At 40.0% G+C, this 1,022,244-nt stretch overlaps 24 protein-coding genes, 7 long non-coding RNA genes and 2 pseudogenes across 101 annotated transcripts; 19 read left to right on the top strand and 14 right to left on the bottom strand.

Moving 5' to 3' along the window:
- Positions 1 to 9,162: 9,162 nt before the first annotated feature.
- On the top strand, positions 9,163 to 28,059 carry Psa (puromycin-sensitive aminopeptidase). 5 transcript variants are annotated; one of them, XM_022072570.2, is made up of 15 exons: positions 9,163 to 9,289; positions 9,570 to 9,896; positions 10,069 to 10,310; positions 11,438 to 11,606; positions 12,673 to 12,967; positions 13,824 to 13,972; positions 14,211 to 14,375; positions 14,873 to 14,977; positions 15,332 to 15,566; positions 16,031 to 16,302; positions 17,312 to 17,531; positions 17,645 to 17,844; positions 18,415 to 18,522; positions 20,569 to 20,691; positions 21,033 to 28,059. In XM_022072570.2, exons 2-15 carry the CDS (start codon positions 9,774 to 9,776, stop codon positions 21,243 to 21,245), a joined length of 2,619 nt encoding a protein of 872 aa, XP_021928262.1. In that variant the 5' UTR covers positions 9,163 to 9,289; positions 9,570 to 9,773; the 3' UTR covers positions 21,246 to 28,059. The 5 variants fall into 5 exon arrangements, with proteins under 5 accessions (XP_021928262.1, XP_021928261.2, XP_021928263.1 ...); XM_022072569.2 differs by having other exon boundaries at positions 9,168 to 9,182; XM_022072571.2 differs by having other exon boundaries at positions 9,190 to 9,310.
- Positions 28,060 to 30,702: 2,643 nt separating this feature from the next.
- On the bottom strand, positions 30,703 to 39,939 carry ICA69 (islet cell autoantigen 1-like protein). Of its 3 annotated transcripts, none has more exons than XM_087350140.1 (10): positions 39,882 to 39,939; positions 36,769 to 37,043; positions 36,065 to 36,225; positions 35,389 to 35,550; positions 34,954 to 35,146; positions 34,361 to 34,469; positions 33,941 to 34,158; positions 32,369 to 32,653; positions 31,875 to 32,017; positions 30,703 to 31,596 (listed from the first exon to the last, which is right to left on the bottom strand). In XM_087350140.1, exons 2-10 carry the CDS (start codon positions 36,947 to 36,949, stop codon positions 31,492 to 31,494), a joined length of 1,557 nt encoding a protein of 518 aa, XP_087206266.1. In that variant the 5' UTR covers positions 36,950 to 37,043; positions 39,882 to 39,939; the 3' UTR covers positions 30,703 to 31,491. The 3 variants fall into 3 exon arrangements, with proteins under 3 accessions (XP_087206266.1, XP_021928277.2, XP_087206265.1); XM_022072585.2 differs by lacking the exon at positions 39,882 to 39,939 and adding an exon at positions 37,134 to 37,360; XM_087350139.1 differs by lacking the exon at positions 39,882 to 39,939 and adding an exon at positions 37,134 to 37,359 and having other exon boundaries at positions 31,875 to 32,002.
- On the top strand, positions 37,457 to 79,992 carry olf186-M (Ki-ras-induced actin-interacting protein-IP3R-interacting domain olf186-M). The gene is made up of 12 exons (XM_087350112.1): positions 37,457 to 37,753; positions 43,226 to 43,351; positions 48,268 to 49,726; positions 63,451 to 63,527; positions 65,221 to 65,525; positions 65,845 to 65,938; positions 73,349 to 73,574; positions 73,693 to 75,181; positions 75,640 to 76,878; positions 77,587 to 77,652; positions 77,798 to 78,025; positions 78,558 to 79,992. The coding sequence occupies exons 2-12, from the start codon at positions 43,342 to 43,344 to the stop codon at positions 78,780 to 78,782; spliced, it is 5,418 nt and encodes a 1,805-aa protein (XP_087206238.1). The 5' UTR covers positions 37,457 to 37,753; positions 43,226 to 43,341; the 3' UTR covers positions 78,783 to 79,992.
- A 14,848-nt stretch (positions 79,993 to 94,840) lies between these two features.
- Positions 94,841 to 102,130, bottom strand: LOC147873625 (uncharacterized). Of its 2 annotated transcripts, none has more exons than XR_015535450.1 (2): positions 101,759 to 102,130; positions 94,841 to 98,367 (listed from the first exon to the last, which is right to left on the bottom strand). It is a non-coding gene; the product is annotated as an uncharacterized LOC147873625 (long non-coding RNA). The 2 variants fall into 2 exon arrangements; XR_015535451.1 differs by having other exon boundaries at positions 101,821 to 102,130.
- Positions 95,021 to 101,023, top strand: LOC110833948 (uncharacterized). The gene is made up of 2 exons (XM_022072578.2): positions 95,021 to 97,459; positions 98,021 to 101,023. Exons 1-2 carry the CDS (start codon positions 95,021 to 95,023, stop codon positions 98,567 to 98,569), a joined length of 2,988 nt encoding a protein of 995 aa, XP_021928270.2. The 3' UTR covers positions 98,570 to 101,023.
- A 187-nt stretch (positions 102,131 to 102,317) lies between the features above and the next one.
- RnrS (ribonucleoside-diphosphate reductase subunit M2) lies at positions 102,318 to 105,808 on the top strand. Its single transcript, XM_022072583.2, has 7 exons — positions 102,318 to 102,561; positions 102,827 to 102,913; positions 103,004 to 103,174; positions 103,476 to 103,711; positions 104,292 to 104,520; positions 104,615 to 104,833; positions 105,109 to 105,808. The coding sequence occupies exons 1-7, from the start codon at positions 102,487 to 102,489 to the stop codon at positions 105,259 to 105,261; spliced, it is 1,170 nt and encodes a 389-aa protein (XP_021928275.1). The 5' UTR covers positions 102,318 to 102,486; the 3' UTR covers positions 105,262 to 105,808.
- Positions 105,809 to 106,277: 469 nt separating this feature from the next.
- On the top strand, positions 106,278 to 116,782 carry LOC110833943 (serine/threonine-protein kinase dyf-5). Of its 6 annotated transcripts, none has more exons than XM_087350135.1 (13): positions 106,278 to 106,296; positions 108,148 to 108,345; positions 109,362 to 109,533; positions 109,914 to 109,968; positions 110,103 to 110,224; positions 110,583 to 110,795; positions 111,871 to 112,042; positions 112,770 to 112,945; positions 113,293 to 113,700; positions 114,451 to 114,663; positions 114,766 to 115,001; positions 115,441 to 115,561; positions 116,532 to 116,782. In XM_087350135.1, the coding sequence occupies exons 3-13, from the start codon at positions 109,427 to 109,429 to the stop codon at positions 116,542 to 116,544; spliced, it is 1,836 nt and encodes a 611-aa protein (XP_087206261.1). In that variant the 5' UTR covers positions 106,278 to 106,296; positions 108,148 to 108,345; positions 109,362 to 109,426; the 3' UTR covers positions 116,545 to 116,782. The 6 variants fall into 6 exon arrangements, with proteins under 6 accessions (XP_087206261.1, XP_087206264.1, XP_087206263.1 ...); XM_087350138.1 differs by lacking the exon at positions 106,278 to 106,296 and adding an exon at positions 106,299 to 106,371 and having other exon boundaries at positions 114,451 to 114,627; positions 114,769 to 115,001; XM_087350137.1 differs by lacking the exon at positions 106,278 to 106,296 and adding an exon at positions 106,299 to 106,371 and having other exon boundaries at positions 114,451 to 114,627.
- Positions 116,783 to 118,270: 1,488 nt separating this feature from the next.
- LOC110833942 (PC-esterase domain-containing protein 1B) lies at positions 118,271 to 125,727 on the top strand. 2 transcript variants are annotated; one of them, XM_022072563.2, is made up of 10 exons: positions 118,271 to 118,402; positions 118,689 to 118,797; positions 119,211 to 119,290; positions 119,573 to 119,659; positions 120,523 to 120,665; positions 121,864 to 122,014; positions 122,467 to 122,594; positions 122,971 to 123,044; positions 123,493 to 123,735; positions 124,052 to 125,727. In XM_022072563.2, the coding sequence occupies exons 2-10, from the start codon at positions 118,722 to 118,724 to the stop codon at positions 124,375 to 124,377; spliced, it is 1,308 nt and encodes a 435-aa protein (XP_021928255.1). In that variant the 5' UTR covers positions 118,271 to 118,402; positions 118,689 to 118,721; the 3' UTR covers positions 124,378 to 125,727. The 2 variants fall into 2 exon arrangements, with proteins under 2 accessions (XP_021928255.1, XP_021928256.1); XM_022072564.2 differs by lacking the exon at positions 123,493 to 123,735.
- Positions 125,728 to 126,393: 666 nt separating this feature from the next.
- On the bottom strand, positions 126,394 to 135,372 carry LOC110833945 (sodium channel protein Nach). 3 transcript variants are annotated; one of them, XM_087350142.1, is made up of 10 exons: positions 135,273 to 135,372; positions 134,692 to 134,907; positions 132,585 to 132,785; positions 130,482 to 130,638; positions 130,238 to 130,368; positions 129,789 to 129,891; positions 128,498 to 128,798; positions 128,098 to 128,254; positions 127,293 to 127,405; positions 126,394 to 126,682 (listed from the first exon to the last, which is right to left on the bottom strand). In XM_087350142.1, exons 2-10 carry the CDS (start codon positions 134,880 to 134,882, stop codon positions 126,513 to 126,515), a joined length of 1,524 nt encoding a protein of 507 aa, XP_087206268.1. In that variant the 5' UTR covers positions 134,883 to 134,907; positions 135,273 to 135,372; the 3' UTR covers positions 126,394 to 126,512. The 3 variants fall into 3 exon arrangements, with proteins under 3 accessions (XP_087206268.1, XP_087206267.1, XP_087206269.1); XM_087350141.1 differs by having other exon boundaries at positions 135,152 to 135,344; XM_087350143.1 differs by lacking the exons at positions 132,585 to 132,785; positions 134,692 to 134,907; positions 135,273 to 135,372 and adding an exon at positions 131,285 to 131,754.
- Positions 133,544 to 156,339, top strand: LOC110833946 (uncharacterized). Of its 3 annotated transcripts, none has more exons than XM_022072575.2 (4): positions 133,544 to 133,704; positions 139,215 to 140,257; positions 145,498 to 145,575; positions 148,291 to 156,339. In XM_022072575.2, the coding sequence occupies exons 2-4, from the start codon at positions 140,159 to 140,161 to the stop codon at positions 149,491 to 149,493; spliced, it is 1,380 nt and encodes a 459-aa protein (XP_021928267.2). In that variant the 5' UTR covers positions 133,544 to 133,704; positions 139,215 to 140,158; the 3' UTR covers positions 149,494 to 156,339. The 3 variants fall into 3 exon arrangements, with proteins under 3 accessions (XP_021928267.2, XP_021928265.2, XP_021928268.2); XM_022072573.2 differs by having other exon boundaries at positions 139,159 to 140,257; XM_022072576.2 differs by lacking the exon at positions 139,215 to 140,257.
- Positions 156,340 to 163,768: 7,429 nt separating this feature from the next.
- LOC110835423 (uncharacterized) lies at positions 163,769 to 473,974 on the top strand. 35 transcript variants are annotated; one of them, XM_087350104.1, is made up of 7 exons: positions 163,770 to 164,156; positions 164,992 to 165,137; positions 272,371 to 272,427; positions 364,761 to 364,857; positions 368,484 to 368,577; positions 376,718 to 376,851; positions 386,316 to 386,368. In XM_087350104.1, exons 1-5 carry the CDS (start codon positions 164,123 to 164,125, stop codon positions 368,531 to 368,533), a joined length of 384 nt encoding a protein of 127 aa, XP_087206230.1. In that variant the 5' UTR covers positions 163,770 to 164,122; the 3' UTR covers positions 368,534 to 368,577; positions 376,718 to 376,851; positions 386,316 to 386,368. The 35 variants fall into 35 exon arrangements, with proteins under 35 accessions (XP_087206237.1, XP_087206236.1, XP_087206222.1 ...); XM_087350095.1 differs by having other exon boundaries at positions 163,771 to 164,156; positions 164,992 to 165,141; XM_087350084.1 differs by lacking the exons at positions 368,484 to 368,577; positions 376,718 to 376,851; positions 386,316 to 386,368 and adding exons at positions 363,668 to 363,852; positions 434,493 to 434,565; positions 454,058 to 454,135; positions 472,719 to 473,974 and having other exon boundaries at positions 163,802 to 165,141.
- A 1,602-nt stretch (positions 473,975 to 475,576) lies between these two features.
- LOC147873623 (uncharacterized) lies at positions 475,577 to 656,355 on the top strand. The gene is made up of 4 exons (XR_015535449.1): positions 475,577 to 477,355; positions 594,749 to 594,805; positions 619,764 to 619,984; positions 650,685 to 656,355. It is a non-coding gene; the product is annotated as an uncharacterized LOC147873623 (long non-coding RNA).
- Positions 544,938 to 548,924, bottom strand: LOC147873624 (uncharacterized). The gene has a single exon (XM_087350065.1). It carries the CDS (start codon positions 548,752 to 548,754, stop codon positions 546,736 to 546,738), a length of 2,019 nt encoding a protein of 672 aa, XP_087206191.1. The 5' UTR covers positions 548,755 to 548,924; the 3' UTR covers positions 544,938 to 546,735.
- LOC110835426 (uncharacterized) lies at positions 611,121 to 704,929 on the bottom strand. Its single transcript, XM_022075628.2, has 3 exons — positions 704,804 to 704,929; positions 672,156 to 672,353; positions 611,121 to 611,670 (listed from the first exon to the last, which is right to left on the bottom strand). Exons 1-3 carry the CDS (start codon positions 704,876 to 704,878, stop codon positions 611,599 to 611,601), a joined length of 345 nt encoding a protein of 114 aa, XP_021931320.1. The 5' UTR covers positions 704,879 to 704,929; the 3' UTR covers positions 611,121 to 611,598.
- Positions 664,066 to 665,995, top strand: LOC110835428 (uncharacterized). The gene is made up of 2 exons (XR_002544902.2): positions 664,066 to 665,368; positions 665,485 to 665,995. It is a non-coding gene; the product is annotated as an uncharacterized LOC110835428 (long non-coding RNA).
- LOC110835421 (knirps-related protein) lies at positions 700,240 to 731,734 on the top strand. Its single transcript, XM_022075610.2, has 3 exons — positions 700,240 to 700,963; positions 721,681 to 721,758; positions 724,067 to 731,734. Exons 2-3 carry the CDS (start codon positions 721,681 to 721,683, stop codon positions 725,258 to 725,260), a joined length of 1,272 nt encoding a protein of 423 aa, XP_021931302.2. The 5' UTR covers positions 700,240 to 700,963; the 3' UTR covers positions 725,261 to 731,734.
- Positions 731,735 to 736,166: 4,432 nt separating this feature from the next.
- Positions 736,167 to 750,484, top strand: LOC110835420 (sodium channel protein Nach-like). Of its 2 annotated transcripts, none has more exons than XM_087350070.1 (9): positions 736,167 to 736,241; positions 742,724 to 742,924; positions 744,667 to 744,826; positions 745,613 to 745,743; positions 745,885 to 745,975; positions 746,710 to 746,995; positions 747,564 to 747,726; positions 748,276 to 748,382; positions 748,532 to 750,484. In XM_087350070.1, the coding sequence occupies exons 2-9, from the start codon at positions 742,743 to 742,745 to the stop codon at positions 748,699 to 748,701; spliced, it is 1,290 nt and encodes a 429-aa protein (XP_087206196.1). In that variant the 5' UTR covers positions 736,167 to 736,241; positions 742,724 to 742,742; the 3' UTR covers positions 748,702 to 750,484. The 2 variants fall into 2 exon arrangements, with proteins under 2 accessions (XP_087206196.1, XP_021931301.2); XM_022075609.2 differs by lacking the exon at positions 736,167 to 736,241 and adding an exon at positions 741,848 to 742,331.
- Positions 750,485 to 750,590: 106 nt separating this feature from the next.
- Positions 750,591 to 755,799, top strand: LOC110835422 (cytochrome P450 6k1). The gene is made up of 4 exons (XM_087350069.1): positions 750,591 to 751,879; positions 752,008 to 752,229; positions 752,314 to 752,565; positions 753,112 to 755,799. The coding sequence occupies exons 1-4, from the start codon at positions 750,742 to 750,744 to the stop codon at positions 753,279 to 753,281; spliced, it is 1,782 nt and encodes a 593-aa protein (XP_087206195.1). The 5' UTR covers positions 750,591 to 750,741; the 3' UTR covers positions 753,282 to 755,799.
- A 516-nt stretch (positions 755,800 to 756,315) lies between these two features.
- On the bottom strand, positions 756,316 to 762,496 carry LOC110835425 (uncharacterized). The gene is made up of 6 exons (XM_087350080.1): positions 762,487 to 762,496; positions 761,955 to 762,009; positions 761,335 to 761,481; positions 760,339 to 760,482; positions 759,408 to 759,481; positions 756,316 to 758,222 (listed from the first exon to the last, which is right to left on the bottom strand). The coding sequence occupies exons 3-6, from the start codon at positions 761,464 to 761,466 to the stop codon at positions 757,748 to 757,750; spliced, it is 825 nt and encodes a 274-aa protein (XP_087206206.1). The 5' UTR covers positions 761,467 to 761,481; positions 761,955 to 762,009; positions 762,487 to 762,496; the 3' UTR covers positions 756,316 to 757,747.
- Positions 762,497 to 763,440: 944 nt separating this feature from the next.
- Positions 763,441 to 778,419, bottom strand: LOC110835417 (uncharacterized). 6 transcript variants are annotated; one of them, XM_022075604.2, is made up of 9 exons: positions 777,735 to 778,418; positions 771,683 to 771,888; positions 769,269 to 769,376; positions 769,087 to 769,175; positions 768,757 to 768,827; positions 768,099 to 768,176; positions 767,587 to 767,844; positions 767,161 to 767,241; positions 763,441 to 766,426 (listed from the first exon to the last, which is right to left on the bottom strand). In XM_022075604.2, the coding sequence occupies exons 1-8, from the start codon at positions 777,879 to 777,881 to the stop codon at positions 767,203 to 767,205; spliced, it is 996 nt and encodes a 331-aa protein (XP_021931296.1). In that variant the 5' UTR covers positions 777,882 to 778,418; the 3' UTR covers positions 763,441 to 766,426; positions 767,161 to 767,202. The 6 variants fall into 6 exon arrangements, with proteins under 6 accessions (XP_021931296.1, XP_021931295.1, XP_087206199.1 ...); XM_022075603.2 differs by having other exon boundaries at positions 763,441 to 766,431; positions 777,735 to 778,416; XM_087350073.1 differs by lacking the exon at positions 777,735 to 778,418 and adding an exon at positions 776,621 to 777,044 and having other exon boundaries at positions 763,441 to 766,431.
- On the bottom strand, positions 778,182 to 785,177 carry LOC110835416 (FAD-linked sulfhydryl oxidase ALR). Of its 4 annotated transcripts, XM_087350068.1 has the most exons (6): positions 785,085 to 785,177; positions 784,833 to 784,951; positions 784,575 to 784,641; positions 783,651 to 783,798; positions 782,812 to 783,018; positions 780,176 to 780,317 (listed from the first exon to the last, which is right to left on the bottom strand). In XM_087350068.1, exons 2-5 carry the CDS (start codon positions 784,944 to 784,946, stop codon positions 782,856 to 782,858), a joined length of 492 nt encoding a protein of 163 aa, XP_087206194.1. In that variant the 5' UTR covers positions 784,947 to 784,951; positions 785,085 to 785,177; the 3' UTR covers positions 780,176 to 780,317; positions 782,812 to 782,855. The 4 variants fall into 4 exon arrangements, with proteins under 4 accessions (XP_021931291.2, XP_021931292.2, XP_087206194.1 ...); XM_022075602.2 differs by having other exon boundaries at positions 784,833 to 785,146; XM_022075599.2 differs by lacking the exons at positions 783,651 to 783,798; positions 784,575 to 784,641; positions 784,833 to 784,951; positions 785,085 to 785,177 and having other exon boundaries at positions 778,182 to 780,317; positions 782,812 to 782,983.
- A 39-nt stretch (positions 785,178 to 785,216) lies between these two features.
- LOC110835418 (uncharacterized) lies at positions 785,217 to 787,717 on the top strand. The gene is made up of 2 exons (XR_002544898.2): positions 785,217 to 785,357; positions 786,172 to 787,717. It is a non-coding gene; the product is annotated as an uncharacterized LOC110835418 (long non-coding RNA).
- A 1,967-nt stretch (positions 787,718 to 789,684) lies between these two features.
- LOC110835419 (fatty acid synthase-like) lies at positions 789,685 to 827,984 on the bottom strand. Its single transcript, XM_087350066.1, has 36 exons — positions 827,898 to 827,984; positions 827,374 to 827,572; positions 826,820 to 826,972; positions 825,499 to 825,672; positions 823,562 to 823,762; positions 822,798 to 823,036; positions 821,997 to 822,227; positions 821,317 to 821,514; positions 820,051 to 820,182; positions 819,423 to 819,653; positions 818,662 to 818,851; positions 817,811 to 818,040; positions 817,057 to 817,361; positions 816,072 to 816,216; positions 815,102 to 815,218; positions 810,144 to 810,252; positions 809,147 to 809,404; positions 808,722 to 808,907; positions 807,631 to 807,942; positions 807,075 to 807,367; positions 806,481 to 806,671; positions 805,965 to 806,204; positions 804,443 to 804,563; positions 803,508 to 803,684; positions 803,012 to 803,191; positions 802,154 to 802,352; positions 801,174 to 801,354; positions 798,194 to 798,339; positions 797,351 to 797,598; positions 796,741 to 797,065; positions 795,245 to 795,406; positions 794,119 to 794,328; positions 792,841 to 793,139; positions 791,330 to 791,596; positions 790,911 to 791,153; positions 789,685 to 790,569 (listed from the first exon to the last, which is right to left on the bottom strand). The coding sequence occupies exons 2-36, from the start codon at positions 827,546 to 827,548 to the stop codon at positions 790,453 to 790,455; spliced, it is 7,185 nt and encodes a 2,394-aa protein (XP_087206192.1). The 5' UTR covers positions 827,549 to 827,572; positions 827,898 to 827,984; the 3' UTR covers positions 789,685 to 790,452.
- Positions 827,985 to 829,566: 1,582 nt separating this feature from the next.
- On the bottom strand, positions 829,567 to 864,218 carry LOC110835181 (fatty acid synthase-like; annotated as a pseudogene). The gene is made up of 36 exons (XR_015535443.1): positions 864,118 to 864,218; positions 863,602 to 863,800; positions 863,048 to 863,200; positions 861,727 to 861,900; positions 859,586 to 859,786; positions 858,822 to 859,060; positions 858,080 to 858,310; positions 857,400 to 857,597; positions 856,134 to 856,265; positions 855,506 to 855,736; positions 854,745 to 854,934; positions 853,894 to 854,123; positions 853,158 to 853,462; positions 852,173 to 852,317; positions 851,196 to 851,312; positions 846,197 to 846,305; positions 845,201 to 845,458; positions 844,776 to 844,961; positions 843,685 to 843,996; positions 843,129 to 843,421; positions 842,534 to 842,724; positions 842,018 to 842,257; positions 841,109 to 841,229; positions 840,174 to 840,350; positions 839,678 to 839,857; positions 838,820 to 839,018; positions 837,840 to 838,020; positions 837,252 to 837,397; positions 836,409 to 836,656; positions 835,799 to 836,123; positions 834,305 to 834,466; positions 833,178 to 833,387; positions 831,903 to 832,201; positions 831,114 to 831,380; positions 830,695 to 830,937; positions 829,567 to 830,445 (listed from the first exon to the last, which is right to left on the bottom strand). The product of XR_015535443.1 is annotated as a fatty acid synthase-like (transcript).
- A 3,494-nt stretch (positions 864,219 to 867,712) lies between these two features.
- Positions 867,713 to 895,531, bottom strand: LOC147873622 (fatty acid synthase-like; annotated as a pseudogene). The gene is made up of 29 exons (XR_015535535.1): positions 895,523 to 895,531; positions 895,022 to 895,096; positions 889,839 to 890,036; positions 888,573 to 888,704; positions 887,945 to 888,175; positions 887,184 to 887,373; positions 886,333 to 886,562; positions 885,596 to 885,900; positions 884,611 to 884,755; positions 883,663 to 883,779; positions 882,278 to 882,386; positions 881,281 to 881,538; positions 880,538 to 880,723; positions 879,326 to 879,758; positions 879,265 to 879,277; positions 878,891 to 879,223; positions 878,297 to 878,487; positions 877,788 to 878,020; positions 876,916 to 877,036; positions 876,048 to 876,055; positions 875,690 to 875,936; positions 875,080 to 875,374; positions 874,515 to 874,606; positions 873,595 to 873,832; positions 872,469 to 872,677; positions 871,194 to 871,492; positions 870,406 to 870,672; positions 869,987 to 870,229; positions 867,713 to 869,737 (listed from the first exon to the last, which is right to left on the bottom strand). The product of XR_015535535.1 is annotated as a fatty acid synthase-like (transcript).
- A 96-nt stretch (positions 895,532 to 895,627) lies between these two features.
- LOC147873621 (uncharacterized) lies at positions 895,628 to 897,078 on the top strand. Its single transcript, XR_015535448.1, has 3 exons — positions 895,628 to 895,658; positions 896,313 to 896,513; positions 896,941 to 897,078. It is a non-coding gene; the product is annotated as an uncharacterized LOC147873621 (long non-coding RNA).
- On the bottom strand, positions 896,507 to 987,301 carry LOC110828575 (uncharacterized). 7 transcript variants are annotated; one of them, XM_087350078.1, is made up of 6 exons: positions 980,007 to 980,102; positions 979,312 to 979,444; positions 957,703 to 958,540; positions 906,307 to 906,353; positions 897,632 to 897,727; positions 896,976 to 897,109 (listed from the first exon to the last, which is right to left on the bottom strand). In XM_087350078.1, the coding sequence occupies exons 3-6, from the start codon at positions 957,727 to 957,729 to the stop codon at positions 897,091 to 897,093; spliced, it is 189 nt and encodes a 62-aa protein (XP_087206204.1). In that variant the 5' UTR covers positions 957,730 to 958,540; positions 979,312 to 979,444; positions 980,007 to 980,102; the 3' UTR covers positions 896,976 to 897,090. The 7 variants fall into 7 exon arrangements, 5 of the variants coding, with proteins under 5 accessions (XP_087206202.1, XP_087206204.1, XP_087206203.1 ...); XM_087350077.1 differs by lacking the exons at positions 957,703 to 958,540; positions 979,312 to 979,444; positions 980,007 to 980,102 and adding an exon at positions 986,228 to 987,301; XR_015535444.1 differs by lacking the exons at positions 896,976 to 897,109; positions 897,632 to 897,727; positions 906,307 to 906,353 and adding an exon at positions 954,765 to 956,332 and having other exon boundaries at positions 980,007 to 980,095.
- On the top strand, positions 903,958 to 911,050 carry LOC110828573 (uncharacterized). The gene is made up of 5 exons (XM_022061395.2): positions 903,958 to 904,175; positions 907,281 to 907,421; positions 908,753 to 908,799; positions 909,609 to 909,760; positions 910,223 to 911,050. Exons 1-4 carry the CDS (start codon positions 904,014 to 904,016, stop codon positions 909,679 to 909,681), a joined length of 423 nt encoding a protein of 140 aa, XP_021917087.1. The 5' UTR covers positions 903,958 to 904,013; the 3' UTR covers positions 909,682 to 909,760; positions 910,223 to 911,050.
- On the top strand, positions 915,375 to 924,436 carry LOC110828571 (uncharacterized). Of its 2 annotated transcripts, none has more exons than XM_022061394.2 (7): positions 915,375 to 915,518; positions 917,470 to 917,724; positions 918,579 to 918,748; positions 919,038 to 919,207; positions 920,047 to 920,205; positions 921,190 to 921,391; positions 922,830 to 924,436. In XM_022061394.2, exons 2-7 carry the CDS (start codon positions 917,473 to 917,475, stop codon positions 922,915 to 922,917), a joined length of 1,041 nt encoding a protein of 346 aa, XP_021917086.2. In that variant the 5' UTR covers positions 915,375 to 915,518; positions 917,470 to 917,472; the 3' UTR covers positions 922,918 to 924,436. The 2 variants fall into 2 exon arrangements, with proteins under 2 accessions (XP_021917086.2, XP_087206190.1); XM_087350064.1 differs by having other exon boundaries at positions 915,376 to 915,482.
- On the top strand, positions 936,048 to 948,657 carry LOC110828570 (glutathione S-transferase 1-1). The gene is made up of 5 exons (XM_022061393.2): positions 936,048 to 936,241; positions 939,396 to 939,454; positions 942,053 to 942,197; positions 943,500 to 943,667; positions 948,427 to 948,657. Exons 1-5 carry the CDS (start codon positions 936,101 to 936,103, stop codon positions 948,565 to 948,567), a joined length of 654 nt encoding a protein of 217 aa, XP_021917085.2. The 5' UTR covers positions 936,048 to 936,100; the 3' UTR covers positions 948,568 to 948,657.
- Positions 987,301 to 988,138, top strand: LOC110839701 (uncharacterized). Its single transcript, XM_022084139.2, has one exon. The coding sequence runs from the start codon at positions 987,314 to 987,316 to the stop codon at positions 988,136 to 988,138; it is 825 nt and encodes a 274-aa protein (XP_021939831.1). The 5' UTR covers positions 987,301 to 987,313.
- A 16,397-nt stretch (positions 988,139 to 1,004,535) lies between these two features.
- On the bottom strand, positions 1,004,536 to 1,017,900 carry LOC147873620 (uncharacterized). Of its 2 annotated transcripts, XR_015535446.1 has the most exons (5): positions 1,017,724 to 1,017,900; positions 1,017,494 to 1,017,546; positions 1,017,228 to 1,017,293; positions 1,015,247 to 1,015,351; positions 1,004,536 to 1,011,594 (listed from the first exon to the last, which is right to left on the bottom strand). It is a non-coding gene; the product is annotated as an uncharacterized LOC147873620 (long non-coding RNA). The 2 variants fall into 2 exon arrangements; XR_015535447.1 differs by lacking the exon at positions 1,017,494 to 1,017,546.
- A 799-nt stretch (positions 1,017,901 to 1,018,699) lies between these two features.
- Positions 1,018,700 to 1,021,378, bottom strand: LOC147873619 (uncharacterized). Its single transcript, XR_015535442.1, has 2 exons — positions 1,020,412 to 1,021,378; positions 1,018,700 to 1,020,310 (listed from the first exon to the last, which is right to left on the bottom strand). It is a non-coding gene; the product is annotated as an uncharacterized LOC147873619 (long non-coding RNA).
- Positions 1,021,379 to 1,022,244: the final 866 nt, after the last annotated feature.

The following is a 1,022,244-nucleotide window of genomic DNA, read 5'->3' as shown; positions in this document are numbered from 1 at the left end:
ATACAGGTTGTCCGAAAAATATGTATGCACACGTTCAATGAATAACATAAATACGTTTTAATTAATTAAACAATTCCTTCAACATTGACATCAGTGAATTAGTGAATCTGGTGCTGGTGTTAAGAACGAACATCTTTAACTTGGTAGGATTTGAGGTTCTGACGGCGGTAAGTCCGAAGATGGCTGTCTTCTGGGTTGTTGAAGTTCACCGACGTTTCAGAGGTCCTTGTTCCATCATCAGGGTAGTAAGGATCCCTGAAACTTCGGTAAACGTCTACTACCAGGCCACGCGGCTCAACAACCCAGAAGACACCCATCACCGTTAACTTCGTGGCTGATTCGCGGCGGTGGGAATCTGACAAGGTTAATATTCCGTATTATCTTTTTGGGGGTTGAACTCTATTAGCCTTGAGTTCACCCATGAGCTTATGAAATTCAGTAGACATGCATTTATCGTGGTATCTTCAGCTTAAGGTTTCAGGCAAGCACAAATTACTCCACTGAGGTCGTAAGCAGTTCGTTACCGCTTAGATAGGTTGCTGCTGGCTTCACCTTCTAGAAAAAGGTGGGGTAGCTTTGGAGGGGACAGGTTTTTATTTCTGACAACATGATTATAAATATGTTTGTTGATGGAAAGGCCAAAATTTGTGTCAAGAAGTTATTAGGTTTGTAAATCTTCGTAACAGAATATAATGTTTGTTTATTAGTTGCACTGCACCCCAAAAGGGGAAACTTCAGCAATAACCCATAATTCACCTTGAAAACCAATAAATCACAGAACCACCAATCAGAGCAAATTTGAAATCGATAACACGAATTTTACAAATACCTGTCAGAAGTTTCTACTGTGGAACAGTGTCCTAAGTCCCGGGGAATTAGCCCTCACGTTACACATGTGCTTGCTGTCTCCATCATCAGGGTGATGAATTATCTTATGTTTTATGCAGGACACAGGAAGATAAAGTGAATTAAGTGGTAGCAAGCATATTTTTAACCCTTAATAATATTATGAATGAATTCTTCAACAGTTCAAAGAGATTAATCATGTATGAAGTTGATAATGATCAACGTAATGAGGTCTGACCGGCTTTTGAAATCACGCCACTGTAATCTCGATAGATCCATCGTCACTCGGCTGCTACAGTGATTGTACAACAGGATTTTAAAACCAATTAGTCCATAAGCTGCTGTGTTACAAGGCGTTAATAAATTCATGTCACTTTTCTCCGCGTACCTAATTACTTTTCAAAAGATTACACACCGGAGCTGACTCTCAGAAGGTTAGCTTTGTTTTACTTCTTTTAAAGTCATTAAACACGACCTTCCAGAGATCCGCCTACCGAAATGTTATATAAATCAATTGTAAATAAAGAACAGGAGTTTGCTCCTTGAGGCTGATGACAAGCAGCAGAAAGTAGTTCCTTCATTTCTCTTCAATGCTGTTATTACCAGCGCTGTAGTGAGGCCGAGGCAGTCGTGGTGGTGCTTGAGGACAGAATCGGTGTACAAAGACACACACACACACTCGGCCCAGGCTCAAGTTCGTAGATGTAACGGGATTCCCTTCAAGGACAGATGGGTAGCTGGATGTGTGATGCAAGAGAAATTCAGAACGCCGCTCTGGGGTCCAAAGGAGAGACCAAGGAGGGGGAAAGAAGGGTTTATGAAAGAATCGAAGGAATATTAAGAGAGAGAGAGATAACGGGACCTCAGGAGTGAAAGCTGAATACCGTAAGCTTCTGTTAAGCTGAAAAATCCGTTCCACCAGAGCACCTTCGCCGCTGTCTTGCTCAGGACAACAAAGCGTGAAGTTTCCACCTCGTCAGCAGATCGTCTGTTTTGAAACACGGGGAATTCTTCATCTCAATTGAGACACTAATAACCAATCCACAACAGACCCCACTGATCGGCGTACGTTTCAGAACCTGGTAGTAACTCAGCTAGTCAGGAAATTGCCCGAGTTACATGTATCCAGTTCACACCCTCCTACCCTTCCTCTTGAAGATAGATTTTAATATTATCCTCCATTCTGGCAAGATCTTAGTAGTTTTCTGTTCTATTTAGGCTTTCCAACCGAAATTCTGTAAGCATTTCTTATTTTCCCCATTTCTCATATTACCTTCCTCGATTTGATCATCATAATATTATTTGGCGGCTACGAGCTCCAGACCTGAACACGCCTATTTGATGACAATCAGAAACTTTCTTTGTTGTCAGTCCGCGAAGGAATTCGATGTTTTAACGAGTGACAGCGAGCCACATGAGGTCCGCGAGTTCGTATTAACAGACTCCAGTTAACCTTTCCGATTTATTTCAGATCGAAACACCCCCATCGGCCACCTCTGACCGCCCCCGAGGCGCTCTCTAGCTCTGAAATCCACGACGATCTCAATTTTTTACGCCACAAGTGACAGGGGAAAAAGTATTACGCATTTGCCTTCGTAAACTATTACTGTTACTTGGGACCTTGAACTGCAGGATTAAACCAGTTATTTTCACAAGGGTTGGGGCGAAGGGGGAGAGGACAATTTTCAGTTTGGAGTTTGAAAGTTAACATTTACAGTAAGCTGATCATTTAGCCGTTATTGCATGGGTTTAACTGAGTGTTTATTTAGAGATTGATAGTCGCTCTGCTGGTCAATAAATTCCCTAATCTGATGATGGAAGTAGTAGGTACCTCGAAACATTAGTTTTGACTAGGGGGACTGAGAATCATTTTTGATAATGGCTTCACGGTGATATACAAATTCCCAGTCGTTTACGGAACCCGAAGTTCGCGTCAACTACCCAGGCCATGTGTAACCCCCTCAATCGGGTACTACCCATTGTCGGCTCTCCACTGCTGTGTATTTAACATACTGGCGTCTACCCTCCATACGTGTGAGCCATCTCTACCAGCCTCGGCGTCAGGATTCGTGTTGCCGCGGAGACACGAGACACATTTGACACGAACATTAAATATTAACAGATTCGAGCATGCTTGTAATACGTAAATACTTTTTATGTTCTAATTTGTTTAACATTAAGCAGTATTGACGAAATTAACGCTCTGCCAGCGAAAATCTTCCGCCGCCCCTCCACACATTTGCATACAAATCTGTGGCCAAGATCGTTCACATATTTTTCTTATCTTTGGTCCCGTTTGCCTCGAAAAATCGTGACCGTGCTCTGTGTTGCGTAACCAATAGTAGGCAACCTGTGTCCCGCTGAACCTCCCAGTACGGCTCGCAGGATAATTAAAATTCTACGCATAGCGACTCACGTATTGAGAACTTGTGAAATGTCGTGCAAAGCTCGCGTATGAACTTAATAGAATCTTCTCGGGCGATCAGATTTTCTGATAATGTGACCAGAAAATACCTCGGAACCCTGGATTTGTGAGCTTCTGATCGCCCAAGAAGATGTCGTCACTTTAAGTAGCCGTGTAATTTATGGTCGAAGTCTTATAACTGGAGTTCTAGTGTCCGTTATGCAGGGCGGATATTGTAGCTACAGGGTGATTCAATCGCTACTTCGTACACACACGCGCGCGCGCGCTCCCTCGGCAAACACGTGACTCGTTCGTGTCACAAAATCTTGTTTTTGTATTTAAACCAAGTTTTACAGTCAACAATTAACAGTTGTGTGTTTTATATATAAGGTATGTCCAGTCATTGCGAGTAATCGATTCTGTAACTATTAAATTATTTTGGACTGTGGAATGTATTCTCCGTTGGACTGCAGTCCACGATCGTTTCCAAATATATCCATTCGGCCTGCGAGTGAATCTAATTGTCTACCATTGTCTGAGTGTTATTTGCAAGCTGAAACATAGTTCTGGAAATTGTAACTGTAAATTCATTGTGTGTACACAGATTCTATTATCAGCCAGCCAGTGTCAACAGGACTAACAGCTGAGAAATACGAAGTCCATATTTACAGAAAGCGTCGACATATAATACTATAATGTTTGTGTACACACGCATATAAAAGTGTGCTAGACTAGGTCACACGAACTAGGAAGAACGGTATTGCTTTTTCTCGTCGTGTTCCCAGACTGTACCACTTGCGCGACAATCCGAGTGTCTGGCTTTTCAGAAATACGAGTGAGTACAATTATTTCAGAGCGAAGAACATTTACGATTTGAGGTTCTCGCGGTGTCGAGAATGTAGGTATACATAGACGTTTCGGAGTAACATACAGACTCCGTCTTCACACCCAAAGATGGAGATAGTACGTTCTTCCGAAACGTCGGTATCCATCGACAAGTTCGCGTGGCGTTACGACCGAGAAGGAACTCGCCATAAATTACACGTGTCTGGAAAGAAAATTCTTTGGTAAATAAGCATTACGAGTTAAGAAGGACAAACAAAGTGGTCCGTTTTACGATATTCTCTCTCTCTTTGTCATCAGTCTTCCGACTGGTTTGATGTGGTCTTCTATTTTCGTCTATCTTGCGCCAGTCTCTTCGTTTCCACATATTTTTTACAGCTCACATTCTCAAAAATCTTCGTCACATATTCCAATCTTTGTCTCCCCTACAATTCTTCCCTTCAACTGTTTCTTCCAAATTAACCAATCCTGGGTGCCTCAGAATGTGTCCCACCATCGTAAGATTTTTCCATAGACTTCTTCCTTCGCCTGTCCTGTCTAAGACCAGCGCATTTCGTACTTTATCAGTCCACTTAATTTTCAACATTTCAAATGCTTCTACCCTCCTTCTTTCTGGCTTTCCCACTGACCGTTTCGCTTCCGTGCTCCAAACATATAACTTCAGAATAATCTTTCTTAATTCCAGGTCAATGTTTGACTTCTCTTTTCGCTTATGCTAATCTGCTTTTAAAGTCTTCCTTGCTTCGTCCATCTTTAGTGATTTTGCTTCCTAAATAACAGAATTTCTTCACTTCTTCTACTGTGTCTTTCCCAATTTTGTTACTTAATTCTCATTTCTGCTGCTCCTGATAACTTTTGTCTTGCTTTTGTTTATCCTTAAGCCGAATTGCTCACTGAGTACCATACCATCCAATAATATCTCTGCATCTTCCTTCCTATCAGCCAAAAGGGCAATATCATCGGCGAACCTTAACATTGCTATCCTTTCTCCTTGAAGCTTTATTCCTATCTTGAATTTTCTTTCACGTCCTTCATTGCTTCCTCAACATACAAATTAAACAGCAAAGGCGATAGTCTGCATCCCTGTCTTACTCCCTTTTCAATATTAATTTATTAAGATATTACACAGCGATAATTACCTTGTTTGTTCAGATACCTACCGTTTGTTAGAACAGTGAAGTCAGAGGATTTTCAATCTGCATGGCGCGATCCCCGGAGGGGGCAGAGGATTTTTCCTCTCGCCTCTACGTCCAGACCGGCTCTGGGGCCCACCCAGCCTTCTCTACAATGGGTACCGGGGTCCTTTCCCGGGGGTAAAGCCGGCCGGGGCGTGACGCTAACCACTCACCCCCATCTAGTGCCGAGGTCAAAAATGAGTAGGAGCTATACCATCTCCTCCCCCAAGCGCCTAAATGGCGTATAGAGAGGGGAACAGAATTTTGATCAGGAAGCCTGTTGGAAAATGACTACTCGGAAGACCTAGAAGGAAAAGGAAGGATAAAAGTGGATGGAACTGGCTCAGGTCCGCGTCCAATGACCGGCATTGGTATTAGCTGAATCTTTGGATCTGCCACCAGAAGTTCAGTTCAGTCTACTCCATGAGTCTGTGAGCTGTGGTCTGCGGGTTCAGAACCCGCGCCATCGCTACCTTCGTGCTTATTGTGGTCTTCTTATTTCCGCCGAAGCGGGCGGTCTTTGTGACCGTAGCCAACACCGGGCTCCATCGTAGGCGTGAGTGTAACCGCTGCTGACCTTGGCAATGTCAGCTCTGAGCGTAGCAAAAGATTTAATTGCGAGCCTGTAATCTCAAGACCAGCATGTCATGTGAATGAGGTGTCTGCATCCGCTTTGTTCTACTGCATCACGTCGAACACGCCTGCCTGGTGATGTACACTCCTTGATTTCGTTGTTTTTCCCAGTTCCTAGAAGCAAATGCTCCGATATTAACCTATATTCGGTTGTGATCGATTCCTTCCACATCATTCCCCATTCACTCATCAACTAATCATCTTACGTCATGTAGTCTTAAATGCTGATAGCGTCGTTATATAAAGCGAAATGAAGAAATCTGCTTTATAGGTTCTCAGCCTGTTTGAGATTAATGTATGATGGATAACTGGTATGAAAATAAAACCCAACAGGCCGAGGAATATGAAGAATAAAATGGAGAAGAGAAGGAAGATGTTACAAAGACGCACACACAGAAAATGTCTATGAGTCGTTATGAATCTTGATGACAATTTTGCTGTGAATGTGTATATGGGGCGTAGATATAAGGCTCCACGCCTGTGGCTCAATTTATGCCGGACAGCAAGTTCTAGTTAGCGTTTATGGTCTCCGTGGTACTAAATTTATTCTCGTGTTTCCAGTGCGTCAATTAATTACGGTCAGTTTCCATTACACACTGGCAGGGAATTTCTTGTTCCCCGTATTTCTTAACCTTTTATTGTAAAAGTTTAGGGTGAGTGTTGTGTGCATTGTACAATGAGGCAGACAGGGAGGGGACATTCTTCCACAGAAAGCATGTCGTGGTGCTACCCTTCCGTGGGTTAGAAAATGTTGCGAACCAGGGGTGTAGTGTAGGGACCTCCAAGGGCCTCGTGCGAGCACCCTGTTATCGGGAAAGTAAATACTAAAATAAACATCCGATTATTAGAATATCGATACACGTACAATGATAAAATGATGCTTGTCCCTACTTCAAAATGGAAAACTAAAATACAGTTTCCTGGTACGAGCCCCTTTTTAGTAAGTGGAATTTTTATGTTCTCACGACTGAGAATATGAGAGGCTGGAACGAACCTCCGAAACGTCGGTAAAATTCCGCGAGACTACACGGCGCAACATCCCAGAAGGCTGGCATCTTCATTCTTGTCAAAACATTTGGTGCCACACCCCTGTTGAGAGCGCCTGGTGTTGGGTGCTGTTGTTGAAGATATTTTACTGCAATGGAAGCTTCGTTGTGTGGACTCTTTTGGGCCGGGTACGTGTACCAGATTTTACCAGCTGCAGTCTCCTCTCATTCAATGTGGGGGGCAGCCCCCTGTCAAACCCATCAATCAACCTTATATTCAGAAGAGTGTAGTGAAATGGAGACAAAATCTTTTGGACTTTATCGAATAATAGAAAATAAAAGAAAAATACAATGGCTGACGGTTGCCGCATTTCCTGGGACTGGACAGTTGCATGTGAGGTTGATGTTTTCTTGTTTTCTGCCGTGGTACAGTGGAGGTAAGGAATGTTAGGAACGACATGTTGACGACGGAAAACATGAGCCCTTCTATCACGGTCTTCTGGGTCGTGATGCCGCTCTGTTTTACAGGTTCTTGCGACACACAAACGTCATACATCACAGAACATTTGTATTCATTTACTGTAGTCGATAATGCCATTAACACATAGGCCTGAGAACAAAATCTATATTCTGTATATCCATCACATTATGTGTATAGACAATAGAAATACCATTACCGAAGTAATAAACCTAGAAGTTTTATCTCCAGTAATGCAAAAGCCCGTTATTGAACACAATCGTGAAAGACTTCCATCTATCTGACACGCTCATAACTTATTCCCAACCTTTCATTCTCTGTAGTTGTCGAAATTATCGTTGTTCAGAAGTTACCGCTGCCAGATTCTGTATGAATTTCACGTTTTCCTGATGTTAAATCCACTCCTGTATTTCATAACTCATAAATATATTAACTTGCCTGTTAAAATCATCAGAATCGTTAAATTTAACAAATGCTTGTTTCCAAGTGTAAAACGTCATTAATCTTTGATATCTATTTACTTAAAATAAGAATTTATTGTTGCAAAATTGGTCTAGACCAGCGATTTGCTGCAAAGGGCTCGCAGGAACTTCTTAACAAATTAGCAACACAGCCCAAAAACACGCTAATTTTAACGTATTGTAGACGGTGAGATGTTTAATACTATTTATAGTGAGTATTAATATGCGTGTTATCAGGCTTATTTAAGTTGGGTAACTGGTACGTTTGTTTGACGTCCCAACTCCCAAGGTTAAGGCGATAATTTGTGAACACGATTGTAAATAAAATCAACAAACTTATATAGTTCCTAGAGGATTTTCTGGTGTTCAAATTGTGGATTTAAAAAAAACACATTGGAGATACATTTAACCTTTTAATATTTCAAGTAGTTGCATTATACATTTTAACTTGCGTGGTACCAACATATAGAAATTCCATATGGCGATAACTATAATTTTATATGCGTTACTGTTTGAGCTTCTTATTTATGTATTTACGTGGAGGGGACCTTTAATTTTAATCTTTTGGGATATAGGTATTAGCTTCAGTAGAACCTGTAAATTTTCATATTTAAATTTTTCCTTGGATATCAACAAGAATATAAATAGTCATGCGGATGCTCAAGGGAACGTGCGTAGTGGCATTATCATCATCCCACCTCGCGATGTCAGCAGAATGCAAGAAATTAAAAATTATGGGCATCGAACAGTGACCTATACATAACAACCATCAAATGGCATTAATTTTCGTCCAGTAATTCTCGAATTATCAATTCAGTGCATGCGAGAATATTGTGATACTTTCACCATTTTTATCACCACCAGAGTCATCAACAATACACCAGTTTTTGGTTTCATAACTTTTATCTATGAAGTGACAATATATCCTTTACAGTGTAGAATGTCCCAGACATTTCACTGAGATATTCTGCCATAGGCGTTGTAAAGACTTAAATGTTGTTGTAGCTGGGGCGCGGTTATTTTAGTGACAAAGGATTGTGTTCTTCATTTGGATCTTGGGTAATAAACAAAATTCGTACCATTCTGTTTACACACAAGGCAAAGAGTTGGATTATGATATGTCGAGGCATTTCTATCTTTCGGGACACTGTTTAAACTATCGAATCTCTTCTTAATCATTCTCACTGAAATATTTTTAAAGCTGAAGGCAGCAGTTTTGTAGTTAGAGGTTCTGTGACTTTCCCTTTGTTAAAAATATTTTCCGCCTTGCAACATTCACAGAACATATAGAAGAGTTATTCAGTAATGAAAGGTGGTAGCCATGAGGAATGTATCTGCAAATTGTATTCTAATTTGGTGAGTCTACTTTTTTCCGAGCGCTCGCATTCACGCAGTGTTTTGTTTTATTAAATGGAGTAACCGAGGCGTGCGTAATATCGTGGCACATTCGCTGGACAATCTGGGTAAATAACATCACACTGGAGGTAGTTTTTAATCTGAACTGGAATAGTTACATTATTTACACGAATACCTGCACGGTAGCAATATTTGTCAGCAGTGGACTTTCACCTTCCTTTGATAAACTGTAATGTAAAGTAGATAAGATTCTCTTAAGCTCCAAAGCATGCTTGCCATAATGTTCGATTAATGTCTGTTAGAATAGCGTGTTCTATGATACGACAAGCTCAAGAACCGGTTTTTGTTGGACACCGACTGTTCCGTTACCGTTATTCTCTCTTCCAGCAAGAAAATAGGTTTAGACCTACTGATATACTTGTCAGTGGTGTTTCAACACTTCTGCTGCGAGGAAGTGGGTATAGTGACCGACGTTCAACTTCTTGTGGTAAAGGACGTACGAAATACGGAATCAGTGCTGCACATTCACAGTTCTTGCCTGAATCAGAGTTTCTGCAACACAGGGCAAAGTTTTGTATACATTCGTTAACCATGCCTGTGTCAAAGCCGTTTGAAAGGCTACCCAAATCAGTGATTCCGAAACATTATAACCTGAAACTAAAGCCTGACTTGAAGACGTTTGTATTTGAAGGCCAAGAGACAGTAAAGGTTGAGGTAAGTTACTGTAAGAGGTCATGTGTGTTTGAGTGTGTGTTTAAAACATTGTTTTATTGCCTAGTCATTTGAAAATGCCACGTGTTATTATTTTTTGTACTTCATTCTCATTAGTACAGCCATGTTATTGTAATAGTGGCAGAATGTTTAAAATTTCTGTTACTATCCATAGGTGAACCAAGCTACAGACAAGATTATACTCAACTCTTTGGATTTGAACATCAGAAGTGTGAAGTATACTTCATTACATGGAGACATTATCAAACCCCTTGATATCAACATATCTGTTGAAGATGAAAGACTTATATTATCATTTGGTGAACCCATCCCAGTTGGTGAAGGATCTCTTGAACTTCATTTCACTGGTGAACTTAATGATAAGATGAAAGGATTTTACAGAAGTCAGTATGTGAGGTGAGAAATTTTGAGTGTAATGCCTGAAGTTTTTATTTTATCTGTGTTACTAAATAGTAAGGGTGTTGTCAGTGTTGGATGTTATGGAATTGTGCACGTTGTTGATTTGCAACAGTTCTTATATGTGGGGTTATAATTTAGTGTTCACACAATGAAAATAATGAAGTGCATCGCTTGAATCATATCTATCTTTATATGTACATATGCACATGCTTTATTGTACCATTATTTTGTCTTTATTATGTGATGAAGAAATAGGAAGAAACTGGGATGTTGCACCATGTAATCTCGTAGAAATTGACATACATTTTAGATGTGTTTACTGCCTGTCTACATCATCATGTTCAGTGACTCATACTTGCTGCCATGAGAACCTGAATTATTAGTAGGAACAAATTCCTGTATGCTTGTTGCTGAATTAGGATTGAATTTTCAGGTGCTGTGTCCTAAATAAACCACCAGGTGTCCTAATCTGTTACTGAACTTGGTTTGTTGTAACTAACTTAACACAACTCTTCACTGTTTTGTAAATATATATTGAGATTTACTTCTTTTGTTATTGCAACATCCACATTTTATATGGGGTTTAAAGATGCAGTACTGGGATCAGAATGTAAGTTACAAAATTCTTTGTTTAGGCTCAATTTTTAATATGTTATAGGATTCCACTTTTAATGATAATTTGAATTCCTTGCGTTTCCGTAATTGTTTGCCTAAGATTGCAAGATGCTTACTAGTTATTGACTTGATGTTCTTCGTTAAGCTGTATGACTACTTGTAGGGATTCGCGCTGCCAAACATTGATGGCAGTAACAAATCTTATTTTTTATATTACATAACTATTGTTCATATTTTTCATCATCCGGAATGGCACAGTATTTCAAGAAATGTATGCATGCCTCATAAAACACACCTCTGGACTGCTGATTGAGAATTAACACTATTATATGTTATTAATTATGCAGTTTTTGTTAGACATTGATTTGAGCATGACGAACACTGTGTGCGCATGTTTCCACACTTTTATTTCTGTTCTTGAGGACAATGTGCACATTCAGACTATATGTTGAAGTAAATAATGAAGTTTATCAGTATTTCGTAATGTGTTGTTGGTGGTTGGAACGCAGAATACCTGGCGAAGGACGTGACCCTGTGACGTCGTATTCCGCAGTGACACAGCTGTGTAGTACGCACGCACGTCGCATGTTTCCGTGCTGGGACGAGCCATCTGTAAAGACCACATTTGATATCACCGTTATACTGGACTCAAGTGCATTGGTGGCGCTTTCAAACATGGTAAGCTGAGTGTTCATCATCATTTCCCCTTGTCTGCTTGCAGTCCAGATGGAGAGAAACGGTTTGCTGGCGTCACCCAGTTTGAAGCTACGGATGCTAGACGTTGTTTTCCCTGCTGGGATGAACCAGCCATCAAAGCAAGTTTTGATATAACTCTGGTTGTTCCTAAGAGCAAGGTTGCGTTGTCTAATATGGTGAGTAGAGTATGCATTTTTAATCTTATCATGTATAAACATATGAGATTTTTGTCTTTGTTTTGAGCATTTCATTCTTACGGATGTCTTTTGTTTATACGCTGTCCTCACGTGTACATTGTTTGTTCCTCAACATAGAACCAGAAAATTAAAAAAGGAAATTGCTGATTTTCAATTTCAGAAATGCTAGTTGTCAAGATTTATGTCACAACGAGTCTTTGTATCAATTTTTATCTAACAGTATCTGGAACTATATTTTTTTTAACAAAATCAAATGAACATGGACAAACTTGAATTTAAAGTGCATATTCAGTATGATGTTTGAACACTGCTCTTTTTAAGCTTTGGTGATTTATATCGTGTGTTATATGACTCTGCGTCAAGGATGCGGAGGAAGTAATTTTGATGTATCCATTGGCTTAACGTAAGTGATGAAGACCTAGCCTGTAAGAAAGTAATATGTTGTGTACTGGATGCAAAATACGTGCAAGCCTGAGTTGTGTCACAGTAAAAGGGGAAGGGCAAGGCGGGAGCAAGATGCTGTGTGCTATAATGTGATGGTGTTTCCCTCCCTCCCCTGTATCTCAGCTGGCTGGCCTCTGGTATGCGCGTTTGTAACATCCGGCAAAGCTCGGATGGAGGCGTCTTGCAACAAGTATGTCAATGTAGTTTATTTAAAAAGTATTAGAAAATACGTGTATGGAAATAGATGTAGATGGAGGAAAATGTTTGTAAGTTTAGGGTATGAGGGAGCAGAAATATGAATGTGGAAATGTGTGTTGTATAGTAAGAAAGCAGTGCTAAAAGAACTATAGCCCCGTTGTACATGCGTGTTCCTGTGACGTGACAAGGTATTGCTACTGTTATTCCAGCCAGTGGTGTCTGAGCAGATAGAAGAAGACGGTGGACTGCGCGTGGTGAAGTTCGATACCACACCCATCATGTCGACCTACCTGGTCGCAGTGGTTGTTGGAGAATATGACTATGTGGAGGACAAGTCGCATGATGGCGTCCTGGTTCGTGTGTACACACCTGTTGGAAAGCGTGAGCAAGGTCGCTTTGCTCTTTATGTTGCCACAAAAGTGCTCCCATATTATAAGGATTACTTTCAGATTGCATATCCGTTGCCAAAGATCGATCTCATCGCTATAGCGGATTTCTCAGCAGGTATTTAATTTTATTAGATAAATTAGTATAGAAGTCTGTGAATGTCTTATTATATAAATACGGCCAACTCGCAGTTGTTTTCACTGATGTGGGGTAAAGTGGAAAACAAGAATGTACAATACTTAATCTTAAACAAGATGAGGGGATTATTTTGAATAATGAAAATAGAGCTGTCATGCTACACGCTTGGCACTTGAGAGAAGACTAGGTATAGGTCCTTCTTGTTCTTGACGTAGGTGCTAGATGCGGATGAGTGATCAGCATCACACCCTGGCTGCTCTTCACTCCAGGGACCCTATTATTTATTGCACAGGAGGTTGGGTGGGCCCCACAGCCGGTCTGGATGCAGAGACTATAAGAAATATCGGTACTTGTGGGTTATTGGGGGACATCGCTTTAAAAATATGTTAGATTAGGTTAGGGTTGTTGTTATCTGTTAGTTCGTTCAGTTACTTATTGTTGTCCACACACATTAACCTAACCTAACCTATTTTTAAAGAGATGTGTTCCGATAACCCACAAGTACCGAAATATCTTTCTCCCATGCCAGGGATTGATCCCCAGTCATTTAGTCCATAGTCAAACATTGTAATGACTCGGCTATCCTAGCTTCTTGTTCCTTCTGAGTAAGAGTAAACTGCGTTATCGCTCTAGGTGACTTGCTTGAACACGGATCTAGACTTCCATTAATTGTAAAAGACAGTGGCGTCCGTGTTGAAATTTTGAACATGTTATTTTGCTGATTTCATTCAGATTATTGTCTTTCCACTATAATTTTAGGCACAATTTATTTTACTGTGTATTTTGTTAATGGTAGGTGTAATCGGTGAATTAAATTCTCTTTTTCACTTTGTAGGTGCTATGGAAAACTGGGGTCTGGTTACTTACAGAGAGACATGTCTACTGGTGGATCCCGAGAACACGTCCGCCGTGCGGAAACAATGGATTGCTCTCGTAGTGGGGCACGAACTAGCCCATCAGTGGTTTGGGAATCTAGTCACAATGGTAGGTTTAGACGACTGTCCTGTGGGATGTTGCCCCATGTATTCTGGTAGGTGTGTTGATGTGGGAGGCAGTATGCGTCTCTGAAATATCAAGTTAAAATGTACCAGTCTATCTGACCAAGCATCTCCCGTCTTCATATCCGTCATTGCGATGACCTGAAATATCACGTTTTACGTTTAGTTTTCTGAGCACATTACTTTCTGTGACATTGTTTACTGTTTTTCTCTGATTCTGTAAGGAATGGTGGACACACTTATGGCTGAATGAAGGGTACGCATCCTTCGTTGAGTTTCTGTGTGTTGCTCATCTCTTTCCTGAGTATGACATCTGGACACAGTTTGTTACTGACACCTATATTCCAGCACTGGAACTAGACTGTTTAAAAAACAGCCATCCAATTGAGGTAATGTATCGACTGTTTTAAGACATTTCTTCAAGATTAAAATTAGAAACATTTAGTTTATTGCCAACAAATATATGCGGGGGCTATATTACTAAGGCACTTTTCATTTCTGCATGGTGCTTATTTGATGCTCAGGGATTTGCAGTTCTCCTACAGCGAGACCAATTTCATATTCTGTGTCGAGGAATACAAAGTAAAAGGTTGGGCAGAATGCTGTACATGAAGCCATCATCCACTTACAATATATCTGAATTCTTGTATAGATGCGAACTCCGTATTTTGTAGAGTTGAATAGCTAGCCCATACTGGCGGGTACTGAAGGGTAGTAATTTACCTTACAAAGCATTTGGTGAAAGAAATGACGATCTGAATACGTGATCGGTATCCTGTACTTTTCTCTGATATTTTTGTGGCTCTTTATATTGGCTCAGATAAAAAATGAACTACTCCAATACTTCTTAGAAATGCTCGGAGATGGCGTGTGATCTTTGTTACAGGTTCCTGTTGGACATCCTTCAGAAATTGATGAAATCTTTGACGACATCTCGTACAACAAGGGAGCTTCGGTTATCCGAATGCTTCACAAGTATATTGGTGACGAGGTGACTCCTTATTTTAATTACTGATATTATAAGATAACTATTTCATAAAACAATCATTTTTACCAAAATGTGACGTCTTTAGTTTGAGAAGACAGCCGTGAATCACTTTTTTCTTGCCCCAGGGTATAATATGATGTGATGTCAGTAGCCTTTGAACTTGAATAATTCAGGTTCAGCTTCAGAATTTTATAGTCCCAAGTCAGATGGTGCTTTGGGGCACAGAATGAAAATGGGTTTTCAGATTGCAGTTGTAATTTTGTAAAGAATTAAGAGTGGCAGGCATGAGAGAGGTGAAAATTACCTGTAAAGTTTTGGTTGCAAACACTCCACCTGACTGTCTGCCCCTGTGTCCAGGACTTTCGGAAGGGAATGAATCTGTACCTTACACGCCATCAGTACAAGAATACTTTCACAGAAGATCTGTGGTCCGCCCTGGAAGAGGCTAGTAACAAACCAGTGGGTGCTGTGATGTCAACGTGGACCAAACAGATGGGTTTTCCAGTAGTAAAAGTGACTAACAAGCAGATAGGAAGTGATCGTAAACTGGTCATAACCCAGGAGAAGTTCTGTGCAGATGGAAGTTCTAGCAGTAAGTACCAGATATGAATTGTCAGATGAAGTTAAGATGCTGATACATTAACATCTTCCTTCTTCCCTCTCTTCATCCCATCCTTTTTTCTTTCCCGTCTCTTCCGTTTCCAAGCTATCTAATACATATTTCTGTTTCATTCAGATTTTTTACTTGCTGCTATGTAATTAAGACTTTGGTGATTTCATTTTTCATCGATGGTTTATGACTAAAACATGAGGGCACATGAATTACGTGATGAAGAGCAGTAAAATATTTTTGTATGGAAGTATGATATATAATATTGATACACAAATTTTGACAGTCGGGCGACTTATCGACAAACAGCGGCTTGTCATATCTTTCTTCAGTAACAGATGTGTTTTGAACACCCCAATAATAGAAGTGCAGAATATGTGCGTTTATTATTGAATGTTTTTTAATTTTGTTATTTAATTAATTTTATTCATTTATTTTATTTTAAGGTAGTGAATGTCAGTGGTTGATCCCAGTCATGTTCAGTACTTCCCAGAAACCAAATGAAGTTGTTCATTATACGGTTCTTCAGACACATTCCTCGGAAGTATTGCTGAAGAATGTGGCAGCACACGAGTGGGTTAAGGTGAACCCAGGCACGGTGGGTTTTTACCGTACTCAGTATCCTCCAGATATGCTGGCACAGTTTGTGGCAGCGATTCATGAAAAGTCCCTTCCACCACTTGACAGACTTGGACTTCTCGATGATCTCTTTGCGATGGTAAGTGGCTGGTTTATAAGATTGATGGATGAATGGTTTGAGTTCCTCAAATCATAACCTTTGGGGTTCCATAGAAGATAGGGAGTTTCTTGTCTGTTCGAGCTACTGTCAGCTTTTTGAAGGCACTCTTCCACGGAGTTTGTTAATTACTTGGTGTGATTGTACAGAGGAATTAATTGTCAGAGTTCATTATTTTACTGAGCAGTTTGGTGTAGCAGAAATGCTGACCTGATTAAGGTTTCTTGACAGTTTTTTTTTTAAGTATCTTCAGGTGAGTGTTGGGACAGCACCACAACTTCCCGTCTCTTTCCATGTTATATAACCAACCTGGTGCTGTTAAAACAGTGTCATTAAATTGTCTAATAAATCGTTTTATCGATTGTATGCTATTGAGTATAGAGGCAAGATTTTTGGATTGTTACTTGGCTGTATGAGATTATAGGTTTTCATTGCGATGAAGGATCTTTCAGGTTATAATACTGTGTAATTTCCTGTGTTTATGAAAATGGAGGCAGTGTTCCTCGGAAACACTTGTATGCACCAACAAGTTCACACAGCGTTTTTACCGAAAAGTCCAACATCCAGCATCTTCACTGCTGTGAGAACCTCAAACCTCATTTAACTAGCAAATTATCCGTCACAAATGACGAGAAAATCTAAAGTAGTACTTAAGAAGAAGAAAAACATTTTTGTTGAAAAGTGTAACAAATCTGCATATGAAAATTAAAATCATTACTTATCTTTGGTTAATGAAAGGTCATAATATTATTTAATGTAATGAAACATCTGTTTTGCTGCACTGTTTTCACAGAGCGGCATAGACAAATTAAATCAACATATCTTTATAATTTAATGTAGTGCATATAGCGATGTTGCCGTAGTAATGTCAGAAGACACCTAATAATTAATTATTGCATTTCCATGTATACATCTGTATATATTAGCACTGTAAAATTATCACCAACCAATATTGCTTATTATAGCGGTAGATGATGTGTGTTTGGTGTAGGTTCAGGCGGGCCATACACCTACTGTTGAAGTTCTGAAGCTCATGGAAGCTTTCAGTGATGAAGACAATTTCACAGTTTGGTGTAGTATTAACAACTGCCTTAGCAAGCTGTCTATTCTCCTTTCTCACACTGAATACGAAGATCTCTTCAAGGCATATGGGCGTCGGCTCATGCAGGGAGTTGCGGCTCGTTTGGGCTGGGATCCGCGGCCCGACGAAAGTGAGTACGGTGGCGAGTTATGATTTAAGGAACTCTTTTAGATCACTAATCTGTGTGGTTGCGTCTGCTTTGAAAGAAGCTGCTAAAACTGTAGTAAGTATGTAATCTTCCAGGTCACTTGGATACGTTGCTGAGGTCTCTTGTCATTGGCCGACTGGGATGGTTTGGAGACAAGGCTGTAGTTGCAGAAGCCAAGAAAAGATTTCAAGGTCATGTTTCTGGAGAGGCTTTACTACCAGCCGACCTGCGTAGCCCTGTCTACAAAGCCGTGCTCTCTGTTGGAGATGAATCCACGTACAATACCATGCTTACGGTAAGTTGCCAGAAATTAGTGATCAACTTTTGTGCTTATTTGGAGATTTTGTGACGTAAGGTTCTGAAAGGAGGGTGAGTCTTACGAGACAGCAGATGTTGTTTTCATTCTTTCCATACTTACTTTTGAACAAAGTCTTTAAAACAATGTGAAGATAGTGCATTTGGAGGACATGGGAAAGCCATGTACTTGGAACGCGTTGGCTGTCACGAGAATCACCAGTAGATGATTTGAGTTTTATGTGAGCCACTGAGAGCCCCCAAGAGCTGCAGCCTTTAAGAGAAGTTTTGGGATTTCTCTGTTATAGAGAAAAATTATCATATTTTATAATTTTACTACAAAGATTTATCTAATAACAAAATTTTAAATATGTTTTATGATTTACCGCATAGTAATAATTCAAGGAGTTTAATAAGATTAAATATCTGCCTGCTTTAGTCCGGTGTAAAATAAGGATGTTTTAAGACCTGTCCTACTCTTCCTATAGAGAAGGAATGTCAATTGAAGTTACCTTTGTTACTTAGCCAAAGCATGAAAGGGATACATAAGGAAATCAACGTTATTTTACAGTTATATCGAGAAGCTGATCTTCATGAAGAAAAGGATCGTATCTCTCGAGCACTTGGGGCCATTGGTGACGAGGCTATTCTAAAGAAAGTTTTGGAGTTTGCCATGTCTGTGAGTTGTCCTTATCTTTATTGACTTCATGATTAGCAAGGAAGAATTAAATATAATTTTTTATGTAAAGTGAGTTATTTGTAATGCTGCAGTTCATCTGCCTTAACAAACTAAACCCCAGAAGCATAATTTTCCTTTTTTTTAAGTCTGGATATGTATCTATGAATTGGGCAGACAAATAATATGCCCAGACTGGGAAAACCTCCATTTGGAAGACTGAGAAGGAGATGGTGGAGGGGTAAAACATCAGTATGGCTCATAGGGAAATAAAATGTGAAAATGTGATACGCAGTTGAAAAACACAGTGTTTAAAAAGTCAAGAATAAGTTGACTGCTTGCACTTACTATACGTACTGTAATTTTTAAATCTGATTGATATTGAACCTGGCAAAGCGTTCATTTTCAACTACGCAAGAAAAACAGAAAGAATTTTTTAATGTATTTTACACATTGTTTCTCAGTGATGTATGCACGATACTTTTTACTTTCTGTTTATTTTGATTACGGTTTTATGCCGAAAATGTTTACATCCTGTGCACATGTTACTCCCATTATTATTCACTGTGCAAAAATTTTTTGAACAAAAATCTGTTATTACAATTAATTATTTTCCCCAAACTAACCAGCGCACTCACTCCATGGTCTGCTTTAGCAGTTTTTACTCTTGTCTAAAACTTTCTTAAGTTTGAAATGAGATTTTAATGGATAAGTAGTTACAAGAAAAGAGTGATTGCTTCAAAGTTCTTTGGAACAAACTGTACACTGAGAAGTAATTATGTTTCAACCTTGGACATACTTAGAATTCAATGTCATGGGAAGATAATAAAAACATGGCCAGTCATAAAACTGGTTTTTGTTCATGCAGGCATTCCACCCACTTGCTGTATGTTTTGTCGCTTGCTAATATGATTCCACCTTCCCCTTCCTTCCCCTAGCTGCCCACTTTGTATTTTTGTAAAAAAAATTCATAGTAAGAGATGGGCCTTGGGTGTTAACAAAGGGTGTGACTAAAATTACTGTTCTGGGATGATCAAAATATTACTGCTGCTCCTTCCGCCCACAGTCTAGAGCAGCGTTTATCAACATATGGTACGTGTACCACTGGTGGTACGCGAGCCAGTGTCGAGTGGTACGCAAACTAGTTACGAAAATCAAAAGATAATATTTTCATAAATAAGTTTTCCCTGAACACATTTGGTTAGTGGTACATTTAATATGTTAAATTAGAATTAGTAGTACGCCTGCTAAAAAGGCTGAGAACCCCTGATCTAGAGGACTGCAATTCATAGGCCAGATGTCATTTTAAAATTTGGCTATTTGTATATAAGCAGGAAATTTTATGAACCTGTTAACGGGTATAATTTGCGATCAAATAATTTTAAAAACCGTCGAGTTATGTTTTCTAAAAGTACTAACGCGCATTTTGACATATGAAGCCGAAACTTCCACACGGACATCGAGAGATGTGAGCAGATTACCAAAAGACAAAGAGAGAAGAATAGGGAGGGTGATGTTAGAGTAGCTCGTGTGGTCAGGTACAGATGATTGCAGATGGCTCTGTTAAAATGTAATGCAATCAGCTATGGTGGAAATGTAAGTGCATGATTATTATTATTCTTCTTCTATGGCCCTCCGGTCCGTATTCGGTCCATGGCCTCCTCAATTCTCCTCTTCCATTCGATCCTCTGTTAGGTCCGTCTGTCCGAGGCTTTGATCGAGGTTTCGAAACATCTTCCTTTTTACGGTGCAAGGTTGTTAGCCTTGCGACCAACCCCCAACCTGGAGGACCAGGGTACCTGTCTTAGTCTGACCTCTCCCCCTAGGGAGGCCCTACCAGTAGCTATGCTACCACCAGCATAGCTCTTGGGGTCACTGAGGTACTCAAGCCCCACCACCAATGACAAGGTGCAGGTACCATTAAGTGGGGAAGTGCATGATTATAGTTTGATTAATATTGGTTGGTTCAGTATTGTCTGGGTTTTGTCGCAGGATTACAACCTTAAGCCTTATGAATTATGTTTGAAATTAGACGTCATTGAATTGCAGGATGAGGTGCGGTCGCAAGACACAGTATTTGTTATCATCTCGGTAGCCATGACCAAACGAGGCAGGGATCTTGCCTGGCGTTTCTTCAGGGAGAACTGGCAAGAGCTCATGAATAGGTATAAGGTAAGTAACATGTTTACGTTCACTGAGTTTTCCAGATTTAACTTGTCTGCCTAGTTCTACAGAACTGACGTGCTGTTTCAGTAACAGGACAAATCATTTTCCTACAGAATTGTTATGAGTCTGAATTTCATGTTTCTCTTTCAATGTACGTTTCAGATGTTTTCTCCTGCGTGAGTGCAGTGCATTTTTCATTAAATTGTATAGGTCGGCCATCTTCATACTTGCTGCTGTCGTAGGAACCTGAAATCTTTACATTTTTTTTTAATCAGTTCATGTAGCAAAATGCCATTAAATAAATCAAGATGTATATTTTCCCCCCAAAGTTTATATTTATTTTGCAGAGTGGCTTTCTTTTGGCACGTCTTGTGAAATATACAACAGAAAATTTTGCGAGTGAAGAGGTCGCTGCCGAGATAGAAGCCTTCTTCAGAGATCATCACTCTCCAGGTACAGAGCGCACAGTGCAGCAGAGTTGTGAAACAATTCACCTGAATGCCGCTTGGTTGCAGCGTGATCGTGAAGCCATTCGCGAGTACCTCAGTCGTGGCAAGTAACGTGGAGACCGTGCCACAGATGTTGGGTAATTTGTATCCAAAGAGTGTGGAATTATTTGTAAGTGTGTGGTTGTCCCACTGATCTGATGTCTTTGGGACAAATTAAAGTTAACTTCATGAGCTCTGTACAGGTAGAAACCTAATAGATGTATCGGAACGTATGCGAAGTTTACGGAAGCTCATTATTTTCGGTATTTTAATGTGGTTTAGAAATTGAACTTGAAAGAATGGTAAGTAAATTAAAATTGATGTTTTGTGGAATATTTGACTTTAAAACTGTTCTTAGAATGTTATTAGATTTTCTGTACGCTTCTTTCATAAAATTTGTATAATAATATTACGATTATTTGTAAATTACAGAATTTATTTTTTATCGATTTTAGGAAATTTCTTTTGTGAGCTGGCTCTTGATTGAACGTTGAATGCCGCATAAAGTGATGGTTTAATTATCGGGAACGTCATCGGATTTGTAATTAAAGTGGCAGGTTTAATATTTGTGCAAGAGGGGAGAAATGTTTTCCCCCAGTTCTGATGAGGTGTTCCTGTTTTCTTGATGAGATGCTATGCTGTTATGTACAGCGTGATATAGCATTCTGTGTGTGTTGCTCAGTTGGGTAACTTATTTCATGATGCCTTTATTCAGCGATGGGAGAAATCTGTTAGACTCCTGTGTTTTATTAATCTCTTTGTGTAAGTTTGCAACTTCTGATATTTTTTTCTGGAAAGAAGTACTGTTTTTCAGACATTGTGTGAATTATTTTAATTATTGTTCTAGACTTGAATAACGAGCATAAAATTACTGATCTCACAGAATTTTAAAATATTAAAGGGAAACTTTGTTTCAGCTTTGCTCATTGTCTGAAAGTCACATTGCTTATGGATGAGATAATGCTCATAGGTTTTATGCGGCCTCTGTTTTTCAGTATGACTGATACAAATGATGGTTAAAGAAACTGCATCGCTAAGCTTTGCATTTAACAGACCTCGTAATTAAAACATTTTTCATATGAAATGTTTAAGTGTGTTTAAAATCTTTCTTCTGTGTCAAAACAATTTTTAACTTTTGTATTAGTTTGCAAAAAAAAGTTCGAAACTTGTTCCCATTGAAATTATTAAGGGTTTAACCAAAGGAAAAACTGATATTTAGTTAATTTAATAGATGGTCAACTTATTAGTTCATGTGGATATGGTAACAATGCAGTGAAATTTGGTTTTGTTAAAATTACATATATTGTGTAATTTATTCTCGTTACAGAATAGTTTTGCATTCACATTTCGAATGTTTAAACTATTTATGAACGCTAGTGGAAAAGGCCCGTTGAAATTCAGCGGTTCTTACATAACTTCATCCTTACCCCTTTTATGTATTGATTTTGTATGTTTATTTCCTTTAGAAGTAGTTTAAATGTTGCCTGATGGTAGCAGCACTCATAAAATAGAACATTCTGCCATATAACATAACTTGGTCAGTCATAAACTGTATTTTACTTTAATATATCTAGATTATTTGCCTGCATTTTGTTTTGAGTTTGAAGTTTAAAGAGGAAATATTAATGTCAATACTAGTTTGTACATTCAAAAGAAGTGCTGCATCAACATTTCTTTTTTTAAATTTAATGTTGGGGACTAATTTAATTTTATGAAATCAGGGGTCGTCACTGTTTCGAAAATACCGATGTTCAGCTTCTGGTGTGTAATGCCAAGTCATCTTGTGTTTAATTCATATTAGGCAATTTGGATTAGATTTCTTCAGACCTTAACATTACATGCAAATGGAGCCTCGGTATTTCTGTAGATGAAATGTAAATTATGGTTCACGGAAATCGATCCAGACATGAACTATATTCGCTATTATACTTGACAGAATTTTGTGTCATGTAGTGAAATGTACTAATTACATAATCTGAAGGCGCTCCAGCAATTTTATCTTTCAGGTGATTTTCTGTTCAATCCAGGTATTATTTCTATGCAAGATAATCTACAGTATGTACTTCAAATCTCAAGTCACAAAAATTGATGCTGATACGTACAGTACGCTTTTTCTGAGCAGTGCACATTTGGAGTTTCCTTTCTGTTGTCTGTCTTTTAAACAATTTTCCAAGTAACCGCTTAAGGCATTACGAATGTACTGTATTATATTGGCAATTGAGCTTAGTTCATTCCTGTTGGTGATGGAATTAAAATTAAAAAATTAAATCCGTGGCGTAGCAGCTCCAGAGAGCCAAAGCCGACTAGCTTTACTGCTGGCCTCATATTCACATGCCTAAGCAGAGGTGAACGATCATCCAACCAGATATAGGGTGACGTGTGGTCAGCACGACGAACCCCCAGCCATTGCTAATTTTCATGACTGGATTACGCTACTTATTGTAGCTCCCAAATTTCCTCACGATGCTGGGTTGGCACCGGTCCCATACACCGGTCGAAAATCTCACGAGAAATTTCTTCTCCCCTGAGACTCGAACCAGCGCGCATTCTGCATCGCCGGTCCGAAGCATGATGCCTCAGACCGCGCGGCTACGGTGCAGGACTGGCGACAGAATTATTTCTTCTTAAATACATTTCAAGCAAAGTTTGGAACAAAATTATGTGCACAAAAACAAAATTGTCGATTGTTTCTGCCAGTTGTTATTTTTCCTATAATTTCTGTGGTTTAACAGTTTCTGTTCATTAGAAGTAATTTTGTATTAGTTTTATATTTCTTATTTCTAGGGCCAGAGAGTTTTCCTGTTAATGTTAAGTTTTACTGGATTTTTATAATTTGAATACATTTTAATGGGACTTCGTAACAAGATTGATCCGCGTAGGCCAGTCAGAACTGCCATTTCATTTCAGAGTTTGAAGGAACCAGTCCTAAGAGAAAGTACTATCAGTTTTCCAGGTTTGACTGCATTTTATTATCATCTTGTTCATAAATCATGCCTTGCACAAGGAAACTTGTGCTCGTCATGAAATTCATTGACTTATTGCAGTATAATTAAGGAAAGGAAACTTGCCCAGCAAGAAAGTACAGTATTTATTCTGTTATAATAATGGAATGTGTATTAATTGTTTTCCTAGAAATCTTTATGCCAAATGGGCGTCTTTCCTAGGATAAAATTATTTTCTCTCTCTCATACACCCCCACACTCACATAATGAATAGCTTTAACGTAAGGCTTCAACCTTTTTGTTTATAAGAAATCTGCTTTAGTCTGCAGAGTTATTTTTACATTGGGAAATATACTGTATTTACTTGCCTCAAAAGTCGCACCGCATAGACAGTGAAACTTCTACAACTTATTATTCAAGGAAGCAGAAGAATATTTCTGTTTGCCTTTGAAGTATTATTGGTTGTATCCTTGGATGTAAAATGTTGTAACGCTGTTTATCTCATTGTGTAATTGACCCTTTACTGCGCGTTTGAAATCGCTTTATCCTAACATGATGAGACCAGTTAATAATTTAAATGTTCTGTAAACACCATATTTTGGTGTTTTAGTTTTAAAGGTTTGGGTTGGATGAATGAAGAGGTATTTGCATGGATTGCAGTTTTGGAGAGTTTGTTTGTTTAGAAGCACACAATTTTTGTTTTGACCATCGCGTACTTTAACATGGTAGGAAAGCGATTAAATATTCTTTGGCGATCAGCCTCATCAGTTCAGGACAGAAGTATGTTATTTTGGAGACAGTTTTGAGGTCTTCAAAACACTGGACTTGAGGTCTGAACTGATACATCTGATCATCCAAGAATATTTTTATCACTTTCAGTTGTCCTGAAATTGTGTATGAAAGTAAAGACTAATTGTGTTATATTATACACTTTGATCTGCAGGTATGTCGTGTTAAAATGCTACAGAAACGTGTATTTTAATCAATCCCTCAACTTAAAAACAGTCTTAAAATTATCGTTAATATTTCTTTAACATTATTCAAGATTATATAAATGGTGTAAAGAGCAATAATTTTCCATGTTTCTTGTAAATATGTATATTTTGTGAAAAAGAAGGCTAGATAATATATATACATTACAAAGACATTAAAATTTCTTCAGCTCTGGGTGAGGGGGCAGAAGTTACTGAATCGTAGCTTGAGTCGTTGGATTATATCCTCCCATCTTCCTAACGTCAGTATGATTGTTTGTTGACTTGGAGTGTGGAAAATGGAATGTTCCCCATGTGATCACTAGATGGCAAGTACGTTTCTAAACCCTGTAATGCGTTTGTTTCATCAGGGTGTTCATATGGGTTCGTATAAACTACATCTTGTGTAGTACGTTACCAAATTAAGGGCATTTAATGAGTGTAAAGGAGTTCGCGTGTTTTCTAAACATGTTTTTTGTGATTGTGTGCATCTCATTGGTCCTTTATTATACATTCAGATCTCTCGTTGGTAAAACATTTTATACTACAGAGTTAAAAATTGTGTTTCTTTGTATTTCATTAGCCCGTTAAAGCCCAGTGGGAACTATGTACCACCTGTAAGTAAAGTTTGTCCCGCTACGTGCCATGCGGGCGCTTGGGGTGAGTGGAGGTATAGCTCCTCTCTATCTTGACCTCAGCACTAGATGGGGGTTAGTGGTCAGCATTACGCCCCGGCCGTGCTTTACCCCGGGAAAGGATCCCAGTACCCATTGGACAGGAGGCTGGGTGGGCCCCAGAGCCGGTCTGGAAGCAGAGGCTAGAGGAAAAATCCTCTGCCCCTATTGGGGATCGAACCCTGGTCGTCCAGCCCGTAGCTAGTCACTATACTGACTGAGCTATCCCGGCTCATATATGTACCACCTATTTCAAGAATAAATAGCCGTGCTCTTTGTATTTATGGGTAATTTAATTTACCGTCATTTTACACAAGCTTTTTTAATAAGAAATTTTGTGTAAGTGCCTACATTTAGTGAACAAATGTATTGTATATAACGATTTATTTAATAGTTATGATACACTGCATATAACTAGATTTTAAAATTTAGTTTTTTTTCATCTGTTTTATTATTAACTATTATACAACATATTTACTATATTATTTAAACTTGTGCTATAAATTCACATAGAAACATCCTTTATCTCCGGGGCTTGAAAAATGATGTTTGCTAACCAAGATTAAAATTCACTAGCCATATCAGAGGCTTTGAACAAAAAATTACCATATTTATGACTGTTTATAAAGGTTCAACACTTCAGTTCTGAAATTATTTTAAACTATTTATACTAACTTCACAGGGTATGTCTTGATTAACTGATCATAGTTTTAGCTTTTCAAGGACTGTGCTCCGTGGAATTAGTTATTATGAGTTTTGCTTGCAAAATCAACGTACTTCAGCTGACGTAGCAGCCACAAGTTTCAAACCCTGTAATTACGGAGTGCAAGTATTTGTTTAGAGGTAAATTAAATAAATAAATGAACCAGTATCTCATGATTATATTCCAGAAACTGTGACAATTTTAGTATTATTTTAGCACTTGTACGAATGAACATTAACCATAGTTTTGCGGATTGGTCATTGGGTGAGGAGATGTGAATTTTTTCTGCGTCCAGCATCTATTATTATGTCACTTCTTCTTCAGCCTGATTAATTTCCTGGTAAGTTTCTTAAGGTGGAGTGCATTTGTTTCTTTCTTTGAGATTCAGTTGTTACAGTAGGTTGCGAGAACATTTTGCAGTTTGGCCGATGACTTCTGGTGTGATAGTAAAATTTAGTAAAATATGAAATTTGCAAAGAATAATTGTTGCTGTATGGGATTTTTTTTTTTATTTTTAGAAATTGAAGTTATAGAAGTTTCACTGTGATTACATATTATTATGTACCTGAATATAAACTACATGTCTTATTTATAAACCCACAGGCCATGAATGTCAGCAGCTACAAGCTATGCTATTGGTTAATTTGTTTAATTTTTGCTGTTGTTCAGTGATATTGTGAAGATGTATGTTTTGTATTGCCGAGATCCAGTCTTGGCTAACGTGGAGTGACTATTGTAAACCATTAAGATACGTAAAGAAATGAGTCTGTGGATTCAATCTTCAGACATTACTTTTTTGGTTGCATCCACATTTCTTCTTTTTGACGCCTCTACTGCAACCTGGCACGGATCAGTGAATCCACCTCTGAGGTAGCAGTGTCCATTGGGCAGGATTTTGAATATTAAAGTTCTAGTGGTGATGGCTGGTAGAGGAAATTTTTCAGATTTTTGTGGGCTCTGAACCATAGTGAGGGCTTGATATTTCTTACATTTGCAAAAGTTTTTGATGGGCAAAGCATGCAGAAAGATCAGCACTTGAACTTGAGGTCTTTGGAATGTATAGTTTGTAAAAAACAGCCTCCGGTGATTGCGAGTCAAGATTCTGACAGAAACGGGCCAGTATGGCAGCGACTTTCTGCTTTTCAGGTGTTAATTATGCGATCATTTCTTTTTTTCTTTTTAAAGTTGTCAGCATGTTTCAAATATATTATAAGAGATACTGTAGGTAAATGTGGCAGATATTGTCATGAAATTATCCAACTGTGTGAATCAGTCATCTTTAATTTTGATACAGTGTGATTTATTTTGTGTTTCTTGACATTATTTTGTTTTTGTTAAGAACGGAGGTCTGTGTGCTGCTGTTTTATGTGTGGTAAAGCATATTTAACTTTGATTTGGAATGTGTTAAACACTTAAAATCTGTGTAACTATTATGTGTTGCTCTTGTACGCAATTATACCAGTGTCTCTGATTCATATACTTTTTCACTGGAAATTTCTAAGTTGTCAAATGTATACAATTGCTTAAGTATGAACTTATTTTTCTGATGATTGTAAAACATTAAAAATAAAAGAAACACAATGATAGTTTAGACAAGGATAAAGTTTTTATTGTAATGTAAGTTTATTGATTTGTTTGTTTGTAAAATGCTTAAAAACTAGTGCCTGCCACGTCTGAATATTATATTGTTTCTTTATAAAAGAAAATAATTGCATTTTATGTAGTTTACCCTTTTCCATAGCCTTATAATAACGGAGCTCGAAAGCTTGTTAGTTTGCATGATAACTACATGAGATTTCAGGTTCTCCCAGTGGCAGGCAAGAAGATGGCCATCTTCTGGGATCATGCACGAGTAGTCTGGTATAAATTGACCGAAGTGTCATAGGTGCTTACTGCTGCCGTCATTGCCAGTAAGCACATCTGAAACTTTGGTAAACTTCTCCCAGACTACATGACACAACATCCCAGAAGACAGTCGTCTTAATCAATTAATTATTTCTTAATTATTGTCTTGGAGAGTACCACTTTAAATAGTGATTTTAACAAACTATATGCACAGGGTCATTATTTAAAAGTCAATATTTTGAACAACTATCAGCTTCTAAAGAATGACTCTAGTTTAGGTTCCATGCTTTTATGGAACTTAAAGATTTGTTAATGTATTTACAGAAGCCCACATTTGTACCCCGTCATGAGCTAGTTCAATCCACACCAATTCTGTGAGGTTTGTTGACTAAAATGTTTTGTACTTTTCTCATTTCCTCTGTTCATTCACCATGCCCCATTCGTCTCATTGTCCTTGATTTAATCATCTTAATAATGTTAAGTAGAGTAAGTAAATATTATTAACAACCTTGCACCGTAAAAAGGAAGATGTTTCAAAGCCTCAGACAGACCTAACAGAGCAGCGGAGGATAGGACAGAATGGAAGAGGAGAATTGAGGAGGCCATGGACCGAATACGGACTGGAGAGCCATAGAAGAAGAAGAAGAGAGTAAGTAAATTTATCCATCTGCCTATTGCTTCCTCTTTCTTAGGCTTTCATATTCCCAAAACTTTAATGACATTTTGTAACATACTGCTTTTTATTTTGAAGGGGTTTAAACTCTGCAACCAGCTCCGAGGCTGGAGGACTAACCGTTGTCCGACGTCCACTACTGTTTATTGAACATATTTGTACCTACTGCCCAAATCTGGAGACTCTCTTCAGTCTGCATCTTTAGTATATACCATGTCGTCATTTGTAGTTTTGCAGGTGTTATCAGCATTTCAGACGAACCTGTTTCCTCCATCTTCAGGTAAGCGAGTCAATCCGGGTTGTGGACCAGTTATATAGTCCTGGTAGATCAGTCAGTAGGAAATGTTGAGGGGAGTTGGCAGACATTAATGGCCCTGAAAGTGTCACTTCTATTCATCAGCATTGTGAATAAATTAGATAATGTGTTTAAGATATTTCTAAATGCTCTATATAATTGATAAAGGATTAATGTAATTATGTTTGTGGTTAGGTCTATTTTTTCTTATTTGGGATGTCTTTTTGATATATTTCAGATGCTGTTTGTATGTTATATTTTAGTCTGTCATTGCCCCACATACTGCTTACTAGGATCCGTGGGATGCATCCACATCTGTCCATCATCCAGGTGGAGTGCACAGCTACAAACTATCAGCTTTAGTATTTCACTGTGGCAGCTGCGAGTTTTAAAACCATTCATTCAGCAGGAAGCAGTCAAGGAAATTTTACGACAGAAGTAAGTGAACAGAGGTCTATTTATTTCCTCATACTTTCAAGTTTTCTGGTGATTTTTTTTTAAATGTTACTTCTTGCCGACAAATTCCCCGACACGAGTCCTGTGTGTATACTTGGGCCAACTTCCTCACTCTGCGGTGTCTGCAGTGAAAATAAAATATCTTCATTTGATGAAAGACTCTCGGGTTACAAGCCACGTCTGGTGGCTGAATGGTGAATGAACCATATCTTCTGACAACAGTTTGAGAGCAATCTCTGCTCTCATCCTCAGGGCTGCTGGGTAACGAATCCAATTCTTTGTTGCGTGCTCCCATCGGCGAACACGCAACAAAGAATCAGATTACAAATTTCATAAGATAAAAGTTTGTCCCACTATACGCCATGTAGGCGTTTGGGGTGAGAGGAGGTATAGCTCCTCTCTTCCTTGACCTCGGCACTAGATGGGGGTGAGTGGTCAGCATCACGCCCCGGCCGGCTTTACCCCCGGGAAAGGACCCCGGTACCCATTGTAGAGGAGGCTGGGTGGGCCCCAGAGCCGGTCTGGACGCAGAGGCTAGAGGAAAAATCCTCTGCCCCCGTCGGGGATCGTACCCCGGTCGTCCAGCCCGTAGCTAGTCACTATACTGACTGAGCTATCCCGGCTCACAAATTTCATAAACATGTTTAAATATGTCTGCAGGCACCCTGATTCTTATGATTCAGTGGATTAGATTTTTGGTACTTGTGGGTTATCGGGACACATCACTTTAAAAATAGGTTAGGTTAGGTTAATGTGTGTGGACAACAATAAATAAGTGAACGAACTAACAGATAACAACAACCCTAACCTAACCTATTTTTAAAGCAATATGTCCCGATAACCCACAAGTACCGATTTTTTTAATTGTTCACATATTGAAATTACTGGAACTGGTAAATCATGTCCATAAAATATATATATATTCCTTGTGGAGGAAAACTAATGTAAAAAAGAACGTCTTTGTCATATATCGAGTAAATATTCCCTTGTTTATTATACGTTTCTGGCAGTTTACATAAACGAGAATATCAATCGTCCATTAAACACACTGATTTAAAATAAAAAATTAGGTACTTACACAAAATAATGCTAACAGGTTTAATTCTTTTTAAAAACATTTTATGCTTCAAGTGCAGACAAAATATATAATAAAGGTACATACAAGCATTTGGTAAACTAAATCAACGGACCACAGAAACTATGGCATTTGTTTTACTTTTTCAAATTATAGATATGGCAACTTAATTTGCTTTCTTGCCATCTTTTCAAAAACATTTCAAATACTATTATTTATACCATAAATAAACACAATAAATAATATCAAATTTCTTTTAGAAGTGACGTTAGGAAATCATTTGACTATTTCATTGTCAAAACCTGATTCATCAGGTTCTCCTTTTGACTAGAGTGCAGTTTCGGATGATACGAACAATACAAATATAACTTTCAAACACGACAAGCGAGCAACGTGCAGTGATATTAAATACTGACAACGTAAATATGATACTAGTAAGTTTTTATAGAAATATAAATTGGAATGCCATCTCAGTGATGATACAGTGCAGACGTAAAAAGTAAACACGAATAAATAATTTTCACACTAAAATAGTTTATGCAGTATTCCAGTTATGGAAAATACGCATTTCCCCGTATAATGTGTCGTACAATAAACGGATCTCTCCTCAATCGAATATATACAAGTGTAAAAAACAAATTCTGGAATATTCCTATGTGACTTCGGCTTGGCACGGATTGGTTCTCAGCAGTTTCTGTCTTCTGCGCCTGGCACGGTGCGACCAACAGCATCTGGGTCGGCAAGAGGATCTAGATCTGCGAAGAGGTCAAACCAGGCAGCACGCTTGTCCTGAAAAAGTAAGAAACTATTACACCAACTGGGTGTTTGCAGTTCTGATATCAAAACAAGAACGGCAAATGAATACCAAGTGATGGCACTGAAAGATGCGTATCTTTATGCACGACACCTGTCCGTTGTTTAGGTATACGGAATAAATTATGGTACTCGCAGTCTGACGACAAAATCAACAGGTGGTTTCCAAAATTTTTCTTTTGAAATGCACATGAAAAGTTGCAGGCATCACTGTGCCAGGCCGATGTATTGGAACCTGTGCAGCTGAAGTGTACCTTATTGTTATTCATGCGTGCCGGAGTATTTCCTGCATTCTTTGATGCAGGAGGCATCTGCGGCTGACGCTGGGTGACTCCTGTCGGTCCAGTAGTGACGGGACACTCTGCCCCATCTCCCGATGTATCTGCGGACAATTTACCTTATTGAACAAGAAGAAGAATGTAGTCAACATCTGAATTCAGCCCTTATATGCCACACTAAATAAATGTTACTGCATAATTTTATGCACTTTTATAATATTTTGAGATATATTTCAAGAATAAAGCTCGAGCTTGGAAGCTTTGCGAAGTTTCTACGAAAGCTCATCTCAGACACCATCAAAATTTACAAAGTATTTTTCATTCTCTGTCTGGTTTTGACTTCAAACAAAATTCAATTTGATGACGGTCACAGGACATGTATAAATTTGAATTTCCTTGGCACAGGTTTAATGAATTTAATCATATTTTTCAGCATGCTGAGTAAAACACTTCTAAAAATAAGAACATACTTGTTGCGTGCAGTGCTGTGAATTGATCCAAAAGCTGCGAAGGAAGGAACGATGAAGTTGAATCTTGAGCAACTGTCTCCTGGTCACCAATGCAGTTATCATTTCCTCCGCCAAACACTGCTTCCCACTGAGGAACAGAGTTTATAACCTGTCCAGTTTCGCCACTTTGCGTACCAAACACTGCTTCCCAATGAGGGCTAAACACTGCATCTGCACTGCTCAGGATTTCATTCAACAACGTAAAGTCATCTTCGCTGCTTGTTAGTAGGTCCAGGCCTGTAGTAGCTGGTTAAAATTAGAATAGGTTACAGGTTACTTAATAATCCATTTCATATTAATGGTGTTCAAATTTTGTTTCATCAGTCCAATCAATTTTGTTTGGTTGTTAGATTCGCAACTATGAGAACTTCTGATCATATACTAAAACTATAATGATAATTTCATAATTCAAAACACTATTTTATCTAGATTTCTTCTTCGATCCAAAAGGTGGCAGACAGTGAAAAGGGAATTTATCATATATCAGAAGTTAATTGTCGCCATACCTCTAGCTATCATCTCAATACACCACTGATAATGGCAGAGGCTTAATGTGGTTCCCAAAACAGTTAACGCACTACTCTCTAAATCAGAATGTGGTCTTCGGTCATTTAATTGCAATAATTTCAACTCCACAGGTTATACATTATTGACAACTGTGAACGATGAATTGTTAAGGATGTGGAAGGAAGCAGTTGTGGCTGATTTTAAGATACAATCCCAATAATTGCCTGGAAAAGGGACTCAGCTGTGATCATTGGTGAATCCCTACAACTCTTTGACAAAACAGAATATGAACAACAGGTTTTATACAGAGGCTTTGTATTTTACGAAATGTGAGTATAAATTCTCTGGTAAATACGGAGGTTCGACGCGACTAATATCACACCCTGCCATTAGCCATTATCCTGAGCCAGTTTCATCCCTCTCATCCTCAACTTATTTTTACCAATATCAATCTTGACATTCTATCTTTGTGGTTGTACCGCCTACCTGCTTTCCAGCTTTCAAAACTGTAATTCTCCATTTCTTGTTTTCCCGATCTGGGCTACTGATACAGTTCATCACAACCTCGTTTTATTACTTAATTACCTCATTTTAATACTAGTGACCCATACAGCCCCAGTATAATTTTACGTATGTCAGATTTTACTACACGAATCTGCATTTGTCATATTTTAATAGTAGAGTCAGTAAAAATAATGTAACATCAGCACGTATCTTATATACCCTAATTTACAGTGGTATTTTTTTAAAAAAATAACTGATGAATACAGTAAATAATTTTATTTTTTAAAAAAATAGTGGATCAAATCCTTACAATAAGATCCACGCAACACACCGATAACTGTGCGAGGATGGCAGCCATGTAAGTAGTTTGCTTACCTGCAAACGTAAATTTTTGCAATTTGAAATTTACACATTTTCGGGGGGGTTTTACATACCCAGGTGGGGTATGTGTAGAATACACTTGGGGCTAATACAGGTTAAATAGCCTAACATGTGTGAAAATGATGAGTATTCTTGACATACATTTTTCACCAGTTGGTGCTGCTGTTGCAGATTGCATTAGAGTAGCGTCTGTTCTTAAATCCAGCAAATGGTCTGATTTCTGCAGTTCTTGAAGCTGAGGTTGCTGTTCAGGCGCTGACAGAAGATTTTTGAGACTCGGTTTATCTTCCGACTTTGTGGCTTCAGTATTCGCCGTCTCTGTTTCTGTGTCACGATACTCCGGATCGAAAAAGATAAGTCTGTAAAGCAAAAGATGGTATGGACTGTAAATGGGAAGGACGTGTCTGATATGAGACGACTGTTTATACATTAGTAGGTGCTTTGTGAGGAGGAGAGCGAACTATGGCTGGTGAAAACAAAGTACAGATATCCTCAATTAAGTCTTGTACAAGAGTACACAAAACGCAGATTACAATTCAACAAATTCAATGCTCTGTTTACTTGTCTTTATCAATCTGAGATGGAATTTCCTCCTCTTGTTGCTGCTCTGCAAGTTTTGTTGCTGGTTCTGCTAATTCCTTCACGACACAAAAGTCATACTGCTGATAGCCTGAAAACAAAAAATACGAGGGGTTTTTGTAGACTATGCAGATATCTCAATAAAGAGCGGAACTGAGAGAAGATCAACAGCTGCACGCGTTCATGCGTAAAAGATTTTACTGATCGCAACTTTCTGCATATTTAACATTTATTTAAAAAAATTAATTTATTAAGAGGTGATTAATGATTTGACTCCATGATAATGGGACCTGAGTATCTGATAGTGATTCAGCTGGTCAAGAGATTTCCCTTAAATTTTAAGGAACTCTGAAGATTTGTGTTCACAAAATCCCAGTTTTAGATCCTGTCTTGAAACAACCAACTTTTTAATATTTTCATTTTTACAGTCATTGCTGGAGAAAAGGCAAAGTCTGGACATGGCCTCGCCTCCTTCTACTGCTCGGAGCTTTACCACCGCTCCCCCATACATTTCCGTGGTATATACGTTTATGAATAATCGATCTCTTGAAAATACTTTGTTTTTGTATTCATACCTTTGAAGCTGTTAGCTATGGTAGTAAAAGTGTTTGCAGTCTTTTCTGCGAACTGAAGAAGTGAATTCTGGTACAGAATGAGAGCATGAGAGAACATGTTACATCGTGCTGCAGCCAGAAGGTCCACCTTTTGAAGGCAGTCCAACTTTAATTGGTCAAAGCAAGCTTTACTTCGGCGTACCTGACCTTGAACCTGAAACAAGTATTGGACCTGCCACATTCTAAAGAAATAAAAATGTACAAAAACTAAAAATCATAATTTTATGGAACTCTAAGGTTCAATACACCATAATTATATAGGGTATATTGAACACTGTTTGAATTATATTTAATATACATTGTGTTTGGAATAACGTCAAGAATATTTGAAGAACTGTCGACGTAAACCGTACAAGAAAAACGACAAGACGGAGAGAAATATTATTATTGAATTACCTTCCTAAATCGTTCCAGTTGCTTATAAGTATCGGGGTCTAGTTCCTGTGAAACATTTTTCATCCAACTTAATGAGGCACGGTATTCAGTGCGAACTTTCTCCATGTTATTGACGTTCTGCAATGTATCTTCAATAGCACGAAGTCGGAATGTATCCACTTCCTGCAGTGAACATGTAACATCAATTGTTGCATCGTAAAACATAGCGCATTACAGTATATCTTTAAAAAAAAAAGAGGTGGCTTGTTACTGTAACTTGCTTGAAGTTTTAACATAATAATACTATTTTCCAATGGCTATCTTCATGTTTTTATATCTGGAGGTATTTTGTTATATTTCTTGACTAAAACCAGTTTTGACAAAAGCTTTGGTTTGTTTTAATGTATTTTAAATATGTTTGCTTTGGAACTAGCAACCTTAAACAGAACAAGGATTCGGCAAATATTATGGTACAAGACGTAGTAAATACAAATGTTCCATCATTATTGAACATGAATCACAAACTGTGTGTTTTTTGTTATCTGTTATGTTCATAAATTCTTGGCTTCCTCAGAGCATGAAGATATATTAAATTTATTCCTGATCTATTTATGTACAGATAACAAGACTTATATTTGTTGCAGATAATCATGTTTCACGCCTTTTGTCAACTCCACGTCATGTCACAGATCTGTACCTGATAGAGTCGGAGCAGAGGAACTCTTAGAGTCAGTCGCTGCTGTCCAGAATAAGACAGCGACTTTCCCACTACTGTCATCATCTTTCCCGCACGTGTTTTGTCACTCTTGCCTGATTCCTTAAGAAACCTGCCCATAGCATTTTCTTCTTGTGCTAAATCTGTACACCCATAAACAAACTTACGTAAGACTACATGTGATTACAATAACCTTTATAATTTATCTGTAAGTTTGCAAAATATTTAATGATACTAGATCAGCTGTAGGTTATGGGTGCCACAGACAGTGAAAAAAAAATCAATTGTGGGGTGTTTAAATATTACCTCAGTTCTTCTGGACTGTGACACCCTGTGGTCTTTTAGGTTGTCATCAGTGTCTTGGAGGAATGTACCTTGAAGATGGATGTGACATACGTATTCTTGTGCATAACAACCCAGAAGACCAAAAACACTAATCCCCTCAATGTCAGATTTATGCACTAATTCTGGGGTACATCAAAAGTAAATAAACACAATGCAAAATTGAATTGGTAACATGGTCATGCCTGTCCTATATTGGCACCACAGATAAAATGTGATATGGGTAGACCTGAAATCATACAGAGGAAGTGTCAAGTCTGCCAAAACTTTCTGATCCAACCAAATTATCATTGTGTGTGAAATTTTTGGGCTGTAGTATGGGAAAATGTTTTGAGAATTCTTACTGCATAGTCGCTCCTGATATTTGTCAATGATGCGCTGCAAATCCAGGCAGCTGTCTTGAATAGAATGGAAGAGCTCCAATTTTGCATCCAATTCAGCATCAGATGCTACAATACAGTCATCATCCTTCTTTCCCAGTTTCCGAAATACAGTTTGTTTCGTTACCCAGTAATGGTGTTGCATTTTTGTAATAGTGGATTTGTTGGCATTCACATTACCACGCTCTTCCACCCAACGATCATAAGCTGTACCACTGTACCCATCATTTGCACGATTGCTGCAATACATGATATTATAGAACAAATTAAAATAATCGAATTAGCACCGCAACATATCGTACCACGTAATCAAACTAAAGAATACTTACTACCCATTCATGTTTTATTCCTTTCAGAACAGTTATCAATACTGCTAAACCTGGCACTGCTGAAATTAAGGCAACACATAAACGACCATGTAATTTGTCACTACGTTGATAAGTTATTCAATTTCAAAGAATCGATTTTAATAAATTTATCCCTTTAATCTCTTCACATAACATTCTACTAACTCCATATTGATAGCCCCTCCCCCATTTCCATCAGTTTCTATTCTGTGATCATGGCCAACTTCGTGAACAACGTTTTATGGCCAACTTTAATCATACACAGATTTGTTAGCTATGTTGTTTAAATTGGAATATCGCTTTCTTAAGGTTATAATATTTAAAAATATTTGTTAATAAATAACCAGTTATTAGTTATTTTTGATTGCAATAGAGTACTGAAAAATAGTTTTATTCCTGTTCGTAAATGGTTGGCAGGAAAGCGTAAAGGCACGTAAGTTACCTGCACTGACTGGCAGGAAGTGGGGAAGTGTAGTTATCAAATATGATGTGGTATGTTGCTTTCGGGAAAGTAACTTGTATGTACGTGAGAAAGTGACATAGATGTGGAAATGAGGAGCAGAAGAAATAACTGTTGAAAGTCAACAGGGACCTTAAGACAAGTAAGTATGAGAGATTATTTATGCCACAATTGACAAACATGTGTCTGATCGTATTCGAATTTTCTACGGCATTGAATCCATGGAACAGTATATTGATTCGAAAAATATGAACGTATAAAATCATGGAGACCGAAAATATTGTAACTGAAATCTGCTTTGTCCAGTAGCCTTGTAATTGTATCTTATATGAGCATCTGAACTCTTATTGAGAGTTACCAGTAGAATGTATTATCTGACAGTTCATTGTCATAATTCTTTACTTGCTCTGTGTTAAGAAAGCTAATTACAGTTTTATGTCTAATGACAAAAATTGCATTTTTAAACCCAGAAGGATATAGGTTGACACACGACAATATAACAAAAACAACCGAGTTTATGAATCACGTTTTCTGTGATCTTAAGCTAACTGACTTTAAAATAACCACAGAGATGTATGATATAATTTTGAAGTCATTTCAATACTTACTGCATATTGGTTACACCATTTACTTAAGCACTCTTTTCATTGGTGATACCTTGTCATATTTATACCAAAATATGTCAATAAGTACTGTTTAAAATGACTTCTGTTCTGCTTCTAAGGCACTGCAGTGTACTTGGAGTCACCATAGTTTGTATATTTTGTTTATTCCTATAGTAGTAAGTTATTTTACTTTGGTGTTACAGAATGGTGTTTTAATCAGTATGAATTTGTAAATGAAACTGTGTTGGTGTAGGTTTAAGGATTTTTAACTGGTGCAAAATTAATTAAACATTTTGAATGTTTGGCATGTTGTGTATTAGTTGTCAGTAAAAACAGGATTTTTGTCACCATCATGTTGTATTACTCAGGTATCTTGTTGTAATGTATGATTGTTCATATTTAGTTAATACACAAAGAGCACAAAAACAATTAATTAATTAAGTCTTAGGATTTATAAGAGTTTAAATTGGAGTTCATGATTATTTATATCATAATGTTTACGGTATGAGGCCAGAGACATCTTTTGCAGAAGCGTTAGTAATATGGAATAAACATGAATTCTGTAAATAATTTTCAGAGCTGTGCACACAAACTGTGAAGTGTGTCCATGATTGATGTTTGTGTCATTATAAACATTGTGAATTTTGTAGAGTTGTTATATAGAGTGATCAAAAAGTCATGCAATCCATTCGTGACACATAATGTGTTTGTTAAAAATTAATTGCATTCAAATCACAAAAAAAAAAGTGGCCGGAAATGGTTCACCAGACAAGATATTGTCGATTTGTTTAGGATAGGAGAATCGAGAAATGTACTCCGAAACTTATTCTGGCAAGTTAAGTAAGAACAAGATGTCAAGTAGTGTTTGGCAATAAACTCTCGTTGCACTCGAGAAAAAGACATCCCTGCACTTCGATTTTTGAAAGACAACTGGCACAGGTAGGTTACAACATGACATAACCTGCGTAGACTCTTGTATAGTCACAGCTACATCGTGTGTTTATTAATCCAGTCAAATTTTACTGAATTGTAACCACCAATGAATATTTTAAAATGGGTTTCATGACCTTTTGACCATTCTATATATTTAAGGTTGTCTTGTATGTTATTTTGTAATATTTGAAGCAGAATTTAATATCACAGTTATTTTAAGTATGGAATCAGAGAAAATATAATTTTTTATGGTAGAAAGTGCACACGTCCTTGAACTTTAATAACTGAGAAGAAGAAGGCATATGATCTTGAAATTCTGATCAAGAAATAATACAGCATAGCTTAATTAAATAGATTAAGTAAAAAAAATGACCAGAACATATTCATTTTAATTGCATTAAAAGTATTATATTTATATCTGGTTGTCCCATTGCTATCAGTGTACGAGAGCTGTGTTTCTTCAAGATATTAGAAATTTGCAAATGCACCTCATTTTAAATTCTACCCTAGAATGGAAATTTTTGTTAAAGCTGCAGATCCATAAACTAACACTGTCACCAAAAGATCCCCTTCTCACCAAAATTCAACATTAGGATTGCAGAAAGTAGGAATTTTAAATGCTTCTTGATTTCAACTGCTTTTGAATCTGACGTAAATACGTCTCTCTAATGAAATGTAATGTAATAATTCTTATGTAAGATAAGTACTTGTGATATTCTAACACGTTTTTACCAGAACAATATTATCTACTCTATGACGCACTTCTTCTACAAGCGAATCACAGCTCAGCTCTTTCCGCAATAACGAAAGCGGATTGTTGACGGCAATAATGTGACACAACAATGCCGAGTAAACAGATGACGTTTCTTAGGTAACATAACAATGCACGCAAGCTGATCATTGTTGTCGGTCCATATTTACACATTGTTGATATAGATCTTACACGTTTTCGTTTCACTTTTTTGCCGAATGACCCTTCCGTATAGACGTATTTACGTCGAAAAAGCGTTTCAGTTCAAGATTAACACAGTTTGATAATATTTAAGATCCAGCGAATGATTCATTGATATTTACATTTATTTGACACTAGTAAAATGTGTTTTGGTAGACTTTAGAGATAAAATGAGTTAGAATTTCTTTAGCCGTTATTCCGGTCCTGTAGTTACGATAAGAAATTAGCTCGGAACTGTGCACTGGCCATCGTCTCTCTCCTCTGCACTAATTAGTTCAGACTTAATTGTTTTTCTGCCACGAGTACCATCGCCCATCTAAGAGTGATGTAATGCTGTATTGTATCATTTGTCAGATTGTGTTTTGGAAAGCTTCGTTATGTTAATTAATGTTATAAAATAAAATAAAAATTAGTGACGTATTAGACAGACCTGAAGGATTTTGATTCAGTGAGATCTATGAAAATCTATACTCAGGGAGACATCGATATATTAAATGTCGCTTTACTTTCTGTAATGTTTCAGATCACGTGGTTAATATTGTATTTGTGCCAGGTTGTGGGAGGACCCGCTGGCTCAAGGACGTTGTATATAAGAATTAGGCCCATTACCAAGTTGCACATTAGGAATCTGTTAATTACTTATGTATGAGATTAATCATTTTAGCTTTAATTCTTACAGATGCTTATGTAAAGGACTGAGATTTCAATCTGCTCTTATACTTTCATAATTAATTTTGAATTTAAATTTAACAGTGGTGTTTATTTCTGTCAGTTTGATTATGTTTGGCTCTTTACACGCTGTGCATGAGTAAAAATATTGGGTCCTTTGGTCTGGACTGTCGTGCCGTCTATCAGTACAGGTAGCCCTCGATTTACGCCGGCATAAACGGAATCGGCGTAAATTGAAACTCTTTTATAATGTAAATCAATGGGAAGTCAATGACATGCGTTCCCAGCACCCAAACATTGACGAGTAATATAATGGCATTACATTTAAAGCTCTGAAATAACGTAAATAAAATAAAGGGAATTTAAAAAATATATTTTATACACTTCGGCAATTCGTTGGTCCCGCGATTGACTGAGATTCTTTCATGTGATTGATGTGTACAGTCATCTCTGCTGTTATGCCGTAGTTGCATTCATGTAAGACGCCGACTTATAGAAAATCGCGTAGTAAAAATAACCCCGGTACCTCCGCAGAGATTAAATTAATCCTTTGAAAGTTTAAAGTGCCAGGAATGATATTGCATAAGAGCAAACTCGCATATGCAAAATTTTGCGTTTTACAAACAGCTTTTACCGATTCATCGATCTCATTGGAGCAAATTCGCGTTAACGAAACATACGTAACTGCAGAGATGACTGTATTTATAATGTTTATTGAAAATCAGCGATGTAAGAATTACGATTTAGTATAAGATACATTGTAAAACGTTATAAATTATAGTAAAATATATTTTTTCACTTTTTGACTTGCTGGTTTCAAAATCGGCGTTATTCTGAATCGGCGCAAATTGAACCGGCGCAAATCGAGGGCTACCTGTACATAATCCACTTCTAGCTAAAAGGTTATTTTTTTTTTAAAATGTCATTCTTGGCTTAGCGTATCGAAGAATTCATGTCTTATTCGTCTTTCCAGGTGATATTTGAGAGTTAAAATAGGCCTCTTTATAGTAGTCCATAAGTTTTAATTGTCATGACACGAAGTAATGTAAAATAAGTAGATTTTTATGAAATGATCGAGTGAAATCTGACTGTTTGTCAAAGTAGCGCAACTGAAGTGATGTTAAAGGTGTTTGTGGCTTTTCAAGAACGTGATACATTACTGTGAAAATATGCTAACAGAAGAAGGTTTCTTTAAAAATCTAAGCATGGGGAGGGCTACATTTCAGTTTCTTGCTTTCGTCTTTTCATCTGTAGGAAGTCATGAAGCAGGGTTCTTTTAGATAGGCAGAGAGATTGCCAGGATCTTTGTAGCGCAAGAAAGTTGTCAAGTGTTGTAAAACTTGCATGCTGTTCATTGTTTCTTGTTGTCGGTTTACGAGATTTTATTCCGTGTTCGATGTTATACGGAGTAAACACAGCACGAAAGCCTTCAGCCACAGGAGGTTTCGAGAGTAGTGTTAAGTCGTGTGGTTCTAATTAAGCATGTACTGAGCTTCAAAGCAAAATTTCTTTCTTTCATTAAAAATACATCGCTTAAAATTGGAGAAGATACTGCTTTTATGAGTTGCCTTTTAAATCTCGTAACAATGTCAGTTTGGAAGTCAAAGCCTGAGTCTAATTAATGCATGACTGACACAAGATCTTCCTTGAAAAGCTGATGGTTACTCAGGTAGTCAAGAATGCCCCCCCCCCCACTTTTATGGAACCCAAAGGTTTATCACTTCATTAACAAAATCGAATCATATATTGAGAATACTAAATCTAGTCGAGATCTTCACGCCTTACTGCCGTAAGATGCGCTTTAATATTATCGTCTCTTCTTCATCTTAGTTTCACAAGTGTTCTTTTTTCCCTTCAGGTTATATAAAATAAATTGAATACATATTTCTGATCGCTCCGTTGCTTGCTACATGCTTAGCCTATTAAATTTTCCTTGTTTTTGATCGCTTTAGTAATATTTGGTGAGGAGTACGATTTATGAAGCTCCGTGTATTTTTACGACCTTATGTTGATTTCTCTGTCTTATATTCAAATATCCTCCCAAATCCCTCAATCTGTCATTGTCTTCAAATAAAGAAATAATTATTGTTCACCCGTTTCGTTCTTAATTTCGTAGTCATACCGAAAGCTGCTACAAATAGTAAGATTGTAAACGTAATTCTTTTATCCCCACTTTGCTCACGCGTTGGGTTGACAATTGTCGTCTCTCTGAAATGTTTCAGTAAGATAATGAGTCTTTCTGAGGCCGGCGACGCGAACCGCGCAACACGATCATTTACGTCGAGGCCCCTCGGAGGTTTGCTGCTAACTCAGACTGAGCAGTACGTGTGGCTGTTGTTACCAGGGGAAAATTACATTTCAAGTAAAAATACTTGTGCGGTGGCTGTGGCTGTCGGTGGCATGTTTGCGGTGGAAATATGTCTTTATGTCGATGTTGTGTTTTTGTTTTTGCAAGCTGTGGAGAGAGATGGATGGAAAGGCTGTGGACAGCGGTACGTCGAATGGTTGGTGTTGATTGGTGGGAATGAGACAGGGTAATCAGTCTCGGTGTATAATTGCACGGGGGAAATAATGGACACAGGTAAACGAATATGATTACTACACCCTTATACTCTTGGAGTGACCACAGCTCTGTGTGTGTTTGTTTCTGTCTGTGCTTTAGCACCATCTTCTTCTCACTGTCTTCACTTCTTGCTTCACTGTTTTTGTCTCTCGTACTAACAATGGACGGCGAACACCAGTACAAATTTATTTCCCCTTCAGATTTTTAGCTTGTGTGTTGAATATCTGCTTTTTAATTGTTGTGCATGCCACTGTCATCTACCCTGTGTGCATTTTGCATCCGAAAACCTCGAATCATGAATGTCGTTAAGATTTAAATTTGTAAATAAGACCTCGAAGCCCGTCCTATAATTAAGATTTTCCTTACAGCGTTCTGAAAATGTATTTTATTCCGCTACAGAAAATCTAATACGTATACTTTGTTCTGTGTCGTTTTTGTTGCGTACTTAGAGGTAAATAATACTTCAGTTTTCCAGTAGTGCTGTTGAACTGCATGCTCTGTGGTAGGTAAAATATAGAAATCCATCCTATGTGTCTCAAATCACAGCAGCAGTGCGGATAGTTAATTTGAAGGCAGGCGTTTGCACTGTTTGTTGTACAGCCACTGTTCTATACTTGCTGTTTTTTTGGAACGATTACGTAATCGAAGGTGTTTTGATTCTGACTTGCCTTAAAATGTGCGATTCTGTTCCAAACCTGAATTTTCAACTGGTTTTATTCTATTTGCAATAAAATTTCCTGCATAAAGAACAGACTGACACAAATGTACCTTAAGGGATCTGACGTGTTCTTAGATTGTGTCCCGACTGCTGGGTTGTGACTCCTGTGAACTAGCAGGTAGATACAAGTGCTTCGGAGGAATGCGCTGCTTCCATCTTCAGGACCGATATTTTTTATCCTGTTGAATGTGAATAGTTTTGTGACTTCATTCTTCGCAATTGTGAGGCTATTTTATTTAATTCTTAATATTATAATTTTGATGTAAAGCGGGAATACAGTAGACCATGTAAGCGTCTCTAAACCCACCAGTGCTGGTCCTGAATTCGTGTAGGTGACCCAGAGATGAAGGAGCACGCTTTCTTAGACTCGGAACTTGACGAAACGTCGGCAAATTTCTACCGGACTACACGGCGTAGCATCCCAGAAGGCAGCAATCTTCTGTGTGTTGCCTTCAGTGGTGAATATTTCGCTCTTTTTTGTGTAAAAGCCGGGTGAACGGCGGAGTGAGGACGCTTTGCTGCAAATGTGCTAACATTTGAAAACTGACTTACATTGTTATTCGTAAGATATACCCGCCCACAACCCATGCACTGTGTGATTATTTGTAAAACGAACGTATTCCTCATTGTTGTACGTAAGATTTTGAAAATGCGAAATCCATTTTGTAAATGTCTGTTTATTTTAGCAGGAATGTTTCACTGTAAGTGTAATACAGAAGTTGAAGGTTTGTATTATTGAGGATGTCATTGTTGCGGAAAAAAGGCAGTGCGATCTGAAAACCTGATACGATGTGACCATCGATCTCTTTTGTATTTATTACTGTGTGCATACGTGTTGATAACAGTTTTTATCGTAGTTTTATGACCTTCGTATCTTATGTATTGTCTATTTAACCATGATATCCATAACTAATATAATATAGCATCCAGCGAAAAGGTGATTGATGAATAATGAATCGGAAAATATGCGGAAGGAAGCGATCTCGCCAAAATTCATTGTTGTAACCTGGATTTGATTTTTTTTTTTTTTTTGGGAGGGGGGTTGAGGAAAAATATGAACAACCCGGATAATCGATGTCCTGGCCGAGATTTGAGTCCGAGACTTTTCGAATAGAAGCAGAAATTCTAATCGCTCGATCCGGACGTTCGGAGACTAGTAGTATGTTTTGAGCTGTGCGTGTCTCAGTACAACATGATCAGCTATGTCGCCCATCCACAGTGTAATTATGTGTTCATTCGTAGTGCAGTCAGCGCTTTTGGAGGAACGTACTGCCTCCATCGTCTGTCCTTAAGATTCTGTACATTCTGAAATCTACCCATGGCGTTACAAGCCAAAGACCAACACCGACATTTGCACCGCCACGAGAACCTCCAATTTCAGACCCTGTCCACACCAGCAGAGTCCTCGTTAAGAAGCTGCTAGTGCCCTCAGGGCGTCAGAAAATCTCCCCCCCCCCCTATGGAAATCGAAGGTTCATTACCGCGTTTACAAGAGCCCGCCACCGGTCCCTGTCATAAATCATGTGAACCCGATCCACACTCCCAAACTCAGTTTACATACGATCCATTTTAATAATATCCTCCCATGTATATCTAGTGATCGCTTCCTATCAGGTTTTCCGACCAAAATTTTGTACCCAATTCTTATCTCTCCCATACATTCGTTGATTTGATGACCCTAAAAATATTTGGTGAAGTTTACGAAGTATGGAGCTCTTCATTACGTGATTTTCTCCAGCCTCCTGTCACTTCAACCCTCTTTAGTCCAAATATTACACACGTTCGTTATCAATAATTAAACTGCAAATAACCTTTTAGATAACCTTTAAGTCACTTTACCATGTTTTTATTAGTGCTTGTTTATTTATTTTTCTATTATCTGTTCTATTTCTGTTATCATTGTGGTTCAGACTAAGAATAAATGTTGACAAAAGCTGGATGAAGTCAGAGGGCATCCACGCGAGGCTCGCCGATCATGCGTGGACCATCCCTAAGTTGAAGTACGTACGCCCCTGATGTCGAAACGAACGAAAGCTTACACAGTTCGGGTCAAACCATACTCTGACACAGAGCCCAGAGTCTTAAGACGCGTTTGAACACGAAAGCAGTCGCTGGCCAGTCACTCAGCGTCCATCACATTGACTTTTGCCCCGTGGCGTGACCTGTAACAACTAACCCTGATTTTGCCATCAACCAATAATAATGCTTCACTAATAATGAGCGTAAGTATCGGGAAGTTTCCTCTTGGAATCGAGCGAAACTAGTGTGTCTTTGAGGAGTCTGGAATAAGGCGTCTCCAGTCTGAATTTAAGTGTCTTGTGTATCGTGGACGTTTTCATGTGTGCATATAAGGCTGTCGCTTTGTGGAGTGTGTTACTGTCAATAGGCTCTAGACAGTGGACGTAACGTTTCTGAACAGAGGTCTTCGTCTGCAGATGTTTAGCCACCTCCTGCGGTATGCTCTAACCTTCGACTCCTATCATTTATTTGTGGTAACACCCTCGTTTTGTATTTTGAAGTTCAGATATCGACCTGGAGACCGATGTAATGACAAGTTCCGGGAAAATTACAGGGTAGTCCTGCTACGACCGCTTGCTTTCCAGTTCATTATTCGTTAATCATTCTGTCGTTCGAATTTATGTAGTCTAAGCTACTGGCATCGTCGTTAAATAAACCACCTAACCTAACCCAAACAAAGGGAATAATGTTGTTGTTGTTGTCACTTTTAATCGTTCCATGTTTTATCGTACGATGTCTTTGCTTTGCATTTTTGATCATCTGATTTTCGTATGGATCCATGGAATGTAATAAAGATGTATGTATGTCAGTAGTAATTATAATTTTTATTATTTATTATTAACTGCAAATGGGTTTTTACCCGGTGGCAGTGGTCCTACAATAAGACACAACAAAGGTGATACTGGAACCACGGTTCCGGAGAATTTGACGTAAATACGTCTATACGGAAAGGAAGTTTATATATTGGCTTTATTCTAAATATTTACTTTATACATGCTTTACAATTGAGTAAATTTTGATTAAGACACTGCTTATTTAACCTGAATTAGTTACGCTTAAGATGGGTCTGTGGTAGCTGAAATATGTTATAAAAATTTGTGCACTTTAGAGTATCAACATTTCGTGCAAACACCATATCTATACAAGATCTTGATCTAGTAGTACTACATTCAGGATTTGACATCAACATTAAGCCAAACGTTTCTTCCATAAATGTGACAAAGCTTTGATTTTCCTCCTTCTTTAAATCAATGTTAAAATCTCCTGTCAATATTATCGGCATTGTATTAGGATCTTCTGTGGCCATAACTGAAAACATCTTTGTATAATTTCTCAAATGACTCAAAATAAATCTCTTACAATCATCAATAGGTTTGTGGTTACAACTTTAGGTTCATTATTTAATACTTCTATTTTTTTACGTTTTCTGTACTGTCTCATATGGAGTCTTTTAGCTTCAATGTCATCCATCTTGTACATAGTATGACTCAACAAACTAACGCAACAACAGATTACTTAATAATTCTTATATAAGATAAGTACTTGTGATATTCTAAAACGTTTTTACCAGCACAAAATTATCTACTCCACGACGCACTTCTTCTACAAGCGATTCACAGCTCAGCTCTTTCCGCAATAACGAAAGCGGATTGTTGACGGAAGTAATGTAACACAACAATGCCGAGTAAACAGATGGCGTTTCCTAGGTAACATAACAATGCAGTTGCACTTTTTCGTTTCCCTTTTTCGTAACACTTTTTTGCGGAATGACCCTTCCTTATAGACGTATTTACGTCAAAACAATAAGACACAACAAAACACATAAGACACAACAAAACAATGAGACAGAACAAAACAATAAGACACAAAAACATAAGACACAACAAAACATGTGTTTGTGGTAGCTGTGTTTATTAAATCCCAACTACAAAACCGCTTTAAACTGGCGTAATTAACTGTGGCTCAGTTTAAAACGCGAGGAAGTCAAAATTGTGTCGCTCCCTACCCCAGATACCAAAGGACAATGTAAGTAGGCTGCACTTGTTCCTGCATAACTTCCTGCAAGAGTTTTGCGTCTGTGCGTATGACGTCAGAGTATGAGACATGTTGTATGTGTTAAGTAAGCAGATACAGCACAGCACGCAGTGTTTGAAACAGAAAGGTAAATACTGGTTGTGTGACGTTACCATTGTTTCAGGGGACACCGGTCATTCTGCATGGTTCCAGTCACGCGTGCAGGTCCTAGTGCGTTCTTTACGTTCGCATCAGGGTGGATTCTCATCGCCGCAGTTGGGCGATCGTCTTGAAGAGGTGGGCGAGCCTTCAGTTTCTTCGCCTTCGAGAAGGTCCTTGCATCTGGGGCGGTCGTTGGCCAGTCGCTGGCAGGAGTACTCTCCAGGACCTCTCAGACGTCTGAAGAAGTTGTTCAGCGCCCCTTCAGAACGAGACCATAGCGACGACTGGGATTCTGAGGGCGATGACGTGAAGAAAGAACGCCCTGGGAGTGCCGATGTCGGGAGGGATTGCCTGGAAAGTTTCCCGCTGCTTCCTGGTGGATCGCCTTCAGCCACTGTTTCGCAAGATGTAACTGGTTCTGAAGCACTCAGAGAACCTCAGGAAGATATCAACAGAAGCCTCGAGGAAGTACACCAAAAGTCATTTCGTGAAGATCTATTTATCAGTGATCATCCTGTGATATGTTCTCAAAACCTTAAAAACGAATCCGGTATTCATTCTCCAGACATTGTTTCCCACACCCTCCGAGACCCATGCTACAATAAAGCAGATGATATTCATTCCAAAACCTCAGTTCCTGTCACAGAAGATTTGCACATTCCACAAAATTATGGTTCTAACCATCCTGCGTCCTTTGTTCCTGGTAATTCCGACGCAGGAGGAGAGACGTCCGACGTTGAATGCGGTAGATGTATTTTGCAGCAGCCGCACGAGTTCAATAAACGTTTCTACGTTCTAACTGCATCTTCAGAAGACGGAGACTATGAAGACAGGGATTGGTGGCAGAAAGACGCGATGACGCAATGGAGACACGCCGACAGTGACGCCTGCACTGGTAAAGGGCGAGCCACGGTTATTCAGGAGGACTCGGGTGGGTCTGCTGTAGCAGCGAAAGAATTTGCGGTGTGTCAGGGTCCGCCTGGGGCCGTTGACATTTGCCTTTCTGCGGAAGAAGGCACGATGGCGACATTCGACGAAGAAGTCGAGGTGTTGCTGAAGACAAGTTCGGAAGCGCAGAAAATGGATGCTGTTCCTGAAGCATCTTCTTGTGATGTGAGTTGTGATATGGCTCTGAATGTGGAGGAAGAAGACATTCCGTGTGACAGGATTGCGGAGGCCATCGCGAGGAGGGTGGCAGTGGAAGAAGAATCTTCAGTGGATGTTTCGAAACCCGGCATCGACACCCATATCATAGTGTGTGATGTGGATGAATCAGATCGGCCTCCACTGCCCTTCCCGAATATCATCCTGGACGTATCTGATCCACCGACTTCGTCCGAAGCAGCGTCATCTCATTCCCAGGAGCTTCACCGAACCCAGAAACTTCAGCTCCAGATAGCAACTACTAGTTCTCAGTCAGCTGCCCGCAAGTCGCCGGTAACTGTTCAGGAATGGGTTGACTCTCTACCGTTACCGAACAGGTAAGCATCACAGCCTTCTGATTTATTGCTTTAAACGTCTATTTTTAATAGTGAGATTTTTTCCCCCCAGGGCGACGTGTGTGAATATGCATGTCTTCTGTGATGTTGCACAGTGTTCTCCGGTAGAAATTGTCCGACGTTTCAGATGTGCCTGCGTCATCAGGGCTATCGCCACTTGAAACGTCGGTTAGTTTTTATCATTACTTATCTTTCAGGACACCCGGTCAACAGGCCGAGATCCGAACACAGGACTACCAACGCACCCCAAAATTTCGTCATTTTATGCTCTGTAAAACAAAACTGTCCATTCTTGTTTGAACTCTCTTGGAGTAATATTAACAAACAGAATGTTTATAGTGCCATTTCATGCCCCCCCTAATTGAATTATCGTCTTTATCACATGAAACGCAACCAGGAAATATATTCTTTGTTGCCGTAGATGATTTGCACTTATTAGCAGGCTGAACCGCGCATGGAAATTCTTATTTGATGAAGATACAGGGTGTTTCACGTGACTTGGAACCTGCATGCGATGGCTGTGTTGTGCGTCGTGACTCACTCTTTTCCCGACACTTCGGTCGCTGCTGGTTCCTCGTTAACCGGGACACAATGTATTTTCTTATAACGTAGTTCATATTTTTTCCCCCTTTCTGCGTCTGGTATTATGTGCAGAGTTTGGTGGTTGATCTCCAATAATCCATCGACTTCATCGAGCGTTATTCAGGATGCTAGTACTCGGATGAACGGAATTTGCCGAGAGATGTGGCTTGGGTCACGGGTTCAAAGGTCCTCCGCCCTGAAGAACCTAACATCTGCACAGATCTATTCTTTCTGTTCTCTTCAGCAGATGTTATTAAGATGACGAAATCAAGGAATATGGGATCGGCAGGGCACGTAGCGTGCATGGGAGAGATGAGAAATGCGCACAGAATTTGAGTTGGAAGCCTGAAGGGAAGACACCACTCGGAAGGCCGAGTCGTAGATGCGATAATAATATTAAAATGGTTCTTACTTAAGTAGGTTTGAAGGTGTGGATTGGTTTTATTTGACTTTTGGTACTTAACGGTAGTGGGCTCTTGTGAACATGGTAATGAACCTCTGGGTTCCATAAATGGCGTGGAATGTATTGACTAACTGAGCGACTGTTAGATTCTCAGGAAGACCCTGCCCTGCCCCTTTTGGGTTGTAGCTCCAATTCTCCTAGTGATGGAGGCAGCAAGCACCTCTGAAACGTCGGTAAACTTATACCAGACTGTTCGCCGTTAGAACCACGCGAACCTCAAATTCTGTTCAACATTTTGTTCGGAAAACCTTGAGTGAAGAGACATTTTGCTAACATTTAACTTAAAAATTTAGCAGAGTGTGATCCGGATTCTACTAGCCCTTGACAGAACCCAGTGTTGAGATTTTCTCGTACTCTATTTTTTAAAGGAATTATCTAGCTTAATGCAGTCGCAAACTGTTAATCATTATTATCGCACTACACATTAATGCGGGAACGTTATCTTCAAGGTGTATGGCTGTCCTCTCGTTTCAAGTTGTGGTCTCTAAGTGGTCTTAAAAACACAGAACATTGCGTCAGATATAATTTTGTTAATTTCTATTTCTGTTTAATTTTTAAAATTACTTGCGTTAGCAATGAAGTTGCAAAAAGTGTACATAGTGAATTTTTCGTGTTTGTCCTCGTGAAAACAACTCGAAATCCGCCGAATGAATTTTCAAGAATTGTGGTACTGGGGACTTTACTGACGTTTGTCAACGCATTGAAGTTTTGGTTAAAATTGGGAAACAGTTAAGGGCCCTTTATGTGAAATACATGCTTTTCTGCCCGCACATAGAGCGTAACGTCACTAAATATTTATCGAATCCAAAAACGTTTCGGACAAAATTGTAAGAAAAAAAATTAAACTGATTTTGGTTAAATTTTATTATATCGGAGGCCCACGTTCTTCCGCTCCAACTGTTTGCCCTATTCGGAAGACAGCACGAATTGTATTAAAACGACAATAAATGAATTATTACATCTTGTGAACTAAAAAAAACCTTTCGTAATTTGATACGAGGTGCGATCGGAAATTTTCCAGACTGCGCCTATAAAAACCCGTACACTTATCTCAGGTATTAAATTCATCCATCACCCTCGAAGTAGTTCCCCTGGGAGTGAACACAAAGATCCCAGCGCCGCTGCCAAGCCTGGAAGCATCCCTGGAACTCTTTCTTTGTCAGCCTGTCAAGCACCATCTGCGATTCTGCCTGAATCTCTTCTATCGTCTCAAATCTCCTTCCCTTTAGCTGAATTTTCATCTTTGGGAAGAGGAAGAAGTCACACGGAGCTTAGAAAGGAAGTTGGGGTCGGTTCTTGCAAGATCTTTGAGCTCCTGACAAACGAGAAGTCGATTCTGCTTCTGGTCCTCAGACAGGATGCGTCGCATGTGGAGTTCTTCCTTTAGAATCAGCTGACAGGACCCATAGCCTATCCCAACAATGTCGCACAAGTCGTTGATGGTACGACGTCGATCTTCGTGAATGGCCTGCCGAATCTTCGTAACATTTTCGGGCGTTGTGCTCGAAGATGGTCGTCCAGAACGCTCGTCATCATCGACAGAGGTTCGGCAATTTTTAAAACGTGAATGCCACACAAAAGTTTGTGCACGACCCATTGCGGACTCCCCAAATGCTTGCTATAGCATTTCATAGGTTTCCGTAGCCGTTTTGGCGAGTCTTTGGCAAAATTTGATGCACACGCCATTCCGAAATCGCAGGAGGGTCGGTGTAATGCACTACCAAAACGCCCGTAACTAAGAAACAAATGCTAATTCGATGATGCCGGCTGGCACACTGATTCACTATGAATGTAGGCCGCACCCCGTAAAGGCAGAAGCTCGTACTACATCCGGTTCGCCCGCTATTGACACAGTCTTGAAACTTTCCGATCGTACCTCGTAGACCTGCAGACGATTTTTAATCGTGAACTTAGCGCTTATTTGAAAGACTTATAAATTTGGCGAGTAGGATTTGGAAACATTTTTCAAACGCTGTGAACAAGTGTGATAACCACACGCCTCACCGATGTGGCGCCATTTTGTTCACAAAATGGCGCCACATCAACACGTGACATGGACGAAGTTCATGACGTTCGGGTCGCAAAGAAATAAAACATACGTGACGAGATAAATTGCCATTCTGATTTTTAGTGATTTTGTTTGCAGTGGGTTATAATTGCAGTTAACATATACAGGGTGTTCCACTTGAAAAATAAACTCTTATAAGAGGACTATTTGCATGACATGCCGTGTTACGGAACGTTAAAGCAGAACGTATACGTAATTACCACTGTCCTGTGAAGGATCAATGCAGACATGTGTTTAAGATACTCTGCTTGTTTCGACCTTAATTAGGCCATCTTGAGGTGGCTTCTCTTCAAGTGCTCGAAACAGATATGGCTGCTAACTTGTATACAAATTTTCTGTTGTTGACTTCACCACGTTATGGGCTGTGTCTTAAGCAGCTTACGTATTCAAGTAGAACCACCTGAAGATGGCCGAATCAAGGTCGAAACATGTAGTATATATATTAAACACGAAGAGTGTAATAAAGACGTGTTGTGTTGACGGACTGTCGACGTAACGATTACTCTCGAAACTCGTTAAAACAGTAATTGTTGACGAGGGAGTGTTTTGAGGCAGATTCCTGTTCGTGTGTGGATTGGCTAAGGAACTCGACGATAAGGTATCTGCAGTTCGTTCGTGGCCGAGCGATTGCATGCGGATGAAATGAGCGATAAGTCCACGTGTCTGAACCATGCTGTGGAAGTGACACGTCACGTGTGATGCTAAATGTTGCTTATAAATGTCGCTTAAGTACTGTTGTACGTCCTGGTTCCAGTCAAGTTAATTCAAGTCCTTGAGAAGTCGGTAGTCGCCCATGTAATCAAAAGATTCCCGGCTTATATTGAAACAAAAGGTTCATTACCGTGTTCCCCACGAGCTTCTTGTTTCCCGAATTCGTCCTGAATGCCCAGGTTGGTCCGATATTTATTTATTTCAACCGCCTTCACTATATTATGACGTCATTTTTCTTGTTACTTTTTATTTTCAAGGTTCGTTTCGACAGTTCACTTCGTACTCCATATGAGTACACCGTGTGCCTTAAGTAACATCTCATCTCTTCATATTGTATACTATTGGACAGCTTCTTCTCTGCATTATCATTACGGACTGTACAAGATTTTACTTTATAATAAATAACCTGTTTATGAAGACCACTGTAATTGATCTGTCTTTTCGTTGCTGTGGTGATGATCGTCTCGTGCCTGCTTTCGTATGCGCATGCATTTTAAGCCATTTCTTTAGTAGTCTTCAGTTTAACTTGAAAAATTTCAGACATTTCTTTCCTACTAATGTCTGGACTTTGTCTGTGACCTTCCGTAATACCGACTGAATATTGAAACCTTATGTGTTTTGCTGTTTCCAGCCTGTATTTTAAATACCCAGGCTCCGATACCTTACAATTGACAAGTCATTTTTAACTAGACTACGTGTTCTTATTTGGTTTCGTGAAAGGTAAAGAGGAGTATATTTGTAGAAGTAACAAATGAGTGGAAGATTTTTTATGTCGGAAATATATTTTATAACAGCGTGAAGGTGTTATGCAAATCGTGAAGATAAACTCTTTTTTCTTTCATTGCTTGATGATATGCATAATTGTGGAATCTCCGGTCGTATAAAGATGCAGTTTCTCTCTGACCGTTTCTTGTGTTCATCCTTTCTGTGCCTTGTACTGTCGTCATATTGAAGACTGCCAGAGGCCTTATTAAAAAAATAAGTGTGTGCTCAAAGGTTCTTTGCCATTTTCCTAGAGGGCTTTTGTTTTTATTACAAATGTGTTTTGCGGTGTGCCATTACCACTTTTTCTGGCTTCTCGGAACCGCAATGCGGACAGGTCCAAGTAGAAGGCAAAACTCACTCAGTGTCCACTACAGTTTGAGCTCTGTAAGATACATAATGATATGGGCAGGTGTAATTTATTCGAGTCTGTTAATTTTATATTTTGAAACTTGAATTGGAAACGATTGATTTCTAATTATATGTATGACCTTGAAGTGTTTCTGGATGCAGGCGTGTTGTAATCGCTCGGTGATGACGTTTCTTAGAAGACACTTTTATGTGTGATTGGCCAAGGCAAGTTTGTGAGAATAATATGTGTTTGATTTCAAGGAAAAGTGTGGATATTGTTACTTCTTTCTTTAAGGTATTACGTAAGGTGCATAAAAATGCGGAGGGAATGTGTTGAACCTTGTGATCTATTGTTTAGAACTGACCATTCGTCGATTAAACCCGTAATTACGTGAAAGGTACAGAACAGACAGAAAATTTAACCATTTGTAGTGACATAAAATTGACAGTTTTACTGCTTTGAGATTTTTTGGTCTACTATTTACGTCGTTCGAAAAAATGAAAAGCATTTATATGTCTGAAATACACTAAATAACTTTTGTACCTCTGAAATGGCTTAAACTCTTTAATGATATCTCTGCAGTCTTGAAAGGTTTTCAAAATTGTTCGTGTGATTTGAATTTATAAAGACGTGAGTGCAGCGTCGAAAGTTTATAACGACATGTCTATTTTTCCGTGTTTAAAACGCCACTATAATTGCTTCGAAATATTTAAAAGTGCATCTGAACTGATTTGAGTTACGTAAGAATACACCACAGCCGCGGTATGAAGTTCTAACCATGATTGTAATTACTTTAAGTCGTTTAAAACAGCTTGAACTATTGCGAGACTAAACTACTTCGAGTGCTTCTGAACCTAAAGCTGCAGCTAAACTACTTCGAGTGCACCTGAACTTAAAAGTGCAGCCAAAGAACTGAAAGTGCACCTGAACTTGAGAGTGCAGCTACTCTACTTCGAGTGCACCTGAACCTAAAGGTGCATCTAAACTACTTCGAGTGCACCTGAACTTAAAAGTGCAGCTAAAGTACTGAAAGTGCACCTCTACTTGAAAGTGCAGCTAAACTACTTCGAGTGCACCTGAACTTAAAAGTGCAGCTAAAGTACTGAAAGTTCACCTCTACTTGAAAGTGCTGCTAAACTACTTCGAGTGCTGCTGAACCTAAAGTTGCAGCTAAACTACTTCGAGTGCACCTGAACTTAAAAGTGCAGCCAAAGAACTGAAAGTGCACCTGAACTTGAGAGTGCAGCTAAACTACTTCGAGTGCACCTGAACCTAAAGGTGCATCTAAACTACTTCGAGTGCACCTGAACTTAAAAGTGCAGCGAAAGAACTGAAAGTGCACCTCTACTTGAAAATGCAGCTAAACTACTTCGAGTGCACCTGAATCAGAAAGTTCAACGAAACTACTGAAAGTGTGACCTGTACTACGCCGAGATGTTGAAGATTATGTGTGACAATTTTTGAGAGGTTTAAACTGCACCTGAATTTGTGTGATGGTTTACAGCGGCTTCTGCGCCGTTTTGAAAAGCGTAAATCGACACGTGTAGTGTGGTTGATAGATAGAAACTGTTCCATGTAAGAATTTCTTACTGCTTGAACATTAAATTGAAGGATACGTCGCTTCATTTCCTAAACCCTTTTGAAGATTTCGGCGCACGTCGTAGGAAGCTGTGGAACTGGTCCTGTCCTACATGAAGAGATACTTCAGTGTACAGTACTTCTTATGTCTCGAAGTGTGGACGTGTCCGTTATTTTATCTGTGAGGTACGTTCCTTATATAACGTTTAATAAAGAGAATTTGCCTGTTGGAAGTCGAGGAATTGTTATATTGAAGGGGGACTTTTACCTGAGGTAAATAAGAAAGATTGCTGTTAGACTTGCAACATGCAATGTTACTTTATTTGATGGCATTGTTTTAACTGTTAGAAGACACGACACTTAACCATAATAACTATCAACTTGTTGATGCTGTTTTAAGAAATAATCGGTGTTTATTTTGAGAATCATAACAAACTCATATATACAAAATGTAGATCCACTGACTTAAAGCTAAAAGTGCGCTTTTGAAGGAACTAACAGTTAGAACAATAGAAATCGTGATGATGAATATTTGTGGATTTTAGCAATAGAAATGGTGATGATGAATATTTGTGGATTTTTGACAGTATAAATCGTGATGAATATTTATGGATTTTAACAATAGAAATCGTGATGAATATTTGTGGATTTTAACAATATAAATCGTGATGAATATTTGTGGATTTTAACAATATAAATTGTGATAAATATTTGTGGATTTTAACAATAGAAATCGTGATGAATATTTGTGGATTTTAACAATAGAAATTGTGATGAATATTTGTGGATTTAACAGTAGAAATCGTGATGATGAATATTTGCGGATTTTAACAATAGAAATCGTGATGATGAATATTTGTGGATTTTAGACAATAGAAGTCGTGAGTTTCATAGGAAGCACAGGAACAAAATTAGTTTATTTCTTTATTACAAGTCCCGGAGTAGAAGGAATGGCTATTGTCAAAGCAACATTAAATCCATGGAGCAGAGTACTTTAAAACGCGCATTGCCCAAAAGTTCGCCCGCCTTCACGAAATTCCAACCTTGTTTTAACCTGTTCAGTGGATCCCGGTACTGTACCTTATCCTGAGTCACATGATTCCAGTCCACAACCTCATTCCGTTTTAATATTATCTACCCACCTACTTCTTGCTGTGCCAAATGATCTGTACAAGTACAGTTCTCATGCATGCTACATGCCCTTCCTATGTCGTTATCCTTTAACGAAACCACGATATATGGTAATGTAAACAATCCGCGCCATGTTTATAACACCGACCCGGTTACCTTGGCATGTCGCAACTGATAATTAGGCACTTGCCTTAAGCACGCTCTGTGGCCTGTAGATTCTGTTGGTTGTCTGTTGGAGTTGAATAATCACCAAGGCGTGCAGTAAATATTCGAGCGTACGTGTCCGAAGCTACAGCGTATTTGCAGTATCAAGATTTTGAACCAAGTTAGGAAATGTACGCACAGTGTAACAATTCTGGCTCATTCGCAAGAATTTAACATTTGCGAACGTCAGCGTCGTCTGGAGTTCGCTGGGGTGGGTAATTACTTCATGAATGAGGGAGGATTCCCCCCGCGTGATGGCGCGGTAGACTGGGGACTCCTTACGAGGGATTCTCCGGTCGGGGTTTCCCCATGCGCGTAGAAACTCGTGAAGTGTTCATCATTGTTGTCCGATTTTAACCAAAATTGGGATGTGTCGACAAATTTTAGTTAAACTGCCCGGTATCACGTGTGATGAAAATTAGTTCACTTGTTTCATGAGGACAGACGGACATGGGTGAAGCTAATAGGAGAATTTTTTCACCTTTTAGGTATGACCGCGCCAGAAAACGAAAAAAACACATGAACAGACATTTGTCGTGACATCTCTTCTGCTTTCTGAGCCCTAGAATTTAGGATTAATGCCTTCAGATACGCCATTACCACTATTTTTCTTACTTATTCCAAATTTACCGAACAACTTGCACGCTTTACTTGTATTAGGGAGGTCCTGGGTTCGATTCTCTCTATCCTGGCAGAATATTATCGTATCCCCCCCACAGTACCTGTAAACAAATTGTGTAGGCCACGAACGCTTCCTTTCCTGCCCCTTCCCATTCATCTTATCATTCATGTCATCTAATCTTTACTGTTGAAATGCGCTGATAAACGACGTGGAATCGATCATTTTTTCACAACTCGCCATTCGTAATAAACTTTATATCTTTAATCCAATATTATGTGGCAATTTCTTACGATGCAGCGTCTTTAAATAACCACTTCCGTGTGTGCATTAGTTGGTCAGAAGCAATCGAAATATTTGCTGTAAAGTTAACTGTTACTTGACATGCGTTGCTCGCCCCCGCATCAATAAAATTATCTGCACTTCCACCTTGATTGTTTCCTACCAGTTTATTATTCGCATATCATCTACCAATCGATACTGTTTTAGACGTCCATTAACATATTCTGTGGGAAAATGTGGAATTATTGAATGTTGTTAAAGTGTTACGTACAGTTGGCACTTGGCTTTAAAGGCTTAACCTCAGCAGTTAAAGACGCGAATAAATAAATAAATAAATAAATAAATAATGACGTTATTAAATAGCTTACAAATCATAATGTTTGATGAACTTGTAGTAATTGGCTGTCCACTTCTGAATTTGAATCTTTTGTGTGTTTAATAAACCAATTCTGAAGGTCATTTACCCGGTTTCCTGCGCCATCTTGAATTTCGTCTTAAAATGGAGGCCGCGTATTCAGATCTGGTTTTTTCATGCTATTGTCACTGTCGATTTATTTTCTGCTGGTTTTTACTGACATTTTTATTGCTGTGCATTGTAGAGTAAATTAAACATTAACGCGCTAGTCGAAAACAAGGAATGTTATATAGTAAATCGTGTAATGATTTTTCAACAATGAAAACCCTTCGTTTCGTCGTCTACTTTACAAAACACCTGAGATTCAGAAAGTTATTCGCTCCAAAGTTGTTTACGGTTGTGTGACTAATATATTATCACGAAGAAACAGCTTGAGTAATTTAGAACAAAGTGCGAACTAAATCTTTAATTGTTGGCGCAGTAAAACGGAGAACGCTGTTGATGAGCTGAAGACAAAAACACTGGGCGAAATAGGTCAGCGCTTTTGTAATTAGTGCAGAACTGTCAGTCCAAAAGGCTGTGGACCGAGATGACGAATGGCGCTACACATTCTCCTAGGTAGTTACCAGCATTTCGGAGAAAAATATGGCGTCTATCTTCAGGCCTGAAGATTTATCATCATTACTTTTATAATCATCGTCATAATTGATGTGTGTTAGCGCGTGTTAGTACATTTATTTATAACCCTGTTAATCGTGATATGAAAATGTGATTATAATAAATGACGCTCAATTTGAACCCTGAAACTCAGGAACCAAAGACAGTGGGCGAATACTTATTTGAACGACCCTGGTAGCCTAGGTCGACTTTAATTGTGTTACGAAGGACGGACAAATGGGAAGAAGTATAAGTTTCAAGTCCTCATATCGGATACGGGAGACTGAATAGTGTAATTCAGTCTGATGGGGCGACTTACTTTCATGGGCGCCATCTCGGGAGGGAGTGTTGTGTAACGTGTTTACGTGTATGTGGGTCAAGGTTGACGTGTTCCCATCCGTTTTGCAGTTTGTAGTTACTGAAACAATTGTTGAAGAATTGTGTTCTCGTTACGAGAGTTGTGTTAATGCTGTATTGTTAGGAATTGCATTTTGCCTTCCACAACAATTACTGACTCTTGGCACATGAATATCGCTTCGTGACTTCTCTACGTGGCGACAAGTTGACTCTGCAGTAAAAATTTACTTACAACGAATGGAACAGAACATTGTTTTCTTGACGTAAATACGTCTATACGGAAGAGTCATTCGACAAAAAAGTGGAACGAAAATGTATAAGATCCGTATCAACAAATCGACAACAATGGTTACCTAGGGAACGTAATGTTTACTCGGCATTGTTGTTACCTAACATTTTAATTGGCTTATTTTCTATACGTCGTCTCTCATAAGCCTCAGTCTGCTGGGAAGACGATGAAGGTGGTAAGAGTGGACTTGGACATTTTCGCAGCTCAGTTAAAACGCGTTGCTAAAGAATGTTCTAGGAAGATGCAAGCTGTTACGTCACTCAGGGCTTGTCAAGTGGCACATTCCTGCCTTGAGAGGCCCCTGTTTTTGCCGTTAATAGCCAGTTGTTCGAACAGAAGAGATATCGATTTGCAGCTGGTTGTACTGAATTACTGGACTTTGCATTAATGCGGTTTAAAGTAAAACTGTATTCCTGCAATGTCGTGCAGTGGAAATTCACGGTGGAAAATTCCAGGCACGAATTTAAGGAAGTCAGTTCCTTGTATTTTGTCGCACGGTTTATTAAATAATTTATTTGTGAATGTATTTCAAAGTATCTTTATTTAATACAAGTATTACAGAATTGTTTGTTATTTTTTTTATTAACCTTGCGGTTTAGAATATGGCATCTTACCAGATTTTTAAACGTTTTGTATCATGGGACAGGATAGAAATTTGATATTCTTGTCTCGTGACATTTTCTCTATGAATACAGGGTGTTCCAAAAATGTGCACACACATTAAATAATATAAATTGACATTTTAATAAGCTGAACCATTACATACGTCAGCATTGGCAATGAATTAGCGAATCTAGTGCAGGTGTTTAAAATTACCACCGCTGGCTTCATGGCACAGTTGACATCGGTGTGAAGTCGACTGAAAAGGTTAATATTATTGAATATTTCCGTCTTCTGGGTTGTTGCGCTGTGTAGTCTGGTCGATGTTAACCAACGTTTCAGAGGTCATACTGCCTCCGTCATCAGGGCGATGAATATTATTGCCTATGAGGTAGAATTCACTCACGTGGAATGTTTTGAGAGTTGTGAAAATTTTGTCTCAGAGTTTACATTTATGTTCTTTACACTTCTCTGATCCGACCTTCGTGACAAACACATTTCAGGCTCTTTTTACTAAAAGTTTTTGAAATCGCGGCTCCTTTTATCGGCTATCCTGAATTTTTCGTAGTTTTCCTCCGTCCCTCCAGGCAAATGCCGGGATACCTTAAATATGCCACGACCACTTCCTTCCACATCCTTTCTAATTCATTATTTACTCTCGTCCACTCATTCGATGCTGCATAGTCTGACGTACTGAAAACGCATCCTAAAATAAACTATAAATAAATAAATAAATTGGTTTGAAAATTAAGATATTCTTACAGGCCAATGCGCGAGTCGTAATGGTTGACAGCATTTACAACTCTCCGTTATCTGGCTTGTGGGTCGTGATGCTCATTAAAATTACGTAACGTAGTTACCGCTCTGGGGTTACCGCTTTGTTGATTTTAACACGTGTCTCTTGCCGAGTGGTTTGAAGCGCGTACTAGTCGAGATTTTATTGGTAGGATTTGGGAAGCCGTGTTTCTGGTGATCACCTTTGTATCCCGGCGAAGTTTCACGAGAGTCTGTCAGGATCAAAAAGAAAATTGCGTTTCTCATACTTCTACATAGACAAGACGCCTTAGACCTCATACAGGACTACCCATCCACCCACCAGTAGAAATCTTCATTTTTCCCGCACATTTATGGATTTCGTATGATTCTCAAAATAAACACAAATTATTTCCTTGAACAGTTTTAACCAACTGATGTTTTTGATGGTGATTCCCACCACGATACGGACTGAATTTTTAAATGTTTTATGTTAGCTTCGGCTTCGAAGGATTAGTGAAATGCATCAAGCACAAAGCTGCTGACCATACTTGTTCTTTTGAGCAGTCAAGGACAGTTTCAGCTTCCTGTGAAGGACGGATTTGGTTGTCAGAATTTTTGTCCGTCACAGGTATCAGATTTAGACTGCATCCTTATATGCGTCTCTATTGTTATATTACGCTTGCCAGACCGTTACACGTTTCTGTACATTGTACAAGTCACAGAATATACTCTAGAATTGTCAGCTCTTGATAAAACGCCGCAAATATTAATTTGAGATGGGATAGAGTGTTGTTTGAAATTCAAACAACACGACATTGTATTAATTTGGTGTGATCTGGTTCAGAAAGCCTGCGTTATGAAGTAGGGAAGTTTATTTCTGTGTTGTTGGCCAATCTTTGCTCCGAGCTGTTTCTAAATCTTATCACGAAAAACCATTACGACTTGCGTATTGTCTGAAAGCACACGGAACTAATTATTTGAATAGAACTTGTTTTGGAGTATGACAGTGATTTATGAAGGTTCTGATTTTAATTTTTTCATGTGTGTGTTCCTGTGAATGGGAGCGTTTTGTGCTAATGTAGCAGGTGAAAATTGAACGTCCATATATTTGAGTCACTTTTCAAAAATGTTTTGTCTTAGGCTCGTCCATGTTGAATGTAAACCTTGAAACAACAAGTAATTTCTTGTCTCATTTCGCATTTAAAACAATAGATTTAATACGACTGTCTAGTGTATTTGTAAGTAGAGACATTTACCAAAACAAATTTGGAAATGTGACTGATCTACCATGCAGGGTGCCATATTACGTAGCGTGTGGGTAAGCAGTTGTTTTTATGCGTTTGTGGGGATATTTGAAGTGACCCCAGACCATCTTAATGACTAAATTTGACAGTATATAGTCTGAGGTATTCACAGCGTCATTAAATAAACTACAAATAAATTAATTAATTAGGTAAAGACTGCACAGATTCTTAGACCACAGTCCACATTGTCCATTGCCTGTTTTAATGACTGCGTGTTGACCAAAGTCATATCTTTACACATTACAACAGTTTGAGACCTTGACCTTTAGTTATATTTTGCTTCTTAACTCCCTTTGGTTCTCATCTCATTGACCTTCCTGACCTCTGCCTGCCTGAGGAATTGAAATAAGGCATTTCTGAGGTACAAGCACTTGGAGCAATTTCTCCATGTCCCATAGACACCTTCATAGTGATTGTTTCTTCACTTTTTTTGCTTCTCTGTGTGACGTATTGCAAAATGGTGGTAGTTATGTCATATTTTAATTTTCTATCCCAGCATTCGCCTGGAGAGAAACATGAAAAACTTTCGGCAGGGTAGCCAACTATACCAAGATTATGGGCCACGTTCTGATTTCATGATATGTGAAAGTCTGTAATTTCTGTAGGTTTTACTATAGAGATTATTGCTCGTTGCAGGAGTGAGGAAGGAGGAGGAGAGTTTCAGCCAACGGAGGAGACATATGATCATCTTGGCCTTGGACTTGGTGCAGAAGGTATGTGACTGACGGATATACAATTCACCATTCTGTGAGTTGCACGTTGCAGCCTGTCACGTATATGATATATGTAGTTGTTTTGTCCTCACTAGACAGAGCCACACATGTTCTATTTCTATCACTGTTCATAAAGGTGAGTTAAAGCCAGTCCTCCTATTTAGAAGTTCATCCCAAAATAATAATAATAATATATATATATAAAGCATCACTCAGTGGACATTTCACTGTGTGTATACACGAATGATGAATGTAATTTATTTATAACAGGATTTTATTAAGTTGAAAGCAGTGAAGCACCAGCAGTTGAAAGTTTGGTACTTGTGGATTATCGGGACACAAAACGGGGGAGTCAAATATCTTGAGTTGGATTGGCACGAAAATCTGCGCATGCGTGCGTATCAGTATACCCGTATTGTTGTTATCTCTTAGTTCGTTCAGGTAGTAACAACAATAACCTAACCTAACCTAAACCTAACCTAACCTAACCTTAACCTAACTAAACTAACCTAACATAACCTATTTTTAAAGCGATGTGTCCCGATAACCCACAAGTACCGAAAGTTTTTATCTGCTAGGATTTTGTAAAGCTCCAGTTTTTGGGATGAGCTGTGTCAGATGTTGAAGATTGTCCAGTGTTTTGGCAAACATCGTAGTTGCCATATTCCCCAGAAGCCAAAGATTTACATTGAACTTCAGTTATAAAACATATGGAAACGTACTAGGGTTTTATCCAAAAAAATTTGTTGAATATTTTAATATTTTATAAATTGTTTAAGGTAATTATTGGCAGTCTTATTTTTTTTATAACATACGAGACCAAATGCTACCAACCTTGAGCCAGCACCATGAGCTACGGTAAATGGTCAGAGACTGTAAAAAAAACTTTTTTTAACCTGCAACTACCTTGGGAGATTGCATTAAAGATTATGTTTGAGGAACAAAGCCGTGAATCATCGACGTACAGATGGTCTTATTTTGTGGCCTGAATTTGCTTAACATTCTAAATGTGCAACACAAACATTAATATTTGTAATGACACTATCAGACTCGTCATTTGCATTGCTTGCTTAGGGTCAGAATGTTAGGCCTGTGTGTCTGTCGTACGTAAATAAAAACACATTTGTCCTTTCAATTTTCAGTCGTTGTATAGATAAACCTTGGAACAGAAATAGACTGAAGGTAACTTACGGAATCTGATTGCAGTAAATTATATATTTCTTGATTTAAGCGTGGTAGTCGGTATTTTTTTTTTTTTGTAACGAAGTAATTCCTTGGCATTTGTTCAGATGATAAAATGCTTTCTTATGTTGCCATGTCCACCAAAGCCTACCATTGGAACCAGCCCAAGTAACTTTAATGTAGTTAACACTCTTACATTCTGTTTTTCGAAGGTTAATTTTAATATTCTCTCGTTTACATCTATGAGCCGGCTTAGCTCAGTCAGTATAGTGACATTTGTGATATCAATCAAGACTTCCTGTATATAAATAAGCAATTTATGGGTGACAGTAATTTGTTTTTCTTTTTGGTACTTGTGGGTTATCGGAACACACCACTTTAAAAATAGGTTAGGTTAATAATAACTTTCAAGTATATGTCATTTACCCACACACATTAACGTAACCTAACCTATTTTTAAAGCGATGTGTCCCGATAAACCACAAGTACCTTCTATTTTGTTTAATTTCAGCTAGACTTCTGTACGGTGTTTTGCCAGCGGTCACTGTCGTAAGTCCGGCAGAGTCACATCCAGCAAGTGTCTCAGTCGGTAAAGTTACTTCGGCTGCTCACCTGGCTCGCGAGCCATCAGTTCAGTCGGACGTGACGTCACACACAGGCAGCCATTGTTCCAGTGTAGAGTCTTACTTGGAGTCGAGACGTCCTGATCCTGAGGAAATACTTTTGGGTCTCGGGTTTGGAAGGTCGGCCGGAGGATCCGGTGGCGTTGACACTGAATTCTCTCGTATACCTCGCCGTTTCCTGCAGCCATCCAAGGTCAGGTGATACGCGGTCTTATTTCCAGGATGTATGATTGTGAGAAAGGATACGTGTTGTGGTAGACCTGTACAGAATTAGAATAAAATGTTTTCCGAGAGAGATTTTTGAATTGAGCTGAAACATGATGTAATATAAACCCGATTGTTTCATAATTTTAATCAAGTTTATATTTCCACTCTCTCTCTCCCAAATATTCATTTTAGTGTTGTTTTTTCATTGTTTCAGCTTTCGAAATGGCCTCTTTCTTCAGGAGGTCTTCTCACAAAAAATAATTATGCATTTCTTTTCCTTTCCATTGTAATTTTCTCGGTTGCAGGTGAGAGGTGTTGCTATAGACGACTTCCTGCGCTACCAGCAGGACCTCATCGAGACCTTTGAGTCTGGTTTCTGTGGTTATCGGGGACTCACAGGTGAGTAATATTGCTTAGTTTCTGTGGCGCTTTGAACGCCACTGTAGAGGTTTAATCCCAAGGTCGGATATTCTAAGAACATTTACCTTAAATTAAGTTTGTTCGGAGCTGCATAATTTAGAGATCCATTTTACAAACAAAGATGTCCGTATTCTGGGTTGTAGCGCTGTTTAGTCTGGTAGAAGTTTATAAAGATTTCAGAGGTCCTTGCTGCCTCCACCATCACAGCAAGGACCTCTGAAACGTCGATTAACTTCTACAAGACTAAACAGCTCCACATCCGAGAAGACGGCCATCTTCATACTCACCGCCACGAGAACCTCAAATTGTACTCGGTTTATAAATGTGTAAGTTTCCCCTTTTATATCATTTTTTATAATGCAGATGGGCTGTGAAATAGAAATACTTAATTGTTATATTTTATTTTTAATAATTAATTGTTGCTCTGTACAAATGATTTAACTGTTTTGATGTAGTAATGCAGATTTTAAATTATAATAATCCGTGGCGTAACAGACCTCTGAGAGCCAAAGCCGACTAGCCTGACTGCTGGCCTCACGTTCACATGCCTAAGCTGAGGTGAATGATCATCCAACCAGATATAGGGTGACGTGTGGTCAGCACAACGAACCCCCAGCCATTGCTAGTTTCTGTGACCGGATTACGCTACTCATTGTAGCTCCCCAATTTCCTCACGGTGCTGGGTTGGCACCGGTCCCATACACTGGTCGAAAGCTCATGAGAAAATTTCTTCTCCCCCGAGACTCGAACCAGCGCGCATTTTGTATCGCTGGTCCGAAGCATGATGCCTCAGACCGTGGCTACGGCGTGGGACCGATTTTAAATTAAGAATGTACAAAATGAGAATGCATGCGAAAAATTTGAAAACTGCAGCGTTAAGTGACTGATCTTCATTACTACATCACTTCTGCGTTTCATGCTCATTGCAGTGAAATTATTCTTTTATTTCTTGTGTTATTATTTATTTGTGTATTTCTGGTCTTGTAGCAGAGATGAGGGTGTGTAGCCATTGTAATTGCTACAGATGCTGTTTTACAAGTTATAATGTTTTAAAGTGGGTTTGAATTATTGTAAAGAGTATGTTGTGTATTTATGTATTCCTTATTTCCAGTTAGTCATCTTTAATTAAGCTATAATTAAGTGTCTATTAAAATACGAGAGGTTGTGTTTAAGAAGAAAACAATTTCCATAAAAGTATTTTGAATATGAATTTATTATTTTCAGAATTACGTGAAATAGAAATATTTTTATAATCGTTAACGGAATGTAACAGCATTCCAGTTTGTTTAATTGATATTCTTCGCTAACGGTTAATGTCTGGGCTTACTTGGTGGTGGTATTATTATTTTTCAGGAAACTCTATGGATGTACTAAAATTTGATCAACAGTTCACTTCTGGTGCCCATATTATGTCATCGTTGTCATCGCCTGTTCGTACTTTTGCCCCACTCACCCCAATTTTGAGTAACAGTTTGGCTAATATTCCATCCCGTTTCTTACCCCAACCCCCTCCTCGTCAACTGCTTGCAGTTCCAGGCAAGAACAATCCTTTTTACTTCGCAGGCGTGTCACGGTCTCACAGTACAAGGCGGCATCTGAGCGTGAAAGTGCGTCAGACTCGCAGGGCTAGTGAGCCTGCGGATTGTGAGGTCTAATTGAACGTACGCTCTCAAGAAAGTCAAATTCAGTGAATGATCATGCGTTTATGACTGTGATACGGTACTGATCCTGTAGGTAGAAGTAACGGCAAGTTCATAATTTGCAGCGACGTGAGGAGACTTGCCACCCATCTGCTTCTAATTTAGTTTAGAAATGAAATTCTCTTCTACAGTGCAATTATATCAGACGTTGTCCGTCGTCTAAGGCAGTGGTATTCAAACTTTTTTGTTTGCGTACCCCCAGATATAATTTCTCTTCAGCTTTGTACCCCCAAAGTTGTTGGTGTATAATTCAAGTTATACATAGTATGTAATATACATCTAAAATAAATTAAATAAATTACATTACTGATTATTCAGTGTTTGTCATAAATTAATTTTTTTTTTAAATTTCACGTACGGGGTACGCGTACCCCAGGTTGAATACCACTGTTCTAAGGTACCGTATATTTAATGCATAGTGAATTTCTGTTTAACTTGTGCATCTTATGTGTTGTCTTTAGTTTTGATAAGAATTTACCAGAAGGTGCTTAAAGTAATTGTAGGCAATATGACATAGTTCAGCGTAATGTAGGTTTGTTACCTTAAATTCTTTTAAAAGGTTCATCATATTCATTCCATTGAAGGATAAACACTTTTATGATACTCACAGATTTATTTATTGCTTCGAGGTTATGATGATAATCTTGTACGTTACATAGGAGGACCAAATCTAAGCAGTCGTATCACAGATGTTTATCTTTTCAGTATTCTTTCATGTACTAGAATGCCTTCATTTTTAACTCGGCCGCAAAGAGAAGCCATTCAAAATTCCACTGGGCGATCGGGGTTTGATCCCCGACGGGGGCAGAGGATTTTTCCTCTAGCCTCTGTGTCCAGACTGGCTCTGGGGCCCACCCAGCCTCCTATCCGATGGGTACCGGGGTCCTTTCCCAGGGGTAAAGCACAGCTGGGGCGTGATGCTGACCACTCACCCCCATCTAGTGCCGAGGTCAAGAATGAGTAGGAGCTATACCTCCTCTCCCCCAAGCGCCTACATGGCGTATAGTGGGACAGCTTTACTTTTTTTTTTTACTGTCAGTTGTCGAGACTGTAAAGCATAAAATAATACAATGTATAATGAATTGGAGAGGATGTGGAAGGAAGCTGTCGTGGCCTAATTTAAGTACTGTCCTTGCATAGGCCTGGAGTAACTGAGGAAAACTATTAAAACCTCAGATAATAACCATTCTCCAGATTGAGATCTGAACCTGGGACGTGAATATGAAGCAGGGTTGCTAACCACTGAGGTGCTTAAATTGCAAGTAATCCTCGGTGGCCCCGAGTAGCGTTCTGACTAAATAACTTCCTACTCGTTCACTGTGAACATGGAAAATTGGCTTCTCAGAATCAATCCAGTACATTTGCTCAAAGACCGCCACGTACACGTGTAACGTAAAACACTACATGCTAATCTAATGTCCGCTTATCAGCAACATTTTGGTTTATGGCCTATAAAATCATTTGAATTTTGTTTGTTCTAACTGCGATTCTCCTCTCACTCCCGCATAATTTTTATCGCTTTCAGTGATTAATCCTGAATGTGGAAGTACCAGGTATCTCAGAAACAGGACTACTTTTTTGGTGGTATTTTGAACCGGCTGCTTTTTTCATGACATACAAAAATTGAAAATTAAAATCTGTTATTGAAAAATGTGTATATTTAAATAATGATAAAATTTGTATTTAATTAGGGTTTATTGGTTTACTTCTTTGTCAAGAAACTTAACTTCCTCCAACCTGTTCTATCGTGTCTGAGTACCGGTACCGTTCTTTTGTCGACAAAGACTGTTTAGTGGAAGCACTGGAAAGGTTTTTCCATTGACACAATGTCATGGCCTGTGGAGGCAATTGGTGCATTTGTAAGTACAGTAAGGTTCCGATTATTCAACTTTAACAGTACTAGAGGACAGTCGGATAATCGAAAACGTTTGATAACGCGGAAGACTGATGAAAAAGACGAGGGTAAACATCGATTTAATTTACAAATCAGTTTGGGATGTTATGAAGAAAATATAATATGGCATTAAATGAAAAAATCTCCCAAACAAAAGTAATATTTAACGTAATGTAATTTGTAAATTAAAAATTTTTACTTTAATAAATTAGTTATGGGAATTTGCTTCTGAGCCTCCTTACTTTTCTTTGTAGCGAGATGGCTCCGTCGCCTGAACAGTGGGATGTCTGTAGCGACTGATTACGTAGAATATATAAGTTGCTTGGTGGGGGAGTGTCATTTTGATACTTGATGAATTGACTGTCGATAAAATAGTGTTGTGGGTTGGATAATTGTGATTCTACTGCAAATATGACCCTCTGCCCATCTGAATTAAAACATTCCATTATAATAAGGTTAAAAAAATTCTGTTGTCATGTACGAAACAAAATTTTACTCTGTTTGACAATTTTTAGATGATTTTTGTGATACCAGTGTTTTTCTAGTACTAGGTCGTTACTGTTTTATAGCTCTTAAGATTATGTTTATAAATATGATATTGTGAATGACCGAGAGTCGTTCTGTAAAGTTATTGGTATAATAAGTTGTATTTAAACTTATATAAAATGTTGAAACAAGGAAATATATATATACATATTTATTGGCAGTGATTTGGGTATCCAGTGGATCTCGTGTTCCCGAAATAAGATCTTGTTAATTTTAATTAATTTCATTCACAACCAAATGGAAACTTTCCTTTTTCTGTAGAGTGGAAGATGTATTGGTACAAATGTTTCCTTGTGAAACTTTATATAGCCGTCGTCATGCGCTGTTTGTTTGCACAGAGTCTGTGAAATTAATGTGTAATGGAGAGGTCGCCTCTGTATGTTTGCATATTATATCTGTAAAATTACTGAGTGCATGTCATTTAAATTAATTAAATTAATAGAAATGCTTGCCATCTCCAAACGAATAATAGTACTCGTGTGATGACATTATGTTAAAGCTTCGTATGGTTACGTATCTTTATAAATGTGACGTGGAGCCTAAAGATGACCGTCCACCTCAATCTGGCAGTAGAGTTACGATTCCATAGATCTTTTCCCTGTATTCCTTTAGCTCACATAGTGCGGATTATGTGATCAGTGAACGCTCGGTTGTCAGCGAGACTTTCTTGTATAGGATGTGAAAACCAAGTCCCAACAAAGCAGACAGAACGAAACTCCAGATACATAAAAGGGTTCAAGTTTCCTTAAATCCTGTTGAAAATTTACGTCTGACTTCTCCTGATGTGTTGTCCCTAACTCCAATTGTGCTTTTTATGTCTCGGAGCCTTGTGAATTATTAATTGTATAGGGAGGGGCTTTCATGAAGAAAATGTGTGCTATAAGAGACTGGAGGTTTTCAAAGTGGTGAAAATATGTATTTTGGGCTCTTGGTTTGTTGCTATGTAGTCTTGTAGGTGGCTACCAATATTTCAGAGGAAAATATTGCCTCCATCTTTTATCCTGAAAATGGAAGCAGTACGTCCTACAAAAACATTAGCTAAAATGTACGAGACTACAGGATGACACATCTCAGAAAACTACGATCCGCAAAAGTGAATGTTCTCAGTCGCTGGAAACTGAGCCGTTACACTGCAGTCTTCTCTCCAAAGTTAATGAATATTTTACAGATTCACTGCCATCAAGATATATTCATTTCTTGTCATCTTAAATTATAATTCTTCTTCTTCTTCTATGGCTCTCCGGTCCGTGTTCGGTCCATGGCCTCCTCAATTCTCCTCTTCCATTCGGTCCTCTGTTAGGTCCATCTGTTGAAAGCTTTGATCGAGGTTTCGAAACATCTTCCTTTTTACGGTGCAAGGTTGTTAGCCTTGCGACCAACCCCCAACCTGGAGGACCAGGGTACTTGTCTTAGTCTGGCCTCTCCCCCTCGATTAATCTGGCTAGGGAGGCCCTACCAGTAGCTCTTGGGGTCACTGAGGTACTCGAACCCCACCACCATGACAAGGTGTTAAATTATAATTATATTTTTGAAGTTCTTAATGAGGATTATTTTAATGAGTCATACCGTAGTGCTTTAATAAATTTGTACATTAATTCTGAAATTTCATTAAAGAGTCTGTATGTATTCTCACCATACTGCACTTAATATTATAATATATTATTTTAGATACATTTGTAAGGGAGGTATTATTTTGTTTATTCATTTAACTCATTTCCTCATTTTTCACTTCAATGTGACAAAGTAATGGGAAATCACTCTGCACTTGGCTACAGTTAATGTACAAATGATGTATGAATGTACTCCGCTAACTCTTCCATATATTCCCCACCCTCCCTCATTTTACACACGTCTCACTGCATTTGAACACGAATTTTTTTAAACATACTGTTGTTCAGTCAAGGTTATTGCTTTTATGTAATTTCTTTAGAATTTAGATTGTCACTTTTCAGGTTTTGCTAGAGACCCAGGAATTTAAGTAAGTGTCTTCTATGTGTGTGCGTTGTGATTTGATGTCAGTCGGCATTAACGGCATGAATTACAGTGTAACCCATTTGTAGTATTTAGCTGAGCACAAATTTAATTTGTTGGAAATTTATGTTTACTATCATAAAATGTTACTTCATAATTAAACTGTTTTTGAATGTGTTTGTGTTATGCATGACTGACCAAGTTCTCAGTAACGACGCCAGATGGCAAAATTTTGTGTTTTGCGACTCTTGCGACAATTAGGTTTAGAAATGCTTTTACAGGAAATATAGGAAAAGAGGTGAAAGGGAAGAGATGAAGATATAAAAGAAGTAATTTCCCACTGAATTTTAACAAACCTTTCCCAGCAGCAGATATGAAGTCCGCCGTATTCTGGGATGTTGCGCTGTGTACCGAGCCACCCCTTCTGCATTGGGTTACTGAATTTTGAGGATGGATAGGAGGGTGTGGGCTGGATTATTCTGGCTCAGGATAGGTCTACTGGCAGGTTTCCATAAACCCACCTTTTGCTGGTCCGTAAAATATAAATTTCTTGATTAGCTGGGCAACTGTTAGCTTCACAAGGGCTCTGGTCCATGGAGTTAGGTTAAAGAGTGACTAGGTCGAGTGTAAATGGAAATAGAAATTTACCAAATACCGAAGAAGATGCAGAATTATCTCATTAGAGATATCGTAAAAATTGAATATATTTTTTTTTTTTTTGAATTTATTGTTATTTTCCTGCAAGTAATTTTCTTTTAGCTGCATGCAGTTCAGAATGAAATCATGTGATATATTCAGTGCATGTTTTAATTTATAGTATGTTGATGTCTAATGTTTTAATTAGAAATAGAGTGGAAATGTGTTTGTTGTTCACTTGAGAACAAATTGAATAGTTCATATTGTAAAAAGCACAAGTTTAATTTGAAAGAGAGAAATTTATTTATTGAGAGACCAGAGGACTGTCAGAAACTTGGTTAATTTGTGAGTTATTGTAATATAATGTAATTTTCATTAATTAACTTTTCATATTTATCTGAAGAAAGATTGGTTCATCATTTTTGTGCCGTCATATTGTAAAAAAGTGTTTATAGAATTTCTTTCTTATATTCTGTTTCAATTATAAATTCTTTGTTTAAATGACCTTCCATCCAGAGGTCGAATTGTCGGATGATGATTATTATTTGTTGGTACTTGAAGTATGTGCCTAGAAAAACCTGCATCGTTTGTCTTACCAGGATGTCGTGTGACTGACTAACACAGTACCGATTTCTTATGCAGGCTCATCGCATACTCCTCCATCTGTGATTGTGGCAAAGATAATGGAGAAGCTGCGTGAACATGAACGAGAGAACATCCCACCTGGTTCAGTGGTATCAGCACCAGCAACTGGTAACTCCATACCTCCACCGCCTTCTCTCCCTGCTACCTCAAACAAGTTCTCACGAGCGGCTCGTCGTGTCCTGACTCGTACCACGGTGCTTGGTGCCCTTCCGTGTAATGCAAGGTACATAAGCTTTTGTAGTGTTATCATTTGTTAAAACCTTGATGACTTAGGTTAGATTAAGAAAAATGGGCATGAATGACGCTTGGGCTGACACTAGTTATGCTTTTCACATGTATAGGCAGCAGCAACAACAGAGTGTACTGACACCTGACAACAGACGCTTTTTGGACAACCAAGGCAGCAAGTCTCCCGAAGTTCCCCGGAAACGCATGATCATCGGCCACCGAAGCTACACCTTTGGTTGTGACGGCGACCTCATCGAACTGGACCCCGTGTCCGCTACAAGTCCGACCCCGAACATCTCGCCAAAACCAAAACCACTATTACACAAGGATTCTGTTTTGTCCACTGCCACTAGCCTCAGCTTTACCAGCATTGATAGTGACAGCGATACCGATGATCGCGGCAACGACTTTGGAATTCAGCCCAGACACCAAGTTTTTATTGATCATCCAACAGCATCTACGCCCAGGTCTACTTATTTCTCTTCCCTTAATTCGTCGCAGGATCCTGTTTCCGAGAAAGTTGTGACACAGAAGGTTTATCCTTTGTATCCGGTTGTTAGCAAACGTATGTCGTCTACCAGCCTGAGCAGTTGGGAATCAGAAGCAGTCCTCTCGCCCATAAATTCCTCTTCCGACATTTATTTGGGCGTCAGACATCAGTGTACTCAAGAACTTGTAGCGAAACAACCAAGTGAAGAAGAGAAAGATGGTGGATTAAGTACGGTCACAAAACATTTTAGCAACGTCCATTCAAGTCCAGACATTCCTCTCTCAGTCTATTGGCCAATGAGGTATGAATCAATAGATGAAGATGTGGAGATAAAGTCTGACAAATCAGCAAGTCTACTGTCAGCTTCTGCAAGTGGAGAATCCCAAGATACGCCTCGTAAAGCGAACGTTGATAGGCAAGTCCGCCGTTATGACAAAATGGAAACTGTGGACATAGTTGATCATGTTGATCATAAATCTGGAAATGGTATGGGAAATGCAGAGGACTGCGACATGAATAATTTCTCAGGTCCGACTGGTGTTCAGAGAAGCGCTAAGACGCTGGAGGAGCAGCTGCAAATTCAGAAAGAGGTCATTAGCTTGTTGCAGGTTCGTAGAGGTAGCCTCAAACGGCAGAAGCGTATCTTAGACGATGAGGAGCCTTTGGAGGTTTCTGATAAGGACAGCTCAGAATTAATGAAAAATCTTGAAATTACATCGGACGTGCCGCACGAGGAAACGAGGGCATCAACGTTGGACTCTGGTGCTGTAAAAAGCATTCAAGATGTGAAAGAAAACACTGAAAAGGAATATGACTCAGATGAAACAGCAACATTGAGAAATTTGAGAAATCGAGAACTTGAGTCGCGTAAAGATCATTGTGTCAGGAATGCAGACGCAGAACACCCCATGCAGAAAAGTCAGAAGATGAAAGACGTACACGAACAGAACTCTGATTTGCCTCTCGATGTTGAGGAATTATGTAGTAATTTAAATGTTGTAAAAGAAAAAACCAAGTCAGAAGTCCAACTTAAATATGCAGAGAGTATAGATACAGATCTGCTTCAGGTATCCGGTGTGGATAACAGAGGCGATTCTTTTGAAATGGAGGAGGTAAGTGTTTACGCTATTTTCATTTTATTCATAAAAGCGACAAGACATGAATCTAAGAAATTTTTAATTTTGGTGTGATTTTCACCACTAAATATTCCCATAAAATCACAGTTAGCTGGAAATTAAAATTTCTTTAACATCATTTTAGATAGGGGGGGGGGGGGGGCTGTTGAAACAGTTTGTTTCCAGAAATAGGGATTCAGATTTTTTTGTGTATTTTTTTTACTCTTTACTGTGCCATGCTTAAGGTACTGAAATGGAGAGTATAAAAGGCAAATAAATTAATTTTGCTGGTAACGCGAAAACTCAGTGGATTTTGAGTTGGGCAGCAGAGGCTTCATTTAATAAGTAGTATAAATTTAATTGTAGGTGGGTTTCTGCTTTATGATGTACTGCTCCGAAGAAAAGCCGTATACACCACGCGTAGAATGATGGACATTTTTTTTTTTGCTATATAGATCTGCACTTTTGGCGAAGAGGAGGGTCGTATGACAGTGCTATCACGGGCATGGTCAGACAGCAGCGGCTTCCTGGATGGCGATTCTGAAATATACTTGTCGAGACAAAATGGGCACAACACAGATGCCACTATTACCAACCTGGAATCTAGTCAACGTGATGGGTCAGGTCGAACAAGCAGTAAAGGAACGCAAATGCCTAGCGTCGCTAGTGAATTAATATCTCAAGGTGACCTCGAACTAACCGATGTGTCTTTCCACGCATCAAGTGATATCGTAAAGAGTGAGCTAGTTGTAAGGACAAATCTCAGTGATGAAAAGTCGGAAACTGTGAAGTGTCCGACTGATTTTAGCTTAACTAGTTCTAATGAAAAATGCTTACGGAGAAGAGAAATTGGGTCGAGCACAATAAATCAGCAGAATTTGCCAAACAATTTATTTCAAGAACTCAGTAGTGCAAATGATTGGTTATGTAAGTGTAACGTGCCTTGTGTTATGGAACACGTTAGTGACCTCAGCGGTTCATGTGCAGTATTACATGAACGCCAAAGATCTTTAGCAAACGTAAGCTTTAGGGGGGTGCGTGAATCTGTAGAAGCAACTGCTTACAGTTTCTCTGATTCCAATAAAAGTGCAATAAACCCAGGAGTACAGAATTTTACATCTGTATCTCAAGACAGTTCCTTAATCAGAACATTATTATGTTGTCATATTCCTCGACACCGCCAACCGTCTATCTCTACTAATGATGACAGTGAGCTGGCACATCATCGGACCATGTCACTTCATAGCGTTGACCATAAGAATGGCTTGAGGTTTGGCGGAGTGCGTCGAGTTAAATCTGCTCCTCATCGCCTAGAACGTTTGGCTTCGAGTGACGACATGATGCGAAGTAGCAGTTGGAGCAGTGTCAGCAACATGTTCAGTTTCTGCAGTGATGAGAGCGTCATTCACGTCGGCCTCCAGAGGTCGGGTTTGGGCCGGGCCAATGAAAAGCGTCTGAGTGACGTGTGTGCCGGCGGTCTGTACAGACCGGAGGTAATGGAACAGCGTGAGAGTAGGTTAAGGGATGTGGACGCCAGTGACAACAAGCACCCGATTGATTCCATAGGTGCCGCTCAGTATCTCAAACCATGTTCAGTTCCTTGTGGTAGGAATACAAGGAAAAGCTCTTCAGATGGTGCTTCAGCTTCCAGACACTCGGTAACAGGTCTGCGTGAATTGGTTGGAGAGTTGGCAGTAAGTTTCTTTAGTATTCTAGTCTTCTTCTATGGCTCTCCAGTCCGTATATGGTCCATGGCCTCCTCAATTCTCCTCTTCCATTCAGTCCTATCCTCCGCTACCTTCTTCCAATTTCTAATCCTCAGGAGCAGTGTGGCATCCGTTTGAACTGCATCCTCCCATCTGTTCCTGGGTCTTCCAACTGATCTTCCTCCAACACTTCCTTTGAATACCATCTTTGGAATTTGGATGTCGTCCGTCTGAATCAGGTGACCTGCCCATTGAAGTCTCTTGATTTTTATAAATTGTGACAATGATATGTCTTTATATAATTTATAGATTTCCTGATTAGTTTTTGTCTTCCGTTCACCTGCTTCTTGTGTTGGGCCAAAAATTTTCCTCAGGATTTTCCGTTTAGTATTCTAGTGATATACATTAATTGGCATTGCTTCAGGCAGTGTATTTCCCCTACGATGCATTTTTTATCACGTTGACTGCAAGTACAGGCAGGAAGTCAGTGGTCAGGATGAATGACCTTGAGATTCAGCATCTTGATTATATTGTTTTATTGAAGTGTAGTATAGTATAACTTGTAGTCGGAATCTTGCACAAGTACTTATTTGGTCATACACACATGCTATTTGCTTTTTTTCTGCGTGCAATAGAAAAATAATGGTTTTAAACCTGTGCAGAAACATGCAACTACTGATGACTTAATTTTTCCAGGAGAGGGGCTGGGACATTTCTATGGGGACGGACTCATCACACTTTGCATGCCACACCGATCAGCAGGTAAGAACACGTAGGATTTGAAGTTCTCACAGCAGTAAAGATGTTGATTTTGGTGTTACGGTTTTTGATGCCATGTGGTTTTTAAGGTTTACTTCGGGGCTGTAGATTGAAACATGCTTCGCTCTTTTACTTGGTGGTCCTTTAGCTGTTGCGCCTGCAAGGTGATGCATTGCGGGCAGGTCTTGCGGCCTACGGTCGTCAGCTGGTGGGAGGGCAAGCCAGTGAGCATAATGGTAACCATGAAGTAGCTGAAGCAAGCAAGGAACTTCAGGCTGTTTGGGAGGTGCGGGATAGGATTGCTGCTGAGTTACGTCGTGTAGCAGACCTTCTAGAAGAACAGCCACCTCACCGAGCTGCCAGCATCACTGGCCAGGTCAGATTGCAATTTAAGTGTGTTTAGATTATTTCTGGCTATTATTTCAAAAATGGAACATTTGCGACCCCATGTTCATAAGAACATATTTTTTTATCCTGGAAAACGCACACAAAGTTTGTAAAATACTTTTGACTCACCCCGTATAATATTTGCACTTGATGAAAACTTATTAAATGAACGAATAAAAATAAAATGTTTTGCATACTGGTGGACTGTTTATCACTTGTTTGTGACGTTGAGGTCTGATATTATCAAAATGCTCCTTCGGTATGACACGATCTGACCATCGTCCTCGACGTCTTTCGCAAGTTAGTGATTGTAAAAAAAGAATGAAAGTTCTAAATTCATGAATACATGTTTAATTATCGCCATTGGCCCATATGAAGAGAGAATGATGGTAGAAAAGAGGAATAAGAATATGTGTTTGTTTGACGGCGTTGTATAGCAGAAATGTCTTTTGAGACGAGGCTACACGACGCGACTTCTCAGAAGATGGCCCAGCCATCTTCAGCCGTTGTTCTCGTTTCAGATGGCCGCGCTGTTACGCGAACAGACTCGTCTCTGCCATCAGCTGGAAGCCTTAAGTTGTGAATCCTCCCCTTCAATTCTTGTGGAGCCACCCCCTTGCTGCTCGGTCCTCGATGCCGTCAGAGAAGAAAATCGACGCCTACAGAACATGGTGGAGAAGAACTCGGAGGAACTGAAAGAGATACGCAAACTTCTGAAGGAACTTGTGGCTGTGAAAAATTCATAGTCTTGAAAATAGAACTTGCCATTTTTGTTTGCGGGCAACTTCTTAATCGAGTTGAACTGTTCGATAACAATTTTGGGACTTAATAAAAACTAAGACTTGAATCCCGACGACAGACTTGCCAGAAGTTATTTAACTGCGTTCCTAGAATTATTAGGTTGAATTTTAACGAAGATACAAATTTTTAATTGCAATTTTTGGACTAACAGAGGGTGTTTTCCCCCTTGGTATTAATTTATATTTTTGCAGTAGTGCCATGAACAATTTACTTAATAAGTTAATAGCAGGATAAAGGGAGTTTTCTAGCAATGCAAGCATATATATACTTATTTTGAAAAAAATTATTTTTATTTTTAAAATATAACTACATTTCCCAACGACATATTAATTTAAAGTAAATCTTTGATGTCGTTCTCAGAAATAAGCCTTCATCTAAAACGTTATAGAAGCAGGCGGTGATCGTAAAGTATTTTCAGGAGACTGTACAATTTATTATCTGAAATGAAATTTGGTGCGGTAATAATGAAGGTCTTAAAAAATAATCATCTGTTGAGACCATATTTTTGTAGAATATAAAACAATTTAGCAGCTGTTACGTTGATGCATACGGAGCTTAGCGTGCGAAATATTGTACGGAAATAAATCATCGTATGTTCGAAACTGCGAACGCAGTAACGCCATAAAAGTTTTGGGGTCACATCATACAAATTTGATGTCATCAGATGTGTTCGTGTGAAAATTCTGTTGACTCGAACGTGTAATTAGCAATTTATAGTTCCTACTTGACGCTGTATGTTTGATACAGGCCGTCGGTAATCAGAAGAATTCCGAAATATGCCAAACGAAGCCTAGATATGACTTTCGGTGCATGAAAATTGTTGATGTTTTTCAGAAATTTTTTACTGTTTTGTTGAGCCCCGCGCGTTCAGCAGTGTCGAGTCTTTCGTATTCAGGTTAGAGACGTAAATATTTGTTTATTGTTTTAGAGTTTATGCAATTTGCTGATTGTGTAAGACGAGTTTTAGAGAACTGTTATTTACATTTAATACTTAAGTTTTCAGTGTTCCCGAGTTCTGAAACATTAGTGAGGTTATGAGATCTGTATTTTTCTACAGTGTTCTTTTTTTTTTGATAGTTCCACCTTCTGCCACCCTGCAATACGTTATGTACATTAGAACTGTTATGGTTTATAAAATATTATCCTTTTATGTTACTGTGTGTTGTGTTTTTTTCTTTCCCTTTTCTTTCCTTTTTTTTAGATTTGTCACTTTTAAGCTGTTTTAAAATATTGTATAAAAAGATTATGACTCTTGTCTGCATGTTCCTTCGACCGATGCGACAGTTCGAACCAAACATCGCGGCTGAGTGGTTTGAACTCCTGCTTCAAATTCGGGAGATCCGAGGTTCAGATCTCGCCCGAGAAACTCCTAACTGAGGTTTTCGTGGTTTTCTTAAGTCTCTCCAGACAAATGCCGGGAAGGCCGCAACCTCTTCCTTCCGTATCCTTTATAATCCATTAATCATCCCGTGATCTGATAGTGTTGTTAACTAAACCACGAGATGGTTTTAAGAGTCGAGTGTCTCGGACTCGTGAAATATCTATTTATGGAAGATCTTAAGGTGGGAAAATGGAGGGATATTTTACCACTTGGTAACCGTTCAGTCCCAGGACATTTTTATACGAGAATCGCTGTACTTTACCTTCATAGGACTGTTTCGGAGGAGCTTAATGATTCCATCATCAGGGTGGTGGATTCATCACTACGTGATTACTGAAGTGCAGTGAAACTGTTGAGCCTTTCCCAAAATTAATAAAGTGCTGTAAATTCTCAATTTTCCACTGGCTCTTAAATTTATTTAGGGCTATCACGGACGTTGGCTTCTGGATAGTAACACTGCATGGTCTCGTATTTAGGAACATGCTGTCTCCATCTTCAGGACTGAAGAGATGGAAAGATGAAGTGAAAATGATTTATACAAATAAAAATGAGAGGTTTTAAATTGCAAAGATTGAGGGCATCGTGCCAGAAGGGCATATCACCATGTCTGCAAAAATTGGGGAGATATTTGATTTAGAACGTAAACTGGTGGGATTTGAAGTTGACTCAATTCAAATGGATGTGAACGGTATTAAGTTGGGTCAGAATGTTGATTTTGACGTATTTCCCCTCAAAAACCTTGGTATCTGCAAGCCACGAGTCCAACATCGACGGGGAATATCTTGACCAGCCCTCGAAGGAAGTCACATCATGGACGTAACAAGTTGTGCGCAAGACAGGAACAAGGTATAAACGTAAGAAATAAAACGAATGTAATTAACAAGCAGTAAAAATTAATAACTGAATTACAGTTTTGCGTTCATCTTACGTTGTATAAACTTTGTTCTCGAACTTTAAAACACTGTTGTGTGGCGCAACAATAAATAAATTTCTTTTCCTTAATGAAACAAATACAGTACTTGATTATTGTTGGCGTGTTATAGACTACACTGGTAAAGCATATAACCATTCATTAATCTTTATATTTTGTATAATTTACCTTGAGTGGGCAGGTGCATTTCGTCCATTGTTTGTAAAATATATAAACGTAATTTAGCTGAGTAATTGCACATATATCACACTAGTGTTCTGACAGGGTTGACTGATGATTCTCAGCGTGGGAGTTTGGTGCAAGAAGTCCTCTGCCCTGGACGAAAACACCGAGGCACGTGGGCGGATGGGTGGTGCTTGGCATCGATCGGTGACCATGGCAACTGCCTTACTGATACTGGTAGAAGCCTCCGCGTACGGATCCTGTGTTCAGCGCATGGGCCCGAATAACATTTCACCCCCAGCTATACCACCGTTCTGCCAACAGAAGTGCGCGGCTTGTGCCCCACGAAAACGGTATCGTAGCACCCAAATTCAAACGCAATTTGTCACATTCAGCAACGACAGAGGTCATCACGTTCTGAACTGTGAGTAAGAACTCTCTCACTGTGTTAAGGTGTGATATAAGTATGTGACTTTATTTTAAATGTTTCGAGATTTAATGTATACATCTCGTAACTGATGCAAGAATGTTTGTTCTGTCAAAGCTATTTGTCCACTAATGAACTATATTATTTCTTCCCTTATGAAATTAGGTGTATTTAAAAGTCGCGTAGTATAAATCTGTTAAATTATCGGCTGCATTGTTACAACACTTTGCTTTCTTTGGCATTTTTACATTAGTGTGTAGACGTCCGCTGCAATAATAGAACGTTTTATTACAGCAGTTTTGAAAATGTGTTCCTTTCGGAATATGAACTTACTGTTTAAAATCACTCAAGCAAGACGTAGGAAATTGGTAGTCAGTTTGAAGTTTAGAAAGAAGAACAGTTTTTGTAATATATATAAACTGGGTGTAGACAACTGTAGAGACAATTCAATAATTAAAATATAATTCCATTGTCGTAAACATAGACTCAAACTCAACGAGACTATTTTAACACAAGAAAAAACAATTATCAGTTTATTAACGTCATTTACGTCTTTAAATTCAACTGTGCTATTCATAAATGCGTTACATAATTTCCTTGCAAATCTTGTAATCTCATTTCTGACACTCAAGAACGAGTTTGCAAGTATTCCTGAAGTTACATTACCGTGTTCACTGGAGCCAGCCACTGGTTGCTATCCACAGCCAGATGAACTCAATTTTCACCCTTCAACAATATTTCCCTAAGATCCGTTTTAATATTGTAATTCCATCGATGCCTTAGTCTTCCGAGTGGTCTCTTTCCTTCAGATTCTAACGTACTTCTAGTTATAAAATTGTATTTTTTCAAGTTATTTTAATCTTGACGAAGGGTTATGTCTTACTAACTTCTTTATCTCATTTATATCTGATTATATAAGTAACGATATCCTTGCGACCGACATATCTCTCAAACGAAACGCAGTGCAGTAAGGGGGATGCTATTAAAAAGTAGCTCGAGAAAAACTCGATATGATAAAAGCTTATTTGAATTTATTTTGAAAACCTAACTTCTTAACCGCTTTAGTTCGGTCAGTAAAATGACTGCGTACGAATGTAAATAACCATTTCACTTCAGTTTCCAGCCGATGCAGAGACTTTGTCATTAAATCCACATCGGTGCCAGGAATACGACCTCCCCCCGTCCAATATGTGCCAAGGGATTTTTCGTTCGGGATATTATCCCCGTTTTAATTTACCGCTCGTCACGTTCCTATTACAGCATAAGCCGTGTGCGACAGCTGGACAAATTGCCAGACCGTGTTTACATCAAGCGTAAAATGTCAACCTTTTAACCATTCGAAGAGAGAGAGAGAGAGAGAGAAAGAGGAAATTGGTGGGGGAGAAGTGAGAGACACTTCGATATCTGGGGGGGAGAAAGAGCATCTTATAGCTAGAAGGTCCCCAGGCAATGCCCGCTCGTCCTTCTGTTAAGGATAAAGTAAGAGTGAAGGCGTTAGTGTGATCATTGGCATAAAAGGCGGAATTTTGAACTTTTATGCCAATCATCACACTAACGCCTTCACTCTTACTTTATCCTTAACAGAAGGACGAGCGGGCATTGCCTGGGGACCTTCTAGCTATAAGATGCTCTTTCTCCCCCCCAGATATCGAAGTGTCTCTCACTTCTCCCCCACCAATTTCCTCTTTCTCTCTCTCTCTCTCTCTCTCTCTCTCTCTCTCTCTTCGAATGGTTAAAAGGTTGACATTTTACGCTTGTTGTAAACACGGTCTGGCAATTTGTCCAGCTGTCGCACACGGCTTATGCTGTAATAGGAACGTGACGAGCGGTAAATTAAAACGAAGCCGAATCTTACGCTATTTAAGAATCGCGTCCGTACCGAAAAGAAAACACAGCACTTCACCGTTACAAAGATTAAACTGGTTTACGCTGTTTACTTTGAGAATAATGTGAAAGCCATAAATACATAATGAAGAGTTGTTGATCACTGAAGCAGGTGGGAAATATATTTACCATTTTGAAGGGCAGCCAACCCTCCACGCGCAAACTTCCCCTCCTCACGACGTAAAATCGTAATAAATGGATAACGACTCTGTGCAGACATCGGCCTGAAGTTTTTCTAATTGGTTTTGTCTTTCGTCGCCCTTGAAGATGAAGACTTAGAACACGACATCTCAGTCAGCTGTTCAGTCAGTACTCCAGAGCTCGAACTCTTCAACAGGGTTCGACAGAGGGTAAAGGGACGCAGAACTATTATTACGTCCATTAACTCCTTGAAGCCCAGTGGTAACTATATATACCATCTGTTTTAAGACTTAGGGATGCTGCGTTTTGTATTTATTGGTTTAGTATTATTCTCAGTGTAAACAGCGTTAACCAGTTTCTCTTTGATCTACGTAATGGCGAAGTTCTGTGTTTTCTTTGCGGTACGAGTTTCGGCGTCAGAGGGTTAAGAATAGTACGGGACAGGTAGAACGAGAAACTAGAAAGTGCGAAACGAAAACAGAGTTTTGCGAAGATGATTGTCGCTTAGCTGGTCAGATTCAATGCATTGTATGGGACCTGAAGTTCCATTACCGTACTCACAAGAGCCCGCTACTGTTTCGTACCTGAGCCAGTTTAATTCACTCCACGTCCTTCAGATCTTGTTTTAAGAACCATTTTAATAGTATACTCCACACACGATAATATCAAGGAGGATAAGATGGGTGTGAAACGTAGCACGCACACATCAGACATGCGAGAAAGATTCTCGTTCGAGATCTTGAAAGGAAGAGACCAATCGGGTAGACCTTGACATAGATGGGAGAATAATATTAAAATAAATATTAAGGATGTAAAGTTGGGATATGGGTCAGGGCAGATATTACTGGCGGAGAAAACAATTAGCTAGTCAGTTAGGTAATTTGTTTGTTAGTTGATCAGTAAGTTAAAGTGCCAGTCAGTTTGAAAGTCGATGCCTTTAAGATCCATTCTAATATTATCCTCCCATCTACATATTTATCTCTTCCGTACAAGATTTCCGATCGAAATGTATTTTTAAAAGCGAATATTCGTTTAGTAAAAGTTCGTACACGCCTGATCCCGTCACCTCGTTACACCAAGGCAGGCAACAGGTGGTACAGCGAAGACCTCGAGGGCGACCGTGTTATTTTCTGTGCGCGTAACTAATGAACAAATTACTATTTTACCCCTGGGATATGTCTGAGACACTGCGGTGCTCGCATTAAACGCACGGTCGGACCTCTGTCGGGGAAAATGTTCTCTGCTTCGCTCGTAGTAATCCCGGATTTATACCGGAGCTTTTCCGTGCTGCTAACAAGTTATCCTGCTGAAATATTTGCGGGATATACATTTCATTTTCCTTCAGGCTTTGCAACAAACGTGTGTTGTATTATATTTACGACGAATAAATAAAACTGTCGAGTCGGGCTTGTAGCTCGGCTTCGACGATATTGCATTCAGTTTGTACCGTCTTCGTGTTCACGTCCGCTAACAAGATTTGGAAGACGTACTATTTTGAGTACAATGATACTCCAAACGTGTTCTTCACGCCACATCATATAGGTCATTGTTGCAGCGATGTTCCAACACTGGGACCACTTCCATTGTTGCGGAATCAAACGTTCGGAGACATTTTTTTGACGTAAATACGTCTATAAGGAAGGGTCATTCGGCAAAAAAGTGGAACGAAAAAGGGTAACGAAAAAGTGGAACGAAAAAGTGTAACAATGGTTACCTAGGGAACGTCGTCTGTTTACTCGGCATTATTGTTACCTAGGAAACGTTACGTTACATTACTTTACATTACATTCAGCTACCACAGACCTATCTTAAGCGTAACTAATTCAAGTTAAATAAGCAATGTCTTAATCAAACTTTACTCAATTGTAAAGCATGTATAAAGGAAATAATTAGAATAAAGCCAATATATAAACTTCCTTTCCGTGTAGACGTATTTACGTAAAATTCTCCGGAACCGTGGTTCCACTGACAACTTTTTCTGTTTGCCAGAAACATCAGTTACCAACTGAATCAGCTCGTTGTCAGAATGTCAGACGCGACATACGAAAGTGCGTTCATTTTATGAGCGTTTTGTGCGTGTGCCGTTTTTCCAAGAAACTAAATGGAGTTTCAGCTCTTTTGAGGACGGAGTGCAATCAGCCAGGACCGCAAGCTCTGTACAACAGCCAGACGTCTGAAATTATGGATTTTCAGCTCATTGTCACGTGTCAAGGACCTCCGTTTTCTCTGGAAGAGACCGATACGGAACGTGAAAGCCTGTTATCGTAATTAGCTGAGAAACCCACGTCTATTGCATTCGGACTGCGTGAAGTTGGTGTTCGCATCGCAGGGGTAAAAGTGGCTAATTCCGAGAACACATCTTTGTTGATAATTCCTGTAAATACCAAGGACGGAGTATGGCAGGAAGAATAAAAGGGATTAGGAAGGAATACAAGACGTCTTGATGGACGCCAGCGTGTCCTTTTTATAACTTCAGAACGTAAATCTTACTTATTTGCGTGATTTTACGTTTTTACGTCGACGAGAGTTCGGTTAGTGTCTTCACATTCTTTGATTCCTGTATGTAAAATGGAATTATTATCATTATTATTTACTGTGTTTATTTACGTTCGATCAGCGGCGATCGAAAAAGATTATTGACAGGTTTTAATAAAGTGTTAACAAAGAAAATGTAACCGTTTTGATATTTCTCAACTTTGGGCTTTTTAAACATTTACTTTCACGAGACACCACGCCCTGCGGGCGTAATAGCCAGGAGCAGTGTTAGAAACTCATCCTCATAACAGCAAGCTCGCGTGTCCAATTAACTAGAAATTTAATGTAAAACAACCACATACAATTAATTAGATAATTTGAATACAAAACGCAGAAAACTGAAATACGTAATCATTATACCAGTTGTAGGCGTTCTTTGCAGTACGTGTTCAAAATGTACACGTGACTATCCGTCCGTCCGCGTCTTTAATCTCGTAACTACTGGACGGATTTCGATTAAATGTGGTATTGACGGTCGACGCAAGATAATGTTAAGATGAAGTTAATTTTGTTCATGTCGGTCCAATATAACCTTGCTTTACGTGAATCTCGTGTACACGTTACCAGTGGTGTAGATTACGTAAAATATAACAATTGATACGCCGAATTTTATTTCGTGATATGTCTAACATCGCTGAGCTTTGGATCAGGAAAGTTTTTGTGACGTTAAAAGTAACTTCGGTCCTTGAACCCTCCTGAGTTGTAACAGGGGGGCTACGGTTCAGCCAATCGGATACCAGAGAAGGGAATAGCGCATCTATACAACTCGCGTTTTCTTTGTTTCGCTAGTAGGATTCCGATACATCACCATGGCAACGCAGGGGCTAAACCAACATTGCTTTTTGAACACGAAATTCTCTCGTGTTTTCTTTCGATTTACACCAAAAGTTTATAACCGTGCAGAAACGATGTGCCAAAAATTGAAGACGTTTCTGTTCATAAGCTGGAAACCATGAAAAAGTCGGCTGTGGGTGGAGATAAAGCTCCACGCATTTTAACGTCGACGTTGGGGGTACGTGGGCTTCACACCCTGCCGTTTTAACCTCAATGCCCATTTTATAGGAGGCTGGGTGATGGTGAAAATAAAAATCATGCCACTGTCGGGTCTTGAACTCCGCTCGTCCGGTCTGTCACTTTGCTGACAGAATTATATTAGGTTCGAAAATTAAGTCATTTTACGAACTGATATTTTTATGTACATAAAATTTTGATTTAAATCAGTTGAACTACTTTGAAACAAAAGAACTTGTTTAATATCGTATTTAAGTCTCATTATTAATTTCGATATTGATCTGTCGAGTTTAAATTGTGCTAGGCAACTTCTGTTTAACAATGGCGGAGAAATATTTGTGGGTTGAGTTGGAAAATGTGCAATAAAAAAGTTCATAGCAGCAGTCAGTAAATATCGGGGCCAGTGATACGGTGACATATTTGAAAAATGTGTCTCATGTATCATCCCAATTGCAAGCTGAGTTCAGGAGTTCCGTATTAACAATAGCAACAATACGACAAATGTAATTAACGAGTCTCCCGTGTAACAATCAAAGCACACGTTAACACCGTAAACGTCTGTCGTAAAAAAAACCTTCCCATAAAAAATATTTATTACATTCTTGGTAAGTGACTTCGCTCAGTTCGGTTCTGTACAGAAGTTCAAGTTGTCCAGTCGAGCGTCTTCGAGTAATGGCGAACGTTCTGTTTGTGTCTTAAGATTTCGTTTTATTGACAGTTGTTTTATTCAAGTGGTTCATTTTATTCATGTCAGTTGCGTTTTGAATGACAAGTAGATTCGTCATCAATTTCTTGGGACTGACGTCATCCACAAGCCAAGCTGTTTACCCACATCTACGTTTGTGTATTTACATTGAGAATCATACGAAGCCCACATTTACAAAATGATTAGTTTCCGATTGTTGAAGCAGGTGGCACATATATTTACCACTGGGCTTCATAGGGTTAAACATCAAGGACAGATCGACATATGCAGTTTTTTAAAAGTTTGTCCCACTATACGCCATGTAGGCGTTTCGGGTGAGTGGAGGTATAGCTCCTCTCTTCCTTGACCTCGGCACTAGATGGGGGTGAGTGGTCAGCATCACGCCCCGGCCGACTTTACCCCCGGGAAAGGACCCCGGTACCCATTGTAGAGGAGGCTGGGTGGGCCCCAGAGTCGGTCTGGACGCAGAGGAAAAATCCTCTGCCCCCGTCGGGGATCGAACCCCGGCCGTCCAGCCCGTAGCTAGTCACTATACTGACTGAGCTATCCCGGCTCATCGACATATGCAGTTACTCGACGTTATTTCCTGGTGCAATACAAAATGGAATCGCCTATAAAATGCTGTGAACAGTTGCCGGTCGATGGCGCGTGTCGATTCGATTAGGATCACAGGGCAAAACCCTGGAATATTGGGGCTACAACACCACTTCTCGATGTAATGGGTTTTTGTAATCACAAATCAAATCAAATCAAATCAACACAGTTAACACATGTAAAAGGGCGTTGAGCTAAAGAACGCTGTAGAAGTGAGGTTGTGCTGTAAACACGTTGGGAACGTCTAGGGGTTAGAATCTCCGTCGAAGAACCTTTTATTCTGTTACTGAATCAGTTACCCCCCCTCCCTGTAATTTAATCCCTCGTATGTCTAAATTTCTCCTCAACATCTTGTTCGCAAACACCCTGTATGTGTTCTTTTCTTAATATGACAGACAAGTTTCACAAAAATGCGTTATTCAACTTGTTAAAATTGTTACTGTTATTAGAATGAATTCAGAAGCCAAACTAGTGTGGTAAAAACAAAAGAAGGCTTTTATTCCGATCTGTCAGAGATCGTTAACAATCTTCATCAGTTTCTGCGTGCGCTCGAATCTCGTTTTAGTAAAAGCCTGGCTGGACAGCTACACCGTTAACGCTTTGCTTTGAAAAGGGCTCTTCATTACAAATAATGGGCAGATGTACGGTGGAACTGTGAAAGTCACGTGACACAGAACGATTACTTTGTGCGGATGTGAAGCTTCATCTGTCGCCCTGAGTGAAGAACAAAATGGAGGAACCGGAGAAGAAAAAACTGTGGCAAGAAGGGAAAGCTCACGATTTTAAACTAATAATTGGTTAATTCGGTGTTGAACCTTAGAGTTCCCTAAGCCAGCTAGTTAGTTAGTTCGTTAGTGAGCTACGTCGTCTGTTGTTTTTTTTTTTAGGGGGGGATGGGCGACTCTGCAGTAATATTTTATAAAAGTGAGTCTCTTAGTCAAAAGGACTGGAATCGTCTGATCTTAGAGTTTCTTCTGTAATTTAAGTTTTAATAAATTTAACCCTTCTGTGTGTGGTCTGGAATAATCCAGTTAGTTTAAGCTCAGTTGGGCAAAGCAGATGAGAAAGTCTGATTAAAGGGCATTGGAGCATCCTTTGTCTCTTGCTTTGTTGCACAGAATATGGAGCGTTTGTTTTTGTTTGTATTTAATTTCGGGTATTATTGAGAACGTAATCCTTACAACTAGAAATACAGCGTACATTGTTGATTGTTGGTGTTTTTCTGCCTTTTCCATCGTCTGATGTCATCAAACGATGGGCCAGGTCCAATATCCCAACGATCGCGTATGTTTCAGATTCAAAAAGCCGAATTTTTGCCTGTCCTGATGTTACTAAAGTTTTCCATACTCTCTCCACGTGCCTTGAAACATTCCACCTTCCATGTCCTTAGGCATTCACCATTTGTTGTCAGCACACCTTATTCAACACGAAAACACTAGCAGATGAGAAATTCCCGGCCTCTTATAGAACAATAGTTTCGTCACCGTGTTCACACAACTGTAAATTGCAATTCCAGTAAATTATCCGCCGTGGTCCGCGAGCCGAGGCCTTCTGACTGAAATAATTTAAGAACCCCTGGTATAATGGAATAGGGGGAGAATCGCACGGTAGAAAATTTACCTTTAGCGGAGGGAAACAGGTGTTGACAGGTTGGCCCCATTGTGTTCGTGTATGAAGAATGAAACGGTTGTAACAGGAAGCACACAAACGGATGTGGATGCCAAGCGTGTACAGAGGGAGACAGAAAAACGCAACTGAATCGATATTGACATTTCATTGTTTAGAACCAGAAAAACTACAGGCGATAATATTAAAATGTATCCTGAAATAAATGCGTGGATTGAATTTGACCCAAATGCGGTCCAACGACGGGGCACACGAAAACGAGTTTAGACCTGTAATCCAGCATTCCACACGTTTTCGCAGTTTTACTCTGTTCCTCCAAGACAACGCCGTGAAGGAATCTGTTCCAATTTCAACATAATTACAATTCGTGCTTCGTTTGACACTCTAAACATCGCAGGTTTAAAATACTCTAATTATCCTGCAGAATTTCGAAAGACAGAAGTTAACGAGGGACGTACTGCTACTTACCTGCAGTTGGACAGGCAGCGGTCCAATGAGCGGGCGCAAATCCAGGAACGTAGTCAGCCTCAGACCATCACAGCAGGAAGAAAGGGAAGTTTTCGGTTTCTGGGCAGTACTTGTTCACCCCTGTATTTCGGCGGTGGTTATGCAGAGAAGTGACTACAATGTATCGGTATTCAGTAAAGAGGCCATTAGCCAGCAAAGCAATTTCGTAATTGCAGTCGTAGCCACCCCTGCTCCGTGCTGGATCAGTGGCGCGCGTTGATGCGATAAGAGATCCCGGGTCCATAGAAACTGACTGAGTGGGTGGGCGGACGGTCGATGGAACAGTGTGGGCGAGAGGAACCCAGGGTTGAACAAACCATGCAATGTGCCCCACTCGACAATCTTCACTGCCAATAGGTTGGTTATCCCAGAAGACGTCTTCATGCACGCCGAAGTTGGAACTCAAAATGCCAGCGGTCATTTGTTATTAATAATTAATATTTTACATAGAATGTTCTCTTAAATTATTCAAATCCTACGAACAAAAATATTGAGATTGATATAATATTGTGTTGGTATTGGTTTTTTAAAAAAAAAACTTTCCCCCCTCCCCCCGTCTTTGTTAGTTACTCCGGATTTAGAAACTTTATTTCAACCTTGGCGTTTGAACTCGCAAACCAACTCATCACTTCCTGGCCTTTTATGAAAAATCAGACGGTGGTTGACTGAAAATTTCACCCACCTGCCTATAATAGTGTATGAAACTGTAAAATGGATCCGTTAATCGAGGGTTATAGTCTCTGAAGTTCGAAAAGCTCTTTCGCATTTTGTACGCAGTGCCAGCATGTTGTTTGTTCATGTAAATCACCTCGTATTGTCTTCTCTTCGTAGAGGTTTCCAGTTGGACATGACATGAGAACCATTATAGAATAACTCTTGCAAACCTAGCGGAAACAATATGAATCACCTGCAATAACTCAGATATTCGCCTGTGACCGAATCATTTCTGGCCAGATGGTTGACATTTCAGCTATGAATATGATTTAGTACCTCACGTGAAAGAGGTACAACCATTATGGTTATCATCATCATAGTCCTTTCCAATATTACGTCTATTGAAACGTGTTGAGGATCTCACAAAATGGAGTCCATCCTTCGTTTCCGGGTTCTTTTTTAATTATAAATGAATCTTGTTTGATATTCTGTCAGTGAACTGTTTAAAGTTTATTTTATAGGAAATACGAGGTGCCGATTAACGCAGAACGGTTGTGGAAGTGGTCACGTTTAGTTTAGAAAAGATAAGACGACAGAACAATAATCAAAGTGGCGGTTATGCAATTCAGCATTTCTGTCGCTAAGCTGAATCCAACATTTCTGTGAAACGAACAAGGAAGGAAAGTGCATGAAACAAGTTTCCTGTGAATCCGCGTGTTCTTGGTATACGGTGAGTTAATCACAAAGGAACGCATCTCTCGCAAGAAGGAAGTCGAGGAATTTATTATTAACAAATATTGATGAATGCGCGTGCATCCGTCCTTGTTTTGAGTTCTTCTTAGACGAAGTTCTCCGAAATAAATTACGTCGCGTGTTTCGCCATCCGTCAGAAACTATTTCGTTAATTTCGATTAAATTTGGGATTGGTGGGTGTCGGTAATTTAATTTCCCAGGAGAATTTCATTTCAGCTGAGTTATTTCTTGGCTCATACACGGCATGAAATGCTGGTCTTGTAAGGGTGTACAGACTTCTTCTGAAGTGATGTGTGTGCGCGCCAAGGTCAAGAATGAGTGGAGCTATACCTCCTCTACCTCATACGTCTTCGTGTCGTCGTGTACGAAAAGTGTCAGGGACAACCTTAAACCTTTGCAAGAAAACATCTGCAACTGTCATTGCGTAAGCAAAGTGTCAATACGAGGGAACAATTCGGTGTAAATTTCTGTGGTTCATTTAACGACGTTGTTTGTAGCTAAGACTATCTAGCGACGAGGATTTGAAAGGATGCGGTAGTGGAGGGTGGCCTAATTTAATGTACGATGTAAGTATTTGCCTGGGGGATGAAGGAAAACCACGAAAAGAAAATGTCACGATAGCCGGTCTCGGGGACGATACGTTAAATTAAAAGCATTAATAATAAATTAAAATAGTGAAATATTAATTTAATCTGTTGCGACCATTGTGTTCCTAAAGCCCGGTCTACACGTAACGTCTTATCGTACGTTTTGTTTCATCAGTTAAGATGGTCAGGTAAAACTGACCAAAATCCCATGTCCACACAATTTACGTTTTAGCTACCGTTTTCTCCTCAGTTTCATAGATACCATGGATGAAGTATTATTTGTAGCGATTATTTCATTGTGTCTCGTGAAATTGAAAAGAAAGGAAGTTGTTCGTCGCTCACGGTGGTCTAGACGATGGTTGCTAAAGAGGGGCAGATTCTCTCATGTGAATTTGCTTCGGGAATTACGTCATGAACCTGGAGATTGGCGTAATTATTTACGAATGGATACGGACACTTATTTGAAATTACTATCGTTAGTAACTCCAGAAATACAAAAAAAGGACACTACCATGAGAAGGGCTATCACACCCCATGAGAGACTGACTGCTACTCTAAGATTTCTAGCGACAGGTAGAAGCTACAAAGACTGACGTTTTACCGGAAAACAATGCTCTAACCGATCCGTTTTGTGAGAGACGTCCGTCTTCATTCAGTTCAGGCAAAACGTCCGTTTCTCTGTCCATACGTAACATTTTAACTGATACGTCTTAACTGATCAAACAAAACGTACGATAAGACGTTACGTGTAAACCGGGCTTTACGAGCAGCGAGCCGACTTAATTTGAGGTCTCTGTTTAGGCCTACAACCAATGTACATTATTTGAGGCTGTCGTCAGACTGATGTCTCCTTCTGACTTCCGTCTGCTCAGTAATCGACTTTGCTGTTTCTTCCCCTGACCTGTTTCCGAGGGTGATGTCGTAGTCAACTATCGCGGAGTTCAAACACGAAGGCGGGGCAGCTGTTAACAGTTGTCGCGTGGTGAGGGTTAAACTAATCAACGTCCGCCAGTCTTCGTTACCGCATCTTTTCTCGGCCTTCACGGTCTGAGGCCAATTTCAGTGGAAGTGAAGTATTTGCCATGTCTTTGACGATTTCTTCATGCCAAGGACCAAAGTCAAATTTAGCATATCTGATGGGTTCTAGGTTTCAAAATTTCTGTCATTGTATCTAGCAGGATTACGTAAATTATGTGTGTTGAGAGGACCTCGGAACGATGTGGGCTAATTTCAAGGATTACCCCTAAATAGGGCTTGAGAAAAAAAAGAAAAGATTCGAACTCTGTTCATTCCGAATATCTCCACCGTCCGAACATAGTTGTGGTTGTGGTCCCTACATTAATAAGTATTTGATTCCATTTATATGAATTAATCCATCACGTTGTTGAATGATTACTCACGTACAGTGTTGCATTTTAAATGCGCAGTACTGTAATTTTCAAAGCATCGCCCAGTCGGGCGATAGGAAATAACTTAGCATCCAGCGAAATATATCTAAAAGGAGGAGGTAGTTTTGGGTACGCGATTGAATTGGCTGATTCATGAATGATGAATTGGAAAGGATGTAGAAGGAACCGGTGGTGGCCTAATTTGAGGTACTATCCAGGCGTTTGTGATGTGCCTTTGAGTTCTTTAATTCTTTCATGCCGAAGCTCGTCAGAATAATATATTTAAGAATTCGGTCCGTACCGCGAAGAAAACACCACGCTTTACGATTACGAAGATCAGCTGGTTAACGCTGTTTTACGATATGATCGCGGTTTCTTCTGAGTCATACAGAAATCATCTGTGGAAAATTAAACAGTTTGTGATTGTTGTGGATTTGGTTGGTTAGTTAGTTAGTCAGTCAGTTATTTATGCGCAGACAGTTGGCGTCAGATAAATGGATCTGTCTGTCTGTTCCTCGCCCTTCAGGCGTCATGAGCGTCTCGGTGTGGGAAACGCAAGGCACTCACTCACCCTAAGGAAAACTGCTTTTTCTGGGAAGCTGCTATGCAAATTCTAGAACAATTACGCGCATGCTCCCAGAAGTGTATTATGGTCCCTTATCTTGAGGGATTGGCATAAATTGCAATTGTAATGTTGTTAAGAACGTACACTGAAATGAATTTATATACTTATTTATTTATGCACGTAATGTTTACAGAATGAGCGTATAAGTGAAAATAAAACATTGCTTCTCTTAAATTTCAGAATGAACAGAAGAAGACCCACATACAATGACTTGTCATCCACCACTCTTTGTTACGAAAAATAAAACGTAACCATATACTGAAGAGGGAGAATGGAAGAGTGTAAGAAATCAGATGACGCAGAAAGAAAAGAAAGTGATAAAATTGAAGAAAAGCCAAACAGCAAAGGAGAGACAGAGGATGGGGATGAAGGAATAGGGCACACAGACATAAAAGAAAACAAGGATGAGGAAAGGGAGAAGCCAGTTAGGAAATGTGAAAATGGAGAAGGTGTGGAAAGAGAGACGTATGAAGACAAAGAAATGGAGGGTGGTACTGTGAAGGAAAAGACAGTTGAAATCAAGAAAGGTGATGATGACAGAAGGGTGAAGTCCAAGGACAAAGAAGGAAAAGATTACAAGAACAGAGATGCAAAAGAGATGGAAGAAGGATCACAAGTGGCTAGTGGTAAGATAAATGAGACTGAAGTTCAAGAGGTGGTTGACATTGGTAAGGAAGGTCTGAAGACGTCTGTTGAAGTCCTGGCACCTGAAGAAGGAAAGCTGAAAGCAACTTACGATCTGTCAGTAAGTAAGCAGGATTCACTGACAAACAAACAAGAGTCAGATAAACATGAAGCAGCAAATGGAGACGTTGCTCATGCAATGCCATCAAAGGAACAGGATAAGAAAAGAAATGAGGCGCTGAAGACTGTGGAAGCAGCAGCGGACAAAACTCAAGCACAAGACTACGCAGAAGGAACTATGGGAAGAGCTGGCGCAGGCCACGAGAAAGAAAATCATAAAGAAGATGTGAAAATATCTGGTGATATGAACAGAGTACTGAATAAAGAGGACACAGTCATAGAAATTAAAGAAGAAGAAACCACGGTTATAAAGAAAGACAGAAAAAGAGACGATGCTGGGATAATCTCTGTGCACCAGAAACCAGTTCACGAGATGACAACTGTTGAGGGAAGCGTGAACAGAACTTTAGTAAGCAGTGCAATCGATCAGACCCCACAGAAGAAGGTAAAGGAGGGAGAAAAATTATCAGTCACAGATGAGGGCAAACGAGGAACGGAAGTGAACGTTACTCCGGAGGAGAAAAGGGAAGTGATGTCTTCTAGTGAGACAATAGAAAATGCACTTCAGAATGAAACAGCTGCTGATAAACAGGAACATAAGGAGAAGGCAAGTGAAAGAAAGAAAAACGAATCTGACAGTAAAGTGAAGAAAGAAAATAAAATGAAAGACTTGGATGATGATAAAAGAGCGTCGGACTCAAGCTGTAAGACAAGAAATTTTGGGATTAAGGAAGTTCCAGAATCCTCTATTCATAAAGTTGCAGAGGACACCGAGCAGAAACACGGTGTTCAAGTACGCAGATCTTGGGAAACATCCGCGAAGTCCAAAGAAGGACACGCATCCAAAAGTAGCGAGACTCTGGAATCTACAGCAACCCTACCATCAAAAAAGTCTGACGCGAAAGATCAGTCACAGGACGTTCATCGTAGAACTCTTGATGCGCCAAATACAGAAAAAACATTACGTACTGCGTTTCAGGAAACAGCCTCAAGGGGCGAAAAAAGCGAGGAAAGTCTTCAACGATCTGATGTTAGGTATTCTGAGAAAAATCAAGAAGGTAACAGAATGAAGGCTGGTAATTCATTATTAACTGAGACTGCTATTAATGATCAGATCAAGCAATTAGAACACGAAGTTCAACGATGTCCACAACAGAAAACAGTGCACCAGAAACAACAGCCATTGAAGCAACAGACAGAATTACAAGAGCAAAAAGAAACTCGGCCGAAACAGCAGAAATCGCGAGAACAGCGAGTGGAACAACGGAAACAAGAACGCCAGACAGGGAAAGGCAAGCAAAATGAATGGAAAGAACAGATTCAACAGAAAGAACAGCAGATTCAGCAACCACAAAAGAAGAGAATTCAATCTGTTCAGAAGAATCAACAACAGTCAACGGTGAAAGAACAGGGAACACAGAAACAGAAGCTAGAACAGCAACAAAGACAGGAACAAACAAAGGAAGGTTATAACGAAAGGCAGGAAGAAGAAAAGTTTGGACCACAGCAGTTCCAATCATACGAGGAGGAAAAAGAAAGAAATTCAAAAGAACACGAGAAGGACAAAGAAAATGAAGCAAACCGACAGAAATATCGTCAGTCAGTAAAATGGTTACAGCAGGAAATAATACAACAAAACAAATCAAAATGGCAGCAGCATCAACACGAACAACCCGAAAAGCAACTGACGCCAAAAGAAGACCAGGAAAAACTAAAGCAACGGCACGAGGAACTGAAACAAAAACAGGAACCAGCACAATTGACTCGGCGACACGAAGAAGAAAAACCAAAGCAGCAGCAAAAGCAAGAAGAGCCATCTCAAGAAAGTGAAGAAGGCGGTGCTCCGGGATGTGGAGGGATGCGAGGTGGGAGTTGCCCCATCTACTTTGGAGTCAAAAGTTACCTTCACCATTTTTATGATTCGGCTCCGGTTAAAAATTCTCAACTCTACGAAGATTACGTTGAGGTTAGTTGTTGTTGTCGTTACAGAGGCTGTCGACGTACTTGCTGCCATGACAACATGAAATATCAACTGTTTGAGGTATTTGCATGGCGGCACTGAAAAAAGTCAGAGAAGGAAACCTAAGTCAAGACGACCCATCTGGATAAAATTGTTCCAAATATATTTTCACTGTTTTTATGTTCATTTATTTATTATCACAAAGCTAATCTAATTATAAACTATTTTTTCCTGTGCTTTGTTAGGTATAAACCATATAAAGAATATGTTTTCATTTTAAAATAATGAAATCTGTATTTTATGTCATAATGTAAATTTCATTTAGATTCCTGTCTTCTAGGTTGTTGCGCTGTGTAGTCTGGTCGATGTTAACCAACGTTTCAGAGGTCATACTGCCTCCGTCATCAGGGCCCTGATGACAGAGGTAGTATGACCTCTGAAACGTGGCTAACATCAACCAGACTACACAGCGCAACAACCCAGAAGACGGAAATCTTCATACTCACCGGTGTGAAAACCTCAAATCTTACATAAATTTCATTTTATGATCTCTTTCTAATGTTGCAGGAAGATGACTTTGAGTATACGGTGGATCCAATGAAAAGCCGTGGCTGTCGTAAGTGTTGCCACGGATTTTGGTTCCGTGCCGGACTTTGGGGAGGGATCAACCTGATCTTAGTTGGAATCATTACACTCCTAGTAGGACATCTGACACCTCAGCGTGAGATGATTGTAGGCCATCATAGTAACATCGAAATACTAGATCATACGGCCGTTGCTTTTAATCACAGACTGGAACTCTGCCGTCTCGCTGGGCTTGCGGTCTTCTGCTGCGGAGGCTTGGTCTTACTTCTTACTCTTCTGCTGTCCACGTTCTTTCATGTTGGAGGCCATAATAACAATAATAGCCGCTGCTGCAATGAAAATGCATACTATGACTACGTTACAACGTCTCTGGTAGAACCATTTATTCCAGGCCAGGCTCAAGGTTTGCCTGTACCTGCCGTGGCAGACACAAAGATTCCAGTCACAGAACAAATTAAATCAGTTCAGCCAACACTATGGCCAGGTATTGCCACTATCAAGGATGGCACCGTTGTCTCTCACATGCCTTGAAAAAAAATGTCAATAAAAGTACTACAAGAAGCAAATTATTTTGTAATAATTCCTGAATAAAAATAATCAATAATTTTTGGAAGTCTATGCATTGATTTAGAAGCTCTGAAGGGAAATGTGGATAAAATATGGTAATTATTTAAATGTTTACATTTGATTAGTATGAGATTTAATATTTTTAATATTCAAATTAATAATTTTTAAATTCTTACTTCAGTTTCGGCCATTAAAAAAATCAACGGTATAATGAACTGAATGTTATATGGTCCATGCCAACTAATCCACTTAAGTACACATGCTTATAACTTGTATCACGTGCATTTTAATTGTAAAAAATCATTTTCTAGTTCATCTAAGGAGTTGAGAGGACACAAACTCCAGCCAAATCCTTTGGTCTTCCTCGAATACAAGATATAATGTTACTTTGAAGTGTTTACAGAAAACTGATTGAATCTTAAACAATGAAAAATAGTAAAATATTTTTTTTTACAAAAAAAAATCTATATGTAATAAATGTAAAACCAGAATCCTGCATGGATCTAAATTTTTATGATGTACTTCGCATGTTAGACCTTGACTGCCCAGTAAAGTTGTTCTTAGCCTCAAATGTATCTGAAAACTTTGATTGTTATATACCGTTCACATCACTTAAAGTTTGTTAATGTGATTCATACGTTACTGTATCTATGTGATAAATATAGACAGACACTATATTGTTAATGTCTGTATCCACAGATATATAAACAGGAATATAATGTATTTGTTTTGAATGAGTGGAAGAAACATAATTACTATTTAAATAATCTTAATTTATTAAATATGTATAAAAGGAGTCCTTATTGTTACATGGGCATAAGTTTAATGTTTGTAAGACAAATGTTTAATGTAACACTCTGTCTTAGTCATTATTGGATTACTATTGCCAGAGACATTAAAAGAACAGTTATAAAATTTGTAGGTTAAGTCACCTTATACTTAATTTATTTTTAAAATTTAGAGGTTTGTACATGCATATAATTACATTTTCTTGTCTTAGTAGGTTACAGAACTTTATGTGTTTAGGTGTCGGAGTTCGCCTTCCAACATCTGCTTGGGGTTCCTCTTATTTTTCACCTCTAGATTTGTAATTTTCTGTGATCTTCAGTCATTCATATTCACGTGTTCTAATCTCATCAAGTATGGTCTATTACAGATACACGAGTATATATGCGTTTTTCAGTTGGTGGCACTGGCAAGATTTCATAAGTCCCAGTTTACATTTTCTTTCTGATGCCCCTGAAAAGGCGCATTCCGAGGAACGAAGAAAATTGGAAATGTGTACTCTTTGGAGAACACAGGCATTCGAAAGGCATTGTTCATGCCACATCACATATATCACTGTTACACTGTCATCATCTGATGTCGGTGTTGAGCAGCAGTGTGTTCCGACATGAAGAAAGGTGTAAATGGAGACTGGAGGGTGCAATCCTGTTACTTAATTATTACTGGAAATTAGTACTTCTGTCTGTATGTATCTGTTAGGCTCACATATGACAATACTAATGTGCTGTAATTTTATGAGATATTTTGAAAATTAAGACTATGATTGCCAACAAATTATATTGAGGATAAACTGGATGAGAAACTTGTTTTAGAAACTGAATTAATAACCTCCTAAATAGATTAAAGTATTACCATAATTCTCTTTCTTTTACTCAACTGCTTTAAGATACCTCCTAAGAAACTAAGCTCTGGAGTAAACTTTATATCAAAAATGGATGAATACAATATAATTCTGGCAAAATAAATGCATCTTATTTTTTGGTTCTTAAAAAAAGATGGCATTCAGTAATATGAACCATCGTGTTAGGTTATGTCCAAAGATAACATTTCTTGTGGAAGAAATATACAAACTAGTTCTTATTTTAGTTTGGTAGTCAGGGAGCTGACAAAACACATTAAAAATATTTAACGTAAGCTGTTGGATACAATCTTAATTATGATATATACGTTCATAAAATTAAGTGAAGATATGCAGCTTCTCTGTTTATAAAACTAAATAGTTGTGTATTACTAGCATTAAATACATGGCTGAAAATTAATCAATATGTCTTTAAATCCGTGACTGATAATAACATATATATATTTAGACGCAGCGAAGCACTAAGCATCTGACAGTATGGATTAATGAAGATAAAAATAGCATTACAGTATGATTGTGTTGAATGTATTACAATATATTTACCTTTAATTTTAATGGGACTGTAATGTCCATATAAATATATATTAAATTAATGTTAAATACACATTAAAAATTTCAGATCCAGTTGGCATGATTAAATTAATGCCCCCTGCCAGATCATTTTCTTTGTTACTTGTTAATTTGATTAAGACACTGTAAATTAGTTAAGATGTGGACTGTATTAAATTGGTGAAATGTGTACAAATTGTTGAATTACATATTTGTTTATTCTTTGTTGTTATTGAATGTAACGGCCTAATTATATTAAAGTGGTAGCATATTCTCTTTGAAAATGTAGTTATAAGAAATAAATCAGGTAGTTTATGCTATATAATTCATAAGCAGTGTTTATCTCCTCAGTGAATTTATAGGTTACCCAAGACATCATATTAACTTGAACAAGGTTATGTTACTTTCACAACTAAAATGACTAAATGTCGGTCTCATCGTAATCAGATTCTGGTTTCTGAGGAAGTATTGGAGGACAGTGCAGCACATTATCTTACTCTTTGTTTTAAGTCATAATTCCATCCTTGACCTGGCAACTGTCTGGTCTTGGATTAAAGGTAGTTTAACCTATATCAACTATGTGTCATGGCTTATTGGCAGTCCACCTTACAATACATCACACTGGAATGCCGCAATAGTGTTAACCCAGAAATTAAGGTCTGAATAACAGCCCCATAATATGGGGATTTAAATCCACATTCCTATTATGATACAAATATGTGAAGCCTATTAGGTCTGGGATATTGCATGCTTTATAATGTGGGAATAAATAAGTATGGAAGAACAACCATATAGCACATTATGATACCCTTGGTCCTAAGTTTTGAGCTTCATCTTTGACTTGGTTGTTCTTGGAATAAAGGTAATTTAGTTTTAGTACTAACAGAGCTATTAATGACTCTAAATAATTTTTTGGTAACAACACAGTAAAAGAAATACATGTGTTAACATTTCCTTACCCTTTTAATATTACGAAATAAAAAAGTCTTATCTTAAATCACTTAACTTCATAAAACTGCACCTTATTGAAAATGTAACAGTTGCTCAGGTGGTAAAGAATTCCATCCTTGACTTTTATGGAACCTGAATATTCATGAGAGCTAGCAAGCAAATAATGTCTTAAGCCACCAGTAGGCAAGAGACACTACTTTATCAGAAACCGGATTTTATAATCACTATGTAGATACAATAACGTTTCTGTGTACGAAACTTTTTACAGCATGCACGAAATATATGTTGGTATTATCGGTATTAACTGTGATAATCAGCTTCGTGGATAAACAACATATAAATACTGAACATGTGTTTGAACTTCTTTCCATGTCGTGTCCTATTTTGTGAAAATTATAAGTCGTAATAATATTTTTTTGCATTAAAATGGTTTTTAAGCTCATCATTTATTTTAATTTATATTAACAAGTTTGTAAATTTGTAGCTCCACCTACTTTTTCGATATTTACAACGACGCGGGAAAAATATTTGTTGCAATATAGCGCTAAAACTCTAACTCGAAACGGTTATTGGATGACAGCATGAAACATCTGTCCACCTTAAAGTTTCATTGGTCTAGTCTGCAAATATAAGTTTTCACCAAAGTTTCCCGCGTTAGTGAAAGAATTTAAGCGGTAAGGAAAGCAGCTTGGGGCCTAGCGAACTGTAGGTTTTGAACTTTACAGTATTTAGAAGAATGTCTTTCAGAGTGGACAGAACCATTAAGGAGAATGTGTCCCAAGAACAAGATAAATTGAACGTAAAGAATAAGGTAAGCATTTCTCTGGATTATTTTTTTCCAAAAATGAGAAATTTAGTTGTACTGAATAAGATTGTGATGAAATTACATACTTGTGCTCAATTTGAAACCAGCAGCTTTCGTTGTCTTGTGTATTTAAGTATGTGAATACAATTTTTAAGTCTAATGAACAAAGTAAGCAAGGCCATCGTCGTAATGCATGCGAACGAAAATATTAGTCGTAATGAATGTATGGCTGCTTTCGGCAGGAGTGACTTAGCGACATATTATCTTGCAGGGGAATCAACGTACGACCAATACGAAGGTTACGAAAGTGTTGCAGGACAGCACTTCTTGTAATATCATTACCAACAGCCATGAAATCGTAAGTATTAGTTGTAGGACTACTGCCTGAAACCGTTGTAAGGTTAGATCTATAGTGTAAATATTTAATTATGTGGTTAATACATTATAGGAAATTAAGGAAAGTTTGCCTGCCAAGAAATTTGACATAGGATTGGAACCCCTACTAAGAGAGAACCCAAGACGATTTGTAATCTTCCCCATCCAATATCACGACATATGGCAAATGTACAAGAAGGCAGAAGCTTCGTTTTGGACTGCGGAAGAAGTGGATTTATCCAAGGTATATTGCACAATATTTCAAGTATTTTCAGTATTTTTCTCTGGATGTAAGATATTGAGGTTCTCATGGTAATTCCAGAAGAGTTGGTAGTATTGTGTGTGTAGTGTGCTTAAGTGTGATTATTAAGGTTTGCATCATGCCCTAACCTATATTCCAGGTGAGATAGAGTCATTTATGATCGACTTATATTTTAGGTGCCAGCACGAGTTTTTCATACTTGGTAAGGAGGGCCATCCTGAATTTTCTACTTTAGTTATAAATGTTCATAATTTTAAAATACAGTTCTTTATTTTTGTTTCAGGACATGGCACATTGGAACATGCTGACAGAAGATGAAAGACATTTTATCTCCCATGTACTAGCATTTTTTGCAGCTTCAGATGGAATTGTTAATGAGAATTTGGTAGAGAGATTCAGCCAGGAAGTACAAGTAACAGAAGCAAGATGCTTCTATGGCTTTCAGATAGCGATGGAAAATGTCCATTCAGAAATGTATAGCTTGTTGATTGATACCTACATAAGGGATCCTTCACAGAGGTATGCACTATTTAACCCTTCAAAGCTGAGTGTAACTACAGTCTGTAACACTTCATCTTTTATTTACTGGTTTTATATGATTCTCAAAATAAACAGCAGTTATTTCCTTAAACTGTGTTAATGAGGTGACGTGATGTGTACAAATAAATAATTTATTTACAAGATTTTTTTCTGATGTGCATTGTGGTTATGAGAATTGATGCTTTAACCCATATTTTCAGGGGAATTTGAAGTTTTAAACATCGAGCATTGTGAGGTGGTGCATGGTTTTGATTTTCTGTAGCTCTGATTCATGCCTCATAAAACAGTAGCTCTAATGATTATGGTTTATCCATGTTTAATGTTTTTCCTTTTGTAACATGGCGTATATTAGAAGAGAAATTAAGCGTGCTTCCTGTTTTAACGTCGTAAAGAGTAGCAGTGATCTCATTTAAAATTATATCAGGTATAAGAACCGTCCAAACACCAGGCAGCTGTGGTTCAAATCGAAAACGCAGAGGATACACCTGAAAGTGTTTAGTCCTTTGTAATTTTTATTGTTATTTATTCTTGTTTTGAAATAGTAAATTTCTGCATATAGGGACTACTTATTTAACGCCGTTGAGACGATGCCGTGTGTGAAAAAGAAGGCAGATTGGGCCCTTCAGTGGATAGCGCACGAAACTGCGACGTTTGGTGAGAGAGTGGTTGCGTTTGCTGCAGTGGAAGGTATCTTCTTCTCTGGAAGTTTTGCTGCTATCTTCTGGTTAAAGAAGCGGGGACTTATGCCCGGTCTCACCTTCAGCAATGAACTTATTTCACGAGACGAGGTCAGATCGCTTGTTCTGTATGTTGGATGGTTAATGTGGGTGTGGCTGAAATGTAGGTAAAAATACTCCAGTGGTGTTAATTGATTTGTTCCAGGGTCTACATTGTGACTTTGCTTGCCTGATGTTTAAGCACTTGGTGCAGAAGCCGACGGAAGAGGAAGTGACGGCCATCATAAGGGATGCTGTCGCAATAGAGCAGGAGTTCTTGACGGAGGCTTTGCCCGTTGCCATGATTGGCATGAATTGCAACCTTATGAAGCAGTACATCGAGTTTGTGGCCGACCGTCTGCTTGTCGAACTAAACTGCAGAAAGGTAAACCCTTTTTTTGAATCCAATGATATATGAAGAATGCATCCATTTTGTGAGCAGTCGTAATTTGTCACTTTGGTTGCAGAATCTATTATTCATGTTATATTTACCCGGTTTAAGGAGAACTTGGATTATTTTTTGTTTTCAGCTAATCATTGCGTGTTAATAAACTAATCCTGTTGCAAGGTGCGGGATTTGAATTTTGACGAGATGGGGTTCTGCTTTACTCCGCTCGCTATCCCTGTGTATTTATGGAACATACAACTTGATTGTTTCAGATTTTCAATTCTGAGAACCCTTTTGACTTCATGGAACTCATTTCTCTAGAAGGGAAGACAAACTTTTTTGAGAAGAAAGTTGGAGAGTACCAGAAGTGTGGAGTGATGGCTAACAAAGAAGATAATATTTTTACATTAGATGCTGACTTTTAATTATAAAATTGTTTGCGGAGTCAGCAATCAATATTAGTATATGTTGTACCAAGTACAGTTTGTGATATATTTTTTCACTTCCTGTTTGTGAGCAACTGTTTCTACGGGAACACATAATTAATTAATCTCTCTCGTAGACTGTGGGTTAATACTTCTGATGTGAATTTTTTATATTGAATGTAATATTTTGTGTTATGATAGAATAACCATAGCAGCTGTTGACTGTATATCTGCTGATTGTGTTTTATTAGCCTTGATTTGAGGATAAGACAGTGGGATTACTGATCTTGCATTGGAGGATGATTACATGTTTTTAACAAGATTTCAGGTTCCCATGGTGTCAGGTATGAAGACTGCTGTTTTGGGATGCTGAGGCATGTAGCATGGTAGAAATTGATGTGTTTCAGAGGCAGTAAGCACATCTTAAACATCACTTATTGCGCCTTCAGTAATTTCACATATATGTTCTTAATTTATTCAAGAGAATGTGTAATTTACTCTTATGTTGTGATTAAATACATTTTATAAATAAATAGGTTTATATATATATTTTAATTTTTTTATATTAGTACCCTTAATGAAACATTGACCACAGACTTTGGTATGCTGACTGACTAGTTAGAGGTGTTCTTTTGCACATTTCTTTTTTAGTCCAACAACGTGAATGCAGGGAATGAAAATGTATAGGTGGATGGAAAACTTCTCTGACTTTGTTTTATGATTGCATTATCCTAATATGCACTGGACACGGCTACATAGTGGAAATAGTTTTTATATTTTCTACATATTTGGAATGTGTCTGCCAACTTGGACTTGTTTGAACTTTATCATTACAATGTTTACAATACGATTTTACGAAATCTTAACGATAGGGTTTGAAGTTGTGAAGGTTAAAGAGTAGTTACCTTCTTGCCAGCTGGGCTAGTGTCACGTCGTTATGTTTACTTGTGAATCACTCACAGGGTGCAGCATCTGCGTCTTTAATAGAATTGTAGGTTTGCATCTGTGTTAATCTGTGGCTGCAGTATTTCAAAGGTAAGATACAGAACTGCAATTTCAGTGTTTTATTTATTTAATGCTACAGATCAATATCATTAGCCAAATACTTATGTAAGTAGTCACTTTCAAGAATGATGATTAATAATTCTAATATCATCGGCGAGTAGTATAGACGTGGATTGAGAGTTGTTGATTGGGGGTTTGAATTAGGATATTTAATTTGTACTCTTTGTTTTCTGTAATTAAGGTAGACGTTTCTTTTCTTGTCTTGCATTTGAAACTGTCTGTACCTAACCTAAAAGTAATTGACATTAAAGTTAGTAATGTGTAGGTATAATTCATGTCATTTATCTTGGCAGGGGTTGTAAAGAAGGTGGTTAGTTTAGTACACTCTCTTCATACTGTAATCAGTATCTTGTTGGTATTATTTGTGCTGAGTAGTACTGCTCAAAATAATGTTTCCCTGTCACATAACAGTATGAGCGGCATGCTTATGTAATGATGGATGAAACGCAGGTGAACAGAATGCTTCTTGATTGGTGAATAATTCTTCTGCAACAGTAAGCCAATCTAGAATCATGATTATGGAATGAAGTCACCAAGTGAACTGATACTATACTGACTGAAGCTGGTTTTTAAATTTTCCTAAATTCTTCTAGGCATATAGAGCCTTGGATTAGGCTTATTGCTTCTCAGTTTGTCATTCGTTATATTTTACTCTCTCATTTAATGCTCCATAACATCTGTACTTTATACAAGTTTGATTCAGTGAATTAATAAGCAGGTGAATGTTGTCCTACACTGAGTATATTTGGTATCATGACACAGCCTATCCATTATGAGTGATTACTGTGTAAGCTTCTGCATTTCCTAGCCCTAGCTGCATAGTTACAAAATATCTTTACTATTAAAAAGCATGTTTCTGATTCTAGGATTTTTCAAAGTTAATTAAGATTGAATAGAAATGTGCTATGTCATTTTAAAGTTGAATTGATAGCAGAAGCCCTTCTGCTATAGTAAAAGAATAGGTGGGATATATTATCAGTAATTAATGATACCTTATGAACTGCTTATGTTAAAAAGCATCATGATGATATGAGGATGATTATGATTGATAAATAGTGTAAGACGTGTTATTTCAGAATAATCTCCATATTATGAGCTAAAGAATGCTATTGGAGAAAAAATATTTTTGGTTGTGCAACATGTCATTAATCGAGTTTTGGATTTATGGAAATATTTTTAATTTGTAACACACAGGGTGAGAACTCTCACCCTCCTGGCAGATGAATAAAAGTGCTGTGTAGTTAAAATTTATGTTTATAAAAATGGAAGTTTTGGAATTTTCTCAATGTGGTTCTATAAAATATTTCATACATATAGCACAGCAGTCTGAAAATTGCCCTGGCTTCTGTTCCTCTTCACATTCTCGGCAGCACGCAAGTATGCAAATTTCCTCTCATTAATATTCACTGGTCAATAGAGTGTTTCAACCAGTGATGCATTATTCATAAAAAGAGAGAATGGCATAAGAACCCTTTGGAGTTATTGTCAGAATTCTTTATATTAGCTTTTTATAATTATATTCAGTTTTATAAGTTGTGTTTTACAAAACTCTTATGTGTTGTTTGATGTAATGCTTTGTTGCTTACATTACCAAATCAATAAATAAATGCTTCAGGAATCAGTGAATGGCAACCAACAACAAATTGACTTAGGTCACTTCTTGCTTTATAAAGGCCCATTATATGGTTGCTAGGGAGCTGTTATGGTTGCATGCATAGCAACTACTGAATTGTTTAGCGTGTATCTTATTGCATAAAGCTACCACCCTATCTCCTGTCCTTGAGTTGGAGGCAACTAGAAAATCAATATTAAACTTTGCAGGTGTGCTGTGGCCACAGTGTTCAGGAAATGCTGGTAGTGCACAAACACACACACATACAAATCCATCTTCAGTTTAAATTAGAAGTGCATCATGTGGAACGGTTAAAATGTACTTGTGATGTGTGTCAAAACACCAAAGACACTTTTGACTGGTGAAAATTGTGTGTAATAAGTCTTATTATTGAATGTAAACAAATGGTAAGTAATTGAAAGTGTTCTCTGTCATATTTACCAGCCATGACTGTCAGTAGATGGTTTGCTTTACAAATTTGATTTTACCATTCAAATATTACTTTTATGTCATTTACATTAAAATATTATCTTAAATTTCAAATATATTGATTTGAAATACAAATAATTACGATATTTTGCCTGTGTTACATAATATTTAGTGTTGGATGGATGTTAACAGTTATAAAAACGTTAATATCTGTCACTAATAATAATTATTTCTATTAAATTGGAAGTCACCTTTAAGCTACTGATGAATGTGTGAAACCAAGTTTAACAAATTCTTTACTATGGAAGCTAATTTAAATAATTTATCATGGGAAGAAAATTATTCAAGATATTTGGAGAAAACCTGAGCAAATTTTGATTGGTCCAAGATGTTTATTACATCATGGGGCTGTTTTGGATTTATAGACAGATTAATTTCTTAATTGGTTTTGAACACAACTTGTTTTCAAATCTGTGTGTGCTTAAACACTGAAATTTAGCAAAACCACTTTCTCTTAACAGTTAATTTCTTTTTTCCTGGTGAAAGTAATTTACATTTTTAGGATAACAAAAGAAGGAACTTTCTCTTTGGAGAATATTATTCTACTGTATCAAAGTATTTAGAGTTCTGAAACAAAATCATTTCTTTAGGACATCAGAAGCAAGAAGAATATTTCCTTGTTTATTTCTTTATTTTACTACAGAAGTCATACTGTAGACAGTAATTGACCAATTTTGGTGTAACTCATAGTGAACATGGAACTTTCTAATTCCTTGCTTCAACAGTGTCAACATAAGAGTAGCTCAGACTTATGAGATATGGGATGAGCATGTTAATAAGGAAAATGAAAACTTTTTTCCAGGACCTGTTTTTCGTGTTATTACATTTACAAAATGGCGTTTTGCTGAATGTGCTTTTTAGAAAATTGTAATCCCTTCACCATACAAGCTATTATTGTAATGACTGTTTAATAGTTTGTGTCATCTTGATCTAGGTGTCTGTAGTGTTCATTGAGTTTTTCTCCGGTTTAACACATGTATATGAGTTACTTCGGACCCAATGAAGATGAATCGGTACATCACACTCAACCAGTTAGGAGATGGTACATATGGGTCAGTGGTCCTGGGACAGAGAGTTGATACTGGTGAGAAAGTTGCAATTAAAAGGTATGTGTTCCTGGTAATTTTAACATAAACAGGTTTATTTAAGTCTGTGAAGTTTTTATCCATTTTTCTATATCTGTTCTGATTCCTTGTCTACTGATGTTTCGCTGTTTGACAACTGTTTAATGCATAATTGTAAGTGATCTGTGTCTACCATTGCTCTGTTGTTTAGCAGCTGTCGATGCATAAAGTAATTTACGGTGCCATGTTGACATTTTATTTAGATGAGTGGTCAGTATCTTCTGTCCATGAGAAAGCAACCTTTGTTATTCATTGGATGGTCTCTAGGGCTTTGTTCCTATCCCATTTCTTTTATTGACTGAACTATTTCATTGCGTGTTTATACTTTGTTGATATTGACTTAATTCAGGACTTAATTTCAGGATGAAACGAAAGTATTATTCTTGGGATGAAGCGATGAATTTACGAGAAGTAAAGGTAAAGAGTTTTGCTTGGAATATATTTTAAACTCTGAACGCTACGTTCTTATTTCTTGTTGATGTTACGTAATTGTTCTGCTCTTACTTTTTATGGATACTTGTAACTATTTTTTTCTCTGATGAAAATTTCAGTCGCTGAAGAAACTGAGCCATGCAAATGTTGTAAAGTTGAAGGAGGTCATTAGAGAAAATGACACACTATACTTTGTTTTTGAATATATGAAGGAAAATCTTTATCAGCTGATGAAAGACAGGTATGATCTGTGTTACTGGGACCATATTTCTTTTAATTGAAGAGGGGCTGCCGGTATATACACATTCAGTGTAATTCTTTGTTGCTCTGTTCAAATGTGCAGTACCAGTTTTTTTGTTAACTTTCTGTTAAATGATCTTAATTTTTTTTTAAAAGTGAATGAAGCGGTGACAGGTTTTTTTGTGACGTAGGTAATGGATCATATTTTTTTAAGTGAGGATTGGTTTATTACACTCACCACAATCTTCATTCATATAAATTTATAGTGTTTGAGAGGAATTTTAATTTATTGATTGAATTGTTAATTTTAATATATGAGGTTCTTAATATTTATAATCTGATATGCATTATTCTTACAGAGAAAAATACTTTCCTGAACCTATCATACGCAACATGATGTATCAGGTCCTTCAAGGCTTGGCTTTCATGCATCGTCACGGTTTCTTTCACCGTGATATGAAACCAGAGAATTTGCTTTGTATGGGACCAGAGCTAATTAAAATTGCAGACTTTGGACTTGCAAGGGAGATCAGGTCCCGACCACCATACACTGACTACGTTTCTACACGATGGTGAGAGCATATTCCGTGATGACATAACTCTTTCAAATGTCTGATTTCATCATCAAGTTTACATAAAATTCTGTAGACTCCAAAGATGTATTTTTCATTTTTACATATTTACAATTATGCTCGTATTTTTGGTTATTTACGTTTTGCTACCTTCTTTGGGTTTGGAGGGGGGGGAGGGAGAAATGGGTAAGTCGTGTGTATGCATGTTTTGACATTATAAAAATATACTTATAATCATCAAATTCTTATAATTAAGAATGTAAATCAATCCACTAGAGATTGGTGACTTCATAACTCATCCAAGTTCTTTGATTTATATAGTCACAATGTACAGCGGTAGGTATGTCATGTGACGGTAATACTGGATTGAACAGGCAAAGTTTTACCTGTGGGGGTATAGTTCTGTTGTGACCATAGTACTAGGTGGAGGTGAAAGGGCAGCTTTAAACTCTGACTGTATTGCTTTTGGGTAAATACCCCATTTTATAAATGTTAGGCCCACACATCACATAACCTCATTTTTTCATCAAAATGCAGACACTTCTTTAGCAGTGTTTCTGATTAACACAGGAACGTTTAGATACAAATATTATGCAGTACATGTACCCTGTATGTATGGTGAAAATCATGTGCCAGAAATTCAAGCTTCGTGAATACATTACACGTACTGAGCAACTGCCGTTTCTAGTTTCCTTTCATTCTTTCCTTCCTTTCCTTTCAGTGGTGCATTAAAGTGTATTTACATATTTTATCAACAGTCAGGATTAATTCTTTCACATTTTTTTTTACAGAAATGTTCATTCTCAGGTAAATTCCTCGATGCACAGTGTAGAACCAAATTATACGAACAGAAAGCAATAAATATTTGCACAGGCTATTCTCTGTTAAATTAAAAGAATTCCTTTGTCTTTCTGCATTAAGCACTGCATATATGTTCACATGGCTAAAGAATCTTTTAACACTGTTTAGTCCATTTTATGTGATAAACAGGATCACCAATTCTTGCTTAAGAAACTTTACATGTTATTTGCTGTCGGTGTAAGTGAGCATGTGCGTTGATGTGTTTTGTTCGTAGGTATCGTGCCCCCGAGGTGTTGCTTCACTCAACAGTGTACAGCAGCCCGATTGATTTATGGGCTGTTGGCTGTATTATGGCTGAACTTTACACTTTTCGCCCCCTCTTCCCTGGAAACAGTGAAATAGATGAAATATTTAAAATATGCTCAGTTCTTGGAACTCCAGACAAGGTTATTGTTTATTGATTACTTCAGTATAATCAGAGTTGCACATTGATAAGGTTTGGAGCTTTGATGGCAGTTGAATGCAGTGAAGTCTTCTCGCGTGATCGGCCGCGTCTTGGCGACCGTCCCCGTTTACGAAACATCGGATTGTAATTTTGTACTACATAGCTGATCACCTGACAGGACTTCATTGCGGAGTTACAAATTTGTATCTTATGATTTGAAGCTTTAATCGTGAATTAATTTAATTAAAGCTTTATTATAAGTAAAGTAGCATATATAAAATTTGAAGTTTTGGCAACTCTGCTCCAAAGTCTTTTTTGCACAGTGTTAGTATGTTATGAATTTTCGTTATCATGGAGACTATGCTTCCATCATCAGGCACTGATGTGATGTTACTTATCTTAAGTAATCGGGAATAAGAGCTTGTCTATACTACAAATGTACACCCTAATTTAATAAACTTTTAATACTTTCAGATCTTGCTTAATATCTTAATTTTAAATGTCATCCCTTTATGTTCACTCTTTAATACTTAATAGAAATTTTACTTTTGTTGTTTGTGACTGTTTAATCTTAGATCTATGAATACGCGCATTATACTTACAAAGTTCCGTTAGTATACCACCCTGATGGTGGAGGCACTAAGCACCTGTATAATGTCAGTCATCTATCAGACTTCATGGTGTGATGTCTCGGAATACGGTCATCTTCACGGAGGTTTGTGTTTCAGAGAGACTGGCCAGAAGGTTATCATCTTGCCAGTGCAATGAACTTCAAGTTCCCTCAGTTTTCTCCTACCCCACTTAGCTCTGTCATTCCTAATGCAAGTAAAGATGCCATTTTATTGATCGAAGACATGCTACGTTGGAATCCAAGCAAGAGGCCTACAGCTCAGCAGTCCCTCAGGTAGGACACATGTTTTGACACAGAGAATTGTAGCCTATTGTTGGGATATAACCAAGTATTTTCATTTTATTTAATTTAATATTTTTACTTATATTGTATTTACTCAAATATAAGACAAATATTTCTCATAATTTAACCCTTTGAAGCTGAAGTTTATCTGAATATATTGAAATTGTTTTAAAACCTTCCAACTACTGATTTCTATACAAAATTTGGAAGGTATTCTTTGTTGAAATGTATCAGCATAGTGTCGACTTGATCCTTTGAAGTTATGTTTACAAAGAAGTAGAAACCACATCTTGCCAAATCTAATTGATTATTATGTAACCTGTGTATTTTTTTTTCAGGTACCCATACTTTCAAGTGGGTCAGAAGCTTGGAAATTTGATTCAACAGCAAGACGCTTTGAGTAGAACGAGGAGCAACGTTGCTCTCACTAACAGTTTTAGTCACCGCCATCAGCCTTCTGCTCTCGTGTACACATTCTCTCAACAAGACAGTACTGCAGGAAGGACAAATAAAACCAACGCCACGCTGTCTCACAGTATTGGTCACCTTCATAACCCAAATCTCATGTACAGTTTGAAGCAGCTGGACAGCGTCGTGTCAGGACATAACAAAGGCAGTGGAATCATATCACAGCCTCAGAGCAACATTCATCAACAGCAGTCACTACTAAGTTATAGTCAGAGAAAGGACGTTCAGCCAAGCAGCAAGTGGGATGATAATCATGATGAGTTTTCTGATATTCTTGGGTAAGCATTTTTGTTTGAGATTTTTAAATTAATTGACTTTACAAAGGTTTGTTAATTTGTTATAAGAATACCATGGTGGACATTGCCTGAGGTATATTTGATATATGCAATGTTCTGGCTCTACTCCCATCTTCGTGAGATTGGTTGTCATAAGACTGGCATTTCTTTTATAATTTTGTCATAAGTGGTAATGATTCTTGTGTTTTATTTACACACTGAATGATCACACTGTAACTTAGTGGCTGGAGAACTGCTATCATGCAATGTAAAGGAGGGGATTCAGTTGCAGTTGCAAATGGCGGGACTTGGCGGTGGTTATTAAATGAACTGAACCTAAATATTTGTGCATAAACAGCCCTAGCGGTTAACCTAGGTTAGGTTAGGTTGTGATAGGTAATTAGGAGACGAGAGAAGATGGGTCAAGATTGTTGGGCAGAGGAGAGAAGGGGAGTGTATAAATTGGAAAAAAAATGAGCTTGGAAGAATTGAAGCGGGAAGGCAAAGTTGAAGAAAACAGAAGTGAAGCAAAGATAACAGCAGAGAAGAGATGAGACGCAACGCAACCTAACGAAACCCAAATTAAGTTAAGCTAACTTAAGAGACAAGAGAACCAGACCCTGAGGTAAAGTATCCCTTTTTATCAAAACAGTGGACAGTGTCCAAAGAAATCACTTTTGTGACACTACTGTTACTGCCTTACAATAAGGGTTGGTCTACCCAATAGATTAAGATATGAAAATTTGTTTACAGTGGAAGAATTCTTCCTCCAGAACCAAAGTCAAAAGGTGTAAAGGATTGGACCCACAAGGAAAATCGACCAGCACGGCATGCTTCATACCAGCATCAGCCGTCAGCACAGTCACACACATCGCAGCAGCAATTGAGAAGGAAACTGAGTGCCAAGCAGCATTACCTCACAGTGGCCCGGTATGTGGCCGGTCAAAGTACAAACATTAATAATGGGTTAGTTGTCCAATATTTCTATAGTATTTTTTATTTAATTTAGCTCATTATAGCTATTTAATATGGATCAAGTGTTCATCTTTTCACTCCTGTTTGTACCAGAAGCAGGGATGGGGCAGTACGTCAGTCTGCCAATGAACATATCCTGTCAACACGAGATTACTCACCATCCTTATGGAGCCAGCAGGGAAACTATGGTGGTGTTGTAGACACAGGGGGTTCGATGACAGCAAAGCAACATTACCTCACTCGTTCGCGATACATTGCGGGACAGAGCACCAAGTTACCACTCCGCAACTCAAATGCAAATGCTATGACATACGGGTCTGTAGATGTAGGTGAGTGAAGTAGGTGTGGGTATCAGAGGAAGTGTGTGACAAATGGTTATGAAGCATTTTAAGCAGCTAATTTACTTTCTGGGGTGATAGATTCCTTTGCCGTGGCGTGGAACTTGACATGATTCATTGTACAAAGACTACAACAGTTTCTTGGATATACATCCTGACGTTTTAACACGCACCGCTGCTTCAAATGAAAAACGGAAACATATTCACGGTAGCTGGAACTTGATGTTGTTGATGTTGACACTACTGGTTGCGTATGTCGATTAAAAAAAAATGCATGGTTGTGGGCTGTGACATGCGGTTACGTATTTTATATATTATATTTTTTGGTGTAACTATTAACATTTCAAGCAGCTGTCTTAAAGAATGTCTGTTCTTTGCACATACGTGTGGAGTTATTGTGTTGTTTCCACCCTTGTTGCTTGTGTTTCAGGTTCAGAAGTGAAGAGTCCCCATGTGTCTATGTCTCTTCAGTCGAATACATTATTTGCAGGGCCAGCTATTGGGCCAAAGCACAGTGGTGGTGCACATGGGCGCATAGATTGGGCTGCAAAGTAAGTTTATGGCTCAAACGTACAAAGCCAGTAACCCTTTTATTGTTATGAAATGAAATCAAGTTTTAGAAATACCAATACCACAAATAGAGAAGCATTTATCCTCATGTGCAGGTAAGAGGAATTTCATTTTAAAAACCTTCCTACGTTGGTATAGTTCCTGTGAAAAGCTACAAATAGGTGCTGATGGCAAGAAATGGTGATAGAGATTCTTTCACTGAATTAAAATTCCCACTGTGAATTAGAGTCCCTCTTCGGAAGCTATAAGTTAGTCACCTACTCTGTAAGTTATTTGCCATGTATACAATATTTTTTAAATAAAATAAACAAACATCTAAAAATGTTTGATGACATTGCTGCTTTTTGCTTAAAAAATTAAATCCGTGGCGTAACAGCTCCAGAGAGCCAAAGCCGACTAGCTTGACTGCTGGCCTCACGTTCACATGCCTAAGCAGAGATGAATGATCATCCAACCAGATGTGTGGTCAGCACGACGAACCCGCAGCCATTGCTAGCTTTCCTGACCGGATTACGCTACCCATTGTAGCTTCCAAATTTCCTCACGATGCTGGGTTGGCACCGGTCCCATACACTGGTCGAAAGCTCATGAGAAAATTTCTTCTCCCCCGAGACTCGAACCAACGCGCATTCCGTATCGCCGGTCTGAAGCATGATGCCTCAGACCACGCGGCTATGGCGCGGGACGCTGCTTTTTGCTTATATCTCATAAATAATTTTTGAAGTACATGAATTATACTTGCATAGCTTTTGAGATGGCTGTGTCAATACGGTCAATAACGCCAGTAGCTTTTGAGACTAAAGTTTGGGCTTTCCTTTGGTACATGTATCTAATCAATTGCTTGAATTTGTTTTTAGTAAATGAGCGTGGAAATTTGTTGATGTCAAATGCATTGCATGTAGACAACTCATGCTTTGAGCTTTTATCTCACAAATAGTCTTTTTGTTGCAGGTATTTAAAATGACTGAAAGAAATTGGTTACGGAGATCAAAATCATCTCTTAACAGTACTGTGATATAATGAATGTTTACTGTATCTTATTGTAAGATATGGTTGTATGAGGAAGACGAAATAGGATTTAATATGTGTAGATCATATTGTAATTTTGTTGTGTATATGTACAATAAACATTCACTCTAGATTTAGAATAAATGTAATTTTAATAATAAATTAAATATCGTCATATGTATTATTTTATGATACATGCATCTCTCACTTAATTGTCTCACACTTTGTACCCTGCTGCCTTCTTTCGTACAACTGCTAGTCACTTTGCAGCGACAGTCAGTAATTGTCACAGATACTATTCAGATTTTTAGTGTTTGACGACAGTGCTACTAGTGTTATCCACTGTTAAACTCCTTCATTAAATTCTTGTTGTATTTATTGGAACTTTGTTAAACCCAGGGTTGTAGAAATGGTGTGCTAAATCTAGGCTTGAAGGCTTATCCAATAAATGGAGACCCCTGATTTTGGCAGTGAATGTGTTAATAATGACAGTTTAAGATGTGTGGGTTATTATCTTATAGCACAAGTCTGTTGGTGAAATTGCCACATAACCTCCACATACCTGGCAACAGTTGTAGTCTGGCTCCTTTCAATGTTATCATCAAGGGTGTAGCCCTACCAGAAACCTAGGTCCTGGTTGACTGTGCAGTCACATTGATTGAGGCATGTCAGTCCCCCATTTCAAAGACTGGCTTTGGCCAGAGTAATTTAACATTCATTAGCTGTTTGTCATGGAATGTGCATGGTCCATTTTGTGTGTTGTAGCATACTGCAAACTCCACAGTTGGTCTGGTTGGCAGCCCTGTAGTATGGGGTTCTAAATTCCCAGATTTCATATGACTGATGCCTGAATAAAATATAGTAATTATCATTTTTGGTTTCAGAGGTTATTTATTAAAGGCATTGATACTTAACAAGATACAGTTGTAAAATTCAGCAAATGGTAACACAAATATAGAATAAAAATGTTCTGGAGATTTAAATTTTGCTTTTCACTATATTTCAGACAACTTAGAAGTTAAGGTCAGTCTGGACTTTCTCCCTTTCATTTCAATGTTATGTTAATATAAAAGACAGAATTCAAGAATGAGGGCATCAGTACAACAGCTATAGAGATGTTTTATGATATAGGTGCAACTTCTCTTGGTCTCATATTCTTCATGCTATGAAAAATGCAACACAGGTGAGCAATGAAAAAAGTATTTAGAATTAGGTTTCAGTGATAATTTGTGGCCATGGTCAACAAGTTCATCAAACCAAAAACAACCGAATGCGAGATTTATGCATTAAGTAGCAACGTATAATAGTGGCAATATTTTTCATAAATGTATTGTCTGATATCACTTTAAAAATAATGACATCACAAATTTTGATTCCCACTGGTATAAGAAAATATTAGCATCAGTGATAGTGGAAGGGCCACGAGCTACCGGAACTATGTTCAACCATCTTGCAATATATATAATTACGCATGTATGAACGTACACCATTAACAAATTTTTACCAAACTATCTATCAAAACGGAAACTTCATAAAAAAAAAAGAATGTAAACCAACAGAAAATCAAAACGAATTATAGCACACAAACTTGTTTAAGACCACTGCCACATGGCCCCATACCCATTACCTGACGACTTATCTATGCCGACTGGGTGATGACAATAATGACCGTAGTTTATACCAAAGGTTCAATGATGAACGTACCCAGAACAGCAGGTTGCAGTGACCGCAGATAATTTCAAAAGACGTATTTCGGAGAGGATTTGCTATGGCAAGTTTTTGATGGAATGTCGGTGTTATTGAGAGCTGAATTGGTAAGGTTTCTGTTATTTTGTAATATTTCGAAGGCAGTTAAACACAGAACACTAACTAAGGACTTCCAGAAGGATAATAATGTAATTATAGTGGGAGAACAGAAACTGCGTAAAAATTATGCTTGATAAGCAATTTACTAGTTATCTTATATAATTACATATTTTTAGTAGGTAGTGGATTTGCGTGCTCAATTTGATATGGATTATCAAAAACTATGTTACCAGGTAGTATTTTTATTGTGTTCTTGCTTTAGATTAAGTGTGTTTTAAACCGTTTGTTTTATAGGCAAAAGTCATAAATAAATAATAAGCTCTACACATGTCTGACATATATCTGAAGAAGGATGCTTTGAATTTACTGGAGAAAAGACATGCCGTCTTTTTTGGTGATTCAAGTAAGTTAAATCTTAATCCTGTCATATATATTATCATAGTATGATCATATGTAGAGTACTTAATGTTTGTGATGGATATGTCTCAAACATTGTTACAGTGTGAACAATTATCTTTGGAACAGACCATGCAAAATTAATCCAGATCAGTTTGTGGGGAACTTCGTTTCTGTCACTGAGAATCAAGTTATAGTTGTCATGTTTACAACTTCTGGAAACATAGGAACATTTAGGGTATTAGAAGGTCTGAGGGCCGAATTGTGACCATGTCTTAGTCTAGGATTTTGAAATAAGAGTGCCACTTTTCAGAAATATCTTATCTGTTTCCTACTTATTTATTTTATTATTTGCTTCCCCCTGATAATTATTTATTTTCTAATTTTTGTGGCCTAAAACAAATTTTTATTTTTCTTCAGATATGAGAAGTGTTTATAAGGACTTAGTGTGGTTGATGAACAAGAATTCCCTAATAGAAAGGAATGTCTTGAAAAGGAAAGTAAGTATTGTTTATTTGTTATTGTAGCTGATTACACATTATATTATAATGCATTCTTTGCGTGACTTACATTGAATGATTTTCTTGATAAGCTAATAGTCACTTAGCTATTCACACTCCCTGAGTTGTTTGGAACTCGAAGGTTGGGTACTGTATTTACAAGAGCCTACCGCCAGTCCCTATCCTGAGTTAAAATGAATCCATTACACATACTCCTACCCTGTTTATTTGAGATCCAATCCATTTTAATATTATCATTAATTTCAGTATTTTGTTTTGTAGCTGGGAAACTCCTTTATGGGTGACACATTGGTGAAAAGTAGTGAGCTGCATAAGGGCAGAGATTTTGAAGAGGTTAGAAAATATGAGGTTTGTGATAATTTGTTACAGATATTTTGAAGTCATTACTAAACTATGTAAGATTTGAGGTTCTCACAGCATTGAAGATGTCAATGTTGATTTTCTGGGATGTGATGCCACGTGGACTTGTCACATTCTGGAAGAATGACGTTGGCTATTGTAAAATATCTGTACTGTGAGCCTGAGGTTTATCACAGTAAGAGGGGAAGGGAAGATGGGAAGAGCAAGGGGGAGCTAGATGACTCATGCGATATTGCTCCCCTCCCCTCCCCATAACCTCGGCTGGCTGGCCATCTACATGTAAATTTATGATGGTTGATGAAACTCAGAGATATCTTGTGTCAAGTGTGCTAAGGTCTCTCAGATACCTTGGTGCAATGTTTTTTTTGTATAATTTGCCATGTATATTATAAAGTTTACAGAATATAAAAACAAAGAAGATTTATACAAAATATATGACAAAGACAAAATGATCAGTGCTGTTTAATAGCTGGGCTGATGGCGACTAATGTTGAAGACATTTTACTGCTTGGATGATGATTTTTCATGTCTCGGAACACAGCTCATCTGACCACAGATTATTGTCTCTGAGATGACATGAGACAATTTTGAGAAAACCCACTTTTTATTAAATAGATCTCAGCCTTTTTGTATTTTGTATTGCTCTGTGCCTTCAGATGTTAAGTTGTGAGGAAATTCTAGTTAGCATTTTTCAAGGAAAAATTATCTTACGGTTTGGAAGTGACGGTAACATTTATGGTGATAACAGAGAATAGACGGCACTTGATAAAGACAGCATTTTGTTCATTGTAAGTGGTTATTTAAAATAATAAGATGGTGTTTAACTTTTGTTTTTTGTATATTTGAGGTAGAAAGACAATGTTTGCATGGAGTACTTCTTCATTACAAGATGCTACAACAACAACATTGAGGATATGATGTCAGCCATAAAGAAGAAGGGACGATCAGCCCCTGATGTGATTATTATGAATTCGTGTCTTTGGGATATCACTAGGTATATGATTAATGTTAAAAATTATGCCGTGGTGTCTTCAAAGTTTTTGTTTTAGATACTTAACACATTTACTACCAAACATGACACATGATGGGGGTTTGTTTGTTTTTGTCATCATTGCCAACCATGTAATGTGACATTTGTACTCACTTGCTCATTTAATTGCCATTTTCTCTTAGGTACCTGTCAAACAAAGTTAAATGTTTTAAGTGTTCATAGATTATAGAAAGAATAGAACCGTGTTTCTTAACATTGATCTTCTGTCTTAAAGTTACCATATCTTCATATTTTATTCAGAATAGAAACAAATGCATGGACGGTGGTGTGAGTTCATAAGATGAAAACATAATGATTTATGGTAACATATTTCTGCAAGAAGGGTTTGATGCTGAATAAATGCTGGAATAATCAATTTGGGCATGAAATAATGATGTGCTGTAGTGACTTGGTTTATTAGTAGTAATACGTTTTAAATCAAAAACTTGCCAGGTAATTTGGAGGTTATGTTTCCACTGAAATCATATGGCAGTGTTGCTACTGCCCTCTGAAGTCATATTCACTCAAAGTACTACATACATGAGGTAGTGTCCTTAACCTCACATTTTAAATTTTTCACCTGTTTTAGCATGTTTATTTAAGTCATTTATTTATATCACCTTTAATTGTAACTTTACTTAGATCAGTATGTATTTTAATAGCAGCTGTGTAACACACTTGTGACTAATTGAATTTGATATATTCACAGCCAGGTTAAACTGAGACTTTCCAGCCATAATTAGACCATAATATTTTTGGTTTCACCTGTACCCAGTTTGTCCCTCTTATGAACCTTACAGTTGGTGACTGATGATACTTTGACAGGTAAGTCCACTGTAAAAGTGCTAGTACATTGTAACCCTTGAAGAATACTTAACCTACAAGATACAGTTGATGAGTTAAAAACTGTGAAGACAGCCCCAAAAGAGACACTCAATTAATTTTCCATTAGTTGAATATTTTGAGTTTTATCTTCTGAAGCCATTTGTATATTTCATTTTAGGAGTTTGTGCTGTCATTTGTAGGATTAATACCAGTGATTATACTGAGATATGAGATGATGTATGCTTCGTTTATTCTTGCCTGGCTGGCGAAGGCCACGTCGAAACAGTCGGTTCATATTAGTGATCTGTTATACAGATTTTGGTGATTTGTTATACAGATGGGGACCAAACGGAGTTACTGCATATAAAGACAACATGGTTAAACTGATGAAGCTATTGAAAACGAGTCTTCCCCCAGAAACGCTCGTGATATGGACAACAGCGCCGCCCATATCCACATCTTGTTCAGGATCTTTATTAATCAAACAGGTTAATAATATAACATATGGACTGATTAGGATTTGAGGTTTTCGCGGAATTGAGTACGAAGATGGTTGTCTTCTGGGTTGTAGCACTGTTTCAGAGGTCCTTGCTGCCTCCATTATCAGAGCAGTGAGTCCCGATCACCCATATGTTGTTTACGAAGTTGAACAGAACTGTAATACTTATTCCCTGTTTCATGTAGTATCTAGTGGTTTTAATTTTCTGTATGAAGAGCACTGTTCAGTAACGTGTCGTGCTCTCAATTGTGACTTCCTGATTTGTTAGATGCGGTAACTCTGCTGCGATGTCGTGTAGTGAGTACACACTAACAGAGGATGACTTGAAGGTGATATGGATGAAGCACGTTGGTTTTAGCTGCTGTATGATACTGTGAGCTGTGTAGAACTTGAATTATCCTTGTATATCAAGTAAGTTCAAGAGTTATGTCAATTCTGCAGGTGGAGTTCCTGCAGCATACTCTCCGATTTGAAGTAATGGAAGCAAACGTGTTTGCTCGGCAAATCGTAGTGTCCTATGGCTTTGACGTTTTAGACATTCATCATCACCTGCGTATGCAAATTCACAGGTATATTCTGAATCTCCAGAGCTTAAATGTTTACTAAAGGATGTTATGTAAAATAGCAGTTAAAATAGGACCCAGAATTTGCGTTATGGCACGTCATTGAATTATTTTACTTGTTTTGTATTCTTTTCAAGATACTCTTTCTGTACATTTACAAAATTGCCCAAATTCCTGCAGCATGTACTGATTTAGGACACGTTTACAGCCAGTGGAAAAATCAACGTACAGTAAAAACGGTTTGTAGAGCCACGTGAAAAAAAAAGTACACAGATAACACACCACTTTTTTATTTTCTTCTTCATTCAGCTTGTTTGTAAGTAGCCCATAATTCTGCTTGGGGCTAGTTCTTCAGTGACGGTCTTTGTTCTTTACCGTTCAGGAGGGCAGACGATGGTATCCACTGGCTCCCATTGTCCGTAAGGCACATGACAAATCTTCTTCTGACACACATTGGTGAGTTATATTTTACAACATTAGTCGACATTACTTGTGTACTTTACTGGTGTGTTACTTTTGGCTTTGAATGAGTAACCAGTCGAGTACAAGAGGTAGGTAGAAATGTAAAATTTAACAAAATATGAACAAAACTTATTTGAAATTATTTTTGTTTCTTAAAAAAAAATATGCTGTAAATTTTCAGCAGTGTTTAGATATTTCTTAAGTCTTGTAGGTTATTTCTTGGTAGCCATTTGTAGGAATGGAAAAAGGTTGCCGTCAGATTTTGTGGAAGGCATAACACAAGAGTACGGGGTTTAGTATGAAAAAAAATTAATTACAAAGGAACGTGACACTGATAATAAGTGCACATCATCACATAAGGCCCAGAATCCCTTAAAAACAATGGATGGTCACCATCCAACATGCTTAGAAAATAGACAGATATTAATGTTACTATTTTCAGCCTTGTCCTGGAATTGCCCGCTGCCCGGAAATTTCCATAGCCGAGTTCTGGATTCAGTAAAGAATAGTGAAAATGAGAAGACTGAGACTGTGATCCAATCCTTGCCTCCTGCCCTTATGTCCGTGCCTTTGCCAGACTCTAGTACCGATTTTAAGGTGCCTGCAGTACTGTCACAAATGATGCCTAAACGTCAAAATCGCGCGCCAAGAAAGAAAAGGATGAAGCCCTGGACGCTTCCGAGGCGTAAGTGTCTCATTCCTTTTAACCCTAAGCTGTTTTATTGGACGGCTGTATAGCGAGTGCTCTAAGAACGCTGTGTCTGTGGATGCTTTATCTAATGGGCAGCTGTCGAGGGGCCCTCCCCCCAATTTTAAGGTCTTACTCTTGTGAGTGTCATACCATGTGCTTAAACTTTCCTGAACTATTTCTGAATATATTTGCGGACTACTTAGTATCTTTCATTGTAAGTTTATAATATTTGTGGCCAAATAATTCTTTATGTCGTTACGAGCAGTAATAACGGGAATAACAATTCCTATTTGTTTTATGTTTGTTACAGTTTCAGAGTCAGTTCTGAACAAGGAGAATGTTCTTTCTGGTACTCATGACCTTGGTGTGGCATATAACAACTATGGCGAGATTGTGGACCAATGGAGACCTGATGTCACGTATAATAAATATGGCGAGATTGTGGACCAATGGAGACCTGACGTCACGTATAACAAATATGGCGAGATTGTGGAGCCATGGAGACCTGTTGTCATGTACGGCAACTACGGAGAACCTGTGTACATGAAGCAACCATTTTATCACAAGTTAAAGAGATGTTGGCGGCAAAGCTTGTTCCACAGGCAGGAGAGGAAGTTTAGTCCGTATCACTTCTGAAGGGCGAAAACTATGGTTCATTCAGACAATCCAAATGGTTGATTAATATAAAGCGAATGTTCCTGTCACATGGTTTAATGGTAGCAAGAACAATTATACTACCAGTGTTAGAATATTTTGTGTTTTGTAATTTTACGTAAGAGTAATTTTTACCATTATATAAAAGTTTGTACTACTAATGTGTCATACGTCAGATTTGACAGTAACAAAATTTATTGCAGCATTATTTTTTGCAAATCTCATTGAAAGTACAAATTTATAAAATTTCTTTTGGGGTAAATGAACCGTTAAAATATTTTTGTGGTGACTCAAACTAGATTCTTGCTTAACACAGCGACACAAAACTTACTGCCTGATTGCAGGCCCCTCCACAGGCACCACCGTAGCTTTGTTAGTGTTTCTTGCTGCCATGTTCGCCACTGCACTTAATTTACGTTTATATTAATATATATGTTTTTCCAAGTTCTTACTTTCTACTTCAGTACTTAATTAATAGTTACAAATAGTTATGGTGAGATAAAAGTTATTATTCCGCTCAAATTCTATGGTTTTGAGCTTCGGTTAAGACGATGTTACCATTAAGTTTAATGTAAACTTTGTGATTGTGTTTTATAATAATATGTTATTTTTGTATATGACCTTTCATGTAAGTGTCGAGTTATAAATTGTGTCAAAAATGATGCCAATTATGTATTGGACGGGTCAGTTTTGTCCCTCGTCTTCTACGGAAATTGTCGGCTCTTGCGTTTGCCGAGTACAGTGCGTTCACTGATAAAGTTGATCGCTGCTGTCGCTTCCAAGGTTCCGGCAGGAACTGCTATTTAAGATGAGTTGATTTTATTGTTTTATGGAGTGTTCTGAAAACCTTGTGGCACTTGGTGGTGAATCATGCAGTTCTGGTCAGAGGCTGGGAAGTGACTTGCATTCAACTTCGTCAGTGGATGCAGCGTATAATGGACAGTAGAAGATGTTCATCGCAGACACAGTCCTGATGATGGAGGCTCAAAATATGAAGAGTTCCCCCAGGGTAGCTGATTTAGTAAAGTGTTTGGCTGTGGGTCAGGATTCGAGATTCCCGTGGTGGTGAAGACGATGTTCTGGGTTGTGACACCGTGTAGACTCGTAGGTAGATACGAGAATTTCAGGACTGAAGTTTGTTTCTCCAAGACATTGATATCTATGATTTTATGTGGCATCACAACCCAGAGAAACAACGCCGTCGGCTGCGGATCGATTTCCAGCTAGTGCCTTGATTTTTCTTTTTGTTCATTAAAATATAAAATAAAAGGAGGAAATTTTGTTGAAATTCATTATTTGAAAGGTTAAACAATAAAGTAGTAGAGAATCGTTGATTTTCGTGCTTTCACTGACTGTGCTCATGATTGTCTCTTTCTCAAGCAACAGTCGACAGGTCGAAAGGTGGGGATGGAGTCGGTTTTGGATTAATGGCAGCCGGTAGAGGAAGCTCCTGATGACACCAGGTGAAATAGCTCAGAATCCAGGTCAACCAAAGGTCAGTGCATGCATTTGTTGTCTTTTTATTTGCTTTCTTGTATTTATTCAACTGATTTCATGCTGTGATTATGTACTTTTCTTCAAGTATCATTTCTGCACTTCATTTTCACGGGTGAGATTTTGGCAATTGAATCGAGGCGTACGTTCCTGTTAGGATGTGGACGTAACTGTTTTGTCCAGTTCAAAATCTGCCGAGAAACTAGAAGGTGTACATGAAGTGAACTTGTTACACATGTAGTTACGCTGCTCAAATTGCAACCGATGAGAAAATATTGGATGAATAGCAGGGACGAGAAATTGCGTTTCAAGTAGACAATTTACTTCTTAAATCTCGTCCATATGACTCCAGAATTGGGTGAATTTTAGGATTTTTCATTACACTGAAGATGTTAGGTTAGGTTTATTTCATTGTGCAGGGGATTATATGAAAATTACGATGTATTACCACTCCCTTGAAGTGGCCTTAGTTTGAATTCAGAGGAAACAAACTGACACCAAAAATTAAAATACATAGTTTTATTTAGTCACATAACTTTATTGGTGCTATACAATTTTTTCAAATTTCCGTGTGTTTATGAGATATGTTTCTTTGGGCTTATCGTATGTACGTGGTCAAACCCCTACCTCGTACTGCATTTCGGCGACACTTCAGGTAGAGGATGCGTTTTACCCTTCTTTTGGTACTTCATCCAGAGCTCGCAACCAAGTCGCAGCGTAAAGTAATAGAGTAACTCAACGGAACTCAAAATACTGCATCCAAGGAACAAAGTTACAGTGCCTCCAAAAGACACTGCAAAGAGAAGATACGTGGTTTGTATAAATTGTTGGTTATTTGTGTATTGAAACTTTTTCATAGCATTGGGTACAGAAACATTTTCATATTTTATGCACACTTATCAATTGTGTCCCTCCAGATGTCTCTTCAGTGCCGGGAACAAATGAAGTAATAACTTCTATGACGTCACAGATTTACAGCAGTAAAGTAGTAGTCGAAGAAAAACAACAGACTTTTGTTATCAGGACGTAGAAAGCTACAATATTAATGCCTAAGATTTCAGGTTATCACAGCGGCGATTCTGGAGATAGCTCTTCTGGGTTTTCGCATCATGTAGTCTAGCGATCGCAATGGTGATAGAGTCAGTAAGCATCCCTGTAACGTTGGTAGGCTTTGCCAGAATACACGACGCAATAACCCAGAAGTCATACCTCCAAGTGCCGGTGTTCGTCGGGACTATTGCGAGATCATACAGCGTCGTATTATCTGTATCAAAGACTCAGTTAATTGCTTTAATTAAGAGACAGGTCTTACAAACTGACTTTCAGACACCCTCATGCGATTCAAACATGGCGTTCGCACGTGAGTTGTGAGGTTTGATATCACGACCATAGGTCAAACCTACCTAGAAGGTCTTCAAAGCTGTAGATGATATCTCGCCTAAGACGAGTCTTCGTAAAAATCTTAATTCCCACGAAGAACTGAACGGAGTCGCGGGAATATGTGTAGTCTGAATCCCTACAACAGACAATTTTTTTTTCCAAATGTTTAAAAGAAGTGATACTTCCTAATTTAAGGGTGGGCAGAATACACGGGTCAAAAGTATCCAGCTAAATAATTCAGGCTGGCCTGCTGGTATATTAATATGGCATTAGCGATAAAGCATCTTATAAAATTATTTGCTTTCTTATCCATTGTATCATGCAAAGCACAAAAAGGGCAGTACAAAGATGCACAAATTACTTTTATTTTAATTTTGTTAAATGTATACAATATTAAATTTTTTAAAAAATAATAATTATAGACTGAAAAGAGATCGATATTTTATGTTCCTTATGTATTATATAAGACGTCTCCTTTTCTTAAAATTTGGTAAATTTTGATTTTGAGTATCGTGCGAAGTGTGGTTTATAGGCGCCCGATGACAACGAAAAACAAATTTTTGTTACAGATTTTAGTGAAGAATCATACTGTGAAATTTAATCGGACCGGACAGACAGAAGAAAACCATTTTGTTATGCGATTATCTCCTTAAACAGCGTTAACCAGTTGATCTTCGTAATGGTGAAATGTTGTGTTTACTTCGCGGTACGGACTGAATCTATATAATGTAGATTAGCTTCTGGCTTTAAAGGTTGGAGTTGCACCCTCTGAAACTGCAGTGCCGAAGACGTAACACTAGGGGAGACTTTGTGAATGCATTTTCTTACAGTTCGTATGTGCTTTTGCTGTCAACTGCGTAGTCCGTGGACTCGCATTCCTGGTAGCAGAAACACTGTCCTTTCCTCTTGTAAACGTCTTCAGTCAGATTGTGCTTAAAACTGGAAAGACAAGCCATTCCCTTCGCGTTACAGATATTCCCGTCACCTGAGAAACGCAACAGTGACAAATTATTAACTTAATCTTCTAAAGCAACGTGCGTATCCTGCTGCTTCCATCATCAGTGTGACGATCCAGGTTATCGACCTGATGATGGAGGCAGTAAGCGTCTTTAAAACATCGGTCAATTTGTACCAGACTACACGGCGCAGCATCCTAGGAGAACCTGAAATTAAACTAATTTAACCAAGCTTAGAGGCAAATCGGATTATCCTAGTATCAAATACTAACCCAGGGTTCTGTAGAAGAATGGTATGCAGTTACAGAACTTCTCAGCCATTCGCCGCCTGCACGCCATCTTGCAGAGGTTATGGGTGTAGATCGGAAGTTTCGATGTTCTGAATAACGAGCGATGGGCTTTCACTTCATCCCGGAACAAACAGCCTCTTTGCTCCGGGTCCAGACGCCGGAGTTCCGGCGATGCCACAATCTGTTTGTGCTGTACGTATACTTGGCTTTCAGAACCCCGGAACTCCAAGTGTGGCTTATTTGTGCCGATAATAGGCAAATCGTCTGTAGAGTGCACGTAAAACTGCGGAAGAACGCGAAAAGTGTTCTGTTACCATTATTTGCAGTTCAGCTGATTAACCAATCATTAAATTAATTAATTTAACCAAGTCCAGATTCACGTGACCTAGGGTTTATCTGTCCATCATTTAAGTCACTAAGTTGTAAATTAATTTCAACAGAATGAGATCTGAGGTTCTCACAGCGGTGAAGATGTCCGTCTTAGTTTTCTGGGCTAGATATGTACGTCTAGGAGAAACATACAGCTTTTATCTTCAGGGCTGAAGATAGAAGCAGTACGTTCCTCCGGAAAGTTATCATCTACGGTTTCAGACTGATGATAGGAGATGATTCTTCAAAATTAAGTATGTTTTTTGTCGGACTGCATTATCTCGCTATGAGCTGTCGCGAAAGCATTAGATTTTTCGAGATTTTATTAAAACAAGTGAAGCGAGATTGTAGCAGAAGACTGCAATATCGATCATGTAAACGTTGCACTAAAATGTTAATTGTGAAAGAAAATATTGCAGTGATTAATTACGGGAATGTCAAGAACTCTTCTTATAATTGGATTTAGCGTTTTTGCACAAGAGGGTCTATAGATCACCAAGGTGACATAGGAAGGCGATGTCTGGCTTCGCGCGAGCAATTGCTTCTTCTTCCAAACACGACAGCAGTTCCAAGTACGCGCATGTTTCAGCGATTGGACATCGTGACCGATCAACATCTCCTGTTATAATCGTATTTAACGACACTTAATCAACTCGATATGATATGCAACATCAAATAAGATAGGAAGAAGATCTAATTATCTGTATGAAACAGTCCCAAAGACGTACATGATGATTTTTTAAACGAGAACCCAATAAATATTATGTACGAGGGCGGGACAGATGACCTTAAATGAAGATTCTGTACAATGTGAATGACTTGCGGTTTTTAAAATTGTCCTGTATAAGGCAACATAATGCATTCTTAACGTTAAACAAACAATTATAATTAAAATAAGTCCTACCTTAACGTCACTGAGCAGTTTGGAGACGCGAATTCCACACGGCAAATCTTCATAACGACATGACGTCACCAATGTTTCACTCGCTGATGGTGGCGAGGCTTTCCTGAAAGGACGGAAAACAAAGATAAGATTCTTCCATAACCGAAGGTTACCGTAGCGGTAATTCTCAATATTTTTTATTCAAGGACACCCGGTCTACCAATAGAGGTTATCCTCGCTTAGGTTTATCGCAGGTTTCCTCGTTATCTTCCAGCGTATGCAAAATAGTCCGTTTAGATTGGCCATTATCAATTTCTTCCAAATCCTTGCGTGTTATTATACGTGCAATTTATGACTGTCCTAGTATTATATGACATTTTATTTTGTAATTGAAACAGTGTCATTAAATATCCGAAGCATCAATCATTTTCCATCAGACAGTTAGTTGGTAGGTGAGAATTTCTCATTACCGGGAGGTGAAGAGATGGCCCACACTGGATCCCCAGGTGAAGCAGAGCCCAGTCTCGGTCAGCGTCCGCCGAAATTTAACGCGTGTCTTTTCATCCATGAAACTGATGTCGTACTTCAGATCAATCTGTACCTGCAAAGTTACAAGAAATTTCTGACTGTGGCCTTGGCCAGTGATCATCAAAAATCTGTTCTTATTTCAAAACCAAACGAGGATCTGACTACCGGATCACGGCTTGTTCTTACCTTGCTCGCTAGATCTTCCAGGTCTGTTATCTTGTCCAGAGTCGTGTCATTTCGGAATTTCTCGAACTCATTCAAGTTATGCAGGGACGCGTTGGTCAAGGCGTTCAGGAAATCCCGGTAGTACTGCATTTTGGACTCTTCAACATCTCCCCAGAGTCTGTCAACACAAAACGAACTCATGATTTTGTTCTTCTGGTTTTTGGCACCGTGTAGACTCGTCGGATCTACCGACGAGTCTACACGGCGCCAAAACCGAGAAGAACATTATCAACCTCACCGCCGGCGAAACCTTTAAAATCTCACAAAACAGACTGATCAAATGACTAACGACGGAAATAAAACTAGCTCACGGCTCTAAAAATGTCGATGATGATTTTTTGGGTTCAGACGTCGTGTGATCTTGTAGGTTAGGTTAGCTGAGTTCCTCTGAAACTTTACTCAGCAAACTGAACCTGACTTACGTAATCGAATTTATCAGGATCGCAAAGTAACTAACCCTGGATAATCGGCATTCAGAATTTCATATACCTGTCGGCTCACTGTGAACAAAGATTCCAATTTGTCAAACTTAATCACGTGTCCGTGTTTCTACGCACTGCACAAATATCTCGGAGTGCAACACAAGAAATATTTTCAGCGACCGCCTTCCGCGGTCTCCTCTAACGCCAGAACTTTGTCTCTAACAGAGTTCCACGTAGAACAAACTGAGGATTGAAATAGGCCACGACGGTTTCTGCTTTCATCATTTAAAGTTTGTCGATTATAGCATAACTATTCTATTATAACATTTCACGATAAATAACCTCTGCAGCTGGTGCAGTGTCGTTAACATACACCAGTTTCTCTCCTCGGACCGCTCTGCATGATGTTCCGTGTTTTATTGACAGCGTTTGAAGGCGTATGAACCTGCTAGGTCATGTGAAGTTGGTTTTTGTGGTCTGACCCCAGACAGCTCAGCTTGTACCGCGCGTGGATTCGGCGCTTGTGAGGAATCACAATGAGGTTAGAGCGTTGACCTTGAGGTAGACTACCCCGTTGCAACCCTAAGTTGGGTGGAAAGGGCGTGGCCTATTGGCTGGCTGCAGGATTGGTTGAACGAAACACGTAGGACGGGGAAGTAAACTGGGTTCATACAAGAAGTAAACAAGCAATTACGAAAGTAAACAAGATAATACGAACAAAGTAAAGAAAGAAGAAGACAGAAATAAGCCTTTCGCCTTAATAAGCAAAGAATAAACACGCACAGAAGTGGACGCGTAACAAATTAGTAAATTGAAGTAAATGCAAAATAATTAAAGCAGCAACATTTAAAAATTAATTTTGTGTTCATAGTTTATTTAACTGACATTAAATAAAGGTTTTCAGAATCGAGTGATAGGATTATTAATGAATGATGTGTCGTAAAGGACACGGAAGAGGCGGTTGTCTAATCTGAAGTGCTGTTCCCTTGAGGGACTGAGGAAAACCACGAAAATCTTCAGTATGAATAGCTAATCTCTGGTCCTATGCTTGAACCTCGGACCTCCCGAATATGCCGCAGCGTTTCGTTAAATAATATATAATGTCTTTTTTTGCAAATAAAATAAATTGTAATGAAGCAAAGTATTGATTAAATTGATTAATGGCTGCGGCCTAAGTGACGTGCGGTACTGAAACCCTTCAACTCTGGTATCACGAGTTCGAATCTCGTTTGAGAGGTGGATGCATTCCCAGGATCTTGTGTGTTACGTTCTGAGCAGGTTGTAAGCACGTCCACGAAGTCCTACGCGAAACAGGTAGCTGGAGGATTCATTGCTTATGTAAGACAGAGGGTAAAATCTATAATGACGAAGAATAAAATAATAAATATTGGAATATAAGTACACGCCGGTGCATAAGTAAGTACACTGTACACTTATCGTAAGCGATGCAAATAATTTATTTTATTGTTTTGTTTGGGGGTGAGACTGTGTCTCTGAGAAACTGCGGCCTCTAACGGGCCACTTGTCCATCCTACAGATGGAGCAGCGGTGCGATGAGAGTGACTGGGAAAAATAGGACTGGGAAAAAAAATACTATCCCAGTGCCACTTCTTCGGCCACAATTCCACGAAGTACATCATACTTCTTTATTTCCTGGTCTGCCCGGGTGTAGTTCAGATTCTCCAAGAAGCACATGGTGACTGCAGGAAAGAACGTGGCCCACTGACGATAATCTTTCTCGAGAGACATCACAGTGGGGTTGGTGACGTAGCGCTCCCAGCTGCCCGTTATCACGAATATGGCACCGAGACTGGCCACGAGGATGATCGCAGCCCACAGCAACCTGGCACAGAAATCGCGTTCATGTAGTGAAAAATGACGACTTTTATGGAATCCGCCACTGGTTACAAAACTCCGCCACGTGCACTCAGTTCACATCCTCACGTGTTACTTATTTATCACAAATTTTAATATTATCCTTTCATCTATGCCTAGGTCTTCCGACTGACTCTTCCCTTTACGTTTTCAGACCAAAATTTTACATGCATTGCTAATCTCCCCCATGCGCGCTACATGCCCCGCCCATATAATTCTTAATTTGATAATCCTAATAATATTTGGCGAAGAGTATAAATTATGAAGATGCTCATTAAATTATTTTCTTCAGACTCTTGTGCCTTCATACTACTCTTCGGTCCAAATTTTCTCATCTGGACCCTATTATTCGCTTAGGGCCAGAGACCAAGTTGTACACTCATACAATTTATGAAACTATAGTTTTTATTATTATTCTGTAAAAATACTTTTTAATCAACCTGTAGGCCGAGTGAAGTACAAAGCAGTCGCCATGTACTCCATATGACTCACGTCTGACAACCAGTCTCAGAAGAATAAGAAGACGCAGGAACTATATTGAATAAATCTATTGCATTCTTACATGTAATAAGCTTTTTTGAAAGTTTATTACATACTCCTAATTAAATTATTTAATTTTATATTGAATAAATAGTCTTTTACTACATATAAATTTTTGTGTATTAAAACAATTCGAAATACGATATTAAAGTTTCGCGTGATTAACGTTGTCCTATGCAATTCTGCCATCTGACGATCTTTGCTGTAACTTGAAAGCCATGTCGTTTAATTTCAGTCAGGGTCGAGTGACGTTATCACGTGTTGTGCAAGTTTATAAAATTTAAGTGATGTGAAATGTTTATCTTTATTTGTGTATTTTGCAGCAAACAATTTGAAACAACAACTATGTAAGTATCATAACTTATTATTACATTATACAAGTAAAGCAGAGAGAGTTGTGGCAATAATTGGTTAGGGACATCTAAAATATTTTTAAGTATTTGTGTATGAAATTTTTATAAGAGGAATACCTTACAATTTTAGATGTTGGCAAGGGATGACATTTTGGGGGTAATAATAGAGAATTTTTAAATTCATAAGCAGTAATGTGCCCCATTTAGTAACTGGACTAGCATTTGACAATCTTGCTTTGACCATGGTCCAGTATGTAACTGCATCAAATTCCAACTACATTCTACAGGTATAATATGGACAGAAGTATAAATTATTATTATTTAGTGTTCTGTCTGAGGACAGGTCCATATGAACAGGATCCTTCCATCCTTTTCTCGGACTGGGACCTGTTCATATACGTTCTTGGCAGATGATCCAGAAGTGGTTTGCCATTGCCTTCTTCTGTGTGTGAATGGAGTAATTGTTGGGATGCCACGGAGAAACCGGGGAAGCCACCGGAGGAAAACTCCGTGTTGCCTAGACCACGGCCTTGCCCAACACAAGTTATAAATTCGGGCACCGCCGGGAATCTAACCCAAGACCCCAGGATTACAAGGCCAGCGTTCTAACCGCTAGACCACCGTGGCATTAAGTATACATACCAGAAGAAAACATGAATTTCAGTAGCACACCTGAGGTAACTGACGAGCTGTTATACCTCTCAGTAACTGTCCACGTTCTCTACGATTAGGTTCGATTCTCGCCACTGTTCATACTCGTTATGTGGACCACAAACTACCTTATTCAGAACGTAGAGGGGTTTCTTTCGCTGAGTGTAAATCCGACAGAGCCTGAAGCTGATTACTTATCTACATATAGTATATAATTTCCTGTGTGTACCTTCATCGCGCGTGGCAAAGCACATGTAAACATTTTACGTTTGAATTTACACACACATATATTTAGTTTAAAACAAAATGCCTACTATTTTAAGTACTTACATTTCAAAAGGGTGTCTCTTGGGAGCGACAATGTACCGGAGACCTTGTATTGTTGTGTCCTGAAAGAATTGCCTCATGTAAAGAGGCATGACTCGAACACGTTTTGTATGGGATGTGATCTGCTGGCCTCCAGTCTGTCTGCGTTTGTGGGGATGTTGTCTGAACCTCACGTGTTTCGTCCATCGGAACATTTCCTTAATAGTAACTGTGTCAGTTCTGTAAATAATTTCAAACGTTCACTCAGCCTGATACCACTTCATAATTGCCATAAACGTGTGGTTAACCCTTGAAATCCGAAGCTCATATAAACAATATTTAAGAATACAGCCCGTACCGCAAAGAAAACACAACGCTTCACTATTACAAATGAAATAATCGCTGTTTACACTGAGAATCATGCGAAACACATAAATACAAAATATAGTTACTGATTCTTAATGCAGGTGGTATATATAGTTACCACTGGACTTTGAAGGGTCAATGTATGACGTGTTAAATAACTTGTCGATTCTGGTCTTGACATCGTGTAAACGTATGTGGTAACTAACGTTTCGGAGGATTCAAATTAATCTAGCCCATACCTTCATGTACTATGTCATTAATACTGATGTTATTAAAATCCTCGCTTCTACTCTTACGTATTTCAGAGTTCTAGACCAAAATGACGTGATAGTTTACGTGCAACTAATAGCTCCACGAATGTTACTTGCGTGTTACGAATAATAAATTTCCCTAGTATCACCCCTTTTAATCTATGCTCTACAAATGGTGACCGATAAAGCCGATTGGTAAACTGAAATCATCTGAATGTTTAATAGACTCGGATATCGTTTCATGTGTGACGTTCAAGCACAGTAATGGTTTATTTTATACATATTGATAAAAATATACATTTGGCTATTATTTACATGTTGTATAAGACTACGAGTAATGGATTTCATACGAAGTTGTTTGTGGATGGGAAAATAACCGTGCATTAGCGGTGCCGTAAATGAGATGTGATAATATTTAAACGTTGACATTAACGTGCTCTGTTGTGTTATATAAACTGTAAAAGAAACCAAAATAGATACAAACATACGCAATATTTTATTCCGTGAAACAGCCTATACAGGCCTCTAGTTCTAAAACTTACCACGGAGACGCCAAATCGAATATCTGAATACCAAAATTAATTCTAAACGCCTTAACCAAGAGACGTTTCGAAAACATAAAAGGTGTGAATAACTTTATACAATGACCTGAATTCTGATTAACTTGAAGTGAAACCAAATCTGTCGATAACTTCAAGAAAATTTGAATATTTTGATGAAGCCTCCAAGTAAAATGAGTTCTAGTTTGTCATGAAAAATAAATTTCTATGTTTGAATATTGTTTGACTACGTATTTATACTTTTTCCGAGGTGGTAGGCGGAGAGATCATGATTCTTTCGCTGTAAACGTCGAGTTTCAAATACATTGAAGTTGTTTGACATGAAAATATAAAAACATTATTCGACGTCAATTTTACAACTTTGCCTTGAAAGTGGTCCGGAAACTCACCTGTGCTAAATTTGACGTGTTTTGTCGGCTTTGCAACGCTCCTCATTTTCCAGAGTCATTGCCGATGTCCTGAAATTCATCTGTCATAATTGTGGCGTCTTGTAGAGGCGTCATCGTTCAATCGTTGCTTACAATTTCACGTGGAAGCTTTCCTGTAGTAAATGTGCCGTCTTTTGAAAGGGTCGAGATGATACGCACAGCGACGCTGTTCGTCGGGTTTCTTATTTCGTTTCCATGGATGTCTACGCAAAAACTGTCTTCTGACGGCTTCCTGACTGTCGGCGAAGCTACTTGTTGTCCAGTTCTACCCCTGGGTGACCTGTAGTTAATGTGACGTGTTTTATTGCGACGCGTGGCTTAGATTTCCAACGTCATGGCGCGTGTCCCATTCCTCACTTAATATGAAAACTTTTGTCGCGACGCTCGGCGTCGTTTCATAGTGTCGTCAGTGATATTTTGAGGGTCTCCTGCTCAATTAGTGGAGCTCTTCTTGTTTTTTTGCTATATAAAATTTACCCTTCAGGTGTCGAACCCAGGACAGTTTTTGTTGCATTTGTTTTTATAATTGCCTCTTTGGAACAAACTGCTTTGATCTTGGCGACATTTTTCAATAGTGCCTATTATCCGAGCTACCGGAAACTCCCTCAGCGGGAATCAAACTCAGGAACCTTTTCACGAAGTTTTGACCCTGATTTGATCTCTTCCTTGTCTCAAGAAATAGGTATACCAAGTTTGGTCCTAATCGGTTTATCCGTTCTCGAGCTCTAAGCAAACAAATACGTAAACCCACAATTTCAAACTCTCATGAAAAGTTCTGTAGGCGAGCTTTGGCTTTCCATTAAATTTTTCCAGATCTCTGATACGACATATGTTAAACAGTTCTTTACCTGATTTCAAGTTAAAATTCTTATGCATATTACAAAAATGTGTACAATTGTATAGAAGTGCAAAATCACTTAACTAAACTGAAAAGTATGTGCAGAGTCATTTTGTATTTATTGTTAAGTAAAAGGTTTAAAAACAAACCTCTTGCGTACAGACCATATGCCTTTCTGACAAAAACAGTGAAAGTTTTGCAAATCGTTTGAATTAGGTTTCCGTAATGACTGAAGAAAAGCGAACGAAAATATCTTACAAAGAATTGGAAACTGTGTTCTGCAGCTACTTTAATGCGTGGTTAGACAATCTATTTTACCCTTAGTTTTATACTTTTCTGATTTATTAAAGACGTTCTGTTTTCCGTTTTCGACATTATCGTGTCTACGGATTTTAAGATTATTGCCGTTTTGACTTCTGTGACACCCTACAACTTTCAAAATTCTTCAACTTTTACTGCTCACCCAGTTATCGAAGTTCTTCTAGTTATAAATATTTTTTAAATCGCCCATTTTTCTCCAATTTCTACTTCATCGTTTACTTTGATGTTGTCACATGTTCAGAGATACACTTGTAAGCCTTCGCTTCAAGCGGACTATTCAGGAATCACGTAACGAGAAATGTGTTTATTTACGCAGGTCACACAGGATAATGATATTAAGAGGCTAAAATTGACTGGACATGCGAGAGACTCATAAATGCATTCAGAATTTTTTGGGGGGAAATTGCTTATTCAGTTAATGTTAATGCACATATTACGTGAAATGAGACTCGAAGTGTGGACTGCTGTTTTGAGACCCCTGGTTTCTTGAAACGGGAGCTGATGCGTCCTCTCCTGACCTCAGTGGGGGCGCGTGGATCGTGGGAACCCGCCAGGCGCTCGTCGGCGAGTCAGTGCGTGCAAGCACCTGCTGATGGGGGGCACTTCTGCGAATTCGAAAAAGAAGTTCTCTTGCGTGAACAAATGCACGGTAACGTTTAGGCTGCACTAACGTTCCGTTAGAGCATTCTCGAGTAAGAACGTAAGTCATGGCTCACAATCCGTACGACGTAACACTGCTAAATTGTAATTCCTGCTGAAGAAGGATGTTGAAGTTAAATTCTTCTGTCAGGTCAACTAATTTGATGAACATACATGATACACGAAACCATAATAATTAATTTGCGGCAAATACTCTTTATTAATTAGAAAATCTGATTTACTTGAAGCTGTGTGTAGTTTAGCAACGTTTTACAGATTTGTAAGAACTGGCTAAAATAAGGTATTCCTCGCGCCCTCTAGAGGGTTTTGTCATTTTTACCCCTGTTCGTGTTTCTCTGTCCCCGTGTCTGTAATTTTTCACGTTTGATCCCATAGTTACTATCGATTTATACCAAACGTTGTTTTTCTACGACCCTTCAATTGAAACAGGTCTACACGTGAACTGACTGAATGTTAGGACATTCATTTGTTTACGTCACGTGAGCTTCCAGCGTTTATCAGCTGCACTGATTACTAGTGACACTGTGGATTTGTAATGTCCATTACCACGTTCTGGAAATGTTACCATTCTTGAATACACGTCATATAATTGGCTTTCTCCCTCTTATTGATATAAGTTTTTACATTTTCGAATTGATGGGCAAATACGTCATATAATACGGTTGATATAAACGTCGGGTTAGGGTGGATACGCCGATTAAATTATGTCCAACATTACAGGTACATTAACTTAAGTCGTTAGAGTATTTTAAGTTTGCTAATTTTGTTGCTTCGTTGTGTTATCCAGTGTTATACAGTTGGCGGTCCGCGGGCCACATTCGGCCCGATACCCGGTCGTCCAGATGATTAGTTAATTTGTTTCTAGTTATTAAAATTTAATTGATTTTAATCTCTCTGAATGATTTAAAAATTCTGTTTCTTCCCTTGTCTGCTGCTTTAAGTATAAGCGTCGCAAATGCTCACCTTGGGTAATTATTATTTTAAACTAATTAATTAATTGCTATTAGTTAGTGACGAGAGAAGGTTGGATACCCATTGTGTAGTAATTTTCACACGCTTTTTCAAAGTATTTGGAAGGATGATTTCGAAGAATTCGGTTCTTATTTGTACATCAACGGGCAAGTGATGTCACTGGGCGCTCCAAGAGGCGGATGCTCTGAAGATGTTCCGACACGTGCCTCTCTCTGGCGGATTATGGTGGAAGTTAGAGGTTATACCTGGCTGGACCATCTTGATGGCAACTGGTAGAGGGGTGGAGAGAGATTACTTTGCTATGAAGCAGAGGAATCCACACAACAGCATCGCACCAGCGGCCAGGTGGAAGGGGCCTCTTCAAGCCAGTGGGCGACTTTGTAGCATCCAAAGACGAACATCATGTGTCAATTGTTTGTGATATGCAGGGAGAAACTTGTTGCATACAGCGTGTTGTAGTATTAGTAAATTTTCGCACACATGCCAGTGTAAACGGTTATATCAGTGCATTTTTATGTAAGAGAACATTGACTTTAATGTAACAAGATTCAGCAGAAATGTCTCAAGTTTAATTAAAGTATATAAGAGTGTTAACAAGCATAAAATATTCTTTTTCATTAGAAGAAATAATCTAGTCTGTGAAATGGTGCTGAAGATAAGTGAATGAGATATCTCAGCTTTAAAGTTTGTCATTTGAAAGTTCTTTTTATGTTTCTTAGAAAGTTACTGAAAGTAACAAGAAAGTATGATGTAACAGAGCTGAATAATTTGCATCTAAAATTATCAGTGTGAAGTAAGACAGGGAAAGGTTTAAGAAGACAGACTTATTGATGAAGTACTTGATATATCACAGCAATAAATAACTTCAAGAAGATTCTACGAGTGTGTGAAAGCTGTATTTTATTAAGTGGTCCTAAATATCGTTTAGTGTATCTTGCACGTGAAAGAATCATTAATAAACTTTAGCTACACGCATTAAGCATCATTTCGCGTAGTCCTGAATTGTAGAAATTCGAATTGAAGTGAAGGGAGAACCGACTCCACGTATCAACATGTGAGTGGCAGGGATGCTGAAGGAGTCGGTTCAGGACTCAGATGGATGCCGACGCTCGTTCGGCGGCTACTGGTGCAGGAACGACGGCTGGAAGGTGGTGGGGGCCCGCCACGGGGAACACATCGGCGTCCACTGACGTGGTGAGTCTCTTGGCACACTTTCATAAAAATAATTTCTGTCCTTAACGTTTTATTAATTAATATGATGAACGAGTATGGATGGGTGAGAAAAGGCGGGATATGTAATGTAATTTTTGCCTGTTAACATTAAAGAAATTATGTTGTTCTTCTGGGTCTTCGCGCCGTGTATACTCGTCGGTAGATACCAACACGGCTCCAAAAATCCAGAAGAACTTTATCCTCACTGCCGTGAAATTCTCAAACAACACATGTTTTGGGAGACTTAACTTTGAGAACAATATTAAAACGTACCCTGTCGCTATTCATTCACGTGCCTAGGATAGAGGTGTCAACGCGTACAGTGATTTGACGGAAAGTATCTTGGGAATATCAAATTGGTAGACCATGAATTAGAGGGGCCAGTAACATTAATATGCATTTAACGGAGATAAATTATGATGGAACTTATCGTCTTTCGCGTTCATTGTCATTAGTGGTTTTCTGCTGTCACAGAGACGGGCGTCTTTCCATATGGATAACACGAGAGTGGAAAGATGGCTTTAATTTGGAGAATATTTTCCAAGTGCAGTTTTGCATATGTCACTGGCGTTGCTACTACTGTATGTCACAGTTATCTGTTGTCCTGAAGTTGATCGCACTACATATTTAAAATCATACAGATTAAGAAATGTTTGTATATTGTCATGTAATAATCATCCAATCACTGAATATGGAGACAGTATGTACCTCCGAAACGCTTATATATACCCGGGATACTACGCTACATAACAACCCATAAGACCATCAACTATCTGTACCGAATAATATTTAAAATAAAATTTGCGAAACTTAACCTTTAAAGGCCAAATGGTAATTATATGTACCGCCTGCTTTAACGTTCCGTGACACTGCATTACCCCAGAGTTTATGTGTTTCGCATGATTCTCAGATTAAACAGCGATTATTTCCTTAACAGCATCAAGCAGTTGATCTTTTTAATGGTAAAGTGTTGTGTTTTCTTTGCGGTACGGAGTGAATTGTTAAATATTATTTAAGCGAGCTAATAAAAATTCCGTCGTCTCTCCGAATTTAGAATTAATAAGGTACGATGAACTTAATGTGCCTATAAGTAATGTTGTAAGACACACTAAGACCGAAAGACTAGGACTTTGCGCCAGTGAATGATAAGTAGCTTAAGACCATATTCGGGATAAACTGTCGCATTTTTGACTACTTATAAAGGAAACCTTTTGATTCATACTAACTCTACTGACTATATTTTTTGTGTGTAGTATCCTGATGATAAGCCATTATCGTACAGGCTTTGTGTAAATAAATCCTCTTCTATTGGTATATTTTTTTAGTATATTACGATTGTATATTGTTGGAAAGTCACGAATAGCTTGTTTCAAATACGACCCATCACCACATTTACGAAACCTAAAAAATTACTATTCTGTTGTCACAGAACCAACCACAACGATTTAATTCGAAACCTCTTTGGAAACCAGGGAAGTACGAGTCGCGCGGAACACTTGTGTCACTACGCTAACGATCAGACACTTATAGTCAAGAAGGTGATGTGGAAATTTTAGCGATAAAATTGTTTTCTGTCGCATAGTGTCGCCGCCGATCCTTTTAAGTGTCAATGCTCATTTGATGATAGACGAAACTGAAAACGTGTCACAGGGTTCAATATTTTTTAATGCGTAAGTGAAGGTGGTAACAGAAGAGTACTTGAAAACAGTTGACTATAACTTAAAATAGAAAGCAAAGAAAACCAGTAATCACGCATCACAAACTGATCACCTATACTCAATGAGATTTTGTGATTTTTCTTCTGTGCCTGTGACCAAATTCTGGGGAAGTATATTCAAATTAGGCACAGCATTTTATTTTTATGCCTTAGTATTATACATAATAAAAGTTTCGTAAATATCATCTTCATGTTTCTAACATGTGTAGAACCATCGTGGCTTTGTTAACAAGAATTTTTCCTGCAGTATCGTACATGGCTTTCAAATATTTGTTTTCCAAATAAGACTGCATTTCCAGGCTTCTCTATAAATATGATTTCGTAATTATTCATTGTCTGTGCGTATTATATCATTTCTATAAATAATTGTTAATATCGTTATTTAAATTGAATTTATTTGTATTTGAGCGGCCAATATAATATATGTATGTATTAAATCATGTGTAGCCGCACACTGTTAACAAAAGTATGCACTGTTAGCTCGCATTGATTCAAGTTTTCATTTTGCTTGACGTTTTCCTCATCTTCATGAAGTGGCGTATTAGCGATCGTACTTTCGGGCAAGCAATCCGAGTTCCTCTCTCAACCTTGCGTTGAAGTCTCCAACGTCGACATGTGTTCAAACATGTGCACGGAACAGTCATTCTCCCGAGTGCGAATCTTTACTTGCAACTCATTTCGAAATTATGTGTGAACACTTGTTTTACAACAAAATCTCTGTCGTGCGCAGTTTCTACGTCGTTTTCAGCTTCTTAAACTGACGTTCTTGCAAATGTTCATAATGTTTCGTGAGCCGTTTTACACAAAATTTCACTTGATAATTAAAACATGCCATTTAACACTGGGTTACATGAACTTAAAAGAACGTGAATAATTTTCTAATTAATATTTAATATTACTTTCTATTTAATTAAGATATCTTAAGCTATAACACCTAACCGACATTCAATGTTTATTACCTGTAATTACCACCAAGTATAATAAGACGTCCCTATTTATTAAATTGTATATTTAAAAGTGAGAGACAGGAAGATGTAATTATGCATTTATCAAACGTTGGCAGCAGTGCAGCTGCACCACTTTTAATTTAACTTTATGCCTCTTTGCATAGGCTTTTAGCTTAGTGATGGTCAGAATCCCTGGCCACCTCTATGAAACATAAATTTTGTGACACGCGTGGTAGCATGAAGTGAGAGGAGAATGCTTCAGTGTATTATTATCGTTGATCTAGTCTCATAAAAAGATGATGTATGTCAAATGTTTGTTTGAACTGAAGCAAAATTTAAACAGTGTTCTGAATTCTTTGGCACTGATCTGCTTTAATTTATGCGAATATAAATAAAATCACACGCCTCGTGAAGGATTTCAGATTTTCACGGATGTAAAAACAGTTGTGGTCTGATAGGTTGCTGAGCCTGTTGCATACAAACATGCTGCCTCATTCTTCAGGGTTGAAGTGAAGTGGACGTCTTGTTGACAGTGTCAATGAGTTGTATTCGTATATCCGTACATATTGTCAGTATTCTAACACAGTACAAAATAGAAAAAATCCATTTTGTATACTTTGTCATACGTAGATCTTTAAAAATGGTTTGAACTGGATTCATATGGATTAGGCACGGATTAGTGAGGGCTCTTGTGAACACAGTAGTGAACTTTCGGGCTCTATGTAAATTGGGAAATTTCTTGTTTAGCTGAGCGTATTTTCATCTCTGAAATGACTTCGTATTCGTGAAGTCCGTTATTTGGCCAATAATTTTATTTTAATTAATAACGTCTAAGCTCTTAATAATAACATTTATTAACTCGTATAATATGAAATAATGTACACACACATATATAAATACCATATAACATATTAACAAACGATTCACCAAATGAAACGTTCATTGCATTGACTTTTACTAATTTGCAATGAACAATAAAATAATAAAATTATATGGGAATTATTTTAGAGCTGAAACCATCTTTTATTCTAAAATATTCATTTCAGTCAAATTATTTTACCAGTGTACACTATATAGCCCTTTATTATCATAATCTTTCAACTGAATCATCTCTAATATGCAAAAGTCTTGGTATCTCTGATCCTCAACACCAATATTCAACTTAAAGTTGCTAGTTGATTTCAAGAACTGTGCGCATAACATTTATCCATTTAATTATAAACAAAATAATATTTAATAACACACATATTTAGACGCGGTTAGGCAATCTCCAAACCATGAATAACGTTCAAAGCTTGTTCTTTACTGAAGTGTAATATCTGTGTTACCAGTATTGTCATATTACACTATATTATTATATTTATTACGCTGCATTCCATGTTTTATTCTTATATTAATTTTTGTCGTGGCACAGTGTGATTATAATTAGGGTAAAATGCTTGCTGATCATAATAAGATGTAGTATATTATTTGGAATCCGTTGTCTGATAAATGAATACACTATTTTTAAAAAAAGCACAAAAGCTAAGCTATTTTGAAGTAAATACATAATGGAAGGGTAGTATCTGTCCGTTTGAAAGTTTGCGTCTCCAAAACCACTCTAAACCTCAGCATAAATGACATTAGACCATCACAATCAGAATCTCTAACATGACAGTGTTAGATAATGAACATTTTTTCTTCAAAAGGGCTTCAGAAATCTTTCCTTTCAGAGGTTGATTGTAAGTATGTAGTTTTCTGGCGAGGATACAGTGAGATTTTGTAATCCATCCATTCGGCTGTCAATAAAGTTTTGGATCTTGCGCCATGAATTTCCCAGACGTATCATCGCTGCTCACCGTCTTTTGTTTATAAATTTAATTGATGGTTACGACACGTTTCAGCAAAACCTCGCATTGTGTTGCTACGCGTATGAGATCTGTTCGGACACATTCGTCCGGTAATACTATACAGCATGACATGCTGTTCGTCATGTACTCTGTCCAGTGTGGCAGATTATTTCATATAACTTTCATACACCCCTATAATTACTGCTTTATCATTGTATTCAACTTTATTAAACACCAACTCTGTTGTTTTTTTTGAAAGTGCGGTGTGTTTATGCTATAGACTCTATAATACAGAGTCAGATCCTTAACTAGCTGAAGTGCCCGTACTTCTTAATATTCTTTAGAAGTATTGGATTGTCATCATTTCCAACCAGGAACTGAAAATTTTACATAATTACTTCGTAAGTAATTTCTTGAAATGCTCACAAATTAAATTTTGGATGAAGAACATTATAACTTATGCTTTAAAGTAGCAGCTGGTTTGTTTGTTTCATTTGTAAATTACTCGTTTAGGATGTAGGGCTAATCGAAAGCATTTAACACACACAGCAATAAATATTATCCCATAAGGTCCAAAATCCCTTAACACAACACGACAACGTTTATGAAAACACACGTAATAATGCTATCCCAATAAATACCCTCAGTTAGCGTGGTAATACTTTTCAAATTCTTCGGCATTTCTCTTCACAGGTGTTTATAATTAGTACTGTTATTGTGTGCTCACAGATGAACCAGCTGTGTAGGGTGTGCGGGGAGCCAGCGGCTGGGTTCCATTTTGGGGCCTTCACTTGCGAGGGATGCAAGGTGAGTAACGTGTTAACGCTGTTATAACTGCAAGAAAGGACACGATATTTCCCGAAACTATTTGGATGGACAACCACCGTGAAAGAACGTGGCATCTTTCGTTATCGATAACTCGAATATTTCGTCGTTTATGACGACGTATGAATTGCCGAGGGTACCGTCTAGTGATATTAAGGACGATTGTGAATGAAACACGAAGTTGTCGTGAAATAACGCTGAAGCTGCAGCGGCTGATGAACTTCGGATCAGACATTCCTCGTTCGGCGTCCGAACTAAGTAGTTCGTTTCAACCCACTTTGTCGTCTTGTGTTAGTGGCGAGAAATTTTCGAGAGTAGACGAACGTCTTTCAGTTGGTTCCGTTTGGGAAGGGGGTGTGTGTGTGGACGGAATGAGGTCTAGATGAACCCCGTGTAATCCTGGTGATCTATGCAAGTAAGTGACGATGTTTGTGAAAATATAAAAATAATTCCTGGATTTCGTGGAAATATGCAGATGATTGACAGCAGTTGTGAAACATTTTTGGTAATTGACGGAATTTGCTAAAAGATGTAGGTAATTGTCGTTGGTGTTTGTATAAATGTGCATATAGTTGGAGCGTTCGAAAATATTCAGCTAATTGATGAGATTCGTGAAAATATGCGTATAGGCCTAATTGATAGCGTACATAAAAACACAGGTAATTCACATAATCTGCGAAAAGAAAATGTGAATAATTTGTAATATTTATTAAAACATGCAGCAAATTGATGGGATTCAGAAGACATCCCGATATTTGAAAGGATTTATGTGTTTTCTGTTAACTATACGAGGTGCGATCGGAAAGTTTCAAGACTGTGTCAATAGAGGGCGAACCGGATGTAGTACGAGCTTCTGCCGCTAGGGGGTGCGGCCTACATTCATAGTGAATCAGTGTGCCAGCCGGCATCATCGAATTAGCATTTGTTTCTTAGTTACGGGCGTTTTGGTAGTGCATTACACCGACCCTCCTGCGATTTTGGAATGGCGTGTGCATCAAATTTTGCCAAAGACTCGCCAAAACGGCTACGGAAACCTATGAAATGCTAAAGCAAGCATTTGGGGAGTCCGTAATGGGTCGTGCACAAACCTTTGTGTGGCATTCACGTTTTAAAAATGGCGAACGCCCGAAAATGTTACGAAGATTCGGAAGGCTATTCACGAAGATCGCCGTCGTACCATCAATGACTTGTGCGACATTGTTGGGATAGGCTATGGTACCTGTCAGCTGATTCTAAAGGAAGAACTCCACATGCGACGCATCCTGTCTGAGGACCAGAAGCAGAATCGACTTGACTTCTCGTTTGTCAGGAGCTGAAAGATCTTGCAAGAACCGACCCCAACTTCCTTTCTAAGCTCCGTGTGACTTCTTCCTCTTCCCAAAGATGAAAATTCAGCTAAAGGGAAGGAGATTTGAGACGATAGAAGAGATTCAGGCAGAATCGCAGATGGTGCTTGACAGGCTGACAAAGAAAGATTTCCATGGATGCTTCCAGGCTTGGCAGCGGCGCTGGGATCGTTGTGTTCACTCCCAGGGGAACTACTTCGAGGGTGATGGATGGATTTAATACCTGAGATAAGTGTACGGGTTTTTATACGCGCAGTCTGGAAACCTTTCGATCGCACCTCGTACATACCACCTGCTTTGATAGTCAATAATTCTGCATTCTTATAATAAAAAGCCATTATTTTTCTAAACAGCATTAATTAGTTGATATTTTAAAGGTGAAATATTCACCTTGAGGTACGGACTGAAAAAGGTGATATTTCACAGTAGCTTCCATAAAAGTCTATATTCCTTTTTGTCTGCCGGACCGCTGTCTAGTAGTCAGCGTGCATCCGGAAAGTCATGTGACCGGCCATCTCGACAGAGGTTTTCCTCTGTCTTTAAGCAAATGTTGAGATGGTTCCCAAGTTCCAAGTTGCCACTGCATGCTTCTCATGCAACCCTCCCTATTTAAATTCGTCAAAATTTACCCCCCCCCCCCTTCCAGCCGATGCCGCTAAATTACTTACTAATTTTCCAAATTATAGGTTCATCATTTTCTAATAAGCAATTCAGAACTTCCGTCGTTTCTGCTAGCAAACTTTCACTAATTATCGCCCTAACGTCTTCACTTTTATTTTATCCTTATAAGAAGGACGAGCGGGCATTGCCTGGGAACCTTATAACTGTAAGATGATCTTTCTCCTCATTCACTACAGTAGGACTCGTTTGGGTTTCTTTCTATACTGAACGATGGTAATCTGCCAACATTCCTCGCATACGATCGCATTGAACGTTGATACTCGTTAATTATCGGTAATCTCCATCGGATGATTTTATATTGAATGGTGATATCTGACGATCTTTGAAATCTCCTTAGCATGGATTTATAATGAAAGGTAATATTCTGTGATGTCTCTTGGGCACGTCTGTGTTTAAATCTCTTTATGTAATTTTATTGCACGAAAGGAGGAGACCGCTGGGAAGACCTAAATGTAGATGGGAGGATAATATCAAGCGGGATCTATGGGATATAGGAGTTGAAGGCGATTGGATTTTGCTGTCCCAGGACAGAGATAGGTGGCTAATTCGGTGATGAACCTCCGTGTTCCCTAAGCCGTCTATTTGATTGGTTAGTTATTGCCAAAAATATTCCGATGCTAATACTCAGACTAAAGGTGAAAGTGTAACCTGGAGGTGTTGTGTGTTTCAGTCTTTCTTCGGAAGAACGTATAACAACACGAGCTCCATCTCGGAGTGCAAGAACAACGGTGAGTGTATCATCAACAAGAAGAATCGGACGTCGTGCAAAGCGTGTCGCCTAAGAAAGTGTCTGATGGTCGGAATGTCTAAGAGTGGTTCCAGGTACGGACGGCGTTCCAACTGGTTCAAGATACACTGCCTTCTGCAGGAACAGCAGCAGCAGCAGCAGCAGCAACAACAACAACAGCACACTGGTAGCAACCCGGTGCTTCGGGAGCCTCTAAGCAGCAAGAATAGCAAAATGTTGCCTCTATGGGAAGGACTATCCCCGCACTTCCACGAGGTCAAACAGCCCTTTCACCTGCCAAGTGTTGTTGATGTTGACAACAACAACACCGGTGCTCCGAAGAACTTTCTGGACGGCAAGTCTCGAACTCTGCCGTCGGCACAGGTGATGCCTGTAAGAACACTCCCGGGAACAGCGCACCCTGGGTATGGGAGTACCGGAGAGGCTGCAGCGGCGCTGTGGGCAGCCAGGAACACCCTTTTGCCCCTTCAGGTGACGTCCCACCATCACGCCTCGTCTCTTCCGTCTCTTCCTGTCCCCTTTATCACGTCACCCTTCCTGCACAGCGCGGGGTTCCATCATCCTCACCATGGCGGCCCACCTGCAGCCAGAAACTTCTTGTTACCTTTCGTGCATTCTATGGGAACGTCGCCGAAGCATCACGGCGCCGAGCGTCTTGCTTCTCCCGTCACGTCTTCGTCTTCAGGATCGTCGACTTCGTCATCCTCGCAGTCACCATCCCCGGTGCGCGATCTCAAGCATCGGCAGGAAGCAGTGGAAGTCTCGAAACATGAACTCAGATTTAAGCCTACGGACGATTCACGATCTGCGAACTACGACAAGTCAGTGGCAATGCTGCAGTCTCTTGGGCCGGTCCAGGATCAACCCATCGACCTCTCTCTGAGGAGCGGACTCAATAGCAAAACAGTAAAACACAGGAGAAGAGAAGGTTGTAAGGGGCACAGTTCGTCCGAAGACAAGCTGGAGGACCAGGATGAAGTTGGTAGTGACAGTGACGATGATGTGAAGTCATGTGGTGATGACAGGGGTGTTGAAGGGGAGAACGAACCTTTGGAGGAGAGGGGTGGAAATGGGGAGAGCAGTAAACCCGTTTCAACCCCTCTTGATCTCACAACGAGAACGTGACAGGCCAGTAAGTTGAATAAATACATGCATGACGTGTAGAAAACTGTTCAGTCAGAAAAAAAAAATGATTTGCGCAACGCAAGTGAGCATTTGCCTGCCTTGCAGATAAAATGCATTCATCGACAAACGTTCGTTTGTCGAATTCACTGACTTCCCGGTCATGTTTCTTGCCTGGTTTAGTCTCTCTCGAAAATTCTGGATGTGTTATGCCAGTTCGATAATCCCAGCCCTTATGATCGTGATCGTATTCCGACGAACCTTGAAGTGTTTCATTATAAATACCAGGAATGTTTGCAACGTTTTGCGGAAATACTTTAAAACTCGCAGGTTATGAGAATGAGAGATGGGTGGAACTGGCTCAAGTTCGTCTGTAATGGTTGGTTTAGTTATTTGGAATACTTTTATTGCATCTCTTGATATAATTACCAATATTAGGAATACCAAAACAGTGAGAAAGAAGTTGAAATTAATAGATGGCCCTAGATAGAGAACGAAACAGAAGAATCTGTAAATCAGTTGCTATTTTGTTGCTCTATTATATAAACCAAATTCATATTTAGGTTCTAATATAAATTTAGCGAATGAATTTTTATAAAACGACAGAAAACATCGTCGGCTAATTTCTTTTTCAAACATAACCGTTTCCTATATTGCCTATAAGGTTAGGGAATAAACCAGAACACGCTTTATTTACAACATTTTTGGACGGAAGTGAAACATACGTCAGACAGTGCTACCAATATAACAGCATATTCAATAACAAAAATACTCCCAACAAGACCAGTATTAGATTGTCGTAGAAACAGACGATAAAAACATCAAAGCTAGGAATAACACTGCACGAATTAACGAATAAATAAGATCAAGGGATATAAATCCAGAATTATAAGAATTGTAATTACAAAAAGTTAATAATAGTAAGATGTAGTTGTACTTAAATTTTCAATAAGTGCGTTTCATAATTTTTGTTCTTCGCGAATTTTCACATTAATCTATTACAGATACAAATCCATTGTTGCAAACTACAACAATGCTTAGATTAATAAAGTTACGTTTCTTAAATATAGGTCTGACATATTTTTCCAATAAAGCTATAAATCTTAATTAAAAACAATAGCCGCCAGAATATCCAGTATCGATGAGTATCGATTAATCGGTTGTGTTAATACTGACAATTTGGTTGATTGAAAGCGTTTACAAAAATATTAATGTTATTTGATTTACAGTTACAGTTTCCTGTAACCCCTCCCCTCTTACTAAAGGCATTTATGGTTTTAGAGTATACGTTCGCCTTTTGACGTCGTGTGGTGACTATATGTACCACCTGCTTTAATAATAAATAACTCTACATTTTTCCACAGACTTTAGTTATGGGTTTCGAATTTTTCTCAGAATAAACATCGATTATTTCCTTAAAAGGCGTTAAATAGTTGATCTACGTAACGGTGAAGTGTGGTGTTTTCTTTGCGGTACGGACTGAATCTTTACATGATATTAGAGAAAGAATTAAACGAAGTTAGTTTATCTAAATATGGTTAAAACTCTGATTTCCTTTGGAATAGTTTTTGATCATTTATTTGTCCGGAATTTGGTCATCTGCAGTAGTATTATAATTTTTATATTTATTCAGCAATCATATTTTAATATTTTAATACCTTTTTTTCACAGAACAGACAATTTCCTTTGAATGTCTCCTTATACTGTGCAGCGTGGAAATGGCTGTGTTTAAGAAATAATAAAACATTAAATTAGAAATCGCTACAAGTAACTGCAGTGTTAAGGATTCGGTGCATCGGTTCACGGTTTTGTACCGAGTCGTCAACGTGACGTAACTTTACCGCCGGTCCTTGCTTTAACTGTGGAAAATATTGATACATAATCTCGAGCCGAAGAATTTTGATGGTGTGGAAGTGAAGTAACGTTGCAAGATTAAGATTTTTAAAAAAACGTTTCGTTTCAATTATTTCTGTCGATATTCTGGAAATCTCTTTTAAAATAATTTTTGGGATTCACCGATGTTAGCTGCTTTCTGCCTGCACCTGCTGTTTTATTTATCTATTTTCCTTGTAATAACATCTGTTGTGCATAATTCTTCTTGCATCTTCATTTAGTTTCTGTTCGAGTGTAATTATTGCTGAGTAGTAAATGCCACTATGCATTTCCATTCGACAGTGAAGCTACGAGGGTCGCTCATTAAGTAATGCCCCACATTTTTTTCCTCAGAACATATTTATTCAAGATGGCTCAAATTTAGTGACAATATAAATCAATGTTTCCTTTACACATACTATTTTTCCACATAGTCCCCATCAACTTGTACGGCTTTACGCCATCGTGGAACAAGTGCGTGCATGCCTTGCCGGTACCAGCTCTTGTCCTGTGCACGTAGCCATGTCCTCACTGCTTGAATCACGCTCTCGTCATCTTCAAATCTTGTTCCGCGGATAGCATCTTTGAGTGGCCCAAAGAGATGAAAGTCGGAGGGTGGATGGGGCAGCACCGTCCAACCCAATTTGGTGATTTCTTCCCGGGTTCTCAGACTTGTGTGAGGGCGTGCATTGTCGTGCAGGAGCAAAATTTCTGCTGGATGCTTGTGAGGCCGAACTCGTCGAAAACGCTTCTTGAGGGTTTTCAGGGTCCTGATGTACGCGTCTGAATTGATGGTCGCACCTCTTGGCATCACATCCACAAGAATGACCCCATCACTGTCCCAAAAGACAGTCATCATGACTTTTCCGGCGGAGGGAGTTGTCTTGAATTTCTTCTTTCTCGGTGATTGAGGATGATGCCACTCCATTGACTGCCTTTTTGTCTCTGGCTCAAAGTGGTGTATCCAGGTTTCGTCACCTGTAATGATCCGGGACAGAAAGACCTCTCCCTCAGCATCAAAACGCTCCAACAATTCAGAAGAAATCGTTTTCCTTTGAATCCTGTGGTCTGCTGTGAGACTTCGTGGAACCCATCTTGCGCACACCTTCGAATATGCGAGAGCCTGGATAATTGCAATCACACTTCCATTGCTGACTGAAAGCTGTTGGGCCAATTGTCGAGTTGTGATGCGCCGATCCTCACGAATAATGACATCCGCGCGGTTCAACATGTCTGGAGTGGTGGCTGTGGCAGGACGCCCAGAGCGCGGCAGATCACGGAGCTCGGTTTCTTCACTTCCTGAAGCTTTAACTCTCTTAGCCCAGCGACCAACGGTGCTCCTATCGACTGCACAGCTTCCATACACAGCACACAAACGTTTATGAATGTTCACCACCGTTTCTTTTTCAGCAACAAGGAATTCAATTACAGCTCGTTGCTTGTAACGAGAGTCGTTCACAGACGCCATTTTAACAGTTCACTACAGCTCCGCTATCGGTTGGAATCATTTGAAACTCCGTACACGAACGCGGGAAACATCAAATCTCAAGCATGTAAAAGTACACTTTTCTATCTTCATTATTGGCTGAGAAAAAAAATGTGGGGCATTACTTAATGAGCGACCCTCGTACATATGGACCTCCCATTGAGGTTCTCCGCTGTGGCCTCATATAGTATATCTGCCTCTTCATATCACATCTCTACCTGACGAAAGTAGGCTGTGAATGTAGTCAAACATTCTTTGAGACTTCATCTGCCTGTGTTACTAAAAGTTCAAGTGTTAGCGATAATTATACACTCCCCCAGTTTTCTGACGATGCACAAAATAGGGGACACGTTCTTGACATACAAAATAACCTGTCACTAAATCATTCTTAGGGAATAAATATGAATGAAATATTCACATAAAACTTGAAGATGAAGATTCGAACAATGAATAGATTTCTCTTAGAGGTTCTTTGATCTATGATGCTTAGTCTATATATGGTTTTAGTAAGGCTGCTGTAGTAGGCGTTCTTTACAAATAGGATAATATAAAACTGGCTTAATTGTGAAACTACTTCCGTTCGACAGTCATGGTTGTAACAGGATCGGTGAAAAGTATACAATTTGACGTACGGTTGTGTTTATAATTAGATATTAGAATAAAAATTAAAGTGTTACTTTCCAATAATTTTTTAACGTTGGGAACTTCTTAGATAAAATGTTTTGTTTGTGTCATTAACCACACACAACATTTAAAACTGTAGGACACACAAGTTATAGAACAGAATTTCAACATACTTATCGTCAGAGTTAATATAAGCATATACTTTTCTATAATCCAACCCATTCCATGCTATTCACGAACTATTTTGTTCAGGTTTCAAGATTTTTGTTTGTATTTAGTTCAGTAGAAAAACATCTCCCACCGTCTCTTAAAAAAATAAAACTTTTCGTAACTTTTCAGTATCGACTAATACACACCCGAATGAAAGAACATCCATATATGTCTACGCGCGTTAATTGAATGTGCCACTGTAAAATCGTGTATTTTCGAAGGAGCTATAACGTGACAGGTGCATCATCGTATTAAAATAATCTTAATCGACTTTATATCTACAAGTGTAAATAATTAAATCGTTCAATTATGCTGCATTCACACATATTCAATTATAAATAGTCAGCCTGCATCATGTAATCCACGACTTTGGATAAACGAAAGATTTTTCACTTCGCTGTTTAATTGCCCACTGTAGGCTAACGTACGTGTGATTTACAGAGCTAATTTTGAATTTTAAATTGTCTAATGACAGTTATCAAGTTTCTTGCTTTTGACGTGGAGAATGCAAAGCCTGCTCGGGGATGCCCTTTGGCAGCGAGTTGCTTTCTTGCCACCCGCTGATCAGTCACAATTCCACACCACTACACACGCATTTAGTTTGAACGAAGTGAAGTTTCCATAACGTGTCTGTAACTATCTGTTCTTTCATTTAATGAATAATTTCCTTCCGTATTTTTTAATTTTAAATATAGTTTAATCTGCTATATTTTATTTCTTGACACTTCTTAGAGACTATTATATTTTCCATAAATAAATATTAACGCTTTGTAGCCGAAAGTGGTCTAAATAATAATTAAGAATTCAGTCCGTACCGCAAAGAAAACACTACACTTCACCATTAAAAAGATCAACTGCTAGATGCTGTTTAAGGAAATAATCGCTGTTTGTTCTGAGAATCCTATGGAACCCATAAATGAAAAATTAAGGGTTAATGATTGTTGAAGCGGTGGGACATATATTTACCACTGGGTTTTAAAAGGTTTAAGGCCAGTGAGGTGCGCAGTCTATCGATTTTGTACACTCCTGACCGAAGCACACTTTCCATTCGTGTTGTAGTGGATCAAATCTCGTCAGTTCTGGGATAAGCATTAATTCTGTGATGTGAACACTGGACCGATGTTTAAATAAGCAATATTTTCGTCGTCTATAATTAAACACTTAAAAGGCATCATGGAATAGAAATGACGTAATAAAGTCTAAATTGACATGGCACTTCGAGACTTTCAGTGACGTGGCTAGCAAACAATAATAAATTAACTTTCTAAGTTACGTGCAATACGATTAATACGGTATACATAAAGGTCAATATATAAACGAAAACTTCTCAGCTTTCACTCGGTCTTCACGTAGCCTTAACTGGGATATACCGGGTCGTCATTCTTTGTAGCGAGACAGAACATCGCGGAGCGCGAAGTATTCTTGACGCGCAGGGACCAGCAGTATTGTCCACTGCACCACGCTCAGTCGCCCGATTTTAAGAACATCCTGTATTAGTAACAGAAATACACCCCATTCTGGTTTCATTTACATTGGGGGGGGGGGGGGGGAGAAGCTCACGTAGTACTGGCCACCTGCCCTCCTTGTTTATTTTACAACACTTTATCAACTGTTATATTTTACAAGGCGAAGAATGACAGATGGTAATATTGTTGAGTATTTGTTGGGAATGGGGTCAAGCGGCCATGACACTTGAGGAAAGTGACTATAAAAATACGGCAATTACTTCTTATGACAATTAGTCTAAGGGCTATATTCAAAAGTGGGATATGTTAGATGTATTGGGTATAAATGCGTTTCTCAAAACATTGTTTCTAGTATATATAAAAATTAAATATAAAATGTTATATAAATGTCCATTTGCGAAGCTCAGAAACTTTAGTTTTATGGTCTAGTTCCGGTTTAATTACAAAGTTGTTACTTTGTATATATTTTAATCAGTTAGTTTCCTACAAACAACAAATTCTGGTACACAGAAGCAAAAGTTGTTGCGATTCTAGACGAGAAAACTGATTCCGGAACTCAGGCACCCAAAATTCGTCCACAGATTTATTTATTTATATTAACAATACCAAATTTATAACCCTTCGATATTACAAGCGACATATATCGATTTTAAACCAGTCTTCTATCCTGAATGTCATTAGCTTCTTGTATTTCACCAAAACTTGTTCTGCCTTCTGTTTATGTTCTAAGTTAAACCATTTTTAGCCTTGCACAAATTGACCTCAACATGCTGATTAATTACTGCACAAATCTACAAAATACTGCGGCCCTTTCAGTAAGACCAAGGGTTAAACTTCACTTCACTAAGCTTCAGTGCTAGTAGATTTTTCGTAAACATAACGACTGCTTGTTTTGTGAATCGTTTGCAAGTTCCTGGTATTTATTTGTCCATAAAATGGCCAGTGCTCAATAATTGTGACTAGTTACAAGGAAAGGTCAAGGTTCTTTATCCTTGTGTGATGGTCACTTCGGAATCCTACAGACTTGCGAACTGTGATGAATGTGTGTTACGTTACGTCAGGAGATGATTACATCTGTTAACTTCCTATTTATATAATATGGGCATTTTTGGTGCAATGAAGAAGACGTTGGTGTAATTCTCTGATATCGTATTGATAATATATTGGCAATAAATGATTTTTACCAAATGATGCATCAGTGCTAACACTTCATTTACCATATTCTTCAAAAACTTTAAGTTTACGTTAATAGAATATTAGATGAAGTTTAATTCTAGTGGAAGTTTTCATTAGAAAATATGACCCTGAGCCAATTACATCCATCTTCTGTCCCTCAACAGCGTCACTTGCTGGTGCTGGAAGCTTCTAAGAGAACCTGAAGACCTCACATCTACAGCGAGTGGAGCTTTATTTTCGTAGAATCTGCACTCCTTTACGATATTCTATTCAGTCACAGAGCCAACTACCTTTGGTGTAAATGCGTTATTGTCCCTGTGCTTCAGCGGTAACCCATGAAGACGCATGGCGGAGTGGAAGTAAAACTCCACTCACTTTTAAGGTCGGCACTAGATGGAGATGGTTAGGCTTTCAGCAGGTTTATCTCATTTTATGGGAGTCTCGGTGGGCTTCAGAGCCAATCATGATGCGGTGGCATAGAGAAAAGTATCTGCACCTGCCTTGAACTGAGCCCACGTCTTCTTGTCCGCAAGTTAGACGCTGTATCTACTGAGATGTGATCTGTTGAAATTCTTGCCTTCGATTGGCCCAAGTTTAATCTACAAGTAAAGGTAATCCGTTAGAGGAAGGGAAGATTTATGGCGTTGAAATTGCTGGTTCTTCCACGTGGTCCGACAAACACTGTGTTAAACGCGAAACGGTCTGCGGTCTGCCTTGGAGTGTTTGGTGGCTACTGAATTATCAGAGGAATGGTCATCGTTAACCTATAAGCAGTGTTTATTCTAAGAGCTTCTTCTCGATCGATTTTTCAGTCCCACGAACAAATTCACATCACAGCACGCGTCTGCAGTAACCGACACTAGTTCAATACTAAATTTTACGAAATACATTAAAGTTAACGCACGATAGGGATGTAGTATCAGAGATGACAAATAGGTTGCCCGCACAACTTCATTTGTAAGGCGGGGGGAATAGGCTAAAATGACTCGTAATGACGCGGGCTTTTGTGAACACGGTAATGAACATTCAAGTTTCATAAAGACCGCTAATTTATTGACCAGCTGAGCGACTATAAGCTTCTTAAAGGAAAAGTGTGAAGTTGCAGGGATCCGCGTAGAATCTACTATGCTATTCTTAAGTCATTATTTTGACTTGGAGTGACTGAACGAAATCGCAAACACCTCTGTCAGTGTAACCGTTCCCAGATCGGGGTTCAAACCGCGTACCTCGGAAAGAGGGTTATGCATGTTATCAATAAGCTGACCTACTCCATTTCGTCATGTGGGCTTCACTCCAACTTACTTCGCGCTTGATGCAATTCAATTTATTATTTTATGCATTTCAATTACCGATAGTCGCGCTTGAAAATTCATATCGCTGCGGGCACCTCAACTGGACGTGCCAAGAACATAAATTTGTCGTCATTTTATGCGTGGCTACATAAAGATCCTGCTTGCTTGGTATTGACAGAAGAAAGACGCTTTGCGTTCTCAGGCTGGCGGGCCGGCCAGCAGAGTGCAGTGTAAGCCTATATGTTGTATCTCTGAGCAAACACACTGTGGAGTCAATGGCTCCACGTGTTTGCTAAGCAAGGGAGGGATTTTACTTTTGGCTTTTACACATTTAGGAGATCCGGGCAAAAGGTTCAACTTATTGTTCGCTTCTTCTTTGTATCTTCCCGTCCCTTTTGTTTCTTTATTCTTCCCTCCTATTTGTGTGGCTTTCTGTCCCTCCGTCTTCTCATCCCCATTTCCTTTTTCTGTATTTCCTTCAATTTCTTCGTTTCCTCATTCCTTCTTTACATATTATCTGTTTCCTCTTCAGCAACTTCTTTCTTTACGTTGTCTACCTTTCTGTCATTTCCTCCTTTAACTTCCTTTATTCTTATTTGTTCTCCGTTTATCTCCTTCCTCTCTTTTTCATTTGTTTTATTCTTTCTGTCTTTTCTACATTTTTCTTCATTCCTTCTCTCTCCTCTTTCCTTTAAGCGTCCTCTGTTTCCTTTCTCATTTACTTAATCTTTCGTTATTTCTTTAAACTTTCCTTTTCTGCATTTCACTTCTTCCACTATTCTCTTCCGGATTTCCTTTGCATCCTTTTTTCTGTTCTTCTTGCCTTCATTCTTTTGTTTATTTCTGCGTTTTCGCATCATTCTATACCTCACCTTATTTTTCTTGTCTATTTCTCTCGTCCCTGCTTCTTTGTTTATTCCCCCATTCTTAATTTTATCTTCTCTTCCTCTGTCTTTCGCTTCTTCGATTTTCCCGTATCTTCTTACCGCTCCATTAACAGCGGATGGATGCGCGAAGTGACCCCAAGCCCCGCCATCATAATGGGGCACGTGAGGGGTTAACTTAAAGACGCACGAGGTCTTAATTGACCTCAGAAATGACCTCGTCGTGCGCTGAATTATGTGCATTGACATGAACTCTGTGTCGCAACACTGGCACGTGACCTCAGGTCCACTGGCTCGTGACCTCTGTGAATAAAGTCGACTCAACTGAAAAGGTTCGCCGCCGATGTCAACGTAATAACCAGAACTTTGTCTGAACACGTAAAACAGTGGCTTCTTTTCAATGTGCCTGAGGAAAGAAAAGAAAGAAAGAGATAAAGGTAGAAAGAAAAGAAAGAAGGAGGAAGAGAGAGAACGAGAAGGGAAAAATTATTAATGTAAACAAAGATTATAAATAACGAATGAAAATGCTGATCTTGAATAAATGGTTCAATTCGTTCGCTTTCTACCGCCTATTTGTTGTGTTTAATAGGCTAGCCTATTCGTTTCTACCGGGCTAATGAATAAAAACGATACTTCGCACATTCCTTGTGTGTTCTGAGGTCATGTCACATAATGACCGGCATTTTAATTAGGAAATTGTTTTACTGATCTGGTTTCTTCTAGCGCGATACCTCTTAAATTAATCACTGCTTTTCTTAAAAAAGAATACGAACCAGGATGCACGTGCGCTTACAAGGCAGATGGCCACGGCAATGACAGTTGCTGTGGATGGCAGGAGGAAGAAAAATCATTGGTTTGCTTTGCTTCTCGGCCGTAGATCGGCATGAAGGCAGGAAAACACTACGCATAAGCAAAGGACCTTCCTGTCCTTAGTGTCGTATGTCGAAACGAAATTAATTATCGCGAGATTTTCAGGTTCTCAGGGTGACGAGCGCGAAGATGGCTGTCTTCTTGGACGTTGCGTCAAGTAGTCTGGAAGATATTGACCGACGTTTTAGAGGTGCATATTCCCCCCTCCATTGTCATCTTCACAGAATTGTTTGTCATCTCTTTTTTAATTGTCTTATAAATTCCTTTTTATTTCCCTCATGTACTTCTCTGTGTAATTCTCCATCCTGCGTATTAGTACGATGATTGTTCAGTGCCTTCGAATTTTGTATGTTATGAAGTCCCGCACAGTCAATGACGTTTCCTGTGCTACACAACTGTACGAGTCGAGGCATCGAAGAGAAAATCGATGGAGCATGGAAAGACATTTCTTGAAAAGTAGATCTGTTATTTCTGAGAAAAAAATAATTGGGAATTTATATCGCTACCAATTATCCATGTCGACATCAATGTTCGTGATTGTGGAAAATTCTTTATATTTTGAGTCGATTTATGTAAGAAAAATCTATAGACCAGATTTTAACAGCGTATCAGTTTTAAAGGTTGTAATAATGCATTTTCTGATTGCATATTCTACCTATTCTTAACCTCGAGAGGATAATTGAGAAGATGTAAGTACCTCAGCTAATTAAACCAGTTGATACATGATTTATAATTAAATCTACTGATCCCGTTATAATGCACAAGCATATAAAATTTATTAATACGTATTGTTATGGTTTTAATTACTTCTAATTATACATAAATGTTGATGATTATAGTATACACATGTTAATATAATAAAATATTGACAGTCTATAAGAGCTTTTTTGAATATATTACGAAAACGGTAATTACGCGAAAGTTCTTAGGATAATATATACGGGCACATGCAGGCGATCGGCCCGGGGGGGGGGGAGGGGGGGGACGACCTGCATCCAGCATGTTTAATAGCCATTTGTCTGTAGGAGGTTTGCTATCTGGGAGAATCCATAGCCGATCGCATGCACTGTACGTGCCGGGTCACTTCTTGAGAGACCGCCACCTTTGAACCGCAGAAGACGAAGAGAGAGATAATGAAAGAGAAAGATGTTCGAGTAGAAAATATTACTGAACTGCGCTGTGCCATATTTGTAAGTTCAATTCTAGTGTCCGATTATTGTGGATTGACAATCTGTCACGATCTCTAGCGGTCCAGATAAAGAAAGAAATGTTTGGTATGACTTTCAAATGTATGGCTCGTGGTGTATCGTCATTTTCACAATATAATGGGATTTAATACTTCTGTGTTATAACTAGCTCAGAATTACACAGTTTTAGCTAGAAACATTCACAGTCAATTCGGCTGATTAAGACTTCCAACCTCTTGTGGAATCCAAAACACATTCGCGAATCTTCAACGCTACACCACGTTTTAAAAGTTACATCACACATCAAAGATACACGGAAGATAAAGCAATCTGAAAACGATATATCTCGTTCGTAAAATGAAAAGTGTCAATTGTGCATTTCAGAAATTCTCACGGATTTTATTTTAATTAATATTAGCATAAAATAAAATTTCCGTAAAGTATAATGAAAATCCACCAAGTTGTTCAAAAGTAATTTAACTAGTCAGGTATACACTCACACAAACGTTTAATCATTTGTAACATGATTTAAAAAATCCTGCCTTTTATTAGAAAGTAAAATATGGTAAAGTAAAAGACGACAGATAAATTAAATAGTAAAAACAATCCCTTGCCGATATTAAACCTTTAAAGTCGAAGCTGATTTAAATACTTTACAAAAATGTAATTCCTACCGCAAATGAAACACAACACTTTTTTTTATTGCGAATGAAGGTGACGACATCCAGGTTTGGAGGATTTCTGTCGGTATTTTAAAGAAACAGTCTGGAGGGTTGGTCCTTTAGCTTGGGGGTTGAGCGCAGGGTTAATACCTCCTTACTGCAAAAAATAATCTGTATCATGTTATGTAAATTTTAAATAACTTTGGATTGAGGGGTTAATTATGAACGGCATACTGGATCAATGATATTTTATGATATTATCTGATCTGCTGTCAGACGATGTCTCTCATATATTGAACTGTTTTTCTAACAGCTTTAAATTTTTCCTGTACCTTTATTTTATCAAAATGAGTTATAGAAATGAGCTCGTAACGTTGTATTTGTTCACTGATATATGAAAAAAGCATGATGGAAATGTTGACAGCTCAGAATTACGCCATAAATCATACAACAAATATTTTTCATTACATCGTTGTTACAGTCAGAAGAGCTACGTGCGTATGGATGGTCATGCATGTACTTATTGGACACAGACCACAGGTTAGACAAGTTGGACAACCGTGGCTGCTAGCTCATTATTCTGAACACACTGAGTAACATCGCAAACTCAGACGCAAAATAAACACTACGAATATAGAAGTATGAAAAATATCACTCTCTTATGTGACGCTTATTTACTCAAGGAAACCCATCTCAGAGGTGACTGAAATAGTAGCATGTGTGTGTATTTGGGAGAGAGTTTTACAATAAAATATTTATATTTAAATTCATAACCTGCGTAGTAATTTAATAACACAGCGGTTAACATAAATACCTCCATACCGCAGAGTGTTTCTCTAGAATCTCGGCTAGTCAAGAAATTTATCGCCTTTTATGAAACCTGAAGATTTATTTCCGTGTCCACAATAACTCACCACTTCTCCCTATCCTGAGCCAGATAAATCCGTTCTTCCGAGTGGTCTGTTCCATTCAGGTTTCTCGACGAACCTTTATATACATTTCCCCTCTTCCATGCGTTCTACACGTCCTGTGAACATTAACCTCGTTCGTGTGACCATTATAATAAAATTACTGGTAAAAAATGCAAATTATGAAGGTTCTCATTACGCATTTGCCTCCTGCAAATATATCCATATTTTCTTTTGTATATTTTCTGTTCTTAAAAGAAAATGGCTTCCCACAGTATATCCTTGTAAATATACATTATTAAACAATTGCTTCTGTTAGAAGCGAAATTGATAGTGGTATATTTCTGTCCGTATTTAGTCTCGAAAGTAGTGGATAGGTTTTGATGAAATTGGGTATTGGATGTTTGTATGTAAAGATATCACAAAGACGTTTGCTCGTATCGGTTCTATGTTACTTCTACTTTATCTAAATCTCAATTATAAATACGTGCAAAGAAGCTGCTTTCTACATGACACGAATTATGCGTCTCCTTAATAATGTCTATAAACATGTATTTTAAATGTTTATTTCCACGTGATAATATTCTAATATAATTTGACACTACATAATATCTGCTGGAAATGTAGCGTACTTAAATAATAGCGATCCATACATCCACGAATATAGGGCGATTTACCGCTAAGCTAGATGAGAACAAGCTAACAATATTCAGTGGATTGCGTATTGTTTATAACAATTGTTTTGAACTCAAATTTGGTGACGAAATTACGCAATATCGACGTCACATTTCTGCATTGAATTCCATAAAGCGTGATTCTTTATAATATTTTCTTTCCTGTGTATTGCGGCAAATATATAATTGTGTATTGGTGTTATGAAGTGGATATAACTGTGCTTAAAAAGGCTGAAGTTTAGAAAAAAATAGCTGTAACCACAGCTTGGTTCATCTACAAAGTGATGGCTTGCCACAGAATATCACGTACTGAATTTAAATTACACCTCATCACATAGGAAACGTGACAAATTGTCTCAAAAGCTTTTTGGTTAAGTACCTCTAACCTCCCTTAAATGAGGACATTACCTCTAACACGCAAATATCCTTCGCCCACACTTCTTCTTTTCTTTCTACAGTCTTCTATCTTAATATCCCATCTTGGCTTTTAACCTTCCTCCCTTTTCTGACGCTCTGAGGTTCTATTACGTATGTTTGATGTGTGTGTACTTGCCAAAATATATTTTGAATTAATTGACTTCTTTTAATTAAAGTTATTGAAAGACTGAATTTCGCTGGGAGCGTCTCTAAGGAAACATTTCGGAAAGTCACCAGATTTTTTGGTAACCCGCGAAAAAATTCCAACCCGAAATGCCGTACGTGAATTATATTTCTTCAGTAAAACCAAACAGTCACTACAAATATCACTAGGTTAAATTTTATTTTTTACATGCATTTTATTGAACCTCAGTATCCACTTTTATATAATTTTATTATCTTATATCTGTTCCGCAATTTTCTCCCATTAAGATATCGCGTGTAATCCGTTGGTAGCCTTGTTACAGAGTCGTGTTTTGTCATAGAATATAGTTCGCATTTTGCACACTAGGATTCTTGATGGACAGTGACGTAACCTGCTCCAGTAACCTTGTCGTTCGGTTGTACTATCGTGGTTAAAATATCTCGTGTAACTTTTGCGTATTTAAAGTTTAATACATTTCTTGTGCGTATATAGGCACGATCAAATTTTTATCAACTTCTTACCAACTAGATTAGTATAAAAAGATTAAATCGTTGGAAAATTGTTTTGTTTTCTTTCAAAGGCATGCGAACATGCTGCCATTCATCGTGGGTGGAGGATGGTGGAAGCACGTTTCATGCTGTTCCTCCCTCCCCCCTGCCGGCTCCATTTAGTATGTGCGGTGTAAAGCAGTAAAAGTGTTAAAACGCGTTGTTATTTTCGTAGAAATTTAAATGTTATTTCCTGTGTTTCTTCTTGAATATGTGTATTATTGCTTACGCGGAAGAACAGAAGGGTTTATATATTATTTACTTACTGTGTTGACTAAGAAATACGTTGTGGTTTCTGAATGTAGAGCAGTGACTAGTTAGCAGTGGGTCAACCGGGCGTGTCGTATTGGGGAAGACAATATGTCGGACGCGAAGTCTGAGTAACTAAATGTAATTTCGGTAGCGTTAGTCGAGATAGCATGGCTTGAGATTCGATGTGTATAAACCCGGAATAAAGCTACGAATTTTGTGTGTGTAAAGACGAAGTTCTTAGATGGCTTTAAATGTAGTGGCTAATTACAGTGCATCTACTGATAACGTTAAAGACAACTATTGTTTCCCGGCTACAGGTTGAAACTGCATGACTCACAACCAAGCGATAACAACTTCTACTAAAATTATATAATGAACTGTACATAGTATCGTCTTGAGGACTGGATGTTATTGTGAGTGTGTGTGGATATGGAATTTCAGCATATTTAACCCGCAGACATCATTGTCAACACCTCTTATGTTATAATTAAATTACATTTAATATTTTTATGTAACGATACTTGACTTGCGTTGGGGACGTCTTGCAGCGATCGGCGGTGAGTCATGCAATTTCTGCCGGCAGCTGGAAATTGATGATTGCGTTTAACTTTATCAGTGGACTGAATACTACGGCTTGCCTGATTTTGTGGTAATGATCAGATTAAAATGGTTAGGATGGACTGAATATTTAGCTCTAATTTGAAAATAACCCTTTTGCTTAGGAAACGCCTTGGGAAGGTTGTACTTGGGACACCGTGAAGGTAAAGGGGGTTGGTTTTAAAACAGACGTGAGGGACGTTATTTGTGGGTCTTGTGTCTTGTTATCAGAGAAGGTTTTGCTGTTTGAAGTGTTGGTGAAAAAGTTTGACAGTCGGTGTCACAATTTGCGCGTGAAAGTGCAGAAGTTTTTGGATTATACAAGTTCTTCAGCAGAAGAAATGTTCAACGACGCGCGAACGAGGCCGACAAAATGGGTAGGTAAGTACGAAATTTCAAACATTAATAAACAGGAGTTTATTGTTGCAAAACTAATTCAAGACTTTTACTGCGTTTTTTTTTAAATCTCTGAGCTTATAATTAGAATTTATTTGAAACTGTTAACTTCGGCTTTCGGGTTTTTCTTCAGCAGATTCACAAACGTGTTGTTTCTATTTAACATATCATCATTGGTTTCATTTGTATTACATTTAGAACGCGTATTTTAGTACGGGCTTAATCGTCTTGATCTTTTTGTTGTACATGTTTAGGTCCATTATAGACTATTTTCAGGATCACACTACTTGTGTAATTTATTAAATTACTGTATGCTTGCAACGGTTACATTTTAATAATGACAATTTCAAAACACGTTTATGCACCATCAATTATTCTTTTCCATATTACTGTTGTCTCTTTTGAAGTATTTACATTACATTATGAAAATTCCCCAGCAAGAATGGTAGGAAAAGCTGAAGTTGTACTTACGAAAAACACATTTTTTAAAAAATGTAACAAAGCAGCATATTTTAACAATTAAAATCGCTGCTTGTTTTTACTTAATAATGAACGCTGCGAAGCGGAAACACTTAAAAATTGTTTTTTCTGCGTTGTGTAGAAGTACATAGCAGGCCATGGATGAGTAGACTGTGTTTTGTTTCAGTTAATTGTTTACTGAAAGCAGCAGATAAAAAATTTACGCAACGTTTTGCTGTTCATGAGCGCTAAAGTGGTTTAAGTCGTTCGTAGAATACCATTACACCTCCTGCAACAGCGTGTAAAATATTGCAGTTAGAAACTTGTGTTTTTTTTTTTGGCGGATTGTCATTGGCGTTTGATGTTTACCTTTTACAAGAACAAAGTGTTAATGGAATTAACTGAAAATAAGCACGCAATTAGCAAATACCACCAGAAAGTTCCTGTTTGAAGTAGCGAGAATATTTTCTTTTTCTGGCATTCACAGTCTTGTGTTTTAAAATAAAATTGGAAAATGGATATTTTTCCGTCCGGTGATAGAAACTATCCGTCTTGTGGATGTGCCTGATAAAAGAAATTAAAGTTTTGGAAACTTTGTTTTGTAAAAGGACAAAAAAGTGAATGGACAATGGTCTGATAATTCAAACGTTCTGTAATACACTTTTCGCCTTAGATATTCAAAAATTGTTTCGTATAATCGTATTGGGACAGTCAGGTTAATCTGGAGTTTTAATTTCGCTGTCACGATGAAGGTATTAGGCATTAAGACTGGTCATTTGCCCCCAATCTTATGTTTTGGAACAGACGAAAGTAAATTTGTTAGCATTGTTAATAATTATGCAGACGGAGGTATAACTCAACACATTCTTAACATGGGTACTCGATGGAGGTGAGTGATTAGCTTAAAGCTCCACTTCGCGGGATTCTGTCATGAACCAGATGAATCCAGTCCGCACTCTCTCTCCCCGTTTCTTTAATATCCACTTTAATATTATTCTTATATTTGTACGTAAATTACGTGTTTTAAAAAAAGGAATATATATTTCGGTTTCGGCAAATTCCCATAATTAATTAGGATTATTTTCCCAAACAGTATTAATCAGTCTATTTTTAGGATTGAGACGTATTGTGTTTTCTTTGAGGTACGAACTGGGTTTTAAAATGTTATTTAGATGAGATTCATGTTCCAGGGGGTTACATTAGGATGTTAACCGGATTGAGCACGTGTAATGGCGAGGTTTCTTACTAGTGTTATTGGGTTTTGAGGTTAGTGCCATTTAGTTCGATAGGTTTGAAATTATAATTCTTCGTATGTAAAATTTAATTTCTCACATTTTCTTTTTCATTTTTAATGGTTGCGGCAAATAGGAGTACACGACTTCCATCAAATTACTCATCTCCAAGAGGTGGAGATTCGTCTCATATTCCTATTGGTGCAAGGCAAATAATGTGTAAAATGAAAATAACATTGTACAATGTTTGTATGTAAGAAATGATACTTGTGGAGGTTTAACGCCCATTTAGTGGATGATGTATGTCTTGAGATCACGTACCGCTGCGTCATCTTTTCCTTATTCAGCAATAAAAATTCCGATTTTCGTATTATAACCATTGCAGTTATCAGTTGTAATCTACGTGCAAGTTACACGTGTCGTATGTGAAATGTTTCATGGTTCTTGATCATCGGACGAGTAGAATGTCAAAGTGGTTTCGTTAAGGGACCACGTAATACTTAACAGTGTAGCTATAATTATTTGTATCAGCCATCGTAATTTTTTTTAGGAACTTTGCGTTTTGTGCAATTTTCAGAGTAAACAAAAATTGTTTCCGAAATTTTTACCGCTTTACCAAATGACGAACGGGTACTGCCTGGGAACCTTCGTAGCCGAAAATTTATTCCCCCCCCCCGTTATATACGGTGTATCTCACTACTAGCTCATTTGTTCTCAAACAGAATTAACCAATCTGTAATTACAGTAAGTGACAATCACGTTGCATTAAAACTATTTGAAATTATCAATAAAGGAATGGCTCACAAAAAGGATAACCCAGATTTGAACCCAGGGCGAGGAGGAGGGCCACGCGATGCTCGGTGATTCATTTGTCGCACGGGACACTGACAACAGGACACGGTGTTTCATCAGGACGTTTCCTTTTCCGGTCACGCTTTTAAGCTCCGTGGATTGCCTGTGGCGCTAACTGGTGTAGGAAAGATGAAAGAGACGCCGACTATCGCTGTAACCCCAGTAACGCTGAACTGGCGGACAGATTTTGTTCCTGTATGTAGACTGTATTGATGGAAGCCGTATTGCGCTATTGGCACGTGTCAGCTAAATGATGATGACCTTACATTTCGTCTCTCTTCTTCTTCTTATTTTTTTTAACTTCAATCGCCGTCTGTGTGTGGTTCAGGAGGCCATGAAAGGAGACGAGCTGCTAGCTTTTGATAGCTACCGTGTTTGCGTACGAAGCTGGGTTATAAAAAAATCTGTAGTTCTGTTTGATCTTCAAGGAATTTTGCGCTCCTTATTATCCTCCTCATCCTTCATAACTTTTGACGAGTGGTGTTGTAGTTATTTCTTTATACTTTATTGTTTACTAATACTTGAGACATACATTAAGAATAGTCTCATGAACGCATAATACAAGGCTCTTTAAATATTTCTTTTGGACGTTCCTTTGAACAGGACGTGACTTCAGGATCCCCTGTTTCTCAACTTTGTAACCTAAAATCAACACAGAAATCCTTATTTAGAATAGAGACGTACAAGTAAAAAGATAAAACTTGATGAAAGGAAATCAGAGGTTCGGGTAGGGCCTGACCTAACGGCAGCTTCACGAATGCTGTTTAAATTACAGAGGAAGGACACGGTAGTGGCCTATTTAAAGAGACAATTCTGTCGTTTGCATGCAAAAATAAATTATTCTTACGTTATTAATGACGGCAGTTATGTAATGTCAGATTGAGTGGGCCGACGATAAATAATATATTTTATGGGTTTGGAATTACGTAGTCGTGTATTTAAAGGAAATTTAATGACACTGTTTTAACTGTGTACGTTATATAGCGTCAGATGAAGTAGGCAGATGATCTTCAAACGTCAAATAAATCCTCACTATAATATCTGGTACTTTGAAACGAGATATTTCGTGCTTAGCAAGGAAAGTGTAGTGTTAGTTCAACTGAGTCGCTTAGGGAAGGTCGTGAGACGTCGTGCTTGTCCTGAGTTGATTTCAAGGTTAATGCAACTAAGATTAAGCAGTTTAACTGATGACCTGTTGTAGACGCGACCCCGCCATATCACGGGATGAACCCTATATTCATGATACAGTCTTGAAACACGATAAAAGTAATATGTAATTTTTTTCATATTATATATCAGGGGCAGAGCGTTAAAATTACTCGTGTCAGCCCGGCTAACACCTTGACAACCAATGATGGAGGCGGTAGGTTCCTCTAAAACGTCTGTTTGTTTCTACTGGACCACACGACGCAACATCTCAGAACGCAGTCATTTCTAACTGTAACTATTGCAATATCCTGTCAAATTCTAATATTGATAGCAAATTAGAGCACCGATCTTTGGGGTATGAATTATCTGTTGCTGTTTTACATCGACATGTCGATTGCTGGAGGTTGCTCGATGGAATAACGCGGGAGTACATATAGATTGTTTTCTGCTTTAATTTTATATTGCCTTATTTTATTCCTAACGTATTTGCATCCACATTTATTTTCTTCCTAATTTGTTAGTATTTATTTAATTTCTTATTTTATTGTACTGTTTCCTCCTAATTTGCTTATTTTCTCCTTTATTTCTTTATCTGTCTCTGCTCTTTTGAAATGTCTGAATAGAAATTGTTTCTGGTTCATGGTTAGGTTTATTTGAGGTTACCTTGAAGGTGTGACTTCAGAATCATTTTCATTGGTACTATTGCCACCAGTCACGCCCGTCGAGCGCTCTTGTAGGTTATCTGCAAACATGCTCCTCTGGTGTCTTCGCCTTTATTTACAGAAGTAGGCCTTGGTAATACGAAGCAATAATTGACTCCTACGGCTTTGAGGCTCGAGTTTTTTTTATTTTTTCCTTGTGGGGTGAACATGTTTTAAGATGCATACTGTAATTCCGATGAATTCGGTGTTTATATTTTAGGTACTTACGGATGCGAATTTAAATCAAGAACACGTTACAATCGAAGCCATTGTTGCTGTAGACTGATGTATATTCTTCGACGTTTTAATTGTTGAGCCGTGGTAGTCTTAGGACTTAACTGCTGTAGTGAAAAAACCCCAAATCCTACTAAGCTAATGTTGTTTTTCCATTGTTGTAATTTGAAACGTCTGTTGGGTGAAGCCAATCTAAGTTACCAGACAAGAAGTTGCCCTTGATATTTTAACTACAAACGTCAAAGGTGAACTTTGGGAAGGAAATACATTTGCTTATGAAAGTTGTAAATTGAATCATACGAAACTTCGATATTACCCGGATATTAAATATCAAACAATGTAACAGTATCGTGAAATGACTGACGTGTGTTGTGTAATAAATTCCTTTCTTCTGCAGACCACAATTTGAATTTGTACTGACTCGCTAGTAATTCGAACTCTTGAATTTAAGATTTACGTCTCTGCGTTTACATGGATTCAAAAGTTTGATGCTATTTGGTTAATAATCTGATAGTTCCTTAATCATCGATTTTATTGTCTCAACTTAAAAGTGATTTATGCCGCTAACAGTGTCAAACGCGTATCCTATGGCTTGCATTCGATAGTAGGTTTTTTTGCAAGTTCATCTCAGTCACTTTTTACATGAAATCGTATCAAATTCATCTTACCTGAGCAAACAGATGTTGCTTATCGTCGTCACTTATTTTCCGATACTGAAGAGCACGATTTTACCGGAAGATGACTCTGTAATTGTGGTAATAAGAGAGTACCGTTTAAGAAGCATGAAATGAAGGAAATACTTCTGCATGGCAAATACATCACGACCAAGTCATCAGAGAGAGAGAGAGAGAGAGAGAGAGAGAGAGAGAGAGAGAGAAAGAACCACGCCGGCGATGATCAGGGGAAAAATACGTAGCGATTACTTTCTGAGTCTAAAGCAGAGGTTCATAGGCCGTGGACTCTGATTACTTGTGTATCAGCTAATTTAACAACAGCGTATCAACTTCGTAGGTCACATTGTCTAGTGGGATGTTGTGATAGCCCAGTCAGTGAAGCGAGTAGGATTCAGTGATGGAGCGTTTGTGTTGACTGTGTTAGCCCGGCTAACACATAAAAACAAAAAATTATGTTTTATTTTCGTGGTTCGGTGGTACTCACAGACGTAAATACAGCATAACCGATAAGATGAACTGCATCGTTAGCCAGCTTAATCCAGCCAGGGACTCATGACAGGCGTTTAACTCAAGTAAATGGTTGAAAACTAGGTCATTAATGCGTTGTAGTGTTTGAAGCGTGGACTATCTGGAGAATGAATAAATTATTAAAGGTTGCCATGGCCACTCAAAAATTTAACATTAAACATGGCCGCACTGGTTTTTCTCGTAGAAAGTATTTCATGTGATTACGAGCGCGAGATAAATTCCTGAGAAGGATCCACGAAACACATTTAACTACGTGATTATTCTCGCAGAAATGAGCTATAATTTTTAGTGCAAAGTTCTACAGTTAAGTGGAAAAAAAATGTTAGTATCTTTCATGTTCACCCACCACGTCCTAGACTCGACATATAGCACGGAGTCTACAATTCATTTAGATTTATTTACGTCTAGGAGGCTGTGGTTTTTCCCGCCCAACATGGTCTCCTACAGCGCCACAGCCGGAGGTGGCAGGAAACAGAAGCTGTAATGAGGAGATACAACGGAGAACCTATACATAATACATGGATGAAACCGACATATTTTCTCACGCACAAAAACCCTTTTATCCTTTTTTATGTGGGTATAAAGGAAGCAATCTGTGGGCTGTTATTGATGAAGTGAAGTTTGTTTTATAAACTACAAGTGTGAGCGGGAATCATTGAGCTGTAATACTTGACTTGTGGAAAAATAAAATGTTGCTTTAAGCTATTACTTGTGATGTTTGAACATGCACTTTTAACTCGTTTGCTAAGATTTTCGGCATCGTTTTACAAAGCAAATCGGATGAATAGTCAGAAGAAACGCTTTCATGTATAAATCTACTCGTTTTCAGTAATGCGTAAAGACGAGCTAATTTTTCGAAACGAAAAACTAATAACGATAATGCCCGTCAGTAAAACTTCTTAGCCGGTATCAAAGATCGGAGAAGCATCTTTCCTCTTGGTTCCTAGACTCTTTGATTATAACCCGCTTACATATGTGTTTTTGTATGTTTTTCTTTCACCCTTATTACAATTAAATTCTAAATTCAGCAAGAAATAACAACAGACGTACAATAAGACGACTGTTATTTGGGATTTTACAAAGCGTAGTCTGGTAGAAGTTTATCGACGTCTCAGAGGTACTTGCTGTCCCCCATCGTCAGGGCGATGAACTTGTCTTGAAACATATGTAATTCAGTTGGTAAAGAGTTTCTCCGCCTTTATGGAACCTGAAAATATACCTAGGAGTTGATGAAAGGATGATATTAAAATGGATCTTAGAGAAACTGCGTGTGAAGGGATGATTGGGATCTCTGGTGTGCTTTTGTTAATACGAAACTGAATTTCGGGTTAGATTATTTTTTTTACCGACACAGTAACTTTGAGCTCTTAAATGAAGAAGGAAGCTATGGATGTATTAATCTATTTATTTATTTAGATAGCCCGTTAATAAATTAGTAAGGTCAGAGTTCAATACATGATATATTTTTTGTACGAATATGCGGTCTTCTGAAAATGACAATTCGTATTTCTGCCGGTCAGTAACTACTTAAAATGGTTTCGAGACGCAGAGCACTCAACTGTAATTGGTCACTGGATACAAAGCGTAGGAAAACATTTCATTGTGTTTATTAGACACATGATAGGGGTCAGAAGGACGAAAAGTTCCTCCAGGACCTCGAAACTGCAATTTGATTTATGCTTCTGGAATAATAATCTAAGTCGTGAGCGCATTCGGTAGGAATATGCAACCACACTGACACAATGTATCTAGTTGGAAACTTCCACGCTTATATTTTGTGAAAGAATTCACATAATATAAATAATAAAATTAGGAATTATAAGAAATTTCAAGTAAAGAGAGATACGTGTCGTATATTAAGGCTTACTTTAAAATTAAACCCGCTCCATGGGTCTTTCTTTTTTCCATCTGACGGTGTGCGTGAAGTGGCTTATGATTTATGGTTGTGAAACAGACCCCATGGCAATTTTTAGGTGTAAACTATACTCATACACGTGACTTTGTAATTGTAATATGTTAGCGGTAGTCAGATGGCAGCACTTGAGTGGCGTCATTTGTGGGGTTAGCCCATCAGTCTGTAGAAATAATGGATGTGTTGACAACAGTGATGCGCTTTAGGGTTCAGACGGAGCTCTTTGTGTGGAAGGAACTTAATTGTTTTGATACTGTGATACCAAAATTAGTTACATGGGGGTCATGTGATATTCTGAGGGACATTGCTACTCAGTGTAGGTTCATGAAGTATTATACGGCGAAATGGATTTTTAAAAGCGTGCAGTTTTTAGTGGGTCGATTCTTAAGCAAAATATAAATAATAATATGGTCTATCTTATGAAAGTTTTTGAGTCGTGAATAATTGTAAATTGATACGTGATATTTATGTTTTGACTTATACACAACAACACCCGGTTTTTATCGGTTGGGTGGATCCCAGAGCAGTTTTGGGCGTGATATTATAACCCAGCCAGCCTCAACCATTAAAAGAACAATGGTAACTATACGTACCACCTACTTCAATACTTTGTAACTCTGAATTTTGACCACAGTGTATTTATGCGTTTCGTATGATTTTTACTGTAGACAGCGACTGTTTCCTTAATCAGTTTTAACCGATTGGTCTACGTAATGGTGAAGTGTAGTGTATTCTTTTCGGTACGGGCTGAATTCTTAAATATTATTTTAGACGAGCTTCTGTTTCAAAGGTACAAGATAGATTTGCTGGCCACTACGCATAATAACAGCCTCTCAGCTCACAATGTGTTTGATATACTCATCCAAACAATTCTGTAATTATAATAGAAAAACATATCAAGAAACAAACAAAGAATGGAGAATGACGGACAGAGATAAAGTGAGGGTCTAAACGTATCTGCAAAACTCCCTAGTATCAGACTATATGTCGTAACCCACACTGTAGCTCATCCAGGGTTCTAAGAGAGTTAAGTCCATTTTAATATTTTCACCCCTTTTAAGCATGAGTTCCCAGAGATTTTGCGACAGAAATTTTACATGCATTCCTTACATCTACGCGCGTTCTACATGTCCAGCGTGCCTCATCCTGATTTCCCTACTACTGTAATATGGACCAGTGTTAAAATAAAGGCTTGAATACCGCGGCAAGCCGTACACATGTATCCGTTGACCAGCTGTGACCACTTCACCTCAGCTGGGGCACTTTTAATTATTATAAATTTACCGCACATCGCTTTCATTCTGTGGTGGAAAGGTGGGGGTAAATATATTTGGTGATAATTTTAGAGACGTGACTCTGGTGACCGTAAGGGCCCTCGACCCTCTGCAGGGCTCCAGGGACGAGTGCCAGCGTGATGCAGCGATTTATAGCCCCACACTTACGTATTTATGGGATTCGCTGGTGCTACAACATGAGAAAAAAAGAGAAGAGGACAGTCAGGGTGAAGAATGGTGCCTCAGGTCGCTTGTTCGTCGTCAGTGTGGAAAAAAATGAATAAAAATAAAAGAGAGGCTCTAAATTCTAATAGAATTTTCATTCACAGAGCACTGTTTCTGTCAAAATAAAATTTATATAGAAATGCTTTTGTGTTCTGTGATTAGTCGAAAGTTTCCCGCCGAGAATGACGATAATCCGAAGCAGTACTTAAAAGATCACATTTCCGTTTAAAATCGTAACGAAGTAGCACAACGATTAAAGTTGTTATTTGTGGTTTACTCAATAATTAACGCTGCAAAGCGGAAACACTTGAACATCTGTCTTTTCTGCGTTTTATAGAAGTATACATGCACATAGCAGGCCATGGATGAGCAAACAGTGTTTTGTTTTAGTACACTATTTCCAGAAAGCAGCATATAACTGATGTTAAGTAATGTGAAACGACAATTAATATTATTACTTACCGCTGTGTAATTAAAAAGGATAATGTGATATCTTATACAGAGGTTATAATAATTGCACATAATAGGCCTCCGTTAACAGCATTACCATGGCAACGGTTATAATATTATCTATTAAAGCTCAAAATTCTTAACAGCAAATAATCACCATAGCATGGAAACAGTAATAACAGCACACACGTTTTTAAATATCATCACATAAGGCTCAAAATCCCTCAAATATAGCTTTTTATATAGATGGAATAAAAAATTGTCAGTCAAGAATGACTGGAAGTTTTATGTAGTAATTAATAAGAGAAATTTGTGTTCAAAGCCTGACAGAGTAGCATATAATCACTTACCTTTGCTTAATTCAATATTATAATGGGATTAAATGTAATGAAACGTCTCTTTACTTTTTCCGACTAAAATTTTGTATTCTTTTTTCGTCTGTCCCATCCTCCGCTCGTCTCGAAATCATTTTTATGTTGATAATCGTAATAATATTTGGTGTGGAGTACAATATAAAGCTCATTATTATGCAATCGTGGCCTAACCTCCCGTTACATAGGCCCTGTATATGACATTGATATTTAAAAACTGAACTTATAAGGTCATTAGATCAGTCTTGATATATGAATGTAATAACGCGATTGGGAATTATTTAAAATAATCATTACATACCACATATCGTCTTATGGATGCACATGGTCATGCATAATGTTATTGTTCATTTATTAATGAATTTTTGTGCAAATCATATAACAGATAACACACGCACGCACGCACTACATTTTACGCTATTATCTCTCGTGCATAAGTGGCATAAATAACACAAGGGCCCCCGGTGAGCTATATGATATACGTAGTAATATTATGTATTATGTAATGTGTTCTCATGTAATTTCACACGTGTTGTGGCTGGATGCTTATAACTTGTTGTGAATTCCCGACGGGAAGGATTCTTTGGCGTGGGTTAGTGAACCCACCGGCCCTGCCACTACCATTAATCACCCTTGGTAACTTAAATTGTGTGAAAGTACCCAACAGGTAACAGCGCGTATGTAGAACTTTTTCTTCGGGTGACGCGTGCAGAAAAAATCAACAACTCTAAGTTGTAAGGTTCGAGTCTAACTCGTGGACATAGCAGGTTGTGTAAGATAGTGTTACATTATTATTTTAATTGGCTATATATTAATAATATGTAATTGGTGAGATTTAAGGTTCTTACGGCGGTCTTAAGGGTTTTAACGCCATGTGGGCTTGTAGGTAGATGCCATAGTTTCGCAGAAATTTACTATCTCCATGTTCATAGCTGAAGATGAAGGCGGTATGTCTATTTTAAACGTTTATGTCTACCTTCAAGTGTATGCGGCGTTATAACAAACTAGACCAACATCGATATTAATAATTTGTATCAGATAATTTTATAATGCTAACCAAAGTTGGTTAGTTGATGAACAATTGCTTCTAGGCCTTAAGTGATAGTATTTTTGGATGTATGTGTTGTTGTAACTTCTCGGGATCTATCCCGATCGTCCACTAATAATACGGAAAAAAAATTTCAGTGTTATGACGACCAACCTGAAGACGGGAGCAGAACCGACTTTCGAAACGTTATGTAGCACATCAAATCTACCTGAGGCAACAGACATGTCCAGTAATGAATTAACCGTAGTCACAAACCTTATCAGTCTGGGATGCTGCGTCTCCTGGCGCTGATGTAACCTTTTCGTTCTGGAGACAGAAACGACTATTTGCTGGTGATGGCGTAGGATGAGGACTTGCGGGTGGCAGTGCACTATGTTGTCACGTGACGTTAAGGCCCATGCTGCAGGACTCCAGCAGGAGAGATCGGATGGATTTACTGGATAAGGTGTAAACCTTCTTGCCACCTACTGCGGGCCCTTTCGAACGGCTATCCCACGTTTACTAATAAAGCTGCGAAGCCCTGGAATCCTCTGCTTTTACTAATTGTAAGTACGTTTTATATCTGAAACAGGTTTCACAGTGTTTGTCGTCCCCGGAGGACAGCACACGTAGCAAAATGACTGTCTACTGAAGATGACTGAGTATGTGATGTTGGAGGCAGAAATCATGTCTGAAACGTCGGTCATTCTACCAGACCTGACGGCAAAGTATTCCAGAAGACTACAATTTTCATACTCGGCGCCGTGAGAACATGATGTCTCACCAACTCATTCAGGATCGTACCCAGTGACAACAAATCTTAATTTTCAGTTTGTGCTACTTGGTAGTTGCTTTATTGGTTACGTTCTTATTATGAACTTAAGTTGAATTAATTTGTTTTGATAGCAGTGTTCTTTACGTAACAGACCCTTGAAGTTAATGTCATAAGACATAACTTTATGCGTCCTACTGTGCCAGGAACTTTAATTCATATTGTCTTGTTTGAGTCGGTGGTAAGAAAACTTGAATATATTTAGTAAGTACAATAAGGCCTGTGAAGATTTAAGACGATTCATCCTATTTGCCTTAGTTATGTGAATACAAAATATAGAAATTGCTCCATAAACTACATTAACTCATCCTGTTTTGTTAAGAGGCCGTGTTAATTTTCATGTTTATTTATGAACTTTTGAGTTATGATATTAAGCCGAACTGCAGGAGGTTCTTGCAGTGTTTTTATAGAGGCGAACAACGAAAAAATATCGAAAATCATTTATCTTCTCATTTGTTTAAAAGATCACAGATAACTACTTAAATAACGTCAACCGTATCACTTGACAATGAGGACTGCACGGCGTAGGTAGCCGTTTTAAAATCCTGTACGTTCTAGACGGAATGGTGAATGTACGAAGTGCAATGTATCGGAGTGAAAAGCTACTATTTTTACTCAGTTAATTACACCAAGTGTGATAGCTCAGTCTCAATCTCTTAAAATGATCCTTACAGGACTCGTATCTTTGAAAGTGTACTGACATGGGACTCACCCAGATACCTTCGTATAAGTAACGCGGATAAAAAATGCCGTAGCTAGAAGCTGGACTGATTTTCATCATGGAGTTGAAAAGACCACACTCCCTTTACGTCTTCATGGTGCGGGGTGACCTTACCATGCTTTAGTTATGGCTGAGTAACTTTTTTCTGTACGACAGTCATTTAACAACCTCTAAAAATTTCTACCCGGGCTACAAGACAGAAGAGAATAAAACGTAACTTATATTTCACTGAAAACATTTTATGTTAATGAGATTTGAGAATTTCTTGGCTGTGAGAATGTGGACGATGGTCTTTTGAGTTGTGACGCTGTGTGGCCTGTGGAATGTAATTAACAACATACTAGACTACAGTGCGTCACAACCCACAAGACTAGAATCTACATTTTATGTTATGGTCCCACTTAAAAATTATTAATGTTAAAACAAGGAGAAATGTGTCAGTGGATGGGCATCGTTTCTGACAATTAATGCTGTATCTTTGCTGCGGACTCCTGATTTCCTGGACCTATTTGCTCTCAAGACAGAGCTTGTAATGACATTTACCGGCTAAAATATCAATATTATTCGGACTAACCTCGCGTATCACTCGTCACAGTTGACGGAATTATGTTTCATGTGTTGAACAGGAAGACAATTTATTACAGCATTACTTTACAAAATCACATTGATAGAAAAAAATTGTAAAAATTCTTTATAAAGCAAAGTAATGTGAAAACATCTTCGCCTTGACTGAAGCCTGACTCCCGCCAAACGCACACTCCCCCTAGGCACCTACATAACCTCTTTCGACTTGTTGATACTAGAGTGCCCATCGCCAGAACTTAATTTAATATTTTCCCGCATCCCCCCACGTGCTTTTATTGTCAAGCGTGAAGGACATTGGCCGTTAGATTGTCACATGTGGCTAACAGCTTTACACCCGGCCACGTGTATCCATTTTTAAGGCATTACGAATTCTCATTACAAACGTGGAATATATTTTCCTCCTCCTCTTACACTCAATAAATAATCTTTCACTTATCAAATGATTTAAGTTTCTCACGTGTTTTTAAACGACTGTATTAAAATTGCTATTAAAACCGAGTACAGTCAGTGCAAATATTGTTTTATTATTTAGTGAAGCCACGGAAGATAATTTGTCATGGATGCGACAACTGAAAAATTTTGTTGCGAACTACCCTTGTGAACGATGTACATTGTGTCCCACGTAACTCTGAACCGGCATGCGACGGCTGTGTTCTGCGTTGAGCGACTGACTCATTTCCCGGCAGCTCGCAAGCTGCTTCGGCCGGTTCCACGTCAACTGGGACCACCTGTATTACATTCTGTCGCTTCATATTTTCACACTCTTCTACCTCTGCCTTGAGAAAAATCCCGCGAGCCGTAGGCAGTATAACAGGTCGAAAATGATTAGATAACATCCGGTGAAGAACAGCTTTCTGCAGGAAAGTAAACATGGACTTGTAGTCGAACGCAGGTAATTGCTATACATAGCCGGGTCCCATACTGTTGTAATAAAATACTATGAAGTAGGAATGTGCGTTGCAGACCGAACATCAGATAAGAGGATGTTTATGATTGAACTGAGGGGTCCATAACATCCTACTGGGTACAAGATACATTACGCTCTCTGTACTGTATCTTACGACTTGTATGAAAAGACCACCCAACCTTGGTTCATTTGTCTGGGTGGAAAATACGTCTTACAAACAAAGTGTAGGGTTTATTTTAGTAGGGCCGAGTTGGACAACAAAATTATGACGTTAGTTCTTTGTATTGTTTTATTAGAGTTTTTGTAAGCGCAAGATGTACTCAAATTGTCTCCCAGTAAGAGGGGAATATTTGTATCACCATTGGCACGAATTTTTTCATAAATATCGGTATACGTATGTTTTATAAGCGCGTTTTATAGCCGATTTTAATGATTTCACGTTGGTGTGAATACATTAAGAATAAGAAGGAGAGAGAATAATATATTTAATCACTTAAACTTATGTGGCTTATTTAACGATGCTGTCAGTAGTAGCTCAGACCTCGTAGCGTCGGATGATGAACTGACAAGGATATGATAGGAAGTGGTCGTGATCTAATTTAAAGCGCTATTCCGGAGCGTATCCGGAGGGACTGAGAAAAATCACTGTTGACGAGTAAAGGTAATCGGTCTCCGGTCCGAGATTTGAAGCCGGGACTTCAAGATTACGAATCAGAAATCGTAATCGGGAATTATGCAGGAGGAAGGAAATTTAATTTTTGTACGTCTTGTCGGCCCAGTTCAGGTTCTTTGTGCGAAATGTAAAATGAAAGTAGTGCGCGCAGTGATATCTATCTCAGGGACGGTGTGAAACGGTTCTTTCTTGGCAGTAATTTGAAATGGAGTGAATAAAGCGAATAAAATAAACAGCAGTGTTGTTTATGGTCGACGTATAAACAACTCGTTCACACTACAGGTTTATCTACGATGCCAGGATGCCAGTCTCTTATTAGCGAGCTTTCTACGGGATACTGAGTGGTCAGTCGGTTGCTTTCATAATTTAATGTACCACACATCATCTTCTTCTTAATTTATTTATTTATTTATTTCCTCTTTTTGAAGTACACGGATTAGGTTAGGTTTGAAATCAGACTCACAATATCCACCTACGTGGTTGTGGTTCTTCAGCCTAAAACAGCGTTGGTTACTTTTTCATAGTTTTCTATATTTCGATAATTTCACTTCCCTCCACGTCTTTATCGCCCCCTTCTTCTTTGCAATTCTTTAACACTGTAAGACGTTCCTTTATCGAACAGACTCTGTGATCTGCTGGGTTTTTGACGCAGTGTGGAACCTGAGGTGGTTAAAGTGTTTGGGCGAAACATGCTTTAGCCATCATAAGATTTACTCCCCTCAAGATGGAAGCAAAAAAAGTACTTCGAAAACTTTTGTACTCACGTGCTTTTGCTGTTTCGTAACTCAGAAGACCAGAGTTTAAATTTTCAGGGCAGTGAAAATTTTTAAATTCTACAGGGCGTTACTCAGATCTACCAAGAAGGTACAGAACACAAATATTCCAGACGTTGTCCGACTCAAGGATTCTATTAATATCCCTGCCAATGCAGGTCGAAACAATCATGTAGTGACACTTTTTAATTAGGATTAAAGATATGCAAATTGGTGGACATAATCAATAAAATATACCCAGTCCTCTTCATTTTTTACAGTACTTTGCAATTCATCTTGTACAGTTTTGTTAATATTATTTGCCACTACATATTCTGATCAGTTGAAAAGCGTCGTTATATTGCCGAGGGAACATAATCTTGATGAAGGCTTTCAAGGAAACTTTTTTGTGAAGTGTATGTATGGGTTGGTGAACAGTGTTGGTCATTACGAGAAATGAAAGTGAACGTATCTTCATTGCGTCACGTCTGACATTTGTTATAAATAAAAGTACTGAGTATTTTACACAGAGACAAAGTTTGTGGGCTCTACAGATATTATATTTTTGTTCTTGAATCATAACTTCGTAGTGGCTTCACCAAAGAATGGTTATACAGCACTGGTACCAGTAGTAGCAATGATAATGGTTGCAAGCTAGAAGTACGCGTGATAATTATAATTGTGTTGGTAGCGTTGGTTTTTATAATTTCACTGTCATAAAACTGAATGTAAAAGTGTATTAAATTCCATGTTTGTATCCTGGGTTGCAACGCTGTAGCCAGATACCAACATTTCGAAGAGGAAAATTGCTTCCATCTTCATGGCATGTTTCTCTAAAACGTTTCTGCATTCATACAAGTCCACAAAGCATTACACTGTTGCCCTTGGGCTTCATGAAGCGCCACTTCATGAAGGTTCGTGATGGAGAGTGGAGGTATTACTCCACACATTCTTAACCTCGGCACTGCGAGGGAGTGTTATGAAATAAATAACGAGGAGGATGCAGAATTCAAATAGAACGTATTAGAAAGGGCAGTCTGATGCACTGTTGTCTGAAGATGCGCTTACAGTATGTCAAAACATATCTCTTTATCACTAGAACACTTCTCTCGATGCAAATTATTAAGCTACGAATCAGATTTACAATAATGCATAGAGAATCCCCCTGCAAAAGATCAAGGTTCTTTTTTCCCTTCCTATTTTGTGTACCTGTGACACACCAGATTCCACCTTGCGCGGTAAATCCTGCAGATAAAATCCAAAGCGACCCAAATATTTTTCCGTTCGATTCTCGAAGGAGGTAGGACATTTTCCTCTTATAACCAGACAGGTCTTAGTACGCACCTAAAAAGAAATCAGAATATCATCGAGTTCTTGTTCGGAGTCTGCGCGGAAGACGGTTCGCCCTGGTTATTATGCGAGATTCCAGGATCTCACGAAGGTATTCCGGGGTGTTGTCCCTTCAAGACTTGTAGAAATATGAAGACGTTTCAGAGATGCTCACTGATTCAGTCATCAGGGCGATGAGGCAGTAGGCATCTCCGAAACGTCGTCATATTTCTACCAGACTAGGCGACAGAAGTCGTCGGTCTTGTTGTGGATTTAAAGGGACATGCTCCATGTGACAGATGGTCACATGGATCTAGAGAAATGTGTTATTTTAACGGTGCGGAATTTTGAAGAGCACAGCTGTTTCGTTATATCAGATAAGACTGTGTAATGTATGTTTAATACGTCGATAAAATACGAAAAACATCTGCATATCCTTTGTACTGATTTCTTACGCCTAACATTCAAAATTTCTTTTAAATATTTTCCGTGAAATGTTGCAGTAATTTCTTTCGTGTGCGATGTGCGAGTTTTTTTTTGCCAAAGTGAAAAAGCCCGCTTACCTGCTGACGGAGTCTTGAATCGAATGACGCAAGAACAAACTTGTTTATTCGAATGCGGCGTGACTGTCGACTAGAAGCAGATTTCTTGTTTCGCGTGTTCTCAGAGAGTTCTTGACTTTAAGTAGATCAATCTCTGACGTGTATACTTACGAATGGCTTTGTAAATATCGTATGTATATATATGTGGGCCTGTTTATTATATTTGTGATTTTCAGCCCCATAATTGTTATGTTTCTCGAATGAAATGTATCGAGATTTCTTACGCGTGAGGGACTGCGTTACTTGAAGATATATCGTACATTGTGAGTTTATTTTTTGATCGCGTATTGTCGGATCTGAAAATTTGTCTGCTATTAATGTGTGCTTGCGGTAAAGCAAGATATAAATTTCCTTTGAAAGGCGAGAATCTTATGGGGCAGACTGTACCTGTGTTATAAAATATCCACTAAATTTAATTACTTGTTTCAGGTATTTTAAAGTTTCTAATCTATCCAAGTCTGACGTCATTTTTTGTTGTTGCAGGAAGATATTTGTTTCACTTACGTATCTACCCCCTCTTATAATTATAATCATCATGAGATGTGCCGTAAATGTTAAACAGGATCTAGCGATTCCAACCAGACTCCATGTCAAAAAGTCATAAGGTGTTGTAGCAGACGATCTGAAATGTTGTTCTTATGTATAACAATAACAACATTGTTTCATTTCAAGATGGTGGTATCCATTACTTCATTCCATCCTTTGGTCTCTTTTTTAATTATTTTCCTGAGCAGACGAAGAATTCTGTTGTGGGAGTAATCATTCACAACACAGCGGGGGGCATTCTGTGTTTTCATGAGTTAAAGTGGTTTACCGGTGGGCTTAGCATGTCACGCTTTCCATTAATACATCTCTGGTATTCCTGAATATTCCCTTCTGGAAAGTCTCCGAAGAACTCATTCCTCTACTTCATGTTGCCACTCTTGAGTGGGTAATGCACTACGACACATTATGAACGTTGTCATGACAACATTAAAGAAAACTGTTGATTGAAGGTGTTGTGGCCTTTTTGTCATACGTCACCCTTAACGTGCGTGGAGTTAATACTTAAGTAGATTCAAGACAGAAACTGAGAATTCCTGCTTCCAGTTCAGGTGTTACGAATTTTGATTCTTGGACTTTAAACGGCTGTCCCAACAGAGAAATTCGGAACTTTCTCATTTCCTTAAGAGAAATCATGGTATAGAGGCCAACTTGGTTTCTCCGCGTTTTCAGTATCGAATTTTTTGTTTTCGTTTAAGTCAAATTGCGCAACTTGTATGTAGTTGTTTCACGTCTTTGTGATTTTGTCAACGTAATTAATCCATTCGTGTCTCGTATTGTGTATTCATCTGAAACATGCTTGACATTCCTCTTACGATTCAGTTTATTTGCATTGTGGCATCAGTATTTCATCAAAATGTATTCGGAACACAAGTTTACAGACTTGAATTTACTTATCTCGTCTCGTTTCTAGGCAACACGATTTTAAATACGTCGATTTTTAAGGTGTGATTTGAACGATAATCCTTCCCTCGCCACTGCAAGTCAAATTGAAGTCCATTACTTCCTAGATTTGCGTTAAAAAAATCATCTTTGTAATGGTGAAGTGTTGTGCTTTCTTTGCGGTACGGACTGAATTATTAAATGAGAGCTGATTGCCTGCTTTGTGTTTCTTTCGTCTTTCTTCTGCCTTCCTGTTCGTGTCTCTCCCCATCTCTCTCTCTGCTCTGTCTCCCTTTCTTCTTTCGTCCCTTTCGTTCGTGTTTCTCGTCCGCCCTCCCCGTGTCGACAGCCAGTACGCGGTCCGCCGCACATGCCCAGGGTGTAAAGCGAGACCCTGCGGGAACCGAGGCGGTAACGCGATACTGCACCGTCCCGGAGCAAGCTCTCCGCTGCCCGCCACCCGCCAGTGCCCGTCACTTTTCTCGCAACAACTTGTTTGACCCGTGACCTGTTCGCGATTATGGCGCCGGCCCGCATCTTTAAGCTAATTAGCGCTCACAACGGGGCCAACAATGGCGGATGATGATAAATGGTGGTGATGATGATAACGGCGCTGTCGAAGCGTAAAGCGATTGCTGCATGTCAGCAAGTTCGTCCATCGACGTCAGCGCTGTCGCTTCTTCTCGGTGAAGACAGCAATTACGAGTGTATTATGCGAGCTTTTTTGCCCCCGTCAATGGAACCACAGGAAACTGGATCCTCCTTGTATTAACACATCTTCAGTTCTGTTTCTTTCCTAGAAGGTACCATCGAAATTGTTATTAACTGAAATTGTTTGTAGTTGCCCGACCAGTTAACTTTATTAACTAATGATGACCCTACATAGTTTCTTACGTTCCTGCGGTCTCTACCTTAGGGGCTGAACGTTGACATTTGGTCACATGGCCTACATATCTGACAGTTGAACAATTTTTTTTCATTTTCACGATATGTTCTAGGTTTCTTGTGCATGTGTTAGCTTTCAGACAATCACCAGGTATGTGATTTGCCTTCCTTTGACTTCGCTTTGTACCTATCATGATTAACCTCATGAACAGCCCTGTACCTCAAAGCCACAGTGAGGATTTCTGACAATTGACGAAGTACAGGCCTCATATTTATACGCTGAAGATCATAATGATGGTGATATTAGCCCGTTATATGACAGTGGTAAATATGCATATAAAGTACCTTAACGTTCAATAATTCATTTTGTCGCTGATATTATTTTCTAGGGTTGATTTGGTTGTCAGAATAAGAAGCCAAACTTCCCCCCAAAATGATTGAAAGACTGCATAATTGTATGGTGATGCGATGGGTATTTTTTATTGTAGGAACTTACTTTTTAGTGTATAATTTGGGTTAGACTGCTTAGTTTCCTCATGTCGTACAATTCCGTGTTTCGTTTATCAGTGCCATAGTAAATGATGACACGCCAACTGTCGGAAAGAAGATGAATCAACGAAGAGAATAAAGTCGTTACAACAAAAATGGAAGAAGACGAAGAATAATAAATGTAGATGGCAGTCTTCTGGGTTGTAGCGATTCATCGCCATGATGATGGAGGCAGCAAGGACCTCTGAAACGTTGGTAAACTTCTACTAGACTAGACGGAGCTACAACCCAGAAGACAGTCATCTTCGGACTTACCGCCGTGAAAACCTCAAATCCTTGTAAAACAATTTTCCCAATGAAGACAAATTTCAGTAGATTTAGTGACATTGAGAAGATGAAGCCGCAGTGGTCAGATATAACCGGTCCTGTTTGTTTTCAAGTAAAAATTAAATTGAATAGATTCTTCTTACTTTCACTCTTCGAGTTGCATTACGTGGGGGACCCGTGAGATTGCTTAATCACGACTCCTCGAAACACTTAAACCGACGCTAGTTGGCTCTGCACTTCTTGTGATGGTAGCAGATAGGCATTCAGACCGGCACGTCTCAACACGATTTAGCTAGATTACCATTCTTAAGCTTTTAATCATTTTATCCCTTCTAAGTTTTATTAATGTGTATATCAAAACTTCAGAAATTAATATGCGTACTTAAACAAGTCTGGCACCGCATTAAGGTCTTGTACCCCCATAATCTAAATCGTGCTACGTTCGTTAAAGCGTTCAAAACTCTGCGGTAATTATATGCACCGCCTACTTTACGATTTTAACACAATAAGTCTATGTTTTTCCCTTAATTTAACATACCACTTTTTCACACTTATACAAAGCATGTAAAGTTACTTGTAATTTTATGTATTTTCAGCTTCCATATTTTAGACACCGTGCTGGAAGACGCAAGATCCTAACTGCATGGTAGCAAGTATTCAAAGAATTTAATCTCATCTTATCCCTTGTTTGCAGATTTTATTTCTTAACCGTCGTTTTCAAATATCTCCGAGTTATATCCGTTAACAGTCAGATTTCTAAAGTCAGTATCGTTTCTTAGGTTAAATTTTTATACATTTAACTGCAGTGTTAATTTTGGTACCGATTTTACGTGGTACAAGACGAGATGATGCTGAACAAACACGGCCGAGTGTAAAGTTGACGAAATTGGCTGTCTTCTGGGTTGTAGCCCCGTGTAGTCTGGTAGAAGTTTACCAACGTTTCAGAGGTCCTCGGCGATCCTGATGATGGAAGCAGCAAGGAACTTTGAAACGTTGGTAAACCTCTACCAGACTACACGGCCGAGAGAGAGAGAGAGAGAGAGAAAGAGAAGGATAACAGAAGAGTAGAATTTGAAAGAGAAAATTAGCGGGGAAGAAGTGAGTGTCACTTCGATTTCTGGGAGGGAGGGAGGAAGAACATCTTATAGGAAGAAAGTTCCCTGGCAATGCCCACTCGTCCCTCTGGTAAGGATAAATTAAGAGTGAAGAGCAGTACAGCCCAGATGGCAGCCATATTTGTACTTACCGCCGTGAACACCTCAAATCCTAGTTAGTAAATTTGACGATTTGTGGATCCATTATGTAACTTAACCGCCATCGGTCATATACAGAAAAACTTTCTCAAGTTCTCTGTTAACAAAGGCAGATAATAAAGACTGTGACGTAAATATTTTTGGCATTAACGCCAGTGCTGATGCTAGCGGGAAGTCTGTGCAAAGGAGTAAATGATACGAGTGTGGGGCTAACAATTGGATATCAGCGAGAACATCCGTTGTTGGATGCAGAGATGACAAGACGAGTTACAAGTTCTCATGCTGAGAATAATGACTATCACGATTGGTGAATGAGCATTTTGAACGACTGGGGTGGTCTCATAACGCTTATGACTCGGATTCGATCCCTGAAGGCATAAGGTGCTCTGTTAGCTTCCCATGTCCTTCCGACTCGAAGAATGATTTGACAAAAAGAAAAGAACAAGTAACAGATATTTGAAGAAGGAAGTGAAAAATTGAACGATTGAACGAAGAAAAAGTATGAAAGAAGTACAAAAATGAGGAAGTAAATAAAGGAAGAAAGGAGTAAATAAATAAACGCAGGAAGAAAGAAAGAACGAAATAAAGAAGAAAAATATAGAGCACCTTCCATTTTGTCAGATGTATTTCATGCAAGTTTTCGTATATCGTGTTTGCTAATATAATTGTGGAAATGTAGATGAATTATTGCAAAGTTTATAGACGATAAGGACGTCAAACTGCTTAGAGATTTTATTTTTATTTGACATTTATATTTTATTAATTTATAATTTCTTTAACCACTCTGTCAGTAACTCAGAATGCATAGCTTCGAAACAGATTATAATTAATGAACTGGAAGTGTATTGAAGGAAGGGATAAGTGGAATCACTTAGGGTAATAGAGGTACTGGGAAATACCACGATTAACCTCAGCTAGGAATCGCGTTTTTGGGTCGAGATTTTAAACCATGACCTCGAATCACTCTTCCCTGACATTTGTGAGCACTGAATATATACAGAATGGTCAAAAGTATACTTACGAGGTGCGATCGGAAAGTTTCCAGACTGCGCGTATAAAAACCCGTACACTTATCTCAGGTATTAAATTCATCCATCACCCTCGAAGTAGTTCCCCTGGGAGTGAACACAACGATCCCAGCGCCGCTGCCGAGCCTGGAAGCATCCCTGGAAATCTTTCTTTGTCAGCCTGTTAAGCACCATCTGCGATTCTGCCTGAATCTCTTCTATCGTCTCAAATCTCCTTCCCTTTAGCTGAATTTTCATCTTTGGGAAGAGGAAGAAGTCACACCGAGCTAAATCCGGCGATCCGGCAAGATCTTTGAGCTCCTGACAAACGAGAAGTCGATTCTGCTTCTGGTCCTCAGACAGGAGCCTTGGCACAAACTTGGCTGCGATGCGTCGCATGTGGAGTTCTTCCTTTAGAATCAGCTGACAGGTCCCATAGCCTATCCCAACAATGTCGCACAAGTCGTTGATGGTACGACGTCGATCTTCGTGAATGGCCTGCCGAATCTTCGTAACATTTTCGGGCGTTGTGCTCGAAGATGGTCGTCCAGAACGCTCGTCATCATCGACAGAGGTTCGGCCATTTTTAAAACGTGAATGCCACACAAAAGTTTGTGCACGACCCATTGCGGACTCCCCAAATGCTTGCTTTAGCATTTCATAGGTTTCCGTAGCCGTTTTGGCGAGTCTTTGGCAAAATTTGATGCACACTCTTTGTTCATGAAAATCCGCCATTCCGAAATCGCAGGAGTGTCGGTGTAATGCACTGCCAAAACGCCCGTAACTAAGAAACAAATGCTAATTCGATGATGCCGGCTGGCACACTGATTCACTATGAATGTAGGCCGCACCCCCTAGCGGCAGAAGCTCGTACTACATCCGGTTCGCCCTCTATTGACACAGTCTTAAAACTTTCCGATCGCACCTCGTATTAATGATTTCTACTGTTTCCTGGCGTTAATACACTTTTGCACCTGACATGTGTCAAACCCGACACCTCTTGAATATTACACACACACACACACACACACACACACACACACACACACACACACACACACACACACACACTCTGCTGCTTTGCCAGTCCATCGGGTAAAATCGAAATCCAATTTTGGTTGAAATCTGGCATTAGCAACGGGCACGTTACATGAACTGCGTGTTCTTTTGTACTCATCTTGAGAGTGACTCCTTAAATATTTATTGTAACCAGAAACGTCTGGAGCAGAAGTTATTGAGGGAAATGAAAACCATTTTATGTCTGATACACTTTTCTACATAAATAAATAAGACTTAGAGTTTCGTAGGTAATGAAACGAAGTCTAATCTCATGATGCCCCATCACATAATTCCAGAAACGTTGGAAGGATTTTTTTAAAATCTGACGCTGGAAGTTTTACTACAAATTTGTCGAACCATCTAAAATATATTATTATTAGTATTTTTATTAAGATAAAATTCTTGGGCTGAGTCCATAATCGTCTTCTTTAGCTGTTGAGCCGTAGGATAAAATTAAGAATTGAATTTAAATTGAATCACTATTACCACCACTTTTAAAGTTGCTATTAACATAATCATCTTTGACATGTCTCTTGGCTGGCCTTGGAGTTAGGGTTGTTTAGTTTATCTTTATTATATCACCATAATCATCATCTGTCCGTGACCTTTAACCTTGTAAGTATCTAAACAACACATCTTCATATTCCTTACCTGCAAATTGCATTACATGTCCAATAAACAAAACACTTCGTTAATTTAGGGTCCATAATCACTGTAGTGTTCTTAGCTTGAGAAGTTGGTTACTTAACGCTTAGATAAATATTTTATTTGTTTGCATCTCATTATATATCTGAACGAGATGGCTATTGGCTATTTGTGGTGATGTTTCTCTGTATCCGGGGGATTTGGGTGTTCCTGATTGGATGTCAGGCGTTCAGCTGTCCTGGAGACGACAGTAAGTGCTCTGTGCTGATTTGTTGCTACGTACACGTGTAATTTAGAGCCTGTTTGTTATTCTATTTAAGGTTACTCATGATACTGCTGATGACATTGACCGTGGCGCATTGCACGCCGAAGCTGAGCCGACAGGGTAGACGCGTCGATTCCGTCACAGGTTATAATTCGGAAGACAGGATTCTTTTTATTTGACTTTGGAGCGTCTACTTGATGGTTCTGTGATTGCTGCGCTGCGCTAGAAAGTCCACTCACTACTTTTCCTCACACTCTGTTCACTTCAGCATGAACAATAAATAATGTATGGATTTGCTTTTTTATGTTGATTTTGCCACTGTAACACCTCATTTGGCGTGGTTTTCGTGAACACTTAAAAAAAAGAGATTTTGCTGTGCTTAAAACCGGATCTCTGTTTCTGGCTCTCGTGTAAAATTCCAGTAGGCCGTGCTGAAATGTGATTACTTCGCTTCTCGCCATTATTCATTTTCGCTTTAGGTTAATAAAAATGCGTTATTTTCGGTAGACAGAGTCTGGGAAATCATATTAATTCAAGTCTTGATAACATCACGAAATATCAAATGTGCATAGATGGCACTGACTGTAAAAAGAAGAAGAAGAAGTGTTGTAAAAGCCAGAGTTGTGTTTTCAGTTGTTAACGCTTTGAGACACAGACAAGCATTTGATAGTCTCAATAGGGACCAAATGTTAAATGATATTCTCCTATTAGGGGTACCATCTAAATACGTCAGGCTCATCAGAGCGACGTTGAAAGACTCCAAGGCTGTAGTAAGAGTAGATGGTGAGCTAACTAAACCATTTAATGTCAATATGGGAGTTAGACAAGGAGATGCTCTCTCGACAATGCTCTTTAACCTGACGCTGGAAGCATCTATTCGGAAACTTGAGATCTCAGGACATATAGGCATCAAATCAATACACGTGAGTGCATATGCAGATGATATAGCTATTATTAGCAGGAATAAAGCTGCACTGGAAGAAACAGTATTAAAATTGATAGAAGAAACAGAATTAAGGGGGCTAAAAATAAATGAATCGAAAACAAAATATATGAAAGTTACAAGAGCAGCAAGAAATGTCACAAATAAATTGAGAATAAGACATTATAATTTTGAACATGTGCAGAATTTTAATTACCTGGGTTCACAGATTAATACTATAAATTCAGTAACTAATGAAATTAAAGCACGTATTGTGAATGGTAATAGGTGTTACTATGCCTATCAGAATTTAATCAAGTCTAAAATACTGGGGAGGGAACTTAAACTGAGAATCTATAAAGTTCTGATAAGACCAGTAGTCACATATGGATGTGAAGCCTGGACATTAACTAGCTTTGATGAGCAACAACTTAGAATATTTGAACGCAAAATATTGCGGAAAATCTATGGTCCAATACAGAATAGTGATGGCTCCTGGAGAATTAGGATGAATCATGAACTAGATTGTATCATACAGGGAGCAGATATCGTGAGGCTAATCAAAAGCAAAAGGTTAGCCTGGCTTGGCCATGTTGCAAGAATGGAAGGAAACAGGGTAACTAGAAGAGTGATGGAATGGAGACCGATGGGAAGAAGGATGAGAGGGAGACCACGGAAACGATGGATAGACGACGTGGAGGAGGATGTGAGGACGATGGGAGTAAGGGGATGGAGAAGAATTGTGGATGATAGGACAGAATGGAAAAAATTCATCAAACAAGCTAAGACCCACACAGGGTTATAACGCTATAAGAAGAACGCTTTGAGACATGGAATATAGAGGGAGGGAGGGTTACTGACTGATTCTGGAGTACACGCGAGTGAACTGAAAAGATTATGTGCGACGATTTGGAAGTACCAGTCCAAATCAAACATGCGTCTTTATTTAACAAGAACTTACCCTGGTTCCTGCAAATGGCATTTACTACATAAATCATAATTCTGTTACACTATCATGATTCTGAGTTCCTGAAACATTTAGTGTCATTTTCTCCAGAGCAGATGTAATACCATCATGATTTTCACTTCTGTAAATGTGCAATGACATTTTCTGCGCACCAGATGCAGTTGTTACACTGTCACGATTCTGTGGTCTGGAATTAAGTTTTGTTTGCGTCATTCAACTTGGCGCCGTTAAAATGGTTACTGGTGTTCGGGAGGGAGGGAGGTTTATATAACACGTTCTGCGCATGCTCCGCTCTGTACTGTGATTTAGAATTGAACAGCATGAATGTGTAACAATTGAGCATGATCCTCGGATGGGACCGAATTTTCAACAAACGTTACTACCACGGACTTCCGGGTGTAACTGTAGAAGGTTATACGTACAAATCCTGTATATTTAAGATTTCAGTCCGTACCGCAAAGAAAGCACGACACTTCACCATTACGAAGATAAACTGGTTATCGGTGTTTGAGGAAATAGTCGATGTTTGTTGTGAGAATCGTATGAAACCCATAAATTCTGTGGGCATACTGATGAGTAAGTGAATGTTGAATCAAGTGGTACATATAGTTACCATCATACTTTAAAAGGGTTAAGTCTATCACTAGTTATATTGTAGGCTTATGCGAAGGCTGATCGACGGGAAATCACGTTGTATGTAATCTACAGCAGACAGCAGAACCGTGCAGTGTTCTGGACCTTAAGTAAGTCATTATAGCTCATTATTATTCATAACTCATTTCATTCACGGAAAACAATTTCATGTCAGAATTAGCTGTTAAGGTAGAAGCAGTACTTCGGTATGGGTTGGAATTTGTGAACATTTCTTCTGTAATAGTTACCTCAATTGCATGAATCATACGGTGTTGTGCTTTGATGACGGTCCCTTAGATTTTTGGGCTGCAAATCAAACTACACACGGAGTCATTTTCAATTGTAGGTGTTGTGAGACTCGTTATTGTAGAGACGAAGGAAGATTGGACATTGTGAAATACGGAAGGTAGAATAGCATTACAAATTAATGATTACCTAGATAGTTTTCGGAGTTATTACGCTCTTGAGTTTTCATTCTTAGCAAGAAAACATGTTTTCGCACTGCGTCCTGACGCATACACAATTTGCTCATTTCTTTCTGAAAAATTGGCTACTTAATAAAATAAAATATGGAGTTATTAAATTCATATTTTGATATTCGAGGTTCTCACGGCTGTAATGTTGATGTCTTTCTTCAGGGTTGTAATGTTTTCTCCATCTTCAGCCATGAAAATAGACTTGTAAGTAGATACCAGTGTTTCGGGGTAATATACTATCGCCTTCTTCAGGGCTAAAGAACCCAGATCGCAGTGTGGATGTATTTCTGTTGTGTTTGTGTAGGCCTTACAATTTACTTGCTTACAACGACTTTCTTATGTCGTAACTTACATGGCGGTGAATGGCAAGATAATTGTGAATACTTTACTGCAGAGGATGTGAAAGAAAGCGGTTATGGTCTACTTCAAGGAACTACACCAGATATTACCTGGAGGGACTGAATAAAACGATGAATGTCAATGAAGGTAGCAGAAAGCAGGAATTGTAAATTACAAATTTCACCCTTGCAGTGGAACCCAAAATGGGTGTCTATAATATCTTTCCAAATTTCGTCAAGGTATACACGCTTGGGACCAAGATAAAACGGGTAATAATATCGTATTGAACATTTTAATGATATTTCTGGGAATGAGACGAAATATTAAAAAACGCGAATGGAGGAATGGAACCCCAGTGTGTTGACAACAGTCAGTCTGCGCCCTAGACACCAGAGGTCCGAAATTCGAACATATTCCCTGCCTTTGTCTCCTGTTTCCTTTCTAGTTCGTCGTGAATATGAATCTATATCAGTGTCAGTTCGCGTGAGTTCTGCGTCTATTGAAGAATTGTCGTGGTTACCAGCAAGAAAGTTATTAAACTTGAGAGGTTGTGTTGGTAGCTTTTTCTGCTACTTGTTCCTACGAATTCTTTTCCATTAGACAGGCTTTTAGTTTGACTTCTTAAGACGCCCGTGCTCTCGTGACGTCAGATTCTAATATTGAATTCAACGTCCGTGCTTGTAAGTCGCTTGCTACCGTATGGCGCAAACACTTTTATCGTTGAGTTGTGCATGTAAAGTACAGTGTTCGTAAGTAATAAGAAAGGGCATTTTTATTTTTCACCTTCAAAGAAATTGAGGTTTATTACCTTTTAAAATACTCTCTTGGAATCAACAAAAGCGACCAGGTGTAGGGCCTCCAGCTGTGATCCGTGGTTTTCTAAAGACGAAACGAAATATAAAGAACATCGGAATGAATGAAGTACAGTTCTTATTTGATCACATCTGCAAGCATCAGTGGTCTAAGGCACTGTATGAAAAATGAAAGTGTCTGTAGATTTTTTGAGGATCGGTCCGCCGTACGTCTTCTTTGTTCTGTTTGTATTTATTTGTACATAGAAACACAAAAGCTTGAATCTGGAGATCTAAAGAAAAAAATGTGTATAAAGTTTATTTTTAAGTAAATAATTTTAAATTCTTTTTCTAGAAGTATTTATCCTGTTGTGTTTTGAGGTTTAGTTATTAAAATTCTTGACTTAAATTGTTATTCCGTATCATATTAACTTTGAAATAATTTTATTTCTTGTCGTCGATGTACAGAATTAAAAAGCAAAACAATTCATCGTATAAAAATTTTGATTCCTTCAAACGTTGAAAACTGTATTGTGTACACACAAACTTCCTATGATATGTCAACTGGAATTCGGTGGTTGTTTTATCATTGGAGGTCTAGGATTTATAAATCCTTTCTTGTCTGTCATGATCAGTAGCCACATTAAACGAAGGATAATAATGATTTATTTTTCTACGGTTGACTTCACTGTGTTGTTAATACCTGGGACTATATGACGTCGAATGATAGGATAATGAATGATTTGTCGGCTTAACAGTTAATTCAGTTCAGTATAATCACATTCCACCACGAACGTAAGTGATTTACTAATTTCTATTTCCGCCCCAGCGTCCACTTAGTTCAGTTTTCATTTATGAAGTCGTCCAAGCAGCCAGCTTTCTGTCGGGTGAAACTTTGATTTTGGTGGATGCGTGTTTCTGCAAGCGCGGAGATATTCTTGTAAAACTTCAATTTTGAGTTTTCTCTGATTTAATCTGTGTTCCATGCCAACGTGTCCTTGCATCTCGTGGCAAATTTTTGCCACTTTGTCTCGGCGTATTGCATTTCAGTGCCATGAACGACGGACGTGGAGCTAATTTGGCGTTTCCCTTGATTAAGCAGTAAGTTATTGTTTGTTCTTCACCACTGCTAAAATATTTTCATAATTTTTGTGCTAGCCACTGAATCATCACTAGGCACGAATAAATCTCGTTTAGCACTTAAACTGTAATGCGATTGGATGCTTATCCGAGGTTGTAACTTCCTGTGGGCATCTCGGCGCTGTGACAAAATTGAAAAAAAGGAGGAAGACCGTGTCACTTGCATCTCTTTTGATCTGAGAGTTTGTGTTGCATCTTGGGTGCGTCTTTTAGTGAGTAACAAATGGGAAGATTGTCTTAGCTTCAGTGGTGGTCGGTTGGCGGAAGAAATTAGCACTGATTTTCATCTCTTCTCCTGAAGACAAATGATAAAAGTGTATTCATCCGTTGCTGCCTCACCTCCTCGACACTTAGGAGTGCCTAATCCGCTATGCAACCACGAACACTGGGCACTTTGTTCGCGGAACTGAGCGCCCCATTGTGTGGCATGCAACAGACCAGCTGACGGTATCAAAGCCGCTCTGTTATTGCCTGATAAGGAACAGGTCACCTGGAATCTCACGTCATATTACGATAATTATAGTAAATGACAAACGCAAGAAAACTGTGCAGACTGCTCCTGAAATAGTAATGAGTGTTCACAGGTTGCAGAAATATCTGCTGTGGTTGAGGAGTCCTAGAAATTCTCCGTCATTGGTTCATATCCTGAGCCAGGTGAATCCAGTCAACACCCTCATGCTGTACGTCTTTGTGATCAGTCTTAATATTATCTTCCGATTTAGATACGTGTCCCTAGTGTTGTCTGTGCACTTGTAGTTTTATGACTATAACTCAATTTTTACTTCATGAATTTTACGTGTCCATTCCGTGAAGTTTATTCTGATATTTCTTGAACCTTCGGTCCATATATTTAAATCATATCTCTTTATCAAACACCCTCAATGTGTATTTCACGGCGTAAAATAAATTCAGCGTTTAAAATTATAGATGTTTGTAATTTAACCCTTACGTTTTTACATAAAAGACGGAATTACAACTCAAAAATTTACTTCAGGATTTACGCTGTCTTCTGTTTTCAATGCAGCTACATTTGAAAAGATTCTAGGCAGTGTGATGGCTATGGCGTGGTTCGTTCACACCACAATATATTCTCGTGTTTAACAGTCACATAAAGGGTCAAAGTGCCTCAGACAGGAACGGTAGTGTTCGTTTGTTTATTTGGGATGCCGCTGCGTGTATGATTATATGCATGTGTGTTCACAACAACGTGTATTAGCAATGGAAAGGGTACTGATTCTCCCGCAGCTGAAACTGATGTCTGCGGATACAGTTGTCTCCCGTTCACATCTGCCAAGACACGCCGTTAGTTCATACATCGACCGACAGTAAAATTTACTTCAGCCACATTTAAGCTGTTTTCTTGGTTTTACGATGCTTTGTATTCTGTTAAAGTTATTTGCCTTTGATTGAGACATGGAAAGGTAATTTTGACCGAATATGGTGTTGTTGGTGAACTTAATCCTTAAGGAAAATGAACGTCCATTAAAAGTACAGACTTTGGTATTCTGGTTGTAACGCCGTGTGGACTTATGGGTGGATACCGGCGTTTCGGAGGAACATGCTGCCACCTTCTTCAGGGCCGCTGTCCTGGAGATTGAATGCCTCTCACTACACATAAAGTGGCCTGTGAAATGTTACGAAATAGGCTATGCATTTGAGAACAAAAAACAGCTCATATAATTTAAATATCCCAGTTCCTAGCAGAACCTGATAGTTATTGACACACTCTATTTTGCCTACAGAGTGTATATACTTATTTTGTATAATGCTCGGAATAAACGATAGGTTTCTTAAACAGAGTTAAAGATTGAATCTTTGTAATGGTGAAGTGTTGTGTTTTCTTTGCGGTAAGGACTGAATTCTTAAATATCCTTTAGACGAGCTTCAGATTCAAATGGTTGAAGTAGTCATTACAATCCTTGTTGATTCTCTGTAAATTATTTGTAAACGTTTAAAATTTACAGCAAAGTTTCTTGAGGCACGGAAACAGTGGTGGCTACTGAGAAGAGTTCATCTTGCGTGACTAGGAAGTTAATAGATGTACTACTTGATATTAAATTATTCAGAAAATCTGTCAGTTATCACTCGTCTATAAAGTGAGCTTAAATAAACGTTTTAAAGTTATACCACTTTTTTAAGTACGGAAACACTGGTGGCTGTTGAGTGGTGTATTTCTTGCCCGAGCAATTTAGTGCAGGCAGGTCCTGTTTTATATTTAATATCCTGCTCACGTAGTCCCATGGCGCACGAGTGAAATGAAGCGGGCGAGATATTCACACGCCTTTAATAACTGGACCCTCTAATTATAAATTAAGTGCAGCCACCTCCCCCCACCCCCAACGATCGAATGAAGTCCGACTACTCGCTCTGTCCGTACCCACATTAATTAGGTTCCAATTCTTAGAATGCAATTTTAAGCTTTTCGTGTTTATAAAGGTCATGTTTTAGGAGTAGAGATTTTTGTCTTATTATTTTTAATGTAATTTGTACATTACACAGATAGATGTTCATTATGTGTGATGTAAGCGAGGTGTTAACAAGGTTGCTCCGGATCCAGGTGGAATGCCCGGACTAGTCTGTCCTGAAACAGGTAGTGTTTCGGGTGTTGATCTCTCTACATGCGGAGCAAAGGTTGCCCTTTCACAGAAGAGATTGAGAATATTTGAAACCGGTATTTTTAACAGAATGCTTGGACTTTAAAACGAGGATAATTATGAGGAAGGAGAACGTCTTAGTGCGGAGGTTAAAAAGCTTCAGTGCAACTAACTGCATGTTTCTGGATATTTATCTATCACTTGTTTGTTGTTCTGCTGGTCGAGGAATTTAAGACGTCGTAAGGCGTCGTCCTTGTACGTCGTCGTTAACTGAACGAATGAGAATAGCAACAGATCTGAGGACACCCAGGTAGATGGCCGCAGAAGCAGACACACTGAGCATGTCAACACGAGGTCCATCGGAAGTCTTTATTACTGAGACGCTTTACGTTGTGTGATGACAGATGCACGTTTACGCTAAACTTATTTCGGATTCTCGTATCTCCGACTTGCCACAGTAGTGCAGTCGGGCTTGCCAGGGAGGCACAGTGGCTTGGTTACGTGGCCGGGCTCGGGGAAGACTTCCTCGTTCCACACGCATGTAGCCTGGAACCCATACCGCGTACACTATAAGTCCTGTCAACGTCTTACGTAAAAGACAAAAGTAATGGCGTATTAACACTTTCTGTCTTTTGGCCTTTATCTATCGCCTGTTTTTAAACTTTAATCGTATTAGAACCTTGACAATGACTGATTCGAAGGGTGGAGCTTCAGAGTTTCAGACTGAATTTTTTCTTAGGCGAGACCGACATCTTCCACACTCCATACCCTCTCAGATTCATGATCATCCTACCAGGTTATTCTGTTGTTGAAATAGTGTTATTAAATAACAAAGCAATAAAATTATTTGATCAGATTGTGGGTGGCTTGAGCTACGATCTGCTACGACAATTTCAGTGTTTACGGATATATGGAAACATAACACAAGTATTTGATGTAAGGGAAGTTTGGCGTTTTGTCATGAAACTTCTGCGCCGAACACAGACCGTAAAGGAAAAGTAACCGCCTGTTATTTTCCACGCACTTTGCATAAATGAGTTGTGAGTTGCGTACGAAGATGTCACTTGGTACATGTGCATCCAGGTCTGCTGATAAACCGAACCGCTGTATCTCATGACTGTAAGACATGCAGCCTGAGATGGACTTCTCATAAGGGAAGGGGTTCTTCTCTTTACCACAACGTCGAGGCTTACTCTGGGGCTATTTGCCGAAGGCCGGAGCGTGAACCTCTCGTCCATAGCAAAGGAACTGAGGGGTTCTTCGTTCATGTTATGGACGTGGTTGGTCAGAGGCTGGCGTTCTGTTGGGTTCTTAGTGGTTTTCCTGGATCCTCTCAGAGAAGTGCTGAGATATTGTCTTAAATAGGCCAGGATCGCTTTTACCCTCTTTCTGAGTTATTATTAAAGTATAATCCTATTCGACACTACATCTCACACAGAGATGAAAAGCGTAAATACATAAAGCATGGAAGTTACTTAACTGTCATACGAAGGTCCAGAATGCAAGGAACTTGATCTTCACGCCCACTGCAAGCCTACATGGTATTACAGTCCCAGTTAAACAGGTGTTTAAGTGGTTTGTTAGTTGTTCAGTGTATTGATTTCCGTATTATAAAAGGGAGTAGCGAAATACTTGTGATAGTTGAGTAGCCCGTATGATGTCAGTTTTGAAGAAACACTCGACACCAGCCCACGTGACATGAAGCGGTTAATACGTCCTCCACTCTCAGTACCCACACACTTTACCGGTCCATTGTGGTCCACAAGTTGCAGCCCGTATAAGGTTAGAGTCTCTTATATCAAGACCTCAACATTTCCAAAGTATTGCGGTCTTAAAGGACAGTGGTAAACATATGTACCACCTGATTTAACGATCAGTAATCCTGTAGATTTCATTTATAGTTTTTGTGTGATTACCTGTTTAAACAGCGACTGTCTCCCTGAACAGCATTAATAAGTTTGTCTTTGCAATGGTAAAGTTTCGTGTTTTTTTTTATTTGTGATACGGACCGAATTCTTAATCATTGGTCAGAAAGAACCTTGACTGGTTAAATAAAGACCTATGTGATGTTATTGGATTGATGCGTTGAATGACGAATTGTTCATAAACACCTTATCATTTACACACAATCAAATAAATTGACGTCCCATTTGGGCAAAATGCTAGTCATTTTAACGGCCTGCTCATGGGGGGATGCCCAAGAGGATCAAGTCCTTAAACAGCGTTTAAGTCTAATTATTTTTCTGTTTGATTGACAACTGGTAGAAGCATTAGAATTCTTTGTTTTAACGCCGTGTGGACTTGTAGGAAGATAACGTTTCAGAGACCCCTTTAAGCCGGAGCGTCGGATTTATCTAAAATGTAGCGCGTTGGTGAGGAACGAGATTGATCTCAGTATGTAATGAGATGAGGAGGAGGATGCTCTGGAACCCGTTGATCTATAATACAAGTTCCCGAAAGCAAAGTAGTAAACGCCTGTGAACTGCTGTCTTGAGACTGCCAGTCTGCAGGGCGGGGTACTTCTTAAACGTCGAACTTGCTAGCGGACAGCTCAGGGCACAAGTGGATCAAATCTCTTTATTTACGTAAATTGAAAAGTATAATTCTCTATAATAGAGCGCTATTTATAAATCCACCGTGAATTTGATTAAATGTTATGACAGTTGTTATGTTTTTAATTTATTTTTGTGAGGTAAGGTGTGTAACATATACTGCGCAGAATTAACTCGTCTTGTTCTCAGTTTTATAAAAATGAAACTGGATTCTTTTCGCCCAAGATAGAGTTCACACTCGGGCTTATATAAACACTGAGATGAACTTTCCTTATTCCGTAAAATCTGACAATTTCTTGATCATCTGTGTATGTAACATTTATGTTGGGAATACGGTGCGGGTGGTATTAGAAGTAGGCTAATAAAGCCTATTTGATTGCTGCTAAAAAGTGTTGTAAAACAAAGCAAAATTTTAAATTGAAAGTATTTGAGTTTAAGACTCTTAACTAAGTAATGATTTATTACACTGCAAAAGGTCTTAATTGAAAAGTTGGTAATTACTCTGTAGGTCAAGAAATGACCTGCTGCTGTGGAAAAAAGGTCATTACTATATTTAGGGCTCCCAAGTGGTATTTTTCTCTTGAGTTTTTCAGATCAAAATTTTATACGTATTTCTTACTTCCCCACAAATCTATCTCTTTCCCCTGAATTATAGTAATGGGCTCAGGAGAACTTTAGCAATTAGTTCTTCATTATAAAATATTTCTTTCGGTACTTAACCAACCCTACGTTTGTATACTTCTGTCTCGGCTTTGTTTTTGCTGGATTAGTATTGTTTTTTAAAACACCCCACCGAGCCTGTGGCATTTGTTACGAAGGACTGACTAATGGTCCAAATGGACTTACATACGTAACAGTAATGAAACGAAATAAGAAATTATTCTTCCTTGGCTGAACAAAATTACATGACGTTTGCTGACTAGCAGGTGCGCTACCAGCACAGCGAAATGCGGAACCCTTGTATCAGAATCCCATGCCATAACTCTGACCAGCGAGTGATGTCATCGCAACACCAAACGAGCATCAGTGGTTTAATGTGGAATATTTTTCAAAAAATAAAATCATTTAACGTCTCCGAAGGAAAAATGAAAAGAAACTAAAGTACTTATGTGTGTTCGGCAATAGAATCATAAGCCACAGCTGACTAGATATCGCATTTTAATGTAAAAATGCACTATGTTACGTAAATGAATTCAAATTCCATCTTAAGAATGCGTATGTAAGTTCTGTGATACAGAGAAACGCTGTTAATATTTGGAATGAATGTTTTGGATAGTCATCGGTTCGTATCTAAGCCAATAAGCCGTCTGTGTGGGCTGAAATTAGGTCTTCTTCACTCACATCACGCTGACTGGGTTAGCTATCTCAAAATAGGCCGCGACAAAAATCTTTATATTTCATAGCAACATTATCAGTCAGTATTTCGAGAAGTTGCTACGTCACTTTGAGTTTAATTCGCAGGTATTTGAAGCATGTTTCTCTAAGTGGTCTACAGGAAGAAACTGAACGTTCGACGTTCTATCTCCGTTTCAGGTGCTGGAAAATTCTTCGAAGAAAATATGGCCTGTTGTATCAACTGTAGACGTTTATGTCCTTGAACTATGTATCTTTGCATCTTGAGGGCGTTTGAAAAGAATGTACTGAGGGTAACATTTTCATCTGACAGAGAAGAAGTGACGAGAGGCTACAGGGAGTTTTATAATGAAGCACTCCATACTTTTCACTAAATATTATGAGGATCTATGAAGCGAAGATTTTGCGGCGACTGAAGTTGATGGAATACTCTCGGGTTACAGGCTGCGTCACGTGGCTGAAGTAGCGTGAAGTAACTTGGGGTTTCTTCCAGTGGCCAAACTTTGCGAAAAAGTAAACGTATTTTTCGTAAGACGTAGAAAGTTTTCCTAACCAGTTTAGCAACTATCAGCTTTTAAATAAACTATGCCATGGCCATAGTTATTACAGCGTATCAGCGCATGTGAAAAATTGAGCATAAAAAGTATATTTTTTTTAAAAATGTCCGCAGGGTACAGGGATTTATTTTCTTCTCAATTAATTCAACACTCTCCCCACCCCCTTTGACCTTTAACCTTTCTGTCCAAATGATATCAGGTACCTGCTGACTTTGTACTTAAAACTTGGTACGCGCCGTATTTCAGAATGGTTTTACATACTCCACTGTTGCTCTGTGCGGGTGGCGTGATGTTAAGGCGTCTCATCCGTGAGAAGTCAGGCCGCCGACTTCACTTCGCCCGGGATATAGCGCGTCACGTACGTAACTTCCAGCCACACAATACCATAATACTGTGACCCATAAATCACATAACACCGCTACAACTTCACATATTATTTTAATGCCGGCTCTGATCGGACCGTGAGATGAAAGGTGACGATTGAATCTCTGATGTGGATTGAAGATCGTGTCTTCTTTTGCTGCTAAAGACATACATTCGATTTCTGGAAATGAAAACTTTCCTTATATTAAAGATTTCACTGCATTTGAAGCGACACCGACAGTTGATTAACTACATGAAATGACCATTTAAGACATGTGACCCTTTCCCACAGTAGGAGATGATGTAGTGTGATAAGCTACTCGAATAAAAAATAATTTAACCAATTGGATGAAGCAAAGTCGATAGTGAGAAGCTAATGGTTGGTCAAGAAATTCGATGCCATTTTACGGAGCCCGAAAATTTATTGCCGTGGTCGTATCAGCTCCCCACCCTGAACAACATGAATCCAATCTACACGTTTTCCACCATATTTATCTAAGACCCATTTTAATATTATCATACCATTTACACCCAGGTTCTACGAAAGGTCTCTTCTTCCTAGGCTTCCAAACGAAAACTGTGTGCACATTTCTAATCTCCTCATGCGTGCTACATGCCCCATCATATATTCCTTGATTTAATCGTGCTAGTAATAGAACAGCGTGCTGATGAGGTCATTGGGCATCTCTCAGTAGAATTTTCTCCAGCCCACTCTTACATCTTGAATCTTAAGTCCAAATATTTTCCTGGACACCCCAATGTCAGATATATTTGATCTGCTTTCTTCTCTTAACGTGAGAGACCAGATTTTACACTCATGTAAACGGGAAGGCGATTGCAGGTCTTTAAACGTGGTCATGATTAATTATTTCCTCTGATTTTAATATTTCACTGCCATCCTTCCATTCGAGCTGCATTACCAAATCAGTCTTTAAATAAATGAGTGAAAATAAATACGGATTAGGCAGCTTCAGGTTCTGCAATTCACCACATCAATCTGATGGACACTGAAACATCTTCTATAGAAAATTTCTTGTGTATTTTCTTTCCGTCTGTATACCATTCTTTATGCCCTTCATTTAACTCTCTGCTATGAAACAATGGCTGTCATTGGCTGACGTTTTTTAACAATGGCTGGCCGTCCTTATCTCGCATGCACACAGCGAACCAATCAAACTTAATGTGTGACCCTGCAGCTCATAATGTTCTCGCTGAAGACACGTAAACGCGGATCGCAATGATCGAAGGCTAGGAAGAAGACGCAACTAAATATCCGGGCGAGAGACGATGACGTTTCCTATGCTTTTGAGTCATTCCTTCATGTCTCATACCCCTGACTTCTCTCCCTGAGACATGAGAAGTAACATTTAGTTTAGCCACTCCAAGTGGTCTGATATGACGGTAAAATATGGACGTGTTTTCAAGAGGTACCCACTTCTACCCCTGGTAGATCTATCGGCTCTACTCACTTATGCTTCCATTGTGATTTATGTTTTCCTCAGTCAAATTCAGTAAAAGTTACTTTAAATATGCCACGACCCTAGGTTTATTCATCCTAATCTACCAGTTTTCATTTTTTAGACCTGCTCCGTGATTCACCGACTCTCATGTGCAGTGGCTACTGGGGGATCCTTTCCTACGCGGTAAAGCGAGGCCGGGGCGTGAAACTGACCACTCACCCCCCCCCCCAATCTAGTGCCGAGGTCAAGAATGAGTAGGAGCTAAACACATCTTCTCCGAAACGCCTCCATGGCGTGTAACGAAACAGTTTCATTATAGAAATTAACTTATTATTTTAATAATAACAATTTTGAATCTATTTATATAGGTACACTTTTTTCCCCACTATAATATTTCTAAACATGTATTGGATTTGGAGGATTTTGTGTTAAAATCGCGTAGTGTATTGCTGTAAACTAGCACATTACTTAACGAAATATTTTTGTGATAAAATCTTACGTCGCGTCCCAGTTCGGGTTGACGTTAAGGGTCAGAATCGTGAGATTTGTGCTAAAGTTAACCGTGTGTTAAGTGAGTGACCGTTTATCTTAGGGTCGTGTGACTGAAAGAACTTTCATAACAATAAGTTCTTTCAAATGGGGTTAGGGATCAGCGCCTTTCATTAAAGGGTATTCATGATCTAATAAGGTAACATTCTGTACATCCAGTGTGTGTGTGTGTGTGGAGTCTCAACATTCAGATGGCATTACAGGTGTTGAAAGAAGACAATTTGCAAAGTCCAGTATCAAAGGCTAGACGAAAGTACGTAGTAAACTATTTTGAAGTAAATAATAGCAGCATGCGTGAAATCATAGATAGTGAATCCACGTAATCCATACCTTTCATTTTGTGTTAGATTAAATCAAGAAGGATTAGATTAGTGGAACATGTGTGCTGTAGAATCCATGTAGAAGACGATAAATTCTTACAAAGTTGGTCATAAACTTGAAGTTAAGAGAATACTTGGCACACGTGGAAAAATACTTTTAAAATGGCTCTTTAATGTGGTGTGATTTTATAGACTGGATTCAGCTGGTTGAGAATAAGACAGAGTAACGTTTGTGAAAATTAATGTCACGTCTTGATCTGGAGCTCATATATAAGGAAAGAAGATCTCACAGCATTGAAGTTAGTATATCTGCCCATTGCCTGTTCTCCCAAGAAAGTACATTTGTGGTGCTCATGTCACCACCACGATGGAAATTCACACAGACTGTACGTTAAAATTATTTATATTAGGACATTCAGAGGTACGAGTTTGGTGGTGGGGGGTGGACTGCAGTAGCACTATATGTATACAACATTTCATGAAAATCCGTCGATTTATTTATACGATATAAGTTGAGGCAGACACACGAATACAATCCAGTAACAGGACTATTATAAGCCTATCTCATTTTACATAAGGAAAGTAGGCAAAAAATCACTGACTTGTCCTGTGTTCTGTGTGTAGTTTATTGCTTGTGTAGGGATATAATTTCTTTATGAAGCACGGGCTGTTCAGCCTGTCTGCGGTCTGAGATACGCAGAGCCGTGCAACTATCAGCGTAGCGGCGTTGTAATTTCTCAGATATCGCTGATAGACCGTTCAGCAATAAAGTTCCCATCCGGTGTAATAATAAACGCGCATATTCTGTTTCCAAGGTGTCTGCCTCAACAGGTAGAAGTGATAGGACTTCAGTATTCTCCCAAAGCCTATGAGTTTATCATGATTAAATAGACTGCAGATATAAATAATTATTTTATTAAGGGTTTTAAATCACATGACAGTAGGTAACGCTGTTTCACAAAATTAAAATTCATTCTAATGATTATGTGCGATAAAGCGCATTTAATTTAATTAACAATATATTAATTAATAACTGAATCGCAATGTATTTTATAAGTAAGAATCGGTACAAGAAGACGTTTTGGCTGTCAGATAAGCGGTTCTTCAGGGTTGTGGTGCCGTGTAGACTCTTAAGTATATACCACCGTTTCGGAGAAACATAATTCCTCCGTCTTCAGGAAAAGTCGACAGATATGTTAGTTTACTTCAGCAAGAATCCGCATTTGCGACTGAAAGACTAGGGGTTGTGGCTGATTTTTTAAAAAGGCAGCGGGTTTAAAGCATTCCTTTGTTTTATCCCATTGAGATTTGGAAATACTTTAAATGAATGTTATATATGCGGTATCTAGTGGACATCTCGTGCATAAATGGAAGATTAAAACGCGTTCATCTTACGTAAGAGAGATTTTATGGCAGGCATACCCGATTTGTAGACCATGAGTATTTTTAACAGTGGTTACTAGTTTAACAACCGCTTGTCTTACGTAATTCACCGTCTACATGTTATACATACGAGTAGTTATAATAGGCCGTGTAGTACATAGTTCAATAAGCTAGAAAGATTTCTTTTTGTTTTGCTATTAAACACAATTGAAGCATTATAATCAGGAAGAGGAGGAGTTTTAATGCTCAAGGATTAGTAATGGAGCATCTATTATTAACATCTAATACGTTCTGGAGGAGGATGGAGGTCTACATTCTTGCGTTCATTGCATATGTTTTGTTGTTATGAATTGTAATATCACGGCTAACTAGTGGGAACCGGCCACAGGGAATAATAGTGTAAGTGTTTCCCACACTAACGTTATTGAACCGTGTTAAAAACCATGTTCTTTACTTCGTGGTGAACACATCGCACATGTTGCAAACACTTTGGGCTCAGTTCTCTTGCGGAGACAGTTCTCGTGTGATAGTGCAGGCCTTGGGTTTCCATAGTAACAGCATCTTTGCTGATCGAGCTTATATTTGGTTCAGCTTGGATGAAAACATGGTATATACAAATCTGGCTGGTTGTTTTTTGGGTTGTCAGCGCCGTTTAGTTAGGTAGAAGTTTAATAGCGTTACAGAGAGCGTTGCTGCCTCCACCATAGTGGGTGTCACTGGAAATGATTGCCTTCTACGACATTATAATGTTGTTGTTGTTGTTGTTGTTGTTGAAGAAGAAATTCTATACAAAGTGTTCTCACACAGTTTACGCTGAGATATCCATTACAATATACGACGTTCATGGTGACTAGTACATACATTCTTGGGAATGCGTTCGGTGCACCAGCAAGATATTGTATCGGAGTTTAGGAGCCACTAAACATCCCTGTTGTGTCAGAAGACGTCTCGGACCTGTGCCCTTCTGGTGCAGTCAGGGAAAGCTGATACCCCACTTTAGTCGCTGAGGACAGAAGATTAATTGCTACGACATCACAGACATAGCTTTTAGTTTATTTCCACCTGAAGAAGTTTAAAAAATTGTTCTTATATTTTACGCGGCCGAAGAGTCTTGTCATCTGTTTTTTCTCTGTTAAATTTGGATGCTTTGGATTCCGTCGGAAGTTAAATTGGCATTTTCGATTACTTACAGACCTTCCTATGTATATATTCTCCCCCCTCTGGAAGTATAAGTGTATGCAATTTTAATGATCCTGTAATCTTGCATTATATGCGAATGTTTTGTTGAACGTAAGTGATAATTTTGTGGTTTGTGGTTTGCAGGCTGCTTCTGATCTGTTGGGAAAAAAAATTAAGAACAGAACACATTGGGGGCAAGTTTGTTACCATTCAGTTAAAAGTCTGCTGTCTAAACACGTAAGAATTAAAATGCGCAAGACTATAATTTCAGCCGTTTTGTGTGGGTGTGGAACTTGGCCAAGTGAAGACTATGCCCTGAAGGTGTTACAGAAGGCGGGGCTGAAAAAATATTTGAACCTAAGAGAGAGAGAGAGAGAGAGAGAAAAACAGACCAGAGAAAAAATTACGTGCGTAATGAGTAGCTTCTTAATTTGTACACTAAATGGATAGGCTTGTAAAATATAAGAGAAATGAAAAATAAATACAAAAATTTGATCGGAAGTCTTGAAGGAAATAGACACAATTTGCGACCCTCGGGGAGTGGATAGCCAACCTGCGAGCCGAGAGCATGGGATCTTCTGAATACGATGCAGGAATGTTATGCGCTTTAATGAGAATTTATTATTATTACCGCTACTTCGAACATGGGTAACCATGTTGGCCATTTTATTAGCCCTATATACACCTGCAAAGTACGACGAAAGCCCTCCAGTGCTTGCACAGTGTTTATTGTAGTTTGCAAGAAACCATGACAAATAAGAGCCTCTAAAAGACGTTTGTCTATGAGAAGAGAATTCCTTGTGTGTGGTTACGATTGTGGCAGTGTTAAACCTTTTATCCTAATGGCATCAAAAGCAATGAAATATTTTAAGAAGCATAAATATTAGGGAAGGTGCACACGCTGTAGAAGCTGGGGGGGGGGGACACGCCGTGTTTTTAAAGTCACTTCGTCCCGCCTTCCGACTCCTGTAATGTCGATAGTAACAGAAGAAAAAAACATGAGTGAAACGACGTAATTCAGCCTGGAATACGTCGACCGATTACTTTCTTTGGTGTTCTGTATCCCCCACTGGCATTCAAGTTAATTTCTAAAGACACAGATGTATCGTGATCTGGTTAGTCAGTGATAAATAATTCTTTCCTATTTCATCCGCACATAACCTAGGTCTGCACCGTATCAGGTAACAACGCGTTCTTTGACATTTGTCATTTCTTATTGGGCTTCGTGTTTAGGAAATATTTTCCCTCGTAGTTTATTAAAATGTTAAAAGTATCGTAAGATGTCCCAGATAACAGTGCACACGTTAACCAACTAGAGTAAACTAAACAGGACAGTCCTTCGGAGAAGCTAATAGTCGCTCAGCTTGTCAAAAAAATTCCCCGCATTTTATAGAACCCGAATGTTCGTCACCGTCTCACAAGAGACAGCCACCAGTCCCTACCCTCAGTCAGATGAATCTAAACAACGCAGTCGCTTTCAATAAGATTAAATTTTAATGACCTTCCATCTTTTCCTAAGTCTTCCCAAGTGGTGTTCTTCCTTCAGCTCTTCTAGATGAATTTTGTTGCGAATTTCTCATCTTGTCGTTGTGTTCAAGTGCTGAGGGTTCGAACTGAAGTCAGTACGATTAAAATCCTTGCCCCGTACTGCTGTCAGCGTGCCACGGTGTTGAAGTGCATCGTTCTACAAGACTCTTTCGCCTTCGGACTGGCTCCAGCGGCGGCAGCTGCTTGGGAGATTCGTTTCGTGTTAAACCACTTTGCTCTCTGGTCAAACAACTACAGGCATTTCAAAAACAAAAGTAATAATATCCCCTGTACCTTTTATCAGGTCGTGAATCTCGAAGGTCGGCGTTAATGGTGTATATGCGTCTCCTTTTCTCCGGTTTGTCTTCAGATACCTTTCATCTTCTTTAGCATTAGATGTTGCATGACCTCCCTCTGGTCCAACTTTCAAAAGGTGCCCTAATACCTGCCATTCTTACCCCGTTATCAAATTGCATCCCCGTCTGAAAGGATTTCATTTACCCAATAACTTAGTTAAGATGCGTAGCATTTTGTGTTCTACGACGGCAGCGGAATTTTGATACGGCGGCAGCTGGTGGGTTCATTTTGATTGGGTATTAATAGCCAGGCGGAGTCAGAAATAAACTTTGAAATTTTATTCGTGGTAGAAACAAACGTCAAATGTCAAATAATAAAAGTCAGCTAAAATAAATGACAGTAAAAGAGAAGAAAATGAAGAAATTATAGAAGAGACGAAAAGAAAGAATGAATAAATAAATAGACGAATTCTGGGATGTTGCGCCGTGAGAGGTCCTTGCTGCCTCTATCATCGGGGCGATAAGTCGCCTTTTACAAAACAGGTGGTCATGAAATTGTTGAAGGCGTTCGGAAGTGGACACTGTACAGTGAAACAAAAACCCACGTGCAGGGTAGCAGGTATCGAACCGGATACCCCAAAATATAAGCTAGTGGTACGTCAGTCTGCTGTGCATTAATTGCCCTAAATTTGGGTTTTCTTATCTCTTGAATGAATCTCATAATGATACAAGTCACGTCTGCATTGTGAGGAGAACCGGTACTTATGAATGGATCAACATTTTATAGCTTCAGGCTTCATATTCGATCGTCAGTATTTTACACACAGTGATCCAACTCAAAAAAGAAATAATCGAAGCATGCGTAATAATTTGACTTAAAAGGTCCCTTAGCCTGCTATTTTTATGTTGAAAGCTAACTCATTTATGATAATGTTACACTGTTAATAGGACATGCAGAAGTGATCATAGTGTTTCAACATTGCTCCATATAAGTCAGCAGATTTACAGCGTTTTAACACTTTTCTAGTTGGGAAACAGATTTTCTAGAAAAGAAGAAGAAGAAGAAGAAGAACAGGAAGGTTAAACATGGTCTCTTACTTATCGTCGAAGAACGCACTGGATAGGTTGCATAACGGCGAAGCTCTGGACTTGTATTGCAGAGGTACTTGGTCCGGATATATAATTTTATGTATTTTTTTCGCAGTTAATCCTGGTAAATATTTAAATAGACCAGGACCGTCTCCTTTTAAAATCTTTAGGCCTATTTACTTAATATTCGTATCTTATCCGATTCTATAAGACATTTACAGTTAAAGCAGAATTGTTGAGTAATCGTGAGATGAAAACAAAAATGTTTTTGAAGAAAAGTAATTAAGATAAATGCCTCTTCGCAAGCCGGATTAATGTGGTGAAGCGTTTGGAGCGTTAAACAGGTCAGATTTTATTTTAATGAAGGTTTTGCTTGTAGCTTGGAAGAGGACACATGAAATGCGTACAGAATTTTGATAGATCAAGCGGACTTTTGAAGACAGAGATGCAGGAAATTTACAGAATTTTTCTTATGAAATGGGGGAGATTTATTGCCGTTTTCACAAAAATCCGCCAGTAGACTAAACATAAGCCAGTTTAAACTTTATCAACCATTTCCGAAAAATCAGTTTTAATTTTTTCCACGTACACCGAGATCTTCCAGTCGGACTCTGCCTTTCGATACAGCAAACAAAGTTGTGTTAAGTTACTTCTTCACATGCGTGCTTCATGCCCCGCCTATCATAGCTTGAAGAAAACAACTCACGAAGTTCGTCACAGTGCATTTCTTCGCTGTCTCGGTTTTAATTCTGACTTAGGAAGCATTTCCTATTCTTATTTGTACTCCACTTTGATGGTTCTTCAATATAAGATAACTGTGATTAAATCGTTGACTCTAAATGATTTTTAGTGCTTTTTTATTACGAAACAAGTCGGATGTGTCGTCGCCTTAACGGGCGGGTAGAGCTACCTCAGGTAATAATTATGAGGGACGGTCTTCAAAATTCGCAGGAAAAACAAATTGTTGAAGTTCAAACTCTTTAAGACAAACTCTACAAATATTTATTTCCTGTTTTACTTTCGTCATGTTCAGATATAAAAATATACGTGCTACGTTCCATGCTTGTGTGCAGAAACATTTGACACTTGGTAATCACTCAGCATTGTTTCAACAGTAGCATACCCAGCCACACTGACGTGTTTTGATTGTTTCAAGGAAGTCATTTTTATGTGTTTTCCGAACATGACCCTTTTACCTTTCACGACCATCTGTGCCTTCTTACGTCTTTCTTAAGTCATTTGGTAGACCGAGAAATGATACCATGGTTTAGATCTAACATATGGATCCATCAGAACCCTGTATCATATGATTACTCGCTGTCTATTCATTAAATTAAATTAATATTGGCATAAACAACGATTTGAGTAAGTACGAGAGAAGTAAAGAAATACAAATAATTTTGGTAGTGAAACCTAAAAAAAAATCGTAATATTCTGACGTGCATGGGAGGATAATATTAAAATAGAATGCAGTAAGCTGTTTATGAAATGAGAAATGATTGATGCTGGGTTAGAATAGGATACAGAATACAGTGACGAGTTTATGTGGACGCATGTGGATTACGAGTTCTTGTTACCGAGAACTCAGATCTAAAATCTTCGATTTTTGTTATTAACAATTCTAGTCACTGGTTCACTGTTTCACGTCTTTCAACGGATCTGACGAATGATTTTGTCCTGAAAGTTTAAATGAAGGGAGCTTCTTCATTGTAAAGGCTACAGCACTGTCTGGCCAACTCCCAGGTTTTATGACAGGGGTCAACAAAATTTTCTAGCTGCCTTAAAGATAAGATTAAATTATAGGAATAATGAGTACCATTTTGGTTATAATCCATTGTGGCCACGGTCCTGTTTACAGTCTTACATATCAAAGAAAAACTTTTACAATTTTACGTTTTGTTTTATAAGAGTGTGAAAATTATTTTCTAACTCTGAGGGAACTGATAACTAGGGATCAAAGCGGTGAAGAAGATTTTGAGTAAGTAATGACAGATGGATTCGGCGTTGAACTTGTTAGTTGTAACGCCACGTGGGCATATATTCCAACATATAAGCCTTCAAAATACCAACACCGACATCTGCATTAATCTGTGAAGTCCAAATTAACGAACAGAACTTCGTAATTTGCACCAACTAATACATGGAGCAGTGTCCTTCTTTAGAAGATTATAGTCACTCATCTAGTCGTGATAGGGTCCGTTTCAATATTATCCTTCTATCTATATGTGAGTCTTCCGACCACCAGACTTTCCAACTAAAATTTTGTACTTTGATGTCCTCATCATCGCATCTTCCACGGTAACAACAAAAATTACGTTAGCAAGTGTCTTTGAAATTCGTTGCTTGGAAGCTGAAACCTGCAGGGAAATAGATCTCCTTATTCTGCGTTCATATTGTGCACTTCTGTATTTATTTTTATTTTCTTAGTTTTAATTACTTACTGCATTAAGATTAAATGTCCAGGACATGTAGCACGCATGGAGGATATGAACATTCTTGTCGGTAAGCCTGAAGGGAAGTCACTGCTTGAATGACGTAGCTTAGATGGGAGTATAATATTAAAGTAGATCTTAAAATAATGCAATGTGATAGAGTGGACTGGATTCATCTGACTCAGAACAGGGATCAGTGGCGGACTTTTGAAAACGCTCTGGTGAGCGACTATTCGCTCCTCAAGACGAGTTCTTCACCATGGATTCAGCTGGTGTCTTCTTCGCTCCTGTTTTCATTCTGTCATTCGCCAATTCCTCCCGTCAGGTAGACATATTCATGTAAACTGAACGCACCCAAGAATTTAAAGTGTGTCTGTCCCATTAAATAAATAATAAAAAAACTGCATGTGCCATACCTGGCCTATGTGTAACAGCTTGGTCACCCCTGTCGTAAGATACTTATACAATTTCAGAGTGACGTAATGCGTATTATTTGAAATGCAAACAGCATATTAACACCACCATCTCTCTTTTTATTGGTATTGGTAGTTGAAACTTATGAAAAAAAGCAGTGATCCAACACCCACTGCCCACAGCACTTTTTTTTTTATTTGTTTGTTTATTTCACGAAATGAGGCTGTACTTGTCTTTCAGAGGTGGAAAATAACATCGCACTGAGGGCGGTACATAGTGCTTCCACATGATTGGTCGATTCATCTAAACCAATAGCAAACCAAAGAATACAAAAACAATAGACGAACTACGACATTGAGTTTAAAACAAGCGGAATAATTATATCAGCCTTCTAAACTGTGACGATACTTTGGAAAGAAAGATGGCAGACTAGTCCTCCTTCGTTTCGAGGTCACCTCTATGAAAAAAAAACACTTTTAAGGTGTTTAATAACGTGTTGCAATTTCCGATTATGTTCATACGTGAGGTGTAATTTCGGACATGACAGGATGGTTCGGAATGAAATTAAGAACATTATTTTCATGTCTTGCTGAAGTCGCACTTAATGTAGATACATGAAAAAGATTATAGAAGTTTCGCAGGAACTTGCTGCCTCCTCATTCAGGGTATAAATGGCGTGAAGGCAGTGACGCAAGGTTTATTTTACACAGCAAATATACAACAGAGTGTTACGACGGAACAAAGCTCTTGGTTACAGAAATGTGATTGGTCAGAAAGGTAAAAAAATACATTGGACTGGCGTCTGATGATATATTATTTATTTAGTATTCTGTCTGACGACAGGTCCATATGAACAGGATCCTTCCATCCTTTTCTCGGACTGGGACCTGTTCATCTACGTTCTTGGCAGATGATCCAGAAGTGGTTTGCCATTGCCTTCTTCTGTGTGTGAATGGAGTAATTGTTGGGATGCCACGGAGAAACCGGGGAAGCCCCTGGAGGAAAACTCCGTGTTGCCTAGACCACGGCCTTGCCCAACACAAGTTATAAATTCGGACACCGCCTGGAATCGAACCCGAGACCCCAGGATTACAAGGCCAGCGTTCTAACCGCTAGACCACCGTGGCGTTTTCGTCTGATGAAACCGAATATAATTCTCTCATCCAGACCGGAGAGACTGAGGAAAGGCAAAGGAACAGTAGGTGTAAAGAGAAAGTTATGGTGAGGGGGGAGGGCAGACACGGAGGAGGGGGGGTGGCGGACAACACCACCAAGAGTGTCTGCGGACGGCAGTAAAGACTCCAGGTATCGTCGGCTACAAGCAAGTATCTTGTTCAGAATCTCAGCTCGTCTCTGGAAACCTACGTTTAAAACAAAAACAATGTAATATGAAAGTAATTTTACATGGGATTGGAGCTTGTCCTGTCGTACGAAGAATAATAGTAAATTTCCCGTCAAGAATTGTCCAAACACATCGCGCACTGGTTTTATCTTCGTCTGTGACGTTGTTGAAAGTTCACTTCTGACCGTTTTCAGCACGAAATTGCTAAGATTGTAAAATCACGACAGAAGAGAGTACAGTGTGTTTAGCCCTTCAAAGACGAAGCTCGTCTGAATAATATTTAAGAATTCCGTACCGCGAAGAAAACACAGCAGTATTTACACAGAGAATAATTTATTTATTTATTTAGTGTTCTGTCTGACGACAGGTCCATACGAACAGGATCCTTCCATCCTTTTCTCGGACTGGGACCTGTTCATATACGTTCTTGGCAGATGATCCAGAAGTAGTTTGCCATTGCCTTCTTCTGTGTGTGAATGGAGTAATTGTTGGGATGCCACGGAGAAACCGGGGAAGCCCCCGGAGGAAAACTCCGTGTTGCCTAGACCACGGCCTTGCCCAACACAAGTTATAAATTCGGGCACCGCCGGGAATCGAACCCGAGACCCCAGGATTACAAGGCCATCGTTCTAACCGCTAGACCACCGTGGCTCCAGAGAATAATATGAAAGCCAAAAATACAAAATGAATAGTTGTTGATTGTTGAAGCAGGTAGTACAAAGGCTTTTAAAACTTGTTAATTTGTAACAAATTGTTGGGTAGACTTCATCAGAGGCATACGCGAACTTGTTAGTCCATGATTTCGTTAGAATGATAATGGTCCTAAGATCATTCATATATGACGCCTTCTCCTCCCGGTTCGTCGTCCACGCAACGCGTAACGTTTCATCTCTGAAATCTCTAGAACTTCCTGTAGAGAAGGCAGTGAGTTCAATAATTGTGGAAACAAGTCCCATGACGATCTCTTCGATTGATATGTTCACGTTTGTGTCGAGATTAAATATTGAGGACTGCACGTGACAGACTGCCACGCTGTGTTCCGTTATGAATATAAAATTTGTGTTTCTGTGTGTCGCTGCGATAATAGAACATCAAGAGACAGCAACGTGGTCTTGCTTTGCGGTGTGAAGAACCGATGTTATGTACTTTTGTGTGTGTGCGTGTTTAGGTTGCAAAAAAAATGCATCGATAGACATTTCCAACAGTGAATTGTACATTGTTCATTTTGTTTTCTGATTTCTATATAATTTATTTATTGACAAATAAAATATGTTTGCGTCGCTTTTCGATCGTCTTGCGTAATCAACAGATCAGCTGATCGACGTAATAGAAATATTGAACTCGATGCGAGGTAGCGATGCAGCCGTTCTCTTTGAGGTACGCTCTTCAGTTGCGTTCAGTAACGGACGAAACGCTTAAGACGTGCACATCTGTACCAGGTGTGAAGGGCCGATAAAGGAACGGTTTCAGATGAGATCATAATATTAGATTGGAAACACATTTTGTTTGTATTGTATTTCAGACCACGCACCGTGGATTCAATGGGCTAATCAACTGTCATTCCATAACGAATGGAATTCAAAACAGAATTGAGATGTATCAGATCAGAGGGAGAAGCTATCTTATATGGAATCGAATGAGACGCAATGACGCACTGTTGCCCCATTTTGAAGCAAAGGAAACGACTCTATAAAACGTCATGATAGACAAATATTTGAATTGCTTATTTATGTTTACTGACGACAATTTAGATTGAGTTTAAGCTAGAATCAATTTCGAACAATGTGGTTGAAATAGTGTTGTTTAATAAGCCTAGACGCTGAGATTTTAGATTCTCACGGCGGCGAAGACGTAGATGTATACCGACGTTTCGAAGGATCATACTGCCTTCATTTTTGGGACTGAACATCAACATCGAAAAACTAAGACCCTGACGTCAATTTCATGTTCTGTGACGTGGAAATAAAGACGAATAATGCAACGGGAGTTCCACGTGAACACGAATTTTACCTTGATGCTAGACACAGTATTGAACCCACGGATAACGTGGCCATATAAGCGAATTCTGATCTCTCAAGAACACCTCTTCTTCGCGGAGTTCTGCTTTGGACTTGATTTAATGTTTTTATTTCTTGTAAGACTTGAGGTTCTCACAGCGGTGAGTATGAAGATTTCTGTCTTCTGGGTTATTGCGCTGTGTAGTCTGGTCGATGTTAACCAACGTTTCAGAGGTCATACTGCCTCCGTCATCAGGGCGATCCTTCGGAAGCCTGATTTTCATTACACCAACAGCAAGTACTCTCAGTACCCGTTCGTGCAAGAGCGCCTGTACATTAATCAAACCTAATTAGATATTACAAATCATGAAACCATTTCATTTCAGCATTGTCTTGAGCGACTGATGGCGCCTGCGCTGTAACATGCAGTTCTCGTATCTGTTTACTGTTCCAACATTCTCCCCACGACCAAAAGACATTACGTCACTGTGATATATATCATGGAACCCATCTGCTCCCCTTTCCCCCGCCAGATACCAGACAAGCGGTTAACGATTTGTAATTACATTTGGACACCGAAGTCCACCGCTGAGATATACTACTGCGATGCTATTGAACAGACTTCGATTGCTCGATACCTGCTGTGTGTCGATTGCCTGCGAGATGCAGGACACAGATTATCTCAGCGGGTCCACAAGCCTTCGCTGTAAGACAGATCTAAGTACCTCTTCAGCATCTGTGCCTCCTCTGCCCAGGGCAACGCTAATTTGTCATCTGACCTAGTTTTCTTGCTTTGTCATGTCCTTTTGTACTCACGTCATATCCGTTCTCTTTTTTTAATTCTGTATTATGTGTCGGTGTATTTATATTAATTTGTTGACATAAGGTAATTAAATCTTTTTTTTAAAAAAAAAGTGGCGTATTTAAAATATTTGGGAATGTTGGTAACACATAGGTTTTGCATTCACGATGAAATTAAGAGCAGTTAATGATTTTGTGTTTCACCGTCTGCTTCTGAATAAGCAAATATTAAAATTGTTTCATGTGAGTGTAAATCTTGATATCAAATAATGGAAGAACACAGCTTGAGACAGTTTGAGGACGCGAGACTGTTTGAGAACACGAGAATGTTTGAGGACAAGAAAATGTTTTAGGACGAGACTGTTTGAGGACACGAGACTGTTTGAGAACAAGAAAATGTTTGAGGACATGAGACTGTTTGAGAACAAGAAAATGTTTGAGGACATGAGACAGTTTGAGGACACGAGACTGTTTGAGAACAAGAAAATGTTTGAGGACAAGAAAATGTTTGAGGACACGAGACTGTTTGAGAACAAGTAAATGTTTGAGGACGAGACTGTTTGAGGACATGAGACTGTTTGAGGACATGAGACTGTTTGAGAACACGAGAATATTTGAGGACAAGAAAATGTTTGAGGACACGAGACTGTTTGAGAACAAGAAAATGTTTGAGGACGAGACTGTTTGAGGACATGAGACTGTTTGAGGACATGAGACTGTTTGAGAACAAGAAAATGTTTGAGAACATGAGACAGTTTGAGGACACGAGACTGTTTGAGAACAAGAAAATGTTTGAGGACGAGACTGTTTGAGGATATGAGACTGTTTGAGAACACGAGAATGTTTGAGGACAAGAAAATGTTTGAGGACGAGACTGTTTGAGAACAATAAAATGTTTGAGGACATGAGACTGTTTGAGAACACGAGAATGTTTGAGGACGAGACTGTTTGAGGACGCGAGACTGTTTGAGAACACTAGAATGTTTGAGGAAAAGAAAATGTTTTGAGGACGAGACTGTTTGAGGACACGAGAATGTTTGAGGACGAGACTATTTGAGGACACGAGACTGTTTGAGAACAAGAAAATGTTTGAGGACGAGACTGTTTGAGGACATGAGACTGTTTGAGAACACGGGAATGTTTGAGGACATGAGACTATTTGAGAACACGAGAATGTTTGAGGACGAGACTGTTTGAGGACATGAGACTGTTTGACGACAGGTGCTGAGAAAGAATATTTGGACCAAAACGTGATGACGTGTTGGGAAGCTGGAGAAAACTGCATAATGAGGAGCTTCATAATTTTCACTCTTCACTGTATATTAGGTGGATGAGATAGGTGGGGCATGTAGCGCGAATGGAGAGATGAGAAATATCTGATTTGAAGCTTTCGCGGCGACGTAAAATTTTTCTCGGGTGATCAGCCGCGCCAAATGGTTAAACGACGAAACCAACGTTTCTGATGTCAGAACCCTGGTGATGGAGACAGAGATGGTCCCTGAAACGTCGGTTTAATCGTTCAACCATCTGTTAGAATTACTGAAGAGTAGAGACCACTAGGAATAACTAAGCTTAGATTAGAGAATAATATTTATTTTGTTGCTAGCAGAGTGTTGCTACCAAGAATTCGACAAACAGTTGCGTTTCATAATATCGGTCAGTATTCATTGTCCGAAAGCTTGTATTGTCCCTGGTCATTACATACGAATCGTTACATTTGTTCATGTAAGCGATTTTTAGGCTCCTGTAGGTTATGATATGTTAAGTTACAAGAAGTTAATCGTCACTACTGATTGTGAAGACAGCACGTTATTGCGAAACTTTGGCATCTATCGAGGAGATTAGAATATAACACTTTTTGTATTTGTAACGTCAGCACCAACTATAGCTGCTACATTTGGTATCTGTTCTCTGAGTCACTTCTTAAACTTAGAAGATGGAAACAAATTTCATCTGATGGATTCCATTTTCACGCAGGATTCACCTCTGAAACGTCTCAGAGGAAAGAGCCATCTTCATATTCCACCCAAATTTAACCCTGAAGATGGAGGGAGAAAGTCTCTCCGAAACTTTGGCATCGAACTGTGTGTTTACACGACGCCAAAACTCAGAACATTTGCAATTTTCACTGCCATGAATTCCTAAAATCTCGCTGTCTTTATGTCGCTTATGCTGAAACGCCTTACTCTTTTTATCGTTGTTGGAGCATTGGTGTTGTGTATTATTTGTCCGTGGATTCCGTAAACTGCAATCAATTCGTTAGGAAGCCGAAGTGCCAGATGAGTAGGGAGAGGAGAAATGTTGTTTGTACCCCTGAACAATACGTCGAGGCTGCTGGACCGCCCGTGGTGTGATCATGAGTGAGATGGCCTGTCTGATAACGGCGACATTGCCGGCCGTCCGGTCGGTCGGATGGCTGGCTGCATTTGACCCCAAGGACCTGACCCGCCCTTGCGACCTCTGGCAGCATTTCAGACCATATATTACACCTGAAAGTTTGAATTTTACAATGATATTCTTTCTTCAAAGAAGTTGCGTTGAAGAGGAAGTGTTATCTGTAAGGAAATAAGCGAAAGTGCGAATGAATATTAACTGCATGTACAAAGTAAGGTCTCAGTCTGAAATTGTGTAGGATTAGTTAGCTTTAACAAATTGAAAATACGGGATATTTATAACATCACCGCGTGTTTTTTCAGAGGATTTTAGTTATGAACCCACAGTGGTTGTGGACTTGTAGGTTGATACCAATGTTTCGGTGGGAAATACTGACTCCATGTTCAGGGGTTTACCTACGTGAGGACTTCAGCATTTGCGTACAAACTTTGTACGTGACTCTGACAAACGCAGAATTAAACATTTTGTTACAAAAAGAGGACGAATCTTGAATGGTAAAGTTATATTGTTCGTTATGAAAATTATTAAAATAAAAATTTAAAACAGCTGGTCCTATTTTCTGGTTGGAAATATAGTTAAATCCGCGTGCTTTTTAAGGCAAAATTAATAAATTAACGACATTCTTGCATTCAGTACTGAATGTTTAAAACAGTTATTGTCTCTCCTGAAATAAATGGGGAATGTCACGTGTCCCCTTTTTACGTCAAAGTCCTCAGTATTTTTACGGTCACGCTGTGAGAGCGCAGTCATTGAAGTGACGTTCTGGGTTCGATTCGCAGCATGAACATGAATGATTCACCTTTGACCTCACGACCAGAGGCCCACCTAGACTTCTATCCAGCGGGGACTCTGGGCCCTTTCTTTGGAAACGGAGCTACAAGATCATGAATTCGACTGATCGTTTTGTAGTGCGATGATCTGCAATAAGCCGTACAAAACTTCATCCATTGTCCGCCATCAATCTCTGTCCTAAGCCACAAGATTCCGCTTCACACCCTCTCACACAATTCCCCTAAGACTTATCTTAATATTATCCTACCATCTACTACGAGATCTACCGAGTGATCGTCCCCGTTCAGGCTTACTGATCGAAATTTTATACGCGCTTACTTTCCATCACATGCTTACTGTTCTTGGCGTGGTTTCAGGCTGTCACGGCGATGAGTATGAATATAAATGTCTTATTGGATGATGTGCCGAGTAGTTTGGTAGAATTTAATGTCGCCCTGATGATGGAAGCGGCAAACCTATCTGAAACGACATTGGTAAACATCCCAGAAGACAGCCATCCTCACTACGAAGATTTTTTCATAAGTCAGACTCGAGGTTAGGTTAGCAGTGTTTCTGCTTTGTTTACGTAACGATGATATATCAACTACATGTGTTATAGATTTAATCTACAGCATCAAATTATATAAAAATTTGTAAGTAATGACGTAGGAAGATCATGAATAAGGCTGCCCTGGTCTGTTTCAAGACACTGTTAGTGTTTTTTATCCACGTGCGGAGACTGAGGAAAACCAATAATGTCGCGTAAGGATAGTCGATTTCCACACTGAAAATAAATGTATGGGACACCTGAAATTCTAAGGGAAAATGCTTCCTATCGAATAGTTAGATCCGACATACGGGGTTCCGAAGGACCACTTTATTTGCGAGACGCGTGTTTCTTCAAGAGACAGACCTCTGATTAAATTACGAACCTAAGCTTTTATTATGATGACTGAAATGTGCTTGTTTAGCATAATTTCACTTTTCTGTTACAACAGGAGAGTCCGTTAAAGCAGTATTGTATCGTGGTCATTTATAAAACCAGAACTTACATCATCGCGTTCAAGTGTTACCTGTACACTTTTTTTTTAAAATTTTCCCCCAGGCTCGTCTCCCCCTGCTGTTTCCGTGTGAAACTACGGGGTTCGGCACAAGAAACTTAATTGCATTTCATATATTATGTGTGGTTTTGCTTGAGCAGTATGGACTCATGCGAGGAGTCGAAAAACTGAGTTATAGTGTACGTCTAGTCCATAGCTGACAAAGCCAGCCTTTGAAGTCGAAGCTCGTCCAAGTATTTAAGAATCCAGTTAATACCGCAAAGAAAACACGACACTTCACTATTGCAAATGCTCTTAATGTTGTTTAAGGAAATAATTCCTGTTTGTGCTGAGAATCATAAGAAATCCATAAATACAAAATGCCGTTGTGTCGATTGTTTAAGCAGGTGGTACGTATAGTTACCACTGGGCTTTGTAGGGTTGAAGTAGGACCTACATTACGTAACGTCTTTCAGCGAATAGTGTTTATTCGCGACTGACACGAGCTGTCCGGCCTCAGGGCAGAAACAAACACTAACTGAATATCATTGTCTTTGGAATTGGGGACAGAAGTGGCAGTTCTGAGTATTAGAGACGAGGAATTTAGGTTTGATTTTGTATTATTAGGATAGTAAGATCTCGGAGGATATTTTGGACTTGCAATACGGTTTCTATTCGTTGACTGAACGACTTTATTCAGCCTTCTTACACAATTAGCGTAAATCGTAAAATATCACGAACGGAATTTCATAATACAGCGATACAAAGAGCAAATCACCAGGAAAGTAATTAAATGCAGATATTAAAGTTTCAGACCCATCCGCAGAAATTTCATTTTTGTAAAAGCTGAGACGCCATAACATGACAGCAGTCTGTTTTTGCCTTCTCTTCGTTTCTCCGTTCTTAATCTAACACTTATCTTCATCAACGTCTTTTTTTCCATCCTCTTCAGTGTCCTGACCCGCACAGTTTTGCGTTCGCGGGCTGGAAGGAACTGTTACACCCCTGTTCTGACGACCGATACAGGTGTGACACCCCTGTGGACGGAGAGTTATTAAGTAAGCGCCATCACCTGGGCCGATGCCAGGTCTCCTCTGCAGGGGGTCCCGACACCGGGCACAATTGTCGCTCTCACCCTCAACGACAAGAAATACGATTTCGTGTTGTGCCATAATTCACAGGACTTGGCGGACCCGCAGTCCGGTTGTCGGGTTCCTGAAACTGGTGCAGCTCTGCATTCCTACCGGCGGAATTAATGTCTTTTAGAGCGAGTAAGCATGGCTGCTGCCGGACCGTTCGGAATGTGCATCGTTTCTTCAGTCTAAAATTACCACGTAGAAGGATTTCAGCTTTTTACGGTTGTGAGGACGATGATGACGTTCTGAGTTAGGCGCCGTGTAGGTTCGTCGGTGAATGTCGACGTGTCTGTATCTTCTGAAGTCCAACTTTAGCCTTGAAGATGGATACAGTGTGTTTCTCCGAAACGCTAGTATCTACTTACGAGTCTACTCGGCATCAAAACCCATATTATTAACAGAGTAGAAAGTTGTGCCTTTTAAAAGTTCAGTGTACTCTCTCCCCATGCAAATTATTATCTTAATCCTTTTCTTGTTTCAAATTTTATCGCTTCTTATTCTTCGCGATCATAAAAATCTACCTTACTCTTGTTCTCAGTACTCTGATTACAGCTCGCCTCTTGCTGTGTAGACAGCTGTCTTGTGTGTTCTTCTCCTTAATGAGACGTCAGGTAACCACGGAGCTGGCTTCAAGCCCCGAAAACCCCCTTAGAATGTACAATTCGATGCGTGGACATGTGCCCTCTTGATCCTACTGCTTCGAGATCTTCACAAGCCGTTAACCACGGGCAGAAATAGCCTGTCACGTTAAACATTACCCCGATTGAGATTCAAACCGGTTACATCCCGAATTGAAATTCAGAGCTCCTTGCTTGGTGTTATTGTATTAAGAAAAGAAAGTTTACGACTGCATGTGTGTGTTACGAATGAATTGTTTTAACCGTTACCGTGGCAACGCTCTAAAGGAATATCCGTTCTGATGGTTTTAATTACTTATCTAGAATATAATGAAGTGAGTTCCGGCAAATTTTGCTTCGAGGGATGCACGTTAAAAGATGGAGGCAGGGTGTGATAATCTTTCGCACTGCCTCACGACAAACCGAACTGCTTTACGTGAAGCTTAAACCGGAGTTTGTAAGTTTTATTGAAAGAGGTTCATTGATCAATACATTGACACGTGTCATAACATCTAGAATTGATTAAGTTATAAGTCTATATATTATATAAGAAATATCTGTGCACATGTTGCGATGTGAAGGAAGTAGTTAATTTATGTTTATATTGAACATAATACATTTCATCTTGGTTAGCTTCATCGGTGTATAATTTATGACCGTACGCGGGTTAATGTTTCTAGTTCATCTACCGTGCACTGTGGATGTATTATGTAGGTAATGAACACGAATATCAGCAAGAGACTGAAAAACGAAGTTAAGGAAGTGGATTCTGCGGGTACCTTCCCAGGACCCTAATAGCAGAACACCAGGTTCTGTACCCCGAATACAGAAGCCAGCCACTGCGTCTTGAGCCAGTCCCATCCACTCACATCATCACATTTTATATTCTCAACGTCTTGACGTCATCATCGCATCTCCCATATCACTGTTACGTGGTTAGTATACCTGTTTCATACAAAGATGGTACTGGGTTTAAGTGTCGGCCTGTAGAACAAATATTCTGACTCTAAGGATTTTCTTTATTTTCCTTAGTCCCTCCAGAATGATGATGTGATACTTGTTACTTCAAATGCAACACCACCGTTTCCTTCCCAGTTTATTATTAACAGTCCGGCGTCATATAACACCAGCATGTGGAAGAGATTTGTTAAATATAATTAAATATCATCTGCTTTCAGTCTTCGAGGCGACTTTTTAAAAATGAAGTTCTTTGTAAGCCAAAATTCTGCCTGAGTTTCTTGTCTCTTTGACCCGAGCTATACATGTTTGTTCCATCATAGTCTCCATGACTTCACTACGCTAATAATAGTAGATCATTATTATGATAATGATCTAGCAGTCAACGGGTTAATCCACTTGTTGACCCGTTTCTGCCTCAATCTTAATTCGTGTGGTTTATAATTTGTTGATAGTCTGGGATGGATATGTTTTTGCATTCTTTCAACATATTGAATCCAATTGGTTATATATTTAAAAATGTTATCCGGTGTAGTTTCTGTTTGTAATTGTTTTAATGTCTTCTATTACGTCATATTTCATAGACTTTTTTACGCTGCGGCTGTAAAAGAAAAGTGACCTTTGTAAATTCCGTTTCAAAATACATGGAGTTCTTCTATAATACTGTACTGAGTAATAGATGGAAGAACTTGTAAAAAGAACTACGAAAACTTGATATATGCAGAAACTTCTTCTGAAATTTGTTTGTGTTAGACGCGAGATTGTAAACCATTAGATGAGTATCAACTTCCCTGCGATATATCTACAAAGAAACGTATAAAAGGATGTAGTCTGTCTAACTGCAGGTTATTCACACCCTGTACTAAGAGAAACGAATGTACGAACAACCATAGTAGCATGCCAAGTTGAGCTGATAGTGAAACATGTGAACGTCGAGATGCGTGCTGGGGTTAAGGATGCCAGGTTCGGGTCAAACAAACGATGTGACAAAACTGAAGTGGGAAATATATTACCATCACAGGCCACGGTGTTGATCAAGTCACGTCTCCTTTTAAATTAATAAGATGCTGCCGCTGCTAGTGGTGGTGCAAGCCTAGCTGATATTCCTTTCGATTAATTCAATGCATAACGCCACATAATCTGCCTTAACTTAAGTATAAATTAGAAAACCCGATTAGATGCTTAAAGAGTTCTGTGATGTCCATCTGTTATGAGAAATTTGGCCCTTTGAAGAGGAAGAGAGAGAGAGAAAGTGGGGGGGAGTAGCGATAAGAACTACTGTTATAAATGGGGGAGGGGTATAAAGTTGGTTTGGGGCTACGAAGGTTCCCAGGCAGTGCCCGCTCGTCCTTCTTGTATGAATAGGTTTAGTGAGGACAAGGGATTTAGGAGACAGGATGGGGTAAGAAATGGGGTAGGGGGGAGTTGATTCGGGTCTTTGCGTTAATTTTGAATTTTGATATTGGCCTTGGGGGTGGGGTTAGGAAAATATTTACGTTATTTTTTTGGGGGGGGGCTACTATAGAGCGGAATTTTGATGTTAACGCTGAGAGGGCTTTTGAAGAGGAAACTCGTCTAAATGATACTTACGAATTCGGTTTTTACCGCAAAGAAAACACAAAAATTTACCATTACAAAGTTTACTTGATTAACGCTGTTAAAGGAACTAAATCGATGTTTATTCTGAGAATTATACAACAAGTTTCTCTTTGAATTGTTACCCCAAAATTGACGTCGCATAAATTAAATTACAGCCTTTCTAATTTTCATAGGCATTTCACTATATGCTGCCGGCGAAAAATTTTATTATTTGTGGAAATATATAAATGATTGTACAACTTAACATGATTTGTGCAACAGATATGGAAGAAATAGAAATTTAATATTGTTCCTGTGAGTTGTAAACCCATGAGGACTTGTAAGATTTAGCCCTGAAGATGGAGGTAGTATGTCCCTCAGGAAAGTTGGAATTAACCTGAAAGTCTACACGGCGTTACAACCCAGAATACCTAAATTTTCGCCTGAAAAGTTACATTTCAGATTCTACACGTACGGAAATTGGAATCTGCACTTAAGACTTAGTCCGTTGTTTGTCTAAGTGTTGGAAAGTCACGTGATGACGAACGTCCTTGTCTGTTGCGCTGTGCGAGGCTTAGCAACTCGATCCCAGCCTTAACCTATTACCTGCCGCCTGCAAGAAAAATTGTCCTCATATCCCATGCTACATGCACAGGGTCATCCTATCTCTGTGACAAAGTAGTTTCAGTTGTGGACACATTATCTCACCGTTGATGCATTCAGCCACCGTTGCGACTTGTTACCTTCAAAAGCTAAGCACACTGTTTCGCCTCACCTGTCGGGAGCAATAGTAAGGTATGTGTCCTGAATATTTTATGTTTCTAGGAGGAACTGCAGTTTCCAAATCAGCCTCTGGTGAAGAAACTGGTAAACGAGAGTGTTCCTTTCAGATAGATCCTGGACGTACGAAACAGTAGATGGGGATATTGAATAAGAAAAAGGAAGAAGACATAGAAGTGGGAGGAGAAGAATTTTATCATGAAAGGAGAGAAACTCTGTTATGTAGCTCAGGCGGTTAAGGGAAAAAAGAGACTTTTCGCTGCGGAGATCCAAATTCACTCCCAGGGCAGCCGTGAAATTCGTGGTGGTCGAAGTGGCACTGGGATATTTCTTCTCCCCCAGTCCTGTTTTCTCCAGTCACTATCATCGCACCGCTGTTCCATCTGGAGGATGGACAAGTGGCCCGTTAGAGGCCGCAGTTTCTCAGAGACACAGTCTGATCCCCACCCAAGATAATAAAAATGGGGAAAATGAATATTACAGCCAAGAATATGGAGAAAAATAGAAAGTGAAGGAGAAGGAGAAAAAGGGTAAAAAAATTATGTGATATACCACGTAATTTAACAATCAGCAACGATTCACTTTGTGTATAAAGCTACGTAGAACCAGTTCATTTCGCAGCTGCCCTGAGGATGAAAGCAGAGATGGCTCTCGAAACATTGGCGGAATAAATGATTCATTCACCATTCAGCCACCTGACGCGGCTTGTTGTCCGAGAGCCTTTCATCAGATTTACTTTGTACTTGTGGGATTCCTATGACACTTTGGATGTGTCCCAGAGCCGGTCTGGACGTTGTGGCAAAGGGGAACACTTCCACCCTGACGGGAATCGAACTCCGATCTTCCAAGTGTAGTCACTCACTGTACTGACTAAGCTGGCCCAGATACTATCTTTGTTGTTTGTTATTATACATATAAATATTCAAATTCCCTTACGCCTTTGTTATTGGTCTCAATGCTATTCTTACCAACAATTCAAATTAAAGTTCAGTAGCTGAAATTTTCAGAATGTTCCGCTCTAACGTTGAATGTTTTCCTCTTGTCACTACCCCACAAGCCGTTATCTTATTACGTCACCGTGATCTTGTGGACCCTGCGATGTTTACTTCGTATTTCCGTGCCTGAACACACAGCGTCACGCAATGCCTCGATATTGTGGGCGGCCATTAATTAAGCACATGTGCTAATCATAGGGTACAGAATTATTATGTATTACAGAACCCTGCCCAGGCGGCCAGCACTGAAGGGTATACCTTTGATTGCCCTTCTGGCACGCCTGAGTAATTACCAGTCCAACGCCACGGTCAAAGGACATCAGAAGAATGGAACGTCCTTCTCGAGACTCATGATGAGGCACATCGTTTGTTGGTTGTGTCGCGCTAAATTCGATTTTGCTTGAGGCTTGTCTAATAAGCGATCTTGGTCAGATGAGTTTTAGCTGATCTAAAGCGACCAGGTTTTCTGATTTTACAGACAACGTAAGATAATAAATCCGCCATGTCTGTTATCGGAAGTGAAAAAAGCTGGTCGCTGGAGAACAATAGAACATGCCCGTAAAATATAAACACCTAGCAAGTCCGTACAGCTACTGTTCGAATTAGGAGTCTAATGGGTACTGATAAAGTAAAGTAAAGTAAAGTTTGTCCCACTATACGCCATGTAGACGTTTGGGGTGAGTGGAGGTATAGCTCCTCTCTTCCTTGACCTCGGCACTAGATGGGGGTGAATGGTCAGCATCACGCCCCGGCCGGCTTTACCCCCGGGAAAGGTTCCCGGTACCCATTGTAGAGGAGGCTGGGTGGGAATGGGTACAGATAAAGGGTTTAAATTATAGCTTATTAGATCTTCTTCACGGCCTAGCTTGTGGGTTTGTAAGACTTGAGGTTCTCACAGCGGTGAGTATGAAGATTTCTGTCTTCTGGGTTGTTGCGCTGTGTAGTCTGGTCGATGTTAACCAACGTTTCAGAGATCATACTGCCTCCGTCATCGCCCTGATGACGGAGGCAGTATGACCTCTGAAACGTTGGTTAATATCGACCAGACTACACAGCGCAACAATCCAGAAGACGGAAATCTTCATCCTATGGGTTGGTTGAATCTCTCCGCATGAGCCAAATTCATTGTTGGAACCCATTATTACAACAATGGGAACAAATAATTCCCATTGTTGCTCAATATATGGAGTGCTTTGCCATTGTACATTGTCTGACTTGTATTGTTTTGATAAGGGACTGTACAACGTTTCGTGTGTTGACTGTACCTCTGTCTTCGGATTGTTGGTTTAATTTTGAATACACTAACAGAAGCCCCATTTTAGAAAACTTCTAGACTTCTATTCCTGGGAACCTTGTTCGAATTTCTTCTTCACTACTGATGTGTTCAATCTCATTCGGATCTGATAACCACTGCAGTTGATACATTGGCGTTAAATGACATAAGAAAGGACATTATTTTGTATGTCTTTACATATTGAATCGTTTTTAATCTTAGGTTGCAGGAGGATCGGTAGAAGACACATGATTAGGCAGTTTAGTTGCGTTGGTACAAAGCGTTTGATTAGGCAGTGAGAGAGCGCTGGTTAGAAAAACTCACGATTAGGCAGTGTAGTGGTAATATTGGTTGGCGGCCCGTCAGAGACGGGGCTGTTATAATAGGCTACCTGAACCGACAAGTAAACTCTAATAGAACTTTGATGACTCCATTCATTTTGGCGTGGCTTGAGTATATTTAAGTATTATTTTAACCAGAGTCAAGTGGAGACTTGGCTCTAAGAGTTCTGGTGATCCAGCTTTTGATGATTGCCGCCCTTCAAATTTATTCAATGCCATCACCCCAGTTAGAAAGTTGCGTTGCAAGCGTATGAATGATGCAAGCACATTTTGGATTTTTTTCCAGCACAAACAAAACAAAAAACTTTTAATGTTCGCCGTGTCCGTGCATGTTGATGTTAGCACCGCTACGATTAACGTGTCTTGATTCTGAGCAAATTAGCGCAGTGGCAATGCCACCCAAAGTGAAACACATCTTATTGCAGAAGCGCGACAGACAGACAGACAGACAGACAGACAGACAGACAGACATACAGACATAAAGACATAAACAGCCCTTAGAGACTGACGCAATTGTAAGTACCACTCGCTTGAGCAAGCAGAAAGTCTGTCCGCATTTTGTATTTTTGGGTTTCTTGCGATTCTCAGAATAAATTGCTATTACTTCCTTAAACAGAGTCAACCAGTTGATATTCGTAGTGGTGAAATATTGTGCTTTCTTTGCGGTACGGACTCAATTCTTAAATAGCATTCAGATGATCTTCAAAAGGTTAATAAAACCCTTCCACAACAAAATACATGGTTACAATATCACTGCTACATATTATATTCACCTAATTTTTTGATACGTCTTTTTTCGTGTTTTATGAATTCCTTTTTGCACCATCGTTCAGTACTGTAACCAGAAATGAACAGTTATTTTTATTTTATTTTAAGAAAATTAGTTTTCATAGTTGTAACAATTCTGCGCTCACCCCGCTACCACGTCTAAGCGACGAACGTGGCTTTTTAAACTTTGAGAGAAATGAGACGTAGCAGTAAATAATGAGGACAGATTTGAGATCTACACGACGCTGTAACCCAGAAGTCAGTCATCTTCGTACTCGCTTACGTGAGAACCTAAAATCCTACCTAATAGTACGCTCATTATAGGAGGGTATCGTGGACTGATCATGTGACTAGGATGAGAAAACAGCTTTTGAGTACAGAATTTTGGTTGGTTAACCTGTAGGGAATAACATTTTGTTAATACATGTCAAAGGCACGTGCGTTATGAGGATATGACTCAGCTTCTGGTGCTAGCAGTTTTGAACCGGGGTGACACTAAACTAGTGTGAGAGTGTAGTTGTTGGTGTTCGTGAATCCCCTGATGAGTTCATTTTACGTGCAAAGAAGCTAAGAAGTCGAATCCTTATTCAGGACGGACGTCGAAGAAAACTCGTTATCTTATGGGTCTGAAGTATGCGACTGCGTTGAGCGTCAGGAATGGGAAATGTTGATCTCGAAGAACCTCTTCGCTTGTTGGCATAATTGGACTCTGCCTTACTCGTAGGCCGACATTTGATGGAATGACAGGAGCAAAAGCTGACGTCAGCCCCATGGGATGGTCAGCGCCTTCAAGGCAAGCTGTGGTCCATTTCTTATACCACCCGACAAATAGACAGACAGGAGGTCGCTCTGCCGGTGGGGAGAAATGCCCTCGAAATTGCGTGAAGTGACGTATTTCCCGGACGCTGTCAGACAGCGGGGAGTCATGTGGCACAGGTAGCCCTAGAGTTGACTGCCTTGCTGGACCGGGACTTACATTACGTTGGAAACGCACATGGAGTGACCGTCGCTAGCTCTGAATTTGTAGTCTGCATTCTTTATGTCCCCTCAGATCTGTATTTCCTGCAAAATGGGACGATTTGTATGCTGCTTCGTAAGACAGTCGAAACACTGGATGTCCTTAATTTGAGTGGCCAAGTTTCAGACTCGTCCATTTTTAGATAGCGAACAGGAAGTTGAAAGAGTCTGAGGAGAGTTGCAGCAAGCATTTCTCGAATTTAATCCGCTCTTAATTTATGCATAACAAAAGCATTAACCCAGTAGAGTAGATCCATCAGCAGCCTGTATTAAAATGATAGAGAACTTATCGCTAACAGTGCAAAGTAAAGATGTTGTTTGTCTTGGTTCCGACGCCGTGTAGACTCGTTTCGGAGAAAGATGATGTCTCCGTCTTCAGCCTCAAGTCTACACGGTTTTACAACCCAGAATAAAAACATTATCATATTAACTGCTGTGAAAACCTCGGATCTCTCAATGCGACGCCTGTTTACAAACAGCATTTATCATGGCCTGCCCCTATGGAAAACCACGTGTCAGTCTTTTTTTTCTCCCTCTCACTGTCTTACCTTTCTCCTTCTTGTGTCTCTGTCACTCGTTTAATTTTTCCTGACACGTTGTGACGTCTTAATTTTAGGATTAGATTAAGTAATGGCTAAAATTTCACATTGACTGACCCGGAATCAAACTGAGGTCTGCTTAGTGTGAGGTCTGACTGAAATAGTGAGTGTAGATCGATGGTCCTTAGAGCCTGAAACTGAACACTGCACGTTTCATGGCGACGTTTCCAGGCAGGTTATAATGAAGCCGTAAGAAGTGTGTGTTCCTTTGTATGCAAATTAGTGCGTTCCCTGAATGTACCCGCAGAGCTCTGCTGCAGTCATCTGGGATGACAGTTCGGTGATTGACTGACAGTGGCGTAAGTGAAAGAAAGATCATCTTGCAGCTACGAAATAGGAAAAGAGATGGCGAGAGTAAAAAAGCGAAACTCATTAACCTACTCCATTTGGAGCAATTGAACCCAGTCACCCCCCCACCCCACCCCACCCCTTCTTTGAAAACAACAGGTCAATAAAGTTGTTGCACGCCTTCAACCGGTGGAACGCAGTGAGCAAGTCAAGAGCGAAGGATTCCCAGCAGCTCAGCCCAGATCTTTAAATCAATCGTCTGTTAGCTTTATGTATATGACATCATGAAACAATGAAGGAGAATCAGGCTGTTCATGCTGAGCCATAATTGAGCTGTTTGTTAAAAGCAGGGGTGTCAAAAATTTGGGTTTATCAATTTTGCTTTTGTCTGGTTAACGAGACGGCCCGATGTTTTGAGTTGATCTGCAGCTACACCAATCAAGAACACAATGCCCTGCTCCGTACTGACCCAGGATTAATCCTTAATTAGTCGATTGTTTATGAATTTTTTAGCTTCATTTGGCCGAATATGGGTCTATAATTGCAAGGCACAACACGAGAACACAACACAAAGTAAGACGAGAATTATGATCTTAACTCGTCTACGCCCTGCATCGTTTCATTGATTGGCAACAGTTTAATGCATAAAGCGATCGGTATCTGGCGCTACGGCGATAAACAGGTAAAAAATAATATTGGTTATAGGGAATATATCTTTGCAACCAACTTTGCAGAGGTTTGGCTAGAATTTGTGTTTCGTGTTGTGAAGTTACCGGGTTTAAACCGTAGCTTTAATACCGGGTATCATGTCTAAGTGTTTTCGTGGTTTATGTTGGCCACTTCAGTGAAATACCGATGCTGCACCTCAAATTAGGTCACGACAGTTTCCTTCTGTATTATTTTTGATTTATTATCTAGTAGTCATCTCATAGTTCGATGATGTTTAGTATGAGCTACTGACAGCGTCTAGAAATAAAAAGGTTAAAAAATCAAGGATAAATAAATTTTTCGTCTTAATTTTGTGTCTGTTATATTTTTGTAGTGTTCTGTCTGAGGACAGGTCCATATGAACAGGATCCTTCCATCCTTTTCTCGGACTGGGACCTGTTCATATACGTTCTTGGCAGATGATCCAGAAGTGGTTTGCCATTGCCTTCTTCTGTGTGTGAATGGAGTAATTGTTGGGATGCCACGGAGAAACCGGGGAAGCCCCCGGAGGAAAACTCCGTGTTGCCTAGACCACGGCCTTGCCCAACACAAGTTATAAATTCGGGCACCGCCGGGAATCGAACCCGAGACCCCAGGATTACAAGGCCAGTGTTCTAACCGCTAGACCACCGTGGCGGTCGTCTGTTATATATTAGAGAAAATAGGTGTCGGGCAGCAATTGAACGCGCAGAGAATATGGTGCGTAGGATTGATACAGGCAGACCAGCTGACAGATGTGCCGACAAAGGACGTTCAAGGCGGCTCAAAACGGGAGACAACAAACAAAGGTGTAACAGGTTATTGAAAGGCCTTTAGCTTCAAGGAATGGACGTGCTGACCGAGGACAAGAATATTTAGAATCTGTGGAAGAGGACGTAGGAGGAGAAACAACAAAAGAAGAAGGAATTGAGAACGAAGAGAAGCCATAAGAAGGAACATAACAAGAAGGAATGTGAGAAATAGTAGGAGAAGGTAAAACAAATGAAGAGGAAATTAGAACACGATACAGAAGGGGAAGAAAGAAAATTTCAAAATAAATTAAAAGGAGCAGAATAATAAAACAATGAAGAGATGAAGACGCAAAAGCAGAATACTTTGGTGTGTTCCTCAGGATTGCGTGTTATAATGGGATTGGATTCTCTCACTTAACTGATTCTGCAAGCAATACATTTACATCTCGTAGGTGCACAAGCAAACATAACTTAAGTCTTATGACTCTTTGCTGAGCGTCTGCGCTGTTTGAAAACGTTTGCAATAACACATTTACGTGTACAATAAGCTAGCGTCAAAGCCAGTGAGATATATATCGTAAAGAAGGATTCTGGAATATATATGTGTTCTCCAAATTGACATATCTTTCCATTCTTCCTGTGATAAATAATAAAAGTGGGATAAGGAGACAGTAAAGTTATTTATTCTTCGCAGAGCTCGCGCGCATACACACCCTATTCTCGGCTACGGAGCTGAAAGGTGTCTACAGATCTGATTAGAACCACAGCTCGGTAACATTAAAGTGTGTGACAAACTGCGCTTCACGTCTTGTGTAATATTTCCTGGGTCTTGGGCCTCCCCATATGTCTGTCTGTCTGTCTATCTGTCTGTCTGACTCTGCCTCGCCATCTGTGGGAAGAGACTGGCGTTGATGTTTTCCTTGTCAACAAGCCCAGCGCATAAACTATTCACGGTGGGGGGTTCGAGTCCCGGCCTAGCTTTTACGGCCCAATTTACGTTCGGTTGTGTGTTATATGGGCCCTGAGAAGACGTGACAGCTTGACGCCTGCCCAAAGGGTCAAACGCTGAACCCTCCCTTGAGGGCCTTGACATTTTCTTCTCCTCCTTCTTTCCTGTTTTATTTGTTTTTCTGGCTTTATAAAATATAAAATACGCATTTCGTTTGGATACAGGAACCTTTTCGTAGGAGGTCATTTTCCATTATATACGTCTGTAACCAGTTTCATGGCAGGTGGACCTCTTGCATTAATTACCGGGGGTCGGTCCAGCCAGCTTCGCATTCCGCACCAGAAAATGTTACATTGCATACCTATTCATATGTCACAATGAAGAGCATCTGAATTATCTTGGAATATTATTAAAATTGTCTCCGGCTTAAAACAAAAATGTCAGCCATATTTCAAAGCGACTCTCCCTAGCTCGTCCATTACTTGTAATTTCAACTCGCACGGTGCAAGACAGGACTAACGCACACGCCTTCTTTGAGATCTTTAAACTGACTCAATCGAACCAACAATTATGAGTCCCTTTTGCTTATTTTCGGGGTTTTAGGTCTTGAAGAAAATAAATTTTATTAAATCTTGTATCGTGAGTGTATTATTAAAAGTTAGGACATGTTATTTTGGTGTTGGTTTATTTGAATACGAATATTAGTTAATTGTTTAATGTGATGTACCATCAAGCATTTTTATGATTCACGTGTTCATGCAAGAGCTTGTACCAGTAGCGAATAAACAGGGTGTTTTACGTCAGTTTACGAAATTAGTTAATTCGACCTGCGCAGGAGACAGGAAACTTGTGATGTGGAACCATGTAGACAGGTTTATGGATTACTTCAAGACAGCATGCGAGACCTTGCCGTCTCTTATCATATGCTAATAATAATTTGACCCCATGTAAAAACTCGTTATTACATGGAGCTACATAAACTCTACCAATTATCGTGTGTGAATATCATCGATTTCAGAGTATAATACGTCAGGAGAATGGATAGAGGTTAAAAAGATACGATGCCTCTCACTTCATCTGACAAATTGCACTCCAACACGCTTTCAAAAGAAAGGGAGGAACATGGGTAAAATACGGTATGGCGTCACATTTCATGGTATAAAGAACGAAGTCTGAGGTGTTCCACTCTCTAGCGGGCAAAGAATCAAGCTGAGTGCAAAGCAAACACCGAAAAAGTCGAAATCAGGGCTTGTGAATCTGGTTGAGGCAACGTTATGTGTGAAAGTACAACCTGGTTACTGCTTTCATGCGTGTACTTATTTACAACGGGGATAGGGTCAGTGTTTTATGTGAGATTACTCCTTGTAAATGCTTGGGGTATGGCTCAGTTCTATCTGGTGTGTCCATCTGCGAAGACCACCAAACTCACAACTCACAAAATCGTCGCTTGTATAAGCTGACCTGGTAAAAGCTGTTGCTGATAATGTCACACTGGGTGGGCCTTCAGCCGTGCCTTATAAAAAGACACGCAAATTTGTGTCATCTGTATGTTGGGATCTCGTGTTTGAATCCCGCCTACGACATGTGTGTTTGCTCTGATGATGGAGGCAGTGAGAAGCTTTGAAACGTCGGCCAATTTTTGCGAGACTACACGGCTCACCAGAGCACGTGACAACCAACAGCGTATTTGTTTTTAATTTGTTGCCCTGTGGGGTCAGAAGTTCTTTCAGGATGGAAAACTTTGTCAACAAGACGAGCCGAAGTTTTAAATCGGACTGCGATCGTAATGAAGAATAACAGGTACAAGGAATTGGAAGGATGAAGAGAAGATGGAGAAAAAGGTTGAGAAGATGAATGAGAGAGACAGGGAACAGATAACGGAGGGGGAACAGGTGGAGGTAGCTTTGAGGGGCAAGAATACGAAAAGGTGCAAATCGTATGGCGAAGAAGAGAGTGGATGCAAATCGAAAGAACCAAGGCTGAGGAGATAAATAAAGGAAATGTAAGATGAGGAAGGAGGAGGAAAATAATTAAGATTAGTGGGAAGAGGAAGGAATGGCTAATATGCCGTCTCAGCATCATATTGAGTGACTGGAATTCATTACGTGTCCGGTTCAGACGTCTCCTCGAACAACGACAGTACAGACTCAGCACTTCGTGATTTTCCTCAGTTCTTCTATATGTGTCTCTGGAAAGAACCTTTACATAAACCATAATCCAATCTACTCATGTGCTTAAACAGTTTAAATCCAGTTCAGTTATGCCAGTGTTTCTAAACGAGTTATCTCGTGCGCAGCTAATAAAGGGTTAATGTGAACTTCAGTGTTTTCTTATTGAATCTGGTAATCAGTGTGCGTTTCTGTAATAGAAAGGCAGTGGGATTTGAGACATTTAAACTTCCACACGAGAATGACACTTGGTTTTGAGTATCATCAGATGTTTCTACCAAAACAGGATGGCCTACGCTCAAACGAAAAAGGAATGTTAATGTGCGAGGCGTGCCAACCTAGAATCCAGATACAAGTATTTAGCTGATGGTCTTTTTGGACTAGGCACTTTCTTAGATTGATTTATTCGTACGTCATTTTCCCACATCATTTGGTGCAAAGGTTGTGGATCCAGCAATAAAGGAAGGAGGTTAGAAGTGTCCTAGTGTAAGATACTCACTTCCTTGTGCTAAGAGAAAGAAGGAATCACGTGAAAAGGCGCTAGCCGATCCGTTTCGTCTGTGGTGTAAGTAGAGGGCATGAGGAAATAGAATTATACGTACACAAATACGCGTTTTCTAGTAAATTTCCCGTAAAGAATGACGGGAAAATCTATAGTAGTGAAAACACATACTTATTTTCTCCAATAAGGCCCAAAATTCCTTAACACCATTACCGTGGCAACGGTTGTAACAACACACATTTATAAATATCACCACATATGGCTCAGAATCGCGTGACAGCAGCAAATGATCAACTATCTGAGCTGCCAATACTAAATTGTGTTGATATGTCCATGGGAAATGGGCAACAGGTGATTGACTTAAGGGACATGTAAAGGAACTGCGTATTACCGGACTAAATTCTTGATTATTTAGATGGGCGCAGCTAGAAAAATTGTATAAAAATAGATTTCTGAGATAAGATTGCTAAAATGTAGGAATCTTAGCCACTAGTTTAAACGTATTTTTACCTCTGTCCTTGAAAACAAAAGACGACTGTACCTTAACTAGGAAAGGAAATTCTACGAGTCTGTATTTTTCGACCAGTCCAAACAGGAATTTACTGACGAAAAAATAATTCTATTTGTACGCAATGCGAAGGTTCTGCAGTTTTAAAATATTTGCTTCAAAAGTATATTATCTCATTTAAAACTGCCGTTAAAATTGTCCGATATAAATGAAACTGAAATGTCTCGACAATTTTTCGTAAATTTGTCCAATGTAAAATAAAATGAAAATTCATTCGGCTATTCTCGAGTTGTTACATGTTTACAGACAGCCAGCGACTTTAATAGGCGTTTTGTAGAGTTTTTGAACACACCTATTTTGAGCCATCTGAATCAGATTTACATTGAATGCTTATGAAGTGCTTGGCTCTAAAGCTCCGTCCTTCTTAACGTCTCCAGAAAATAAGTAATTAGTTTTAACCTTCATTTACTTTTTACCCAGGAGGAAAATATCTCCTGATTATGCATCAAAGATTCATTCTTGCGAAATGAATAAACATCCCCACAAGGATCCAAACCCGGCCGTCCAGCGAACTTGCTTACAGCCGCTAAATACATTCGGGCAGTTACGTATTCAATGACACTAGTTGCGTTAAACATTTATTATTAACTTTTAGTAGAGGCTGTACTGAATTTATGGAGGGGCTCTGAATTCTCAGCTGGTGTTCAGGCAGCTTATGGAAACCAAACTTGCTCTGAAGTCATCAATTATAGGATAAAATGTCAACAAGTGACTTAGGTCTTCTTTCTTATAACACGCAGTCAAGAGCACATTAATAATGCAAGAGTTAAAATGGTACCTGATGAGTATCAGTGCTGGAATGTTGTGTGGAATAACTTTAAATGTATCTCAGCATCGATGGCCCTGGTTTCGTAAAGGCAGAGACCCGTGTCCGTTGAATTTATGCCAAGATTTCTACACGTGATTACAAATTATATAAAAATAAATTTTACTTAATATTAGGATTATTAATAACTGGTGAGAGTGGTCATGACTGGGTTATTGACATAAGAGCAAAAGTGGCTTAACTGATATGCGAAAAAAGCGTACCATCTCCTGGCATTTTTCTTCAAATTGTGGACAATAACATGTAATAATTAAGACTGAAGGTTTTCACGGCGGTGAACCCGAAGATGCCCGTCTTCTGGGTTGTAGCACCTTTTACTCTGGCAGATCAAAGTTGGTTATGTAGGTAACTAACCACGTGGAGCAGATTCCTTATTGGTAAACTAAAAGTCACTCAGCTGGTCAAGAAATTCTTCGTCTTTTTGAGACCACAAACTTTATTATCTTTTTCACAAAAGCCCACCATCGGTCGCTATCCTCAGCCAGATCGATCTAATCCATATTCCCATTTTAATATTATCTTGAAATCGAAATTTCTAACGTATTTTTTATCTCCCTCACAAATGCACTTCACATTTTGGTCAAAAATTTTCAGTCAAAGAGTCTACTTGGAAGAGAATGTGTGCATTGAAGGTTAAGCATAAAATTAGACACTCGCGATGAAACCCAGTGAAGGGCATTTGTGAGAACTGTGGTAGATCCTTGGAATTTGTGAAAACAACATTTCTTCAACAACTTCGAAACTTCTCACTTTTAAAGAAAAATCCTACATCGTGGAATGAGTTAATTTGAACATGTCTGTCTTCTGGGTTGTAGCGCCAGGAACTCTGGTAGTTTACCGATGCACGTGCCAAAGGTGGAACTGGCAGATACCACTGAGAATACGTCGGTAAACGTGTACCAGACTAAACGGCGCTACAACCCGAAAGACAGCCATCTTCATACTCGCTGCCTTGAGAACCTCAAATCCTATTTAATGAGTTTGTTTGTTGTTTGTTTGTCAAGTGTTCTGCATATGAAACCAGTAAGTTTATATTATGTTTGTCTTGAAATCAAGGGTCGTTCCTCTACGCATGTGTACTGTCTGAAATCAGTTAAGAACTTGGTCAGTGGAATAGGAACTCGGAGCAACGTCGTACGGTTGAAGTTACGACGCGTACTCTGGCTGTTGCTAGGAGATACTGGTCTCCAGGACATTCCAGCAGGAGGGGTTATGTGTATTATTCAGGAAATATAGCCAGGTGATACGATATCAGGCATTCCGCTGTCGCCACGGGGACCCGTCTAGTACAACAGCAGGGACAAAGAAGTTGGTTTTAGGGGCGGACCAAGAGAACTACACGCGAGGAACGTCCTGACTTACTCATTCATGTCTCCCTTCAGTACACTCATTAAACCTGTTTTAAGAGACCAGTTGTTCCTTTAAACGTGTGCCTAACTGACCGCTGTGTCTCTTCCTTTAATTTTGTTGAGGAGAAATCTATAAATATATATTTTTAATGTCTGATCTTCCTTGCGTATGTAGGCAATTTTTTAAAAAATCTGCAATTCTTTTTTTTTAAATAAAATAGTAGGGTTTGTAACACATTACTGCAAGTACTGAAAGTTTAAATTTGCTTAGAACTCGAAATGTGCTGTAGAACTTAGAATATGCCATCTAGAACAACCTGTTCCCGACATAATTTGCTGATAAATTAAGACATCAGTTATGTTACGTAATGCAAAAGTATATAATTTGCTACACCTTTATTGTAGCTAGGCCAATGGAAAGTCGCTGTGCACTACGAACTCTGTGATTTTACGTCTTCGGTGACTTGGCGTAGTGTCTGAGTTACGAGGCTTCGGGTCTTAAGCGGTAATGATCATGTAATAAAGTTAATATGGAGATGACTTTATAACATATTCATTCATAATTTTAGAGGTTCTGGAACTGAAAAGTGTTCTCCTTTATGAGGTTTTACTACGGATCTAAATCTAAAGTAAGGTTTCCACTTGCTTAACCCGAGCGTCAGTGGTTTCAGACTTAACGTGTTGTGAGGCGGATTTATAAGTCGGAACGCTGTCTTGATACTTATGGCAGTGTCCCTACTGCGACATTTCGATATTTGTTAAGGCTTCTCTGCCCCCTATCCTTCTTTCCTTATTTATCCTTGGTGGAATATATTAAAACGAATTGGTATGAGGCAAGAAAGTAGTAGTTTAAGGATTTCACCTTCACCCCCCCCCCCCACTTTCTGGCGACTTGTTTTACAAAAAAAGGAAACAGGTACATAATTTAAGAACACATTTCAAAAGTGGTATGAGAAGAAGGTTGTAGGAAGGCTTTGGGAAAGAAAGATGGGGCGGGGGGGGGGGTTAGGGGTGGTGGGGGGAGAATCCTATTTTGCACGTGGTGTTCTTACAGAAAATGGTGGAGAGGACAGGCGACCAAGGGGGCCAGACTCCCCTGCTACTTCCATTGATAAACTGCCAGACATTAAATTAAACTTGACTTGACTTTCGTAGCAAGCAATTGGGAGCATCGAAACGGCTAAGTGTATAGTCACGTTTCATCAAAACTTACGACTAATCTATATCTTAGAGAAAGACCCACACCATTGTGTGTTGTAACAAATCATTGAAATTAAGAAAAGTTGAAAGGTACGCCACACAGCTGTTACTAACGACGAAGTCAAATTTGTACGTGTTTTGAAGATCGTTGTTTTTGGAGTGTAGATAAGATGACAAAATCGGTATGTGATATGGTAATCAGTTAATTAACTTGCTGAGTAACTAACTGAGAAAATAAATATCGTGGTACCTAAATAGGTTACTGATTGATTTAATTACTGACTAATTTACTTACAGACCAACTGGAAAATTAAGTTACTCTAACGTCGTACAGCACTGGTCGAAGTACAGCTACAGCCAGATTTTGGAATATGTTTAAGGTCATTTCGTATTCTTATATTTATCTAAGATTCATTTTAATATCATCTTTCTGTCTGTGACTCTACTTTCAAACATGCTTTGAATAACTAGACCCTGCTACTGGTATTACTATAATAACGAATTTATTTTTCAATGAATTTTATCGAAGTTGTAATTTTATGCAAAAAAAGAACTTTTCAGAAAATAGTTGTCGAATTTTTATATAGTCTAACACGCCAACTATTATTTATGAAAAACGATAAAATTTGGCTTATCTTCATGCAAGGTGGAAAGATCGATATGGACCAAACTTTAGTCGTCCCGAAAAATTTCATGTTAGTCCCCAATATAAAACTTATGAGCACTGCAGTGCACATTTTGAATACATATTAGGAGAGGAATTTCTTGACTAGCTGAGGTTACTGTTGTATTCTTAATGACTTAGTTATCGCTTAGATGAGACAAAAAGTACTGATTTAATATCTTATGTTAATACTATTTGTGTTCTTGCAGAGCTGCAGTCACGCTAACAAATATTTAATATGAAACTTATATTCACACTGAAGGCAGGCTGTAAGTTCTTTAAAATCGAACATTGGATTTTATCCTTCGTGCTGTAACTTTCCATTTTTGTAGCGACTTGCGTGCAGGCAGGGAATTACTTAGAATTAAGTTGGAACCCTGTAATTCCCGAGTCTTGTCAACAACAGCTCGAGTCCATGAGGCGTGATCGAGGGAACTCGTGGGGACGGAGGTTGTGGTGTCCCTAGCCATCTGAGCTCGACACGGCGCGATGCGAGTGAGCTCTGTGGTACCTTCTCACGCCCCACAAACCTTCAGTTTGCGAGGTGTGGGCGGAGGTGGGGCTAATGATGCCTAATCCATAGATGCTGGCCCACAATGATGACTCGTACGTGTGTGGATCTGAAGCCACGGCGCATAGAACCGAGAAAAGTGTGTCGTGGTAGCACAGCGCCAGTTCCGAAACCACGACGTTGTGGCGGACTGTGGAATTAAGTTTGAACCTGACTTCAAGCCCTACTTCCCTAAGATACGATTTAATATCCTTCTATCTACGCCAAGGTCTTCCAAGTGGTCTCTTGCCTCTTTAGACTCTCCACTAAAAAAAAGTGTATTAATTTTTTATCGTTCCATTGCGCGCTACATGTCCTCCCAATCTCATCGTTCTCGATTTGATAACCTCGATAATATTTACCAAAGAGCAGAAATTATGGAGCTGCCCATAATTCTATTTTTAAATTAAATAATAAGAAGTATATAATATTGATTTCATTGTTATTTATGTGCCATCGTAAAATATGTGTTTATGAGTTGTAATATTTTACCTATATGTTGTAGTAATTCTGTTTCTTGATTTTCTTGGCTCAAAATTAGGCCAATAAATGATGTTTGGACCCCTAATTCTGACGACGCGTTATTAAAATTTCCACGTATGCGTCATATGGAGCGGAGACGTTCTGTTCTGGAAAGATTGTAAAACATTTTAAATTTCCTTCTGTTACACACATTGTTACTTATGTCTGTCTTCTACGCATTCGGAGCTCACAATTCATTTACGTACCTAAAGTACTTGGACACTTTCCGTTTGCGTCCCTCTCATTCTTATTCAATTCTTTTTCATAAGTTTAATTTTATTATGTTGTAGGCTATATTGGTCTCAAAATGTTATACAGATAATCCACAGAGGATTTCATGAGCGGGGCACACAGATGAAGAAATGCTTACCAAATTTTTTGGTTGGAAAAAATGAAAGAAAACCATTTGGAAGACCTAGATGTAGATGGGAATAAGTTTTGAGGATGTTGATTTGGTTCATCTGGCTTAAAATGGGGATCGGTGTAAAGCTCTTGTAACTGAGAGTGTTAGTGATTTTCCTCAGTACCTGTAGGAGGATACTGGAACGGTAGTAATATAAAAACAGGTCACAACAGTTTCCTTCCACATCCATACCATTTTATCCACATTTGGCGCTCTTTAAAATGTACAGATGAAACAGTGTCATCAATGGTACAATTTTCATTTAGAATTATTCAGTTGAAACAGCAGAATTAAGGAACTGATGAACGAATATATTTTGCTTTTTGTTATTGGACGTTGTATGCCAGCCGTCGGGAGATGTTCCACTGTTGAAGTAAGAAGCAGGAGACAGAAGTTCTGACAAACAGTTGTCACTGAGTCATTAAACACTGCTGTGTGGGTCGGTAGACATGGTTCAACCAGTGGCTTAATTTGTTCTTTAGGGTCAACGCCTCTGGCTGGCTTCAGATTGGATCAGCTGCAATTGGCAAGAATTGAAAATCCGTTATGGCCCATTGTGTTGCTAATCTGCATGAAAAAAAAAGGAACAAGAAAGGATCTTGCAGTTTTCAACCTGATTCGCCCTGTTATTTAACTAACCCCACGGGACAGTGTGCTTATTTCAGAAGCTGATAGTCGCCCAGCAAATCACATGGAACCCTGACATTCGTTACCGTGTTCACAACAGCCCGCTATCACACCCTCCAAAACTGATTTCCAAAGACGCGTTTTAATATTACCCTTCCATCTACGCCAAGGTCTTGCTACTCGTTTCTTTCCTTCGGGCTTTCTGATAAAAATCATGGACTCGTTTCTCATATTTACCCACATGTCCCATTCATCTTGTCCTCCCTGAATTAATTATTGTGCTTCTGTAATCAAACCAGGCTTGAAGAAATCGGGGCTTAATTCCTGGCAGGGATGGAGATTTATCTTCGCAACCACGTTCAGGGACCACCAATTCTCCTATTCAGTAGGTACCAGTGTTAAGAATACTTCAATTATTACCACCAATGTGGTGACAGGGGAAGCATTAGACGCTTAGGTATCATTCACCATCGTCTAATGTGCCGAGGTTTCTACGAAGCCCTCAGCTGAAGAATGTTATGCGTTCTTCTGCTGTTTCTGTCGCTGACAGAAGGCGCCCGTGGACCACGGGGTCACCGGCCAGTAATTTGTCACCCCCTCTCTTTTACTTGCCATGTAATTTGTTTGAGCCCATTTATTTACGTACCTCAGAATTGCTATTGTCTCTAGAATTTCTTTTATTTTTATTTTCTATTGTTAAGCCAAGGGACACCTTTTCTCGCAACTTTATGGGAAATGTTTTTCTTAGCTGTTACACGCACAAACACTTTGGCTGAAAAATAAAACGGCTTCACTTTCGATTCTGGTCCCTTGTGTAAGTTTAACTTAATACGTTCTTCTTCTGTCGTGAATAAAAAGACGGTTTCAGGTCTCGTTTGTTTTATAAGCGAAGGAGTGTGCTTTTCAGAAACAGTTTTGTTTCAAAGTATTTCTTCTCTTAATGTTAATGACGGAAGTTGCAGATGGTGTGGGCATCTTGTCGTTGACCGTGTCATGTCAGGATAAGCATTGGTTCAGATTAATCAGGAGATTAAGATAATATTTTTTCTAAGTTACCGGTTTTGTTGATTTGTGTAGCTCGGTTTGTCACCCTAAGGAAAAATGCGAACATCGGGTTGTTAGAACCTGTGAGAAAAGAAGTGAGAAATTATCTGAGATAATTTCATAATGAGGAGATTTTTTGTTTGGTTTCTTCAGCTGATATTATTGGGGTGTCAATTATTATATTTGTGATTGGCAGAATAGCTTCTTATATATGATAAAAAAGATATATTGACTGGAAAAATTTAAACGAATAACTATCTATAGGCCGAGTTTTATCTAACCCACTCTCTCATATTTTCCTGCAAGATCCATGTTAATATTGTCTTTCCATTTACTTCTAGATCTGTGAAGTAGATTAAATTAGCATCTATACAAAACTTTGCCATAATTACTTGCGTAAATTCGCATTGTGTTTATTTTATGCATTTAGTTTAAAGGTCGTCTAATTACTGGAAAGGGGCTTTAATTAGGGACGAATGTATCTGAGGCACTGCACAAAAATATACAGAAAACTTCAGAATTAGTTTTTATATAAATATACCTACACACAGATCACGTGGGTAACACGTCACATTTCTGCGCCTATGTCGCCGATATTAAAATATATTCCCTGGGGTCTGCTTACGATAAAAGTTTTTCTGCTGCAGACTGTTTGAAATGCAGCTTCTTGCCCCTATGGTAACACAGTTCCGTGGCAGGTAAAGTATGACGGCATGCATGTTTTTACTTTGCCCAGTAGATCCCGAAGACACCGGTAAGGACCTGATTTGCCTCACCCTTCTGTTCGTCTGAGAACCGTACTGTACCCAAGACAAATCATGTTGTTTTAATGAATGAACAAAACAATTGAAGGAGAAAGCCGCAGAAAAGACACGTTATTTCTTAGCAAATAGGTCATGACCTCGCTATAAAATTCAGCTGCCCTTTGTAAAAAGTGTTATGGTCTCTGTCTGCCCTTCTAGTTTTATTACTGCTTCTAACTTTATTTCATATGGGTGTGAAACTTGGTCTCCCACTCTGAAAGACTTTGTCTGTGGACGGTGCTGAGACGCAGGTCCGTGTCACTGTGACTCTCAGGACTTGTGTTCGAATCTCTGTCGTGTAACAGCATATTTCATGAAAGTGTGATCTGAGGTTTTCACGGCGGTGAGTACGAAGAACGCTGTCTTTTGGGATGTTGCACCCTTTAGTCTTGTAGAATTTTACCGACGTTTTAGAGGCCCTTGCTGCCTCCAGTCTCACAACTCGTCACCCTGATGATGGAGGCAACAAGCACATCTGAAAAGTCCTACAACTAAGACAGCAATCTTCTCTTTATTTCCTGAAGAATAGGATTTTGGAATATGTTTCCACTTCCTGCTTCCAAATCATTAAAGTATTCACGTTTATGGTCAGAACCTGAGTTATGCTTTAATATTACATGGCGAATGCCAACATTTCGAAGAAAAAAAGGAACTTAATGTCTAGATCTGCAGGCTAGAAGACATTGTTTCTGCTAGACGCTGACGTCTACTTACGAGTCTGGTTTCTGCCGTTCAGAGATGCCGGAATAAATCTTCTTCACTGAACACAACCACCTTCCTTTAATCCAGAGTGCATAGTAGCATGGGAGGTTTTAATCATTGGTGAAGATACAGCTCTAACATAACCGCGGACCGTCACGTATCTGTGGACCACAGATTTTATCCAAGGCGTACAGGAGTGCCTGCCTGTGACGTCTCACGCAACCGATGGAGGACACGCTGGTTGTTAAAACCGGGAACCGAGACGATGTTCTTCATACAATTTGCAGCCATGACGTCACGCGTGTCTTCTACCAAATGGGCCGCGTTATTGCTGAACTTTACCGGAACGCAGAAACACGTCACAGTGCATACAGATTGTGTTAAATACGCGAGTGGAATGAGGACTTGACACATAACTTTCAGCTTGTTCTGCCACTAATTATGATTTCTAAATGCTGTAATTACTGTAGGTTTTTCATAAGGGACTGTGAAATTTATGTAAAACTGGAGAAAGAATATTTTGGATTGCAAAACTATGTAATGTTGGAAAAATCTTTAGTCGTTTACGAGAAACCCAGTTTCTTCTGCGTTTCAGATAAAATCCGTGATTGTGGAAAGAAGGCTCGACGTTTCGGAGGAAGCCACTGCCTTTCTTCCCGAAATATCGAGGCAGTGTGTTCCTCATAGACACAAGAAGAATTTTCCCCTCACCAACATCTTGTGTTGAGGAGTGTAATATGTCGCTCTCTTGGGAATTAGGGCTAATTAATTTTGACGTCATAACAATACACATTTTTGGTTACCATCTTTGATAACATACTAGAGTGTTAAGTTTGTTATTATTTTTATTACTTTATTGTTGTAATATTTGTCAATAGAGTAGAGGCAGTTTGTATGATCTGTTGGCGTCAAGAAATCTCTTGGAAATGCAAGGAGGCTGTTATGATAATCCACACGACTTACCAAGAGTCACAAGACATTACTCTTATTTATTGAGCAGCGAACATTCTTTGAGTATCACAACACTGAGTAATAAAACATATGTATGTAGATTAGGTTTGCGGGTTGCATCGTGCTACTATCCGCCTGCGTTGGCAGCAAAAGTGGTTTAAAGGGTAGCAGCTGATTTGTTTAACTATTGTTATGTTATTTGACGACGCTGATTCACCTGAATGCGATATAGCCTGGAATTATACACGAAAGTAAATTTGTTATATTAGAGCACTATTCGCTACGAATTTATATATATAAACAATTTCTTTGAAGAATAGGGCGATATGATTCTCAGAAACGTCGGTGACCACCTGCGAGGCTACATGACGTCACAACCTAGAATTCAGCAGCAGACGTACACAAAACCTTGCGGACACAACATCTATAGTTAATATATAATTCAATTTGCCAGGTTTCTGTGTTGCGATTTTAACCCGGGACCTTCCGATTACGAAGCGGATATGCTCACCATCTGATGGTTCCAATAGTATCATGTGGTGCTGGACTTTGGTGACGTATTTCCTTTTTAATGTTTTACTCCAAACGGATGCATAGTAATAAACTATCTGTCATAAGCTCTTCCGAGATCTTATAAATCTTGGACCACGTTAGGTTAATGACATTGATAAACTTTGTATTCTCACAGGATATTTTTCTCGTCAAAGTAAAAGGCTAATTCACTAGCATTCATCAGGGTTTTGTGAAGGTGTGATGCGTATGTGTGGGGGACACATTTTAGGGAGCGTTTATTAATTACACGGACCACAGCAATGTGACGCACTTGCTAACGGACTGTACTGATGGTAACTTGAGCTGCCTGGTTCCACCAACTACAGTTTTCCCTTAACGCAGTGATCAAGATCATAGACCGATTCTGTCTCTCCAAGGTAAATGAGTAATTAACTACACATTCAGGTTTACGAAGTAACGTTCGTTGGGATTTGAGGTTTTCACGGTGGAGAGTCTGAAGAATACTATTAAAGTGGAAGAATACTATTAAAGTTAATTTTAAGTAAATATTGATTAAGAATGTGAACTGAATTCACCTGGCATTGGGTGTGGTATACTGGTAGGCTTTTTTGAACCCGCAATAAATCTTGTGTTCCGACGAAACAAGGGGAATTTATTGACTAGCTGAGGTACTATTGTCGTATCACAAATGACTGTAATGTATGCATTCAGCCGATTCATTTTCTGTCGTGTATGTAGTGTTAGCTACGAATTTATGTGTGCAAGTGATCTAGGGTGGGTAGGAGAAGGAGTTCCGAAATTGTACTCAAAGCCGGCAGACTTCTTAAATACAGTGTGTTTCGTTTGAAACCCAGCCCTAACTATTACACAGAAACACTTTTACAGAAAAATCGACGGAACCAATACCAATATAGAATTCCTACAGCCGTATCATGTTGTCGCTGACACACTTCTTGAAATTGGTTCGACCGTAATCTCAGGTATTTTGTATCTCGACAAGGAATTGTCACACACTTTATTTACTCCGAAATCTTATTGTCTAATCGACACTCTCCTTTCTGTATACGCGCACAGGAGCAAACGATTTCGATGCGAAGTAATGTTAGGGAGTGGACACACTGTCTGCTTGACACCACGTTCGCACATACGCAACTGGATGAGCAGCGGCCTAGCAACCAGGGTGACCGTGACTTGAGTGTCTCGTGGGAGGTAGGGAGAGTCTGTTATAAGAGGGTAGACCTGCTTCTGATGTTATTTTTATCGTAGTACGTGATCGTTTTTGGCTCCGTTTTGAATTATACGTACTGTATGTCCAAGTCCCTGGAGTGCTTTATTTAGCCAGCGATGAAGCGGGGACCACCTATATAGGATGGGTCAAACATAAACATGATCTAGAAGCCGTTTTTCTTTTTCGGATTTTGGCAACGCCTAGCTCCTGATATCAGATTCCAAGTCAATGTCTGGAGAGAGGCCTTTCTACCACAGAGAGCAGATAAAATGTGGATACGTATACTATCGGCCATATTATACTGGTTCCACCAAGAATTTGTGGCTTTGAAGCGTCTAGTCCAGCGTTATGATACAGTTTAAAACCTGCAACGAGGGTAATTGGACAGAACCATGTGGCACACTTCTCTTCGACATTCCTTTTACTCCATTTTTCTTTAATCTAAATATTGTAGAATGAAAATTAATACACATTATATTATCACCTACTTTACTAGTCATCCTATATTTTTAGGTTTCATATGATTCTCAGTGTAAATATTGAGTATTTCCTTAAACAGCGTTAACGAGTTGATCTTTGTAATGGTGAAGTGTTGTGTTTTCTTCGCGGTACGGACTAAAGTCTTACATAACATTTAGACGAACTTCGGCTGAAGGGGGAACTTTGCTTTGAGACTGTATATGCGAGGTGCGATCGGAAAGTTTCTAGACTGCGCCTATAAAAACCCGTACACTTATCTCAGGTATTAAATTCATCCATCACCCTCGAAGTAGTTCCCCTGGGAGTGAACACAACGATCCCAGCGCTGCTGCCAAGCCTGGAAGCATCCCTGTAAATCTTTCTTTGTCAGCCTGTCAAGCACCATCTGCGATTCTGCCTGGATCTCTTCTATCGTCTCAAATCTCCTTCCCTTTAGCTGAATTTTAATCTTTGGGAAGAGTAAGAAGTCACACGGCGAATAAGGAGGGTGCGGGATGACGGCCATGGTGTTTGAGGCCAAAAACTGCCGAACTTTGAGGGCGGTGTGCGCTGGCGCGTTGTCACGATGCGATGGTACGACGTCGGACTTCGTGAATGGCCTGCCGAATCTTCGTAACATTTTCGGGCGTTGTGCTCGAAGATGGTCGTCCAGAACGCTCGTCATCATCGACAGAGGTTCGGCCATTTTTAAAACGTGAATGCCACACAAAAGTTTGTGCACGACCCATTGCGGACTCCCCAAATGCTTGCTTTAGCATTTCATAGGTTTCCGTAGCCGTTTTGGCGAGTCTTTGGCAAAATTTGATGCACACGCCATTCCGAAATCGCAGGAGGGTCGGTGTAATGCATTACCGAAACGCCCGTAACTAAGAAACAAATGCTAATTCGATGATGCTGGCTGGCACACTGATTCACTATGAATGTAGGCCGCACCCCTTAGCGGCAGAAGCTCGTACTACATCCGGTTAGCCCTCTATTGACACAGTCTGGAAACTTTCCGATCGCACCTCGTATGCTTGAAGAAATGTTTATTAATGAGATGTTTTCTTTAAAGATACAACACCTAAGCTTTAACTGCATTAAAGTTAAATATATTTCCTTTCGTTAACATTAGAAAAATTCAGAACAAATACAGTTAAGGTAGTCGACGTCTTATTACTCTTAGTTTGCATCAGAGACAATGCCAAAACGACATACAAATCGCGCAGGGGATGTTTGTGTCTGACAAGTAATCCGCATCTCATTAGGAGACATTACTCAGGCACGCAGAACAGCAGTGGGAGATGCTGGCTGCATTGTGTCCTTTACTGGCCAAGCACGAGAGGACCGTAGTCCTTCCTTGGCTTATGATAATCCGTATTGTGACAGGTTGCTGTATGTCACCCATGCTATTACTCGTGTCATGACGCTGACTCAGGCACTGTGTGTCATTAAAAGTTTATCAGATACTTAAAAGTTAAATAACTAGTAAACATCAAAATTGCATAATAAGAATAATATTTCTTAACCTTTCGATTATCGGGTAGTTTCGTGTTGTGACAACGTTTTATTTTGTGTTAGGCAAGGACAGGGTTCTGTGCTGTTTTGAGAAATTAATCGCTGTTTACACTGAGAATCGTGCAAAATCTATAATACAAAATGAAGAGTTGTTGTTTGTTGAAGTATAGTTGACGTATAGTTACCATTTGGGTTTTAAGACTTGAAGTTGAAATAATTGCGCAGGATTCGCTGAAGACCGTTAGTGTGCACAAGTCCAGAGTTTCCCAGATCGTAACGAGCAGTGCTCTCGTTAACGCACAACTGGTGACCCAGGTAAACGCTGTTTGTCTGCGTTTCAAACAGATGCGCATCGAATTAGTAAGACTTGTAATCAGTGTACATAACATTATTTATGTCGCTTCAAGAATGCTAAATATGCGTAACATTTGTAAATCCTTTTGAGCGATTTATTGCAGTATTTCCACACGCCTGAATGTTTATTGCTAATTGCCAATTCGTTCTCATGAATACCTTCAGAAGCAAACGGTATTTAAACAACGGCCTTTATGCACTGTAAACAGCTTAGGAAATGTACGCAGAGAGTAACATTTTCAGCGCATTCGCCGTAAGTTGTCTTTGCGAATGGTGTCAGTGACTTCAGAATTATCTGTGGTCATTGACCTTTACGTGGGTCGTGTGTCTGGAGTCAGTCTGGGTAATGACGTCATCTCGAAGGATCTACCCATGGTTGTGTGACTGGGATCCCCCACTTGGGGAGTCCCTACGTAACCGTATTTATCATAGTAAACTGTGGAAAGCAAAGTAACCTTATTTAGCAAGGTAAGCCATGATAAAACATCCAGCCATTTCGCGCGCAGAATCGCCGTGAAGTGCCCCTCCATCTTGTCTGGTTATGATGAAGTTCGGAGTGCGCCGACAAATTTCAGAAAACCTCCACAATTTCAGATTTCACAAAAATCTGTTAATCCGCTCTCGAGTTGTTACGTGCGGACAGACGGACTTACACAAGGACAGGTCAAACCTGATTGGTGCCTTTTTACAGCTTTCGAGTTCTATTTTTTTATTCTTGTTGCATATAGTCCATAAATCATTTCGTAACTTCCGGTCAACAAAAAATCGTGACGTTTTAATTTCTCAAGGGCGAAACACAACGCAGTTATGTCGATTAATTGGTGAATATGTGTAAGCTGGACGTGGTTGTTTTAAAGTACAGTGTTCGCAAGGCCAAACGAGATTCTATCCAAATTCGAAATTGGGGTCCATGAAATAAGAGCAGTACACCACAACGTTCAGCCTGTACCATGGAATTAATTTTTCTTCTCTGTTTGTTTCACCCTGCCTTTCTCCTTTCCCTTTCTCTGTTTCCTACTTACTTTCTGTTTTTATCTTTGTCCTCTTCTAATTTTTCCTCTCTCTCTATTTGTCCCTTTCTTTATTACTAGCTTTATTCATTTTTAATTTCTTTTCTTGTTTTATGATTTTCATTTTGTTTCTTCCTTTATTATTTGCTTTCTTTATTTATTCTGCTCCAATATTTCTTCTCCTTCCCCCATTCTTTCGTTATTTCCTTCTTGGTTTGCGCGGTTTACTTTCTTGTTTGTTTCTTCGATTCTTCTCGTGTCTCAACAGGGCACTTGAATTTTACTTTCGGGCTGGTCATGGCTCGCGTGCCATCGGTTGCAAATTCCTAGAATTTTTGTTTTAGCGGTTAACTGCTTGACTTCCTTCTTCTGTAATGACCATGTGCTTCTACACAGATGAACTGAAAGTATCGTTATATTCTCTGCACTCTGTATTGTTTGCTCATGCATAAACCTTGTTGCCAACTTCCGGACGTTTGTGTGTCACCTCTTTGTTCTTGTATTGAGGACTCGAGTCGAGAGTATTAACCTCTCACTCCGGAAAACAAAACTGTTTGACCTCCGAGAAAACATGCCGGCCTTACGTTGCACACGTAAGTCCGTCAAAAATCGTATGTAAAGATTTCAAAGTGAAGTTATCGTTAGAAAGGAATTTTTTGTTCCGTATTTGTCAGTGGTGATTTATAAATCAAGCTTACAGGAAGGTGTAAATGGTTAGCATTGAGAGTCAAGTGACGGAAGGACAGGTTTATATTCGCCGTATCGCAAAAACTGTAGAGCCTCTAAACAGGTTTCAACGCGAATAAACTCGTTCATAGCTTTAAAAATGTTAACCCATTTTCGTGTTACATCTACCTAATTCTACTTCAGAGAATGAATTATACAATTTGAAAAGAAATGCATGATAATGTATGTATTCTTCTATCCGGTTCTGTCGGGTCGCATTTCATAATTGTCAGAATACGTGAAAGCAGTCACATGGAAAGTCACTCTTTGGCCCAATATTTTCCTTAGCACCTTCCTTGTTCAAAGTCTCACACCTGCTTCGTATTTGGGAGGTCCTAGTTCATATATCGGCCTGTACACAGGAGTCAGTCCAACGAGGCAGAATGTTGAATGTCACGACCACTTCCTTTCATGACCCTTCATATTCATCATTCATGAGTCTTCATATAATTCGACTCTGTGCATTATTAGTTTCTCAAAGCGTCGTTAAATAAGCAATAAACTTGTGTTCAGAAGATGTCGCTGCCTCCTGAAACCACTCAGACCATTGAGGCGTCTTCTTGAAGCAGGTGCTGGCAAGAAAAGAAAAAAAACATCTATATATCAAGTGAAAATGCTTAATTCCCATCACGGATATAATTAAGGGCCCAATTATCGAGCGATGTGTGTCCGTTGAAGTAATCTGAACAAACATTAATCACTTATAAAATGCTTTTCTTTCAACAACCACGAGAAAAAGTTGTGTTCGCCTCCGAGAGCTGTCCAATAACTCACTCCAGTTCTGGAAGTTGTAACGACACGTCCATCGAGTGCTCAAATGAAAACTTGCTAACATTTCTAATCTTCGGAAGAATGGAGCGAACGCATTCTTCGACGAATACAAGCTTTCGACACGCAGAATGCCTTCTAAGGAGCAGAGCTTGCAGTGTGTAACATAACACTGCAATGATTGTCCGGTAATGTCTTAGCCATCTTCAGGACGCTTGTGTATAGAATATAGATGGAAACAAGTCATTGGCTAAGCGTAAAGCAAATTGATGAATGGATTGGGTTACAATCATTTAATGACTTTAAGACTTGTGTCAAGTGAAAAGTAATAATATTGTGGCTTTTGACAACGTATAGACTCGTCAGCAGACGTAAACTTTTCGGAGAAACATGTCGCCTTATTATTCAGCATTTAAGATGGAGACAGTCGTTGGAGGACCTAGAACAAGAGCATCGTCTCACATCCTTGAAAACCCCAAATCTCACGAAGTGGAAGTTAGGATTTGAGGTTTCCATGGCGGTGAGTCTGAAGACGGTAGTCTGCTAGAAGTTTACCGACGTTTCAGGGGTCTTTGCTGCCTCCATTATCAGGGCGATAAACATCTACTAGACTACACGGCTAACAACCCAGAAGACAGCCATCTCGAAAGTGGAAGGTAGTTTTATGTTTCGGTTCTTAAGTCATAGCTCTTACACCAAGTATAAGACAAATTGATAGGCTGATTTTTCTGTTATTTGACTATTCTGTTCAACTCTATAGGTTATAGGAATGTAATGAAATGGAAAGCTAATTAGAAGATAGTAAGAAGATATGGCTTTGGAATTAGCCTTTTATAACGTGATATAATAATCCATTCCGGCGCTCATGTATGTGGATTAACTGACCTTTTAGTTCAACGACATTGTATTATGTATATTGATCTGTTGTGTTGCAGCAGATAAACATTGTTTCGTAAGGGAATATTAAATAAGCTGCCAGTTATCTGGGTTGTCGTCTTCTTTAATTGCTCTGTTTTCGGTGTGACGGAATTGTTTAAAATACGTGTGTTTGTCTGAAGCGTCTGTTATGATTATTTTCGATGACATCCTGTCAGATGGAAGCCATCACTTTTGAAGAAAATAAAAAAAATATTTTTTTAGTTCTGAATCCGCAAATCCAGACAATCAGACTCTTATGTGATGCATTTGTAACCATTAAATGGTTGCCAGGCACATATCTGGAACATTGCATTCCCAAGTCGCTTAGTTTGAAAGAAGAAGAAGCAGTAACAAGTGGTCTACTGCTTGCAATAAAAATAATAAAGAAACTCTTGATTGGTCACGTTAGTCCATGAAACCAGGTCGGATTTCAACGGCAGTCTTATAATGTAGGTAGCATATTTCTCTCTTTACTCTAATAGGCATACATAAAATGCGCGATCAACACATTAGGAGATGGTGGCTGATACGTGACACGCATGCGCGCGGACGGAGAAGACAAGATATATAAAATAATAAAAGATTGAGTTCAACATGGCAGCTAAAATTATCGTAGCAAATTAATTTCCAATTTATCTCTACAGTGACAAGACAAATGACCAGACCTTTAAAGGCCTGATCTGTTCGGTTTGAGTGACACGTTGAAATTTATTCTTCCGTTAAATTATTATAATAATTGCTTTGTATTGGATCGGGGCTAATATTGCAAAAGTGGTATTAGTCCATTGTTTCTAGTTATATGTTTATTATTCTGTTGATATCCGCTCTAACATATTTTCTTTTATCTGTTGTCTGTCAGTATACTTCCTGTTATTTATTAGATTTAATTGTGTTCATTAAACGATTCTCTAAGGATACCTGAATTACTATAATTTTTGAAAACGGGCTGGGCGACCGGGTTTGGATTCCCGGTAGAAAAGGGGCTTTTTCCCTTCGTTACCACTTTCAGACCTGCTCTAGGGCCGAAACAACCCCATAACAAGTGGGTACCAGGGATAGAACGTCCATAGGGTGAAGATGATATCTGACCTCCATCTAATGTCGATTTTAAGAATGCGTGGAGCCATACTCCCCTTTCTAAACGTCTTCATGTCGCGATGCTTAGAAATAGGAAGGGGTTTTGTTTTACTTCGTGTACAACCGACTGTTGTGGATGATAATGTGGAAAGAATATGGAGGGAAGCGCTTGCAGTCTGTTTGAACTGGTATCGTAGACAGACCGAGGAAATTCACGAAATTCTTCCAGAATAGCCGATTTCATGGCCGTGAATTTAAGTCAGGGACCTGTGGAATGTACAACATGAGTGGTAACCACGGAGTCATGAATATGAGCCTCTGTTGCCATGGGGCCGAAATGTTTGTCGTCATGACAACAGACGACAGTTGAAGAATTCCTGTTCAGTTTCAGTTGTCTGCACACTTTTACACCCTTCAAGGAAACACCTCGTTACAGAAGTAATTCCTGTTAAAGTTTAAAGAAGAAAAATCAAATTATGGTGGTGTGTGTAATTACCACTTTGTTTTATAGAGGTAAATGGCTTTGTTGCCTCCATCGAGAGTAAAAAAAAATAGAGAAAGACTTGTTGGGTGAATTTGATTGATACCGCAGAGCGATGAAACTAATACAAGTTGAAGGCGAGGTGATGGGCCTTGACTTGGCGCGAGGTGAACTTTTTTGTGAGATTTCGGGGGTTAGAATGATGATTTTACGGGCGTAACGATATAATACTTAACAAATCAAAGCAAATTTCTCCATCATGCTACATGCTGTACGATGCATCTTTCAGCCAGCTACCTGTTGTGAAGAGGGATTTGTCAGAGATTGATTGACTGCCATCATACCGACGTCATGATGAATGGGCAGAATTAATACGTTTCTCTTTTCCCATGCACTTGTTGGTGGGATATGCGCGTGTTGCATACCTGCTCCTGAGTGGCAGGCAGTTTCAGTGTTGCGGGCGGAGGGACGATCATATCAGGGGCTTGAGAAATCTGACGCGAAAGGTAACGAGAATAATAAAGAGAGGGAAGAGAGGTAAAAGAATGGAGAACCCTTATTGATAAAAGACAAGAATAAAAGAAGCGAAGAAACTATAAATATGCAGACCGTAAAGAAAGCCCAACAAGAAGATAAAGAGGGTGGGATTATAAAAGTAAAATTAGGTAATCAAATACGGCAAACGTTGTTGAGAAATAAATTATGTTGATAAAGCTACAATGAAACACGAGTACAGAAAAAATAAACGCAGAAATGATGATAAATAATTATACAAAGCAAGCCAAAAAAAACCCGGCAATCTGTAAGATAATTTAGTAAAAGACTTTACTCGAATCTAATAAATGAACGCGGGCTGATATTAAAGTCTGGATCTTTTTCTTTTTTAACCCTTCTCGTGATGAATGTTTTGGCCTCTTCTAATCCTGTTAAGAAGGTCAATAGTACTTCTTAACATTTCTATGCTATGCACGATATATATCGCTTTGAAACGCTGATTCTTACAAGTTACATTTATTTGATGTCTGTGACCAGTGAAGTAAGCTTTCACGTTTTCTCTCAGCAGAAAAAGAACTTAAAAAAACACGTGTTGTTTGTTGCCATGGAAACACGTCAATCGACTGCAAGCTTTGGCAAGGAAGGATTTGTATTTGCGGATTGATAACTCCGAAGAGCGTACATTTTGACGTTAGAATGGAGAGAGACTTGAGCTGAGGGGGTTGGGGGGGGGGGGGAGGTCGAAGCCGCGAACTTCATCTTCTGTGTGTGCTTTCGACAGTAACTTCAAGCACAGCCTTGGCGGCCCTGCTTGAAGTTACTGCGGAAACGGAGAGAAGCAGTGGAGGTGAGTTGGGAAAACGAGAAGCTGTTAATTTATCGGAAGAGTTCGTGTTCCATTGGCTGGCGACTTGATGATATTTCAATTAACACTTGCTATTCGCTTGCACCTCAGAAACCGCTTCTTGGAATTTGACAGGACACGAAAAAAAATGGAAACATTAAAGGGGTTAACTAATGGATCAGAGAGAGAGAGAGAGAGAGAGCAGTCCATCACAGCGGTTTCTGAAACAGGCTGGAACTTACGCATCAATTCGCAAAAGTGCAGCGTGGGAACTATTAGATAACACATACAAATCTTCGTACCCAGAAGTTTCGTTTTTGTAGTTGCAGACAATTAATTTAAAGACTTTAAAATTATTTACACTTCTTTGGAGACATGAACAGTCCCTTTTAAATCATTTTGTCCACCCCTCCTTCTGTATCCATTTGACAGGTTGGGAACCGCTGGACTGTTTTTGTTAAAACATGATATTTGGGAGTTTTACGAAAAAAAACTGCTGACCTAATTCAAATTTCACTTAGATGAGGTAGTTTGAACCACCATTTTATATGACGGTATTTTCTTGTAGTGCTTGTGTGTTGTGCTTTACTTGAGTTAACTGAACCGTTCTCATACGTTTATGCGTCATAATCAGACCCCCTACTTTTGGAGAGTCTGTAAGGGAAAGAAGTTCAAGGCAAAACAACTCATCTCAAAGCCGAGTTGAAGTATCGCCACGTAAACTGACTACAAACCTAAAAGGTATAAATTTATCTGAATCTAACGTCGCTCAGATCGCGAGAAGGTTAGAATAAATTTCAGTATGTGTGACGTACACCCATTTTTTTAAAATATTTTAATTGTGGTATAATTTCGTTTATTTTAAGGGCCGCTTTTCTCAAAAGACAAAATTAACTAGTGCAAATAACTTTTAAATACTTCGATTAATTTATGAATACCTGAAGGAAAGGGACAGATTAGTAGACCTAGTATTAGTTGGGGGAAGGGAAATTTTAGGATGTGAGTAAGATGGCTAATTTTTTATTTCTGGATAGGACCCGGTGGTTGGCTTTTGTATAAACGAAGATTAGTTTTTCAAGAAAGAATGTTTTCTATGAAATGTCTACTGTCGACTGCTCAAGGGAGGCCTGTATCTTGAAGCTTGCTTTTTGTTTGCTTAAGGGAAGCTCATATTTAGGCGTGCTGTAAAGTTAAATAAAGTGTTTTAACCTGGCTAGTCAAGTCTCTTAACACGTCCATTTTACTGATAGCGAAGAGGAACGAGACGGATTGATCCCTCTTCTGCCTGTTCAGTTATGACAGTAATTCTGTTCAGTGACCTGCTATACTGTTGTGGCTGACCGCAAAAGATGTAACACGAACCAAGTCATAACCTTAGCCGCTCCCATACCTGGCGAGGCAAGTCGTCCCATAATCTTCTCCCATGGCCATCACAACAGGTTGTGCCATCCCATTGTGTGTTAATAAGTGGACACGAGGGCGTGCTGTTATGGTTCTCAGAAACTACCGGCTTTGTCAATACTAACTTTCTTTTCTTCCATAGAAATCATCAGTTCTGTTCCGACGTGATGTAATCAAATGATGTGAAAGTTGGTCAACATCTGTGATTCAGCGGAAGATTCTAAACAGATTGCACGCTTTTAAAATCCGTTTTACGTGCAAAGTAAATTACGTTTTGCATCTCAGTAGTAATAAGAGATATGATATGATTTAAAAGATTTCAGTCCGTACCTCAAAGAAAATATTACACTTCTACATTAGAAATGTCAATTGGTTAATGCTGTTTTTGGAAATAATAGTTCTTTATTCTTAGAACCACACTAACCAATAAATGCTTTGTTAATAAATGTTAAAGAAGGTGGTACATACAGTGATCACCACGCTTTAAGATTTTAACTGATCTGGCTCCAAGGATCAAGTTATAGCAGCGGTTCGTTCTTTCCTTTTATGGCGCCGAAAGCTTCATTGCCGCATAGTCGAAACGTCACCAGTTGAGCCTTTCCGGAGGCAGTCGAACCCAATCGACATAGTTCTCTGAATGTGTGTTGAAGTTTTCTGTCACCTACAGCTCTTCCCTGTAAAACTTATACACATGCATTCCTTATGTCTCGGATGCGTGCTTCATGTTCCGCCCATGTAAATCTCATCCTTAGTTTGGATACCCAAATAATACTTGCCGACGAGTACACAAATTTGTGTATTCTCATTATGGAAATTTCCTAGACGTCCTATTTCTTTCTCCCTCTTAGGGACGAATATTCTCGTCGGCACTTTGTTTGCCGAAATAAATAAGTAACTCCATCGGACACGGTATTTCTCTAATCGCATTTGGCAAAGTTCATTTTCTTACAAATCCTTATACAGCCACAATTTATTATCACCATCTTCCGACGTTATTCTGCTTCGTATAGCCTTAGAAGGTGGAACGGAATCGTTAAACAAGGGTAATGTTGAATAACCTTCTGATATTCCATGATCTTTTTCTTTCCACTCATAATTATCTTCTTGTCTCTCCTCCACACTTTCGGCGGCCTATAACCAGACATCTATCATTTCACATACTGCAATCGCTTGCGATCAAATCGTCTCTGAGTTTTGTCTTGTTTCTATTAGCGATTTTTACATCTCTGGTCTTCCTTATTGTTTGGCTCCTAATTTAATTTCTTCTTTTACTCTTCTTATTTGCTATTATTCTTACACATCAAGCATGACTGTAATTGTTTCAGATGTTCACTTGTTAATGTACATGGCACATAGTGTGTGTTGCTATAGGAACCTACAGCCTGACACCTTGCATTGTATTTATAGGCAGAATGCAGGTACGGAAGTTGCAGTCCTTTGTACTGATAAGTCTTGACAGTCGGTGAGGTCACGTGGCGTGATCCCATGTGCTGGGAGCGAAACATTTCTTGTGAATCTATCGGCATTAAGAATCCGGTATGACAATGGCTAAACCCAGGAAGAAACGGGTCAGATCTTGAGCTACACAAGCAAGAGGCTGCGAGGGATCTACCTAATGGTTGGTTGATTGGTTGATTGTTTCAGTCAGAGTGAAAATCCTCGGTACATGACATCGACAAAAGGCAGGTCTCAGCTGATAAATAAAAGTTGTTGCTTTGTTATTGCGGTTTGTGATTCCAAGTATGGGATTTGACAGTTCTGGCCTTTGACCGTGTGGCAAGGTGAAGGTAGGAATTCTCGGGTATACCTGTAGGGTGGAATTTCAGTTTTGCACAGATTATAGTAACAGAGGTTGTTTAAAGAGCACACAGGAGTTCGGTAGAAAGACTGCTTTCGTAAAATAAAAATACGCTTAAAAATGTACTTCAAACGTTTTTCATACGGTGGACACTTAAGTAAGCACAAGAAAAACTGCTCGTTTTATTACGCACTATGATTAACTTTCAAGCAGATAATTTGTATGTCCAGCAAATTAACATCGAGGATGATAAGAGTTCTGCTCAAAATGAAGGTAAAGTGAAGGTGAATTCGACCTTAAGCAAGCATCTGAAACGTCGGTAAACGTCTACGAGATTACACGGCGCAACAACCCAAAAGAGAACTATAATTTTAGGCAAAGTCATCAGCCAATTATAGACTATTTTCCATAACATATACATTTTTATTTACAAAGAGAAAATGTCGATAAAAACTTACCGTAACAAAAAAATTCCACCATGTTTTTGTAACGAGTTTGTAAGTTTATTTCAAGGGGGAATGATGAAGATAGTTGTTTAGCAAAATGCCAACTTCCAGCCAGAATCCCTGTTGTATGTGTAAGACAGTTAAACTAGTAGGTTATATTTCACTAAACCATTACTGCACATGAAACATGTAAAAGTCTTCATTATTTTATGCGAGTTATAAACCATGTCAGATTGCGCTGTGTAGTCTAATGCACGGAGGAGCGGATTTCCTTAAGCACAATCCTGGTTGGAGTCAACACGAGACTCTGGTCATTCATTCCACTGGTCATGTTAGTGAAACAAGATTTCTAATGGCTGTATCACGCACAGAAGGACTGATTGGCTCGCTATTCGACTTAATACTTAACAAACTGCTGGTCTACGCTCTGGTTGATTTGGTCGCTGGGTGTTTAAGTTATTAGTTGGCTGCATGCATGGTTTGATAGTTGGTTGACTTACTTTCTGGGGGTGGGGGATTTCAGTGACTATCTCAAGACCTGGCGAGTTGTTTGTTAGAACAACTGCGTGGCTGACTGGCTAACTAACAGAATGACGAAGCTCCTGGTTGGTTGATCAGTAAAAATCTACACAGTGCTGAGTCTACATTCAACACTTGATATTTATTTGATCGGTAAATACGTAATACGGAGGCTGAATGTTAATTGCTTTGTCACTAAAGCCAACTACTGGATTTATCCCCAGTTGCGTCAGTTCACTTTACACATTCACAGGTTATAAATATGAACTCAGTTTTAATATCATCCTTTGATATGCGTTTGCTCTTTTCCAAATAGTTTCTTATATTAAAGTTATGCAACCTAGATGATGTACGCGTTTTTCCTGCATGCAGCAATCATATTATTTTGTGAGATTTCAGATTGTCATACGGCGTGGATGAAGACGACATCTAGGAAGTTGTTCTTTGTAATCTTGTCAGAAATTTGTCAACGTAGGCAAATTTATACCACATTATACGCCGCAACATCTCAGAACACAACCGTCCCTATTAGTTAGTATTTGTTGGCCCATTATTTAGTAAGTAATTTTACCATTGTATTATCTGTGTGTTGGAATTAGGGTATGGTAAATTTCGGTTGTCAGACTTGACAATGAATATTTTTACCGTATGCTTGAGAATCAAATTGAATTCTACCGCATGACTATTGGTCTTGTTTGGGGAATCTGTGTGTGAATGTTCAGCACATTCGTGGAAGAAGCCACAGACAGAGTTTTTCACAGGGCGAAAACAGGCTTCATAAAACATCTACTGACAAAGTTGAGACAGGTGTTGGCGCGTTGACTAATGATCGGAACAAGATGCATGCAGAGAATATTGCAAGTGACTGGCGTGGTGGTGGTATCATCGGCCATCTTGTTACTGTATGATGGATGGTGTTTAATTGGGAGAGAGTTAATTCATTATTTTGAGCAAACGGTGAACATCGATGTCAGGAGTGATCAGTTCCTTGTTGAAGCAGAAATATTGTATTATTATATATGCAGAGGGTCGCTGCTTTGAACAATATGATAATTAAGAGAACAGCGAAAGTTATCCGCGTATAAGTTGCTTTTTTTGTTGCCATCGTGATGTGAAGATGGCATGTATGTTACGTCGCACGTGACCTCTGCAAATACGGGGAATGTAAACGTCACTAAGGGAAGCACACAAGAGGATTATCCGTGCTTTTAATTTACTTTCATCTGGCCGTCCCGACAACTTAGATATTAACCTTTAAAACTGAGTGGTAATTATTAGTACCACCTGCTTCAGCAGTGAATAAATTTATCTTTGTAATGGTGAAGAGTTGTTCTCTTTGTGGTACGAATTGAATTCTTAGAGAACTTATTATTTAGATGAGATTTGGCTTCGGAAGGTTAGAAATGAATTGAAACATTCGGCTGTGGTTTTGTGTAGGCATGAAACTTGGTTGTTCTCACCTTAAAAAATTGCGTAAATTGAAGTTGTTTGGCAAGAAGTGTTGAATATAATGTTGTATGAGACTGGGCTAACATAAGGGATGGGAGAAATTTAACTAGTCTCGCCTCTTTCTTCCAATTAAATTACTTGGCATATCATTGATAGACACATCTCAGGTTCTATTCTAACCATTAGTAATATCCCCTGGATTTTGTTCTGACTTATAAAGGCGGTCGCAATTCAGGTGTGTCATTTATTTTCTCTGCTCCTACATGGAACTGAACTTTGCCCGCAGTCAGTTTTACAGCTTCTTAAATTCCGTGATGGTGTTAATATTCACACAAGGATTCCGAGAATGTGGGCGAGAAGCACTGAGTAAACCAAATAGGACACGAAGTTCGCTGCAGCAAATGGCCGTGCATTTTGAGTTAACTGCGTGCGCTAAACGAAATGTACAGTCATGAGATCGCACTCAGCTTATTCAGATCTGTGTTTGCCTGCCTCACCCTAGCGAAGCGCAGATCTGTACCAATATTGCTCTGACGTCATGGCCATTCCCTGTAATGGCTCTTGAAACAGAGGAAAGACTCAAGAGTCATTCGCGAGTAACAAACAGCTCATTGAGTGCCCTAGAAGAAGGTCAAATCTAACAGAATAGAGGTCGCCGAGTATAACCAACACTAAGCAAAATGAACAAGAGTGACATATGTAACAGGAGATTGCAGTCACGAGCAATGATAATTCGATTTTGTTTCACGAAATCGTTGAGGTGTTTGAAAGTGATCGCTGGGAAATGCGTCAGTGCGGATTTTTCACCTGCAGTAGTTATTTTGGTTTAACTGATTCGCATTCTTTGACGGCTGCCAGACGTCTTCCTTTTTCTGGATGTCGTTAGCTACTTTGATGTGTGTGAATCGTCACAAGACACACACAGTTTCTTCGGTGGACAAAAAGATGGTGACATTTTTCGGGACGTTTCGTAGCAAATTTTCGACTGTTCTGGGATATTTGAATCGATTTAGTGCCAGTATTTTGAGTATTTTAGGAGAGAAAATTGAATAAGTCTGTCTGTCTGTCAAAGCCGCACACGCATTAAAACACACGCAAATAAACACGCAGAATAACAGCAATGTGAGTGTTTTATGCTGTATTTAGTTGGGTTCCGCAATTAACTTTGCGGTTTCATAAAAGGTGGTGTATTTCTTCACCTAAGCGACTGTCAGCTCTGCTAAAAGTATGTTACTTAAATCTGATTATAAATTAAAAATACGGCACACATTTACATTAGTTTCATTTTAAAAAAAATGTTTGTCAGATAACATAAATAGTTCCACATGCGTTTTTATGGCCAGGTTTAAAAGAGTTTTCGAGAGCCGGGGGGAGGGGGGTCGCGGAAAAGGGAAGCATTTGAAAATAATTCCATTGTAGAAATTTCGTAGAGAAGTTTGGGGGATCTATTTTACTTCTGAAATAAAAAATTGATACCAGTGGTATTGAGGGATCAGTGTTAATAATAAAGTTCCTTGTTAGGTTATACCCTGAATTATCTACTCAGTTTATCGTTCGTATTTTTGCAGGCATGTTGCTGGGTAGGGCTACTTTGTCTTCATACACTTATAAGTCATGTTCTTTGAAAGTACGGCAGAAGCTTATACGCTTTACAAGCATGCATTGCAGCTGGAAGAATTTTCTTATCTGTAGTGTTTAGTGTATTATACGTTTTAACAAGTGCGCTGAGGCTTTTTCCTGTATGTCTAGTCCTTCAGACTAATGCTTCATCCTTTTTCCGCCTGTTTATCAATATTGCTACTATGTCGTGGACTCGGGAATGTAAGTAACTTCATCTTTAAACTTAAACAACTTGAGGCTGTAACTGATGCGGTCCATTACGCACTTGACAGACGTCGTAGTTACAGGAATATTAACTAGACAGTCAACACATTGTGCGTTACTGTAAAGATGGCTGCCATGTGTCTCAAAATCGGCGACAGAAATAGTCTGTTCGAATTCAGGCATCCCCAGTATTTTCATTAACATTTTGAAGTACGTCGTGTTGTTTAATCACTAGGTCAAATTTAATTTGTTTCAATGTGATATTTTTCGGACTGAGTGCTGCCAAGTGCCCTTTTTAATGTCAGGCTGAATCTATAAAATGGCCCTCTTTGAGGTCAGTTCATCTGAACAAAGGATGCTACTGCAATTTTTGGGATTGTGGAAGTGAGAGAAATTAGGTTAAAAGTATATATTTTTAACGCAAGAAGTTCTTTAAGCCATGTAATATAGCTTAACTGAAATTGATAATGGTTTAAGTTGTTAAGTTACATTACGTCAGGTTAGGTATGTCAACTTGGTGTTATTAAAACTGATTTGTTTAAGAGAGATTTGAGGTTCTTACTGCTGTAAGGATGGCGATGATGTTTTTCTACGTTGTGTAGATACCAACGTTTCGGCTAAATTCGCTGTATCCATCTTCAGGGTTAAAGTATATCGTCGTGGATGTGTTTTACGTAGCACTGTCGCTTTTCTGTCTCCTGCTGTGGGGCTTAAAGTTTAAAATATAAAAAATAAACTAGAATTGTACGGTCATTTAGAATAGTGAGAAGGATACGGAAGGATAATATTAAGACGGAACTAATGAAAATGGGTCGTGAGTGAAGGATGCTGGTATAAGCGGCCCAGGATCATGAGGGATGCGATGTGTCGGCCGGCCGAAGTTACTAGTGACTTACGCCACTCTTCCTCTCGCCGGGGCTCCAGTCTGAGGAATGTCTGGACCGCGCCTCTCCTGGGGCGCCCTTCACAATTGCGACGACGTGTATTGACTCAGAAAACAACACAACACGAGCGCCAAGTGCCCACTTACTAGATTAAACATCATCTTAGACCGCCAGTGGTGCTCAGTTGCACAAGTGACACGCATATTCATTGCGTCGTTGCTATGAAAAGTTTGATTTTTGGGGGTGGATAAATTCTTACTGTTCGTAGTTACTTCCACGGCCCCTTATTAATAAGCGTTTCGGAATGCCCTCAATTTGATTACGAAACTAAAGACGCGTGAATTTCACTACTTAAAAATTACATGTTGATAAATTTAAATAAGTAAAGTGGTTAATTAAAGGAGCCACAGTTATTTAGAGGAAATGTTTTCCGTCACCAGGTCACATACCAGCAGTGCAACTCCATTGTCTGTCTACACTCGTGGCTCAAGCCATTAAACTGCTTACTTAAATATCGTGTGATGAGGTCTGCAGTATAAAACCAACGAAGGAGTTCCTACACGTGTAGAAATAATGATCCTTAATTTCATTCCCACATTATTTAAGTAATTTATAGACTACTGCCTTGAGGCAATATTTGTCTTGTTTATGTTCTGTGCGTCTCCTTCCTGTTTCCTAATACGTGAGTCTGTGACTTATTTTCCACATTATTACGTCATACGTTTTTCACTTCCAGGTAACTGATGGTTGATAAATAAGTTGCATTATGCGCTCATACGAATTGGCAGAAGCTACTTACTTTATTTTGCACCAGAATTTTAAAATATCGTTCTTTGGACCAACGTTTCTCAGTTACCTATTTTAATGAATAATTAAGTCCCGGAAACAAACTATCGTGGCTGTAAGCTTATTAAAAATATCTCCGTTCCATGTACGTACCTAACCAACTTCTTAGTACCATAAAGCGGAGTCTTTCTTGAGAAGATCGTCTGTATTTTAGTCGAGATATTCCCCGCCTTTTATGGAAATTGAATATCTGTTGCCTTGTTTTGCAACAGCCCGCCACTGGACTTCAGGGCTTCAGGTGAATCCGGTTTATGGCCTCAAACCCCATTCCTACGTATAAGGTATATTTATTTAGAAGATTACCTGTCAAGAGTTACGGTAAAATCTAAAATAGTAAATACACATAATCGTAAATATTATCCCACAAGGCCCCCAAATCCCTTAATATGTCATTAGAGTGGCAACGATTATAAAAACACAGCGCGAATAGTAATTTGAAAGAAGTAGTCACATTTGTCTATTACGGGGGTTTCCCACTCTTATTCGCTGGCTTACCACTAATTCTAATGTACCACTAACCAAATGCCTTCAGGGAAAACGTATTTACGTTAAAACTATATTTTGATTTTCTTAGTTAGCGTACCACTCAACATTGGCTCGCGTACCACCAGCGGTACGCATACCATAGGTTGAAGAACGCTGATCTATTATATGCACAGATATGATCCTCACCTTTATGTCGGGGTATCCTGTTATTCTTTCCCCCCAGGATTTTAGATTTACAATTTATGCTTTTCTTGTCTCTCCGCGTTAGTCAGTGAGAAATCGCTAAGAACGCATTAGAAAAGTATGTGCTTTCTGACTCTTACTGTTTCGCTGTTGTTATGATTCACCTATATTCGTATTATGTTCTGTATGCATGTAACTCGTTTGTAACAAATGCCTAATAAGTGCTAATTTTACCGGAATGCGTAGAGTAATAAAACTTCTAGGACTGGTCAGAATTTGTGTTGGTGGGAATGCCTTTGCCTCTGGGTTGTTTTATAGCCGATTCGTAATTGTAATAGCTGCACTTGGTCCTCAGGTGGACTCCCTGCAGAGACCAAATAATTTGTTAGCCCAGTGCAGAGACGTATCGAGTGTGAATGGCACTGTGAAGGAAGTAAATCATGAGATGTTTCGCTTCGAGGTGCGGTACACTTCTTTTCTGGGGGTAATGAGGTTTGTTTACGTGGAGATATGAGGCACGTTGCTGCCATATTTCCTCCACTTGTCGACGTGGTGTAATTGGAAATTATGGCGACCATTCTTCACCTCTGCTCGAACCTCGAGGGCGAATCTGCAGGAGACTGCGGCTAGCTGTTATGTTTGGGGAGGTGAGCCTGCGTCATTAAACATTGTTTAAGGTGACCCGATGGTAGGGGGCAGAGTCCCCGCGGGGCATTGTGCGGACAGTTCCGTGTCCTTTTCCTCAATCCCATAACGATGTACAAGGAACTTGCATGCAAAGTTTTAAGGTACAGGGCTGTTTTACTATAAGAAAGTAGGTCTATCTGTAGGAACACTTAGGGTGGATGAAGTAAATGCTTTATTTTTTTTATTAAGATACAGAATATCTAAATCCTTTAGAAATAGCGAGTTTACGTCACTTCGATTCGACGTATGATCATTAAAAATTGAAAATAATTAATGTTGAATTTTAGATCGCATAACGAGACATTTTAAACGCAGTTCCCTATCTAAAGGACCAAATGTTTAGCGTTAAAAAGGTTGATTTTTCTTCCTGTTTTGAATGAGTGATAATTTTCGATCTCTCATTCTGCATAAACAAGACGTTGACTCTGTGACAGCATGCACAGGACGATGAAAAGGTATCTACATAGATGACGTAACATGAAGTTTGAGACGATTACTGTAACTATTAAAGTAATATGCTTAAGGTAACTAAATACGGATGGATGAAATGAGGATGACAGAGAAACGCATTTGACGGTGAATTTCAAAATGAAGAGATCGTTTGGGAGATTTAGATATGGAGTGAAAATAATACTAATATAGATCTTAAGAGTCTTAGATTGTGTGGTATCTACCGACGAGTCTACACGGCGCCAGACCCTAGAAAAATTAACATTATCATCCTAACTGCCGTAAAATCCTCAGATCTTTCAAAGTTAAATCTAAATGAACAAGTTTTCTCTAGAATTGTAAGTCGACATGATAGTTTAAGATTTCGCAACCCTGGGTCACAGGATGGGTCACCCTGAAGGCAAAATCTGAACGTAGTTCACATTTTGAAAATTAAGATTGCTAAAAGATTAATTCTTGTACTAAAAACCGTCTCCTTTCACATTTATTATATTACTATTATTATCATTACACTTTAGTACATAGTATAATTTGTTGTTATTCATTCCACGTATAGAGTGTATATTTATTGCATCTTCGAACAGGCGTTTCTATGCGTTAGGAATGAGATGTGTAATTTATAGGCAAAAGTATTCTTCAAAGGGAATGTCTCGAGGTTTCTCTGTATTACCGCAAATAATGCATATTACGAACATTGGTTACAAAATACGACATCCTCCGGCATTAATCACGTAATTTTGAAATATTAAAATAATAGTCATAACTCTAACTGGTGTTGTATTTAGAAATATACGCATTTCTCTAACAGGTTAGGTTAGGAGCTCAGTATTTATTTGACTTGTTCGTTATTCGTGCTCGAACACACATTCTTCGTTTTAGAGCTCGAACTAGGGTTAGTGTGTTAAAGAAAATGGAAGATCAAATGAAAATACACTTCTTACACGTCAGATTAAATCGCGATACTGCAAGAAATATGGAGGCTGAGTGGTAATCGGCCGTGTATTAAAACAGGCACATGATTAAAGGCTTGACGGGCGAAAAGAGACGTCATTTTACAAGGACACTCCGTACAAGGTGTAGTGTTCATTGGGATAATTTCTTAAATTAAATTTGCCAAGTGTCAAGTATCGGAATAGGGATTAAAGATTTAACATCAGTAATGGAGACACGTATTGTTAAATTAGGACTGAGATGGGTAGGACACACAGCACGCGTGGATGAAATTTAAACATACATAATTTTAGTTGAGAATCTCAAGCTAAGAGACAATGTCAAAGATCTGAGCTAGACAGAAGAGTAATATTTGAATTAATGTTGAACAAATAAGGTGAATTGGATCAAGTATTGTCCATACGGATTCAGCTGAACACTCCTTGGTATATCGGCCAGAGAATCGCGCGAGATTTGAGGTTTACTTGTTGGGAATTTTGATTGTAGTCTTGTAGGTAGTTTAGGAGAAATCTATCGCCACTGCCTTTAGGGTAAAAGTGAATTAAGCTTTGGACGTGGCTGCAGTAAAGCAGACGTTTGTGGTCGATGTACTCTGCTTTACGTGGACTCTTGAACAGATGTGATCGAGGGGCGACACTTGCATTTTTCTTCCGCTATGTACCTCTTGGCTGAGGAGATCAGACTAGTAAAGGACTCGTAAAAGTTAAAATACGGAGCGGTGTGACGGGTGATAGTAGTGGCACGTTGAAAACATTGACGACGATGGCGCATTCTTGTTACTTACGATGCCAGTATTTCTTTACATCAGATGTGGTATTGAAGATGGTTGTCTTAAGATGAGTGCTGTCTTCTGGGTTATTGCGCCGTGTAGTCTGGTAGATTTCCACGCAACATCCCAGAAGACAGCAATCTTCAGACTCACCGCTGTGAAAACCTCAAATCCTACATATTTCGTCTTGTAGTCTGGTAAAAATTGACATACGTTAGGTGCGAAAAACTTGGCAGTTTTCTTTTAACCCCGAAGTATTGAGGTCATTAATGCGTAGTTTTACCATGACAATCCTTACAAACCACACCGTCATGGAATGGTGTCTGGGAACGAAAATATTTGCATACAGTTTTCTGTGATACTGCTTTGGTGTCAACTTGGTTGAAAGAAGAAATATTACCAGTTTCATGTGTCTTGAAACCTGCATTTCTTTTACCCATATCCTTGAACAGCTTCCTGAGCGCCTCGTAACGATAGTTAACACAGGGAAGATTCACATGGATCGTACGTAATAACCTGATTGTATCAGCTAAAGTGATGGACAGCCATCAGGATTTGCTTCATCCTAACAAGTCCGCTTAAACCTGTCGGTGAAATATCGGCTTCGTCTACATTTTGCCAATACGACCGTCTCGGTGGCAAACCTGCTTTGTATCCTACATATCGTCGATTCGATTCACGGAGCAGAGGCTGGATATTGTGACTGATAATCTGAGACATCACAAAAATATCTTTGGCAGGGGTTAATTCCTTACAACACGTTGACCTTTGATTGCATTTGATAATTTTCCTCAGTGCACAAAATCAACGCTTAATATTGAGGTCATATTTCCGGTCCGTTAACATATCAAATCGTCTAACAAATATTTCTTAGTATGAATCCTAAATATTTCTGCATATATCAGCCATATTAAGAGGTCGCACTATATGATGTCAATATTTTTAGTTCCTTTTAGTAACTACTCCATATAATATTACTTGATTGATGACTTATTGTGACGTTAGTTGGATCATGAGTGACATGTGCTTATATCTGGCACAAATCCATTCGTACTGAGTTCATAAACATAGAAAAATGGATTCATTTTACATGTTGGTCTTTAGAGAATTTCACATTCGACTGTAAATAGTAGGAACGTCTTACGGACTTAACAATTCTACACGGGGTCGTCTTAGGCCGTCGTTGTTATAACAGTGATTTGAATTCCTTGGTGAATGATAGTACATTTTATTGTTCTGTTCACGACAATTGATCGAAGGAAACACTAAACCTCCGACTGTGACGTGGATTCCAAGTACCGCAATGCATACATAAGTGATCTTCCGCTATTCAAAGGTAAACATCCCATTCATTGGAGGTAAAATGGGGTCATGTTCGAGCAATTTCAGTTTATCACTTCGAGCAACCATTTCATTTGCATACCGGGTGCACGTACGTGGGGGAATAAATCCAGATAATCACCTTTCATGTTTTTGTCTGTGAAATCAGTTCCACACCACAGTTTACTCGAAATTTTATAGGCAGATTTAGTTATGGAATTTACAGAGACACGTATCAAACACTCACTGGTTCAACGTGTACGTTCTGATGAAAAATTGTGTATCACGAGTTTTTATGAGTCGCCATTTTTCATACTTCGACGTGATCACATGCTTTCGGACTATCAGTGTAAGAAGACACAAGATTATACACACGTAACTGAGACACCTGCAATTGTTGATAAGACTAGGGGCACACTGTTCTTACTTGAAGAACTCTGTCCTGAAGCAGGCGAATCTAGTGCACAGTCTCGCACCATATTACTTTGAGATCAGTTTTTAATATTATCCTTTCATCTGGGCTTTGATATTCATAGCAGTATAAATACTCTAACATTTTCAATTACTTTTGGTTTGTAATTAAATCGCTGCAGTATACTTTGTTAAGTCAGCAGTTATGATATTATCACACGTTGTGCTAAGTACGGTCATATTATTTATTTGTTTCAGGAGTCAGACCTGCGGTACAAGGGATCCAGTGGAGGATTCGAGGAGTACTTCAAGTCTGTAAGTTAAAGATTTCACTCTGACTTAAAAATAACTTGTGAAACATCCCAAAGCGGTCAGTGATTGTGCCCTTAATAAATTAGTGTATGTTTAAACCAACAATTTATTAAAGAGACGAAAGTTCCTTTATTATGAAACATTGAAGCGAGGTGTTGTTTTGGGCTGGCAATGTAACATGCATACGGATACAGTAAGAGAGTTAGTGGAAAGCGGACACTTGAAAGACCATCACGAAGAAGGAAAGATAACTTTGAGATGTGCTTTAAATTTGCTAGTACGTTAATTCTTCTTGAAGTGTTTAAATTATGTAGCAATAAATGGAAAGTTGATATTAAAATATGTATTTACAAGGGATGTGGAAAATAGTGGCCTGTTGTAAGATACAGTCGTGAAGGTATCCTGGAGTGACTTGGAGAAACAACGAAACACTCGTTAGCTAGTGACCTCAGGGCCGAGAATTGAAACCGGGACCTCTAAAATACAAAGCAGGGGTGCCAACCACGCAGTTGTCAAATTTCAGCCTCTCCTGAAAAATATTTGTGACTTTTATCATATGACTAAAGTAAAATATTTAATTTTTTCTTGGTTTTTATACTGTAAATTTAGTTAAAATAAATTAAGCTTTACAAAGCGGAGGGTAAATTGTTTTAAATGAATCATAGGATCATTACTTAAAACACAGCTATCATGAAATTGAACTTGAGATGAACAGTTAAATTCTCTACGGCACCCTAGTGCTAGAAACAACTTTTAAACAACGAGATTCTCTCATTCAGTCACTCAATCAAAGCAACATTGTATTGAACAAATCGAATTTATGCAACATCATGATCCTCTATTAACTTTGGGGTGCATATGAACTGAACCTTAAAATGAAGTCTGGAAGAATCTGATGTATGAAGAGCCCCAAGTGACTGATGGAAGTAACATATCCGAGGGCTTGACCCTTGCCTGTTGTGAGCGAATTTATCTTAAGAATCACAGTTCAAAGTACAAAAGTGACAGGACATACGTGGGCGTTCGCTTCTACATCCCTGCGCAATTTAATGTCGTATATGCTATGTATTATATGTATGCAAAGTATTTGTGTACGCAACACAGCGACTAGCATAGTTCAACGTTGTTTGTCATTTGTCAATGCATTCCCTTCTCCTATCTCTTATGTTGTCCTGTGCATCAGCTTCTGGTAGTAAGATTAGAATTCGTACTGACGAGACATGTGAATAGCTTACTATAAAGTGTTGGAATTTTTTTCCGGGCCGCTTCCTTTCCTTGTCTGTCATGGAGTCGGCTCGCTAAATGAATGGAAACGTGCGGGCTTTGCTGCACGATACGGTACTATTGTGTATTCCCTAGATAAATGGCTCGCAACTTGTCTTGACCAGAAAATTTTTAAAATAAATTGTGAAAGAGACCTCTGTTTGGAGCTAAGCTTCGTGTTAAGATTATTTTTTATTTTAATGTTACTAGAATCTTGCATCCCACGCGTTTTCTAGAGACCAGGATACATTTTAGAAGTATCATGAATTGTAGGACGTGTCGTGCTTCGCTGAGAGTATGATTTTTGTACTTTGAACTGCGAGATCCATGGCCATTTGTTTGTATAGTGTGTGGCATAAATGTAAGGCGCAGGGTTAAGTACTGCACAACAAATCAGCGAATAAATTAGGCTGGAAAAACTCTCTTACCACCTTTAGAGCCCACTTCCCCAAATTTCCAACGCATCTTCATATTTCATCGGCGATGTCCTTCTGCGTTGTGACGCCGTGTAGATTCTTAGGTAGATACCAGCGTTTCGGAGAAACATGTAATCACCGTCTTCGACCCAGAAGATGGAGTCACCATGTTTCTCAGAAATGCAGCGAAAGGCTCCCCATCGTTCAAAGGGTAGACATGGTACTAACGTAGTGGCTCGTTCCGGAGGTACGGGAGTCCGAAGACACTAATGACTCTTTACTTCAGTGGCAAAAATTCAAGTTTCGTGAAGTAGAATTTAAATATTACGGCCCACGACAAAAGAGTACTTAAATATAATGAAATTACCTCATAAATCTGAGTCCTAGCTCTTCAGAGGCAAGTTTGAGTGGGCAGAAATTACCTAGCACAACGACCCAACTTCCAGGACACTAAATCTCTTTCCCTTTAGATGAATTTCTTTAGAGGTTTTAAAAGTTCGCCAAGAATGATACTTAAATGCTTGTTAAGTTACGATAAACGTTCTGTTTATGTGATGTATGCAATAGAACCACCGAAATACACATCTTTTAAAGAGAAAAGCATTTGGTTTTCAAATGTAATAGTCGTAGGAACAGTAAAACGTTGCACGCGCTGTATTTCAAGTTACAATGCGTCAACATAACGAAGTTACCTTACAGGAATTTTATGTGGTTATCTCGCGTCGTAGACGGTACCAATTGAACTTGACTTGGTGAGTGAGATCACAGTTCTTGTTAGCTGCAATCAGGTATACATTTTTGCCCAACTCCGCCCTGCGTCAGGAATAATGAAACAGCTGTCTTCTGCCATAAAGAGTAGCGTATGTTTTTAATCCTATGTTATGGCCAGTTAACTGCTAGGATGTGACGACAATGCATCATCCCATTGTGTGTTAACAAGCGTACGGGATGTGTACCGCAAGGTGTGGTTCTGCGCTGCAGAAGCCCGCGATGAAGTGTTGAAAAGCGGGTTCCCCAGTACCACGTTGAGACAACACAATCATTCAGCGTCTTTTGATGTAGGATGACTGACGAGCTGACGAGTTCAGTCGTCACATGCACATATTTATGTTGCTGAATTATTTAAAGCGCATTGGTAACTACATTTACCACATTCTTTAACACCCAGTAACTCTGAAGTATGCTCTCACTGCATTTATGGCTTCCGTATGATTATCAGATTAAACAGCGATTATTTCCTTCAACATCATTAACAAGTCGATCTTAATCATGGAGAAGTTCCCTGTTCTCTTTGCGGTACGAACTGAATTCTTAAATAATTATTTCGTAACACGCCGAAAACTGGCCTACAACAAAGTTGAAGGTGGAAATGTAAATAAAAGTGTAATCTTGTTTTGGACACCCTTGTTTTACTGACGTATGTGGTCCTTCATGAGGTTCAGTGATTGAAGGAAATTTGCATAGAATGCATTATGAAGCCGTGCGTAATTCAGACTTGAGCGCAGTGCCTCTCATATGCTTTACACACCTCTCTTACATTCTGTCAGTGATAAAAGTTCATTCCTTTGGAACATCTACTAAGTGTCAGCTTCACAAGAATTCTGCTCAGTAGAGGGAGTCGGAGTAGAACGTTCCATGAATTTTTACTGTGTGCTGATAACGAAATGCAGGAGCAGTGTATAAACACCGAGCGATGTCTCATCTACACAGGTTCGAAGCTTTCTGCAGTACTCAGTTCTGCACCGCAATAAGATCGGCGCATGTCCTGGATGAGGAGTCGTGGAGATCCTTTCACCAAAGGACACTTCTGGTTCACACGTCGGTCCAGTGCGGACGTTGCTTCATGTGCAGCCGTTTCGGCACGCTTCCGACATCTTTACGAACGCGGCTGATAAATCGCGCACAACAAGAAACGCTCAGTAATTTCTTGTAGAAATTGTAGGTGTAATTCATCTTTCGTACAGTGCACAAGTCTCTCGTACATTTTACTCTTATTAATTTACATTCGGAACTCGATCAACGGGATCATGTCACATATGTCATTCTTACATACAGAACTAAAGCTACTTTCTGATGGCTAGTGTACAAATACTGATAATCGTTGTTTATGGGTGGATTCAATAAAATCCCATTTACTCTTGGCCGAATCTGTAGTCCAGTGGTATTCAACCTGGGGTACGCGAAGACATCTTAGGGGGTACGTGAAATTTAACAAAAAAATAATTTATGATAAACACTGAATAATCAGTAATGTAATTTATTTTAGATGTAGATTATATACTATGTATAACTTGAATTATACACCAACAACTTTGGGGGTACAAAGTTGAGAAGAAATTATATCTGGGGGTACGCGAACAAAAAAGATTGAATATCACTGTTGTAGTCCACCAAGTTTCCTGTCCAGAGGATACTTGGAGTAAATCGGCCGGATCTTGAAGCTGCTCACGTCCGAGACGCATTTTCCCTATTTCCATATTTTTGCTGTGTTACTCAGGCCTGGACACGGTTTCCCCTTAATAAATTTAGGGGGTCTCGAACCCTGTTCATCTCAGTGGGAAGCCTGTCTGCCAGCAGTAAGAACAACACGTGTATTATTGCTCTTTTCCAGGTACACATGACCTGCCAATTTGTATTGTCACTTTACATTCTGACAAATATGTTGAACTGTTATTCCTGGATTGGGCATCGTGTATTCAAATCTATCAGGTCAAATAGTGACCTCATGTCAGTGTGTGCCCTTTGACCTCCTCCCTCGTCGTCCCATGGGAGCAGTTCAATGCGAGACTCGCGTTACATACAGCAGGGGCCATAAAAACAGCCACGGAGTAACTCGCGTCAATTTGATTCATAAATCAAAACGTCTGAACGATGACAGCTAATTCATCTCTGACAGATTGCAAATAACAAGTAGAATACGTGAGTGACGTCATATGGAGCGTAACAGAAATTCGAAATGTTTACTTCCAAAATGCAAAATAGAATATCGTATTACAACCATATAAGAGCATTTAATGTAAGAAGAATATTATTTTTTCATAATTTTGCGGCTATACGGTTGATACTAAGTGGAAGTGACGTAAGGAGTTAATAAGGTAGGCATGACATAATTGTATTCTACACGAGTTTCATTTGTCTGTACCGAGTTTCCGTCGTTAACCAACACAGACTGATAGTTAAAGTTTTGACGTAAACTTTAGCGGGGTGAGAGGTAGGCTTAACGGGAGAGGGGGTAGTCGTAGTCGCTTGGCGACGTTGGCGTCATGGCGGCGTCTTGCTCTTTAGACGGTTTCCATATTTGAAATCAATTCGATGCGAGAGACAAGGTTATGGTGGAGGTACGACACCCTCAGATGTCACTGAGATTTAATCTCACCGTGTTGAGGCGCAATTCTTGTTAAAACGATTTACAAACTAGTGGTAACTATATCTACCACCTGCTTCAACATTCAGTAATTCTGAGACTTGCCCACAGTGTATTTATTGGTTTAATGTGATATTTCGAGTACGCGATTATTTTCCTAAAATACTCTAACCTGTCGATCTTTCTATTGGTGAAGTGTTGTGTTTTCTATGAGGTACGGACTGTTTTTTTATATATTTGGCCAGTTTTGATGAGCTTCTGTGAACGTCTACCAGACTACACGGCGCTACAACCCAGAAGACGGCCATCCTCATTAATTATAATTGAAAGAAATAAAAAATCAGACCCAAAGAGGTATGAAAATAGGAATGAGCTTTTTTTTGGGGGGGGGGGGTGCTTCGTCATAGTGTATATTTACGCTCTTGTTTTGTGATGTAATGGAAGCATCTTTTCTTTCGGCGTAGGGAGGTCTGATTATCATACAAGAGAAAGTACAGCATTGTGCCTCCACGGGGTCAATATAAGAAACTGGACTTGACATTTGACCCGCAAGTTGCAGTCTGTTCAGGGGTCATGACGATCCACAGCCCGTGTGCCATCAACAGGTACAAGATCATAGCGGTCGGGTCAAAGACCATCAGTCGGATAAGATGCTGAGATCTTGCGCTCTCCTACAAAGTGCTTTGCTTACGAGTCTGCGTTATAGTTACTCAGTATAATGGCTTAAAGTTACTCCCTTTTTCGATCCACTTATAGAAGACGGTGTGCTAATAACGATCGTCTCGTCTGTTTAAAATACACCCTTTCTGAACCGGTGATACGAGGGCTAGAAGGGGTTACTTGTAGTCTTATCAAGGGGTACATGTATGTCATGTGTTATTGAACGTTTTGGAAGTGCCCAGCGAAGGTTCCCATGCGAAGCCCGTTTGTCCTGGTAAAAATATGTTGTAGTGAAGTCGAACCGTTGGGCGTTGTCAATTTTTTTTTGTTGCGAGGACGCAGCGGGGGTTTAAATTATTTTTAATTTATCAATCCCAGGTTTTAGAGATCAGGGTGTGCATTGTAGTCGGGTGTATTTTTGACAAAATACGTCCGGAGTTTTGGATGAGAGACATGTAGTGCATCGTGAGATTTAGGTAAAAATTCTGCCTCTGCTGGAGGAAAACCACGAAAAAAAAATTGAATATGTTGAACGGTCTCAAGACCTTCCGGAGGGATACTGACTGAATGCAGCCGACATTTCGACATTTAAGTACGGGAATCCTAACCGCGATCCCCTGAGTGTGATTTTGCTTGACTTTTACTTCCGACATTGCCCGTTGAATTTAAACTACGTTTTACGGGTTAAGCCGCGTTTTGGAGTTCATTATTGATTTCGCATAGTTTACCCGCGTCCTGGACTTATGCACAGAACCACTGAATATCTCAGTATACAGTTTCACATAAGTTAAGATGATACATTTGCCAGTCGTTTTAGATTTAATTATGCGTAGATAATGTTCAGTTTGAAACATCGCGACGTACGAAGTACTTTAAACCTTATAATTATATGAAAATATTTTAAAATTTATGTTACCTCTCTCCTCGAATGAACTTCATGACCTTAACGGTTCAAGTCGCTGTCCAGGCAAAGGTAATATTTTCTAGTACATGTGTCGTATAATATATTATGGAGAATAAAAAATGGGATTCATTTACCGGATAAAAACATAAACGAAAGTTGGAATTAGTTATATAACGTAATTACAATTTCCGTATTTAATAACACGTGTACACGTGTAGGATTCTGAAGGACGAATTCTGATCCTTCGGAACGCTGTATATATATCCCGTCCTTATTTTCTTTTTTCGTCTTTTTTGTTTCTTTTCTCCTTTTCTTCTTTTCTTCTTTTCTTTTCGCATATGTATGGAGTTTTATCCTTAACAGTCTGAGCACAAACACCTGAAGTAATGGCGCGTAAAGTCTTCTCGGACGATCAGCTATGTGAGAATGGAGTTATGATCAAACGTTTCGGAGACTGTCTGTGCTGCCATCATCAGGGTGTGTTGATGGAGACAGCGCTTGCGTGATATTACCTCTGCTCCCGTATACATTCGTTGCGTTTTACGCAGTAATAACTTATAATCCCGTTGAAAACTCGTGTTTCTCTCGGTTTGAATGCAATTCGCTGGCCTGTAGTTACGTGTCTTGCAGCAGGCTTGCCACGCCTCGTTCTTTGATGCTGTGCCGTGGATTTGGAGTGCGGGTAGCGTGTGAAAATTGTTACTGTAAGGAACTCCACTAGAGCGCAGTAGTGAAAGAAAGGTTATTCACTTGGAAGCAAATGTGTGCCTCATGGCAAGGCGAAATTATGAAATCAGTTACGACTTATCTCGCAGGAAGTGCTGGATCCGATATCTTTCATATTGTTTTTTTTTCCCCTGAAGCGCCACAAGGATCATGGTTTTGTGCGAGTATAAACAGGTAATCCCTGTAATTTTATACACCGTGTAGAAACCTATTCATCAGGACATAAGTTCATTTTCCAGCGTCACAGTCTTTTTGTTCTTGTTACATAAGTTCATGTGATCTGTACTTAGTCTTTGGTTTATGAGAAATGAAAACGTGGTTCGTAATGCATCCTGATTCTTTACGGGAACCGAAAACATGCAGTAACCCGGGAAAAGCAATCAACTGGTAAGCCTAGTCTACAGAGAAAATTTCGTAACCTGTATATTCAGTCTTGTCACTAAAGCGCAGGACAAAACTGCGCAGAAGTGACTGAAGAAGTACATGGGAACGACTCTTAATTATGGAAATATTTCCTATTCGCGACCTGTAAGCTAACAAAAACACAATTTCGATTGATTTTAAATTTGTGTTAAGGCCAGTTTCGGCTTTAAAGAGTTACTGATAGTTTTACATTACTTTGTGTACGTAATTGTTGGTAGTTAGTATTTATTTGATTAATGAGTATTATGTGTATAATGTGTATACCAAGTCAGCAAATGCGTACTTGCAGTCGCTGTTCGTCAACTCGACCCTGGTTGTCCCATCAAAGTTACTTGATCAATTGAAATTTTGATCGTCCCTATATTTCTCGAACAAAGTAGTGTCATAAGATGCATATGAAGTTGCCAACTAACACGGGCTCTTCGCGTTGTGGAGTGTGTAACGCATTAAATTTGTCTGTTGGATCATTCTTTTAAATCACCTTTCCAAACCGCGGGGAAAATCGAATCTGGTCGAGGGTCGCAGGGTCAAACGTTGATGAATGTTGTGTTGCTTAAGCAGTGTTTCTTCCCAGCAGATACCATGTGACCACGTCATCATGTGTGGATCAGATGTCCACACCGATCCTCACTGTATCACACACAAGAGAAACATGAAATATATACAAAACTTTTGATCGAAATATCTCAGAGATATTAGCGTTAATGAAAGACATTAATAACTAACTATCCAGGCATTAATTATATGGCACCAAAGCTCACCATTAGGCACGATCAAGTAGTTAACATTGTTTAAGAAAATACTCAAAATTTACACTGAGAATAATATGAAAGCTCTGTGTGAGGAAACACAGAGTTACTGAATGATAAACCAGTTGGTATATATAGCTACTGCTATTACTTAACGGGCTAAGATACATTGTCATATGTGAAGTATGACAGCTAAGGTAATTTCTGTGATATCTACAGAGAAATTTGAACGTTTTGTTCCGCGGGGAGACATAAGTGTCCTGTGGATATCATCATTGAATTCAGGACTAAAAAAATCTATAAGTTAATTTGCATCAAAATAGAATGGAATTTTCTGCCTTACATGGACGAGACTTTGCACTGCTAATAGTACCGTTTATATATTTTACCCACGACCTGGTAAAGCCGTCTTATGGTGAAGGGGAAGACGGCGAACATGTTACTTTTACTTAATTATCTTCCTTGAAAATGTGTCGAATCGGTTTGTTAAACCTAATATTTGTTTATGATTCATCCAGTATTTGTGTTCATGTGTGGTTCTATTGCTGTGGAGATCTCATTTCCTATACAATTAAAATAAAAGTTTAAGATTTGATTTGTAACTTTTATGTACTGACTGTTCAATTTAGAAATCGTCTCTCTTGGGTCGAATGTTTTAAACTGTATTCTGTTTATTCCCATGAACCCAGATCATATTACTTAATAACCAAACACTAGCGCTTGGCGGTGAGTCGTGCAGTTCCCGCCGGGAGCCCGCAGGTGACAGTTGCGTGTAACTGTGTCAGCGAACGCGGTGCTAGTAACGTCCACCTGTCGAAAGCTACCACAGTAGCTTCATCATTTTGTTCCTCGTCGGTTATTTTCAAGAGTCTGAGATGACAAGTCTTTACATATTATATTCGTTCTGACCTCAAAATACGTAGCAGGTGTAGGCCATTCTGATAAAACTTCACAATGCCCGAACACTTTCTACTTTAAGGCTGTCACATAGCAATCTGCTTCCCACTTGTAGCTTTCTATAAAGAATTTCGCGCCTCTGACTGCGTGCTATTAGTTATGTCTCCAGCTCCCACGTACTGAGACGAGAAAATTTAGGTATTATGTCCGGTGAATGTACTTGGAGACTCTTTTATCATAGTTTAGTGCATATGCTTTCTCATCTTTGTATGTGTTACATCAGATAGTAGCAGCAATGCATACTGATCAATAGAAATCATTCTCTGAGATCATCACCTCGAAACTGATGACTTGCTGTTTATACACGTATACGACCTCATATTCAAGATGATTTCTTCAATGCCTGCTTAAAATCGCTTTCTCAACTTCGTGGGTTACACATACGTCATTCAATGTCAGGACGACTAAGGAACGAGACCGTTCTTCAGTAATTTCAATATATTTGTTTTATTCTTGGTGTAGTTACACCACGAATCATCTAAATGATGTTTAAAAATGTAATTCCTACCTCAAAATACAACGCGGCTCCATTGCAAATAGAAGTTAGAAAGAAGTTATTTTAAAAAGTAAACTGCTTCATATTCTGATAATCATACGTAATCCTATCACATTCGCCAGTAAGTAGTTTCTGAGTTGAAACAGTGTCGTTAAATTAGCTATGATAAGTGTTGGGAGTAAGTAACAGAAGTTATGCTTGTGGGTGTGAAATATAAATTTCATTCCTTACTTCAGATGATAGTTTGTATGAAAAGCTTTACTGCCAAAGAATCACTCTGCATCTTAGACCATTCGTTTTAATATGATTTAATCTGCTGTATATGTAATATATAAGCCGTAGATGAGCTGGTTTTAAGACGCTCTGGCGTGTAATAAATATAGTCCATTGTGAATTAGCCACTCGTGTTTATATATTAAAAAAAATACATATATAGCGTTGTGCAAAAGCGATTTAAGACCATTTTAGTATTTAATCATGTCCGCTCCTTGCTTTTAATAAGCTTATATGTTCCTGAGAAACTAATTTTAATAAGAGGTTTACAACTTACAAGTCGACAGTTGAGTACGGCCTGCGACAATTTTAATCAGTCGTTGGGTTGCTACTAGAAGCATTGAGATGATCGTCGATATTTTTCACCTGAACGATAATACGAGGTGCGATCGAAAGGTTTCAAGACTGCGCCTATAAAAACCCGTACACTTATCTCAGGTATTAAATTCATCCATCACCCTCGAAGTAGTTCCCCTGGGAGTGAACACAACGATCCCAGCGCCGCTGCCAAGCCTGGAAGCATCCCTGGAAATCTTTCTTTGTCAGCCTGTCAAGCACCATCTGCGATTCTGCCTGAATCTCTTCTATCGTCTCAAATCTCCTTCCCTTTAGCTGAATTTTCATCTTTGGGAAGAGGAAGAAGTCACACGGAGCTTAGAAAGGAAGTTGGGGTCGGTTCTTGCAAGATCTTTGAGCTCCTGACAAACGAGAAGTCGATTCTGCTTCTGGTCCTCAGACAGGAGCCTTGGCACAAACTTGGCTGCGATGCGTCGCATGTGGAGTTCTTCCTTTAGAATCAGCTGACAGGTCCCATAGCCTATCCCAACAATGCCGCACAAGTCGTTGATGGTACGACGTCGATCTTCGTGAATGGCCTGCCGAATCTTCTTAACATTTTCGGGCGTTGTGCTCGAAGATGGTCGTCCAGAACGCTCGTCATCATCGACAGAGGTTCGGCCATTTTTAAAACGTGAATGCCACACAAAAGTTTGTGCACGACCCATTGCGGACTCCCCAAATGCTTGCTTTAGCATTTCATAGGTTTCCGTAGCCGTTTTGGCGAGTCTTTGGCAAAATTTGATGCACACGCCATTACGAAATCGCAGGAGGGTCGGTGTAATGCACTACCAAAACGCCCGTAACTAAGAAACAAATGCTAATTCGATGATGCCGGCTGGCACACTGATTCACTATGAATGTAGGCCGCACCCCCTAGCGGCAGAAGCTCGTACTACATCCGGTTCGCCCTCTATTGACACAGTCTTGAAACTTTCCGATCGCACCTCGTATTAATGCCGTTCTTAAATGATTATTCTGCGAGTGTTCGAATTGGATTTAACTGGCTCAGGATGGCATCTAGTTACGAGACCTTAAACCTCTTGAATTTCACAAGCCGAATAATGTTTTTCGCAGCTGAGCAGCTATCAGTTTCTCGGGAAAGACTTTACTCTATGGAGTTATTTATTTTTTGTATGTAAAATCGAGTCGTTATTTGCGTTAAATTTGTTTTGTTTGATTTAACAACGCTGATATTAACTTACATTATTTAGCGTCTTATAATAGACTGACTAATAAATAATGAATTAGAAAGGATAGTGAAGGAAACGGTTGTGGCCTGAAAAAGGTGCTACCCTGTCATTTGTCTGGGGAGACTGAGGAAAATTACGAAAAGACTGTCAGGATAGCCGGACTGTAGGCCGTAAATTTTAACCCAGGACATCCAGAATAAGAAGAAGGAATGTTAAGAACTCAAAGTTTGGTTTTATTTAAAATGAATTTGAAGGGACTTAGAAGGAGACGGTTGTATGTCAAATAATACTTCTGAGGAAAGCGAGGACAACCAATGGAAAGAAACCTCTGTAGACTGAGTCTACCAACAACTCCGCATGAATTCTTTCATTTTGCATTGGCCATTTGCGGTTTAAGTTGGACATGATAGAAGGCGGGTGTGTCTGGCGTACCACAGACTCACGACGTAATGACTCGGACATGTTTAACCTCCCACTTTTGTACTCAGTTAGTCCAGAAACGAAGACCTTTACTCGCAGATATTTTGCGACTATTAATTATTGTTAAAACTCACTCGCGAGAAACACATGGCAGTAAAACCCGTTACTGCATTGCCGTGTTTACAGAAATCCATCTCTGGACTCCGCCCATATCTAATTGAATCCATTCCACACGCTCACATCCTGTTTCTTTAACGTCCATTTTAATTTTAACTTCTTATCTACGCCTTCGTCTCGTAAGCAATTTCTTCCCTTTAGAGCTTTCGACCATCCTGCTAAATACATTTCGCCATTCGTGCCACGTGTATTACCAATCTTATTACTGATTTAATTATCCTTACTAAATAAAGTCTTAACTTTACGATTAACTTTATTACTTTGTTTTCCTCATGATATATATTCCTAAGGCTTTTATTCCCAAAATACACTTCATAAACCTTTTTTCTCTTGGGTACACTGAATTTAAAATGAAATTTCAGCCTTTATTAAGCTTATGTATGCGTAACTGTACTTCGTATATCGGCACAAATTGTAAGGAAGTTCTTTGCTGTTATGTTAATTACGAAGTGTGAAGTGTGAAGCCTATTACAGCAAGTGATATTATTATGGGCTGCAACGTGATTGCATGGTGTCATTAAATTTCTTTACTCCAAGAAAACTTCAGTCTGGCGATGTGATCCGAGTAAGTTCGATTAAGTGTCAGGGGGCGAAAGAACACATCAGAATTCGCCGCTAAAGTTACCGATCACGTGACGAGTAGAATTTAGCCATAAATTGAAAGTCATTGTTCTGCTGCAGTTCACTTGTTTCGGCTGTGCATATTGTTATGACGGATCATAGTACGAATATGTTAAAGGTCGGCAAGCGGAATTTTCTCACGTTTTATACTCATTAAGCACTTGCCGGGCATGTTAAGTCATTAGGCGAAACAACACGGAAGCCTCTTGAAAGCCAATAACCGTGTTTCGTCTGAAACGTTTTTCCAAACGTATCACGCCACGAATCGTTACTTGGTATATCAGAATAAACCAAGAAACAATCTCTCTAGTGGTTGAACCCCAAGGCACAAAACCCGCCCTCGGGCATTACCCGTTCTCCCCGACATAAAATATCTAGATTCGATTATTCTTACTACACTGCATCGCTCCACTACTTTCTTCCTCATTTCCTCTTCTTTTTCTTCTTTTCCTTCATAATTTCCCCCTTCTCCTGGTTCCTACTTCTTACCTGCTTCTGTCGCATAACCCGTCATCTTTCATCTCTTTCTTCACTCGATTTATTTTTTCGTCTATCTTCTTGTCTTCTCCTCTACCATTACTCTGTTTTCCGTCTTCTGATGTTTTTCTTCGCCTCTCGATTCTTTACTTTGTACCATCGCGACGTTTGAGCCCCGGGGCGTGATGCGAAACGTATCGAGACGACCGTTCAAGTTCTTATGAGACACCGACACAATTGACCAGGCCTGCCACAAACCATTGACCTGGCCAAAAAAGAAGAAAAACTCCTTTAGCCTCAATTTTTTATTTCAAAGATTGACGTCAGTCCTTCATATGTGCGAGTCATGACCTGGGTCAACCAACAAGACAAGATGATGTACTGACTATCAGATTTCATCTCTGTGTTAGGGACGAAACACGGAATCAGAAACACGCAACAAGAAGGAGGAAGCTTGCGTGACAAGGTGACAGACAGCTGGCTTCTGCCCGCTGATTCTTTGTATATGTCTACCTACCCGATCGCTGACCGCCGCCTGAGTTAGCGTGTCTGCTTCTGAAGTGGCCAAAGGCTAAAAATCATCACCACGGATAACAAGGTTCAGTTTCGCGTGATATTTTAAGTTTCATCCGTATTTACTTCTGTTAACTTTGTTTTTGTACAATTCGAACGAATGGAACGTTTGTCTCTTGTTCTGATGGTGGAACGAAGCTGTGAAGTGAGTACTGTGATGAACATTTGGACTCAAGACGGATGAATGGCTGATTATGAAAGTTAAACATACACTCGATTAATAATTTTCGTTATTCGCTTAATGTTATCTTATGAAATCAAGAAATATGAGGACAAGACGTGTAATACGAAAGGGAAAATCATAATTGCATGTAAAATATTAGCCAGAAAGCAGTAAGGGTGAGACAACTTAGGGCATGTGATTAAAGTGAGTACCCATAGCCCTTATGATGACCCCTGAAACGTCGGTAAATTTCTATCACTACACGGTGCCGCATCCCAGAAGACAGCCATCTTCATTCTCGCCGTCGTGAGAATTTGAAAATGTACAATGAAAAATTATTCAATTCAATATCATGAAGAATCAAAATGCATCGTATTGATATGCTTTTTTTTTTATTTCATGTGTGTTCCAACTTTTACCCCACCCTGTATAAAGCTTAGTTCCGAATTGTCTTCAGAGCTCGATGATGAGCTCTGTGAAGAGCGTGTGTCTGGTGTGCAGCAAATGTTTTTAGAGTGGTTAGTACGACCGTGCATAATGAAATCCGAAAGGTTTTTCATCGCGAAGATAACGAATTATGGGAGCAGCAATCTCACCAGCGCTTAAATTCTGAAACACGCTCGATGTGTGATCGGCACTTAGGTTTATTCCGACTGTGTTGCCGCAACTGACGCGTGTCCGATGCGTGACGTGCCGATAGAGCGTCACCGGAATTACGTCACGCGCGTGATTTGAGCCCAGTGGATCGTGTTACAAGTGCTCTACACAACTCTCACGCATTTAACTCTTGTTTTGTTTTTATATCTGACAGTCTTGTAAGGTCTTGGGCACTGTTTTAACTGCCTTCATTATACAGAGTGTTTAAAATATGGCGACGAAATGAAATCCATAATATCATAACTTTGTTAATCGTGTATCAAGCGTTGAATTATCACTTTGTCAGACATATCTATTGTACTTTTTATCCCGTGGATACTTGGAATATAGAACACGGGATTTCAACTTGTGGTCCGCCTATTGTTTTGTGGTGTCTGCGTACTTTTTTCTTTTTTTGTGGAAACGAAGTATTTTTACGCATTTATTGATCACAAGGGCTCACTTCCGTATTCCCACGGGTCCAACACTAGCCAGTTGAATCCAGTACACTCTTTCCAAACCTGTTTCATTTCGATCCAGTTATCGAGTAGTTGCAGCAGAAATTAAAACTTGGTTTTGAATGATTTCTTTAAATGTGATACAAATAGCGTCTGTTTCATGCCTAAAGTGATTAGATACTTTATACACCTGCTCTCTGAGCTTATTGGCTTATGATGGCACGTGACAGTAGAAGCGTTCAAAACAGCTGACGTCGTTTATTTCGGTCAGTTTAGTAACAGCTTTTGTTGTGTTAGTAAGTTGGTAGATTTGCTAACAACTTGCCATTAAATTTCACAAAATTACCCTCATTTACAACCTCTAGACCCGAGAGCCTATAAGATAGAGTGACTTAATGATGTAACCTGATCAGGAAGGTAGTAAACAGTGGCAATTATTCTGACATCTTTTCAGAGCTTCGCGAACTATTACAGCACATAATAGTAATAATTTTAATAATAACAACAGGAATAGATATTTATGTCTGTCGGACACTGCCACGTCTGATGTTCCTGTAGGAATGTTGGTTAATAAAGTCCTGATGGAGAAGTGGTATAAATATTAGGCGTACATGTTGTATAAATAACATTATATATTACGTAATACTTTTTGGACACGTAAATGTATCTAGATGTTGCTTTATACCTTATCATGGCATAAATAAAAAACTGCCTGTGGTGAAGTTTATTCAAGTTTAGGCAGTAAAGAGGAAATATATCTAACTGCATATTAAAAACATTATATTCAAATAACTTACAATATTTATGTCATTTGAATAATTCACGTTTATTTGCAGGAATTCTAAGTCAGGAACGATGTATTTAAAATTACGATTAATTCGTTATATATCTATGTGGGTGGTGCACTGTTAAAATATAAAGTCACAAAGAATAAATACTAATTAGTTCACTGAAATGTAAAGAGAATGTATTGAAAATAACTCCATGTTCCATGATCTTGGTTGAAAAATATTTTATTATCTCAGCTGTTCAAGATATTAGCCACTTTTTTTCACCTGTCGTGTTCACAGAGTCCTGATTTCGATCCCATGACTATTCAGTTCATCCATCATGCGTCATCACATCCTACTGATCCTAATTCATTTTAATATCGTAATTCAAATTCAACGGGTTTTTTTTGTCGTGAAGAAAATTTGCTTTTGGTCTTATCGGTTGTGACGCCGTGTAGCTTGCTTGTAGATGGTTACCAACATTTCAAAGGTATCTGTTGCCCACATCGCCAGGGTGGAAGTGAAAACAAGAGGCGATGAGTTCATTCGGAAACGTCACAATCCGGAAGATTACAATCCATGCCCTAATTGTGGGATTTTCTCGTGTCTCTTGTCACTTCAACCCACTTGGGTCCAAATATTGCCGCCAGCATTTACTTTTAAAGTCCCTACGTTTTCCGACTATATTGCTCTTACGAAAAAAAATGCGTATGTTTCTATGTAGCATTTCATATTCCAGTCATTTTTTTACTGTACGGGCATTGAACCTGTGTGCTGCGGGTTAAAGATCAGCACATATTCCTAACAGGCATCATCTTCTATAACTCGGAGTTGTCCTTAATGTAATGAATCAAAACACGCCTACATGTGAGTTGTGACAACAGGGTACAACAGCATCGAACATGCTTATTTTTCATACCAACTTAAAAAACTACTTTGTATTTGTGTTAATATAATAGACACTTAATTCTTGCCTTTACGGAACTTCTTTCAAATTTAAAATAATTCATTTTCACATTCTTATATTTTTCTTGGCAATTAATAATCTTCTTAAGTTATAATAACTATGATTTACTGTTATAACTCGCAGTCTTTCCACAAAGTACATAAAATGTATATGTAATCTTCGAAACTGTTTGACCCGTTTCGATAAAATTTAGTATTAAGGTCAACAAAACAAATGCTAGCAAAACTGAACGGAATCTGGTGCCGCCGCAGACGATGGCCTGTTTTCGGGATCGGTACAAATTTTGCTGTTTCTAAAGATGGGAGTGACATCAGCGGTCTCACACAAATCGGTAAGCAACTTGCAAGCTCAGGAAACAATTACGATGACTTCCTGTAACTGAAACGACCAAAATGAAAAAGTATTTCACTTTGTACGAAATTTCAACACATCTAATTCCAAAGCCGGACGTCGCCAGTGTTTCATGCACCTCTTACAATCACAACGTACAGTTTTCCACTGTATTAGTCCTTTCTGTTGCTGACATCTTACAACATTTCTGGGTACTATTAAAGCTTCTTTGTCTTTATGAGATTTGATGTTCTCGCGGCGATGAATTCGTGGGAACATCAGCATTAATCTGTGTAATTAACAGGCTACTAATTATGAATGTATTTGTGTGTGTGTGTGTGTGTGTGTGATAGATTTGACTGGAAAAGTCCTCAGTATTAACACTACATGGCAGAATTTACATTTTACAAGCTGTGTCAACATTAGGCAACTTTTAGAATTCCTCTAAAGCAAATAGAGGTCCGAAGGGGTAAAGAAAATTAGGATATAGGATAAAGATAAGAAAGAAATTATTCAGAATAAAATTATAACTACCAATTCGAGAGTGGGGGGCAAAAATACTAATGGAAGCAATATTCTGAAAGACTGTAGACAAGGAAGCAGCTTTATTCTATGTGAAGAAAATTGATTTTGGATTAAAGTGAGTCATGAAAATTGCTAACGAGGAATTCTCTATGTCGTGAAGAAACATACAGGTCAATAGTACTGGAATTTGAACATGTGCAGGGTTAATATGTACGACGGGGTTCATGCAGATTGGGTGTTCAAATGTTCACTCGAGCAAACGTGTATAAGCAATAAGAAGTCTCAAAAACAATTCGACCTTCGCCTTGTATTACTACATGACAATTTATTTTGTTCCCTTCGTCTTTGCAGTCAGGGCTATTTTTTCCCAGAACGTTCTGCAGACGTATTAATGAAGGTCGCTCCTAACACTACATTTATTGCTTGTGATTAAATCTGAATTAAAATCCAAATCGATAGCTCAGAATCATAAAACCGCCAGTAGTTGACGATCTTTTGTCAACACGTTAATGAACCTTCCTGTTGCATGAAAGGGAGGGTTAGATTTAAGGGATGCTGAAACGTGTAATCTGGTAGAAATTGACCGACGTTTCAGACGTTATACATCGGCCAGTTTGTGCCGGAATGCACGGCGAAACACTTCAGAAGTAACTTTTAATATTGTGACAACTCCTTTTGAAGCTAATGGTGTATTTTCTGCTTAGTCCAGTCCCCATGTACGCTATGGATTTGAACACGTTGTCTACTGAAACGTCTAAATGAGATATCGTATCTCAAAGTATCTGCGGTACTGACGTCATCCCTACAAGGTGGTTAAATGATGTGGCAGTAAAGAGTGGGACACTCTACATAATGCGTCCTAGGTAACACTCAACAATTAATAAGCACTCCCTAAAAAGTGTTCGTGTCGCCGTAAAATGGAAACTACATTGCCGGACGTGCTCGGAATGGAAATTCCCAGTATACGAGATAACACAAATCTCACGTGGAAGAAAGAAATTATGTAACTTGAACAATTTAATACCTTTTATCTCCATCTTTATTTCTCTTAAAATTAATACGATGGCTTGTGTAACAATATTTATAACAGCTGCGAATTATTGGTACCAGATGAACATTTACTTAAAAATGTGAGTCTGCAGGATACGGGAAGCGTGTTCAGGGGGGCATTTACTGCGCTTGGTTGATGTAAAGGTAGTTAAATAAATGTCGTATTTTATACCGCAAGAATAGGAAGTAGCCTGTAAAGTACGTCGCGTAATTCATATCAATGGTACGCACTTATGCACACAAAGTTTCTTAATTTTATGCCTGATACATTCCTGCATTTTCATTTAAATTCCTAATTACATGAACGCTTGGAGCCGGGATAGCTCAGTCAGTATAGTGACTAGCTACGGGCTGGACGGCCGGGGTTCGATCCCCGACGGGGGCAGAGAATTTTCCTCTAGCCTATGCGTCCAGACCGGCTCTGGGGCCCACCCAGCCTCCTCTACAATGGGTAAAGCCGGCCGGGGTGTGATTCTGACCATTCACCCCATCTAGCGCCGAGGTCAAGGAAGAGAGGAGCTATACCTCCACTCACCCCAAACGCCTACATGGCGTATAGTGGGACAAACTTTACTTTTATACTTTACTTTAACATGGACGCTTAATGGAGATATCTGTCCATGTATTGGTCTGAATATTTCATCTAGAAAACTACTAAAAGTATATGTAGCAGATTTGTCATGTGATGGTGAGAAGTAAGTAGGCATTAAATAATCGCTGTACATTGGAAATATAGAGGTTATAACCATTTCTCAATGCCTACTTACTTCCCAACCACCTGTATATAAATAATAAGGAAGTGTTGGTTGGTTGATTGGTTGGAATAGACCAATAACTTACTCCATGAAGCAGAGTCCATCTTGAAAATGATAATTTGAGTTGATACGAAACCCGAAGATCGTTTGTCGTGTTCACAAGAGCCCTTACCCTGAGCAAGATGAATTAAGTCCATACTCGTGACAAACCATTAGAATTTATCTCTGCTGTTTAGAAACAGACTATACAGTGCTCTCCGTGACCGACCTGTCGATTCAAAGTAATTCGACATCTGGTCACAACATGGCCGCACTCCGTGTTAGTTTGCCTTGTACATAGGCATCCCAACATGCAGGAGCAAGATAGAGATATGAGTTATGGTCGACTGTCGTTTGGAACTTTGAATTGAGATGCTGAGTTGCTCGTTCCCCATCTGGGCGGCGGAGGGGGGATTAAGGTTCGTGAGTGCTCTTCGGTTCCGCACCTGAAACACGGCGATGTTACGGGCTTTTGGTTTTGTATTGGGACGATTCTGGGCGCACGCAGATACAAATCGTCAATTGCCCAAAGTTCCCGTTGTTGTTGGCCGATTTCAACCAAAATTGACATGCGCAGACAAATTTTAGTAAAATTCTTCGATATAAAATTAAGAAAGGACCTGGTAACTTAAAACAGAGATATGCATAGTGATGAGTTCAGATAGATAAAATCATTTGATGATAAATGTTGCCTTGTCCCAACACAGCTGAGTGTTTATTTCCGCGACGGAAGACAGGAAAAGCGTGCGTCTTACAGTAACACAGAACCAGACTGTGAGAGTGGAGCCGAGTCCATGAAATCAGTTTGGTACAGGCATAATGAAGATGTACGTGTCATCGGGGGGACCTTTGACCCCGCCCAGACCGCGGTATATCTGCTCTTGTTTAAGAAACGCTCGTCACGATCCACATGTTGACAGCTGTGTCGTGGTGCCGGGCCTCAGACACGACGCTAAAAGGATGCCGACGTAATAAAGCGCCTTCAGTTCGCTCGTGATTCGACCCATAATGCTCCCATTTAAATGCCATCCAAATTTACAAGTGCTAGGCTTAATATTTGAAAGTTCGTCCATTCATCCCGCGCTGTATGTCTTGAAACGTACGTACGTCTCACGAGAAGGAAGGAAAGCGTAGTCAGCCTCCCTTCTACGACAGTTTCCGGTTTCAACACGTTTAATTGTGATTTATGTTGATTTACTGCTGGATACATGTCATTTTCTCTATTTCAGTTTTTAAACTTTTAGTAGTCTAAATTCTGCCTTCCCACGTGTTTAAATGCAGAAGTTCACGAAAGGATTTAATGAGATTTGGTACACCAGATTTCGAGAATGTAATTTTGTCACTTGCCAGTCAGCTTACTGGGTGAAGTCTCCTTTAAACGAATCACAGTGTTTGTTGATAAAGAATGTGCCACGAATATGGCTCGTGTAAATCAACAGAGCTATTTGAATCACCTGCTAGCATATCATCAGTCCATTTGATGCCCTGTGTCTCAGTAAACCACAATATTATATAAATAATAAAGGAATTGTATTATGTTAATTACTCTTGGTTCTTTTATATTTGTTTCTTGTTCCGTAATTGGCCATTTGGCTGTTAATAAAAAAAGTAACGAAATTCATTATAATTATTATTATTCTTTAGTTTAAGTGGTATTTTGTATTTCGTTCGATGGTCCAGTTTTATATAATATACAGAGTGTCCTGCAACAACATGTCCATGACGTGAACGCCATCCTCCAGGTGCCTTTCAAAATGAAGTTTGAAAAGGGACGATGATCTCTATATGTAACTGAAGCCAACAGATCACCTGGGAACCTATGGGATATGGTTCAGGGAAAGAGATGTCGAGCGTCAAAAGAAACACAGGTTTGGTAATGTAAGAGACTTGTCGAGATTACTACAGAACGCGATTTTGATTCCAAGGTGTTGGGCGTAGGTATGCCTTTCATTGATTGTCAAAGATTTTTGCCAGTGTTATTGCAAGGGCCTGCGTCATACATGTTTAAATGTTAACTTCTCCCGCTTTCGCTGTCCGTGGTTTTGGTCGTATTTTAACTTTTTCACCTGCATTTTCGCGCATGATGTGTTTTTTCGGTGTTTGCCTTGGGCTTGTTTTCAGTTCGTGGTATGCATTTTAAACAAAAAAACTGAATTATTATTTATGGTTCCAAGTCGCGTTTGCCACAAACCTTTCCTTTGCAACATTTCCTGCGCCTGAGATACACAAATGTGGTTTCGCTGACAGAAAAATGCGCCTTGGTACGTGGTGTTGGGTGCATCATGCGCGTTGGTGCGGGTGGATGAGACGTGAGGAACAGACCCACGGTTACCTATGGTAATGACAAGTTTGGGATATGTGACCCTTGACCTTGCATGAACCACGTACACACGGAGTGACCCGTTACAGCCCCATGTGCTCAAAGCTTATCATGTTGTGAGCTAGCCGACTGTTAATGCGTTGTGTAACAGCGTATTACACGCAGACGTGATGTTTGGTGCCAAAGTAAATGCGCATATATTTGGGTCACTCTACTCTGTATACCAGTCCATCGAACCTTTCTCTCTGGAAAGGGCTTACTGTAACAGATTTTAAATCCCAGTGGTAGCTTACCGCATTCTTTAACATTTATAGGTCTTCAATGTGGATACCATTATTTCCATAAACACCGTTAACGAGTTGATCTCTTAATGGTGAGGTGTAGTGTTTTCTTTGCGGTACGGAATGAGTTCATAAATAATATTTAGGTAAGTTCCAGCGTCAAGGGGTTGACATTAGTCGTAGATTGCCTGCACTCATTACTATCATTCGTGTATCGTTTTTGGTACACATTCTAAATGAGATTTCGTGTTCTCATGGTGACAGGTGTGATGTTATCTTCTAGGATATTGCGTCGTATAGTCTCGTAGATATAGAGCCACGTTCCAGAGGATCTTTCTGTCTCCATCATCAGGGCATAAATAAATTTCTTCGAGACTGAAACATATAAGTTCTAAGTAGGATTTCATCCTGAAGATGGCCGTCTTCTGGGTTGTAGCGCCCGTGTAGTTTACCATTATTTTAGAGGTCCGTGCTGCCTCCATAATCCGGGCTATGAGTTTAAATTCTAATTGTCGGAGAATCCAATTTGTCATTTCATTCACCGGACAATACTTTCTCCTCCATCTATTCTTATCCATTATTCCGGTTATACGACGTAAATTCCTAGTTGCTCTGCACAAAATAAGGTCGCTGTGTTCAGTTACAAATCCAACCGACGTTGCAGTGCGGAGCCCATCAGTTGGAACCGAAATATTATAGAGCAGGCGAGTCTAAGCAAACTCATGTGGTGTACGAAGTCATGACACATATATCACCTCATTCAGCGGAGGGACTATTTTCAGCACTTCTAAAAGAAATTGAAAGTTAAAGAAATAGTGGAACTGTCTTGAGAAGGCGTGAGATTTCCTTTCACTTCTGCGAACAGTTTGGAATTTCAGTTCACTGCGAGATAAAATGTATGTTGCTGATGATCTTGAAGAAACCGGTTGGTTATTTGAGTAAAATATGGTAAAATGAGGTAGTGTGAGTGATGTTTCACCCAATACGTGGTTTGTGAGTGATAGAGAATGCAAATTATTTTATCTGTGGTGAATGTGAGGTGTTGGTACGGTATGTTACTTTTAGTTACGTCACGGTTGCCTTCTTCCAAACCCATATCCAATCAGCATTGATTTCTTCGCATCTTTATGCGTTCTCTGTACACCTAACCTCTTTATTTAAAAGAGATTTATTAAATGACCTAAAAATTAATCTCTTTATTACTGATGGAATGTCGTAGATCACAAACCGCTATCTTTCCTGGAAACCTATATCAACGTTGATGGTGTCTGTGTATATTACCAGCTTTAAAATTCATCTCAACTGTAATTTACTTCTCACAATAAAGGGTAAACTGTACTTAATCTTCTGAAGCCGAAGATCAACTGAATAATATTTAAGATTACAGTCCGTACCGCAAAGAAAGCACAACACTTCACCATTACAGAGATGAAGTAGTCGAAGCTTTTTAAGAGAATAATCGTTTTTTTTTTCACTGAGAATTGTATAAATCACGTAAATATAAAATAAATAGTTGATGATTGTTCAAGCAGGTGGTACATATAATTACCATTGGGCTTGTAATGTTTAATTTCTATTAATGTAGATCTGTCGTACTTAAAGTTTGTAACGGTGATGTGATGTGTTTTGTTGCAGGTGAGAGGAGCTTTTAAAATGTTATGTAGATTAGTTTTCGTATTTTAAAGTGTGGGGTGTGTGGACTGGTAATGGTGAAAAGTTTATCCTTGAAGCTGTTACACATAACCGCGTCACCATTTGTAATAATTAATGTCGTGAGTAATCACTCACAACTGGCAGCCATAATGCAGCTTGCTACGACTGTGGACAGAAGACAAGACCGTACCAGATGTTTCTGAGCGCTTCCAAGACAGATGCTGTATGCGAGTCGTGATAAGTCTACAATCTTAATACGCAGTATTCAGGTAAAGCTGCCACGGACAGAAGAAAGTCTTTAAGTGATTCTACTGAATTTTATGGTCCGTGTAGGAAAATTCTTCAAACGGATACAAAGCGGTACGCGAAATTTCATCCTCTTTACTCGCTTGTCATTTTGTCATTGGGGTGGCTCGCATGCCAGATTGCTACTGTCTCCATGGTAACAGTCTGTACAGTAATATACGGTCTTTATACTCAGAAGTTTGTTCACTGAACGAGCATGTAACAGACGAGAAATGTAGGATTTGAAGTTTTCACAGCGGTGAGTTTGAAAATGGCTGTCTGTTGAGCCGCGTAGTTTGGTAGATATTGACTGACGTTTCAGAGGTGCTTGTTGCCTCCGCCTGATGATAGGTACAGCAGTTGTTTCTGAAACGTCGGTAAAATTCTACCAGACTACGCGGCGTAGCAGTTCAGAAGACAGCCTTCTTTAGATTATATCACTTCCTGATTAACATGCATTCTGTAAACAGAGATGAACTAGAGTAATTGTTCTTTAATCAAATTATAACGAACTGCGTTAAGATCATGCTGCTATCAGACTTTGAGCAGATTTCTTTATCGTAATAAAAATAAAACGGAATACACTTCTGTTGTTGGCCTGGTGAATATTGCACTGCATTCTGAGAGATAGAGTAATAAGTTGTTAATGGCAGACCGGTTGTAGTTCGAGTTTTTCGTTCATTCATAGAATAATGAGAGGGTACAACGCACACGTGTCTCAAGTACTATGACGTAGCGCCCACAATGCGCGCGCACATGCATTTCAATAGCGCCCCCCCCCCTCAGTTATTCTAATAATTTAAACAACATCTAAGTTCTAATGTTATAATCTATACAATTCGATGTCTTACGTCTCGTTGAAAGGAAAACAGTAATTAACATATACCTGACGACGTTGTAACGCTGTCTCCCTGAAGATGGAAGTAATATGTTCCACCGAAACGTTTGTGTCTACCTGCGTCCTCAGGGAGTTATGACACAGAAGAGACTTTCTTCACCGGTGTAAGTACTTCAGATCTCATATGAATGCGTATCTAATTGAACACATCATTTCATGTTGGAAATGAATATTTGACCTTAAGAAAAATCCATGGTAGTAGTGCTAGGGCTAGGTACAATGTATTCTCTAAATATATTTTGTTCGAATGATGTCTCTATAAACTTTAAATTCATATATTGCAGATTAAGTTTAATTTATTTAATGACGTTAACATTAATAAAAATATTGTCCATGAAGTAAATGAAGAAATTAACTTTCAACATCAACACAGTACAGAAATACAATGTACATATTTTATATCTGCCTTCCCAAGGCCTGTACATAATTCATTGTTACAGCGTATCGAATTCAGAACGATGTGTTTCATTGGGACAGCTGATTTTATCCCGCGTGTTCTTTCTTTACTCCGTTACTCCCTCGAGCGATGTTTCCAAGAGCTAATGGAATGCTTCACCGTATCAGAGGATAGGAATAAAGAATTTCCTAACATTATTGTTTCAGTGCCGAAGTACCGTTATTAATAACTAATTTATAAATAATATGTACAGTCTATTCGTAATTAATTATGGCAATCAATTTGAGATTTGGAAATGAATAATCTGACGCTAATTGTGAATATGTTTAACGCTAATTGTGGTCCGATATTTTGGTTCGGCTGTTGTTAAGTTTTATTTATTTTTTATTTTTTGGTCGCTTAATGACTGTTTGTGCAAATTGTCGTCTTTCACTAAGCGGATATAACACTTATTGACACTGACTTGGAGCACGACACTGTACAGATTGTCTGGACGTGTGTGAGATAAAGCAAGAAGAAACCTGAGAAAATGAGATGATAGTAGATACACAATGACAATATTAGTGGGGTGATCAAATCAGGAGTATCAGATAAGGGGAGCATTTATCACTGTTTGGAAGATGATGATTTGAAGATGACTGTCTTGTGGCCGTATAGCCTGGTAGAAGTTTGACAACCTTTTAGAGTTCCCTGATGATGGATGCAGTAAGGACCTCTGAAACATCGGTAAACTTCTACCAGACTACACGGCTCAAGAACCTAGGAGGCAGCCATCTTCAATTCACCGCCTTAAAAACCTCAAGTCCTACAGCTGAAAAATTAATACAGTACTAGAATCGGGAAGCTTCAAGGAAAGAGACAATTTGTAAGAAGCAGTAGTAGAAGGAATGGTAACATTTAATCTGAGAGGAGTAGAGTATGGGGGTTGGGAATTGGTTTAAAATTTTCAGGGCAGTGATAACTGACATGCTTTTGTGGAAATTATCATGAACCTTTGGGTTCAGTGTTAGACGGGGATTAACTACCTGAGAAACCATTGGTTTTAAAGTAGGACTCTGCTTTGTTGGCTCTGATACTTAAGCCCATTTCAGCGGTAAGGAACAAAGGAAATACGGATTCTTACTTTACGTTTAATTTAACCCTTTGAAGCAGGAAATTAATGTAAATATGCTTAATTTTTAAAATCTATTTCGTGCCTCAAAGGAGGCACTTCGCCTTTTACGTTACGAACTACAGTTCATTAAAATCTTTAACGGAAATAATCGATATTAATTCTGAGAATCGTTTGAAAACTTCTGTAGGCAGAATGAAAAGTTATTGAACTTTAAGGCAAGTGATACATTTGCCACTATTTTTAAGTGTTAAGTGAATGTAGAAAATGGGTATGTTTCTCTAATTTTTATTCTTTGTCCTGTAGAATTAAATGTAATCTGTTACATACAACATCTTTATGGCAGAATGTAATAGATGATAATGATACTTTTACCGCAGATTACATAACAAGACTAACTTAAGTGTCTGGAAGGTGTTTGTGAGAGGTTTTAATGATAGCTAGCCTATTATAAACGCACACATCAAACGCCATTTTTTTCCTCTGACATCACACAACGAAAATTAGTATATGATCTCTTCCCAGAAGCACGAAAGGGTTAAAACCGAGCACCGAAGTAAATGTTCGTCAAAAACACTTTTTTTAGTCCAGCGGTTTATAGGTTCTGGCATTTAGGTCACCTGAAGATTATTCTAATGAAATTGTTAACATTAATAACTCATTTTCTGCCAGTCTCATTTCGCACGAACTCAAGAACTTAGCAGTCGGTGATAATGTTCTTTCTCGTTCCATTCTTGACGTTGATTAATTCAAAATGGACGTGGCGATTAAAGCCACAAGCGTTCGCCGGATTTGAGCGGTTTTTCTAATAGCAGGTGGTTTTCAATTTAGGTTCTCCCGCGCACCTCAGTTTAAGATAATTTCCTTTAATATTTTAAGTGTTAAATCTCATTTATGATATCGGTGCTGGACTTGTAGGTAGATACCAACATTTAGGAGGGACGTACTACCCCCATCTTCAGGACATAGAAGACGAGCATCGACATCATCGCTGTGAAGAACCCAAATCTTGTGATTTTTGAGGTATTCACGGCATTGAAGATGATGATACTGCCCTTCCGGGCTTTGGCGCCGTATAAACTCGTCAGTGAATCATAATGCTTCTCATAAACACTGTTTTCGTGTTCAGGGCTTCAGCTCGAATCTTGTTTGCGGTAGTTTCCGTATGAACTATCCATAGTGGTTTTCGGTACCACCGGCAGGCGGACTTATTGAGGTATGTGGTAACACAGCCAGCACCTAACTTAGGATCGAGGGTGTGATAATGTGCTGCTTGGTCAGGGATATCGCACACCTCTTGGGGCGATGATAGATGAGTATGGAGCAATGGCGGAATGATGATTAGCGAGGAAAGAACCTACTATGATAATATTCCTTGTGAGGTTTGATATTATTAACAAACCACAGGAAGAAGCAAGCGAGAACTGCACCAGTAAGATGAACACCTGTCAGAATACATCAAGGGCTCTTTTTTTTGTAACATTCGAGGCTGTGCCATCCGTAGGCGATGGCATAGCCGGAGGGTAAATAACTACGCGGGGGTAAATACCGTAGCGTGACGTGCTAGATTTCACATTATTAAGAGATTTCATGCATTCAATCAGGCGAATGTGCTATGTCATTAGTTAGCTCTATTTGATTTATTTTCAGATTTGTACATGTAAACTTCGCATCCCGCGTGAGATGATCTCCCGTACAAAACTTGAGGGGAAAAAAAGTGAATGATTATGTTTGAAGCTTTTGATGTTTTGATGTTAAATTATCATATTTCTATTTAACTTTCGTACCAAGGCTCTGACCCACTCACTAATTTAATAATACGGATCACTGACTCGCTGACTTCCTAATTCAGTAACACAAACTACTACGTCAGTTCTTGATAAGTCCACTCAAAATTAAAACTGATCTTAAGTAATTAGTTAAACACATTCCACATATGTGGAATGTGTTTAACTGGATGACTACCGTGTTCAGAAATTTTGCTCCGTTTACTCTGGTAGAACTTTATCGAATTTTCACAGGTGCTTTCTGACTTAATCATGAGGGCCGTTATCGCACTGATGATGGAGGCAATAAGCATATGTTAAACGTCTGTAAATATATAACAGGCTACACGGCGGAACATTCCTGTAGATGGTTGTCTTCGTGAGACCTGAAATCTCAGCTGGTTCATTGTAGACACCAGTGACTGACTATTGTAAACACTGTAAAGTATCTTCGAGTAGTGTAAAACATAAGGAATTTCTCGACTAGCGAATGACTATCAGGTTCTCGGCAATGATTTTACTCTCTGGACGTCACGTTGTGCTCTGGCTGAGCGTGGAGTGACAACCACGGAAAACGCGAGTTCAGTAACAGACATTGATCGGGATATCCTGATGTCTTCAGTGGCGTGCAACTACATCGATTTACCGATATAATAATCGTTCCATTATAGATCAGTGGCGTACTGGCAGGCTACTTTGGTGGACTTACATGATGGCTTCATGCCGAGGTCAGTGGCGTAATAGTAAGCTTGTGTGGGCTGAAGTGGTAATGGTGCCATCATGACCATTCACATACCAGTACGTCCTTAATGTTATGGCAGTCACATATATAGGAACATTTTTCACTTTCGTTTATTTATTTCAGCCAGTACAACATCAGGCTATCTGTGAAGTTGAATTGTGTTATAGAAACGTGTCTTACATTGCAAGCTGGCCAAGGTACCATTCCATATCTAGATAACGTAATGACCTTTCATTCAAACCCTATTACCACTGTTGATCCCATTTGTACAAACATATAATTTTCATTCTCTCAAAACATACAGTGGGCAGTACGACTGTTACATGATGATTTATCATCATCCTCTGCAGATTTCGTTTCGAAATTTACCTCACAGGTAGAACTCATGAGTCGTGAGAGGGCTGGGCATCGTAAAAAAAGATCTTTGCATTGATGTTCAAAATTCGGAGTTCTGATACGCGTGTGGGGTTCGCTTTGTTTATGTGATTGAGCTGCAGAGACGCTTCCTAGGAGACCAATGCTTTGTCAACGGTGAATTATAATGGAGTCGTGTGTGTGTGTGTGCCTCAAGTAAGGCTACTCGGCAAGTAGGCTTGAGGAGAATCGACTATGTAAAACTTAACTTTAATCATATGCTATTGTCGAGGTAAATAAATGTGTTCAATTTAAGGTAAACAAATCTCAAGTTGGTCTCTGTCAACGCTTTAAGGCCCACCCAGTGATAACTGTATGTACCGCCTGTTTTAGCAATGCTAAACTCTGAATTTTGTACTTATGCGTTTCTTGTGATTATCAGAATCAATCTTGACTCTTTCCTTAAACAGTGTTAGCCAATTTGTCCTTGTTATGATGAAGTGTTTTCTGTGCGGTACGTACTTAATTCTTAAATATTAATTGAAGGAGCGTTGGCTTCAAAGTGTTGAAGTTATGTCTGAAAAATTAATGTTGTTTTTCTTCATTTTAAGTATGTTACACCAGCGTAAAGTCTTCTAGTTTCATATCTTTAGACGTGAACATTAGCAGACACGCAGCTATGATTATGCCAGTTTCGTATGGGTTTGAAACTCGGTCATTGCCGCAAGGGAGAAACATATTTTGGGAGTCTGAGAACAGGGTGCTGTGGATAATAGTTATTTCGCTGCGGGATAAAATAATGATGAGCTTAAAGTTAAGGAGGGCATCAGGGTCGGGGCATGTACAGGACGCATGGAAGAGATTAGAAATGTAGCTGAATTTTAGTCGAAATGCTTGACGGAGCGAGACTAATTCATACGCTGCACTTACGTTGGATTATGATATTAAAATGAATCGTAAAGAAATTAAGAGTTAAGGTGTTGACTGAGTTTAACTTCCTCAGGATAGGGACCAGTGTTGGGATCTTGGGAAGACGGAAACGAAACTTCTAGTAGCATAAAAGACGGGATATATCTTGACAAGCTGTGACTATTACTCGTGAGAATTCATCTCAGTTGGGTTTGATGCAAGTTTTGTAATAAGCCCATATAATTAAGTTACAGGATTGTTAAGTATTGAAAATGATACATGATTCTGGAGACGCAGCATTTCCTGGGAAAGGACTGCCCAAAACCTCGACAAACTTTGTTAACTTTTCAGATCGCAGGCTTACATTTCCTGTCATGTAATTTTATTATTTCATCTTCGACTTGGTCTCTCGATACTGTATCGTCTTCTGACAAACATTGTAGGTTAGGTTATATATCAAATCCTTCTGTTCGCCGCAAACAACTGGATCATTCTTTGGATTACGTGACGTCAGAATGGATTACCTTCCACGGCTTGGAGCAGAGCTACGTTTCGTTGCAGTAATGATGATGGATTGACTCCACAGAAGCAGATGCTACCGTGTTTCTAGTCTTATCTCTGGCATCTCAGGATGAAGCCAGCCAACCATGTCCCCCTCACAACCTGCCACAGAGCATCACTAGCGCTGCGAGTGGATAAAGATTGGATCGGAGAGGACGAGGAATGAGTGACGCTTTGTCGCACAAGGAGGAAAGGATCTACATTTTCAGGGCTGAAGAAGGAGGCAGTATGTTTCTCCAAAACGTTGGAACACGCAGTGCCTACAAGTCTACAAGGCGTTGCAACCCGGAACACCAAAATCGATATCGTCACTGCATTGAGAATCTCAAATCTCACCCACGAAACGTGTCGTTACTTAGTCTATTACGCACATGAAAAATAAAGAAACATGGGATAAAGGAATTGACAGACTGCGGACTGGACGACCGGGGTTCGATCCCCGACGGAGGCAGAGGATCTTTCCTCTAGCCTCTGGGTCGAAACCGGCTCTGGGGCCGACCCAGCCTTCTGACCAATGGGTACCGGTGGTACTTTCCCCGGGGGTAAAGTGAGGGCATGACGATGACCGCTCACCCCATCTAATGCCAAGGTCGAAAATAAGTAGAAGGTATACCATCTCTCCCCCCAAGCGCCTACATGGCGCGTAGCGAGATAGCTTTATTATTTTTTGGGGATAGAAAAAGAAGAATAAGGGCAGAATGAATGACGGAACAATGGCGTAGAAAGACAAATGAATAAATAAATAATTACTGACATTTAATAATTCTAAATATTTTTTTTTATTCTGTCGAATGTCTGTACGATTAATATGCATTAAATATTCTCAAAACGTGTTCGCGTTTGCGTATTCAATGACGCCTTGCTAACTACACAGGTCATTAAAGTCTTTCGACAGGATCATCGTCAATAATTTGATTTTCTACTTAATCCTAACTTATAGGAAATATAATATTGCGCGTCGATATTAATGTTTTGAACCTCCCTATAGGTCGGTATCTTTTTCACTTCTTCATGCAACACCGATAAACCCTTTATACCATTACAGCGTGAAGTGGGGTATTAAAGAGTCGAAATTTTGTTTCGTATTTCCTCCACTTTAAAAAGCCATGTATCTTGCAGTGTTGGCGGTGATTTAAGAGGTCCATACATGCAACCCGAGCATCAGCCAACCGAAGCCGGTACCTGTTGAAATTAATGTGACTCAGTGACCTTGAAATTTTAACTTTGGAATTACGAATTAAAACAACGTTGAATGAGCAGGATTGGAGGTCACTAACCGTGAAGTGAGAAAACAAGCTTCTAGACGCGCGTTTAGCGAAACACGCAGAGTAAGTAAAGTTGATAAAAATCCACTTTGACTGTCGTCTGGGACGTTGCGCCTCAGTCGTCGCCCTGATAATGGAGCTAGTAAGAGCCTCTGAAACGTCGGCCAGTTTCCACGCGGTCTTTCACCCCCAGAAGACAGTCATCTTCATGTTCGTTGCCATGAGAACCTGAAACCTGAATTTTTTACAGTTATCTTCGGTGTTGAAGAAAGCACAACGCCATGCAGACTCATCGGGGAGTGTAGGTGTAGCTCCACGCGTTCTTAGCGTCGGTACTGGGTTATCCTCACACCCCCACCCCTGTATCCCGAGGAAATAAACTCTTCTGTTATTTGCGAGAGTTTAGATTTTTCGATCAACAACCTGTGTTTCGTTTTCAAATATCTGCCATTTTCACGGGACTTTTGTCGTTTCCTTTCTCACAAAATTGCTGTCATCGTGGCTTAAAATAGGCTGATGATTCCTTCAGAATTCCTGCCTATTCACAATTGATATCCAGGATCTTTTAACGTTGGTAGTTGATACAACATACTAAATAAAACGAGTGAGTAATGATGAAAATAGTTTTAAAAAGAAAAAATGTAGTGCAGACAGTTCTACCTTGCCATCAAGAAAGGTGCTTCCGGCCACCGACATTGCTCCAGCTTTGTCACAGCGCATGGACTGTTTTAAAACAAATTTGATCCTAACGCGACTCTAAAGACATACGACTGCATTTATGACAATTTGTACACTTCATCAAAAACTATTGGGACACGGGGGAAGAAGATGATGGGTTTTGGCGCCGTGTAGACGTGTCGGTAGTTGTCAGTGTTTCGGAGAAACTTTCTGTCTCCATCTTCAGGGCTAAAACGTTGGCATCTACTGACGAGTCTACACGACGCCGTGACCCAGAACGTCACCATCCTCATCTCTACGGCCATGGGAACTGAAATCCTCATGAGGAAGAAGAGCTAGGGGTCGGGATGCGATCTGAATGATAATGTTGAGCAATGCAGACACAGTTTGTTAAAAAGAACTGAAGGGAATATATCGCTTGAAACAACTATTAGCAGATGATAATATTAAAGTGGATCTTAAAAAAGTATTGTGTACAAATGTGGACTTGATCCACATAGCTCAGGATAGGTAAACCGTCGGGTTCCATGAAACATGGGAAATTGACCAGATGAGCGACTATTAAGTTTGTCATGAAAATCTTTGTAGCGTGGATTTGGTCACGTTTATAGGGCCGTGTAATAAAATTGTTTTCGATGAGTGGGTTGTAAACCACATGAAAACGTTCAAATAAATCACTTACCATAGATCGCACTTTTCATCCGCGCTAGGAATATCAGGGATGGATGGATCTTTTGTTGATCTCTTGTTCGGACGTGTAGTGGAATACGTTTCTGTTTTAATTGAACGTGTAACGAAGGCGAGAGGGTTCTTTTTTTCTTTTTCCAGGGAAACATTTGATATGTGACCAGTGGCTGCAGCCAGCCCGTGGCGTGTTGTGCGCCTACGCCCCATTCTCACGCCACTGCATGACCCGACCCCGAATGGGGCCCACCCCACCCCCGCATAGCAAGAACGTACCTTTCAAGCGCATTATTCACCACTCATATGACGTGTCCTGCTCCAAACAATGTATGGGATGTCCCGAGAGTCCGTCTGTACCATCGCGAGGTTGTGGAACTCTTTAATAAAAAACCTAGTAAAATGTATTCTGCATACTAAAGTGTACAGACTTATTTTATCACCTCGTTTGTGAATATGAGTTTAACAAAATTTTGTTAACATCATCGAACAAATTAAAAGTTCGGTGATATAGGCAAGGCACGTAGCACTCATGGGACAGATGAAAAATATTTACAGAATCTTTGCCAGAAACCTGAAAGGAACTTAGAACATGAAGGATAATATTAAAATTAGTCTTCAAGGGAAGAATTAGGATGCGACTACTTCAGGATGTGAGCCAGTAGTGGGCTGTGTGAACACTATAATGAAAGTAGGATGAAGATAAATGCGTCCTGATGGTGGAGGCAGCAAGGACCTCTGAAATGTTGGTAAAATTCCACCAGACTACAACCCAGAAGACAGCCATTATCACGATAATGGAACTTCTGGGTGCAGTCAAGAAATGATGGCGGAAGAAAAATGAGGTTATAAGTGCATCGTGGTGTTTTCCGACGTGCGCGCGCACCGTTGACATGAGTGTGGATATTATCTTATGTCCGACTGTGATTCCTTGGTTCGACGTAGGATTCAAAGAGACAGGCAGGCAGACTTGTAAGCTGTAAGCAGCTGTCGGCGTGGAGGAATGCAGGCTCTGTGTGCCTTCTTCACCCCGTCGCCCCCGCTTAGATCGGAACATGCATTTCGCTGTCCCATTGATGCAGCGCAAAATGGCCCAAGACGGCTTGTTTCCATTTTTCTTATGACCCGACTCAGAGCAGTTTGTTTTATTAACTTCGTAACTCCTTCTCCGTCCCATTGTCCTCATTTCGCAATGAAGTTCCAGGCTTATAAGACAGAAAGCGTCGTTAAATGAACTACAAGCAAATAAATTACTACGATAATTAATTAAATAATCACGACTCTGCTATTTTCGGTTTATTTAACAATACTTTCAATATTTTGTAATATATGCTGTATAGCGCAAAATAATAGGATGATTAATGAATTAGATAGGATAAAGAAGGAGACTGTCATGACCTAACTTGAGGTACCATCCTGACATTTACATGAACTAAAAGGAAAGAAAAAGAGGCTCAGTCACTGTAGCTGGTGTCCGGGCCGAGATTTGAACTCTGAACGTGTGGAATAAAAAGCAGGTGTACCAACCACTCGAAAGCCCAAGTTCAGTAATAAGTAGCTGTGATGTTATTCATTTATGTTCAGTTACTCTGTGCCAGGAAGGAGCAAACGTTCTTAACAAAAAAACGCATCCCCAAACGTGCTTTATTGTACTCAATTATATTAATTAACCTCTTTCACACGGTTAATCATTACGCTTATGAAGACAATGGTACACTGACGATAATGAATTGTGAATGTTCGTAATTTAATTAAAAGAGCTACATGACCCTATATTAACCTTTTTCAGGACGAATGTATAACAAAGTTTCGTGTGCGTCTGAGTAGGATTTTATTAAACAATAACTGGCCGATGTGCCTTTAGGGGGCGACTTTCAAAACGTACGTTTCTTTACAGATGACCCCTTCCGCTGGCTCGCATATATATACGCCTAATTTATTAGAAATCGAGCGGACGCGGGGTACAGTAGATGGTAGTTTCGAAACTGAAACATGCGAACGGACGGACAGAGCTCCACGTTATACAATCACTGTACGGTAAGCCGTTAAGGATTAATATGTGTAGGAATGCATTTTAAAATGCACTTACTAAAATCTGAAGGGGCTTAGAAACCCTCCATTGTGTTAAATTTTGTGTAAGGTCTCGCCTCTCATTCATTGTTTACACTTTCAATAAAGCACTTCTCTGTTCAAATAATAAACTGATAACATTTATGAATTTCGACGTGTAATATATATCTTTTTCATAAATTGGATGGTAATATGAGTAACCTGTTAATGAAAACACAAACACTGTGTTTATCTACGGTCACACCTCTGGGTTGCGTGGATGGAAAAGTCGCCCTTATTGATGTAACTGTGACTAAGATTTGTTACAGGTCTCCTTGAGTAGAGTTCCCACTTGTTGGTGTGATTTTGACAACGCCGTACTCAAAAGTGCATGACCCTTGCAGTTTTGCATAACTCATTGGGTTTAATTTACTTATCTGTGGTACAAGATTCGTCTTCAGTTTCTGTCTGGAATTTGCTACGGGTCTGTACACAATTCCATGCATGAAGTGACGTGCTTTATCTACACACATTACATTCGTTCAAAATTTTGATTAGAAAGCCTGGCGGAAAGAGACCATTCGGAAAGCCTAGACGTAAATAGAAGAATGATATTAAAAAGGATCTTAAGGATAGAGGGGTGGGAAGATTGGACTCAGAACAGGGACCAGGTATCGGGCTTTTGTGAACACGACAGCGAACATTTGAGCCCCGTAAAATCTCCTGGTGACATCGGATACCATGGTTAAACGTCACAAGTCACGTTATGGCCAACTCGCCAGAGTTGTTATTTTTTAGGGCGCCTCACCCTTTGTTTCTAGCTTCGTGGGTTAAGACGCGGCGATGGAAGTTGCTTGTTCTTCGTCTGGAGTTAACTTCTGCTCACGGATGGCTGACGGTAATTCGAGTACTGGAGCAAACTGCTGAAGTGAGCGAGCTGTTGGCTGTCACAATTAGCACTTGTTGGGTAGAGGCGAGGCCCGCTTTGAACTATTTATCGAGATCCAAGAATGTGTGTAATGTGTACACATTTCCGAGAAACCAGATCTTGTCGGTGAAAGTAGGAAAAATACACACATGAAATGGTCGAGCCGGGGGAAACACGCGTGTTTACTCAGAGATGCTCCTTAACCAGACAACCGCGTTTGGGCCGCAGACATGGCGCCAATCACACCGATGGTATTGATAACAAACCGTGCCATTTGTTATGCAAATCAATTTGCCATATAAGAGCAGAAAAGTATATAATCTTGTGAGTTTTGTTCAACACTGGCCTCTTTCAGAGCAAATATTTATTTTCTTTCCTTTTTTATTTTTTTTATTTTCTTGCAATATTGCATTGTGTTAGTCTCAAAACAACTTAAGGTATTCCGACTACAAAAGTGTACGCTGTATGTCCTTTGTTGTAACCCTTAAGGTCGTGTAGATAACATTTACATATTCGATTGGTTCTTGCCTCTAACAAAACACAGCATTACCGTTACTGAGTTAAAAGTTAAGTACACTGTGTCCTTAAAGACTTGCTAATCTAACTGACCTAAGATTCTGACCTACCTTACTTTACAAGTTTTGCAACTTATTTGTTCGATCTTTATTAACAGTATATAAGTTTTTGTTTACTGTCATGATTTATTAGACAGATCATCGTCTTTGCCTTCTGGAAAATCACACGATAGCCTACAACAATATTGTTGCATCGTTGTTCTTGTTTACTCCACAAAAGTCGTCACTGGTTTTCCTTCCTTGCATATTAAGTAGTATTTATGTTGTGCGTTTTTATATTTAACTTTCGTTTATTTTTTGAAATATGTTATTAGTGGTTCTGTTCTGAACAAGTGAAACTAATAACACGTTGTCGAAGTTGGTCTTCTGCGTTGTGACGCTGTGTGGACAGGCAGATACAAGTAAGGGGAACGTACATTCTACACTGCGCTACTACATCCCAGAAGACAGCCATCTTGGAATATATTTCTGTACTGTGACTTCGATTAGGTAGGTATTTTGATTAAATAGCTAACACAATTCCGCAGTAAATTTTCCTGAGGATATTTGAAGTCAGAAACTGCTCTCACTGTTAAAGTAAATAATTAGGCGATTAAATATATACTTGATGGTATTCATAACAATATGGGAACAGTGAGCCTTGTGGTGTTCACGGCGGTGGTAATGATAATGTTACTCTGTGTTTCGGCGCCGTGTAAACACGTCAGAAGATGTAAACGTTTCGGAGAAACACACTGTCTCCATCTTCAGGTTTGAAGACGGAGACAGTACCTTGATACATCGGTATCCACCGACGGGCCTACACTGCTGAGAAACTGAGCACATCATCCTCAATGTTCCAGGATGTCAGTACAGGAACTTATTGATCACGCCTGTTACGCGTAAACTCGAATGTATTTTGTCTTCACGAGTTGTCCTGAGAAAATCAGCAATGGCGTGTCTTTAATGATGCGTTAGTGTGAACGTGTTTGCTGCTGGGTGGTGACCCCCCGGGGGGGGGGGGGGGCACAGCTGTCATCTCAACTACTGACTCTGCTCGATATTCAGACCGATCGATAAGATCGCAGCGTGCTTATTTATTATGGACTCTGTGATGATGACCTGTCAGCCAGCGGTGATATGAGAAGGAATAAAAAGGAAAGTTTTCCGACCAGTTTGATTATGGTTCGTAACAGCTGAAGTTGTATCAGGAACCTGTATTTACATTGTTTGACGTCACACGTGAAATGGTTAGGATTTATGTGCTTGCGTTCTGTTGAAAGCTTCTGACGATTTAACCAGAGGCCGAGCATGGATGGATTTTCTTCAGATCGCCCACTGAAGGCTTCTAGAGACGGTAAGTTTTGAAACTGAGTAGTTTTCGAAGCGCGTACGCAAATTTAAATTTGCCCGCACCCCTAAAAATAGGCGTCCGCCTGTCCACATGTAACAACTCAAGATGACGTGGTCTATACTGAACCAATACGAAACAAAATTAAATTGTCCAAACACCTTTTTCTGCTCCCCGTAAATTTCAGATTGAATCGAAGTGAAATTTGGTATTTTCTTAACGACGGTCTACCTGTTTGGTTTCAATTTATCTGCTAGGTACTTTGTAACCATGAGAACATCACACGAGGCGTCATACACACTTTTTTGCTGTGCTAATGAACGTCAAAGTGAGCTCAACCCAACATCGGATGCCCACAGAAGCATTCTATGGGCCCCGAACCTGACACTGTTAAGTCAGAGCGGGAGTTGATGGTCTGTTGGAAGTGTGGGGAATGGTTTGGAACGTTTTGGTAATGAGGTTTGTTTACGTGGAGTTATGAGTCACGTTGCCGCCATATTTCCTCCACTTGCCGACGTGGTGTAATTGGAAATTATGGCGACCATTATTCACTGCTCTCATGCTGCACTCTGGACTCGTGGCAGTGCGAGACTGGTGCATGGCTTCGCGCACGCAGTGTAGGTCATCCGGTTACTACAGTGTGTACCATTTAAAATGCTACACAGCTTAGGCCACGTACTACTGTACAAGAATGAAATCAGGACAATGTCAATATCACCTTTGCTGCTAGGCTGCAGTTCACGCTTGTTGCAGGTGCAAACATGCCTTATTCGCCATTAGAACGTGTGTTCATTCTCGAATATTACGTCGTATCGATATCATTTGTTGTCTGTGACACATTGAGCAATTCTTATTCTGATGTCGAAGTACCGAATGAGACAACAATATACCGACTGGCGAGGGATATTTTCAGCGTCTGCTGTAAAACTCTTTTGTCAAGAAAATGAAAACAAAAGAACAATTCGTTTGTCTTGTTGTAGTGATGCCAGTAAAGCTCAGAAATTCTTTTGTAGTTAAGGCTGCGTTTAAAGTCGAACACACTGTATATCAGACCCGAGATCCGCCTGTGGGTTGCACTGCGTACAGCTCTGAAGATGGTTCCGTAAGTGCATATAATGCAGTGTGAGACGTGCACTAATTGAAATAAAGAAGGAAAGGTGTATCCGACAGTAGAGGAGCATGGCCTTCTGCCTCTGCACTTCAAGACCATCGACGACGGACTATGGAATCAGAACACCATGGGCTTTTAACTCTGGAGGTCATTGTACTGGAAATGGCCCCAGCTACATTTAGGTAGACTTCTCTGTGTTCTCTAGATTTTTTCCTCAGTGTGGTGCAGAAAAAGTATCAGAATTCATTTGTGAAAGATAGAATTTTGGTAGCCCAAGTATTTCTTGAGCTGCGGTTCAATGTACATCAGGGATTATTTTTATTCCTGGGCAGGTTTCATTTATATTTATTTTATTTATGTCTAAACATGTACAAACGCTTAAAATTATTGATAATTTGACGCAAAATCCAAATAAATATCGTTAAAACATAACATTGATGAAAAATATGTGGCCTGCATCGAGTCATAATTCTTCTAGCCACTTCTGATTTTTTAATAATTTTATTCAATACGAAATTTTGATTCTTATTTAAAAATTTTAAGTAATATACAATTTATTCTGTAGCATTTTTAGCGTTCGGTCACTTCGAAATACCTTTATCGGATTCCATATTAAAATTATTTTCGCCCAGAGTTGTATAGACCCCATCAGTTTCGGATGGAAGATAGGTCAGTTTTGCGCGGTTGTTAGCAGGTGGTGGAGTGTGTGAACGGATCTCCGTTTTATAACACCCCGCTGAGACAACTAATATCCACTGTTGCTAATGAAGAAACTGGTTCGCCCTTTCAGCGAGATACTTCATTGACCGACATACAGAGGTGCCTCTTTTGCCTGCCAGGATAGGCAACCGGCTACAGGAACATGGCTGTCTTCTGGTAGGTTGCGGGGTGTAGATACCCGATACTTACCGGGTTTAGGCGATGTTACTATCTTCATAATCAAATCACTCGTTGCGGTAATAAAGCAGGCAGTGTGTTGCTCTAACACGTCTGTAAATATCTATCAGACTACACTGCGCTCTGTCCCAGAAGACGTTCTTCGCCGTGAGGATCTGAAATCCGAACCGGCTTGATTATCCGCCCACTCGTGATATCGCCAGTGTCGCAAATGTTTGTCGATGGTATTGTGGAAAATTTTTCGTAACTCTAAGGTTCATTACCGTGTTATCTTATCTCTATTTTTTTCTAACACCCTCAGTCTATGTTATTTTATTGTAATGCCCACATAAGACAACATAAAATTATAGTTTTGTATACTGTAATTTAAATAAATTTGAAACTCTGCTTTTAGGTAAAAATGTTCACTCGTAATAGTAGTTGGGGGAAAACTAAAATATCTGAAAATTAGTGCATTTATTTGAGATTTTAAGGTATTTGCAGCACTGTGTAACGGTCGTGGTGAAACTGAAGACCATTTAAAAAAATATATAAACGTTAGTGATAAATTTGGATGGATAGAGGCTCAGAAAATTTACGAAAACCGTCAGCCAGAGTAAAAGGCTTCCGAGCCTAGAATCTGAAAAAAAATATCAGGAGTACCAAGCACTCAACAGTGTTGTTGTACGTTGTAGGCAGTTTGTTTTAGTCTGTTTCAAAGGGAAAGAAACCTTTTACGTGCTACAGAACAGCCTCATCTGATAAGCAGCTTGTCTCACTGTATCCTTGCTGCAATTCAACCCCTTAATTAATTACCCACTTCAGGTGATTAATCAGAACAAGGCCAATACATCTACTGCAATACAACCTATTCACAGTGCATGATAAAACCGCGTAAAAGACGTACACCGGTATTTCTCAACCATTTCGGCACGAAATTATCTCATTTTGATTAAATGGAATAAAAATTAACTAAAACAAAAGTATGACAGTTCTTGGTCATGTACTTTACTCTAATACGGGTGCAATAACATAAGGAACTTTACCGCATAAGGCAATCATTATCATCGTCACAAGTTCCTCTACAGTCCATGAAGGACCTTGGCTTCCGCATACATGAGAAGTCTCTTTTTTATCGTTTTAGGCTTGAGGTAGGACTCCATGGACATGTGATCTGTCCGTCGCAGGACCTCTGCCTACAGAGGACAGCAGAACTCACAAGGAAGTTTGGGGACAAGAGCGCATTAAGTGTAACCGTTCACGTTAACGACAGTTTATGCAGTGTCCGATTGTTTAAACAAAAGTGTAAATGTTGACAAACTCAGTAACGCCCCGCAATATCAAATTTCATGGAAATCTGTTCAGACGTTTGCGAGTTGTTACCTGCTGAGGAGACCGGGTTGCTGAGGTGTGCGAAAATACATATCCCACACTCTTCGCAATTAGTGCGAAAAGTTACCGGTACCTGCGCCTCTACAAAGGGAGGCTAAACCCACTTGTTCTCTCCGAAGCTGCTGTGCACGAAGCGGATCGAATTACGTCACGGCTTATAGGCCTATATATAATAATGGCAAGATATCTGATAACGGTCAGCATCTGTTCTGATGGCCGATCAAATGTTCGATCTTTGGTCAAAGGTTAGATCGGGAACTTACTTCGACGTTCGCAAGATCCGCTCGCATCACGTAATGCCCCGTGGCCATCTGCAACACGTGGAACGATAATTGTACTCGAATAAATTATCGGTCTTTGCAGCGTCACTGATGTTCAACAATGGGGCTTCCAGTGCAATTGTTCAGCAACAATACTCCGGGCGATGACGGACAGACAGACGTGGACAGGCTCACGCTAGACTGAAAATAACGCATAATAATAATAATAATAATAATAATAACGATGATGACTACGACGACTACGATGATAATAATAATATAATAATAATAATATAATAACATCATACATCATCCGAAAGACGCTGTCGTAAAATATATAGTCATATCTAACAGTAAAATTATATAATACATGTAACACGTGTTAAAAAATATAAATTCCGGAAATAGCTGCTGTTCTATGTACCTTAGGGACAAGGTCTGTCTCGGGTACATGGAAGTACATACCCTATAAAGTGGTGAATATTTAATGGGATAATAATAATAACGATGATGATTATTATGATAATAATAGGACAAACTAATGTAGTGCAAGGGAGTGATTTCTTTTCCAAGCAAAAATTCTCAGACTCGCGAATGATCGCGGATTAACATTGCACTGACGTCATTAATATGCCGGACATGCGCGCTCTGTAGTGTACAGGAATTGGGAAGGTCCATGAAGTTGATTAAACGTGTTTATAGTACACAATGAGCTCGGAATCACATGGTTAATGCCTGCAAGATAAGATCAAGGCGAACTCCCGCTTGAGATCCGAGTCTGGACACAGCGCGTTGGGACAAGAGTGGGTCAAAGCAGTGATCGTGTATTTTGAAGGGAAGAAAGTAGCCCTGATGAATCAGGAAATCTAACTCCTCGGAGCACAGTGCTTCTTGTGGAGGCGGTAGTACGCTCAGGTAATCAAATTCCCCGGCTTGTGCGGAAACGGAAGAGTGGTTTGCAACGCCGTGTGGACTTGTCGGTGGGTTACCGACGCTTTGAAGAAACACGCCCCGAGTTTTTCCAATTATTTTATTGTATTAATTTAAGTATTGCGGAAGTCGATAAGCAAAATGTTTCTCCGAAACGTTTGTACCTATCTGCAAAGCCATCCGACGTTCCATCACTGAAGACCTACGTCGACATCTTGATCACCCTGAGAATCTGTGACATCTCAACTACGATTTCCTTAGAACACTCTTTCACGCACGTGCCCGTACGTTGTGTAGCTGGACATGCAAGCACAACACACATGAAGGGCGAAGTGGGGTGGGGGAAGTGTGCTGTGGCATTAGTTACGGGGCGGATTTTCATCACAATGGAACCAAGGTGGATTGTAATAAGCAGGTATCTCTCGGTAACTCTTTCCCTTGTCTTGGTGAACGCCGCATTAGCGGTGTAGTACTCATGCCAGCTCAATATATGTATGTTGCTCGTCTCCGCCTACGACCTCAGGGGCCCGTGGGACATCCACGGCCTGCGGAAACTGTTTCATCATTCCCCTTAGCAAGGTCAGGCAATTCCTGTGTCAGCTACTCACCCGCACAATCGTTCTGAGATTTCGATGTTTCCTTCTTACCGACCGCGTACACCAGTCGTTCTGATTCACCATTACGCTGTTGTCATTAACCAACATTCTGGTAGCGCAACCCGTAGGTTACACACCCTTACTGTAACAAGAGGGCAAAGGAAGATGTCTGTCTTCTGGGATCTTGTGATATGTATTACGGTATAAAATGACCGACACCCGACACTCATCGCCCTGTAGATGTCCACCAACGTTTCAGACGTCCATGCTGCCTCCATAATCAGGGAGCCCTGATGATGGAGGCAGCATGAACCTCTGAAGCGTTGGTTGGTGGACATCTACCAGACTACACGGCGCAACAACCCAGAAGATAGTCATCTTCTAATGCTGGATTAATATAGGCCTGTGTACCATTACAAGGAATTAATTTGGCAACAATATTTAATGCATGATTGGTATTTGTTATCATTTTCGTAAATTGCATCCAGTTTGAGAAACATGAAACCGACTTGTTACCTTTGTATTTCGTATACTGACTGGCACCTGAAGATGGCTGTATTGTGGGTTGAAGCGCCTTGTAATGTGGTAGAAGTTTCCCGACGTTTCAGAGGTCCTTGCTGCATCCATCATCAGGGCGATGAAATGTTTGTCAACTTCTGCCAGATTACAAGGCTCTACAACCCAGAAGACAGCCATCTTCGAACGTACCACCGAAGAAAACTGAAATCCTTTTGGATTTGTGTGTTTGTTATGTGTTTACCCGACTTGCTTATTCAAAATAAAAATGATGAGTTGTGCGAAACTTAATTCTGAGTTTCATCAGACATGTTTCAGCTGCATTTTCAACTAAAACTGTGTTCTCGTTTTGCATATCCGGGAGGGGGCCGGAGTGGTCTGTCGGCTCATGGGAACGCAAGGTGGCAGGGCAGTCGGCAAGCAGCCGGTGTTATGAATCAAAGGGGAGCGCTCCATTAGAAGGTGAACGTGTGTGGGCGGTGGAGAGGGGGGTTCTGACCCTGCTCACAGAATACCGGAGCTACATAATGGCGCGGAAGAACGGACGTCTTAAATACTAACGTGGGCCTGGCGTACAGAGTGCAGCACGCACCAGCAGCTTGTGAAATCTCAGGTTCTCACGGCGAAGAGAAGAGAGATTACTCCCTTCTGGGAAGTTGTGCCGTGTAGCTTGGTAAAAAAATTACCGACGTTTCGGAAGTGCTTACTGCCTCTTTCCAGTTCACGGTGCAACATCTCAGAAGGCAGCCATCTTCACACCAGCAAGTCGTTAGTTGAAAGAAAAATCATAAAACACGTTTGTTATTAGTTTAAATATCAATGCAACTAATTGGATTTAATTACACTTATTCACTTATTTTATACCACGTTCGTATAGTGCAGAATGAAAATTTCATGATGTCAAATGAAACGGCCTTAGCAAGTTCCATGGTTTTTAAATTCTCGTGAAGGTACCGGGTAAAATCGCGAAAGACCTCAGGATAGTCGGCGTTGTTCTTTGCCGGGGCATCTGTAACACGAAGCACAGTTCTGACGACTCAATCGAAACGTCCGATCCCAGCACTTAGGTATTCAGAAATCCGAGACAATACGTAAATGAATTAAACATGGTTCTTTGAGATAAAAGTCGCTGTAGAACGCAACAGAGAACGCGGTACAAGAACATGGTTTGCTGTTCGCTTGATGGAAGATTAAGCCATTCGGAACAAAATGGTAATTTTTGTTTGGTTTTCAATTTTCCTTCTTGATGAAATAATATGAACTCCAATTTTCCAGAACAAGGCGATCTTGATAGAACTCATGACGATTGCATGTCTTTTAAAGTGCATTAGATTTTGGCGAGGGTAGCAAAGAATTTGGCGATACATTTGCGTACATAATTCCTATTAAATTCATAGAGCATAGTTCATCATCCGAAGCTGGCGAGATCACGTCTTCACACTGATGTCAACCAACCACTCAACAATATAATCAACTTCGAATCATCCAACAGCCCAGTCATCCATCCTACCATTGAGCGGTATTGTTTATTCACCCAGTTAAATATTCAACAAATCAAGTAGTCAGCTATCCGGAAAGTCATTTAACAATTAATATAAGCAGTCATATAACTAATCGTCCGACCGACCAAACATTGAGTCATACGACCGACAATCATTCATTGTCATCCCACGCAACAATTACTCAACAATTAAGCCATTCAGTCAATCAACCGTACAGACATCCGACGAACCAATCAACTAACCGATCATCCAACCGAAAAGTCGCTTAAACATTCAACTGATCAACCAACAAATAAACCTTCCAAGAAACGAATCGGTCAACCAGCAAAGCAACCAGTCATCCACTCGACCCTCGTTTCTCCTCAGCTCCGTGAAATGGAGTAAGGCAGATGCGCGCGGCTCCAGTTGAAAGAACTCCGTCCATTGTTCTGTTTTACCTGCTGTAGCGTGGCATGTCACCCCCTTGACCTCTCGTGCTGTGCCACCTTCGGATTTAGAACAGGCCCATATTGTCCTGTCTTCGGCGTCCTGACGGAACATGCACAGTATATTCCAATTTTTGAATATAAAGGCGAATGATCGAACACACACACACAGAGAACTGTGTCTGGCATCGATTCTTCGATCCGTTTCCTTCCAAATCCCCTGGATCGAACTCACGTATACAATTGAAATCAGCGTTAAACGTGGAAAACACTCAACACGGTTTAAAATTACAAATGTAATATTTTTTTAAGATGAAATTAAACCTGGCGATGTTGTTTTTCTGGGTAGTGTCGCCATGTAAGTGCAGACTGGATTTGTGTCACTCATCTTATGTGCTGTTGTGGGCAAAGTAACGCACTTTAAGATTCTGTAAAAAAAATCAAGGAATTTTATGACTGGCTGAATGATTCTTAGATTCCAAAGAAGGTTTCTGCTCCATGGAGTTAGATATTGAATAAAACGCCACGTAGGCGCTTGGGGGAGGGGAGAGAAGGTATAGCTCCTACTCATTCTTAATCTCGGCACTGGGGTGGCTTGAAGGAAACTCCTTATCTAGCGTTGTTTCGCGGCCCTTTGATGGCCCAAAAACAAGTTCGTGAGTTTCATTTTTTGATGTGGGAAAGAAGGCCCAGTGACTGTGCATTGCCGCGAAGTGAGATGACGCGGGGGACGGACAAGGGGAGGATCATACACCGAATACTTGAATGTAGAATGTTTCCTGTGAAAATAAAATAAGGAGTAAAGCAGTGCATTGGCGTTAACACAGAGGGGCAGAAGTGGGGACCGCTCTGTCCATTAAGCGGGGGTAATTAGGAGATTCGCCAGGGGAGTGGCGCGGGCAGCTTGTGTTGTGGCAGACAGGGGCTTACACTGCTATCGTGCGAGGCTTGCAGGTGACATGAGTGGCAGGAACAAGTATAAGATATTGTTATTACACAAAGGGAAGGGTGAGAATAGAAACCGCACTTGCAAAGCATAAAGGGCTCAAGAACACGATGACTAAGTCTTTCTGCTCGGTGGTTGTTATGTTGAATGCAAGGTATTTAGTTACGTGTTCTTATAATTTGATCTGACGTATTAACAGCATTGCAGCGTTCGTTCTGTCACGCAGTAAATGTGTCACATTACTACTCAGTCACTTGATTAGAAAACTTCTTAATTACCATGTTTTTTATAGCTAGTTGCTTTGTTGTAAATTATTTTATTTATTACCTATAAAAGCGAAACTGATTTTCTCCTATGACCTTAGGCGATTTGTTAGAAAATAATCAGCCCTACTTTGTCGCTTAATAACTAGCTTACATTTCCCCTTAACAGAGAAGATACTCTATAATGATTTTATACACTTTCATCTCAAGTGTAAACTGTACGTAAGAATATAGTGAACACATTTTCTTGTCATCCTGTGGCTGTTCAACACCTGTCCAGGCATCGGCAAGAAAACAATACGAGCGGCATCTTTTCATCGCAATAATGACATTAGACGGGCGATTACAAATCTCAGCCAACCGACCGAGACGTCGGCACAGAAGCGCTTGAGGAGAAACACGGTGTTAATGCCGTATAATAGAATGAGCCCTTCGGAACATTAAGCAGCTCGCTACTGATAGCTGGAAGTGAAGAACTACCTACTCCCCCCCCCACTTGATGGGGTGGGAATAAGTTGTACCAAGAAATTAATCTTCTTCTTGTTTCTGCTGCTGCTTTTTTTATAATAATAATAATCATCATCACCACCACCATCATGATCATCATCATTATTAACCACCAAACTAAATACGTAACTTCATGGTCTAACATCTTCCTTTAAAATGTTGTGGTTAGGCTTCTGAGCCAGAAACGAAATTCCCAGTCTTTAATGGAACAAAAAGATTCATTACCGTCTTCACATTAGCCAGTTGAAGTCAGTCCACATCTTTACAAAACTTCTCTTTAAAACCAGTTTCTATTATTATCCTTCCATGTCTAAATGTATCCGTTTGCTTGGTGATTCCTAACCAACATTCTGCTCTGAAAATGGAGGTAATGTGTTCCTGCGAAAATTCGGTTCTGCCTACGAGTCTACACGGCGCTACAAAAGACAAACATCGAAGCGTCAAATTTACTTCGAATATGACTGTCTTCCTAGGTGTTGCGCCGAATCAGCACTCTGATGATGGAGGCTGTGAACACATCCGAAATCTCGGTCAGTATCTACCAGACAATGACGTTCATGTTCATCGCTGTGAGAACCAGAAGCCTGATGCAGTTACTACGCTATCAATTTATCGTGTGAGGACTAAACAGAGTTTACAGTTTGCGTGCGTGTGGGATTGTGGTGGAAAGAACAAGTTGGATTCATTTTGAAACCGTGTGGGTGTTGCACGAGATGGAAGTGTTGTTATTCTTGTGTTTGTATTGGCGGGTATTCTATTACTCGTATGCAGTACGTTCACCGCGTGATGTTTTTGTTTGTCGTTTGTTATGTGGCATTTGAAGAACATCGGGATTTAAAGCTGACAGCTGACAGTAGGATATATCAAGACATGGCGGCTAGTCGAGATACACTGCTGCATCGATGATGATCAAGTATATATTTATGTGATATCTTAGGTTCTCAGGGCGGTAAATATGTCGATTGTGGTCTTGTGGGTTGTTATCAACGATACGGGGGTACGCATCGCGTCCGTCTTTACGATTTAAGTAAAGATTTTAAAGTACATTTTACTATTTGATCTACAAACACTGTCGAATGACGTAAAACATCTCTCCGTGCACGTCTTTAACTTCTGACACTTTCTACTACGTGGGGAAATGTATGATGAACTACGATGAATAATATACAGAGTGATTCTGAAATGTATGGCTGTCGTTTAAAGTCGTGTTCTGTGCACGAAAATGACGAAAAATATGTGTGTGAACGTGGTTCTTGGGAAGTTTTGTTATCGATCTATGGCCTGAGAGATCACCTGACTTAAACCGACTTGATACCGCAGATACAGCAGTAGAGTCAAAGACGGCAGCGAATTAATTCATAACACGCCCAGTACTCTTTATTGCGCGCGTGATTATTTTAAGGAAATCCTGGCTGAAGAAAAAGCAGCCTTCTTTACCTTGTAATGAGATAATAAACTATCATTCCTTGCAGCAGTAATTGAACTGTTTGTGCCAAAAGCGGTTCTGTTTCCACCTGAATTTACTAACGTAGAGAAATGCAGTTATGTTATCTGTTAATTTATTATTTCTGTTCGGCCTAATTTGCTTTGCTTCATAGATTCACATCCTAGGAGCTGTTAGTTAGAAAAAGATTTATTTTCTCGAAACATTGCATTAAATTAGTTTGACAGTTGTTAGTACCCCATTGTGATAACTAAATTAGAAATACTAGACATGTAAGCCAGAGAATCTATATTTAACGAGCCTCTATTCAAGAGAGTGGTAGCTGGCCTGTTATAATAAAGTGTTGCGCTGAACCCGGCAGCGAGCTAGATAGCATAATTGAACGCCTCAAACGAAGCGCGACCCACGCTGTATCTTGTCTTCTTCTTATTTCACTTTCAGCGATTTGAAATAGGACGTTTATGAGAGTCTGAAGGAAGGTCAAAGAACCAAAGACCAGAGAAGTTTCAGAACTGTGAATCGCGAATCTCATACAACGAAAGCTCAAGATTTCCGTCGCTTAATCTTGAATTAGTATTTTGGAAAATATAAAATTTGTCGACGTTACTAGTCGGAGTTGTAACGCTACGTGGACATGTTCGTAAAAGACGGTGAATACGAGGTGCGATCGGAAAGTTTCAAGACTGTGTCAATAGAGGGCGAACCGGATATAGTAAGAGCTTCTGCCGCTAGGGGGTGCGGCCTACATTCATAGTGAATCAGTGTGCCAGCCGGCATCATCGAATTAGCATTTGTTTCTTAGTTACGGGCGTTTTGGTAGTGCATTACACCGACCCTCCTGCGATTTCGGAATGGCGGATTTTCATGAACAAATCAAATTTTGCCAAAGACTCGCCAAAACGGCTACGGAAACCTATGAAATGCTAAAGCAAGCATTTGGGGAGTCCGCAATGGGTCGTGCACAAACGTTTGTGTGGCATTCACGTTTTAAAAATGGCCGAACCTCTGTCGATGATGACGAGCGTTCTGGACGACCATCTTCGAGCACAACGCCCGAAAATGTTACGAAGATTCGGCAGGCCATTCACGAAGATCGACGTCGTACCATCAACGACTTGTGCGACATTGTTGGGATAGGCTATGGTACCTGTCAGCTGATTCTAAAGGAAGAACTCCACATGCGACGCATCCTGTCTGAGGACCAGAAGCAGAATCGACTTCTCGTTTGTCAGGAGCTCAAAGATCTTGCAAGAACCGACCCCAACTTCCTTTCTAAGCTCCGTGTGACTTCTTCCTCTTCCCAAAGATGAAAATTCAGCTAAAGGAAAGAAGATTTGAGACGAAAGAAGAGATTCAGGCATAATCGCAGATGGTGCTTGACAGGCTGACAAAGAAAGATTTCCAGAGATGCTTCCAGGCTTGGCAGCTGCGCTGGGATCGTTGTGTTCACTCCCAGGGGAACTACTTCGAGGGTGATGGATGAATTTAATACCTGAGATAAGTGTACGGGTTTTTATAGGCGCAGTCTTGAAACTTTCCGATCGCACCTCGTATGTTGATTTTCTGAATTTACTGTTAACTCCTCAAGAAGGGCTCTGTTTTATCGAGTTAGTTTGCTTAAATGTAGGTTTACAAAAATTCCTAGAGCCTAACCAGATGTGTGCTTATATTAATGTTGCCCACCAGTGTTGTTGTATGAGCCGGGATAGCTCAGTCAGTATAGTGACCAGCTACGGGCTGGACAACCGGGGTTCGATCCCCGACGGGAGCAGAGGATTTTTCCTCTAGCCTCTGCGTCCAGACCGGCTCTGGGGCCCACCCAGCCTCCTCTACAATGGGTACCGGGGTCCTTTCCCGGGGGTAAAGCCGGCCGGGGCGTGATGCTGACCACTCACCCCCATCTAGTGCCGAGGTCAAGGAAGAGAAGAGCTATACCTCCACTCACCCCAAACGCCTACATGGCGTATAGTGGGACAAACTTTACTTTACTTTTACCAGTGTTGTTGTACGATGACAATATTACAAATACATATATATATATTTTTCTGAAATACGTTTGAAGTGTGAGTTTCAATTCATTAATGTCTTGAATTTTGATATAAATTATTTTATTCTTTGGAGATTTAACGTCGGTAAAAACGTGTGTTGTGGACCTATGGTACGCGACCCCGTGTTTTTTTTTTAGACTTGTAACAGGTAACCGACGTTTCTGACTACCACATCGCCTTCACCTGCAAGGTAGAAGTAGTTGTCAAGTGCAAGACTTAGACGTAACAATTCAGTTCTCCACAATCCACATCGGGAAGTTCCCTGTTCTGTGTGAACTTTGTACCAGAATTTCACACAGACGTAACAATTTAATTAATAAAACATTAATGTCATTATCATTTGTCTTCTGGTCCATATTCTGTCTTACACCTAAAATTGATGCTAGTCCAAATGTAATGTTGCTTGCCACTTGATGTACAATACACGCTTTAACCGTTGTTCTGACCCTCTGATGTCCACGTCAAGAAGTATAATACACCTTTTATGATGTATTAATGTTATCGAAGAATAGCATAAGCGCATTTTAGCTGTTCCCATGGTTGATTTTTTTGTGTTACAAAATAACGATTCCGTCAAGTGATTAGATCCAGTTACTTACGGCAACTTGTAGTGGCCGGAAGTTGTCAACATGTGGGTCAGAGTCATTACGACTCGCTGGCTATTCATACCAGACACAACGTAAATCAGTTCTGAACCTGTCGCCCGGGGATGTTTCCCATACGAACATAAGTGACAAGTGAGAAAAGCGCGTATAAACCAGTGACCTCGTAGCTTCTCAGTGTAGAGCAGCCTTTATAACATGTCCAGACATTACGCTTTGTAATTGAACTTTTGGATGAATGAGTGTTCTTGTATGAGTCCGTTGTGATTGATCAGTGCGGGCTCTGACTTAGCTTAATATAGACGTCGCTCAGTGAGTGATATCCGTGTTACACACGTATCATTATTCGCACACAGAATTTGGTAACCACGGGTTAAAGGGTTAAGTCCCAAAATTACATCCCAAGTATGATTGGACCTCCAGGGTCTACACTTAATATTACCTGTATCTTCTGCAATACTGCCACTCCATTCCTAACTTCATGTCTCAATTGTACATATATACATACATACACACACACGTACGTTCACGGTGGTCTAGGTTCGATTCCCGGTGGTGCCCAAATTTATAACTTGTGTTGGGCAAGGCCGTGGTCCAGGTATCACGGAGTTTTCCTCCGGGGCTACCCCGGTTTCTTTGTGGCATCCCAACAATTACTTCACATTCATCATCATTTACATACAGAAGAAGGCAATGACTTCTGAATCATCTGCCGAGTAAACGGAATAAATAAATATATGATACCGTAAAGGCCGAATGTTGATGAAACCTTGGTTTTACCAAACAACGTTGTTAAACGTCCGAAAAAGAACTATTCTCGTTTTATTTGATTCTGTGAAAAAGAATGCACATGTATTTATAAAATTTTTAATGAATGTTATGGAACATACTGTACTCCATGAAGTGTACATTTTAATTTGAGTCTTGTTAATATTTGTGCCCCCCCTCGTTATCATGTTCCTTGTTAATGTGAGTGGAGATGCTAGCAGGAGGCCAGCTGCTGCCGCCTGTTACGAGGTACCGCAGAGACAATAGGATAATTAGCCTGAGACCTGCAATGACACGAGGTGGGTCCTCCTTCTTGGCCGCCGGGTACTCATGGTCCCTCCAACTGCACGAGTATTGCGTGGTATAATAAGACGAGAGAACGCTTAATTGACGAGGTATCTGCTTTTAATATTCTAGGTAATGCTTAGTAGAGCTCTGTTCAAAATCTTGTGTTCTAGCTTATTTTATGTGAAAGAATGAATATTAAAAATATACGAAACTGTAATTTTACCTGTTGTTTTGTTATATTTTTTTTATGTTTAGTGTTCTGTCTGACGACAGGTCCATATGAACAGGATCCTCCCATCCTTTTCTCGGACTGGGACCTGTTCATATACGTTCTTGGCAGATGATCCAGAAGTGGTTTGCCATTGCCTTCTTCTGTGTGTGAATGGAGTAATTGTTGGGATGCCCCCAGAGGAAAACTCCGTGTTGCCTAGACCACGGCCTTGCCCAACACAAGTTATAAATTCGGGCACCGCCGGGAATCGAACCCGAGACCCCAGGATTACAAGGCCAGCGTTCTAACCGCTAGACCACAGTGGCTTGTTGTTTTGTATGGATATAAAATTTGGTGTGTTACCCTGAGTGAAGACTATAACTTAAGGGCGTTTTAAGCACACAATTTTGGAGAGAAATTTGGACTCAAATTGGTTTAAGGAACAGAAGCATGGAGAAAATGGCGGGACGAGGAGGAGCTCACAATTTAAAATTTTCACTAAATGTTTACAAGAGTTGTCACATCTGTGGGAAAAATCCTGTAGAACGCATGTTGGAATAAAACGACATTTTAGTTGGCGTGTCTGAAGGAAAAAGCTTGTTCAGAAGAATCGACTACTTGTCCACTTTTTTGAAAACCGCTGTTACATAATTGCGTATTTCCTGACGTTGATCTTATACATATCTGAAGTATATTGTTTAATTTCAATTTGTAAACTAACTCAAAAGAACAAAACACTTGCGAAGTTAATATTAATTCAATTAGTCAATAAATTTTCGCCTTTTACGGGGCTTGTCGTCTTGCCAAGATCCGCATTTTAACTCGTAAAGTGTCTTATAATTTTGAAATCAAATTTAGGTTGTAAAGGCCAGTGCTTCTGAGTGAAGATATCTGACGAACGGTAAGAAAAGGGCTGAGTAGTTAACGTGGTCAACCAGAATTAATCAAAACCGTGGTCGAAATGTTAGTGGTTACTCATTGAAGTAGGAGGAACCGCAGAATGCAGACCAACACACACGATGACCATCGCTCTCATTATGATCATGCTATTCATCACCATGGCAACAAAAACAAAACCAGTAGTGGCATATAGTGCACCAGAGGGCGTACAGGGTATCATTACAACCTTGATTTTTTGAATCACTGATCAATTAAGATACGCCGCACATCGGTTAAGACCTCCTGTTGGCACTAGAAAAACCAACAACACCGTAAAAAAAGGTGGCAGTTCCCTTCACAGTTGTATATGGTGATTGGAAGAACGTTTTAAGTCTGCCTTCAGTTCCATTAGCGTTTTATGAATGCGTGTAATTAAGAGCAGCAGCTTCCTGTATCAAACGCAGCGTCAGGCCTGTTCTACGGCTGTAATTCCAGCCTGAGGAAAGTTTCAAGTAGTGGACACACGCCTTCTTGCCGAGATTGAAGCTCTCCACGGTCATACATGTACGTATTCCGCTGCTGAACAACCACGAATCGCTCGTTCAGTTAAGTGCCTGGGACTGGAAATACCAGGTTTCGATTCTCAGCGTAACATTTTCCTCGTTATCATATCTAGACTGATTCATAGCCTGCTCAGTGTCTCAGGGCTGTCGACTGTTCCAGCGTGTACAAATTCCGCTCTTTGATCCATAATTTTGTGTGATCTAGATCCGGTACAAATATTTTCGTGTTCTATTTGCTTTTATCTACTCTGCATATTGTTACATGTTTCTGTGGATAATTATAAAATGAATAGCACGAAGAAGTGTTAATAATGATATGGATATGGTTTATGCAATAGTATAACATGATATTAAATATTATTTTAATATATCGCCACGTATATGAAACTGGTACCTTTTAGTACCTGTAATAGTAAAACTGATTGGTATCAGTTTTGGATTTACGTCACTTTTTCAACAAGGAGGCTGCCTGATTGATTACATTAATTCTTAGGTAAGAAAATCAATTGTGATTCTGTTTGAAGTCTTTATTAAATTAATGTCAGAATGGCTGCAGATAGGAGAACAATCCAGTGATTAATAAACTTGTAACGAGTGCTTTGCTGATGAACATGACGGGTTGTGTGATTAAGTATGAAAAGATACGCTCAGTTTTATAAGTCTTGTACGCTTTGAATTCCGAAAAACTCGATGCGTCGAGAGTTTAAGTTTTTACGGCGGTGAAAATTCGATTGTGGCGTCTTGTGGTCTTGTAGGCTGTTACCTGCCACACTAGACACCGTGACGTCACAACCCGGAACACCAGTGTCGATAACATGACGAGACCGCAGTGAAGAAATGATGACTCTGTGTGGTTTATAAGAAGTACGACTAATTGACTAATCGTTTAATCGGATTTACGATATTGTTTTCATTACTCTGTTCAGTTTTCCTTGTCGGTATATTTTTTCCGGGCCATTACAGCACGTAAATCGAATTACAAAAAGAAAATTTGAAACTTACCTTGAAATACCTTTCGAATTTCTTTTGTGGTCGCATGCTGTATTAGGATTTTACTGCCAACAGAATAAGTGAAAATGGTAATATAATTGATAATTACCGAATAATAACTTCAATGAAATAAATTAAATTATCAGTTTCTATCTCTGAATGATTTAAAAGTATTTTCTCATGAACTGATGCATCCTCCATGTCTAGGCTGTTTGTGCTACGTAATATTATGACGACCGTGTATGTTCTTCAGGCACTACCTATTTGTCCAGTGAAAAGGCCTAGAATTTCCTCATGGTTTGCTTTATCCTCCTTCAGGACTGAGATATTTTCTGAATTTTTCGGGCATTAGCTGTTGTTCTTAGGTAAGGTCTATAATGTCTTATCGTCCTCCTGTGTCTTCCAGGTCTGGGCTAATTTCCCGGTGATATCACTGTTTGGTGGAATGGACAGTTCGGTTAGCCCGAAGGCAAGTTGATGTCACAGAACAATAGGAGTTGCTTGTTGCCCGCGTTCACGCAGTGGACTCGCCTACATCACTCCGCTGCTATTTGCAGTACACTTCTGTTTCCTTTGTTGATACGACCTCAAAAGAGAACGACATTACTTCCAAACTCAAGAACTGTTTAAACATTGTAACCCATTCTCCCAGTACGCTTGCGTAACATAAAGTATAGCCCGGTCTTATGTCTACAGACCACAACGGCGATAAAACAGGAAGATTTTTCTGTGTTGGATTTGAGGATTTCTTGTCTGGTAGAAGCTTTCTCATCGCCCTGATGATGGAGGCAGTAAGAACATTTGAAACGTCGGTAAATTTCTGCCAGACTACACGGCGCAGCAGAAGAAAGCCATCTTCAAGGATAGAATTGTCACAAGCATTTTGTATCAGAGTTATAAAGCGTGCGAGAATCATTTTAAGCTATGGCATTTATGGATATGCAGGCTTTAGAAGTTCTTTGTTGAAATAATCGCACTGCATTACAGAAACAATTATTCTTGCCTGTGTCCGCGTGTCTGTCGAGGCTGGGGGCGTGCTGTTCCACCGGCTCCATTAATTTGCTTTCTTCAGAGCGACGGTATTGGCTCTCCGAAGCCGAGGTGCTACGCGGAAGGCCATTCGTGGTGAATCTTCCGACCGGCTGTGGAGGGTCAAACACGGGGTCACGGCATTCCTGTACACTGCAACAGTGTGCCAAGGGACAACACGCCTACAACTGCTTTGTTTCTGTCCTTGTAACTTTATTTCCTTAGATTTCTTCTTTGCTTCCTTCAAAATTTCTTCTTTTGTGTATATCTTCTTGTCTTCTTTATTTATTTTCCTTTTATTTATTGGATTTCTTTCCTTTCTGGGTAAAGAACAGATTTTCCACTTCCGACGCCCGGCGTCTGTTTGTCGGATGACACACCCCAGCGTTGTTATGTCCCACGATTTAACTTGTTTCCCGGTCTGGAATTGCCTAAAATGTTGGAACAGTTCGTTCAAGATTCTTTTTCTACTTCTTCCAGATATCGATCAAAGTCTTTTTGTAAAAACCCAGCGGCGTCAGAATTATCACGTAGATATTCTGTCAATTTCAATACATTATAGCAGAAAAATATGTTTAATCAGCTTTCCATTTTCGGTTGCATTTAAGTTTTACTCAGGCGCTGGATTGGGGAAAAAAAAGTCGATGACGGACCCATTTCTGGATGTTTATTTATCAGGACGATCGCCCTAATTATGGTGGCCTTCGAAACGTCACTCGGTATGTACCAGAGTGTATGGCGCGTATTAGTAAAAAAAACTTTAATCGCGAATTCAGCGTTTGCTCTTACAGAGCGAATCAGAAAAAATAAATTTTGTTTCAAAATTAGGCACAGGAATATATGAAAATCGTACCCAATGTTGCATCGTAAAAACCAAACATAAATACAAATATGAACTTCTTCCAGATACAACATCGGGATTTTTTTAAAAAAAAACTTATTTCGAATAACAGGCAAAGAGGTATCAAAAAAAGGTATACATCAGATATATATATTACCCTAGAGAAAATATTTCCCCCACAGGGTACGCAATGCAATCAACCATCGATAATGTCACTCAGCTGTGTGAGGTTTCAGGTCCTCACGGCATCAGGTATAAAGATGTCTGTCTTCTCGGATGTTGCATAGTTTGAGATAGAGAGACTCTGTGGGAGGGACACATTCTTGATGTTTCACAGCGGCTGGATTAACATGGGAAATTTTAAAAGTAAATTACGTCACTTATGCCGTTTATCCCCTAAGCCTGTTCGCTCTCTGGCGCAAAGGAGCGGTGATAATGTATGTGTTAACTCGAAGCAAGGAGCGATACCATGTGCCCGCAGTCCCCACAAATATCGGGACGATGTTAAAAGGATAAATGGCGAGAATGTCAGCGTTTGAGATTCTACCAACTTCATCACACAACAGATGCTCCATCAATGTCGCCACGAGCAGAGGTGCCATGTTGCCACCCCAGTGCGTCATCCCGGGTTCTGTACTCTGTAAAGGCCAGAAGTGTTAAGTGCTCTCAGCGGGGGGGACAAGTCCAAAAAATTGAGCGAGCCATGTTTGGAAATAATAAATAATTAGAAGGATTCCTCAATTTGTTGTTATTAAAAACCTAACAGTTTATTTCGGCCCCGAACATTCATACAGTTAGGCGGGAAACCAGTTGCATCAAACTGGTTTCATGTACCAAATTTCATGCAAACAATTTCCCACAGGATTTTGTTCTCACGGTGGTGAACACGACGACCTTGTTCTTCTGGGTTGTGACGCCTTGTGTCCTCGTAGGTAGCCTAAATACCAACGCTTCGAGAAAATATTGTCTCCATCTTCAGGGCTAGACCTGCTCTTGGATTTTCTTCAATTTGCGTATAATTGTTACTAGGGTAAGGCGGCCGAAGCGTGAAGCTGACCGTCACTTCCATCCAGCATAAACTTTAAGAATATACGGAGCTTTATCACCACTCCCTCTATACAACCTTATTGCGTTTTCTCTACGTTTTTCTGTATATGTCTATTAAGTGTTATTGACCCATTGTAATTTACACTGGTGTGAGGATATTGTATTCTGACTGACGTTAAAGCTATAGTAATCTGTTAATAACCACCATTTTTAAATTTTTAAATGACTCATAATAAGGCCGTAATTAAAACCCACATTCGCGTGTTTCTATATCGAAGCTTCACTCACACGGATTTACGCTGTTTCTTAGCACGTGTGTCGTTAAACGTTCCTTATTCGAGTCACAGCGCCAACGAAATTGAACAAGACATGAAAGAGGCTGGTGGCAAGAAAGATGGGGTCCCGAGATATATCGTCTGCAGCATCGAAAACGTTAAAAGTACATTCATGATATGAGTTTGTTATTGTGTTATGCGATATTATTTTTTTACTTATTTTTCAAATAAATCGGTGATAATCAAGTTATGAATCCTTAAGGTAATGTTTGCGACTTGTACTAATGCAAACTAATTTTTTTAAAATAAAATTATTTAAGAAGAAAGTATAATGCATTAACCTTCAGTCGGACACCGAGAGTGCTATAGCCTTAACTAAAAGTGAACAAGTTTTGTGATGATATTTAAGCTAAATTTGCTTTTAATCTTTTGAGGCACGGAGTAAGTCTGGATATTCAAAAATCCAGTAAATTGAAGTGTTCCTTAATGATAAAGTAGGTGGTTCGTATAATTACCACCGTTATTTAATGGATTGGGATAGTAAAATATGGCCGTATATGGTTTCCGTCCTTTTCCTTATAATTTACGCCTTTTTAAAAGAGCGAAATGTCGCGACAAATGGTTAAAGTCTGGGCGTCTTAAGTTATCGGTCCTGTAACACTGGTAGAGATGAGAGGTGGGTGTCGGAGTAGGTCGTGACGCTTGTAATCTGGGCAAATCTGGTACGTGGGAAGAACATAAAAGCCTATGATGAGTGATTTAGTAAGAAATAGTAATTTAGCTTTTAATTAGTTTCGTTTCTCTTCATTTTTCGTAATTATGCGTCTGAATTTGAAAGTGAGGGAACAGCATCGCGTTTTCCCCTGCCATTCGCTACAAAAATTCAGTAAGAATCCAAGAACATTGGAAACAATACTGGACTGGTCTGAGAAGATAACCCAGAACTTTCCGAGTGTGAAGCTGGAGTTAGGATTTGAGTTTTTGAACTCTATTAGGATGATTATGATCTTCTGGGTTTTGGCGCCGTCTAGACTCGTCTTAAAGTACTGAAGATGGAAGCAGTAAGTTACTCCGAAACATAGGCATCTACCAGCAAGTCTGCACGACACTAGAACCATGAATAATAACATTGTTACCCTCACCGCAGTGTAAATCTTAAATCTCACGTTGCGTTACATTTAACGACGTTGTCAGCAAATCAAATTTATTTAGCGTTGAATGGTGGGATGATTAATGAATAATGAATTATGAAGGAGGTGGAAGGTATTGGCGGATGCCTGATTTAATCTAGCTGATACCGCCGAACTTTTCTGGAGGGGTTGCAGTCAATTAAATCAATATTTAAATCAATCAGCCAATCATCACGCTGTTTTTATGACTATAGTTCTACTCCCCCTTTCCCGTTTCTAATTAAATATTATTAATTTTATTCTTAAATTTACTTTTAATTTTATACAAACTGAGGCTGACTCACGCGTTTCGTTTTATGCCCTTCGAGATAAGACGGACGTTAAAGTGTGACCTCTGACCTGATCGGTCGTAAAATTCTTTTAAAATATAAATAAGTAAAATAATTGTTAATGTTATCATATGCTAATGGAAACATTATTCTTCAGCTCCAGCAGAATGATTTACATTATTCGGAGCCGCCACTGATCCAACTGGGCGTGTTGATGGTCGCAGAGGTCAGTGGCGTTAATTCTGCCAGTGGTCTCATTTATCGAAATTACATTACATTTTTTTTCCAATTTAGAATCCTCAGATGTGATCTCAGTGACACCTGGGTCCAGCCCTCTGCATTGTGATCGTATAATCCTGCCTGGAATTACTCGTATGGCTTGCCAACACTTCTCGGAGTAGTGTCAGATGTCTGCAGTTCTTGAAGCTGAATTTGCTGTTCAGGTGCTGACAGACGTTTCCTGAAACTCAGCGTTTCTTTTGACTTTATGGTTTCTTTATTTTAGGCCTCTCTTTCCGTGCCACGATCCTCGAAATCAAATAATGTTACTACTATCAAATGCTATTTGATTGTAAGAAATAGTGTTTGATTGGTTTCATGACGTTCTTACAAGCGGAAACAACCTCGCAACTTCGTAATCCTGTATGTCTGTCTTTCTGTACGCGATAAACAGTAACTACTTGATTTCTACTTTAGCTGTTATGGAAATGAAACGGGCGTTTGTAAATCCCCTGTAGCCCGAAGTATTGAGAGAAATCTTATGAATGTCTACATTCAGTAGCATCTTAATAAGCAAGCAGAAAGCTTGTATTGTCCCGTCTTTGCATTGTAATTGTGATTGAATTGTGCAGTCGTACGAATTATCTGGCTTCTAGCCACCGTTAATTTAATTTGTGAAAGCGAACGGCGACTTGTGAGGTTTTAGGAGTCGTGATTCTTTGGCCCTTAACGACTTGGGTTCGATTCCCGACAGAGATGAAACAAAATAAATAAATCTATGGAGCGGAATCCTTTTTAAAAACATAACAGTACGGTCGGCTAGTCAAGGAATTCCCCGCTCTTTATAGAACCGGACGGTTCATTATCGTGTTCACAAGAGCCCGCCACCAGCTTACATCCTGAGCCAGATTAATTCAATCCACACCTTGTAAATCTGTTTTCATGAGATCCATTTTAATATTGTCCTCTGGTCTATACGCGGATCTTTTTAGTGGTCTCTTCCGTTTAGGATTTACAGCTCAAATTGTATAAGCATTCCTCTTCACTCCCATTCGTGCAACATGTTCTGCCCATCCCACCCACATTAATCCCCATTACATTGTTTCTGAAACTAAACTAGAACTTAATTTTTACCCACTCATATTCTGAATCCATGAAGCAGAGTCCTTGAATGCTGACGTTTGTTGAATTTATTAGAAAGTTTACAAATTTTATACAACCAGAAAATTCATTGTCGTGCTTACAAGAGCCCGTCACCAACCCCTGTCCTGAGCCAGATTAATCCAATTGACACTGCATCGTTATTTCTTTAAGGTCTGTAAGATGTATCCTCGAATATACGCCCAGATTTTTTCCTTAATTTTTTCCAATACAATTTTGTCTGCATATCTCAGCTGGCCCATGCGTTCTACAATCCTCGCCAATCAAATCGTCCTTGATTTACTTACTTTTATATTTACGATGAAGGTTAGAAATTGTTAAACTCCGACGGATGATGATCTGATGAAAGTGTTTGTTAAAAAGACTGAGGTCAGAGTTAATGGAACATTCTGTAACGAGGAGTAGAACATCGATTGTGTGAGGGTGATACAGAAAGTCACGTGCTTTGTACAGCGAGAAAAAATTTAAAAAAAGTTTCTCTGTAGCTGGGAAGTCTTATTAACATTAAGACTGCAACTCACGCGTCTTAATGACACTCATTTCTGTAGACCTTGCTTTGTATTTGCCGGGAACTGATAATGATTAGCGGAATAATACAATGGGCACTACTTTTGCGCCGAACACCGTTATATTTTCGGTCTTATTAGTGGATTTATTCTGCTACGATGCCGGCAGACAGTCTGGGCATCTGAAGTATGAGTTTTACGTCAGTAAAGTGACTTTCTACCTAATGGACAACAGGCGTTCTTGCACTGCAGATTGAAACAAGAATATGACGAAATATTTTTGTATCGGAAAGTCTATAGAAGATACCAATGTCAGTATTCTAAAGTTTCATTGGCCCGTAATTTTGTCATTTACAATAACATAGCATAATATATCTTGAAGACAGGTCGTTGTATTTATTACGCAATTAACTGTACCGCAGCTGCGATACTATACAGATTCCTCACGCTCTTAGTTATCGCCCTGATGATGGAGGCAGGAGGGACCTCTGAAGCATAGGTGAATTTCTGCACTACTACACGGCACTAGAACCGAAAAGACAGCCATCTTCCGTCTTGTACTGGAAAACAAATACAGGTCTATTTAATTGAAATAATAAGTGTGTGTTTACGAATAACGACTGTTATATAATTACTGTCAGTCCTAAATTATAAACGAGTGCGATGCTGTTGTTTTTTTGTTTTTTTCCCTATCCAAATGCTGGTACAGAAAACAAAGTTTCAGAACCTTCGTAGTATCATCAACAGATGGCATCACCAAGCAGTTCCGCTGCTGCGTCATGTTCACAAGTCAGTGCTACTGAAACTGTTATATGCGGAAAATGGCGCAGATTATTTAAAAATTTATATTATTAATTTAACATTTGTTAAATCACAGAGGGTTGTGTGGACGGGGCGCACAGCAGGAATCAGGGCAATGAGAAACGATTATAATATTTTAATCATCAAATACTTGAGGGTGAAATCGCTCGGAAGATCTAGGCATGGATGATAGGATAATATTAAAACGCAGATTACGTAATAAAGAAGTTGTTGACAGAATTGAATTGACACAGTGTAGTAATCTGAGGCAATAATTATAATTATATTTTATTATAAATTTTTGTGTTCCTATCTTTTCTTCTGCACTCCACGGATTGCGCTCAAAGTTGTTTTGGAGTTCAGATCAACGGATTAAGTTGAATTCCAAAAAATTTTGATGTAGCTTTATCCAAAACGTTTTAACTCAAAACAAGCGAACCATGATTTATGAATGTACGTCGCTCTAAAAACGGACCTGACCCATTACGCGCAATGCGAACAAGATGGATTGGTATGGATCATGCATCCATCTGCCCTTTTCTACAGTCATATTATTTTATAGTGGGTTTTTCCTGCTATTTATGCTTGGTGCTAGGCTGAATCAAGATCCAGTTAGAGAAAAATTATTTCCATAGATTACCTTTTAAATTTATGATGGCAATTTCATATTGAATACTTTTTAAGCTTTATAAAATACGCTGTCACTAAGTTCACTTTCGTGGGATTTGCATGTAAATGTCCCAATAATTTTTATTACTTCAGAGAGGTCGGATGTGGCTAATTTAGTCTGAAGGCATCAGCGAACGTGAAGACATCGGGGCTTTACATGTCGCCTGTGTTACATAATATACAAATTTTGCCCAGATAAGAGGAGATTTAATGTTTGGAAAGATTTCAGGTTCCTAGAGTGGCGAATATAAAGACGACTGTCTTTTAGAATCATCATCGCCCAGATGACGGAGGTAGTAAGCTCCTCTGAAATTTCGCTAAACTTCTACTTGTTATAAAAACCTCGTGGTGAAACAGTAAGAGTTGTACGTATGCAACCCGGAAGACAAGAATCTTGGTAGGAGGATGTCGGTTTGGTCGGGAAACGGACTTCCGCCATTATTCACATCTTCCTCTATTCCTCTTTGGCGCGGCAAAGGGGCCAACGTAAATTAGTGTAACAGTTTCTAAAAATTTCCTTTACTCTCTCCTACATCCTCCTGTCATCTTCACCTACCTGCTAAATCAATTTTCCGCCTTAGGTTAGCGTTTAGCTGCCCTCTTATGCAAGAATAACAAATCACGATGTTAATTACTTGGTTCGGATATGAGCAAGGCGGAAGAATTCCACGAAACATGTTTCCAAATTAAACGATCTGATCTCTCGCAACAAAAAAACAAGACTAATGAAATCTTGACGGTACACGGGCGTCTTTCTTCTTACGTCTGCTAACGGGTCTCAGCCCCCTGATTACTGGACCTGCCCTCCCCAGCCGCTCGCCAAGTTGCTTCTCCTTACAAATCCCTACCGAATTCAGGTCTAACTAACTACCTAACTGGCCAATTAATGTCGTAAATAAATATTTAACCAGCAAGCACAAACAGCTTAAAGGAAGCCGGATGTAATGGTGTGGATTGGATTTAGCTGGCGCTGGATGGTGAGCAGCGGCGGGTTCTTGTGAAAACGGTATTGGACATTGCGGTTCTTCTGAGCCACGAAGGGACTTATTAGATGCTCAGTCTGAGGTTCTTATGACTCGACAACCGGATATCGACGACGCTGTGCGGGAGCAAAACATTTTTCTTTGGAATCGGGGGGGGGGGGGGGATTTCAACTGGTAAATGCCACAACGCAACCCGGATAATGGAAAACGTACGCTCACGTGAGTGACTGGCTTAAAACAAAACCATCAACATTGACGATGCTCGTAATTCCCCTAGACTACATTATGTAGACCAAAGGGCCATCTCGAGGTAGTAATTACAACTAATGAACTTAATTAATGCAGTAAAACGAGATTGTACCATCAGCTAAAGTGTTTATCAGACCCCCCAAGAAGCTACATAAGAATGGATGGCCACAGAACGTCCGCGTGTCTACAGTGGGAAATTCAATCTCTGGCACGTATCTTACTAATAGCTTTTAGTTTTATGCATGGTCTCTTAAATTCTGCTTTGTTTGTTCATTTTAATGATGCACTGCATGTGATTGATGTCTACGGAAGGGAGTCGAAAGAGTTCTTCAGCTTGTCCGTGCAGGAAGACTAGCACGGCGTCTTTGCCGGCACGAGGTACGTGGTTTGCGCCAGAAATGGATGACACTGTCTGATAATAGGTACGACGGATCTTAATGATGTGGAGCTTTCATAGCGACTGAGCATAATAACTTCGGTACCCTGAGGACGAGGAAGACGATGGTTCTCGGAACGTTGATACTTTCAACCACCTGACAGAGAAGAATATTTTAAATAAAGTATCTGTCCGCTAATCCCTATTTTACATACATGCAATTAATTAAATTTAACCCTTTTCTTATAAAAGACATATTACGTTTAATGTTCTGAGTTTACCTGGTGTTTGACAGAACATGTGATGTCATCGTATCTTGCCGTCCTTAAATCTCTAAATTGCTGCAGCCTTTTGTAGATTTCTGCTGTAGAAACGTGCGTTGCCACGGAAACGCATGAGGTAACAAGGAAATGAGGAAAACTCTAAATTTTGTGGTTCTAAAGGCAGTGACGAGATGTCGATTGTTACGTCCGGGGTTGAAACGCCTTGTACTCGTGTAGGTGATTACCAGCGTTTAGGAGGAGTGTTTCCCCTCCTTCTTCAGAATTAAATTTCATAATCGACAAAAATTCATCATATTAAAGCTCTTATAGAGAGTACTGGAGGTTACTCGTACTACCCGTCACATCGACCATGCAGGAGGAGGCAGCAGGTTCCACATAAACTTCTATACTTCTTACCCGGAAGACTGTAAAAGTTATTAGGTTCAAGTAAAAGGTAAACATGTCCTTGGTGCTTAGGTAAGCACCACGCCGTGTTAAAAGTGGCGGTGTAGCGCGGAGTATTCTTAACCTCGATGCTAGGTGGGGGTGAGTGGGTTAGCTTCACGCTTCGGCCGCTTTACCCCCGAGGAAGGACCCTCATACTCACTGAATAAGAGGCTGGGTTGGCCCCAGAGATGTTCTGCGTGTTGTGGAGACAAATAAGTCCTCCCTTTCCTGGAATAGAACCCCGGTCATCTAGTACGCTGCTAGTCGCTTTAATGATTGAGCTACCCCGAATACTATTTTAATAATTTGGTTTTTAAATATTGTGTTCAGAAAGCAGTGTAGCTTGAATTCGGCGACACGTTTACAATTTCTCCTGATTCTGCGATAAATTTGTTTGCCCCTCGTAGTAATAGATTGGGGAATTTGTGTTGGATCACGTGAATTCGCTGTGGGAGATTATCGGGGCGTTTTCCTGTTGTGGATTATTACGAGAATGATAAGGCAGAAGAACACGTGGCGAAAGCAGGTTATACTGCCGGATAACTTCTGTGTTCGTTGCTCTTTAATAAAACCTTTTCCTGGCAGAGGGCGGCCGCAAAGTGTTTCCAGCGCTTACAGTAACAGGCATTAGGGCGGGCCGAGAAATGCAGTAACGCGCCTTTTCATATAAAACTGGATTGTGATGAATAGTTGAGTGGCGGATTGGACTGCATTCCTTTTACAACCGTACGCACCTGCAGTCTACCATCTTCGGACAGAGACATTCCTCGATTTATGGCGTGGCTTTTCAACCCTTTTCACGTGGTAATACGCTAGAACATGATTCAGTTATCTCACTGTACATCAGATAATTGTATAAGAGTGAATATGCCTAAGTATCAGTCTTGTGTGTATGCATTTATAAAACACGTGTAAACATTGTTTGCCAGATGTCGTGGTTGATTCCTATTCGGGAGATCCTGGTTTAAGTCTCATTTCGGGTGTTGACGGTTCTGATATCTTTCGTGGTTTTCTTCAGCTCCCAAATGGAGCAAAGACCATCTTGAGAAGTTGATAGTGTGCTCAGCTAATTAGAAAAATTCCAGTTGTCTTTTGGAACCAGAAGGCTCTTTGCCGTGTTCTCAAGAGCTAGATGAATCCAATCCGCAACTGCCCATCGTATTTATCTAAGATCAATTTTTCTTCAGTCCCTCAGAGCAAAAGTTTATAAACAGGAAACATTTTTTTGTTTACTGCGTGTTTCCTTGTTAAGCACTCAGCATCAATTAGAGTTAATTTCGCAATGATTTTCTTAACGTGAGAATTTTTCAGATAGATTTGCGTTTAATACTAGTAACGGTTAGCTTATGTTTATTAATTTTTGTGTACGATATAAAACATTTCGTCACTAAATTACATAGCTCTATACCAAATTGAAATCTTGAAGTCTGCCACGGAGTTACGCACGCACCAAGTAAGAAATTACGGTGCCGGGCGGTATCACTGAATTGAATGCTAAATTCTTACTAAAGCTTTCTTTGTAGTGGCACGCGCTAAACTTTCATCGTCACACTGAAACCAATCTTCGTGTTTCCATACGCGTATGCGACATGTATCAGTTTGCTCGTGCTTGGTTGCAGGGGTCACTCACTGTAAGCTACTGATTCAGCGCCTCTAGAACGCCGCCTGACACCTGACCTCAGAGTCAAAGCAGTCTAGGTGGCCAGTACTAGCTGGAGGTCGATATCAAAACTTGTTAGCGTTGTAAACCCAGAGGCCAAATTCCGGAAGGTTGTTTAAAAAACGCGAGTAATCAATAGTTCGTGAAGCAAAACTTCGTATAATATTGCTAGAAAATTTCCCGTCAAAGTAAAGGGAGAATTTTAGGTTTTACTTAAAGACGTAGTTTATTGATCAGTGTGACGAAAGCTGCTAGGCCTTTCCTCTTAATCATTGCTTTGCTGTCTTGCATAGAAATACGGTTGCTGGCCATCTCATGAATGACATATTGAAATTAACACATTGTGATGGACCCATTTTCTTCAGAAATGGTTTACGCAACATAATATGAGCATTTCGATGTTCGTATGCAGACATTTAGTCAAGCCTTTAAAACACAGTTGTCAGCACTTGTACTGTTAGGTTCGCTAACTCGTGTTTGTAATCAGAGTTACCTTCTTAAACAGCGTTAATCAATTTATCCCTGTAATGTGCTGTGTTTTCTTTGCGGTAAGGACTGAATTCTTAAATACTATTTGGACTGCCTTTGTGTTTCAAATGGTTAATTAAACAGAAAGGGGCAAGACTGTGAGGAATTTAAATTCGATTTAACATCATTTAATGTGAACAGTGGCTAAAGAGCTAGTTGGTGTTGCGGTGCGCGGTTCGAATCTCGGCCTAATCGCTGGTTTTACTGTCTGCAATTTTTCGTGTTTTGTTTCAGCATGACTGGAAAGTACTTTTAAATAGCCACGACCGTTTCCTTCCAAATACGCAGCTCCTCTGCATCTGTAATCTTATTCCCACTGACGCTGCAGTTGTCAGAACCTTAGAAGACAACAGCAATGAACCAAGAACGGGGATTGTTCTAAATCGTTTGATTCAGTGCTTTAGAAAGTCGAAGAGCCACATACGCCACTAGAGTAGGCAAAGGAGGGGTGTCTGCACACTGCAAATGAGTGTGATTGTGTGCAGGTGTGTGGCAGGCGGGCGTGATTCGAACAGACCGTAAGCACTGTGCGAAGTTTCCTTCACTTGTAATACACGTTTTTTATAGCCTAGGAACAAGTACTGCGTTTACTACTGGCAGCAGTTTTGTGGTCAGTGCAATGAACCGCTTCAGCAGGTACGAGGACGTCCTCAAAGTAAGTTTCCCTGGGGCCGTTTACAGAAACAAAAGACAATTTCATGGAAATATTTATTGCAACAGATACAGCAAGTGTCCAGATATTTTTCAACATATTCGCTACCGGAATTGAGACATTTGTCATACCGTGGGACCAACTTTTGAATACCAGTGTCGTAGAAGTCTGCCGCCTGGGATTGGAACCACTGTGTGACAACCATCTCCGCCTCTCTGTCATTCTCAAAACGCTGACGCTGACCACACAGGAATTTCTTGAGGTGTAGGAAAAGATGGAAATCACTGGGAGCGAGGTCCGGGCTGTAGGGTGAATGATTAAACACCTCCCAGCTGAACTCCTGCAGGAGACTTGCTGTCCGTCGAGCCGTGTGCGGCCTAGCCTTATCACTGACCGCACTTCACAGTCGGCGGGAGCTGGAATAAGAACCTCCATCTTCAACAGCTGCAACGATGCTAATGTGAGAACGCGGGAAGTTCCGTTAGTGCATGCGCCATGCTACGTCATTGCTCTATCACGTACGCACAGTCGCTTAGCGCAATATAAGGTTTGCTAGCTGTGGGACGAGTGGGAAACTTACTTTGAGGACGCGCCTCGTATATACAGCGTCACTAGGAAGAAGAGACACATATATTCAAATTTACTTCAATTTTTTTTATATTTCAAGTCTGGCTTGGATTGTAAGCCCATGTTACAGTTACATTTGCAAGCAGTGTTAACCTGAATAGTGTATCTTTGCGACCGGCCAGCATTATCCTCTGTCTGTTTTATCCTTTTAGAAGAAGCCCCTGATACAGGATGTGCTGTGTTAATGCAAAACTGCAAATCGAGAATGTCACTGGAGCACAGTCCTTCATGAGTACTAAATGATCGCTCACATAATCAAGAAATTACCGGTGTTTCATGGAAGCTAAGGGTCCGTTGCCGTGTTCACTAGATGCCTCTACCGTTCCCTGTCACGAGCCAGATGAATCCAATCCACATCGTCTTTCTTCTTTAGAAATGGAATACAATTTTTAAGCCTCCCGAAGATATGTGAGGTGTTGTTACCAGGAAGCTGTCCCTCCGAATAAACCCGTGATTCCAGAGTGTGGAAGGCATTTGTGCGTCTTCACTGATCTCTCTGAAATGTCATGCTGTTTGCATCGTGAAAGGCGCAGTTCGATTACAAAAGCGCGTTTAATTGCGCTGGGTTTCCTCGGCCCAGCGGGAGGAAATGAGCGTAGAAGTTTGAAGACGGGAGACCCCGTCGCGTTGAGAGGCCTCAGAGTTCGTACACTGCTCGACCGAAGGATGACGGAGAAATAATTTGGGTTGTAGGAACCAACTTGCTGACTCGCTACGTCTCTACTGCCTAATCTCAAGTTTCGAAATTGATCAGTCACACACACACACACAGACTCATGACTAACTTCATTGAGCATGGTTCCTGAGATGCAAATAGTTCTCTCGGCCAATCAAGGAATTCCACGTCTTTTATGGAATCTGATCACTCGTTACAGTGTTTTTTCATCAACCACAAAACCCTATTCTGAGTTAGTTATGTCCACTTCTCATTATTTAAGACCAATTTTCATTTTTCCTACCATCTACACATAGATTATTGCAGAGGTTTCTTTTCTTCATATTTTCTGATAAAAATGTTGTATGTAGTCCTCATTTCCCCCATGCGTGCCATATTCCCCACCCATCTCATTCTGTACGACATCACTAACAGTAAGTCGAATATTTTTACGACTTTGCTTCTTACATTATTAGTTTCATTATTGTTATGTAATTTTCTTATTAAATTGGCAAGTTAAAAATGTTCTTTGTAGCAATTTGAACATTAAATTAATTGGTGGAATGGCTGAGAACACATTTAAACCTACTATTATCCATCAGAGAGGCGTTTTCGCATTTACACACTCTTCTGTTTATTTTATCACTTATTAATAGCGACAGAGGTCTCTGGTCTCGTGAAATCGTTACGTATCATTACAGCTTCCTCACGTAATTGGTCCGTGTGTTGTAGTTACACGGAACTGGGATTTGTATACATGCAAGAGAATTGTTTTAATGTAATTCGTGACTAAAGTAATGACTTCTTAAATTCGTGAATATTAGTACCTTAGGTCATATACATCTTACTTGTTAATTTGTGTGGTGTTTAACGATGTTGTCGAGAAAGGCGCTGGCTGCTTTAGCGATCGGTAAGAACACTTTATAGACAGGCTTGTTGTAGGAGAAGCAAATGATTGCTTTTGGCCTTCTTCGTTTATCTCTTTCATTGGTGTCATCCATTTTTACTTTCTTTCTGTCTTTCCGTATCCTTTTGTCCTGAAGCACTTCTTCTGAAGTATCTCTTCTTCTGATATGAGAGAGACGCTGATTGGTTGCACAGCTAGTTACTGACGTCTTATCCCTTTGATAAATGCAGGTTTATCCTCGGAATAAAAGGATTATCTGAAGATTTCTGTCTTCTGGGTTATTGCGCTGTGTAGTCTGGTCGATGTTAACCAACGTTTCAGAGGTCATACTGCCTCCGTCATCGCCCTGATGACGGAGGCAGTATGACCTCTGAAACGTTGGTTAACATCGACCAGACTACACGGCGCAACAACCCAGAAGACAGAAATCTTCATACTCATCGCCCTGATGACGGAGGCAGTATGACCTCTGAAACGTTGGTAAACATCGACCAGACTACACAGCGCAACAACCCAGAAGACAGAAATCTTCATACTCACCGCCCTGATGACGGAGGCAGTATGACCTCAGAAACGTTGGTTAACATCGACCAGACTACACGGCGCAACAACCCAGAAGACAGAAATCTTCATACTCACCGCCCTGATGACGGAGGCAGTATGACCTCAGAAACGTTGGTTAACATCGACCAGACTACACAGCGCAATAACCCAGAAGACAGAAATCTTCATACTCACCGCTGTGAGAACCTCAAGTCTTACAAAAGGATTATCTTTTGACAACAGTTTACATGATTTAAAAAGAGACACATTAATAAGGAATTACTTCATACAGGTTTTTTGGTATTAATCGAGGTGTAACTGGAAGACACACGCAATTCGAATTGAAATTTATTAAATTCCACACTCCACTGCTTCCTCCAAGCGCCGATTGGTTCTGAGTTCAGAGACGCGAGGCTTGCGGCTTCCCGTTCTGCTTGCCTTGATGTAAATGGAGACTGTCGGGATAAAGCGAGTACCTAACAAGTTTCGAAATAATAATAATATACCGGAAATACGGACTGAGCAGCTTTTATTTCAGAGTGATTAATTCAAGGGGGGTTAAAGGGACCAGACGTCCGACGCTCAATCAAGAAGTGAGCAATGCGTATAAATTCTGCGTCCGAAAATCTCAAGGTTAGAGACAGCTTTGGGGATGCCATTAAAATGGTCCTCCGATAAATGTCACGTGAAGTTACTTGGAATATGTAACTGTTTTAGATTCAGGTTCATTTGATGTTTTTGATAAAACGACACTACGAAACATCCCAGAAAATAGTTTTATTAATGCTTAAGTAGATCAATGTCACACTCCTTACCTATTATTTGACTCCATAATTCCATTGGACAGAATCTTTCTTTTAAAAATTGAAAGCTGTATTGCAGTGTTCACAGAAGCGCACAGATGGACAGGATTGTCAGTAAATTCAGTCCGATTCTAAGATCTGCTTCAATATTATCGTCTCATCTACGTCTGAATCTTCCTCTGAAGTTGCCGGGTCAAAATCTTGTGTTTATTTTTTTCCATTCGTAAGAAGAATCCACCCCGCCGATATTTGTAAACGTTGTCGTGTTCGAATATTCTTATTCTGTCTTGAACATCTTTGTGTGATGATTACCATTCTTGATTTGTGTTCTGGAGTTTCCGGATTCGTATCTGACTTGAGACTGTTTCTCGTGATTAAGATTTTATGGTAGAACATGGCATGTTCTCACGGTGGCGAGTCCGAAGATGGCTGTCTTCCGGGTTTTAGCGCCGTGAAGCCTGGCAGAAATTTACCGAAGTTCCAGAGGTCCTTGTTGCCGGCATCATAGGGACAATCGCCCTGATAATGGACGCAATCTTCTACCAGACTACAGAAGGCAGAGATGAATAGTGAGCTCCTCGCTTCGTCCATCTTGTGATTTGGACAGTCGTCCTCGTATTCTTTCAAAGGAAAGCTGGGTGAGCCCCAGAGAGGGTCTGGATGTCATGTAGCTGCTCTCCAAGTTAATTTACGAGAGTAAAAATTTCAGATGGCGTCATCTTGAGCGATCCGTACGTGAACCATTAACGCCTTGCTTTTAAGTCAGAGCACTGGCTTATCGTTACTAATGCTCAGTCGAGCAGTACTGCAAAGCAAATAGCATTAACAGTACAAACAGAGTGACGAAGGAAGGGAGTGGTTACCGAGTCCATAATTTCCGTCATCTGCAATACTGAGTGGAAATCCCTATCTGACACACTGCAATCCACACCCTGTGTGGGTTTGGGAACATCCCCAGCAGTTACGACAAGTGGCTGAGCTACACGGCACAGCTACAAAGCACGACAAATTCAGCGAGGATCGTTTATGGGATCATTAGACATGTTTCTTATTAGAAGGGAAATTAAGTGTACCGAGAAACTTTTTAAAAGGAGTACGATGTCACGAGTAACATATGGCACGGTGGAGTTCTGTCTCAAATCTTCAAGTTCACTGTCGCCAGAACCTGTTATTCTGAATGACTCAGGATTTCGCCTGTCTCTAGAAGAATGATCACATGATATATCGATGTTTGTGTTTCAACTACCTGGCTTCTAAAGTACGAGGAAAATAAACCTTTTAATTCAATGTTGTATGTCTGTGCCCTTGTATGCATGTGAAACATGGTCTCTTACTTTAAGAGAAGGACAGAAGTTAAAAGTGATCTAAACACTTAGTTCCGAGTTACTTTTAAATAACATTTTACGCTAAACTATGTGCTTACCTCACTGACTAGATCAGCCGTTTAACTATTTGCTCCCCGAAGATCATGTAAATATTTAAGAATTCAGTCCCCATCGCAATAAAATCACGATTATAAAGATCTTATGGTTAGTGATGTTTAAAGAAATGATCGCTGTGTATTCTGAGGATCTTACGAAACGTGAATACACCGTGTGGACAAAGTGCAGAATTATCTCTCTGGTGATGGAGGCAGCGAGGGCCTCTGAAACGTCGGTAAACCTCTATCATGCTGCACGGCACTACGATCCAGAGACAACCATCTTTGGACGAGGCGTATGTATGTACAGGAACATAAGATCAGCAGTTTATCGTCACGATATGAACTGCATGTAATGTTCGGTATTCAGATATAACTGTACACTTTGTTCAGGTAATCAAATGTCTTTGAATCGTTTGCCTGTAATGTTCGATCCAGCCAATCTGTAATACGAATTGTTTGGACCCCCTTGTCTGGACATTGAAGCGCATAATAAGCAGTATTCACACAAGGCCTGACATTCATCTGGATAACTAACTAACTAACTAGATGGCTTACCGAACCCGAAGGTTCATCACCGAATTAACCAAAGCCCTCCACCGGACCCTGTCCTGGGCCAACAAAATCCAGTTTCCTTCAACTCCTATCTCGGATAGATCCCGCCTGAGATTATCCTCCCATCTACGTCTAGGTCTCCCCAGCGGTCTCTTCCCTTCAGGTTTCCCAACCAGTACCCGGTGCACACCTCTTGTCCCATCCATGCGCGCTACATGTCCCGCCCATCTCACTCTTCTCGACTTAATCACCCTCACAATACTGGGGGAGCAGTACAGATTTTTAAGCTCGTCATTGTGCAGTTTTCTCCACGCCCCATCGTCTTCCCTCTTAGGCCCAAATATCCTCCTCAACACCCGATTCTCAAACACCTGCAATCTGTGTTCCTCCCTCTGAGTGAGAGACCATGTTTCGCACCCATACAAAACAACAGGCAAGATTATTGTTTTGTATACTTTAATTTTCAGGTTCTTAGAAATCAGACGGGAAGACAAAATATTTTGGACTGAGAAGTAGCAAGCATTTCCGGAATTTAGTCTCCTCCTAACTTCCTCACAAGTATCATTTTGATTTGTTATTGTTGTTCCCAAATATTTGAACTTTGTAACCCTTTCAAAGGATTTATTAGCTACCCTAAGATAATTTTGCCCGCCTGTCTTCTGATGACGAGATACTAACATGTACTTAGTTTTTTCTGAATTTACTTCCAGCCCCACTTGTCTACCAGCCTCTAGTAAAACTTCTGCGTTCCTCTTTATTGTATTTATATCGTCCCCCAATAAATTAACATCATCAGCATATGCCAATAGCTGATGTGTCCCGTTCAATTGCAAACCCTCCTGCCTACCTTGGACCTTCCTGATGGCGTATTCTAGCGCAAAGTTAAAGAGCAAGGGAGACAAAGCATCTCCTTGTTTTAGACCGTTCTTGATGAGGAATGTCTCAGATACATATTTACCTACTCGAATTTTGCTGCAGGTTTCATTTAAGCACATTTTTATTAGACCCACTAGCTTCTTTGGTATACCAAATTCAATAAGAATATTATATAGCACTTCTCTCTTCACAGAGTCATAGGCTTTTTTGAAATCTATAAATAACTGATGTACAGTCCCACCGAACTCCCATTTTTTCTCTAGTATCTGACGAATGCAAAAGATCTGATCAATCGTTGATCTGTTTCGTCTGAACCCACACTGATGATCCCCAATAGTTTCATTCGCATATGGGGTTAATCTTGCCAAAAGAATGTTGGATAGAATTTTGTATGAGGTTGATAGCAGCGATATTCCTCGGTAATTACCACACTCAGTCTTGTCCCCCTTCTTATAAATAGGAATAATTATGGATTCCTTCCATTGATGTGGCATCTCTTCCTTATCCCAAATTAACTGAATAAGCTTATGGATCCTCATATGCAACCCTTTGCCACCTGCTTTAATTAATTCGGCCGGAATCTGATCAATTCCTGGAGATTTATAACTTTTCAACTTCCCAATGGCTAGTTCCACTTCATCTAAGCTAGGTTCTGGCACCAACAGTTCAGCTGTATGCATTTTAATCTGTCTAATATCACCAGTATTATGAACATTTAAGAGCTCGCTAAAGAAATTTTTCCACCTATTCACAATTTTTATTGGATCTGCAAGCAAATTGCCACTATCATCCTTTACCAAATTAGTCTGGGGTTGATATCCTTTCTTAAAGTTATTAATGCCTCTGTACAGGTCTCTGATGTTTTTTTCCTTATTATTTGTCTCAAGTTCAGCAATTTTGCCCTTCAGGTATTCCCTTTTCTTAGTCCTAAAGGTTCTACTAGCCTCACGTCTCACGTTACATAGATTATCCGCATTTGTTTTGTTTGGGTTCTGCAACCATTGAAATTTTGTTTGCTTCCTTCGATCTATTAATTTTGAACATTCTTCATCAAACCACGGTTTATTTTGCTTTCTCCTGTAGTATCCTAGTTTCTCTTTTGCTGAAATTTTGATGCAGTTTCTGACATTTTCCCACTCCCTGTTGATGTCCACACTTTCATTATCCTCATTTGTCTCTAAAATTTGAAACCTATTCGAAATTTCAACTTGATATTGTTCCTTTGCCTCTCCCTCACTTAATTTTTTCAAATCAAATCTTTCTGTGTCAAAATTTTGTTTAGTTCGTCTACTTACTGAAAGCCGCTCCCTCACTTTTGCTACCACCAGATAATGATCAGTGTCGCAATCTGCTCCTCTGAATGATCTCACATCAATTACATTTGTCTGCCTTCTCTTATCTACTAAAACATGATCTATTTGATTGTGTGTTCTGCCATCTGGGGAAGTCCAAGTGTATTTATGAACATCACGGTGTGGAAATTTTGTACTTTTTACAATTAAATCTTTTGACGTAGCGAAGGTCACTGCTCTGACGCCATTATCATTACTAAGTGCATGGAGACTCTCGCTGCCTATTGTGGGTTTGAAGACATCCTCCCTCCCAATTTTTGCATTGAAATCTCCTAGCAGAATTTTCATGTGATACTTGCCAAATGTATCAAATACTGATTCCAATTCTTCATAAAAGCTATCCTTGATATCATCGCTTTTGTCTTCAGTTGGGGCATGAACATTAAGGACAATGATGTCGCACCAACGTCCTTCCAAAATTACGTAAGACAACCTGTCACTAACAAATTCTACTCTCTTAACTGCTGCCCTAATTCTGCTATGAACAAAAAAACCCGTCCCTAGCTGATGATTGTCATTCCCCTTTCCATAGAAAAATGTAAAATTGTCCACTGGGATCGTGCCCTCCCCCTCCCATCGCACTTCCTGCACTGCCACTAAGTCTAACTTATAATTCCCTAATTCCCTACACACTGATTTCAGTGCCCCAGCCCTATAGAGGCTCCTAATGTTCCAGGTACCAAATCTCATGTCCTTTTTCAATTGCCGTGGTCGTGCCAAAGAGTCCGTCCTGATCCGAGGCTTGGTTGATTTGTTCGTAACACATATTTTTTTTAAAGGTGAAAGGTTGTTAGCCCTACACCCAACCCCCAACCTGGAGGACCAGGGTATCACTCTTAGTCTAGCGCATCTCCTTAGACCTGTCCGGCTTGGGTGGCCCTACCATGAGCCGAAGCTCAGGCCGGCATAGCCCTAAGGGTCATTTGAGCACGCAAGCCTCCTCACCCGGCAGATTGCCTTCGACAAGGTGGTGATACCTTCGAGAAGGATTCATCTGGATATGTTAAGCTAATTCTATGGAGCAGGTTCTATAGAAGTTGATGATATAGTGTCGAAAACTTTGTTAATCAGACATGAATTTCGATCATACTTCAGCACGTAAATGTAATGCTGTAGGTAGGGATAATACTTTGCGTCAACCGCAAATAAAAGAATCAGAGATAAATGAATCGATTGTGTATTTGCTGACATTCGTTTAATTGCTAAATTGTGTGGAACAGCTTGTTTGTGGGACGGAGTAGTTTTGATATTTCGGTAAGCCATGTGTTATGGTCCTATAGAAGTAGGATAAAATTTTGCCTTGAAAAATGCATTTAACTGAATGGATATTTTAATATATGTCAGAAATCAGCTGGTGCTGACAGGGTGCAGGATAGAGACCGGTGGCAGGCTTTTGTGAACACGGTGATGCACCTTCTGGTTCCATAAAGAAAGTTGGCTGTTCTTTAACAATCCGAGAATAAAATCGACTTTTCAAAAAAATATCCTGCACCGTAGAGTGAGTAAGAAATTAGCTGGGGCCTACACGTGTTAAATTCCACGCGAAAGTTTCCAGAGATTTACTGACGGGTTAATAAACTCTTCAAAAACAATTCTTATCTATGTCTGCGTTGCAAAATGTTAATTTACCCACGAACATAATTATAAAAATTTCCGAAATTAGCTAAGAATCTCACAAAATTAAAGATTTTCTAAATTTAAAATAAATAACCTCCATGTTGAGTCACGTAGGCAAGAGTTAGGCTAGGTTAGGTTATGTTAGGTTAAAATTAGGCTGTCTGTAGACTAATGCAAAATTACAGGATTTGAGGTTCTCACGGCTGTGAGTCTGAAGATGTCTGTCTTCTGGGTTGTATCGCCGTAGTCTGGTAGAAGTTTATCTTCGTTTCAGACGCGATGAGTCATCGACGTGATGATGGAGGCAGCAAGGACCTCTGAAACGTTGGTAAACATGTAACAGACTACACGGCGCTACAACCCAGAAGACAACCATCTTCTAATACAAAATCTCAGTGTAACATTAGTCAGGGTTAGGTGTCGTCTTGAAAGTGCACTTATGTCTGAATTTATTGAATACAGAATAAACTTTTTTTAGATATCAGCTCTGGTGCGCGTGTACTGCTGAACAGTGCCACTTCTTAGCAGGAAAACAAAGGTCTTACAGTGCAGATACACGTAATAAGGCCCCTAATGCATGGCAAATAGGTTTAGAAGGTCAGAGGGTAGCGGTGATTCATTCAGCATGTTACCATGCCCCTTTTGATATAAGAACTGGTCAGATTATGTAGCCATTCCGCCAATAACCTTTCGTGTTTCTGTAAGAGACATGGTGTGTTACCTGTGCAGAAATTGAACATGTTAATTCACATTCAAGAACAAAATTGCTTAAGAAGATGGCTGTCTTCTGGAATGTTGCGCCGTGTGGTCTGGTAAACATTGGCGCATACTGCCTCCATCGTCACGGTGATGACGCATAATAATTGATTCAGTAAGTACGTCTGTAACGTCGGTCACTACCTACCAGGCGACGTGGCACAACTTCCCACAAGTCAACCATCTTCATACTCGTCTCCATGACAACAGAATATGTTGTCTGTGGTTCCCCTACAGTGGCATTGGTGGTGCATGGGATAAATTACAAATGAAGAAAATGTTTTAAACAGATCGTTGAATATATCAGAACTGTGACAGAAATTAAGCAACAAATGGAATAAACAAACGATGTTTGTGGTTAAATCGAAATAGGCATGTAGCACGCATATATTTTTTTCTCATTTTTTATGTTTGTCTTTCTACCTGTATTTTCTTTTGTTAGTTGACTCTCACTGTCTTCCTAATGTTATCAGGTGGTTTTGAAACTTTGTGTTGTTTGTTGCCTACGATTTAGGAGCTGCAACTTGTTTTGCTTCATTGCCCGGCAGTTTCTTCGGGTAAGCAGCCATTCAGGATCTGAGGCTAGCAATCTTTGAGCGTATCAGCGTACGACTTCCAGTCTGTCTTGATGCCGTCTCACGTGGTCGAAAGCGATGAAGCACAAAATTACTGTAGAAGAAGATAACGGTCGATGAAAACTGTAGGGTATAAAATTCTGGTGTCAAGGGTCAAATCAGTACTCTTCTGTAATGACCCCTCAACCCCACCTCTACGCAAGTTGATATCTAGGCTAACTCAAGCCTAATCTGTAAGAATTAAAATTACAACTTAGCCGTGGGAGTCATAAACCAAGCGTTCAAGCCCAGTTTAGTTCAGAAGCCGAAGAGAACTGGAGATAGCAAGGCATTGGCACGATCCATGTGGACTCCGTGCAGACGAGATGAAAGTAGAAATAATATTCATGCTAGCGACTGGGTGTACTCGGTGAGATTCCAGTTTCTGACGGCGTCCGATACGAAAATGACTGTCCTCTGGGATTCTGCGACGCGTGGCGTGGTACAAATTGACAGGCGTTTCAGAGGTGATTACTACTTCCATCATCAGGGCGATTCCTGGTGATGGAAGCAATAAGCGTTTCCGAAACGCCGGTCAGTTTTTTTTACCAGACTACAATACACAATGTCACAGAAGACGGGAGTTGAGATACGCTCTTCGAATAATCCAGAATTAAATTTAAAATTCTACGTTACCAACCAGACGGATAAAAATTTTGGGAAGAACCTGCAAGAGTTGGCATCAGACCTTATCAGGCCGCTGAGTTGAAGTGTGCCTGAGGACTTGTCCTGACTGGTAGGCTAATTTCCTTCCTCTTTTTTTTTAGACTTTGTCGGCGTAATTCTTTGGTCGTACCATCAAATAGACCATAATGATTTACTTCCACAGCCTTTGAAATTCATTGTTCAGATGAATCTATTACTATATGACGCTGTGTAACTAATGCTGTTGAAAAGGCGTCCCTAAGTAAACCAAGAGGTTTGTAAATATTATGAAAGACGGACTTAACATGAAAGGCATGCCATGTTGGGCAACTTCTCAAATTGTGTGACGCGAGAAGGGAATCGAGTATGTAACATGACGAACAGCGAAAAGTTAATTTGCTTGCAGTACAGACACGTAAACCAACGAACAACCCAAAAAAAAGTGTTCTTCCCCTCCTCGAAATAAACTTAGAAATGCATTATAAACTCTCCGTTAACAATGAATTTAACATCTAAAGCATGACTTATTATAATCGTGAACATGGATCCCTTTGTTAAATAAATACAGGCTTAAGAAATGTGAAAATAAGCCATGGGAGACAGAAGGAGGCCTCTTCTCCGGAACTAACAACAGGCATAGCTGAGAGACGTGCTGACACGCGAGTGTGACCTCTGAACCCTGACCGAACAGAGGCGATATCATGGCGTAGACGAGCAGACAATATGTGGCAACGATTTCAGTCTTCAAGAAATTAACTTGACTTCACGTGAATAGATACATTGATTAAAAATATGGCGTGCAGTGGAAGTTTGTCGGAGAGTGTGTGGCGTTCCATCGAAGTCTTCGACGTGAGTTATGGAGGATTAAACGTCACTACCTGTTCCCAAGCCCCACATTTATAATCAGTCTCTTTCAATTTCTTCTTCGGACACTCGTGGTAGATGAAAAATTCACACAAAAATTTAGTCTATAAATGTTCTGGTGTCTCTAGCGTTGATGGAAGAACAATATTAAAACAGATTGTTGGAAAACAGTATTTGACGGTGTGGACTGAATTCGTCTGACTGAGAATAGCGATCAGTGGCTGTTCTTGTGAACACTGAAATGATCTTTCGGATTTCGTAGGCGGGAAGTTTTTTGACCAGATTGTCTGTCAGCTTTCGGACGGTCGTCTATTGTGTGGAAAGAGGAGTTAAGTAAAATATATTAGGAAAGTGGTCTGGGTCACACTGTTCATTAAATTGCATTCTATCTGAACTTATCACCGGTTAAGTCTTTTGTGTAATAAAGTCCTTAAGCTATGCTTCCATTGTTTGAGCAAAGTCGTCTATCTTTTTTCGACTCGAAGGGCTATATTACTTTGTTTTTCTCGTGAAAGGCATCTTAAAATCTGTTAGTTGATTACACTTCGCCTACTTTTCCATTAACAGGTCTGGCATTCTGTGATTGTTTGTCGTTTTTTTGACTTTGTATTTCGACATTGGAAATTTTGCCATGGATCTTAGGGCGTCGGTATTACTGATCTGCATCTCCGAGTTTGGTCTTTGGGAATAATGTCTTCTTTTTTTTCTTCTGAATTTTGGTTTTCTGCTTGACTTTCGACTTTGGTATTTTGAGTTTTGTTTTGACTTTGTTTCTGTATTTTTCGACTTTTACTTTCGTTTCTTAATTTTTGTTTTTTGCTTTTGACTTTGGTCTTTGACGTTTTACTCTGGATTTGGATTTTCGGTTTTCGATTTTTTCTTTCTTTGATGTTCGACTTTATAATGTTTTCTTCTCGTTTTGCTTTTCTTCGACTCGTTTCTTGGTTTTTGTCTTGTCCGCTTTTACTGCTGTGTTTCTGGATTTTTGTTCCAGTACTTTAAGTGATGGGAAATTTTAATATTTCCAACCTGTAAACTCCCTGCCTTTGAAGCATTCTGTATCACCGAAAATTAAAAAGTATCCAATACAATGCATAATTAGGCGTTCCCGCCTTCTGAAGCAACGTGGATGTTACGAAGAGAATTAAGAAGTTCCCGGGCCAACTTCTCACGAGGCAGGCATACTAAGCAACTGTGGACCACCGCACGTGTTGGCTGCAATGTGAAGAGCGTCCGGTATCTCATCTGCTTGCCACAAGCCCCTAAATTCTTGCAAACGTCGCGTGTTACATTCAGGAAATCTCAGTTTTGTTTGTCTGCGCTGTACATACTGTCTCTCTACACTATAATTATCGTTTGTGTACATTATCCCAAATTAATAAATCAGGTAGTGATCTTCCCATGAAACCCAATTCTCCTAGCCTTACAGGCATGACTTGTGGTCCCAACAGCGATCGACTTATCGCCTAATTGAAAGGTTTTTAGTTTATTGTTTGTTTGTTCTTCGTATCGCACAGCGTAATCTGCGGAGCTAAGTGAATTGGTTCCTGGACCAGGGCGGAGGGAGACGTGAATTTATTACAATCATTCCCTCGGTTCTGCACGAGTAGGGAGCCACTGTCCGACTGGCCGAGATCTTGAACTGCCTTTACTCCGAGACCAGCCAGGCATCGGGTCAGAGATGAAGTCCCTGACTTAGGGTCGAGGGTGTGACACTGCTGCTTGGTCAGGGATATCGCGTACCTCGTGAGGCGGTGACAGATGAGTCTCGAGCAGTGGTTGGACGATTACCTGAAGGAAATACCTGCTCCAGTGCAATTTCGTCCACCACGAATATCACTTGAACTCACCCGAGATTTAACACGGGTCCCCTGAGTCAGAATCCCTAACGAGAAGTTAAATTACCTATCAATATTGATCGTTAGCAACTGGATGCACAAACGAGGATGGATTGGGTCAGAGATATTTTTCTACTTCAAAAATATGTGTATTTTTCTTCCTTAGGAAATGACATCACTGATAAGAAAATTTCCCGACGTGCATTAAATGAACGTACAATTGAGATATCATGTCTGTCACTATGTTTCATCTCCGAAAATTTATGACAGATTTCGACAAAACTTGGTACTAGGAATCTCTGCTAGGCTGTATAATAAAATAAAATTTTACCAATTTATTGACTGTATCTTAAAAAATGTTATAAGTAGACGCTGATGGTCTTCAAGGGGTAGTCCATCACCTCGGACTGTGGGCTGACAAATTCTTACTGTAAAAATTAAAAAAGCATGTTGGAAAATGTTTAATGTGCTCTTCGGAACGGTTTAAGAACTGTGAAATGACGGCCGATGGTCAGTCCGCCACTGATGGTGAATGAGGCTGGGCTGAGATCGAACTGTGGAAGAAGACAAGATAGAAACAGGTAGGAGGAGGTGATGAAATTGTGATGACGATGAATAATAGGAAACTGTAAGAAAGATGAACGGGTAGACTGCGTGAGGGAGGGGTTTTGTAAAGCAAAGCGTGGGAATGTAGACGGACGGACCGACGGACAGCTCAAGAAAATGCTCATTATGTGCTGAGAGTGTGGGCTCCACTTTGGGAGCTCCCTGCAGTCTTGTTAAAAGGAGTACAGATTATTTGTTTTGGAAAGGAATTTTGTTTGTGCGTGTCCATGGCAACGTAAGTCACATTACTTGAAAGCTGCAAATTAGATAAATGACGGTGCGGATATTTAAAGAGGATTTATATTACAAAACTGTTTTTGTCGTTCATGGCGTACAAAATGTTACGCATGCTGAACTCTGTATAAAGGTACAGTGAAAATTAAAAACGGAGTCTTTGGCGAAATTACGGATTTTCATGCGTTGGTATGTACTGCAAGTTTTATATTCGTGTTTATAAATTTAACAAGTAAAACTTAAAGTGGAATAGGAACGTGAAATTTTGTGTAGTTTGAAGTCCGGAAGGAGAAAGTTTCACTTCTTCTTCTTCTTCTTCTTTTAAACGGAGAGTGATAGTAATTTGTGAACCGAGATTACGGAAGTGGCGAGAATTATTGAATGAAGTGATTGGCTCTCTGAATGGGTAAGTGATAAATATCTTCGTAACGGATCTTTTGAATGATGAAGGTGTCAATGGCCGAGGGGGAAGTGATCTGACGCAGCCAATCACGGCACGATGATCCATGAAAGCGAGAAATGATCGCGTTTCCACTCACTTAGGGATCTCTTTCGTGATGGAAGTGATAACTGACAGACGCGAGTGCCGTACTTAAGAGAAAAAGTGACTTACATGTATTTACTCACTTTTGGGTGCGAATATCATATACCAGGATTTCACGACTGTTTTCATGGTTTTCCTCAGTTCTGAAGCGTACGCTGGGATGGTACATATTTATTTCACTTATTCACTTACAACGCTGCCATTAGTAGCTCAGAATGTGTAAGCTGTGGTTTACAGCCTGCGGCCCGCGAATGTTTTTCTGTGCCTTTCTCTGTTATAAAACTTTTTGACTCCCAAAACACACTTTGATAACGTCGTTACTGTTTAACGGTGTCTTTTTCTATGGACATGTGCGGCTTGATGAAGAACATCAACCCTTTAAAGCCCAGTGGTAACTATACGTACCACTTGCTTTAGCAATCAGTAATTCTGAATTTTGTCCACAGAGTATATTTTTATGTTTATTTTAATTCTCAGAAGAATCAGCGATTATTTAATTGATCAGTGCTAAAAAATTGGTTCTTGTAATGGTAAATTGTTGTATTTTCTTTGCAGTTCGGACGGGATAATTAAATGTTATTTAGACGAACTTCAAGGGGTCAGATGATGATCCAGGATACGTCTGATCAAGTCTTGAACCTGCGCATGAAAATTGCGCTAATTGAAGTTTTACGTGATATTGAAAGATCACTCAATTGTCAAATAAGTCACTGATGACCAATTGCGTTAAAGATATGTTTTGTTTTAGTAATATCCCGTTTGAATCTGCTTATATTAAACAGTTACTAGCATTTTTAGTAAATTGTCTTCAATTTACACAACTTTCCTGCCCGCGAATCGATAGGCAGTGATGAACGTGGTCCCAAATATGGAAAATATTGAGGACCTATGGTAGAGTGAGTGTTTCAGTTTGTACATCCCTGGGTAGCGTAACATTTGATTTGTGACGTTGCGCAGATAAACTGAAGTACCTGGGTGGAGTCTGGGAAGGTGAGTTTCCACCTGGACCAGGCCAGACCACAATCGAAGATATCGGAACAGTCGATCGCTTCACCAGTATGTTGTAGTCGCACGCTTTTGATACTATCGATCTATCGCGTGACAATTACAGCAATATGAGGTGTTCGACCCTTTACGGATCAGTATCTTGGCTGCACGGATGTGCCTTTACAAATTGTGAGACTTGTAGTACAATGGCAACGCCTGGAATTACCGCTTTGATGTATTTAGCGCTGCAGAACGTAATGAACTTATTAACCCTTTGAAACCGAAGCTCGTCTAAATATTATTTAAGAATTCAGTCCGTACCGCGAAGAAAACACAACATTTCACCATTACAAATGACAACTGGTTGACGCTATTTAAGGAAATAATCCCTGTTTACACTGAGAACAATACGAAACCCATACATACAAAATGCAGAGTTATTAACTGTGTGAAGCAGGTGGTACATATAGTTACCACTGGGTCTTAAAGGGTTAAACGTAATATATAAACATAGTTTGAAAGAAATAGGTAATGAGAAAGCGGATCGGGAAAGAGAGAGGGGGTGAGAGTAATACACGGAGGGGGGAATAAGTGGAGAAACTTTGAGTAAACGTTTACCCCCCACCTATTTTCCCTCATCTGTGTCAACCGTTCACGGCCATGTCATCGTATAACGTTTCATTAGTAGTTGTTACAGAATATTAAAACACCCGAATCAAATGAAACACTGTATAATTGTAGAACTTGGTATTTTGCTACGACACTTGGGGGGAATACGAACTCATCTTCAGAATGCTGAAACGCTTTATTTCGACCTCCACAAACCCAGGGCACGATAGCCTCCCTGAAAGAAGAAAACAAATGAACGTCGGATCGCGCACCTGTAGCTCGTGAGGCCGAGGTGGGAGGGCCGATACTGATCTATCTTGTGGCCGGATCCCCACCCACGTCTCCCACGCACCGAGTTCCCAAGCGCTTCCATCTCTCATATGTTCCAGCAGAGGAATCTTAAGACGCGATACAAATCAGCCAGCGAAATGTTGACCAGGAGTGCTTGAACTCGAGGCCTTAGGCTGTCGTCGTGAATGTGCCGTCTCCTTCTAATCTCGTACAGAATATTCATCGACAGATCTGTATTAAACACAGATGTTATTATCTCGAATATATAGAGCCCTTTCTTTCACCCACGTAACTCCCGAATAACTGATTGACCACGTTTCGGTTCGCATTGTATTCCAGTAGATATTTACGTAGCTGCAGTAAAACTTGTCGTTTTTTTAAATTTAATTACTGTATTTTTCTCGGGGGGAATTTGGAGACTCAGATATGCATATTACATATGGGAAAATTCTATAGAATTGCTTCAGAATGTTACACTTCTGTATTCGTGTCAATCTTTGCCTCTCGCTGTTCGAAAATAACCGTCTTTGAAACAATTTGAAAATACATCTTCGGAGAAAATGTGCGCCTGAAATAATTGTAAGCAATGTTAAAATGTATTCAGAACTCCGAGGGAATTTACTTAGAGAAGCGTCCAGAGTATTCGCTGAACTCTGTGGCGTAAAGCTGGCACGAAAATATGTTACTTCAGTTATGCCGTTCAAGTTTGGAATGCGTTTTATATTTGGAGGGCACATTAAATTCGCAGAATTTCAGTACATCGGCCTTTCTTATAATCAGTTTGGGTAACCCATTTCATCCTTATAAGTGTTAAAGTGTAATTTGTAGGCAAAAGAAGTATCGCATGTCACATGTCCCTTGTATATTAAATTCCCTCAAACCGTTATTCTGTATTAAGGAAGATCTTTTGATCAAAATTATGGATCTGCTCTCTTACGTGTATGTGACCTCCAAAACGGGTCAGATGCCGGTGTCTTTGTGGTCTCTTTCTGGCGCATAAACAACTAAACAAATCTCGGTTCTGCATGCGTGTGAATGCAGTTTGTATGTTGTTCTACGCGGCGAGGTGACAAATCCATATTTAATGGCATTTCTGAGACTTAGAACGAACGGCGTATCGCAGTGTTTGAGATACTAAAACACGTAATGGGAGTTATATTAGCCGATTTGCCCTTTATTTTAAAACTATGATTTTGTTTTACCGTTGGAATCCCGAATATCGTCGAAATAGTATTTAAACTTTCTGTTCTTGAAAGAAATCTCCGTTACAAACGTGAAGTGGGTAATGGTGATTAACACTGTTTAAGGAAAAGACGGCTGTTTATTCTGAGATCATACTAACCCATAAACTCCCGCTGTGTGCATTTTACCCACAGCGGGTATCTCTGGGTTTTGCGTAATTCTCACTATATCAGCTATTATTATACCCTTGATCACCATCAACCAGTCGATATTGGTAATGGTGAAGTGTAGTGTTTTCTTTGCGGTAGGGACTGAATTCTTAAATATTATTTATATGAGCTGCGGGCTTCAAAGGATTGGCATCCTTGCTAATATCACTTCTTACTTTGTCATCTACACACTTTTTTTTGTGTCTTTTAGACTTTATTCAATTGGTTCACGGAATTTTGTCGGCCCGTTCGTTCTACAACTTACGGTCGATCCAAGCCGGTCACGTGCTTGAATGACATCATCTTACCGTGGAGAGAATACATTGAAGACATGTCGAATATGGCTTTCTGCTACGTGCTGTCCATTTTCAGGGAGCGATAATGGTCGAGGAAGGTGCATGCTCTGTTTGCTGCATCGATACTTAAGGACAATTTGTGTGTCTTTTATTACCTTGCTGGGATGACACTACGACCCGGCCGAGAATGGTTTTCGTGTCGAAATTTCATATCTGCGTTGCAAGCCTGGTTTACGTCCTGTAGGCGGTCACCAATCGTATCAGAAGCTTACCACCAACTGACAGAGGCAAAGTTAAAGTTGTCCCTTTTCAAATTGAGCGCAGTGATATGAGTCATTGGTGAGTGGCGGTATAACTCCACGCATTCTTAAAATCGGTAGTGTACGGAGCTTCAGGCACCGACAGCTTTAACCCCCTGGGGCCCCAGAGCCGAGGAGGAATTGGGAAATTTTCTGTTTCTATTGTTTCGGCAGGTTCATTAACGTGTTCACAAAAGCCTTTTCAATTGCCAATTTTAATCACCACAAATTTTAGACCCAATATTTTGAGATTGGGTCTGGGCCTCTGTGTTGCCAGACGTCTTAATGGTCTGCTTCGTGGGATAAAAGGCTTTAATCTCAAATAGGCTTACATTTTGATTTATTGGGTATTGTCAAACTTCGTGACGGATTCTTCTTGTGAGCAATTGGCTATTGTAAAACTCAGCCTTACTTATTCTTGTATTTGAATCAGTTTATTTAGCAGCGTTTAACTTTAAACAAATAATTTAGATCAGTGATTCTTTACTTTACAAAAACCCATCCATTCTTCTTGAATTACAGGACCTCTAGAGGTCAATCTCTGTTGCCTCCGTGAGATGCGATCGCTGGTAATTATTCGTGGAGGTCCTTCCACCTACCGCAATGTTCCGAAATTGCTCCACGTGAGTACCACATTTCTGTGGTCCTACATAAGTCATCTCTTGACCCAGAGCAGCGATCTTAAAGTGCGATCACCTGACGTTTTCGCAAGAATCACAAAATATCCATAAATATTAATTTGAATTGTTTCTAAATTTCATTCAAATAGTCGTATGATTCGTTGCTCTTTCTGAGGAAACACAGTTTTGAAATATTAGTTAAATGCCAGTGGTTTAAAGTTCTCGGTTATTTTATAACACATGCATCAGAACAGTAATTAAATAATGTTTCCACAGAAAACTCTTTTGCTCACAAATGCGACCATAGCAATTAGTTTTGTTTGTGACTGCAGCTGCTGAAATCTGTTAATAATTTCAACTGCTGCCGCTGCTACATAAATGTCGTCTGTGATGCTCCTTGTAAAATGATAGCCGTGCTGATAGAATCTGCAAAGTCCTCCGAAACGCCAGTCAGTATTCACCAAGACTACTACACGGCACATCACAGCAGAGACAGTCATCTTCTTGTTTTCAGGTCTTTGGGGTCATATTTTATAGTATCCTGAATTGTTTTTACGAGAGGACATGAACGGGGTCGACCGGCAATTGCCGCGCTCAAGTGCGCAGTCGCCACAGCTGTTTTTCCCCTGAACAAACAGCACTCCTGTGATTCATGAGTCTTCATTAACGAAATCAGCGTTTGGCAGAGAGGGGTCAGTGTGCAAGCGCTGGTCGCATTAGAGCTGTAAGTAGCTTTATGATACGACGCTGCGTTTGATGGGCTACACCGAATTTCAAAAACTCCGTGACCACCCTCCTGCGTGAATCACAGGGCAGTGTGATCGCACGTAGTGCAAAAGTGGACCATCTGCTGAAAGAAAGTTGCGAACAGAAGAGGAAAAAGGGTGGAAATTGGAAGATAGAACGGATGAAATACAAGTACACGTGTAAAAGAGAAGAAAATGAAGAAAGAGAGAAAGAAAGATAGAAAATGAGACTAAGGAAAATAAGGAACAAATTGCAAAAAAGTAAGAGACTTGAAGAAAGGAATTGAGAATGGAAGGAAGAGAGGAGAAAGGATCGAGAGAAGGAGAACGGAACAATCGGAGAGAGGAAGGAAGGAGAGGACAAGAAAGAAAAGAGTAAAGAAGGAAGAAACCTTTCCTCTCAGCCTATGTTCTACTTCGTCATTCGTGTGGACGTTCAACCCAGTGGACCACATCCCATTCTTTCATGTCCATGAGAACCACAAATCTCACTCCGCATTTCGGTCGCAGTCAGTCAGAGGTCCCACAGCCCGGAGTATGTATTTCAGTTTACAAGATATTTTACACTCCTCCCCGCGGCGCCCGAGAGTTTCTGATGCCTGTTTTATATATTTCTGTATTATCAGAAGCTCTCACGGCGACTGATATGAACAAACCATTTTTGTGTATATCAGCTGTCTCAGTTTATTAAAAATCGACGACTCAGGGTCCAGGTCCGTCCCCATAATCAGTAGTCTTCTGGTCGAACTCTGACGTATGCCACTTATGCTTGAAGTAAGATCATAGTGCAGTCGGCATGTGATTGCCCAAGGAACAATGCTACATTAGCCCATTACTTAGCCTGTTCCATAAAACAAAACAAGATCAAGAAGACCAGCCACTTTGCGTTCCACTGGCCAACCTGGAACACTTTTGAATCTCCGGTCGACATGGAAATAAAACAGCCAACGAGGTGTTACGGGAATAAAGAACGGCGAACATCAACGAAAGACATTTTGCCTTCATAAAAAGAAACTAAAGTATCCTTTTTGTGTTCAAACTTACAAAAGAGCGCTGGCCCACCCACATTTCGTACGATGGAACCGTGTAAGGCACGATGCACTAGGTATTATGATAAACATGAGTGTCCTTGCGTGTACGAGATTCGTAGAGGCCAGGACACATAAAACGGGTCAAGAAGGTTGGAGAGATAGTTATGAACTAGACTCCGCGTGTGATACACTGAATGCAAATAGTTCTGGAACTGTCGAGCAGTTCTGAAACGTCGACAAGTCTGCATGGCGCAACATCCTGGAAGACAACATAACCTTACTTATAGTACTTCTTGAATATCTCAAGCAGGTCGTTATAAAATATAATTAATTTTTGTTTTGTATGGGTGTGAAACCTGGTCTCTAATGTTAAGGGAAGAATACAGATGGACTATGTTCGAGAACAGGGAGCTTAGGAGAATATTTGGACCTGAGAGAGATGAAGAGATGAGATGCTACAAAAAGACTAATAATTTTTATTCTTCATAGAATAGGGCGACAAAATTAAGGAGGGCGACACGAGGGGGGAGGGTTGCTGTTTAAGGAAATAATCATTGTTTAGAGTAAGAATCATACAAGACCCATTCATTCAAATGATTTTTAAAGCGTGCAGCCATGCCCGGCCTTTGAAGGGTTAAGAATACGGGTTGTATTTGTAAAACTGGGTATGGGATGTGATTAATTAATGTGTGAACGTGTCCCAGAGGTTAAGATGTTGCGTTGCCTTGCAGGTGGGCAATAGAGGAGTGACGGACAGCTTACTGCTGTGAGGCGCAACACACAGCAAACACTTCAGCACGTCAAGGGCCTGACTAGCTCCTAACTCAATAATATGCTAACAGCTCTGACCGTCTTCAAGTGCCATGCGACTCTGCCTCCGGTGAACAGTGTTGGACTGACTCTTCAATACGTTCAGGTTGTCTCTTTGATTCTGTCGTTACCATGCTTGATGAAGAATTAACTAGTTTAAAAAAAATAGTCCAGGTACCGTTTAGTAGTTTTCAGTAAGCTTATGTCTTACATTTTTGCTTCCTTCTTCGTGGGATCTTCGGTCCACTAGTTTTCTCTGCAAGGATAATTCCTACCGCTGTCACCATGCCCCCCATTCACCTTCAGGGCTCGCTATTTATTGTGAGAATGATATGAAACCCATAAGTAAAAAGTGATAGTGGAACCACGGTTCCGGAGAATTTGACGTAAATACGTCCATACGGCAAGGAAGTTTATATATTGACTTTATTCTAAATATTTCCTTTATACATGCTTTACAATTGAGATAAGTTTGTTAAGACATTGCTTATTCAACTTGAATTAGTTACGCTTAAGATGGGTCTGTGGTAGCTGAATGTAATGTAAAGTAATGTAATGTAATGTAATGAAATGTAATGTAATGTAATGTAAGGTAAGGTAAGGTAAGGTAAGGTAAGGTAATGTAAGGTAATGTAATGTTTTATAGGTAACAACAATGCCGAGTAAACAGATGACGTTTCCTAGGTAACAACAATGCTGAGTAAACAGATGACGTTTCCTAGGTAACAACAATTCCGAGTAAACACGATGTTTCCTAGGTACACTTGTTACACTTTTTCGTTTCCCTTTTTTGTTCCCCTTTTTTGCCGAATGACCCTTCCTTATAGACGTATTTACGTCAAAAAAACACATTTATTGATTTTTAAAGTAGGTGGCACGTGGCTTTTGAATGATTAACATAAGATTACAAATTACAAAGCTAATCATCATGCAGTTAAGACTTCTCAGTTTAGTTTGTTTTTAATTTTCCTTTGTTCCATTTTCCAACAACTTGAAATTTTGTTCTTTCCACAGACTTGGAGGCGGAGCTTCCAATCCACGATGAAATTAATTCAGAAGAACGAGACGGCGCAAGTGACGTCAGAGAGGACGCTGGTGTCTGCTGGCAGGGGTGAGTGTTCGGCTCTTGACATTAATAAAATCCATTTAGACATCAGACGGGCTATTTATATAAGTCAGTGTGCGTTAAACCAATAAGATACGCCGTCATTAACGCAGTAACTTCGTTGCTCGAAAAACACCGCGTGACACTAAAACGCGTAAATCAAAGACTTTTGTTCTGTGAAGTCGTTGTTAAACAATGTATTTAACTATATAATCCCTTACCACGTGGAACAGAGCCCTTCTTGAGAAGCTTATAGGTGCTCAGCTAGTCAGCAAAAAACCGACCTTTCTTGCAGCCCTAAATTTATATTAATCTATGCCAATGAGAACTTGAAAATTCGTAAATATTTAAATTGTAAATTATTGTACGAAGTGAGAAGGACAGACAGATATTAGGTTTTCGAAAAACCACTGCTATTTTTACCTCTGAATCACAAAATATTCAGAATCGCTGTTTTAATTAATTTGTTAAGTCATTTAACGACTTTTTATAAATTTTATAGGTTATACGTGAATGATTTTAACGGTTATTGAATGATGAGTATCAAATGATGTTGGGAGAAGCAGCCTTGCAAATATCTGGAGAAACTGAAGAAAATCAAAACACCGGCATAGTCTGTCGACGGCCGTATTGAGTGACCGAGTGGTTAGAATTCCTCTTTCGTAATCGGGAAGTTCAGGGTACAGTTCTCGGCCCTCCGACCTGAGGAAGTTTTAATTTTTGTTCGTCTCAGTACGTCCAGGCAAATGTTTTAAATAAAGCCACTAACGTTTCCTTCAATGCCCCGTTCAAATACATCGTATATTAATCATTTGACCCTGTGAAATCATAGCTGCTGGAAGCGTCGTTAAATAAGCAAGAAATAAAATAACCATTTGGGTATGTATTCCTGTGACCATTCCGCCACTGATCTTGGCACAGAGAAGCTAATACAATCACGTGTGGTGACATCGCCAAAAGTTATATTTTCACTAGACACGACTAACTGAATTCAAGGGCGTCTCTCCAGATGAATGGTTGACATCTTTTGTGTCACTCGTAGAAAGTTCCAAGCTGTTTTTATACGCGCAAGCATCTAGCAGGATGGACACTTCTTTATTATTCTTGTTACTGGTTAGTGAGATTCATTTTTCGTGGAAGAAACACTTTACGTTCCTCATTCGTAATCTGATCTCGTCGCGTAATTAAAAATTTAATGGGTTATCTCAACAGTTGACCCCAGCTGAAATACTCCTTTTAGCGGTACTGGGGGGGGGGTTTAAGCCCGCGTTGCAATGGATCGCTTATCTGATGTCCATATAGCACGTGGTCTCACTAAAACCATTCCCGAAATGTGGCACGTCTTTTAACGCCTGAGCTAGTTTAGGACTGTGCCGCTTCTAGTGGCCCGAGGCAGACCGCGGTGAAATTAATGTGGCATGTAACGCTCGGCACACTGAGATGAGTGTGTTTGTGAGTTACTTCGACGCATCGCTAGATAAAACGAGGGAGAAAAATGTTTAAATCAGCGTAGGAACGTAGACATATACGTACACACGTTTCAAATGTGTAGCACACGTCAGAGAAACGAGAAATCCGTGTAAATTTTTGATAGGTAAACCTGAAGGAGAGGCACTGCCTCTAAAATACAGGAGTCGATGCGACGATAATATTAGACTGGATCTAAAAGAAGTGGAATGTATGATGTACACTGAATTTGTCTGTCTTATGATAGCATTAATTTTTGTGCTTTTGTAAGCATAGGCGCAGATGGGAAAATAATATTAAAATGGATCTCAGGGGAATAGGTTTTGATGATGGATTGGATTAATCCGGCTCAGGATAGAGACCAGTGATGAGCTGTTGTAACGTGTAACTTACCACTCTCCTCAGTCCATTACCGAGATTTTCATGGTTTTCCTCAGTCCTTCTCTGAGGGTGTCAGGATATTCACTTAAATTAGACCACGAACGTTTCCTTACGTATCGTTTCAAATTCATTATATATTATTCATCCTGTTAATTTGGATCATACAGTCCAAGGTATGACAGCGTCGTTAAATAAAACACGAGTAACATAATTTTCTTGTTGTGTTTAATGAACATAAAGATATTAACAACATTTTTCAGTCAGTGAATTTTGTTAGGAAAATCGGGTTTCGTGCGCAAATAATGCATTTGGGTTAGTGATATGTGTTGAATTCAAAAGTAAAACTGCTGGCCCCCAGTGACTAGTTTCCGGACCACCAGAACAGCATTCCAATCAGAGTATCATATAAATTATATTCGGGATGTGTTGAAAATGGAGAAACGAGTCCGCAGAAAGAAATGTATCTGCAGGCAAATGGTGGGGCAGCTACTCACGAAATGCCAAGTCGTGCTGCCTTAGCTCTTGTCAGTGGACGAGATCCAATTTATTGTCCCTCAACTGGGCGCGCGATAGAAAGGAGGTCTTTCCTTCTCGCATAAAAGCATTCCTGTGCTCTGGAACACCAATTTACGTGGTTTTCCCGAAACAGGCTCTCCTCGTGACGGACGCTAAGAGAATGTCCGCTCTCTTTATACGGACGTGGTCACACGAAAGCAGCACGTAACCCCCCCCCCCCCCAAGTCATTTGTAGTATTTAAAATTCGCTCCAGTTTTTGAGATTAAATAGATTAATCGAAATTTGTAACTCTGATATAATTTAATTCTCTGCAGTCCTACATACTCTGAGCTCTTCATAATTTGTACTGTTCGTCGAATCTATGGTGATGGGATGAGAAGGCCATTTAAAATCAACTCTGTGTACCAGACTTTTTCTGGTAATATAATCCTGTAGTCGCTTAGCTTGTCAAAAAATCCTCCTTCTGTTATTGAACTTAAAGTTCATCACCGCGTAAGACCACCCCCTCCCACTGGTCGCAGAAGAATCCAATCAGTATTCTCACAGCCTGTATCCTTACGACAAAAAAAAAAAATTAACGTTCCATCAACTCATTTCTATAAAGTTGTCTCTTTTCTTTAGGTTTTTCGAACCAACATTTTGTGCGATTGCATAATTGTCCGATGCGTGTTACATGCCCCGCGCAACTCATTCTCCTAGGAGCATGTAGCACGCATGGCAGAAATGAGAATCGCTTGAGAAACTTTTGTTGAATAAAATGAAGGGAGCAAATCGCTTCGGAAAAGTATGCCGAGATGGGAAATTGATACTCGAAGAAATTGGTGCCTGACGCAGGCATATCAGAATAAATTTCAGAACAGAAAATGAGTAACAAATCTGTGGTTGTCATGACAACCAGTCGCGGTCGGTTACGCCATCTTCAAGTTGCAGTTGCCGTAAAATTGTAAACCGATTTTATGGATGTGGTTTACAGTTGCGACATGCCGACGTGTGGCCAACTACATTTTTATTGGCACGAACTGTGCGCGCGTAGGCGGATGACATTTCATCATATTTTACGCCAGTGTTTAATCAGACCCTGTCTCTCACCCCGCTCCGTCCTTCCCCTTACCAGTTCCTGGCCTAATCTAAGTCATTTACATCTTAACTTGCGGGTGAGATGTTTATGAACGAGGTTTTCACCTCTGTGCCCAGGTCGCTGTTGACTCTGTGTGGATTTGTACGTAATTACCGGCGTTTCGTATAAACATTCTGTTTCTATCTTCAGGGCTGATTATGAAGGCATTATGTTCTTCCGGAGCATTGGTGTCCCCCTAGAAGTCTACACGGCGATGAAAACCCAGAAGATCAGCATCAACAAGGTAGTTTACGTCTGTCCCTAAATGTCACTCGTTTTATTTAAACTCGGGATTGTGTTAGTTCTGGTCAGCGTAGTCACTAAGCTACGAGGTGGACAAGCGGGTTTCGATTCCCGTCAAGGTCAAGGCGTTTTGCCTTCACCACGCCCAGACCGACACGAGTACCGGGAGCGTTATCCCAGGGGTTAAAGCGGCCGGGGTTTGAAGCTGACAACGCACCTCTACTCCCCAATCGTATTCGTGACGCGGCGCATAACTGAACACAGAGACAAGTTTAACTTCATTTAATGCATTTGCGTTACGATATAGACCAGGTATTGAATCGTCGGATTCCATGAAAGGCGGGGAATTTATTGATCAGTTGAGTGACTGTCGGTGTCTGAAGAACGACTGTGCTGCTGCTAGATGTTGCTTAGTCGAAGCTGAAGACGACGTGTCAGCTTATCACAGTTTTTCCGTAGTCACACAGGTTTTAGGAACACGTTTATGGTCCATCCTGTACAATTGTGGGTCACTTAACTCGGCCACACAGTACTCCCGAACGCGACATGACTAGACTTTGTGGTCCGGGCGGAGACGCCAGGAAGATCATTGCGTTGTGAGTATTTAAGAGACAGGGTCTTGCCGAGTCGGCTGGCACACGTGCCATTGACAAAACAGACCACAGGACCACACACGTGCATGCTTTTATTTGTGTTATTTGAAACGAGATACACTAGATGAGGGCAGGGAATGTGACATTTATATAGAATACCCCCCGAGATTCCCCGCGCCCTACTTGCAGCCATGTTATGTTCTCGTATCTCCCTACCTGCTCCTTTCCATTAACCCAGTGTTTGTGACCTGGTTCCTGGGATAAATCAGTGAGCGCGGGTGTCGTTTTAAGGTCAGAGTGGTGGTTATTCAATCCCTGTACCTGGTGGGTGTATGGGTCATTGCAGTTTAGATGGAATACGACAAAATTCTGGATTGATCTGTGTAAGACAAAGTTTACAGGAAGTAGTCACTGCGGACGGAAATGCAGTGCCAGGTTTTCATCATTTTACGTCAGTCAAAATTAAGGAGCTCCAACACGCAGGGATTTTATACGAACGTCGAAGGCTTCTTCTCAGATAGTCACAGAACCATCCTCATGTAAACGGAAGTTTCGTTACTGTCTTCCGTAAAACTGAGTTTGTCCTTTGTTTCTCGCCTGACACTTTTTGAAACAGTCGTGTTCCTTATGGAAAATATTTATTAGCCAGACCCACATTTAGTCATTAAAGTGAAAGGTCACCCTTTGTCGGCTGTCCACGACTGCTTAGTCAACATACTCGTTACCATCGTTTTCGGTGGGCCGTATCCTGAGTTTGTAAATTAAGGACTCGCCGTGTCTTGAGAACAAGGGACCCACGTATGTGGTCCAGAAGTTAATATTCAAAGATTTTTGATATTCCGAATCAACAAATGAAATAAAATGATATTTTTATGGGAATATTTTTTCGACTTTAATTAGCTGCACAGTTGGCCTTGTGACAATTTCTTACTTTTTATATTAAGGCCGCACTAATAAACATGGCTGTATCTTCAAGATTATATACGCTGCTAACGACGTCATTAAATATACCTCAAATAAACAAACAAGCAAATAAGTAAATAAATATACGTATTGGCGTTATAATACTGCAGTCTATAATGTACGTTCTGTCATATTAATATCAAGTTAAATGAGGCATTTTATTGTCCCTATGACTTGCACAATGCACGTTACATATATTATAATCAGATTTGTTCTGGGTCTTCGTCCGTACGTATTATTGTATTTAAATTAGAATCGCTGTGTATAAAGGGAGCCGCCATATATCAATTATGTTTAGAATTGAATAAATTTGAATTTAAAGATCCGCCAAATTTAAACTTTGTAAGTCTGTACTTCTAAGTTGAGACCAGTGTACTAAGCTCATTGTTGTAGAAGCGGTGACTGGAATTGACTAGTTTATAGACAGACTGCAGCCAGCTCATTATACTGTCCTTTGTGGAACATATTCAGTCTTTATTGTTGCTAATGCTTGGCTTTATGAATCTGAAATGGAACAATAAACAGTTTAGACTTAAATTATGTGCGCTGCTATTACTAAAAGGAAGAGCAGATATTAAAACTCACTTTATTACAGCTTCAAACACAATTTTACATAATACGCTCTCTCAGTGTTGTTCCGTCTTCTCGGCAAACCAATTAAAGTGGAATTCAAAATAGGTACTTTTTTATACGTAAAAAAACTTATTCTAAAGAAAAAACATTTGTTTATGTGATTGAAGGTAGGCTTCGACGTAAAGATTTACTACCAGAAAATTGCCCGTAAAAATTACGGGAAAATTTAGAGTAGTGATAAGAACGAAACTGTTATTTAAAAGTGAGATAAGGCAGATCATAAAAATTAAAACCTTTTACTTACCGTTACTTAATTATAAAGAGTATAATATTATTTAATTTAATGTAGGATAACCTGTAACTGATTACATCTCAGATACAAATTTATGTGTAATTCAAAGACGCACAAGAAACAGGAGGACATTTCATAATGAGGAGTTCCGTGATTATTATTCTTTGATAAATATTATTAGGATGATCAAATAAAGAAGGATATGATGGGTGGGACATGTAGCCAGCATGGGGTTATGAGAAATGGGTGCATAATGTCTATTTGAAAGCCTGAAGAGAGAGACCACTCAGAAGACCTATTAGTACATGGTAGGATAATATTAAAATGGATTTTTAGGATTTGGGTTTTGAATTGGATTCATATGGCTTAAAATAGAGATCGGTGGCGTGTTTCTTGAGCACGGGAATGAACCTTTGGATTCCATAAAATACAGAACATTTATTGACTTGCTGAGCCACTATAAGTTTCTAAAGAAGGGTTTTATGCATGGAGAAAGTTAGTTGGAGTTCAGAGACAAACACGTGACGGTATTCTTCCTCAAGGACGGCACACTCCGACGGACGGACGGACGGACGGACGGTCACCTGTTGTACTGGTCGATGTTTCAGCCCCAGTGTCTGTTCGGGATGGGCACATAAATCAGACGTCGTTCCCCTCGCCTTTTAATTGCTACCCTGGTGGCTGCATTGTTCGTCTTCATATTGTATAAGCCGAGAGGCGGGGACATCGTGCAGACTGAGGAGACATACGGGTCTGCTTGATTCTAATGAGAGAACATGCACTCAACATTCGCTTCCTATTGTGAAGAGTGTTCTGTTTTGCATGCACGGAAATTATAGATGTTACAAAGCATTCTGATTTATGGATTATGGACGAATTATCGTACGTCACACAGGCCAAGAACACAGAATTTTCAGTGCGTCGCGTCCAACTTTCTTTTATGATAAATTATATTTTGACTAAGTACCTGTAGTAGACTACGCGTTCCTCGCCCGTGTTCTTCTTAAAATAATAATACAAATAAGATCAATTAATAATATCGCGATTAACAAATGAAAGTTAGTGCTCTCAAAAAAAATTGTTACTTGGGTCTAACTTTATATTCAAGTTTCAAAGAAGAGATGTGATGTCACGTAGATTTCTATTATTTGCCGCCTTGGCGCTGCTTTGCGATGAAAGCGCGTAAGTACCATCAATTTTTCGCTCCGCCAGGCGATAAATGTCGCTAAGCATGGCCACAAATTACATAATTATTTTATGTAGTTTGGGTTTTGGTCCAGAAATTAGTCGCTGGTTTGCTAGCTCAATGTGTGTACGAGGTGCGATCGGAAAGTTTCCAGACTGCGCCTATAAAAACCCGTACACTTATCTCAGGTATTAAATTTATCCATCACCCTCGAAGTAGTTCCCCTTGGAGTGAACACAACGATCCCAGCGCCGCTGCCAAGCCTGGAAGCATCCCTGGAAATCTTTCTTTGTCAGCCTGTCAAGCACTATTTGCGATTCTGCCTGAATCTCTTCTATCGTCTCAAATCTCCTTCCCTTTAGCTGAATTTTCATCTTTGGGAAGAGGAAGAAGTCACACGGCGAATAAGGAGGGTGCGGGATGACGGCCATGGTGTTTGAGGCCAAAAACTGCCGAACTTTGACGACGTCGATCTTCGTGAATGGCCTGCCGAATCTTCGTAACATTTTCGGGCGTTGTGCTCGAAGATGGTCGTCCAGAACGCTCGTCATCATCGACAGAGGTTCGGCCATTTTTAAAACGTGAATGCCACACAAAAGTTTGTGCACGACCCATTTCGGACACCCCAAATGCTTGCTTTAGCATTTCATAGGTTTCCGTAGCCGTTTTGGCGAGTCTTTGGCAAAATTTGATGCACACTCTTTGTTCATGAAAATCCGCCATTCCGAAATCGCAGGAGGGTCGGTGTAATGCACTACCAAAACGCCCGTAACTAAGAAATAAATGCTAATTCGATGATACCGGCTGGCACACTGATTCACTATGAATGTAGGCCGCACCCCCTAGCGGCAGAAGCTCGTACTACATCCGGTTCGCCCTCTATTGACACAGTCTTGAAACTTTCCGATCGCACCTCGTATGTAGCTGACTCTCGTCTCATAAGTATTGCTCCTGCGCTGTGCATCCACTGAAGGCAAATGTGAGAGTCTGACGGATGCAGGAATGAGGAAAAGAAGAAATCTAAAATATAAAGTGTTAGGAATCGTCTGCAAGACCTGGGAGTGTACTCGCCGGGACGAAACCTCGCGTTTCGTCTACGTTACCAGCTTGCTAATGGAATGGAAACGAAAAACGTTTCAGACGCAGGAACTGGGGCCGCGAGCTAACCCTCTGCCACGTCTCTGATCCTCGTACCTTTTACATCCGACGGACGTGGAACGCGCGGTTCCATGCCAGCCACTGTGTACGTGGCAATTATTATTATTTAGTGTTCTGTCTGACGACAGGTCCATATGAACAGGATCCTTCCATCCTTTTCTCGGACTGGGACCTGTTCATATACGTTCTTGGCAGATGATCCAGAAGTGGTTTGCCATTGCCTTCTTCTGTGTGTGAATGGAGTAATTGTTGGGATGCCACGGACGAGAACTCCGTGTTGCCTAGACCACGGCCTTGCCCAACACAAGTTATAAATTCGGGCACCGCCGGGAATCGAACCCGAGACCCCAGGATTACAAGGCCAGCGTTCTATCCGCTAGACCACCGTGGCTACGTGGCAATTATAATACAATAAATCTTACAGGTGTAGTGCAGTGCTGCATTCAGCTGATTGAGGACAAGTTCCGGAGTGAGGATTGTGTGAATGTCATAATTGACAAATTCACACCTAATACCAAATTTAATCTAAATCCGCTGAATAATTTTAGATGAAAACATGTTTACAGGCGCGACGTTTTAGTTGGGCCTATTTTAAGATGAATGTTTTCAGGGATGTTGCGCCGTGTAGTATCGTAGAAGTTTGTCGATGTTTCGGAGGTCCTTGCTGCCTCCATCATGAGGGCTATGAGCCGTAAGAATTTGAAATCTCACTCCGTAGTGATTTTTTTACTGTGGCGAAGACGTCATTTGTGATCTTCAGGGTTGTCACGTCATGTAGTCTTTTAGGCCTTAATTGCCTGCAAGAGTGCACTACGTCACAGCGCAGAGGGCTACAGTCAGCATTCTAATTATATTTTTCCCTTCTATAAAGTGTATATAAAGAGCAAACAAATAAAAACGCGAGCTTCTCCCGCTGCTGTTACAAACAGGCCTGTCATCAGAGTGGCCAAACTCCATTGCAGTCCTTTGGGTGTAAACACCACACCGGCACGCACACATGAAATTTGCCAGCTGGATCTATAAATAATTATACTAACAAACCGGATACACGTGTTTAAATATGTGTACCGAATTTGTGCAGACAGTGTTTGTGTTAAAATAGCACATCACAGACCGACAGCATATCGCTATTACATTTATTGTACCGTCCTGTAATCCACTGTTACATAAAACACGTTTTACGTATGACTGAGTTTCCTATATTGGCTAGACGACACGTGGAAGTCACGTACTTGTACGTTTTTCTTTCGCTGTTATTAATACAGACTTGTAAATCTCTTTTTTGTTTTTCGAATAACATTATAAATAGCTCTCCGTGTGAGGCCTGTGTATGTGGGCGGGAACAACGCAGAACCGAAATTTTCGCCCCGTTCTAAAGAGGTTTCATGCTTATGTTACTGGCTTATTATTTACATAGCCGATGTAATTGGGGGGGGGGGGGGTGTAATGTACGACTTGCCCCGTTCTTCGGGCAGCTTCAGTTCACTTCCAAATTAGGAACGCGATCTTACACAAAGCTGATTGCGCTATTGCACTGTCAGGAATGTCTTACAGGTCGGTGTGCCGCGTTGTATGGGTTAGCTGATGATCTTGTTTGCCCGCCTTGCGTACCTGCTACATCGCATCATCAGCGACGTCACGCATTAAGTAAGCTCTTGACCTGTTTTGAGTTTTAAGAACTGGAAAAGGTTTGCTCCGTCCCTTTATCGGAAGACCCCGGAGTCATTAACCCTTTGACTTAGACTGATAAAGTAGGTCCGGGTTTAATACACCTCTCGGATCCGCAGAGCGACGAAGTGATGGGAGGCTGGTGAAAGATCAGATGGACTGGGCACGTGGCACGCATGGTAGAGATTGCTAACAAAAAAAAAAATATGTTTCAGATACTGAAGACCTTTGCGTCGATTGAAGGGTAATATTAAAGTAGATCTTTGGGAAATAGGATTGTAGTTTCTGGATTGAATTCATGTGGCCCAGGATAGAGACGAATGGCTGGCTGTTGTAAACACGATAATGAACCTAAGGCCTGCCTTTGGCATTCCCGTGGTACTCCGTTTCATAATTTGCTACCGTAAAACTGACGAGTCGAGCGCGTTTCTTATCAACATTCCAATTAAAGTTGACCTGACCAGATCCATGGCACAGTGTCTTTCTCCAAATCACGATAGTCGCTCGTGTGGTCAAAATATCACCCTCTTTTATATAACCCGAATGCCCATTACCGTTTTCACAAGAGCCCATTATTGGATTGTATTGTGAGCCAGTTGAATCCAACCCAAATCATCTACAACCCGTTTTAATATTGGCCTAAGTTGTACGCCTAAATGTCTAGGCGTAGACGGTCTTTTGAGTGTTTCTAACCAAAATATTTATGTGCATTTTTATGTCATCATTCTTATTAGCATTTCCTAGACTGTAATTGGTTGATATTTAGGGGAAGTGAATTTAAACGCTACATTGTCTTGCTTTCGTATTTTCATATCTGAATTCTTAGCATAGACGTAGCTAATTAGTTATTGCACGTAAAATACATTTATTTTCATTTACGTCCGTGTTCGAACACCCATTTTACTGCCTGTGAGGAAAATAATGCCAACCTGCAGGAATTAAACAGAAGTAAAATGTTGTCGTGGCCGATTGTAAATGTAATGTATGGCTTTGAGTTGTCTTTTATAGTTCCGGGTTGTATAACATGCGCTCATTTAGTGTATTTTATCGCTGGTGATTTTAAAGCGACTGTAGCCTTAAAATTAGCTGTTTCATGACGTGTAGGCCTAACTGAATTATGTTCCTACCGTAACATGTTTAGTACTTAAAGTCGAGCGGTAACTTTATGTACCATTTACTCAAACAGTAACTAATGCTGCATTATTTATTCATGGATTTCGTATGATTCTCAGTATAAACAGCAATTACTCCTTAAACAGCGTTAACCAGTTAATCTTCGTAATGGTGAGGTGCTGTGTTTTCTTTGTGGTACGGACTGAATTCTTAAATATTATTTGCGTGAGCTGCGGCTTCAAAAAAGTTGATATTTGACCAATTTCAACTTTCTGTTATTTTACACCCGATTTATTTATCAAAGCGGTTTCAAATTATTTAAAATTTTGATTTCACTCTCCTGAACTCCACAGCGGCTGAGCAACGAGGCTTCAGTTTATCGGCTATGGAAGTGCAGGTAGGTGTAATATTTCCCTGGAAATTATGTTGTAATCTGCACATTTTCTGAGGACGTTTGACACGAAGGATGTGACGTTTCTGAACTTGAACACTCCGTGTAGTTTTAACGTAGCCTGTTTTGTGAACCAATATACGTAAGTGTAGTATGTATCTAATTTTATTATTTACTTGTATAAATTGAATGTATATTTTTTAGGCTCACTAGGGAACCTAATTCACTCGATACGTGACTTAAGGCGTAAGTGTGGGAAATATGAACGTAAGAGGAAGGAGGAATTCATAGATGGATGGGAGGAAAGAATTTGAAGAGACATTATTTACAGTTATGGGGTAAGCGCAATCCATTAAAATGGATCAATTCTAGTTTCGTAAAGAAATTAAAGTATCTGTTGTGGTATTGTAATAATAGTCCGATATCGATATAAGTTGTTCATGAAAATAACAGTTTAGCCTTTTTTATTTTTAAATGTTTTTTTTGGATTTCAATTGGTGCGTGTTATTAAGTACCGATTGGGGAGGGGGGAGTGAGTTAATTAGAAAATGTGTCGTATGTGATAGAGACAAGAAATAACTGCAAAATTTTAGTATGAAGAGCTGAAAGGAGTTAGCTCTTTGAAGACACACATAAGGGGATATTGATGTGGGTTCAGCTGACTCACGATAGGACCCAGTCGCAGGCTATTGTGAGCGTGGTGATGAACATTGTTGTTATTTTTAGATCGTCGCTATATTTTGGCATCTTGAGCGATTATCAGTTTGCCATTTATGACTCTGCTTCATGAAATTAGTGAGATAAGCATATATGTTCTTATTAAAATGTGAATTGCAATGATGAACTGTCAGATTGGGGATCGTGTGGAGGATTTTCCGTAAAGGTTTTGGAGCTGAGACGCGAGGAGACTGGTGTGAACACCCGCCCGGCCTAATGACACTGGTTCGTACAGTAGTTTTAAAGTAGCCAGTCAAATGGACGAACAGACCCGGGAGGTTAAGAGGCCTCCGCGGGGTGTCAATAGCAGTTGTTACATCAACCCTAATACGGTGTGACGTAACTCTACTTCTTTGCTAACGAGTGGTATTCATTCGAACATAGAGGAACCATCCTTCATACGAACTGCAACCGTGCTCGCATCTTCGTGTACGCAATCTGAACTTCACTTGTTGTAAATAGCAACCGTCTGTGCTAAGAGAATTGCAGGCAGTGGAACATAAATGGGTACATGGGACTTAGTTAGGGCCTCGTGACTGCTCAAGAAATATGCCGGCTGTTATGAAAGGCAAAAGGCAAATTTGTCGCTGTGTTCAAGTAAGCACCGAGCCAAGTAGACTTACGAGAAGAATGGCGATGTAGTTACACGTCTCGATCACTTGGAATTCTGATAAACAAACCTCGTTACCGACGTTTCGGAGAAACCGCTTCCGGCGGCGTCCAGACGTACGACGTCGTCGTCTTCACCACAGTGAGACCAAATCTCACAGACTTCTGTAGGAATCTTTTAGTTACCTATACGAGAATTTAAGTGTTATTAAGCGTGTCTGTTAATTACAATTGTTGCAGTGATATTTGCTCTGAAGCTTCGTTAGTGGCCCGGGGGTGGGGGGCAGAGCCATCAGTCAAACAAGTTTCGGAGCGTGTGAACTCAATCAGTGATGCGACTAATCCCGTGTCCGCCCGCTGGAGGTCGCTCGATTGCCTTATTATTCCGCTGCACACAGTAGCCGCTTCTTGATCATAGTGGACCGGCTCATTTCTCAACGTCAAATTTGGCGACTGCGCTACTGCTGTGTTCACTCCAGAAGCTACCGGCCCTGAATGCCTGGGCTTCAAGAAGAGCGGCAAGATGTCGGGGAACTACAATTTGAAATTCACGCGCGTGCTTCGGGATTTTTTCGTACCTCACTTGGTCCTATGTTCGTGTGTTATAGGTAGACATCTTCTGTCGCGAAGGGCCAGCAATTACTTTCGCTGTTTTTAATTAGGTATTTATAATTGGTTACGAATAGGAAATACTGAATGTCCTTCCATACTTTGATCGGATCCAGGTTTTAATTACAGCACAGTTCCTTTTTGCCATGAACCGTTTATAAGAAAAACTTTATGAAGTCTTATTTGAACTTTATGTAGAGTAAGGGTTATCTGTTTAATCAATGAAAACCAAAATTTGTATTACTGAACAACTTTAGAACGAATTCTCCAGTACCAAATTTAATATAAATCTTTGTCCATATCCAGTTCATGGACCTTCTTGTTATTGTCTCCTAAGCACACAACTGAGAGAGTAATTCGTTCTGTAGCAGACCCAAAATGGCAGTGCAGCATACAGTTATCTGCGTAAATATTGTACCTAAAAGTTTTCACCATTACAGAAGCTAGAAATGATATTTCCCACAAGAAAAATCTACATAAACTTAGGGTTTTCGTCTCCTTTATAATACTGAATTTATTAAAATTATACGCGTTTCAAATTATGGATTTTAACTTTTATACCTGTACAGTGTGTGAAACTTATGATTGAAGATAATATGGATTTTTAAATTAAAGCCTGGATATTAAAAGGGAAGGTGAAAGTGACTCTTAAAATATAATTCTGAGGTCGGTACAGGCATTGTTACGTAGTCCGTGCAGACATGAATGAGGCAGAGTATAAGAGGAGTTTTGTTATAACGCGGGTAGTCCTCTCGACATCCGTGTAATTTGAGGTTCGTAAATAAACAACGGGGTGGTCTCCTTTGTGGAGCTCGACTGTAGCCTCACATAGATTTCTCGAGAACACTTTTCAATACGACTCATTACGCCAGGTAGGAGGCAATATGGCCACTTCACTTGCTGTCCGTATCAGGGGCATAAGTCTCAGCTCCCTTTATGTCGTTCCAGTTGACAAATTATTAGTCAGTCTTCAAGCGGATTACATCAACCCTTAAAAGAAATATTCATTAATCATTCATTTACTTGTTGATGGATATGAGTTGAAAAATTAATTGTGTTTCCTGTCTGCTACGGTATCTTGACAGTGACTACAGCTAAGATGAATTTTAAAATGTCACGTTAACACATTTCACTAAGGCATCTGTTACATGTAAGCCGAAATATGTCGATGAGGTGGTACAGCAGTGTTTAATTAATCTGGATTAACGCAGTGGAAAGTTTGGATAAGCGAAGACGTTCGCAGTTAAAAATGCAGATAAAAGTAACCGTAAGTTAACATATGGATAATGAAACAGGTCATCCAAGCTGCTACAGCGACACATTTCGGTGTTCTTCATTTGCAGCGAAGTAATTTACTCGTGACACCACTTCTGCTTTGTCTCAACCATGATCCTGAGTCTGATAGACTTCATTGTTCTTGAGCAACGACGTACTACCTTTGCCCCCACATCCACCTGTTAATAAACAGTTGCTATAGTAGGTTGGGTTAGGTTGGGTTAGCTGGTTAGCGATCACCCCTGTGATAACCAGGGCTGTGGAGTCGGTACTAAAATCTCCGACTCTGACTCCGACTCCGACTCCGACTCCTTCATAAAAACTCAATATGTATGCAGCATCATCAGGGATTAGGCACTATTGCCTGTTCCGGCTTCAAATTGTTCTTCCCATCTTCTTCTTGGCCGACCTCGATATCTTTTGCCGCTAGGTTTGCAGCTGAGCGTAGCCTTAGGAACTCTGTCTTCAGTCATTTGTTGTAATATGCATTAATAAGGGTAAACCTACCTAAATGGTAAACGACACCATAAGAGATTTCATCACCACCACGTGAATCATCAGCCTACTTTTTTAGACTTATAACCTATATTTAAATATACGTCTAATGGTTATTGAAGAAATTGGTTGATTTATAGACAGTTTGTATTCTTAAGATACCGGAGCCAAAGTTACAAAGCATTATTCCAACAATATGTGGCTCAACGCGCGTCGCCGGAGGCTCACAAGGTATAGAAATTGTTCTTAACATTTTTATATCGAGGTCGAAGTCGGAGTCGGTACATTTTTACCGACTCCACCTAAAATTTCCTCCGACTCCACAGCCCTGGTGATAACCACAGATTCTACATCGAACCACTTTACGTGTAGCCCTGATAACTTTCCCACAGATCTGCTGGTTTTGTTTTAAAGTGTCACAAGTATTATTTCCTGCACGTGGTTTATTTTTTAAGGAAGAACTTCAGGACTTGAAAAATTTGAAAGGTAATGAATTCGGTTTCATTCAAAATTTTGATTCGAGTACTGTTTTCCGTTTATGTTCCACAATACAGCAATTTTACTTGCTGCAAGTGAATTCGCCGGTGCGTGGCTAGTCAAACGGTCTGAAGTAATTTAGGTCTTATCAATACGATATGAAGGTGAATGCGGAGTAAATTTGTCTGTTGACCTCCGCTTGTAGCCCAGTTCGTGAACCCACCCATCATCGCGTATGATGAACATCGGCGATTGATTCATCCGGGATTAATCGGCTGTAGCGTCAAGATGACCACTCACTTGTAACTAGTGCTTAGGTTAAGAATACGTGGAGCTAAACCTCTCTATCCCTTCATGTTTCTTCAAAACGTGGATCTCTCTTTAGAACCAGGATACTTCACGGATTCCTGTCTGGACGAACTGGGTTCGATTGCCGTTAGCAGTGCTCGGATGTCTTTATCCCATTGTAAGAGCGAGTGCCCTGATTGATGCACACACTGACGGCCATGTTTTGTCGTAACTCGTGTTACTCCGCCACTGGACCTAGCCGTGATCCGCCATACGAAGTGCCAATTAATTGCTACTTGAAATCACTTGACGGTAGTGTTCTATTGTGAGGAAGCTGACCGAGGCTTGCCGTAGCCTGTGAAACGCTAATCAGTCCTCAGCCTCCAGACAGGGAGTCCCCATTCGCCATGGTCAATTTATATCTCCCGCTTCAGAGATCATTTTGGACTCGGCTCCCAACACGTACATGGCATTGAAGGTTTCATTATTTATTACTCAACGTCCACTTGTGTTAGACGGACGTTTTCATTTAACTCACACTGTTGCCATGGCAACCATTTCTGGAACTGTTTGAACTTAATTTATTTTACATGAGATTTTATGCTCTGAGGGCTTCTAGTATGTAGATGGCTGCCTTATGGGTCCTTGCGCTGATTTGTCTAGTAGAAGTTTACTGACGTTTCAGAGGTGTTTACTGCCTCCATTATCAGGGCGGTGGGCGTTGATGGTGAAGCCAGTAAGCACGTAATCCAGTTATTTGGTTAGTGACATTTGAGATTATGAAACGGTAATTTTTACAATTTCCACGAATCTAAAAATCGGCAAGGATCGCTGCGTCTTGGCGTTTGTACAGTGTACGAATTCGGTTATACGACTATAATCGATCATTTCGTCTTGTCAGACGTTTTTGTGTTTGCAGTTTTATATCTTTACCGTCGTCGCTTAGGGTCTTTATAATTACCATTCACTTCTTTATTGCCTATTACATGAACAAAAGAAAGGCAAGTAAAGAAATCGATAATTAACCTCGTCAGAAAGGCGTTTGACCCCGTATATTTTTTCGTAATGTAACTCACCGTTCCAGGAACTTTTCTGCTGTCTGTCCAACACAAACTACAAGGAAGCGACATCGCTCCTAACCAGCATAACCGCGATGTATGACCAGTGTAATAAACTTTAAACATATTAGTTTCTCAGAATGACTCCTTGTGAAGCGTCGGACCATTGGCACTGAGTAACCTCATGTTTATTTCATGAATACGAACTCTGGTCTAAGAAGCATGAAGGGTTGCCTGACATCACGGCGCCAGGCTCAGCGAACTGGCATACAATGGCGTGGCAGAGCCAGAGACATGGACTTCACGGATTTGTACGTAGACGTTGCATACTTCAAAGCATTCCACTGCGGACATGAGGAAGTAGAGGAGAAACGAGGTTATGTCGGCCAGGGTCCGTTGTCTGGAACGCTAAACGATTTTGCGATGTGCTACCACATTAGCTCAGCTCAGTAAGGAGTATGCGGTACAGTTGTACTGGTACATAATCATCACAGCATGGAAATAAATTTCAGAGTTCTTTAGCCCTCTGAACTTGATGGACATGGATGGGTAGCATCATGCCTCGGTCGTTTTACAAAAAAAGTCCCTGGTACCAATCTGAATACGAACCAGGGTTTATCCCGGGGCTTGCAGGATTCTGCACTTGAGAAGACAAACAAGTTGGGATATGCACACGCAGTATAGTTCAAAAATTATGGCTCTTTTGCCAGGATTTATTCTTTGCCCTTCTGCGAATGGTCCCATTGTGGTGGTGGTAGTGGGTTTATAGGCGCACCAGGTTCTTTGATGACCAGGCAGAGAGGGAATATGAGAAGAAAGAACGATAATATGGGAATAGAAATACGTAAGACGACATTGGGAACCAAACATGGTCACCGCTTGACGTCACGTGGAGTCCACACTCGTGAGGCGCGAGACGTGATCGTCATCTGTTGACTCTGAGACTGCGGCCGTTCTGTGAGATGTCGCTGAAAGTTGACCCCAGTGGAACTGAACCCTGACCCCCCACCCCACCCCGAATGCAAGTCAAGCATATCGCTTCGTCTGTAATTGTCTGTGCTTGGAAGGATCTTTCCCCCCCCCCCCCCCCCCCCCCCGCCTTAAGACATCAGAGGCGAACAGCGCAGGCGCTGCGTTTACTGCAGTCTTCATGTCGGTGGTTCATTACGCGTGCGGAATGTCACTGCTCACCTTTTCCTACTAAAAATACCGTACGGAGTCAGAAACTGTGCTTCCTTGTATCGCGAGACCACTTGGGACAAAGTAGGAAAATATTAACATAGATCTTTAATGTAATATGGCGTAAGGATTGGATTCATCTGACTCAAAACAGGCACCAGTGGCGGCCTGTAACATGTTAGTATCTCATATAAATGTTCGTGTTCTGTACGGAACGTGACATTTGTAACTTATTCGTTAAAAATAATAAAGAAATAAATGAAACCCTTAACCATCAAAACACACACAAAAAAATGAATTTTCGCTGGTACAGTAGGATGTTCCACAAGCCTTGTTTCTTTCTTTTTCTTCCTTTCTTTCTTAGTAATGGTGTCATTATGGCGTCCTGCGCATTGAATCATTCCGTGTCTTTTCTCAGCCGCTTGTCACAGGCAGAATTCCAGTGACTTGTGTAAATATGGATTAAGTGCGATTTGTTTCGCAGTTTCTTACAACCTCTCCCCCTTCCAGCCTTTAAAACGGATTTGTCTTACCATCTGCATAACGTTGGCATTGTCGACGGTTAGCGTATAAATTTAACTTTTGAAGCTGGTGATATTTTACGCTGTGATAATAGACAGGGCGCTCCTGGGATGTGTCATTTAGGACCTAAATGACAACAAAGCCACGCACTTTAATGCGAAGTGCTTCTGTCTTAAAGCGTCCTTTTATACTCTCCGCGAATGGCTGTCTTTTTTCTGGGATGTTGCGCCGCGTGAACGTGATGGAGACAATGAGCAAGTCCGAAACGTCGGTCGGTATATACGAGACTACACGGCGCAGCATCCCAGAAGACATGGTAGTCGCCGTGAGAACTTGAACGATCATCGTCATGAAGAAATGACGAATGAGGGATCCATGAAAAATCTTGCATTTATGAACAAGTCACTTTGCCGACTGATCTGTCGCATTTCAATCAACAGAGTAAGAGGCATTTATTACTGACAGCGCTGTGTTAAAACCCACTGAATATTAATTGAAGAAACTCAAGTCCCTCGTCGGTAAATGGGTGACAAGCTTTGATAAGACGAAGGAGGGTTTTTTCACCTTCCTCTGTAAAGTTTTATTTCCTTTCTGTCTTGGGGTCCTTTCAATTTCCGTGTCGGATCGTCTGATACCTGGGTGCGCTTAGCCCGGACCAACATTAATCTCGTGCCCAGTAACGCGACAAGACAACCAGCGCGAATCTGCCTACTCTTCATGGCCGAGAGGCGGGCGTTGCTCGCCACGACTGCTCAATCGCAACCACTGACGTTAAGTGTAGTTATCACATTACTAAGCTGTATTAGTAGAACTTTTATATTAATTTAATTCTTCGAGAAATAAAATTAATAACATTTTTTGTACTGGGCGTGTAGGCCAGATAACTGCAAGTGAATGATGTTAATAAGTTGGTAACATGATTTTTGGGCACAAAATTAAAACAGATCATTCGAGGAGATGTGATGCTATTTTAATAAAATGATTTGTGATTACGTACAGTAGAATGATTTAATTTTATTTGTGTTAGAACGGGAAGTTGTGACGCATAGAAAGAGTCATCTGTTACCAAACAATAGAATACGTACTAAAAGTTTAATAACCTTCTGATGAGTCTGTTGATCAGTTAATTATTCAGTCTTCTGAATTAATTAATGGATTTTTCGAAATGTGATTAGGCAGCTTAGTGTGTCTCTATTACGGAAGAAGATGGCTGCTTGTGTAACGGTGGGAAATGGGAAGAAATTGGCCATGATTTATTATTGCGAGAGATAGAAGTTCTTTTTAAACACAAGAGTCCTAAACTGAGCAACACAGTCGCGTTATTCAAATCGGCATTTCCGTTTCCCGGTCTCCTGCCTCCGCTATGAACGGCTCTGAATCACTTAGTCACACTGTAATTCAAGATAATAGTATCCAGATGCTGGATATTTACGTGAGGATATTTAAAGTTTTTATTAATACTGTTTTAAGTCTGTGATCTTGAACAGGGCCGTCCAAAGCTGAATATTAAAAGTTTATCACATTCCGAGTCTTACAAGGGATGTGACGCTGGCAGTCCAATATCTTTCATCCTTCTAACTTGACCTCACCAGCTTTCCGTTTCGTTTGAACAGTCTCAAGTTGCTCTAACATAAAAGATGGCTGTCGTCTTGGTTTTAGCGCCATGTAATTTGGTAGAAGATTACCGACGTTTCAGAGGTGCTTTCTGCCTCCATCGAGGCGATATCGAACTGATGATGGAGGCAATAAGCACCTCTGAAAGACCTCCTATACAAAATTTGTTCTGAATCAGACCGGTTCCCGAGTTTTGAGTCGACAAATAATAATATCTAAGAAAAGGATTTGGGGGAGCGGTGTTGATTGGATTTAGCTGGCTAAAGACGGGGACGGGTGACGGACTCCTATGAAGAGGATAATGAACTTTTTAGTTCCATAGCAGGTGGAAAAATGTTCTTACTAGCTGATACACTGTCAGCTTCTCAAATAAGGACTGTTGCGTGCAGTTCCTACGCCAAGAACGGGTATTCGTCTCAAGTTGGACAGCCCTGTCGAAATCTAAAAACCGCGATGCATATCTGCAGGAATTATGGTCCCGATATACATTCGTTGCACTTGAAGAACACGTAATGCAACCCCTCTTACCTATGAGTGCGTTGTAAATACACGCCGTATTATTTGTACAATAAATTTTTCACGTATCCTCTTATGTAAATAATGCAAATGTTTCTGTATGTGTAAAGCATTCATGTCGCACAAAGGGTAACAGAGATTTGTATAATTAACAGCCCTTAAGCCTGCGTTAATGCTCGTCTTACAACACTCAAACTTCTGTGACCAGCGTAATGCAAGCTGGCGGTTACGTGATTAAGAAATTGTCGCATGCGATCGGCGACACTTTGACATGCAGAGTGCAGGAGAAAGGTAGTTTTTATTTATTATTACAGGCCTAATGCCTTATTTGAACAGTGTGAATGAATTATCGTGAGGTAAGTACCTCTTTACCCATGTATTGCATCTGTGAAACTACGTAACGGATTTTGGTTAAAATGTTTTCATCCTTCTTTATTTCATAGGACACATCCTCTGGTCTGCATTTCCCTCAACCGCCTTCAATCTCCAGACGCCCATTTTCCACCATCTTATACCTGTTAGGGTCACGGGTACAGTTCTGTGTATAATTTATTTTCCAAGCTGCTTTTGATTCGAGCCAGAGTAGCTCAGCCAGTATAGTGACTGGACGACCGGAGTTCGATCCCCGACGGGGGCAGAGGGTTTTTCCTCTCGCCTTTGGGTCCACACCGGCTCTGGGGCCCACCTAGCCTCCAGTCCAGTGGGTACCGGGGTACTTTCCCGGGGGTAAAGCTCTGCCGAGGCGTGATGCTGACCATTCACGCCATCTATGAGCTATACCTCCTCTCCCCCCAAGCGCCTACATGGCGTATATTGGGACAGCTTCACCTTTTATCTTTATTCTTCATGCATTTTAAAATACTAGTGATTTTCCTCTCTCATTCTATCTTTCGGTATCCACACCTTTTACTTACTTCTCTCCACACCCTTCTGCTACCATCTTTTCTATTTCTTCACACATCCCCGTTTTCTAGTCTTTGTAATTCTTCAATGGAGCGTGTGGTGCAGTCGGCTAACATCTGGAAGAAGGTCACACCCTGTCGAGACTTAAGTTTAGAGACAACCTGTACACCGTGATAAGAGTGATGTGTCTGGTCCGGAGACCATGTAGAACAGACTCACAGGTTGACTACCAATGAGGCAGCGGCGTGGGTGGCCCCCAAGGAACATATGTTCGTTCACACGACGTTTACGTCGGACTGCAACACTGTGTCTCATCTCCTGGTGTCAGGTACACGGACTTACCTCGTCCAAGAGCCACGTTGAACCCAGTTACAAGTGCAGAGTGTACTGTACGTCGACCGGGGGAAGGCGACGACACGGGTGTGAGGGTGAAATGTGTGGGAGGTCGTCTCAGGATCCGTGTTTTCGTTGCAGTCCAGAGGACCAAACGATCAGGTTCGACACACAGCCAGGATATCTTGAGGTATACCAGAAGCTGTGCAGAAAAAGAGGAGCTTTGCCTTCTCGGTAAGTTGATGGGAGGCGTGTGGTCGGCTTTGTGCTACCGCATGTTCATGAGAGACACCGCCAGGCCGCGTTCCTGCGGTTGCATCCAACAAATTGATGTGGCTCCCACAGAAACAATTTTCCTGCCCTTCGTCTTCTGCATCACAGATATTGTTTGCACGATTTGATGTTTTTGCTGGGATCTGGGTTTAGATAGTGTTCCTTTATGTCGTTCCGCCCTGTCATTTTCTGAATGTATACCAGCATTTTGAATGAGCAAGTAAATTTTCCTGGCCTAATTGTCGACATGTTCCTAACCCTCTTCACTTCAATCCTGAAGATGAAAGCAGCAGTTTCCTCCGAGCCATTTGTATAAAACCAGAAGCCAAAAAGACCGCTCCTATGATCTTCAGATTAAACCGGATATTATTTCTCTGAACCGCGTCAACCAGCTGATCTTTGTAATGGTGAAGTGTTGTGTTTTCTTCGTGGTCCAGACTGTGTTCTTAAATGCGATTTAGATTAGTTTCATGCTTAAGAGGGTTTTAAAGTGGTTGAATGAAAACCTGGGGATATATTTCATTCTTTGTCAGTTTCTTATTTACTTATGGTTTATTTAACGACGCTGTCAGTAGCTTAGATTGTACAACATCGAATGACAGGATGATTAATGGAAAGTGAATTAGATGGATGTGGAAGGAAGCAGTTGTGACCTTATTTAAGGCGGTATTCTGGCGGTTACCTGGCCGAAATTTGAACCCGAGGCCTTCCTAATAGGAAACACGAATGCTGTCTGCCGGACTCTACGTTCGGTTACTGTGGCACTAATTTGACACTAACGCCACTTATGGCCTGAAATTGTGTGTTGACAGACTTTAGAGAAATATGGATCTGGTTTAGAATTTGAGATGACAGAATGGTAACTGAATGAAATACATGTTTGATTTAAGGTTTGATAGTAGCAAGTGATTGAAGATGGCGTGTTTCTCACCATCTCTATTCGTGCTACGTTTATAGCCCATCGGATTCTCGTTTATTTTGTAACCGTATCATTTTTGCTTAAGGTAGTTGGAACATTATCCCTTGTACAGTGTATGGGGCTGCTTAATCCTAAGAAGATAATATTACAATATACCTACATAAGGTATAATTGCTGGCCCAGATGATAGTTTAACATTCCTGCTACCCTGTGTTATCTGTAAACTGGAACGACAACTTTAATCTCCGATTGTGCTCGTACATAAAACATTAAATATAGACCAACTGCATTCCATTGTCAAACATTCTTTCCACCAGAACGTCGCTCTACTCTCGTTTACGTGTGACGTGCCTCATCTTTTGACCTGATTACCTCTCTTCTTTTCATTTCTCTTTACATGGTTCCCCAACAGCTTCAGGTATGCACCTTTAACGAATTTAGGTCGTCAGGGTGGCCGCCTACAACTTAGGTGAGTCGTTAAGAAAAACAAGTCAAGGATACGTAATGCCGTGTAAGAGTTTCATTTCATAACTAAATAGCCGCATTAATTTATGTATATGGCCGTGCCGTAGCTCAGGTGGTTAGTGCTTCCCACCGCGGAGACCTCGGTTTGTATCCAGGCTAGTCCATGTGGGATTTATGGTGTACAAAGTGGTACTGGGACTTGCTTTTCGCTAGTCCGTTACCGGTCACAGTTCTGCAGAAAAAAGTCTTAAACCTTTGCACCGATAACAGTAACATTCTAAGTTTGACGTGAAGTACTATATCAAACGACTGCAGTGTGTACTTTACCCCAAAGCATTTGACTGTAATTAGGACTTAACGCTACCCGTGCTGTTTCCTCCTTGAAAAACTTGTTCTGTCTGTCTTTTTCCATGGTAACATAAAAATTTATATCGTTCAAAGCCAGCAGATACCTTTGAAGTGTTAGATTGACAATAATCTTGTCAGTGATCAAAAAATGCACACGTATATCATAAGCCACACTGGTTTCAAACGACGTATCTCGAACGTGGCACGGGAGATGCTAAACAATTTGATTAATGTATTGTGTTGGAGAAATTAACTCTGCATATCTGTTTGTAGCATACTGATTAACTAACTAACTAACGACCTTTCTTCCTGACTGACTTGACCATTTACCGCCATAGTCATGCACCTTTAAAATTTCCTCCCTCAAAACGACGCCACTGATCTCTGTCTTCAGCCAGTTCAGTAGTCAGTCCATACGCCCACATCCTTCCCTTCAAGCTCTTAATATTAACCTCCCATCTACGCTTCAAGCACCGAAGTCCATCTTTTAATGAGGTCTTCCGACTGAAATTTTGCATGAATTTCATTGTCCCTCTTATATGCTACATTTCTTGCCCATAATTATTTTGCTTTATGTACTTTAATATAATTTCATCTCAAAATAATTTTGCAGCGTATAGTTTAGCATAGAAGTTATATTAATCGTATAAATGAAAATCTTGTACGTATTTGCATACTGATGTCTCTGCCTTTCGCCTCACTAGCCGCCACTGTCCCTCTCTGCTCTACGACCACTGCGCACGCTTGTGGTCCCAATAGCGTACAGCTTTCACTGCTGCTTACATTGTCTGGTCGGAATAAGCCTCCTCTGTGCTCTACATGACGAACAATAAATATGAACGATGATGTGAGATTTCATATTCTCACGAAGGCGTGTACAAAGATTAAAGATGACTGGGTTATTGCGCCATGCAGTCTTTAGAAGTTTGCCGACGTTTCAGAGATATTTACTGCCTCCATCATCACTCACTGTCCTGGATGATGGAGGCGGAAGGGACCTTTGGTAAACCTCTACCAGACTACACGGAGCTGCAACCCAGAAGACAGCCATCTTCGTAAACCACGTGACTCACTCTTGTGGGTTTGACGCCGTGTAGACTGGTCGGTGGTTCCTGACGTTTCCAAGGAACATACTGCCTCTATTTTCAGGTCTGAATTGACGATGCTGGGAAGTGGGGGGAAGTTTGGTGGAGAGGCGCTGGCGTCGATTTGGTAATTAGTTGTTAGTCACTTCCTTGAAAATTATTTCTTGTATTTTTTCCTATAAATAGTGACCGACCTTTGTGCAATTATAACATGGCCTTCGCACCGTTGCGTTTCATTAAATTGGTCTCAAAAGCGGAACATCTGCTAATCACACTGGGTGACAAAACACGTCCAGTAGACTCTCGCAGCAGAGAACAAACCTACGTCGTGTAATTAGTGCACGGCTACTGGGTGCCGGGTTAAGTTTCCCCGAGGGAGCGTTCGTCTTGAATAGCAGTAGCCCGTCTTACGACATTGTAGGCTACCTGCTGAACACATCATTATGATCGCGGTATTCGATTCTGATTATTAACCACGTTTAATGATCGGAAGCCATCTGTGATCTCAAGGTGTGTTGCTTCATCTTTTTTCCACTTTGCAATTGATTATATAGGTAGGTGATCTTTTGCGTGGCTTTACTACACAATGACTACATCTGCCAGAATTACGGTCGGTGTATTTAAGGGCAAGAGTGGCCTCAGTACTCGCTGACGATCAATTATTGGCTGCAAATGCGTTGGAAATGGCCCTTTCTCTGAGGTGCATTTGTTTTGCAGTGGAAGTATCTTGATAGTCTATAAATAATCACGTATTACTGTCGTAGGACACTCGAAGAAAAGTAAATAATGCGTACAACGTTGAAAAACGTGAAGGGAAGAAACCCCTCGTAAGACAAGGGAGATAATATTAAAATGGATCTTAGGGAAATGTTGTGGGAGTAGGTGGAGTGAATTAATCTGGTTCAGCTTTCGAGCTCTTGTGAAACGGTAGTGACCCTTCGGGATTCATAAAGTTCGGACAATTTCTTGAGTAGCTGAGTGTACGATAACGTTAGCTTCTGAAGAAAGACTCTGGTCTGTGGAGTTAGTAATTTAGTTAGATCAGTATTGCACTAAAATAATCAAATAAAGCATCTTCAGCATATGTGCCAAAATCGTTTCATCGTATCGCATTAAAAAGAATAAATAATGAACCACGATGAAGAAGATGGAAGGCGAATTAGTAATAGAATAGGAAATCAAAATTAATGAGTTTACATACCTACATTTACTGCTATGCAGGAGTTAGAAACGCAGTGGTAAATTGAGGAGTCTATCGGACTTCATTAAAGTTGCTGAGTAGCTTCAATTTCTAAAGGTCATTAGTTCTTGTCTCATGATGTACGTGAGTGGCAGAAGCCATTCGCATCTGACATTGCACGATGACATATATGCGGCTTATTACGAAAGATTACAGATCCTGTCTCCATTTGAGTCAGACATCTTGTTTTCTCAGTTAGCAGTGTATTGGTAAACATACGTCAGCATCACTTAACCCGTTTCCTGAAATACGCATTGCAGCAAAGAATACGTCAAACCTGACGATAGAGGCAGTATGTTCCTCCGAACCGTTGATATCTACACCCAGAATTTCACACGACGTTACAACCCCGAAGACCTATATCGACATCTCTTTCGCCGTAAGACCTTCAGATCTAACGCTAAACTTAAGTCTCCATGATTTTATTAGAGGCATGTTTGCATTTAGATTATTATCAGTGGAAATGTTATCTGCAATGTCTTACAATTGAATTGGCTATAGAATTTGAGTTAAAGTCAGTTATAAGCCGGTGAAATGAATTGCGTCATATTTTATGTTAACTAATAACTCCATGGAACAAACATCTCCTTAACTACACAACGCTACAACCCAGAAGACAGCCATCTTGTTAAATATTCTGCGCCAAAACCGTTCGTCGATATTTATATGCAGTATTTATTCCTGTTTGGAACAAATTCTAAGAGAACTTGCTCGTGTTTTCCGATCGTACAGATTCCAATTACATAGTAGAATAGTTATATATATATATATATGACCTTATGTATTTTTCCAGATACTTCTATGCAGAATCCGTAGGTGACTTTATGATCTTCCTTCGTACAGAATGCTTACTATTCCCATCGTCAGGACGATGATTGAGGCAGCGTGTTCATCTTAAAACGTCGGTCACTATCTACGAGACTGCACAGAGTAACATATCATAAGACATTCGGGGTTCATTACTGCAAATGAATTAAAATGACTTTCTTTAGCCCTCTACTTGCATTCCCTACCATCATCCTTACTCCGCTTTCTGTCTGCATCATTCTTTTTCTCTCTCTTCATTCTTCCGATTATTCGATTGAAATCTCCACCCCAGTTCATCCCTGCAGTCAAGAGAACACAGTCGTCAGTCACATCACAAGCAGAGAAGTCCTTGTGACGAGGTGGGCAATCATCAGCTTGTGAATTGTCGCTCTTGAGGCATTCGTACCATGTCCTCCGCCCCTGAGGCTCTTCCTTCGCAGGCCGCGACCTCATGACAATGCTCCGCGAGGCAGTGACAACGATTTCTGCCTCAAACCAACGTCTCAATCACATGGCCGCCACTCCTGAACGCAAACACTCGACTCAACGCCACGTCAGCAGCTTCAGGTACTCACTTGTTCCTTGTTTGTTTGCATAAAACGTAGTCTTTTTAACAACGTCATTCGGAATATGAATTCTGTTGCCACTTGCATTTTGTTTTGAAAGGTCCCACTGGGCACTCCAGGACGTCCTAACACGAACATGCCACCTGACTTGCTTCCTGTAACGACACCTTTAGCATTTGCGTCTTTTCTATCGCTTTTGTTTCGTCACATTCAAAGTCGTCCTTGTAAGCGCATGACTTCATGTCACGTCGTGGTCGCCGGTGATGGAAATCGGCATTACACGTAGATAAATAATAAGCTTTACTCCTGAGGAAGTATCAGCATCAGTTAAACAGTGTCCGCTCGATATAAACTACAGTACAATGAACACACCCACGTAAATCGAAAACACGTCTGTTTTCCTACGCGGCGTCAGAACCCAAAACAACAACACTATCGTCTTTCTCACGCCCTCAAGGTCCTTAAACATATCAGAAAAGTAATTTCCTGTCCAGATCTGAATTGGTGGGATAAGATGCGACCCGTGGACCAAATGTTGCACATAGCTGATGAGATATTGAGACCACGCTGAAGTCTTGTGACCTCATCAGAATGTAGCAACCAATGTCGTCGACATTGACAACGGTATGATGGATTTTATCTGAAGTGTGTAATCAGATCTGCCATCTTTGAGTTACGATGACAAGAACCTGGCGTCCTCAGGGCGACGACCTGGCTTTGTATCATTGTTCTAACCGACAGTCGATGTATGTTTGCTACAGTGAATTTTTACGTAAAATAAATATACTGTCTGTCACTCTTCCATGTACCTAGAACTCCGATCCAATGGCATGCATACGGAGTCCCGTAATCTAGAAACGTCACAACTGGAGGCATTCAGTGGCCACGTAGGTCATGTATTGGCCTCAGACGGGAAAACGTTCATATCAATTTTCGTAAGAATCTGTTCAGCGATTTGCGATGATAATCTTGCTGACAGACAGACAGACAGACATACAGACAGACAGACAGACAGACGACCAGCCCTGTATTCGTTCATTTTGTGCAAAGAACGCGTGACTAACCTCAGAATCATTGGTCATTAATATCGTCGACACAAATTTAAAGTAGGAAAAACTCCACTAAATTTGGCAAAGGTCATAACACACAAACATTTAGTAACTAACTAACTAGCTAACAGAGTACGAGTTAGGACGCTGATGGGACTGATCTATAGTAAACTGGAGAAAATTTAGTAATGAGCAGCTTCACAATTTGTATTGTTCGCCATTTATTATTATGATGATCAAATGGAGGGCAGTGTGATGGATGGTGAATGTAGCGGACACGAGGTAAATTACAAATACTTGCTAGGCTTTGATAGGAAATTCTGAAGACAAAGTCCACTCGGAAGGCCTGGGCTTAGATGGGAGAATAATATTAAAATGGATCTTAGGGAATTAGTGTTGGAGGGTGTGTATTGGATTCATCTGGCTCAGGATAAGTTCTGGTGGCTGATTCTTGTGAAAGCGTGTGTAGATATCTTTTTTGGCCGTCTGGAGCGATTGCCAACTTTTGAGGTTCTTTGCTCCTTGCAGTTTTATAGTCAACATCTTAGCCATTGAAACGCGTGAGGTTTAGGTCTTTGATTGCCAGAGGTGACAATATTTTAACAAAACAACTGAAAAGAAAATGGAGAATTGATTTTGATTTGTCTCGTAATTTTATTTTGAATCTCATATATAAACATAGGAGTAATTAATACTGTAATCGTTCCGTCTTAATGTAACCATTTTTAAGCAGATTTTGTGTGATGTATTTCGGATCAGGGCGGCCTTTGTCCGTCGGTCTGGGGACAATGGCAACACACTGCCACTATTCCAAGAACTGTCTGTAACTTGTGTCTGCGGGGTACGCGTCTGACACAACATATTTCGTTGTCTGAGTGCAGAAACATTCTGTTGATATATTTCTGTGCCTTGTTTCCCATATAGAACACGCAAGATCGCTGTAGCTTTTCTGTCCCTCTGGACTGGAATATGCCATTTCCTCCCCCTGCGGAGCGATGTGATCTGAAAGATACGCTGTTTTCATCTGCCCCCTTATCCACCCCCTACGCACACGTAACTGGGTTTCACAAACAAAGGCAAAAAGCCACTCTTGAAATCGCCCCGTCCCCTAAAATTCCACCCCGTCCTACCTGTAACAATACAGATCAAGAAAGGAGACCTAGAAAAATCTTTTACCTGCTCCACATACCTTTTTCACGTTTTGACAGCCGTAAAAAGTCAGACCTTCAAAAGACGTGACGGAGACGATAAAAAATCAAATAAGGGCATGGAATGGGGGAGTGTGTCAAGTGGTTGGTGGAGCTATGAAAATTTGAAAAGGGACCAAATGGGGGGAGGGGGGTCAGAGAATGCCCCAATTAGCAAGGAATTCTTGTTCCATTTTCTACAACCCTGAGTTCAGGCAGACAGAAAACAGCACATCATGCTAGCTGGTCATTTCACAGACAAACCTCACAACAAGACTCAGAAGGCGTGCTAAGGGCTCCTCAGCTCGGTGCACCCTGCTCAGAAAGTTAGATTCCGCTATAACTGTAAGTTACACAACCGTATTGTAATAACGTCGAACACATCCTTTAAAAATGTGGACAAATTCAGTTCCGAACGTTCGTTTAAAATTTGTCCCTACGTCAAGCAGGGTCACTTTGAGATTCCAGTAGTCACATACCTGGTGAGAAATTCACACTTTTTGTGTTAATGAAGTCCCGCAACTGGACACAACCCTAGCCAGCTGAATCCAGTCCATTAGGGCGAATTCCTTCTTTGCAGCTTCGGTCATCAACCTTAGTACGCATGACCTTATCATATCGTGCGAGCGGCATTTGTCACAAACATTCTCTTAAGTCCCAATATCCTCCTTAGCCCCCTGTTCTCAAATATTCGCAAAATAGACCCACCTTCTTTATTTAGCGGGGCAAACCACGTCAAACCTTTAAAGTCCAGTGGTAACTGTATGTACCACCTTCGTTAATAATCAATAAATTTGTATTTTGTATTTATGGGTATCTTATAACATACGTTACCAATATTTTAAGGAAGTTCACCCCTTGTCGCTTGTCAGCTGTTGCTTATTTAACATTCGTAGGCACTCTCAGTATTTATAGGCCGTGTACGTTATCCGCAGGCGCAAAAACCCGTCTTGACAAAGGACCCACTTAGCAAACAGAATCTTCATGAAAATTAATTCACAACACAAGATTTCACCTTATCCATTATTCATGTCGAACCATTTTAAATAAGACAGCGGTTTTGAAGTACCCACAGACTGAATTGCAGTTGGGTGACAGTCACGTTTGAACATACCAGTACCAAATGTACTTATAAGTTAATGAACAACGGCTTAGGACCTAACCATTCGAGAGCCATCCACTTACCCCGAAATTCATTTGAAATACACGTTGGAGGAGGTTCTTAAATCTTAAGATTTAATTCACGCTATAAGAAATCAAGATCAAAAGTAGATACTAAGAATGTATGTTCGTCATTGTTAAATTATTCAGTTTTCAAATGTTTGGCCGTGTAATCAATCAAATGAAAATATTTAATGCTCATTAATAGTTATTTATATAATTTTTTATTGTTATGGGACCCTGATTTTTGCCATAGCTTCACGACGTCTTAATAAGACCCTGGAATACGTGAATGCACTGACGTGTTTTGTCTTTAGCACCTACTGTCCAAAGTGGTCACCCAATTAAATGTTTCCCTCAATGTATACGCTACTTTCATTTAGATTAAACTGTCCGTCTGCACGATTTATCTTTGAAAATGTTGTCGAATACAGATATTTAAAATTGGCATTTGGGCTTCATACCAACAATCTTTCATAGTTGTTGGAAATGTTTTGATGCAACACTTTACAGAGTGTATAGATAGACTAATCTTAAAAAAAATTCTCATACAAATATAGACCTACTGTAGAGGTTACTGTTTTCTTAAACTCCCATTAGCGATAGTTTAAAAATGTGGGAATGAATTAGTAATTTATTCTCCCACCGTTAAGATATATTTCTTTTTAAAAACCAGAACTAGTCATATTTCCTTGAATTCTCGGAAGTAGTTTATCCTGCACATGTACAGTCGCGGTCATGTTTTTTGGAACACCCGTTAATGGGCGCGTTTCGTAACGCCGACATATTGTTTCCCGATTTTCCTGATTTTCCGCAGAGGCAAACAATGCAACGTGGCTGTTTGTTCTGGAATACTGCGTGTCAGAGATCTACTGAAGTCAGCAGTACCACTGCTTTAAGACTGTCTGTCTGTCTGTATATATGTAACTTCTTTTTCCATAAGCAAACACGAAGCAGTCGCTGGCTCTGTGTACACACGAGTGACATGCACATTTTCGTGACGTTCCGTGTTCGCAACGGTCATTGTAACATCTACTGGAACGATTTTTAACGACAATGATGAATAGTTATTTTCAGGTGTACGCCAACCAGCCAAGTATTTGTTGTTATTTTCTTACAAGTCCCAAAACTTCTCTTTTTTACGAAGCTATAAACTTTTATTGTTCCCATCTTTGTCTTGATGTACGTCCGTCTCCTTTCAAAAGTATTTTCGTACCATCTGCGTTCAAGTTAAGACGTGCATCATAGTGGACCAGATGTTAGGTTAATGCTCTATATAAGTGCGTAACTATAATCTTAGATCGCCTTGTAATTCATTCGGTTTATTTTATACACAGTTGCCACCGCGCGAACCTTCATCCGGACAGCTATTATTTGAGCAGAGAGTTTAATGACGGATCAAGACATGAAAGTTAAAACACACGTTCTTATTAAGCCTTAACAGCGTCACACGGATCAGTTTTTCCAGTTATGTGGTGAGACTGTTAGCAATTACATAACAATGTAAATGAAATATGTTTCTATTTAATCTTTAATTGACTAACGTAAGACTTAATAAAATTGTAATACTCACATATTATTTTAAAAGCGAGAAAATGTACAATATTTAATGTATAATATGCTCGTAAAATCAATTAAATCATTGTATCGTTTGATGAACAATTTAAAATATTTAAATATTTAAAATGTTTTATTTTAAATATCACTGCCGTGAGTCAATCACCTTGTACTTTCGTAAAATAAATGTTTCTTAGTCTCCGAATTATAACTTTAACAAAATTCATTTGATTAAACGAAACGACTACAACACGAAACTTTACAAATTTGAAGTTTTCAAAAAAACGAAAATATGGAATGTGGTGTTCTTGGTTGTGATGCTTTGTGGTCATGCACATGGTTACTGACGTTTCGGAGGAACATATCGCCTTCATCTTCATGGGTGGTAAAAACAAATGCATCACTAAACTGTGAAATTTTTAATTTATAGGTAATATGGCTGGCAACAACATTTGGCTTGAAGCATCTCAGTGAGAAAAGTGGGTTGTTTCTCAGACATGTTGGTGAAATTTTACTGAACTTTTTCACCCTCCTTTTACTACGGCGAAGCTTCTGTAATATTGCATGAACGGTACAAACATGTGAAGCATTGTATTTAAATTCTAAAGCTACATAATTGCATGTCCCTTTAATAGGTTACTAATTAGAGAAACATCCCACGCCCAACGCACATCCTGAAAGCCGGAATTCCATTGTCTGCCCGTAAGACAGCGTAGTTAATCAATTTGGTATCAATCAATACACTTTATTATGGTCGCCGTTTTACAAGAAAGAACTTTCACTAATCACCGCGAAGTATTGTGTTCATTGACACACCGTCGGCCAACCTTTGAATTGATCTATGAATGGACATGAGTCCAAAACACTGCACGTTTCTGATCTTTCATTCAAATAGGCCGATTACACTTTGACTCTAATGAAGTATAGAGCATCATCGTCGACGGATTCTGTTACATGCAACTGTGGAATATGTCTTCGTAGGCGGTAAATTAATTGTAAAGCGTAGAATGTGAGGTAAGCACGGCTTTGAGTCGGGTAGAAGTTTATAAACGTTTCAGGCCCTGATGGTGGCAGCATTAAGTACGTTTGAAACCTTAGTAAACGTCTACCGATCTACACGCCGCTGCGCCCCAGAAGGCAGCCATCTTCTAATTCTAAACCGTTCTGACGACCGCGTGTTACAGTTGGCATTACTGTGTTTCTGAAGACTATTTTCTTGTTCTGGGTTGTGACCAACGTTTCGGAGAAACATACTGTGCACTTCTTCAAGGCTAAAGTTGGACTTCAGATTTCAGTTTCTAGATGGATACAGTATGTTTCTTCGATACGTTGACATTTGCTGACGAGTTTAAATATTTTAATTGCTGACGAGTGTACACGGCGCCAAAACTCACAAGGACAAAACATTATCTGTCACATAAATTAATTAACAAGTTTCATATTCACGTATCTCAAACCAGTGGTATTCAACCAGGGGTACGCGTACCCCCGGGGGTACGCAAACACATCTTAGGGGGTACGTGAAATTTAAAAAATATATATATTACTTTATGATAAACACTGAATAATCAGTAATATAATTTATTTAATTTATTTTAGATGTAGATTATATACTATGTATAACTTGAATTATACACCAACAACTTTGGGGGTACAAAGTTGAAGAGAAATTACATCTTGGGGTACGCGAACATGAAAGGTTGAATACCACTGTCTTAAACTACGAGAAACAACCCCGCTCGACAAATGTGCACTGCGAAACTCACCATTAAGCTCGTGGATACAGTGGTGTAGGGGGAGAAATGAAAGATGAAGGTATCCAAAGGAAACACTGGGTACCGCACAAATGTAAATACGACCCTTCAGTCTGAGTTTAATAAAGAACACGTAATTCTCTCAGACCACACGTACTGTTGCCTTTTTGATGCAATCAGAAGAAATCAGATGTAATTTCTCATTCACTGTGCACTTTGCAGATGAATGTTACTTCCAGTGATACCACAAGAAAAAGAAGAAGAGGAATGTAATGGATGTTGAGACAATGGCTACGTGCCTCGGTATTCGCTTCCCATTCATTCAGCTCTTGTCCGCAGCTACTGTCTACACGAAATAATTATGAATTATCGGAAAGCCGCAATCAAAACGCTGTATGAAGCGGCCATTGGATCAGGGCAGTCAGTGCCGTGATCAAACAGCGCGTAGAATTTGAATCTACAAGCGGATGGATACATAACACAATTTGCTTTCATGTTTACATATCTTAAAATATTCCAAAAATTAATTTGTCTTGTTATTGATGTTTCCTCTTGGTTTATATCCCCGTCTTAACGTTTGTGTTTTTAGCATGATGTGAATCAAATTAGCGAACGAAGGAGAATTCGGACCTAACAAAATACGTAATGAATTTAGATTAAATTTGGTATTAGTGTCCCTCACAAAAAACAAACGAATACATTTAATTGTGGTTTGTGGTAGTGAAATGAAATTAAAATTACAGCCATTTTGAACTGGAGCTACACGGACGTCAGGAATATTAAATTAAATATCGGTATTATTGCACATTGATTTTATAAATTTTAATTTTAATTTTAACAACAACATTTTAAAAATTAAGTTTGTGTATAGACTGAAATAATAAATAAATATATACTGCACATTGATATATATTATAATTAAATTATTTTGAATGTTAACGACAGAAATAATCCCACTTACATTTATTTATAATTTAAAGAATTCCAATCGGAAAGTTTACAACTAGAACTATTTATGGAGTTAACAAGTACTACTGAAACGTCGGTAAATTTCTTCAAGGCAGAAGACAGCCAAAGTCTCTGTAATCTGTATATAGACCACCGATTCGTACAAGAAATGTAGACTTATATCAATAATAATCGGAAGATTAAAAAAATTAACTATTTATGTCTCTGGTTACAAATCTCTTTACGACAAGCGCGGTATGTTCACGCGTGCAAGTTCTTCGTTCGATAATACCGAGTCTTGATGCTGAATTGCAGAAAATTAGTTTTTGAGATATTCCAGTCTGCCTCTTAACTGACAGCCACGTTTTATCTCCGGACGGCAGTCGAGATCCGAAGGAGAACTCAGATTGATGAGTTATGTCTGATGATGGTTCGGAATAAGCTACTCAATTATTGTGATAGCTGAGGAGGAAAATTAGGTTTGTATATTATGGGTAGCAAGACAGGAGCCGGGCGCGGAGAATGGCCTCTAGTACAAATTGCAAGGTACGAATACGGTTGTGAGCCAGAAATTACTTCTCGTGATTGGTTTGGGGAGATATTACGGCTTGCAGTATTGTTCTTGCGGTTATGGCGAGGTTTACTTAAGGCTGGCAGCGACTTTTCATTCGCATGAATGAGAAACCTCTGAAGACGGATACAGAACGTGTCTCCGAAACGTTGATGTGCTGACGAGTCTACACGGCGCCAGAACCGAGAACATTATCGTCCTCACCGGCGTGAAGACCTCAAAACTTTCGAGAAACCTCTCTTCTTTTATAATCCTGTGTCGTAGGTTCGGGTTAACCACAAAATCCTGCAGATACATGTTATTTTAGTACATTAAAAAACAAGCGATCGGAAATTTTCAGTGTGGTACCTGGGTTCGAACTCCGGTAGGGGTGGAAATTTGTAGATTGGCTTCAGGTGGTTTAGGATAAGGTCCTCAATGATACGGTAATGAACTTTAGCGATCTGTAAAAGAATGACTTTTTTTGACCAGCTAATGAACGATCAAGATTTTGAATCGCGACCCACGACTGTGGAGTGAAATTGTTTTATTACTCATTTTCTTAAATAAAGAAAGATGCCGTCTTTTCACAAATGCCCCGGTCTGAGATCCTGAGACTGAGGCATATTTTTTCTTGTTGAAAGTAATGCATTCTGATAGCTCGCAGTGAAACACACAGTTAATGACAGTTCTACCCCTTCATGGCGCAGTGGAGGCATGGTTTGGACAGTAGATGTTAGTGGTAGCACACACTGCGAATTCTGTGCGCTTCAAAGTTTACCTTTCTGCGTTGTTTTCAGTTCTTATGATACTTAGAATTACTGTGGAGGATTGTGGACGTCTAAATACATAAATAAGGTACAAATTATTATTATCATTTCTTATTTCATAATGGAAGCTGTACTCTGTTTTGTCACTTCGTTTCTTTGCTTGTGTTTTCGTATGTCACCCAAACGACTATTATTATGTTATTTTTAGGCCCATTTAAGTTTGACATTTGATATCTCCGTATTTTATTACACAATAATTATTCATCACCCAAAACTCATAGTGACATCGTAAAACATGTGAAAATATTTTTTAATAAAATGTTTACATTTGGCCTTTGAACTTCGACATATCTGTGTTCTTCTGCACCGTGATATGTCGTCACCGAACACCAGTAATTACATAGAAATACATAGACGTACAATCTCCTAAAACACTGATTTTGTTTAGCTTGTTTAACTCATTTGCTTCTTCTTATATGAGGACTTTTTAAGTATGTCTTTGTTTCTTGTTGTTATTAACATGGTTGTTCTCCGTTTGCTTTACAAGTAATCAAATTAAGGTGAATTTCTAAAATATACTCTTTTAGTACAGAAAATCATCTAATCGGATTTTTATTACGTTTTTTATGCATTGCTGTGTAAATATGGGGTTGACTTTGTAGGTACCGAGGTTATAAATAGTTCTGATGTAGTGCTTTTACTTACAGGAAAGTGTTTGTTTTTTTCCTCTGTACAGAACACGGATACAAAAACCAAACATGCATAGGAACTAATACATACAGATTTCAGAGAAAATTCACTTTAGACAATTTAGTAAAATGGGGAGTGGTGTTCTATGTGTCATATCGTACCCCATGTTCTGAAGACAGATGAAATATGTCAACAAAGGTAAGCCTTGTAGGATCTTCGTTACCTTGACATCGGTAATCATATTTACGTTTGGTTAGTGTCTGATAGGTTCTCTTCAAAATTCGATTGCGCATTGGTTGTATCTGTAATGATATGCTGACTGCGAATCATTCACACAAACTATTCAGCATAAGATAGCAACGTAAACGTTTCTAGTCGTGTTACTGGGGTGTAGCCTGTGTTGGTTTTCGGTTAACCGTGTGGCAAGATTATTTCAGATGCTGAGAAGATGGAGTATTTGTAAGGATCCTGTCGTGGCCTATTTCAATGTCGTTGCAAGAGACTGAGAGATATTGAGATGTAGCCCGAATTATTGCGAAGTCCCATATGAAATGCAAGAGGATTGCAGGTCAACAGTGCAAAAGTTTGATACTTTTATTTGAAAATAACTTTATTTACAGTAAGAATTACTTTTTTAAACTAACAAATCATCTATCGATAATTAACATAGGGATTCTTCTGCGAAGTCGATAGCAATGAATAATCGAGAATGCAAAATTGAATTAACAAAACATGCCTGTGCATTGAATCTGAGAAGGGCAAAGATTTAGAAGCAATCAATTGCTAATGGTAGGCCACGCAAAGCAAATTGATCTTTACGATTAGATTTTGCTGTAGGCGAAGTAGTTCGGTCACGAAGTTGATGTCAGGAACATGGACTACAGGCATTGGAGTGCCTTACGATCCAACAACTTCCTTTCCTTTGTACTCGGCCCCCATCATTGCTTCCGCCGAGTCAATTTCTGACTACTTAAGGTTGCAGAAGAGACGTTGTCATGTGACAGTAATACGCCTATTCTTAATTTTATATGAAGACTCGGACAGATTATTTTGACGTAAACACATTAAAGACACTCCCAGGAACAACCACTTAGTAACGGGGGATAAATTAGCCGGAGCGTGACCTCACCATTTATCTGATACACTTAAGAAGTTAAGTATATATGGAGCTATATCTCAGCTTCCCTATACACCTTTCTGATGTGATACTGAGGTGCAGGGGCTAGTACACCATTGGGTGGTACTAAGTGGATTCATCTGATAGGGACCGAGAGATGACTTTTGTGAACCTTAGGGTTTCGTGGAATTCTTCAGGAGATGGGTGACTGACAGTTTGTCAAGGACGATTGTCCCGTGGAGTTGGTTGTGTTACTTATTGGCTATCTTTTTACCCGGAGTAAGTTTATGGCGGTCTGCCGGATTGTAGCGCCGTGTGGTCTGGTCGAAGTTCTGTTATTCTGCATTTGAAGGCGTCTGCTTCGTTAATATGCACTGGAATCAGCTCGGGCCTGGTCGAGAAGCGACTTACCGAAACGAGGCGTGATATTCCCATGACTGATACGCCGATTTAGGCATGTAATAACGCGACACCTTCCCGACAACGGAAGCACTTATTTCGTAATCAGACAACGGCCGTGGGATTTGTAACGACCACACTCCAATCGGACCCTTGTTTAACTGCTGCTACTTTGTGTGAGTTCACGGTTTGTTGTTTGATATATGTCAAATTTTTTAATACCATTTTATTGTTTTTGCGAAGTTCGGTGTAGGTCTCTGATTGGTGCGTCCTGGCAAGACAGAGAAAACATTATATCGTAATTCTTGCATTTGAAAAGAGACCCAGAGCCCTACATAGTTAAAACATTTGGGATTTCCTTTACATCATTATGAATCAAGTAAGATTATACTTAACTTCCTGTTTCCAAACCCTCTACTGGTGGGGATGTCCAAAATCGCATTCTGCCAAAGGTTTATGATACATATTCTGCTTGTTTTTGATCTGTATCTGCAATAATAAATTTGACAGGTAGTCTTCAATGCCACTGACGACGTTCAAGTTGATCTTCTGCGTTGTCACGCCGGAGAAACGTACTGCGTCCGTCTTCGGTGTTGAAGGCAGGTATTGAAAATTAATGCAGTATATTCGTCCGAAGCAAATCTACGAGACATCACAACGCAGAAGACAAACATAGATACTTAAAATCCTCTCTACCATTCAAGTCTAAGTGTTTGTAAAGAATAAGAGAGGATTAAGGAATTATAGACAAGCAATCACTTTCTGTTACTCGGTGACTGCGTAAAAGCATGAGTAATTACACATTCTCGTGTGAATATGAGTAAAAAACTGGTCCTGGAAGAAGGGCGAATAACTATTTTTGATGTACGTAAGTCGTCTTCTGAGATAATTACAGTTATAGCAAGTACAACAAAAAATGGAACGAACCTGAAGTTGATGGTGTATTACACAAAAGAAGGTCAGTAGTAACAGTTGCCTGCGCTTCCTGGCAGAAATCGTTACCATTCGTTCTGCCCGGCAATTTTTTTCTTTTTGTATTTACTGGCGATAAATTGCCCTGTACGAAGAATCGTGGGAAACAAGGCAGCCCCTTGCAGACTACGTTATTTGTATACTCGTGGTGCGAAGATAAGAAATGTGTACAAAATTTTGTATTTAAGCCCAAAGTGGAAGAGTCCATTCGGAAGAACAAGGAATAGATGGATTGACTATATTTCACGGAACTTATTTTAAGTAAGGTTGGAAGGTGTGGTTGTACATGAAATCGCATTTCTTAATTATCACCTTTTCACGAAAGTCCCTCTTCTGTTGGAATTAGATAAATAAAATAGAAGACAACGTATATGAAAATTAAGCGGATAAGGTGAAGTAGGAAGAGAAGGGATTGAAGTTAAGAATAAAGATGACGGGATTAATTATGGAAAATGCGATAAAGTATAATACAGGCTGTCCATAAATTAGCGTAAAATCTGAAGTGAATGTAATTTATAACACAAACGAAAACCTATATATTAAATACAGTCGCAGTACATTCCAGTTTTTTCACATGGTGGTCACAGAAGATCATACACAAGTATTTTTATGTGTGTTGTGAATAAATAATCACACGCACTTCATATCGTCCGCTATTTTATGGACACCCGGTATAATAGTTGCGGTTACATATGTAAAGGCTGTGAACAGTACAAAATCACTGTAAAGCAGAGGAAGGTAACAAAATATGACGAAAACACAGAAAATTCTTGAAAAATGCTTACGTCTTTCTCAGAGAATAGTGTGATATGCCTTGGCACCGAACTGCATCAAACGCCCCTCCACTTGTGGTTCAATTACAATAGTAAATGTCGTCGTCCACTGCTACAGCTGATGCTGTCCGTCCACTGACAACACTCTGAGCTTCGGACCGGTTTTGTCTTAAGAATGTTCGCCGGGTCGTAAAACCAATACAATAAAGAGAAGCGCCTGAATATTAATAAATAAACACGGAATGACGGACAGAGATTTAACCCCCGGAACATTGCATTCATACCTGCCAAGCAATCAGAAGAACCATAAAACCACGCTCTTTACACATATTTGCTTTTAACTGTGAACTGGCGAATTGGAGTTCAGGTTAAGCGTATATTCAATAAATTACAGTTGTACCCTTCAGGCACCATTATTTTTAAAATAAGGTTATTAAAAGTATAGGGTGATGAAAAAATCGTTTAAGGCTCACTGTGTTATTAAACAGATTTCTCCAGCGTCAGCACCAACCGTTCGTATTCTCAATAACTTCGGGGTTTCAAATACCAGTGTTTATCCATCTATCATGAGTTCTAGGCAGAATTATATCCTCTTTCCGGAAGACAAATTTTAATATTATTTCCATCTACTTCAAGATTACGTAGATGACCTCTTTCTTTGTGTTCCGAATAAAATGCCATGTGTATTTTGTATATTTCCCTAATTCGCTACAAGCGTTACACATTTCATCACACTTTATTTTACCATCCTAAATTAAAACAAATGAAAAATTGGCACGAGAACTTTTATTGCAGGTCACCACAATAACAAACGTAATTGATATTCGTTCAGTATATAAAGTATCTGACAAACTGACAGAAACAGCATTCCATAACAAAATTATATAAAACATATTGAGTGTTTTCTAGGCACGCGAATTTTTTTCGTTGTGGGTCGGCCGTGGGGGGGGGGGGGGGGGTTTGCAATTTTTCAGACTGACTTCATAAACAGGCTTACAGAAGAATATATCAGACGGGCGTATGAAGATAAATTCAAATCTGTTATGAATTCATTCCACATGCAGCAGTGTTCTAAACAACAAACACATGCATTTAAGTCTGCGTCTTTTGTAACTGACGACTCCTGTCAGCGTAGCATGCCAGGACGAGGCATCATCTTATTGGACATGTTCATGAGATGTTTAACTGGTTTGAAAGCTAAAGTGACAGGAAGTCTGGCGGGCGGTATTGTACTGACATGCGAGCTTAACCTAACCGTTTGATTGTTACAGAACTCTTTTCTTTCAGCAGGTTGCATTCCTGCGCCTTGTATCCAGACTGTAGCATTCGTGTCCACGGTACAGTTCACAGATCAGGAGAAAATCTCTGCTAGGAATTCGATATACGCGCATGCGCAAGATTTCGCGTTGAGTGACGACCCATCCTAATAGCATTCGTTCCACAACCACTGAACGAACAACTGACAACAGGCTTTCGTGTGTTCTAATGGGTACAGCTTTAAGATTACCTCACAGCGGCACAGTGATTTAATCTAGAATACTATCGCAACACTCGCAGAACACATTAGAGGTGCACCCACTACACGCTACTCTTAACGGCTTGATGTTTTCAGTCTGTGTGTAGTAACGTAAAAACTGACGTGTCACACTTCCCACCAATAGCAGCCCTCTAGTCCAGCTGATAAGTAACCTTCCCCCCGCACCGCACCAGAAACGAATTCCCCCAGCAAGGTTTTTCTCGTCATCTGTGGACAGTAACAAGTTGCGTGTAACTGTGGCGACATTTTTAAAGCAGATTTGTAAGTTTTGTGAGTTTTCAGGTTAGTAATTGCTCTTTCAGGTAACTGTTTTGAATTCTTTCCGATAACGGCCGGTAATAATGCCTTAACTAACTAGATGGCTTACCGAACCCGAAGGTTCATCACCGAATTAATCAAAGCCCTCCACCGGACCCTGTCCTAGGCCAACAAATTCCAGTCTCCTTCAACTCCTATCTCCCATAGATCCCGCCTGAGATTATCCTCCCATCTACGTCTAGGTCTCCCCAGCGGTCTCTTCCCTTCAGGTTTCCCAACCAATACCCGGTGCACACCTCTTGTCCCATCCATGCGCGCTACATGCCCAGCCCATCTCATTCTTCTCGACTTAATCACCCTGACAATACTGGGGGAGGAATAATGCCTTTGCGTCCTAAATTTGAAAATAGTATAACCAGGCCAACACTAAAAAGTACGCATTCGAAAGTGACGTACTTTAACCGTTTCCCCGACATTGTATTCTTTCACGAGTCTGTCAGCTTCGTCAACATTTTTTTTCCGTTATGACAAAAGGTCCTTCCGTAAGCCCAATTAAAATGCGTTGGTTGATCGTTATCTTAAGTCGGTAGGTAACGGAACCTAGTGGCAAGTACCCGAAGTACAAAGCACGCCATCAGAACGCTTTGTTCTCTCTCCTCTCTGGTTTATCAATATTCTGCCTCTTTTACTGACGTCTGAAGAACCCAACAGGGAGAGACAGTTTTCAGAATGTTTACAACACGAAAAATCAACCGAAAAGGCATGACGGGATAGAACAGTTCATTGAAATATGAAAACCTTTGCAGAATTATTCAGAACTAGTAGCGAATCGTCTCCTCATACTCCCGTCAGGGGGTTTCTTTGACACTTGAGTGACATGAAGCGAATGGCTTCTGTGGCTCATTCACTAATCCTGACAAATGAGCGCCCAAACAAAGTGGCTGACTGCCTGACAGTGGATGCTACACAACTAGCAGTTTGGTGGGTCATGAGCCAGGTGTTGAAAAAGACCACATGATTAGAAATAATAATAATAATAATGACAATAGTAATCTCTTTGAACAACAGGATGTTACAGAACACATTGCAGCTTCTGGTGGGTCCTGTTGGGATGCGATTAGGTTAGGCCTGGAGAGTCATGGGGCATTCTTAAGGAAATGGGTTGGTGAGGCTGCAAACCTCGTAGGATAAACGGCTTAGAGCAAATCGATGGTGAGTCATCTGACTCGAGTCTCTGGTACTACCTTTTGCATGTATTTACATACCAGTTAGGTTGATTAAGTGATATTAGCGTTACATTACGTGAATGCTTGTAAGAAATAGAAAAGAATGCAAACATTTTTAGAGACTTTCGAAATATGAAATCTCGTCTAACACATAGGCGTTACTATTTTATCATAGTATTAAATTGCACCTTGGAAGAATACGATGTGATGTTAATTCATTTGTCTCAGTATTTGTTTAACTGTAGGGCTTTTGTGAACACTGTCACAAACCTTCCGGTTAAATAAGATCAGAACATTTCTTGAGTACCTGAATGACTCATCAGCACTTCCAAGTAAACCCATGACTATAAAAATTAATGTAAGGAAAGAAATTTCGAAGAAGGGAGCCAAAGTGGCTGCAAGTTTTTGGTTACTGTGAAGGGTAACCTATGAAAATGGGAAATTCCCTTAGGAGAAGTAGGAAAGGAATTGTATTCATTTCACCTTGGCCTTGCAAGCTGTGTTGTAATTTTATCGTGAATTGAGTACGTGTTGCAGTGGAGTTGCGTCATCCGCTCCTGAAGACATTAAACAGCGTATTAGCGCTCTGAAGGCTTTCATTAGAGTCCGATCTGACAGCTGGCTCAGCCAGTGAGAGAGAAACCAGTTCAGCTGCACAGCGTTGGTTTTCGGAGACAGCATCAAAGGACAACAATTTAATCTCAGTCTTCTCATTATTCTTCGTATTTGCCGTCTTCTCTTCTTCATTTTTGCCTTCTCTTTCCCGTCTCATCCTCTTCTTCACAGGTTGAACCAAATCACGACGCGTAACTCAGTCGCAAACAGAAGAAAGAAATTAGATTAAGAAACGGACTAGTTAGTACTTCTTTCGTCTCTAATGATGATAAACTGTCCCCTCTCCCCTCGGAGCACGTTACTGCACCCGGTCGGGCAGTAACAAGTCACACCTCTGCGCGAAACGTCCTCACTACGGCGACTTTGCATACTTTCTGTGAGCATTTCAGCAGCTGCGAACTTCAAAACTGTGATAATACGACGTACGTATAACAGAAATGAGACAGATTCTCGGCTTTGCCACTTCTGCTTAACGCGATTTAAAATAATCTGTACTTTGTGATAAATGCCTTTTCTCACACAATGCTCTTAATATTTGTTACAATTTTTGTTTATAATTGTCTTTGCTTCTCTAATTCCATCTCACCATTGCTCATCTCTGCTTACTTTACTTCCGTCTTTGCTTCTCCTTACTTTACGTGCATCTTCTTGTCTTCTTCACACCTCTTCTCTGTTAATCGTCTCTGTTTCCATAGCAATGTGACGTCCGACGATGCTATACAGAGTGTAACGCGATAAACTCCGCAGTTGATACAGTGCTACCTAACACGAGGATATGCTGATTAACATAAAAGTATATTTTACCCGAAGACTTCGGCTTTGGACCACAACCCGACAACAGTTTATTCCTACTAGTTTTTATGATTGTTCTCAGTCCCCCTAGACATGTGCTGGGATATTAAATACCGATCATCAAAGTAACATCATAGGAAAAACTCAGTGTAGACAGATCTCGGGGTGGGAGTACCCTTGGAAAAGCAAAGCAATAGATTATCTTTCTCCAAATTATTTTCCTCAGAAACTGCGTAACAATTCGTGCAGAATGGTGCGTTTTTCCACCTGTATTCCGTGTTACCACGGGTGTGGATGACTGCAGAGCCACGTCGAATATTTCCTCTTACTGTCCTCACCGTCTGGCGTCTCACGTATTCAGATGGTTGAACGCTATCTTCTTCATTAGATAATTTGTCGAAGGAAAGAATGGTCCTACGGCACGGGACGTTTAGGTGTGGAAATTCCCTCGCTGATTTGCAACAGATTCTGGTTTAATACAGAGTTTTTACAATTTAAGTCCGGGTTCTGACGTCGTAATGTTCTACAGTTCAGTTCTCCGTGTCTTCATCCGTTCAGAAAATAAAATGTAGCGATATTTCATTATTAACGAGTACCAGTGCTGCTTAACTTACTTACCTATTTATCCAGAATCGTGAAGTAACACAACAAGGATAGCGTTATTAAAAATAAAATATCTGATCCTTCTAAACTGGACAACACGTCAGCCGCCAATAATAACACTTCGTTTTACTAGAGGCCACGTGAGTAACGCGGAAATAAATGGAGATATAATTGTGGTCTAGTTTCGCTCCTTAATTGCTCAGGTAGTCCTCTGTGACGTAAGAGGGGCCGTCTCTGACGTCATGACGGAGGAATTGCAGCACACGTCTATTACAAAACCAGTCACTGGTCCATCTGTCAACCTGAGGGTGAAAGGAACGCGGCTCATCCTCGTACTTCCAGCCAGGGGCATGATGGAGTTACGTAAGGGCCGGGTCAGTGTTACCAACTTGGCCCGCTCTCAACGTCTGATTCGATTACGACAGTCGATGGATGTGTTAATCCATGTTATTTGCATGAGCTCCGACTCACACAGCGTTTAAAAATACAGTCCGTACCGCAAAGAAAACACCACATTTCACCATTACCAAGATCATCTGGACATGGATGTTTAAGTAAATAATCCCCGTTTACACTGAGAATAATAAGACTTCCGACGTTAAACCAACGTTTCATTGCGACAATATCATCATCATCATCACCATCATCAAGCTTAGTTTGCACTAACTGCATAACTAGAAAGTATTATGGGCTAGTCGTGTCATTCCGTCTCATCGATTCAACTCGACGCGAAAAGCTACGAACAAGATTTTGTTTCACACTGACATTTGCAGTCACGTGGTATCTTTGTCGATACATAACGTTTTTCAATAAACTGATTTAGACAAATTTGCATATTCTTCTGTTTAATGAATAGTGGTAACAATACGCACCAACTGGTTTAACGTTCATTATTTCGATGTTTCGTTTGATCCCCGAAATATACAGAGATTGTTTCTTCAAATGTTATTAGCCGCTTTATAACGGAGATGCGATGTGTTTTCTGTGAAGTAGGATTCCGGCTTTTAAAAATTATTTAATTTGGCGATACGCGTATTATTTCTCACGGCCTCTATGTGAAAGGCAAAAACGTAATCTGTCTTCCAGTGGCATGAAATTCGTAGCGAGTTTCTTGACAAGCTTAATTGTTCAAACCGCAAGAAGAAGAAGAAGAATAAGAAATGGACGCACGCGCTTTCACGCACACAGACACGATAAATCTCCGTTTCTTTGTGAATCAGATAAAGTGAGGTGGAAATTATTTTCGAAGATTTGTAGATGTCGAGTTGCCACCACTGGGCTAGATGCAATTAACGCTACTTCAGACTTCAGGCAGACATTCTTGTTGGTCTTCGCTCTCCTCAAGCCAGAGGTCAGCGTTAAATTACGCCAGTTCATTTCAACAAATTGTCTCTTATTTGATTTACAGTTCCTTTGTACAGTCTAAGACAGTGATGGGGATACCAGACGAGAAAGTAAATACAAGGAAGAATAGAAGTACATACTCGTCACGAATAGGATTCGAACCGTCGACCCCCAGAACAAAGGAACCACAATTAACCTTAAGTCTTACGCGTCAAAGAATTTCTGACGCGTCTCCGTGTTAATTGTGTGGAGAGGCGTGACAAGAATGGTAGTTATACTGTGAAAAGAATTCGAACCCGAGACCGAAGGTAGATGTCAGATTTCTAAAGTCAGAGTTGGTCAAAATGTCACCCGCCAACCATCCATAGCCAGACTATCTTTCTAATTTGTAAATAGTTTCTAAGAATTGTGCTGCGTCGCAACTCGACAAATGATAAAAGGAAGAAAGACGTGTGAAAGTATATAACAGAGAAACAAGGAAAAGTAAGGAAATTAAAGAAAAATAAACAGGAGAAGCAACAATGAAGAAAAAATGCCCGGACAAAATAAAAACGTATCTTCTGCTGGTGGTGTCCGTTAACTGTAGTTAGTTTTAATCACAGTGTTATAAGAAATAACTTTGACCACATTGTTCAAACAGTTGCCTTGTATCGCATTGTTAAAAAAGTTGCCTAGTATCGCATTGTTAAAAAATGTGCCTTGTATTGCATTGTTAAAAAGTTGCCTTGTATCGCATTGTTAAAAACGTTGCCTTGGGTCACATTGTTAAAAAAGTTGCCTTGGATCACATTGTTAAAAAAGTTGCCTTGGATCACATTATTAAAAAAGTTGCCTTGGATCGCATTATTAAAAAAGTTGCCTTGGATCGCATTGTTTAAAAAGTCGCCTTCGATCACATTGTTAAAACAGTTGCCTTGTACCGCACTGTTAAAAAAGTTGCCTTGTATCGCATTGTTAAAAAGGTGCCTTGTATCGCATTGTTAAAAAAGTTGCCTAGTATCGCATTGTTAAAAATTTTGCCTTGTAGCGCATTGTTAAAAAGTTGCCTTGTATCGCATTGTTAAAAAAGTTGCCTTGGGTCACATTGTTAAAAAAGTTGCCTTGGATCACATTATTAAAAAAGTTGCCTTGGATCGCATTGTTTAAAAAGTCGCCTTCGATCACATTGTTAAAACAGTTGCCTTGTACCGCATTGTTAAAAAGGTTGCCTTGTATCGCATTGTTAAAAAGGTGCCTTGGATCGCATTGTTTAAAAAGTTGCCTTGCATCGCATTGTTAAAAAAGTTTCCTTGTGTCACATTGTTAAAAACGTTGCCTTGGATCACATTGTTATAACAGTTGCCTTGGATACCACTATCGCATTTGTTATTTCCTTGGCTTCCCAGCTGACGTTATCGCCCGTGATGTGACTTAAGAAACGCTTTTGAATTTTTATTTTGTTCTGAAGAGTACGCTTTTCGCTTTTCCAGTCTCGTTACTATTGTTACATTAGGCTGCAGCTGACGTTATGTAAATTGTAACATTTAAAGATAGCCTGTCCTCTGAGTTTCAATCTCGTGTAGACTCGGAGAAACACACTGCCTCCATTCTCAGCCCTGAAATATTTTTCTGCTTACGAGTCAACACGGCGTCGCGACCCAGAACAGCATCGTAACAAGCGATCTGAAAATTCGCTGTTGCTTGTAAGGCCTTCGCCCGCCAGTCCCTGTCGTCCGCGCGAGGATGATTGCGTTTCGGTCAAGGAGACAACGTGCGTCATCAGACGGCCAACTGTTGGCCTGCCTAATGATTTGTGAGGGGCCAGTGATTAATATGATCGCATTAATATAGTTGTAATCATCGCATGAAATATAAGTCTAATTAAAATGACTGCTATTAAAATACAGATGTAGAAATGCATTTGCTGTATGCATACGGACAGTTCTCATTATATATATATATATATATATATATATATAGAGAGAGAGAGAGAGAGAGAGAGAGAAACTTACTTAACAAGTTACAAAAATTATTAAATCCATTACAGAAACAGCGAAAATAAATGTTACCATCTTCAGGTTTGAAAGTGGAGACAGCATGTTTGTCCGAAAAGCTAAACATCTACTGGCGAGTCTACACGACGCCGAAACGCAGAAGCACAGTATCATCATAATCGCCGCCATGAAAACCTCAGATCTCACGAAGAGCAGTTATTTCGCAAAATAAAATTTGTCGTTTTAATGCACAAGCGCTGAGTTATGGACCGGATGTTTAAACATTATTTAGACGAGCTTCGAGCTTCAGAGTGTTAAAATGGCGTATAAATGCATAATTCCTTTTGGAGGCGTCGTGACGATTGATATCGCGTCGCTGAGCGTCGGTTTTTCAGTTTCATTTACAATCATATCCTAACGTTCGTCTTTGAATGTGTCGTCTTTGTGGGATTCACAATGATGAGGGACGTTTGGCGTAGACTTTGTTTCCAGTGATGTTAGTGTCGCATGCGTTAGTGTCTTCTTGTGGAAGCGTCACAGCTGCCAACTTTGCCACGCTATGCGTCGGTTTTACAGCGTCCCTTTCCAATGGCATCCTGGGACGTATTCAGTGTTTCGGCTTTTGGGGCTTAGAAATTATGGACGCAGGTTTTCCAACTTTGTTTGCAGTGACGTCCGTAGGTTCGCGTGTGGTAAGTGTGGAGACTTATGGAGGCGTCGTGACGATTGGCGTCGGTTTTTAACGTAGTCTTCATTGGTATCCTGACGCCTGGCGTAGTTTATTATTTTTTTAAAACTTATATCCGGTGGCTCACCAGCGATAAATGTGGCTTCTTTTCCTGTTTTAAAACAACGTTTACGAGATCTGACAATTTTTCTTCTTCCTTAGTTGGTAATTCGAGACGTTGAATCCATTTCTTGGCCTGCTGACTATGTTGTCGCTGGAAGCAAACATTTTCCGGGCCTTGCGATAATCCTTTCCAAACTGCGGCAGCCTTCACATTTCTTCCACATTTAATTTCATCATGTCTCATCCCACTTTCGTTTCTATCTCTCTGTTATGGTCCAAGTTTCACTTCCATAAATTACAGTCGGAACTGCCAGTCTTTAAAATATAATAAACGTTCGCATTCTTGCTTTCCCTAATGATTCAACACACTGGCCATCTGCTTACACAACTGTATCAATGAAGTCAACGAATACGGCTTCAAACGGCCTGGTTTCGATTCCGCAATATGCAATTTCTCTTTTTTACGAAGTCATTCTAGCTCGAAGACCCATCTAGCTCCTAATCTGACAAGTGGCAGGGATAAGGAGGCTGGATCTTGAATGCTTTGGGCCTTACCTCCCCTCGATAATACATCTTCATGGCGTATTCTCGTCACGAAGATCGGTTATCCTTGTAAGTTTTCGTGGGTTTCCTCAGTTTTTCCAGGTAAATGCCGGAATAGTAATTTAAATTATGCCACGATCGCTTCCAATTCATTATTCACTGTCGTACTCTTATTCGACGCGGTGTAGTCTGAAATACTGAAGAAGCGTCATTAAATAAAATTCACGTAAATAAAAACAAATTCATGGCGTCTAACGTAAGCAAATTTTGAAACTACTGGATGGATTTGGATTGAATTTTGGGCGGGGGGGGGGAGGGATCGGTAATGAAATTGACGAAATTGTTCGCCTCGGTTGTGACCCCTTGTAGAATCGTAGGTAGATACCGACGTTTCGGAGAAACATAGTGTCTCCATATTAAGCTCTGAACATGAACACCGTGTGTTTCTCCGAAACGTCGGTAACCACGCAGGAGACTGCGTGACGTCACAACCCAGAACTTAAGAATCGACAGCGCAGTTGAAGTGAGAACGTCAAATCTGCAATAAAGGTTGTCGTGCGAACGTACGAGGTGCGATCGGAAAGTTTCAAAACTGTGTCAATAGAGGGCGAACCGGATGTAGTACGAGCTTCTGCCGCTAGGGGGTGCGGCCTACATTCATAGTGAATCAGTGTGCCAGCCGGCATCATCGAATTAGCATTTGTTTCTTAGTTACGGGCGTTTTGGCAGTGCATTACACCGACCCTCCTGCGATTTCGGAATGGCGTGTGCATCAAATTTTGCCAAAGACTCGCCAAAACGGCTACGGAAACCTATGAAATGCTAAAGCAAGCATTTGGGGAGTCCGCAATGGGTCGTGCACAAACGTTTGTGTGGCATTCACGTTTTAAAAATGGCCGAACCTCTGTCGATGATGACGAGCGTTCTGGACGACCATCTTCGAGCACAACGCCCGAAAATGTTACGAAGATTCGGCAGGCCATTCACGAAGATCGACGTCGTACCATCAACGACTTGTGCGACATTGTTGGGATAGGCTATGGGACCTGTCAGCTGATTCTAAAGGAAGAACTCCACATGCGACGCATCATGACAACGCGCCAGCGCACACCGCCCTCAAAGTTCGGCAGTTTTTGGCCTCAAACACCATGGCCGTCATCCCGCACCCTCCTTATTCGCCGTGTGACTTCTTCCTCTTCCCAAAGATGAAAATTCAGCTAAAGGGAAGGAGATTTGAGACGATAGAAGAGATTCAGACAGAATCGCAGATGGTGCTTGACAGGCTGACAAAGAAAGATTTCCAGGGATGCTTCCAGACTTGGCAGCGGCGCTGGGATCGTTGTGTTCACTCCCAGGGGAACTACTTCGAGGGTGATGGATGAATTTAATACCTGAGATAAGTGTACTGGTTTTTATAGGCGCAGTCTTGAAACTTTCTGATCGCACCTCGTAGTTGATGTTTATTGATCACACCCGTCGACGTATATCCCCTACAGCCCATAAATTTCAAATTAAATTTAATATAGTTATGTACTCCAGTTTAAAGTTTGTCTCTCAGCTCTTGTTAGACACGTCAATAATTATACTACGTTTGCAGCGAAATAGCTTGTGCAGTATGACATTTAGATCTCGTCCGTGGTTCCATTTTTTATGTCCGAGAGTTCATGGACTCTGTTACCGGCATCATTATACGTCATGACACAGACATTCTGTCCGCCATACTTCGGGACTAGTGTTCTCTGTGACATTTGAATTGCCTGATTAACATTGTATTTGTCGGTAAGGTATTGGTCGAAACAGCGATGCCTTGTTTGCAACGGAAGCAAACCTTGAGTATGTAGGTCGCTGACAAGTGACATTTCTAACATGTAATAACGAAAAACAATTTTTTTTAATAAGAATACATGAAACATATCGGAGATATAAATCGACCGACTTTCAAATGTTTCTACTTGAATTTAAGAACCACTTGCTGCTCAGTTATTTAACTCAGACCTGAATGTCCATTGTCGTGTTCACAAAAGCATGTCGCTGGTCTGTGTATCTCACACTTAATTCCTTCCACATCCATTTTAATAATATCTTTCCATTTTTTATTACGCTTTTTTGTTCATATTTTGTCACTAAAATATGTACATATCTTAATCTCCATTCTTTCTACATGTTCCTGTAATCTTATTGATTTTTTCTCTCCCTAATAATTCTCAATGAGGAATAAAAATTTCATAATTGTTTGTTGTGAATTAAATTCTGTTTAAAAAGAAGAGATTTGAAATGTTTAAAGAATTTGCGGGATAATTAAACTAACGTATGCAGTCAACGGAAAAATATCTGAGTTTGAATCATCTGGATTTTGACGCTGTGTGGTCTTGAAGGAACGACGTTTAGGAAAAAGAACATACTGATTCACGTGATTTGGTGTACAATTTTTGTGCAGACTACAATTTGCACCTCCAAAGTAACGAAAATATAAGTTTCTAATCAGAATTAGCATTATATTCAGAGGTCGTTTACCATATTTTCCATATTTAGCAGAATGCTACAAAGTTAATTTGTGTTTAGAGAGCTTTGTCCCTTACTCTGGAAATTTTGCTCTGTCATGAGAAGTGATCACTCCTGAGTCTTGGGTAGTGTCAGAGAGAGAGAGATGAGAAAAAGAGAGACAGGGGATCGTTAACAGTTACACCAAAAATAAAGTAGCAGATTCAAAAGTTCAAATTTTACTTTTCGAAAGCAGTTAACTGACATTCGGTAACCGTTGTCTGATGATAATGAAATACAGTGTGTACCATTTAAAAAGCAACTCGCCAACAACCACTAACTACGGTACAGAAAGGCCACCATTTACTGTGTTGCCTGTATCCGCTGTTCGACTCGTGTCCACGTGAGAACAAAGTTCTCACAAGATATGGAACACCGCGTTACTTTAATCGCAACACACCTAGCTTACCGCGGAGAAAGTTGTAAGCCAATCTGACACTTCTGGTACTTTGACATAAGAGTGTCTTCGCTGTCGAACTTTCTCTGAATCATCTTACCCAACTCAACTACGTTTCCTTCTTTACGCCCTCAAGAAGATTTCCAAGGTACAGGCCTTATTTTCGAGAGACGTCAAATTTAGTACGTGCTTTCCTGTACTGAATTCCCCCCTGCAAAGTAGCAGAAGGCCTTCCCGGACATCGCGACGTTTAGTATCGCGACGCTCGGCGTCGATTTTCCGGTTTCGTGTTTAGTATCATCTGGAGACATCTGCAGTAAGGTTATAGCCACTTGAAGGCGTCGCGACGTCTGGCATCGATTTTCTATAATCACTCCCTATATTTTCCAATGTTCTGAATCACTTTTCTGGGGTACTTGGAAGGCGTCACGACGTATGGCATATCGACGGTCGGCGTCGATTTTTCGGTTTAATCTTTAGTGTCATCTGGTTATATCTGCTTTAAATTCATAGCCACTTGAAGGCGTCGCGGTAGTAGTCGTCATGACGCCCGGCATCGATTTTCTAAAATCACTTCTAATGTTTTCCCAATTGTTTCGGTCACGTAGGTTGGGCTAGGTTAGTTTACGTTAGGTTCGGTTGGGTTAGGTTACGTTAGGTTAGGTTAGGTTGGGTTAGGTTAGATTAGGGGGGATTTTTAAGACGTAACGCGCAGAAGAGTAGTGTGTTTTGTCCAAGGAAAAGGAAGTAATAGGTATTAAGAACATTGAATTAAATACGGTGGATGGGCTGGCTATGTAACACAAATGGGGATGAGATGGATAGAACTGTTTAGTCTAAATATCACAATGAAATAGACTTACAAGACGTGTGAGATGTAGATATATTGACCTGAATCTGCTGGCAATGTATACAAGGCAGTGACGTGTTGTTGTGAACAATGCTATGAAGCTTAAAATTCCATAAATGGCAGTGACACTTCGTGACTGCGTAAACAACTATTAGCTTCTCAAGAACTATGTTCCATGTTGTTAAGATATTACATTTATAATAGACCTAATTTAAACATCTGTGGTGGTGAATTCCCTCTGCGCTAATAAGCTTCATTTCTGATGTATGGGTCACGGATCGGCTTCGTGGTGCTAGGTACTTGACGGAGGTGCACGAATTACTCCACGCAACTCAGACCGTGCAGAATTGGAAGGGCGATCGTCCGCCACTTCCCGTCCTCACAGTTACTATGTCTGGCGGAGAAGTTCAGAAAGACTGTGAGTTCCAGCATTAACTTCACATGATCACGGCTTGTTCTCCTCTAGATGTAAGATGTAACGAACTCATTGGAGCAGAGAGCTTTTTCCGAAAATGCCAGTCGACCACCTGGAGAACAGATTCCTTGGCTATTACAGATCCTTTAGACAAAGTGCTGTCACCCTGGATTAATAATTGCGATTTATGATTCCTGTACCGTGTTAAAAATGTTCTTCTGGGTTGTGACGCCGTGTAGGCTTGTGGGTAGATACCAGCTTTTCGGAGAGACGTACTGTCTCCATCTTCAAGGTTTAAAATTGAAGCAAAATGTCTTCACGAAACCGTAACTCGTGTCTATGTACAAGTCAGACGGTGTTACAACCAAGAAAACCAGTCAATCTCATTGGAACCTTGAGAACTTCACATCTCAGTTAAAAAATTGATGGAGAAAATGATGCTTCCCCCTTCTGAGGTACAGTCATTTTATTAAGACTTCAGCTCATAGTTAAAACATCAAATGTGAAATATTCCCTCTCAAATCTAGTTCGGTTCATCGTTACAGCGTCAAGTAACGAGGTTTAAATATCTTAATGTTACGGATTTCGGCGTACGGTCTCATTTTGTGGCTGCTGATTCGAATTACTTTGGAGGCAATGATGTCTTCTCCTGTCTAGGTGCACGCCTTGATGTGGTGTGATATTCATTTTTTAAAGAGTCTGGTCACCATCTGGTAAACGGATCAGTTAAATTGGCTTGTTTTCTTTCCAGTAGCACGAATGAGCTCACCCTACCCACCTTGTTTGACACAAACGTCCTTGTAATGCGTGGTGAATAATTATTTCATAATTAGTTCTGACTGGGAAGAAACCAAAAAGCTTAATTCGTGAAAGAAAAATAATAATGACTCATCTGACTTCCATTTTGGTATCGTGTTTTTCCCCAGAACACAAGAAAGGGAGCAACATAAAAATTATTTTATGTTTGTGATATTTCACAAATTATTCTGTTTAGTCTCACACAGTTTTAAATACTTCTTTACACTTGCCTTCTCCTAAATTTTATCGCTTTCTTCTTCATCTTATTTCCTTCATTCTCGTTATTCGAGTTCTTTTTCTCACAAATACCTATTTGTTAGTTTCCACTTCTGATTTTATTGTTTTTCTCCTTATCATGTGTTTCTTCTCCCATCATCTGGACTTCATTCTTTTTCCTTTCATAATTCTTATTCCTTTCTTATTCATTCTCATTTCTTTTTCTTATTCTTCTCCTTGGCCTGTCTTTCATCCATGAAATTCTTTATTCTATTTTCGTCTTGCTTCCTCGTTGTCTCTCCTTTTCCATCATTTTTTGTTTTTATGGAAGGTTTATACCCTTTGTAGAACGATACGCGATTAAAATATCTCTACGTTGTTTCCCTTCCACCGCTAAGAATTTTCGAAAATTCTGTGCTACCCTCAGTTCAGTAAAAAGTCGTTCATCTTCTCACGACTCTTACATGAATTCATTGCATTGATTTTGAATTCATGAACCTAGGATATCCGTGCTCTTGGTACATGTGTACCGTGGAAGTACAAACGAAGATGCTAATATTTATTGATTCAAAAACTTCCATGCAGTGCTGTATCAAATAAACTCCTCGCCCAGAGATTTTGGCATGACGAATTGTGAGAAACGTGGGTGCGGGTATTAACCTTGTTTCATCCTTACAGACGCCATTATTTCCAAAAGGATCTCACAATCGTTTTTACTGTAAAGAAATAAACAAAACAAAAAAAAGGCAAAAACGAACCGTGAGATGAAAATTGCATGTTTCTGGTTTGCATGAAATCTGTAAACATTCCTTAGGGAGCTTGATTGTCGGATACGTGTTTATGATTGCTGTATTTCTCTTCCGGGTGGGCCAGTGGACAAACTACTTCTGTTGGTGCCCATGCCACTTTAAATCACGTTCAATATTGTCACAGAAAGAATATTTCAGGACGTTCGTACATGACATTTTTAACTTTCTAAGCATGAAGTTTGTTTAAAGTAATATTAAAATTGTTTGGCCCTGCAACAAATAATACACCTCACTTCACCATTACAGAGATCAATTCTTTACGGCAGTAACCGATTTTCATTTCGAAAATCACATCGAAATACGCTCTGTGAGACGAATGCGGGGTTATTTAATTTTATATATATATGTCCACTAGATTTTAAAGGGTTACATAGTGGCAGCCTTTTACTCCTTTAGCAAGAAAGAAGAAATTAGCAAATCAAACAAATTCAGTCTCCATACTCAGACATCATTCACTAGTTCTTCTATGTCTATTTTAATATTATCGCCCCTTAAGCTACTAGGCATTTCTTTATTTACATGCTGAACAAGAGAATGTATTTGTTTAAAACGAAGCTAATATCTTGCTGTTATGAGCTCTGACTGAAAATTTCGTTGGTCTAAAGAAGTTTTAAAAATATCTTGAAGACCGGAATTTGAACGGGACGTGATATTACGGACTCAGTATCTCTGTTGGCCTGCATTACATATTTTACTTCTTTATCAGTGCTGTAACATCTCACGTTTTGCGGTCACGTTGTAGTTACAGAACACTAAACGGTTTCCTGTAACCCATGCATCAGTAATGGGACTTGACACAGGTTTCGGTGAATTTAGATACAGATGTAGAAGGAACACTAATATTACTTTTTTGTTAAATATGATGTGAACTTGTGCACTGCTATAAAATGTTTCAATGAATACGTAGTAGAAAGACGTGATTTAGTAGACACGTTAATTAACCACCGGGTTCTTGACAAGCTGGGAAACAATAATGTTTTAAAGGAAGATTGTGCATCGTATTTATTATTATTTCATGGTATATGTCGGAACTGGAACAGTCCACGGGCATATGCGATCCACAGGTTTTCTTACCTGTTGCATTACTGGTCTCTAAAATTCTCAAGAATTTTCGAAATGTGTCGCTTCCAATCCAAGTGTCTAAGAAATCAATATTTGGGGGGGGGGGGGGGGGCCTTAAATGTGAGTTTCACGTTGAATTCCTATGGACTGTCTTCGTCGAATGCTGTTCCTTCATGGACTAGAAAGTAGCTCTGTCAGAGATGTATCTCATGTGCATTACGTTTCGTGTTTAAATTCCCTTTGCTAAGTTCAGATGAGATAATTTCGACATCAGTAGAACGTTAGAAGCATATATAGCAAAGTTAACTACTTTGTCAGTTAGTTAATCAAGACGTTATCAAGCCATCTTCCAAGTACTTCTGGCTTGGCCACTTAGTTAATAATTTAGTTACTGTGTACGTCACTTACTTAGCGACTTAGTTAAGTCAGGTCGAGTATAGAAGGTAATGTTGTCCCTTTGCTTCATTAAGAACCACACAATTAATTAAGCGCTTTGTCAGGTGTTGTATTTTTAATTGTCCTCAATGCATATATCTGAAGATGTGTCGTAGAAATATCAACGGGTACTCCACGGTATTACTCAGTAACTTTGAAGCTGCTACGTGGAGTTGTTCCAGATCCTGCATTTTGAAAAGAAAAAAATATGATGCCTTTGACTGGAATCGAGATGTGTGCCCAGAGGCTACTGCGATGGGTGTTTGGATCTGCGGCGTCGTGATTTAGACTCTCGTTTGACACCTGCTTGATATTATCAAAGTTCATCTTGAACGTGTGGGCCAGTGGTGCACAAAGTGCACTAGAAGCTGCTAGTTTTTCTCGTTTTGCACTTACAGAGCTAAAGAAGCAAGGAGTCACTACTGAGCCACGTGTGTCCCACTTTATATTAAATGTAACAGCGGGGTTTGAATTACAAATTCGCGTTACGTTTACGCATGACGTCTGCCTCCTGTGTAGTTAGGCCTATAAAGAATTTTAAATCAAGTGTGCATAAGCTGCAGGGCAGAGCGGCGCATTTGATGGCGCATATTTGACGTATTTTTCTGGTGGTTTGTTCGAAAAACGTAACCCTCGTACAGACACCTCATGATACGTGACGTCGCGTGGATGCTGATTTATTTTATTAAATACCTATTTAGTTGAATATTTTACCAGATACGCTGAAGCAGGTACATCAGTTTCCTTTCATATGTTACATATGTTACACTTGTAATACTTTATGTGGTAGAAGCGTCGTTTATTAAATGCCGATACAGTCTGCGTACCGTCATCAATAGAGTACATTATCTCCGTTTAGACTTTTTTTATTCCTACACAGAAATTTATATGCATTTTAGAACTTTTATTTGGTGTTGCTTATCCCAGTTTTACATTTATTGGTTGGTCGGTAATTCATTTTCTTTCTTCCCCTTATTATTCAAGGTTTACATCGTGTGTTATACACCGTCTTCAAATTAATTATCTATCGAGCTATTTTTGGTGTTCTTTAAGATTTAAAAGTGCTTTTGACAGTCTGTTTCTTTCCTGTTCTTAAAACGTGTTCTTACATCATTTTCGGTTTGAACTATTTTCCATTTCTTCATTTCACTTTAAAATTTTAAAATTCAAGGGCGGTCATAAACAAAATCCGCAAACTTTATTGCGAAAAGGAATTGCAAACTCTGGTCACCCTTGGATTAGAGAGAATAGGAAGGCTGCGTGTGTAACAGGACAGTGGTCGGACAGTCCGTGGCCCTGTTCCTATCAGCAGCTTCTTCAGAAAGGTCAAAGGACACGAAGCATTGTTCAGGAGACAGGCGCGTCCCTGTAGACGTTGAGCACCACCCCCTGGATCGAAATTACAACCCCTCTAGCGGGCCAACTTTCCGCTCTAACCTAACATTTCATTCTGTGTGACACCTGAATGGCTTGGCGTACACGTTTCTCGCAGATATTGACCGACATGTCAGAGAAGCTTCTTGCCTTCAGGATGAGGGCGTTGAGTGATAGAGGCAGTAAACCCCTCTGAAACGTCTGTGCGTATCTACCAGACTAGACGACACAACGTTCCAGAAGACAGGCATCTACTGTGCCAGGTTTGAGCGAATATGGGCGATGTTATATGTAGACACGATGAAACTTTTTTCAAAAAAAAATATTTTTAAGACGTACGTGAGGGGTGTAGTCAACTTGAACTTGTAATTTACGCCCACTGAAACATTTCTAAAGGGAAATTAAAGCAATTAAACTGCGGGAATGCATCACATCCTGCGTTTTGTTATTATTAAATGGTTGTTTGTATTCCTCTTACGAGTGACGATGATAAGACTGATGATAATGATGATAACAGCAGGTAAAATTGTCCATGTGCGAAGGCATAAAGTCATGAAGACACAAGGGGGGATGGAGCTAAAGCTCTACTCGATAAATGATATAGTAGGTATTAGATTGAGGTGAATATTCAGCCTGGCGCTCCGATTAATTAAACCCGATTTAGTGTGATTGTGACAAAGACAAATACTTGTCCGTGGTGAGAATCGAACCTGTCATCAGCGTTCAGGAGCAGTCATATGGGTGACAGAATTTCACTATTGAACTTGTGACGTTCTACCGTCAAATTCATTCTTTAACTCTGAAACGCGGACAAGTATACGGATTAGAAAACAAAATGGAAATATTAAATATGTTGACACGGTAGACTAGAATCATATCCTAGATACACAAAGAAAATTCCTAAAGTATAAGCCTTTGTTATTGTTGGCCTTACAGTTATGAGTTATTCAGATGTGGCATGGGTTCTATTCCAGTGCTATTGAAATAGTGGCAATGAGTCAAGGGAATTAGCACTTCATGTTAGTCCTTTCCGTTAATCTCGATTGTTCGAAGTAATAAAACGTTGATAAATGGACCTAATTATGAGCTTGTGTTCAAGTCCGATGCTATGTCGGCGAGCTAAACAGTCGACACTAGGCAGCGGTTAAGGCAGTAAACATGTTTAGAAAATGAATGTCTTAATTTGTGTTAATAACTGCACAAGTTGCAGTCTTAGATAAAATAACATTGCAGTGCATCTTTGAGGTACAAGACGGTACCATACAGACATGGTCTCTGAGACGGAAACTCGAACAAAAAGTCCGTTCTATCCAATTCACCACGACTTAGTAAGTAATTCGCAACGCTCAGTTAAACCCAGACGGAAAGAAAGCACACTAAAGACACTTAATATAAATGTATGTATACATGCTTAAAAAAGGTGGCGGTTAGACTTTTTTTATTTCAGAAAGCCTGTACTTGAGCGAAGGTAAAAGGTTCGGTTTCTTTTCGATCGTTGAAGTCACCAGATTGAAATTTATGTTTCTGTTCACGCGTTGAAAAGGTTATGGCGGTCAAGACATTGTAAATACGTACTCAACACGAACCTGGGTATCAATGTACATGAACCCATAGCTTTATACATTCATCAGGGCATTAAAAGCACCCTGCACTCGGTGAACAAAAGAAGTTTAATGTAAAAAAGTCAACAAATATCTATTCGTTCCATAAGAATAAAAACGGAGTTATAAAAAGTAGTGCTCTTAAAATATGTACGTGGAAAAAAATTTATGGATATACGTATGAGTTCTTTTGTGTTTCCTGAAACTTATATTGGAAGGTGAGAAACAAGATGTCGATGTCGTGTATTTTGATGTTGACTGTCTTCTGGTATGTTGCACCATGTAGTGTGATAGAAGTTTTTGGAGTATCTTGGATAAACACCCGAATAAACACTGCGTCTTAAAGCATCTCTCGCAGATATATAAGATCGTCTGCTTTGTATAAAATTTAATAAAGTATAATGCTGTTCATGGACTGATAATGGAGACGTTATAATGACCAGTTGCCATATTTGCATAATACCTTCACGACTGACCACGGGTATTAAGCTTTAGGCTACAATGAAAAATAATAAATCCTACAGATTCAGTCTTGGAGAACATGACTGTAATATTTAAATGCTTTGTGTCCACGGCATCAACATTTAAATTGAATGTGAATTATGATTCGGAAAGGATGTGAATGCGGGCGTCACCTGTCTTAGGTACTATCCCACCATTTCCAGGAGGGACTGAGGAAAACAACAAAAGTAATAGAAAATTACTGTCCTCTGGGATGTTGCTATGTGTAGTCTCGTAGAAATTGATCTGTGGAATGTCAGTCAGCGTCTACGGGACTACATCGCTCATCATCTCAAAAGACGGCCATGTTCAAACTTGTTGCCATGAGAATCAGAAATCTCGCGAACTTCTTTAGCGTCACGGTAACCGGTCTGCCGGTGGATACCTGAGAAGCAGATTTTCATAACCGCTCAGCGGCTGTGATACGTAATATTCTGTGTATTTACGGACGTATTTTTATCGTTATATTGCAATTTTGTTATGAAAGAAAACGACAAGGCATGTAAATATTCAAACATATATTAATAAATTATATATTAACGACACATAACTTTGGACGTTTGGACTGGTTTAAAGTGTCACATTCTCGTCTTTGAGTATTTGACGAAGACAGAAAATAAAATAAAATACAAAGAAAGGAAATGTAGCAATCAATGTAGAACGAAATCACAAACGCCAGAATAAATTAGAAAAATAAAAAGGAAGAAAGAAAGACGAAAGTTTTTATTGGGTCATTCGTTTATCTTGCACCTTAACGGACAATGCTTAACGTTTGCATATTTAATAACACTGACGTTATTATCTTTGAATGGTAGTTCTGGATTGCACACCCAGAGAGCACGCTGTGGATGTGCATCTGTTGTACGTATAGCTAAAGCGACATATGTCAATCAGACGTAAAATCTCTGTCAGGTGTAAATATTTCATTTTCCAAATACTTTGGACACATGCTTTCGTCGCAACTTTCAGACGTCCTCTGGACTCCGCACAGCCCTCTTGTCCAACATTTACCAGGAGTTGTGAAGTGGGGCTTTATTTTCACACGCCGCATACTCCGTTGTGGCGTTATGATCAGGCACAATAACAGATTCTGTACTCTGGACGTAAGAGGGGTGATTTGATTTGGCAGTGGATATAAGTGCATAATGGGAGAGGTACGTAATTAATACTCTTCATTAAATATTGTTAATATGATAAAATTAAGGAGAATGAGATGTACTAGACATGTATGCGTGGTGGGAGGTGAATCGGGTTTGAAATTTTGTTGAGGAAGACCACTGGGATCACTTACGTGTAAATTTTAAGATATTATTAAAGTGGATGTTTGGGAAGTAGGGTTGGGGAGTCTGTGATGGATTCATCTGTCTCTGAGGAGGGACCATTGGGCGGCTCATGTGTTAACGGTAATGAAACTTTGGGCTCCATATGAGGCGGGGAGCTTCTAGTCCGGTTAGGCGACTGAGTGAAGAATTTTTCACTGTGGGGTGGGTCGGTAAAAAACGTAATTAAATTTCAGTGTGCTTCGAGGTATGTCATGAAACGTTTCGAGGCTAATATTATCTCTTGGCCCCTTTTTGCTCCCAGTTTACTACTTCTGCAGCTAAAGTTAGTGCCCAATTCATTCAAAGTGCAATGGCCCGTGAGAGACTGCCTTACCGTAAGGCCGAGCTTCTAAGAATCCATTCATGTGCCTCTATTTCTACATTCGTGATCTACCTGTACAAAAGTACACTTACATCAGGGACCCTTGTTTCATATGAGATGGGAACCACACGAGATCTCGAGACAGACAGACAGACAGACAGACAGACAGTTATTCCAAATAAACCCCCCTCACCTCCCCGCCGCTTATAATACGGTTGCAAGGAATATCTTCGGACCGAATGCTTCCTGGATATTAAATTTGTTTCTCGCGCACTTCGTTCATGCAGACCTTCCTATATTTATTTCCCTTCTCTCATTCTTTCTATATTTTCTTTATCTTTTCCTATTTCTTCGTCACACCAAGATGGTCTTGGCCCCTTCCATCGTGGTCTTGGGTTTCCTAAGTGTCGTCCTTTAACCCTTCGGTCGGTTGTGGTAGTAGATGGCAGAATTATTCCACGTTTTCAGAAAGATGTCTTCAATATTACTCGTACCCGTGTATCTTCATAATATTTGCAGTTTTCAATCTTTCTCTGATGTCACCTTTTTTTTAGCCTAGTTGTAGCCTAAAAAGGGGAAAGTATTGGGGCCACCTCTAATTCGTGGGATTCCTTTCAGTCTAAGATCCAGATTCCATTCTCAGAGTTGTTTGTGATGTGATGTCGCATAAACGTAATCTTATATGAATTCACTGTTCTGTGTCAAAATTTATTTTTAATTAAGCTCCAAGTTTCGCTGTATCTTTGAATCTCAAATCAGTGTCAATCTTTTTCGGAAAAAATGTTTGTTCGTCGAGTAAAATAAAATATTTGTTTCATTTATTTTCTGTCTACTTTTATTTGTTTATTTATTTATTTATTTATTTTTCTTTCTTTGTATTTCTCCTTTTTTCCGCCTTCATTTTCCATTATTCCATTCTTCATCATGTCTTTCCCTAATTTGTTCTTTACGTAATTTTTATACTCTTTTCTCATTTCTATTATTTATTTTTCTCATTTTTATTTCTCTCTTAATTTCCACGAATTTTTTCCTTTATCAATTATTTCTATCTTTCTTTATTTTTCCTATCCTTCTGTCCTTCTTTTCCTCCGCCTCTGCATATTCACCCCCCGCTCGACAGAAGCCCAGTGCAATCAGATTTGCTTACAAAACCGCGACGAAACGCACTCCACATGATCACAATCCCAATGATCCTTGGGTGCCCTTACATTCACCTACTGCCACAGTCCATAAATCTGCCAGATCTTAACAACAGCTCCTTATTTTTACAGGCAGAATTTGAGTTTTGCTTCACTGATTTCTACCGCCATCCACCAAACTCCTGAAAGGCGCTTTGACGCTGTTTGCACAACATAAACACCCTTACTACATCATAACACTGAAAAGAGATGAGTTTCTGCCATTCTGTTGGCAATAAATAATTCGGTATGTGAAATGCCGAAATGGGTTCATATGGAACAATAAATGGGGTGTGGTGGAATTCTTAGTTACACTTATAATAACACGAGCGTTATTCTTCGTACTTCGAAGGGCCGCGCTTGTAGGGAGAATTTCTTGGGGATGGAGAAGTATGATCAGCGACAATCACATAATAATAAATCTGAAACCCAATCGAGTGACTTTCGTATTATCGGTGTACAGAAACGTTCGTAGGGTGAGTGTATAAGGCTTCTAGAAACGACCAGCCAATTCATATTAACCCTGAAGAAGAAGACTGCAGTGTTTGCCGAAACGATAGGTTAATTTCAACAATCGGCTCATCCCCGAAATCCGAAAGCGTCAATTGAGTTTAATCTTAGTTCATATTCGTGATGCATTCGCCCTACTTTTCACGAAAATCAAACTGAACTGGAAGAAATGGTCGCAAAACACTTTCTGTGGCACAAAATATCTTTCCTGTCATTAAGGACGGAGTTAATTAAGATCTATAAGTTTAATATGAAATATTTTCTGCTCCGTATTTACTGAATATCTGAAATTTCAGCAAATTTTGAAATCGTATATGAAGTAAAATATGGCCAGTATCGACGACGTGAGTTTTGAGGTACTTAACGGCGTTCCGTGTTGTGACGTCGTGTAGGCGTGTTTGTGTACATAACAACGTTTCGGAGAAACGTACTCTCTCCATGGCTGAAGATGTAGAGAGTTTGCGTCTCCAAAACGTTGGTAACACCCACGAATCTATAATGCGACAAAACGCAGAACGATATCGCCAGTGTTAATGACACATGGCGAAATAAAAGAAAAAAAATGCTTATAGAAAAACTTCGAAGTGCATGTTTTTCTCATATTTCTGTAACTGTTATTGAAGATGATGCTGCGTCTCGTACCTTTGCCTTCGCATTACCTTAGTAATAAAATATATTACTTCATAGTGTAGCGAAAGTTAGCTATTGACGACCGTTCCCACTTTGTTTAGCTGAAGAAGTGCTGTGGTACTGTCTAGCAATTTTTCACTACTGAGGTCAAAGGAGAGGGGAAAAAATATGAGCCTTGGAGGCAAACCGTATTTCAAAGGTTTTGAGTACCATACACACCTCTCTGTTCTCACCGACAAATACGCGCGTTACACTTTTAAAGGACGATTTGGAAGTAAGCTAGGTTGAATAATCTTTTTCGTTCTTGTAGCACGTCGTCCAGGTGATAACAAAATCCAAAAGAGTGTCATCAGATTAAAACAAGAAGTTGATGGCCTCGTTCTAAAATGTGTAATAATGAGGGTAAAACACTCTGTTTACAATTTTTAAGCGTAACGAATTATGAGCTAAACTTCCTCAGGACATAGTTCGATAACCATCTGAACCGCTGTCGTAAGTCCAATCGGGGATTTAGTTCGCAAGCCTGTTAGACACTTTCGCTGCTAATTATCAAATAGGTAGTCTTACAGATATTTATTGTCCTTACGTTTTAGAGACTGGAGTTTCGTGCACATCTTCGCTATTGTATAGAACGTACCGTACAACACCATTAGAAATACTTTATCGAGTCTTGCCATTTCACTGTTCCTATAATTAATTTGTCAGTGGTTATGGAACCAACGTGAAGAAATGCATGATGGGTATTCCTGGTAAAATCGGCCGGTGCACAGAGCTGATTAACCTCGCTCTTTACCGAGATTAAAAATGCGTGGAATTTTATCTCCACTTTCCCCATACATCTTTATGTTGTGCTTAATTACAGCGCAGGGACGACTTTACGAGAGGCTCGGCCGGATACTTGCGGTGCTCGATGGAACAACCTCACTGCCGACTTTCCTCCTCTGACACGGGGCGCTGTACACTGTAATGCAGAGTGACACAGTTTCACTTGAAAATAAATGAATGCGTCAAATCGTATGCATTGTCGATTGAATGCCGAGACTTTCTTTGTGCTTACTTAAGCCGTTTAGTAGTGAAATATTAACTGCGAAGTAACTGTAAAAGTGAAACTGAGTTCTGTTAGGACTCAAAGTAGAGCAGCGACACACGAACGGCAGGTGAATTTCAGTGGCGTTATCTCTTACAGCTGAAGGACACAACGAATCGGACAGTTCTGAAATCTACGTGTAAAAATGAGTTTACTTTCCCTTAATCCATAGCATAAGCTTAGTAAAAGCAAGAATAATTAACCATTTTAAAGTCCACCATATGTAACACCTGCTTTAACAATCAGTAACTCTGTAGGAAAAATTCAGGGCGATCGGGTATCATATGATTTTCAGCATTAATAGCGCTTAATTCCTTAATAGCATTAAGCGACCGACCTCTGTAATAGTGACGCGTTGTGTTCTCTTTAAGGTACGGATTAAATTATAATATATATTATTTATATTAGCTTCGTGTACTTCGAAAGAATAATTATACAATTCATATATTAATTTCTGTGCATATAACATCAGCACAGATTCCGACTAAATTCAATATGTCTGTTGTGCTTCTTTTTAACGTTTTACAAGAAAAAATATCCTGAAAGATTTTCATATTAAATAATTAACAGCCTTACGCAGAAGTTCGCACGGTAGCCATGTTAGATCGTGTCAAATGACGGTCTTCGTTATTGGCGTAGTTGAGCCTTTGGGTTCTGCTGTGTTCATGTCAGCGGATTCAGTGAAAGGGTCGTGTAGGCTGCCGGAGTCAATTCTCGTCGCGGGCCATACACAGCTCGCGAACCGCACGTTGTTGATCTATGTACAGGACCGTGAAGTGTGTGAGTCAGTGGCTTCGCTCGATGACACGAGATGTCGCAAGCTCACGCGACTGTTTCAAAGAATGTCGTTCACAGAAGTGACGCCATCAAGTGTTTCCATTTTTAAAAATATTTTTTCTGTCCATCGATTTATCGATATGAGTCGCAACCAGTTGTGTAAATTGTCACTCATGGCAAGCCAGATTGTCGTATGAATCAGGTAACTTACCTGTTCCGAACGCTGTAAGATGCGTTTTAACTCGGTCTGGCTTTAAAATACTGTTTCGTCATTTATAGCCATTTATTATTCTACTCTGAGACTCTCGGACCAATACCTACGCACCGAGACAGCATTTCTAGGGTTCATTCTAATACCCCGGAAGATTGCTTCCTTCTAGATCAGTGGTAATCAACCTGGGGTACGCGTACCCCCGGGGGTACGTGATTTTTTTTAAAAAAAAATATATATTATTTTGATAAACACTGAATAATCAGTAATGTAATTTATTTAATTTATTTTAGATGTAGATTATATAGTATGTATAACTTGAATTATACACCAACAACGTTGGGGGTACAAAGTTGAAGAGAAATTATATCTGGGGGTACGCGAACAAGAAAGGATGAATACCACTGTTCTAGATGTTTCAGCTAAAAACGTAACTGTGTTCAAATGTAAAATCTACTAAAGATCTAAACAGTTTGTCGCGTGTGTGGTGGTAGAATGTGTTCTCCTGATGATTAAAAACTTATGCTAAATTCAGTGTAAGGCAGCGAAATACGTCGTTGTCGCAGGACAGAGCGACTGGCTGGCTTGTGGCAAGAGGTCAACCAGAGAGGACGCTAACAGATGAAATGCGGACGATACAGCGGAACACATAGAACATGTGTTACGAGTGAGACGCCCGACAGCTGGATCTCCTTCTCAGTTGCTTGTGTTCGTATCCCGTTATATTGGGTCCGTTCATGTGGGAGACAAATGTATTTTCTGCGATGCGTTGCTTATGCTTTGATGCTCTCACTGACCTCTGGTTTCTTGCGTTTGGAGGTCAGGTCGGTATAGAGCTTACACACCAAATTTGTATTCTCAGAACCTGGTTCGAATCTCGGTCAGGCCGCGAACTATTCTTACTGAGAATTTCCGTACCTTTCGTGATTATCTGCGATGAGAATTTCCAGTGGTCCATGATCTCGGGTTTAAACACATTTAATTTGTTACAATTTAGTTGTTTACAGTTTTAATTATCTCACATTACACAACAACTTTCTAGCTGCAACAACATCGTTATGCAACTACGGCCCGACTTTGCTGCTTCTACTTGCATCTGTTTCCTTCCTGAGAAGCTAGTAGTAGCTCATCAGAACAGAAAACCCCCTCGCGCTGTATGGAACCAAATGTTTCAGTATCGTGTTCAAATGTTTTGCCACAAGCTCTCATCCGGAAAAGAGATAAATCCTGTGTACATCCTTTACCTTTTATTTTAAGATTAATTTTATTATCATTCATTTAAGAATATTCATTTGAAGTCGTCTTTTCCATTGGGGTGTTATCCCTATGCGTGCTACATGCCGTCTTCAAACGCTGTAGTTATTTGTATAGCATGAGCATTCAGACTGCTGATGTGAAGTATTAAATGAGAGAACAGAATTTATTTGGAATGTGAGTGAACTCTAAATATAAGTACGCCATTTTGTCCATTCGCTCTTCAGGATGTGAAACCTCAGGGTGATCTGATGACTAGGTAACAGGCAGTAAACATTGAGCTGGTCGGTTGTAGAGCGCAGACAATGGTGGGGGGACAATTATGTGATGGGGGGGGGGGGGCAGTAACTCCTCTATTCTTGTTAGTCAGGTCCTGCTGATGCTGTTGGAGCGGACCATAACTGATGATGTGACCTCATTTTTTATTCACCTCTTCACCAACGTATCTTTGTACTTGCAGAGACGAATAGTTCAGTGTGAGATATGTAGGACGTTTTACGTTAAGTGTTTGTTTGCTGGCGTTATTAGTGAAGATGTTTGACAGACTGTCGGCGAAGAAGGACAGGGCGGCGCTTTAAGCAACACCAGTAGCAGGCGTGGCTCCTGAAGTTGGGTTTGTACCCTGACCACTCCTACAACCATTGTCAAAACAGGAACACGGAAATCTTATTGTACTCACTGGCGTACTCCAGTTAACCTCGGGAGAGGCGTAGTGGGATAGAAGAGTGTCGCTGTTGCTCGCTTTCCCGCCTCTGACCACGTCTGTCTGTGTCCATCTTACAGGACGAGAGCAGTAGAGCGGATGAGCCCGACGAACGCACTAGGTCGCCTCTCCTAGAAACACGCGGACTCGTGGGTGAGTGATAAGATTTCCACGTGGCGGCATACTTACAGTTAGGGTCCAGTAACTCACAGCACAGAACATCATTCCTCATATCATATGGTGTGTACTTAAGCGAGCATGCCTCCATGGTTATGTTATAAGCCTGTGTTGGTATAGTTTATTTTTGGTTAATGGTCATTTGCTGTACAGGCATTTGGGCCTTACGGGAAAATATTTTTGAACTGTGTGGTGTTAACTAAATTTGGGATAATGTTTAAGATCATGCGAGCTCACAACTTCAGAATTCCCAGTTATTCTTGACGGGAAGTTTGGTGGTATTCTAATATTTTGTAACGCTATAATGTTTTTAGAACATGTAATGCATTGTACGATCTAAAAAACATTGACCCTGAACCGAATTAATAAAATCCTCTCGGACTATCAGCCGTGTTAAATGGTGAAAAGTCGCCGACGTTTCAGGGACCACATCGTCAGGGCGTCTGAGTTGTCTGTGGGCACCGGCTGAGAGCTCGAGAGGTTTTTATTAATGTAATACATTAGCAATAATTTAGAACGCGTGACAAATGACTCGCATAATTATTCTTTGTGTGCATAGACTAGGACTTTTACAATCTAGTGCTATGTGAGAGGATAATATTGAAATGGATATCAGATAATCGTAAGTAAGTTGTGGAGGTATGGACTATACTGAAACGCCTTAGAGTGTGAACGACTCTTCTGATCACGGCAGTGAAACGTCTGGACCCTTAAAAGCTGGAGATTTCTTAATCACCTCAGTAACTACAAGCTTTTGAGAAAACATCTTGTGTCCTGTAGATAGTTTACATGGTGTTACCATACGAAGGTAGAATGATAAAATTTTGGGGCAGAATAATGACTTCCTGGCTTGTGACGTCTGGTCTTCCGGATGGTTACAGACGTTTCGGAGTAACATCACATGCATCTTCCTCGAGGCTAAGTTCTGAGAAGACGTATCATGAATAATAATAGGCAAGTCCGCACGGGCACATGGTACGATCCGCAGCGCCCCTGCACGCTAATAAAAGGTGTCACAGGTGTCCGATTTTTACATTCGCTAATCTGCAGTAAGCACTTTGCACTCGTTAGCTTCTGTACTTTAATGAACGCTGCCCAACTTGTTTGCCGGTTCCGATATTTGGTTCTGAACTTTCAAACAAGCAGGAGAGATCAAGACGGAAATTCTATATACCGACTACACAGACAAGTCACATATGCCCCTCATTTGCACCCTGAGAGAAGGTAATAATGCACATACTTCCACATAACTCGATTTAAATCGGTTCTCGCCTTTATGCTAACCTCAGATATCATACAGTCTCATTTTACTGACAGACAAAACTACCTGTACTCCAAGACCAACCAAGTGCTGGGTCAGAGATGAAGCCCCTAATTTAGGACCTGGGGTAGGGCTTGGTTAGGGCTGTCACACACCTCCTGGGTTGCTAATACTTTTCTTTACTCGTGAGAAAACCTTCGACCTTGGAAGTGTGGACCAACGCGGAAGTCCGATGTCAAAAATCTGTGGCTTTCCATCAGAGCGGTAGACAGTAGATTAGCACGGGGTAATGGTGGGATGATGTTTACGACGAGAAAACAGAGGAATTTAGAGAAAGACTTTCAATGCTTGTTTGTCTACCACGAATCTTTCTCTCTCCTGAATGTCATGTATAATTGACGAGAATTTCTTATGAAGGTGGTTGAAAATATATTCTCTGAAAAAAAGAGGCCTTTTATATACTTCGGCTGTCATAAAACTGTCTTACATATTAGTCCCTGATTTTCTACTAGATGGCTCTAACAGACAAAATCAGGATTGAGTAGAAATTGTGCAGAAGCAGTGGGCTGGTCACTCACTACTCATAAATGCACACTTCAAAGACTAGGAAAGCATCCGAAAGGAGGCGGCGAAGACCCACATTGGGTTGTAGAGCCACAGCAAGAAGAATAACACTATTCACAGGTAAATTCTTTGTGCGACACGTGTCAGAACTGTGTTGATCATAATACGTCATCGATCTAAATTAGATTCTCAGCGCCTGTCCGACCTGAGAAACAGAAAGTGATGGATCGGGCCCTCGCTGTAACGGAAGCACTGCCTGGGGCGACATGAAAAAATCTGGGTTAAGGCAAGATGCTTTATCAATCGGCCACTCCTCAAGTCAGAGCATTGTCCGTGGAAGAGACAATACACGGCAATGAACGGACGGGGTTCGCGACTTCCTTGATGCTATTGTCAATATGGAACAGCCAGGTGGCCTACCGGAGCGCGTTCCATGTCAACGCTTAACGGATTCATGTAATCAGTCGTCAGTTGCTGGAGCCAACGTCGAGGAGTTGGGGATTTTAGACTCCGGTGAGAGAGGTCGAAGGACCAATCTCGAACCAAGGACAAGCACTCGTAAGCCCTTTCCCTTACATGTCTCACCACAGACTACTTTAGTGTGGCGATAACTGTATGTACTTACGTTGAGAGTACTGGTCCAAATCTAGTCGGAATGCAAACATACCACAGACTTTCTGCACTTAGCGCCAATAAAGAGTAAATGCACGTTTCCACAGTCTGGTTATTGTTCGTTCTTGATTTTAAAATTCTTTTGCACACGGGAAGGCGACGCAGTTACTAAAATTGTTCCCATGGTAACTATACTCACAGTTATTTCGTGGTTTTATCGCGTAATTGCGTTCAATTCGGAAATTACACGTGTTTAAATCCCATGTGCGCTCGCCTGCTTATTACCTTGATCTCAAACCGTGAGATGAAGTAAGAATTTGTATCCTGAGGCGTGGATACATGAACTGTAGCAATCAGAATCTGACTATTGCCTTACTCGGCCTTGCATGCAGCGGAAGTGGGCCAGGTGTTAACTAAGGGATTTGAGATTGTCCTGGCATATTTTTCTTACGAATTTCTCGTTTCCCATGGTTTTGAACCATCCGTGTCTTGTGTGGAGGAAATTCAATTACCGTTAGGTTGACTGGACTGGTAAAAAGTTCTGCTCAGAGTCTTCATTGGTAGAAGAACGCATAAAGATTCCACGCATGGGGAAGATGTGAAATTTTAAACAATTTTAGTCGTAAATTCTGAATAGAAGGGTAGGTGGGAGGATAATATTAAACGCGGTTAAAAGAATTTATGGTGGGAGAGAGTAGATTGGATTAATCTGGCTGGGAATAGGGACCGGTGGTGGTCTCGTGTTAACACGAAAATTTACCTTTGGATTTCATGAAAGGAGGTAAATTTCTTGACTGTTATTTGTTACTCAGTTCCATGGGAATCAAATATATTAGGCTTCCTGAATAATTGTTTCCATTACTATTCTTATTTCTAATTTTTTTTCCTAGTGTTTACATTTGTTTAAACACAAAACCGGTATTACATCCATACTATTGCATTCCTATTCATGATAGTATACCCTTCTTAGCACGAACAAGCAAAACAATTGATACAACACAATTTGAAGTGGAAGCCAAAAAGAGACAGTCACTGGAATATGTGTCTTTCTCAGTGGCTTTTTCCGCCTGAGCTAGCCTGCTGTCTACACAGTCCTCTGTGTCGATTTGGTTCTGTCGATTGGCCGTGTCGAACTGATTTTTCCCACAACAACACTCCGTGATATTGGTCATTTCACGCGCATCGTATTTGGATCTTCAACACTCTTTCGCCTGTGGTGTTGACTTCATTTGCACAAAGCAGCGAGAAGTATCGCTTTCTGCCTGCCCTCAGTCCTCTTAAATGATCACAGACAAACCATGACTTCACACTTTTCCGATAACAAATTATTTCAAACCCCTTCGTATGGTTACGAGCCCTGTAAGTCATGAGTCCCGTCAAGGATTGGGCGCACCGGACGTGAGATTCTCACGGCGGTGAAGATATCGATGGTGATCTGGGTTGTGACGACGTGTACACTTGAAAGCTGATAGGAAATGACGTTCCCTTCCGAAACGCTCCGTACCAAGAACGCAGATGGACGCGTCTTAATTGCCTCACACAAACGCACACATGGATCTCTGGATCACTAGACTTGCCCTGGCTGTGTAAATCTGCGTGTGATGCCGTGTAATCTTGTAGCATGTGACTCTCACTTGTGTGTGTTTTATACCTGCGCCTTACTGAATCCACCAACGATGAGTTTACACTTTCTTTACAAAACCATCACGCCTTTGCCCCAATAAATGACTATAAATGCGATAAAGATTCAGGATGTATGTCATCTGAACGGGCGAAACCAAAAGGACAATGCTCTATAGAAATCCGTTTCTCGAAGAAAAGTAATTACCAATAATTCCTATGGAAATGCCGAGTATCTTGAACGCCTAAAGGTAGTTACGTGTCAGGGGACTGGGAAGGAGGGGGGAAGAACCAGATGCATTAACTTAACGCGTCAAAACTTCTGTCTGATGTCGCTATTACGGCTTATACACGTTCTCAGACCTCAGTTGAGTGAACTGTCTTGGGATCGCGATAGGGAGATGTCAGAATTGTCTCATTTCTCATGATCTTCTGTTTGTCACGATTTTCCATTTCCACAGAATTTTTGACGAGGAAACATTTTGGAAAATGGGCACTTGGAAGACTATTAATAGGATGAGAGGAAAAAATTTGAACGTTCTGTCCGCAGAATGGTAGAGCAAATGATATTTTTGGGATTACTTTTCCCTATATGTGAGAACATAAATTTTTGTTTTGGGGCTGTTTTGAGACGGCGTTCATAAGTCGATTGATCACATTAAAGGAAAACTCGTGGTTTCCATATGAATGGCGACCAACATTAAGCAGTCAAATGCGTGTGACACTGGTTTTAGCGGCAACATATGGGCACCAAATGTGCGGGAGGTTATGGGGTCGTTTAAAATGAGAAGTCTCGGATCAAGCTTGCGGGTAAATTACTGGGCTTATTCCTGCAAGATACAGACTTTACCCGTTCCGCATCTTCACAATGGAAAGTTTGACATTTTAAGAACCTGTGGTAAGTATATGTACCCCCTGCCTTAACATTCGGGAACTCTTCATTTTGCTTGCAGTGTGTGTTTATGGGTTTTATATGAGGCGGATTACAAACAGCTATTATTTCTTTAAACAGCGTTAACCAGCTGATGTTTTTAATGGTGAAGTGTTGTGTTTTCTTTGCGGTAGGAACTCAGTCTTTAAAAGGCATTTAAATTGCCTTCGGCTTTAAGAGATTAAGGAAGTTTAATATTAATGCATGGTAATTTGCTTCTTCAAGATGTGCATTATAGTTACAAGCACTGGCTTGTAATCCGAAGTCTGTGGTTTATCCTGTGAGATGACAATTAAGTACCATTTTCTTGCACATTAAGTGCTTTGCACATAAAAATTATTAGAAGATAGTTTAAAATCCCGTATTTTATTTTCCACTCGACAGGGCAGTGATTACTGGTAACTGAAGAAGACAGCGACAAAGTTGTTTGGCTTCATGAAATTAGGTAGTAGAGGATATGAGAAAACTACAATTTTGTACTCTTTCGTCTAATACTTTTGACGTCAGTAAGCATTGGTACTCATGGTCGCCACTGTATGGACGGCGCGTATTTACACGCCATTAAACTTTTGCGATAGAAACTTTGTGAACTGCAAGAATCAACCACAAAATTATTCTCGCTTAGGCTCTGTCGTTAGATTCAGATTCTGGAAAGTGAAGGATTTGTTGTCACGTGTTTTTCTATTATTTGCCGCATAATGCAGAATATCAAATTTGTCTTGACAGTGGGAAGGGAATCACATATAAAATTGGTCAGGCATTCACGATGATTACGGGGCTATTAACGTCCTCCGAACATGCCGGGAAACACTAACGTCTTTTAACTATGCTCTGGTAATAGTCTCGGTTCCCATAAAACAATTTCTGAAAGGAAACAAGACATTTTATCACACTGACATCTACACCTAGGTATCCCTAGTTCACTCCTTTCGGTCGACGAGCAACTATAAGGAACGTCATAGTGGACACCGTGCGAATCCTTCAGAAAATTAAGTTTACGAATTGTAATAATCAAATTAGGATTGATTTATCACTTCAAAACCCGCTCGAGTGCACAACGTTGCCCGCGGACATAAGGTTGGCGAACCTTGGGCCAGTTACTTCTTTCCCTTGGCTTCTCTGCTTATTCCACTCTTTCGGTTACATTTTCGTGTGATTAATTACGAACAAAGTGCAATTCTAATAAATGGCTTTAGTTGTGACGTTGTGTTGGAGGAATTTGAAGCTTAGCGGGTAATTTTATTGCAGTTTAGAGAACGTGTTATCGTCAGACTTGGAGAAAATGAGGCTTCTAGCACAATTCTGAGAATCTGCTTGCACAAAACATTATTAATCTGGAGGAATTTATAAAACCTTTTCTGGCGCGGGGTGGGGGTGGGATAATACATTCTAATCGCTTCGTGACTTCTGCGCGAATACGGTAAGAAATTTCGAAATTAATGTCTCAACAGATCATTAAATTCACGAAATGGTTGTTGGAAGTTGAAGAAACAGCATTTTTTCCACGACTTTTCATATTTCATTTTAAACGCAACTAACAGGTCTTTAAAACAGCGTCTTTTTTAAATTTTCTTTTACACGAAATAGTTTACCGAAAGGTTTGGAACAGTTAATCGACAAATAATTTTAATGGTTTCTCTTTTCACAGTTGTAGAGTAATAGACTTTTTTTTTTTTTTTTGTAAAATTAAAGATAGTCACAGAACGTGTACTCACAAAGAGGAAGAAAGGATTCACGAAGGAAGAAGAAATGAGAACGAGAGAAAAGACAACGTAAATAAAATAAAAATGGAAATAAGAACAGACGAAAATGTCCTGAGACACGTAATGCTACTCCTACTCTCACAACCGGTCTTCATTCCATCTCCTCCTTTGCCTTCCAAGTGACTGTTTTACACAAGAGGTTCAGTGCAGTTGATATCTTCAGAAGACTGATTTCAACTAATGGAAGATACTCGTTGAAATTCAACGGATAATGAGATTATTCCATGTTCATCCTTTAAACCTTCTCTGCCGTCCACGTATTACTTTCGTGTCTTTTCTTCGTTTAGAATCGCTTCTAAAAGTTGCCTATTGATACCAGCATTCTGCAGTCTAGCGTCTTGTTACATTCATGGAAGATGTAAATGGTTGTGTTCTGCGTCACAATCTTACAGAAACTGGCAAACGTTTAAAGGTTCTCTACTCCCTCCATGATCACGACGATAAAATTAAGGAGGAATTAAACATCTCCGAAACGTCGAATTTCTACAAGACTACACGACGCAGCAACCCAGAAGACATACATCTTTGTATTCGCCGCCGTAAGAAATTAAAATCTCACTTTATGTTATTTATTTAATATTATGTTTCCAACTCCTTACTGATCTTTTATACAGTATCGTTAATTAAAGTCTTAATAATTCAACGCTTTGGCATGTAAATTACACATGTAAAGTCTAAGGTATTGTCCCTAAAATGCATTACCGCACGTAAAGTTCTTCAGTACATCAAAATATATAGCTGTGGTGTTCGTTAGAAGCAGTAAAATATATTGCTCCGAACAGTTGTAAACAAACACACAAATATGGAACGCAGGTTTGTGGCTACAACTTTACATTCTTTGTTTCAGGATAATTATCTTATGGCAAACGAAAGCATCCTGTATTTCCGAACGTCTAATATGGGCCTAAGTCATAGTTTAAATCAGTTAGGTATTAAATACAAAATAAACCTCTGAACATTTAAACATTACTTTGAATATATCACCCGTATGCTTTGTGTTTATGAAGCATAACTCATGCTTCGTAAAGGTGATATTGTTAGGCGCTGTTTCTAATCTACTGCTATTCATTATGCAAATTCAGCATCGTGCATTCGTGAAACAAGGACGAGAACATATGAAATATCAGCATTAAATAGGAGTGTATTACAGAGTGTCCATAAATTCTTTATCTGTTTACTATATCGTATACTAACGGAAGTTACAAAACTAACTCCACAAAATATCTTCTTCGATGCAGCTGAAACTTCCTGTGCTGACGTCGAATCAAGTGTCTGCTGTTTATACAGCTGCATTGTTTATCTTAAACTATTTTGATTTTGACCAATTGATGGGAATTTTGAGGACACTCTGTATTATATTACTTAGCCGAATAACTAAATGTTAAACAAAAAAGGACTATTTAAAAATATTGCAGACTATGTATAAAATGACATTCTTTCTTAATGTTGAGAGTAATACACTGTTCTATTTTTATAATAATTACTGTGATTTGTTTTCTTTTTTCGAGCTTCCGTGACAACATTAGGCAGTTGATGTTTTTAATGGTGAAGAGTTGTGTTTGCTTTGTGGTCCGAACTGAATTTGTAAATATTATGACGTATTTTTAACGAAAATCGGTAACCTCCGTTTGAACTTCACCCAAAACGTCCGATATTTTAGCTGTTGTGATCAATTATATTGGCTTCGATTTTTTGTAGTTCTCCCAAAAGTTAAATTGCATTTAAATCCATTTAGCAGTGTGTTTGTGTGTACTGATTAATTATGCACAGACTCTTCTCTACTGTTATTATATTTTATGCAGGTAACTCTTACATAGGACATTGACATTTAAGATTAATTTTGTTGCAGCAGAATGACACTCGAATTCGCCCGCATTGTTTTGGAAAGAGCCCAGAAATTTTTAGAAATTAACCTTTCGCTACCTTCTGCACCTAGAGACAAGGGTGTGGGAACTTCAGGTAGACGGACAGATAGAGAGACAGACATCTGTTTCAGAGGCCTCGCTCTGGCGGCCAGCACGGGATGGAATAACAGAATAACTCGTATGTCATATTCGTGTGTAGTAATTTATCACACCGTGTTTTTATTCTTCTTCTTCTGCCATATGACTGCTGATGTGATACCGTTATCCCACTGCCGAGAATGTCATCTGATTGTTGTAAAAATGGCACAAGACTCTCTCTTTCGAAATAGCTTCATGAAGTGGAAACCTTCTCTAGAATTTGGTTAAGAAATTACCTCCTTTTTTCAGGTCGATCGTTTATTACCGCATTTACAATAGCCCCTTTCTGGATCCTGTTCTGAGCTGCATAATTTCAGTCCAGACCCTGGATCAATTTTAATATTGTCCTCCCATCTATGCCGATGTGTCTCACCCAAGTGGTCTGCTTACTTCAGATCTTTTCGATTGAAATTTTGTATGCATTTATTTCCACAGTGCGTGCTACATCTCTGCCCATCTCATCTTCTTTATTAAAACCTGATGTTCGGAGTAAAGTGGAGGCTGTCATTTTTATCAAATGCATCCATAGATTTCACACAACCAGTAATTAGGCGATAATCTGTGTTTCGTAAAATACTTTTATTTCAGTTTGAGATAATCATGGCCATCTTAAGCAGAATCAAACGATACCCAAATGTTTCTTGTGCTGGAACAAACAAAGTCCCCTTTTTCGTACAGCGTAAACTCTCCATTTGCCACACTGCTCCCCATATAATTCCGGGACGAAAATGTGCGTTTCGCCTACGTCACTAGAATGCGAGTAGCACAGTAGAGGTGAGAACGAGCTGCAACGTAGTGCCACTTTGAAATGCTGTCAGCGGCGTGGACATAAGATGCCTCATCATCTCCTACCCCTCCCAATGCTTTTTATTCGTATCGAAAATGAAACGCACAGATTCGCCCCGACCGACGTACCCTGTTTTAAGACATCGCTTGTTCCGTGTGTCCGTGTTAACTGTAAGCCATACTTGCATCATCAGTTCCTGTAATGGGACTTGAGATTACCGTACCATTCGTATGAACAATAGACCTACAGATTTATTAATGAGTGTCGTAAGAACTTTTCTCTTAATAATTCATCTCAGTCGGTGAAGCGTCTAACGTTGAACTGTGACTTATTATAATTACGTGTCTAATTATTATCTTCGTCGAAACCGTAATGTTACTGGTGAGAGTCACATCGTGACGTTGAATTTTGGTGGCAGGCCGAGTCATAAAAGAAAGTAACACTTTAATATTATATCCTGACAGGCAAATCTTAATTAAATACGTAGTTTCACAGACGATTGTGCAGGTAGGATATTATTAAAAATTTAATGCCCAGTAGTGGAGAAGTGTAGTGTTTTCTTTGAGACAGAAACCGAGCTTCGGGCTTCAAATTAGTCAGTACAGTAGCTGATTACGGACTGGGCGACCGGTGTTCGATTTCAGACAGTGACAAGGAATTATTCTCCCACCATCAGCGCCCACCTCTGCTCTTTGGCCCACTCAGCCTCCATTCCAATGAATCCGGGGTGTAAAGCTGTCCTTCCCTCCATCTAGTGCATAGGTCAAGAAAGAGTGGAGCTATACCTCCACTACCACGCACATCTTCAAGTCATGGTGATTAATAAGCACCAGTGGCAACGTTACCTTACTGTCGTAAACGAGAGTAGCACCTTGAGCCACTCTTGCTCTGAGTAGCGCGGGCTGTTGAGATAAAGCCGTATACACACTGAGCCACTTATGTGTGGGGGACCGCAAAGTGTTTATAGATCAAGGGCTGGCTGGTCGGCCGAGGATGGCTTCTTGCTCGGAATATAGAGCCTGCTCTGTGCTTTATGACAGTTCATTATGAACTTTATGATATGCGTACTCATACACCGTGTATAATGAAAAAGGAACAATAATTTTTTTCCTCACTTTACGTCGTTGCAGACCCGGATGATTATTGCTGCGTACAACAGCAAGGGACTCGAAAGCCCAACCCTGTCTCATTATTCTTTTGAAAGAGATACGCCATGTGCCGAGGTTCTGCGTGATGCGTGTGAGTCCTATTGCGTTTCATAGGCGTCAAAGAGTTATTGCAAAACTGCGTTCTTAATTTATAGAAATATGTAAGATTTTTTAAATCATTGCCACATATAATACCGTGGAACGTATTTAAATAAGTGTCAAGAATCTTTAAATTAAAGAAACTGAAACAGAAAAAAGAGAAACAAAGAAAGCGAACAAAGAAAGACAAAATGACAGATCGAGGAAGAAGTAATGAGCTAGCAGAATGACAGAAAAGAGGAAACACAGATAAAGCGTGGAATAAAGAAACATTGATGATGATTTTCTGGGATTCATTTTGCTCCGAGTAGACTCATACAAATATACAAACAGAACTTCAGCGCTGAAGATGGAGACAGTATGTTTCTCCGAAACGTTGGCATCTGCCGAGGAGTCTTCACGACCCGAAATCCCAGAATAACTTAATCAAACCAGCTTATAAAGTAGTCAACCGAAGCAAAAATTTGTCTAAATAATATTTAAACATTCAGTCCGTACCGCAAAGAAAACACAGCACTTCACCGTTACAACTGGTGAACTCTGTTTAAGGAAATAATCACTGTTTGTTCTGAGAATCATAGGAAACCCATTAATACATTCTGTGGGCAAAATGCTGAGGTGCTGATTCTTAAAGGAGGTGCTGTGTGTATTTGCCATTGGGCCTTAAGGGTTAATACGTTCTTAATACTTCCCAATCATGCGGTATTTGCGCTCTGCAACACTGACTGTCATTACCCATAAGCCTCTAGATCTGTTTGGCTGCTTGGCAACTGTTTCTACTCTTCTCACCTGGACTTCAACGGATGTGATACTCCATTTTATGCATCTCACCCTTATCGCCACCCTGCGCAAACCCTGAGGGGTGTATCTGCTGTTTTGTATTCCTTCACAAAGCTGTTAAATGATCTGTCTGTAAACCCATTGAAGAGCTCCCTTTAGTTAAACAGGAAAAAAAAGCGTGTGGAGTATACACGTCAGAAGTTTGCTTCTTGTATAGGTTATGTTTAAAACCAGAAAAAGAGAGTACAAGAGCGGGGAGGGATTTCTAGGGATGTTTGGTTTGGTTTGGTTGAGTGATAGGGAAATTCATCCATGATAAATGGTCGTTGTCCTTCTTTATCATGGCATGGGGCGATCTTATGACTTTTTCTTACAGGGTAGAGCTTGGATTTTTCAAGAGTCTGCAACTGTTGTTAAAAAGATCTTACTGTGTGTGTGTGAGGAAGGAGAATTGGGTTTTTGTGGCGAAGGAGGGGGGGTTGGTTGGTTATGCGATCCAGTGGGGTGTCTATGACCCCGTAAAGTCGCATCATTAACAACAGCTAAACATCTCTGCTGTAACACTTCTGTCTTTTTTTTTTTGTACACGCTACCGAAATGCCACTTCTACTGGCTCGCGTTTTGTCACTATAGAAAAGTTGCTATACAAACATACATACGCATGGATGGACGCACAAACTGGGAGAGCATCGTAGCTGAACTTGTTTGCTTTCTACTTATGGACTTAACTGCCTAACTTAACAGACTGCTGTACGCTGAATTAACTACCCACGTCCCAAAACAGCTGGTACCATTCTTTAGATCCGGTACAGCAGTACTGGCGGTAACAATTCGGAACACAAGATTCTCTTCAAACCGGGAAATTTCCATTCTCTTTACGGGATGAGACTGCATTTTTAACACCGATTTGTTCTTAGGTCCACTTCCTTAACTGACGCTCGCTTGAGATTTATAAATTCCAGGGTAAAAACGAGGACTCTGGCTTCATTTATGTCAGGTTGTATGTACTGAAGTATGTGACCCCGGACATTATCACCGTCGTGCTCCGCGGTCTTCGATTTATGCGTTCACACTTCAAAGCGGTAGGAACCGAATATTTAAATATTATTTAGACTAACTTCGTACTTTCAAGGGGTTACTAGGAGACACGTCTTGTGTACACTACACACGTCTAAACTAGGACTGATGGAGGATTGTCTATGCGTCTGTTGTGCGCTGTCCATCCAAGAAAGCACCGGGATAATACCTTAAAATAGGCCACGGCCACTTCCTGTCACGTCCTTTCCAATTTATTATTGATTAATCTTTTTAAAAACTGACGCTGTATAGCATGATCTACTGACAGCGTCGTTAAATAAACCGCAGATAAATAAACAAATTAAATACACGCGTTAACCTCGGTCTGAAAATAAAGGTACGTGATCAGTTTCACGTTCCGGGTGCTTTAACTGCGATTCTGATGGTGCATCTTGCAGCCTGTCACTTTACTGTCCTGTATCGGCTTACATTCATGTAGGATTTGAGGTTTTCACAGCGGCGAGTCTAAAGATTGCTGTCTTCTGGGTTGTTGATCGCCCTGATGATGGAGGACCTCTGAAAAGTTGGTATACTTCTACCAGATCACACGGCGCAATAACCCTGAAGACAACAATCTATTTACATTCGTGTAAACACGACACAAGAAATATTCAATGATGGTTTGTTGAAGTTACTCATGTACACATGGAAAACGAATTATTTTAGATGTGTCAGGCTTCGTCAAAGTGTAATAGCAGAACTGGATTCGAACTTCTGTCATCATGTAATATAGCGTGTGCCTTAGTACGTTCTTGCCGAAGAAGTGGCAAGTGAGTTGGCTGTTTTGCCGTCGTCTTGAGGCCACCAGAAGATTGTGTCGAGGTTCATTCACTACAAGGCGCATGCACAAACAAAATGGCATAATAATCTCATGCACTGCTTTTCTTTAAAAAAATTTTCACTCACCTTTTCTTCGTGTCTTCTCTTTTATGTGTAATATTATTGTGGACCTTTTTTTTAGAACTTGTAATTGTTACGGGGCCACGGCGATAAAGGCACAGCACGATGCCCGATGTTGATTGAGTGGGTCAACAGATTGCGATTAGGAAAAGCGACACCTTTCTTTTATCAACAGATTCTGCAAAACCTTCCTCTTCTTACGATTTAAAAGGTGAATTATCTCGGTCTGGTAACGTATCTTGAATGGTCACATCAAGAATTAAAGACATAAAGGACATAAGTAATACTGAGAAGAAATTTAAAATTCGTGCTTTTGTCTGATCGCCCTGATGATGGAGGCAGCAAGGGCCTCTGAAACGTCGGTAAACGTCTACCAGACTACACGGTGCTACAACCCAGAAGACAGCCATCTTCGGACTCAACGCCTTGAAAACCTGAAATCCTACATTTTGTATTTTCACACTGTTTACTCTTTCATAAATTAATTTTGATACCCGCGTTTCATGTAGCCTGAAGTTTCATTACCGTGCTCGCTAGAGTCCGCCACTGATCCCAATGCTGAACCAGCTGAGTCCAATCCACACCCTCCGACTAAATTTCTGTAAGATTCATTTTAATATTATCATCCCATGTACTGCTGAATTTTTTAGTCTCTCTTGTTTCTAAGCGCAGTGCAAACATAACGTGGACTTCTACTCAATGAATAGTAAACATTAGGTAATGACGTCCATATTTTTATCGTTGTTAGTAACTTCTACTTTACCATTTAACCATGGATTTATTCTCTGGATTATACTTCATCCTGTCAGCATGCAGCTGAATATTTAGTTCCCATCACAGCCACTGTGACGTAATGCATCCTAACAAAGTACGTCGTGAAATATACAAAGCCAAGTAAATTATTAAAGATTAACCTAATATTAATATTAAAAATTCAGTCCGTAACGCAAAGAAAACACAACACTTTACCATCACAAATATCAACTTATTTAGTAATAAGCTATATCAATATGAATCAGTACGTCCAGTTAATCGTCGAATAAATTACCGACTGTTTATTTGTTCATCTGTAACCAAATAAAAATATTTTCAATGTGTCTAATTATGCCTGTGGACTACGTCCATCGTCTGTGGTTTTCTTAAATTAAAGCAGAAACCTTTTGGATGATGGTCTATTTCCGTGTTTCGGTGATTCGGTGGGAGGACAAATTTGTACTCGTTTGTCTGCTTGGTGGGCACAATCTTATCTCTGGACAACATTCTCTAATTTACTTCCTAAGTTCTGATGATCACGCTGTAGACTTATATTTGGAAGACACTCTAGCTCATCTCCTGCCCCTAGTTACTAATTATTCTGAGCGTTTGCGTGATTTTCCTCATTCTTTACGTGCGAATGTCGCGACATCACCTTCTAATAGCTTAAGACAACGTTTTTTTTCCAAATCCTCGCCTATTCATCATTTCTAAAAGTCTTTTTATTTCATTCTGCGCAGACTTACTTTAAACATTACTTTTAAGCACTGTAATCTGGAATATCTCTCTTCGTGTTTATCTGATTGTGATTACTTTCTATAATTGCTTTGACGACAGAAGGTTAATCCATCCATCCATCTATATAATAAGCAATGGTGGATGGTGATCATTTTAAAACTTATGTGATCTGATATGTGATATGATGTGGTCTGAATTGAGATCCAAAGTTGTCTGAAGGATATAAACCACTCACGAGTTTAAAAGCTGTCAGTGAATCCCCTAGGGAATTCACTAGCTTTAGGCTATTGAAACTGCTTCTGTCCTCAGGGAGATGCGAGCCCTCGGGATATTTGAGGTACTTGGTGGGGAGCCAAGTCGATTAATGTGTTGTCCTAAGGTTCATTAACTTGAAAAATCTTTCGCCCCTGAATGTGTCACTCCAGGTAACTTGCAGACCGTTACGCTTGTAATGTGGGGATTCGCTAGGCGTTTGTCATCTTTACGTGTCAACAATGAGTCCATTACACCCTAGTATCGACCTCGGTATTGTTCCAGAATCTCCTAAAACTGCCATCAGCTGTTTTTTGATTGTACAATTTAAAGCCCTCGACTTGTAGCACAAGTCAACTTGAACGTGTGACACCCAGTGGAACGAAAATTACATTTAAAGCGTCAGCGATTAAACTGAGGAGGACAAGTTTAGGAGAATGAGATGGGTTGAGTGTGTAACACAAATGGGAACTGCACGTTTTAGTCGGGACACTTGAACGGTAAAAATCACTTCGGAGACCTAGTCGTAGATGGTAAGATAATATTAAAATGCAGTTTAAAGAAATGGATTCCGGTTGTGGATTTGGATTCATATGGCTGAAGTTAACTAAACACAAAGTTATGCAGACGTGTGGGAGTGGAGGCATGGCTCCACGCATTCGTAACTTAGCCACGGCCGATTTGCACAGGTCGACCTGGACAGAGTATACAAGTAACGTTAATTTACTCCATGAAGCAGTCCCCCAAAAGTTCATACAAATTCCCAAGTTTTTTAAAAAAACAAATTTTCATAGCCGTATTTTTAGAGCCTGCCACCGGCCCTTAAGGCACCGGGAGTAATTTTAACTTTATTTATAATCTTACGTTCCTGCATCACTAATTAAAGTCTTTAAATTATTGATAAAGTCTTTTAAATTTATTGGATGGCAAACGAATCACATATAATCTTTGTTAAACAAGGATTTGATGTGCTTTTACATCTTCGGGCGTTGGTTAAGCGTCGTTAAAGCTCACATTTTATTGATACATGTTCCTAGTCGTTACAGAATCAGGTCCTGTCGCACGAACAACCTGATTCCTGACTTTAGTGTATTGAACACTCCAATGACAAGAAATGATTTCAAAGCCTAATAGCGGAACACAAGGCCCAAACGCTCATTTCTACCCCGCAGACTGCACGTACACGACAGAGCAGCCTCCAGTCGTATAAATCAAAGTCGTTTGAGGTGGAAGCAGGAAGGATCATAACCAATTAATCTTACCGCGTTTTACATGTCAATGTTATATGGACGGAATGGTGGAATATATGAATGAAGAATAAGATGAAAGAAGAGACGGTTTGCGTTTGGTTTCTCTCCTGAGAATTAGCATAAAACGCAAATTGTTAAGAAGTCAGCAGGGGTGGATCCATGCGGCTCGCAGGTATCTGCCTTATAGTCACTCTTTTATTTTAATAGTTTTTACTGGCACAGGTGTGTCTATTAGATGGTATATCGCTCCTTCACCGTGAATGAATTCGATTAATTTTGTTCAACTACGGACTGTCAAGGCGTTAGTTTTTGCGACTGATGTTTAACCACGGATTATAAATTGAAGAGAGACTCAGTGTCAGTTTTATAATTTGGTGGACTTCACCTTTCGTCAGGACCACTGAAACCTGCTATAAACAGTAGTGATTGCGCATATTTTTAATTATTTGTTTAAACGGAGTTACTTAAGAGGGTGCGAGATTAATTTCAGCTAAATTAATTAATGTCTATGCATATTATTTAGACCAACGTTGTCCAGAGTTCGGCCTGCTACCTGGCGACATCTTCGCTTTAACTGCAGGGATAGCTCAGTCAGTATAGTGACTAGCTACGGGCTGGACGACCGGGGTTCGATCCCCGACGGGGGCAGAGGATTTTTCCTCTAGCCTCTGCGTCCAGACCGGCTCTGGGGCCCACCCAGCCTCCTCTACAATGGGTACCGGGGGTCCTTTCGCGGGGGTAAAGCCGGCCGGGGCGTGATCCTGACCACTCACCCCCATCTAGTGCCGAGGTCAAGGAAGAGAGGAGCTATACCTCCTCTCACCCCAAACGCCTACACGGCGTATAGTGGGACAAACTTTACTTTACTTTACTTTTACGGGCAGCTTTTAGTAGGCAAAAGGGGCATAAATTGAAATGCCTACAACTCTCGCAAAGAGCAGTATTGAGTAGATAATTTTGTCTGAGCTCGAGGAGAACCGAATTTTGAAACTTTTTTTATTTCCATTTAAGTCAGACTGATAGTTTGTTCCATACGAACTGGCTCGGGCAGGTTTTGGACTGTGTCCTTTTTTACGTAAATACGTCTATATTTTATGGTCAGTGTCATTCGGCAAAAAGTGAAACGAAAAAGTGTAACAATGGTTTATCAACAAATAAACAACAATGGTTACCTGGGAAACTTCATCTGTTTAACAACAAATTGTCAATAATGGTTACCTAAGGAACATCTATTTACTCGACATTTTTGTTACCTATAAAACGTTTCATTACATTACCTTACCTTACCTTACATTACCTTACCTTACCTTACATTACATTACTTTACATTACATTCAGCTACCACAGAGCCATCTTAAGCGTAACTAATTCAAGTTAAATAAGCAATGTCTTAATCAAACTTTACGCAATTGTAAAGCATGTATAAAGGAAATATTTAGAATAAAGCCAATATATAAACTTCCTTTCCGTATAGACGTATTTACGTCAAATTCTCCGGAACCGTGGTTCCACTGACAACTTTTATGTGAATGGTTTATTGAAATGAAATTACTCAGTAATAATCCTATCCCTCAGCAATGTGTGACGTTGGCAACTGACAGCGTCGTTAAATGAACCTGGAGTGAATTGAATGAAATATGAAAAGATTCTTGTTTGCGTTGTTGCTTATGATGATGCCTCATAATGTTGGCACGCCTGACTTTGGATCGGTTCCAATAAACGTACAGACTGAGTTATTTCTTGTTATTTTCATTCCGCAAGACATAATAGTTATTTACACATTGAAACACTTGGAGTAATTACGTCATGATATGTGGATTCATTCTTCAGCGCGTAATTTTTGTAACCGGCGCTGTTTTCCGCTTATTACTTGCTTGCACTACTTGTTTTGTGCTGGTAACTGAGTTGCCGCCTGCCATAACTATTGGTTTATGCGTTTCGTGTTTGAGAAACGCTTACATTATGAAGTAAACATAAATTGAATATCCTAGTTCAGAGACATAAACTTAGATGGAAGGATAATATTAGAAGAAAATGTGATTTTAACGTGTTAACTGTGTCCGTCTGTTTCAGAATTGTATCTCATGGCGTGGTTTTATTAATTCTGTGATAAAACACTTGGGTTCTATAAAAACAAAAAACTCTCTGCCCGCTGATTGGCTGCACCACCACAGCTTGCAGCGCTCGGTAATAAAATTCCCATTCCTCATGAGTCCAGATATTAATGGGTTTTCGATGATACCATAACTTCGGTGCACGGATAATATTAACGCCGGCTAAATTGCCTGTTGGTTTTATGTTCCTTTGTGTTGTCATTAACGTAGACATGAGGCAGATGGTAAGTCATACGCATGCGCGTTTGTCTTGTAGTGAAGATGTAACCTGCCTCCCTATGAACTTATCTGTAGTTCTAAAGATCACATTCCCACAACGACAGGAATCAAATCGGCATGCCTTACGTACTTCCGGTTCGTCTGCACTTTAAAACGTGTCTTGGGACAGAACCACTCCTTCTTTCTTTTAGCTGATGTTTTGAGTTGAGATTTCGTACACGTCAGAACAGTTGGTACAGGCGCTGGCGAAGTTTTCTGTCCAACTACACAGTCACAATGAAGGCTTCTGAAAAGTGTTGTTGCAAGAATAACAAGTTAATAAATGTCAACGCGTGGATATTCATGCAGCTTTCTCTAGCTGAATGTAATTCGAAGAACGGACGAGACTTCACAGATTTGTTTTGCGGGAGAAGAGAATGTATGTATGTATCTCGAAGCTATAAAGGATTTCCTTGTGCTTCTTATTCTTCTTTCAGAGAGAAATGTTTAGCAGTTAACCTCATTAGTACATCTCATTTGCTTCATTTGACAGCAGCGGTTCTCCAATATGGCTGTCACCCCGTAATTTATTTGTTTTTCTTTTGTTTTTCCCCTCAGATGGATCAGGAATGCTCAGTCTGTTCAGCGCCTGCTGCCGGCTACCATTTTGGCGCCTTCACCTGTGAAGGATGTAAGGTAAAGTGACATCTCTTGAGCAAAATAGTTAACTATAACGCACTCCTTTCACGCAGTTGTGACGTCAGAAACAATCCAGTGATTTGAGAAACAGAAATGTGTTTTTTTTGTAGTCCGTGTATATGAGCACTTGTGTCGAGATTATAGGCCTAGTACAGGCCTTTTCCCAGATCTGTGGTTGCATTCGGCACTGTTCAACGTCTCGCGAGAAGGAAAATTATATTTTTTTTTAAATAAATTCACTGCGAAACGTCTGCCACATACTGACGGAATTATCAAAATGTATTTTATGATACAAGGTAGCCATTTTTCAACGCATAGAGTGACACAGGTTTTGAAATATGGGTATGATAATCGCCCAAGATATATTTGAGGGTCGCATGGGGTCCGCTGGCCACTACTTGAGAACCTGGACGTATCAGGTGATGAGAGTGTCTGAGAACAGGATGCTGGAAAGAGTACTTGGACCTCAGACAGAGGGATTAGGAGGAGGATGAGGATACAGAAAATTGGGGGGGGGGGGGTTCCCCTCTCGTCTCTGTGTCCAAAGGTTCAGCGCCCGTCACAAGTTACAGGCAGTTTCACAGACCTCGCGGTAGCACGGACGCAGTGTGTGGTAGGAAATGACGCACGTATCTGGAACTTGACATCGATTAGAGCAATTATATGTAGAGCAATCAGTGACGTGTTAAAACCATTGCGTAATGACGCTACCTTGAAAGTGGAGGCGGAAGTGAATGCGAGTGGCCGGCTGCCACCATCTAACGGCACGCAGCTTCAGAAACAGCATCCAGATGCCCTTGTCGATCTACTTCTTTTCCTAGACCTTCGCCCCCCCCCCCCTTAATCCCAAACTCTGATTCTGTAACGCCTTATTCATCTTCACTTACATCTTCGCCATCTTTATTCTCGTTCTTAGAATTCCTCTTTTGTATTCTTATATTCCTGTGTATTCTATTTGGTTTCTTCAATTTCTGTCTTGTCTCCTTTATCATTTTTTGTTCATCTCTTACTCCAGCCACTCTTTCTTGTCATTTTCTTCTTGTATGCATTTGCCTTCTTCCTTTGTCTGCTCCTCTACTCCTCTCTTCTTCCTCCCCTTCTTCGTCCGGGACTTCCCGCCTGTTTTCATGTACTTTCGAATTTCGTGGACACTTACATGTGCCGTTTTTGCACGCTTCTCGCTGGCTCTTTGATTTTGACGATACAAACGGCCGCGATAGCAAATTTGTTTTCTGCGCCACGGCGGGGACATTCAAATGAAATCTGCATTCTTCTCATTTGTAACATGTTAGAAGGAATCAGATACCTCGACAGCACACCGAGATTGGAACGTGAACGGTTTAACCAACGTAGGCGCTTAAAAATTACCTTCGAATTCTTCACTCTTTCTCTGAAGACCACCAGGCATGATACACGGTGCCATCTTAAAGTGGTCAGAACTTCAGATATCCGAGGTCTGTGATGGAGAGAAAGGTTACGAAAGGTTATTTGTTCTTTATTTAACGACACTACCCCAATGCCATAGGATATGCAGCATGAAAATACAGGATTACTTTGAACTTTGGAATGACGGTTAGCTATCTTAAGGTACTAGCACATTTCTTAGAGGCACTGAGGAAAAACACGAAAATATCTTCAATCGCTAAGCCAAGATCAAACCGCAAACCCTCAGAATATAAAGCAGGAGTGCCAACTTCTCGAGAGATGAAGCAACTGATTTTCTTTTCAGTTGCTTCAAACTTCTTTGATTTGCATCGTTTTTTTGACGTAAATACGTCTATATTTTAGGGTCAGTGTCATTCGGCAAAAAGTGTAACGAAAAAGTGTAACTGCATTGTTATGTTACCTTGGAAACGTCAATTGTTTACTCGGCATTGTTGTTACCTATAAAACATTTCATTACATTACATTACCTTACATTACATTACATTACATTACCTTACCTTACCTTACATTACATTACCTTACCTTACCTTACCTTACCTTACCTTACCTTACCTTACCTTACCTTACATTACCTTATCTTACCTTACCTCACCTTACCTTATATTACATTACATTACCTTACCTTACCTTACCTTACCTTACCTTACCTTACCTTACCTTACATTACATTACATTTCATTACATTACATTACATTCAGCTACCACAGACCCATCTTAAGCGTAACTAATTCAAGTTAAATAAGCAAAGTCTTAATCAAACTTTACTCAATTGTAAAGCGGGTATAAAGGAAATATTTAGAATAAAGCCAATATATAAACTTCCTTTCCGTATAGACGTATTTACGTCTAATTCTCCGGAACCGTGGTTCCACTATCACTTTTTTAAAGCTGATATATGTACGTTTGTTTCATAATAAACATACGAAACGTCCCACGTCCTTTAGCCTTTAAAACCCAGTAGTAACTATAAATACCAAATATTGTAACATACATTATTCCTTTATTTTGTTCGCTTAGTGTTTTTTTTGTGGGTTTTGCATAATTCTCACTTTAAACAGAGATCATTTCCTTAAACAGCGTTAACCAGTTCATCTTCGTAATGGTGAAGTGTTGTGTTTTCTTCGCGGTACGGACTGGGTTCTTAAATGTTATTTGAGTTTACTTTGGGCTTACGTGAGGTTAATTATGACATTCGCTTTGCTCCGCATCGGTTTTGAGCCCATTTGAATCTGTTTGTCTTGCATCTAACCACACTGAACATTGCGGAAGCCCAGAATCTGTCATCAGATACTTACGCGAATGTGTGGTGTTGCAGATTCTATGTGCAGAGTTTATTTTTCTGGCAGTGTGTCTGAGATAGAGGCTGATGCAGTGTTTCGAAGCGTAACTTTGCATTCCGCGGCCCGTGAATGGAGAAGGTGTTGCTACAAAAGTGGACCCAGGGCCACGACCTGCAGAATGCCCGATTGTTACGCCAACCGTGACGAATTGCGGTACTTTTAGTCGTCCAATGGGCCATGGAAAATCGAATCATCATTTCTTGTGCCCCGAACATTATATACTATAAGCAGTGATTGATTGTCTGATAGATAGTCTTGGTCAAGGGTAATCCTGCAGAAAGAGACTGAGGATGATGAAGACGGCTCTCATATTTTGTTGTTCTGTCTTATTGCGCTGCAGTGATGGGAATTTCGTGCGTGAGTGTTACAAGTACATTCTTCTTCATATTTCTTCATTGAAAAAGTGTTTGAAATTAATATTCCGTTTCTCCGTTCGTCTTCTGGGTTGTTTCGTCATGCCGACGTTTAGGTGGGCACTGACATTCCAGAGGAACACGTTGATTCAATCTTCAGGGCCGAAGTTAAATCCAAATATTATTATGCGTTTCTAATCTTAGTGAATTTTTAATAAACAATTAACTGCTTTTAATCAGTTTTCTCTGTAGGTCACTTAATATTGCTGAAGTGTGCATAATATAAAAAGTCATAATTATATTAAACTGTTATCTCCAACTTTTCGAGACAGAGAATATTTAGTTAGTTAAAAGAATGTCTTATTTCGAATTGGGCATATAAATAGGTTGGGGAGGCAAGATATGCATGCAAAATTTTGATGAAAAGACCTCTTGGAAAACAGTTACCTGGAATAATAACATTAAGATGGGTGCTAAAAAGATAGTTTTTGGTCAGACTATCTTTGGGTCGTGTCCAATTTTATTAACGGTGTTGAAACTTGGAGGTTTTCTTAAATAAAACAGTTTCATCGCATGAGGATTCTTAGAATCTTATGATCCTGCGTGTACCAAGGACTTAACTTCACTCTCACCTTTCAGTATTATCACTCGAAGCGGAACCAAATGATCTCATACATCAAAATCATTATCCTCAGAACAATCACAAAAATGCGTACTGTGACTATAAATAAAACACAGTTTATAACGAGAGACAGGTTACACGTAAGCCGTTTTTGAACGAATCGACCTTAAATTTACTGAACGAGCTGTGAAATATGGCATTCTTATATCCATTAATCAAATCACCGCGTGTTACCGTTTATGCTTTTTCGGGGGGGGGGGGGCACTTTTTATCTTGGTCGTCTTGTCTACCAGCCGTGAGAACTTGATTCGCACCTGTTTTAAGATATGATAAAATACGTGCTTGTCAAAAACCTTACTTCCGTCCCAGTTACGTAAATCTCATTCTGAACAGCGAGTCAAGAAATGTTCGGCGTGGCTTTTGGCATGTCGTAACCAGAGTATTCGCTACGTTAGCAAGCGGAAACCAGAGATTTGAGGTACTCCTGGCGATTGTAGTCTTTTGGGTGACCACCTTCAATATTAAAATGTCTTTATTTCAGTCGTTCAGTGTATGTATATATTTTTTATGAACACGCCTGTATTTTGTAAATGTTGATATTTCTAACTATGATATTATTTTATATTTAGAAATAGTAACTTTAAGCAAAAGAGTAGTTTAAGCTAATAAAGTTGTGATATAAACTGATCAGAGATTAAGAAATACAATTTCTGGCAAGGAAATGTCCTCGCCTAAGGAATGCTGGTCCTGACACGAGGAATGTATGAAGCAGATTCCGATTCTTCAGATTTTATAGCAGCAGAATTTTTGGAATTCGTTCCCTAAGACGGCGTAATCTCTAAAAATTACGCGGAACTCACGTGTTCTGTTCTAAATTAGTATCGTTTTCGGGTATGGTAAATATGCAATTAGATGACAAGAGATAGAAATCACCTGTAGCTGGCAATCCCTGTTTCAGTACAGCAGGTTATTGAAAAATGTTTTAAACCACGTTCTAATAGTCGCTCTATTATATGCTTGTTACACATGATGCACATCATGTTAAATATTTCAAAAGCGTATTGCGTCATCTTGCACAACTGTTACGAACTAAAGCGTAACACTTGAAGCGATTCCATACCAAAACCAGCTGAACCACAAATTATGTCAAGGTATTTGGTCTGCTCGCTACAGTACACAGCGCGTGGGTGTGAAGACCAGGTAAGCCCGCTGTTGGAGGTTTTGCTCTTACGCTTTCAACATAGAGGAAACTGGGCAAATATCAGTACTGGAAGGAAGTAAGTTCTTTTACCGCGCACGGCCTTACATCCGAAATAAATTATAGAAAATGCTATGGACAAGGATGAGTGGCACATTCTTGTGGATACATAGGATCTGAAGTTCTATCGGTGGTGAGTAGGAAGATGGCTGTCTTCTGGGTTATATCGCCGTGTAGTCTGGTAGACGTTTAAACCTCTACACGGCGCCACAACACAGAAGATAGCCATCATCTTGTGGACACGATTGTGAGATACCGGGTCCCCAGAAATGTTAAAATTTATTAACGAACTCGTTACAAAAGCAAAATGTCCATCTGAGAGTTGCCGTGTCAGGTTTCTGAGTACGCCCGCCACTTTGCTACAGCGATCTGGTGTAGAACCCCTGACCTCCCAAACACCTGGTTGACACAGTTCGTAATACGTACATTGCATTTTTTCAAGGTGACTAGTGCAATTGCGCTTATCGAGAAAATCGGAGAAAGTCAAAGCCGCGCTGAAGAACTGGAGCGAGAAGGCACGCGGCCAAGCTTGATTCCTGTGTGAATCACCACGCCCTCGCGCTGTTCAAACCGGAGTGCTAAATCATGTTCCTGGCCGGCCTACGACACCAGTGTGACCCCGTTGATAACGCAGGAACGCAATATGGAAGACCACGTACTCGCTTCCCTCACGATAAGATGCAGCTTACGTAACAGGCCTGTAGAAATTCCGTTTTCGGGTGTTCCTCTCGTAGTCGCATTGGCGAAGAACAAGTTTGAGGCTGGTCACATCTGACCGCCTGTCTGCAAAATCTAAATCCTTAATGTGATTAGCTTTGCGTCAGAGGATATGTGGTCAATGAGTTAATACAAATAAAGATCTCGTTTGGAGGAGGGGGTGCCTGGGCTAGCGGTTAGCCGTTTCTCCTCTTATTAAATATTATTTGCTTTTCCGGGGGTCTGCCTGATTCAGCATTTCCAGTCATCGTGAATCTGTAACTTCTGTGCACGGAAGAGAATTAGTTTCCTGTATGAGATAAAACGACACCAGGTGGTAGTAATCACGATTTCGCTCCGAAACATTTGACTGTCTACACGAGAATGTAAATGTTTCTCAAGCTGTGACAATTGTTCTGGTTTCAATGCAAGCGACGACGTTTCAGGGGTGTACATGAAATGTGCAGGATGATATTTATCATGAATTGTGAGAAAGTAAGGCGTTGGAAGGAGACACCATTTAGAAGTATAGGGGATGTGAATGTAAATCTCCACGCATGTATGTTTTCAGTCTGGTACGTCTTTGTTACGAACAGAGAAGACGTTTGTATTTACTTATAGAGTTTAATTGGATGAATGTCAAGGTCCACTGGTTGCGAAACACTGTCCTGAATCGGTGAACCTCTGAGCGTAGGAAGGAAGCGTTCATTGGATTGTTCTGTGACTTGTGTGCTGTTTGCTGAGCTTTCGAAATTTTGTGTGGGAAAGTTTAGAGGTTAAGACTGGTTTAATACTTGACCTTCAGAACTGGGCTTCAGAAGGAGTTGTAATTTGTGCAGGAAGCATAAGAAGACATGACAGAGTAGAAGCTCCTAATATTTCAGCCTTCTGGCCAGAAGGTGAAAGGGAAGGGGCATTCAGTTTACAAAATCTGATTGTCGGTTTTTGACCCTAAGAAGTCTTGAGAATAATTTCTTGCTTGAAAGTTAACATTCTTATATTCTAGATACAGGAAGTCAGTTCATGAGCTCTGTAGATGTAGGTTACGTATTTCGATAAGACAAGAATCTTTCGTAAAAGTGGCGTAGAATTATGAGATGGACTGGAATCTTGTATGATAACATTCAAGATGTTACAAACCTTAACGTTGGATGTCGTAAACATTGCATATATTTCACCGCATTTTGAAGAGTTCAAAGTGGCGAACAGATGCAGTGATTTCGTATGAATGAAGAAGTGTGTGTATGATTCGCGGATCTCTGCTTATTTCACAGGATGTCGCACGCACTGCCTGGGGTTTGCAGATTACTAGAATAATTATGAAGATAAATAATGTATCCTTAGAAAATGTGGCAGAGGAGATCCTACAAGTCGGAGTAATATGAATAATTAAATCAAGAACGGGATAAATTCGGAAAATTCAGAGACAATCAGAAGAAAATGTGCTTCCGAATTTTTCCAAAATATTTATACAATAGTGCAATATCATCGTCTTGGTCCTAATAAGATACGGGCTTTGTACTTGAGCTAACATTTGGCTGGTCTCGGAATAAATATAAGTTTAAAGGTGTAAATTGTTTTAATAAAGTGATGATTATCTCAGTGGCGGAGGTTTATGGAACGCGATGGTTCATAACCGTATCTACAAAAGAACACTATTTAGCCAACTCTGTGTCAATTCAATCAGGTAAATAGTTTTGTACATTTCTACGAAAAAGTTTGTAGATCGGAAACAACATTTTTTACGCGTATTTTGAATTGAACGATACTAAGCATTCCCCAAATAAACTGGCTGTAACTTTCCATGTCGCTCTGAGAGACGCAAATTTTGTTTAATTTGATGCAGAGCTTCAAGTTCGCGCGGTGTCCATAATGCTATGACGTGGGAAGTCAGCTATTTTTTCATCAATTCATACTTTATTTAACGACGCTTTTTCAGTGTCTCAGATTATGTAGCGTCGGATGACAGAATGATATTGAATTATGAATTGGAAAGGATGTGGAACGAAGCTTAATTTAAGCTACTATGACGGCATTTGCCTGGAGGTACTGAGGAAAACCACGACAAACTTCAGTCAGGATAACGGGCCGAGATTTGAACCCGGGGACCCCCCCCCCCCCCCCCAATACGAAGCAGGTGTGCTAGCCACTCGGGCAATTCAAGTTGAATCGCCACAATTACGTCATTCAGTCGAAACTGACAACGCGATTGTTGAAGGGAAAAATTCTGTGTTACTTTAAGCATTATCATGCCAGTCAGAGAAAGTTAGTAGTTGAAAGCAAAATAAATCCTAAGAGAAACAAAAATTATTATAGCCAGAAGGAGATACCAGAGTAATATGTCAGGGAAGCCGTTGTTAACTTCTGAGAATTTGCATCTGGTGCGTCAAATACGAGCCTGGGAACGCTGTCAGACCCTCGTCTGACAGGAGAGTTGATGTGGGGGGGGGGGGGGGGGGTGTCTGCGGGAAGACAAACGCGGGTTGTCATCATCAACTTGCGAGATAAAAGAGAATCTGGAACAGTTCGTTGCTGTGGCAACCTCGATATCTCTCCTTAGGGCACAGCAAATAACAGCAGGACCTGACCGACTCACTGTTTCGGAAATTGAACATTTATTGCTGTTCATTGCTGATTAGTTACGATAAGTCCTGATGTCTTTTATGTGAGTGTCAAACGTGGCCCCTCATTTCGTTTGAAGATTGTAGATTAGATGTGATGTGAAAACAAAGTATCGATAAAATACAGAGTGTCCCACATGTCCGAGGCCATTTGTAAACTACGTTATTTAGCAAAATACGTAAAAATGCAAAGAGGGAATAATTGATACAAATCGCGTGTTTCCAGTCTCACGTGTTGGGATATTTTCCTAGGAAGATCTGTTATGGCTCAGTAAAATGTTACGATGATGTTGTCACGTCGACAGGACGGCGAAAGGGTAAAGGGGTACTGAAGGAGTCACAGGCACGAGGGGGCACACGAATAAGACGAAGCTGTAAAACCCGCAACGATTAGTGATCATTTCAACTTAACCTTCTCTGTAACGGAGTCCCAAAGTATGTGAACATTTTCCGCTTCAAGCAGGCTTCTGTGCATCGAACGGAGGCTACCTATTTTCCCGATGCTTAACCAAGCACCACGTCAGGCGGGTGCATGGGGGGGTGGAGGTATGTCTCCACGCATTCGTTGAAGTTGAGGGTCAGCTTCGCTCTGTGGCCGCTTTGCCCCAAAGGATGAAGCTCAGGACCCTCTGTACAGCAGGCGAAGAAAGAAATCCAGTCCTGCCTGGAATCGAACCCCGGTCTTCCAGCCCCCGCTGTCTCGCTTTCTTCCGTTTAGACAGAAGCAGTGCTGGGTACAATACACGCACACTTTATTTGCTTTAGAGCAATGGCTAGTGTTAGTTAAGCAGCGATGAGAAATTTCCTTCCGTGCGGTTGGCGCTGTCGTGTTATTATTGATGGTGGAGACACTGTAATGTTGCTCGTGGTCACATGAGGTCTCTGACATGTCCAGAGATAATAGAAAGTGATCCTTTCGGTTTCATAACGTATTTGCCCAGATTGCGTTATGAGACAAAGCACTGTATGAAGTGCGCTCTGAAAGATTGTAGTGGGAGGTCGTTTCTTGGCACTTGTCTTCTGGGAATCTAGGTCTGTCTGTCCATAATCCTTGGCTGCAATTCCAAAGAAGCGCCTCGCAGGAGAGACCTTGCTGTGGATGTGTCCGATCTGGCCTTGCCCCTCCCTCTCACCCTCCCTACTTCGTTACGGTGCACACTTCGTCTCATGGGTTGAACAGTGGCTTATGGAGCTGTGTTGTATTTCTGCAAAAATTATTCTTTTAAAAGTCCTGTCGTAATTACGCGGGAAATCTGTTTCCGTGATGAACCAAATTTTTCATTTGACGTCGCTGTGTGAATTGCCCAAGTCTTAAAGTTACTCCTTTTTTTAAAAAAGGAAATTTATGAATGAACAATTGTGAAAAAGCTGTTGTGGCCTACTTTATCCTATTTTTAAATACGTTAGGAAAAGATGCATGGATTTTTATAAAACTTGGGATGAACATCATTCCACCAGATTGCTAACCCATACGTAGTTTATCAACGTCCTTAAACACACAACGAAATACCACGATGCATGAAATAAACAAGATAGGTAGACTATTTTATATCCGTGGTTTATTTAGCGATGTTGCCAGGAGCTCATACATTAGAATCTGTAACGTGGAATGGTAGGATGATTCCTGATTGATGAATTTGAATGAATATGGAAGGAAACGACTGGGGCTTACTACAATGTTCTGTCCCGATATTCGCATGTAGTCGCTGAAGAAAGTCACAAACCACGGTCAGGATAGCCTGTGTCTGTGTTGGGATTTGAACCCAGTACCTCTCGAATACCAAACGTGTTAAGCACTCACAGAAGGTTATATTATACGATAAACCTGCAGGGCGGAAAGGAAGACCTACGAGATACTTAATAGGATTTTGAGGCCGGTACAGGCTCTCAGTTTAATCCATAAATGTAAAAAAGCGTGTTGAACTCTTAACGCTGTATCTGAAATAACAAACGCACTAAGTTGAAGTTGGCTGTCGTCTGGGTTGTTGCGCCGTGTAGGGTGGTAGACGTTTGCCGACATTTCAGAGGTCCATGCTGCCTCTATCATCAGGGCGATAAACTTCTACCAGACTACACGGCGCAACAACCCAGAGGACTGCTATCTTCGAACTCACCGCCGTGAAAACCTCAAATCCCTCAAGTAGTCCGATCAGTTTCGTACCTTAGCGGCGAAAGGGAAAGTAGAACGTCCCTTATGCCACTTATGGTTCAGAAAACTATCGAAACGCTAACAGTCTCGTTTCGGTTTACTGTCGTAACAAAGCCGTGACGTAAGCGGTGGCGACATTTTCTGCTATGTTGGCATATCAACTAGAGCCACCTAAGAGCAACGTGACATGCGATTCTGATGAACTCCTGTTCCATTTTCAACACATTGTAATTCGTGTATTTGTATTCGTCGACTGACTTACGTACAGAACAACACATTTCGGATGGTGCGGGCCCTCGTCGTCATTTTATTAAGCATTTAAGCCCTCTGCCCGTCCTCCAGTACAGGCGACCATTTAAACCCGGTGAAGATGAGTACCCTAATTTATAGACCGAAAAATTTCTTGTTTTATAAAGGTCACCTAGTGTCTGGTTAGAAGTTCACCAGTGTTCAAAGGTTTTTGCTCCCTTCATCATCGTCCTGATGATGGAGGCAGCAAAGACCTCTGAAACGTCGGTAAACGTTACCTGACTACACGACGCTACAAGCCAGAAGACGGCGATCATCAGACCGTGAAAATCTCTTGTCCTACTAAGGAAGAAGGTGTTCGCTCTCTGGAGGTTAGGTTAGGTTAATGTGGTTCAGGACAGGCGATTATTTGTTGCGTAATATAGGTCCGGGGGGGAGGGGGTGTCCGTTCCAGGTGTGACTCTGTTCGGGTGTGAAGTAACACGGAGATGTTCCAACGCGTTGCGGCTACTGTACATATTAACATGTCAACCGACCTGGTTTCGTGTTTTCTGTCACGGTTGCCTGCCTCTGCCGATAATACATGCAAGACTGCTTTCATGATCCCGGTTTAACTTTTAAACACATACACTCATGAATTCGTATTATGTTCCATTCAGAAGAATGTGTTTGCCCCTTTTTTTTTCACACAATGAAGACAGTTTCTTCTTACTTAATATTATACTGAGTAATTGCGAACTGGAGAAAGTTGTCAGCATTTGTTCGTAAATATCTCCTCCTCCTTCGCGTTGAGCCTCTCTGAAGTGAATGGGTTTAGGAAGTTGCCGTGCTACAAAGAGCTACACTGATTTTGGCCACAAATTTTCCAGACGTGTTCCTTATGCTTAAAGAGCGCGTGTGTTTCGACAATTATTTTATCATAAGCACAAAATTTTGTGATTGCAGATAGCTCTCTTCTGAGTTGTTGCGCTGTGTAATCTGGTAGAAGTTTGCCGACGTTTCAGAGGTGATTAATCATCGCACTGATGTTAGAGGCAACACGCACATCTGAAACGTTAGTATTTTAAGTTACTTTCGGTGTGAGATTGCTCAAATAAAGACGGAATCAAATGCGGTATGTCACTAATTACTGATTTTGTTAAAGAGTAAAATGTTAATCTGTTTGCAATAGCAAGTAGATTTTTTTTAACAAATTGGCATTATGGTAGCAGGGTTTGAGGGTTTTGAGGTTCCCACAGCGACGAATCAAAAGATTGCTGTCTTGTGCGTTTCAGCTGCACGTAGTCTGTCGCCGTCTTCGTGAGAAGTGTAACCTCGGATTGACACGGAATCGCAATGAAACGTCCTCGTATCCGCCAGCTAGTAAATAAGCGATGTTGGATGTGGCGCCAGGTGTGTAACTGTTTGGCAGCCCCTGGCATGAACGTAATGATGGTCATAGACGGACCCCGCCCATTCCGAGGTTCAGTTCAGATTCCTTTGAATCTCAGGGCACAATTCAGTGCAGTGATTGTGCGGCAGGTTTGCCTATAGCAGGGGCGTGGCCCCAAACAAAAGTGGAACTGCGTTCTCTTTCAGGTCTGGGCTACGAGCGGTCTCCTCCTCCAACAACTGTTCCCACGACCTCTCTGCAGGGGACGAACACTCCATAAATGGACCATTACACTTTCCATCGCTCTTAATACCGTCACTATGCAGACCTCCATTAGTTTGTAAACTGTGGCACGAGAACCAGCAGGAGGCGCAGATGATGCGAAGTCTAAGAATCACGTTCCTGGGTTACTGAGTTCGAATCATCGGCAAGGCGCCAAATGTAACGAATTGGGATTTCCGTGGTTTTTCTCAGTCTTTTCTTGTGACTGCTGGGTTGGGAACAACTTTGCCTTTTCCCAGACACGTGCTTTACTCTCTCTCTCTCTCTCTCTCTCTCGTAACTTTCCTCGTCACAGATTTTGCGATATTTTGAAGTAGTTCACGATGATCTTTTCAGTTGCTTCCAAAGTTAGGTGTCAACAATTATCTGCGTCATGCAACTCGCGCAGCTGTGAAAAATTCGTCGAACAAAAGACAGACAAACAAACAAACAGACAGACAGACAGACAGACACGAAATTGTCCCGTCATCACGTGAGACAGGCTGTGTACTTGATGTATGTTAAGTAACCCTAGAATGTGAGTAGCGCAAATGACGCACTCCTGAAGTACAAGAAAGAGGCTTTATCAATGGAGCACAGCCATTACAGAAAGGATGGTAGAAAAGGCGAATGTTTGGAAACAGCTGGACATAACCAATTAAGACGGAAATACAAACTGGATCTGTCATGTCGATCTAGCTGGAATTTTAACAGCGTACCTTCTGTCGTTAGATCTTTGATAAAGCTCAAAGGGAACGTTTAGCTTCTTCCAAGAAACATAAGAAATTCCAAGAACATGAATTAGAAGCTTTGCATATTCTACCTTAACTCTTCACAAGCAAATTCTTACAAAGCAAAATTATCCTCTTCTGTGCTCGTATACTCTTGTATCCATAGTAACTATTTTCATTGTTAAAAAGCCACAAATAATTTTTTGTTGACGACAGAACATGAGTGGCTTGCCGCTGACGCCGAGGAGCTGCTGGTATTCGTGAACGAGACCAGTGCCGTCCGTAGCATACAAAATGTGACCAAGCTACATCAGTTAGTGGCGTGGAAAGTGGTTTGTTTTAAAGGATATGACGTAAGCATGTGAGTCTGTAGATAAAACTTGATCCACAGATAGATTTCGCAATTAATCATCCGCCATCACCACAAGATCTGATGTAAAATAGTGGGACGCAAACACATGACACGTTCAATATTTTCGTCCCTTTCTGTCAGTTCAGACGTTTTGTTCGAGCCAGCTCGTCTGTTTTCTTAACCCTAAAAGTCGTCGCTTTCAAGAGCTGTAACTTATTTCAAGGGGTTAACAAAGCATGTTTGTGTCATCGTGACGTCATTTTCCATTGCCACATAACCAATGCTGTTTACCTATGTAGTTTGGTAAAACGTCCCTGGATACCAAGTACATTTTGTCCGAGTTACAAACACCACTGATACTGAAATAGTTTACAGTATGTATTTCATCGCTTTTGGGTTAAATTTCATATGCAAAATATGCATGATTTCTTACTTATCGATCAATTACCTCGTCAATCGATACTGTGTAACGCACATATATGGTGAAACTTCGTTAAATAGACCAACAAACAACGTTGTTGTTAACTGGTCAAAGAAACGAGGTCGCACGCCACTGATACTGAAGTATATTCATGTTTATTTACTGGCCTTCAGATCTGACGTTCTTGTGCAATTTTGCGTTTCATTTATATTATTACTTCTGCAAGATGCGGGTAAAATCCGAACGTAGGAGTAAGAATTGACTGTGTTTGTGCGTCAGAGACCGTTCTCAATATTTTTCAAGTCATAAATAAAATCACCGAAGCAGGAAGCAACATATAAATAAGTTTGCTGTAAATGAACTGGAAGGTTTCAAATGATGCCTTTAAACCGGTTTATTTTTTATTTTTTTATGAATTTCGCTCCATACAATCTGAATATCAGCATCGTAAGAATGAACTTCAATGAGTGTTGTACGGACGACTGCTTTAGCCGACCACAGTGTACAAAACTCGTCTGTAATCGCACGCGGACTGGAGAAAGCAGGTCGGTTTAAGCGAAGCCAGAGTTCGTTCGATTTTCGCATTGGAGTTCTCCAACCAGTCACAGAATTCCCATAAAATAGGCCACTGCCGCGTTTTTTGACGTAAATACGTCTATATTTTAGGGTCAGTGTCATTCGGCAAAAAGTGTAACGAAAAAGTGTTACGAAAAAGGGAAACGAAAAAGTGTAACTTCATTGTTATGTTACCTAGGAAACGTCATCTGTTTATCAACAAATAAACAACAATGGTTACCTACATAGTTACCTTACCTTACCTTACATTACATTACATTACATTACCTTACCTTTCATTACATTACATTACCTTACCTTACATTACATTACTTTACATTACATTCAGCTACCACAGACCCATCTTAAGCGTAACTAATTCAAGTTAAATAAGCAATGTCTTAATCAAACTTATCTCAATTGTAAAGTAGGTATGACGTATTTACGTCAAATTCTCCGGAACCATGGTTCCACTGACAACTTTTTTTCCAGTTTCGTAATCTACAGATCCTTCATCTCTTCCATGCAGGCTAAAGTATAAATGCAGTTGAGATAGCATCGTCAAATAAAAGAAACATTACTGGCAAAGATAGCATTTCTTACACAGATATCTAAATTCGTTACGTTAACTTTCTTCGACTATCTGATGTTAAAAGCAAGACGTACGAAAAAATGTTCCGTCGAAGCGATACAGGACCATTACTTACGTGAAAATATATAATATATTGCGATACGTATTGTCCATTTTGGAAATTTCTGTTTTTATTTCGTCGAGGTACGTCTTGGGTTTTAGCGCGACGAAATCAAGACGTGTCTCAGCGTTTCAGACTTCGACGGAAGTGTATGCTAACCACGTGCTTTAGCACTCAATAACTCATCATTTTGCCCAAGGGTGTGGTGATTTCAGAACAACTTACCCGGTGGTTATTCAATTATAAAGCATTAATCAAGTGATCTTTGTAATGGGCACGCGTTGTGTTTTCTTTGCGGTAGGAACTGAGAACAAGCGGGAGATGGGGTTTCCGCATCGTTGAAGCTGTCGTCTTCTCAGTTTTAGCGCCGTATATAATCGCAGGAAGATGGAAGCGTCTCGGAGAAACATGTTTCCAAATTCAGGGCTAACAGAGAGTTTTTGCGTGCAGTTTGTAGTAGCAACTACAAGGAACAAAAGATTCTACTGGGTATCGTCAAAACATTGGACTGAAACCGGATTAGGCGATGCACCTTAAAACGGAGACGGTAGAAGTAGAGGGAAAAATGAGGGAATGGAGAATTAAAAGGCGAAATAAAAAGAACCGGAGTGTAAGGCGAAGAATGAGTACGAGGAAAGTTTAGCATCTGAATCATTCCTGCGCGTTCCCGTCAGGGGCGGTCAAGCTCTGCTGAGAGAGACCAGTCGATCGGACGACCTAGTTCACACGCACCTGCTGCCTCTTGTGACGGGTGGCGTCTGCTAATTCAATAACCGGATCACTCTGTGCCCTACTGCCTAATCCTAGCTGATTGCTTACCACAATACAACTCTCACACTTTTGCAACGCCTCCGGATAAACGTGAAGCAAAATACGTAACATTGATTGCAAACGCAGTACGACTCAAGTATGATGTAAATTTTATATCGTTGTGTAGCAGAGCTGTAATGGTAGACGTCAGTGATGCTTGGCCTCTATATAAACTTCATACGCCATCTATGGGCGAGGGAATGCAACTTTAATATTAGTGTCTGTGACCATTTGTTCTCTATTCAAGCTTTATCTTCTATCGACAGGGCAGTCAAATGGCGTCTGCGGTTGCACAAGAAGGAATTCGAAAGGTAAATTTGGATCACAGAGAGAATAGCAAACCTACAGCTAAGATTGATGTAATATGGGCAGGGGGCAAAGGCCTGTGGTTGAATAACTGCATTTCACGTCGATAATTACTTTCATATCAGCAGCGACCCGCAACGAGCAGGTTCTGCCGTAGAAATGACCCCTTTTATTTGTAAACTGTATGAATGGAAGAAGGTGTGGTTTACGAGATAAACGTCCATTGCATTCCAGCACAGGTCATGATACAAGAGTATCTAAAAAAACCTTTAAAATCGTGGCAGTGTTAAAATATTTTGGAATGACAGCAACAAATAAAAATTGCATTCACGTATAAATTACGACCAAACCGCAGTCGGGATATAATTTGCACAGCTAAATTCAGAATACTTTTAACTTCTGTTAAATAATAAAGTATGATTTTAAACATTTTTGTGTAGTACTTTTAAGGCTTTCACAGCGGTAAATGTCAGTCGTGGTCTTTCACGTTGTGGCCATGTGCGGTCTTGTTGAGTGTTGCTAAAGTATCGGAGGAACGTGCCACCTCCATCTTTGGTAGTGGCGTTATATTTTTCCCCCAGAACGCTGGTAACCGCCTACCACTGCATTTGAACCCGGAGTATCACAGTCGAAAATGACATTCCGAAGAGCTTCAGTAGATTTGGGTGACACGTCACAGAGGATTGGATGTAGGAAACAGAGACCTGAGAAATGTTTAAAAAGTTTTACAGGGAACACCTCAAAGTGATCACACTTGGGAAACCCGGAAGTAGGCCTGAGGGTGTTACTAAAGTGGATCTTCGGGCTGTGTGGATGTTTACTGAATTTGACTTTCTCAGGATAGGGTCCAGTGGGTGGATTTTGTGAACGTTGTGCTGAGCGGTCCGATTTACCCAAAGTGGAAGAAGAATTTCTCGACCAGGTTTTGAAGGAGCAATCTGCTTCATGTAAATACGGTACCGTCTTCCGTTTCTCGTGGCAACGTTCTCATTTCTCACGCTGGAGAAGGGCGTAGCCCTCTGGTGGGTGTTGCTAGTGGACTCCGAGATGTTGACATTGCTTGTTCTTTTGATGGGAAAAGATGTTCGACATTTACCCCACTTGTGTTTCACAAACTGAACATCCACTTTTGTGTAAAGTGTAAATATGCTAAGATAAGGAGAGCCAAGTTATTCTTTGAGGAATAAATATTGCCTCGGTGACTGAACAAGAAAGAGGCTGGCCTTGAAGAATAGGTTTGCTTATTTTGAATACGTGAAGAGGTGTTGGAAGCCTCGTTTTGTTATGTCGATGGATTCGGATAAAACAGACAATTTTTTTTCAGCTCGTGTGTCTGACCTGTAAGCCCTCTCTTTTAGAGCGACAGCATCTTCTGATGGAGTGTGCAATAGCGTCTGCATAAGTGTGTGGAGAAAATCTGTCTAGCCTTACGCGCTACACGTCTTAACAGCTCTTATTACAAGTTTCTGCGAAATATTTAATTTCCCTTTTCTTCTTTTTTTTTACTTTCTATTTTCATAAAGTTTGAAATGTGTGTGTGTAAATTTCTTCCTGTTTTGTGTGGACACGGAATGTTGCATCACACATTATTGCAACAGTACAGGCGAAGAACATGAATGCGACTGTGGTCTGAAATGCAGCGCTGTGTAGTCTGAAAGATACAAGCCGACGTTTCAGAGGAGTTACTGCCTCCCTCGTCAGGGTAACTTTGCCCTGTTGATGAAGGCAGTAAATATATTTCGAGCCCTAAAATTCAGAACTGAGTCGTATTAAATGTTGGTGACAGGGCATAATATCATTCACACATCGCAACTAAAGTCTTCATTTTCTCAAACGAGCGCCTCATCATACAAAATTAGTGTAGATTTTAGGATGTATAGCTTATTCCAAAACGTCGTCATAATGATAATTTAACGAAATAATTTAGGACTATTTAATCAGCAGTGCGATTAGGTTTGCAAAAATAATGTTTCACCAGCAATAAATAAACATCATAGCCAGCGAGATACGCAAAATAAAAGTAACTTGTTTGGAAATGTATGTTGCCCCATCGAATTTCAAATTATGAACTTTGCTCCTGGTCAGTATGTTGTTCAGAAATGTCGATAACCACCTACAGGATCGCTCGGTGTTACGAAAATCGAAATCTTCACCACCGAGCACTAAACCTCATCGCGCTTATTTATTAAGGTGGGACGCGAATGTTTAAGTTTTATGCCAAATTTCTTCGATTTTAGGCCATGGCTCTCGTACCTCTGGGTTTGCATTGAAACTCCCCCAACTTTGTTATCGTAGTCTGTTGGTATAGAAGGCCGGAGCTTGACGTAGATATTTTGCTTGTTTCAGTCTTTCTTCGGCAGAATGTGGAATAAGACGAACAACATCCCGGAGTGCAAGACCAACAGGAACTGCGTCATCAACGAGAAGAACCGGACGTCGTGCAAGGCGTGTCGCCTGAACAAGTGCGTGGTCCAGGGAATGTCAAAGAGTCGCTCCCGGTACGGACGGCGACCTAACGAACTCAAATTAAAGCGCTTGATACAAAGTGTGACAAGCAACAAGCAAAGTCCCGGAATGAGCCACGCCACGCCGCCATCTGAACACGCCGCCATCCATCAACACGTGGAGACAACAGAGCAATTTCTGGCAAACAGACAACTGAATGCATGCTTCGACCATAAGTTCAAGAAGCATAAAGTTTGTGGTTCTAAGCACCAGCCTTGCTCCAATTATTTTGCCGCTGCTGCTACTAGGAATATGGACAAAGACTTATCTCAGTGTCAAATCTCCCTTCAGCCTCCGTGTCCGAACAAAGCACCGTCTCCAGGCGGTCGTAATAGCAACTCTGCCTCGATTAAGAAGAGTAATCTCGATATGCCTATGATCGGTGACGTCAGCTGTCCAGTAAGTGCCTTGCTCCCCCGCCAACCCTCCTCGCAGAGGTTTCCCGTCCTCATGCCGGTGTTGACGCCTGTGAATTGCAGTCCGTTGCACGTTGACCAGTCGCAGTCGGTTCGGATGGGCGGTGATCACCCTCTGTGCAGTCCAGCTGTAGCAGGGGTTGCCGTGGAGGACGACCAGCCCATAGACCTCTCCGTTCAGGCTCGCACTCGAAGCAAAGACGGGGTGACTCCTCTGGACCTCACGAAAAAGAGGCCGGCCGAAGGACCTCAGTCAGGTTGATCAAAGATTTGCTTCTGTGATATTCGCCACTGTTACGGGGTGACAGGGTAACTCCGTCAACGGAGTTTCTGTAACAGAGTGTGACTGGCGTGTCTGTGTCAATATTTTAATGAAGGGAGTGCCTTAAGATTACTTGCCGCGAGTATGCGTTTAGTTGGCCCTTCGGAGGTTCGATCGTCGATGCTGTAGGGGGTCAAAGTGCGAAACTTTGACCGTCAGACCAGTTCCGTTGTCAGGAGGAAGTTTCCTCCTGTTTTGTGCCATTGCACAAGAAATCAGCAAGTGGTGAAGCAGGTCTTTGTGTTCTGGACACATTCGTTTTCCTGTGGAAGGCTGGAACGCGGCGTTGTCACTGTCTTTGGAACTGTTGGCTTTCAGTGTATTGAGTTGTTTTGCATATTAAAAGGTCATACACTTTACTCACACTCCGCTCATCAAAATGCGCTGGTTACCTTTGTTATATTCCTCTGGATATGCATTCCTTTCCCTTATTTACTCAAGTATCACCCTTTTTCACGCGTCCCACCTATTATCCATTCTCTTTGATCAGGCATTTCCTCAACAAAAAAGCATTAATAGGCTACAACTGAGTTCATTTTGTGTTTCCAGATGTCGGTCGGCAACTTGGATTCACTCAAACTGTCCCATATAACCAGCTGCCCTTTAAGTAATCGAAGTTTACCGACGTTTCAGAGACGCTTACTGCCTCCATCATCAAAGCGATGAGTTTTGGATGATGGGGCAGTCAGTATCCCTGAAACTTCAGTAAGTAAGCTTATCCACGGCGTAACATCTCAGACGACAGTCATCTTCATACTCGCTGCCGTGAGAACCCGAAATCTCGACATCAAGAAATAAACTTCACGAGTCACAATTATCATGTGGACTCAAGAGCCCGCCATAGCCCCAAACTCGGGGCAACTGAATTGAGTTTACGCCCCAACAGCGTGTTTGGGCAGTTTTCACATCGTGCCCCGGAAAATTGGTATCTACATGTTACATCTACACGGCGTTGTAACCTGAAGACCTACGCCGACATATTCACCGCTTTGAGAACCGCAGATCTCGTACATGTGTACCTATGACACATTTAAATATTGCCCTCCCGTTTAAGACATCCGAAAACAAAGAAAAATATATAAAAATGTCATAGATCATAAAATACATTTTAGATAGTTTTTCGTTCTTGTCTTGCATTCAGCAGGTGATCAATCCAGAATTTGTACTTCATTATCTTTCTAATTCCTTGACCAATATCACTTAAAAATTGGTCTTAGGGAAATGTGGATTGAGGTTGTTGATTTTATTCATGTCTCAGGACAGGGGCCTTTGGCGAGCTGTTGTGAATACAATGACAAACATGATTTCAGAAAAGACGAGTGAATTTTTAGTACCTGAGCGCACTATTAATTTTTTAAGGTATACTCTGCTCCATAAGTTTTGCTGCAGAAACACTGGAACAACTGGAGATGAAGGTGGCAGGGGCCGAGGGCTCGCCACTCAGGCGCAACAGAAGAACCACACACACGTAAGTCCAAACGGCGTAATGACCACGGGTCTTCTACTGTGGTGCCACAGGGACCATCGTGAAAGAGCGTAATCTTTACATTGAGGTCCTCAGTCTATTTGCTTACCCCAGGGTAAGAGATTAAGTTTTAAACAGCTGTTAAAATTATCATGAGACGAGATTATTACAGGATCTTGCATACCGTGTTTATTGAAATGTATTTTTACGTAAATAAGAGGTTGCAACGGGGGGTAAAATTAATTCAGCAATTTCTTTCTACATGCATTTCATTAAAGAAAGGAAAGTAACATGTAATTCCTTTGTCACAAAGAGTACCAAGTACAGTACATCCAGTAATTCACAAATATTCTTATACGAAAAACTATCTTTAAATAAAATTTTCAGTTCGATTTGTACTTCGTGTAAAGTACATGTTATTTTTTTACCGGTTCAAATCATAATAAAATTCCCTTAATTTTTTCAACATCACTTATTAACAAATTTCGTACAAATCTGTTAAGTAGTTTCACTGACGAAAAATACATACATTCAGTTTGTTGTTTTCCACACGAAAATGTTAATAACCACATTTTATGGCAAGGCTTATAAGCCAGTCTTGCACGAGCTCTCGTCTGTAGAATAGCGTTAAAGAAATGATGTAATTAGCTTGCGATTATTCTCCGAGACCACAATCTTTGTCTGATTATCTTGGTCAGATCTTTTTCTGTTTTTTTTTTAACATGCTGTATTCTATGTGCATGATGATAGTTCTACGTCAGTGGACACGTAGATTGACGTCACGTTAAATAAATCTTGCGGTCACATTCAAACGGATTAGTTCATTTAAATTTATCTAATCTCATGAGGTTGAGTTTTCTCACACATAAACAATTGAGTGGGCTGATGACTGAAGACCTGCGATTATTCCTGTGTGAAGTGCATTCGCTCATTTCTGACCGTGAAATTTATAAGTGGGGTATGTGACATATCACCGTGTTATAAATTACCGTTATTATTATGCATGCTTCAGCAAACTAAAGCCAAAGAAAGGGATTATTTTCTTATGTATGGTACATTCAAATTAATGCCTCTTAATAACTTTGTTAGTGTAACATAAATAGACTAGTTACATTACCCAATCAACCATGTGATACAGAGTCTTCCTTCGGTAATTAATAAATTTTCTCTTGTGTATATATATATATCCTACTTTTGCTGTAACTGAATATTTAACATCGTGCTTACAAATGTCTGACACTAAACCCCATCCTGAGATAGTTAATTCCAATTAAATTCCTTCGCAACACGCTTTGATGAGATCCGTTTCAATATTGTCCACCCATCTACCAGAAACATAGTGTTTATGTTAGCCGTGTAGTCTTTAAAAATTCTATTTATCGTGGTTTTAACCGAGTAACATTTGTTGTTGCATATGAGTGCACCATGGAATATGAAATACGATCACAGAAGTCTCTTGTAATTGAGCCTGTATCATGTCTCATTTTACGAATTTTGTATCAAGCCACATAGTTCAGTGAACAAGACATGGGGATGTAAGCTTATTACGTAAACCGTTGAAGAAATATCGTTAAATAACCAAACAACCAATCGTCAACGATTTCTGCCAATTCGCAATAAGTCTGAACTCGTTCTACTCATTTCAAAGTTAAGAAGCCTGTATGTATCTCATTCTTGCATAAAGTATCCATTTTTGTCCATAGGAGCTCGTAATACACCTCCCCTACATAAATACGGAGTCTAAATGGAACACGCCCCTGTTTCTGTATGTTCATTCCGTGCCAAGCGTCACAGATACACCCAGAGTGAATCGTACCATAGCATCGCTGAACCAAATATTCTCTGTGTTGGTCGAAGCAAGATGGCGTTTACGAAATTTTGTGATACGAGAAGACGAGAATGTTTATTTAAATATTTGGTTGTTCGAAGATTTTGTAAGATCATAATTGCTGTTTTGTGGTTCGTCGTGTTCTTTAGAAGGATTCTGTGGCTTTATTAGAGGGCTGTAGCCTAACATTGATAACTAGAAATGTGATGTTTGTTCAGCTATACCGAATAAGAAAAGTGACTAGTTCTGTTAAACGAAATACGTGGTGAATGAAAACGATTAAGTGAGTGTGTGAATTGCTGATGTATCATCGGAAAACGGGTACTTTATTGAATCTATAACTGTTTACAGTGGAATTAGACTTAATGTAGATATTTTGCGTGATATTTACAAACGTCATATACATTTCCTTCAGTTCTTCCTGCACCATGGTTACCAGAACAGTTGGTGAGTACAGAAATGTGTTATTTTTCTTCCTTCAGTGTGTTTACCACCTGTAAAATATGAGCAAACATGCAATGCTGTGTAGCTATTTATCCCTGCCCCACTAAACTAACCTGTATCAAAGCAGCCATCTTGATTTAACGTGCCAGTTAATACGTGCTTGCTAGACAGTTTTGGTGATAATGACGTGATAAGGTTGAAACAGAAATACAGAGTTATTACAAAAGAACACGTTCATAACATTGTTATGAGTGAACCTTACTGGATACAAAATTGAATTCTAAGAAAGTGTAATTCAGAATTTGTTTTCACATACGTAATTCTTTTGTGATGATGTTTTGTAGACTGTTATTCTTCTTTTTGTTATTTTAAACACAAAACACAATACAGTACTTAAAATTAGTTTAAGTTTGTGCTCACAATGCAATATCAGCAAAGTGCAATAGCATTGACGCTCCAGATATGTAATTACTATGTACTGGGTTCGAATCCATGCTGTCTTGACTGTGGCTCTTCATTGTTTTTCTTAGACTGTATACGATATTGAAGAAATATTGGACTGAACTGAAATAGGCCACGATTGTCCCTTTCCATTTTGGTATATTTTAATTAATTCTGTTTTATTCGGAACTTCATAAACATCTAGACGAAAACCGTTTGTTCACAAGCTACGTTGTCAGTGTTGTTCTGGGTTTTGACGTCGTGTGAACTAGTATGTAGATACCAACATTTCAATAAAAAAACATACTGTCTCCATCTTCCCTTACGAGAGTACGTGGTATCACAACCCAACATAAAATTTCCACATTGAAGTGGAAACCATTTATAGTTGCGCACGAAACATTAAAAAAAATCATCTTAATTGAGTAGGCCAATAAGTTTCAATTCCACCAGTGAATCTAAATGTGGGAACAGTTTTGTTTAATATATTAAGTTAGATTTATTTAATAAAATTTACGTTACGTTTCTGCTGGGTACAGTAAACATAAATGCAACAAAAAATCTGTTATTATATCATTACTTTACAAATGCAGGTCTTTTAAAATGAATTTGTTCTTTGTTTAGTATTGGGCATCATACAGAAATACTTTTGAACCATTTAACAGACATTGATGAAGCTTAGTATAAGCTTACGTCTTCGTGATTATATAAACAAATTACAAGATGAATCGAAGAAAAGTTAGTTTAAGGAAGGATTAATGGATTTCTGAAATATCAAGAGGTTTACTCTCTTATCTGATCAACGTGAGAACTATGGGTTTTTTCCTTATTCGAATTTATTGAAAGCAGTTTTCTTCCTCAAGGTAATTTTAATCCCAGGTCACTTAATCGCACGTCTCATGTTTCCAAGGAAACTACCGTGGCATATGATTTTATTGTTCAGATAAAACAAACGAGGTACGTGTAATGCAACATACTACATGCACAGAAGCAACTTTCCATTTCCTTAATGGTCCTGGGTCAGGCTAGTTGTTTGTTTGAAGTCGCTGTCATTATGATAATTGCATTGTGCATCAGTGTCTCTTGTATGCGATCTGAGGTTCTCATGGCTGTGAAGATATGTTGTATCTTCAGTAAGAATCCTGAAGGCAGTACGTGTGTAAATGCACACAGGAAGAAAAATACCAGAAGTTCTGAATCCGTAATTTGAGAACTAGCTGACTGATACGGTATCTTTATTCTGAATTTTGTAGTCGCTCAGCTGTCCATGAAATTCCTCTCCTTATATCGAACTCAAAGATTCGTCAAATGTGTCCTCCTTCTGAGCCATTTGAATTCAAAAGATGCATCTCATCGCCCTGATGATGGAGGCAGCAAGGACATCCGAAACGTCGGTAAATTTCTACCAGACTACACGGCGTAAAAACCCCAGACTCACCACCGTGAAAACCTCAAATCCTACATTTGAATTAAGTTCTTATCCTCAGAAATATTTCTTTTCAGATCTATTTTAACTTGTTGCTGTAATTTCCCATTTTTGTTAACATTCCCACATTGTCAGAGAAATCGTGAATTATGTAGATCGTTGTATTATCATTTGGTCCCTTAATGTTATCATCGAACATCGAATTATAACGTGTGATATTTCAGATTTTTACATGAGTGACAATTTAGTTCGTGGTCTTCTGAGCTGTGACACTCCCTAACCCTGTAGATGGTTATCATCGTTTTGGAGAAACATGCTTTTACCATCTTATACCCTGAAGAATAAGGCAGTGCATTTATCTGAAGCGTTGCTAACCACCTACAAAAATACAAAGGAAGAATATCTGGAAATGTACTTCACCTTTTCTTCGTATTTAGGTCTGCATTGATTTCCCTGTTCAGTGCCCGCATGGAAAGTTTCTCTGCGTGAAAATTTATCGATAAGTAAACAGTGACTTCGTGCGATCCAGACATTTGCTACGAGCTGATTTAACAAGATGTGACGTCATGACGCACACCAGTTAGCTTGTGCCACGCATGGTCAAAAGTTCAACTAGGATGAAACAATAAGACATCAGCAGCTTCTTAGCCGTTACATCCTGTCAACGGTAATTTATAAGTTCCATCATTCATAACTTACGAGTGAGCAAATGGCCCCGTCAACGCAGAGTGAAAAAAAGTTCGATTCCAAAGCAATCTTTCTGCTTACTTTCGTAACACTGTGTTTGTTAATTATGACAACAGTTGACGCTTCATCTAGCAGTCAACAGGATTTTCTTGCCGTAGAATAAATCACATTTTTTGCTATTTCTGACCTCAAGATTTTTTGAAGTGTTTGTTTTTCTGCGAGTAAAATTTAGATGACCTCTTTCAGTAGGATGGTCCAACCTCTTTTCCCCTCATTCCAAAAATAGTTTTCCCATTTAACCCAAGGGCCAAGAAACCTCTCGTGGCTTTATTTTTGAAAACAATTGACCACTTTTAGCAACCTGTAACATTCCTTATTCATAAAAGACAAACTTTCTTAGTACGAGGTGCGATCGGAAAGTTTCTAGACTGTGTCAATAGAGGGCGAACCGGATGTAGTACGAGCTTCTGCCGGTAGGGGGTGCGGCCTACATTCATAGTAAATCAGTGTGCCAGCCGGCATCATCGAATTAGCATTTGTTTCTTAGTTACGGGCGTTTTGGTAGTGCATTACACCGACCCTCCTGCGATTTCGGAATGGCGTGTGCATCAAATTTTGCCAAAGACTCGCCAAAACGGCTACGGAAACCTATGAAATGCTAAAGCAAGCATTTGGGGAGTCCGCAATGGGTCGTGCACAAACTTTTGTGTGGCATTCACGTTTTAAAAATGGCCGAACCTCTGTCGATGATGACGAGCGTTCTAGACGACGATCTTCGAGCACAACGCCCGAAAATGTTACGAAGATTCGGCAGGCCATTCACGAAGATCGACGTCGTACCATCAACGACTTGTGCGACATTGTTGGGATAGGCTATGGGACCTGTCAGCTGATTCTAAAGGAAGAACTCCACATGCGACGCATCCTGTCTGAGGACCAGAAGCAGAATCGACTTGACTTCTCGTTTGTCAGGAGCTGAAAGATCTTGCAAGAACCGACCCCAACTTCCTTTCTAAGCTCCGTGTGACTTCTTCCTCTTCCCAAAGATGAAAATTCAGCTAAAGGGAATGAGATTTGAGACGATAGAAGAGATTCAGGCAGAATCGCAGATGGTGCTTGACAGGCTGACAAAGAAAGATTTCCAGGGATGCTTCCAGGTTTGGCAGCGGCGCTGGGATCGTTGTGTTCACTCCCAGGGGAACTACTTCGAGGGTGATGGATGAATTTATTACCTGAGATAAGTGTACGGGTTTTTATACGCGCAGTCTGGAAACCTTTCGATCGCACCTCGTATGTTAATAAATACAAGTTTCACTGAAATGTGCGCAAATTACTATCGACTCGCACGGTGTTTCAAAACTCCTGCAAAAGCGATGAGTGATACAGTTTTCACCCGGTGAACCTGCTTTTTACGTCTGCGACTTGAAGTCTTTGGCACATATTTCTCGCGCACATTAAATGAGCAGACGAAATAAGTCACGATTTTTTTCAAATACTTTGAATCAAGGCATGTAAATGAGCTCGTAGAAACCAGTAACACATTAATAGATAATTTTCCGGACGTGGTTACGATCGGTCTCGGGCCGAACGTGGCCCGCGAGCCGCCAGTTGATAACACACTGACGCAGCGTCCTATTGAGAAGCTATTAGTTGTTTAGCCTGTCAACATATCTCGGATTTTTTAAAATCTTAAATGCCTTATCTGTAACTGTGCTAACTATCGGAGGGGGCAGCGTAGCACGATGACGTTCATACTCTGTAGAAAGAACGGGAGTCACAGGGTCTTCGCCCCCCCCCCCCCACTTTCCTAGCCCCTGTGCTGCCTGCAAATAGTGGCTTCCTCGCCTGGGAAGGGCACTCCAACGCGGCATACGAATACCTTTATCACACTTCCTCGGGACTTCTTCATTTTTAAGAGTTATAATGACGAACACGTGTGGAGTTACTTTAATATTTGTTCTTAGTCATATTTAATTGTTTTCCTCATTTCTGTTAGTTATTTTTATTGAAACCGACAAGAGGACGAAGGTCCACGTCCAGTTTAATTTAAATTCAAACCTCGTAATGTTATGGCAGAAGCTTAATATCGTGTGAAGGTGCCGATAGATCAAGGGCGTACAGAGTCAGTGTTTAATTTAGAAGTGTGACCAGTCGTTAATAGGCTCTTGTTACACGAGGTTCTAGTTCCAAACCCGGATGTTTACTTGCGGTTTGGAAAGAAGCGACTGGTAACAGAAAAACAAGAAGTTGGCTGACTAATGCCGCCATCTCCCGGACTGAGCTGACACCGTGACCTCGGATAAACAAATGGCCTGCCCTGAGAGTCGGCCCACAGTTCCCATCTCAGTCAGAACAAACTTATGGTTTGCTTGCCTGCCTGTCTACACGGCACTCCTACTTTACCCGAAACTCCACACGGTCTTCGCTGTCGCTACAGGTGAACGTGAGTCAGGGGTAGGCCGTGCGCCCCGTCAGGATTACCCCAGAAAAGTAGAAATCTGGTTTTTCCATTGGATAGGAGGCTGGGCGGGTTACAGACCCGGTTCGGAAGTAGTGGCGAACAGAAACATCGTTCTCTGCTGGGGAATCAAACCGCGGTCGTCTAGCTAGACAGCTTTTTGTAAATGTGTGTAATTCAAGAGGGTTTCTGAATGAAATCCCGTGATTTCCACTATTAATTGTTTAAAATATAAATAGACTGCCTGTTCAGGATACTGTATCTCCTCTGAAGTGATGTACGTGTTCTTTCAGTAATAGTAATTTCGATGTATTTTTTGTATAATTTTGACACTGGACGAAATAAACACAAACATCGAAGTATACAAAATATGTCGATATAATGACAGAATAAAGATAATTAGTCTCTACGAATTAAATGTATTTTATTTCTCTTTCATGTGATTTCTAACATGAATCAGTGAACATTAAAAATTGTAAATATTATAGAAAAATTATAGCGAGTCGAAGAAGTTTGGCGACATGATCTCACATCGTTCCTTAGTTATAGATTATTAGCCTATTACTTATGAGAACTCTGTCGGAAGAATTGCGTACTAAAATTATAATTAAATTGTGAAAGATAATTGTGATGTTACAGTTTTATAATACCTTGACGTATCGTTCCTGTTCATCTGAACTGCGACATGCAATTTACATTTGGACTCTCGGGTAGTGAAGACGTCTGTTTGACCCACAAGATGTCTGTACATTCCCGTCAAATATTATCGCACAAATGGAAGACAGCCTTCACTTGCTGAAGACCTGACACACCACGGGACAGAATTCCAGCCCTTACTCTCGTACCCGGAGGCTGAGGCTGGGTACGGGCATGGAATAATAAGGAAGCGGTGTTTTGAGACTAGCTGTGTGTGTCGAAGACAGGCTGTCATCACGGGATGACATGGTGCGCAGTGACGGGGCCCCCCTGCACGGGCTATAAGTGCTGTACCGGATCCTTTATGGGCACAATCCCCCTCCCCCCCACCTCGCTGATTGTAGACACTGGAAATGACTCCGAACGTCCTGAAGAAGATGTGTCTTTGTAAATAATGATAAGGACATAAGTCATGGTAATGGGAGAAGTTACTGAGTAACGCTGCGGTGACCAGGCTAATTTAATTTAATTAAATTAAATTAAGACTTCCCGAAGAAACAAGGTCGCCGTCTTCGTACGAAACGCGATATCTCGTTAGTGTCACGGAAATGGTTAATAATATTTGTAGAAGTCTGCTTTTGAGCTTATTGTAATAATTTTTCGCGTATGATTAATTTCTTCCCGGGTTTCCGTGTTCTGGGCGGCTCCTACCTAGCAAGTGCATGTAGTTTGCAACGTCGGCATTCCTGCTTGCACTCTACAGTGGATTTATGCATTCAACTTAACCACAAAGTGGCTGTTCTAAATGAACCTGTAAGATCTTTATGTTCGGATCTTGATAGTGTTGCTTTAAAGTTAGTTAAGGAATTTACCCTCACCAGAATGACTTCCAACTAACACCATAAACTGCACGTAACCATCGCTGATTTATAAATTCGCTGTTTTCTTAACATTCTCAAGAACAGAATGTTTAAACATACGTCCCCTTTACTCCTACCTGTGATACACGACCACGGACTATTATAAAGATATCTCACATGAAGGATCCCCTGGGAACATTGCAGAGTTTATGTTCGTTTCAGATTGCTGATCTACTTTGGAAAGGCGTGTACTGCACGTTATAAAGTGTAATTGTGACTGCTTTTGTTAAGATTTATATAAATAGTTTATTTTTAACCGTGAAGTCCAAAACGGCCTATATACCGGGGTGCTGTAGACCAGTGGTATTCAACCTTTTTTGTTCGCGTACCCCCAGATATAATTTCTCTTCAACTTCGTACCCCGAAAGTTGTTGGTGTATAATTCAAGTAATACATTGTATATAATCTACATCTAAAATAAATTAAATAAATTACATTACTGATTATTCAGTGTTTATCATATTTTTTTTTTTTAAATTTCACGTACCCCCTAAGATGTCTTCGCGTACTCCCGGGGGTACGCGTACCCCAGGTTAATACCACTGTTGTAGATAATATTTTAGACCACTGTAAGCGGAAGGCGAATGGATAAAATTACACAGTGAGAAGCGTCATAATTTGTACACTAGCGTTATGAAATCAAGCAGGATGAAAGGATAAATGCATAGAAATTTTAGTTGGTGAACCTGAATCAAACACGCCGCTTGGGAGAACTAGTCAGTGAAATATTAAAATAAATTTTAAAGCAGTATCAGGGTGTGGACTGGTTTATTCTTGCTTCGTCTCCATGGACTTTTTTAAAGCCGCTAGTGATCGACTATGTTAATTCGACAAGGCCTCTTCACAGAACGCTCTTGTGACTACGAGTCAGTACGTGATCTAACCTAACCTAAACCTAATAATGTATACCTTAAACCGGGATACCAACAAACATTTTGTTTTGAAGGGCATCTTCAGTTCCTTTTCGGAACTAGTAGATGTATTTTTGACTCAAGGTCTGTCACGCCTGGAGGTTAAGCCACGTGTTATCCATTACCACGTTGTCTTCCCCCGGACCACCACCAGATTAAATCTGCTTCACAATTAATTTTAGCAGCTAACCAGTAATCTGTGACGAAAGAGAGCATCAGAGGATCTAGAAAACCCCAAATTAACTTCCGGTCTTTCCAGATTATAACAACGAGGCTAACAACTGGCACAAAATCTACAAAACTTTCGTTTTATGCAAGTCTGAAGCTTGATCCCGTGTGGCGCCTTGTAATTTTTTGGAAGTCGTTAAATTTTAGGATGAATTAATCGCCTCCATCTTCAAGGTTAAAACTGAAACGTTCCTGTGACATTACCCACGTATCTATGCACCGCCGAGACCACAATTCGCATCTTTACTGTGGAAATACGAGTGTACATCCAACCACGTGTCCGTCTTGAACTGGTCTGGAGATGTTTTCTGAACAAAGTATCGCATTCATTTTAGCCTTTTTTCACGAATCTGTATGTCCAGCCCATCTTAATTAATCTGCTGGAAGTAATAACGTCTACTAATAGTAAGTGTGGGGTGGAGAGAATGGAGCTTCTAAAGATGTTTTAGGTCCCAGGATCCTTGTCGGCACTGTTTTGCCCTTGGGTTATTGTACCTTCATGAGGAACAGATTTTGTGTCATCCTGTGCATGTGTAGCTTTACTCGATACGCCTAATACAGGTCAATTATGATACCGGGCTTTGTGTAACTCGTGTAACAAGAAAGCAAGGTACTTACTTTGTGCCTGCCTGTCTGCAGTCCACTCCTTGCAATTGTTCTCAGTTAACACACATTTATCGAACAGACACACGTTTATTGGAACAGTGGTCTAAGGGACTATGATTTGAACGCATTCAAGGTTAGAGACCCTAAAATTTAGGGCACGATTACTGGTTCTAGGTCTGAAAGAGTAGCATGTTTGCTCATTCCGTGGATTCAACACGATTCCGTGAAAGGTCGCGTGGTTGTAAAATGTATTTTTGTACTCTGGATTCCCGTTCTTGTTGCTTCGCGGGTTGTAGATGCTGTAAAGCGTCTCCCCCCCCCCCCCCCAACCCTCACAGGTCACACGGCACAACAGGTCTTCCGCAAGCAGTACAAATCATGGAGAAAGAATGGAACACCTCTTCGTGTTTCCATAGCAAGAAACCGTACTGAAAAAAATTTGTTTCGAAGTTTTTCTAATATCTGTGATGATGCACATCGTGAGTCATGACAGGAAGCAGAATGGTCATAAAACAGGTTTCCAGTAGCAAAGGTATGCCATTAATGGAACTGCCCACTTGTGCAGGACAGTCGTATAAGAAAATAGGCCTGTGCCTGAAGAAGGTGCTTGGAACGACGAAGCGCTAGGTTTGTATCCGGGAGTTATTCTATTCGAATCTCTCGGCCTCCTTTACCAGCAATTGCAACCATATTTTGTTTTCCAAAAGCAAATTCACGAAAGGTACTTTAAAGTAGGCCACTTCTGTCTGCTTCCGAAACGACTTGTAGCGACAATAAACAACCCGAGGAACAATGTCGGCGAATGCCGATACAGATCCTTGAAGTAGGCCATGACCGTCAGTTTCCACCAGACAACACGACATCCCATCTTCATACTTGGGTTTTATCTTGATACAGGTCAGAGCTACTATTCAAAGTGCAGAGCCGGATGTAATTGCGTTCCGAAGGCTACTTACTGTCTTTCGTGCTGATAGAACGTCTTCCGCTTAGGCTGCCACGCCACCCTTAACACTTGTCAGATGGTCTGATTTGTTATGCGATTATTCATCTATTGAGAGACAGAGACGGATATACTCGGTCGCTTAAATGCTGTGAGAAAGGAGAGACCGAGTGAAGAATTCCGAGACTTCGGAGTTACACTGCGAAAGAACTGTTACATGCTTCGATGATTAAGTGTAATAAGAGTGCGGTGTGTGAGGTTAAAAAATTAATTTCAAGGGCGTTGTGTGGGTGTTGCCATTACTGTGAAATAGTGACCGCTTGAAAACGATGCTGTCTTTGAAATGGATGATGGTGTGTGGTCAGTGACGCAAGTAATGACTCATCCTGATGATATGGCCTGTGCTGAGAAGCGACTGGCTATCAGAATCTATCTGTTCTGTAATAATGTATGGTGTCCGCATTAGGATGACATCCGCTTCGAACCCAGAAGCATAATTTTTATTGGAATATCTTTTTTATTTTATTTCACTGCAAAGACAAACACAGGATGATTCAGTGAGTTTTGAAAAAAGTTCTGGCGCCTTAATTGGTACAGATACAATCTGACGGTTGAGGCGGTGTGTTCATGAGAATAGCACACTGTCGGGTTTGCTGGAATGTACTGGAAAGAAAGCTCTGTTCTGACTTTGAAGCTCCGATACACGAGGAAGCCCGATGAATGGGAAAAAGAGAATTTTTTTTGAGGTTAAAACTCTGAGGGTGTCAGGATAAGTTGAAGAGTCTTTCGAGGAACACAGAAATGAACCACTTATGCATATGAGGAAAAGTTCTCAACTATTAACAATGGGAGTGACGCGAACATGTGATGTGGGTGGACGAGGAAGTTGAAGTTCGGCGGTGGGAGGAGGGTCCCAAGAAGTCCGGGTTCATCTCGAGCTGATGAAGATAGACGGACAGACAGAGTGAGACAGAACGTGTTACATGCATGAACTGCAGGCTTGTTCCCACACCGGGACTGACTGCAAACAGCAGCAAAGGATGAAAGATGCGAAGGTTAACTAGTTCTTCACGACTATGAGTATTGGGATCAGTCATACTTAACTAAAAATTACACGCGTCAGCTTTATGAGTCGGTATACACTGTTCGTCTTGAACCGTCGGTGCAGCAAGTGACGCCCGACGTCTGTCAGGTGGTTGTAAATTCGGCTTATTTTCTGGAGATCCTGGGTTCGATTATGGGCGTGCACAACGACAGTCCCGACTTTGACACAGTTTAAGTTGAGTGACAACTTGTTAGACCTAGGCGCAGATGGAAGGATAATATTAAAGAAATAGTGACGACGTGGATTGCTCCAAGTGGCTAGATGTTTCAGCGCTGGAAATATATGAAGTACTACGTCTGGAAGGCATCGAACACAGAACTTGTGAGGATAGGAAACAGTGGGAGGGGGGAAACGACGCTCACTTCTGTGGAGATTATAGAGAAAAATTCGTTCTTTTGAATGTTTGACGTTTTTACGGCTCTGACGATGAAGATGTTTTGTGTTTTGGCTCCCTGTTGACACGCAGGTAGTTGAAAACGTTTTGGAGAGACACACTGTGTCCATCTTCAGGGCTGAATTTTTCGTGGCTGGGAAGTGTATATGGTATTGTATTAAGGGAGCGTTGAGGGATTGGGCCAAGACAGTGAGTGAAGGGAGGAGGAGGGGGTTCCGAGCCAATAGGAAGCCCCCAAATAGATTTCAGAGGGGTATCTTCGTCACTTCAGCCCTGAAGATGGAGACGGTATGTTTATCCGAAACTGTTGTCATCTACGGACGACTCTACACGGCGTCAGAACCCAGAACAGCATCTTCAGTTCATGAGATAGTTCAGGAATAGTAGAGTGCTGTATTATCAGCACCGGCATTGAAGTCTCCCAGGCCCTTTAAATGCATTGTCTGAATGTCTCTCAGAATTAGACGAATTATAATATTAGAAATAGCTTAATTACTCCTGTGCCCGCGTGGCGACCGGTCTGGGAACGCTTGTAGTATGAATATTTGATGAGATAAACCGGTAACGACATTTAATGTCCGCTTGCACCTCGGAGCAGCGCCATTGATAATAAATTACCACTCAATGTGTTGTTGTTTGGACGTTTTGACAAGGAACACAGTCGCGTGCCGTGTCTGGCATTTTGCGGTGTCCTCGGCCTGAGAAACGAGACCTCCTGCACACGGTCTCGCATCGCGACCTCTCTTCGCCGAAATGTTGGCCCCCGGGGGGGGGGATCGGCGCTGACAACACAAATCGCTCAACTGCATTTGTAGCCCCGTGCTACATCACGTCCCACGGAAACTACAATTACTTCTACGCCCCAGAAATACTGATTTTACAGAACGGTGATACTCGTGAAAGTTGCTGTCTTTTAGGATGTCGTGTAGTCAATCAGAAATAGACCGACGTTTCGAAGGAACTTACTACAACCATCATCAGGGCGATCTCCCTGTTTTAAAATAAACCTTTTCTGTTTGCAGATTGACCCTTTTTATTACTTGTATTATTATTTAAAACTGTTTATATTATATTATATGTGTGGTTATTAGTATTAAATATGCTTGTCCTTTTCATTAAATTTCTTAGGTGGGCAAAGTTTCTTTTAAACTGCGTTTGTGCTTCTCATTATTTGCTACTGTTTTCCTTCAAATTTATGTTCATACCTTAATGTATTTAATTGTTCTTTTGGAGAAACAGGTCGTCACTTTTCTTGAACATTTTAAGGGCCAGTTTTGTTCTTACACACGCACATATATGTACTACGGTAAAACCCTCTTGTTGCCGTATATATAGACCACACTTCTAACTACCTTTTACTGTTGAACGTTTTCATACTATGCTAGGTTATCTCACTCAAAGATTGTGAATATTTTTTCCTGTATGTAATTGATATTTCTAGTCAGCGAAAGAAGCATCACTTGCCATCTGTAAACAGTTAAAGCTTTGTGTAGCTTTTCAACAGCAGAAATTACATAGGTCTATTACCATGGTAACATTAACACAAGAAGTTTTTTTTAATTAAAGTCAACATGAAAAGGGATAAAAGATTCAGGTATTCCTTTGACCCAAAGCACGTGCATACACAACCTTTATCGTGTAACGAAGTCCTGGTTTAGTGGTACTAGGAAGACAAAGAAAGAAACACGAGGTTTAATTGCTTAATAAATATTCATGGTCCTTGTGCAGTTGTGATTATAAACACGGCATTAGTTCACGCAGAGCTTGCATGAGCCAGGAACGTATGGTTGTTTCTCGCACGCACAGGGAACTGGTTAATTACAGCATCGAAAAATATGTTTCAGATCTAACTCACGGATATTTATGTTTGATGAGGGAATAGATGTGATCTGATCTCTCATAATTCACTGATTCCTTGTCCCTTTTGTCATATTAAGTAAATGTTTAAATTTCTTATACGCGGCTCTGAATTATTTTGGCTCTGTTAAATAATTAACGCGTTGAGTGACGCTTACTACAGTTTTCTCACTTCTTGTTTAATCGGTAATGAATGAAATGCTGTGTTTATTTTGAGGTTAAATTCAGTCGATGACTTTGAATACTGCATGAATATCACAGGTCAACCTAGTGTTATTAATGATATCAGAGAACGTCAGTAATCTGGACATGTAGCTGGAATATCGAAGACAAGGATTGCTTGAAGGCCCACAAATATCCTCATTATTTTATCTCCCTCAGTATTTTACGCCTTTATTCTGATGATGTATGTATTTGCTCATCTACAAAATCTGTATAAGTTTTCCACTCATTGTTTTATTATTTTGGTTTGAGAGACTGTAGCCTACTTAACTACAAAACAGTTGGTGTTTTTTCCATCAGGAGGCATCCACAAATCAGCAATATTCCGTTCTAAATAATATCAGAAACATAATATTCATGGAAAGTAGCTTTGTCCTCTGACTCTTGTGTTCGACGTTCCAGGTCTTGAACTGGAAGCTGAAACAGTCGACAGTCGCCTGCAGCAGTAGCGTCGCTTTTAACCGGGTGCTTGAAATTTATGTATGTTTTATTACGAACCACTGTCAATCCGTATAAGATATATTTCAAGAACTGCGTTCGTGTGCAGTCAGAAGAGCATCTGTGCAGAAAATTGCCGGATGAATTGATTTATGACTCACTGAATTGTGTATGCATCCAGCTGGAAATTTTCATTACGAAGCAATTTACACGCAAAAAAACAAAAGTTGTGACAAGAACGTGTATCGAATTTGAGCCAGAAATCATCGTTTCTGAAGACAGATCACTAATTGTGATTTGTATTGATAGTCAATTGTAAATTAAAAATAAAGGTGAGTTGGCATTTAATTTTTATGATGCATTAAAAATCGTGATATATTATGATTTAAGAAAAAAAAGCTTTTTCTGGTAGCCAGCGTGCATTTTTGAACCATGATTTAGTGAGATTGAGATAACGTTTAACAATTGTATAACTTTATAAAGGCCATCTCTGTAGAATATGAAACAACAAGGCAGGAGTTTGAAGTCCAAATTCAGACGCTGTTTTCTATTACAAGAACACCTACACAAATTAGCCCTGAAGATGTACTCAATATATTTCTCCGAAACACTGGCATCTACTGACGAGTCTACACGACGCCAAAACGCAGAATAACATGATCATCATACTCACCGCCGTGAAAACCTCAGATCTCACATAGATCAGGAGTAGTTTTGTTGTATTAATGCACGGTTAGATAATCTTTATGAAGACTTCTTGGTGTTGAATACGTCAGACCGCATTCAGGCCAGTTGTAAGTTTCTCTAGCTAACGTGTCTGTCTTGTTTTACTTTGTAACGTAAACAAAACAGAGCTAAGCTAATAAGCTAATTGTATAAGGGAGAGCCTTTTACCTGATTATCTTTTGTATGTAAATTTCTCATTCTATAAAAACATCTAGCAGTGAAATCCCGAGATAAGATCTTTAAAATACATATGCCATGTCAAAGGAAACTACGAAGGAATCCCACATTAAAAGGATCCAAACAGGAATTATGGTCTATTAGTTCGGCAACCGTTTGTTTAAGAAAATATTATTTCCGAAGGTCGAACCAGGGATATAGCGGTCGAAGCTAGAAGCTGAACGAACCTTTACTGACATATAGTGGTATAGATTGCTCAGCACTTTAGCTCCATACCGCCTAATAGAAATAATTGTAAGAGGAAAATTAAGCAGGACTTCATTTATATGCAATGATGCGGCCTGATCTTATTACGAACTTCCACAAATGCGTTAAGAGATGAAAATTATTATCGACAAGTCAACACGATATAAAACAGTTCATATTTACATGTATATTAATTCGACAATAAACTGCTATCGGCGACTATGTAACGAATTTGTGACTTCCTAGTGAGGCTCTTCTGAGGCAGTCAACTGTTTATGAAGAACAGACCGGCTACATCGTAAGTGTTCTTTGGAGCATGTGTGAGGCATTAAAGAGTCAATCTGTGCCGGCCCAAAAATCCGCTATCAAATTGCGAATTTTTGCGTCTTAAAATTACCGTCTTCTGGGACGTTGCGTCGTGTAGTCTCATAGAAACTGGCCGACGTTTCAGAGGTGCTTGTTGTCTCTTATCACCAGGGCGATAAGGGCACTGATGACGGATACAGTTTGCTATCTTCATACTAGCCTCCGTAAGAACCTGAAATCTCACGCCTTGGTGTGCCTGTGCTCGAGGTTCACCAGACAGAATTTAGTGCATATTAGCCGACTTGTGTTTTGTCGCGTGCTGTATGTCCGACCTTTCTTATATTCAGCCATATTCTGACTAGAGTAGATAATATGCATGGCCAATTCATTTACGATTCTGCGTGTACGACCAAAGTAATTCTAGTACGTTTATTTAAAGCTATTAAACCATCGAAAGAACTCACAAATACTCTGCATTGGAGTTCTTTAATCCCTGATTGGAATAACCTGGCCAGGAACTGAGCAGTTCCGGTTATGATGAGGCAGCTCAGATGGCGCACTCATCAAGGTTGCATGCCGTTCTTTACTGCCGCATCTTAAACCATATTTTATAATTCCGATATTTATGTATAGACTAGAAAATTTCCAGCCAACTGGAAAACCTTCGGTAGCAAACACGCATGGTCATAAATATCATCCCGTATGGCCCAAAATCACTTAACAGCGTTGCCATGGCCACTGTTATAACAAACACAAACAGTGCGAATAGAGACTTAAGAAAAGAATTTTCACCAACCACAAATTGTCTGCTATCAGATTTATTTATCTCGTTCCTTTTTGTTTCTTTCTTTCTTCCTTCCTTCTTCTCTTTTCTTCGTCAGTTTGCGTCTCTCTGTCTTCTTGTATTCGTTTGTTAAGTTTGCCTTTCGTTCCTTTATTAATTAATTCTTTGTTTGTTTCTCTCTCTGTGATACCGAAGGCCTGAAATGGCAACGTAGTTCTAGGGGTGTGTGAGATTCTACACCCTCACATTCTGACTATAACAGCGACAATCCATGCTATTGCATATCCTCCTCAGTGCAAGTGTTCGCATAGATACGAGCAGTGCTATGTCACCTCTGTGTTCAAGACATGCGTTACCACGAGTTGACGTTCAGAATACTTTGCTTTCCCATATGCTGTCTAAAGACCTAAGGATTAAAATATACAAAAAAAGATACGTTTTTTAAATTTTACGTGTTGTTTTGTATGGTTGTAAATTTTGTTTTCTCACTTCTTTTGGGAAAGACACAGTTCGGGTGATTCGAGAAGAGGACATTTGTGTCTTGCAAAAATTATGTGAGAGGGGACTGGAGAAAACTGCATAATGAGGGGGTCCATAAATTGTTCTCTTCGCCAACTATTGTTAGGATCAAGTACCCAAGAAGGATGATGGGGCAAGTGGAACTCTCGAGGAGATTAGAAATGCGTAAAAAATTTGGTACAGAAATCCTGACGAGAACAGTCATTCGGAACACCTAGGAATACATGGGAATTTATTAAGTAAAATGGGTCTTAGGGGAAAATATGTTGGGACGTCGTGGATTGGATTTATCTGTTTCATGATACAAACAAGTGTTTGCTTCTTGTGAACACGGTAATGAAAATTTGAGTTCTATAAAAGTCTTGGCTGTCTGAGTCGGTGTCTGTAGGCTACTGGCGACGCGTACTTCGGAAATATCTGCTCCTGACCTGACCGGCTTTCCTCATTGAGACATTCGTGGTTTTCCTCAGTCCCTCCAGGCAGATGTCGGGATAGTTATTTTAATTAGGTCAATATAGCTTCCTTCCATAACCATTTCAATTCACAACTCGTTCATCGTTTCTAGTATTCAGCGTCACGTATTCTCAACCTAACGTTCAATGAACTACAAATAAATAAACAAATAAATAAATAAATACCTTTCTTACTGTACTCGAAACTGCTTCCTTAAAATCAGTCCTATGAACCAATCAGCTGGGATTCCCCCCCCCCCTTAAAACACTGAGAGGATGGTCAGATTTTGATTATAAATCGTCTTAAAATATGAATTAAATGTAGGATCAGGTATGTACCCTTGTGTTAAGATGCCGAGATGATTCTAGGTTTGTAGGAACTTCCTATTCTTCTGGGTAGTAGCATCGTGTACACTTTTAAGTGGAGGAAGAATGTACAACTTAAATCATCAGCCCTGAAGATGCAGTCAGTGAGTTCCTCAGGAACGTTACGTGCGAGTCTACAGATCCACACGGCGTTGTGATAACATTATTTCCAAGGTAGCCAGGACTTTTACAAGTTCTTTTGCCGTGTTGAAAGCGTAACGTTAAATTGGCATTGGTGAAAATGTGCTTCCGTTTCTGGACTTAAAAAACCTGTTTGTGCCTGATGATGCCTATGGTCTCTGTTCTAGCTATAATTAACCTCGACGTGACATAGACCACTTATACTCTGATCGATGTGATGCGGCAGGATTCGTTTCCCACACCCTCGTCATTTCTCTGTCTCTGTCTCTCTCACCATTACTTCCTCAACCAGAGAGTTAGACGGCCGGCATCTGTTGTCGGCCTGTGACAGGTGGATGGGCCTTCTCAGATGCCTAATCTCAAGTATGTCAGATAAATGATGCTTAAAATTTCATGACGAACACTCATCGTTGTAACACGCGAAGTGTGTATTTTTATGTCCATTAATGCACTGTCAGGCGGTTTGCCACCGCCAGCTTCTCACCGAGGAGTCCTGGGTTCGTGTTAGGGCTGTCCATGTGATGAACAAGGGCACTGAGGGTTTCTCCGAGTACTTTTCTCTTCCCTGTCTTTATCTTTCCACTACTGCCCCATATTCGCTCACATGCGCCTGTCATCTGGGGGATGGACAAAGGGGCTGTTGGAGGCTGCAATTTAACAGAGACACAATCTCACCCCATCGCATAAATACAATACAATTCATCGAAAACAATTTTTTTAGACATTCTGTTAAGTAAAAATTGGGGTTCAACTTGAAATGACTAAAACTCAAGAAGAAATATGTGAAAATGTTTCAGATGGGGGCACATGTGAACGGACAGAATCGTCGTATTCCTCATTTTTGCTTTTATTTGTGTGGGCATTTGCTCGGAGCGCACGAAAGCTGATGTGTTCTTGCAGTTAAATGATGTCAAGTAAAATGTGGGTTGAGATACAGGAGCAGGTTCAGCCTGTCAAAGTATTACTCGCGTCTAATGAAACCCAAAGATTCATTACCGTGTTCACAAAAACCCTCATCGGTGCGTTGTACTGACCTTGTATTCAGTTCATATCCTCAACCTCTATTTGTCTAACACACGTTCATTGCATCTACTTTTAGATATTCTTTGTGATCTACTCTTGTGTGCGTTTTGATGTCGTTCATCCGTTCTTTATCTGTCATCCTAATTCGTTTGATCAGACTAGTTTCTGGCGAAGAATGCTAATCATTAATTTTATTGTTGTGTAACTTTCTTCGTTCGCTTTTTTTATTTCGTGTTTCTTAGATCGACATAATCACCTTGGCACTATTTTCAGACTGCATGAAGCACGAATGTCAAAATGCGCTTTGAATCACTCTTCTGTTTTATTATATAACCGGAACGTGAGATGGCACGGAATTGCAAAGAATGTTCCGAGGAGCATTTGTAATATCTTCAGATAGATGTATAATCCAAGTGTAACTAACCTAACCTTTTCCCCTTTTCGAAAGTGAGACCAAGGTTCCGCTGGGCATGACCCTGTCGTCTTATTAACAGGGATCCAGAAGGAAGTTCGTGATTATCACAACGAGGCACTGAAAAAGCCTACGCACGAAGGGAATGCGAACAATCTGATTCGTTTCGTAACCGCAGTTAGACTGTGCGGCGGGATGTCGGACGAAAGGAAACGGGGAATAAAAGTCAAGGTGAAGAAAGAAGTGGTCTCGGATACCTTTTCTGCCGCGACGTGGCGAATGCAGCGCCGATCTGTTACGAAACGCCGCGGCGCTGCTGAGACGGAGAAAGAAAAGACGAAGGGAAGGAAAGGAAAGAAAAGGAGAAAGAAACAAGCGCAGTCGAAGTGAGGACCTTCACTGCTCTCACTCATCTTGTGGCGAAGACGGCAGGATAATATTAAAGTGGACTGCAAAGTTGCGGGAAAGGCGGGAGTGGGCTCTGTAGCATCGAATGATCTGATGACAAATGAATAATGAATTTTAAAGATGTCGAAGGAAGAAGTTATAGCAACTATCATTTTCTGAGAGGGACTGAGGAGAACTGTTAAAAACAACCTCTAGAATACAAAGTAGGAGCGACGTTCACCCAGCCCCGAGTTTTGTTATGGGAAAGATTACGAACTGTTGTGAGTACGGTGATGAACTTTTGTGCTGCATGAAGGATGGGAACTTGACTAGATGAGCGACTATAAGCGACTCAAGGACTGTGCTACTGCAGAGATACCTGGAGTGTTTATAGTAAATGTGCGTGGAGCTCTGCCTCCACTCCCCCATACACCTTCGCTGCGTGGTGCTGGATTAAGTACAAGGAAGACTTTCCGGAACTCGGTTGTGTATCGATACCATCAGCCGTGGAGTGCATCATTAAACAAAACTGAGTTTAAATGGCACAGTTGTCTCACCTTGCCCGTCCCAGCTAAAGACGTGCTCTTAAGCCTTTCCCCAGGCATGATCCACTAATACAGTGGGCATATGGTTGCCTGCCGCTAATGGTTGTCACGTTTGATGCCTGCATCGCAGATCGAATGAGGAGAGGCAGTGACGTACGCCCCTCGTGCTCTGCAGTATTGTAATTTGGTATTTAAATAGCTGAGACGTGAAACAAATGTTACTCTGGAGTTGGCAGAGAAAAGACGTGACCTCTGACTTTACGAGTTATCTTAAAAAAGAACTTTTTTATTACCCTTTATTGTTCGTCCTTGCAGATCCTTTCTTTTGAGCTAGTGACATATTTGTTAAATAAATCAAAAAGAAATTATCACTTGCATGTTTCAAACCATTAAAAATCAAGGTACATTTCGTTGAAGAGAATTAGTTCGGAAAGTTCTTGGAAACGAAAAAACGCGTGACACATTTTAATCAAGAAACCTGGAAGGAAGACAACTTGGTAGACGTAGGAACAGATGGGAGGATGCTGTTATAGTGGATCTTAAAAGTAGGTTGAGAAGATGTGGACTGGATCCAGCTGGCTTTAAACTCCAATGGCTGGCTGTTGTGAACAGTTGATAAAAATTCGAGGTTCCGTAAAACAACAGAGAATTTCTGAACAGCTGATAGACAATCAGGTTCGCTAAAATGATTGTATTCTGTGTCCAACCTCACGTACAATCCTTTGTCCTCTTCTTGGGTCATAACTGTAGCCTTATCTCCTTATATACGTCCCGTCGTAGAATGCAGCTAGCGGGGTTGGCCTTTTTTACCCGGGGATTCCCTTTGAAATTGCACAGAAAATCTGTGTTCCTTGGCATTTACGGTCGCACGTCGATGGCCGAACACACGAACACAAACTCACTTACATCGCGCTCGTAACCATTTCGTTGCTTAACACTTCGCAGTGATACCTTCACCACGTGTCATGTAGTAACAGCTGGCTCGTCTCCTCTGCAGATGTTTTTCTTTTTAATCAGGTGTATCTGTTATTCTGTGCAGCACTCACCTTTGTTAAAAGCACGCATCGTCGTCTTTCCTCGTGCTAACTCCGATGTACAATATTCGCTTTGCTGATGATCTTGACCCGAATAATTTCAGTACGTAAAGAGTGGACCAAGGAACAGAAAATAAATGTTTCATTATAAACCCCTTTAGAGATCAAAATTGACGTGAACGCGGGGGTGATGGTTAATTGAAACTCCCCTCCGTAATCAGATTAATACCAACACATAAGAAGGAGAAATTTTTGACAATATTCTTCTTACACCGGGACATTTTTCTGTGTAGACCCACACTCTTTGAGAAAGGTGAGACACAGAAGTTATAAATGGCCTGTAAACGACTCATAAGAGGGACAGATTGATGCAGCCCTCAGCAAAAATATGGCGTAACACACACGACTGGCTGTTTTTTACGCTTTGTACCACTCATGCACAGAGCACCTTTTTATTGGAGGGAGGGCAGTTGCATCTATTCTAATGACTTCATTTCTCTGATCATGTCAGCGTCGTCCTCGTCAGGCGCCGTGACATAAGCACACGACGAGTGATATCGCGGTCCCAGCTTAACGATGCTCTGCCAAATTCCCACAGCGGTGCAGCCCCTACTTTGCATTCGGCTTGCGTGGAGATGTCACGTGTGTGTACATTTATTCAGGCGTCTGCCTTTGGGCTGTTGCGCTGTTCTCTCTGGTATAATTTTACGGACGTTTCAGAAGTGCTTGCTGCTATCGCAAGCACCGTTGGAACGTCATCGGGCTTCTACCACACAACACGGTGCAACATCCCAGAAGAGAGCCATCTTGGTACTCTCCGCATCGAAATTCTGCTCTACTGCCTCGCGACGCATGACGTCGACGTTGTTAGCGTCGTGTTTTATGGCTTTCCGAGGCTTTTTTTTCCGATTCATTCTGTGTATTATGTTGGCGTCGCGACGCTCGACGTCGGTTTTCCGGCATCGTGTTCTGTGACGTCGTCCGAAAGGGGAGGTTACCTTATTCTAAACAAGCAGCCAAAAACAAAACAAAAAAACATTAGTTTTAATGGCGTTTACCTCCTGAAGTCTATACAAGATGTTCGCTTGTTTAATTCGAACGATAATGTCTGTTCCTGACGTCAGCATTTAATTGCTCGTAGTGTCACGTTTACAGAGGTTCTGCATTTGTTTCTAAACATCGTGTTTTGCTGGTATTAGCAGTGCTTGGTTTGTGTGTGGGAGAGATGCCTGCATTATAAGTCACTTGGCATTTCAATCATTTCACGACTTTTAGCCTACGCAGGGATGTAAGTGAGTCTCCACTGATTCGTATCGTTTTCTCTGTTCATTATTTTTATCTGGTTTCGTAATGACCCACGTCACCTTCGTAGATTGCGTGACTTTCCGTCACACATATTTGTAAGTAAATAAATAAATGCACGGAGCAAAGTCCTTCTTGAGAAGCCAGTCAAGATTTTCCCGGCCTTTTATGGAACCAGAAGGTTCATTATTTTGATCATCCAATTCATGATAGCCGGTTACCGAATTGAGATTCAGAGCCCTAAAAAATCTCTCGAAAGTAAGACAGGACATCCAACCTATAAATTTGAGATGACGAGTCACGCGTTTTCGAATGAGAAGTTCATAGAGCCGATTTAACGTGTCAGTGTATTCGTGGACTCCTTAACTAAGCTGACGAATGTAACACTCTCTCTCAAAGAATTGAGTATGTATCTGGAACGTCTCCAAGGTATGAGCTTCTTTATGAATAGGAGATAAGTATTTGAAAATGTTCTTTGACTTGCAACTAATCATTCACATTTGCCTACATCAAATGAACCGGCCTTGCGAAAAGAATCCGAGAAAAAGCAAGAACATCTTGTGGTATTTTATTCCAGTCTTGTAAGAAAATGATTCAGCATTACGAGTTGAGCTTCTTTTAACATTAATGGGGAATGATATTATCCAACAATCTCTTGTTAGGACATGGTTATGATGTGGATTCTTCTGTCTTATTATCTCAACTTATTCAAGGCAATTATCTTTGAAAATTATTTAGGGAACACAAGATAATTATTGTTGTCTCTCATGTCCTTTGGGAGATTTTATTCGGTTCAAGTCTCTTTTAACACAACTTCGAAGTTACAGGCTTGTCTCTTGTGAGTGAGAAAGATGAACTTTCATGATTACATCTCAGTCACACATTAAATGTGATGCTGTAACGAAGTGGTCCATGGTTGTATGTACACTGTGCCCTCAGAATATGTTGACTCGTGGACCACTGATGTGTTGATTTTTGTACCGTCAGAATGAGTTGGAGTGACTAATCGGAATATTTTATTATATTAATTTATATGGTGAATAATATTATAAACGTGAACGCTGAAAACATTTACGTGATTTTATTTTAAATGGTAGTGCTAACATATATATTGAAGAAATTTTAATTTAATCTTTATTCGCCTCGTTTTAAAATATGCATAAACTCAAACAGCGAAGAACCGAATCCCGTATAAATAATGTTTAAAAATTGAGACCGTACCGCAAAGAAAACACTACACTTCACCATTACAAAGAGAAACTGCTTGATTCTGTTTAAATAAATAATTGTTGCTTATTCTGAGAATCTTACGAAACGCACAAATACACTTTGTGAGCAAAAGACTGATTGTTAATGCAGTGGTAGTCATAGTTAAACATGTGGGCTCTGAAGGGTTTTATAGTTCCACGCGAAATACAACAGTGGGGAATGTAGAGGTTAAATAAAAAGAGTATTGAAAAGGTGCGTTTGTAGATCTTGAGTGACAGTATAATGATCACCAGTTATTATATTTTCAAACATCTATTATTATGTATTATGACATTTTAACATAAGATTATTTCTTTATGAGAAGTACGATAAGATTTCCCAACAGCACAAAGCCATTATAACAAATTATATAGATGTAATTGGGTGAATTATGAGATAATTTTAAATTAAAGGTAATCTTACTATAAATTCTGACGAAATGATCACACAGTAGTCTGATATATCGCATGTTATACCTAGTCACTCTGCTTTCCAATGTATTTGCTTTCACGGTCTACAGGTTTCTTAATTCAAAATAAAATGTTGAATTTTTGCAGTTAAACAATTCTTGTATCGCTTTCTGTAATGACCGAAGCTCATTTAAGATTCGATTTCATCAATACTGATTCTTCAGTTGTCCCAAACACGTTGATAGACTTGGTCCTTGAAGTTTAACACGCGGTACAGTCGATAGCCGCCCATAACAGCATTTCCTTGCCCTCAGTTAAACCTCTTTGCCCAATAGTAAGTTTCCCTCTAATCAACGCTCGGCCCGTATATATGCTTCGTTTAGCCCACGTAATATTGGATGTTTATAGAAATTTTTAATGTTTGAAAGCCTGAAGGCTAATATTATTGCTAATATCAAAGTAAAATAAGTCACACTTTCGTAAAATAATGTCGAAGACGAGGCCTATGAGGCGTTTGATTTTATGTAAAATATTAATTAAATTAAGATGTAAGAAAGGTGATAATATGTAATGGAGAGGCAAATTAATAGAAGTGGTGAATTTTGGATGCTTAATGGAATGTAAAGGATAAGAAACTTATGGCCGATAATAAGGTTAAAAATTGTTGATGTACCACATGAAGGGAAATATTGGAAGACCATCCAGATACAGTGTGGATAATTGGCAGCTGTGCCGCCAGGACCAGGCATAGTGATCGCTCGTAGCGGAAAGGCCGCATTGTGCCATTAGCACAGCCGCCAGGTGTCCTAAGTGTAGAATGACAAAAGACTGACGAAGGCAGAGAAATTGAACAGCTACAATGCAAAGAATAAATAAGACACGTTAAGAAGAGAACGTTAAAGAGGCCTGTCTGTACCTTAATTAAATTATCTAAGTTAATTAAATGCAATTGAATTAGTATGGAAACACTTTTTGTGGTAGTTTTTCTTTTTTCTTTTAAAGTTTTGGCCGAGTTAATACGAAAGAAAAGAATGTAAATTCGGGTTTGATACATCCGCCCTGCTTCAGAGCAACGAAACGTGTTTGAAACAAAGCACACACTGTAGATAGCAGCACGCAACAAGTTGAATCGCTGCACGCGCTTTTGAGAGAGCACATAACTTCAAGCACTTTTGACCTTAATTTTCCTAGAACAAACGCTATGAAAGGAATCCAATATATGTGGCTTCGTTAAACTTACTACAATTACGTATTCCTCCGACACTATAAAATTCAAATAAATAATATACGATACTTATTAATAATGGGGTACTGAAATTACAACATGCGCACATAGTCATTAAATCATAGCAGGCGGTGGAACCCGGATTATCACGCATCTGTGTCCGGCTCCGCAGATGTTATTGATTGGATCACACTCCAGGGAAACCCGCTGGATCCGTCCGTTCAGCTGTACCTTGGGCGGTGGTCTCCAGTCCGGACATCCTAATTAATCCATTGCATATATTCTCTTGTCGGATGGTTGATAGGTACAGCCCTTTCAGTGCTGAGCACGCGATAAGTCGTTTAAATGCATTGGCCGTTCTGGTCTGGATTAGTTCGGGCTCTTAAAACAATGGAGGTCCTACCCATAAATTAGCAGAACATTGTTATTGGGTACATTGTGGAGTATTTGTTCTTGGATTTATTTCTGGTAACTGTTACTTTTACATGTAAAGTAAAGTTTGTCCCACTATACGCCATGTAGGCGTTTGGGGTGAGTGGAGGTATAGCTCCTCTCTTCTTTAACCTCGGCACTAGATGGGGGTGAGTGGTCAGCATCACGCCCCGGCCGGCTTTACCCCCGGGAAAGGACCCCGGTACCCATTGTAGAGGAGGCTGGGTGGGCCCCAGAGCCGGTCTGGACGCAGAGGCTAGAGGAAAAATCCTCTGCCCCCGTCGGGGATCGAACCCCGGTCGTCCAGCCCGTAGCTAGTCACTATACTGACTGAGCTACCCGGCTTATTATTCCATGAATAGATTTATATAATAAACATTGTTGGTTGATGATCAGTTATTGTTAAGGGATTTTGGGCCTTATTTATGAATATTTATGTTGTTAACCGTTACCATCAAATGATGTTTATATGCTTTTAAGGAATTTTGGGCTTTAATGGATAATAATATAATAGTTTTCATTGTAATGCTGTTAAGGGAGGCTTACTACGTGCGATTATTAAAACATTTCTACAAGGTCAAATTTCTAGTTGCGGTACATGAAATCACATTATATTTTTCAAAGACAAATGTTAGTGTTAATATTTGTTATTTATTTATTTATTTATGTTTGCTGATTTACGAAAACAATGCACTGAAACAAAAGACTGCTCACTTATTCATGGCCTGCTAAGTATATGTTCCTCTGTACAGCGCAGAAAAACATGTTTACGTGTTAACGCTTCGCAGCTTTTGTAATTAAGGAAAGGTAAATAATGAGTTTAATTAGTTGTGGTGCTGTGTTACAGTTTTCAATAAAAATGCGTTCTTTTAGGTACTGCTTTAGATGCTCCCGTTATTCTTGACGGGCAGTTTTCCAGCATCCTGAGTAGGATTTGAAGTTTCCACGGCGGTGAATCTGAAGATGGTTGCTGTTTTCAACGTTGTTGCGCTGTGTAGTCTGGTAGAATTTTACCGACATTTCAGAGCAAGGCCCTCTGAAACGTCGATAAATTTCTACCAGACCACGCGGCGCAATAACCCAGAAGACAGGCATATTCATTTATAGTCTTCTGTATTCTTTAATTGCCATTTTAAGAGTGTGCCATGGCATGGCGCATCCTAACGTTGCCGACAGCCGACAAGGGGTAGTCTTCCAGATTGGGGGTTGGGCGTAAGGCTAACAATTCCCAGCCTTGAGAATTATTTCTTTTCGAACGTACTGTTAGTTTCTCAAGAAGGTCTCCGTTATGTCTACGACTTATTCCACACCCTACCTGTTCACTGGGGTGCACCTGAATCCATGCATCTATGATGTGACTTCAGCTGTAAAACGATCCATTCGAGAAGAATCACATTACTCATTCAAACGTCTGTTGTACTCTTAAAGTGGAGTCACTTCGTTTCTGTTCGCATTTTACTTCTTCCAAGTGGCCTTTATCGGAATGAAGAATTCGTGAGTTGACCCGCTGTTGCGTAACAGAGATCTCTGTGACTGACCGACCGATCCTTCACATTGATTGCCGCCTCATTAAGGAATCGTGAAACAGAAAATAACTTAATGAAAACTGTCAATTACATTGAAATCACTTGCTCCTCCAAGGTTCGTTTAACTAAATTCGCACGAGGCCTCGGGCGGAGAAGGTATTCGAGATTTGCCCGCTCATGATAGCGTGAGAAACCTTCAATTGAGGTACAGAATCCAAATAATAATGTAAAGTTCATGGCTGTCCAACTTGTGATTTTATTACTTGCAACCTAATCGTCATACCATGAAGTAAAAAGTTGGCGTGGTATTAAGGATGGCTGCATAAATTCAGTACTACTTTAGTGTGAAATGATTGGTCAGGTTCGCGCTTCGACCGTTTTACCCGGGGAAGGTCTCCGGATGCGTATCGGGTAGGAGGCTGCGTGATCCACAATGCCGATTGGAGAGCTGTTGTTGTAGGAATTAGGCCGGTGAGACCGAGAATTTTGTCAGGACTTTACTAAAATTAATGTATCTTTAATTGTAAAAGGATGTTAAGAGTTGATTGTTTTAATGAATGTAATGTTTATAATTAATTAAACAAAAACTGATAATATCAATACTTCTGAATGAAACACGTTCAGTTTTGTTCACGAAGAATTGAGAACGCTTAATTTTATGTTGTGTTTCGAAAGGAAATTTTGCTGTCACGTGGCCTAAAGAAAGAAATGAGGACAGGGTGCGATGCAGAAGAGAATATTTTGACCCACGTAGAAGAAGAATGGAGAAAACTGCGTAAAACGAGTAACTTCAGAATTTGTACTGATAACCACACAGACTATTATCAGGATTATGAGATCAGGGAAGGGCTGATTGGCGGACCGTATGTTACGAATTGGAGGGCAAATCCTGTGTCCTCGTGATTTCTGCCACCAACGAACCCAGCGTCGCTTTCTCCCGCCCGTTTACAACCGCTGTTCTCACCGACCGTTGTTTCCACGAAAGCGAGAGGTAGTCAATGTTTGCCCAGGAACTATTATACAATTCAGCCTTGGCCGACTTTATCCCTGCCTGCCTCGCAGTCCGGACTTTCCACTTCTTCGTATTCCATCCGTTTCAGAAAATTGGAGCAGAACCAAATCGAACCCAAGGACAGAGGATGAGGGGTGGGTGGCTCTTCACGCTTCGATTACGGGCCTGGTGTAAGCCACAGTTTGCCAGTGAATACTTCGCAAAGGTTGAGATAAGTCAGTGTATTGCTTACCACAAAGTCACACGTTATTAAGTCTCAGCTGATGCGTTCTTCTAGGTTCTGCTTTGAAATAAGATCTTGCTGATGTTTTCTAACGTCTCGGAGGAACGTATCGCCTTCATCTTCAGAGTACTCTTGAGATGTTTTTGAACTTTGCTCCAGAATATGTCACGCAAGAAGGTCCAAAGAAATCTAAATGAATTGTAATTAAATAAAGAACATCAGTTTCTGGTCTGCTTTGGTGTTGATTCTAAGGTAGATGGAAACATTAAGATTTCTTCGAAACGCTGGTAATCACAAACCACAAATGTCACACGTTAACTAAGTCTGTAAACATTGAACACGTGTGTGCTTAGCAGGGAAGCGTTCGGCAACCTGGGGTCCGTAAATTTTTGCCTAAGGAGTCCGCGAATTAAGTACATTTTACTAATTTTTTTGTTTTGGGGGTTTAAACTCCTTTCATCGCATTTCTTACGTCAACGTTGCCGTAAACAACACGACGAAATAGTATAGGCTTCCTTCTGTCTGTATTTTAGTCTATTTTAAGAATATATAGGTCTGGGTTCGCGGTGCCAGAAATGTTGAGAAACGCTGCAATTGGAAATTTAACGAGGCCCTATCAACTAAAGCGTTTATCGTCGAGTGATGTGCGAGGACAAGAGAGAGAAAGGACGAAAGAAATCAGAAAGGATAAATGACGATAAAGGCGAAAAGCCAGAGAAAGGAAGACGCTGCGCATTCCTAGTCAATTGGCGTTCTGTTTTAATTTCTCAGTTTGGAGCGATTAACGTGAGCGCAAGGCCGTGAGAATCTGCACCATCCGCACGCGGCCTTTCACTTAACCTTGGTCAAACGTTTGACTCAAACGTTTAAATTGAAATCAGGTCGGATCACCACCGCAGCGCCGACTGGCGTTCCATGTTCACCTCCGTCCCTTCCTCACCCACGTCTGCTCTTGGGACCGCTCCTCCTTTGGTCATTTAACGACTCTGTCTCAATTGTAATGTTACAGGTACAGAGCACGAGTATCATTTATGAATGCGAATATTGCTATACCAAGAAAGTTTTTGAGATATATTGTAATGAAGTTTTGTCTCCAGGTACTAAGAAGAACCACGGAAATACTCACGTTAACCTGTCTCCAGATCGAGGTTCGAACACGGGCTCTCCCGAATGCAAATCAGTATCTCCTGTAGGCCAAAACGTTGAGTACAAAAAGTTCCTTATTATTGTATACGGGAAGAATATTGTATTACAGACTTTCCCTCTTATATAAAATCTTCGACAAAGTACGTCCACAGCAGTTCGAAAGTCGTCGTTAAACAATATGACGTGAAGATAATAAATACAGTTAAACAAATAGCATCGTGTTAGAAGTAGACACATCGAAGTTAGTCTTTACGGCCAATCACTTCACAAATATAAATCGTGTTAAGAAAAGACGCATCTCCGTGACGCTGATAAGATGCCACGTAAATCTGTAAGCCGGATCCAATTATTTCTGGTGTAACGTAAGAAGACGTCTTCGCCTTACGCTTTTCGCTTTCCGTTAAGTTATTTGGTGTGTAAATAATCGGTACAGAACCTCTGTTATTCCAATTTGTTGTTGCCGTTGTCATGGTTACCATACACGGGCATTACAACACAGTCGGGTATGAGAATTATCTGTACAGGCACATTACGAAAAATGTGAAAAGCTACCGGAGGTTGATGACAAATGCAGTTAGAAATATTCTTTTAGGACCTGAGGAAAACTCCGATATCAAAAGCAGACTGTAGCAAAATTCGTTTCGAAGATTTATAACTTCATCTGTCGTTACATTTTTGTCGGCTACTCGGTTGATCAGCTGTATTGTTGTTACGTTTTTCGGTTAGTCGGTTGATCGACCATTCGTTCCACCAATTCTTAACGGCGGTTGATGTAAGATGTAAAATAGATCAGTAAACTTTTGTATTTAGCTACAGTAATTCAATCATTTAAGAATTTATTTATCTTTTGAATCCGAAATACGGTCCTAATATCCGTTAGTCGAAACGAAACCCGTATCGATTATCGATACTGAAATAAGCAGGATACTGTTGAGACATGACGATCAGGTGGTTATTCATTATAACTGTCATCACGTAGATAATTTGTCTTCATTATGTAGGCTTGTAGGGTGACCTTCCAGCAAGAAAGTCACGACGCACTGTACTACAATGGTTTCCTCGCAGTTTACAAGGCAACCAAGATGAATCCGACTTCCTTGCATGTCCAAGACCAGCTCTTCACGGAGAGTGGTTTGCTGTAGGACTTATCTTCAGTGGGTCCAGTGGCCGCTACGAACATTCACTTACCAGTAATACGGAAATAACTTGTCCGTCCAGAGGACGAACCGAAGTGGTCAAGACTCCCTGGGTTTCTGCCAAGGTCACTTTTAATAAATTTCTTCCAAGAGCTGAGTTAAATCACTAGCATGGGTACAAAATTAGAAAATTGTTTTAATATTACATCAAGTAAAATGCCCTGTTTGCCGATTAAACTTGTTTTGCGCTAAAGTATGATGATTTTGAACGACCATGGCCGATTTTAACGTACATTTGCTAAAAAGATTGAATATATTTAAGAAATAAATCAGAAGAGCCTGTCTCTTAGCCAAACAAGTATAAATGAGAGTGACGTATAATTCTACAATAAGAATATCGTTATAATTCAGTCTGAATTTCCCGATTAGAGATATCTTACCGCAGATCTGTGTTCCGTGCTTTGCAAAATTCTTTTTGTTATCTTAAGAAATCCGTTGTTACTAGAGTGTGCGTACTTTGTTCTATTTCAAACACTGTTTCCTGCTCTCTCTCTCCTCTCTCTCTCCTCTCTCTCTACACATACTTTCTACCGGAGTAATAGATTTTGCCAACACTGTTGAAACACTTATTTACTGGTACGTGTAAAACACTGTTAAATTGCTAACTATGACGCAGTTAATGACTAATACTAGGTCTGTCGATCTCTCATCCATGTCAGCAGACATAAATCAAACGGGGTTTTCAGATGACTAAGTCAGACGTCGAAGTTATTCAAATAAAGAAAAATGTCGCAACAATGTGAGCTTCAAAACGATTTCATAACTGCGACCGTCGGTCTAGCAAGTAGAGGCTTGTATTTGTACCGTAGATGCATTGTTCGTGCCGTCAACTACTAGGGAGAGTATATTTTTTATAAAACAAATTTGTGGTGTCTTCTGTGATATACTTATAGATCCTTTATTTATATTGTTTACTTACGCAGAGTGTACAACCACGACTGCATTTATTGGCTGTAGTAAACGGATGTGACATTTCTGAAAAAAACAAAACAAAATAAATGCTACAGTTTTACCGCCAGATGGCTCTGCTTCTTTTACACGGTTAAAGCAAACGAGAAACAATGGCGGAAACATTTATCATTGCCCACACACTTCGACAGTCAACTTTGAAACAAAACAAATCTAATGTGTATAAACGTTACGAAAGGAAATTCCCTAAGCAATAATACAAGTGCACTGTAATCTAAATTTGTCTGTTGGTAACTAGTTAACAAGGTACTTTTAGCTTTGTTTCAGTAAGACATTTGGAAAGGACGTAATAATGCACCAACGTTTGTCCCAGTGCTAAATATTGTATTCTCTCTCAATAATAGAGTGTAAGGCTTCTTTCCTTCCCATGTCCTGTTCAAAAAATTAAATATCATAATACGGCAGTTACCCGAACGTACAGAAACGTTCTTGTACGTCCAAATACGTCCCGAAAAATTAACTGCTAACTGTATTCGTATTTGGTGTTGGGTTATAGTAAGTGGAACAAATTTTTCATGAATGTTATTGGAAGAATTCGGAAATATTTTATTGGTGGAAACTCGGAACATTAATTATTGTTTTGTGTGGGTGTGAAACTTGGTTTCATAGTGACGAACGTGCATAAATTAGGGGTGACGTAGAACACATGACTAAATATCAATAATTTTTTTCAAACTGAGAAAAAAAAGTGAACGGCGAACAGCGAAAATTGCATGATGTGGAGCATCATAATGTGTAAGATTTATCTAATATATAGGCAACGGGTTAAATCAAGGTTGTGATGTACTGGACGTGTATAAATTATGGGTGATGTAATAAATGCTACAAAATTTGGACAGACGCTGCTCGTCAGACATAGGCATAGTGTGCAAGAAAAATGTAGTACCATTCGACCAATTTTTACATGAAGTTTAAAAAGTCTTTGTCCATTTTCTTAAAAATCAAGATCCAGGAAACACTTACGCGACGTGAAATAGATCTGTACATCTCCTAAGACCTTCTTATGTTACGAATGTTGTATGAAGTTGAAGGACAAGGAAGGTGACTATTTTGTCTATGTATGATTAGGTTATATACAATTTGATGCTATTTGTGATAAATAGAACTAAACACAAGAATTGTTCATTGTAACTAGCTGTATTACCGACTTTCACTCCGGTTTGTACGGACAAAACCTGCATATACAAGAAAATGTTGTGTTAAGGAGGACAGAAGTCGAACGTTCCACAAATCTTACAGGCCTAATCGAGAACCCAATTACAGTCACTTCTCATACATATGTTACGGAGCTCTGACGTATGGGAATCTGCCTCTGAGAGATGCAGCAACCATATAAACTCTATTGTCTCTGGGTAATTCATCATCCGGTTCGTGAGTGGAGCTCCTTACGTTGTCAGATGCAGTATAATGGAGGTAGAGAGACGGTTTTACGAGGAATGAAGTTTTTATAATTTGGATTTAACAGTCCTTTTGCTGTAAATAGAACAATTCTTCAGTTCGCTCGAGACGAGTGTGATCATTCAACACAATGAAAGGTAGAAGCGAATTAAGTTCACACCTTGTTTTAGAATCAGACATTATCCCTTCGAAGCCAAAGATCGTCTAAATAATGTTTAAGGATCCAGTCCGTACCGCAAAGAAAACACGTCATATCACCATTACGAAGATCTACTGGTCAAACGGTGTTTTAAACAAATATTTTCTGTTTAATTTGACGGTGATACCAAGCACACAAATACATTCTGTGCGCAAAGTTCATATTTCTATATTGCTTAATGTTAAAGCATGTGGTATATATAATTACCACTAATTAGCAGAAAGACCTTTGGAGACTTTACGATTTCTCGTCCAAACCTCCAGCACATTTCTGCCAACCATCAGACGCGCTCTAGAATGTTTCCAGTGTACGCCATGGTTGGATTGCAACATATTTCATTTCGAAATAAAACATAAGCAATTCGTCTAAAAACCTTGTCTGCATGTAAATTGTTGTCTTTAATCTGGATTAAGTTCCCGAATTTGATATTGTATTAGGATATCGCTGAAGTCAAATGGAGGTCGTTTATCATGGAATAAAAAACAGTGATGATAAATGTTATATCACTTCTTATACGCCTTTGTGTGCTGAAGATCTCATTTTAAACACGCGTGATTTATTTCGGCTTTAAATATGAAAGAAATAGACTCGCGCAGAACTTCGCCATGGCTTTGTTTAAGCAGGCGTTCTGAACGACGTACAGATTGTATTGGAATGTAATCGGATCGTTCACTTGAGCGATATTTTTCATCCTGTTCTCCTGTCCGAAACACCCGAGGAATAAAAAAATATTGCTGCAGTTCCACGTATTACATGTGGGATGAAATTAAGTAGGATAAAATGGGATGGACGTTTAGCACGCATGGGTAGATGACTGCATATAGAGGAAGATTTGAGGTTCTCATTACGGTGGGGATGACGATGTATGTATGCATATAACAGGGTTGAACAAAGATGTTGCGCCGTGGATTCTCACAGAACTTGATCGACGTTTCAGAAGCGTTTGCTGCAACCAGCGTCACAGTTCATCGTACTGGTGACTTTATTAGGAATGCAGTAGATCGAAGTATCTTCAGGATTATTTTGATGTTTTCAGAATAAACTTTTACGACATTTTGAACTTACATTCAACCATATCTGAGTACCTTAATGTATTATCCTGATGTATGATCATAATAGTGTATTACAAATCATAAAATCTTGTAGACTTGCATTCTCTTCCTTGGTATTCTTTGTTTTAAATGCACCTCAGGGCATGCAAGCGTACACATTGCGTTGCTGTTTTATATTTCTAATATAATTTATTTTCACAAATGCTGTAAATTACTTTATGTCAGAAGCACCTCTTACTACAGGGTATCACAATACATGAAATACTTCTTGTGTTTTTAGAACAAAATTAAAAAGTATTTGAACACCGACAGCTATTATAATTACGTAGCTATCAGAAATGTTGTGTGGCTAGATATTATGAAATTAACTTTACAGTTTCTACGAAAGATTGATTTTGTATGATACTCTTAAGTTTTGACAGCGGCCCGCATTCGTCTTGTCGAAGTCGTAAAAATTACCGACGTTTCGGAAGCCCTTGTTGCCACCTTCATTGTCGAAGTGACGTAGAAATTGTATTGGAAAATTTAAAAGTCAATGTAAAGTAAAGTTCCCGGTGTTGGCACGTGTCTTTCTAAAACTGTATTTCAGTAATGTTATAACTCTTAACTGACACGTGGAAGGTAGGTACGTAGTTCGTATTCAGAAGGTCTTTGATGTTCGAATAGCAGTTGGTAGACAGGTTATGTTAAGTGATATCCTCCGAGGGTATTCTTAGTGCAAAAATCGGCCTGAGACTTCCACAACCTCAGCAATTTTTAATTTTCAGTAACCTCACCGTATTTAATTTTGATTATAAATAGCGCCAACATTTGAATAGACATTGTCATGAAAGAGAATAAACATCTAAAGTCAGATTAAAAGGATTATGTGGCCAATAAGCGAAACTTATTCTGATTTATCTCGTGGTTCAGTGTTTGTTAACTTAACCTTCGACAGCAAATACGACAGAAGGGCCCTTCTCGCACTCAACAGTGATAAAAGAAGTACTCTTGAAATGCTGTTACTATGGCAACGGACAGTTGAATAGAAATTTAAGTATGTAAGATTTGAAGATAAGTGTTTGCTACCCTCTTGCGAAGCTTTTACTAAAACTACGCTCAGTCTATGAAAATAAATATGCAAAGAAAAACATGGAAATTCTTTTAGCTATAGCAGCTTTTCATTTCTATGTGGTATTATTAATTTTGGCGTGTATTAGTGTTCCAAAGAAACATGCATTACTTATTCGAAGACACGTCTTAGAACTGGCTTCGTATCCGAGTTTGTCCTGTGATTCACACACACACACACACACACACAGTTCTGTGCGCTCCAAGAAATAGTCCCTTAAAGCCCTTATGTACCAACAAGTCTTTGAAGAGAGATATTTTAAATATGTGCCCATTTTATGGTTTTAATAGTTTGTGGCAAAGCATTAAGCTGAACGATTCTTGCAGTTTAAATGAATTTTTAAGAGTGGAAAAATGTGTTGGAGTAATTAAGGGGCTTGTTCTCTGACGAGGAAATTCCCGTGGCTTGTTACAATGTAACCGAAGACAATAGCATTCTGCGCTGTACAAGAGTCGCCTTTGCCTTCTTGTTTTAAATTCCTGAAGTCTGGAAGGAGATCGATTATTTTGGTGTTTGCATTATAAGTTCACGGAGGAATTTAACGAGAATGAGTTCCTGGATGTACTCCGTTTTACTTCTTAGCTCTTGCGACATTACAAACAAGAAACTGAGGGACAGAATCCAGATGAAACAAAACGAGGTCCGAAATATGTGCTCTAGTTAACAGTTTGAAACACAGTATGTGCCTGTATGTTCCAATGCATTTTGCCAGCAGAACGCATTTACGTGGTACGTAAGATTATTTCCTTAAACACCATAACCAAGTTGATCTTTGTAAATGGTGAGGAGTTGTGTTTTCTTCGCGGTACGGACTGAATTCTATTTATTTACATGAGGTTCGGGCTTCACGTATAGTGATCCAGTCTTTGCGAATTTACGTCCGTGATTGCAATTAGTGGTGTTAAGTAGGATTTGAGGTTTCAACGGCATTGAGTCCGAAGATGGCTGTCTTGTGGGTTGTTGCGCCCTGTAGTCCAGTAGAAGTCTACTGCCCTGACGATGAAGGCAGTAAACACGTCTGATACGTCGTTAGACTTCACGAAGCAAAACCTAGAAGGCAATCTTCATGTCTAAAAAGTATTTTGTCAGAGCAAGGGAAGATACAAATTCATGCCTAAGTCAAGGCAATAAAATTCCAAAAGATGTGGCTACTTGAGTTAGTTAAGGTTGGATTACGTTAGGTGAGGTTAGGTTAGGTTAGGTTAGTTTAGGTTAGGTTACGTTAGATTAGGATAGTTTAGGTTAGGTTAGGAACCTGTATGACCATATTCGTGTCAATTTCATGTCATAGATAGGTCAACTTTACCTCAAGATCAAGACAAGATCAGACCAAAGTATTGAGAAATACAGGCCTCTAAAAATTCCAAGCTCATTTCAAGAAAAATTTTTCCCACCCTTATATTTACCTAACTGTATAAAACTGTGTGTATGTGGGATGGATTTTGATGCGGTCGTCAGAACAATAAGAAATATAAGAATTGTAATAGACATGGAAAGGAGATAATAATTTTGAAAATTTGTTGATAATGCAAAGCGAGAGACAAACACGACAAAGCTAGAATGTGAGAAGTCGGAGGTGAGAGAAAAGAAGTACAAGAAGAAATTATGGAACGAGAATAATGAGGAAAGAAAGAAGCCAAACAAAATAAAATAAACTTCAGAAAGGAGCAATAAAGAATGAAGAGGAGAAGGTGCAGTAGTAGATGGAAAATGTCGTAAGCAAGAAGGAAGATTAGAAGGGAAATAAATCAATAAACACGAGGCAGTAAGGCGAATAACAGGAAGTAGTCACGGAGGAATGAAGGAGGAGAATTATAACAATGAAGTAGAGAATCAGAAGAAATGTGCAGAAGCTGCAGATGGTCCAGGGTTTCATCCGACGGGAACGCGTAAGAAGAGGCTGGCAGTAGTTATGACCGTGTGAACACGACAAATGGAGTCTCGCCTCCAGCAGGAAACAAGTTGCCGCCATTCGTCATGTCACAAAGAATTGTCTCTTTCTGCGGCTACCTGGTTCCCAGCGCTGTAGGCAACAGTGGATCAAGCCAGAAGACTACGTCACTGGTAGCGAAGAAACTGAGCCGATGTGGCAGTTTAAGTTAAGTCTGTTTGCATATAGGGATCTATATATAAGTCAGTTCTGCTTTTTGATGATGGCCGCATTCTTAAAAAATCTGGCGCTATAAAAATAGATGCTTTAAAGAAACAACCATGTCTGACATTTTTCCAGACAAATTGCTATGATAATTTTACCTTTTTTTATTTTATAACAACACAGTTTTGGTATAATAATACTATTAGTTAAGTCACTAACACAAAGTTGTTGTTTTTTTGCAATGGTTGGTGACACTGGTTTTCCTGTTGGTTTCAGTTGTTTATTGTGTGATGAATTAACATCTGTGCGCAAAGTTCATATTTCTATATTGCTTAATGTTAAAGCATGTTGTATATATAATTACCACTAATTAGCAGAAAGACCTTTGGAGACTTTACGATTTCTCGTCCAAACCTCCAGCACATTTATAACTTGTGTTGGGCAAGGCCGTGGTCTAGGAAACACGGAGTTTTCCTCCGGGGGTTTCCCCGGTTTCTCCGTGGCATCCCAACAATTACTCCATTCACACACAGAAGAAGGCAATGGCAAACCACTTCTGGATCATCTGCCAAGAACGTATATGAACAGGTCCCAGTCCAAGAAAAGGATGGAAGAATCCTGTTCATATGGACCTGTCGTTAGACAGAACACTAAATAATAATATAATATTAATACTAAGATGGCTGTCTTCTGGGTTGTAGTCTCCATTGTCAGGGTGATATGGTCCTGATGATGGAGGCAGCAAGTACCTCTGAAACGTCGGCAAACTTCTACCAGACTACACGGTGCAACAACACAAAAGACGGCCAATTTCGGACGCACCGCCCGTGAGAACCTCAGATCCTACTAAATACATATACAAATGTGCAGATCTGAATGAGATCAAGAATGTAAGCACTACGTCAAAAACTAGATCAAGATCCACAACGCGTGACAGATTTAATGTATATTTTATTTTAGGTTAGGTCAAGAGAAAGAAGGATAAAGCGATAAATGAAATGAGGGAGTAGCGAAGATGAAAGAGGAGAAGACAACAAGAAGATGTAGGAGAAAGATAAGATAACAAAAGATGAAGAATGTGTAGATTAAGAACGGAATGTGAAGACACGGAGAAAGTGGCGGGGAGGAATGGAAGTGGGAAGTTGAGAAGTGGAGAGAAGAGACGAGAAATGAAAAAGCAAAAAGGAAACGACAGATCATTTTTGATGCTTGTTATTTCCGTATCTTTTTTCTGTCAGATGCTCGTGTATTCTGTACTTCTCTGCTCCGAGGAGCGAGAAGGACTTGTGTCAGTGTTGCTGTGAGTGCGTCTCTAAGTCTGTAGTGACTGATTGCTCGATCGGACGGTGGAATTCTTCTGCTGTCCGCATAAAACACGTTGCAGCGACACACGCGGCCTCTACTCCGGTGACCGCAGCCACACTTGAGGAGCAATTCGTATCTGTGGATGGACAGCTTCCTGGAGCGTCGTAGAAACAGCCAGCGCCACGCATCTGTGGAATTTCGTTTTATGATCTGGTCCAGTGCGAAAAAAATTGGCAGTGGAACCATGGTTCCGGAGAACTTGACGTAAATACGTCTATACAGAAAGGAAGTTTATATATTGGCTTTATTCTAAATATTTCCTTTATACCCGCTTTAAAATTGAGATAAGTTTGATTAAGACATTGCTTATTCAACTTCAATTAGTTACGCATAAGATGGGTCTGTGGTAGCTGAATGTAATGTAAAGTAATGTAATGTAATGAAATGTAATGAAATGTAATGTAATGTAAGGTAATGTAAAGTAATGTAATGTAAGGTAAGGTACGGTAAGGTAAGGTAATGTAAGGTAATGTAAAGTAATGTAATGTAAGGTAAGGTACGGTAAGGTAAGGTAATGTAAGGTAAGGTTGATGGCTGTAATGTAACACAACAATGCCGAGTAAACAGATGACGTTTCCTGGGTAACATAACAATGAAGTTTGACGTTTCCTAGGTAACATAACAATGAAGTTACACTTTTTCGTAACACATTTTTGCCGAATGACCCTTCCTCATAGACGTATTTACGTCAAAAATAAATTCCTGGAAGAAATATTGGCGATTTATTTAAATTCCGGTAGTTCTAACAACCTTCTAAAACAGTGGTAATTATACATACCACCTAATTAAACAATTAGTAACTACATTTTGCCCAAACTGTATATTTAAAGGGACTGTATGACTTTCAAGGAAAATCGATATAAAAAACAGCTGTAACCGAATGATCTTTGTAATGGGGAAGATTTTCGGTTTGTTTCAGGTAATAATTGAATTTCTAACTGCTGAAGAGTTGACTGTGCTTAAGTATGCACCGGGTTATTCACTTAGTCAGTAATTAAACTACTCATTTACTTATGTACTGTGTATTCATTGGGTCAATCAGTATCAATTTGTTCTCTCAACCACTCGTCCATTCTTTCATGCAGACATATGGCTCGTCAGTCAATCCAATCAGTTGGACGGCAAAAGCCAGGTTTTAACTTCGCGTGATGACCGCATGTTATTTCACAGTCTAAAAAGTATGGTGTTACTAAATGATGTACGAGATATTATTTTACAAATATATTCTCACCATTGAAGACTCTGGAGATGCCATCATCGTCCCCACCTCAGTTATTTGCACTGTCGACTATAGACCTAACGTAGAATTACATAATTTGGGTGTGCACAGATGCTCGGAATTTTCGTGAAAATCGATCACTCATTTTATCCGGTTTAAGTTTGATTTTTTTTTAAATTTTATAACTAAGATGTAAATTTGTTAGATGTGAAAATAGGCGCTGACATCGCTTGAATATGTAAATGAGAAAGGAAAATATCACCAGTCTTTTATAAGAAGCATGAAAATGATATTTTCTGGTGATGGTGGTGGTGTCTGGTGATTTGAGGTCAGAACGCGGGAAGTTTATGGGGGCACCAGACAAGAACGGTCGATAATCACTGGTTTCAAAAGAAAGCAGCTTCGTAAGTTCATCTCAGAGCTTGTTACATAGCCTTTGTGCTGGGTCTCTGGTTCAGAATTGTCGGGTTGTTCGAGGGTGGTCTTGATGTACGTAGCTTCTAGTTAATTCTGCTCTTTGATCAAGGAAGTTACGAGCACAAGTAAAAGTCGAATAGCGGACAGCAAGATTACTCTTCATGTAAATAAACCCCCCAACAGCATTGCAAAACCATACGGAGAGGACATCGGTCCCTCTTCAAACGCCGCGTTTACTGTCAAGGTCGATTAGGATGAAAGTGACTCACGTCTCGTGTCGAAGACGACTCCTGGAGTTTTGCTTGTGTACGCAAAGATTGGCTGGCTGATTGACCATCTGACCGGCAAACCCATCTGATCAACCGCAAGACTGATTGATCGTCTGGCTGACTGTCTGCATGCCCGACCGAATAACTTTTGGACACATGGCCAAACGACTGTCTGAAGAGGTCACTCGCTAAGAAACCAAGTGAGCAACTGACGTCAGTTAACTTGACCGACTCGGTGGCTTCGACATTCTTCCATTCTTCAAAAGTTTCTTTGTTTTTGACACAGCCATTTAACGTAGTCCACATCCTCGCATCTATGCTTGACGCCAAATTCAATGTTATGTTCCTCCTTGCCACTTAGTCCATTACTGCCTGCACTAGGCTCTGGAAGTTAAAAAGAGTCTGTAGGCTATTGAATGGTTACTCTTGAAGCTGCTGTAAGGGATAGATGGATGATTGCTCAGTATTGTAGTAAGAGGTCAGGGTAGCCGCGGCGCCTTTGACGCTGGCAACAGCTGTCACGCGAATGTGACGTGTCGCCCCGCTATCTGATTTAATACCCAGCTCACGTTAACTTGGTGACAGTCCCAACAAGTTCGCGTGCACTCAGGAATTGAGTGTCTGAATAACTAACTACTGTCTGAATAAATATTTGATTATCTGCATATAATATCCGACCATCTGAGAAACTAATTTACTATCTGAATGAATATCTAACTATGTGTCTGTCTGAATAAATATCCGAGGCACTGCAAACGAACTTTCTACCTGGATATCCGTCTTAGTATCTTACTACACGTTTAAGTAAGTGATTAACTGAATTTGTCCCAAAAGTGTCTGAATATAACATTTAGTGCGCCAGGGAGGTTAGAGGTATTTCTATTTTATAGATGGCATACTGTATTCCTTCATTAGTCGGAGGTTGTTCAACAAATCACAAAAATGCCCTATCGGTTATGGACCCAAAGGTAATTCGCACCATAGTTCTTTAAAATGTCCGATTCGCCTAAAAACGCCCAGTTCAACAACTAGGGATTTTCAGGCAATATTTGTTATTACACGTCTTGTTTTACCAGAACCCCTTTTATATTTCAAATGTACGATTATAATGATGGTGTCTGAGAGCTACTGTTATGCCTTGTAAATTGTAGCAGACACGAAGGCTTTTGAAGAAATCATGAGGGTTTGCTTCATGAAAAATACTACGTATAATCTGAATACGAGAGAGAGAGGGAGAGAGAGAGAGCGCTATCCGAAAGTAGACTTGCCAGTCTTATTTTTTACTTTTTGTAAGTTACTAGGAAACAAATGTTGAGGACGCAAATTCCGGTTAGTGTGAGATATTAACTACATTTGTAAAGAAATAGGAGTCGTTAGAATTTGTATGTACAAGGTACGACATACAGATTTGTCATTTGAACTTTTGTTTGCAAGTAATCAGTTTCATTGCACAAAAAGGTTCAACTTTATTACGAAGTTGGACTTATGACAAATGTACATGTTGAGAAAGCCACTTTAAAAATACAAGCAGGAAGACTCCATCCCCCCCCCCCTTTTCTGTGGCCACTAGAAGCAGCGATGACAGTTACCTTAATGATTTAACATCATCTATGTGCCCTTTTTTGTGTAGTTTGTGGTTAATGCAGTAAGTTCGATTGGTTATAATATAAATTATAGCCTTTCATCTACACCTGCCACTTCATTCGTATACGCTAATTATATTCTTTGAGCTGAACCTAATTGTCGATTGCAGTTCGTGGGTTGAGACATCGGATAGCTTGTAAGTTGTTACTGACGTTTCAGAGCCATGCATAATCTCCATCTTTAGGGTAGAAGTGAGAATGGAGGCTGATGGGAATCAGAGAAAATGGCGGATGGGTAAAGGGGAGAGGAGATGCTGAGTGGCCCTGATGAGGAGGACGTCTTCAAAGAAGGGCCCTACGAGGAACAGAGGAACCTGTTCCTTTCGTTCAGATGAGGCGAATAAAAATACTTTATGACTGCAGTCATCACGTAAAATTTCATATCCATTTGTTCACTCCTTTAAACCAATGAGCAAATTACATTAAATAATGTGACTTGAATTGGAGAGGAATGCGGTTCAAATCTTGGCAAGTTACTCAGAGGATGTGGGCCTTTCGATGCTTTTCTTTGAGTTGTCCTGCATGTTAATTCTAAGCTGGCACCTTAAATTTTATCTTTACACATTGCTTATGCGTTTTTTCCAACTTGCTAGTAGTAATTACCTTGTTGCTTGTTACGTGACGCTGAATAATCGCTGTGGTTAAGACGACGACTTTAAATAAACCAATAAATTATCATATACTTAATGGAGAGTTTAAAGGACAACTTATTTTAATGTAGTTACTTTTAGTTTTGGTCATCCGTCGGATAATATTTTCACCTGTTTTAGCCGACACGGCTTACCTTCTACTCCCAGACATTCACACTTGCAACAAGCAAGTACTTGTCCAATTTATCATGACACCAAGTGTCAGGGAGACACACAGCTACATTTCCTCAGTCCTGTCCTCTTGTTGATTGCCATTATTGTTGTGTGGATACACATCTCGTTGTAAATTATATACGGAAGACGTACCTCAGACTATGTTATTACAATTGTTTGTCAAACATACGTTTTACCACCAAGCTTAACAGGGGTGAGTAAAATGGTATCCGCGGGACATTCGGGTCTCATTAATAATACGGTATTATATCAGTCTGTACTTTTATGTACGCAGGACACAGAAAATATTCTTCTCGAAATAACTTCATGTGCAGTATAAGTTATTTTTTGCTTCTGTGATTTTTTTATATCCATACAATACGCGATTCAATGCATAAAGCGATATAGTTTTCTTAACAAGACCTGTCACAATGCTTCGACATTGCTGTAAATCATAGAAGAATTCTATTATGCAAAATCCTTTCGTTTCTAGAACCTGAATCTAGTTGCTTCTTGCATTGAATAGAGATTTCAATACCATTTGTGATATTAAAAATTACACACAGGCCAAAGATTGGTATAATTTCAGTGATGTTGGGTTCAATAAAAGGCGGACTATTTCTTAATTAGCTAAGGGACCGTCAGCTTATAAAGAAATATAATTGATGGCTAAGCAAGCTTCTGTGATCTACAAATTTTGTGATTCAGTTTTATTTCTTAATACCCCCCCCCCCCCAAGTAAAATTAATTGTTCACTCGAATTTTAAATGAAGTAATCGGGAAAGAAACGTCCGGTGGCTTGCGGCGCACGGATAGAAAACTCTGTGGAACTTAAAAGGTGTTGTGTGCATGTAACGACCGCACGAAGTACAAAGTACCTTGAACTAGATACAGTATCTGCGGAATCGGCCTGTGTGGTGAATATGCATGGCGTCTGGTAGAACCGTGATGAACGTCAGTGGAGCGCAGCGGGACCTAACCACGTCGCAACAAGGCCAGAGTCTTAATTGCACGTACCAGAAAATACTATGGCACTGTATCCCACAGACCCCTCATTCTGCAGGAAACACTGTCTTGCACTGACATCTCATATCAGTACATCTACTGCCGGAATTTAAGTTGACTAAAATAAAATGTTACATTTAATAGTTCAGCTTGAGTTTTTACATAGTACAAAACGTGTTGAAGCCAGTTTACATATCATCCTTACGTTTCCAGGCTGATTAGTACGTTCTAACAAGCCACGTCTTAGTTGGAGTGAGTCCTAATATGACCGTCTTCTGGGTTGTAGCGCCGCGAACCCTGGTAGACGTCTACCAGAGTTTCAGAGGTCCTTGCTGCCGCCATCAACAGGGCGACTTACTCTCGCCCTGATGATGGAGGCAGCAAGGACAGCAGGACAGCCGTACTAAGCCACTACTGCCTCAGCCCACGGAATTATTTTGGGATGGGCGTTCATTTCAGTTTCAGGTTCCAGACTCTTCGTTACTTGGGGGCTGGACAGGGTCACGGGATCCTGTCCCTGCCAGGGATCACATTCCCTCGGCCAGTCACTTTGCTGACCGTAGGTATGAGTTGTTCAGTTCATTTATGTAAATCTCCCACGGCGACGGAAGCAGCTGTCTCGCTGCTCGGGGGATGTCTCCGCTTGCATTGGTCCGTGGCATGTTGGACTACTCACAATATTGACCACATGCTGTGTTAAAAGGACATGCAAGTACTGACAATTTACGATATGTCTGATACATAGCTTCTTAATCCTTAGAGTATTGTATTTGGATTCGAATTGAGAACATCTGACTACAGCAAAGCTTCTTCGATTTATATGAAAGTAATAACGTATTCCGAACATAGAAAGTGTCATATGATCGTTGTTTCTCTCGTGTCACGACATTACAGTACAATGTATTTTTTTTAATATTATATTAGAGACGCGATGTCTGTACAGAGTACACTGCAAACTAAACATGTCTTTCAGTCCGTGATACGGAAAGACATCACACAAATGTTCTAGCTCTCCCGTTATCCTTCCGTCATGTTTGCTTGACACTAGAAGACCTCAGACGACGCGCATAAAATTATGCATGTCCACAGATCTTCGTCGTCAGGCGTCCATATACTATTCAATAAACAGAGCATTGTATTTGATTTTAAACTCTTCGAAGTACGTGGTAACTATGCGTACCACCGGCTTTAACATTCAGTAAATTTGTACTTACTCACGAAACGTATTGATGACTTTCGTATGACTCTGAGAACAAACGCGCGATTATGTCCTTTAAAAATCATTAACCAGCTGGTCTTTGTAATGTAGACGGGTTGTGTTTTCTTTGCGGTACGGACTGCGCGCTTAAATATCATTTATATGAATATGTTCCTTTCATGTTGAAGTTAAGAGGTTGAAATGTCTTATCGCTGTTTGAACTGCTTATAAAGTGCATTGAAGATGCGAACAGAAAATTAATAAAACGTACAAGCAGTTAGAGATATTAAATAGATGTATGGTACAAGAAGTAAACAATTTTATTATTTAAGTAGCGTCTACTTTAAGGAATGTACTGTAGTTAGTATCTTAATATAAAATGAAACAAAACGAATGAAATATTGAGGTCTGAGAGATGAAACTTTTGCATTATCTGACGTGATCTCTCCATTATGTATTTATTTTATGCATCGGCTGCAAAGGATGAAAGAGACTGGCATATCAATGCACTGTTCAAGTATCATTGTATATGAAATCCAAGTGACCTCTGCCATTTGTCAAAGAGCCGATGATAGACATTAATAAAAAAAACACAGTTTCCTTAAGTGGCAAATTAAAAATACACGTGACTGTTTCGTTTTTGTCGGTGCGTGCTGTACATGATGATGTGAAGGGATATGCCATGTTTGGTGATGAGAGAAAATGCCACAGAAAGGTGTGGAAGGGGTGTGGTGGAGCGGCGGAGGGGGCAGTGTACTGAAACATTGCCGATGAACCGACCTTGTGCAAGCTTTTCCAGAAACTCTTTCATCTTTGTATGATTTGAGGTTTACGCGGCGGTGAGTTTGAAGATGGCTGTCTTCCGGGTTGTTGCGCAGTGTAATCTGGTAGAAGTTTACCGACGTTTCAGAGGTCCTTGCAAGAAGACGAGCGCGTTACCGCTATGATCCTCATGCGGTATAGAATTTTGTGAAAATGCACAAATTCTTTCGAGTATATTTTTTTATTTCAGAGCGTAAAATATGTCATGACCTTACGAAGTTTCGTAATTTTTATTTAGGTTTGAGGGCGGTAAGTAATAAGTAACTGCTGAACGGATTTTGAAAGTAATTTTACGTAAGGTTTTACAATGTTTTGGGAAGGGTATACATGGCAGCGATGTGTTTTGTGACAACTTAAAGGCAGTGAGATGCTGTATGCTGTAGTAGTGAAATAAAATTCAGAAATTTATCCCATCTCGCTGTTCTTGAAAGCATTTCACGTGACGTAGGTTTCATGATCTCCTCCCATAAACTGCCGTCCACACGCAACAGGGGCAAGTATGTCCTAATCTTTGAGTTTTATCAGTGACTTCCCGGCCCTTGCAAAGTACGTATTAGTTAAGAGCCGCTTTGTAAGTTTGTCGGCGCCTGCGCGTAGCTCATAGTGTGTTTACAGAGTAAAGCCGAAATGAAAATGGATCAGTCATTCATTTCTCTTGGTTCTGTTAATCACGTGATGAATGTAATCACGGTTCATGGCTTCATCCTGAGAATCTTCTTAATTATAGTCGTGTTACGGGGTTAAGGAGAGAAAGTTTATTTATTTCAAATAAAGATTTACATGTATTTGCTATTAGAAAATCTATAAATGATTGTGTTTCGTTATAAACTTACTGAGTAGAAATAAAACGAGTACTTGATGTGTTAATGTACCGGCAATGTTGTGGAGGGAAAGTTTTATAACCAATTACGTGTGTATGTAGAAATGTACTGAAGATTATAGTCAGCGCATAAAATGGACTTTGCAGTAAATCAGCGGCATATAACTTCCATGAAACGGTTTCTAGACAGATGAAAGCCTACATTTTGAAATAAATAGCAACGGAGTTTCGAAATGGTCGTGCAATTGTCTTAGAATTACTTCTTTATTTGTTTTTCCATACTTCGTTTTCTAAGTCTTAAAAATCGTAAAACCCTATTCCCGATCTGTGGATTGTTTTTGATTGTATCCATCGTCTGATTTTTAAAACGTCTTTTAAACCACAGATCAGGAACAGCTCGATTTAGCGGATCCAACAGAATACGAATGTCTGCCCGCCCATAATAACAGCAGACGAAGGAAAATGCGTCCTTCTAAACGTAATGGTTCTTACGTTTTTAAATTTGTTTAGAACTTTTTAAAAGACGTACAAAGGATAAAGACCACAACAAAGAAAGTAGTAACAGGCCATAAGGATTAATTATCATCAAGGCGAATAAAAATCTTAGAATCTTGATTTATTTGGCAACGATCTTTACACAGACAACACTAGGGAGTCAACCAAGTAGGTAATCACAACTGAAAACATGGCGCGCTCTTCGTCGAATTAAACCAGTGAAACTAAACAAGTACTTGCTGAATTCAGTTACCTGAAAATAGAAGCCTCTTTCACCTTCGAAACGATCACGTCGGATGTGACCTGCGTTTCGGTTCAGATCTGAACCATTGTTCTTTAAAGGAGATGGAATTGCACTCTCAGGGGGCAAATGTCTCAAAGCCAGTAAGAATTTCAAGGTTATAGAAATACATGAAATCGTGTTCTAAATAAAACACTTGACCAGAATGTAGGCTATTCCGCAGACAAAGAAATCTGTTTGAGAGTCAATTAACGCCTTTGAAAATGGATTGCCTTGTTTCAGGTGATCGGTGTATTGTATTTGTATTTGTTTTAATATAATCGACTAAGATTGATCACAGTGAGAGAGATAAAGCAGAAAATGCAGTGTTTGAAAACAAGGCAGTTCGCCTGCAGTAAGCCATCACACTACTCGCTTCTTGGCTATATCCATGTTTGTCAGCTCACTTTATCGCAAACTACAATCAGCCAGACGGAGAAGCAACAATTTCCCGTGTTCTCCTTTAAAACGTTCAGATAAGTAGCCATACGCAGCTGATAACAGCGTGTTTAATGTTGGCGTAAGAAGAATAATTTAGGTCCTAATTGGGTCCAAATCGTGTACTATTACAGAAGCGGAATTTAAACTGTGGTTTTCGATGCTGAAGTCATAACTTGTATAGGAGGGACTTATTTATTTTTAACGTCGTACATACAGGGAAATAATCTTGTTCAGCCACGACGCATCTAGTTTAATTGCAACAACCAAGTGACCACAAAACGCGACGTTGTTTCAGGACCTGTTTCCATGGCTACACGACCTCACGGTACCGCATCGCGCATGCGCGTCAAACAGGCGAAACAATGCATTATGGGAAGAAATACTTTTGCTTCTGTTTCCTCACAATGCATTTAATTACAGGCCTAACCTGTTTTCTTTTGAGTGGCCGAGAAATTTATTACTCGCACTGACGTAAAAACGTAAATTGAAGGTGTCTGCGAACAATGTGTTGACGAGAATACTCGGACATTAGAAAGAAGACATGATAGGAAGCTGGAAAGAATCTCATGTCGAAGATCTTCATGGTCCTTGTTATTGATCTGCTGTTATTCTGTCAAGACTGGTGGCGCGGACGGGTCACGTAGCACGCAAGGGAGAAATGAAAGAAAAATGGCCGAAATGTTAAAGGATTGTCAGTAAACCTAAAAAGAAGATACATCTCGGAAGACCAAAGCGTTGATGGTACGATAATGTTAATATAGTAAGGTAGAAGGTTGTGGACTGGATTCATCTGGCTCAGGATTGGGGCGGGCTGTTGAACGGCTTGTGAACGTGGAACAAATCTTTCGGTTTTAGTTCCTGAGCGATTGTTGGCTTCCCGACAGGAAATATTCTTCATGGAATCATTAAAATTATTTTAATTTCGTCACAAACCTCGGTTCTGATTTTTATCACTTTCTAGAAAAGGAACCAAGATAATAGATTTCTTCTGGGCTGTTGCGCCATTTAGTTTGGTAGAAGTTCACCGACGTTTCAAAGGTCCTAGCTCTCTCAATCATCGCCCTGATGATGGAGGCAGCAGCCATGTTCAGACTCACCGCCGTGAAAACCTCAAATCCTACAAGAGGAACCGAGTTGTTGCTTTGTTTGGCGGAGTGTCCACAAAACCTCCGGAGCCGTATCAGTTGCTCTCCTAACACACCCATACGCTAAGCTGTACTAATATTGCCAGCAACTGAATCTCACAGCAGGAAGTGAGTGAATTCGCTTCGTCAGTTCGAGCCCACACAATCGACCAACAGCTGGGGGCTGTGCTAGCGCCAAGGAGAATACACCAAGCGGTTATCGAAATGGAATTTACGTTGTCTGCAAGTCATTGCGGGACTGTGGATCAGCAAATGAAAAGCGAACGTACGTCTCCTTGTTCCGGGCCGGCTACATTGACAAGTGATGCTTCCCGTGGAGAGAGATTTTCCGCAGTTGATACTGTAATTGATACTTGCCATCATTAATCTACCTGTTGGGCCCTCTGTTGTCTTTAGTAATAATATTATTCATGTTTCTTCGTGCACAGCTCCACTAAATATGGCGTATCAACGAGATGTGTTGGAAGCTTTTTCAGCTATCGTAAGGCCTCCTTTATATGAATCAAGACTTTACTATTCATAATTAATCAATCTGATGTATGTTCTGGGATATTTTTCCTTTTTCTGTTTTATAAAAAACTCGGTTATTTCTTTTAACAACATCAGCAATTTGATCGATGTCATGGAGACGCGTTGTGTTTCTCTGCGGTGAGACCAACCTTTTGGCTTCAAAAGAATGGGATATGCGGGGCTTCGTGTGTGAATCAAACTCCCCATTCCACATCTGAGTAAACGGGACGCGCTTTTATATTCAGGACGCGAGTCTCAAAGTTCACGCGCCGATTGACCTCTGGTATCTGAAGAGATTCGAACCAGTCCCCATACAAAATACAGAGTTACAGCTGAGGCCGAACTCAAAGATGCGTTAAACTGCTACTGCTGTTCTTGGCGTCAACATTATCTGCCTCTCGTAAGATACAATTTAATATCTTATTTAAAACGAGAAGCTATGAATAGGGAAAACTGGCGAACTCTTTTTGGGCAGAACAATGGACCTGTCGTCAGACAGAACACTAAATAATAATAATAATAACCCCTCTGTATCCTGGTTTATCAACTGATGGTTTGCAGACCGCTGCTGGCCCGAGGCTTACTTTGCGTTAATCCTCATGTAGGATTACTTTCCGAGATGTGGATGATAGCTGCTAATGAATTGAATAAACACGGTAACAAACGTTTGGTCTACATAAAACGCTGGAAATTTCTTGATTGCCTGATCGATTCTTGGCTTCTTAAGGACATTTCCCCGCGGAGTTAGTTGGAAGCATTTTGAGCCAGCTACTTAAGCCGTTCGTTGGGTCTGAAGGTTTTCATTTGTCGATTTTGAATGATTGTTGCTTCAGAATGAATTTGGAACTGGAACGAAGGTCGATGTCACTAACAGCAGGCCTTAATGGAATATCAATTTGTGTCGCCCTTACAAACTTCAATAATAAGTGAAACATGAACGTGGTTTCGTCTGGTACGAAGCGTTCTGGAATTTTGGCAACATAGAATCACCAAATCGTGTGCAAGAAAATATAAGACCTAACAGAACGGTAATAGTACAAATATGTACATTTTCTTTGAATATTGTATATTTTATTAGAGTCAGTCAATGAAAGAATATTTTAAGCTACAGGTGTATTCTGTAGCTTTGACCTAAGTAAAATATTATACTAAATAAGTAGACTGACTTCATAAGATCAATTTTGTCTGTATATAATACAATATTTGTACAGTAGTTGATTTTTTGTGTTCACTACCTGTCATTATTGACGGTTGATTTGCTGGTAATAAAGCAGCAACAACAACAACAACAACAACAATAATTCAATTCAGATCGATAATTTTTTGTTTTTTATTATAAGGATTATGGGATCGCACGAAGTGAGTTAAGAAAGTGAACTCTTCAAATTAGCTTAGACCACTCCTGCATTTAAATCTCTGTATCCTCGTTATGTGTTTGCATAAAAGCGACATGGTTGAGGCAGGCCGTAGGCAAAGGAGCATGCAGATTATGCAGTCAGCGACTGCACTTACTGGTGCTGATAATACCAAGAACTTTAATTAGCCTGATGGCCGTAAAGACACCCACAATTTTATCAGAGGCGGCAATCAGGGGCTCCCTCAGCGGGGAAATATATCAGGAAATTAAATGAGCTCTTCTTATGAAAGCAGCGGCTAATGTAATATATACAGCACCTAATATCTCGCCGGAATCACCACGACTCCAATAAATATTAATATATCAATAAAAAAGCTATGTTTGTAATAGGATGTACATACAACACACCAATTAATATATTTATTTAAGTAATATTTCATTTTAATCGTAATCTTTATACCTGAAGGGAAGATACCATTTCGTAGACATGGTATGGATGTGAGGACAATACTAAAATGGAAATAAAAGAAATTGGTCCATTACTAGTCTTTTTATTTTACATCGAGAAGTCATATTGTCCAGGTCGGTTAATTGGTTATCGCTGATAGAACATTTTGTTTCGTAATGACAGGACGATGCTCCTCGTTGTATATTTTTCCATTCTGTTACTTTCTTTTTCATAGGTTCAGACTTTCTCCTCAGAAATTTATTCTCAAACACTCTGTATATAATATGAATATATATGTATCTAGGAGAATATGTGGAGTTAATAAGTTGATGATACAGACTTCATGTTTTGTATTTATGTTCGTAAGAAATCGCCACATACATCCATGTGAAACTTCTGTGAAATGAAAAAAAAAAAAAAAAAGTGGGTGGGGGAAGTAGTCTCCTACAAAGTTAACTTTCGCTGCCGTTGACACACGGAAGTTGCATGTGTCCGTCGTTTGCGGCCTACGTCGTAAAGTGCCCTACGTCTAATCAGTAAAGCAAAGACATTTAAGAATGAGTCACACATTTGTCTTTTCGCTACCTCGGTTTTTTTTTACAGGTATCAGAGATTTCCCACGTGCGGTAGGAGTCTGGAAAAGTGTGTACGTTCACAGCTGAGAATTAGGTAAAATCCACGTGTCAAACACCGCGTCCAGATTTGCTATGGGGCCTATGAACACCTTCATACCTCGTCTGTCTCTCAAGAGGTTCCTTTGCTTCAGGTTTTCTTTAGCGTTTCTTATTCGTTTCTAATTTTCTCAATATAAACTACAGATACAGGTCCCTCCGACCTCCTCTTCCTCCTCCTCCTCCACCTCCTCTTCCTCATCTTCCTCCTGCTGCTCTTCCTCTTCCTCGTCTTCCTCCTCCTTCTCTACCTCCACCTCTTCCCCCTCCTCTTCCTTCTCTTCCTCCTCTTCCTCCACCTCCTCTTCCTTCCCCTCCTCTTCCTCCGCCTTCTTCCTCCTCTTCCTCCGCCTCCCTCCTCGTCTTCCTCCTCCTTCTCTTCCTCCACCTCCTCTTCCTTCCCCTCCTCTTCCTCCGCCTTCTTCCTCCTCGTCTTCCTCCGCCTCCGCCTCCTCTTCCTTCCCCTCCTCTTCCTCCGCCTTCTTCCTCCTCGTCTTCCTCCGCCTCCGCCTCCTCTTCCTCCTCCTTCTCTTCCTCCACCTCCTCTTCCTCCTCTTCCTCTTCCTCCTCCTTCTCTTCCTCCTCTTCCTCCACCTCCTCTTCCTCCTCTTCCTCCTCTTCCTCCGCCTCCTCTACCTCCTCCTGCTGAATTACAGTAGAAATGAAGTGTGACGAATGAAAGTTACGTGAAGGTTAGGTTAGGTTCATTTATCCATCGCCTCATTTCTCCATGGAAACCACAGTTTCTGAAGTATGTGTTGTCTCCATGTTCTGACTTAGCTACGTAGTGGGAAGAAGATGAGTCAAAGATGAGTATTATTACTTAACTTATCCTCTTGTTTGCTGTTCGCAAACAAATTTTGAAATAAAATTTAAGAAAAAAATTAGACAGAGGAAATAAAACAGCAGTCTGTGAGTATGTCTGCCTGTACGCGTTCTTAGCGCGTGTACAACCCCCCCCCCCCCCCCATTCACTCCTCAGTACACGTGAATGCGGTGTACCAACATTCCCAAACGAAACTGAACTCTCATAAACTTTGTATGTAAGATAATACCAACTGTGTAACAGCGTTGTTCCCTTTTTGCTCATCATTTTATAGAGGATTTACTTACTAATAATAAAGAAACACTTTTATCGTGTGCGTGCATTGTACTTGGCAAGGATTGAGGTTCTCACGGCCATCTTCTGTGTTGTACTTCGTTCAGGAGTTTTTAAATCAGTTGGCAATGTCTTCATTGATGCCAACTGCGAATTCTGTTTGGAAATTGCAGACATCTACTTTACCAGCCAAAAGAATAGTTTCTACACGTGTTTTTGCTTTATTCGTTTATGTGTACGCCAGTAGAGTAGGACGCATCGTACTTCGGAGAGAGGCTGAAGAAAAACAAGAATTTTTTTGTGGAACTCCTTTTGACTTAGATCTGACCTCCTGTTTCTCAGTAATATTTCATTTAGAAGTGAAGTCTTTGATATAATTAATTTTCACTGATGTTTGAAGAAGTGGGGAGACCTAGACGTAGATGGGAGGATAATGTCAGGCGGGATCTATGGGAGATAGGAGTTGAAGGAGACTGGATTCTGTTGGCCCAGGACAGGGTCCGGTGGAGGGCTTTGGTTAATTCGGTGATGAGCTTTCGGGTTCCGTAAGCCAGCTAGTTAGATAGTGATGTTTGAAGAACGTCCCTTAGGACAGAGTGCCCTGTGTTCTAGGCTCGTGACGACCTCTCCGTGCGGGTCCAGCAGCCAGAGACTGAGAGCCGAAGAGGGAGGAATGCGGACTGATGCTTTTTTATTTCACACAGCTCTGTGAAGTGAACACATGGGCGACGAGCCCAGATAACACTGTCACGACTTACATTCCTAATTAAGATTTAATTTTAAAAACAAATATAGTACACTTTCTTTGTGTCACACACACTGAGAGCTGATAATTACCGCAGGAATAAACTTGTTCACACCGATCGCTTTCTCAGCAGATGATCTGGATAACGTGGGGTGAGACATGACAGTGCCTGTGTCCTGCGAACCCCGTTCACACCACTACGCTAGCCCTGCTGCGATCTTGCGTAGGCTTCATTCACAACACGATGCTAGCGCCACTTCTCAGTCTTAATAGAGCACTGAGAATATTATTTGCGAAATAAAAACTGATCGTATGATTATTTAAACAAAATATTCCCTTGGCGCAAAGTGATTTATCTACCGCTGGTGTCCTAGTCTCTCGTTACATCATGCCACTTACTTAGCACGTTTAAAACGTACCAACGAAGTGCTGTGAATCAAATTCAACGGAGCAGAGTTCTCCTTATGATAGTTGCTGGCTACGGTATTCCCATTTTTCTAATTATTAAATATTTATTACGAGTCGATTCTAAAACAAATAAATTCTGTCCACATAATTCCACACAATTTCTTTAACATGCATTTTAATATCATCCTCCCATCTATGCCTAGATCTTACAAGTGGTCTCTTTCTTTCTGATTTACTGACCGAAATTCTGTGTGCATTTTTATATCTCCCGTGCTTGTTTCGTGCTACGCCGTTCTTATGCACCTTGATTTATCCACATTCTGTTTCTCTAGAAATCGCGATATAACATTTCATGTCGCTTATCTTGTTGCTACGCGAACATACAAGAGTAAGCGCAAAATCGACGTATGTCCAATATGCAGTTGCTTAGTAACCGTTTATGCATGGTTATTACAGCGATTCACCACAATCACTAAATGATAAAACGTGTGATATAGCTTCTTTTTCGTTTTTCAAATCTAAATTTAATTTTAATTAAGAATTATATTAATTTTCTTTCTTGCAGCTTGCAGCTTTCATGTGTCAGTTAAGAGGCAAATTGCAAGAAGACGTCACACAAGTTTAAAGCGATTTGAATGCACTTCAGTCTGAGAAAACACGAGCGATGAACGGGTTCTTCAGCTGCTTACAGAAAAATCTCGCATTCATCGGTTCTTTTTGTTTGTGCTTGCAAACGCGTCTGGCTTGCAAATTATCATCGCAGTCAGACGCTGGTTATTGACAGCCATTAGGTACAGATCCTCCCTTCTTTTTAACTTGTGACTGATTTTCGTTACGCCTGTCAAAACTATTTTCCTTAAAGACCCACGCCGGCCATGGTTATTTCCTGGACCGCATGTCCTGCGCATAATTCATCTCTTGAAAAAGACACGGACAAACCTCACGTCTCCACCGCTATTATCGTCGCATCGCTCAGCTGTAGGTCACTCAATTCACGTGACCCCTCAGCCAATTCCGATACTGCTATCGATAATTCGCACCTTCGATACGGGGTCGACCCTTTCACGCACGCTCAGTTTCTGTGTATCACCCTCCGACGCCGCGGAATCTCAGTTCTTTTGTTTTTTCATCTTGCACTGTACGATTCTGGCTGCATTTGGGTCATGCCCAAGGATTTCACACTGTAATACTTCTGTTTATGCAGTTCATTTGAATGTATTAAATCCCAAGAAAGCCATAATTCTTCTGTAACGTATTTAAAATACTCCAATAAAGCTCACCGCTTCAGTATTTGAATGACCTTGAAAACGTAATTGTTATTTGTTTGGAGAAAGTATTGAAATTCATAAATCGGAACACAGGAATAAAAACAGATGGTTCTCCTTGCGTAGTTAACACTAATAACTGCAGCCTCTATCTTAATTTAAATATCAACTGCACAATGTATTTGTCGCCCAAATGGAAAGTTTTAGGAATACGTGATGCATGCGGTTAGACCACGCGTTTTCGCTAGGGTGACTCGGTCGTATCCCACTTCGAAAACTGACGTCTCGTGTTTTTGGAACCGAAACTTTGACAAACGTAACTGAGATCGATTCAACATCTGAAATTATAGTGGGCTTATTAAGAGTTTGTAATCGTAAATCTCATGTTTTGCATCAAATGAACGCTGAATGTATAAAATTCGTTTTGCTGTGTGTCCGCGTATTTTAGTTGCCTCGCTGTACGAAATTTCTAAACTCCGAGATTCAAGACACGTCCTACAATTCGGCACGAAAGCTGTAATTTTGCCTCCTATTTTATATGGGTGTATAACTTGGTATCTTACAGTAAGGGAAGGGCACAGTTTGAAAATGTTTGAAAACAGAGCACCGGGGAAAATATTTGGACTTTCCTGAAAAGCAGCTGGGAAAAATTTCATAATGTGTTGATCCATATTTTATACTTCTAGCAAAATATTATCAGGGCGATGTAATCAAATAATTATAAATGGTCGCAGAATGTATACATGACGTTGGTTCATAAATCTCAAAAAAAGACATAACTTGCACGACCTAAGAAGAGAAGGGAGGATAATGTTTGACCTGTTCTCAAATAAATGTGTTGCCAGGTTGTGAACAACATTCATCTGTCACTCCATAAGAACCAGCGGCTAGTTGTTGAGAACAAGGTAATGAACATTTTTTTTAAAAAAAAAAGATTATCGAATAACTAAGCTACTGTTAGCTTATCAATAAGGATTCTGATCGACGGAGCTGTGCAGAGCGTTGTACAACCCTGAGCAGAATTATTCATGTATTATGTGTGTTACACATTGAACCTAACTGCGTGGAATAAAGGTATTCGTTCTCAGATTGAATAGTTCGATCAGTGAGAACTGATGTCTTCCGAGTTCTTAGCGATTAAGGATTGGTCTTCATGTTACTATAGTAACCGGTTTTAAAAAGTTCTCAGGACCAATTTCCTTGATCACCTCTTAAATTGGTCTACTGTTATACACGTAATTACAGATAACATGTTAGATCAAGGAGGTAGATTTGAAACGATTAGTGCAATGAAGTTAGAAAGAAATGAAGGTTAATTTTACGTTCGGTGCTTGTATAAAAATAGGAGAAAAAGTTTCTGATTATAAGTCGATGTAGCTCTGTGCATGTCTGTGATTCTAAACCAGGCGTTTATTTCTTTCGGAATCTCTGATCAGTGTAAGGGGATGGGTTAATGATCTATAATCAGGAATCAATAAACCGTGTAATTTACGTACTAGAAAGGCAGAAGCCTTATTGAGGTTTTTCTCCTTGTTTCAAATTAAGCTTGTGTCACTGCTGTCTTTACGGTAGGCATTATAATTAATCCTCTCTTTCCATGACGACATGATTGTTTGTTTACATGATTTAGGACATCCAGACGTGTGTAATAAGCCATTCTGGTAAGTCCCTTGATTATTATACGAGAAAAAAAATCTGTTACAAGTTACTCTTACGTATGGTACACGGTTGTAACGTAATGATCTTTTAGACTTCATTGGTTAAGACTGTTTAACATTAAATTGCATTCATCATCGAATGTATTTGTACTGAACTTTGGCATTTACCGAAGAGTTTACTCGTCGCCAAAACCGAGAAGACAACTTCGGGAAATTCACTTTTTTTTAAGTTGAGATAAAATTTTTATATACTATATTTTTCTGGCTTTAAAATGCTTTGTCAGGAGCTGTGATTGCATAGTGTACTTCATTCACATATCGATACGTAACGGTACATAAATAGGCCTGGTAGTACACGATTATCTTCCGTAATAATATTCCTATACCGTTGATCGGCGGTAAAATCTGCCATTCTGCAAATTGTAGATAAGCGACTGTTTCACGTCCTGTGACTTCTTATAATAATGTCTCTGACGACAGCATTCCGTCGTGAAGCCAACAGGTGTTACGACACCCTCTTTGTCCATTCTAGTCACGTGCGGTATTTACTTATGTTTTGTTTTAACATCATCCTCAGTTTCTCAACTGGTCGTCTAATTAGCTTAAGAAGTTCGGACGTGAAACCAATCATCAGTCAATCAGTTTGCTTGTATTCTGTGTCGCAAATGTAAACTGTATAAAAAGAGGTCTCATTAAATGTTAATTTATTCTAGATGGACCGAACCCACACTTCGTGGTAGCAACACATTTTATATCATCCAAACAGCAATTCAGACTGCAGCCCCTTACCCCATCCCCCCCCTCCCTGCACGCAGGTGACAAAGGAATTAACATGTCTCCATCTGAACAGAAAAGTGGCTTATGTTACAGTTTCTTTATCATCAGTAAGCTGTTAGCTGCTGTCTTGGGAGGACCGTTTTAACAGGCTCGATGCTGGGTGGAATTTATACGGAGATATAACAGTTAAATCTTACCTATAATGCTAGCTACATGACCAGCCCATCACAATGTCGTAAATTTCGCCGTTATGAGAATATTAACAGTTATCGTATTTTATATCCTGAACTGTTTGGGCTATTTACATGCTCGCAGACGATTTATCTAAAATCCATCTTAATGTTATCCTCCCACCCATCTACGCCGAGTAGTCGCTTCCCTTCAAACTTTCAATCAAAATTTTGTACGTGTTTTTCATTTCTACTATGTGCACTACGTGACCGTTTCTCTCTGACTAATAAAAACTAGGGTCTACCAACTATGAAACTTCATCCCTCCTGGGGCTAAATATTTTCTTCAGCACCCTGTTCTGAGACATCCTCAACCTTTGTTCTTCCATTGATGAGAGAGACCAAGTGTAATGCCCATACAGACCAGCGGATAAAATTGCAGAGTTTTTTTGTGTTTTAATCTTTAAGTTTTTAGGCGGTTAACGTTAGGACAAGACATGTTTACTAATTTCATCTGCTCTTAATTTATTCACGAATGCAATTTTGATTTGTTCCCAAGTAGCTGTTTGAACTCTGCCAGACTTTCAAAAGACTCAGTCTTTGTTTTTAGTGGTATGAGACGGCTCAAAGTACAGTCTTTGCTTCTAAAAAATTGGATCAAGTAAGAGAACTTCGCTTTTCCTATCTGTTAACATCGATACGCCTACATCAAAGGAAAGCCAGCCCTGTCATGTGGTCGAGGATTAGACACAACACAAAGACTAATGGACCACGTTGAAAGTTAACGACATTTACAACTCTAAAAATCTACATACGGATCAGAGGAGTCACGACAGTTCGGGCACGTGATGTTTTACGTTTGCAACTCCTGAGATCGGATCCCGCTTGGAATTTCATGTGTGTTCTTAAATTTCATAATCGCTTTTACACATCTCAGCGAGAAGGTTCGAGTATCATCGTCAGGTTGACAGTAGGACACCTGCATGTTCACGCCAGCAATTACTAGCTCAGGACATGCAAAATGACTTCACTCATTATCAGCGGCGGCTTGTGACTTTCAGCCCGTTCTTCATAAATCGATTCTCGCGTTACTTAAGGACATGGCTTATTTTGAAGAGTTTATGAAGGATGGGAAGTGAAGTGAAAAATTTCTGCCTATCGATTGTTATAGCGGTGTATATTAATCGATCTATATGTATCGATCAATGTACTTTTGATCGATGTATCAAGTCAATGCGTCGATCTGTCTATCCACAGACCGATATATCGATACACCACATCAGATCTATAGATGGAGACGATATGTTTCTCCGAAACGTCGTCATGTATGGACTCTTCTTACACGGTGGCAAATAAAGCTCACCGCCTTGAAAACCTCGTATCTTATAATTCTAACAAACTCATGAGTTTTCTTTTAAGAATGTATGTAGCCATGTTGCGTCACACTAACCGCCACTGACATGTTGAATCGTATCTGAGTTTACTGAAGTAAATGAAGGTCACGTGTATCGCGACGAAAGGGGATTGTGGTCTTGGATAATTGGAATAAAGATGCTCCATATCAAGAGGATTTATGCGTGGGATTCAGCTGGGAGATACTTGTAAGAGAATCCTCTTGCACTTTTATAAAGACAGGGTCAGAACAAGAATGGATAAGCTCTGTACGTGAACTGAATTGTTTCCTCACCCATCATTTGCTAAAGGCTGTAAATTTATTTAGTTCGTGACGGATCATGTACAGATATGAAAGCTGGTGAAGTAATGTTGAAAGAAATTGCACTCGAAAGTGGAACAGAACGGATCCCGGCTCAAGTCCACCGTTAATCGTATGTCCACACGGCACTACAGCACAGAAGAACAGTATCGACACAGTGGCATTTTAGTTCGAATAGTGATCTGTGCTTTTTTTGTTGTAATCTGTGACATTCCTTTGTTCCCGCAGTAGAATAATAGGCCCACACATCTTTCGAAAAAGTTATGAGCCTCTAATAGAGGGAATTCTAACAAACATAACATCACACATGTAGATGCAGGATGTGATGTCATACAGTGCGGAATGCTGGGTAGAATTACGACCGGCGCTGATTATATATGGCTACCTCATATTCAGAGTAATTTTCTCAACAATTGTGCTCCTACAAAGCAGTTGGCCCATCTCGTGTGTAGTTCATATGCAAATAGTGTAAAATGCTTATCTTTAGTGTGAGAATCTGTCACGTTTATAGAAGTGTAAAGCTATATTTAAGAACATAATGTATTCCACGATATAATTCATTTGCCTCTCGGTCTTACAAAGAAACAGAGTTGTTTTGTTTTTATATCACATCGTACTGTGCCTTGGAGCACGGTGTTGCTTGATTTATTTCCTGTCCCAAAATAAGGGCACTGGAATTCAAATGTGATTTAAGTAACTTGAGCCATTGTTCCTCTGAAATATTACTTCAAAGTTTACGAAAAAGCCCTATGTTCCCTGATATGTTTATATACAGCATATCTAAAAAAACTAGTTAAACAAACAATCTAACCAAGCAACTAAGATACTGAAGAGTCTTAATTCTGACCGCCGTAAAAGTCTTGGAGCCCGTGAATGAAATGACTTTCACGTAAATAACTATTCAGTTAAGTAAATCACTAGGTCCATAAATGATTATCCGATACTCTGAATAATTAAATGCCGTAAGTAACTCTTTGCAAGACCACACTTCTTTTTCAGAAGCTTATAGTTGCTTATCCAATCATGAATTTTTCCGCCTTTTATGAAAACAGGAGGTTCAGTGTCGTGTTCTCAAAAGCTCTGTCCTTAACGAGATAAATCTAGTTCACACCCTTCCCCTCTGCTCAAGATCCATTTTAATATTATCCTCCCGTCGACGCCTAGGAATTCTGAGTGGTTTTATCCTTGGGATTTTTCCGAACAGACTTTTGAATAACTCACCAACGAATCGACTCTTAAGTATGATTAATAAAAAATAAACTAGCACGCTAACTAAAAGCATGTACTTAACTAATTAACAAAATAATTGTCTACCAAATAAGCAAAGAGACTGCCTACATGTCTATATGTAACAACTTACTAGCCACTTAAATCACTTTCGTCTTACTAAGTTGGCTGTTATTTTCCGCTTCAAATATTAATAGTGATAAATACATCCATTAACAACAGCTGATTTCATTCAAAAAGTTAGCTTCTGTGTTGGAAACAGTTTGATTATGAACAAGTGGTGAATGGCTTCCATCTGTGTGATTTAAACTGACCCCCGATGGCACGACTTTGATACCGACTTTCGTAATGAACGTAACGAAGGCTTGTCGGCTGTACACGAAACCCAACGCCTTTCCTTACTGTACATTTCAATCAAAAGGTCAAAAAGGGAATTTTGCATGAAATCCATCTCGGTTGTCGACTGAGCAGGAATTATTGTAGTAATTGTGTTTCAAACCTACCGAATTATTTCCTCTATAAAGTATATGCTGTTTGAAACATGTGAAATGACTGTGGCCTGTTGTTAACTTTTGAATGACCTCGTAAGGAGTGTGTTTGCACATTTTGCTACAGAACAATGTTCACATAACTTCAGCTCCTTTCAGAAGGCTTAGATCTACGCATAGTTCATGATAAAATCGTAATCTAAGAATGCTCGGAAAAAAAATGTGGAAAAATTCCACTTGTTTGTGAACGACAAAAATCGAATCATTTTTGTGATAAAACTAAGGGGAGATCAAATCTGAGAAGTATGTATTTGTAACAAAAACGTACCTACTTACTCAGTTAGTCCACTGAGTGGAGTCGTTGTGGAGAAGGTAATGCGACATCACCTAGTCAAGAAATTCTCCGCCCTTCATGCAATCCGAAGGCTCATTACTATGATCGTAGGATCCCGCAATAAGTGTCTGTCCTGTTCCAAATGAATCAAGATCTCACTTAGTACTGTTTCCTCAAGATCCATTTTAATATTATCCTCCCATCAATGTGTCTATATTCCAAATGGTCTTTTCCCTTCAAGCATTATGACCTAACCTTTGTACGCATTTCTTGTAGCACTCATGCGCGCTACGTGTTCGTCCCATCTCTTCCTTCTTGATTTGACATTTCTAATATTATCTGCTGGAGAGAATAAATTATTGAGCTCAGTGCTGAGGGAGAGACGTCGAATTGAAAGACAGGAATTAGCAAGGGACTCGAGAAATTACGTTAATAAAGGATTAATCGTTTGTACTTTTTATTTAATGGTACTGGGAATCAAATAGAAAGCAATGAGATGGGCTGGACATGTAGCTTGCACGCCTGAGATCAGAAACGTACTTAAAATTTTAGTCGGATTGACTTACGTGGAAGAGATAATTTGGACGACCAAGGCGTAGATGGGAGAAACAGGAAGTGAGGGTCGTTCAATGCTGACTGGCCCAGGAAAAGGTACAATTTTTGTGAACAGGATAACGATATTTTAGGGTCCTTAAAAGGGAGAGGGATTTGTCGTCAAGCTGTGTAACAGTGGACTGAGGCGTTGAAGGATTTGCTGCAACCTTTTAATAAATTGATTTACATATTTGCGCTTGTTCACAATAAGAGCTTTTACGACACCCATGGAGAACAAGATGGCGTTGTTCTTCAACTGCACATGATTATCTTCTATTCGTACGAGGACCAGATACCCTGCAGCTTCAGAAGTTAAATTGATTTTTTTTTCCATATGCTTCTATGGATTCCTATACGTCTTTTCCACATGATATCACGTGTTCACTTTAAGGACCCTGTCTCTTTATGTTGGTTGGTGATCATTCAGCCATGGCCAACTGGATAAATGTACTTCTGTGCAATGCAGCACCACTGTATTGAACTGCATCTCCGAATTTTCGGCCAACTTTGACGAGACTACTTAGCTCAAAAACCCAGAAAACTTTCATCTTCGATGGTCAGATTATTCTTCTGTTATCTTCACTGAGAAAGAAGATAATTTTTGGACCTAGTAAAAGTTTGACTCAGGTCGGAACAGGCTTATAAGGAATCTTCATGAAAGATAGAGAAATGAGGAGGAAAAGAATTATTAAGAATATAAAGTGTAATGAAATAAGAAGGTTGTGGAGTAGTGGAAAAATAAAAAGAAGGATCAGGGAATTATAAAAATAAGATTACGGAGGAGAATAAGAAATGCGTGAGTTGCTATTGGCCGCATGGATGTTTGATTGTAGGTTACGAACGGCAGTTAGCTTCGAGACCAGCGAGCCCCCCCGATTGTTGAAACTGTGTCGCTGCGAGCGAGACACCGCGCTCTCTCGAAACATATTTTTGAACCCTTGATGACAGTGGCGCAGCGGAGAGCGGAGCTACAGTTGTTTCATGGCGGGAAAACAATAAAAAGTAAAAATTAAGGTAGATTGAAGGCTTTTCTTCACAGATACCTGGTAATAAAAATGGAAAATAATGTTGCTAGTGAGATTGGTAATATGCACACGATCTGAACGCAGTAGTATAACAAATGACGTTTTTGGATTGTGGTTTTCAAGATTACGACGACAGCTTGAAGATACAGTGTAAATCAAATTATTTCCTCTGTTCAGCTCAAAGGATTGCGTTGAGTAGCCGATATGGAAATTAGTTCAATTACTTTAGACTCCTATCGACGGGAGAAACACGGTTTCTGCTATATTCGGTTAGCAAGAGGGCGAACAGACAATGAAAGAGCTCTCTGGCGAACGACTGGAAAGTGCGCGCGGTATATTTACACTGGGTGTAAATTAATGAGTGTGGACAAGGGAGGACGAAACGAAAGAGGCGAAGAAAGGAAGAAAAAGGAATAAGAAACGAAAGGAAACAAGCGAAAAGCTATTATATAAATGAAGTGAAAAGAAAAATGAGAATGGAGGGGAAGAGAGAATTGGATGAAATGGGAAATGAGCGATAACAGAAAGAAACAGAAGCAGATAAAGTAAGGCGAAGGCAAAAATACTGAAAAAGAGAGAGAGAGGACAAATAAAAGGAGAGCATCGAAAGACAGAAAGGAAAACGGAAAATTATAATAAATTAAGAAAACAAAGGGGAGAAAGATTAATAAATACGTGAGACGAGTGGTAAATAAAGAATAAATAACAAAACGAAAAGGAAGAACGTAGAGTAACAAAGGAAGTTTGTGTCACGTGGCAAACCCCGACGCGCACCGCGCGTCGGGGCCATGGCTATTTTAGGGAGCATTTTCTGTTCGCCCTTTAACCCCTGTTCATAAGTGCGCAGATTTTTTACGCTACAGCATTGATACATGACTTGTCTGAACTTTTGATTTATCTTGACCAGACTTTTTCATTTGTCCCCGATCAGGGGCACGAGGCACAAAGTCGAAGTCAGCCTGACGTGTTACTTCAGAAACGCTTGAAGTCAGCGGGCATAAACAACTCTAAGATGCTGTCAGATTAAGCAGGCTCTGGTATCGGTATATTACGTGGATACGATACACGCATTTAAGTGTGTTCTTGCTATACATCGACCACGTGACCTTTCACACTAAACGCCGGGAAGAACTGCATTCAAGAGACAAGCAAAGATTTGTCGCTGTGGACAGATATGAATAATTAACACAAAATGGCGTGACTTACCCAGACAGACGAACAAAAAAGAAGGATAATTTAGTTTTGGGTGTTTTTACGCTGTGTCAGGTCGAAAGAATGAAGCACAAATCATAATGCAAGGGCGGGTAATAAAGTCTTTGAAAATGTGGCAAATTTCTCGTAACTGGAAACGACAATAAAGCATAAAAATTACTGTTCTGGTGGAAGTTTACCATCGTTTCAGACGTCCTTGCCGCCTCCATCATCAGGGCAATGATGGAGGCAACAACGTGCTACAACCCAGAAGATTAAGCGTTTACCTTAAGAATCGTATTGAACTCATAAATACCGCTTGTGGGTAAAAAGTACAGTTACTATGTGTATTTACCACCAGGCTTTAAAGCGTTACATTGCAACGAAGTATGAATTTTCGTGCAGGATTTGAGGTTTCCACGGCGGGGAGTCTGAAGATGTTTGTCTTCTGGGTTGTTGCGCCGCGTAGTCTTGCAGAAGTTTTCCGACGTTTCAGAGGTCCTTGCTGCCATCTTAATTTATGAATTTGCAGTTTATAAAGTTCATGAAATTTATGCGGTGTGTTATCCCAAAATTATTTTTGATGAAAGTGTAAACAGAGACATTTTTATTTCGTTTCTTTCTCACTGTCCTCTCCTTTTGTGCATTTTTCCTTTCTTTTTTTGTGGTTAAAGCTGTTCCTCTTTCCGAACTATGAAATGCGAAGGAAATGAAACATGCTCGGGTTGGATTGGCCTAGATGTAACCAATGAACGCAGGTCCTAATTGTGCAGACGTTAGAAAACAATTTGAGATAAGAATAATGTAGCGGAACGTGCAGTACGTGACCTCCTGACTCTTCGACTAATCTACATAAAATGAACAGCGCAGGCAGGCGGGACTGCGGTCGCCATGGTTGCGGGTAGACACGGGGCCGCGAGCCTTATCCCGCTAGTTGAGATAAATTCCCAACCGGCTTAATGCTATGGATACTCATGCAGTGCAGAAAAGGTCATCATTCAAGGTGACGTTGAATGAAGACCTCTCGTCGTCTTCTTATTTTCATTTAATGCTCAAAAGGAAGATTACCGTTACGTAAGAACCAAGCGCATCTTCATTCTCAAGGTTTAACCGGATAAAGCACGTGAAAAGAGAAACAGAGGAATAATAAGAACGAGGGATGATCGAGTATGTAAAATAGAATGGGAGATAGAGACTAATCGCCCGAGATGAATACGTGATCTGCTTCGGGCTGCAGTTTGTCAGTAATTAACTAACAACATCGTGCAGAGTTGTGCTTGAGAAGCTAATGGTCGCTAAGCTCGTAAAGAAATTTATCGTTTGTCATGAAACCCAATGGTCCATTGCTGCGTTCACAAGATCACCACTGACAAGACAAAAGCAGTCCGCACCCTCTCAATGACCATTCCGATATCATTTAATTATTTTTTGCTTCTCCTGTTTTAGTCTTCCTCCAGGCTTCACCACTAAAATCCTGAATGCATTTCTGGTTTACTTATTCTTTCTACATGTCCCGCCCATCAAAGAAATTTCCAGTTCTTTCTGATAACTTTAAATACCTTGGATTGTGATTAGGTTGTTAGCTAACGCCGGGGAGCAGAGTCCTTAAGAAGCTGACAACATTACGCTTAGCTAGTTGAGAAATCCCTCGCATTTTATGAAACACGAAGGTTCATTATCCTGATCACAAAAGCAATGCCACCAGTCCCTGTCCTAAGCCAATCCACACAACCAAAGTTTATTTCTTTAAGATCCATTTTAATATTATTCTGCCATCTACGCTTATATCTTCGCAGTGGTATCTTCCCCTCAGGCGTACCAATCATAATTCTATGCTCATTCCTTTTACCATTCGTGCTACATACCCCTTCCACCTCACCCTCCTTGATTTTATCTTCGTAATAATACATAGTGAAGGGCACAAATTATGAAGTTCGTAATTCTGCATTTGTTTCATTCTGCGCCATATTTGTGCTACTGACGGCGCCGTTAAATAGAGCGCAGACCTTAAAAAACAAAGAAAATATTCGTTTTGATTTAATTACAGTAATAACATTAGTCAAAGTAAATTTTAAGCATTCGAAGCTCACATCAGATATATTACGCTCATCATTATATAATTTCCACCATCCTCCTGTGCTCATTGAATAAAATGCTTTAATTATCTGCATTTAAGCCTTTAAATTTCAGTGATATCTACACGTACCGTCGGCTTTAGGACGTGTCTCGAAATTGGAGGCAGTCTGTATTTAGCTTCAGTAAAGATTTAGTAAGCCCTGTTTGTTAGTTAGTAATGTGTGATTTGCGCCAGCGGATCTGGTAGGAGCATCCACGGCCGGACGTTTCGTCAAGTCGACTGACACGCACTCTCTGTGACTCGCATTCGGTATAAACTGCGGTCCTGCCGTGGTACTCGTGACACTGTGTGCATGCGATGAGCGCCGTTTGCCTTGGTTTCCCGTCCTTGAGCCGCCTTCGCTCACGATGGCAGTCGGCAGAACTGTCACACATTTCACCGAGTTTACTGCGACCCTGCCTGTAGCTTGCGAAGATCGGTTTGTCCTCCTGAGAGTACCTGAGACCTGAATATCTTTGGGTCTGAAAGAGAAACAGGTGAATGAGGAAAACCTTGTAACTGAGAGCTTCAGAATCAGTACTCTTCACTGCAGGGGGCGTCACTAATATTTTTTCCGTAAAACTACGGAAGTCAGACATGGCTTTATTGCTCATTTTTCAGTGTTAGCCGGGCTAACATGGCGAATATGAACTTTAAATTTTTCTGACAAAAGTTAAAAAAAATCAGAGAAGCGTTTTCGCACGCAGTGAAGGGAAGATCCTGAACTGGACTTCCATCCTGAAAGTTCCGTTTTCGTATCTCAGGACGAATGCTGGGATGGTCCACGACAACTTCCTCCCAGGCTTTTCCCAGTCACAGTCATCCACCCGTTCAGCGCTACGTAGACTTTATAGCTGGGAAAACGTCCTGTAATAAAACAAGGTGAACAAACAGAATAATAATAATAATAATAATAATTTATTATTTCCATCTAATACTTTTCATTTATTTTACCATTAAAATAAAACACAAATTTACATAAAGAAATTATATTTAAAGACGTACATAAATGTAATGCCAAATATTTATAATAAAAAGTGTAAAAAATTAAATTGGTCAGTATGACTCTTGTTAATTCTCGCTCACTAATTTGTATCCGTGAAACAACTTTATCCTAACACTTTTGAAAAGGAAGGGACCATTGGCAGTAAACGGTTTTCTGAAAGGTAAAATCTTGCCGCGATCTAAAATTTCTCAACTGTAACACGCGTCCTGCATGTCCAGTGCATCTCCTACTCATTCATTTGATCGCCTTAGTAACAGTCTCTTTGTAGAAGAGGTGAAACGTCACAATTTTTACACAGACTTTTCAGATTTTAATTAATAATATTTCGAGACCATAGCTCGTCTAAATAATATTTAAGAATTCATTCCGCACCGCAAAGTAAAGACGACTCTTTACCATTAAAAAGATCAACTGTGTTTGCTGTTTAGGGAAATAATAGCTGCTTGTTCTGATAATTAATTCGTACTTACTCTCTTTACGTAAAGTTCAGAGTTTCGAATGCGTTAAACATATAATTATCACTGGGAAATGAAAGATTTGATAAAACAGATTTTATTTAGCTCGTGACAAAATATTTTGTAGGATGTACACAGCTTATTACCTGGTCATTGTAACGGATAAGTAAAGAAAGGATATAATAACGAGTGCTTGAATTGTAGCTGTGCTGAATGGGTACGTATGTAATCGTGTTTTGAACACTTTACCGCTGGAATAAGTTACAGTTGAACGTTCAAAGTGCACAGTGACTTGCGTGCTGTGAAATGAGTCAGAATTCCATCGTGTTCGACGTAACAGACGACCTGGGACATTCGAAGTGACAACTTCCTCATAGAGACGAGCCGAGGTCAGTATTGCGAATCGGAGTCTTTGGTCCACGCTCACAGAAATTTTTCCGCGTTTCATTGACTATTGTCCTCCGGTACAAATAAGAATTTCAAAGAGACATCTGAACTATGCAAACCATTTTGCTTCAAGCATGCCGTAGGGTCATCAGGTCGCTTTCGGCATCAGTGAGACGCCCGCCCATCTCAATAAATATCTTCGTAAGGGGCCAAGTCTCCGCGCGTTCGTTCTGGTAATCAACAGCTCTCATAAAAGATACTGCGATAATTACAACATTTATTGGTGACACTCTTACATGACTCACGTCTGCATTTAAAGGATCTGTACTTTGTAAAACAGTTTCATGTTTTCATGGTTGCGTGCGCTTTATTTAACTAGAAACGGACTTCGAGGAAAAAGTTCAGATACCTAAACACGTGCCACTTTTTTTTTATTGGGCCTTCTGTAACGAAGTCGTTTGGAAGGGAATAGGTAATGATGAATAATTGTTATAAGGAGGTGTGAAATGATAAGATGGACAGATGAAAGGCGTAGAAAAGGAATACACGAGGAAACATGGGAAGAGACAGACACGAAACGAATACAGGACAAGAACAGAGAAATGTGGGGTGTTGCGCCAGGATATGGTTCAAATCCCATGAATGACCCCCGTGTTCTTAAAAAAATATTGAATTTCAAATATCTGTTTCTCTACAACCGCTGAAAACTGGACCCATGTTCGTATGAGATTTATGACTGGGAATGGCTTATGGAATAATGCACTGAAGTATATTATCCCTGACATAAAATCACACTGATGTTCTGTATAATAACAGATTAATATCACACTGATAAGCTGAACTCACATACAAGAATTGTACTGTTAGGTTGAATTCATCGTAATTTCATGTATTTACGACAGATTTGGAGTAATATTTGCAAATTAACTCGGCAAAGAACACGACGAAGCTGAGTGAATAACCAACAAGAAGAATTATAAAAGAATATTTCATATGATCCAAAGTGAACACGAAATACGTGTGACCACCTTTGCATATTTCCATATTCTCACATTCTAGAAGCTTCGCCGAGCTTTTTAAACGCGTATTCAACATCAGTTCCGACGAATACTTCTTAACCAGGCCAGACTCAAAGCAGCGACGCAGGACTACATTTGCGCGGTTTAAAAGAGGGTTTCCTTTAGCGAAATACATAGTTACTCTTGCGAAAGATATAGTCTCGTCAATGGAACACAGGTGTCCGTATTTGCCAAATTTTCCTTCACTAGCAGCGAAATATTCTGCAAGCATTTGCAATCCTGCTGTTGCTACGTCATTTTCATCAATCAGACGCCTGAAAGATTCATGAAACGTTTCAGCTGTTTTAATAGGTAATTTTAATTTAAAATAAGTTTCGTATGATGTGAAAACAAATATCTTATTCATCAAATCTGGAATGTATACTGTTAACCTGGATTCAGCTAGCTCTTTCATCGTTTTAATTTGAGCTTCGTGACCTGGGTTCGCGAGAAATGAGATAAAGAATGATATGAACACGGAATTAATAAGGAAAGAGTACCAAACATAAATCAAGAAAACAGCTCTGATTAAGCTGCTTCCTGGCAACTTTGGTACAGACATGCTCAGAAAAATGGCCCATGCACTTTGCAAACAGTCGCACCAGGATACGCAATTAGGCACACGAGCTGTGGACCAAAATAATACAGATGTCAGAATGAGCACCAGAGCCATTAAAATAAATACTGATGGCGCAAACATTTCCTTGATCTTCTGAACTCTCGGTGTTGGCTGAGGACAAGGCACGAACCACTTGATGCGACTAAACATGTAAGGAATTGTGGGTTCTCCATAATAAATCATGACAGGATGTATCCACAAACATCCTATTGCAATATCTGAGACTCCTTCTAGCACAGCTTCAGAAAACGCCTTGTAGAATCTGTCTTCCAGTTTTCCCTCTGGAGGTGTACGAAACTCAAGTGTCATATTCATGTCTTTGCTTAACAAATGAAGATATTCGATTTCGATACCACGGTATTTTATGTTGTTTACATCTGTATTATTCTCCGTCATTATTACAGATGGAGGGAAATGTACAGTTGATACTGTAATGGGACATCCGTGTACGTTTTGCGGAAATTTTGACGGAAAATGTGTCATGTTTTTACGAAATCTTCCCTTGGTTTCATTAACCACCCACTCGTCAATTAGAAAAACTTCTTCTACTTCTCCGCATTGCCCTGATTCATAAGCGGACCAGGTGTATACATAGAACCCAGGACTTTGCTCAGTATCATTTCCGCTTAATAAATTAGATTTGGGTGCAGATGTGTGTTTATTTGGAATTATAACTAACACGTTAGTTAGTTTGTTTCCTTTCCACATTATATCTATTATTTCCTTTGCATAATACGTTGGTGAAAATTCTTCGTAACCGCTTGCCACGACAACGAACTTCCCTCGACGGTTAAACGACTCTAGAAATTCGGTCAGATTTCTCACGTGACTTTCCAGCGTAACGCCGATGTTCTCGTCTGCGTTAGGACACAAAAAGATGATGTACATATGGTGTTTATGAGGAATTAAATTCTCGGACACTGGTGTAGTTGGTCGTGAAATGAAGACTGGCCAAATGGTCTTCGTGTTTACGTTCTTGAGCATTGTTTCGATTAGCTCGAAGTAGATGGCGTGGTGATCGCGGGGTGCGAGTGTCCGGTGATTGGAGATCCGTTCGTCTGTCGGCAGTGACACGACGAGACTGTGTCCGGGTGGCAGTTGCCGGTTGAGGAGGGTTTCCACGCATGACAACAGCTGCTGGCTCTCCGAGGTTAGAAATTCTTCCAACGCTGTTACTGTACCAAGCAGAGCCCAGTAAGACAGCAGCAGTTTCAACGCGTTCCTCATTTGAACAGTTGGTATTTCTGAAAGAAATCACGTCCTGTAAAATATTATTACAGTAAACAAGACAAGGCAGACGAGTGGGACGTGTAGCATATGGGGGAAATGTGACGTGCAAACAAAATTTTCGTATGGAAATACTGAGGGAAGAAGCCACTTGGGAAATCTGTGCGTGGTGGTAGAACAGTATTAAATTTTATCTGATAAAATTGGGCGTGGACTGTACTCACCTGGCTAAGAATAGAACAAGGTTTTCATTAATCGATACTTGAAATACTCTAACAGTATAATAAGGAAGTTTCGTTCGGTTCGATGTCATTTGCTGTTAAGGGATTTTGGACCTTATGAGATAATATTTATGATGTATGTGTTAATGTAATAGATGCCATGGAAATTATGTTAAGATACTTTGGGTGTTATTTGATATTGATGTTTCTTACAGGTTAGGCGCAAGGCGTGAAGTAGCGAATATTTGTTTAAATGTACTAATCTTGTAGTTGCTTCTTACCTGACCGAGCGTTCCAAAAGCAAGCTCCACCAAGCTTGTTCGTGGCCAAACTGTTGCTTGATTATCATGTTTCGTATTCACTTTGCACATATCGATATGTCGCTGCCCTATATTAATCGAGTCAGGGGTTGAAGAGCACCTCAGAGGGAACAATTCACCCAGCATGTGTTCCGACACACTGGAGCGGAAAAAAAGGCAATTTGATATAGCGTGTAGATAACATGTTGATATATCCCTATCTTGTGATCTCAGTGTAGAAGACTTAATAACGATTGGTTGGTCATCGCATATATTACGCACTAAAAGTGTATCAATTACATTATGTTGCGTTGAACGCAGTTGTCGTAGGGACATCATTTTCAGCGTCTCTTTGTACGTAAGTTGACTTGTTTTAATGGAGAAGAAAGACTTGAGTGATATCGGTAGAATCTTTTAGCTCCTTCCGGTGAGTCATGCAGTTCTACCGGGAACTGGGAATTGACAGTTGCGTTCCGGTATATCAGTGAATGCGCTGTATTTTACGAACAGTTGATTGCAGTGTTATGAGATTTTGGGTATTCACGGTAGTGAGGATGATGAAGATGATGATGATCTTCTGGGCATCTGTCGACGAGTCCACACGGCGCCACAACACAGAAGAACATTATAAACTCACAATCTTCAAATCACACACATATTCATATTTTATGTCCAGATATTAAATTACGTTGGACATACTGTCATCGACGGGGGTAGAAACAGATTGAGTGTGAAGATGGCTGTCTATCTACCAGACTACACGGCGCAACAACCCAGAAGACAGCCATCTTCGGACTCACCACCGTGAAAACCTCAAAATCCTATTACTACTGTTTGAGTCTGTTTGGAGTCAAGTAGGTACATACGCCTATATGCCCTTGTAGCCTCCACAAATATTTATTTACTACTATTAAATCATATGTAGCCTACATACTTAATGTATTTACATTAAATTATATTAACACTGTTTCGCGTTACTCTAAATATTTAAGAAAAAAATTATCCTTCAGTAGGGAGATTATAAAAATAATTTTCATCGTCGCAGAGGACCGAATGGAAGAGGAGAATTGAGGAGGCCATGGACCGAATACGGACCGAAAAGCCATATAAGAAGAAGAATAAGAAGAAGAAGATTTTCATCATCGTATGCTCGTGAAGTCTGGTGGAAAGCAGGCGCACAGGACATTAACATGAGTGCGCTCCAGGGCATTTGCCTCATGCAAAAGACGTATAAAACAGAAAGACTTTGAAGTAACTAACGCCTTGGAATGGATTCCCTCATGAGAAGCGATCAGTCGGCTAAGAAATTCGCCATTTCAAATGGAATCTGAATTTTTATCACCGTGTTCGCAAGATCCCCCTCCCAACCATTCCCTGTACTGTGGCAGACGTGTACAACCACTCCCATTCCGTTTATTCAAAGACATTCTACTCGTAAATATGAGGTGGTCGTTGCCCACAATGCCTTTGTGTGTTTGCCTGTGAATCCCGTCGCTACGGGATCTCCTACTGTCGAACTAAACGTAACAGCTCGAACTGCACCGTAACTGTTACCTCACTCGTCTCGTTCTAGGCGATATTTTACGGTCGACCACCCACTTGAAACGATTCGCATAATTGAATCAGCCTATGTCCCGGTATTCCGAAGCAGGACATAGTCTCGGGTGAAGGCCCAGAAACGCTCCAAGCACCTGTTCGTATTTAAATGGTTAGGTAACGTTGCGAAGTGAGAAACGCCTTGGTAGCTGCCGAAACAAGAAACGTGCAGACGTAAATCGCATGAACGAAACGTCGACAAAGTGGATACCAAGTCCTAAGAAAATCTCAGTTTCATGTTCCGATAACCGTCTTAGGTTTGTGTTCGCGATGGATATTAGACAAATCAGATTTCAGGGAACGAAAAATGGATTCAACATATTTTCGGAGTTATTTTCCACGTCCCGAAATATTCTCGCCGAAACAAGCAATCCTGGTCTTGACACCGTTCTTCTATCGTGCTTAGTTTTCGGACTACAGAAAACACCCTCGCTGGAACTTGAACTCAGGACAGTTTCCCGGAGTTTTGACATATTTAAAAAAAAAATTCCCGGTCTCAAGGAATAAGCATGCAAAGTTTGGCGCAAAATCGGCGGATGCGTTCACGCGCTGTAAATTAACATACATACATACACAATTTCAATTTCATATAAGATTTAGTCCGTACCGCGAAGAAAACACAACACTTCACCGTTGCAAAGATCGACTGGTCAGCGCTGTTTAAGATAATAATCTCTGTGCATTAAACCAGATGATACATATAATAGGCTGAAAAATGGCGTATTGCGATTTTAAGGAAATTTTCCGATATGTCCGGTCTTTTTTTTTTCTCAGACAAAAATATCAATCAAAACTGTGGTATAAGAAAACACGAAAATGTACTACATTGCTCATCGGTCGCGTTTGTATGTACTTTTTTTCGCCATTTCTGTACTTCATGAACGATTTGATCGTATAGTTAAAAATGAAATCGTATAAAATATAAGACTCACTGCAGGCTTCCGGGACCATTCCAGCCGAACTACACGGAGTACTATACCGGATCTTTAGTCGCCAAAAAGTACCATTCATTCAAGTGACTTTGTAACGTAAGAAATGCAATGTTCTGTTATGATATCGCGTTTAACGGCGAGGGTAGGAGTACGCCTTAACCTCTGATCTGCAAAATGCCGGAGACGTATAAACACACGAGGTTAATAAGAACGAAAAAAAAAATCTGCATACCTAAAAGTGAGAGATTCCGTGACGTATTGTGCCCTTTTGTTTAATGGATGTGATCCATTTAAAGCTTCATACCATGGTGGCTTATTTGAATACAAAGGAAGGGCCGAGTTCTGTTGTTGTGGGTGGGCGCATCGGGCTACAGCATGTCTCAAAAAAGATGACACAAATTTCATTAAACATCACTTTCTAGTGTCGAGTGTGGTTTCTGGTCCTCAGCGCGTGTGAATATGGCTGTCTTCTTGTAGTGGTGAGTTTAATACTGCGTGGAGCTACACCACCATTTCCCCCCATACGTCTTCATTGCACACAGCTTTAATATCTTCTGCCTCTTCTTTCTTTGGAGCAGTTTGTGTGGTACGGACTTCGGAGTCTGCGCAGTGGAATCCGAGTGCCATTGAACGTAAATAGCTTATAAGACTGTAAACAGATTTGTTGTCAGTTGATTTCAATAAAGTAAATACAAACATCTGTCCATGCTGAGCGGACAACGGATCTAAGTCCTTGTAAAGTGTAGGACTGAGTTGACATTTCACTGTCCCCCGCTGCCTGTGGGGAAAATCTCTTCCTCGTCTGTTAGGTCACAGGCGTTCTCATCCGCAGGCCGTCACTTATCTGTGACAATTTGCCAAGATTACTGCCATTGAATGACTTATGTTCAACAAAGTTGTTGACAGTGGGGAAAGCAGGAATACGATGGAACATTGAGCTCAATAATTTTGTAGTGATTCCCCACGCTACTAAGCGGAAGGCCATATTAAACTCGGAGTGAAGACCTACCCTCACACTGCCAATTCCCCTGCCTTCAGTAGTGCCAACATGGTAGTTGTGCGAAATTTTTAGAAGGCGATAGTCATAATGGGCTCCTGAAACATTGTATAATAAAAAACAACAAAATATGATTTCTTCTCTTGTCATAATTTAGTTGTCAAGTTGTTGAACCGAGACGTAACGCAATGTTTTCTGTACGGTGTTATTTTGATAATGCGCCTAGCTTGTTTTAAATTATTCTCACTGAAAAATCAAGATAATGCAATTCTTTTGTGCAAAAGGGGAATAGTAGCATTTTATAATTTTCCCAGGCCGGGAAAAAATTCTTCTTAATATTCGGCACTGCACATAAGACTGTTGTTAATTTATCTATTTCATTTGCCTTCATAATAACACGGGATTATGAGTTCCTTATACCATAACATGTGACTATTCTTCTCCGTTTTAAGAATTTTAGTAGCCAACAACTTGATTTGGTTGTTCAGGAGTTACTTCTTTTTCGCACCAAAATCTTCAGCTGTTGATTTCTGCCGCTGAACACATGGGATTTCCATTCCCTTTACTTGCCAAGATAAAAACCACTTATCCAGAGCAACAGACTTGTTAAGTTTCTTTTTAGATGAAATCTTGGCGAATATCAGCAGAAAGAATTATTTTAGGCATTCCATCTTAATTGTGTGGATGCTCGTTTACGAACTCTGGGTAATTTTACTGTCATAGAAGTAAACCGGGGTAAAATAAAAGGTAAAGGATAGACGTCAAGCAACAGACAAGATACGTATCTCTTCCTTATAGACATCATAACAGTTACAGTGTTTTGAACAAATCAGGTGGTGTCTTAATTAGCGTGAAAGGAGTTTGGTGATCAAGGGATAAATCTTTGGCATTCTGTGCGTTTTTCTTGAGTTTGGGACCAGCGTGATGCATTGACAATTTTGCCTTATTCGTTCTCCTTCTAGTATCTGTAATAATTCCTTCATCGTGGATTCCACGTTAAGCGATGATTTCTGCGGGCCATCATTATGAACATATCAGTTGGGGGGGGGGGGAGATATAAATTCCACACCCGTAAAATACGTGGATTTCACTAGGCACTGTGGCAAAAACTCATCTGATAATGTAAGTCACAACAACGCAATATAAGTCACTTTAATATTTTACGTATAATTTCAGTAAGATTAGACTCTGTAAAATGAATTACCAGCTCCAGCCCTGAGAATGGAGGCAGTACGTTCTTCGCCTACAATTCCACACGCCGTTACAACCCGTAAGAATAACAATGACAACTCACCCCCATGACAATCTTGAGATCTCGTTGGATTATTGGGTGTTGCAAATTTGTGTTCACCCGGTACACGCACGGCTGCCTGCCAGCGCATCTTCCCGTTCACTTGTCTTTCTCTCCCGTTGCATCGTAACATAAAGGGCAAACGCCCATAAGGAGGTGGCGCGCATTGACTGCTTTGCTCTGCTCGCATTAGGAAGGCAGATCACTTGGTCGTTCATACACGAAAGGGCAGGCCACTAGCGCAGTCTGATTTTTTTTTTTGCAGTAATCCTTATGTGAGGTATATAAGGTTTTTACGGCGGTGAAGATGATGTGTACAGCCCGGAAGATGAAGGCGTAGTGTTCCTCCGAAACGCAGTTTTCTACGTACAAGGCCACACGACTTGGCAATCCAGAAAACCAACACCGAAATCGTCAGCTCCTTGAGAACCTTATGTCTCAAATACCGTCTAGGCAGCGTATTACACGCGTACGACGTTCTTATGACACTTTATGTAGCTAACTCCATGGTGCAGTCCTCAAGAAACTGATAGTCTCTCAGATGGTCAAAAAATTACTTTTTTCATTGAACACAACCGTGCTCACAAGACACTTATCCTTAGGTTCAAACAGTTAAATGCAGTCCACAACTTTAAAACCTAATACTTTAAGATTCATTTTAATATTATTTTCCCATTTCTACTAGATTACCTCAAGTGATATCGTTCTTAAATTCAGATGTTCCTACTACAATTTTGTCTTCTTCCTCGTGTGTGCTTGCCTTCTCATCCTCCTTCGTCAGCAGCTGATCTGACCAGCATCAAAAACTTCTGCTCTTGTAAAGAGATTTCCTGGCGAGACTTTGTGGTGTGGAGCCTTCAGTGACTGCCATCTACAGGTTTGCCACTGGATGCCTTAATTTTAACTGAAAGTAACCGATCGTCCACATGTACTTGCTGTATGGACAACCCTGTGCCTCTGTGCCTTTTACTTTTTAAACAGGCGTGAATGTAGGTTAGTGAAGGCAGTACGTTCCGGACCGGACCTAATAGAGAACAGGTCTCCTAGGCTAGCTCGAGAGACAAGGAAAAAATTTAAAGTGTAACGTCGTTACCGGTAGCCAAGAGAGAGAGAGCGCGCATTCGACAGTTAAACATACGATCTTAACACTATTCTTTCAGTGGCGGATTTAAACTCTGTCTACCATTTATCCCGTGATTCATTCTCAGTGTAACACTTCAAAGCCTAGTGAGAATCTACGTCTGCCCTTTTTTGCGTTTCGTATAATTCTCAGTGTAAACAGCGATTATGTGCTTAAACAGCGTTAACCAGTTGATCTTTGTAATGGTGAAGGGTAGTGTTTTCTTTGCGGTACGGACTGAATTATTATATAATAGCAGAGTGCTCGCAGTGCTACCGCGGCGACATGGCGACCTGAGCCGCCTGCGAGTTTGTCTGGTTGCGCTAAGGTTGAGTTCGGTTAGGTTAGGTTAGGTTAGGTATGCTAAACGTTATCCACCTCTTGGCGCTCGGCGTCGGTTTTTGAACGTTGTGTCTAATGGGATCCTGAGGTTTATTTGTGCCAAATATGACATATGATAGTAGGCATCGCGGCGCTTGGCGTAGATTTTCCAGCGTCGTGAACGCAGTACACAGACCTGGATGGCGTCTAGTCCAGCTGTGTCAGTGGGTGAAGTCACGTGATAAGAGGGAAGTGGTAAGAAACGGCGAAGAAGCTAATAGCTTTTTCCGTGCTGTGTTTTCCAAATCACAGACGTTTAGCTGGTTTCAGGGACACATCGTTTATGTTATGAATCCTCCTGGAGTGGTGGCAAAGAGGAATCCAATGTGGATCGCTCGAAATGCTGTCTGGAGGACAGTAGATGTTAGCGGAAGAAGAGAATAAAGAAGAACTAGGTCGAAGTGTTCTAATAGGAAGGAGTTTTGAGATTGTAGTCTTGTTATGGAATGGAAGTTGTTCGTGTATGTCCGTGGAATTTCTCCTCCCCACGGCGTTTTATGAACCTGATACATCGCCTCTCCTTCACTCCGCTCTGATAGAAAGTCAGGTAAGTGACCCCCTCCCCGTCCAAAACACTGCATTTTCTCATCATCTTCCCGACCGGCATTTGGGAAGAACCACTTGCCCTCCGAGGAGGCATCTACTTGACCCCCATATACATCGAGAAAGTTGGTTGTCTCCTATCCGTCCGACTAGATGCTGCCCCTGAGTGAGACAGACAGTGTTCACAGCATCCCGAAGAGCCCATAAAGTTCCAGCGAGGCTCATGCAGCCGATAATAAATTACTTGTTGAACAGATAATTGGTGTAATTAAGTATTTGAAACTATTGCGGACGTCTTTTAATTCCACGTGAACAGAGAATTGTGTTAAGAGTCTTCCTACGTGCTGTAAGGGAGGAAAATAGACCATTTATTTCACTTTCGTTATATTGCGCTGCTCACACCCGCCTGTTACACTTAATGTTATAAATAACTCACTCTGATAAATTATGAGCTTGTACGGCTTTGGCTTGCTCTGCGTAGGCAGCTGTGCTTTCTAATCTTCACGGTTTTTGAGTTAAATGCGATGTTTGGGTTTTATTTAACGCCAGTTATAAAATTAAGGTACGCCATAAACTTTCTCCGAGGGAACACAGGCCATTTAAAAATAATTTACTTTGAGTAATTGTAAATTACTTGTTATTGGCTCTAACGTCAGAGATTAAATTGGTCTGTCCGTCTGTCCATAAAAACAGATATGAAGTGAATATAACACAATCGAATCCAACTCCATCTATTAGATTTTCTTTCGGTTCTCAACTTTCTACAAGGCCTAAATAATTAATTAAATAACATTTGTAATAGATACAAAGTGTTTTCTTGGATGTACAAACAGATATTTTTAGGTGAGATTTGACGTTCTAACTGCGGTGAGGATGACGACGAATAAAGTAGTTAGAATATTTATGATATATTTCTCTAAAGCGCATAAAATGAGCGTATAACAGGAAGGCAGTGTCTGTCTGTCCTTCGTTTGTGTTTTATTTCCGAAGTACCTGAACAAATGACAGCTGTTTTCTGGGTTGTAGCGATGTGTAGTCTGGTAGACGTTTAACAACTTTTCGGAGTACTCATCGCTCTGACGATGGAGGCAGCAAGGACCTTTTAAATGTCGGTAAACTTCTACGAAACTGTACGGCGCAACGTTCCACAAGACAATTATCTTCGTGCTTGCAGCCGTGGGAACGTGAAAGCTTATCACGTGTGGAACTTAACAACTTCTGTTACAGACTTCGAACCAACTGAGAATGTTCAAATGCAATGTTTCAATAATAAATTGCAGGCATTCAGTTAAAATAAAACCGATGGGCCTAGTTTATTTAAATAATTTTCAGGCCTGTGTGAAAGATGACGTGGTCGGAACATGTAGCACGCATAGGGGAAGTGAAAAATGCACATTTGTCTACTTTGAAAACTTCAAGGGTTAGAGACCATTCAGAAGACGAGGAGTAAATGTGAGGATAATATTAAAACGAATCTTACGCATATAGAAAATGAAAATTGATTTATGTTTGCCTTCAAGTGTGAGCGTTGGCTGATTATAAAGTTGACAAACTACGTATGTGGCCGACTTTTCAAGTCGAATCATGGATTTGGAATATCAGTAAAAGTTTGTTTGTATTTGTAGAAATTAAAAAAAATATTCATAATGTAATCTTAGTTTTTATCACAGTGGAGAATCATCCTTGAGAAGCTGTCAGTCGCTAAGGGAGTGAATAAATATCTCGTCTTTCATGGAAACGGAACGTTCGTCACAGTTATTCCGACGCGGCGCGTGAATAGACGTGACTGTGTGCAGGGTGGTTCGCTGAAGCAAGCCTACACCTGTAAAGTAATTAAACAAAACACTTTGACCTCGTGATACGGCACAGATAACTGCGTCCGGACCCGACGCAGAGCAAGCTTGCCAACTTCACAACATTGGGCACGGTCTCCAGCGTTTAACCTCGGCGCTATAGGTGGGTGGACCAAGTTCTCAGTCGTAATTGCTTTCTTGTTGGCCGGTTTCCGAGTCAGGTGGAATGTGGTAAACATTTAAAACATTTTAGACAGGATTTCGTTATTCGCCTGCGGATGTATGTTGGGCATTGCAAGGTGACCGAAGGCATGAGATGGTCTCTCCCTGAAAATAGCTGTGTTCGTAATTCGGTCAATTTCCTGAAGTAATCATCTCACTGATTGAACGCGCTTTCCGTGTATACAAAAATATACATAACCTAACTTTATCAATAGATAATGTTGACACTGTGGCTTAACCCCATGTTCTGAAACGCGCTCAGTCTATGCCCTTCCTTCAACGTGAGGGAACACGTTTCACGCCAATTCAAAACACCAGGTAAAATTAGTGTTTTCTATATTTTAATGTTTACGTCTATAGCAAGCAGACGGGAAGTAGTACGAATTCCTCCCAATTTCTTCGCGTATTTGAATAATAATTCAGGAAAGTTTAACATAACTTAGTTTACACACACAGGACGTCTCTGGACGTAATATTTGGTGTGCCATGAGGTACTCGTCTAAGTAGAATTTAAGGTTTACACGACGGTGAATCTGAAGATGGCTGTCCTCTGGGTTGTAGCGCCGTGTAGTCTGGTAGAAATTTACTGATTTAACGATGAATTGGCAAGGATGTGAAAGGCGGCGGTCGTGATGTATTTTACAGCATTATATGCCGAGCAATATCCAAAGGGTCAATTGAATAAAAATTTACTTGGATATTATCCATCGTCTAGTAAATATAAAACGTAAAACGACGTTTCGGAGATGGGACTCTATCTCCGAAACGTCGTTTTACGTTTTATATTTACTAGACGATGGATAATATCCAAGTAAATTTTTATTCAATTGACTCTTCACCATCGTCAAGAAGTTTTAGATTTGAAATATCCAAAGGGCATTAACTCCACAGACGGTAATGAATGACGCCGAAGCATCCAATGTTTTGTGAATGGCAGTGGATGCATCCACCGATCCATTATCCCCCCTACCCCTAACCCCTTCTTCCTTAGCTTTTATGTTGCCGTTTCGGCGAATTTCTCCCGACCGGAAGACACACTGACAGTTCTTTAAGTGACGGCCACAGCTCGGATGCCATGACAACTTACTTCCTTGCCGATACCGTGCAACTATCGTAGTCTGACCCGTTAAATCTGACGGAGAATGAACCTTCTTCGTGTTACTGAACAATTTTGATAACTTATTTCAGAATTTCTTTTGCAAATTGCATTGAAAATAACCCATAACATTTATACAAAACTGTTTTAAAGGAAATTAATGTAAATTGGTATTAATAGGTTGCAAAGTTAAATAAATTATAGGATTTTCTTAAGGTTTTGCTATTTTAATTTTATAGGTTGAAGTTAAAATAGAGAGCTATGTACCTCTACTCTCTCACAGATGTCAACATTTCAACACACGTTACTTTATCAAATCTAAAACTTCTTGACGATGGTGAAGAGTCAATTGAATAAAAATTTTCTTGGATATTATCCATCGTCTAGTAAATATAAAACGTAAAAACGACGTTTCGGAGATGGGACTCTATCTCCGTCTTCAGGTTCCTACACAGTTGGGCCACTAGATAGAGCTAATCCCTATCTCCGGAGATAGAGTTCCATCTCCGAAACGTCGTTTTTACGTTTTATATTTACTAGACGATGGATAATATCCAAGAAAATTTTTATTCAATTGACACGTTACTTTGTACAACTTTTTGGTCTGATAGGCAAGTCTCACGAACCACATTTGGCTTGCGGTCCACTGGTTACAGCCCAGTACGTTAGAGAAATGTGGAATCTCTTATTTACCGTTTCTCTCTTTCAAGGTCTCTCGAGAGAATCGTTTGTATAAGTGATGGAGGAGGATGTGGCATGGAAATAAAGCAAAATGAGCTTTAATCATTGTCCCTTTGTATCATCAAGAATCCCGCTGCGTCTGTATTGTAACGTCATCACTGAAAACCTGGTCGCCTTCAGCTTTTTCTGTACAACAATGTAACTCAGAGAATATAGACTTCACGCGAATAAATGAAGCTAATTAAAATTATTTTACTGTAATAAACGTCTCAAACGGCATTGAACGATTCAAATTAAAAATGGCATCAGTTTAGTGAGAAATGAAAGCAAGCTTCAGCAAAGTATAATGTTGCTGAGTTAACTCGATGAAACTGCGTTTTAAAGATTAGTAAGGAGGTTGGCACAGAATAAGAAAGCAAATATATGTTTGTGTCTCGTCACAGAAACACGGGATTGTCCAGTGTTATAATGTACAGGCAGCTGACAGGTCTTCATGAAATGTGAAGTACAAATACACTATTTTAGAACTAAAATATCTATTTTAAATTTCATCCACGAATAAGAATTTAGGGGCGGATTAGTGAATGCTATTAAGACCATATATTTTTGTATTCTCTTCTGCTGTCTATAAAAGTAAATATTAAAATATGCGAAATTTCCGCTTCACTTTTGTTTCGTACGGGTGTAGAACATAAGACTGTCATTATATGGGATAATTGTCAACGAACATTATCTTGACCAGAGGCATGAAACCTAACTCCTGAGTCGTTGGCACGTTTGCTTCCCTGGTTGGAATCCGTATCCGTATCCTAACTGATATTTACATGGTTATCCTCAGTACATCTAGACTGTTGCCTAGACAGCAGGCCTAGTTCAAAACGTGCTATTACAGCTTCTCTCTACGTCCATTTAAATTAATTTCCCGACGCTGAGATACATTCGCAGTTGACAAGGTGACGTTAAATAAATAAAAACCATTGTCTTGTATCTTTCTTGTTTTTACTTTCGTGTTGTAAGCATTTGGCATGATCCACATTGGCGTATGGCAGAATTAGTCTCTTGTAAAAATTCTGCCTTCACAGGAAGACGTAAAAAATCATGCATGCCCCGAACGGTACTGGAATATTTGGGCTCAGTTGTGGGGGTGAATTTTACGACAAAAATTCCGTTAGTAAATTGCCCGTCAATATTGATGGAAAATTTTAAAGTACGCACATTTGTAAATATTACCTCATACGACCCTAAATCCCATAAGAGCATTAAAATGGCAACGATTATAACAACACAAATATTAATAAATATTATCCCATGAGGACCAATATCCTTTAACAGTAAACGATCACTAACCAGCACTCGTGTATCATCTACACAGAGGTGGTTAGTGCAACACTAACGATCTAGGATTGAATTCGGAAAGTGTCCTTATACAAATATTACCTTCTCTACTTATCATTCATCTTCACGTGCCATCTAACAAAATACAAAATTGTTTTTGCTGGTGGAATATCGCTGTGATATTTGTTTCAAGGCCAGTGTCCCAAAAGGTGGATATATTTTTCAGCGCGAAAGGAAAGGACTTGCATCACTCTTGTCCTTAAATAGTTTTATCACTTCAAACGTTTTAGTGTGCTACTAGTATAAACATAAAATTCTTTCAAGGAAATGGAAGACGGCGGAGAATTATCACGCAAATTGTTTTAAAGACAACTTGTAATTATTACAGTCTTGTAATATAAATTGTGTAACATTTTTCATATCGTTTGTGTCATTAATTATATGGCATCTTCGCAACTTGCCGCTGTAAAGTACGTTTAAAGCATAAAATGACGTAAGTAGCTAGCATTTATTTTATATTCTGATTTGGTACAATAGTTATATTGTATGTCTGGATTTAATTAATAGGATCACAACGTGTTAAGAGCTGTCAGATAACCGGCATTACATTACATTCCGCCTTACTGTCAACACCTGCATTCTGAACTGCTAATAGTCGCTGTTGTAAAGAGACAGCTGGATGCAGAGATGTAGGAATAATGACACCGTATTTGTCTTACTTAAACTCAGCGAATTATCTTACCCTGCGTTCATCGAGAACGAAATTTGTTCTTTAACATTTTTTAAGGAGATGCATTATGTTGAGATTTTAGGTTTTCGGATTCTTGGAATGGTCTCTTCAGGCTTTGTGAAAAAAAAGTTCGTACTTGGTTTTCTCTTGCGTTCTATATGTCCCGCCAATCTCGTCCTCTTTTATTTAATAATTCTGATGATATTTATGAAGATCCTCACTTTTCCGCCCTGTGTTTCATTTGACGTCTAGATTTCCAAATATTTCTTGTTCAACGTGAAATCTCTTATTACGTTTAATCTGTTGTTTTCTCAAAGTGAGAGACGTGAATTCACATTCATCCTTTATTGACCAGCAGACCGCCGGTTTATGTAATTAACAACAATTTATTCCAACTTCATGACAGTTGTTAGAAATGCTACAAACTTACTGTCGCAAATGGATTCACATTTTACTCGGATTTCTTTGGCAAAACCATTGATTTGCTCTTGTATTAATCATTTCCTCAAACTGAAACATTTAATCTAGAGTCGTACAGGGTGATTCAGGACAGTTCTAACGCCATCAGCGGGCCGCGGGTTGGGAACCTCTTATATACAGCGTGTTCATTTCACAAACATACGTCGAGAATGTCGGATAGAATGTGGGGAGTCGAGTGAAATACATGCAGTCAGATCGGGAGGAAATTCTACGCGTGTTCTTTTGTCTGTCAGCTTTCCACTTTCACCCGTGATGACCCACACGTCTCGCTGCACCCCACAGGGGGTAGGGTGGGAGGTAAACCAGGTGATCCACCCGCGTCAGCCTTTCTCCCAAATGCCGACAGCAAAGGAACTCCGCCTGGCTTCTAGTCCGCGCCTTTCCCCGCTCCTTAACCGGCAGGCAACTCTGACCTTAAGGCCCTCTGAGAATCAGGATAACACGCGAAGCAACATCTGTGTCATTCGCCCACCCTTCGTTGACAACAGACGATCTTCATGGAGCACCGGCTCTCTCGACAAGCTAATACATCATCAAACAATTCAGCACCTGCAATACGAAATACATTTGCCGTGCTCACAAGAGGCCGGTAATGGTCCCTGTTATGAGCCAGATGAGTCCACTCCACACCTTCGCACTCTCTCTTCCACGTGGTTTGTTCCCTGAAGATTTCCTGACAAAACGTTCGTGCACATTTCTCATCTCCACTATGCGTCTGTCGTATTCGGGTTGTGGCGCCGTGTAGACTCGCAAGTACATGCTGCCTCCATCCTCAATTGGTATCTACCTTGTTCATTCGGCATCACAGTCCAGAAGAACGCCAACATGTAGAACAGTCATGTTAGCGTGAGAGAAAGTGATGGAGAATTTTAAATAATATTTCAACAGAAGAAAGTGATTTTATCTGTAAGTTCTAAACGGAAAATCCAGAGAAACTGAAGCCTTTGCACAGACCGAGACAATTGTCTATGTTGTCTGTCATAAATTTCAGCTTGAGGAAGTTGAAAGGAAATGCCAAGACTGGTAGTGGTTTGCTGTGAGTTCCTAGAATCCACGCATGCGCCATGAAACTGCAGGGCGAGATTTGGCATTCAAGAGTGCATTCGACTCGGTGATTTCTCGAATTCAACCATGAATGCCTTCAGACTGTTTCGAATCAAAATAAAAATGACGGAGTCAGAAATTGCTGAATCATTTAGTGTATCGTATGTAAAGCAAAACGTCCACTCTCTTTTTCCTCCGCGTACATATTCCACACAGACACACAGGGAAGCCAAACTGTCTTTAAAACATTCAACAAGCGTAAAAATTTAATACACTGCTAACATGCAAGGGCACAGTCTACTGTTTCATCTGTATCTGATTCACATAACTTAACGAAACATGATGAATCAAATTTCGAAACAATGTTTGTGTTAAAAACACTTCTGTTAAGTGTAGTAATCAATATCCGCTGTGAATTAAATAATCCATTATTATATCAAAACTTTGGAGTTCAGTGGTTACTGTATGAGCCACAGTGGATATTTGCACAGACAACAATAAATAATTTATCTTTGTAATGGAGACGCGTTGTATGACATTTGAGATTGTCTCAATGGTTCGATGGTGTGAATCTTCTAGGTATTGACGCCGTGTAGGTAGATGCAATCATTTCGGAGAAACATGTTGTCTGTTAAGAGGTATTACATCATTATAACCACTACAATACGCTCCATATAATATTCTTCTTTTAATACCTATAATATGATTTTTGTCTAAATGTGGTCCTACTTGTATACTTTATACAAGCTCACAATTTTGACGTCTGTTGTAATATTCTAATAGAGAAAGGAGTCGTATTTGAAGAACATCAAAGTAGGTAAGCAATTCCAGTGGCAGTGGGCTCGAAGAAATTTTTCTCTAAGTGAGAACTTCCGTGCGCAATGAATCTGTCAAATTTGAAAAGTTTAGTGGCCCTCTTGTTCACCGGACTTCACACTGATGTATAAACTAAATTAAATGACTCCACGGAGCAGTCTTTATTGAAAAATTGTCAAGGAATTCTCGTTTTTTTGGAACTGGAATGTTCATTACCGTGTTAACAAGATCCTTAGCCAGATGAATTCAGTCAGTGCCCTACATTCTATTTCTTAATTTCAATTTAAACCGAGTGGTGGTATTCCCCTTAGGATTTATTTTATACGTTGTTCATGTGAACCCATGGCCCAATATAACCCAATTACTTGACTTACGTTAGAATAGGGTGTAATGGCAAAGATGACGAACTTCTTAAAAATTTTTTAGCCTATATCGTCATTGGGTCGACATATTCTCTAGGCTCACTTTTGCATTGATAGATGCCACTCTGGGTCCCAGTTCCCATATGGGTGCAAGCAGTCAGTAACTGCCCTCTATGGCGGCCATGTCTTTGAACACATAAAGAGGTCGTATCTCAACATAAAATATAGGCTTTTTACTTTTATTACTTAAATCATCATCTTCTTCTTCTTGTTATTCGCTGCTGCAGCAGAAGGAATAGGATATGCAATAATATGGACAAGTTTAACTCGACAACGGCGTATGTTCTGTTCAGTAACAAACCTCAGATATGAAGCTATAATGACCTATGATAATCTTCTTCTCGGGTGATACCCTGAAGATGAAAACAGTGTGGTTTTCCGCAATATTGACATTTATCGGCGAGTCTACACGGTGCCAACACCCACAAGAAAAACATGTTATCCTACCCGCCTTGAAAACTTCAAATCTCGCAATAGGGGCGTACTTCATAACAAATGCATACTGGGCTGTAGCCTAGTCCCTTAAGAGACCCGAGGTTCAGTCCCAAATGCCACTTCTAGTCTCAAAATTAAAAAACATCTATCCTTATAATAACGACCGATCACCCGAAACGTGTTGTGTATAAAAATAACCGTAAGTAACAGACAGTGATGTCGAATAAGAGAAAATTGTTATCCTAATGGTGAAATCATGTCGTTTTCTGAGTAAAAATTCTGTGAGTGTAAAGGGCGGACTTGTGTCGTTGTTGTGTTAAATAACGCGAAACGTTTAAAGACCGGGTCCCCCCTGTACCCCGGAACTGAACAGGTTCAGAATATCCATAGCAACAGATGCCCATGAAACCGTCGACCAAGCCTCACTCACCTTAGCTACACGTCAAGACTCGGTGGCTCACCGAGTCCTCCAGGGTACATACAGTTCCAATACTCGGGGAACACCATGATTTCTCTTCTGTTTCTACTTATTTGTCTTCTTCTTGTACTCTGCTGTTTATTCTACTTCGTTTTCTAGCTCCCTGTTTCGTGTTATTCTTGTATCCCCATCATCTCTGCTGATTTTTCTGCATCTCATCCTTTTTGACACTTCTTTGCTTAACTTTACCAATTTTCTCGTCTTTATTTTTGACTTCTGCTTTCACTCGAAACATCTGAAATATTTTTACATATCATAAGTCCTCATAGATAACTCTTGAAAACGGAAAACGTCCTTATATTAGAATAAATGAACAACTTAACAACAGAGTCCGAGGAGAATTTTGACAAAGTGTTTTCTTCTAGCCGTTCCAAGACACTTCCAGATTATGTGGTTAGGCACTGAGGTAAGCAAAGTCAGAACGGTGAAGTGAAGGTTGAACCGCTTATAACAGCGCACAGGATCACTGAATGGCGACTGAAGCCACCGCTTCAAAGGAATTCAAGTTGTTCGTTTGCTGCAAGGGCTCCTCAACTGGTCCCAGCGAACAGCTGTGTGGATGTAACGCGGATTCACGGATTGAATCCAGTGGCGAATCTTGGTCCGCAAGTCAGATCGTGCACAGATGCAGGGTTTTGTCACATTTCTGAAACCCCCTCCCCCCGCTGTATCAAAAAAGAAAAGCAGAATGTGGAATAAGGCGACTGGTACATTCAGGAGGATTAAAAAATGTGCCCGAATGGAAGGGAGTAAAAATTGTTTTTAACAAAATTAAGTAACAGGGCTTAAAATGAAACGGTGTTAAGGGCTTGAATCTAACTCCATAGCAGTTCTCCTTGAGAAGCTGATGATAGCTCATCCGATCAAAACGTTATCCACTAATTATTGACCTGTAAATTCCATCTCTGTGTTTGCAAGATGGAACTGATAGTCCGTCTTCCCCACCAACCCACATTCCCACACCCCATTTCTTTAAGGTTATATATTAACACCCAGGTCACCCAAGTGGCATTTATCTTTCGCGTTTTCCGAGTAAATTATTGTAGCATTTCTCGTTACACGCTTGCGCGCTACATACCATACCAATCTCATTCTCCTCGAAGATCGCCCTGATGATGGAGGCTGCAAGCACATCAGAAACATCTGTAAACTTCCACCAGAATACACGGTGGTGCAACATTCCATAAGACAGCCATCTTTGTATTCAGCCATTCTGCTTAACTGTTGATCACCCTAAAATGTATGGTTGCATAATATTGTGTATTAGATGCTGATATTGTAGGCTTGTAGGCAGACATCAGTGATTCGCAGGAACATACTGACCTGAAGAAGGAGGCAGTATGTTCTTCCGAAACGTTTATATCTGCGTACAAGTCGACGCTGCATTGCAACCCAGAAGCCCGGCAACAACTACCTTATATTTGGGGCCCCGTGTTTAAGCTTAATTTATTGTTCCTGTACACATTATATGTGCTCAGATAATTAATTACGCGCTGCAGAGCTGGTGGCCTACCGTAAATCTACTTTTGGTAAAATGGGTGAAGTTCAAGAAACCCCGTCAGTAAATCACAGCGCTGCGTTCGAAACGAGGCCGAAACCATAAAACATTTTACAGCCTCAAAGACTCGCAGCTTCTGAAAGCTTTCACCTCAAGAAACAGTAAGATACGGACAAGACACGTGGCTTTAGGCAAGCAAGCTAGTAGCTGGAGATTGTTCGAGAAATCTGAGGTTCCCACGGTCGCAGATGAAAATGCCGGCTGTGGTCTTCTGGGTTGTGAACGCCGTTTGGCCGTGTAGGTGGTTAGCAACATTTCGTGTGGACGTACCACCTCCGTCGTCAGAGTAGGTTTTAAGCAAAACGCTGCAATTTGAAGTCGAAGCTGGACTTAATAATACTTAAGAATCTAGTCCGTACCGCAAAGAAAACACAACTCTTCACCAGTCTGAGTGTCAAAGTGTCCACGGTTGAAAGTACCTGAGTAGTCTTCTCGCAAACAGTGACCCTTTTGCAGACGCAGAGACCATTCGATTTGCATAAAACCTGGTGGTGTAACGATGTAACCTACGTGGAAGTTTCGACACACGAAGCTGCTAAAAGCGCATCAGACTTTGCTTTCGTCTTTTTTTTTATTAGAGTTCTAAAATCCTGTTATCTGCAGGGTCTAAGGGTCAAATTAATTATGAGTGTGCTGTCATACGATTCCTGGCGTTGCCCGTAGCAACTGAGCTTGTGCTTTGTATACTTTAGACAGCCGAATGAAAAAAAGAAGTCGATTCTAACTGATATAACAATTTACACTGGAAATTGAATTTTATTACTGTGTTATGTACAAATACACGCCTTATACAACTGGTATTTCTCATTATGTTATTTTAAAAAGACTGCCAAATTATTTTGGTCTATAGATGTCGTCTCGATGACACGTGAAATGACTATGCTAACAGAAATATTAATGCAAGGGAATTTGGCGATGATTATGGACTTGAGAAAGAAGTTAAAGGCGTTGTTATATATAAAGCAGACATTATAAGAAGGTAAAGAATTTTCTTGGATTCATTTAAATCTCTTATTTTGTAGATAAATAGGAGGCTCTTAATTTTAAGATATTTCTTTGAAGACTACGTAATAAATCACAGTTAATATCCACAAAGAAATTAAGAAAACCCGGAAAATAGTTGGCACATTTCAGATCAGAATATAGGCTATTATCTCACATTACCCCACTTGAAAACGTAAACAAACGTACGTAATTATAATTTGACGTGTTGTCTTGTGCGGGTAGGAAACGTGGTCTCCCACATTAAGGAAAAAACGCATATTGGGGGTGTCTAAGAAGGAGGTGCACAAGGAGCTCATAATTTGTGAAAGATCTTAACGATAATTTCATTTTACTTTTTACTTTCTAACCCAAAGAATCAAATTCCGTCTCGACAACTCGAATCTTCTGACCCCTCAGACATTACAGACTGCGGTAATACACAGAGACATTCTGCAAATAGTCATAATTAATCCGTTCATTTTTTCTGTTTGCCTTGTTAGTGCACTGATTAAATCCTAGCTTCTGACTTCAAAATAACAACAAAAATTTCATTCGGTTTCTGATTATCCAATCCTCTTGAATCTTACTAACATGACTAGGCAATTTCTGTTCTTAATAGGAACTAACGAACTAATCATCCACCCAAACTATTATCTATTTATCTATGCATCTATGCTAGCCTGTCTGTCTGTCTGCACGGTACTTGATCTTTGGAAACTTGATAGTTGTTCAGCTAGCTGATCAAGGAATTCCTCGCCAATTATGGTACACAAATGTTCATTATCGTGTTCACAACAGCCCACTACTGGGCCTTATACTGAGCTAGATTAATCCATTTGACACCCTCCAACCCGCACTTTTATAGGATCCTTCCATCTACTCTTAGGTCTACCAAGTGGTCTCTCAAACCTAAGAATATTTGGTGTAGGGAACACATTGTGAAACAGCTTAGATATCTTTTTTATATCTTAATTGAGTCATGTTTGTGTTTATTAATACAATAATTTATTTAACGTCTTTACACAAACTTAAAAATGTTGTTAAAATTACTTAAAATTATAACATTTTTCCTTAGATACTAGATCTTGTTACATTTTACATTGACGACATGTTTCGATGTTATCTCATCATCATCAGGTCAATCAATTAAAATCTGTTGCACTTCTTGCTCTGCGTATATTGAATTGTTTTAGATATCATGAAACTTTGTAAGCCTACGGTTTAATCTTTAGATTTTTGGGGGGTAGGACACAGGAAGGAAACAAAAGTGTTCTAACCACACGTGTTGACATTGTGCTTGAAATTTGCCCACTGTAAATTCATTTGTCGTGAGATCTGGCAACATCGCTTGGGCAATCATATTAAATCTGCTTATAAAGTGAGCGGGGTGAAGTTAAACGTATTATTTCCGTAGAAATTGAGTCCGTCCTTCTTAACCACACGCGTAAGTTTTGTGTGTGTGAAAGTACATTTGACGTCACTGCACTCAGCAGAACTGGAAATGTAGCGGCCAAGGTGATAAAGAGCCCCCCCTCCTCAGACTCCAGTCCCGGTTAATGGACCGGCAGCTTCCTCAAGCATCATTAGAGCAATGTTCATTTACGGTGTCCGTGAAGTGGTCGGTAATTTTGATGGTTGCTAACTTATTTAACCACTCCAGCTCTTTGGTACTTCAAACACCTCGGCGTAAGTGAGAGGATAATATTAAAACGTATCGTGTAGTTCAAGGTAGGACGGATTCTGTGTTCTTGTGAACACGGTAATGAATCTTTTGGATTCCGTAAAGGCAAGGTATTTCATGACCAGCTGAGACACTGTTAGGTTCTGAAAGAGGACTAAGCTGAATCTAGAAATTAGACGGTGCATATGGGATTCTTGTACCACTTTAATTTCAAGAGGATTTGAGGCAGGGTCTGAGGCAGTTCTGTCGGGTCTGGGTGGTGGTTGTCATGTCAGCAAAAATGTGCGCATGTTTTATGAAAGGTCAACAGGTTTATTTACAAGGCTCTTAATACGCGATCCGTTACAGCTGGCCGGATGTTTTCTAGTTCGTAAACAGACAAACAGATGAGCTCTTGTCTGTCGTAATGAAAGACCACATGAATTCCGAGCGGGTTAACATAGCGGTAATGCATCTGCCGCACATTCGGTATTTCACTTTCTGCTCTCGACCAAATACCGTCTGTCACAATTTCTGTTTATCGTGGTCTTTCTCAGTACCTCAAAGAAGTAACCACAACGAAACTTACTGTACGTCTACAATCTAACCATTACTCTTACAGACTTTTAAAGTCGCTCTGAACAGCCACTTCTGTTACTCGTTAAATGTTATTTAACCTCTGCATCTAGGACAGCGACATTATATAAATCATGCAATAAAATAAAGAAGCCCAGACGTTAGACACTTATATGATAGTGTTACTTGCGCGCTAAAACTTTTGGTGTCGTCTTTTTTGAAATGCAGAATGCCAATCATGACTGAAGACGGCTGTCTTGTGAGTTGTACCGCCGCGTATCTGGTAGAAGTTTACACCCATCGCCCTTATGATGCAGGCAGCAAGGAACTCAGAAATGTCCGTAAACTTCTACCAGACTGCTTGGCGCTAGAACCCAGAGGACTGCCGTGAGAACCTCAAATCCTAGCGAAAATGGCGAATGGCGTTATAAAAGCAGGAAGAAGTTAAAGAGACGAGAAAATGAAGCAAGAATTGTGACAGTTCCTTCATAAGACGAACATAAAACTGTCTATTAGCGCTGCAGTGTGAGATGTTATAACAAAGCAACTAAAAGTGAATATTAGGCTACTTGCAGGAGGGGGCGAAGTGTGTCGCTGCCAGAATTAACAGCAATTATTATTCGAAACAACATAACCATTTGATCTTTGTAATGAAAACACGTCGTGTTTCTAAGGACTGAAATTCTACGCTTTGCGTAGATGAACTTCATACTTCGAATGGAAAATAATCATGGGGAGATGGATCGATGTTTGCTGGATTAATAGTAGGCCGAAGGGGTTAACTAAACGGATAGATACATCGGTGGGTATGTGGATCTACGAGGTGCGATCGGAAAGTTTCAAGACTGTGTCAATAGAGGGCGAACCGGATGTAGTACGAGCTTCTGCCGCTAGGGGGTGCGGCCTACATTCATAGTGAATCCGTGTGCCAGCCGGCATCATCGAATTAGCATTTGTTTCTTAGTTACGGGCGTTTTGGTAGTGCATTACACCGACCCTCCTGCGATTTCGGAATGGCGGATTTTCATGAACAAAGAGTGTGCATCAAATTTTGCCAAAGACTCGCCAAAACGGCTACGGAAACCTATGAAATGCTAAAGCAAGCATTTGGGGAGTCCGCAATGGGTCGTGCACAAACTTTTGTGTGGCATTCACGTTTTAAAAATGGCCGAACCTCTGTCGATGATGACGAGCGTTCTGGACGACCATCTTCGAGCACAACGCCCGAAAATGTTACAAAGATTCGGCAGGCCATTCACGAAGATCGACGTCGTACCATCAACGACTTGTGCGACATTGTTGGGATAGGCTATGGGACCTGTCAGCTGATTCTAAAGGAAGAACTCCACATGCGACGCATCCTGTCTGAGGACCAGAAGCAGAATCGACTTCTCGTTTGTCAGGAGCTCAAAGATCTTGCAAGAACCGACCCCAACTTCCTTTCTAAGCCCCGTGTGACTTCTTCCTCTTCCCAAAGATGAAAATTCAGCTAAAGGGAAGGAGATTTGAGACGATAGAAGAGATTCAGGCATAATCGCAGATGGTGCTTGACAGGCTGACAAAGAAAGATTTCCAGGGATGCTTCCAGGCTTGGCAGCGGCGCTGGGATCGTTGTGTTTACTCCCAGGGGAACTACTTCGAGGGTGATGGATGAATTTAATACCTGAGATAAGTGTACGGTTTTTTTTTTAATAGGCGCAGTCTTGAAACTTTCCGATCGCACCTCGTAAATGCAGAGAATGGATGAATGAATGAATGAATGAATGAATGAATGATCGGACATCGAGAAAGTTGAAAGTTGAAAGTTGAGAAGTACAGAACAACGGATGGTTGAACGGAAACACAAAATATTGGATGGGTGCTTGGGTGTAAAAGTGAACTATAGGACCGTGGGATGAACAGATACGTGCATTGCCTCCTTGTTTAATGACGTTTATTTTACTCTAAAGCTTTGACTTTCACTTTTTTTTTAAACATTTCTAGCAAAGATTCTTCGACCAAGAAACGATTGAAAACTTTTGCTATACATCGTAAATATTTGTGTCAGGATTTCTAGAACCGTAAATAACGCCTATCCTTGTTCGTACTATGAGTGCATCTTCACTGCCCAGGTCGAAATCAGAATGAACAACGAGACAGCAGTGGGTTGTGGAGAGAAAGAGAAATGGTAATGATTGTGTATCACTCATTCGAGAGTCCGCGAACCATATATGCCAAGACAGGATCGGATGAACTTTTGCGCGGAAAAATAACTTAAAGATGTATGTCTGTACTTGTCTGGATGTAAGAGGAATTGCTGGAAATTGTAATAAATATGTTCTAGGATAAGAAAAACGGCACGAGGACTCCAACCTCAAAAGGAATTATGTTCTTCTTCTGTTGTCAAAACCATTAATAAGTAGTGCCTCATGCTCTGTGACCAAAGCCATAATATACTCGTTAAATCTACTAACATATAGGCCTAATGCATAAAACATTTTTTTTTCAAAATATATGGGCTTAAATTACAATATAAAATCACGTCGATAGACAGTGACAAATATCGATGTATAAGGAGGCACGAGAGATGAGTTAGAATTTAAATGGAGGCGGTTAAATAAACAGGGTCATTATCTTATCAGGATTGACGCGTATGTGACAGATGAAAAATGTTAAGAAGAAAAAAGATTTGGTTTGAAAACCCGAAGGGAACAGACCGCTCACAAGATTTTACGTAATGGGAGGATAATATTAAAATATATCTTAGAGAAATAGATTTGGATGGTGTGGATTGGATGCTTCTGTCTCAGGTTAGGGACCGGTGGCTGGTTGTTGTGAACAGAGTGATGGATTTTCGGTTTCCATAAAAAGCGGGAAATTTCTTGAATAGCTGAGTGACTGTTACCTTCGTTGACAGGTATTTCTTTTGAAGTATGTACGGACAAAGAAAACGAATTAATCTCTCTTAAAATGGAGTCCGTTTTCGTGATTCCTCCCTGAAATATGTTAACGGATGTTAACAAAACTTGGTGTTAGGGGTCTACACTCAAAACTGTGAGGTGAATTTTATTTTAGTTCGTGTTTGTAAACATTACTCTACATTAAGTTCAGAACGTACTTTTGAAATAAGCAGCCCTGAAGACCAAACAATGGAATTAAGATGGATACCGGTGTGTTTCGCTTGAAGCATCCCCCCCCCCCCAGATATTTTGAGTATATATAACGAAATACAGGGAAATGTATCGTACATTTCTGTAGTGTATTTTCTATACTGTTTATTAGCCACATCACGTAGATCGTTCATGCACTAATATCATCTGAGGTGACTATTGCATAACAATGGCAACTCTTGCATTCCAATAATGACACCTCAGGTCCCATTGTTGCAAAAATTCGCTCACGCAAGACAGTGAAGAAAAGCGGAACAAGACAAAGAGAAGTAGAAGGCTCGTATGTGGCTCACATGTGAGATATTACTTATGCTGTGAGGTCACGTGAACAAGAAGCTGGCACACAGCACGGTGTAGTATTACAGGTGTGACCTTTGCCCTGGTGATTGATTGCTATCAAGTTAGTGAGTTCAGAGAGGAGACAGTCGAACCTCAAGGGGCGTGGGAGAGACGAGACGAAACGAAACGAAACACTTGACGATAACACTTTCATAGCTGGACCTAAGGCTGCAGGTCTCTCAGTAGTGTTAAATTTTTTTTTATGTAAAGTTCCTCTGGTTCTTCGCATCGTACTGCGTAGATATTAATCTGTAACTGAAGTTGCACAAAGAGTGTCTCCGTCCCCTCAAGGCGCACACAACACACGGAGAAGTTCGAGGAAAAAATATCAAAGCAAGTTAGGAAATATTCTCATAGTGCAAATAATCTAGACGCTTTCGCCATTATCTGACACACATGAATGGCATTAGTAACGTAAATTTGTTCTTCTTTCCTAGGCCCAAATATCCTCCTCAACACCCAATTCTCAAACACCTGCAATCTGTGTTCCTCCCTCTGAGTGAGAGACCATATTTCGACCCATACAAAACAACAGGCAAAATTATTGTTTTGTATGCTTTAATTTTCATGAGCCGGGATAGCTCAGTCAGTATAGTGACTAGCTACGGGCTGGACGACCGGGGTTCGATCCCCGACGGGGGCAGAGGATTTTTCCTCTAGCCTCTGCGTCCAGATCGGCTCCGGGGCCCACCCAGCCTCCTCTACAATGGGTACCGGGGTCCTTTCCCGGGGGTAAAGCCGGCCGGGGCGTGATACTGACCACTCACCCCCATCTAGTGCCGAGGTCAAGGAAGAGAGGAGCTATACCTCCACTCACCCCAAACGCCTACATGGCGTATAGTGGGACAAACTTTACTTTTATACTTTACTTTTCAGGTTCTTAGAAATCAGACGGGAAGACAAAATATTTTGAACTGAGAAGTAGCAAGCATTTCCTGAATTTAGTCTCCTCATAACCTCCTCATGAGTATCATTTAGGTACTTAATTTCCCTTATGCCATTGTTGTAGTACGAAATTCGTGCACAGCTGCCTATGAAGCAAGGGGAAACACGATGACAGAAGAGTTACGCTTGTCTTAATTCGCATAATGTGGTATCGTATTAGCGAGATAAATATCGACTGATTTTCGATAGTCCTTTTTGAACTTAATAGTCCTTTCTCGTGTCTAAAGCCTCACGAATATCGCACCAAACTATCTTTATCTTCAAGAACCCAGCACTGAGACTCCTCCTAAACCCACAGAGAGGCAACTGACGCACGCTTGAGGCTATTAGTTGAGCACGCATGAAGCGTGTAATCAGTGCAGAGGCAAAGTATATTTTGTCCACCTCAGAATACGTGTTTAAAACCATGTCTCGTGCGTCTGTTTGACGTGAACTGTATTATTTGTCGTCTGACGTGGAGAAGGGTCGACGTGGCGGTAACGGAGGTCAGTGATTATCGTACTTAATGTCTATAAAGTAATAAGTGCCTGTCACCCAGAGTGGGTGGAGATGACATTAGGATTTATATTTTGTTGACTTTGGGAATAAAGTAACAGGACAATGCGCCCCGCATGCGGCAGACGAGAAGTGCATACAAAATTTGGTTATAAAGTCAGAAGGGAAGGGACCACTAGGCTAAAACTAGAGATTGAAGGTCAATAAAACAATGAATTTTAAGGAAACACGATGGGAGAGTGTGGATTGAACTGATCTGGCTTAGGATGTGGACAACTGTCGTGTTTTTTTTTTTTTTTTGTGGACACGGCAATAAGCCATCGTGTTCCTTAAAATATGTGTTGAGCGTCTTGTTAGCTTCTCAAGAACGACCATGCTCCATGGAGTTAGTTAGCTTTTTCTCGCTGATTACTTTTATGGTAGCTTGTTTAAACATCTAAGCTCGTGTACATAATATTAAAGAATTCGGTGCGTACCGCAAAGAGAACACAGCACTTCACCGTTGCAAATATCAACTGGCATATGCTGTTTAAAGAAATGATCGCTGATTACATTGAGAATCATATTAAACGTATAAATACAAAATCCACCCGAGAGTGACTGAGGATCAGTGGGTTATTGCAATCCGACAGCATGCTGCCTTGGTCGGACTCACGATAAATGGGACAGTCTCTAAAAGCAAAGTTCTGAAGTTGAAGTTGTTCATTCTTGTGACCATCGATGTAGCCTTCATACTTCAAATAAGATCCAAATGGATTCCAACAGGCTACCGTTGTATTAATATGACTCTGTTGAAACTGACAGTTTGAGAGGTGAAGACTGCTTTGATTCGAAGGGAACACGATGAATTATCATACTTCGCTGCTTTGGTAGCACCGCTGACAGAGACGTGCCAAGGGTTCCGTGTTTTTATTCCGAATCGACAGCAGGCGAATGCAGATATCTGAGCAGCGACATGAATCACAAAATTAGATGAATTATAAGTGTTAACGAGAAGCCACGGTGGTCTAGCGGTTAGAACGCTGGCCTTGTAATCCTGGGGTCTCGGGTTCGATTCCCGGCGGTGCCCGAATTTATAACTTGTGTTGGGCAAGGCCGTGGTCTAGGCAACACGGAGTTTTCCTCCGGGGGCTTCCCCGGTTTCTCCGTGGCATCCCAACAATTACTCCATTCACACACAGAAGAAGGCAATGGCAAACCACTTCTGGATCATCTGCCAAGAACGTATATGAACAGGTCCCAGTCCGAGAAAAGGATGGAAGGATCCTGTTCATATGGACCTGTCGTCAGACAGAACACTAAATAATAATAAGTCTTAACACTGCCTCTTAATGTAATCGGTTTACATATATCCTTTATGCACCAAAATAATTTTACCAAGAATGCTGTTGATAGTATAATGACCCCACATATCATAATGGTTCATAAGTTGGGCACTAGATTCTTATTTTGTACTGAAAGGTAAGTTTATGACATCGTGTCCGTGTGTGTACCTCGTTCGTAACAACTTTAGAAATTATTGACGAATTTTATTAAACTTGGTTTGAATATCACGCCGCTAAATGAAGCCCCACCTTTGTCATTTCTAACTTGATTCTTTCCTTCTACCGTGTATCGTTTAATACTTCAATTTTATGCTTCCATCTACACCCAGATCTTACATGTGGCATTTTCCCTTCACGCTTACCACCCAGTTTTTAAAATTCATTTGTCATAGTTCCCACGCCTGCTACATGCCCCGCCCAATATTTCTCATATCTGATCGTAACATGACTTTTGTGTTGGTTGTCTGTCACGTAGTGTAAATTTCCCTGATTCTTGTCGACATAAAAATGATTTGTTGACGTCAAATTTGTGTCAGTTAAATTATATATTGCTAAGCGATTGAATGTCACGACCCCCTGGGGGTCCAGGGTTACCATGCAGACCGTCACTTGAATATCAGGTACTGAGTGGCATAATAACTTAATAAGCACACGCTATCTGTCTGATCCACATTTTGATCTGTGCTCGCGGTGTGGTTTAACCGGTCAGTCTGCACTATTTCCGATCCGTAGTATAAAAAAAATCAGAATCCTTATTACCTTGTTCACAACAGCCAGCCACCTCAACCACATAAATCCAATCCACACCCACCAACCCCATTTCAGTAGAATTTATTTTAATATTATCTTAACTTCTACGCAAAGGGTTTCCCGCCATTTTTTTTTATTATTATTTCCTTTCCGGTTTCTGTCTTACGTATGTATATTTTAGAAAAAATGATGTTTGATGATTTTGTATTTATTTGCGTATTAAAAATATTACTTTTTTGTTTGTTGAATCTTCTTTGAATATCAATTACTCTTTGAAGCTCGCAGATCATGTAAAACCGATACCCAACGTAGATTTATGACGTTACATTTCACCATTTATCATTAATCATCGCTTTCTCACGTCTTCGTCCGGTGAACTGTTATGGTCTCATACGAGGGATTTTAGGGCCAGCCCAAACATTGTTCATCTGGTTGGTAACGAACGAACGAACGAACGAACGAAGTAACGAACGGGAATGTCTTTCATCGGCGAGACACTGGAAGAACATCCCCCACCCCCAGTCAGCTCTGTAATTTCATACGAATTCCTTGATTGGTTGTGTGTTTAATTTCTTCATTACTTCTCAGTTCCTTCTACATCCCAGACGATTAGATTTTGCTGTTATCGTGAATTATAAAAGAGACATCAACTGTGATTATTGGAGTTGGGTGGAACTGGTTTAGGATCGTGTTTGAGTGGCAGGTTTTGGTGTTGGAGAATCGGGTTCTACTACTAGAAAATTAGTAAGTGGTAAAGTAGTTATAATCGTCAAAGGGTGGGTTACATTCGCACGTCTGAACCGCTGATTCAGCTTCTGTCGTTAAAACGTAACACTATGGAAATGTTGAAGATGCGACCTTATTTGAATCGTGCGTGGAATGTGAGATACGAGTGTGTGAATCACGATGCAATTTTAATCACTTTATTCGCGTTGGGTCGGGCTTCGTTCTGTTTGTTTTGCCTGCAACCCGCTCCCTCGTTCATGTCAAATAATCATTCATAACGAGTGTAGTTATTGCATCAAAACAAGATTAAAGATTTGATCTACTTTTGTCGGGGAGGTAAAAGTGCTGACGCTGTGTGTTTCGCGTGCAAAAAAAGAGAAATAGAATCTCTCTGGATGCTGCATCCAACAAACGTATCTGACAAATGGAGACAGGCCGCCCAAAACACTTCAGATCGCTGACATTAAAGTTTCGAACTTCAAGTTTTGGATTCTAAATGGGCGACAGTCAGAGATTCACGTTGAAGTCTGGCGGTAGCTTCCGTCGTTGAATTAACTCTCTTTAACTCTTTCATTGCTTTGTTTATTTTCCACACCTTCTTCCTTTCACCCTTTTCTTCTCAATCGTTTCGTGTTTTATCGCCCTCCTGTTCAGTGTCCTTCTTGTCTTCCTTTATCTCTTATTATTTGTTTTCGTGTATGTCCTTGTGTTTTCTTTTAGTCTCCTTATGCACTTCTTTCTTTGTTTGTATATTCCTTTATTTTCGTGTGTCTCTGCGTTTTATTTCCTTCCAAAAACTTTATTTCATCTCCGTTGTGTCCTTATATTCTGTTACACTCTCCTTATTTGTTCTTTCTTTCCGTCTGTGTCCTCTGCGTCTTCATCTTCCTTCGTCCTTCTCTTAACGAGAACAAATTCAAGGCATGGCATTATCTGTCACGATCAGAGAGGCGAAGGAATTCGATATTATTTAATCGGCAAATCGATCTGACAGACTACATGCAATTGTTTACCGTCAGTGTTACTGACAACCGAAGACGTTAATGCCCGAACAAACACGACCTACATACCGGCGAACTGTGAGCAGAATTGTCCGAGAGAAATCATCTTGGTGCTATATGTGAACGATGGTTTTATGAGACTACTAATACAGCGTCTGACAATTCCCACGACTTTGTCAGGCACGAGAAACCACAGCGCGGACTTCGCAGGATGCTCCAAACTGTGGCATTCTACGTTAAAAGGATCCAGTTGTTTTAGACGTATAACCAGTCCAGAACGGAAATCACCAGTAGTTTGTCTACTTTTGATACAAGTTTTGCATGTAATTTCCTCCGAAATGAAAGTTTCATTAAAGTTCGTGCATTATAAATGTACACAAAATGCTGGCTTAAAAAAAAAGACCGTCTAGGAGAAGAGAAATGCAGCCAAAATTTAAGTCATGAGGCAGAGTTACATTCTAATTTTGGAATACGGTAGTGGACCTTAGGTTTCGTTTAATTTCATGTCTCCCTGAGCAACTGTCAGCTTCTACGCTACATGAGGGATGTTAAGTACTGAACGAAGACAACACATGTGGACAAATGTGTGTTTTATAAATTCATTCCGAGAAAGCGACTCTGATATCAGAGGTCATAATTAAGCCACGGCTTAAAAACATAATTGAACATCACAAATTCATTTCGGGTTGGCCTACTTGCAAATGCACGTTTTATCGGGAAATTTAACAAAGCGGTATATAAAAACTTAAAATTATTATCCGTCATCGCTTAGTTACGAAAGATACGAATCGTTAACATGAAAAAGCCTTTTTGTTGCGTTTCTCAGAAGTACATGAACATAGTAGGCCATCGATGAATGATCAGCAGCAGACACTTTCCTGTTATATGTATAAGATTTTTTGTTCGCATAATGTTACCTTTAATTCCTCACAGGATAACTAACGATTAATGATGTAGATGGAATATTGAAGGAAGTGGTGGTGGCATATTTTAATACATTAAACCAGCAGCAGCTGAGGAATACCACATGAAACTTGAATAAGTACGGTGAGTCTTCTTCTTCTTCTTATAGCGTTATAACCCTGTGTGGGTCTTAGCTTGTTTGATGAATTTTTTCCATTCTGTCCTATCATCCACAATTCTTCTCCATCCCCTTACTCCCATCGTCCTCACATCCTCCTCCACGTCGTCTATCCATCGTTTCCGTGGTCTCCCTCTCATCCTTCTTCCCATCGGTCTCCATTCCATCACTCTTCTAGTTACCCTGTTTCCTTCCATTCTTGCAACATGGCCAAGCCAGGCTAACCTTTTGCTTTTGATTAGCCTCACGATATCTGCTCCCTGTATGATACAATCTAGTTCATGATTCATCCTAATTCTCCAGGAGCCATCACTATTCTGTATTGGACCATAGATTTTCCGCAATATTTTGCGTTCAAATATTCTAAGTTGTTGCTCATCAAAGCTAGTTAATGTCCAGGCTTCACATCCATATGTGACTACTGGTCTTATCAGAACTTTATAGATTCTCAGTTTAAGTCCCCTCCCCAGTATTTTAGACTTCATTAAATTCTGATAGGCATAGTAACATCTATTACCATTCACAATACGTGCTTTAATTTCATTAGTTACTGAATTTATAGTATTAATCTGTGAACCCAGGTAATTAAAATTCTGCACATGTTCAAAATTATAATGTCTTATTCTCAATTTATTTGTGACATTTCTTGCTGCTCTTGTAACTTTCATATATTTTGTTTTCGATTCATTTATTTTTAGCCCCCTTAATTCTGTTTCTTCTATCAATTTTAATACTGTTTCTTCCAGTGCAGCTTTATTCCTGCTAATAATAGCTATATCATCTGCATATGCACTCACGTGTATTGATTTGATGCCTATATGTCCTGAGATCTCAAGTTTCCGAATAGATGCTTCCAGCGTCAGGTTAAAGAGCGTTGTCGAGAGAGCATCTCCTTGTCTAACTCCCATATTGACATTAAATGGTTTAGTTAGCTCACCATCTACTCTTACTACAGCCTTGGAGTCTTTCAACGTCGCTCTGATGAGCCTGATGTATTTAGATGGTATCCCTAATAGGAGAATATCATTTAACATTTGGTCCCTATTGAGACTATCAAATGCTTGTCTGAAGTCCACAAGTACGGTGAGTCTGTGGACTGATATTCAAACCCGAGACCTCCCGAACACAAAGCAAGAATTCCGATAACACTTTACTTTCACGATTAACTCCAGGCTTAAATAATGAAACAGAGCAAAGTGTTCTTTGGGCATTTAAGTTGTGGTAAAATATTGTAATGCGGTCTGATACAATTTGTGAATGATGTTGTTATAACCAAAACACACCCATGATCCACCCACCTGTCCATCACTTTCCTCAATTCCAACAAGCCGTCTCCCCTCTTGAAGATCTAATAAGAAAAACATAGAACCCTAGCGCTGTATCCCACAATCTCTCCCACCTTAGCTTTTACAGCAACAACGACACATGCACAAAACACGAACTAATTCACTCCATGAAGCAGATTGATTATTGAGAAGCTGATGATCGTTCATGTAGTCAAGAAATTACTCTACTTTTATGAAAGCCGAAGTTTCATTGCCGTATTCACAAAAGCCCAGCACTTGATCCTGTTCTGAGCAAGATAAATTTTCTTCACATCCTCACACGTAATTCTTGCTGTGATCATTTTAATGTCATCCACCCAGATATAATGTCGACGACTCTAAGAGTGTCTTCGGGACTTTTGTCAAACGTTTATGTGTTTGCTATCCCCGTCATGAATCGACAGTTTTTTTTCAGTACTTATTTAAGCCTTTAAAGCCCAGTGGTAACTGTGCGTACCACCAGGTTTGACAATGAGCAACTCACCATTTTGGCTACAGACTGAATTTATGGGTTTCGTATGATTCTAAGAATCAACAACTATTAGTTTCTTTGAACAGCGTTAATCAGTGGTGAAGGGTTGTGTTCTCTGTGCGGTACGGACTGAATTATTAAATATTATCTACATGTTTCCCCATATTAGACTCCTTTCATGGGTGATATGAAGTTTTACTTCTTCGTCGTGTCGAGGTTTAACCGTGATAGCTCAGTTTGTGGACGGGAAATCTCATTCCACTCTGTTATAAGTGCCTCAGAGTCCACGATAATTGTCCAAAACGTAGTTCACGAGTCGCGCAGTTGCGATGTAGTATCAGTAGCGAAGGTTCTGTGAGTAACTTCAAGATATTCACCCGGTAAACTTAATTTCTGTCTGCGAGATTCGAAGTTCTAGCGGCGGTGAAGTTGATGTTGTTGATCTGGGTTGTGACACCATCTGCACTTGTGTGATGGTACCTCAATACATGCTATAACCACTTCTTTTTTTGACGTAAATACGTCTATAAGGAAGGGTCATTCGGCAAAAAAGTGTAACGAAAAAGGGGAACGAAAAAGTGTAACAATGGTTACCTAGGGAACGTCTTCTGCTTACTCAGCATTGTTGTTACCTAGGAAACGTTACATTACATTACATTTCATTACATTACATTAAAATACATTACTTTACATTACATTCATCTACCACAGATCCATCTTAAGCGTAACTAATTCAAGTTAAGCATTCAAGCATTTTTGTTACCTAGGAAACGTCATCTGTTTACTCGGCATTGTTGTTACCTATAAAACATTACCTTACATTACATTACATTTCATTACATTACATTACTTTACATTACATTCAGCTACCACAGAGCCATCTTAAGCGTAACTAATTCAAGTTAAATAAGCAATGTCTTAATCAAACTTTACGCAATTGTAAAGCATGTATAAAGGAAATATTTAGAATAAAGCCAATATATAAACTTCCTTTCCGTATAGACGTATTTACGTCAAATTCTCCGGAACCTTGGTTCCACTGACAACTTTTTTCTCTTGCCTCCCAATTCGTCGGTCGAAATTATACGATATTAATTTTCGACTTTGTACAAAAAAATGCTGTTACAGATTTGCCGCAGAATAACAGAAATATTAATCAAGATGTTCTAAACTCTGTACTATTTTCAGGTTTGTATTTAGCTTCACCCTCCGTCCGTTTTTCCCCTCGGACATTGACACTCTTGAACATCCCCTGATGCAATTTCTGATTAGTGGAAATTTGTACAAAGTGTCGAAATGCGAGGGCAATGAACGGAAGCTTCTACTCTTACCGGACGATGAATGTTTTTCGAAAATTACATGGCAGGTGGATTGGTGTGACGTAATAACTTGAGCGCATCAATCAAAGGCCGTACGAGCCGTGCTGTTCCAAGTGGTAGCATAAGAAGACGTTCAATACCTCGGTATTCGGTAATCATTCTTTGGGGCTGCAAAGTCTGGTACCACGCTGCTATTATTCAAATCGATTCACGTTTAATTTTATATGGATGGTTATGAAGTGTCTGCCCACACATTGGAATGATTGATGATAAGGAACGTCTAGACCGACTCACTGTGTCGCTCCACTGACTTCAACTGTTACAAACCGCGATTGATGGCTGCCCAGTCGATGTGTTTTTCCACTTAATTAATTACACTTCAACTATTATGGTTCAACTACTGATGTTATTTCATACCGGTGTTTTACAGTTAACAGTTTGAGCTAGCAAGATGGTTTGTGTTCTAATTGGGCGTTTAAAATTCTGGCTCGATTACCTTTGAACGGGAGGCAGAGATTAATAAATCAGTCCATACTAAAATTCTAACAGAATGACACGTGTTGGGTTTCATTTCAAGGTTTTCTGTCTAAAGTCTTTGTGATTCAGTATTTAACACTTCTGTATCAATACAGAGGCTATTTAATGGTAATATTCGTCGCATTAGACATTGCTTACTGAAAAAATTTACTTCAACCAGTTACTTCAATCCCCTCACTTGACTTAAAAGTGCTTCATCAACTACTTACGTTTCCATAGTGTGGTATTATAGGGGTGAGAATTATTTTATTTAAACACACAGATAATACGTAAAATTTGTGTTTATTTTGCGTGTTCCAGTGATTACTTCGCAAACTAAATAATGAATGAAACGTTTTTCGTTTTCCATTCCCATTGACTGAATTTTTTTCGTAAATCTGAGAACAAGGGAGGAGAGGAAATCCGCTGAAGTATGAAGCTCAGCTAGTGCCGAGATTAAGAATGCGTGGAGCTGTGCCTCCACGCATACTTCTTCATGACGTGATTAAGTCGGACTTTATTTAAATGAAATGAGACGTCAGACTGCACGTGGTTTTATATGCCGCTCTTGCCCATAAGTGCGTGTGAGTTGATGTGTTTTTGGGAACGGGTCAAGACATGGTTGCTGTGACTGACAGGTACAAATCAGGGGTCGACCCCCGTCCCATGTCCGTGGAATGTCGACCAGCGGGGGGAATTTGATCAGCAATCTGAAGTTTTGAGAGAGATGGATTGAACCGAACGGAAAACATCATCGAGAGTGCGGCTGATGGATCAGCGCGGGTTCGACCGCGGTTGAAGGGCAATTGTCGCCCTGCATCCCGGTTTGTTACGTCACTTTCACATTAACTTCGCCGTGCGGGAGTTAAAGGGATGGAGTACAAATCCACCCCACTTCGAAATAAATCTCACTGTCACGTGGTGTGACTCGCTTGAAATGAAGCTCTGCGGATCGAACCATGACTTCGTTGAAGGTTATTTTAATTTTACTGGAGATAAATGTTACGCAAATTCAGCAAGATGGAGTCATAGCAGTAATACAGGAAATTACATCTGAAACGTCGGTCAGTATGTACCAAAATACACGACGCAGCATCTAACAAGACAGCAATGTTTGATATTTCTATAATTTTCCCCAGTCTATTCCGATAAATTATGGTACAGTACTTTAAATTAGGACAGGACCGTCAGCTCCCATATCTTTCTCCATTCATTAATTTATATTATGACTGCCCCACAATTACAAGTAACTTACAGACTCCGGATTCAATGAAAGCACGGAATGTTCTGATCAGCTTAGTAACTGCCACCTGTTCATCGATGTCTCGATACTCTATTGTTATATTACATTAAAATCTACAACATTAAAAGTAGTCAAATTTGTTATTTTTCATTAAAGTGATTTTAAGGTTAGTAGTTGTCACAGTCATAGTACGCATCGCCGCCATTAAACTCGCGGAAGACTTTCGGTTCGAAGACATCCATCTTCAGAGTCACCGCCGTGAAAACATCAAATCCTGGATTTCAGTTAACTTAACACTTAGCACGACTTGATTACCTCATAGATCTTCTTCTGTTTTGAAAGGAAAGAGATGAAGGTACGAATGGAATTGAGGGAGAAAATAGATTGGGGGGGGGGGGGCGACAGATGAATTTGCGAAATAAATTATTTCTAGTTGAATTTCAACGGACTGATAACCTAAATTTGGGATGAATTCGAACGGCATGCCAAGTGTAATTAATTCTTATTCACTCTCTTTGTTTCTTTCTTGTTTCAAAGGAATCAGACGTCACATGACGCCAGCAGTCCTTAAATCCCGAACGGTTCGAGTGTTGTCGAGTCATGCACACGTCTCAATCTGTCGCCATTCTGGGGGCCGGACAATCCATTGTCCTAAATAAATGTGTGGGCGTCCATAACATAGAGCTATTGACTTCCTTCTAAGACTGAGCGGACAGATGCACCTGAAACACGCCTGTCGCAACACTCACATATGCAACGCGTCTCCTTGTTAACACTGCGCAAGGTTTCAGAAGCTGCACTCCAGTCAAACGACGTCGGAAATGAACAGCTGTTAAATAAGACCGTCTTCTGAAATGCTGGCGCCGTGTACCCTGGTGGAAGTCTGCTGGAGTTAGATGTCCTTGCTACCTCCGTCATCAATGCCCTGATGATGGAAGCAGCAGACTCCTCTGAAACGTCTGCAGACTTGTACCAGTATACACGACGCAGCAACCCAGAAGTTGTCACGTCACTTGTTTTATTTTTGATGTTTTACAGTATTATTCAACATAACACGGCAGTACACACAAATCGGAGTTTTTAAAGACGAGACGTTTGTGAGAAATTCCGTCAAGAAATGAATAAGTCGGTTCTACAAAATATACTATGACGGATAATCGATGTTTTTTTTCGTGTTTCGAAACGAGCTGAGACTTATAATTCGTGATTTCACGGTTGACAGGCACTTTCTTTATAACGATGACTCCCTTTTTACATCGATATCGGTGTTGTCTCGATAAACGTGTTGCCAGTTTTCTTTTTTTAAAAAGAAAACGAGTTAACAAGAGCATTCCAGAACGACGGAATGTCTCGGTGCCGTGGTGACGCAACTGGGTCAAGGCAGGAATCGCCGAAGCAGAGAGAGAGAGAGAGAGAGAGAAGGGAAGTGGGAAGGAAGATGGCCAAAGCGAACCACACAAGCGTTACGTCACAGTTGTAATTATTTATTAAAATAAAGCGTGCGAAAATGTTGTGACTTTGGACTGCATGTAACTCCTTTCTAATCCTCTCACTAATCGAACAACACCGGTACAGCTTTCAAAAATTCCTCTGTAACTGACAAACTATGCGACAGACTTGTCGACTGTTTCGAGGACTAACAAACTGAGTGATTGCCGTGATGATGGAGGCGGTAAGCGCCTCTGAAACGTCGGAAAACTTGTACCCAGTCATCTTCGGCTATTTAAATGAAATACCATATTTGTCACATAGTCTGTTGGGTGATAATGCCATGTGAACATAAATATTTCGCGGTAAAGGAGAGAAGAAATAAAAAGTGTGAAGTTCGGCGGCTACTTGGGAAGCCAATCGTTAAGAGCGATCTGAACGGGAGAGTCTAAAATGTCAGTGGTTGTTGCTACAATGACACAGCACCTGGTGGAGAGATTCTCTCTTCTTCCTCGTGAGCTGACAGAAACTGTTTTTCAACCCCCCCCCCCTCCACCACCATGATTGTTCTCTCTGCCAAAGATTCTCGCATATTCGTTCGTTCTACGTCCGTAAGCCAATAGCTACTGTATTTTCTTATTAGGTCACGTTTGGCTTCAGGACGCCTTCGTCATCCACGTCTGTGTTCCCTGTGGCACTTCTGCAGCCTCACATTTTAACTGCGTTCATTACCAGCAAGTGGTGTGCTACGTCAATGGGATCCATTCGTTTTTAGCCTGCGTTAATTTGTGGGAAATAAAAACAGGAATGTCTGTTTGTCGCGTCCTCTTAATGACTCTGGAACAAACATGGATTTGCATGAAACTTGGTACGAATGTAGTGGATCTATACGTCGTACCGTCTTTGTATTTTTTAATTTCCTGATAATTTCGAAACCTGTTCTTCATCTTCGTGTTTTTGTATGTCCGTGTACCCCTGATTAAAATAAGAACGTCGATACAATATGGCGTAACACCATGTAAATGACGTACCATTATGGGACACATTAACATTGTGCCGGTTGAGACGATATTTTCCTCAGTATAAGAATGCGAACTTCTGGGGTCAAACGACATTACGGTTGTAGAAGCGTAGGACATTAAAATGTTTTTTATTAAACAATAAAAAACTACAGGGCAACTAATTTTGCTATGATGATGATGTTGATAACATACGAAATCTTTTAATTTTAATACGACAAAATATGAAATTTAATTATAAGTTTGGGGGGAGATTTGGGGGTCGATTCTGGGTCTTCTGGGTTACATTTTATAAAGTTCTGGATAGATTTATATATGATTGGTCGCTTTACTTGGCTACTTCGTACGCTAGTTAAATAGTTTCTCAGCAAATATCACCCGCGCAAGAGTCTGAACTGATATAGGATTGGCGTGTATGGACCAGGGTAACAACGAATTCGTTCACGCTCCAGTTAATTAATATTTACGTCATGGCAGGCGTTGCTATGGTACGACGACGAAATAAGAAACAAAATGCGATTAGATTCAACACAAAGAAAATTGAAATACAAAACTCAAAGATATTTCTGACCATGAAAATTAGTTCGTTACTGTTTTATATTACGTCAAGTTGGAACAGTCATTAGCCGCTCGTAATCTAAAATATTCCCATCACCATGGAAAATGATAATCCAATCTCTTTTTTCTCTCTTTCTTGCCATGATGCTACTGGTAACCAACTCATCTGTACGGCATCAAATTCTCTTTACGTACAGCAAGAATGATTTATAGGACTCGTCTGAGACAGTCCCAAAAATATATAATGAAAAGATCTCGAATGATTTGGCGCCAACACCACTGGAGTCTCCTAATTCTTTGAACGGTACGTCTGAGTAGACAAAATAATTTTTGAGAAACTGACAAACTTTTAGTTATTCAAGAAATCCCCCCCCCCCTTTAAGAAATTCGAAGTTCATTTGCCGTGTTCACCACAGACCGCCACTGGTTTCTCTGCCTTGCAGATGAATCCAATCAACCTGTTTCTTTAACATACATTTTAATATCTGCCCATCTACTCCAAGGTCTTCCAATTGTTCTCTTCCCTTCAGGTTCTCAGGCCAAAACCTTTTATGCATGCTGCATGTTTTGTCCACCTCGTAATCCACGGATCATGACGTTGCTCAGCTTCTGGTTGCTGTATCCTTCTCGGGTTCATCCAGGCTTCTTGTTCTCTGGGACATCAGCGTGTAATACAAATACTTCATCAGTCGCACAGCGACGTGGATTTCAAGATTCTGTCTGTATTTTTGTTATCAGTTGCGATGTTTATCAAAGAAACTGAAGATGCTCCGAACACAGCGATTCCTTAATCCACGTCTACCATCCCGATTTAAACCCCACTGAACTTATTTTGGCGGATGTAAAACAATGGGTTGCAAGCAAGAACACAACATTTAAAATTAAGAACGTCGAGCCAGAGATTCGAAGAAATTGGGCAAAAGGAATGGGAGAATGTATTTCGGCACGCGGAGAAAGTAGAACAAATTTATTACGAGGAAGAAGGTATCGAATATCGAAGACGCTATTGAACGTATTATAATTGAAGATAATGGAGTGAACAGTGATGAATCGAGTTATATGTCAGAAAGTGATGGTCTGTGAGGAGTGGAAGAATTTGAAAAGGACCAACAGTTGTGAAGAATATAAAATTATTTAATACTCTCTGCAGTGTTAATTTTCTAGTGATGTGTAGTGTAGTGAAATCGACTTTCCTGTGTTATGTACAGTGGTGATATTTTGTTTGGAGTGTACTGTACGCGGCCTGCTGCCATCCCTTCCAGCAAACTTTGGTAAGTGACTCGCTCCGAGGTTCCACTTCACAGAGTTCAGCGGCCAAAAACGCTGGAACGCAGTATACTATGAGTAATCTTGACGCAGTATCAGTTCATCCATCAGAGACCACGCGTGGATGGACTCCTTCCGAATCCGCAGCGAAACGAAAGGGAATAATGGCGTCAGTGTTGTGGGTTCGTGGCTGTGGGTGAGACTAAGTCACAGAATCACACGGAGACAAGGCAGACGGCTGCATCTGCAACCCCGGATATTTGCAGCGTAGTAAAAGGCACAAGGTGAGTCCAGCCTCTCTGACACACAGAGATAAGACTTATTATAGAACGAGCGATGAGTAACACCCAACCTGTAGCTGAGACTAGAATCTGTAGTCTTACCCCGTGCACTTTACTCTCTCGCCCATTCGAGATGCTGTGACAGGATCTTGCAATTTATAAAGATAAGGATATATAAAAAAGGATTTACATGCGCAGTTCCGCCTTTCGGAACACTATGCTGCTTGCAGCGGCGAGGGAGGTCAAGGTGCATGTAAGTCTTTCCGTGGATGACGTGTGAGCGTGGTGTTGCGAGAGAAATGAACAGTGTTGTACAGTCACCGCCAAAGTGGAAATATGGCCGGAACACAAAGCTGTACGTCAATTATACTTCGTTGCAGAAAAAATAGGTGCATGTACTCGGTATAACGTCGCGTAATTTTAGCCGCAGATTGGAGTGGAGATGAGGAGTCAGCTTCATGCTCCGTCTGCTTTGCCAACTGGGAAAGGAGGAGGCTGTACAGGCTTCAGACACAGTGGCAAACAGAGAAACTACCAGCCCTGTTGGGGAGAGAACTGTGGTCGTCGCTGGGCTTTTCATTCATTTCATATTCACGGCGGTGAATCCGAAGATGGCCGTCTTATGGGTTGTTGATCGCCGTGTAGTCTGGTAGAAGTTTACCGATGTTTCAGAGGCCCTTGCTGCCTCCATGATCAGGGACCTCTAAAAGTCGATAAACGTCTACCAGACTACAAGGCGCAATGTCCTGTGTTGAATGCATCCACCAAAGAACGAGAAGGCAGCCTAATGCTTGTGTGAATTACATAAAGAAAAGCTTTAAAATTTGTTGCCTTATAAACGGCGTTTAAATTAAGGAGATTAGATGGACCAGGTATGTAGAATGCGTATGCGAAGAATTAAATTCACCGGGGCAATACGAGCGTAGTCTGTGGGATGAAGCAGGCAGAAATACACTAACTGTCCATTATTAGTTACTTTTCGAAGAATGGAGTAACACTTACGGACCATAAGCCATTTTTCCTTGCAATTGGCGAGTTATTCCTTATAATTGGTGAGTTATTTCGTACGTGTAATGGCGGAAAATAGAAGTAAAAGTTGGAAATAAAGATTAGTCCTGCCCCTCGCCTTCCAGTAGCTCACTACTGTGTCTACATGAGGAACCCCCCCCCCCCCCCCCCCGACTAAGATGGGGAGGTGGGGGGCAAAGAGCCTTCTCTGGATTACTGAATCACCGCGTCACGTAGCGGCAGTCTGCAACATTACCGACATATACAGTCCAGCTGAATGAAAACAAACCTCTAAGAATTTTTGTTTTTGAACTAGAACATGCAATGAACGCGTAATGGGGAGGTTTGGTTCGCCTATTTGTATGTTCACTCTCGAAGACTACTTCACGGTTTTCGATTGAATTTGTTATTGGAGACCTTCTGGGTAGTTGCGCCGTGTAGTCTGGTGGAAGTCTACCGACGTTTCAGAGGTATTTCCTGGTGGAGGAGGCACCAGGGCGATGATGATGCAGGCAGCAAGGAGCTCTGAATATCTACCAGACGACACTTCGCAGCGTCACAAAAGACGGCCACCTTCGTGTCTGGCATTCTCGCGCCTAGCTTTGTCTCTGTTTTTACAAGCGGTGCTCAACAGTTAACAAGCAGAGAGCTTCCACAGCCGAGAAACAAAGAATTGCTCGCAGCCAGCAATTCCAGTGGCTGATAGAAGGGTCTCATCCCAAGCGAAAGACACAGTAGCGCGGAGCGCCTAGGGGAATCCCATGCCCAGAACAAAGCAGATAGGAATTACAGTTCACAACTGCGTATGATAATTGAAGCAAACGCCGGCCGCCTCCAAAGTATTTAGACTGCTTAGAATACCTGAGCTTCAGATGTTATCGAGATCGTCAACGTTGGCGAGGGACACGCAGCGCGCAGATCTGCTTGCTCTGTCGCCATTACTTAGCCCCGTATTCAAAGTGTGTTTCTACACCTTCAGCACATAAATTTTCCTTGCTTCTTAGAATGAATTAATTTTGTTAACACCTTGCTGTCGGGTGATAATTTCTTTGAAGGCGATGCTCAACCGAATTTGCAAATATTAATGGTACACTGCTTAATTTCTAAGCTTATTTTGCCGCATTACTCTCGTAGCCTGCGCATTGTCGATCGGTAATCGCCACTCTGTAAGGAAATAACCCTGTATTAGTGTCCGGAGCCCACCCACTGACAGCCACTGTTCGGTGGCACGATGCCACAACCGCAACGCACTCTGCTACAGGACAAGCATAAGCCAAGCCTCGTGCAAAATAACATATTCCGTACACACAGGCACTCTGTTCGAATATCACAGCGTACCTGCGGTTTCCTATTCCTCTGGGTGTATACCGGGTGTTCCATAAAGACCCTGTCACATGTTTGTTAGTGTTAGTGCTACAGCAGATTGTGCACAAAGAATATTGTATTGTTGTGGTAAGGAAAGAGACCCAGGTTCGATACACGTTCATGGGAGATGGAGAATATGGGAGGTAAATTTGAGCTACAGGTTGGTAGGAAATTTTCTGTTCTACTGAATGCAATTTCCCATTCCATGCCATGATGGCACAGGAGTATTATATATTTAGCGGCCTGCCTGACGACAGGTCCGTATGAACAGGATCCTTCCATCCTTTTCTCGGACTGGGACCTGTTCATATACGTTCTTGGCAGATGATCCAGAAGTGGTTTGCCATTGCCTTCTTCTGTGTGTGAATGGAGTAATTGTTGGGATGCCACGGAGAAACCGGGGAAGCCCCCGGAGGAAAACTCCGTGTTGCCTAGACCACGGCCTTGCCCAACACAAGTTATAAATTCGGGCACCGCCGGGAATCGAACCCGAGACCCCAGGCTTACAAGGCCAGCGTTCTAACCGCTAGACCACCGTGGCTGGCACAGGAGTGCTTTGAGCTAAATTCTCCTCAGCACTGATTAAACGTGAGTAATCAGCATCTCGCTTCGGCCGTCTTTGTGTTAATATCCCAGTCTAGTTTTATGGTTATTGAGAAAGAAATTTGGAGTTGGTTAAGATCAGGGACAATACACTTTCCTGTAGGTGACATTTTAGGTTGTAACGATGACGAGGTAGAAGATGGCTATGCAGTCTGGTAGTTACTGAACGACGTTTAAGAAGTACTTGCTGCCTTCGTCATCAGGGTGATGGACAGCTGATGTGAAACACCGGTCAGTGTCTGCCAGACTGTACGCTGCTGCCATCTTCACATACTTCCTTTCAATTCTGTTCTTCTCTCCAAGTAGAAGTCGTCAAACATGATAAGTATTAAGAGGCAAAATTACTTCATAAACCTGGATCTTTAGTGTTCCAGACGGAAAACGTAAGCCAGTTTTTGAACTGTAAAATAAAAATATTTTTAGAATGTATTTTCACCTAAGCTTCGGCATTTACTTTATTGCAGTTTCTTACTGTAATTCTCAGCAAATTAAACAACCTGTTAAGGGAATTTTAAAATATTTCATTGCAACTAAGTAACTGCATGTTTCTTTGCCTTGCAGCCAGTTAGTGCATAAATCGGCCACTTTACGGTGTCTTTGAAGCGAGTAACAGAACAGTGATTAAGGGTCAGATATTTTTCATGTTAAATAAACAATTTAATTGTCTCGATAAAGTTTATTTTAAGAGGAAATACAGAAACACTCTCGAGTAACATCGTAGTTCATGTGTCGTGTGGGCTGAACAGTTCTGAATTACATTCCCCTGCAGTAACAAGCCCATTTATCAGACACGCTGTCTGTCTGCATATAAAGTAAAGCGATGATAGGTATGATTCAACGCGTCACACTTTCAACAATATTAAGTACGTGGCGATTATGTGATCGTTGATAAACTAAGACCTTATTCACGTCAAGACGCGCTCGGAAGATAGAAAATTTATGAGATTCCAGAAACCTAGAATTAGAGAACCGAAGTGAACCGTTTCTTACTTGTGGGTGTTACTGTGTTATGACACGCTGTTAGTGGTTGCTCTAGTGGCGAAAATATTGTTGCACAGAGATCAGTCGATCCGCTTCAAGTTTATCAGAAAAATGTTCCCACTTTTCAGTGGCGGATTATGATATTTCTATAACATGCCTGAAACGAGAATAGTAGAGATTGTTTTTGTGTGTTCCGTCTTAGGCCCTTCTTGCTCTATGCGAGTTTACGAGTCAAAAATAGTAAGACAGCCAGTACTAATGCCTGTGCATCAGACACGGTGGATTTAGATAAACTTACGAACGTATTAAGATGGCCGTCTTATGGGTTTTGCGCCGTGTAGTCTCATAGAAGATGACGGACTCTTCGGAGGAGATTTCAGCCGCCATCTTCAGGGCGACCGGGTTTCTTTGACCTTGTATACCACGTCGAAAAATATGAAGGCTGCCTGATGTCTCGCCGTGTGACAGTCAGTGCTAAGTTGAAACTTTTTTTAATTGTTCACTAGCTGTCAGTACACATAGTGAAGTTCGTCGTTGAACAGCTAGAAAATAAATGAGCGGGAAGGCTATGTAGCGTGGACGTACTCCGTGATCTGCTTTCCCACGACTTTACACGCTCCGGTGTGATTTGGAGGTCGGGGCGTCGCGATACACCGTGTCTTATTATATGCAAAGGATTCTGAGGAGATCATAGCAATTTGTGTGCTTTGCTATAGTTCACAGTACGACATAACGTAGACGAAAAGAGTAGCGTAAGCAGTAACCAAATTGTTACTGACAAAATGCTGTTAGTGAACATACACACTGGCTACATGAAAGCTTCTATTTTCATAAAAATGTCTGTTATCATGTATTTCATGTCTACAGCTGCGTCTGTACAGTGAGCCCTGCTCTGGGGCCACCCGGCCTATTCGAAGATGTTAACCCGTTGTACTGCAGAACTCGTAGGATCTATGATTCGAATCACCAGTTTCCAATTAGTCACCCCTGCTGTAACACTTATTAAGCGCTAATCGAATCTGCAAGATCAGTATCAGTGTCATGACGGATTTGTTTAATTGCAGTCAGCGTGATGTCTGGTCTGACAACGCAATTATTTTGTATTGCAGGTAGCTGCAGTTCCACATTGGCATCGCAGCGAGTTTCTGGCTCATAGCAGCATTAAGGTAAGGTAAAAATAAAGTAAAATAATGTAAATTAAGGTTTAGTGTTACTGCAAGTAGTGAACTATACGATCTGCGAGTTGAAGGAGACTGGATTTCGTTGGCCCAGGACAAGGTCCGGTGGAGGGCTTTGGTTAGTTCGGTGATGAACCTTCGGGTTCCGAAAGCCAGCTAGTTGGTTAGTTTTGGGCAGAATCTTGTGCGAAGCGCAAGACATCGTCCCTTGCTAGGTCAAACCATCCCTACGAAATCGTATAATCATTTTTAAGAATTTAGTCCGTACCGCAAAGAAAACACAACACTTCACCATTGCAAAGATCAACTGGTTAACGCTGTTTAAGCTGAGAATCATACGAAAAACACATGAATACACTGTGTGGGCTAAGGGTTAAGGGTGATTTTGAAAGTGGGCCGAGGATTACTTCGGTAGCCTGCTCGTATCTCGGCACAGCGATGACTAACAAGCCCGATACGTATTTTAAAACCCTGCCCCAAGGACAATTATTACAATCACGCCCCCTTATTTCTGAGCCCTCACTTGTCCCCCGCCTGCAGAAACAAAAGACTGCTACACCGCGTGGTCTGTGTGTGTGTGTGTGTGTGTGTGTGTGTGTGGGTTCCGCCCGTCTGACATGATTAGCTGCCTAATCACAGGTTATTATATTCTGACAAACCCAGACGAGCAGACTCAAGATCGCGTGTCAGAGATTGAGTTATTGAGATGCAGATTATTTAACGACACCGTTTCAAATTTCTTTGTGGGAAGAACATAAATTGCGTCTTCTGCTTCTGGCCAGGAAGTTAGCGCTACGAATATCCTGTTTCGACCACAATATTCTAACCATCTAGTAATATTTTTAATGGTTATACAGGCCTTCAAAACTGATTTATCAAAAACTTCAGACTAATCGTTTACAAGTCATCGACGATTCGGTAGTTAAGAATTTGTTTTGGGCGCTTCATGTGTTTCGCCCTTGTGATATGATATAACAAATTTTGTTGTACTCATTCACTTCAGTTGGGTCGAAACAGAATTCCTCTCTAATGTTTTCACTAATACGATCTAATAAACTTTATCCATTTAGGCGTCTCATGAATTCATCTTGAATCCATTTGTTTCAGTGTCCAGAATTCACAGCCAATAAAATTAACGACACTATGGTATGAAAGAATTTTGGGCCTAATGGGATAATATTTATGACTTATGATCATTAATCCATTGCCTACTATATCTATACAACAGAGCATGGTTATTATAACTTCAAATAAGATTATGTTTGAAATAGCAGTAAACTGAATCATATATTTGGAAATTAAGCTTCTATGTTACATTTTTCAGTAATATGCGTTTTTAAAGAAAGGCTTACTCGATTATTGGTGGAAAATTTTCTACTCTTACAGAATTTGATTCGAGATTTTTTTGGACTGTTTGTTTTCGGAACATTGTTCAGAATCCCTAAGACTTTAAAAATGTACGAGGGCTGCCCAATAAAAGTGTTGAGGGAACTTTTATTTGTGGTGGTTCCAGTACTGGCATAGTATTGTCTATTATAATTTTGTTTCTGACTGCAATCTGTCCATAACTTGCCATTACTTCAGAGATTTTGTAGGAATATTTTAATTCCTGCTTCGTAATGTTGTGTTAAGTGTATTACCCACTCTGTAAATCATTTTCCAAGTCTGATATAAATACGTAGTCATTTGTACGTAATAATACGTTAATTATGACGACTACGTAGTAATTTATTTCATTTCTGTCTTAGTGTATTTGATTCTGAAGATGAATTGCTTTATTTATAAGGCTTGAACGGTAAATAGTGTTGGTGATATAAATCTCAAGTGTTTACAGATGTAGTGTTCAAGGAATATGTTTCAGCATGAGGCATGAAATACGTTTAGAGTTTATAGTGATTTATATTGGTCACTTAAGACTGTAGGATTTTACGGTGGGTTTACCATGAACGATAAATTCAGACACACATACCATTTACAAAGCCTCGAAAAACGAGATAAGAACATGGCGTCGCGATGATATTGGACGACATACATGACTCCCAGGACGGGGGATCGGCCCATCGCGACGTCTCCACACGCACGGGGTAACAGACAACCATGCGTTTGGGGGTCGAATATGCAATTTTGAAAATCGAGTGCCAGACAGCTCGTGTCTCAAATCTGATCGCCACTGAGACACGCACCACCTTCGTTAGTCAGTTTGTTATCACACACAAAGTTACATTCTGCTCTATGATGAAGACAACTTCTCACCTGCTGGATCAAATATGTAGGATTTGAGGTTTTCACGGCAATGAGTCTGAAGATTTCTGTCTTATGGGATGTTGCGCCGTGTAGTCTGGTAGAAGTTTACATACGTTTCAGAGGTCCTTGCTGCCTCCGTCATCAGGGCGATGGATCACTTATGTGTCTCACGGAGTATAACAAATATCCTGGGACCATGAATCATCTCGACTGTTTATTGTCTTCTTTGCTGTAGAGTGAACGTGGTTATTGAATTGAGCAAACTACAGACAATCATCATCCACGCCCTGAGTGGGATGTAATCCTGAGAGTTCGGATTCGAAGGCCATCTCATCAGCTGAGGGGCGAATTGGCAGAATAAACACATGACCTTCAGATATATTAACACTGTCGTGCGATCTCCTTTGCAATACAAATCGCCACGGAGCTGCGGAAAGACCCGGATTTCTGTGTTGTCTGCATAACACTTTGTTAGACAAACTCGCGATTTAGTACAAGGCGCAAGGTCCTTATTGTCGTATCTTTCTCTTTTCCTTCCTTTTTTCCAATTCCGCGTCATTTATATCACTCTTCGTTCACTTCTTGTTTGTTTATTGCTTTCCAAATTAAAAATATGGCGATGCAAAGCTAATAAAATGCACAGAGATGACACTTGTAGCCTACAAATATTATTTTTCAATCGCATCCGTAATTCATTACCGCTAATACTGAAACCCAAAATTGGAAACACTTCTGAGAGTGACCCCCCCCCCAATTTCTCCCAAACGATCTTTATATTAGCATTATTCCCCCCCCGCCTTCTCGTCGCTGTCCTGCAAGCCTTAGCGTGAAAAATATGAATGAATTTGTAGGATTTGAGGTTTTCACGGCGGTGAGTTTGAAGATGGCTGTCTTCTGGGTTGTAGCGTCGTGTTTTCTGATAGAAGTTTGCCAACATTTCAGAGGTCGTGGTGATGGAGGAAGCATGTACCTCGGTATGTCGGTAAACTTCTACCAGATTACAAGGCGCTACAACCCAGAAGACAGCCATCTTATGAATGCATTTACTTCTGTTAAACCTTACATAACTTAGAGAATTTTCCATGTAAGTTTGTACATTATGAATCACGTTAATAAAAAATCTTTGCAAATTTTTCTGTGCCCTTGCTATTTGGAATGTAATCGAAAATTGTTGAATAGATCCCGGTATGAAATATGCGGACGGGTGGACAGACACGCAGTCCTCAATATGCTTTTGTTTTAAGACTAGTTGTTTGCGATCAAGAATGGTACGTAATCGAAACAGAACGTCAATGACGCATTTTTATTCTGAAGTGTAGCGAATCAGCACAACGAATTAAACTAATTACTTATGATACGAATTCTTAACCTAGGCAGCAGATGGACGTTCTGGCCGCTTTATGACACAGGGATTGGTGTTCACAGATGGTCAGTAAGTAAGTCTAATTTCTACCTGACCGTTCTTCGGACGACTTGCAGATTCTTGAGACGACAGTGAGACTCTTTGTTAAATTTAACAAACGGATTGTCCATTTACTGTTTGCTGATAACAAATGTAAGGGTCCAGGAAAACCGTTAGGTTTACTTTTAGCTAAAACCACTGCACCCGATGTACAGAATTCCACTGGACCAGGGTCCGTTCCAAGAAGCTATTGTATGAAGAAGCAATTAGAGACGAACACTCAGTGCAGGGGCAGGATAGACGATCTGTCTTGCACGGAAACAAGGAATTAACCCTTCAAAGCACCCTTGAAATCGCATGTACCACCCGCGTTTATTGTGAGCAACTCGGCATTTTGCACACAGAGAATATTTATGGGCTTCGTATGAATCTCGGGACAAACAGAGGTTGAGTTGTACGTCAGTCGTCCCGCCTTTTTTTTTGTAACTATTTTTATTTGCAGTGCATTCCATCTGATAATTTTTGAAGAGGTCGCATCATGGCGCTGTGTTCTATTAAAATGCCTCCATTAATGTGTTCGAGAAAGGATGAACGGATTTTTATGAAATTTTGCATCGAAGATGTCAAGGTGTCGATGATGGTCTTCTGGGTTGTAACGACGTGTGGACTCGTAGGTCGAACATCCTGCCTCTATCTTCAACCTTGAGCGTTATTATAGTCGAGGAATTTCTTGACAACTTTGTTGTTTGCCAGTTCATGAAGAAAGATTTCTCCATGAAATTAGTCATTGCCATTATTATTATTATGTCACATTCATCGTGGAACTATGCCACGGTTCCGATAAGCAAAGTCTGAGCGTCTGTGTCGGGGCATTCACCAAATTTCGCCTCGCGGCTCGTCGTCTCTTCCGACTTTTGGGAGCCATGCCAACGTGCCCACGCTAGGTCCTGACCCGCCTTGTGACTCATAAATTTAATGCTCATGTATGAATAAGTCCGTAGACCATTCTGAACCACACAGTCTGGTGTACACTACATGTTAACATTTTAATAACATTGCCTTAAACTGTATCACGCAAAGAGCGCTTGTATGAAGCCATTCTGCTGTTCCGTCGTGTAGTCTGGTAGAAGTTTACCGACGTTTCAGAGATCCTTGCTGCCTCCATCATCAGGGCGTTTCCGTGGTTACATATAACGTCTAACTTTATGGGATGCTGCGTTGTATTTTTTAATGGATGAGTGTCGCCCTGATGATGGAGGCAGTAAGTAACTCTGAAACATCGGTCAGTATCTACCAGACTAAACGCTGCAGAATCTCAGAAGACAGCCATCTCCAGTTGGTATACATAGATACCACTACCGTGTAAAGTCGTTAAGTGATACAGTATATTATATTCAAAAATGAACATTTGACGGTTCAAAGATTAGACAGTCGGGGAAATTCCGTAGAACATGTCCGGGCCTCAAACGTGTGATTACATCAATCAGTACGGCCGGGAGTGATCCGTATGCAAAAAAACGTGTGACGGGTGTTAATTAGATTAGTTTGACGACGAAGTAGGCGTCGGATTGGGTGGGATATCCTGCCGCCTTGGCGGACCCAGCCAATCCGAAACAGTTCTTCGGTGAAGTTATGAATGACGGAAAGTCTATTGCGCCAGTCCAGAAAATCTACATATTGGGCTGGCACTGACCTCGCTTGACAAAAGAACAATTTATCTTCAAGAAATTCAGAAATAAATTATGACAGCTAACCACTTGCCAACTGGAAAGTGTAGAAAACGTTTGACACTCCAATAATTTTTATTTCCGTCCCTGTGGGCGAGGCGTTATGTAGTACACATTCAGCGCCACAATTCTCACTAAGTGGAGCGTGGGCCACTTGTGACCCGCGACTGGCAGACTAGAGCTGTGATTATCAAACTGATTGAGTAACAAAGAACCAGCTACCCGATTGACCGAGTCCTTAAGTTAAACCCAGAGGCAAAATAGTTACTAGGTGAGATTTCAGGTTCTCATGGTAGAGAATCTTTTCTCCGGTATTGCGCCGTGTAATCTCTTAAAAGATCACCAATATTTCAGAGGTACTTACTGTCTTCATCGACAGGGCGATAGGGAGGCAGTAAGCACCCCTGAAACGTATGCAAACTTCTGTCAGACGCCACGGCGCAAAATCCCGTGAGATATTTTCTGGTTCTTTGAGGCGTGTCTGTATTACCATTGTCTTAAGCTGTATGTGGATCCATCTGCAGTGAACGAACATCAAGTCCAGAATCGCAAAGAATTCCTGTTCTCGTTTGTTACTGTGTGTGCGTCGAGTGATAGTAGAATTCGTTATCACAGTAATCCGTCCCTCGTTCTCGGTTAAGAATGCCATTTGGCAAAGCTCCGAATTACAGCTCTGGATTACAACTCGCGGTGAAGTCTTAACCTTCGGAAATCGATGGACAACGACCACCAGTTCGTGATTTTGCATTCTTCGCCGGTAACACGAAGGATGGGCCAACGTCACTGCAAATATGATGGCATTGAACACCGCAAAATATTTGGCTGCCCTCCAGCCATCAGCAAATAACATGGACGCTCTGTTTTGTGCAGACTTTTATTTAGCGCACAGTGCTAACTGTAGGTACCATCTGCCACAAGATTCAGTACCTTCGAATTCTTCCCACAGAGTGTATTTATGGATTTCGTATGATTCTCACTATAAGCAGCTATTATTCCCTTAAACATCGTTAATGCAATGGTGAAGTGTTGTGTTTTCTTTGCGGTACGGATTGAATTCTTAAATATTGTCCAGATGATCCTCGGCTTCAAAGCGTTACTGTGGTGAGCGTTTCAGAGGCTTCTCTAAAATATCAGACACGCCGTATTATTGTGTCAAACGTGATCAATCGATCAATCAATCCACTCATATGGACTTAACAAAATAAAGTCCTCATTTTCTTATGAATGGATTAGTAAAGGCCTGTAATTTTTTCCGATCGTGAGTGATTATAAGTGTAATCAGTGTCTTACGATTATGTAAGATTGATCCAAACTGACTTATGTTTTACGAGATGATATATTATCTAACGAAGTTTTATCAACTTCTGTCTTATGTCTCGTCGAATAAGGTGGTGCGAATGTTGTACGAATAAGAAGCTGAGACGTGTTTGATGTAGCTACTGTTCTGGGAGTTAACTGAAAGAAACAAGGGGCCACAAAGACCTTGTTGCCAGTCTATATTTGAACCGAGGACCTTTCAGTTCTTTGTCACCCGCTTCCTGAGTGTCGAATTATGATGAGGAACACAAAAAAATACACGTATGCCATCCGTAGTAAAGTTGGTAAATCTTGTGTGTAGCTACCAACTTTATAGACACAGTGTGTCCAAAAAAAAATGTATACACGTTACAAAACAAAATATTAACCTTGTGAGTCAGTTGTTCACAGCTGTCAACCGTGCCTACACTAGATTCGCTAATTGTCTAAGCGCCAATGTATTTATTTCATTGATTGATTGATTGATTGTGTGTATACATCTTTTTGGGACAACCTTTAGATTAGCTGAAAGGACTAATCTGTGGGGTCATAGGATTTCATTGTGTCCTTTCAAAAGCTGAAGCCCGATTTTTCAAAGTAGGATGCTGTCTCTTATGCATAAAAGCAAAGTGCTGCTTCTACCTGTTCAAAGCCCCCTCCAATTATTTTGTCAGCTTAAAATATCCCCATTGGTTACAGTTACACTTTAACAGAGGGACAACTTAGCTTGGCTTCGTTACAATTTAACAACTGTCTTTATCTCCTTGGTGGAAGGGTCCCTTTCAAAATGTTATAGTTGTTCACCTGGTAAAGACATTCACAACTTGGAAGCCGTGCTTAATTACAGTATTGAAAGGAGATATTTAATCACACTCTGAGCCAGCTACGGGCCACTTAGTCCGCGCTCTCAGACAGTATTGTGCATTGTATTCCCACGTACAGATGTTCCAAAAAGATGTGTACACGGCAGCAACTTTGGTGGCCGCCTGTCAATCAGCTGCTCACCTCTGTCAGCTGTGCAAGGAAGCTGACGGTGGTCATTCAGAACAACTGCAGTAGATTCGCTTGTACACAGAGTGCTACGGCTGACGTGTGTAATGGTTTAGTTAATTAAAATGCATTATTTTCATTTAATGAATGTGTGTATACATCTTTTGGGGCGCGGTTGTTCATATGTCTTCGTTTAAAGTTTTCGCCCTGACGATGGAACCGTTTCATTATAACATCAGCTCTCACTTGAGTCGTCAGCACATACGCTCGATTTGTTATGAGTAGTAGTGGGGTGGTTGCTCGAAAATGCCTCGCTATTTCTCAGTCTGTGAAACGTCGGTCAGTCTCTAACAGACTACACGACGAAACATCCAAGAAGACAGTCATCGTCAACTTATAGCTCAGACTGCCATAACTAAATTTAATTGAAATCCATTGAGTGGTTTCGGAGGAGAATGACTTTCTAATAACAAATTCATTTTATGAGTTTGGTACAGTGAACACATAAAATCTATACGGTAGTTGCAAATAATTAAGATTAATTAATCCTTCAACAAAACTAGTTGATACTTGATGCATAGATGAATATATGATTGTGGTCTTCTGGGGCTGACACACCGAACATTCAGGCGTTAAGTCCCTCCGAAATGTTGATAATCACCGACAACTTCACACGGTGTCATAAACCAAGAGACAACCTTTTCGTATTAAAGCATTTGATTTTGGCCACTTTGCAGTTAGGGACATTGACCCCATCCCTACCATTATTTAGTTTTCGTCTGTCACACATAACGGAATTGCCTCTGTGAAAGATATACGAGTGTATACCCCGTTCCGCCTTTGTAAATTTGACCACAGGTAAATTTTTTTTTTTTGTATTTTAAAGATACCACAAGGCTTATAGTAACGGACACCAAATTAAATGCTGTCTTCTGGGTTGTAGCGCCGTGTAGTCGGATAGAAGTTTACCGACGTTTCAGAGGTTCTTGCTGTCTCATCTCATTCTACGCGAAAATCTTCCTTTCAAACTCGTGAGAAACTGAAATCTCACGTTGTCTCTGTGCTTTATTCATCGCGTCATGGGATGTGTGGAAGAAAGCTGAAGTTCATCCATTCCTCATTCGTGGTAATAAAGTTTGTCGTCCTTTTGGTCGGCAGTGTCAGAGTCCGAGCTCATCAAGCCCTTAATTGAACTCCTAAAGCCCTTCAAAAGGGAGTGAGGTGTGTATATGGACCACAGGAAGTTCTTTGTGGTCATATTTTAGGAAGAAAAGCTACTGTGTTTTGAAGAGGGTGCCTGCTCTGTGTCTGGTACATGTACCGTTAGGTTTGAGCGATATGACAATCTGCAATTTCTGTCCTTGCACCCGCCATTCAAAGGGACATCTTAACAAAAGGTTTTTCAGGACACGAAGCAAAGGAAATGGTCAGGTCTGAACCTCACCTGAAATTCTGGTTGTATACAAAACAAATTTAGTAATGGCTATATTCTTCAGCGCGGACAGAACTGCGTTGATGATAAGCGTTGAGCAATGTAGGATTCGAGGTTTTCACGGCCATGATGACGGAGTCAGCAAGGACCTCTGAAACGTCGGTACGCGGCGCTACAACCAAGAAGACCGCCATCTTCAAACGTCGAGCTGGCGGATCGAGACAAGGTTGAGAATCAGGACAAATTTATTACAGATGCTTTACAATTCTGTACGACTTAGAGCGCTTTTGTACGTAATTTTTTCGTACGTGTTCTGTGAAACCTACTTGATTCCTAACATAAAACGGGGTGCCGTCTGAATTCTTAAATAATATAAGGACGGTCTTTGGTTTCAAAGGGTTAATGCAGATGCCTTGTTTCCTGAATTTTGCAAGCGGACAAAACTTTTTCTAAATAAGTAGCTAAGAACAGGGCAGTGAAATGGAACACAATCTTCTGGAGCTGTGAAGAAGGATAATGATCAGGAAGGGTCTCAGACAGCAGGTGCCCACGCCCGTCATCTCTGGCTGTTAGAGCGTAGCAAATTACAAACAAGGGCCGAGCAGTACCGTTATTCTGGCCGTAGTAATTAAATGCATCAAATTCTGACCTGAACGTCTAGATTTTAAATTGAAGAACTAAGTGGACAGGAACAAATAACTTGGTGATTTACACAGATCACCAAGCAGACGTACTGACAGGACAGTGAAATACATGACACTGGTACATTTGTACTTCAGCTAATTCCATATTATATCCCCATTCATGCCTGAGTCTCAACTTTTCAGAGTAAAATATGTACAAGTCTCATCTCACGCGTGCTTGATGCCTTATCACCATTATCAACCTCGACTTAATTACCGTGCCCATAATTCACTCTTGATACGACGCTACTAACACATCTAGGAGCCTAGGGTTAGTACCTATTCTTGCCCGTGGGTTGGGCTGGGCTGTTCTAGGTTGTGACACTTATAGGTAGTTACCGAAGTTTCAGAGGAACTTATCGCCTGTCTACCCTGACGATATAGGTTTTGTGGATGAAGATGGCTGTTGTCTGAGTTTCTACCAGGCTGTACTTCGCAACAACTCACAAGCTTTGCACTTGCTACCGTAAGAACCTGAAATGTCCCCTTTAGATTGTATTTCCCTTTGAAACTGTGACATCTGCGTGCAGTATTACCCAGAATACAAGAATCCACAATCTGACCGTCGTGACAGCCTCAAAGTGCCATGCATTTAACGGTAAGTTGACCGTTTCCTCATTATAACCTTACTCTGACGTTCATGGGCACAAAGGGTCCACGTTCTTGGGACTCTGTCAGTCTTCTTTTGGAATTTCAGTAATGAGTTCAGTGGACATATCCATTCTTTCGCTTCTGTCAGCTGCTGTTTCACCCTAAATCATCTTCCGTATCCCAAAAGACCAGCGAAACTAGAGTTTTTCTGGTTTATTTTTGCAAGAGGGATGTTCGTGTTCGCAAATACCTTCCCTTCTTGGAGTAACGGGTATTCTGTCACGTGTCCTTTACCTCCACCGTGGTCACACCTCGGTTGATTGTGGATTCCGCGATCTGTCCATTTCAAGACTACAACTTTAAAAAAATGACAACCTGACATATACTTTAAAACAAGATGTCGGTTTAATTTTGCTGTTCATTTCAACCCCAGCCTTTTATGCAACTAGTAGCACAGCAATTACTGTGTTGACAAGCGCCCGCTACGGCCCCTCTCCTGGGCCAGATAAATCCAATCCAAAACCCTTTGTACCTAAGATAGATTTTAATATTACTCTAGCATCTACGCGTATGTCCTCCGAGAGGCCTCCTCCCTTCCTTTTAAAATTTTGTACGCATTTCTCATCACCCCAATGTACGCTACACGCCTAGCCCATCTAACGTCCTCGATTCTATCACCGTAATAATATTTAGTGAAGAGATCATATTATGATTCTCCTCATTTAAAAATTTTATCCAATCTGCTAAAGAAAAAGTAGTTTCATGTCGTCACAGGGGTGCCATTGTAAGTTTTATGGGACATTTCTTAACTGTGGCGAGGGAAGTCCCTGCTACCCCACCGATCCTTAATTTCGCCACCGAGTGAATCATCTCACACAAAGCCAAAAAGACAAAGAGAAGTTGGAACACTCTTATATAGACGACATCACGGATTGGTTTTCCACACTGGTCTATATAATCACGGCCAGTGATCAGCGCATGTGCTTTGTTGGGTGTACTGGAATTTTATAGGCTATTGTTCTTTAATATCTTGATGTATACTTTAATTAATTAAGCCGCATTATTATACATATCACGTCATATAAATGTCTCAAGATACTTACTTCAGATACACATTCGAAGGGATCATTTCGGAACGCACACAATGGATGACGTGGGTTGTAGAATCATTCTGTAGTTTACAGCCAATAATTTTAGGAAAGTCACGTTCCTCTCGTGTGTTCCTTTAAGACGCGTGTATGAACGTGCTACGCTCTCGTGTAATTCAGCCCAAAGTGATAAAACCAAGACTTTCTGCGTGTTCTGGTAGATGGCGAAAGTACAAAGCGACGCAGAGAAATGACGACTTTAAGTCAGTGGGCGCGATGCAGGGGGTGGTAAGGTATTTTGCGATTGATATGACCCATTATCTCCACCTAACCCTATGCCATTCACCAATATAATGTTCCTTCTTACTTAAGTACTGAAGAAGACATGTTTCTGGAGAAAGTCGGTGGTCTGTAGGATTTGGAGTCTACGCGGCGCAACAACCCGTAACATCGCCATTAACATCGGAAATCCTGCTTAAGTAACCAACAACGTAACTCTCTCAGTAAGCAGCTGGATCTCTGAGTGGCATCTCGCTGTATGATTGACTAACTAACTGAATTACTGACAGTAACTAATAAATGAAGTCACTCTGTCCCTGATTTGGTAAATGAATGACTTGGGGTGTCTCAGATTGATTGACTATAAAAGGAATAAATTTGAAACATAACAAATAAAATTGATAAAAAGAAAGAAGAGATGAACGAGAAGGAGAGAACGGAAGGAAGCAAGGACGAAACGAAGACGGAGGGAAGGAAAGAAACGAAGATGGAACAGAATTAAATGAAGATAAACAAAGGAGACAAAGGAGGAAAATAGAAAGCAAAGTTAATGGTGTATATTCTATTTTCTGCTAAAACTTAACAGACTTCGGACGAGTACAGTTGATGTGCCCGACGTGGTAACCTCATAGGCGGAAATTTGAGGGGGTTTTGTGTTTGCGCCGTGTAAACTCGACGTTGGTCACCGGCTTATCGGAGTAGCGTCTCTCCCCCCCCCCCATCTTCTACCTTGAAAATTGAGGAGACACGTTCTTCCGAAACGTTTACAACCACCTTCAAGTCACCCAGACCACAGAAACGCGGTGTTTGTTAATCTCTGTCAAGACGAGGCATATCCTGTCTCAGGCCCAATGAGCGCAGATGTTTCGCTTATCTTTACGTCTTCTGTCATGCTGATGTGAAATGTTAATGATTTTACTGTCAAGACACCCGTGTGATCTTTCTTTGTGACTGGTCCGTTTTTGTTTCAGACCCATGTGATAGTTGAGGTCATTTCTTAACCTCAATATCATGTAGGTAGACGACTTGAATGACAGTGAGGTTAGTCAGTGTAAGAAGAAGAAGAAGAAGAAGAGGCAGGACATTACACACAGAAACAAAACGAAGCCAGAGAGCGTCTTTGTTTCCCATCCTATGCTCGCTGTTAACCTTTGTGACTCGCCATCTTGTTGTTATTGGTGTCATCTTTTGTACCTGATGTTGTTTCGTTTGTAGTATCATCTGTGTATATATATATATTTTTTTTTTTTGCTTTGTTGCTTTATGGTTAAGCAGTCCATAGGAAGTATCGAAAATTTGATTTATGTTGGTACGCACAGCGACTGACAGTTTACCGATTACAATACGATATTCTGCTACTTTCATCAAAGGAGCATGCTGGGAGCACATGGCAAGATGGCGTCCTATTTTAGAATCTAACTCTCAGGTCATGGTGACCTGATGATGATCATTAAAATAAACACAGATATAACCAGTCGCTTTAAAAAAACAGCTATGCGTTACCACCAGCCAGGAATCATTTTGCTATCTCTTAAAGTTACTGGTATGTTTTGCCATATATTGGCGGACGTGATTGGTATTCTATGCAAATTCATGTACTTCGGTGACATGACGGCCGGAGCTCACAACTGAATTTGTGATGAAAGTATAACTTGCCACTTTATGACTTCCCTTTTTTAAGTGTCGAAGCATGCAGCCACATAATATAACTCATAACAAAGTTTTGTGTAGACGGAAAACAATATTAACACTGAATAATTAATACTTTTCGCTCTTCACCACATATTACGGGTATCAAATCAAGGAGGTTGAGATGGGGGGACCATGCAGCGTGCATGGGTTACTTTATTAGACGTACCACTGTGGAATCCTGGCCGATATTCGTCGAAATATCTTGTGACGAAGGTAGTAAGCTTTTCTGAAATATCGGTCAAATATCTGTCAGATTATATCAACCATCTTCATGTTTATCGCAGTAAAAATCTCAAATTCCAGTCATACCTCGGTGCTCGCTACTGGACCCAGGGTTCGCGGGTTCAAACCAGGCCGAGGTCGATGGATTTTTAAGGGCGATAAAAATCCGTAGCACAACTTCCTTATGAGGGGAAGTAAAGCCAGAGGTCCCACGTAGTAGATTTACGGCACGTAAAAGAACCTTGCAAGTGTCTCCTGATTCACTGCTAGATGGCTCTGGCAGTCAAATCAGGATTGAGTAGAAATTGTGCAGAGGCAGTGGGCTTGTCACTCACTGCTCATAAATGCTCACTTCAAAGACAAAGAAACCTCCCACATGGGAAAGCCTGAAGAAGATACCGAACATGAGTCCTACGCGTAGGTGTGTTGATAATTATTATAATAGTTCTCCCAGAAACGGTGTGCACGTGGTTTCAGAATGCCGGACACTGGCGCGCTCTTTTGTACTGTGTTGAAAAGTTGGGCAGAGGTTGTTTAAATTCCTTGAGCCGTTTTGGAGAAATCCTGTAGAAGTGCTGGAGAAATTCTGGAGAATGGGTGGAGAAGTCCTGGAAAGGTTTTCTGGAGATCCTTAGGTAACTTTAAAACGACTTTATTCTAGAGCGTATTTTAAACCGTGTGCAGGAGCCTCAGACTGATACTGAATAATCAATCAGCTCAAGTTCTTGGCAAGTCGTGAGTGAGGGTGGAACCCCCGCCCCGTTTACATTTGCAGTACACAAGTTTCAAACTGCACTCGCCGTCGAGATTCAATAAATCATAACAGAGAAGAGGCGCGTGATAAGAACACTCACTGTACGACTACAGCACCGTTCACAACGGGAAAAAGAAAATACGCGTTGAAGATGGCCGTCTTCTGGGTCGTTGCGCCGTGCTATCTGGCAGCAACGACCTCTGAAACGTCGGTAAACTTCTACCAGACCGCACGGCGCAACAACCCGGAAGACCATCTTCGAATTCTCCTCCGCGAAAACGTCAGGTCCTACAAAATCGATAAGCGATCGATGGGGAGTTGATTTGGTTGGCGATCTATGCTATCGGCGGATTTTAGATCTTGTGTGATATTATCTATGAACGTGTGTGTTCTTATAACCGTTGTATTGGTGATGCTGTTGAGGGATTTTGGGCCTTATGTATATAGCTTGGTGATAATTTGATGTTTAGGAATTCTGGTCCCAGAAGAGAATATTTATGATTATGTGCGTTTACTACGTCAGAGTGTCCCATCATTCTTGACGGCAAGTCCTTTGCGTACCATAAGTTTAGAACTGTTGTTTCTTACTCTTGATATGCAGCACACTAGTAATAAAGAATTTAATTGAATAAGTAATTGAACTGAAATAAACTTTAGCCACTACAGATTTCCTTATCCGATATTACATTAACAAATGTCGATATGTCCTTTCTGATATGGTTGTGTATGAATCTTGCTTTATCTTCATCGTAACATGAAGTGTGAAATTAAAATTTTACCCTGTTCACAACCATCCTGTGGCCAACCCTTTACCCTAACGTAAACGGATACGTTCAGAAACTTGGCGTCGCGTTGTGGTTTTGGTTTGTTCAACAACGTTTTCAAATCTGCGATTATGTATCATCGAATAATATGATTAGGCAATGATGAATTGGAAAGGACTAGGAAGGAAACGTGACATAATTAAAGGCGCTGTCCCTGTACACCTGTGTAGAGGGGGTGAGGTGAATCACGAAAATCGTAATTTGGATTTGTCGGTCTCTCGGTCGGGACTTGGCTGAATGCGAAGAAGGGGAATGCTAACCATTCGACTGCTACGTTCGTGTGAACCAGGTTTTAGCCCAGAGCACATAGACAGTATAAATAACTGGGATTCTGCGGTTTTGCGGGGTCGTGCTGACAGAAACATGTAATTAAAACAACTGGACGCCACGCGGTGAGGTGGAGGAGGTGCGAAGGGGCAGAGGGGAATACCGCGATGAAAATTTTTGAAAAAGTAGGGGGAGGAACTAGGATAACGAGCACGAATCTGCTCATAATGAGGGATGTGTGGGAGCGACGAAGCGGAGGCAGAAGGCGTGAGCTGAGATAAATGCGTGCGTGAGAATCTTCTTTGAGACGCCAACAGTCGCTCATCTGCTTAAGAATTTAGCTGCATTTTATAAAACCCGAAGATTCACAGCCACCCACCACAAGTCCCTCTCCTGTGCCAGATAAATCCAGTCTGTACCTGTCAAAATTATTTCTATTAAGATAAATTTTAATATTATTCTCCGATCTCTGTATGGGTCTTCCAAGTGGTCTCTTCCTTTAGGGTTTGTGGTCTGAAGTAAGGGTCATGGGATTATTTGACCAAATCGTGATAGTTATGATCCATGCATTTCGCTAAGGGAAATGGATTTTCTCTTCGTGAGCAGCAACCCAGAAGCTCAGATAGTAGGGATAGCTCAGTCCAGTGGTTTCAACCTAGGATACGCGTACCCCCGGGGGTACGCGAAGACATCTTAGGGGGTACGTGAAATTAAAAATATATATGTATATTACTTTATGATAAACACTGAATAATCAGTAATCTAATTTATTTAATTTATTTTAGATGTAGATTATATACTATGTATAACTTGAATTATACACCAACAACTTTGGGGGTACAGAGTTGAAGAGAAATTATATCTTGGGGTACGCGAACATGAAAGGTTGAATACCGCTGGCTTAGTCCACCTTTCTCGGGGTCATATTCACGCGTACATATTTACTCAATGCATATATACATAATTACATACATAATTACATTCATGCTAAATGCCTACAAATATAATTCCCAGTGCAACAATTACAAAGCTCTAAACTTCTGTTGCAATTCTGCAGAAGTGAAGTGAATTAGCGGTAGTTGCATATTCAAGTTAAACCAATAAAATTGAATTGGAATCAGCAATGACAACTTCAAAGAAAGGATTCTTACGAGTAGAACGGTGTTCACTCTAGCAACTCTGAGAATTTGACGTCATGGAAACTTACATATTCTTTTGGAAAATGAAGTGCGCAGTTGTAACTTGCTTTAATAGCTGCAGCCATTCCGTCCTCCTCCGTGTGTTGTGTGGTCATCTGACTGCCAGTGCACGGAGACGTGATCTGGACCGTGGAAGTAACAGATCGACAAGTATCTTGCCTTCCTGCAAGTAGGAACGTCACGTTATCAAGACAGAGATAAAGAACCACCGGCTTCTACTGCCTCTGTTAATTACTATAATAATGGTAATAATTTATAATGATGTAGCAGAGGCCGATATCTGTATTGGATAATGTTTACTTAATATAAAAAACTTAATGTGACTTCTCTGATTGCGTGGAACGGTCCTTGAGAATCCGATAGTCACACAGTCAGTCCATAAATTAATCTATCTCCTATAGAACGCGAAAGTTCATCACCGTGTCCGCAAAAGCCCGCCGCCGGTCCCTGTCCTTCGCTGAATGAGAACAGTACAAACGATTTCCTCAAGACATTTTTTAGTATTATCCTCCCATTTGTGCCTAAGTCTCCCGCGCGTTGTCTTACCTTCAGGGTCTTCTAACTAAATTTCGTAAGCATTTCTCATTTACACATGCGTGCTACATGTCCGCCCACCTTCCTAATAGCACTTTGTAAAGCTCCTCATTATCTAATTATCCCCAATCGCCTGTCACTTCATCCCTTTTAGGTCCAAATAGCAAAATTATAATTTTAGTTTGCGCTTTCAACCATGTTTTTCTCTCGGAAGATGAGTAAAAAAAAACCCTCAGAACATATGAGTTATGAAAATAAGGGCAAGACAGTTCATTTCTAGAGGCAATAGACGACATTACTTCAGGAAACAAAACCTTTCCTCAAAAGACATTTTCCGAAAATCTAGTTTGGTTTGGAGTGAGACAGCGTGACGTCGTTAACACTGTTCGGTGCCGACTAAGTTTCTTGGCCCCCTCTCCCCTGAGTTGCCCTCCGATGATGGAGTCATTATTCGTCCCGGATTGTACTCTTGCAGTCATCAGCGTACAATTTCCCCTAATTATGACCTTCGTATTTGAATTCCCGTCTCCGCGATCTCAAACAGCACCAGTATTCTCAGTTCGGGACCAAAAACCAGAAATATGCGAACACACTCATATCATACTTTTCCGAGCCTGTAATGCTCCTTAATTTATCGTGAACCAAGTAAATTATGTCGAGCAGACATGACTTCCCGGCGAGTCACGTGATGACATAACTCTCAGACGACGACCGTGGTACGTATCCGCGGAAATAACCAGTGCAACAGATGTGTTTGCGCAGAGCGCAGATAATAGTATTTTGGTTTTTCTCTGCCTTGCAGTCCATGCTGCAGACTAAAGGGCAAAATTCAGACTACTTTGTACTTTACAATGTGAGCGCAAGACTGCTGTAAAAGAATGCACTGCAAAATGTTGGAAGTAAGAGACAAACGCGAGGAGTGAACAATGTACAGATTTTGTGGACCACTCAGCCTCCTATCCCTTTAGCACTCAGGGGTCTTCAAAGCTGTTGGAACCTGAAGATGGCTAATTGCCGAGGTCTTCAATACGCGAGGCTGAAGTTGCATACCTCTTACAAAGGGTACACCATTTGCATTCCACAACATGAAAATTAAATTATAAAGAGGTCCACCCGTGTACAACAGACTTATCCCATCCCGCGACACTCGAGTCAAGGTCAGCCTGGTTGCTAGGCCGCTGGTCAAGCAAGTTGCGCAGAAGTTGTACAACTGCGAACGTAATGTATTCACAGCATAACGCGTGTTCATTCTCAAATGTCACTTCGCACCCGAATCGCTTCTTCTTATTTGTAAAGCATTTGACATTGCGTCTCCTGACAAGGAAATGCCGAATAAATCAACACTACACCGACTGGCATCAAAATTTTTGTCGAAAGCTTCCTTTCCAGAAGACGGTGAACATATTCAACGTCTGTCTTAAATCTGTTCTTAAGTTCTGCCTGAAAAAATAAAAGATGTTAGTTTGCTCGTAACACTGATGTTACCATTGCTTAGACTACAAGGACTGCTGTGGTACGGGTTGCGTTTGCAATGGAAAATCCTTTACAACTTCATGGCTTAATGCCAGTACACAGTGACACGTTTATATAAATAAGAAACAGACATGACTTTTAATATTTCAAGGATGGATTTACGTGCGGAATCTGATACATTCAACTTCAAAAGTCGGCGCTGGGAGAACCATTCCTTTGACGACCAGCGTCACTCCTCTTTCGAAGATCGATCGAGATTTTGTAGCATGTAGCTGGTCGAGATGTTGGGTATTAGTTGGAACTTCGTGTTGCTTGCAGGCTGTCGAGGGCGTAGGTGGTAATTCCCACACGCTTGTTCCTCGTATCTGTGTATCCGATCCAGTTCTTTCGCGAAAATCAGCAGGCTTCTTAATGTTTCTGTACGTTTTGGAATGTTTCTTGAGCTGCGGCTCAGAACATCGATTCAGCAGTTTGGATTCTATTTAGAAGAATTATTTATAGTATAATGGTAACTACAAGTGCCAGTTATTTTAACGTTTAGCAACTCGGCAGGTCATAATCACCTGTCGATGGGGTTCATTTCGTTCTCAGAATAAACAGCAAAATTTCCACAAAATAACTTCTACCAGACTACACTACCCAGAAGGTTATCGGATTCATTTCTTTTACTCTGCGTTGTACATACAAGATTTGTCGTGCTGTAGACGTTTCATGTCTTTGCGGTACCCCCGTCCCCCTTCAGTCGGAATTTTGAGGTTACACCGATCACGGGTACATCATGTTTTGAGAAACGCTAACTCAGATGCTTTCGTTTATACATTTTACGTATATTTTTGGGTAGTAGAATTATCAGAATAAGCTCATAATTTGCAGGTGTTGCTTTACGGGGATCGAACTCACTATTTTATATTAAAAGTTCATCGCTTCAGTGGGATGACACGCGATTACACACACTTTGGCACTTGTTGTCTCTAAGGTATGACTCACAGGTATAAATAATGCGGGAGTGAGATAACATGTCAACAGGTGTTGAGCTCTGAAGGCTGTCCAGTGGCGTGTCCATTACCTTTCGGTTACCTCCACATGAAACTGCTATAACGACGAGATTTATAATTTGTAGGCCATGTCTTCATCCTTGCAATTAGATCATCAAAAGATGGAGAATGTTGGAGAGGTGCAATATGAAGCATGCGTGGGAGATGTGAAATTCATACGAAGTTTTAGCGTCAAAAGATGAAGGAGAACAGAATGTAGGAGGTTCGGTGGACCCCAGAGCAGGTCTCGACTGTGAGTTTATTGATGCCGTGGTCACAACGTGACGTGAGGTACGGAGAATGCCCGGCCGATCGGCGCGCACCGGATGTAGCAGAACACTGACAATGGCGCTCTCTGGCTGCTACGTGACTTGTATGCGTACGAGAACAGCCTGCTGCATTAGTGGACTAAGTGATCATCGAATAATGTTTCCTGATGAGTGTCTCACACTTAAGATAGAACAACAATCGAGGGTGTGCCTGTGTCTGACTGAAGACCATGGCATGTTCTGACTAGGGACTGTAGCGCTGCCGGTGGAAGAGATCCTATCAGACAGTTTGTCCTTTGCGAAAAGAATTTCTGCTGAATGGGATGTATGGGAGTTCAGCCCTGAAACGGAAGGAATCCCTTTGAAGTCGAAGCAATCATGCGTTGAGGAACCGCGTAAAAGCTATGACAGATCTTAGAATAGATGGTCTTCCGGTTTTCATTGGGTCATGGGACGTTGCAAATAAGAAAATGAGCGAGGAGGATTTGAGTATTTTACAGCGGTGAGTCTGAAGATGGCTGTCTTCTGGGTTGGGGTGCCGTGTAGTCTGGAAAAAGTTTTACCGACTTTTCAGAGGCCCTTGCTACCGGACTACACGGTGCTACAGTCCAGAAGACAGCCATCACCGGCGAGGAGCTTCATAATCCATCCACAAGAGGTCGCATCTAGACCCAGCTGTCAGTTGGATGAAACCAGTTCATCATCTGTGCGCCTTCAAGAGCATTTCGTGCAGTCTCTAACGTAGTGATGGTTTGACCTACACGCGTCTGTGCCGATCTGTGTACTTGTGCCGCTCCTACTTCCACGGTCTGCGTTCCGTTCACCTCCACGTGAACGTACGTGTCATCTGTTACGTCACATGAACGAAACTGAAAGGTGTGATCGCATCGGTTATTGATTGCTACACTGTCAAGTCTCGCAAGTGGGTCTGGGCACGCATGCGTGAAGGGTGTCTCTTAAGGAAATCCGCCAAATTTATTCCCTCAACGAACCTAGGGTTTGGACACACAGAACTGTAACATTTGTGGCTGACAAACTGGTCTGTCGTTCTAGTGCAAGAAAATTGAACGAGAACAAAGTGTTAAGAGAAAAAGGGCGTAAGGTACAGCAAGTAACAAGATTTAAAAATGACGTCTATTAATGAGAATGATCGTACCTTGTAGTTTTATTAAATACTATGATGATCGAATGAAGAACGTTGAGTTGGAAAGGCGTGTAGAACGCGTGGGAGAGGTGGTAAATTTTCGTAAACTCACCGTAAGGAAAACCGAAGAAGATAGACTGACATGAAAATTGCTGTAGGTAAAACAAAAAAGAGGAAGAATTATTAAGTTGAAGTCTTCGTTACGTGAAGACGAGCTGAAGAACAGGAAAGTTGTCTTTCATCTCCATGATAAGAACAGTTTCGGAAAGTGGAGATGACTCCACGTATTCATTACCTCGGCGCTAGATTGAAGTGAACGCCCAGCTCGTTGTCCCGGTCTCCGTACCCAAGGAAGAGTTTCCTCAGTGTCCCATGGGACCCAGAATTTGGATACGGAGGCAGAGGCGAGGAGTGAGTGAGCTGTCGAAGCCTGCCTGGCAACTCCAACCACACAGATGTGTTCAAGTATCGTGTGCAGAGGCCCGTGGGAAGTTTTGCCCCCCCCCCCCCGTCCATGCCCGCCTCCTTTCTTCTGGTTCATTCTGCCCTTCATCGCCATCAGCTTGTTACTGTTCTTTACTCTATTTATTTATTTATTTTATTTTCTCTGCCCGCCCCCGCTACAATTTTCTCACCAATGCGTGGAAATATTTCTAAAAAGGAAAACAAGAGTAAAAGAAGAAAAAGGAAGACTTTTATATTTATTATAAGGTAAATAAAAATAAAAATTATCACGACCTCGAGCGTATGTCATGATACTGCAATTCTGACAGCCTAGGTATGAACATGTAGGATTCGAGGTTTTTATGGCGTGTGTATGAAGATGGCTGCCTTCTGGGTTATTGCGTCGTGTAGTCTGGTAGACGTTTACAGACGTTTCAGAGATCGCCCTGATGATGGACGCAGCAAGACCTCTGAAACGTCGGTAAACGTCTAACAGACTACACGACGCAATAACCCAGAAGGCAGACATCTTCATACTCACCGTTGTGAAAACCTGAAATCTTATCTTATTATGCCTGATACATTCAGCGACTCCTCTACAAAGCATAATATCAGAGATCCAGTGTACAAAAGCGATAAATTCCCTTATGGTTTCCCCCATCAGAATTGTTAAATTTGTAAAACTTTTCTTCGTGGTTCCCCGTCATCACGGACTTGTAATTGGAACCTTTTATTCGGGGCCGTGTATATGGGAAGGCCTGCTAGCAGGTATTTTGCGATGTCAGTACTCAGACCATCGCTAAAGCAGCCTTTTTGTGTGTGTGTGTGTGTGGGATGGTTCTCCTTCCGTCGGACGAAAAATAGCACCTGCCGAAGTCACCCGTGTTCTAGCACAGTGAGACATTATAAGATACGCCCACATATGAAATCAAACTACTTTCCCCCAAGGCTGTGTAAGTGTCGCGTTCCTAAAATAAGAGGCGTTGCACCTCGTTACGTGTTCCTGATGCTGAATTACGCTGCTTACTACGTTTTACAGCTGATTCTCTTCACCAAATAAAATCTCATACTTCGGATGGTGTTACATCCGCGCGTCTGCAACTCAGCGACAACTTCTCAACTGCCGGGATTTCATGAAACTTGGTATGGACGTTATACCACTGTTGGTCATTCCACCTTCCATCTTTAAATTTCCTGCCGTGAATGATACCAAACACAGCCGCCATTCGATTGCAAATATAACCTCTTGCAAGTATTTGCCACAAAATGGTGGTATCGCCTGTAGGTGTCGACTGTAAAACACTTCGCCTCCTGAATGTACAGACCGCGTGAAGCAAAGAATCGCACGGTTTTGCTGACTGGTATCGCCTCATCGGTATCTTTGAGCGACCTGTTTCTCCTTCCCCCTCCCATCATCATTACCGCTAAGTATAGTTCTCGGTCTGATCCCTCTGACGCCTGCACGAATACAATGAGATCTGCAAGACTTGATGCTGAAGAAGAAGAAAAGAAGAAGAAGAGAATTCCCTCACGCAAACAACAAGACTGACCCCCACTGGCTGGACCATGTATCAATATTCACCGGCCGAACGTGAACGCCGCGTTCGCTGGATGCCTCTCCTCCTTACAGCGAGAAATTGAGCCTGATATCATGTGCTCAATTATAATGGATGTGTGGTTTGGGTCCGTGTTCTTAATTAAATAAAAACATATTTTAAGTTTCTATTCGTGCACAGCTCAGAATGTTTTATGGCCGAAGGGCATGCACAGTAATCAGATTGGAAATACAGTGTATATTGCTCTGCAAGAATAAGTAGCAAGGTGGGGATAATGCTGAAAATCAGCAGGTTAGTGCAGCGGCAACACGTCGGAGGACGCCGGGTTCGAATCTCGATCTGTACCACCTTTATCGTAATTAATGTTATTCGCGGTTCATCTCCAGGCTAATATCTTTTTGACAGGCAACGACAGCTTCAAAGCAGATCCTTGCTCTCTCTCTCTCTCATTTTGTCTTCCTCTTTACTCTTATTTCTTGTTCAGGAAGTTCAGGGTTTGGAACTTGGCTCAGAGGTTATTGTCTGTTGTGAACACGGTGATGAACATTCACGTCCCATTAAAGACTTCAAATCTCTAGACAAACTGAACGACTATCAGTTTGTAAATAAGGGGTCTGTAGGTACTGCAGTGGATATGCCACCAGCAGAGACATCTTCCTAATACAATTACAAGTAATCATGATTCCTGGAGATCGTGTTTTGAAGGTCGAATGGTGCTGATTCTGACAACGCTGATAATGTGCTAATAATTTGGGAGGCTTTTATCTGCAGTGGTAGTAACTACTATTAATTATCGCTGTCGTTGCATGCAGATCGCGTCAGACGATCTGGCAGGCCGTTGGTCTAGAAGGCTGTGACGGAATTCACTCTCCATTTCGGCATGAATATGAAGTACCAACACCCACATACTCGCAGTTACTCAAACGACTGGCAAATGGAATACTAAGCCAGGAGTTGCGCAAACCGCATGATATCACTGTTGCCTTCTGCTCATGAAGTGCACGCATAATAGTAAGGTCGTGCCCTATTACATATTCGAAACTACAGAGCAGATTCTGATCACATTTCGTATTGATGTTCCAACAAAAACATTTTCCGACGACTTCCGAGCATTTCGTGTCCTGATATTAGGGGAATGTTATGCTAATTGATAGAACAGGAGCTTTCCAAGAAGGATTCTTCTCCAATGAGTAAAATATTGGGTATTTTGGCTTGTATCAGCCCAACAGTAGCGTCTCCGCACGCAAGCCTGGAGTCAGTCATCGGGTATTCCAGGGACAAAGTGGCGTTAGAGCAAGTTCTCCTCCCTGCACTTCGGTGTTCCTGCCAAGAGATTACGACTCCTGCTTATTATTCTGGAGGTCCCCTGTTCAAATATCGGTCCAGAGACCGGCTATATGACAGGTTCTTAGTGGTTTGACTCAGTCCCTTCACCCAGGACAGTACCTTCAATTAGGAAGATCGCTGTGTTCTGGGTTGTAGCGCCGTGTACTCTGGGCGATCGTCCTGAAACGTCCTCACATCATATATCCTAAACATTGATTAGTGTAATAATAACCTCCATCTATACACGGCCTGTACATACTATTTCATTCGGGTTCTGCTGCTCAGTTGTTCTTTGCACATCCTTTTCGCGCATGCGTTCTGCATGTCTCAGCCTACTTCACTATTACGTGAACTGTGATCACCTCGTTACGTAATTGTCTCCATCTTTCCGCCAGTCCTCTGTCTTAGATTAAAATGTTCTCTTCATAATTTGTTTTTCAACACTGTCAATGCATTTGTTGTTGTTGTTGTTTCAGGCTGGGAGTGAAGACGCAAGTTTCAAGAGAACAGAGTACTAAGGAGAATCGAATGCGAGGCTTTTGGTCCGAAAATGCATGCTTTAGCCATGCAGTTCAGCCACCAAGAGGGTGGAAAACCACTGCATAAACGCGATGCCATGATTTGTGGGACATGCCAGCAACTCGATGTTAGATGGAGAGGAACTATAAGCATCACGCTCCTACTACTTTATCTCCAGGTATTACCAAGTGACTTATATGCTGTTTGAACCCGAAAAATCCCTGCCTCTGCCGGGAATAATATCCCTGTCCCCCGGCTTAACCCCAAAATGACTCAGATGTTTTATTTTATTTACATACATTTTCAATATTGTCAATAGAATTGGAAGGGGCATGGAAGGAAACGGTCGTGGCTAATTTACTGTCAGAATAGCCTATTCCCGAGCCAAGATTTGAACTCAGGACTTCCCGAATGCGAATCAGGTGTACTAGCCACTCAGCCGCACATCCACGTGTCAAACCATAATTAAAATGAATGATGAATGTGAGTTGTAAAGAAGACTGTTTAAGGTAACTGTTTCCTACTCGTTGTTTTGAGCTGCTATATCTTCCGACTTGTTTTGTCCTCCCATCAAATTACAGACCCTTTAAAGTTGCACATAGATATACGAATGTCCGCCTTCTAAACTAGTTCTAAAGAGAATTTAGCCCTTCTTTCATGCTGTGTGTTATTACACGTCGTCGGTAAAGATGAAATCGTATATGGACTCATGTCTTCACCAGACAACTTCCACTAGATCTGAAAGACGAGTCACACCCACATAATTATTGCATTGTAACAGGCCGGATATCTCTGGAGAGTGTCAGAATCTCACCAACACCTTCACAAATTGATTTAAACAACCTAAAGGCAATTTTAATGTTTCGTTGTATTATATTATCCGACTGTTTTACCAAGAGAGGCAGTGCCTTCCGTTTGTCCACCATTCTTCATCTCCGAAACAGTTTTCATGAAGATATATCGAAATATCTTCAATCTGACCCGTATTTGCCTTCCGTAATTTCAACTTTGAAGCTACCTCTGAATGTACACCACTGGTCCTGGTTCCAAAATCCATCGTACATACAGAAGATAATATCGGCCAGGCATCTCCTTGGAATTTAGTCCTTGAGAAGCTGATAGTCGCTTAGCTAGTCAAGGAATTCCACTGCTTTTACGAAACCAAAATTGTCATTACTCTGTTCACAAAAGCTTGTTTGTCCAACTTTATATGATTATTAACATAAACAAATTATAAGCTGTTCATTTTACCGTCTTCACCATTCACCTGTCATTTTATCTCTTTTAGATCCACACGACCTCCCAACCCCACGTTTATTTTCTGAGTTGGTTACTTTTCTGATTTTGGATTAAAATTAATCGCACACTTCTCACCTCCCCCACCCGTGTTACAAGACCCGCCCGTGACATATTCCTCGATTTTATAGAAACAACCCTCACGTGTAAGAAGCTGCTATATCGGTTCTGGTCAGTATATTGCAGTATATATATCATATCAGACGTGGTGGCTCTAGGACTCCCTAGAGAATCCGAGCAACTTCAGGCCGGGGGGGGGGGGGGGGTCGTAATCTCAGGATCAAAATATTAAAAGTAGCAACTCCACTTTCCCCTCCGATGCTAGTAACAGGAACTACCGATTGAATATAAATGTTATGAATTGAGAACACAACGAGACTTGACAATATACTAGGCAAACTGCTGGACAGGATACGGAAAACTGTTACGGCTTTCGTGTTCTGTAAGACGTTAAACGTTACACAGGCCTCTGTTTGCTTATGTGAGTGACGTAGAACGTAACTACATCGCGGTTGATATATCAAGTTCTCTCGCGGCAGCAAATATTTTAGAGGTCCTTAATGCCTCTATCATCAGGGCGAAAAAGTCGACAGAGACTAGTAGCACTACATGCAAGACCACAGGCATCTGTGCCTGCAGCTTTTAAGATCAAATTATTGCACTGGAATCGCATTTTGAGAGGATAAATGTTTCACACAGAATGTATAGGCATGTTTATAATGTCTTTTTTACTTAATTTCACCTGCCTATAACAAATGGTTCGTTATTTAATCATTACTAAAGGAAAAACTTAATATTCTGTTTGTTTCATTTGGCCTCCGTGTTTGTATGCCGAAAGAATACAGAATAAGCATGTTACGAACGTCTGTTACCAAACACGATTTGAGAATCACGCATAAGGATCCTCTCTTAAGGCAGTCAAATCCTGTTTACACATTCACACCATATTTTACTTCGATTCATTTTAATATCATCATCGTATCTCCGTCTGTGCCCCAAGTTCTCACTTCCCTTGAAGTGTGTCTGACTTCTTAAGTGTCCATACTTTCTGTATGATCTGCCGTTCAGATAATTCTGGATTAAAAACACAGGTTTGGCCAACGAGGAGGTGCGTTGAGGTTTTGAATTGTTTTATACAGGACAATTTTCGGGGCTGTGGCCTCATTTAGTGGTCTCTCCTCTCCGAAACTAATAAATTTCGCCTTGTAGCTTCTTAGTTTCGGAGGTATATAGAACTTACTCGTAAGGTGAAAACCCCAGGACAGTCTGTCATGCTTGGATTCCGAGTTATAGGAAATGCCCTCGGTGGTGTCCGTATGGAGTGGTAAGGGCGTGAAGTTCTAAGCAAGCCGCAATTGCTTTCTGGATCATTTCGAAAGTATTAGTCCTCATTGTGTATAAGGTTGTAGTCAGGCGAGCTTTTGCTTTACGCTGTTAAGATGAGTGTGCTATGTAAACACATAAAGCTAATCTCTGCGAGTGGAGCTGGAACATTTAGTGGAAACTTTGTGATCACACGGCATTTTTTCCCCCTCACTAATAAAATCACCTCCAATATGAAAAAAAAAATTATATTTTGTTCATGGAACCATTTACTTTAAATAAAGTAGGCAGCGAGGTTCTTTTCTTACAGCGTTTCGTTACAAAAGTTTCTTTAATCTTCCACATACGTTGCACAACCTCAGCCAATCTTACACGAGTAGAATGACATGAATAATAGCGCGATACTAAGTACACACTTTCGTTTCATTAAGTTGTTTCACTGGCTTCGAGCTGGTTTTGATGCGAACAGAACCGTTCCAAACTTTTAAAACGTGCATGAGTTTCTAACGCCTTCTGGCAGCCCCAACGCGGGTTATGAGATCAAGTGTAGGAAGTAAGTCCTCACGTAACTGTTCCACAGTAGTTTTCCCTGCAGGGCTCGCGGCCCACAGGTTCCCAGTCGTGACGTTCGTGACTTTTTATTTCGTCGAAAAAGAACAGTAGAGATCTTGCGGATAGCTAATTAAAGCATGCATAAAACGCTTTTGGAAGGAAAAAAAATGTATAATTTAAACAACATCATTATTGTTGTTATGTGTGAACCCCTTCTTTCAAGTCGATATCTGAAGAAAATAACGCACGAGAGGAGAGGAATTGCCGGATTGTGTGGACGAGCAGAACGTATCCTCTTTTCGGTTTCCCACGATAATTTCTATGAGAATGCGTCCATTACTACTCGCTGCCTTCACATGTAAATTTAGTTTGTGCCCCGTCTCTCAGCTACTGGGCCAAGTAAGCTGTGGGCGGTGTGTTAAACAGAGTTAGAATAAATCTTAAGCAGCTTTACACACAAAGAAGAACAATGAATAGTGGAGAGGTCATGCCTGTCGGTCTCGTGCTTTATCTCCTAAACTACGCGACGGATTTGAATAAAATTTGGAATTCGACGTGTGCACTAAACGTTTTGGGGATGGTTTAATTATGGCCAGTAACGAAATACAAATCAGACTTCCGCATTTTCCCAAATTTCCATCATCGCACAGGAATACAAATGCCTACCGTAACATATTCAAAATGGCCTGTAAATGGGTGGTATCCAGAGGCAGTAGGGACAATGGGAGTGAGGTTCCACGTGTTCGGAAATTCGAAACCCGGTGTGTAAGTAAAGGTGAAAAGAATCTTCTCCTCCTGTCGAGAATCGAACCCCAGTCGTTGTGCCCTAGTCGATTGGCGTATAGGGGCAGTGGAGATAAAGATACTCGTCAATTTTCCGCAGTTCGATGCTTCAGCCAATTTAGTCCAATAGAAAGGCCCTACCGTAGAGGAATCCGAATGAACCTAACAGACTGTCCGGACTTTGTGACGAACAGAAGTACTCCTGCGCCCTGTCCAGAATTGAACACGTCTTGAATTCCTTAGCCCGTCAATATACAGAAACCCTCGCTGATGAAAGTTGGTCCACAAATGGCCGACATGAGCAGTTTCAGTGGATCGTGTCTTTACTGACTCTGGGTAATTAGATCGTGTTTTCGTGTCTCAGTTACTCGTCAGAATCCTTTCAGTACCGGACCCCGCCGCAGGGTGGCACGAGTGTCCGCGGATACCTGGAGAAGACTTTCTAGAAACCAGCGTAAGGATGTGTTTCGCAGTTTTCACATTTAGCTCCCATTAAGGTTCTGCCCCTAGCATTACTAATTACTTCGTAGATATTTTATGTGGACTGTCGCAGAAAACTTGTGCGTTCTTCAACATGACTTCAGGTTATGACCAGTGTTTTCAGCAAAGCTAGAATGCCGGTGTTAAAAGACAGATAAAACTATGAAGGATTCAGCACCACGCCAGATGATAATAATAATTCCAAATTACGTGTTCCCAACTGTAAATTATTATATATATATACTGTAACAACTAAAATATTAATAAAATATAAGGAAGAATCCGACAAGCAAATTATTCGGAATGGAATGCCTATTAAAACAGAATTCCTGAAACATCACCCGATCTCTGACTAGTATCTGCAAAGACCGGGTCTGGTTTTCACAGGTTGAAGCAGAGACCGGGTGAGGCAGATACGGTGTGATTCAGAGACAGAGGACGGGACCGTCAGAGACTGGTTCTGTTGGGTATCCGGTAGAGAAAATGTTGGGGAAAAAAAAAAAAATTCGAAAAATAAAAAAAATGCAGGATATTGCCTAAAAACAACAAAACAAAATTTTTCGAAATATTTGAAAAATGTAGGGTTGAAAATTGTCAATTTTTTCAGTTTTCTGCACTTTTTAGACCATTTCCAGCATTTTCGATTTTTAGAAAATTTTTAATTTTAAAAATTTTCTAAAAATGAAGGGAAATGTCCAAATGCGCACAAAATTAAAAAGTTTTGAAAAATTCCGACTTCAATTTTTTCCAAAAATTTCGAAAAATTTTCGTTAAATTATATATTTACGACGTTTTCCAAAATTCTGAATTTTTTTTCGAATTTTGTTAGTCTATCAACCACACACGAAACACCAGACATCTCCGGCAGAAACCCGTTGCGGAATAGACTACGACTGGCTGAGTCTGGGAGAGACATAGCTCGGGCACATCAGAGAGTATCATCATATAAACAGGGCTCGTCAGAGAACGAATACGGCAGACACCGGGTGCGGCAGAGACCGTGCTCATCAGAGACATGGTCATGTACAGAACGTGTTTGTCACCGACGTGAAATCGCAGAGACGTGGTGATTCAGACATTGGCTTGACACGGTCTGAGCTTCACAGTGTCTCCTTGACTCGGTGTTTACTTAACCCGGTCTCTGCGTTACTCGTTTTGTCCATCACCCGATCTCTATCGAACCAGGTTTTGCAGAGAAGGCCTGGCAGAGATCGGGGTCATAGAGAAAATGATTCATGCAGAGATCGAGTCCGGCAGAGACCGGGTCTTTCACTGACATGGTGCGGTAGAAACCCTGTGATAGAAACACCAGTTCTGGCAGGAGTCGGGAGGGGAGAATTTAAAAAGAAATTAAATTTTTTAAAAATGTTCGAAAAATGAAAAACATGTAGGAAATACTCCAAAAAGCGCACAAAACAAAATTTCTTCAAATAATACGACTTACTTTTTTTCGAAAACTTAAATTGTTTTACCTATTTTCGCCTTTATGACATTTATAACCATTTTTAAATTTTTTAAAATACTTTAAAAAATTTCAAAATTTTCGAAAAATCAAAAATGAAGGAAAACATACAAAAGGCGCGGAAAACCAAGAAATTTTAAAAAATTCCGACTTTTTTGTGATACGAAGTTTTTAAAATCTTTGCAAATTTTGATGGTCTATCAACCGCACACGTAACACTGGCTGGAAGAGGCATGGCCAGGGCATATCAGAGACCGGACACATTCGACACCGTGTCCGGTTGCTGCCTCCCTCGGTGTCTGCAACAACCGGCCTCTGCAGGACTCGTTCTCTGCTGGACAGGGTCTGCCTTACGTGTCGTCTGCTGCTCCAGAGGTGTTAGAGACGGCAAGTCAGAGCCGTCTCATAGAGAGACCGGTCAGTGCAGACCCCGAGTCATGCACGGACCACATTCTTCAGAGACACAGTACATCAGAAACAGTCCGACAGAGACCGGTTCTGCGAAGCATCAGGTGGGGGAATTTTGAAAATTTTCAAAAAATCAGAAAACCCTGGAAATTGTCCAAAAAGCATACAAAACCAAAAAAAATTCATTTACATAGTTTTTCAAAATTTTCAAAAATTTTAGGTTTTGTGGGCTGTTCAGACAATTTGCAGCATTTTTTGATTTTTCGACAATTTTTAAAAATTTGGAATTGTTTTTCTAAAATCTGTCCAAGAGATGCCAGCCAAACCCGGTGAATGCCTCTCTCTCTGTCTCTGTCGGACTCGGCCTCTATCTCACCCGGTTGGTGCCTGCCTCGGTGTCTGCAACAACCGGCCTCTGCAGGACTCGTTCTCTGCTGGACAGTGTCTCTGCCTAACAATGTCGTCTGGTGCTCCAGAGGTGTTTATAGACGGCATTTCAGATCCGTTTCATAGAGATATCGGTCCGTGCAGACCCCGAGTCATGCACAGACCGCATTAGTCAGAGACACAGTACATCACAAACAATCCGACAGAGACCGGTTCTGCAAGGCATCAGGTGGGGGAATTTTGAAAAATTTCAAAACATTTTAAAAAAAACCTAAAATCGTCCAAAAAGCGCACAAAACCAAAAAATCTGAAAATTTTCACTTTCAAATTTTTTTTACAAAATTTTCAAAATGTTTCGGTTTTGTGCGCTGTTCAGATAATTTTCAGCATTTTTTGATTTTTCGAAAATTTGAAAATTTTTGAATTTTTTTCTAAAATGTCCCCAAGAGATGTCTGCCAAACCCGGTTAATGCCTCTCTCTGTCTCTGCAGAACTCTGCCTCTATCTCACCCGGTTGCTGCCTGCCTCTGTGACTGCACCAACCGGCCTCTGCAGGACTCGTTCTCTGCTGGACAGTGTCTCTGCCTTACGTGTCGTCTACTGCTCCAGAGATGTTTAGTGACGGCAAGTCAGAGCCGTTTCATGGAGATACCGGTCCGTGCAGACCCAGAGTCATGCACGGACCACATTCTTCAGAGACACAGTACATCAGAAACAGTCCGACAGAGACCGGTTCTGCAAGGCATAAGGTGGGGGAATTTTGAAAAATTTCAAAATTTTCAAAAAATCAAAAAATTCTGGAAATTGTCCAGAAAGCGCACAAAATCAAAAACATTTGAAAAATTTCACATTCAAAATTTGTTTTTCAAAAATTTCGAAAATTTTTCTTTTAATACTTTTTTAGTTACATTTACGACGTTTTTCAAATCTTAGAAAATTTTGATAGTTTTTCGAATTTTGGTGGTCTGTCAACCATACACGTAACACCCACCAGACAGCATCTCCGGCAGAGAACGGTTGCGGAAGATAGTAGAATATGCAGAGGCTGGGAGAGGAATATCCAGGGCACATCAGAAACCGGACACAGCCGACACCGTGTCCGGCAGATTCCGGGTGCTGTAAAGTCTGGCACAGGCAGAAACCGTGCTCATCAAAGACGTCGTCATGTAGTATAGAACCTGTCTGTCACCGCCGTGAAGTCGCTGAGACGTGGTGTTTCAGAGATCGGCTTGACACGGCCTGTGCTTCACTCGGACTCTGCTAGATCGGGGTCTGAGCCCACAGTGTCTGCTTGACTCGTTCTGTGCCTCTCCCGGTCTCTATTGAACCAGGATTTGGAGAGACGCCCTGGCTGAAATCGGCTCATAGAAAGAATAATTCGTGCAGAGATCGAGTCCGGCATAGACCGGGTTCTTCACTGACATGGTGCGGCAGAGACCCTGTGATAGAGACACCGGTTCTGGCAGCGTTCAGGATGGAGAATTTTTTTAAAAAAATATTTTTAAAATTTTTCAAAAAATGAAAAAAAGGGTAAATGTCCAAAAAGCGCACAAAACGATTTTTTTTAAAAAAAATCCGACTTCTTTTTTTTCCCGAAAATTTCAAATGTTTTTATTTATTTTCGCTTTTCATGACATTTATAAGAATTTCTAAAAAAAAATCAAAATTTTCGAAAAATCAAAAAATGAGGGAAAACGTTCAAAATGCGGAGACAATTAAAAGTTTTGATAAATTCCGATTTCAATTTTTTTACAAGAATTTCGTTTAATACTTTTTATGTCATTTACGACGTTGTTTCAAATATTTGAAAATTTTAATATTTATTTCAAAACTCTCCCAACCCGATTTCTATCTAACTCGGTCTCTGCCGAAGTAACACTGGCGGACCCGGTTTGTGCCGGACTCGGTCTCTATTAGCCGCTCTCTGACTAAGCGTCTCTACAAAGTCCGTGTCCGGTTTTTTCAGGTTGAATCAGAGACCGGGTAATGCAGAAACCGTGTCCGGCAGAAACCATGTGAGGCAGAGACTGGCTGAAGCAGAGACAGTGCAATACAGAGACCGAGTCCGGCAGGGACCGTTTGAGGCAGAGATCGAGTCTGTCGGTGACCGGATTAGTCAGAGACCGGTTCTGTTAGGTATTGTTTAGGAAATATTTTGAAAAAAATTCAAATTTGTTTGAAATTGAAGAAATCCAAAATTTCTTAAATTGTCTAAAAACACACACACAATTAAAGAAATTTGAATAATTTCAATTTCAATTTTTTTTCAAATATTTCATAAATTTGTGGTCGTTTTATATAATTCCCAGAAATTATTGATTCTTTGCAAACTTTGAAAAACTAAAATTTGTTTTCAATATTTTTCCTACTCGATTCCTACCAGAAACAGTTTCTGCTGGAATCGGTCTCTGCTGATCCGGAAGTGTTGTGGAACGGCTCTCAAGTTTCGAAAAATTTTCAAAATTCGTTTAATTTTTTAAAAAATATGTTGTATGTCATATAAAACGTATTAAAGGGAAAATGTTCGAATTTTTTTGAAAAATGTTTTGACATAGAATTTTTTGTTTGCTCTTTTTGAACAATTTTAAAAAAAAAATTTGAAAGTGTTTTTTTCGAAATTCGCACCCGGTCTCTTCCGGTCCCGGTTCCTTCAGGACTAGGTCTCTCCCTTACCCTCTCTCTGTGGGATCCGGTCTCTGCCGGTTCGAATGTCTGATGGAGCGACTCTAAAAATTCAAAAAAATTTCAAGAATTTAAAAATGGTCGTAAATGTCATAAAAACGTATTAACCGGAATATTTTTTGAAGTTGAAATTCTTGAAAAAATGTTTGTTTTGTGCGTTTTTTGCACTAATTCCAATTTTGTTCGAACATTTTTTAATTTTTTTTTTTCAAAATTCGCGCCCTCTCTCTGCCTTACCTGGTCTCTGCGTCACCCGTTCTGTGCTGGATCCATTCACTGCCCGACCCGGTGTGTGGCGGCCGAAGTCTGTGCTGTAAGGCCGGGCGCAAACGGAGCCACTTGTGGCCGTCACAAGCTGCGGACTGTATTTTGTATGGAGTTTTAATAGACTCGGCGCAGACACGGCGTTCGTAGTGGCCCGACCGGGCTGAGCACCCGTTCCTGTTAGGTTAATGTTGGTGTCTCGTAATGTACCTTATTTTACAGTCGACTGGTCGGCAGATACCTTACTCAAATCTCCCATGTCTTGAGACAGCTCATATTGTCACGTGTCAATGTATTGTGAATCACGAAAGCATACTCGCGTGATAACGAGACGTTCGGTATTGTTCTGGCCCTTAAAATTTCCAGAACTGACGCAAATTTTGCTTTGTCTGAAATATTATAATGTAAAAGAAAAGACTAAATGTGAAAATTATGGGAAAAATATTTCTGTTGAGAAATCTAGTGTTATTGTTTGCATGACGTTTATTGTACGTGTTCTATTCAGATGTAATTATAAGATTGCGGACATGTTTCTTTTTCTGGGCGCTGTTCTAACCGAGAGTTACAACAACGCTTCGTCATACTGCCAGTCTGAGGACAGCTGAACGGATTTTCATTGGATTTGTTGTTGTTGACGTACTAGTAAACTTCGTAGACACATTTCAGTTTTGTTCAAAAATTGGTCATCAATGACGGACACGTCACATGAAGAACTACGGATGTTTCTGTATACTAGGAAATGGCTGAGAAAGGAATTCCCAGTGAGATAGGTGCTCATGCAAGTGTGTGGGGGATCTCCAGCTCTTACATCATCTCAAGAGGCAAAGGTAAAATTTTTATGACTGCGCCACAAATATCACGCGTTCACTTCTTTACTGTCGGTGACCAGTTGATGTACGGTTGACGAACGCCAGGTAACAGGAGACACTTCAGCCGACAGAATGAGAAATATTCAAAGTATTCACTGGGCACTGATTAGAAGGTCTCAGCCTGAAACTGGAATTACTGCCTACGAGTAGTGTATGCATGACCACGAGATAATGTAGCAGACCTATATATGTCTTATACGTGATTACAGGGACCTAAAGACACAGAGAGTGACGATGTGGTAGCGTCAACACACTGTGAGGCTCGACCATAAATTAAAATGCGTGTGTATCAGGGTGACTGGGACCGCTTTATTCCCTGGAGTGAAACAGTATTACCTGCTGAACTAGAGGTTATGTGGAGTTCAGAGCCGATGTGGTCGTGCCGAGGTATAGACAATTAATTTTGAATTTTGATATTGGCCTTGGAGGGGCGGCGTTTGGAAAAAGATTTACGTTAATATGGGGAGGGGGCCAGGGTATAATTTAATAGGGACACGGCCCGCCACCCCGATCACGGAGGCCCCCCCCCCCCAAGCCGCAGAGGCCTTCAGCCGAAACGGCCCCTCCCTCTCTGGGTTCAAACCCCAGAGAACCAACGAACCAAAATTATCAGGACAAGTTGCCTGACGGGATAACCTCCCATCAGCATCAACAGACCCTAGTTTGAATGATCGAGGCTCCCGCCACGACACAATCCCGTTTGCGTAGGCAAATTCTCGTTTTAGTTATAAGACTCTGTTTACCATTTCCAGCAATGCGTTTCGTACGTAGGAATGGTGTTACCTAGCAAGGGACGATGTCTTGTGCTTGCGCAGGACTCCGCCCTTAGTTGGCTTTTTCGTTGGTCAGCTTCAAAAAGATCAGGTGCAAGTTCACGTACATGTCACATCGCCCATTGTTGCAGCTGAAGTAATTCTTACTTTAAAGGGGGGGGGGGGGGAGGAGGATGTCCCTTTGCAGAGGAAGTTTTGAGGAACAACACTGGGTATCCTCAATGGTCATTTGATATTCTACAGTCAGCTGAAGGAATTGTGCTTAAGGGCATTACATAAACCTCTGGCTTATTGGCTATCATCTCATTGCACATGCCGACTGACCTGTTCTGAGCATTATTTATGTTTTTTATTGCCTGAGTGTTACGGTCTGCACATTAATTGGCCCCCAGGACAGCAGGTATACGTTATGCGGTGTTCTGCAGCGACAATTCAGTCTTCAGGCCTCAGCTGAAAGCCCTCTCATCGGAAAACAGAGGGTTTCGGTGATTTTATCTAGACCCACAACACCAAATATTATGAGGGTAACGAACTGAAAAATAAATACTAAGTTTTGGTCTGGATTAATTCGTAAATGAGATCAATAATAGTTACGTTCCTCGCCGTGTCTTATACACTACACGTGCTGCTTGCAACAAAATGATGCGTTGCCATGGAAATATGAGTACCTGAGAAAATATTAAAGAATAACGTCCAGGGTAATGCATTTAATTTCAAGTTTTGATTGTAATTAATTGTGCAATAAGAGACACACTTTATGCACAGTTAAACGACGACTCCATTCGGTTATGAAAGGGAAAAGTCTCTCTGACACTAAAAATAAATCAAGTCATTCATTCTTTCTCTTCTGTCATTTCGAAGTCTGTCCGTTCAGACAAGTGAAGAGGGCCACGCTCCATCTCGTGTTCCATATTCAACGCGGTCTCCCTGTCTGCCGGCTACTGTATGCGCCCCTCGTGTAACCAAATCCCGCGATAAATCATTTTTTTCTCAAGCCCACGAAACGCAAGTAGTGAGTTGCATACGTGGAGCCCTCGGGAGTACTATCTATAGAACACATCAACAGTGGCGGTGTAGGGGTTAGCCTTCAGTTCGGGTCTTCATGGCTTTCCTCAGTCCCTACAAGCAAATGCCAGCATTATACCATCCTCCGATTGCATAATTCATGACTGTTCTGTTAATCTCACCAGAGAGTTGGATCCTGCGAAGTGTCTGGAGAAGCACACGCACCAGACATGCTAATGTTAACACGAATCTGAACAGCGAGCCGTCGATGAAAACGATAACGTACCAGCGAGGATCAGTGGCGGACTTTTGAGAAGAAGATTTGGATCCCTCAAACGGCAGGGAATCTCCTAGCCAGCTGGCCGACTACTAGCTTCAGGGATAGTGTCATGTTCTCTCTGCAGTACGCTCAGTAGCAGCGAAAGCGTAAGAGAACGCATCACAAATATTTCTGTCTTCTGGGTTGTTGCGCTGTGTAGCCTGGTCGATGTTTACCAACGTTTTAGAGGTCATACTGCCTCCGTCTTCAGGGTGATTCATCACGATGACCTCTGAAACGTTGGTTAACATCGACCAGACTACACAGCGCAACAACCCAGAAGACAGAAATCTTCATACTCACCGCTGTGAAAACCTCAAATCTTACAATGCATTGCAAGTTTCCATATAAAATACAGAGTTCGTATTCCGAAAGTCCTGGTTTCAAATTCCGACCGGGAGACATGTTACCCTGTCCGAGGGTTCTGGTTGGTATCCTCAGCCCCTGCAAGTACTTGGCGGGATAATTCCTTTAATTAGCCCATAATAGTTTCCTTCCGTAATTATTCCAGTTCATTAGTTGCCTTACCATTCTACTCTGTACAGTCTGAGTCGTTGAATAAGCCAGAAACGAATACAAACTTTTCACGTCTCATTGTACATTGAGAAAAAGAATTGAAGACCTCGTAAGAAACTAAAATATCCCTCCATATCCAACTAACTTGGAGGCGTCTGGAAGCAGCCACTTCAAATATAAATTCCCTTGAGTCACTATTGCGCGTACTCCAGTCGGAAATGGCGGCTTCAGCTTCCCAAATCTTCTTAACATACACTGCAGCACACAAACCGGAAATGTCACGGACTCTTTTGAGTAACAACGTGGGCGCATTCATTTGTTTCCCTTTCTTGTGGTTTCCGGTTGTTCGGAATGTTTATATTCCACACGTGAGTGTGCTGACTATATGGCAACAAGTGGGCATAATGCTTCAAGGGCTTAATTATAACCTAAACAAACTGACAAGTCAGAGAACATGAACAGAGTACAGAAATCCTGCATCTTGAGGTATCACTCATATGAAATGCACAGAATGTAGTATGAAGCAAAATTTGAAAACCAAAACAAAGGATTCCGTCTTTAACTAAGACTGCACAACAGGAAGGTTTCCCTTGCAACAAAAAATAGCCTGTCGCCGCCGGGAACGTAACCCCGAGAGTCCAGCCCGCAGTCTATCAGAAAACTGACTCAACTACCTCTGTTCCAGCAATAAAATACGATCAGCTAGATCTGGAGTGACGTAGCCAGAATACCATGAAATGCGACACCTACAATGCTGTTTCCAGAGGAATAAATATAACTAACTAGCTGGCTTACCGAACCCGAAAGCTCATCACCGAATTAATCAAAGCCCTCCACCGGACCTTGTCCTGGGCCAATGAAATCCACTCTCCTTCAACTCCTATCTCCCATAGATCCCGCCTGACATCCTCCCATCTACGTCTAGGTCTCCCCAGCGGTCGTTTCCCCTCAGGCTTCCCAACCAATACCCGGTGCACACCTCTTGTCCCATCCAAGGGCGCTACATGCCCCGCCCATCTCATTCTTCTCGACTTAATCACCCTGACAATACTGGGGGAGGAAACAGATTTTTAAGTTCGTCATTATGCAGTTTTCTCCATACCACATCGTCTTCTCTCCTAGGCCCAAACACCCTGTTCCCAAACACCTGCAATCTGTGTTCCTCCCTCTGAGTGAGAGACCATGTTTCGCACCCATACAAACCAACAGGCAAAATTATTGTTTTGTGTAGAGAACTTGAAACAGACGGCCACACAAATAAATGCAAGTACTGAATCTTCATACTGGCTTCTAAGCAAGAAAACCTTGTGGGCGAGGAAGAAATATTGTCACTGTCGACACCTAACACCTGATCGGGGACAGAAGAGCGTCGAACTGAGCGGCAAAAATGACTGAAGTCATGACAAATTAGCGTGTCTATGGTAACACACAAAGCGCTCGGAAAAAAAAGAGATGTACGTACCGAAATACGCTGAAGTGATACGTACACGAAGCAACCACACGCTGTAACAGGTGTTACGATAGGCAGGACATACAGGCGAGAAACGCACACGGAATTTTTCCGGAATGGAAACATGGACAGATGGGTTTTGAAGCAACAAGACAGTGGAGAAAGCACGTAAGTCGGAGTCTGAACAATTCATTCATTAGGTTAGGTTAGAAAGGATGAGATGGGCAGGACATGTAGCACTCGCGCGAATCAACAAACGTTTCCAACTTTGTGGTCGTGAGAAACGTCCGAGGTTTAAGCTAAATTCAAGTGGTTCGCCAGTGGCCAGCTCTTATTAACACGGTGATGAACATTCGATTTGGAATAAGAGTTAGGAATTTCTAGAACAGTTGAGTGAGTACTTTCTTCTCAACAAGGCCTCAGCTCCAACGAGTTACCGGTTTGAAGGTAAGGGCAGGGGTGGACAGAATTTGCCTGGGACCGTGTTGTACCAACAAACCTTTCGCCCCCTTACAGCCAGATCAGCCATGTTTTAAATTAACGCGGACATTAGATTTTGAAAGCCAGCCTTGTTGATTTTACGCCACTCTTGCGTTATCGTTTGATAATTAAAGATAAACATTTCTCTTCCTCTCGGGGTCAATGATTCTGAAATTGAATCGGTAAGAAGGAAACGGAGGGGGGGGGGTACGTTTTGCCACGGTGTTCCCTCTGTATTATGATGTATCATTAGGCGAGCAACGAGCCCATACGATCACTAATCTTGTAAATGCAAGTGGCGTTCTTCGTCAAAGAGATCCTGTCATTCTGCTAACGAAGGGGTGTGCTCCACAAATCATTGTACCTTGGTGTAATGTTGGTTCGATGGTGCTGATGGCATTCTGCCTTACGTTTGTGGTTTATTGCTACTCCATACACTGGGTCATAGCAGGGCAGATCAAGATGGCGTGTGCCGAAAATCCTTCGGCCTCTTGGACGCTACAGGCAAAGGACCTGGGGTGTGCAGGATCTAGTGAGGATCTCAGCCGACTGAGGAAAGAAAAAGGATGACACTGTTAAACGTTGCACGGTCCCCGACGACATACGAATGGATGCTTCTGATGCGGGTCGACCCGCATTAAACCGCTTGTCATAATGTAGGGCGAACTTACTGGGGCTTCAAGTGGGGCAACAGCGGACACACAAAAAGTCTCGAGCACTACAAGTTATTAGCTCCAATTTCACGCTGCAGCTCCGGCCGGCACTGCCCCGGGGGCATCATTTCGGCCCTGAATTTACCACATCAGCACACATTCACGTTTATTTGCAAACTTAAACTTTTTATTTCTTTCTGAACTTCCTTGCACTCTTTATTTCCTTATATATTTTTTTAATTTTACATTCCAAAGACGGCTGTCTTGTGGGTTATAGCGTCGTGATCGACCTGATGTTGGAGGCAGGAGGGACCTCTGAAATGTCGGTAAACTTCTACCAGAGTACACAGCACTACAACCCAGAAGATGTCCATCTTCGGACTCACCGCCGTGAAAATTTCGAATCCTAAATTACTTTCCTTTGCCCCCCCCCCCCCCCCCCCCGGACCGCTTTTTATTAACAGGCCACGGTCTAAACACTGCAGCTGAGTCGAGGTTAAAGCCGTGAGGCTGTACCACGCTGTGTATTTATGCTGGAAGCCGAGACTGAAAATTATATCTCATGAAGATGTCACACGACTGTACCGTTACGCCGTGTGTCCACTAGTCATAAACTTGTTTATTATAAGTCTAATTCCTTAAGTAGCAAGTAGATGAGGCAATAAGAAGGATTTATTTCATCCTTGCTGTATAATTGCTTTTAGGAAACAAGTCTTGGTAGCGAAGTTGCGTCCTTCTGCTAGAATGTAATAGCCTGATGAACTTATGCTGGACCTGAGATACGACATGAAAAAGGCATATTTATTTGTACAGACGAACTGTACAAAACATAGCTGTACGAAACTGGACACAAGACAAGCAAAATTAAGTGGCAATAGCAAATATTTTACTGCTCACGTTACACGGGCCTGTGAAAGTATTATTCGGTTAATGTGACAGACCACGTTTTACACCCGTACTAAGCAATGGGCAAACTTACTTAATTTAATCAAAAAGACAGCCATCTTCGTACTCAGGTCCCGTACAATCGAGAACCATTACACTGCAGCTTTGAACTTTTCTTGCAGAGCGCTAAAATTTTGTTGCAAGTGGAAACAGGAGACGATCGTTTCAACTGCTACAGCTGATTCTCTCCGTGTTGGCCAACTTTTTCTGGGCTTAACACCCGATAATCATACAACATAACTTGTTTCAACATTTGTTTTCTCCACATTTAATCAATATATACATCAAACCGTTGTAAGAATTACACTAAATATTTATTTATATTTTTCTTCTTTTTTCGTGAATGTAAATAAACCGTTCGTGGTCTGTTATTCAATTACTGAACATTCAAAGCAGTATGGGTCATAACTCCACAGTTCATTTAAAAACACCCTACCACTCTAATAATATTTATTAATGACTAGAATCCAAAGAGAAATTATTCGACGTGGTAGGTAAAATTACTTAAGTCTAGACCGTAAGTGTATGAAATATTACCGGGAAAGAGGCAGGCAGTGCATCATATGGGTTTATGTACATACGTTCAAAAGCTACAAAGGCACGTACAAGAATTGACGCCACGACTAGTGGCAGGGACAGGTGTCGGCAATGCAGTACTCTGCCATAAGTTGTGACAGGTTGTGTAAAAATCTTCCAAGCGATTTTTTTTATTTAGTATTCTGTCTGACGACAGGTCCATATGAACAGGATCCTTCCATCCTTTTCTCGGACTGGGACCTGTTCATATACGTTCTTGGCAGATGATCCAGAAGTGGTTTGCCATTGCCTTCTTCTGTGTGTGAATGGAGTAATTGTTGGGATGCCACGGAGAAACCGGGGAAGCCCCCGGAGGAGAACTCCGTGTTGCCTAGACCACGGCCTTGCCCAACACAAGTTATAAATTCGGGCACCGCCGGGAATCGAACCCGAGACCCCAGGATTACAAGGCCAGCGTTCTAACCGCTAGACCACCGTGACCATACAAGCGAATAGTCAAGGAATTTGTTGTGTGCTATAACACGTCATTCTTTGCCTAACAGATTATTCACAGAGAACGGGGGAAAATAAATAAAGATCTTATAACGCAAAACGAGCTGACGAGTTGAGTAGGAGACTTGGATCAAGTAGGTTGTGGAGAATATGATGCAGGGTAACTTCATGGCTAATGTTTGACACCTGTTCTGCTCGAGTGCCAAATTCAATGATGTTTCAATAAAACGAGTAGTTTTGTAAGAAAAATTACAGACGCCGGATACATCAATCGGTATTGTGACAAGGGCACAGGTTGGACCACCGAGGTTCGCACAAGCAGAGGTATTTCTCTTCACCACGACTCTGGGGACAGATCAGATTCCTATATTTTCCACAGGATAAGTCGACAGGGGAGTGGAGTTGACCACTGACTTCGCCCTAGTGCTGAGTCCATACTTGCAAACGCCTTTGTAACATAGTACGTAATTAAACAGAGAGACGCCTTTCTAAGGAAAGAAACAGGGTAGTACAGAGTTCTGAATGTCAAAAATATGGCTTGAGCATCGAACATTTCTTCTGTCACATGAGCGTAACTTATTAGCTTTTTTGACGTAAATACGTCTATATTTTCGGGTAAATTTCATTCGGCAAAAAGTGAAACGAAAAAGTGTAACTGCATTGTTATGTTACCTTGGAAACGTCAATTGTTTACTCGGCATTATTGTTACCTATAAAACATTTCATTACATTACCTTACCTTACATTACCTTCCATTAAATTACCTTACCTTACCTTACCTACATTACTTTCCATTACATTCCATTAAATTACCTTACCTTACCTTACATTAACTAATTGAAGTTAAATAAGCAATGTCTTAATCAAACTTTACGCAATTGTAAAGCATGTATAAAGGAAATATTTAGAATAAAGCCAATATATAAACTTCCTTTCCGTATAGACGTATTTACGTCAAATTCTCCGGAACCGTGGTTCCACTATCACTTTTTTCCCTTCTTTTACTGGTTGCTTTCTCAAATAATTTGTTGTTATTTAGGAAGAGAGTTCTTTAGTTACGTAATTATTTGATCACTTACTTTGCTAACAGGTTATTTTTATGGTCTCCAAGTCAGTCGATTAGAGATAATTACAGTTAAGCCATCACACGGGATATTAAAGTTCATGATTTCAGAAACTCAGGCCCCGCGTATACAACGATCTGATTTCAGCGTGTAATAAAAAACCAAGCAAGACCAGTTTATAAGTAAGACACCTCATTAGGACGGCCGCAGGTCGGGGAAAGGTGGTGGTGGTTATTCTACACAACACGGCCATTACACACGTGTCACATTCGTGATCGTATTTCTGGGGGAATGCGTCTGTATATTCCTTCAGAGTAATTTCATTTTTAAACATAACGGATCCAAGTCGAATGCCTTCATTATAAACAGATCAACACAAATGCTCTTATGAGTGTTAAAACAGCCTAACTCCATGGAGCTGAATCCTTGAGAAGCTGAAAGTACGCTCACATTTTATGGAACAAGTTGGTTCATTACCATGGAAACAAAAGCCCGCCATTGGTCAAGTCTGAGACAGTATCTAACAAGTACTGTGTCTCACTTTCGTGGTTCAGTGGTATTGGAACACAGCAGAACCGGCCAGATGAAACGCGTAGTTAGCCAGTGAGGTGCTGTTAGCCATTTAGTTGAGGCTTACGACCGCTGCGAGCACCTGGCTGAAAGGAAATGATAATGAATATGGAAGAAAGGAGGGAACGGGTAAAGGAAGAAAGACATAGCAGTGAAGACGAAAGGTTGCTTTAATGCCGGTGAGTAGGTTGAATGGCGAGTGAAGTACTGGATTTATGGATGGACCTCATTTGAAGACAAACCCACGGGAAGAGAGAGAGACAGGTCGCATGAATTATTCATCGAGACTATTTTACCAAGACAAATGATCGCGGCCTGACTGAACCTGGGCCAGAGCTGCTAGGATTTTATTAGGCTCTGGCATATTAATGACGCATTTCTTGAGCACAGACTTGTATAAACTTGGCTAATATATGCGCCTTACAGAACTGGTCCTACTGAAGTGTTAGAGTTTCACGAACATTGTTTTACAGCGTCTGAGCAAGGTCGTGTGCGGTCCCGAGAAACACGATGACAAGTGTCCATTAAATTAGCTGGCGTTCGTGTAAAATCACGTCTGCGCGTCTGGCGATAATGCCATCCGCACAGCGGTTTCAAGAACAAGCACGCTCATTCAGCAAACTCGGAGTTCACTAGCATTTTCGCCATCAACCGCTGTTGAATCAACTGAAGGAACTTTATCAAATTCGTATAGCCTTTATGATAATAGAGACCACCCTACACTTGAATTTCCCGTTGTCCGGACTATAACTAACTAACTAGATGGCTTACCGAACCCGAAGGTTCATCACCGAATTAACCAAAGCCCTCCACCGGACCCTGTCCTGGGCCAACAAAATCCAGTTTCCTTCAACTCCTATCTCGGATAGATCCCGCCTGAGATTATCCTCCCATCTTCGTCTAGGTCTCCCCAGCGGTCTCTTCCCTTCAGGTTTCCCAACCAGTACCCGGTGCACACCTCTTGTCCCATCCATGCGCGCTACATGTCCCGCCCATCTCACTCTTCTCGACTTAATCACCCTCACAATACTGGGGGAGCAGTACAGATTTTTAAGCTCGTCATTGTGCAGTTTTCTCCACGCCCCATCGTCTTCCCTCTTAGGCCCGAATATCCTCCTCAACACCCGATTCTCAAACACCTGCAATCTGTGTTCCTCCCTCTGAGTGAGAGACCATGTTTCGCACCCATACAAAACAACAGGCAAGATTATTGTTTTGTATACTTTAATTTTCAGGTTCTTAGAAATCAGATTTGAAGACAAAATATTTTGAACTGAGAAGTAGCAAGCATTTCCGGAATTTAGTCTCCTCCTAACTTCCTCACAAGTATCATTTTGATTTGTTATTGTTGTTCCCAAATATTTGAACTTTGTAACCCTTTCAAAGGATTTATTAGCTACCCTAAGATAATTTTGCCCGCCTGTCTTCTGATGACGAGATACTAACATGTACTTAGTTTTTTCTGAATTTACTTCCAGCCCCACTTGTCTACCAGCCTCTAGTAAAACTTCTGCGTTCCTCTTTATTGTATTTATATCGTCCCCCAATAAATTAACATCATCAGCATATGCCAATAGCTGATGTGTCCCGTTCAATTGCAAACCCTCCTGCCTACCTTGGACCTTCCTGATGGCGTATTCTAGCGCAAAGTTAAAGAGCAAGGGAGACAAAGCATCTCCTTGTTTTAGACCGTTCTTGATGAGGAATGTCTCAGATACATATTTACCTACTCGAATTTTGCTGCAGGTTTCATTTAAGCACATTTTTATTAGACCCACTAGCTTCTTTGGTATACCAAATTCAATAAGAATATTATATAGCACTTCTCTCTTCACAGAGTCATAGGCTTTTTTGAAATCTATAAATAACTGATGTACAGTCCCACCGAACTCCCATTTTTTCTCTAGTATCTGACGAATGCAAAAGATCTGATCAATCGTTGATCTGTTTCGTCTGAACCCACACTGATGATCCCCAATAGTTTCATTCGCATATGGGGTTAATCTTGCCAAAAGAATGTTGGATAGAATTTTGTATGAGGTTGATAGCAGCGATATTCCTCGGTAATTACCACACTCAGTCTTGTCCCCCTTCTTATAAATAGGAATAATTATGGATTCCTTCCATTGATGTGGCATCTCTTCCTTATCCCAAATTAACTGAATAAGCTTATGGATCCTCATATGCAACCCTTTGCCACCTGCTTTAATTAATTCGGCCGGAATCTGATCAATTCCTGGAGATTTATAACTTTTCAACTTCCCAATGGCTAGTTCCACTTCATCTAAGCTAGGTTCTGGCACCAACAGTTCAGCTGTATGCATTTTAATCTGTCTAATATCACCAGTATTATGAACATTTAAGAGCTCGCTAAAGAAATTTTTCCACCTATTCACAATTTTTATTGGATCTGCAAGCAAATTGCCACTATCATCCTTTACCAAATTAGTCTGGGGTTGATATCCTTTCTTAAAGTTATTAATGCCTCTGTACAGGTCTCTGATGTTTTTTTCCTTATTATTTGTCTCAAGTTCAGCAATTTTGCCCTTCAGGTATTCCCTTTTCTTAGTCCTAAAGGTTCTACTAGCCTCACGTCTCACGTTACATAGATTATCCGCATTTGTTTTGTTTGGGTTCTGCAACCATTGAAATTTTGTTTGCTTCCTTCGATCTATTAATTTTGAACATTCTTCATCAAACCACGGTTTATTTTGCTTTCTCCTGTAGTATCCTAGTTTCTCTTTTGCTGAAATTTTGATGCAGTTTCTGACATTTTCCCACTCCCTGTTGATGTCCACACTTTCATTATCCTCATTTGTCTCTAAAATTTGAAACCTATTCGAAATTTCAACTTGATATTGTTCCTTTGCCTCTCCCTCACTTAATTTTTTCAAATCAAATCTTTCTGTGTCAAAATTTTGTTTAGTTCGTCTACTTACTGAAAGCCGCTCCCTCACTTTTGCTACCACCAGATAATGATCAGTGTCGCAATCTGCTCCTCTGAATGATCTCACATCAATTACATTTGTCTGCCTTCTCTTATCTACTAAAACATGATCTATTTGATTGTGTGTTCTGCCATCTGGGGAAGTCCAAGTGTATTTATGAACATCACGGTGTGGAAATTTTGTACTTTTTACAATTAAATCTTTTGACGTAGCGAAGGTCACTGCTCTGACGCCATTATCATTACTAAGTGCATGGAGACTCTCGCTGCCTATTGTGGGTTTGAAGACATCCTCCCTCCCAATTTTTGCATTGAAATCTCCTAGCAGAATTTTCATGTGATACTTGCCAAATGTATCAAATACTGATTCCAATTCTTCATAAAAGCTATCCTTGATATCATCGCTTTTGTCTTCAGTTGGGGCATGAACATTAAGGACAATGATGTCGCACCAACGTCCTTCCAAAATTACGTAAGACAACCTGTCACTAACAAATTCTACTCTCTTAACTGCTGCCCTAATTCTGCTATGAACAAAAAAACCCGTCCCTAGCTGATGATTGTCATTCCCCTTTCCATAGAAAAATGTAAAATTGTCCACTGGGATCGTGCCCTCCCCCTCCCATCGCACTTCCTGCACTGCCACTAAGTCTAACTTATAATTCCCTAATTCCCTACACACTGATTTCAGTGCCCCAGCCCTATAGAGGCTCCTAATGTTCCAGGTACCAAATCTCATGTCCTTTTTCAATTGCCGTGGTCGTGCCAAAGAGTCCGTCCTGATCCGAGGCTTGGTTGATTTTTTCGTAACACATATTTTTTTTAAAGGTGAAAGGTTGTTAGCCCTACACCCAACCCCCAACCTGGAGGACCAGGGTATCACTCTTAGTCTAGCGCATCTCCTTAGACCTGTCCGGCTTGGGTGACCCTACCATGAGCCGAAGCTCAGGCCGGCATAGCCCTAAGGGTCATTTGAGCACGCAAGCCTCCTCACCCGGCAGATTGCCTTCGACAAGGTGGTGATACCTTCGAGAAGGTTGTCCGGACTATAGGCACTTTAATTATGGTGCTTCAGTTTTACAGGTAAAATAACTGCAAAAAGCATATAAACTTTCTAAAACAACGAAGCTCAGGCCGGCATAGCCCTAAGGGTCATTTGAGCACGCAAGCCTCCTCACCCGGCAGATTGCCTTCGACAAGGTGGTGATACCTTCGAGAAGGTTGTCCGGACTATAGGCACTTTAATTATGGTGCTTCAGTTTTACAGGTAAAATAACTGCAAAAAGCATATAAACTTTCTAAAACAATTTTTTTGTACGACCCAAAATAATGACGTATTGGATGCGGTTGATATGTAGGCCAATTTTTATTTCCTTTTAAGAAAATAAATTTCACAATGAGATACTTCACAATTATTACTCATCACCAGACATTGTTACGTAATTCAGATCAATACGGATGAGGTGGGTGGGACATGAAGCACGAATGGGGGAGATGATAATTGAGTATAGATCTTATGTCGGAGAAACCAAGCGGATGACGTCACATAAAGAAGCCACGTACAGGTCTCACGATGGCCTGACCCTCTCTGGACCATGAACCTTATCCCTTGTCTGGATAAGGTCTTGGAACACTTCTGAAGTGAAGGTGCTCTGCATGAACGACAATGTAGAATCAAGGTAACAGCCCTTTGTCAACTTCACTAATCGCATAAAACAGTCGAAATGAAGTAACTCATTACAGTACTCTCAGACTGAGACCATTGTTTTGGTACACCTTGTACCTGAAGAGGATTTAATTGCTGCCAGGTGCATACAACATGATCATGTCACTGAAGCTGGTTTTGTGCAGCATTTTAACTGCTGAATATTTAACTTCTGGTTTGTATTTGTCAAGACACCATTTCGTAACATCGATGCTGGTGGGTTGTCTTGTAAGTATAGAAACACCAACGTTTCGAAGGAACATACCGCCTACATCTTCAGGGCTCAGCGTTACAATTTAATATCGACGTCTTCACCGTCGTGGGAACCCGAAATCTCAGTATGAGGAGGCCACATCTCCCATTCTGATCTTCCTCAGGTTCAGTACAAGGTGACAGAACCCGCTGTCAGAATTTTTGGATCTCTGAAGAGTGGTTAAGGTAGCCCACAGTGCAGGGCGCGTGACGAGACGACCCCAGCAGCATCCGCCTCAAGTGACTACAGTTACCAGCCGGCGTCTTCAAGGCATCGAGCGCCAGCCAGTGGAGAACCCCATAATTTTCTTTATCTGCTACTGCGTTCACACTTTTCACGCTTGCCTGGTCACGTGAGCTCAGACAAGATCAAGATTAACTCGCCTATTCTTCTTACAAGTTGACGGAAGTTGATTTCAATACACAAACATTTTTTTCAACGCGCACGTTGCAAAATAATTGTGCAGCCACTTGGGACAAACGATCCTATGTGCTGCATAGTTTATTTCGTACAAGCGGAAAACAAAGGATTCTAGACCTTAGCAAATGACTACTGGCTGCTGTCTTTATGCATTGCGCGGTAGATCCAGCGAATAAGACACGGAGACATCAGAACGCCGGACAACGATTCCTAAAGCGTGCGGTCGCTGGTCTGACTTTACACTAGTGACGATCTAGAAAACAGTGATCTTTAAATCTGATGGGAATGATTTCTTTGATCAATCCATCCATTCCCTCTTCGTTTCCTTTTCCTCCTTTGTTCCTTCACCCTTTTCTGCCATCCATTTAAACTCAGAACAACGTACTACGTTATTTCAATATTTCAGTACCCCTTGTTAGAACCATATCTAAAGGCTACCTAATGGCAATATCATTTTAAAAAGAGGGCATTTTGACATCTAGTGGCATTAATGAGAAGTTTCACACCACTATGAGTGCAACCAAAAATGCAGCAAAGCAATCAAACGTCAAACTCTGGTTATTTATTTATTTATTTAGTGTTCTGTCTGACGACAGGTCCATATGAACAGGATCCTTCCATCCTTTTCTCGGACAGGGACCTCTTCATATACGTTCTTGGCAGATGATCCAGAAGTGGTTTGCCATTGCCTTCTTCTGTGTGTGAATGGAGTAATTGTTGGGATGCCACGGAGAAACCGGGGAAGCCCCCGGAGGAAAACTCCGTGTTGCCTAGACCACGGCCTTGTCCAACACAAGTTATAAATTCGGGCACCGCCGGGAATCGAACCCGAGACCCCAGGTACAAGGCCAGCGTTCTAACCGCTAGACCACTGTACTGTACTGTAGAAATAATTAGATATATTACTGTTCCATTATTTTGGCTAGGAGTAGGCATATATTGACATATGATTGATTCTATTGGCTAGTCAAGTTCATATGACTAACCGATCTCTGTGTAAACAGCGTTTGTTTTCTTATACATCGATGATCTTCGTAATGGTGAAGTGTGGTGTTTTCATTGCGGTACGAGCAGAATCCTCAAATATCATTCAGATGAGCGGCTATTCCGGTATTCCTTGATGTGAAGAGAGTCCTCGGATCGGGCGGTACACTTATTGATGAAGCCGTCTGAGCACTGCGGAGCCTTGTCACATGCGAGCCTCATCAATTGCTCCTCGTAACAGCACGCACTCAGTTTCTCGGACAATCCCGAGCTGGCTATTAAACTCACTTTCTTACGTGTTTCTGAGCCATTTTAATCAGTCCACCACTTTACGTCCTGTTTCACTGAGATCTTTTTAAATATTATCAACACGTATTCAGTCGGTAAACAGCGCGGGTGTCTGAGTCATTGTACAGACTAGTCTACGTGCTGGACGATCTGGGTTCGATTTCCGACATCGAGGATCTATCTTTCAACGTTCGGACTAGTGTCCGATCCAGCGGGAATCTAAAGTTGATTGTTTCTCGGGTGACTGAAGGAAGCTGACCGCTTACCTCCGCCTAACGCAAGCAAGTTACATATTCAAAAGTAATCATAATTAATTACGGAAACAGCTTTATTTACGTACTCTCAAGAGCTCTATGGGACAAACCGTGCGTAAACGTCGAGGCACGAGGCACAGTTGAGGCAATGTTGACGTGTGTGCGTGTTTCAACAACAAGGCGTAGGAGGAAGGCTTTACTCTCAGGATGGATATCTAGAACACGTGTTGGCATGGCAACACAATGTGACGACACTCACTGTTATGATACTCATTTAACAACAAGAAGTCAAGGTTGTCCATAACAAAGAACCTTTCATTATAATGTGAACTTTTGTCCAGAATTCTGTGTTACCTTCGGAAAGATTCGCTTGGATAATTTACTAGGATAATGCTATGAGATAAGAGATAATTGAGAGACGATGAGACAGAGTGAGAAAGGAACAAACAATAAGAAAGTAAGTCCATGAAGCAGAATTCTCCTTAAGAAGCTGGTAGTAGTCCAGGCAGTAAAATTCTCCGCGTTTAGTAGAACCTAGGTTCCTTACCGTGTTCACAAGCACCTCGCCAGTGGTTCTTATCCCGATCCACATTTTGTTTTTATTTCTAATGTCCTTGAGCCTTGTCCTCATTCAAATGCTCCCCAGTTCGGAATGGGACACAGGAACAACAGGACACGGACCGAAGCGTCACGCACTGACGCCGGGCAGACGACCAGGTTCTGCACTGCACCGCAGCACGTGCTCCGTTCAGCAGCGGAGCGCAATGGCCTCCACCTGCTTGCAAGGTGTCGTGACCAGCGACTGCGACTGTACACGTCCCACTCAGATGCGAAAATTACAATACATCAATGATTTGCAACTCGCGGTTCGCAAGGAACCTCGGGACGGCTCACGGCGTTATCAAATCTACGTGTGTCTTTATTTGGTTCATGAAATTTATAATTCGCGTGATGGTATTCTGAGATTCGATACCGCATAGACTATTCGACCGAAGCAATCGATTAGGCTACACGGCGCGAAAACCCACATCATCATCATCCTCACCGCTGTTAAAACCCCAAATATAAAAAATATGCATTATAAAGATGGCTGCCTTATGGGTGTAATGTAATGCAGTGTAATCTGGCAGAAGTTTCCCAACGTTTCGGAGGCACAACCCAGAAGACATCCATCTTCGGACTCACCGCGGTCAAATCCTACTTAACATATCGTGGTCACACAATGCCCCGCCATTATATAAACATGGCGGCCGTGCAAATTTCCGAGGCATCAGCTTCCGGAATAGTTGGGGAGGGGTTTAAATTCAGCTAATATTTAAAACACTAACATTTATCTCATTTAAGACATAGGCCCCGAAATGGGTCTACATTAAAGAACTATTTGTGGTTTACTGAAGATGAAGGAAAAAAGTTAATACTCCCCTGTCATCCCTCTGTATTGAGTCTGCTTAACCAATTCCATTCGACCTTACCTGGATGAACGCTGGTCGCCTGAGGAGGCCCTCGGACTAGCGCTGAGTCTCTCAGAGTAGCAGGTTTATTTACCCCGAGATAATTGTGGTCATTAGTTCTATTTTTACTCCGACATTGTCAAAGTGAGGATCTACTGTCTGTGACTGGTTTTGCTGTTCACGCTAGATCCCAGTTAAAGAAAGAACCACTTTTAGCGCAGACATATCAGGCTTCCAATGTCAGTCCCGTTACTACGCTCGGGTCTCCATGGGATCTCCTTCCTTCACGATTTCCAACTAAAATTTGCACACATTTTTAATTATTGTCCAGGAAGATGATATTAAAATGGGTCCTACGAAAGGTGTCGATTGAATTCATGTGATTTATAGGGACCACTGGCAGACTGTTGTTTTAACACGGTAAAGAAACTTCTAATTCCATAACAGGAGACTCTTTTCTTGACTCACTGAGTAACTGTTAGCTTCTCAACAACCCGTCTATGACACTCGTTCCACCATCCCATATTCCTTCGTGTCGAGGTTGGAATGGCAGATCATTATCACTGGTGCTTCAGCGTCGGGGTAACTACACCTTTTCCCATTATAAGTAGAGTTTTAGATAGTTTTATATCTCGTGCTTTTTAAAGATGGCTTGAAGACGAGATGGGGCGGCCGGCCGGTAACGTCAGCTGGCGCTTTTACCATGGCAACGCACGTGGTGCTGCAGCTGCTACCGTGGCAACTCTTTGTATGCTCGAGGCATTCTACAGTTCTGACGGTCGACAATGGGCAGTATGATGGACACACATTTTAACGAAGACAGGGGCACAGTAAACTTTTTATATCTCTTCCTCTTTGCGCGTGTCACATTCAGAATTATCGTCGTCTGCATCAAGAACAACAGAGAGGAACTTGAGGAGAATAACCGAACTGGAAGGACGCTACATTCAAATTGAAGAATGGTTTCTTCGCTTTAATGCAGAAATAAATATCAATGTCTCTACGTGTGTAGAATCAAGGGGTAGAATTCTCGCATTTCAATTGTCTTTAGCTGGTTCTTCCCCTGCGCTGATGATTAACTATGAATGTGCTGAAGATGGTTGGCTGTATTTCGAATTCTAGCACCGCGTAGACAGAAAGAAAATTACCGACGTTTCAGAGGACCTTGCGTTCGTCGCCCTGGTGTTGGACAACATGGCGCTACAACCCAAAAGACTACCATCTTCGGACTCACCGCCGTGAGAACATCAAAGCCTACTTAATGACGTGTTGAGCAGCAACGTACTCTTTCTCACTGAAATAATCTCATTGACATAAAGATTATAACAACAGGATTCATTAGTCAGATAGTCTTGAAGTCAGTAATGTAACAATTACGTTTACCTACAATGTGATGATCACATTTTGATGATTATTAATTGGCGTTAAAGCATTATCTTTCAACAAGTGAAAGCTGTGCTTTGAATTACTGTCTCAATAGTAAGTAATAGTTGAGCTTTTAAGCCTCACGTCCGTGTGTCAATAATAATGTTATTATTAATAACAATCTTATGGCACCGGTGACTTTCATTATGTTTTAAATGAGATGATGTTCAACAGAATTACTAATCCAATTGTTAATTCTAAGAAATTTCTATCTGCTGGACGTCCTTCAAATACTTTGCTCTTGAAAATCTGGGGGCACCAACTATTACAAAGTATGAAAATACCCCTCTTTACATATGGATACCAAAGTTTCATTACCGTGTTCAAAGCAGCCTGCCATTAGACCCTATACTGAGTCACACTCTCCCACCCTATTTTGCTAATTTTCATTTTAATACTACCACCTACTCGTAGGTATTCCAAACACCATCTGCCCTTCATAGAATCTTCCAAAATTCTGTTTGCATTTCTTATCTCTCAGGCGTTTTAAATGTCCCGTCCATCTAATTCCATTAGATTTCACTACTCCGATGATATTCGGTAAAGAGTACGTTTTCTCTGGTCCCCTGTTATTTTGTCATGTACGTTGTTCGTCTGTGCCCTGTTTTGAGACAAGAACAAATTAAAGTACGGATTTTCGCTGCGAACAATCGAATTACGTCTTTTAGAGCCCCAAAGAAGAATGATACAGTTCACAGTCACAGTAATAAGACGTACAGCCGTGCCACACGGACGCACAAAGGACCGTACCGCCCAGCTAAGTGTTATCGTGTCATTTACACATAAAGAAAGAAACAAAGAGCTTGTTGGCCATGGGCTGATTCCACGTGCAGGTCAGATCTTCTGCTGGCAAGACAATGCACCGGATGGAGGGATGTAGCACGACAGATCACGGGGATGGGCACACAGCGTCGCGCATACAGTAGCAGGCAGTAAATAAACTAATGTCAAAGACAAGTTTAACACGTCGTAAAAGTATATATTTATACTATTTACAAAACTAACTTCCAAATTTTACCGCAGGCATCAATGACACTAAGAACACTACTCGAAGAACGTAATTCACTGTTACTGTCATGTCTTTTCCGAGGGTGTTCGAACATCGCACATGTTCACAAGCAGTTACTTTACCTGTTTAAGCCCATGGAGTAGAATCCTCCTTCAGAACTTATAGTCAGTCAGCTGGTCATCACATTGCCCACTTTTCATGGAACACGAAGATTCATTATCGTGAGCCCACCACAGATCTTTATTCTAAGATAGGCGAATCAAATCCATAGCATCCAACGCATTATATTACATTATTCTCACCTGCTGTCTTCCCTTCAAGTTTCCAACCAAATTCTTTACTCATTTCTCATCCCCCGTAATAACAATAAAAGTGTAAAAAATCTACTGTGAAATAATTTTTTTACAAAAGATATTCAAGTTTACAATATATGATATTTTGACGTAAATACGTCTATAAGGAAGGGTCATTCGGCAAAAAAGTGTAACGAAAAAGGGAAACGAAAAAGTGTAACAAGTGTACCTAGGAAACGTCATCTGTTTACTCGGCATTGTTGTTACCTATAAAACATTACATTACATTACATTCAGCTACCACAGACCCATCTTAAGCGTAACTAATTCAAGTTAAATAAGCAATGTCTTAATCAAACTTTACTCACTTGTAAAGCATGTATAAAGGAAATATTTAGAATAAAGCCAATATATAAACTTCCTTTCCGTATAGACGTGACCATGGTTCCACTGTAACTTTTCTTTCTTAAAAACTAAGCACACTACAGGAGTCATACATTATGTTACATTACAACGCATCACTTTATTTCTATTTGAAGGGACCCGGGTTTGGCCAGAACATTTAACCACTAAGAAGAAAGAGTTGAACAGCAGCAACAGAACACCTATTTAGCGGAGTCAACGCCCGAAACGTCGTGCAATCATATATGCCTGAGACAATGGACAATGCCCGACATAATATTGATACAGCCATACGCACGGTGAGGTGGGTGACGTTCTCACCGCTGCAGCCTTGCAGAGCACAATGGACGACCTGAGTCACCCAGTGAGTGCGTGTCTGTTGACCCTACAAGAAAGACTCTTGAACTCCATTGGCGTATGTGCCGCATTTCCATATTCGTCAGTAGAAGAATAGCATATCAAACGTGCGTATTACAGACAACTTCCTGTCGTGGGCAACGTGCGAGGAAACAGCTTCGGTGATACTGGGGCCCACTAAACTGCTGGTCGTTCACGTCAGCCTTGGATGGAGCACGAAGCTCATGTAAATCATATTTAAGAATTCAGTCCGTACCGCGAAGAAAACACCACACTTCACCATTAAAAAGACCATACGATTAACGCTTTTAGGGAAATGAACGCTGTTTACAGTGAGAATCACACGAAAGTCATAAATACATTCTGTGGGGTGGGGGGTGGGGTGCAGAGTTAGTGAACGTTAAAGCAGCTGGTAAGTCTAGTTACCACCGTGCTTCAAAAGACTACGATATCGATACGGCCTCTAGCGATGTGAGGGTGAACGGAAGTCGTCCGTTTCATCTTAACGCACTGTGAGGACCGAATGCTAATCAGTCGGAGTGGATGTCATTTCGTAGGCGCTTGGTGCCACGGAACCTGTCAGATCCACAGCGGATGACTCATCGACGGGCCGTATACTCCCTGTCTCAAATAGTCTGATTCATTAAGGGCCACGCACACAAAAAAGTTAGGCTGTCCCGCTACACGGACATTGGCAAATTGTAACAGAAGCAGAAGGACTACTCGGACAAGGTTTTGATGTAGTTTCACAGACAGATGTCTCTGGTTGTTCAAACGGGAGACGGGATGTTCACATTGAGAAAGAATAGTGTTTCTAATGCTCGAAAAAATGGAAGGGCAAAATATATTAAGTAACAAAAGATACTAATTAAAGAATAGGGCTAGGATTTTGAGGGTAGGTACCTTCCTATTCATGAGGACCCAAACTTTGTGCCTATGTGAGATCAGGGAGGGAGGTCCTTCTATTCCAGGCGTCCGTCTGCTTGTCACGTACCTGTCTGCAGTTCGCTCTAAGTGAGTCATGCCCTCATCTATCTCACGACAAGTCGTTTGCGAATTAGAATGATAATGTAAGGCAAGCATGTCAAACTCTAAGGCTAACACGGGCCAAATAAACAAGGTTTAAGTTTATGTGGGACGCAAAAAAAAAAAAAAACAACAACAACAACAACTTCAGTTTTCATAGAAACGTAGGTTTATTTCGAAAAGTATAGTATAAAAAAAAGAACAAGAACAACGATAAAATTAATGTTTTCTTCCTGACACTTGGCATCTCTTCTCTGCTACTATCGTTCCTACTTCGGGGGAAATCTTGTTCGCAGTGATTATTTTCAAAACTGACCCAAGGTGAATGTTAGTAATTCTGGATCTGACAGGAGACTTATTTCCTTTCATAATTGTAAATAACTGCTCACACCGATAAGTACTTCCAAACATGGAAATAATTTCATATGCGAATTTTCGAGTATTTTCAAACCTGGCAGGTAAATATTTGTAAAATCCAGGCACGCCAACTTCACTGAATTTTGCCTTCAAATTAAGTTACGAAATTTTTATTAAAACGTTTCTTACATGCCGGGCCGCAAAAATATTCGTTGTGGGCCGCATGCGGCCCGCGGGTTTGACATGCTTGATGTAAGGCCTGCTGCGAAGTATTTCAACGTGACACTATGACAGCAAAGTAAACACAGCGACAAAATAGTCACTAATTCTATTTCACATGAGTGGCATGTGTAATTGACAGGATTTAACTCGATCAGGTAAAAGGCGAATTCAAAGTTGTCTCTGTCCTTAAACAGGTGTACCAATCCATAACAATTTAAATACGCACTTCCATCACCAGGACGATGTCTCTCGTCGTCAACATGTCAGAAGACAAGACACATCTGAAGGGGGTTACGAGACAAAAGATTCTGGGGGTGGGGGGGAACCGCATTCAAACAACTGCATTTGACATAACACGTGACAAACTTTTTCGCGTCGCGTAGTAGTGTACACGCACTTACAGTTTAACGAACTTATCTCCCATTGCCTACGCGCGCTTCGTTAGCAGTCCAGCGTTCTTTTGTCTCCACTTCGTTTTAATGGCGTAAGTGATTCTTGGAATGTTAATAAATAGAGCTAACAATAAAAATATGTATAATTTCACCTGCTGTAACCGTATGAACATGAAGAGCGACACATCTCACACACCTCGCTGCATTTATTCAATGTATGTGAGTGTTCAGTCGGATACGTGTCAAGATGATTTAACTACCTCGCGACGCTGGGCGTCGTTTTGCCATCGTCGATTCACTTGATGTCCCGAATATCCTGTAGCTTTACTCCGGGATCCTGGAAGGTCGTTGCTACCGACGTATTTCGGAGACGTATCTCTCTTATCATATTTCCGTTCAGAATTATTTCAAACGTTCTTGTAGCACGAAGCTTCTGTTTCGTTGAGTGCGTGTTTGAAGAAATTCACTCCGCTACTAAATAAATTTACGGTTCTTAACAACCGTGTCTACAGCTCAGACTATATTCAGTCGAATGATAAAATATCGATTAAGTATTTAACAGGAAAGGGTGGAATAAAGAAGCAGTCGTGGCCTAATTTAATGTTCTAATCCTGACCTGAAGTGACTAAGGAAATCTACGATAAAACTCAGTCAAGACAGCCGGTTAGCGGGTCGAGACTTGAACACGGGACCTCACAAATACAAAGCAGTAGTGACTTCGCTATTAAAGCACTATCACAACTCGGAGCATAATAAAACAAAAATAAATAAGGGGAGTCATTGTATAAATAATATCAAATTTTAGGCTCAGTCTGAGAAATGTGTGAGTGTCTCCAGTGTATGTTAATCTGTCCACGCCCCGCCTTGCTACATTTTCCACGCCCAAAGCTCACTGTCGTGGCCATTAATTGAGTCGTCTCCAGGGCAACAGTGGCTTATGTGTATATCAGCACAGTCATTATATACTTCCAGAGCGCCTAGACCGGTCTGAACCGCGTTGTTTTTTAATGAGATGTTTTCTCACTGAATGCTAAGGCATATGGATGCAACTTGCCTTCTAACTTGATGCAGTGGAAAAAAAATTCTTAACTGTTGTAAACATTTCAATTACTCACCTCTTAACTACGACCCTGCATGCCAAACAAAACACTGCCGAAATCTGATTATGGAACAGACAATCCTGTCAGAGACAAGAGACAAATTTATCTATGTTTACTGACAAGATGAATGATTAATAAATTAGATTTATAATAATAATAGTAAGAAATTATATCGCCCTGATGATGGCGACAGTCAGTATGCACCAGACTACAAGGCGGAACGTAACAGACGAACAGCAGGTCCCATGACGGCTACAGAGTGTTCGAAAATTTGGCACTGCAAAATAGCCGAGAAGACTGGGCCATTCTCGCGGACAAGGTAAGACGGTCTTGATGCAAAGACCTCGGCCACCGGGCGGACGTCACGTACCGTCGTATGACGGCCGATTCGCATTCACAACGCCACTCATTAGTCATACACAGAATCCATGTGCCACTCCACACTCGTTTGTTTCTCGTGTCGTGGGCACTGCAGTTACCCCTCTCAAATTTTTCTTCTCGTAATTGTACTCCTTCCTTCTTCAATTGTTTCACCTACTATTCCTTTCTTTGCAATCAGCTGTCTTAAACCCCACTGTTTTCTTCATCATCCTATCATTCCCACGTCATTTCGTTCTCATACACTGTATTCCCATTCCTCATCTACGTATTTTGTCCTTTACATTATATTCCTTCTGCTTCATTCACCTAAACGATACAATTACGAGCTTCTAATTGATGTCAGGGTTTCGAATCCCGACAAGGGCGTTGCTATTTTTTTCTGCTACACTTCTGGGATTGTTTTCTGAATCTCTCTGAAGTTCTGACAGCGTTGAAGATGTCGATGTTGTTCTTTTGGGTTCTAACTCCGTATGGACCTGCATGTGGACACCGGCCCGCGAGGCGATGTAACCCAGAAGACCGACATCGACACCAAGACCTGTCAGTCACAAGCTCGGCTCTGTCCAGTGCCACGTAACGCTGATGCCAGAGATGACTCTGGGTGATGTCTGCTAGAATAAGGGACTGTGGAGGGCGCCACTAATTGGCCACAAGCCGTGAAGAAGGGAGAAAAGTTAAGAGAACAAGAGCATAGTAAGATTTCTGTTCCTCACGTCACAATGTCCCAGAAGAGGAAGAGATGAGGAAGGGACCCAATGAAGCAACAGAGGAACAGACTACAATAAAACGTATGAGGTGGATGAGAGGAATGAAGTAAAGACGAAGGGAAGAAAATCAAGGAGGAGAATGTAAAGAATAAGGGAATAAGAGATAACAATGCAAAGATGAGTGAATAAGAATGGGCGGAGGAAGAAAACGAAACTTGGAAGTAAAAGGAAAGCAAGAAATAAGGAGAAACAGCAGAACATGACGAAGAACGTGGTTGATGAGAAAACGGATAAAGTGGAGAAGTAGGGAAAGAGGAAAAGTTAAGAGGAAGGCCAAAATAACGTGAGAGGGAAAAGTGTGAGGACTTGATGAAGTTAAGACCGGCGCAGTAGGTGCCACCAGACTGCGCTGATGATGCAGGCAAGAGACGGAAAGCCATCAATCACCGGGTAATGGCCGAAGAGCAGACAGACATCCTCACAGTGAAAGACTGATTTCAACCTTACGAACGAGGTATTTGAAGCAGGGCTGCGTTAAATTCGTCTAATGATGCAACTGGCTACCGCCGCGAATAAAGAAGTGACTTTCAGTGTAGCATACATTGCATACGAGGCAGGCGCATTCTTGTGCGAACTGAATCACTTTCGCAGTTTCGTAATATTTTGATAAAAATCACACATTCTCACTCTTTCAAGCGCGAAAGGCATGTTGTTTAAAGAAAACCGATTCTACCACGAGATAAAACGAATCTCTATTACAAAGATCAATTTATTAATGGCGTTTATTCTGAGGAGTATACACGTAAAGTATAGAATTACTGAATGCTCAAGCAGGTGGTACATGTAGTTACCAATGTGCTTTAAAGGACTAGTCAAAAAGTGACAGTGGAACCACGGTTCCGGAGAATTTGACGTAAATACGTCTATATGTCTTATTGTTCTTGTTGTGCCTTATGTTTTTTGTGTCTCATTGTTTTGTTGTCTTATTGTTTTGTTGTGTCTTATGTCTTTTTGTCTTACTGTTTTGTTGTGTCTCATTGTTCTGTTGTTTCTTATTGTTATTGTTTGTGTTGTCTTATGTTTTTTGTGTTATTGTTTTGTTCTGTTTCATTGTTCTCTTGTTTCTTATTGTTTTTGTTGTCTTATGATTTTTGTGTCTTATTGTTTTGTTCTGTCTCATTGTTCTGTTGTTTCTTATTGTTTTTGTTGTCTTATGTTTTGTTGTGTCTTATTGTAGGACCACTGCCACCGGGTAAAAACCCATTTGCAGTCAAATAAAATAAAATAAATAAGTTTATAAAAAGCGATAATTATATATTGGCTTTATTCTAAATATTTCCTTCATAAATGGTTTACATTTGAGATAAGTTTGATTAAGACATTGTTTATTTAACTTGAATTAGTAACGCTTAAGATGGGTCTGTGGTAGCTGAATGTAATGAAATGTAATGTATTGTAATGTAAGGTAAGGTAAGGTATTGTAATGTAAGGTAAGGTAATGTAATGTAAGGTAATGTAAGGTAATGTAATGTAAGGTAATGTAATGTAAGGTAAGGTAAGGTAAGGTAAGGTAATGTAATGTAAGGTAATGTAATGTAAGGTAATGTAATGTAATGTAAGGTAATGTAAGGTAAGGTAATGTAATGTAATGTAAGGTAATGTAAGGTAAGCTAATGTAATGTAAGGTAATGTAATGTAAGGTAATGTATTGTAATGTATTGTAATGTAAGGTAAAGTAATGTAAGGTAATGTAATGTAATGTAAGGTAAGGTAATGTAAGGTAAGGTAATGTAATGTAAGGTAAGGTAATGTAATGAAATGTTTTATAGGTAACAACAATGCCGAGTAAACAGATGACGTTTCCTAGTTAACAAAAGTGCCGAGTAAATAGATGTTCTTAGGTAACATAACAATGCAGTTACACTTTTTCGTTCCACTTTTTGCCGAATGACACTGACCCCAAAATATAGACGTAAATACGTCAAAATGCCATTATATTGACCACATAACGGAGGATGGGACACATAAGACATACATTTAAAATTCTTGTTTTAAAATCATTTTAGGCTGTCCGAAGGCCCTCTGCCATTGCATGTCCCCAATCACCAAACGAATCGAGAACGGCCATTGCTTTTAAGCGAGTTATCTCGTGCGTAGGATGGAGGGGGCCAATTACGCGCTGCCGTCGAGAGCGAAACGAAAGCAGAACGTCCCGCGAGGAAACAACTGACGAATTCGGCTCAAGGTGAGTTCCCGAGCCAGAGTAAGTGCAGCTTAGTTCCCACCCCTTCCACGCATCGGCAGCACGCAAGCAGACGCCTCAGCTCAAGAGCGGCGCACGTACACTGACTTCTCGAAAGAAAAAAGTCTTAGATATTCAGCTGGTCAACAAATTGCCGTCTCTTATGGAATCCGACGGTTCAATTACTCTTACCAGAAGAGTCAGTCACAACATCCTGATCTGAGCCAGTAGAATTCAGTCCACAGCCTCATATCGTAATTCCTTAAGATCCATTTTAATATTATCCTCCAATATACGCCTAGATCTTCACATGAGGTTTTCAAACTAAAACTGTGCAGACATTTTTCATTCTGTCCCGCGTGCTACACATCCATTCTTAAAATATCTCTGTAAAATTACTGCTTAAGGACTTAATCTGTGTTCAGTTTCTGCGAAGATGTAACCGAAACGTCCTTTTAAGTTGTTATGACTCCTATTTCGTATTAATAAGAGCCCGAAGTCCTTCAGACCTATGGGTCAACAGCACCTTCATGTAGGTCACGACGGCTTCCTTCCAATCGCTTACAAATTCGTCATCCAGAGGTTAGCCATTCTTCTTCAATACAACCTATGTATGTGCCTAGGCGTCGTTAAACAAATGACTTTAAACGTACTCTCCGCGTGCCGAGTATCCGAGCTCCTTTTCCTCGGGGTTAAAGCGGCCGGAGTGCGAAACTGATCACCCACACCCAATTTACCTGGATGTATACCTTCACCCCCCCCCCCCCCTTGACATAAGGGCAGCGTAACTTTCTCTAAATTCGAACTGTTAATTGTAGCGCTTAGTCAGAACTGTTGGACCCGCCCTTCGTCAATGCCACAGCAAGATACGCTGTGACTAATGCAGTTAACCTGTAATGATGTAACACCTGGAGATCTTCGTGAAAATTTATTAATAACATTTGCCTTCAAGACCACAGCAATCACGAGTTAATAGGCGCTGATACATTCCAAGTTCCGAACTACAGCGTTTCAGTTTTCTTAGGCCTCACACCACGAAAGGTTTTATTTATATCCGTCCGCGGAGGGCAGACAGGGGAAGGAAAAACGGAAAAATTAAAAAGAATGCAATGAGAGAATAAGAGGAATTGAGGCGGTAAGCACATCTGAAACGTCGGCAAACTTCTACCAGACTACAAGGCGCAACAACCCAGAAGACAGAAATATATTTTTATCAGAAGTTACAAGAATCTGAACAGCGTCTGTTACTGGGTCTAGATTTTATGTCGTGAGTGTACATTCGGTCCTCTGGACCATGATGTCACCTGCAGGTTCATACAAGGAAGTTCGCGGCGCATTGAAGTTACCAGGAAAAATAGCATTCAGCAGAAAACATGAATCCAGACTCTCATGCCGGCAACAGGTGCTTTGTCTGTGTTCAGCTCACTGACAGACAGGTCGGTTTTACCAAAAGTCCTTGGATCGAATCTGTTCTCTCTTTAGCTTCAGTTCGCAACAGCAAACACAATGGACGAACACAGGTCTGGAAGAATCGACGTAAAAGGCAAAGCTCATTTGAACACAACGCCTCAAGACGTATGGGGGAGTGGAGTATAATTCCACGCATTTGCGACATCGGCAGTAGATAAATATGAGGAGTCAACGTCAAGTCTTTTTTACAAGTCCCGGTATATATCGGGCAACAATCGATGGATGGGACCCAGAGTTTACCTGGACACTCTGGCGATGAGAAAAATGTCTACCCCTGGTCGTCCAGCACATAGCATAACTAGTATAACCCAGTGCCTTACCTAACCTAACCTAGGGCACTAACTGATATTTTATTACGAATTCGTGCTAAAGCGTGTTGAAAAATTGGAAGGCAGAAACAAATAAACAAGTTGGACGAATGACGAACTTAAATTTAATCTTAATACAATTTGTCCTTGCTTCTTTATCATGATATCTCACTGACGTCTGAAGTTCCGACATAACACACTCTCGCATGGTACGGCTATTACGTGTCGTAACTTCTTCGAATCGAGAGTAAAAGTCAAACATGGGCCTCACGCGATCGCACAGACTGTCAGAAAGTTTACATCATGTTTCAACAATCGCTAGTGTGGCGCACGGTTTACCACTTCACGGCAGCCATATTGTTACCCGAACCGGGGCAAAATTTCCCCTCTTTCTAAGCACCACGCTTCTTGTATAAGACTGCAAAAGCAAAGTTGTAATTTACTCAGTGAGATTTCAGGTTCCCAAGGCGGAGGGTAGGAAGATGACCGACCTGTCTTCTGCGATGTCACGCCGTAGAAATCGAATGACGTTTCACTGGTGGTCAACGGGTCCATTGCCACGGTGTTCAGCTCTGCTTTTAACAGTACACAAATTCTTAATTTTATCTGGCTTTCGTATAATTCTCAGAAGAAAAAAAAACAGGCATTATTTCTTTGAACAGCGTTAACCACTCGCTTGTACCTGAAGCAGAGGCCATGGCGCACCGTTGGGCAACGCTCTGGTGATCTGCCTACCGTAGAGCCGGCCCGATTGTCTTGGGCACTTGGGCGTGACAGTCCCTGGTTCGGTTCCGCTTCCAGTCATAAATTTCTCAATATTACTTCATAAACAGGAGGCCTTATTCAGTAAGGAAGAAACACGTATCACATCGTCAGAGTATCACAGGTCAGAAGTCTCAAAACTTGAAATTTACGCACTGCCTTAATCGAAAATAAAATTATCATTCGTCCCAGCCCCCAATTCACCCTCATTCATTTATTCAATTTCGTTATTTAAAAATTAATTCATCTGCGCCTTTTTCCGCGAATGTTTGTCGCGCTTGACTTGTGAAACGTAGGGGATAAAAAAATTAAAATTATGTTCTGACGGTGGCGACTCTGTTAGCAAGAAATACAAACGAGGATATGGCGGCGGTGTGGTGGAGTCTGCGGGAATCTGTCTTCAGTCGCGCGTAAGAAGTTTCAGCGTTTCATTCGGTTGAATTTCATACTTTCAATACGATTTGCAATAAGTTGTATTACTGTTCAACACAAAACCGATTTATTCCTGTCAGCTTTGACGGTTCGTACACTACGCTTGTAACAACAACAACAACAACACTGAAGTCTTAACTTTCTGGGTGCACGCTGCGACGTCACTTTGTTCTTTACAAAACAACGCCCCTACGGGGAATGGAACCTGGGACTCTTAGCACGTGAGCAGTCATAATCCCGGATCAAAAGCTCGGACGCTTCGCTACCCAGAATTCCGTGCACTTAAGATTGTTACGAAACCGAAAGCAATGCAGAAAGACAAGTCTGCTCGCCATTAAGCTTACATAACGCTGTCGGAACATCCCACAGGGCATAATCATCATTGTTCCTTTTATTCGTGGTGCTCATCGAGCGTGGACAAGTTCGCAGAGCGAGAAATGAGTGCAAGGTCGTTGTTCAGTGCGTTGCTGTGGGGCGGCCTTGAGCGCATGCTAAAAGCGACGAAACAGGTAGCTAACTTTTGCTTGATCCTATTCTGTGACCAACTGCACGGAACAATGGAACTTCCTGTGCATTTCATTGTCCCGTTACCATAGTAACATCCTCTTGAGTTCTCACGGATCCTTTAACAAGAAGTGTAGCAATGTAACTTCATGTCGTCCGTAACATCTGAACCTTGATCTGTTTCCTCCTTCTGTTACGTAAGGCAGAGGAGCGTGGAGATGTACAAAGACTGTACTGAGCCTGTTAATCCAAGTCACTTTACGGGACGCGAATAATAATTACTGGAATTCTAACCCAGAATGAAACGAAACGAAAAAGACTTCTGTCTGATCAGTGACTGGTTCATTTCACTGGATGACTGATTGATGAATGTCATGCTGAATGAATGCCAAACAGACTGTTTCGCGCACTGACACTATGACTTATTCACTATCTTATTAACAGAGTTTTTCTGTCATTTCAAGCAAATCAAGAGAAATGTCACTACTTATTAGTCCCAGATTCTTTGAAAATCAAAATGTACATAAACGAAATCTCGTGACTTAAACTTGCAGTTGATACAGCGTCATTAAATAGAATCGGGGTCATTTAGATGTTTGATTTATGATGGGACTCATTACATTAGAGAGTAGATACGTACCCTTAGAAATTGACATACAATAATTCTGCACGGAATTAAAGAGCCGACTAGTCGTAAAAGATTGTTCCATTTTCGTCAGCACGGTGTTAACGGCTGAACTAGCAGAATCACAGCGCAGACAGTTCGGCAATTGTCTGCTACGGCTTTCGTAATGGGGCTGTCTGTTTTTTGTTGTCTTTTTGTGGTAGGGAATGTAAACAACATGTGCTTCCAAAATTCCTCCCGCTTAGGACAGAGACTAAACAAAATGTCACCTTTACCCAGGGGGCATAGAGTTCTCATTAAAGTACCGCCTCTCCTTACACTCGTCATGTTTTATTGGGTGACCCAGTTTGGCTGTTACAAGTTCATAAATCGTCTTGGATGAGTTACGATGTGACGGGTCGGAGTTACCACGTGCATCGCTTAACGAGCTGACCAGTCCAGTCATTCAGTCAGTCAGTCAGTGCAAGGTGAGAGACTGCATTCAGCGTGACCAGCAACACAATAATATTTCTGACAACTTAAAGATCATGAACAATTGTTCTGAGTTTTGTTGCCGTGTAGACTGGTCACCCTGAAGATGCAGACAGTATGTCTCTCCGAAACTTTAGCCTCTACCGACGAGTATACACGGCGCCGAAACCCAGGAGAACGGTATCATCACGATCACCACTCCATTGACTCATAATGGCCACATCCGAGCACGAACGTTCTTGTACCAAGAACTGCACTTAAGCGAAGTGCGTAATCACCACAATTTATATGATTCATATTTTAGGTGAATTCTTCAGTGAAACTTAAGCATCATCATCACCACATAAAATTACTTCAGCTGATGCCTTCATATATTACTCAATTATTACACAATACATTTTCTTGTTCTTTTATGTGGGTGTGAATCCTGATCAATTATTATTGATCGAGGATTTCTGATAGCAAGGCTCTGAGAAAAATATTCAGACTTGAGAGGGGTGTACATAGCTGACTCTTTCGTAGGGGACAACGTGGATAGATGAATTTGACAGCAGCAATGGGCAAGGTTTAGGAGAAGAAAGACAGGTACTATCAAAACAATAGTTGTAGCGCTGCTTAACTTACTGGCTTAGTGACCTACTAACTCCATTAAGCAAAGCCAAGAACCTGCCACTGCTCTATATTCGGAGACAGATCAATCCAGTCCACATCCCCACACCCTGTTTCTTCAAAATCAATTTGATAGTATACTCCCATCTACGCCTTGATCTCGCAACTTCGGGTTTTGAGGACTAAATGTCCTACGAATTCCTCATCTCTCCTGTGGCAGCTACAGGACCTGCCGATCCCATCCCGACGAACTGGCCAAGTGATTAACCAGATACGTAACTCGCAGACTACGTGACTGGTCAGAAGACAGACTAATTACGTAATTGCTTAATAATGAAGTACATCCTGGTATTGTACGATCTCTGAGCATTAAATCAATCCTAGATATTCAAAAATTCCTTCATATTTTCGGACCATAATTTAATCACCCACCATAACCAAGGTAATTCTCTATTATAGTTTATGCCTGTTAATGTACAGTAGTTCACATCCTTTGAGTCTAGGCCTATCTGTCTAATGTCCTATTTTACATTAATATGTTCTCCCTATGGACTCTCTCCTGAACCTGTTTCAGATACTGTACATGAATTGGATTCCGGTGTTTCCCACCGCCTTTAATAGTCTGAACCCCCATATGCTCGTCTAAACAATATTTAAGAATTCAGTCCGTACCGCAAAGTAAACACCACACTTCACCATTACAAAAATCGTCTGGTTAAAGCTGTTTAAGGGAATAATCGCTGTTTATTCTGAGAATCATAAGAGACACGTAAATACAGGGATTTAATTAGTTAATAATTGTTTGATCTAATTGCAGAGTTATGGAATGTCACAGAAAATGGCATACAGGATGCGCTTTAAAGGGTTAAATAAATCGTAACCCGAAGCCGTTACGAAATATTGGTTATTGTTCACATGGACCACGAGATCATTGCTATATAAGGAATGACCACTCTGGTTCAGATAAGTCAAGGATAAAATGGCGCCCAGCGGGAGGATTGATGATTCCCGTCACCGCATGGCAGTTCTTCACAGCGAGTCACTGTGTCGATTAGCCGAAGCAGCAAGGCCCGCATTCAACATATATCCGGCTCGAATTTCGCCCAGGGCACAGACCCCACGACGGCTGAATATCCAAATGCGTTCCCGTGCTATGTTAGGATACTATCAGGAAACAAACCACAGGCTCATCTTCGACATTCCTTTTCAGAATAATTCCTACGTGTTGTTCATCAAACACTGAAATAATATCAGTAGATTAGACAGCTTCGTCGAAGCAATTATCTTCTGTAAGATTTCAGGTTCACATGGAGACGAGGATGGAGCGCACCGTGTGGTCTGCTAGACCAGTGGTATTCAACCCTTTTGTTCGCGTACCCCCAGATATAGTTTCTCTTCAACTTTGTACCCCCAAAGTTGTTGGTGTATAATTCAAGTTATACATAGTATATAATCTGCATCTAAAATAAATTAAATAAATTACATTACTGATAATTCAATGTTTATCATAAAGTAATATATATATATATATATATTAATTTCACGTACCCCCTAAGATGTCTTCGCGTACCCACGGGGGTACGCGTACCCCAGGTTGAATACCACTGTGCTAGACGACTCATCAACCTGATGGTGGAGGTAGTAAGCGTTGGTCAATTTCTACCCGAGTACAGGAAGCAAATTTCCAGAAGATGTTAAGTAATCTTCGTATTCGGCGCCCTGAGAACCTGAAGTCTCGTCCTCAGTTTATATTCCTGTCTTTCACTGAAAGACCAGCTTCACGCTCGTACAGAACAGAAGATAATTTGACAAAATCGGAGACACGCACACCTGTTCGTACTGTCATACCGGGAATTTCGAGCAGTCACAGAATGAATTCGTTCGAAATTTATAAGTACGAAGCTGACACGGCATCTGTCGGGTAGAACATAACTACCGACAAGCAGTGTGGCGGATATGACGTGGCGTGTAGACCGACGTGATCGGTGTTTGTTTCACGGTCACCCAGCAACAAGTCGGTTCTGTACAACCAACTTTTGAACACACAGTTCTCATTTAAGTTAAAATATTTCCTCGCGTTTCTATATTCCCGTAGAAATTTGCAGATCTAATTCACGGCGAGCACAGTCGAGTATCATTGAGAGACTCAGGCTAGTTCTTTAAGATTTCCCTCAGTTCCCTGCAGAAAAATGTTTGGGTACCTTTAACAGGGTACAGTACCCAGTAGTACCTAATAGTATCTCAGCTGGTCAAAAAGTTGTCAGTGGAACCACGGTTCCGGAGAATTTGACGTAAATACGTCTATACGGAAAGGAATTTTATATATTGGCTTTATTCTAAATATTTCCTTTATACATGCTTTACAATTGAGTAAAGTTTGATTAAGACTTTGCTTATTTAACTTGAATTAGTTACGCTTAAGATGAGTCTGTGATAGCTGAATGTAATATAAAGTACTGTATTTTAATGTAATGAAATGTAATGTAACGTTTCCTAGGTAACAACAATGCCGAGTAAACAGTTGACGTTTCTTAGGTAACAACAATTCCGAGTAAACACGACGTTCCCTAGGTACACTTGTTACACTTTTTTGCCGAATGACCCTTCCTTATAGACGTATTTACGTCAAAATATGGGCGTCTTCTGGGTTGTAGCGTCGTGTAGTCTGGCAGAAGTTTAAACTTCTACACGTCGCTACACAGCCCAGAAGACGGTCATCTTCTAAAGCACAGAGCAAAACGAGTACAGTCACTGTGCAGCGCCTACACTGGTAGTGCCACCGCAGTGATGAGCTTGTTCAGTGCAGTCGGAAGATCCGGGTAGGGAATCACAAGGTCGTCTCCGTTTTAAATCAGTGTACGTAAATTACATTACATTAGTGGGAACTGAGTGTCAGTCAGCTGCTGCGCCTCGGGCAGTTTTGTCGGTCATAATGACTGCTTTTAACTTCTTGAAATAATACTGGCTTGCAGGCGATGAAGTGGACACTTCTCTCGCACACACTGCACTATACAGTGACACGACGTTTCGGCTAAGTCACAAGGAAGCATGGGAAGACGATTACGATTAACACAGAGATTACAAAGTTATTTACTGATGGAAGACATCAAGGAAATTTCCTGCTTTCTTTAAAATGGTGAAGGTAAACGTCCAGCCTCGGTACTAGATGGAGGTAAATGGCGAGCTTCATGCTCCAGCCGCCTCACACATGCAAGATTCGCCCCCCCCCCAAACGCATGTTCAGGTGGGAACCGAGTGATTAAAGGAATTTTTTTTTCCCACAGGTTTCTGGTAATTGAACATTCTTTACTCAGGTCACATCAGAGAAGATTACGGGAACTTAAGGTCTATGATGTGTTAATTTCGAACAGTATCACAATTAAGAGGTTTTACTTTTTTATTCGAAAACGAAATATAATAACTGAACTTATACTAAACTGTAGAACCATTATTAGAAATAAAGATGATTACCATATCACGAAATAGCAATTTCTGAAGGTGTTGTCAGGCCAGACTTCCCTCATGTGCACGTAATGCCCTGTTTCCGTGCAGCAGCCTGCGCATTACTGAGCATCATGATCCACACACATCGTGAAGAAACTATCATGTTGCGTGTCCTAATGGACGCTTCGGATGTGGTAGTTCTTACGCCTTCTCTTGTTTCCACTACCGGCTGACCGGTCGACGGACATCCCCAGCGGGACGCTCCACCTCAGACGTTTCTATTATCTTACAAGAGCGTGAAAATGCACGTTGAAATTCAACGGGGAATCATTTATTTCTATCTTCAATTTCCTATCATTTATCATTTGTTATCGTTATCTCATTACCTCCTTTCTCTTATTTTCCTGTATCCTTCCTTTCCTTTATCCTTTTTGTACTACCACCCTCTTCCCTTCAAAAAACGTCGTTACAGAATAACAACAAAATGGAGCAAGTCGTTGGACGGTTTCCACGAGGTCCCCCAATTAGACACGTAAGCATTAAATTAAATCGTTCATTTCCGATCTCTTCAGCATGTAATACGTATCGTTCTCTGAAGGCGACATTTTTCACATAAATCAGTTATAAAATTTACGGAAAACCGTTTCATGTCTCTGGTAATCCGTAACCTAGCAACTTAGACTGAATCACCCTTATCTGAAGGTCAAGCGGACAAAGCCTGGGAACCCTTAAACAAATTTCTCCAGAAACAAAGTGTCCCTCACTTCTTGCTCCTGCTCTACACAGTTCGCATCTCAGGGCCAGTATTTCGACTGGCTGCTTGCTGGTCGACAGAATCTGGATTTACGGCAACGATCGGGACTTTGTTCTTCGCCACCACACGCTGACGAGCCTAGGGGTCCGCTCAGCCTCTTATCTAATTGGTACAGCACCCTGTCCTTGTGGGTAAGACGGCTGGAACTTGAAGCTTGACAACTCACATCCACCTGGTATCGAGGTTAAGAGTTCATGCATGTATATCTCTTCCGCGCCGTTATCTTAACGGTGTGTGTGTATATATATATATAAGTAAAGTTTGTCCCACTACACGCCATGCAGGCGCTTGGGGGGAGTGGAGGTATAGCTCCATATATATATATATATATATATATATATATATATATATAACCGCATAATGCTGATATTTTCTGAGACACATGAATACAGACAAACGCTACCTCAAGCAACACTCATGACATAATAGTCATTTTTACTTCTCCGGTCTTCTTGTATAACCCAAGCGGCTTCAAACACAACTTTATCCTGCAGATTTGCAATAAGTGCAAAGTTCTTCATTTAACAAGCGTCTTGAGACCCCTAAGTCTCCTATCCAGTCAGCACCGGACATAAGATGAGCTGCAGCGTGAAGCTGCATCTCAGTCGAGTACCGAAATTTAGATCACGCCTTAATTCTTTTAGTACCGAACGAGTGTCTTGGACAAAACTTAGCTCTAGTTACTCCGCAAATTGTTCACAGCCGCAGGTGACCAAATATTAAATGGACATGAGACTTACTGAGGCATGGAAACGAGCTAATGGGAACCCTCGCAGTGAAGTTCACTATTATTAATTATAACACCGGAGTTGTTCGTGTTATATTGCCGATATTGCGCAGCCCCTGGGGCAGTCTGCAACCAACTAGTTCCTCACGGCTACCAAATTGATGGGAACCATTAAAACCACATTACAGCTCCGGTCTAAGCTGTCTTATTACACGAGACCAACAGTGGTCTAAGTCCAGATGTTGTTAGTTCTGATTCTTTAACGTTCGAATTCCGAGGTCAGACGTAATCTTTAGATTCCCTAAAGAAGAATTCAGGGATGACTGCAGTTTTTGACTCGGCAAACCGCGGAGACTTATGTGGCCCGTGTGAGTGTCTGTGTCTAAGCGATGGAAATTATGGGTGAATGTGTAACAGAAAGAATGGTCGTGTGTTTGAGTCAGTGATGTGACCGCGAGTACGTTGGAGCGCTCGAGTGTCGGAGGGTGTGATTCTTTACCAACTGAACGTACTGGCTGTCTTCTGAAGAATAATTCTGTTTAATGAAGTCAGATCGTTGACAGACGGACACACACGTGCCAGAGGAGCATTAGCACGTGCTAAGAAGAGCCAGCCACTGAACCGGTGACGTCACTACCAAAGAGAATACGCCATCTCAGTTCGCACAACCTGGATGGAGTCGAAGTCTGTTCCCATGCTTTGCGAGATGTTGAGTCATCGTGTAATAAACTGTGACTGCGCAGGCACTACAAACCTTTATGGATTGCCAGAAAGCATGACCTTTAGTCGAGCCCACTACTTCTGAAGCTGTAAAATAATTTTATACGAGAGGTCAAACGAGACGTGGTCGTTCTCGTTTGAGTTAATTAAGTCCCGGTGTTAAATTGTACGTATTGCGAGCAAAATGTGTGGCAGCAGAACCCGAAGGTCTAAACAGCTGACACCGATCCCAAGAAACGCACACACACACACACACACACTTCGCAACCATTCTTCTTAATATCACAGCCAATGACAGCCAGATCACCAGTTATTGTCACTGAAAAGTGGTACACGTCTTGTGCCTTTGTAACAGTTTCGTAACACAAAATATTTTCCAGAGCGAGGTTGTTAACCCCACGCCCAAGCACCTCGCCGGAGAGTCAACACTTGCTGCCTGCCCGAGACGCAGACATGTCTGAAGACCGCCACTTCAATTCCCAACCGCATGACGCGGCAAAATTTCACACATAAAAATACAAATTACATTCTACAGAAATGTATTAGCCCTGTATGAAATTTATTATTATTATTATTATTCCCCCCCCCGGTACGTAGAGGGCGGAATGAGGCATTCAACTTTATTACCTCTGATTGGTTTAATTGCGGGCAAATGGAATGGAAATATTCTTGGGAAACGTCGCTCGGTTTGTCAAGAAATTTCCCTCTTTCATAAAAAAGTCCGCCACTGGACAAGATGAATAAAGTCCACAAATTCACACTCTATAATATATATTTGAGATTCGTTTTAATATCATCCTCCTATTTACGCCTTTATTTCCTCAGCGGTCTCCTTCCTTTAAGTCTGAAAGTTAAAATTCTGTATGCGTTTGCCCCCTTCAATGCTGCACCCGAATGTCCTTTATTTTATTGGTACAATAATATTAAAAATGAAATTAACTTACTAGTATCAACGTTGATGAGAAACAAAGTAAACAGACGTTACCAGAGGAGAAGAAGATATCGGAAGACCAAGAAGCAGATAGAAAAGGTCAGTCTGTTGTTCAGGACCTCGTATGGGGTCTCAAACAGCTAGTGTCTAGGGGAGACGACAACTAAGGGTGTCTGACACGTGTTGTGAGCTGTTAGAGGGGACTGCCGTTTCTCGGAAGAGCGCATCTTCAGAAACGTTTCGCTGCTTTATCGCCCATCACGACGAACGAAACGGGGTCGGGCTCTTCGCTAATGGCAAATGAGTCGCGCCAAGGCCGACCTAGCAGATGAGTTACTCAGGAGAATGGAGACTGTTTGCACCGAAGGCCATCTGGGAGGGGGTGGAAACATAGCGGCAGTCAGCCCGAGTGCGTGAACTATTCACTTGATTCACCGACTTCTTCAGAATCTAAAAGTTGCTCAGCTGATCAACAAATTACCTGCTTTATGTGAAAAACAAAGATTTTTCACCATGTTTGAATTGAGGTTATCACGGCGGTGAGGATGACGATGACGATGTCTATCGGCTGGGATGTGATGCCGTGTTAACACGTCGGTACGCACGAACACTTCGGAGAAACTTCAGCTCTGAAGATGGAGACAGTATGTTCCTCCGAAATGTTGGTGTTACTTACGAGTCTACACGACGACGTCACATACCAAAAGATCAACATCTTCGTCAATTACCGTCTTCTCAGTTCCAGTCCATCGGTCAGTATCATGAATCTGACGTATGGAATCCACGCCCTCGCATCGTATTGAGATCCATCATCTTCCCATCTTAGCCTTAACCTTCCACAAGGTATTTTCCTCTCTTTGCCGTAGGGACTGGGTCTGGAATAGCCAACTGTAGCTTCTTGAATGTCCCTGGGTGAATTTCCTATCACTGCTCAACTGCGTCTCTCAAGGCACGAGGAGAAATCGCCGACCGTATCCGAAGACTGACACAGGACAACTGGCCCTCCCCACTGCCTTCACTCGCGTCTTCATAACATAAACTTCACGTTTTTACATCGTTGTCCTGATTCTTGCGGACAAACCGGCATAAACTGTTGTCGAGACCTTTGACGATGTCGCGAACCCCTGCACAAACTGCTGGTAACAGTGCTGAATAACATGACTCGTGTTTCTAGAACAAACTGCATCGTAAACACTGCTACAATATTAGACTGCTTTATATGGAATACGCCGTAATAAAAATTACAAGTTTGTAAGCAGAAGTCTCTGTAGGGAGTGTAAAATTGTATGACACCGTTTAAACACGTGCTGCCATCTATTTAAGGCAATACAGACTCATATTCAGGGGCATATTTCTGTCGCCCAGTACAAAAATTCAGCACTAACTCAGTCCTGGCAGAAGAACTTCCTGCATAAACGCGTATTATGGCAGACAGCTTGCACTACGTGAGCGCAAAAGTGACACACTCGCCCATTGTCCCACAGATGTTCATCTCGATTTTAATTCACCTTATCTGCCTATACAGATGGAAGTCTAGGGTCAGATTTAGAAAGTGTTTGTGGGCTAAACCCGAAAAAAACAAAACATAAAATGTGTGGTATCTGCGAGACGAGATATGTGATCTAGAAATTACTGATTCCTCCAGACATAAGGCAACTATTAGCTGGTCTTTAACAGTAATATTTATATGCTGCCATGGAAACGTAAAAACACAAAACGAGGTCTTAAATAATCACCATAAGAAGGGTTAATTGAAAAGAAAAAAAATAACGCTACCAGAATACACGCCATATTTGGTAATGAATATAAATAATAAGTTGTGCACATTAACAGAAGAATTTCCAATGAGGATGTTTCAGAACAGGTTACTGAGGAAAATATTTTGGCTCAAGAAAGATGAAGTAACAGCAGGATGTCATAATCATTATTATTATTATTATTACGTCTTCAATATGAAGTCCTATTTGCCCCCTCTCTTATATTTGAAGAAATTGTAAAGCTGCTAATGACTCAATTGATCAAGAAATTTCCAGACTTCTATGCAACTTGAGCAACACACTATCAGTCCACATCTTCACACTTCAGAGGCATTTTAATATTATCTCCCCCGTCTACGATTAATTCTATCAAATCATCTCCTCCCGTCAGATTTTCCGACTAAAATTCTGTGTTCATTTCAATCTCCCTTGCGTGCTACATTATTAGCCTCACAAAAACTTGGCGTAACTTGAATCTGCAGTCCTGTGGCTCCCCCCCCCCCCCCCCCCAGTATTAATATTCAGCCTGTCCCAGTTACAAAATGTACCGGATTATCAGCTCTCCTGTCTGTCAGTGAACCGCAGCTGTAAAGTTTTAGAATAAAGCCCCGGTAAAATTAATGGTATCACCCCTCTATTATGAAATAATAAAGCCATGAGACGGGCAAGGAGCCAGCCTTTTGGCTGTCTAATCGTAAAGACCGTATTATAGAGGGAGCTCACACAGTCAAGAGAAGGAGTTTCAGCCAACTCTGTTGTATAAAGGAGTTGATGAATGTGTTGTATGTGTCTTGCTTGCTGTAATGGACGATGGTTTGACTTCACTGACTTTTAGCTTCATATATAGAGTTACCGTAGTCACATAAAAAATAAGCTTTCGAGCGCTTTGCCCATAACCGAGGCTCCTGCACACGATACACCTGTATCTGTGGGGCCCCGAAAATTGGGTGTTTGGCAGACGCAGTCCTCCTCTCTGCGCAAGAGAAGTGAACGCGACAAACGATTTGTTCGATCAGAAACAATTATTTAGCGTGTAAAATCATGCAAAGCACATTTAACCATGGAACAGTATTTCTTGGAAAGCTAACAGTCACTCAGCTGGCGAAGAAGTTACCCCGTTTTACGTAATAGTGATTTACTGAACAGCTGAGCGACTATCAGCTTCTCACAAAGTCCGCTACTCCATGGATTACGTTAAAGAACATACATACCTAGACGCATACATCGTTACATAAACAAGAGAGACCTACCTTAAGTTGGATGTCTTCTGGGACGTAGCGCCTTGTCGTCCGGTGGAAAATGATCAACGTTTCGGAGGTGGATACTGCCTTCATCAGGACTACTTGCTCTGTCGTCAGGTGCTGAGAGTAACACCGGTGCACTGCCACGAGGAGAAAGCCGAGAAACTGCTCTCCATCTTGCAGAGAATCAGACAGGAGACGTTTCAACTGCAGGCACAGAGCGTTTTCAGAACCGTTATAACGTATAAGAACCATTAAACAGTCTCGTGTTGCAACGCGGGGGGGGGGGGGGTCACGTGTGATAGTTAGGATGCTGTTTCCAAGACAACGAAGAAAATGACAGCGAAACAACTTGGAACAGAACTCAGGAAACGCTTGGAATATTTAATTTAATTGCAGAGATAAAATGTTAAGAGGTTGATCCCAGTGACTGTGAAGGTACGTTCCGAGGTCACTGGGTTCCGATGTGCATGTTCGTTCGTGTGTCTTTACGTTGCTGGCTGCTATTTCATAAGCCACCATAATTTTTCGAAGTTTTAAGCGTTCTGCAGCTTACGTAATGATTCTACTTACTTGTGTCAAAAACGTAGAAAAAAGGAAGACAGAAACCGAAAAGAAGTGGAATTAAAAGTATTGTGGTACAAACGTACAAAATACGAACAGAGAAAAACAAAAGATGGCTGTCTTCTGGGTAGTTACACCGTGTAGTCTGGTTGAAGTTTACCGACGTTTCAGAGGTCCTTGCTGCCTCCATCATCAGGGCAGGGCGACAACTCATGATGGAAGCAGACTGCACGGCTCAACAACCCAGAAGACAGCCAACCTTAGTGAAAGATTTTTACGAGGAATTCAGGTAATGCAAAGTAATTTTTTTTTTGGCAAGTTTGCAATAAGAAAGGTGAGTGTCCGCATAGTCTTACCATGGACAACGAAAGGATGTACACTGGTCATTTCACGATCCGACCGCCTCTACCCCAAAGGTGAACCTCCCTATGACTAAAGAAAAATGAGTATTATCACGTGTGGGAGATGTTATAGATTCATTTAAAATTTCAAGCGAGAATCTTTTGTGAACGCAGACAAATTTGTAACATTAATGGGATGATATTAAAATGGTGTTTAAATAAATGAGTTTTGAAGGTGTAGACTGAAATTAAATAATTTACTCTGGATTGAATCTTATGTAAATTTTTTGTAACTGCGGCATTCAGAATTCGCATTATTTTAATTATTTAAAGCCCAATGTTGACTATGCGTAGTGTATTTCGCTTCAGAGTACATTTTTGAACTATCTTTTTCGCGCATGCACAAAGTATTTCTGGACCTATCGTAGTTTACATATCGGAAACTGATGTTTAACCGCATCGTCTGCATAGGACTTGAGCTTACAAAAGGTGTCTTGGGAGGTGAAAAAGCGCTGGAGGGCAGAGGAAATAAGAAGGTAGCTCATACGTATTAAGTATATCGTTCATCTTCAACTGGAATACCTCTCAGCCAAAAACCACAACAGAGCCCTTGCTTCTTAAAGCTGATTAATTACTGCGACAGGATTATAATATACAAACGGACCGGACAGAAACAAAAGCCTGGCTCCACCGCGAGTGGCAGGTGATGTACGTCTCAATGTTACTGCAACATGTCAGGATAATGCGTCTTGTGTAAATGGTGCACCGCAAAACGCGGACCCTGATTGCCTCATAACCGTCGGGATTCATAAAGTTCCGGAGGGATAATTCAGGGCTCAAGGGGTGAGTGGTGTGTGACACGTGAGCAAGTTGAAGGGGTCCAGGGTACGGGGCAACGCAGAAACAGATGAAAATAACCGTTAACAGCTTAAGAACTGGAAGACATCCCATCTGCATTATTATATTCACCATCTTAATAACAACAATAACTACTGTCATCTATTTAACCTTCATTATTAGCCAAAAACTTCGTCAACGTCTTCAGAACCGTCATGTAACTTCTGTGAGATTTGACGTATTACTGTGCCCTGAAGAAGGTGGCATTATATACCTCGTCAACATCCTATCATCCTATAACTTCATGTAGTGCGGTTTGAAACACTTTTATTATAAGCGTAGTTAGTGCTAAGATTCACTTCCCTGAGCTCTATCCGATGGTCATGTTACACATTAAAGTCACAGATACATTTATTGACGCATTCGTCCCACAGAAAAATATATTTAAATAAATTTAGCCTAAGAAATATACAAAAAAAATTATGACAACTTATAAAATATTTCCTTACATCCGCGAAAGTAGAAGAACGCGTTGTCCAATCTCATGCTGTTCGCTATATTTGTAACACTTCGCACATGCCTAGACTGCAGACTGATGTCACACGTAAACGCAGGTCTGAATGTCTCCTCAGACGTTACATTTGTACACTGTTAGAATATCTTAGAATACAGGGGAACATCTGGCACAACCTGTATAACGTGTGGCAGTATAGGTGCTTCATAACGTCTTCATATTCTGCAATGATTCTGACAAGACGCGCTTTGTACCAGCAAGAAGAAACTGCTGAAGTGGTCGTAGGATACACATGATCAGCTTAAGGGCAAAAGGACCAGACAGAAGAAGAAAGGGTGTGTCTGAATGTACACAGCATTTATGCATTTATGCTTTTAATTTAATGTCTCTCCTTTCTCATGCATCGTCATGGATCAGTCAATAACAGTCCGACTGCACACTGAAAGAAAAGAAAGCATTGGATTTCTACGTGTTCACTGACCGAAGTGCATAAAATGAACGCACAACTGGGAGGTCGTTTCTGTATCACCCACCGCCAGGATGTTTTATCTCCGAATCTACTCATCTGATTCCTATGAAATGTGGTACTGGTGTAATGACACTGTGTGTGACGGGGAGGGGGGCACAGGTTACTTTAAAATTTGTACACGGAGTTAAGAGTCGAATCCTTATGGGTTTAACACATACTTGACATGAAACTGAGATGTATTCTTATTTTTCCAGGCTCTGCTACTCGTGAAACGAAACAGCGAGACGACCTAGGAAATAGCGTAATCTTGTTACATTTTGCAGTATTTTTTTTCTATACAATTACACGTTGCGAATATTTTTAACTAAACACAAAGACAACTTCGACGTTGCAGTGTGGTATTTGTGCTCTGACTGACTAAGCAACATATTTCTGTGTGTAGGAACAGATTTGTACCCGCAAATCAATGAATATCGCGTGGAATGGATATATACTTTTTGTAGCTGCCTGACGACCATTTCCCGTAATATTAATGTGTTTGTGTGTTGTTACAACCGTTATCATGATATGGTGATCTTTTTCTGTTAAGGGGTTTAGTAGGGCTTTCAGATAACGATATAACCGTTGTCATGGCAACGCTGTTAGTGTAAAGTTATTATAACCTCGATATAAGATCATATTTGAGAGTGCCTTCCATGATATCGTATTATATCCTTTAATTAAGCAAACGTAAGTAAAGACTGTAATTCTCATTTCGTATCCGTGTTCAAATCTCAGCTCGGAGACGTCTGTCATGACTTAGGCCTCACGCCAGACACACGCCGGTATAGCACCTTAAATTAGGGCCAGATCGTTTCCTTTCACATCCTTCCCAATTCAATATTCATCAATCATCCTATTAATCGGAGCTGTCGTTAAGCAAATAAATGCTGTGACGTTGTTATATTATTATATTTAAAAGAGAATTTGAAGAGTTGAAAGTATATGAGAGAAGAAAAGACGGAAGAAATGAAAGATAAACAAAGCGAGGAGGAGATACAGGACATCAATTAGCACACTCACAGATGACAGACGTCTCGCCGTCTCCAACAGAAAATTTAAGAAGCGTGTAAACATTTTCTGCAATAAACGAGAGTGTGGGAGTAAAAGAAAGCCTCTGTAACGACTATTACAGAGAGACTTTTCGCTTTCCGACTATTATACTTGCATTCAGAGACTGAACAGGAGTGTCATGAAGCAGTTAGATCAGTTTCCTTGAAACAAATCCATCGATGACGACATAGGGCACAAGGCGACTTTCGATAAAAGTTATGTTGTGACGACAGCGAACAGGTAGCTCGCTGCTCATCCGTGGGCAGCGTATTTCAGTCAGTATGCCACGGTATCGCACGAGATCTGCGGATTTATATTTGCATTCGGGCGTGGTTCCATATAAGACACTACGAGCGGGTTCAGTGTGTGTGGATGCATCAGTCCGAAACAGCGAACGCCATGAAGCAGACTCTTTGTTTAGACGCTATCAGTACACTCAGCTGGTCAAGAAATCCAACGCCTTTCATGGAATGCAAATGTTCATTACCGTGTACACAACAGCCAACCAGCAGTCCCTGTGTTACACCATATTAATCCAATCTTCACCCTAGAAACAAACACTCCATTTCAATGAGCCAGTTGATTTTAAAAACATCTTCTGCCAATGCATAATCTCCTTCTGTTCCTCCCGTTCCTTTACCGCCGCCTTTCAGTTCGTGCCAGCCTTCCTGGCCGACACAGGCCCGTATCTGCGTGAGGCTTGCGTCTCGCTCTGCGACAGCGATTGAGTACGGGCGTACTCTACTGTAGTAGGAAGCCCCGAGTAAATGTAACGAGTCGAAGAGCGTGCGTTCGTACCACACAATGCATCACGCGAAATGCTTGTAGCCCATCAGTTTCCCGAAACACTGCAGCCCCTTGTCACACAACACAGTGAAACAGAAGAACAACGGACTCCGTGTGCAAGTCAGACTTATAAAAGTCCAACAAACCGCTCCTCTAATTACTGTACGTGAACTGCATCAGTGGCATAAGAACCAGCTACGTAGGATTCAAGGTTTTTCTCGGCGGTGAGTCTGAAGATGGCTGTCTTCTGGGTTGTTGCGCCGTGTGGTATGGTAGACGTTTCAGAGGTCCTTGCTGCCTCCACCATCAGGGCGACCGCACTGAAACGTCGGTAAACAACAGCCCAGAAGACAGCAATCAACAACCTGTTGTGTACTCCGTTTCGTTACCGCGAAGAAACAAAGAAAGAGACAGAATTAAAGAACGAGAAACAAAGAATGAAGTAAATAAATTAAAAGGAAGTTAAAAATAGAAACAAATGAGGAAGAAAAACGCGACAAAGAAACAAACGAATCTCACTTCTTCTGCACTAATAGATTGAATGGTGTATCCTGTGCCATTCATTGTCTGCTCAGTTGGTGATTTTACGACGCTGCATCCACTGATCATGTTATAGAGTCGAATAAAACATTCGACAGAACGACAGTAAATTATGAATCGGGACAGATGTGTCAGGAAGACCCACGCTCCTCAATTACAGGATTTGTTTTGGCTCAAGTTTAAGTCAGTTTCATAAAAGGAATGACTTTATTTTACTAGCTGAGTAACTAATATGAGCTGAAGGACGACTGCACCATACAATTATTGATAGAAACACATATTCTTGAACGAAACGAGAAAAACAGGTAGCCTGGTTTCCAGGTTAAAACGAGTACAGTTCAAAGTGCCACATTTCTGTATTTGATTCAACTCAAATCCATTTTTTCCTGTGACGTCTGAGGGAGGCTACAAATTACATTTGTGTGAATCCAATTTACTTTCACGATAAATGGAAACAGTCAAGACGACACGAACTGATGTGCGCTCCAAGTAACAGCTAAATTTTTATAAATATTAAAAATATTAAGTTTACAGTCCACAGAACTTGAAAACTTAGAGCAAAAAGGACTTAACACCTGCATCATGAACTTGTACGAAACAGGTAAAAATCTAACACCTTGAGGCGTTGCGACGTACTCGCACTAGAAATTTCAAAATTACAACGGAAAAAAAGAAAATAAAATAAATATTTTGTCCTTGCGTAATTCGTCACGGAAAAGATAGAATATCAAACACTGGAAAGATCAGATGGCTACCATTTCGTTCTGGGAGCCCGACTATTACGAAATTCGAACAAAATAAATCGGAAGCTATGGTATTTAATCTGTATCACTTGATTTAACAATTATTGTATCTGCATTTTGCCTACAGACTGAATTTATGGGTTTCATATAATTCTCAGAATAAACAGCTATTATTTACTTAAGAAACAAGAACAAACAGAGACTTGCAACGGTGAAGTGTGGTGTTCACTTTGCGGTACGGACTGAATTCTTATAGCGTGTGGAACATACGGTTACCGCTACAATTTAAAGCAGGGGTCGTCAACCTTTTTATACCTACCGCCCACTTTTGTATCTTTGTTGATGGTAAAATTTCCTTACCGCCCACCGGTGCCGCACGTACTGCCCACCACCATGAAAGAGGCACAGTTCGAAGACTGAGTGATGGCCGGTGGTAAACCCCGCCGTCGTTATGCGCACTAAACTCGTGCCTTTGGCTACAGAGCTCATTCGTTGTTCCCTCGTCCACGAGTATACTTCGAGAAGTGTCCGGTGAATTATTATCTATATTTAAAGTTTAGAAATGGAAGTCAAAAGTAAATTGCAAAAGCATATTTTAAAAAGTCAAACTCGCGAAGTTGTTAGCAATGTATTCGATATATGAAGGAAGAACCAAATTTGTAACAACGGACACCGCCCACATGAAAGCTTGAATCGCCCACTAGTGGGCGGTAGGGACCAGGTTGACGACCCCTGATTTAAAGTCTTGAAAGGAAGAAGTCGAATTTTGGTATTTATTTGAAGCTACGCACTTTCTGTCCCGAACCACTAAATTCCAACTTAAGAACATGGAAAGTCGTGTTACTGGCCTGCTGAGAGTATTTCCTAGTCCTGAAGACCGATCTGTATTTACGGTAGCGCAATTTCTCATTCTTTTCTATCAGTCAACGTACGTGATATCGGTCATAGTTCCCACAAGAGACGGAATTGTCGCCGTGGATAAAATCTGTCATTATTCTGCAATGTCACGATAAATATGAACAGTGACAATATCACCGCTTGCAAGTAATGAGCTCCAAACCACACAAAACTACTTTTCTTTACACCCCCCTCCCCAAGGCTTCATAACTTGAAACTTCTCCTCCTTCCACCAGACGTGAGGAATTTTCGATGTCTTTAAGTACAGCTGTGGAACATTACACACAACTACGTTACCAAGACTTCAAACGATGTCTCAGATTCAACATTCAGACTCGGGGGGGAAAAAATACCGCGATGACTACGCATTTATTTAAAAGCAATTTGTTAGCTCTTAGGTTATTTTGTGTGTCTGTACCAAATTCAGACGCTACATATCGTTGATAGTTGTCACTGACAAATTAGGACATAAATTAGAAGTGGTCGTGGCCCACGTTAATTTACCCGGAGAAACTAGGAAATTCACGGAAACAATGATTAAACTTTGCAATTTACAAAGCTCACTGAACAACACGATATTCATCACCGTTCGTTTATATATTGGGCATGCTTCAATTTGAAGGAAGACCTATACATATTACAGACCTAGTAAATATTTTTTTTTTCAACTTAAAGACTTTCCTTTGAAATTTACACCACTAAAATGCACACAGTGAACTTTCTGATATTACATTGCAGTACGTGATAAATGTTGCCGTATTTTTGGGTCACCTGTACAAACACTGTTCGGGACGCTCTCGACCGAATCGCGTAAATTGCAGTGCAGGCAACAGTCTGAGTTTCAGACGACAAATACGTTCATTTTCTCTCCCCCGCCCTCGCCCTATCCAATCATATTAATATTAAGGACGAATTCATGAGTCACGATTTCTTTTTCGTAGTCATGAGCAGAAAATTGTATTCTACAAATCATCCACCCTGATGATGGCTGTCGTCTGGGTTGTAGCGCCGTGTTGTCTGGTAGAAGTTCACCAGCGTTTCAGGAACAAATCACCCTGACGATGGAGGCAGCAAGGACCTCTGAAACATCGGTAAACTTCTATCAGACTACATGGCACAACAACACAGAAGACAGTCATCTCCATGACAACCGATCTTTGAACGGGAAAGTATCAGTTAATAACATATTTCTATTGAAAATTGTACAGAACAACACATGGAAATTAAAATCACTGTTTATCTTTGCTTAAGTACGAAGGCTGAGAAGCGTTAACACGGGAAAACGTGTTTTGCTGCGTTGTGTAGAAGTACTTGTACACAGGAGGCCATGGATGAGTGAACAGTCTTTTGTTTCAGTGGTCTGTACTCAGAAAGCAGAATATAAAATTTAAAATATAAGTACTGTTGTATAAGAAACCAATTATAAACAATACTTACCTTAAAGAATATAACACAATTTAGTGTACCGCTACCCCAAACACAATCTTATTTGGGGTTATAATAACTGTGCTGTGTTTTATAGAAGTAAATGTACATGGATAAATGAGCACAAGTCATAAATATTATCCCATAAAGCCTAGATAACCCTTCAGATTTCAAAGCAAAAATTTTGCTCGTAATGCAGGCTACATACCACTCTCTTCCAGATAAATGTGACCGTTCCACCCCAAATGGCGAAGTAACAGCAGAGGCCGGATGCGGAAAACACAAACGTGTTACACCTTAGCGTAGCTTAACTGCTGTAAAGATGTAAAGACCAAAATTTCACCCGGATGATAAATCTGCGGTTTTTCTGAGATATATAACTTGCAATCTCTCCTAATTTTGCAGCTTCAGTCAGTTGAAAAGTGCGGTTAAGTTTGTTCCCAATTTGTTATAATTGACGTTATTATTCATAAAACTAGGAAGACACTTGGTAGACCTTTCTCTACGCGTAGCAATTTCTCCGTTTGCCCAGGATAACCGCAACACTAGATGCCTTCAAGAACTCCTTTTAAAAGAAACGGGACCACAGTCCTTCTTGAAGATACACTTCATGACCAAATTTAAAACATAAATCCATAAAGATCCAATTTATAAGCTCGTTAATGTGCACACAAGACGGTAACATAACTTTGTTATCTAAAATTAAGAGCACTTTCCATGAACAATATACCTCAAGTCCTTGAAGGATATTTTACACCTGTGTAGTGCGGCCTTTGTGCAACTCGGAACTGCATCGGCAACAAACAAGATGTGACATGAAGACGCCAGACGAAAAATAAAACTGCGATGAATTCCTTAAACATTAACCAAGTGATCTTTGTAATGGTGAAGCGTTGTGTTTTCTTTGCGGTACGGACAGAATTCTTAAATATTATTTGCGCATTTAAAGTAAAATACTACTAGCATATTTTTATCGGAGTGTGCATGAAAGCAGAATAACTAATTAAACTCGTTACTTATCTTTGCTTAATTACAAAATCTGCAAAGCGTTAACACGTAAACATGTTTTCTGCGTTGTATACAGGTGCATGTACATAGCAGGCCATGAATAAGTGAGCAGTCTTTTGTTTCAGTGCAGTGTTTCCAAAGAGCAGGATACAAAAATTAAAAATAATTAATGTGTTACAAAAACATAATTACCAATCTTCGATTAATTAAAAAATATAATACGATTTAATGTCAAATATATTCTTACTAAGATTGTAATTATTTATTACAAGGCAATTACTGCATTTCAAACCCATTGAACAAAACGATTTCAAATGGAATATGAATGATCACACAAATTAATTAGAAATAGATTTTCATACACCTTCATCACTTTAAATATGACATTAATTTCTCTGTGCATGACAGTGACACAAACAGAGGAGGGTTGCGAGATTAAACAGGCGTCGAAAACATAAGGAAAATAAGTTTAAACTGTAACAAAAACATCGCAAATATCTCGAAATTAATATGGCATTAAACAACGTAAGTTTCACAAGCTTTTCCCTGACAAGGACACATTTTGATTGATGAAGACATCGATGTTTTCATAAATAACTCAAGTCACGTGACTATGAAATTTTTGAGTTGCGGACATAGAAAAATGAGCTCACAGTCGTTGGTGTTGGAGGTTTTCAGCCTCCGAACTCGGTGTCCCGCTGCGACTTGTTACATGACTTTGGATTAAATAAAGTCACTTAAATAAAACGCTACGGAGAATGGAACAAGGCGAAGACGTTAAGAGTTCACACGTTAACACCGGCAGAGTATAAGGGGCACAAGTGTAAACGACGTACAAAAGGTAGCGAAGAACGAAAGTTAAAAAAATGCGTGTATCGAAAACTGTGCACACTTGTCTGCTCTAGTCATGAAACGATTCATACTTCGAGAAGGCAGTTGTTTTCAATTTCTATGACCCAATACACTTCAGAAAATTCCATCCGGTCGGTATTTTCCTCGCATTTTAAAGTTCCCTTTGTAATTTTATGAGATGAAACACTAGCGTATCTACTGTGACTGGGGTATATGAGTAATGCATAACAAATTTTAGTTGTTAAACTTCATAGGAAGACATAATTTGTAATACGAAGGAGTAAATGGGAAATCAATATCAAAACGAATATTTGGTGACTATATAAATGGGGTGAGGGGGGGGGGGGTAAACTGTACTGAATTATCTGATTATAGTTTTCAATGGCTAAATTTTATAGAAAACGATTATGAACTTTCAAGTTCCGTATGGCATTTATTGATTAGCTGAGAAGTGAATATAAGTACTTCACATATAATGCCTGCACATGGGGCTAGATATTCTGTAAATCGTGTTAAACTGATGAGGAATCTCACATATTTTATGAGAAGAAAAAAGTTTTCTTTTACCTGAGTTAAACCTTTGATGCCCGAAGTTCATCTAAATTATTAGACATACAATACAAGTCCGTACCGCAAAGAAAACACCACACTTTACTATTACAGAAAACAACTTGTTGACGCTGTTTAAGGAAATAATCGATGTTTATTTTGAGAATCATATGAAACCCATAAATAAAATGTGTGGTGAAAACAACAACGTATTGAACACTATAACAGGTGGTATATATAGTTACCACTCGGCTTTAAAGGATTTAAGTGGAATGACTGTTTTCGTTTCTAGGTCATCTGTGCCTTTCTTCAGCCAAAGCTCGAACCAACAAATCCTTGACATATGTAAGGAAAGTGTAACATATATCACTCATGTTTACACACACAAATACTTTTGATAATACTATTGTTGTCATTATTATTTAAGTATGAAAAATTCCTTGACGAAATGTAATTACACGGGATTGCGATGGACATTTCTCCCATCATGTCGTCATAATGCTCCAAGGCCAATTTAGTGCTTTTGTTAGCGATGATAACCATATTTCACCTGTTCTACTTCTTGTTGACCAATGCGCAGTTCCACACAATGGCCACAGCGCAGCCAGTGGAAAACACGGCTGCAGACATTATTATTATTGTTACTATTATTATATATACGCAATGTCAGACATACCAAATGAAACAAAATAATTATGATCAACCGCATATTTAACCCTTCGATGCTGAAGCCAGCCTGATTTGTTTAAAATTCAGTCCGTACCGTAAAGAAAACACAAATTTAACCATTGGAAATATCAATTGGTTAATGCTGTTTAAGGAAATAATCGATGTTTACACCGACAAATATATCAAGATGCTCCTTAAAGCTCATCAAAGGAAACCAGAGAAGCAGAAAAGTTGTAATATTATGGATGCGGAGATCAGTGCGAAAGTTTGTAGCATTTGGCGTTTCATGTCACTGGATAATACGAGGTATGTAAAGAGGGTGAAAGGTCCGAAATGGAGGGGGGGAAGCTACAGAACCGGTAGCAGTGGATCCTACTTCGGTCAGTCATGGGACCCAATGTCTGGTCTGCATTCCACAACAAACGCGCACAATAAGCTGGACTTATGACTCCAATAATTGTTTTTGACGCATCGTATTAATCTGAATTGCATGAAACGATCTGGCCTCAGCGGGAGATCGTCAAGGCACCAATAAATTAAAACAAATTTAATCGGTTCATGTCCATCTTTACCGTCCGCCTACACTGCTATGTCAGCAGCGTCGACATTTACGTCAGAGAAATGTGGCGGAAGACGAAGAACGACGCAGTGCCGATATAACGAGAGAAATAAGACGAGATACCAACCACAGCGTCTCACAGGATCAGTTAACAACAGGCCTACCAATACACGCGCTGTATTAAAAGCCATGCATTACGTTCAACCCCCTCCAAACAAAATCAAGACCCACGATTACCTACCTGAAGTAGAAAGGTTAGAAGCAACTAACCAGTGGCTAGCATTAAGTTAGGTTAGGTTAGGTTAGGTTAGGTTAGGTTAGGTTAGGTTAGGTTACTCGACAGGAATAAGAATACATGCACTATATGCACAATATTGTATTAATTAACCAAGTAAATACATTGAACACTTGAAGACGCCTAACAGGGCGACAGAGGAAATGTTTCCCACTGATTTTATTTTCCAATAATTTGCGTTCGATCCGAGATCGATCTAATTGATTTGTAAGTAAATGCACAAATAAAGAACAATGTTACGTAGCGAACACTGCACCCAACAGGGCGAGAATGTCCACTTCCTTATAAATAAAACAGGTTTCAGACAATTCTGACCTCCTCTAAATTTGTCGACTGTGTGCCCCACACATTCATTGTTTTAAAGAGAAGCGAATATCGATCAATTTAACGTGTTTCCGTGCATACCGGGCATTCTCTCACGTGTCCACAGTGGTCCTTTTAGATACCGGCAGACTTCGGGTCATGAATTTCTATGCAAGGATTTATAACCATTTCACAGGACAGTGGCAAATATGTGTACCATCTGGTTTAAGGGTTAATAACATTGTGTTTCGTCCGCAGACCGCATTTGTTTGCTGTTCTGCTTCGCTGTTATTTACGAGTGCGAACCGTGGCCTCTTATGTTAGAGGAAGAACACAGATTGAAGGTACCTGAGAAAAGGATGCTGAGAAAGAACATCAGGAGCAAAGGGTAGATAGAAAAAAAGATTGGTAGCTGTTGTGAACACGGTGATGAACATTCGGGTACCATAAAATATGGAGAATTTTTTGACTAGGAAAGGGACTATTTGGTTTTCAAGGACTCATCCCTGTTTCTTGTTTTATTCAACCACTGTTTGTCAAGTGCAGAGAGCATGTGTTATGGCGTCCCATGAAAAAAATAAAGGATGTTTATGAAGACGTCGTTGTCGAGTTGTGACGCCATGTGAATTTGTAGGAAATACTAACGTTTCTGAGGAACGTACTGCATCCATCCTCGGGGTTACAGATGGAGGCAATATGTTTCTACGAAACGAAGTAAGCGTCTTCACCTCCACGTCGGAATCACTGGAGGAATTGAACAGAAATCTTCAGGAGATTTTAGGGCAGAGATGCGTTAATCCATTCGACATAAGTCGCGCCGTCTTGACATTCACACGAATGCTCCACTTGGCGTGACAAAGGGGCGGAACCCACCGGTGTCTTCGGCTGCCCAGAACCTGTTCCGGCGGAACCTCCTTGTTCCTGGTAACAGCCTGTTAAACCAGGGCGTGGGAGGTGTGAAAAATCACTGCCACTTGCCAATTTCATTCGGATTACAAGTCCCAGGCTCTAATTGTCCGGTGGAGGCGCGGCGCAGTGCGAGGGAGTAAACGGCTTTGCATCTGCGGTCTTAAGCACATCCTATTACCTAAGTCGTTTAAAAACGCTGTTCCAACTGCAAACGTTATGGTATAACACAGACTGGTGTGGCAAGATGAGTATGAGTGATAATGTGAGCATTTTGAAGAAATCGGTCGCGGGCTATTTCAGGTAAAAAGAAAAAGATAAAGGAAGACTGTCTGGCGTGAAAAAAATAACGGAACTTTCAGTCAGGATAATGGACAAGGCTGTGATTCAAACGGGACAAACAGCCCCAGTGCGCCTTAAACAGTTATACTCAGTGTAATATATCTTTCGCTCAAAAGCGTGCATGGGTGAATATTATTAAAATGGATCTGGGATTATTAAAAGTTATTTTGGAATGTATTTGTCTGGCCAAGATGAAATGGCGGGCTGTTGCGAGGGCAACAGCTAACGTCCCTCGTTCCACAGACGACAGGAATAGACGAATTAGTGTTAGTGCCTGCTCGTAACAAAAATACTCAGATGTAATTTGATTTCGCTGCAATGAGGTTTTACTCCGTCATATTTGTGCGGGGGCCGACAGATTGGAGCCAATGTCATGACCATTTTCGATGATCAATATTTTACATGCAGAGCCTGAGACCAGGGTAGCTGACACCGCAGAGGTAGGAGACCCTTTCACCTCCGCCCATGCCGTTCGTCCGACATCTTCCCTCGCGTTGGGTGGCCTCTCAGTCCTAACACTTGCAGCCAGAGGTTTACCAATGGTAAACAAAGGACCTGACACTTCGTAATGAGTGAACTTGTGGGCTAGCAAATGAACAATGAAAACTGCAAATAATTAGAATTAGTTAAGCAAGCGGAATGGAAATTAGGAACTGACAATGAAAGAAATCAGGGATGACCAGACAAACAAGTGGGCCAACAAAGTGACACAAATCTCCAAGTTTCATTGCTTGACAAATTTAACGACACTTTGATAAATATTTCAGACAGTGAAGTGACTACTTAGGGCACTATCTGAGTCTCCATGGAGACAACAAGTGTTTAGGATTGAACCCACGGCGTTGCAGCGTGAAGCTGCATCTGGCGTAGAATACATGGATCTTTACCTCCATCACGCAACCTTCACCTCTCTCCTGCATCAACTGCTGTGGCTTTATAAGGTGGAATGACAGAAAAGTCATAAATATTGCACTGAAAGTGATGTAGAGTGATAATCATGACATACTGTTTAACACGTATCCAGATTTGGTTACCTAGTGGGACATCTAGTCGCTGAATTATGATCAGAACTGGGAACCTTTCTAATTTGTAGTCCAGACTGTTTTAAAATAACACTGGATTGACATCCCTTGTAAAATAAAATAATAGCAATACACAGCAAAACACAGGTATGAATCAGCAGTTGGAACACAATTATAAGGGGAGTGGGTAATTACTTTCACAATTAGACTACAGCAGAGTAAAAAGACAAAGGCATGGAATGGGCGTGGGGTCCCGCGGACAACGAGGGGCACACCGCGTGCCTGGGGAAAAGCGCTCCAGAGAAGGAAACTGCTCGCATCCCAACGGACACAAATAATGATCGGCTTAATTATTTGTACTTTAAAAAAAATTACGATGGGCGAAATATGTAGCACGCATAGGAACACGACGGTTCATTGCCGCGTTTATAACATCCCGTCGCCGGTCCCTATTCTGAGAAAGATCAATGCAATGCACATCCTCTCAACCGATTTCTAAAGATAATAGTATCTTCCTATCTATTTTTAGGTCTACCAAGTTGTTTCTTGGCTTTTGACGTCTTGGTGCATTTTTGCTTCTCAATTCACCTCAGGAAGGAGAATTAAAAAAATATCAGGAAAGTGTGTGAATTTGGTTGCAGGTCACATGTGCGCACTTGCATATTAAAAATTACATTTATGCACTGGGTAACTACATTCAGAAGTTAATAACGAAGCATGTTACTTGACGTATAAGAAAGACATATTCAAGTAGGCCTGAAGAGATATGTTAAAGCAATAAATCGTAAATTTGTAGTGTGAGTTGTCGTGTTGAAGACCAGGATTAATCAAGAACGTTGTAAAATGTGGTTTAAGCTTACCTACTCCGTATTTGTTATATTCCTGTCGCGGTAATGAAGGCTGTGCCGAGAGGCTTCAACATCACCTCGGAGGGAATCACCACAGACACACAATACACGGAACGCCTGGAAATCGCTGCTGAGGTGGTCCCGATAATTTATATGGCGTGTTATTTGTCAGAGGAAGACATGCAGCTGGCACAGTACTGGATATTTTCCCGCATGTCGTACACGCAAATGCCCTGGCATGCACTTACCACGGTATACGCCGCTGTATCACCACCTCTCGTCGTTAGCTCCTTCAACTGGTTTCCATGGCGACCAAAATCAACAGCGACAAGAAATTTTATATAAATATTTAAATATTTCTGAAATGATCTTTGTCATTTTATGTGACACGTGGTCTTGCTGAAGTTTCGTCTGTTCAGTGGGTACCAGGGTTTATTTCCTCGGGTTAAAATCCACCTACGTGCGAAGCTTGCAACACACCTACTTCTATGCGGACGTGAAGAATGCGTGGAAGTATAACTTCATTAAATCATGTCGAAAACATGGACGATGGTTTCCACTTTTGAGATCCGAACGGGAAAGATGTGTCAAGAAGAGACCGCATTTGACAGACAGCATGATTAAAAGCACTGCGTGATAACTGGACCGTCTTATGCAGTGCATTAGCGAGTCCAGGAAAGGAACGTAAATTACAAAGATTACTTTGTTGATGCTAATTAAAGAAAAAAAATGCTGTGTTTTCTGAAAATCAAACGAATACCTTAAATACATTCTGTGGGAAAAAATGTAGAGTCCTGGTTATTAAAGACGGTGGTAAATTCAAAGGGTTGATGCGATTTCGATAAGTAGCTGTTATTTTATTTCCAAATTTCTAAAATTCTTATTCGTGTTTCTGGGTCTTTTATGACACGATTAAATCGATTCTCGACTAAAATTAAAACGATCTTCCCACACTCACTTCCAGGTAAAACAGGTCTAATAAAAATGTGTACTAAGACTTGTTGAACTCGCAAGTATGCCTATATTTTTGTCCTATTTATTTCTTTATGTTTTATGGTTACGACACTGACTCTAATAACCTGTATTAGGTTTAAATGAAGAGGCGATACCACGCGGCCTTATTAACATCTCAACAACACCGCGGGACGTATAGGTCTGTTTTGTCCAAAAGGCCTCTCGGTTGTGTCGACATTGTGCGTTGCATTTTCGTAAGGCTATCGATAACTTTTGATGTCACGTTGGTTGCCAAGGAGACAAAGAACCGAAACACCGTGAAGCATGTTCTCTATTGTTTCCAAATCTCATCCGAATTCTACCCGTGTAGACATCGGTTATGCGTCCACCATTTTACGCCCCGCCACTCGGATTCCGAGGCGCGCGCTGCGTTCATAGGCGTCCAAAACGAAATGGGAATCGAAATGTTCTATAAAACTCCTCCATACATTTCTCATTATTCAGTCCACGGAAGTGATACAGGAATGAAAATCAGAAGATCAGCTTCTCGGTCCCTTGAAATTGATTTTCATACGGCGTGTCGTGGTACGAACTGTACAGTCACGCGAGTCTACATGTGGCGCTAAATTCGTTCGGAAAGCCATCAGACGAAGAGAAAGCTTGGAAGATCTAGTCATAGGTGGAAGGATAATATTAAAATTCATATTGCAATAATTTGTTTCCACAATGTGGCGAGGATGATGATGTTCATCTTGGCTGAAGATGGAGGCACTATGTTACTCCGAAACGCCGGAATGTCCGTGCGAGTCTACGCGAAAACCCATAAGAGCAATATCATTATTTTATATAACTCTGTTTGCACAGCCAATGGCTAATAAGCGTTTAGGATTTGAGGTTCTCAAGGCGGTTAGACTGGAGGTGACTGTCTACTGGGCTGTAGCGCCGTGTAGTCTGGTAGAATTTTACCGACGTTTCAGAAGCCCTTGCTGCTCCATCATCAAAGCGATCGAGGAGTGTCATCGCCCTGATGATACACTGCGCTCCAACCCAGAAGAAAGCCATCTTCGCTAATAATCGTTGTTATGTTTCTTTCAATATTAGTACTGACGTGATTCTGTAAAACAAATTTTTGTAGTGCGATGTCAAAATATTTCATCATTCATCGTTGAGAAACTCAAAATTCCGTCGTGTCTGCTATAAGCCTTCCACGACATTCCACCCCAAACTTCTTCACCCTGTCCCTGACGGGCAATGCCTGCGAACCTTCTAGAAATGCAATCCTGTCCCTCACTTTGCTTTTAATCTTCTATTATCCTTCCTCTCTCTGTCTCTTCGTTATTCAAAGGGTTAACAGAATAAAACCTAGACTATGTTCTTTCGTTCTGATTCTCCATGCACTGTAACCTTGAACATGTACAGTGTTAACGAGGAAGTAGCAAGCGCGTAGATATTGGGTTCCGTCCTCCTGTCATGTCTGAAGCCCCGCCAACCATAAACTAATTTACCAGTTCAGATTTAGCGCGTGTACCGTTAGGTTTAAAAGCTCGGACGTAGAAGTACGTTGTAAAACAGTGGCTTAACCGCCCCTACGGGATCAGGTTTTGTGACATGGGAACTATTGTACCACACTTTTATTGATGGCAATTCCACGTAGTATCTGCAAGGCACATCCCAATTTAGATGAAACCATTAGGAAACGAACGCTGAAAGAAACTCTTGGTCGTCTAAAAGTAACACAAGGAGATAAATGGCGAAAGAGAAGCTTTATATTTTTTACTCACTATCAAACTATAAACACTACTAGGGCACCAGAACCTAGAAGTGTATGCAGCGCGCGTTAGGGGCCGAGAGATTTTTGTTAGAAATCCTGAATGGCTTCTTCATGTTTACTGACTCAGTAACAGCGACTGTGCAGACTGAAAAGACAACATACTCATTAGACGAATTTTAAATCCACCTAAAGCTCCGTGTACCATCCACCGACGTATTCCGACTACTTTCGTTGTTTTCCTTAATCTCCTGAGACGATGATAATAATAACAATAATATATTCAAATAAACGGCAATCGCCTCTTTCCAAATCCTTCCTCTATTAACATCTAGCAGTCTCATGTGACAGTTTAGACCTGTACATCTAGATCTGAAATACGATCATTAAATTTCTGCAATTATTAAAAACGATAATAATATTACCAATTATGAAATAATCTCTAAATCTAGATGCCACCAGACAGAAACAAGCTCTTCGGAAGGCCTAAACTAAGAAGTATATATTAGGATAATATTAAAACGAAGAGGCGAACATGTTATTGGTCAAACAGGAGAAAGGTTCAGTGACGAGCCCAGAACTGTCTTCTTTTCATTTATCTCCTCGTTCAGATGCTGCAAGTGGTTTATATAACAGCGTTCTTTGAAACACGACCAGTATTTGGAACTGAAATTCGAAGAATGTAAACACGATGCAAATAGTACGCTACCAGAAAGCTGCCGATCCCTTAATGGTCTGGCAAGGAAATCAATTCTGATGTCGATACAATGTTCCTCTGATCCTTGCGTCCCACCAAGCACATGCGCAGAAGTATCATATTATCTGCTGCACAAATCGAAAAAATGCGGGTTAAGACCTTTGACCCGTACACCGTTACAGCACTTCAGGGCAGTGGAATGCAGATACAGCCATCTTGTTTCTGGGTACACTGCTTCAAAACGCTTTCTAGTTTTCTATTAGCATTAACACAAAATTACTTGCTGGAGACAAATCTTTGCGGACCTGACTTTGTACCCTTAAGAAACACGTCCAAAGACCATTGTCTACAAACCCATTGGTGAGGTACGAAGAAAGCTGGACCAAGTTCTGTTTACTGATGGGGGAAAAGGGAAGCCTTAAAGTGTTGTTGATTGCCTGAATATCCAGTACAGCTCAAATGAAAATGCATTCATTTTACTGTCGATGGAAAGATTTGACGAGTGATAATGTCGCTGTTCTGGGTTATGACCCTGTGAAGACTTGTGGGTGAATACCGACGCATCGAAAGAACGTACAGCCTCAATCTGCGTTACTGCTATCTAAGCGTGAGTCTACGAGGCGTCAAAACACAGAACATCGTCATTCTCACCGACGTGAGAACCTCAAATCTCACATGAGCATAAAATATACACAGTATTTATTAATCCGTCCATTTAATAGTAAGTTACACCCCCGGAAATGTTGTGAGCACATTACGTTTTAGTAATACTGCATACTCAGAGTCATGTAAACTTTATCATTACATCTTGAGACGTGTTTATATACGAAACTGTAGACGAGACAACTTCCTTCTGCGCCCAGTCTCAGAATCCGAACCAAATTCCACACACTCACATGTGACTATCCCTGTGTCTCGCTGTACCAAGGTCTACTAGTATGTACAATGCAAATAAACATTTCCTCAGGTGAAAGTAATGTTTGCGGTTTGTACATTGCGTGTTGCCGGACAACAGAATTCATGTCACTGTCCCGTTCTGAAGGCGTCTTATTGAATATATGTGTTGCTAAATTGCTGCAAAGCGACAACTATGGAAAGAAACCAAGCAGTCAATGTTCGTACATTTCTACCTCAACATTAAGCACTTCCTGTGAGGGGGGGGGGGGGTTGCAGAACGGTGAAATTATGGGGGATCAAGGTTCAGGTGAACACATATTAAAACAAAAGGTTGTCAGTGGAACCACGGTTCCGGAGAATTTGACGTAAATACGTCTATACGGCAAGGAAGTTTATATATTGACTTTATTCTAAATATTTCCTTTATACATGCTTTACAATTGCGTAAAGTTTGATTAAGACATTGCTTATTTAACTTGAATTAGTTACGCTTAAGATGGCTCTGTGGTAGCTGAATGTAATGTAAAGTAATGTATTTTAATGTAATGTAACGTTTCCTAGGTAACAACAATGCCGAGTAAACAGATGACGTTCCCTAGGTAACCATTGTTACACTTTTTCGTTCCCATTTTTCGTTACACTTTTTTGCCGAATGACCCTTCCTTATAGACGTATTTACGTCAAAACAAAAAATACATTGATTAATGTGAATTCTGAGGTGGCGATGTCGTCGACATCTTCTGGGTTGCGACGCCGTATAGACTCATAGGTGTAATCTGACGCTTTGGAGAAACATGCTGTCAAGGCTGAAGATGCAGACAGAAGGTTTCTCCGAGACGCAGACTCACATCCCAGGAGATCCACGACGTCAAATCGATTAATATTTAAATTACCAGGCATAAGAGGTGCGATCGGAAAGTTTCAAGACTGCGCGTATAAAAACCCGTACACTTATCTCAGGTATTAAATTCATCCATCACCCTCGAAGTAGTTCCCCTGGGAGTGAACACAACGATCCCAGCGCCGCTGTCAAGCCTGGAAGCATCCCTGGAAATCTTTCTTTGTCAGCCTGTCAAGCACCATCTGCGATTCTGCCTGAATCTCTTCTATCGTCTCAAATCTCCTTCCCTTTAGCTGAATTTTCATCTTTGGGAAGAGGAAGAAGTCACACGGAGCTAAATCCGGCGAATAAGGAGGGTGCGGGATGACGGCCATGGTGTTTGAGGCCAAAAACTGCCGAACTTTGAGGGCGGTGTGCGCTGGCGCGTTGTCATGATGCGTCGCATGTGGAGTTCTTCCTTTAGAATCAGCTGACAGGTCCCATGGCCTATCCCAACAATGTCGCACAAGTCGTTGATGGTACGACGTCGATCTTCGTGAATGGCCTGCCGAATCTTCGTAACATTTTCGGGCGTTGTGCTCGAAGATGGTCGTCCAGAACGCTCGTCATCATCGACAGAGGTTCGGCCATTTTTAAAACGTGAATGCCACACAAAAGTTTGTACACGACCCATTGCGGACTCCCCAAATGCTTGCTTTAGCATTTCATAGGTTTCCGTAGCCGTTTTGGCGAGTCTTTGGCAAAATTTGATTTGTTCATGAAAATCAGCCATTCCGAAATCGCAGGAGGGTCGGTGTAATGCACTACCAAAACGCCCGTAACTAAGAAACAAATGCTAATTCGATAATGCCGGCTGGCACACTGATTCACTATGAATGTAGGCCGCACCCCCTAGTGGCAGAACCTCGTACTACATCCGGTTCGCCCTCTATTGACACAGTCTGGAAACTTTCCGATCGCATCTCGTATAATCATAGTTTCATGAAATAACTAAGGAAGAAACAAGAACATGGCTGTCTTCTGGGTTGTTGGTCGTGTAGTCTAATAGTAGTTTACCAGCGAGACTTCATCCCCCTGATAATGGAGGCAGTAAGGATCTCTGAAACGTTGGCGGACATCTACCAGACTACACGGCGCAACAACCCAGAAGACATCCATCTTCAATATATCTGGCACATATACATTAATCGGTTCACGATCCAGAACTCTGAGCTAAAAATGTCTTCACTGTCACCACAAGATCCCGTCATGATGATAAGAACGGAGAAGCGAAGCGTGTGGATTGTTCAGTGTCTACAGATACAATTCGCCCACAGAGAAGCAATAAGCAAAATCCCACGAAAGAAACAATTGAGTGTGGCCTTCAGAAGACAAATTAAAGGAAGCAGATCCTCCTGTGTCTTGTTTTTTTATATAGCAGGAAACCACGTGTGAGCAGAAGAAAAAGCGAAACCAGTGAAGATGGCCTTCTAACTATAACACTTCGGCAAGAATGCGGCGAACAGCAAACGTTTACACACGGTCATTCAATTTTGGACGCATTAATTAATATCACAATTAGCCGCATTACGGTAACGTGTATTTTTCTTCAACCTTCAAAGACAAAGCACTTCGGCGCACGCGTTAAATCTGAGAAGATTCGTCCAGTGACGCTCCTCTGATGGGGGATCGGTCACTACAGGACAGCACAAAACAACACAGAATAAAGGGCACATTCTGCGGACGACAGGGTAAGTGATTATAAGTAATTAAAATCCAGCGAATAAAATCACAAAGGCCTCACAAATCAGGTTTATACAAATATAATTAGCAGCTGCAAGGCAGAATCCTCCTCCTGAAGATGGAGTAGTTATGATCCTCTGAAACTTTGGAGTCTATTTTCAAAGTCTATATGGCTTTTCAATCCATCGGTTCTCATATAAGCAAAGTTTAGGTTTCGCTGGCGCTTAATTAAGAACAAGAAGATGCATGGAGGTGCCGGGGCACAGATACCAAATTCAAGTTGCATCTGTACAGTAGTGCAATTGAAGGTGAGAAGACAGTGTGGATTAAGAGACACGATCTCAGTACTACAGACAAATTTTGATGCATTTCTTACAAATTATGGAAGCCATCTACTTCTCTAGCAAGACCCAAGCGCCGACATTCTTTGTGACATCGTGCCCGGATCCGAATTACCACGCTCAATCTTAAAGAATCATCGCGAATACCCGAACCTTTGTATCTTTTAATCCAACACGATTATTAGCACAGTTTCGCCGTTTCGCAAGCAAAGTGACAAATGTACGGTCCACCGCGTGATGTGCTGACCCGATAACACTTGTCTGTCTCATTACGCCATACTTACAGTAACGAATACGCAAACAAATAACCGACAACTGGGTCTTCAAAGTGAAAGTGTTCTCTCTCCTCACGTTTGACATGGGTTCTTCCTCGCGGGGGAGTCGCGTGGCCTCCCCCCCGACCTCCCCCCCAAACTGCCCAACAGCTGGACTACTTCTCTCTGACGACAGAACACTTGTCCTTATCGCCGGTAATTGCGTGCCTATTCTTAGATTCATTTCGTAACAAACTACACTTGGTTCTTTCCCTGCTTGTATGTATGACGTAATTTTTTTATTTATTTTTAAGCAGTCTCCTGTTTACAACTATCCTATTTACGGCAGTTCAGTTTTGACGATCAGATATACGGCGATTATATAATGTCATCGATTAATCGATTTGTATCGCGTAAAGTTCAGTTTCAAGGCAAATATTCATTCACGACGTCATCGTGCATACTTAAAATTGTCTCCAAGAGTCAAGCAGTCGCGGCCTGTTGTGAGATAATGCTCTCAGCATTTAGTTCGTGGGATAACGAGAAAGTAAAATAACCTCGTAATAGCCGGTCACCGAACCTAGAACCGTTCACGGTATTTCCATGGTTTGCAGGAGGAAAAATAGTCACTGAGCACTGAGTGTTCCTTCGAGAAACTGAGGAATTATGAAAACACTCTCAAAAAATTGTGTTTTAATAATTATAAACGATGGAATTTAAATACCATACTTACTTTAGACACATCTAACTTCAGTTCAACTCTATAAAGCCCAGTGGTAAATATATGTACCACATACTTTAACGTTCAATACTCTGTATCTTTCAAAAAAGAGTGATTTCATGGCTTTCATATTATTATCACAATAAACAACTATTATTTCTACAAATAATAATAATCGTTGATCGTTGGTGGCTTATTTTGAACAATTTTAAAAATTAATATCTCACAAATGGCGAAGAATTTCCTGACTAGATAAGCGAGTATCAGCTTTTCAAGAAGGATCTCTTCCATGGAGTCAGTTAATTTATCTATGCAAATAAACTTAAAAATAAAAAAAAATTGTAGCAGAATTTATTTTTAAAATATCTTGCTGTTCCAAAAGTAACTCCATACCCAGGTATGCGATTAATTTGTAACAAGACACCAATATTATATATCGCGATATTAATACGAATTTTGTGTCTACGAAGTACAAATTGAGATCATCGCTACATTGCAGGAAGGTGTCGAAAATGTTAGGCGTTGAAGATGACTGTCTTCTGGGTTGTTGCGCCGTGTACTCTGCTAGAAGTTTACCGACGTTTCAGGAAGTCGTTGCTGCATCCATCATCATGCCGATAGGCTCTGAAACGCTGTTAACCTACCAGACCACACGACGCAACAACCCAGAAGGCATCCGTCTTCGGACTCACTGCCGGGAAAACATCAAATCCTACAAGTTAAGCTTTATCTTGACTGCCGGGAAACTGAGTAACGTTTCTTTTTAAGTTAATGAGTTCGCAAATCTGAAACGAGCAAACCGTATGTAACATCCTTCCGTGAAACACACAATTCGAAACTCAAATTATTTGTCTAGACCTAGTTCTAAATAGCACAAGGCTGCAGTCAACTCCTTCCTATGAAGAAATACCATGACAACGGAATCGTGTACCGTAACCACTGCTACCACCATGCCATCTATTGGTGTCCTCAGCAACGAACGCCCGTTGCCACGAAAGTGCCAGCTTCAAAATATTAACCTTAGGATGCCACGTTCAGTCTCACATCAAAATTTCCTTTCTTACAACCATTGTCTTTACCCATTACAAGGCGGGTACATGTACTCGCAAAAGTATGAATTACGCAAACTCGTTGAGATTCTTTGTCATGCCATTGCAAAATTTACACCTGTCATCACCTGGCTGCAATCTCATTAACTGAATTATTCGAATAAACGTAAGAAAAATTATTTACAACGCTTGTAATGGCGTATAAAAGCTTTATATACACACGGATGTTGCAAAGTAGTCTTCTGCATGTACGAAGTTTTTCATGACAGCAATTATGAAGAATTTCAATTGAATGACTACTTCAATGATCTACTTTCGTTAGGTTACACCTATAAATTCAAGTATAAAAATCTAGACGATTCGTTAAAGTTCCTGCTTTTTTCTATTACATTTTTCTGTACGAGGGCCAATTTTAAAAACTTTATAACGTTTGGACAGCTAAAAATTGATTAACTGATAATGTGGTAGCAGAACCCGAAGGTTCAACACGCCAATAACAAATTTCACTTTTCAACATGATCCAGAGCCAGTTTCATCCAACTCAGATCATCAAAATGTATCGAAACCTTAGCATTTCCATATTCTTCTCAGCCTTGAAGAGGAGATTTCCAATACATTTCTGTGCTAAATATTCTGCGTGCATTTCTTTTCCAGTCACGTGCCCAATATTTCACTGTACTGATAAAGGTAGGTGGCCCGCATAGATGTCTAAGTTTCTCGTACTTGGAGTCTGTATTTAATTTCAAATAAGTTTTATTTTATGTTTACAAGCCAACAAAAAATTTTACTTTAAGTTTCTAATATTATTATTATTATTATTATTATTATTATTCAGTGTTCTGTCTTACGACAGGTCCATTGCTCTGCCCAAAAAGAGCTCTCCAGTTTTCCCTATTCTCAGCTTCTCGTTCCTGGAACTTCATCTTCTGTTTCTAATATAACAGACCTTAAATAAGTATAAGTTTTTAAATTTAAGCTACAAGCTTTACTAATTCGTTAAGCAGGTGGGATATATAGTTACCACTGGGCTTCAATGGCCTAGGCGATATTTGATTTTCGTACCAACATATAAGTTAGGAAGTACAACTGTCCGCGTCTTTCGCCTGAACTGTCCTGCTCGATTTCCATTACAGCTCCATTTTGATACAGTAAATTTTCTTGCTAGTGCGACATATATTCTTGTGATCCGAATACAAACAGCTGCATGTATTAGGATGCCTTGCGTAACTGATATGTTGAATATATTTATTTATTTCCGTTCATCCGTGTGCATTTTATCTTGTTACTGGGTTTATGTACATTTTCGCTTACAACTGCACTGTTCTTGTATTTTATATAACTTCTACTATTCAATGTCTTAAAGGAGCGTAATTTCTCTGACTGTTAATATTATCTGATGCACGGTACAATGCCATTAACATTTAAGTGTTAAATTTGTCTGCTATTTGAACACTGCTTTCTCAATCAACAGCTTACATTTCCAGGTCAGTGTTTCAGGGGACCGTTACGTCTACATGTTTTGACATCACTCATCTTGTTTTCTATTCAAATATAGTTCGTGTTTGAAATATGTCAGGCGTCAAACAAAAATAGTTCAAGCTCAGATATTCTTTCTATTCATATTTCTTTCGCAATATTTCTGTCCTAAAGATATATTAACCCAGATTTCTTAGGCAGGAGAACCTAATTGTCTAACGTGAGAAAATTGCACACGCAATTAAGAAATAGTTAATTGTTCTTGTTTGTAGAAGCGGAAAGGTTAAGACAGGAGAGGTTTTGTCATTACTAGGAGCGATAAATAATGCAGATAGTCATCTTGCAGAGCCTTGTGTAGGCTGTGTCGTCCTCAAAGCATTCGTCTGTAGATACGTACGTGTGTGTGCAAATACGAGAATTGGAAAGTGGACAATGAATGGTGTGACTGTAAGCACCCAAGGTGGATCTGAAAGTCACACTGCTTTTCACCTGTGCAAGTTGCAGCTCAAATCAATTTATCGCTTTATATCGCAATGAAAGCAAAGGGCATTTCTGTGACAGTATGATCCACCGGTGTCGTCCACGGCAATGACTGCTTAAGGGACTTTCGAAACACTTGAATATAACCAGGGCCCTATTTGGAGAGATGGGGGTAGGGGGAAGGTGACTTGCAAGTTGAAGCTTATCTGGAAATGAATGGGTTTCCATTAAGACTTAATTTGTTAGCCACAAAATAATCAAAATAAAAATACTGCTAAACTCATATTTACGTCAAAAACAAACTCGATTTTATTCTGCACTGTACAAATCCCTCGACCCCGTAATTAAAGATTCACTGGAGATCAAGAATCAGTGGCGCTACAACTACACTTTCCACATGTCTTCATGGCATGATGCCTAATATGTATGAAGAAATTCTTTTTACCTCATCTTACCACATTATTAATACAAATGAGTCGGGGAAGCTCACTCGAAACAGCGACTGGGTAAGGGTTGGGGTATCGAGGTTTGATTTTCTGAAACGACACGGCATTTACTCCTCGTCATGATAACCTACTCGGCTTCTAACCCAGTGACTGGTGATTTGAATTCACAAGGGGGATGGGGAGAAAGGGACGGAAAATGTTCCTGGCAATTTACGTCCATCTACTGGCATGGTTAAGGATGTGTGGATATTTACCTCCACGTCTACTACGCCTTGAGGGTACTATGCACAGATCAATGTTTTTGACTTTTCTCTGCCTTAACACGCAGAAGTTATGTCGCTGTCGAAAATTAACGAAAACATAAACATATCTAGTGCAACTCGTTGACTGATAATCGTTTCAGTTTCCGTTTCTCACCATTGCTTCCACGACGTCGTAACCGCAGTACCTTGGAACGGGAACTGGAAAGCACATAGTGCAGTGAGTGGAATTCATGCCCGGAGGCTGAAGAAGATCTTGTTCCTTCACTGTAGTGACGCCAGCAAGTGCTGAAGACGGGGCTCCTTCTATCTGGCTGGCCTTACCAGGGCCTGCCAACTGACGAAGGAGAGGCGAATTGACGGAGACGGAAACATGATTGTGCAATCAATTTAACTGCTGCGTACGCACAAGAGTTCTTATAATCCAATCTTCCTCCTTCTTCATTCTTCTCCTCTTTTGATTCTCCTGCCACCCTTGTATTTTCTTAATATAGCACAAGTATTCGTCCACTTGCTGCTGTATTGGACTCAGGTAAAGTTTCTATCCTCTTCTGGCCCCTTCCCCAGCAGAAATCCCCACCAGTTTCTTGACGTGCCCCCTCTACCTGGCACCACTGCGACCTCCTCTTGTCTACCTCAGATTTTCTTGGCTCATTCCCGCGGCGGAGTCCGTACTCTCCCGACCCAGACCCGTGAGTATGCACATCGTGGTGACTGTCGTCCTTTTCCAATGACTGACAGCCAATAGAAGGGGGCGGGCGGAGAAGACAACTTCTTTACGACGTCAAGTTTTTTAGGCAGTGAAACGATCGACGTCAACTGAGCCAGCACTTTCCGTGCCCTACGGGCTTTGGAGGTACCTCGGGGGTGACTGCCTGCCGGCTGTCCCACGACGGAATGTGTTGCTTTCCACCTGCGCCAGTGATCAATGAGGTTCGCTCCTAGTGAGTGTGTGTACCGTCCGGATATTTCTTAAATGTGAATGAATAATAAATAATAATTCCACTCATGTTTGTTTATTTGAACGTTGCAAACACTACAGTGATTTCAACGCATGCACGAATTTGCAGATACGCAACATGATGTATGTTGTTGATCTGTGTTAAAGGATTCCTTATCTCAGTGTGTGATAGTGCATATTATAACTGTTTGGTGTCGGTGCATGGATATTTGTGAGGAGGAACATGGATTAGGATTACGAGCCGAGTATTCGCCAGTAACGCAGAGTATCCCGCACGACACGGCGGTACCTTAGCAGCATCCGCTATGGTCCATCAGCAGTTCTAAAACAATACTACGACGGCTACTCGAGCGCTTTACCTACACGACCCGATCGAAAGAAACTTGAAGGTAAGCTTCACGTCTAATCCAGCATTCAAATCACCCATATTATTACAGTGTTGGAGATTTAATGTAGTTCAAGGCCACATTTTCACGGCTAATTTAACGTTAAAGGTTCTTCAGTTAACGTGACTATAAGTAACAAAAGTTTGAAGCTATGTTTTACCCGCGACCCAGCGTTCAAATTACCGGTATTATGTCAATATTTTACATTAATCAAAGCTTCAAACCAAGTACCGTGCCCAGCTCAGCGCTCGAACGGCATCAAAAGGTATGTTTTACGTCTAATCCAGCACTCAAATCACCCATATATTAGAATATTAGAGACTTTGTGTAAATTAAACTTAAGTTTCACTGCTAACCCAGCGTTAAAGTTACCTCAGTTAAAATCGGTATTAGAAAAAAATATTTTTATTTCAGGTCCCACGTCCAACCAACCTTTCATATTACCGTAATTTTGTCAATATTAGTAATCGAAGGTTCGATCTAGGTCTCATGTCCAAGTCAGCGCCCGAACCGCACTACGTCAGCTGATATAACTTGCAAGTAGACTTCACGTCAAACCCAGCGTTCATATCACCATAAATGTGGTTGCATCTCAACTCGAAACAAACAGTAAATGTTCAATTTAAACTGCGGCCCTTAAACAGGTGTCTAGGCTCTAATAGTAGCTGGGCGCATGCTAAGAATTGTAAATATTGTCCGCGCACTTGTACAAAATTGAGCGATCGAATGTGTTAGTGACTGCTCATCTCGTGATAAGAAAGAACAATATCAGGAAGTTACATTAATTGTTTTAATTTAATAGAGAATTTCTTGAGATAACGCCGATGTGGTCTTCCGGTTGTAACGTCGTATGGACTTGCTGGTAGATAACAATGCTTCGGAGAAACACACTGCCTCTATCTTCAAGACTGAAGATCGTATCTACCTTCAAGCCCACATGGTGCTACAACTCAGAAGACCAACATCGTCATCTTCAAAACCTCAAATTTCATGCAGTGAAAACAATTACATATCTAGTTTGAATCACTTAATTATTAATATAATGCCTTAAATTCCGAATAAGTAATCACGCTTAGATAATGGTCTGGCGCGAAATATAGTCGAGTACTATCGCAGATATTTAAGAAGACCGAGCCGGAAACACAAAACGTACTGTCGGCTTAAAGTGTTACTTCCGTCCCAGCATTCAAGTCACCCAGACTACATGGTTCTGTTGTCAGAGCACGGCCTGCCTCAATGTAATTCGCATTATGAGCTTGTGATTTAAGTTAGTTGATGCACAAAACTGCTATACTGAGGTATGTGGAAATTAAGCAAGTACTACTTAATGAAGTACCACGAGAACTCCGACTTAAAGAACCAGACACTGGAGCGCATTACTGGAAATTCGCTGACGGGCAAACCACCAGGGAGGTCACCGCCAACTTTGTCCTTCTGATGATCGTCGGTAGTTCGTGGCACATGTGAACCTCTAAACTTTATTAATACAATATTATTCATTCTTTTGAAAGTCTCGTTTACATTAATACCTGGACTTTCACAATAATATACAGTGTGATTTCCGCATTTTTCTCACAAAAATTTCGCAATATATATCATAAAAATTGGAAAAAATTATTACATTACAGTGAACTTCTAAACGTGAATAACACGCTTTTTAATCGTCAATTTAGTTGTTCATTCTGCAAAGTGTCATGACATACGTTTAGTTTCATAAAACTGCTATTGTAACTAACTGTACTTGCTAACGAAAACTAAATTCTTTCTTAAAAGCGGGTCAAAATTCCAAAACAATATTTCGATTGCATTCGTGCTGTAATGTGTTAAAATTTTGAGGAACATTGGTAACTATATAATATACCACTTTCAAGATGTAATAACTGTGAATTTTATTTATGTTTTTTTTATTATTATAATTAACAGCGATTATTCCCTTAAATAGTGTTAGCCAGTTGATCTTCGTAATGGAGAAGATGAGTTTCGTTTCTGATACGGACTGTTATTTAAATGTTATTTAGCCGTGTTGCGTGCTTTAAATGGTAAAAGGCGTGCTCTTAGCTGAAAGATTGTAAATATCGTTCGCAGTCGAACTGAAGCGTTGTCACCCGTCATATTTGCCGAAAACCGAAACCTCACTTCTTTTCTTACAGATCGACAGAGTGTGCATGTGTTTAAATTTGTTAAAATGCACAAAATGTGTACGCTCTTCAAGGTAATGCAGACTTTTGGGCCCAGACAAAGCTAGTATCTGTTATGAAGCCAACAACAAACCCCCCACTACATTCGTAGTTTGACGCAGTATGAGTACTTATTCATGTTTGCCCACGAAAAGAGCAATGCGTGTTCAAACACGACAAAAATGTTAACAGATGTAAAGGCATTCTTACGCCACATATCAACAACACACATCGTTCGTATTTGCACTTATTTTGGTGGAATGAAACATTTATACGCGATTATAGAAATAAATCGTCTAAATAATAAAAAGTGAAGTATAGCGCATTTTATACAATTTTATTACTTGGCCTGTTTTGAATTATCGGTAAATACAAACACTTTTTACACAGTATAAAATGTACAAACCGACGTTAGGACCAGCTAGAAAAACCATAGTTCTCTTTATGTCCATTTGAGGTGGGTCTTCGACTCGTAAACGTCCTTTACCCCCCATTCAGTTTCGTTTCTGAGTTGCCGCGTTAAAACTTTAAAACAGGGCGGTCACTTCATGTACCATCTGGTTTAACAATCACTACCGCAGAATTTCTTTTTGGATCTCATGATTATCACGGTAAACAGCGATTATTTCCTTAAACAGTGTTAACCAGTTAATCTGTGTAATGGTGAAGAGTTGTGTTTTCTTAGCGGTACGGACTAAATTCTTAAATATTACATAGACTAAATTCGGCTTCAAAGGGTTAAATAATAAGACATTCCACACCAATGCACGTGTCGACATTTCAAAATTCTTCAAATAATTTATGTAATTTGACTGCTGACATTACAATGTCCGTCTGAAAAAGTAATGTATTCTTCATTAAGAACAGGACCAGCTACAAAAACAGTCCCCACTGTATTACTGTAATTCAGACAACCCCGGGAAGAAACTAATCAGGACCGAATAACAGGACTTTCCACAGACCTACAAAGCGCCGCTTGGGGCGGATTTTTATATTCAGGAGGACATCATTTCCTTGCTAAAATACTACATATTTTAAACAATGTTGTTCCACTTAAAGAGAAGTTGTGGCGATTTTTATGTTCCGGTCTGCACTTCCGCAAGATGTGATTTATTTCTATATAGTTTGATAACAAACACAGTAGCATGTTTACCAGATACTGCAATAAATAGGCGAATCAGAAAACTCCTGGAGAAACTGCCGAACTAGCAGTTCAGTTCTATTAAAATTCCTCGTTATTACATTTTTATTTAAGAATTCAGTCCGTACCGCAAAGAAAACAACTCTTCACCATTACAAAGCAACTGGTTAACGGTTTTTAAGGAATTCATCCCTGTTTACACTGTAAATATATGAAACCCGTAACTACATTTTATTGGAAAAATTATGAGTTACCGAGTGTTACAGGTTCAAGATACAAATTCACAAATTCGTGATTTTCTAAATTCATTGCTCTCCGAAAATTTAGTTCTGTTACGTAACGCTGCTTCTATAGAAGTGTATTACCGGGCAAAAGAGAAGTAAAAATTCCCTCTCGTTGTAGACATGTATGATCATGAACCTCGACGAAATCCGCTGGACCTCAAGGCTTTAATCGCACTGCTGAAAAAGTTATGTTTCCAATTACAGCCGAGTAACGAAAAATTAGACGTGTGTCGCTACTTACGTTCTCGGAAACATGAGACGTTGGAATGAAAACGAGCCGTTCATGAAAGTTGTAAGTGGTGATTAAATGTTTCATGATTCTCGTAAGTAGTTGTTGGAAGAGCGAAGCAGATGGCGTGGGAACTGCGTATCTGCGGGAGAAACGAAGAAGCATATTCCATCATTTGCATTAACACTAAACCACTTAAAATTAGGTCCCTTCACATACAAACATCGCGTTCTCATAATCTGAATTTTTAAAAGTTATTCAAAGTTAAATACTGAAAACAAAATTCCGTATGTCATTAGTTTGTACAATGAAGTACAAAATTATCTTTGTGTTTAAATAACGATCACGCCACGAAGATGTATGAGGAAATGCGGTATAGCTCCTCGTATTTGAATTTTAATCGCAGTAAACAAAAAAAATATACTCAGAATTTTACCAAGTTTTAAAACCACTTCACAGTACAATGAAACATCGTTGAAACGACTGCGAAAATTACATAAACGAACTCGGAGACATTTAAACCAGACTGTGATAAATAAATCGCGGTGTTATACGTATCGAATATACCAAGTTATATTGGACGTAACAGCGAAGGTGTGGTTTGACCTTTTAGAACTTAGTGGTAAGTGTATGTACCAAATATTGTAACAATAACACAACTCCATTTTGTGTTCATAGGTTCCGTATGACTCTCAGTGTAAACGACGAGTTGATCTTTGTAATGGTAACGCGTAGTATTTCCTTCGCGGTACGGACTGAATTCTTAAATATCATTTACAAGAGCTTCGATTTCAAAGGGGTAGATACTGGCCCATTTGAAGGGGCTCATAGCGTATTTCTGTCCGTGAATCCAATTAAAATTATTATTCGTCTAAACCGAAGCTGCTGTAACCACTATTTTCTTCTCAGTTAATTAACGGTTACAAACTTCAGCTTATTAAAAGCCCCGATGCATTTTACACTTAATTCATTTCTCGACCGGTAATATGGTCCCCTGTTTCAACATCACAGGATTAAGTCGCAGAACACCGTTCTCTGAATGCTTTTAATTATTCAGCTACGTGAGAAATTCCATCTTATGGACCTCAAAGATACATAATCATGTTTACAAGGTACCATAAAGAATATAATCTGATTGAGTTCATATCTCCAATTATTTGGACGAAATACAAACATTATTATTATGAGATTCGTACGAAATAATCAAATTCATCAATGGAAAAATGCAGTTACTGAATATTAAAGCAGGTTGTACATATACTTAACTGTACGGTGAGGTTTAGTTAAAACTTCGCAATCCTCAAAAGACTTACAAAAGTTGTGCGTAAAAATTGCTGAAGACGGCTTTCTGCTGGGTTTAACGCCTTGCAGTCTGGTAGAAGTTTACCAAAATTTCAGAGGTCCTTGCCGCCTCCATCGTCGGCCTGACTACACGGCACTACAACCCAGAGGACAGCCATCTTAGCACTGACTTTGCTTCTGATTGTGAGATTCGACGTTTTCACGGTTGTGAAAACGTCGTTTATGAACCTTTAGACTGCGACGTCGCGTGGGGTTGTGTGGGGATAAAGCGGACGAGGCTCGACGCTGACCACTCACCTCCATCTTATACATAAGTTAAGAGTCAAGCTAAGTACCCACATACCCACACGTCATCCTGGCGTGATGTTTAACAGTCACTAAGAGCACCTTTCAATTTATTGAGGGGTATTACAGCACTTTTGGAGCAAAGTGATCATATCAAATGCCTCAAACTAACCACGTTCGGGGACCCACAGAAAACCTCGGTAGGTTTGCTTGAATTTATCAAGACGTGGAACTTATCAACAAACAAGCCTGCAAGGTTTGGTCAGTTCCCAATTCCTCGTCATATAACCAACCTTCCCCTGCTTCTCCGCCTCTCCCCCTCGTCAGAGTCCCTCTGTAATGAACGGTTTTCTCACGGATAAAAATCGGTCCGTCCAAGGTCACAAAATGCACGAATCCGTAATTCCTCTGTAATATCCAAGTTCTTGGGGCTGGTTTTAGGAAGGAACTTTTTCTCCATCCTTTTCCTTTACCACTTTGTCTGTCCTGCATGAAACGAGTCAGACAGGGCCGGTACTGTGTGCTTCAGCTCTCAAGACACCAACCACTCTCAGAGGTCACATATGCGTATGACGTCAGTTCTATTCCTGTCGTTGATTGGAGTGTTCATTATGCTGATTTCTGATCACCTTACCGGTATAAGGCCCAGTAACAAGCTATACTATTATAAATGGCGTTCAGCAAATGCAAGGCAATCTTAGTAAATGCCAGACACAAGTATTCGAGCAATATAAAGTATTACTACTCCAGAATAAGCTAGATTATGTTAAGTAGTTGGTTGGTGGCCATTTACAAAAAGAGACGATGCGACTTATGGGATAATATGAATGTTTGTGTTGTATAGCCACGCTCTTTCATCGCATAAATAACTTCCTGCGCTAACGATGCGTATTTCAATAACAGAAATCCCCGTCATACGCCCAAATCACTTAGTGGACTTAGGACACTTTATCCTCTCAGGGCTCACGAAATTCTGATCGTCACTCGTACAGAAGAACTTTCTTTCCTCCCTCCTCTTTCTGCGATATCATCTTCCTTCACCAACGGGTTTACAGCACGGTTGTAACTTTGGTAATCTATTTCTCCGCATTCGTTTTACAATTTTGGTCAATGTCCTTGAAAATCGCATAGTACCTATATCTTTTCATTGTATTTAAACTCGCAATTTTTTCCTTTAACCTGAATGCCTTTGGTGTTCGAATTTCTTGAATACCAGCAATGATACCAAAAATACCATCTACGCAATTTTCAAATTTCGCCGTCTATTATTACATAAGACGCCATTTCAAAGTCCTCACTCTAATATATTCATAATTTAGTTTAAATTTCTCTTTTCTTGTCCAAATCCCTTTTTATCATATCATTATATTAATTAATAACTAAAATGCAAGTAGTATTTTAGTAGGGAAACCTTGGAAAGTATAATATGACTGATATGGGATAACAGATTAATATTAAAATTGACCTTAAGAGAGTGGATTTGAAAACGGAAGGTTAACTGGTTTTAGATTCACTGAAATTTCTGTAAGCAAGAACTAATTATCTTACTATTAAGAGTTACAGAAATAACAGTTACTGTGTGTTACTTTCATATTATGTAATAGCTCAGGAGAATATTTGAACTTAAAAGGGGTGAGGTGACGAGGGAGAATGGAGAAAATTACATAATGCAGAGCTCCATAATTTGCACCTTTCGCCAGGAATTATTAGGATGATCAAATCAAGGAGAATATGGGCTGGGTACGTAGACAGCATAAGGAAGAAAAGGAAGGCGTGTTTAACTTTTGCTGCTAAGCCTGAAGAAAGAGGCCACTCCAAAGTCCTGGGCGTAGAAAGAAGGATAATATTAAAATTGCTATAAGAAAATAGGATAGTAGGGTGTGGACTGGATTCATCTGGCTTAGAACAGTGATCGGAAACGGGATCTTGTGATCAGGCTAATGATCCTTGGAGTTCCATAAAGCTCTAACCCATGGCATTATGCAAAGTTTGGTAAATTTATATAATGTACTATAACAATACAGCAACTCGTGAAATTGCCAGCAGAATCACTTATAAATATAAGTATTTTATCCTATAAAAGCTATAAAATACAAGCAAAATACATTTTATGTAGACGTAATAGTTTAACTGTAACGTATCCACACAAAAAAAATACAGAGAAATGTGACGTAAAAGCATCATTGGAGGGCAGAGGCTCGTTACCTAGCAACCACATCCAGCAACGTCTGTTAAAATCGATGCAACATTTCTATTGCTGAAAGAAATTAAGATCAGAAGTGGCATCGTTTTCATCGAAATATCACGTACACGGCGAAACATGATTGAGAACAAACATGACGCAACACGAAGCAACTGAGATTTAGTGACACGACGAACCATAAAGAACGCCTGTATACACCCCTGCTCCCCATATTCATGTATTCACGTATCTGACCTGAATGTCTTACCGGTGCTGTAATTGAAAGAAACCATTTGCATTGAATGAGATCCAATGCTAAAGGACAGTGTTGATATATTCGCATGCAATTTCTATGGCAATAAACAATTCAGTGACATTAACAGATTAACTTTTCATTTCACGCACGTTCAAGATAAAAGAAATTTGTCAATAATAACATTGCAGGAGTTGTATTTATTAAGATACATTTTTTACATGATTCGAAAACAAAAAATATTTATCAGCTGTTTAAATCAAGCATCTTGCGAGTTTAATCCCGTTTCCGTGGAAATAATTTAACTTCGTTATTGTCACACCTTTTTCCCGCTCTCACAAACGGCCATATTCAAACTGCTAGAACCTGCAGCAGAAATCTGAAGTAACGATTCTAACTAAGCAAAGTATATGAATACAGAACAATAACACAAAGAGAAGATTTGAGGTTCTAACCGCGGTCTTCTGGGTTAGCTTCCAAGAAGGTATTCAACGTTTCGGAGGTATATATTGGCCCCATCTTCAGGGCTTCAGCCTTGGAATCTGCCTAAAATCAAACAGAGACAAGACATTCATAATTTGAGTCTAAAGGGACGAACCATATTTTTGACATTTAATATTTTAATAACCGTGGTTGAATACTGTGACATGGTTGATCGTCCTTTACGGAGCAGAACTCTTCATGACAAGCTCAGAGTCGCCCAGACAGTCCAGAAATTGACTTCCTTTCATGGAATCCGAAGGTTTGATACTGTGTTCACATGAACCCGCTCGATTCAGTCGAATCCAATGCGTATACCCATATTTTCTAAAATCCACTTTAATATTATCCTCCTATTACACCTAAATCTTCCATATATCCTCTTCCCTTCTACCTTTCTAACCAAAATGTTTGACACATTTCTGTTCTCATGTGAGCGTAGCGCCTCAGAACACAAGATTTAACGCAAAACTTTAAGTAACCGAAGAATAGGCTAAGTGCTAATGCTTAATGTGAAGCATTTTCTTCTATCGTAAAGAGTTTAGGGAAAATGAAGTTCATGCAACACCGTCTACCAACGCCAGGTCTAATCGGCGCCATTCTAATCGAATTTCTGCTACCTGCTAAACAACGGTCCTGCCTCCTCTAACCAGAACACGTTGTAAAGAGTGACCTTAGAGCCTTGTTAATGGGTCAGCTCTTTTGTTATTTCAAGTAATTTTTGCCCTCCTCTATCTTACAGACCATCTACTAGCATTTCTTTTCACCTTTCTAATCACAAATGACCCGTTCTACGTTCGTCAAACAGTAATCCTTCCAACAGCAAAATGTTTTATTCCTAATGCAAGGGTCTATATTAAATTTGAGCATTTGAGCCAAAGCAGGCAGTGAGCACTGAATCAGGGCAGGTTTTGGAATTCCCTTAACCAACAAACACAGTCAGACCCAGTCCCCTGTATAATGGGTATTGGGGGATTATTATCCAGAAACAAAGTAGCTACAAACAAGCTGTCCGTGGCAAAGCACCGTTAAACCGAACAAGAATCTAAGACACATACAAGAGGAATTTCGATTTAAAGTTTCCCCACACATGGACTTGGTGCATGTACTGTCTACTACTGCACATTTCGTATGGCGGCACATGGATTCTTTCGGGAACCGGATGTGCCCAGTGATTCACTTGTTCGGAGCGATGTCTATGACACACTGTCTGTGGTTACTAATGACTCCCATCCTCTTGCGTTGTTCTCTTAACAAATGAGGAGCAGATCACGCAATGTGGAACACACCGGCAGAAATACGTACTTGTCGACACTTCACGTCAAAATAATGGTCATGGAAATAAAATAAATCAATTTTGTGTACCTGAAATAACTCGCTCCTGTACACAGAGAAATGAATCATGTGGCTTTATACAATGCAGGGGATTTCATGACCACACGGGTGATAATTAGCTTCTCAAGTAGGACTCTGCTCCATGGACGAAGCTAATAAATGTACAGGATATTACATAACCAGGAATTTCATGATCTCTGCTTGTCATCTAGTTCTGTTAATGTCACCAAATAAAAGATGTCCGGTCTTGTTCCAAGCTGTGCCATGCAAGACCCAATATATGCTATTGCACGCGTAAGACATATAAAAAGCCTGCAGCGTTAGGCAATCCAACAAATAAATTTCATCGTACTGAAAAATATATTACCGCTAGTTCCGAACACGTTCGAAGCGACGACTACAGTCCACCTCGCTCTAAATTGCTGGATTCACTTGTTAAGTAGGTGATGAACTGATGACGTGGGAGTCTAATTGTTGCACGACTACTAACTGCGTCGGGCTGTTCACGTTTTCGGTGCGTGCCCCCCCGTCGCAACAAATGTACATTCATTCATTCATGCCAGCGGCAGAAAAAGGATGAATATTTGCCGGAGAAAAAGTCGTGTCCCTTGTATTTGGCCGACTTCAGCATCTAGTAGGGCCGGCTCTACCAATTACCCTGATAATTCTCAACCATGTACTGGAGAAAAATAATGATCCTGTAACGTAATTTTAGAGTAGCGATGGACGCGAGATAGAACGGAAATATTCAGAATATAACTCTTTGACGCTCAGTGGTAGCTACACGTGCTATCTGCGTTAACAAGTAACTCTTAATTTCGAATTTATGTGTCCTGTAATTCACAGTGTAGATGGCGTTAATGTCTTTAAATGGCGTTAACCAGTTTATATTTGTAATGGTGAAGGATATTGTTTTCTTCGCGGTAAGGACCGGATCCTCAAATATTATTTACGCAAGCTTCGGCTTGGATGGTCTAGTGGTAACGTAACAACGTGAAAATAGGATGATTATTTTACACAACTCTTCACCATTACACAGACAAACTGCTTAAGGATGTTCAAGGAATTAGTAGCTGTTTACAGTGAGAATCATATGAAACTCGTAAATATACCAAACGAAGAGTTGGTGGTTTGTGAAGCACGTGGAACACACAGTTTACACTCAACTTCAAAGGGTTAAACCCAACAAAGATGTCAAACGACATGAAACCAATAACCAGTCACAGTTTATGTAACGTCACTTAACCACCTGGACTTCGCGCTCTGCCGGAGACAACTAAATGTTATTTTCTCCAAATACTGGGTTGTCACTGCAGGTAATTGAAGAGATATCTTCAGCTCGTTTGCACGATCTGCTACCCGGATGAATTAGGTTATGGACCGAATATCGCCTTGTTTGTAAAAGGTAGTTAATTTCCACGTCATGTGGCAGACGACGGGTCAGTCTTTCCAAAGAGCAATTCCGCACGACGGCCAGCTACTTTGCAGGAGCCACCCACCAGAGTAAACATTTATCTGATTTAATTTACTGACTCCGTGGCAACGGAACCCGAATGGTTAAAACTTCTAGTGCCGAAGCTTACTATCGGAGTCAGTTCGATCCAACGTATACCCATAGAGATTCTTATCCTTACATCAATTTTATCTTCACATATCATATATACTGTAAATTGCTCATTTTCAGACGATAATATCATAACAATATGCAATATATTATAACTAATATCCGCCCCCTACCACAAAAACATATAAAAACTGTTGAATAAGTTTGCTGGTCAGCTAGTTAATTGCTAAGTTTGTCACTGTTTTGCTTAAACATAATAGCTGGTTAAATAGTTATTTGTTGGCAACTAAGTCTTCTAGCGGAATCAACCGCGTTTCGGAGATTGTCACTGCTTTCATCTTCAGGGCTTGATAATGAAGACGGTAGTCTCTGAAACGTTGTATATTAACGCCAATCTCACACGGCTGATTGTCTGAGAAGACTTCACCTCATTCAGTCGCCGTGAAAGCTTAAAAAATGATGATGTTACTTGATTCAAGTGTTAATTAGTTACACGCGCTAGAAGGTGTGATTTACAGCACTTCGAAACATTCGGCTCAGAAGATCACTACAGCCACATGTCACATAGGTTATTCTGCACATTCAGTTGAACTTTCTACGTCACAGTTTAACTTTCAAGCACCAGTTCCGGGTTTGACTACCATCAAGTACAGCCAGTTGTGTGTATTAAGTCTTCAAAGAAATGCACCATATGCTGGTCTCAGTGGCGAGCACTTTCTGCAAAACTAGATAGCCTTATTCTGGGATTCATAATGCTCTGTGTACTTCTGTGTGACTCAGTTCTTATATGCTACAGTATCAAAATTTTAAGAAGACATATATCTGTATATCAGACGATTGGAATTACTGTTAGGGCGATAAAAATCTCATGCTAAAATAAATCAGCGTAAAAACCCGGTTGACATTTGGCGGGGAATGATTTCCTACCACAATCCCTAATCCAGTTTCATTTCCAATAAAAAATATAAACTACTTTGTAATTTCAATGTTTCTCCGACGTTCGTACCCAGTTAATTAAATATTGCCTGTGCGCAAGCAAACCAAATCAAATGTTAACATCGAAATTAAAATAACAAACATGTTGGATATTATCCGTTGTCCTGCCTCTGTCGATTGAGACCAATCAGGACTGAAGCAGTTTCCTATCCCCGAAACGTAATTTTTAACTAACACTAGGACAATGCAGCTTTAATTTTTTATATTGGGCAAGAACTTTCAAATTGAAAAAGTTAAGCTGAATTACGTACAAAGAATCTATAAAACACCCCAAGATTTGTTACATAATCAACCCATCGGGAAATATATAAAAAGTTCCTTCTAAGAATTGAACTGGTTGTCCTCAATGATTAAACACAACCACAAACCGAAACGTGTTAGTACACAGTATCATCTTCTAAAAATGCAAAGCTAATACAATGAGTCCCACTTAACATCTGACATTTTAAAGACGTTGTAGTAATGTCATGACGTGCCATATTTATCTCTTTCGATTTCAATGAGCAATTTGTCCCCCACCAAATTCCTCCCGAAAAAACGACTGTAAAATTTTATTCGCGTAGTCTAATTATACTTGACGTCTTGCTACGAGTTACTACCTAAAATATCGTCAGATTATTTTACTACAAGTAATCATCTAAATTGTCTTTACAAGTCCATCGATTATGGTAAGCTGGGTTGTGACGCCGTTTGTGCGAACTTCACGTAAACTAAAGAGTTATATGTGCTCAGTACGAAGCACAATGAAATATGTTGGATGAATGTTGGTGTTCGTTCTCAATACCAAATTTAATCGAAATACCTTCACTATTTTCTGAATAACGGGAACAATCTTTACAACAGTACCAGATACTCCTTTATTTCGTGAATGTTATATATAAATAAGCCATAAAAGTACTATGTCACGGTAACAAATTGTGTAAACTTCCTACAGAATTCCATGAATATCGGGCAACGTAAGTTATTAGCGCGGAATGTGAAGTATATCCTTTCTTTTGGAAACTAGTTTAACCGCTAAATCAGCGCAATTTGCTCGTCTTCACTTTCGTGGGTTGATAAAACAGGCAGTTTCCACGACGGAACAACCTGCCTTCATCCCTATTATGCAGTGCACAGCTTTAAGCCAGTTCCAGAAGTAACGATATAAGTGTTTCCGAGAAACGCAACACCAAGAGAGTTGTTAGTTAACCACCACGGGTTATTACCCTCGCAGATCACGTACTTCTGTAAAAGCGTCCCACGACCGCAACGTTTTAGCTAAGTTCCACATTTGAAGATGCGCACGCAATTTGTAAGGAATTTCAATGCAAATTCAGTAAAGACGGATGAACGTAGAGGGGGGAGGCGAACGTTCTAAAGGATACGAAAGAAGCAAAAGACACGCGGAGAGACAGGGAAACCCCGGAAAAAGAAGGAATGAAGAAAAAGAAATTACGGAGGAAAGGAGAAAAATAAAGAGGAGAAGAAGAGCAGAGAGAAATTCAGGAAGGAAGTAGAAAGAAATTAAATATCGAAAGAAATAAAGGGAGAAACTAGAAAGACAGAAAAAGGAATAAAATTTAAAAATAAATAAGGAAATAAATATATAAATAAAGAAGGTATACAGAAACAGAATTAAAGACGGAAGGAAAGTGTAAAGAACATGACAATAAACAGTAATTCTGGACAATAATTTTAAAACCCTTTTTAAAATTTTAAAATAATAACTTTAAAATTAATATACATTTTAATTCCAGTGAATGGAATATTTTAGAACACAGTTTCGTCTAGTTGGCACAATTGACGAAATTAAGAGGCATACAAACTGACACGATAACACTATAATCGATAATTATCGCGATTTATGAAAACCAAAAACTTGAGTAACGCTCTAAGACACGATTAGTTGAGTAACGCTATGACAATGCCCCTGATCTGGGTTGTAACGCCGTAAATAAAACACACTGTGCCAAAGCAGTCAACAACAAAACACCCGTTATCCCAACATTCGCATCACCCGGAGTTACATAGCAGCACATAACCATGACGTTCTCTGTTTGCAAAATTAACTTCGGCAAATTATTGACACCGTAAGAAATTGGAGACATACGTGAACCAGCCTAAGCTTTTCTGAGCTTTCGCCAAGCACATATTTTCTTTTTAAATAACCATTAGAGATTTAGTAAGATCTACAGCTTTTATTTAAAGCATTTTTTTAAAAAAAGAAGGAAAATTTATACGCCGCTATGTAATTTGATATCTGCAGTGATGATTAGATTTGCAACAACGGATATGTATCTAATAAATGAATGAAACCAAAGAAGAACATCCCATTAGCCGTGCAAAGATTCCAACAGATTGTCTTGATAAGGATTTATAAAACGTTAAGTCATGCCTAAAATGTTCAAATTTCCGCCGATTAATTTGCTGGAAGCAAGGAATCTAGACATTTGACGTCTTACTTTCATTGTAAAATTACCAAAATAGGCTATATTTATAAAAGACATGAACAACATTAATTTCGAATCGTTTAATATTTTACCATAAGATAATACGTAGGCATGTAATATGCATAGCCAGTGTTAGCAAATTATGTTCACTGGTAATGATCTTGGTTTAGTGCAGGTGCACGGTAAATATAGTTTAAAATTACAACAGAATATGACATGCAAACCTACTATTTAATACTGTACATTAATAAGCGCCTTATTTATTACAGGCGACACTTATACTGAGACTTTATTATGTAAGTTAACTAAGTAATGACAGTCTTAGGTATAATAATCACTAGAGTTGATGCAAATCACAGCGCAGTCGCTATAGTCTTTTCATAAGGACAATACTGCAAGATGAAATACAAACCCGTTTTTCTACTTTGTCATGTATGTCAGGGAGGTCAATTATATGCACGTGTGCTCATTTAAATTCAGACGAAAACCGCCTTTTATCTGGAAACATGTACGTCAAATATACCTACAGGAATATACAACATTATTATAAAAATTTGTAACACCGAATTTGTTCATAATTCGTGACTTGGTGTTGAGTAATGAATTTTCAATTCATACAGAAGGTGGATTACGTAAGGAGATTAAATAACCTATCCACAGTATAGGCCCAGAGCTGACGTATTTCATTTTATTTATTTAAACTTATAAATTAACACATAAAAAGATCCCGTTCGTCCGACATTGTGCACACGTGAAGAGCACCTTTCTTTAAACTTAAAATCACCGTTTAATGTACCCCAGAAAGTTAGACGTACTTCTGAATCACCCTGTACATTAATTTCCAAAGTCGTCAAAATTACTGCCTTACAAATTAGCGACTTTATTCTATTTCTCTTGCGACTAAAACTTTCGTGTAAAAAATTACGAAATCTTTCTCGTCTCCCTTTATGACGCTTAATGTGACGGACAGACTGACAAGTGAAAGGGGAATGATGACGTTCTAGTCTGAATCCTTCAACCCTCACACGTCGAGAGCTGGTGTTATGTTGGACACCCCAGGCGGACGCTTGTGGCGACTTCAACTGTTTCATATGCTATGTTCTTCAATTGTGAAAAAGTTCTGCGCTCGTAATTACGGCGGCTGATACATTTTAATAATAAATTAAGGCTTTAATATTGTATCATAAATCAGAAAGTTTAGATGTCTTTATAATTGATATTTCAGCGTATGATAAAGGCAGGTCCTAGAAAACCCACCGCTGTCTTACAAGCCCAGAACATCTGTTAAGTGCCGATCCGTCGACCGAGTTCGGGCCTACTAATCTGGTCCAGACCAGTACATCTTTGTAGGCCAGTGACAATGGTCTGTTTACACAGTGAGTTTCTAAGAAAATGTTTGCATAGTCTATTAAAATATTGACGAACGTTTTGAAAGCGGAATAAAGACATTTTACCTAACCTTACCTCACTAGGCACACAATCGACCTACATTTATGCTCATCCCAGAGACAGGGACCTTCTGAAAAGAAATCACGACAACTTCACTTTGATTTCGGTCACATGACGCACTGTCCACGCCAGTTATTGATCTTTTTCTTATCCGCATTCCTCTTCTATTATCCTTTTTCCGTCTTAATTCCTCTTAGCTTCTTTCTTATATTCAAAGTTCTTATTCTTCTTTATCACTATTTGTTATTTTCTATTCCTCGTATCTTTATATTCTATTTCTTCTTCTAGTCCCTTTCATTCATAGTGATATATCTGGTTCACACGGCGATATGAAATCATTCTAAATCCCTGACGGTGACAATTTGTAGATTAAAGCCGAATATTTTACTTGACATCATTTTAAGTCCTTACTCCTAGGGGATAATATTTCTACGCGACATTACATGTTCCTGATGGAACAACGCTAAACTACAAAGATTTGGTAAAAACTTACCAAAGAACACGTGTCGAACTAATGTACACAAATGAAACGCATAACGAAGGAAATTGTGTAACAAGGACCTTCGTGTGTTCACATCGAGGGCACGTGTGAGATCAAGAAAGTTATCAGAAGAACAACCACGATGCAATTACTGTTACTAGCGACTTCTAGTAACAACAAATAAAAAAATAACAATGCGTAGTGAAATGTAACCAGCGACATAACAAGACCGGCAAGCCTGAAGACCATAATCGAACATCCAGTGCCATAAGAACGTCAAATCCATGTTAAAAATTCACCAGGTAACCGTTCCGATTATGCGGAGATGCAGTTCAGCGAAACCAATTAACTGGCTCAAAGGTAGAAGACGTTCCTGAGCAGCTGGCAGCAAATCAAGACATCAAGAAATTCGCTCGTTTTATGGGCACAAAGGTTTATTACTCCGTTCACAGAAGTCAGGCAACACGAGTCACGTTTTTTGTTCACACGAATCTTAATTACTGCGATTAAACAAAAGATGTCACCGAAACAAGTTAAGATGCAAATGTAGGAATACTGTAAAAATTAATCTTCTTTAAATATTTACTGATTAAACTGATTAGGGGAGGATAAAGTGATGTTTTGACTTATCTTGTTAATACAAGTATGAACCTTCGGGTCACGTCATAACAGAAGAGAGCTGGTGTAATAAGAGAATGATCCGTCCATGCAGAGGAGTGCTTTATGCTGCATAGACTGGCGTTCCTCACTGCAAGCGCAGTTGCTTTGAAGATAGTAAATCAGGGTGGATAAAGAATGTCGCGTTAAAGTATGCTAACTGCTTTCTAAAGCATGATTTACAAAACATATCCATTCCAATACATTCTGTGTATAATCCTGTAATTTGCCAAGTATAAAATGATTAATATTCCCGGGATATATTTGATAAACTATATACAGTCCACTGATATTCCTGTCACGTACGTAACAATTTATTTACACACCGTGTTACCAGGCATAAAGAGAACCAGGTCTGGAAAACGAAGAAATGCCACCGCGTTAAAATGCACGCATATGGAACATGCATTTGCATTTATGTGAGTTCAACCTATCACAAAATATGAAGTACTATCGTTTTAAAAAATGGATTTTTACCATTTCGTAAAGACGACTGAATTTAACAGCCACAAGGAAGCGGTTTCTTCGACCAAACTAGTGCGACAGAAATGGTATTGAAGCCCCCAAGAGAAAGGGACCACAGCCCTCTTTTGTACGCGTGGTAAGATTCCTACGACAAGATAAAGAGGCTCTGCTTTTATCTGTATATCGACAGTCACAAAGAGAAACTGACCATACAACATTAGTTTGAAAAAAATATCAATCGTTCTGAACGTTTGCCAGAATTGTTCGAACCGAGTGCCTACATGTTTAGGAACGATGTGTCGAAACATTGGTGACATTTCAGGTTCTCACGGCAATGAAGCCGTCTTCCGTGACGTCGCTCCCGTGCAGTCTGGTAGAAATTGACCGACGTTTGAAAAATGCTCGCAGACTCCATCTTCAGGACCCTGAAACGTCATTCGGTTTCACTCAGGCTACACGGCGCGACGTCCCGGAAGACAATTATCTTCAGCTACATTTTGTTCATCCCTGTTTTATCACCCCATCGGCATTTAGTTCTAGTAATGTTTCTTTGATCATTCGTCGCTGAATCTACATGTGTTAAAGATCTGCACTTTATTTTAAAAGAAGCAATTTATGTCTGCAACATTTCATTTATCTGTTACTCTTGTATTAATATTCGTTTATGAAACTTCCACAAGCTTGTTTCTGTTCACACAAACCGAAACGCGCATCTAAATGAAAAACCTTACACAGCGAATAACAGAAAGATGGCTTTAAACGCCCAACGAGAAAGGCGACTGATCTGAAATGTCGGAATTCGATACCTAGCAGCGAGGCCGAATCTGGGACCAAAGAATCCTCATATCCAGTCAGTAGGTTTGAATGTGTGGAGCTGCACCTCCACACCCACATGTTCGTGGCGTGGTATTCAGACAAGCAAGGGACAACACGTATTAGACAGTCTGAGAGTGGACTATATTCTTAATGTGTCGCCACGAAGAAGCTCAGCCATGATTGAATGTTCTACACCCTTGCATTCCTCAGCTGACGAGACACAGTGAAAGGTCGGGGTATATAAAGTTGGGTAAATAAGAATATCACACGAATGTGTTTTCTTCGCGGTACGGGCTTAATTCTTAAATGTTATTTAGATAAGCTTCGTGTTTTAAGGAACAGCTGCACTGCGCACGGCTGCGAAGTTATTAGTTCAGATTGTAATGACCTGGATCAGTTTTAAAACCTGTAGCCAGCAGGAATTCTGGGAACTACAAAGGCAATCCTCTGGAGGAAAACAAAAGACTTTTCACATTTCGTTCAAATTTACTCCCAGACACCTTAACCAATCATTAAAGTTAATGCCCAAAATCCGAAGGCTTCAAACCTATTTCATATATTTTATGGCCCCTCTCACTACATTGTGTTAATGGAATTGGACAGTTTCCCCGACCAATATTTTTTAACCCATTTCAAAAACCGATGTCCCGCCAACATTTTTATAGTCTCCGGACCTGAAATACTGTTCGTAACCAGTTTCTCTCCGTTCTCCAAAAAAAGAACAGCATACGTCACGCGCTGTTCACTTTGTTAGTCTCTAAAACTTTCAACTATGTCACCTCACGTAAAACAAAGTTTGATGCGCAACATCTCGGGTACGTTTTAGTGTTATTTATTTACATTACAAGTCTAGGGACAGAAAATAACTTTAAAAAAAAGGAGGAAACATTTTCTGAGGCCCGTCTGTTGCAGACACACGTGAGTTACAATATGATATAAGGCTCCATGCATATAGCGGTTTGGTAAGGTTTTCTCTCTCTCTCTGGCTGTTAAATACAAGCCAGTCCGCGTCTCACTCCAAGGTCTACAACAAGATTTCTCCCCCTTCCGCGTCTTCTCTCGCCCCAAGCTACTCATCATCAGTAAAGGCTACCAGCGAATTCTCCGTTGCATGCCTTCTCTCCGTCCTAGAAACGACGTTCAAAATGTTTCCAATTTGGAGTTCACGAATTTCGTACAACTCGCATTTATCTCATCTCATTCACAAATTTACCCAAATTCATAATGTTGGTTCTTCAAACCCTAAAATAATTTCCACCTGTTAAAAATCCATAGGGTTCATCGCCGTATTAACAAAAGCCTACAATTCAACCATGCGCGTCGGACGAACCCAGTCTATTTTTTTCCTTTATGTATTTCAGCACAATCCTCCTGCCTTCAATTTTTCAATTAAAATTTTGTACGCATTTCTCACCTTCCCTGTTCGTGTTACATGATCATAACTGTTATTAACGAATAAATGTTCCGGTGTCGAGTTCCTATGCTCCACGTTATGGAGGAACAGCTCCACTCATTCCAGTGCCTGCTTAAACCCCTATTACCCGGCGGACACGAAGCTGGACGGGCCCAAGTGCTGTTCTGAAGGCGCACGTGTAACCCTACGTAATAATATTAAAACTGACCCGTCCATGAAGTTTGTTTCGATGGAATGTGTCGACGAATTCCATTAACATTTTTAGGATAATCAGCTAAATTTATTCAAGCCCAATGTGAAATTTAACATGAAGCTAATGAAGTGTTGCCTTCATATAGTATATAAATGAATAATTAATTGTAATTCTAATATGAAATTGGTTAGCCGACATAAACGGGAACTTTGCGTGTTCCCTGGCGGGGAAATCCCCGCCATTCACTAAACGTCAAAGTTTAAATTACAAGGAACACATCACGATTGCTAAGCTATGCGTACAATTCCAAACTTGTTCTAATTGAGCTATACTACGTCGTCTGTTTCTATTTCGAATGATGTTTTTGGGTTCATTTACGAAATGAGCCATGTTGTGACAATGCATGCTACATGAGCGTATCTGCATGTCTAGTGTATATATTTTTTTCGCGATGTCTATGGTGTTAACGTAAAGGCACAATTTGTCTCAAAAAAAGTTGCAAATTCGGTCAATGGTTTATGTACGAATGTGCCCTCGCAAGATTGCAAATGCGAGGAGTGAACTGAGCTCCCATCTATGTTTTTCCAGATGAACCAGCAGTGCAAGGTGTGCGGCGAGCCAGCGGCGGGCTTCCACTTCGGCGCCTTCACTTGCGAGGGATGTAAGGTGAGACAAGTTTTAATGGCAGCAAAGAACAGGCTGCATTAGATTTGATTCTTTTTCTGTAAACAGTGATTACTTCCTTAAACGGCATCAACCACTTGATCCTTTCAATGGTGAACTGTTGTGTTTTCTTCGCGGTACGGACCGAATAATATATTATGATGCGTTCTTTGCACGAGGTGCATAACGAGAACACACTGTGAGCCGGTCGTGCCCGTCCGTCCGTCTGTACAGTCGATTCAACTCGAGAACCATTGGACGGATTTGGATGAAATTTGATGTGGAGGCTGTGCTAGTCTGCACGACATTAGAATTGTACTGCTGAATATCCTACGAGCGGTCATAACAAAGTGACGGATGAAGGAAGTCATGAGGTAGACATTGAAGTGCTACGATCTAGTTCTAAATGCACGTTGCAAAGAACAAAAGCAAAATTTCATAAATTTCTTGAGTGGTTTAATGAATCCCACAAGATCCCTCGTTGGGTGTCCGGACCTAGATTGAAGCCAAAGTCCCCCCGAAACCATTGAAACTCATCGATAGGTGCATTTCAGTGGGTGGACATGGGGTTTAGGCCCAGGGACAGCTATAATCTTACGTCTGACCTGATAGTACTTCTGAGGTAACCTAATGTTGGCCAAGATCCTGTGATGCGCCGGCCATGACGTCAGCAACTGACGCAGAACCCTATAATATGCTCAGCAGAGTTTGAATTCATGCAACAATGAGATTGAAGTCGAAATCTGTTACGCAAGTCGAGATGGAAGGGGGCAGTGTGTGTGTTAGTTACAACATCGACCACAAAAATCTGCGAACCGGAGCGTGACAATCGATCTTAAACAAAACAGACTCGCAGCCGCAGATATCTGGTTTTTGTTTTAACACAAACAATCGGTACAAAACTGAATAATGTAAATTTCTCTTTCATATTCAATAAGTGTAACGATATTTGTCACCTCTGCAAAGGCTTTGTACGAAAGAAGTTTTTGATGGTTTTTTTGTAAGTACCGTAACTGAAGTTGTCGTCATTTTTTATCGTTACCCGTCTTCGAACAGATGAAATTATGAAACCGCTTCTTCCCTTGATGCGCTGTTTCAGGGTTAACTTAGCATTTAGTTCACTGGGTCGGAAGTATTACGTATAATAATAGTTCACTTTTATTTACCGCTGTGTTCCGGTTGGGTCACGTGCTGTACTTTGTAAATTCACTACAAGAAGGCTGTGGTTCTTTGTTTGTAATTCAGTTAGCACTTTCCCTTGCCATGTGCTGAGCTCTGTCGGCCAAGTGTGTAATGTCAGACAATTAACCGTGCTCATCAGACGGGAAAACAGGGCATTGTTAGAATATGGAAGCATTTGATGTTGGTGATAATATTCACAAGCTATTAGTTTTCACTTTTCGGTATTTATTTTTATGATATGCAAATTAATAAAAAAGTCTTTACCTCTTGTAATTCCTTTAAAATGGCGAGGAAGGTAACGCATTTATTGAAAATGAAAGAGAAATTCAGAGAACGAGAATTATGCTTTGTTTCGGTTGAGATTCTGTTACCACAAGCAAGAAAGTCGGCTCATGCAATACGTCATTATTACGACATCAGTTAGGTCAGGTGGATAAATATTTAGATGTTGGTACTGCTGCATCTACCAGCGTACTCGGGCATATAAGAATTTACCTTCTTCGCTATATAAAAATGAAAGATCAGATTAATCTTTACTCCTCCCTTACTGAATGAAAAAATATATTATTATTCTTCTTATACGACATATTGAAATGTAAATTTTGTTCTGATTTGGTGACAAGTAATGCGTGTCTTATGACATTTTGTTTGATTATTTTTGATTTTGACACAAACACTATCAGCGCAAGACGTTATCTGTGATTTCTGAAGACGTGAGGGCAACAATATTTGAAGACACGTACATAACTATACTGTATTTAAACATAGTCACGTATCTGCTCTCAACATCTGGCGTTGCGTTTCAGTTGACTTCAGACTGCTCTATTAAATAACATACAGACGAGCATTGGTGTAATATTGGGAGATAGACATTTCAGTTTTAAAAAAAATCAGCAGCCCACAGAGTCACACAGAGTGCTTTGAGGTGAAATTTCAGGTTAGTACAACAGTAAAAAAAATATAAATATCTTCAGGGATGCTGAGCCTTGTAGTCCGGAAGAAATTGACCAACGCCCAGATGATGGCGCAGTAAAGGCGTCTGAAACGTCGGTTAATATCTACCGGAGTACACAGCGCAACACCCCCAAGTGATCTGACTTCGAAACAACTTCTTCCTTCTTAATTTCAGTCATTCTTCGGACGGTCCTACAACAATCTCAACTCCATCTCGGAGTGCAAGAACAACGGCGAATGTGTCATCAACAAGAAGAATCGGACGTCGTGCAAGGCGTGTCGGCTGAAGAAGTGTTTGCTTGCTGGAATGTCCAAGAGTGGTTCCCGGTACGGACGGCGTTCCAACTGGTTCAAGATACACTGCCTTCTTCAGGAACAGCAACAAGCAGCGTCACAGCACTACAGGCAACAGAGGACCCCACCACCCGCTCTCAGCGTTCTAGGGCAACGGGCCCAGCATATGGACCCCCGTCTGCATCATCAGCTGGCCACAGCCATGTCGCAACATCAGGCCCTCCAAGTCCGCACCAAGGAAGACCTTCTAATGCTCGGTCTGGACGAGTACAAGAATTCAACGTCGCCTTCCATCAGCTCGCCGGAGTCGCACAATTCGGATACATCGGTGGAGGTGAGCGAAACGCGTCTTCTGGCTGGGGGAGGACTCTTCCTTAACAACAACAACAACACCAAGTGTCCCGCAGAGCAGCGGCCCGGTTCAAACACCAAGGACATGTTCGTGCCACTGCCGTTCGCGTTCCCCCACCCTGCGACGTTTTTCCCACCCTCTCAGCACAGCGCGTTTATGTTCCCTCACAGCAGCTTCCTGTACCACCAGCAGCCGCCCAAATCCCACCAGAGCGTGCTGAAAAACAACAACAACAACAACAACAAGAAGAACGGAGACGCTTACAGCAAGAGATTCTTCCTCGACGCCATCCTGCGATCCCAGCAATCGCCAAGCGGCGGCAGCACCAGCCGGGAGGACGAGGATGACGAAGATGACGACGACGAGGAGGAGACAACCGAAGCCGCAGCATCGCCCAAACATCAGCCCACCATGACACGCAGCACCAACAAGGGGACGATCCTTACAATGTCCAGAATATTGGCATCGCCTCACCACGAGGACCACGAACAGGAAAATCCTATGGACCTGTCAATGAAGGGTTGCCAACACGACTACAGGCTGTCGCCCTCGCCTGCGGGGTTAGTAGATGACGTCATGTCCGACCAGGAAGAGGAAGACGGCGGAGAACTCTCCGCTAAGGGCGACGGACAAGATGTGGAGTACGACAGTACGGATAGTGACCATAAGGAGCGCCACAGTCGAAATGTGGCGGCGCCAATGGATCTCACCACTCGAGCATGATGCTAGGGCCGGCTTTACCGTTTAATTCGTTCAATGTTGCTGCATAAAATTTAAGAAAGCATGACGATCTGTGCCAAGCGGTTCAGGAGAGGGGGCGTGATACAAATTAAAAGGCCAGTTAAACGCAATCAATTTTAAATTATGTTATTATTTATTAAAATTTGGACGTTATTTTTAAAAAAAATTCTAAAGCTTTCGTCACAAAGGGTCCCGTTTATCTGTTTATCACAATAAAGTCGCTTCGTAAGGGGGATATGAAATTATAATTAGAACAAAAACCTTCTACGACCGTGTTTCTCAACAGTGTTGTGTTTTCTTCGAGGTACGGACTGAATCCTTAAATATTATTTTAGAAGAGCTTCGGCAATAATCTAGGGGAGGCTAGACACTTGCAAATTTAATCCAGTTTCGTCTGTTTGCACTGCCATACACCACATAGGAAACTGAGAATACATTTAGAATGACGTAAAATTTACTGTTGCCTTAATTCAGCAATGATTTTAAAACAACGCAAGCAAATAAACATAAATTGTGAATGCTAGTATGTCTGCTCTTAAAGATTATATTCTCTTGAATCAGCAGCGGCGTTTCAAAGCGAAATAGAAATCAGAACTGCATTGAAATTAGCTTCCTTTTACCGTAAATAAAATTGACTACACTTCGTGAAATGAACTTACATTTCCATTATACGACACATGTTCTTGTACTAATTCAAAGGTTGGCAATGACGTGCGACAATTGAAGAACTATACGCGATCCTTAATAAGTCGAAATACAAACAAGAACAACTTTAGATGCGGTCTTATAACATAAATTACTTGAAGACCAACAGAGCGATGATTCCTTTAAAGAAGCGTATAAATGCCGACAGAGGGCTGCACATGACTTGGTATTTTAATAACAAGGTAAACTCAGAGAAAGGTCAACGCATGTCTTATCAAATAACGGTCTTTACCTACATACAATACATACTTTTTTAAAATTCTAATGTGCCTTAAAATGATAAAGTCTTCTTATACGTAGAGTTTTAAATGTACCCAATACGTGACTTGTGAAACATAGAAACGTATCGATACATACAGGAAGTTAGACGAAATGTATGTCATGAAATAAGTTTAAAAGTAAACCTCCATCTTGTTTGATGTAGCTGTTCGAAGCTCAGTGAAGGCAATAGAAACAAGACTTAACCTTACTGAATGGAAGATTAATAAAGCGTCTGTCTGTATGCAAACTTTGTAGTTACGCTAATAGAATACCGACAAGCTCTGTCGCGAGGTACAGGGTCATTCTAAAGACAAGTGCGCATTGCTACAAGAATTAACACCCTCACTCTTGTTTCTCTGGTCGTTAAATGTTAAAATTTTTATATTCAGTTACGTTACTGACAAAATACTTCTCCGGTTTCCGCTCTGCTCATTCAACAGACGCCGACCCGTTACATATCGATATATTTCGATACATTTAAGTGGCATTTGGGACAGGAGAAAAAAAACATGCGCTCAGCGGTGGTGACCAGGGGATCTGGCTGGCTGCACCCAGTGGCATGCTGCCCCCCCCCCCCCCCCAACCCACCGAGTTGTTTAGTCGTGCGCCAAGCTCCGGTCCATATCACCATAGTGAGAATAAGAGATTTCCACTCTCAGAGACCCCGTGACTCGACACTTGAACGGTTGCCTCGTGAACTACATCCACTTTAAACATGTTTATGTTTGAATGGATAAATTATAAAATCGTATAGAAAACATTTGACGAAAAAAAGGGATAGCTAATAATAAAGAAAATATGTTGAAACACGTTCCCTCTCCTTGTAACAGCCAAGTTAACTTAGAAAACAGAGCAACATAGTTGGCCATGACAAGAATACTGCAACAATCTTGCTTTCATTTCATCTAGAAGGAAAATATTTCAAACAAGATGGCTGTCTTCTGAGTTGTATCACCATGAAGTCTGTTGGAAAGGCAATAAGGACCTCTGAAACGTCGGTAAACTTCAACCAGACTACACGGAGCTACAATCCAGAAGACATCTGTCTTCGGACTCACCACAGTCAGAACCTAAAATCCCATAATTTTGCATTTATTTTAAACAATGTCGTACGGTCTGTTTTCAAGACAAAATAATTACTCTTCGTCAGCAACAAATACGAAAAGAACAAATCTTTTTAAACCCCTTTTAACATCACGTTAAATATATTAAGGTCAGTCAGTCAAAGCACTTACATAAACAAAGTTAAATAATTTCAATAAATGTGCTACCCTGCTATTTGAAGAGACTTCGTATCACTCAGTTTGTTCGCGAGGAAGGACCGAGGTTCGAGATCAGGACTCAAAGTGTGCAATCTGACTATTTTAGTGCTTAAATGGAAAAGGAGCCCCATTGTTACGGTAATTTAAGAAAAAACGGAGTACTGAATTTTATGGATTGATTTTAAGACTGAAAGGAGTCCTCTTTTAAATGGGCCATGACATTTTTATCAATGTTCTGTTGTGCTGAATGTTACCAGTCAATGTCATCTTTATAAAGTCCTAGAGTTAAATATATTCATAGGCTAAGTTTATTCTAATAGATAAAGTAGTGTAGCAATTGTATATAAATCTCGTACTGTTCTTGTCTCATTTTCCAGGAAGCAGAGATGAGTTGATTATTTATTGCTCTGTTTCAGATTAATCTGAATTATTACATAATTTCATAAATGTAACATATTAATTTGTTGTTTGTGATTTTAGTAATTGCAGGAATTTGACTTAAGAGCAAGTTAATCAATTAAGTGTTTCCACTGCAAAAAATAGGTATTTCAATAACGTGGCCAGTATTTATATTGAAATTACTTTCTTGTTGTTGTTGTTGGATGAAAATTTTTAGCTATTTATTTTTAACTATTAAATTTGTGGTATTTTCATGTGCTTAATTTTCTTGAAGTTTATAATCACTTAAGAAGAGTGTAAAGCAATTGTAACGTGGTGGACATTTTAAGAGGCTGTGCTAAATCTGCGCTTATGCATACACAAATGTTCATCGACACTTTTGAAATGACACTAGATGGTCATTCGTACACATCTTCTGCGATGTTATTACAGTAAAACCTCTCTAACTTGGACACTTGCGGTTCCACGATAATGTGTCCAACTTACAGAAGTGTCCATGATAGATGGAAAGGGGAAATCATCCTTTCAAATTGTCGTGTAATGACAATGTCGTAATTGTAGAGTATTATGGAGCCCTTCTCGAAAAGGAAATTACTGATAAGAAAAATGAAAAGGGTAAATTAAATTTTTACAAATTTTGTTTTCACTAAATGAAACTTGCATGGATAAGCTCAGAGGGAAGGGCACCAATACATTAAGTTTACTGTCAATGTAATCTATTTACTTACATAATCTAACTACTGTAGGCTTGCTTGAATTAAGAATTAATGACAATAATAATAATAATAATCTTTTGAAACCCACTCTCATGGTTGCACATTACACCCCACCCTCAATGAAATTTTAAATGTTCAGAGTGTATTTTTTAAATTGTACTTACGGCATTAGCTCAACATATGATGTCACTTATTTCTCCTAAATGATGTGGTCAATGTCTCACACCTTCAACCATAAGCTAATCCTCAGGTAGAAGGCATTCATCAGTCAGAAATTCAAAATAACAAAATGCTAACTGTAAACGTTTCCCATAAAAGCATTGAAGCTAAGTACATGAACCTGTCCAACTTACAACAAAAGAGGTGACCAAGTTCCAGGATAAAGGGGTGTCCAAGATATAGGGTTTTGTGAACATGTAAAATTATAGGATATTCGCCGGTTCCAATTAAAAGTGTCCAATATAGAGGGGTGTCCAACTAGAGGGGTTTTACTGTATAATGTACAGCAAATGAAAACTGGTACAGATGCAGTACTGGCATTGATTGAGCGGGCAGAATTTAATACCGGTAAACAAAGAACACTTTATGAACAGACATCTTGAAAATGTGAACATTTTCCAACAATCACAAATATAAGCATTTTTGAAAAGCAACAAGAAATTTGTGTAAGATAAGAAATAAGCCTTTATTTTATAGTTGTTTGTAGTTACCATAAATAGTTTATACCAACTATTTATTCTACGTATAAGAAAATTTTATATCGCCTTGACTTGAAACTACTAGCCCAAAATTTTCCACTTCTGCTATTTTCTTGCATTGGAGAATTTATTTTATGTAATTTTACTTTGGAAGAGCATTGGAAGATTTTATGTTATGTTGTATCAAAATAAATTATTTTGACATTTCTTTACCACCAGGGAAGGTAAATGCAATTTCAGCTTACCCTATAAGCGACGCTCTGACAACGCCGAAAGAAAGATGAATATGAATAACGCGAGTTAACATTCATGAAACTTTATCTCAGATGAGCATTAGTAATCAAAAGATGAGGCTTCATAATGGCTGACGGCCGAGGCGAAAAACAATTAATGTGCAGGGTGTCCCACGTAACTCGGAACCCCCCACCCCCTTCTACCATGCGACGGCCACGTTCCGCGCTGTGACTTACTCATATCCCGGCAGTTCGCTCACTACTGCTGCGGTAGCTGTTATGTTGGGTCCTACGTTAAGTGGGACATCCCGTACATTAATTTTATGTTTCCTATTATTATCATACGGCACGCTACTTAGAACTTAAGAAATGAAATATAATTTTTTGTCAACAAACAATCCAACTTAACGGAAGTGTACATTAACGACGACAATTTAATTTTCCTGACATATCAGTTTCCATTTGTATTACTATATATCACACTTAATCACCATGACAATATTCTAAAGACGTGCTTAATTAACAGCGTATTGGTAAATGCCTACTGGGTGATCCCCCCTCCCAAAAGAAATCTTTAGTTTTATGCTGATTTGCTGTATTTCGTATCGTGTCCCTGGAATTAATTTTCAAATGATTTATAGCTACTTCTGAAACAAGCAGGCCGCAAAATTCTGAATGCTCTTAAGTTCACTCGCCCTGCCACAAGTTTCGTTCATGCATACGTTAATTAGCCTAAGTAGTTGTACGATTATGGCTCTAATGACACTGTGCACTTGCTAGTTTCCTCCGGATGACCTGCTTTTCTGCTGTGGGAAAAAAGTTCATCGCCTGATTAGTTCTGTCGGGAATTTCCCTGGCTTCTGGTAAATTGGGGGGGGGGTGTCAGCGTTTTATCGCTTCCTGCCTCTATGTCCGCTCGCGCTAAGTAGTTCCACAAAAAACGGGGAATTTATTGAAAATATTGTTAATAATTATTCGATGGAATTCGTTGATTTATATGGACATGAGCCAGCTGAATCCAGAGTCCACACCCTCATAACCTACTGTTTTAAGACCGATTTTAAATCAACCTCGCAATTATTAATGGATTTAAGAACTGGAGTCTTCCTTTCTGGTCTTCTGAATCAAGTTACAAAATTTCCGTATTTTCGAACTACATCTTTTAACCAACCACCAAGTCAATTACCTCGACTTTCGGCAGCTTTGACACTGAAAGCGATAATCTTTCATCGGTGTGCATAGGATTTAGGATGTACGCTTCGTGTGTAGGATATTGCAGGATTATCAGTGCGGATGAAGTACAACACCGAAGTACAATACAATTCAAAGTTAGGTTTTAGACTACTTTGCTCTCGTCTGGTATATAAAAATGTACATTTTACAAAATTGCTGAAGAAGACAATAAGCAATTTAAGGCGTTTGAAAAGAAGGTGTTAAGGAAAATATTTTGACCTTAGAAGGATAAACTGACAGGAGTGTGTGGAGTCTTAGGCATATAGCGTTTCGGAGGAACATACTGTCTCCATCCTCAGATGAAGAACAACTTTGACATATTAACCGCCCTGAGGACCTAATCTAAGAGTTTTACAGACAGTTTCCCCTCCGAGATAAAATGGATATCAATGATTATATGGGCGAGTTATGTAGCACGAATAGGAGAGGTGAGGAATGCAAGAAGTAAATAATGGTCAGAAAGGCTGAAAGGAAAAAGACACGTAGAAGACGTATGCGTTAATGGGAGGATAATATTAAAACGGATTGTGTGAGCGGGATTTATTTGGCTCAGGAGCTATTGTTAACACGGTAATAAAGTCTGGGCATCCCACAGAGCGACTATTAGCTTTTCTCGAGTATGTTAGTTAGGCATTTTTGCACCAATATGTTTGAAGCAGTGCGACCTGGGACCATTTCTTTTGAATCTGAGTGTGCTGGGGTTGGGACTAAGGCCAGTTTATATTACGTATTCGTGACGAAGTTAAACATTATTGTAAGACATGATAATGTCACTGCAATCGATCGCATGTCACACGTGTATTAATTTAAAGAGTGTGATCATATATATATATATATATTTGTTATAGTCAAACGTGGTAAATATTATTTTCAATTAAGATGACAATAAATAAAACTCACTGTACAAAAAATATATGAACGTGTAATAAACATATGTTTGAAATATGCATTAACACTTTTACATGTTTCTCACCATAAGCCAACCGACGTGCCACATTCTACTCGTAGATTCGCTCATGTTCAGACAACTAAGAGTGCGTAATGCTTTAAAGGGTCAAGGCTTCGCACATCGGTAAGTAATTTCTTTGCTTGTACACAACCTCATACCGCTCACAACAGCCTTCCACGCAATGTACAGTGTGTAACAAGTTATACAGCTCTCTTATTTAGCATATAAGCATGGCATACTATCCTTAAGTTTCTATTGGTGCATATTTAATACCTAGCTTTCCTTCTTGTTCAAACAGTGCGTATGATTTTCAGATTAAACAGCGTTAATCAGTTGATCTTCGTAATTGTGAAGAGTAGTGTTTTCTACGCGGTACGGACTGACTTTATTTTTATGTACCTGGACTTCGTAATTCAATTGAGTCATTCCTATGTTCTTGTTTTAATTTCTAATTATCTCTGTCTTTGTGCTTCAGAGGTTTAAAACGTATAGAGGGCGTGGAGGTACGGCCTTCTAATTGTTGGCGGTGCATGCGAAGGATGGCATAATCGCTTGTCGTTAAGGAATTTCGGACCTCGTGGGATAATATTTATTATGTACGTGTTGTTATAAAACTTGGCATGGTAAGGCAGTTAATGGATTTTTGGCCTTATAGCGTGATATTTATGTGTGTTTACTACTTTAAATTTTCCCGTCATTCTTTACGGGTAATTTACTGGCATGTAACAAATGCCATTGCTATCTTGAAACGTGTTCTGAATTTGCATTCTTTGCACGCGTAAAGCAAAGGTGATTGCCTGTCTGTTCACTAGCTTTGAATGGCATGTGGCCTACAGTAGATAATGCATACATGCACTAAATATGGTGAACTTCGTTATGATTCAGACTGATGGGCCCATGTAGACCAATGAGTATTTCAATTCAATATCTACACATGAAATAGAACTCAGTTTGAAACAGGAATTTAATCCAGAAATCTCTACCTCCTCCTTCTAGATCCCTTGTGAGCCCATTTTTATCCTCATTTCATTTTCCTTTACGTCAACACATCCGCTGATACAGCATAGCTACATAACCAAGGAGTGAACCAATCAAATTCAATAATTATGTTTGACGGTTTGTGATTGGTTGAGGCATACAACAGCGGGGAACAAATATTTTGCACCTGATTGCAAAGGTTATCGGTGTCCTGCATTTTATGTCACCCATGAGTGAAGGCGACTGTCCTGGAACCTTGTCACGTGACCTCATGCGATACCCAAGAGGAGGGAAGTCATGGCTTTCAGAGGTACATGAGCAGTGGTCGTTTGTGAAGTCATTCCGGGCTACGAACGACATATCTCGCTTAAGATGACCGACGTCTTCTCCTGTTTCACTGAGAACAAGTTTTACAAACGCGCTGCTCACTTCGGAATCCTCTTCAGGTTCCTGGGTCGACAGACAGACGTGTGTTATGGCGAAGCGGGTGGAAACACTTCGTGAGCCGACTCCTTCAGCCAAAGAGGAATTTGTGTTCTCCATTTCCCTCAAAATGTTTCAGCTTATGCTGGAGAGAATAACACGAACTATAAACCAATGATTCTACAATTTAGACGTCTCTATAATTTTCACTGGCACAGATTTCTGCTACAATAAATTTGTCAGACACAATTTCAAAAGCTTTACATGTGTACGGCTCAGTACAGTGTCCAGTGGCGGTTTCTAGTGATGGTCACAATAAACCAATGGGTTCCATGAAAGACAGGGAATTCCTTGACCAGACGAGCGACTATCAGATCATCAAGAAGCAGTCTGTTCTACGGGTTAGTCTAAAAGAGATTAATATTAATGGATTTTCGTATTAATGTCATATAGTATAATCACATTAAACGAAAATTTCGGCTTCTTTCGGGGTGAGGGATCTAGAACTAGAAGCCCACAAGACTGCTACGTGCACTCCTAAAGCCTCGAGCACGGTGGAAATTCTGAACTATCTTTTATTTGCAGACGAGAAACGAATACTTGACCGCTTACTTGTTAATGGCGCACGCTAACTATTTGCACAACAGATCTGAACTGTGTCAAGTGCCCAATAAGACGACACAGACCTGCTCTCTGTCGGCTCATTTCGCGCACACAAGACATAACTGAGATGCTTTAAATTCATAAAGCATTTTAAATAGGTTCGGTCTATAGTTTACTCCTATTATGTCCATAGCTATTTTGCCTAGTCAGCAGAGCCATCTTTTAGCAAACAATACAATTAATTAATTACTTATGTATTGTTCGAATCTTTCCTCGTCATCCAATCGTTCCTCTGATAGATCAAGTGATGATGCGTACAGCTGTTGATGACGCAAGGGATGCTGTACGTGTTAAGTAATTCTTTTACATGTTTCGAGTTGTTTAGCCGCCATTTCTGTAGCACAACACAACTCAGAACACAGGAATGTTGAAGCGGTACGTATGACATGCAACAAGGGCGTATGTTAAGATCACTGTGTTCTGGAATGTTTGGTCGTGTAGTCTGGCAGAAGGTTACAGACGTTTCGGAGGTGTTCACTGCTTCCATCATAACCGCAGTGAGTGATGAGTCAATGCCGTAATAATGGAGGCAGTAAGGAATTAGTAATTAAGTAAGCAATTAGCTCGTTACATTTTAACCTGCCGTTCCGTACCTGTGTCAAAATTAGCCTCTCGTTTTAAGGAAGGAACACAAAGCGAGCTTGTTTGAAAACAGAATGCTATGGGAGACAGGAGTTGAAAGAGACAGGATTTTGTTGGCCCAGGACAGGGTCCGGTGGAAGGTTTTGGTTAATTCGGCGATGAACCTTCGGGTTCGGTAAGCCGCCTAGTTTGTCAGAAGGACTTCACTCCATGAAGTTGGCTAGTACGCCTAGTTCTAGTGCACCAATTGGGCGCTCTGTATGGCCGCGGTGTGCAGGGATGAAGGTACGAGCTGTCGAGGAAGGTGGTGGCCATGGCACGCTGACTCTGAGCCATTAAAGCGTGTTATGAGCCATGAATATTCATACAGGACACGCCAGAGGTGTGGTGCTCTAGTCCTTAATTGCATGGCGTCCCAGTGTCAATTATGTAACACAGCCATTTTAGGTCAACAAGTGAAATAGACCATATAAATCTGTCAACGTAATAGACAAGTGTCGGCTGATGATAACATTTCAAAATCAGTAATTCTTCCTTCAAAATGTGAAGACAGTTTTCACATCCACAGATAAAGACAGGCAATTTAATCCTTCGTTTTGTAGATGTAACATAGGAAAATGATCGGCTTTTAGATGAAATACACGAAAACAAAAATTCCGAATTGTACGACTGTAAATATTTTCTTCAGTTTTAATATGAGTATAACTTCTCACAGAAATATAATAATCCTATAAACTTTATATTAATACACATGGCAGTATCTCTTTATATGAGATAAATAATGCGCAGTCAATAGTTTTGATCTATACTGTACAATTATATTTCATATTTGGTTATTAAACGTAACAATTATTTTCCTGTAGGACTGACTGTCTGTGGGTAAGGCAGTTTTGGTTCTGACGGAAGTAATAACTTACAGAAATTAAAATAAGATTAAATTACTGAAATGACAGCATCTGGATTGGGCCTTAGGGCACCATTTTTCAACAGATCTGCATGAAGCCCCAAGGAAAGGAACAGAAAAATCGCTAATGAATGTAATGCGGAAATACCATTACATGTCATTGTGAAGTAACTTATTCCAGACATAGATGTCTGCCTTGAGCAGCTGCTAAGTAACTAAATATTTTTAAGTCCTGTTAGGTCTATACCATTGTATAAGTACCAGAAAAAAATATTGTTAATGCATGCATCACATGCAATGTATTTTATACACAATTATACAAAAATATTAATTACATATTTAACACTGTATGTTTCGGCTTTTGCCATCCTCAGGGGCTACATTAATACAATAGTAAGTAATCAACGAATCAGATAACTAATTATGACATTAGCCGAGTAGATTAATTAGTATAGTGATTAGACTACATGTTGGACGATCAGTGTTCGATTCCCGGAAGGGGAAGGTGTTATTTTTTTCGCCATGGAAAAGGACAGCGCCATCTTCTGAACGTATTCAACTTTATTACAATTAAAATTTCCGATAAAAAATATAGACTAATTTATGGGTAAAAGCGTTCGAACTACGACCATTGACAAACCAGATTTAGTTCGTGTTGCAAGGATGATGTGCGTGCGATGCGTAAAATGAGAACCTCACGCATGTTCGTTTCTTCATGTGAAATCAGATTTACCATCCTCAGATCGGCGATGAGATTGGATAAGACTGTTTTAAACGTGACTGTGTACTGACTGTGCTCTAACTTATGGTCTGTACTGTACTCTGGCGGCCTGCGTCATCATGCAATGCGTTGCAACGCTGCAGTCGTCTCTAAACGTCGGACAAACTATAGCAACACGAAGAAGCTTTGTTCCAACTGGAGATGCGGTGAAGGCACCTTTCAACGACGCGTTGAAGGTAAGAAAGTAATTTGTTTGCTCGCTCCAACAAACTTATTAGAACACAAAGTTCTTTTAGTTTCATCTCGGGAATTAACTTGGTCAAAAACAAAAGCGAGTGGAAATATTAGTCACGTGCCGTGTGTAATTGTTCCATCAAATCGATAATATTTTATCACAAGAGATGGCTTAAGACAATTGAAGCCAGAAAATTAAACTTCAGAATGGGTTGGGTAGGACTCATTAAGTTTTCGCGTTTATAAACGTCATGTGATGTGTTCTTAAGTTGCAATCAAATTATTCTTCTAACAACTCAGAAATGTATGCCAATTTGTATTTGCACATATATGGGTGTATGTCACCACTAATCATCCTATCTTTTCCTCCCTTCTTCTTCCCCTCCATTCATCCCCTCCACCTATTCCTGTACTTTCACCTAATCTTTCTTTCTATTCCTATAATTTTTCTCGTCAAGTAACACGCAAAGTCCTATTGGTCTTACTAAGTCTCCACAGAGCAGATCCCGTATTCAGAAACTGATAGTCGCTCAGATAGTCAATAAATTCCCCAAAGATCCATTACCATGTCCACAAGAGCCCGCCACATTTCTCTGTCCTGAGACAGATGAATCCAGTACCCCATCCTATTTCCCTGAGTCCACTTTAATATTATCACCGTCGTAATATCCTTTGATGCCATGGCCAAGACTAAGGAAAATCGAAAAGCATCACACTATTACCTGACAAATATTTATTTATTTAGTTGAGAGTCGGTAAACATACAACCTTGTCCTACAAAAAAATAATTATCGTTACTGACCAAGGCGACATTGATTTAGTAACGAATTACTTAATTTAACGTATCATTCAATTAATTAGTCGCCAAGGTTTAATAATTAACCAGGATATGCTTCATTGCGTGATAGGGTACGGTGCACTATTATATGCTGGGTCGGTTTCGGCCCCTCTGTGATAAAAAAAGGTGGCAGTTCACTGCCCTAATTATAAGAACGCATGGTCTTAATTTGACGATCAGTAAAGCGTTTTAAATGCAGTAGAATAATCTCTAGATACTGCAAGAGTGGCACACATAGCACTTAATTTTCCACACCTCTGCTTCAAAGAGTTAAACGCATTCAGTGAATATTAAATGCTGCTAAGTTCATCGCTTTGTAGATGTCTCTGTCCTGTGCCCGGATAATACGTCACCGTTCCCATGCCAATCAATGATCTCCTTATTTGAGATATATGAAGCCCACTGATGCTCCATCTTCCTTCAGATTGCAAGATTCTTGTGTAAGAATTGGTTTCACCTTTCAGACACACACAAATAAGCCATTCATAAAATTTCGTCACACTTTTTCCTATAAAATTAGCCATTACGTTTCGTAAAAGGTCAAACCACTATCTTAGATCAAAACAGATCATCTTCAGAAGAAAACGTTTTCCCCTCAGAAAGATTCGAATATTCGAAACACACATGTGTCTTTCCTACTTTTAATTTACTCACATCGCAGACGGCTTCTAATTGGGTATTGCGATATAAGAGTGTAACAAGGCTCGCTTTGTCTCCCTACCGTCTTAATCCCTTCTTAAGATCCCATATTCTGATTACAGGCGCTACAAAAGAATGTCGGTCTGTCCCGGGGCAAGGCAGTGAGTGCTGTTTGCGTGCTCGTAGATATAAATTATTTTAATTGATTAATTAAGAGCTCTGCTACAGGTGTTGGTGTCGGGAAGTGATCCAAAGAGATGCTGTTAATGGCAATTTAGCATTTGTTTTTGATTCTCATGTTCTCTGAGCATTGTTTGCCGATTATAACAACACGAATCATAAATATTATCCCACAAGGCCCAAAATCCCTTAATAGCAATTGACGATCAACCAATCGACCAGGTTACCAACAGACACTTGCCTTAGCCAGCTTCTTGCTGGTAAATTTCCATACAGATTCAGAGTGAAATTGACGCCGTGAGATCTTGTTAGAAGGTCTTGTTCAACAAACCGAACACTTAAAAAAAATGCACACCCTTAACGGCGTTTGTTGGTGGTCATGTTTATTACTGAGCATTACCAACGTACGTCGAATTGTATCTGTTGTAATAACATGTGATTTGTCTGAAGCTGCTCTCAAACTACGGCCCATGCTGTGCGCATGATTGAATAGAAATGACGCGACATTTCTTGTGATATAAATACGACGAGAGAGTCAACAAACAAAAGGATGATCTGCCGGCAGCGATGAGGATGCTGCAAGTCCTGGTATTGCACAGAGACGCAGCATGGGGGCAGGAGAAAGTACCACCAGCTCGCTTCTGTGAACCGCCCAGGTCAAAATGCGTTGTCTATCTGTGTCACACCGATCGATTCCTCGTTCATCAACGACGTGTTCTAGTAGCACTGGCGTCGCAGAATCTAGCGGCTGGGTCATTTGCGAATGATAGATTGGAAAGTATGTAGAAGGAAATAATGGCGACCTACATTGACGTAGGCTCTCGGTATTTACCTACAACGACAACAGAAAAACTTCGGTCAAGTTAAGGGTCTGTCGTTTAGAACCCAGGACTTAACGAATACGAAGCTGTTTCAACACAATATTATTCATAACTAAGCAACCAACCATCTAATTTGTTAATTATTTTTTTATGCTTGTGTGATACCCAATTCAACAGGCTATTCTGTTTCCACAAACGAACACCGATGTTTCAAATTTAAATATAAAAACAAAGCAACTGCGATTAAAATAACAGAGTACGTTATTATCACTTGGAAATTAACTCTGATTCCGGAATACCACATACCCACTCAACCCTAACACAAAATCAGGGCCGAAGGACCCTAAAACATTACATTCTCTTTAACCCACTCTTGCATTTAACCAAATGCTTTAAGATTCCATAAATCTGCGCTTTTATCACAGAATCAACAGCCTCTATTTCCCTAAGAGCATCCATTTCATCGTTGCCATGGATACGGATAGTTTTGTTTTCGCTGTGGGAAATGAATATTTAAATAATATTTAAACGAGCTTTTAAATTCAAATTTTTTGCGTATAAACACCAAGTCCTAAACTTATGCAACTTGTTTCGTCATTGAACTATTCTAAAACGTTTATTTGCGATAGTTCAATTTACTAAATGTCTTTTTATTGTTAGTCCAAGGTTCACTTCCATGTAAAAGTATGGGAATTGCTGAACTTCATAATTTTTATACTCTGGGTCATTATAATTCTTGATCTCACGTCAGATTTCAGATGGACATTACGGAGTATGATGTCTTTCCGAAGTTAGTTACTTGCGCCATGTGAATTATGCGTGGTATAATCCATAACCTCTTTTTACGGGTATATATTGCATATCTAAAGAAATATTTAAAAACATAAAAGAACGTTTTAAAAAGTGACATTAAAATTCTCTTTTCTTTTCTTTTCTTTTATAATCAAATCCTATTAAAAGTGAAAGCTCCTACAAGAGAAAATAACGATTCAACTCACAAGACAAATGATCGGATAACTGAGAAGTTATTTAAAATATTTATCGTGTAAGCGAAGTAGTGACAAAGTGGGGACCACAATTTTATGAAACGTATTATCAAAATGTTTTTTTTCTACTTATCGTCAACTTTGTCCGTGTGTCTTAACGAATACAAAATTCAACTCCTCTGACTCAGGGCGTTAAAACTAATGTGATGGATGAACACAAAAGACGAAAACCAATTGTCGCTTTGACAATAAGACAATGGAACCATGAGATCTCGGTTAACAATAGCAGCAGTGGGTTTTAACACAAAACAAGACACACACACACACAGAATCGTAAATTCTGGTCATTTTAAAAACTATGATTGTTTAGCAGGAGTGCTTTCTATGTCTGGTTGGAGAAGTCACCGACAGACAGACAGACAGACAGACACACTGAAAGACGAGTTACTATTCTACCATGATATGTATATTTACATCCAACAAAGTCGTGGTAAAGCTGTTTCCCCTCTTATTTCTTACTCGCAGAATCCCACGTTCAAAACTATGAAACTCGTTGTTGGGCGATATTCATGTTAAAAACAAAAGATAATCTTGCTCAGTAATATTTAAATTTCCTTGACGTTTTATAATTTTCCCCGCTATACAGTTTTATACGTAGTTTCTTGCACCAAGTTTAAGGCTGAATTACACTAGGGAATATTTATTTTCAATGCCACAACTTTTTAGGTTTATTTTCCATTTAATTCTTCCGTAGGCCTACACAGAGGCTAGTAATAATTCCGAACAATAACACAAATTACTAGTTTATTTCTACACGTGTTTTTTTTAAAACGGGGCACAGATTTTTAATGTCTGTAATAAACTTCCCAAAACTTTCGTAGCTTTTAATGCACAAAAAATATTTTAGACAAAGTCATAAGTGTTACTTGAAATTTTTTAGGTATGGTGCAATTTAACGATATTCAAGGAAAACCTTTACCACTCAGATTTTCCAATCCTAATGCAGGAAACACAAATTAAATGTAGGACGCGATGAAGTGCTGGCATCTACCAGGATAGGGAAACGAGAAATGCAGACAAGAATTTCGAAAAACTTCTATTTGCAAGGTGGAATCAAACATCAAGACAAATATTACGGAGACAGATTTTGAGAAGTGGAAGTGGCTGGAAATGGTCCACATTCCAGTCAAATGGTGGGCTTTCGTATTAGCAGTGTTGATCATTTTGACTTTCTACACTCTTATTAACGATGCTCATTGTTGATATGCCCTTCCTACCATCTGTCCTCAAGATAGCAAACTATTCTTTTCGTTATCCGATCCTTATGCCATCTATTACCTACTATGATAACTGTAGTCAGTCTCGTTGTCTCGATCGATCTAGTAGTACACTGCAAACGAAGGGTAAGATATGCAAATATTGTCTGCTTTCCTTCAATGTATTGGTCGCCTTCGTCTTCTTCTGATCTGATCACAATTTCCAGGAATTCAGTTATGCTAATAAACACAAATACAATGTTTAGATCGTTATTATGTTAACCTTCAATTATAAAACTCACAAACATCGATAAAAAATATGTATAATTACTAGTAAATTTCCCGTCAGAAACGACGGGAAAGTCTACAGTAGTAAATACACGCAACCATAAACAATATTCCTTAAGCCAGTAGTTTCAACCTGAGGTACGCGTACCCCCGGGGGTACGCGAAGACATCTTAGGGGTTACGTGAAATTTAAAAAAAAATATATTATTTTATGATATACACTGAATAATCAGTAATGTAATTTATTTAATTTATTTTAGATGTAGATCATATACTATGTACAGCTTGAATTATACACCAACAACTTTGGGGGTACAAAGTTGAAGAGAAATTATATCTTGGGGTACGCGAACATGAAAGGTTGAATACCACTGCCCTAAGCAACGTGGCGCTCCACATCCACTCTTACGTCGCCAAGGTCTAAAGTTATATTTAGCAAACAGATAATATCACCTTTACGCTTTGCAGATCACAGGCGTTAATATATCAAGCAAAGTACCTTCTTACGTCCTTAACATTTATAAAAACTGAAAGGTTTACTTGAAATCAATAAATTGTCTGGGCGTTGTACAAGAGCTGTTAGCACATTCAAACGCGGAAAAACACATAAATAAATATCGTGTCGAGTTTAAGTGAAATGGCAGGGACGCATTTACGGTGCGCGTGTTAGACATCTACAATCGAAACAAGGATTTCTCATTAGTTTACTGCAGTGATTTTATTGAACTGCAGTGTTCCTGGTGAAGCAACAGGGAACTGTAAATGTTGTTACCTGAAACACCCAACAGAGTGCGCATTTGTTTTAAAACTCGGAAAAGAACACTCATTCATAAGTTACCTTCATATTCCTTACTGTGCAAAAGAATTGTAATAAATTTCAACACAAACGCCGAAGGGACAGGAACATAATTTGGTTATAATCGCTAAAAATCGTAGAGTTTGAAGTCAGAATGTACTACAGAGGAGTAGTAAGGAGTCGGAAGAAACCACTCAACTTTCATGAATACGTAAAAGATTATTTTTATCGGTCGTCAATACCAGGTCTGAGACACTTAGTGCATTCTAAGCGACACCCACTGGAAACGTAAGTAGTACGTTACGTTAAGTATGCTCATGGACAGAATTTTACCATTTTCTTAAACCTTTAATTCTGTATAACTGTCAAATGATATATGGAAGATTTTATACGAGATAAATTGGTAACGTATAGGAAGATCTATCCTAGTTTCATCCAAACATTCACCTGGAATCACTGAAGAAAATTATGAAATCTTCAATAGTGCTAGAAATCCGCTGTGGTCATTGAACCCTGCCCTGACAGATACAAATAAAATTCATAGAATTCCATGCCACTTACTGAAGGTACATTTACTTTAAACCTGCCATCTATAATCAGGTCTTCCAAGTGCTCTCCTTTATTCAAGTCTTCGTATTATAAACGTGTGTGCATGATTGATAATAACTCCATTGTTTCAGCATTCTGTGGTTGGCACTAATGCTGTTCGCACTGACAATCACTGTAAGTGTCATCACAAGCAACTGGCAGCGTTACAGCGCCAACCCGTCCGTAGTGTCGCTGGAGAAGGATTTCAGAGAATGGGAATTTGAATTTCCGGCCGTAACTATTTGTTACCTTAACAAAGTTAAAGAGAGCAAAGCACAAGAATACATAATGACGTTAGTAATGTTGTCTTATTATAGTTTTAAATTACACGGCTGTGATAATGTCAAGAGACAAGAACGTACTGAAAGAGAAAGGGGGAAAAACCCTAGAGTTTAATTTATTATCTGTCCACGACGTTAGAAATACATTCTTCGAGGTAATGTCACATTAATGGTATCTCACTCAATATCTGATGTTTTCACGGCGAAGATAATGATAATAATATTATTATTGTGGGTTTTTACTTATCTATTGTAATACGAGGTGCGATCGGAAAGTTTCAAGACTGTGTCAATAGAGGGCGAACCGGATGTAGTACGAGCTTCTGTCGCTAGGTGGCGCGGCCTACATTCATAGTGAATCAGTGTGCCAGCCGGCATCATCGAATTAGCATTTGTTTCTTAGTTACGGGCGTTTTGGTAGTGCATTACACCGACCCTCCTGCGATTTTGGAATGGCGTGTGCATCAAATTTTGCCAAAGACTCGCCAAAACGGCTACGGAAACCTATGAAATGCTAAAGCAAGCATTTGGGGTGTCCGCAATGGGTCGCGCACAAACGTTTGTGCGGCATTCACGTTTTAAAAATGGCCGAACCTCTGTCGATGATGACGAGCGTTCTGGACGACCATCTTCGAGCACAACGCCCGAAAATGTTACGAAGATTCGGCAGGCCATTCACGAAGATCGACGTCGTACCATCAACGACTTGTGCGACGTTGTTGGGATAGGCTATGGGACCTGTCAGCTGATTCTAAAGGAAGAACTCCACATGCGACGCATCATGACAACGCGCCAGCGCACACCGCCCTCAAAGTTCTGCAGTTTTTGGCCTCAAACACCATGGCCGTCATCCCGCACCCTCCTTATTCGCCGTGTGACTTCTTCCTCTTCCCAAAGATGAAAATTCAGCTAAAGGGAAGGAGATTTGAGACGATAGAAGAGATTCAGGCAGAATCGCAGATGGTGCTTGACAGGCTGACAAAGAAAGATTTCCAGGGATGCTTCCAGGCTTGGCAGCGGCGCTGGGATCGTTGTATTCACTCCCAGGGGAACTACTTCGAGGGTGATGGATGAATTTAATACCTGAGATAAGTGTACGGGTTTTTATACGCGCAGTCTTGAAACCTTTCGATCGCACCTCGTATTAGAAACATTTCCTGGAAAAGTAGAAGTTGTAAAAACAGAACAAGGCTGCTTGCTGTTAACAATGTAGCGGATAGTTTATATGTCGAATACCAGATGACGTGAAGTAGGACAGATTTTGGGCCTGTGACCTTGACATTTATTAACCGATTCTTGCCTGTTTATCTTATTAACGAAACAAAACCAGCAATCTAATGCAAAAACTTTCCACAACTTTCATGAAGACGCGATTTTACACATTATTTTGTTTCCTTCGTTACTGATTCGGCTGTTTGCTGGAAATGGATTGTTGAGAGAACGTTACAGATTTAGAAGGCCTTAACGTTTTATTACAAATTGTTCAATATAAGATTTTATCATCATTATTGACGACTAATTTTCTGGTATTATCACATTCTTTATTTTTTATTACTAAAATTTGTGTTGTAATCAATACTACAAAGTATATTCATACATATTACGATATGAATGAAACAGAAGTTAACATTTTTGCTTTTAAATCATTTTATTCTGCGTTACAGTTCACCATAACCAATTTACAAAAAATAATCATTTCTACGTAAACAGTGGCCTTCCTTTAAGAACTTAAAACTGATACATTTTCATTTCAGAACGTGGGGAGTGTCAAATGACAGCAAAACAGAATATGAATATTACATGAAGTTTGTCGAAACAGTCGTAAATATGTCATACAGTTCTCTCGACAATTTCAAGGAATTCGCAGAAGACGTTAATCTGATAAACATCGACATGGAAGATCTAATCGAACAGGTACATCAAATTCATTCCATGACACTACAGAAATTAAACTCACATTCTCTCCAACAAAAGGCTTTATCATTTGGATTTTAGACAGTAGGATGTGACAAGCATCACCTGCTGAAACGTCAGTCGGCCTTACCTCCACGCTACGCAGAATGTCATAAACGAGGTGTTGATAATGCCAAAACAATTACTTTAACCATAGTTTTGAATGGTTCTGTAATTGGGATTCTTATTCTGTGCGAATAACAGAAATTGTGGTTGTTTGAGTACAGAGTGCTGAGGAGAAAATTTGGAGCCCAAGAGAGGAAAACTTAAGAGAACAATGAAAACATTTCACAATACGATGCTTCATAAATACCTCTTTCTGTTGATTGTATCAAATCTCATACAAGAATTTGTCTTTCTGGAATGATCCTACTTTCCTTTAACAATTTTATTATAGTACTATTACATTTTATTTTAATAAATATATTACATTGTTGTAGAATTAACAACACACTTAGGACAAAACAGATATTTTAATTAATATGAACAATAACTAACTCCTTGGTGCCAGACCCCGCAGGTCCAACACCGACAACACCAAAGCTTGCAATATGAACAACACCAATCTTAAAATTCTTAACATTCGTATGAAAACACTCGTAAGTCTAACTATCAGTAAATCTGGCCTCGAAAATGTATCCGATTGTCGCTAGAACGACGAGAAATTTCTCGTTGCCAACACACGCTTTGAATAAACCTGAGAAGCATTGTTGCTGTTTCTAAAAAAAGTTACATTATTTTTTTCAGGTTTATTTTAACGATACAATACAATACAGTACTGATAACAGCAAACATACGCTCCACAGAACAATGACGGCAAATGAACTAGGTTTCTGTATAAATTACGGGTCAGAGGCGGAAAAGAGAATTTCTTTCAGGTAAGTTTAACAAAGATGAAGATCAAATGACATTAAAATGTCACCACGTTTTATATTTCATTATGACAACGTGTATCTCATTGTTGAAACCGCAAATTTTGCACCAAATATATATATATATATATTTTTTTTTTGTTACAGAACAAACGTGACTGACGTGGAAAAACCTAAAATGTGTAGTTTCATTTTGAACGTGTGTTCGGCAAAGTTTAGTTTGGAGAGACAAGCGAGAGTAAGTGTTATTTTCTTTTTTGTTTGCCAGCGTAATTTCTTGGTTCCGGAACGCTGTACGAATACATTGGTATCCTTTCTGTCGAATACATTTTTAATCATCTGGACCCTACCATACGTTTCAGTTCCTGACAATCGCTAATTAATACGAACATCCCAACAATGGCGATCACTTTGTAATAAAACCCAGAGATGCCTTCCATTTTTGCAAAACTGGGAGAAGGGTTGATACCACGTGTGGATTAGTGTGTCATCTTCCCACAGCTCACAAAATATCGATTTTTAATAAAAAAATACGTGCAGATGCTAAACTAAAACAACGAAATCTATCGATGATAAAATCTAAGTAGCAATATCCACAGAATTCGATGTAACCTAACATTCACTTCATAATTTATCGATATAGTATCGATAGAGTACATTTTTTGTCGATCACAGCGCCATTACCGGTCCCGTTGCTTCAAGTTTTGGTACCACTGCTATATTAGTTCTGCTGCGCTGCTGTGGACTGTATACAGGCCATATTAGACGATAATGTGTTGCCGAGGAGAATACAGAAATTCAACGTATATAAACCAACGCTTTCAAATTTTTTTTTTAAATTTTAACAAAATATCATCAGCATTGCAAAAGTTGCAACACAGTGTAAATAGTGATTTAGAAAAGATCACCAACCAAACCATCAACATTTGTTCATGTTTTAATACGTAAGCAACAATTTATTTACATCTACAGGTAGTAATTACATCCGCTTACGAGGTGCCAGATGCTACTAATAAGCAATACGAAACTCGAGTTGGCTACATCTATCATCTGATGGTGAAAAACATACAAACCGTGTCCTCCTCTGAGGTCAGAGACCTGCCGATACAGCGGAGACGCTGTCGGTACTTTGATGAACCAGAGAGCGTCGGGATCCCACACTACACATACAAACTATGCACAATGAAGTGCAGAAGGAAACTGGCAATCAAGCTATGCGGTTGCTCCCCTCCATTTTACCGACAACTAAACAGACCAGGTAATCACTGGGCATTCACAAGAACGTGTATAACCGTGCACCTCACGCAGAGCCGAAGTGTATCAGCGCAATTTCCAAAACGCGCCCAAACCGATATCGGATTTGAAGACGAAAGATTATGTTAGGTTAGGTTAGATTATGTTAGGTTTGGTTAGATTAGGTTTGGTTAGATTAGGTTAGGTTTGGTTAGATTAGGTTTGGTTAGGTTAGGTTAGGTTAGGTTTGGTTAGATTAGGTTAGGTTAGTAACGCGCATGCGTTGAAGATCGCGAGAAGTTTCTTAGTATGAGATTGGAGTTGTCACCTATGGCATATATTTTGATATCCTATTCCTGTTAAAATAGATCATATATGTATAATAAGCTACCTTACGCTTCGTTACTTAAGTAACTTCCAGGATGAGCAAAGGCGCCCACAGAGCGACGACAATAGTTGACAGTTTTGTGACACAGATTATTCAGATACACAGCGCAAAATTACGATAAGATTTCACCACATTTTAACATTAATTAACATTTAAAAATAGATTCTGTTGCGATTAACACGATCCTACATTCTGTATTCGAAAGGACGGCAGAAGATATGCAACATCAAAGGACTCATCTGTCTGGGCGAAAATACCGGAGGACTGCTGAAGTTGATTGACGCGAACAAGAGACGCATGCCATGTGACTGCCTCCCCGTGTGTGAGAGCCTCGGGTTTCAAATGTTGGAAGACAAGTTTGACAATTGGTTCGTACCGAATTCTGAAGTGTGTTTCTTAGACAACGCAACCGGGTGTGTGCTGCCAGTTTGCAAGTTTTTAAAAAAAAACAAGGGGCTCGCGTTAGCGATCTATGATTTTAAACGCAGCGATGAGTCACAAACGTTGTATAAGAAAAGCTGCATCATGTTTAAGTACAATTTTGCAAGCAAAATAGCGGACTACGTTCATATTTCGCGTTTGGAAGCAAAGACTCGAAGCATGTATCGATATATGTATGACTTTATCGATGTTTTGATACTGAAGTATCGCCTGTATTATCTGGTATCGTCTGTGCCGGTAACAAAGTGTTGGGACAGTTGCCCAAACCCCTGCAGCACACCCCTAACGCAACCGCGAAGCGAACTTGACGGAAGGGGGTACGACCCTTCCGCTGGAGGGCACACTCGGGGATGTCGCTGTCTGTTAGAAAACGTTCACAGAAATGTACCCTAATTTCTGTTAAATATTAACAAAATTTTTGAAGATGCTACCTATTTCATATTTTGTTGTATTGATGTGAATAATTTATTTGAAAGGACGAAAAGTGGCGGCCAGAAGGGGATGATACTTGACGTTACTCTCAGTGAGTTCGGCAGGATCAGATACAGAAGGGACGTTCTGTTTACTTTCGATGATCTGCTGGGTAAGTACGACAAAACCTTCTTCAGAAACTGACAATCAGGAAATCTCCCACGCTTAAGGGGAACGGAAGATTCATTGCCGTGTTCACAAAAGCCCCGACACAGTGGATTTTATCACGTGATACTACACAATGTCGCGCTGTGTTGACAGTGTCCTTCGGGAGTACAGCGAGCTTCTTCATGGGATGCAGCATCCTGAGCATCGTCGAGACTTTCTATTTCTTCACCATTAGACTAGTGTGGTACCTGTGGAGGCGACGCCAGGTTCTAAAAGCTCCGGAACAAAGACGCCAGCGTCTCGTCGTCTTTAGTGCGCATTAATAATATCCAACGTAATTTTCCAACACGTATTCACGCAGCATTATCATTGACATTTTAAATAATCTTTTTTATTTTATTACGCCTAAGTTCTATCACTGAACTTAGTAATTCACTGTTCTTAGAAGGCTTTGAGGTTCTCACGGCGGTGAGTAAGAAGATGCCTGTCTTCTGGCTGAGGTCTGGTAGAAGTTTACCAACGTTTCAGAGGTCATTGCTGCCTCCATCTTCAGGGTGAACTATCAGACCACACGGCGCTTCAGGAGGCAGCCATCTTCTTACTACCCTTGCTTTGTCAGTAAAATAATTTAATATAACACGATATTTTTTACTAACTTACCCCACACCATAGGCACACTGACGAAATCTACTGGCCTAAGATAACAAATCAACAATAATAAAATTTAAACAAAATAATAATGTAGCAGTTTGAGTAGACTCTGCAAATTGTTTCACATTATGTCATGCTTGCATACAATACGGACTAGAACTACGGCAAAAGAATTCATAATAACCGGCCAGGATGTCAGGTAAAATTCTTATCTCAATCCTTGCTTAGGACTACGTCATTTTTGAAATATCTAAGTGTACGTGCACTTTATTTGTTATTTAGAAGTGTTGTCAGTACAATTAAGTGAGTTTCTAAAATTTTAAAAGTTCATTTTTCGTGTCAAACAATGTGCTCTTTGAACTGCGCTGCTAACCTAACGGAAGGAATTTAAATCGTTAATACGACAGAGGCACGAACCATAACAATACAACCATCATTTCTCTTTATTTACGAAAGTTTTAAAAAGTTTCAACAAGGAAGAATGGGTCAACGTTCAGAGGTCACACAAGTCCTTAGGCCCTGATTATTATCTTACGCACAGACAGAGATTAGGAACCACAAATGTTATTTTTATATTTAATATGATAACGTATGTACAAATGCAATGATGAAAATAATTCTAAGCAACAAAACCAATTCTTTAATAAGAATCATGGCATGGTAAAATATTCCTGTCGTCCCTTTAGACTTAATACTAAGCGTTATTGGATTTTAACCAATGGGAACGAGAGATTGTGGAAATATAAACCGTAGAAAACAAAATATTCAACAAGAAAATGGTTAATATAAAGTTTCCAGCCAATGGGATCATTGGGTATTAAAATAAATAAAAAACTACATCCCTTTAAGTATGGATTAAAGTATAATACCAGAGTTCGGATTCTTGCCCAAAGTATAAATTAAAACAACTATCAACAGATAACAGCAATAAACTGAGACGAAAATTACCCCCACTTGACCCCCCTCCAACCTTGCCCTATAGCAAATAAAAATAGTAGATATATATCCGAGAGACCAAACAACTTTTGTCTTCGTCACAATTTCGGTGTGTATTAGTTTTTCTTAATGCTTTCTGTAAAACGAGCATTTGAATTATCTGTCCTATAAACGGTAATGTGTCGGGATTCGAGCTACGTACCTTCAAAGTGAAAATCCCATGCGGTTGGCTGTATGCCGTCTTGTTCGAAGTTCGTAAAATTTGCCAACGGGGTTAAAAGTTATTAGAAGGGCAAACAGGCATTATGGGACCCATAATATGTATTCTAAACAGGTATGTGGTGAGAAAAATTTTGGTTTTTCGTACTTCAGTGAACACGAAAGCTGAAAATTATCTGTGACAACACTGTGACATGGGTCACTGCATAGTTCTAAGAAAATTACGATAAAGAACATAATTATGACTTCTATCTCTTATACTCTTAAATTCCAATAAACTGAACACACATCTCATCGTTATTTATTTATATAACTCAATTACGAAGTTTTATGTAAACAAGAACACAATGCGACCATTTATAACATAAAGAAATGAACATTCCTCCCCTTCGTGTACCATCCACAGTCGTACAAAAACTCCGATTCATAACGATACATGGCAAAACTCCAGAACGGATTTTACTTCCAGCCCAGCCAATTAAATCTGAGAATTCTCTAGAGCAGTGTGCCGCATTACAAAGGTCACGATCACCGCCTGAAACCAGAGACGTTTTCCGATGCTGCAGAACTATTCGGAGTGCTCCCGTACCACAAGGTCTGACAACATTCATCTTCAAGCGAAGTCAAATATGGGTCTGTTGTTTGACTCATTCTTTATGGAAATTCTTGTAGTTTTTGGAGCAATATTAGCATGGTTATACTATTATTTCACGGCCAATTTCAACTACTGGAAAAATAAAGGCGTGCCATACTTGAAACCAGTGCCATTTTTTGGAAATCTTATTGAAATAGGACTACATCGTAAGACCCAAGCTGAAGGTTTCAGAGAACTCTACCGTAAGTTGGAGGGTCAAATGTTTGGGGGGATATTCCAAACACGGATTCCCATGATCATGTTCAGAGATCCTGATCTCATAAAACATGTTCTCATTAAAGATTTCTCGCATTTCCATGATCGTGGAATGCCACATGACGTTGAAAACGATCCAATCAGTGCCAATCTTGTGATACTTGAAGGACAACCGTGGAAGAATCTGCGTCTGACATTGAATCCAGCGTTCAACTCAAGCAAGATGAGGATTCTGTTTCACCTGGTGAAGGAATGCGCTGAAGAACTTAGCCGATACCTGGACAGTTTCGCCCAGAAGGGAGATGATGTGGATTTGAGAGACGTGTTAGCCAGGTACGCCACCGACAACATAAGTTCTTGCGCTTTTGGGGTGAAGAGTAATTCTCTGAAAAACCCACACTCAAAGTTCAGAGAAATGGGTGAAAAAATAATTGCACCGGGGTCTTGGACTAACATGCATCGCCTGTTCCGCTACACAGCTCCGTCTTTGCTCAAGTACTTCAACATCAAGAGCTTCTCAGATGAGATCACCGACTTCTTCGTGGACGTGGTGAAGGAAACACTTGACTACCGCGAAAACAACAAGATCGAGAGGAAAGATTTCCTCAACCTGCTGATACAGCTGAAGAAGAAGGTAGACATCACCGAAAATGACGACGAGGAAGACAAAAACGCCGAGGATGACCTTGAAAAAATGAACAACGCATACAACTTCTCTTTTGAAGAGCACGATGAGGTAACCAACAAGAAGTTTACAAAGAACGGGGCTGCGGTCATGCAGAATGGTCAAACGCCGACAGAAAATGGCCAGGCAACACCCAGGAAGAAATGGCTGGACAGCGTTGGTAAGTACCCCTTTTGACTCATTCTGTCTGTATTCAAAGACGATCTTAAAATGCACTGATTGGACAGTCTAGTAGCATAAGGAACTGAAACTGTCAATATAAAATGTGATAGAAAACCGCCTGTTTAGTGTTCGACGAGCACATGATCGCAGCCCAGGTGTGTGTGTTCTTCCTGGGGGGCTTCGAGACGGCCGCGACCAGCATGAGCTTTTGCCTGTATGAGCTGTCACTGAACCAGGACGTGCAAAGGCGGCTACGTGACGAAATAGACCACGTGCTCAAGGAACACAATGGTAATTTTACGTACAACGCGCTGGAACAGATGGAATACCTGGACCACGTCGTTGCCGGTAAGTTCTGATTCCCGACGTTTAGGTAGGATTCTTTATGGCGCTAAGCAATGGCAGGTAAACACCTCGTTCTCCTGTTGCCAGAGACGCTGAGGATGTACCCGTCCCTGCCGAACCTGATAAGGGTGTGTACGAAGCCGTACACCATTCCCGGAACCAACGTGCTGATCGACAAAGGTACTCCGGTCATAATCCCGATCTACGCGATCCACCGCGATCCATTGTACTATTATGACCCGGACAGATTTGACCCCGAGCGTTTCACAGATTACAACAAGGAGAAGAGGCCCGCCTACACGTACCTGCCCTTCGGAGAAGGGCCCCGCATCTGCATAGGTACGTGGGCTTCGGCCCATTTTTCTGAAATTCTCATTCTCAAATCTGGTTTAAATTCTACACTGAATCACAAGCAAATTCCTGTGAATAATTTGTTGGTTACTTATCTACGATATTAAAGCAGACCCGGATATAACACATTCTCTTTTGAAAATAGATCTGACGGAAAATATATTTGAGATTTTAATTGGTTTTATATAAACAGTGGAACAGAGAAGCTGAGAATTGCACGAAAAATTTTATTCAAAAATTCTGAAGGGCAAAGATCACTTGGAAGAACTAGGAGCAGAAGGGATTAAAATATTACAGTGCATCTTAAATATGTGAGGCTGTTAAATGAATTAATCTATTTCCGGATGGGGTCAGGCGGCTGGCTTTTTTGAACTTGATAATGAACAATCGAGGTCCACAGAAAGCAGAAAATTCCCTGATCAGCTCAGCAACACTGAGATTCTCAAGAAGATCCCTGCGTGGAACATGCACTTGCAGTACCTCAAAATTGCCTTCCGCTTCCCATTAAATGCAAATCCTTTATTTCCTTTTCAGGGCTGAGATTCGGCTTAATGCAGGTGAAGATGGGACTTGCCATTCTCGTATCTCGCTTCCAGTTTGATATCTGCGAGAAATCTCAAGTGCCATTGATCATGGACCCGAAGAAGTTTGTCATGAACACGATTGGAGGTTTGTGGCTCAAGGTCACTCCCAGGGCACACTGACTGCAGAAAGGACACATGACTCAACTTTAATCTCTCTCTTGAAACAAATTTATTAGGCATATACAAACATTGACACGTAAGGGCTGGCAGATCCACAAACACACGGACAACGTTTGATTTATTAACCCTTCAGAATCCAGTGGTACATACAAACCACCTATTTTAACAATAAACAACTCTAAAATTCCTATTTATGGATTTCCTATGATTCGAAATGTAAACGATTACTGCCTTAAAAATCATTGACAAGTTGGTCTTTGTAATGCTGCAGAGTAGTGTTCTCTTTGAGGTACGGACTGAACTATTAAATATTATTTACACGACACGACAATCGCACTTGAGATACCATGCCGTAGAGTTACGAATTATTTTCCCTCATATTTAGTTAAATATCCACCACATCAAAAATATTTCTAATAAATTTACACATTCTACTGACATTCAAGTTTTATGCAATATAAAAATAAATTGTACCATGAGAATCTTATCACGGCGTTAAATACAACATCGATCTAAAAATCTCGAATGGAAAGCGCTTATTCAGCAACTCACGACTGTACGTAAAATAATAATCACTTTACAAAATGTAAACAGGTCGGATTCATACTTCATGAGGAAGCTGAATGTAGTCATATAAACCAAATGTTATAAAATACCATGATACAAATTAAGTGGTTATCATTAGCACCGCAAAGTGTCTCAATACAAAGCGACTTTAAAATTGTGTACGTTAAATATTATTTTACTGCATGGCAATTAACATATACATCATCGATCAGTCGAATTAAAATGCTATCGAGAGACACCTACTAACTTTGCAATTTCACTTGCGGAAATTGTTCATTGTATATCTAGAATGTAAGTTCCATATCACCTAACAATATTCACCATCGGTGTCACGACGTCCGTCAGTGTCTATAACATGGACACTTCACTAATGTCACATTCCAAGATGGTTGGACCATTAATTGGTACAACTGTACTAAAACAACAGGATGCTACAATATATGGCTATAACACAACTGAATGAAAATAATGGAAGCGATGCCTTGATTTTACTGTTACATAAAAATCATCCATTCTAAGCTTACCTTGATCATATACAGCAATGACAGACAAGTCGGCAGGGGTGCATGTAGCTTCTTGTCAATACATATACCAGTCCGAGTTTGTAATATAGATTAGGCGTTTCACTGTAGTTTGTTATGAGGTTGTAAGTTCACTAGGAATAACACATACCATAACCCCATATTTAATTAGCACCATACACATTTCACCAAAAGCATTCAATTAGAAAACACTTGTACACCAAATCACTTCAAATCCGCAAGTTACAGGAAACGGAAAGACAAGTCAAGTTTCACCATCTGCCACCGTGTTTCTTTGGCACTACCTTCTACACCGGAAGTACGTAATCCCTTGTTAGTTTCCTTGACATTTGTAATGGGCTTTATCGACTGTTCTGTACTTAATCGATAGCAAATATGGCTATTCTAATAACATAATGTAATGAAATCATTGGAATAACAGTAAATAGTTATAACGGAAAACTCAAGTCTAGTACGAAATTTATGGTGCTTCTACCCGAAAGTTCTTTATATCGTGTTCACAATAGCTAGTTATGGAAACCTATCTTGTCCCTTATATACGTCAGTAGTGTTACACGGTGCATCCAACCTCTCAGAGGGGCTGTTACGCCCGACCTCCAAAAATAAACACTACTTTTCGGATGTCCGCGACTGTTTTTTTTAAAAATAAACTCCAAATTTTAAGGTCACAATCTGAGGGAGTAATGCCGTGATAACATCCCATAATGTCACAGTAATAACATTTCGATTTTATATGTCTTTTAATAATAATTCAAGCTCATCCCACGCTGTCCTTTCAACAACTGGGACTTTTCAGTTTTGGATTGGTGTTATACAAGTATTCTGAAGGCAAGTAGTTTTGTGAATGTTGCATTAGGGTTATTCACGTATTTACTGCTTCATGTCTGAAATATCAGTATGATCTGAAGGTTTCAGGGCAACCACATATAATACATTTGTCTTGGGCTATCAGCTGGAGGCCCGAGAATAATTTAGATAAACATCTCTCCCAATGAGAATTTGTATTTTTAAGATCTGGCTACCATGTGAAGCTACATGTGTCATTTTCTCCCCTTTTCAACATTTGTACTGAAGCACAGAATGATCAACACTTCTCACGCCTGATAGTCCACTGACCAAAGGTCAAAGTGGTGCCTCTGTATGCCTCTCTTTGTATTCCATTTTATCATGACCTCTGTTATCAATACACTGATTAAAGATATCCCTGATGACATGCAGCCTTCAACACATATCACATGGATGACAATGCTCTGTTTTGCTAGAGTCTCTAAACATGAAACTGAGGGATTTGATGCAAGAAGGATGTATTATCCCAATTATGTTATTCGTTCACCATTTTAAGTAGCAAGTACCAAGCAGTTTAATATAAAAATATAATAAAAAGTGAATAAAGTGTCTAAAGACTTAAATTATTATTTCTGACAGTCCACAAGTTTCTGCGAAGATAAAAAATATAACCAAGTTACTTTATTTAAAGAAATGCGAAGGCCTCAACGCGATCGACGAGACACGATGATGATATTGATCGTATTTGACTATGTTTTATCAACTGGTTTGATGACCGAAAAATCATGAACTACAAGGTGTGTGGAAGGAAGCAATCGTGACCTATTTTTAGTTGCTATCCCAGCATTTTCATGGAGAAACTGAGAAAAACCACACATAACAATCATCATAAATTTCTAATTTCACACGAGTATCAACATCAGGCAAGGCATTAATTTCCTGTCTCCCACATGACAGCAAATGTCCACACCTATTTCTGATGCAACACCCACACACCTTTTAAACCTTTAAAAGGTTAATATTGTAACATTACGTCCAGCTGAAATCAATAATATGCATAGGCAGGAGCAGGTAGCATCAATAACAAAAGCTTTACAAGTCTCCACAATTGCTAAAAATAAACAGAAAGAAACAAATCGTAAATATAAAGCCTAAAATATTTATTGTGATCAATATATTTATAATTATAAAGTGGAGTTAGTAAAATAAAATAATAACTTTCTAAATAAGATAAGTTAAATTATTGCACTTTGGAAAAATGGGGTAATTAAAATAAGGTTTATAGAGCTTACAACGATCTTAGTAGTGCAATAAACAAAATGTATATAGCAAAGTAATAAGCATTAAAAAATTAATCTCACATACTTTCATCATAAGTGTGTGTGTATATATAAACTCCTCTGAATATGTAATTTGAGGTTTTCTGAATATGTTTCAATTTATTTAACAAGGTACCATAAGTCATAATCAGAGAATCTCAAGTTCCCACATAGCAAGGTGAAGCAATCATGATTTAATCTTTCCTCTAGAAAATCTACCGAGTAAATCAACAACCGAATTTGAAAACCTCAAAAATAAATAATATTGATTATTACAACACGTGTATAAATTTCAAACAGAAAATCGGGTTCTACGACCAGAGAGCCGGATTTGTTACTCTGCGTCAGTGAACTCACTACAACAATTTTGACAGTATCCGTAACTACACAAAATTCCATACTTTTCTCTGTCACTCCCTCCATACACATATGCACAATCACGTGCACACATTTTTAAAGTTCAAGAATTTTTAAAGTGGAAACACAAGGAAAAAAAAGTCATTCATCATAATAACAGGATTTTGCAAATCCCAAGTTTACTACACCCCATATCCAGAACACGTTCGATATCTGTACTACTGCTCAATTCTCATGCAAATTAATTTTTTTGAAACGACAGCAGATTCATATCGCTCTATGCGGAGGCAAATTGAGGCAGTTCTAACCATCAGAATAAAACATCTTCCACCTTCAAACCTTCTCAGGTCAATTTTTTGACGTATGACACCGCAGTAAGTTTAATATATTTAGTTTGTATTATATTGATGTCAGACTGAACTTGGTATTGTTCGATGTGAGTCACAAATAAGAAGAGCAATTGGGTCAACAGACTAGAGACCACCTGGTAGACTTAGGCACAGATGGAGGGATAACATAAAAATTAAGCACAGAATCAGTGTGTGAACATGAAAAGTGGATTCAACTGGCTCAGGATGAGGTCCAATGGCAAATGCGTAAGGTAATAATGAAAGTTACCGGAGTTTCACAGTAGTGAAAGTACAACCTCATGACTTGATAGCTTCAATTAAACCATTATCGTACAGGAATAGGGGATTTAAAGACGCGTATCATATGCGCCGTCAAGACTTAATTCTGTGGTGTAATGGTATGCCAACACAATGCACAGCCAGGTGGACCGAGTGCATGCTGCGACACGCAGCCGATAACAGCCAAGACAAACAAAATATCTTTTACACTGGGTGACCGTCTTCGCCACTGGACCCAATATTGGAATAACGTGATACCGCATGAATCACATTTCAATCGCCTTCCTCCAATGTGAGTAAGATAATGTTCCTGAATGGACAAGAACATGAATTGCAAGCGTCTCTTTTTCAAAGAAACGTTGACTGCAAATATTACATTTGAACACTTTCCTCTCTGTGTGAATACTACAGTGTCGTACAAGTCTATGCTTACTAGAAAAAGATTTCATACAAAATTCACAATTATATGGCTTATTTTCTCTGTGATCACTACATTCCACTGCAGAACTTGCTTTCACAGACAAAAATCTGTTGTGCGTGTCACTTTTTGATGGATTTTCTCCTGGGCGAGCATGACGACTTCTCATCTTCCATTTGTGTGGTCCCTGTCCAGCAGAAATGGCGTGTGAGCTGGTACTACAACTATCAAAACTGTCAACGGACACCTTTTGACCATCTGTGTTCAATTCAGGCTTGACACTATTAATAAATTCTTCTTGTGGGTCGCCAAACTCATCCAAACTGTAAAAGACAGCATTACGGTCCTTGAAAAATAAAATCGTACTGAAAACTCTAAATGTGTGTTGCCAACATATAAAACCTAAAATAATTCAGTTTTAATAAAGCAAAGTTAATTTATGTATGAAGCTTTCTGTCTTCTGGGTTGTTGCACTGTGTAGTCTGGTCCATGTTAACCAACGTTTCAGAGGTCATACTACCTCTGTCATCGGGGCGATGACTACAGACTACACAGCGCAACAACCCAGAAGACAGAAAGCTTCATACTCACCGCCCTGATGATGGAGTCAGTATGACCTCTGAAACGTTGGTAAACATCGACCAGACTACACAGCGCAACAACCCAGAAGACAGAAAGCTTCATACTCACCGCTGTGAAAACCTCAAATCTTACTTAATTTATGTACCTAATACATCATGAAAGTGCCGTAATGGATCATGCTATCTCATACCATACCACTAAAGGTGAATATGCTATGTATCAAATCATAAACTGTCAAGGAAAGATCAGTGCAATGTTGGCATCCATGTTTAGTAAGAAAGATTTTACAAATTTTTAAAATCACAAACAACGACGCAAAACATAAAAGTTGTATCTGGCAAGTAGGATTTGAAGTTTTCATGGTGGTGGGTCTGAAGATGGCTGTCTTACGAGTTGTAGCACAACATAGTCCGGTAGAAACTTCTACCAGATTGCACGGAGCAACGACCCAGAAGACAGCTGCCTCCTGTATCCGGAAAATTTCATACTTTCTGAAAGTGTACTAACAAAACTGAAATTGAAACCTAAGCTGCATAATTATTAATTTAAAGTTTGTGTTAGCCTCACTGTAAAGACCGATGCATTTGAAGGAAGTATCCTCAGTTCTTTCAAGAACTACTAGAGTTTATTTAAACACGCGAAGATAAAATGTTTACTGATGTATTAGCAATATATACATCCTCACACATAAAAAATCTAAGTATCGTCAAAACGCGTACAAACGGTAGCACAATACATTCTGACACTTTTTAAGTTTACTATGACATCATTTTGGTTGGACAGGTTATATAAAAAATGAACTGTATTTGCTACTGCAAGGTCAAGAAGAACTAGAGAGAAGCAGAGGACAGAGAAAAAAAATTATACGGAACTGAGCACTAGAAGAAAAAGGCAGAAAAGTAACAGAGGTCACAAAGTGCCCTTACCTGTACACACACTCTTCATATTTCTCCTCTTTTGCTTCGTCTTTCACGGCAGTAAAATCCCACAACTCTTCCTGCTGTACATGACAGCTAATTAGTATGTTATACATCACAAAATAGCACTCTAAAATATGCACAGCAAGGATATGCTAAAAGTCACAACGAAATTCAGACTCTGCTGATTTCTCACATATCGCAAGAAAGAAACATGCTGGTTTAATAATGCCGTCACCTTCCTCAGAATGGGGGAAAATTATGAGCAAACAGCCATTTGGCATGAACATAATGCAAACCTGCATTAAAAGTAAAGTAAAGTCATCCCATTACATGCCAGTGTTGGCACTTGATGGGGGGAGGCGGTATAGCTCCTGCGAGTTCCTAACCTCGACACTATATGGGGTGAGTGGTCAGCTAAAGTAACCAGATAAACACTTTAACCACAGTAACCTGGGAATTCCTCACTCAGTAACTCCTATGCACACAATGCACGTTATGTCTTAATATAAAGCACCTGTCATTGGTGGTCTTTTGGGTATTTTTTCTCCGAAATTCTCGTATCCACCTACGGTGCCACAACCCAGAAGAACAACACTCATCCTCACTTATGTGAGAACTTAAATTTAACTTCTCTCATCTCTTTCAATGTCCTTGACCCTTCCGCCTTCTAGCACAAACTTTACTGGTATTGCACCACGCTACAATTGTGTGCCTCGTATCTTTGCTATTTACATGTTCTAATATCTTTTCCAGCAGAACTTACAGACGGCATGAGTCGACACGGCTGCCTTCAATATTAAACATTTAGAATCAAATTACAGAATATTTAAATGCAAAGATTTCTGTAAGACTTTTTAATGCATAATTTAAGTCCTATGAATAATTATAATGTAAAAAGGAACAATAAGAAAAATCAACACAAAAATACTTTACTTACTTGAATTTCAGTCTTTATTGCAGGGAATGCTATTGGTATAGGACCACCTATTTCTTTAATCTCAATCAACTGATCTTCAAATGAAGGCGCTGGGTAGATACCACAATCAGTGCCCTGTTCCACTTTCACCGCTTCTAAGTTGTGCTATAAAATATGAGTTATGACAAATTTTATACTTCCCTATTTTTATAAGATTAAATTTCTAAAACAGAAACTATGAACCTGTATCACAGAAACCAAACACAGGCCACCATATTCTTCCTTAAAATCTGAATCATGTGTAGATGGCTGTCTTCTGGGTTGTAGCGCTGTGTAGTCTGGTAGAAGTTAATCAGTGTTTTAGAGGTCTTTGCTGATGTAGGCATTAGGGAGATGACGACGCAGGCAGCAAGGAGCTCTCGTAAACTTCTACCAGACTACACAGCTCTACAACCCAGAACACAGCCATCATTGTACTCATCACCGTGAAAACCTCAAATCCTACCTGTAACTCATATACATGCAGACAGTATTTTGTTTATTTCATCTTGAATTGTTCAATGGTTCTTTTACTTTTCTCTACTGAAACCTGTATTTTTCAGTCGCAAGCATTTAAACTTTATTATATCAGAACAGGATTTAAACCACTGTGTTATGGGGCTACTGGTTGAACTTCAAGGTTAATGGTTTAAGGATGTGATACTGCATTTGACTCACTCATGGCCAGTAAAGGCTAACACAGGATAAAATGGAAGGTAACCTGGTACTTATAAGTGATAACTGTAAAGGCAAACTGTTCAAACAATATTGGACAGACTTAAAATTCCATTAACATTTTAAGAGTTTTTAATTTACTGCAATAACTGTTATGTAGCATATCAACACTGCAAGAAATACCTGTCTGTGAAAGAGGTGAACAGATTATATATAAAATCCTTTCACCTAAGATGGCACACACCAACAATTTGCAAGAAAAGAGAATAGCTACAAAAACTGAGTCACAAATACACAGCTCACCCAAAGTTCAGCCTTCATTATGGACGATGTTATTGATACAGGATCGCCTGCTTCATCATCATCAATCACCTGAATTTCATCAAGTAATGGTGCTGGGTTTGCCTCATGTTCCATGATAGGTTCCACTTTCATTCTGTCCGTGTTATGCTGTATAATTAAATAAATTATGGCCTTCAGTTATACAGCTTGGCAGCTGTATGAAATGCACGTATCATGAGGAACTCAGTGTTGTGAAGTTCTACCATTTACCTACTGTAAATATGGCCTGAACCACCTCACTCAGCTGAAAGATATGCTTGGCAAAACTTGTAATTTTGGCTATGTACCACATAACCTAACAAAAACAGTTGTCCTAACTCTCCCAGTTCTTGTGAAAGGGTTACATAATCAGTTATCATCAATGCATAACTGGAACACGCAGAAGTATTGCCTTAACAACCGAAAACAGCTGATTTTAGCTACTATAATTTCTTCCAACTGAAAAATTGTTAACCTATTAATATGAAGTACTCTGTAAAATGCTGCTACATCAATAAGAAACAACAAGTTAAAATGAGATCATATGTCCTGATGACGAGAAGCTGATATTGGTCTTTCTGGTTATGACACCGTCACGACACCTGAAGACGGAAGCGATGCGTTCCTCCGAAACGTTGATATCTACCCGCGTCCACACTGCGTCAAAAAACCAAAAGACCAGCACCGACAATTAGTTATAATTTCAAAGTTAATTTTTTACACTGTAATTAAAACATATTTCACTTAATAAATACAAACAATCTGCAAAATAACATGTAAAACAATCTAACCTCTGAATGATATCCCTAATACCAAAGCCATTACACATCAGCGAATTGAAGACCTACCTTCTTCTTCAAAATGACTTTTTCGAGAGGTTTCCTCGCCAAATTTATGTATTATGCACTTGTTGCTTCGCCATCCGAATCCTTGAATTGATCACTCTAACCATACTGAGTCTACTCCTTTACATAACAGTAATTATCGATAGAAACAGTTTAATCTTGAGACGACTTATTCTACAACCTACACTATCGACCATCTTATTACATCCAGCGCAGCCAACATCAGACATAGCCTAGTTACTATTATAACTTCTTGGTCTTTATTCCATATTTATATGCAACCACTTACATCAAGTAAACGAATCAGTGATGCAGTAACATAACGGACACGTCCTTAACCAGTTCAGTCTGACCGAAATATGTATTTCCTTACGATTTACCCCTTTGTTTACTAACGGTACTATTGGTATAGTGTGAATTGCAGTACATTTGTCTGTGATGCCATCTACCACGTTTTCAGAGCGATGAGTACATGAAAAAACAAATGCCATTTGCTGTTGTAGCATGATGTAGTTTGCGGGGAAGTTTTATTCTGCTGGGGGGCCCCGAATTTGACCAACTTAATGGAGCATAAATCTTCTTGAGTAGCTGTTCGTACTTTTAGCTACTCAAACAATTCACAACCTCTTACATGAAATCAAAAGGTTCACAGGAGGCAGCTACTGTGTACCATCCTGAGCCAGATAAATCCAATCCAAACCTTCCAATCATATTTGCCCAGGATTCATTTTAACATATACTCCATCTAGGCCAGGTCATCTAAGTGGTCTCTTTTCTCCACGATCGACAACCAAAGTTCTGTATACATTTTTTATCTCTCCATGCAGACTAAAACCCCACCCACCTTAACTGCCTTTATTTGTTCATCACAATAGTATAATGCCCCCAAACTAGCAGAGATGAATTAGGTGTAGAATAGGAACATAACAGAGTACTATGAATTGTGTGTGATCTATAATAAAGCTGATGGTTACCAACTGTATTTCTTTAACTGTACCCCACTGGCCACCTTTCCCCTGAACTGGCAACTAGTCCTGGACACCTCTGCTATCCAGGTTGCAATATGCAATAATGAACTCAGTTGTGAACCTGTTAAATTGTGTTTATTCTTGAAGGAAAGGTTGTTCATATTTATTTACAGAATATAGGTGTTATTCTATGTAGTATTATTTGCGACAAAGAAACATTCTATGAACATGCTGAAAGGGATTCAGTCTGTGTGCAAACCAATGAGTTAAAAAAGTTGAATTTGTCACTCAACTTTATTATGTTTACAGGATTGCATTTGTGATCATAAGTTTCACACAGAGGATATCATTACTCAGATCACCTCTGAAGTCCGTACATTTACTTTTCAATTGTTTTTTTGTTGCCTACACTTTAAAGCCTTAGAAAATGTCTTCTTCAGCCCTTGTTTCAATTGTGATTTAATAATTGTTATGAACATGACCTTTTAAAAATAGAAGATCTTAAAATATTTCCAACTGGTTAGAAACAACATCGCCTTCTTTCAAGTATTTCTCAATAAGCAATACATAACTTACTTTTTTTAAATACAATATTTACATAAAGTATGAACTTTGGATTATAAATGGTGAAATGCATATTCTAAGACCATAACATTATGCACCTAGTATGTGTTGTTTATAAATTTAGAGTTTTCTACTGATCTATGTAATGATGCATGCATTTAATATAAAATATTTTAACTCTTTGAGTCAAACATTTGTTCTGCACATGTACCAATGATTCTACTTTCAGTGCTCCGATTTCCTATGCAGTATGTGAGGTCTGAAGCCAAACTACCCTCCCTTCTGCAGATGGTGCATACATCAACGAAGATAAAATAGGCATATTAATTCGACGATGGAGCTCGGTTCTGTTATCTCATCCTCAAATACCAGATATTTATGTCAGTTTGTACATGGGGGCCAATCAGACTACACAAATACTAACCCAAGTAATTTCCATCATTAGAACAACAAATGATCCTGTTAAATGCAGCTACCTAAAGAACTTCAAAATTGTATTTTATTCATTAAAACTTAAAATTCAATCTGTTAAAAGTTTTGTAGCAAATGTGAGATAAAGAACAAAATATTTTAAAAACTGAACCAAGATGTTTTGAGCTGTTTTTGGTTCCTGAATATTGCGTCTGCTTTAGGATCAACTGCCATCATTTGCAGTGAATACGCGTATGTTCAGTCAAATTTTGTTAAAATGAGGTTAAGTGTATGACAAAATTTGTTTTATTAATAGGGTCAAAAAGAAAGAAAAGAAAGTCGATAACATAATAAAATTACGAGTTAGGTGCATTAATACATAGGCATCTAAAGTTATTTCTTGACCTGAAAAGTGATAAAGTAATCTTCTATTTTGTAACAGCAACTTCTGCGAGACTACACGGTACAGGATCTTAGTCATTTTCAAACTTAAAGCTCCATCACATTACAAAGCACTAAGCAGCGACAAATCTTTATAACACTGCATGGAACCAATGTAACCGAAGTGTTTAAGGCACAGAAATAAATGCAGCAATGAAGTTCAGTGAGCGTTGTAACTGTATAGTTAAGTGGTCCCCAACCTTTTTGTGCCTACGGGCACATTTGAGAGTTTATGAGATCGTGGCGGGCAACAACCAATTAACAAAGCCGAATTTTCTTTTCTCCCGACAAATAAGATATGGACACCAAATAATACGCAAAACAACATGACGTTTAATGATACAAGAAATCGCGCAATCAAAAATACATAGTTTTATAAGTACAATTATTATTACTCAAGTGGGAAGTTAGTGTGATGTTTGGCACTGCATTTCATCGGCCAGTTTTTCAAATTTGAGAGTGTAGGATGATGTTGCTGCTCGCAAACAATCGTCAAGATGGGCATTAGTAAGTAGAGATCTGCGCTTTGAATTTATGGTGTCTCTATTATTCAGTATAATCTCTTTCCACAACAACGCGGGCACCACGTTGGGGACCACTGGTGTAAGCAAATGAATGTGTCTCTATATAAACCTCAGGCTTCCACAATTATACTGAGAATGTTCCAATGACATGTTGGGTCACGACAAAAACCAAACACATTTCTAAAAATCAGGGACAAACAGCATTCACAGGCTAGTCAGCCATATTCTCCCACTTGCTGTAAGCACAATAAAATTTGCAATATGTACACTTATTTTTATAACATTATGGTAATAAAATATATTTTAATATTAAATTTAAACTGCTATGGCCAATAAATAAAGAATAATGGAACTTAATTGGAAGTTCAGTCTTTCACAAACAACAAAGAAATTATCTATAAATTTGCCATTAACCTACTGTGTTCTGATACCACGTGCGGCAGGCACAGCGAAAGGCCAAAGAGAGACCCCATGACTCTGATCTGTTGGCTATTGCTGTGAGGTTTTAACAGTTTGTCCATTAAAATGGGTACCATGCCCTGCCGTGTACCCTATGAAACAGAACACTTGGGTTCGGACTTGGGTTTGGATTTTCTCAAATACAAAATTACAGAAACCTTAACAAGAGTTACAAAAAATATTCACAAACTCAACAGTTACAAAATTAAATTATACTTTCTTCGATTATTCTTATCATTCATACTCCAAAAATACAAATGATTTGACTTGAAGAAGGAAATCAGCTAGTATAATTAATCATATCATGAAATTGTTCCTGTTGAAGAAAGATTTTGTTGTGACTTGTATGTTCAAAATATAATTTATATCCAAGTTGTTTCTGCTTCTATTTGATTGAAACATTTTGAATATTAACAAATATTCAGAATATGCAATAATACTATTCCAGTCCAAATTTCAGAACTCTTACACTTCTTACAATTGCACGAATGAGAAATATAAGACTATATGAAAACAAGGCTGATTATCCGTTTACATAAACTGCTGGTTCTATTTTCATGCCAATAACCAAATACAGTTGCTTTAAATAATGGACTATCACTATTCACATAAATTAAGCAAGCCAGGCGGCCAGTAAATCCGCCTCTCACTCATTTTCATCTTGCAGTCTCTCTTTCTCAATGGTCACAGTGATCATGTGGTCTGGGACGTGGGACCTGATCACTCAGACACTGGGATCATGGTTTTGAAACCCACTGTGCTGTCCTTTGAAGGCAGAGGCCTTACAATCAGCTGATCACTCTTCCGAGGATTCCCACCAAAGTCTTCTTTCCATGTGTGAGGTGGCAAAGTCCTTCAAGGACTGTACTGGAGTAAGTAAATAAGTAAGTACATAAATAAGTAAGTAAGTAAGTCTCTCTCTATCTTATTCATCTCCAGAACACGTATATAACACTATGAATGGCAACTGAGCACCTTCATAATATACAGTAAAGTAGGTGCAAGAACAAAACAAAGTTTCAACTTCATTATCTGGTTTACTGTAAATAAATGTGTGCTAAGTGTTAGCTGCATCGGGCAATAAACTAACGACACCTTCCTACCATTTAAGATACAGGCAATAGGTTTTTTTTTAAAAAATGTAATTATGTTCAATGCTGCAATTCTATGCCATTTGAGAATTAAGGTCCATATTCACTGTAGATTCCTCTGAGCAACACATGGTGATGAAATGAAAAGAATGGCAGTTTCCTTCTTCTTCAAGGTCAATGTTATAGGAAAAAAATGGTCAAAAGAACAATGCAGCTATTTAACGGTCTGTCAGAATTGATAACTGACAGATCACGCAATTTACACAATCATAAAAGAAATTCATAAGCATTACCACTGATATAGCTCATTTGGTTTAATATTGGTAACTGATTTATGGAATGTAGCAGTAATTTTTAGATTAGGTCAGCCGAGCTTTTATTTCTTTAACATGTTACAAATACAGTGGTTTGGAAAAATGAGGTTAATTAAATAATCTATGACAGTGAGTGAGCCGAGATTTATAGATCACTCAGCGCAGTAATCTAAATTATGAAATACACGTACCTGCCGATAAACTGGAAGCCAGAATAGACGTGTTTAACCTCTTCACTTGTATCTGACAAATATCTTCTTTTTACGTGACGGCTGTAAATTTATTAGAGAGGTAATATTTACTCTTTAAAAATAACATCACAAAATTAAATACCACAATACATATTAACACGAAATTTTATAATTTTTATTGTAAGTTCTTAACATTAAAATAGTTCCTACAGAAATATGGTGAGAGAATGTGGAGAGGATCGAACTGGCTTCAGGTAGGTACAGCGTCAGGCTTTAGTGGCTGGTGACAGCAATAAATCTGTAGGTTATAAAAACATTCAACCCTCTAAATAAGATGCCAGAGGAGAAAACCCCAAACAACGGATAAATGTCAAATAAATACAGTTTAATCATAGAAGAGACAAGAAAAACTGTATGCGTACGTACCAAGAGAACGCTGAACCAACACGTGAGGTCTTCAGAAACACCCAATACAGCACCGGCATTGTCAAACTCGCCACAGTAATTAGGTGCCGAGAACAAGGTAAGCATGGAGCGGTCTGCAAAGAACTGGTATCCGTCTTCAACAACTTGGTGCGCACGCACTATCAGCGAACAGTCATGGCGCTGCAGGAAACTGCGCACAATGTCACTACCAAAAACATAGCTCACACCGCGGTCATTCTGTGCCCAGCCATGAACTCCCTGTAATAGAGACCAAAAATGGCGCTAAAAGAATGACAAAGATTGACCGAAGTGTAGATCGACTCAATAAAACTTATATTACGTGAAATAATTTCTTTAAAGTGCGCAACCGTACTACCCAGCAATAAATAATTTGAAGGAATATTTATTTACATAACCAAGACACTTTTACTAACAAAAATTATGCAACAAAAAGTTAAACTCCAGTCTTAATTTGTACGCCGATGGAGTCTGTACGTTAAGACGCTACTTACTTCGGCAGGATCTCCCCACAGCAGATCGCAAACAAGACCAGAGTCTGGAACATCAATAGGCCTTGGGATGGCTCGAATCTTCAACAACAAATAAATTCAATGATATGAACGACAACAACGGTATTCAAGGTCACTGTTGCAACAGTGTGAACCAAGTTCACGGTCGTGACATTGTGATGAAATAAATGACAGACAAACAATGGGCAGGCCCAAAATGTGTTCTTCAATTACGCTAAAACATAATAAACACTTAATAACGAAAATTAAACATTATTACTATAGATCTAGAAATAATAAGGAATGAATATTTCAGCAAACAAAAGAAGTGAATAAGAAGTATAGAAGGGAGAACTTTGCGGTTTGGTAAGTGATAACGTCAAAATTAATGTAAATTGTTTAACAGCTCTTGTTTTTGTTGGACACAATTAACATTCACCACTCGTGTTAAATATGTTAGCCGTACTAACATGGTTAAAATGATCACTCCACCCCTGACGAAAACGTAACACGTACTCAGACACGATATTTCAGATCAGTATACAACCAAGATGTTTGGAGTCGACGGTCAGGAAGAGAAAAATCTACGAGTACACTCGTCAGGAAATCAAACCCCCGTGACGTCAGTTGTACGACTAAGTTATAACGGCAATTGACGTACCTGATTTAAATCAGTGAGCTGGGGTGAAAGTCCACCGTGCATGCAGAATATGGTGCCTTCAATTAATGCGGCTGAAACATTTTTAATCCTGAATTAGAAACAAAATTATCCCCTTGTGTCACACAACCACGAGACAGACCAGATGTCACGTCGTTTGTGTGACTCGTTTCAAAATCCTGTGACGCGTAAGAAGTGACGCATGGAAACAGATGTTCCTACGTTACTTCTTTCATAGCCTGTGGCTAATTATTAAATATATTATGTAAGAACGTCCATTCGCTTCGTAAATGTTGTAATGGCCAATAATAGGTGAGACGCGAGGATACGTACCTACTGGAAGGCAGTTAAACAAGTCTGTAAAGGTTTTCCATATCTTCACGCTGTACCTTCTTTTGCACTCGTCATAGAAACCATATACCCTGAAATAAAGAAATTATAACATCACATCTTCTTCTAACAAGCACTTGAAGAATTTATTCTACTTAGTCGCCGTGAAAACTTCGGGCCATCACCTGTTGATACTGGCACATTCGTGGTTGCCTCTCAGCAGAAAGAAATTGCTCGGATACTTCATTTTGTATGCCAGAAGCAGACAGATTGTCTCGAGGGAGTTCTTACCCCTGTGAACAAATAAACACGCACTAGTCACTTCATGCGGGGTGTCCCCCAAGGCATGTTTCGTAAAAGAAGGGCAAAATACCTTCTGGACACCAACCCAACTTATAAAAAGATTTGCAATCTGTAATTTCAACTCAAAAACTGCTCAACAGATTCTGGTTAAATGTGACGTTGTGGCATAGGATTTACGTTAATTACTTCTGAAAATAAATCTTCCTAAATAGTTCAGTTACTTGAGTCCTGTTAGGTCCAAATGTCTTCCTGCACACTTATATTAAAAATGTCTGCCATTTTTCCTCAAAGTACAAGTGAACAGCTGAAGACAAAGTGCACCTACGATATAATACCTGAAAATTCAATTAATAACGTAAGAAAAACATGCCTTCACAGCGAAGTTGAATTTATTAATGCTGTTTAGGGAGATAATCATTATTTGTTCTGAAATATTACGTTAACCATGAGAGAAATGTTACAGACTGTTAAAGCAGGCGGTGGCCAAACCATTCAGAATGTTGAAAGGGCAACTTCGCCGTCACCACCCCACCCAATCGACCTCAAAGAGCTGACGCAAACGGACCGGAAGCAATTATGAACTGGAGCAAAGAGGCTTTAGACAAATCAGAGGTCTTAAAAGGAAAACGAAGATTAATGTAACTATTAGTAATAATACGTCGCTCTGTATGCATCTCATTTGTAATTGGGGCGACCAGATATGAAAGAATATTCGAACAGATGACAGACGATTTGCGTATGAAATATGACAATCACGTCCCAAAAGTTTTTTGTACGATAACAAAGGCATTTCTTTGCTGCAGCTCGGCTCAGCGGAAGGAAGCTGTGAAGGAGAAATGATAAACGAGGGGAGAAACCAAGAATTCTAAGCAGGAAGGAAAGTTGGAAGAAAAGGCTCTGAGAGGTAAGACGGCGGAAAAAAAGGAAACACGTGACCGAGAAAATAAAGCAAAATATAGAAAGGAAGATATATAACGAGAAAGAAGCATGGAAAGGGAGAGATAAATAATGTCGTAAAGAATGATCGAAAATTTACCAAACCCATATTAAAACACCTAATTAAGGTTGCCATTCAATACAGTTCGATTGGATTAATATAGCTCTGACTGTACAAAATCCCACGCAGGCCACGTCGCGTTGTAACCCACTACCAGCAGTCCATCAACTGTCTAAGAAATATTTAGATTTTCAGTCCTTATAGCAAAGAAAACACAACACAATAACAAAGGCTGGCTCGTTCGTGCTGCTTAACTAAATAAACGCTACCAAGACAGAAATACGAAACGCAAAATACAAAAATAAACGGCGCGTACAGATAATATCAAGCTTTGCAGGGTTAATTCATTAACAAAATAGAGGTTTCAGAGGTCAGAGGTCAAGATCACGCCCAACTCAAAACACCCTGCTCTGACGTGCGTGACAGCCAACAGCCAATTTCAGACGGACGAAGACACCGCTCTGGCACGAAACTTTTCTGTGACGTCACTAGATATGACGTCATTCCTGCGTTCCCAGTTCATTTGAAAAAAATCTGTAGGTTTCAATATCGCTTCTAATTTGCATCTTAATGTTATCTTACGCTAATAGAGTCGCGTGCTGCATGCATAATATTTTCTGCATTGACAGGCAAGGAAGTGTTGGTTGGTGACCATTCATCAACAATGTCTGCGTCTCGATTCTGAAGGGTTCTGACATTTGTTTAACACAGTGTGGATTGTTGTATTCTTGGACCACAGACTAGGTCCTAGAACCCATCAAACCAGAAGTTTTTGGGTGTTAACGCTTTGCAGATTAAGGACTTTTAATTGTTATGTGTTGATTTGGCACTCATGCCAATAAAAACGTGTTTTTTAATTAATACCTTAGATGTTCCCCGTATTCTTGACGTGAAATCTTCTAGTTGTGTTATAATATTCTGATATAACGATGTTTAAATAAACAAACAGACTCTTCATTTTATGTTAATGGAGTCCGCATGGTTCTCATAATAAACAGGGATAATTTCCATAAACATAGTTAAGCATCTGATCTTTGTAATGGTGAAGTATAGTGTTTTCTTCGCGGTACGGACTGAATCCTTAAGAGTTACGCAGACAAACTTTGAGATTGAAGGGATAAAGAGTCGCTTGTTCATTTTTCAAGATGTTTCATGTTGTTCATGTAGACGCTGCTTTTCTCTAGGCGATTTTTAAACTAAAAAATGTTTGTCGCCTGGCTCTCTGGCTGCGACCACCTTCATACAGCCTCATCGTGCCTCCGGGTAAAAACAACTGCCTACTCGTTCCGCGTCTCTCACCTGTCGACGTAGTCCCCGAGGAACAGGTAGTTGGACTGTGGAGGGTACCCCAGCTTGTCAAAGTGTCTCAGCAGATCCTCGTACTGCCCGTGTATATCCCCAACTATGTTGACTGGAGCCTCCAGCTCCAGCAGCATAGGCTGCTCCAGGAAGATCTGTCGAGTCACTAGGCATAGCTGTCGTACCTGCCACTCGGCTAAGTTCACCTGAAAAGATATCATTCGGTTCACGTTATTCGAGCTTTTGGGACAAGAAGAATGGTAAGCCATCAAAGAAACGTCGTTCATGAACACATAATTTCGAAGTGTTTAACTTGTAGATTCATAATCCACAAGGATTATAATGTATTCAATTTTTTTTAAGCAGCAGAAAGTCTGAAGACGCCTGTCTTCTGGTAGAAGTTTCCCGACGTTTCACCGTTCTGATGACTGAGGCAGCAAGGACCTCCGAAACGTCAGTAAACTTCTACCACAGTACACGGCGCTGCAACCCAGAAGACAGCAAACTTCATAATCTCCTACGTGAGAACCTGAAATCTCACCGAGGAACTTATCCGTCTGATGCCCTCCCAGGGAGGTGACACCTTCATCTAAAACACGTGGAGGCTCACCTTCACGCCCCCTATACCCTATTATGGCGTAACGAAGAAGTAATTGACCGTCACCGAGAAACCTTAAACTCAAATTAATGTTGTGACATTTCAGAAAAAAGAACACAAGTTTAATAAAGTACGTCATCTGGGCTATACATAGAAACGGTGCGTGCCAGGAATCAGACGACGAGAAGCAGTGTAGGAAGACCACCAGCTCTTGATGTTAGAAATAATATTGAAGGACGAAATGGCGGTCACAGACTAGAAGGGCCTGAACTGACAGCTGAATTCCTCTCACGGTTACTTATTGCATTGAAATTACAAGATATATCAACTAAATATGAAAACATCTTCAGGGAGACTGATGCCAGAGGGAGACTCGGCCAAACCCCACCATAGGCACCGCCACACCACCGTCTGTATTTCTCTTCTGCGTCGCGTGAACAACACACTCGTGCAGTGAAGCGAGACTGACGTTGGCTATTATATTATAAGTAAATGAATAAAACTAGAAAACAATTAATCACGTAGTTAAGGTGTAATTTTCTGATTCCTTCCAGAAAAAAATATTTTTTTCGCTGGTTTGTTTCAAAATATTTGCAATTAATTATGACATATGATTCTCATCCGGTCGGTATCTGGCACTCTTCGTGATACGTACTGTATTGTGCGACGCCTCGCGACGCGACGACCCATCCTTGGCCCACTTAATATTGACGCGTAAACACGAATAAAGACAACTGTGGGTGCCAGGGTGCATTTAGAATCAGGTATTTTCATAAGACTTGGATCTATTTCCAGCAGAGTTCGCACAGAATACATTTACTACAACACACAGACAAACTGCTTCAATTCTTGAAAACATTTGACCGTGTTAACCTTGCTAACATCTTGGAAAATAAAACGTCTTGTCTCGTTTCCAAACACGGAACAAAGCAGAACCGATCAGATAAAATACATCTTTAGCCAGCTTCAGCCAGACAGGTGTTCGCTGCGAGTGTCAGCCGCAATTGGCTGGCTAACAATGGATGCAGAATATGCGATACAGTTTTGCTGCAAGACTCTATTGTCTCCGGTACGAGATTTAAACGTGGGACGCCTCGAATGCGAATAAGGAATGCCAAGTTCTGTTACAAGAAGAACGATTATTGAAAGTCTTTTACGTCGTTCACCTCTCTTCTGGGATAATTACTTCGATATCTGAGCGCGTATGTTTCTTACCGCGGAAAACACGAAAAATGGGTAACATTACGCTATTCAGTGGTTTATAGTAGTGACGACGAATAACGATTCTCGGTGAAGACACTCGGTTCACAGCGGAAGTTAATTTTTAAAAAGGCAACGTCATCGTATTTCTTGATGCAAGCATTTCGTTTAAATTCTTTATTATCCGTCTTGTTCACGAACACAAATCCATACTGGAGAGATGTTACATCTCCGAAATTACCTGACGGATTTTGGTGAAAATTGGTGCTGTCCAAGTGCTATGTGCTCAACCCATTTATTCTCCTTTCTTTTCGTCATCGTAATAATATTTGGTGAACAGTGCAAATAACGGAGCATTTAAGTTGCCATTTTATCCATCCTCCTGCCACTTTCACCCTCTTTGGTCCAAATATTCTCATCAGTGGCACGAAATACGTAAATTATAACCTCAGTTAACAAGCACAAATGTTATGAGGTAGTTCTATTTTTAGACATTCATAATCAGGAAGACGTCGAAAGACGTCATATTTAGCGTACGTGAGCGGCGAGGTGCCTTTAAAATTGGAATTTACCACACACGTCTCCATATGTCGTTGAGAAAGAAACCAGAAAACCGGCGCTGAACGTCTGGAAGACTTTGGTCGCGACGCGAGGTCTTAGAAGGACACCAATTTTACCGCAGACGAAGCTCCTTGTGACAACGGATGCAACAACACCAACGCCGAATGTGACGACTTTCGTAATCGGGACGACGCCAAGACATTAAATTTAGGGTGCGTGAGCCTCGAGGTGCCTTTGGAAATGAAGTTTCTGAATGGCATTGACCTTAAAATGTAACGAAGCCAACACAAGGCCTGGGCACCTATGCGACATGCTTCTAGCAAAGAGACGCCGAGCGTCACAACAAATAGAGGTTTTGGAACGAGCGTAGTGACTAAAACTCTCAGGGCGCCGACGGCAGAGAAGTGGATTCCGGTTAATATACAAACAACGATAGCACAAAAAAGTATAAATTTGCAACCAGAGACTTTACGTTAAAACTTAACATCGTGTTGTCTTGTAGGTGGTTACTACCCTGATGACTGAGACAGTAAACATCTCTGAAACGTCGGTCAATTTCTACCACCCTACTCGCGGCAATATCTCACGAGACAGCTAAAAGCTCACCCAACTGATACCGTTTCTTCCTCGGATAGCTGGGCCTTAGTTGGATTTCGTAGTCACAGGACGAAAAACATGGGCAGAAAGACTTACTTCTTCAGTCTGCACCAGAATGTTAGGCTACAATTCAAATCTCTTTCTGCAGAAAACTAATTCGGAAGATCGCACTGAATGTGGGTTAGAATTAGGGGTGCGGGGGTACAGGGGAGACCCTGTAGCGGGTCGATACTGCGCGCGGGGGGAGGGAGACAGCTTGTCGCAGTGCCGATACACAAAGATCTTGGAACCACTCCGTAGAACCTCAGTTATCAATAATTATTAGTCGTTATCAGCACGTCTCGGGCGGAGGAATTTGGGGGTGCTGGAAGGACACAGAGCGACTGGTTTTTACAGCAAAAATCCCACAGAGGAGGGAAATCGTCAACAGTAATTTCCCTTGCTTACCCTTCGACTGATCTTTGAACCACAGAGAAACTGCATAATAAGCAGTTTAAAAATGTCTCTTCACCAAGTATCATTATGATGATAAAATCCAGTTATGTGGGGAAATGTAGCGTACATGGGGACGATGAGAAATGCGAGACAACATGGAAAATCAAGGCACAAATCGGAGGATAATATTAAAGTAGATCTTAGGGATATTGGGTTGGAAGGTTTGGACTGGATTCATCTGGCTCTGTTGGGTTGAATAGCTATGTTTCGTTCGCATGTATTACAGTTTATTATGAACTTTCGGCCATGAAAAAGACATTGTGTGTTCACTGTACACACAACAGAACTGAATAGGTAAACTGGGCCTCAAGATTTATTCAAGAGTTTACGGGGCCGTCAGCCGCTGTCGGAATATTTATTTATTCGACGGTTCTGGCCCTGTAGTGAAACTCGCGTTTATAGAATTGGCTTCAAGCCCGCTTCTCTGTTCATGTGCCACCTCCAATTCCCCGATTCTCATTTCGATTTTAAACCGCATGTTACGAACACGCGTTCAGTGGTTTTTGTTCAATTTGAGCTGGATGCGACCGCAGAATTTCAGTTGGATGGATCGAATAGGCCGTGTTTGTGTGTCAAGATCGCTTCATTGTTACAATAAACACACGGCCCCATTTCATTAATTCTGACATAAAATCGAGTCCCAACAATATAATTTTGCTATAAGCTATTATCATGAAATTAGGGATAATGGAGACAATGAAATAAAGTCAGAGACAAAATTAAAGGAAAACGGAATGAGTGTCAACACAAATCTTGTAATATACTGCAAGAATAGCCATTGCAAGGGTTTTGAAGTGTCCCCAAGAATTTCATAATATTCATACGCGTTTTTGAATTTTCAATTTCTTGTTTAATTCGCCATAATTCCTCTTGGGTCAGCTGTTACCACGTATGCAAGAACAACAATAGCATATTTATTATAAAACGGTGATCAATTAATTGTTTTAATATTTTTCAAATCATCACCCTGTTTTACTATCACAGCTGAAAAATTGTTCTTAAAGTCAGATAACGTGGTCACCGTATGTTCCAAAAATTCTTGACACATCTGTTAGTTGACATCAGTAACAAAAACATAAGAAATATCGACAATGTCAAAATTATCTGTAGACTAAATACGCGTATATATTTAATTAATAAAACATAAATAAGGGTTAGAAAAAGGATAAATACATAGGACACACACAACAAAGAATAATTAGCTATTGCGTATAGTATAAACAATTTCAAAAAGGGTTTAATAAGTTTATGGTGTTGTGGTGGAATAATGCCAAATTGTTACAAGGATTAAAGGATATGAAGAGTCATATATGCAAGAGGACACAAAAGTTTTAATTTGTCAAAAAGTTGAGGACAGCAATGTAATCCCTTGAAGCTGGCTGAAATGTATCCGAAGCATGTAGGGTGGATGTTACACAAAAAACATGTGTAATAGACGGACTCATTGTGCTAAATTGGTAACATAATAACAACGTAAGAATATTAACATAAACATTTGCCTGTTTGCCGGTCTTCTTTCTGCCAGCCAGCAATTGTGTTATCACTTTATCTGCATCCAGCGCCTGTTTGAACATCATTCTTGCGGGTTCGGTGAAGTTTTCCAAACACTAGCCACGAAAACAAGGCATTTGTCTAAAAGTTTGTTTGAAATTTCAGTCCGCACTCTTGACCCACTTCCGCACTGTCGGTCACCCAAAGCAAGCGTGGCTAGTGACACCCTTAACACACCGCACACTGTAACACTCCGATAGCCTGCACAATACTGCGTACTTGTACACCAATCACCTCTACCTACACTGCTGGACCACTGGCAACGCGCGCATGCGCAGGGTCAACCATGTTGAATAAGCACGACGTTCGGCGCCGATGCGATTTCCTCCTATTTGCCGACGCTGTATCAAGTAATATATAGCGTCTGAAGGGGAATGACAATTCTAAACTTTCGTTAGCTGATTTAACGACGCTTTTTCAACTAATGTCATAACACTGTAATTTAAAATGTTCTTTTGGTGTATTGTTTGGGCGATGTGCATGAAATGAACGCAAAAAAGGACTGACCAATCTGTCTGTCCGCATTATACAACTCCTCGAAAACATCTGGGCAGATTTGGATAAAATTTGGTTTTGGAGCTGTCACTGGAAAGGTATTTTTCTTTAATTTCCTACTATCAGTAATACCAACATGGTGTACGAACAAACGTGACGGTCGATCGACACTAGCGCCACTTGCATTAGGGCCATACAAAGATGTATTGTTAAAAATGTTTGGAAAATAAAAAGGTGGTATAGTAATTTCTGTATAATGCAAAATAACAAACACAGCAGTCGCAGGAAATCTGTTTCATTACACCACAATTCGATCCCACGACCCCAAGCATTTTACCACAGCTAAAGCACCTGACATAACTCTATTGATTTAAAACCATTTGATTTCTACACATGGAAATTAAAAATGTGTAAGACAGCAACAGATTTAATATTTTCTTAGTAACTAATTTAAAAATTGTATCAGGAGTGTTCAGAATTCAGGATTTGCAGTTTCCACATTTTCACTTAAACTATTTCAACTGTAATGCAGATTTATTTAACCAAGTAACTTACATTGTCCAAATAGGGAGAGATGTTGCGGTCATCAAGTACGCATCTGGCTGGCCCCGGCACTAGTTGGAGGCAAATGGTTGGTTTCATGCTCCGTCCTCTTCTCCCAAGAAAGGAAATAGGGTATCTCCAGATGCATTCAATATTCATTAGTTAATGAAACCTGTAATTCCCCTAACGGGGCATTGAAATCCAACTGTCATGCTTTAAACGGCCACTTCGCTGTTGCAAAAATTTCATCACAGAACTGGACGTGCAAAAACTTGCAGAAAAACACTTTAAAATGTTCTAGTATTGCCTCATGACATAAAATTAGACAGTTATTTCGGGCAAACAAACATAAACACACGTTTTAAAAACACCTTATGTATAACACGTAAAATAAACAGCAAATTAAGAAATACTTAATGGACGTGGAGGCCATTGCTTTGCATATTCTGATTCTTGTGTCCTTTTTGACTTCTCACATTCTTTAAAAAAAAAAAAAGAGAAAGAAAGAAGGTTATCTTCAAGTTAAAGGTGCAACCAATCATAAAATACCTCTCTGCTTAGCAAAGTATAAAGTTTCATAAATTTGGTCCAATTAGCGCTGAAATTAGTTCACTGGACTGATGCATCTAATTTCCTGACACCAGAATAGGACGACTCAAAGAAAGGGATTGAATGGCTAAAGTCTGAGAGTCAAGTGCCCCTTTACCTCACGGTCAAATATCTCTTGGGTGTTAAGGACTTTCACGAGTCACAGTTTCTGATCCTGACGATGATACATCATGGACACTTTCATATTTGGGCTTTTCTGTTGCGGTTTCACATTTGGATGAGGAACTGGACAAAGGATTTTTGAGTACGTTTATGCTAGTTTCATTACAAACTGGTGAATTCTTAGGGTACTCGAGTTTTGGTTCTGAAACTGATAGATCTCTAGAATTGTTAAAAGTTTTTGGTTTGATCGCGTAACTAGACATGGTCGTAAGGTAAACCGACGACCTTTGGTTGGAAGGAAGTGTATCAGCATTTGACCATTCCCTTTCGTTGTCGGCGACCGAAGACAGATGAGACTCATGGTAGGAGTGGCGAATGTTTTGATGTTTAAGTATGGGAAGTGCCTTCAGACTTCCACTCTGTTCCCTTTGAATACGATTCCTCAGAAATGTTTCCTGGTGCTGACGACGCAGTTGCTTCTGTAGTTCTTGCTGGTGCTGCACATGCACAATGTCATCACGCTGCGTCCCCAAAACAATGTTTCTGATCTGGATGCGCTCGACAGCAGACGGCTGGGTCTTTCTTTTCTCGCAAAATGCCTTTCGATATCTGAACACCACGAAGGTTGTAATGGCACACGCAATAAGTACCAGTACCAGTACGACGCATATTATCACATACAAATACACAGAAGAAATCATTTGCTCCTGAAACTTTGTCTCAATTTCTACAATGCACAAAGTTGCATTGCAGGATTTGTTATGTCGGAGGAATTCAAAGTTCTTGGCGGAGAATTCGAAGTATGGCTCGTCACACGTCGAAACAACTCTAATCTCATTCTCCACACTCCAATTCCACAGTTCCCATAACCCACAGTCGCACGCAAGCCAGTTGTCCGACACCTTGAAGTACGTCAGGTTGTTGAGGTGACAAATTACACGTAACTGTAAATTATCCAAGTGGTTTCTGGAAAGATCCAAAACTGCAAGATTATACAACTTGGAGAACTGTGTTTTGCTCAGAGTATCCAAAGAATTATTTTGCAAATGAAGTCTCTTCAAGCCTGTTAGTGGAGTGAACGCATCAACCCCTAAAGTTTTCAACTTATTACCGGAGAGTTCCAAAAGTTCTACACTTTCCAGGAACGCAAACACGTCAGACTGAAGCGTATGCAGTTCATTATTTGACAAATCCAAAACTATCAAATCTTTCATCATCACAAACAAGTCCTTTTGCACAGATCTTAATAAGTTGCCAGAGAGGTAGAGGGACTTTAGTGATTTAAAGGGAAGGAAGACTTTAGGATCCAGAGTTTTAAGCCGGTTACGTGTCAGTCTGAGCTCCTGAAGGCTCGATATGTTCGTAAATGTTTTCTCTGGGAGAGATCTCACATTACATGAAGACATATCAAGTGACCTGAGGGATGGAACGTTGAGAAAGGGTCTACCAGCAGGAAGATCGAGAATGTTATGATCTAGCTTAAGAAATTCGAGCCTGTGATTCATTCTAAAAACATCTTGATCCAGAGAAACAATTTCATTTCTGCCAAGGTAGAGGAATATCAAGTCTACCAGTTCTGTGAAAGTGTCCTTTTCAACTACAGAAATCTTGTTGTTGGTCAAGTCAAGTATTTTGATACGATGAACGTCGAACGATCCCTTTCTGAGCGCACGCAAATTGTTGCTGGACGCATTCAGAAACATGACACCACCACCTAGATTTCTGGGTACGTGTGTCAGTGAGAAGTTGCAACAATTTGCTCTGTATGGAGATGGACAGGTGCAGACATCTGGACAAGGCACATCGCCACCCGCTACCAATGTCGCAAACAGGGTACTGATCACCAGAAACCTTCTGCTGCTCATCTTAACCTTCCAGAATATTCTAAAAAAATGAAAGAAATCCATGTTACAAATACTTTCACACTTCATCTGCATTCACTGATACAACTATTAACCTCAGTCTTCATAAAAACACATCATGTCTTACTACTTTCTTTGCTATTGATTTTATACATTGCCTGTTTATTTGTTAACACTTTATCATGATGTTAAAAAAACTGCATACTTTATTTACTTGGGGTAAATATTTCTCTAAAAATAAACAAAAACGTAAAAACAATACAAAAAATTACATCCCAGTCTAATCTGAGAAAAAATATTTTCCTTAGTACAGGGCCATGCAGACATATGGGGAGTGGGGAAAAAGTTCCATGTATTCTTAACACTGCACGGCTCCTAGAAAAGACTGGCAATAACAAACTTTTAAAATATACAAATTCAAATGACTATGTTTTTCCTTCTATCTTATGAATACATTTTAAATTATCATTTTGACATCGTTAACAGCATTTTTTTTAATTCGTTGCAGTATGCGTATGAAAAGGTACTTTCGATTTCTTTAATGCAAGATGGAGTACTACTGAGAACAATATTTTTCGCGTTACTGTACCCAAATATGACGCTAACAGCTGCACGGTCAAGAGTGATCCGAGCATTATTACAAAGTATAACAAGGAATCAACTTTTAAAAAAAATCCGAAATAAAAAGGGGAAAATTTACACAAAGGCTGGAACGTTCATCTATTATACCACAACACTAACTACATTCCCATAAATCATTTTCATTGTATTTAAAAAATTATTTCAAATAAAAGTTACGTGCATTAATACTTAAGTACAAAGTTTCCATTTGATTCTAATGGCTAAGCCACGTACAAATAACAGGCGAAGTTTATCGTCATGTGGGCTCTGATAAGAAGTGTAAAACGAAACAACAGGCCAAGCCCTTCTGAAGCAGATACAAAGAATAAAATGGCGGTAGTTTATCTAGCGTTTGCATGAATGTATGTAGAATGATAGGATTATTACTCAATAATGAATTGGAAGGTATGTGAAAGGATGAGATCGTAGCTTAACTGAAGGCATTATACCGGCATTTTCTTGGTGGGACCGAGAGGAATCACGAAAAATCTCAGTCAGATGCTACAAAACACAACAGTGAACTGCATAATTTATGCAGAGCGCCGCCTGGTCTAAAAATAGTAAAATTAAGGTGGTTACAACAGGCTTGTGGCAAGTCACCAATTCGAAGACGAAAGGATTTAAGAGGACAAAAGCGAGACGCATCTCAGGGTCATTATGAGCACCGGAGATGGGCGAAGCTGTTTCCGGATCGTAACCAACCGAGGTGTCGAGCCTTCTAGTTCTGCCACCACGACGTTAATTGTGCAACTCATATTCACAGAGCTGCATAGATGGAAATTCGTTCGTATATGTTTAAAAAAAAAAGGAAGACAGGAGAAGTTTTGGTATGCAAATGGCGGATTACGTACCTGCAAACGGATGTATCCATACAACCTCGTAAATTACGCTGCAATAACAAACCGGTGAGGATAGAACTCTGTCCGCGCACCGAACGACGCTCTGGCGTGGACTAAACGTGCAACATTTCCGTCTCGTTTTCCGCGCATTGCAGTTATCAGAGTACTGCGGTTTGCGATTACACGGCCTTATCACTTGCGACACGGCAAACAACTCGCGTTCCCTTGCCTGGTCAGCAGACAAAACAGGACATATTTCACGCGGCCGATCAAATTATATGTAAACATGCAGTCCGCACCGCGAAGAAAACACCACACTTCACCGTTACGTTACAAAGATCGACTGGCTAACGCTGTTTACGGAAATAATCGCTGTTTATTCCGAGATATAAACGCTCTGTGGCAAAAATGCATAGCTACTGAATGTTAAAGCAGGTGGTATATATCGTTACCAATAGCCCAAAAGCAGCGATTCCGTGGTCAGTACTCGAATTTCATATTGAAACTGTCCTGAATTCGAAACCTGGGAGGTAGATTTACTATCAAAGACAACTTATTATTAAAATTAAATAAGCTCAAAAGGTACTCGAAAATGATCCGTCAAGAATGATAGGAAAATCGGAACCGGTATTCAGAGAAAAAAAAAACACATTTTTACTCAAAAGTCTAACAACAGGAACCAATTTCCAGGTCACAGATGGAGAGCTCATGGGTCTAAAGACAGGAAACAGCGTTTTTTAGGTACGAAGTCAAGGCCATGTGGATCTACGCTGTTCTGCTGGCTGTCACTTTCCATCAAATAAATTAAAGAGAAGAAAGAAAACAGGATTTTGAATGTATGTATTTTGGTGAAACTTTTGGGCAGTATATAAATTAGCTACCGATTCTTGTTTACTCTGTTAACAAGAGATTAACAACCAACCAACCAACACTTCTTTACTACGTAAACAGATTTTGTACCCACAGCATTCACCGCAAATAACATTTTCATTAACATGTGACAGAAAACATGTCGCTTGAATGACACACTGGTTCCAAAATACTGATAATATTTACGCTGCTTCGCTATTCTCCATCTTCTAGCATGCGACAGTCATTTATCAGTCGCACGAACCATCAAGCCATCCATCTCGCCACCGTTCATTTACGCGGGAGCAGTCGAACTCGGGTTTGCCAATCCGACGACTGACATTATTATGCATCCTACAGAGCCACTGAGATAGCATTTGCTGCGAATCAGTGATAGGGGGGGAAATTTTCAACCTGAAAACAGAAGAAATCATATGAAATAGCAACTGAAATAAAAAACCCAAAGCACAAATTAACCAAAGGCAAAAACGACGTTTAAATGTTGGTGAATTTTAACCATCTGGCACAGGGGGACATGCTACGCTTTCCACGGCAGCGTCGGCTCTGTGATGCTTTGTGCACGTGGTCTTTGAAATGACATGAGCAGAAATGACACAAAAGCCAAGCTACTGATCCAATATTACAAAAAGTTGACTGCCTTCTCAGTTGTCATGCTGTGTAGCCTGGCGAAGGTTTACAGGTCTTTTGGAAATGTCCACCGCCTGCATCACCACTGTTGCGATGATAGAGCTGAATGCACCTGCGGAATATCAGAAAACTTCTACCAGACTACGCAGCACAACGGCCGAGAAAACAGTTGCGTCCACTGCCACGAGAACCTAAATCTCAAATACTGAATAAATACCAACTACTTCAGAATTCCAGAGACGTATAATCTGATTGATGATCTGACGTCAAATACAAACAGCATCAAATGTGCTGAAAGGCCAATTGGTTCACATAAGGTCCAGTGACAGGCTTTAATGTCATCAAAAAATAATTTATATAATTTCAAGAGGATCAGCATGATTTTAACATACACTTACTGTTCTTGAAAATCTTTTGCACATTCAGAACAGGGGTAGAATTTTGAGAATGTTCTGAAGAAATTACTCATGTCTGATCTTTCTTCTGGAGTTGGTTTATCAGGATAATACGCAGCCATCGTATGAAGGAAACCCCAAGTCTTATTACCTAAAATAAGAATATATTAAAAAAATTTACCATTTAAACAGAAAACTGTCTTCACAGTCCCATTACATAAAAGCATCTCTTATTATAAATTTGCATGTAAATACATTTTAGAGCAAGTTTATAAATTCCTTGGGGATTTAAAAAATTACTATGTACCAATAAACACTGGGTTCAGTAAAGAATAAGTTCCTGCTTATGTACCATATCAATTCCGGCTCCTAATTTCTGAAAGTTACATCTAGATGAAAAGAAAAATGGCTGAAGTCTGATTATAACACACATTTATATATCACTTGACTGAACAAGTCAATTTACAGGATGGAGGGATAAAAACCCTGAAGAATATTTTGAAAGGCACACAACACAATATCCCTTTCATACCATAAAACATGCAACTGTTTTATGTGTTTGTCAAATTCAAATATAAGGTATCCAAACAGCATTTTGCACCACAAGCTAGAGAATATGCAATAAAAATAAAAGTACTTGAAATTATTTTATAACATTAATATTCTTATTAATTTTCCTGTTTCTGTATATGTATGAATTTTTGAATTGTTGAATGCACCTGTAACATGAGTTTTTGGCACAATGAAAAATATCTGTAAAATTTCACCTCAGTACTTCAACCACTAACATTACCTTCAAAAAAGACTTTCAAACATGTTACAAGATCCTCATCACACAAGCATAATACATTAATTTTTATCTCCTGAAAAGGCGATATTACTTTGTGTTCAGCAATACAGTTATTTCAAGACAATTAAAAACCTCACCTAATTCATCCCTATTTAGAGGACACTGTTTCTCACTGGAATTGTCATCTCTTTTACCCAGTGTTTCCTGGAATGAAGAAATATAATATGTATTTGTTTGATAAATAATGATACTCAGACTATTGAGCTAGATATCAGAACATACAATGTTAATGAATGGCCTTCTACATATATTTCCACCCATAACCTAAATTCTCGATGTTGTAACAACAGCCCGAACAAGATAACAATTCACAAATATTATCATTAAAAATTAACCTTTTCAAAATTTGTTCTTTGTTGCTTTGTCCAAGACTTGAAGTCCATGCAAGCTCGACAATATTTATTATGTGTTTCTGTATCATACATAGAACCGTTCCCACGTGCCGCCATTGTCTCTACAATATGAATGATGTAACAGTTTATACACATAAAACTGACAATCAGGGCTAGTACATATAAGCAACTAGGATAATACTATGATGAGCACAAACATAACAATTTATGCGTAAACAACTGGCAGCACAGTACTGTTAAAAGTGGTATATTCAAATAAAAGTAGTTAAGTGTTCAAGTAAGTCACAAATCAATTCATATTTTATGAAGCCGTCAAATCTTCTCAACTTGAAGTTGGATACCCTTGTGCTTTGACATGTTTGCCAATAGCGATATTAACAAAACAACTATTGCTGCCAACGTAATTTGTATTTGAAACTATTGTTGTGAAGTCATGTTCTGCAACAGAATACATTGTGTGAACATACACTCAAATATATTACGCACTTAATTTACAGTTATCTAGAGGTATGTGGCAATGTTTTATTCATTATGCCAATATTATGTTGTACATTGTATTGTCCGAGATATATTTCATGAGTTGGTTCTAATCATGTCTCCAAATGATTGGTTGTCATTATAATAGTAAAGCAGTCCGCTACACGCAGTGTAAGCATTTTGGGGAGAAACTGTATAGCTCTTATTCTTTACCTCGGCACTAGATGGGGGTAAGTGGTCAGTGTCACGCCCTTGGGAAGGTACCCCGGTACCTATTGGACAGGGTGGGGGGCACCAGCGCCGGTCTGGATGCGCTCAGGCCAGAGGAAAAAAATCCTCTGCTCCTGTTAGGGATCGAACCCTGGTCGTCCAGTCCATAGTCAGTCACTGTAGTGACTGGGCTATCCCAGCTCTGTTGGTTGCTATACTTACAAAATTTTATTGCAATTAAAGGCACTGGTTGGTATATAACAAGGTATCTTTCGAATATGAAGGTGGTATACAAAGCACTAGAGCAGCCCAGGAATGATGGTTATAACTGAAAATAACTAGTAATTCCTGGACTGCTTCAGTTGTTAACATACATACTGCACTGGTATTCAAAGGTTCTGAGAGCAATGCCATATTCACCACTTACAATGAAAGTTGTGAAATTATGCATATATCAGAAAATGGACAGTAGCCAAAAGACAAAAAGTTTGTGTTACCCAACTGTCCATTAAATAAAAAGAAATATTATATTTTCATAGCAACATCACACAGCAGTTTGTGAAAGTAGAATACTTGTTGCTTCTGTGAACTATTTTGATACAGAATTTATGAGTTCTGAATGTTAACTTTTCAGCAATGGATCCAACACTCATTGAAGAAAGTACTTCAAAGACTATTCCATACAACCTTGAAGTCCTTGTGAAATCTCTGGAACAATCTGAAGAAAGTATTTCGTCTACAAACGCAATTGATTTAATTGCTGCTTTGCTGTATGTCTTAATGATGGAAACAGGATATTCGCCTCTTGGTACAGGAAGCAATTCAGTTTCCAGCAGTGATTATGGGTTCAATATTCATAAACTGAACTTTTTCTGCAGTATGCCAGCCAAATGGAAAAACATCCAACAAAACAGTTATGAGATGTCGTTTATCCTCGGGAGGTTCACTCATTATCCGTGCAGACTCCTTATAATACCAGTAGATGATGTTCTTATAATTAATTTACTCATTACAAACTTGATCCAAGAAAGGAACAGATATACCATGGGAATTCAACCTTCAAAATATGTTGTCAATCCAACATCCACCTGTATTCCAACAAAGTTCAGACATTTGAAAGATCTTTCCCTGAAGTTTAAAAACATTTTGTCACATCCTGCTCGAAGCGTCATTTTGACAAAGGAAGGTATACTGAATGCCAGTCTCTTAGGTATTCCAGATGAAGTTAAGATCAAAATATTTAAATATTTAAAAGTATCAGACTTGTTAAAAGTATCGTTAGTCTGTAAATATTTGTGTTGGGTGTCTGAAGATCAAGGTCTATGGAAGTATTTCCTTGTAAGAGATTTGAGATATGTAGATGTGGCAGATCTTATAAATCAACCAGGTGTGAGTAGTGTTACCTCTTGGAAGAATAAGTACAAAAGCAAATGTAGATGGCGTTCTGCTATACCTGTTCGGATTTTCTGAGTGATATGTAATTTTGTTCTACAGAACTAATAGTCTCTTAACGTGCCCCCAGTTGGGCAGAATGTAACATCGTATCAATTCCAAAAAACTAGGAACATAAAACTGAAAGGTACAATGGGGTTATTTATAGGCATATCAACAAAGCTGCTGCAATGTTCATTTGTCCAAGGTTGTAAGTTCTGATGGACATGTCGCTTAATTAATTGCAAGCTTCATGAGTGAGGCTTCAGGTTCAGTTTACATGTTTTGAGATGGATGAGATCTTTGTGTTGTCAATACAGAAATCTGTGATCCACATGAAAAGACGTGGAATGACAGGGTACACAATGTGACATGTGGAGATTGCAGGGTTTTGAAGAAAGACCGTTGTAATCTTCAGGACTCAGTATCTGTCTGCAAGTCCACATGGTATCACACCTCACAACAAGATCAAAATCTTCACAGCTGTGAGAACGTCTATTGCGGAGTCTACATAAATAAAGTGTATTTATATATTTTTAATATATATACACACAAAAATGTGATTATAAAATTTAGACATGAACTTAAAGCTGAAGTACTAGTTTTTGTTAAATTATATATAATATGAAATATACAGTTGCAAACATATTCATCTGTAATTTTTGGATTTATGTATGCCTGTACCCTGACACCGGCAGTATACCAAAATATGTGTCTGATTAATAAAGAACATGTGAGATTAAACGGCAGTGGGAGTGAGCATGATTTTTGTTTTCTGTAATTCACGTCCCCTCCTCCTCTTCCTCAGCAGACATAACTGTCTTTAGTAGGATTTGAGGTTTTCATAGTGTTACAACCCAGAAGAGTCCCATGGCGTAGCCGCGTGGTCTGAGGCATCATGCTTCGGACCAACGATACGGAATGCGTGCCAGTTCGAGTCTCGGGAAAGGAAATTTCTCATGAGATTTTCAACTGGTGTATGGGTCCGGTGCCAACCCAGCATCGTGAGGAAATTGGGGAGCTACAATGAGTAGCGTAATCCGGTCAGGAAAGCTAGCAATGGCTGGGGGTTCGTCGTGCTGACCACACGTCATCCTATATCTGGTTGGATGATCGTTCACCTCTGCTTAGGCATGTGAACGTGAGGCCAGCAGCCAGCTAGTTGGCTTTGGCTCTCAGAGGGCTGTTATGCCACGGATTATTATTATTATTACAACCCAGAAGACAACCATCTTAATGTCATTACATGAGTAGGCAATTAACAAACAGCACACTGTATATGGCAGTTTCAGGACCTGTATCTGGTGGCAGAAAGGAAAAATTCAATGCATCTGTCAGGAAAGATACTGTCATTCAGCAGCTACACATTTGTTGTTTCTATATACAATTTCACTTCAAGAATCTGCCATGTGTTACCTGCAATACAGTGCTAAAATACAATTCGCAAAGACATTTCATCATTCAGATATCCACGAAGGGCAGAAAACACTTTAACTTTGCATGTTCTAATGAATCACTGTATTTTGTGCTATTAGCCGAACTTTCATAGTTAGGTTGGAAAATTAAACAAACACTTTACACAAGGGCATAAGATTCTTGTGACCCTTTCAAACTGAAGCTCAACTTCTGGGTTGTTGCACCATGTAGACTGGTAGAAGTTTACTGGCATTTTAGAGGTCCTTCCTGCTTCTACCATCAGGGTGATGAGGCCATGATGATGGAGGCAGGAAGGACCTCTGAATAGTCGGTCAACTTCTACCAGACTACTGGTGCAACAACCCAGAAGACAGCCATCTTCAGACACATCGCTGAGAAAACCTCAAATCCTAGAAATATGACATGAATGAAACTTCCTTGTGTTGAAGCGTGACATAATTTAATGCAGCATTATCCTTTCAAATCATATCAGAAATACAAAAGTTACAATTCTTTTAGAGTACATTAAATGTGAAATCATCTTCATGGCAACTGAAGGTGTTTCCTGAAAAATGCACCAACTCAAAACCGAACAAATGACCCCAGATTACCGTCAGATACAGACCCTACCAAAGGACCACCATGGACTTGCTTGCATTTCTTGCTACCAGAGTCATCACCATCAGAACTTTGTTTCAGTGTTCTCAGCATCACACAAATGGTGCACGTGTACCATCAATTGTGATGGACACCGGCCATTAAATTATGAGTAGATACATTATGTTAAATCAAAAGGATATATGAGGTTATGATAATTTTATCTTGGAAGTATAATATTCAAAAGTCTCTGAGGTCTAAGCAATCTTGAAATAAAATCCTTGAAGAGAGACTAACTTCATGGTAGCAGCCACTAAGTATCAAATGTAGGCCGATTTCTTCACGACAGATTTACTGCCATACAGTCTGCTACCCATAAGCAGATAGTAGTGCAGTCCTCTGGGTCAAATGCTCCAACAGCATCAAATACACAGGCATGGCATACTGTTCATAACAAGTATTTATCAGGGCTGGACAGTAACAGATCAGATCACATCACATATTGCTAAAAGAAGTTTAAAGAGGTCAGATATGCTAAGAAATAACCATTTATTTGTGTTCTATCGCTATGGAAATGATGATGTTTTTTTATTTCAAACCATCGGAGTGTAATGAATAAGGTGACAGGTCATGAGGATTACAAACAGGAAGAGTACGTAGCAACTTTTTTAACAATAGGATTATTTTGCATGTTCACAGGAAGTGCCATTCTATTTAGCAAATTTATTCCCTTTTCAATCATTAAGAATACATCAATTGTAGGTCACGATCTACATACACATCACTGAACTATTTGTGTGCATTGTCATGAAGAAAAACAAACTCTTATGTTAGACGTGGAAATGTTATTACTAGATTCCTGCTGAGACATTGTCATTTACCATACCAGTCTGCCGAAGTTCATGTTGATAAAATTATTCTTTCTGAAGTGAGAAAAGTTTTAAGAAAAACTGTGGAAGAGCAGTGACAAATAATGTTATTCAAAGTAAAGTAAAATTAAAGCTGTCCTACTATATGCCTTGTAGGCATTTGGGGGGAGAGAACTATAGCTAATACTCATTCATGACCTCAGCACTAGATAGGAGTGAGTGGTCAGCATCACGCCCCGGCCGCGCTTTCCCCCTGGGAAAGGACCCCGGTACCCCTTGTATAGGAGGCTGGGTGGACCCCAGAGCTGGTCTGGATGCAGAGGCTAGAGGAAAAATCCTCTGCCCCCATCAGAGATCAAATCCCAGTAGTCCAGTCCGTACCCAGTCATTATACTGACTGAGCTACGCTGGCTCAAAATGTTATGCATATAGAAAAATAAATCTATTAATCCGGTCACAAGGCTCATGACAAGCAGCCACACTACATTAACAATCAAACTGAAAGCATTTTTGTTGGCAAAATAAGTGAGAATCTACATGGGCTGTTGTGGATATAAATTACTTTAATAATAAATGTTTTGCTCATTACGGATTTCTCTCAATTAAAGGGCTTCATTATTTGTAATCTGCCTGTTGATAATGGCGGCAGCATCCTCGCTGTCCAGCATTGTCAAGTGGTTGCCGTCCACAAAATATACCTCTGCCTTTTTTTCACAACACTGCAACACAAGATCAAACATGTACACTTATGCACCCACTGGGCAGCTGACAGTGTGAACACTTCTCTCTGCGGACAAGCAAACAAGAACATCATTTAGTTTAACGCTTACTGCTACTGAAGAATGTGTCAGCTCATTGTATGGTTGATTTATTTATATGTGTGCCAGTCTGTAAGGCTATTTCATCATCATCTATGGTGCTTCGGCCTGTTTTTGGGAAATGACCTCCTCCTAATGCAATTTACACCTGTACATAATTCAGTGTCACAGCTCACATCTTGATACACTAAAAATTCCAGAGGGTGCAACTTGTTTAGAATAAAGCATGAGTGAATACTAACCTTTGAGAGTCCATAATCATCCGATGATTTCACTGGCATTGCAACAGGCCTCAGAAGGGTGGTTTCAGCCCTGACCTTTTTCGTGTAGTCCCACTCATAGTTTGAAATGGTTTTAAGTCGATCCAAGACACACAAACTAGCAGCTTTGTAGTACTCTGCACTGTTTCTCAACACAGGAAATTTACTGATGACATGATCTAACTTCTCGTCCCAGCTTATCAGAGGTGTGATCTCCTGAACCAACTGTCAATATGTACAAGATGAACATTAAATAACTTTGGCATAGATTCTACGAAAATATTGAAGTGTATATTAGTCACAATTAAGACGCACATATTACTGGAAGACCATGTAAGTGAAATGGAAAATGAATTATGAGAAATAACGGTATTAGCGTTTTAACATTTGTCATTAAGTACCTTAGTGATGGCTGCTGATGTGGCATCACATGGTGAAACAATTCTGAATATATTGCATATGACATTGATCTGAAACTGATCCTCATTCCTGCCAACAGTTTTTTCCACCAGCATCTTCATGAAATCTGGAGAACTGTCCAGTAGGTACAGCTTCCCCTCCCACCCCTCTGCCTCAAGTTTAAGTGCCAATTCCAGAGCCAGCAGGCCACCAAACGAGTAGCCCAGCAGAATGAATTGAGCACGCGGCTTCAGGCGGCTCTGTATGTGCTGCCGAGACAAACAAGTGGGTCACTGTGACAGCTCATGTTAATAACGTATGACATTAAAACTTTCCTCTGTATTATATTTACCTTGTACTGTAAAGGTTATTATAATAATGGTCACAAAATAAACAGTAAGCCTTGTATGATTAGAGTAAATGAGTTATGAATACAGAGATGTGATAAGACAAACAACATGAAAGAGCATTATTTGCGACACACAAGCACAGACAGAAAAATAATGCTAAAATGATTATTGGAGAAAAGTCTGTAAAAACATAACTTTGATTTATTTGACTCAGAACAGGGTCCAATGACAGGTACTTGACAATACAGTAGGGCCCCGCTTTTCGGCGCTCCGCTTTACGGCGATTCGCTAATACGGCGCTCAACAGCTGAGTCAGAGAAGTGCATCCGGCGCCATTTTATCGTCGCTGATTCAGTCTGTTTACAGCTTTTGTGCGCTCCGCGTCTCCGTATTTCTGGCAATTTTTCAAAGTTATTACAAACTGTATATTTATATAATATTTTTGTGTTACTACAGTGTAATTACAAAGACGTCTAAGGGTAGTAGCGATAAAAAGAGGAGTCATAAGCCTCTTACTTTAAATGCCAAGTTAGATATAATTAAACTTCGTGGACAAGGCATGTCTATGGCTGAGATAGGACGTAAGCTAATTCTAGCTCTCCAAACTGTTAGTACCATCGTGAACACTAAGGAGAAAGTGTTAAATGAAATTAAAAGTGCCACACGAATGAACTCTAAAGTCATAAGAAAGAGAGATAGCCTTATTGCTGACATGGAAAAACTTTTAGTTGTGTGGATTGAAGATCAAACGCGCCACAATGTGTGTACTACTGATATTCATTTTACTTTCATATCGTTTTCTTAGGCCTAGCGCTATTGTGCACTTACTATATGATAGTGTAAACATCTTATTAGGCTTTGATATGCATTTGCAAGTGAAAAAAGGCAAAGATCCGCTTTACGGCGATTTTCGCTTTACGGCGGGGGTCTGGTCCCTAACCTGCCGTATAAGCGGTGCCCTACTGTATGGCATTGAATTATGAGAGTCTATGAGAATTGGATAATTCCTTGATCAGCTAAGAAAATATCGACAAGGACTCTGTTGCAAGTAGCTACTTAGATATTTCCAACTTCAAACAATAACATTCACTTCTAAAATTTAATTAAAACATTCTGTGGAAATGTTTTCATTTAATGAGATTACAGCAGCCTCTTTTACATACTGGCAATAGAGACTGTGCCATGTCATGAACCGTGTGGCCACTTCTGCTGTATCCCAGCTGCAGGCATATTGTCTGGTATTTAAGATTCTTGGCAAGAGGTTCCAGGACGCATGCCATGCTTTCCACACCAGGCAACATGAAGAGCACTGGCCCAGCCTTCGCATCGTCTTCTACGTCCGCCCCGACTCCAGTCGCTGATGGCAGACGCACAACAGGCAACGATGCAGATGCCTCATCCCCTATCACATGCAGCAGAAACTGCTGTCCCTCAAGATGTTCTTCAACATCATGAGATGCAGCTGCAAACACAACAGGTTACAAAAATTATAACAGTGAACTCACATTTTCAATATCAGAATTTCTGATTACCGGCTTAACAAGATTCAACAGATAAACTCTTTGGATTATACTGACATTCCAAAGGTGTTGCACAAATGCGCTTTTCGAGACAACTATTAGGTTTTACTATCAGAGGAATGCTGATATTAGAGAAATAAGCGAGGTCCTAAATATAGTTGAAGAAATTCAAAAATATCAACAAAATCAGAAAGACAATTTGCTGTGCATGGACAGAAATAGGCTTCCAAAATGGGCATTCTGTTACCAACCATGAGGATGCAGAGACCTGGGACAACCAAAGGGTCGATGGAAGGACCAAGAACATCTATCTTCGAATTCAAAGGAACAACAGGCTTATGGCCTACACCCTAAATAGTTCATTATGATGATGATGATCCAAAAGTGTTATTCATGCCAGACCACAAAGGTCATCCCTGCACTAATGTGATCCAAGGTCACATATGCAACTTATGTCAGCCTCACACTAATATTACATGAGGCCACTGCTACAAAGCAACCTGTTTCAACAATTAGACCTTCATTTTAACTGTTGTACAACAATAACCTCAGGTAATGCTAGGTTGCTTTATTATTTAGTGTTCTGTCTGACAACAGGTCCATATGAACAGGATCCTTCCATCCTTTTCTCGGACTGGGACCTGTTCATATACGTTCTTGGCAGATGATCCAGAAGTGGTTTGCCATTGCCTTCTTCTGTGTGTGAATGGAGTAATTGTTGGGATGCCACGGAAAAACTGGGGAAACCCCCGGAGGAAAACTCCGTGTTGCCTAGACCACGGCCTTGCCCAACACAAGTTATAAATTCGGCCACCGCCGGGAATCGAACCCAAAAACCCAGGATTACAAGACCCCCTAAATGTTAAGTCCTACTTGACAAACCTTCATAATATTTTCCATTTTGAAGAAGAAGTTATGTACCTTGAGATGTTTGTTCTTCCTGCTCATTGACCTGGTTTTTTGCGCCCATCTCCTCGAGGTGCGCAAATGTTAAGTTTCGCATCTCCTGAGGTGTGAGAAATAATTCAAACTCTCGCTCAAGTGACTGTTTAATCTCCACAGCTGTCAAGGAGTCCATCCCTAATTCTGCCAGTGTGGAATTTGGGCTAATGGTCTTCAGATCACGGATACCTGCGATAAAAATTTATTTTATTTTAAACACTAATCAATTTCAGATCCTTGTTCATTATTAAACGCAAGTTACTTAGGACTTGAAGTGAAAGAAACCAGTTCTAATTTAAAGGTTCATTTCTTGGATGGAGGAGTATTTGTAAACCAATGATGTGACCCTGAAGACAGACAGCCTGAAATTTATTAGCTATATTTTTATTCCTATTCATAAAATCATTTCATCCAGTGTTCACTACTTTTCTGCCTCTAGCATGGCCTGTATGTAATCATAAGTGATATTTTGTAATAAAAACAAAATCTATAACTAAATTTGGAAAGGTGTACGTCTTGGAGAACAATGACACTCAAAAGATGTACATCAGCCATATCACATAGGCGATTGTAGCACTAATGTCAACTAAGGCCTTTGATACACAACAATGTGTTCCAACAATGAACTTAGGCCTTCCATGCACTGATGCTCCAACCAGAATGACAGAACCACAAACTACATGCAATGAAACTAGCTAAGTGTCACATTAGTACATACTAAACTCTTAATCCAGGAGTTAGAGTCTACTTGACAGCCTCAAGTGCAGGGTTTAAATCTGTAATTCATGTATGAAAAATGTTGATGTGTAAAACAATCATTATGTGGAAGCACTGGAATATATATTGTGTCATTAAGGTTATCATAATGAATCAGGTATTTCATCATTTAATATACAGTTTACCTTAAGAAAACTCTAGACAAAAAAGGAAATTTCTGAAATTTCTAACTATCACACAATCTACGTCTACTAACACCACAGCCATCCGTTAAATGCTGCTTCAGTTTTAAGTTGTTTTTCCATTTCTTCTCATTACAATTCCTATGTACTTAAGTGAACTGCTGAAAAATCTCATCGCAGTACATTTGAAGCTATTTTGGACTTACCTATGATGCTGCTCACACACTCCACAACATTTGCATGTTTGCTTGTTCTAGCAAATTTTTCTGCCACAACCATGCTCGACACTACAGGGCACGTTTGCCTCATGAATCTGTCAAGCACCTCGAGACATGATGAAATCCCCTGTACTAGGGTGCCACCTACAACTAATGACACACACAAACATATTAAAAATTCAATTGTAAATACCCAGTGAACAATATTGTTTTGATACATTTTCAACTACTGAATAAAGCTAACTTCACTGAAACTCCACTCAGGTGTCAGTACCCTGAGGATGGAGGCAGTATGTTCCTCAGAAACATGTTTGTCTTCCTGCAACTCCATAAAGTGTTATTTACTCAGATGACCAATATTTTTCTGAGAACTTCTCCTCTTCACTCTGATGTTAGACCAAGACAAGGCTGTATTTATATCCAGCAAAATGATATGATCCAAAAATGGTGTGTGAAAAGCCAAGGCAGGAGTCTCTGTTGTTTTCCTCCAGTTATTTCCACTATTTTTTAACATTCCCTTTCAACTTAACTCCTATTTTTCTGCACTCCTCAAATGCCATTTCTGCAATCCCTAGTATTAAGAAGAAAACGAACGAGGAGAGCCATGTCTCTGAAATGTTATCACATGTGAGACCCCCAACATTTAAGGAGTAGAATGTGTGATACTTTGTATAATATACTTCTTCTACATAATTATCCTGCAAGTCTGAACTTTATCAGACCTACTCACACACAGTAAAACTTACTGAAGTGTTTCACAAATAATTTTCACCCTGAAAGAAAAAGAAATTGGCAAGCAACTAGAAAAACCTGAAAAAATTAGAAATTTAAATAAACATAGCACTGGTCAATGGTTTTTGGTAAAATATGCATTTCAACTTATAATCCCTTTGAAACACACACACACACCACTGGAATCCCAGGCCACTTTCCTGAGAACAGTTTGATAGTCCCAACACAGAAGATCTGACATGTCTGAATGGGTTGCGACAGGTGTGTCACTGAGACAAGGACACAAGAAAGAGCTCAGACACATAGCCTCCATGTTAAACCTATGGTATCATCTGCATGTCTCATGATTTTACTTTGAATTCATATAACTGCTTGCTCAAAAAAGAACCTCTACCTGAAGACTGATACTGTCAAATTCTTCTGGTTGTGTCAACAAGTGAGGAGCACACGTGAAATCATTACTCTTTGATTTTACTCAAGATCTGACTATTCAGACTAAGCTGAAATAATGATATATTTCAGAAATACATCTTAGAATATTATTTAAACTGCTCTGTATGAAACCTGAAGTATTATTACATCCAGGTAATGACATTGACATCACGAACGAAAGTAATCTTAAACCCCAGTGTGTCTTGTATCAAGAGTATACCCTTATTCTAAGCCTAAATTTTGATAGTGATGAAAGCTTACTTCACATCACAGAATATCTGTACACAGGTGTACAAACATATTTTAAAAGCACAACTGACCCATATGAATGTCTCGCAGTCTCTCCTGAATCTCTGCAACCAACCCCACATCCCCCACAGCGCCCCACTGTACAGCAAGACCTGGTAACCCATCTCTGGTACGGGCCTCACAGATGCGCTCCATGACGGAGTTGTTCATGCCGTAGTTCGTCTGCCCAGCATTACCACGCCCACACGATACACTGGAGAACACCACAAAGTGACGCAGGTGTGGGCACATCTGGCGAGACAGCGCATCCAGGTGCTGTGTTGCAAGTGCCTTGGGTCCTGCAGAAGCAGCAAAGTCTGCCTCAGTCTGATTCTCCAAGAGTTTGTCTCGCAGCACCTACAATAATGCATGGGTGACTCTTTCAGTATCAAAACAGGCAGTGAAACATTTCCAATAGCTACTCCTACTCTGGTCTTATTCTCTACCTTCTTCTCCTAAGCCCTGATTAACCGTTAAGTTAATGCTAGAACACAAAAACTCACAGAGCCTCAGAAGGAAGCAATACTGCCACTTATTACCTATCAATCAAATCGTTAGATGCATTAGCATCGTAAGGAGTTCATTATGTGCTTTACTACATGGACTATGCACTTTCTGAAGCTGAACACCTTCGACACTCACCACAGCCAAGTTGAATATGGCATCGACTTGCCCCAGCAAGTTTGCATCTGACAGTAGAGCTGTAACGCCACTCTCTGTGGTGATGTCAGCCAGAGAGATAACTACCGTTACACCACAGCTGCGCCATATTCTCACACGTAAGCTCTGGTAGCCGGTCTTGATGCCATTACGAGATGTCAGCACCAATTTACGAGCGCCTCGTGACACAAGCCATTCAGCCAGCTCCAGACCAAAGCCTCCCAAGCCACCTGTAAGTGGCAACATACAAATTTAATACTGTGGATCCTACCTCCAAGAAAGTACACCATATCACTATTAAAAGTTTGAGTCTTTTAATAAAATTTGGAACAAATTTTACTTCCAATGCTGAAAACCAAATAAAACACATGCAGAGATTATATGTGTGACATACCGAGTTATTGATAAAATTAACTCAGCTGAAACATGCAGCTAGAGCAGTCACCAAAACAAGCTTGCCGATGGAGGGTGTGCAGAATTTTGTCCAGACTTGTTAAAGTCCAGGTCAGAAAGTGGGTGTACAAACCAAATTATGTTTCTGTGCGTCCCTGGTTGCCAACAAACTAGTTTTGTTTCTGTTCTACAACCATTCAATATAGAGCAAAATGGTTTAAGATGTACCACTTCCTCACTTGCAAGATTCTTGTTTTAACTTTAAAGTAATATGTGGCAGGAAATATTGCGGATGACATAACGATTTTATATGGAGGGTGATGAAAACACCTTAGATACTCCCACATGAATATGTATATGAATAAGGAACTATGACTGTTTACCACCTGATAACTGAACCCTCGTATGGAGCAAGATACAAAAACTCAGTACCTGCAATGATGTAGGCATAATTGGGTTTGCAGAAGTATTGCGGATAGGCCTGCATGAGTAGCGGTACAGGCACAGCTGCTGCCTTCTCTTCCTCTGGTTGGATACGCAGCAAAACTTTGCCTATGTGTTTCCCAGATGCCATGTACCTGCAGCATGTACTTCAAATGTCAATGTAAACTCAACTTAATTCTAATATGATATGTGACGGTGACCAGACAAAACCGTACACGACAAAACCGTACACGAAAATTGCGCACAGAAAGAAGCTCACTGTCATGAATGCTCACACGAAAATTACTCACACGGACAAATGCTCACACGGACAAATGCTCACACTGACAAATGCACACACTGATAAATGCTCACACTGACAAATGCTCACACGTACGAATGCTCACATGGACGAATGCCTATATTCACAATACTATAAGTAATCGGAAGCGTTAACTGGTTACCGTAGTAAACCGACGTTTCGGAATCAAATTCAATAAAATATTCTCGGGCAATCAGCCGCGTTAACTGGTTACCGTAGTAAATCGAAGTTTCGGGAACAAACTGTCCCCATCTTCAGTGTTTGTTCCGGTCCAAATTACATCTTCTGCTGAGGTAATTTCATCATACTATTTCGTTTTCTTATTATTTTATTAAGCTGAACTTCTTTTAAGGTTTCGTTTCAAAATTTTAACTTCTTGTACTGTTTGGAGTGTGATACTGTGATGGACACTTCCATTTCATGGCATCTACCTAACTGTTTAAGACAAAGAATCAGAAACGTTAACTGGTTACCGTAGTAAACCGACGTTTCGGGAACAAACCCTGAAGATGGGGACAGAGTTTGTTCCTGAAACGTCGGTTTACTACGATAACAATCAGCTGCGTAACTGGTTACCGTAGTAAACCGACGTTTCGGGAACAAATTCAATAAAATATTCTTGAGCAACAACCGCGTAAACCTTTATCTTACTAGCGGTCCTTGTCTGGGAAGTAAATTGTGTAGTCAGCCCTACGAACATTCTCGGTGCGGATCTCAAAACTTGGAGCATTGTAAGAAGACTTGGCTACGTCTTTTGGCCTATTTTAGGGGCTGCACATATTGAAACATTTTCTCTGGGGTTTTGGCAAGGTCAGCCTGAGCTGTCTACCGGGGAACTGTAACCATAAACAGCAATAAACATTGTTATTGTCAAGTGGGTTTCGGCTTCGTTTTCAGGCCACTAATCAAAGCTTCACACATATCCTCGGCATGATGGGTGAAAAATATTTTGTGCATCAACTGAAGTAGGGGAGACAAATTTTTCTGTGTGGTCATTAGTTCACAACTATGTCGAATCAGCTTCCGAATAAGAAATGAAAGTTACTAAGGCCTATTTAGGCAATTAAGATATTAACTGCATTTTTAAAAAAAAAACTCTATGTATTCTCTGTTCCATTCGAATAAATATGGCTTTTATTTCGTCAATTTATCATGTTTACTTTAGATAACATTACAGTTTTCCGTAGAGCGTGAACAAAAGTTTAAAAACCTACCAAAAACCGGAACAAACACTGAAGATGGGGACAGTTTGTTCCCGAAACTTCGGTTTACTACGGTAACCAGTTAACGCGGCTGATTGCCCGAGAAGATTGTATTGAACATTTTCCCGAAACGTCGGTTTACTACGGAATGTGTACTACGGTAAAAATTTAACGCGGCTGATTGCTCGAGAATATTTTATTGAATTTGTTCCCGAAACGTCGGTTTACTACGGTAACCAGTTAACGCAGCTGATTGTTATCGTAGTAAACCGACGTTTCAGGAACAAACTCTGTCCCCATCTTCAGGGTTTGTTCCCGAAACGTCGGTTTACTACGGTAACCAGTTAACGTTTCTGATTCTTTGTCTTAAACAGTTAGGTAGATGCCATGAAATGGAAGTGTCCATCACAGTATCACACTCCAAACAGTACAAGAAGTTAAAATTTTGAAACGAAACCTTAAAAGAAGTTCAGCTTAATAAAATAATAAGAAAACGAAATAGTATGATGAAATTACCTCAGCAGAAGATGTAATTTGGACCGGAACAAACACTGAAGATGGGGACAGTTTGTTCCCGAAACTTCGGTTTACTACGGTAACCAGTTAACGCGGCTGATTGCCCGAGAAGATTGTATTGAACATTTTCCCGAAACGTCGGTTACTACGGAATGTGTACTACGGTAAAAAGTTAACGCGGCTGATTGCCCGAGAAGATTGTATTGAATTTGTTCCCGAAACGTCGGTGTACTACGGTAAAAAATTAACGCGGCTGATTGCCCGAGAATATTTTATTGAATTTGATTCCGAAACGTCGGTTTACTACGGTAACCAGTTAACGCTTCCAATTACTTATAGTATTGTGAATATAGGCATTCGTCCATGTGAGCATTCGTACGTGTGAGCATTTGTCAGTGTGAGCATTTATCAGTGTGTGCATTTGTCAGTGTGAGCATTTGTCCGTGTGAGCATTTGTCCGTGTGAGTAATTTTCGTGTGAGCATTCATGACAGTGAGCTTCTTTCTGTGCGCAATTTTCGTGTACGGTTTTGTCTTGTACGGTTTTGTCATGGAACCGATATGTGACACATCCATGTACTTACAGAATTTCTGAAAATGAGTATTAAAAGTACTTGCTGTGGCAAAGAAAAGAAGATTTATTATACCTGCATAATGTTTGTCACTGCCCATTGTCTAAACAATATCTGATCTTTATAGTACAGGAATTACTGGTGTGAATAAGTGAAAAGACCAGAAATAGTTGTACCCAAAAGATTACTGTGGCTGACAGTCCACAGGACAAAGGCATTTTGCAGTATCAATAAAAATATGGTTAGACAAAAGAAGGTAATAATGGAAATTGACAGGCCAATGGGTCTATTTAGTGCAGCTATTATTACTGATGACAATAAAAGTATAGTTACCTAATGTTCTCCCACAAAATTAAATTGTCTCCATCATAACCAAACCTGAATGCTTGTTCCACTTCAGTTGTGGGAAATACAGTCCTGGGTAGTGGTCTTACAGCCCCTGAAGCTATGCCTTCAGTCATGATGTCAGACAACTTCTTCTTCAGCTCAGGACATGCTGTAAACACTTGGTCTAACATGACTCCATGGAAGCTTGCCTCCTTCAGAAATATTCCCATGCCTACAAGTTGGATTCAGTCTCAGATAAATCAAGTCATAAAGACAAGCAACAGTATATGACATGCACAACAACATAAAGTGTTAGTAAAAGCAGTGACTTTAAAGAAATGTGCCAGTACAATGTTATAATAAATGAGGGCGAAACAGTTTTAAATAACCCTTTAACAATAATTGTTGTACAGATGATGCATACACAATTTTTTTTATGTGAAGGAAACGGACCATATGGAAGATTTAGACATGATGGAAGGATACCATTATCATAGATCTTAAAGATACAAGTGTTGAGGTTATGTAATTTGGCTTAGGAGAGGAAACAATGTCCCGTGCCGTAGCCGCGCGGTCTGAGGCATCATGCTTCGGACCGGGGATACAGAATGCGCGCTGGTTCAAGTCTCGGGAAAAGAAATTTCTCGTGAGATTTTCGACTGGTGTATGGGATCGGTGCCAACCCAGCTTTGTGAGGAAATTGGGGTGCTACAATGGGTAGCGTAATCTGGTCATGAAAACTAGCAATGGCTGGGGGTTCGTCGTGCTGACCACACGTCACCCTATATCTGGTTGGATGATCGTTCACCTCTGCTCAGGCACGTGAACGTGAGGCCGGCAGCCAGCTAGTCAGCTTTGGCTTTCAGAGGGCTGTCACACCACAGATAATTATTATTAGAGGAAACAGTGGTAGAGGACTTGTAAAGGTGTTAATGAATGCTTGGGGTGCCCAAGAATTTTTCAACTCTCAGAGCATACTAAAGCTTCTCAAGAAGGAATCCTTGGAATCAGTTTGTTACTTAGATTTGTACCAATAGTGTTGTTGCTCTGAAGGTCAAATTTTCCAATCTCCAAGAATCGTCCTCGAGGGGCAAGGCAGCGTACCGAGGCCTGCAGCTTTTCCTCAGCAAGGGAGTTGAGAACAAGGTCCACACCTCTACCATGTGTCTCAGTCATTATGAGTTGTTCAAAAGAGCAATCTCGAGAGTTGCCAATATTGCGGTCCAACAGCTGGGAGATAAGAAAATAATTTTGACATGAAGATGACTGTCTTCTGGGTTATCACATCTCAAATCTGATTGAAATTTTCAGACATTACAGATGTGCTTACAGTCACCCCGATAACAGATGCAGCAAACACCTCTGAAATGTCAGAAAATTTCTAAGGGACTACACAATACAACAACACAGAAAAGAATCATCTTCATATCACCACCATCAGGGGCTGAAATCTCACATACACTGACATCTTCGACATACATTGATAAGCATTGAAACTGTATTCATATTATACAATATTCTTAGAAGCATATCAAGAATTGTTATTATGAGCATAAGAACCTAAAACATTCACTGGGAGGACTCAGAGGGGAATATATCTTCCAGGTCAAGCATTTTCAATTCTTGTATCACTTTAATGCATTAGAATTGAATTTATTCTTCACTTAATCTAATATACGAAATTCAGTTGTCTCCATCCAATTTCAAGAAAAGTGCTATTACTTTATTCAGCAATCCACAGGAAATGAGAATTCCGGTTCAGTTCTCTGCAATCGAATTCAAAGTTTGGCTTTTGTTCAACTATGTCATTAATTAACATGGCCAGTCTCCCCTTTGTATTTATAGCAGGATGAATAAGCTTCAGACAGTGACAATGGCTGTTCAAATACCTGTGGAAACTGCTTTTTGATGAAGGCCCGTTTCTCCTCTGTACCGACAGTGGTATACACCGTGCAACCTGCGTGCAGACAAATGTTGATGGCTGCCTGGCCTACGCCCCCACTGCCTGAGTGGATCAGCACCGACTCACCCTTTTTCATGTGACCAATCATCTCAAGTGCATAATAAGCCTGTCAACAGCAAAACAAAGCATCCAATTTTTATTTTTCTATTAAATTTGCTTTTAGGTTCTTGGTAAATGTAGAAAATGTAAGGTAAACATTTGTTTAAGTATCACACCTTACAGAAAAATACAAGTGGGTTAATTTTTTAAGTTTGAGGGACGGATGCTATAATAAATTGAATAACTATCTTCATTTCCTCCCCAGAGTACAAGCTGAAATATGTGGAATATGATGAGAGCCACAAATCTTACCAAATATTAGTAAGATCTCAACTGATAAAGAGAATATTTTGTGATTCTGATTTAATTTCATGGGAACTCACTGTTCCATAGACGCAACACACAGTTGCAGCATCCTTGAGTGTCCAGTGCTCAGGCACATTCCACAACACATTCTTGTCTGCCAACACCATAGAGGCCAGGGCTCCAGAAGAAACCATGCCCATGACTCGTTGGCCCTTTTGGTCACGTCCAGAAAACTCCAGACCTTCAACACAGCCCTACCAACACAATTACTTAAAATCAGCTTTAGAGTTCGGACATTTCATCTAATTTCATTTATTTCAGATAAATACTGGCATGCGAGACACAATAAGCAAACATTACATTACATGAAATGGAGATGTGTGTTCCAAGAAAAGTAATTTTGATTCTCACGCTATCATGTTAAGTGAGTGGACTTATTTGTAGTTTACTGAGCAATGCATTAAGTAGCTCAGACTATACAGAATGCAGAAGACCATGCTCATAGCACATGTGCTTAGTCACTGGCTTCTCACCATGGAGGACTGGGTTAGTTCCCAGGGCAGTCCATGTGGAATTCGTGGTTAACTAGCGCCAATGTGACAGGTTTTTCTCCCAGTACTTTGGTTTTCCCCTACTAGTATAATTCCACCACCATTCCTCATTTACTCAATTATCATCGGTGACATGGACAAAGTGCCCATTTGTGGCTGCAGTTCTGCAAAGATGAAGTCTCACACCATTGTAAAATCAACAAAACAGATTTAAGGATATGGAGATTAGTGGATGAAGAACTAGAAGGGACATAAAAACAGAAAACCTCAGTCAGGTTACTTCATCGATGGGCCAGGATTTGTATCCAGGAATTTCTGAATGTAAAGCAAGACTAAAGAATGTAAAGCACTTGGCTGCAATGTTCGGTGGTTTTTAATCCATAAAACTATAACGGAGGGCAGAATAGCCTGCTTTTGCATTATCTACGATTCTCAGCTTCAAGCATGAGATCTATTCTCACCAGATCCAGCCGACGCTTAGGAGCTTTCAAAGTCACCCTTCCTGTTGCTGTCATCACATCCCTGAAGTTTACAGCAGAGTAATAAATATGCACCAGTTCCTCATTTGGTTCCGTCTGAATGCTGTAACATATTAAACTTACAAAAATCTGGTTCCGAACAACGAAGTTACTCAAACTCAGGACTGATTAACTTATCAGCTGATATTTTACAGTAATATAGGTCAACTCAGTATCACAAGCTGTCCTCTCAGCACCTTCCAGAGCCAAACTTAAGCTGTGTATCCTCAGTTCTGAACAGTATCATCAGGTCAAATTTGTCAGAACTAGCCTCAAAGTTTCACATCATTTTTATATTTGTACGAGGCGCGTCCACAAAGTAAGTTTCCCACTCGTCCCACAGCTAGCAAACCTTATATTGCGCGAAGCGACTGTGCGTACGTGATAGAGCAATGACGTAGCATGGCGCATGCACTAACGGCACCTCCCGCGTTCTCACAGTAGCATCGTTGCAGCTGTTAAAGATGGAGGTTCTTATTCCAGCTCCCGCCGACTGTGAAGTGCGGTCAGTGATAACGCTAGGCCGCACACGGCTCGACGGACAGCAAGTCTCCTGCAGGAGTTCAGCTGGGAGGTGTTTAATCATTCACCCTACAGCCCGGACCTCGCTCCCAGTGATTTCCATCTTTTCCTACACCTCAAGAAATTCCTGTCCGGTCAGCGTCAGCGTTTTGAGAATGACAGAGAGGCGGAGATGGTTGTCACACAGTGGTTCCAATCCCAGGCGGCAGACTTCTACGACACAGGTATTCAAAAGTTGGTCCCACGGTATGACCAATGTCTCAATTCCGGTGGCGAATATGTTTAAAAATAGCTGGACACTTGCTGTATCTGTTGCAATAAATATTTCCATGAAATTGTGTTTTGTTTCTGTAAACGGCCCCAGGGAAACTTACTTTGTGGACGAGCCTCGTAATTGTTCACTTCTCAACAACACTTCATACATAATTTGTATGTAGATTTACATATATTTTCAGTCTGTTTCAAATTATTACCTCCTATAATTCATTAGTTAGTGCTGTCAAATGGAAAGATAAATCACAAATATTTTATGGTCATAATACCGTTCTCTTATATTTAAAAAGAAATTGCATTAAAAAATTGGACAAGTTTTAAAGATATATTAATTACCATACAAGTTGACCACTACATCAAGAACAGCAAGTGTTCCTCCCACCTCATGGGTTTGAACGTTGTTGTCATTCACTGTAGGATACTGGCTGGCCTCCAGAGCATTATTGTTCATATCAAATTTTGTCACTTGATTGAACAATTAAAAGGTGGGATATACACATACAGGCAGTTGTGTGTAAGCATTTGAGAACAAATACACGCAACAGTGACCTCGTATGTTGAGTTTCCTGGGAAGTGCAACATCTAAATTAATGTTCAGTTATTTTTCGTCCCTTACATCAACACAGCACTACATACTGGAACTCGACCATACAGAGGAGCTCAAACACACCTGTCAACGTCCAGATTTCCCTCCAACCACCGGAAACTGGAGAGATCTCCTCGTGTTATGATGTTCACATAGGCATGCGGCACAGTGACAGTAGCACAGCCGTCCAGGGGGAGATGTCTGTATGACCCCCACATTCCATCAATGTATACATTAACAGCCAGATCTTTGCTCAGCTGTTGCTGGTACAGTGGTAAGTTAAGATCAAGTGGGGGTGCAGAGGAATCAGGAATAAAGTAACACCTGAAAAATGTGTAAAATCTTACAGAATTCTTACACTCAAACGAATCTTGTGCTTATTTGATTCAAAAGGAATCATACGCTATCACAGTAAGTGCTGTGTAGGCATACAGGGGAGAGAGGAGAGACGGTTCCTTCTTATTCTCAACCTCATGCCCTGGCTATGCTTCACCCCACAGGAAAGGAACGACAGTACCCACTGGACAACCCATAACACCATAATCAAAATCTCCAAAACTGCGTGAAAGTCAAACGCTATTCAAGAACAATGTCTCTTACCTAACAAAGTCACTCCCCGGCTCCTTGCGGATACAGTTCACAAGACCCACAATGCCACTGAGCGGTTCACCCTGAGCTACAAGAATAATGTGACGCTTGGAGTTACTACCGGTGGCAGTTTGTACTTGTGGTAGCCAATCATAGTTGTGAGTTGATACATGGATCACAATTGGATTTTCCACTACAACTCCCTGAAAAAGGCATTACACACTTTTTGAAAAAAATACTCACTTAACCTCAGCACAGTTTCTTCATAAGCTAATGGTTCTATATCCACCTTTGGACTGACTTGGATTCTTCTATTAATATTACAGAGTTAGTAAATGTTCCTTTGTCTCTTTGGTTTCGCTTAGAGACATATCTGAAACACCACTTATTTCTTATTAAATTAAAATTAATCAGGAATGATGTGGATGGCAATGTAGGAACTTCTAGGACATATATCAAGTTAGATGTTGCAATGTATCACTTTTTCCAGCATTTTAAAAACACAAATTGACATATTTCATAGGTCACATTCATATGATTGGACTGAAAGTTTGGTGTACTAAGTGCAAGTTAGATACTGAGAAAAACTGTCACTGGTGTCTCTACCTTCCTGAGCAAGAGCAACTTCTCATCCTTGAGAGTCTTCTCAAACACAACCTCGAGCCTGACGCCACTGGTGAACGTGGTCTTAGTTTCCAGTTTCTCACGAGTCAGGATGCAGGCCCCATCAGCCAGGGCACTTACAGCAGTCTGCAGCAGTTGTCTATGGAGCAGGATGTTCGAAGTGATTACCAGTGTGCAGTTCTGCTCGTTCTCTAGTTCGTGCTCCTCGACCTTGATTCCCATTGTGTCCACATCTGCCCCCAATAGGGCACTTACCTTTGCCAGAATTGTTATGTCTGCCTGTAACACACATAATTCAAATATGCTCAGATGTTCCTATTTTCACTGACCTGTTTTGTATTTCTTTAAGCATTTGCATCCCAGTAAATACTGTATATGACATCATCGGTTCTCTGATATAGTCAGATCCATCACTACAAGAGGCAATGCAGCTCGCCATGCGCACAGGGAATGGTAAGTGAATGGCTGTGCACGTGCACAATGTACAGGTAACAACATTGCTGACTGTTAACTGACTCTGCCCTACACACTGCTACACTTGCTTTTATAAGTGGAAGATCTGCAAAGATGAGGGCCACGGCAGGTGACAGAAGTGTGGTGCCTTCGTTGTGCAGCTCCACCACTTTTACATGGGTGCCAAGTTTGTTCTCCAGAGCAATGTGAGTGCACACCCTCAGTGCGCTGTGCAAATCAATGTGCACAGGTTCTACATTATGAATGAAGACATATTTCTCGAGTACAGGGCTGGTCAGGACCTTGCGTTGAGCTATGGCACTGGTTTTGAGTCCTCGCACTTCTACGCCTGATGATTGGATGATATCCAACTCCTTGTACACATGCACTGGAAGCACTGTCACAACAAGCATCAACAATCACAGTAATTTCATGACAGGAATCTGAAATGATATCAAGTGTAGGAAGTACTGCAATGTAATTGGTACAATTCAAGTGTTAGGTGTTAGAACACAAAGATTCAACAACTCTAAGGCAGAGGTCATCACTGCACATATTACTGTAGGAGTTAACATCCAGTCTATACCTTGAAAACAGATATCTGTATAACTTGTTTTAATATACACTTATAATGTGGAAAAAACAGAGAGGGGCTTGAATGAAAAACAACAGATGGGGCTCAGGCAGAAGTGGCAGCCGCAGCAGCACCATTCTGTGCCAGTGTGTCTATACGCTGCAGTAGACCATATTCCCTGACCTTCAGGTTGAAAGGGTGAGGTGCTGCCAGGCCAATAGTTTTCAAACTGTTACTTGCATACAGATGAACGTCACAGATGATATATCAGAGGATCATTGGTAATGACATAACTACAGAGGGTCAATCTTCTATGTCACAAGTCTAAGCATAAAAAAAATTGGTATTAAAAATTGCAGGAAATTAAAGAAAATATGAGTTTGAAATGACATTCAGTCTCACAATGATCTTATCAAAGTTCATGAAAATAATTAAGATGTTCTCGCATTATTTTATAACAGATCACAGATTTGGCATGAACACTAACAGTAGGACAGACTAGCCATGAGGTATTCTTCACATATACGGAAGAGTAAAGTATACATAAAAAATCTTTAGGTCTTCATTATTAATCTACCAAAGCTGGACTGCAACCAACTTACCAACATCTCCATTCTTAATGTATAGTTCCTGGACATCAGCCCCGTGTCGTTTGGCATCTATTGTGAGCTTCTGGATGTAGGTTGGAACAAAGAGGCCTCTTGAGTCTTCCTGAATGATTTTCATTTGCAGCAAGCTGTCCATGAATACCACCCAGTTTTCCTTCCAGGAAACCTTTCCTGTTCGACCTAACGAGAACAAGAAATCTTCATGTCTCACACAGCGTGTCTGATAAATTTATGTTTATTCTTCGAGTTCCTATTTCTGCAGTTATTTCTGTTCAGAAATGACACAAGAACATGAGTCCATTTCTCAAGGGTTACAGAAACATGAGTATATAAGAAGTACCGACTACTAATTACACAAATACAAAATACAAGACATCAGGTTCATTAAAACTTCTCCTGTAGTTCATAGTGATACCCACCATAGTTGTCTGCATAAACAAGGCCACGGAAGAGTCCTTGGTAGTTATATCCAGACAGATGCAATTCCTTGTAGATATCTCGTGATGAAAGTTCAAGCAACTCATCATTAATGAATGGCTTGAGGGGCTCCAGTGATACCATTTCACGAGAGGCATTGGTAGGCATTCGCACCAAACCACTCACAACTGAAGTGTTACCTTCCACTATCTCAAATTTCCCACTTGCTTTCTGGACCATGACAATAAACTCTAAGCTTCCTGTGAAAAAACAATTAAATTTTAACATTGAGAACATTTGGCAATAGGTTAATCATGTAAAACTTTTCTGATGCAAGAACTGGAATGTGTCATGACAAGACGTGCAAGAAATGTTTCTTCCTAGAGCGGAGGTATACCAATTTCTTAAAGCACAACACAACTAAATTTCTTTCAATAAGCTGTCAAAACATAGTTTTCAGCTAGTCAATAAACTGTCAGCTTTTTATGACACCCCAACTTCAATACTATGTTCATGACAACCTACAACAGAAAATACTATCTTTAGCCAGATTAATCCAGTCAAAGGCCTTGTGTACTACTTCATAAAATGATAGATTTATGTAGAAAAGATCTGTTACACATGTTCTCATGATTTTCAGTTGTGAACTTGGGTTTAATAGGATTTAAGATTTCCATTGCAGGAAGTACAAATATGGCTATTTACTGGGTTAGAGCACTTCGTAGTCAATTAAAAGTTTACAGTTTCAGAGGCCATCGCTGTGAAGGGAACCTCTGAAATATTTGTAATCTTCTACACAGACTACAGGGTCATATAACCCAGAAGACAGCCATCCTCATTCTGGGCTTACGTTTGGTCTTTGCTGTTCAGGTTCTGCTGCCTTACAGGAGGACTAGAAGAGTTTACACACATTGAAATGAGAGTATGAAATGTAAGCATCAACCATTCAGATCAGCCACACGGACTAACAAGAATGATGGACTCTGCTGTTATACTAACCATCCTTGGGTATGTTTGTAGCCCTGTGAAATCGAACGTCCTCGAATACCACAGACACGGTGGTATAATCCTGTCTAGTCATCTGCCCAACAGACTTCCACACAAGTTCCTGCATAACATGCTCATCAAATTAGTGGTGCCACTGAAGCACAAAGCGTAAACGTCATCAAAATTATTTAAACTATATAAAAAGCAAAGCTGTCCCACTATACGTTATGTAGGTAGAGGGGGGGGGGGGCGCAGGTGGTACAGCTCCTACTCATTCTTAACCCCGGCACTAGGTGGGGGCGAGTGGTTAGTGTCATGCCCCAGCCTAGCTTCAGCATCAAGAAAGTACCCTGGTACCCATTTGTTAGGAGGCAGGGTGGGTGCCAGATCGCGGTCTGGATGCAGAGGCTAGAGGAAAAATCCTCTGCCCTCGACGGGGATCGAACTTCGGTCATCCAGTCTGTAGCCAACCTGGCTTATTGTAGAAAAATATAATGACTCATGACATAAAATAAACTAATTCATGCAATTTTAACAAAATATATATTCAATGTAACAGAAGTGAGAATATTTTATGTCTTCTTGCAATGTTACAGCCGCTCTCTTCCTTAATAATGCCAACAGCAGATCTGTACATCTAAAAACTGAATGCAAGATCAATGAGAAAGAAAGAAAGAAAGAAAGAAAGAATACATCTGGAAAAGGTATACTGACACACATCATTCAACCCATCCTAATGTATAGGTGTCTCACCTTAGGTAAATCCCTTTATTGCTATTTCTCAACCTGTGGGGTATGAAGACTGTTTAAGGGGGTAATGACATGTAAAATATATATATATATATATATATCCAAACTCACTTACAAAATTTGTATGCAAAGTGAGGCAGACATATATTTGAAACTGCTGAAACCATTACTCTTTGGCAGTAAGTCCAATACCTGAGTCCTAAAAGGTCCAATGCAACACCAGGATCTTTGTGTTAGATAACTAATTAACTAACTAACTAGATGGCTTACCGAATCCGAAGGTTCATCACCAAATTAACCAAAGCCCTCCACCAGACCCTGTCCTGGGCCAGCAAAATCCAGTCTCCTTCAACTCCCATCTCCCATAGATCCCACCTGAGATTATCCTCCCATCTATGTCTAGGTCTCCCCAACGGTCTCTTCCTCTCAGTCCTCCCGACTAGTAACCCGTGCACACCTCTTGTCCCATCCATGCGCGCTACATGCCCCGCCCATCTCATTCTTCTCGACTTAATCACCCTGACAATACTGGGGGAGGAAACAGATTTTTAAGCTCATCATTATGCAGTTTTCTCCAGACCCCATCGTCTTCTCTCATAGGCCCAAATATCCTCCTCAACACCTATTCTCAAACACCTGCAATCTGTGTTCCTCCCTCTGAGTGAGAGACCATGTTCGCACCCATACAAAACAACAGGTAGAATTATTGTTTTGTACACTTTAATTTTGAGGTTCTTTGAAATCAGACGGGAAGACAAAATATTTTTAACTGAGAAGTAGCAAGCATTTCTGGAATTTAGTCTCCTCCTAACTTCCTCATGAGTGTCATTTTGATTTGTTATTGTTGTTCCCAGATATTTGAACTTTGTAACCCTTTGAAAGGACTTATTAGTTACCCTAAGATAATTTTACCCGCCTGTCTTCTGATGACGAGATACTAACATGTACTTAGTTTTATCTGAATTTACTTCTAGCCCCACCTGTCTACAAGCCTCTAGTAAAACTTCTGCGTTCCTCTTTATTGTATTCACATGCCACGGTGGTCTAGCGGTTAGAACGCTGGCCTTGTAATCCTGGGGTCTCGGGTTCGATTCCCGGCCGTGTCCGAATTTATAACTTGTGTTGGGCATCACGGAGTTTTCCTCCGGGGGCTTCCCCGGTTTCTCCGTGGCATCCCAACAATTACTCCATTCACACACAGAAGAAGGCAATGGCAAACCACTTCTGGATCATCTGCCAAGAACGCATATGAACAGGTCCCAGTCCGAGAAAAGGATGGAAGGATCCTGTTCATATGGACCTGTCGTCAGACAGAACACTAAATAAATAAATAAAATTATTGTATTCATATCGTCCCCCAATAAATTAACATCATCAGCATATGCCAATAGATGATGTGTCCCGTTCAATTGCAAACCCTCTTGCCTATCTTGGACTTTCCTGATAGCATATTCTAGCGCAAAGTTAAAGAGCAAGGGAGACAAAGCATCTCCTTGTTTTAGACCGTTCTTGATGAGGAATGTCTCAGATACATATTTACCTACTAGAATTTTGCTACAGTTTTCATTTAAGCACATTTTTATTAGACTAACTAGCTTCTTTGGTATACCAAATTCAATAAGAATATTATGTAACACTTCTCTCTTCACCGAGACATAGGCTTTTTTGAAATCTATAAATAATTGATGAACAGTCCCACCGAACTCCCATTTTTTTTCTAGTATCTGACGAATGCAATAGATCTGATCAATCGTTGATCTGTTTCGTCTGAACCCACACTGATGATCCCCAATAATTTCATTCGCATATGGGGTTAATCTTGCCAAAAGAATGTTTGATAGAATTTTGTATGAGGTTGATAGCAGTGAAATTCCTCGGTAATTACCACACTCAGTCTTGTCCCTCTTCTTCTGAATTTTAATAATTATGGATTCCTTCCATTGTTGTGGCATCTCTTCCTTATCCCAAGTTAACTGAATAAGCTTAAGGATCCTCATATGTAACTCTTTGCCACCTGCTTTAATTAATTCGGCTGGAATCTGATTAATTCCTGGAGATTTATAACTTTTCAACTTCCCAATGGCTAGTTCAACTTCATCTAAACTAGGTTCTGGCACCATCAGTTCAGCTGTATGTATTTTAATCTGTCTAATATCACCAGTCTCATGAACATTTAAGAGGTCGCTAAAGAAATTTTTCCACCTATTCACTATTTCAATTGGATCTGCAAGCAAATTGCCACTATCATCCTTTAACAAATTGGTCTGGGGTTGGTATCCTTTCTTAAAGTTATTAATGCCTCTGTACAGATCTCTGAAAGTTTTTTCCTTATTATTTGTCTCAAGTTCAGCAATTTTGCCCTTCAGGTATTCCCTTTTCTTATTCCCAAAGGTTCTACTAGCCTCATGTCTCACGTTACATAGATTATCCGCATTTGTTTTGTTTGGGTCCTGCAACCATTGAAATTTTGTTTGCTTCCTTCGATCTATTAATTTGGAACAGTCTTCATCAAACCACGGTTTATTTTGCTTTCTCCTGTAGTATCCTAGTTTCTCTTAGGCTGAAATTTTGATGCAGTTTCTGACATTTTCCCACTCCCTGTTGATGTCCACAGTTTCATTACCTTCATTTGTCTCTAAAATTTGAAACCTATTCAAAATTTCAACTTGATATTGTTCCTTCGCCTCTCCCTCACTTAATTTTTTCAAATCAAATCTTTCTGTATCAAAATTTTGTTTAGTTCGTCTACTTACTGAAAGCGGCTCCCTCACTCTTGCTACCACCAGATAATGATCAGTGTCACAATCTGCTCCTCTGAATGATCTCACATCAATTACATTTGTCTGCCTTCTCTTATCTACTAACACTTGATCTATTTGATTGTGTGTGCTCCCATCTGGAGAAGTCCAAGTGTATTTATGAATATCACAGTCTGGAAATTTTGTACTTTTTACAATTAAATCTTTTGACGTAGCGAAGGTTATTGCTCTAACACCGTTATCATTACTAAGTGCATGGAGACTCTCGCTGCCTATTGTGGGTTTGAAGATATCCTCCCTCCCAATTTTTGCATTGAAATCTCCTAGCAGAATTTTCATGTGATACTTGCCAAATGTATCAAATACTGATTCCAATTCTTCATAAAAGCTATCCTTGATATCATCGCTTTTGTCCTCAGTTGGGGTATGAACATTAAGGATAATGATGTTGCACCAACGTCCTTCCAAAATTACGTAAAACAACCGGTCACTAACAAATTCTACTCTCTTAACTGCTGCCCTAATTCTGTTATGAACAAAAAAACCCCGTCCCTAACTGATGATTGTCATTCCCTTTTCCACAGAAAAATGTAAAATTGTCCACTGGGATCGTGCCCTCCCCCTCCCATCGCACTTCCACTAAGTCTAACTTATAATTCTCTAATTCCGTACTCACTGATTTTAGTGCCCCAGCCCTATAGAGCCTCCTAATGTTCCAAGTACCAAATCTCATGTCCTTTTTCAATTGCCGTGGTCGTGCCAAAGAGTCCAACCTGGTCCGAGGCTTGGTTAATGTGTTCGTAACATAGGTTTTTTTTTCCAGGTTAAAGGTTGTTAGCCTTACACACAACCCCCAACCTGGAGGACCAGGGTATCACTCTTAATCTAACACATCTCCTTAGACCTGTCCGGCTTGGGTGACCCTACCATGAGCCGAAGTTCCGGCCGGCATAGCCCTAAGGGTCATTTGAGCACGCAAGCCTTCTCACCTGGCAGATTGCCTTCGACAAGGTGGTGATACCTTCGAGAAGGATGTGTTAGATAAACTGTATAAAAGTAATTAAAGAAAATTCAGAACTAATTTGTTTCCACTGCTACAATAGTCAATCTTAATTATTGGTAACTCACAAGAACACTGAGTGAAACATTGCTATTGTACAGAAGAATAAGATCTGCACACTACTCGTTACTGCTGAAATCATCTTTGTTATTAGAAAAGTCTGTGAATTTTTCTTGAAAAATTCTGTTATCCCTAATTACATAAACCACAAGTAATTATATAAAAGTTCAAACACTCTATTTTGAAAATCTTATAGCAAATGATATATCTTAGTCACTATTAAAAATCATCTTTAACGGTTTGCATATTTAGCTACTATGCAGTAGGACAAATATGAAATTGTAATAATAAATCCTGTAAACGGGACATAGATTAACAATATAAATTTTGATAAAACTCACAAGGTAGGCTGTGGCAGGAAATAAATTTCTACCATCGATAACATGTCCATATAAATATTCCACTGATTTATCCTGGAAGCTGATGACCATGGAGTATTCACCGGATTTCTCTGTGGGCTGTAACACAATTATAATACGCAGCAAGTACATAAAGCCGTAACTAACTGCACGGAGTAGTCCTTTCTGACGAAAATTATCACTCAGTTAAAACATTACCTCATTTTTATGGTCCCTACATGTTCACTGGCATAAACAGCGCTGAACATAAAACAATAACAGAGCAACAAAGTAAAATATGTATTTAGGTACTTTTTAACAAAATTCAAGTTTAGCAAATGAAAAATGGATTTGACACAGATCATAGGAATGTTATCAGATCATACATGCTTTGTTTTATGCATGTTTTGAGTTATAAACATGGTCACATGGTGAACCTTTTAAATGTTTCTAAAAAATTCCATGTGCCTGAAATTTGTAGTAGCAAAATAGTAGCAAAAATTTGTACAGAGATGTATTCTAAGTTACTTAGTTATTCATTTATAAATGGAGCTAATGCCTCTATACAGATGGCAACATTTACCAGAATGTGAGTGTAATACTTTTCTTCTGAGACATCACCTCAGTGGTACAGACAGGTAGAAACTACGTGAGATGAACCCGAAAGAGCATCATCAATATGGGCAAACTACAAGGCCCATGAGTAATCAAACAAAAAAATTCTTAGCAGGTATTGTTTCTGGATTGCACTTAAAGTTGTGCAGTCAAGCCCACGGTGTGAGTTATGCAAATGTACATTTATGATTTGAGACTAGAATTCTGACATCACTTACACAACATCTACTTTTCGCCCATATATAGAGAGAATACTACATTGTTTTAAAGTCTGATGTGGTAACATTTCATCTTCTGCTGTGTGTACCTTTTTTGCAGAGAACATTCATCTTTACTCACAGTCTAGAAGTGGAGTTACCTGTGTTGTAAAGTACATGATGTACCAGTCCTCTGAGTGGTCCCACCGGACCAACGGTGAAATCATTGGAGTCCCCCTGCTTACTGGGTATTGTACTGGTGGATACAAGTTTGCCAGCTGTGGTTGCAAACCCAGCGCATACAGCCTGCAAAGCAAACAGCAAAGCCATTTTGTGGAGAGCGCTATTGCTGCTGACGGTGATGAAGACCATGAGGGCAGCAGAGTCATAAGAAGATAAAAGTTACACCAAGTGTCAAGTCTGGCATCCAAAATCAAGATTGTGATATGGGAACAAACAGAACATTAATGAAATAAATGATCAACTGTAACAGTGAACAGAATAAACCTATATTTCATTTTGAAGAAACCACAGTGAAATCACTAATTTTGTTACAACATCAAGCATAAGCGACGTATCGTCACTAGAACGGTGCAGTGAAACTGCAGACACACAGAAATATGAGATAACTTTAAGAACAAAATGCATGAAATCCAAGTAGATAAGATATTCAATACCCAATTTAGTTTCTGTTGCTAAAATTTGCATGGGATAGCAAACCGGTCTTCAGTGCAGATCATCTTACAAATGAATCTTACCAACTCTTAGACAAAACACAAATATTACAGCCTCCAATTATAATCATTGCAAAAACACATTGCCTACAGACTGTCTATGAAAATTTTGTCAACATAACCTCATTAATGTCCACCATCAACATTATCATTGTTGGTGACTTATAAACAGTATTCATACAGAATTTGTTGTTATGTTCATGAACTAATTTCATGCCAAATTTAAGAAGACTTGCTCCATGATGTCATCAACCTACATTTTGCTTAAAAACAGCTAAAGTAGGGTCATTAAAATGTTTAATTTTCCAACCTATTTTTCCTGTAAAAGCTACTGAATACTGAAAACTCAGTTAAACCACAAAATTCCATTTCTAATCAGGGATTTTATTCCCAAACATAAGAAGATACGCACTTGCCAAGAGCAGTGAGGAGGACCTCGGTGCAGTCAGGGTGGCCTCGCTGTGCAACGGCAATGTTGGTGATGCCTTTGTTGAGGGAACTTCTCAAGATGGCCTGCAGGAAACCATGTGGAGCAATCTCGATGGTGATGGCGTTACGTGGGATGTGTCGAGACGCCCCTTCGAAAAGCACTGCAGTAAGCAGGTTGTTGGTGTGGTACTCAGCTGACGAGTGTGTTCCTGACGGAGAGTTCCATTCACTCTCTGGCACTGAAGAACTCACCCAGCGTGAAGACCGAATCTTTGGATGTGGGATCAGCTATATACACGAACATTATTGACAGAATCTACCATATTAGAAAAATAATTACTGAAGTAAATAGACGTGTTAACAAGTTTCTAAATAAATTACCAAGACACAATCAAGAAAATTAATGACATACATATTTCTACCTATTTATCTAATTAACAGTGAATGGTGTACATCAAGAAGCTGAGAGTTATACAGCTCATGAATTTGTTTGTAGAACCTGAAGGATCACAACTCCATTCACACCAATGAACACTTTTCTCAACAAAATATATCCAGTAATTCACAATAAATAATTAATTAGCAACTCTCTTCTTGAAGATTCCTGAAACTACACCATCCTGAGAGCCAGTACATTCCACTAAAAATTTCTTCAAATGACACCTGTGATGTACCAAAGAATCAGTCCAATCCCACAGTTTCATAATTACATTCCCTGAGCAGTCAACACACTTTACCTGCTTCAGATACTTGAGCAGGATAGGTCCAGCTGTGGACATGTGCTTGCTGTGTTGAGCGATGTTGGCACAGTTCATCTGTGTAGTGGATATGCCTTGAAGCAGCAGTGAATTTATAAACTCCGTCATGGACTTGGCCGGTCCCGACACCACACAGAAGTTATGTCCATAGTGGCACGACACGTCAACATCAGGTGGACAGAATTTCTTGGTCTCCTCAGCTCCTAGACCTGTGAGAGAAAACACTTAATAAGAATCAAGTGGACTACTTTCATGGTCAAAAGTTTGATTGGTAGGAGGAAACTTACTGGATGAAACACAACCAACTACCCTTCATATATGGATTCATATACAAAGTTTATTAGAGAATACTGGTATACTAGAATGAGTTCTATATCAAAATCAAAAGTCATACACTTTTATTATTGTTATTTCTTGTTTAATATTTATTACCCTTGTGTTACTGTATACATGTGATCCGACCAACTGTGCATTGCACCAACACACCATTAAAACGCTAACCCCTGACTTATAGTCCAGCTGGCAACCCTGTAACATGGGGTTTCAAATCCCCTATTACCATCCGATAAAACTTAAACAGTGTATTGTCAAATGAAGGATGATAAAAGATGCTAAATGTAAAAATACATGGGATGAATTGGTAATTGACCATTTTATGGTGATATTCAAGCCCTCACTAGAGGAAATTAGGAAAACCATTAAGACGCCTGCTTTGACCACTCAGTACCTGCGCTCTCAACACATTTAAATCTCTTATTACTGACTGCAGTCATTACAGCTGACTTACACGCAGAGCTACTTGTAATCATGTCTCAAACCAGAAGACTTACCCACTACAGCCATCATGCCCTCGATGGGATCTGTTTCTAGGAATGCAAGGCCACAGTAGTATGCCGCCAGCACCGTCTGTTCTGTCGTGAAGCAGCCATCCATGTAAGCGCAGCACAGCTCCCCCACTGAGTGGCCCACAATGCCATTAGGCTCAATGCCCACTGCTCTCATGATGTCCACCAGCCCTATCTACATCAGACAGATGGGGTTCAATAACTAGTTAGTTTTAAAATTAGTAACGCAGACTAGTGAAAGCAATCAGTCTCTACCTACACTATTCTTAAAAGAAACTGTAATTTACTCTAATTAATGACAAATCCAATATATTCCCACTGATCAATTTCCTATTTCCTGGCAGCATGCCACAAATTGGACACTTTATGCACCGAATATTTACAAGAAGTATAAAGTCTTAAGCAAAGCCTATTTTATGAAATAAATTCTATAGTATATCAATACAGCAAATTGACCTGTGTCAGAAGTAATCTTGTTTTTCAGAACTTCTTTTGCACTTTAGTGTTTAGAGGAATGGTTTCACATTCACAGCTACAAAGAATAATAGAATGTACTAGTTCAGGTTAGAGAAAGGACTATATTTTAATCAGGAATCAAGACGATGCAAATTAAAATTACAGGACCCATTAGAAAAAGTTAAGCATAAGCAATCCAACACTTCTGCAGAAAGATTGGGATGCAGATAAATGGTATTAATCAAGATTTCTCCCATGAAAAAATGTAAAATTGCTGCCACGTTTTTCACCTGGCAGGCTGCGATGCCCACGAAGCAATTGAGGATGTTATTGTAGATTCTGGGATCATCAGATGTGATAATATTCAGAACATCCACACCAAAATTATTGAGAGTTTGCTGGCACTTCTCAATGGCTGCTGCAAAAACAGGCAGTTTCAGGAGGGATTTCCCCATACCTGACCATTGCGAACCTATGCCAGTGAACACGAACCAGACTGGTCGCTTGCTTCCTGGATAGAACTGAGAACAAAGCAGTATACAAGGTTATGTGTTCTGAATATTACTGATTATCAGAAATGTCTCCGTTCTGACTATAGGAGGGATAAATAATATTTATAAAAAAATTGTACTTAATGCTGACAATAACACTACATAAATTATTATTTTATGTGCATATTTAATAATCATATTTACAAAGTAAACAATAACAGACCACTTTAACTTCTTAACTGTGTTAACTCACCAATTTGGTGCACTGCAAGATACAACCACTGCATTATTCACACTTATCATTAAATGATAACAAAATAACTCTAGAAAAATTAGGTACTAATAAATTCCTTGCATTCTTCCTAAAATAACATTTTGTCAGATGAACAAACTGGAACATCCGATGCCACATTATCGGAGTACTTACATTAATACTCCGCAGCTCCCTACCATCCTGTGTGAGCAGAGTGTACCCTCGGTATTTATGGCCAATAATTTCTGTCGACTGTATATCATGCATCAGGTGCACAAATTCTGCATCAACTGGCCGGCTTTCAAACTGTACACACATATGACAAAACAAAATAAAGCACCAACTTCAGAATTTCAACAGGCCACATAATCACACAGCATCCTGTTTATGACGATGAAGCAGGCCTGTACAAATCCCCTTATATTTATGAGCCAGAATAGAAAACCTTGGGTGAGAACGCTGCTGAATTTGATTACACAAGAAGAATCGAAACACATTACCACATAGTGACTGTGCATTGCACCTGAAGAACAGTCTACCTGGCCAGGCCGTGCATTTCAATTGTTAAACCCAGAGTTACAGCCTGGCTGTAGGTCCATTCTACTCAAATTCAAATAACCTGTTCACATACGACAGTGGTTAATTTGACATAATTAATACTTGTTAATACCAGACAACAATTTATATCACTGTTGTTTTTATTTATGCTTAGTAAGACACACAGATAAGAGAAACAAAAGTTTCTTGATAATGCTTAGATAATCTAAAATAAAACGTGGCGAAACTGGAAATTATTCAGATAACAGCATCTCTTCAACTGCAGAAACATAACCCATCTGTGTAACAAAAACTTCAAGCCAAATAAAACAAATATACAATTCCAGTCCTCAACTAAAGCAGCTGGAGCATCAACAGTTGTGCAGGAAATTAAATTCTAGAATTTTTTGTAACAGAATTTGAAACACTCTTTAAAATAGTGCATCTTGTCTGGTAGAATCCGATAAAGTTCAGCATATAGCAATTTCAGCAAACAGCCCTTTACATCTTTCACTGCAATCACCAAACTTACATTCCTACTGTGAGCAATGAAGTCAGAATACTTAATTGTTAAGTTACTTAACAATGCTCTTTCAACTGCTGAGGTTACAACTTAAATGATCTAAAGGCCAAAATTTGGAAACATACAGCCATGGCCTATTCAAAGAAAACTAACCTAACCTAACTGAGTAAAGCCACAACAGACTGAGCAAAGACAGCCGCGGTACTGAAACTGGGTATCTGCCGAACGAAAGCCAACAGCATTACCACAGCTACAAACCGCCTAGTTTTAAATAACCCAAGAAAGAATACAAATGGAGGAGCTCTGTCACACAATGTTTGAAATTCAAAGATTTAGCTTTGTAAATTGTTAAATCAACTCTTTTGGGTTTTCCTAATTACATCTTTGAGGATGACATCAACTGCCTCTTCTGTGCGCCCAGATGCTACAACAAGTCGAGCAACAGAGTCAGTAGGAGCCCCACCATTTATTTTATTCTTCTGATTCCGCTGTAATATAATGTGAGTGTTTGCTCCTCCAAATCCAAATGAGCTGACTCCTGTAAGCTCGCCAGTCCAAGGCACTGTCTCTGTCACCACCTGAAACAAGACACATTTTTATTTGGTTATAGTGAATGAATCTTCTTAGCTTCTGCCTCCCAATTGAGGAAAAGGAATACACATTTTCTATGTTCACGCACTTATGAGCTCATTTTTCCTACTCAAAATAATAAGGCAAAACATGACTCCTGGTAGGAAACTAAAACTGTAACAACTGCTACAAAGCATTGTGTGGCAAGTTATTTTCCAGGTAACAACCTATAAGTTTTGATAAAAGTAAATATACACACACAATGAAATTTCAGTAATCAGATTTCACTTGAGATTACAACAAGAATTCAAGTTTACAGATGTCTGTCCACATGGCAAAACAGATCTGTGAGGCATAAACACAGCAGATTTGTTATCCATCTATAAAACCAAAATGATTAACTGGATTTGTGACAGTATGAATTCATTCTGCAAATGATAGCACAAAGAGAGAGGTTTTCAAGTTGTCCTGCTATGACATGAACACTCACCTTCAATTGCTCATTCACAAGTGCCTCTACACCTTCTCGAGGGTTGTTGTAGTTCAAATTTGGGGGGATCAAGCCAGTCTCCATGGCAATGATCACTTTGCAGATACCACAAAGACCTGATGCAGCTTCGGAATGCCCCAAGTTGGACTTCACTGATCCTATAAGGAGTGGGGTCTTTCTATCTTTACAGAAAACTTGGGCTATACTATGCAGTTCTTCAGGATCTCCTGCCTGAAAGTGGTAGGAGCATTTGACTTACAAGAAGAAAAATTACTGTGCCACATTCAAACAAATTCATGTTAATTTAAATATCTGATCTGTTATAACAATATGCTGACTTAGTATACCCTGAATAAGAAGGTAAAATGAAGCATGCAAAGTTTTTCAGTCTAATTTTCATCATTTTTATTTTTTCCATGAAGCATGAAACCTGCAACTGGTTGTTGATTCTCTGATATTTTTAAATAAAATTATTGTAATATTTTATCATAATATTAGAACAATTCTTCCAGTCAAAAGTGAATAATAAGAAAGGCTATTTACTACTGAAATGGCACATCCTTGTGTTGACACATCAGTATCATAGACTTAAGACAGAACCCCCAAGCATAAAACATTACTACCAGAAACAGGTAGACAGCAAATGCCAAAGTGATGTTTCATTATTCCCTCCCTTACCCATATCTATGCCAAAACAAAGTTGAAACCATCTGACATTTTAACCCTGGACAAAAAGATGTTCATTTTATCAGCACTAAATTACTGACTGTGTGCAGGAAAATAAAACTTGAAAAAACATACTCTGGTTCCAGTTCCATGTGCTTCAAGGTATTTTAATGCACTGGGTTCAGTACCACACTCCTGGTAACACTGTTCTAGCAACAATTTCTGTGCATGTCTGGAGGGGTATAAGATACCCTCATCCTTGAAGCCATCACTGTTATTCTTTGCATGCACCACTGTGGCATAAATACGTTTTGCATCACAAGCCTTCTGCAGAAACACCACAGAAGCAGCCTCACTCCGCACATAGCCATTAGCTGTATAAATGGCAAAGCAGGAAGTCAAGAGGTTATTTCCTTTAAGAACACTCCAGAGACAATCTTGCAGTCTGAACTCATTTTAAATGACTGCTTCAGCTATTGTAAATAAGGATTAATTACTGATTAACTAGTCACAGACATGAGGATGTAAATTATAACTCTGGCATAAATGTAGGGGTGAGCTTTACACACAAAACAATGATAGCATTTCACATGGGTTTGAGAAAGCCTCCTCTCCCAAGTTATAGGTCCGTTACTCAGGACAGTTGGCCTCTGAGCTGAGATTCAAACACTAGACCTCCTAACTACAAAGCAAGAATCATGGCCACACAATTGTAACTTTCAACACCTTCTCAGATGTAAATTTCCTTACTCATTGAGTGATGAAGTAATGATAAAAAGTTCCCTGTCACACTTAAAGTGCTGAATAGTGTTGAATACCATGACTGGTTTGATAGGGTCACATATGAAAGACAAAGCATTGAGAAGTATCATTACATTAGACACAAAATGGACACTTACCTTCATTATCAAAGGATTTGCACCTGCCTTGAGGGCTTAACACACCGAGTTGAGAAAAGTAAACAGACAGATACGGATGAAGACAAAGTTGGGCACTGGCCACAATAGCAGAGTCACAAGATCCATCAAGAATGGCTCTATATGCCTGCTCAAACGCATATGAACTGGATGAACATGCTGAATCCACTGCATAACTCGGTCCTGCAATAGAATGTGCAATATCTTACAGGCAACAGACATCGTTAGTTTGACAGTCTGTCTACAAATCCACTTTTTATTATAGTCTCAATATTTATTAAGATCCAATACATGTGTCAACCTTAATTTGTCATCTTCTGATGTTTCTGTTTAAGTGCTCAAAACTACTAGATATGACTCTTATATAGCACACAAATTTTCTGGTGTTGACTTAACCAGTTAATGAATTGTGTCTGAAGTAGAATGGACTTATTAACCAAGATAACCAAGATAAGCTGCTTAAGGCACAGTTCATTAAGTGGTGACGCAAACAAGAGGAAATATGTACAAAAGTCAGCAGTCATACATAGTAGTTTCAAGCACTTAAAGGGAGCCACCTGAAGATGGCCAATTAAGGTCGACTCATCTAGTGGATCTTAATAAACGTTGAGGCTATAATAAAAAGTTATTGTGTAGACAGACTGACACCCTAACAATCAACAGACATCTGGACGGATTCCTTATAACAGACTGCAGATATAATTACATACATAAACTAGTATCAACACTTCCAATGCCAAGTTTCTTTATCACACAAAAATGCTGTGCCTTGATTTTCCCAGTGTTTTGTACTAAAGAAATGGATGATATGCAAATTGGTAGTGACTAGCAGCCACTTGTGTGAAACAGCACTGACCTGGCACCTTGCTCTAGTCACAAAATATTTTGTTACAATGTATTTAATTGTGATTGTCAACAAGGACGCTTATGTCTATTACTTCACCTTCAAACATGAACATGGGTTCCTAATCATATACGCCTTCGTTTCATGTTAGAAAGAAGACAGGGAAATTAATATTAAAACCAATTTTGATTTCACCCAAACATTTCATCTGGATTCAGGGTATTTTGAATAACGAAAGAGACAAACAGTTTGTTTGTTTGTTTTCTGACACATTCAGTAACACTTCAGTGACTACAGAGAATACATACAAATGCAAAAAGTTGTTAGTGGAACCACGGTTCCGGAGAATTTGACGTAAATACGTCTATACGGAAAGAAAGTTTATATATTGGCTTTATTCTAAATATTTCCTTTATACATGCTTTACATTTGAGATAAGTTTGATTAAGACATTGATTATTCAACTTCAATTAGTTACGCTTAAGATGGGTGTGTGGTAGCTGAATGTAATGAAATGTATTGTAATGTATTGTAATGTAAGGTAAGGTAAGGTAATGTAAGGTGTAACAATGGTTTATCAACAAATAAACAACAATGGTTACCTAGGAAACTTCATCTGTTTATCAACAAATCGATAATAATGGTTACCTAAGGAACCTCAACTGTTTACTCAACATTATTGTTACCTAATTGTTATGTAAACAGGTGATGTTTCGTAGGTAACAATAACAAATGAAGTTTCCAAGGTAACAACAATGAAGTTACACTTTTTCCTTTCACTTTTTGCCGAATGACATTGACCCTTCCATATAGACGTATTTACGTCAAAAAGAAATACTATAAATAATAAATTAGTAACAATGTACAAGAAGGGAAATTCGATGGTCTGTTTTACATTACTGCAGTGTTGTATACTGATTCTAGATGTCATTTTTGGCAAACGTTCACACACACACACACACATGCAGTCAGAGATGCTGCATTAACCATTACGGTAAATGTGCCTAAATTTGGAAGCTTTTCGGCAGGGGTAGAACAGTTACAACTGTGCCATTGGGAATTGAGAAAAACTTACCAGTGATGCCAAGCCAATAAGAAATTTGGTTGGCATACATAGCTCGAACACAACCTGTGAGGCCATATCCATTTTCATGTGGCTTCTCAAAGTACCAAAATTTTTCTGTCTCACTGAAGCACGCTCCTACAAACACCCCAATTTTCTGTCCCTTTAGGTATTGAGGGTTGACACCTTAACAGAAAAATAAATCAGTATTACCAACACAAACATTCTCTAAGTCATTCCAGAATGTGAGGTATCAGGTACGGAGAGCAGTTGATTTGTAATATCCCTGAACACTCCAGCTATCACACGAATAGTATCACCTCGGAAGCCCACATGTGTCAGGAATATAAAGGATTCCCCTCTCCAATTCTTCCCTTATTTTGTACATGAGTTTGAGCTGCTGTCCTCCTCCTTATATGTAGGCATTGCAACTTCAGCAAATATTTCTGAACACAAAACAGATATCTTGTCCTGAAATGTTAGCAGTTTCTCTTCAAATATTGTCTTTCAGTCCTTGCAAGTAATGTGGATTTTTCAACATCCTTTATTGTCACCCACAAATAACAGTTCAATGGACTGAAATCTGGAGAGAGTTATAAACCACTGACAAAGTATGTCTTCTAGTGCAGTCACTGAAAAATTTGCTAAATAGGCTATGGCATTATCCTGCATGAAGCAACTATACACATTTTTTCTTCTTCTTTAATTCTCTAAGAAATGGTATCAGAATTAATTGAACATAATGGCTGGAATCAAATGTTTCGTCAAAAAATATAGGTCCTACGATTTTGCATGCACCCACTGTGCACCAGAATCTAAATTTAAGGTCATGCAAGGGAACATCATAAACTGCATGGGGACATTCAGAACAAAACTTTCTCAGGTCATGTGGCTACCATCCCCTCTCACTCCACGTAGTTTAGCGTTTGTACCTTTGGGAAGATAGTAAACTAATATACAAACAGCGAGAAACAATACAATCTGTCGATGTTACTGTAAAAACACATCAATCATCATTCTGCAAATAATTGATATGTAAAAGCAAAGGTAAGTGAGGCACAGAGTCAGCAATGTTTGACAGTCAAGTGATAGGAAAGCTTGCGAATTGTCATGTGCTACAGACGCAGCTTTATTATCAAGCGGCAGAAAAGAATCAAGGAAGTTTATTATGAAGTAGAAGAAAGCTTTTTACCCAGATAGCCAGAAATTGAATTGGTGAGCATTAATTCAGTTAATAGTCAATTTTGCTTGTAATAGTGTGAAGTAAATACATCTTGTATTAAGACACCACCAAGTAATCAATAATTATTATAAAATATGTAAAATCACTGACCTGCATCCACAATAGCCTCATACGTCCTTTCCATCATCAAACGACAAAGTGGGTCCAACATGTGTGCCTGTTTGTAGTTAATCCCAAAAAATGATGCATCAAACTTCGTAATATTGGGCACCTTTCCTGCCCACTTGGGAAGCTCATGGTGTTCTACACAGGAAATAATACACACACCAAAATTTTATAATCACTTTTGATTTCTTACAAATCTGTCAGCCTGCTCAGTCCGTGCAGTGAATGGTACGTAGACAAACTCAGAGATATGGTCTATAGCTGTCTGCCTCCTTCTTCTGAAAATATACTTATAAATACTGGATGATCACAGGAAAATCCTGTGTCATACGTCTTTAAAGGAGTGTAGTTACAGATAATTTCACTGTTATTTGTACTTTAACCTTTTAAATTTCATTAAACTTCTACAAGATTAAATGGTGCTACACCCAAAAAAGTCAACATGTAACACCCATGTTACTGGTTAATATAAGTTCTTGACAATAAGATATTAAACAGCTTATGTATTATGAACTGTGAACTTTATAAGGAATACTGACCAAAATTAAAGCATTTGTCATTCTCAGTCACCATGTCAACTTTGTTAAACAGATTATCTCTTAACTGGTAGACACTTTCTGATTGAGGAAAATAGCCAGCAACTCCTGAGATAACAATCTCTTCACCAGGGGAGGACTGCACAGACCGCACTCTCACGTTAGTCGACACAGGCATGATTGGCAGCACTGTTATGTTTTACTGAAATAAAAAAAAGGGTACAATATATAGGCACAGCATACAATTGGGATGTCTGCCTCCCCCCCCCCCCCCCCCCCCCCGCCACAATCAATTGAAAAGTTGTAGGATTTGAGGATTTCATGGCAGTGTGTCTGAAGATGGTCGTCTTCTGGGTGGTTGTGCCATGTAGTCTGACAGAAGATGCATTTTAATATTATCCAGCAAATTTTTTTTGTAAAAGATTCTTCATAAATAAAACCAAAAATAAAACAAAATTATATCTGAATTCATAACACAAGAGTACTTCTCTCAGATCTAGTTACCCAATATAAATATGAATGCGTACCTTCCAAGTGCTTCCAGTACTCACATGACACTGAGAAGCCCATAGAACATTTTAGTAGTTTTGCTAGAGTACATATTCCCAAACTGTCACGTGGCACCATATTAATGGGGGCCTATTTATGATGCAAATTTGCTGATGGTTTAATAATGAATATAAATATTTACAAGTTGTAAATTAGATTTTAGATGGCTGCACTGGTAAGATTGTAAATTGACCTCACCTTGTTTATTCAAGTTCAAATTCATTATATATATAATCAATAACAACGGAAAAATGTTTGAAACAATCAATGGACATTTTTATACAAAGAGACAAATACTGAGAGAAAGGCAGGAGAGAAAGAGAAAAAAACGTTGTTCCTATAATTCCAGCAAATATAACAATAGTGTGGTTTAAGGTAAACAATATGTTACGTGGAGGTTAGAGTCAACAAAACTGAACCAAAATAAAATCCATGAAATAACTTTAAAAAATGACCTACAAAATGTTTTAAATTGATTTTATTGAGACAGTTCTTTAAAACATTTTAAATGATTATGTATCACCTTTCTGGGCAAAAATATATGTATTCACTTGAGAAGCTCCTTCTATCAGTGGTCAATGTACAGCTTCATCAAAAGACAGTTTTCTTCAAATTTATGAAATGTCTTGATTTAATAGCTTTGTAATATGTACTAATGTTATAAGTTTCAATGATATATTGCAGGATACAGTACAGGCATTATATATAAAAATTGGATGGTTATGTCCCCATAATATGATACATTACGCACTACAACATTATGACCTGTGAAAGTTCACAGGAATGAAACTTCCTTGTGTTGAAGAGTGTCATAATTTATTGCAGCATTATCCTTTTTAATCATATCAGAAGTACAAAAGTTACAATTTTTTTAGAGTACAATAAATGTGAAATCATCTTCACGGCAACCGAAGGTGTTTCCTGAAAAATGCACCAACTCAAAACCGAACAAATGACCCCAGATTACCGTCAGATACAGACCCTACCAAAGGACCACCATGGACTTGCTTGCATTTCTTGCTACCAGAGTCATCACCATCAGAACTTTGTTTCAGTGTTCTCAGCATCACACAAATGGCGCACGTGTACCATCAATTGTGATGGATACTGGCCATTAAATTAAGAGTAAATACATTATGTTAAATCAAAAGGAAATGATAATTTTATCTTGGAAGTATAATATTCAAAAGTCTCTCAGGTCTAAGCAATCTTGAAATAAAATCCTTGAAGAGAGACTAACTTCATGGTAGCAGCCACTATGTATCAAATGTAGGCCGATTTCTTCACGACAGATTTACTGCCATACAGTCTGCTACCCATAAGCAGATAGTAGTGCAGTCCTCTGGGTCAAATGCTCCAACAGCATCAAATACACAGGCATGGCATACTGGTTCATAACAAGTATTTATCAGGGCTGGACAGTAACAGATCAGATCACATCACATATTGCTAAAAGAAGTTTAAAGAGGTCAGATATGCTAAGAAATAACCACTTATTTGTGTTCTATCGCTATGGAAATGATGTTGTTTTTTTATTTCAAACCATTGGAGTATAATGAATAAGGTGACAGGTCACAAGGATTACAAACAGGAAAAGTACGTAGCAACTTTTTTAACAATAGGATTATTTTGCATGTTCACAGGAAGTGCCATTCTATTTAGCAAATTTATTCACTTTTCACACATTAAGAATACACCAATTGTAGGCCACGGTCTACATACACATCACTGAACTATTTGTGTGCATTGTCATGAAGAAAAACAAACTCTTATGTTAGACGTGGAAATGTTATTACTAGATTCCTGCTGAGACATTGTCATTTACCATACCAGCCTGTTAAAATTCATGTTGATAAAATTATTCTTTCTGAAGTGAGAAAAGTTTTAAGAAAAACTGTGGAAGTGCAGTGACAAATGATGTTATTCAAAGTAAAGTAAAATTAAAGCTGTCCTACTATATGCCATGTAGGCACATGGGGGGAGAGAAGTATAGGTCCTACTCATTGTTGGCACTAGATGGAGGTGAGTGGTCAGCATCACGCCCCGGCCGCGCTTTCCCCCTGGGAAAGGACCCCAGTACCCCTTGTATAGGAGGCTGGGTGGGCCCCAGAGCTCGTCTGGATGCAGAGGCTAGAGGAAAAATCCTCTGCCCCCGTCAGGGATCGAATCCCAGTAGTCCAGTCCATACCCAGTCATTATACTGACTGAGATACGCTGGATCATTATGTTATGCAAATAGAAAAATAAATCTATTAATCCTGTCACAAGGCACATGACAAGCAGCCACACTACATTAACAATCAAACTGAAAGCATTTTTGTTGTCAAAAGAAGTGAGAATCTACATGGGCTGTTGTGGATATGAATTACTTTAATAATAAATGTTCTGCTGATTATGGATGTCTTTCAATTAAAGGGCCTCATTATTTGTAATCTGCCTGTTGATAATGGCGGCAGCATCCTCGCTGTCCAGCATTGTCAAGTGGTTGCCATCCACAAAATATACCTCCACCTTTTTCTCACAACACTGCAACACAAGATCAAACATGTACACTTATGCAACCACTGGGCAGCTGACAGTGTGAACACTTCTCTCTGTGGACAAGAAAGCAAGAACATCGTTTAGTTTAACGCTTACTGCTACTGAAGAATATGACAGCTCATTGAATGTTTGATTTACACCTGTACATAATTCAGTGTCACAGCTCACATCTTGATACACTGAAAATTCCAGAGGGTGCAACTTGTTTAGAATAAAGCATGAGTGAATACTCACCTTAGAGAGTCCATAATCATCCGATGATTTCACTGCCATTGCAACAGGCCTCAGAAGGGTGGTTTCAGCCCTGACCTTTTTCGTGTAGTCCCACTCATAGTTTGAAATGGTTTTAAGTCGATCCAAGGCACACAAACTAGCAGCTTTGTAGTACTCTGCACTGTTTCTCAAAACAGGAAATTTACTGATGACATGATCTAACTTCTCGTCCAAGTTTTTCAGAGGTGTGATCTCCTGAACCAACTGTCAATATGTACAAGATGGACATTAAATAATTTTGGCATAGATTCTACAAAAATATTGAGGTGTATATTAGTCACAATTAAGACGCACATATTACTGGAAGACCATGTAAGTGAAATGGAAAATGAATTATGAGAAATCATGGTATTAGCGTTTTAACATTTGTCATTAAGTACCTTAGTGATGGCTGCTGATGTGGCATTACGTGGTGAAACAATTCTGAATATATTGCATATGGCATTGATCTGAAACTGATCATCATTCCTGCCAACAGTTTTTTCCACCAGCATCTTCATGAAATCTGGAGAACTGTCCAGTAGGTACAGCTTCCCCTCCCGCCCCTCTGCCTCAAGTTTAAGTGCCAGTTCCAGAGCCAGCAGGCCACCAAACGAGTAGCCCAGCAGAGTGAATGGAGCACGCGGCTTCAGGCGGCTCTGTATGTGCTGCCGAGACAAACAAGTGGGTCACTGTGACAGCTCATGTTAATAACGTATGACATTAAAACTTTCCTCTGTATTATATTTACCTTGTACTGTAAAGGTTATTATAAAAATGGTCACAAGGTAAACAGTAAGCCTTGTATGATTAGAGTAAATGAGTTATGAATACAGAGATGTGATAAGACAAACAACATGAAAGAGCATTATTTGTGACACACAAGCACAGACAGAAAAATAATGCTAAAATGATTATTGGAGAAAAGTCTGTAAAAACATAACTTTGATTTAGTTGACTCAGAACAGGGTCCAATGGCAGGTACTTGACAATATGGCATTGAATTATGAGAGTCTATGAGAAGTGGATAATTCCTTGATCAGCTAAAAAAATATCGACAAGGACTCTGTTGCAAGCAGCTACTTAGATATTTCCAACTTCAAACAATAACATTCACTTCTAAAATTTAATTAAAACATTCTGTGGAAATGTTTTCATTTAATGAGATTACAGCAGCCTCTTTTACGTACTGGCAATAGAGACTGTGCCATGTCATGAACCGTGTGGCCACTGCTGCAGTATCCCAGCTGCAGGCATATTGTCTGGTATTTGAGATTCTTGGCAAGAGGTTCCAGGACGCATGCCATGCTTTCCACACCAGGCAACATGAAGAGCACTGGCCCAGCCTTCGCATCGTCTTTTACGTCCGCCCCGACTCCAGTTGCTGATGGCAGACGCACAACAGGCAACGATGCAGATGCCTCATCCCCTATCACATGCAGCAGAAACTGCTGTCCCTCAAGATGTTCTTCAACATCATGAGATGCAGCTGCAAACACAACAGGTTACAAAAATTATAACAGTGAACTCACATTTTCAATATCAGAATTTCTGATTACCGGCTTAACAAGATTCAACAGATAAACTCTTTGGATTATACTGACATTCCAAAGGTGTTGCACAAATGCGCTTTTCGAGACAACTATTAGGTTTTACTATCAGAGGAATGCTGATATTAGAGAAAAACGCCAGGTTCTAAATATAGTTGAAGAAATTCAAAACTATCAACAAAATCAGAAAGACAATTTGCAATGCATGGACAGAAATAGCCTTCCAAAATGGGCATTCTGTTACCAACCATGAGGATGCAGAGACCTGGGACAACCAAAGGGTCGATGGAAGGACCAAGAACATCTATCTCGGAATTAAAAAAAACAGGCTTATGGCCTAAACCCTAAATAGTTCATTATGATGATGATGATCCAAAGGTGTTATTCATGCCAGACCACAAAGGTCATCCCTGCACTAATGTGATCCAAGGTCACATATGCAACTTATGTCAGCCTCGCACTAATATTACATGAGGCCACTGCTGCAAAGCAACGTGTTTCAACAATTAGACCTCCATTTTAACTGTTGCACAACAATAACCTCAGGTAATGCAAGGTTGCTTTATTACTTAGTGTTCTGTCTGACAACAGGTCCATATGAACAGGATCCTTCCATCCTTTTCTCGGACTGGGACCTGTTCATATACGTTCTTGGCAGATGATCCAGAAGTGGTTTGCCATTGCCTTCTTCTGTGTGTGAATGGAGTAATTGTTGGGATGCCACGGAAAAACTGGGGAAACCCCCGGAGGAAAACTCCGTGTTGCCTAGACCACGGCCTTGCCCAACACAAGTTATAAATTCGGCCACCGCCGGGAATGGAACCCGAGAACCCAGGATTACAAGACCCCCTAAATGTTAAGTCCTACTTGACAAACCTTAATAATATTTTCCATTTTGAAGAAGAAGTTATGTACCTTGAGCTGTTTGTTCTTCCTGCTTATTGACCTGGTTTTTTGCGCCCATCTCCTCGAGGTGCGCAAATGTTAAGTTTCGCATCTCCTGAGGTGTGAGAAATAATTCAAACTCTCGCTCAAGTGACTGTTTAATCTCCACAGCTGTCATGGAGTCCATCCCTAATTCTGCCAGTGTGGAATTTGGGCTAATGGTGTTCAGATCACGGATACCTGCGATAAAAATTTATTTTATTTTAAAAAATAATCAATTTCAGATCCTTGTTCATTATTAAACGCAAGTTACTTAGGACTTGAAGTGAAAGAAACCAGTTCTAATTTAAAGGTTCATTTCTTGGATGGAGGAGTATTTGTAAACCAATGATGTGACCCTGAAGACAGACAGCCTGAAATTTATTAGCTATATTTTTATTCTTATTCATAAAATCATTTCATCCAGTGTTCACTACTTTTCTGCCTCTAGCATGGCCTGTATGTAATCATAAGTGATATTTTGTAATAAAAACAAAATCTATAACTAAATTTGGAAAGGTGTACGTCTTGGAGAACAATGACACTCAAAAGGTGTACATCAACCATATCACATAGGCGATTGTAGCACTAATGTCAACTAAGGCCTTTGATGCACAACAATGTGTTCCAACAATGAACTTAGGGCTTCCATGCACTGATGCTCCAACCAGAATGACAGAACCACAAACTACATGCAATGAAACTAGCTAAGTGTCACATTAGTACATACTAAACTCTTAATCCAGGAGTTAGAGACTACTTGACAGCCTCAAGTGCAGGGTTTAAATGTGTAATTAATGTATGAAAAATGTTGATGCGTAAAACAATCATTATGTGGAAGCACTGGAATATATATTGTGTCATTAAGGTTATCATAATGAATCAGGTATTTCATCATTTAATATACAGTTTACCTTAAGAAAACTCTAGACAAAAAAAGGAAATTTCTGAAATTTCTAACTATCACACAATCTACGTCTACTACCACCACAGCCATCCGTTAAATGCTGCCACAGTTATAAGTTGTTTTTTCATTTCTTCTTGTTATATTTCCTATGTACTTAAGTGAACTGCTGAAAAATCTCATCGCAGTACATTTGAAGCTATTTTGGACTTACCTATGATGCTGCTCACACACTCCACAACATTTGCATGTTTGCTTGTTCTAGCAAATTTTTCTGCCACGACCATGCTCGACACTACAGGGCACGTTTGCCTCATGAATCTGTCAAGCACCTCGAGACATGATGAAATCCCCTGTACTAGGGTGCCACCTACAACTAATGACACACACAAACATATTAAAAATTCAATTGTAAATACCCAGTGAACAATATTGTTTTGATACATTTTCAACTATTGAATAAAGCTAACTTCACTGAAACTCCAATCAGGTGTCAGTACCCTGAGGGTGGAGGCAGTGTGTTCCTCAGAAACATGTGTCTTCCTACAACTCCACAAAGTGTTATTTATCCAGATGACTAACATTTTTCTGAGAACTTCTCTTCACTCAGATGTTAGACCAAGACAAGGCTGTATTTATACCCAGCAAAATGATATGATCCAAAAATGGTGTGTGAAAAGCCAAGGCAGGAGTCTCTGTTGTTTTCCTCCAGTTATTTCCACTATTTTTTAACATTTTCTTTCAACTTAACTCCTATTTTTCTGCACTCCTCAAATGCCATTTCTACAATCCCTAGTATTAAGAAGAAAACAAATGAGGAGAGCCATGTCTCTCAAATGTTATCACATGTGAGACCCCTAACATTTAAGGAGTAGAATGTGCGATACTTTGTATAATATACTTCTTCTACATAATTATCCTGCAAGTCTGAACTTTATCAGACCTACTCCCACACAGTGAAACTTATCGAAGTGTTTCACAAATAATTTTCACCCTGAAAGAAAAAGAAATTGGCAAGCAACTAGAAAAACCTGAAAAAATTAGAAATTTAAATAAACATAGCACTGGTCAATGGTTTTTGGTAAAATATGCATTTCAACTTATAATCCCTTTGAAACACACACACACACGACTGGAATCCCAGGCCACTTTCCTGAGAACAGTTTGCTAGTCCCAACACAGAAGATCTGACATGTCTGAACGGGTTGCGACAGGTGTGTCACTGAGACAAGGACACAAGAAAGAGCTCAGACACATAGCCTCCATGTTAAACCTATGGTATCATCTGCATGTCTCATGATTTTACTTTGAATTCATATAACTGCTTGGTCAAAGAAGAACTTCTACCTGAAGACTGATACTGTCAAATTCTTCTGGTTGTGTCAACAACAAGTGAGGAGCACACGTGAAATCATTACTCGTTGATTTTACTCAAGATCTGACTATTCAGACTAAGCTGAAATAATGATATATTTCAGAAATACATCTTAGAATATTATTTAAACGGCTGTGTATGAAACCTGAAGTATTATTACATCCAGATAATGACACTGACATCACGAACGAAAGTAATCTAAAACCCCAGTATGTCTTGTATCAAGAATATACCCTTATTCTAAGCCTAAATTTTGATAGTGATGAAAGCTTACTTCACATCACAGAATATCTGTACACAGGTGTACAAACATATTTTAAAAGCACAACTGACCCATATGAATGTCTCGCAGTCTCTCCAGAATCTCTGCAACCAACCCCACATCCCCCACAGCGCCCCACTGTACAGCAAGACCTGGTAACCCATCTCTGGTACGGGCCTCACAGATGCGCTCCATGACGGAGTTGTTCATGCCGTAGTTCGTCTGCCCAGCATTACCACGCCCACACGATACACTGGAGAACACCACAAAATGACGCAGGTGTGGACACATCTGGCGAGACAGCGCATCCAGGTGATGCGTTGCAAGTGCCTTGGGTCCTGCAGAAGCAGCAAAGTCTGCCTCAGTCTGATTCTCCAAGAGTTTGTCTCACAGCACCTACAATAATGCATGAGTGACTCTTTCAGTATCAAAACAGGCAGTGAAACATTTCCAATAGCTACTCCTACTCTGGTCTTATTCTCTACCTTCTTCTCCTAAGCCCTGATTAACTGTTAAGTTAATGCTAGAACACAAAAACTCACAGAGCCTCAGAAGGAAGCAATACTGCCACTTATTACCTATCAATCAAATCGTTAGATGCATTAGCATCGTAAGGAGTTCATTATGTGCTTTACTACATGGACTATGCACTTTCTGAAGCTGAACACCTTCGACACTCACCACAGCCAAGTTGAATATGGCATCGACTTGCCCCAGCAAGTTTGCATCTGACAGTAGAGCTGTAACGCCACTCTCTGTGGTGATGTCAGCCAGAGAGATAACTACCGTTACACCACAGCTGCGCCATATTCTCACACGTAAGCTCTGGTAGCCGGTCTTGATGCCATTACGAGATGTCAGCACCAATTTACGAGCGCCTCGTGACACAAGCCATTCAGCCAGCTCCAGACCAAAGCCTCCCAAGCCACCTGTAAGTGGCAACATACAAATTTAATACTGTGGATCCTACCTCCAAGAAAGTACACCATATCACTATTAAAAGTTTGAGTCTTTTAATAAAATTTGGAACAAATTTTACTTCCAATGCTGAAAACCAAATAAAACTCATGCAGAGATTATATGTGTGACATACCGAGTTATTGATAAAATTAACTCAGCTGAAACATGCAGCTAGAGCAGTCACCAAAACAAGCTTGCCGATGGAGGGTGTGCAGAATTTTGTCCAGACTTGTTAAAGTCCAGGTCAGAAAGTGGGTGTACAAACCAAATTATGTTTCTGTGCGTCCCTGGTTGCCAACAAACTAGTTTTGTTTCTGTTCTACAACCATTCAATATAGAGCAAAATGGTTTAAGATGTACCACTTCCTCACTTGCAAGATTCTTGTTTTAACTTTAAAGTAATATGTGGCAGGAAATATTGCGGCTGACATAACGATTTTATATGGAGGGTGATGAAAACACCTTAGATACTCCCACATGAATATGTATATGAATAAGGAACTATGACTGTTTACCACCTGATAACTGAACCCTCGTATGGAGCAAGATACAAAAACTCAGTACCTGCAATGATGTAGGCATAATTGGGTTTGCAGAAGTATTGCGGATAGGCCTGCATGAGTAGCGGTACAGGCACAGCTGCTGCCTTCTCTTCCTCTGGTTGGATACGCAGCAAAACTTAGCCTATGTGTTTCCCAGATGCCATGTACCTGCAGCATGTACTTCAAATGTCAATGTAAACTCAACTTAATTCTAATATGATATGTGACACATCCATGTACTTACAGAATTTCTGAAAATGAGTATTAAAAGTACTTGCTGTGGCAAAGAAAAGAAGATTTATTATACCTGCATAATGTTTGTCACTGCCCATTGTCTAAACAATATCTGATCTTTATAGTACAGGAATTACTGGTGTGAATAAGTGAAAAGACCAGAAATAGTTGTACCCAAAAGATTACTGTGGCTGACAGTCCACAGGACAAAGGCATTTTGCAGTATCAATAAAAATATGGTTAGACAAAAGAAGGTAATAATGGAAATTGACAGGCCAATGGGTCTATTTAGTGCAGCTATTATTACTGACGACAATAAAAGTATAGTTACCTAATGTTCTCCCACAAAATTAAATTGTCTCCATCATAACCAAACCTGAATGCTTGTTCCACTTCAGTTGTGGGAAATACAGTCCTGGGTAGTGGTCTTACAGCCCCTGAAGCTATGCCTTCAGTCATGATGTCAGACAACTTCTTCTTCAGCTCAGGACATGCTGTAAACACTTCGTCTAACATGACTCCATGGAAGCTTGCCTCCTTCAGAAATACTCCCATGCCTACAAGTTGGATTCAGTCTCAGATAAATCAAGTCATAAAGACAAGCAACAGTATATGACATGCACAACAAGATAAAGTGTTAGTAAAAGCAGTGACTTCAAAGAAATGTGCCAGTACAATGTTATAATAAATGATTGTGAAACAGTTTTAAATAAACCTTTAACAACAATTGTTGTACAGATGATGCATGCACAATTTTCTTTATGTGAAGGAAACGGACCATATGGAAGATTTAGACATGATGGAAGGATACCATTATCATAGATCTTAAAGATACAAGTGTTGAGATTATGTAATTTGGCTTAGGAGAGGAAACAATGTCCCGTGCCGTAGCCGCGCGGTCTGAGGTATCATGCTTCGGACCGGGGATACGGAATGCGCACTGGTTCAAGTCTCGGGAAAAGAAACTTCTCGTGAGATTTTCGACTGGTGTATGGGATCGGTGCCAACCCAGCTTTGTGAGGAAATTGGGGTGCTACAATGGGTAGCGTAATCTGGTCATGAAAACTAGCAATGGCTGGGGGTTCGTCGTGCTGACCACACGTCACCCTATATCTGGTTGGATGATCGTTCACCTCTGCTCAGGCACGTGAACGTGAGGCCGGCAGCCAGCTAGTCAGCTTTGGCTTTCAGAGGGCTGTCACACCACAGATAATTATTATTAGAGGAAACAGTGGTACAGGACTTGTAAAGGTGTTAATGAATGCTTGGGGTGACCAAGAATTTTTCAACTCTCAGAGCACACTAAAGCTTCTCATGAAGGAATCCTTGGAATCAGTTTGTTACTTAGATTCGTACCAATAGTGTTGTTGCTCTGAAGGTCAAATTTTCCAATCTCCAAGAATCGTCCTCGAGGGGCAAGGCAGCGTACTGAGGCCTGCAGCTTTTCCTCAGCAAGGGAGTTGAGAACAAGGTCCACACCTCTACCATGTGTCTCAGTCATTATGAGTTGTTCAAAAGAGCAATCTCGAGAGTTGCCAATATTGCGGTCCAACAGCTGGGAGATAAGAAAATAATTTTGACATGAAGATGACTGTCTTCTGGGTTATCACATCTCAAATCTGATTGAAATTTTCAGACATTACAGATGTGCTTACAGTCACCCTGATAACAGATGCAGCAAACACCTCTGAAATGTCAGAAAATTTCTAAGGGACTACACAATACAACAACACAGAAAAGAATCATCTTCATATCGCCACCATCAGGGGCTGAAATCTCACATACACTGACATCTTCGACATACATTGATAAGCATTGAAACTGTATTCATATTATACAATATTCTTAGAAGCATATCAAGAATTGTTATTATGAGCATAAGAACCTAAAACATTCACTGGGAGGACTCAGAGGGGAATATATCTTCCAGGTCAAGCATTTTCAATTCTTATATCACTTTAATGCATTAGAATTAAATTTATTCTTTACTTAATCTAATATACGAAATTCAGTTGTCTCCATCCAATTTCAAGAAAAGTGCTATTACTTTATTCAGCAATCCACAGGAAATGAGAATTCCGGTTCAGTTCTCTGCAATCGAATTCAAAGTTTGGCTTTTGTTCAACTATGTCATTAATTAACATGGCCAGTCTCCCCTTTGTATTTATAGCAGGATGAATAAGCTTCAGACAGTGAAAATGGCTGTTCAAATACCTGTGGAAACTGCTTTTTGATGAAGGCCCGTTTCTCCTCTGTACCGACAGTGGTATACACCGTGCAACCTGCGTGCAGACAAATGTTGATGGCTGCCTGGCCTACGCCCCCACTGCCTGAGTGGATCAGCACCGACTCACCCTTTTTCATGTGACCAATCATCTCAAGTGCATAATAAGCCTGTCAACAGCAAAACAAAGCATCCAATTTTTATTTTTCTATTAAATTTGCTTTTAGGTTCTTGGTAAATGTAGAAAATGTAAGGTAAACATTTGTTTAAGTATCACACCTTACAGAAAAATACAAGTGGGTTAATTTTTTAAGTTTGAGGGACGGATGCTATAATAAATTGAATAACTATCTTCATTTCCTCCCCAGAGTACAAGCTGAAATATGTGGAATATGATGAGAGCCACAAATCTTACCAAATATTAGTAAGATCTCAACTGATAAAGAGAATATTTTGTGATTCTGATTTAATTTCATGGGAACTCACTGTTCCATAGACGCAACACACAGTTGCAGCATCCTTGAGTGTCCAGTGCTCAGGCACATTCCACAACACATTCTTGTCTGCCAACACCATGGAGGCCAGGGCTCCAGAAGAAACCATGCCCATGACTCGTTGGCCCTTTTGGTCACGTCCAGAAAACTCCAGACCTTCAACACAGCCCTACCAACACAATTACTTAAAATCAGCTTTAGAGTTCGGACATTTCATCTAAATTCATTTATTTCAGATAAATACTGGCATGCGAGACACAATAAGCAAACATTACATTACATGAAATGGAGATGTGTGTTCCAAGAAAAGTAATTTTGATTCTCACGCTATCATGTTAAGTGAGTGGACTTATTTGTAGTTTACTGAGCAATGCATTAAGTAGCTCAGACTATACAGAATGCAGAAGACCATGCTCATAGCACATGTGCTTAGTCACTGGCTTCTCACCATGGAGGACTGGGTTAGTTCCCAGGGCAGTCCATGTGGAATTCGTGGTTAACTAGCGCCAATGTGACAGGTTTTTCTCCCAGTACTTTGGTTTTCCCCTACTAGTATAATTCCACCACCATTCCTCATTTACTCAATTATCATCGGTGATATGGACAAAGTGCCCATTTGTGGCTGCAGTTCTGCAAAGACGAAGTCTCACACCATTGTAAAATCAACAAAACAGATTTAAGGATATGGAGATTAGTGGATGAAGAACTGGAAGGGACATAAAAACAGAAAACCTCAGTCAGGTTACTTCATCGATGGGCCAGGATTTGTATCCAGGAATTTCTGAATGTAAAGCAAGACTAAAGAATGTAAAGCACTTGGCTGCAATGTTCGGTGGTTTTTAATCAATAAAACTATAACGGAGGGCAGAATAGCCTGCTTTAGCATTATCTACGATTCTCAGCTTCAAGCATGAGATCTATTCTCACCAGATCCAGCTGACGCTTAGGAGCTTTCAAAGTCACCCTTCCTGTTGCTGTCATCACATCCTTGAAGTTTACAGCAGAGTAATAAATATGCACCAGTTCCTTATTTGGTTCCGTCTGAATGCTGTAACATATTAAACTTACATAAATCTGGTTCCGAACAACGAAGTGACTCAAACTCAGGACTCATCAACTTATCAGCTGATAATTTACAGTAGTATAGGTCAACTTAGTATCACATGCTGTCCTCTCAGCACCTTCCAGAGCCAAACTTATGCTGTGTATACTCAGTTCTGAACAGTATCATCAGGTCAAATTTGTCAGAACTAGCCTCAAAGTTTCACATCATTTTTATATTTGTAATTGTTCACTTCTCAACAACACTTCATACAAAATTTGTATGTAGATTTACATATATTTTCAGTCTGTTTCAAATTATTACCTCCTATAATTCATTAGTTAGTGCAGTCAAACGGAAAGATAAATCACAAATATTTTATGGTCACAATACCGTTCTCTTATATTTAAAAAGAAATTGCATTAAAAAATTGGACAAGTTTTAAAGATATATTAATTACCATACAAGTTGGACACTACATCAAGAACAGCATGTGTTCCTCCCACCTCATGTGTTTGAACGTTGTTGTCATTAACTGTAGGATACTGGGTGGCCTGCAGAGCATTATTGTTCATATCAAATTTTGTCACTTGATTGAACAATTAAAAGGTGGGATATACACATACAGGCAGTTGTGTGTAAGCATATGAGAACAAATACACGCAACAGTGACCTCGTATGTTGAGTTTCCTGGGAAGTGCAACATCTAAATTAATGTTCAGTTATTTTTCGTCCCTTACATCAACACAGCACTACATACTGGAACTCGACCATACAGAGGAGCTCAAACACACCTGTCAACGTCCAGATTTCCCTCCAACCACCGGAAAGTGGAGAGATCTCCTCGTGTCATGATGTTCACATAGGCGTGCGGCACAGTGACAGTAGCACAGCCGTCCAGGGGGAGATGTCTGTATGACCCCCACATTCCATCAATGTATACATTAACAGCCAGATCTTTGCTCAGCTGTTGCTGGTACAGTGGTATGTTAAGATCAAATGGGGGTGCAGAGGAATCAGGAATGAAGTAACACCTGAAAAATGTGTAAAATCTTACAGAATTCTTATACTCAAACGAATCTTGTGCTTATTTGATTCCAAAGGAATCATATGCTATCACAGTAAGTGCCGTGTAGGCATACAGGGAAGAGAGGAGAGACAGTTCCTTCTTATTCTCAACCTCATGTCCTGGCTATGCTTCACCCCACAGGAAAGGAATGACAGTACCCACTGGACAACCCATAACACCATAATCAACATCTCCACCACTGCGTGAAAGTCAAACCCTATTCAAGAACAATGTCTCTTACCTAACAAAGTCACTCCCCGGCTCCTTGCGGATAGAGTTCACAAGACCCACAATGCCACTGAGTGGTTCACCCTGAGCTACAAGAATAATGTGACGCTTGGAGTTACTACCGGTGGCAGTTTGTACTTGTGGTAGCCAATCATAGTTGTGAGTTGATACATGGATCACAATTGGATTTTCCACTACAACTCCCTGAAAAAGGCATTACACACTTTTTGAAAAAAAATACTCACTTAACCTCAGCACAGTTTCTTCATAAGGTAATGGTTCTATATCCACCTTTGGACTGACTTGGATTCTTCTATTAATATTACAGAATTAGTAAATGTTCCTTTGTCTCTTTGGTTTCGCTTAGAGACATATCTGAAACATCACTTATTTCTTATTAAATTAAAATTAATCAGGAATGATGTGGATGGCAATGCAGGAACTTCTAGGACATATATCAAGTTATATGTTGCAATGTATCACTTTTTCCAGCATTTTAAAAGCACAAATTGACATATTTCATAGGTCACATTCATATGATTGGACTGAAAGTTTGGTGTACTAAGTGCAAGTTAGATACTGAGAAAAACTGTCACTGGTGCCACTACCTTCCTGAGCAAGAGCAACTTCTCATCCTTGAGAGTCTTCTCAAACACAACCTCGAGCCTGACGCCACTGGTGAACGTGGTCTTAGTTTCCAGTTTCTCACGAGTCAGGATGCAGGCCCCATCAGCCAGGGCACTTACAGCAGTCTGCAGCAGTTGTCTATGGAGCAGGACGTTTGAAGCGATTACCAGTGTGCAGTTCTGCTCGTTCTCTACTTCGTGCTCCTCGACCTTGATTCCCATTGTGTAAAGATCTGCCCCCAATAGGGCACTCACCTTTGCCAGAATTGTTATGTCTGCCTGTAACACACATAATTCAAATATGCTCAGATGTTCCTATTTTCACTGACCTGTTTTGTATTTCTTTAAACATTTGCATCCCAGTAAATACTGTATATGACATCATCGGTTCTCTGATATAGTCAGATCCATCACTACAAGAGGCAATGCAGCTCGCCATGCGCACAGGGAATGGTAAGTGAATGGCTGTGCACGTGCACAATGTACAGGTAACAACATTGCTGACTGTTAACTGACTCGGCGCTACACACTGCTACACTTGCCTTTATAAGTGGAAGATCTGCGATGATGAGGGCCACGGCAGGTGACAGAAGCGCGGTGCCTTCGTTGTGCAGCTCCACCACTTTTACATGGGTGCCAAGTTTGTTCTCCAGAGCAATGTGAGTGCACACCCTCAGTGCGCTGTGCAAATCAATGTGCACAGGTTCTACATTATGAATGAATACATATTTCTCGAGTACAGGGCTGGTCAGGACCTTACGTCGAGCTATGGCACTGGTTTTGAGTCCTCGCACTTCTACGCTTGATGATTGGATGATATCCAACTCCTTGTACAGATGCACTGGAAGCACTATCACAACAAACATCAACAATCACAGTAATTTCATGACAAGAAACTGAAATGATATCAAGTGTAGGAAGTACTGCAATGTAATTGGTACAATTCAAGTGTTAGGTGTTAGAACACAAAGATTCAACAACTCTAAGGCAGAGGTCATCACTGCACATATTACTGTAGGAGTTAACATCCAGTCTATACCTTGAAAACAGATATCTGTATAACTTGTTTTAATATACACTTATAATGTGGAAAAAACAGAGAGGGGCTTGAATGAAAAACAACAGATGGGGCTCAGGCAGAAGTGGCAGCCGCAGCAGCACCACTCTGTGCCACTGTGTCTATACGCTGCAGTAGACCATATTCCCTGACCTTCAGGTTGAAAGGGTGAGGTGCTGCCAGGCCAATAGTTTTCAAACTGTTACTTGCATACAGATGAACGTCACAGATGATATATCAGAGGATCATTGGTAATGACATAACTACAGAGGGTCAATCTTCTATGTCACAAGTCTAAGCATAAAAAAAATTGGTATTAAAAATTGCAGGAAATTAAAGAAAATATGAGTTTGAAATGACATTCAGTCTCACAATGATCTTATCAAAGTTCATGAAAATAATTAAGATGTTCTCGCATTATTTTATAACAGATCACAGATTTGGCATGAACACTGACAGTAGGACAGACTAGCCATGAGGTATTCTTCACATATACGGAAGAGTAAAGTATACATAAAAAATCTTTAGGTCTTCATTATTAATCTACCAAAGCTGGACTGCAACAAACTTACCAACATCTCCATTCTTAATGTATAGTTCCTGGACATCAGCCCCGTGTCGTTTGGCATCTATTGTGAGCTTCTGGATGTAGGTTGGAACAAAGAGACCTCTTGAGTCTTCCTGAATGATTTTCATTTGCAGCAAGCTGTCCATGAATACCACCCAGTTTTCCTTCCAGGAAACCTTTCCTGTTCGACCTAACGAGAACAAGAAATCTTCATGTCTCACACAGCGTGTCTGATAAATTTATGTTTATTCTTCGAGTTCCTATTTCTGCAGTTATTTCTGTTCAGAAACGTCACAAGAACATGAGTCCATTTCTCAAGGGTTACAGAAACATGAGTATCTAAGAAGTACTAACTACTAATTACACAAATACAAAATACAGGACATCAGGTTCATTAAAACTTCTCCTGTAGTTCATAGTGATACCCACCATAGTTGTCTGCATAAACAAGGCCACGGAAGAGTCCTTGGTAGTTATATCCAGACAGATGCAATTCCTTGTAGATATCTCGTGATGAAAGTTCAAGCAACTCATCATTAATGAATGGCTTGAGGGGCTCCAGTGATACCATTTCACGAGAGGCATTGGTAGGCATTCGCACCAAACCACTCACAACTGAAGTGTTACCTTCCACTATTTCAAATTTCCCACTTGCTTTCTGGACCATGACAATAAACTCTAAGCTTCCTGTGAAAAAACAATTAAATTTTAACATTGAGAACATTTGGCAATAGGTTAATCATGTAAAACTTTTCTGATGCAAGAACTGGAATGTGTCATGACAAGACGTGCAAGAAATGTTTCTTCCTAGAGCGGAGGTATACCAATTTCTTAAAGCACAACACAACTAAATTTCTTTCAATAAGCTGTCAAAACATAGTTTTCAGCTAGTCAATAAACTGTCAGCTTTTTATGACACCCCAACTTCAATACTATGTTCATGACAACCTACAACAGAAAATACTATCTTTAGCCAGATTAATCCAGTCAAAGGCCTTGTGTACTACTTATAAAATGATAGATTTATGTAGAAAAGATCTGTTACACATGTTCTCATGATTTTCAGTTGTGAACTTGGGTTTAATAGGATTTAAGATTTCCATTGCAGGAAGTACAAATATGGCTATTTACTGGGTTAGAGCACTTCGTAGTCAATTAAAAGTTTACAGTTTCAGAGGCCACCGCTGTGAAGGGAACCTCTGAAATATTTGTAATCTTCTACACAGACTACAGGGTCATATAACCCAGAAGACAGCCATCCTCATTCTGGGCTTACGTTTGGTCTTTGCTGTTCAGGTTCTGCTGCCTTACAGGAGGACTAGAAGAGTTTACACACATTGAAATGAGAGTATGAAATGTAAGCATCAACCATTCAGATCAGCCACATGGACTAACAAGAATGATGGACTCTGCTGTTATACTAACCATCCTTGGGTATGTTTGTAGCCCTGTGAAATCGAACGTCCTCGAATACCACAGACACGGTGGTATAATCCTGTCTAGTCATCTGCCCAACAGACTTCCACACAAGTTCCTGCGTAATATGCTCATCAAATTAGTGGTGCCACTGAATCACAAAGCGTAAACATCATCAAAATTATTTAAACTATATAAAAAGCAAAGCTGTCCCACTATACGTTATGTAGGTAGAGGGGGGGGGGGGGACAGGTGGTACAGCTCCTACTCATTCTTAACCCCTGCACTAGGTGGGGGCGAGTGGTTAGTGTCATGCCCCAGCCTAGCTTCAGCATCAAGAAAGTACCCTGGTACCCATTTGTTAGGAGGCAGGGTGGGTGCCAGATCGCGGTCTGGATGCAGAGGCTAGAGGAAAAATCCTCTGCCGTCGACGGGGATCGAACTTCGGTCATCCAGTCTGTAGCCAACCTGGCTTACTGTAGAAAAATATAATGACTCATGACATAAAATAAACTAATTCATGCAATTTTAACAAAATATATATTCAATGTAACAGAAGTGAGAATATTTTATGTCTTCTTGCAATGTTACAGCCGCTCTCTTCCTTAATAATGCCAACAGCAGATCTGTACATCTAAAAACTGAATGCAAGATCAATGAGAAAAAAAGAAAGAAAGAATATATCTGGAAAAGGTATACTGACACACATCATTCAACCCATCCTAATGTACAGGTGTCTCACCTTAGGTAAATCCCTTTATTGCTATTTCTCAACCTGTGGGGTATGAAGACTGTTTAAGGGGGTAATGACATGTAAAATATATATATATATATATATATATATATATATATATATATATCCAAACTCACTTACAAAATTTGTATGCAAAGTGAGGCAGACATATATTTGAAACTGCTGAAACCATTACTCTTTGGCAGTAAGTCCAATATCTGAGTCCTAAAAGGTCCAATGCAACACCAGGATCTTTGTGTTAGATAACCAATTAACTAACTAACTAGATGGCTTACCGAATCCGAAGGTTCATCACCAAATTAACCAAAGCCCTCCACCAGACCCTGTCCTGGGCCAGCAAAATCCAGTCTCCTTCAACTCCCATCTCCCATAGATCCCACCTGAGATTATCCTCCCATCTATGTCTAGGTCTCCCCAACGGTCTCTTCCTCTCAGTCCTCCCGACTAGTAACCCGTGCACACCTCTTGTCCCATCCATGCGCGCTACATGCCCCGCCCATCTCATTCTTCTCGACTTAATCACCCTGACAATACTGGGGGAGGAAACAGATTTTTAAGCTCATCATTATGCAGTTTTCTCCAGACCCCATCGTCTTCTCTCATAGGCCCAAATATCCTCCTCAACACCTATTCTCAAACACCTGCAATCTGTGTTCCTCCCTCTGAGTGAGAGACCATGTTCGCACCCATACAAAACAACAGGTAGAATTATTGTTTTGTACACTTTAATTTTGAGGTTCTTTGAAATCAGACGGGAAGACAAAATATTTTTAACTGAGAAGTAGCAAGCATTTCTGGAATTTAGTCTCCTCCTAACTTCCTCATGAGTGTCATTTTGATTTGTTATTGTTGTTCCCAGATATTTGAACTTTGTAACCCTTTGAAAGGACTTATTAGTTACCCTAAGATAATTTTACCCGCCTGTCTTCTGATGACGAGATACTAACATGTACTTAGTTTTATCCGAATTTACTTCTAGCCCCACCTGTCTACAAGCCTCTAGTAAAACTTCTGCATTCCTCTTTATTGTATTCACATGCCACGGTGGTCTAGCGGTTAGAACGCTGGCCTTGTAATCCTGGGTTCTCGGGTTCGATTCCCGGCCGTGCCCGAATTTATAACTTGTGTTGGGCAAGGCCGTGGTCTAGGCATCACGGAGTTTTCCTCCGGGGGCTTCCCCGGTTTCTCCGTGGCATCCCAACAATTACTCCATTCACACACAGAAGAAGGCAATGGCAAACCACTTCTGGATCATCTGCCAAGAACGTATATGAACAGGTCCCAGTCCGAGAAAAGGATGGAAGGATCCTGTTCATATGGACCTGTCGTCAGACAGAATACTAAATAAATAAATAAAATTATTGTATTCATATCGTCCCCCAATAAATTAACATCATCAGCATTTGCCAATAGTTGATGTGTCCCATTCAATTGCAAACCCTCTTGCCTATCTTGGACTTTCTTGATAGCATATTCTAGCGCAAAGTTAAAGAGCAAGGGAGACAAAGCATCTCCTTGTTTTAGACCGTTCTTGATGAAGAATGTCTCAGATACATATTTACCTACTCGAATTTTGCCACATTTTTCATTTAAGCACATTTTTATTAGACTCACTAACTTCTTTGGTATACCAAATTCAATAAGAATATTATGTAACACTTCTGTCTTCACAGAGTCATAGGCATTTTTTAAATCTAAATATAATTGATGTACAGTCCCACCGAACTCCCATTTTTTTTATAGTATCTGACGAATGCAATAGATCTGATCAATCGTTGATCTGTTTCGTCTGAACCCACACTGATGATCACCAATAATTTTTTTCGCATATGGGGTTAATCTTGCCAGAAGAATTGTTGATAGAATTTTGTATGAGGTTGATAGCAGAGAAATTCCTCGGTAATTACCACACTCAGTCTCATCCCCCTTCTTATTAACAGGAATAATTATGGATTCCTTCCATTGTTGTGGCATCTTATCCCAAGTTAACTGAATAAGCTTAAGGATCCTCATATGTAACTCTTTGCCACCTGCTTTAATTAATTCGGCTGGAATCTGATTAATTCCTGGAGATTTATAACTTTTCAACTTCCCAATGGCTAGTTCAACTTCACCCAAACTAGATTCTGGCACCAATAGTTCAGCTGTATGTATTTTAATCTGTCTAATATCACCAGTCTCATGAACATTTAAGAGGTCGCTAAAGACATTTTTCCACCTATTCACTATTTCTATTGGATCTGCAAGCAAATTGCCACTATCAACCTTTACCAAATTGGTCTGGGGTTGGTATCCTTTCTTAAAGTTATTAATGCCTCTGTACAGGTCTCTGATGTTTTTTTCCTTATTATTTGTCTCAAGTTCAGCAATTTTGCCCTTCAGGTATTCCCTTTTCTTAGTCCTAAAGGTTCTACTAGCCTCACGTCCCACTTTACATAGATTATCCACATTTGTTTTGTTTGGGTTCTGCAACCATTGAAATTTTGTTTGCTTCCTTCGATCTATTAATTTTGAACATTCTTCATCAAACCACGGTTTATTTTGCTTTCTCCTGTAGTATCCTAGTTTCTCTTTGGCTGAAATACGATTGATGCAGTTTCTGACATTTTCCCACTCCCTGTTGATGTCCACAGTTTCATTACCTTCATTTGTCTCTAAAATTTGAAACCTCTTCGAAATTTCAACTTGATATTGTTCCTTCGCCTCTCCCTCACTTAATTTTTTCAAATCAAATCTTTCTGTATCAAAATTTTGTTTAGTTCGTCTACTTACTGAAAGCGGCTCCCTCACTTTTGCTACCACCAGATAATGATCAGTGTCACAATCTGCTCCTCTGAATGATCTCACATCAATTACATTTGTCTGCCTTCTCTTATCTACTAACACTTGATCTATTTGATTGTGTGTGCTCCCATCTGGAGAAGTCCAAGTGTATTTATGAATATCACGGTGTGGAAATTTTGTACTTTTTACAATTACATCTTTTGACGTAGCGAAGGTTATTGCTCTAACACCGTTATCATTACTAAGTGCATGGAGACTCTCCCTGCCTATTGTGGGTTTGAAGACATCCTCCCTCCCAATTTTTGCATTGAAATCTCCTAGCAGAATTTTCATGTGATACTTGCCAAATGTATCAAATACTGATTCCAATTCTTCATAAAAGCTATCCTTGATATCATCGCTTTTGTCCTCAGTTGGGGTATGAACATTAAGGATAACGATGTTGCACCAACGTCCTTCCAAAATTACGTAAGACAACCGGTCACTAACAAATTCTACTCTCTTAACTGCTGCCCTAATTCTGCTATGAACAAAAAAACCCGTCCCTAACTGATGATTGTCATTCACCTTTCCATAGAAAAATGTAAAACTGTCCACTGGGATCGTGCCCCCCCCCCCCCCCCCCCCCCACCGCACTTCCTGCACTGCCACCAAGTCTAACTTATAATTCTCTAATTCCCTACTCACTGATTTCAGTGCCCCAGCCCTATAGAGCCTCTTAATGTTCCAAGTACCAAATCTCATGTCCTTTTTCAATTGCCGTGGTCGTGCCAAAGAGTCCGTCCTGATCTGAGGCTTGGTTGATTTTTTTGTAACACATCTTTTTTTTAAAGGTGAAAGGTTGTTAGCCCTACACCCAACCCCCAACCTGGAGGACAAGGGTATCACTCTTAGTCTAGCGCATCGCCTTAGACATGTCCGGCTTGGGTGACCGTACCGTGAGCCGAAGTTCCGGCCGGCATAGCCCTAAGGGTCATTTGAGCACGCAAGCCTCCTCACCCGGCAGATTGCCTTTGACAAGGTGGTGATACCTTCGAGAAGGATGTGTTAGATAAACTGTATAAAAGTAATTAAAGAAAATTCAGAACTAATTTGTTTCCACTGCTACAATAGTCAATCTTAATTATTGGTAACTCACAAGATCACTGAGTGAAACATTGCTATTGTACAGAAGAATAAGATCTGCACACTACTCGTTACTGCTGAAATCATCTTTGTTATTAGAAAAGTCTGTGAATTTTTCTTGAAAAATTCTGTTATCCCTAATTACATAAACCACAAGTAATTATATAAAAGTTCAAACACTCTATTTTGAAAATCTTATAGCAAATGATATATCTTAGTCACTGTTAAAAATCATCTTTAACGGTTTGCATATTTAGCTATTATGCAGTAGGACAAATATGAAATTGTATTAATAAATCACGTAAACAGGACAAAGAGTAACATATAAATTTTGATAAAACTCACAAGATAGCCTGTGGCAGGAAATAAATTTCTACCATCGATAACATGTCCATATAAATATTCCACTGATTTATCCTGGAAGCTGATGACCATGGAGTATTCACCGGATTTCTCTGTAGGCTGTAACACAATTATAATACGCAGCAAGTACATAAAGCCGTAACTAACTGCACGGAGTACAGTCCTTTCTGACGAAAATTATCACTCAGTTAAAACATTACCTCATTTTTATGGTCTCTACATGTTCACTGGCATAAACAGCGCTGAACATAAAACAATAACAGAGCAACAAAGTAAAATATGTATTTAGGTACTTTTTAACAAAATTCAAGTTTAGCAAATGAAAAATGGATTTGACACAGATCATAGGAATGTTATCAGATCATACATGCTTTGTTTTATGCATGTTTTGAGTTATAAACATGGTCACATGGTGAACCTTTTAAATGTTTCTAAAAAATTCCATGTGCCTGAAATTTGTAGTAGCAAAATAGTAGCAAAAATTTGTACAGAGATGTATTCTAAGTTACTTAGTTATTCATTTATAAATGGAGCTAATGCCTCTATACAGATGGCAACATTTACCAGAATGTGAGTGTAATACTTTTCTTCTGAGACATCACCTCAGTGGTACAGACAGGTAGAAACTACGTGAGATGAACCCGAAAGAGCATCATCAATATGGGCAAACTACAAGGCCCATGAGTAATCAAACAAAAAACATTCTTAGCAGGTATTGTTTCTGGATTGCACTTAAAGTTGTGCAGTCAAGCCCACGGTGTGAGTTATGCAAATGTACATTTATGATTTGAGACTAGAATTCTGACATCACCTACACAACATCTACTTTTCGCCCATATATATATAGAGAGAATACTACATTGTTTTAAAGTCTGATGTGGTAACATTTCATCTTCTGCTGTGTGTACCTTTTTTGCAGAGAACATTCATCTTTACTCGCAGTCTAGAAGTGGAGTTACCTGTGTTGTAAAGTACATGATGTACCAGTCCTCTGAGTGGTCCCACCGGACCAACGGTGAAATCATTGGAGTCCCCCTGCTTACTGGGTATTGTACTGGTGGATACAAGTTTGCCAGCTGTGGTTGCAAACCCAGCTCATACAGCCTGCAAAGCAAACAGCAAAGCCATTTTGTGGAGAGCGCTATTGCTGCTGACGGTGATGAAGACCATGAGGGCAGCAGAGTCATAAGAAGATAAAAGTTACACCAAGTGTCAAGTCTGGCATCCAAAATCAAGATTGTGATATGGGAACAAACAGAACATTAATGAAATAAATAATCAACTGTAACATTGAACAGAATAAACCTATATTTCATTTTGAAGAAACCACAGCGAAATCACTAATTTTGTTACAACATCAAGCATAAGCGACGTATCGTCACTAGAACGGTGCAGTGAAACTGCAGACACACAGAAATATGAGATAACTTTAAGAACAAAATGCATGAAATCCAAGTAGATAAGATATTCAATACCCAATTTAGTTTCTGTTGCTAAAATTTGCATGGGATAGCAAACCGGTCTTCAGTGCAGATCATCTTACAAATGAATCTTACCAACTCTTAGACAAAACACAAATATTACAGCCTCCAATTATAATCATTGCAAAAACACATTGCCTACAGACTGTCTATGAAAATTTTGTCAACATAACCTCATTAATGTCCACCATCAACATTATCATTGTTGGTGACTTATAAACAGTATTCATACAGAATTTGTTGTTATGTTCATGAACTAATTTCATGCCAAATTTAAGAAGACTTGCTCCATGATGTCATCAACCTACATTTTGCTTAAAAACAGCTAAAGTAGGGTCATTAAAATGTTTAATTTTCCAACCTATTTTTCCTGTAAAAGCTACTGAATACTGAAAACTCAGTTAAACCACAAAATTCCATTTCTAATCAGGGATTTTATTCCCAAACATAAGAAGATACGCACTTGCCAAGAGCAGTGAGGAGGACCTCGGTGCAGTCAGGGTGGCCTCGCTGTGCAAAGGCAATGTTGGTGATGCCTTTGTTGAGGAAACTTCTCAAGATCGCCTGCAGGAAACCATGTGGAGCAATCTCGATGGTGATGGCGTTACGTGGGATGTGTCGAGACGCCCCTTCAAAAAGCACTGCAGTAAGCAGGTTGTTGGTGTGGTACTCGGCTGACGAGTGTGTTCCTGACGGAGAGTTCCATTCACTCTCTGGCACTGAAGAACTCACCCAGCGTGAAGACCGAATCTTTGGATGTGGGATCAGCTACACACACGAACATTATTGACAGAATCTACCATATTAGAAAAATAATTACTGAAGTAAATAGACGTGTTAACAAGTTTCTAAATAAATTACCAAGACACAATCAAGCAAATTAATGACATACATATTTCTACCTATTTATCTAATTAACAGTGAATGGTGTACATCAAGAAGCTGAGAGTTATACAGCTCATGAATTTGTTTTGTAGAACCTGAAGGATCACAACTCCATTCACACCAATGAACACTTTTCTCAACAAAATATATCCAGTAATTCACAATAAATAATTAACTAGCAACTCTCTTCTTGAAGATTCCTAAAACTACACCATCCTGAGAGCCAGTACATTCCACTAAAAATTTCTTCAAATGACACCTGTGATGTACCACAGTTTCATAATTACATTCCCTGAGCAGTCAACACACTTTACCTGCTTCAGATACTTGAGCAGGAGAGGTCCAGCTGAGGACATGTGCTTGCTGTGTTGAGCGATGTTGGCACAGTTCATCTGTGTAGTGGATATGCCTTGAAGCAGCAGTGAATTTATAAACTCCGTCATGGACTTGGCCGGTCCTGACACCACACAGAAGTTATGTCCATAGTGGCACGACACGTCAACATCAGGTGGACAGAATTTCTTGGTCTCCTCAGCTCCTAGACCTGTGAGAGAAAACACTTAATAAGAATCAAGTGGACTACTTTCATGGTCAAAAGTTTGATTGGTAGGAGGAAACTTACTGGATGAAACACAACCAACTACCCTTCATATATGGATTCATATACAAAGTTTATTAGAGAATACTGGTATACTAGAATGAGTTCTATATCAAAATCAAAAGTCATACACTTTTATTATTGTTATTTCTTGTTTAATATTTATTACCCTGGAGTTACTGTATACATGTGATCCGACCAACTGTGCATTGCACCAACACACCATTAAAACGCTAACCCCTGACTTATAGTCCAGCTGGCAACACTGTAATATGGGGTTTCAAATCCCCTATTACCATCCGATAAAACTTAAACAGTGTATTGTCAAATGAAGGATGATAACAGATGCTGAATGTAAAAATACATGGGATGAATTGGTAATTGACCATTTTGTGGTGATATTCAAGCCTTCACTAGAGGAAATTAGGAAAACCATTAAGACGCCTGCTTTGACCACTCAGTACCTGCGCTCTCAACACATTTAAATCTCTTATTACTGACTGCAGTCATTATAGCTGACTTACACGCAGAGCTACTTGTAATCATGTCTCAAACCAGAAGACTTACCCACTACAGCCATCATGCCCTCGATGGGATCTGTTTCTAGGAATGCAAGGCCACAGTAGTATGCCGCCAGCACCGTCTGTTCTGCCGTGAAGCAGCCATCCATGTAAGCGCAGCACAGCTCCCCCACTGAGTGACCCACAATGCCATTAGGCTCAATGCCCACTGCTCTCATGATGTCCACCAGCCCTATCTACATCAGACAGATGGGGTTCAATATCTAGTTAGTTTCAAAATTAGTAACGCAGACTAGTGAAAGCGCTCAGTCTCTACCTACACATTTCTTAAAAGAAACTGTAATTTACTCTAATTAATGACAAATCCAATATATTCCCACTGATCAATTTCCTATTTCCTGGCAGCATGCCACAAATTGGACACTTTATGCACCGAATATTTACAAGAAGTATAAAGTCTTAAGCAAAGCCTATTTTATGTAATAAATTCTATAGTATATCAATACAGCAAATTGACCTGTGTCAGAAGTAATCTTGTTTTTCAGAACTTCTTTTGCACTTTAGTGTTCAGAGGAATGGTTTCACATTCACAGCTACAAAGAATAATATAATGTACTAGTTCAGGTTAGAGAAAGAACTATATTTTAATCAGGAATCAAGACAATGCAAATTAAAATTACAGGACCCATTAGAAAAAGTTAAGCATAAGCAATCCAACACTTCTGCAGAAAGATTGGGATGCAGATAAATGGTATTAATCAAGATTTCTCCCAAGAAAAGATGTAAAATTGCTGCCACGTTTTTCACCTGGCAGGCTGCGATGCCCACGAAGCAATTGAGGATGTTATTGTAGATTCTGGGATCATCAGATGTGATAATATTCAGAACATCCACACCAAAATTATTGAGAGTTTGCTGGCACTTCTCAATGGCTGCTGCAAAAACAGGCAGTTTCAGGAGGGATTTCCCCATACCTGACCATTGCGAACCTATGCCAGTGAACACGAACCAGACTGGTCGTTTGCTTCCTGGATAGAACTGAGAACAAAGCAGTATACAAGGTTATGTGTTCTGAATGTTACTGATTATCAGAAATGTCTCCGTTCTGACTATAGGAGGGATAAATAATATTCATAAAAAAATTGTACTTAATGCTGACAATAACACTACATAAATTATTATTTTATGTGCATATTTAATAATCACATTTACAAAGTAAACAATAACAGACCACTTTAACCTCTTAACTGTGTTAACTCATCAATTTGTTGCACTGCAAGATACATTCACTGCATTATTCACACTTATCATTAAATGATAACAAAATAACTCTAGAAAAATTAGGTACTAATAAATTCCTTGCATTCTTCCTAAAATAACATTTTGTCAGAGGAACAAACTGGAACATCCAATGCCACATTATCGGAGTACTTACATTAATACTCCTCAGCTCCCTACCATCCTGTGTGAGAAGAGTGTACCCTCGGTATTTGTGGCCAATAATTTCTGTCGACTGTATATCATGCATCAGGTGCACAAATTCTGCATCAACTGGCCGGCTTTCAAACTGTACACACATATGACAAAACAAAATAAAGCACCAACTTCAGAATTTCAACTGGCCACATAATCACACAGCATCCTGTTTATGACGATGAAGCAGGCCTGTACAAATCCCCTTATATTTATGAACCAGAATAGAAAACCTTGGGTGAGAATGCTGCTGAATTTGATTACACAAGGACAATTGAAACACATTACCACATAGTGACTGTGCATTGCACCTGAAGAACAGTCCACCTGGCCAGGCCGTGCATTTCAATTGTTAAACCCAGTGTTACAGCCTGGCTGTAGGTCCATTCTACTCAAATTCAAATAACCTGTTCACATACGACAGTGGTTAATTTGACATAATTAATACTTGTTAATACCAGACAACAATTTATAACACTGTTGTTCTTATTTATGCTTAGTAAGACACACAGATAAGAGAAACAAAAGTTTCTTGATAATGCTCAGATAATCTAAAATAAAATGTGGCTAAACTGGAAATTATTCAGATAACAGCATCTCGGCAAATGCAGAAACATAACCCATCTGTGTAACAGAAACTTCAAGCCAAATAAAACAAATATACAATTCCAGTCCTCAACTAAAGCAGCTGGAGCATCAACAGTTGTGCAAGAAATTAAATTTTAGAATTTTTTGTAACAGAATTTGAAACACTCTTTAAAATAGTGCATCTCGTCTGGTAAAATCCGATAAAGTTCAGCATATAGAAATTTCAGCATACAGCCCTTTACATCTTTCACTGCAATCACCAAACTTAAATTCCTACTGTGAGGAATGCAGTGAGAATACTTAACTGTAAAGTTACTTAACAATGTTCTTTCAACTGCTGAGGTTACAACTTAAATGATCTAAAGGCTAAAATTTGGAAGGATATAGCCATGGCCTATTCAAAGTAAACTAACCGAACCTAACTGAGTAAAGCTACAACAGACTGAGCAGAGACAGCCGTGGTACTGAAACTGGGTATCTGCCGAACGAAAGCCCTCAGCATTACCACAGCGACAAGCCGCCTAGTTTTAAATAACCCAAGAAAGAATACAAATGGAGGAGCTCTGTCACACAATGTTTGAAATTCAAAGATTTAGCTTTGTAAAATGTTAAATCAACTCTTTTGGGTTTTCCTAATTACATCTTTGAGGATGCCATCAACTGCCTCTTCTGTGCGCCCAGATGCTACAAGAAGTAGAGGAACAGAGTCAGTAGGAGCCCCACCATTTATTTTATTCTTCTGATTCCGCTGTAATATAATGTGAGTGTTTGCTCCTCCAAATCCAAATGAGCTGACTCCTGTAAGCTCGCCAGTCCAAGGCACTGTCTCTGTCACCACCTGAAACAAGACACATTTTTATTTGGTTATGGTGAATGAATCTTCTTAGCTTCTGCCTCCCAATTGAGGAAAAGGAATACACATTTTCTATGTTCACGCACTTATGAGCTCATTTTTCCTACTCAAAATAATAAGGCAAAACATGACTCCTGGTAGGAAACTAAAACTGTAACAACTGCTACAAAGCATTGTGTGGCAAGTTATTTTCCAGGTAACAACCTATAGGTTTTGATAAAAGTAAATATACACACACAATGAAATTTCAGTAATCAGATTTCACTGGAGATTACAACAAGAATTCAAGTTTACAGACGTCTGTCCACATGGCAAAACAGATCTGTGAGGCATAAACACAGCAGATTTGTTATCCATCTATAAAACCAAAATGATTAACTGGATTTGTAACAGTATGAATTCATTCTGCAAATGATAGCACAAAGAGAGAGGTTTTCAAGTTGTCCTGCTATGACATGAACACTCACCTTCAATTGCTCATTCACAAGTGCCTCTACACCTTCTCGAGGGTTGTTGTAGTTCAAATTTGGGGGGATCAAGCCAGTCTCCATGGCAATGATCACTTTGCAGATACCACAAAGACCTGATTCAGCTTCGGAATGCCCCAAGTTGGACTTCACTGATCCTATAAGGAGTGGGGTCTTTCTATCTTTACAGAAAACTTGGGCTATACTATGCAGTTCTTCAGGATCTCCTGCCTGAAAGTGGTAGGAGCATTTGACTTACAAGAAGAAAAATTACTGTGCCACATTCAAACAAATTCATGTTAATTTAAATATCTGATCTGTTATAACAATATGCTGACTTAGTATACCCTGAATAAGAAGGTAAAATGAAGCATGCAAAGTTTTTCAGTCTAATTTTCATCATTTTTATTTTTTCCATGAAACATGAAACCTGCAACTGGTTGTTGATTCTCTGATATTTTTAAATAATAAGAAAGTCTATTTACTACTGAAATGGCACATCCTTGTGTTGATACACCAGTATCATAGACTTAAGACAGAACCCCCAAGCATAAAACATTACTACCAGAAACAGGTAGACAGCAAATGCCAAAGTGATGTTTCATTATTCCCTCCCTTACCCATATCTATGCCAAAACAAAGTTGAAACCATCTGACAATTTAACCCTGGCAAAAAGATGTTCATTTTATCAGCACTAAATTACTGACTGTGTGCAGGAAAATAAAACTTGAAAAAACATACTCTGGTTCCAGTTCCATGTGCTTCAAGGTATTTTAATGCACTGGGTTCAGTACCACACTCCTGGTAACACTGTTCTAGCAACAATTTCTGTGCATGTCTGGAGGGGTATAAGATACCCTCATCCTTGAAGCCATCACTGTTATTCTTTGCATGCACCACTGTGGCATAAATACGTTTTGCATCACAAGCCTTCTGCAGAAACACCGCAGAAGCAGCCTCACTCCGCACATAGCCATTAGCTGTATAAATGGCAAAGCAGGAAGTCAAGAGGTTATTTCCTTTAAGAACACTCCAGAGATAATCTTGCAGTCTGAACTCATTTTAAATGACTGCTTCAGCTATTGTAAATAAGGATTAATTACTGATTAACTAGTCACAGACATGAGGATGTAAATTATAACTCTGGCATAGATGTAGGGGTGAGCTTTACACACAAAACAATGATAGCATTTCGCATGGGTTTGAGAAAGCCTCCTCTCCCAAGTTATAGGTCCGTTACTCAGGACAGTTGGCCTCTGAGCTGAGATTCAAACACTAGACCTCCTAACTACAAAGCAAGAATCATGGCCACACAATCGTAACTTTCAACACCTTCTCAGATGTAAATTTCCTTACTCATTGAGTGATGAAGTAATGATAAAAAGTTCCCTGTCACACTTAAAGTGCTGAATAGTGTTGAATACCATGACTGGTTTGATAGGGTCACATATGAAAGACAAAGCATTGAGAAGTATCATTACATTAGACACAAAATAGCCACTTACCGTCATTATCAAAGGATTTGCACCTGCCTTGAGGGCTTAACACACCGAGTTGAGAAAAGTAAACAGACAGATACGGATGAAGAAAAAGTTGGGCACTGGCCACAATAGCAGAGTCACAAGATCCATCAAGAATGGCTCTATATGCCTGCTCAAACGCATATGAACTGGATAAACATGCTGAATCCACTGCATAACTCGGTCCTGCAATAGAATGTGCAATATCTTACAGGCAACAGACATCGTTAGTTTGACAGTCTGTCTACAAATCCACTTTTTATTATAGTCTCAATATTTATTAAGATCCAATACATGTGTCAACCTTAACTTGTCTTCTTCTGATGTTTCTGTTTAAGTGCTCAAAACTACTAGATATGACTCTTATATAGCACACAAATTTTCTGGTGTTGACTTAACCAGTTAACGAATTGTGTCTGAAGTAGAATGGACTTATTAACCAAGATAACCAAGATAAGCTGCTTAAGGCACAGTTCATTAAGTGGTGACGCAAACAAGAGGAAATATGTACAAAAGTCAGCAGTCATACATAGTAGTTTCAAGCACTTAAAGGGAGCCACCTGAAGATGGCCAATTAAGGTCGACTCATCTAGTGGATCTTAATAAACGTTGAGGCTATAATAAAAAGTTATTGTGTGGACAGACTGACACCCTAACAATCAACAGACATCTGGATGCATTCCTTTAACAGGCTGCAGATATAATTACATACATAAACTAGTATCAACACTTCCAATGCCAAGTTAATTTATCACACAAAAATGCTGTGCCTTGATTTTCCCAGTGTTTTGTACTAAAGAAATGGATGATATGCAAATCGGTAGTGACTAGCAGCCACTTGTGTGAAACAGCACTGACCTAGCACCTTGCTCTAGTCACAAAATATTTTGTTACAATGTATTTAATTGTGATTGTCAACAAGGACGCTTATGTCTAATACTTCACCTTCAAACATGAACATGGGTTCCTAATCATATACGCCTTCGTTTCATGTTAGAAAGAAGGCAGGGAAATTAATATTAAAACCAATTTTGATTTCACCCAAACATTTCATCTGGATTCAGGGTATTTTGAGTAAGGAAGGAGATAAACAGTTTGTTTGTTTGTTTTCTGACACATTCAGTAACACTTCAGTGACTACAGAGAATACATACAAATGCAAAAAGTTGTCAGAATTTGACGTAAATAAGTCTATACGGAAAGGAAGTTTATATACTGGCTTTATTCTAAATATTTCCTTCATACATGCTTTACATTTGAGATAAGTTTGATTAAGACATTGATTATTCAACTTCAATTAGTTACGCTTAAGATGGGTCTGTTGTAGCTGAATGTAATGAAATGTATTGTAATGTAAGGTAACGTATTTTTATTATTATTAGTGTTCTGTCTTATGACAGGTCCATATATTATGAACAGGATCCTTCCAACCCCTTCAGGTTGTCAGGGACCTGCTCATACATATATACATTCTTGGCAGATGATCAGAAGTGGTTTGCCATGGAGGAAAACTCCGTGATGCCTAGACCACGGCCTTGCCCAACACAAGTTATAAATCTGAGCACCACGGGGAATTGAATTGTAATGTAATGTAAGGTAAGGTAATGTAAGGTGTAACAATGGTTTATCAACAAATAAACAACAATGGTTACCTAGGAAACTTTATCTGTTTATCAACAAATCGACAATAATGGTTACCTAAGGAACGTCAACTGTTCACTCAACATTATTGTTACCTAATTGTTATGTAAACAGGTGATGTTTCGTAGGTAACAATAACAATTGAAGTTTCCAAGGTAACATAACAATGCAGTTACACTTTTTCCTTTCACTTTTTGCCGAATGATATTGACCCTTCCATATAGACGTATTTATGTCAAAAAGAAATACTATAAATAATAAATTAGTACAATGTACAAGAAGGGAAATGCGATGGTCTGTTTTACATTACTGCAGTGTTGTATACTGATTCTAGATGTCATTTTTGGCAAACGTTCACACACACACACACACATGCAGTCAGAGATGCTGCATTAACCATTACGGTAAATGTGCCTAAATTTGGAAGCTTTTGGGCAGGGGTAGAACAGTTACAACTGTGCCATTGGGAATTGAGAAAAACTTACCAGTGATGCCAAGCCAATAAGAAATTTGGTTGGCATACATAGCTCGAACACAACCTGTGAGGCCATATCCATTTTCATGTGGCTTCTCAAAGTACCAAAATTTTTCTGTCTCACTGAAGCACGCTCCTACAAACACCCCAATTTTCTGTCCCTTTAGGTATTGAGGGTTGACACCTTAACAGAAAAATAAATCAGTATTACCAACACAAACATTCTCTAAGTCATTCCAGAATGTGAGGTATCAGGTACGGAGAGCAGTTGATTTGTAATATCCCTGAACACTCCAGCTATCACACGAATAGTATCACCTCGGAAGCCCACATGTGTCAGGAATATAAAGGATTCCCCTCTCCAATTCTTCCCTTATTTTGTACATGAGTTTGAGCTGCTGTCCTCCTCCTTATATGTAGGCATTGCAACTTCAGCAAATATTTCTGAACACAAAACAGATATCTTGTCCTGAAATGTTAGCAGTTTCTCTTCAAATATTGTCTTTCAGTCCTTGCAAGTAATGTGGATTTTTCAACATCCTTTATTGTCACCCACAAATAACAGTTCAATGGACTGAAATCTGGAGAGAGTTATAAACCACTGACAAAGTATGTCTTCTAGTGCAGTCACTGAAAAATTTGCTAAATAGGCTATGGCATTATCCTGCATGAAGCAACTATACACATTTTTTCTTCTTCTTTAATTCTCTAAGAAATGGTATCAGAATTAATTGAACATAATGGCTGGAATCAAATGTTTCGTCAAAAAATATAGGTCCTACGATTTTGCATGCACCCACTGTGCACCAGAATCTAAATTTAAGGTCATGCAAGGGAACATCATAAACTGCATGGGGACATTCAGAACAAAACTTTCTCAGGTCATGTGGCTACCATCCCCTCTCACTCCACGTAGTTTAGCGTTTGTACCTTTGGGAAGATAGTAAACTAATATACAAACAGCGAGAAACAATACAATCTGTCGATGTTACTGTAAAAACACATCAATCATCATTCTGCAAATAATTGATATGTAAAAGCAAAGGTAAGTGAGGCACAGAGTCAGCAATGTTTGACAGTCAAGTGATAGGAAAGCTTGCGAATTGTCATGTGCTACAGACGCAGCTTTATTATCAAGCGGCAGAAAAGAATCAAGGAAGTTTATTATGAAGTAGAAGAAAGCTTTTTACCCAGATAGCCAGAAATTGAATTGGTGAGCATTAATTCAGTTAATAGTCAATTTTGCTTGTAATAGTGTGAAGTAAATACATCTTGTATTAAGACACCACCAAGTAATCAATAATTATTATAAAATATGTAAAATCACTGACCTGCATCCACAATAGCCTCATACGTCCTTTCCATCATCAAACGACAAAGTGGGTCCAACATGTGTGCCTGTTTGTAGTTAATCCCAAAAAATGATGCATCAAACTTCGTAATATTGGGCACCTTTCCTGCCCACTTGGGAAGCTCATGGTGTTCTACACAGGAAATAATACACACACCAAAATTTTATAATCACTTTTGATTTCTTACAAATCTGTCAGCCTGCTCAGTCCGTGCAGTGAATGGTACGTAGACAAACTCAGAGATATGGTCTATAGCTGTCTGCCTCCTTCTTCTGAAAATATACTTATAAATACTGGATGATCACAGGAAAATCCTGTGTCATACGTCTTTAAAGGAGTGTAGTTACAGATAATTTCACTGTTATTTGTACTTTAACCTTTTAAATTTCATTAAACTTCTACAAGATTAAATGGTGCTACACCCAAAAAAGTCAACATGTAACACCCATGTTACTGGTTAATATAAGTTCTTGACAATAAGATATTAAACAGCTTATGTATTATGAACTGTGAACTTTATAAGGAATACTGACCAAAATTCCAGCATTTGTCATTCTCAGTCACCATGTCAACTTTGTTAAACAGATTATCTCTTAACTGGTAGACACTTTCTGATTGAGGAAAATAGCCAGCAACTCCTGAGATAACAATCTCTTCACCAGGGGAGGACTGCACAGACCGCACTCTCACGTTAGTCGACACAGGCATGATTGGCAGCACTGTTATGTTTTACTGAAATAAAAAAAAGGGTACAATATATAGGCACAGCAGACAATTGGGATGTCTGCCTCCCCCCCCCCCCCCTGCCACAATCAATTGAAAAGTTGTTGGATTTGAGGTTTTCATGGCAGTGAGTCTGAAGATGGCCGTCTTCTGGGTGGTTGTGCCATGTAGTCTGACAGAAGATGCATTTTAATATTATCCAGCAAATTTTTTTGTAAAAGATTCTTTATAAATGAAACCAAAAATAAAACATAATTATATCTGAATTAATAACACAAGAGTACTTCTCTCAGATCTAGTTACCCAATATAAATATGAATGCGTACCTTCCAAGTGCTTCCAGTACTCACATGACACTGAGAAGCCCACAGAACATTTTAGTAGTTTTGCTAGAGTACATATTCCCAAACTGTCACGTGGCACCATATTAATGGGGGCCTATTTATGATGCAAATTTGCTGATGGTGTAATAATTAATATAAATATTTACAAGTTGTAAATTAGGTTTAAGATCTCTGCAGTGGTAAGAATGTAAATTGACCTCACCTTGTTTATTCAAGTTCAAATTCATTATATAATTTTTGATACATAATCAATAACAACAGAAAGAACGTGAGAAACAATCAAGGGAAATTTTTATACAAAGAGACAAATACTGAGAAAAAGGCAGGAGAGAAAGAGAAAACAACGTTTTTCCTATAATTCCAGCAAATATAACAATAGTGTGGTTTAAGGTAAACAATATGTTAAGTGGAGGTTAGAGTCAACAAAACTGAACCAAAATAAAATCCATGAAATAACTTTAAAAAATGACCTACAAAATGTTTTAAATTAATTTTATTGAGACAGTTCTTTAAAACATTTTAAATGAAAAAAAAATATAAAAAATATATGTATTCACTTGAGAAGCTCCTTCTATCAGTGGTCAATGTACAGCTTCATCAAAAGACAGTTTTCTTCAAATTTATGCAATGTCTTGATTTAATAGCTTTGTAATATGTACTAATGTTATAAGTTTCAATGATATATTGCAGGATACAGTACAGGCATTATATATAAAAATTGGATGGTTATGTCCCCATAATATGATACATTACGCACTACAACATTATGACCTGTGAAAGTTCACAGGAATGAAACTTCCTTGTGTTGAAGAGTGTCATAATTTATTGCAGCATTATCCTTTTTAATCATATCAGAAGTACAAAAGTTACAATTCTTTTAGAGTACATTAAATGTGAAATCATCTTCACGGCAACCGAAGGTGTTTCCTGAAAAATGCACCAACTCAAAACCGAACAAATGACCCCAGATTACCGTCAGATACAGACCCTACCAAAGGACCACCATGGACTTGCTTGCATTTCTTGCTACCAGAGTCATCACCATCAGAACTTTGTTTCAGTGTTCTCTGCATCACACAAATTGCGCACGTGTACCATCAATTGTGATGGATATTGGCCATTAAATTAAGAGTAAATACATTATGTTAAATCAAAAGGAAATGATAATTTTATCTTGGAAGTATAATATTCAAAAGTCTCTCAGGTCTAAGCAATCTTGAAATAAAATCCTTGAAGAGAGACTAACTTCATGGTAGCAGCCACTAAGTATCAAATGTAGGCCGAGTTCTTCACGACAGATTTACTGCCATACAGTCTGCTACCCATAATCAGGTATTAGTGCAGTCCTCTGGGTCAAATGCTCCAACAGCATCAAATACACAGGCATGGCATACTGGTTCATAACAAGTATTTATCAGGGCTGGACAGTAACAGATCAGATCACATCACATATTGCTAAAAGAAGTTTAAAGAGGTCAGATATGCTAAGAAATAACTACTTATTTGTGTTCTATCGCTATGGAAATGATGTTGTTTTTTTATTTCAAACCATTGGAGTGTAATGAATAAGGTGACAGGTCACAAGGATTACAAACAGGAAGAGTACGTAGCAACTTTTTTAACAATAGGATTATTTTGCATGTTCACAGGAAGTGCCATTCTATTTAGCAAATTTATTCCGTTTCACTCATTAAGAATACAAGGCCTCTGCGATTGACTGTGGTTCCGAGAGTTTTATCACGGAACCGCAGTCAATCGCAGAGGCCTTTGCAGACCGCTTTCGTTCTGTTTTTAACTCTTGCGTTAATGTTACTAGTTCTGATTTCACCTAATCTGATGTTTTGAATATTCCACGTATCTCTGTTGATGATGTTACGCGGGCAATTAGTCGTCTACGTTCGACGAAATGCGTCGGACACGATGAAATCCCGACTTTCGTTATAAAAGGTTGTTCTGAGATTTTAACTCCTCTTTTACGCCATATTTTCAACCTTAGTTTATCTAGTGGGAATTTTCCTTTGTTATGGAAGCGAGCGGCTGTTGTGCCGATTTTTAAGAAAGGCAACAGCGCCTTAGTATCTAACTATAGGCCTATTTCGATCCTTAATAACCTCTCCAAAATTTTTGAAAGTATTGTTCATGATCACCTTTCCTTTTATTTCAAATTCAAATTTCATCCCAGTCAGCATGGTTTTTGTAAATCAAAATCTACGGTAACTAATTTAGTTACCTACCTCAATGATGTTCAGCCGTCGGTTTGTTCACAGGGACAGATCGACTCTGTGTATTTTGATCTTAGGCAGGCCTTTGATTCAGTCCCGCATTCTATTCTTTTGAAAAAGCTAAATAAATTTGGACTATCTCCTCCTTATGTCAAGTGGTTCCAAAGTTATTTATCATCCAGATCTGCCTTTGTTCGCATTTTAGGACAGTCCTCTTCTTTCTACGCGGTGTTATCTGGAGTTCCACAAGGCTCTACCTTGGGACCTCTCTTATTTAATATTTTTATTAACGACCTTTGCGACAAAATTAAGTATTCAAAATTTCTCTTATTTGCTGATGACTTGAAACTATATCGTGATATCAAATCTGTGGATGACTGCAGAGTTCTTCAAGCAGATATCCATTCCGTACATGAGTGGTGTGATAATAACAATATGGAACTTACCATTGAGAAAACCAAAATTATATCGTTCACACGTAAAACCAACAGTATCCATTTTAATTACATTGTTAGTGACTTTTTAATCTTGCGTACTAATTGTATAAATGATCTCGGTGTTTTGTTAGACAGTAAACTGTATTTTCACTGTCATGTAAATTGTGTTCATTCCCAGGCACTAAGGACCTTAGGGCTTATTCGTTTTATTACTTATAATTTTTCCTCTTTAGACAGCCTTGTTGTTTTATATAATGCTTTAATTAGGTCAAAGCTTGAGTATGCCTCGGTCGTTTGGAATAATCTTACACAGACAGATTCTAATAAATTAGAAAATATTCAAAGAAAATTTGCCAGTTTGTGCAATTACCGATTTTTCCAGTTTAATATCCCCCGCAAATATGAACTGATCATATCTACTTTAAATTTTAGAACACTTTATTCCAGACGACGACATCTCGATGCGTTATTTCTTATTAATGTATTTAATGGCAAAATAAATTGCCATTCCATTATGGACACTATTGGTTTACGTGTTCCGGCGAGGCAAATAAGAGAATTTTTTACTTTTAGTGTGAGCAGTGAGCTTAGACATAGTCCTTCAGCCAGGTGCGTCATCGCTGCAAATGACGTATGTAAATTTTTGGACGTATTTAGCATAAACGTTGTCTCCCTTGAGCGAACGTTCTCAACAAGGGAAATGATCTAGATAGATTGTCTTGTAGATGATCTAGCTTCGTTATCTGTTTTTTTATATTCTTTAAAGTTTTACAATTATATTAGTGTTCCCAAGGTGGATTATTTGTTTTTATTTATTTAACCGTCCTCAGGTATACATGAGGACGGTTAAATATAACCGAAACATGTTGTAGGAGACGTTCCAATTTGTAAATCGATCATTCGATGCGGAATGTGAAATGATATTTTAAATATTTTATTATCTTATTAAAATTGTGATTTGACGGAAAATATTAACCTAATTCACAATATGACGCAAATATACTACCTTATATTTCTTCATTTTTTGCTCTGTGTTAATATTGTTTCTATTTTGGGTTTGCCTGTACTTGGCAGTTACATTTAATACTGTACATGTATAAGTTTAGTTAATCCGTTTGTTTACTATTATCCATTATTATTTCATTATTATTGTATGTATTCTGTGTTTGCCTGTTATTGGCTTCTTGCTGTTGGCAAACACGTAAATAAATTAATTGAATTGAATTGAATTTTGGGTTTGCCTGTACTTGGCAGTTATATTTAATACTGTACATGTATAAGTTTAGTTAATCTGTTTGTGTATTATTTTTCATTATTATTTTATGTATTATCAGTGTTTGCCTGTTATTGGCTTCTTGCTGTTGGCAAACATGTAAATAAATTAATTGAATTGAATTGAATTGTAGGCCACGGTCTACATACACATCATTGAACTATTTGTGTGCATTGTCATGAAGGAAAACAAACTCTTATGTTATAAGTGGGAATGTTATTACTAGATTCCTGCTGAGACATTGTCATTTACCATACCAGTCTGCCGAAGTTCATGTTGATACAATTATTCTTTCTGAAGAGAGAAAAGTTTTAAGATCAACTGTGGAAGTACAATGACAGTAATGTTATGCAAAGTAAAGTAAAAGTAAATCTGTCCCACTATACACTATGTAGGTGGGATTCAAAGTAAATGCAGGGAAAACCAAGTACATGAAGCTCAATGCCAGCGTTGTAAACCGACTGCGAGTGAATGATACAGGCATAGAAGAGGTAGAGCAATTTGCTTACCTCAGCAGCATAATTACCAGAGACGGAGGAGCGGGAGAAGACGTCAAGGCTAGAATCCGCAAACCAAACGCAGCCTTTATCCAACTGTACCCTGTTTGGAAAGCTCGAGAGTTCTCATTATCGACGAAGCTACGGATCTTCAGGACAAATGTAAAAGCTGTGCTCCTTTACGGATGCAAAACTTGGAAAGTCACCGCTGAGATCACCAAGTGTCTCCAAGTATTCATCAACTGCTGCCTCCAAGGGATACATCGCGTGTTTTGGCCCAACATCATAACAAATAAAGACCTTTTGAAACAAACAAATGAGGAGCCAATAGCCACACAAATTAAGAGCAGAAAATGGAGATGGATTGGACATACCCTGCTGAAGGAAAAAAACGCTGTTGTAAAGCAAGCACTCTCCTGAAATCCCCAGTGACGGAGGAAGAGGAGAAGGCCAAAAACAACCTGGAGGAGAACCACTGAAGAGGAGGCAAATAAGGAAGGAAAGATCTGGAGGGAGCTGAAAGTTCTGGCTCATAATAGAACTCGTTGGCACTGCTTTTGTCGAGGCCCTATGCCCTGGCTAAGAGCGCCAGGACATCAATCAATACACTATGTAGGCACATGGGGGGAGAGAAGTATAGGTCCTACTCATTGTTGGCACTAGATGGAGGTGAGTGGTTAGCATCACGCCCCGGCCGCGCTTTCCCCCTGGGAAAGGACCCCAGTACCCCTTGTATAGGAGGCTGGGTGGGCCCCAGAGCTCGTCTGGATGCAGAGGCTAGAGGAAAAATCCTCTGCCCCCGTCAGGGATCGAATCCCAGTAGTCCAGTCCATACCCAGTCATTATACTGACTGAGATACGCTGGATCATTATGTTATGCAAATAGAAAAATAAATCTATTAATCCTGTCACAAGGCACATGACAAGCAGCCACACTACATTAACAATCAAACTGAAAGCATTTTTGTTGTCAAAAGAAGTGAGAATCTACATGGGCTGTTGTGGATATGAATTACTTTAATAATAAATGTTCTGCTGATTATGGATGTCTTTCAATTAAAGGGCCTCATTATTTGTAATCTGCCTGTTGATAATGGCGGCAGCATCCTCGCTGCCCAGCATTGTCAAGTGGTTGCCATCCACAAAATATACCTCCACCTTTTTCTCACAACACTGCAACACAAGATCAAACATGTACACTTATGCAACCACTGGGCAGCTGACAGTGTGAACACTTCTCTCTGTGGACAAGAAAGCAAGAACATCGTTTAGTTTAACGCTTACTGCTACTGAAGAATATGACAGCTCATTGAATGTTTGATTTACACCTGTACATAATTCAGTGTCACAGCTCACATCTTGATACACTGAAAATTCCAGAGGGTGCAACTTGTTTAGAATAAAGCATGAGTGAATACTCACCTTAGAGAGTCCATAATCATCCGATGATTTCACTGCCATTGCAACAGGCCTCAGAAGGGTGGTTTCAGCCCTGACCTTTTTCGTGTAGTCCCACTCATAGTTTGAAATGGTTTTAAGTCGATCCAAGACACACAAACTAGCAGCTTTGTAGTGCTCTGCACTGTTTCTCAACACAGGAAATTTACTGATGACGTGATCAAACTTCTCGTCCCAGCTTTTCAGAGGTGTGATCTCCTGAACCAACTGTCAATATGTACAAGATGAACATTAAATAACTTTGGCATAGATTCTACAAAAATATTGAAGTGTATATTAGTCACAATTAAGACGCACATATTACTGAAAGACATTGTAAGTGAAATGGAAAATGAATTATGAGAAATAACGGTATTAGCGTTTTAACATTTGTCATCAAGTACCTTAGTAATGGCTGCTGATGTGGCATCACGTGGTGAAACAATTCTGAATATATTGCATATGACATTGATCTGAAACTGATCCTCATTCCTGCCAACAGTTTTTTCCACCAGCATCTTCGTGAAATCTGGAGAACTGTCCAGTAGGTACAGCTTCCCCTCCCGCCCCTCTGTCTCAAGTTTAAGTGCCAGTTCCAGAGCCAGCAGGCCACCAAACGAGTAGCCCAGCAGAATGAATGGAGCACGCGGCTTCAGGCGGCTCTGTATGTGCTGCCGAGACAAACAAGTGGGTCACTGTGACAGCTCATGTTAATAACGTATGACATTAAACCTTTCCTCTGTATTATATTTACCTTGTACTGTAAAGGTTATTATAATAATGGTCACAAGGGAAACAGTAAGCCTTGTATGATTAGAGTAAATGAGTTATAAATACAGAGATGTGATAAGACAAACAACATGAAAGAGCATTATTTGCGACACACAAACACAGACAGAAAAATAATGCTAAAATGATTATTGGAGAAAAGTCTGTAAACCATAACTTTGATTTAGTTGACTCAGAACAGGGTCCAATGGCAGGTACTTGACAATATGGCATTGAATTATGAGAGTCTATGAGAAGTGGATAATTCCTTGATCAGCTAAAAAAATATCGACAAGGACTCTGTTGCAAGCAGCTACTTAGATATTTCCAACTTCAAACAATAACATTCACTTCTAAAATTTAATTAAAACATTCTGTGGAAATGTTTTCATTTAATGAGATTACAGCAGCCTCTTTTACGTACTGGCAATAGAGACTGTGCCATGTCATGAACCGTGTGGCCACGGCTGCTGTATCCCAGGTGCAGGCATATTGCCTGGTATTTGAGATTCTTGGCAAGAGGTTCCAGGACGCATGCCATGCTTTCCACACCAGGCTACATGAAGAGCACTGGCCCAGCCTTTGCATCGTCTTCTACGTCCGCCCCGACTCCAGTCGCTGATGGCAGACGCACAACAGGCAACGATGCAGATGCCTCATCCCCTATCACATGCAGCAGAAACTGCTGTCCCTCAAGATGTTCTTCAACATCATGAGATGCAGCTGCAAACACAACAGGTTACAAAAATTATAACAGTGAACTCACATTTTCAATATCAGAATTTCTGATTACCGGCTTAACAAGATTCAACAGATAAACTCTTTGGATTTTACTGACATTCCAAAGGTGTTGCACAAATGCGCTTTTCGAGACAACTATTAGGTTTTACTATCAGAGGAATGCTGATATTAGAGAAAAACGCCAGGTTCTAAATATAGTTGAAGAAATTCAAAACTATCAACAAAATCAGAAAGACAATTTGCAATGCATGGACAGAAATAGGCTTCCAAAATGGGCATTCTATTACCAACCATGAGGATGCAGAGACCTGGGACAACCAAAGGGTCGATGAAAGGACCAAGAACATCTATCTCGGAATTCAAAGGAACAGGCTTATGGCCTAAACCCTAAATAGTTCATTATGATGATGATGATCCAAAGGTGTTATTCATGCCAGACCACAAAGGTCATCCCTGCACTAATGTGATCCAAGGTCACATATGCAACTTATGTCAGCCTCGCACTAATATTACATGAGGCCACTGCTGCAAAGCAACGTGTTTCAACAATTAGACCTCCATTTTAACTGTTGCACAACAATAACCTCAGGTAATGCAAGGTTGCTTTATTATTTAGTGTTCTGTCTGACAACAGGTCCATATGAACAGGATCCTTCCATCCTTTTCTCGGACTGGGACCTGTTCATATACGTTCTTGGCAGATGATCCAGAAGTGGTTTGCCATTGCCTTCTTCTGTGTGTGAATGGAGTAATTGTTGGGATGCCACGGAGAAACCGGGGAAGCCCCCGGAGGAGAACTCCGTGTTGCCTAGACCACGGCCTTGCCAAACACAAGTTATAAATTCGGCCACCACCGGGAATCGAACCTGAGACCCCAGGATTACAAGACCCCCTAAATGTTAAGTCCTACTTGACAAACCTTCATAATATTTTCCATTTTGAAGAAGAAGTTATGAACCTTGAGATGTTTGTTCTTCCTGCTCATTGACCTGGTTTTTGCGCCCATCTCCTCGAGGTGCGCAAATGTTAGGTTTCGCATCTCCTGAGGTGTGAGAAATAATTCAAACTCTCGTTCAAGTGACTGTTTAATCTCCACAGCTGTCATGGAGTCCATCCCTAATTCTGCCAGTGTAGAACTTGGGCTAATGTTCTTGAGATCACGGATACCTGCGATAAAAATTTATTTTATTTTAAACACTAATCAATTTCAGATCCTTGTTCATTATTAAACGCAAGTTACTTAGGACTTGAAGTGAAAGAAACCAGTTCTAATTTAAAGGTTCATTTCTTGGATGGAGGAGTATTTGTAAACCAATGATCTGACCCTGAAGACAGACAGCCTGAAATTTTTTAACTACATTTTTATTCTTATTCATAAAATCATTTCATCTAGTGTTCACTACTTTTCTGCCTCTAGCATGGCCTGTATGTAATCATAAGTGATATTTTGTAATAAAAACAAAATCTATAACTAAATTTGGAAAGGTGTACGTCTTGGAGAACAATGACACTCAAAAGGTGTACATCAACCATATCACATAGGCGATTGTATCACTAATGTCAACTAAGGCCTTTGATGCACAACAATGTGTTCCAACAATGACCTTAGGCCTTCCATGCACTGATGCTCCAACCAGAATGACAGAACCACAAACTACATGCAATGAAACTAGCTAAGTGTCACATTAGTACATACTAAACTCTTAATCCAGGAGTTAGAGACTACTTGACAGCCTCAAGTGCAGGGTTTAAATCTGTAATTCATGTATGAAAAATGTTGATGCGTAAAACAATCATTATGTGGAAGCACTGGAGTATATATTGTGTCATTAAGGTTATCATAATGAATCAGGTATTTCATCATTTAATATACAGTTTACCTTAAGAAAACTCTAGACAAAAAAAGGAAATTTCTGAAATTTCTAACTATCACACAATCTACGTCTACTACCACCACAGCCATCCGTTAAATGCTGCTTCAGTTTTAAGTTGTTTTTCCATTTCTTCTCATTACAATTCCTATGTACTTAAGTGAACTGTTGAAAAATCTCATCGCAGTACATTTGAAGCTATTTTGGACTTACCTATGATGCTGCTCACACACTCCACAACATTTGCATGTTTGCTTGTTCTAGCAAATTTTTCTGCCACGACCATGCTCGACACTACAGGGCACGTTTGTCTCATGAATCTGTCAAGCACCTCGAGACATGATGAAATCCCCTGTACTAGGGTGCCACCTACAACTAATGACACACACAAACATATTAAAAATTCAATTGTAAATACCCAGTGAACAATATTGTTTTGATACATTTTCAACTATTGAATAAAGCTAACTTCACTGAAACTCCACTCAGGTGTCAGTACCCTGAGGATGGAGGCAGTGTGTTCCTCAGAAACATGTGTCTTCCTGCAACTCCACAAAGTGTTATTTATCCAGATGACCAATATTTTTCTGAGAACTTCTCCTCTTCACTCTTATGTTAGACCAAGACAAGGCTGTATTTATATCCAGCAAAATGATATGATCCAAAAATGGTGTGTGAAAAGCCAAGGCAGGAGTCTCTGTTGTTTTCCTCCAGTTATTTCCACTATTTCTTTAACATTTTCTTTCAAATTAACTCCTATTTTTCTGCATGCCTCAAATGCCATTTCTGCAATCCCTAGTATTAAGAAGTAAACGAACGAGGAGAGCCATGTCTCTGAAATGTTATCACATGTGAGACCCCCAACATTTAAGGAGTAGAATGTGCGATACTTTGTATAATATACTTCTTCTACATAATTATCCTGCAAGTCTGAACTTTATCAGACCTACTCACACACAGTAAAACTTACCGAAGTGTTTCACAAATTATTTTCGCTCTGAAAGAAAAAGAAGTTGGCATGCAACTAGAAAAACCTGAAAAAATTAGAACTTTAAATAAACATAGCACTGGTCAATGGTTTTTGGTAAAATACGCATTTCAACTTATAATCCCTCTGAAACACACACACACACCACTGGAATCCCAGGCCACTTTCCTGAGAACAGTTTGCTAGTCCCAACACAGAAGATCTGACATGTCTGAACGGGTTGCGACAGGTGTGTCACTGAGACAAGGACACAAGAAAGAGCTCAGACACATAGCCTCCATGTTAAACCTATGGTATCATCTGCATGTCTCATGATTTTACTTTGAATTTATATAACTGCTTGGTCAAAGAAGAACTTCTATCTGAAGACTGATACTGTCAAATTCTTCTGGTTGTGCCAACAACAAGTGAGGAGCACACGTGAAATCATTACTCGTTGATTTTACTCAAGAGCTGACTATTCAGACTAAGCTGAAATAATGATATATTTCAGAAATACATCTTAGAATATTATTTAAACTGCTCTGTATGAAACCTGAACTATTATTACATCCAGATAATGACACTGACATCATGAACGAAAGAACTCTTAAACCCCAGTATGTCTTGTATCAAGAATATACCCTTATTCTAAGCCTAAATTTTGATAGTGATGAAAGCTTACTTCACATCACAGTATATCTGCACCCAGGTGTACAAACACAACTGACCCATACAAATGTCTCGCAGTCCCTCCAGAATCTCTGCAACCAACCCTACATCCCCCACAGCGCCCCACTGTACAGCAAGACCTGGTAACCCATCTCTGACACGGGCGTCACAGATGCGCTCCATGACGGAGTTGTTCATGCCGTAGTTCGTCTGCCCAGCATTACCATGCCCACACGATACACTGGAGAACATCACAAAATGACGCAGGTGTGGGCACATCTGGCGAGACAGCGCATCCAGGTGATGCGTTGCAAGTGCCTTGGGTCCTGCAGAAGCAGCAAAGTCTGCCTCAGTCTGATTCTCCAAGAGTTTGTCTCGCAGCACTTACAATAATGCATGGGTGACTCTTTCAGTATCAAAACAGGCAGTGAAACATTTCCAATAGCTACTCCTACTCCGGTCTTATTCTCTACCTTCTTCTCCTAAGCCCTGATTAACCGTTAAGTTAATGCTAGAACACAAACACTCACAGAGCCTCAGAAGGAAGCAATACTGCCACTTATTACCTATCAATCAAATCGTTAGATGCATTAGCATCGTAAGGAGTTCATTATGTGCTTTACTACATGGACTATGCACTTTCTGAAGCTGAACACCTTCGACACTCACCACAGCCAAGTTGAATATGGCATCGACTTGCCCCAGCAAGTTTGCATCTGACATTAGATCTGTAAAGCCACTCTTTGTGGTGATGTCAGCCAGAGAGATGACTACCGTTACACCACAGCTGTGCCATATTCTCACACGTAAGCTCTGGTAGCCGGTCTTGATGCCATTACGAGATGTCAGCACCAATTTACGAGCGCCTCGTGACACAAGCCATTCAGCCAGCTCCAGACCACAGCCTCCCAAGCCACTTGTAAGTGGCAACATACAAATTTAATACTGTGGATCCTACCTCCAAGAAAGTACACCATATCACTATTAAAAGTTTGAGTCTTTTAATAAAATTTGGAACAAATTTTACTTCCAATGCTGAGAACCAAATAAAACACATACAGAGATTATATGTGTGACATACCGAGTTATTGATAAAATTAACCCAGCTGAAACATGCAGCTAGAGCAGTCACCAAAACAAGCTTGCTGATGAAGGGCGTGCAGAATTTTGTCCAGAATTGTTAAAGTCCAGGTCAGAAAGTGGGTGTACAAACCAAATTATGTTTCTGTGCGTCCCTGGTTGCCAACAAACTACTCCAGACCTTCAACACAGCCCTACCAACACAATTACTTAAAATCAGCTTTAGGGTGAGTGGACTTATTTGTAGTTTACTGAGCAATGCATTAAGTAGCTCAGACTATACAGAATGCAGAAGACCATGCTCATAGCACATGTGCTTAGTCACTGGCTTCTCACCATGGAGGACTGGGTTAGTTCCCAGGGCAGTCCATTTGGAATTCGTGGTTAACAAGCGCCAATGTGACAGGTTTTTCTCCCAGTACTTTGGTTTTCCCCTACTAGTATAATTCCACCACCATTCCTCATTTACTCAATTATCATCGGTGACATGGACAAAGTGCCCATTTGTGGCTGCAGTTCTGCAAAGATGAAGTCTCACACCATTGTAAAATCAACAAAACAGATTTAAGGATATGGAGATTAGTGGATGAAGAACTAGTAGGGACATAAAAACAGAAAACCACAGTCAGGTTACTTCATCGATGGGCCAGGATTTGTATCCAGGAATTTCTGAATGTAAAACAAGACTAAAGAATGTAAAGAACTTGGCTGCAATGTTCGGTGGTTTTTAATCAATAAAACTATAACGGAGGGCAGAATAGCCTGCTTTAGCATTATCTACGATTCTCAGCTTCAAGCATGAGATCTATTCTCACCAGATCCAGCCGACGCTTAGGAGCTTTCAACGTCACCATTCTTGATGCTGTCATCACATCCCTGAAGTTTACAGCAGAGTAATAAATATGCACCAGTTCCTCATTTGGTTCCGTCTGAATGCTGTAACATATTAAACTTACATAAATCTGGTTCCGAACAACGAAGTGACTCAAACTCAGGACTGTTTAACTTATCAGCTGATAATTTACAGTAATATAGGTCAACTCAGTATCACAAGCTGTCCTCTAAGCACCTTCCAGAGCCAAACTTATGCTGTGTATCCTCAGTTCTGAACAGTATCATCAGGTCAAATTTGTCAGAACTAGCCTCAAAGTTTCACATCATTTTTATATTTGTAATTGTTCACTTCTCAACAACACTTCATACATAATTTGTATGTAGATTTACATTTATTTTCATAGTCTGTTTCAAATTATTACCTCCCATAATTCATTAATTAGTTAGTTACCGTTTTCTTATATTTTAAAAAAAAATTGCATTAAAAAATTAGACATGTTTTAAAGATATATTAATTACCATATAAGTTGGACACTACATCAACAACAGCAAGTGTTCCTCCCACCTCATGTGTTTGAACGTTGTTGTCATTCACTGTAGGATACTGGCTGGCCTCCAGAGCATTATTGTTCATATCAAATTTTGTCACTTGATTGAACAATTAAAAGGTGAGATATACACATACAGGCAGTTGTGTGTAAGCATACGAGAACAAATACACGCAACAGTGACCTCGTATGTTGAATTTCCTGGGAAGTGCAACATCTAAATTAATGTTCAGTTATTTTTTGTCCCTTACATCAACACAGCACTACATACTGGAACTCGACCATACAGAGGAGCTCAAACACACCTGTCAATGTCCAGATTTCCCTCCAACCACCGGAAACATCTCCTCGTGTCATGATGTTCACATAGGCGTGCGGCACAGTGACAGTAGCACAGCTGTCCAGGGGGAGATGTCTGTATGACCCCTACATTCCATCAATGTATACATTAACAGCCAGATCTTTGCTCAGCTGTTGCTGGTACAGTGGTAAGTTAAGATCAAATGGGGGTGCAGAGGCATCAGGAATAAATTAACACCTGAAAAATGTGTAAAATCTTACAGAATTCTTATACTCAAACGAATCTTGTGCTTATTTGATTCCAAAGGAATCATATACTATCACAGCTAGTGCCGTGTAAGCATACAGGGGAGAGAGGAGAGACGGTTCCTTCTTATTCTCAACCTCATGCCCTGGCTATGCTTCACCCCACAGGAAAGGAATGACAGTACCCACTGGACAACCCATAACACCATAATCAACATCTCCACCACTGCGTGAAAGTCAAACCCTATTCAAGAACAATGTCTCTTACCTAACAAAGTCACTCCCCGGCTCCTTGCGGATACAGTTCACAAGACCCACAATGCCACTGAGCGGTTCACCCTGAGCTACAAGAATAATGTGACGCTTGGAGTTACTATCGGTGGCAGTTTGTACTTGTGGTAGCCAATCATAGTTGTGAGTTGATACATGGATCACAATTGGATTTTCCACTACAACTCCCTGAAAAAGGCATTACACACTTTTTGAAAAAAATACTCACTTAACCTCAGCACAGTTTCTTCATAAGCTAATGGTTCTATATCCACCTTTGGACTGACTTGGATTCTTCTATTAATATTACAGAATTAGTAAATGTTCCTTTGTCTCTTTGGTTTCGCTTAGAGACATATCTGAAACACCACTTATTTCTTATTAAATTAAAATTAATCAGGAATGATGTGGATGGCAATGTAGGAACTTCTAGGACATATATCAAGTTAGATGTTGCAATGTATCACTTTTTCCAGCATTTTAAAAGCACAAATTGACATATTTCATAGGTCACATTCATATGATTGGACTGAAAGTTTCGTGTACTAAGTGCAAGTTAGATACTGAGAAAAACTGTCACTGGTGCCACTACCTTCCTGAGCAAGAGCAACTTCTCATCCTTGAGAGTCTTCTCAAACACAACCTCGAGCCTGACACCACTGGTGAACGTGGTCTTAGTTTCCAGTTTCTCACGAGTCAGGATGCAGGCCCCATCAGCCAGGGCACTAACAGAAGTCTGCAGCAGTTGTCTATGAAGCAGGACGTTCGAAGTGATTACCAGTGTGCAGTTCTGCTCGTTCTCTAGTTCGTGCTCCTCGACCTTGATTCCCATTGTGTAAAGATCTGCCCCCAATAGGGCACTCACCTTTACCAGAATTGTTATGTCTGCCTGTAACACACATAATTCAAATATGCTCAGATGTTCCTATTTTCACTGACCTGTTTTGTATTTCTTTAAGCATTTGCATCCCAGTAAATACTGTATATCACATCATCGGTTCTCTGATATAGTCAGATCCATCACTACAAGAGGCAATGCAGCTCGCCATGCGCACAGGGAATGGTATATGAATGGCTGTGCATGTGCACAATGTACAGGTAACAACATTGCTGACTGTTAACTGACTCTGCCCTACACACTGCTACACTTGCTTTTATAAGTGGAAGATCTGCAATGATGAGGGCCACGGCAGGTGACAGAAGCGTGGTGCCTTCGTTGTGCAGCTCCACCACTTTTACATGGGTGCCAAGTTTGTTCTCCAGAGCGATGTGAGTGCACACCCTCAGTGCGCTGTGCAAATCAAGGTGCACAGGTTCTACATTATTAATGAAGACATATTTCTCGAGTACAGGGCTGGTCAGGACCTTACGTCGAGCTATGGCACTGGTTTTGAGTCCTCGCACTTCTACGCCTGCTGATTGGATGATATCCAACTCCTTGTACACATGCACTGGAAGCACTGTCACAACAAGCATCAACAATCACAGTAATTTCATGACAAGAAACTGAAATGATATCAAGTGTAGGAAGTACTGCAATGTAATTGGTACAATTCAAGTGTTAGGTGTTAGAACACAAAGATTCAACAACTCTAAGGCAGAGGTCATCACTGCACATAATACTGTAGGAGTTAACATCCAGTCTATACCTTGAAAACAGATATCTGTATAACTTGTTTTAATATACACTTATAATGTGGAAGAAACAGAGAGGGGCTTGAATGAAAAACAACAGATGAGGCTCAGGCAGAAGTGGCAGCCGCAGCAGCACCATTCTGTGCCAGTGTGTCTATACGCTGCAGTAGACCATATTCCCTGACCTTCAGGTTGAAAGGGTGAGGTGCTGCCAGGCCAATAGTTTTCAAACTGTTACTTGCATACAGATGAACATCACAGATGATATATCAGAGGATCATTGGTAATGACATAACTACAGAGGGTCAATCTTCTATGTCACAAGTCTAAGCATAAAAAAAATTGGTATTAAAAATTGCAGGAAATTAAAGAAAATATGAGTTTGAAATGACATTCAGTCTCACAATGATCTTATCAAAGTTCATGAAAATAATTAAGATGTTCTCGCATTATTTTATAACAGATCACAGATTTGGCATGAACACTGACAGTAGGACAGACTAGCCATGAGGTATTCTTCACATATACGGAAGAGTAAAGTATACATAAAAAATCTTTAGGTCTTCATTATTAATCTACCAAAGCTGGACTGCAACCAACTTACCAACATCTCCATTCTTAATGTATAGTTCCTGGACATCAGCCCCGTGTCGTTTGGCATCTATTGTGAGCTTCTGGATGTAGGTTGGAACAAAGAGGCCTCTTGAGTCTTCCTGAATGATTTTCATTTGCAGCAAGCTGTCCATGAATACCACCCAGTTTTCCTTCCAGGAAACCTTTCCTGTTCGACCTAACGAGAACAAGAAATCTTCATGTCTCACACAGCGTGTCTGATAAATTTATGTTTATTCTTTGAGTTCCTATGAGCCGGGATAGCTCAGTCAGTATAGTGACTAGCTACGGGCTGGACGACCAGGTTCGATCCCCGACGGAGGCAGAGGATTTTTCCTCTAGCCTCTGCGTCCAGACCGGCTCTGGGGCCCACCCAGACTCCTCTACAATGGGTACAAGGGGTCCTTTCCCGGGGGTAAAGCCGGCCGGGGCGTGATGCTGACCACTCACCCCCATCTAGTGCCATGGTCAAAAAAGAGAGGAGCTATACCTCCTCTCACCCCAATCGCCTGTATGACACGTAGCGGGACAAACTTTACTTTACTTTACTTTACTTTTTCGAGTTCCTATTTCTGCAGTTATTTCTGTTCAGAAATGTCACAAGTACATGAATCCATTTCACAAGGGTTACAGAAACATGAGTATCTAAAAAGTACCGACTTCTAATTACACAAATACAAAATACAGGACATCAGGTTCATTAAAACTTCTCCTGTAGTTCATAGTGATACCCACCATAGTTGTCTGCATAAACAAGGCCACGGAAGAGTCCTTGGTAGTTATATCCAGACAGATGCAATTCCTTGTAGATATCTCGTGATGAAAGTTCAAGCAACTCATCATTAATGAATGGCTTGAGGGGCTCCAGTGATACCATTTCACGAGAGGCATTGGTAGGCATTCGCACCAAACCACTCACAACTGAAGTGTTACCTTCCACTATCTCAAATTTCCCACTTGCTTTCTGGACCATGACAATAAACTCTAAGCTTCCTGTGAAAAAACAATTAAATTTTAACATATAGGACATTTGGCAATAGGTTAATCATGTAAAACTTTTCTGATGCAAGAACTGGAATGTGTCACAACAAGACGTGCAAGAAATGTTTCTTCATAGAGTGGAGGTATACCAATTTCTTAAAGCATAACACAACTACATTTCTTTCAATAAGCTGTCAAAACATAGTTTTCAGCTAGTCAATAAACTGTCAGCTTTTTATGATACCCCAACTTCAATACCATGTTCTTGAGAACCTACAACAGAAAATACTATCTTTAGCCAGATTAATCAAGTCAAAGGCCTTGTGTACTACTTCATAAAATGATAGATTTATGTAGAAAAGATCTGTTACACATGTTCTCATGATTTTCAGTTGTGAACTTGGGCTTAATAGGATTTAAGATTTCTGTTGCAGGAAGTACAAATATGGCTATTTACTGGGTTAGAGCACTTCGTAATCAATTAAAAGTTTACAGTTTCAGAGGCCACTGCTGTGAAGGGAACCTCTGAAATATTTGTAATCTTCTACACAGACTACAGGGTGATATAACCCAGAAGACAGCCATCCTCATTCTGGGCTTATGTTTGGTCTTTGCTGTTCAGGTTCTGCTGCCTTACAGGAGGACCAGAAGAGTTTACACACATTGAAATGAGAGTATGAAATGTAAGCATCAACCATTCAGATGAGCCACACGGACTAACAAGAATGATGGACTCTGCTGTTATACTAACCATCCTTCGGAATGTTTGTAGCCCTGTAAAACTGAACGTCCTCGAATACCACAGACACCGTGGTATAATCCTGTCTAGTCATCTGCCCAACAGACTTCCACACAAGTTCCTACGTAATATGCTCATCAAATTAGTGGTGCCACTGAAGCACAAAGCGTAAACATCATCAAAATTATTTAAACTATATAAAAAGCAAAGCTGTCCCACTATACGTTATGTAGGGAGAGGAGGGGGGGGGACAGGTAATACAGCTCCTACTCATTTTTAACCACGGCACTAGATGGGGGCGAGTGGTTAGCGTCATGCTCCAGCTGAGCTTTACCTCCACGAAAGGACCTTGGTACCCATTTTATAGGAGGCAGGGTAGGCCCAGAGCCGGTCTGGATGCAGAGGCTAGAGGAAAAATCCTCTGCCCTCGACGGGGATCGAACATCGGTAATTCAGTCTGTAGCCAACCTAGTTTACTGTAGAAAAATATAATGACTCATGACATGAAATATAGATCTACATAAAATAAACTAATTCATGGAATTTTAACAAAATATGTATTCAATGAAATAGAAGTGAGAATATTTTTCATCTTCTTGCAATGTTACATCTGCTGTCTTCATTAATAGTACCAACAGCAGATCTGTACATCTAACAACTGAATGCAAGACCAATGAGAAAGAAAGAAAGAGTACATATGGAAAAGGTATACTGACACACATCATTCAACCCATCCTAATGTAGAGCTGTCTTACCTCAGGTAAATCCCTTTATTGCTATTTCTCACCCTGTGGGGTATGAAGACTGTTTAAGGAGGTAATGACATGTAAAAAAAAATTCAAACTCACTTACAAAATTTGTATGCAAAGTGAAGCAGACATATATTTGAAACTGCTGAAACTATTACTCTTTGGCAGTAAGTCCAATATCTGAGTCCTAAAAGGTCCAATGCAATACCAGGATCTTTAATTGTGTTACATAAACTGTATAAAAGTAATTAAAGACAATTCAGAACTAATTTGTTTCCACTGCTACAATAGTCAATCTTAATTATTGGTAACTCACAAGAACACTGAGTGAAACATTGCTACTGTACAGAAGAATAAGATCTGCACACTACTCTTTACTGCTGCAATCATCTTTGTTATTAGAAAAGTCTGTGAATTTTTCTTGAAAAATTCTGTTATCCCTAATTACATAAACCACAAGTAATTATATAAAAGTTCAAACACTCTATTTTGAAAATCTTATAGCAAATGATATATCTTAGTCACTGTTAAAAATCATCTTTAACGGTTTGCATATTTAACTACTATGCAGTAGGACAAATATGAAATTGTATTAATAAATCCTGTAAACGGGACATAGATTAACATATAAATTTTGATAAAACTCACAAGGTAGCCTGTGGCAGGAAATAAATTTCTACCATCGATAACATGTCCATATAAATATTCCACTGATTTATCCTGGAAGCTGATGACCATGGAGTATTCACCGGATTTCTCTGTAGGCTGTAACACAATTATAATACGCAGCAAGTACATAAAGCCGTAACTAACTGCACGGCGTACAGTCCTTTCTGACGAAAATTATTCCTCAGTCAAAACATTACCTCATTTTTATGGTCTCTACATGTTCACTGGCATAAACAGCGCTGAACATAAAACAATAACAGAGCAACAAAGTAAAATATGTATTTAGGTACTTTTTAACAAAATTCAAGTTTAGCAAATGAAAAATGGATTTGACACAGATCATAGGAATGTTATCAGATCATATATGTTTTGTTTTATGCATGCTTTGAGTTATAAACATGTAAATGTTTCTAAAAAATTCCATGTGCCTGAAATTTGTAGTAGCAAAAATTTGTACAGAGATGTACTCTAAGTTACTTAGTTATTCATTTATAAATTGAGTTAATGCCTCTATACAGATGACAACATTTAGCGGAATGTGAGTGTAATACCTTTCTACTGAGACTTTACCTCAGTGGTACAGACATGTAGAAACTACGTGAGATGAACCCGAAAGAGCATCATCAATATGGGCAAACTACAAGGCCCATGAGTAATCAAACAAAAAACATTCTTAGCAGGTATTGTTTCTGGATTGCACTTAAAGTTGTGCAGTCAAGCCCACGGTGTGAGTTATGCAAATGTACATTTATGATTTGAGACTAGAATTCTGACATCACCTACACAACATCTACTTTTCGCCCATATATATATAGAGAGAATACTACATTGTTTTAAAGTCTGATGTGGTAACATTTCATCTTCTGCTGTGTGTACCTTTTTTGCAGAGAACATTCATCTTTACTCACAGTCTAGAAGTGGAGTTACCTGTGTTGTAAAGTACATGATGTACCAGTCCTCTGAGTGGTCCCACCGGACCAACGGTGAAATCATTGGAGTCCCCCTGCTTACTGGGTATTGTACTGGTGGATACAAGTTTGCCAGCTGTGGTTGCAAACCCAGCTCATACAGCCTGCAAAGCAAACAGCAAAGCCATTTTGTGGAGAGCGCTATTGCTGCTGACGGTGATGAAGACCATGAGGGCAGCAGAGTCATAAGAAGATAAAAGTTACACCAAGTGTCAAGTCTGGCATCCAAAATCAAGATTGTGATATGGGAACAAACAGAACATTAATGAAATAAATAATCAACTGTAACATTGAACAGAATAAACCTATATTTCATTTTGAAGAAACCACAGTGAAATCACTAATTTTGTTACAACATCAAGCATAAGCGACGTATCGTCACTAGAACGGTGCAGTGAAACTGCAGACACACAGAAATATGAGATAACTTTAAGAACAAAATGCATGAAATCCAAGTAGATAAGATATTCAATACCCAATTTAGTTTCTGTTGCTAAAATTTGAATGGGATAGCAAACCGGTCTTCAGTGCAGATCATCTTACAAATGAATCTTACCAACTCTTAGACAAAACACAAATATTACAGCCTCCAATTATAATCATTGCAAAAACACATTGCCTACAGACTGTCTATGAAAATTTTGTCAACATAACCTCATTAATGTCCACCATCAACATTATCATTGTTGGTGACTTATAAACAGTATTCATACAGAATTTGTTGTTATGTTCATGAACTAATTTCATGCCAAATTTAAGAAGACTTGCTCCATGATGTCATCAACCTACATTTTGCTTAAAAACAGCCAAAGTAGGGTCATTAAAATGTTTAATTTTCCAACCTATTTTTCCTGTAAAAGCTACTGAATACTGAAAACTCAGTTAAACCACAAAATTCCATTTCTAATCAGGGATTTTATTCCCAAACATAAGAAGATACGCACTTGCCAAGAGCAGTGAGGAGGACCTCGGTGCAGTCAGGGTGGCCTCGCTGTGCAAAGGCAATGTTGGTGATGCCTTTGTTGAGGGAACTTCTCAAGATCGCCTGCAGGAAACCATGTGGAGCAATCTTGATGGTGATGGCGTTACGTGGGATGTGTCGAGACGCCCCTTCAAAAAGCACTGCAGTAAGCAGGTTGTTGGTGTGGTACTCGGCTGACGAGTGTGTTCCTGACGGAGAGTTCCATTCACTCTCTGGCACTGAAGAACTCACCCAGCGTGAAGACCGAATCTTTGGATGTGGGATCAGCTACACACACGAACATTATTGACAGAATCTACCATATTAGAAAAATAATTACTGAAGTAAATAGACGTGTTAACAAGTTTCTAAATAAATTACCAAGACAACAATCAAGCAAATTAATGACATACATATTTCTACCTATTTATCTAATTAACAGTGAATGGTGTACATCAAGAAGCTGAGAGTTATACAGCTCATGAATTTGTTTTGTAGAACCTGAAGGATCACAACTCCATTCACACCAATGAACACTTTTCTCAACAAAATATATCCAGTAATTCACAATAAATAATTAACTAGCAACTCTCTTCTTGAAGATTCCTAAAACTACACCATCCTGAGAGCCAGTACATTCCACTAAAAATTTCTTCAAATGACACCTGTGATGTACCACAGTTTCATAATTACATTCCCTGAGCAGTCAACACACTTTACCTGCTTCAGATACTTGAGCAGGAGAGGTCCAGCTGAGGACATGTGCTTGCTGTGTTGAGCGATGTTGGCACAGTTCATCTGTGTAGTGGATATGCCTTGAAGCAGCAGTGAATTTATAAACTCCGTCATGGACTTGGCCGGTCCTGACACCACACAGAAGTTATGTCCATAGTGGCACGACACGTCAACATCAGGTGGACAGAATTTCTTGGTCTCCTCAGCTCCTAGACCTGTGAGAGAAAACACTTAATAAGAATCAAGTGGACTACTTTCATGGTCAAAAGTTTGATTGGTAGGAGGAAACTTACTGGATGAAACACAACCAACTACCCTTCATATATGGATTCATATACAAAGTTTATTAGAGAATACTGGTATACTAGAATGAGTTCTATATCAAAATCAAAAGTCATACACTTTTATTATTGTTATTTCTTGTTTAATATTTATTACCCTGGAGTTACTGTATACATGTGATCCGACCAACTGTGCATTGCACCAACACACCATTAAAACGCTAACCCCTGACTTATAGTCCAGCTGGCAACACTGTAATATGGGGTTTCAAATCCCCTATTACCATCCGATAAAACTTAAACAGTGTATTGTCAAATGAAGGATGATAACAGATGCTGAATGTAAAAATACATGGGATGAATTGGTAATTGACCATTTTGTGGTGATATTCAAGAATTCACTAGAGGAAATTAGGAAAACCATTAAGACGCCTGCTTTGACCACTCAGTACCTGCGCTCTCAACACATTTAAATCTCTTATTACTGACTGCAGTCATTATAGCTGACTTACACGCAGAGCTACTTGTAATCATGTCTCAAACCAGAAGACTTACCCACTACAGCCATCATGCCCTCGATGGGATCTGTTTCTAGGAATGCAAGGCCACAGTAGTATGCCGCCAGCACCGTCTGTTCTGCCGTGAAGCAGCCATCCATGTAAGCGCAGCACAGCTCCCCCACTGAGTGACCCACAATGCCATTAGGCTCAATGCCCACTGCTCTCATGATGTCCACCAGCCCTATCTACATCAGACAGATGGGGTTCAATATCTAGTTAGTTTCAAAATTAGTAACGCAGACTAGTGAAAGCGCTCAGTCTCTACCTACACTATTCTTAAAAGAAACTGTAATTTACTCTAATTAATGACAAATCCAATATATTCCCACTGATCAATTTCCTATTTCCTGGCAGCATGCCACAAATTGGACACTTTATGCGCCGAATATTTACAGGAAGTATAAAGTCTTAAGCAAAGCCTATTTTATGTAATAAATTCTATAGTATATCAATACAGCAAATTGACCTGTGTCAGAAGTATTCTTGTTTTTCAGAACTTCTTTTGCACTTTAGTGTTCAGAGGAATGGTTTCACATTCACAGCTACAAAGAATAATATAATGTTCTAGTTCAGGTTAGAGAAAGAACTATATTTTAATCAGGAATCAAGACAATGCAAATTAAAATTACAGGACCCATTAGAAAAAGTTAAGCATAAGCAATCCAACACTTCTGCAGAAAGATTGGGATGCAGATAAATGGTATTAATCAAGATTTCTCCCAAGAAAAGATGTAAAATTGCTGCCACGTTTTTCACCTGGCAGGCTGCGATGCCCACGAAGCAATTGAGGATGTTATTGTAGATTCTGGGATCATCAGATGTGATAATATTCAGAACATCCACACCAAAATTATTGAGAGTTTGCTGGCACTTCTCAATGGCTGCTGCAAAAACAGGCAGTTTCAGGAGGGATTTCCCCATACCTGACCATTGCGAACCTATGCCAGTGAACACGAACCAGACTGGTCGTTTGCTTCCTGGATAGAACTGAGAACAAAGCAGTATACAAGGTTATGTGTTCTGAATGTTACTGATTATCAGAAATGTCTCCGTTCTGACTATAGGAGGGATAAATAATATTCATAAAAAAATTGTACTTAATGCTGACAATAACACTACATAAATTCTTATTTTATGTGCATATTTAATAATCACATTTACAAAGTAAACAATAACAGACCACTTTAACCTCTTAACTGTGTTAACTCATCAATTTGGTGCACTGCAAGATACATTCACTGCATTATTCACACTTATCATTAAATGATAACAAAATAACTCTAGAAAAATTAGGTACTAATAAATTCCTTGCATTCTTCCTAAAATAACATTTTGTCAGAGGAACAAACTGGAACATCCAATGCCACATTATCGGAGTACTTACATTAATACTCCTCAGCTCCCTACCATCCTGTGTGAGAAGAGTGTACCCTCGGTATTTGTGGCCAATAATTTCTTTCGACTGTATATCATGCATCAGGTGCACAAATTCTGCATCAACTGGCCGGCTTTCAAACTGTACACACATATGACAAAACAAAATAAAGCACCAACTTCAGAATTTCAACTGGCCACATAATCACACAGCATCCTGTTTATGACGATGAAGCAGGCCTGTACAAATCCCCTTATATTTATGAACCAGAATAGAAAACCTTGGGTGAGAATGCTGCTGAATTTGATTACACAAGGACAATTGAAACACATTACCACATAGTGACTGTGCATTGCACCTGAAGAACAGTCCACCTGGCCAGGCCGTGCATTTCAATTGTTAAACCCAGAGTTACAGCCTGGCTGTAGGTCCATTCTACTCAAATTCAAATAACCTGTTCACATACGACAGTGGTTAATTTGACATAATTAATACTTGTTAATACCAGACAACAATTTATAACACTGTTGTTCTTATTTATGCTTAGTAAGACACACAGATAAGAGAAACAAAAGTTTCTTGATAATGCTCAGATAATCTAAAATAAAATGTGGCTAAACTGGAAATTATTCAGATAACAGCATCTCGGCACATGCAGAAACATAACCCATCTGTGTAACAGAAACTTCAAGCCAAATAAAACAAATATACAATTCCAGTCCTCAACTAAAGCAGCTGGAGCATCAACAGTTGTGCAGGAAATTAAATTCTAGAATGTTATGTTACTGAATTTGAAACACTCTTTAAAATAGTGCATCTCGTCTGGTAGAATCCAATAAAGTTCAGCATATAGCAATTTCAGCAAACAGCCCTTTACATCTTTCACTGCAATCACCAAACTTAAATTCCTACTGTGAGCAATGCAGTCAGAATACTTAACTGTAAAGTTACTTAACAATGTTCTTTCAACTGCTGAGGTTTCAACTTAAATGATCTAAAGGCTAAAATTTGGAAGAATACAGCCATGGCCTATTCAAAGTAAACTAACCGAACCTAACTGAGTAAAGCCACAACAGATTGAGCACAGATAGCCGTGGTACTGAAACTGGGTATCTGCCGAACGAAAGCCCTCAGCATTACAACAGCGACAAGCTGCCCAGTTTTAAATAACCCAAGAAAGAATACAAATGGAGGAGGTCTGTCACACAATGTTTGAAATTCAAAGATTTAGCTTTGTAAAATGTTAAATCAACTCTTTTGGGTTTTCCTAATTACATCTTTGAGGATTACATCAACTGCCTCTTCTGTGCGCCCAGATGCTACAACAAGTCGAGGAACAGAGTCAGTAGGAGCCCCACCATTTATTTTATTCTTCTGATTCCGCTGTGATATAATGTGAGTGTTTGCTCCTCCAAATCCAAATGAGCTGACTCCTGTAAGCTCGCCAGTCCAAGGCACTGTCTCTGTCACCACCTGAAACAAAACACATTTTTATTTGGTTATGGTGAATGAATCTTCTTAGCTTCTGCCTCCCAATTGAGGAAAAGGAATGCACATTTTCTATGTTCACGCACTTTTGAGCTCATTTTTCCTACTCAAAATAATAAGGCAAAACATGACTCCTGGTAGGAAACTAAAACTGTAACAACTGCTACAAAGCATTGTGTGGCAAGTTATTTTCCAGGTAACAACCTATAGGTTTTGATAAAAGTAAATATACACACACAATGAAATTTCAGTAATCACACTTCACTTGAGATTACAACAAGAATTCAAGTTTACAGATGTCTGTCCACATGGCAAACAGATATGTGAGGCATAAACACAGCAGATTTGTTATCCATCTATAAAACCAAAATGATTAACTGGATTTGTGACAGTATGAATTCATTCTGCAAATGATAGCACAAAGAGAGAGGTTTTCAATTTCTGGCTATCTGGGTAAAAAGCTTTCTTCTACTTCATAATAAACTTCCTTGATTCTTTTCTGCCGCTTGATAATGAAGCTGCGTCTGTAGCACATGACAATTCGCAAGCTTTCCTATCACTTGACTGTCAAACATTGCTGACTCTGTGCCTCACTTACCTTTGCTTTTACATATCAATTATTTGCAGAATGATGATTGATGTGTTTTTACAGTAACATCGACAGATGGTGTTGTGTCTCGCTGTTTGTATATTAGTTTACTATCTTCCTGAAGGTACAAACGCTAAACTACGTGGAGTGAGAGGGGATGGTAGCCACATGACCTGAGAAAGTTTTGTTCTGAATGTCCCCATGCAGTTTATGATGTTCCCTTGCATGACCTTAAATTTAGATTCTGGTGCACAGTGGGTGCATGCAAAATCGTAGGACCTATATTTTTTGACGAAACATTTGATTCCAGCCATTATGTTCAATTAATTCTGATACCATTTCTTAGAGAATTAAAGAAGAAGAAAAAATGTGTATAGTTGCTTCATGCAGGATAATGCCATAGCCTATTTAGCAAATTTTTCAGTGACTGCACTAAAAGACATACTTTGTCAGTGGTTTATAACTCTCTCCAGATTTCAGTCCATTGAACTGTTATTTGTGGGTGACAATAAAGGATGTTGAAAAATCCACATTACTTGCAAGGACTGAAAGACAATATTTGAAGAGAAACTGCTAACATTTCAGGACAAGATATCTGTTTTGTGTTCAGAAATATTTGCTGAAGTTGCAATGCCTACATATAAGGAGGAGGACAGCAGCTCAAACTCATGTACAAAATAAGGGAAGAATTGGAGAGGGGAATCCTTTATATTCCTGACACATGTGGGCTTCCGAGGTGATACTATTCGTGTGATAGCTGGAGTGTTCAGGGATATTACAAATCAACTGCTCTCCGTACCTGATACCTCACATTCTGGAATGACTTAGAGAATGTTTGTGTTGGTAATACTGATTTATTTTTCTGTTAAGGTGTCAACCCTCAATACCTAAAGGGACAGAAAATTGGGGTGTTTGTAGGAGCGTGCTTCAGTGAGACAGAAAAATTTTGGTACTTTGAGAAGCCACATGAAAATGGATATGGCCTCACAGGTTGTGTTCGAGCTATGTATGCCAACCAAATTTCTTATTGGCTTGGCATCACTGGTAAGTTTTTCTCAATTCCCAATGGCACAGTTGTAACTGTTCTACCCCTGCCCAAAAGCTTCCAAATTTAGGCACATTTACCGTAATGGTTAATGCAGCATCTCTGACTGCATGTGTGTGTGTGTGTGTGAACGTTTGCCAAAAATGACATCTAGAATCAGTATACAACACTGCAGTAATGTAAAACAGACCATCGCATTTCCCTTCTTGTACATTGTACTAATTTATTATTTATAGTATTTCTTTTTGACATAAATACGTCTATATGGAAGGGTCAATATCATTCGGCAAAAAGTGAAAGGAAAAAGTGTAACTGCATTGTTATGTTACCTTGGAAACTTCAATTGTTATTGTTACCTACGAAACGTCACCTGTTTACATAACAATTAGAGTAAAGTATAGTAGAGTAGAGTTTATTTACATTCCATAGATCCTTCTTAGGACTCAACCAAAGGACAGAACATGTCATTTCATACAATATACATACACTTCACAACTTTCAACACAAGTACAAGAACGTATTTCACATATCAATGTACATAAATTTCAGATTCTGCAATACAAATATGAAAAATAATTTTACAAATTAATATACATAAACCTCAGAATTTTAAATATAAATACAAAACTTGCTTTACATATACGTAGATTATGGATATAAAGCTTAAACATTTTCAGCAGAGATGAAATTATCTACAGAATAGAAGGAGTGAGTAAAGAGGTAATCTTTCAGTGCAGGCTTGAATACCTTTATATCATAATTTAGACTTTTAATTGTTGGTGGAAGATTATTAAATAACTTGATACCTGTATAGTACACTCCTTTCTGATATTTAGTAAAGTTAGCATTTGGCACATATAGATCATGTTTACGTCTTGTCTTTAAATTATGTACATCTGTATTTCTTTTAAATTTATCCATGTTTTCCACCACAAATGATAGCAAGCAGAGTATAAATTCACTTGCAAGTGGAAGTATATTAAATTTACGAAATAATTTTCTACAAGATACCCTGCTTTTGACACCGGCCATTATTCTAATTATTTTCTTTTGCATGTAAAAAACTTTATTACTGTCTGTTGAATTTCCCCAAAAGATTAATCCATATGACAATACAGAGTGAAAGTATGCAAAGTAAACTAGCTTTAAAGTATCTATTGTCATGAGTGGTACGACTGTTCTCATGGCAAAGCATGCAGAGCTTAATTTGGGAATAATATACTCAATGTGTTTCTTCCGATTTAAGGTACTGTCGACTTGTAAGCCAAGGAATTTGTTTGTTTCAACTTCCACAATTAATTTTTCTTCAAAACCTATATTTAATCTAGGATATGTCTTGTGCTTAGTAACAAATTTTATGAAGTTTGTTTTTTCAAAATTTAGTGCCAGTTTGTTAGCTCTAAACCATTTGTTTATGTTGGCAAATACATCATTCATGATATTTTCAAGATAGATCAATTCTTGGTGTGCAATAATGATACTTGTATCATCAGCAAAAAGAATGGGTTTGGATATAGAGTTCACAGTTGCCGGCAAGTCATTTATATACATGAGGAAAAGTAAGGGCCCAAGAACTGAACCTTGTGGCACTCCGTGATTTACGATACCCCATTCTGATAGATATTTTGATTGGTATGGGGGCTTTCAATTTCTACTTTCTGCCTTCTGTTATTTAGGTAGGATTTAAACTATTGTCCTGCTATACCTCGAATCCCATAAAATTTCAGTTTCATTAGTAATATTTCATGGTTTACACAATCAAATGCCTTGGCTAGGTCACAAGATATTCCACCCACATGCATTTTATTGTTAAGGGCACATACAATTTCATTTGTGAAACTAAATAGAGCCTTTTCTGTTGAGAGATTTTTTCTAAATCCAAATTGCTCCTCGACAAGGATTGTTTGAGTTTAAGAAATTATTTACTCTCTTGCACATAACTTTCTCAAAAATATTAGAAAATGTTGTCAGCAGTGAAATAGGTCTGTAGTTAGAGATGCAGGATTTTTCACCCTTTTTATATAGTGGTTTTACTTTTGAATATTTAAGTCTTTCAGGAAACATTCCTACAGCCATTGAATGATTACAGAGATAACTTAATGGAATACTTATATAATCCACACAAGATTTAAGTACTTTAGATGAAATTCCATCATAGCCAAATGAATTTTTTGACTTGAGAGAAGTTATTATACTTTTAATTTCATTTGGTGTGGTAGGAATAAGATTAATATTTGGAAATGAATTAGGAATTGCCTTAGCCAAGAACTTCAAGGCATCTTCGGTTTTTGGAGTTATGGTATCACTGCTGTTCATTCTTTCTACAATCGTTAAAAAGTAGGTATTAAAATAGTTAGCTATAAGTTTAGGATCATTTACTCTGTTACTATTTATTATTAATGGTGGGCTTTCAATGTCTGTAGATTGTTTGCCAGTTTCCTTTTTTACAATTTTCCAAAAAGTTTTTACTTTATTTTCAGACTCTACTGTCAATTTATTGTAATGCATGTGTTTAGCTTCTTTAATGACTTGAGATAAAATTTTGCAATATTTTCTATAGTGTTGCTTCAATAGTGGGTTATTACTGGACCTGCTACTTAGGTAAAGAGCTCGCTTACATTTGCATGATGTTTTGATTCCTTTAGTTATCCATACATTGGTTTCAGACAATTTTTTCTCTGTTTTAGTAGGAAAACTTTTTTCAAATATGCTTAAAAAGATGTTTAGAAAAGAACTGAACTTCGAATCCATATCACCACCACTGAGTAATAATTTCCAATCTTCACTACTGAGATGTATAAATTCATTTAAAGTGACTTCATTTATCACTCTAGTTACCTTCTTATCATTGTGAAAGTTAGAAATAAGGTTTATGTTTTTTATAACTAATAGTTGAGCATCATGATCAGATAGCCCATTTATTACCGGTTTAATGGAAATGTGTTCAAACCTGTAACTATCTACAAAAATATTATCAATGGCAGAGTTTGAGCTATTTTGAATTCTTGTGGGAAAGCTAACTGTAGGTGTAAGATTAAACGTTGCTAAAAGAGAATTTAGACATTGCTTATGGCAGCTTTCAGAGAGATAGTCAATATTTATATCCCCACAGATGACAAATTCCGTTTTCGGTTTGTAAAGGTAGTCCATAATGCTGTTTAACTTGTTAATAAATGTTTCAAAGTCACCTGTTGGTGCTCTGTATATTGCTAAAAAACATAATTTAGAAAAATTTATATCAAGTTGTACAGCACAACATTCAATGTCCTGCTCCTTGCAAAATTGCACTAGCTCTATCTGGCTAAATTTCAGATTATTTTTAACAAATATACTCACTCCTCCTCTAGCTAAATTTTTCCTGCAAAAACTACTCGCTAGGTAACAATAATGTTGAGTAAACAGTTGACGTTCCTTAGGTAACCATTATTGTCGATGTGTTGATAAACAGATGAAATTTCCTAGGTAACCATTGTTGTTTATTTGTTGATAAACCATTGTTACACCTTACATTACCTTACCTTACCTTACATTACAATACATTTCATTACATTCAGCTACCACAGACCCATCTTAAGCGTAACTAATTGAAGTTGAATAATCAATGTCTTAATCAAACTTATCTCAAATGTAAAGCATGTATGAAGGAAATATTTAGAATAAAGCCAATATATAAACTTCCTTTCTGTATAGACGTATTTACGTCAAATTCACCGGAACCGTGGTTCCACTGACACACTGTTTGTCTCTTTCCTTACTCAAAATACCCTGAATCCAGATGAAATGTTTTGGTGAAATCAAAATTGTTTTTAATATTAATTTCCCTGTCTTCTTTCTAACATGAAACATGAAGGCATATACGATTAGGAACCCATGTTAATGTTTGAAGGTGAGGTATTAGACATAAGCGTCCTTGTTGACAATCACAATTAAATACATTGTAACAAAATATTTTGTGACTAGAGCAAGGTGCCAGGTCAGTGCTGTTTCACATAAGTGGCTGCTAGTCACTACCGATTTGCATATCATCCATTTCTTTAGTACAAAACACTGGGAAAATCAAGGCACAGCATTTTTGTGTGATAAAGAAACTTGGCATTGGAAGTGTTGATACTAGTTTATATATGTAATTATATCTGCATCCAGATGTCTGTTGATTGTTAGGGTGTCAGTCTGTCTACACAATAACTTTTTATTATAGCCTCAACATTTATTAAGATCCACTAGATGAGTCGACCTTAATTGGCCATCTTCAGGTGGCTCCCTTTAAGTGCTTGAAACTACTTTGTATGACTGCTGACTTTTGTACATATTTCCTCTTGTTTGCATCACCACTTAATGAACTGTGCCTTAAGCAGCTTATCTTGGTTATCTTGGTTAATAAGTCCATTCTACTTCAGACACAATTCGTTAACTGGTTAAGTCAACACCAGAAAATTTGTGTGCTATACAAGAGTCATATCTAGTAGTTTTGAGCACTTAAACAGAAACATCAGAAGATGACAAATTAAGGTTGACACATGTATTGGATCTTAATAAATATTGAGACTATAATAAAAAGTGGATTTGTAGACAGACTGTCAAACTAACGATGTCTGTTGCCTGTAAGATATTGCACATTCTATTGCAGGACCGAGTTATGCAGTGGATTCAGCATGTTTATCCAGTTCATATGCGTTTGAGCAGGCATATAGAGCCATTCTTGATGGATCTTGTGACTCTGCTATTGTGGCCAGTGCCCAACTTTGTCTTCATCCGTATCTGTCTGTTTACTTTTCTCAACTCGGTGTGTTAAGCCCTCAAGGCAGGTGCAAAGCCTTTGATAAGGATGGTAAGTGGCCATTTTGTGTTTAATGTAATGATACTTCTCAGTGCTTTGTCTTTCATATGTGACCCTATCAAACCAGTCATGGTATTCAACACTATTCGGCACTTTAAGTGTGACAGGGAACTTTTTATCATTACTTTATCACTCAATGAGTAAGGAAATTTACATCTGAGAAGGTGTTGAAAGTTACGATTGTGTGGCCATGATTCTTGCTTTGTAGTTAGGAGGTCCAGTGTTTGAATCTCAGCTCAGAGGCCAACTGTCCTGAGTAACGGACCTATAACTTGGGAGAGGAGGCTTTCTCAAACCCATGTGAAATGCTGTCATTGTTTTGTGTGTAAAACTCACCCCTACATTTATGCCAGAGTTATAATTTACATCTTCATGTCTGTGACATTGATCTGAAACTGATCCTCATTCCTGCCAACAGTTTTTTCCACCAGCATCTTCGTGAAATCTGGAGAACTGTCCAGTAGGTACAGCTTCCCCTCCCGCCCCTCTGCCTCATGTTTAAGTGCCAGTTCCAGAGCCAGCAGGCCACCAAACGAGTAGCCCAGCAGAATGAATGGAGCACGCGGCTTCAGGCGGCTCTGTATGTGCTGCCGAGACAAACAAGTGGGTCACTGTGACAGCTCATGTTAATAACGTATGACATTAAAACTTTCCTCTGTATTATATTTACCTTGTACTGTAAAGGTTATTATAATAATGGTCACAAGGGAAACAGTAAGCCTTGTATGATTAGAGTAAATGAGTTATGAATACAGAGATGTGATAAGATAAACAACATGAAAGAGCATTATTTGCGACACACAAGCACAGACAGAAAAATAATGCTAAAATGATTATTGGAGAAAAGTCTGTAAAAACATAACTTTGATTTAGTTGACTCAGAACAGGGTCCAATGGCAGGTACTTGACAATATGGCATTGAATTATGAGAGTCTATGAGAAGTGGATAATTCCTTGATCAGCTAAGAAAATATCAACAAGGACTCTGTTGCAAGCAGCTACTTAGATATTTCCAACTTCAAACAATAACATTCACTTCTAAAATTTAATTAAAACATTCTGTGGAAATGTTTTCATTTAATGAGATTACAGCAGCCTCTTTTACGTACTGGCAATAGAGACTGTGCCATGACATGAACCGTGTGGCCACTGCTGCTGTATCCCAGCTGCAGGCAGGTAGGCAATTGAACCACGTGTAAGGCATCCTGCAAGAAACATAAACACAGATTAAACAATTGTGCCTTGTTCAGTGCAGGGAATTGATCTGGGTGCAAAATTCCTGCAACCTTCGACTACGTCACACGAAGAGTTCAAGGGGAACGAAGGCGCCATGTGCCCTATTCATTTCACCTCTGACACCCCAACCCAGATTTCTGGATTCCAACGATATTTTCTTTTTGTCTGTTTGTTTGTGACTGCAAAAAACTCGGAGATATTTTGCGACAATCAAGCTCAGGTCAGGCATGAGTCAGAGGTCCGTGGTCTAACTTGTGCTCAAAGAATTTTCAACCGACAAAAGTTATGATTGAATGTAACCACACTCTGACATCGGGAGGCTCCCACCTTGCAGAATCTACACCCCTGAGGACAGTGGGTTATCGTACTGTGTCAGGCCCAGACAATCACCGTACGCTATTCAAGATTACAGAAAATCATATCCTGATAAAGGGTTGCAAAATACCCGAAGAACGCACATATGAGCGCATGAACAACGATTTTCACTCCAACAGATTCTTAATATGTCAAATGTACCAATGTCAGTTAAGGGAATCAGATTTACAAAATGAAGTACCCGTTAAACTGAAATCAGGAATAAGAAAAGGGAATACCTGAAGGGCAAAATTTCAATGGTTGCAGGACCCAAACAAAACAAATGCGGATAATCTATGTAACGTGAGACGTGAGGCTAGTAGAACCTTTAGGACTAAGAAAAGGGAATACCTGAAGGGCAAAATTGCTGAACTTGAGACAAATAATAAGGAAAAAAACATCAGAGACCTGTACAGAGGCATTAATAACTTTAAGAAAGGATACCAACCCCAGACCAATTTGGTAAAGGATGATAGTGGCAATTTGCTTGCAGATCCAATTGAAATAGTGAATAGGTGGAAAAATTTCTTTAGCGACCTCTTAAATGTTCATGAGACTGGTGATATTAGACAGATTAAAATACATACAGCTGAACTGATGGTGCCAGAACCTAGTTTAGATGAAGTTGAACTAGCCATTGGGAAGTTGAAAAGTTATAAATCTCCAGGAATTGATCAGATTCCAGCCGAATTAATTAAAGTAGGTGGCAAAGAGTTACATATGAGGATCCTTAAGCTTATTTAGTTAAGATAAGATGCCACAACAATGGAAGGAATCCATAATTATTCCTGTTAATAAGAAGGGGGATGAGACTGAGTGTGGTAATTACCGAAAAATTTCACTGCTATCTACCTCATACAAAACTCTATCAAACATTCTTTTGGCAAGACTAACCCCATATGCGAAAAAAATTATTGGGGATCATCAGTGTGGGTTCAGACGAAACAGATCAACGATTGATCAGATCTATTGCATTCGTCAGATACTAGAAAAAAAATGGGAGTTCGGTGGGACTGTACATCAATTATTTATAGATTTCAAAAAAGCCTATGTCTCGGTGAAGAGAGAAGTGTTACATAATATTCTTATTGAATTTGGTATACCAAAGAAGCTAGTGAGTCTAATAAAAATGTGCTTAAATGAAAACTGTAGCAAAATTCGAGTAGGTAAATATTTATCTGAGACATTCTTCATCAAGAAAGGTCTAGAACAAGGAGATGCTTTGTCTCCCTTGCTCTTTAACTTTGCGCTAGAATATGCTATCAGGAAAGTCCAAGATAGGCAGGAGGGTTTGCAATTGAATGGAACACATCAGCTATTGGCATATGCTGATGATGTTAATTTATTGGGGGACGATATGAATACAATAAAAAGGAACGCAGAAGTTTTACTAGAGGCTAGTAGACAGGTGGGGCTAGAAGTAAATTCAGAAAAAACTAAGTACATGTTAGTATCTCGTCATCAGAAGACAGGCGGGTAAAATTATCTTAGGGTAGCTAATAAGTCCTTTCAAAGGGTTACAAAGTTCAAATATCTGGGAACAACAATAACAAATCAAAATGACACTCATGAGGAAGTTAGGAGGAGATTAAATTCCGGAAATGCTAGCTTCTTCTCAGTTCAAAATATTTTGTCTTCCCGTCTGATTTCAAAGAACCTCAAAATTAAAGTGTACAAAACAATAATTCTACCTGTTGTTTTGTATGGGTGCGAAACATGGTCTCTCACTCAGAGGGAGGAACACAGATTGCAGGTGTTTGAGAATAGGTGTTTAGGAGGATATTTTGGCCTATGAGAGAAGACGATGGGGTCTGGAGAAAACTGCATAATGACGAACTTAAAAATTTGTACTCCTCCCCCAATATTGTTATCGTGATTAAGTCGAGAAGAATGAGATGGGCGGGGCATGTAGAGCGCATGGATGGGACAAGAGATGTGCACCGGGTATTGGTGTGAAAGCCTGAGGGGAAGAGACCGCTGGGGAGACCTAGACGTAGGTGGGAGGATAATCTGAGGCAGGATCTATGGGAGATAAGAGTTGAGGGAGACTAGATTCTGTTGGCCTAGGACAGGGTCCAGTGGAGGGCTTTGGTTAATTTGGTGATGAACCTTCGGGTTCGGTAAGCCATCTAGTTAGTTAGTTAGTTAGAGATGCAATCTGTTGAGGAAAAAAAGATCTACATTTTAAAATATTTGATGAAGCCTTGTGTTGCCATCTGGGAGCCTAATATGAAACTGAAGTACCAGATATAGCCAGCGCCGATGGATCGACGCCAGTAATGTTTTAACCAATGCTGCTTGCGCTGATGGATTGGCGTTCTGAAAAATTAAGGGTTTGCAGTGCAACAAATACAATGTGTTCGATAATGCAGTCAAACGCAACTGTCACTTTCTGGCTGTCGGCTGGAATTGTGTGATTCACTGCAAACGCTAAAAGTATTTCCCGATATTTCATAATTATATTTTTTATTATTTATTTGACTGCAAATGGGTTTTTACCCGGTGGCAGTGGTCCTACAATAAGACACAACAAAACATAAGACAACAAAAACAATAAGAAACAACAGAACAATGAGACAGAACAAAACAATAAGACACAAAAAACATAAGACAACAAAAACAATAAGAAACAACAGAACAATGAGACAGAACAAAACAATAACACCAAAAACATAAGACAACAAAAACAATAAGAAACTAAGTGAGACACAACAAAACAGTAAGACAAAAAGACATAAGACACAACAAAAACAATAAGACACAATAAAACAATGAGACACAAAAAACATAAGGCGCAACAAGAACAATAAGACACAACAAAACAACACACCACACTCAAAATAAAACAACTCATAATATTACAAAACCATATAACCTAAAGTACATAACTTAAAAATTAATACCAACTAGACATAAGACAGTCATCACACGTTTCATCAGGACCTTCGCTTCACTTCACTACACTTATGAAGCCTTCCCATCCTCACCCCAATTTACCCCCCTTCACTGCACCCACCCATCTATTCCCTTCACTTCACCTCATTTATCACTTTCCTAACCTTCTTCCTAAACGTACTTGGTTTACAGGAGAGAGTCCCTAAAACCTCAGCAGGTAGCTGGTTCCAGAGTTGGATGGTCCTATTTACAAAGGAATATTTTCCGATATCTGTTCTTTGTTTTCTGCTCCTAACTTTCCGAATATGATCGACCCTGCTCAGGTAGTATGGCCTTTGCAATCTGTCACCTACAGCTTTCCATGCCCGATCTCCCGTGTACGCCTTGAAGAGAGCACATATTCGTGCTATCTTTCTACGCTGTGCCAGGGTTTCCCAGTTCGAATCGCTCCTGTGATATGCAAATTTACATGCTTTATTTTGCACCCGTTCTAACGCATTTATCTGCCCCTCCCTGTAAGGATCCCAGCACGCCGCCCCATATTCCAGAACCGGACGCACTGTGAAGTATCATTCTATAAACAACAGCATTAACTGATCTATATTACAGCACTTCCTGTCGTAAAATCCATACATGTTCAAGATGAAACCCATTCTTACGATCTTTAAAAATCAATTTGTTGCAAGTCAGAAAGTTTATCGCAATGTCAGTCTGTCTTTGCAGTTAAGTTGAATCGAGAAAATGCGATGGCTTTCTCAAAGTCCTTAAAAATAATTCTGGACATCCAATCATAAAAGTCAGCATCCAAGACATTACAAATGGAGGGCCCAAATCCTTAATTTTTTTAAAATTACTTTGTTACAGAAATGCTGTTTGGATCTTAAACAGTTTTAAAGAGTTTTTCATGTTCTTATACTTTCTGACACATGGTCTCTCACTCTAAGGAGGAACACATATCGCAGGTGTTTGAGAATCGGGTGTTCAAAGGCGTCGTTAGATAAATTATAAATAAATAACCTATGCAGTTGAATAAGCATTATTAAATAAACTAAGAAGGATGTACGAGGTGCGATCAGAAAGTTTCAAGACTGTGTCAATAGAGGGCGAACCGGATGTAGTACGACCTTCTGCCTTTAGGGGGTGCGGCCTAAATTCATAGTGAATCAGTGTGCCAGCCGGCATCATCGAATTAGCATTTGTTTCTTAGTTACGGGCGTTTTGGTAGTGCATTACACCGACCCTCCTGCGATTTCGGAATGGCGGATTTTCATGAACAAAGAGTGTGCATCAAATTTTGCCAAAGACTCGCCAAAACGGCTACGGAAACCTATGAAATGCTAAAGCAAGCATTTGGGGAGTCCGCAATGGGTCGTGCACAAACTTTTGTGTGGCATTCACGTTTTAAAAATGGCCGAACCTCTGTCGATGATGACGAGCGTTCTGGACGACCATCTTCGAGCACAACGCCCGAAAATGTTACGAAGATTCGGCAGGCCATTCACGAAGATCGACGTCCTACCATCAACGACTTGTGCGACATTGTTGGGATAAGCTATGGGACTTGTCAGCTGATTCTATAGGAAGAACTCCACATGCGACGCATCCTGTCTGAGGACCAGAAGCAGAATCGACTTGACTTCTCGTTTGTCAGGAGCTCAAAGATCTTGCAAGAACCGACCCCAACTTCCTTTCTAAGGTTTCCTCTATCTAAAGATGAAAATTCAGCTAAAGGGAAGGAGATTTGAGACGATAGAAGAGATCCAGGCAGAATCGCAGATGGTGCTTGACAGGCTGACAAAGAAAGATTTCCAGGGATGCTTCCAGGCTTGGCAGCGGCGCTGGGATCGTTGCGTTCACTCCCAGGGGAACTACTTCGAGGGTGATGGATGAATTTAATACCTGAGATAAGTGTACGGGTTTTTATAGGCGCAGTCTTGAAACTTTCTGATCGCACCTCGTATGTTTCACCTACTGACACCGTGAGTAAATGAATACCAATATAAATTTTTATAAGTTCAAGAGACTGTTACATGTCGAGTGAAGAAGTTTGTTGCTTTATTAATTTCTAGATATACTTTTCAACATTACCTGATAAATATCAAGAGCGTATTAATTTTTTTAAATGTTACTTGCATGTACTAAAATGTAAAAATGCCCAAAGGGAAGGGACAGCTGGGAAGAACTAGACGTAGATTGGAGGATACTGTTAAGCGGGATCTAGTTGATGGAGATTGGATTTTGCAGGTCCAGGACATGGACCGGTGAAGGGCTTTCGATTATTCGGTGATGAACCTTCGGGTTCCCTAAGCCATCCACTTAGTTAGTTAGTTAGTTAGTTAGTTATACTAAAATATATTATGTTTAACGTGAAATTCAATTTCAGACTTCAATAAATTTGAGTATGTTTCCCTTTTAGTGGCGACTGAACCATTCGCGAGGCCCTGGCTGACAGAGATTAGCGAGGACCCATAAGAAGAAAATACACTAAAGACATTTTTAGTGTTCTCAAGCATTGTAGCTCTCTAGCTAATACTGACACACGATTCAAGTAAGTCTCTCTTCTTTTAGTCGCAAATCCTTATCACTGGTAATTACTGAATTAACACCAGAGTTTAATAGTGACAATGTGACCCAACAGTACACAGTCTGCCGTCAAAAACATCTTTTCATGGAAGGCATTTAAAAATTGCTCATTCTCCTCAGGCTTTTAACAAAAATTTCCTCAATTTGTACTTCATTATTTTTGGTCTTAAAAAGTACGGCAACAATTAAAGAGAACAGCAAATCCGGCGCGAGGCCCTGGGCGTCCCCCCCTCCCCCCCGCTGCTTCCATCATTTCTTTCGCATTGTTTACGATTAATTTTCATCAACAATCACAACAATACCAGTAACACGTGCAGTTGCGAATATAACAGTGCAACAGAAAAGAGCATTGTTGCTTTCGAAACAGGAATTGAATTGTTTCGTCTCCAGTGTTACATAAATAAACAAGTATTAGTGACGAAAATGGCAGGATTTGTGTTGGAGAAAATGTTTCTGCTTGCAAGACGAATTATTCATGGCTTCAAATCTATTTTTTGGCAACTACCAAGCGGAATGATCGCGGACAGCAGTGATGGATACAAATCCGAAGAATGGTCGCTGCCAGTCGTAATTTGTGTGGAAGAGGTTAGTCACTATAAAACATTCCAGAAAAGGAAGAATCCATGCCGCAAAACACATAGTTACACATGTTTCGAAATTTTGTAATTGAATGTCTGTAGACCACAACACATGATATATTATGAGTATTACATTAAACTTTTCCATTGTTCATAAACGACGCAAAAAATGATGCGTCTGTTTTTAGCACAATAAAATGGAGGCATTTGTAATCTAGTTTACGTGTTTTCTGCAGTGGCCATTAAAATGCATAAATATGCGTTTTAAATGTTTCTTTTTTTCTTGACTAACTCATTCGTGTGTCGGAAACATATTAGCATGGACACATATGACTTCAACTTATTACATACTGATAATTGAATGCAAAATATAGCATACTTGTCGAAATACCTCCTTACCTGTTAAATTCAAAGAAGGATTATTCACAACAGAAAGCGTCTATGTTACGAAATAAAGTATAGATCTTTGTAAAATGAAATTCAAAGCACCAGACTACTTTTTCATAGACATCTGTTCCTACACGTTCCCTAGCCGCTCTTAATTATTTCCGGAAGCATCCTCGCTGCTCTGTTTGTTTTTGCGTATGTAACAGAATAACGATTTGAATATTGAAAAATATTTTTGCAAAACGTTAATAAACGTCGTAATACTTATTTTGAAATTCTTATCACAACAGTAAGATTTCACGTTCCCACAGCGGTGAGCATAATGATTACATCAACCTGATATATTACACAGCGAACTTATCGCTCTGATATAAACACCTCTAAAACGTCGCTAAACTTCTACGTTCCTACACGGCGCAGTACCCCAGAATATTGTCATCTTCACTCTCGCTACAATGCTCCTATGACTTAGTATTCTGTATTTTTTTATTTATTGTTCTGTCTGACGACAGGTCCATATGAACAGGATCCTTCCATCCTTTTCTCGGACTGGGACCTGTTCATATACGTTCTTGGCAGATGATCCAGAAGTGGTTTGCCATTGCCTTCTTCTGTGTGTGAATGGAGTAGTTGTTGGGATGCCACGGAGAAACCGGGGAAGCCCCCGGAGGAAAACTCCGTGTTGCCTAGACCACGGCCTTGCCCAACACAAGTTATAAATTCGGGCACCGCCGGGAATCGAACCCGAGACCCTAGGATTACAAGAGTATTCTGTATAACTGAATATTGTTTTTAAATTTCAATAGCGTCCGTCTAGAATTCCTTCCACATGAAATGCATGTCACTTTTCGGTAATAATATGATACCCGGCCACAACGTCTTCTTCCTCGGGGTTCGTAGTGCTCACCAGGTGAACCAGAATAATTAGCTGTACGAAGTCATTCTCCGACGTTATATAATTACCGAGACGTGCACAGGCTGACATATCGGGTTTCATACAACAAGAGGCAAGCTCAGTCGATGCGAATTGAGGCACAGCCTGACATTGTCAGCGCAACTCTTGAATCTAGAATTATACGTTGCTGAAGAGACAAAGCTGTTATGACCAAGATAGTCCACACGGTGGCAAATTACTCCTGCAAAAATATTAATCTTTGTCACAATTGAGATCTTTGCTACATACCAATAAGTATAGATATTATCGTGTTTACTTGAAAACTAAATCCATAATTTTTCTGAACTATTTGCTTAAGCATTTAACAAATTCAGATTATGAAGATGGGAAATAATCAGTTGTAGGATTTTCTCAGCATCGAAATTAAGTTCATATTTTAGTATACGCAGATGAGTTGTGTTGTGTCCGGTGAATAATATGGTGAGTGTTCAAGAAAGGCCTAGTAACATAGTTTATTAGGTTTTTAATACCTCCACATGCTTTTCGAGAATAGATTTTCGTAATGAATCTGAAGCTTGGGCAGTCCTTTCCTGCATTACCTCGTTCGCATAACGGAAATTACAGACATTGAATTCCAAACCCTGAAGTATGGCTTCATCATGTTCCGTTGGCTCCATCTTAGGGCTGTAACAAAAGGGCATTGAGGCACATTCATAATTAGGAAAATTTACATTCTGTTATATTTACCCGCAGAAGTTCATTTAAAAAAAACATGCAACTTTCAGAACACAGACTGTTCTATGGGACATCAATAATTTTTATTAATCCATAAAATATGATTTAGTAAATTTCTTACCTTAGTTCATACTGTCTTTGCTCTTCTGTTTTCATCACCTGGGATATCTGTAAAAAAACAAAACATTCTCAATACGTCATGACTTTAATTTGTTTTACAGCGTGTGATTGCGAGCTGTCTCTCCTGCAGTGGTGTTAAATGGGATATGAGGGTCATCGCAAATAGTCCGTTATGCGAGATGCAAAGACAGAAATGGCCTTGAGGGCAGTCTCTTTATGACCTTTGGGAAATTATTCACAAATTCATTGTCCATAAGTTTTTGTCATTGGCGTTAATATAAACTTTGTTGATACACATTGTGATTTAAGAATTTGTATCAATTTTTTTCTGATTCAATTTCCAGTCAGAAACATTCGGTCTTTACTGATTGCATTCTTAGTGGTTATAAAGTTACGAATATGTGAATTTCAAGAATGATTGGTATTTAGGTAAAATTATATACTGCGTGTTCAGAAAACACAGTAAAATTGAATTAGGAAAATGTGAATGTGGCTTAGCTTTCCTTCCTCGATTCCACTACACAATTCACATAATATAATAAATATAATTCTAACTACCGACAACAGTGCTGTTGAATGCTGAAAGTATTAGACATGTACGTACACTTTTTAATGCAACACACATACAGATTCCTTAAAGACAGCTGCCTTTGGAATGTTCGGTTACTGTTACAGAGCTTGAAGGTGTGAAATATTTGTAGTTTGCAGATTAATGCCATGCTTTGTCTCAGGCAACTAATCGCTTGCATACTGTCAAAATATAGTGAATGAGTTTTATTAAGTTTCGATTGCATTATAATTACATCTATGGACCCCACGGTTGAGGTTACTTAAGAATGACATATCATACATGCAAGAAAGTTTGATATTACATTATTCAAATTCTGTGTTACTGAAAAAAATCATAATGCTCCTAACAAATACTGATAGCAAAGTGAAAAATAGAGCATAAACAATGTATGATTATGCCAACAGCTACAGTCTGGGAAGGAAAACGGGACATCAATTTCTAATATTGCTGCTGAAGGTGCATCAATAATGGAGGAGGGTCAATTTTATACCTATGTATGCAGGGATTCACAATCCTTCACCACGTCGGATCTTTGCCACACACCAGTGAGTACAGATATTATCAAGTTTACTTGAAAAGTGAATCCATCATTTTTCTGAACTCTTTGCTTAGTGAATCTGCATGTGTGTTGCATTCAAAAGCGTACGTACATGTCTAATACATTCAGTCTTCAACAGCACTGTTGTCAGCAGTTAAACGTTTATTTGTGATTGATGAATTGTGTAGTGGAATCGAGGAAGGAGAGCTAAGCCACATTCAAATTTTGCTAATTTAATGTCACTGTGTTTTCTGAGCACACAGTATATCATTTTTCTGTAGTTTACTTTTTTAAGTTCTAACGTAATAAGGCTATCAGCATAACACGTGGTCATCTTACGCTACGTTATGTACCTGTAACAACAAATGACATGATTGATCGAAGATCTATCAAATAAAATTTCTCAAAACAAGTCGCTTTAAGAAAAGTAAGATATAATAAAGTTCATGGCCTTTCTTTGGAGTAATATATTTCTCTACAATTTACACAATACGGAGTGAATAATTTTACATTCATTCATTTATCGTCACTTGTAAAACCTCATGGAACTCTTGAAAATTAGAAAAATAGAAGATAGATAGATAGATTATTTCTTGTTAAACTGTGTTGTTCTGTTGGCAGTCAACTAATCCCTATCTCCGGAGATAGGGATTAGCTCTATCTAGTGGGCCCAACTGTGCAGGAACCTGAGACGGAGATGGAGTCCCACCTCCGAAACGTCGTTTTACGTTTTTTATTTTATATTTTACTAGACGATGAACAATATCCAAGGAAACTTTTATTCAAATGACTCTTCACCATCGTCAAGAAGTTTTAGATTTGATGTAAATGGTTGTATTCAAGTTCTTGAGGATTACAAATTCCGTAGAAAAATGAGTATCCATGCTGACTGTGGATACTTGAAACATGTTATAAAATCAATTGCAAATTGTAAGAACTTGTTTAATAAGACAGCTTACTTATGTAACAATAATTCTTGAATTTCACGTACTCACAACTTTATAGCCACTAATAATACTACCCATTGTGATAGAATGTTTCTGACTGGAATTTCCCTCAGGAAAAATTGATACAAATTCTTGAATCACATTGTGTATAAACAATATTTATATTAACACCAATGACAAATATTGATGGACAATGAATTTGTGAATAATTTGCCAAAGGTCATAAAGAGAATGCCACCTAGGCCATTTCTGACTTTTCATCTCGCATACTGGACTACTTATGACTACCCTAATATCCCATTTAACACCCTGCAGGAGAGACAGCTCACACTTAAAAGCTGTAAAATAATTTAAGGTCATGACGTATTGAAATTGTTTTGTTTTGTTGCAGGGATACCAGGTGATGAAAACACAAGGACAAGGACATCATGTACTACGGTAAGAAATATACTAATCATGTTTTATGGATCAATAAAATTTATTGTTATGCTATAGGACAATCTGTGTTCTGAAAGTTGCATGTTTTTCCTAAATCGACTTCTACGGGTAAATATCACAGAATGGAAATTATCCTGATTATGAATGAGTGTCAATGCGCTATTAGGTTGAAAGTTGTTCTACGCAACATGTTTTATAATTTCAATCTGAATTTTTATTAATATACTACTACAAAGGCCGCCACGGTGGTCTAGCGGTCAGAACACTAGCCTTGTATTCATGGGGTCCTGGGTTCAATTCCCGGTGGTGCTCAGATTTATAACTTGTGTTGGGCAAGGCCGTGGTCTAGGCATCACGGAGTTTTCCTCCGGGGGCTTCCCCGGTTTCTCCGTGGCATCCCAACAATTACTCCATTCACACACAGAAGAAGGCAATGGCAAACCACTTCTGATCATCTGCCAAGAATGTATATATATGTATGAGCAGGTCCCTGACAACCTGAAGAGGATGGAAGGATCCTGTTCATAATATATGGACCTGTCGTCAGACAGAACACTAATAAATAATAAACTACTACATGCTTTCACCTTAACAGGTCATCTTCAAGTGGTTCCATTTAAGCGGTAAAAAATAGTAGTTTTAAAAGCTAAATTGTATACGGATTTCAGTCAGATAATATTCCGTTTGCCACATTGACAAACACTGAGACCATAATAAGAAACTTGTTCTGTAGACGGTCTGCCAACCTAAATATTATTGTGTAAAAGAATGCTTTCCTTTAAACTTGTGTCAATATTATTTTGTTACAGACCTGAGTTTGCACCAGCAATAGTCAGTGTACACAACCCTCAAGTTTTGCAATCGAGACAATGCGCATATTAGGAGTGGAGCAGAGATGTACTGCCTTGGCTTCAGTATCAGTTACAAAATCTATTCTGAAACACGTGGAGAAGATGTGGAGGTATTAAAAACTTAAGTGACCAAGTCTAAAATACCAGGTCTTTCTTAAACAGCTGGTAAATTATTCAACTAACACATAAGTTACCTGCATATACAAAAATATGAAATTGATCTCTTTGCTCAAAAAGTTATAAGAGTTAATAATGTGCTAAGCCAGACACCATCATCATAATCTTTCTTTTAAATACAATGTTTTGTCAATCTGATAAAAGTCAAGATGAGCATGCAATTAATGATTCTAATGTTATCCAACTTTTGGGACCTTTAAATTAAATTTCCTTCATGACGTAGGCGTACAAAAATAACGTATAAATACTCAACTTATTCAGAAAACAAGGTGGTTGGTGTTCACCTTGGAGGAGCGAGGAATTTATTTTGTGTATGGAAATGAGTTTTTGTCTGTTTCTGTGCATGATGTTGAAGAATAAACTGTAACTAATTGTTTGTCTTTTCCTTTTTAAAGAATCGTGTTTCCAGAGCATCCAATGCAAGTGAAGAACTCAGAAAAGGAAAGTGTAGCACAGAAGATTCATAATAAATTCAAACTACTACTACTATTACTACTACTACTATGGCGTAACAGCCCAAAATCGAGCCCTAGCCTCCTCAATAAATTCAAACTAGCACTGGCCAAAGTAGCCAAGTCCAAAATTACGGTTTGCAGAGCATTGAACCATAATTTATTTTGCAAAACACAAGGGAATTACGCTTTGATCTTCTTACCGTGTTGGTCGGCAAATTAATAGCTCTTGACAAACATATAAATGATTCCATGACCAAAGCCCACATGAAAATTCCGCAAAGAAAGAATCCCACAGTCATAAATGCTCACATGAAAAACGCTCACACTGAAAAATGCTCACACGGATAAATCCTTACAAGGATAAATGCTCACACGAACGAATTCTCACACAGAAAAATGCGCACATAGAAAATATCTCACATTCACCTATCCTTGGTCCACGTTGGCCAAATTTGAATTTGTAAACTACAAATAATGTGAGAATTATTCTATGTTCGTATTTTTCTGTTTGAGCATTCGTCCGTGTGAGCATTTATCCGTGTAAGCATTTTTCCGTGTGGGCAATTATCCGTGTGGGTATTTCTCATGTGAGCATTTATGACAGTGTGTTCCTTTCTGTGCGGAATTTTCGTGTGGGCTTTCTTCACGTGCGCATTTATCTTTTCACCCACAGAAATATGTTACTTCTTCTGGTGATGTGTACAGAAATGTAAAGTGACTTATTTAAAATACTTTGAATTGTACTGCAATAAAGCATAGGTAACATAAGTAACATTTTTCCATTGATGTCATTTTCAGGAACAAGAACAAGCAGAATGTTTTGATTTTGCTACAGACCAATGTTTCACAGACTTGTTTGTTCACAGAATATCAAACCACAACTAACATTGCAGATATAAAATGTACATGGATAAAGGCAAGGGGAAGAAAACAACTTTCTGTAGCATACTTAGAAATTCTGAAAAGAAACGTTAAACATTTATTACTGCAAACTTTTCCACTATTAACAATAAACGTAATGTAAGATAGCTGGATTTTCATGAGATGCCAACGATTTGACAACTGAAGACACTCTCATCCTAAAAGATAAGAGTGAAAATAAATTCATCAGACGAATGAATTGCACGGAAGAAGCGGGAAAAGAGATCGAGGTCGACCACGAAGAACATGGAAAGATAAATTTGAAGCCAGAACCGGTATTAGTGCCTAATCCTTGACTATGATGATGACAAGAAAACGTGTCAGTGGAACCACGGTTCTAGAGAATTTGACGTAAATACGTTTATACGGAAAAGAAGTTTATATTTTGGCTTTATTCTAAATATTTCCTTTGTACATGTTTTACAATTGAGATAAGTTTGTTTAAGACATTGCTTATTTAACTCGAATTAGTTACGCTGTGGTAGCTGAATGTAATGTAAAGTAATGTAATGTAAGGTAATGTAAGGTAAGGTAAGGTAATGTAATGAAATGTTTTATAGGTAACAACAATGCTAAGTAAACAGATGACGTTTCCTAGGTAACAGTAATGCCGAGCAAACAATTGACGTTTGCTAGGTAACAATAATACCGAGTAAACAATTGACGTTTCCAAGGTAACATAACAATGCAGTTACACTTTTTCGTTTCACTTTTTGCCGAATGACACTGACCCTAAAATATAGACGTATTTACGTCAAAAACAAAAACCCTTTCAAGAATTTCATAAATAAAATTACAATAATGAACTCATGTGAAAAATATTTCTGTCTGTCCATCATCTCACCTTTATGACATAATGTAATGGAATTTGATATGATATAATATATTGACAGAGCATGAATATTGTCCAATGGGGATGTGTTTTTTGTTCATCTGAAGAACTTATTTAAGGGTTCCCAAAATTTTCAAAACTGGGACCACATTCATCCCTTGTAATTGATTTATTGGCTGCAACTTTATAAAAGATTATAACTCATTGAAATGCCATAGCAAATTATTATTAAATATGTTTCTAAATTAGCCCTACTATTGCAGACAGTTTCACATATTACTCAGTAATTTACTTTAGCAAATTGGGTAATTGGCAAGACAATGAAACTGAATCTCATCTGGGACAGAGCATAAAATGTGTTTGTCTTATGCAAGTCAGAACTTACTAGTTACTTTGTTTTGTCATATTCTAAACACTTAAATGTGTGTATACAGAAGTTTAAGGAAATCAACTGAATAATATAGTTGAAGATGTGCATAAAATATTAAACTCCATGGAGCAGTCTTTTCATTAAGCTGATAGTAGGCTGCTAAGTTGGTTAAAATTTTGACCCTCTGTAACTCTTCTTAACAAACAGATGATTAATTTTTATTAAACTTGTCTGAATTCTATAATGAAGACTTTCATCACCATGTTTCCACATAACATAATCTGTTTATCTTATAAACATCAACAGGTTGCAATATATCTTAATTTAATCACTTACTTTTGTATGCCGATATCTAGCCCCACAACTGAGACATAATGACCATGTAGAAGAGAAACTTCTCAGATGTATTCAAGCTCAGTATTTGATATAATATTTTGGTCGCATTAAATTATCAGATGTGTCTTTCGAATATACATATTCCAAATTAAAATTATTGGTTGATGAAGTTTATTTTAATTTCATATAGTAAAATATATTTTATTATTCAGGCTTGAAACAAAAAAGATAATAAACACACATATGTTGGCCATTTTTGTCATATCAGGCTCTACTAAAAATATTATTATGAAACTGTTATATTTCCAGGTGTGTCATTACTTAAGTGTTATAATAATACAGAAAGGGAATTAATGACTTTATGAATGGTGGACATGTGTAATTTGTATTAGACAAAGTAGCACTGTGATCGATTCTTCTGAGAGGTTTTTGGTTTTCCCCTGTCAATATCAAATTCGCTTTATTGCTGTATATTATTATGACAATTAAGTGATAACACAACTGCAGTTACAATCTGTTTCATAACATTATTTTGTACTTGTTTCTTCTCCACGAGCCACAAGCAAATGAATAAAGAAATGTCAACCCTCAATTTCAACTTCCGCAGCATCTACTAAGGGGGGAAATACGACAGTTTCTACAAATTCATCTTCTGGGTCTCAGGACAATTTTCTGGTTTGTGACCTTAGTCAATCAGATCATTTCCCAGGGGAAAAAAACAGAATTTGCCTTAGCGCCATTGTTCCCTAGTGCTTGCTATCCGAACCACAGAAAACATCTTTGTCGGGGTTCGAACAAAGGAAATATTTTCTTTCGCTCAGCGCCCGGGCCCCTCAAAAATCATCTTTAAAGTTAATCAATTGCACTGAAACCGGGCGTTATTTTTAAATAAGGGCAATTGGAATTGTCGTTTTCTTCACGTCTCTTTCGTTATTTTTAAATGTATTCTCTTCTTACAGGGAAAGTAAGAGTAAAGTTTGTCCCACTATACGCCATGTAGGCGTTTGGGGTGAGAGGAGGTATAGCTCCTCTCTTCCTTGACCTCGGCACTAGATGGGGGTGAGTGGTCAGCATCACGCCCCGGCCGGCTTTACCCTCGGGAAAGGGCCCCGGTACCCTAGTAGAGGAGGCTGGGTGGACCCCAGGGCCGGTATGGACGCAGAGGCTGTGCTGTTAAAAACTTTCTAGAATATCACAAGTACTTATCTTACATAAGAATTATTAAGAAATCTCTCCCCATTATATTTTTGATTCAATTGATCATTGCCGGTGAACATCGTGGTCTCTTACTATTGAACAAATTTTGAGGTAAGGGATTCCTATTTACTATTGTTAATAATATTATTATTATTATTATTATTTGGAATTGTATTTGTAATTGTCTGTAGTATCGTGAGGGTTGGTGCGTAATCATTAAACATTCACATGCCAGCAACGCCTAATGGAAGATCTCGTTGAATCTAGAGGACCCTACTTCTCTAATGTTGACTACCGGAGGAATTCTGTAGCCACCTTCGTCCTTAACGGAGGATAGCAGCTGGTTGTATTTAAGTTAGAGTAATTCTCTTGTTATTTTCAACTACCAACAATGTGTAAATATGGACCGATAATAATTATCCGTGACGTAACAGCCATCTGAGAGCCAATGGTCAGCTTTTATGTGAACACCTGCTTCTACAACAATGTTTGAAAAAGTATTCGAATTTCTAACCGACGTCTGCAAGAATGTTGGTTGAGCATGCCATAGGGCTTTTTTCTCATTTCTTATACATGCAGGTTCATAAAGGTTCAAGGAGAAAGGATAGCAATGTTAAGGTTCGCCGATGATATTGCCCTTTTGGCTGAAAGGAAGGAAGATGCAGAGATATTATTGGATGGTATGAATAGATTACTTAGTGAGCAATTCGGCTTAAGGATAAACAAAAGCAAGACAAAAGTTATCAGGAGCAGCAGAAATGAGAATAATGACCCATTAAGTAACAAAATTGGGAAAGACGCAGTAGAAAAAGTGAAGAAATTCTGTTATTTAGGAAGCAAAATCACTAAAGATGGACGAAGCAAGGAAGACTTTAAAAGCAGATTAGCATAAGCGAAAAGAGAAGTCAAACATTGACCTGGAATTAAGAAAGATTATTCTGAAGTTATATGTTTGGAGCACGGAAGCGAAACAGGGTCAGTGGGAAAGCCAGAAAGAAGGAGGGTAGAAGCATTTGAAATGTTGAAAATTAAGTGGACTGATAAAGTACGAAATGCGCTGGTCTTAGACAGGACAGGCGAAGGAAGAAGTCTATGGAAAAATCTTACGATGGTGGGACACATTCTGAGGCACCCAGGATTGGTTAATTTGGTAATAGAAGGAACTGTTGAAGGGAAGAATTGTAGGAGGAGACAAATATTGGAATATGTGACGCAGATTTTTGAGAATGTGAGCTGTAAAAAATATGTGGAAACGAAGAGACTGGCGCAAGATAGACGAAAATAGAGGACCACATCAAACCAGTCGGAAGACTGATGACAAACAAACTTCCATGCAGTATAATAGCCTGAATGAATCGTATTGCACTCCATTCCTTTACTAATTGTTACGTCATCTGTTTACTCGGCATTGTTGTATTTTATTATTGCCGTCAACAATCCGCTTTCGTCAGTGCGGAAGGAACTGAGCTGGGAATCGCTTGTAGAAGAAGTGTATCGTAAAAGAGACTCTTTTGTTCTGTTAAAAACCTTTCACAATAGCACAAGTACTTTTATTTTATAAGAATTGAAAAAAGTTTGAGGTAAGGGATTCCTATTTATTATTATCGTTGTTCATCGCATTCACATGTTTTCTTCTGCATTTGTGAACTCGTGTACGAGAATTAGCCTTGTCTTCTTTCTAACTCAGTCTTAAGTAATATTAGATTGACTTCTGTTTGTTCACGGTATCATTCATGGTAAAATAATATTTCAGTAGGCAATTGACATTTCACAATTTTAAAGGAATAAAACGTGTTTCGTAGCCCAGAATCTTAATAAAAATATGTGGATGATAAGAATTGGGGTTTATATTCTGAATAATAATTCTAATATTTTACATCTCTTGATACATCGACATTATTAAAGCATTCTAGGGAACTATGAAGAATTTTTGAAGTAAATACGTCTATATTTTAGAGTCAGTGTCATTCGGCAAAAAGTGAAACGAAAAAGTGGAACGAAAAGTGTAACTTCATTGTTACCTAGGAAACGTCATCTGTTTATCAACAAATAAACAACAATGGTTACCTAAGGAACATCTATTTACTCGGTGTTTTTGTTACCAAGGAAACGTCATCTGTTTACTCGACATTGTTGTTACCTATAAAACATTTCATAACATTACCTTACATTACATTACCTTACATTACCTTGCATTACATTCCATTTCATTACATTACTTTATATTACATTACTTTACATTACATTACCTTACCTTACCTTACCTTACCTTACCTTACCTTGCATTACATTTCATTACATTACATTCAGCTACCACAGACCCATCTTAAGCGTAACTAATTCAAGTTAAATAATCAATGTCTTAATCAAACTTATCTCGATTTTATAGCATGTATAAAGGAAGTATTTAGAATAAAGCCAATATATAAACTTCCTTTCCGTATAGACGTATTTACGTCAAATTCTCCGGAACCGTGGTTCCACTGACAACTTTTTATTTCGGATTTACAAGCCTAATTAACGACGAATCTCCCTCTTATTATCTCCATACAACAGCAGATTAAATCCGTGAAATACTTGCTATTATTGAGTGCAAAGTATTTATGGGTGTAAAACGTGGTCTTTCACTTTGAGGGAGAGAACAGAGTGTTGAGGAAGATATTTGGACCCGAAACGGGAGAAAATTGCACGACGAGCTCCTCACCCGATGTTGTTAGGCTGAGTTGGGCAGGGGAGGGCTCTTTACAAGTTATTGGTTGGGAGGCCTGAAGAGAGGAGATCGCTGGGAAGACCTAGACGTAGATGGGAGGATAATCTCAGGCGGGATCTATGGGAGATAGGAATTGAAGGAGACTGGATTTTGTTGGCCTAGGGCAGGGTCCGGTGAAAGGCTTTGGTTAGTTCGGTGATGAACCTTCAGGTTCCGTAAGCCGTCTAGGTAGTTAGTTAATCAGTCACATTTAGAGACTTGTCATTTTGTATTGAATCTCAACAGGCATTTCTATAACAAAGAAACAAACTGAGTCCATGGTGCAGAAGGCCTACTTAAGAATCTAACAGTAGCCCAGGTAATCAAACGTCTCGCCTTTTATGAAACATGAAGTTTCATGTCCGTGTTGGCAAGACCCAGCCTGTAAACCACATCCACAAGCAGATGAAATCAATCCACACCTTAATTCCCCACCTCTCTAAGACCCATTTTAATATTATCCCAGCAACTCATTGACTCTCAAGTGACCTTTATGTTTCAGGTCTTCCTATTAAAAAGTTGCACTTCTTGTCTCTGCAATGTGTACTACATGTCCCGCCCATCTCATCTCCCATGATCTGACATCCTACAATTAATTAATTAATTAGTGAAGAGATCTATAAAGCTCCATATTACGCAATTTTCACCATTCCCTTGTCAGTAACTCTCTCGCAATATCAAATTTTCTTCTCAGTACCGTGTTCCCTCTCAGTCACTCTCAGTTGCTGTGCACACGCGTCAGTATGAAGAAAAACCTGTAACAGCGATGAACTGTTTTTCAGGAAATGGAGTCAAACCAAAGTTTTCAAGTCGGCATGCGCACCGAAGTATCGGTCGCTCTGAAACAGCTGAGAGGGAGGAACCGGTTATATGACGACTCAGAAATGATGACGAAGGAAGACAAGCAATTCGTGACACCAAGGATTGCCTACCCGCGAATCCCACAGGACATTCTGTTTGCTATTGGTGGGTTTCGTGGCGGAAAGCCGTCAGATGTGATCGAGGCGTACGACGCACGAGCAGAGCGATGGAGTGTGGTGAGTTGCACGCATTTCTACTCTTACCGTGCCTTCTTAAATAACGCCTCCGAGAAAAACTACTTTTGCACCCTTTTGCTTATTTATACCAAGTAATTGTTTATTTAAGTTTAATCACATGCACCTCCTTGCCTCTTTATTTCTTGTTCGTTTATTTCCATTGCAGTGAACACTTTTTTAAGAGAAGCTCCAAAGACATGAATTAAAAAGAATAAATAAATAAATTACATAAATGCTGAGTCTCATGTACAATGCAAGTTCTAATAGGAATCGATGAAGGATATGAAATTTGCCTTAAATACCGTTTACTTTAACTGTCATGCAAACCTGTCTGCTGATTTTATACATGAAACGAAATCATCGTTGATCGTCAGTGGATTTCAACGTAATAAATGAAGTATTGATCAGTGTCGATGTTGGCCATCTGCGTGGTAACGCCGCGAGAATTAGAAGGGACACTGTTTGGGGTGCGGTGGGGGACGTACTGCCTCCAGCTTTGCGTCGATAGAACCAAAAATCCCAACATCTGCCTTTACCAACGTACGAACCTGAAATGTCAGCTGTTGATCAAAAATCTTACATTTGTCTGTCGTACTTGACGAGAGCACTGGCAATGTTTGAGCTTCTCTTTGGGTCTTCCTGTTTCCTCCGCCTCTTATAATTCCACCATTGCTCCAAGTTAATTCTCACGGTTTTGTCGAGTGCCACCCACCACGGTGTAGCAATTTCGGTTCACTGTTGGGGGTTGCTCCTCTGCTCCACTGGTTGGTCGCTTGAACTCTAATGTAAAGACTTCACATCAGCAGACCAAATGACCCAAAGAATCATAAAGCCATAACCTGTCGTTCCTGCAGGTGGAAGGGGTCGACTCGATCGGTCCGCGATCCGAACACGGCACGGCAGTAGTCGATTTCGACATATACGTCATCGGTGGTACCGACGGCTCTGAATATTTAAGCTCATGTCACTGCTTCAACGCTGTTACGAAGAAATGTCGCGAGGTGGCGCCTATGAATGTCCGGAGGTAAGATGCATATCGGTAACTAAGGAACTCCTTGAAACAGAGTCCTTCTTCAAAAGCTGATAGTCGCTCCGTTAGTCAAAATATAAATGTGGGCAGGGGCTGTAAAATTGTACCACTTACATACAAGAGGACTTTTGCGACAGTGTTGGTTTTAAGAATACGACTTGCTTGTTAATTCATTTAAATTATGATTTAACAATGACGAGCGAACAATTGCGTTCTGCGAGAGGAAATGCATCTTAATCAGCAATAAATGAGCACAGCAGAGTCTGTACTTTTATCGTTTCAGACGCAATTTAAGTGTGGCAGTTCTGCGAGGTGCAGTGTACGCCATGGGCGGTTTCGATGAACATCGGGATCACAGAACGGCTGAAAGATACGACAGCAAGACGAACCAGTGGTCGTGGATCGCTCCCATGAATACAGCGCGATCCAATGCATGTGCTGCTTTGCTGAATGGTACGTAAATGCCGTGAAATAGGAATTTGTGAATTAGTGCAGAAGGCCTGTCTGTCGGTCTGTCCGCGTGTAACAACACGAAAACAGTTGACGGGATCACAGGATTTGAGGTTCTTGCTGTGGCGAATACGAAGACGGCCTTCGTCATGAAGGCATTCCCCTTCGCTCTTGATTTTAGTTTCCCCTCCTCCATTGTCCCATATTCATTTATTATCTCTTTCTTTTATCCGTGCTACGTACTACGTTATTTCATAGACTGCAACGGCTTGAAGTTCTGAGTGCGTGATGGTTTCTTCTGCTCTTGCAAGCTGTCCCTGTGCATCGTGTTCTGCCTTTTTAATGTACACTAGGAGTGAGTGTAAACAACCATCAAACTATCAAACTGGCTCTCATATAATACGGATGTAATATGTTCTTGAGGAAGTTAATGATCTCATGTAAATAGCTAATTTTATTATAAATGTAGAGCACCGCTTGGCAGTTCGTACCGTACATCTCTGGTAAGGTAAGGTAAAATTCATTTCACAGAGGATATAACTTACCATCATTTCCATTATGCATTAATTTAAGCACTTTATGCTGTTTATATTAAATTTTATCAGTTACACTCTTTTTCTTTGACACGCTGCATTCGAAACAAAGAAACAGATGAACAGAGACAGCCGTGTCCGTACAGTTGCTATGACACGAAGGGGGACATTAAATAAAATATCATTAATAGATTTACAAATTTAAGTACGGATTGTCCCATGTTTGTGCTTCGAACGGGCCAGTTTAATGCCCCTGCCTACATGAAATATGTGTAGAGTTCGTGTCATGTAGCTAATTTGTTTTTACAGACAAAATATACTTCGCTGGTGGATGTGATGGTTACAATGTCCTAGACTCGGTGGAAGTTTATCACCCGGACACCAACCGATGGACGTTCGTTGCACCAATGATTACTGGACGTGCCAATTTTTCTTTCGTCGCCTTCAACGCCTGTCTGTACGCTCTAGGTGAGAACTCTGAACATTTTGAGTGATGCCCCTCTATCTTTCTTACAAAACTTGCTATTGTGAAATGTTTTCCTGGTTTTCTTCGAGTCACTGAGATTTTATGAACAACATTTTTCCCCTGTCATTTCAGAGTTAGTTTGTCAGTAATTTTAACCCTGATTCGTGGTTTCGATTACATTCTCCACAAAGAACACTTAACTTACTTACTAACTAACTAACAACGCATAATCTCTTGTGGTATCTCAAGTAACGTATGCCCCATTTGTCACAGTCCCAGTTGTAGCAAGGACATTTCAGTTTGCCGTGCTGTTATCCCCCAAAAAGCCGATGGTTTAAAGCAGTCCCTTCGCATTCTTTGCTTTTCTTCACTTTTTTGTGTAACGTCGTTTTTAACAGTGTATCTTGTGTCTATTCTTGGTCGTTATTTTCGCACGCAGTTTCATGAAGCAGAAAACAGATGTCAGGCGCAATTTCCAGATGCTACAAGTACGAAAATAATGTTGTAGCTATTTCATCCTTTATTTCGTTCCTCGTACTAATATTAACACTGCAAGAGGGAATGAATTTTCTTCGTTGTATTCCATTCATTCGTTCCGTTTACGGAATTACGAATTTTAAGAGTGTAAAGTCCGTGGGGTAAGACGAGCGGAGTGTGAAGCATTGAAGTTATGAGAAATACAAACATCTAGAAAGTTGTAATTGGTAATGTTGAAGGAAAGATACCACTTGTGATATATAGCCTTGAAAGGAAGGATAATATTAAAATGTTTTAAGGAACTAGATTAGAAAATAGAGTATGTGAGAAGAGTTCAACTGCCGACTTTTGTGAGTAAGGTAATGAATCTTGTGGCTCTATAAAGGCCAAACATTTCGTGGCCATGTGACAGAGATACAAATATCAAGAAGGGGTTAGAATAAGTTTCGTTTGGCAGCTTTTTTTATATACTGTGAATTATTACGGAATGTATGGGTGTGTATGTGCAGGAGGACACAACACGACATCATCCGAGCTCAGTACCGAAAAGTATGACCCTACAGAAAACAAGTGGACCAAGATCCCTAGCATGGACGCCTATTCAAGTGACTTAAACGCAGAAGTGATGAACGATAAGATCTTCGTCATCGGCGGATATTACGAAGCGAACAACTTCGGTGTCAAATGTTTCAATGACAAGGAAAATCGATGGTTTGTTTCTTTGTTTGATTGTTCAGGACTGTATAATCACAAACTGTTACTTTCTAAAAGCACTAGGAAGTGAATCATTTCCGGTCGACATAACCGCGATCTTGTGGATGCTGCACCGTGTAGTGTCGTAGAAACTGACCGACGTTTCGGAGGTTCTTGCTGCTAACTCAGGGCCCTGAATACAACGCGCGAAAAATGGGTGAGAGGAAGGGGTAGAATGAAAGCAGACAGGGCGATGTTGCGGTCAAGCTGAATCGTTAAAGCAGAGCGCAAGTGACTAGGTAATGCTAATCAGACGTAAGCTGTAACTGCATGAATAAGAAGCCCTTTGACTAAGTTTCTTTGATGAGTGGTACTCTCTTGGGCAAGAAGTTTCTGGCGTTCAGCACATCAGCATCGCCATAATCTTTCGCTTTCATCAAAGTGTTAGGCCAGTTTCAGGTTTAACGACGCCTATCCGTCTCATGTTCTAATTTTTGATGGATGTTTATTTGGAAAAGGCTGTCTATTGGTGTGTTTGACCATGCAGTCTCGTGCCATCTGTTGACGGAGTGAGTAAGGAGCTCCAAAAATATCCCAGAAGACAGCTTTCTTCATACTCAACTGTTGAAGAGCCATAAATCCAACAGAAATTCATTTGATTTTGGTTTTTGTCTGTTTTACGTCCAGCAGAACCTCTCTAGAACTATTTTTGGTGGGACAGAAAAAAATTTGAAAATATATTTCCAAAAGAAGGAAATAATGTCATGGGCGCATGTCTCAAACAAGGCACGCTTATCTCTCCAAAGAAAGTGTGTGATTAAATTTATTAATATGAAATAAGGTAATGGCCTAATGGAGTGTATCAAACGCTGATAGCACAGAACACAAGACATTTGACAGCGTTTTAAAATAGTCATAACCTCTCCCTCCACTTTGATGTAATAAATTCGTGCATCGAATTCCGATTGGGGGATTATTTGTTAAGGTTGTCTGGAAACAAATTATAAGCAACGACATTTCGGTGGAAGCCTGTGCTTTTAGCTTAAAGCAGTTTTCCATTCGACCCAAAGACAGAGCCAGCCCATCAGACATGTATAGTTTTAGGACAACACGTTTTACGTCTCACAAAGACAATTCTTTTATACTTATTCTACACCGAAATCTCTGATATTTTAGAATCCCAAAAGAAGGAGTATATGTATTTTTAAGAAAATGGATAATTTATTTACATAAATGCACTGACATTCAAATTACATTTCTATTAAATTTATATTAAATAAATTATTTATGGTAGAAGACGCATTCCTTCGTGAGTTACATCATCTCATGCTGAGCTACATATTTTCTGTAACTGTGTCAGTGAAATGTGATAAAAATTGTCTTGAGTGCGAGTGCAGATAATACTGATGGATGATGAAGTAGGGTTTGTTTTCACTTTTAATATTTCAAATTCCAGGTACCAGTTGCCAAACATGAATGTTTTTAGATGCTTGCTGTCGATTTGTGTCATCAAGAACTTACCGAATGCAAGCGATTACTCCTAAAACAATCCGATTGGTAGCCTGTTCGGATGTTTTCTTATGTTTCTTAGCACTAGAACTTAGCATTTAAATGACCCGGGCCTGCGCGCAAACTGAAGAACGGTTCGTTTAAGTGCTAAGTGCTAAATGCCAAGAAACGTAAAAAAAAATTTGATTGGGAAAATCAGCGGCTTCCTGAAGAGGATTCGCGCGGAGTCGGCCTGCGGGATCGTGGCCCGGATGAAGGGAGACATCGTGACTCTGGTGCCTGATACGACGACGGATTCCGGGCCACTGTCAGGGTGCTGCGATCCCTCGGTGAGGGCGAGGGTGTGAGTTTTCACAACATTCTCTCTTCCCGAGGATCGGTGCGTGCAACTGTTAATTACAAATTTGGGCGCGCGCATACCCGAGGCTGAGATCCGCGAGGAGCTGGCTGCCATGCACATTGACATGCAGGGGGTCATTCAACTCCGATCGATGCGCCGGGTCATGGACCAGGACGGTGACCGTCCCCTCACTTTATTGTGTCGGTAGCACGGGGCCCCGACGTGGGAAAGGTGCGTGCTGTAACCAAGATCTGCGGCCTGCGGGTCACCGAAGGGGCCCATGCAGTGCAAGCGGTGCCAACGCTTCGGGCACACGCAGCGGAACTGCGGCTATGCACCCAGGTGCGTGGCCTGCGGGGACGCTCACCCATCCGGGTCGTGTGCCACCCCCAAGCAACAGCTTAAGTGCTGCAGCTGCGGGGGCAACCACACTGCAAACTATAGAGGTTGCAGTAAGTTTAAAGGCCAAGGCGGCCGCTGCAAAGCTTGCGAGAGGGGAGGACGGCGACTCCACGCGCCTGCCAGCGCCCTCGTCGGCGCCAGCTAAGCCAGGAGAACCTGGGCCCTGGCTGGAACCACGTGGTCCGTGGTGGCCGCGTCGTCAAAGCTAAGGCTGCGAAGAACCCCGCCTCAACGCCGTCCGGCGCTATTGCACGGACTGAGCGGCAGGCTGTGCCTAAGGACGGCAATGCTAAGCCCGCTCGTCCTGTAGTGCCGGTGGGGTATCCCGCCGCACCCGCTCCCAAGAAGACTGTCCCCGCCCCACCTAAGGGTCAGTCCCCGCTCCAGGGCATCTCAGATCTCCTGGAGAACCTCCCGACCCAGGCCTGCGACGAGTAGATACGCCGTCTACTCGGCGCGGCCCCTTCCTTCCCATCCGGGGAGGCCCGTCCGCGGGACGTCCTCAAAACCGTTATCCTCTTCGTAGCCGAGTATGACTGCACGGCCTAGGAGACACGGTGGTAAGGTTTTGCGGCTGGTTTATTGGAACGCCGACGGTGTTCGCGGCAGGTAGCTGGGGCTGGAACAGTTCCTCGGTGACCACGGAGTCGAAGTTTGCCTCCTGAACGCGACTCATCTCACGTCGGGTCGGGCCTTGAGGTTCGCGAACTATGTTTGCCACCGGACGGACCTCCCGACGCAGGGGGAGACATTAGTTAAACGTATGCGAACGTTATGTATTAAAATGTGTAAATAAATATATCAATGCGTTACATTAATTGTTACGTTAATTACATAATACAGCCCCTGCATTATTTTATTATTTCAATTTGCAAGTGTGCAAATTCACTAACTAACAAATCGTTATTAATACTATGATTATTATAAATTTTAATGTTATGATAGGTCTGGTAACTTTCAAGATTGTAGGTCAGAAAATAAGATAAATGTAACTCAGAAGCCAAAGTACTTAATTTTTAAACTTCAACTTAAAATGGTGTAACTGAGCTGTAAAAAGAAAATGATTTTTGAGGTTACAACTCAACGAAAATAAGTTGTTAATTTAGTAACCTTGTGTAACATTAATGAAACACACAATAATGGCTAAACCGTCAAATCTTTTATGTTTACTTCTGATTAATGAGACACGTTACACTTCTTGTCTGCAATTTATTTATCATAGTCACGAACCTTTTGTTGTAAATGTCCCATTTATCGTCGAAGAGCCATGAGAACTTTCTTGGACAATTTTCCAAGAACTGAACAAATTCGTCCTCTAGCTTTATAAAACGTTGCAACTGTCTTGCACTGCCGAAAAGACAAACTTCGCATGATTCAGCAAATAACCTTAGTTCGCTGTAATCTTGTGTGTCAGCGCCCCCCAGAACGAATAAAGTTTACAACTGAAACCAATCACAGTCATCACATGTTCATAATTTATACAAATCAGCATAATTTTCCACAACATTTTCGCCTCGCAAAGTTGAAGCGCCAATCAGAACAAAAGGCCACACAGTTGTCGAAAGGGAGACCCAACTTTTCAGTCAAACACTTGACGACCTCATTTGCAATTGCGGGAGTAACCCTCTGCCAGAGAAAGTGGTTTGGATCTCGGCTGAGAACGAGTCATTCGTCTGACGTCGTACCTCCGTCTGTGAATTACAACGGAATGTTTTCTCCCCCCCCCCCCAAGAGATTTCCAGTAGATCAAGTATCGATCTTATCTCCACGTTCAGTAGATAAATGGAGTCACCTATAGTTGAAAGCACGAACCATGGCGAGTGCGTTCAGAGTTGGCATGAGACGCTGCACTGTTGCCACACTGACACAATAACTATCTGACAATCACAGTTGATTCGTCGATATTATTAAAAAGAGGAACTGCTTTCAAGTGACGGAATATCATTTTCATCAACCACAACTCCACGCATTTTGATGGATGCCAGAAGCGGAAATGTATCTGCTATGGTACAAGGCGTTTAATTTTTTTAAATTAAATATCAGTACGCAAATAAGGCAGTATTTTTTTCCTCTAAGTAAAGACTGTGGTTCAGCCATTTCAGCATCCCAACAAGTTTCTTAGAAACAAAGACTCTCGGGTTACAAGCCGCGTCAAGCGGCTGAATGGTGAATAAACCATTTCTTCCGCCAACGTTTCGAGAGCCATCTCTGCTGCCATCCTCAGGGCTGCTGCATAACAAATCGGATCCTTTGTAGCGCGCTCACTGAAGGGTTTGTAACCCGAGAGTCCTTCATCAAATTCAGTCGCCGCGAAAGCTTCACTTTGCATATCTTTGAAAGAACTTCATCAGCTTATTCCCAAGAGATGCGTGTCTTGTAGTTAAAACCCATCGCAGTTTTTCAACACTGAAACTGCATTGAAGCATCCTTCTCAGTTTGCGAGTTGGTAAGAAAAATCTAACGTCACGAAGTCTAGCTGATATTTTTTAACCATTATTCCCTTTTTTAAAGGACAGGAGAACCGTGGTTTTCCCTCTGCACACCCGCCGGCTCTGACGTCACTGACACGCCAATTTCAAGCAGTTTTATAAACCAGGAATCCGTGTTTTTACTCGCGGTGTTTTTAATTAAAATGAACGCGCTGTTCTGACGTCTACTGTCACAGGCGATTGTCACGAACTGAGGCCAGAAAATGATTTCTCATTATCTTAGCTGTGACACGTGTTCTTCGCGTCTCCCTCTGTATACGAAAAGCCAAAATCACTTCGTCATCGAACCACCGGACCCAGGTCAGTTTCATTACACTACCCCAGGGGTGACCAACCCGCGGCCCGCGGGCCGCATGTGGCCCGCCTTGAACATTTTTTCGGCCCGCGAGATTCATCACACTTTTACAAAACATATTTATTTTATAATGGCCAAAGTAGTGAAAACCAATGTATTAAAAAAAATACATTATTTGTGCATCCATATATTCAAAAATTATCTGTCGAAATTATGAGAAAAAATTAACTTTGATTTTAAAATAATATTCTTGCGAATATATGACAGATATTGCCTGTTTTATTCATGAGTTTACAGTTATGAGTTCGCAGAATAATTAAACTATATTCTGCGAACTCATGATGCGCGTGCATCTTGGAACATCTAATATAACAGGTTCTATGTTTCACTCTTAAGTGCCCTCAGTGACGCAGTGACCATACCTAGATACGCACAGTTGATTGTTGATAGCAGAGCAGAGCAGACTCTCAGTTTCAAGTGAAAATTTGCTTTTTGGTTTCGTTTTGTGTGCTGTGACTGCAGGATAATTATTTTAATATGCCTGTACTTCAACAACATATTTAAAACAACAACAGCCAGGCACTTCCGCATCGACAATTTAAGGAGTTCCTGAAATAATTAGATTCTGAATATGGTGACGTTGTATACTTCAGTCAAGTCAGATGGTTAAGCCGTGGAAGATGTTTACAGCGGTTTTATGAGTTACGAGAAAAAATTGACTTGTTTATGAATGACAAGCAATGACCTGTACCAGAATTAAGAAATGATGAGTGGTTATTGGATTTATGCTTTTTAGTGGATATTGTCGAAAAACTTAATCAATTAAATATATCATTGCAAGGAAAAGATAACCTTATAATCGATACATTTAATCACATCAAAGCATTTCAGAAGAAATTGTTGTTATTTGAATCGCAATTGAAAAGTAATAACGCTCACCACTTTCCATTGTTGAAAGAATTTAAGAAATCAAATTGTAACAATTACATCAAATATGCAAAAGAAATAAGAAAACTTACAGCTGCTTTTGAAAGCCGATTCAGTAATTTAGAGTTAGACAAATACAACAAAATTTTTGAAATATATTCATCTCCCTTTCATGTTAAAATCGAGTCGGCCCCAGAATATCTCCAAATGGAACTGGTTGACTTACAGTGCAATATTGAATTAAAACACATTTTTGAAACATCAGAATCAAAAATAGATTTTTATAACACTTACGTCACAAAAGAGAAATTTTCCAATTTGAGAAATCTGGCACAAAAAGTTGTTAGCGCTTTTGGTTCAACTTACACCTGCGAATCGTTTTTTTCGAAAATGAAATTGACCAAACACAAAACACTCTCAAACATAACGGACGCTAACCTGCAACACCAATTACGATGTGCAAATACCCAAATTGAGATCGATTTGTAAAAGCTAAGTGAAAGAGTGGAGAAACAAATATCGCACTAGTAAAATAAATATTTTTTAATGATTTCATTATTTTTATTTCATTCATATTTATATATTTTTTATATTTAATTTTTAGTGCTATATATTTCTTTACAATGTACGCTTAGTATCATTATTATTATATTATCTATGTTTACATGTAAGAATAATAGTAAACACAATAATAATAACTCATTATGTTACAATTTTTCACTCCAAAAAAATGTCTATAGTGTATCTAAATCTAATATGGGGATATATAATTTTATATGTGGCCCGCGGAGTTATGATGCATTTCCAAAGTGGCCCGAAAGATCATTTGGGTTGGCCACCCCTGCACTACCCGAAGCTGTCAGCGCACAGACTGCCTAATCCGTGGGCGTATCATGCTACATAATCGGTATTAACTGTAATGTTGTATAACTTCACATATATCTGAAAATATTCTTATTCTGTAGCATAATAATTAAATTCATGCCCATGACTTTAATTTATTTTTCGGTGGACTGGACCCAAGACCCGCGGGTTCAAACCCGGCCGAGGTCGATGGATTTTAATGCGTGATAAAAAGCCGTAGCACTACTTCCTTCAGAGGGGAAGTAAAACCAGAGGCCCATGTCGTAGATTTACGGCATGTAAAAGAATCTTACGAGCACGATACTAGATGTTTCGTAAGCAAAATTCAGCGGTCATTTCTTACCCATGTCTTTCCTAATTGTCTACTAGATGGCTCTGGCAGTCAAAATCAGGATTGAGCATAAATTGTGCAGAGGCAGTGGGCTTGTCACTTACTATTCAAATGCATCCGATAAGACTGATAAGGACAAGTTGCCTTGAACAACTGTCGCTGAACAGGTCAATGGGTCCAATGATTGTAGTAATTGATTATGATTTTTCATGTGCTACAACTTAGGTGTTCGCCACCGAGTTTTGAACCCACTGCCCTTAGAAATCAACGCACTTCAACAGTGTTTTGAGAAAAGGGTACTGGGGATAATATCTGGATTAAGTGACAGGAGTCAGGACAGAATCATAGTAAAGAACTTCATAATTTGCGTTTAAGTTCGGACGACTCTGTTAAGTGTTATAATAGTGGATGACGTATTTACGTCAAAATAAGTATCCAGGCGTCAATGGATGTTGAGCTGACGCCCGTATCAACCCGCTCACAGTCTACATTATGCACAAGGTATCGGCGCGGTGAACACACCACGGATGAGATGGGAATTACATGTAGCACGCATGGGAAATAAAAACTTCACACAACATTCTGATCGGAGAGACCTTTTACATATTCTGGGTGTCGGAGGTAGGATAATAATAATAAAATGGATCAGAAATAAATAAGGTCTTGGTGTACGGGCAAATTAAATTGTTTGCAATGACGCAAAGTAAAGTTCGGTTCCAACACAAAACGAAATGAGAATCATACCAAAAAGCTAAATCCATTTTCAGAAAAAAGTTCAGAAAGGCTCCACCGTTTCCAAAAACTTCGAAACTCGGAACTTAGTTTTCCCCACTAGCTCAATTTTCTGGAAATTCCGTCTCTGTGTGACTCCAGGAATTAAGCTACGGGGCGAAGACCTTCGGTATGAGTGATCATGTGATTTCTGCTCCGCTGCTAGAGTAGATGCAGGGAAAAAATAAAACAATCGCCTAACGCGAATCACCGGTCTTCAGTTCACAGCCAAAGAAAGACCTGACCTCTGAACAATAAAGTGATAGTGGAACCACGGTTCCGGAGAATTTGACGTAAATACGTCTATATTTTAGGGTCAGTGTCATTCGGCAAAAATGTAACGAAAAAGGGAAACGAAAAAGTGTAACTTCATTGTTATGTTACCTAGGGAACGTCATTGTTATGTTACCTGGGAAACGAAAAAGTGTAACTTTATTGTTATGTTACCTAGGAAACGTCAAACTTCGCAAGTGCAAGCGTACCTGCAAGAATCGCACAACCAAGGTATGACAATGCAACAGAATATTTTCATAAGCATTTTAATGAAAATAAATTTGGATACGCTTGCAATGTATGTGATCGGTTATGGTTTGAAAAAGATTTGAAACAAGTTACTGATAGCCATTTAGATAAATTGAGTAAGGAGTTTGTAAATGAAAATGTATCCCATTTTAAAGTATGCACAACATGCTGGCTATCTTTAAATAAGCAGCAAATACCTATATTGTCCAGGAATAATGGATTTGTGTATCCACCATACCCCACTGATTTGCCTCCACTATATTGCATAAGCGAAAGATTAATATCTCTTAGACTTCCATTTATGCAAATTAGGAGGTTAAGACATCAATTGGGTGCATTTGGGATACTGGGACAAGTAATCAATGTTCCAGTAGATGTTAATAATATGGTAACGCTACTACCCAGACAATTGGACGATGATTACAGCTTCAACGTCCATATAAAGAGAAACTTGATTCACAAATCTACGTATCTGGAAGGAACTTTGAAGAAAGATACAATAAAACGTTGGCTTACTTACTTGATTAATACTCCATTGTACAAACATTACAAGATTACAATTAACGATGCATTTTTCCAAAAACAAGAAACTACTGAAGAAGAAAATAGGATGGATAGAAGAATGGTTTGGTTAACGGTAGTATGGCAATTTTAACGTACATTGAATACAATCCTGAAAATCCCGATCGTGTACAGCGGTTGTGGTTGCATGTTGAGCCCAAAACTGCGGGACAAAGGGCTAGAATAAAGTGTCGTGCTACCGTAGCTTCAAAACCAAACGTACTAAAATATGATTTGACACCATTAAATAGACGAAGTGGCACTATCACATTTAAAAACGGGCAACTTAAATGTAAAAGATTACAATTCCCGTTAGTTGAAGCTGGTGCTCTAACGGTTCATAAGTCGCAGGGTGGTACGTTTCAACAAATTGTATTCAACTACAACAAGAGTCTAGATCATCAGTTGGTGTACGTTACCCTGTCTCGCGTTACATCGTTGGACGGTTTGTACGTCACAAGGAGAAACAACGACTTCGTGTTTTATCATGCCAAGGGAACAAACAATCCAAAGATAGAGGACTGAGCTGAGGCGGTTAGAAACACATATATTGCCCACGTTGACTGCTTCGGTGAGAGCATTCATAAGCTATGTCTACACTCGTGCGCTTTCGTTTTCAACTTTCAATTTAACTTACGCTTCAACATTCAATTCAACTTTCGTTTACGGCATGCCTTTGTTGAATGTGCCCCTAGCTGTCCACACTATGCTGCCATTTGTCAGGCAATTCTTCTGAACAGGAGAGAGGAACATGGCAGACGAAACTTCACTTATGGGCATAAGTGCAGCAGATTTAGTTATCGCAGGTGAAAGAAAAAGAAAAGAACAACGGCGGCGACGCATATGGATGAAGGATTATTTAAAGAAACGGAATTTTGGAATTCTGAAGGATTTGGAAGTCGATGAAGAGGTTCTATTTAGAAACTTTACACGAATGTCTAGAACAAACTTCAACACGCTTTTGGAAATAGTCGCGCCGAAAATCGCAAAAAGGAACACTCACTTCAGAGAAGCGATACCTGTTGCGATCAGGTTAGCTATAACGCTGAGATTTTTAGCTACCGGTGATTCGTTTGCGTCCTTAATGTATTTGTTTAAAGTTTCCAAGCAATTCGTTTCAGCAATGCTTCGTTACTTTCCTTAGTTTCCCTAGGTGTTATCGACTCTGTAATGAACAGCAGAGACTTATAGGCAAACCACGTGGAGGAGTAGTTATCTTCAGCGCCCGAACCACTTTTTCTTTTAAACACTTTTTGGCGTTCCTTTGAAAAGTATGAACGCAAACTTTTTATTTTGTTTTTCACACTCTTCACGTCGATGTTTAACTTGCTGCTCATCTCAGTCAAAGGATCGCTACGTTTTGTTTTATTAGTGTAGTCTCGATGGTTGTGGTCCCATAACAGTTGAAACGACCTGTAAATGTCGATAAACAACAAAGTTTCTTCTTCCGAAGACGCCATCTTGAGAAGCGAGACGCACGGCGTGTTGAACCAAAACCCACTCAGGCTGGGAACACGTGCAATGAGGCATGCGCTGCTAAAACTGCTGCCGTTCAACTCTCTTCAGGCATGCGTAGACGCATGCGTTACGTGCGCTATTGCTTGCGCTATAACGCATGCCATTGACGAACGTAAAAGCGCACATAGCTATAAGGAGTGCTGGTATTCGTGATCTAAAAATGACTACTCTAAACGTACAGAGTTTAAAAACTCATGTGCAAGACATTGCAACGGATACAGTGATAACTGATACTGATATCCTGGCGCTCACCGAAACGTCGATGCACAATAACGAAACTGTAAATTTGGAAGGTTATAAATGCATCACGTGACGAACAAATAGCAGGCGGGGAAACATGGAGCAACTACCATGGCTACCCCACATCTGTTGAAGAAGCTACCTAAGGAAGATGGAGCAGATTACAGAATAGCTGCAGCTGAAAACAGAGGTGATATTTGTGCTGCAGAGTGTATGGTCAATGGTGAAAAAGTTTTAATTGTAACCCTGTATATTTGTAACCACACACCTATTGATGATTGTAAGAGATTTATTTTGAGTCATTTGAGAAATTATACAAAGATGTTTTCAGTTATGGCCACTAAAGATCCTAATACAATGCCGATAATATTGACAGGAGATTTTAACATTGATTTAAAGAAGGAGGAAAATCAAAGCTTTGTCACATTTATGGAAGAAACGTTTGGCTTAATGTTGATGTCAAATCCTGAATGTAGTACAACTAGATCAAAATCTTGTATAGATATGGTGTTTGCACGAAATGTTGATACTCTAAAGTGCACAAATTTTATAACGTATTTCAGCTACCACAGACCCATCTTAAGCGTAACTAATTCAGGTTAAATAAGCAATGTCTTAATCAAAATTTACTCAATTGTAAAGCATGTATAAAGTAAATATTTAGAATAAAGCCAATATATAAACTTCCTTTCCGTATAGACGTATTTACGTCAAATTCTCCGGAACCGTTGTTCCATTATCACTTTTTTCCCTGGGAAATGATCTGATTGACTAAAGTCACAAACCAGAAAACTGTCCGAGACCCAGAAGATGAATTTGTAGAAACTCTCTTATTTCCCCCTTAGTAGATACTGCGGAAGTCGAAATTGAGGGTTGACATTTCTTTATTCGTTCGCTTGTGGCTCGTGGAGAAGAAACATGGCATAATTATTCCTTAAGCCAAATGAGCGAACACAGGAATGTCATAAATCTAGGAAAAGTGTCCTGAGTTCGATTTCCTTCAAGTGCGGTCCCTTTAACTCCGAAACTAAGCGAGACAGAACAATGGCGCTAGGATCAGAGTTTCTCTCCTTCGAAGAGAAGATTACGGAAACAACGGCCTCGACATTGAGTTCGACTCCTTTCATGAAGAATGTTTTGTGTTAACAGGAACTTAACCGTGATAAATGAACGACGCCAAGGAAACATTCTTTCGTTTCGGAGAGGAAATTACAGGATCTAAGGTCACAGACCCGATTACAGTCCAGGTTTCGAGGCTCTCCTAAGTTATTGGTTTCAGGGATTTTTTTACTAGCGTATTCAATTAAACACATTTAATGTTTAGGCGTATAAGTTTTCGGGAAATAAGCACTGATATGAATTGTAAGCAGTTGTCTGATGTTCCTGCGGTACACTCCAGGCATTTTACTCAGTCACACTATGGTGCGACACAGAATACAACAGAACCGGAAGAACAAAGGAGGCGGCCATGTTGAATTCGGAGGTTCGCTTCATTCTCGTTCGTAGTCAGGAACAAATAATTTTCACACTTCTTTACTGCTTAGTGCTTGGTTATGGATCACAGATGACTGTAACTTCCCTTTACCATTCTAAAAATAAAGAGGCCATCATCTTCGTATTTTTGTTAAAAAGAATTTTCAAGCAGAAATCTCTACACAATCGAAAATGTCTTATTCATAATTATCTAAAAAAACTGGCGTTGTAAAAGTAGTTGATTTGCAATCTTAAATATCTCTTGGCATATTTCATTTATAACAAAATAATATCAGGGCGGACAAAGAACGCGAGCAGTAAAAAAGTTACAGAGTAATGGTGATGGAGGACAAGGGGCGACACATCACAGTCTGCCCACTCTCCTTTCTCTCTGTGTGACACTGTGTATAATCACCAAGCCATTCCTTTGCACGCTTAAAACTGTTGAAAGATTATCAGTTAATGTAACCATACAGGAACCATTATTCTCGTGATTGTGCTCAGCTGTGCTTAGGTTCGAATAAAAAACACAAAACCAATAAAAGTCAGAAGGTTTCTGATGATGGTTCATTACAATATGAGAGATTATTTTGTAATTCGAACACCATGTAAATTATAATTTTTTTCAAAACCTGGATTCTGTTTCTGTCTTAATCTGTATCGATTATTCTTCGCATTTAACCCTGCATTGCATATTTGCGGTGCTAGAAGGTCATGACGTCGCATGTACTTGGCTTAGAACTGATACAGGCAAGTTCATTTGGTGAAGCCTCGTAGAGAAATTAATGCAAACGTTCTCAGCCATTTGTGGGTGGTCTGATTTCAGATCGATTTATCTGTATCAGATATACAGATTAAGACTGAAACAGAATCCAGCCCCTGAAGGAAAACGAACTCAGGACACTTTTCTCAGAGTTCCGACCTTCCTGTGTTCGCTCTTTTGTCTTAAGGAATAATTTCGCCATGTTGATTCTTCACTAGCCACAAGCGAATGAGTAAAAAAATGTCAACCCTCAATTTCGACTTCCGCAGCATCTACTAAGGGGGAAATACGAGAGTTTCTACAAATTCATCTTCTGGGTCTCAGGACAATTTTCTGGTTTGTGACCTTAGTCAATCAGATCATTTCCCAGGGAAAAAAACAGAATTTGCCTTAGCGCCATTGTTCCCTAGTGCTTGCTATCCGAACCACAGAAAACATCTTTGTCGGGGTTCGAACAAAGAAAATATTTTCTTTCGCCCAGCGCCCGGGCCCCTCAAAAATCATCTTTAAAGTTAATCAATTGCACTGAAACCGGGCGTTATTTTTAAATAAGGGCAATTGGAATTGTCGTTTTCTTCACGTCCCTTTTGTTTATTTTTAAATGTATTCTCTTCTTACAGGGAAAGTACTTAGTATTAATTATTGACTTCTTACATTTATGATTGAATGTAACCAAATTATAAGTTAGAGTAAGTCTCTTTGTGTGTTTTTTTAACTACTAACAATGTGTAAATATGGACCGACAATGGTCAGCTTTAATGTGAACACCTGCGTGTATAACAATGCAGGAAAAAATATTAGAAATTTCTAACCGATGTCTGCAAGAATGTTGGCTGAGCATGCCATAAGACTTTTCACGTTTCTTATACATGCAGTATGGAAAAGAAGTCATTATATCTGTTTTCTCATTGACCTTCAAACATGCAATTCACTGCCCTTCAGTGACCCACAACTTAGATAATACACCCACAATGTTGATGAATTCTAATTTATGGTTCAACTAAAATAGCTTGACCTTCAAAACCTAAGATATCTTACTAATGGTCTGGTTATGTTGAAGGGATCATGACGATGAGTAGAAGGGCTGACAAGTATGAAAATGTACAGGTATGTGTATGTCCGAGGCAATACTCAATCACAAACTCGGATTGTTTGCAGGGATAGTGAGGCTGAATAATATAAGTCCAATTTTACATCGCGCCTCGCACTAGTGCGATCTGACACGGCCTAACCTCCTCCGTCGTCTTGGTAACAAACAGAACGGCAGACTCAAAACAGCTGCTAATCTCTGGCAATTATTCAGTGATCGTATCGTATTGCCTCGTGAAAGATACAGCGCACATCTCTGACCGTACCCACTAGAGTCACAAAATAATATAACAAAGGAAACATACATTTTATTTCATCAAGTGCGTTGCTGATTTTAATTACATCACTTTTCTTCCCAGTCCGTAGGTAAGACTTGTTGAACATTTGCACATTTGTCTCTGTCTTCATACAAAATGTTGTATCTTTGCTGCCACAGTTATCCGAACAGCACGCATCCAGATTTCTCCCGTTGTGTACTCTGATGATTAGAGAATTGTTTACAACTGATAAGAGCATGTTGGTAATCTATCTGAGCTCCAGTACCATAAGTTACGTCGTTAAAAAGATATAAAGGGAGCCAGCTCCTTTCCGACTCTCAGTTACTGCTTCAAGCTTAGTTTCAACTGGTTCAATATGACTATTGATTTCTATTACGTTAATGCTAGCGCTCCGTGTAGGTCGGTTTTGTTGCTGGCCAAAGCACTCAAGATTGAACTCAACTTGAAGGTGACGGACTTGTCGAAAGGAGACAACAAAACTCCAGAATTCCTCAAGGTACAGTATAAAAGCCGCCTTTTACACTTTTCTACCAGAACAAGAGCATTATCCAGTGTTCTAATTAAGAGCCCTTGGCTCGTTGCTAAAGACAGAAATTCTGATCATCAAATCTTATAAAATTTAAAAAGAGACGGTTGATGATCTGTGTAACGTATTTGTTCATGTCTAAATAAAACGCACTAAAGCTCCGTTTGATACGGAAAATCAGAAAAAGAGTGTGAAAATGATTCATTCTTCCATCAGGGCCATCCTCAGAGCGGGGAGAGTGAAAGAGCCGCCCAGGGCCCCGCACATGCCCATTACGACTTAGTAAATACTTTGTACGCAGCGACACCTTCAGCGCTCAAGAACTAAATATAAATAACACCGATGGTAAACAAAATTAATGTAATTTTAATCCCCGAACACAGATAAGAATGCACTCTTTAATAAATACACATCCTGGCTACGGTAATATTGAACTTAAAGGTTATCGACTTCGTTTATTAATTCTTGCGTGTCTTACGGAGGGGCCGCCAGCCCGCACCTCTCCGTGGCTTTGATTCACGCGTCGTGGTATACTACAGCCCGTCCAGCATTAAGAATAGATTAAAAGAAAATTAGTCATATTTTAACGATATTTATAACTAATTAATAATTTTGATTGTAAAACAATTGCGTAAAACTCAAATTTTGATCTATTTTATGTCTTCCCTGCGATATTCAGAAGACGTAATATTCTCACCCATATTTTTACGTAAATTGTACACAGATGTTACCCACAAATTATTTCGGCATTCCAACCCATGCAACTTTTCAGATATTTTGTTTTTATTTTGGCATTAACTTCAAGAGTTGTGTCTAAGTGTACTGAATATCAGATCCAAAAAAAGTCTGAAGTACGCAAGCCTAAAAGAGTGGTCTTGCATATATACATATATATATATATATATATATATATATATCATATTTACTGCTGTAGCTGGATTTATGTTTAAGAGCGATAAAATCCAAATTATACCGCATTTTTTACTCTAGTCTGTCAACGTTAAAAAATCAAGATTCATTTCTCGAGACATTAGTTTCAGCAACCTCTTTTTCCCTTTGCAAAATACTGTTCTCTTGAACATAATTTCGAAACGTCCTATAGCGAGCGAACTCTATGGAGCAGAGTTCTTGTTGAGAAACTGATGATTATTATGATTATAATCACTCAGCCAGTGATTAAGTTTCCTAACTTTCATAAAAACCCTGAAGATTCATTACAGCTTTCACAGACGTTGACCACAGAGTCTTATCTTGAGCCACACTGTTCCAGTTCGTGTCCTTATCCCATATTGTCATAAGATTCATTTTAATATTATCCATCCAATTACGCCTAGGGCTGGATCTTACAGATGGTCTCTTCCCATCCGGTTTTCTGATTATTTTTCTTGTGTATATATTTCTCATCCCTTCAGTGCGTGCTACATGCCTCGTACACTGCTCCCCCTTTATTTAATCATCCCAACTATACTTCGTCCTTCTCGTATGTGAAGCAGTAATGGATTGTGGAGCTACAGAGCAAGTAAGTAATACTAATAATTGGTGAACAATACAAATTGTGAAGTTCCTCTAGGAGACAGAAAGACAACAATGCTTTCTTAGTTCCATCGTAGCAAATATTCGCTCGGAACATTCTGCTTAAAACACGTATTTAATTTACATTTACATCGACATAAAGTATACTGTTAATTGACCTACAATGAATAACCCCCCCCCCCACATCAAAATTTCCATTTCGTCTGCAGGAGAAATACACAGTTGTGCTGCTTTCAAATTTTATTTTACTTTTAGGAAGTGCAGAACGATACCATAACGCATTCATTTTAACGACCATGTATAAATTACAGATTCCACGGCTTATTTACAAGATAATAATCTCTGTTTGGTCCCGTGTTTGGAAGATAGAGAAATACGTTGTGACCAGCGCAATATATTCAACAATTTCTGTAATGACACGTGAATTATATGTTCATTATATTTCATACTTATGATTCATCAACTTGGAAAGCTGCAATAAGAAAATTATGAATTTTTAAAGTAGTAAATATTAGTCACAGAGTTCTTTAAGAAAACATCAACACCATACATATTGTGACGTAGGTTGGTACGCCCTTTATTGTCAACCTTGATTTATTCACGTTAAATTAAATCAGCTACAGATGTCTGCACTTACAGACGACTCACCAGTATAACAACAGTATCTGAGTCTCTGTTCTCTGCTCTCGCACGCACATTTCTCACTCGCACTGTCCTTCGAGCCTATCTAGTCCCCGAGCTCGGCGCTGTTTCTCTCACGAAGGACACAACAAACGATTCCCCGCTTCATGTGACACCCCATCCTGCTTATGCAGCTCGTATAGCTCGCTTGTTATCGCTTACGTCGGACATTACCGCTCTTTGGCTCCACTCCGCTGTCCACAACAGCTTATCGCTTGCCACTCTCTTCGCACTCGGGCAGGCGACATTTTTATAATCGCCGGCCCAGCTGTAGAAGCTTCCAGACCAGGAAGCCTGGAAGGTTCGCTTCCTGGAAGTTACGACTACTAGAAGGTTTGCCTTCTAGTAATTTCTTGTAGCTTCTACCATACCTCGGGAGGGTAATACGGCGTGTAGAACATTCGGTCCTCGTCCGCTCGCCAGGGAGGGGAGTCAAGCGCCCTTCCCCTCCAGCGCTAGCCATCGGGACTTATGACTACGACACGTCACAATATTTTAAATGCTAAACGAAGCGAAAAAGTCACAGAATATGAAAATGTTCATTTTAACAGCGTGTTCCGTAAAACGTATTTCAAATTTTAATCGTCCACCTGCTTCTTTATGCTCATAAGAAACGAATCTTCTAAGCATTAAATTGGATTGAAGGAATGGATGATAACATAGTTTGTATTTTTATCGTGTCGTGTAATACCTACTGGGAAATAAAACTTATCATCGTGGGTTTGGAAAGTTTTAACAAAAGGTACCCATAAATATTTTAAATGAACCCTGAAAGAGCGCGCAGTTGATGAGGCATATCTGGGTATTGTTGGTTTGTTGGTGCACAGCTTATTCCTTGTAAACCTACAAACCAAAATTTGATATGGTCGTTTGGCATTCACTGCATTGTTACCCATCCTGTTTGTTACAGCTAAACCCTCAGCACGCAATTCCAACAATAGACGACAATGGGCTTGGAATTGGCGAAAGGTGAGAAGCCTCTACAGTTTATTAAGACGTGTTCTCACACTGGCACTGGGGTAGGTTTTACCCCGAACCCCTGACATCATCACTGATGCCTCATTCACCGCCACGCCAGCCGTGAGTTAACAGCCGGCCATAATGGCACAATCTCGAGTCGTCAAGGTTTGGATACTTCGCTGTTCCCATTAAAAGAAACTCTCTTTCAAGGCGTTCGCATCTGTGCATGTAACTCCAGAACGGATTTTCGTCAAACTTGGTGTGGACGTTAAGCCATTGGTGTTTACTCCAAACTTTTCTCATTTTGTGAAATCGGTAATGCAAACGTGGTGGATGGCCGAACTTTCAAGGTCGGAGAATGATCTTCCGTTATAACGTCATTAGCCTATCCATGTTCCTCCGCGAAGATATAATCGTCTCTCATGACGTCAGCGCTGGACTACAAATAAAACTTCATTTATTCTGCACGAAAATAAATATTGAATTTCTCCCTGCCAAATGTCGCAAGAATTAAGAAATAAAAAGTAGTAATGTTTATTACTAGGGTCACCTGCCTCCTATTTCTGTGGTCATCAAGGTCTGAACAGTGTCCTTTCAGTATGTGTTCTAAAAAAAAGTCAAATCCTTGAGACGAACTAGAATTGTCACTTGAAATAATTGTAACTTATTCAACTTTACTGTAAGCCGATAAAGTCAAACTAAAACGTCGTAGCGAACTAAACCCCATCAACTGTATCATGAATTAGGTACTTTGTGTACCTCGGACGTTGAGGACCGACGTAAACAACTTCTTAAGGACATGTCTGAAGTTCGGTGGCTGTTAGATTCTTTACTGTAGAAGACTTTGTTTACTGTTATAGAGTATATTGAACTCAGTTCGTAGTAATAAATCAGCATGTCCTCGCCTTATTCCTACTGCATTGATTTTAAAGTTACAACGCTCAGACAGAAAATTACTGGAGACATAAAGAAACATAAAGGCTTCAAAGTAAATATTAACTAAACAGAATCCGTTTTAATGAGATCTGCACGTTGCCTCGTGATCTGGAGTATGATCGTGGCACCAGCAACAGTTATCTCTGAGCAGAAAAGATCTCCATGCGATAAACAATTCATGATACATAATTCACACGACGGACTCGTTACGCTACTTCGCTTCTGATCCGATGATCAGATCAATGGCTTCATGCTATTAACATCGAGTATAGAACAAATTAATCTGTGCACTTGTTTCTAGCGACATGTATTTATTATCGATATTGCTCTGTACAGTATTTTAATTTTCGATGGGTGTAAGTTCCGTGAATTTATTGCTGACAATTTCTTTCGATAAAAATCCTCAAAATTTCTGAAAATGTAACAAGCTTCACATTGGAATACTTGTATTTATATTTTTCAGGTGGTCTATAAAATGTTGGAATGATAAGTGAATAAAATCCTCTCGGGTTATGAGCAGTGTGAAATGGTACAGATTCGCCGACGTTTCAGGGACCATCTGTCCCCATCATCATCTCTTCCGATGTGACTGTGGAAGCCGGCCCTCCACTGCCATATCATGAAGGGGCGGAAACTGTACCGCAGAGGCAGGCTAGTTTTTACCATTTTACACGGCTTATATCTTTGATGGATTTTATCAATTCGGTTTGCCGTGAACATTTTACATCATACATGTTGAAATGTTAATTACACCCGTGCAAAATGAGCAATTTTTCAGTAGAACTGTTTGTACCAACTATTCGAATTTATAAAATTCCGTAATTCGAATTTACCAGTCGGTTTAGCGATTTAATCCATGCAAAAGAAAAGGCCCAATGTCATTACGTCAACGGTAAAGGTCGTGCGAGTGTTGGTGGCACCTAAATGCGCTAAGTGTAAGCCGAGAGAGGGGAGTTCAGTAGTAGTGGGGGTCGCAGCTGTCAGCTGCGGTGACGCACCGAACTATACACGGCTAGAGCTACACACCAACTGAAGCTGACACCTCTATAGCGCGTGCTTTGGACGGGTCCATGTCATACGACCAAAATCAGTCCTTTGCGCAAGTGCCAGCACTTCTCGCTCGGCCTCTACAGACAGCTTGCATAAATAAAAGCAATTCTTCACTAGAAGGCGCCTTATGCCAAGATGTTGTTTACATGTGAGTCTCTGAGAATCATGTGATTAATAATCACTGCAACGCAAGATTACACATTACAAGAGTGAGTCAGCACAGTGACAGGAATTATGTCCCCACATTTAACCTGACGACGAAGGATGATTAATCCTTCGAAACGTATCGATTTTTAATGTTCTGAGATGTTTAAGACTTGAAAAACAGACGATACATAAGTACAGAACAAAATGAGTAACTTTTATGCGTATTAGTAAGTTCCGTTGTACAAATTAACTTCTCCTTAACAACAATCACGATAATCTAATTGCAACAGTTATTAATAATCAGTGTTATTTAATGGCACTGTATTAACCTCCAAAGTGTGGTTGTATGCAATGCTAAATCAGAGGTTAAATTAATACCAAGGAAAACTGGTACAGCGAGGATGCACAGCTTTGCCACAGAGCACACTAAATCTGCTAGAATTTCAATCGTAATTCAGAGCTTCATTTTCCCAGCCGCGCCATCTTGGCCTACCTTGTGAACCAGTACGGCGAAGACGATGATGCTCTGTACCCAAAGGATCCGAAGAAGCGCGCCATTGTCGACCAGAGACTGTACTTCGACATTGGAACTCTTTACCAAGGTTTCTTAAATTATTATGTAAGTACTAATTAAAATTTTTAAAAAATTAAAGCTGTTCCACTATACACCATATACGTGCTTTGGGGGGGAGAGATGCATAGCTCCTACTCATTCTCGACCTCGGCACTAGATGGGGGGTGAGTGGTCAGCATCACGCACCGGCCGCGCTTTACCCCCGGGAAAGGGCCCCGATACCCATTTTATAGGAGGCTGGGTGGGTCCCAAAGCTGGTCTGCACTCAGAGGCTAGAGGAAAACTCTCTGCCCCCATCGGGGATCGAAGTCCGGTCGTTGCTAGTTACTATAGTGACTGAGCTACCGAGGCTTGTACATTATATAAGTAGTACACAAAAGAAACACTAGTGTGTTGTGCCTCACTGATAAGTTGAACACCCACAATCCTGTCAGGTGAGATTTTAGTTTTTCACGGCGACGAATATAAAGATGGCCGTCTTCTATGACGTAGCACCGTGTAGCCTGGTAGATCCTGACCGATGCTGCAGGGCGATTACAAAGGCAGCAAGTTCCTTTGAAACGTCGGTTAATATCTACCCAACTACACAGCACAAGACAGGCATCTTCATATTCGTGTTGTTTGATTATGACCGAAGTTTCTTGGAAAGGCTGTCAATAAACTGAACGGGCAACGCGGTTGAATGGCAACCAAAGCTGATTTGTATTTGGGAGGTCGCGCGATCGTTTTCGGTCCAGAGGCTGCCTATAGTGAAACGCTCTTTTCTCGTAGTTCAATTGCTCCGTCCAGGCAAATGCTGGAATAATTCCAGAAAATAGCCCACAACCGCTCCAGTTCAGTAAAATACGTAAGGGAAAATAATTAATCCGAGGGGACGGGAGAAGATGATTCTACTCAGTTGTTCTGTACGGGCTGAGGGGTCAGGAATATCTTGTCGGGACTGGAATATACAGAATATTAACTTGATGCCTCACTGCTGTGGTTTCCGACTCGAAACAAGAATGCTAACCCCTGAAAGCCAAGTATCACCCACCTGATTCCACAATCAAGATTTTTCCCTTTTTATATTTATGAGTGTCATACGATTCTCACTGTAAACAGCGAGTATTTCCTAAAACAGCACGAACCAATTGATATTTGTATTGGTGAAAAGTTGTTTTATTTTCGATGATTACAGAATTCTCAGATATCGTTTAGACGAGCTTTGGCTTCAAAGGGTTACAAAATTTTGTTTTAATAATGGTTCCACACTCTGTATTTTGGCAATGATGTCAATCTAATGTACGTTTAAAAACCAGTGATCTTGTTAGAATATATTAAAAATGTATGCATGTTGTATTTTCACAGCTGTTTCCCATCATTTCTACTGGAACTCACGGTGACAAAGCCGGCTTGGAGAAACTGGAAGGTGCATTCCATATCTTAGACGCTTTTCTGGAAAAGCAGAATTGGGTTGCAGGAAAGAACATCACTATTGCTGACTACTCCATCATTGCTTCAGTGTCAAGCATTGAAGTAAGGCAACTAATTTTTATGATTCCTTTGCACAAAGCATACATAATAATTTATGCGTAATTAGGAGTCGATGTCTACCTGTCCGCATATATTATGTCACAGCCGATTAAATATTTCGATTAAATTTGAAACTGACATCAGGGATACGATTTGTTAATGGCAGGCTGTCGTAATTAACAATTATATGTGATATTATTTTAAATGTGCACGCATTAATTGAAGATAAGGATATTAAGGTAAAACATAGATTTTATGGAGAATTAAAGCGTGTATTTGATCAGTTTGGTAGAGACCACATGAAAATTCTAATACGAGACTTCAATACCAAAATTGGTCGGGAGGATATTTTCAAAAGCGATGCAGAAACTGAGCACGAGTATCAGGTAAAGACTTGGAATAGTTTTGAAGTCCTAGAAAAAGCTGACGAGAATACAGAGTCTAGGGAAGTAGATGCCAATAAGGCCTGGGTAAATATACGGGATAACATGAAAATTTGAGCTAAGGAGATTGTTGGTTATCACAAAATTTCGCGAATAAAAACATGGTTTGGTGAAGAATGGTCCGTCTTGGTAAGACAGAGAAAGCAGGTCGGATTTCAACGGCTGCAGGCCCGTTCGCGAATAAACAGCGGCGAGCGCTTAAGTAACAAAGGATCGGACTGGTTACCAAGCAGGGCCTGAGGATGGCAGCAGAGGTTGATCTCGAAACGTTGTCAGAAGATAAGGTTAATTCACCGTTCGGACACCTGACGCGGCTTGTAACCCGTGAGTCTTTCCTCAACTGCTGTCGCTGTGAAAACTTCACTTTATACAAGGAAAGATATGTCAGTGATAGTCGCAAAAACCAGCAGAACTCCGAGGAATAAGAAGACGGAGCATCTCAAAGATCAGACAGAGGAGCTGGAAACTAACAGCATAAACCAAAGCTTTAGAGAGTTGTTTAGAGGCATAAATGAAAATAAGAAAGGATAAAAATCTAGGACACATTTGCTCAAGGATTCACTTGTTTTCATTGACAGATGGAAAGATTACTTTATGAAGTTACTAAATGCTCACGTAGCTGATTAATTTAAGGATGCTGGAGTACATACAGCAGAGCCCTTCATTCCGGACCCGTGTCTTAATGAAGGTGAAGTTGCCAATGGGAAATTCAAACGTTATAAATCCCCAGGTATCAACTCAGTTCTAGTGGAACTAATCCATACCGGTGGTAGGACAGTGCACTTAGAGATACACAAGCTTACAGTATCAATTTGGAACCAGGAAGAACTGCCACAACGTTGGAAAGAATCGATTGTTGTCCCAGTCCATAAAACAGGGGAAAAAACAGTGCGGTAAGTTCCGAAGTATCTCTCTTTTGTCAAAGTCATACAGAATTTTATAGAATATTCTTCTGGCACTTTTAAGCGCATGTATGAATGAAACTATCGGGAACGATCAACGTGGATTCCGCCATAATAGGTCAACTATTGATAGGACCTTTTGCATTCGACAAATGTTAGAGATATAATGTGTCAGTACGCCAACTATTTGTGGACTTCAGGAAGGTGTATGATTCAGTCAGAAGAGAAGTACTTATGGCATTTTTATTGAGTTTGAAGTATCAAAGAAATTTCTTAGGTTAATTAAGATGTGTGTGGACGAGGTATCTGCCGATCACAGCGGCCACGCGATCTCAGGAGTGGGCCTTGTGCGCTTTGACACTGGGACCGTGGATTCGCTTCTCACTCAAGGTTTGTCAAAGAATAGCCCACTGTCTTTATGGAACCTTAATGTTCATCACCGTTTTCACAATAGCCCTCCGCCGGACACTATCCTGAGCCAGCTGCATCCAGTTCGCTCCAACGATTCCTCTCCCCCTAAGGTCCATCTTAACGTTATCCTCCCACCTACGCCTAAGTCTTCCCTTCAGGCCTCTCAACCAGTACCCTGTAAACACCAGTACACTCCCAATGCGTGCCGCATGTCCTGCCGACCTTATCCTCTTCGATTTAATCACCCTAACAACATCAGGTGAGGAGTACAGGCCGTGAAGCTCATAATTTTGCAATTTTCTCCGTGATCCGTCTTACTCCCTTTTACGTATTCCTCAGCACTCCGTTGTCAAAGACCATCAATCTATGTTCCTCCCTTAAAGTGAGACACCAAGTTTCACGCCCATACAGCACAACTGGCAAAATTACATTTTTGTACATTTTAATCTTTACATTTTTTGATTTGAGACTGGAGGACAAAGGACTTTGGACTGATTTATAGCAAGCATTCCCTTAATTTAATCTGCTCTTGATTTCGTCATGAATGTCATTTTGGCTTGTTAGTGTCTTCCCAAAATATTTGAATTTTTTCACATTTTCGAACAATTCACTAGCTATCCTTATACTCTGGTCCTGTCCTGGATTCTGATGCCGAGACATTATCATATACGAGGGTCGCTCATTAAGTAATTCCCCACATTTTTTTCCTCAGAACATATTTATTCAAGATGGCTCAAATTTAGTGACAATATAAATCAATGTTTCCTTTACACATACTATTTTTCCACATAGTCCCCATCAACTTGTACGGTTTTACGCCAGTGTGGAACAAGTGCATGCATGCCTTGCCGGTACCAGCTCTTGTCCTGTGCACGTAGCCATGTCCTCACTGCTTGAATAACGCTCTCGTCATCTTCAAACCTTGTTCCGCGGATAGCATCTTTAAGTGGCCCAAAGAGATGGAGTCGGAGGGTGGATGGGGCAGCACCGTTCAACCAAATTTGGTGATTTCTTCCCGGGTTCTCGGACTTGTGTGAGGGCGTGCATTGTCATGCAGGAGCAAAATTTCTGCTGGATGCTTTTGAGGCCGAACTCGTCGGAAACGCTTCTTGAGGGTTTCCAGGGTCATAATGTACGCGTCTGAATTGATGGTCGCACCTCTTGGCATCACATCCACAAGAATGACCCCATCACTGTCCCAAAAGACAGTCATCATGACTTTTCCGGCGGAGGGAGTTGACTTGAATTTCTTCTTTCTCGGTGATAGAGGATGATGCCACTCCATTGACTGCCTTTTTGTCTCCGGCTCAAAGTGGTGTATCCAGGTTTCGTCACCTGTAATGATCCGGGACAGAAAGATCTCTCCCTCAGCATCAAAACGCTCCAACAATTCAGAAGAAATCGTTTTCCTTTGAATCCTGTGGTTTGCTGTGAGACTTCGTGGAACCCATCTTGCGCACACCTTCGAATATGCAAGAGCCCGGATAATTGCAATTACACTTCCATTGCTGACTGAAAGCTGTTGGGCCAATTGTCGAGTTGTGATGCGCCGATCCTCACGAATAATGGCATCCGCGCGGTTCAACATGTCTGGAGTGGTGGCTGTGGCAGGACGCCCAGAGCGCGGCAGATCACGGAGCTCGGTTTCTTCACTTCCTGAAGCTTTAACTCTCTTAGCCCAGCGACCAACGTTGCTCCTATCGACTGCACAGCTTCCATACACAGCACACAAACGTTTATGAATGTTCACCACCGTTTCTTTTTCAGCAACAAAGAATTCAATTACAGCTCGTTGTTTGTAACGAGAGTCGTTCACAGACGCCATTTTAACAGTTCACTACAGCTCCGCTATCAGTTGGAATCATTTGAAACTCCGTACACGAACGCGGGAAACATCAAATCTCAAGCATGTAAAAGTGCACTTTTCTATCTTCATTATTGGCTGAGAAAAAAAATGTGGGGCATTACTTAATGAGCGACCCTCGTACTTTATCTTTCCTGCATTTATTTCCAGACAAACGTCCTTACTAGCCCTTAGGAGTGTTTCTGTTTTCGCTTTCAGAGTATTTATATTATCACCCAACAGATTAATGTTATCAGCATAGGCCGAAAGCTGATGTGCCCATTCAATTCCAAACAGTCCTGATATCCTTGAATTTTCATGGTGGCAACTTCTAAGGCAAAACTTAAAAGCAGCGGCGATAAAGTATCTCCCTGTTTCAGGCTATATACATATGTTTACCTACACGAATTTTGCCAGAGGTTTCACTTAAACACGTTTTAATTGACTTGACTAGATTCTTAGGTATACCAAATTTAAGCAAATTATTGTAAAGAGCTTCTGTTTCAACCGAGTCACAGGCTTTCTTGGAGTGTATAAATAGTTGATGGACTGTCCCATTATACTCACAATTTTTCTCCAGTATTTGGAGAATCTAGAAAATTCGATCAGATGTAGATTTATTACGATGATCCCCAATAATGTCATTGGCATATGGAGTCAACCTCACCAGAAGAATGTTGGATAACAAATTTTGTAGGCAGATAATACGAGGGAGGAGATTCCTCAATAATTAGTGCAATGTCTTCTTATGAATTAGTACAATAACAGATTCCTTCCACTGCTGTGGAATTTCGTCCTTATTCCATACAGAGCAAATAAGTTTGTGTATCTCGGAACCCAAAGATTCGTCTTGTGATTTGGTCAGCTCGGCCGGAATCTGAATTTATCCTTTTTACAATTCTCAATAGTAGTCTCTACTTCGATGAGGCTAGGTTCTGGCACTAATGGCTCAGCCGTATCTGTATCTACCTGCGAAAGTATCATGAAACCCATGAACATTTAACATTTGATTAAAGAAAATTTTCCACCTATTTAAAATCCTGTGGGGATCTGCGAGGAGTTGACTATTCTTTGTTAGCTGTTGCAGTCATATAAATGAAACCCACAATCCGAGGTAAAAGTATTATTAATACTGTTAAAACAAAATGCTGTTTCATTTCCAGGGCTTCGGATTTGACGTCAACAAATATTCCAACGTTGCCAAATGGTACGCAAGAGCCCAGAAGACTATAGATGGCTATAAGGAAATTAACGAAGAAGGTGTAATACAACTCAAGCAGTTCTTTAAGAAATTTCAGAAATGAAAATTACTCATTGAAAATATGCTGACATTTTGTGTTATTACAACATAAAATAATATCTGTTACTGTGAATTAAAACTGTATTCTGCAAAACCTGTCTAAACTAATACGTTCGTGGTATTCAATCCAGAGTAAAGCAAATGTCTGGGGCAACGTTTGAGCCTTTTCAGTCCACGTACCAATTTTTAATAGGGACTTAATTTGTATTTGAAACCAAGAGTAATCGTGTATTGTACAAACGACAAGATATTCATACAAAGACTCTTTCGTTTTATAAACAGACTTTCAAATTTAAACTGTGAAATATTTTGGATAATTTTGGCTATAAATCGAATATACTTCATGTAATTACCCCATGATAAGTCTACGTGTACCCTATAGGGGTATCTGCACCACAGATTCAGAACCACTGGTCTGCGGATTGCCTTGAATGTTATTGAGGATTTAATAACTACTTATTTTCGTCGCACGCAATGTTTGTTTTTCTCTCGTAGTTACGCTATAATTTTATAGAATGACACGATATGATGGCAGAAAATATCGGTATTTACACTGCTTGTTGATGACTTCGTCTGATAAATATCAAGATACATAAAATATCCGACTATGACAGCCGTGAAACTTATCTATTACTTGTCTCTGAATTTTCATTGTGTTTTCTTAATTACAAACATACTGACAATTCAGACGTAATATTTTGTACAGATGTTTGAAATTCACTCTACATGAAATTTTGCTGTATAATTGAAACAAGCTAATTTCATGCATTTATATTTTATGTTAGTTCCCATATTTACGTAGAATAACAAGAGAAAAAGGGAGCTAAAATAAATATTGCTTAGTTTCTCCAGGGAACCATTCCCACTACAACCACCTTAAGTTGAATAGTTTGTACTGTGGTCCATTATATTTCGATTTGTTGTTTATTCGACGAATACAAAAGATATGCACATTTCGCCTATTCCACTGGAATACAAATTTATGTTCAGTAATTCAAGAATACTATTAATCGTACTACATATTTCTCATTCTCCGTTAAATGCACTTTTTTCCTTAAAAGGTTTCTCGTTTCAGCTCCAAATGTTCTATCAATTTTTGGCGCACTGACATACAAACTTCAGAGTCGCCGCATTGAATTCTGACACTCGGGCGTCGAACTTTATAGGAGTTGTCACTTTAATCTCGCTTTGTACATTCTAACAGTCTCTTTATCCCCCCCAACAGATATCTGCAGTCTTTGTAATCGTTGACCGCAAAAGAATAATAGCACCTCTATTCACAAACATAAATATACGAGGTGCGATCGGAAAGTTTCAAGACTGTGTCAATAGAGGGCGAACCGGATGTAGTACGAGCTTCTGCCTTTAGGGGGTGCGGCCTACATTCATAGTGAATCAGTGTGCCAGCCGGCATCATCGAATTAGCATTTGTTTCTTAGTTACGGGCGTTTTGGTAGTGCATTACACCGACCCTCCTGCGATTTCGGAATGGCAGATTTTCATGAACAAAGAGTGTGCATCAAATTTTGCCAAAGACTCGCCAAAACGGCTACGGAAACCTATAAAATGCTAAAGCAAGCATTTGGGGAGTCCGCAATGGGTCGTGCACAAATTTTTGTGTGGCATTCACGTTTTAAAAATGGCCGAACCTCTGTCGATGATGACGAGCGTTCTGGACGACCATCTTCGAGCACAACGCCCGAAAATGTTACGAAGATTCGGCAGGCCATTCACGAAGATCGACGTCGTACCATCAACGACTTGTGCGACATTGTTGGGATAGGCTATGGGACCTGTCAGCTGATTCTAAAGGAAGAACTCCACATGCGACGCATCCTGTCTGAGGACCAGAAGCAGAATCGACTTCTCGTTTGTCAGGAGCTCAAAGATCTTGCAAGAACCGACCCCAACTTCCTTTCTAAGCCCCGTGTGACTTCTTCCTCTTCCCAAAGATGAAAATTCAGCTGAAGGGAAGGAGATTTGAGACGATAGAAGAGATTCAGGCAGAATCGCAGATGGTGCTTGACAGGCTGACAAAGAAAGATTTCCAGGGATGCTTCCAGGCTTGGCAGCGGCGCTGGGATCGTTGTGTTCACTCCCAGGGGAACTACTTCGAGGGTGATGGATGAATTTAATACCTGAGATAAGTGTACGGGTTTTTGTAGGCGCAGTCTTGAAACTTTCCGATCGCACCTCGTAGATTCTAGCACTACTTTCAGGTACCACTAAAGAAATTCTTATCGTTAGAGCTAAATATTGCGACAAAAATTATGTCGAACAAACTACTAATTACGTATCTTATATAAATAATCTATATAATATGACCGAATAATTAAATATCGTTTCCTTCTATGAAATGGCTAATACGTACTCTTACTTATATAATTTCATTTCAGTCAAACTGTTCCAAAACCGCGTCTTCGTTAAAAAGTCTAGGCCCACAGAGCCTCCTATTCAATTCTTTCATCTGGGGCACTATTGTGTTCAGGACGCGAAACTGACCAATCACCTCCATCTTGCCCGAGTGACTTTTACCTCCAGGCGCCCTTAACCCTTCGAGACGTGGTGCCTGGGCGTACAATACACTTCAATTTAGGATTCGATTTTTCTTAAATTGTCTGTTTTACCACCACAAAAATATTCTGTAATAATGCTGATGGTAGCTAACTGCGGAAAAATCAATAAGCAATTCATAAGTTAATGTTAAGAAATGTATTGTCAAGCATGTTTACGTGAGGCCTATTACAAATCTCGTTGGCAGATTAGACTTAGCGAATAGACAGTTTACTGCGTTTCAACGAAGTAGAAAGATTATTGAAGTATCTTAAGTTTGGTTCGAACTTTAATACCGGTTGTTTCAGAAAGCTAAGGATAGTCAAGAAAACCTCTATAAACGTTGTTCACAAATAGTATTGCCATCTGTCGCATGACGCATATAATTTTTAGTTATAAGGAACATTGCTAAAAAAAACTTTAAAAACTACCGGTATTTATAATTCTCTTACCACTGACTTAAACAAACTTGAAAGAATCTAGAAATTTTTTTGAAGTCAGCGGTGGTAAAAGCATTATAAATAACGGAAGTAATTAAATCTTCTTCAATAGGCTGGTGTAAAGCATCATAAGACTAAGTACAAAAATAATAGTCCATATCTTTATGGCATGAAACAATAGGCAATCGATATGATGATGGAAATAAAGCGAAATGTCAAAAAGAATACCAAGGTCTTTAATATAATCTGAACGCGGAATATCGGAGTTATAAAGGGCATAATTAAAATCATCAAACTACGACCTAAAGCTTTCACGGCGACTAACATCAGGTTCCTGGAGCCAAGGAAAGTCTTACGAATCAACATAAAAGTTATTCTAGAAAAGGTAATTACTAATTTTACCAGCATTAGACGTCATATGATTTGTACTGCACTAATTATGCACACGTGACCGTCAAATCAAGCAATCGTCAATCGAGATAATGCGGCGAATTTTTTTTTACATCAACAGCAAAGAGAAAAAGGTCGAAACACGTAATTTTACTACTTACGTAGTTACCGCATATTCTAAGTAACAAACTGTCCATAACAAAACATGACGATGACCGGGCAGGGCTTTGAAAGGCGACAAGAAAAAGTACAGCCAATTAGTTGGGGTGAAATACGTAACCAGTTAACATATCCACTGGACAAGCCGTAACTTTTAAGTTTATCGAAAGGTTTAAGTTTACATCGAAATAGATGGAATCACATTGTCCTCAAGAACACTCAGTGGGAGTAACAGTGTCAGAAAAGATCAATTTGTTGTAGTTGATGTTGTAAATCCACTCTGAATTATTATTATTATTATTATTTAGTGTTCTGTCTGACGACAGGTCCATATGAACAGGATCCTTCCATCCTTTTCTCGGACTGGGACCTGTTCATATACGTTCTTGGCAGATGATCCAGAAGTGGTTTGCCATTGCCTTCTTCTGTGTGTGAATGGAGTAATTGTTGGGATGCCACGGAGAAACCGGGGAAGCCCCCGGAGGAAAACTCCGTGCTGCCTAGACCAAGGCCTTGCCCAATACAAGTTATAAATTCGGGCACCCCCGGGGAATCGAACCCGAGACCCCAGGATTACAAGGCCAGCGTTCTAACCGCTAGACCACCGTGGCGGTTCCACTCTGAATACAAGTTAATAATAATAACAACAATAACAGCTTCGGAATAATTTAAAGTTTTCAGACAAAGAAAGAGGAGATTGTGAAAACACGACCAAAAAAATCGATTAGAAATAATATTTTTCCTTGTCACTTATATTTAAATCAGACGAATACAGTTAGCACGCAATATTCAACGGATAGATTTACAGACATGAGATATTTAAGGAAACCCGAACCGCTAAGAAACTGACAACTGATGTCCTATCGATTAGAATCGATGTCTGTTGGACATCCTCCACAAACACGTCGTCTGTAGAACAGCCTTGAAACGTGAGACAATCCGAGGAGAATTTTCGGAACAAGGCAGGGGAGAGGAATCCAGAAAACAAGTCGGCGAAAGACGAAAAAATAAAAATCAGATCAGCTGTTTACACAAGACAAAAATCAACTGAACAGGCAGACTACACGTACACTAAATAGATTCCAACAGAGTTCCAAAAAAAAAATCAAATATTATTTTACTTGGCCTTAAGGCACATTTGTGCTGTGTACTTAGAGGCCTTGCGACGAGGAGGGAGTCACGAGGTAGCAAAATACTCAAATTAACCTCGTTTTATTGCGTTTCGCAGATATTGCGTTTTTTATCAATTGAAGGTTTGTGGCAACCCTGCGTCGAGCAAGTCTATCGGCGCCAGTTTTCCAACAGCGTGTGTTCACTTCGTGTCTCTGTGTCACATTTTGGCAATTCTCACATTGTTTTTTAGACATAATGCTATTGCACACTTAATATACTACAGTATAGTGTAAACATAATATTTTTATACGCACTGGGAAACAAAAAAAAAAAAATCGTGTGACTCGCTTTATTGCGGTGTTCTGGAATCTAACCCGCAATATCTCCGAGGTATTCCTGTATTAAGAATATCAACATTCAGATTTCATCCCAGAGAAGTAATTCTAAACAAGACATCGTTTGTTTTGGAATACGAGAGAATTATCTCAACAGTGTAAAAGTCTAGTTATTTAATATCTACAGCTTATCTATTCGCACAACTGATAATCCCTTTGGTTGGTGATAAGTTTTAAATCATTGTTAGACTACAGTTTATGCAACAATGTAAAGGTATTCATTAAACTCAAGATTTATTAATTGACTTTTACTAATCGATCGTCTTACCAACAAAACGAAGTGTGAATTGCATTCTAATGTAGATTATTCCGTGTTTGCCGGAATACACGAACCTATGTTTAAACATTGTTTTATTTTTTCTCTAATTATTCGGTTGTCTGTCGGAAACTAATTGTTGACTGAACAGCCTTGACTTCATATTAAAAACCAATAACATAGTCTACCGCATAGTCTACGACAAATGTTAAATGTTTTCCGTTAGCTGGTTCTTATTTTTAAAATCGCCTTTTGAGCCATATTAAATCGTATTATATTGTGTAATCAAACAAAGATAAGTAAATATTTTAATGTTTATTTTCTGGCTTCTTAGACTCTTCGTTAGAAATGTGTATTTAAGTACTACTTTAAATTTTGTAATACTGAGAAGAATCCGAATTTTGTAAATTTTATATTTAGCTTTCAGACATTTATAAAGGACGCACAACGAGGAAAATAACAAATTCATACAAAGTTAGTGGCGACTGAGAAGAAGCCATTTTGAAGTTGCGCAATATTCCGTGGAAGGGTAATTTTAAAATGAATCTCGCGAAATTTTGCATAAAATCTGTTAAAGCCAATATGACAATCTAATGTGTTTCACTCATGGTTACTTTTACTTTTAATTACAGAGTAGCAGTTCGTGAATATAATCAAATATTGTCATTACATCGAGTATTGTCAAAGACTTCCCATTTTTGAAAAGGTGACATCGAATGATGACGCTCTGATTGCATGAAATCGATTAAATCGGTTCAAACGTTATCGCGCTGTGACAGGCGAAAATAATCGTTACGTATGATACATCAAAATTCGCACCATAATAAAATATGACAGTAGGTTAATAATATAATCGGGGGGCCCTAGGAAGCATCGCTCGAAAAGGGAACAAACCTTTGGGCAAACAACACATTTTATTATTTTTGTACAAAATATATTAAATTATTCTTGTGTAATAAGTTACAGAAATATACATCAAACATTCTATTTACAAACAACAATCTAATATTGTCAATATACACAAACTAAAGAAAATAAATGCAATTATGAATAGCGTGGAACTACATCGGACTAGCAAATTCATTGGATTACACGGCGTTTCTCAAACCCAGCCAGGCGATGTTGCACGGCTCTGAGTTTCGTTTAAAGCAGTAATTACACAATAAGGATAATTTTAAGTAGAAAAGTTTCATTTCTTCCATGAGAAACTCACTGTTCACAATCCAAAATACCATTACATTTATTATAAAATCATTGGTCGAATAGCAAAGTATATTTTATTTAACCTCTGAGTGTTGGGAATATTCTTCCGCATGGTTCTAAATCTAATTTGCATTATTTTTTTTTACAGAATTTCGTCCGAATAAAAGTTTTTGTGCTATTAGAAAGGGAATGTGGGAATGTTGGAATGGTGTGTCTCGCACGATAATTTGGTATTACAAATGTAGATTGCAATTTTAACGTAGATGGTCTGTAGCAAGTTTCGTCACAATCTACTGGCACAGAACATATTTTATTTCATACAGTCAACAAAGAACATCCGGCCGAGGTCGATGGATTTTTAAGGGTGATGAAAATCCGTAGCACAACTTCCTTCAGAGGAGAAGTAAAGCCAGAGGTCCCATGTCGTAGATTTACGGCATGTAAAAGAACCTTGCGAGCATGATACGAGATGTTTCGTAAGCAAAATTCAGAGGCCATTTCTCACCCAAGTCTCTCCTGATTCACTGCTAGATGGCTCTGGCAGTCAAATCAGGATTGAGTAGAAATTGTGTATTCACTCACTACGCTTCAATGCACGCTTCAAAGACTAAGAAACCTCCGAAAAGGAGGCGGCAATGACCCATTACTGGGTTAAGCTACAAATAGAAACAAAGGACGTGAATTCCTTCATGAACAGTAACTTTTTGACGATACCTAAAGCGTGTACATTTAGATCCTAAAACAGAGAACCAGGTTATCGTTGACACATAAGTGCCGCCCCCGTCAGCTGAGTATGCACAATTATATTTAGTCTCATATTTTCCTTGAATTCTTCCCATTTTCAGTTAAAACAATACATTTCTGAGATCTATACACATTTTTGTGTTGGACGAAGCTCATGTAGGGTCATCCGGTAACGTTGCAATTCACAGTCAAATATTCCAGCCATCTTCAGGGTTCGGTGAAGATAATTCTTTTTTATACCGGTAAAAACACATTTTTTTTTATTTTCGTGCCTTTTCAATATTACAACTAATTTTCCAATGTCCAAAGTCGATGCTAAAAGCATAATTAACCAGTCCTCAAAAACACAGTGGGGAGGTTTATGTGAGTAATGTTAACTAACTGCGTATACGTTTGAGAAAGAGATTCCACACATTGGCTAGTACACATTAATATTGCCACAGACCAAGTGGTCTTCAACTTCGTATCTGGTCACTTCGGTTCCAGGATGCCGAACGATGTCGGCCGACAAACATCCTGCAACAAAAGAACGCGTTGGGACTTTACAACGAATCAAGTCTAACCCGGTGTCCTACGTGGGCGATTAAATGCGAGCCGTGCGAGTTGCGTGGGTGAAGCGGAAATATCAAACTGGCTGTTTGTGTGGCGCTGTCCTAGGTTACAGCGAAGCGGTCGGCGGCCAAAATCCAAGATCAAATATTTCGATATTTTCGCGCAAGTCGCTGCGCTGGCCAGTAAGGCGCATGCGGAAGGAAGATCTGACTGCAGTACAGGGAAGACCGTGTGCTTCTATTGCAGTCTCTCACGTAGGACACAACAAGCGATTCCCTTATGTCATATGACACCCCATGCTGCTTATGCAGCTCGCTTCTTATCGCTCACGTAGGACATTGCCTAATGTCTCTGCCGATTCTATAGAATGTCTAGCTTAACGCGGAACCATGAAGCTAATCAGCAGCGAGCGAATTACGGGGAAGCGAGTTGTCCACAACGCAAACCATGGCCATGCTAGTGGGTCGGTTTCGAGTTACGTGGACATTCCGTATTGTTAATACCATCCTTTCAACCTTTGTCCATTGTCTGTAATCTTGAAAACAGCACAGCGTCTTAAAAATTTGATCTACTTTTTATGTTGGTCTTCAGGAGGGTAACGCAAAGTGCACTTACAGATAAATATCGACGTTTCGGAGAACAAGTCAACACTGCGTCACGACACAGAAGAGCAACTTCGACAAAGTGTTAAAAAAGAGATTGCTTGCCTACTCAATTGGATCCATTAAAAATATTTAATAATTAACTGTACTATAGCGTCAGATAATCTCCTTAGGTTGCAACAAATTAAAATAAAAAATTTACTCTACATATTTCTGATGATGGTGATTAACATCACTGGATTTATGTTTTGTCCATCACCTGGTATTTTGAAGATAACACGAAGTTTGGGTCTTTCCAGAGGGCCAAAATGAATAACTACTTTCCACCTTTACACTAGAAGACGAAATCAGATCCAATTTCCTGGACGTTTTCATTAGATGCGTCGCATAATGAACGCCCGAAAGGCAGAAAACGTACATACAAAATTTAACAGGTAACTCGGCGGACAAAATCCTAGCGCTTCGTTCATTCGTATGAAATTCCATTTATGGAAACTGCCGAATAATGGGATAGCATAACTGCTTACGACATGTACATTAAATTCCTGCATCTGTTAATGGCAAGTTTATGTAAATTTGCATATAATGACTAGTTCCTTTAGATAGTAAAGTATGTTCTGAAGTCTTAATCTGGGGCAACACGGGTCTGGTTCTGAATAGACAATAAATTCACTCATATATGCAAAATGGGCCATGGCAATAAGACCAAAAATGTATCTTCAGTCAACTTACCATTAGCAGATTGTTCACGGCTTTCATCCTTTGTATCTTCGAGTCGACAGCAGATTTATAAAGCAGTATAATTCTTCTCTAATCAATAAATAATACACGAACAAATATAAATCGAGGTTAACCAAGAAACAGCGTTTCTGTTTCCACTACCCTGACGTCAATTTCCTGTGATCGTCTTTCTTGTCCCCACACGAAGATGAATTTCCGACTTTGATGTTTCTGTTGTTCTTGCGATTTGCATCCGGGTACAAGAATTTGTCAATCACTTGACGTACTGTTGAATGCCTTCGATCCAGAGGGTTTGGGTACATTGCTGAGCGTCACCACACACACACACACGGCTTCCTATTGGTGCAAATAGTTTTCTGAATTGCTTTTATAGTCTCCACACATCATCACAAACGCTGCCTCAAGACATTTTGATCGTGCAGATAAAAACAAGAGGCGGTGTGAGAAGAGCAACTGACGTCAGCGACCTTGGTCTCCAACCGTTTTGTGCAACGTCACTCGGCGCTGGCAACGGGGGATACTCTCAATTTCATGTGAGTAGATGTAAACACCGGTTGTCTGAAATAGACTAGGCAGCCTCAGAGCTTACTGGTTCGCTCGGCCGCCATGTTTGGTATTTCCAATAAATAATATTTAGACCGAAGAGCGATGAAATGGCAGGAGGTTGGTGAAAAGTGTTAGAGGAGATTCACAGTTTATCTCTTCGCCAAGGTGACCAATCAAGGCGCCATGAAAACTTTCGAGTGACTGAGGTACGGAAGCACTGGATATAGGCAGTTGTCTTCCCACCTCGGCCGCATTATTCTCGAGAAACAGTCCACATCACGCACTGGACAGGAGGCAAGGTAGATATTAGAACGACGTATTCTGGCTGGCTGGCTATACACATCACGAGAGATAAATGCAAGGTCACAGTTGTTTTGTCGACATTAGAAACCGCGTTCTTCGCTTAATATAAAGCTAAAAGAACACCCAAAAATCTCAGCAAGAATCGAACCCTGGTCGTCCAGCCCCTCCTCCACCAACTGAATTACTCCGGTGGATTCTTTCTAGAAATAGCTTGCACGTAAAATCTCTTTCGTCTGTATTGCTCTTTGTCGTCAGTAAGGTCACTATCGGCATTGTATCGAGTCAATAAATGACTTGTATGTAGCACAGAATGGTGTGATACTGTGGAGGGGAAGACTGTAACCTGTTTCCCAAGGACTCGAGTTATCAGCCGGTAAGACCGCGGGAAACCACTGATGTTACCAGCAGACTGATTACTAACTAGTACCACTACTCCAGTCAGTAGTGACATGGGAATCCCAGAACGTTTTAAGTTGAAAGATGAAAGGTTAACAACTTTGGGAACTTACATAAAACAAAACATTTGTAGTTACATTTATGCTTCAAAAGGTTATGAAAAATGCAAAGTTCTTCCTATATATGGGTAATTCCAACGCCATGAATACGCATTCGGGTTGTAGTACAGCGCCACGCAATCTTAACCTCGGTAGTAGATGGCGCTTTCACCTAAGGCAGGGGTCGGCAAACATTTTTTCTAAAGGGCCAAATAGTAGATATTTTAGGCTCTGCGGGCCAAGAGGCAAACTCGAGGATATTTATATAGGTAAGCCTACTTATGTAACAAGAAAAAACTAAGTTTTAACAAATTTATTGAACAAAATGTAACGTAATAATAATAAGTAGACTACAATTGTTTGAAATACAGCTCTACTAATGAGAAGAATGGAATTGCCTGTTTATGAGATAACATTTCACCAAACTGAGGTTTAAATTCAGTAATCCCTATCATCAATAGGGATTACTGGGAAAGCTCAGTCAGTATAGTGACTAGCTACGGGCTGGACGACCGGGGTTCGATCCCCGACGGGGGCAGAGGATTTTTCCTCTAGCCTCTGCGTCCAGACCGGCTCTGGGGCCCACCCAGCCTCCTCTACAATGGGTACCGCGGTCCTTTCCCGGTGGTAAAGCCGGCCGGGTCGTGATGCTGACCACTCACCCCCATCTAGTGCCGAGGTCAAGGAAGAGAGGAGCTATACCTCCACTCAGCCGAAACGCCTACATGGCGTATAGTGGGACAAACTTTACTTTACTTTTAATCCCTATCATCAAAATTGATTGTAAATATTCATCCTTTAATGCTGACCTGTATTGAAATTTTACATATTTCATCTTTGAAAATGTCTTTTCACACATTCAGGTGCTGCACAATACAGATATAAATCCCCGAGCATATGATCTTAATTGACCGTATTCATCGCTTGGAAGACATTTATAGAATTCTTTCTCTCAACTGCTCAACTCGGCCGTTTCGTTATAGTGCGTACTTTGAAATTTCAAAGAATCTAAATATGTAAAATCCGTTCTTAGCTCGCGGGCCGTACAAAAAGAGGCGGCGGGCCCGATTTGGCTCGCGGGCCGTAGTTTGTCGACCCCTGACCTAAGGCAAAAACATATTTCAGATGTGAATCTCACTTTTTTCTATGAACGTAAGAGAAAGACTTTCGGTAAACAAACCAACAAATAAATCGTGTACGTCTGCCTTATGGAATTTCAATAAGTCAAAACGATGTGAAAGTTTCAATTAAAAAGCATCGTTGCTAGTTTATTTGATAATTTAGAGAAACTAAAATTCGCGTCGGCGCCAGTCTGTCTTTATTTTACAAAAGAATAGTTTTACCAAGAGTTGCGTGATCCTCCTACAGGACAACATACTTCAGGATTCAATGTTCATCTGTGCAGAAGACGACTTCGTGTCTTCGTAACTTGTGTGGCGGGAACCTTGAAATTACGCCTGTCCCTAAGGGCCAAGCCAGAACAACGTGTAGAGGACGTGAAGACAAATATCCATACATTGTCGCTAGCAACACTAGACACCTTCACGGCCCGACCGTCTTCGCGTTCTATAATAATTTTTTGTGACCGAGTGGACTCCAGGGTCAACACGGACGAAAAGGCAAAAAATTGTTTACAGCAGAACAGCATTGAGGCAAATCCATTGCACATTGTTACTCTTGGAAACAAACGCAAAATACGTACACGAAGGAACAAAAGCTTGTTAATGTCGGTGACGTCAGTGCGTGAGAAAATATAACGCAGTAATAGAAGAATGATGGGGCATCCCTACGCGGGAAATGGGCATAGGCAACGAGGGTCACCGGATAATATACATATGTGTGCTTAATGTTCTGGCTTCTTTGAAACCGTGGGAAGAAATACGGTGCGTCAGATGTAAAGTGGTGATTTGTGTGGAAATGGCGCTTCGAAAATTCAACGACGTTTTCATGTTAACCTTCTGAAACCTGAGGCTCGTCTCGATAATATAAAAAAAATCGGGTTGTAACGAAAAATAAAAACAACGCGTCTCGATTAAAAATATCAATTGGTTAATGCTCTTTAGGGAAATTATCGCTATTTATTCTGAGAATCATCACAAATTTTGTCTGCTAGAAAAGTGTGGAATTATTGAAAGCCAAAAAAGGGTGGGATACATAGATACCATCGGACTAAAGGGTGAAGTGCGAAATTATAAACATGGAGACGCAATTCTCCAATTAAAATAGGTTTTACCATGAAGAAGAAGATTAATATGAAATAATGTAACTGGAGGATTCGGAATTTGATTAGTCTTTTGCAAGTTTCATTGAATACAATTTTGTTTAGGGGAGGGGACATTAAAGAATAACAAATTGACACCCAATTCACGATTTAAGACAAATATTTGTATCAATGACACCGACAAAATTCCCTTACACTCTTACTTCACAATGAAATATATTGTAGCATTCATCGTATTAATTATAATTCTATCAATTTCGTCATTAAAAGAACTATACATCTTTCGGCGAATTGTATTTTTAATTATTTTGGATTTAGGAAAAAACTTTGATGTTTTAATTTAACCTGTCAGGTAGCGGAATTCTTAAATAAGGAAAAATTACTCTAAAATAGAGCACTACAGGTCAAAAAGACTAAACCATTATACTTAAGAAGAAATAGATTACAGAGGTGATTTTTAAATTACAATTTTTTGTTTCCTAAAAACGAATATGTCAGATGATAGTTTGAGACTTCTACGACAAGACATTTATATCTCACACATTAAATAACGAAATACTTTAACACTGCTGCGTCAGTTACAGAGACGCGGTTCACTGCACTTGAAGCGAAGATCGATTAATTAATTCATCACGTGTAACCTTCCTGAATGAAAGCAAGAGTTGTCTCACACGGAATACAGAGCACGTACCTGTGCCAGCCAAGTGCGTAATTAAGGAAAAATTTCTTGCGAAAGTACCACGGTGGTTTCGCCTTGACTACTGTGGCCAGTCTTAACCCACCAGACTGGAAGAGGAGGACGGACAAACATCCATGCCTTGAGTGGGACTCGAACTCACGGTCCCAGCGACCAGGCGTACGAGAACCATGCCTCAGATCGCGTGGCCACTGCGCTGGCCATCGGTGATTCAGATCTACGAAAAAGAACATACGCAGGCTTAATCACCGGGTGCCACGGTGACCATCATCGAATTCGAAATTTCATCATCATCATCATCATCATCATCATCATCATCATGAGCAGCAAGGGTTAAACCCAGCGGTTCGTTCCGATCTCATGTAATCATGTACACAACTAGAATTGGTCCTTCCAGTGTTTCCTTGGGCGCCCGACACTCCTTTCGGTCGGTCGGCAATGCAGTAGACGTTTAGGAATATGACAGTCGTCCATTCTACACAAATGTTCTGAGCTGTCATTTCTGTGTTGGTTTATTTTGTAAGTTAATTTAAAGATCCTCAATTCTTGTCTATTGTCCTCACTTCTCTTCCGGCCCGGAAGTGTACAGCCCGCAAAATGCCGCAGAAATTTAATTTCAGCTGCTTCGGTTTTTTCGTTTGTGACTTTGTTAAAGTCCAATTCTTGGATTCGTCAAGTAACGCAGGAACTGCCATTTATCTTATAAAATTTTAATGCGTGTTCTTTTACTTTTTGCTTTGAGACATTTTATATTCTTCCACGTATGTAGTGATAGTCATTTATTTAATTGATGGTGTCATTGTATTTATAGTATGAAATGTTATAGCCCAGGTACTCAAAATAATTAACTTGTTCTATGGTTTCGTTATCAATAATACTTTTAGCTCGGAATGGGTCGGCAGCCCGAAAATCTATTAATTTTGTTTTGGGAATTGATATTTCTAAGTAATACATCTTAGATATCATGCTAAATTGATTTACTGCAACTTATTATCTGAATCTCATACCACAACCTGATCGTCGGCAAATTGTAAAGTATCGTATAGGGAAATGTTTATTGGAAAATGTGAACTTAATTTCGTTTTCCACTCTTGAACAATTGACTCTAAATGAATATTAAAAAGTTACGGTCAGATCGGGCGTCCTTGTCTTACTCCGCAATTAATTGTTTCCATTTCATTATCCTTCGTTTACGCCCAATGTTTCAATCATTATTTTATTAGCCTATAAAACCGCCATGGTGGTCTAGCGGTTAGAACGCTGGCCTTGTAATCCTGGGGTCTCGGGTTCGATTCCCGGCGGTGCCCGAATTTATAACTTGTGTTGGGCAAGGCCGTGGTCTAGGCAACACGGAGTTTTCCTCCGGGGGCTTCCCCGGTTTCTCCGTGGCATCCCAACAATTACTCCATTCACACACAGAAGAAGGCAATGGCAAACCACTTCTGGATCATCTGCCAAGAACGTATATGAACAGGTCCCAGTCCGAGAAAAGGATGGAAGGATCCTGTTCATATGAACCTGTCGTCAGACAGAACACTAAATAAAATATAAATAGCCTATAAAAATCGCGTAGTTCTGATGAGGTGTTGTAAATCGTTTTCCTTCATCGTTTGCGAAAAGTTATTTTTTACATTCACCTGATCGAAGGCTTGTTTATAATCAATAAAAACTAAATATGGATGAAAATTAAATTCTGTTCGTTTCTCGACGAGTTAAGCTATCGTTATAATGCAGTCCGAGCAGGTCCCGCCCTGTCCGAAACCACATTTTGCTTCCGAGAGAATATTATATAGTAAGCCGACGAGTCAGAATGGAAGCGTATACTTTATAACAGGTGTTTAGAAGGCTAATTCCTCTGTAGTTACTTCAGTAATTGCGATGACCTTTCTTTAAAGACGGGAATAAATTTTGCCAGTCCTCATTGTTCCGGGATGTGACCGAAAATACGTAAATAAACTCTAATAGGTGTAAGTGTAGTGACGTTGGTTCATATTTTAAAAGTTCCATGTTTAGTCCATTGCTTCGAGGTGTCTTTTCATTTATATCCGGGTGTAAGGCTAATTAATAATTCACCCACTGTGATAAGGTTTGCACAGTCATTTGTATCTGCTAACACTGAATTTTCTTCATCTCGAATTCGTGTCTATTCCATTTCAGTTATGGAACTGATTTGTGAATTGTCTCTTTTGGTTATATTAAAATGCTTTAATATTTTGTGTGCGTTTTCCTGTCGCCCATAAGCATCATGTTATATGTCGTTAATGCATTCATCCCACCTGCCACGTTTTATCTTTCTGGTCTCTGTCATATCTACTGCACTTCCATATTTGTACTCAAACCTGGTTTGGCCATGTTGGCGTTTGAGGGGAGAGGAGGTACAGCTCCTAATTATTCTTAACCTCGGCACCGGGTGGGGGGGGGGGGGGCGCGACATGTACAAGGACAATAACTATAGATACGAAAGATTACGTAAATTTGTACTAGATAATCCACTTTATTAAGTCAGTCTTCACAAAAACTTCTACGGTAATGGCACTAATGTTCCTCTGACGTTGCACAGAGTCATGTTCGCATCTACAGAGCTTTTTCGCGACTGACGTACGTGAGCTGCGGTCTATTAATTAAGGGTAACCTTGTCTCAAGTTTTTTTTTTTGGGGGGGGCGGGGGGGACATGGAGAACTTATTAAACTGGGCGGGCCTGCTTCTGATTTTATTTCTGTACCGTAATAGCTGCTTGTTTTTGGAATGCGTTCTAATTTGTACACTCTTCAGAAAAAAATTGTTTTGTTAATTGCTTAATGAGATACACATGTTTTATACTTCAGTATATATGAAGAACATAATTCAGCTGCAACCATTTATCTTACGTCAGACATAGAACAGGGATTAATTGTGGTTTGCTTTTTGTCTTCATTACGAAATGCTGCAACAATATACATGTACAGTAAAATTTCCAAATAATGTAAATTTTTTTAAGATGATTCATTGTTCTAAAACGTGTGTCTTCTTTAAATTGTACGCCAGTTATCAAGAGAATTCATTAATTTATTTAATACATTATGTCGACGAGACAATTTTTGATTTTCTGATAACGTCCGATGTACTAGACCAGTGGTATTCAACCTTTTTTGTTCGCGTACCCCCAGATATAATTTATCTTCAACTTTGTACCCCCAAAGTTGTTGGTGTATAATTCAAGTTATACATAGTATATAATCTACATCTATAATAAATTAAATAAATTACATTACTTATAATTCAGTGTCTATCATAAAATAATATTTTGTTTTTAAATTTCACGTACCCCCGGGGGTACGTGTACCCCAGGTTGAATACCACTGTACTAGACTACAGAAATTGCTTCTCAGAAATTGACTAAAATCCATCGACAGAATCTTCAATATCAGTAGTTAAGAAATAAATTGATATGCACAGTCCAGATACTTTTCGTATACACAACGCCAACAACAAACAGGAATCATCAAAGGACACAAAATTATAGATTAATCATTCCCGAAAATTTAAATATAAGTTATAAGAAAGGAAGGGAAAAAATGGAGATTAAGTAATCCCGAATCGAACCAGAGTGTTACGACAGACGTGCGATAGTGAAGAGAACGCGGTTCAACGCTACGATAGAATGAAGTCTGCTATCGATAACGGTGTCCTTCGAATCTCGAAAGATGAAGCAACTGTCGGGTAACCGTAAAATATTTTCCCAGAATTGTTTACTTGGATCGCGTAGTGTGGGGACATTATTTTCTTAGAAAATGAGGAGGAATGTCATGTTACATGTTAATTTAACTAAACATCCTTCAATATTTTTATAGGTCTACTTCTCTTCAAAGAGAATGCTGCATAAGGCAAGGCACATTCCATTACTTGAAAAGATGCAACATTCAGGAGAGAAAGGGGCAATGACGGTCAGGCACTTTTCTGACGAACGGTAGAACTCGATTCAACGATTTTGGCCACTGACCACGTAGCAGAGCCCAGTATGCGGAGCGCTCAATGAAGGACGGAGTTTCCGTCCGTCAGTACAGTCTGTGCCAGTGCAGTAGTGTGGAAGCCTGATAATCTTGTCTTGTGACTGTGCTGTGTTAACAACATGGCACCTGTTCGTTGCAATCTCCTTTGTGGTCATTGATAACGCCTCTTATCACAGCACTCAGACAGACAGACAAACCACCGACATCTAACTCAAAGAAGGACGAAATGAAAGCCTGGCTATTGAAAATAAACATCCAATTTTGTGACATCATGTTCAAAGCTCAATTGTACAACTTAATCAAATTAAACAAGTCAAACCACAAATATTATGTGATTGATCAGATTTTGGCAGACAATAACATAATGTGCTGAGAGTTCCGCCGTACCATCCCGATTTAAACCCAATTGAACTTATTTGGGCAAATGTAAAACAATGGACTATAGGCAAGAACACATTTAAAATTAAGGACGTCGAGCATCTGTGTCGCCAGAGATTCGAAGAAATTGGGCAAAAGGAATGGAAGAATGTATTTCGGCACGCGGAGAAAGTAGAACAAATTTATTACGAGCAAGAAGGTATAATCGAAGTCGCTATTGAACGTATTATAATTGAAGATAATGGATTGAACAGTGATGAATCGAGTTATATGTCAGAAAGTGATGGTCTGTGAGGAGTGGAAGAATTCGAAGAGGACCAAGAGTTGTGAAGAAGATAAAATGATCTAATAGTCTCTGCAGTGTTAATCGACTTTCCGGTGTTATATAACGTGGTGATATTTTATTTGGAGTGTACTGTACGCGGCCTGCTGCCATCCCTTCCAGCAAACTTCTGGTAAATGACTCGCTCCGAGGTTCCAATTCACAAAGCCTCAGCTGCCAGAAACGCTGAATAAAGTTCTATCAGATAAATGCTTCAAGCTGTTGCTGACATCTAGCGCTACATTCAGTGTAGTGCAATAGCGAATTCCGCAATTTGCTTCTGGTACAGTTACCGAGATAGTTGCATGCGTCTGTTTTGTGCTTCAGTGACCTAACTCAGTTAAGGTTATTGAAGACTTTTGTCTTAAAATTCTGTTAGAATTTGTACATTCAAATTATTTAGACGTGTACGCATTTTGTAAGCTAAGATATATGCCTATTACTTAATAGGAAACACATTTTATTCACTCATTACCTTATTTACTTCAGTGACATCTTGAAGCTCAAATAGCGGCCGTCATTACCCCAAAGGGTGGGGAATACCGGTCAAAGCTACTTCTTCAGTTATCATTTCGTAGACAATTTTTGTTACGTTCAACGTATTTCATACTGCATACTTAAGAAGTAGAGCCTTCAGACTAAATGCCAGTTTATATAAAGTTTCAACTTTGCGTATACTTTTCGTTTTATCTAGATTTTATCTTAGGTGACCGTCATTTACCCATTCTCCCCTACTGCATGGAATCTTAATCCTGCAGTGTGGCAACTGACCGTCCTCTGGCTCTATAGCCATGATATTGGGGTTTTCACTACACCGTTTCTTTGTAATACATTTTTAAAACTTTCACTTTCTTAACTGTTACTTCGAAAGTCTCGTTAAAGCACACACAAAAACGCTGACTGCTCATTTCGGTTAGTAACTTCCCTGCTTACTTGTGGGGCTGGCGATCCAGGCTCGATTCCTCGCAAAGTTCTTAAAATCATTATGTCTATAATTGCTTTGAAGGTCGCAATTTTTTTTAAACATTGTATATCTCTATTAAAATTCTAGAATGATAGGAGTACACTTCGTGTCTCAGTGTGAAAGATTAAAAACACGCCAATGTTTTACGATGGTTATTAGTTTTGCAGCGAACCATGAATACCTTACTATATTTTTAATCAGTTTTCGAGTATAAACGTAAGAAAGTTTTTCTAGAAGTATCGCCAGTCTCATGTTCATTCCTCTTGTTTCTTGCACGGCAATCTTGATACATAAAATGCTATGAAAAGTTTTTAAACCTGTAACCTAACCTAACAGACGGCGCGTGTGATCGTGACCTTATTCATAAACTCCAGGACATCGGTAGCCATTTTCTGCTATCCAACACATAACAGGAAAACGCGGCCGAGCTTGAAGGTGAACACTCAGTTCAATTTCACGTCTATTTTAAGAATTCGTAGAGCTATATATCATGCCATGGTTATTAGACACAACGACACAGCTGTTCTGACCTTCGATAATTACTATAGAACAGATTCATTATCGAGGTTCTTTCAAGTGCCAATTTTTAAAAACAGCTGTGGGTACAACGCAAATTTTCCTGAACCTAACAAGGACCCGAAATAAATAATCCGATGTCAGTGGCGGTGCAGTGTAGGGCGTCGGCATTGCGCCTGAGATCGTGAGCTCGAATCCAGCCGGAGGCACGGATTTCTGTCACCGTCTTTCTGTGTTGCGCTGTCCAGTGTAGGTAGGGGCCTCGCGACGGCCTGAAGCCTCGTCCAAGAAGTCTCACTAACTGACGTTAAACGTTTCCGAAACGTCGTGTGAGCAGGTGGCCAAGATGTTCAGAGCCACTTCATTCAGCCCTTGAGGTTGTGATCCAACCCAGACGGGGAAACAACTTCAATATATATATCTTTTTTTTTTTTTGTTTATTTCTGGTTTATTTAACGACGCTGTCAGCAGCAGCTTAGAAAATGCAACGTCGAATGGTAGGATGTTTAATGAATTAATGAATCGGGCGTTGCCTAACATAAACTAGTATCTCGAAAACGGTCCGGAGGGACAGGAAGAAACACGAAAATCCTTTGTCAATTTAGCAGATAACGAGGAGGAAATCTGAACCCGGGACCTCCAAAATATGACGCAGGAGCGCTGGTTGATGTGTGTACAGTGAAGCCGAAAATGTGATAAGTTCGAATAGTTCCTGACTGGCAGAATGCATCGTAAATGGGCACCTTGGGTCTTCATCTCATGTGGAATAAGAAATGTAGAATCTGTATTACTACTAACACACGATATTAATTTCCGTAAGTTAATGGTTCCCCTCGAATATCGTTGTATCGGCCCTGGTTCGATGAGGCGTCTCCAGGAAGAATGGAGTTGTGAGTTCATACCACTTAAGATTCCATAAATCCGAAGTGCATGTGTGTGTGTGTCAAAGTATTGAGTAATATGGAGGTTTAATTTCAAACCCACCCATGCAAACACTCGTATTTTAGAAAGAAGCAATTGCATGAAATTGTAACGGTCCAAATTACATCTTCTACTGAGGTAGCTTTAATCATACGTTTTAATAACTTATTGTTTTATTCATCTGAATTTATTTTAGTTTCCTTTTCGAAACTGTAACTTTTCGTGGTGTTTGGAGTGTATTACTGGGATGGATACTTCCATTTCATGGCATCTAGCTAAGTGTTTAAGACACAGATGTGCGAGGACCTTCGGGGCCTGGAAGTCTTGGTTTCGACACTAATGGGTAATAACTTTCCGTGAATTTGGTGTAGCCCCGCGTGTCACACTTTGACATTTATGGCTTCAGCATGCCAAAAGTAAGTATGGACGTTGTGGTTCAACGTCGCTCGGCAGATGAATGTTTCTGGACCATGCATTTTAAGGAGTGTGAGTGAGGCAATTTGAAAGAGCCAATTAGACGCAAAAGTTGTATGTAAGTAACTACATCACTGGTTTGAACATTTCGAACCACGGACATGACGCTTCAAGCATCGCGTCGGTTTGGCAATCTGCTACATACTTTGATCATTGTCGCACACATAACATTCGAGTCCATCAAAATTCTGAAATTCAACTACAATCTTCTTGTGGCTGAAGCCAGATTAATGTCTATAGAGTGTTCTCCATGTATTAGCACTTTAACTAAATAAAGGAGCCTGATTTTGCTTAGCATAAAATATTCAGCAGTAGCCGGAGTCGTAAATACCCTGAGGAGAGTCAAGTCTACCTTGGAGCCAAGGTCCTATGCACTTGTAAATAACCTCAGACTTCCCAATGAGACTGGGAAACAAGTCCTTGGGAAGACGCGTCGAAAATACATTTTACGGCCAGTATCCATTGATTAAGGAAAAAGTGAATTTATACGAGACCTTGGCTTGTCCATTCTTGAAAAAGCCAGGTCTGGCGTACAGAGAAATCTGAGAACAATGTTCGATCCTCTGCGACGTAACTGACAACACGGCCTACGAACCCAATGATACCACGTAAAGGAGACAGCAGACAAACAAACCACGTTCTTAAATGAATGTTGAATACAATCTATATAATTGCTGTGATTACGAGAAAGATAGGCTTATTTTCATTGTCTTTCTGTCTGTCAGTGTAGCCTATATCAGTGTTCTTCAACCTTTTAACACCCGCGGCCCGGCGAAAATAGGAGAAATATTTCGCGGACCGTCGTCAGCCAGAAATAAAAACCAATATAAATAGAATTTTATTTATTAAATCTAATATTATAAAATTACAATTGTTGGTTAGTGCGACATCTGCTGCTGCTTTGTAAGCAAATTTGATATATATTGGATGCAGCGTTGTTTCTGAGAGACGAAGCGCTGCATTAACATCAATTCGATTTCTCTGTTTGGTTTTTATTACTGACATAGCTGAAAAAGTCTTTTCACACAAATAGAAAGTCGAAAAAACGACCAACAATTTGATAGCTTTATAACTCAGAGATGGATATTCTTTATCGAGGGATATTCAAAATTGAGGCAATGATTGCATTTTATGTCTGGACACCAGAGTGACATCAGAAGACAACTCGATCAGTTTTTCTTTCTCACGAGGATCAAGTGCGCATGATTTTATATCTTCCAAAAAGGGATTATTAATCCAGAGGTTACCTTTACGCGGATCTTCATTTTCAGGGAAATAATTATTAAAGTTTTCAGCTAACGCTCTTAAATGTTGGCTTATTATGTTGAATATGACTTTCTGGTTGATATCAGCAGCATTTAAAAATTCTCCCAAAAGTGGAAACATTTCTATATCTTCCTCTTATACGCGACTATCCCAAAGAGCCAGCTTCTTTTTGAACGCATGCATTTTATTTCTTAGTGTAAAAGTATTCGTACAAGACCCCTGAACGGAAATATTAAGTTCGTTCATAAGGTTAAATATGTCCGGCATATACGCAAGCTTAGTCATCCATTCCTCATTAAATAAAGGCTCTACTAGGTCAGATTTTCGCTCTCGCAGAAACTGCTTTACTTCTTCCCTCAGTTCGAACGGGCGTGCAAGAACTCTCACTTCTGCATGGAGTAGGAGATGCTGGTGATGTGAGTCCATACTCTCACACAGTGTCGTGAACAGCCTCGAGTTCGTAGCTCGACTACGAATTTCGTTAATGATCTTCACAGCGTCATTCATCACAGTGTTTAGTTCAGTAGAAAGCTTCTTTGCAGCTAGATGCTCCCGGTGGATCACAGAGTGAGTGAACAAAACTTCTGGGTGCGCGACTTCCTTTATTTTCGCAACTACTCCTGAGCGACGACCAGTCATGCTCGCAGCACCGTCCGTACACACACCAACACATTTGCTCCAGTCTAAGCCCTGTGCTTGAAAATACTCATGAAGAGTATTATATATCTCTGAACTAGTGGTCCGTCCATGTAAATCAAGGCAACAAAGAAGTTCTTCCCTTAAGTCTTCATCTTCACTGTACCTCACGAAGCAAAGTAGGACAGCATGGTTACTCACGTCAGTTGATTCATCAAGTTGGATCGCGAAACATCTCGATTTCTTTATCCACTCTACAACTTCCTTTTCAATATCGATGGCCATGTCAACAATTCTCCTCTGAATAGTGGTGTCCGAAAGTGGTATAGCATCTAGTTTCTTAGTGGCTTGAGGACCCAAAATTTCTTGTACGACATCTAAGATGCAAGGCTGTGGCTTATCAGTGAAATCTCTATAGTACTTCGAATGCAAATGACGAGCCAGTTTGGACGGTTTCATGGCGTCATTTGAAAGAACTTCGGAACATATTACACACAAAGACCGTGGCGATAGTTCACTGCCAGGGGCTACAATAAAACCAAGCTTAAAATATTCCTTATCGTAATGCCTAACAGTTTCCTTTTCTCTTTTTGGTTTGTATTGCACATTCCGAAGTATCAGGATATTTCTTTTTCTTTGTTTCTTCTAAACTTGAAGCACTAGTACTTGGCATACTTTCGGCACCATCACTAATTTTCTTCTGAATATTGTCCTTGCCTCTGCTGTTTATCCATCTTGTAGGGTTTCAAATTTTACGAAAGAAATAATTTGTTTTCCGAAATTCCACAACACAATATTAAAAAAACAATACTTGTCGTCGACAGGCGAGCTGACGCAATACTGGCATTCGGCGGCCGCGCACTTCGTCTATACTCGTCGCGTGCAGCGCCCCGCTCGCCGCTCGCCTCGCAACAGTGGGAATTCCCCGAATCGTGTAGCGGTATAGTCGGGTGAAAGATTTCGCGGACCGGCAATAAATTCTTGCGGACCGGCGCCGGTCCGCGGACCACCGGTTGAAGACCACTGGCCTATATGCATGGATCATGCGCTGTGTTAAATACGTTTTTATCAGGACATGTTTCGGACGCAGTTTGATTTTGAATTATACACCAACAACTTTGGGGGTACAAAGTTGAAGAGAAATTATATCTGGGGGTAAAATAAAGTAAGTAAAGTTTGTCCCGCTGTAAGCTATGTAGGCGTTTGGGGTGAGTGGAGGTATAGCTCCTCCCTTTCTTGACCTCGGCACTAGATGGGGGTGGGTGGTCAGCATCACGCCCCGGCCAGATTTACCCCCGGGAAAGGACCCCGGTACCCATTGGGCTCCAGAGCCGGTCTGGACGCAGAGGCTAGAGGAAAAATCCTCTGCCCCCGTCGGGGATCGAACCCCAGTCGTCCAGCCCGTAGCTAGTCACTTACTGACTGAGCTATCCCGGGTACGCGAACAAAAAAGGTTGAATACCACTGGTCCAGGGCAGTGGTATTCAACGTGGGGTACACGTACCCCCGGGGGCACGTGAAATTTTAAAAAAATAAATATCATTTTATGATAAACACTGAATAATCAGTAATGTAATTTATTTAATTTATTTTAGATGTATATTATATATAACGTATTACTTGAATTATACACCAACAACTTTGGGGGTACAAAGTTGAAGAGAAATTATATCTGGGGGTACGCGAACAAAAAAGGTTGAATACCACTGGTCTAGGGCTCGAAGAAGTGTAGAATGTGCTTTTGGAATAATATGTACTAAATGACGAATTTTGCTTAAATGTATTGAGACAGATGAACATAATGCAACTTCAATTGTGAAAGCTATATGTATTCTTCATAATTTTGTTCTGGAACATGTGGGGACCTGACCCAAATTACTTACAAGTTACTAATACTGTGGGATCCGGAAAATAATCTGCAACTACACGATACAGTATAAATGTAACTAATTCGGAATGTATGTAAATTTTATGAAAACGAACTTGGTAACATGGGCGGTATTTAATAAAATTTCAACTCAACGCCTTTCCTGTTTCTTCAGCAACTTCTTCCCACTCTCTCCTCAACACCGCAGTATGTTTATGTAAATCATGGTTTCGATCCCACAATGGCCTCCTACGGAACACAGCGCTGATCAAACGACGAACGTTATGCCACCGATGCGTTTTCAAAAATATCACGTTTAATTTCCTCCGGTCGCTAATGACAAAGGCACGCGTTTTCAAATGGGATAATGACGACGCCATTATCTGTGAACCTCGGTGAAGTTATCGCTCATCGTGACGTCATTGCCAGTGATGAGGCCAGCGTCCTCGATGACCTCTTTGAATAGAACGTGGCACGAGAAAAGTCCTCCGAGTTTTAGGGACTCAAAAGAGGACACATTTCCAAAAGTGCGACGTTTTAAATATCATATAAATCGTACCCTTGTGTCATAATTCAGTTTTCTCAGGGAACAAGTGTGTAAATATCATAGCCGTAAATAGGGTTTAGGACAGGCGAAAAATGTTACGTAATGAATAATTAAGAAACAGATAAGACTAACTTTACAGCTTAATGTTGTGTTGGCAATTTTAATTAATGATTCTTAAGACATATAACGACGTTTCTGTAATTGCGTTTATTTGAAATCTTGTGTTAACATTTCTGTTGACGATAATCGGGAAGGACAAGGAACTTCTCAGAGAATCCTGTTATACCATTGTGTCATTTGGTGAATGAGACAATGCTATTTCAGCATTTATTTACAGGCACTCTGCTTCTCCTGATGGTGTTCGTAGTGAAACAGTTGGCAGCGTTTTACGGATACGTAAACACTACTAATAGATTTTGCTTGTCCTCTACGCTTTAAAATATGCTAACATACCTTTCAGGCGATATCGACCGAGGAATCAATACAGTAACTCGAAAATGGCTGATGGGGTTTTGATCAAATTTGGCATTGTTGTTATCCCATTAGAGGCTATCAGAACTAGTGCTCTTTCATGCCATGCAGTCTGTAATACCAATGTGACAGATGCTCACAGTCGTGAGGTGAGATAATGTCGCTATCACTGACCCATGATCCTCTGCGCATTTTTATTACACTGACCTCTGAACACATTGAAAAACAACGAGCTAGGATAACATTGGTGCGATTGTTATTAACATTGTTGCCCTGATGACGTCGGCCAAAGCCCGAGTTCAAATGTATTGATTTTTTCGCGCGAGTCGCTGTGGTGGCCAGTGAGGCGCATGCCGTGTGCGACTCCTAGAATCAAGCCAAGAAGCTCATATAAAGATACAGATGCTTTGTTAACGAGAATGAACATTAAACGAGGCAAGTAACGTTGCATTTTAAGGGAGTGGTTAGCTCTCCTGCCTCCTATTCGGCAGATCTTGGGTTTAAATCGCAAAGCTATGAGAAAATATCACGGCCCCTGCTGACGGCACTGTCTGCCGGGATACTGCCACCCTCGACAGGGCTGTAATAGGACATCTCATCAAACTCGGTGTTGCACACACAACATACACAAACAACGGTTTCTGAAGCTCTGACGCCATATACAATCCAAAGCAGTCAAAGACCACAAAGAACACAACCATGAGTCCAAATAGCTCGGGAAGGGAAGATACTCAATTCAAAACATCCTCCCCACCCTGGTCAACCTCCAGAGGGATGACCAGTTGAACTGGACGGGAGATCGTAGACCCCTCTGGCGTCCGAAGAATGACAGTTCGGATCCCGCCATCCCTTCCTTCTCGAAGTTCTTCTATACGGGCTTTTTTTAAAATGTGACGTTGGCGCGTATCCTCCTGAAGAAGGACGACGTCCCCTAGTCTGAGGCTTGAACCTCTCTTTGCGGCTGGCGGACCTCATGGAAACTCCTCAACTGAGTTAGGTATTCGCTCTTCCATCTTTTCCAGAAGTCTCCCGTATCTCTTTGTTGTCGTCTGAATTCCTTCGCTAAATCCCTCCTAGCTGCCGGCTCTGGCCCTGTTGGCAACGCAGTGAGGCGTTCCCCAACGAGAAAGTGCGCAGGCGTCAGTATTTTCCTCGTCCTGCGATATTGGTCTGGAGTTCAGTGCGGCTTCTATGCTCACCAGGATGGTGTTGAGGCCTTCTACATCCACCTGCGATCGTCCCAACACCTTTCGCAGGCAGCGTTTGGTGGATCCAATCATTCTTTCCCAAAACCCTCCCCACCAAGCCGCACGTGGAGTTATAAATTTCCAGGTTATGCCATGCTGAGCTAGGTACTTGTGTGTCTTGCTTGCTGTGAGGGCTAGCCAAAGTTCCTTCAGCTCTCTATTCGTGGCATGGAAGGTAGTGGCGTTGTCCGAATAGATAGTATTAGGCAGCCCTCGTCTTCCCACAAATCTCTCAAGTGCTAATAAAAATCTGTCCGTAGACATATCCGAGCAGAGTTCTAAATGCAGGGCTCTTGTTGTTGCGCATGTAAATAGGACAATGTATGATTTCTTCGTAGTGTATCCTTGTTTCACATACAGTGGACCGGCGAAGTCGATGCCTGTGACTGTGATCGATTTGAGTGTTGAAACACGTTCTGCCGCTAACGGAGCCTCTCTTTCTTGAGCAAAGCGATTTCTTGCGATCTTGCAGGGACGACAACGGTGCAAGACGTGTTTGATTGCCTGACGGGCTCTGAGTTCTGACAAAACGATGCGAACTCCGAGGTGGTGGAGGAGAATGTGTGTCTGCTGTATAAGCAGTCGAGATAAGTGGTGTTGTCCATCAAGGAGAATTGGGTGGCGCTGCTCTCTGGATAACTCCGCAAACTGCAGACGTCCTCCGAGACGAACAAGTCCGTTGTCCAAGAATGGATTGAAGCGTGCTATCTTAGATCTTTCTGGCAGTGGTGAGCTATTAAGGAGTGCGTCTAGTTCCATGGTGAAATGTTCTCTTTGAACAATTTGCAACCAGTAGGGGCGTGCGTTTGATAGCTCCGAAGCTGTCAATTCACCGAAAGTCTTCTCCTTCTGCCTTATATTTTGTTTGAAGCGGAGCACCCACGCTGTAATTCGGTGTAACTTCCAGTAGGAACTGTACCGTGTAGCGTCTAGAAGAGGGGTCGGTGTTTTCACTATGAGGACCTGATGAGCCAATTTCCTTGCTTCCGGCAAAGGAGTGTCCGTTGTAGGTGCATCGAGTGGCCAGTGATGCACAGGCTTTGACAGCCAAGAGGGTCCGTGCCACCAGATATCAGAATTCTTGAGTTTGTCTGCTGTTACACCTCTCGAAAGAAGATCCGCTGGATTCTCCTTTCCAGGGCATTATGATGGATTCGTGTGATTCTGAATCTCGGTGACACGGTTGGACACGAAAGGCTTCCATCTATTGGGGTCGTGGCGTATCCAGCCTAGGGTTATAATTGAATCGGTCCATAGCAATGCGTTTCTGACATCGAAATTCGTAGCTTCACAAATATAGCGTAGCAGTCGTGACCCAAGTAACGCTCCCAGAAGCTCTAATCGAGGTAGAGTGACCCTTTTAACTGGCGCAAGCCTGTTTCTACTACAAAGTAAGTGGACAGAATGATGATTGCAGGTGGAGGTGCGAACATAGAGAACCGCTCTATATGCTCGTTCCGATGCATCACAAACTTAGCGTTTTTTCGCTTCAGGGCATTTAGCGGTTTAGAAAGCCGAGAGAAGTCAGGGATGAAACGACTATAGAATGCCGCCATCCCTAGAAAACGCCGAACTTGTTTCAAATTTCTTGGTGGCGGAAACCCTTTTATCACGCTTACCCTTTCGGGGTTAACGCGGACGCCTGTAGCTGACAATAAATGGCCGAGGAAGCTGATCTCCTGAACTCCTAACACGACCTTGGCTGGATTTAGCGTGAAACCGGCATTTTGTATTCTAGAAAAGACCTCCTTTAGGTGCCTGATGTGTTCGGCCCAAGTGCTGGAATAAACCAATAAATCGTCGAGATAATTAAACAGAAATTTTAATTTGATGTCTCCAAAGATTCGATCCACCTCACGGCTTAATATCTGCCCACCTACACAAATCCCAATGGGCAGTTTAACAAACTCATACAAGCCAAACGGGGTGATAAAAGCGGTATATTTCCGACTCTTCTGATCGAGAGGTATCTGATAATATGCACTATTCATGTCTAAAACACTAAAATACTTAGCTCCGGAGAAATGTTGAAATGCACTTTCAATAGTGGGCAACGGAAAGGAGTCGTAAATCACTTTCTGATTCAATTTCCGATAATCGACCACCAAACGAAATTTTACCTTCTTTTTGGTGACCAGGAAGGCCAGACTCGCGTAATTAGAAGTGCTCGGTTTAATGATATCATTATTCAGCAATTCGTTCACATACTGCCGGAGGGCGATCAGCCTAGGCGGTGAACACTGATACGGTGGCGATCTTACCGGCACATTGTCAACTAATTCGATGCCACAAGTGCGTCCCCTCACCGTGCCCGGTCTATCGGAAAACAGCACGGGAAACTCTTTAACAAAAGTTGAAATACTACAAGCCGGCCTCTCGACTACAGGCATAGCTGTTTTTCCGGACGCGCTTGTTGAATTAGAGAGAAATTCATACTTTTGCTGAGGTCTAAACTGGAAGTGGTAGATCCCCCGAGAAGGATTCAGAACCATACCACTATGGTAGACAAAATCTGCTCCCAGAATTACTCCCACTGGCAAGCGTCTTGCCACGAGAAAGTCGAAGTCCCACGAGTAGTCGTGGATTTTAAAATGCAGTTTGCTACTCCAGGAGATTCGAATCTCTCGCGACGCAGCCGTTACCAAACTGATGCCAGACGGCCTTTTCTGAAACGGGAAACCCGATTTCCGTAAACCCTCAACAAAATCCATAGCGACCAGAGAAAAGACGGAGCCTGTATCTACCAAAGATGGTTGGTGGAGACTTCTACAAGAGACAGTAACCCATGGACACAACGATCGGAATGGCCAAGCCCGAAATCTCGCGCTCACGAAGGAAAATATTTGGAGCCGCCCACTCCTACCTACGGGTGGGCGGCCGGACCGTTTCCCTGTCCGCCACCATGACCACGAGTCCCCCTCTTACATTCTGACCGCCTATGTCCGTACTCTTGACAATTCCAGCATCGGCCTCCCTTAAAGTCCCTTATGTTATGACGGGCGAGTGGATAATCTCTTGAACCACTCGCCGTAGACGCGGCGCCGAGGGCGTCCAACCTTTGCCTCCCGGCTACCAGACAGTTAGATAGGTTACGCCCCAACGCGTACAGATCCGCAACTGCCCTCGGCCTTTTAGAGAAAACAAAGTGGGTTCTCTGCCCCGGATCCATATTCTGAAGAATAATATCCACTATCTCGATCTCCTGAGAGAAACCCGGCAGAACCTCGGCAGCATTAACTACGAAGTCTATAAAGTCCAGAAAGCTTTCTCCGACGGCCTGAAAGCGACGGGTGACGAATTCAAGCTTAAGGTCCTCCAGCAAGCGAGAAAGCAGAAACTCCTCTATGAGCCTTTGCCGGGTCTGTCTCCAGGCAAGATTAAAGCTTAAACTCTCGCCCATAGTTCGTGTCACCCGCTCTATTGTTTTGGGAAGGAGAGCCCAAAGGATTTCTTTTCCCCGACTAGGCCCAATTTAAATAGTGAATTGGCCTTCATCAGAAAGTTCACCAATGCCTTTGGCGAACTGCCATCCACCACGTCTATGGGTTTAACCATCCCTAACAGCACATGCATATTAACGTTGTGGATGGAGGACGTACCGGGTGGATTCAGGGAAACCCGCTCCCCGTGTCGACAGGACGAATAGATTCCTCCATGGGCATTTCCCCACCAACCAAAGGTAGCCCTCCGGCTTGGACCTCAGCCAACGCAACATCAACGAGATATTCAGGTCCCCTTACCTCCATGCGAATCGCCGAGATCTCCCGCTCCTCCTGTGTTCGCAAGAACGCGACGAAGCGGGCTCGAAGCTCGGCAAGAGGACCAGTGGCATCCACTCGATACCTCTCAGAGAGCTTCGTAAGGTTCTCCTTACTGAGGTCGTAGACCCAGCCAATTGTCGGAGCCATGAGAGAGAGAAGAAAAACACACCACAAACAAATAAATAGTTAATTAATTCCACCAAACCGCAACACCCAGTGATCTAAAACAAGGCCCATCCAACGCCCCACCTGACAAATTTGCCCCCTAGCACGCTCAAATACAAACAAGCGCTAGCACTGGCAAGGTCGGCAGGCCACAACAGAACCTGTCTGGGCCACACGGTGTCCTAATTGCGCGTTCACCACAACACACTTAGGACCTTCATTACCGTCAAAACCGTTGGAATCCAAAAAGAAAGAAAACTTCCGCAAACCAAATTTCCGTTCACCAAATTTCCGAAACCACGCTCTGCTACCATTGAACCCCCCCCCGAGAAGGGGACAGCCGGATTACGTTACTGAGGCCAAGATCTTCCCAGGCCGGGAGGTGGTACGGCTTGGGGAGGGTAAAGCGGTGAAGAGTCAAAAGAAAACCAAATGAAACTACTTCGAATAATCGAAGGGTATTATTTAATGAAAAATATTTAAATATAAAGATAAACAGAACAAGACACCTTTCAGGGCTCAAACTCCGGCTGGGTACACGACTTTAGACGTCCAACTCAAACCCCACACACTGACTTGCCTTCAGAGTTTCTCCTCGAGTCGGCCGATCCCAACGGACACTCACAAACTGCCCCGTCTGCCCTGCTGTCTGATCAGGGTCTCGAAGCCGCCGACTCCAAAGAACTTTGAGAGGGGAGATAAGCCACTTCGAGCCATGAGGCATGGCTCAGAAGTAAATCCGAATCCTTGAGACTCGGGGGTTTGTCTTGGTTTTCCATGATGCCTATGGTTTCCAAGTCCCAGAAGCGTCGTAAGATATCTTCAGAGGGCGATGATGTGTTTAGTTTCACATAGTTGCCCGTTAGAGAGTTTACTGTGATGCCTGATCTGTTTCCGCTAAGTACCCAACCCAATTTAGAGGGAATTAGCACGACGGATGACGTGAGACGGATTGGCGAAGCGTCCTTGACAATTTTCCAATAGTTATCTCCGCCGATAAGAATCTCGATGGGAAGGTCTTCTGAATCATTCTTTGGGTCAGCTAACTGAAGTTTACGCGTGTGACTCAGCATCCTCACTAGTGATGAGTTAAACTGCTCTTCTGTGAACACAGGTTTGACTGTGATTGCTCACTCTCAATCACAGTGTACTTACGCAGTGAAACAGAGATCGAGATGCGAGCATGCATTTATCATTCTGTCACGGCTGTGATTTAGCTCATCGCTCCATTGGTAACATTGACTGTGGTGGTACACAGTGATGCTACTGCGAATATGATTGGCTGTCTGTTGCTGTTCTCTTTACGTGTGATTACAGTACAGATGATGTTATGAATACTAAAATTACAGAAATTAATATGTCGAAAACTCAGAATGTGTAAGTTGTATTTGAAATAATGGTTATTTAAAAAGTAAAATAAAATTACTTTATTACAAGAATATTTTATTTAATACTTTGTATCTAAAAAAAAAAAGAGCAAAGAAACATTCTGCAGGCGATTACACGAAGGAAAGCTAACTGGCTGGGACATATTATGAGAAGGAATGGGGTACTGAGTGATATCATTGAAGGCCAGGTTGAAGGAAAGCGAGGACTGGGAAGAAGACTGATACAGCTAACCGACGACCTTAAACAAAGAAAGAAGATGACGTTCCAGGAATTAAAGCGAGAAGCCGAGAATAGGGACAACTGGAGAGCTCTTTTTGGGCAGAGCAATGGACCTGTCGTAAGACAGAACACTAACTAACTAACTAGATGGCTTACCGAACCCGAAGGTTCATCACCGAATTAACCAAAGCCCTCCACCGGACCCTGTCCTGGGCCAACAAAATCCAGTTTCCTTCAACTCCTATCTCGGATAGATCCCGCCTGAGATTATCCTCCCATCTACGTCTAGGTCTCCCCAGCGGTCTCTTCCCTTCAGGTTTCCCAACCAGTACCCGGTGCACACCTCTTGTCCCATCCATGCGCGCTACATGTCCCGCCCATCTCACTCTTCTCGACTTAATCACCCTCACAATACTGGGGGAGCAGTACAGATTTTTAAGCTCGTCATTGTGCAGTTTTCTCCACGCCCCATCGTCTTCCCTCTTAGGCCCAAATATCCTCCTCAACACCCGATTCTCAAACACCTGCAATCTGTGTTCCTCCCTCTGAGTGAGAGACCATGTTTCGCACCCATACAAAACAACAGGCAAGATTATTGTTTTGTATACTTTAATTTTCAGGTTCTTAGAAATCAGACGGGAAGACAAAATATTTTGGACTGAGAAGTAGCAAGCATTTCCGGAATTTAGTCTCCTCCTAACTTCCTCACAAGTATCATTTTGATTTGTTATTGTTGTTCCCAAATATTTGAACTTTGTAACCCTTTCAAAGGATTTATTAGCTACCCTAAGATAATTTTGCCCGCCTGTCTTCTGATGACGAGATACTAACATGTACTTAGTTTTTTCTGAATTTACTTCCAGCCCCACTTGTCTACCAGCCTCTAGTAAAACTTCTGCGTTCCTCTTTATTGTATTTATATCGTCCCCCAATAAATTAACATCATCAGCATATGCCAATAGCTGATGTGTCCCGTTCAATTGCAAACCCTCCTGCCTACCTTGGACCTTCCTGATGGCGTATTCTAGCGCAAAGTTAAAGAGCAAGGGAGACAAAGCATCTCCTTGTTTTAGACCGTTCTTGATGAGGAATGTCTCAGATACATATTTACCTACTCGAATTTTGCTGCAGGTTTCATTTAAGCACATTTTTATTAGACCCACTAGCTTCTTTGGTATACCAAATTCAATAAGAATATTATATAGCACTTCTCTCTTCACAGAGTCATAGGCTTTTTTGAAATCTATAAATAACTGATGTACAGTCCCACCGAACTCCCATTTTTTCTCTAGTATCTGACGAATGCAAAAGATCTGATCAATCGTTGATCTGTTTCGTCTGAACCCACACTGATGATCCCCAATAGTTTCATTCGCATATGGGGTTAATCTTGCCAAAAGAATGTTGGATAGAATTTTGTATGAGGTTGATAGCAGCGATATTCCTCGGTAATTACCACACTCAGTCTTGTCCCCCTTCTTATAAATAGGAATAATTATGGATTCCTTCCATTGATGTGGCATCTCTTCCTTATCCCAAATTAACTGAATAAGCTTATGGATCCTCATATGCAACCCTTTGCCACCTGCTTTAATTAATTCGGCCGGAATCTGATCAATTCCTGGAGATTTATAACTTTTCAACTTCCCAATGGCTAGTTCCACTTCATCTAAGCTAGGTTCTGGCACCAACAGTTCAGCTGTATGCATTTTAATCTGTCTAATATCACCAGTATTATGAACATTTAAGAGCTCGCTAAAGAAATTTTTCCACCTATTCACAATTTTTATTGGATCTGCAAGCAAATTGCCACTATCATCCTTTACCAAATTAGTCTGGGGTTGATATCCTTTCTTAAAGTTATTAATGCCTCTGTACAGGTCTCTGATGTTTTTTTCCTTATTATTTGTCTCAAGTTCAGCAATTTTGCCCTTCAGGTATTCCCTTTTCTTAGTCCTAAAGGTTCTACTAGCCTCACGTCCCACTTTACATAGATTATCCGCATTTGTTTTGTTTGGGTTCTGCAACCATTGAAATTTTGTTTGCTTCCTTCGATCTATTAATTTTGAACATTCTTCATCAAACCACGGTTTATTTTGCTTTCTCCTGTAGTATCCTAGTTTCTCTTTTGCTGAAATTTTGATGCAGTTTCTGACATTTTCCCACTCCCTGTTGATGTCCACACTTTCATTATCCTCATTTGTCTCTAAAATTTGAAACCTATTCGAAATTTCAACTTGATATTGTTCCTTTGCCTCTCCCTCACTTAATTTTTTCAAATCAAATCTTTCTGTGTCAAAATTTTGTTTAGTTCGTCTACTTACTGAAAGCCGCTCCCTCACTTTTGCTACCACCAGATAATGATCAGTGTCGCAATCTGCTCCTCTGAATGATCTCACATCAATTACATTTGTCTGCCTTCTCTTATCTACTAAAACATGATCTATTTGATTGTGTGTTCTGCCATCTGGGGAAGTCCAAGTGTATTTATGAACATCACGGTGTGGAAATTTTGTACTTTTTACAATTAAATCTTTTGACGTAGCGAAGGTCACTGCTCTGACGCCATTATCATTACTAAGTGCATGGAGACTCTCGCTGCCTATTGTGGGTTTGAAGACATCCTCCCTCCCAATTTTTGCATTGAAATCTCCTAGCAGAATTTTCATGTGATACTTGCCAAATGTATCAAATACTGATTCCAATTCTTCATAAAAGCTATCCTTGATATCATCGCTTTTGTCTTCAGTTGGGGCATGAACATTAAGGACAATGATGTCGCACCAACGTCCTTCCAAAATTACGTAAGACAACCTGTCACTAACAAATTCTACTCTCTTAACTGCTGCCCTAATTCTGCTATGAACAAAAAAACCCGTCCCTAGCTGATGATTGTCATTCCCCTTTCCATAGAAAAATGTAAAATTGTCCACTGGGATCGTGCCCTCCCCCTCCCATCGCACTTCCTGCACTGCCACTAAGTCTAACTTATAATTCCCTAATTCCCTACCCACTGATTTCAGTGCCCCAGCCCTATAGAGGCTCCTAATGTTCCAGGTACCAAATCTCATGTCCTTTTTCAATTGCCGTGGTCGTGCCAAAGAGTCCGTCCTGATCCGAGGCTTGGTTGATTTTTTCGTAACACATATTTTTTTTTTAAAGGTGAAAGGTTGTTAGCCCTACACACAACCCCCAACCTGGAGGACCAGGGTATCACTCTTAGTCTAGCGCATCTCCTTAGACCTGTCCGGCTTGGGTGACCCTACCATGAGCCGAAGCTCAGGCCGGCATAGCCCTAAGGGTCATTTGAGCACGCAAGCCTCCTCACCCGGCAGATTGCCTTCGACAAGGTGGTGATACCTTCGAGAAGGAGACAGAACACTTAATAATAATAATCTAAAATGAAAGTTTACAGTTAGGTTAGGTGTACGCCTAACTTTATTTAAACTAATATTCTGTTCAAAATATAACATTTCCTATACAATATTGTATGTTGCAAGCAATCAGTCATTTTAGAAACTGAACACAAGTTAAATACATTAGCATAAATACATACACCAGAAACCAACATTTTAATTGCCGCCCCATATATATATATATATATATATATATATATACACATACACATATGTGTGTGTGTTAATGACTGTGCATGCAAGAAAATAACAGAATTAACTATCATTTCCCAAGTTACAATTCAAACACACAAGCATTTTTGCTTTCTTACTGCTCAGAGTACCTGTAGGCCTACAGCAACTTGTATAGTCAAATGCATTATCATTATGCTCCATGTATGATAATATGGACAATATAATTTATTTAATATACATTATAAAACAGAATCAAGTTTTAAATGAAACAAAATGTATAGAAATCGTTTATTTAATATTTACAGACAGTAGAACTGAGCTGTCAAAATACTGTAGTGTCCCGTTTTCTCACTAGGATGCGCTAGGATGCATAAGAAATTACTGAGAATCACTTGATCTGATCTAAACTGCTCTGAGCTGTCAAAATAGTGTACCGTGTTCTCGCTATGATGCGTAAGAAATTAAGAATAACTGTGATCACTGTTTAGTGAGCACCTTAACCACTGCAGTGATCGTTATTTTCTGATCACAGTGACAAAATCACAAGTCACTGTTTATCGCTCATCACTAATCCTCACATCTCCTCTGGATAGTCCAGATGTGCTTGTATAATGCGGTTGCGGTCACCGTAGCGAGTGTGAAGGATTCTCTTTGTCTCCTCATATGTACTGGCAGTTATGGCGATCCCGTCCACTAGCATCTTCGGTTCGCCTTCCAGGTACCCTCGTAAGAACACGTGTTTGTTTATGGTAGAGAGGGACGGATCTTTATCAATGGATGATTCGAATTGTTCCCAAAAGCGGGACCACGTCTCGATGTCCCCGGCGAACGGCTCGACCATAATAGGAGGGAGTTTCACAGAGTGAGTGACTGCTGGATATGTGTGGATTTGTGGCGGCTGAGAGACGCTTAAAAGGGATGTTGAGGCTGCAAGCTTGCTATCTATTCTCAGTGTAGCTTTCTGAATGGCACGTTTTATCTTGTCAACATATTCTTCAAAATTCTCCACATCAGCTTCATATTCACCGTCGGACAGAAGGTCGTGAATGGCGTCGTCCAAGACAGTGAGTTTATCCAAGGTGTCTTGGAGGCGACCCCGGAAGTGTTCGAAGTCGTCTATGGAACTGTCCTCAGTAAGTGCATTAATGACAGTGGAAAATCGCGTACCGTTGGCTCTCTCTCTGGTACGTCTTCTCTTGAAGTTATGTAGGGTCGCAGCTGGATCTGATGCACTGGACATTCTTTAGGATGATGCCTTTAAATTTCAAATTCGAGGTAGTGCAAGTATCGTCGGTCCTCCTCGTATCACACGGCACGTGTAAATACCATACGTGTTGTTAGTGACCTGTATTACCGACCGAGCCTCCAGTACTTGCCGCAGATAGTTGAGACTATGCCGTAGATGGCGCTTAATTTATTATTATTGATAAAGCTCAAACCCAGTAAACTTAATAACGTAAATAAGGAATTTAGAGTAGTTTTAACGTTTAACATTGTGCAAATGAATATATAATATGTCTAAAAAAACGTACCTGTGCGATGGCGTCTCCAAGTGGCTTCCCTAGTGTGGCGTGAGGAAGATTTTCTTTTGAACAGCTGAAGTTACCGCTGCGACGTGAAGCTTCCAACATGATGTTTCCTTATTCTTCACCTCTCGTCTTCTTCTACCGTGGCAGCGATTTCCAGTCTTTCTTCCCGGGTTTCGGCACCAAATGTTGCACACACAACACACACAAACAACTGTCTCTGAAGCCCTGACGCCATATACAATCCAAAGCAGTCAAAGACCACACACACAACCATGAGTCAAAATAGCTCGGAAAGGGAAGATACTCAATTCCCTACACTCGGAGACTGTGGCATGAGAAGCCACATCCGTGTACAAAGCAGAGTGCTCAGCCTGCATCAGCTCTGGAGGTCAATATGTCATTCTTTCTCTCACCTTCATTCTGAATGTTTGCATTAGTATCCATTTCTCCTGAAGCTGCTTTATTCCTTTTACTTATGGTTGTATAATTATAGCTGCTTGATCTTGTATCTTTCATATCCGTTATAGCTGTCATCATTACATTATTATTAGTAGTAGTATTGCCTTTAATATTGCATATTTCATTCTCTATTGTGGCTGGCTTGCTTCCCAAACCCTGTGCCACACCAGAAGTTGAGGCTCCATCTATACTAGGTGGAGGAACAACTATCTTATGTTCAACTGGCTTTGTTAACTCGACTACATCAGAAGCTTCTGAAATTGGCTGCTCTGGCCTGATCATGCGAACCTAAGAGGATGATGTTATATCTGCAACATTTCTTGGGCGCCCACCAGTGAGCAGGGCCGTGTTGGAAGCCAAGATACTCGGAAACATCGAGTAGTTGCCCTTTATTCCAAGAGCCGAAAATGCAGGCCTACCTGAATCAAGGGGGAGATAATCAAAGGGCAGAGGTTCACTTGTTGCTTTGTCTGACGGGTGAAACAGCCGGATGTTCACCATAACTGGAGCCTCCACTTCTAATGACTTGTAGCGTGGTGTCCGAAATGAAATAGCGACCTGTTTGTGAACATCTTTCGGCTGGAAGTTGCCAAAATCCTCCCACAAGATGACCCTGATGACGGAGGCAGTATGACCTCTGAAACATTGGTTAACATCGACCAGACTACACAGCGCAACAACCCAGAAGACGGAAATCTTCATACTCACCGCTGTGAAAACCTCAAATCTTACATCTTGTGGAAGGATTTTGGCAACTTCCAGCCGAAAGATGTACACAAACAAGTTGCTATTACATTTCGGACACCACGCTACAAGTCATTAGAAGTGGAGGCTCCAGTTGCGGTGAACATTCGGCTGTTTCACCCGTCAGACAAAGCAACAAGTGAACCTCTGCCCTTTGATTATCTCCCCCTTGATTCAGGTAGGCCTGCATTTTCGGCTCTTGGAATAAAGGGCAACTACTCGATGTTTCCGAGTATCTTGGCTTCCAACACGGCCCTGCTCACTGGTGGGCGCCCAAGAAATGTTGCAGATATAACATCATCTTCTTCGGTTCGCATGATCAGGCCAGAGCAGCCAATTTCAGAAGCTTCTGATGTAGTCGAGTTAACAAAGCCAGTTGAACATAAGATAGTTGTTCCTCCACCTAGTATAGATGGAGCCTCAACTTCTGGTGTGGCACAGGGTTTGGGAAGCAAGCCAGCCACAATAGAGAATGAAATATGCAATATTAAAGGCAATACTACTACTAATAATAATGTAATGATGACAGCTATAACGGATATGAAAGATACAAGATCAAGCAGCTATAATTATACAACCATAAGTAAAAGGAATAAAGCAGCTTCAGGAGAAATGGATACTAATGCAAACATTCAGAATGAAGGTGAGAGAAAGAATGACATATTGGCCTCCAGTGATGATGATGTAATTTTTCAGGGAGAGACTTCTTAATCATTAAATGAATTTCTGTCTGAATTGGCTGAGTTGAATGAGATATATTCATACCCCTGATGCTCCTATGTTAAACCAATGGGTTACAGAGACTACTGCTCAAGACAGTCTCTCCCCTGAGTTGGACAGTAGTCATTCTACATTGGTCATTGACACGGATGTTGAAGGTTTGTATGATGATGACAATCAGACTTATTCTAGCTTACAACTTGCAATGAAGGATCCAATTGAACTTGCAGATCTATTATCTAGACGTTATGAAGACGTTATACCTCAGGGTCTGTCAAATCAGAATAACAAGCGTGATATCTGTTTGTGAACATCTTTTCGCTGGAAGTTGCCGAAATCCTTCCACAAGATATAAGATTTTAGGTTTTCACAGCGGTGAGTATGAAGATTTGTCTTCTGGGTTGTTGTGCTGTGTAGTTTGGTCGATGTTAACCAACGTTTCATAGGTCATACTGCCTGCGTCATCAGGGTAATCGCCCCAGAAGACGGAAATCTTCTTCCACAAGATGTTCCCATCTCGTTCCTCATAGAAATGAATTTGGATGTCCTCTGAAAAAGGCACACACACAGTGTGAGCAAGTCACTTAAAACAGTGTCTGAGGTGTAATGCATGTTAGTGTGCAAATTCTAGTTTGTATTATTTCACACAAATATTTCTCCACAACAGAAAAAATAGAATATACATCTGTAAACTTTTTAGTGCTGAAGGGACCATCATCAGTGTTAGATTATACACTTCATTCTGACCATTTTATACCATGGACTGAACACAGTATATGAAGCTAACACTGATGATGGTCCCACGAGGACTGGAACATGTCTGTTGTAAAGTAAACAGAGTAGAAATAAGGTTGGTATGTAAGATTTCACTTCAGGTAGTAATTATGACTTCTTTTTTAATTAACACCACAAAAATGGAATCTATTTTTGTGTTGAGAACAAACGTGTGTGAACCTACTAGCAATAATCACTTTTACATTCTACAAGATAGGAGGTGAATAGGTCATATCAGTCAGTACACAGACTGCAAAACCTGGGTTTAGTTCCTGGCATGGGATATTTCTTGCTGCTGTTGCATTCAGCCTCGCTTAGAGGGCCACTCGGCCTATTCAAAGGGTACGATAACCATTCACTTCCATTTAGTGTTGAAGTCAAGAATACGTGGAGCTATACTGCCTCGCACCCATACATCTTAATGGTGTACAGTTTAACATTTAAGAACAGGATTTAAATTATGTGGACTACACGCTTGTATGGATTTAACTGGAATTTAAACCACCTCAAATTGCTGCATGCTACAAAGTAGTGTATTTAATGCATTTTTTAGCTAAAAAATCAAAAGAAAAATTCTATCACTGTAAATGAACCCATTTACCTGCACAAGAAGTTTCATAATAATAAGTCTTTAATTAAAAACCTATGTTGAATTTTTACATTTGTTGACTACTTTACATTTATTCTCGGTTATCTGATTCTTCTATATTTTAATTAATTATTCTTCAAATTTAACCTCATACAGCGTATTTACGGTGGTAGAAAACCTTTGAATCGACAGTACTTAGAACTCCTACAGGAATATTTGTTCTTCCAAGCCTCAAACTGAAATAAATACAATCTTTCTCTTTGGCTGTGGTCTATTTACAGAACAGTTTATCAATGATTAGTTTGAAATAAGTCAGTAAAAATGGCCTATGACATACAGGTTCATATTTGGAGTGAACCCTTTAGTAGACACACAACACATGAATAAGTAGGCAAATATTAAAGATTATCTGACTTGTGACTGAGTTTGCTCCAGCTGGTGTCAGAGGCCAGAGCGTCGAATTTCATTTGAATCGAAGGCTTTCTTTCTATCATAGGTGGTCAATTTCATTTCACTCCCTCTGACCGAGTTCACATAAGAAATTGAATGAGCTTGGATTGTATGAACTCTGAGGTGAGTTGACAGGAAAATATTATAAGTTATTCATAGAGCTATGCAGTCAGTCACTTCATTCTTCATGTGTTGAGACAAGAACGATTCGCTTATATAACAACTAATAAAACAGACCTGAAGGATGCTGACCCGATGAACACATCTGCTAACCACCCCAAGGGGTTTCTAAACTAGGCAGTCTCAGAGACCAGAAAAACACGGTGAAGATAACAAATATTCCACACAAAAAATTTGATAAGGATGATTACCCCCATTTGCATTCGACGGAAAGTCCAAGTAAGGTGAACCCACACACAGTCCATCACTTCACTGGTGACACAGATGGCAGAAAACAGAATGTGCCAACCCACGTCCACAAAGATTCTAATTCATTTAGCATTTCTCTTTCATGTATTCCTACACTTTTCAAACAATGGCAGTGCTGCTGACCTAGAAGAACCAAACTGTTACTGACTAACTGAATGGCTTAGGGAACCCGAAGGTTAATCACCGAATTAACCAAAGACCTCCACCGATCTCTGTCTTGGGCCAGCAAAATCCAATTGCCTTCAACTCCTATCTCCCATATGGGTCACTCATAAAACTGAGGTTAATGAGCACAAAGGACAACTTCATATTTTATAATGTAAAAAAAAGGAAAACTGCCCCACAGAAAATCCTCTGGTATTTTAGAAGTTCATGAATCAAAAAATTGATAACCATTCAGTCAGAATACCGACTTGAAAATGGTGCATCATAGCAATGCTACAAGCGCAGACATATAAGCAAAGTTTCAGAACTTTTGATCAAAAGGAAACTGAAGTTTCAAGTAGTATCTAGATGAAGAGTATTCTGGAGGCACATTGTTTTGATGATGATAAAAATAATAGTCTTTATTGTCATCTTACGTTTTGTAACTTTCTCACAAAGCTGGATTATTTGCTTGTCTCCCGCAACTGTACACGAGCTTTCACTCAGCTTGCGGATAAAATGTTTAGGTATCGCCTCTGGAACAAAATAGAGACAAGACGTTATTCACCTTTTTGACAGAGATTACATGTTCTCCACTCCCATCTAGAGCACAACACAACATGAAGGTGCACAGCACGAATATTTAGCTCTATAACAAATATTCCCCATTTCAGCACAGAATGAAACCAGTTCGATAAGGTTGCCAACATGTTGGCACCCTTGAAGAACTGTGAATAAAGGATGGTTTCCATAATGTGCACAAAATTCTATGAAACGCATTCACAAGTAAAAAAACATTACTGGACTGCGCAACAACTCAGGTGGTTAGTCACAGACTTCTCACCAAAGATACGTCAGTCCATGTAGTACTTGTGGGGAAGAAAAAATGACACTGGAACCACAGTTCCGGAGAATTAGACGGAAAGGAAGTTTATATATTGGCTTTATTCTAAAGTTTCCTTAATACATGCTTTACAATTGAGTAAATTTTGATTAAGACATTGCTTATTTAAACTGAATTAGTTACGCTTAAGATGGGTCTGTGGTAGCTGAATGTAATGTAATGTAATGAAATGTAATGTAATGTAAGGTAAGGTAATGTAATAAAATGTTTTATAGGTAACAACAATGCCGAGTAATGTAATGTATTGTAACGTTTCCTAGGTAACAACAATGCTGAGTAAACAATTGACGTTTCCTGAGTAACAACAATGCCGAGTAAACATGACGTTTCCTAGGTAACCAGGTTACACTTTTTCATTTCAATTTTTGACGTAAATACGTCTATAAGGGTCATTCGGCAAAAAAGTGTTACGAAAAAGGGAAACTAAAAAGTGTAACTTCATTGTTATGTTACCTAGGAAACTTCATCTGTTTACTCAGTATTTTTGTTACCTAGGAAACTTCATCTGTTTACTCAGCATTGTTGTTACCTAGGAAACGTCTTCTGTTTACTCGGCATTATTGTTACCTAGGAAACGTCATCTGTTTACTTAGCATTGTTGTTACCTAGGAAACGTCATCTTTTTTTTTAGCATTGTTGTTACTTAGGATTTTACTCCTTTAAATCAATGTTAAAATCTCCTGTCAATATTATCGGCATTGTATTAGGATCTTCAGTTGCCATAACTGAAAACGTCTTTGTATAATTTCGCAAATGACTCAAAATAAATCTCTTACAATCATCAATAGGTGTGTGGTTACAAATATACAGGGTTACAATTAAAACTTTTTCACCATTGACCATACACTCTGCCGCACAGATATCACCTCTCTTTTCAGCTGCAGCTATTCTGTAATCTGCTCCATCTTCCTTAGGTAGCTTCTTCAACAGATGTGGGGTAGCCATGGTAGTTGCTCCATGTTTCCCCGCCTGCTATTTGTTCGTCACGTGATGCATTTATAACCTTCCAAATTTACAGTTTCGTCGTTGTGCATCGACGTTTCGGTGAGCGCGAGGATATCAGTATCAGTTATCACTGTATCCGTTGCAATGTCTTGCACATGAGTTTTTAAACTCTGTACGTTTAGAGTAGTCATTTTTACATCACGAATACCAGCAATCCTTATGAATGCTCTCACCGAAGCAGTCAACGTGGGCAATATATGTGTTTCTAACCGCCTCAGCTCAGTCCTCTACCTTTGGATTGTTTGTTCCCTTGGCATGATAAAACACGAAGTCGTTGTTTCTGTTTGTGATGTACAAACCGTCCAACGATGTAACGCGAGACAGGGTAACGTACACCAACTGATGATCTAGACTCTTGTTGTAGTTGAATACAATTTGTTGAAACGTACCACCCTGCGACTTATGAACCGTTAGAGCACCAGCTTCAACTAACGGGAATTGTAATCTTTTACATTTAAGGTGTCCGTTTTTAAATGTGATAGTGCCACTTCGTCTACTTAATGGTGTCCAATCATATTTTAGTACGTTTGGTTTTGAAGCTACGGTAGCACGACACTTTATTCTAGCCTTTTGTCCGGCAGTTTTGGGCTCAACATGCAACCACAACCGCTGCACACGATCGGGATGCTCAGGATTGTATTCAATGTACGTTAAAATTGCCATACTACCGTTAACCAAACCATTCTTATATCCATTTTTCTTATTCAGTAGTTTCTTGTTTTTGGAAAAATGCATCGTTAATTGTAATCTTGTAATGTTTGTACAATGGAGTATTAATCAAGTAAGTAAGCCAACGTTTTATTGTATCTTTCTTCAAAGTTCCTTCCAGATACGTAGATTTGTGAATCAAGTTTCTCTTTATATGGACGTTGAAGCTGTAATCATCGTCCAAATCTCTAGGTAGTAGCTTTACCATATTATTAACATCTACTGGAGCATTGATTACTTGTTCCAGTATCCCAAATGCACCCAATTGATGTCTTAACCTTCTAATTAGCATAAATGAAAGTCTAGGAGATATAATCTTTCGCTTATGCAATCTAGTGGAGGCAAATCAGTGGGGTATGGGGGGTACATAAATCTATTATTCCTGGACAATACAGGTATTTGCTGCTTATTTAAAGATAGCCAGCATGTTGTGCATACCTTAAAATGGGTTACATTTTCATTTACAAACTCCTTATTCAATTTATCTAAATGGCTATCAGTAACTTGTTTCAAATCTTTTTCAAACCATAACCGATCACATACATTGCAAGCGTATCCAAATATACTTTTTCATTAAAATGTTTATGAAAATATTCTGTTGCATTGTCATACCTTGGTTGCGCGATTCTTGCAGGTACGCTTGCACTTGCAAATGATGTAGAAGCATTAACTTGCACTAATTGCTTCTTGCGATTTCTATATTCTATTTTACGTTCAGCATTAGTTTTTGGTATTTCTTTGGGAACCTTAGGTTCATTATTTGATAATAATTGCTTCTTTCGATTTTTATATTCCCTTATACATTCAGCATTAGTTTTTGGTATTTTTTTTTGGGAATTTCAGGTTCATTATCTAATACTTCTATATTTTACGTTTTCTGTACTGTCTCATATATTTTGCTTTATTGAGTTTTTTTTAGCTTAAATGTCATCCATCTTGTACATAGTATTACTCAACAAACTAACGTAAAAACAGATTACTTAATAATTCTTATATAAGATAAGTACTTGTGATATTGTAAAACGTTTTTACCAGCACAAAATTATCTAGTATACGACGCACTTCTTCTACAAGCGATTCACAGCTCAGCTCTTTCCGCAATAACGAAAGTAATGTAACACAATGCCAAGTAACGTTTCCTAGGTAACAAAACAATGCCAAGTAAACAGATGACGTTTCGTAGGTAACAATAATGCCGAGTAAACAGACGACGTTTCGTAGGTAACAATAATGCCGAGTAAACAGACGACTTTCCCTAGGTAACCATTGTTACACTTTTTCGTTTCCCTTTTTCGTTCCACTTTTTTGCTGAATGACCCTTAAATATAGACGTATTTACGTCAAAAATGAAATATTAATTGTATAAAACACAATACATAAGTAACCTCATCCAAATCACAAATTAAGAAGAGTAAAGACATCACAATAATAAATCCACGGACAGAGTCCTTCTTGAGAAGGCAGTAATCAGCCGGCCATATTATTCTCAACCTTTGTGGAACCCAAGGTTCATTATCGTGAAAAAGGGACTAATTAGACTCAGAGACATCTTCACATTGCATTTCTTTATGATGCATTTTAACCCCATCGTCCCACACACAACATGGCCTCCTGAAATGGTGAGTCTCTTCAGGCCTTCTGCATGTCCTTCCCATCTATTCTATATGTGCTTCATGTCCCACTGATATCATTCTCAATGCAAGGATATGGCCGCCCAACACACTGAACACCAATCCCTACATTTTTTAATGAAAGAAAACATGTTCCCAAAAAACTGGAATCACTAATGAAGTCCAGGGCCATGGGTGTCCTAATGAGCTGGAAGATTACGGAAAACCTGTGGCACTGAGTGATCCCAAACACATTTCTCTGTGGGTAGTTCTACAGCAAAATAGTGGCCATACGGAACATGTATTCAACTAAGGATAAACTTCCGTGTGTTGGTGCTTGTATACAAAAGCATAAATGTACTGTAATGTAATAATGACAGAATATGTGCAAAATTTAACCGTGTTATTATGTATTATCCGTGATCAGTCAAGTAACAAGCAGCTTACGTCTGGATGACTGGGTTTCAAGCTGAATACGATGAAGACAGATCTGTGTCACAAGAAATACAATCCTACAAAAGCAAAATGTTGCCGCTGTATGGACATATGTAAAAACTGGAATAACACTGACATTAATATGGGGGGGGGGGGGACCAAACAAACAGTGACTACCAGGAATTTAAAAGGCAACTGGTGGAGGGGCCTGGAACAATAACAATTACGGAGCATACAATCGGGAAACGTGGAGATGGGAACACGACAATAAGAAGCAAAATGCTATTTAGTCTGAGATACTGAAGAAGCATCTTCAAATTAACTATAAAGAAATATAAATAAACTGAGAAGAAATTCAAGATAGTAGCAGAACAACTCACTAACTTCACAGACTTTGATGTAAAGACTGCACTAAATTTCTTTCTTATGTCTGCCAATGAGTAATAATAGAATTTAGACAAAACTGATACCAACAACTGCCATCAACAAACAGAGAATCGTCCACTTACTGACATCACTTATGTCGAGACTGTCCTGTCCTGCCATGCCTGCTACACTTGACAATCTCCCACTCACATCTGAAACAAGCAATTCATATAATTCGTCCACTGGCAGCATAAAATGGTATTTGTAAATCATGCGTCACTAAAATCGAATGGGGGGGGGGGCTTGTTAGCAGCGTGAAATTCAAAATTAAGGTCTGAACAGAAGAAAAATTAAAAACCCAAACATCATAAAAACACAGAAAAAACCCAATTTCACCTCCATGAGAACGTCAGATCTCATAAGGTTCGTTTGCTCTTTGACGTTATTAAGGCAACCCTTTGTTACTTACGAATGCAGAGTGACAATAAAGACAGCTCAATTACTATCCATTCCCACTTCACGACCACAGACTACGTAACTACGATATTTTAAAAAGGAATAATATCCTAACTTTTTTTGTCTTCTCCGCATGACAAGTGTTGCCTAGAAACGCCTTAACTTTGTAAACAAAGAGTTGTTAGGCGGTTCGTATATAGAAGCTAATGTTAATATTTAATGATGATGTTTCTTGTCATTAAGGAGAGTGGTACTTATTTCTGATATCGAGTTTCGAAACTAGTTGAAATACACTTTGTATAAATGTTTTTTGGATTTTGAAAATATAGCAAAAGTGTTACCAATCCAACTTGTCATCTTTCTTGAATTCGTAATTCTAAAGCATTTATTGGAACTAATTTCAGCCTGACTCATGAAGATGTTTTATTACAATATGCTTGTGCCCGAGGCGATTTCAAGTCAAAATGTTAATGTTTTTAATTAATTAATTTTTATATATTAATTCTAGTACATAAAACCGGTTTTTTAACTTTTAAAAACAGGTTTTATAATTTTACAAATTTATCCAAAAAACCGGCAAACCCTAGTGTGTGGTCATTGTTGTGAAATACAGGTTCGGTTTGTTTACTTGTTAACACGCGGATTAATTATAAGTGCATATTAGTCGTCATTCACTCAGTTCCATCTTGAAACCACGGCAGTAATCATTATTTTAATTTTCCGTATTGCAACATGGATAAATTTAATATAAAAAGGAAGCGTGAAATTGACGATAGTGTTGAGTCACAAAAACTGAAAAGTGCGATAGTTTCTGTTCCAACTTGTGATGTTAGTGTGAGCAGTGTTGAACCATCTACAAGTAAGCGTAAAAGACAAAAAAGAAATGTGAAAGCGGACAAAGTGAAATGCAGGTATTACAATGAATACTGCATTAAATATGGGTTTGTTTCAAATCTGTGTGATCCACCTCTTCCACTCTCCGTGATGAAACCCTCTCTACTTCACTGGCACTTAGTGACCAATCACGGTGAGTTTAAGGACAAGCCAGCTGAATTTTTCGAACGCAAAGCAGAAAATGTACGCAAAACTTCAAATGTAATACATAATTTTACACAATCATCAAAGGTGGCATTAGAGACATCGTATGAATTAGCATTACTAGCTGCAAAAAATAAATCATCATATACCGCAGTAGTCTCTCTCATTCTGCCTGGTGCTTTATGCAACCGCCCTTCCGCAGACTGCTTCTTCTCACTCTGGTTGCCACGGGATCAAGCCCGGTAGCATGCCCGGTTTGCTTGCGGTTACAGCTTGATATAACTTCGGATAACGCGGAAAGATATAAGGGATAATTGACGTAAGATTCTGTCGGAAAGCAAGATTGTCCGACTCTCAGGGAATATACGGCGACTGTGATAGTTGGAGCGGCCGTGCGCCAAGGACGTGAAATCTGTGGGGATGATCAACTGCAGACCACACCGAAGTCACCTTGGAGACGTTTCACCTTTTATTTCCTTTCGAGACACTGCTGTACAATACGTTATTCTGATTGTAGGGCAGCGCGATGATTCGGCTGTTGTACTTATAATTGTAAGAATCAAGCAGAAACTGTCCGCTTGCCTTGAAGAAACAAACTGTTGTATTTTCTATTTGAAATTTGATGAATCAAGCAGAAACTGTCTGCTTGCCTTGAAGAACCGAACTTTCAGAGAGCGAGCACCAACCAACCAAAAAGCTAACTGAGGGCGGAGGCCTGCGCAAGCGCAAGCATCGTCCCTACCTAGGTGACACCATTCCTGCGCTCAAGGCGCATTGCTGGAAATGGTAAACGGTCTTAATATAAAAAACGGAAATTTTGCTGACGCTAACTGGGTTACGCCGTGGCTGGAGCCTCGACCATTCAAACTGGGATCTGTTGCTGCTGATGGGAGGTTATCCCGTCAGGCAAGTTGTCCAAAGGAATTTGGTTGGTTGGATCTCTGGGGTTTGAACCCAGAGAGGGAGGGGCCGTTTCGGCTGAAGGCCTCTGCGGCATGGGGGGTAGATCACTTCAGCTGATGGCCTCCATGATCGGGGGGGGGGGTGGCGGGCCGTGCCCCTATTAAGTTATACCCTGGCATTCGCCTTACAACTGAGGAAAAGCACGGAAAACCTCAGTCAGGGTAGCCGAGTAGTCTAACCACTCGTTGTGCCGACTTGGCCGTCTTTTGGGGACGGCCTCGGCTGGCCTGCTGAACATCGGTCGCCCTCGGTTGCCCTTGGGCGACCTCTGGCAGCCCTCGTTCGGCACGAGTGCCTCCCGAGTTGCCGGACTAAGGGGTTCCCCACACCAGCTAACCTCGAGTCAAATCTCTCAGTCAGTGCTCTGGTGTGGTCGGCAAAGAAAGGGACCCCCAGATCCTCATGTATTTGCCTGTTACTAACGTACCAGGGCGCGTTAGCAACAATGCGAAGACACTTGGATTGCAGAACTTGCAGTTTCCGGACGTGGGTGCGGGCAGCTGACCTCCAGATCGGGCATGCGTAATCCATCATGGGACGGATGAGCTGCTTATAGAGCAGCACACCGTTCCTGATGGACAGGCCACTTCTCCTATTGATGAGCGGGCCTAGCACACCTAATCGTTGCGCCGCCTTCTTTCCCACCTGGTTGACGTGCGCCGACCAGGTAAGCCCGGCGTCAAGGGTGACCCCCAGATACCGAGCTGTTTTGACCCATTCGATCGGCTGTCCGAGAAACTGCACCGCTCTGGGCTGTTGGATGCGTGTTCTCGCCGAGACGAAGAGAACCGCGGTGCTCTTCGAGACGTTGATAGCAATCCTCCAGGCCCTGAGCCAGAGCTCAAGTCTACTGAGGTAGGTCTCCAGATACCTGACGAGAAGCGTTGGGCTACGGGACGTGGCTACTAGAGCCGTGTCGTCCGCGTACTGTGCTAACTCGACGTGGCGGGACGGAGTGGGTATGTCGTTGACATACAGACTGAAGAGCACAGGGGAGAGAAGTCCGCCCTGCACAACTCCAGCCCGCATGGCTCGACGTGTGGACGTGGCCGACTGGAAGGACGTCTGGAATGTCCGGTCAGCGAGGTAGGAAGATATGGTTTTCACCAAGTACGACGGGAAGTTGAGGACGGTCAGTTTGTATAGGAGGCCTTGGACCCAGACTGTGTCGAAGGCTTTGGCCACGTCCAGGAAAACCGCGCCGGTTAGCCGCTTCTCATCAAGGTTTCTGTTGACCCTTTCGACGAGGCGAGCCAGCTGCAACGACGTGCTGTGTCTGGGTCGAAACCCAAACTGCTCGTCGCGCAGCAGCCCGCGTTCGCCGACCTCGTGTAGGACCCTCGTTAGGAGGATCTTCTCGCAGAGCTTGCCGACCGTGTCGAGAAGACTGATGGGTCTATAGGAAGAACGTAGCGTGGGGTCCTTCCCCGGTTTCAGTATGGACACCACGCGAGCGTGTTTCCATGCCGAGGGGAAGTGCTGCCTGCGGAGGACCGCGTTGAACACTTTCGTGAGAAAGGTAACCGCGCGTCGTGGGAGATGTCTCAGGACCCTGTTCGGTATACCGTTGGGGCCCGGAGCCTTGCCAACCTTGAGTCCCTTGATGGCCTGGGCGACCTCCAAGGGACTGGTTAATTTCGGTTCACTTGCGGGGGCATACTCGTATGCTCGCATCGCCTCGTTAACCATGTCGATTGCAGCCGGGTCCGACGGGTTGTCTACCTGCTGGAATTGGACCTCAAGGCTGTCGGCCAGGGCTTCTGCCTTCTCGGGGTTCGAGAGAGCCAGTCCTCCCGGCACTATCAAGGGGGGCGACGGAGTGGGGACTCGCATCACCCGCTTGGTCATCTTCCAAAGCGACTGGTCCTCGCAGTCCAAGGATTCGAGCGTGTCGCTCCACTGTTCGTTCCGCCACTCGTTGAGACGGTAGGTCACCGACCTCTGGAGTCGATTGACCTGGGTCTTAAGAGCGGGGTCCCTCGTGACCTGCCACCGCCTCCTCAGCCGGTTCTTCAGGCGTATTTCATCCCGAATACTAGCGGGCAGAAGCGGCCGCCTGTCAACGCGGGGTCGAAGCTTGGGAGCGGACGCTGCTGTGGCTTCCAGGATAGCACTAGTCAGCTCCTCGACGCACTTGTCGATTGCCTCCTCGTTGTTTACCACGGGGTTCCCCGGGAGTCTGCTTTCGAGGCAAGCCTGGAATGCAGCCCAGTCCATTCTCGCGAAGTCCGGGCGATCAGGCAGGTGTTGAAAGGACGATCGGCACGTGGTGTCGATGAGGACGGGCAGGTGATCTGAGCTGAGTGCGGGGCATACAGTCAGGTGCACCGGTAGGACGAAGTCCTTGATGAGGACAATATCAAGGACGTCGGGTGTGGCGTTGTGTGTGTAGGGAGCCGTGGTTGGGGAATCCGGCCCGTAGATCAAGCAGGAATATCTGTTGGCGTAATCACGCAGGAGCGAGCCCCTAGCAGAGATCAGCCTAGAATTCCAGTCCGTGTGCTTCGCGTTGAGGTCACCAGCCAAGAGGACCGGGAAACCCCCGCTCAAGCACTCGGTCAAGTCCGACTCAATCCAGGGCCGGGTGGGTGCGAGGTATGCCGCCACGAGCTTGACTTTCCTGGTTGCCAGCACCAGGTGAATGGCGGTTGCTTCCAGTTGCTGCAGACCCGAGACCGGCACAGGGTAATGATCAATGCCCCTGCGGACAAGGATCGCTGTGCCGCCCCCCATCGTCGGGCGGTCCGTACGGTGGCAAACGTAGTTTGCGAACCTCAAGGCCCGACCCGACGTGAGGTGCGTCTCGTTCAGGAGGCAAACATCGACTCCGTAGTCACCGAGGAACTGCTCCAGCTCCAGCTTCCTGCCGCGAACACCGTCGGCGTTCCAGTAAGCCAGCCGCAAGGCTTTACCACCGTGTCCTCTAGGCCGTGCAGTCATTGTCGGCCATGAAGAGGAGAACGGTTTTGAGGAGGGCTCGCGGACGAGACCCCCCGGATGGGAGGGAATGGATCGCGGCGAGGAGACGGCGTGTCAACTCGACGCAGACCCGTGGTGAGAGGGTCTCCAGGATATCTGAGATGTCCTGGAGCGGCGACTGGCCCTTGGGTGGGGTGGGGTCAGTCTTCTTGGGGGCAGGTGCGGGCTTGTTGGGAACAGGTGCAGCGGGATTTGCCACCGGCACCACAGGACGAGCGGGCTTGGCACGGCCGGCCTTAGAGACAGCCTGCCGCTCAGTCCGTGCAATGGCGCCAGATGGCGTTGGGGCGGAGTTCCTCATGGCCGCAGCCTTGACGACGCGGCCACCACGGACCACGTGGTTCCACCCAGGGCCCAAGTTCTCCTGGTCCAGAGAAGGCTTAGCTGGCGCCGATTTGGGCGCTGGCAGGCGCGTGGAGACGCCGTCCTTTCTGCCGCGATCCCCTTTCGCACGCTGTGCAGCGGCCGCCTTGGCTTCCTTCCACTTGCTGCAACCTCTATAGTTCGCAGTGTGGTTGCCCCCGCAGCTGCAGCACTTAAGCTGCTGCTTGGGGGTGGCACACGACCCGGATGGGTGTGCGTCCCCGCAGGCCACGCACCTAGGTGCATAGCCGCAGTTTCGCTGCGTGTGCCCGAAGCGTTGGCACCGCTTGCACTGCATGGGCCCCTTCGGTGCGACGTACGTCTCCACCTTGACCCGCAGACCGCAGATCTCGGTAAGGGAACGCACTTTCGCCACGTCGGGGCCCCGTGCTACCGACACGATGAAGTGCGGCGTAAGGGGACGGTCACCGTCCTGGTCCATGGCCCGGCGCGTCGATCGGAGTTGCAGGACACCCTGCACAGCAATGTGCATGGCGGCCAGCTCCTCACGTTTCTCGGCCTCGGGCATGCGCACGCCCAGGTTTTTAATCACCAGGTGCACGCACCGATCCTCGGGGAGGGAGAATGTGTGAAAACTCACACCCTCGCCCTCACCGAGGGAACGCAGGACCCTGACGGTGGCCCGGAACCCGTCGGCGGTCTCAGGCACAAGAGTCAGGTTTTCTCCCTTCATCTGCGCCACGATCCCGCAGGCCGACTCCGCGCGAATCCTATGCAGGAAGCCGCGTACGTCCTTCACCCCAGAGACGTACACCGGGGTTTTGTTACGGCGCTCCCCCGGAGCCGTTTTGTCCACTTGAGCGTAGAAGGAAGAAGCGGCGTCAGGTGACATGCCAGTGAGCGGCCCGGACAGGTCCCCGGAAGCCCGGGGAGACCTGCGCCCAGGTGCCTCCTCCATCGAGGAAGCGGGTCCCGGCCGGGAGCCGGGACCCTTGGCTGCGGGCTTCACTGTCCCGCTTGGCGGTTTCAGCGCGGCGGGGTGAGCGGGGGGAGGTCCGCGGGACGACTTCACGTCCCTCACTCCTTTAACCTCTTGCGAGGCCCCGGCTTTAGTGGGGAGCGGTGCCGAGGAATCCACCCCAGCAGTCGCCCCTTTAACCGGTCGCCCGGCCACTACCCCGGTGTACGCCGCGCTGACCTCAGCATAACTGCCGAGTTGCCGGCCACACGAGGTGGCTTGTTCGCCCGTGGATACGTTGGTGGAGGTTGCTGTTGCTGCCGCCGAGCCATCGGGCCGATGAACTTTTGCCGGTGCCGGCAGAGGAGTGGACCCGGCTCCGGACAGTGGCCCGGGCGCCGGGCGCCTAGATGCGGGTTCCATCGAACCGCCCGAGTTGGACAAGTCCAACTCGTTGGCCTTCCTCTTGCCAGCGTTGGCTCGAGTAGGCCCTCCGACCACGGCTGTTGCTGCTGCTGCTGTCGCCCGTTGTCTCTGCTTTTCAGCATGGATGGCGTCCAGAAGCTGCTTCCGCACCTGCTGAAGCAGCTCAGGGAGGTGGGCCTTCAGAAAGGCCAGGTTACCTCCGTCCATACCTCGCCGAGCGCTGAGAGTGTTGCACCAGACAATTCTCTCGACCAGTGCCGAAAAGTGAGATCCAATCCTTCTCCTCTTCAATGCCTCTCGGACCTATCATGCCCTATCTCTAGCAGTAACTCGTGTTCGAATGAATAAGCCATGCGAGCGGAAAGCGCTAGATTTATAGGAACAGGACATTAAAAGGAATGGCCTAATCCTAACCAGTGGGGACTGGTGTCAGAATGAGGCAGGGGGTGGGAACCAACAGGAGAGAAGGAAAAAAGGTCTAGGAACAGCCCTTTTGAGGGCCTCAGGGAGTCCATCTGGTGGGACACACTGGAGTTGGGTCAAGATGCAGGGGAGAAGCAGGAGAGTGGAAGGGAACACTGGGCGGGGCCAGATTTGTCTGGAAAATGGCAGAGTAGCGGTGGGTGGGATAAGCAATGCTCTCTGGGATGCTTCCAGAGCCTTAGGAGGGAGTGAATGAGGGGGTTCCATGACCGACTCAGGCGAAGTTCATCCTCCATGATGAAGTTGTTGGGATACAATTCAATTTTGATGGCCTCCATAATCATCCAATCCATGTAACCAGATTTTGTAGGCAAGATAGATTTATAAGCAGTTTTCTTAGCTTCCACAAGATTATGATCCGTTGTTATTTGGACTATGACATAATAAAAGCCCATACACTGCTCAAAGTATGAAGGATGCAGTATGACTGATGAAAAATGAAGGCTGGCCACCTTACAAAAGAAAGTCATATGATACACCATGTTGCACTCTAAAAGACTACAAAAAGCATCCGGACGATCCTGCAAGTATGGACCTGGAAAAGACTGAAAAACCATTTCTAATCCTTCCAAAGTATGAAGTGGAAGCATAAGGCTGTCGGACTAACCATCAATCAAGTCAGATGGGCAGCCTACAACGTTATTGAAGCTGAAGGGATAAATTATCCATTTATATATGAAAGTCAATGGCTGGTTGGTATTGGTGGTTGAAGAGTTAATAAAATCCCAAAGTCAACACTGAAGATGTGCTGCCTGTGAGTAAAAGACAGTGTGAAGTGCCTGGAAACAATCCATCTGCAGAAATATTTTCTCGAACTAGGCCCACACCAGCAGCCTCCATCACCCACCCTCCGGTGGTTCATGTGGAGGATTGTATTTTGACAATAAGAAGAATACTGTTAAATGGATTCAGTTATAGTGATGGATCAATTTCACTTCTCACGTGTGATGGGTGCGAGGACTCAGAAGATTGAATAATTACAGCACGTCTGCAAAATTGGCGTAAACGTCAATTTTGAAATTAACTATACGACAATACGGTGTTACAGGCCAATCTCACTTATTAAACCAGGCCACGTTTCTTCACGTTTTGTATTCACTGCCAAGACTCCTCAAGAATGCAATTAAAACTTGTACAGTAGAATTTACCTAACGACAGAATTCACAGACTTACATAAACATCACTAAGTTACCAAATTTTAAATTTTAAAAAAATATCTCTTTATCTGACTCTAAAGCCAAAAGTATACTAATAAATTTGAGGAGATTGTCGATAAGTATTAGCATACAAAAGTAACCTGAACTTCGATTGAAGTTACTCCCAGCAGGGAGTCCAATGATGGCTGTCTTCTGGTTTGCAGCACTGTGTAGTCTGGTAGACGTTTTCTAATGTTTCAGAGGTCCTTGCTGCCTCCATCACCACGGTGACGAGTTGCATGGTGCTAAACTCAGAAGACAGCCATCTTCAAAGTACCCCATGTTTCCCCAGCCCTTGGTAACAGGCCATAGTGAAGTGAATAGGACTTTCAACTGCAACTAACTTTTCAGAATGCCTGTACCTGAAACTGTTGCCACAGTAGTCCGTACTCTCAGACACTTCCTCAGCAACTCTTAGCAAATTTCCTTATTCCTCTGAAACAGAAAATATCCACAAATGTTGGCCGGTGACCGCTGCACCCCCAGACCTCGACGATCGCAAAGTTCCATGGCTACACCACTTCTTCTCAGAAACAGCGCTGCTGGGAGGCTGAAACAAGAACAAAACCTGCGGGACACGAGGCTTATGCCTCACCGCTGCATTTGCTTATATTAGTATGATCTAAGAAAAATTAATGTCTGTCTGTGGTAACTACAAAATAATGAACCAGTGCGATTAACAATATCGACAAAGTAGGAATCAGTCCTATGATTTTGGCGAGTTGCAACTCTCGTACTTGGTACAACTCATGGTATCCATCGGCCAACTTCAGAGGCACGTCTGTGAATATCGAAACCTAATTTTGGTTCCTAATGTATGGACATCCACTGAAAAAAAGTTGTGAGCACATGGAAACCATGAAGGAAAGTAAATTTGCAATCAGTGGAGAATGTGTAGTGCCCAATCCATTTGGGTACAAGATTGCAAAGCGTACACAACTACATGTTAATGCAATAATAGTAAAAGTATGGAAGTTGTTTAAAGTGGCGGCCACTATGTTACATGGGCTACATTTCAAGTTGGATAATTCAAAATGGTGAAGATAAGAATTCAGCTACAAAACATATCGATGTAGACTACTCTTTCCCACAAATAAATGACGTGGAAAATGGGAAACCTATGTGAATTCTGTTTCCTGTAAAGGCGATTATTTCCACAGGAAGACTTTCAGGGAGGGACAGTGCGTTCATAAGAGTTACTCAGACCAAGTAATTGCTAAATAATATTTTTAAACAAGTTCAATTGAGGTGTAATTTGGCGTTCTACATAAATGTTTCAACATTGGACCTTCATGTCAGCCATATATAACACCTCCATCCATTACGTATTATCGCAAACTCAACAATATGAGTAGTCATGGTTAAGATAGGGCTAGATGCTATTAATTAGAAATAAGGTCCAAGAAATGGATACCTGTAACAATGTTCAAAAATATGTTTGTGTTAATAAAAGTAAATATTAGCAAATATAAAATACTTAGTGTTAAACCTGGGATCTGAATGAGGAGACTGTATAGGGCATAAATATTTCCCGCGTAAACTAGGCCAAGATAAAGCATTTACTGTTAATAAATGCAAAGTCATTTGTCCATAAGTACAAGGTGAAACACAACGTTACCATTGGAAATTAACCCTTTCACTGTTGTCAAGGGAATAATTGTTCCAAGTGGGAAATTCTGCTCTACATCAATCCCGTATTTTATGTAGGCAACATTGTATCCAATTTCTGTTTAAATTCGCCAATAAGGTCTTGGACAACCAATGAGATGTCTGCATTCTATGACGCCAGAAATTCTACAGCGTCAGTTGTTTGCAAACGTTTGAAGTAGTAACTGTCTTGGACAGGAAAGCACGTAGAAAGGGCAGTTTTTGAGGACTCTGAGCCCACAGTAGTAGGTAGTACTTGGCCTGCACGACACTATACAGAGGGGATGTTGAGCCCCCGGCCACAAACACAATGAAGACGAAGCTCGAATTGAAGTTCGTCAGCAAATACGAAAATGCCTTCTTGGTTGGCGTCAACTCGAGGAAGTAAATTTGCGTGACTGTGGTTCCTGGAGGAGACCTGGTAAAGGCAGAGCGTGCCGTATGCACACTGACCAACACAACCGCCATTGCCCCAGGTCTTTGATGGCTTTATCAGCAAATTTAACCACATGTACCTTAAAAGAGACCATGTTCAGGAGTTCCTGAATGATGCGGTTATGGAAAAAGTAGAGTCAACAGAAGCTCGTGAGGGCCTTGAAGCCTTGATTAGGGAGGATGTGGAGGCTGGCGGGAATTCTGTTTCAGGAGAAGGTTCACAGAAGTAGTAAATGTCTGCTCCACTTTCAATTTTGTGTAGTGAATTAATTTTAGTTAACATATTGTAAATTAGGAATGTAGAAAATTGACCGTAGTTAGAATTAAGTATAGTAGACCTTTGCATGTAGGAATGTGTTGATTCAATTCCTGTCTAGAGTAAAGCAGCAAGGCTAGTTCACCTTACTCTCAGGGGAAATGCAGACGTAGTCATTAGGCAGTCAGCAGAAGGGAAAAGTTGACAAGGAAAGTTGATGATGAAATTAGGGCAGATTCCGGCCATAATGCGTGGATTGATTAACCAGGGGACGGCGGTCAGAGATGGCCACGAAGACACCCTCCGCTCCTGGTTCACGTCATCGCCGTCATCCTCGCGGTAAGCGAAACGTAGTCGCTTCAGGTTGTAATGTCAGAGGTTTTAGTAAATTTTTATTTACTGAGCGCGTGGAGGCTCAAATGAAGGAAACTTTCGACTGTTCGTCCTTGAGAGACTTCACATTCACGTAGAGAACTCCAAAAGGCGTCCGGCATTTCCTTTTGCGAACGAGAACGAGGCACGCAGGCATTCGACTCCGTATTTACGCTTAAAAAACACGTGCACCGAGAGAAAAATTAGCAAGTCAAAATTACTCGGCAGAACCTCGTCTAGAAAACTGGATTTTCCTCGGTTCTTTCGGGCTAATTCCCCGATGAGAGCCGAGTAAGCGTTTTTAATGAACGCGATAATTAAACAACTTATTATTAGCAAAGACAAATATTATTCCAAGGTAAATAACAAGTGGAGGGAGCTGCAGTGTCCTTAAGAGACGCACAAATCATCGATCAAGATACGCAATTGATCACAGGGATTAAAATATTTGCACTTCCACAGAACAGCACCCGAAATGGAAGAAATTTGGCAAGATTCTGGCAGTGGTGGCCATTTTCTTTGGCCTCGCTAATCAGGGCACGGCTGTTTATGCAGCGGTTAGGGATGGCAACAAAGACATCAGCCGCATCAGTGGTGTTTGCCATCGGCGTCCGTATTTTTCGCCGTAAGTGAGTAGGAGGGCGCGGCGGTGTGCGCGGAAGGTTCAGGGCGCGAGCCCGCCTGGAGCCGCCGCCGGAGCAGATCTTGGTTGTAGTAGTTGTGAGTTGTTTCAGCCTGATCTACTCACGGCACTAGAAACTGCATTAGAGAAAGCTGTTGCTTTAGCAGTAGAAGCAGCTGATGGTGTCCTCACACGAGGAGATCCAAAATACATAGACGATTCAAAAAAGGAAGTACTGCAAAAAACAACAAAGGCAGTAACATCGGCAACAACAGCGGAAACAAAAGCTTCTGAAGCGAAAAATGCTGCATTACAATGTGAAAACGCAGCAGCACAAGACCAGGCAAGTCCTCACAAACGGGTTCCAGCTGCCATAGCAACAGATATGGACCAATCCCTACAGGATCTAGGAACAGCCGATGAAGCTCAACTTACAACTACAGCAGCTGTAAAATATTGGCCTGCAGCCTAATCTAGTCAAGGTATTTGAAGATCTAAGAAGGGAAGCTGATGCAGCTTCAGACGCAGCTCGTGAAGCTTCACGAGAGCAGCAACAGCGGGAACGACAAGAACTTCCACAGCGGCAGAGTGTTGTCGTAAGAACAAAAGCATCAGCAACTGATGGAGTAACCGCTGCAGGAAGAACGACATTGAGTTTTCTTGAGCGCTGCAAAGAAAAGGGAAACGAGTTTCTTGACAGAATTGTGACTGCGGACGAAACAATGGACGCACACTCAATCACCGAACAAGCCCAAGAAATTCAAACAAACATTTTCGAACAAAAAAATGATGGCAAAGGAATTCTGCTTACAGAATTCATGGAGCCAGGGACGACAATAACATCACAGGTTTATTGTGAAACGTTGATAAAGCTTAGGAGATCAGTCCAGAATAAACGACGTGGGATGCTGACGAAGGGGACGACAATGCGCGGCCCCACAGTTCAAGTGGGAGATTTTCGACCATCCCCCTTACAGCCCTGGCTTGGCGCCGAGTGACGGATAAATCATCGATCAGGATACGCAATTGATCACAGGGATTAAAATATTTGCACTTTCTCATTGCATCAGCCATGCCTGAAGTGGAAGAAGACGTGGTTTCAGAGGGTACTCTATCTGGGGGCCATATTGGTTCCTCTCGCGAGCCAGGTGGTGTTCCTGGACTCAAACAAGAAGGGACACCCCGCCTGGTGGTGTGTGTTGGCTATGGTCCTATTGACCATCGTTTTCCAGGTACGTGACACGTAGGCTTAGGTTTGTGTGTTCGTTGCTCGCACGCTCATTCTGGTCCTGCCTAACCCTTGAACGATCTATGAGATTTTTTGCCGCGAAGATCCTGTGACCTTTGACATGGTCGTATTACGCAGAAGTGTAAATTATTTAAAAGAAGGCGAAGGAGCTGAGAAAGTGGAGCCAGAAGGAAACCAAAATAAACCAGTGATAATAAGATAAATGGCAGAGAGTGCGGGATCTAACAAGTAGGGAAATTTGCTTTCAAGTGCCTAGGATCGGCATTAAGTGAAGCAAATTGGAGCGAATTATAATTTCGCTTAACTGATGAGACAATTTAATTAGTATGCATGTCATAAAACCTCGCTGACAGGCCCGAACATTCCGCATTCTTTATAAACTAAATGAAGTCAGTCTTCGAATGTGGCGAGATCCCGGAGAACGAAGGAAGTCTCCGAGTCACATGTTCTTTCCTTTAATAGGGCTTTTTAAAACTGCTTGTAATAAGCAGACTCCAGTTTAAAATATGAGGACTTAGGGCTGCTATGTTAAGCCGCTAATCGATGATCGTAAATATCCACTTTCTGTTCCTTTGGTCACAATTAATTTGCAAGTACATAGCAATACTAAAAGAGCATAATTTCGATTCACTTGCATAACTTTAAATCAACATTTAATTTCAGATGTGACCGGTATCGTTTTATTGTAAGTTAAGAAATGTAAACTGACTCGCCTTTGTTTTCATTTCCCACAGCTTTCACGCTTCTACATTTATCTCTGTCGCCATGAGTGCTGATGCTTCCAGTGGCCTTGTCACAGGGTAAACATTGAAACGGTCCGCCTTTGGGTGAAGGTTTTTATATATACAGTCGGCATTGCTGCCAACATAATTGGCACATGCCTCCACTGGATCGAGTCCACGCCCGATTCAGTGTGCCCGACTTCTTCCCCGGTAAGATCGAGTCTTGAGCCATTCAGGGCTCAAGAGTGCGACGACCAAGCCACGTCTTCACCGCCGTCAGAACCTCAAATGTCACCAATAGTATTCCAAGGTAAATAGAAAAGAAGATAGAGGAAGTGATGGGAGACGACCAATTTGGATTCAGGAGAGGAAGAGGAACCAGAGATGCCATCGGAGTTATGAGAATAATTTCAGAGAGAGTTCTCGATGTCAAGGAAGAAGGCTTTCGATCGAGTAAAATGGAAGAAATTAATGAGGATCCTACAGAGAATTGGAATTGATTGGAGAAATAGAAGACTAATCAAAAACCTGTACATGCAGCAAAAGGTCAAAGTGAGACTGGACTCAGGAGACACCAACAGCGTTGAGGCCGTTTGCTGGGACAAGAGCTATGACCTTGACAGTTGAGGTTTTCTGCCGAGTAAGGCCAGTTGAAAAACGCTGTGTAGAAGTCGCTTCAGAGAAGACAGTCTCAGTTAAACGACCATTAACTTCTTCTGCAACAAGTAATGAGTACACGTACAAACACGTATTTGATGGCAGTTCTACACAGGAAAATGTTTTTCGAGCAGTTGCATTGCCCTTGGTAGAGGACGGCTTGCCGTTTACTTACGGTGGTAGTGGGAGTGGGAAAATACACAATGACTGGACACGCAGAAGATCCAGGAATATTACCTCAATGCTTCGACGTCATCTTCGATAGCATAGGCCACTGCCAAGCCGAGGAATGTGTTTTTGAGCCCGATGGAAAGAATGGCTTCGACATTCAAAGTGCTACGTCAACCGCGTACTGGGACCTCGGGATGGTGACGACCGTCAAATGCGCCGCGACCAGGAGGACGTCCAGTGTCTTATTGCGGGAAATATGGGCGCAATCCATCTAATTGTCAAACCGGACGAAGGGGGTGGGGCGTAAAATAGGGATGACGGATCGAGCCCCGCAGTCTTACACGAAAGGGGGCCGCCCGAAGACATTTCGATTGCGACTACTAAATGCTCCTACTCGATGGTGATCCAGATTCAGGATTTTCAGCCAAGCATTGAACAACAAACAGACGCTACCAAGGTAATTTAAAACACACCTTCAGTAGGTTGCAGCGGTGGGTCCTGGAAGACACTTGTTCAAATCTCAGACTTCGCCAAATCACAAAAATTGTCCTTGGGTTGAATTTGAGATGTTTTAACCAATCAGGCGTGACAGAGTGCTATGAAGTTCTACGACCTTGATTCATGGAGGGTGCGTGAGTACAGTGAAGTGAGGCAGTCGGCCGAGGGCTGAAGATTGCTTTGGTTGTTGTGTTTTTCAGTTTTGGAGACAATTATATATAAGCGATTAAACTTTGGGAACAAAGGATTACAATAGGTGAGAATATGGTATTCAAATTGTTTCTTAGATACACCATATTGTCTTCTGTGTTCTGGCGAACTCTTTTTGGGCAGAGCAATGGACCTGTCGTCAGACAGAACAGTAAATAACAATAATAATAATAAGCAATATACCAAAAAGCATGCTGCTCAGTGCCCCTTGCCCAAGTGCACGGGGTGAAGGGAGGCCAAGGCCGTCCGATGTCCTCGCTGTAACGAAACTTTCGATACATCCTCTTGAAAGAAATGCCGAGAGGTTAGCTCCAGTATCCCCTGCCACGGCCGGGCTCTATTCCTCTGTTGAAGAGACCGAGATGCTCCAACTGGAGGACAGATACATAGCAATGAAAATGGCGAAGCTGGTTGAGACCAAAACTGCGAAGCAGATCCGCGACAAACGGACGGAACCTGCCTATATCTCTAAAAGGTTGGCACGAAAATAGAGCCCCTCCACAAATGGCTACCAGGAGGGAATGCCGGATATCTACTGAGCCACCGGCAGATGTCGCAGGAAACCTGGGAGAGACTAGCGACCTATCCCGAGTGATCGAGGAAGTGGAGCGATACGCGAACCAGCGGAGGTTTCCCAACCATCCGTGGCTAGCCGGACTGGAAACAATGGAGGATCGTCTGCAATCCACTCCCACGATGATACTGAGGCCAAGGCTAAGTGGAGAGACGGGCTAATCGCATCACTCTTGGCCTGGGAAACCAACGAGTGCCCAAAGGATTCAGTGGAGGTCATAATCAAAATAAAGCAGGCAGCACATCTGTGTCGTTCGCAGAACACGATGGATGATATATATATATGACTGTCCTGGAGTACTTGGGATCAAAAGCCACACCCAGTACCGCCTCCGGTCGATCAAAGCCCAAAGCCAATAAGGACCATAGACCTCTATAACAAAAATCCCGGTCTCCTAGCAAAACACGTAAGAATGGGCGGAGCTAGATCGAGGAGAAATCAAACTCCTATACGACAGATTGTGGGGAACCAAGCCCTGTCTGCGACTAGCTGATCCTGCCACGTCCCAGGAACCAATTTCGTTGGAAATATTCCTGGGAGCCTTAAAACCGGATTAAGTGCGCAAACGGGTGGGCAGGTCAAAGAGGTCGACCGCTCCAGGCCCCGACGGCATAAGAGTGGCTACACTAGCCACTTTGTGCCCTCTACAATCTGATCCTAATAACTGGCATCCTACCAACAGCTTGGAGCCACAACCGCACCACCCTCATCCCCAAAGAGGGGAAGGTGACAAACTATCCCCCGATTACAATTAGTTCCCTCCTCAGTCGCCTCTTTTGGGGAATTAGAGGCTGAGGTCGGTGGTGCGGCAGATCTCGAGACAAAAAGGGTTCGTAGCGGAGGCGGGTTACTTCGCTAATGTACAAATTCTGAGGGAGCTAGGGAGGAGAATGAATTCCAACAACGGAGGCGTAGCAATCCAGTTGGATGTCTCTGTCCCTCACGAAGCCTTAGGTCCTGCCCTTGTCAGGAAGGGCATACCGAAATTCTTTGTGGACCTATGAAGGGGTTGAGACCTCCATCTCACACCCCAAGGGTGATATTAAGATTTCCCTCCAGAGAGGTGTCAAACAGGGGGACCCTCTATCACCAATCCTCTTCAACCTGGTAATGGAGACATATTGGAGGATCTGGAGGCCAAGCCAGGCTACGCCATTAATGACGAGAATATCTCATGTCTTGCCTTCGCGGACGACAACGCCCCGAAGGCCCAAGATCTACTAGACCACACCGTGGAATATCTCGGTGCACTGGGGATGACTATATCCGCCAGCAAGAGTTTAGCATTTCAAATTCAAAAGCTCAAAGACTCCTGGGGTCTAGTAGACTAGACGAGTCTAAACAGAGCTGTGCCACAGGCTGATCTGTCGTGTCGCAAACGTGGAGCCAGAAAGGAGACACTGGTGCCACATGGCAGTGCTTTATGTTACTACTAATCTCATTATGGCGTCGGGATTCTTGCCACTTGGTTGGGTCAGACGTACGCTTCTGAAATTCCGCGTCCATACTGTTTTATGTAATAAAGATCTAGAAGCAAAGGGTTGTGTGAGCATCCCTCAAGAACTGTGCACATTCATTACACTGTTAAAACTGTACTTCAAAGCAGCAGAATTCTTTAAACTTAATTTTTTTTCTTCTAATACAAACTCATTCATTACTGCTTTTTTGCTGGAAATTAGTAAGTTTATTTCTTTTTTTCTGTTAATATTGTTTCCAGTACACACACTGACTTTTGCGCCTGCATTTTTAGGTGAATGGTCGGGTTTTTAAAGGGAATGGACTATCTGAGGACTTAGCCAAGAAAGCTGTAGCTAGGGGATGCTCTCCGTTTTCTTGTGCAGTCAGTCCAAGAATGCTTCAGTTCAGAGTGGTGTGTGTGTGGGGGGGGATATGCATCTTGTAGGCAACTGCTCACTTCAGCCCTGAAGATGGAGGAGGCATGTTCTTCTGAAGCACTGGTGCCTATCATGGCATCACAACCACAAAAACCAACACACACTTCCATACTCTACGTCCACAAATCAAATCTGAATACAAACGGACGTGGCTCACATTAACTACTAATCAATCAAATGAGGTAAATATTAATAATTCCTAGAGTAATTAATAAATTATGAAACACAATTCCATGGTCTCATTTTATAACCTTTATTCCGGACCCAGAATAAAATTCAAATTACTGAATTTGTGTAAGAGACGGTAAACGACACAAGATCAGCGTATAAAGCAGAGATTACTGAAAAGAATGCAACCCAAGTTCCCCTTCTGAGAAAAGTCAGCAAACCAGAAGGGCATGCCCCTCTATGAAATACTCCAAGAACTTCAACAAGCAACAAATAAAACCACTTCATTATTTCTGATTAAATCAATTTCTCTTCACCATTTTAGTAATATTCTCATCAAAATTACTGAACACCGTATTTCTGATAAGTTCAATGTAATAGGACTCTTGTACATATTTAATAACATCATCCTCAGTATAGACAGACTATTCGGTGGGGGTGGGGGGGTTTAAAGATGATGACAAAAATCAAACTATTCATGAAAATTACTTTCTTGTTGCTGCATGAACGTTATTCCTTCATCCTCTCAGTTGGTACACTGGGGTCAAGTGGTTTTGCGTCAGCAACAGAAATTTGTCAGAATAACAAAGAAGTTTCAGTTTAAATAATAAATCCAAATGAACAAAAAAGGCAGAATATAAGTTTTGGCATTTTTCAATATTCATTTACTGGTACACGAATCAACACCAACAAATGGGAAAATGTTTCATTACAAAATTATGAAAACGCTCGTTACTTTCCCGCTTCAAACCCGATCAACAAAAGCCAGCAGTCGGATGTCGCAGTTTTACGGCGTGTAAAAGGACCTTACGACCATGAACGAGGCGCTTCATAAGCAAGCCGTGGTGACAGTATTACCCATCACATTCCAGTCAGACAACGCAACCACGGCTCACCGTAGACCAACAACGGAAACCCCAACTTAGGCCAGCGTACATTGTTGTTTCTTATTGTTTTTGTTGTCTTACTGTTTTGTTGTGTTTCATTGTTCTGTTGTTTCTTATTGTTTTTGTTGTCTAATGTTTTTTTGTGTTATTGTTTTGTTCTGTCTCATTGTTCTGTTTCTTATTGTTTTTGTTGTCTTACTGTTTTGTTGTGTTTCATTGTTCTGTTGTTTCTTATTGTTTTTGTTGTCTTATGTTTTTTTGTGTTATTGTTTTGTTCTGTCTCATTGTTCTGTTTCTTATTGTTTTTGTTGTCTTACTGTTTTGTTGTGTTTCATTGTTCTGTTGTTTCTTATTGTTTTTGTTGTCTTATGTTTTTTTGTGTTATTGTTTTGTTCTGTCTCATTGTAGGACCACTGCCACCAGGTAAAAACCCATTTGCAGTAAATAAATAATAATAATAATAATTTCTGCTTTAAGGATGCATTTCTGTGTCACTCACCTCGGGCGGACGAGCGGAGAGTAAAACCGATCCAACTCCTGGATATGCAGCATTTTCAACACATTCACCATCCTCGAGAGATGACGGAGAGACTCGCTGCGAGGGCTACCTGCCACCAGGGGCTACACGTTAGAGGGCACCTACCTTCTACACACACTCCGAATTGTTTGTTACATTCTTTCGGGATCTTAACACAGACTAACTAACTACATGGCTTACGGAACTCGAAGGTTCATCACCGAAAGCAACAAACTTTTAAGAGTTTTTGTAATTCAAGGACGAATTGTCATTTGCGAATACATTATCAATATGTACATATATGTTGATAGTTCTTATACTATTTTATTATTACGTAAAAGGCTAATATTAGTTGTTCATATTTTCAAAATTATATGGTTCTTACTAATGAGAGAACAGTTTTGATAAAGCTGGGTGACTTCACGCGTATCATCAAAACTTTTAGTGTTGAACAGTACACAGATAAGTAACCTAACCTAATCTTACCTAAACGTGCATGAGACCGAATGGCGCATTTGTGTGTACTGAAGGAAAATAAAAACATAACAAGCTAAAGAAATACTAAATGTGCATTGCATTTGAGATTTCTTTCAAAATTTTTTTAATTTTTTTTAGTTTATTTAATGAACCTTAAAGCAGAAATGGTTTACTTATTTCTTCGAAAACTCGTAGAAATAAAAGGCAAAGAGGATAAACTCGCACTGTCAGACAAATGTGGTCTCAATAACTGACTTGTTGGTGCAGGCACATTTCAATAACCGCAAACCTAAGCACTTTAACAACTTTCATGATATAACTTAAAAGGCAGTAGACCTAAAATTGCTCAGCGCAGAAAGAGACTGTTTTCAAAGTCACCAATTCAATAAATCATTTCTAGCATTTTATTTTGTCAAATCAAAATCTTCTAGAAATAACTGCAGTGTACTGAGCACTTTAGCACCGAGGACGAGAACAAAGCCTCAAAAGGAAAAATTCTCAGACATTTTAGAAAAATCCCATAAATACAAAACTAGCAAACACCAAAATATCATAAATGAACATAAGGCCTATGACTCCGATGTGACTTTTAAGCTCATCATTATGCAGTTTTCTTAAGACCCCATCGTCTTCTCTCCTAGGCCCAAATATCCTCCTCAACACTCGATTCTCAAACACCTGCAATCCGTGTTCCTCCCTCTGAGTGAGAGACCATGTTTCGCACGAACTTTGTAACCCTTTCAAAGGACTTATTAGCCACCCTAAGATAATTTTGCCCGCCTGTCTTCTGACGACGAGATACGAACATGTACTTAGTTCTAGCCCCACCTGTCCACTAGCCTCTAGTAAAACTTCTGCATTCCTCTTTATTGTATTCATATAGTCCCCCAACAAATTAACATCATCAGCTTACGCCAATAGCTGATGTGTCCCGTTCAATTGCAAACCCTCGTGCCTATCTTGGACTTTCTGGTGGCATATTCTAACAAAAAAATTATAGAGCAATGGAGACAAAGCATCTCCTCGTTTCAGACCATTCTTGAAGACTCTGATAAATATTTAAGCACACGAATTTTGCTACAGGTTTCATTTAAGCACATTTTTATTAGACTCACCAGCTTCTTTGGTTTACCAAATTCAATGAGAATATTGTGTAACACTTTTCTTTTAAACAGAGTGGTAGGCTTATCTGTAACTTTTAATTGATGTACTGTCCCATCTTTTCTCTAGTATCTGACAAATGCAGAACATCTGATCAATAATTATTGTTGATCTGTTACATCTGAACCCACACTGATCATCCACAAACTCATCAATAATTGACAGGAATTTGTGTATGTAAATTTTTATTTTAATGGCCTTTTATATCAGTTATATATAATTCATATACTTCATTATGAACAATTGTATTCTTTATTCCATTGAATTTGGTGAAATAGTTCCTAAGATATTATATAATTGTAAAAGTTTGCATATAAAAACTCACCATTCTGCATACTCAAAGCAGCTTCCTCCTACACAGGCAAGCACACAGGATAACTGCTGCACCAAACTGAAAAGGAAAACAGATATAGCAAGATAATTCATTATTTTAACATGAAGGAGTTATATTATTTTAATGGTCCCTTATAACAGTTATATATAACACTTTTACTTCATTATGTCGTAAATGACCTCTCTATTCTGTTGAACTTGGTGATATAGTACCTGAAATATTAATTTTATTGCAAAAGCCTACAAATAAAAACTCACCTTTCTGAATACTCAAAGCTGCTTCCTCCCACACACAGGACAGCTGCACCGCACTGGAAACCAGATATATGAAGATAATTAATTATTGTAACAAGACGCTTTTATGCATAAAAGGAATATTAAGTTACAAGTGTGCCAATCAGATTTTCCAGCACTTATGGCGTTCTCTACATATTCACTTTACATAATTCATCAATACTTAACAATAACAAATGTACGTAAATTCTTACATCAGTTAAATGTAACACTGTTGTTCCTTGATTGGGCGTATGTCCCACTACAGCGCACTATTTCTTTATTAAAACACACTTCAAACTCGCACAGAACTTGCATCCACCTTTCCTCGACGAAGGCACAAGGCAGAAGTGGCCAAGACTACAGTACAAACATTATACACCTAACAACAGCTAAGGTTACAGTCACACCAACTTTAAAACATCGAACATTAGCTAAGGTTACAGTCCTGCCAACATGAACACCGAACATTCCGTCTACTTTGACGGATGTCAACACTTACTACAAATTACATTACTTGTAAATCCAAATTGTTGAAATGTAAACAAAACAAAAAATGATGTGTAAGTTGAACGATATTCGTATTCATCGGTCACTAAAACAAAAACTTATTCACACTTAATTTGTTTAAAGCCCGTTTCACTAGTAATATGGAAGTGGACACAGTTTATTTATGTCTTTTCACCTGACCCCTTGCAACTTTAACTGTCGCCAACTCTTCCTATGACCTTGCCCATTCTCCAGGTAAGGGGTGGCAGCCCGTCCTCTCGCAGAAGCAGGATGAGCCCCACTTTGATGTTACGTTTTTCAAATTTCCATTTTCCTCGTGAAGCTCATTGAGGTACTCCTTGGACCAACAATGCCAGAAATGCTGCCATCTGCTTAGGCGATTTACTGATACTGTCGTTAGATCAGTTTCTGGCAAAGCTATGAGGGAGTCTCCAATTAGGAAGTGACCTGGGGTGATTGGAGATGGGTCAGAATGTTCACTGGGTGTGGAGTTAAAACAAGATTAAATTTGAGTTGTCAAGGTAATGAGCTCTTCCAGAGTCAAAGCAGTGTTCCCAACCACTCTTCTGTAAAGGCCTCCCATAGCCCACCAACATGTGGAGAACGCAGAGACAGATTTTTGTACCATGGTACATGATACTGGGTTGAATGTTATACCTGTATTTTAGTAAAGTTCTGTGATGTACAAAAAAACTAGCAAGAAATTTATTTCAAAATACATTTTATAATACAAGAAAGCCTTCTGCATTATCTTAAGTTTATCTCACGTTCTCTTTAGATGTTTTGTACTGTATACTAGAACTGAATTTTCTACTTCCACACTTTGTAAATCTTTAATGTCAACAGAAATATTTGAATTTGAGCCTGCAATTGGTATCACGTTAGTAGGAGTACCACTTCCCCATTCATCCATAGAGGAGTCTTCAAATTTACTAAGAAAAACAACACATTCACTTTCATATTTCATAAACACAAAATAATACATCACTCTGTGATCACTACATTAAAAAAGGAATATATACATTTATCTGCATATAACAAACACCTTTATTTTTGGATTTGAAAATTAAAAAATGAAGTATTTGTGTATAACATGTTTAGGAACAAAATGTTTTTTAGTATAAGATGTCTGAAGATTATGCAGACAGTGTCAGCATTCATTGTTATGGCTGGTATTTTATGAAACCTACGTAGATGCAGTCTGCTGATGGCCTTTCTTTTACAGCAACAGAAAATGCAAAACTCAAAAAAACAATTACTGACACACTCCGTTTATCTGCATCCTTCTTGTAGTTTATTGGTTTTTGTGAGCTGCAGTAACAAATGCACCCTAGTTAGAGGTAACAACATAAGTTTTAAGCTACAAGCTGTACAAATATGCAGAGAAACAAGGCAAAAGACCTGCAGGTCATAAGTTTGATGTGAAGAAACAGAGTGTTAGAGAATGGTGTAAACATAATGAGAAGTCTAGACAATTCAATGACAGAAAGCAGACATTTCACAGTAAGCAAATCAGCTTCTTTCAAATTGAAGACGAACTCTGCTTATGCCGTGCCATGGGGAACGCATGCAGTTTCTACTTAAATTCTGTAGCTGGAAGTTTATAAAATAGCACAAACATTTAACATTCCTGTAACTAAATTCAAGGCCAGTTATGGATGGGTACAGCAAGGCTTGAATCATTGGCAGCTATCAATTTGTAGGATTACAATTTCTCAAAACCTACCTAAAGAGTATGAAGAACTAATTAATTTTCAGAAATCTGTTATTTTATCAAGAAATATGGCTACCTTCTTTCTCAGATCAGAAATGCAGGATGTACAATAGGTTACTAATGTCTTAAGTGCTATTAAGAAACATCAAATCCATATTTTGCCCGACATCTCAGGATAACTACAAGTTAGTTTTCCAATGCAAGAATAATTTTAGACACTGAAAATGATATGATGATGATGAAGTTCCTCCAGCCATTGATGGTTTTCATAACTGGATTATGCTACCCATTGTAGCTTCCCAATTTCCTCGCGATGCTGGGTTGGCACCGGTCCCATACACTGGTCGAAAATCTCATGAGAAATTCCTTTCCCTGAGACTCGAACCAGAGCGCATTCCGTATCACCGGTCCGAAGCATGATGCCTCAGACCGCGCGGCTACGGCGCGGGACTTTGAACAAAATAATTAATTTGAACAAAACAATCACACAGAGCAAAAACAAATGGACAATCCATTAACCAGCTTCTGCAGATTCTTCATCGGATGCTGGTGAAGAGGTCCAGGACTGATTTCTTCTCCTGAAATGAGATGAAAATCACATCAATCATTCTTATAAATGTCTACAAATGTAACCTTAGGAAATGCTAACATTACAAGATATATGTCTCCCCCATCTTACCTTCTTTAAACGAGCTACGCTGAACACATTCCAGGCGCCGGTTACGATGGCTTTTCCATCTGTAGATATGGCCAGGGAGTTTTGCAAGCTTGTCTCAGGCTAGGATACTTCCACATTTGTATGAGGTTCTGAGGGTAGCCATGGGTGCTAACCTAAAACAAACAAACCAATTTCCATAAGAAATGGAATTAAAAGTAACAATCTGGAATAACCTCTAATGACATGACATCCACACCAAATTCCATGAAAATTTGTCAGCCATTCTCATTTAACAAGTAATGATGCAAACAGTGACACAGTCAATGATGGCATAAGAGGTGATGACATCAGCTACTGGAGAGGATCATGGATATTGGCATCACTGTGGATTGTAATCCAGCTACCTCACAACCTTATCATGTTGTGTTGCTTACCACCATTTTGAAGGTACATACTGCCTCCATCTTCACATTCCTAGAAACAATGGCACTGATAGGATTGAATACTAGATGAATTGCTTAAAAAGCAGAGTCAAAATCTACACCAGCACAGTTCTCCTGAAATAAAGCACTCCACAGACTATAAAGTAAATATAATCTACAAAAACAAATAGATGTTGCACAGGATGTAACAAGCTGTTCCATCACTGTGTACCATCATAGGTTAGCTGGTGTGGGGAACCCCTTAGTCCGGCAACTCGGGAGGCACTCGTGCCGAACGAGGGCTGCCAGAGGTCGCCCAAGGGCAACCGAGGGGGACTGATGTTCAGCAGGCCAGCCGAGGCTGTCCCCAAACGACGGCCAAGTCGGCACAACGAGTGGTTAGACTACTCGGCTACCCTGACTGAGGTTTTCCGTTCTTTTCCTCAGTTGTAAGGCGAATGCCAGGGTATAACTTAATAGGGGCACGGCCCGCCACCCTCCCACCCCATGCCGCGGAGGCCTTCAGCCGAAACGGCCCCTCCCTCTCTGGGTTCAAACCCCAGAGATCCAACCAACCAAATTCCTTTGGACAACTTGCCTGACGGGATAAGCTCCCATCAGCAGCAACAGATCCCAGTTTGAATGGTCGAGGCTCCAGCCACGGCGTAACCCAGTTAGCGTTAGCAAAATTTCCGTTTTTTATATTAAGACCGTTTACCATTTCCAGCAATGCGCCTTGTGCACAGGAATGGTTTCACCTAGGTAGGGACGATGCTTGCGCTTGCGAAGGACTCCGCCCTTAGTTAGCTTTTTGGTTGGTTGGTTGGTTGGTTTCTAGGTTTTACACTAGCCATTAATCTAATAATATTCTTTTGTAAAGTGAATATCTTTTTGATGTTTGATGAATTACCCCCAAAAATTATTACACAATTCATTATAGCGTGTAAATAGGCAAAATATATTGATCTGAGTGTGTCAGTGTTGCTGACATGCAACATAGATCTGACTGCAAAACATGCTCCACTTAACTTCGAATATACGAAAATTTTTCTAATATTTCAGGTTTTGAACATTTTTTAAAAACATTATTTTAAAAAACATCGACATTTTCTTAAAGTTCTCTCCGCACATCCTCTCTGCCTGAACCGGTCTATGGAGGCCGTTCTGTACCTTATACGGTCTCTGTGTGACACGGTCCGTGAGGCTGGTGGAACGACTTTCAAATTGCAACACTTTTCGAAATTTTGAAAATATTTAAAAAATTCTTAAATGCTATAAAAATGAAGAAAGGGAAGATTTTCGAAATTTTTAAAAATATTTTTGAATTTGAAATTTTTCAAAAATTTTCAGTTTTGTACTCATTTTTAACATATTTCAACATTTATTTATTTTTCGGAAATTTTGTAATATTTCGATTTTTTTTTAAATTCTA

The sequence above is a fragment of the Zootermopsis nevadensis genome, unplaced genomic scaffold (assembly GCF_977971745.1).
Source record: "Zootermopsis nevadensis isolate Lab colony 2312 unplaced genomic scaffold, Znev_1.0 Znev_ptg000017l, whole genome shotgun sequence".
Classification (NCBI taxonomy): Eukaryota; Metazoa; Arthropoda; class Insecta; order Blattodea; family Termopsidae; genus Zootermopsis; species Zootermopsis nevadensis.
This window is presented reverse-complemented; position numbering and strand designations above follow the sequence as displayed.

What these genes read in the sequence shown, in the direction of transcription:
- LOC110828571 (XM_022061394.2), top strand. Translation starts at nt 917,473, where the DNA reads ATGGAGTCAAACCAAAGTTTTCAAGTCGGCATGCGCACCGAAGTATCG. An exon ending in GCGCCTATGAATGTCCGGAG is followed by an intron (nt 918,749 to 919,037) that starts GTAAGATGCATA and finishes TTATCGTTTCAG; the next exon opens with ACGCAATTTAAGTGTGGCAG. An exon ending in ATGTGCTGCTTTGCTGAATG is followed by an intron (nt 919,208 to 920,046) that starts GTACGTAAATGC and finishes TTGTTTTTACAG; the next exon opens with ACAAAATATACTTCGCTGGT.
- LOC110828573 (XM_022061395.2), top strand. Translation starts at nt 904,014, where the DNA reads ATGGCAGGATTTGTGTTGGAGAAAATGTTTCTGCTTGCAAGACGAATT. An exon ending in TCGTAATTTGTGTGGAAGAG is followed by an intron (nt 904,176 to 907,280) that starts GTTAGTCACTAT and finishes TTATGCCAACAG; the next exon opens with CTACAGTCTGGGAAGGAAAA. An exon ending in CGGATCTTTGCCACACACCA is followed by an intron (nt 907,422 to 908,752) that starts GTGAGTACAGAT and finishes GTTTTGTTGCAG; the next exon opens with GGATACCAGGTGATGAAAAC.
- LOC110833942 (XM_022072563.2), top strand. Translation starts at nt 118,722, where the DNA reads ATGTCTGACATATATCTGAAGAAGGATGCTTTGAATTTACTGGAGAAA. An exon ending in AAGAGGTTAGAAAATATGAG is followed by an intron (nt 119,660 to 120,522) that starts GTTTGTGATAAT and finishes TATTTGAGGTAG; the next exon opens with AAAGACAATGTTTGCATGGA. An exon ending in TCTTCTTCTGACACACATTG is followed by an intron (nt 123,045 to 123,492) that starts GTGAGTTATATT and finishes TACTATTTTCAG; the next exon opens with CCTTGTCCTGGAATTGCCCG.
- Psa (XM_022072567.2), top strand. Translation starts at nt 9,474, where the DNA reads ATGTCTGTTAGAATAGCGTGTTCTATGATACGACAAGCTCAAGAACCG. An exon ending in AAGAGACAGTAAAGGTTGAG is followed by an intron (nt 9,897 to 10,068) that starts GTAAGTTACTGT and finishes TACTATCCATAG; the next exon opens with GTGAACCAAGCTACAGACAA. An exon ending in TTTTGGAGTTTGCCATGTCT is followed by an intron (nt 18,523 to 20,568) that starts GTGAGTTGTCCT and finishes ATTGAATTGCAG; the next exon opens with GATGAGGTGCGGTCGCAAGA.
- LOC110835421 (XM_022075610.2), top strand. Translation starts at nt 721,681, where the DNA reads ATGAACCAGCAGTGCAAGGTGTGCGGCGAGCCAGCGGCGGGCTTCCAC. An exon ending in TCACTTGCGAGGGATGTAAG is followed by an intron (nt 721,759 to 724,066) that starts GTGAGACAAGTT and finishes TCTTAATTTCAG; the next exon opens with TCATTCTTCGGACGGTCCTA.
- LOC110835419 (XM_087350066.1), bottom strand. Translation starts at nt 827,548, where the DNA reads ATGCCTGTGTCGACTAACGTGAGAGTGCGGTCTGTGCAGTCCTCCCCT. An exon ending in CATTAAGAATGGAGATGTTG is followed by an intron (nt 807,943 to 808,721) that starts GTAAGTTGGTTG and finishes TTGTTGTGACAG; the next exon opens with TGCTTCCAGTGCATGTGTAC. An exon ending in GAAGTGGAACAAGCATTCAG is followed by an intron (nt 798,340 to 801,173) that starts GTTTGGTTATGA and finishes TACATGCTGCAG; the next exon opens with GTACATGGCATCTGGGAAAC.
- LOC110828570 (XM_022061393.2), top strand. Translation starts at nt 936,101, where the DNA reads ATGACTATTGATTTCTATTACGTTAATGCTAGCGCTCCGTGTAGGTCG. An exon ending in AAGGTTTCTTAAATTATTAT is followed by an intron (nt 942,198 to 943,499) that starts GTAAGTACTAAT and finishes GTATTTTCACAG; the next exon opens with CTGTTTCCCATCATTTCTAC. An exon ending in CTTCAGTGTCAAGCATTGAA is followed by an intron (nt 943,668 to 948,426) that starts GTAAGGCAACTA and finishes TTTCATTTCCAG; the next exon opens with GGCTTCGGATTTGACGTCAA.
- LOC110835426 (XM_022075628.2), bottom strand. Translation starts at nt 704,878, where the DNA reads ATGAAACATTTAATCACCACTTACAACTTTCATGAACGGCTCGTTTTC. An exon ending in CGTCTCATGTTTCCGAGAAC is followed by an intron (nt 672,354 to 704,803) that starts GTAAGTAGCGAC and finishes CTGTGCCTGCAG; the next exon opens with TTGAAACGTCTCCTGTCTGA. An exon ending in CAGAAGACATCCAACTTAAG is followed by an intron (nt 611,671 to 672,155) that starts GTAGGTCTCTCT and finishes TCCTACTTGCAG; the next exon opens with GAAGGCAAGATACTTGTCGA.
- LOC110833943 (XM_087350135.1), top strand. Translation starts at nt 109,427, where the DNA reads ATGAAGATGAATCGGTACATCACACTCAACCAGTTAGGAGATGGTACA. An exon ending in TGAATTTACGAGAAGTAAAG is followed by an intron (nt 109,969 to 110,102) that starts GTAAAGAGTTTT and finishes TGAAAATTTCAG; the next exon opens with TCGCTGAAGAAACTGAGCCA. An exon ending in TTCTTGGAACTCCAGACAAG is followed by an intron (nt 112,043 to 112,769) that starts GTTATTGTTTAT and finishes TTTGTGTTTCAG; the next exon opens with AGAGACTGGCCAGAAGGTTA.
- olf186-M (XM_087350112.1), top strand. An exon ending in CCTTGGACTTGGTGCAGAAG is followed by an intron (nt 63,528 to 65,220) that starts GTATGTGACTGA and finishes GTTTAATTTCAG; the next exon opens with CTAGACTTCTGTACGGTGTT. An exon ending in CTGCCAGCATCACTGGCCAG is followed by an intron (nt 78,026 to 78,557) that starts GTCAGATTGCAA and finishes TTCTCGTTTCAG; the next exon opens with ATGGCCGCGCTGTTACGCGA.
- LOC110835422 (XM_087350069.1), top strand. Translation starts at nt 750,742, where the DNA reads ATGCTGCAGAACTATTCGGAGTGCTCCCGTACCACAAGGTCTGACAAC. An exon ending in GAAATGGCTGGACAGCGTTG is followed by an intron (nt 751,880 to 752,007) that starts GTAAGTACCCCT and finishes CCGCCTGTTTAG; the next exon opens with TGTTCGACGAGCACATGATC. An exon ending in CCTGGACCACGTCGTTGCCG is followed by an intron (nt 752,230 to 752,313) that starts GTAAGTTCTGAT and finishes TCCTGTTGCCAG; the next exon opens with AGACGCTGAGGATGTACCCG.
- LOC110835425 (XM_087350080.1), bottom strand. Translation starts at nt 761,466, where the DNA reads ATGAAAGTGGAACCTATCATGGAACATGAGGCAAACCCAGCACCATTA. An exon ending in CAATAAAGACTGAAATTCAA is followed by an intron (nt 759,482 to 760,338) that starts GTAAGTAAAGTA and finishes TGTCATGTACAG; the next exon opens with CAGGAAGAGTTGTGGGATTT. An exon ending in TATGAAGAGTGTGTGTACAG is followed by an intron (nt 758,223 to 759,407) that starts GTAAGGGCACTT and finishes TGTCTTTTACAG; the next exon opens with TTTGGATGAGTTTGGCGACC.
- LOC110835416 (XM_022075599.2), bottom strand. Translation starts at nt 782,831, where the DNA reads ATGGAGAATAGCGAAGCAGC. An exon ending in ATGGAGAATAGCGAAGCAGC is followed by an intron (nt 780,318 to 782,811) that starts GTAAATATTATC and finishes TCATTTTTTTAG; the next exon opens with AATATTCTGGAAGGTTAAGA.
- LOC110835420 (XM_022075609.2), top strand. Translation starts at nt 742,198, where the DNA reads ATGTACTACAGAGGAGTAGTAAGGAGTCGGAAGAAACCACTCAACTTT. An exon ending in GAAGACAAGTTTGACAATTG is followed by an intron (nt 747,727 to 748,275) that starts GTTCGTACCGAA and finishes TTTATTTGAAAG; the next exon opens with GACGAAAAGTGGCGGCCAGA. An exon ending in TACTTTCGATGATCTGCTGG is followed by an intron (nt 748,383 to 748,531) that starts GTAAGTACGACA and finishes CTGTGTTGACAG; the next exon opens with TGTCCTTCGGGAGTACAGCG.
- LOC110828575 (XM_087350074.1), bottom strand. Translation starts at nt 985,935, where the DNA reads ATGTCCAGTGCATCAGATCCAGCTGCGACCCTACATAACTTCAAGAGA.
- LOC110835423 (XM_022075614.2), top strand. An exon ending in TCACCTGTGAAGGATGTAAG is followed by an intron (nt 454,136 to 472,718) that starts GTAAAGTGACAT and finishes TGCTTGTTTCAG; the next exon opens with TCTTTCTTCGGCAGAATGTG.
- RnrS (XM_022072583.2), top strand. Translation starts at nt 102,487, where the DNA reads ATGTCTTTCAGAGTGGACAGAACCATTAAGGAGAATGTGTCCCAAGAA. An exon ending in ATAAGGGATCCTTCACAGAG is followed by an intron (nt 103,712 to 104,291) that starts GTATGCACTATT and finishes TTCTGCATATAG; the next exon opens with GGACTACTTATTTAACGCCG. An exon ending in AACTTATTTCACGAGACGAG is followed by an intron (nt 104,521 to 104,614) that starts GTCAGATCGCTT and finishes GATTTGTTCCAG; the next exon opens with GGTCTACATTGTGACTTTGC.
- LOC110833948 (XM_022072578.2), top strand. Translation starts at nt 95,021, where the DNA reads ATGGAAGAGTGTAAGAAATCAGATGACGCAGAAAGAAAAGAAAGTGAT. An exon ending in TCTACGAAGATTACGTTGAG is followed by an intron (nt 97,460 to 98,020) that starts GTTAGTTGTTGT and finishes CTAATGTTGCAG; the next exon opens with GAAGATGACTTTGAGTATAC.
- ICA69 (XM_022072585.2), bottom strand. An exon ending in AACTGGAACGATTTAGGAAG is followed by an intron (nt 35,147 to 35,388) that starts GTAATTCAATAA and finishes TACTTGTTTCAG; the next exon opens with GTTCAAGGTCAGGTACGCCG. An exon ending in CACGCATGAATAACAATAAG is followed by an intron (nt 31,597 to 31,874) that starts GTACACTTCAGC and finishes TTACTTTTTCAG; the next exon opens with GACAAGCGTGCTGCCTGGTT.
- LOC110833946 (XM_022072575.2), top strand. Translation starts at nt 140,159, where the DNA reads ATGGATGCCGACGCTCGTTCGGCGGCTACTGGTGCAGGAACGACGGCT. An exon ending in CATCGGCGTCCACTGACGTG is followed by an intron (nt 140,258 to 145,497) that starts GTGAGTCTCTTG and finishes GTGTGCTCACAG; the next exon opens with ATGAACCAGCTGTGTAGGGT. An exon ending in TCACTTGCGAGGGATGCAAG is followed by an intron (nt 145,576 to 148,290) that starts GTGAGTAACGTG and finishes TGTGTGTTTCAG; the next exon opens with TCTTTCTTCGGAAGAACGTA.
- LOC110835417 (XM_022075604.2), bottom strand. Translation starts at nt 777,881, where the DNA reads ATGAATATTGAATGCATCTGGAGATACCCTATTTCCTTTCTTGGGAGA. An exon ending in GAATGTGCCAGTATCAACAG is followed by an intron (nt 769,176 to 769,268) that starts GTGATGGCCCGA and finishes TCTTTATTTCAG; the next exon opens with GGTATATGGTTTCTATGACG. An exon ending in AGCTCACTGATTTAAATCAG is followed by an intron (nt 768,177 to 768,756) that starts GTACGTCAATTG and finishes TTGTTGTTGAAG; the next exon opens with ATTCGAGCCATCCCAAGGCC.
- LOC110833945 (XM_087350142.1), bottom strand. Translation starts at nt 134,882, where the DNA reads ATGTTCCGATGGACGAAACACGTGAGGTTCAGACAACATCCCCACAAA. An exon ending in GCAGACCAGGAAATAAAGAA is followed by an intron (nt 130,639 to 132,584) that starts GTATGATGTACT and finishes TTGTGTTGACAG; the next exon opens with ACTCTGGGGAGATGTTGAAG. An exon ending in AGCAAAAGCACATACGAACT is followed by an intron (nt 127,406 to 128,097) that starts GTAAGAAAATGC and finishes TGTCTGTTGTAG; the next exon opens with GGATTCAGACTACACATATT.
- LOC147873624 (XM_087350065.1), bottom strand. Translation starts at nt 548,754, where the DNA reads ATGAGGAACGCGTTGAAACTGCTGCTGTCTTACTGGGCTCTGCTTGGT.
- LOC110839701 (XM_022084139.2), top strand. Translation starts at nt 987,314, where the DNA reads ATGACCTCTGAAACATTGGTTAACATCGACCAGACTACACAGCGCAAC.